The 931,234-nt window shown below is 39.2% G+C and overlaps 2 protein-coding genes and 2 long non-coding RNA genes across 5 annotated transcripts; 2 read left to right on the top strand and 2 right to left on the bottom strand.

Moving 5' to 3' along the window:
* Positions 1–59,044: 59,044 nt before the first annotated feature.
* Positions 59,045–435,415, top strand: BMPR1B (bone morphogenetic protein receptor type 1B). The gene is made up of 11 exons (XM_081109293.1): positions 59,045–59,152; positions 376,381–376,540; positions 388,062–388,164; positions 388,685–388,787; positions 404,997–405,093; positions 406,150–406,288; positions 410,380–410,572; positions 411,759–412,056; positions 424,755–424,930; positions 427,868–427,998; positions 433,088–435,415. Exons 2-11 carry the CDS (start codon positions 376,398–376,400, stop codon positions 433,211–433,213), a joined length of 1,509 nt encoding a protein of 502 aa, XP_080965419.1. The 5' UTR covers positions 59,045–59,152; positions 376,381–376,397; the 3' UTR covers positions 433,214–435,415.
* An 8,177-nt stretch (positions 435,416–443,592) lies between these two features.
* On the bottom strand, positions 443,593–815,622 carry UNC5C (unc-5 netrin receptor C). 2 transcript variants are annotated; one of them, XM_081109270.1, is made up of 17 exons: positions 815,163–815,622; positions 598,887–599,108; positions 565,749–565,892; positions 546,647–546,750; positions 514,865–515,045; positions 513,468–513,635; positions 511,023–511,187; positions 494,306–494,362; positions 492,109–492,300; positions 491,121–491,465; positions 488,216–488,303; positions 477,523–477,691; positions 473,606–473,839; positions 456,464–456,613; positions 454,118–454,282; positions 446,991–447,169; positions 443,593–445,964 (listed from the first exon to the last, which is right to left on the bottom strand). In XM_081109270.1, exons 1-17 carry the CDS (start codon positions 815,284–815,286, stop codon positions 445,799–445,801), a joined length of 2,853 nt encoding a protein of 950 aa, XP_080965396.1. In that variant the 5' UTR covers positions 815,287–815,622; the 3' UTR covers positions 443,593–445,798. The 2 variants fall into 2 exon arrangements, with proteins under 2 accessions (XP_080965396.1, XP_080965397.1); XM_081109271.1 differs by lacking the exon at positions 494,306–494,362.
* LOC308532070 lies at positions 812,989–813,837 on the bottom strand. The gene is made up of 3 exons (XR_013996957.1): positions 813,812–813,837; positions 813,598–813,698; positions 812,989–813,145 (listed from the first exon to the last, which is right to left on the bottom strand). It is a non-coding gene; the product is annotated as an uncharacterized lncRNA (long non-coding RNA).
* A 75,793-nt stretch (positions 815,623–891,415) lies between the features above and the next one.
* Positions 891,416–922,023, top strand: LOC308532051. The gene is made up of 3 exons (XR_013996954.1): positions 891,416–892,920; positions 897,047–897,267; positions 921,932–922,023. It is a non-coding gene; the product is annotated as an uncharacterized lncRNA (long non-coding RNA).
* Positions 922,024–931,234: the final 9,211 nt, after the last annotated feature.

Raw genomic sequence — 931,234 nt, 5'->3', positions numbered from 1 at the left:
CCCCTGCTGCAGGACGAGCTCTGCTCTGCTGACAACTGGCACTTGGAGTCTCCACACTGAGGTCTGTGGACGGATTTTGAAAACCTTGCCAGGACAGAAGGAACAGTGCCTTTGTTGAGGCCATTTCTGGGAGCTCTGAGCTTCGAACAGGACAATTTTCGCCTTACATACGTTTACAGAAGAATTACAAAACTGAAGTGTGATTATAGAGCAATGAAGTTGGTTTCTAACAACATGCCAGAAATTCCACATCCAATGACTGTAGATCATCTGTTCACTCATTGCACTTCTAGGTCTGAAGTTAAAAGATATTGTTAAATGACCAGAGTTTTTACCCATGAGTAGTCCACGTTAAACCCTATGATCACACAGTAAATGTAGGTTACTGCTTTTGCAGAATGGATGGTTCCTGAAATATTATGTGTTAGATTTTTGTAATTAAGTTGTTATTAATGCCCTGTAGGATTTAATCATTTTAAACCTTCTTTCAGTAAATCTTTTTGTATAACCAATACGTTCTAAAACAGTAATTGGAGTAGTGTTGACACAAGCACAGACAAACAGTTCAATAGCAACAAGCAGAAGGTCCAGATTTAAATCCATGAACACAAGAAAAGTTAATCTCCATCAGCCATAGAAAGTCACCTTTTCAATAAATGGCGCTGCTGTTGCTGGTTTCTCATGTAGGGGGAATATTGGATTTATACTTTTCATTACACACAAAAACCTATTTCAAGTGTATAAAGATGGAAATGTAAAAAGTCAACCTTCAAAAGCACTAAAACAAAATGTAGGAAAAATTTTTATTACTTTGAAGTAGCATAAAAGTTGTAAAATATCTCACACACATACCTAACTTGTTTCCATATCTTGGCTATTGTAAATAATGCTGCAATGAATGTGGAGGTACATATATATCTTTTTTAGTTAGTGTGTTTGTTTTCTTTGGATAAATACCCAGAAGTGGAATTGCTGGATCATGGTGGTTCTATTTTTAACTTTTTTTGAGGAAACTCCATACTGTTTTCCACAGTGGCTGTACCAATTTACATTCCTACCAAAAGTGCACAGGGTTCCATTTTTTCTTTTTTTGAAAAAAATCTTCACCTGAGTTATATTTTCATTGATTTCAGAGAGAGAGAGAGAGAGAGAGAGAGAGAGAGAGAGAGAGAGAGAGAGAGAGAGAGAGAAACATCAATGGGCGAGAAAAACATTGATCCTTGCCTCCGGTACGTGCCCCTACCAGAAACCAAATTTGCAACCTGGGCACGTGCCCTGACTGGGAATCAAACCTGTGACTCTTCATACAAGGGATGATGCTCCAACCAACTGAGCCACACCAGCCAGAGCACAAAGGTTCCCTTTTGTCCACATCCTTGCCAATACTTGCTAGTCCTTGTCTTTTTGGTAATAGTCATTCTAACAAGTGTGAGGTGGTGTCTCATTGTGATTTTGAGTTGCATTTCCCTGATAATTGTTGAACACCTTTTCATGTACCTCTTGACCATCTGTATGCCTTCTTGGGAAAGGTGTCTATTTAATTCTTCTGCCCATTTTTTCATCAAATTGTTTGTTTTGTTGCTATTGAGTTCTTCCTACATTTTAGACATTAACTGCTTATCAGGTATATGATTTGCAAATATTTTCCCCATTCAGTAGATTGCCTTTTTATTTTCTTGATGGTTTCCTTTGCTGAGCAGAAGCTCTTTAGTTTGATGTAGTTCCATTTGTTTATTTTTTGCTTTTGTAGCTTTTGCTTTTGGTGTCAAATTAAAAATATTATTGCCAAGACTAATGTCAAGGAGCCTACCACTTACGTTCTCTTCTAGGAGTTTTATGATTTTATGCTTGTCTTTAATCCAGTTTGTGCAAGATAATGGTTCCTTTCATTAAGACAATAGTTTTATTCTTTTGCATGTGGCTATCAAGTTCCCTTAACACTACTTATTGAAGAGACTGTATACAATTTTCCTATTGTGTATTCTTGACTCCTTTGTCATAAGTTAATTGACCACATATAATATGTGGGCTATCTCTGGACTCCCTATTCTGTTCCAATGATTTGTATGTCTGTTTTTAGGTAAATTCCATGCTGTTTCGATTACTATAGCTTTATAATATAGTTTGAAATCCGGGAGCATGATGTCTTCAACTTTGTTCTTTTTTCTCAAGATTTCTTTGGTTATTTGTGTTTGTGTGTGTGTTTTCCTACAAATCTTTGGGTTATATTTCTGTGAAAAATGCCATTGGAATTTATAGAGATTGCATTGAATTTGTAGATTACTTTAGGTAGTATAAATATTTTAACAATATTCGTCCCATCCATGAGTATGGAATATCTTTGCATTTTTTGCATCATCTTCAATTTCTTTCACTGTCTCATAGTTTTCAGTCTTTCACCTCCTTGGTTAAATTTATTTGTAGGCATTTTACTTTTTATTGATGAAGTTGTAAATTTGATTATTTTCTTCATTTGCCTGTCTGATAGTTCATTATTAGTGGATAGAAACACAACAAAACTTTTCTATTCATTTTGCATCCTGCAACATCATTGAATTTATTGGTTCTAAAAGTTTTTGTGGTATCTTTAGGGTTTTCTAAATATAATATGTCATCTGCAAATAGTAACAATTTGACCTTTTTCTTTCTGATTTGAATACGGCTTGTTTCTTTTGCTCGCCTAATTGCTCGAATGGGGACTTTCAGTGCTATGTTGAATAAATACGGTGATGGTGGGCATCTTGTCTTGTTCCTGGTCTTAGAAAAAAAGCTTAAAGCTTTTCACCATTGAGTATGTTAACTTGGATTTGTCCATATATGACCTTTCTTATGTTGAGATACATTCCCTCATTTTATGCATTTTGAGGCTATATTCTGAGGTGCATACACATTTAAAATTTTTGTATTTTCCTGGTGAGTTAAGTATTTTGTCTTTATTAAATTACTGTCTTTACTTATAGTAATACTTTCTTTTGGCCTTAACATACAATATAGTTATGTCAGTTGGGGGCACTGCTGATATAGAGCCACCTTAATTTTCTTATACAACCCAGGTGGTGTGAACTTGGACTACAAATCCAGGCCAGGGCTGGCTGGCCTGTGATTCTCAACCGTATCCTGAAGGTGTGGCGCATTTGCACCCCTGCTTGTTGTGGGAGGACTTCCTGTATGTGATCCCTCATTTCTATTTCATTTGTCAGGCAAGGCCATTAAGGACCCATTTGCAGAACTGAACCTCTTAAAGCAGTGGTTCTCAACCTTGGCTGCACACTAGAATCACCTGGGAATCTTTTTAAAATCCTGATTTCCGGGGCTCATCCTCCGGAAATTCTGTTTCTTTGTTACTAATGTTGTGGCCCCACCCCATAACAAAGAAACAGAATTTCTGGAGGATGAGGCCCGGAAATCAGGATTTTAAAAAAGATCCCCAGGTGATTCTAGTGTGCAGCCAAGGTTGAGAACCACTGTCTTAGAGGAAGAGGCATCAGCCACATTACTAAAATCTATATAGATGCCGAAATGTCTTTTATTCTTCTATGCTCCTTAAATTATGAATTTTATAAAAAATACTGTTATGTGACTAGCATGTGGTGAGCTTAGGATTCAAATCCAGACAGTCTGACTCCAGAGTTTACAGAAATCAGGTGGATACAATAAAAAGTTAATCAAAGTAAGAGCTCTCTTCTGGATGGTAAAACCTGGCCTTATTTCTCCCTATCTTGTGCCCGTCTAAAAACACCTGTTTGAAAACCAGGATTCCACATTTATCACCATAATAAAAGCCTCCTTAATCGGGTTCTCTTCTTTGAAATTCAACAAGTCTGAATAAAACAATTGAAAAATATTGTTAGAGAAATCTTTCCTATCGTCAGTCAGCATTTGAACAAAATGAAGGTGTGTTCTCATTAACATTACACAAATGTACCGCATAAATCCATATTGTTTTCAATTCACAAAGTACATTCATATTCTATACAAATGCTGTCCTTGGAAATGGCTTCATGTTCTTTGCCCCGTTAAGAACACAATATTTGTTCATTTTCCAATTTTGTTTAAAGAAAGTAAACTGGGTGTCACCTTCTGAGGTTAATATATTTGTAAAGTTCTGTTAAGTTCTTCCCAGTTCTTAAACTTTACTCTGAACTAAAACATCCTGTCTTCCACCCTCGTTTTCTGGCAACAATTCTTTTGCTCATGGTGCACAATAATGAAAGTCGGTATAAAGGTTAGCATATTTCATACATTTATTTCCTTGTCTATGACTAAGCCATGTTTGTAATTTTTCGTAAGCCTGTCCTTTAGAATTTTCTCTTTTTTCAAATTGTGGAAACTTTGGTACTATTGGCTCTTGATCTAATGGTTACAAGAGAATATTTAATGGGTTGGTGGCAGTTTTATTGCCCCTTAAACATTTAATAGGTTTTCTGCATAATTTCTCAATGTGTTCTTATTTGTTTACTTTTTTATATTTTTGGTGTAAAATTGAAAACTTATGGTATTGAATTTTATGACATTGGCACAATTCCTCCTCCACAGTGGTAACATATACTCCCATTATACTCTCATTTCTAGGGGCTAAAATATGGACTTAACAGCGCAACATGGCCCCGATCCATAAAGTTTTATATTTGGATCACTGTTACAAATTGAAAACTTTTTCTTTACTAAACTAATAAGGTTAGAGTTTCTTTTTATTTTCATTGTCACTTAGTATAAATACACTGGCAAACTCTGGAACTACATTTTGTTATCTTTTTTTTTTTAATTAAACATCAGTTTGATCAACTTTGTTGTACTTGCCTAAGTCTGTTCTAATGGAAACGGCACCGGGTGGGAAGTCAGGAAATTCAGATTCTAGTCATAACACAGCCGCCCATGTAGATGCTGCGATCCTGAGCCTCTATGCAGAGATCCAACATTTCTTAAGGCAAATTATATTTAAACAAAAATCTTACAATGTGAACATCAGACCATCTGAAAGAGGGTGCAATGTATTATCCTTACGGAGTTATTTTGTAATTCCAGAAGGATGCAGTTTCCTTGATCAAGCAAGTCAACCCTTACCAGAGACGGGGCAGAGAGGATTTTTTTTAGTTGTTTGAAATGACTATTTTGCTCTTCATGGTTATTTAATTCACAAACACAGTAATTATTCGCTTAGAAGGTGCCTTTGTTAACAACTTTTGCAGATCACTTTATAAAAAGCTTTCTATCAGTCTGTGCACCACTGCCATCTCTACTGGTATTTACATTCACAATTTAGCAAAAATAAAGTTTGAAGAGGCATTTTTAACAGTCCGTACTTTAAATGGGAATAATCCTAAGTAATACTGCAAGTGTTTTAGTGTGGTGTTTAGAGTTTGTATAAGGGGCACAGACATAAATGTTTTTGTTCTCACATTTCATACATGAGAAAGTTCATGACAATTTCTTCTCTTGTCCTTTGGAGAAAGCTCCGAAGGAAGCTGACTGCATTTCTCAGTTGATTTTACTTTGTTTTATTTTTTTCTCAGTTGATTTTAGCCCAGCCATTCCATGCATAATTCAGAGCCCACTGTTATGAGACAGAACGCCATTCTGTTTCGTTGCAGGAAAGCTGAGTGTGAATGCCCACTCTACCTTTTTGTTCATGTCTCTGCAGTCTCGCTGGGACCAGCACCCACTGATGTCTTTGTGCACTTACTTCCCTTTTGGTGACCTAACCCCAACCTTCATCTGTGCCCCCTCCCCCCTCCCCACAGCCATCCCAGAGGGAGGACTTCTCAGCAGCTGTTCTCTCTCGGGGAACCACTCCCTCCACACTTGCAGGTTGTTCAGGAAATCTACCCAGGATCTCACTCATAAATCTCCTTATTCCCCTCCTGTTCTCAGTTTCCGAGCAAAACTTGAAGTTGTCAGTGCCGGTCCTTCGCACTGGTGGTTTCAGACCCAGTCTTGCCTCCTGCTTTGCTTTCGTGATGCCCCACAGACCAAGCCTCAGCCAGCCTCGCCTCACCACCCCTCCCAACCACTGCATTGCTCTTGACCCTCCCCAGGAAACCCAGGAAGGGAGCCCTCCTGAAGGGCAGTGCCACACAATCAGCACCACTTATAATTATGGTGTTGCTTTTGTGAGTTGAATAAATTCTAAATGAAAGATGGAGTTAATATTTAATTAAATTTATTTATGTATTTCAGAGAAAGAGCAGAAGGGAGGGGGGAGAGAGGGAGAGGGAGAGGGCGAGGGAGAGGGAGAGAGAGAGAGAATGACTTGTTCTTCCACTTATTTATGCATTCATTGGTTGTTGCTTCTGTATGTGTCCTGACCGGAGGATCGAACCTGCCACCTTGTTGTATGGGGACAACTGAACTACCCGGCTAGGGCATGAGTTTATGTTTTAAAGTTACAGTTGTTTAGGCTGGAATTCTTCTTTTAGTTCAAAGAAGGACAGAAGAGCCCTGCAAAATTAATTTCTTCTTTTTTCTCCCTGCTGCCCTCCAAATCAGCTAAGACTTTTGGAAAGCTTGTTTTGCTATGACCATGTAATACAAGTCCTCTTCGGATGAACTTAACCAATGTTTAGGTAACAGTTTTGGACCCTATTTTATGTGTACACTGAATTAATTTGTATTTAGTAATTTTATTCTTGATGCTTTAATGAATAATTCATACATAGTTGTAGCACTGAAATGAACTTTGGTCTATGTAGGTGGGCAAACATCTGAAAATACTGAAGTAACTATTATTTCTCTAGTAATTCATTTCTTTTCATTGTTTGATGAAACAACATTTATTAGGCATTTATGCTCTACAGGCTCCTATAAGGGAAAAGTTTACAATCTAATGAACAGGTCAAAATAATGAAAGTTCATCCCAATATGTATTTCTCTCCTCTGTTAAAAATCAAAATTCAACTGAGTAAATCTGAAGACCCAATTGGCTTTCATTAGACAATTCATGAGTCAGGAGTGCCCTTCTACTTGCTAGATGAGAGGCTGCCTGGTTCATGTGTATTTTCGAGATGGATGGAAGCCTTCCCCTGCCATATGGCTGATACCTTCAATGGCCAAGAAACTTTTAGAAACTATGTTTTCACCTTTAGACCAATGTCTACTAGCATGTGACCTTTTGTTGACCCCTTGTCTCACACTGATATGACCAGCTACTCTGGCTCTTAAAGATTTTATGCTAAAGTCCATCAATAGCAAGTTAAGGAAGATATACAAGCCCTCAATTCAAGGGGCCCTGTTGGGTAGCGTCTAAAGCCCCAGGACTGGGTATTCTAGAGGCTTTATCAGAGAAGCACAGACTTCTAGCCCCACCAAAAGGCACCTGACCAGGTACTCCTGACCACTAACACACTTGCAAAACGAGAAGGCATCGAGCCTTGGGCTCACATCTCACAGCTGAAGAAGGCTTCACCTTCTGATTCTTCACACCAGCTAGAGACCCCCAAATCAAACTGACTACGATGAGAAATAGCTGACATCAATGTAGACTGCTCCCACCCAAGATGCCAGATGAAGACTTCCTACCTTAGCGACACCCAAAACCCTTTTCTTCTGTTCTTTTTTCCCCCTGGCATTGGACTACAAACAGCACCATCATCCATATCTCCCAGGCCATTGCTAAGGGAGGTAACCTCTGTAATTTAGAACAACTTTTTATTTCAGGCTAGGGTAAAATTACAGGACCCTTGGCTTGAATGGGAAAATGTACCCCAACAAGATTTATCCTTGTCTGTATCAATTAGCATTCTCCTGGACTCTACAAATGCCTAGCTTGCGGGCGTAGCTGAGAACGCCTCTTAGATTCTCTAACTGGGCTCTAATTGTTCTAGAAAGGACATGCCAGGAGGCACAATCCGTGATTTAGGGTTTTCTAACTTTGGCAAAGCCAGATTTTTCTGGTTATAGATAATAATAGGAATATCATCAGACACCTCTTCTTAACTCCTGGAGACATCATAGATCCCTTTGCTAAGGCATTAGCTGCCCAGGAGGGATCCTTAGACAGTCACTGAACAAGGAAGTATCTGTGCTATGGCCAACACCACCTGCTCTACCTGGATCAACACTCCTGGGAAAGTTGGAACATGGTTACATAGCATCATTGAGAAAGCCATTTGGCTTAAAAGGATGACTCCTGCAAAGGGGGCTTTCTTGGTCTTGGTTTTGGGGGCTATGGTTCTGAAGTGCACTCCTACCATTGGGAATTATTCTTCATCTGGTTATCATAAAGCTCTCTCTGTATTCTCTCAAAAGCTTTAAATGTGTGTTTGCAGCAGCTAACTGCCAAGCCAATGACCTCCCTAAGACTGGAATGTCAAAGAGGGAACAAGACCGATGTATGGATTATGAACCTGGGACCATGACCTGTGAAGGTGACAGCAAAAAGGTCACGTCACACCAAGGAACAGCAGAGCTGCAGAGCAGCAGCTGAGGGTGATGCCAATGCCTCAATTTTGTATCACATCTCTCAGTTAAACTGAGAAGTATGATCCATGGGCAGGGGGGTGGGGATTACTAAACAGAAAACTGGCCCCAAACGGTGTCACTTGTGCTGAAAGCCCATGATACCAAACATAGACGGAATTCCCGAACTAACTGCCGTTTCCGCCTCTCCCCAGAACTGTCTTAGGCAGCCTGGACTTTTCTGAGCAATGCTGGTGAGGTACTCTGCCGGGTGAGACCCACAGCCTCCGCACTTGCTTGAAATAACCTGCACTTTCAACTATTTAGTCCTGCCCTAAGCCACTTTTCAAATTTCTTAGCCCCACCCTCTTCCTTCCACTGCATACAGCTCATCGGAGTGCCCCTCTGGTTGCTAGGTGGGACGCTGCCCATTCATGGATGGCTAATGAAAGTCAATTAGATCTTCAAAGTCACTTGGTTGAATTTTGTTTTTTAACACTTCCTAGATGCTTATCTTATATGCTTATTTGTCTTCTTGCAGGAAGGACAAAATCCCTCTTAAATATACTGTTTTCACTAAGTCATGAAAGATGTTTTATGTCATGGTTCCACATAAAAGCTTCAGTTCTTATACTGTTAAACACAGTATTATGTCTTAAACCCTAAACATTCTTGCTTGTGAGCTGAAAATCAAGAATCAGGATCCAGTCAAGCCCTTCCAATTGCTTTTGGAACAGGTGTGGGGGCAAAGCTGTGAAAACAGAAAGCTGAGCACCAAGAATTCCCATGGCCTTCAGAACGGCGCAGACCAAACCGAAGGGTGGTCCAGCAGCCCCTGCCAAATGGCACAGCGTGCTCTAATCACTGTATATTTTGAGAGCAAATGCCCTAGAATAACAAAACATTTTTACTTTATTTTTACATTTTGAAAAATAGGGACTATGACAGTTGTGAGAATTTTCTGTGTTGGAAAGAGAGATTATGGGGAGGGCTCTGAGCTTTTTCATTAGGGAAGCGAAAGAAAGACACAGGGGTACAGTCTCCTAGGACCCCGTAGCTCGAGGGTCCTCACAGCCAGGAGTGCTGTGGGAGAAGGCAGAGTGTGTCACTGTGTCCCGCACAGCGCTCCCAGGCCTGCCACCACACTGCGACTCAGGCCCCTTCAGGTGCTACCACCCCTTGGGCCCTGCCCTCAGTGCTGCTGGAGCCCTCTTGGTCAGGGAGCGGTAGGGACTCCGTGCTCAGGGACCCCAAATCTTGTTTTGCTCCATGGACCAGTCAGTAAGCATCTGTGGGACTCCATTTCCTCACTCAAACAGGATAAATAACACAGGCCCCTCGCGGGGTCAAATGAAAGGATGTATACAAATGGACTTTTCAATGCCGAAGTCTAAGGTGTGAAGGTGGTTATTTTGATTTTCACAACGAACTGCCAGTCACTCTATGTGCTTAGAAGTTTTAGGGAGGGAGATCAGGAAAACAAGAAAGGTGTTAGTTGAGAAAAAAGAATTAGAAGAGATGTAAGGCCAAAATAAAATGAAAGTAAGAGGAAGGTAAGGGGGAAATGGACAAGCAGTCAGAAGTGGGAGGTGAACTCAAACACTGAGTGTCTACTGTTGCTGGTTACAAACCATGAAAACACACTGCAGGTTGTGCTGGGGCGAGGGGCTGGGAGTGTGAGGACAGGAGCAAAGGACAGGAGTGTGAGGAGGGAATTTATAAGTGATGTGGGGACAATAAGCACACTGTAAACTCCTAAAACAGGAGCCATTTTTATCTATTTACTTCACCTTGTCCAGAGCAATAATGATTTTTAAATATTTAAATAAAGTCTTAAATCTTGCAAAGCAAAAACAAAGACACCTCTGACAATCTTAAATTTTAAAAAAAGTCATTTATTGGAAAGATACTGAACAGCTCACAGACATTCTAGGAAAAACCAAAGGATCAGGTCTGCTTGCAGGGATGATGGGAGCCTTTCCAGGGCACCAGCAGTGGCCATCCAAGCTCTAATTTCCTCCTCCCTACAGTGCACAGAAAGGAAGAAACGGCCTAGAGATCTTATGTTGAAATTTCATGATTTCTTTTAACGTTTTATTGTGAAGTAATTTAGACTTACAGAAAAGTTGTGCAAATAGCACAGTTCCCGTATACCCTTTCCCCAGCCTCCCCAGTACTAACATCGTGCGTAGCCATAGTGCAATGATCAGAAGCAGGAAATGGACTTTGGTACAATACTATTAAATAAACTGCGGGCCGTATTTGGGTTTCACCAGGTTCTCACCGAGGAGTCCCATCCAGGGTTCCACTCTGCATCTCCTTAGCCTCCTCCAGCCTGTGAGGTTCCTCATTCCTTCCTGTCTTTCTTGATCTTGACACTCTTGAAGAGTACTGGTTGATTAGTTTATAGAATGTCTCCCAATATGGGTCTGTCCAATTTTCTTTCTTTTTTAAAAATATTTTTATTGATTTCAGAGAGGAAGGAGAGGGAGAGATAGAAACATCAACGATGAGAGAGAATCATTGATCAGCTGCCTCCTGCACGCCCCCTACTGGAGGCCAAGCCCACAGCCCAGGCATGTGCCCTTGACCGGACCTAACCCAGGGCCGTTCAGCCCACTAGCCAACGCTCTCCTCCCTGCCCCGTTTTCAAGGATTAGCTTTAGGTTATCTGTTTGTGGCAAGAACGCCACAGAAGCAACGTTCCCTTCTGAGTTCATCACATCAGAGTTTACGAAATGTCCATGTGTCTTCTTACTAGTGATTTTAACTTCGCTCATTTGGTTCCTGTGGTGTCTGCCAGCCTTCTCTACTATAAAGTTCCTACTTTTCCCTTTGTTATTCGAAAACATCTTGTGAGGAGATACTTTCAGAGGACCCACTCTACTCCTTCTCATTGCAATTTTCTTCACTAAATTTGATAGCTATGAATAGTTCTTGCCTTAACACAATGTTTGTCTAACAGTGATTTTTCTCACCCTTTTCTCTATTTATTAAAGAATTCCATAATTTCTTAATATTTGATTGAGGTGTAATAATGATATCCATATTCAGGAAAACAATATTTTTACCCAAAACAACAATATTGGATATCAAAATACAGGTTGATTTACTGAGACTTTTTACAGTTAATAGCTCCCAGTTAGTGCCTAATCTATTAATTTATTGAATGTCTCCAACTATTGTAGCCTAAAAGCCATTTGTAAATAACCATAGAGAATCTGGAAAAATTAGAAAACTGCTTTGCAGTAGTTGAAAGCTATACACTAGGATTATGTAATGTAATGAGATGAAAAAAAAACAAACCCACAGAATTAGAAAATGGTTATGACTAAAGGAATCCTAATTGAATCAGATGATATTTGTTTAAATCAGTTAAATGTTCAGGCCTGGCCAGATAACTCAGTTGGTTAGAGTATGGTCCCAATATGCCAAGGTTTTGGGTTAGATCTTTGGTCAGGGCACGTACAAGAAGCAATCAATGAATGCATAAATAAGTGGGAAAACAAATTGATGTCTCTCTCTCTCTCTCTCTCTCTCTCTCTCTCTCTCTCTCTCGCTCTCGCTCTCTCTCTCTCTTTTCCCCTTGCTCTCTCCTTCCTCTCTCTAAAATCAATCAATCAATAAAAAATAAACCAGTTAAATGTTCAGACTTATATGACATGGTGTGGGAGGAAATATATTTAAAATACACATAAATCGTTGTAAAGAGGATATGTAGTCCTGTTAGAAAACCAGAGGCCAATGGTAGGAATTGTTCCAAAAAGAAGCAGCTTTCAGTAAGTGTGGGGAGAGTTTTATGAAATAATTTGCCACCATTTTGATAAAAGAAAGTACACAGGGGCTCCACACTCTAGCCTCTAAGTCAGGAACAGCCCTGGGGGAGAAAAATTAAGAGCCTAGAGTAACTAGAAGGTGTTAAGGAGGCAATAAAACCTTTTCCTCTACATGGCAGCCAGGAACTGGCTGAAGGAGAAGGTGCCAGGGGCCATGAAAAGGTCCAATAACTTGAACCTGCGGCATTATTTCAGATCACAAAGTGTAGGTGGAATAACTGATAAACACTTTGCATAAAATGAAGTAAATGTTCCTAATTTATAGGGTCAAGGGGAAAATGAAAGAAAATAAAACATACTTAACGATGGCCGGTATTCAGTAAACAGTGAATAAATAGTATTCATTTTCACAACAAACACCCAATTGAGTGTTCATGTAGTTTTACATTAACTGTTTGGGCCCTGGTCCTTTGTACTCATAGTAATGACTTCTGAAGTGCCTTTTAACTCTGAAATGCTATGACTACTCGGCCCTAAGTGGGGAATTTGAAACAAAAAAAACCCTGCATGTTGGACTTGTAGAAAGGCCGACCCAACTGCCTTCATTTATTTATTTATTAAACACTGGCTATGTGGCAGGCATTATGCTAAAGGCCAGAAATTTTTAAACTAAATAAATGGCACTCATTCCCTGACTTACTTCAGCCTCACACTCTATTTTGACAGATGACCATGCAAACAAAGTACTGCTACGTAGTATGGCAGAGCAGTGGGCGAAAGGGGTGGTCTTCCTGTGTGCGTGGGGGCTGGCCCATGACGAATGAGAAGAAATGTATCCAGCCCTAGTTCGTTTAGCTCAGTGGATAGAGCGCTAGCTTGTGGACTCAGAGGTCCCAGTCCCAATTCCGGTCAAGGGCACATGCCCGGGTTGCGGGCTCCATCCCCAGTAGGCAGCATGCTGGAGGGAGCCGATCAATGACTCTCTCTCATCATTGATTTTTCTGCCTCTCTCTCCTTTTCCCTTCCTCTCTGAAATCAATAAAAAAATATATATTTTTAAAGTTTTTATTAAAAAAAAAAAAGAAAGAAAGAAATGTATCCAGGAGAGGACAGTGCACATTAGGTAGAAGAGTTTGTTTGAACCAAGGCATGGGGATGTGGAAGTGTGGGGTGGTTTAGTGATGAGTATCATTCTTGAGTGTGTAGACAAGAAAGTGGTTGAACATGAGTCACATTCATTTGGCAAGTCTAGAGTTTGACCCCTACAGGCAATAGGAAGCCATTGAATATTTTTCAGTAAAAGAGTCACAAAATAGGTAATATTTTATGAAGTATTTTTCAGCAGGGTAGAAAATAAAATTAATGGGGAATGACTTGAGGCTGAGAAAACAGTTTGAAAGACTATTTCAACAGTTCAGGTAAGAAGCTATGACTTCAACTATGGCAGGACCCATGGAAATAGAGAGGAGGGGAGGAATTTCATATGTATTTGGAACTATGGTAGCCTCTCTGAGCTCCACATCTGTAATATGGCTATCAAAGTATTTATACTAACCTTCTCACTGAAAAGAACTACAAGTGCTGTGCATGTGTGTATTTTTTTAATCATCAAAATGCAAAAAGAGAAGAAATATTAGGCCAACACCCATGTAAAAGGCAGTAACCAGAAAGGCAAGCAGAGCTGTTATGCTGAACTTGGCTTAATTTATCAAGGCCTTGGGGAGTGTGAAGGGCAGAAGACAGAGCCCTTCTAATGTAAAGCTGGGCAGTCTCACAGGCAAATTCCTAATATAACTGGGACCTCAAAGGGTTATGCCACATGTGTAAGGATGTCAGAGTGAACTAATAATAAACTCTCTCTGCTTCTTTCTCTCCCCCAACCTCAGGGGATTGTAAGAATTGCAAGAAAAGTTATTGGGCAAAGCAGGGTATGAGGGAAAATGAATAAAGCAATCTCTGAGAAGTTTCAACCACAGGCCTGTGCTAAAAAAATTTTTATAGGCAAAATTTACATCTTTTGAGAGCCCTTCCCCCCCCAACCCCCCCAACCCCCCAAAAAAGTTCAAGCCCTGAATTTAACTTAAAGTGTTCCAGGACTGCTGGTACCCCTGTGTACCTAACAGAAGTAATACAAATCCCTGTGGAGAGACCCACCTACATTTAGGACTCAAAAAATTAAACTAGAATTTTTCAAGGGAAAAGAGTAGTTGACAGTGAAAGATAATGAAGCACACAAAAAGATAAAGTACCATAGGCAAGAACAGCAGGAAGCAAAACAAGATCGGTATAAATTTCAAATATTGATATGAGACACATTTTAGTGTAAACATAAGTATAAATTTATATGTTTAAGACAAATCATTTTAAGGAAAGAAAAGACAAACTTAAAGATACTTGCAGGGAACAGGAAAACATTTTTCAAAAGTCTAAGCAGATTTTACAATGAATAAAACAGAGCTAGACGAATGATAATTGAAATTAAAAACTCAATAGGCAGCTTTAACTGCAACCACAGCTGAAGACAGAATTAGTGAAGTTAGGGGCCAGGAAAGACCTTATTAAGAACCAGAATTTGCAAAAACCTAGGGCAAGAGTATGTCAGGTAGAGGGGATAGAAGAGCAAAGAACTGGAGAAAGGAATATGCTTACATGTTAGAAGACAGAAAGAAGGCCAGGAATCTGGAGCATAGCCAGTGAGACAGAAAGTGTAGAAGTTGAAGTCAAAGGAGGAGGTGAAGGCTATAACACACTAGAGGCCCGGTGCACAAAAAATTTGTGCATTCGGGGGGGTCCCTCAGCTTGGCCTGTTCCCTCTTGCAGCTTGGGATCCCTCAGGGGATGTCCACCTGCTGGCTTAGGCCCGCTCCAAAGGGGATTGGGCCTAAGCTGGCAGTCAGACATCCCTCTGGCAGCTCAGGAGCCCTCGGGGGATGTCAACTTGCCAGCGGGGAGCAGGCCTAAGCTACAGTCGGACATCCTTAGCGCTGCTGCGGAGGCGAGAAAGGCTCCTGCCATCACTGCTGTGCTGGCAGCCATCAGCTTGGCTTGTGGCTGAGCAGAGCTCCCCCTGTGGGAGTGCACTGACCACCAGGGGACAGCTCTTGCATTGAGCGTCTGCCCCCTGGTGGTCAGTGTGTGTCATAGTGACCAGTCATTCCCAGTCCTTCTGCTGTTAGGGTCAATTTGCATATTACCCTTTTATTATATAGGATAAAGGCCTGTTGCATGGGTGGGGGCCAGCTGGTTTGCCCTGAAGGGTGTCCTGAATCAGGGTTGGGGTCCCACTGGGGTGCCTGGCCAGTCTGGGTGAGGGGCTGAGGGCTGTTTGCAGGCTGGTCAAGCCCCCCAGCAGCGACCCTCACCCCTTAAAGGTGTGGCCAGCCTGGGTGAGGGGCTGATGGCTATTTGCAGGCTGGCCACAGCCCCTTCAGGGTGGGGGTCCCCACTGGGATTCCTGGCCAGCCTGGATGAGGGGCTGAGGGCCGTTTTCAGGGTGGCCACACCCCCCTCAGCGTTGGGGGTCCTGCTGGGTTGCCTGGCCAGTCTGGGTGAGTGGCTGATGGCTGTTTACAGGCTGGCCATGGCCCCCAGCCACCCAAGCTCCCAGTGGAGGCTGCCTGGAAGCAGGTATCTGGGATTTATTATCTTCTGTAATTGAAAGTTTGTTGCCTTTAGTGGAGGCCTCAGTCGGCCAGGGCAGGCAGGAAGCTTGGCTTCCTCCATCACCGGGGCAACCAAGCCTCCTGCTTGCTCCAGCTCCGTGGCTGCCGGCTGCCATCTTGGTTGGGTTAATTTGCATATAGTTGCTCTGATTGGCTGGTGGGCGTGGCTTGGGGCATAGCGAAGGTATGGTCAATTTGCACGTTTCTCTTTTATTAGATTAGATAGGACTTCCTGTTCATAGGACTTCTTGCCATGTGGAGTTGGATAGTACACTAAGTGTAATTGGAGCCACTGGAGAAGAAATTTTAAGACAGTCTAAATTATATTTTAGGAATCACATTCTGACTATATTTTATACAGAGTGGATTGTAAGGGGATGATAGTGAAAACATGGAGAACATTTAGAATCCCACTGAAAGTGCTTACTTCGGCAGCACATATACTAGAATCCCACCGAAGTAGTGTCAGTGAGATGTGATTGTAGTGCTGATTAAGGTAGAAGGAATTATAAATACTTGGATATCTGATTTATGGTGGAGGTACTGGGACACGATTCTCTGTGGGTCTCTCATATTTTTGCATGTCTTGTAGAAGAGGCACTGGTGGTTTTGGTTCTGGACTACCTTTTCTGGACTATATCCCTCTGTAGAGGGAACAAACTTGGAGAACAGAAATAGTGTCTTTCTATGGAGCAAAGAGCAGGCATGCCTACTGGCCATTAGAAAAGATTTGGCTTCTTTAGGTTCAGTGTTCCTCTCCTAGAAAGCAATCCACTGTGTATGCAAGTGTCAAGCTGTGAGAACTGGGTCTTGAAGAACTGGTGTAAGAAAATGCAAGTTCTCTGGCTCTAACTGTTGAGTAATAAACTTCTTTGTCTCCAACTGGATATCCTCCTGCCTTTGCCAGCATCCATAAAACTGAGGCATGGTAACCTGGTAGGTTGCAAGTTGGGGAGAGTATCAGACCTTCCAGAGCTCTTGACAAGAGGTTGAGACTGACTAATGAATTGCACAGTCAACAGCACAGTCCCATAAGAATGAGACATTGTATGAGAAGAGTTCCCGGTAACAGAAAACCCAAGGTTGGGGGTCCTTGGAAGTTCTGGCAACTTATATAAGGGAGAGTCAGCCATAAGAAGGAGAAAGTAGACACTGACCAGGAGAAAAAGGACAGAATTGTGTACTAGGGATGATGATTGATAAGACCAGGATAGGACTTCAGTTCTAGAAGTGTGCCAGAGCACTTCATTAGGGTGTGAGAAGTTACTTAAGCAGAGGGATCACAAGAAAACTCCAGTTATACGAATGAGGGCGTGTGGAGGAAGGAAACCCAGACACAGAAATACGTGCGTGAGCGGTTGAACAGTGTGGTGAAGTATCAGACAAGGAGGTTAACATTGGGCAAACAGTGATGAAAATGAGAGTCAAAGGAACACAGTTGGCACACTGTGGGAAGAATGTGGGCACAGAGCTCTGACCCGGGAGCCCTGGCCCTGGCTCATGTCACAGAGGGAAGTACTCAATGGAGCTTCACCAGAAGGGAGGCCAGTTATGGCTCAGGCTGTTTTAGTTACCGTCTGCTGCGAATGTGGATGGATTTAGGACTCAGGGTGTGAAATGGGCAGGTCACTTGTTGGGGCTGAGAAAGTCAGAGGTGTTGGAAGTGAGTCAGGTGTTGACATGTGTATTCACGCTACAAGCCAGTGCCGTCTAAGTAGGTTCTCTCTTTGCTTCTTGTCAAACATGCCCTCATCAACTGAAGCCTTGGCAGCAAATGTCAAAAGACAGGAATTTGTAAATCTACTAACTATGGGTTAAGGTTATTAATTAATTATTGAGAGAGAAGCCCCTTTACCATGGTAATTATAAACTCCATTTACCCAGAGCATTCAAGTGCCCGTGTCTGCAGGATACAAGAGCAGGGGCCAGCACACTCACCAGAGGACACGATGTTTCCCTCGCATCTTGGACGTTCACCACAGACTTGGAATGTGTGGTGGTGCTGGAAGGGTTTGGGAGCCCAGAACCCCCAGGAGAGTGAAGCTACTAAGTGTGTTGAACAGTTCAGGTTTGTCAAGCGGGGTAGGTCCGGCCCTGCTGAGCGTGTCGTGGGGACTCCACTGGAGAAGACAAGGGTGAGAGTGGACCCACAGCACGTGGGTGCAGTGAAAGAAGTTCAGGGATACGCTTGTCCCTGGTCCCGGACACAGGCTCTGCACCTGGGAGGAAATGACTTCTGACATAAGGCGAGTTTATGATGTTTAAAATGCCTGGAGTATTAAAGTAAAATAATAATTTTTTTAAAATGAGTCAGAAAAGTCCTGCTTCTAGGACTCCGTTCTCTTGCACTGATGCCTTCCCGTTTCTTAGCATCGCATGCCACAAATCTTTCAAATCTGCTTCTCGTTTCTACCTTTTGCATGTTGTAAACACTTGATATATACAGTAACGATGTCCTCAGCCCTTTTTGACTGTTTCCAAGACATATTTCCCTTAGAAACTGGTTTCGTAAATAAATTATCAGTTACTTTTGTTAGGAATATTATTTTTTTCTTAATCTTTATTGTTGAAAGTATTACATATGACCCCCCTTTTCCCCGTTGACCCCTTCTAGCCTGCACCCCCAAGGCATACTTTCAATAAGAAGTAACAGAGTACCCAAGTAGCTGTGGGTTAAGCAATAAAGACTCCTGATTACTTTACACAACAGGAAAAGTGAAGGTAGGCACTTGCAGGTTTCATGAAGAAACAGCAATGTCACCAAGTTCCCTGGATCTTTCTACTTTTCTATTCTATCGTCTTTCATCTCTCATCATGGTGATAACAATTTGTCTGTCATCTCTCATCATGGTGATAACAATTTGTCTATCATCTTCCATCATGGTAATAACAATTTGTCTATCATCTCTCATCATGGTAATAACAATTTGGCTGTAACTTCCTCACTTGGGGATGCGAAGCAGAAAGAAAGGGAGGTAGTAGAAGGCCTTTGCCCAAGAGGTTGTCTTTTCACCTGGGAAGAACACTTGTTTCCAGATGCAATGTGCTATCTCTCCAGCATCCCTTCGGTAGAACTGGATCCTTCCACATTAGCCCAAACTGGGCCACATGCTTAGCCCAGACCAATCTCTAGCAAAAGAAAGGGATTATCATGATTGACATAGAACAACATGTAATGTCAATCATGTAATGTCAACATGGGTTAAAATTTGCTGCATATTGTAATTACCTTTGGAGCTTTAAAATAATATGGATACCGCAGACTCACCTCCAGAGATTCTGCTGAAATTGTTCTGGGGGGGAGGGGGGGGCGGTGGTCCAGGCTGCAGATCGGTTTGTTTCCCAGGTGATTCTAATATGCAGCCGAGGTTGACAACTGCTACCTAAAACACCAGTCATGATCTCTGAGGGCTGGAAGAAGGGCCTTGCTTTTTCAAGGGCTCTTAGCTTCCAACTGAATGAAATTGAAATAGGAAAATGACTGCTGGTATGCTTAGATTCACATTTTGTTCAACCTAGCCAATCCAGGGGAAAGGTTCTCTTTGCCAATATTTCCAGCAGAAGTCCAGAACTGAGTCCCTGTCTTTGGGTCTGTGCCATCCTTGAATCAATCATTACGGCCAAAGGGATAGAAAATACTAATGAACCAATCCTGGGTCAGTGCCAGGAAAGGAAATTACATCAATGGAGCCAAGTAGACTGCGAGTGGGAAAGGGGAAGCGTTCTCCCCCAAAGGAACATGTGGGTGCTGTTATTAGAGAAAAGGGGAAAGAAAACCCAGGAGGCTCACAAGTGCTCAGTTTATATTTATTAAACGAGTGAGTTGTAGAGTTCCGTGTATTCCTCATCCTTTCCGCCCCTAAGTGAGCACAGGGCTTGGTTAGCACACCTCAGCCTTATTCAATCTGAGTTCTATTCTTCACAGGGACTCTACTGATTCACAGGATGTGGATCTTTGAAATGCAATTTCTTTTCTCTTCATGTGTTTAGGACGATTATTTGTATTCTCAGGCAGTGGAGGAACTTCCACTAAACATAATGAGGACAGTGGTGTGAAGAAAGACATAAATTTAGGAAATAAAATTGAGTGTTTTTGTTCAAGTTCAACCCTCCGATTATGACAGTACCAATTGTGCATCTATACTTGTTAAATGTTTAGTATCATAGAATATCATACCACCTGATTATCCATTTTCAGTAAGCAAAAGTATCTCACCTGAAAATAGTTGTTTTCTTCACAACCAAATCAGAGTACGGCTTTATTACTGACACTTTAAAAAACAAAACAAAAACAACTAAGTCCTATTGTGGCTTGTTATCCTGCCTTTGTTGTCTATTTGCGCATTAGCATAGCACTCAGTTACAACCCCCACAGGTCCTGCAGGATTACCGGGGGCACAGAAAGCACAGTCACGAAGGAGGAAAAGTTAGGAAGCCAGAAGCATTTCACACAGTTTGTATCCTGACTCTGTGACTCTCTACTGTGGATTAATCATTAGCTTTAGGGTAATTGCTCGGCCTGCTGAGTTTTTTAAGCATTTTCCAAAAGACATAAAAACAATATTTTCATAACAGCTTACATGAGGGAGCAGTGAGGTGCCTCTTACAAGCTCCAGGTAGGGTAAATGGAGGGAAAAATGTGGTTTTCTCAACATCACTTGTGGCACTCAACCCCAGTCAAGCTGGGAAAGGAGAAATGCTGATGAGTCTTGTAGGGTTTTTGTTGGTGGTAGTTGGTTTACTTATGTGCTTGATTTTAATATCCTATATAATAAAAGCCTAATATGCAAATTGACTGAACGGGGGAATGACCGGTGCCTCTAGTAATATATAAAACATGTTTTTGCTAGCTTGCATAGGTCTATTGACTCAAAGCAAACAGCAAAGGAAATGAGGGTTTCATTGTCTTGTTTCATTCTGAGTACCTTGAAAGGGAAGTATTCTGCAGAGTCAAAGTTTTCAGTACTTTCTAGGGGTATAGGCACCATGGTGGTAGGAGAAGCAGGCACTCGTGTGTGTGTGTGTGTGTGTGTGTGTGTGTGTGTGTGTCGGGGGAGAGGGTTGGTAACAATACACGGGACATAGAACACAAGGATTGAATTATGTCTTTAATCCCTGACACTCTAAAAATCACCAGCTCATCCCAACGAAGGAAATTTTACACATAATCCTTTGATTTTGCATCCGTGTGAGAAACCTCAGTCCCACCTCAGTTATATTTCCTTTTTTGGGGTACTTTTCATTGGAAATTTTAAAAAGATAAATGCATACAAAGAAGAACATGGCATTTCTACCACTCAGGATGAACCAATCTTAACATTCTTCCTTCCTTCATTCCTACTTTCTTCTTTCAACTTAATCACTCTTTTATTTTTTAAAAAGGATACATATTAACTATAAACAATCCAAACAATGAGCATAAATACAAAAATGAAAGAAAAAGAGCCAAATTGCTCACTCAGAAGTTACCATCATTAACATTAGGTGAACATCAATTGCAATATTTTTCTTTCCATGTAGAAAAACAAAAATTCTTTTATAAAACTGGAATCATACTATAGATGCTGCTTTTAATTATAAAAGTATTCATTAATTTTACCTGACTTTAAGAAAAAGGAAAACTGAAGTGGAACAGAATTAGTAGTTTAATACATACTTATACATATGAATATACATATACACCTCAGGAGATATTGTTTTCTCAAAAATTATGCTAAGGCTTAAAAAGGATGGAATAATTCAAAGTTGGTATTGTCATGATTTTTTAAAAATTATTTTTTAAATAGTAGGAATTGGCCCTCAGTTATAGAAGCTAGCATGAGAACCCTCATAATACCTCATTTTCTCTCCTTCACATCCTGACTTTTGTTGTTATATTATTGCCTTTATATTGCCCAGGTTTATAATATAGCACTTTGTACTGTAGAACATACGCTTGTTCTTATTAATTCTATGTTTAAATGTACTTAGTGCTACTATCATCTCATCGCAACATTCTCATTTCTACATTCAGTATTTTGAAACAACTCTTAATGGCTGGATTTCATCATCAAGTAATTTTTTTCAGAAGGGCTTATAGGGCTGTATTCTTAAGTTCCTTTCTTGAGGTGATGTTGGTTAATAAAATTATATAGGTTTCAAGTGTACAATTCTATAATACATCATCTGTATATTGCGGTGTGTGCCCACCACCCACAGTCTTGTCTCCTGCTGTTATTATAGACTGCACCCCCTCTACCTTCCACCACCCCCACACCCTCTTCCCCTCTGGTAACCACCATGCTATTGTCTGTCTGTTAGTTCCTATCTCTTATTCATTCATTTGTTGCTTTCAGTTTTGTATTCCACATATGAGTGAAATCATATAGTTCTTGACTTTTTCAGTCTGACTTATTTCGCTTAGCATGATATCCTCAAGATCCATCCATGTTGTCACAAATGGCAGTATTTCATCTTTTCTTATGGCTGAGTAGTATTCCATTGTATATATGTACCACATCTTCTTTATCCAGTCATCTATGGAAGGCCAAGACATGGAGACTTATGTTCCTTTCTTTCTCTGAGAATTCTGCCTGTTGCATTTATATTCGAACATTTTGATTGATAGTAAAAGTTATGGGTCATGCTTTCCTTTTCATCAGAACTTGGCAAGCATTGTTTCATTGACTTCTAGAGTTGAACTTTGCTTTAAAATAGATTGAAAATATAGGCTGATATTTCTTTCCAAGGAGATTTCTTTTTCTTTATTCCCCCCTGTAATCTGAAGTTCAGTAATTTGTGTGTGTGTGTGTGTGTGTGTGTGTGTGTGTGTGTGTGTAAGGCTTAAGATTTCTGTATCAGATTTTCTGAAATATAGTTTGTATCCTGCAAATATCATTTTTTCTTTATTCGAGAGAAACTTTCTTGTGTTATCTTTGAATATATCGTCTATTCTTTTTATGGGCTCTTTGCTTCAGAGAACTCACTTATCCTTATTTTGGAATTGACTTTGTTTTCCCAAGCTATCAACTTTGTTTGATTTAAATTGCAATTTTTTTTCTCTCACACACAAAGTTTCCCATCCTTAAGATCTTTTAAAACTATGATTGTTTTGTTATTCTCATTCAGGTGAGCAGTGCAAAGCACTTAAAAGGAATCTCCTTCTGTGTATTGAATTTTATATTTTTCTCTCTTGAGTTTTTGTTCATTTGGGTTTGCTTTGAATTTTGTTGGTTTGTTCCTATGCTCTTGCTTCCCTTTGTTGGTAGGATCTTGTTTTTTTGTCATTTTAATGTTTGCACGTTGCAGAGCTGCTGGGCTGTTTCTTTTTGTACTAACAATGTGTGAGTGGTTTCTGAACTCTTTCCATAATATCTGAGGGTTGTTTTTTTTCACTTCCCACCTACAGCTTGCGATTCTGTATGTCCTTACCCTTTTCTCTGTGCCTGTAAGGAATGCGGGGGACAGGAATAGTGTGTGGCTATGTTAGAGAGCCTGGGGCCCTGCACCTTTTTCCTGAGATGTTATTCCACATCCCGAACAGAACAAGAGTTCGCTCCAGCTCAGTCCCATTTACACCGGGGAGGTCTCCTGGTCTGTGGATGGCTTTCTGTTTCACCCATTTGCCCCTTCGGCCCGTTCCCACTATTTCGCAGTCAGAAGAGGAATTTGATAGTAAAACCAACTCAGTTTCTTTTCCTCCATATTTGGAAGTTTTTGTGGGAGTTCTCAGATTTTTGTGAACCCACCGTTACGCTTTCTGGACAGCTGAGGGCTGTCTTCTGACCAAGCTTTGTCTTTCACCATCACTTCATTCTGAACCCGGCGGTTTCTGACTGCAGTGCTTATGCCTCTGTCCATGTTGGGCGATTTGATAAGTTTTTCCTTTGTTGGTTTGCACATTTTTTTAAAAACCTATGAAAGGCAGCTTTAATGGTGCGGATAAAGCATGTACGCTGGAGCCGCCCTGCCTGGCTTCAGGTCTCTGCCACTTGCTCGCGCTGAGACCAGGGGTCAGATATTCAGTTTCCACGGTGTTAGCTTCCCAGTCTGTCAAGTGCCTTTCCGACAGGGTCGTTACTAAGATTAAATCAGTTGATATATGGAAAGCGTTTAGAATAACTTCCAACATATAGTAAGCACTTAATGAATGGTAGATGATCTTTTTGTTTTTATTATGGCTAACTTTAAGTATTGAGCAGTGGAAAATTCTTTTCAACCTCTTACTTAAACCAGAGGTCTCTGATTCTAGTGTTCAATTTCATAATCTTTTTGCATCTATGATACACACAGGCTAACTCCACAATGAAGTTACTCAGAGATTGTAGCCATCGGTCCAAATTTTCATTTGCAAACTCAAATCATATCAGCATGCCCATTTTTCTCCATCTTTCTTTTTCTCAAAAAAAAAAAAAAGCTGTCACATGTTAAGAGTGAGAAAATCTATGACTTCGGGGGAGTTTATTAAGCACTTAACAAGATCTGGTGTATAGTAGGTACCAATCAATGTTTACTGAATAAAGATATTTTAGAGTTGCTTCACACTGGGCGTTTTCGTCCCTCCAAGGGTCATTTGAGAGGCCATGCCATTCTTTTATGTATTGTGCATCCTGAAAAGAACCAAGTAAACCAGTCAGCTAGACATCAGTTTTATTGTTAACATGGCATATTTTAAAGTATTTATTCTGGCTCTCTTTCAAGAAAGCTGACCTCTACCGGCGTTTCCCAAATATCGGGCCCTACAGGCGTGCCACAACCAGGTGCGCAGGCAGTACTAGCGATTCCTTTCTACAGGTGGGCTGAGTCTGGGAAGCTGAACTCCCTGCCTTGGGCCTTTTCTGCTTGGCGCTACCACAGTGATCACTGAATACGTGCGCCAGGGCATGGGAGAGGTTCGGAAGCGTGAATCTATGCGGTCAGGAGGTAAATTATGCTGCAGCAGGAGCCCTCAAGTAGATCCAGGACCATCAGGCTAGAAAACCAATGACAGGCTTAAGAAGATCCGCAAAACCCCGAAAGTTTTGTGCAAAGTTTGGGACGTTGTTTTTCTGAGCAAAGGGTTTGCAGTTTACAAAAACCTCAAGAACAGTGTCTTTAAAATGCAATCTGAGATTCAGAATCATCTGAAAACAATGATATTAAAAGCATAAATTCCCAGGGCCCATCTTATTGGATATTAAATCCTTTTAAATTACTAAAATAAAAAAATCCTTGTGTCTAGCAGCGGTTCTCAACCTGTGGGTCGCGACCCCTGAAAATACATTCTGTATATCAGATATTTACATTACGATTCATAACAGTAGCAAAATTACAGTTATGAAGTAGCAACGAAAATAATTTTATGGTTGGGGGTCACCACAACATGAGGAACTGTATTAAAGGGTCGCGGCATTAGGAAGGTTGAGAATCACTGGTTTGAATTTTTTTTTTCCTGTACAAGTGTCAATTTTATTAAAATGAAGTAGGGGTAATGCTTGTGGCAAAATTGTAAAAAAAGAATTTATGAATTTATGGTTCGTATTTGACAGTAAGTCTGGATTTAGTGATAATATAAACAGGTGACAACAAGTTAATAAGATCTTATGCTTCACTGATAAGAGTTTACTTATAAATAAGAGAGATAAAAATTTCCTTTAATTCTCCACAAGTTATATACATTTCAAAAACTTTGAATGGAAGTTATAGAAAAACTAACTTTAGATCATAAAAAGAACTTTCTCTCAATCACAGCTTTTTAATGATGGAATGGGTCCTTCTGGGCAACAGTAATTTTCCATCTCACTAGAGGGATTGAACAAAAGGGCAAGTTCACTTCTAAGTATACTGTAGAGGGAATTCAAACTTCAGGAGTATTGGGATTCCACTGTTGGGGTAGTGCTTGTGGCACATAAATATATGGAAATATTTTTCCTATAGAATTATATTGTGCCCAATGGTTTAAATTACTTTTTCACTTGATAATAATATATTCTGTTGATAAATCTTACTTAAAATTTAAAAAACAAAAATTATATCCTATTTTTCAATTACAGTTTACATTCAATATTATTTTGTATTAGCTTCAGGTTTTCAGTATAGTGGTTAGACAATTAGAATATAATTTTTAAAATATATATATTTTATTGATTTTACAGAGAGGAAGGGAAAGAGATAGAGAGTTAGAAACATTGATGAGAGAGAAACATTGATCAGCTGCCTCCTGCACACCCCCTACTGGGGATCGAGCCGGCAACCATGCCCTTGACCAGAATTGAACCCCAAACCCTTCAGTCTGCAGGCTGACATTCTATCCACTAAGCCAAACCACTAAGGGCTAGAATATAATTTTTAATGTTTACCATTTATTTAATCTTATGGATAGTCATATGATAATATTCTTTTAGTTATTCTCTGATATTAAATGTTTACATTTTTCTTACTCTTGGTTATGATATACAATATTGCAATGCACATCCATGTATGAAAATTTTGTATATAACTGCATTGACTATTGCTGTACTAACAAATTACCCCATACTTAATTGCTTACAACAACAACAATGGCTTAATATCTTCACATTTTCTATGAGTCAGGTTTTAGAGAGAGGAGTAGCTGGGTGGTTCCTAGGTTGTAGTCAAGATGTCAGCTAGGGCTGTAGTCATCTGATGTTTTTTGTTTGTGTGTTTGTTTGTTTGTTTTAAGCATACAATACAGTGTTACTAACTATAATCACTATGCTGCACATTAGATACCCAAAACTTAAAATTATTCATTTTATAACCAGAAGGTTTATACTTTTGACCAACATCTCCCCTTTTCCTCCCGGTAACCACAATTCTTTAAGCTTGGCTCTTTTAGATTTCACGTATAAGTGAGATCATATGGTATTCATCTTTCTTTGGCTTATTTCATTTAGCATAATTCCTCAAGGTCCACCCGTGTTGTCCCAAATGGCAGGATGTCCTTCCTCATGGCTGAATAATATTCCATCACATAGAAAAATACATATTCTCATATTTGCTTTGTGCATGCATCCACTAGGTTGTTTCCATATCTTGGCTATTGTGTAGTATGCAGTGTGCAATGAACTTGAAAGTGCGGATAGCTGTTTCTGAACCTTTTTTTATTTTCTTTGGTTATATAACCCAAAGTGGGATTATTGAATCCTATGGTAACTCTATTTTTAAGTTCTTGAGGAACCTCCATACTTTTTACCATAGTGTCTGCACAAATTTCAGTCTTACCAACAGTGCACACGTGTTCCCTTCTTTCCACGTCTTCATTAACACTATCTCTTGTCTTTTTGATGTCAGCCATTCTAACATATGTGAGCTGATATCTCATTGTGATTTTGATTTGCATTTCCCTGGTGATTATGTGATGTTGGACACTTTTTTATGTACCTGTCGGTCTTCTTTGGAAAATTGTCTACTCAGTACTGCTGCCCATTTTAAAATAGGAATGTTTAATTAATTTAGTAAATTTATTTACTTATTTTTTGCTGTCGAGTTATATGAGTTCTTTTTAAAAATTTTAAAAATATATATATGTTTTGATTTTAGAGAGAGCAGAAGGGATGGGGAAAGAGAGGTAGAAACATCAACGAGAGAATCATCCCTTGGCTGCCTTCTGTAGGTCCCCTCCTGGAACTTGCAACTTGACCACGTGCCCTGACCAGGAATAGAGCTGGTAACTTCTTGGTTCCTGAGTCAACCCTCCACCACTGAGCCGCACCAGCTGGGAGAGTTGTATGAGTTATTAACTGCTTAGGGGTTGTATAATTTGCAAATATTTTCTCCCATGTCATAGGTTGCCTTTTCATTTTGTTCATGGTTCCTTTGGTAAGTTTTTTAGTTTTAGCCCCACTTGTTTATTTTTGCTTTTGGTGCCAATCCAAAAAGGCGTTGCTAAGGCTGATGTCAACAACTCACCCCCTGTTTTCTTCTAGGAGTTTATGGTTTCAGGTTTTATATTCAAGGCTATAACCCGTTTAGTGTGTGGTGTCAGTTAGAGGCCTCGTTGCATTCTTTTGCTTGTGGCTGCCCAGTTTTCCCAACACCATTTATTGGAGAGTCACCAGAAGTCTTGCCAGAAGCTGAAGACTGACTTCCATGGCTTACTCTCATGGCCAGCAAGATAGTGTGGGTTTCTGGCAGGAGGCCTCAGTCCTTCCCACGCGGGCCCCGCCCCCTCCCCCCCCCCACCAGGCTACTTGAGTGTTCTTACAACATGGCAGCTGGTGTCCCTCCCCAGGCCAATAGATCTGAGAGAGAGCAAGCCAGACAGAGCTGTTCTTTTCATGATTTAGTTTTAGAATTCATATAGCAGCGTATCTGTCATGTCGCGTCTGTTAGAAGTGAGTCTTCACTAAATCGGTCCACCTTCAAGAGGAGATGAATTAGGCTCTATCTTTTGAAGACAAGAGTATTACAAATTTTTATGTGTGCATTTTTAAATCACCCCAACAGTTAACCTTAAAATAAATTCCTAAAGATGAGCCTTGAAGGACCAAATGATATGGAATATGTTAAGGGTTATGTATATTTCTGAATTGCCCTTCAAACAATTTATACTAATTTAACTCCTATAGCAGTACATATGAGTTTTTATTTGTTTGAGCCCAAGGAAACACAGAAATTCTCTTTAAAGCAGGGCCTTCGCTTGTCCAAAAGGTGCCTTTGTAAGAATAAGAAAATGGTTTTCCTTCTCTGGGCAGACATAGGCCCCCATCAGGGTGGATGGCATGGTATGAGGAATGCCAGCTGGTTTTCAGCTCTCCCTGGCCTCTGGATTTGACACCCTGGTACAGTGGCCATGTTCAAAGTTTATTTTTTTCTGAACTAGACTGTCTTTTTCTACGCATTAAAACATATTTGAGTTTTCTTCTCATTCTAATCATTAAAGAATGGCCCTGTCTAATTTACACTTTAAATTTATTATTATGTATACTGCAGAATAATCACAACTTACTTCCTTAACAACCTGTTCTATACACATTTTACTAAATTGGGCTGGGTTTCTTATCCGTGCTTGCCCTGTTTCTAGCCACTATCCTAAATAAGGGTAGTGCCGTGTCACCATATTATGACAAAATTGCCTGTGATTGAAGTGATTCTCAGTTTGTTATGATACAGGCGAGATCCTAAAATGCTAGCCAGGAAAGTTAAGTATGTACTTATAAGCATCAATTGCTATTGACCATATTCACAGCTTCTGCTTTTCTTTCTTTTCTTTTTTTTCACCTTTCATTTCCTGTAAGGGGATGTGATAAACCACAAAACTGGCTGTGAATCTTACACCTCCTACCCCTTGCCATCCTGGCACTTATCTATATATATAAAAGCCTAAGTGACCTTTACGACCAAAATACCGGAACGACCAGTTGACCTGTCGATCAGTCACTATGATGTGCACTGACCACCAGGGGTCAGGTGCTAAACACAGGAGCTGCCCCCTGTTGTCAGTGCACTCCCACAGCCAAACTCCCACAACCCCTCCCCCTGACTGGCCCCCCAATTGGCCCTGATGGGGGGAGGCCAGCTGGCCAGGCTGAGGGACCCCACTCATGCACAAATTCATGCACTGGACCTCTAGTCTTTCATAAAATATGCAAGCATATCTATGCCAGTTGATGTAGGAACACAACAGCCTATTCACATGTTTTCTATTAGAAAAAATATTTAAATTACAATGCTGCTTAAACCAGGCTATAATTACCATCCATTGTAATGTAACCCTCTCTGTTTTTGTAAAAGATCAACATCAATTTTTCCATAGTTTTATTACTGTTACTTTCAATCATCACTCATGTCACATCCTTCTTAAGATTGAAAAATATTTTCTTTAAGTGGTAAAAGAAAGATTTTATAACTGAAGTTTTGGGAACCTTGTCTAATATGAATGTGGATGATATTGTTAAACAGTTTGACTATTTTAACTGAGCTGACCACAGCGGTGTTTTTGTTTGTTTGTTCGTTTGTTTTGTATTAAATTGACCATTCAGTTGAATCGTAAACAATACAACTGTTTATGTGGTTAGCATAATGAAGCCAGAGACGTAGTTGCTGTTTCTCAGCTCCAATATTTGGGCATGATATTATCATATTCAGTTCTTCATTAAATCTACGCTTGGCAGTAGGTATTAAGAAGAAACAAGAGCTCAGATTTACTTCCACAAGACTCATGGGAGGTATAACTGAAACATTACTTAGAATGTAATTGCTTTTCCATCAGAAAATTTAAAACTGAGAGATCACTTTTCCAGGTGTCAAATAAGCAATGAATTTTTTTTAAAGTGACAGAGTTGCTAACACTTATCAAAATATATTCTTTCTATCAAACAAAAATGAGTTCCACTATCCCAAGAGCATCCAACCTCACTCATAAAAAATATTTGAGTGGTCACTGCTAAATAGATATGAGTTAAGTAATTTTCATGAAGGTGTACAAATCCTAATATGACTAAAACAGGAAGCATGCTAGTGCCTTAGAATTCATTCTGAAATAGTCCCATTTCAATAGATCAAACAGAAGTATTTTAATAGGCACCTCAATTCTCCATGTCATCTGTATTATAGTGTAAGAAATCTCCTTTCCTCTAAAATGTGAGTGTCCTTTTTAGTTGTCAACCTGAACTTTACATCAGCGGAGAAAATGGTGTGAGAAAAAGCGTTAAGTGGGCCAAGAGTTTTGCTTAAATCAATTTCTGTTAAAGTGCTTTCTCATTTATCACCTCTGAAAGGACATTGAACAAAGGCCCTCTGAGGTAACTTTTGTCAGAGTACCAGGTAAACTGCTGCTTAAACATTAGCTTAGTCTAGAGTCTGAGTCTTGGGGAAGGAGGGGGCCGTCTTCAAATGTTAATCTATTAGAGGAACTAAATTTATTTTGTTGAGTAGTGAGCTTCTTTTTCAAAAATAAAAATCGGTCACTTGAGGCTTAACAGTTTCATGTCCAGGGTGGGAACTACAGTGTGAAGCGTGATCTAGGCAATTAAGAAATTTAAAGGTTAAAAAAAACAGATGGGTGGATCGCTGGAAAGATCCTTTCCAATGCGACTGTATAAAAGGTTTTATGTGTACTGTGAACCTGGAATATTTGGATCTTGTGGGGGAAAGTTGACTTTGCTGGCAGAGTTTGCCGACTTTTTTTCTTCTTGTTTTTATGTTGTCTTGGTATGTGGCACCAAAACCAGACTTCAAAGTCAAGTGCAGGTTTTATATATGTGGGGAGTAAAATCATGTCTATGAGGCGTTTTCACAGGTTTTGTTTTATTTATGCAAGTGATCAAAGTCTAAGGGTAAAACAAGAAAATGTAAGGTGAGATGCCACTTGGATTAAATGGTCTTAATATTTAGGGTACAGCTGTTTTGAGGGCACCATGTATCTGAATTAGTCCCTTCATTCTCTGCATCTCCTTTTTGGCAGGGACATTCTGAAGGTAGACCAAATTAGAGGTAGGCAATAAATTGGAACACAAAAGGAAAGATTATGCCTCCACCGAGCCTGGCTGCACCACCAATGTTTATTGGAACTTTTTCTTTTTTATTACCACTTGGAATTTGAAAGGAAAAAGAGAAAATCTTTTCTGTTTTATCACTTATGTTGGATGTAGTCAGGAGGAAAAAAAGCACCTGTGGGAATTTTAGTATTTATTTCTGTTTAAATGAGAACATAAATAGAGCCAGAAAACCCTGACTGTACGTGTGTATGTGTGCTTGTATGCGTGCGCATGTATACAGCCTCCCACCCCCTCAGAAGTGGCTGTTACTCTGAGTGAGGGAAGCACAGGATAGGGTGCTACACAGAAGAAAATCTACAATGATAGACAAAACTTCCAAGATGAAACGCATTGACCTTTTATTTTTTATTTGATTCTTTTTTGTTGTTGTTGTTAATCCTCACCTGAGGATATTTTTCCATTTATTTCAAGAGAGAGTGGAAGGAAGGGAGAGAGAGACAAAAACATCAGTGTGAGAGAGACACATCGATTGGTTGCCTCCTGCACATGCCCCGACCGGGCTGGGGATTGAGCCTGCCGCTGAGACACATGCCCTTGACCAGAATGGAAGCTGGGACCCGTCGGTCTGCAGGCTGTCTGTCTATCCACTGAGCAAACCAGCCAGGGCTGATTCTTCAAAATGCACTTGGAAAAATATATAGCATGGCACGCTGGCACATTAGGTCCTCGGTAAATATTTTTTAATAAATTATAAGCTGAGTTTCTGCAGGCCTCGTGACCGCTGCACGAAGAGCAATAACTCTTGCTCTTTGCAGGCTAGCTGCAGGACCAGCTCCCCTGCAGTCTCACCCTGTGATTTCTGGGAGTTTGCAAGGAATGTCTCACATGAGCTGAATAGCAGGCCTGCATGGCCTCTGCTGCAGCCCTCTTCCAGATTTCTGCTGATTAGAAGCTGCTTGAGGGGCTCGCCATGGCCATGCTGATGCCTTTGCTAAGCGGCAGCCTCTGGCCTTCTGAGCAGGGTTGCTGAAGTTCTGTAGGTCTGTGTGGACCACAAAGGCTAGGCTCTGCACAGCCTCATGGAGAAGCACGTTCGTGCACTTCCAGGTAAAGGGCGCCCCTTGGAGTCGTGCTACAAGGAAGCTCTGCTTGCACATTCTCCGGGTATTAAAAAAGGGTACTGTATTCCCTTGCGTCCATGCTATGGCGATGGCGTGTTGGTGAGAAAATGGGGAAAATCCTCTTTCCCTCCATGCGGTACACATGTGGCCCCCTGAGCACTGAAGAGCCCTGCTGTGTCCTGTCTCCTCTGACAACAGCAGCTTCAACTCCTGGCTGCAGCCTCTCTCTACACAGGCCCCGTCAGGTGCAGGGGGACCAAGATTCCAGAAGGGTCGATTGCTGGCCCGTTCTCCTAGTCCTGACTCCACGAGCCATGAAAAGATTTCGCTCACCTTGAAGAGAGCCCGACACATCTGTTTATTAGGCACGTTTGTCATGTTTGATTTTCTGTTTGAGATCAAGCTTGGACTCTGGCTAGCTTTTGGATTTTGAGTAAATGAATGAGTGACTGGATTTTGGTGTCTGTACCTATACCTATATCTGTATTAAACTTGGTTTGTGATGGAAAAAAAAATAATAAAGCCTATATGTGGAATTGGTGGAGTTTAAACCTGAGATCTATCATCAGTGCCTGTTGGAAAGATAAGTTCATTATCTCTATGTTTTCTGTTTATTTAGACCCTCTCTGTATGATTGGATGAAACACCTTTGAGTTTGATAGAGAATCCTCACTAAACTTCCTAGTAAACAGGCCATTGAATGAACAGTAGGAGATGCCCCCCATGTTCTCTGGGGGAATTCCTATAATGTCAGGGCTGTTTGGGTTGCTTTACGTGATGGATACCTAATGGTCCCTGGGGCAACTTTAGCGTAAGTAACTTCACCCTTAATTTCAAAACAAAACCTTGGTTACCCTTAAGTCACAGGAGAATTGTGGTTTTCTATTTAGAGGTGCATTCACAGTCCGGAGCCCCTGCTGTTCCCAGGGGCCGAACTCCCTAATGGAAGAGCCAGGCCCTGCAGCCAGAATGCGGTGATCAGCACTCACACTCACACTCACACCAGCCCGAGGCCCTGCAGCAGGGAGCCTGCGGATGCAGGTTACAGAGGACGTGCAGATTTTAAGGGTAGTGGTTCTTCAGTGGTTCTCCAGTGGTTCTCAACCTTCTGGCCCTTTAAATACAGTGCCTCATGTTGTGACCCAACCATAACATTATTTTCGTTGCTACTTCATAACTGTAATGTTGCTATTGTTATGAATCATAATGTAAATATCTGATATGCAGGATGGTCTTAGGCGACCCCTGTGAAAGGGCCGTTCAACCGCCAAAGGGGTCGCGACCCACAGGTTGAGAACCACTGTAAGTCGCTACTCCTTCTGTGATATCTCCCAGTTGACCAGGGGTATGCTCATTGGATTGATTCAAAGCTTTTGAAAAGCATTCTCTATTCCTGATAGATAAAAGTTTAACCCTTCAATTTGCTAACAAGGCACTGAGTAATGTGGCCCCCAACCTCCCCTTCCCCACTGTTTCATAACATCTCTGGCTGTATGGCCTATGCCCAGCCAGCACTAGACAGTGTCATTGCGAATCTACATCTGACAGCCAGCTTGGCACTTCTTCTGTCTGGAACCATCTGCCTTCTCTTCTTGCAACATGGTCTCATTCAGCCATAATAACTATAGTCTTTAGGGCTGTTTACAGATGACCAGTTCCTCCTGCTTTCAGACCCTGGTAGGATTGCTTTGCCCCTACCCCATTTTAATTTAGACATGGTCGTGTGACTTCCTTTTTCCAGTATGCTGTGAACAGATGTGCTATGTATCAGGCAGAAATTGAGAGGATTGAGAGTCCCTATGCACCCCCCCCCCCCGCCCGCCCCCCACCAGCCCTGCCGCCACCCCCTCCCACCCCCCACGGCTGTGACAAGGTATGTGTTGAGATGAAGTATCTGCTGAGCAGCAGAAGTTCCCTGCCAACTAGAACTGGATGTGTAAGGAGAGAGAGAGAGAGAGAGAGAGAGAGAGAGAGAGAGAGAGAGAGAGAGAGAGAGAGAGAGAGAGAGAGAGAGAGAGAGAGAGAGAGAGAGAGAAAATTTGGAGTCTGTGTGAAATCAACAGAAATTTTGGTGCAGTTGTTACCTAGCTTACCATGATTGACATACTAACTAAACCCAATTCAAATGTTAGTTTATCTAAGAACCCGGCTCACTCAGAGGAACCCTCTGTCTTCTAGGGGCCTTTCTCCATTCACTGTGGCAGAGCGAGAACAAAATAGAAGCTGAGCCTTCAGCAGCACAGGCTGTATTCAAGGGCCAGAGACAGGAGAGGCGGGAGTGGAACTCACATCAACTTCTGGAGAAGTCTGGGGGAGGGGAACCACATAGTGAAGGGAAGGCATGTGCATTACTTTTGGGGAGTTGGGGCATCACCCCTTCCTTCCCTTTTAGGGTCAGAGTTGGCTCTCTCAGGGCCAGGTGGGTGCGGTTACCATGCTAATGTATTATAATGAAGCTCAGGGTCTCCTGGAGGTCAGGCCAGCTCTGCTTGCTTTTTGCTATTCTAGCCCTCTTCCCTCTTACCCTAGACCTGAAATGGAAAGATAAGTGCACAGGATTTCAATAGCGAGGGGCCACTACCTCTCCCTCAAAGGCACATTGATCACAGGGCTCAGCGCTTCCCTAATGCTTTGTACATAACTCCATGGCTGCGCTTGCCAGGGTGCAGTGATTGATCTTTATTGACTAGACTCTTTCCCCTGTCACACTTTGAGTAGCCCCAGGAAAAGACCATATCTTCATCACCATGGTTATCCTCCCCTGGCGTCGATGTTTACTCATTCTCTGGAACACTTTTTGGCACATGGTTGATATTTAATGACTATTTTTAAATAAATAAGAAAAAAGGACAGCAGGAAACCCACTTTCCTCTTATGATTAGAAGAAGGTTTTTAACAGCTCCTTTGTTCAAACCGGGAAAATAAACTCATTAAGTTATCGGGGCAAGCTTTTTTTTTTTTTTACTGTTATTCATTTAAAGTCAAGAATGTATTAAATTTAGGTAAATGACTATTTTTTCCTAAAATAATCTCAAAGGTTGATAGTTAATCATTTTATTGATTATGTTTAAGATCATTAAAATCTGCCTCTGATAAAATCAAGTTATTTCTTACCTCACTCGCATTAAATTAATCATCAATATTGTGGTTGCTTATAAATATTTCATTAATTCAGTAAATATTTATTGACTGTCCAGGCTGTATCTGGCACTGTGCTGAGTACTGAGGATACAGAGATGAGTTAAACACTGTGCCTAATGTCAGGAAACTTACAGCTTAGTGGCACAGAGATATAAACAATTAAAATACAATGTATAACGGCCATGACTGAAGCACACACATGCATCATTTATGAACACAGAAGCAATAGTCCAGCCTGAAGAGTTTAAATCAGGAAAGTGACATGATCATATTCACAAGGGGAATCAAAGATGGCTATCGGGTAGTGCCAGAGATGAAGACCATGGAAATAGAAGCACATGTAGATGAAACTCAATAGAATGATTTGGACATGTTGAGTTTGAGGTATGGGTAGGATATCCAGGCTCTATATCCTGTGGAAAGTTGGAGATACAAGTCTGAGCTTAAGAGAGACCTGTGCTAAAGACAAGGACTTGCAGTTAGCCACGTTCAGTTAGGACACAGGGCCCAGCGTGGGAAGAAGAGCAACGGAGAGATTCAGACAGACCATGGTTCTCAGGAAGGGCGGAGAGCGATCCTGCCTCAAAAGGGGGCATTCTGACCATCACGATGACTCATATTGGAAGTGTTATTGGAATTTACTGTCCTACAATGAAAGGACAGTTCTACTCAATAAAAATTATCTTGCATTGGGTGTGACTTTTGAATATCCTGGTCGACACTGTTGCAGGTAAAAACATGTTCTGAGTCCAGAATTGACTCCATTTTATATGTAAACAAACGGTTTATTTTTCAGGGTTTTAATATATAAGGATTTTCCAGAAATGTAGCTACCTGATAAATAATTGTGTGGTTGTTTTTTTGTGCCTGGAAGTTTTCCAAGAGTTCCTTACCATTTTAGAAAATCATACAGTTGATGACAGCATCATTCATGGTATTTGAGTTATACAATTGTATTAATCTATGTTATAATTGTCACCATTGATAATCAAAGATATAGGTTAAAGAATTTGATTATTTAATTATGGCTTTTAGTGTAGTTGAATCAAAATATTTACATACGGGAGTATGTACTAATTTATTATTAATTACTCCCTTCTCATTATATTAGTTAACATATTTTACTGACTGTTTTTAAACTACATGTTGAAGAAATATTATTCATTCATTTAATTTCAGGATTCTAAATGGGGCACCACATGATGTATATGTATGATAAAAAGGGGGGCATTGGGGCTGAGTGAGTCTGGCAGGTTATCTCCAAACCTAAAAAGGCCTGCGATGCACTGTGCTGCGTTCTCAGTGACAGCAGAGCCGAGATGAAACGATTTGTCATTTATTTTTGAAGGGATTTCCTTGCATGCCCTTAAAATGGTCACTGATGCTGCAGGCTCCTGAGCTTCAGAGATTACCTCCCATCCTCTGGGGGGCATGTTTCTAGCAAGGCAAAGCCTTTGCTCATCTTTCAGAAAGGTTCGTTGCAGTCGTCTTCAACAGAGAGGGCGGGCCACTCAATAGGCCCAAAGGGTTCAGCAGAACCTGAGATTTCGAAGTTCTTGAGTGCGTTGACTGAGCTTTTACGATCCCAAGTCTCAGGCTCTTCCAAGACTGGTGCTGTCATCAAATTGACTTGTCAGGTTTGAGAATGCAAGCTGTCCTTCTAATCCAGGTCAAAGCCCGACCCCCTGCTTTTTCTGCCCTTGAGCCGTGGGAGATGAACATCTTTGCCAAGGAAGGTCTATTACTCGTACTTCTCAAACTGGTGATTCATCACCATTATCTTCACTGCCTTTTTCTACTGCATCAATAATACCCAACAACAGCCATCTAATTCCCTGGTGCTACAACCAGTATATCCCTGTAATTCTCAAATGACTGAGACAATAGCACCCCTCCGTGCATTCCTTCCACCATCACCCGATACTCCTTCATGGTGGTGAACATTGCATTGCTGCAGCATTCCAGGGGCTCTCATAACCCACCTCTGAGCTCCTCCAAGCCCCATTATAGAATTGTTCCTAGGACCACCTCCAGTTCTGAGTCCTAGGTTGGATTTCCTGGAAACCACTCTGAGGTGGAGGTCTGCGAGTAGCAGGTATCTTGGGGCGTGTTCCTGGAGTAGCACCTGTGAGGATTCATGACTGGGCAGAGAAGTCAGTGGTAACAGAGCCTCAGCTGATGCCACTGGGCGGGGGTCTGCAGGTGGGAGTCTCCCAGATTAAAGCAAGGAGCTCCGGGGACTTTAAAATGTCACATTAACCAGTGTTTAAGTGAAAGCAAACCTGAGGAGAGGACCTCACACTGGGACATTACCTTTGACTAAAAGTAATTCCCAGAGAAGGATGCCGTTATGACCCATAACAGCCAAATTATCGTTATTACCTCCAGCTCTAGGGGGTGGGTGGGGAGGCAGAGGTGCCTTTGTCCTGAGGGGACCACCTGTGTGGTGCACCGCAGCAGCGCTATGTTAGGAATCGCTATTTTAGAGGTCCTGGGAGGGGAAAGGGACATGAGGATTCCAAGCTGCAGGAGCGATGAACAGAGTCGTGTTCTTCCCTGGACCCCTTTTATTGCCACTTACTAATTCAACCAAGACGAGGTGGAAAGAGCATGAGCGTGGGAGGCAGACAGACCTGTTTTCAAATTACAGTCTGGAACTTGCCAGCTGTGTGACCCCAGACAAGGTATTTTAATGTATACTTCAGTGTTTTTACCTGTAAAATGAGGCTAGAAATGCATTGACCTGGGGCTAGCATAACCATTAATGAATAGTTGGCATTTATGAGTTTTGGCTCTGCACCAGGAGGTCTTCTCAGTGCTTCTCGTGTCTAAGTTCATTTACATGGACTAACCTTATCAGGGCGGGATTATTCCCAGTTGTTTCACAGATGAGGAAACGGAAGTGCAAAGATGTTCAGTACCTTGCCCAAGATTTCAAACCAGTGACAGGAATGGAGGTTTGAATCTACATAGTCAACGTCACAGCCTTGACTTTTAACTGTTATTCTGTGTTCCCTTGTAAAGTATTTTGGTGAAAGAACTCATGAATGTAGAGTACCTGCCACACAGTAGGCACTCAATAAATGACCATTTCTTTCCAGTTTCCTCTTGGATGAATTTCTGGAATTGTCTAGTGTAGCTTGGTCTTCTGGCCCATGTCACAGGCCTCATATGACCAGAGCCTATGTGTTTTATTCATGTCATGTACTCATATATTATTGCAAAATGCTGAAAAACATTTATTAAATAAGTGAAAGAATAAATGACAATTTTAAGAAAATAGTGTCTAGTAATAATCTGTAATATGATTGTGGTCTTGGTTATACTACGATATACACTGTCAAAATGTATTGCATTAAACACTTAAATGGGTAAATTTTATGTACATTATTCCTCAATAAAGCTGATTAAAAATAGCTTCAACTCTTAGAGAAATAAAAAAGAAACATTCTGTAATACATTGAGTCACCATGGGATGTTGCGAAGAGTTTTCTATCACTAGAAAGGGAATCTAGTAATACAATTAGGTCATCCATTGCAGGAAGATTAAGTTTCTAGTTCAGCCAAGATAATATAACAACGTGAGCTCAATGTTTCTTTAATTGATTTACCGTTTACTCTCTGCTGCTGCCATTATTCTCAGAATACTCTGAGTAAATTGTAATTTTAATTTTTAACATTACTTACTAAATTTTCTAGGAAATTGAACCTCACTAGCATGGTCCTTTTGGCCATATCCATAAAACTCAATGAACAGGAAACGGCGTATTGTTCTGTAGTCCCAAATAGTCACATACAGTAATCTCAATCGGCCATGTTAACACGGGAGGATATTCCACATTAATGTTATGCAGTCTGGAGTAGGAAGACTCCCTCAAATGCTATTATTTAAAAATATATATATTTTATTGATTCTTTTTTTATTATTAATTAAATCTTTATTGTTCAGATTATTACAGTTGTTCCTCTTTTTTCCCCCCATAACTCCCCTCCACCCAGTTCCCACCCCACCCTTCTCCCTCACTCCCCACCCACTGTCCTCATCCATAGGTGCACGATTTTTGTCCAGTCTCTTCCCGCATCCCCCTCACCCCTTTCCCCCTCAAGAATAGTCAGTCCACTCCCTTTCTATGCCCCTGATTCTATTATAATCACCAGTTCATTCTGTTCATCAGATTATTCACTTGATTTTCAGATTCACTTGTTGATAGATGTGTATTTGTTGTTCATAATTTGTATCTTTACCTTTTTCTTCTTCTTCCTCTTCTTAAAGAATACCTTTCAGCATTTCATATAATACTGGTTTGGTGGTGATGAACTCCTTTAGCTTTTTCTTATCTGTGAAGCTCTTTATCTGACCTTCAATTCTGAATGATAGCTTTGCTGGATAAAGTAATCTTGGTTGTAGGTTCTTGGCATTCATCACTTTGAATATTTCTTGCCACTCCCTTCTGGCCTGCATAGTTTCTGTTGAGAAATCAGCTGACAGTCATATGGGTACTCCCTTGTAGGTAATTGACTTTCTTTCTCTTGCTGCTTTTAAGAGTCTCTCTTTGTCTTTTGCTCTTGGCATTTTAATTATGATGTGTCTTGGTGTGGTCCTCTTTGGATTCCTTTTATTTGGGGTTCTCTGCGCTTCCTGGACTTATAAGTCTATTTCTTTCACCAGGTAGGGGAAGTTTTCTGTTATTATTTCTTCAAATAGGCTTTCAATATCTTGCTCTCTCTCTTCTTCTGGCACTCCTATAATTCGGATGTTGGTATGCTTGAAGCTGTCCAGAGGCTCCTTACACTATCTTCATATTTTTGGATTCTTTTTTCATTTTGCTTTTTCTGTTTGGGTGTTTTTTGCTTCTTCGTATTTCAAATCGTTGACTTGATTCTTGCGATCCTCTAGTCTGCTGTTGGGAGTCTGTATAATATTCTTTATTTCAGTCAGTGTATGCTTAATTTCTAGTTTGTCCTTTATCACAACCTTGAGGGTCTCATTAGATTTCTTGTAGGTCTCATTAAGTTTATCGGCAGTTTCTAGAAAATTCTTGAAAAACCTTATGTGGTTTTGAACTCTATATCCAGTAGTTTGCTTTCCTCCATTTCTGTCATTTGTATCCTTTTTCTTTGTCTCGGATTTTTTCTGCTTCCCTGTGTTGATAAAATGGTTTTCTGTGCTAAGTGTCCTCTAGGCCCCAGTGGTTCAGCCTCCCCAATTACCTGAGGAGGACACTCTTGGTGCACCCCCTTGTGGTCTTTGTGCCCAGTCTTGTTGTAGTTAAGCCTTGACTGTTGTAGGTATCACTGGGAGGAATTGACCTCCAGGCCAATTGGCTGTGAGAATCAGCTGTGTCTGCAATGGGAGAACTTCTGTGCTGGAGACACACCTCTGAGGCAAGACTTGCTTCAATGGGGCTTTGGTGCTCACTGAGTCTGCCCCCTGAGTATGTCCTTTATGGTTCCATGGAGCTGCAAACTGGATGGTCCCACTCTGACCTCTGGGTACACTGGCTCCTGGATCTCTAGGGAGGTGCTAATCTAGCCTCTGCCTTAGGCTATCCAGCAAAAGCCTCCCTGCAGGGATTGGGCGGGGCAGGTCCCATGGGATCAACAGGGCGGGGCTAGCAGTTATGACTGCTCTCAGAGGCTCCGCTTCTCAGTGTCCCGGTAATCGCTGCAAGCCCCTCTGAGAGAAAGCTGCCCACGAGTTCTGACCAATGCCAGACAGTCCCGCTTCTCCCATATGAGTCTGGGTCCCCAGAGACTCGCCCAGAACTGGAGCTCAGAGCCTGAGACTCCCTCCCGATTGTAAACGACAACCGCGCCCTCAGCCGCCAGCCCACTCCGCGTGCGCCTCTGTACCTTAGTATTTTACTTCCGCACTGCGCCTCCTCTGAGTCTCGGTATGCTTTTCTCTTTCCTTCGAGTTGTAGAATTTCCACTCAGCCAGCCTTCCTGTGGTTCTGGATGATGTCCATTTTGTCTTTTAGTTGTATTTTTGAAGTGGTTGTGTGAGGCAGCAAACTCTGGTGTTTACCTATGCCACCATCTTGGTTTCTCCATTTTATTGATTCTTTACAGAGAGGAAGGGAGAGGGATAGAGAGTTAGAAACATCGACATCAATCAGCTGCCTCCTGCACACCCCCCACTGCGGATATGCCCTAAACCTAGGTACATGCCCTTGACCAGATTTGAACCTGGGACCTTTCAGTCCACAGGCTGACACTCTATCCACTGAGCCAAACTAGTCAGGCCACTATTATTTTTTATTTTCAGAGGGATGAGGTGGTTTCATTAAGTAAATTTGTATGTTATTTTCTTAAATTGTCAAATCCTAAACATTAACTTTATGTTATGACTACAAATGATGCCACTGAAAATTATACCATTTGGTTTGGAAATAGTTAATAGTCAACTTTGAGAATCAATATTGAAAGTTTTTATTGTGCAAGAACAACTTAACTTGGTTTTCTATAGTATTTATTCCCTCAGGAATTGATCTCATGATAATAAGATAAAATGCTGTATTGCGTGTTTCAAAAAGTTTATGGTTATATGTTTATAAATAGAACTTTGTTAAAATTATATAGGGCAAATAATGATGTATCGTGTTGTATTTAACTCCTGGTTTAATGACTTTTTCCTTCTAAAATGATTTGCCAACTCTGGAACTTTTCAGAGTTTAAACTTCTCATATATTAAATATGCATGAACAAATTTTTTCTGGGGTCCTCAAAGTTTTCTTTTTTTAAGAGGATCAAGTTTTCCCAAGACCAATAAGTTTTAGAAATGCTGAGGTAGACAAAAAGACCCAATATCTCAGCCTCTCAGTTCCTTGCCTTTACTGAAAGTGTATTTATCACCTAAGTATAATGGAAGAACAAGGGGCAACCATTCATGTCTGATCTCCACACAGAACACCCAACATAAGCAATTTCCTTTTTAACATCTCCAGTTAGGTGTTTCAGGGGCACCTCAGGCTCCTCATGTCAAAGCTAAATCTCTTCATGTTCTCACCAAACAAGTTCTTCTTCAACTTTTACTGTTTCAGAAAATGGCATCATGATCCACCCAGTGCCTTAAATTAGAACACTAAAAGTAATCTTCTATGCCTCTCTTTCTTCCACCTCCATGTTTAATCATTTCTCAAGTTTTGTCATTTCCGGCATCTTTTTTTTGTGTTCACCTTTAAAAACTATTTTTAAATTTTATTTATTTACTTGAACTAAAATATATTTGACATACAACATTGTGTACATTTAAGGTGTACAGCGTGTTGATCTGGTACATTTATATATTGTAGAATGATTGCCCTTGCAGCATTAGCCAGCAGCTGCATCACACCACATACTTCATGCATGCACGTGTGTGTGTGTGTGTGTGTGTGTGTGTGTGTAATGGGTCAGAAAATAAAGGTCTAATTTTCTAGGAAGCTTGATGTTTAATATAATATAATATTAATATAATATAATCCTATATAATAAAAGCCTAATATGCAAATTGACCAAACGGTGGAACAACTAGTGGAATGACTGGTCGCTATGATGTGCACTGACCACCAGAGGGCAGATGCTCAATGCAGGAGCTGCCCCCAGCCTGCAGGCCCCCAGGCCAGCCAAGGCAGGTGCCAGTGGGGGGCCTCCCGATTGCCCCGCCGGTCGCCCCCCAGAGGGAGGCAACCAGTGGTGGCAGGTGGGGCCAATGAGCAGGCGGTGCCAGGCCAGCCAAGGCAGGTGCCAGCGGGAGCCCTCCCGTCATTTTCCCGCCAGTTGTCCCACAGATCATCCCAGATCGCTAGCCAGGGCTAGGGACCCTACCTGTGCAAGAATTTTGTGCGCCAGGCCTCTAGTATAATATAATAATATAATATAACATAACATAGTATAATATAATATAACATATATAATATAATATAGTATAATATAATATAATATAATAAATATAATATAATATAATATAATATAATATAATATAATATAATTAATATAATAATCACTGAACTTTGCATTAGATCTCCTGGACTTATTTATCTACTAATTGCAAGTTTGTACCCTTAAACATCTCTTCTATTCTTCTCCCACCAACCTCTGCCCCTACTAATCACCATTTTACTCTCTGTTTTTACAAGTTCAGCTTTTTTTAGAGTCTACATAAGTGATATCATACAGTGGAAATCTTGCCATTTGTGACAACATGGATGGACCTTGAGGTCATTATGCAAATGAGATTAGTCAGAGAAGGACATTTCTAGTTTCTTAATGGCTCTCAGATCTGTCTACTACTGACCTCCAGTCCCAGAGTCACTACCTTCAGTTAGGCCCACCAGCAACTCAGATTCTGATCACTGTGACAGCCTTCCAAGTGTCTCTTTGTTCCCCTCAAATCTGCATTCCACATCGTGCACAGATTGTCTGAAACAGCGGTTCTCAACCTTCCCAATGCCGCGACCCTTTCATACAGTTCCTCGTGTTGTGGTGACCCCCAACCATAAAATTATTTTCGTTGCTACTTCATAACTGTAATTTTGCTTCTGTTATGAATCGTAATGTAAATATCTGGTATGCAGGATGTATTTTCATTGTTACAAATTGAACATAATTAAAACATAGTGATTAATCACAAAAACAGTATGTAATTATATATGTGCTTTCCGATGGTCTTAGGCGACCCCTATGAAAGGGTTGTTCGACCCCTAAAAGGGTTGTGACCCACAGGTTGAGAACCGCTGGTCTGAAACAAGCTAGTCATGCCACTTTCTCATCAAAAACCTTTTATGGACTCTCCATTCACCTTAAGGCAAAGTATAAACTTCTTAAAATAAAGTATGCTCACTAAGCGATAGTATCCATTTTCTAGGTTGTCTTAAGAGGAATCACTATTATACCTGTTATCGTCCTCTTTTAAGATAAAGAAACTGGAGCATGGTGTGGTTATGTAACATGTCCAGCTTATCAGTCAGCAAGAAAAGATCCACTTTGAGTTAAGAAGTAAGGAATTTATTAGAGTATCGGTGTAGTATTATGAACTGTTGGAAAGAAGTTCTTAAAGGAGAAGCTGAAAGATCAGAGGGGTCACCAGCTGGTCAATGAGAAAAGCCAAGCACATTTAGCCATTCAAGTGGGACTGTGAGAGTGCTGGCAGGTAAGTGTGTGGGAGCTGAAGACTTTGTGGGTCTGCAGTTAAGCACCCAGGGGTGCTCCTTGGACTGTCTTGGTCAGAGGAGCCACAGTTGAGGAGGAAGAGAGCTGGGAATAGAACAGAGGATAGTGAGGACAAGCTGGAACCCTCCATACACCTCTAGGTCTGGCCATCACTACATCCAACCATCATGACCTTAAGAGGGTGATGGCTTCAGCTTCACTTCCATCTCCTAAGTCTTGCACAAGCTCCTTATCTGGTCAAAGCTAACAGAGGACTAACTAGGGAAAGAGAATATGAAGTATGAGCCTCACGTGGACCAGGTTGATAATAGAATGATTCATCAAGACACAGCTTGTAAGTGTTTCAACCAGGATTTGAACCCAACCAGCCTGTCTCAAGTTCTATGATGGTCCCCCTTATTATGGCCTTCCTGATCTGATTCAAGATTGCTTTACTGACCTCTGCTTTTACAGATTCCTGTTGTACATGCTCAGCATCAACCATACTGAACTACCTCTGTTTCCCGACTATGGGTTGATCTCTCTGCCTTTTGGGCAAGTGCATCATACAGCCTGCCTTTCTTCCTCTGTTGTCTGGCTGAGTGTTATTTTCCTTTCAGGCATCCCTACGCTATCACTGCCTCCCTAATGCCTTCCTTAGCCTCTAAAGCAGTGGTTCTCAACCTTGGCTGCACATTAGAATCACCTGGGAAGCTTTTTAAAATCCTGTTTTCTGGGCCTCATCCTCCGGAAATTCTGTTTTCTTTGTTACTAACGCTGTGGCCTCACCCCATAACAAAGAAACAGAATTTCCGGAGGATGAGGCCCAGAAATCAGGATTTTAAAAAGACTCCCAGGTGATTCTAATGTGCAGCCACGGTTGAGAACCACTGCTCTAAAGGTTGATTTAAGTACCCTATGTGTGATAGGATCTAATGCTTGATGCAGTCTTAGGACTTACCATGTACCCTCTACCAGGGCAGATGCCCGACTGTCTTGCTCACTGTAGTTACCTAACACCTAGCACATTGGCTAATAAATCATGAATAAGTAACCACAGTTTACTAATTTCTTATTTATTTAACTTCCTCTCTGAAATATAAACTCATTTGAGACAGAGATTTTTGTCTTGCCTGATGTACCCTCGGCATCCACCATAATGTCTACTTGTATAATATATGGTGAATTAAAGAGGCCAAAAACAACTGGGGAAAACTTAAAATTCAGATAATCAGTTGAATATGTCCTCTACCTGGTAAGTTTGGTAGACAAAGAACTTGTGAGAATTAACGACTACTTGAATATTCTTCGGGTTATATCATTAGACTCATTAATCACTCTTCTCTATTCATCTTTTCAGGTATGATTACCAAGGTAAATGTACAGCATGATATACTAGGTCATTCTCTTTCTGGGTTTGATAACACCACAGTGAAATTGCTTCTTACGAGATTCACAGGTGGGCAGTAAAGATGTGAATAAATTATGGTTATCAGAGAAGGGGGAAAACTCTCTGACTTCCTTTGACAATTCTTGTTGATTATCTTGTTAGGTTCAATTACTGGGAGCACTGGGTTGAGCAGTTCTGCTGGCTCATGAATTCTGATAAAGTCCAGGAATGAAGTAATTAAGGTGCCCATTCAGAAGGAGGCTGCAATCCAGATGTAGTATATAGAAAGGTAGAGTTACTAATGTGTTTTCTATGAAAATACACTGGTTTAAATAGGAAAACCAAAGCGAAAGAATGTGCTGCACATTAAAGTGAATCCCAAATCTTATAAATCCCTCTATGAGGAAAAGAAAGACGGAGGAGGAAATTACATGAACTAGAATGTGATCTTGGAAAAGATATGGAATGTATTCTTAGTGGCTCTATTGGCATGCACAGGAGAGGGAGATGAACATTTTTTAAAGGTAAAATCAATAGTATCAGCCACCTAAACTAAACATTAGGACAAGATAAGCTTTTGAGGGATAAAGGAAACAGTTTTAAATAAATGATTAGCATGTCATAAAGTTTTACTTATTTTAACAAAAATGCAACCAGAAGTGTTAATTAGCAAGTTTATGAATCCAGCCTCTGTTTATGTGGTCTTATGAAGAATAATTATTTGTTAGTATAAGATTTGTAGTCCTTGATACGGAGTGTCAACAAAGGCGAGTGTTGGCTGAGCCTGGTGAAAGATGAGATGTTTATGATATGCACACAATTGTGGCAATTCAAAATCAGACTTCTTGTTTAAACAAATGATTATGGTTAAAGTAGAAGTGTAAACAGGACTACAATTCATGACACATCCATTCTTTTTCATGCTGCAGTCATTAGCTTTTCACCTTCACAGTAATGCCCATATGACTGCAGTAAAGTAGACCATGACTAAAGGATTTGGTAAGACCTTGCTTTACATGAAAAGAACACCAACAACAAAACCCCAGACAAGACAATAAGCAAAGTGCTGTGAAGTGGTGTTTAGTGAATTCCCTAGGCTATGGGAATTCGACTGTCTGAATCTTCCTTCTTTTCCAAACATGTTATATGTATATTGACATATTCTAGGTCTACATTATATAAATTAGTCAGATCCAGGACTTAAATAGTTTTGAATAAATGGAAACCTTGGCATCAGGGTTTTCCATTTGTTGTCATAGCAAGATCTATATTACATGTAAGGAAAATGGTTGAATGCAGTCAACCTGGTCATAATATATAGAATGCCGTTTGTTTTTTTTATTGTGGTAGATTGGTATACAAGGTCATATATATTTTATAAGTTTATAGCACCAGTACTAAATTCAGAAAAAGATTCTATGCATTTCAGGTGTACAACTTTATAATTCATTATTTGTATACACTGCATAGCGATCACCACTGTAGGTCTAGTTACCAACCATCACCATGAATGCTGCTTTTTAATAACATAGTGAAACTTAGGAATCTTAAAATTAGAAGTCTATTCTCTCACGGGTATGCTGAAACAAGGCCTTCAAAATGATTATTTATTAATTGGAAGGTGCTAAGTAGAATGGCAAGAATTCTGAGCTTATTGCCTTTTTGGTATAACAGATAGCAAGGCTGGTAGGTAACTGGATTCTAACCTTGTCACCTCCCTATGAGCATCACACCTGGGCACTAGGCTATCATACTCCCAAGGAGAAGTTATCCTGGAGAGCCAAGATCATTAAAAGAACCACAGCAGCCGCAAAAACACTACACTACACTAATTCTAGGTACATTACACGTTTATCTGCTTTCACAAATCTTGTATTATAAACACAAAATTGTTCAGTTGCTAAATGTAAAAATATTATCAATAATTTTGAGATTATGATGAGTTGCAGATACAGTAATAATTGTTTAAATTTACCTTTATTATTGAAAGCACTACAGATGTTCCTCTTTTTCCTCCATTGACCCAGTAATAATTCATGTAAGATGTTCTATTGAATGATTTGAAAGTCATTAAAAGCCCTCACAATCATTAACTTTTTGGTCAATTGCCTTAATTACTTTCTCATTAAAGTGCAATGGCTTGGGCAGTGTAAGGTGCAACTTTGTTAATGCCTGTTCAAAAGCAAAAGTAGTCTTTCTTGAAAAGAGTATTTCTAGAATACTCTTCATGCTTGTTGGGTGTCCTTTGGTTTGTTAGCACTATTCTAAATACTGTTTCTGTAAAATGTGCACAGTAGGCTATTGTCACAGGTTTCTTGTCAGCTTTGAGAAAACTCTCTCTCTCTTTCCCTTTCTCTCACAGAGCTGATACTTGGAGTCTGAAGGGTGATATGCCTCTATTTCAGGACTCATGTTAGAGTATTAACATGGTTTAACTCCATTTACCCTTTAATTCTGATCTCTCTCTCTTTCCTCTTTCCCCTCCTCCTTCCTTTCTTCCCCCTCCCTCTCTATATCTGCATCTATCTCATAAATATAGGACAGAACAAATATACTATGATTTCAAAATGAGATTAGAGTTGCCTGAAATATATATATATATATATATATATATATATATATATATACACATATATATATGTATATATATATATATATTCATTAAACATGTATTCATGTTGATTAATATGCTACAAAGTGTGCTACACGCCAGGGGAAACAAAAATGCAAAGATATAGTCTCAACCTCAAGAACTTTAGCAGTTAGAAGAAGAGAAAAGATGAAATAAAAACTTAAGATTTAATATAATTTCAATGCCTTAAAACCTTCACTAGAAGGAAAGGGAAATGCTAAGTTAAAATATTTCCTTACTATCTGTTAAATTTGGAATTTCAATTAGGCATAAAATTATATTTTTAACATCAAACGATATTGAAAGTCCTCTCTGGTATCTGCATGATAGCTTTCATTAACATTTCACTGTCTGTGATATCATCTCCGTAGGTCACAGCGGTGAAGTAACTTTAAGAGAGTGAAACATGATAAAATAGCTTCAATCATTAAGTGTTTTTCTGTTTTTGTTTCATGGTAGAACAGTATTCTAAGGTATGTCCATGGTTCTAGATGGATTTGTTGCTAACAGCAAAAAGAACGAAACGATGTATTTGGTTAGAAGTGCACTAGCTTGCACTTTTCATTATAGATAAATGTGTGGCAGTGTTCAGAAGTTCTGGTTAAGAATGTGAGCTTGTCGAAACCGGTTTGGCTCAGTGGATAGAGCGTCGGCCTTTGGACTGAAAGGTCCCAGGTTCGATTCCGGTCAGGGGCATGTGCCTGGGTTGCGGGCACATCCCCAGTGGGAGGTGTGCAGGAGGCAGCTGATCGATGTTTCTCTCTCATTGATGTTTCTAACTCTATCTCTCTCCCTTCCTCTCTGTGGAAAATCAATAAAATATATTTAAAAAAAATTAAAAAAAAAGAAAAGAATGTGAGCTCTATACCCTAAAAAACCTGGCTTTAAATAACCACTCCATCATGTACTAGTTCTATACTGTAACAAGTTACTTAATTTCTCAAAACTTCTTTTTCTTCCTCACTAAAATGATGGCATTAATAGTATCAAGGAATAAATGAGATAACAAAGTAAATGTATAGTACATTAAAAAGCAATGAATGAGTTATATCCATTATTTTTACCATATTATTGTTCTTGGCATTTCAGTTCAGTCCAAATATTATTTCATTTGATCTATAATAGCAGTTTGTGTGAGAAAAATCAATTTTTATTATTCCATAAGAGCACTTGGTAGTTGAAACAGTAATGCTATGAAATTGATATACATTGTCATGCTAGGCTATTCATTCATTCTTCATATGTTTATCAAATCCTTAATATGTACCAGGTGCCAGATTACTAATTGTGTGTTTGTGTCCTCAGGAGCTGTCATTTACATCAGAAAGGAACTTGGAACACTGCGTGTTCAGATAGGAATGCTTGAAAATCTGATGACATTCTCAGCAGTATATAATTTGATGACTGGTTTATTTTTACCATTTAGAGGTAATAGTTTTATTATGGACTAAATGCCTCCCGCTCCCAAATCAGATGTTGAAATTCTAACCCTTAATGGTGAGATTGAGCCTTTGGGAGGGCAGAGCTCTCAAGAACGGGATTACTACCCTTATAGGGCAAGAAGGGACCAAAGTTTTCTTCTTTTGCCATGGGAGGGACAGTGAGAAGTCCGTCATCTGAAACCTGGGAGGGGCCCTTATCGGAACTGGACCATGCTGCTACCCTGATCTCCAAGTCCTAGCCTCCAGAACTGTGAGAAATACATTTCTGTTGTTTAAGCCACCCAGCCTATGCTATTTTTATTGTATCAGTCCGAACGTTCTAAGAAAATAGTCTTTGAATTCCTGAACCAGGAATGAAGTTACTGAGACAGTAACTCCCAAGCTTGACTGAACTACTACCATCTAGGCCTTCTCCATTCCATACCTGACCCAAATTACTACTCAGGTTGGCCTGGCCATTTTGTGCAAGGCCATGGCTTGCTCTGACTGCACAGTAAATAAAATTGTGTGGCTTTTACCTTCACTTAAAAAACATTTTTCTATTTTAATTGTTTTTAATGAATCCCAAACAGAACTCCATGTATCTATCTGCCTATATAACACATGTGTAGGGTATTAATTGTTAGTTCAAACGACCTCTTCTGAGTGGCCAATACAGTTAGAAATCTACAGGAGGTTCTAAAATCCAGCCTCATGATTTTAACATAATTGTGATGTTTTATTGTTCTATCTTCTTTCAACAGCAAAGATATATGGAAAATCTATTATGTCCTAGACACTGTGACATGTATTAAGAATATTAAAAAGTATTAAAAAATGACAGTGGTAATGCAGAAGTGTGAGGAGTGACCAATTTGCCAGGGAAAATGAAAACCTATTTCATGAATGAAAAGACATGTGACTAGGGTCTAGAACAGCGGCTCTCAACCTGTGGATTGCGACCCCTTTGGGGGTCGAACAACCCTTTCACAGGGGTCGCCTAAGACCATTGGAAAACACATATATAATTACATATTGTTTTTGTGATTAATCACTATGCTTTAATTATGTTCAATTTGTAACAATGAAAATACATCCTGCATATCAGATATTTACATTACGATTCATAACAGTAGCAAAATTACAATTATGAAGTAGCAACGAAAATAATTTTATGGTTGGGGGTCACCACAACATGAGGAACTGCATTAAAGGGTCGCGGCATTAGGAAGGTTGAGAACCACTGATCTCGAAGGTTGAATGCCAGATGATGAAGGGATCGTAGTCAGGGGTCCAGATGGTATATTAGCCAGAAGAAATGGTGGGAGGTGTAAAGACGTCCGGCCAGCAGTCTGTGAGGTTGAAGTTTTTGGTAAGAGATTCGGCTGGAAGGGGGATAGTGAGCCCAGATTGCGATGCACCCTGAAGATCTTATTGGAATGCGTGGACCTTTTCATAGACAAATGAGAAACTTAAAAATTTTTGAGCAGATGAGTTATAATCATATCTTAAACATTTCATGTATTCTGACCTGTTGTGGAAATATCTAACTCAATTGAATGAAGAGTGCTTAGTGACCAAATCACAAAAATGGTGTGAATTCTTTCTTCTGGAAAGAAAGCTATCTAGATATATTTGAGTGATTGACTCAGTTTTTCCTCCTTGATCTTTTGCTTCCTCATTCCTGTTTCTTTTTGTTTGGTTGGCTACGTGGAGGACTTGTTTTCTCTGTTGGTTCTTTCCTCCTTAGACTTCAGTTATTTTCCTTTTCATTAGTGATAGCATGGAACTTCCAGAATTTGTTGAATATTGCTAATGAGGTCTGTGGCTTTGTTCTACAGTATGCCCTGGAGAACATCAATTTAGCTATTTTGTGGTATGGAAATCTATATACCTTTCAATGTTCTGGTGTGGCTATCTTCCCAATAAATAATTTCAATGCATATTATATTCTTAAAATTAGGAATGTCAACAAGAAATTTCTAAAATGTCATCTTTGAGTTAATACGATCATATACAATATTATTTCTGACACTAACACAGTGTTAAATCTTTCTGAATACATATGAAGCACAACGAATTCACGGGACAGAGGTTCATTTTTTTCCCCTCCACTAGCTTAAAAGAATTTTCAAATTTAAGAACATATGATGTAAAGATAGGCTTTCAGTTAGTAAGAGTCAAAACCCATTCTTTTCCGGGAGCTTAATAGATTTACTCATGTGTTTTTGTTCTCTAACTTTCTGTTCTCTTTTCTAGTACAGAAGGAAATAGTTGCTGTATATTTCTTCCTGCGGCACACATTGTAAATATACTGTGAGTCAGGGAAACACTGAAAAGTTCCAGGGTTGGCAAATTATTTTAGAAGGAAAAAGTCGTCAGGAACATGAGACTCCAAAGAAACAGATGTAAGAATTACTTTTTATAAATTTTGTTGCAGAACTTTTTTCCTATTTTTCCAGTTTGAGGAGTTATGTAGGTGTATGGAGTAAGATGGTTCAGAAAAAAAAGATGCTTGGGCTTTAGAAATTTAGAAAATAAATTTTTAAAGTTGAAAAGAAATGACATTGTATTCCAATTTAATTTCAAAAAGATTAATTTATATCATCAGCTCTGGATAATTTGCAGCTTATAAGTTGGTGGATATTATGTCTGCTTTTATTAAAAATTGGAACACTGCTGACAGCTAAAGAAAGTAAAATCATTTTAGCATTTCATTGATTTAGCTAGAATCATTTTAGCATTTTTTTTTTTCATGGCTTGTTTCTGTTTCAGTTGAGGAATTCTATTTTTCTAAGGCTTGCATATCTAACAAAATTAATTTGTTATGTAACTAGAATTTGTGTGTTTTTCCCCCATATGCAATCACAGGTGTTTGTTACAAATTGAAATAAAGAGAATAGCAGAAAATAGAAGTTTTAGGATATAAGCTTGGGAGTACTTTGAGGTGTATTTTAATTGTGAGATAATCGCTGACATGTTTTGCACCAGAATGAATTACTAGCAACAGAGTCATTCATATTAATATTAAAGTTATTTAATATCCACATTAATATTAACAATTATGTGAATTATGTATTAATTATATTTATGTTGATATTTGTATTAATATTTTACATTGTTCGCATTAATGACCTTAAATATAGATCCAGCATGGCATGTAGAAAGGGGTCTTAGAGATTTTTGGTCTGCCCTCCCAGCCACTGTAGCAACCCCTTCCATAATATCCCATCACTACCTTTCCTTGAGTGTTTGTAATGGAATCTCCCTACCTTATGATGAAACTTCAGCATGAAAAAATCTGATTTTGAGCTAAATGCACCCATTTCTAGCCAGCAAAAATGGTTATGTTAAAAAATAATGCGTTTGAGGAGAATAGGAAAAGACAGGGAAGGCATCCTCAGGAAGTTCACAGCTTGGCATTAAGTGCTGATCCAGGGAGGGAAATGTTCAAAGCCACAAACCCAGTTGTCCCATGTTCCTGGCATTACCAGCTTCCCCCAGCAACTGTTTAGCCCTCCAAGAGCTTAGGAAGCTGCTTAACAAAATGTAAAGGACTCAAGTACTTTGACTTTTTATACTGTCTAGGACCAGGCTCATATATTATCTTAGATTCAAGATCTTTATGTCTTTTTGTGTAGTGTCTGTTCATTAGATACTTTAAAATGTTCTCACTGCTCTGGAGTCGTTTAGTTCACTGACCAAGGCTCAGGTGCTGTCGCCACGTTGCTGGGGCTCATCTCCTGCCTCTTCCACTTTGTAGCATGGCCTTGAGCGTGTTATCTGACCTCTCTGGGCCTCAGTTTCCTGATATGAAAATGGGTATAAAATAGTACCTCCTCTGAGACTTCAATGTGTTAATGTGTGTGAAATGCTCAGTAGTGTGCCTAGCACACGGTAATTATGCACTAAATGTGGCTTTTATTGGAGAAGCCACACATTTCACCAGTACTTATACATTCTTATATGAACAAGAGAGGATTTAAATGCTCAAATTATGGAGAGGTTTGACCTTTCATTTTATGTATGTAGAGTCAATGCATTAGCAGTGGGTTATAAAACAACCACAGCAGTATGAATTGTGGGGAAAAAGAAAATATTTCTTCCTTCCATTGCGATATTTCTTTCACTTGATTCCCAAAATATCTCAAAAAAGAGACAATCTTTCATTCCACATTTTGAGAGAAATAATTTAAAAGCGCATGGTCTAGAATGTTACTTAACATAGTATACCTTGATTTAAAATAAAATATTAATGGTGGTCAGATCCTATTTAGTTTTGCAAGAGGAGTAGAGACAAAGGGGAAAGATGTGGGTATAAGGGGTATCAATGGAGAAGAAAGAGTTGGAGAAAATGGGAAGCTGAAAGCACAGAAGCCAGTTCACATTACCTTGCTTCCAGGTCTGTCCCATTTAACTTCCTGTGAATCCCCCATATTGAGTCCCGTCGAGCTGAGCAAATGTCTCCCTTAATGGGAAATAAGCCTGCGAACTCACTCTGAGTCCTCCCTCTTGCTGCCTTGGTGTCCCTCCTGAGACGCTTTGCACTTTTAGATGATTTACATTTACAATTGGATAAAAAAGAAATTGTGCTTTTGCCCAAACTTGTCAGGCCACCAAAGTGAGCCGCTCTCTCCTGTCCTCAGTAGCTCCTTCCCTAGTAATTCCTGCTGCAGTCCTGAGCACACACCCCGTAGCCCTGTCACTGTCTTGGCTCAGATCTTTACTCTTTGCATGAAAGACTCCTAATTGGTTCTGTGCTTCCATTTCTCCCCTCTAGGCACTTCCAAAGGATCTTCCCCAAATCCCGAGGCACCAGTTAACTCCTTGGTTTAAAAATCTCTAATGCGTCCCCATCGCCTTACAAGGAAGAACCTGTTTCATTAGCGTATCTGATGAGTCCATTCCTGAACCCTGCTTAGCCTGAGATTCATCTGCTGTATTTGCTCCTCATGACTTGGGAACAGCATTGGGCCACCAGCTCTCCCTAAGGCACCGTGCTTTTTCACATGGTTCCCTCGCCTAGAAAGCTTATTCTCTTTCTAACCACCCTCTGTTCTCTGAACATCCCCTGATAAAATGGGACAATTCTGCATTTTTTTCCTGGCTTTCCCAGGTTGAACCACCTTTTCTTCCATGATCCAAAAGCCATGTGTTGATTACTTCTCAGAGAATGTTCTAATTTAAAAAAAAATCTTGTCTCTTATGAGTTTCAAGAAAGAATGGAGAGGGTTTGAGTCTCAAACCCCAGTGTGTGGCATGCCCTGGGTACTCAGTAAATGTTGATTGCTTAATACAGCCGTGGGCAAACTACAGCCCTCGGGCAGGATCCGGCCGTTTGAAATGAATAAAACTATTGAAAAAAAAGACCGTACCCTTTTATGTAATGATGTTTACTTTGAATTTATATTAGTTCACACAAACACTCCATCCATGCTTTTGTTCCGGCCCTCAGGTCCAGTTTAAGAACCCATTGTGGCCCTCAAGTCAAAAAGTTTGCCCACCCCTGGGCCTTAATAGCTTATACCTGAGATTCCACATCCCCCCCTATTGGAATCCTGCTTTCTAGGGCCCAACTCAAAAAGTTTCCTTAATGGTGCCCTCTCTGATTCCCTTCCACCCAGAATGCTTTTTATTTTCTATCTTCTTCTTAAAAAAAAAATGTTTTTATTTATTTGAGAGAGAGAAAAGGGAGAGAGAGAGAAATACCCACCGGCTGCCTCCTGCACGCCCCCTACTGGAGATGGAGCCTGCAACTCTGGCATGTGCCCTGACCTGAATTGAACCAGTGAGTTCTAGGTGCACGGGGATACTCAACCACTGACCCACACTAGCCAGCAGAATGCTTTTTCAAAAAATGAAAACCTATAGAATTTTCTTTATTCCTTTGATCTGGATTATTTTTAAAAAGTTCTTTATTGTTTAAAGTATTACATATGTTCCCTTTTCTCCCCATTGACCTCTCCCCAGCTGCCCCCCCATGGATTTTTTTTTTTTTAAATAGCTTGTAATTTTCAAAACCTACCTACTTTTTTTGGTAAGTTAATTGAAATGGAATCTCTGTGTCTTCCCTACACAGAGATGTCTACATTCCCTGGATCAATGTTTATGTCCAATAGATGCTTAGAAAGATACTAGGGGCCCAGTGCAAGAATTTGTGCACCTTGAAAGGAACTGTGGGCCACAGGCTGCGTTGGGCACAGGGTGGGTCACAGCCCATCCTCTGTGCCCCTGCCCGGCACCTCCTGCAGCGGCCCCCGGTCCCCTGTCTGCTGGCAGCCCCACTCCTGCCACTGCCACTTCCACATGCTGACAGCGCCGGCCCCGCTCACACCTGCTGACAGCGCAGAGCGATTGGGGCCAGTACCAGCAGCAGGTGCGGGCAGGGCCGGCGCTGTCAGCAGTGTGAGCAGCAGCTGCTGCCCCGATCACCCCTTAGGAGCAGGGGGAGGTGGAGAAGCTCTCAGGGGAAATCAGGGCCGGCAGCTGCCGCTCGCACCCGCTGACAGCACTGAGCTATCAGGGCTGGCACTGGGCGCCAGCAGCAGGTGTGAGCGCTGGGCGGGACCCTGGCGCATGGGAGCAAAGAATTTTCAGTAACCACCGGAGGCTCGCCCCAATGACATGACAGGTGCTCTGCTTTGGTCTGGTGCCCCTACTCACCTGCTCCACAAACCTGCAGTGGCCAACGCCCGCCATGTTCCACGCATGATCCCTGGTAGTCAGAGCACATCATAGCAACTGGTTGTTAGGTTGTTTGGTTGTTCCACCATTTGGTCTATTTGCATACCAGCTTTTTATTATATAGGATTTGCTGTATAGAGTTAAGGACAGCCAAGGACAGCCAATCCTTAGTACAGCTTCTGAATAGATGTGGGCAACTCCAATACACTCTGTTACAAAACGTTCCCTACAACATTGGATTTACTTCACTGCAGTTTGTGAGGACTGAATTCTAAGAGGGAAAAATGTATTTGTCAAATTAAAGTTATCAGTAATTCACACAATAGGAAGGGATCCATTCACTCAGATTTCTTTCCTCTTTAAAGCCAGTTAATATCAGAGAATAGAAATGATAGAACATTTGACTAAGGACCAGGAGGAAGGTGACGGAAGAGCAGAGAGGACTTAGGGTGAGGGTAAAACTGGTGGACTCTACCTTGGGAATCTTGGGACAATAAGATAAGTACTGGTGCTAGGGACTGGAATGAAGGTGGAGTAGGGGTGGTGAGATGATACCAATGGCAAGTGCTACTTGTTGAAAACTTTCTAGTGTTAGGTTAAACAGAACTTTTTTTGTTGCAGTCTGGCTCAGGAACCAGAATACAGGTTAGTTCTGAAAATAATGTGGTCCAGATACATTTTGGGGCAAATAGACTTTCATGGGGACCCTAACATTTCTTTGATGGTAAAAATGTGCTCACATTTCACAGACTCTTCATAAGTTCCTGGAGCACCACCTGCTTCTAAGTGGGAGCTGCATAAAATAAATTGATACATATTTGAATTTATGTTCTTATTGATAAGTTCCAAAGATTATATTTACTGTCTAGTATAAAAAAGATTTAATGGGAATAATCTAAGAAAAGGGAGGAGTTGAGAGAAAATAGTAGGCTAAGAATTAAATAGACAATAGAAATATACGTGAAGAAAGTTGTAAAAGCCCAGCTGGTGTGGCTCAGTGGTTGAGCCTGGCGGTCACTGTTGGATTTCCAGTCAGGGCACTGGAGTTTTGGGGCTCCATCCCCATTAGGGGCGTGCAGGAGGCAGCTGATCAATGATTCTCTCTCATCATTGATGTTTCTCTTTTCCTCTCTGAAATCAATAAAAGTATATATTTTAAAAAGATATTAAAAAAAAGAAAGTTGGAAAAAAGCTGTATCAGTGAAATTGTATTACACTACTTAAATCACACACTTGATGCTCACTAGAGAGGGTTTATCAATACGTACATTAGGGAGATGGCAAAATTTTACACGAGGAAATTAATTCTGGAGGATAGGCAGCTGAAAGGCATTGGGAGGAAACAATTATTTGGAAGTCATTAGCTATCTCCCTGGGAGATAGAATTGGCAAAAAGACTGAGTTTAAAAGTCTCCTGAAAGACTGCGGACTAGCTTAACATATATTTATGTTCTTAAAAAATGTTTCAACACTTAAAGATTTAGCAAGGAGACCACAAAGTAAAGACATATACTTTTCCAAAATAAACAGCACTAATTGTAAAATTTCATCAAATACAAATGGAAGGAATTTCCTTTTGGGGTTAGTTCTTGTTTGCTTGTTTTTTAACAGCTTCAAGATATTTGAAGAAAGGACATATTTAATTTTCCCAGGAGACCCAACTCTATGTTTCAGGGTTCTTCAACTCCCTGTCCAGAACCGCAGGCATAATTCGATGTGCATATGCATTGTTTATACTAAGCGTGTCAACGTCTTAGCAACTTCTCCAGGGTCCATGGCCCTGAAAAGTTTAAATCTACTGCACTAGGTCAGCTTTGGGGGCGCCCTTCCAGCTCTCAAGAATCTTTGTGCTTCAAACACAGATTTGAAAATAAATAAATAAAATAAAAACCCCTTCTTACACACGAAAAAGCGAGCATCTCTGATGGAAATGCAAGTGGCACTCCGTGAAGCACAGTGAGCTTGGAAACTTCACCCCTGACCCAGGGCTGGGGCCTGCGTGACGCCCCGCAGCACCCCAAGGCCAAGGGCCCTTCCTCGGACCGGCCGCGTGCCCTGGGGCAGCTCCAAGTGCGCCGAGCAGTGTAATCCCTCCGTTAAGTGCTTGGCTCGCAGTCTCCAATCACTAGTGGGAGCTGGAGAGGGCGAGTAAAAAAAAAAAAAAAAAAAAAAAAAATTCCAGCGGCCGCGAGTTGCAGAGGGAAGAAAAGTCCGGGGCGCGCGGCGGGGCGGCCACTGCAGCCGGAGCGGACGGTCGCGGTGCGGGCAGCGCGGGGCGCGGAGTGGGCGCGAGGCCTGTGCGGCGCCGGGCGGTGCGGGACGCGGGCCCCGCGGCGCCGGGGCAGGGACGACCGTGCGGAGCGCCGCGCCGGCCAAGGCGGTAAGACTCGGGCGGACCGCGCGGCGCCCGGCGTGCGGGAGGCGGCGGCGCCGGGCGGGAGCTGCGGGCGCCGGGCTCGGGGTGGCGCTCCCGGCGGGAGGGAGTGCGCAGGGGGGTGAGGACCACCGCGGGCGGCTCAGCCGCTGGGCGGAGGCGACGGGAGGTCTGGGGGTGGCCGCCGGGGCTTTGTGCGCGGGTGGCTCCGCCGGACCCCGACAGCCCGCGCCCGCGTTGGCCGGGGCCGGGCGGGCGGACACGTGCTCCGGCGCTGGGGGTCGGGACCGGCTGGCCCCGGGCTGGGGTCGGAGCGGAGCGAGCGGAGCGCAGCCGGGAACGGGGACCTGGCAGGGAGCCCGCCGCCGGCCCGGGAGGCACGGAGCCCGCGGCCCCAGCTCGCCAGCCACCTGCCTCGGACGCGGGGACCCAGCCCCGCAGCTGCGGACGGTGCGCAGCGGGCGGGTCCCGCGTCCGCACTTGCTCGGACTCTCCTGCCACTACCTGTCCCTGCCCTCGGTCTGCGGCTGTCTGTCTGTCATGCTCCCAGCGTTTCTGTCTGTCTGCTTCCTCTAATTCTCCATCCCGTTCCCTCTTCCCACCCCCTCGGGCTCGCTCTCCCGGGTCAGCTCGTCTCTCTGTCTCCCTCCCCGGCTCCCACTCCTTCGCACTCTCATCTTGAGCCTGACTTTGGGCTCCTGGTCTCTCCTTCCTCCTGTCCCTGGCGCTCTGCGCGCATCCGTCTACCTGTCCCTGCTACGGTCGGTCGGACCCTTGCGGGGTTAAGATTTCGGACGTGAAGAGAAGACCCCCCTGGAAGTTGCCCGGTGGGTGTCTTACTCCCTCTGAGCCCCGCTCAGCTGCATCGGGGCCCCTGGAAGTAGTTTTCGGTGGAAGGGGAGCGCGGTGGCTTCCCCGCTACTGTTAGGAATCGCTCTCGTCACCTTCCCACCAGGGTGAGGTTAGTGATGGAGCAGCCGCAGAGGTGCCCAGGGAACGAAAAAATCAGGAGAGGAGGGCTGCTTAATGGCCTCCAACATGTCAGGGGGCTGCACCCCACAGACCTGCAGCGAAGCACCACCGCCTGGGAAAGGTTCCTGACCTCCCCCAAGAAACACAAAGGCTCCACCACTAACAGGAGGACACAGCTGGAAAGCACTGGAAAATACTTTGAAAAAGCACCTAGGAACATTTCTTGCTTCACTAAACTGATGCCAACCTGTTTGTTTTGTTGGTGTTTTTTTTACATGTATTTTTAGGGTCCTAGTAACAACTATCCTAATTATTGTTTTGGGAACCTCATGAGAAATGTTCTGTGTCAACCGGGACATGTGTCTTTAAGAAAATACTCGTCATTGTCCTCTTACACCTCTTCACACTCTAGTGATCAAGAAGAATTATTTCTACCTGCAAAGAAAATAGGAAAGGATTTGTCAGTAATTTTGAAACACGAGACTTTCCAGAGATCAATAATTTCTTTGGAAAATTTTCTCTATAAGGATGTTTTGAAGGATATTACATCTTAGTGAAATATGCACGTTATTACACACTTAGGTCATTGTGCGATGCAGAAGAGGGTTGTGTGCTGTAAGCAAGGCATGGTAGTGATATTTTATTATTTTTTTTATGGGAAACATAGCTGGGAAATTAATTGCTCTGATTTTCACTGTTTTCTTTAGTCATGTATAGTGTACCTTTGTTTTTAGCCAAATATGGCCCAGGGCTACAAAACTTGATACAGTGTGTTATTTGTCCAATCTGAATTACCATTTAGAAAACCACCTTTTCCTTTTGGTCACGATATAAGTTGATATGATCTCATTACTCCTGTGGTGGGGGTCTGCTGATGAATTTTAATGGCACTGCTTTGTGATTCTAAATCAAAATGTTAGTGTTTGGTGAGTTAAAATCTTGATTTATGTCATGTTAGTGAATCATCACTATTTATGGGGGCTTTGCCACCTTGTCTGCCAGGTGCTGCCCAGCCTGTGGCCCAGGCAGGGCTGTCGGAAGCTCCCTGTTAGGGTATTGTCCCTGAGTGACATGCTGCCTCTACTGACGGTGTGTTCATATACGTCCCCCTCAGAATGTTCCAGTCATTAAGTAGTATTTATTAAAAGGAAATTGACTTAATATTTCCCTCATAAACTTTGAAAACTGTGTGCAAGATGGCCTGATAAATTATTTTTATTATAGTAAATGCTGATTTTTATTATTTGTTTATAAGGCAATTTAAAATGTGATATCTATGCCCTAGCTGGTTTGGCTCAGTGGATAGAGCGTTGGCCTACAGACTGAAAGGTCCCAGGTTCGATTCCCGTCAAGGGCACATGCCAGGGTTGTGGGCTCGATCCCTATAGGGGGCGTGCAGGAGGCAGTTGATCAATGATTCTCTGCCGAAACCGGTTTGGCTCAGTGGATAGAGCGTCGGCCTGCGGACTGAAAGGTCCCAGGTTCGATTCCGGTCAGGAGCATGTGCCTGGGTTGCGGGCATATCCCCAGTGGGAGATGTGCAGGAGGTGGCTGATCGATGTTTCTCTCTCATCGATGTTTCTAACTCTCTATCTCTCTCCCTTCCTCTCTGTGAAAAATCAATAAAATATATTTAAATAAATAAATAAATAAATAAAATGTGATATCTTTTGGTGCATGTAGCCACCTCCACACTTCCTCGGCACTCAACTCCTACTTATCATTCACGTATAAAGTCAGTTGTCTCCTACTCCAGCCTAATTTTCATAAGACCCTCATGGCTGCCTCTTAAGCTTCTGAAATCATCTCTTTCAGTATTCACCTCTCTGCGGTATAATTACTTGCTTGGCTCTTCGTTGCTGGGCTGTTTTCTCCTTGATCTGGAGGTAGTATTCCTTTACTTTTTTTCTCTGAATTTCAGCAACCTAGTAAAGTACCTGGCATATGAGAAATACTCAAAAAATCCTTGAAGGATGATCTGTTCTCCAATTTGTCTCTACCTTGCGGTACTAATTCTTTGTGGTTGCTTCAGGGAAATACTTGAGCATGGAGTAATCACAGATCGTAGAATGAGGGATGAAAAGAGTCTTAGAAAGCATCTGACCACACACGTTAATAATGACGATGGAGCAGATGAGGCTCCAGGAGCTTGGACACCACGCTCAGAAGTAGGCAGCAAAGCCACCTGGGCTATAGAACTGAGACCTTGTGCTCTTTTTCCACAGGCCACAGTTCCTGTCACTGGACTCATGCTTGCCTTCCTTCACTAGAAATCGATAAGTCTGTTGTTCGAAGCTAGCAGTTGTTATGTGAGCACTGAAGATTTCTTCTCATGCCACCCAGAACAAGGTCATGCATGAAATGTATCATCTGCAGTAACTGATAATCATGTTACACATACGTATGGCGGTGATATTTGCCTTTTTAGAACACTGACTTCTCCGTGCTTTTATGTTTTGAGTGCTGTGTCATCTTGGGCAGACCGATTATTTCTACCTGCAAAGAAGATTTAGGTTCCTTGCGACTTAAATGTTCTCTTCTATAAGTTTCTGCCTGTGTGTTGAAGGGGGTGGGGAGAAAAGGAAGTTTGGACCAGATTAGGGGTTCTTTTTGAAGTTATTCTTCAGAGACCACCAGTTTAACTCCCGGAACAACTGCAAATTCATCTGTTTTACATATCAGACTTCCTTGTGAGCTTTTGTTTGAAAAAAGGCTAACACAGTTTAAAAAAGGCTTGAAGACCACTTCACTTGATGTTTTCCAATCTGCCTTCCAGTACTTGAATTTCATAATCAAGATAATTTCCAGCTTTTAAATCTGGGCATCTGGAGGATGGGCGATAAAGGTCTTAAAGATAGAAGGAGAAACTGAGTTTGCATGAGAGCTATTCATTCCAGGTTTCCATGTGGCAGATTTGATGCAGTGGCCTGAATGGGGGGGAAGGAGGGAGGGGAGGGGCGGGAAGGGTGAGGGGAGGGAGGGGAGGCGCGCATGGGTCTGGCTAGAAATATAGATTCAACAGTTATTCACAGGAAATTAATGATTAAAATTGAGGAAAACAATAACTTTTTAGGTATCTGGGAAGAGAAAGAAATGAAGATTTAGGGGTGGACAAGAGGGACATTTTATGATACTTCTGAATATTTTTTTAAACTCATGCATAGTATTAAGATAGAAAAGGATAGATAATGCATAATTTACATCAGACAACAATCTCTCTTCATGATTTTTAGAGCCTCCGCTTATATGTCAATTGTCTTAATTACATCCATTTTTGCTTAGATGTTTGAGTGCCTACGTTTGCCCGGCATTATTATATGCTCTGAGGACACGCAGCCATATGAGACCCAAGGTCCTTGCTGTCATTGAACTTGCATGCTAGAGAGTGAAACACAACGAACTATAAACAAGCACACTAGAAAGATAATTTCCAGTAGTGAAATTGTCGTTAGGAAAACAAGATAGGGTGATATGACAGCAAGGGACGGGGCTACTTCGTACAGGGTGGCCAAGGAAGGCTTTTCTAAGGATGTTCTGAACAACAAGAAAGAGCCAGCCCAGTGAAGATCTGGGAGGACTTCCTGGCAGAGGCAACATTAAGGCTGTCTCTAAAGGGGCTGGGTGCACACTGGACTCAGGCAATTAGGGGAAATGGTAGGAATGAGGTCAGGGAGATAGCCAGGCCCATGCTATGAAGTGTGCATTTCATTCAAAGTACATTTTATTGAATCCCTGGAGAATTTTAAACAGAGAAGTGAACAAATCTGACTTAGCATGTCTGTCTGTAGTGTGAGCAAGAATGTCTGGAGATGACGTGGGAGGCTATGAGAAGTCTTTAGCTGAGCGTTTGGTGGTTTGGCCACCGGTGGAACCGAGCGAGATTGATCCGACATTGTTCTTATCACAGAATGAGTCATTGAATTGAATCAGGCTTCCACTCCCTTTCTTTTTTATTTTTATTTTTTTACTTGATCTACATTACAGCAACCCACTGGTTCAACAGTTGCTTTTACTTTTAAATGCAGACCTCAGCACCTCACAGTTCCCAGATGTCACATAAAGTTTGTGTTCTGGTTACAAAGGAAAGGAAGCAAATCAGAATTCTCTAATCAGGTTCCAAAGTCATTTTTCTCTACCCCTCGGCTTTGAAAACTTCGCATGTTTCTTGAAAAATTTCACTGTAAAGTCTGCTTTGTCAGATCTGGAACTCACCCTTCATTGTATACCCAACTCTTTGCAATGAACTAGTATACAGTAGGCATTCAGTAAATATTTATGGAATGTTGTTGGATGGAGTCTGTTAGAGACCCATGTTTTTTTAAAAAGATTTTTTATTGATTTTTAGAGAGAGAGGAAGGGAGAGGGAGAGAGAAAGAGAAGTATCGGTTTGAGAGCGAAACATTGATCGGCTGTCTCCTGCACACCCCCTGCCAGGGATTGGGCCTGCAACCTGGGTATGTGCCCTGACCGGGAATTGGAATTTCAGCCTTTTGGTGCATGGGATAACACCTAACCAGCTGTGCCACACTGGCCAGTTTTGATTCAGCTGACTTTGTTTTGCCTATGTATCAACAAGTATGTGGCTCCGTGGGCCTTCAACTTTAGAAGATACTAAATAGCAAGTTTAGAGATAAGTTTTCTGAAAGCTGTGTTTATTTAGTGGCTCAAGTAAAAAAGATACAGTCCAATAATTTCTATAACATCTCTTGCCTGGCTGTCTTGAGATAAACATTTTAGTCATTTTTATAGCAGTTAGATAGATATAAACTTAAACAAGTACAGACACATCTGTCACTAGTTAATTTGTTGATTTATGAATCTGAAACAATTCCAAGGAAGTCTGTAATGACGGTGCCTTCGTCTAAATTAATCTCTTGATAGAAATCAGTGAGTGTTATCTAACTAATACACTTTACAACTGTCTATAAAAGGTACTAAATTATCTAATCTGTTCTTTTTCTGGAACAAACTACTTCTTCAGCTGTTGTCCAATAACCATTTAGCTGTAATAGTACACATAGTGGGGAAATACCCTCTTACTCCTCCTGTTACAGAATGTAGCACTCTGCTCAAATGGGGTTGCATACAACTTGGACACATTTTTATATATCTAGCTATTATCTTTCACTGTTTCTTTAGCACCCTTTCCGTTAGCCAAGAGTCCCTGCTATACCTGAGTGTCTTTTCTTACTGTGTAACTCAATTTGCTAAAACCTCACACATCAGTACTTTGGCCTCTATGTCAGATGCCTTCTGCTGGCCTCCAGATCCTCAGGCAGTTAGGGGAGATGGTAGGAATGAGGTCAGTGAGACAGGTAGGCCCATGCTATGAAGTGTGCATTTTATTCTCCCTATGTTCTTTGCCCACTCGGCTACCTGGGTGAACAGCTCTGATTCCAGATGGCTTAGGGCCATGGTCAGCAAACTGCGGCTCGCGAGCCACACGCGGCTCTTTGGCCCCTTGAGTGTGGCTCTTCCTAAGCCTTAGGACAATGATGGCGAACCTTTTGAGCTCGGCGTGTCAGCATTTTGAAAAACCCTAAATTAACTCCGGTGCCGTGTCACATATAGAAATTTTTTGATATTTGCAACCATAGTAAACAAAGATTTATATTTTTGATATTTATTGTATGTATTTAAATGCCATTTAACAAAGAAAAATCAACCAAAAAAAATGAGTTCGCGTGCCATAGGTTCGCCATCACTGCCTTAGGAGTACCCTAATTAAGGTAATAAGAATGTACCTACCTATATAGTTTAAGTTTAAAAAATTTGGCTCTCAAAAGAAATTTCAGTCGTTGTACTGTTGATACTTGGCTCTGTTGACTAATGAGTTTGTCGACCACTGGCTTAGGGCATTGGGAACCCCCAGCAGGAGATTGGAGTGGAGAGGCGGTATTTTTTCTCTTAGCTCCTTCCCTGCAGATCAACGTTGGCTGCCTGTGTCCAGTGCTCTCTTAAAGGAGTCTTCTCTGTATTATTCTGTCCTTCCAGATTCCAGTAATCTCTTGAATAGCTCCTCTGCTTTTACTATCCTGATTTACTCTACTACCATTTAGGTTCTTTCACATCCCTGCCTATCCTTACTAAGTTGTTTGTAAATAAATCCCCTTCTACTTATCAGAAGTTGTAAGAATTAAGTGCCCATTTTCTGTTGATTCAGCTTTTGAAAGCCTCCTCTTTTTTTGGAACCTTCCTGGATTGATTGGTAAGAGCAGTTGACCTCCTTACCTCTGTTGGACATCTGCTTTCCAGTCCAAATTATATGATTCCATCAGTGCAACAGTAGCATGGAAAACCTAGGCTGTCATTATATAAACACTATTCTGTTGACCAGTTTATTGCTTTAACCTTCTTACTTGATAGCCTGTATGCCTTCCACACATGTAATTTGTTGTCTCATTACTCTTTTTTTTTGTTTGTTTGTTGTTGTTAATCCTCACCCAAGGATAGTTTTCCATTGATTTTTTAGAGAATGGAAGAGAGAAGGAGAGACAGAGAGAAACATCGATGTGAGAGAAACACATCAATTGGTTGCCTCCTGCAGGAGCCCTGACCAGGGAGGGCCCTGGGCCAGGGAGGAGCCTGCAACCAAGGTACATGCCCTTGACTGGAATCGAACCCGGGACCCTTTGGTCCGCAGGCTGATCCTCTATCCACTGAGCCAAACTGTCTAGTGCTCATTCACTCTTTTATTCATTCGCTACTGCAGTGCCATATTTATGGAGTCACTTTTTAGGGCAGGCGCTGTGCAAGGTGCTCTGGATACAAAAAGGCAGATGTTTGCCCTTAATTGGGATGAGGATTAGGGAGGAGATAGGAAATCAAAATAAACTTAATATTTACAAATCCAGTTTGTGATGAGGGCTGTGATAGAGAGGAGCAGAGAGGGCTAGCATTTGCTTGAGATCACAAGCAACTGAAAGGCCGAGGCTTTTCTGAGGGGCTTTTGCTGACCTGCATCTCTTATGCAGGCTTTTCCAAATAATACAAACAATAAATCTTCTTGAGAGGAGAGTTAGAAATTGCAGGTAAACCTACAGAAAATAAATTGCCTTAACCTAGTACCTAAAGTTAATATTTTAATATATATATATTAAGAATTTTCTTGTGCATTTTTATGTGTTTTTAAACAAAAATGTCATGTATATTATTTTGTTACTTGCATTTTTCAATTAACTATAATAATAATAATATCATTCTATATCAATATATTCATTTTGAAACGTAATACTTAGTGAATAATAATTTAATGTAGAATCACAAGCTTCCTCATCTCCCTGCTGGTTGTATTTTTTCAAATTGTTTGTTTGTTTATTTATAATCCTCATCTGAGGACAAGTTTAGAGAAAGGGAGGGGGGAGCGGGGGCGGGGAGAGGGAGAGAGAGAGAAACATCTGTGTGGGAGAGGAACATCCATGGGTTGCCTTCTGTACATGCCCTGAACCCAGGTATGTGTTGTGATCAGGAATTGAACCTTCAACCTTTCAATGCACAGGATGATGACACTCAACTAACTGAGCCACTCTGGCTGGGATATTAGAATTTTTTAAAAGTTACATAGGCATGAAGAAGAAAATAAACATGACTAGTAATCCCACCATTAAATAAGCTTTAGAAATTATGAGACATTGGAATTAGAGAGTATAGAAATGGCCTAAGTCATACAAATTTTTATTTTATCATAATCCCTTTGGTTTATAATGTCTGGTCAATTTAATTAAATAACAGAGCGGGAAAACAATGTAACCAAACTTCTCTTGTCAGTCATCATGTTGTAGGGATTTTTAGGTCTAATACCATTGCTAGTTCTTTTTGTCTCATTAGATATTAAATGTAAAACTAGAGTTTGAAGTAGTATGAGCTATTTGACTAATTCAGATAAGCAATTTGTATATAACATTATGTTTGGTTTGATTGCATTTGCTTTCTCGGGGTGTGCCATAGAACAGTGATTTTGTGGGATGTCAGGTGTGTAGCCAGCGCAGGAAGGATCCTATGGGCGGCAGCAGAGCCTACTGGGTAATTGTGGGGACTGGAGTTGGCCTATCTTTGAATTTTGGCTTTATCACCTGTTAGCTGTGCAGCCTTGGCCGAGTTACTGAACCTTCTGTCTCAACTTCATCATTTGTAAAACAGGGATGACAATACTAGTGATTACTTTATAGGTTTGTAGGAGGATTAGACTGGCAAATATTTGTAAAGTACTTAGAGCCATGCTAGGCACATGTAAACACCACGGAAGCATTGATAAGTAAATAAATGCTAAAAGAAATCTGGGAATTGCGGATCTTTTAAAACCGCAAGCCTTCTCTGAGCCTTTAATGTGCTGATGTGCACTGTGACGGTGCTGAGGAGGGGTATTTGACCGTGGGGCATGTAGTTTTCCCTGCATATGTCACTGGACTAATAATGTTCCTCAGAACACACTTTGGGGAAAGATGGATACAAATAATCGGCTAAACATTTCACCGTCCTTTTGCCAGCACTTGTTACTCTATCCAGCACACCTATCAGAGAGTAGGAACCCAGGTCTTGCTGTTTTTTTCCTTCTCCTTTTCTTTTTAGAGGTAAAATGAATGTTTTTCTTCATTGCCCGGAGAAAGGCGTTCTTGCCAGTATAGATATGAGTATCCCCTGGGGATCGCTGAGCCCCAGGTTTACAGTGTATAATGTTTTCTCAAAAGCTGCTTATTATAAGTTTTTCTACTAATGTCCATATTCATTGACGTGAACGTGGGAATTATAGGGAACTGTAACAAATAAAATAAAAACCACTCACTCTACCACACAAAGATAGCCACTATTATGAACAGTTTGGGTCTTTTTTTTTTTTCTTTACAAAATTGGGAGCATAATATAATATGGTTTTGTATCCTGCCTTTTGTCCTGCTTTGACTTTATTTATATGATGTTCTCCATCCCAGACGTGCGGTGATTTCTGGCTTTCAGATGATTGGTAATCTACATTTCAAAAGAGCTTCCTTCCTTACGTACCAAATTCTGCGGCCAGAGACAATATGAAAATAAAACGGTGCATCTAGCATGAGTTTCTCTCTTATGTTAAGTATTCTCGGAAATTGGAACCACCTGGTAAGCAGTTGGCAGTTCAGTTTAAAAGACCTGGACTAGGTGACCTCAGGTTGCTTCATTTTTATGAGTCACTCCAGTGTTCTAGCCAGCAGCCAGACGGACGCATCGGAATCCACGACCAGGCTGGTTTGGAGGCATTACTGACTCACGCTGAGTGACTGTGAGTGAACTTATATCATGTTGAGATTAACTAGGAAAAGTTATCCAGGGACGCCCAAAATAAATATCACTACTCTTTCCGTTTTAAATGATAAATCTGTTCCCTCCTTTGCATGTTGAAGGTAGGGCTCTAATAATATACCAACATGGAGGACAAACATTGTCTCTGACTATTTTATCTTGTCCTATAATTTCGAATAGGAAATAATATTATATTTATGTGGCATCACATAACTAAGAACTTTAAAAATACTAATTGTTTTCAGTTTTTACTCTGTGTGCTTCATGAAGTACAGATGGATGCCATAATGATTAAAATATATCAGCTCAGTAAGCCCTTTTTCATTCATATGTCCTTCTTCAACGATTTTGGATCTTCAGCTCACTGGAGATTAAATTAATCACTCTTTACAACACTTATCTTTTACATCAGTTAGCAAATTAAAATATTTAACGTCTCTCTGAAGAGAAAAACCATGCTATGTTGTTTAATTGAATTAAATTAGCTTTTCATGGAAATTTACCTAGGAGCTGTTTCTGGAATCAATTTGGAAAATGATCTTTGTATTCTGTGGCATTTATGTTTGATTATGTTTTTCTTAGTAATTCTCAATGGGCCTGATTCACTCCTTGCTTTAGTCATCAAACCCTTGCAATTTTTGTAGGCAAATTAGGCATTTCCTACCCCATAATTATGCGTGTTTATGGATAATGTATGCTTCCTCCTTATGGTAAAGAATTCTTAATTCTATAACTAAAATTATCTATTTTATCATTCTGTAGAATATGTTAAGGCTGAGCTAAAAGTCACATGTAAATTAACTTCTTCCAAAAAATGTTTTGTAGAATTTAAGTTTTGATACCTTTACCAATCACAGCAGGTGCTGCTGCTTGTAAAAAAAAAAAAAAAAAAAAAAAAAAAAAAAAGAAAAGAAAAAAAAGGGCAGATAATCTAAAACTTCTTTCAAATCTATTGCCTGGGAGCAATCTGTATCTCAGGCACATCAAAGATTTTGTGCACTACATTTTTTGCATTCTCTCTTGCCCTGTGATCTGTGATTTACAAAGTCATGAAGCAATGGAAAATTGCTTACTAAAAAACTCAATTTTCTAGTTTTTTTTTTTTTTTTTTTTTAGCTGTAGCGTTTATCCTTTGTGATCAACAGCATGAAAATATATTTTATATGCTTGGACTATAACTTAATGCCTTTATTTCTCGACTACTTCATATTTAGCAGTTTAAAGAACTTTAAAACATATTTAGCTTAAAAAAACACACAACCTTTGCAGTACCTGCCACAATCTGGATGTTAGAACTGTGTTGTTTTTCTCCTCAGTCCTGTGAATACAGGAGTGTTCATTGAACTCTCTTTACTTCCCGTCTCTTTTCTTCTTCCTTCTCTTTTTCTCTCACTTTTGAACTTGATTTGCAAACCCTATTTCCTCTACTTTTTCTGAACCGGAGAGTGGTTAAACACATACTGGTTTTTATGATCCTGAGCCTCCAGAGCAGCGGTTCTCAACCTTCTGGCCCTTTAAATACAGTGCCTCATGTTGTGACCCAACCATAACATTATTTTCGTTGCTACTTCATAACTGTAATGTTGCTACTGTTATGAATCGTAATGTAAATATCTGATATGCAGGATGGCCTTAGGCGACCCCTGTGAAAGGATCCTTCGACCGCCAAAGGGGTCGCGACCCACAGGTTGAGAACCGCTGCTCCAGAGTATTCCGGTAGTCCTTACTAGCTTACCAGCCTGTGATGGATTGGAGTTTTTGACTAGGTTAGCATAATGACAATTGGTATTCTGTAAACATGATCTTAAAATACTTTAATAACACTATAGACAGATAATAACAGTAAGGTACATTTATATTTTGTTATGAATCACTTATTTAATTACATAATTTCATTCAAAATATTTTTATGAAATGTCCATTTAAAAATATATTTTTATTGATTTCAGAGAGGAAGGGAAAGGGAGTGTTAGAAACATCATTGATGAGAGAGAATCATTGACCGGCTGCCTCCTGCATGTCTCCTCCCCCCGGGGACTGAGCCCACAAGCGGAGCATGTGCCCTGACCGGGAATTGAACCATGACCTCCTGGTTCATAGGTCGACACTCAACCACTGACCCACACTGGCGGGCAAAATGTCCGTGTTTTAAACATTTAAACAGATGCTTACAGGTAAAAAAACAAAACAAAACTAAAATGGCGCAGATATATATTATATAAAATATATTATAGCTATTACTTGGGTCTAGACAATTTTCATTCCTTTATATAATCTGATATACAAAAATCTAAAATTTTATTATATAGGGTTTTCACCAAGTACTCTCAGGCTCCTATTTTATTGGAAATTTCATGTATTTATAATTGTGGTTTGAAAACTCTTAGGCAATCTTGAACACTTTTTTTTTATAAGTTACATGCAGCCTGACTAACCATGAGACTGTAAATTCCATTTTTGGCTCCTCTCTCCTAAACCTGGAAGGTGTAATGCAGTTTAACAATAATATTTTACATCTTTAGTTTGTGAATAATGTCTTTCTTACAAGTGGGATTATTAAATATTTATGCAGTATGAAAGAACTTGATGCCATATATGTCAAAGAGATAGTCATGTCTTGCTCTAAGGGGAAAGATGTTTAAAATCACAGAAAATACACTATCAAAAAATAAATGCAGAGCACAAATAGACTGAATATGAGAAAAATAAAGTAAGTTAAGAACACTTATGAAGTGCCAAATTGATTCAGTCTATTATTCTGTCTTTAGGCGATGCCAACAGGAGATATTTTAGGGAAATCTAGGTCTGGTGTTTCATGATTTCACTTTCAAAATTTAATATTATATCCTCCAAATATCTTAGTTTTCCTCAATATAAACCACTGCTCTCTTTTGGAACTAATGAGAATTTCTTAGTTTGTTTAACTTCTTGGCTTTATATTTCATTCCTTAACCAAGTTGAGTATTATAGTTGAAATATAGCAGCCATAGCTTAATATTTGTCTTGTCTATACTTTCCATTGTTACATAGAGTCTGTGAGTCTTGACATCTATAATATTTCCTTGTGGCCTTCACCTTTCTAGACTCAAAGAATGCTGATTTTTCTTATTTTACATCATAGGCCTATTCTGTGGACCATGTGGTCATTTTATTTTTATTTGGTTGGATTTTCCTCAGTTTCTAAAAATCCCCTCCCCTTTTCCCTCTTTTTTGGAGTAGAGTTATAATTTATTTATTCAGCAGCAGATATTTTTAGAGTGCTAGGCAGTATTAGACTAGAACTGCATGTAGTATTTCAAGTAGGGATGCCCCATGGTTTTAAATAGGATAAGAATCATGTGTTTCGCCCTAACCGGTTTGGCTCACTGGATAGAGCGTCGGCCTGTGGACTGAAGGGTCCCAGGTTCGATTCTGGTCAGAGGCATGTGCCTTGGTTGCGGGCACATCCCCAGTAGGGGTGTGCAGGAGGCAGCTGATTGATGTTTCTCGCTCATTGATGTTTCTAACTCTCTGTCCCTCTCCCTTCCTCTCTGTAAAAAATCAATAAAATATATTTTAAAAAAAAGAATCATGTGTTTTGTTCTTGGTTGATGTTGGTGTCGTTGTTAGCTTTCTTGGCTATGGGAATGCATTCATTCCGTGACTTTTAAGCTCCTTTCTGTTATCACTAAGGCTCATTATTTTGAGCAGTACAGTCTGTATATTTCCTCTCCTACATGCATAACCCTATAGTATTCTGCGTTGAATCATATTTGATGTTTCCCCCTAGTAACTCATAAAATTTTGGAAATCTTGTAGGTTATCCCACTAACTTGGCATTTCACATACTGGAAAAACTTAGTATCTTTTGCAGACCTGGAAAATTTTATCTACATTTCCTTTCCTACATCATTTATAAAGATGTTAAATAAGACCATGTCCAGCACCTTCCCTATTTATAGTTTTCTGCCAGAGTAATGCCTTTTTTTTCACTGTCTTCTTTGTTTCTCCAGTAAAAAGTTCACCGGATCCTATGGTGATTCAGTTCTTTTTAATAACTTTTGTGGTAGTACCTTGTCAAGGGCTTTTTAAAAAAATGGAGTAGATTATATCTACTGATTTCTCCCTTGAGGCTCCACTCAGCTTTTAATTTGCCAACACATGATCACCCTTGAAAAAAATCAAAGCTAGTCCCGCCCCATTATTTGCTAAATTCTTCAGTGACCTCATGCTTTTGCATAGATGGACCTCACAAATGTGTCAAATTGCCAAGAAATAATTAATGCACTAAGTTGAGGGAATGTGAAAGGCTGTGGATAAAAGAGATGAAATTTAGCATCAATGTGGATGGTTGAACTATATAAGCAAGCAAAAAATAAAGAGGTTACCGTGTTATAGGCAGTGTGCTAAATATCTTCTTTAACAGAGTAGTGATTGGTATCCCATTTTACATATAGATAAAAGAATTTAAGGCACAGCGAGGTTCCCAGGTGGTAGTCCAGGATTCTAATATAGAACCATCTGATTCTAATTCTCTATTTAAATGTTGGAGTACTGTTAGAGCCAGGCATCGTGCTAGTTATTGGTGATACGAAGATGGCCAGCACCCTGAAGGTTTGAGAGCTTGGAAAGACCCCAGAGGGAAGGAAGAGAACTGCCTAACAACTGTGTGAGATGGGAATTGTGTGCGAGAGCAGAGACAAAGATTGATCACTGAAGAGTGTTCAAGATAGAGGCTTGGGGTATTGGTCCTATTTTGAGAAGAGGAATGGATAAAGAAAGGAAATGTTTAAAAATGTTGGAAAAATATATCTTGAACTTTAAATGTTATAATTTTCCCTCTCTTCCTCTCCCCCCCCTTTCAGTTATGTACCATTTCTATACAGAGTACTGGCACTGTTTTTTTGTTGTTGTTTCTTTGTTTTTTAGAGCAAATGTACTATGTCTTTACTAAAGTGGACTTCCATTTGATCCACATGGTGTGTGTGTGTGTGTGTGTGTGTGTGTGTGTGTGTGTGTGAGAGAGAGAGAGAGAGAGAGAGAGAGAGAGAGAGAGAGAGAGGTAAGGTGCATTTAACATGGGTTAAATATAGTGAAATTTTTTAGTGAATTTGGGAAATCAAATAGCTCTCGTAATTTACTAAGAATATAGACATGCAAATGATGAAAAAAGATAATTTAAAATTGATCAATTTATCTGAAATGACATTTAAAAATTTAAACAATTAGTTTGAAGGAAGCACCGTAACATGTACCTAATAGTAAACATTGTATTGTGAGGCTTGGTCAACGTGCAGTTGTTGGCAGGAACCAAAAGGTATGCACTAAAAACATAATAAAAATCTTCAAGGAGAGTTTGATCTTGAAATGCTTGTAAATTGTTTTTCCCCTAATGCTTAAGTGGACTCTAGATCACCATGTGTAATAGAGATATTACCTATATTTTAATCTCCTATTTTGATTTGTCAGAATGTGCTAGAGTGAAATGAAATTACTTCAGTAGCTTTCCAGGCTAGTTTGCAACCTGCTCAAACTACCGTTGTCTGCCGGTCAGATAGTTTACTTCATATCTCTTCATGCGTCTCTTGTATAAAGAGTCATAAGACCTCTTTTGCTTTAAGCATAATACCATTGTGTTTACAGAGCAAAATGCAATGAGGTCTTTTGGCTGTGGCCATGGAGTTTAGCTAAGGCAGAATTATTAAATTAAAAAAGAAATCTTTAGTTTTCCACATAACCAGATTAAATGTGTATTTTATGTGGAGCCAAAGTGCTATGGGGAAAGTGAAGTTTAAAATAGATTTCGGCATTAAAAGTAAAATGGTAAATTTTTAAAATTTAACATTAAAATACTATGTAATGTTAAATCAACACATTTTTTGGAAGCCCAGTAATCACCATTTGATTTTCCAAAGGAATATAAATATCACAAAAACATACTAAGCTATAGTATAATTTGTAACAAATCGAAAGCTTCCTTGGAGTGACTTTTTATATTCCAAAATACAATTTTCCCATTATGGAGAATTGTATTTATGTTGAACATAAATAATCAGATATTTGCTTCACTAATGATCCAGATTATTTTAAAATCATGTTACTGGATTTAACGATACGACCTCTGTTCTGCAACCTTGTGTATACTGGAGGCTTGTTATGCATGCCAAGGGTATTTCCTTTTATTTGTTTTCATTTTACCTGCCATTTAAATCATTGAATGACCCTTCATAATTTTATTATGAAACCATATAATAAGGAAGGACTAGTTGATTATTTTTTACTTTAACTTTCATAATCTTATATAATTCAGATCTTCTTTGTGTTCTCATTTCTCAGGTCAAGTAATTCTTGTTTTGCAATTTCTCATCACAGTAATGAATGGGATGGAGTAATATGTTTCAATATATTTATTGTACTTATTTTAGCATTTTACAGCTGTTCTCTCTTTCAGGGAAGGGGGGCAAGTAGTATGTTGAAAAGAACACAATTGGGAGGCAGGAAAGGCCATAATTAGTTTTGGAACCTCAGACTGATCACAGAAATAAAAGATTGGACAACCTCTCTAAGGTCTTTCTGGCTCTGAAATGCTATGATTCTGTAACCCAAACTGGCAAATCTTATCGTAGTATGGCGCTAGTTTCTGGAGAGCAGGGCACCAAAACTGTTTCATGGTTTTGTTTTTCCTCTCCAGGTGGTTTTGCAATTTCAGAGACAAAAGAGAATATTCATGAGTTAAGTCCCTTCCAAACCTTATCACCTCTGAGATTTTATAATGATTTACAAGAGAGACTGATACTTACAAATTATGTAATTATACTGTGTACCATTTTACATCTTGTTTAAATCTTTTATTTGGGGGTTGCAAATAATTTTGGTTAGTAGGAAGTAATTCTGCCTTGGTCAATACTGTACTTTTTTGGAATTATTTTCTAAGAACTTTAAGGCAGGTGTTGAAAAAGGTTTTGTTCAGAAATCAGATTCAGTTTCATGTTTGACTGCATTAGCTTATAATGGCTAATTTTACTATAAATAAAATATGCAGAGCATGCCAGCAATACGGGTTAGTTTTTTTGTGATTGTAATTTTTCGCTAATCAGTAAGAGTGAGTTTTTTTGTGTGACTTACTGTTACCCATTCTAAGTATTCTCTTTTAAAACCCTTTTTAATATAGAAGCAAAGACTGAACTGGGTTGAAATGTACATTTAAGCTGGTTCTATGAGAAATTAATGCCCAGTGTATCTTTTCCTAAAATATTCTTTTTTTTCTTATTGTTCTAGGGTTAGATTAATGGTCAGATTCCTTTAAAATATCTAGGACACTTGATATGTTATTATTTTCAAGTTGAATAGTAATTTTCTTTTAAGAACCATATTTTCATACAGCACTCAACTCTTATTTTTGCATGTGGGAAGATTTCAGTGGTATTGTCTAGATTATCCATAGCAAATTTTTAATGCCAGCATGTTTCTGGGCAACCTTTCCCTAGAGCAGTGATGGCGAACCTTTTGAGCTCGGCGTGTCAGCATTTTGAAAAACCCTAACTTAACTCTGGTGCCGTGTCACATATAGAAAGTTTTTGATATTTGCAACCATAGTAAAACGAAGACTTGTATTTTTGGTATTTATTTTATATACTTAAATGCCATTTAACAAAGAAAAATCAACCAAAAAAATGAGTTCACGTGTCACCTCTGACACGTGTGTCATAGGTTCGCCATCACTCTAGGAATGACTGCTCTAGGGTTCGCCACTGCTCAGTACAATTGTACTTACCGAGCTGAGTAAAATAGATTTGAGTAAACAAATTATCGGTGCCCCTCGAATCCTTCCTGGAGCATTTGCTTTTCACGTGAATCAGGAAGTCTCTACTGAAAACGATTGAGTTGCTTGTTTTACATGACTTATTTGCTCTTAAGAGATAAGGGAAACAAGATGAAGGAAAAAACTGAAGTTCTTAAGAAATGCTGAAAACGTTCTTGACCTAAAATTCTTGAATCAGAAATGAGAAAGAAGGTGAGACAGAGTAAGGCCCCTTCATGTGGAACTTTGGAAGTTGGATTGAAAAATGAAAACAATCTAATTACCTTTATGCCCAACACATATCACTTTACTTATGAGTTTCTCATCCTGATACTATTCTTTTTGCTTGTGATTTCCTCCTCTTTTGAATTCTGACTTATAGTTCACTTTCAGAAAATATTCTCTGAATCCCATTCCCCTGGACTCATGGCTTCCTTTTGTCTGCACGCACCTGTTCTCCGTTCTTATGTTCTTTTCTGCACTGTATCGATATGTGATTACTCGTTTCCTGAATCAGTGTAATTAGCATCCTCACCATTTTAACTGTATTGAATGCTAAAACCTGTCTTTTGTGTCTCTGATTTTCCACATGTTTCACAATATGGGTACACACTCAAAGATTCTTGGTCAGTGTTGATTGGCGTCCCTCGTTTGTATGGTTCTAACCTTTATTTCCTTATCATTGTGAAATTGTTCTCTTTGAAAAGAGATAAGGAGCCTTAAGACTTAAAAAAATCTATCATTTGTTGTATTTGTTTTAAAAATACATCCTGGGGCATGAAACAGAAAAAAGTATTCTCTTCTGTATTTTGACTAAAGCCAGTGTACAAGTTGTACACTGGAATTTGGAGGCAGATGCCTGGCTCTCTCACTCATTGTCCTGATCTGTAAAATGGGGACAAGAAGAGCACCTCCTTAGTAAGGATATGTGGGAATTAAATGAAACACCTGGAACTCCACCTTATACAGTAATTGTTCAGTAAATGTTCACTCTTATCCTTTATTTTAGACTAGTGGCCCAGTGCACAAATTCATGCATATTGAAAGGAAATTACTTAGAAGAAATATTTTAATATCACTATTTGCCCTTTCTCTATAATAGAGTGTCAACCAAATTCACGAGCGACAATGACAGATGGAAACACATGTGTGTGATTGGTGCCAGTGAGAGCTTTATATGTATAGTGCGTGTGCGAATCAACTTAGCCTTTTATATATATAGAATAAACTTGCTTAATTAGACCTGCTCTCTGATTTAGCTAAACTTTTTTAATATATTTTATTGATTTTTTACAGAGAGGAAGGGAGAGGGATAGAGAGTTAGAAACATCGATGAGAGAGAAACATCGATCAGTTGCCTCCTGCACACTCCCCACTGGGGATGTGCCCGCAACCAGGGTACATGCCCCTGACCAGAATTGAACCCAGGACCCTTGAGTCTGCAGGCAGATGCTCTATCCACTGAGCCCAACTGGCTGATTTAGCTAAACTTTTTCCAGCCCAGTGAAGCACCCCAACTTCTCTTTCAGGTAACTGTCAGCAACACAGCAGTAAATATCAACATGAAGCAGATTATTATTGTAGATCATGCAGGGAGAACAAAGGGTAAAATATTTAACTGCAGCAGTGTTTGACTACAGTGGGGCCTTGACTTACGAGTGTCCCGACTAACGAGTTTTTTGAGATACGAGCCGTCTCTCGGCCAATTTTTTGCTTTGAGTTGCGAGCTAAAATTCAGGTTACAAGCCAGCTTCAGATACCCCACCACTAGTTGGCGCAGCGAACATCACAGTGAACGCCACAACATCAGCCCAGCATCACGTGTCTCACTCGTTCACTTTATGATTTGACATATGAGTAATTTGAGTTACGAGCTCTGTCACGGAACGAATTAAACTCGTAAGTCAAGGCCCCACTGTATATTCTGTGCAGTGAGAAAACCTGAAGTCATTTTCAAGGTCCACCATATCTCACTTCTTTTCAGTCAGGTCAAGTTTATAAGCTTTCTAAATCTCTGTTTTCTGGCTAACGAAAAGAAAATAGGATTCCACCAAGTCTCTTATTTACCTACTCCAGGACTTATATGAGGATCAAATGAGATGAGGCACATGAAAACACTTCACAGCCATTTGGTTACAATGTAAAGTGTTTCCACCTGGCTATAGAGCAAGATGTGTTCCTGAGCTGAAGAAACTCCAAGGAGGCTAGTCACTAGGAAGAGGAAGCTGGGCATTGCTACATGACGTCATTATCTGGATGGTCAGACACTTAGCATATTAGTCTTTTATATATATAGATTGCCAGTATGCATCATATGTACCAGCTGGCCGGTCAGTTGGACGGTCGGATGGACGTACGGTCGGTCGCTTAGCCTTTTATATATATAGATGTCTCTAAGTGGCATTGGAACTTGGCCTACTTTACCAGGTGTCTGTAGGAGATTGTTCTGCTGAAACAGAATGAAGAAATTTTACAGTTAACCAATTTTAATAAGAAATAATTTTCTTATAATATGTTTCCAAAGGCAAAATTTTTAGGGCACAAATATTCATATTAAAATGTTAACTGTCTAGTTAGAAACAAGAAATTCCTAGAGACAAAGTTATTTCCTTCCCTTTTTATTCAATCTGGTATCCTTCTATTTCTATTTCAAATGCTTCTAAAAAAAGTTTATATAATGAAATAAGAAGATAAATTATGTTCTTATTAATTTGAATGACATTTTCCCCTTGGATGAATTATGAAAAGTCTGGTTAAGTTTAACATTAGTGGAGCTTGAAGAGATGTTAATATTAAGCAAGTGTTTAGTTGCATGACATGATCAGTTTACACTATTGCAGAACCTTAATTAAAGTTTTATTAAACTGTGTAAACCATGATCCAGTTTGGATTTGAGAGTAGATAGACATCTGTTTCAAATATTATTACTACAGTTAGAAATTAATAGCTCTTTTCTCTGAAAGTCTGACAGTTTCCCTTTTGAATCTTTTGTTTCTGTCTTCTCACTGTTCCCTCTGTATTAAAATTTGTTTGAGATGTTAAGATTATCTTAAAAAATCACATTTATAATCTGTCAATATCTATGCAAAAGAAAAGCAGAGAAGTGTTTGGGGGTGCTTATAGAAGAACTATAAAACAAGACTCCTTTTCGTTTTATGTTAAAGCAAATTTCTGCCGCGTTGCATCAGAAGCATTGAAGACAGCTTCCTTGACTGGGGGCCCTGGTGTCTCATTCCTCCCACCTCTTTCTTCTCTTCTACCTTCTGCTTTTTTTTCTTTATGAGTTCAAGGCTAATTCTAGGTTAATTTTGGCGTCATTTTGCTCACTTAAGCTGTAAGCATAAAGTGTTCTAATTTTCTTATATTGTTTCTTTGCCTTACACTAGAAAATTCTCCAGTAAGTGCTTTTTTGTTAGCTAACTGTGTATGTGTTTTATTCTTAGTTCTGGAAAGGAATCTTGGTATCATATTTCACTTAAATGGAATATGAATGCTATCTAAAAACATTAGAATTTAATTTTTTTAGTAAACCATGCTCACTAAAATGGTAGAAAACACTACTTGGAGTCTGTTATTTGTAACCATTTTGATATATTTTTCTCACTCTCATGTATTATTTTTAGATTTTAAAAAAGGTGGAAGTTACCATCTTAATTTTACTGTGTAAACCATGTGTATTTATTTGATTTTTGCTTGAAATTATATAATGAATGTTTTCTCATGTCATCAAATATGCTTCAATGTATTTTAATTAATAACTGAAAATACTATCTATTTACATTTTTCTTATTTTTCATCATAATTAATACATTAGTAGATTTTTTATGAATAGATCTTAATTTTTTATATGACAGATTTTATGTATAACATCAAATTGCTTACCAGTGAAGTTATTCTAATTTATAATCCTACCAACAGTATGTCTATTTAATTTTACTCATAGTTTTAGGTGTGTTAATAAATATTTCAACTATATTCACAAAATCTCAATTAGGCTCAGAAAAGACACAACAAAATATGAAAGACCCGAACAATGAATAAGTAGGAACATGCTCCATGTTATTTTTATTTAAAAAAAAACACGAAAAAAACCCCCAGTTTTTACTACTTACAAATACTGACCATTACCTTTGAAATATAATTTCATAAATTTATACATGAAATGCAAATTAACTTTAATCATTTTTCAATTATATGATTCTGCATTTTAATTTATAACACTAGGAATGATTTAAGGAAAAAGCTATCAATTCACACAAAAATCTTTGAAGTCAAAGGCAGAAGTGACCTAGGGGGAAAAAAAATCTCATCTAAATTTTCATTTGATATGCAAAGGAGATTTAAGATGGTTTTGTGCTTTGTGAAAATACCCTTGTATCATGCAATTGCTTTAAGAGGGACAGACTCATTTCTGCATCCACAGAGAATACTGTGCTGCAAACTAGCCCAGGATGCAGTCAGAAGGGTGTGCAGCCCTGTATGGTTTTGACAGGTCACCTGTCAAACTCAGGACATTGGTAGGGACAGGGTAGGACTCTGAAACTGGGAAGGGAGACATTTGGGTAGATGTGCTTACTGTATGGAAGCCTCAAATTTCCCTGTATTTTTTGGCCAGAGGAACATAGCCTTCCCTTCTCTGGAGTCTATACAGTGACCTTACCTGAAGTTAGTGCTTTATAAGTTGAAGCTAACACTTCTTGAGATCTCACATGATCTCTCGTTACTTTCAGGTTGAATAGTCTGCGTAGGGTCTCATCTTAGCACAGGCTAATTGGGGATCCCTGCTCCAAGAGGAAGGTACTGTATGTGAAAACAATTGCAAGGTAGTATGTCCTGTCAGGGATCATGTGAACATTTGTGGGAATAGATCTTGAGGATATTAAAAGATGGTTAAGACATGGACTATGAGACACTATTGGGTATAAATTCATTATCATATGGATACTTAACTGTGAGTTGGGAGTAAATGTTCTGGCTAGGGCGTGTGGAGATGTCAGAATTTCATTAGCATGTTATTGAGGAAAGGGTCATAAATCTTAGCAGGATTATAAAGGATTTGCTTCATAAGACTTGAGAATCCACCACGTACATTTCCTAGGACATTCCCTTCACCAAGGCAACAAGGGATGCATTGCTGAGCCTTTTGCTGACGGCCTAACCTGCTGTAGCAGTAGATACTGAGCCCTCGATATGGCACAATCCGGCCAGCCCCTGGTGGCAGATGGGTTATCTTGGACATGTTTGATCTCAGAAGAGGCAGAAAATTGTCCTTACCCAGAATTGACATATATACCAGATAGAGGTTTCTTATTCACCTGCTTGCAGAGACGGGCCAGTATTATCATCTGAGTGTTTAGTCTACTGACTGTCTAATATATTAACATGATACACCATGCGACAATTGCTCATACTAAGGGGCCTATTTTATACTTGAGTCCATGATCACAGGATTCTTGCATCTTATTATGTCCCCAACACCCAAAAGCATGTGGGCAGAAGGTGGAGTGGCCTGTGAAATAGAGGAAAGGCTCGGTGAAGGTAGCAGCTGTGGACAAGTCTGGGTTTGGATGGACTATATATGGTGCTGAGTTAATAGGTGATAGATAGATGATGGATGATAGATACAGAGATAGAGAGATAGATAGAGCTGAGTTGGTACAGACGAAAAGAATCTGGAAATGAAGGTTGAGAGTTGGATTTACCTTCTACCATCAATCACAGTGATTCACTTGCAGATTTTATACTTCCTGTCTTTGCAGTTTGGGGCTCTGATGGGAAAGAGGCCCTGGTTCCTGGAGGATGGGATAAAGAGCACTGTAGCTGGAGTTATCAGTGAGAATTCCATTGGGTGGAACCTGTGAATACCACCTGTTCACTGTGGGCTTATGACAGTGCACCGGCAGGCATAAAAGACGTTGCAGCTAGACCAGCCAAACCTTGAACACCAGGGAACGTTAAGGTCACTACTACACAGTTGGTACAGGGAGCAGCATCCTGGTCCTGGGGAGTTCACTGGGCCCCATTCGGGTGCTTCTCTGCCTGTGGTAACTGTGAATGGATGATCTACGCAACCATAGCCTGGCAAAGACAAGGCAAGTAGAGGCCCAAAGCCCCTTGGGAGTAAATGTCTGAGTCACCCCAGAAGGCAAAAACCCAGACTACCCAGAGCATGGGTCAAGGGAGAAGGAAATGTAAAATGGGACGTGGAGGAGGGGATGACAAATACAATGTACTGAATCAGTTATGCCTGGCACGTGAACTGCCGCTTGGTTTACGACTCCCTTTTTCCATGATTGCGAGGCATCACCGTGACCTGCACCCTCCATCCTGGAGGAGAGGCAGGGTCCGCCTCCTGCTTTCTCACAGGAGATCTGCATGTTTTAAGGGAGTGCAAGTCACCTGAGTGGCACCAGGGGAGGATTGCACGCCATCCAGTCTCTGTGCCCTCTAGGCCCTCTGGGCCCCGCCTGCCCACGTCTCAGCAGCTTGCTCTGCTTCCTCTTCGGAGCAGCCCTGGGATATCATCTGTCTGCCTGCCTCTGCCACCGCCTCATCTTCGTCACTTCTGTCCCAGCCTCCTCTGAGTAGACGAGGGCCTGGCTCTGCTGCCTTCATCACTCCCCTGGGACAGGAGTGTCAGTAGCCCCAGTGCCGAGGTGCCATCTGAACAGAGAGCCTGTGCTGCCCAGGAAGCACAGCTTGGAATCTGAAGGAGATGACACCCTGGGGTGGCAAACTGCCTACTAAGAGGCAGAGGAGGGAAGGAGACAAACAACTGTTCATCTTTCCTTCCACAGCTCATTCTAAGATGCAGTGGTGCCACCAGCCTGTCTGTGTTGTGAAGGCTGAGTATGCATTTAACAGGTAAACTGAGGCAGGAGGCGTGAGAGGTGTTCCAGAGAAAGAGCAGCAGCCTCTGTGGCATTATTAAGGTTGGAAGAGGCAATCTTCTTTTTAAATTTTTTTAAAAATGTATTTTATTGATTTTTTACAGAGAGGAAGGGAGAGGGATAGAGAGTTAGAAACATCGATGAGAGAGAAACACCGATCAGCTGCGTCCTGCCACTCCCCACTGGGAATGTGCCCGCAACCAAGGTACATGCCCTTGACCGGAATCAAACCTGGGACCCTTGAGTCCACAGGCCGACGCTCTTTCCACTGAGCCAAACCGGTTAGGGCGGAAGAGGCAATCTTAATGTGACTGAGGAATTGGAATAGTTTGGTAAGTTGAGATCATAGGAGAACTGGAAAAAAAAGAGATTTGAGTGGCAGATAAAGTCCCGATCTTGAAGGTTTAAAAGTAATCCTTGAGTTTAACAGTGATTGCCAAAGTGGTGAGCTTGTTTATGGAGGTGGAGGAAGAGAAGAAAACTTCTGTTAATATTTATTTTCAATTTCATCCTTTATAAACTTCTATTTTATGTATATAAATATATTAGTATAGTAGTTCATATCTTGTAAAATACATATCTTATAAAATACTTGATAGAAGCCAAGGAGAACCAATATGAGTTGTTACTGTTGCAACATAGTGAGCTAACATAATCCGATGCCACTTTTATTTTTTTTTTTAATTTTCAAAAGGATTTCTGAAAGGAAGGAAGAGGGAGAGAGAGAGAAACATCAATGATGAGAGAGAATCATTGATCAGCTCCTTCCTGGATGCCCCTCCCCCCCAAGTGGGGATAGAGCCTACAACCCAGGCATGTGCCCTAATCGGGAATCAAACTGTGATCTCCTGGTTCATAGGTCAACGCTCAACCACTGGGCTATGCCAGTTGGGCAGATGCCAGTTTTAGAACAGTAGCTCTATTGAGTGCCAGGATAGGTTGTGGGGTGGGGATTCTGAAGGCAGAAGAGCTAATTAGGAGGTTTATGACTTCCAGATGCTGAAGTTGCATCCTCACCACCTCCTCCCTTTGTGCTCTCCCATCAATGGCACTGTTCAGATAGTCACAAAAAGGGGAAAATATGGCGTAACTAATTTCCTAGGGAAGGATATATAGAAAACCTGTTATTGGAACATTTTAAAAAACATGGGTCTGGATTAACTTAATAGAAGTGAAAACGTATACCACTTTGAGTTTACTAACACAATTGGGGAGGTAGGTTACAATGGACAGAACTACAGACTGTGTCGCCTCAGGTCTTGCTGTTTGAATTTCTGTTTGGTAGAGCCACATTGCATTTGTAAAAGCAGTGATAGTACTTTGTATATTTGGAGATGGCCAATAAATTGTCTGGTCAAGTGTGCGTGTGCTTTTAAAAATGCTGTCTTAAAATTTTTTAAATGCTGTTTTATTCTGCAGACATACCTGAGTTGGTGGTGTTTAGGTGAAGTAGTATTTGCAACAGTAGGTCTGGCTGTTCTATTGAACAGTAAGTTGGGTAAAGTTCCACACTGTGACAGTTGTTGGCGGCATCAAAATGTTTCTTAACAGCCTGGACATCCAGTATGGGTATATATTGAACAAAACAATGTAGAAAACCTTTCTCTAGTTATTTACAAATTACGGAATAATTCAAACCTTTGAGAGGAGATTTTAAAAATGTTTTTAAAGTTTTACGTTGATTGAAGATCAGTCTGAATGAATGGAATAAAGGACATTACTTAAGCACATCTCTTGATTGTTCTTCAGCCTCATCACGGACAGACTATAGATAACAGATTTCCCCAGGAGAACGTATTCTTTCTGTGCTTTCAGTTTGTGTGTTGCCCGTATGTCTTTATTGGACTTCCTCACGTTTCTACTGATTACACAGTTCCAATGATTACTGCCCAGTGTTCCTAGACATTGTTATTGTGTGCTGTAAGGAGGCAACAACAACAAAATAATCTGCAAAGTAATTTTTGCTTATTTCTCATTTATCTTTAACCTGAAATTATGATCAGGTTAAATAAGGTTTACCTATTTATTTAAATACTGAATATAATATGGAAATATATAAAGTATAAATAGTTTGGCCTCTGCTGGGGTACTCCGAGTTCAAGAGATATATGTAAGATATTAATATAATTTATTTGGACCCATGATTTTATCTATTTCTAGGATATTTATTTTTAAAGTGCTAAGGAATTATTTCAGGAATGTATATTGCTGAGGTATCTATCCTGTGAGCGGAAATGCAGTTACAAATGTGTTGTATGGAAGAAATGATACAACTAAATACTAAATACGAATTTAAAGGTGTAGGGAACTATTGAGGCAAAACTGTGACTAACTTGAGGTCTAGAGATTAACAGTGAAGTGGAATTCACATTGACCTAGGATGGACTATGTAGTATTTCCCAATTTTTCCTAATAACAAGATTTTCCTGGGTGGTAGTGGTGGTGGTGGTGTGTGTGTATGTGTGTGTGTGTGTGTGTGCGTGTGTGATTGTGTATGTGTGTGTATTTTAAAACACTTCCGGGCCCTTCCTGGAGAGATTCTGATTGAGTAGAGTTGGCATGGGGCTCATGAGTTTGTATTTTTAACAAGTACACTATGATTCTTCTTATTTAAGCATGCTTGGCAAACACTTGAGTGGGTGAAAGGGTTAGACTGGCAAATAGTGTCTATTGACTGCAGCTGCCAAACGAAGAGTAGTACTTGGGCTATTTTATGAGGACTATTTGCCATGTTAGTCAGTGGTTGAATTTATAATAATGATGATGGGGAATAGTCCTAGTCATATATAACTATGTTGCTTCTTCATCATAACAGCTAGTGTTTAAGGATATACCAGATATTGTATTTATTTACCACATGTAACATTTGTGATTATTAGTTATATGTCTCATCTGATTTTTTATTTTATTTATTTATTGTTTTAACAGTAATACTTTTGAAAACAGTTTAAGATTTCTGCAACTCTTATTTTTTTAAATATATTTTTTATTGATTAAGATAATACATATGTGTCCTTATCCCCACGTTGTTCCCTACTCCCCCCCACCCTGCCCTCACCGCCCCCCCACCCCCCCGTTGTCCCTGTCCATTGGTTAGGCCTCTATGCTTGCATATAAGTCCTTTGGTTGATCTTTCCCCTTTACCCCCACCCTTCCCTACCTTCCCTCCAGGGCCCGACAGTCCAATCAATGCCTCTCCGTCTCTGGATCAGTCCTTGTTCATCAGTTTATGTTGTTCATTATATTCCACAAATGAGTGAGATCATGTGGTATTTATCCGCTCTCCAGTTCCATCCATGCTGTGGCAAATGGTAAGAGCTCCTTTCTCTTCTTCCTCTTCTTAAAGAATACCTTTCAGCATTTCATATAATGTTGGTTTGGTGGTGATGAACTCCTTTAGCTTTTTCTTATCTGTGAAGCTCTTTATCTGACCTTCAATTCTGAATGATAGCTTTGCTGGATAAAGTAATCTTGGTTGTAGGTTCTTGCTATTCATCACTTTGAATATTTCTTGCCACTCTCTTCTGGCCTGCATGGTTTCTGTTGAGAAATGAGCTGACAGTCGTATGGGTACTCCCTTGTAGGTAACTGACTGTCTTTCTCTTGCTGCTTGTAAGAGTCTCTCTTTATCTTTTGCTCTTGGCATTTTAATTATGATGTGTCTTGGTGTGGTCCTCTTTGTGTTCCTTTTGTTTGGGCTTCTCTGTACTTCCTGGACTTGTAAGTCTATTTCTTTCACCAGGTAGGGGAAGTTTTCTGTCATTATTTCTTCAAAAAGGTTTTCAATATCTTGCCCTCTCTCTTCTTCTGGTACCCCTATAATTCTGATGTTGGTATGCTTGAAGTTGTCCCAGAGGCTCCTTACACTATCTTCATATTTTTGGAATCTTTTTTGTTTTTTCTTTTTCGGTTGGGTATTTTTTGTTTCTTCGTATTTCAAATCTTTGACTTGATTCTTGGGATCCTCTTGTCTGCTGTTGGATCTCTGTATATTATTCTTTATTTCAGCCAGTGTATGCTTAATTTCTAGTTGGTCTTTTTTCATATTCTCCAGGGTCTCACTAAATTTATCGGCGGTTTCCATAAAATTCTTGAAAAACCTTATAAATATGGTTTTGAACTCTATATCCAGTCGTTTGCTTTCCTCCATTTCTGTCATTTGTGACCTGTTTCTTTGTCTCTGCATTTTTTATGCTTCCCTGTGTTGGTATAGTGGCTTTGTGTGCTAGGTTTCCTATAGGGCCCATTGGCTCAGCCTCCCCAGTTACCTGAGGTGGACACTCTTGGTGCACCCCCTTGTGGGCTTTGTGCACAGTCTTGTTGTAGCTATGCCTTGATTGTTGTAGGATCACTGGGAGGAATTGACCTCCAGACCAATTGGCTGTGAGAATCAGCTGTGTCTGCAGTGGGAGAACTTCTGAGCTGGAGACACCCTTATGGGGCAAGACTTGCTTCAGTGGGGCTTTGGTGCTCACTGAGTCTGCTCCCTGAGTGTGTCCCTTATGGATCTGAGGAGTTGTAATCTGGATGGTCCTCCTCTGACCACTGGGTACACTGGCTCTTGGATCTAAAGAGGTGCTAATTTAGCCTCTCCTGAGGTTACCCAGCAGGAGCTACAAAGAGAACTGCAGATTCCCTTTCCTTTTTTCGAGTTTGGAGGTACCCTGATGAGGCCCAGCTGTGAAGCAGTGCAAGCTGCTGTGGGGCCTTGGGCCTTCTCTTGGAAGTTCTGGGTCTGTCTGGCCCAGCTGCAATTTGTTAGGTAATTTTCAGGTTGCAAAGGGCCAGGGCATTCATATGCAAAAGCCTCTGCCGCAGCCTTCGTGGGGCGGGGTCTCAGGGAATCAAAGGGCGGAGCAAGCAGCTATGGCTGGTCCTCAGCCCTGCCCTAAGGGGCCGCGCGCTAGCGTCTCAGTGTCCCGGTAATTGCTGCAAGCACCTCTGAGGGAAAGCCACCCTCAAGTTCAGAGTTCTGCCTGCTGCCAGACAGTCCAGTTTCTCCCCGTATGAGTCTTGGGTCCCCAGAGACTTCCTGGAACCGGAGTTCAGAGCAATCGGGAGCTTGTGACTCCCTCCCCATTCAAAAAGACAGCCGTGTCCTCAGGTACCAGCCCCTTTCCGTGCATGCTCTAGCCTCCGTACCTTTGCACTTTACTTCTGCAGCTCCTCTGAGTCTCAGTGTGCTTTTCTCTTTTCTTCTAGTTGTAGAATTTACACTCAGCCAGCCTTCCTGTAGTTCTGGATGATGTCCATTTTGTCTTTTCGTTGTGTTTTTGAAGTTGTTGTGGGAGGCAGCAATTTCCCGGTGCTTACCTATGCCGCCATCTTAGTTTCTCTGCAACTCTTATTTTATTTTTTAAATAATTCCTTAGTGTTGAAAGTATTACATATGTCCCCTTTTTTCCTCATCTAATTTTTAAAAAAATATGTTTTTATTGATTTGAGAGTGAGAGAGGAAGGGAGAGGGAGAAAGAGAGAAACATCAATGTGAGAATATTGATTGGCTGCCCTCTGCACATCTCTACTGTGAAGGGATTCCCTGGCGTATGCCCTGGAATCAGTGCAAGGGCTGACCCTAAACCAACTGAGCCATATGGGCCAGGGCTCACCTAATATTTTTAAAAGATTTTTTTTTTTTTTACTGATTTTTAGAGAGTAAGGGAGAGAGAGAACATTGATGTGAGAGCAAAACATTGATAAGATAGGCTGCCTCCTTCATGCCTCGTACTGGGGATTGAGGCCACAACCTGGGCATGTGCCCTGACCTGTAATTGAACCAGCAACCTTTTGGTGGACTGGATGTCTCCCAACAAACTGAGCCACACTAGCTATTGTTAAATTTTATTTTTTAATCCTCACCTGAGGCATTTTTTTAATTTTTATTGATTTTTGGAGAAAAAGAAAGCGGGAGAGAGAGAGAGAGAGAGAGAGAGAGAGAGAGAGAGAGAGAGAGAGAGAGGGAGAGGTGAGAGAAACATCAATTGGTTGCCTTCCATTCTTGCCCAACCAGGGATCAAACTCAAGACCTAGGTATGTGCCCTGACTAGGAATTGAATCTGTGACCTTTTGGTGTACAGGACAATGCTCCAACCAACCGAGTCCCCCAGCAAGGGTTATATCTCATCTAATTTTAATCTCATTGCATAGGTATGAGGAAGCCAAGACTCTGAGAGTTAGGACTTAACTAGCGTCAAATTTAGTGAGTGGGGGAGGTAAGATTTAAACCCAGGCAATTTGTTGCCAGAGTTAGCACTCTTAACTCAAGTATAGATTTATTGATTCCCTCTTTCTTAGAAAAGGGTCTCCAATTCCAGGGTTCCTCAACCCCAGCATCCTTAAAATAAGAAAGCAATTCTGGTAAGAGTCACTTTTGGGAGTTTTGTGAAGGGACTGTTGCCATTCCCAATGAAATGTGGCCCTCAGCTCTCAAAGAGTGCTTTAGTATGAAAAGAGGCACAAGTAGTCTGACGTGGTCCTAGAACAGTGATGGCGAACCTTTTGAGCTCGGCGTGTCAGCATTTTGAAAAACCCTAACTTAACTCTGGTGCCGTGTCACATATAGAAATTTTTTGATATTTGCAACCATAGTAAAACAAAGACTTAGATTTTTGATATTTATTTTATATATTTAAATGCCATTTAACAAAGAAAAATCAACCAAAAAAATGAGTTCGCGTGTCTCCTCTGACACGTGTGTCATAGGTTCGCCATCACTGTCCTAGAACATTCCCATTCTTAGTTGTGAGTCCAGATATCAGCTGAGAATTATACATAAAACCTCCATTTTCTCCCCCCCCCCCCAAAAAAAATCCCATTATATGAAGCCTCCCCACATACACTTTCTTGAAGCCAGGAAGCATCGTCACATGTGTTTTCACTTACTGACAGGCCTTCGGCAGGTTTAGCTGCCTCAGTCCTGAGGGTGAGTTTTATGGTGACAGCTGCCTGTCAGCCAGAGCTGCAGAGGGGAGGGTTTAGTCCCGCTGCTGATAATCTGAGGTGTTGACTGGGGGTGAGGTCAGGGGTGGGAGAGTGTGATTTACGCTTTGAGTCCTCAGGATTATAGACACTGAGGGTTTCTCTTCTCCTAGCCCTACTCCTCCCAACCCCCATGTTTTAAAACAGATTAACTAATCTTAGTGTTGAGATCTGCTCACTCACGCTGCTCTTCCAAAAGCCGCATCCAGAGAGGAAGATAGCAGACAGGCAATATCCTCAGCAGGATACTTGGGTTTTTGTGTGTGTGTGCGAGTCACTGTGGTTTTCATCTAACACTTCCCAGTGAGCATCCCAGGCGTGTTTTAGCGTCGTTTCTCAGACTACCCCCATAAACCTTTTCTCTCCAGGCAAGTTTGAAACGAAGGCAAGATGACAGTACTCGTAATACGCTTCTAGAATGTAACTTCATTGAAGCTTTCCCATCAGTCATTCTGGTGCGAACTTGTTCTCTCTGTTGCTCTCCTGATGTCTGAATAGATCATACCTGAATAGACTTAATGGTCACGACATCGGATGGAGGCACGGGCTCAACCTCCCATCTCCAGGGAGAGAAGACACTAGGAAATTCCTTCAGACGTTTTAGACAAAGGGGAACTGAAAGCCAAATTTAAAAAATAGGTGATTTCGCTCTTGTGAAGATGACCGTATGTGTTTTAATTCTTGATTTCCCCCTCTTGTTTTGTGTGCATTTGATTCGGTGGGTGTCACTTTTTCTACGTGGAATTCAGTCAAAACGTGTAGTATTGGTGATTGGAATAAATGTTCTCTTTTTAGACAGAACTAGAGGATGCTCCCAGGTTTCTTTCATCGTTGCCTTTGTGCTGTCTCGCAAAAGACATTCTTTCATTGCTGTGTCTACGGACAGACATTCCAGACTGTTGGCAGGACCTCACTGGCTACGTTAAGTCAGGAGTTGCTCTTTTAGCAAGGTTTGCACATTTATTATCAGAGATATCATTTTTGTAGGAAGAGCTCTTGGATCCAGATGTGAGATTTTTATAGTAGTTTAAAGTTTATATTTGAAGCGTGTGTAGGAGATTTATTTTATGCCATTTCAGGGATTGGGAAATAGCCTAGTATAAGAGTTTACTTTAAGGCTTATTTAGACATTTACTTGTGGGAAGCAAAACTATTTTAAGGTCTTTTAGTTGTTCTACTGTTTTCTTTTGGTCAGCAACTGGCCTCTCCGGGAACAAGACAAGAACTATTAAACACGTACTGTGAGCGCAGTGCCCTTCCCGAAGGCACGGGGGCTGCCGTGCAGGCGCGAAGCCGCATGCCTGGGTGGCCTGCTCGCCCTGGCCATTCATCAGCCGTGTGACTTCAGGCCAGTCCCTCCCCATCTTTGGACTTTAGTGTCCTCAGCTGTAAGGTGGGTATCAGATCACAGTCGCTATTTGCCTTCCTGGCTGGGTTATTTTGAGGATCAGGGAAAGCTATTCTTTTCACCTATTAAATGATTATCTAAAATTTTATATATATATATATATATATATATATATATATATATATATATATATATTTACAATTTGTTCATGTGAGCAGGGTTTATGTAAAACAGATATTTAAAGAGCAGTGTAAAATAGGCTACAACCAAATGCAATTCTTTTCCCCAGTGTCTGTTTTGAAGATCAGGAAGGGGAGAGACGGATGGAGGTGGGTTAGTTGGAGGGATTGGAGCTGGAGGGGTAAGTGTGGATAGGACACAGAGTTATCACGGTGGTAGGAAGGAAGGTAGGTAAGCTGATCAACCTGATTGTTCCCAAGGCCATTGAAAAATTTCTGCCTTCATCTGTCATTCTAAATCCTTCATAGCGGACCCCCGTGGTGCCTGGGACTCTGTTTACTCCTTTGTCCATAGTATTTCCTCTTCCTGGAATTTCTTGCCGCCTCTTCTCCTCCCAATCCACTGTCATATTTCCCATGACTGATGAAGTGCCAGCACCCAGTGCCCTTGCTGCACAATTGCGCCTGCCCCCCTCTGCTTTCCTACCGTACTTTCTGGTGGACTCCATTACTGACTACCCTTTGTGCTTGTTAGATGTGGTGCCCTGTGGCTTATATGTATCATTTCATCATTATAATGGCTTCATAAGTTAGGTAGTAATATTCTTATTCATATTTTATAAATAATAAAAAACATCCCGAGACTTTGGAAATTTAAATTTGTCCAAGGTCCTCGAGCTAATACTAAGAATATGTACGTATTCTTTGCAAGGATGGAGATTTGAAAGATACTATCTAGGTATTTGATTTTCAGAAGTTTTTACACACAAATATGAAAGAATAAAATGAGACAAAAATAGTCTTTGAAAACTTTCCCCCTGGATTTTGCTGAGCAATAGATAAAATGTACTCTATGATTAAATAAATAAAGGATAAGTAATATGTTGAATTAATTAAGAGTTATTTATACCAGAATCAGGTCTTAGGAATGTATTTTCTCTTTTTTTCACTGGTGATACTTTATATGATTTAGGTCCAAAGAATTCTCTTTTTTTAAAAAAATGTTTTTATTGATTTTAGAGAGGGGAAGGGAGAGAGAGATAGAAACATCAATGATGACAGAGAATCATTGATTGGCTGCCTCCTGCACACCCCCCCCTGGGGATTGAGCACGCATCCCGGCATGTGCCCTTGACTGGAATCAAACCTGGGACCTTTCCATCTGCAGGCCGACACTCTATCCACTGAGCCAAACTGACTAGGACCAAATAATTCTTTATTCTGGTTATAGGGTTCTGTTATTTCATATTTTAAAATGAACATACACCCAAGCAAATTGATTGTTTAAAAGTGATTTTGTTTGCCTTGGTGTGGTTAAGTGTCGACCTATGAACCAGAAGGTCATGGTTCGATTCCTGGTCAGGGCACATGCCTGGGTTGTGGGCTCAGTCTCCAGTGTGGGATGTGCAGGAGGCAGCCAATCAATGATTCTCTGTCATCATTGATGTTCCTATCTCTCTCTCCCTCCCCCTCTCTGAAATCAATAAAAATATATTTAAAAGTGATTTGGTTTATTTTTTGCTGGGAGGAATACTTTTCCAGGGGACAACGCATGTTTTATAGGTAGCTGTAGTAGTTGCTTTGTGTAATTGTGAGAGACAGGTGGGTAGGCATCATATTTGTTGGATGTTTGACTTCCTGCTTTTTCTAGGTCATTGGTTCTGGCTGCACCCCAAGCATTTGTGTTGAGATTGGCGTGACCTAGGACTGTGACAGAAGGACTGTGCTCCTTGGCAGCAGGCTTCAGGAGCTGGGTAAACTAGGCCGCTCTGGGAGACTCTTCCTTTTTGTTTGTTTTTTTTAACAAAGGTATCTTTGTCATCCTAGGAGTTCAAGCATCTAGCCTAAAATTACCTTTGTCCAAGGAGGTCGGTGAAGAGAGAGATGAGTAAGGTAAAAATAGAAGACTTTGTGGTAAATGTGGAATTTGAGCTGAACCTTGAGGGATGGTAGGTCTGACTTGGATGTGTGGCACAGAGGACATGAGCATAGATCTAGAACTGATACCCCATTCAGGGTCTTCGTGGAAGTTTTCATATGGTTAGAGGAAAATGTTTCATGGGGCCATAAAATTCACTTTTATTAAAACTCAGTTGTACAGGGAAATATGTACTTTATTTTGTGTATAACTGATCTTGTCTTTCTAGTAAGGCTGATTTACTCATTACTTTAAGAGTGAAAAAAGAAAGCAAAACCACCCATTGAGCCAATCTAGGTTAAAAATAGTTTGAGTTTATAATTTTAGCAATCTACTTGGGTAATAATACTTCTCACTAGAAAATATCACTCATCTCTCAGATATCTCATCCTTCTTCCTAAGCACATCTTCCAGATGGTGCGTTGCACAGGATGCTGGGTAGGGGAGAGTTATTGACTTTGTGCCCATTGCCCACCGCCCTTCTCTCTGGGTCCATGCCTCTTGTTTCCCGCGTTGCTAAATGCACTTTTACCCTCCAGTGCTCATGCTTGCCCCTGGTGAACTCATGTTCCATTCTTTTTCATTTCTCTCACTGAGTACTCACTTGCTGCCTCCAGGCTTCTCCTTGGCTCTTGCTGGACCATGGAACCCTTGAGGTCTGGCTGTGAGATGCACTAGGTCATGCCTGAGTGGTCCACGTCGCAGACTGTGTTCCAGCACCACCTCAGTTTATGGCAGTGATCTCCCTCGGAGAAGCTTCTTGGCCAGATTCTTAGCTGTGTCTGGGTCTGGTCTACCACACAAGGTATTCCAGTGCAGTTCAGGAAAGCTAACCCTCAGTAACTCCCTTCCTGCCAGTAAACTGTGGTTTTCTGTGATATGGCTTCATCCCAGTTCTGTAAGAGCATCCCAAGACTCTCCAGTGAGAGAGGAGCTTGTGAGCATAGTGGGATTATGGGAAGTAAAGGAGCGTGAACACTTGTCTACTCATCTCGGTTTCCTGTCCTCTCCTTTCCCCACAATTCTCCCAGTGTCAAAAACAGGCAGGATTCTTCCTTCCTCTTCCTCTCAGACCTTCCTTATGTAGGATTCTATAGTTCAGCTCAGCAGAAAAGGCAAAGACAGTGATAAAGGGGCTTTATGCTATCTTCTCTCAAGATAATAACTTGGCTTACAAAGCTCTCATTTTGCTGCAAAAACTTACTCTCTGAATGTTACAAGTAGAGTATTTCTTGTCTTGCTTTACCTTTACAATTATTCTCTGGTACATTCTATTCTCTCCATGATGGAAGGGTGGGACAGCTATGGGAAGAGGTTATGTGCTCAAAAAGTCAAAAGGGAAAAAGCACATTAACATTTCAAAGTATGTTCCTTACAAGTGGTAAAAAGTGACTCAGAAAATTGACCCAGGATCTTTGAACCAGGCTTTCTGTAATTTGTAGGATTAGTTGATAGCATGTTTACAACTAGGGGCCTGGTGCACGAAATTTGTGCACTGGGGGTAGGGGTCCCTCAGCCCAGCCTGCCCCCTCTCACATACTGGGAGCCCTCAGGGTATGTCCTACTGACGGCTTAGGCCTGCTCCCTGCTCCCCTTGGAGCCAGCTCTGCCCCTGCCCCCTCTGATCACCGGCTCCACCCCAGCACAGGCCTGAGACCTCTGGCCAAGGCCTCTGGCCTGGTCAGGGGACCCCCAGCCCCCTCCGATTGCCAGTTCTGCCCCTCTGCCCCCCTCCCCCCGGCCTCCTCTGCCACCTGCCTGGCCAACAGGCCTGGACACTTCAGCGGTGGGGCTGAGTGCCACCATCTTCGTGATGGAGTGATGGCTAATTTGCATATTACTCCTTTATTAGCTAGGATGATTCTTTCCTAAAGGGATGTATGCCCAAACAGCATATCTGCCTCTTGGAAAGTTATAACAAATATTAGCTTATTAAACGTTCTGAAAAGTCTTGCATTAAAAAATGTATTTATTAAATTTTTGACTTCGAGGCTTAAAAATATTGTTAAATACCTACTGATTCTTAGAGCTCAAAACCAAACAGAAATAAGAGATTTGAATGGCTGTTTATACAACTTGCTTTGTCATTTGAAAACTTTTTTTTTTTTTTTTGCCAAGGGCCATTATTGAGCCTCTAAGGAAGGTATTTTTCAAAGTTTAAGTGTATAGTTCATACCTGTTCATCTAGTATTTACTTTGAACTGCACTTCAGGTAGAAATAATTTTATTTGCGGACTTATTTTTTGTCAGAGTAGTTCGTGTGATGTGGAAACCATTGTGTAACACATATGCCTAAGCAGTGAGCCTTCTGTTAGATCCAGTTAGAATTTTCTCTTCCGATTAAATGTGAAATTTGAAATGTTGTTTCACTTGGCTATAGGCAAACAAATTCACTGGGGACCTCTTCTGTGCCAGCTTTCTGCAGACGAAGAGTGTAATATTAATAATATTTACGTTTACATAATTCAGGAATTCATTATAGACAGAAAAGGCTAGGAGGTACACTGGCTGAAGTAATGTACCAACTCATAGTGCTTATTTGAGACTTTTTCTATGACCTACAAAATGAGTAAATAAATATGTTGTACCTGTTAAAGGGATAGATGAAGACCAGAGTTAAAGAAATAAGGACACACAGATTTTTGGAACTGGGAGGAACTGAGCTAGTGTCTTTATATACGATGTATTGAAGCAGAGAAATGAGGTCTAGAGAAGTTAAATAATAATTTTAAGATTCTGAAGTGAGCACTAAAATGTAAGTTTACCTTTGTAGGTAAGCTGAATGATGATTTAACATGTAAGTAAATTTGTTTTTGGATAAAACACTACACTGAAATTCAAGAAATTTTATTTGTTTTAAGATCTTAAAACAAATGCACCTTATGGATGCTAAATTCCCCTATTTTCTATCTATATTTTATTTACTGAAAGGAAGTATATTTGAAAAAACTTATAAATATGAGAATGAATAGTTTATATTTTTATTTTGAAAATAAGAATATTTTGTGATTGATGACAAAGGAAAACTTCACTTTGTTGCAGAAGTCTTTTTGTCCCCTAGGTGGAATGGTTTGTATTGAGCCACCGGGAAATGATCTGTATATCATACGTATACTGTTGTTCCCAACAGTTGCAATGGGTAGAAAAGTTACAGGATAATTATGTTGTTCTGATGGGGGTAAGAGAGTTAATATGAGGAGTAGTGGGAAAACAGTGCGGATGTAGATGGAGACTTTTATTGTTGAAATCTCCATGTCCTAACACATGGGAGCTACTGGAAAGTTATATGTAGAATGAATGAAGAAAATACATGAATGAATACACATGGATTTAGAAAATTGTAGCCAACAATAGCGTACCAAAAGAAGATTTTCCATGCAATTAATACACTGAATTCTCTTACATTTACTTGATATTTTCTTTGTTGCCTGGATATAGCAGTAAACCATACATATTGGAATCCAGTGCAGGGCAATAAATATTTTCCCAAACAATACGTTTTTCAGAGATGACTTGTGTTGTTCAATTCAGCTTTATTCAAGGAAACCAGTCTTTTGTGATATGCATGGGATGTTCTCCTTATTGTGCCACGTTGATCGTAGGGGCATATATAAAATAAACTCAGGCTGTGCCAAGGCACTTTTAACACCATTCAGTGAATTCCGTCAGTGTCCACAGTGAGTATCTATATCTCAGGCCCAGAGTTAACAGTCTTCTTCATCCTAACTGGGAATTTGAACAGACTTGAGTAGTTGGCTCAGTCATTCACCTTGACCACGTTGTTGGTAACAGACTGTTAACTGCTGGGCTTTAAACTACTTAAGCTCAAAGCGATCAGAGCAATACCTGCCTCAGAGGGTTTGGGTGAGGATGCAACGGATCATTTCATTTGTCACAGTTCAGGAGGAGTAACTAGAAATTCCTTCTTTACTTTCCCTCCTCTGGATTATGTTACTATATTGCAGGTCAAAATATAATTAACTTAGTTATGCTTCCAATGTTTTGATATTCCTTTCAGTACTTCTAGGGCTGCCAAATAAAATACAGGACACCCAGTAAACTTGAATCCCAGATAAACAACGAATAAATTTTTAGTATGAATTTGTCCCAAATATTGCATGGGCATACTTATACTAAAAAGTTATTCATGTTCATCTGAAATTCAAATTTAACTGAGTATCTTGTATTTTTATTTGCCTAATCTGGCAACTTTATTACATGCTGAATTTTACATTATTAGCAATTGATATTCCTTTTTCTTTTTTTTTAAAAAAAAATCTTTTTTTTATATATATTTTCTTGATTTTTTACAGAGAGGAAGGGAGAGGGATAGAGAGTTAGAAACATCGATGAGAGAGAAACATCGATCAGCTGCCTCCTGCACAAACCAAGGTACATGCCCTTGACCGGAATCGAACCCGGGACCCTTGAGCCCGCAGGCCGACGCTCTATCCACTGAGCCAAACCGGCCAGGGCTGATATTCCTTTTTCTTATGACATTAAAGACATTACTATTATGTAAGCTCATAATGAATAATAAATATGTAGTTGCTAGTAATTCGTGCATTATAATATTATATAATGAAAGTCATATATAGTAAAATAATCAGATTTGATATAAAAGTTTGGTATGGTTTTTATTGTAAATGCCTGTCTTAATTCCTTAATTTTTGAATTATGAAACCATTGAGAGAGAGAGAGAGAGAGAGAGAGAGAGAGAACAAGAGTGAAGTTAGAGAGAATGAATCAGTTCAGTAGAGAGAAACTGTGAATGTAACTTGGATTATAAATAAATTAACTAATGAAAGGAATCCACTTAAGTAATTAAGAATAATTTAACTTCGACAGGTGAAATGTAGTAACGTGTCAGCCATAACTGGGACATTGTGATTGGAGAGAATAACATCATGATACAATATTTTTGTCTGTGGAGAATAGAAAGTATATTCCACCTGGACCCAGCATTATGTTTAATGGAACTTTGTTTTCTATTGCTTCAGCATTTAAAATAGTAAATAGTTTGCCACAAACTCCAGGTAGAAATCATTTTCTTTGGGAACTATGTTTTGGTAAAATAGTTTATAAATATTTAGACATTTTTAGATTTGAAAATTAAAAACTGTAGACTTTTTTATTGCAACATTGTTTTATTAATATTTGCAATTTTTAAAAAATATATTTTTATTTACTTTTTTACAGAGAGGAAGGGAGAGGGATAGAGACTTAGAAATATCGATGAGAAATATTGATCAGCTGCCTCCTGCACGCCCCCTACTGGGGATCAAGCCTGCAACCAAGGTACATGACCTTGACCAGAATCGAACCCGGGACTTTTCAATCCATGGCCTGACGCTCTGTCCACTGAGCTAAACCGGTCAGGGCAGTATTTGCAAATTTTTATTTTGTAGTTTTCTGTAATTGTGACTTTGTAGCATTTCTAAAATTAAATGAACATCCTATTTGTTTCTAATGCTACTTTAAAGTTTTTTGCATGTTCTTTTCTATATAGGCATTTTGTACACAATATAAGAAATATTTTTCTTATGGAAAAACCAGACAGAAAAATTACTCATGGCTCCATTACCCAAAGAAAACTACTGGCACCTTTTTAGTATTTTGGTCTTCATATTTATCTCCATATGTATTTTAGATTAGTCATAATTATACTATTATTTATAATATAGCAACATTACACAATTATAATTTTAATGGCTACTTAATGCTATATCTTGCTGGGGTATAATAACTTACTAGTCTAATATTGTTAGGCATTTAGTGTAGTTGCAATTTGTTTTTATTAGAGGTAATGTTGATAATGAGCAGTTTTGGCATATGGATTTTTATATGGGCAAGATTTTACTTTAGGCTAGTTACCAATGATAGATTTTAATGATTCAAAGAAACATATAAACATAAGGTTCTAGATACTACTTTCAAAGTTATCTGAAGAGATTGTGCTTATTTTTGTCAACACTGGCAGTCAGTGTTGAATTCCTGCTTTTATGCCACCATTTCAGCATTGACCTTCCTTATATTTTCAGTAGTTTTTGCTAATTTAATAATTAAATAAAAGTAAAATTTGTACATTTCTTTGATTAATTATTACTGTGATTAAACCTTTTTAAGGGTGTTTGACCCCTCTTTTTTTGTTCATTTTACTTTTTATGATAGTTTAATCAAATTTTAGAGTAGCAATGTGCTATGTAGGCATGTGAGGGGACCTTAATAGGTGCTTGTTGCTAGAATATTGTAGGTAGGTAGAACATTAGATAAAATTGTCCTCTTTGGATACTTTTTAGTTTCACCTCCTATACACCATTATTATTTAAAACCCTGAAAGTTTGCTTGAAATGAAGTTATTACTACCCTGTGAAATGTACTAGCCCATCAGTTCTTTCATAATGTATAAGATGATATCACTTTCGAGTCTCTGAGGATCATGCTGAATGTAAGTCAGACTACAAGCAACAAATTCTAGTACAGCTGTCTTCTTTATTTCTAAATAGTGCTTCCCCCATTCATGTATTTTGTCTCCATTTTGCATACACTGTGCAATCCCTCTGTGCCAGCTTGTAGAAAAGAGAACTAGTATTTGCATGAATAGTTTTGATCCTTCTCTTTCTAAAACACATTTGTTTTACTCTTCAGAAACAGTGGCCAAGAATCTGAAGGACTCAGAAATACCAGTCAGCTTTCTACAGTAGGAAAAAGTTTTTGCGTAAAGCTAAATACCCATCTGGTCTCTGACCGTATCCAAGATTTGAATTAAAGTACAGCCAAGTGTGTACCCACGAGGAGAGGGAGGGACTCAGGGAGCTGTTGTGATTGCACTCTTGAACCTGAATTCTCCAGAGGAGCAAGTATGTGTCAGTCCCACCTCTCAGTTGTATTGCAGTTGTCTCAAACCACAGAGGAGCAGGTGAATTGATAGCTTTTTTTGGACCCTAAAACAGGTTGGCAATGGACTAAGATCCAAATGGCATAGTGTTTTTTTCTGTCTAATGAGCTTTAAACTGAACTCTGGAGAAATGGGAAGAAAGTTTTATGCAGGCTGTCATTCTCCAGCTAGCTGGAGCACTTTGAGGCACATTCCCTTGTCATTCTACATGTTGGCATTTATTTACTTCCAAGCCGAAGTATTTTTACCATTTTGTGTCAATTTGTTCATTGTTTGTTGGGAATATACCGTCTTTAATGAGTGCCATATTCACTTAATTATACTCAGAATGCTAAGCAATCGTATGTGGAAATTTGAAAAACACATAACTTACAGCACGATGAATAGATTATAACCAAATACAGCCAATAGTTGAAGAAGTCATTGTGTTCCTGTCTCGTAGAGTGATGTCTAGTCATTTTCCAGGGTGAGAAAGCCAGTGCAACGGGAGAAGCTTGACATTTGGTGGGTGAATGGGAACCAGCAGTAACTGGTGTTGTGTTTTTGTCCCAAGGTCAGAAATGCAGCAAGATGGGGATGTAATCAGATGTTTCCTTACAGAGACAAAGCAAATGCAGTATTATTTGTTTTGTATGGCGTGCAGAGCCAGATTAAAAAGTCTATTCTCGAAATACATGAAATGTACTTCATACCTAAACCTCCCCTACTGTAAAGATGCTGGGAATTGGATATATTGGGGATTCCCAAAAAATGGTACACACTTTAACAGCTGACAACTTACTTGGCTTTCACTCCTTTTCAGGTTTAACTGATTTGAAATATTAGTGAAGCCAGACTAAGCTTTGAACAAAGAAAATGTATCTCAAAGTGCCACTAGACTTTTTTATGGGGACACATAAAAGATTAAGGTTAGGGTACAAAACCGGCAACAGTTGACAAATTGAGGGCACACAAATACTGAACAAAATGAATCTTATGTTTGCGATTCCATTGTTTCACATTATCAGGTGTGCCTAGACCAGAATGGTCATCACTTTGAAAACAGGCATTGAAAAAAAATTTATTCATTTCTGTAGATTGTTTTAAATTTTGAGAATGAACTATATGTTAATAAACACTGACTTTATACTCATTCAAAATGTGTATACATTTTTGGGGGATACCCTGTAGTTATTTTTTCCAATGTCTCTTCTCTTTAAGATTCTAAAGAAATAGACAAAAAGTGGTAGAATTGTAATAACGAAGGGTGAAACAGTCTTAAATCTTTAAAAGAATAAAATTGGGTTACTTATTTAAAAAAAGTTAAATTGTGTTTCTTGAAGCTCTTTATTACAAGTAAAGCCAAAGAAATAGGCCAAGTATGCATTCCTACTGGGATCCATATGTCATTTTTAAACCTTGTGTGCTGAGTGGCTACCTTGGTGTCAGGCACGTAGTATGGTTAATTGATGCTAATTGGGTTAGTTGGGTATGATTGTTTAAAGCAGGGATGAACAATATTATGTGTTGTATAAATTATATTTATTTTATAAATTATATAGAATGGCATGTATTTAATGTGCTTTACATATATTTTTTATGCTTTATATACTTATATATAAAGCAGGGATAAAATATCTGTATTCGTTATATATAATATGCAATATATATGAGGTATATATAAAAATCTTTTATAGTGCCTAACATAGTGTTAGGAAGATTGTGTAGAAGATTTACTGATTACAAGGAAAAATCAGATGCTCATATGATTCCTTATGAAATGAGAAACAGTAGTATAATACTAGTAAAGGTGACTGAATACTTACTGAAATTTACAACTATTAATTTTAGACTCAATGAGTATATCCTAGTTACAAAATTGCTGACTGTTGCGTAACAAGGATATCCCAAATTGTGCAGTGCTTAGCCGTTAGAAGAGATAGAAGTTTATTTCTTATTCACATAAAGTCCAAAACAGGTTTTCTTTTCTTTTTTTTTTTTTAAATATATTTTATTGATTTTTCACAGAGAGGAAGGGAGAGAGATAGAGAGTTAGAAACATCGATGAGAGGGAAACATCAATCAGCTGCCTCTTGCACATCCCCCACCGGGGATGTGGGATGTGCCCGCAACCCAGGTACATGCCCTTGACTGGAATCGAACCCGGGACCTCTCAGTCCGCAGGCTGACGCTCTATCCACTGAGCCAAACCTGTTTCGGCCAAAACAGGTTTTCTGACCAATTACTGGTTCTCTGATAGTGACTCAAGGACCCAGGCTAATAAGGACTCAGGCTAATGACTTTCCATGTATAACCCACATGGGGCTTATGTGCATCAAGCCAACTGCGGGGATATTGATGTTGGAGTTTCTCCCCCCATGTCTGAAGGTGCTTCACATCCCGTTGGCTAGTCCTCATCTAACCGCAGAGGACTGGGAATATAGTCTAAGATGCTAGACTACAGATAATGAGCGGCAACCCAGCCTTTTTAAATCACTGTTTCTTTTCATTCGTGAGTAAAATAAATCCAATCTGATTATTATACTCCAGTCTGGGCTGATTATTAAGAGAATTAATGTTGTTTTTTTTAATCAAGCTTATGTTGAATGTTTGAGTACAAAACTCCTAATTTTAAGAACTGCTAAGCTTCAATAACTTGGTCATGACAGCTTTCTCCAGTGCCAGAGAAGGAACATTTGAATCCAAATATTTTCTCTGTATAAAAGGCCCACCCACAATAACATTCATTTGCAGAAGGAAATGATTTATTGCTCCCTGTGAATGAGTGCCAAAAAAAGTTTTCTACTGAAATATGGTGCCAGTGTTTCCATATAAACACAATTTTACCGCATTCCGAGACGTGGAAGTGTATTTTTTCATAGAATTTGTAGGTTTTGAGATGTAAGGGGTCCTCATAAAGCCTTTGTGCAGTTCAAAAAGCTTGAAAACATTTAACTTTTATAGTTCAAAAACGCATCTTCTAGAAATGATACAAGCAACATCTAGAGGACATTGAACGCTTTTCTCTTTTCTCCCAATTTATGTGGTCTGCTGACCAGAGGATATTGGCTTACTCTTCTCATTCATTTAACAAACATTTTTTGGCATGAACTGTGCCCTGTGAGATAGACACACGCTTAGTCCCTAGTCCCCCAGAATTTAAACTCATTTAAGGAAGAGAAGGGCTAAGCTGTGGACTGTAACATGATAGCCATCCTATGATAGAGGGAACAGTGACAGAGGAAGAGACTCATGTTTTTTGAGGAAAGTTTATGAAGTTTTCATAGATGATAGCATGTCATCTTGTCCTTGAATAATCAATTGGTATTTGCCTGGAATAGAAAGAGGTTAGAGAATTCAAGGCAATGGGCAGGATGGGCAAAGTGACGGAAGTTTTGAGAATTCCTGGCACAATTGGGATCCTGGAATTAATTTCAATAGGCTGGAAATTTAGCAATTTGGGGAGGAATTATGGAATGTGAGCCTTTTTCAATAAGTTGAACTGGTTTTATACATCATACTGAGCCTTTCTGCTTTTTCTTGTAGGTACTGGTTAGGTATGTGAGTTTTTATATTTTTATTGATTTCAGAGAAGAAGGAAGAGAGAGAGAGAGAAACATTAATGATGAGAGAGAATCATTGATTGTTGCCTTCTGCATGCCACACACAGGGGATCGAGCCCACAAGCTGCCTGGGCATGTGCCCTGACCAGGAATTGAACCGTGACCTCCAGGTTCATAGGTTCATGCTGGCCAGGAGGTATGTGAGTTTTTAACTTGGGCAATGATATAGTCAGATCTGTATTTTAGAACAATAACCCTGTTAGCTCTGCAAATGATGTGTAAATGTTGAAAAGACCAGAGGCAGGGAGAGTGCAATCATTGGGAGTGGAGAGCCCAAACTGGTTAGTAGAGAGAGCCCACAGGTAGAATTGCCAAAAGTTCATCATCAGTTTGTTTCTGAAAGTATTTTTTTTTTCTTGGTTTGTCATGAGAAATTACAAAGATAACAATGAGTTAAATTGAGTAGCATATTTGACTCACACTTTAATAAATTTTTTAAAATATCTGGTTTATAGACTTTGCAAATCCAGGAAAACAAATAAAAATTAAAAATATATAAGAAGATTAAGATAACCTTTATTTTTTCTTGTTGTGATAATGTTTGCTGTTTTACTCGAAGGCTTCTTCTTTTGCTTCACCTCATGAAGGGATTTTAACCATTGTCTAATTTTATTAATTGATGTATTAATCCTATATAATAAAAGGCTAATATGCAAATTGTCTCCTCCCCTTGACCGGGAGTTTGAATAGGAGTTCGACTGGGAGTTCAACTTGGGGGCAGGGCTGGCTGGCCAATTGCCTGTGGCCCCTCCCCGCTTACCCCCTGCCAACCTGGCCTGATAAGCCCCTGATTGGGCCTCTAGTTAATTACATAAATGTTTACAGAGCACCTGCATATAGTCAGAGATGATAGGTCAGTGGTTCTCAAACTTGGCTGCGCATTAGAATCACCTGGGAATCTTTTTAAAATCCTGATTTCTGGGCCTCATCCTCCAGAAATTCTGTTTCTTTGTTACTGATGCACCACATGCACCACATTAGTAACAAAGAAACAGAATTTCTGGAGGATGAGGCCCAGAAATCAGGATTTTAAAAAGATTCCCAGGTGATTCTAATGCACAGCCAAGGTTGAGAACCACTGATCTAGGTTGTGAAGAGAAATTATACCACTCCTGCCTGCATAGAGTTCAATATTTTCTTAAGGGAGACAGATAACATATCAAATAAATAAGAAAATCTATACAGTGGCAGGTGGTCATAACCTGTAACTAAAGCAGCAGGAGCCACATGGCAACAGTTGAAGGGGCTGTTATTTCTAGACTCATCAAGGAGATCCACTCAGAGAATGGAACACGAGAGGAGAGACCGACAGGTTGTGAGGAAATAAGCCATCGGACTCCTACAGGGATTTCCAGGCGCAGAGAACAGCCAGTGCCAAGATTGAGGTAGAAACCACCGGTCTACAGGTGAGGGACACCAGGAATGGAATAGTATGACAGGGAGGGAGAGGAGGTATGAGAGGGGATGGAGGCCAGATCACTGGAGTCTCAATGGCTGCTCGTAGGGTTTTGGCATTTTCTCTGAGTTTAACAGGATGGGAGAGTTTGTATAGCGATGTGACATCATCAGACAGAAGTTTAGAAGGAAAGCATTGGCTGCTGTGTTGAGAGTAGACTGCAGCTGGCCAAGGTGGAGGTGGTGAGGAGCTTAACTTGACAATCAGTTAAGAGAGAACAAGGTGGCTTAGACTAGAGTGCTAGCGGTGGAGGTGGGCCATATCTGTTGGCAGATTGCATACATGGTATCAGACAGGGGAGTCAAGGATGACTCCCCTCTCTGATGACTCGCCAAGGTTTTGGCCTGTCCAACTGGAAGATGGAGTTAGCAGTGTCAAGATGGGGAAAGCAAGAATGTGGGGTGGAAATAGCAGGAGTCTAGTTTGGGGCATCTTTAAGGTGCTCTGTCTATAAGACATGCAGGTGGAAATGCCAGGTAGGCAATTGTCAAGTAGATCACCTTAGAAGTCTGAAGGTTAGGATAGAAGTCTGAGTATGTTGTGATTATATTTGGGAGGGGGGAGAGAGAGAGAGATAGAGTTAATTTAGAACTGGTTGCAAAAACCTCAAATGTCATCTGTTCATAAATATTTAAAAATATAATATTTAAAAATGAACAAGGATATGTTATAATGACAAAAAATATTGTTTTTATAAAATTGTATTTCTCAGGGACCTCTTTCTGTTTTCATAATATTATCTTAAAATTATCTTTTTAAAATAGATTCTCATTTTCAGAAATCTGGAATTTGGTAAAGGGGAACTGAAAAGATGATTTCTCTTTACTTTGGGTTCAGAAAGTAAGCTTTCCTCGCCCCACAGCATGCTCCTGCCATACATAAACATTGTGCTTACTAATTGTTTACCTATGTCCTTACCCTGCTTTCCAGGAATAAGCGTTTTTGACAGGGTCACACGGTGAGTGCCAAAGAGCAGAACGGCGAGGCGGTTAAGAGTGTGGGCTCTGGAACACGTCCTGGCTCAGCAGTTTATTAGCTGGCTGAACTCAGGCAAACTCCTTACTGTCCCTCCACCTCGCCCTCCTTGATAGTAAACTCACTTGACATAACGTAAGTATAGGATTGTTGTGAGGATTATAGATGTTAATGCATAAAAAGTCCTTAGAACAGCGCAGAACATAGAGTAAGTGTGTAAATGTTAGCAATTATTATCTGCTGTTGGTTAGATGGTTACTCTTTGCCAACATTTATACTGGGTCCTTTGCATATATTATTGCACTATATAATTTTAAACTATGTTTCTGCACAGACTATCTTTACTGCACAAAGTAACAGCATTCATGGGAAATTAAATTTAAAAAATGGTGTGACCTCTACACCTAAAATGAATAAGGTCTTTTCATTTCTTTCTAAGTCCCTCTGAGACCTGTTCATTTGCATATTCAATGTATCTTTTTGGCAATTTTCTATGTTGTAAAATGGTCATAATGATTATACATTTTAATATAACAAGAATTACATTACACAGTTATACCTCTGTTCATGGATATTTGGACTTTATAATCAGTACTGCTATATAATGTGAATTATGCATATTGTCCAGCAAATAATTCTCATTTATTCCACTTATTTCCCAAGGTTATATTCCTGAAAGTGGAATTATTGGAAATTATTTTGTTTTCTTTCTCTAGAAACATTTTGCTAAATTTCTTCAAAACTGCACCATATTCTCATATTAGTGATGTGTAGTCAATATTGGTATCAATATTAGTAATATATTTTTTTTATTTTGCTAATTTGGTGGTTATTAGAATACTGGTAAATTGGTTATTGGTAATATTATTTTTTGTTTTGGTAATTTGAGGGGACACTGTGCTCAGCTGGAATTAGGCTCTCTGCATTCAAATCCCAGAATTGCACCTGACTAGATGTGTGAGCTTGGGAAAGTTACTTATCTATTCTAAATACCGGTTTACTGGTCTGCAAAATGTGGAAACACCATAGCCTGCCTAATATGGTTATTTTAAGAAGTAACTTAGATGATATGTATAAAAAGCACATAGTATCTGACATTTTATAAGTATCTGACATGCACCCAATTATTTTCTTTCTGTACTTTTGACTACTAACATGATCAGTGATGCTGATTTCAAAAGTTTTGATACTTGTTTACATTTTTATTATTTTTGTGTAGATTGTCTTTTCAATGGCCTTGGCCTATTTTATCCTAAACAATTAGCATATTTTTCATTGGATGTAATATATATGTTGATATTTTATCTGTCATTTTGGGATTTTATAATTTCTTTGGTATATTGGTTTTCCTCCCTTATATTTTATTTAAAAACTATATGTCATTACAACCCCTTCTTATATATCTGATAGTCTAGTTTATGTTAGTTTTTATATAATTTGAACTGTTTGGATATTTCTCTGCATTCTATTTAGAATTTTTTTTTTTTTATAAAATATGAAATATGGTTCTAAATAGTCCTACATTGTTGACCATTATTCTTTACCATTATTTTCAGTAGCTCAAACTCTTCTTCCTATGGAAATAAAAAAGATGATATAAAATGCTTCCTAATAAAAATCCGGCTACTGCATTGTTTACTATACTTTCCCTTTCAAAAAGTGAAGTTTACAGAAGTTACAGTCAGGTAGCTTAGAAAGCACTGCTATTAAGGAAATCAAAGTGGCCCAGGCCCATCCCACTCAATGAGCCTTTAGTTGGAAAAGAAAGGTGCAAGTCGTCCCCCCCCCCCCCCCCCCCCCCCCGGAGAGATAGTAATTTCACACCTGTGAAGTCTTTTGAGAATTCTTGGCCAGTACAGAAGACAACAGTTTAAATCTGAGTAAAATGTACTATAAGTTCCTTAGAAAATTTGTCATCAGGCACTGAACTTTTCAAATACTGTGTGTTATTTTCCTTTCATAGCTTCAGAAATTTCCCCTTTTCATTCTTTGATTACTCCCAGTTCTGGCTTTACTGTTTCTTAGGTTTGTGGCCTTTGACACCTTATGGGTGGGCAAACTTTTTGACTTGAGGGCCACAATGGGTTCTTAAACTGGACCGGAGGGCCGGAACAAAAGCATGGATGGAGTGTTTGTGTGAACTAATATAAATTCAAAGTAAACATCATTACATAAAAGGGTACGGTCTTTTTTTTCAATAGTTTTATTCATTTCAAATGGCCGGATTCGGCCCGCTGGCCGTAGTTTGCCCATGGCTGCCTTAGCCTCAAGGCCTCACTTTCTCGTCCTTATCTGCAAAATGGGAGTCCGAATACATCCCTTATAGCAGTGGTTCTCAACCTTGGCTGCATATTAGAATCACCTGGGAATCTTTTTAAAATCCTGATTTCTGGGCCTCATCCTCCGGAAATTCTGTTTCTTTGTTATGGGGTGAGGCCACAACATTAGTAACAAAGAAACAGAATTTCTGGAGGATGAGGCCCAGAAATCAGGATTTTAAAGAGATTCCCAGGTGATTCTAATGTGCAGCCAAGGTTGAGAACCACTGCCTTATAGGCATGGCTAATAATCAACTATATAATACTTTGTTGCATTCAGGTGGTGTCACTCTGATTGATCAGTGCCTGTGTCTCACTGGTTGTTAAATATGTTTAAAATTTCCCCTGCTTGCAGGATTACTGTGAGGATGAGAGACAGTGTCTTCTATTTGCTCCAGGCTCGAGAGGGTGCTGATGGGAGATAGATGCTTTTCAAGAGAAGGCATACAGAAAATCCTTCCTGATGGCACCACCCTTCTCCTCTGCCAGCCGTGTTCTTGAGGAGTTTCTCATACAGACGGAATGTGTTATATACCTCAAACGCGTTGAGTGGAAAAGAATGGAAACCGTAAATCGAGCTGGGTGGTTGTTAACTGTTGCTTCACAGTAGGATCACCTGGGAGGCTTTTAAAAATGAAGTTAGAAACTCTGACGTGGGGCCCAGGCAGTCCCTTCTTACAAAGCTCTGCGGATGATTCTGTTGTTAATCTAGGTTCGAGGACAAGTACTCTGGATTATTTTTTTGTAATAAAAACAGTACTGCTCTTTGCATTCTCTCTCTATTTGATCACTTTATTAGGACTTCTTTCTAGATGTCCCTGTGGTCAGTTCCTTACAGTACCTTCGTCTTCTGCCTTTATTTATACTCTTGCTATTTTAGCTTCGCCTTCTGGGTTTCCTTCTTTATTCATAATAATAATATCCAATATTTATATACTGCTAACTTTGTGTCAGGCTCTAAGGACTCTCTATATTTAACTCATTTAATTTCCATGAGAGCTACAGAGGATACTTGCTATGATCACCCCATTTTTATGTGTGAGGAAACTTAGGCACAAAGAGGCTAAATGCCTTGCTCAGGGCTACACAGCTAGCAAGAGCCAGAGCTGGACCTCATGGGTAGAGTCTACGCTTTTAGCTTCCAGGCTCTGCTGTCTCTGTAGTTGTCCCAGGGACTGTTCTGGGTGCTGAGTTGAAAGCATCGGTTCTCAGATGGAACATCTACACTCGGTGGAACATACAGTTTAGTGGAAATTGTAAGCGTGCTCCTGATTTTTGAGTCAAGATCTTGTGTTTCAGCAAATGCTCCAGCCCTAAGCTATTCCCTCACCCCACATAATTACTTACAGTTGTGTATAATTGAAAATATATAGTATTCCTACTTCAAGAAATGTTTTATTAGTCTAGCGCTAGCCTGATTTGGAGGTGAGTGAACATTTATAGAAAAAAGTCCCATATCCATGCTCTAGACCAGCGGTTCTCAACCTGTGGGTCGCGACCCCTTTGGGGGTCGAACGACCCTTTCACAGGGGTCGCCTAAGACTATCAGAAAACATATATATAATTACATATTGTTTTTGTGATTTATCACTATGCTTTAACTATGTTCAATTTGTAGCAATGAAATTGGGGGTCACCACAACATGAGGAACTGTATTAAAGGGTCGCAGCATTAGGAAGGTTGAGAACCACTGCTCTAGACCTTTTAAGTCTGTTTAATTTTCTCTTCTAGGGTTCGTCTTGGGCCGGAGAGTACAATTTTTTTTTTTTTTAATTATTAGTTAAGGTATTACAAATGTGTCCTCATCCCCCCCTTTAACCCCCAACCTCCCCCCCACACACAAACTCATGCTCCCATCCCCCCGTTGTCCATGTCCATTGGTTTGGCTTATATACATGTATACAAGTCCTTCTGTTGATCTCTTCCCCTTACCCCCTGCCTCCCCTACTTTCCTTCTGGGGATTGATAGCCTGATCGCTGTTTCTCAGTCTTTGGGTCTGTCCTTTTTCATCAGTCGGAGAGTACAATTTTATAGTTAAAACTTGCTCAGTCCTCTCAGGGAGAATGGCTTTGATATATTTTCCCCTCTTCCCCCGCTCCCCCCTCCCCCAACTGGACAAAAGTCAAGTCTTCAGACCTTTCTTAACCTTCATTCACCATTACAACTTCTCTTCGTGGCATCTCATTCTTTCTGAGCACTGTTAAATGACACAAGTGGCTAATGAACTAATTGGAGCTAAAATATGGCTGATAATAGCTTCAAGAGCTACCCGCTCTGACTCCAGTTGTGTTTTAGCAGGCGTTTCTTCATGAGCTCCAAAGCAGGGACCGTGTGGGAATTCCAGGCACCGGGCACAGCCAATGGAATTATTTTTAGCTCAGGGGCCCTTTCATCACCCCCTCCAGTAACACCACTTAAGCAGCTGCTTACTCCCTGTGTGTGTAAACAAGTTCTTCCCCTCCTCGCCAAGGACCTAGATGTGAGCCCCTTATTCAAGCCTTCACAAATAGAGCATTGGTGGGGACCTTCCACTCTAATCTGGACGCTCTTGAGATTTTCAAGTACATGCTGACAGAGATTTTGTGGGAATATGTAAGTATCTGCTTCATGGTGAGAAGCAAGTTTTTAACAGGGAGCTCACCCAGTACTGTACATTTGGACACAGTTGGTCAGACCTTAACAGTGCACCAGAATTTACTTATTGGTGTTTTTTAAAGGTTGGCTTGAAAACCTTTTATTCAGTTATAGTTAGAGGAGCGCTTTCCTGCCAAAAGGTACAGTTCCCAGAACAGACTGTCATTCTGAGCTTTTATTCTCTTCTTATTCTCCTTAGCACCATCTATTCCCCCCCTCCCCCCACCCCCTCATGGTTAGTGAGTAGCTAAATGAATAGAAATTCCCTGGGTTTATTTTCAGTGTTTACGACAAAAACTGTAGGATCCTTGCAGCTTGGGAAACACATCTTGTTCTGAGTATTGCTCAGTACCTCCCCGAGGGAGGCCCGTGGAGACCCCGGTATAGACCTGAGCGAAGAGGTAAGGAAAGCTAGGGCGAGTCTCCTAGGGCGCTCAACCTTGACTCTGTGGAGCAGGAATGTTAGCCAGGTGGCCCCATTCCAAAGTTTATGGCATAACCTCACCAAAAAATAAGCTATTAAATGAATTTAAAAGCCATTGGGATATATGCCACCCACAGTAAACCTTTCTTTTCTTGGAGAGCCTTGCAGAGCTCATGATTCTGAGCAGTTTCCCGGTGGAGGACACCTGACTGCCGGTCTGCCTTTTCGGTGGGACTGTAAACTCCTCCAGGGCAGGAGAGCGCTTTGTTCATAGTTTATTCCCGGCACGGTGCAGGCTGTTCCATGGAAAAGTGTTTTTTAAGTGACGTAATGTATGATTCAAACATTTTCCTCATAAAGTTTCAGCAATGACTTGCATCAACAACAGAAGCCTTTTCTCTGAGCACTTGAAAGAGATCAGAACTTTTAAGGAGACGAACTTGTTCTCAGAGGGCTGTTGTACCTAGGATTCTAAACTCAGGTTGTAAAATACCAGTGACAAAGTCAGAAATGTAGGTATATTTTCAGTTTTATAGGCAGTAACAAAGTTGCATAGATACCTAATCTAATGGATACTCAGAAACTTCATGTATTAGAAGAGGCCAGTTTAAACCGATTAGGAAAAAAGAACCCAATTCATTTTACTTTTAGCACTCACCTTCAACCAAAGAACATACGTTGCTAAAATTGGAGTTTTCAAAAATATGGTATTCCCAATAATTTGAATAATGGGTTCTAGGAGAGATCATTAGAGCTCACGGTGCACTGTAACTCTTTCCCGCTGTGACAGGGCACGCCATCGCCCTTCCTCAGATTTTGCCTAGAAGCCTTAAAAGAATCTGTTTATAAACTGGAACCAATACTTAAGTGTCACTGGATTAACACTTCAGAATTTCATGTTTACACATCTATTTCACAACTCTCTTTAATATGCTTTAAAGCTGGCTGAGACTTATTTATGTGTTACACAGCTATACGGGGCTCCATAATCTATAGCTACTTTTTTTGGAAATTAAATTTATTGCCACAGAAAATTGTGGCGAAAATAAAGCCAAAAGGTGTTGCAACCTACTAATTGGAAACATGTATTCTGTATCTAGTAAGCATTAGTAAGCACTTAAGAGGTAGGTTTAATTTAGCATATTTGATGTTCAATACTAACAAAAAAAGATTTAAAAATATTGCTAGTAAAATTTTCTCAAAAATAACTTTGGTATATATATATATATATATATATATATATATATATACACACACATACACACACACACATATATGTGTACATATAATTTCTTTAAAAACTTAAAACAATCTAAACTCTAATCCCAAATGGAATTCATAAAAAGTGTTAAGTTTTGGCTTAAGCTAATGTTGGAAGTGGGTCCTGTCTGTAAGGATCTTAAAACAATGAGATCAGTAGAGTTCAGTAAAAAGCAGTACCCATGCATGTTTGAAGTGCATTCCATAAAACTCTGGAGTTCCTACTGTTTGTGAGGCATTGTGCTAGGCTATATGGATATAGGAATGGACACGCTACAAGTGCTAAATTGTATGGATTTAATTATAACTGGAATAAGGACAAGGTTCATAAATGCTTTCTTCTGTGGCCTGGGTGGAGGCACATTGTCAGCAGCTAGTTAAAAGAATGGGTTGCTTGTGGCCAATGCATCGGTTCAGGTGTAGGTGCGTGAGTCTGCAGCTGCCTTTGTTCCCCCTCCCACACTAATGAGACACTCCTTTCTGTGTGCTGGTACAGAGCTCCCTGGTAGCACTTGTGTAGTGGCTGCTTATCTGTCTGATTTTTTACTGGACTTTGAGCTCCTGGAAAGCAGAGACCACCCTTAGGTTTACAGTCCAGAACTTCGTGGCACATTGAGCATTGTTAATGGTGGTTGGATTGATGGGTAATGGAATAAGTTGGAAAGAACATGGGAAATTGAAAAAGAGAGAAGGAAGACTAAGGAAGAAGATGGACAGGGTAGAATAGAAGGAAAGGAGGAGCTATAAGAGAGAATAAGAGATGGCTTACCTCCTCTTTCCGGTCCTTTTCAGATAACACTAACTGAACTCCTGTCCCTGGGGGTGAAGAGGGCGTGATATGGCTTTGCGGCTGGGTTTGGGCTGAGGTGGGTCCCCAAAGGTTATGGAAATGTCAGTACCATAGGCATGACACATGACTAGTTTGGGTGCATTCCAGGAATACAGGCTAAGCTAGGCAGTGGGGGACCTGTTCACCCCTAGTTAGTCTCCTGAATAGCAGCTTTACCTCATCAGCTGCTGAGCCAGTGGGAAGGATACACCAAGACTTTTCTAGTGTGATGCTCTCCAGCCCAGCATTCTTTCCACAAGGCTGTGGTGCGGTCCCTGTCAGCTAAACTGTGGCTGGTGATTGCATTTGAATGGGAAATCGTATTCCTAAGGTGTGTACTTCAGTCGAATAATATTTTTGCCTCCTAGTTAAAAAGCATTCATGTGAAAAAATTAGTGTCTTCAGGTTAATTTTTGGTGTTAACGTTTGGCAAACATTTCCCCAGGCAGCCCCTGTTGGTGCCATACTGTAAGCTTTCCTGTTAATCAGAAGCTCTTCGAAATGCTTAGTTGAAATACTTTGAAGTCATCTGTTACTGAGGGAGGCTGTGTTGAACTTTCTCAGCTCACATCCTAAATTTGGCTCACTGAAGTGCAGCATAAGTTTTTAAAGAATTCTGAGACAAAGCTACTTTTCAAGATTTTGTTTAAAACGAGAGTGGCATGGACAAAGGGAAGGGCTCTTTGCCGTTGAGGGGTTGGTGGGAAGACTGACTGAATGGAAAATTAGCTTTGGTTCCCTTCTCTTCTGTGCTTCTCTCCTGGTGGGCAGCCAGCCTCCCTGGGTAGAGGTGCGTGAGCCTTGGGAAAAAGTGGGGGCAAATCTGTTTTTAGATCTGTGCTTTGAGGAACTCTGCCCCCACTTCAGGGAACCAGTGGCTGGAAAGTGATTCCGAGAGATAGCTGGCAGAGGAGAAGAAAATCGTGGTTACGGTTATGAAGAAAATATGAAAAGACCTGATTACATGCATAATGTACATTACACAGTGAGCCCTTCACTGCACACACAGCCCAGGCTCTCTATATGCCAAAGTACTGACCCTACATGTATTTCCCAGGGCTGGTTTCTGCCTGAGATATGAAATAGAGAAAAGGTTCGATGTACCTATCTGAGCAGCCTACAGATTGGAGAACATATTTATCTTGGTGTTTTTTTAGTTTTTAGAGTTGAAAGTCTTATTTGGTGTTTAAATTTCTTTCAAAACTGTAGTGAAGTAAAATTAAATGCGTAATGGAGCTACTAATTTAAGTGGTTAACAGTTTAAAGCATTTTTGTTTGGGCGTTGATGCATTAACGCACGGCATAATTCTAATTGGCCTCATCACGGCCCGCACTGCCCCGACATCCATCTATTCAGCAGGAAGCTGAGGAAACCTTCCCACTGTAACTTTTTCCTTTGTTGTGATCACCCCAGTGAAGAAGATACTCCTTTCTTTGGGCTGGTACATAGCTCTGGGGAGCATTTATTTTATTAAATGGTGGTTGTCTGTTCCATGCCTGATTCCTTTAGTGCACCATGAGCGTGTGAACATAGCAGGTACCTAATCACCTGTGCAGCTTCTATGCTTTAGCCACTTCATGGTTTGGCCCTAAGCACATCCATGTGATATTGGAACTGACTCATTCTTAAACATCCTAGTTATTTCCAAAAATCTCACTAGATCTAATAAATTATAAAACTCTTTTTTACGTGATGTTTAGAGGCTTAATTTTGTTTGAGAGAATGAAAACATTTAATTGGGAAAGAAGACAAATACCAACCTTATTCAAAACTAGAGGCCCGGTGCACAGATTTGTGCACCGGTGAGGTCCCTCAGCCTGGCTTGTGCCCTCTCGCAATCCAGGACCCCTCAGGGGATGTTGGACTGCCAGTTTCAACCCAATCCCCACAGGCCAGGCTGAGGGACCCCAGGCTGCGGGTATTAGGCCAAAACTGACTGTCTGACATCCCCCTAGGGATGTAGTAGTGCATGAAGTGGCAGGCAGCCGGGGAGGAGCCTGAGCCTGGGCCGGGCGCCACGCCACTCCCACTCATCCTGGCCTGGCTGTGCCTGCCGCTGCTGCTCAGTAAACTCACTGAGCGGTGCTCCTGCTGTGGGAGCACACTGACCACCAGGGGGCAGCTCCTGTGTTGAGCGTCTGCCCCGTGATAGTCAGTGCGCATCATAGTTACTGGTCGCTTAGGCTTTTATATATATAGACTAGAGGCCCGATGCATGAAATTTGTGCAAGGGACTCGGCTCTCACAGCCCTGACCAGCCCTCGCAGCCCCTTGAAGCCATGGCCAGCCCTTGCAGCCCGTTGTAGCCTCTGCCGGCCTTCGCAGCCCTGGCTTCATATGGAAGGTTGTCCAGACGGTTGTCCGGAAGGATGTCCGGATGGTCGTTCTGTTTGGCCTAATTAGCATATTAGCTCTTTATTATATAGGCCTAGAGGCCCAGTGCACAAAATTTGTGCATGGGGAGGGGGGTCCACCTCAGCCTGTCCTGCGCCCTCTCACAGTCCGAGAGCCCTCGGGGGATGTCCGACTAACGGCTTATGCATGATCCCACGGGGAGCAGGCCTAAGCCAGCAGTCGGACATCCTTAGCACTGCCGTGGAGGTGGGAGAAGCTCCCGCCACTGCTGCTGCGCTTGCCAGCCATGAGCCCAGCTTCTGGCTGAGCGGCGCTCCCCCAGTGGGAGTACATCGACCACCAGGGGGCAGCTCCTGCATTGAGCATCTGTCCCCTGGTGGTCAGTGCATGTCATAGTGACCAGTCGTTCTGCCATTTGGTCAATTTGCATATTAGCCTTTTATTATATAGGAAGTTTGAGTCACAGAAAACTTTTCTGTTAAATCAGGAAAGCAGTAGGGGAACCTTGGTGGTAAACTTTTGAGTAAACACATTTTAATATTAGGTAAATATCTGTTTTGGTCTGTAAATTTGAAGCTATATGTAGTGTTCAAATTACTTTCTAGTTTGTATTTTCTAAAAGAATTTAGTTACTGAATGTTATAGATATGAATGGAGCCCTTGAGTCAGTTTAACTAATCTAAATTGACATTTTATTTCATTGGTGTATCAATAATTTTGCATTCAGAGAGAAAATTCCAATTCAGACTGACTTGAACAAGAAAGGAGTTTATAATCTCTCTTAAGTGGATGTCCAGTGCTGGAGCTGATTGGTACAGATGAGAGGCTCAATATTTTTATTGCAGATAGGGATTTTTTGGTGGTAGTTCACCGATAGTCTCTGACAGTCTGTGTTGACCTCATCATTTTGCTATTAGCATCACACACCACCTTCAGATATGGGAACATTTTAACACATTGTTTGCGGGTAGTTTTTATCGCGCGCTAACAGGTGGTGTGGGCCATTTTTGCAGTTGAATAGATTGATTACCGTTATACCTGGAAGTACATACATAATTCACCATTGTATGTGTTAGAGACCCAAATTTTGTCCTTTGGAATTCGTATATCTGCATGTTAGCATCCCTTTAGAGCAATAAAAAACTATAAAAATAAACGTATTTATACGTTATCCGCATTCTACCGCTAGTCTATAAAAAACGTATTAATACATGTCCCCCGCTCTACTACCAGTCAATGTAAAACGTATAAATACGTTTCCCGCATACAATGTGTTAAGAGGCAGAACAGGTACCATCTCTTTTTCTGTGTCCTTCTTGGTATGGAAGAAATCTTGCCCAGAGCCTCAGAGAAGACTTGTCCTCTCTTATTGGGAAAAATTGGGCCACTTGCCCATTCCTAAATCATCATTGACAAAGGAAATGAATGACAGTGACTGGCTTACACTTACCATTTGTGCTAAAATAGATGTTGGGGAGTAAATCAAAGTGGCTGCTCTAGTAGGTAAATCTATACTGCCTGTGTACAAATGTCAGAGTGCTTTGCCGAATAGGAAAGCAAAATGTATTTCATTGCACATCAGTGAAAATAGTTGTATAAGAAAAAAACCCCAAATCTGATAAATATATATTACTTTTGTAGAGAAATTAAAAAATACGACAACAAGGAAACTTTCCTCTGGTTTTCTGAACTTTGGAGCCACATACATGATAACGTTTCTTTTTTATTTCATGCCTTGCATTCGGGTATTACTCTCCATGTCATTGATAACTGGGACAGGGCCTAAAAGTTTGATTTCACTGTGTGAAAAATACTTGAAACATTTGTATGAAAAGAATATGAAATATTTTCTTTTCTTTGTTTTTTTGTTTGTTCATCCTTACCTGAGCACATTTTTTCCATTGATTTTTAGAGAGAGTGGAAGGGTGGAGGGGAAGGGGGAGAGAGATAAGAGACAAAGAGAGAGAGAGAGAGAGAGAGAGAGAGAGAGAGAGAGAGAGAGAGGAGAGAGGAGAGAGAGAGAGGAGAGAGAGAGAGAGAGACATCAATCTGAGAGAGACACATTGATTGGTTACCTCCCATACTCACCCCTACTGGGGCCAGGGATCGAACCTGCAACCCAGGTGTGTGCCCTTGACCTGGAATCGAACCTGCGACCCTTTGGTGCGCAGGCCAACGTTCCAACCATTGAGCAACAGTGACCAGGGGCATATTTTGTTTCTTATTTTCTTTGCTCATAGCCAGTCAAGAGATAAATGGCTTGACAGAATGGCATTGAGTGTGGAACTTAGATTTTTGAAGATGCATTGTGAAGCATAAATGAAACATTAGTTACTAAAATCTGAAGTAAGTAGAAATCTCACAGGAGGCTTTTGGCTGCAGTCTATTGGTAGTAGAGTTTATAGCTGGTGAAGAATGTTAAGGTTAAGTCAGGGTTGAAGGGATATTGCAGATGTTATTCTTCTGTCAAGGGCAGCCATTTGCACACCTGCAACATTGGGGTCTTCTTTCAGTGTGCATAAAAAGCTCACCAGGGGCCAGACTGTTTCCAGATTTACTTCCTGTTCACTTTGTTCTCTTTCCCACTGTGCTTTTCTGCCGCGTCCTCACTCTCATTTGTTTAAGCCATTTTCATAAGGGATGTTGTTCTTGTGGAGTTTAGATTTTCTTGTAATATATAAAAATAGGGAATCGCTGAGATTCCTATTAAAAGTTTTTTTTTTTTCATTTAATTATCCTTACTATTAATAAGGTGATTATAAAGGGAAACTAGTAAATGTATTCTTTGGGGAACACCAGTGAAGGAGGAACATCTGGAAAGTTCTGTGCAATAATAAAAATGGAAACAGATGCATAATCGCTACCCTGCCTCCTGTCAGAGTCTCTGTTATTAGTAATTTAGGAAAAATTTTATTCTGTCTACCCACGAGGAAAGGTAAATATATAGTCATAATATTAAATTGTTGAAACTGAACTCAATACTTTTATACTAATCTTAGAGATTTCAGTGAAAGGAATCTTACATTTCCAAGGGTAACAGTTTTGCCAGTAAAATGCAGGAATTAAAATATAGTAACTGTGATATGACTAGCCAAACAGATGTAAATTATTTAACTAAAATAATTTACAGATGTAAATTATTTAACTAAAATAATTTACATGATTAAAAAAATGCAGCATATTACTACTTTCAAAATGATATAATTATAAAAATAAACCCAAATTACTGAATTCTAAAAAAAAAAAGTTTATGGATTTTTAGGAAGTAATTTTTCTAATATGAAATATAACCTAATTTGGCTCACTAAATGAATACTCTTCCTAAAATGACATTCTATGCCGTAGGTGTTCTCTTTGCCCCATTTCTTTTTCTTTTTGAAAAAGCCTATATTGTTGAAAGTATTACATATGTTATGTCCCCCTCTCCCCCCGGTTGAACCCACCACCAGCCCTCGCCACACTATTGTCTGTGTCCATGGGTCATGCATATACGCATGCAAGTCCTTTGGTTGATCTCTTCCCACCCGCCTTACCTCTGAGATTCCACAGTCTGTTTCATGCTTCGATGTCTCTGGATCTATTTTGTTCATCAGTTTCTTTTGTTCATTAGATTCCACATATGAGTGAGATCATGTGATACTTGTGTTTCTCTGACTGGCTTGTTTCCCTTAGCATAATACTCTACAGGTGCTCCATGCTGTCTCAAAGAATAAGAGAGCCTTTTTTTTAAATAGCTGCATAGTATTCCATGTTGTATACGTACCACAGCTTATCCTTATTTCATTTAGCTCTTCTTCTGGAGAATTCTCTTGTTTTTTCATTTGGGGCTTTTCTTTTTGTCTCCCATTTTGGCTGCCTGTTTGGGTTTGAGTCTGTGTATTAGGTAAATGTGCTAGGACTCCCGGTCTCTGGTGCAGGACAGTGTCAGAAGCTGTTTGTGACTGGCCCTGGGTATAGTTTAGAGCTATCAGCAACCCATAGCTTGTGGCTCCCTCCACTGGAGCTGGGTGCCTTTGGAAAGGACCAAGATGTGCACCAAGGTCTGCTTTCCTAGCCCAGAGTTCAGAAGGAGCGAGGCAAATGCTCAAAGTCTCCAGGATCCCCCTCTGCTACAGTCTGCTTGTTATTCTGGGCCTCTGAATTTGCCCCAGGCTATGGACTCCACAGGGTGGGTGAGAGGTTTTCCAACAGGGTAGGGCAATTGCTTCTCCCCCAGGCAAAAGCTGGCTAGAAGGCAGCGGTCTGCAGTAAGAGGGAGTGACTTAGCACAGGAAACCCGGGTGGCTGCCCTCCGAGCTCCAACCCCAGGGCCCCCAAACCTGGACTCTCCTCACACAGCTCTAGTCCACTCTGCCCTCCTTCTGCCAGAGCCCAAGGTGAGTGGCTGTGCACGAAATCTTATGCATTGACCCTTCAAGAAGGTACTTGAATTTCTAGCTGTCTCTCTCTGGCAGACAGCAACCCTGCTGCTTTTCACAGCCAGATGTTGTGGGCACCCTTCTTAGTTCTGGTGCTCTGGGATGTGGGGGGTCCTGCTCAGGGTTTAGACACCAGACTTCTGAGTGGGAAGCCCCACAGCTGAGATATCCCTTCGGAATTTCAGCTGCTGTTGTGGTAGCCCGGCCAGCCCTTCACACTTCCTACCTGTCCTTGGTTGTCAGGGTTCTTTCCAGCTAGTTTTCAGTTGATTATTCCGGATGGTTTTTTTCTGTATTTTAATGATAGTTCCAGATTGGTCCTCTCTGCCCATTTCTAACCCCCACTGTGTTTCTCTGGTTGTGTTGGTTGACACTTGAGCAGCAAAAGCATCTTCTTTTGTAGGATAAGAATTTCAAGGGGTAGTTCCTCTGTCTTGACATTAATCTGATGATGTTATGTAAGGTCCATATTACCCTTTGGAAATCGAAATAATCCTTAAAAATCAAGTTTATATAGAGGACTAAGCTCCCTCAAACATATGTTTCTGTGCTGTTTTGAAATTGCTGCCTCTCAGTCTTTTACTCACAAATTCAACAAATATGTATGGAATACGTATAGTGTGCCAGGCACTGGGTTAGTCACTAGAACAGACAAAAATCTTCTTCCTCACTGAGTTTACATTCTTTAAATCCTATTAAAAATTCACTGATGCCTTCTTTTTTTTAAAAAAAAATATATTTTTATTTATTTCAGAGAGGAAAAAAGGAGAGAAAGATAGAAACATCAGTAGTCATTGTTAGGCTGCCTCCAGCATGCCCCACATGGGGACTGAGCCTGCAGCCCAGGCATGTGCCCTTTACCGGAACCGGACCTGGGACCCTTCAGTTCTCAGGCCAACACTCTCTCCACTGAGCCAAAGTGGCTATAGGGCCACTGATGCCTTCTTTAAGAATTAAGTCTTTTCTTTCTTTTTATTCCCCTAGAAATTTATTGTTGCTATTCTTATGGCAGCCAGCAGTGCTTAGCTTTTAATACAGCACTATTCGTGCTATACAGCACTGATCTTTCACTATAACATGAAATATTTTAAACATGTACTAGGTGTACTGGTTAATGGCGGATTTTTGTAATCAAAGAAAACACGATAATTTCAAGAGAAACATCAAAAGTGCTTTATTCAAAGTAATGTCCATGGCTAGCTACACATTGCCCCATCTTTCAGGTAATTTGTGGATACCGTCCCAATAGAACTTTTCTTGTTTTGAGGCAAACCATTCAGAGACCCAATTTTCCACTTCTTCATACGTTTTGAAGTGCTGCTCAGAGAGTGCGTGTGCCATCGATCCGAACAAGTGGTCATCTGAAGGAGCAAGGTCTGGTGAATGCGGTGGGTGGGTTAATAGTTCCCAGGCAAAATCTTTTAACATGTCTTTAACTGGTTTTGAAGTGTGTGATGGTGCGTCATCATGAAGCAAAATTACTTTGCCGTGTCTTCTGGAACATTCTGGTCATTTCACGATCAAAGCGTGGTTCAAATTGATTATTTGTTGTCCGTAGCGATCAGTATTAATGGTTTCACCTGGTTTTAGAAGCTCATAATACACCGCACCTTCCTGATCCCACCAAACGCAGAGCATTGTCTTCTTTCCGAAGTGATTTGGCCTTGCAGTCGATGTTGATGGTTGACCTGAATCAGCCCATGATTCTGTGCATTTGGGATTCTCAAAATAAACCCACTTTTCATCGCCAGTCACAAGTCGATGCAAAAAAAGACTTTCTTTTGTGCCGTTGAAGCAACATTTTACAGGTGACTTTTCGGTTTTCCATTTGTCTTTCGTTCAATTGATGTGGCACCCATTTTCCTTCCTTTAAAATCTTTCCCATTGCTTGTAAATGATCGGAAATTGTTTGCTGAGCAACGTTTCATCTTTCTGCAAGTTGTGTTTGAGTTTGACACGCATCTTCCTCCAATAATGCTTGTCATTGTTGGTCTGCAAACTTCTTCCGGTTGACCTGGACGTTCTTTGTCTTTCACATCGAAGTCATCACTTTTAAGGCGTTTAAACCGGCGTTCACAGTATCTTGAGATGGAGCATGTTCACTGTAAGCTTTCCAAACTATTCAGCAGCACTTTTCTTCAAATTAAAGTAATGAATTAAAACTTCCCGCAAATGCTCTTTTTTTGGCATGAAATTTGATATTTTTAGTGTAAATATATCTATGATGTTAACATCTTCAGAAAATTTGACATAGGAAGTTTTGAAGCTTGTTGTCAATACAACAAAATAGCGTACATATCAAATCGCATATATATCAATATATGTGTAACTCCATCTATTGAAAAAAATCCGCATTATTAACCAGTGCACCTAGTAATCACAGTTTTTGTGATTAAAAGGAAGGAGAAAAAGAAAAGTTGCTGGATAAGATGAGTACAAGTTACCAAAGAGGCAGTGCAGTGTAATAGAGAGATGACTAGAATGTGAGTCAAAAGACATGCCATAACTTAGTTCCAGAAGTTGGTGACTCACCCTGCTGCTCCTTTCCTAGGTGAACTATAACTCATGGTAACACGCAGGGAGGAATGCCACACAGTTTTACACAAGGTCTTTATAAACCGTAGATATGATCATACGTGAGAAAATATTTTGACCTGAACATACTTAAGGACTTTTATTCCATTGCTTTAAATATTTAATTAGTAAATGTGAACAAATAATACAGATTTGTGGCTGTCAGTATTTCAGATTCAAAACAATGTTAAATTATGCATAACTTTTAATTAATGGATTGATGATTGAAGCATTGTGAGAATTTGATATTCACACCACAAAGTACAAAAATTAGCTTTGCAAGAAAGGGCATTCATGGTTGGATGATCCATGCCTGATCTGAAGTTGAGATGCTGTTATTTTATTTGGACAGGATTTATACATGGTAAGAAGTTGGATTATTTCCAAGGACGGAATTATTTTCTGCTGAAATATATTTTAAGAAACAGTTCTAAAGAGTCAAATGTTGGTTTTTCCAAAGTGTATTCCTCAGAGTGTGGTAATATGTTAATAATTGTTCTTTGATTGAAGGATTTCAGGGTTAAACAATTTTGTTTGGTAAACAATCTACAACTGTTAACTTACAGCAGAACTTTTCAGAGCTTTTAATATGCTAATGTGCACAGTGAAATTTTAAGAGGGCATCCAGAATATGCTGCATTCTCTCTAACAGTATTTGAGAATGGATATTTTCATTTCACAAAACACCTACTAAGAACACACTGAGGTGTTAGTCCCTGGAGTGTGGTCCAAGACCAGCAGCATCCGCCATCATCTGGGCCCCTCCCCCACACTTTGCCTCAGAATCTCTGAAGGTGGGGCCCAGCAGTCTGTGTTTTAACAAGCCCTCCAGGTGACTCTGATGCATGCAAGAGTCACTGCACTGGGTTCCTGGAACATACTTTGGAAAATAAAGATCTAATGAACTTAAACTATATGTGCTTTTAAAATAAAGCCAGCATTCTGTTCTGAGTAGTGATGTTTAGATCTCAGCTTTTCATGCAGGGGTGTGTGTGTGTGTGTGTGTGTGTGTGTGTGTGTGTGTGTGTGAAATCATCAAAGAAAAAAAAGTAAATGTATTCTTGCCAAGTAGAATAGGTGTGGTGGAATAAAAAAAGGTGTTGAAAGTTTATGATTCAGGATTTAGTAAAAGTGAAGTTGGATTAGCTTTAGATTTTGCATCTGACCTTACGCACCACACCCTGACTACTTTAGATTTATACTTCCATAAATGAAGAAGTGCATAGTTGCACACCGTGGATTAGGAAGAATTTCTCAGGATTTTAATTTTCATGAGGAGCTTTGCCTTTATCCTTTTCTTAAAGCTTCTTGACTCCCTCAGTTCATTCCAGCAGGTCATAATTTCCTTACGATGTTGCTCTTAGGAAATTCTTTTAACAATTACTTACTGGCTTAGTAGGGACTTGGTAGGCACTGTGCTAAGTGCTGCAATATGTTGGTAAATGGGGTGCTGACCATCACACAGCTTCTTGTGTATGGACGGTAGAGGGAAGGACACAGTGTTGTCTAAGGAGAGACGTGCTCTGGTAAGAAGTCCAAGATGCTAGGTAAGAAGGAGGGGCACACAGCCTAGAACTGGGGCATTGTGGAAAGTTCCTCGACAGAAATGCAGAATAAAATATTATGATGTAATGTATGAAGTTATTTGTATTGCACAGTGTTTAACTTGAAAAATAATATAGGAATCTTCTAAAGTGTTTCTAAATTTGGGAGGGAAAAGCAGTACTTAATTTGGGAGCATGTCTGTGAACAGTGGGCACATCCTCATGTAGGATAAATTCAGGGCATCTGTCTTTTGTAAGTTGGCTTGTAGAAAAAACAAAGACCATAAGAATCTGAATTAAAAATGTTTGGAATTGAAATTTAATAAGTATATGATGATGGAGTTATCTATTATAAAAAGAATATTTATATTAAATAAATAACTCTTGCATATATTTTAGTTGTTGTGAATGCCCCTGGAAACAAATAACAAGTTATTTACTCAGATCTATTCCAAAGGGAAAATTCCAAATTTAGGGAAAATATTAGGAATATTTATGACTTTCTCAGAGATGTTGATGTGTAAATATGATGTGTGATTAGAGAATTCTATCTGTGTATATTTTACATTTATGTGCTTCAGTGTATTTCATCATTTGTGAATATAACTGTCTCTTTAGACTTATAAGTTGTACATACTGTGTGAATAAATCTAGTCTTAATGTTGAAGTTCCAATATTTAAAATATTTTTGAGTCACTCATCTTTATTAATTACCTGCTAATTATCAACATCATATATAGGACTTGATTCTATATAGATTATAATTTTAGATTCTTCCTCTCTCCCTTTTAAAAAACTCTTTTAGGAACTGTTATGTTACTGGGGTTTCCTTTTGGGAAATTTACCTCTAATAGAGTCTATCAGGGGTGGGCAAACTTTTTGACTCGAGGGCCACAATAGGTTCTTAAATTGGACTGGACGGTCGGAACAAAAGCATGGATGGAGTGTTTGTGTGAACTAATATAAATTCAAAGTAAACATCATTACATAAAAGGGTACGGTCTTTTTTTTCAATAGTTTTATTCATTTCAAACGGGCTGGATCCGGCCCGTGGGCCGTAGTTTGCCCACGGCTGGAGATACTGCCATAGTGTCTGAAATAGTAGAGGTGGATGTTAATTATATAAGTATGTATATAAGTATTATTATTATTATTTTGATTTACTGCTGGAGGTAAATACTTACCTATTTCAGACACTATTCCTCCAGTTAACTAGAATCCCTAAGCCTTGATGGAGAAGGTGTATTTGCTCCATGGAACAGCTGGCTTACCTGCATAATCAGATCGGTCTCTTGTAGAAAGGGGAGTATACAAGTCACACTGCATAGGTCAGATCCCTGCTCTGCTCACACATCGAGCATGCCACATAACTTTCTGTCCTTACAGAGTTTCCTCACCTTTAAAATGTAGATAGAAGTACGACCTACTTCATAGAGTTATTATGAAGATTAAAATGGTTAATTAGTATGAAGAACTTAGAATAGGCCCTGGCACATACTCAGTGATCAATAATAATGGGGATTACCATGCTTTATTTGACCTTCAGTAACCTTTCATTATTCTCAGGGTAAAGAAAATACCCTTAACTAGGCCCATGAAACAGCCCCATTATCTGGGCACTAACTGTTGTCCACATTTCTCTTTCTTTTCATTCTTTGGGGGATTTTGTACCTGTTTGTTATTCTCTCCCCTGAAATGCTCTCTTCCTCATCCTCCCTTGGCCAGCTGATTGTTTTCTCATGGTTTTAGCTCAAAGGTTACATCCATGCTTAGCCCAAAGATAGATAATAGCCCCACTAGCACTCCACACTCACAAACTAGATGCTGCCCCTGTTACTGGCTGTGTTCCATCTAGAAATTTCACTGTGTAATGATACAGTTGGCTTGTTTGTCGTCTCTCCACACTACAGGGTCTTAGGGACCCACAACTGTTCTGAGCACATAGTGAGCACAGAATTAATATTTGGTGAGTGTTTAAGTAAGGAAGTCAGTAAATTATGAGTAAATGAATTTCCCTGTGCACACTTGGGTATTATGCATATTTGGTTATTATAAACACAATCACCAGATAATTCCTGATACATGAGATTAGACATTTTTGTTCTTGAAACTTGAGAAGGTAAATGCGTCCCTGTATGCAGGTGTGTTTGAGACGTACCCACACAGAGTGTAATGTTTGGTTTAAATGAAATCATTTCTTTCAATATTTGCAAATTGTGCAAAATAGAACAAAATATTATTGTGCTTGAAATATGCTAATCATGATTTGAACATTGCCAGTCGTTCCCCATTATATGTGGGGATTTCAATATCGCAACTTGAACAGCTTTCCCAGGCTGTGGGGCTGTAGGAGGCTCAGCTGTGTCCCTGGGGGTGTGCCTGCAGGGATCACCCTGAGGCAATTGACTGCAGGAAGTCATGAGAATCAGGATTAGTTGGATGCCAAAGGCCTTACAAGTGTAGTGGGCACAGAGCACTTCCCTTAGGTCATCTCCCTTATTTTCTCCTCTCCTCCTTGTCCCCCTTAAATTTGTCCCACCATCTTCCCTACTTTTAGTATGTTTCTCCCTTCCTTTTCCCTCCTTCTTGCAGCTTTGTACACTTGAAAACGAACCCCTGCTCCTTCCTCTTCGGTTTGAAAAGCTGAAGGGAGGCTTTTTTTTCCCCTTTGAAATTCTTTTTTTCCCTTTTGAAAGATTTCTCTTTTGAATGAATCGCTGAAGTCTGCTATAATAAGCAGTGAAAAACTGGTCAGAATTAAACCTGTTCAAAGACCTCAAATTCCTGTTTCACTAGGAGATTAAGGTTTAGTGTAGGAAATGAAATTCTCCAGTTTAGAACATTATGAACCAGAACCAATAAAATGGTTCACCAGAAAGGGAGTGTTTTATATTTTCTGGATCATTGATTATCCAGTACAGAAGGTTCAGCATCACCGACACACAGCAGTTAGCCGCTCCTGCAGATCTTACTCTGAAGGGGAAGTGGCGGTGGCTACTTGAGATATTTTGATAATAAAGGGGACTAATTTCCCCCCACTGATTGGACAGTTCTAAGGAAGGCTGTCATTAACATCTCAGGGGCGTCTGAATATTGTGCCATGTATTTGTTTTTCTTTGGAAATATTCTTTAAAGATAGGGAATAGTCATTTCTCCTCAGCTTGTTATCCATTTGACAAATATTTACCTTTGAAGTTTCTTGGCCAGTTTTAAAAGACATAGATTTTCCTATAAGGGGTTTTAATTTTGTATAGAACACCCAGGCTTATCTTTACAGCAATATTAAAAAGCAAGACATGATTTGTTAACACTATTTTTTGGGGGGGCGGGGGGCAGCAGTTTGCACATAAGCTCTTCAACTATAAAGTTATTCCCAGTACATGCCAACACCATCTGAAATTATCTTCTTAAAGAAATGCCTTTAAAAAATGGGATGACGCCGAAACCAGTTTGGCTCAGATGATAGAGCGCCGGCCTGCAGACTGAAAGGTCCCAGGTTCGATTCCAGTCAAGGCCATGTACCTTGGTTGCGGGCACATCCCCAGTAGGAGATGTGCAGGAGGCGGCTGATCGATGTTTCTCTCTCATCAATGTTTCTAACTATCTCTCTCCCTTCCTCTCTGTAAAAAATCAATAAAATATATTTTTTAAAAAATGGGATGACTTTCTAGTAGGGTTAAAACATTTTCAGAATTGCAATAAATTACATCAGTTGGCAAAACATTTTACTTTATCATAGGGGTAATCTCTTTGGCGATTAAGCAGATATGACCAGAAAGATGCAATAATGTATTTTTAGATGCCAATTCATCATGTGTCAATTTTGTAAAACTCTACTATATAAAGATTCTGTCTCCTAAAACCATGCTAATTTTTCTTAAAAAGTGAGATGACTAGTTACTTAAAAGCCATCGTTTTTCCGATTGTCAGTAATGACGGTCCATGAAGTGGTTGTCAGTATTGTTTCTTGGTTTACATTCAAATCTTACTTTAGGGGAAGTCTTTCCTAGAGAGCCACTTTAAGGAGATGACTGCTGGAAACATTGAAGGACATTATTTTAATAATGACTCACCTACTTGTGGTTCTTCAGCATGGGTAGATGCTTTAAGGGCTTGGTGCAACAGACTAAAAAGGGCTTAGAATTTTGGTTTTAAAAGGTAAATAATTTTGGAGACAGACTCATGGATACAGAGAACAGCTGTCAGAAGGGAGGGGTTCCAGGCTGGGTGAGAAGGGTGAAGGGCTTAGCAAAGAAAAAAAAAGACTCATGGACACAGACAATAGTATGGTGATTGCTGCAGGGAAGAGGGCATGGGGGCAGATAGGAGAGTGGAAGGGGGTGTACATGGTGATGGAAGGAGCCTTGACTTGGGGTGATGACCACACAATATAATATTCAAAAGATACTATATTTTAGCCCAAAGGGCATATCCATGTACATTCAGAATTGTATACTTGAAACCTATATAATTTTATTAACCAACTAGAGGCCTGGTGCATGAAAATTCATGCACTGGAGGGGGGTCCCTCAGCCTGGCCTGCCCCTCTCACAGTCCAGGAGCCCTCAGGGATGGGAGGTGACCCGGCGATCAGGGGAAGGCGATGCCCCATCACACCTCTGCTGCTGCCACTGCCTGTGCCTCGGGCTGGCCTTGGTGGCTGGGGGGCTGAGGGGACTGGGGGACTCCGGAGGCAGGCGCGTGGAGAGGCCAGGCCCACCTGGGGGCGGGCCCAGTCTTTCCACGCGCCTGCCTCCCTGGCGGCGCTGAGGGGACTGGGCACCACCATCTTGTGGCTGTGGGCAGAAGGCTGTGGGCGCCACCCTCTTTGAGGGCGGGGCAGTCAGTTAGCATATTCCCTCCTTATTGGCTGTGGGCACCGCCATCTTTGCAACAGCGTGAGGGTCAATTAGCATATTCCCACTTTATTAGACAGAATGCTACCCCAATAAATCCAATTAAAAGAAGATAGCATACAAAAAAATAAATAAAAAGTAAGTTATTTCATTTACTAAGTGAAAAGGTTTTTGGCACACATATAAAACTTAGCAGCGACAAAACTGAGCTTCCTCCTGCTCCTGGCTCCCAACCATTTAGATGTCCTCTTCAGAGACAGTTCTGCAACCAGGTTCATCCTTCCGGAGATTTAGTGTGTGTTTGTGTGTGTGTGTGTGTGTGTGATACATAGATGCACATGATACCAAATAGTGTATTTAGCATATATATTAGAGCAGCTATGTATCTTGAAATACACTGTTATATATCTTGCTTTCATTTAATGTATTTTGTTAGTCATTCCACATTAATACATGTAAACTTACATTATTATTTTAAATGCAGGGCATGGATCTGATATAATATTTGGTTCCCCAGTCATTTTCTATTTACATAGATGTGTGCACAGAACCGCAGGAGCGTACTCGTCCCTACTGAGCTTGTACCGATTTCCACGCCCACCCACACTGTGCGAGCTGTGTCCTTTCCTCTGTGCTACCACTGAATATCTTAGCAAGCTCTCCAACTCTTGCAAAGCTGATAAAGCTGATAATGTTATTTCGTTGGTGTTTTAATTTACATTTTCTTATTATGAGAGAGGTTCAGCATCTTTTCATTTTCATATATTTAAAAACCACTTCTGTTTGATTTTTTTTTCCGTAAAACGTTTCTTCATATTATTTTTTTATGACTTGTTGGACTTTGTTCTTGTTTATTTTTTAGGCACTTACTATATATTAGGGAATAAATAGCCCTTTGTGCAGATTTGGAAATATTTACTCGGTTTGTATTTTGACTTGGTTTATGATTTTTTTTTTTTGGCTCAGAAGCATAAGTAACTTATTTTTGCCATTTACTTTCTGCCAAGCACCCTTTAAAACCCTTTAATTCATCCTCATAAACTTATTTAATCCTCAAAAAATAAAAATAACCCTGAGGAGTTAAGTGACTTTGCCCGAAATCTCACAGCTAAATTGAACTCACGTAGTCTGGCTTCAAAGCTCACACTCTTAACTACTATACTGTACTGCCTAAATCCATTTTTCTTAAACTTTAAAAATGAAATGCTTCTGAATTTCTTTAAAAAATATAATTTGCCAGGTTATTTCCTCCTGATATGGCCAACTGGTTATTAGCAGGTATACATTTTAATAAAAGTTTTCAAACAGAAATACAGGGACAGTTTTACTACTCACTTCAAAGTAAAATGGACAGTTATTTATTCTTATACTCAGATTTTTACATTAGATGCAAGGAATTTTAGGCAGAAACTGATATCTGGAAGGTAATATTTATAAACAGTAGTGCATTGTGCTTTATCTTTTTGTGTCTGAAAAAAATATGAATACTTATTTACTGTGAGTGGGTTTTACGTGAGATGTAAATGTCAGACTGTTAGGAATATTCTTTGGCATTGCAGAACCCTAAGGCAGGCAACACATAAATGTGGAGTCAGGTTTTTATGGGATTCCCACCTTCAGAAAAGTGGGCAGAGGCTATAGTGCTATCTAAACCTTAGCTCTCTATTACGCTTTCCTGGATAAGCCAATTATTGAGCAAGACCTTCTGTGAGTACACTAGTTGGTTGTTTTCTGTTTTACATGTAAAAACCCTTTAAAAAAAAAACACCAACAACAACACTGCTTTTTTTTTTTTTTTTAAACCTGATTGCAATTTTTAAAACGTTGCTGCCTTGAAAACTGTATAATTTAAGGGCTTATCTGTAGTCAAGTTTTATGGGTCTGCGATAGAAATCAGTAAATCGTACAGCAGGTCCCAGAGGAGGAAGACAGTTTCACCAGGGAGGGAAGGAAGGCAAGTGGGAAGGGCTATGAGGATGAGATGGCCCCTGAACTACTTATTGGAAAGGAGAAGGAAGCAGAATTGCAAATACGGGGTTACACACAGAAGAGACACACTGTTCGCCTGAGGGCTGCAGGGCTTTTAGTGTGGTCTTGCAGGAGAGAAGACACAGCAGTTGAAATTGGTTGCCCCCGGGGCAGTGCTGTGCAAAAACATATAATGTGAGCCACGCAGGTGATTTAAAAATTTAAGTTGCACATTATAGAAAAGTAAAACAAACAAACAAGCAGGTAGAGTTAATTTTCCACTTTAAGTAGAAAAGTTGAATGGCCTTTATTGGTAGAAAGGAGAACTTTTCCCCTGAAACTAGGAGGCGGAGGAGGGCAGGTAAAGATTCGTGTCTTGTTGGGGGTTTTGAAAGTCTAGGGAAAATGGAAGGTGATTTCTCAGGTATAGATTTTCAGGAAGAAAAGGAAACTTTTACAAAATCCAAATTGTTCATAAGTGAAGAACTCTATTACCTTTGTTCAGTTTCTTCACACCGAAGACATGGCCTGTGCTTCCAAGTGCCACGGAATATAGATGGCAAGAAATATCAAGAAAGAAGCAAACGCACTTTCATTCAGATTTTGGGAGGGCGATTCTGGGCTGACTGTGCCACAGACAGGATCTTGGAAGTTTTAAGCTAAATCATAAAGGAAGGGATGGGTGTGGACTGATGGGCATTCTTGATGTCAAGCCTTAGGAATAGTGATGGAGAGAGAATGTGGAGAGAGAAAGCAGAATTGACTTGGATACAAGAAAAGATGAATGGATAATGCAGTTTTGCTCTCTTAAGGCAGTGTTTATTCAACTTTTTTTTTAAGAAAAATATTTACAACCTGCTACATAAAATGTATCTCAAACACTTAAACAATGAAAGAAATGTACTGGCTCACAGGATCTAAAAGGTCAGAGGTATCAGGCTCAGGCAAGGTTCCCCGGAGGCTCCGGGTGTCACAGGGACCCAGCTGTGTCTTCTGGGATACTCTGGACTCTGCTCTGCTGCGCCTGTTGGGGCGGTGCCGTCCTCAGATGGGATGTCCTCATTACGTCACATCTTCATGCCTTTACTCTCCAGAGGAAGAGCCAAGTGCATTTGCACCAGAGATTTCAGTGAGTGTGCTGAGACTCTGATTAGATGGCAGCTAGATTGTGAACTCCCACCTTGGTCCCTGGGATTACATGGGTCCCCAGTGGAAACCAGGGCTTATTGGGTAAGGGGAAACGATGCTGGTGATACACCGAGAGTTCCCACAGAACCATTGGGAAGGGTGAGTGAATACTCCCCAAGGACCTTGGAAGCACAAACTTAAAAAAAGCCTCCTGTTTTATATTAAACTAGAGGCCCGGTGCATGAAATTCATGCACAGGTAGGGTCCCTAGGCTTGGCTAACGATCAGGGTTGATCAGGGCCTTTCGGCTGCCAGCCGGGGCCTTCCTTGGTTCCGCGCCATCCCCTGGTGGTCAGTGCACGTCATAGCGAGCAATTGAACTCTTGGTCTCCCGGTCGAACTCCCGAGGGGACACTTTGCATATTAGCCTTTTATATATATAGATATTAATTACAATTCTACATTATACTTCACAATACACTTACATAGACATAAAAAATTCTGCTTGATTCTTTGAGTAAAAAGAATGATCCAAAGCTATTGTTTAACCTGTGCCTTTAAACAGCCTTTGGTACCCATAAGTGTTTGTAAGCAGGCCTTACATCATTTTAATCTGATGGGCTCTTTAAAACACATGTTTATGTATAAAATGAGAACACTGAAGTATTTGTTAAGTATTATATCCTAGATATGTTTTAGCCATGTTTTTATTTTATTTTTTAAAATTACGGTCCATTTTAAGGGCAAGTTACCCATATTTCACTTCTGTTTACAAGTCTTTGGAATTAGCCACCTCTTGAATATTAACAACCATGGTAAAAAATATCTGAGAACACGTGATTTTTTAGCATGTTTTGTACCCTTGGTCATTACTCTTAGTCTGTGAATGAGTTTAGTAGCTGTAATTGTGCTGCAGAACATTTTAAAAGCTAGAAGTGAACTCTTAACCCCAGGTTTCCTCGGAGATAATTACAGTATGAAAAATAACTAAGAGAAAGAAAATCCGTCTTCATTAATAAAAATGCCTTACTGGGAGTACTGTTTAGGACCTTTTACATTTAATGATATTTTCGTTTTATACATACATAAGCACACGCTTACGTCTGCCTGTCTGTTTTTAGGAAACAGAGTTAGTTATCCATTTACTCTGATACCCAGATCTCGGGATGGGACTTGGATAGTAAAGAGACCTCTAGATTATTTCCCATCAGGAATAGGATTTACTGTATGCCAGTCACTGTCTTAAGGTTTAAAATATAATTACATTTAATACTTATATCAACCCTGAAAAACTCAGGCTCCAGCACAGCCAGTAAATTATCACGTTGTGGGATCCAGGCAGCTGGACTGCGGTGTCCCTGGTCTGAACCACACACTGTTTTATTCTTAGTTATTCTATTAATAAACAGGAAGCCTCTGCCAGGTAAAGCTGTGAGAGTTCATTATGAAAACAGTTTGCGGGGATCCTGTTTGGAGATTTTCCACGTTTGGGCTCTTGCATCAGGGCAGGCTGGTTCCCAGAAGCTCACATCTGTGCGGTGCCTTTTGAAGTCACGCTTTGCTGGGTCTTTGATGTGTTTCCTCTGTCCAGGTTCCTTTCAGGTGTCTAACTTCAGATGAATGGCAGTGGAGCCATTCTTCCCCAGCAGCATAATGGAGCTGGGGCTCTTTCATCCTTGTTACGCTGGTCAGAACAGGCTGGATTACTGGAGAAGTTTGTTTGAACTAATCAGAATATTGAGTTGGAGGTTTAGTTTTGGTTGTTATTTTATGTGTTTAGTTCACTCAATGACAAATTAAATTAGAAACTTTAAAAGAAAAGTGTATGGAAGCACCAAGGGCTCTATTCAAAAGCAGTGTGGTGAGTGATTTCGTTTTTGTTTTGGTAAGCAAGGACTGGATGAGAAGTCCTAAGGACAGTTTCCTCTCTGGGCTCATTGAGATGCAGCTCACCGTCACCTCCCTTATGCTGGGCACTCATCTCATGCCTCAGTTTCACAATGCACTTCCAGTCTCGTTGGCACAGTGTGGCTACCACCCTAGACAAAGAACTTTGAAGGAGTATTAAATGCAAGTATACTTTTCTTTCTGTTTTGAATCATCAGTATGATTTTAATAAGCATAAATTATTTGAATTATTTGAATATTTTCAGTGTGGATTGTTTACTTTGAATCATTTCATTGTGGATTGCTTTTCCATTGTGGGTTTGCTTTTTTTTGTCCTCTATCCCTGTCCCATTCAGCTCCCTCTATTATAGTTACAGGAAACAAAACAGTCTTAAGGAAAGTAGGTTTATTGGGAAGATTCAGAACAGCTCAAAGGAAAAGTTGAACAATGAGGCTTTAGGATTGGAGCCAATTGCCTCTTGACTTATCTCTAGATATTCCCAGGTGTGGATGACTTGTCTCTGGTCACCTTCTCTGCTCAAGATTACAGTTTCTGGGAGAATGTGTAGGAGGACCCTAGTCAGTTCCCCATTAAGCCCCTCCCCTGGGCCACAGGGATGGGGCGCACCAAGTAGGGGGGCTGCTGCAGAAGGCTGGAGATGGGATGTAGGCCAGGTCTCTCTCTCTGCCTTTGTCTCTCAGATTCCACCCACACTCCCAGACATAGGCAGTCTAATTTGATGCAGGATTTTGCTCTAGGGAAGAAAGACATGCTGAAAAAAAGAAGTAATGGCTCTGAATCCCAAATCACTTTCATATTGATCGCTGGGTAATTCTCAGTGAGCCATGGTTTTCATTAATCAGGAGTGCAAATTGATAAGATTAATGAATGTGGCTGAGAGGATAATAGTGGGTCAGAACCTAGAAACCATGTATTTCCACCTGTGCTCTTCAGGGGAAAGCCAGAGAGGAAGGAGGAGGAAGAATTAGATTAGTAGTTGTGCTGGTTCCTCTGGTTTAGCTCCTTGGAGACCTCTCTGCTGTCACCACTGAGAGCAACATAGAATGTTAACCCTCAAGGACGAGAGAAAGAAAATCCTCAATATATCACAGATGACATGTTTCATAGAAGATTTTTAACTATGTAATTTAAAGAGTAAGTAATTGGGTAAAAAGTTACATGAGGGAATAGTTTTCCTAGGCTAAATTTATGTTTTTTTAGTCATTTCAGTTCAGTACCAAAAAGTTTTGCATTTTAAGGCAGTTCAATATTAATTGTTTGGTTAGAAAAGGTGAGACTGACAATAACCAGGAAATTCATATTTTATGAAAGACTCTTTCTAAATCTTAGGGAGACTCCTATTTGTTTCAGTCACAGCTTAAAGTTTCTATCTCATATCTAAATCCTTTATTAAAACCAATTTTTAATTAAAATGCTGTCTAGGTGTAAGCAAACATGTGGGGTGTAGTACATTGACATGTAACCCTTTAAGAAGACATGCTAACTCAGTGAGTGTTATTATTTTGACTTAATAGGCTATCAGGATACAGGGGAAAACTATAGAAGAATTATTTTCCCCCAGGAATCTGTATTTAATCTTTGTTAACTTATCAAGTATATTAAAAGGTGTCTTGCAAAGTGCAGTGAAAGTAAGCATAAAAATATCCAGCTTAATATAATTGAAGTATTGGCAGATGAGTTCTAGCCTATCTGTCATAATCTTAGGATTCAGTTAGGAATTCATAGAAAGGGTAAGCTAAGTTTCAGTTAGGCTCTTCCATTGAGTCTATGCAAGTCATTTTAGGAGGGGAATTAACATTCATTGAATTGCTGTGTATAACAGTTCTCTGTAATTAATCCCCTTAAGTATCCAGTGGGGGCATCTTTCGGTAACAGAAGTATGAACAGGGGGGAATTATTTTAAAGAACTAATCACTGCAGTGACTTTCATGTAATTTTAGGGGGGATGCAGAATTCATCTTCTGTGGGGGAAGAGACGGTCCTGGGGAGGGAGGGACAGGTGAAGATAACCCGAGGCGGCAGTGTGGCTGAGTGCTGGAAGCCCAGCTAGGAGGCCAGCCTGCCTGGGGCGCAGGGACCCTGGGGAGAGCACCAAGAAGGCATTCGGAGAGCTGACAGGCAACACGGTCATGCTCGGACTTGCAGGCAGCCTTAAAGACTTCAGCTTGTATTTTTAGAGATATGGAAAGTCCTGGGAATGTTTTAATCAAATGAGTAACATGAGTTGTCATTGGCTTTCAAAAGAGCATTCTGACTGCTGCATGGAGAGCAATGCGAGGACGAAGGATGGGAACGGAGAGACCTGCTGGAGCCGCCTGCGGTTATCCCGGTGAGCCGGGGTGGAAGGCATGGCGCTGAGGACCGAGAGCATGATCCCATGTATTTTAAAGGACGAACTGAGAAGATTGAGTTGGATGAGGGACATAAATAATAGGGGAACATCAAGAACAAGTGCAAGGATTTTTTTTTTTCAGATCAAAGGATGACTATCCATTTATGGGCTGGCCAAGGGAGCCCGAGAGGTGAGGGTGTGGGTGAAATCAGTTCGGGTTTTAGGACATGTTGAGATGTTCATTAAAATGGATGGGTGAGGCTGGAGCTCAGGGCGGAGCCTGGCTGGAGCTAGGAATTTGAGTTGCATTGCATATAGGTGTTTTTTGTTGTTTGTTTTGTTTTATTTTGTTTTTAAATATATTTTATTGATTTTTTACAGAGGGGAAGGGAGAGGGATAGAGAGTTGGAAACATCAATGAGAGAGAAACATCGATCAGCTGCCTCCTATACACCTCCTACTGGGGATGTTCCCGCAACCAAGGTACATGCCCTTGACCAGAATCAAACCTGGGACCCTTCAGTCCGCAGGACAACACTCTATCCACTGAGCCAAACCGGTTAGGGCACATATAGGTTTTTGCTAAAGGCACTCGAGTGGATGAAACTAGAAAGTGAGAGTAGCTAGAAACTAAATTTGAAGGCTGACCCTGGAGCTCTCTGAGGTCTGGAAGTTGGGGAGATGAGGAGGAACCAGCAAAGGAGGTGAGGTAGAAGGCCCTGTGTATATCCAGGCAGTCATGTGAGGAAAGTATATTAAGGACTAGGAATCGATAACCTTAATGAAATCCTGTTAAAGCTCAGCAGCAGGGCGGGTCAGCTGATGACCTTGATGAAAGCAGGCTGGCACGTGGAGGGAAAGCCTGATGCAGTTGGTTTCAGGAGAGGACAAGCGTGGAAGAAGACGTTGTGGGCAGCAAGGGTAGACGGTTGTCTTGAGGAAAAAGGTATTTGGGGTAGGAAATGAGGCAAGAGACTTTTTCGGTTTCAATTTTGTTTTTTAAAACATGGAAGTAAATCCAGCATGGGAAGGATCCGGTTGCGAGATACAGGGGGTAGAATGACTGCTGTGGTGCTGTCCTTGCGTTGGCCAGGGGCATGGGATCTAGTGCAGAAAAGGCATGGGGGTGGGGGCCTAGTCTGGATGGACACACACACTGGTTAGTCAGGAGGAAAGTCAGAGTGTGCGGGCACAGACGCAGGTCGGTAATTAGATGTGGCGGGTAATTAGATAAAGTGCGAGGGTTTGGGGGTACTTACTTGTTTATGTAGTTTGGTGTTTAGTTCTTGTGGGCTGCCTTATAGAGAGGACGGAAGGGTGTGGAAATGGGAAATAAGGGCTGGAGAGAGCAACCAGAGCTAGAAGCAAAGGAAAGGCTAGTGGTCAATGGATTTTTGTAACAGCGGTGGCCTGCTACAGGGTGTATTGTATTCTCTCTCCATTTATTCCAGTCCTTCAGCCAAAACCTCAGGCACATCGAGGATTGTCCCGATTTGCTTCTTTCCCTTCCGCTTCGTTCCTGTTGATGCCGTCCCATCAGCCCCGACACTGCACATGAACCCAGGGCTCCTAGTGTGCAGCCAACTCTGACTACAGAGTTGAGACAGTGCAGGGAGATGACAACATCGCCCTTCCTACCTTTTTTTTTAAATCCTTTCCCTCAAGCTTCAGAGCAGTTGTTCTTCCCTTTTTGTGCCGTGGATCCCTTTGACAGGCTCGGGAAACGGATAGATGCCAAGATAATTTTTAAATGAAAAAAAAAAATTCATAGTATTACAAAGGAAACCAGTTAATGAGGTACAGTTTTCAAAATATAAAAAATACACATGAGTCTTTTTGTGCGTGAACCAATAACTCTAGTGGCATGACCGCCTCAGTTTCAAAGTAGTTAATAAGTAAACAACATCGTGAGCTCTCTGTAACAACTGAGATCTGATATGAAAATAGATTTCCACTGGTGACAAGGTCACAGGTATTGATACTGTGACTTGTTGCCTACTTTCATAATGAAAGGAAATGCTAAATTTCAGCTAAATATATATTTAAAAAAAAACAGAGATGAAATCTTTCCACTCATCCACGTTCTAGCCTGCGTTCTGTGAATGGACCTTTAGGGAGTGTGTAGACTTCAGGTTAATCACTGATGGTCTAGCCTCCTACCCCCATTTTTTCTGAGACCTGCCCGGAGGGGGTATCCTAGATTGCTTTTATACCTTGAATGTCTTTCTCTATCCATGTGTTGTTTTTTCCCTTTCTTCTTAGAATAAACTTGCATTTCTTCTCTCTCCTGTCTCCCAAGAGTCAGGAAATAGCCTTACTTGCCTGGGTGTGGCCAGCACAGTGATTGGCATGTGTTCTTTAAATTTATTGCTTGTAGAAGGCGCTAATTAAATGTTTATTGAATAAAGAAATAGATGCTCTATTTCCAATGGAAATTCACAAACCTTTGTATAAATTGGAGAATGCTAGAGTAACTGTCTTCCTGCTAGTGAGGGGAAAATCCTTATAGGATTAATGAACATCATGCAAGCCCTATTGGTAAACTCAGTAGAGTATTGTAAATTCATCAGTTAACATGAAAGTTAACATCCTCAGAAAGGAATATGCTACACTTCCAAATTTAAGTAATTTTGATTTTAAAAAAAAAGTTGAGATTGACTCTCTTTGTCAAACCAATTCGTGGTTTCCATGAATGTCTGGTAAAGAAGATAATGTTGAATGATTTATAACTTGCTGGACTTAAGAATTAAAAGTATGGTTAACCTTAATTTGTTTAAGTCATATGTTTCAAAATATAGTTTTGATTTAAATTTTGCAAATTAATGTAGACATGAGCTATCTTAGATGAAAAGGATAGATTTCAATGGCAATAGAATTTAGTTTTGAGAAGAAGTCACTATTAATAATAGAGCATGTTTTTTGTCCTTAATATAAAATTATTTTTATTCTATCAATTTCCTGAATTAAATTTTCTCATAATCCAGTAACTGATATTCTTTGAATACATACCTCTCATTTAAATAGCTATTTTATCTTACTGTTGTTATTTTCTGTTATTCTTAATTATTGAATTGTTACTTGAATTTTTATATGTTTATATTTATGCCAACATAAATGAGTCAGTGGAGGCAATTTTAAAGCTGTTAGATCAGTGCTTGGCATATAATAAGTCTTATACAATAAAAATGAGGAACCATAAACAATACATATAAAGAAACATTCATTCTCTTCAACTATATTATAAACTGTGTGTAAGCTCTTGTGTGTCTTGTAATCTCCTGTCGTTGCCTTGTACATCTCCTTCTCCCAGACACACCAGGCATAGTGTCTGGCCCCTAGTAGGTTATCAATGAATATATGTTGCATGAATGGAAGCCCTAAAGAGGAGTGGTCATTAGAGTGGAACAGATGGAGAAAATATGTATTTTTCTGGTAACTCGTGCTAAAGGCGAACACACTTTTCCTTCTTACCCATGTGTGTCCAGTGCAATTAGTATTTCTCACACATTCAAAATGATCATGGATATTGCAGGTTGCAGATTTGGAAGGAGGTACATTATTCAGCTAGGACACTGCAAAGTTGTCTTGGTTCTTTATGGCCAGCCTCCACTCTCATTGGCTCCATATGGGCCACATCAGTTGGACAGCATTTTGAATGTCAACTGTGGGCATAAGTGAATATTTGGAAGAAAATTTATTCAATTAGTCTGTATAGATAGAAGAGGTATGTATGTACACACATATATATGGACATTACTATATGTTTGATATGAAGCATCAATATAAATTTTAGCATATAACCAATAGAAACAATTTATAAATTAAAGCACCTATGTAAATTAATTTCTTTAAGTCACAGGTTTCAAAATATAGTTTGTAAGTAAGCTATAGTTTAATATGACTAAAAATAAGGTATTTTAACATGTTACTTTTCCTAGTTCCAAATGCAGTCATGGTAATGAAAGTACGCGATTGGTTTTATTACATTTAGATACTTGCCAGTTCAGTAGGGGATTCAAATATTTTATAGGGCCATGAAAATGAATCAGTAGCATTTCCTTCATGTAATGGTAAGCACCCACATTAAAATGATCTCATTCCATGTATCTTATTTTTTGATCATCATTGTCTTATTTCTCCTTAAAACATAGACAGAGCAACTCCTGCAGTGTATATAAAGTAATTTTATCCTTGCCAGTTGATCTTCCCTTGGGGGCTACTGTAGTTTTTATAAATTGCTTGCTGACTTTGAAGAAACATAGTCCTGTTCTTAGGAACTCATCTGGAAAGGGCATTTCTTTGGGGATATGGAGACCATGTGTGGAATTTCAGCTACAGGAAAAATTCTGGAATTTAGACAAGGAAATATTGGGTGGTTTAAAATTGAAAGTCCATTTGTGAAAAATTGGTTTGCTCTTAATAGCCATATTTTGTTTTTAGAACCTAATATATTGTGGCCTCCTGTCCCCAGTCTGGAGTTTTCAGACTCCTAGGGACTTGCAGACACAGATTGGTACCACTAGTTATATTATCCCTGTCAAACTTAGTGATTTGAAGTAGTATAGTCTTGATTTATTTAAAATGAACAAATACTGTTTATTACTTGAAACCAGCAATTTGTTTTGGTTTACTAAATTTTTCATGACATGAAGTTCATAGCGTAAAAAATAACAAAAAGGTCCCCAGGGAAAGACTCATGTCATTTTGAAGTTTGACCAATACAATTGTCAAATATGTGAGATGTTCCCTCTAAAGATTTGTATTGATTAATATATGTTAATTTGTAAAGCTTAAGAATATAAACTATGTAACTGAATTTTACTGTTTTTGAAAAATGAGATATAATTGACATATATTAGTTTCAGGTGTACAACAAAAGATTTGCTATTGTATACATTGTGAAATGACCACCACAACAAGTCTAGTTAACACCCATCACCATACCTCAATGCTTTCTTCTTGTGATGAGCACTTTTAAGACTTAATTTCTTAGCAACTTTCTACAGTAAAGTATTATTAACTCTAGTCACCATGCTGTACATTACATGCTGTACAGAACGTACATATTTTGTAAGTGGAAGATTGTACCTTTTAACCACCTTCACTCATTTCTGAATTGTGCTTTATAGTGAGTATCAGAGTTTGGCTCTGGCCAGGTAGTTTAGTTGGTTAGAGTGTTGTCCAGATGTGCCAAGGATGAGGGTTTGATCCCCAATCAGGGCACATACAGGAATCAACCAATGAATGCATGCATAAGTGAAACAACAAATTGATGTTTCTCTCTCTCGCCCTCCCTTTTTCCCTCCATCCCTCCCTCACCCTTCCCTCCCTTCCTTCCTTTTTCTCTCTAAAATCAATCAGTAAAAAAGAAATAAAACAATTTGAAATACTTTTAAAATTCTTGTTTAAAGTTGCAAATGGTTGTATTATATTTTGGTGATATGTTTATATTTATATATTATTGTCCTCAATTTAATGGATGTAATACTAAATTCATATTTTTTAAAGTCACTGTTATAGTACTGGGATTAAAAGATATCCAAAATAAGCTTTGCTCTTTTCAGGGCCAGTGTTATTTCTTCTTTCTTTGTTTCTTTTTAGTTTTTTTTTTAATCTTTTCCTTGCAGAGGTGACAGGAGGTCATGGTTGGACTAGCAGCACATGCCACAATCAGGTTTTAGGAACTCTGAACAGATATCACACTTCACCCTCAGTTTCTCCCCATCACTGTAAAAACACTGAAGCTGTTACTGAAGACTGAATTTTGTATGGATGAATTATGCAACATTGTGGAGTTAAAAAAATAAATAAATAATTGTAGAATTTTTTACAGTCCAGTTTAATTTTTTTTTTTTTCTGAAGGAAGGGTTTATATAGCCAAAATGCTAGCAAGAAAGGACCAGGTCCTGGTGCATACTGAACCAGCAGAAGCAGGCAATTTAATTTTTAAGAAAGCTTTGCTCATTACATTCTTAAATATGCTGATAAGAAATTTCTCATTCTAGTGATTTGTAGTCCTTTTCTTCAGGATGCTGTTTTAAAAATACCTAGCCTAAATTCTTTACATTCAAGTTATACTTACTCTTTCCTGTTTAATCTGTAGTTGAAAGTAAAGTAACTGAGTTATTGCATATTTTATAGTCTAACTTATGTTTGAGGACTACCACGAAGCTGTGTAGCTCTATATTCCTTCAAATTCGATGCTGTCTCGTCTATTTTTAACATCACCTTAACATCCTGAGTGATAAAAGTTGATATGATACTCAACTGTAATCCTCATAAAATAAAGCAAAAGTCTTATGAAAATAAGTTATTTTTTATAAAAAAATTTAACACATACATTTTATTTCTTTAATCCTCACCTGAGGATATTTTTCCATTGATATTTAGAGAGAGTGGAAGAGAGAGGGAAAGACAGAGAGAAATATCAATATTGAACCCAGGACCCTTTGGTCCACAGGCTGACGCTCTATCCACTGAGTAAACTGGCTAGGCTTAATACATACATTTAAAAAAATAACATGCATTTCTATATGGAAATAATTGGGCATGACTATTCCAAGAACTATGAAATAGATTCTTGTATACTAGTATATGTGTAGCATCACTATGATGACCATAGCTACGATTCAGGCTAAAAGATAATTGTTGTATCAGCGATGCAAAAACAAGCAGTATTGTGATTGTGGGTGCAAGTGTTTGATGGGACGAACCACTTTTGACAAGACTTTGAACAAAACAAATTCCTTGACTTGCATAGTTGTGTTCTTGAAAAATTCAGTGCATATTGAAAACCTTTCCTAAGTACTATGTGTTTCTGTAAAAGGGAGTAAGTTCTATATTCTGATAATTATAAACATATTTTTCACTCTCATGAGTCTCTATTCACTCAAAGTCTTGAGGGACCCAATAATATTCTCTGTTTGGAATTCTCCTTTGTGTATTGCACTAAACTTAAGCAGACCTCTTTTCAGCCCAGGAAAAGCAGGTAATATTTCCTTGTCATTTGGCGAGCCAAAAATGTGATCACTTATTTTCATAAAGGCCAACCCCAGGTGATTCTCTTGAGAATCTTTGCTCTAGGCTCAGCTCTTAAACATAAGGCCTATTTTCCAGTGCATTCGGGTGTTTTTTGTTTGTTTGTTTTTCCTCCTCTGTAGACTACCCACTTTTCCCTATTTTGTACTTTAATCAAAAAGGATAAGGTATTAACATTTGCTTCTCTTAGAATAAGCTTAGTATCCATTGAATGGTATAAGATCTAATCATCTAGGGGTAAAAAGAAATCTTTAGGCAAATTACTGATTACTGACAAACCATTGGAGTTGATTACCAAAGAGAGCCTTTCCTCTCCTTTTCTCTAGTAAGTACAGATTCACTTCATGGAAAGATTGAGCATTTTATTTTAAAATATGTGGGGGGATGATGACAACACGAAACATTTATAGAACGCTGATCTAACAGCTGTGTTGCTTGCCTTATCTCTTTAAGTCTACTGACCATCTGATGAAGCAGGCATGGTTAGAGCCATAGAGAGGTTAACTACTTGGCTCAAGGTCACACAGATATTAAGTAGTAGAGCCCGGATTTAAACTCAGGGTTCTCCGACTCTGCCACAGTTGCTGATAAGTTGCAGTGGTGTTCAGATGAGTCTTTTCAGAAGTGGCTCATCACAGTGAAAATGTGTCTAGTACAGACCTTCAGAGAAGCTAATTTCGAATAACATTGATCTGTAACCCCCCTTCTTTTACCTTCTTTTGAGTCAGCTAGATGTATGGGATATAAAAGTAAACTGTGCACAGAAAGTCTACTTGGTGCTATTTAAGTGTCAGAATGGCAATGAGAAATTGATGGGGCCGAGTCCTTCAATCTTGCCAACATCCTGATGCTCATCTGTGATAAGCGAGCGAGCTTAGTCTGCCTGTGTGGTCTAGGATGGTAGAAAATATGAAAACACCGCCATGTTACTTAACAAAACTATGTGAATCACAAAACCCAGAAGGCGAGAGGTAATGCTTATTTTTTCTTAACCCCCTCAACTTCAACTACTGGGAAAGCCTGCTCACTTTCCATTTTTCTGGTGCGAGGTGCCAGGGAAGGAAAGGAGCTCGCCTTGCTGCCGCTGGTGGTGTGTTTGTGACTGCTGGGTAAACAGTGCCTGCGGGCCTCCTGTGTGTTGTTCTTTTCAGCGTTAATAAATTGATTTAAAATAAATAAAGTTACATGAAGGGATCAAATGAGTTCTTGTGCTTGACAGCGAAATAATCAGATTTTAACTTACTTAAAATTTAGAGAGGCTTCCCATTAAAAATAGCATTTGATTGCAGTTGCCTACACAGACAGCCTCTTCCAGTTTTCTGCTAAAAGACGAACGAAGAACTAGAAACAAACAAAGGCATTAATGAGGAGGAAAAGAACTAAATTGCTTGACATTTTGATGCATTTCCTTTTCCTACAAGGAACTGGACTGGGAAACAGAGCCAATCTCAAGCCATGATCTTTGAACAGAGAGGAAATGGGGCAGCTCTCCGTTGAGGCAGGAGTGCTGCTTTTCTGAGGATGCTGTTGTATTCCCATCACTTAGGCCTCCATTATCGTACATCTGTACAGCAGCTGTCAGAACAAAGAAAGCAGCAAGGACATGAAGCAGAGGGAGAGTGGGAGCCACTAACTACTCTGTCCTGAAAGGAACAGGTCACCTCAGGTAGAGGGATCAAGGTGGGATGGAGAACGGAAGGGTAAGGCATTTTAGTCTGTGGGTGATTCTTTTCAGACCAACAGTGTTTGAAGCGAAGGTCCCTCTGCAAACCAGAAGACCAGCTTTAAATGAACTTAAGTCACTGAGAATTGGGCTTGTACCTCTTTGTATTTATCTATATTCCAGCAACAGTATTGAGAAGGGATTTCTATAACCATCCAAGAGCACAAGGAAAGCCCTCTGTTTGATGGTGGACACCATCATCATCACAGGAAGTGGAAATAGAACAACTCAGCTAAGTGGGAGCAATGAACATATACTCTTGTACTTCAGGCTAAAGTCATGTCATCCTGGAGATGCAAGAGAAAAGCACATTTTTGCAAATATTTAGAAGAACATTTAGAAAACAGTTCAGCATAGCAGAAGGTAGAAGGTATGGTACCTTGGAACTGCAGCAGAGAAAACATGTTTTAAGAAAGGTAAGGAAAGATTGAAGGAACACTGAAACTGGGAGTGGGACATAAGTCTACAGAGGAGGCAAGAAAGAAGAATTAGTGTTTTGAAATACTAAATGAATGATGTGGATAACAAACTCGAGGAACTTTTATGGATTTTAGAGAAGAATCAAGATTGAAAACAGTGAGATGAAAGATGTGGGGAGAGAGAACTAAAATTCAGTCTAAAAAAGATACATGCAAATGATAAAAAATCCAGCCTTATTGTTAGGCAAATAAATGTAAATGAAAATTAAAATGTGTTCTTACTTTGTGCCAATCAAATTAACAAATATTTACCAAGTGCTACACTTTTGACACAAGTTCTAGTGAAAGTGCTCTTTGAAATGTACATTAGTTTGGTAACATTTTCTTAAAAAGGTTAGCATGTAATCTGAAGGAACAAATCATATGTAATAAGATTTATATATAAAGATAACAGAAATTGGAAAAAAATTAGTAAAGTATGGGAGACTTAAATATAGTAATAATTTATAGCTATAAAATTATGGTTTTGAAATTATTTCATGATATAGAAATGCCCTTCCCATCGATATGTTATAAAAGCCTAAGCGACTATTCGATCATTTGACTGGTAGCTATGATGCACACTGACCACCATGGGGCAGACACTCAATGCATAGGTATGAATACATGGAACAGATTGATGAATCTCAGAGGGAAGGGGGGAGGGGAAAGGGTGGGAAGAGGTTAACCAAAGATCTTAAATGCATATTAGAGGCCTGGTGCATGAGCACCAGTGGGGTCCTTTGGCCTGGCCTGCAGGGATCGGGCCGAAACCGGCAGTCTGATATCCCCCAAGAGGTCCTGGATTGCAAGAAGGTGCAGGCCAGGCCGAGGGACCTCACCAGTGCACGAATCCTCAAGTACAGTGGTTCTCAACTTGTGGGTTGTGACCCCTTTGGGGGTCAAACAACCCTTTCACAGAGGTCGCCTTAGACCATCGGAAAACACATATATAATTACATATTGTTTTTGTGATTAATCACTATGCTTTAATTATGTTCAATTTGTAACAATGAAATTGGGGGTCACCACAACATGAGGAACTATATTAAAGGGTCGCGGCATTAGGAAGGTTGAGAACCACTGCTCTAGTATAATATAATTTTAGTGTTTCCTCAGCTGGATGCTGATAGGTAAACAAGGAAAATAAATTTGGGAAGCTGCTTGCTACCCAAATTAGTTTTACTTCCTAAGGCATTTATGATTTGAAAAGTCATAATAAATGTTAGCACATTATAGACTCTGAGAAATTGTGCAATGAAGATATCTGCTAACTTTGCTTAAACTGCTTTATACCATTTAATACCACAGAAGACTGCTTTTAGTGAAATAGATATTAACATGATATTATCATCTGCAAGAAGAATGTCCTTTAAATACCAGTTTGGGAAACAATATATTAATTTAATAAAAATGAAAGTAAATATACCAAATAACTTAAAATTATCTCTGAACAGTGGAATTGTTTTGTACATATATGGATAAAAATTTTTTAAGTAAGCCAGCCAGAGAAAGATAAATACCACATGATCTCACTCATTTGTGGATTATAGAGAACAACATAGACTGATGAAAAGGGACAGACCCAAAGACTGAGAAACAGCGATCAGGCTATCAATCCCCAGAAGGAAAGTAGGAGAGGGCGGGGGTAAGGGGAAGAGATCAACAGAAGGACTTGTATACATGTTTATAAGCCAAACCAATGGACATGGTCAACAAGGGGATGGGAGCATGAGTTTGTGTGTGGGGGGGAGGTTGGGGGTTAATGGGGGGGATGAGGACACATTTGTAATACCTTAACTAATAAAAAAGAAAAATTTTTAAGTAAGAATTTCTTCAATAGCAATGTAATCCCTTTTTTGTTGTTAATCCTCACCTGAGGATATTTTTTCATTGATCTTTTAGAGAGAGTAGAACAGAGAGGGAAAGACAGAAACACTGATATGAGAAAAACATATCCATTGGTTGCCTCCTGCACGCACCCTGACAAGAGCCTGAGCCGGGGAGGAGCCTATAACCAAGATACGTGCCCTTGATGGAATTGAATTCAGGACTCTGGTTGGCAGGCTGATGCTCTATCCACTGAGCCAAACTGGCTAGGGCATAACCCCCTTTTTAATAAGAAAACACAGTAAATGTATTATTAAAAAATAGATTTGGAGAACTGCTGGTGTAAAACTCAGTAGTCATTAGAGGATATAAAATGGACCCATAATTCTGGTGGAATTTTATGGTTATTTGCTATTACAAAATTTGGGATCAGGTATTTAAAAACTAGAGGCCCACTGCTCAACATTCATGCACTGGTGGGGGAGAGGGATGTCCCTCAGCCTGGCCTGCACCCTCTCGCAGTCTGGGAGTCCTTGGGGATGTCCGCCTGCTGGCTTAGGAGTGGGCCTAAGCCTGCAGGTGGACATCCCTTGAGGGGTCCTTAGCACTGCTGCAGAGGCAGGAGAGGCTCTCGCCACCGCCGCTACACTTGCCAGCTATGAGCCCGGCTTCTGGCTGAGTGGCACTCCCCCTGTGGGAGCGCACTGATCCTCAGAGAGCAGCTCCTGCATTGAGTGTCTCACCCCTGGTGGTCAGTACACATCATGGCAACTGGTTGTTCTTCCGTTCGGTCAATTTGCATATTAGGGTTTTATTATATAGGATGTGGAGAGAGAGATTTTGACCAAATATTTAATGACACACAGAGTTGGTTCCTCCTTAACTGTGTGGATGATGAGTTCTAATAGACCAAAAACTTGAAAGAGTTATCCTGAGTCAAGTAGAGTGAACATAGTTGTTTTACCAGTATGTTTCATGATTTCATTCTAATCAAAGAACTGAATACAGTCCTTATCTTATTTGCTATTAAACCCCAACCATGAAACATGGGGCAGGAAGGTTAGCCATTGATGGTGGAGGGGGTATGTGTGTGTATGCTCCTGTGTGCATATGTGCACACTGTGTTTAAGCTTTCTAACTTCTTCCTCATTTTTTCACTTGTAATACATCAGTGGCTCTCAACCTTCTGGCCCTTTAAATACAGTTCCTCATGTTGTGACCCAACCATAAAATTATTTTCATTGCTACTTCATAACTGTAATGTTGCTACTGTTATGAATCATAATGTAAATATCTGATATGCAGGATGGTCTTAGGCGACCCCTGTGAAAGTGTCGTTCAACCACCGAAGGGGTCTCGACCCACAGGTTGAGAACTGTTCTAATACATCAAAGTGAAAGACACTGTAATCCTACCTCTTCAGTCTTTTTCCACCCTTTCCAAATCAACTTAAATTCTTCTAATTATTCACAGGTGAGATTAAGTCCAAAAGAATTCTTGTCTATGTTATTGTATTTCTCTTCTTTCAGAGATGACTCCTTTCTTTTTGCAGGTACGTTAATAGATAGGCATGTCAATATAGCTTACTATTGCCATATCATATTATTGTGTTAATGCAAGAATTTTAGACTAAAAGGCAAATCTGGAAGTGATTTTGCTCCTTGCCTTTTTGAAGAATTTGAATTGTGGTCCCATCAGACTGTCTAGAGCATGTTAAATTGGGAGGTGAAAGAATTAAGCTTCAAGATGTTACACTTTATGTTACAATGGGTACTATTCACTTTAGGTTGTAAAGCGAAGTTGAAAGAAATGTATATTCTAATCTAGTCAATAATTCTTTTTAAATAAACACACAAAAACCCAGCTTTTTCTGTTTTCAATTATTCAGGTTAATTTTTGTGTGATTTAAACTGAAGATGGTAGCACACAATATGAACAGCTTTCTCCTGAGGGGTGTTTTAATTCTGACATCAGTAAATCAGCCTTATTTTATGTACTGTGGCATATATAGGTAAAAAGCATTACCCCTCCCACATTAATTAAGTAGGTAAAACAATTTCAGAAGAACTTGTGCACCTTTATTTTTTGAACATTCAAAGATAGGAAGTACCGGAATCCTCATATGGTCAGCTCCTGCATTCTTGATTTGGTGAACACTTTGATCAGTGTAGTGTGGCAGTTTTGCAGCCAAATCCCAAACCAGGTGGCATAAAGATGATGAACTTTAAAACAGCAGGCTTCAGGGACAAGGCTTTTTTTAAAAGAGTTAATATGCAGTAGTAATAATAATAACTGAGAAATATGTGAAAATAACAGTAAAACAATTTTGAGTAACTTTTGCCCAGAATGTGAGCAAATGACTTAATAGCATTTAAATGACTAAAGGCTAGTGTGGTTAGGATTTCAAAAGGAAATCACTTCCATTTTATCCAATCAAAAATCCTCTTCCTGGGTCTCCAGGAGCTCAGCTAATGATGTGCATTGTGACCAGTGTGGTTTTGGGATCTTCATCTGTAACTAATTAGAACTGTGCTTTGTTTTGTTTTTAAATCTGGAATTCCCACCTGGAACTCCCTAATTGGAATAAGAGAAGCCAGTTTTTCTGCACCCATTCTCCCTTCCCAAATAGTTCCCTACTATTTCCTAAACTGGGTGAAGTACTGCTGTTGAAGGGAGAAACTGAAGGTTGAAAGAATTAACAAGGCTGTTTATTTTATACAAATTTCCCTACAAAGGGGAAAATTCGGTCGCCTTTGGGAAAGGAGGAAATAAAGTGAGGTGTAAGAATCAGATGATATAGGCTACAGACTTGAGGAGCAAAAATTGTGTATTTAGAAGAATGTGGAGTCCCAGAAACATCATTAAGATGCTGAGCAAATAAATACTGTTTCCAAAGTAGTCATCAGATGCTGTGGAATGAGATAAACATAATGTCACAAAGGGCAGCTCTTGAGGACAAGGGGCACTTCCTGTTTATTTTTTAATTCTTAGGTCTTAAACAGCAGTCTCACACAATAGGTTTGCTTAAGTATCCATCAAGAAAATGAAAAAACTGAGGCATAGGATTCATTATATGGATTAAATTCTTTGTCTCTATCTTCTTAAACTTCTATCTGTTGGTCTGTGTAGCGAGGTATATTCCTATTTTTAAGAAGATGTCTGCTATTTATAGATACTCATTTTATTCAGTTTTTGCAGGAGTTTGCTCTTCTTCCTGTTAATAACATTGAGATTACAGTGCAGTAAATTCTGTTTTTAATAGTTAACATGGAGTCTTCTGAGTCATGTTGATTCTATGCATTTCTCTGCCAACCCATCTTACAATATGTTCTTTGAGTCCACCGGAAAGTTCACTTTTGTATGTCTGTGTGTCTTTTTCTTGCACAGATTCCCATTCTGTTCCATTTCATCCCATTCCACTCTTTATTCTTTCATATAGGTGTATAGATTTTTGACTTTTGCCTTGAGAGATAATAGCATAGCATTTAAAAAAAAAAAAAGAGGATCATCATAAGGCTGACTTTCATCCACGTAGGCGAATAGGTTGCATTTACTGCTTATCATTTTAGTGGAAATAATAACAGTAGTTGCTAACTTTCTATAGTATTTACTATGTGCCCTATAGTACCTGCCTACCAACACTGAATCTTGACTGAAAAGTCTTAAAAGAAGGCAGGATGACTTGGGAGATTCCAAAATGTAACTAAAAATTATGAAACTTAAAAAAATAAAATATTTTAGTTTACAGAGTTCCGTGTTTAATAGAAGCGGTGCTTCTAGATAGCACGCCGTGCTGTATCTGTCCCTGCAGGGCATTGGTTGATGGTAGTCGCCACACCAGGTAAAGGGAGACAGTGGAGGGACTGTCCTTAGCACTCTGTGGTGGTGAAGAACAGTGCTAGGATGTTCTTTCCCATAAGATCCTCACTAAGATCTTCCGGCCATCCACACAGCAAGGTGAAGAAATGACCAGCACTCTGTATTTATTTTGCAATTGCTATTTGGTTTCTAATTTGGGTTGTGTATTTTCCTTTAATGCTTCATTTTGACATAATGTATTTTAAAATGGACTTTTCCTGTGGATAAACATTTTATGATAGGATTTTTCTCAAGTTGTAGGCGACAATGTGGCTGTGTTTTATTTACTTGAATCATTTGTGATGAGAACCAGACTCAAACTTATTTCAGAAATAGTGTTAATTATACAAATGAAAGAGGCAGATATCTTTGTGGTTCATCTACACATTTCATAGTTGCTCTGTAGTGCATTCCTGTAGCCACATCTAAATAATCATACAGCATCTTTTAATGTTGGCAGATATTTTATACTTGCCCATTAGAAGTTGTATTTATTTAATGACTATACAACAATGCCTGGTTTCCAGGCAAAATGAGATTCAGTACATGGGTAGGTAGTATATAGTAAAGAGGTTAAAGGTAATGGAAGATACATTCAGATATACATGAGTTGTGTATTTAAATTGTTCCTTTAATTTATGTAGATTTTAGTTGATATCATAATGGTACTTACAAAAACAAAAGTAAAAAAGATGGCAGGTCAGGATATGTTCTCAAGCATCAACATTTTGTGTGGGCACAGTTCCAGGAGTAGGTATTGTAATAGCAATATTGTAAAGAAACAGTAGTCTGTGGCTTGAGTTCCCACTGCAACCCTGTCTCCAGAAGACCCTATTCAGATTGGATCTCAGCCTCTCTCCTAGTTTCCATCTCCTCATAGCAGGTGGGAAGTAACGGTGACTGGTGGGAGGAGGTCAGACTAAAGATCAGGATTTAAAAAAAATTGGATTATTAAAAAATCACCATCAAGAGACTGTTGAGAAGGTTTTGGCGGGGAGGAGTAGAGGTAGAGGGAGGATTGAAAAGTCATTCCGTGTATTAGGATGACTTGAATTCCGTAGGAAGGAAATGCTAGTTTAGGTACTACTTCTGAGCCATGCAGTTTTGCTTTTTGTTTGATATTTTATATTATACATAAAAGTATTTTAATAGCTTAGTAGCATATGGAGGTTTGTTTTATCTGTTACAAATGATATACTTTAGTACAATAGTTTATAGAATTGTTAAGAATTTTCAGGTTTATATGTACATGTAGATTCATTCAGAAGAATAAATGTAGATTTAGTTATTTTTACTATTAAAACAAATGGGAGAATGTAGTACATATTTCAGAACACAAATCTGTGTATCCTGTTTCCTACTTAAGATCTTTCAACAGTTCCCATTGCTTCAGGGTGAAGTGTCCAACGTCTCTATCCTGGGAGCCTCTTATTTTTCAGTTATTCATTTGCAAAGCATGTGCCTGTCTCCAGTCTGCTCCTTCTCCCGTTCCCAACATGGGGTTAAGACGTCATCCATCTTCTCAAGCTCTTACATCAACATAGCCCCGTAGCTTTTCAGAGGATGACAGCTTCTTTTCTCTGATCGAGAAAATACGGGTCATGAGAGATGTCCACCAGCATCTGCCTACATCCCCACACATTCACACTGCCTTCCCTTCTTTCTCAGCATGAAGATTCTCCCCTGTCTGAAGCAGTATTTTTCTATTCAGTCTCTTTCTATTTTCTCTACTTCTCTTCTTCTCTGCTAATTCCTTCTTTACCAACTCTTTTCCCTTTCAAAACTCCCTGACCCAATGGCAGCCTCTAACTGCTGCTCTAACTCTCTCTGGAAGGAAGTTGTCCATGTTCTTGACCACCTTTCATTGTTTATTTCGTTGTCTGTAGCAGGAATTGCTGTCACTAATGACCATTGATTTGCCAAGTCCCATAAACACTTGTTTAGGCCCTGTCATATCCCCTATATCCAGTGGTGCCACATATCGAGCACAATAAATATTAGTTAAATGAATGACATTTTTCACTTATCTTCTCTTCATCTTATTTATATGACTGCCCCTTCTATAGGCTCTTGCACTGGCTTTTTAATATCTGTGTTCTCTATTGTTGAAAGTATTACAGATGTCCCCTTTGTTTTGTTTTTTTGTTTTGTTTTTTCTCCATTGACTTCCTCCTCCCTGCACCCGCCCCTCCCAAGCTTTTGCCACACTATTGACTGGTTCCATGGTCTATGTATACATGCATATAAATGTATCTTCAACAATAAAGATAAATTTTAAAAATAATACCTGTGTTCTCTAGGTTCTGAGAGACCCCTTTTCTCTCACTCTAGCTTGATTTACTTTTTCTTTGGATAGACTCACATTCACAAGCATGCCTCTAGACATATACTAGTAGCAGGTCTCTCACCTTAAGTCTTGACCCTGGATAAAAGACTTCAGTTATTTTGTGTATTTCATAGATACCTCAAACTCAGTATGGCCAATTTCGAACACCAGATCAATCCCATCAAGTGTAATTCTTTTATATTATTACCTATAAGTGAGACCCCTCTTAGTGACATCACTAGGTACATTAACACTGAAACCAGAATCTAGTATATTAATTTTGAGTCTTCCTCTTCTCTTTGTTCCCATATCGTAGGGCTTTGGCTCAATGACATCTCAATTTTCAGCTGGATTGGCCTTAGTTTAGTCTCTCTGCCTGCCTCTCTAGCTTTGGCTATCTATGTTTTGTTATTTTAATTCTTTTTGAACCTAAAGAAAACTTGTTAGAGTTTCACAGGAATACAGGACATTCTTTCTTTTCTTCTGGAGTAAATTAAAAATACTAGTTTGCCAATCTTTGGGAAAACAGAATTTTTCAGAACCTCAAAAAGTGATTGACACATTGCTTAGTGTTTATGGCTTAAATATAATTATGGTATTTTTGAAGATTAGTTTTAACTGCATATTAAGACAATAATGTACTTTCTTATTTAGTAGAAAAGAGGGCTGGCTCCCCACTGTCATTGGCTCTGGGCATGGGGAGACTAATGGGATTACATTTCCTTGAAAGGGGCCAAGAAATGTGCTTTGTTTCCAGTGTTGAAGGTTAAGCATGACTTTAACTGTTGTATCTGAGGGAAAGGCCAAGCTAGGCAGAGAAAAGACAAAAGCCAATGTTTAATGCTGTGAAAAGAATCAGGGTGGAAATGATCTTGGAACATGAAAATGTTTGAGTTTATCCAAATGCATTTGACTTAATTAATCAAAACTGTTGCATAAAAAGATGAGTGTTTATGTTCAACTTAATTTATTTAGACATATATTTCATCTCAGGGATTCCAAGTTTGGTAGAATAGACATGATGGATTGAATGTTGCCCTTTAATTTCTTCCTTAACTCATAATTTCTTGTTAGTATGGCTTATTTACATAGTAGAATGAGTCTTCATGCAGTCATTTAAAAATTCAATGAGTTCTCTGAGGACAGGGCTAAAAAATCAAAGCCTGTATTTTAAATTTCTGTAAACCCATTTTTTAAAGATAAGAGCGTTGTAATTTGTGTAAATTCTTACTATCTTATCCACACATATAAAGGAGGAATGATTTGTTTTGCTACTTGCTAGATAATGTGTGAATTTCATTTTACTCTTTTCATCAATGTAAAAGATAAAACCTCCATAGCTTTTCTTTTAAAGTCTAGTCTAGAATCATTATTCACATAATGTATGAAAACAATTTTACACTTTTTCCCCCTTCAAACCTTTTTCCTTTATATTGCTAAACACTAGAAGAAAGTCAGATTTTCCCTGTGATGCTAAAATTTCTTCCAGATCATATGCTGAAGTACCCTATTCCCTTTTCCTTTGAGGCCCTTCTTAAATGATCAGCTGTAGACTTTTAAGTATATTTGGCCAGCTCTTTAATCTGAGTTACTTTGTCTAAATTTATACTCCTCAGATAGCATGCATCTTCAGTTTTCAGCTTTGTAAATGGGCTATACTTTAACCAGGTAGTATTTCTCTCTCTTTTAGGTTTGATTAAAATTATATGTGTGTTCCATCTGTATTGTATAGGTTCAAAACACCTGCTTGGTTTTGAAATACAATTATTCATTATAAAATATAACGTGACTGTGTTTCTAAGTATGTATACTTTTCCTAATTGGTAACATTTTAATTTATTTTCCTGAGATCATATAAATATCTCTTTCAAAAATTTAGTTTTTATCAAATTGTTTATGTTTTTTATATGCTTGGTCTTTATTCTTCCTAAAGATGTGAGGATGAGTGCTTTTAAAAAACAGCGGTACCACTCTCTACTTTGAGGTCTGGTCAGTATTTGTGTAAAGCATAACAAATGTCTTTTAGGTTGATTACATCATTAGTAGTACTTTCAAGGTGATATTTAGCAACTCTTATGGATAACAGAGTTGAAACTACATGTAGTTTATATGTTTAAAAAGTTACATTGCTAATGAAAGGAGTTGTAGAGGAAATTTAGATTTTTAAGGATAAGAAATTTATCTTGTCCTAAACAGCCTTTAAAATTCTATTTTTATAAATTCTGCCCAGTCTTAACTAAATTTTGCTTTTAAACCTTTGGACAAAAATGCATGTTACATGGTTTCCTGCAGTGTGAACTTAATGCCGTATTTGGGCTTGTTTTTGTGATTTTCTTCCACAAAACTTGGAACGCAGTCTTGAAGAAAGGTTTTTGGCTCTCATGGGCCATCATAGTCACACAATAGTCCTTCATCACTGTAGAGTGTCTTGCTGATGTATCTCTCAGTTTTTTGACTTCCCCTTCTCTGTATTTACTCTCTATTTTCAGCCAAGACTTCTTGAAATGTTTCAAGGAGAGGGAGGGAGGGGGGGAGGGAGGGAGAGAGAGAGAGAGAGAGAGAGGAGAGAGAGAGAGAGAGGCAGTTTTACCATTTGTGATAGAGAACAGGTTTACCTGATTATGCTATTTGCTGTGCGATGATTATGGAATTACTGCTATAATAGAAACTGTCAGCTTTAAGTTATCAATACATGTTTTGGATTAATAGCATCCTTAGCTTTTATTTCTCCTCAGTCCTTGTGCTTGTTTCATTATACCTTACACAGTGGAGAATTAGGAAGAAAAAGAAAATGATTTAATGTTTCATCATTTAATTGAACTTTTCTTGAGTATGAGAGAGAAATCTATATTTTCTTGTTATGAGGCTTTTGCATTATTTGTGGAATTCATAGTCTCCTCCCCAAAATTATCCTCTGTTAGCACAGTGATACTTAATTGCTCCAGCAACATTGAAGATCTTGCATTGGATTCTGATCTTACTCTGGAAGCGTTTTCTCTACAAATGAGATGATGCAAAGGTTGACATAACTTAGAGGTTGAGGTTTCCCATGGTGGTGTGGATGGTGTCTGATGGTGTGCTCTTGAAGGACAATTGGGGAGCAGTGGAAATAGCCTCAGATGAGCAGCTGAATAATCTGAGTTCTCAAGTGGACTCTTGTTGACTAGGAGTTTCAGGCATTGACCTTTAAAAGAGATGATTTTTTTTTGGGGGGGGGGACAAGGGAGAAGTATTATATTAAATGATGTATGTGCATTATTTTACTTAATTCTTATAGTAAATGTGAGTTAGGCATTCTTGTCCACGTTTTACAGATGAGGAGAACAGGGTTAGTGAAGTTGAGCAGTTTGCCCAAGATTGACCGCACAGCCAGTCACTGTAGAGCTGGAGTTCACATCCAGGGTCTATCTGACTCTAAGACTTAGCTCCTCACTGCCCTGCGTTCTGCTTCTTGTGAAGACCATGTGCGTATTGTGCAGAGTAAGTAAGCTAATGTGTACGTCCTTTGTAAAGTACGCTATGAGTCTCGGTATAGTAAAATAGGAACATATTTGAAACTTGGAACTGTTGTTAATCCCTTCTGCTATTTTTAGGCTTTCAATTGATTTCATAATTTTATATGTAAATATTTTACACCATCAGGATTGTTAATATTTTGCCAATGTCATGTCTCTTGATTTGTGACATATTTGTGTTATTTTTAAAACCTTTGCTAAGAGGGAAGAAAATCTATGATTCCCACCCCCACTTTGTATTCCATGGAGTTCTGTTCTGGAAAAATAAATCAATAGCTTTTTCCTCAAGCTTAGGATTTTCTGGACTCGAGAATTTAATAATATTTTACATCATTTACTTATAATTTTGTGCTACAGAACAAGATCTTTAATAACACTTTACTCTTTTGAACAATAGTACAAGATAAACACATACAGGAAAAGATTAATTGCTTCAGTAAGGATACTGAATGGTCAAAACATTTTAAACAACTTAGTTTACTACCTATGTACACAAGCTATTTTGAGGGTTGTGTATTGCGGAGATACTTGAAGGGCTTATTTAGTTAGGATGCATTGCTGAAATACCCTAAGGTTTGATTCTAGAATGCTTGAAAATTTTTAAATCGCAGGAGGCTAACAAGTGAATGCTTACTCATGTTGTAACACTTTTCTGTAATTTCCCTCAATTTCTGAGGTTGTCCTCTGGTACCTTTTTTTTTTTTCTTCAGTTTAGGAATAGATTTTAAGTACTCTTGATTCCAAGTAATTTGTCTAATTGTCCTAATGCTATCTTTATAATGATTTTAAGCTGCGGCTCTCGGAGTGAGTGCCCAGGGGCTGGATAACTGACATCCAGGCCATGAGGTCTGCTTTCTCTTACTGGCCCCTGGGCAGCCTCTGTGACCTCACCAGGGCAGTTTAAAACATCTTTTACCCTCTAATCGCTTTGAAGGCAGAGTTTTAGAATATGGTTTGGGAATTCAAAAATGATAGTTTAAGAAAAAGTAAATGTAAATATTTGTAGACAAAACTCTCAAGTTTAAACTAGTTTAAATACCCTCTAAAACTATAAAAAAATTTCAATATTTTTTTTAATGCAGGAGCAATGTGGTAAAAAAGTCTCTGATTAGTGTCACATATTGAGTAAAGGCTATAAGTATTTGTTTAGAGTAAGTATTTTGAAATTATATTTTTTGAATACAGTAGAAGTATATTAAATTATTAACCTTACTTTATGGTGCATCTACTGTTTTTTGTTATATGTAAGATTCATCTTTTATTAACCACATTTATATACCTCATTTTGTTTATGCATTCATCTGTCTGTGGACAGTTGGGTTGCTTTCACCTCTTGGCTATTGCGAATAATGCTCATGTGGGTGTGCAAAAATTTCAAGTGTTTAGAACAGCCCCAAGTAAACATTCAGCAATAGATAATCACTGGTTGCCGGTGACTTATAAATGCTTTCTGCGGGCATACAACTGAAGGGTATAAGATAATTTCTGCTTCTAAGAAGTTTGAAGTGAAGACATTTCAATTTCATCCTATTGAAAGGTAATTCAAGTCCACGCTGACTGTAAGAGGTTTTGTGGGCTGTGTCTTCATTTATGAGAAACCCAGCTGATCAGGTGGCCCACCTCCTATGTGCCTAGACCAGCAATCGGCAAACTCATTAGTCAACAGAGCCAAATATCAACAGTACAACGATTGAAATTTCTTTTGAGAGCCAAATTTTTTAAACTTAAACTATGTAGGTAGGTACATTGTTATTAACTTAATTAGGGTACTCCTAAGCTGGCCTTTGCTAAAAACGTCCTCAGTCTGATTGAGGTACGTTCGCTGAGGTCGACCCCTTCCAACTCTCCCATCCACACTCATCTTGTATACTGGTTTCGTCTATCTCCTTTCCGAAAACCGACTTTTGCGCATGGGCCACGAAGTTTCAATCGCACTGTATGTGCGTGCCAGCACGTGGTATTTTGTGGAAGAGCCACACTCAAGGGGCCAAAGAGCTGCATATGGCTCGCAAGCCACGGTTTGCTGACCACTGGCTTAGACTATACCTGGAAATATTCTGCCTGAATTTTGCTCACCTTAAGCCAGCCTTCCTGGGTGAGCTTTGGGCAACCTTGTGACAAGTGTTTCTGATGACATTCTCTCTCTCACCTCTCTGGTCTGTCTGGTCAGAGAGGTATATTTTTCTGCCATCTCAGGGACTCTCCTAGAGTTCTGACCACCTCAGTACATGCCCTCAGTCTCCCTTTCTAGTTTTATCTTCACCACTCTTCTCTTATTTGCCTGAATTTTTGCTTGTCTCCTTCAAGTACTTTTGTGTAGGTTGGATCATCTACCTGGTCTTCTCACGCCTTCTCTGATTTACTAAATCTTATCCATATACTTCAAGGATATGGATCTTGACTTTGTAACGTCATTCATGTTACATATTACCTATGCCTTGTTGCCTTTAAAAATTGTGATAGAAAGTACATAACATATAATTTACCGTCATACTCATTTTTAAGTGTGCAGTTCAAAAGTGTTAAATATATTTATTTTGTTCTGCAACAGATAGCTTTATATTTTGCAAAACTGAAAGTCTATGCTCATTAAACAATACCCCATTTCTCCCCTCTTTCCAGCCTCTGGCAGCCACCATTCGACTTTCTGTTTCCATGAGTTTGATCCCTTTAGGCATGTCATATTAGTGGAATCATACAGAATTTGTCTTTTTGTGACTGGTTTATGTCGCTTTGCATAATGTAGCATGTGACAGTATTTCCTTCTTTTTAAAGGCTAAATAATATTCCATTGCTATGTATATACCACATTTTGTTTATCCATTCATCTGTCTGTGGACATTTGGCTATTGTGAATAATGCTCCTGTGGGTGTGCAAATACTTCTTTGAGATCCTGCTTTTAGTTCCTTTTAATAAAATTTATCTTTGTTGTTGAAAGTATTATAGATGTCCTCACTTTTCCCCCATTGAATCCCTCTAACCTGCTCCTGCCCCTCCCCCCTAGGCCTTCACCACACTGTCTGTCCATGGGCTATGCATCTGTGCATACAAGGTCTTTGGTTATTCTCTCCCTGAGGCCCCCACCGCCTTTTCCTCTGAGATTCTACACTCTGTTCCATGCTTCTATGTCTCTGGATCTATTTTGTTTGTCAGTTTATTTTCATTATATTTCACATATAACTGGGATCGTGATACTTGTCTTTTTCTGTCTTAATTCCCTTAACATAATTCTCTCTAGGTCCCTCCATGCTGTCTCAAAGGGTAAGAGATGCTTCATTTTTATAGCTGTATAGTATTCCATTGTGTAAATATGCCCCAGCTTTCTTATCCAGTGATCTTTTGATGGGTACTTGGGCTGTTTCCACATCACAGCTAGTGTAGGGCACTTGGGCTGTTTCCACATCACAGCTAGTGTAAATGTGATGCTATGAACATAGGGGTCTAGAAATGGGGTTGTTGGATGATATGGTAGTTGTATTTATAATTTTAGAGACCTGCCTTGCTGCTTTCTATAGTAGCTGCACCATTTTACATTCCCACCAACAATGTACAGGGGCTCTAGAGTCTCCATATCCTCTCCAGTGCTTGTCATTTTCTTTTTTTTAAACAGTAGCCATCCTCAGAGGTATGAGGTGGTGGTGTCTCCTTGTCGTTTTAATTTGCATTCCCCTGATGGTTAGTGACGTGGAACATCTTTTCATGTGCTTATTGGACATTTTGTGTATCATCTTTGGAGAAATGTCTATTGGGTCCTTTACTCATTTTTTAAAATTGGATCATTTTCAAAATTGATATGTCAGAGTTCCTTATATCTGCTGCATATAAAACCCTTGCGAGCCATATAATTTGCAGATATTTTATCCCTTCTGTAGTTTGCCTTTCCATTCTGCTGATGGTGAAGTTTCTGAAGTCTGGTGTGCTCCCATTTGTCCGCATTTGCTTTTGCTGCCTGTGCTTTTGTTCTCCTATCCCAAGAACTCATTTTCAAATTCAAGGTCATGGAGCTTTCCCCTTGTGTCTTCTTTGAAGAACTTTCATTTAACTCTTAAGGTTTTTAGTCCATGTTGAATTAATTTTTGTGTAAGGCAAGGGTCCAACTTCATCCAACTTCTTCTGCTTGTGGATATCCAGTTTTCCTAGCACCATTTGCTGAAGAAACTGTCTTTTCCCCATTGAGTGGCCTTGGGACCTTTGCCGAAGGTCACTTGATCAAATATGTGAGGGTTTGTTTCTAAGCTTTCTATTCTGTTCTATTGGTCAGTAAGTCTGTCTTTATACCTATACCACACTTTTTTCCTTGGCTTACTGGAGATTTTTTTTTTTCTTTTTCAGGATTGGTTTGGCTATTTGGGGTAGCGCCTTTAAAAACTGTTGTTGGCATCTACACATGTGTTTTGTTTTTGTTTTCTAAATTACATTTGTAAAATCTCCATGTTCAAAATAATCTGTTTTGCTTGTTTCCTTTCTCTGAAAAAGACCTCAGAGTTGGGCATTTCTATAAATAGAGCTTACAAACAGTATATAAAAGAAGTTTTTATCCATAAGTGGCGTAAAAGCAATCCTATATAATAAAAGGCTAAAATGCAAACAGACCGAACAGCGGAACAACCAGTCGCTATGATGTGTGCTGACCACCAAGTGGCATGTGCAGAACATGGCAGGTGCTGGCTGTGGCGGGATGGTGGAGCAGGTGAGCAGGGGTGCCAGACCAAGGCGGGGTGCTGGTCGCTGTCATCGGGCGAGCCTCTGGTGGTAACTGAAAATCCTTTGCTTCCACACACCAAGATCCCACCTGGTACTTGCCCCTGCTGTCAGCGCCGGCCCTGCTCGCACCTGCAGCCGGCACCGGAGTTGCCACTTGCACCTGCTGCTGATGCCTGGTGCCGGTCCCGATCACTTGGCGCCATCAGCGGGTGCGAGTGGCGGCTGCTGGCCCTAATCGCCCCTGAGGGCTTCTCCACCTCCCCCTGCTCCTGAGGAGCAATCGAGGCAGCAGCTTCACTTGCGCCCACTGCTGGTGCCGGCCCCAATCTCTCCACGCCATCAGCAGGTGTGAGTGGGGCCGGTGCCATCAGCCCATGGGAGCAGCGGTGGCAGCAGGAGTGGGGCTGCTGGCAGACAGAAGACCAGGGGCCGCGGCAGGAGGAGCCAGTTGGGGGTGCGGAGGATGGGCCAAGACCTGCCCCTGTCTACTGCAGCCTCATGGCTCACAGTTCCTTTCAAGGTGCACAAATTTGTGCACTGGGCCCCTAGTACTATAATAAAACCAATAACCAAAAAAAAAAGGCTAATATTTGTAGCTTATTCATGTTTGTGTCTCCTGGACTTGTTGCAATGTCTGGCACACAACAATTATTTAGAAAAGACTAGTTAAATTACTTCTGTAAGCCCCTTTTAAATTGAATTTATGTGAGTTGGATTCTCTGGTGAAGGGCCAAGTATTCTACTCATTATCAAGGTGTTCAGCTGGCTGATCTTCCAAAATAGTTGAATTATATATACTCAGTCCATGTATTCTATTTGTGTTGGATGGAAGAAATGCAGCTGAGTAGTGAAAATGAATTTTCACTACAAAATAAGCAAGTGAAGGAAACTACAACGTCCGAATACTTGTCATAATAAAATATATAATTCTTAGAGGATTTTCTCTGAGAATATAAATCAAGACTCCTTGAGTTAAGAGGATAACAAGTTTTCTGGTGTGATAAGAATTAAAATCATTAATCCTATTTCAAACAAACTCTTCTTTGGCGAATTAAAAAAAATCAGTGAAGATCTAGATTCTTAAAAAGTTAGAACATAGCACAGGTAAAAAGCCTTCCTCCGTAACGGATGTGTTTTTCACATTTATTAAAGCCCTGATGAATGACAGGAAATGTGACTATGTAATTGCTTTTTGCTGTCTGTGAATTCAGCCCCCTAAGCAAGGAAAAGGTTTCTTATTTTAAAATAAATTCAACACAAACAGGTAAGTTAATGAATGAACAGCTGATGTTTACTTTTCTTCAAATTGAGTACCTATGGTACTCCTCATCATTTGCTCAAACCCAGATTATCAGTGGTGTAAAGTGGTTTAAAATTTCTGAAATTGAATCAGTATTGCTTCCTGTTAGATATATTCTCTTACGATATGGTTATGGGAATTTCTATAGAAATTCCTGAAGACTTCTTTTTGTCCTAGCATCTGTCATTCGGTCTTGGGTGTTCTGCTTCCAGAGTCAAGGCAAATTATCATTGAGGACTAAGGCATGGAGTTTCTCTGGAGACTTAGTGCTCACAGTGAGAACTGTCAACCCAGTAGGTTGTCCAGCATAAAAAGATTCCTGAAATCCAACAAGCAGTCCTTAGCCCAACAGTTTCATTTTATCAGCACTGCTATCCTTTTGATTTTGCTGTTAGAAATCACATTTTCACCTCTATGTTTTCTTGAGTTTAAGTTTATAGGAAAATGTCTGGAAGACATTGGGGACCTTGATCTAAGCCATGCTATCTCAATTTCACAGAAGGTTGTTAGTTTCCCACAGTAAAAATTCACTTTTTTAATTCTTTTTTTGGGGGAGAGGGGCAAAAAACCAGCATCATGTGATTTAGAGATGTGTGCTTGACTTAAGACTTTTATAAATTATTAGTGTTTGTATTTTTTGATAGTCATGAGTGCCTCACTCTTTAGGAAAAGATATTGTTATGGGAAGATGGAAAATAAAATAAATAATAAATATTTTGTTTTTTAAAAGTTGTAATACTGGGTTATCTACTCAGTATAAAAATTCCTGTCATATCATTAGTAGGCACTCAATATTTATTTATTCAGTGCACAAATAAAAATTTAATGTGATGATCTTGAAAATTATCTAATTTATTGCATTAATCATTCTGAAGCTAACATTTATTATTGACTATTAGGCATTTTCAAAACACTGTGACTTTTTATAGATGAGGGGATTGAAGTCCAGAGGAAGTTGAGTAACTCATTAAGGCCAGGATGAGACATGTTTATCAATTCATTAATTCCTAGTTACTAGTCAGATATATGCTCTGTACCAAGACAATATTTCTAAGTGAATTGGTCTCATGTAGGCATTTCAAGCAAGATTACCTATTCTATGTAAGCATTTCAATTTGATGCTCTTTGTAGAGTGATGTGATTTATGTTGATTGTACCATTTATTAATAATTTTTCCTTGTGATTGGAATACTTTTAGACTTGCTATGGCTTTAAAATATAGGGTTAATAAAAACTAGATCAACTAATTTCATATTTGGCATCATAACCCCATGAAATTTTGTTTTTCAAACTATGAAAATGTTCTCTTTTGTGAATCTAAATAAATGTCTCTCCTGATTTGGGGTTAAGTATATTATATTCTAACAAAATTCTATGGTCACTTCGAATCAACTGTATATAAAATTGATTTTATTTTGCTTTGTAATTGTGGGAATTTTATTACACTAAGTTTGGCAGTCAAATCACTTTGTCGATTAAATTCAGAGTTTAATTTGTTGGCCTACTTAATCTGAAACTACTATAATGAAAAAGTTTTTTATGGTCTTATTTTTGACCTTTCCTGACTACACGAGCATTTTGCTTTTAGTCTTCTTCCTTATTCTGTGTCTTTTAACTGGAAAAACATAATCATACCTAATTAAGATCTAATGGTGGTTTATACAAACATTACTATAATGGGATTCTGGTGATGTGAAAACTAACAGAGGACTGTGAAAATGTGATAATTTGTCTTGCTTTCTATATTTTAGGCAATAAAGGTGATTAGAAAATTTTCTAGATGAAAATATGGTTAATTTACTCTCAAAGTTTGTGGCTATCCTTTCAAGTAAAATCTTTGATTTAAATAACATCCTTAAATTATGAGCATATCTAGACTTTATATTTGCTTTTTTTTGAAAGATGGCAGTCAAACTTCATACCGTATCTGTAATTCTATCATATGGAGTGTACTATATTTTTTATGTTTATAAGATAGGAACTCAAAAATTAGTTCAAATATACATTTTTTTCCGAATTTAGTTATTACATTGGCTCTGCATTTAAGTTGATTAAAGGTCACCCATACTTTTCTCAAGCCAATAGATTAAAAGTAATAACAACTCAATTTTTTCCCCCTTTGTTGACAGGTTGGAATTCAAGGTACTCTTTCTTAGATGTGAAAGGAAGGGAAGGTCATTTCTTGCTTTGTTGGTAAAATTAAGGTCATAGTAATTATTAAAGAGTTTAGGATGTTTGTTTGGCATCATTTTTGCTTTTTGACATTTTGACTTTGTGGTATGCTGAAGTCAACCGAACGATAATATATTTTATACAATGAATGGAATGTACAATTGTTCCTTTAATTAGCAGTAAAAACACATAAGATAAGGAAACTGGTATAAATCAACAGGACAAAGTGGATGTCGATATGTTATATAATGAGAAATTAACTTGTACCCTTTCATTTGAAATGTTAGCTTACACATTTAATCTGTTCAGCAAACATTTACACTCTTAGTAATAACCTTTTCCAAAATATTGCTGATATCATCATGATAACATTTTTGGAATTATGCTGTTTTCAGGCAAATGCAATCCATTATACTTTCAGGCCAATAGTTCTCGTTGGCTGCACTCATTTGAGAGGGCAAATGTGAAACAGGTGGTATGGACCTCAGAGGCCCAGCCCTGAGGAGATTGCCATTGACCTCGGTGACTTCCTGTGGCGGCTGTTTTCTAACCAGTTTGTCCCTCTGTATAGCTGCTTTTTATAGTGAGCTGTAATGTTCGGGCAATGTTACAAATACCTCTTATATTTTCCATTTAGTCTTTACAACAGCTTGGTAGAGACTATACTGTTAATACTTTCCCATTTTAAAGATGATAAAACTGAACTTTGGAAGCTTAAAGAAAACCTGTCCAAGATTACCTGGCTTGTAAGTGATAGAGCTGGGATGAAGTTAACCACTGCGTGATCTTCATTGCTAATGTTATACTGAAAACCTATGATATCATTTGAACAGTTACCCACTAGCAGACAGTTGGTTGTCACATATCACTGACAGCTTCAGCTGCAAACTCACATCCTTGGCCAAATCCTGCATTTGGGTAAAATTCTATATTTCTCAAATCTCTTCAATTTTGACCACCTAATTTGTTTTCAGTCAACAACAAATATATAAATATTTCTATGGGAGTACCAATATTGACTCTCCTTTAAGTTAATCTCCACAGTTCTGTTCGTGCTTTTAAAGAAATAAATTGTAATGAAAGTGAGAAGAAGATTCAATAAAAGAGAATAGAATTTTAACCTTTTGGTTAGTGACTCATTATATTTTCTAGTTTTCTTTTTAAAAATTGTTCTGGAAAATATTTTCTTTATTATTTTATGCTTCCTGGAATATTTGTTTAATATTGCAAGGTTAATGGCAAGTTCTATGAGAGGAAATCACTGCATATTTCTTTGAAAATGCAATACTTAGGAACATGAATTAAATGCTTGTTTGAGTGAAGAAGTTAACATTCATAACATGATAGGTTTCAGACACAGGAAACTCTGGTCAGAAAAGTCTTCTGAGTGAAGAGTAGGAGACTGAGGAGATCTGAACACCTGTTCACCAGGGCTCTGTCGTCTTCAAATGTATTCTACATTATGATTCTATTGGAAGGATTCCAGTAATTGTTTAGTTGCTCTCTTTTTAGAGTCTTCAAAAAATTTAGTGAAATTGTTCACCCTTTTAAAAAACATATTTTATTGATTTCAGAGAGGAAGGGAGAGGAGAGAGAGATGGAAACATCAATGATGAGAATCATTGAGCATCCCACACTGAGGATCTAGTGCACAACCTGGGCATGTGCCCTGACCTGGAATCCAATCGTGGTTCGTAGGTTGACACTCAAGCACTGAGCCATGCTGGCCAGGCTCATTTGCTCTTTTTAAATGCTCTTTCTGGCACTAACTGATTTGGCTCAGTGGATAGAGCATTGGCCAAAGGGTCCCTGGTTCCATTCCGGGTCAAGGGTATGTACCTTGGTTGCAGGCTCCTCCACAGCCCTGGTCAGGGTTAGGGCTCATGCAGGAGGCAACCAATCGAGGTGTTTCTCTCACATTGATGTTTCTTTCTGTCTTTCCCTCTCTCTTTCACTCTAAAAAAATCAATGGAAAAATATTCTTGGGTCATGACTAACAACAAAAACAATATTGCTCTTTCTGTAATGAAGGTAGTGCCATCCACCTGGTGGCAGCCACCTGAATTATACATCTAGTACAGGGAGAAAATGAGAAGGCTCTAGAACAGTGGTTCTCAACCTGTGGGTCGCGACCCCTTTGGGGGTCGAACGACCCTTTCACAGGGGTCGCCTAAGACCATCGGAAAACACATATATAATTACATATTGTTTTTGTGATTAATCACTATGCTTTAATTATGTTCAATTTGTAACAGTGAAATTGGGGGTCACCACAACATGAGGAACTGTATTAAAGGGTCGCGGCATTAGGAAGGTTGAGAACCACTGCTCTAGTAGCTTTCGAACCTAAATCTCTTGATCGACATCCTACTACACCTAAGGTGAATAAACACCTCTTCAACATGAGGCAGAAAATGTTAGATGAAGAACAAGAGCAGTGAATGTGAATTAGCTTTTAAGGATCTGGATGCCAGAGAATTTATAAGTCAATTTAGAGAGGTGCCTAACTTGCTCTTAGGAATTGGAGAATAAGTGAAATCTTAATGCAACTTGAAACAAGAATAAGAATTTTTCACCAGGTGCTTCAGTGAGATTGAGCCAGTTCAGGTTCTATAAGAAAAAGAAAAGAAAAGATGAGAACATGAAAGAGTTGGTTGACACTTGTTCTGTGTGAACATTGCAGGGTGAGCTGGTTCATAATAATGATGGGAAGATTTGCTTTATTTTTCCTATATCTTTTCTAATAACATGAGCAGTAGCATCATAAGAGTTACACTCTTGATGTGTTTGACTTTAATTTATCACAGCGAAGTCTATCAAAATTTTTAATACCACATCTGATCAAACTTTTCCAGAAATAAAGTGAGAAGAATTCTGCCAAAAATTTTTATATCATTACTAAACATACTTAGTAAAGTTTTCAGAAAGTTACTCATTCCATATTTATAAAAGATTTCTTTGCTTGCTTTAAAGTAACTATTTTAAAACACAACAACACAATTTTAAGAATGAAAAAACAAGACAATTTAGAACTATTATTGTTACTGCTTTTTGGGCTATCAATACAACTTAATTTTTCTCCCCCGAGGTTAAAGTTTTTGAGGTTACATTTTCCACTTGGTAAAGTCTAGTACATTATGCCATTATACTGAAAACTCGACATTGACTTGGGTATCAGAATCATGGAAATTTCCTCTTGCGGAGAGATGGTAGGAGAGCGAGCCAGAAACAATAGGTCTTGATCTGGCTGCTGCCTGCTTCCAAAGTATAGCATCTGGGGCCCGGGGCAGGACTGATGTGCCAGGATGAGGAGTTTGGAAAAAGTTTCATTCATTTATGAGTCATGTTCCAAGTTGTTGATGGGATCAGGGGTTGGCTTCAGGGTTGGGATTTCTTGCTCGTCAGTGAACCAGAATAAATTGGAGAAGCAGGGAGAACCTCAGCCTGTGAAGCGGGCCCTCATCATTCTGCTGGGAGTGAGGATGCCTACAGACTCCTTTCCCAAGGAATAAGGTTTAGGATAAATGGAGACTGTAGGTTTAATCTTGACCCCACCCTTCAGTATGCAAGGCTTCTCACATAGTCAACCCTGAGAGTTGCTCAGCCCATAAGTTAAAATCTTCACTATATTTATAAAACACTGAGAATAAGGAACATAGGAACTGAAATGCATATATATTCTTCCCGTGATGTCAGCTGTCAAATGTATTGAATTTCATTTCATATATGTATTGTCTAGAAATATATTTAATCAGACACTTAAACATACTTTTATTAGTGAAAATAATTCATGTTTATAATAGAGATACCAGAGGTAAAAGGAATTCTACCTACTCAGGACTATTTATTTAATAAAACCTGTCTTGTGAACCTATTGGATAGCCAAGTTTGGAATTATTGGCATGAAAAAGGCTCATATGTTGCCATCTTTTACTATTCTTTCTCCATTGAAGGACTGGGGAGGAGGACATCTTTCTGTATATTGTTTAATTTTTTGTCTTTCTTTCAATAGAGGGAAATTATCTTAATAGCATGCAGAGGGAAGCATGATCGTTTTTATGCCTTCCCTAGTCCAGGAAGCAAGAACTAGTCTATCACCAGATCCATGCTTTCATGTGGGAACACATATAGCTTTGCCTGATCTTGGAAACAAGAAACACTGTTCACCTCAGCAGAGTTTAGCTTGAGAGGGTGAGATCTGCCACTTCGCCTCTTCCTTCCATTATTGTTCTTGTTTGTTAAAAGTGCCTTCTACTTGTCAGGTACTGTGCTAAGCACTCAGCAAACACGGTTTCATTTCTTGTCAAGAACTCTTTAAAGGAGAGGAGATATTATAATCTGTTCTTTGTACAGAGGATGACTTTATTAACCAGGCTCAGATAACCTGGCGGGAATTGGATGAGTGGACATTTGAATTTAGGTCAGTCTGACTCACAGTACTTTAAAAAGATGCGGTGTTTGTGGTTTTCAAATAGGGTTGTCAGGCTTCTTCAGAGGTCTTGATATCTGAGCAAGATTTCAGGAAAAATATTGAATGCATGTGTTATTCAAAGCATTAGACCAGCAATTTAATGGGACAGTTTTGCAAGTGCATAGCTTTTCAGGGAGGGGAAAACGGTGAAAAGAAGGAAGAAGGGTTCCTTGGCAGTTGATAGTGAAGGGGGAAAAAGGAGGAAAGGGGCTACCTTTTGGATTCTATAAAACAAAAGAAAATCACTGTGATCTCTCAGAACCCACAACCCTTTCCCCATACCACCCATTAAATAGACACGTGAACCATACTCCCCAGCTAAAGTACCAGCATCATCAGTGCATATAACACATCATCTGCATGTTGCATTATGTGTTCATTTTGCCAGACTGACAGAAGAGAGCACCAAAAATATTCCGATATCACCACTCTAACAGAAGGAAAATAAATCTATACAGAATGAGTGAGAAAATCAGGAAATGAATTTTTGCACAAATCATTAGTGCAATTGGTTGGAGGAAAATAACTCCCATGCCAAGAAATGGGGGGAAAAACCCCCACAAACAAACCTATGTCTACACTTCAAACAGAATTCAAAGTACTCAATAAGTAATTAAGTCACCGTAACCGGTTTGGCTCAGTGGATGGAGCATCGGCCTGCGTACTGAAAGGTCCCAGGTTGGATTCTTGTCATGTACCTTGGTTGCGGGTACATCCCCAGTAGGGGGTGTGCAGGAGGCAGCTGATCGATGTTTCTCTCTCATCGATGTTTCTAGCTCTCTATCTCTCTCCTTTACTCTCTGTAAAAAATCAGTAAAATATATTTAAAAATAATAAAAAGTATTTAAGTATATTATAACTCACCTTTAATCAGATGTTTTACAACTAAAAACAAATTGGGGGAAAAAAGCAAGGAAAAATGAAAAATAGTATTGAACTCAGAAAATAAATGGAAGAAAAAAGTTATCTCAAAAGTAAAGATAAATTTAAAGTCACCCAAAGGGGAATATACGCAAATGAAAATTAATAAAAGCTATCAAAGGAAGACAGGAAAAGTACCAAGAGAATGCAAATGACATAAAGCAGCAAAACAGATCAGAGAGAAAGTAATGAAAATGGAGGACAGGCAATGAAGGAATAATTTGACCTCCTGAAGAAGAAAAACAAATTTATGTATAGAATAACATAACTCTTAAAACTACAGTACAGGAAAACTTTCAGAAATAGAAAAACACCCTCAATATCTGCACATCAAATATCTGTTTACAAGGGAAATTTAACCTCAAAAAATCAACTCTGAGATTTAGCCTATAATCTATAAAGGCAAAATAATTAGACTGGTTATCAGACTTTTTAACATCAACATACAAACAAAGCAAGGCAACAAGGAATGGTTTATTATTATCATTAAACTCAATGAAAATAAGAAAAATTTAGTCCTTCCTGAATACTATTCCAAATTTTTTAACATAGCACACAACAAACATCAAATGTAATAAGTTATACACAATTGCACAAATTAATGACACATTTCAGACTAAAATGTACCGGCCATAACCATAAATGTGAATGGGGTTAACTCAATTAAAAACATTTTCATTTTGGCACACAAAATAAAACCCAACTATGTACAATTCTATTAGAGCAGTGGTTCTGAACCTTCCTAATGCCGCGACCCTTTAATACAGTTCCTCATGTTGTGGTGACCCCCAACCATAAAATTATTTTCGTTGCTACTTCATAACTGTAATTTTACTACTGTTATGAATCGTAATGTAAATATCTGATATGCAGGATGTATTTTCATTGTTACAAATTGAACATAATTAAAGCATAGTGATTAATCATAAAAACAATATGTAATTATATATGTGTTTTCCGATGGTCTTAGGTGACCCTGTGAAAGGGTCGTTCAACCCCCAAAGGGGTTGCGGCCCACAGGTTGAGAACCGCTGTATTAGAGAAGCACCTAAATCAAGATGATTTTAAAACTCTAAAACAGTGGTTCTCAACCTTCCTAATGCCGCGACCCTTTAATACAGTTCCTCATGTTGTGGTGACCCCTAATTTCATTGTTACAAATTGAACATAATTAAAGCATAGTGATTAATCACAAAAACAATATGTAATTATATATGTGTTTCCTGATGGTCTTAGGCGACCCCTGTGAAAGGGTCAGTTGACCCTCAAAGGGGTCGTGACCCACAGGTTGAGAACCGCTGCTCTAAAATTAAAGGGATGGACAAGATAACTGGTAGGGGTCCTGTTATCACACAGAGTGGAATTCAAGCCTCAAAGCTCTAAGTGTAACAAGGAAGGACACTTTTTAAAAAATATATTTTTATTGGTTTCAGAGAAAAAGGGAGAGGGAGAGAGAGATGGAAACATCAATGATAAGAGAATCATTGATCGGCTGCCTCCTGCATGCCCCTTACCGAGGATTGAGCCTTCAACCCAGGCGTGCGCCCTGACCTGGAATCGAATCATGACCTCCTGGTTCATAGGTCAATGCTCAATCATTGAGCCATGCCAACTGGGCAAGGAAGGACACTTTTAATCCTAAAAGCCATGCTCTATAATGAAGTTATAATACTTACGAGTGTGAATGTTCCATATAACGCTACAACAATCCTTATGGAACAAAACTACGGGAGAGGCAAGAAGACAGAAACCCACTGAAAATAGATGACTTTAGTACACGACACTCAGCACAGGACAGATCAAGTGGACAAAAAATTAGTAAGGAGATAAAAGGTCTAACAACATAATCAGCAGAGTGGGCCTTATGGATATATACACATATATTTATATATTCATATATATAGTCTATACTCTGACAGTAGAGACTACACATTCTTCTCAAGTACCTATCACATGTTCACAAAAGTTTATCACATATCAGTCATCAAGAACACAGCAGTTGCTTTCATAACTTAAAAATATGGCAAATAGCTTTCGATCACAATGCATTAGGATCAACCAAAGGACTTGTATGCATGCGTACAAGCATAACCAGTGGACTCAGACACTAGGGGGGTGAGGGCATTCGCTGGGAGGAGGGAGTGGGGGTGGTCAGGGAGAGGTCAATGGGGGAAAAAGGAGACATGTAATACTATATGTAATACTTTAAACAAAAAAGAATTTTTAAAAAGTAGAATTTTATAACAAAAACATATTAGGGGCTTCGAAGGAAATAGAAATGACCAGTTTACAGAGAGAAGACCAGGAGCTATGCACCAAGTTTGTGGAACGGAAAGGGTGTGAATCTTCATTGCTGTCAGGGTCACAATGTTGTTGGGTTAAAGAAAAACCTGCCATATTAGAATTGAATAAAAATTTTAATGGGCCAATCCTGATGCCTAATTCAGTAAACTTCCTATTTTTCCTATTATGTGCCAAAATTTTGTGTACAGAGATGCAAAAGAAACTCTTCTTTGCCTTGGAGAAACTCCCAGGGCATGGACTGAGTAATTATAGTTATTATTACAGTGGCAGAATGGACTGAGTACTATGGGAAAACACCTGGCATCTAATCGAGTAGTTCTACAGGTTTTCTTTGCTATGGACCAACTGGGATTTCATGTAAGTAGAAGCTCTCCATACCCTGTGTTGTTTTTCTGCTGTACCTTGTGGCCTGACTACTGCAAATCCTGTTTCACAGAATGCACACAGTAGGCATTCAGTTCAATTAAAACCCAACTGATGATTTTTATTTATCTCAGTTTTGCAGCTTATAAGTACTTTATTTATTTATTTTTATTGATTTCAGAGAGGAAGGGAGAGGAAGAGAGAGATAGAAACATCAATGATGAGCAGGAATCATTGATTGGCTGCCTCCTGCAGGTTGGACCGAGCCCACAACTCAGGCATGTGCCCTTGACCAGAATCGAACCTGGGACCCTTTGGTCCGCAGGCTGACGCTCTATCCACCGAGCCAAACCGGCCAGGGCATTATAAGTACTTTTATATCGTTTTATTTTTTTATATTTCATAACAATCTTTTAAATAAAAGAAGAGGTTGCCATTCCACTTGGTAGATGAGAACCTTCTTCTCAGCAGGTATTTTCTGAGCTGCTTCCTGCTCAAGGAGCCCTTCTCTCACTGATTTTGGCATAGCAGTGAGATGGCCACTTAAGTCTTGTTTTTATTGGTAAAAAGTAACTTTAAACTTTTTAAAATTACTTGAGTTAGACTTGTTTTAGCCCAACTGGAAAGTCCAAATTCGAAAAGAAGAAAATACTTCCATTCATTTTTTGTCACCCAAGTAACCCCTTTTTGCACTTTGGTCTCTATTCTTTTTGTCCTTTCTCTCACATTTCCTTAGCAACTTCCTTTCCTCCTCTTCCATGTGCAGCCTCTATATGTGTGTAATTAAAAAGATTGTATGTATGCACTGTTCTTTTATATAGTGTGATGGTGGGGCCAGGGACAGTGATAAGTTACAAGTGGGAAGTTAGAGGAAGCCATGGAGAAGGCGACTTCTGATCTGGGCCTCAGAGAATAAGGAAGGGTTTTTGAAAGGCAACAATGCGGCAGAAGGTGATATCATGGTAGGTCAAGTTCTCTTACTAAAAGCACAGGGGCAGGGAACTGTAGATTGTGTTTGCAAATGCAAGCAGTAGCGGCTGTATTATTGTTCCTTACATAATGGCATGAATAATAACAGTATTGATGGCTTTCTATGGACTAGGCACTGTTCTGAGCACTTTGTAGACATTATTTAACTCTTTACAATTGTATGAGGTAGGTGCGATTATTAGTCATGATTCAGGGGTCCTCAAACTATGGCCCATGGGCCACATGCAAATACAAATATTGTATTTGTTCCCATTTTGTTTTTTTGCTTCAAAATAAGATATGTGCAGTGTGCATAGGAATTTGTTCATAGTTTTTTTTTTTAAACTATAGTCCGGCCCTCCAATGGTCTGAGGGACAGTGAACTGGCCCCCCGTTTAAAAAGTTTGAGGACCCCTGAGTCATGTTGTAGATAAGGAAAATAAAGCATAGAGAGATTAAGTAGTAACTTGGTACAAATGACCCAAAATTTCTAGGCTACTCCCAATTTCAAAATTTGTTTAAGATTATTTACATGGATTTGAATTGTTTTATTGGATTTTATTGTTAGAAAAGTTACTAATGATAGATCTCTAAGGAAACCACTTAGTCTGTTGTTTCCTGCACTGACAATCTGACATTATACCCATATTGAAATATTTAAAATTTTATAGTATACAGTAATAAACTGAAATAAGTAGTTTTCAAAAAATAGAGGCTTCAGTAGCCTTATTTTTCTTATTTTAAATGTATACTCAAAGAGTATACTTTTTAAACGGGAGACTCAAAGAATCAGAAAGACATTTATAATGTAGTTCTTTTAGTATGTCAGTACCAGAAGTGTCTCGTGGGTCTAAAAGAGACCCCCATCTTAACAACTTTCTGTTGTAAATGGAACAATGGTGATGTTTCAAATGTGTTATCCAAAAAGGAACTTAGTGAAGTTTTAGTAAAGATAGTTTATCCCTTGCCTTTTCTATTTTTAAATACACACACACACACACACACACACACATGTTTCAGAGAGGAAGGGAAAGGGAGAGAGAAACACCAGTGATGAGAGAGAATCACTGATTGGCTGCCTCCTGCATGCACCCCACCAGGGAGCTGGCAACCCGGGCATGTGCCCTGACCAGGAATCGAACCACGAAGTCCTGGTTCATAGGTTATGCTCAACCACTGAGCCATGCCAGCCAGGTGCTTGCCTTTTCTCTTTTTATCATAATTAGGCTGTGGTTAAATTTTTTCCAATAACAACACATAGTATACTATATTTATCAAGTATCTTGCATGTTTGATAACTGTATTATTTCCGTTTCTCAGATGAAGAAATTGAGGCTCAAATTAGTAAAATGAAAATAAGTTAAGATTGAAATTCAGGTTTGTGCAGCCCCAAAGCTCATTCATATTCTACTCAGCAGTGCTAACATTTGGGTCCTTTCAACACACACACAAAAAACGGTCCTTGAAAAAAGAAAGAAAGGTTTTTACTCTTTGTTCTGATAGGAACAGAGGAAGTGCTATTCTTCCTGGGTCTCCCCTGGTTTTCCCGTTGGTCCTGCTGGCCGTGGAGAGCTTTCCCATCCGGAATCACCGTAATGTCCCACAGCCTTCGTGCTCCCAAACAGGAAACCTGAGAAGGAGCCACAGCCTCCCTGTAAGCAACAGATGGTTACTGTTTAAAGGAGAGTAAACTCTGGATCTCATCTGTGAAGTGATTTTAGGGGTTCGTGGGGCGGGTGGGTTTGGAGGCTTAGTTAAGGGAACAAGCTAGGAACAAGATTTAGGAGGAGGAGGAAGAAGAAATAAACAAACCCAATTTGTCTGTAGCTTTTTCACTCTTATATATTCCTTAATCACAATCACATGGCAGGTTGTATTTTTCTGCCCCCTCCTCCACCCCAAACAGAGGGGGAGGGCATGGCAGGCTGTCGAAATTTGTAGTGTGTTGGCATCCAGCAAGTGAGCTTTGCTCTGGGGTAAGTCCTGTGGCTTGTTTTCTGCCTTCGTGAATAGAGCCTTTCCGTCTTTGCCAAGCCCACAGTTAATGCGGTCAAGGGATTTATTATGAAATGTACTAAATCTTGGCATGGAGCTAATTGCATATAACAAGAAGCATGCTAGGGGCTGGGACCTGAGAAATGACACATGCAAGAAGCATTCTCTTTCTGATGCTGCTGAAAGAGTTTTTGTATAGGGGAATGTCTGCATGTCTGCGCTTATTGCTAATGAGGTAACCCCTCACCCAAAGCCTATTTCTGGGTTACTTGTTAAAGTGAGTGCAGAGTTAGTTCTCGTTCTCCTCTCTCTCTCTCTCTCTCTCTCTCTCTCTCTCTCTCTCTCTCTCTCTCTCATTTATGAACAATTGGCAATTCAAGAATGAATGTTTATTTACTGATTCCAACTTCCCCTCTTACTATATCATAAACATACATCTATGGCAAGTTAAACCCATGTAAAGGTATAAAAGGCACCTAGATAAATCGTGTTAGCTCAGGCTGCCATAACAAAGACCATGGTGTTGGTGGCTGAAACAACAGAAATTTGTTTTCTCGCGATACTGGAGGCTGGAAGTCAGACCAGGGTGCCACCATGATGCACCTGATGAGGGCTCTCCTGCTGGCTTGGAGGTGGCTGATTTTTCACTGTCTCCTCACTTGGGGTGGAGGTGGGGTTGGTGAAGGTGTGGAGCAGGTGAGGGTAGGGAGCTCTCTCCTCTCTTCTTCTAACAGCACTACTCCCATCATAAGCCCCCCAACTCCCACCTCATATAAACCTAATTATCTTCCAAAGGCTCCCTCTCCAAACCATCACATTGAGGTTTAGGGCCTCAATACATAAATATTTGAATGGGGAGGGGGCAGGGCACATTTTAGTTTATAACAGAAGTATATAAAGGAAGAGAAAAGTAATGCATCTTTCTTAGTCCAATGCATATCCTTAAAACTTTATTCATTTAAAAATTTTAATCTAAAAGTAATAATTGAATAATTTAAAAATAAAAATGGAATATGGTGTATCTTTTTCTAATGGTTTCATAATATTTCACAAACAATTTCTAATGTTTGCTGTATGAATTTTCTCAAAGCTTTATTTGGGATATTTATCACCCTAATGTATGAGTTGCATGTCATAGTGCTTAATACTTGTTTGGTATATTAAAAACTTATACTTTTAGCATTTTTCCCACAGTACATACCTCATATGTCTTAATTTACTGAAATATACAGAGAAAAACCAATAAAAGTTGGTTCAATGAACCATTTACATCCATTCTTGAATATTATGAGAAACATTTGTCCGCATAACACAAAGAAATAACAAGAATTGGTTTAAAAGGGCACATTTAGGAATTAATGCAAAGTTTTATTTCTATCTTACTAGATTAGTAATTTTTGTGTGCACACAAAGCTAATGTCCTGATACTTAAAAGTAAACGGGAAGAGAATGATCTTAGCGGTTTCTCTCACATGGTTAACACTAATCTTTTTGGTACTCGTGGTTTTTGAAGTGGAAGTAATCCTTAAAACAAAACAGCTTGGCCACAAATTTCAGTCCTGGCACAGCAAAGAGGAAATGTTGGAGTGAAAGTGTTTGAAGCATTTGAAAAAAAAAATTAACATTCAAAACCAGAACAACACAGAGATCATTTGTATCATCCCTCTAACACTGTAAATTCATTCCTATTCAGGGCTTATCACATCAGTTTGAATTTTTATCAAGTGCCACAAATTAGCATTAATTGCGATGAAAAAAAAAAAACTTGATGAGTTACAGAGAAGGGACGGTTTGTTTGCCTGCTCATTCATTCATTCAACATTGATTTACTGAGATTCTCCTGTGTTTGAGGCACTATGCCCAGTGCTGTGACAGAGAGATAAACAAATCAGCGATAGCATTTACCCTCGAGTACTTAATTTTGTACTTACTTCCCTAATACCAAATTGAGTCCCTCCTACACGTACAGTACTGTCCTGCCTGTTGTTACTGAAAATACAAACTTCATTAAGGATAGTCCTTTCCAAAAAAGCTTGTGCCTCATCTAGGGAAATACACAGAAACACATAATTGCTCTTAGTTATTAAGTTTAATCACTGGAGGTTCGGTGCCAGGTCTAAATAGTGGTTAACATTTAAGGAGAACATATGGTGTTCCTAAACCATTCGCTGAGTCTGGTATGTGCTACCCCAGTCGTTTAAATCCTTGCTACCCTAAGGGTGGTCTGAAAAGCAGCAGCATTGCCATCACTGGAGAGAGGTTACTGGAAATGCACAACCTCAGGTCCCACTCCAGATCCGCGGACTCAGAGTCTGCATTTTAATAAGAAGTTTTGCATGATTCACATAGGTGTTGAAGTTTGGGAAGCTGTAATGCAAGTTTTGACTTGTATTCATAATTATATGAGATGAGATTTTATCTGATCTCATGGCTGAGCTGTTTTATTTGCACATGTATTCTTTTAACAAGCATTTGTTGAACACAAAGATTTATTGAACATGCAACCAGGTGCTGTTGACCAAAAAACTGATGACCAAAAAAAAAATAATAATAATAACTTTTAGCCACAATTAATAGCTAAATAAGTTCTATAACCTAGTCAGTCTGGAGAATAAGGAAACTTTATAGAAGACTTGATACTTGACCTGGACCTTCTTAAAAGATCCATAAGGATTCGTTTAGGACAAGAGGGAGAAATATCTCAGATTCTTTTCTCAGATTCCATTTATCTGTCAACTTTTGCATAGCTTAATTACTAGATATAGGTTGTTGAAAGTATTTTAAAAAATTAGGTAAGCTCCCAAATCAAGGTTTGTATATTTTGGTGCATTTTGTGAATGAGATGTTACATTTTTTTTTTAAATACACTTTTATTGATTTTTAGAGAGAGAGGAAGGAGAGGGATAGAGAGAGAGAAACGTTGATTGGCTGTCTCCTGCACGCCCCCTACTGAGGATCGAGCCTGCAACCTGGGCATGTGCCCTGACTGGGAATAGAACCAGTGATCTCTTGGTTCATGGGTCAGTCACTGAGCCACACCGGCCAGGCTCTACTACTTCTTAAGAAAATGTTATCTAATGAGCATTTGAGTCCAGTGTGAGTAATTTTTTACATTCTGAGCCTCAGTTTCTTTATCTGTAAAGTGGGAATATCAGCTCTACAATGTTTTAATGAAGATTACAAAAAACTTAGCACTATGTAGTCCAATAAATTATAATTGTTATTAATAATTATAAGAACAATTAATTTTTTCTTGACATATGTTGCTAGTTTATATTAGAAAAAGGAAAATACAGTGTGATACATGTTTAAAATAAAAAATAGTCCTCTATAATAATAAGTAAATAGTAAAACATCTTCCTGTACAATCTAAAACACGACAAGGTAAAAGTGAGAAGTCATGAGTCATAATGCCCCAAAACTGAGGACATATTTTCACCTTCTCAAAGAGGAAACTTGCAAACTTTACATTCTCCTTTGGCTCCAGACTCTGTACTTAACTTTTTATAGTCAATTCAGGACAGGCTTTCTCTGTCTATAGTAATGGGCCATTTCGATCCTTCTTAACGAGGCTTCACCCTACTGCCTTTCAAATATTTGAATAGTAAATTTGTGTGAAGTGGACTCTTCAATGTATTGTGGGTGGGCTTCCCAAGAAGAATTATATGCACCTGTTCTTAGAGAAAATAGGACTTTTCTTTTTCTTAATTCACAAATTTGGGAAACACATTTGAGTACCAAGTTGATAAGGAGCCTTTCTCATATAAACAGAAATTGAATTGGTTTTCTCTAATCGGCGAGCAAGAAGTGTTCTTTATTCCGCGCTCAGATACTGGGTTCACTCACTGTTCTATAGTTGGACTCTCGTGACTTCACAGAGATTTCTTGGTGCCTTTCCATCTGTGTAAAATGGCCATCTGAGAACCACCAGTCGAAGGAAAATGTCAATGGGAGGTGTTAACCTGAAGGAAGGTGAGAATGACGGAGAGCACCGACTGCTGTGCGGCCTGGTCAGGAATGGACAACGACATGAAGGGGCCAAGGTACGGAACCGGGGCCCACAGTGCAACGTGCTGCTCTCCGTCAACAGTCCATTGTTGTTGTCCTTGGCAGTTCTTGAGAACCTTGTCATGTTAATGTAGTTACTGAAATTGAATTTGGAAATTGTAATGTTGCTCTCATATTTCACTTAAAAACAGTGCTAACTCCCACCTTGAAAGGGATCACATATATCTCATGAGCAGGGCACTGCTAATATTTTAGTAACCCCACAAGGAGGATAATGAAATGAAATACTGTACAAGCACAACCAGCTTGCATTTTCTTTTCCAAACTTGCCTGCAATGAGATACATAATGTAAAAATAACCCACTACCAAGTTCTCTTTGCAAATGCCCAAACGGTACCCATTGTGTCAGAGATCACCCTGGGTTTGTGTGACCTTGGCAATGTTTCAAGGGTTATATTTCACAGGAATCAACTGTTCTCGAACAGTTTCTCCAGTGTATTGGCACAGACCAGGTTTCCTTAAACAGTCAGCATTTATATCTCCTTTTCTCACCTATTTTCCTTCAGCAAACATAGCCATTATGGCATTTATAAAAGCGGAGAGAGACGGGGAGATGTGGAGAGAGGGAGGAGAAGAGAAGGAGGAGGACATGGATAAGAAGAAGGAGGAGGAGGAGAAAAGAGAGAGGGAAAGGAAGAAAGGAGCTCTTTATTACCATTTGTGCAGAAATTTCCATATAGTCTCAGGGCAATGCTGTGATAACTTTTTGTATTTTAAGGGATTGGTTCTTTAAGGACATCCTTTTGGGAACACTTTATTTTGCTTATTACTCTCCAATAGAACAGTTTAAGATATATTTATAAAGCAGGACATTTATTTTCTTTGACATATCTTTTGGTCATTTTTCTCATAGTGAGTCATTGATTTGAATTTTGGTTATTTTGGAATTATTTGAAGAATAATTATTTTCAAACTTGGTAATCTTAGGCATTGAATACTAAGAGAGGCTGCTAGCTATTTTTTTTTGTTCTTTCACATTTGAGCATACTTATTAAAAATGGCCAAATAAAGGCAGTCCTTTGATCATTATTGGATTTAAAAATTATATTAAATTCATGATGAAATTACTAATTTCCTCCTCTTGGCTGTCTAAGGATTGGGCTGAATAGTTATTCTGGAAGTACTGTGATATAGAAGAATAATAGTAGAAAAGAAAAATAGTTTGTATTGATGTCTGAAGTTCTTGAATATAACTTCTCTTTGGAGAGACTTGGTAGTATCATGTCCACTTTTTAATGTAAACAAGTATCACAAAATTCTTTTTTTTCTCTTGGTTTTACAGCTGTATAGCTGGTCCAAAGTTGAAAATGTGTTTGTTCTTGAAAGAAAAATAGCCCTCATTGCTTAGATTAATGGTGCTTTAAGACATGTTTATTCAAAGATGCCAGCAAAGAGGTGAATAGGCTAACCGCTATACATTAGAGATCATTGTGTCATTCACAACAGATGCAGTCAGTGGACTGTTTATGCAGCAGCCTTCAATTTTTCTTTGATTTATAATCTAGGAAAAAAATAGAAATGTTTTATCTTTATTTTTTCCTTTTTTTAACAAAAATATGGGAGTTTGGACAAAAATCCATTAATTCTAAAAATTAATTTTTGAAGAAAGCTCAGTTTGCTGCACTTCAGCTGTGATGTTAAGTTATACATTCAGGGTCTTTCAAGAGTTGTTCCATCGTACAGTTGGATCAAGGAAAATTATCTTGATTTTGGTATCTTAGAGGCAGCTTACAGGTTTACACATATAATCCACTGGCTACATTTGAACATATTGCACTTCAAAGTAATCATTAAGAAATACGCTGGTGTTTATAAGATGTGAGACATTTGTCTTTTTTGAAGGGTATAAAAAATACGCTGTATATAGCACTTAGTTGTTTTTTCTTTAAATCAAGATTTTTCCTAAACTGTTACGCTTCTTTTTGTGTTCAGTTACTGGAATTCATCATATGAGCATTCTAAAATTGGCAAACGTGATTGCACTATGTGCTTTATTTAATGCTAAAATCTAATACAAGCATATCAATCATAAAAGGAAAAGGAACTAACCGATCTGTGTTTATATGTAGGGTTTCTCAAGAGAGTTTCTGGTTGGCATTTGAGTTGAATTCTGTTGGTGACATTTTATATATATATATACTAGAGGCCTGGTGCGTGGGTTCCTGCACCAGTGAGGTCTCTCGGCTGTCCTGCGTCCTCTTGCAATCTGGGACCCCTTGGCGGATGTCGGAGAGCCAGTTTCGGCCCAATCCCCAAGCCGAGGGACCCCACAGGTGCACAAATCCATGCACCTGGCATCTAGTATGCATATAAGATCTTTGGTTAATCTCTTCCCACCATCACCCCTCCCCCCTTCCCTCTGAGATTCATCAGTCTGTTCCATGTTTTCATGTCTGTGGTTTCTGCTCCTGCGTTGAGTGTCTTCCCCCTGGTTGTCAGTGCACATCATAGCTATGTGCTATGCTAGTCACTTAGCCTTTTATATATATACTAGAGGCCCAGTGCACAAAAACTTGTGCACTGGGGCGGGGGGGGGGGTCCCTCAGCCCGGCCTGTGCCCTCTCGCCGTCTTGGACCCCTCGGGGGATGACCACCTGCTGGCTTAGGCCCGCTCCCTGGGGGATTGGGCCTAAGCTGGCAGTCAGATATCCCTCTGGTGGCCCAGAAGCCCTCTGGGGATGTCCACTTGCCAGCGGGGAGCAGGCCTAAGCTGCAGTCAAACATCCTTAGCGCTGCTGAGGAGGCGGGAGAGGCTCCTACCACCACTGCTGTACTGGCCACCATCAGCCCAGCTTGTGGCTGAGTAGAGCTCCACCTGTGGGAGCGCACTGACCACCAGGGGGCAGCACCTGCATTGAGCATCTGCCCCCTGGTAGTCAGTGTGTCATAGTGACTAGTCATTCCTAGTCATTCTGCTGTTAGGGTCAATTTGCATATTACCCTTTTATTATATAGGATAGAGGCCTGGTACATGGGTGGGGGCCAGCTGGTTTGCCCTGAAAGGTGTCCCGGATCAGGGTGGGGGGTCCCACTGCTAGTGCTTGGCCAGCCTGCGTGAGGAGCTAAGGGCCGTTTTCAGGCTGGCCACACCTCTTTCAGGGTGGGGGTCCCCGCTGGGGTGCTTGGCCAGTCTGGGTGAGGGGCTGATGGCAGTTTTTAGGCTGGCCAAGCCCCCCAGCGGGGACCCTCACCCCATTAGGGTGTGGCCATCCTGGGTGAGGGGCTGATGGCTGTTTGCAGGCTGGCCACGGCCCCCAGCCACCCAAGCTCCCAGTGGAGGCTGGCTGGAAGCAGGTATCTGGGATTTATTTATCTTCTATAATTGAAACTTTGTTGCCTTGAGCAGAGGCCACAGCTGGCCAGGGGAGGCGGGAAGCTTGGCTTCCTCCATTGCTGGGGCAACCAAGCCTCCTGCTTGCTCCAGCTCTATGGCTGCTGGCCGCCATCTTGGTTGGGTTAATTTGCATATAGTCGCTCCGATTGGCTGGTGGACGTGGATTAGGGCGTAGCGGAGGTGTGGTCAATTTGCACGTTTCTCTTTTATTAGATTAGACTAGTGGCCTACTGCACAAAATTCATGCACGGGGGTGGGGGGAAAGGTTCCCTCAGCCCAGCCTGCACCCTCTCCAGTCCAAGATCCCTTGGGGGATGTCCAACTGCCCGTTTAGGCCCAATCCCTGATTGCCCCTAACCCCCTGCTGGCTTGATCTTGCCCCCAACTGCCCTCCTCTGTCAGCCTGATCGCCCCTAACTGCCTCTGCCTTGGTCACCACCACCATGGCCTTGTCCAGAAGGAAGTCAGAGGTCTGGAAGTTGGTTGACTGGTCTAATTAGCATATTACCCTTTTATTAGTATAGATGTGTGTGTGTGTGTGTGTGTGTGTATGTGTGTGATCAATCTCACCAGTATTTCTTTAGATGTAACTTTTAGAATGGATAGCAGTAAAGACTTTCTACTTACAGATATTTATTTTTCATTTAATGATGTAGTTCTGGTTAAAAGCTTTTGGGGGGCTTATAAAAATAAAACTATTAACTCAAATTATAAAAATGAATAATATCTTTACAGATTTGAAAAATTTGTCCTCTTGTTCTGTTGAAGTTAATGTAACTTTTCAAATTTATTATATATATACTAGAGGCCTGGTGCACAAAATTTGTACACGGGTAGGGTCCCTAGGCCTGGCTGGTGATCAGGGCCGATCTGTGGGGTGACCAGTAGGGTGAATGGGGGGGCCCCTCCTGGGACCTGCCTTTGCTCGCCTGGTGCTGCCTGCTCCCTGGCCCCACCCCCCGCCACTGCCACTTGTTGCCTCCCTCTGTGGGGTGACCAGTGGGGTGATCAGGGGGCCCTCACTGGCACCCACCTTGGCTGGCCTGGGGCCTGCGGGCTGGGGGAAGATCCTGTGTTGAGTGTCTGCCTCCTGGTGGTCAGTGCACATCATGGTAATGGTGGTTCCACCAGTCATTCTGCATATTAAGTTTTTATTAAGAGGATATATCACTAACATATTACTGGGTCTGTGCATATATTCATACCCCATAAGTACAGTATTTTTGACAGTTAAATCTAGGCTTGATGATCAAAACACCTGTTTCAGTACAGAAAAAAAGATTGGGAACAGAGTTTTAAATTGACATTTGATAATTGGTTTTATTTGATTGTTTTTCTGATGCTCTGAATCTTGCTGCATTCAAATATGAAAATACAAAATTAGTTCTAATTTGAGCCTGGTTTTTCCTCCACCAATTAATTATACTAGTAATTATCATTTCTTCGAGAACTTATTAAGTTCAAAACTAAAATATTATAGAACTCTCTAGGGTGTATTTACCAATATAAAATGTCTGTAAATTGATTCTACAATCTAAATGAGAATGTAACATTTTGAAAAAACTTTACTATGTTGTTACATTTTTTGTGCTTTTTAGGTTACATTAAGTTTCTAGAGTTTTACAGGAGTCAATTATTTTTTTATTTGTTCCAATAGGTGATATTACAGCTATGAGCAAATATTTGTCAAAAATTATTGGCTTTAGATTATTAGGATCTTTATATATAAAAACCTAATATGCAAATAGACCATAAGGCGGAACAACCGAACAACTGAACAACCGAACAACCAGTAGCTATGACGTGTGCTGACCACCAGGGGGTGCGCGCGGAACATGATGAGTGTAGGCCGTGGTGGATGCTGGAGCAGGTTAACCAGGGCGCCAGACCAGGGCAGGACGACAATTGCTGTAATCAGGGTTAGCCTCTGGTAGTTACTGAAAATTCTTTGCTCCTGTGCGTCGCAGTCCCACCCGGCACTTACACCCGCTGCCAGAGCCGGAGTCACTGCTCACACCTGCTGCTCTCATCTGGCACTGGCTCCAATTGCTTGGCGCTGTCAGTGGGTGTGAGCGGTGGCTGTTGGCCCTGATTGCCCCTTAGGAGCAGAGGGAGTGGAGAAGCCCTCAGGGGCGATCTGGGTCAGCAGCCACTGCTCACACCCACTGCCAGCGATGGCCACACTAGCACCCACAGCTGGTTCCAGAGCTGCTGCTCCCACTTGCTGCTGGAGCCCGGTGTCAGTGGGTATGAGTAGAGCGGCTGCTGGCCCTGATCATCCCTGAGAGCTTCTCCACCTCCCCCTGCTCCTGAGGGGTGATCGGGGCAGCAGCCATCGCTTACACCCACTGATGACACTGGCCCTGCTTGCACCCACTGCTGGCACTGTCCCCAATCGCTCCATGCAGTCAGTAGGGCTGGCGCTCTCAGCATGTGGGAGCGGCAGCAGCAGGAGTGGGGCTGCTGGCAGAGAGGGGACCAGGGGGCTGCAGCAGAAGGGGCTCAGAGGATGGGCCGAGACCCACTCCTCAGCCCACTGCAGCCACGTGGCCCACAGTTCCTTTCAAGGTGCACGAATTCCTGCACTGGGCCCCTAGTATGTTACAAGATGATTAAGTGTCAAAAACATGACTCTAATGTAAGGAAAGACTTGGGACCAATAAATTAAGTTATATCCTGAATCTAAATAAGTGAAACGCAGAGATAGTGCTGATTTGAAAGGTTGGATATCTTCTATGTATTTATGCTTACATATAGTAGTCAGTATTCATGAAAGTCTGATTTATTGATTCCTTGGCTTACTCGTGAATCTGAAAGGGTTACAGGGAAACCTGAAACATTTTACCTGATAGGATTTTCATGCTTACATGTATCAGCTAGTCAGAATGGGTTTGTGGCCTCAGCCTTGTTTTCCTAAAGTTCTCTGATCAGGAGAGCTACCCTGTCCCCCTGGCCAAACCTGGCTCTGTGCTGCACCGTCATCATGATGACTGGGGATTCAGTCTGCAGTCTGAAATGACCACATGTGGCTTTGTCCCAGCTCTTCCTGCTTGTGTAGGATGACCTTTAGTGGCCTCCAAAACTTTTTATGCTCCCAGTATAAGGTGATAATAATATCCACCTTGTGTGACTCAGGGAGATTCAAGGAGATTCAAAGAGATTCAAAGACATTGTAGGTGATGTGATACATTTGAAGGCATTTGGGAATTTTGGTTGGTACGGTCTTATTCTTATTTACTAGAGGCCCAATGCACGAAGATTTGTGCAAGAATGGGCCTTCCTTCCCCTGGCTGTTGGCACCGCCTTTGCTCCGGCCAGGAGCCGTCTTTCTGCCTTCGTTCTGGCCCGAAGCCGCCTTTCCGCCTTCCCACACTGCACAGAGGCCTGGAGTGGCTGGGGCATGTGGAACACCTGCGTCCTGCCCTGCCCCCGGCCCCTTGGCGCCTGCTTATGCAAATTAACCCACCAGCTTGGTTGGGTTAATTTGCATACTCACTCCTGATTGGCTGGTGGGTGTCATGAAGGTATGGTCAATTTGAATCTTTCTCTTTTATTAGTGTACATGTCTTCTGATCACCCAGAAAACTGTAGCATTTGAAGCTGCCACCTATCCCCCCCAACACACACCCTCCCTCAAAGTATCTGGTGTATTTTAGTAAAAATTTAAAAAATGAAGCAAGGTAAAAGTGAGCTATAACCCTGTATATTTCTTTCCAATCTTTCTATAGATTTGAAATAAGAATTAAAAGCAATAATGTATAAATTCTTTTTCATGCTGCTTTTGATATGTAATATCATACCATGAGTTCTTTTTCCCAAAATTCTTTTTAAAAAAATATATTTTTATTGGTTTCAGAGAGGAAGGGAGAGGAGAGAGAGATAGAAACATCAATGATGAGAGAGAGTCACTGATCAGCTACCTCCTGCATGCCCCCTACCCACAATCGAGTCTGCAATCCAGGCATGTGCCCTGACTGGAATTGAACTGTAACTTCCTGGTTCATAGATCAATGCTCAACCACTGAACCACACCGGCTGAGCTCCCCAAATTCTTTTTAAACATTATATTTGAGGAGTGTATAAAATGTTTGGCCAAGGAGCCATACTGTGGCTTACTTAACCCTCCTTCTATACTTGGATGTTTAGATTGTTTCTAGTTCTTCATATTATAAAGTGCTACTAGGAACATTAAAAGCCATAAAATTTTATCTGATTTGGGTATGTATTGTTAATATTGGTTCTTAGCTGTGGAATTACTGAATTAAGGAGTAAGAGTACTTTAAGGATCCTGATATTTACTGAGAAATCATTTTCTGGAAGGTTTTCATTGTAGTTTAAATTTGCTCCCTGGACTAGGCATTCTCTTGACGTTTCACACTTCAAACCCTCTTCACGTTTCTAGGTCTCGCTCTTTCAGAAACCCTTCCCAGACTTTCCCCAGCACACTTGAAGAGGGCCTCTCATTTTCCCAAGTGGTTGGGGACCTCTCATACTCAAATTTATTAATTTAATTTGGGAATTCAGTGTTACCTTGAGGTAATAGCAGGTATATACTCGTATTAGTTTCTTGAGGCTGCTGTAGTAAATTAGCATGTTTAGTGGCTTAAAGTGATAGAAATGTATTCTTTCACAGTTCTTGAGGTCAGAAGGCCAAGAAGGACTGGTTTCATGAAGGCTAAATCAAAGTGTCAGTAGGCCCCTGCTCCTCCGGAGGCTCGAGGGGCAACTCCATTCCTTATCTCTTCAGCTTCTGGTGGCTCTTGGCATCCTTTGACTTCAGGCCTCATCACCCCAGTCTCTGCTTCCATGGTCCGTTATCTTCTCTTCTGCACGTGTGACATCTCCCTCACCTTCTTTCTTCAGGACACTTGTGAGGGCACTTAGTGTCCACCTGGGTCATCCAGGATAATCTCCCTGTCACAGGGTCCTTAATCAACCTGCGAAGACCTCATCATATCCGGTCACATTCATAGGTTCTAGGTAATAAGACCTAATGTCTTGAGGGCCACCATTCAGGCCCTTACGATGATATGTTACTAACATGGGTTTAATACTTTGAATAATGATTTAATTTCTTTAAATCTTATGTATTAGAGCAAATAACTGATACCACTGGAAAATGATATAGTTGAATATGAAATGGGAATATGAATATAAAGACGTGAAGAGTTCTAATTAGTATTATCTCACTAATAGTATGTGACCTGCTATTATGTGATTTATTAGAAATTTCCTAACTCAAATTCTTGAAAAGTTACTGACAAAATTTTTAATAGTGTCAAAATTAAGTATATTAAAAACATTTTTTAAAATGGGACTATTTCTTCTGGAATTAAATTGGGCATATTTTTTCTTCCTATAAATACGTTTGGTGTCAAGTAAGTTTCCCTGTTCACCCACACGTTGTACAGTTGTAGTTTCAGGTATATATTTCTGACAGTTTATACCAGGCACAGAGATTGCTACTCAAATCGCTACTGTGCAGTTCCTGAAAATAGCAGGTTGTCACTTCTAGACTCCCCGTACGAGGGAGGAGCTCGGGGAAAGGCAAGGGTTAGAAATAACCTGCCAGTTCTAATCTTCAGAACCTTTGCATAAACAAGATTGGAATGAAAACAGTGTTGGTTTTTTTTTTTTTTTTAATTTGGAAACCTGTAACTTATCCAATCATAACATTCCATGCTGAGTGCATGTACACTTTCAGAAAGACACCACATTGTAATGCATTAGGTCCCCAAATCTGCTTCAGTACTGGCTTTGTGTATAACTTGAACTTCAGACGTCAATTGGCTGGATGATGTATTTTGATATCGCATCCAATAAAATGGAAAGAAAAGATAAATAGCCAGAAAATTATAGTCAGCATAGCAGTAACAAGGTTTAAGAACATTTTATGTGTTAAATCAAAATGTTAAGTCCTGTACTTATAATTTAGAATTATAGATGTAAAATTTAAGTTTCCGTATGTATATACAAATATTTCAAATAAACCAAACATCCTAAACCCAATTATGTTTTTCAAGGAGGCATATATTTATAGTATTAGTTGAGGCCATAATTGGGACAGTAAAGAAGATGTCTGTGTGTATTTGAATGGTAAGAAAAGCAAGTAATAAGTTATTTGGCTGCTTCTTGTTGGCACAGAAGCAATTTTGTTATTTTTTTTTTAATAGCAAATCTTGGAACTCAAATAACTTAAAAAATAGAATATGCTTGCAGGCATATTCAACATATACTCCTGGTCCACATCTATGAAAACTGTAAGACAATTCACCAAAAGATAAAGCAGAACAAAACAAAACAATAAAATCCCAGAATAGTTAAAATAGCCTTTAATAAGAGTGTCAGACCTCGCATGATCCTGCCCTGTGTCATCCATGTGAAAGTAAAATAAACTTTTGTAACACTAATGGGCCAACCTTCTGCAACGCCTTGGGCAGAGGTTGAAGCTCACAAAACATTCTCTTCTTTCTAGGTGAATGGGATATAGAAAAGATCCATTGGTTTTCATGTTGAGTGTAGTGACCCATTAATGGGGCTGTATCATCAATACAATGGTTTATAGCTAGCAATTCAATAGATTAAAATAAAATGGAAAACACTAGAGTGCTTCACACATAAGGATAAGCATTGCTTTGTGAAATTCTGTTTATAGTCTATAGCAAGAAGATTTATGCTACGTAAACCTTCGAATAAATTATTCTTAGAGCTCTCCCTTAGTGGGCAAGGAGTGCCTAAGATACTGCTAGATCCTTATGTTCAGATCTTGGGAGGGGTGGAGACACTATATGGCGGTTTATTAGTGCTGGTAAGTAAATGGGTGGGAGCAGGTACAGAATGTTCTGAAGTGAATTTAACATGACTGAGAGATTCTTGACCAGCTACTCACTCTCCTAAAATTGTGGATAGGCAACTCAAAAGGTTGTGTCTAATCTAGGAAATAGATACTAAAACAGCAATGAAATACCACTTTATACCCATCAAACTGGCAAAAAAAAAAAAAAAAAAGTCCCACACAAACAAACCAGTATCTAATATCCCTAACATTGGCCTAAATGTGGTGAGGGAATTCTTTTCTATAACTTTGGAAAGCAATCTGACAAATCTTGGTATAGTTGAAGATGTGCATATCCTATGACCCAGCACTTCCTTGGCTATGTGTCTACTGAGGAGAGGAGGAAGGAACTCCCTTGCATGTGCACAAGAACACTGTAGTAGAGTGTGCATTGCACCATTCATACATGTATGTATCTGTATGTAGATAGATATATCAAGTTATAGATACATACTGACTGCATATAATACATGGATAGCTGATTTCTGCTATACTCTGTTTCATTAAAAATAAAGAAATGATTAAGAGGGTAACCAAACTTGCTTTGAATTTTTTCCTTTTGTTCTCAATACACTCTGTGCAAACTGTGAGTGTGTATGTATGTGTGTGTACAAGAAACAACCTGACCATCCTTCTATTGAGGAACAAATAACAAAATAAGGTTTATTTATCCTGTAAATACACTAGAGCAGTGGGGTCAGCGAGTTAGATCTACCTGTACCAATGGGAAGATAGAAAAACACTGCAAAGAATTCAAATAGTTTATTTATATAAAACTTACCATTGTTTGAACCACCCAGTATGTTGTATTTTCTTTTTATGGCAGAAGGCTAGAACACTAATACACTTGTGAAAGTGAATAAATATGTACACATTTATGTTTTATTTTGTAAACTCAATTTTATTAGATAATGAACATCTATTTATATCTTACTGAAATATGGAATCCTTATATTAAATATGTCACATGTGTATTCTGGATGGTAATCCTATATAATAAAGAGGTAATATGCAAATTGACCATCACACCAACACACAAGATGGCCGTCCCCATGTGGTCAAAGATGGCCTGCAGGGGAGGGCAGTTAGGGGCGATCGTGCCGGCAGGGGAGCAGTTAGGCGTCAATCAGGCTAGCAGGGAAGTGGTTAGGGGGTGATCAGGCTGGCAGGCAGAAGCAGTTAGGGGCAATCAGGCAGGCAGGCATGCGAGCGTTTGGGAGCCAGCAGTCCTGGATTGTGAGAGGGATGTCTGACTGCCCCTGTGGGATCAGGCATAAACGGGCAGTCGGATATCTCTTGAGTGGTCCCAGATTGGAGAGGGTGCAGGCTCGGCTGAGGGACACACACCCCCATCCCTGTGCACAAATATCGTGCACCGGGCCTCTAGTACTTTATATAGTTCTTTGTACTTTAAATACAATGTCATACATCACTTCATTAGCTAGCAAGCTGACACCAATGACTTACTTTAAAATGCATTCCAGGGCATGGCAGTATTACAGTATATATTTGGCCATATGACTTACAGATGTGCAATTCTATAATAATAATTAGTGCTTATGGTAATGACTTGAAATATTAATACCTCTCAGGCACTTTGTCTCCTTGGTTAGATTTACTATTAATTTTATTTTATTCCAAAAAGTGGTAAGCAATGCATATAAATATGGTAGGAAACAGTAAGTTAGAATGTCAGGTTAATTTAAGTGATCATTCTTTGCTTTGAGTAATAGCTAAATATTATTTACTACATTGGCCTTGTAGTAACTAGCTGTGTTGGTTTCCATTCAGCCTCACCAAGTGATTTGTGAATTACTAGTAAGAGAAATCAAAGATAAAATTGTGATCATTGGTGAAGCAATTTTTTGCTTCTAAAATGAAATGTGACAAAAATGTAAAATATTATTTTCTCTAGTAGCAAGCTTGGAGGTAAGCACTCTGGGGTTTTACGATTGTGAAATTTAGGTATGATAAAGACTGATTCTGAACCTACTCACTTTTTTAGCTTTGCTTTGCTTTTATTCTACAACATGGCAAAGATCAAGAAAACAAGCTTGAGTTATTGCACTCCTCTATTACCTGTTTTTGTTCCCCATCCCTCAAAATTCTGTGTTTACTTCAAATGGTACGAGAAGATAAAGGGAGTATTTTATATGAAATAGACTGCCCTCAATTTTGACTACTCTATTTTTAATAGTCCTGAGCTTTAATAGTCTTGGAAACTTTAAATAATCCCTATTTTTGGCAGACATCATGAGAATTGTTTTGGATAAATTATTTTAAAATAGATTTCTTCACTTACCTCGTGTACTATTTGTGAATTCCTTCACAATCATTGTCCAAAGACAGGGACATTTTCCTGTTAGTTTAAGGTGGTCATGACTGTCAGAGTGTCATGAATTTCTCTCCTGACCTAATAGCATGCGTTGACTTAAATGAATTTTCTTAGTTTTATTCATTCAATAGCAAATTATTTTATTTTTCATTTCCCAATTTTAATCATATTCAGAATATATAGATTATAGTTTCACTTCCTATTGCTTCTGTAGTGGAGGCTACTAATTACTAACAGAGTAGTTAATCCTTTGTAAACTATAGCTTTTATACTTTAAAAACAACTCTTAACTCATATTGTTGATACGGATTAATCATTAAAATTAATCTATATTTTCTGTGGACTTGGATTTTATAACGTCAGGTCTTATTGTTACATCGCTTTCCTTCAATTTCCCCTTTAAGTAACTCCATTATATATGTACCCAAAAGGTAGGCGGTGGGACCGTGGTGCACATTCTGCATTCATTTGCATTCCTGAGATACTGAAGGCTCTGTACCCAGAATACCTCTCGTTGCTCCAACTTAGCTAAAGGCCAGTCCATCGAAGCTGGGCATGCGGAGGGCAGGGGAGCACATCTGTCTTTCTGATTTTATTTGAATTACTTCTCTGTCTTGATGGAAAGTTTGGAATTTTTACATTTACTAGGAGAATAATGACTTATTTTACAATTTAAATAGAATTTATCTTTTTTTTAAACTGTTCATTCTGATTTTTCACTAATAGCAGTAATTTATTTCCTTTTGGGATACCTTAAGCTACAAAGGAGTATTTAAAGCATAATAAAACTTACAAAGTAATTTTGGTGATTTTAAAGAAGTATTTCACAACTAAGTTTTCTTCTTCTCAGAGAAACTCTTAGCTTCTGCTCAGCCAAGATTTTTCTCTTCTGAAAAGTATTTGGATGTAATTCACATTATCTCCGGTGACACTGCTTTTTCCTGGCCGCTGAAGCTGAGTAACTGTTCAGATTGAAAATTTGTTTCTGTAGATATTTTGATAAATCAATCTGTTTTCAGTCACGTCTGGTCGATTTGGGAATCCAAATGGGTACGTGCCTTGGAAATGCCTCTGTGGACCAAATTAAAATTAAAACCTTATTTTGTTGTTATGTTTGATATTTGCTATTTTTGTTATGTCAAAAAGCCCAGTTCAAATACCAATGCATTTCAGACCAGACATTGGAGTTTTACACAGGCAAAAATTACATAAAATATTCATACTTCAGGGGCAGCAGCCAAAAGCAAAAACATTTCATGACTCACTGGTAGTCTTCCTGACTGTTCATCCAAGAAAGACACATCCTTTTATTTTACATCTCTCTGGCCTGATCTGTTAGTGCTGAATTCAACACTGGAGGGCAATCATATGTCTTTTACTTTCAATTTTTAGGGGAGAGCTCACATTTCAACTCCTCAATCCAAACAAGGTCTATAATATTTAGGCAAATTATGGGTTTTGCAGAGCAGCTGCTGGATTATAATCTCTGCCAGGATTATCCCACCTGTATCCTGGCAGATATCTCAGAGTATAGCAGGTACTCAAATCTGCTGCCACATTTGAGTACCTTCCAGCATAATGTTTGAGCCGTAGCCCTCAGACCAGGTCATGAACTCTGGGCTGTGAAATACAATCAGTCACGTGGGGAGGTTTTTCAGAATGGGCATGCCTGTGCTGTCCTACACCTGCCCCCTTATCATTTCAGAGGTGGTAGCTGGGCATGTGCATTTTGGAGAAGCTCAGTGTATTGTGACACACTGATGTATGGTGACCAGGTGTTGACTCTACCACATGAGTATCATAAACTCTGAAAATATGTCACTGGCATTACTCCTGTTTTCAATGAGATGAAGGCATCATTTGTGGTTTCCTATGACATTGCCTATGACAGGTGGAAGGGAATCAGGCTCTATTAACAGTAAACAATTAGTCGTTCAGCATTAAACTTCTCATTCAGGAAGTATTTAATTGGGTGCCTGTTATGTGCTTCAAGCATTCAGGATTTGATACTCAGGCCATAAATATATGCCTAGTCTGCTGTCTCCAACACCCCTCTCTTCTCCATTCCCTCTTTACCTAACTAACTTATCTCTTAAGACATAAATCAGGAAATGCCCTCTTGTTTCAGGGGACCTCTGGGTAGAATTAAAGGCCAACTCTCTATAGCTCTCTGGAATCCTTAGCCTATTGCTGTCATCTTTGTATCATACTGTAAATAAATGTTCTCATTATTTATGGCTTACTTGTGTGTAAGCCATTCATTGAGGGTAAGGGATGGTGACTTACAGCCTGGGAGACCTTTATGTCGCCATTGCTGAGCATAAAGATGGCTTGTTAGTGTTCGCTGGATGACTTATTAGTTTCTCTATCTAGTAGTAGGATGAATGGGAATGCACACCTGGCTGGAGCCTTTACAAGTTAAAAGGTAAAAGGTCTTCAGGGAACATAGATTCTAAAGAACTAGTGGGGATTTCACCTGTTAACCTCGAACAGGAGACAAGGAGAATTGCAATTCTTGAACAGGAGACAAGAATTTTTCATAAGTATTGCATTTTTAGACTTAATTAGACTTAAAAGTATATTGGAATTTCAGAACTTTGTAAAGGTAAATGTAGCATATTACTTAGTGTATGCATCTGATATTTTACATTTGAATTCGGCTTTTTGGTCACTTGTTACTTGTTCAACAAGCGTTGTTTGAATCCCCTTCTAAAAACATTATTATCGTGTGTCCTCTGGGAAGCTCTTCCTTCCTGGTAACCTCGAAACTCTCAGCTCCTCCGTCTCTCTTGCTTGCTTCTCACCCTAAACTTCTAAATGGTAGCGTTCCTTAAGATTATGTTCAGATCAACTTCTCATATTTTTATACATCATTATCTGTAATGACATTATCCTTTCTCAAGGTTAATCACATCATTCACATGTCAGTGATCCCCATTTTTTTTCTTCATCTTCAGTCTTATAGGTACTAGTTCATTTCAAAAGCTCAGTCATGATTAAAGGGTGGACTGATGGTTATCTGCAGCTAAAGACAGGGCCTTTCATTAAATCCAGTGGTGCTTCATTAATGCATTCATGTTAGCTGTCTTTTCTCCTTAAAGAAAGATGAAAAACCCATATTCTTTGCTTTATTAACTCTTCCATGTGTATATTTCTTGTTGACTCCTCATGTCCTAACTCTCTGTATTAGTTTCCTAGGGCTGCTATCAGAAATAATCACAAACTTGGTGGCTTAAACAACAACAATTAATTTTCTCATAGCTCTGGGGCCAGAAGTCTGCAATGAAGGTGTTGGCAGTGCCGTGCTCCCTCTGCAGGCTCTAGAAAAGAACCCTTCCTTGCCTTTTCCTGGTTTCTGCTGGCTTCTGGCAGTCGCTGGCATTTTTCCACTTGTAGCTGCATCCGATCAATGATACAAATCATTGGATTTAGGGCCCACACTAGTCCAGTATGATCTCAATTTAATTATTTCTGCAAAAGACCCGATTTCCAGTGTTCTGGGTGGACATCAGTTTTTGGAGGACCCTACCTTCTATACTCTAGGTTTATCCATGCTGAATACCCAACACGAGAGGCAGCTGCCATGTAGAGCCAGCGGACAAAAGCTAGGAATTGATGGCCAGACTTTACTGCTTATGAAGGTGTGGCCTTGGGCAAGTTACTTAATCAATTTTTTGCTTCAACTTTTTCACGTGTAAAATGGAGTTAGGATAATGCCCATCTCATGCAATTATTGTAAAGATTAAAATATTTAATATATGTAAGGTGCCTAGAATAATGGCCAGCACAAAGGAAGCAAATGTTGGTGTAAATTGCCATTGCAGGCTTCTTGCTTAATAAACCTATAAAGATTCTTTCCTGAAAACTTGCTCCCTCTTCCTGATCTTACACATTATTTCTCCTCACTTTCTTTCTCACTGTGATGACTTCCGAGGTGTTGTGAAGGGTATACTAGGATAGAGTGCCGGCTTTTGCACACCTTCAAGGCAGTTCTGAACCAGAACCAACCCCCTCAGAAGCCTGTGCACGGCTGAGTGGCTGGAGATTGTGGGGCCGATTGTGCCTCCAGATGCCCGCGGTTGCTTGGGACCCCTGGAATGCTAATTAATGTTCATATTTCCTTTTAAGTTACTTCCATCGCTACAACAAAGGGTTTCTGAGCTGGGTCCCAGAGTGGCATTCTCATTCACTAACACCCTCCTAAAAAACTGTATTTGAAGCTTTCTTGTCATTTTTAAGCCTCTTACTAGTAAAAGGCAATCTAGCTTTGCAAACCTAGTTTAAAATAGGCTCTGGAACTTTAGGTGACATATTCACACTAAAGATGCTAGGATTACTTTAGACTGTGTGCCTTCCAAGAGTGACACAGGTTGATGGCAACTAAGGGACTCTAGATAAAGGTAGGTACTCTCTTCTTTCCTCTAAGAACCTTCTGCCTTTATTAGAAGGGATTTTTGCTTCAAAGCATGACTCATTTATACTGTTCTCTGCAGTATTTTTCCCCCTCAAAATTGAAGAAAAAACACATCAAGAATCTGAGATGATGGTAGTGCTCTGAGCTTACTTTGGGACTCCAGAGGTATTCACTGAAATAAATTCAAGCCTTTCCAGCCAATAGAGACCAGTGACAAAAAGTGAGACTTGGTCAAGCCAGTAATTTTATATATAAGTTTGGGTGTTCAATATGATTTGTAAATATATATTTTTTAGATATAATTGCTTATTTCTACTATACTTTGAATTTAAACTACAGTATTAGGCATTTTAGATAATTCAGTTTAGAAATTCTTTTTGATAGAAAAAGAGAATTCATTAAACAAAGTTGACTCATCTAGTACTTATGGCAACCATATATATTACACCCTGCTTTTCACTTTATTGACTTGTTTTTGGCTATTGATAGATACTAATGTATTCAAAACAGACTAGTCTAGTCTTCTGTTTTTGCACCGTGGGAGGAGCTGAGAAAGTTATTCATTCATCAATGTTATTTAGAGTGTAAATTTTATTGACTTGATGTCAGACTCTAAGGATATAGAGATGAATGAGACTCCACCTTATTTTTCAGGTGAATCTGGAACAGAGAATTGATGTGTAAACTGTTAAATTACAATGTAGTGTGAAAAGGGCAAGAGATGGAAATGATTAACTCTATCTAGGAATGAGGATGGGGAGAAGAGCTGTGTTTTAAAACAAGGGAATCTTGTTGGCTGATAGAAACAAAGAAAAAAGTGAGCAAGGGCTTCTCAGTGCCATGCATCAAAAAATAAAAATAAAATAGAATTGTGATGTATTAAAGAACTACAAGCAACTTGGTTTTGCTTGAGTTTATAATGCATGCCTGTTCTGTTTTTAGGACTTGCCTAGTTGCTGCAGGCTTTGGTGTAGTTTGTGGAAATTAAGGAAATGTTATTAACATCATGATACTTGCCAAATCATTTGAAGAGGTAATATCAGTGGAATGAGTGAGATTAAACCCTAATTACTAAAATCACAAAATTAGAGATTTGAGAAATATTAGCTAATACTACAGTCATACCATTTTCAGTCTCCCCCTGCTCTAGTACATCTGTGTAATGCACTCCCATTTGTAGTGGTGGCTCACCAGGACAATAACTCTCAATCCTGGGCACTGGTATGGGGGTATGTTCAGTATACATGTGCTAAGGACAGTCTAGTATTTATAAAATGTAAATCTCCAAATATGAATGGATTAATACACTTGATATTAATGTCTCACAGAGTAAGATTGTTGACTAGTGGAAGGATATGAGGTGGGTGGAGGTTTGGTGAGGAGTGGGCTTAGCTCCGTTTAGTTGCTCAGGGATCCCCGCTTTCCAAAATTCCTTGGATGTCCCCAGACAAGTGCCATACGGGAGAAGAGAGATTGTGCAGAAGGCCCATCAGTTTTTTTATCTGCCCCCAAGTCCTGAGGTGACATACATAACCTTTGCTCATGTTCCCTTGTTGAGACTCAGCCACAAGTCCCCACCTAAATGCAATAAAGAATGCGTAATGTGGTCCCCTTTTCAACTAAACGCTGTGGGAGATGACCACAGATCTTGGCAGGATAACCAGCCGCCCTTGCAACCAGGGTGTATTATGATTTCTAGGGGGAATAAGCGGGCTTGGGAGTAATATATAGTTTGAGAAAGGCTTGCAGGTGATTCCAGTATGTCCTCTTAGGGTATCTTCGTCTTTTCAACTTATTAAAATGAGCCAAATGCCTTTCTTTGCAGGTATGGATCCTAAAATTTAGGGAGGGTAAGTCTTGGACAAAGTTAAATTTGATTTACTATTTCATGTATATCCTGATTTTGCTTGTTTTTCTAAGAAGTCATAGATAGGGTGGTGGTGGGATTGCTGCTGCTTCTCCTCCCCGTCCTTTTCTCTCTCCCCCTCCTCCTTTCCCTCCCCTCCCCACTCCACTTCCCCTCCTCCTATTCTTCCTCCTCTTTTTCTTCTTTCTCCTCTTCCTCCTCCTCATTATTATTATTTTTATGCTTTCTCCAGCCAATTTTCAAAGGCTGTTTTCCTTAAAATTAGAATTCTTATAACTCCTGGAAATAATCACTTTTAAATACATCCGGAAAATTATATTGCTTTTGGAAGAGGTGAAAATCCTTGGATTCATGAGGATTTGGTTTAATTTTTTTTAAATGTAGTTTTAGATATACTTAGTAAAGATTCCATTAGGAAATAATTTCCAAGTAGACAACATATATGTATTGTGTAGGTCCTAAGCAGAGATTGAGTGTGCTTTTTGCTGTCCATCTCCAGTTCAACAGCAGATGCTGTGAGATTTACATTATTAACCTGTAAACTTACTTATCTAAGAGGCACTATGAGTATGAAGACTAACAACAACAAAAAACCTTGGAATGAGATGCAGGATTGCTGCCACTGCTGATAATTGGTTTTGTTTTGAAAAAAGTCATTTCCTTTTGTTAGCCCTTGTAAGGAGTGGACTGGAGAGTAAATGAGATTTGTAGTGGGACAGATTTGAACCACAGTTTTCAGTCCTCTGAAAGCCATTCTATTTAGGTATGTAAATTTTGTTCTGCTTTCTAGAGAAATTCTTTTAAAGAATGATAAAGAGATGTGCCAAATAATAGATGGTGTTTAGAAGATGATTTCTGGTCGTTGTTCCATTGTCTTAGGCTCATTGTTGCTAGTTAGTTCACTGTGTGTGTGTGTGTGTGTGTGTGTGTGTGTGTAGCATACTATGTTTCAGGCTCTGTTCCTAGTCTCAGGTGGTCTCTGGTGGGTACAGCATGCTCTCATGGAGCTTATGGTTTAGAGCAGTACTCTTCAATAAAACTTTTTTAATGATGAGAATGTTGTATATCTGTGGCCACTAGCCACATGTGGCTGTTTAGTACTTGAAATTCAGCTAGTGCAACCAAGGAACTGAATCCTTAATTTTATTTAATTTTAATAGCTAGACATGCTGGCTGGTGGCTATTTTATTGGACAGTGCAAGTCTAAGGGAAAATTATACATTATTCAGGCAATCACACCATAAAATGTAAAGTGTCCAGACTGGTAAGTGGTATGAAAGAGACAGATATACTGCTCACATGTATAGAGTTTTATTTGGCTTATACAGGACTTTAAAGGTTTACGTTTGGGTGATAGAGATGGAGAGAAGTGGACAAATTTGAAGGATCAATAGGGTGTAAAATGAAAGGGATCTGGCGATTACTTTTAAAAATTGGGTGAAAGTAGATGGGTCCAAAATGACTTCTAGACTTCTTGTTTGTGCAATGAATAGAAAGGCCTGTTCACTAAGAGAGAACACTGAAAAAAGACCCGGTTTGTGAGTGAAGCGGATGAGCTTGGTCTTGTAACATTGGGTTGGAAAATACAGGCTTGAAACACAGAATAGAGGATTGAGATGGACATAGCCATTTGATGACTGAAGCTCTGAGCTTCAATTTGAGAGTTCAGTGTTTTATTTTCTTTATTCAAGTAAACATTTTGATTATAATACATGAAAGCAGTTAACCCATGTGACAGAGTACTGTAGTCTGTGGTTTGCTGTCGCCTCCTTGTCTCTGAGATGAGCAGTTTTCAGAGTGATTCTTCAGGATCTGACATCGACACCCATCACAGGCTTTCCAATGGAAATGCATGAGTCTTTCTTCAGATGCTGTGTCATTTTCTCTCGCCCATTTTATCCTCCATTACTTATAAAAACTCCACTCTAAATGCAACCTATATTATACAGTTAATAAAATGGAAAGTCAATATATATTTTTCCACATTAGAAAGAGAGCATTAAATGAGCCAAGAGGGCCCAGGACAAAGTGAGAAATCCCAGTGCTTAATGGTGGGTAAGCATATGAAGGAAGGAGACAGATAACAGCTTCTGAGAGAACGGAGGAGTCCGTGAACTTGAGATTCCAGTGAAGTCAAAGAATGGTCTTAGTGGATAGAGTTGAGTGAGTAGGCTTAGGGGAAAGAAGGTGATGGTTCATTAAAAATGTCTGAATAAGTGAATTTGATAGGGAATGTTGGGGGGTACTGATAATATTCAGGATCTGCCTACAGGAATTGATGACCAAAATAGAGAAGGTGATCATAGAGATTAATGGAAAAAGAGACCATACTAATTGATTAAAGTGAAAACATATTTAATTCTATTTTGTCTAAAAGGCAATCTAAAACTATTATTAGAATTATAAGGTGGTTAAATGTATTTTATAATGTGCATATTTTTAAGTAGTAAGACATATATTTTATGAAATTCATTTGGTATGTTACATAATAAAGCTAATGATCACGTAATATCTTTTAGGGAGGTTTTGATCATTTAAAAATTGAAGGTTTTTTTTGTAGAAAGTCATTTGAGAATGATTAAAGACAATTTATCCCATTATGTTAAAAATTTATGTACCTCCTCAACCTTGGCAGGTTCCATTAAAAAAATGCCTGAATATTGTATTTGTAGCTTTGAAGGTATTATTATAAATTAAATCACCCACCCATGCTTTGAAATCTTTAAAACTGAGTATTTGTTCTTTTTTTTATTTTTATTGGCTTTGACTGTTTTTGGCTGTCCTTACATTTTTGCTTCCTTTTTAAAATAATTAACTAAAACCACAACCTGGAAAGAACATGAGTTATTTGAATCTTATTCTGAAAAAGCCATTGAAGTTTTAAAACCTTCAGGGAAACAGATAGTTATCAAAAACATTTTGAATCACTCTCTGAACCAATTCTCACCCCTCCCCCCATCCTTGCAAAAATCACACATATATGAGTTGGCCTTTCTCCTGAAGGCTAAATAGTAAAATTTAATTCTAAAATCATATTAAAAATAAATTGAATATAATTGTTCAGTTTGAAAAATGTTACTTCTTGTTTTGCTTCTCTTTAAATGTTTTAATACCAAGACATTTAATTAACATGATGAAAATATTAGTACAAAGGAATGAAAATACCAATTTTCAGTTGTGATTTATTTGATCATTTCTATTACTTCATAGTTGCTACTTGTTTGTGTATATGTACAATTACACTCGGTCATCTTATTAATGGCTCCACAGGTAACAGCAACAAGATGTTTTTTCAATTATTCTAGAAGAAAGACATTGCTAGTTTTACTCAGACTTAAATGTTAAGGCAATTACATTAAAATTGTATGAATATACTTACATAACAGCACATTAATAAAAAATTGAGTTCCTTATTCTCATGGGTAGCCTCATCCTTTTTTTTTTTTTTTTTTTTTTTTTTTTTTTTGCTGTTAATCCTCACCAAAGGATATTTTTTCCATTAGTTTTTAGAGAGAGTGGAAGGGAGGAGACGGGGCGGGGAGAGGGGAGAGATAGATAGATAGATAGATAGATAGATAGATAGATAGAATAACATCGATTGGTTGCCTCCCAACTGGGGCTGAGGATGGAACCTGCAACCCAGTTACGAGCCCTTGACCGGAAATCAAACCTGAGACCCTTTGGTGCAGGGGTTGATGCTCTAACCACTTAGTAACACTGACCAGGGTAGATCAAGTCATTCTTTTTTTTAAAAAATATATTTTATTGATTTTTTACAGAAAGGAAAGGAGAGGGATAGAGAGTTAGAAACATCGATGAGAGAGAAACATCGATCAGCTGCCTCCTGCACACCCCCTACTGGGGATGTGCCCACAACCAAGGTACATGCCCTTAACTGGAATCGAACCCAGGACCTTTCAGTCTGTAGGCTGATGCTCTATCCACTGAACCAAACAGGTCAGGGCAAGATCAAGTCATTCTTGATAAGGAAATGGGGTTTCTGTTAGGTCTGATCAAATAATTGAATGGATACTCCCTCCCCTGGGAACTGACCTTTAGACTACTTCACAACTGACATTCCCTTTAGCTTAGATCCGTGGTTGGCAAACTGCGGCTCGCGAGCCACATGCGGCTTTTTGGCCCCTTGAGTGTGGCTCTTCCTAAGCCTTAGCAGTACCCTAATGAAGTTAATAACAATGTACCTACCTATACAGTTTAAGTTTAAAAAATTTGGCTCTCAAAAGAAATTTCAATCTTGTACTGTTGATATTTAGCTCTGTTGATTAATGAGTTTGCTGACCACTGGTAGACCACATTCCACTTGCAAAGACCAGATCCCACTTGCTAAGACCAGTGTCTTCCCTTCAGGACCCACCCAGAGAATTCTTTGCCCAGAAAAAGCCCAACTACAGTCCTTTAAAATCTCTGACTTCCCCTCCCTGGGTTCTGGTGCCATTTTGGTTTTCCAGATGACCTAATACATTAATTATTCTTTATCCCTTTCGGCCTCGTGCATTCCTCCTTTGGTGCCTCTTAACAGTTACGAATAAAACTATGTTCCTTTATTTTTCTAAAACTGTCACCCCAAGACCATGATTAGGATCATGGTATTATATTAGGAAGTACTTTGAGTCATTTTTGTCTGTTCTGGAAAAAAAAAAAACACCACTGATGAATAAAAGTGAGGACAGTAAGGTCATTTTGGCATTATATTATTTATTCTATTATTAGAAAGTATCTTTTAGTTGTTTCTGAATATTAGTAATTATTTAAACTTAGTGGAAAAAGTATGTATTTGGAAGATTTCACTGCCTTTGCGTTAGGAATTTCCAGAGATTTTTAAAAAACACAGTTTATATGAGTTTTAAGAACATATGTGGTGAACTTATTTATCGTGTAACTAGAAGTTTATACTTTTTGACCACCTTTGTCCATTCAGCCCACCCTCTGCCTCCTGCCTTTGGCAATCCCCCGTCTGCTTTCTGTGAGTCCTGGGGATGTAATGTACAGCATGGTGACTATAGGTAACAATACCGTATTTTGTATTTGAACATTGGTAAGAGAGTAGACCTTAAAAGTTCTCATCACAAGAGAAAAATAGTTTGTAACTGTGTGTGGTGATGGATGTTTACTGAACTCACTATATTCATCATTTTGCAATATAGACATATAGCAAATTGTGATGTACACGTAAAACTAATACAATGCTATGTGTCCATTATATCTCAATAAAAATTAAATGGTATCAGAAAGTCAGAACCAAAGCAGATTTAGTGGGTTCATTGAAAAAAAAGAGGAAAAGGGGTGTTAATTGTGTTTTCTGTATTAAAAGGCATTCTGACAAATTGTTCCAAATCTAATAATCAAAACCACCATACCATGCACAAGGAAACCCTTTTTCTAAAGAGCAGCTATTCCAACTTCTTTTACGTATGTAAACTATTGCCCAGGTTTCTTAAGGTTGTTCTTTTTTTATTGCTTTTTGATTATTTTTATTGAAATGCTGATTGTCTGTTGTTAAATAACTACATTAATTATACAGCCAGGGCCCAGCTTCTCAACCTTTTCCAGAAGAAGCCCCTCGTTTCCATTAAAGAGTTTTATGGGGGCTCCCCACACGTCAGATTTCACACAGCCGGCTACACTGACTTTTTATAAAGGTCTTTGAATGCGATGCCAAGGCCTCCCACTAATTGGTTTATGGGCTCAGTGTGGGATCTGTATCCCTGCCTGGGGAAGCCCATGTTAAAGGACTGTGGGAGTGAGGAGTTGTCAAACATCCCCAGAAAGAGCACTAAAAAGTCCTGGTTGGCTGCACTGTTGTTGCCAAGGAGCATAAGCAGAACACGAAACATGCCAAATGCTGACTGATTTTAAACAGTGACCCCTATTTCAGACTATACTCACTTCATTACATTTTTGGGAGCAAATCAAATCCCAAATAGCTCCATAGTGAGTCTGAGTGCTTATTGCAAGGTTTGGCACTGGTTAATTATTGTTTTCCAAGTGGTTAAACAGTTCAACTAACTAGTTATTTTTATGTATTCTTTCAAGGGGAGATAACTCATCACGGTTATCTGTGAACATTTAGTCTTGGGATAATGTGCTCAAAGCTGAGTGCTTCATCATCTTCTTTTCCTCGGCAAAGGTTAAGGAAGCACGAGTACCCATTAAGCTGCATGTATCGACACTAAAAAGAGTGATTTCTGAACTTTAAAGGAGAATTGCTGTGGCAGAATGAAAACTCCTACTCCTTCGCCAAGCCCTGGTGTTTTCTGTGTCTCGAGAATCTGCTTGGCATTCTGAACCTGTCTTTATTCTAGAGACTGAACCAAGATGTTTGTGAGGTGTCGGTATAGCTTCGGAGAGTGCTTCAGTTTGGTTAATGCTGACATGTGAACAGAATTAGTAGAGCCATGCTTCAGTTGGCTTAGAGTATGGCATTTTGTAGGCACATAAGTACAACCTGTCTCCTTGAAGGTTGATAACATTAAAACTAAATGACATATTGAGATTTTGGTGAATTTTGAAATTTCTTTTCTTTTTTGGAAGTTGGTGAAGGAGAAAATTAAGTAAAGTCCTTTTTCATGTGATACAAATGTGCTCATTTTGTTTGTGTGATACTCACATGCTATTCTGTTATACTATTAATATAATAGCAATGTGTAATATAAGCACAGACCATAAGTAAAGCATTATGCGTACTAAGTGCACAATTAGTTTAGTTCTGCAAACTATAAAAAGTAATATCAGTAGTCTGATAATAATATTTTATTTATTAAATATGTTTTTATTGATTTTAGACAGAGGAGAGGGCGGGAGGGAGAGGGATAGAGACAGAAATATCGATGAGAGAGAGACATCAATTGGCTGCCTCCCACACAGTCCCCACCTGGGATCGAGCCTGCAACCTGGGTATGCACCCTGGCTGGGAATGAACCAGGGACCTCCTGGTTCATGGGTCAATGCTTACCACTTAGCCACACAGGCTGGGCAATAATCTTTTATTAATGTAACTATTACTTTTGTTCTTTCGAAGTTGGTCATAAGATTGCAAAATCTAAAGCAGAGAGGAAACTTGAATGGTAATTTCTTTACCATGGTGACTCCATGATATTTTTATCTCTATGATAATGTGTATTATAATTATCTTAACATATGAAAATTATGTTAGCCTGCTATTATTTATTGTGTAAAAAATTACTTTTTAAAATCAGATTTTATCTCTGGATAACTTCTTGCTATGTCTTTATTTTGAATAAGGATCAGCTTTTATAGTATGATCCATAAAACCAGCCTTACTAATGTATATTAAAGATAAACATTAACTTACATTTACAAGTTCTTTTATGAACTTAAACCCCAAATTATGATGCAATCTTTTAACCATTGCTAACATTCCTTCTCTAAGTTGTACTAAAGAGAAGGGCCAAAATGCATAGAATACTTGCACTGCTTCTGTGCTACTATTAGATTCCTGCCTCTCAATAGAACTCACATCAGAAGTGCTGTTTCATTGACTCATTTCCAGTGTAGGTCTCTAGAATGTTTACAATCATGCAAGATATTCTTGTGTAGAATTAATCCATCTTTACACAGCTTGCTTTTTTTCATCAGACACTTGGCTTCATAATTGTTTTATTCAAGATCCTTCTGTTCATTTTTTTAAATAAATATATCTTTATTGATTTCATAGAGGAAGGGAAAGGGAAAGAGATAAAAACATCAATGATGAGAATCACTGATTGGCTACTTCCTGCATGTCCCCTACTGGGGATCAAGCACACAACCCAAGCATGTGCCCTTGACCTGAACTGACGCTCTTTCCACTGAGCCAAACCAGCTAGGGCCTTCTGTTCATTTTTAATGAAAACAAAACAAAACTGTGCCACCTGGTCATAAAATACATATTTGTGTTTTGAGTTATTTCCAGTTACTATTACCAGTTACCATGTATTTGACATTTTCTCAGTTCTAAATGTACTTCATACTTTTAGTCTCCTTTAATCCTTCAGAGGTAGCACTATGTTATTTCTCTTCGCAGATGAGAAAATTGAGGGTTAAGAGAGTTAAGAAGCTATTCTTCAGTCTCTGAACAAGTAAGCAGAGTTGGGATATCAATGCAACAGGCTGATGTACTCTGAACATTTTTGTTTATGAAAAGAAATACTGAACTTGAAGGTGTTCTTTAGATACTCTGATACATTGTTTTTTGGTGACTGCAGACTGGCTTACAGAGACTGCTCTAGGTACATAGTAATAGTAGATACATAATAATTGTTGAATGAATTTCAGAGTCCAATTCTGGTGTTTATACTGGATACTGAAAAATGACTGAAACTTTTTGGATTTAAGTTTCTTAGATTCAGTTAGAAAAATAATGAATTTAGGTGTTGGAAAAATGGGACATCCACATGCAAAAGAATGAAATTGGACCCTTATCTTACACTATGCACAAAAATTAATGAAAATCAACTCAAAATGAATGAAACTGTAACTGAATAACTGCTAGAAGAAAACATACGGAGAATCTTCATGTCATTAATCTTGGCAGTGATTTCATGGGTATGCCACAAATAGCACAGGCAAACTGCAAAGCTTCTGCACGGCAAGGAAAACAAACAGCAGATTAAAAGTGCAACCTACAGAATGGGAGAAGATGCTTGCAAACCAGATATCTGATAACAGTTAATCTCTAGACTATATTAGGAACGCCAAAAATGCAATAGCAAAAAAAACTAATACCCTGATTTAAAAAATGGGGTAAGAAGTTGAATAGACGTTTCTCCAAAGAGGACATACTGATGGCCAATAGGTAGATATTAAAACACACACACACACACACACACACAACCATGCTCAACATCACTAATTATTGAGGAAAACAAATCAAGTGAGATATCACCTTGGACCTGTCAGGATGGCTGTTATAAAAGAAGACAAGTGTTGGCATGGATGTGGAGAAATTGGAGCCCTTGTACACCATTGGTGGAATATAAAGTGGTGCAATCACTATGGACAACAGTATGAAGGCTCTTCAAAGAATTAAATATAGAGCTACCATATGATCCAGTCATCTCACTTTTGGGGATTTATCCAAAGAATTGAAATCAGTATCTTGAGAAGATACTAGCACACCCACGTTCTTTGAAGAACTGTTTATAATAGCCAAGATGTGGGAGAAATTAAGTGTTTATTGACAGATGAATGGATAGAGAAAATATGGTATCCTATCTAATAAAAGAGTAATATGCTAATTAACCATCACTCCAACACACAGATGGTGGTGCTTAGTCCTCTCAGCCCCGCTGTAGTCCTCCAGTCCTGGGGTGGCTACTGAGAGCAGGGCCTGGTTGGCCGTCGCCGTGGCGACCTGGGAGTGGCCAAGTGGGACCCGCAGACAGTCACAGCGGGGCCCGCTTGGCCGTCACTGGCGATGACCTGGGTAGCAGCCAAGTGGGCCCTGCAGACAGCAGAGAACCATGGGGAGCGGGCCGAAGCCGTCAGTAGGACATTCCCTGAGGGCTCCCGGATTGGAGAGGGTGCAGGTTGGGCTGAGGGAACCCCCCCTCCCCCCCACCCCCCAATGCATGAATTTCATGCACCGGCCTGTAGTATACATATAATGTCATACTATTCAGTCTTAAAAAAGGAGGAAATTCTGCATTCTATGATAAAAATGGATGAACCTTGAGAACATTTCACTGTATGTGAAATAAGTCAGTCAGAGAAAGATAAAAATACTGCATGCTTTATCTTAGTATTACATGAGGTATCTAAATTAATTAAATTCACAGAATTATTTAAGAGTGGAATGGTGGTTGCCAGGGGTTGGATGAAGAGGGAAATGGGGAGTTCCCAATCAACAGGCATAACATTTCATTTAAGTGAGATGAATAAGCTCTAGAGATTTGCTTACAATTGTGTTTGTTATCAACAATACGTATTGTACACTTAAAATTTGTTAAGAGGGCACATATGTTGTGTTTTTACCACAATTAAATATTTAAAAAAGAAAAAAAATTAGATTAATTGCCCTTTCAGATACAATGATCTTTGGTCACATGAAATATTTTTCAGAAGCTATTTTTTTTTTTTTGTAGACTGAATAAAATCAGGCATGTTCTTCTTAGAGATGTAATGGTGGGAGGAGGGAGTGGCTACAAAACCTCCTTTGCTCTGCTTTGCAGTTTGAAATGTACTGGATTAGATGATCTTTCAGCACAAGGGTAATCTGAGTTCTAGGTCTCCTTGATCGTGCTTTTCTGAAAGTCTGTCTTATACCTGGGAAGGGCATTAGGAAAATGTGCAGTATGGAGCTAACTAACACCAATAAACTACCATCGAGAGGGTTGCCTTCCAGGGTCAGTTGTTTCCAATTACTATGGCATTCAGTTTCAGGATGTTATGTCTTGACCAGCCTGTGCTGTGTTGGAGACTGTGGTATTCTCTTTCATTTTTGGAAGAAATTTCTCTTCCTTCTGAAAATACTTTTCCTTTTCCTCCCTGCCCTTAGGTATTTAAAACATTTACTTGACACATCTGTATTACTCCTATGTGGCCACTTGAGTTCCTTGTTTTCACTTTTGTTTCGACAAGCAAGGTAAAGTTGGAGTTTCAGAATTAAGGAAATCATCTTACCATCTGATATATTTCCTTTATAGTGACTGCTTGCTTTTATATTTTTAGGCAAAATTTACTGTACTCTTCCATTGGAGAAAATATGTAGTATTTTGCTTTTTCAACATTACAAAATCTCAAAACAGGGACTATAAAAAAAGGGCAGAGGCAAATGTCTTTAGATATAGGATCAGAATATGTTCCAGACTTCATTGGTGGGGTAAGCTCTTTGATTGCCTCCCACCATTTATTTGCCAACTTCTCTCCTACCAAAAACTCATGTTTTCCTTCTGATTGTCTGTGAATTTTCAGGGAAACTGACTTCACCTTCTGCCGTTTAGATCAAGACAATCAGGGTATTTCATCCTTCTGGCTCCAGTGAGGTATGCAGGGTGGGTATGCAACCTAAGCCAATTCAATAAACTGAATCACAGGGCTTTGGTTGATATTGCAGAACAACAATGCTTTCTTTCTTGGTGAGCAAAGGGACTAGTCAGCCTCAGGAATTGCTGGCCCCTGTGTTGGAATAATGAGCTAAAACGGTATAGTGGAGAAGTGAAATGGAGCTGGGTTCTTGGTTATTTCATTGAATCATTGGATCAGGCCTTATCAGAAGCTCATACATACTTCTTAACTTTGCAGTAAGGGAGCCAATAAATCTTCTTTATGTGTAAGTTAGTTTGCGTAAATCATTGCCACTGAACGAATTTTGCCTAATACTTCAAAGCCTTTGGTACTTTTGCCTGGATCTTTCTAACTTACTTTCCTAGAAGTACAATCTCCTGTCTGCCTTAGACCTTAGTTTCCTCACTTATTAAATGAAGAGTTTGTATTGGACTGTACAAAATATATATTGGATTACTTTTTCCCTCTGCTTCCAAGAAGTGAAACTCATGCCTGCTTGATCAGACATTTGTTGACCTCCCTCCACCTATTTAGAAAGACTCTAGGAATGTGGATTTCTCCCATACTATATGTAGAACAGCAATCATGTTATATACGTTTAGTCAATTTTACAATCTATGATCAACTCTTTTTGTTTTTGTCCCAGAAATATAAGGACAAATGATAGGGCTAAGATTTATGATGCCAAAGTTAAGCAGCCTGTCCCAATATAAATCAACTAATTTTGCTGTTTTTAAAAAATAACATACTGGCTTTCTAACTTTAGTTAGCTATATCCTAAGTGTTGTCAATAGTTAAAATAATTATTTGAAAATAGTTTTACAGATCAGCACAGATCTTTCACCTCGTATTAGAAGAATAACTCAGAGCAGATGTCTTAAAGATTTCTGAGTCCATGTCAAATTCACATGTAAAGAAAAGTACAGAAGTGCTTTGAAACTCTGACATTGTACTGGGGAAATTTTAATGAGAGTTTGGAAATTCGTAGGGACTTTAACCATCTATTTAACAAGATAAGCTAAGGAACCAAGCAGATTTCTAAAGCTGAATGGGTGGTGATGGTGGTGGTCGGTAGGTGTTGGTGGGAAATAACTTTTATTGGATTGTGCCCAATGGTGACAGGCAGCAATCAGGGCTTTAAAAGAATTCAGTGAATGGTAATTTGCAGCAATCCAGTTTCATGTAGCAAAGATTACCTGCAAGGCACACATTTCTTTTTCTTTTTGAAAATGACAGCTTTGATATGTGTGACTCAATGATGAATGACTTTGTGAAATACTATTTATGAAAAATAGATGTGCTCCTCCAGATTGCACTGCAGGGCATTTAATGTTTTTTTAATGAGCATATGTTTTACAGATTTTGCAGATTTTTGTATCAAACTCTTCTTGGTCTTATCTATAAAGAAAAAATCACATGATCATATTTGGGTCTTATATTGCTCTATTTTTTTCTGTTATGCTTGCTAACCAGACTTTAACAAAGAGCTTTCCTGTGTTCTGAAGTATTACTTAAATTAAAAATGTTTACACTTTACAATCTTAATTTAAGGCCAACCATAATATTAGCCTAGAGGAGTTTGCCCTGGAGTTCAGATGCATCTGCCATTTTGAATGGATGCTCCGGGGACCTGTCTTATTTTGTTTCTCTCAAGAACACCTTGTTAAATTTGGTGATCATGTCCAAAGTCAGCAATGCATGCTGAGTTTCATGAGTTATTTGGCTATACATTGGGTTGCATTTTTTAAAGCTGTCACTATTTTCATTGAATCTTATAGTGTTATATTGATTTATAGCTTGTGTGCAAGTGTGTACGTCTGTGATGGCTACATTTGCTTTCTGCAGTTTAAGAAATAGTTTAAAATAGTATCTTCATCGTGTTCATAAGGTGAAAATCTGGTAGATGAAATTTAGAAAACAGAGGGCCTCAAATTTACTTGTGTTGCTTTCTAAAACACATGTTTAATTTAAAGCATTTCTTTTTTTTTTTCGTTTTAACTTATTGAGAGATTACTTTTTCCTATGGTAGAATAATAGGAGTTACTTTACAAAAGGTATCTCCTGTCTCAAAATTGGCCTAATATTTACTTTCTCTGTTTGAAAGTTATTTGTATGTAACCTATTCATCCAAATTTCCTAAGTTTCACTGACAGTTAACTGATAAACTCAGATAATCTGGACACAACCAGCAGGAATCAGCATGGTTCACAGGAAAGGAGCCGGAAAAGCTCTAAAGGACAGAGCAGTTCATTCACTCCTTGTGATGAACTGATTTGCCTCCAAACCTGCATTAATGCATGAGCATTTTCTATTAAATGCAGCAAGTACTGACAGTGTTACTATGATCAGATTATTAGGTGCCTTGAGATGAGAAATAGTTGTGGCACATTTCCTGCCCTCATGGAGCCAATGGATCACTAGTGGCAGAAGACAGAAGCAAAAATCATACCGAAGACATATGTAGGAAGCAGAGGGGACACAGGCATTCTGTGAGGGCTCCTCGAAGGACAGGTCAGAAGCAGCTGGGGAAAGGAACCACTATGAAGGAACCAATGCTTGAGATTATTAGTGAAGCATTAAGCAGCCTTTTTGGGTGAGAGGAGGTGGGGGAAGGCTTTCAGTTGGCAGAAATGCCCTGAGTACAGACTGGGAGTTTCAGATTATTAGGCCTTAAGTAGGTTGTTCGTGAAGAAAACTGGCACGTAGTTGTGTCTTAAACGCCAGGTCAAGGAGTGTTTCATGTACGCACTTCGCTAGGCAGAGGGGAGTCACTCGCGGCTCGAAAGCAGTCACTTGGAACTGGACTTTATGGGGAGCAGTTGAAACTCCTTAGGAAGAACTGGGACGCATTCGGAAGTTGCTCAAAGAGTGAAGGGCCTAACTGCATCCCGGAGGAAGGAATGGAAAGAAAGAGACAAATGCCTGGCACATTGGGAATGTGGAATCTATTGTATTTGGCGATTATTTGAATATAGAGGCGGAGGGAGACTGGTGTTAAGGAAAATTCCAAAGTTTTGAGGCTGGGTGTCTTTGGAATGTTGGTTATTATTATTTTAAAAATATCTTTTTATTGTTTTCACAGAGGAAGGGAGAGGTAGAGAGAGATAGAAACATCACAGATGAGAAAGAAGCATTGACCGGCTGGCTACCTCCTGCACGCCCCACACTGGGGTTCCAGCATATGTTTTACAGATTTTTCAAATTTCTGCATCAAACTCTTCTTGGTCTTATCTATAAAGAAAAATTACATGATCATATTTGAGTCTTATATTGCTCTGTTATATTTTTTTTCTGTTACGCTTGCTAACCAGACTTTAACAAAGAGCTTTCCTGTGTTCTGAAGTATTACTTAAGTTAAAAATGTTTATACTTTACAACCTGGGCATGTGCCCTGACAAGGAATCAAACCTGGATCTCTTTCAATAGGTTGATACTCAACCACCGAGCCACGCCAGCCATGCTGGAATGTTGGTTATCTTATTGACAGAAATCTGGGGGTTGGCGGTTAGAAGAAGGAGCTGTTTGTGGAGAGAAAACAGGAATTAGGTAAAATGGACTTCACATGTGCTCACCCCCACCCCATGGTTCTAGCACAGTGGTTCTCAACCTTGGCTGCACATTAGAATCACCTGGGAATCTTTTTAAAATCCTGATTTCTGGGCCTCATCCTCTGGAAATTCTGTTTCTTGTTATGGGGTGGGGCCACAACATTAGTAACAAAGAAACAGCATTTCCGGAGGATGAGGCCCAGAAGTCAGGATTTTAAAAAGATTTCCCGGTGATTCTTATGTGCAGCCAAGGTTGAGAACCACTGTTAAATGCCTCATCTGATGAGTAAATGTGTGTGTGTGTGTGTGTGTGTGTGTGTGTGTGTGTGTGTTTAAATGTTTGTATCTGCAAGTCATTCTAATTGATACATGAAATTCTTTTATACATTTCTTAGATTTGGAGTTATATACAAATACCTGTATGAGCTTGATGGCAGACCAGTTACATTTTAATCTTGGTAAACAGTATAAGGTTCAGAGTTGAGATCTCATCTAATTTCTAATTGGTTCTTTTCAGACAACACTGGGTGGGTCTGTCATGCCAATGAAGTCTTCTGGTAAGAAAAGAGGAAAGTACTGTTTGGTCAGGCGCTAGGGAAGAAGACAGCTGGCCTGGACTACTGACTTGGTCTTAGATACTAACACATTTTAAGAAGACATGTAAAACAGGGTCCTTACTTTTGCTTTTTGGTCTTTAGTTCATGCGAGATATTTTACATTAAGATACTTTATTTTTTCAGGGACTTTTGAGTATGTTCTTTACAAATGATAAAATGCAATTATTTAATTCTTATAAGCTCCTAGACTTAATTGAAATATTTAATGGGTGATATAAAGATAAAAACCTCCTGTACTGCAATTAATATTTAATAATAATCAATTAAGCGATGAGTTAGGGTGACTTTACTACATCACACAAAATCTGTGGCCCAATTCAGCATGATGATATGATTGTATTTTGTAAGTTTTACAAATGTTTTAGATAGGGCTAAAGTGATTTTACTGAATCCCTTAAGATTTATTAAAAAAAACCACACACACACACCACACAAATGAAATGATTTGTGACACAATTCATTGACTAATTTTCTTAACGCATACACCTAGAACCAACCAAAGCTGTGCCTCCTAACAATTATGACTTTAAACTGAGGAACTTGAAACTTGGATAAAGTAATGGTTTAAATGAATCTTAAGTGCTTATTGTAATGAGTATCCCAGAGAACTTCTCTTTCTGCCCGCTGAGGTTTCGATTGTAGTCAAAGCCATCGTAAAATATTTCTTGATATTGCTTTGGAGAGTGTGGCATATTTTTAAAACTTGGGCAGGGTGACATGAAGTGGAACTATGTAAATTAGAAATACTTGGTATTCTTAATTTTCATCCATGTTGTCTCAAGTGTCAGTATTTCATCTTTTGTATGGCTGGGTAGTATTCTATTGTATATATGTACCACCTCTTTTTTAAAAGTTATTTTTATTGCTGAGAGAATTACAGATGTCCCCCATTTTTTCCCTTTTGCCCCATTCACCGGGCTCCCGCCCCACCCCAGGCCTTCACCACACTATTGTCTGTGCCCATGGGCTATGCATATAAGTTCTTTGGTTAGTATCTTTCTACTCCCCTCCCCCTTCCCTTTGAGATCTGTCAGTGTGTTCCATGCTGCCATGTCTCTGAACCCATTTTGTTCATCAGTTTATTTTGTTCATTAGGTTCCACATATAAGTGAGATCATGTGATACTTGTCTCTCTCTGACTGGCTTATTTTGCTTAGAGGGACTCTCCATGTCCCTCTACGCAGTCTCAAAGGGTAAGAGATCCTTCTTTTTTTACAGCTGCATAGTATTCCTTGTATAAATGTAACACAGCTCTTTTATTCAGTCATCTACTGATGGGCACCTGGGCTATTTCCAGATCTTAGCTATCTATCTATCTATCTATCTATCTATCTATCTATCTATCTATCTATAATAGAGAAATATGCCAATTAATGAGGACACCCTAATGGGTGGACTGGACAAGAGGTTGAGGGCTCGCAGCATCAGGGGCGGGGCGGCAAGGGCCTCCATGCACCTGCGCTGGGGGAGGGCCTGATCAGCAGTGGCCACAGCTGCTTCAAGGGCTGGAGAGAAAGGAAGGGCCGGACTGGAGGGTGCGTGGCGCTGGGCTCCTAGTTGTAAATAAAACTGCGTAGGGGTGCACACATTCTTTCTGATTGGGGTTCCAGACTTCTTAGGATATGTTCCCAGAAGTGGGATTGCTGGGTCAAACAGCAGTTCCCTTTTTAATTTTTTGAGGAAACTCCCTATTTTTTATCCATTCATCTATTGAGGGACACTTTGGTTGTTTCCATGTTTTGACCACTGTGAATAATGCTGCAATGAACATAGGGGTGCACATGTCTTTATGAGTAAATGGATCTTGAGAATATCATGCTAAGTGAAATAAGGCAGTTGGAAAAAGTCAAGAACCATAAGCTTTCACCTATGTGGGATCTAAAACGGAAAGCAGTACATGAACAAACAAGACAAACAAAAACTTGTAGACACAGACAGCAGTATGGTTGTTATCAGAGGGAGGGAAGGTGGGGGGAAAGTGAAGGGTGGAGAGGGCCAAATATACGGTGTCTAGAGGAGAATTGACTTTGGGTGATAAATATACAATGCACTATGCAGATGATGTATTGTAGAATTGTACACTTGAAACCTATATGGTCATATTAACCAATGTCACCCCAATAAATTGAATTAGAAAAGGAAATAGTTGGTACATTTCATATGTCCAAGGTGCTATGCTAGAACTTTTTTTTTTCTGTTCTCACATCATATTTATCCTCAGCAGCTTTTGTTTCTCTTCTGTTATCATCTAATCGCTAAAACTATTTTTGCCAAGGTCATGGATTACCTCTTTTGCTGAAAAATCTGTTGGCCTCTTTTTAGTGCTTTTGCTGTATCTCAGGATCATTTGAATCTTCGGTGTTCCCATCTCAGAACTGTTCTCTGTGCTCGCCTAACCCACTTCTCACCACCTGTGCCGATGCTTCTGCGTCTCCTTGGCAGGTTTCTCCATCCCTCTGCCTCCTGCTGGTGCTCCCATGAGTTTAGTCTTTGGTTTTCTTCCCTGGTCCTCTCCTGGCTCATTCGGTCCACTTTCCTAACTTCATTTATTAGTGTTAAATGCTAATGGCTCTCATGTCACCAGAACAGGTCTCTCCCCCACAGAACAGGCCCTCTTGTGCGACTTCTACACATCTCCACTTGGAATGTCCACTGGAGCGTCAGGTTTGACATACCCCGTGTCCCAAGCTAAAGCCATCTTCCTTCCTTTAATCCCAGTGGGTTTGCTGCTCGTCCTGTGTCCTCTCCATTAGCAAACTGCACTGTTATTCTCCCTGTTGCCAAAACCAGGAACCTAGGCATTGTCTATGATATCTTCACTGCTGTCTATCTCCTCAACACAAGTTTTTAAATCTTTCCTGTTTTATTTCCTTAATACTTCTCAAGTGTAGCCACCATTCTCTGTTTTGATTACTGTGGCCTTAGTTTAGGACCCCTGCTTTCTCACCTTGAATCACCATACATGTCCCTTAACTGGTCTCCCTGCAGCCAGTTTTGCTCTTTCCATTCTAGCATCTGTTTGTCAAGGTGACTTAACAAAAACTTATTCTTAAATAGTTCCTCAGAATAAAATGCAAAATCCTCAGTATGGCATATGAGACACTTGAATATATGGTGCTGCTTAAATCTTCTGATCTTGTATTTCATCACATGTCTGTGATTAGCTCCCAGTGGTCTTCAGAACCTAGCTGAAGCATCCATGGTAGCTCAGATCTGCCCTGTGCCCTACTGTTCCAGGTGAGCTCTCTGTCCTTCCCTTGTGCTCCTGTGGCACATGTGTTGAACTCTAAGACAATGTATGGCAATAATTTGTTTGTTATACTTTTAGTATTTATGGAGAGGGTCTGTGATGCTTTGCCATATATACTTACTATTTATAAGTATTTAACATAAAGCCATTAAGGGTACAATAGGAATGTTAAATGAATTAATGAGTAACCATACTAAGATCAATAGAACCTACATTCTATTCTGAAGTAGCTCACTGCCTAGTGAGATTTATAAGTACAAGTAATTTAGAAAAGCCATCAGCAATTATGCTAGAATGTGGGATTAGCTATTAAAACTCATGTTTTTAAGTAGGAAATGATTAAATGCTAATATTTCAAAAGACTATCTCTTGAGGATCCTATATAATAAAAGCCTAATATGCTGTGTCTGGTTGTCCGGTCAGCCATTCAACCAATCAAAGTGTAATATGCTAATGATATGCTAAGGCCACTCAACCGCTCGCTATGATGTGCACTGACAACCAGGGGGCAGGCGCTCCAACCAGTAGGTTAGCTTGCTACTGGGGTCCTGTGATCAGGACTGAGTGAGATGGCCAGACATACTCTGGAGCCCTCCTGTGGTCTATCCCTGGCTGGCCAACCTCCCGCGACCCTCCCTGGCCCTGATCATGCACTGGTGGGGCCCCTCAGCCTGGCCTGTGCCCTTTTGCAACCCAAGACCCCCTCAGGGGATATCAGAGAGCTGGATTTGACCTGATCCCACAGGCCAAGCCAAGGGACCCCACTGGTGCACAAATCTGTGCACTAGGCCTCCAGTATATAATAAAATGACACAGAAATACTCATGACATTCAACCGTCTCTTTGAAATGAGGCATCATTGTAACATTTAAGGTATTCAGAGTACTTTACAAAACATTTTTATTGACTCTTTAAAACCTGTCTTTTGTTTTGTCAGTTTTAGGAGAACTCAACAAATGTGCAGCAGGGTGTATTAAATTTCTGGACATTTAGTTGGCTAGCTAGGATGCATGGGGATCAATGCTTGTTTTTCTTTTCCTTTCTGAAACTAATTATTATTACCTAATAAGATTTCACATGATTCTGGCCTCTGACTCTATGCTTTATAATTAATTCACTAATTACAAGAAATATAGTGCTTTTTTTCCCTCTGTCAAAAACAAATTTAAGATGACATAATGCAATTTTAAGAACTTGGGCCTGTTTGGTGACTCCCAGAGTTAAAAATCAAGGGGGCAAAATTTTGTAGAAAATAGTTAGCGATGCCTAACAATTTTTAAAGTTATAAATGACTGTGTATCATGGACTTTTACATTGCTTAGCATAGCCGAGACTGTGAGTATTAACTCTTTGATTCCAAGGACAGGATCTCTTTCATTGGTTTTCAAGTCATGATTCCAGAGCCCCAGAATTCTGACGGATGTTTAAGGAGCCTTGTGAGGAAGCCAAGGAGTAGGTGGGCAGGCTGTTGGTAGAGCTCTGTGGCCCTGCCTTGCATCTTCCCCTTTTCGATCACATCCGTTGTTTTTATGTTGGCTATTGGAGTGTTTTGTTTTTTTTTAAGGATATTATTTAAGAGTGGGGCGGGGGGACTTATAAAATACTGTGGAAACCATTGGTTCACTTGATGCAAATATTCGAGGAAATCATTTTGTTGACAATCAGGAAACCCATGAAAGTAGAAAATGTACAACATTTCTTTCATTAACTACTGTTTCCATGAGTCACCTACAGTGACATCCTCAGAGATCTGGGGGAGGGCTGTACAGTTAAGGTGTGACATGAGCAAGGTGTCCTGTCTCCTATGTTTTCGATCACTTGCAGTCAGCCCATGGCATTTCCATGTCTGGTCATTAGAACCTTTGGACGAGGGCCTGACTAGGATTGGGGGAAGTGGGAGGCGGGAATTTGGGGAACAGCGAGAAACAGAATTTTAATGCTTCCTAAGAGCCAGGGGAAGGGTTGCTGATTTTGCCAGTGTCATGGTGTTCTCATCATAATGCTAAGTACTTTCATTCCAGGAAACTGAAGACTCAGGGCAGAGTTTTATAGATTTTGGCCAAAGGCTGTTCCAGGGGAAAAGTTAATGTTTAAAGGTGCTGACCATTCCCCTAACTTATTTCATTCTTTTGGTTCCATACTTTTCTTTCCCACCCCAAATAGGATTATCCTAGGTGTAAAATCCAGATCACTACCATAGTAACCACACAAATACAGCACAAAAAAGTGCTATTTGTTTTGATTTCGTAGTGATGGAAGGAAAACTACACAGGGAGCTGTTTAAGGGACATAGATGATGGGACAAAAAACGTTGTCTATAGGAGATGAGTTGGAATGTACTTTGCCTATACAATAATTTGTATCTGAGAAGTAGAATCTGGGGAGTAACTGTATCTTTTATACAGTTAAAAAAGTTGGCAATGTTGAAAACAACCCACTTTCAAAATGATAATTTTTAGGGGAGGAAAATTGAACTGTTAATCAGAAGGATGGGATTCTTTGCAGCAGAGATGGAAAAATACGCATGGCTATATGTGAAGAAGGTTGAGGGCAGTTTATCATAAACAGATAAGTATGTCAAATACATCCACACACACACCCCTGTTTTGGCCTCAGAAGACAAAATTTTATGGCCACAGATAGAGAAATATTGCGTATTTGTACATCTCTCAGATAAGTAGGCATTTTATTTATGCACATATTAAGAGGAAACAGTTTAAGAATAGGAATTAATCAGACCTGGTGCAAAGATATTGGAGGTTATCAAATTTGCTGGACCTGGTTAGAATGAGGTCTGAGCAAGTGGTGAGAATGTCACCCGAAGGTTCTGATTCATCCTTTATTCCACTGCTGATTATACAAGAAGCATCATTGGATTCCTGGATTCAAATGATTGAAGTGGCTACAACCGCTTCAATTCTAATTGTAAAGGCAATATGTATAGAATATAGTTCTACTGCCCAAAGTAACCTCTGTATACACTTTGGTGTCTTCTTCCTTCTTTCGTATGAGTGTGCATCTTACATACAACATCTATATAATACATTTTAATATAATGTGAATATTGGTATTAAAATTTGAATCAAATATGCACGTGATTTCCTAAACTGCATTGTGGTTTATTCATTTAACAATTCTTTATTTTGTGCCTGCCATAACCTAGGGATTCCCAGAATTCAACATTCCCTGAAAGCATGGCATTTAATGACTTATTAATATTCTATTACATGATAATTTATTTAACTATCTCCTTATTGTTGGGCATTTATATTGTTTCAGTTTTTTTATTATAAATGATATTAAATTATTATCTTATCTATTTTTTTTCTATGTCAGTATATCAGATTTTTTTCTGAAGTAAAAGCCCCGTAAATGTAATTATATTTTAATAATCCTCAATTTAATGGTGCTGAGTTTGGAGAAAATTAGCCAAACAATAGGGTATTCAGGAACAAATGTAAGACATAATCACTGTGGTCGTCTTTTCAGTCATCCAGCATTCTGGATGGAGTTTACATGGCCTGGACGTGAACATCACTTTAGTGTGGGTGTATCGCCGTTGTAGCATAGTGCAGTTGCCTAGTATGTAACAGATATTTGTTATGACAGATGGTGTCATTGTATACCAAGTTATTCATCTCTCATTATTGTTCTTGACATCTCAACACCCAATTCTTATGCATAAACAGCTCTTAGAGCCTATCTGAGCTCTTACACTCTTCTGGGTCATTGATGCTATAAAAACATTTCACCGTACCATGGCCCCACTGAACAAAAGAGAAGGAAAAATTTAAAGAGAAAAGAAAATTCCTGCCCAATGCATAGGTGTTCTGTTGTCTTGCAAGATAATAAACAAATTTTGCTTTTATTGAATTTTGAACTATGTATGGTATTTGGTTCTTTTAGAAACACCCTGCAAGTAGCTAATGGCCATAAGATAAAAGATAAGCCATAGTTCTCTTTCTCCCTCCCCTTTCTCTTCCCTTCTGTGCGGTGTGTGTGTGGGCGTGTGTGTGCACGTGTGTGCATGCTCACACATTCTCACATGTCTGTTTTTTCAAATATGCGATTCGGTTCATTCATTTCAGTCATTTGTAGTATTCACAAACATTCAGTCCAAAGTGTTTAATCTTCCCACGAAGCGCTTCAGAGATTCGTCATATGAGATCATTGGTTTCTCTTTAGTGCTAAGTCATAGCAAATTATCATCTTTTTTTAGGTTGATTTTGTAGAGTGTTAAATGCCATTTAAATTTCCCTTAGATATGAAGCCATTTATTTTTCTCCTAATCACTTAAAATAGCAAGAACTAATCAACCGGAGTTTTCCTCCTTGTTATGAATACACCAGTCTACCCCTGACTCACGTGCGTGTTTCTGCCTTTAGGTCAGGGGGAACTTGTCCCAGCCGTGTTTTCTTTATTTCCCTTCATTCCTAATTTCTCTGAGGAACAAATGGCAGCATAGTTAAGCATTAGGAACTTGTTGCCGAAGGTGCTAACCTAAACATCAGTGCCAGGATACGACTGAGACTTAATAGACTAATTAATTTGTCTACTGCACCCTGACCTGGGGATTTCGTACAATGGGCTGTACTCAAGGAACTGAGAGTCTGGTATCCAAAGTAGAGAAATGCAACTTTGTGTGCTTTATACATCAACATGCAATTAATACTGGGTTCTTTAAGAAAATAGATTTTGAAAATGGAACTTTATTCCATCACATGTTTTTGAAAGTACGATACTGCAAGATTCTGTGTGCCTTTTTGTTTGTTTTCTTCTCGGCCATTTTATAGCAGTGCTACACAGACCCCTCACGTTATTTGACCCAAATGTGCAGCTGACCTCCAGAGGAGCCTAATTATAGAGAATACCACAGGTTCTGAATTACCTGTTCTAAGGGAGGATGCCCTCACAACCACAGTAACTCGTAGGAACAAATAGGAACTTGAAGCTTGAATGACATTTTAAAAAGTGTTTGCATTATGAATTCCTGACTGTGGTATTCATGTTCCTTTCAGTAAGAAGATTAGTTTTATTTCCTCTTATGTTCCTTTTCTCACTTCTCCTTCATGTTGGAGACAGTTTAAATATACTTCAAGGGCAGTTAACATTCGACTGCCACTGAATCCAAGGCACTGGATAGAAGCTCAATTGAATAAATCTATTCATATTAGTTTGTCAAGCTATGGGTTATGCTTCTCTCTGGATCTTGAGAACCCACAGAGAGGTAACAAATAAATGCTTTCCTGTTAGGATTTTATTTAGAACGGAATTTGTGAATTTGGAAGCATTCATTAGACCACCAAATGTCTGCTAAGCAAACGGCAGGCACTGTGGTAGGCACCGAGGATAAAGCAGTGAACAAGAATGACTGTTCCCAGCTCTGCTGCAGCTGATGGTCCAATAGTGGAAGTCACACAGAGAACAGTGGTTACCCCTTATTCGAGGTTTCACTTTGCATGATTTCAGCTATCTGCAGTCAACCGCAGTCTAAAAATATTTAATGGAAAGTTCCAGAAAGAAATAATTTATAATTTTAAATTGAGTGCTGTTCTGTGTATGGTGATGGAATGTTTTGCGGTCCCGCTGCATCCCTCCTGGGATGCAAATCATCCCTTTGTCCAGAGGAGCCACACTACCCGCCCCTTCCTTACTGAGTTGCCATCTCAGTTATCATCTAACTTTTATTTTGGCATACTGTTACAGTTGACCTATTTTATTATTAGTTATTGTTGTTAATCTCTTAATTTATAAATTAAACTTTTTCATGGGTATATTTGTATAGGAAAAAACATAGTATTATATATACATCCCCTGGGGGCATCTTGGAACATATCCCCTGTGGATAAGGGGGACTACTGTAAACACAAAGAATAACAACAGAACTCAAGACAAGGCTGCTGTGATGCAGACAGTGGAACAGGGTAAAGGGACAGAGAGCGACTGGAATGTGTGTGAGATGTTATGTTAGCCATGGTATTAGGGAATAGCTTTCAGGAAGGCTATATTAGACCTGAGAACTAAAGGATGCGATGGTAGCCTTTGGGAACAGGCGGTCCTCATTCACTTATTGGCAGTCAGTTCACCTGAAGGTGGCATATACAAGATTTTCATGCACTTCTCAGTACAGGTGTGCTGTATGGACATACACAGAGTCCATAACGCTCAGAGCTGATGCTCAGAGGATACTAGCTAAATGAACAGAATAAATAAATATTGGCATATGATTTCAGAGGAAATTGCTGTGTCTTTCGAAAGTTATGTTGCCTCCAGTAGTGGAGTAAAAGATTTAGGTGTGTGCATTTTTGTTTTGTTTTTATGGAAATGTGAAGTGAGCCTCACATGGACAGTTTTTGTAGTTATATATTATTTCTTTTATTTTGCAGGTTTCAGCGTGGTCAAGAGAGTGCATGTGTCGGAAGTGGGTGTACCTTGCATGAGTCATCAAGAGCATTGTATGCTGTAAATATCAGCGGCATATTTATCTGGTTGGTATTCTAAATCAAGTCAGACTTGGCCTGGTAGTACACCTCTTAGAAATTAAACCATTGATATTAAGGGAAAGACCATAAATTGATTTTGTGTATCAGCTTATGTTGAGACAATTCACCGTATGTCTAGCAAGGCCACATACAAGCTAGTTAAGGTGTTAACAAAGTCATTTGAATTCCTGTGGGGGGTGTGTGTGAAGGGGGTGGTACTGGTGAAGGCAAGAAGTCAAATGGCGTAGAGGCCAAGTGAAAAGAGTGACTGGGGACTTTAGGTACTGCCTGCAAGTGAATGTTATTTGTATCCATTTTTAAAAGAAAACCTGGCGAACAGGTATGCTTGCAGCCCTTTGACAGGTTGGGGGTGGGCAGGGGAGATGAACACTGGAGCATTTAGTGTTTGAAAGACAGTCCAAGATCAGTAGATAGATAAACATAGTTTCCAGTTTAGGCTTTAAAGTTATTCTTGACCTGTTTCTTCTTGTTTTTTTTCATTGGGAACTGCAGTTTTAAAGGTAGAAACAATATTTCATTTATTCTCGAACTTAGAATGGATTTGATTTTCTGTAAAAATTCATGTTATATGTTGATGTTGTTCAGAGTCTTTTCTTTGGCTCTTCTCTCTACTCACTCAGTTTAATTGTATTCACCCACGTCTGTGCTTTCAATGATTATGATTCCATTCCTTGAATCCCTTAGTTCAGATCCTTATCATTTCTCAGTTATACTCTAAAATAGTTTCTTAATATCTATCCACCTTTCTCCTTTCCAAACTGTCCACCATTTTGTTAGCAGAAAGGATATCTGATCCGACCACTCTACCTTCATTGACATTTGATGCTTCCAGGATTATGGCCTTTGGCATATATGTCCTTGGATGCCTCCAAGATTATGTCCTTCAGCTTCATCTCATCCTTGCCTGCCATTCTCATCTTGTCACTTGGCTCTATCCTTTCTGTACCTGTACTCATAGCCTATGAGTTTTCTATAGTTTCTCAGTTCATCTGCTTGCTCATTCATTCATGGTTTTGTTCCTTGGCACTTTCTGTTCCCTGATTCTTGAATGCCATTCCTACTTATTGTTCACTTGGGAAATTTTTATTTGTCCTTCATGATTATATTTAAAGAAAATATTTTTTCTCTATTATTCTTTCCCTGGCAGAGGTAGACACTTCCTTTCTCTCCTTCCATAAGCCTTGAATACATCTCTGGTTTGATTGTCCATATAAACTTTAAAGTGTTTCCTTGGCTCTCTTAGAGTGCTCTGTAAACCCCTTCTAGATAGACACTGCCTTCTGTTTTCCTCTTTATCCCCAGCCCTCAGCACATTAACTAGTAGGGCTTCAATTGTCATGTGTTGAATGAGCAAATTAATACATGCTTCATATTTAGCACATGATATTTATTATGGAACAAAAATTATAAGAATATGATTTAGTTCCTCTCAATAAGGTTGTGATTTTGTTTGATGGACAAGACTTAAACACATGAAATAATTAGGGAACACAAGATAAGGCATAGTGTACAAAGGAATTATTTATATTATAAAAGTTTAGTTAGTAGATATACATACACATATACTCATACAGGTACACATATACCTACATACAGTAGGTGGAGGAAGAGCAAAGGTCAAGTTTAAGTATGACAGAGGCTTCATGAACTAGATAAGAGTGTGATGGGATAGTGAAGGAGTGTACCTTAGTAAGTCTTAGATTGTTTATACAGGTTTAGTGTAAAGCCAAATATTGATCGTTTTTATATGTAAAGGGCCACAGATAAAACAGGAGAAATTAAAACAATGAATGAAAGTTGAGGTGGGTTCTTGGTATGTGTTGGAAAGAGATGAATCCATGCATAGTGAAATCTGCACTGAATAATTAAGTCTTAAATGCAGATGCCTGAGTAGGAAGGGGAATGATTGACAGAAGGATCTTACAGTGACAGTAAGGTAACTTCTCTTGGGCTGGGTTTAAACAATAGCTGTAAACAGTGTTTATTGGGATCTAAGATGTTACGACTAGAACACTGTTCACCCATGTGGGGAAAAGGAAAACAAAACCAGAAATGAAAGCAACAAAAACAAGTCAGATTCATTCGTTTGCAGTTTGACAGTGAGAAGGGTTTAAGTTGAGTAGATGAGTGGATAAAAGAACTGTGGTACATTTATTCAATAGAATACATGCAGTTGTAAAAAAGAAGGATCTCTGAACCCCTGAGACATCATGGAGGGACCTGGAGAGTATTATGCTAGGTGAAATAAGCCAGTCAGAGAAAGACAGGTATCACATGCCCTCACTTACATGTGGAATCCAATGAACAAAAGAAACTGGGGAGCAAAATAGACCCAGAGACATTGAAGCATGCAACGGATGTATTTCAGAGGGAAGGGGTGAGGAAGGTGGGAAGAGATTAACCAAAGAACTTATATGCATCTATGCATAACCGTGGACACAGACAGTAGTGCAGTGAAGTCCTAGGGGTGGGGTGAGCTCAGGGGAGAAAGGATTAATGGAGGAATAAAAGGGGACATCTGTAATACTCTCAATAATAAAGATAGATTAAAAAAAGAAAATGAAAAGACAAACAAAAATTAGTTAATGAAGAGAAACCATCTCCCTGAGGAGTCAAAAAAAGAGAGAATGAATCGGAGTGAGCAGGAGGTTTACAAACAGCAGGTGAGTAAGTCTACAAGGGCTGAAATCTACAGCCACAATGTGTACTGTACATTTCTTTTTCATATTAGTTTCCTGAGTGTATTGAAGATAAAGCTGACTCAGTCCAGGATGTATGAGGCAGAAAGAAAATTTAGGCAACTGATACCCATATCGTTCCCCAAGGTCCTTTGCACGTTCCATGGTCTTCTGTGCGTGTTTTGTAGATGGTGTCCAGAGTTTTTATTTGTCCTCATGGGAGAAATAGCAAGTACTTATACTCCATCTCAGTCCAGAATCACTGCGATTTTTACAAATTCTTTTTGGTCCTTGGAACTTAGGATTGGAATATGTTCAAGCTTTTCAAACATAGGGAGATAGCAGCTTCAAGGTGCTGTGGAATCTGCGGCACCACGGAAAACGATTCAGGGGTGGGCAAACTTTTTGACTCGAGGGCCACAATGGGTTCTTAAGCTGGACCGGAGGGCCGGAACAAAAGCATGGATGGAGTGTTTGTGTGAACTAATATAAATTCAAAGTAAACATCATTACATAAAAGGGTACGGTCTTTTTTTTTTTTTAGTTTTATTCATTTCAAATGGGCCGGATCCGGCCCGCGGGCCGTAGTTGCCCACGGCTGGATTAATAGCTACGTTTACCACATACCAAACCGCTTTCAACGCACCTTATAATTTCCACAATACCCTATTTCTATGACAACCCTATTTGGAAGGGAGACTAGGACAAAGAGAGGTTTTTGAGCTTTGCCCAAGATCCCAGACAATCTGATTCTAGAATCTGAACTTTTAATCACTGTGTCCCCTCTACCATTTGAGAAGGAAAAATATTTTTTAAGGCTCTGAGATCCTAAAGTGGGAATCAACAACTTTCAACAAATGATTAAGGAAATTGATGATGGAACCAGATTCCTAAAGTGATGGATTCTTATGAGAATTCTGTATGTGAGCCAAAAAGAGCTACAATTAAAATTTTTAATTTTTCCCACATTTCTCCTTTGCTCTAGAGTTAATTTCACAACTTCTATAATTAAGGGGTAACCCAATACTATGAGTTTAAAGCCAGAGTAATTACTAAACTTTTCAACATGAAATTAATGGTTCTTGACAATGTAGTGGTCTGTGATATTATTAGGTTGTCATGAAAATTTTAAAATTGCAATTTGAAAGTGATCTTGAGTGCCCATTGTACTTGCAAATTTGGAAATTTTCCTAGACTAATGCAGTATGAATCTGTGCTTGATTTTGTCAAGTTTGTAAAAATTCATAAACTTTGTTATTTAAAGTCAGGTCCAGAGGAAACTGATAACTCATATTTCATATCTAGCCATAACTTTATTATTTTCTCATAATTCCTTGATAGAGGCAATCAGGTAGAGGTGATATATTACTCATACAATTTTGTAATATGTAGCAAACAATCTCAGTGGTCTTTTTAGAGTTTTTAGGGTTAGTGATTATATTTTCTGATTTTCAGAGGTTGATGTAACTTTCTCCAGATATTACGTAGGAAAATGTCTTGTTTTGGTTTGAGACATTTTAAAGCAGAAGTCATTTTAGGATACCTTGACCACAATTGAAGAAAGCCAACACTCATGAAAGTACCTGGAGAACTTCAACAGTGTTCTAGTTACTGTAGCCAATGCTGTAATATGAATTGTTTGTCTGGAATCAGATACTGATTACAAATTAATCTGATACTACTTCCTCCCCCCCCCCTTTCTTTTGGTCTAGGAACTGGGCCAACAATACTAATGCATTTGGAGTATGATGATGATATAAAAATCAAACATTTATGAAATAACAGAATACAAATTCAAGATACAATTAGATACTGGATTTGTTTTGTTTTTTGTTTTTTTCCTCTGACTTCTTATAAATAAATTCAGGCTTTTGCAATATTGCTTTTGGGATCTTCACCATGCCTTAGTCCCTGCAGATAAAAATTTCTTTAGTCTTACCAGAGCTTTACGTTTTTAAAGATTCCTTTTTGTCTTTACCACAATTGTTGAAGATGTGAAGAAAGAGTGTTTACTGAGTTGTACAAGACACATAGGCTGCCTTAATATGAGCTAGATTGCTAGTTAACTTAGATTATTATTCAATTCAGTGTTTTGGGATTTTTAAAAATCATGTCAGCTATGCATTTAGGCCACTGTAACTACAGCAAATTTATTCCTCTCCTCTATCCCGAATTGACTATATTACCAAGCTCTATTATTTTATCCTGTGTTGGTCTCCAAAATTCACCCCTAAAGTTCATTCTCACTTTCACAATTTTCTTCACAATATTCTTTCATTCTTGAATGACTGGTGTTTGGCACAGACTTTTAACTGATTTCTGTTTTAGTTTTCATTAACCCACTACATAAAAGTTGCTCTGAATTTTGAGGTACTTGGGGCAGGTGTATTATAACAATGCAGCAAATGATTATTGATTGGTTAGAAATGAGTTCTGAGTTCTCAGAGATAGAAATTTAGATACTTCATTTGAATGTTGGGACTTTTAATGATGACAGTAAATGCAATGAAATACAAGTAGGTTCTTTCTTCACTACCTTGTATATTTTAGTTATAAAACTTGAACCCTGGCTATCCTATAGGTGATAAAAGAGAAAAAAGAAACTGGTTATTTATTTTGAGTGAGTAAACATTTAGTAGTTCAGAATGGTAAAGCTAAAATTAATGTTTTCTTCATACATATTTCCTATATTTATTTGTAAAATATATTTAGACACTTAAAAAGATAAAAATTGTTATGAAAGTTTTAGCAGGCAATATGGGCAACATAAAGAAATAAAAGTCAGCATTTTTATAGAACTTTTTCACATATCTGTGAGAGATTGTTGAATTGGCAACCATTCATTTTTGGGAGCTTATTTTCACTGGATTGCTCTGTGTTTTCGAGAAAAGAAAACCCCAAAATGCTCATCTAATTCTAGTTTGTTTCTTTTTCATCAAAGCGCTTCAATAAACGTTTAATTGTTGATGCTGAAAGCGTGCAGCAAAGGTTGTGTGAGCAGTGCTTGGCTTCTATTGTTTTGTGTTTCAAATATCACTCATCCATTTCCAACAGGTGTTCTGCCAGCTGTGCCCCAAATGTTTCAAATGATTGAGAATCTGTTTCCATACTTACCTTGCATTGTGGCTGTTTGCTGTAAAAGGAGTTCTCTGATTACATAGTTTTCTGACACAGCCGAAGTCCGGCAGAGAGAAAAGCCAGTCTAATTGGAAGTGTACCTGCATGTTGTTATTGCGTCCAAAGAAGGAAGAAGTGGGAGGACTGGGATTGTCTTGTGTGTAGCTCTGGTGCTGATAAATGGGCTTTTCTTTTAATCGTGTATATTTTGGCACATATATTTATGTTGTGGCAAGAAGGAATTTAAATGGAGTCAGGATAATTTTATTTTCACAGCTGCTGGAAGATACAATATAAGAGTTTGAACACTCAAAATTTTAGAGCTAGGTGGCTTATTAAAATGGAGGGAAAGATCTCTTATATTTTGCCTGTTTGATGAAAGGTAAAACAATTACAAGGTCTTTTCTCTCTGTAAAATTACCTGGTTTGTGATCAGATGACTGGATTGAAAACATGTAGGACATTTTATGAATAGATCACACTTTTGTCAAGATGTTAAACAAACTGTTGAACTTCTTGAATATTTATGTTCCACACTACTGAGATTAAACTATCCTTTGTTTACTTATTATTAATCCACCAAATAAACCCGTCTAAATAGGCAGTACATTAAACAAATCCATTTCCCAGGGTGATAACTAGAGTTTGCCTTCAGCTATAAATAATCATGTCTGAAACATCTCATTTTCAAACTGTAGTTATTTGTAACTGATACCATGTTTAAATGTCATTTTATAGCTGATGTCAAATTTAACCGTTGCTGTTACTTTATGGTATACCATTATTGGAATGAATTCTAGCCCTCAGCACAACTCCAAATATAAGCAGGCGTTAAGAAATATTGCCTTACAGTTGCAGACATAAGATACAGTATGTCCATGCAGATAAAATAGTCTTATTTGCAACATTGAAATATGTTTACATTTTATGGAAAGAATAAAACTGATGAGGAACTAAGGGAAATATCCAATACTTTCTCCGGTTATATACGGTACTGAATTATAAAACTGCTGTGATCTAAGGTACTGCAGTATCCTCAGTCATTAAACCTTCCACTAGTAAGTGCTGACTTTTCCTATTTACTAAAAAATTAAAACAATTAGAACTTTCCATTCCATAGTATATGCCAATATATGTAGTCTAGCATGGTGGTAGGAAAAGCTGGCTCTGGTGTTCGCTGTTAGTACGTGAATTCTCGCTCTCCCATTCATTTCTTGTGTGACATTGTGTAAGCTGCATCACGTGCATGTTCCTCCATGCCTTTACCTCTGAATGAAGATAATAGCAGTGCCTACTTCATAGGTTCATTAGAAGATTAAATGAATTAATATGTGTACAGTGCTTAAGACAGGGAGCTAGAATAGCTTAGCTGTCATCATTCTGATGCTTGGTCCTCCCATACCTAAGGAACGTAGGATGAGAAATACTATTGTGGGGAAGTGGAGCTTCATATATCAGTGTTTGTCATGGTATTCATTTTAAAGTTGCAGAAACTAAAATTGAATGCTGTTAAATATTTTTTTTTCAAGATGAAATGATTAGTGGCAGATTTGGGACTTGAGTTTAGGAAATTTTCAATGTCTTGCATCTGTTCTGTTTTTTGTTATTTTTTTCTTGAGCACTCAAATAATTTTAATAGTTATAATTTACACTAGAGGCTCGGTGCATGAAATTCACATGTGGGTACGTCCCTTTGCCTGGCCTGCGATCAGGCCCACCCCCTGCTGCCATCCACCCCTGGTTACCTGTTAGCCATCAGGTGATTGGAGCCTGCTGGCCGGGGGGAGGAACCAAGAGGTCGGCCGTTCCTGCCTGCTCGCCGGCCCCACCCCCACTGTGGGTTGCCTGCTGTGTGTGGGGCGACCAGCAGGGCGGGGGCCTGGGTCTGGTGCCGCCCATGTCCCCTGCCACCCACCCCCGGTTCCCTGTTTGCCATTGGATGATTGGAGCCTGCCGGCCAGGAAAAGGGACAGAGAGGTGGTCAGTGCACCTCATAGTGACTGGTCAAACAGTTGTTCTGGTCATTCTGCCATTAGGGTCAATTTGCATATTACCCTTTTATTGTTTAGTATAGAGGCCCAGTGCACAGGTGGGGGCCGGCTGGCCTGCCCTGATGGGGACCCTGGATCGGGGTAGGGGTCCCCACTGGGGGTCGGGGCCGGCAGGGACAAGGGACCGCAGTCATTCTGGTCTCTGGTCGTTCTGCTGTTTCACTCGCTGGGCTTTTACTATATAGGGCTAGAGGCCCGGTGTATGAAATTTGTGCACTGTGGGGAGGGGTGTGTCCCTCAGCCCAGCCTGCACCCTCTCCAATCTGGGACATCCCTCTCACAATACAGGACTGCTGGCTCCAAACCGCTCACCTGCCTGCCTGCCTGATTGCCCCTAACCACTTCTGCCTGCCAGCCTGATCACCCCCTAACTGCTCCCCTGCCAGCCCGATTGCTCCTAACTGCCCTCCCCTGCAGGCCTGGTCACCCCTATCTACCCTCCTCTGCAGGCCTGGGTCCCCCCCTGCAACTGCCCTCCCCTGCAGGCCTGGGTCCCCCCCCAACTGCCCTCCCCTGCAGGCCATCTTATGGTGGCCATCCTGTGTCCACATAGGGGCGTCCATCTTGTGTGTTGGAGTGATGGTCACTTTGCATATTAGCCCTTTATTATATAGGACAGTTGTTGCTCTAAGTTTTTCTTTTCTCTAATTTGGAACTTCGCTAAAATAGTTAAAATGGTGCAAATGTATAGAGTGCAAACTTTTAGAATATTCATGCTTTTCTAAAATCACTTCAAAAATTCTCACTTGGGAAATGGTCTGTATGTTTTCCTGTAAAAGAATACTAAAATAAGGAAAACCAAATGCCTCTTTTAACATCTCCTTTTCTGACTGTGCCAGAGTGTGAAACTACTTAACATTCTGTGCCATATGTAATACATAGGTAAGCTCTTAAAAATAATAGTGTATTATTGCTTTCCATTTCTTTGAAGACCAAGATTCAATCCATTATGCTTCTATGTAAAAATATATGATAAGTAAAGGGAAATAGTTTTCTTTGTTTAGATGACCTTGTATAGTTTCCTTCAAGGGCCTAATGATTTATATTGTAACTAGTGGCCCGGTGCACAAAATTTGTGCATGGAGGGGTTGTCTTTCAGTCTGGCCTGCACCCTCTCCAATCTGGGACATCCCTCTCACAATCCAAGACTGCTAGCTCCAAACCACTCACCTGCCTGCCTGCCTGATCACCCCTAACCACTCTGCCTGCCAGCCTGATCACCCCCAACTGCCCCCCACCAGCCTTCTTGCTCCCAATTGCCCCCCCTGCTGGCCTGCTCACCCCCAACTGCACCCCCCTGCCAGCCTGCTCACCCCAAGTGCCCTGCCCTGCCAGCCTGATCGCTCTCAACTGCCCCCTCGTCCCCTGCTGGCCTGATTACCACCAACTGCCCTCCTGTCGGCCTGCTCGCCCCCAACTGCTCCCCCCCCCCCCCCCCCGCTGGCTTGATCACCCTAACCACCTCTGCCTCAGCCCCGCCACCATGGCTTTGTCTGGAAGGACATCCGGAAGGTCTCCCAGAAGGTCTCCCGGTCTAATTAGCATATTACCCTTGTATTAATATAGGCTAGAGGCCTATTGCACGAAAAGATTCGTGCAATAGGCCTTCTTTCCCCTGGCTGCCAGCACCAGTTTTGCTCTGGCACCCGGGACCCAGACCTTCACTCTGGCCACCGCCTTCCATCTTCGCTCTGGACACAGTCTTCACTGTGGCTGGAGCCTTCAGTCTTTGCTCCTCGCTCCAGCAGGAGTCTTCAGTCTCTGGCCAGGGCTGCTCCTGTAGCTCCTTCTGCCCCCTAACCTCCCCCTCATAGCTTGATCACTGCTTCGCCTGCAGACCTCGCCGAGGGGCTCCTGGGTTCCGGGGTGCCGCCTTGCCTCTGGCTTTCCGATCGCGATCACCAGCTGGGGGGTGGGCAAAGGTGGCCCTGGTTCTCTGATCCAGGGCCGGGGGGCAGGGCAAAGGAGGCCTTCAGGGCCGCCTTTGCCCTGCCCCCTGGCTCTTTCCTGCTGCCTGGGTTTCCAATCACCGTTCTTCTGTCCTTCCCCTTTTGCCTCCCATCATTGCGCCTAAGTATGCAAATTAACCGCCATCTTTCCTGGCAGTTAATTTGCATATCACCCTGACTAGCCAATGGGAAGCGAAGCGAAGGTATGGTCAGTTACCCTTTTTGTCTTTTATTAGGTAGGATTTTTGCAAAGTTTTGTGGTTCACAATAGGGTATCAGACCGTGAGATGGTGGTGATGTTACTTTTTGTGTAGTTCCAGTGGTAAGTGGGCTTCCTAAAGGCAGAACTGTAAAGAGGCCCTCATTACCTTCCCCCGGTGATTTTCTTTAATGAACTTTTTGCTTTATTGTAATGCTACCGTAATGTTTACAGTGCAACCTGTATACCTGCATTGAAGAGACATTGAATGGCTTGGCTGTCTGCAACATGTAATACATTCCAGCCTTTTTCCGTGACATCATTGTTATAACAGACTTCTTTGAGAATGTGAACAGCAGCTGTATACTTGTGTGAGTTTTACTTTATGAACCATAACCACCTTTTCAGGTCTCTACAAGTGATAGGGCAGCTTGATGCTTAACCAATGAAGCCAAACTCTGAGCAGTGAAACTGTGAACAGATCTAGTAATGTCATGGGCCCCATGTATGGAGCATTTTGTAACACAACAAAGGAAAACAACAAGGGGACTGCAATTTAGCACATTGGCTAAGAGGGTTTTCTTTATCTCTTTCTCAGTATAACTTTATAGAATCAAAGTAGAATTGCAGTTTGTGTCAATAGATATAGCATATCTTTCATTGGATTTTATAGGGAAACTTGATCAGATTTTCCAACATTTGACTGTTCTATTTTCCAGCTTTTAAAGAGAAAAGCAAAAAATTCTTGTTTCTTGAAGATGAAAAATATAAATGCTTATTCTTATCGTAAAAGTAATAATTACTCTAATATGGTGGGTAATAATCTCTTGATTAAGTATCTATGGATTATTTATGTATAGGAAAATAGATATATCTATTTCTAATCTGTATAATAGTAAAGCAAAAATAAATCACTTTAACAGAGAAATTTACGTAACTGTTATAAGCCTACCTGAGAAGTTCCTTACTTTTTGTGTCTCAATAAACATTTTCTTCCTGAATAATAATTATTACTGTGATTTGCAGTGACAAACTATATGCTTTCCATGTGTCTCTTTTCTGTAGATAAAGTAACATTGAAATAATGTTTTTTCCTTGGACGTTTAAAATTCTGCAGAGAATTTATATAAGAAATCAAAATTCCTGAGATTGGAACATTTTTATAAGAATATCTTTTATAATTCCCTATTTTATTTTAAATCTAAACTTTTAGAACATCAGTAATCTCACAAATGTATGACCCATGCTAAAAGTAGTGAGTTTTGCCATGGAATATTAGTGAGTATAGTTATCTCTTTGAATCTTAATACATTTTTAATACATAGGTAAGCTCTTAAAATTAATAATATATTACTGCTTTGCAGCCTTGAGCTCTAATTTTTAAGACTGCTATTGATGTCACTTTTCTTTGGGGATTAGTTGCTTCCTATGTAGCTATGTCAGAAGACAGAAATGTTTATTTTTCTTTTTCATGTTCCCAGTGAAAATGAAAATTGTTTGTGGTTTTAAAAAATATCAAATCTTGAATTTATTAAGGAATAGTAATTCTAAACTTCTATCATTTTTTCCATTGTTTTCATGTGTCTTTTAGTTTGAAGTGAAGGTTAAAGGAAAATGGCTCTGGGAAAACTCTTACAGAAGGCATTGCAGCAGTTTTGAAATAAGCTACATAAAATGAACTTTTCTTAGTGGCAAGGTTTGAACCTATAGTATATATTGTTAAGAATAGCCTAGAATTATGAATAAATGGCGAGTTTACAGTTTTTAGCTTCAATTACTAAATTACTTCCTCCAGTTAAGCAAAAGGCCTACATTAAATACTAGTAGATACGCTGTTCTCTTTCAAATGCTATATTTTGAGATTAGAACTTTAGTTTATATCATGATATTCAGGAGGGCAAATTCAGATTAAAGACCTGTCTTTAGTAGAAAGGATGTGAGGTCATAATCTTTGTGTTCTTATGATTAAATTTGGATTGATTATTACTCAACGTTGAGATATTTAATGGTTTGTTTATTGAATATGTCACAGCCATTTTGTGAACTTCTTTAAACAAGTGATATTTTCTTAGTTAAGAAAGTTGCAGTTGTGCCTGCCAGATTGCCTTACCACTACTTACATGCTTATCTCATAGTGAAGGTAGCTTTAATAAATTGGATAAAGTGAGACTTACTAGAGAGAGATTGCTTATAGAGTATTAGCATGGAATAAGACCATCTTACAAATAGTCACAGTTCTTCGCAGATGCCTGCTTGCCTGTTTCTGAGATAATCAGTGACTGTCTTTCATGTGTATTAATCTTTTTTCTATTAGATTATAACAGGGGTGGGGAACATCCGGCCTGTGGGCAGTATAAGGCCCCCAAAATCATTTGCTCTGGCCCTGCCAAGGCATTACGAGTGAGTTAATTAAATGTTTGACCAAACATAGCAGGCTAATTTTTAAGTTGATGATTTTGTATGGCCCGCAGATGATGTTATAAATATCCAAATGGCCCTTGGTGGGAAAAACGGTTCCCCACCCCTATATTATAAGGTCTTTGAGGAGTGGAACATTTTTTTACTTGTAACCCCTCTACCCCCTCCCTGTGATTGGGATGAGAGTAAGTGTTCAATACAAATGTGTTAACTGAAGCAATACGCTTGTTAGCCAGCTAGTATTTGGGAGTCAGGTCACATATCTTTGTGTGATTGGATCAGCTGGACAGGTAGCCAAGGATGGTGTAGTAGTAAGATTTAATGTTCCGGCTCATCTTGGCTCATTTAGCACCAGTCCTTGCAATTTCTTCTTCTTTTTTAATAATAGTGTTTATTTATTATGCATTTATTTATCTGAGAGAGAAAGAGAGAGAGAACATCAATTTGTTGTTCCACCTATTCCCCACCTCTCCGTGCATCCATGGGTTGCTTCCTGGAGAATGAGCCTGCAAACTTGCCACATCCGGAAGATGTTCTAAGGAACTGAGCTACCCTACCAGGGCTGCAATTGTATTTTATTCTTGTAAAGAGGCCCTGCACCCTGCACCCTCGGGCTATTCGTGGCTTTAGCCCTGAATCACACTTTCTCTAATCGTATCCCTCTTTCAGTGACTCACAAATTCAGATCATACTGCAGCAGGTCCCTGAACAGCATCATTTCATTCAGCACCGCGTTGCTATAATATTGATTAGAAAAAAAAATCAATTCCCAGCTGGGCCACCATCTGGGCGGAGTTTGCACATTCCCCCCGTGTCCGCATGGTTCTCTTCTGGGGTCCGGTTTCCTCCTGATGGCAAACCTGCGCAGGTGTGAGATGAATGGCTTGTCAGCATTATCCCAGTCTCAGTGCCTGTGGGTGTGAATACACATTGAGCTGCCAGGATAGCCCCTGGCCACCCCCGACCTTGGACGGGAATCAGTGGGTTGGAAAAGAATGATCTTACTTGTGTTTATTCATCTTTCTTCAATGTATGTGTTGCTCACATGCATTCCAGTGTTTAATATTAGAAGTATTTTTGGTCTTTATTTAGAAGTTTGGTGATGTTTTGTGACCAGAAATATGACATAGGAACCTAACTCTTATTTATACCAACTAGCCTGTGGTAATACTGGTTTCATTATGCATCATTTTGCTTAAAATCACAGTTTCCAAGAACTATCCATGACCTTAGAGACTTACTACACTGGGATTACTACTACGAGCTGTAACTTTTGGACTGCCGTTATGTGTTAGGTACTTTATTTCTATGCAAATTCACTTAATTTTCAAGGACTTCACATGTGGAAACAAGTAACATGTCTAGTGACACCCACCAGACAGGGTCCCGCCAGGGCTTTCTGACTCCAAACCTCTGTCCTTAGCCTCTTCCTGGTCACAGCCCGGTTCCCCTGTCGCCTGTTCCCCTGGGTTTCTGTAACTGTTAAAACCCTTCTCAAGTGCCTTTGTCCACCCCAGGTGTGTTTTCTACAGTAATACCACCAGATTCATTCTGAAAGGTCCTAGAGAAGAGCATGTTGCAAAGTATGAATGAAGAAGATGGAAGACACGCTGAAATTAGGGCTAGACTAGAGAAAGCAAGAGAGAATCCCAGTGCCTCAGTCTCTGACTGCAAGTTCTCAGTTTCCAAGTCAAATACTGTATATTTAAGCACAAAACCAATATTTCTGCCTAAAACTAAACCGAGTAAGTAGGTCTTTCGAGGCAACTAATCTTTCTCATCCAGATTTAAGCTAAAAACAAAGAAAGAGGAAAAGAACAGGGACATAAAGAGACATGGCTCTCTATCCCTATCCTCAAGGAGCCCAGGGCCTTTAAGAGTTCATAGACCTGAGGTCCTTCTTAGCCAGCCATGTGACCTTGGGCAACATCTAAAACTGAGCTTAAATTTCATTATTTGTAAAAGGGAGATTGCAAGTCCAGATTCTGGCTGCACAACAGAATCTCCTGGGATCGCCCTTTCTTTTTTAAATATACTTTTATTGATTTCAGAGAGGAAGGGAGAAGGAGAGAAAGATAGAAACATCAATGATGAGAGAGAATCATTGATCGGCTGCCTCCTGCATGGCCCTAATGGGGATCGAGCCTGCAACCTGGGCATGTGCCCTTGACCGGAATCGAACCGGGAACCCTTCAGTCTGCAAGCTGATACTCTGTCCATTGAGCTAAACCAGCTAGGGCCCTCCTTCTTTTTTAAACTACAGGTGTCTAGATTTCTGCCTAAATTTGCTAAATCACAGTCTCTGCCTGGGCCTGTGTAGACGTAGGGAGTTGAGACGGGGTGGGGAGGTAGTGACGCATGCCTCGCTCAGGAGTGTGGGGCTTGATCTGTAGCAGGCAGGGAGGCAGGGAATGTTTTTAAGCAGTTTACGGATGTTCTCTTACAACAGTGAATGAAGGAAGGCAAAATATATGCCATCAAACAGGTAGTTAAACAGGTCTTTATTTTCTGAAATGTATAGTTTAGATTAAACAAATTTGTCAGCACATTCTCTGAAAAGAATAAAAGGTGAAGTCAGTTAAGAGACTAGCCTTTCTTTTCATGGATGGATTTATGTATCTAATTTGTTTGCAAATGAAAATTAATTCATTCCTTTTATTCGTTCAGGAGCATGTTAATTGTGTGCTAGACACAAATTACCTTACTCCCTCAGAGAAAATAATTTAATCTTACTGAGCTGCTGCCTATGTGTGGAGTAATTGAATTGGGTGATTTTGAATCAGGTGAAGAAGGCTAGATTCCTTAGGACCTTTTAATTGATAGGAAAAATGTGTTAATTTTCTGTCTCTCATTTGTACATTTCTCTTACATAAAAAGACAACTGTAATTTTTAAAAACCACAATTGTATTAGCCTTTGATTTCATTATCAAATGCAGAAGGACGTGCCACAGATGGCATTGTTTCTCGTTTGCAGTTTTTCTGGTCTAGTCTCCAGTTCCTGCTGTTTGTATTTGGAACAGGTTGCATTCCTTTTCCAGAAACCTTATTATGGGGGACAAACAAGTCTCATTTAGACTTCGGCTTTAGTATTTGCCATTACATTTCTTTCATCATTGCTCTTAAAATGTTGGTTGAGGTTCTCTTTATGGAATATATATTTAAAACTTTTTTTCATTGATTGACTTGAGAGAGAGAAACAGAAACATCAATTTGTTGTTCCACTCATTTATGCATTTATTGGTTGATTCTTGTATGTGCATATGTGCCCTGACTGGGGATCGAACCCACAACCTTGGCATATCAGGCTGATGCTGTAACCAACTGAGCTACCCGGCCAGGCTGGAACATAATTTTATAGTAAGCTGGAAGCATCTCGAAGCTATTTCAGTTTCAACTAGCAGGCAGTAGAAAAGAGTAGCTGCTCTGGGCTTTCAGTTAATATTTTTTTAAGGGCCAGAGATCACAAAGGTAAACCTACTCATCCAGATTTATAAATTGATTGATACTGAATTGATTGATACTTAGGGGCTTGAGGCACCATGGTTTAGTGGAAAGAAAAGCAGTTTTGGATTTGTCATAATGTCTCCAAGAGGCTACAGGTTGCTAGACTTTCACCTTCACAAGTTCCTTAAATAAATTTCTTCACCAAGACTCAGTTTTCTTGTCTACAAAATGGCGGTATTAATTCCTATCTGATAGAATTGCTGAGGATAAAATGACTTCTACAAATATGTATCAAATTTAATATTTTCTTTTAACTTTGTTTTATTTTTCAATTACAGTTGACATTTAACATATGACTTTCAGTTGTACAGCATAGCGGTTAGACATTTATTTAACTTACGCAATGATCCCCCCAATAAATCTAGCACTCACCTGACACCATGCTTAGTTAGCACCATATTGTTGACTATAGTATTGAGTCTGGATAAATGTTATTTTCCTCAGAGAAAGGGTTCCGGCCACTCTACAGGAGCATGGAAGTGTACATCACATGGGCATATCATGAAACCCAAGAGTTCTGTTATGGTTGATTGATCATTGATTTTTATTGACTTTATTTTTAAAGAGCAGTTTTAGGTGCAGAGCAAAATTGAGGTGAAAGTACAGATGTGTCTCACATGTCCCTGCCCCCTCATATGCATGGCCTCTCCCCCATCATCAGCATCCCCCACCAGGTGTAGCTTTGTCTTGGTTGATGTGATTAAATGGTAGGACATACAGTCAGACCGACAGACATCAGCAGGAGTTTAGAAGAGAGCCATGTCTATAAAAGCTGTGTTCAGTGAGAAGAGCTTCCTGGGGGTGCACCTTGAATGGAGTTGTATGTGAATACACCACACCAGACTGGGCCTTCAGACAGTGCTGGCAACGCTATTTGTTAAGACTAATAGCTAACACTCATAGCTAATATTAGTATTATTCCTAAGGGCAAACACTAACATAGGATACTACGCAAGGCATTGTTCTTAGTGCGTAACATGTATTAACACATTTAATTCTTATGTTAAATATATGAGGCAGTAACTGCTATTATCCCCATTTTAAAAATGATTAACGTGATGTTGCCAATAGATTTTACTTAGTTGTGATCATGGTGATACGTTCATTTTTCACAAATTCACAGTGAAATGAAAGCCTTTACAACACCTCAAGATCCAACATTTAAAATTGTCTCATCGTATTCTTAATCGTGCCCTATAAACTTTCTTTTTAAAGAAAAGTTCTTTTTTATCATAGCCTCATTCCCATAAAGACATAATATAATTATTAACAACAACACAAAAGATAAAAGGCTTTCCTGGTTTTGGAATGTGGGGTAGCTTATTTTATAATTTTATAACTTCTTTTATAATTTAGATCTGCACATCAGATTTGCATGCTTCCTTATTTGTCTGATTAAAAACAACTGGTGAAGCTCATCTCTGGTGAGAAATAGAACAGAATGTTGAGTTTGCAAAATGTTTACGATAGTAGGTTTAATTTCTAGTTACTTGGGTGCATAACAGGCTAAACTTTTCTTTTGAACAACTTTGATAGACTTAGTGTGCTCTTGTCAAACTTTGTAACATAAATTGTGTATCGCTGGCAAATCCCATCAGTAGGTTTTTTGGCAGCTTTTTGGTGGAAACAGACTGATTTTTATTGTGTTGTTTAAAGGAAAAAATAACTGAAACTAATCTATCACTTTTTTCACTCATCAAAGAAGCTGAGTTTCAATTTGATTTGGTTGTAACTCTTTTTCTAGTGAGATGTAGGCTGTATTCTTTGTGACATCAAAGAAAATCCTTTAGCTTCTATCAGAAATAGAAATTGTTTACGACATAGCTAAAGATGAACAGATTTGATTGTGATAAAAAGTTTTTTAAATTGTGGGTTCCTTTATTGGTGCACACAGCATTCAGTGATTGGTATTGGTTTGTCCATTTGCCAAAATAACAGATAAAGGGTCAATAGGGCCAGTGTGAAGTCCTCTAATTGGGGCCATATTTCTTGTGGGTATTAACTTATCTTTCTTTCTTGTTGTTCACAGACCTTGCTGTGGATTAGTGTTAACAATCCTGTGTTTGAGCATAGCTGTGAAACTGGATGCCTCACCTAGGAGGCCTGCCTTCCAAGGCAGTATATGGGGTGTGATTATAGAGTGTGAGATTCGCTTCCACTTGATGGGCATACTGTGCCCATGGAGTTTGCCCCTGTTGGGTGGTTTTTCGTTTTGCAGTGTGTGTGTGTGTGGGGTGGGGGGGGAAGGTGTTCACGAATTCTGTGTGGCTCTTCCTTTTTGTCTTTTATCTTGTAAGACTTCAGGATGTTTGAAATGAGCTCTGGTACTTATCCTGCCAAGTTTGCTATTTCATTGGCTCTCTGTTGCTCCCCATTCTTCATTGTCTGCACTGTAATTTTGGATGAGAAACATTTTTTTGTTAGCTGGCCCACCTCTCCTGTATGCCTTTAGCTCATCACAGGGATGCTTCAGAGACGATTTTGTTACCATCCATTTTTTTCACTCAAGTCTAGGAGGTAACTCCAGTTAGTGAATTAAAATATATCATCCATTCTAAGATGTGTGTTCTAATTTCAGAGATGTAACAGGGTGAAAATATGCCTATTGCGAAGGTAAAAATGTTACTGATATAAGATGTATTTCTATCAAGGTTATAAAAATATTTTTAAAAATCCACTTATTTCACTACACTATTTTGACACATCAGTGAAATATGGTGGTTACTATGGGTTATCACTGATATTTGATATATAGTAGAAGAGGCATAATATGGATGGAACCCAGATAAATATATATATGCCAAATTCTATTCTTTGAGCATTTCTCTAAACAAGTCTGTTTTCAAAAGAAAAATTTTTTTAAATCCTCACCTGAGAATATTTTTTATTGATTTTTTTTTTTTAAAGAGAGAGGAAGGGAGAGAGGGAGAGAAACATCAATGTGTGTGATCTGTTGCTTCCTGAACAGACATTGACTGGGGATTAAACCTGCAACCTGGGTATGTGCCCTGACTGGAAATAGAAACACCATCTTTTGGTGTACAGGGTGACATTCCAACCAACTGAGCCCTCCGGGTAAGGCAAGGCTTTCTACTTGTTAATCCACCAATTCTTCAACCATCAGCATTCTACTGAAAAAGCAGCAATACTAGTAGATTTTATCATTGGGTCATTTACGTATGGTCATTAAAACATGGTGTTTAATACCATAAGCTTTAGGGGAAAGTAGACTTAGGTTCTACTTCAAGCTTGAGCACATTACTTCATTTCGTTCAGTTTTCGCACATAGTAACCACACTTTCTACATAGAGCTGTGTTCTGGGTTACACATTAACATAAGGGGGACACTTTCCACAGTGTCTGGGCATGTGGCAGCTATCTTAGTCTGCTAGGGCTGCCATAACATACCACAGACTGGGTGGCTTAACTATAGAAATTGATGTTATCACAGTTCTGGAGGCTGGAAGTCCCAGATAAAGCTGCTGGCAGGGTCAGGTCCATAGGGGTTTGCAGATGGCACCCTCCTGCTGCCTTTTCCCATGGTCATCCTCTTTGAATGTGCGTTCTTGGTGTCCTAATCTCTTCTTTCAAAGACAGCAGTGGTATTAGAATAGGGTTCCTTCTTTCAGTCTTTTTTTAAAAATGTATATTTTATTGATTTTTTTACAGAGAGGAATGGAGAGGGACAGAGAGTTAGAAACATCAATGAGAGAGAAACATCGACCAGCTGCCTCCTGCACACTTCCTACTGGGTATGTGCCCGCAACCAAGGTACATGCCCTTGACTGGAATCCAACCTGGGATCCTTGAGTCCGCAGGCAGAAGCTCTATCCACTGAGCCAAATCAGTCAGGGCCCTTCTTACAGTCTTGTTTTGACTTAATTACCTCTTGAAAGGCTTTGCCAAATGCAGGCCCATTCTGAGGTACTTGGGGCTTCAGCATATGAATGTTGGTGGGATGCAATTCAGCTATAACAGTAGGTCCACAGTATTGTTATTTAGAAATGCTCCTGGCTTACTTACATAAAGACTTCTTAGGTTATGCCTGGTGTCAAAGTAGTGTGGTATCATTGTGGTGAAATAAGTGGACGTGGCCCAGGACAGGTCACTGAGAACATTGGGGTTTTCACTGGGTGGGGAGGATGGTAGTGCGAGTTTCAGCAAAAGGTCAGGAGTTATAAATAATGTCTGAAATCTTGAGTTTTGAATGAGAATGGTATGGTTGGAAAAATTGTGGGAGAAAGCTGATTTGGCAGGAAAATAGCTTCATGTTTATAAGTCGTGAGGGGATAAATGCCTATAAGATAAGGGGAGACCAGCTTTTAAGAGTCACTTGAAAGCCTGGTTGTTGGTTTTTTTGTTTGTTTGTTTGTTTGTTTGTTTTTTAACTCACAGTAAAGACTGTTGAACTGGAGAGTGATATGAAAAAAATTTTAGGAGGTTATAAACCTTTTTTTAAATTTTTTTACTCTACAAATTTCTGTGTTTTTAAAAAATTATCATGTATTTTATTAAGATAAGCAAAAAGTATTATAAAATATTTAAGAATTTGGAGTCTTTCTCATGGCCTTTTATTTTTATTTTATTTTCTCTCTTTTTTTATTGTTGAAACTATTACAGATGTCCCGTATTCCCCCCACTTTGCCTTCCTCCACCCTGCCCCTCCCCTCCCCGACCTTCATTACATTGTTATGTGTCCATGGGCTATATTTTTAACATGAAAAGTAAATATGTATTCACATATTAGTTATATAATTAAAATAAATGCATTTCAAAGCATTTGAAATGATCTTGCTAGCAATCCATGATGATGGTTAGGTAGCAGCCTCATAAGATGAGGAGCACCTTGAAACAATGTGTTCAGGGGCTCCCCTCTCCCTCCTCTGTGAGGTCTAAGAATTTTTCCCAAACCAGTAAGGTTGGCCTCCTGGGTAAGACCTGAGTGAGTCAGTAGGCATTTTACAGAGTCTCCTGAAAGTTGAATATTGCTTTGGATTATTAAAATATTTCTTACTTCTCACATTTCTGTTAAATATTTTTGCCATTATTACTGTCTGAGCCGCATTGGCTATCTTTATAAGGATAGCATTCTTTCTTGAAATGTAATATAAAATTTCATTACAAAATATGTAGTTGAGTTCCATTTCATAAAGTTAATTTACTTCACAGAGCGTTGGAAATGCTTTAGCTAGTGAAGTTTTGATCTTTGATTAAAATGTCAGGTAATAAAAATATTATGTGAGTTGAGATATATCTGAAAATCTAGGGTAGAGAGAATGTCTTTAGTTACAACTTGGAAAGTTTTGTGAATTATTTATTTTTGAAATCCCTTTAAAAGTAATAAAACAAAAAGATCAATGTGAGATAATTTAAAAATTAGTTTTCAAAGACTTAAATGTTAATTGAATTGTCTACATGCTTTCAGTGTCAAAGTAAAAGCTTAATAGTTTTTGAATTATTGTTTAAATCGAGAGTTAGTGTCAACACATGTTGAATTATTGCATGAGCCTAAGGACCAGTCCTCTCCTAACTTGTTAGAGTAATCTGAGATGCTTAACTTTTATCTCTTTTAGCTAATATGAAAGGCCAATAACTTAGTGACTCTTTTGCTTTATGATTGCAATTTAGTCATAAATCATCTTTTAAGGAAAGTAAAATAATGTCTCAATAAGAGGAAATATTGTATCTGTGTTACCAGTTCTAAGTGAAATATCTTTCATAATGGTTGTATTATTAAGGCTCTAGTTTACTTTAAATATAATTTCACATCACAAATCTCCTGTGTGCTAGAATCTTTAAGACATCTAATCTTTGGTCATTGTTGTGTGTTTTGTTTTTTTCCTTACATGCTATGTCAATGAACTGTATTCAGGGACAACCAGAGTAAATGGGGTCAGTTTCTTTTATGTCCACGTGTATTTGGAATAGGTGATAGTAATGTTAGAACACAACAAGAGAAAACTATTTGACATCCTGAGGCAAATTAGGTATAAGGGTCTGCTTTAATTTTAAAAACAAAAGCTCTACTGTTTCTAGCCAGAAAACCAAATATCTTGGAGTTAAACATGGAAAATGTTTATAGTGTTGTATAGTTTTATTACTTCAGACAGAAGGAAAACAGTTTATTGAGTAACTTTTCAGCCAATAAGAAATTTTATACAGGCCAAAGAGGTGAACCAAAAAATATTTTCTGGTTTAGGGAGAATGAATGATAAAGGCTCAAAACACTTTAGCCATTCATTTTGAAATAAGTGTAATCTGTTTGTTTTGTTTTTGGCTTTTACATGACAGTAGATAGCTAGTCAAGTAGAAAGATTTGTGAGTTACAGAATTGTTCTTAAAGTGAAAAGGTTTGCCTCCCCCCCCCCCCCCCCTTCTTATCTGCTTTGCTGAAGTGCTTATGTGATGGCTGGAACTCAAGCAAATATCTTGAACCAAGAGCTAGCAGTGACATGTTGAGGATGGTGGGGGAAAAATGATACAGAAGGAGACGGAGTCTTTTGGGATTGTGGAGTTTTCATACCAAACCTGTCTGTTACCTGGGGATTTTGTTTATGAGAGAGAAATAATTCTTTTTCTTGTTTGAAGCCATTATTTTTGGTTTTCTATCACTCACAACTGAACATACTAATGACAGATGCACCGGCCCTAGCTGTATCTAGTCCTGGATCAGTCAGCTGTGCTCTGCAGGTCTGGTCCAGCCTACTGCCTGCTCTGTTCATAAAGTTTTATTGGCATACAGTCCCACCCACCTGCTTCCATAGTGTCTACAGCAGGTGTGGCTGCTCTCCTGCTACAGTCAGAGTTGAGCAGTTGTGTTAGAGACCATGTGACCACAAACCTGAAACATTTATGACCCGACCATTTATAGACAAAATTGGCTGACCTCTCATCTAGTCTATTGATTGACCTCATTTGTTTTTCTTTGAAAATGTCTCCTTTATCTTTTCTTTCCTTATCCCTTACCAGACTAAACATTGTCATCTCATATCTGAACTACTTTAGATGTCTTCTTGGAAGCGTCATTAAATCATTGATAGTTTTATGATTTATTCAATTTATCAGATATACTACAGCATAGTAAGCTTTCTTATACTTTATATCACTCCTCTGGTCAAAAATTTCAGTGACTTTCTTTCTTGTAGCATCAGGTTATAACATTTTTGCTTGTCTTTTCTGATTCTTTATATTCTTTCCTTTATTTAAGATGCCAACATTGCTTTCTATTCCTTTATTTATTAATCACTTAGCATGCTTTTTGAATACCAGAGCATGCTAGGAAACCTAAGAAAGCACCAGTTCTAGTTATCCTTTGCTTGTGAAATAGGTGCAGCTTCTGATTGGTCTCATTGCTGGTCTGTCATGCACGCTGCCTGCTGGGTGAGTTGTCGGGAAGGCAGTTCTGACCCTGTGACACTCCAGATTCCAGCCTTGGGTATCCCCACGTCACCCCCAAGGCAGAATGTGCAGTTAAAACTCCATTTGTAGGGTAGTGTGCAAGGCCTTGTCTGACTTGGCCCTTGCTGTGCAATATTTTTGTAACTTGATGTCTTTTTTTGAGGCAACCACCTTTTACTCTGCCCTTGAGGATGGCTTATCATTATTTGTTATCCTTTGCTTGTGAAATAGGAGCAGCTTTTGTTTGGTCTCATTGCCACTAGTGTCACCAGTTCTGTTCCTGTGGCACATGCAGTACCTCTTTCTGAGGTATCCTTCTTTCTCCCCTTTCCTGCAAGAACGTGTCCTTTTTAACTCTCCCCAGGTGAAGCACGGATGCCACCTTCATTGCTAAGTGTCCCTTCCCCCTCTGGTTGAGTTCAGCACCGCCCAGTCTGTGTTGTTATAGAGCAGTGGTTCTCAACCTTCTGGCCCTTTAAATACAGTTCCTTATGTTGTGACCCAACCATAAAATTATTTTCGTTGCTACTTCATAACTGTAATGTTGCTACTGTTATGAATCATAATGTAAATATCTGATATGCAGGATGGCCTTAGGCGACCCCTGTGAAAGGGTCATTCGATCACCAAAGGGGTCATGACCCACAGGTTGAGAACCACTGTTATAGAGCCTTGTGCATACTTACTGTTGAGCAGTGAGTGATACTTGTATAGTTGTTGGTTCACACAGTGCCTTCACCTCTACTGAGACAGTGGCTCTTTAGACTTAAGTTTCCTGTCATATATTCTCCTTGCATCTTTCACCCTTCCCTCATGCCAGATATCATAGCTGTGTTCTGTTTTTCTTGGTGGTGTTATTTGATTGATGTCCTTCTGGTTTACCACAACCTGACCCCAGGCCAGAAACCCGCAGCTTTGTGTTAACCATTACATTTCCCACTGTAAAGCTAAGTACCTGACACACAACATGCATTCAGTACTTGGGTTGTAGAATAAGTAAATAAACTAGTTGACGGTAAAGACTTTTTTCTTTTCTATAATATTTGTGTCTGTGTCACATAGCTCAGAACTCAACAATGTTTATCACTAATGAAACCTTGAAGATTTTTTTTTAACACCAAGAGACTCTTTTCTTCAAATCTTATCAGGAGTCCAATATATAAAACAAATAAAAGCAGAGCCATCATGTTTGAATACTGCCTCCCCCCCCCCCCCCCCGGCTCCCCACTGGACTCCTGAGGTAATGTCACAGAATCCCTGGCCTGGGGTGCAGTTAGGAAATGAAGGGAAGCCACAGTTAGAGTGGGATCTGCATTGGCTGTACAAGTAGGTGAGCAGTGCTTTTCATTAGCCCTGGCTGTCGCTGTGCGAGCAGGCAAGCCATTCACCACTCTGGGACTTGTTTTCTTATCTTTGAAATGAGAGTTTCCTCTAATGTTCTTAGTGTTTCTTTCCAGCTATGTGAGTATGTTTAAAAGTTTCAGGTTTAGCCCTAACCAGTTTGGCTCAGTGGATAGAGCATCAGCCTGCGGACTAAAGGGTCCCAGGTTCGATTCTGGTCAAGGGCATGTACCTGGGTTGTGGGTACATCCTTAGCAGGGGGTGTGCAGGAGGCAGCTGATTGATGTTTCTCTCTCATCGATGTTCCTAACTCTCTATCCCTCTCCCTTCCTCTCTGTAAAAAATCAATAAAATATATATTTTTAAAAGTTTCAGGTTTATCTCAGCCCTTAATCCTCACTTAGATGCCATCTCTTATTGGAATACCTTTTCCTCTCCTTTATGCTAATGCTGTTTCTCTCGAGCCCAAGACAACTTCCCACTCATCTTAGAAGTCTTCTCAAGCTACTCTGCTTACTGCATCTATCACATTCGTTGTCTCCAGCACATAACTAGATTCTAACATGCAATTTCCCAGGACAGAGTGTCCATGCAGGAGCAGGTTTGAGCAAGTGCATTGTCCAGTCACCCATTTTGCTTACCTTTAACAACTAATATTAGTTCAGAATATTTTGGTACATTCTTAATATGTATGTTATTTACTTCTGAAGTTATGCACATTTTATAGGAACACTGTGTAAAGTATCTTCTATTGATCAATCACCTCAATTAGCTTTATTTGATTAATTGCAGAGACCTCATCTTATATTCCTCTGTACTGCCTATCATTTCCGATTTACTTGTTGATTGATCATTTGAAAAGCAAACACCTGTTTAATTGCTCAAGTTATAAATAGAAGAAAATGTGTTTTGTATATCATTTGCTGATATTGTAATTCAAATGAGATTGTATTTACTTTTACAAGGGGGACAATCCATTAAACCCTTCTGTGTCCATTTTTCATTAGATAAAAGATAAGCACAGAAGAGAGACCTGCTATTGTAGTCCTATTGGTTTTGATCCATAGCTCTGCATACTTTTTGTCAAATTGAAACCTTTTTGACTTTATATTCCTTATTGTTAAATGAGGGAATGCCCACTTTCTCAGGCCTGTTGTGAAGATGACTTGAACTAGCATCTGTCAAGAGCTATTCATGTAATAGGCACTCCACCAAGTTAATTGTTTATGGTATTTTTTACCCCTGGAGAAATCTGAGGTAAGCTCTCTATAACCAAAGAAAAAGATGTAGATTTTCGAGAGAGTTCATGCAATGTGAATCCATTTATCTTCTTCCTTGGGTTATGAAAGATATTTCAAATTAAAGTGACAAGGCTTTTTCTTTTTCTTTAGGCTAGTTTTCTCCTACTTTAAGAATACTGAAAAAAATTAGAGAATATAGAGAATTAATAACTTTAAGTGTTTCAAATTCTGCGGGACTGATTTTTTTTGTTTTGAATTTATTTGGTGGTACACTGAAGAAATGTTCTTTCTGGTGAATATGTTTCAAAGAAAATATAGTTTGATTTAGACTGAAAGAGTAAATTGTGTATGTTCTCATGTTTACATATATATGCACAAGAGTATTGATATGATAAATATATCGTTAGGCACTCAACAGCTCTGAACAGTATTTAAAAAGTAACAACCCTGTGATCCAACAATGGAACATTTGTGAAATTGGAAAAGACAAAGAAACATTGGAAAGCAAGGTCATTGGCACACAGGGAAAGCATTAGCCAGCAAAGCACTTAGAGTGAATGGACATGCGACCACACAGTTGTAGAAAAAAGATTTTGAATCTCTCAACACAAAGTTTTGGCTTTGGACTCCCTTAGTTTAAATATTGACTTTTGAAATGGGATGAAAGTTGATATATGCCGTGTTGCAATATCTTTCTCACCACATGTTAAGTGGCAGTAATGCAATCTTGTTGGATAACTAGTACTGTGTTTTTCTGATTTACAGCCCTGGTAATTTTTCTTGTTCTGGGAATACATTGCATGAGAACACATGTTGAAGCTAAAATTAGCTCCAAACCTACCTAAGTAAAAGTAGTTATTCTTCTCATATAACTAACTTACAAATATTTAGATTTTAAATGGTGTTTAAATCTATATATTTAATTAGCTTTCTCAGAAATTATTGAAAGAATAAAAAGAGTATAGAAGCAAAAATAGCACCAGGAGTAATTACAATGAATGATAGGTCAGTTTTAGAAGAAACTAGAACACTTAAATACCCATGAAAAAAATGTAAATTTTTATTATTATAAAAAACAAGCATATGTCCACTTATTCAAAGGATAAGGAATCTACTGTGAAGAAAAACATACAAACTTTTGAATTGGTCATAATGTTTTTTTCAATAAATAGTTCATTATTCAGTGGATATTCTTTAAGTCATGAGTTCTTCATACTGAGCTATATGGAAATCCTCCCAGTAACTGGGTTGTTTCATAACCTTCACTTGATACGTATATATAGCATAAATGTTCTTGAGTTTATGATTTAATTTCTTGTCATGCTCAAGAAATTATAGCATTTTATTAACTTTAAAGCACAGATAGAGTTGAAAACCTAAAGTTTGATGACTAAATTTAGATTATATGCAGTCATTGAAAGTATTTTATATCCTAGGTTTATACTGGAAAATTTTTATGAACATACCCAGGTGTATCTTAAGAAATGGTGGGGAAGTTGAACATATTCTGGAAGTTCCATAAAGGGAACGACTAACATTTGGAGAAATGTTAGTCAGTCTGTAATGAAGCAATTATTTTATCTTAGGAAATGCCAAGAGGGAGCAGAGAAACCAAGTGTGTGAGATAGTTCTATATACAGGGGTTGGAAAAAGTAGGTTTACAGTGGTGAGTACATGAAACACAGAGTTTATTCTTGTATTATTATTGATTCATTATTGCATTATTTATTTGTATTATAACTGAAAACCTGCTTTTACCACCTCTGTAATACTGACATGCAGCAAGGAGATAAAGATCTCAAAATATCTCAAAGTTGGATTATATTCAATCTTTGTAGGTTTGTAGAAAAATAAAACTATAGAATTAAGAGATAGTTTTCTCTTATATTTTTGACCAAGCCTTTTTAGATCTTTTGTGTACTTTTCAAGTCTATTAGGTAGACATACAAACATATTTAACATCTTTCTCAGGCATAATGAATAATGGTATTTGAATTGAGAAGGCTGCCTAAAACTAGAACCATTCAGAAAGTAGAGACTCTTATAAATACAACTTTACTGTTATAGATTATGTACATCAACCACAATTACTGCAATTTTCTAAAATTGCGCTCCATTTTCTTACTAACTTCTGTTAAAGAACAGGTAACTTTCATTTGCATGTGTTTTTGTCCATATGAAGGAGATTAGTTTTCTTTTTACTATTTATTTAATAAAATGGTAAGAACATTCAAAATTCTGGTTGAAGTACTGAAAGAGCTCAAAATAAATCATATACAGAAATTTTTAGAGATCCTGAGATATCACACATAAAGGAACAGTGACCCTATTCTTTATCTCACTTAGAAGGTATCTCCATAAAAAGTAGTGGTAACATTTTAGTAGTTTCATTAATTTTCCCATTAGCTATATAAGTACAACTTTATATTCAGGGAGATATTGTTTCTATTCCTTTTTCTCACTTTTGGACTTTCCTGACATCTCTCTAGATGTCATTACTTAGTAATATTAGTGTGCTTTTATTAAACTTTATTTTCTCAGGAAGGAAGAGATAGCTAGAGACCAAAGTGATTACAGCTTGCTAGTCAGAGTGGCTCCCTCCTGCCAGTGACTGTCCACTTCACTCCCATGACCAGACCTCACTGAGCCTCCATGGGGAGGATCATTGTAAGGCTAAGCTTTGGCACGTGGTGAGTAATTAATTTTTATGAAAGTAAGGGCAAGTTTTAGAAAGCTATTTTTTATGGGCTGCCCTTTAAAATGAAATAATGAAAAAGCTATATTGAATTCTGGGCAAAATATTTTTATTTAAAAATTAGATATCCTACTTTTATTGGGTAGAAGAATGTCAGAGAGAAAATTTTCACTGCCTTTTTAGCCACTGAAATGTGAGCATCTTATCTAATAAAGAGGGAATATGCAAATCGACTGTCACACCATAACCATCAAGATGGCTCTGCCCACAGCAGAGGCGGGGATTCCATAACACAATATGGCTACGTCCACAGTGGAGGCCGAGTTCCTATAACGAGCCTTAATGAGCAATCAGCAGGGACCTGAGGCTGTGTGGCACTGGGCTGGGGCAGGGGACCTGAGGCTGTGCCTCTCGCCTGGTGGGGCTTGACAGGGGAACTCAGGCCATGCCCCCTGCCTGGCAGGGCTTGACCGGGGACCTCAGGCCACATCCCCTGCCCCAGTGCCAGGCTGGGGGCCCTCAGGCTCTGCCCCCTGCCCCGGCACTGGGCCAGGGAACCTGAGGCCACACCACCCACCACAGTGCCAGGCCAGGGGACCTGAGGCAGTGCCTCCCCACCTGGCGGGGCTTGACAGGGGTGGGGTTGGCCAGGTCTGAATCTAGCCCAATGGGGTGGGGCTGGCTGGGTCTGGATCTTGCGTGATTTTGAGGCACACATCCGTGGGCTGGGACTTGACTGACTCTGGTTCCCGTGGCGTGCCCCAGACTCTGACAGGAGGAAGATTTTCATATACGTTTTACTAATTTTCTTTCATCTCTGACACTTCTATTATAGAGAAAGGGCAAATAGCAATATTAAAATATTTCCTCTAATTAATTCCCTTTTAAAGTGCACAAATTTTGTGCACCAGGACACTAGTGGAAGAATAATTGAGAAGTGGCAATCTCAAAGTCACTTTATACCCCCTCAGTTCATTTGAGCTTTGATCCTTATTCTAAAACTTCCAGGCAGCTCATGGTGTTGGGCAGGTGGCAGTCAGCTCTAGAATCCGTCCTGCGCTAGGTCAATGAGAATTTAAGATCTTTCTTGATTAGGGAGTTTTACCATTGGCACCATTCTATTCTTTTACCTTTGTTCTGTGTTTCCAGGTAATTAGATCTTTATTCCTTGATATCCACGTCTACTCTCCACTCCAGTTTCTGCTCTTGGGTTTCTCTGGTGTTCTACATGCTTTTCCCAGCTTCCCCTTTTTTTCTTTTTTTTTTTTAAATATATTTTATTGATTTTTGACAGAGAGAGGAAGGGAGAGAGATAGAGAGTCAGAAACATCGATGAGAGAAACATCGATCAGCCGCCTCCTGCACATCCCCCACTGGGGATGTGCCTGCAACCCAGGTACATGCCCTTGACCAGAATCGAACCTGGGACCTTTCAGTCCGCAGGCCGACGCTCTATCCACTGAGCCAAACCGGTTTTGGCCCCAGCTTCCCCTTTTACTTGCTATGTGGATTTTCCAGGAAAACTGCATATTCATCTGTACATTCCAGGTCTCCCTGCATGGCAGCATTCCACCAATCCTTGTGAGTGCATTCTGTTCCAAAGCGGAAGGTCGTTTTTCCATCCCCTCCCCCCCTTTTTTAACATTGGGTAATATTCTCAGAAAACTCATAGCCCATCACAAAGTCTTTGTTTTTCATTCTAGTTTAGCCCAACAAAGTCCTGATTGCTTTCAAACTTCCCTTCTGCATTTTGGGATGAGGAGCCTATGTTCTTACTGGAATCACAGAGTCAGTAGAGCAGAAATCTTCCTTTTCTGTTTTGGTTTGCTCCTTAGCATGTATTACTAACATATGATGCAGTTCACTTTTGAATGTTGTTTATTATTTGTCTTCCCCACTAGAATATAAGCTCAATGTGGGCAGGGAACTTAGTCTGCTTTGTTCTCCTCTGTATATTTAGTTCTGTAACAAAGCCTGGTTTCCTATACTTTTAAAAGTTTGAACATTTACCACACGTAAGATTTACAATTATAGATTACAATTATAACTAGAGGCCCCGTGCACAAAAATTTGTGCACTCGGGGGGGACGGGGGGGGGGGGTCCCTCAGCCCGGCCTGTGCCCTCTCGCAGTCTTGGACCCCTCGGGAGATAACGACCTGCTGGCTTAGGCCTGCTCCCGAGTGGCAGAGGGCAGGCCCAATCCCTAGGTGCAGTCCCTGGTCGGGCTCAGAGAAGGGCTGATTGGGGAGTTGGGGCGCTGCCCCTATCATGCACAGAGCAGGGTGGATTGGGAGGTTGCGATGCCAGTCTCAGTCACGCTCAGGGTAGGGCCGATTGGGGGGTTGGTGCACCGCCCCCTGTCACATTCAAGGCAGGGTCGATGGGGAGGTTGCAGTGCCACCCCCTGTCACGCACTGAGCAGGGCTAATCAGGGGGTTGGGGCACTGCCCCCTGTCATGCACAGAGCAGGACCGATCAGGGGGGTTGGGGCTCCGTACCGTGTCATGCACAGAGCAGGGCCCATCAGGGGTTTGGGGAGCTCCCCCCTGTCATGCACAGAGTAGGGCTGATAGGGGAGTTGGGGCACCGCCCTGTCACACACAGAGCAGGGCGGATCAGGAGGTTGGGGCGCCGCCCTCTATCACCCACAAAGCAGGACCGATAAGGGGGTTGGGGCGCCGCCACTGTCACACTCAGGGCAGGGCCGATGGAAAGGTTATGGCTCTACCCCGTCACACACAGAGCAGGGCCGATCAGGGGGTTGGGGCGCTGAACCTGTCACACACAGAGCAGGGCCGATCAGGGGGTTGGGGCGCTGCACCCTGTCACACACAGAGCCGCAGGGCGATCAGGGGGTTGGGGAGCTCCCCCTATCAGGCACAGAGCAAGGCTGATCAGGGGGTTGGGCGCCTTCCCCTGTCACGAACAGAGCAGGGCGGATTGGGAGGTTGTGGCCCCACGCCCTGTCACACACAGAGCTGCAGGGCGATCAGGGGGTTTGGGCGCTGCCCCCTGTCACACTGATCCCGGTGCTGGGAGACCTCTTGGCTCTGCTGATCCCGGTGCTGGGAGGCATATTACCCTTTTACTATATAGGATAGAGGCCTGGTGCACGAGTGGGGGCCGGCTGGTTTGCCCTGAAGGGTGTCCTGGATCAGGGTGGGGGTCTCTACTGGGGTGCTTGGCCAGCCTGGGTGAGGGGCTGATGGCTATTTTCAGCTGGTCACACACCCTTCAGGGTGGGGGTCCCCACTGGGGTGCCTGGCTAGTCTGGATGAGGAGCTGAGGGCTGTTTTCAGGCTGGCGGGTGACTGAAGCTCCCAAACGCTCCGTTTATTCTTTTTTTTTTATTCTGGGCCAGCTTTAGCTTTGAGGCTTGGCTCCAGCTCTTAGGCCTCTGCTGCTGAAAGCAGGTTTCTGGCCTTTGTTTACCATCTGTATTTGAAACAATGTTGCTATCCTGCTGGCTGAAGCCCGGCGGACTAAAGCAGGTTTCTGGGGTTTTGTTTAGCTTCTATAATTGTAACATAGTTGCTTAGAGTTGCAGCTCAGAGGCCGGCAGCGGCAGGCGGGGAACGTTGGAGTACTCCATCACTGAAGCAAGCAAACCTCATGGTAGCTTTTAGCTGCCTGGCTGCCAGCTGCCATCTTGGCTGGCAGTTAATTTGCATATCGCCCTGATTAGCCAATGGGAAGGGTAGCGGTCGTACGCTAATTACCATGTTTCTCTTTTATTAGATAGGATTTTCAGATACTGGCAAGCAGGATTATGTTTTTGTCATATATCTTGTTTTACTTTTTATAGCCCTTTAATGTTTGTAGCTTGTAAATACATTAATATCAACCAGACCCTATTAATTGATCCTAAGACACATAGTCTTAACACACTTTACAATTGTTGAATTTAGGATTGATGTCCACATTTGACAATCATAGCATTTTTTTTTCCCAATGCTACATCAAATGGTGGTTGGTACATCATATAAATAATGATATTTTACATTCTATGAAGTACTTTTTAGTTATTTGAAGGTTTGGATAGATTTTAAGCATCATTGAAGTTTAGTATCTATAGTTATTTGTTCCCATTTGAACCACAAAGCTACTAAGAGACTGTCACAAAAACACTTGGTAGTCTTCATAAACTTCATACACTTCAGTTACTGTAACAAAATGACATTTTGGAGGGGAGTTTGCTATTACTAAGTGTTCAACTAAAGGGAGTGGTTGATCACCCAGCAGTGATTTCGAGGTACTCTTCTGACTTCGCAGGTAACAGAAACCTATCCATTGGCAATTTGACAAATGAAACCAGCTCAACTGCACAGATTCAGAGCTTTAGAACTTAAGAAGGCAGGTTACTGAACAGGCTGTTCTCTAAGGGTTTCTGGAGGAAGGGGCCCCGGTGCTGAGAATGTAGACAGATTTCACTGCCAACTCAGATGTTTTCTAATGTGTGACCTGCTCTGTAAGGTGCTCTGTCCACCTCTGAAATAAACCAGAGGTGCCCTCTGGGGGCCTACACAATTTTTAATAGCATATTAGAATCATATGTTAAACAAGTGTTTGTGAGAATCTGGAATATACCCCTAAGGTAGTGAGGCAAAGAACTGGTAAGAACTGTCAGAGAAACTATGTCGAGTTGACATTCTATGAAATACTTTTTAGTTATGTTTTAAAGGTTTTTCCTTAAAGTGACAAGTAATAAACTACCTTAGTAAGATTTTGAGAAACAAGTTGATGCCTTTTATTAACTGATTGGCTTTGTAAAATTTCACCCAACCTTTCCGGGCTTCAGTTTCAGTACGTTTGACATGAGAGAACTGGATCATGGAATCTATATATATAAAAGCCTAAGTCACTGTTGCAACCGAAACAACCAAATGGACGACCGAACAGGCCTTGTGGGGCGACCAGGCTGGCAGGGAGGGCAGTGAGGGGTGACCAAACGACTGAACAGCAGGCTGTGTGGGGTGACCAGGCTGGTAGGGAGGCAGTGAGGGGCAACCAAATGACTGAACAGCAGGCTGTGTGGGGTGACCAGGCCAGCAGGGGAGCAGTAAGAAGTGACCAGGCTGGTGGGGGAGGCAGTGAGGGGTGACCAGGATGGCAGGGGTCAGTTGGGGATGATTATGCCAGCAGTGGGGGCAGTTAGGGGCGATCTGGTAGGCAGGCAGGTGAGCAGTTAGGAGCCAGTGGTCCCGGATTGTGAGAGGGATGTCCTGGATTGGAGAGGGTGCAGGCTCGGCTGAGTGGAACCTCCCCCCCCACCCCCCACCCCTCTCGTGCATGAATTTCGTGCACTGGGCCTCTAGTATGATAAATAAAAGTAACTGTTTTCCGTCTAAAAATGGATGAGTTTTAGAAAGGTTCAGTTTGATTTAAGTAAAAAAAAAAATAAAAAAAAATTCTGCGTCTGTTGGTTGGAATAGAATGATCTCATTGGTGTTTGAAATCAATTCTAAAAACTAAATCTTACTAAGGTCGTTTATTACTTGTCACTTTAAGGAGAAACAATTTAGCTCTCACCTCTGTCACCTGTGCCAATTAACTGCAGGGTGTAGTTTCCTGTGACAATTAAAACATGATGGATACACATGTACAGTTCTAATTTAATTCAGAGATTCCTCAACTGCAGGCAACAGCTCCATATATATTTCACGTCCTGATCATGCCTGGCAACAGTAAAAAGATCCAGGTCTTCATTTGGAGTTAGTTAGTTTAAATCTAAGCATGTTAAAAAAGATTTTTTTTATTACTGATTTTTTAGAGAGAGAGAAAAAAACACCGATGTGAGAGGGAAACATCGATCAGCTGCCTCCTGCATATGCTCCAACCCAGGATTGAACCTACAACCTAGGTATGTGCCCTGACTGGAAATTGAACCCATCACCTTTTGGTGTATAGTGTGGTGCTCTAACCAACTGAGCTACCGGCCAGGGCTAAATCTAAGTATATTTTAATTTGCCTTTTTTTTTTTAATACCTTGAGGTTGTAATATCTGACCACTTTTTGGTTTCATTTAATAATTTCACCAGAAGATTTGTAGACAATGTCTTTAAAAATTTTTGTTTTCCTTTGTAAAGTTTGATCAGAATATCTATTTCTAATTTTTAGTAATTTTATGACATTTTCCCTTTGTAGCCAGAACAAGATGTAATAATTTGTGCTTTTCATTTCTGTTGTTTCTAGCTGAAAACTAAATCACAGAGTGACTTCAAACTACAACTTATCTCTCACAATTTTTGTGGGTCAGGGATTTGTGTAGGGTTTTGCTGTTTGCTTTTGGTTGAGGGCCTAGCAGTGGTCGGCAAACTCATTAGTCAACAGAGCCAAATATCAACAGTACAATGATTGAAATTTCTTTTGAGAGCCAAATTTTTTAAACTTAAACTATATAGGTAGGTACACTGTTATTAACTTAATCAGGGTGCTCCTAAGGCTTAGGAAGAGCCACACTCTAGAGGCCAAAGAGCCGCATGTGGCTCGCGAGCCGCAGTTTGCTGACCACGGCGGCCTAGTGCATTTGCAGGCATGCAATGACTGGAGTTGGGACCGTGGGCAGCTGAGGCACCTGGGGGCTAGTTTGGCATCTCTCTTTTTTCATGTGACCTCAGGGCCTGTCCGTGTAGCCTGTCCCCATGGCCTAGTCTGGGTTTCTGCACAGCACGCAGCTTCAAGACAGTGACCTTGCTAGGGTGGCAGCTGAAGGCTTGGAGAATGAGTGATACTGGGAGCAGGGTGAGCGTTGTCTTGCCCTTCTACGATCCAGTTATAAATGACACAGCTTCACATAGGCCATAGTAAAAAATTCAAGGTGAAAGAATATCAGCTCTGATACGTGGTGGTTGGAGAGTGTCAGTTACATTATAAGAACGTGGTGGTATGGGAGATATTATTGGAGTTACCGTATTTGGGGGACATACAACCCACCACTGTTCATCCTTTGACCATCATCATTTGCATCCCTCTCACGTAAATATGCTTATTCTTGCACTCAACGCCCCTAAGTCTCGTTTCGTTACTGCATTAGCTTGAAGTCCAGGACTTTGTTTCTAAACCAAGTCCAGTCCAGATGCAGATCCTTGGTAAGGCTCCTGAATACTGAGAACACTTGAACTACAGGTTCTTTTGAAAACCTGTGAGCGAAAGAGATGAATTATCTGCCTTTCACACACCCCAAAGTCAGTGGTGTGAGAAGCATAAAAATATTCTATGGTTCCTCTTGTTCAAAGAGGGAGAAATGAGAGGCTCTTATACTTCATAGCAAATCTGAAACCCAAATGTCCCTGCTGCCATTTGCTTAATTAGGGCTCCGTCTCATTCCTGGGAATTGTTCTCTGTGACTCTTGGCTCCCCCAAGAGTTCTTGTTTCCATTCTCTGAATAATCATTCTTTAAACACAAACACACACACACACACACCAACCCCCCACTCCCCCCACCCCCTGCCTTGCATTTATAGCTGACCTTCTCAACCTTCTTCCTATGCAGGGAAGTTCGCGGGTCCAAAGGCCACTCTGACTTTGTATTGTCTTTGTTTCTGTTTAGTTCCAGCTGGTATAATTAAAAAATCTGCAGGGTTTCTTATGTATCAATTTATAATCTACTCTGTTAGCAAAAGCCACACCCAGAAAATTTTTGAGATAATCACTCCTTTGCCAGGTGTTCCCGGTGGGGATGCAGTGAGGTAACACCCTTAAGATTCTTAGTAGTTTGGTGGTTTAGCAGAGAATGTTACCTGTGCCTTTAAGATCCTTAGAAAGCCGTTTGTCTTAAGAGATCTATGGGGCATCATCTGACTATTCCTGAGGTGTTAGAAGAGGGTATTTATAGTAACATGCATACCTTTATTCATAGACCAACTCTCTCTGACTACACCTGGCATTTTATTCCCTGAGGCTTGCTCCTATTTTGAGATTCTTTTGCTCTCTGAAGTAACAGGAAATGAAAAATGGTTTTATTTTCAAACTCAGAAAATAGTTCTTCCAAATTTTGCTGTCAACCGAACATTTTCTTTAACTCATCTATCTCTACCCACATCTAGTCTGAAGTAGCAAGACAGGCAGGTGTTCCTTTCAGTGTCCTGCCTGGATTCCTCCTGAGCTAGTTCCTTGGAGCTCGTTAGGTACATTTCCTGTTTTCCACATCGTGGGTTGCAGACAATAGTACTGCTGAATGTTCTGCTACTATGTAACAAGAGTTTTATATTCTTTGCCTTTAGAAAACATAGTCCTTATTTTTCTGGAGCCCTTATAGTCCAACTCTGAGGCCTACCCGGCCTCCAATCCTTTGGCTCGCATCTTCTCTCTGGTCCAGAGGTCAGTACCATATGTCTCGAGTTTACTTTGAGTTTTACTTTATTATTATTATTATTATTATACTTTATTATTATTATACTGCTTCAGTCCTGGTATCAAAGTATATTCCAGCTATCGGTGCTTTTAAAAAGATAACTGTAACGTCTGGTGGTTTAAAACAGCCGAACCAAAGTTATCACCTCCCCTGATTTTCTGGATCAGGATTTGGTGCAGAATTCAATCGGGCGGTTCTGGGTCAGGGTCTCGTGCTTTTGCAGTCAGATGGTGTCTAGCACTGGAACAGCAGGAGGCTGAAGCGGTGAGACGCTCTGCAGACTTAGCTGGTCTGTTCATGTAGCCTCCAGGCTTCTCTGATTTCTCCACATTGGCTAGTTTAGTCTTTGTTACAGCGGCGTGCCTCCACAAGGTCAGACTGCTAATGTGGCAGCGAAAGGCTCCAAGATCACGGATTCTGATGAATGAGTTAAATCACATTTCATTGCCTGGCCTTGAGGCACATAGTGTCACTTCACCATAGCCATAAGCTCATCCAGTTTCACGGAGAAAGAATTGAGATCCCATTTCTCAACAGGATGCAAGAAGAGCAGTTGGGATGGGGAATATCGCTATGGCCATCTTCGAAAAGTAACACCTTCTACACTTCTTTGTACCTAATCCTTACATGTTAATTCCAAAGTGATAGAATACAGATATCCAAGTCAGTGGAGATATAGACAGTATGGTAAAAAAACAAACAGACATGCCCTCGCCCAGTGATGGCGAACCTATGACACGCGTGTCAGAGGTGACACGCGAACTCATTTTTTTGGTTGATTTTTCTTTGTTAAATGGCATTTAAATATATAAAATAAATATCAAAAATATAAGTCTTTGTTTTACTATGGTTGCAAATATCAAAAAATGTCTATATGTGACACGGCACCAGAGTTAAGTTAGGGTTTTTCAAAATGCTGACACGCCGAGCTCCAAAGGTTCGCCATCACTGCCCTAGCCGGTTTGGGTCGGTGGATAGAGCATCAGCCTGCGGACTGAAGGGTCCCAGGTTCGATTCTGGTCAAGGGCACATGCCCGGGTTGTGGGCTCGATCCCCAGTGGGGGGCATGCAGGAGGCAGCCAATCAATGATTCTCTCTCATCATTGATGTTTCTATCTCTCTCTCCCTCTTCCTTCCTCTCTGAAATCAATAAAAATATTTAAAAAAAAACCCCAGACACGTGTATACACACACACACACACACACACACACACACACACACACACAACTTGATCATCCTTGCTTTCATTGTCAAATTTTGCTATTTAAACTTTTGGCGAATTTCTGGTTACAGCATTTAATGAGATCCTAAAATTGATGTTTTCCTCTTGGCTAAGCCAAAATTATGATTGTGGGTGGTGCATGTTTTAAGTTATATCAAGTTCTCAGACATGCAGAATTTATGAATGGTAATAGTTTGAACTGGCCAGCTATTGAAACCTTGTGTTTTTGTAAGAGAAGAGGGAAAATGTTTCCTAAAAATGAAGAGAGAAATTTTAAATCTAGCTCCATATAAGTACTGACAGGTTGTCCTATTGATTCTTAAAATTAATCTTTTAAAATATCAAGAGTCATTTGGTTGAGCTTCATGACTATGAACAGTGAAAACTGCATTAAAGGTGATGAATGTGCAGCTGCCAGCATCTCCTTTCTGCTGGGCCACCTCAGCTCAGTTGGCCTCCTGTCACTGCATGAACGTGCGCTGTGGAACGTTTCTGGCCGTTGCAGATGTTTAGTCTGCATAGGCTTGGACCCTGTTCACTGCATCTTATTACCTGGGTTTCCCCTTCTGCTTTTAGCAACAATGCTCCCCAGCTAGCCTGTGTGGGCGAGCCAGGCATAAAGCAGCTTGTGAAAGCCAAGAAACCAGAAAACTGCTACTTGGGATGACTATGTCTTCACAGGGCTGTCAGGGGCCAACTTCCATTCAGCCCTCTTCACAAGATCAAAGGTGACACAAAAAGGAATGGAAAACACCACAATAAATCATCGCCGCTTATTGCAATGATTGTACCTAGGAAAACACACCACTTTTTAGCCATCAACCTGGCTTACTGACAATGAAATTTTGGTCATCGCTAAATTGAAGGCAGTGCTACTTAGAGAATTATTGATCTTTTAAAATATATGCAAAATACAATTAAATAAATTCCAAAATAGGATTGATTATTTATGTCATAGTCATAATTTGCCTCAACAGTTCACCTTCAGGTAAATTTTTCTGAGATAAAATATGAATTCCGGCAAACAGCCTAGTGGAACTGACAGTAAGTTTGTTCATTTAATTATAACCTGATTTTTTTAAATTATTGAATTGTGTTTTCAAACAAAGGATGTTAGAGCTTTAGGGAAATAGTAAGCCTATAAAAGCAACAGATTACAAAAGAAAACGGGATCATAAGTAACAAGAGGTGACAATTGGAATGTCAAATTTTGATAAAAATATTTTCAAATCATTTCAGTTTACTTCAATTAGTAAAGTAGTTGTTATACAAAAAGGAGTAACAATTTAGTTTATTTAGTGTTATTATTTATTTATAAAAATTGAACCTGTCATTCAAGTAAATGTTTTATTGTTAGTTTTCCACCCCTATTCTAAAACTTGTTTATTTCTTTTTTTTTAATCTTTATTGTTGCAAGTATTACATAGGTCCTCCTTTTTCCCTCATTAATCTCTTCCAGCCCTTTCCTGTCCTCCCCTTCATCCCAGGCTCTCACCACCCCATTGTCTGTATCCATGGGTTATGTATATGTGCATACAAAAAAACATTTCTAAGAAGGTCAGTAACTTATTGATTATCGGAGTAGTAATTATGTTAAGTATATGTGTTCAGCATTGTGTAAGGTCAGATAACTCAAAATTTGTTAATAATTAAAATTGTTTAAAATTGATTTTTAGAGAGAGAGGAAGGGAGAGGGAGAGAGAGAAACATCAATGTGAGAGCAAAACATCAATTGACTGACTGCCTCCAGCACACCCCCTACTGGGGATCTAGTTGCAAGCCAGGCATGTGCCCTGACCAGGAATCCTCCAGCTACCTTTTGGTGCATGGGACGATGCCCAACCCAGTGAGCCACGCTGGGCATCATTTTAAAACAAACTTTTTAGGCCTTTGTGTTTTTTGCTCCCCTCCCCTCCCAGCCTTCCGGCCATTCTCCACAGAGCTTTATGTGTAGCTTTTAAAACTGCTCAGCGGCTTCTAATTGCCAGGCAGATAAAAGGTAAGGTATGTTTTCATGACAAACCAGGCCTTCCAGGATCAGGCACCTTCTTCCCTTACATTATCGCCTGCCTCTCCCTGCACTGGAGCCTTGCTACATCACAGAGACTTGCTTCACATCCTGGCACAGACTATCCTGTCAGTCACAGCTATGCCTTTGCTCTACCTCTTTCTGGAATGGTTCTCCCCCTGACTCTTCCTCTCCAGTGGTTCTCAACCTTCTGGCCCTTTAAATACAGTTCCTCATGTTGTGACCCAACCATAAAATTATTTTCGTTGCTACTTCATAACTGTAATGTTACTACTGTTATGAATCGTCATGTAAATATCTGATATGCAGGATGGTCTTAGGGGACCCCTGTGAAAGGGTGGTTCAACCGCCAAAGGGGTCAAGACCCACAGGTTGAGAACCGCTGCTCCAGACTAATTCCTATTCACCTTGTTAAGACTTACTTTCACCTTACCTCCCCAATGATTTAGGTCCATATATCTTACCACTATGTGTAGCTCTTATACTGCTCTTATTACTGTGCATTATAGCTTTTGTCTGTGTGCTACTTGGAAGCAGTAGTTGTGTCTTTTTTTACATTTGTCTGTTACAGTGCTTGGTATATATTAGATATTCAAAATTGTTTACAGAGTGACTGAATGATTTATGGTTCTATTTTATTTTTCATTTGAGTCTGCAGTCTCTAATCTTTGAATCATCTTTCTCCTTGATCTAGCCTTCTTATTTGGAGCACAGCAGTTACCTCTCATTTCATATTTTCAAGTGTTTCTGACTTCTCTTTATTTTACCAAGACGGGAGAGAATAGTAGTCAGGGCCCTGAAGTGGTAATGTGTATTTGCAGAAGTTCATATAAGAGCTATGCTGCTTCAATGTGTCTTACCTTCAACAGTGGAAGGTTAAGTCTTCATTATACATTCATCAATTAGGTGTTTCTTTAACCCCACCTAGAAAGGTACTGTGAGTATGGAAAAATGCATGAAACATAGCTCCTGATTTCAATTAAGGTATTGTTTTCTGGAAAAGGGAAGCCGGATATAATACAAGTTGGGAATGCTGTAGGTCTTCTAAAGGCACAGAAAGAATTCAAAGGCTGTTTTGAGGTAGATTACCTCGGCTGGCTTTATCAGAGAGAGAACTTTAAGAAGAAAGGGTTGAGTAGAAATTGCCATTCTTTTTTACTCACATGCTGTGAATTCCATAATAAATGGACTGTGTGGAGAATGGGTTGACTTCTTTTTTGAAATACCTTTAAAGAAAAATTGGGGGTTGTGTAATATTGATACATGCAATTTTTGATAAAATACTGTTTGGGGGCATGCAAATAAAGGAATATGGGTGTATGTTCTATGGAGTGGTTGAATTGTTAAATGAAATTCCTTCAGGTAGTTAGTGGATTTTAATATGCTATTAGACCCCAGAAGAGATGCTATATCAGCAGAACTCTGAGGGCTGGAGCTCCACATGATTGTTAAATTAATTTCCAGCTGATTGGTTTGCTTTCCTGGAGTGTGAGCAGGATTTGGATCGCTTTTGCTTTTCTTACAATTTAATTTTGGTTCCTTAGTTTGTGCATGATTATTAGTTGTTAAAAAATAAGAATTTAAATTGACACTAAGATTTGGGGAATGCAACCTTTTACTACTGTGAGGAGACTTCATTCTCTACTAAATACGCTCCAAGAATGTGTTGATATGAACAATAGATACCAGAATTATGTGCCACAAAATGATGTACCATTTACAGCAGATGGGATCAAGTACTCATGTGACCCATATTAGAGGGATCCCATGGTCAATGTTACATATTAAAAAAAAAGAATAATGTAAGCAAAATTTATATACTGTCTCAAATGTTTTATCGTTTTTTTCTCTCAAGAGACAGTGAAGTTACTCATGCCCTGGCCACCAGGCTCAGTGGTTAGAGTGTTGGCCAGTGCACCTCAGGGTCTTGGATTCAATTCTCGGTCAAGTGCATGTACCTGGTTTCAGGTTTGGTCTCTGGCCCTGGTCAGGGCTTGGGGCATGTACAGGAGGCAACCAGTCTGTGTGCCTCTCTCACATCAATGTTCCTCCCTCTCCCTCTCTCCCCCGCCCTCCCTTCCTCTCTCTAAAAGTCAATGAAAAAATATCCTCAGGTGAGGATTAACAAAAAAAAACTTATTCACAAGTGATAAGCACATGTATTCTAGAATGTATAGGGCAACTACATAAAAGCAATGAATCAAACATGGATATAATTGCATTGGGCATTTCCAGGACAACTTTTTACTTAAATGATTTGAATTTTTAATAAAGTATTTATTAAAGTATTTCAATAATTGCTTTTGTTTTTGTTTTTCTGGAGGAGAATGCGCTTTGGAAACTAACATATTCCTAAAGTGTATTTCTTCTTTTTACCAGATTAGATACGAAACACTTTACTTGCCTGACAGAAATTTCAGATGCAATTTTAATCTTGCTGCTTATGTAATTAGACTAAAACTTAAATTCCTTACTGTGGCTTGAATTAGTGCTTGTCACTTGGGGCTGCGGGTCAGAATTACGTGGAGGGCTTTAAAGGATACTGGTCTCTGCCTCCTGCTCCAGTGATTCTGGTTTAACTGGTCTGGGATATGACCTGGGCATCTGGGTTTTTATTTTTGTTATTTTTAAAATTTTAAAAAAATATATAGATTTTTATTGATTTCAGAGAGGAAGGGAGAGGGAGGGAGGGAGAGAGAGAAATATCAATGATGAGAGAGAATAATTGATCAGCTGCCTCCCGCATGCTCCCTACTGGGGATTGAGTCTGCAACCTGGGCATGTGCCTTTACTGGGAATCAAACCATGACCTCCTGGTTCCTAGGTCGGTCGATGCTCAACCACTGGGCCACACCAGCCGTGGGAACATATGGGTTTTTTAAAGCATCATAGGTGATTCTAATGTGTAGCACAGTTTCAAAACCACTGGCCCAAAACACCCACATCATTCCGTCACTGTCTAATTATTTGACTTCATTGTGTGCCAACTCTTGCCTGCCCCTCCTTTTTTTTTGTCACTTGAATACCCAGGGTGGTTCTTACCCAAGGGTCTTCCTGTTAGCAATTTCTTTTTCCTGGAATGCTCTTCCTCCACGTCTTTACATGGCTGTCTCCTTCTCATCATCAGGCCTCAGCTCCGTCAAGACTTTTCCTACTCACCCCTGTGGAAGCTTTCTTTTCCCAGCACTATCACTTCATTCTGTGTCACTGTTATCACTGCATGCCCTTTCTTTTTCTCCATGAGATGTTATATTCATTGGTTAGTTTCTTTTTATTGGCCACTAGAATGTGAAGTCCAGGTGGGCATGCCCAGCATGTTTGGTTCACCATCATCTTTCTAGCACTTAAAACCAAGCCTGTCATATCACAGTTACTCAAGAAATATTTTTTTTGAGTAAATGAATATAAATGTTACCCTGACCAGTTTGGCTCAGGATAGAGCATTGGCCTATGGACTGAAGGGTCCCAGGTTTGATTCTGGTCAAAGGCACATGCCTGGGTTGTGGGCTCGATCCCCAGTATGGGTCATGCAGGAGGCAGCCAATCAATGCTTCTCTTTCATCATTGATGTTTCTCTCTCTCTCTCCCCCTCTCCTTTCCTCTCTGAAATCAATAACAATATATTTTAAAAAATGAATAAAAATGTTGAGAAAAAATGATTACGGGAATACACATTGTTATATCTCCCCCTAAAAAATAGCCTAAAAAAACCTGGGATCCCATTTTAAAAAATGAGAATAAATCATAGGATGAAATGAGTGAAAATGTCAATAGGCAAAGACGAAGTAAACCTAGAAATGCAGCAACACCCAAGACAAACTCTAAGGGAGGTGATATTAAGCCTGGGATAGATTCCACCAATTGAAGCCCTCATTCACGCCATACTTTGGGGCAGGGTGTGTGTGTGTGTGTGTATGTGGGGGTGGGGGGGATCTTACTATCATCCTGTAGTGCCACACATTTGAAATTGTCATATACTCTGTGGTTAACTTCTATTTTAAGGAATCAGATGATCATCTCCCTCTCTAAAAACCTTCCCTGAGCTCAGTGTCTAGGAAGAGTCAGGTTTTCTGTGCTGTCTGTCTGTACCATGGCCACTGCCATGCCGTATTATAATGATCTGTGCACCAGGCCTCTGGCCCCTTTTCCAGCCTCCAGCCTCCAGCCTCCCTGAGAAGAGGAACTGTGTCTCTAGTGCCAAACCCATGACAGGTACTCAGCAAGTGTTTTCTTGAATGAAAGCATAAGTAAATATGAAATACTCCACAAGAAGCATTTCAACTGCTAATTAAAATTATAAAATAGCCCTGCCGGAACCAGTTTGGCTCAGTGGATAGAGCGTTGGCCTGCGGACTGAAGGGTCCCGGGTTCGATTCCGGTCAAGGGCATGTGCCTGGGTTGCGGGCGCATCCCCAGTGGGGGGTGTGCGGGAGGCGGCTGATCGGTGTTTCTCTCTCATCGATGTTTCTAACTCTGTCTCTCTCCCTTCTTCTCTGTAAAAAATCAATAAAATATATTAAAAAAAATTATAAAATAGCCCTAGCCAGTTTGGTTCAGTGGATAGAGCATCGGCCTGTGAACTGAAATGTCCCAGGTTCATTCCGGTCAAGAGCACATGCCTGGGTTGTGGGCTCGATCCCCAGTGGGGGACTTGCAGGAGGCAGTCGATCCATGATTCTCTGTCATCATGATGTTTCTATCTCTCTCTCCCTCTTCCTTCCTCTCTGAAATAAATAAAAATATATTTAAAATTATAAAATAGTTTTGTCAGGAATATGAGGAAGCTGAAATAGTTTTTAATAGAGCAAAGCAATAAATAATGGGGGTGTGATGTTATGCACACTTAGGAAATTAGGAAAACGTGGCTGGTGCCAATAAGTCTGAGCACTAGCTTCTGACTAATATGTGGCTTGTCATCTGAACAAGGTTTTCATCACTCACATGGGACTTTTTATACATTGTTTACCCTTTTTGATAAAGTTCTTTTTAATAGCTGCTATTCAGATGGATGCATTTTCCAGTAACACCTGATATGCATTTTAAAAGTAGCCTTTAATTGCTATTGAATGCTGGTAAACCCAAAGATAACTTTCATCCTTGTACTCTGAACTTTGATGTTCTGCCCAAAAGAAAACGTAGCCATCTTTGGGCATATAAATGTTTCAAAATTCTCTCTGTAGAGGCGCTATTATTTCCATGGGTGCTCTTGTCACAATTTTAGCACTTAAATACATACTACTTAGGGCCACTTTTTCAGATTATATCCTGCTTCAAAGTCTCGACAGTTCTACGCATAATTTTATCTGAAAGTTGGATTAGTAGGTATTTCAAAAGGGCAGTTACGCAGTTGAAATGAACATATTTTGGTTAATGTTGTGCAATTATTTATTGCCTCGTTTTCTGTCTATAGTGCCAAACCCATAACAGGTACTCAGCAAGTGTTAAAAAAAACAGAGAAAGAAGAGTGGCTACTCGGGACAGAAATGCTGGTCAGGTCTCCCCGAATCATCCTGAAATGCACGGTGGTGTCCCTGCTTTGCTGCCGGCACTCCGGGAACTGGTATGTGCGTTTTCCCTTCTGTTTTTCGGAGGGATCACTACCAGTGCCAATTGAGCCTTTTGACATGTTTTTAAGAAGGAGGTGACAAGCAAAGAGAGAGAGGAGTCTTGAGTCACAGCATCCAAAGAAGTTTTCTCTTTTTAAACTTTAATTTACATTCCCATATAGTTGGAGCTAGTCTTATACCAGCTGCAATTTCGTAGAAATAGAAGTTTACAGAAGGTCATTTTATGAAGAGACACAGAAATGTGGAAGAGCTGTTATATTCAGGATTTCCAGCGAGCATAAGGTTGGGTATGGTAGTGTAATGTGGGATTTGTGGGCCAAAGGGAAATGAAACCGAAAGGGTAGCCCCAGGTCAGGATAGTGGAGAGGCCTGTATTCTGTGCTGAGAAGTTTGAACCCTCTGTTGCTGGCTAGAGGAGGTGTTGAAGAACAATCTTCAGTGGAGAAGTGGCGTTGTGGGAGATTGGCGGGGCAGCAAGGAGCATGGTGACAGGAGGCTAGACTGTGATTGTCTCAGTATTTAAGGTTCCATAAAAGCTCAACCTGATTTTTGGTAGGAACAGAGGAAAGGGAAAAGAGGGAACGAACTTGGGCGTCTATATTTCAAAGATAGACACCTGAGTATGTAGCAACTGATTGGAAATAGGAGAGAGCAGAAGTGGGACGTGGAAATTTTTAACTTGGATGACTGAGTGGTGGTACTGTCATTACCCAAGTAATATAATGTGTGTGTGTTGCCATTCTCAACAAAAATATGTGTGCTTCAAATTGGAAGACTTCAGTCTGTCCCCTAGAAATTATTATTTTTTCCACAGGAAAATAACTTTTTGAATACGGCCCCTCTGATATTATTGAAAAGTGTAGTAGTGAGGGCCAAGGACTTACTGTGAAAGGCCCTGAATTCAGTTTCTGTCTCTGCTTTCAGACTCTGACACATTGGGCTGTTCCCTTACCTGCTTTGAACTTTGGTTTCCTCATACATAAAATGGGAACACTTTCTCATTGGCTTGTCCTGATGATCAAGTGAGATGAAATGTGAGAGAATACTTCTTAAATACAAAGTGCCATGTAAATGTGAGTTGTGAGATTTGTACATGCTATTAAGAGTTGGGCAGTGAGAGGTTTTACCCCATGGACAGGGATCCCTTGACCCTGAGGGTATGTTTTGAGATTCCTGTAGAATATTATTTCATATTCTCTATTGGTGCTACTTAAGCATCAAGTTTCAGGTCCACTTTTCTAAACACAAATTGTTATGAAAAAAACTTATTTCAATTCAGTGTTGAAGTTCAATACGAATTGTCTCCAAAGTAAAACAAAACAGCCAGTATGGCTCAGTGGTTGAGCATCAACTCAGGAACCAAGAGGTTGCAGGTTTGATTCCAGGTCAGGGCACATGCCCGGGTGCTGGGCTCGATCCCCAGTAGGAGGCATGTAGGAGTCAGTGAATTCATGACGTTTATCTCTCGTGGATGTTTCTCTCTCTCTATCCCTCTCCCTTCCTTTCTCTCTAAAAATCAATAAAAACATATTAAAAAAACCAAACCAAAACAAAAATACCAGCAAGTTATTACTAAGTAGAGGTGCTGTTTAACATTATTTCATCTTTTTATTGGAGCATAAAAAAATTATAAGGATATTTTTTATTCTTTTCTTTTCTCCTTTTATCACCTACTTACCCTCAGGCCAATTCTAGCTCTGTTCTTGGTCACTTTAGACCAAATACCAGAATGAAGCAAATGGGAGTGGGGGAGGGGAGGGGGCGCATCATTCCCTCCTGTTCCGTTTTCATCTATTCTAAAGCAGTAGGACTTTTTCCGTATTTAGTCTCTTTTTCTGCGTTACACCTTAGTTCATTTTGATAGTACATTTCAAGAAAGTTTCAGGTCCTTTGAAGCAGAACAGCCAATAGAAACATTTTATATGTGAACCAAAAAAGAGTAGTGGTTAGCTCATCTGTTTCTTGTTAAAATTAGTTTGCGTTATTTTCTTCCTGTTTTGCTTGCTTTCTTTGGAAATTTGTTCTGATTAGAAAAAGTGGCTTTAGAGTGAATAATTCTATTCCTCAGCTTTACGGTCTAAATCCTCCCTCTGAAAACAGATTCATCATAGAGTAGTGAAATAAATGTTTTATTTTATGAATGATCAGACAATATACATTCCCATTTTCACCGCCTGATAAATTTTAACCATTCAGTGATATTTTTATGAGCTACTGCCTTATGATGAATGAACAGTGAAAAAGGTCAGCTTAAATGTGGTAAACAAGTCTCTCCCTCCGCCATCGTGTTGTTAGTTTTTGCAGAATCCTTCCTGGCTGGGATTCCTCCCTTTGCACTCTCAGCAATGCATGGCGTAGCTTGTTTCCTGCTCTCCTTTCCTGCCTTAGAGAGGACACCTACTAATTTATCCAGATTTCAGGTCCACTGTCCAAAAAATACTGTAATTTTGTCTAGAAATAAATATTTCATTAAATTAATATCACATTGCTTATCATGGGTATCTATACTAGTATAAATGAAAAGATCCTCAAATGAGTTGTTCTTGAAAAAGTAACGAGCATTAAGAGTTCAGCTACATGTTTAGGATGAAAGAAAACTATTCAGAGATTAATGGAATTAAAAATTCTCATCATAAAGATTCTTATTATCTCATAGATTTAACCTAATTTCCATTTTAGAGTGATGGTAGCAAAATTTAAATTAGAATTAATTCCTTCATTTTCAGAAATGGGTATTAAATTTATATGATGAGTTTAAGAATTGTATACTTTTTTAAAAGTAGGAAATGCTTGATATTATATTGCAAATGCTTGCTATATTAAAAACACTTTTTGATATTATCTTTAGTAGCATATAAATATGTGTGTGGCTATAAAAGCAAAACAAATGGAAATACTAATCCATAGCTGGGAACTCAGATATTATTAAGCATGAAGAGGCACTTGTATAGTTTTGTTTTAAGTCCATTTAGCAACAACTGTCATATTAAAGTAACTTGATATTCCTGATGCTTTTCACTCTTTATGTCACATTATTTTATTAAACATAATTGAGCTTTATTATTGATTCTGGTTATATGTGTTCTATACAATATAAATTTCAGAACAATTCTTACTTATAAATGATAAAATGTTTTATTTAGTTTGGTGCAGTTGGAAAGTTAAAAAAGACATCCATTCTGGGCTATGGCTTTCTTATTTAGTATTTTTCTTCTTTCAATTTATATACAACATTGTTCTAGTTGAAAAGAACAAATCACCTATTTATTAACTGTACAGTCAATACTTCTGAAACTAATCATGGGTAAGTAGAATAAACTGGCAGCAGTGAAGGTTAGTAGACTTGTGTATGATTTTCCTGTGGGTCCCGAGAGCCCAAAGTATTTATTACCTGAGAACAAAAAGCCTTAGAGTTAAAGGTAAGTGACTCTGTATATGATATGACTAGCTATAGGCCCATAGAGGGAAAAACAAGGAGAAAACAGACCATTGTAGAGTCAGTTTTCTTTTCTCCTCAGTCATTCCACTGAAAGCCACATATCCCCTCAGGTCTTTCTGAAATATGACGAGGAGCTTGGGTTGCTAATATTTTCCTGTACCCATTTTCCCCTGAGGAGTATCTCGTTATTTATAGTGGTGGATAAGTCTGTAGTATTCATTCCTGATTAAGTTTGTCAACAACATTTAAAAAATCATTCACTACTTAATCAATACTTTGCTTTTTTCACCTCTACCTTCAAGGAAGCACTAAATGAAAATATTAATGGGTAACTGGATTACAATTCTAGTTTCCTAACATTGATCTGATAGAGAGCTTAGTGTTACCAGACTAAAAATACTCATGCAGATATTTACCATCATACTAAACAAAGGATTAGCAGATTTTCTTGGTAATTGTATTTTTTTTTAAGTTTCTTTTCCTTTGAAAAGTTTCTCTTACTTTTTATTGAAATTGCATACAAATTCAAATAGTTAGTTAAAAAACAAACAATATAGTAATAAGTCAAAGATTTTAAAATTCTAATATTTTATTTGTTTATTAGTTTAATCATTTCTTCAGCTAACAAGTGAGTGGCTATATCTATGCCAGGTACAACAAGCTGGACCCTTAAAAATATGTTTTAAGCTTTATTTGGTCCTAGAATTTTCTGAAATTATATTTAGTGGAAGTGAAGAATAAATAGCCAAAAGGCAATTTATTGAAAAATGCTCAACATTATTAGTCATTAGGGTAATGCAAATTAAAACCACAGTGAGATTCTACTTTATATTCACCAGTATTGCTGTAATAAAAAAGACAGATAATTACAGGTGTTTGAAGGATGTGGGGAACTTGGAACCCTCATACATTGCTGGTAGGGATATAAAATGATGCAGCTACTTTGGAAAACAGTTTCACAGTTCTTTAAAATGCTAAACATAAAATTACTATATTACTTAGCAATTTTACTCCTAGGCATTTATCCAAGCATAATGAAAACATATGGTCACATAAAAACTTGTACATTTAAAGTTCTTAGCAGCATTATTTATAGTAGTTCAAAAGTGGAAACAACCCAAATGTCCATCAGCTGATGAATGGATAAGTAAAATGTGGCATATCTATACAATAAAATATTATTCAAAAATGAAAAGAAATGGACCACTGGCACTCAGTGACACAGGAAGTAATAGTAAACCCATTTTATTGATGAGGAAACTAAGGTTATGTAACTTATGTAACCGAGACAAACGAAACTCAAGTCAGCTTGATTTTAAAACACGTCACCCCGATACTGTAGTGAGTTGTTGTTGTTCTATCTGTTTGTGGTTTTAGGTTGTTACCTTTATCTTTCTCTTTTTGTCCTGGCCAAACTTTGAAAGTGAGATTTTATGCTAAGTCTCACTTCACTTGCTTACCTCTCACCACCAATGGAAACAGCTCAGCCGCCATTGCTCTCTTTCTATCTTTTTAAATACCTGCTTTGTTGAAATATAATTCGTAATATGCTAAAATTCATCCTTTTAAAATGTGCAGCTCAGATATTTAGAATCACAGTGCTTGGTGAGTGTTATGTTTAATGGGCTGTTTTCAATCCCTTTCCTATTTAATCTTTCCGTGGCATCATTGTTGACCACTCCTTCCTGAATGCTCCATCCTCATTCGTTTTCTCATCCTGCTCCTACTTACATGTATGTATTACAGTCTGTGGCCTTCTGTTTCTTGACACACCTTTTAAATGCTGGGTTTGGGTTACTTTTCATTATCCATTCTGTCGCTGAGAGACCTCTTGTCTTAAGGAACCACCTATGTTGGCCAGTGGCTCACAGATCTCTAAGTTTTTGTATAAAACACAAAGTTATTGGTTGTTTATCGTGTGTAAGACCCAGTTTAGGCACATGAAATCTGCACTGTCACTGAACTTACATTCTGTTGGGAGAGACAGGCAATAACAATTAAATGATAAATAAGGAAGTTTGTCATTTTGAATAGTATGGTAGTGGTAGGATTCCCCGGAAGTTATTTGAACGGGGACCTGAAGGAGGTGAAGGAGTGAGCCCCAAAGCTGTCTGCAAGAGAACATGCCAGTGCAGGAACAGCAAGCTGAAGGACATGAAGGGCAAACTTGTCAGGTTCATTAAGGAACAATAGAAGGACACGCGGGCTGGAGCTGAGAAAATGAGGGGGCTGTAGTTGACGCTGTCAGAGACATAATGAGGGGGCAGATGCAGTAGGGCTTTATGCATTATGAGAAGTTGAGCTTTTACTCTGAACAAAATGGGGAAGCAGGTAGGATTTTGAGTAGGAGGTGAATATTACCTGAGTGAATTTTTTTTTAAGTGACTACTTTGGTTTCTGTGTTGAGAATCGCTTATATTGGTTTCCAGCCCCAAAACAAGAATAAAAGGCTACTGAGTTGGCATCTTTCTCTCTCCTGTATTATAGATCAATATATTTGAATGCTTTCTGAACATATACACTTGGTTATAGCAGATACATCAAGTTCATTCCATTAAAGACTAAATTTATCTTCCAAGTTGTTTCTGCTTTCTGTATAACTCTGCCTTGGCAAACACCCAGCTACCAGAAGGAGAAGCCACCTTTGACTTTTTAAAGACTACTTTTTTAGAGAAGTTTAGGTTTACAGCAAAATTAAGAGGAAAGTAGAGTTTTCCCATATGTTCTCTGCCCCCACACATGTGTAATCATTATTATCAGTGTTTCCACCAGAATGGTACTTTTTGTTGCACTTGATGGGCCTACACTAACACATAATTTTTACCTGAAATTCATAGTTTAAGGTTCACTGTTGGTGATATACAGTCTATGCATTTGGATACATATGTACTGACATGTATCCATTATTATAGTGGCATACAGAGTATTTTACTGCTCTAATACCCCTCTGTGCCTTGACTACTTATTCCTCTCATCCGCATCCCCTACAAATCCTAATCTTTTTACTATTGCCATAGTTTTGCCTTTTCTAGAATGTGCAGTAGGTGAAATTATAGTATGAGTATATATCCTTTTCAGATTGGCTTCCTTCACTTACTAAAAGGCACTTAAGTTTCCTCCATATCTTTATGGCTCGATAGCTCATTTCTTCTTAGTGCTGAATAACGTTCCATTGTTTGGCTGTGCCACAGTTTATCTATTCACCTACTGAAGGGCATTTTGATTGCTTCCAAGTTTTGGCAATTATGAATAGAGCTGCCATAAACATCTGAAAGTTCCTGTTTTTCTGCATCCTCTCTAGCATTTAGTGTTGTCAATGTTCCAGATTTTGTCTATTCCAATAGGTATCTGGTGGTATCTCATTGTTGTTTTAACTTCCATTTCCCTGATGACATGTGATGTGGAACATCTTTTCATATACTTATTTGCCATCTGTATGTATATTTTCTTTGGTGAGGTGTCTGTTAAGGTCTCTGGCTCATTTTTAAAAGTGGTCTGTTTTCTTATTTTTGAGTTTTAGGAGTTCTTTGTAAATTTTGGGTAACAGTCCTTTATCAGATGTGTCTTTTGCAACTATTTTTTTCACAGGGAGGGTGAGAGACAGAGAGAGAGAAACATCCAATGTGAGAGAGGCATCAATAAATTGTCTCCTGACCAGGGCCAGGAATCTAGCCAGCAACCGAGGTACATGCTCTTGACCAAAATTGGACGAGACCCTTTAGTCCATGGACCGACATTCTATCCACTGAGCCAAACTGGCCAGGGCTGTCTTCTCATTCTTTTAACATTGTCTTCTGCAGAGGTGAAATTTTTAATTTTAATGAAACCACTTTATCAATTATTTCTTTCATGGATTGTGCCTTTGGTGTTATATCTCAATATTCATTGCCATACCCAAGTCATTTAGGTTTTCTCCAACATTACCTAGGAGTTTTAGAATATTGAATTTTACATTTAGGTTTTTTTCAATACATTTTGAGTTAATTTTTGGGAGGGGTATAAGATCTTTCTCTTGATTCAGTATTTTGCATATGGATGGTCCAGTTGTTCAGCACCATTTATTGAAAAGATTATCTTTGCTCCATTATATTGTCTTTGTTCCTTTGTCAAAGATCAGTTGACTATATTTATGTGAGCCTATTTCTGGGCTCTCTGTTCTCTTCCATTCAGCTCTTTGTCTATTTTTCCCCCACCACAACACTATTTTGATTATTGTAGTAAGTTTAAAATTTTTTTTTATTTATTTCAGAGAGGAAGGAAGAGGGAGAGAGAGAGAGAAACATCAATGATGAGAGAGATTCATTGATCAGTTGCCTCCTGCATGCTCCCTACTGGGATCGAGCCCGAAACCCGAGCATGTGCCCTTGACAGGGATTTGAACCATGACCTCCTGGTTCATAGTCAACACTCAACTACTGAACCAAGCTGACATGGGAACTGTAGTAAGTCTTGACATCTATTAGTGTCAGCCTCCAACTTTGTTGTTCTTCTTCAATATTGCATTGGCTATTCTGAGTTTTTTGCCTCTTTATGTAAACTTTAGTATGGGTTTATTTCTACAAAATGACCTCCTGGGATTTTGATTGGAATTGCATTGAATCTATAGATAAAATGTGGAAGAACTGACATTTTGACAATACTGAATCTTCACACTTTTGACTCTTTTTCTTTAAAAAAAGTATATTTTATTGATATTTTACAGAGAAGAGGGGAGAGAGATAGAGAGTTAGAAACATAGATGAGGGAGAAACATCTATCAGCTGTCTCCTGCACACCCCCACTGAGGATGTGCCCACAACCAAGGTACATGCCCGTGACCGGAATCGAACCTGGGACCCTTCAGTCCGCAGGCTGATGCTCTAGCCACTGAGCCAAACCGGTTAGGGCTACACACTTTTGCCTCTTAATGTGTTCCTTTCTCTTCATTCGAATTTGAAGATAATACCCTTTAAGTTCTTCTTAATAGGGCATATCACTTACTTTAATTTTGTCCACTGGTTTCCATTGATTAATTTGTTAGTCTCTTCTTTGTGCTACTGTTTAACACTCAACATTAAAATTCTCTCAGTTCCTTAAAGAAATGCTGGAAGAATCTTTTTATTCCTTCTGATTTTGTTAGGGTAGTGTTGAATCCACTTCCTTGCCCGGCCTGGACAACCTCTATCTTATTTAAATGACTCACATAAAGGCAGCATGTGGTACTGTAGTCCTGTATGGTTTGGGCTGAATTTCAAATCTGCTGTTCATTAGTTATATGATTTCAGACAAGCCCCTTAATAACTGTAAGCCTCATTTTCCCCATCTTCAAAAAGGCAAAGGCATACCCGTCTGTCAGGGTGGTATTTAGTTAGAGAATATATTTCTTAAGCCCCTGTTAGGTGATAATTGCTCAATAAATTATAATGCTCCTCTCTAGGCACATGCTTTAGAAAGACAAGAGAAAGATTTAACTAAAGTCCAAAGTTTTCATTGGGGCTCTCGCTTTTTGTGGCACAGTTCTAGGATTTTGCTAAATGCATAATGTCACGTACCTACCATTACCCTCTCACAGAGAATAGTTTCACTGCCCTGAAATCTCCTTAGAGGGAGAAAGGTGATGAAAAGTTTTATATTCCAGGTTAAAAACTTGGGTTTTATACAGTAGGCTAGCAGTCTCCAACTATTTTTGTTCACATACCTTTAAAAGAATTTTGAAAAACTATGTAACCACTCACACATTACCAAGTTAACATCTAAAGTTTTTCACCTGTGGTAAAATATGTACTTGCAAAGAATTTAATTTCTACCCTATTGGAACTATTGGACATTTTAAAATAAAACTTGTATCAACTATTTTAAGAATACTCAATGGAATCTAAATCCACAGTAATTTAATAAAACCATTATTCATTTAAATAATAATGAATAGACTCTTCTGTGAAAAGCTGAAAAATTTACATTACTATTTTATTTTCTTGACCTGTATTTCCATCTCACTTCCTCATAGAATTTTTATGTGATATTTTTATAGTTAAAAGTCTTTAACTGTTTCTCTATCATACTTCAACAAAAATGTAAGGAATTAATTGAAATTTTAAAATTATGAATTTTCTGTGACCCTAGTGCAATCTACTATAGTAATATTTGGGATATATGAGAGTGTCCCTTTCTTCTGTGAAGTAAAAGGAAGGTTGTTGTGAATAAAGCATCGCTGTTAGCCGGATATTAATAAAGAGTTTATGTAGAAGAGAATTTGGAAATTGACTCCATTAAAACTATCCATTCAATTGCTAACTAAAAGAAACCAGTCTGTAGTGTATGATTCCAACTATAAGACATTCTGAACAAGGCAAAACTATAGAGACAATAAAAAGACCAGTGATTCCAGGGGTTGCATAGGGGGAGAGGAGTAAGTGAAGCGCATTCTTTAAAATTTTTTTAAACAAATGTATTTTCTGCTTCACATTTTATGCTCCAGCAAGAACTTCTTGAAGTTCTATGTCATGCTTTTCCATGCCTGTTTGTCTTTATTGTCTTACTCTTTGCCTTTTTTGCCTCACTGCCTTCTCATATTTTAAGATGCAGAAGTCTCCACTGAAGAATTACTTATTATACCTTTACTTCATATTGCCTCAGATGCCTGTGTTTCATATGCTCCCTCACTACTCTCCTATAGTCTCCCTTATTACATGAACACATTTTTTTTTGTAGTTAGGTTTTCTTTCCCCTCTGAAATTGGACTGGGAAATCTCTAAGAGTAGGACTTACATATTATCTTTGTCTTTTCAGTAACTGGCTATGTACTTTTCCTGGTAATAAGTTAATTTATTGGATAAATATTAATTATTGAATGAAACAAGACAAAGTGGATTTCAATTGTTAGAAAGTTAATTAATTCTTGTGCACAACTCTTTTGGGTCAGTTAAACTGTAAAAGGCTATTTTTGTTTTATGCTAGTTATTTTTCTGGCTTATGGTACGGTTTCAGTAAGATTTCACATGAAGATAGGATTTTGAACTTAAAAATGAATTTGAGAACCACTCTTGTGCTAGAAAGAGCACACCATTGTAAGCAATAAGGGAAGGACTCTGGTTTTAACTCTGCTGCAAACTTCCCTTGTGACATGGGAAGTTAACCAACCTGGGAGTCCACTTTCTCAACTATAAAATGCGTTAGTGACCAAATTATTTCTGAAGTTGCCTTTATTGTGAATTTAACCAAGGGAGGAAATTTTAATAAAGTAAACATATGATTATTCTTGGCTAAAAGAAAAAAAATATGACCTTGATTTATTTTCTAATCATTCCTACTGTGGATATTATATGTGGCATATGTGTGTAATGCTGACCTAGTTCATATCATCTGCAAACATCATGGCTTAGAGTTTATCCTTAATCTGAAAAATGTATAAAGTAAAATAATTATAATTATTTTTAATTATTTATAATTATAATTCTCATGATTAAAAATCAAGTAGTTAATATAATATGTTGATTCATATAATTTATGTTTTAGCTTTTTTCACCAAATACATAATTTGATCTTTATTACTATTATACTTTCCAGTGCATTTCTATAATTCTAGAACATAATATCTCTTTGTGCTCCATTACTCATTAGGATTTTGAACTAAAAAATGCAACCTTTTTCAATGAGGAGCATTAACAACTACGGCAGAAAATGCTTTTCTATATCTTTTGCTCATTCACAGTATGTAGAAATTGTAGTAATTCAGTTTTGTGACGCTTGATGGAATGATATTTAGGTCTGACTTTTATAAAGGGTTTGAGATTATGTTGTTTGGCCAAAACAAAGGCAGTATTTCCTTTCTTGTCTTCCACTGTGCCCAGCCCCCCTTCTTTCCACCTGCTTGAGGAAAACGATTTCTTCAGACAAACCTCATAATTGCCCTTCTGTGCCTGATTTGGGCCTCAGGAAAGGCCCATAGCATCTGTAAAGCTGGCAGCAAAATGGTATTTCCAGGCAGGCACAGGGTTGCTGGGTAGTGAGCCAATCCCCAGCTTTGTCTGAGCAGCTGAGAACTTTGCCTGCGCATTACCACGGTGTTCAGTAACACAGACCTGTGCCATGAGCAAGTAAAGCCCAGAGCAAGTGTCAGGGTCAATATTTATAGACCACTACGTAGCTTGCCTTGCGAAGAGAGAAAACGAGAGACGCGCACAGAGGGCAAGGAAAGAAAGACTGCCGTGCAGGGGGACGTTCATTTCTAATGTTTGTTTTAAATTAAAAAAGTTCTTTTTAACTGTCAGGTTCAAACCTCTGCTGAATCATAACCATTTGCCGCTGAGCTATGACAAGAGAGGAAGCAAAAAGTTAGACGAGCAAGCCTGCCCTAAGTGAGAAGGTAAGTAATTAGCCAGCTCCGTCTCGCTTGTACTCGTAAACTCCATCTCCCTGTTGGCTGCTCTGCATCAGGGCGCATGGGGCTGTGCAGCGTGTGAACGCCGGGAGGGGGGCCGCCTGCTGTCTGAGACGGTTCTGGGTGGAGTGTAGTTGTGTGTGCTGTTCTTAAGAATGCCGTGTGCATTCATAACACACTTAAATAACGTGGGCGGCGGGACTAGGGCGCCAATTTCATGGTGTGTCCTATCAGCACGTTTCTGTTTCTTCATTCTGTCACACTTGTGGTCTTCCTGTTGATAAATTCCTATTTGTTTTCTACCAGATTTAGAACATGAATATTAGTACATTTCAGTAGCCTGTGGTCTAGACATGGAGTAGGGGGAAATTCAGGTGAACATGTGAAGATGAGGTAGTAGACCTTGTCAAAATGCCCACGCTCACGCCCCTCTGACAGTGCACCGAGTGAAATGATGGTCCTTGTGGGAATAGAGAGAATGAGTGCTGGAAACTAGGAACAGTCCCCTTAATCCACGGGGCAGAAGACTCTGCATGTACGCGAGCTTCTCAGCTTGTCCCGCGACTTGTGAGATTGGTTCTTACAAAGGCAATTCTCTACTAAAGATGTTGGCTTAACATCCCTTGCTCTACACATTCTTTGTTTGTTCCGTTCGTCACACGTAGCCCTTTCACACACGCTTCTGGGAGGCTCAGTGCTGGAGTAGGTTCATTTAACATCATTGCTTTGCGTATCCCAGGTTAACATGAAGAGCAGTGGTGCTGAAGGGGGCAGAAAAATAGTTTTTGATGTATTGTCTGATTTAGAAAACTCATGGGATGTATAAGCCTATGCTCTATATCTACTACACATAGCTTATAAGGTAAACTGTTGCTTTGCTGGAAGCATGGTGTTCTCTTGATGAGACTTATCTACTGATGTAGTGAAAGCTTCCTTGTGGCTGTGAGTTTTGTGTTGTTGTTTTTTTTATTGTGGAAGATAAGCATTATCATGATTATTTAAAAATGTTAGGTTAGGTTATACATTGCAGATGATTACATAATTCCAAAGGATTTGACTTTGGGCGGTGGGCATACAACGCAATATACAGGTCATGTATCACGGAAATGTGCACTTGAAACCTATATAATCTTATTAACCAACGTCACCCCAATAAATTTAAAAAAAGGAATTTCTGGATTACATATTTAAGTTAAAAACAAAATAATATTAAAGTTGCTGTACAGCTTGACTGTGGGCCAAAAGACATACAAAGAAAAACGAATACGCTGGCACAGGTTTGTGTTAGGGCTGATACACAGGAGCCAGCTCATTCTAAAGTGAGATAAACTCCAGAGCAGCAGCTGGAACAGGTCTACGTGTCATCAGATGAGGCCAGTGGTTGTAGAGCATCCCTTCTGAAAATCACGTATAATTTTTAAAGTAATGCAAAATGTTTTAAAATCAATTTTATTAATTCAGAAATGCTTTAAGGCTAATCTAATATCTAAATTGAAACTATATTTTAACCTTCATTTAATGCTTGTTTTAGCCTCTGAATCAAGCTTTTCCTTTGTACTTTTTCAAGCTCTGCATATCAGTTTATTAATGAGTTTGATTTAGGTTTTTGACAATAATATATTTATTTTGAAAATGGAGCCATGATTTATCTAGAATGGGCGTTTCTTAATTAAATTTTTCTTTTCTACTGCCTCTGGGTAATATCTCATGATCAAGATTGTAAATTCAGTTCTTAATTCAATATCTTCTATTTATTCACTTTATACATCGTATAAATATATGATATTGCTTGCTTATGCCTTTCTTATTGGTCTTTTTTTATTCCATCTGGTATGTTATTTCTGAGGTACTGTGTGGAAATTTTTGGTGGAAACAGGCCAAATAAAATTACTTCAATAAAAAGAAACTAAAGAAAGTTGTCCGTTGAATTAAGAGAAAAAATATAAAATTGTGACATTGGTTGACAATGTCTAAAATGTAATATATTTTCATTGAAGGTTGGTTGAGCATAATAAAACTTGAAATGCCTTCTTAATATATTTTGGCTTTAATGTTAATCTGATATTGGTTATTTATCACATTTATAAATAACATTTTATATATAGATATATTATAAAAATGATACGAGGCCCTTTGTATCTTGTGGTAGCTATTGAAGCAAGATTAGTGAATTTAGTTTGAAATGTTAATTAAAGCTACCCTCTAATGGATCTCAATGCCCCTAGTCTCATACTCTCATTCCATCTGCTGTATGACCCTTAAAGGGGTCAACCCCCACACCATGACCACTTCACTATCCATGACCACGTCACTGTCAGGGTACTTGGTACAGTGAGTCTCTTCTTGACCCCACTGCTACTTTTATTCTGCAGTCACCTTTTGCTCTTCTTTCTGGCTTATTTTCTACATCTCTCTTGCCCCCATGAGAGTGTTCTCCTTTTCTCTGTCTTATGCTCCAGTGATATTGAACATCTTGTATTTCTCAAAACAATCCATACAGTTTTGCCCTTTCCTGGAGTATTTTATGGTGCTCCCTATACCTTGAAAACCCCCTTTCTAGTCTCTGCCTTTCAATCATAATGAAGGCGTCCCTCCTCCGCATCCCTGCTGGTCCACTGTCCATCTCTGTGGTCTGGCCTCCTGTATAGACCCTCTGTCACAGAACTTTGAAAGTCTGATATGTTTTGTGTTTCTTTTTCAACACGAGACTGCAAGCTACTTGTAGCCAGGCTATACTTTTTTTTTTTAATGTTGCTTCAAGATCTAGCACAGCACAGACACTCAGAACTTGAACTAAGGAAAAAAAACTTTATTATGTTGATCTTTAACCGCCTTTTCTCTTTTTAAAATTTTATTTTTTTCTGTCATCATTTATCCCCTCCATGTCTTCTTCCACCTCCACCCCTGAAATCACCACAGTGTTGTCCATGTCCATGAGTTTTCTCTCTCTCTTTTTTATTTTTTGCTCAATTCCTCCCCACCCCAACCCTCACCTGTCTGCCTGCTCTCTATTCACATGTCTTTATTTTGCTTGGTAGTTCAGTTTGAGTGAAATTCCACATATGGGTGAATCATATGGTACTTGTCTTTACCTGACTGGCATATTTAGCATAATATTCACCAGGTCCATCTATGCTGTTGCAAAGGGTAAAATTTTCTTTCTTTTTATGGCAGAGTAGTATTCCATTGTGTAAATGTACCACAGCTTTTTTATCCACTCCACTACTGATGGACACTTGGGTTGCTTTCAAATCTTGGCTATTGTAAACAATGCTGCAATGAACATAGGGGTACATATATTCTTTCAAATTAGGGTTTCAGGTTTCTTTGGATAAATTCCCAGAAGAAGAATCACTGGGTCATAAGGTAGTTGCACTTTCAATTTTTTGAAGTAACTCCAGACTGCTTTCCACAGTGGCTGCACCAGTCTGCATTCCCACAAACAGTGCACGAGGTTCCCTTTTCTCCACATCCTTGCCAACACTTGATGTTTGCTGATTTATTGATGATAGCCTTCCTGACAGATGTGAGGTGATACCTTGTTGTGATTTTAATTTGCATTTCTCTGACAATTAGTGACATTGAGTATTCTTTCATATATCTATTGGCCATCTGTATGTCTTTCTTAAAGAAGTGAATATTCAGGTCTTTTGCCCATTTTTAAAATTGGATTGTTTGTTTTTTTGGTGTTGAGTTTTGTAACTTCTTTATAAATTTTGGATTATATCTCCTTGGTCAAGGGAAACAAAAGAAAAAATAAACAAATGGTAGTACAACAAAGGAAAGAGTTGTTGCACCAGCAAAGGAAAACATCAGCAGAATTAAAAGACAAACCACTGAATGGGAGAACATATTCGCCAATGATACTTCTAATAAGGGGTTAATATCCCACACTGGCTTTTCTTTATAGACTTTTATTTTAATATGCTTTTAAACTTTGATTAATTGGATTGCAGGAATGCCCCTCAAGTAGATGATAAGTGCTTTGGAAACAATAACAATGATTTAAATTTTTTAGTTTGTTTCTCTTTCTACCACCAATCACAGTAACGGAAGACAGTGTTACACCTTCGAAAGGCCCAGAAAGAATTTCAGGAGATACTAGGTCCATCCTCATGTAGCTACAGAATTACAGAGTGGAATGGCTCCCACTGTTACTGATAAAAGTATATACTACCTAATTACATTTACTACTAGGGGCCTAGTACACAAATTCATGCACCTTGAAAGGAATTGTGGGCCATGAGGCTGCGGTAGGCACAGGGGCAGGTCTCAGCCCATCCTCTGTGCCCCTGCCCAGCCTCTCCCACCACAGCCCCTGGTCCCCTGTCTGTCGGCAGCCTCGCTCCCGCCCCCGCTCACCTGCTCCACCATCCCACCGTGGTTGACGCCTGCCATGTTTCTCGCATGGCCCCTGGTGGTCAGCGCACATCATAGTGACCCGTTGTTTGGTTTTCTGGCTCCACCGTTCAGTCTATTTGCGTATTAGCCTTTTATTATATAGGATTGTAGAGATAGTAAGGGATTTTGAAGAAATAATAGAAAATCATGGTTTAAAAATTCTCAAACCTTAAAGGGGATATTTCATTTCAATTAGGAGACTTTGCTCCTCAAATAGAAATGTTGAAAGAAAAGGATGTCAGTGATTAAAAAAAGTAGGTAAGAAATACAGCTGTTTCTTTTAGTTCTGATATTCAATAAAAACAAAATTAATTTGCCTTTAATTGTTTTACTTTCCTACCATACATAAAATACTTACTTTGATTATGAAATATTTCATAAACCAGAAACAAATGTAAAGCTTCATGCACAATTTAGAGTGATTCACAACCTTTAATTTGATTATTTTTACTTCTTAGTGCATGCGACCAGCAGTTTCCACTACTGTTGAAACCTTATAAACCTCTCCCCGACATTGAATATGACTCTTTTGTTTGTTTAACCTTGAATTGTATCTGTCTTAGGAATGAAAACAAGATTGGTATTTTCATAGGCAAATGTAATCGCCTTTTAATTTGCGTGGAGTGGATTATAATTCTATATAGAATTTCTCTTCAGATATTTTTCACCCATATAAGTATCCTGCAGATAAATAGGTATGAAGAAGGGGACTTACCAAAGAGTTATAAGCATAAATTTTATGGGGCTCCTGTCATATCAAATAATGTAAGCATTGTAAAACTGGAAGAACAGGGGTTCCTTTGGTTGTGGACATGGAAATGTACCTAGTTCCCATCAGCCAGTGACAAGAGAAACCCAAAGTTGCCTCAGTACTAAAAGATTACTATAAAAATAAAAATAAAAAGTAAGAACACTGCCACCACGATGAGGTCAAAGAACTTTGTGGTTAGAATGAGGCATAAAGGATTTTGGCAGAACAATAAAGTCTTATTTTAATATTGTTAGCAGCCTAAGTTGCCAAAGTTTTTCTATAACTGCATATCATTGGATTCATAGAACATTAAAGGAAAAGAATAAATTAATCATGGATATGGAACCTTAAACCTCTTCTACTTTAACTTTTATTTTATAGATATGAGCAAATGTGATATGGAGAGGCAATGTAACTTGCCAAATATTGCTTTTAAAATAGCTATTTCACATTTTGATTAAAAAATTATATTTTTTATGGCTTTTTCTGTTTGTAATTGTTCTACTTTTATTCTGCATATTGCATGTAAAGCTCAATTTGCCATATCTCTGTGTTTTGTGTTGTATTAGACACTTTTGCATTGTTTCATAACTCCCAAAAGTTAAAGCTAATAATTACTGCCCCCAACTGGGATGGGGTACTTTTCCACTCCTCACCGTAACATATATATACTGGCTTTCATGGCGCCCCCAGTGCTCTCTGGTAGTGCAGTCAGATTTATGCCCCGTAACTATACTCCTTTTTAGCAGAACTAGGCAGATAATCCCGAAGCAAAAGGCAGAAACTGAAAAAAAAGTTGACGACATCTAAGGGATTCCAACAGAGAATATATGGTTACATTTTATTTTATAACTTTGTTTTTAAGATGATTCTTTGTTCTAATTAATGGTTGGAAAACTTTTCCATTAAAGCAAAAATCAAAGAACCAAATGTGCTTTTGCAGAGTACATTGACTTTCATCTAGGGTTCTTTAAATAATGTAAGTAATTAAAGGGGCAGGGAAGGTCAAAACAAGCTTGTTTTGTATGTGTCAACTTCTAGTAAGATTTGGCTCCGTTATTTCTGTTCCCACCACTCTCTCCCCCCTCAAAATGAGGTTCTTTGGTTCCTTTAATTTTTATAAATATTAAGATCCCTGAAAAAAACAAACACTTGTATATCTAAAGATGAAATAATTTTTGAGCAAATAGCTGAAGGTTGTTCTCAACCTCAGGCTATGATTTCTCTATCTTCTGTTTCCTCCTCCCTCAATTCAAAAATCAAAGTGACCATCTCAATCAATGGTAAAAGTCTGATTAACCCTTAGTGAACATTGTTCATTAGACTGGTACTTTGCACTTCAAGTATATATCACCTATCTTTGCAAACTCTTCCCTGCTAAGAGATTTATAATTTTAAATATTTCCTAATAAGATAGAGGAAACTGATATTTTATTTAATTACTAGTGAACTTGAATCTGATGGCAGTATTAGTTACTAATATTTTATTCTTTATCATTGATCTACTTATATGCTCACTCTTTTTTTCAGAGCTGTATTTCTCTTGGGTTAGAAGAGTCTTTTTGGTAAATCAAGGATCTTAATTCTTTAAAGTTCTACTTTTTAAGTTTGTTTTATACATTTTAAACATTAAGTATGTTTTGAAATATATTTATAAAATCTAATCAGTATAGTCTTCATAGCCTTTGAAACTTTAAAAGCTCTTTTCTATCCAAAAATAGGAAAAAGTTTTTTTTTTTACATTTTTTAGCTTAATTTATTCAACTCTTAATGCTATGCTTCACATGGACTTTATTAAACAAGTGCTTCAGTACTTTTGTTGAATTATTATTCCCCTTTCCCCCATTTTTTGTTGAATTCACCTCTATATTGTATCCTGTGCTGCAAATTTAAATCTTCATGTTACCTCTCAAGTTGTTTTGCATTAAAATTTTTATCTCTATGGACTAAAAGTTCATGTTTCTTGTGAAATGAAATTTAAGCATTGGAACATGTTAAAGTGTTGTTGGATTTAACTTGGCATGCTCCTTGAAATTACTGTAGACAGGAGGCTGTGTATATTACTTATGTTAAAACAGACCTAATAAGAATATGATTCTGTGTGAGTAAGAAATTATGCATTAATAATAGCCACCATTTATCAAGGTTTCTAGATACATATATGGCATTAAACCAAGTACTTTATATGATTTCATTTAATCCTTGTAACAGACCCTTGAATGACTTATTCTGATTTCCTCTTTTCAGAATAAAGAAACTGAGACCCCCACATGTAAAGTAGCTTGATCAGCCTCACATAGCTAGTAAGTGATAGGGTCAGGATTTAAAGTTGGACCTGGCCAAAGTCCATCTCTTAGAGAAGCACTGCCAAAACCAGAAATTATGCTTTTCTCCATAAGTGATAATAGATGTGGGTCAGATGGCAAAACCCTTCTTAACTTGGGTCCATCTGTGAAAAAATGAGCTCAGGAACAATGACGTTCAGAGTAAAAAGGCAAGTCAGTGGAATCGGTGCTATGAAGAGGCTGGTGTTATTTGGGATCAGCCCCCAAGATGCCAGAATCTTAAAATGGCAGGGAGTAATCCTATGCTTTAAATCAGAGTGAAAGATGCGAAAAAAGAAATCTTTCAACTTCTTCAAATGTTAGTACCCCGATTGGTTGTATCATTTTCTTCCCTTTGGAATCAGCTCAGCCTTGAGTCCTGCCTCATATGCTTCACACACAGCACCATTCCCTCCCTCACACACCTGCTCATGACCTGGGCAGGAACATGGGCACGGACCTGCCAGGTCAGTAGGGAGTGACTGTGCCTTCTGGGTCCCTGCTTCTGGAACTGCACGTTTCATTCTGGGGAGAAGTGAGTCTACCTGACTGGCATTCTTCATTCTCATCTCTGTTTTCAGCTCCTCGGTTGAGATATTCAGTTGTTGCTGTGGTACAGAGCTTTGGTGTTTAAAGCAGAGAGGGAGTTGCGGTATCATTAGATCTCAGTACATATATACTAATTGGTTACCTTGAAGACATAAAAGAGGAGGGCTTAATCTGCTGTGAATGGAAATACCTCATAAATACAGTTTTTGTTTGTATATGGGTGTGTGTGTGTGTGAGGGGGGGATCCATGTAAAAATTTATAGAAAGAAATAATTTGCAATCTTGTTTGTTATACATTTGGCCACCATGAAGTTATTTGTTTTGTTTTTCATTGAACTCAAGGCAACCTATTTTGCTTAAAGATAATGCAGGACTTTTTTCTCCTTGGGTCACTCTGCCCTTTGTAGATTTGTTCATATATCTGTGGTGAGATTTACACTACAGTTTGCTGGGTTTTTTAGTTTATAGCCCTGCCTTGGAAGTAATTATACTTTTTGTGTTATTAGTTATAAAAGTATGAATCCGTCAGTATATGTACTAATTAACAATCTTAAACATTTTAAAGAGATTATTCTTGTTATTTATCCTTTTTTCTATAATTTCTTTTTAGCTTCCAGCTTTATTATATAGATGAGTAGAACTGCCCGGTGCATATCTCCCTTTACCAGCTTTAACTTCATCAGTAAATCAATATCTCATTATTCACAGTACTAGTTTAGCTTACTGACCTTGAAATTTACTTGTCTGTTTATTGTCAGAGCTTGTTGACACATTGAACTTGACTAGAATAGAGAAGGAAATCATGGTGACTTAGAACACATTGTTCTACTGAAGTAATTCACAATTCTTGAAATGTGTATTTTTTGTTTATCGGTTTATATTAGTCAACAAACAATGAGTATAGTCTTTTGTAATCCTTTTAAGTTATTATTGACTAGAGGCCTGATGTATGAAAATTCGTGCAAGAATAGGCCTTCCTTCCCTGGCTGCCGGCACCGGCTTCCCTCTGGCACCCGGAACCCAGGCTTCCCTCCTCTGGCCACCCTCAGGCACCTGGGACCCAGGCTGGCTTCCTTCTGGCCCTGGCTTCGTCAGGAAGGATGTCCGGAATGATGTCTGGTCTAATTAGCATATTACCTTTTTATTATTATAGTTAGAGCCCTGACCAGGTAGTTCAGTTGTTAAGAATGTCATCCCAATATGCCAAGGTTATGATTCCATCTCTGGTGAGAGCATATACAGGAATCAACCAATGAATGCATAAATGAGTTAAACAACAAATCAATGCTTCTCTCTCTTCCCCTCCCTTCCTCTCTCTCTAAAAAAACAATCAATAAAAAAATATTACTGGTAGAAATAGACAGTTACTTTGAATGGCATTTTTTCTTGTGCTGTTGTGGCAGTCTAAAGTAGATTGGTTCTTTAAGCTCCTTAAGCACAATGTCAGCTTAAAGTACGTCTATGAAAACCATGTGTTCTTAACTAGGGGAGCTGATTTTGTGGTCAATTTGAAGCCATTCTTATACTTCATGTTTCCCCTAGTAGAAAAGAAATGTGATATTTATGCTAACATGATTTCAATTTCTTAATAATCCAAACTGCATATGGTATGCTCCAGAGGTTGAAAATCAGTTTTTTTTAAGTTTTGGTTAGATTGTAATGAAATATTTTCTGTGACATACGTATGTTTCTGTTTACTGACTGTATATCATCAGTAGTATTAATTGATGCTCTTCGAGACTGAAGCGTGCGCCAGCTCAAACACTGGGTCACAAACACTAGAAGGCACGGAGAACACCCGGATGGCCACCTGTCCTTTGTGTCTCTGTCCTGCGCTTGCCGTGTGGCTCCTCACTTCGACATTGGACAGTTCAACAAGCAGGCTGACCCGGCATGACCTGGTGAACAGCAAAGGATCGACCCCGTCCATCCAGGAGCCATGCAGGCTGTCAAACCCCAGCCCCCAACCCTGTTACCATCGTCCTTTACCGGTTCACTCGTCTTCTCTCATCTTCCTCCTTTGTTTCCTGGTCATTTTTTTATTTTATTCATAAGTATCTGTTGCATCTTAGCCAGTTAACGTATCATACCAAGTTGTGTGGTTGATTTTTTTAAAAAAAACTTTAACATTTCTGCCCTAACCGGTTTGGCTCAGCGGATAGAGTGTCAGCCTGCAGACTCAAGGGTCCCAGGTTCGATTCTGGTCAAGGGCATGTACCTTGGTTGCGGGCACATCCCCAGGAGGGGGTGTGCAAGAGGCAGCTGATCGATGTTTCTCTCTCATCGATGTTTCTAACTATCCTTCTCCCTTCCTCTCTGTAAAGAATCAATAAAATATATTAAAAAAATAAAAATAAACAGAAAGCTTTAACATTTCTATCTTTTTTCTTCCATTTGTCACCCAATTATATCAGAAAAGTCTTTTTTGGTACAATTTGAAGGAAACCTTTGCTATTTTAATGGAAATATTAAATGCCTACAAGTAAGAAAAACTTGTATCATAAAATGTTAAAGTGCAGTTAGTATCTTTCACAATTTTCCTGAAGTCATTTACTCTCTGATTTCATAATTAATGGTAACTTGGTCAATATTATGCCATGGATTTGTATATAGGACAAGAATCTCATTTATCCTAGTCATTCTGTGAGCTGTTTCTTTTTTTATTACTCTTATTTTAAAAATGAGGAGTAAATTCAGGGAGGTTAAATAATCATGGCTAAGATCACAAAGCTTGGAAAGTAGGACATGTGGGATTGGAACCCAGTTCTTTCTGATTCTAAAAACTTTGCAGTAGAGAGTATGGTTTTCTTTTAAGGTAGGTAATTTCACTTTCCCACTTCTGTGCATTTGTAACTGCTTGAGACCTTGCATAGCAGTGCAGGCCACTTTCCAGTGTAACCGAGGTCCAAACCAGGGAGGGGGCTGCAACTTTATTCCCTACAAGGAAGACGAGGCTCTGTTGTTACTTACAAACATAAAAAGTAAATCATAATTATTCTCCTTTCATTCCTTACTTTTCTCACTTCTGTAACCCTTTCAAGGTTCATTTATGTAAAGAGATAACAAAACAAATACTTAGGAAAGTATGTTCTTTCCAAATAAATCTACTCTGTTCTCTCAAATGTGTTTGTGGCAGGTAAATCTTCAAGTGTAATTGCTACACTCTTTGATTTCAGTTAGACTTAATAGACTTTCTCATTAGTTATAAATCACACTGGGATGAGTTACATTGTAGGTTAAATGTTTTTCCTTTTCCTTGCTGTTTTCTAGGAGCTTTATTAGAAATTATGTGGGGCAGGAAATAACATTTAAACAAATATAATTTATTTTTAGACTAGTTAAGAAACTTAAAAAAAAAGACCATATGGAAGAAAGTAAAATAGTAGGTAAAAATGACCTTTAACAATTATTGATATTTTTCCATGACCATTCTAGCCCCATATTTGTAATATGAAATTAATATGTAATTTAATGTTGTTATAAATTACTAGAGGCCCGGTGCATGAATTTGTGCATGGGTGGGGTCCAGCTGGCCTGCCCTGATTGCAGCTGATTGGGTCAGGCCAACAAGGGGGAGGGGCGCTGGCTGGCCCCGCCCCCTGGTCAGACTCCTGGTCGAACTCCTGGTCGAGGGGACAATTTGCATATAAGCCTTTTATTATATAGGATAATTCATATTTGTAATTTTTTAAAGCATTTCCACACCCATCTCTCTTTTGACTTTGCTCACCAAATGTTCTGAAGCAAGTATATGCATTTATGAATGGAAAAATTAACATTAACATAAAGTGAGGGTGGGATGAAGATCCCAGACTGGAAAGCTAAGAGTTTTGACCTTATCAGAATAGTTACTCACTCAATGAACTTAATTATAATATGTGAAAATATAGGAAAATAAATATGTAATTATGTTAACCCATAGCAGACACTAGCAGAAGTAATGAGTAGCAGGTGCAAGTCATTTAAGAAAAATAAATTATGAGAGTGTTAATACTGAGAACATTTTATGAATTTAATTTGGTTGTTTCTGAAACTATGAATTTAATATGATTATAGTGGCAGAACACCTAAACTGAGCTTGTAGGAGTCCAGTTGGAGACTCACTGATTTATCACATAAAAATTCTTAATCAGTAGTAATATTTTCCTAAAGATTTTCATAGAAGTGTTGGTATGTCGATAAAGCATTTATAAGGAATACAAGCCAGTTTAAATAAACTACTGAATGTCGTCTTACTCTATATGGGGTAAAATGCAGACAGTATGATAATGATGAGTTATATGAGCTATGTAAAAAGCCATAAAATTTGAATGAAGTGCATTTATCAAATTGTTTTTCTTTTCCTTTAACTCCTTTTCTTTCTTCTCTCTCTCTTTGTTTGTTTGTTTATTGATTTGAGGGGGGAAAGAGAGAGAGAGAAACATTGATTTGTTGTTCCACTTTTCTTGTGTGTGCACTGACCAGAGATCGAACCCTCAACCTTGGCTTATCCCCGTGGTCGGCAAACCGCGGCTCACAAGCTGTGGTTTGCCGAACCACAGTTTGCTGACCACTGGCTTATCCTAATAAGTCTCTAACCAACTGAGCCACCTAGCTAGGGCTATTTCTTCTCTTTCTTATCATCTGTAATGACATGCTATGGGATTCAACTTTTCAATGCATCCATCCATGGCAGACACCACCAGTCCATTGGTTTTCTCTCCTTTTGAGCCCTAGTGAGCCTTGAATCTGAGCTTCCACTGAAGAATCAGTGATTAGTTATTTGTACTGAAAATTCAAATTGAACCATACTCACCTCATTTCATCAGCAGAAGCAGATTCTGCATGGAAGAAAGACTTAACTATGAAAAAAGATAGTTTAATATATTTAGAAAAAGATTTATTATTGCAGGGTAAGGTAAGAATTTATTTAACTAGACGTAAACAGAGGACACAATAGGAAAAAGATTAATACATTCAACAACATTAAAATGAAAAACTTAGAATGGATTTTTTAAGACTTGTCTGTCAGCTAGTGTACTACTTGACTGAAAGCTGTCTAGGCTGCTGTTTTACTGCAGTAAGCATTTAATTATGTGTACGAGTTTTCATCTGTGACCTAGAGTGTACATGCAGACCCCGGACAGTCCAGCTTTTGTGTAAGGACACATTGCTGCGCCTGCAGTGCTGCAGACACTGTGGTTGTTAGCGGCATCTTCTTTTCTTGCGCAGTTTCTTCTTCCTAAAGGAGAGGTCAGAGTAGGTTAAAGTTGATTTCATGGAATTGAGGAACTATGATATTTAAGAAGTATTTATGGTGTATATGGCAAGCTCAAGCATCAGTGTTCAAGATAACCTTATTATCTACTTTGATAATTTATTTGATAGAGTCCTAAGATTTTGATAAGTAATTAAAAGGGTAGGCTCTGAAGTTAGAGAGCTTGGGCTCTCAGCCTTCCTCTACCACCAAGTAATTGCATGAACTTTAAAGACACTAGTTAACTTTCTGGGGCCTCAGCTTCCTTTTCTTGAAAAGTGGGATTTTGCACTTGGGAAGAGCCCCTCTCTTGGCGTGGAGAATGGGTGAACAGAATGAGACCTAATGAAAACGTTGACTTAAGACAGAGGCAGAGGGCTGGAAGATAGGGGGAATGATAAAGACTTTTTTAAAAGCAAAAACCAGTTAGTAGGGAACAGGAATAGTGACAGATACTCACATGTTGTCTGACCTGGCCAATTGGATGGATGCTGGTATGGTTTATCAAGATAGAAAATATAGCAAGGAGCTTGTTTTAGAGCAGCGGTTCTCAACCTGTGGGTCGCGACCCCTTTGGCGGTCGAACGACCCTTTCACAGGGGTCGCCTAAGACCATCCTGCATATCAGATATTTACATTACGACTCATAACAGTAGCAACATTACAGTTATGAAGTAGCAACGAAAATAATTTTATGGTTGGGTCACAACATGAGGAACTGTATTTAAAGGGCCAGAAGGTTGAGAACCACTGTTTTAGAGGAAGTGTTGGGACATCTCCACGTGTAAATAGTCATCTCGTACTTGGAAAGTAATACGCACCATCAGTCACGCGGCTGTGATTGTGTGCCTGCACTCTGTGTCTCTCCTGAAGACTGTCTACATACATTCCCGCAGGTGGCTGTCCAGTGGTGTGTTTGCCGCTCCTGCTGGGTAAGTCCTTGCGTGCCCTGAAGCAGTGCCCTCTCTGTTTTGGAGAAACATCCTCAGTTATCCACTCTATTGCAACCAGTTTTCTCTAAGAACCACATCATCTAGGAGGGCCTTATTTTGATGATCTTCCCTTTCTTTTTAGTGTCTTGGTGGACTTTGCTCTCAGAATCACCCCAGTTCAGAAAACAATTTCAATACCGTTGAACTTCCATAACAGTGGAGTTAGCGTCTCTGCTCCTCAGAAATTACTTGGTCCAAATGAAGCTTCAGTAGACCAGCCCTTAGACCAGCTCTTTCAACTCCAGGGCACTGAAAGCAACCGAGAGTTCTATACCCACGTCCTCCAGAGCAATGGTGTGTCTTTACATTAGGGCTTCTAATAAGAAAACCACTCAAGCATTTAGTAATAGCTAAGGAATATTGACTTAATTGTAAGTTTTGGTGTCCATATAGATCAAAGTTGTGTTAGACTTGTAACATCTTATGTGATAGACTAGGGTCATCCTCAACCGCTGTCAGGGCACAGTGTATGTGTTTAATGTCTCATCTTCTGTATATAATCTTTCTACCATTTCGGAATTGCTTTTGGATGCAAGTAATGGAAACTGGAAATAACGGTAGAAAAAGAGAAGTTTATTTCTTTTTCATATAAATAAGTACAGAGGTAGGCAATCCAGGGAGGGTGTGGCAGTTCCATAGACATCACGGATCTAGTCCCTAGCACGGGGCTTCCATCCTCAAAGACACATGATGGTCCTTGGTTGCTGTTGCTGGTCCAGCTGTCACGTTCAGTTTTTAGGCAGCAGGACAGAAGGAAGGATGAGGGATAGGTCATATGGATAAACCTCCTACTCAAGTACCTTCTGGTAAGCAGCGATTCAAGATGCCCCGCCTCTGGTTACATTTCCTGGCCAGCTTGTAATCAAACGACCACATCGTGGTCTTTTAGTTGGTTATATTGCTGCCCTGAAAAACCAGGATTCTGTTGCCAAGGACGAAGGGAAGAATGAATAATGGGTGATGACTAGATTTTTTTTGGCCTCATATATTCTACTTAAGATATTGGTGGAAGTATTTTATAGGCAAGTAGAAAAATGGACGTTACTCTTTCGTCATAAATTTGATGTGCAGGTGCCCTATCCTGGATTATCACTGGTGGGTAGCTTTAACATTCATTAGCATTCTAAACTGAGAAAACAATTCTACTTGTTTGTTCTTAACACATAAAGTTAAAATGCATGGTTCCATGTAGAGATTAGAATCACTATTCCTGTTAATATGTTAGATATTAAGAAACTCAGGTCCCAGCTAAAGAAGTCTGTGTTTCAAGGTACAAATATGTTCAGAACCTTAGGTCTGCCCAAGGAAAGCTATGTGTTTTAGGCAGGAGAAAATGAGGCAATAATTTGTCAAAAGACACAAATGAATAAATTGAATTATTTCAATAATTACAGGGTTTATGAATCAAAGGGAAATTGATTCTTGATATATTTGATTCATTTGCAGTCTTAAGTATAAACATTTAACCTAGCCATCAGACAATTTTATATGACTCTACCTAGGCTGCTTCTAATTAATATTGATTTTGAATTAATATTAGCTTACAACAGTTATTTTTGGTACTTTTCCAGCTGTGTAAATACTCTTATTGCATAAACAGACTAAATTTAATCACAGAATTTACTGTGCTAGCAGTATTTATAACTTCATTGTGGGCCCAATGTTTTAAACATCTGTCCTTCATTTACTATATCTTTTATAGACTTTTATAACACAGGCTGAATTATGAGTATTTACACAAAGATAGCACAATAGTACGTGGAGGAAAGAACAAAATTTCTGAGAAAAGAGTTTCTTTATAATGAACACTGTTTAGGTTAGCAACGCTGACTCCCATAAAAGCAAATAGGGACCGGTCTGAAATAAGTAAAGAGCATTTTTAAGAGAGCTCCTGGAAGACTACATTTTTATAATATTAAAAATGTCGAAATCAGGTTTTAAAGGGGAGAGTTATGTTGCTGGTTGTTATTTTTAAATGTCTTTGTCTTGTGTTAAAACCATCATGCAGCTTTTCCATTAAGTAACAAGGTCTTCAACCGAAGTAACATTGTATGGCCTGGGGAGAATTAGGAAGGTGTACAAAATAGAGGAACAGAGTTAGTGAATAGGATTTTCAAAAGTGATTTTTTTCCCCCATCCAACAATGGGAGACAATATCTGTCCAGTTTGGTTATGTAAAAGTCGTAGAATTTTATGTTTATAGTTCACTTTTCAGTTCCAGCCCTGCAAGGCTCCTCATGTATTTCCTCCAACTGATTTTATTTTGGATAAAATAATTTTTATCTGATTTTCCTTTGAGAAAACATAGACATTTGCTCCTTGGCTGCCTGACAGGTACGGCTGAGCACTAAAGGACCCACGCGCATTAGCCACATGAGACAGCCCGCCCCACACAGCGATGCCTCCCAGGCTAGCTGTTTGTCCTCTGCAAGAGGCTGCCCGGCGTGAGAAACAAGGCCTGGGACTGCTCTGCTCCCCTCACGATCTCACACACACTGTACAGCTAAGGGAGCGAGCAGTGTTCTTAAGGATGAGTGAAGAAAATCAGATGTAAACTTCTGGAGTAGTACCACGGGTGCATGGGAATAGAAGCAAATAGTAAGGGCAAAGAGGTGGTGGATTTGGAAGAGACGCTGTTTGAAGTTATCAACCTGCATTGGAATCTGGATGTCTGTTGCACTTGTATTTTATATTATAAGATTAGCATTTTGTCGTACTGTTTTGTATTATATATCTGCTTACATATGTATATATTATTTTCCCTAAATAGACTGTGGGTTTTCTGTGGAAACTACTATCTTTTACTTCTCTGGGATCTTCTCTAGCATCTAGCATCGTCTCAGATACGTTGTTAGCCTAAAATACAGATATTTAGCTGGACCTGGATGGCAAATTCGGTTAGTCATTGCTCCTTGGTTCAGAGTTTTGAGGATTCTGAGGCTGTCTGTGTCAGTAGAAAACAACTGAGTGATCAATTTGCCAGGGACTCTGATTTATATATTGTTATATATCTGGAGCTTAGAGTGGTTCCTGACAGTTATGTAAGTACTAAATCAAATATTTGTTAAATGAATGAATAAATGATTCTGTAATAGTTGAGAGAGAAAAAAGAATAGCAACATTTTTGCATCCTGTTACTAAATTAACGCTAAATTCTATGGTTAGTATTTGTTAATTCAGCAAATGTTATATCAGCATCCAAATTCAGAAGCTGGAGTATCTTAAAATTATTAGACTCTGTCCCCAAAATATAGGTTCCAGGGTAGTAAGAATAAGTTAATAAAGATTATCTTTTCTGAGTGTTCAGTACCATGATTTAAGAAGCAATGAAAAAAATTGCACCTATATTAATTTGATTAATATGTTTAGATTTTAATATTATGCAAAAATCCAACTAATATGCAACTAGTTAATTGAGTGACATTCTTCTTGAATTTACTTGCAGTTATATAGAGTGAAAGCTTATTAACCTGCCTGTGGATAAGGTTCAGGGAAGACTGATTCAGTGTTCTACGTGAATACAATTGTATTAGACCATTTACCTGATTTCATCATTTAACTTCAGCATCCTAGAAGAGACTTTCTACATTTTCAATTGAAATCCTTTACACATAAAGTGGATTCCTGGAGATCAGGTGATTAGAATTGCAGATATTTACTATCAGGGTTAACTAGTGCTCCGATCTCCTGACTTTAAAACTGATGCCTTTTTTGAAATGTCAGTATTTCCCAGTGACTTTTCTCCTACATATTAGTTAAAGGAGATACTCTGTTAAAGAACAAAATGGCTATGTGCTACCCAGAGTGTCATCCATGAGAGTTGTGTTGGCCTGGGGATACGGGTGGGCTCTCTAGTACATGTGAGAAGGTGCAGCCAGAATAGTGGCCTTCAAGATAGTCTCTGGACTGCTAAAAGGTCTCCAAAAACCTTTCAGGGCATGTGTGAATTCAAAACTCTTTTGATAATAATACTGAGATGATACTTACCTTTTTTACCGTGCTCATTTTCTCTGTTGGTTCAAAAGCAATGGTAGAGAAAACTGCTGGCATCTCGATGCCAACCAAGGTAGTGGTGGCAGCAGGTGTACTGTTCACCATTGTGTTCTTTGCTGTCACACCCTTGAAGAAAAAAGAAAAAATGAACTTTTAACCTTAAAAAGTCCTTCATAAAGTAATGAAAATTATCAACTTATTAAATCTCAACTCTGAGTATATACCTTTTTAATATGCTGTGTGATGAAATGAAGGTATGCCTCGCCCTTTCACTGCCTACTGAAGAGAATGCACGCTGCAAGTAAAACAGTTTTACTCAAGGAATCCTTGTTGAACTAATTTCTTTTTCATGGATCAATATTTTTAATAAAAGAGTGACTGACAGACTAATTATGGCAATTTAGGCTTGAATATATTTGTGTACATGTCTTAAAAATGAATAAAATGAGCCTATCAAGGAAAAAATTGACAGTATTTGTGCTGCTGATATATTCTGAGCTTTTAAGTAAAAATTCAAGTAAGTCCAGATCTGAAAAACTTGTCATTGCCACCATGAGCTTGAGAGTATCCAAATATGTAAAATATCTTTTTTTCTCTTAAAAATATTTTTTCCTTACAGTTTACATTTCAGTATAAACTCAAGTTCAGAAATCCATCTCTCTTTTCTTCTAAATGATTTTTGCCTAGTTAGTTCAGGATTACACATTGTACCATAAATGAGGAATTATAATAATTTAATATTCATACAACTGTATTTAGTTACCAGATTGATTAATTTCTTTTCTTTGATGTGACATTTTTATGATATTGGTGCTGATAGTAACAGATGTGACTTCTTTTTGTTATTGCATAAATAAATATGTTAACTTTTGCAAGTTCTCCATGAGTCAGTAAAAACATTATTTTTGTCATTTATTGATATTTTCCAAGTGATTGATGCATAATATTATAATGGATAAAATATTTATTCAAAGTTCCAGGAAGTAGAATGCTTTTAATGTAGTAAAATACACATATTTTATTGTTAGGATCAGATTTGACATCGCAGTTAAATTTTAAGCAACTACTACATGTTGAGTTTTGGTGTAGTACCAAGGAAGAGCATCCACAATATCTGAAGGGCTATTGAAATATTTAACCCTTTTACAGTTCTCTTTATCTGTGGGAGACCGGATTGTTTTGATATTCTTCAACCAAAGCAACTTAATCACAACATATTGAATGCAGAAGCAGAGTTTAGAATCTGTCTTCTGTTAAGCCAGATACTTTTCACCACATTATTTTTATTTGAGGGAACATGGCTATTATTCATGAAAATATTTATGGTAACATTTAATAGATTTATATTGTTATTTTAAAATTAATAATCATATATGTCTTAGTTTTAATCTCTAATATGGAAAATAAAAAATCGAAAAGAAACAGACAAAAATAAACATAAACGAAAGTTCTTTGCGGTTCTTAATATTTTTTAAGACCTGAAAGGAATCCTGAAGACAACAACTTTGATAATTACCTAGACTCTAGGTTAGAGCAGGGGCCTCTTCACCTCGGTAGAGAGTGATGTTGCTTAGTTTTGTCTCAGTAAAAAATTTATTTTCTTTTTATTTTTCATTTATTGATACATTCAAGTAATAATTACTATATACCTTTTGTCTCCCAGATACTTATTAGGTGGTGGGAGTTATTTCAAGTAAAGATTGTGTCCCCTGCTTATCTTTAAGCTCCTCTAGTGCCAGGTTCATGTGTTATATTTCTCTTTACCCCGTTCTGGTAAAGTTGTTGAATATCTTTCCTATTTTCTTCATCTTGACAAATACGGAGATGTAGCTTGGTATTTTCATGTTTTGGCCAATTGCTACTATTGCAGTGATTGGCTAATACTTGAACAAGTATGTCATGTTTTCATTCCCCTTTCTTTACATATGGATTGTAAGGAGAAGACACAAAAATGGCATGGGAAAGAGAGAGGTAGAGTATTAACAAAAGGTTTTCAAAGTGTTTTCCAGATCTACCCCTAACTTTTGCAAAGCCGGGGGCAAGAATACAAATGGAGAATTACATACCATGTGCCAAAATATTTAAAGGTTACAAATTAGGCTAACATAATATTATATAAAATATGTTTATCCTTTTACCCTGACAAATATACCATCTAACTTATTAGAAAAATATATGTAAGGCAACAGTTTATGCCAAGTAACTGTGGCTAGCACAAATTCAGAATGATCATCTTTCCACCAGTTTATTCTAGGGAGATGCAGCAGCATTGATCAGACAAGACAGAAGTGTAGGGAAGAGGATTTACCCTCATTTTTTGCCATTCCAACCTCTTCCAAACATTTGTTGACACAGAGAAAACACCCACTTTTGCTTTCCTTGTATAAGAGAAGGTTCTTTCTTCTTCACTCGGTATTCAGCTGCGCGGCCATCTTGTGCTCTTCCCTTAACCCCACTATCGAAGACATCACATGTAATGCCCAAATGAGGAGTCTGCAAGGTTTCAAATCTTCAGTCTTCAGCTAACCATGCAGGCATCTCCTCTTCCTGACAACATTGCTCCTTTGAAGTCTTCAAATGAAACTGAAGTTGGAAGGCCAAGTTGTTCCAATGGAGAGTCCCCATATTTATCTGAATCCTGTGCTGGACTACTGCTGGCTTGGGAGAGATGTCTGACCCTGGTCCTTGCCCCGCCCCCCCCCCCCCCTTGATCTTCCCCTCTTCCTTCTTACTGTGCCACCAAGGACTTACCTTGCATATGTGGATATCTCAGCCCTCTTGTCCAAATCCTGTCTCACATGGCCAGTACTAGTTGCTCTTGGGTATCCTTTTGGTTTAGGATTGTTCTCTCTGGCTCTTTGGGAAGAGAATTCTGGGGTCACAGGTATGCCGAGTGAGATCTGAAAGGAGGGACGGTAAGGTACAGATAGGCACATCCCGTTGGACCCTGGATCATGCAGCAAGAAGAGGATTGGAGTCATTACCTCCAAAGTGCAGTCCTCAAAATAGGGACCCTGTGTTCCCATATCTAAGGGCACTACTGGTGTGGGCCACATGTTACTTGTATTAGAATGACCAGGTGTGCTCTCTAAGGATGCAGGTTCTTAGGCTTCCCCATACCGGACTTAATGAACAAGAGAGCAGCGTGGCACAAAGGTGGGTGTTAGGAGTGTTGCCTGTCATAGGTAATGTTTCAGGTGTTTCCTGGGCACACTACTGCAGTTCCACTTAGCATTGCTATTTAATTGTGGCCTTCCAGGAATCTTCTTAGCCATGTGATCTAATATAACTCTTTCAGCAGCTCTTCGAGGTTATTATTCGCATGTATCACAATGTATGCTGTAATATCATTGTGGAATTTGGGTCTTGAAATGGCCTTGGGATATAGCTTTCAGGCCAAGGTTCTACATTTTTTCATGAGGATTTGAAAATATTATTGTTATAGAATACATTCTCTTACAGTTATGGTGACTCTAGAGATTAGATAAACTTACATTTACATCAAAGAGAAAAATACTATTGTGTAAGGGGTAAACAGATGTAGAAGGCTTTTGTGGAGGGAAATCCTCTGTAAATTTTGAGGAAAACACTGTCATTTTAATAAAATCAAGTCACATTAAGTAACGCAAATTTTATTATACAAGTAAAATTGGAATATTAAATAATGAAATTTAGTTATGAAAAACTATATTAGCCACCTGTGTACACCTGTAACAATGTAATAAAATTTGCATTTTCATTTTGTTCATAATTTGTATTTATGGTGCTTTTTATTTTGAGAAATAATTTTAGGTTTCCAGAATAATAATACTATCTATAGAGAAGTTACAGATCTAGCTGGGAAGTATTTGGAAATACCTATATTATTTTTGGAAAATACTTTTTAAAAAGAGTGACTGGTCGAATGTAAGAGTAACTAATAATAGTTCTATAAAACCAATAATGAAGCCATTTACTCTACTCACTTTAAAAAATCTGTGGTCTTAGGCCTGTAAACTGTTATTTAGTAGCCGGGGGTCGGGGGTGGGGGGGCGTTGCTAGTTACTGCTAACCATACAGTACTCTAGTTGTTTTCCAGAGTTAATATTAACTACCACAGAATTGTAATTTATAATGGGAAAGTATTTCAGTCACGAATTATCTGGATTATTTAGTATTTTGCATCTCTGTGAAATACTGAATGGCCACTTGTTCATGGAATCATAGGAACTTTTTGGACAGCTATTTTGGAAACTATTTCATACAACTGAAGTGTCTTCCTAATGATACTGTTTTCCTTTTAAAAAATCGCCTTGGATTCAGTTTTGGCTTGCATAGGCAAATCCACATAGTCCGCTTAAATAATGGGGCCTGAATTGGAAGAGTTAATCTTCTAGTTCAGCTTGAGCTGTGTTTACTGATCCTTTTCTGTTTCTTGTTAATTGGCACCTCAGACTATGTACTAATTAATGGGAGAGCAAGGGGCAGGTGGCGCCGTTTTATTTTGATAATCCTTGTCAGCAATGTCTGTGTAATCTTCTTGTTTAATTATAATGAGTGTGCATTTGGGGTGCATGAACTTTCAACAGCTTTTTTCACTGGAAGTTCACTGGTCAAGGACAGTTTTGCAGCTGTCAACCACTGCTACATATTCCATACAAAGCCGTTTGTTTTACCACTTTAGTTACGGGCTCACACAAATGAGTGTCTCTAATGGAGGTACTGTGTGTTTCTTTGAAACTAGACAAGTATAACTCTATCCAGAGAAATGAGAGAAATCTGCGCTTCCTTTAATTGTGCTTGTGTGTGTGCAGCGTTGGTAAGAAATTTTGTTTAAATAGGGGCATTTAACTTTTAGAGTACTTAATGGATGAAAATATTAGAGTAATGTTTTCTCTGGAAGGAAGCGCCTAGGCAGGAAGTCAAAATAAATGGAACTGATTTACTTAAGAATTTGCAAGTTTTAGTTGTGAAATGACTAGATAAATGATTCTGTTGGAAAGGAGGTGTACCTCCTAGAAGATGCATATTTTGCTCATTTCCATTTTAAAGAGACTGTTATGCTTGCAAGTGTAAAGGTGGGTTTAGGTAAAATAAATTCACAACAGTTTCGAAGTTTGGGGATCAGTCTTAAACTTATGTTCCAAGCAATGCCTTGTTTATTTGGGGGAAGCAGGAGAAAAGGAGGGAGGAAGAAGTAAAAAAACATCTCCCTGTTAATACCTTGAAACTTAGTGGAAAGGAAATAACACCCAATTTATAAGAACTCCAATGTAAACAAACAGGAGCTATGATAGGAAATAGCACTAGAGCCAATTTATAAGACTTGGTCCATGTTCATTTTTCAGATAAAACTTCCTGTACTTACTCCTAGCCATTTTGGGCCAGACCCTAACCAAAATAAATCTACCTCAAGTGGTGAAAGGAAACATCTTAATTGGTGATATTTTTGAAAAATCAGATTTAGTTGCTTCTGCTATTGATACCTTGAGACAATTTAATGTAAGTATTATTTAAGATAAAAACGTAAATTTATATAAGTTTGCATGTTAATTATATATGTATAGTTTAATGAAAATATTCACATTTATTGGTTTTGTACCTAATCAGAGAATCTTCACTTAATTTAAATTTACAATTAAAATGAAAATAAAAATCTGTGAATTTCACCTAAATATGTGATTTTCTTTTCTTTCTTTCTTTTTTTTTTTTGATTTTCAACCCAAAGGCAGCTTTATTCCCTTTCTCCTGCCCCAGGGGACATTTGGCAATGTCTTTATTAGATATATTTTATTTTTACCTATTGGAGGAGGTGCTACTGACATCTAGTGAGTAGAAATGGGGGATGCTGCTAAACATCCCAAAATGTACAGAACATTCCCCCACAAAATATAATTATCTGGCCCAAATGTGGATATTGCTGAGATTGAAAAACCTGCTCTACCTAAATGATGCCTTCTACTGATGGGAGCCCATGGTATGGGAGAACATACTTGCCAATGATACATCTGATAAAGGGTTAATATCCAAAATATATAAGGAACTCATACAACTTAACAAAAGGAAGACAAACAATCCAGTTAAAAAATGGGCAGAGGGCTAAACAGTTTTACTATATTTATATTCAAAATGTAAGAAAGCACAGTAGTTACTTGGCTTAGAAAGAATGTAGTGTGACCAGAACAGGTGATATGTGTCATGTTGCATGCTGTTGTGTTTATAAAGCTTGTATTATTTCCTTGGTGCGGAGTAGCTATGTGTTAGAGATTTTCAAGAGGATTTTAGCCGGGCAGCTAAATTCAGGCCTCAGTTCATCAGATTTGAGATATTTATTCTCACCTCTTACTCATAGGTGATCTTTTTGTTAAGATAGGATCATAGAGTAAATTTAAACCAGGTGTTTCATTACAATGGAAACAATATCTTGATTCCAAATTAAACAGTTGAAATTTCATCGACTCATTATTTTTCATTCATGACACTAATACAACTACATATATGCTGAGCAGTACTTATCAAACACCCTTTTTTGGCATTCTGGCATTCGTCGTTGGCCTACCAAAAGTTGCCAGATCAATTCTTACTGATTTCCTTGTATAATAGGGCAGATACACTATGTATACATTTAAAAACTATGCAATATTTTACACATACTATCTAAGGCATATGTAAGCAATGCAGCATAATATTGTTCTGTACAACAGTGACACTGTACCTCAGAAGTTTAAAATCCCCATTGTTAATGCTGCTTGATACATTGGCTGAGATAGAGATGCTGGTTTGCTTTTTGTTTTTTGTTTTTTTTTTTGTTTGTTTTTGTTTTTGTTTTTTTTTTTTTTTAATTTTTTTATTGCTTAAAGTATTACAAAGGGTATTACATATGTGTCCATTTTATCCCCCCGCCCTAGACAGTCCCCCAGCCTCCCCTATCCCCCAGTGTCTTATGTCCATTGGTTATGCTTATACGCATGCATACAAGTCCTTTAGTTGTGGTTTGCTTTTTGAACTCCGGTCTATTCTCAGGTATTTTTGGCAAAGTGTGTTGTATTCAAAGAGCTCAGCAGAACATTAATATATACTGAGTATGTGAGAAGTGGGAAAGATTTTTGTTAAAATATATATTCCCCCCAAAAATAGCTTTCTCAGTAAATGAAAGGTAAGTTGTTTAGAAAACGATTCAGTCACCTTTAATGCCTCACTGCTGGGAGAGGAGAGCTAGGACAGGCCCTGTGGCCCACCGAGCCTGGGAGACGCAGGAGGCTTTGTCCACAGAAACACGAAGGCGCATTCAGCTCGGTGCCTGCAGTATATTTTATAAGGAAATCTGCGTCTAAAAATAGCTGCTGAATGAAACTTCTTTTAGAGCACAGGACCATATGGTTGTTAAAGGGCCACTTTGTTTTATTGGAAAGAAAATATGAAAACTCCCCATTTGGAAGCCAGTCTTAGTAGTGGCTGTTAGAAAACACCTTTTTGTGCAGTTACTAGGTAAGTGTTCCAAAACAGATGTGTTTGCTAACTACCTTGATTAAGAAACTACCTTAATCAGCATTTCTCAATTTCTGTTACAGTGTGCTTTTTATACAATCATTTGGCACATTTTCTTTTGTTTCTGTGTATTTTGGCAGATGTTCAATATTTGAACCAAAATATGAAATTGAAGAAAATTGTATTGAAGTTCTAGGTGATCTTTGCTATTTAGTCTTTAAAAAGTCACATGATCTGCCCAGTCCAGACATGCAATGTTATCCTCTATGAGAGGAATTTTTTATATCTGCAATGTTTATAAGTGCATGTGCCTATGAAGAAGTCCATTTCTGTTGCATTAATGCAGTTTTTGAAATGTGAGTGTATAAAAAGACTGGGAATTGAGTTCTAAATGTGACTTTATTAAAGTGATATCAAATAGTATATGCCACAAAACCACTACCAATTTAAATGAATTGAAAAGATGTAATATAAAGTTATTTTCCTCTGACAGAGGAAAAGAGAACAACCTGATTTATTGTAGGTAGGACTGTGTTATGGATTACCAGTAATCTCTTGGAGCTGTTAAGTATGTAAAGAAAACTACCCCATTAGCAAAATCATATTCTAAAGTTACATGAGGAAAACTTCAAGTGCTTTGTTTACCTCTGTAAGTGCAGTATATCTTATTTATAGTAAATTGCCATTATGTTTATTCTCTTACATGTGAGAGTATTTCCTATTTCTAATGAAAACCCCATACAGTCCAAAGTAAATGAAACCTAACATGTTTCCAGCTTGAACACACACATACACACACACCAAACTTTTTTTTTACCTCTTCATACCTTTCTTCCCTCTCCCTCTCCTCCGGGACCTCTGCCTTCTATACAGCACATGCCTGCCAACAAAACTTCTAGTATGGCAAAATGTTTTAAATTTATATGTTCTTTCCGACTATTATGTCAAAGACCCTTGAACTTACTTCAGATCTAGAAGCAATGATGGAAGCCTTCAACACTCACTTCTTTTAAAATGTGTTTATACGTGTTTGTGTAATACATTTTGGGGTTCCCTGGTTTTTGAAGCATATGCTCCAGTGAAACAGACCTCTCAACAAAACATATTTTAACATATGCATGTTTATACTACATGAATGAGAACGTTCTAATGGGAGGGCTTTAATTTTGTGCACTGTCTTACAGGTTACAGTCACGCTTTCATGTGGGATATGTCCTTTGGTGCGTGTGACTGTATTGTGAGGCATAGGGAGGTTTCTGTTTCCTCGCAAGAACCGGTGCTGAGGGACTAATTGCAGTGGAGCTGGGATCTGTGACCCTTAGTCCAGGGCCCTTTCCATTAGACCACGCTAACAATTCTACTTTAAAATTCAGCAAGATGACACTACTGACTAATAGGAACTAGTTGCATTCAGATTTGCTGAAACTGCCTGTGATATAGCCCAGGAGGCCAACATTCTTCGCTACTAGAGTAATGTTGATTCTAGTAGCTAATATATTAGAATCTCTAGTTGCACACCACATATTTTTGTGTATTAAAGGAAGAAGTAACATGAATTTATCTGATCTTACTCTAGATTGATCTTGAAAATGGAAGGTATTTCATGCTTTTCGGATTAAATTTTTTTCTGCCAGGAGCGTGTCCCCGCCTTTCCCAGGTCAGCGCTAGGGAAAGCTTTCCGAAGCCTCATGGATCGGGAGAGGGGTGTCCGGTGCCAGTACCTTCCCCTGCAACCCATGGTGCCCGCCCTTGGGAGGGTTGCCTGCTGAGTTCCTCAGTCTGTGGCCCAAGCCGTTCCAGAACACAGTCAGCAAGAGATAATTGCATCTGTAAATACAGTATGATAATCCACCTTACGTCAGACATCCCAAAAGTGTCCCTTGTGCCAATTGTGTGCCAGGCAGAGTTATAGATGCTTTGGACTCTGTGGTGAACATGACAAGTTCCTGCCTGCAAAGTGCTGATGTTCAGGATGAGACAGATAATAAGCATATAAACAAACATGATCAAGCCAGGAAGAGACAAATGATCTGAAGGACAAAAAATAAGTTCGAAAAGTCGGTGGTTACTTTTGTTAAAAATGGTCATAAAACTGAAACCTAAATAATGAGGATAAGCTAGGAAAACAAGTATAGGAATCATGAAAGGACATGAATGTGGTGTGTTTGAGGGGTAGGCAGAAAACCAGCATTCATGGAACACTTTGGACAAAGGGGAAAGTGATAGGAAATGAAGTTAAAGAAGCAGGCAGAGGCCAAATCATGTCGGCCACTGTAGCGAGTGTGGTTTTATTTGTAACTGGAGGTTTTAAGCAGGGAAGTAATATGTGACTTACACTTTGTGGATGTAACTTTGATTGCTGAGTGGAGAACTCAGTCGGTGGCAGGACATAGTAGAATCAGTAAACTAAAGAGCAAGCTTCTCCAAGCTTCCACAAGATACATGATGGTACCCTGAGCTAGTGTCTGTGCAGTGGCAGTGGTGAGAAGTAGTTCAGTTTGGGATATATTTTGGATATAGTACTACCAGGTCTTGATATAATGGATTGGATATGAAATTAATTGGAATTAAGAGAGACCTAATGGTTTGTGAACAGAAATATATATCTTTTAGAGCAGTGGTTCTCAACCTTCTGGCCCTTTAAATAAAGTTCCTCATGTTGTGACCCAACCATAAAATTATTTTCATTGCTACTTCATAATTGTAATGTTGCTACTGTTATGAATCATAATGTAAATATCTGATATGCAGAATGGTCTTAGGCGACCCCTGTGAAAGGGTCGTTCGACCGCCAAAGGGGTCGCGACCCACAGGTTGAGAACCGCTGTTTTAGAGAGTGAAATGCTGATGACTTGGTTAGCTGGCTTGCTTGCATTCACTCATTCAGTTTTGTAGAAGTGTAGGTACTCTGATAGACTCAGCATTTTGCACAGGAATTCCTTTCCAGAGGCTGCTGCTTCAGGAGGTTCCAGTGCACTTTGTCAGAAGGAGAGAAGGTGAATGGGATGGATTTCTGAGTCAGTTTTTAAATTTCAAAGTGATTTTCAGGAACATCATTTTTGCTGGGAATAACTTTTTGACTATCTGTGTAATTGTGCTCAAACTTTCTATACACTGGAATGGTGTTTTTTTTTCCCTGTTTATCATATTTCTGTTTACCATAGTTTGGTTTATCAAGAGAAAGTGAAGAACATTGACCAGATTTATCCTATGAATTAAAAAGACTTGATACAGTCTTAATAGCTTATTTTAAGATAGCAAATCTCATTGTTAAACTCTTGTCTAGGTTTTTTATAGCTAGCATAGGTCTATGATTGCATCCTTATGTATCACAACACACTTGACAGTATGTCAGGGCCCCTCTTATAACCAGTGTATACATTATATCTTTGCTCATACTTTATGTAGTATATGGAGGTTGATATTTGAATCTTTAAAAATTTTATCATATATATCACATTTTATCATATATAAGATTCAATTCTGTAATCTTAGGAATTCAATCACAAATTATAACACTATGAACAACCCTAAAATTACAAAAAAGTGTAGACGTCAGATCACCTTTGTAAAGCTGTACCTCTGTACAAAATTACTTTTTCTCTATACTGGCTCTATCCAATTTATGCATGATTTCTCACCATTTCATACTTCAGGCACATTTTGTCTTTATGTTCTTGGTGTTATTAGTAGTATTTTTCATTTTTCTGAAAAAAAATTTCTTTAATCTTTATATGAATTTTAGATAACAAAAGTTTTTTTCACAATGGCTATATTATTTTAGATAAAAATGATAATCAGGATTATTCTGAATCTCATTTTTGTAAAATGTGGTGAATCATGCTACAGTATGTGTGTGTGTGTGTGTGTGTGTGTGTGTGTATATATATATATATATATATATATATATATATATATATACCATTTTAAAAGGAAAGGCAGATTTTTCTTAACTAAATATTTAAAATTCTTCATAGTCCAGGCTATTGCTTCTTTCTCTGTGGCCAATTACAAAAGGAATGGTGCTCTTTTAGGGTCAGAAGATCAACTAGAGTTTTTGTAAAACATGAAGAAAAGCAGTATTCATTTCCAAACCCAGAAGAACCTGTTTCCGCAATTGATTTTTTTTCTTATGTGTTTTTCTTTTTAAATAATTTAAACTAAACTAAGTTAATTCGTGGATTAATTTCTTGTAGTCTGAGATGTTAAACCAGTTATCTGAGATTATCTGATTAAAAACAGGGATAAGAGAAAACCAAAATTCCTCCATTTCTCCTGCTCAAACCCCACATGCTTTTTCCTCAGTGTGTGATTCTGAGCGGCAAACCCAGCTTGCTTTATTATTCAACTTTCCTTTTGAACCGATGATAAAATGCTGAGCCTTCATGTCAAGCCTGTTCTGAAGATGTCCAGAGTCACAATAAGCCCATTGTGATGAGAACAGCAAAGGGTAGCTACTTGCAAAGTTGAAAATCCTTACTTATTATCTATATTCTAATTACTTTGTGCCTCAGCAGTCTTCAGCTTACTGATTGGGAAAACAAGAGTCAAAATACATGATCTTAAGTAGATTATAAATGTTTTCACTTTCAGTCTTGTATTTCAATACCCAGACCACTTAGATAATATATTGGTACATGAGATGCCTACTTTTATGCACATATATGCATATGTTGTCTGTAATGTTCTATTCTTTTTACTAGGGGTGCTAATAATTAATGGCCCTTTATCTGTGTATCATTAACTTTCCAATACTTTGTATTGTATTGAAGAGGCAAACTTTCTACCATGGAAGAGCCACCAGAGTATACTATTATTCAAATAAATTTACTTAATGAAGATCATTTCTTCAGTGCAGAGGCAGAGGAAGGCAGGCCAGAAGCATTTACCCCAGGAGGTTTTATAGGGGATGATTGCAGACATCCCTAAAGACAATGAGGCACTGGCATTTGCTTAAGAGAGGGGTATTTCACTCTGAGGACTCATGCTGGAATTAACTGGTGTCATTTTGAAGGAGGGTTTTGCTAATTGGCATCTCCCAATTGTATATAATGCCAACACCTTTTTCTATTAATTATTTCCCATAAGCATAGCTCAGTAAAGCCAGCACTCAGTAAAGCCAAACTCTCTGCAAAGTTATTAAGGTTTAAGAGGAACTGTTGCAATTTAATTAGTTTCCAAAGCCCTATGTGAACTGTAACAGTTGGTTGGGATTACTGGTATTTGTAAAATTTTTGTTGTTTAAAGCTGGAGGCATTATGTTCATGCATTGTGGTGATGGCCTGCTGAGCAATTGCAAGGTTCATTATGCGACCAAGACTGTCAAGGGGCATTTATAGATATTCATGTGCAGTGAACCCTTGAACTTGAACTGGTCATTCTTGTCTCCTGTGGCTGGAACTGTGTTTACGCTAAACGGCAGGAGAAACTTTAATTATGAAGCTAGAAAAGAGGCACAATTACCTCAGTTTAAAATGGCAAATGGACTGTTCATAAATGTACCTGCAGTTTTTCCCCTCTACTATAATAATGCTTTCTGTACTCTCAGGAAACTCATCATAAAGCTAAGGTTTAAAATTTTTAAAAGATGCATTTTGGGTGGTAAATATAGACTTTCAATATTTTGTGTTTTGGTGTAAAAGGATATTAAAAATCCATTATCCAGGAATTCTATTTATAGACCAAATATAAATAAAATTTTAAGTATTAATATCAAGTTTTAAAATATGGTCTAAGCATTACACATCAATTTGAAAACATGGAAGCAATTAAAAAGCCAAGCTCAAGAAATATGCATATACATATATATCAGCACATAATTATGTGTCAACACTAAAGTTATATCACAATAATTAGAATGATGTCTTAGTTAGTGTCCCTGAACTAACTTTTAAGTTCTTGAGAATAGAAGCATTTTCATAAGTAATCTCTGCATACTAGCTCACAATGCTCAATGCATAGAGCATGTTCAATGCAATTTTGTGAAACTGAATTGAAGAGAGGTATGAGAGAGACTGTGGTATGTTAGAGAGTATTGCAATTGGGAATAAAAAGTTACTGTTGGGGTGCATGGAGATTGGTAGCAAGAGATGGAATTAGAGAATTAGGCAGGGAAGTTGCTTCTCTTCTCAAGTGCTTGGCTTACCTCCTGGAGCCATTGCAGCACTTTCAGCAGCTAATCACTGACAGCAATGTGGAGAATGGGAATGGGGCAGAAGTAAGAAGCCAACAGATTCATCCAGGCTGGGAAGTGGTATCCTAGAAGCCTGGGCTAAACAAAGGCTTTTTTGTTGCTTGTTTTCCTTAAAAAACAAACAAACAAAAAAACCCAAAACCACTTAAAATTCTTATTGTGGTAAAAGCACACAACATAAAAAAATTACTACTCAATCATTTTTACGTTACAGTTCGGTAGTATTAAATACACTCATATTGTTGGGCAGCCAATCTCTAGAACTCTTCATCTCTGTGAAAGTGAAACTCTGTCTTAGTCTGCTCAGACACCAATACTATAATACAATAGATTGATTGGGTGCCTCAAATAACAGACATTTATTGTTCACACTTTTGGAGTCCTGGTCAAGGTGCCAGAAGATTGGGTTCTTTTTTAAAAAATATATTTTTATTGATTTCAGAGAGGAAGGGAGAGGAGAGAGAGACAGAAACATCAGTGATGAGACAGAATCATTGATCAGCTGCCTCCTGCATGCCCCGCACTGGGGATCAAACCCAAAGCCCTGACCAGGAGTCCAGCCGTGACCTCCTGGTTCATAGGTCAATACTCAAACACTGAGCCATGCTGGCCGGGCAAGATTGGGTTCTTAGTGAGGTTCCTCTTCCTGGCTTGTCATACTGCTGTCTTCTTGCTGTTTCTTTACATGGCGCAGAGAGAGGGCAAGAACACAAGAGAGCTAGCTCAAGTCTCTTTCTGTTTTTATAAGGACACTAATCCCATCATGGAGGCCTCATCTTCATAACCTCATCTAAACCTAATTATCTCCCAAAGACCCCATCTCCAAGCCATCATAACAATAGTAATCTTTCCGTAACTGGCTTATTTCACTTAATATGTCTTTAAGGTTTATCCATGTTGTTGCATGTCTCAGAATTTCCTTAAAAGAATATTTTGTTGTAAGTATACACTACACTTTTTTGTTCATTCAGCTATTGCATTGCTTCCCACATTTGGCTATTGTGAATAATGTTGTTAGGCACCAGGGTATATAAATATCTTTTCAAAACACTGATTTCACTTCATTTGGATATATATGTACTCAGAAGCAGAATTTATGGACCATATGGTAATTCTATTTTTAATTTTTCAAGGAGTTATCATACTGTTTTCCATAGCACCTTCATGGTTTTACATTCCCATCAACAGTGCACAAGGATTCCTATTTTTCCACATTCTTGCCAATGCTTCTTTTTTTGTATGTGTGTTTTTAGAGTAGCCATCCTGCTGGATGTGAAGTGATACATCATATGTTTTTGTTCTGCATTTCCCTTATGATGAGTGCTGTTGAGCATCTTTTCATATGCTATTGGCCACTTAAATACCTTCCTCAGAGAAATGTCTATTCAAGACCTTTGCCTGTTTAAAAATTGGTGGTTTGTTGTTTATTTTTTGTTTTTTGTTTTGGTTGTTATTGTTGAATTGTAGGCATTCTTTATATATTTGGGGTAATATAACCCTTTATCAGATATGACTTGTATATATTTTTTCCGTATTAGCTTGTCTTTTCAAGCTATTTATTATATCCTTTAATGCATAGAAGTTTTAAATTTTGATGTGGTTCAGTGTATCTATTTAAAAGATATATTTTTTATTGATTTCAGAGAGGAAGGGTAAGGGGGAGAGAGATAGAAACATCAATAATGAGAGAGAATCATTGATTGGCTGCCTCCTACACATCCCCTACTGGGGATCGAGCCTGCAACCCAGGCATGTGCTGTTGACCGGAATCAAACCTAGGATCCTTCAGTCCGCAGACCAAAGCTCTATCCACTGAGCCAAACCGGCTAGGGCTAATATATCCATTTTTTATTGCCTGTGCTTTTGGTGTCATATTCAAGAAATCATTGCCAAATGCAATGACATGAAGCTTTTCTCCTATGCTTTTTTCTAAGAGTTTTATAAATTTAGTTCTTAGATTTATGTCTTTAATCCACTTTGAATTAATTTCTGCATAAGGTATAAGATAAGGGTCTATTTTTTTTTATTTTTTTATTTTTTTTGCAAGTAGATATCCAGTTTTCCCCAAACACTGTTGAAAAGACTGTCCTTTGCCCATTGAATGGTCTTGGCAACCTTGTTGATGTTCTTTATGTACTGCTGGAGCCAAAAGAAAAAGGGGCCTTTGGTGCATGTAAATGAGGGAATGACCTAAGACAGAATCTTGGGGAGCCACTAGAGACTTTCTAAATCACTTAGTCATGGAGGCAATTCCAGGAATGGAATGGCGAAACCTTGTCAGATCAAGAGCACAGAAGGAGGGACTTAGAGCAGCTCCCTACACCAGAAAGAATGTATATGCAATGTTTTGGTTTTTTTTACCAGGGTTTCTGAAATAGGAGGAAATGTTACAAATATGGACACAGGTGATTGGCAGGCACTTCACCCAAAGGAAATATAAACTGTAGTAGGAAAGGCAGCATTCAAAAATAATTATAATGCAGGATAAAATAATAGGATATCATGAGAATGGTACTGATAGAATGCTATGGAACCTAGAAGAGGAAACAATTACTTCTGCTTGGACTACCAGTTGGGTCTTCCTGGTAGTGGCAGACATAACCACAGAGATTGCTGACTAACCAAAATTTCAAGGTCAAAAGCAATAGAAAGCAATCACAACTAATTTACACAGAAAACAAAATTACTCAGAATATATGTCCTAGTTCATAGAATCTCCAAGAGTATATGTGAATCCAGCTTGGAAGAGATATAGCGTAGAACAATACTTAAAATCCCATCCCAGAATTTATTTTGCGGTAAGGACACCAGTGTCAGAACCAGTTTAGTGAAGATAGTTCAACTTATGCTGCCCTCATCATCAGTGCTAGATCTGCCTTTGGAAAATGAATGTTACCGCTACTGCTCCAACTACTACCAGTCACAATGAATGTCCTGAGATCCTCTCTTAGCTTCGTATAAAGTCCAGACACATGCATCTGATTTGGAGGTTTCAGTCAGGTACTCATGTCCCAGCTATAGGAGAGGCAAACACAGTATCTGGGTGTGTTTTTTTAGCTCTGTTTTGATAGAGTTCTGTCCCAGACAAGTGGAAAATGGGCAACATATAGGAAGTGAGAAGGGCTTAAACCTAGGTGGCCACAAAGTATGACAACGTCCACAGAGATTAGAGAGGTTGTATTTGAATTGCTGTAGAAGAAATAATAATATTTAGTCATACATTTGCAGGTGGAAATATGGGGTTGGCAGTTCAGAAAAAAAGATTTATCCTGATAGTCAAAGTGATATTAGCTGAAGCCTTGACATTACAAGGGAGCATGTTCAAGAATAAAAGAGATCATTGGGAAAGAATCATGATCACCTATATTTATATGAACACAGAGGAAGAAACTGGAATGGCTAGGCCCTCATCATGAAAAACGAAGGAAGGGCTTCTAGTAAGTGTCTATTGCATTTAATTTGTTCAGCGTAGAATAAAGAATTTTATTAGAATGGTGAGAATAGAGGTCCAGTCGGGTCCAGTAGGGATTCGGGGAGGGGTTTGTATTGGTAAATAGAGCAGTAGGGTAAGCTTCATTGAGATGAGGCTGAGCGAAGACTTGTGGGAGATGATGGAGGAAGCGAAGTAGACATTAAGGGAAGAAAGTGTTTTACGCAGAGGAGCAGCAGATACAAGGCTCTGAGCCGGTGCATGGTGTGTGTGTTTGAGCAACAGGATGAGGAAGAGGGAGAATAATAGGAGAAGAGTCCAATGAGATAATAGGACCTTGTAAGCCATCACAAGGACTTCGAAAGGACATCCTAAGCACTATCCTAGGAGGGTAGCACTTTGATATTTCCTGTAGCCCAACATGAAGTTAATCTATAACGTTTCATACAATTCAGAAAAACTTCAAACTTACTTTCCATAGGCTATTTCTATTTGTAACAACATCTGGAAAGATAACAAACACAAAGAGGTGATGTTATATAATCAATACGAAGTGAGGCAAGAGTCTTTATTGAAGAGGCGAGGTTAAGCTATGCTGAATAATTTGTAGTCCTTTCAATCGAATCCATAGAGTGAAGGAAATATTTTGTTGTTCAGTTGTCAATTTCTGATTATACACATATCATCTTAATCAAAAATTGAGAATTCTTTTTAAACAACTATTTCTAAAAGAGCAACTACTTCATAAGAACTTTTTTTCTTTGCACGTCCTTTGGCGGAAGTGCTAATGAGATGTATTGAGCTCTTGAGGTGTTTCCACTGTAAACTTTGGGGAGACCTCAGTGTGGAAATGATGATGACTATTTAGGTCAGATTGGTCATCTTAATGGACCCTAAATCATCGGGATAAATGCAAGTTTTATTCATTTTGGTTAAGGGTAGATTTTAATGTTTTATTTGGCATAGTCCTTAAGATAACTCAATACTTGACTAATTTTTCAGCGGGGTATTTCGTAGTAGCAGACATAACCGCAGAGATTGCTGACTAACTGTAACAAATGTAGAGCAAGGGGGTCAAATAAAGGAATGCCTATGTAACTAATTCTTTTGTATTAGACATGAATAATATTACAATTTTATGTGTTTCCATTGGACTGGTAAAGAATTATTTTTCTGTCTAAATACGTCGCTGGTTTTATCTGATATTGTGATCATTAAAGCTCTTCCTCTTCACCTCCATAATTTAAGCCTCTTGCTTCTCTTATTTCATGCACATCAAGTATTTCCTGATTTGCCCTGACTGGTTTGGCTCAGTGGAGAGAGCGTTGGCCTGCGGACCAAAGGGTCCCAGGTTCGATTCCAGTCAAGGGCATGTACCTTGGTCTTGGGCAAATCCCCAGTGGGGGGGTCTGCAGAAGGCAGCTGATTGATGCTTATCTCTCATCGATGTTTCTGACTCTCTATCCCTCTCCCTTCCTCTCTGTAAAAAAAAAAATCAATTAAATATATATTTTTTAAAAAAGTATTCCCTGATTTTGCCACAATGCTCCAGATCAGTGGTTCTCAACCTGTGGGTCGCAACCCCTTTGGGGGTCAAACGACCCTTTCACAGGGGTCGCCTAAGACCATCCTGCATATCAGATATTTACATTACAATTCATAATAGTAGCAACATTACAGTTATGAAGTAGCAACGAAAATAATTTTATGGTTGGGTCACAACATGAGGAACTGTATTTAAAGGGCCAGAAGGTTGAGAACCACTGCTTTGTTTTTTTGTTTTTTTTGTTTTTTTTTTAAATATATTTTATTGATTTTTTACAGAGAGGAAGGGAGAGAAATAGAGAGAGTTAGAAACATCGATGAGAGAGAAACATCGATCAGCTGCCTCTTGCACATCCCCCACCGGGGATGTGCCCGCAACCCAGGTACATGCCCTTGACCGGAATCGAACCCGGGACCTCTCAGTCCGCAGCAGGCTGACGCTCTATCCACTGAGCCAAACCGGTTTCGGCGAGAACCACTGCTTGGGATAGAGCACAGGAGAAAGGGTTGTACTAAGTCTGATTTCAGTGTTCTGTGTCATTCTCTGATCGAAAAAGGTCTGTAAGTGGGGGCTTCATTTCATTTCTTTTTTTACAAACTAGTAGTTTAAACATTCAAACCAACCCCCAGTCTTGTGAAAAATTATCCATGTATGGAATCTGTTAGAAAGGCTTTAGTGAGATTATCAAAAACTGTTACTTCTCATTAAAAAAATTCAAAACGCTAAGCAGCTGTGCTTTATATCTGGGACAGGTGAAGGAAGATAAGGGGATTGTATTTATGTATATTTGGGATACAGTATGTTCCAGGCATCCTTTTGGTGTCAACCATCTGTCATTAGGAGCATATTTGAATATACACAGTTGACTTCTGGTTGGTACAAGAGATGAAAAGTTTTAGCATGTCAAGAAACTGAATTTGAAAACCATGGCAAGAACGTACTTTATTTTTATGAAAATCTTTCTTTATATGCACGTAGATTTAAAATGTCACTTTAAAATAATTAACTTTCTGTAGTCTTTGTATTTCTTCTAGCATAAATTTTTAAATGCTTCTAAGAAATGGACATATTGCACTGTTGTTGAGACTGTCTATGGAAAGGCTAGTATATGCTAAATAAAAACAGAGTGTTTCTCTGTTATGAATGTCTCTTTTCGTACTTTAAGAAACTTTTATCATGTCATTCCTTATATACATACTTAAGTATTTTCCAAACAGTGAAAAATAGATTGTCCAGGAGCTGTCTTCATATGGTGTGTGACCTTAAGCCTCGATTCTTCAAGTGTTCAAATAAGTGCTATGCTTTAACTCCTACTGTATTTTTATACGTATATTAAAGTGTTCCTTCTTTATTTCTCACATACAGTCAGAGAGAGTTATGAGGAATTATACAAGATAAAATAAAATTTTATTAACATTATTGTTCCTATTTAAAATTTTATCTTCAGTTTACTTGGTGTTTCTTATTAGTTCAAGTTGGATTTGCATGAATTTAAGGCACAGCTGACTTTAGAATGAAGTAAGAGTGATAGTAACCTTCTTTAAGGGGTGGTTTACGTATGAAAATATGTTCAGATTTTTCTAATGGCTAGCATGGGATGCACACAGGACTAGAGATTTTGATCTTCTGTTCAGGGATGTGTTGGAACTAACGATGAAAAGATCATATCGTGTGAATACCTCTGCAACGGAGCTGCAGGCGAGTCAAGTTACTGCTTCAGTGGTTCAAGATGTTCCCATTGAGTATCTTTAATTCTGAGGAGTCTGGGGCCAAAGTGGTAACAGTTATGATATTAGGATAAACCCCTTTCTCACATAGTGCCTTGTAGTGGGGCAGAGTGGATCCAGAAAAGCCTTCTCATCATGTGAAGAAAGCAGCCTCTTTTGTTCACTCCGACTCATCTGTTGGGGAGGGCTACCTGAGTGGGTTCCATTCACCCACTCATTCTTTCTCCTAAGCCTGCAGAGCGGCCTCACTATACCTCCTAATGCACAGGCCTCTTTAAAGAAAAAGAAAAACAGAAACCAAAAAACCTCTTCAGTTCCAAGGCACCCCACTCACCTTAGTTGCTTCACTTATAAAATGTGCTTGATGAAACCTGCATCGAAGGGCTGCTGGGAAAATTAAATGAAATGTAAAGAAGATACGGCTTTAATTTTGTGATAATATGTATCTTTTAATTATTGTCATTTTTATAAAGAAAATAGGTATTTTACAAACTACATATTTTATAAATATGTATCTATTTTAATTATTATTATTATCATTTTTATAAAGAAATAGGAGAGGTCCAGCTCTCATTTGATCTGAACCTGCTGACCTCTGAATGCACTGCCGTGGCTTCCAGAGTGTCTGCTGTCCCCCTTCTCTGACGTGGACAGGTTTGAGATTCAGGGTAAGAATTTATGGAGGTCACGTTCCCCGAATGAATTTCACCAGCCCCCAGAGTCTCTGAGTCCTCTTTCTACTGAATGGACCGTTTCTGCTTCAGTTATTTCTGACGGAGCAAAAACATAGGGGCGCTCGCTAGTGAAGTGCTGGGATCAGATCCTGCCAGCCCTCACCAGTTCCAGGCCTTGTTGACACAGGCACTCAGCATTCTCATCTGTAAATGGGGGTGAGGATGCTGACAGGGAGGCAGTGAGGATTCAAAGAGGTAGCATATAGTAGGTACATAGCACAGTGCCTAACAAATAGTCAAAGTTCACCAAGTGGCAAGTATCATCATCATCGTCATCATCCTATACTCTATATAGAAATTACTTCCATAGCTTGCTTCCCAGCTCCTGCCAGGACATCTTTCTCCCATTCAGTTTTAGCTTTCGGTCTGAAATAGTTATATCGACCAGGTCATGGATTACGCCATAGTGATTAATGTCGACAGTAATCTCACATTTTATGTGTCACCTAGTTCCCTATTACTAGGGTACAGGTTTGACCTTATTAGCTGTTGAATAACACTGAAACCAGATAATAAACTAAGCAGAATATGCCTCTACTGGGTTAAAGGGAAGTCTGGAAGTTTGTTTTGCTTTTATTAAAAATTAAAGTCTTTATTGTTTAAAATATTACATAAGTCTCCTTTTCCCCCTATTGACCTCTCCCTGGCCGCCTCTACCCCCCAGGACATGCCCTCACCCCCTCCCCCCTGTCTGTGTCCATTGGTTATACTCATGTGCATGCATACAAGTCCTTTGGTTGATCTCTAACCCCCTCACCCCCACCTTCCCTCATAGGTTGGACAGTCTGTTAGATGCATCTATGACTCTGGTTCTAGTTTTGTTCATCAGTTTATGTTGTTCATTATATTCCACAAATGAATGAGATCATGGGGTATTTATCTTTCTGAAACTGGCTTATTTCACTTAGCATAATGCTCTCCAGTTCCATCCATGCTGTTGCAAATGGTAAGAATTCCTTCTTTTTACAGCAGTGTAGTATTCCATTGTATAGATGTACCAGTTTTATAACCCACTCATCTGCTGATGGGCACTTAGGCTGTCTCCAAATCTTAGCTATTATAAATTGTGCTGCTGTGAACATAGGGGTGCATGTATCCTTTCTGATTGGTGTTTCTGTTTTCTTGGGATATATTCCTAGAAGTGGGATTACGGGGTCAAATGGAAGTTCCGTTTTTAATTTTTTGAGGAAATGCCATACTGTTCTCCACAGTGGCTGCACCAGTCTGCATTCCCACCAGCAGTGCATGAGTGTTCCTTTTCTCTGCCTCGCCAGCCAGCACTTGTTGTTTGTTGATTTGTTGATGATAGCCATTTTGACAGGTATGAGATGGTACCTCATTTTTGTTTTGATTTGCATCTCTCAGATTATTAGACTTTGAGCATGTTTTCATTTGTCTCTGGGCCTTCTGTATGTCCTTTCGAAAAGTGTCTGTTGCTTTGGTTTTTAACTGTAGAGCTTATCTTAGCAAATTAACTGAGTTAATTTTCATTGGTAGTTTAATCACGCAAGTGGCCTTTATTTCTCTCCCTATTCTTTAATGTTAATTGCTTTTTGAGTATGGTCTGCTTATATCGTATGCAGGCTGTGCATGTCCTTGTTATATTCATGGCCTGAATGAGCTTTTAAAAAGAACTCTGCAATCTCCAGGTAAGTGATAGTGTCATAGATTTAAGATACTCTATTATAAAATTCCATGAAGCATCTTGCTCTGATGAGTTTGGCTGTGCACTGATGGCCAAACAATGCCCTCCTAGTACACAGTGTTCCAGTGTTTTAGAAGATTATAGTTTAAGGCTTATTTGTTCTTTTTCTAAAGCTATCTCAGTTCTTTTGAATGAGTTGCGGGGGGATAGGAAAGTTAAAAGACCAACATTGAAAGCCTATATCAGATATTGTCATGTCCATTCCATAATACTGGGGTTCTACACTGTTAATAATAATAACATTTATATTAGGTGAAAAATGTTTTATGCTATTGATTGGTGTTTAGTTTATATTAAGATATATGTAGCCACTGAAACCGGTTTGGCTCAGCAGATAGAGCGTCGGCCTGCGGACTGGAGGGTCCCAGGTTCGATTCCGGTCAAGGGCATGTACCTGGGTTGCGGGCACATCCCCAGTAGGAGATGTGCAGGAGGCAGCTGATCGATGTTTCTCTCTCATCGATGTTTCTAACTCTCTATCTCTCTCCCTTCCTCTCTGTAAAAAATCAATAAAATATATTTAAAAAAAAAGATATATGTAGAGTATTTTACAAATGTATCTCCTCTATTGCTTTCATAAATTCTTCAAAAAGAGATACCTTTGATGTGTGGTTGTTATACAAAGCTATGTTTCCAGTTCTTGAAATATATACTTAATGAACAATTAGTTTTGAAAAATCTTCTAAAGCCACTGCGACCCGGTTTAAAGTAAAAGTTTTAACATTGGAAAGCTTGGGGTGAAATCTGGATGTCTTTATATTTGTGTGTGAATTTTGTTTGTTGCCACTGGTAACTATAGAGAATTTTTTTCCCCAAACAGCACCCTTTTAATAACAATGGTCTCCCCAAATATACTGTGGCATAGCTTTAAACTTGATTAAGTCTGTCTTGGACTCCCCCCGCCCTCTCCCTGAGTAAATGGAAGAAAAGTTTGGCAGGTTCCATGCTGTGCACTTGATTGATGTCCAGAACATCTGAAGGACTTTTGTGTCCTGCCTGCTCTCCATGAGTGCATAATGTGTGAATACTTAAAGAAGGTCAGCCCTGATCACATGTAATCTAGGCCTGAAAGCAGATCAGCAGTGACAGTCCTATCCCATCAGAAAGAACACAAATCATTCTCTCCATGCTTCAGACAAGTTGTGGGATATTTTCTCTCTCTTTTTACCCCTTCCCACTCACGGGGACCTTGGCAGAGCCATGAAAGCGGAGGGAAGACGTGCTCAGAATGCTGTGTCCTTCGCTGGAGGGAGGAAGGGATTGTTTATTTGTAGGGATGGGATGGGCTTTCACTGTGCAGCTGAAGGGAGCTTCGGGTGGTTAATGACCAGCGATGTGGAATGCTGCAAATGAGAACGGGGTGAGAAGGCAGGAGGCAGCCTGAGAGCGGGCTGAAGTCGTGGTCTTTATAAACTCCAGAGTCAGGAAAGATGTTTCTGTGCAATTGAGTTCTAGTGCTATTTCCCACCCCCCCACTCCCATATGGAGTAACTTTTTATATCGTTACGTTAAGTGTATAGCCAACATTCAAAAAAAATAAAATGAAATTTTCTGTATCGTTCCAAGTGCACTTTTCTACTTTTGGCACACGGAGCACGGAAGTTTGAAAAAGATTTTAGTGCAAAACTCTGGCATGGTAGGGACCTCGAATCTGTAGCTCTCAATAACAAGAAGGACCTAACTGTTGTTTTTAGGTGTCTGTGTGTTTGAATAGAAGTTTAATTAAAAAGTAGATGCTGATCTAAATAATATTAGCAGGGATGTTCAAGTAATAAAGAAAACGTTCGCCCCACTGTACTCGTTAAGGATAATGAGGATATTGCTCTATTTTCTCAGATAAAAAAGGAAAATATTTCTTATTTTACCTCAAAAACTTGCCTAGCTCCTTTTGAAATATAATCAGCTGCAAGAAGTCGTTGCAGTCAGTTCACACGATGTGCAAATACCTCCTTCAGAAATGAAGGCGTTGCTTCCTTGTCTGCAGGTTCAAATCAAATCAGGTTATGCCCAACTTCTCCCTTCGACTTTTCCAGCCTAAGGAAAGTCGCTGCTCTGTTGGCATCTCCAGTCTCAGACTCTTGTGTTCTCTGCAAACACTGCTCTTTTTCTTACTCCTAAATGTCTGTGCTATCTGTTCTCTTAGCTTAGTCTTGCTTGGCCCTTCCTTCGCCCTGTGAATTCCTTCTTATCTTTGAAGACCTAGTTCAGATGCCTGTTCCCCACAACTCCACTCCCCACCCCCAGAGTTAATCTTTGTTTATCCACTGGATTTCCCATGTTCCTTCCCTATAGCAGGCAGTAACTGTATTGCACTGTCATTGTTTGATTGTATGTTTGCCTTCACCCATTCCAGGGTAAGTTTTGTCCGGAAAGCAAGTGCTATTCTTTTGAAAATACATCATTTTATTACAGATTTTTAGGAGTCTGTGTGATTGAACAGAGGTTGAATTAAAAAATAGATGTTGTTCCAAATAGCATAACATTAGCAACACTCACCTCATTGCTCAATACTCTAAAAGACCCAAAGTTTACTATTGATGCTAATTCCTATGAGTTTGCTGTGCTGTCATACACAAGTCAAGAAATTACCAGTACATTTTAGAAACATTTAATATCAAAAGCCATTAAATCTAATTGTATGGTAGCCCCTCAAAAAGCTACAACCTGCATTTTTTTTAAAAAAGTATTTTTCTACAAAAAATCTTATCTGCTATGCAAAAACCTATACAGTTTTTATGCTGAAGGTAACACTGAGCTGCACTTGAATTCACACTATTAGCAAAACAATCACCGGAGAGCACACACATACTCCACACACATCATTACTTTGTAATGTTCTCATATCCCCTCACTAGACACAGTCCCTTGTACCGTTTAAAAACTGTATACAGTGGGGCTTTGACTTACGAGTGTCCCGACTAACGAGTTTTTTGAGATAACAGCTGTCTCTCCGCTGATTTTTTGCATTGAGTTGATAGAGTAATTTGAGTTAACGAGCTCCTTAACGAGCTCCTTAACGAACTAGATCTCGGAACGAATTAAACTCGTAAGTCAAGGCCCCACTGTAAATACAAAGATCAGGAGAGAGGGGGGGGGGGTGTGTGAAAATAAGTCCCGAATCAAAATTGTTAAAAAAGCGTAATTTACAACTGTTTCATGTACTTCTACTTCAATTATGTGAACATTTAATGAATAAAGTACCAATAACTTGAGTAAATAAATATTTGCTATTGAAAACTTCAAAAACTTGATTTGACATCAGAAACACTTTGCATCCTTTAGTGTTCACATTGTTTGTGATAGGAAGGAGCAATTTGGTAAATGTTACATTAAAGAACATTGCGAATCAGGGTTTTGTGGATTATTTTTATCAGAAGGCAGGGGAGTAGTGAGAATTGTCAGGAAATTGCTGACCATTTTCTGATGTTCTCTTTTCTGAGCGCTGTTGTTTATTTTCTTATTTAATCGTATAAAATCTTCACAGTTAGGTAATGAATAAACTGTAGAACAGAGTTTAAATAATTTGCCCAAGATTATACAGATAGCGTACAAGCCTCTCTCTGCTCCACAGCACAGACTCCATTAATCCATGATGAGTGGGTCTGTGTAAGAATTCTGTGTGACATGTAGCAATGACATGTCCTATTCATATTGGTAGTGCGATCTGAAGTTGTCCTTTCATATTTCCTTGTTTTTCTCTTGTGTATATTTTCAAATTGAGACCTTTCTCTTAATATTGTCTCAGAGCTTTCTTTGCAGCCTCATTTGGTGTGTATTTTAAGGTAAGCATGCTGAATCATAAGCAAATTGGGATTGTTATGCTAAGCCAGATTTCTGATCTACCTTATAACAGTTTTATTAGATCTTTCGAGCCTCGTTGTCTGGAACCTAATTACGCATTTTATAGAACATTGTTGGCACCCAGCATATGTTAAACCATACAGGCAAAATGGAAAGAATTAATAGGGATAGGTCTTGAATTTCTTAGCATTGTAAATGAAAGAAAGAAATCTGTATTAACAAAATGTCTGACTCAGTGGAGACCTTTCCCCAGACTTCTCATCTAACTTTCAGTTCATCTCACAAAGTTGTAAGTTTAAGTTCAGAGACCCATCCTATATGCTGAAATCTGAAAACTTTAAAAAAAAATAATCAATTCTGATATTTATTTATTATCAAATACATAGTCCAAACTTGTAACCTGTATTCAGAGTCCTGCACAATCTGGTTCTCATCTGTCCAGCTTTCTCTCCAACCATTTACTAATAGGAACTGCCTGCTCCAGTAAGATTTTTCTTCTCATGCTGTTGCACAAATGAAATATTAATCTCACCTCTAATTCTTGTTCTCTCCTCCCCATCTCCTCTATTCTGTATATATCAGTTATATTAGTTCAGTTCATATTTCAGCATCCAGATGTCCCTTCAGTGTTTGGCCTAGTCTAACCCTTCCCCTACTCTGATTTCCCATCTTTATTGAATTCATGATGAATTTATCATTTTTATGATTAATTTATCTTCATCATAAAACATCTGACATTTTTTATTTAGTTCTCTTATGTATATATAAAATGCTTATATTGCTTTTTCTGTGGTATTACAAATTTCTTCAGAAAGCACATAGTACAAAATCAGAAAGGGTTGCTGATACGAATTGCTTAGAACTGAATTAGGATTCCAGGAGGAGAGCAACAATTCTCTCTTTATGTTTGAACCATGTATGGATGCCCATACCGGGGAAGTGTGAGCGGTGGGAGCTGTCCCACGTTTCAGCCATTCGCTCCACATCCAGAGAGCAAGGCTGGCTTCCAAATTGGCAGCGGAACCATGTTGTGATGTGGCTCTGAGCCCAAAACAGAAAGTTTGAACAAGAGATCCTATTGCTTGATTTTTGTCTGCTTTTCCCACATGTGACCCCTCCTCCGCTCCTCATCACTCTGATTCATGTTAGTATGCCTCCGTCTCCCTTCTTAGCTTAAAGGGATGTGGATAAATGATACTGAAAGACTACCTCGTTCACCACCCCCACTTCCATTTTCCTGACGTGTTAAGTGGCATGACTTCTGTAAGATACAAAACGTGTGGGTTCTTAAGCGTAGGCTACTCCAAGATATCCTACATGGTTAAAATCGCCGTGCTTCTGTTAAATGTCATCTCATAAAAGTGGGAGGTTTGGATGTTGGGTTGATAGCAGCTAGTACAGTAATGCTGGGAGATGGCAGTATGTGTGCGTGGAGGGGTGTGGGTGTCTCTTAAAAATAAAGAAGATGGCAGAGATGTTTTTCCAAGGTAATAAACCTTAAAATATTAAGTAAATACATCTGATGACATCTTAGAGTTAATCATTGCAGTATGTCTGTGGTCTCATAGTCATGAATCCTTAATAACAACTTCTGTTTGTGCCTGTCTGTGGCGACACTGCAGTTCCTACACATACTGGCAATTCATTTATATCTCTTGCTATTCTTTTATTATTGTCAATTCTCAGAGCAAAAGAAAACAAATAGCCTTTTGAAGTTTTTTTGTGTTGAAAAGGTCACCAGAATATCATGGAAAATCAAATTTTACAAAATGTTCATTGTTTACCTTGAGGCACAGTTACATTTAAAATATAAAATATTGAATAACTTACAGTGGTTTTATTTACATAATAAGTGGTTAGTTTCACAGTAGTTCTTATTTTCTACATAGGAAACTTCGAACTGTAGTCACTTAAATTAATTGATTAATGAGTAGCTTAACTAAAACATTTTAACCTAAAATATTCATTAAGGACGTGTATTTTAGGTGGCCCTTCTTCCTATCTGTGCGCTTGATTCATAGGCATTTGCTTCATTATTTAAATGTAGATACAGGGTGAGAAAACTGCCATAGCATGACACTTGATGGGTTGCAATATTTCTATTACTTTCATTAGAAAACAACCACCATTTTTTTCTCCTTGCCTTTCTTCAATTCCCAGTGAACAATGTTAGCAGAGAAACCCTTGAGCAAAGACACAGTTTCTTTTATGACAGTAAAGTGTAGGTGTGCGATGCTTTGGAATCCCTCCCTCCCTGCCCCAGAGACCTGGGGGATTTGGCGTGGCCAGGCAGAGGGAGGGGCCTGCCTGTGCTGGCCCCTGTGTGGGCAGCTGGGTCAGGCGCTTTTCTTAAGACAACAGTCCTGCTCGGGGTCCTCACCGCCCTTTGTTGTCCTCCCCACGAGGTGATCAGTGGAAGCCTCTGTGGTGACAGCACCAGTCTGGAACAGGCTTGTCTTTCACGGTCCTGTCTCGGGCTTGCTGGCAGGCTTGCCTGCAGCTCTGACGAGGGTGGCAGCAGAGGCGTCTCAGGGAAAGAAGGGAAGGCGAGAAACAGGAGGCTTCCACCAGGCAGGTCGCACTTACTGCTCTCCTGCCGCAGTGGGTTGGCTGGAAGAACTACCCTGGCAGCTTCACATTGCCCTGCTCATCCTTCTGTCTATGCACACCAGGGGTAAGAGGACCAGTGCCCCACGGAACAGTGCTGACAGGGGCCTCCGTGAATGTCTGCTGTTGTGGCTCTTACCACAGAACGCAAAGTTCAGGGCAGAAGTTGAATGGCGAAAGGTTTTCAAACCCCATCCTCCAACTGCTCTGTAATTTAACTAGTTTCTCTGTGAGGGCAAAGCTTTCTAGGTAGGGTATTCAAATAATTTTAAAGTGACTCAAAGTTTCTGTTTTCTCTAGTAATTAAGAAAAAAGTGCAGCCCACTTTGGAACTTTGATTATAAAGATGATTGTCAGCATACTGTCACAGCTTATATGGGGGAGAATTTAAGAAAATAACACTAATAAACTTTGTTTTGATCATTTTAAGTTGAATACGGTTAGATTTTTTATAGATTAGCTAATTAACTTTGAAGTTTGTTTGAATTTTTATATGGATGCATGGAGTAAATCTCTAGTTTTATAATGGCAGTAATTATAATTTGTGAATATGTCAGAATTTATGCACATTTAAGAACAGGGTTTGCTTAGTGATCATTTTGTCCAGAAGAATTATTTTTGTATAAGATTGACTAAAGGGTAGCACAATTTTTTTTTAAATAAAAGAGTAATTATAAGAGTTAGGCGAAGTATTTTCAAGTTAGAAGAAAGGCGACTTAATGAACATGAAACAACTATCTGTGATAGTTATTTGTAAGGAGGAAGTCATTGCTAGGTTGGAAATAAAGAGAAAATGGCTTTATAAAATTAAGCCAGGGGACAAAGGGAACATGTATGAGATCAAAATACATTGAGAGTTCAACCTCATGTACTTGCGAATGCATTTTACAGAACCTATTGGCCATACTATTTATTTAAAAGTGTGTATTATCAATTGGCATGTACTTTTGATTGGCACTTATAAGATTGTTTTCATAATCTCAAAGTACTCCATGGCATTATTGCAATATTGTATTTTATGGCTTGGCTATGGGCGATGCTTTTAATTTCTGATCTAGATAAATGTAGTTCAAAGGAGTTTTGTGTATTTATCTGAAGGAACAATGGGTAGTTCATTTACCTGGTTTGATAGTTTATTTTCCAAAAATTGTTATTATCTGATACCTTGTAGAAGACTAGAAAGACCTTAGGGTAAATATTTCTTAAGAATGTTTCATGAAGCTCAAAGCATGATGTATGTGAGGTGAAATTCTTATTCCTATATTCATGCTATCCTATTTCTTGATTGCCTGAGGTAACTTTTCACTTTTAGCATTTTCCTTGAAACATATGCATACCTAGTTCATTATTGAGATATGTCAATAAAAAGCAAAGAGGCCATATGCTAAAGACTGAATCTTTGAATCATAAAACTTAGGCTTAGAATAGACCTGAAAATAATGGATAGCTGCTTACTTTTCCAGGAAGGGAGCTGCTTCCTTCCAGGTAACATAGCCTTTTGGCTCATTGTCCAGGGCACTTTCATGTGTGTATTTGTGTGTGAGTGTATGTTTCTACTAATTTATTCTGTAGCATAGTGGTTAAGAATATGAACCCTGGGCCCAGGATGCCTGGGTTTGAGTCTTAGCTCTACCACTTATTACATGTGTAAACTCGAATGAGGTATCTTAATTAGTTTCTCAAATTTGTCAGCTGTAAAATGGGGATAATAATATTTGCCATAGGGTTGATTTGATTGCTAAATTAGTACACACACATAAAGCGTTTAGAATAGTATCTGGAACATATGATTAGTATCATTATTAATAATATTAACTTATGCAGGAATAGGAGACAACCAAACTGGAAATGTAAATTGAGATACAATTTCAAAAGAATCCCATAGCTTATTTTAGTATTATCAACATATTGAATCTCAATATGTGTTCTTACCTTTGTCAACAATGAACTTTTAATTTTGGGGGGGGAGGAATTTCTGTACCTATAACTTTTTATAAAAAATAAGCTTCATGGTTCTTATGATTTTTCTCTGATGAAGAAAGAATGTGCTATAAGCAGAGACCAGGAGTTTAACCAAGACTAAACAACTTTAACTCTCAAAGTCAAATATTCATTGACATCTTGTAATGCTTTGCAATCATTACTTCAGAGAGAGTGATGATCACAAAAATAGATAAATAAGCACAGACAGAAGATGTGGTTATGATTCTTAAGTTAATGACAAAGCCAAGATTAATATTCTGACCTTAGTTCCATATTTCAAGTAATTATGTTTAAAAATAACTTGAGACATTTGGAGAATATGAGGTTCAGGCTAATAAAAAATTTTTTAGAGTAGATATATAGAAACCTAAAAGTTCTATATGGAAGAAATACGTACACTAGTGCCAAGTCACAGTAAATGGAAGGAACTCTTCCCACTTGGAACAGAGAAGCTGGGGTGACCTGTGTGTGGGGTGATTCATCAGCCTAAATCTTATCACTGCTTACATCTTATCTTCAATGTTTTACTTGAGGAGACACAGGCTTAGAAAAAAGGAAGCAAGGGCACACCTTGGTAGATGCTTTGAACAACATGTTTTGTATATTGGTACATTGTGATTGCTTCAGAAATGCATTTTTTAAAGGTAGGGATCGTGGGATGGAGAATTGCCGTCTTGTTTAAAAGTGAAAATATGAACTGTAATGGTGAAAATTTGTAGTTCTCATTTCTACTTAAAATGTACTACCCTGCTTCTTACTTTTCCAAACACAGAAGGGAATCACAGGCAATTATAATAAATATAGTGCAATGTGCAAACAGTATTAAAGCATCATTTTGGTCACTACCAGTCTCCTTAGTTCTGCTGAAGGAATTTAGTGAGAATGTAAATATGATGGGTTGAGAGACCTAAAAACTAAAGGACACTTTCTGTTTGTTTTTTTAACACATTGGTCGCAGTAATGTGCCCTTCCTGACATGGATGGGCCTCCTGTTCTGGAATTTAAAAAGGTGAGATATTTATTTAGCTTTCTGTTAAATGTATATGTGAACATTTCTACAATGTTTTTCCCCCTTATAATCATGGTAGTAAATTATTATAGCAATCAGATAAAGATCAAAATTGGCAGCCAACTTTTTTTTTCTTTAGATTAGGACCAATTCTATGCCAATAAAGACTTATAGAAAAAATAGGTGAGATGGGAAGTAGGAATCAGATCTTTTTAAATACATAAAATCCCCAAATCCAATGAATAAAAATAGCTCCCCATCTTTATGGTTCTTACATTTTTATATAACCTAGATTTTACATCCTGCCTCTTCATTGCCAGGTCATATTCCATAGATTTCCTATTGCAATATTTGTGTTTGACCTGGTTAACACTAATTTAAATTCAGAAAAATAAGTGCTATTAAAGATATTTAAGTAGGACTAAGGCAAATAAGGAGTGCTATAACAGGAGGATAACAAACATAGCTGTGAATGTGTAGTTTCAAAATTAGAATCGTAAATATTGCTATAGGGCATCCATTTTTGGTAATATTTTAAGTGAAAAATGATCTGTGTTACCATATGGCAAAATACAGTGAAAATCTGAACTGTTAGACCAACACAGCTGTTAAATGCGTAAATGCAGTTCTGTGTTTAAAATATTTTCTTCTATAGCTATTATGTGGCACTTTCAACAATTAACCTCAGCCTATTAATCGGTAATAGCTGCAAGTGGTGGTGAGCATCACAGATGTAAGAAATTTGATCTCTGCGGTAATTTACCTGGGAGGAAAGTGACTAAACTGTTTGAGACTAGCTGTGTATGTACATCTTTCATTTGATTCTTGGAAATTAATATCTGAAACTGTTTTTTGACCCCTCCTGGGGTCCAGAGTAAAATTACTGTACACATCTAGCTTTTTAAAAAACCTCATGAGTATGTGCAGAAAATTGGCTTTAGTTCATAGGTTTTTACTGCCTGACAGTATCCTGTGGTACATAATGTTCCCAAATTCATCTTGGTATCTTCACAGTTTTTATGGGAGTTTTACATGTAAGGAAATAGTGACTTGCATCACTTGTGCATCAATCATTCAACTTCTGTGATGTGGGAACTGCGCTGATGTGATTCAGCCAAATGTGAGACAATTGAATATAACAAGGCATCTTAAAGTTTTTCTGTTTTCTTTCAAGTATAAGGTACGCCAAGGCCAATAGCGTGCAGCCTCAGAAAAGCCGAGGCCAGCTTTGTTTTGCAAACTCTGCATGAAGTCATCTTTCTGTCATGTTTGTAGGAATATTTGTGATCAAACTATGCCGTTGCTAAAGTGCTTAGCTTTATTTTGGTTTCTCTTTAAGCAAAACGAAGGCAACATTGTTTTTCAAACCTGAAAAATATCTGCCAATTCGAGATGTATATAATTTTAATGATTATGCACCTTTTTATGGGGCTCAATCCCAACTGAATGTTTGTCTTGGTTAAAGTTAATATACTCAATGGAGTATTGTTTTCAAATTCCATTACAAAGTCTTTTTATGCTTCTTTTTTTTTTTAAGGTTAGTGTTATAAGAGTAATATGTTGTATTTACCCATGAACTCTTAGCTCGTTTGAGTGAGGGAATGGCAGCAGCTCTTTGGAGGAATATTTGAGTGGTCTCTGAGCTTCACATAGGCTCTGAAATCAGCTGAGCAGTTGAGGATTGTGCAGTGACCTGGAAAACAACAGGAGTTCCATCGTGACATGGTAACAGAAGGGACGATGCCATCTAATTGAGGCTGCTAAACAAATTGCCTTTTTACTTCCACACATTCCTATACATATTATACGTAGCCACACACATATGTTTCTTATATATTTGTTTTCATAGGCTTATTACAGCTTATTGAAATCAGGGAATATCACTAAATATTTCCTACTTGATTTCCTATGCCCTGAGTGAAAACTTGTTCAAATTGGAGGCGGGGTCTAAAGGAAAAGGACCCTCTTGCTAAATCATGTGGTTTCACAGACATATGACTTTTTTTTTTCCAATGGGCATTTCTGGATATTTGTTTTTGGCCTGGATTTTATGAATATATACTAAGCAGTTTATTCGCAACATGCATTTTAATAGCTGTTATGAATATTATTAATCTATTCTACTTTACCTCTTAGAGTGAAAAATATATTTTCTGTCTTTTTTTTGTTGTTGAACAGACTTAATGACAAACATCTTGCAAATTCAATTTTCATATATTTCATCTCTATCTTATGCCCAATTTAATCTATCAAAGCCACACATTGTAGAAGACATCTGGTATTGAGCTTAAGCAGCTGGGTTTCATTTGTAAAGGTTTTGAGCAAATTTCAGTGCTTGCCAACAATAATATAGCAGTTGGCCAATGTGTTTTCTTTGTGGCAGCTTGGTGCAGTGTGGCAGAAGAGTCCTGAATTCAGGGTCAGGTGACATGAGGCTTTTCTGCAGATGTTGCAGGAGCACTGGCTGCCGGCTCGATGCAGTGGCTGTTGCAAAGGAAGCAGCCTGAGAGCGGTGTGCGATCAGTATCATCCATCCATTTGAGAAACAAGGAGTCCACAGTTTCCCTCATGTCCTGCTTCAATGTATTTCCTGTATCAGAATCACTGTAGGTCATTTTTAAGATGTACTTTCCTGTACCTCACCCCAAATCTACTAAACCAGATATTTGGGAGCTGAGCCCAGAAAGCTGCAGTTGATTAAGCTGCCCCCTCTCTAAGGGATTTGGTTCACCCCAGATTACAGTTAATACATTTCAGTTCATTCTTTACCTACAGACAAAAGCTATACTCCTTCCCTCTTCTTTTCTGACCAAGAGAAGAACCTATTTTATTATCATGTATTTCAAAGAAATAGGAATTGATTTCAAGAATAAATTACCTATGTAATTCAGAATATCTTTCATAAAATATTACATTAGTATGGCCTATTGTTTAATAAAAGAATCCTGGCACTATTAAAATACTAGGGGCCCAGTGCATGAATTTGTGCACCTTGAAAGGAACTGTGGGCCGAGAGGCTGTGGTGGGCACAGGGGCGGGTCTCAGCCTATCCTCCACGCCCCCACTCGACCCCTCCCGCCACGGACCCTGGTGTTGTCTGCCTGCAGCCCCGCTACCGCCACCACCACTGCTCCCCTTTGCTGATGGTGTAGAGCAATTGGGGCTGGCGCCAGCAGTGGGTGCAAGCAGCAGCTGCTGCCCCAATCGCCCTTCAGGAGCAGGTGAAGGTGGAGAAGCCCTCAGGGGCAATCAAGACTGGGCTCTGGCTGCGGGTGTGAGGAGGGCTGGAGCCTGCAGCAGGTGCAAGCGCCCGGCGGGGGCAGGACTGTGAGGCGCAGGAGCAAAGAATTTTCAGTAACCACTGGAGGCTCACCCTGATGACAGCGACTGGAGCCTTGCCTTTGTCTGGCGCCCCCGCTCACCTGCTCCATCATCCCGCCGGGGTCAATGCCTGTCATGTTCTGCACTCTGCCGCCTGCTGCTGATGCCTGCCTGCCATATTCCACACGTGCCCCCTGGCGGTCAGCGCACATCATAGTGACCGGTTGTTCGGTTGTTCTGTCGTTCAGTCTATTTGCATATTAGGGTTTTATATATATAGACTAGAGGCCTGATGCATGATATTCATGCAAGAGTAGGCCTTCCTTCTCCTGGCTGCCAGCACCAGCTTCCCTCTGGCTCCTGGCAGGCACCTGGGGCCTGGGCTTCATTCTGGCCCTGGCTTCGTCCAGAATGATGTCTGGTCTAATTAGCATATTACCCTTTTATTATTATAGATTGCCCCTATTAATGAAGAAGGGATAATAAGTCTTAATATACTTGGAACAATCCAGGTATGAACTAAAGGATTTCTGGGAGAGTGAAATAGAGATGAGAATCCCAAATTTCCTCTTTCTAAGATATGTTAATTAAATAATCTCTATGGTCATTGGACACCTGATAGGCTCCTGGAATTTTTTTCAGAGTTTAACTCTGTGAACTACCCCCAGAAAGCATCCTATTGTCATTTGGATGCTCCTAAGCCTTATACCTACCTCTAGTTACATTCAACGTGTTATTCCCAATGAAAATAGTTTGCTTATGAATGCATCTTCTATTATCTCAAAACATATTATAACTTAATTATAACTACAATTCCATAACTTTCACGGGTTATTAAATGTTACTGTGTCTTAAAAATTCTTAGAGGACTACTGTTTCAATATTAAGTTATAATTTCCCCCCATGTTTTCCAGTTATAAATAAACAAGTTACATTTTAAAAAAAGAAAATAGTTTGTCTTTGTAGCTGTTTATGCCATTTTGGGGACTGTTCTGGAAATAAACCAAGTTATAACTCTCTGCTTCTGCTGGAAATTCTCTGTGCCAGAATCCTTCCTACTCCAGTTTATCATTCTTGTTTTGCTGGTTCTGAGTCCAGAATTGAGTGTTCCAGATAAACACTGTGAGGTCCAGGGCAATATGGAAATATATGCAGAGAATGTGTGGTTTGTGTGAGGATTGCTTCTTTGGAAGGTAACAGGTAGTGACTGTTATTAAAATGTCATTTCTAGTTAATGACTTTGTCTTTCTTTGGAAATTAGCACTCAACCTAGTCACTTTAGGGAACTCCTGCATTCCTTCAGGGGTTTGATTTAAAATAAATACAAACATATATACCCACACATACACCCCATGCCGGAAAATATAATATTAAGAGGGTTCACTTGGGACTGTCTTGTTCCAGGATCCATGTCATTCATGGGCTATATCTGCAGCTTTTTAAAGTTTCTGGAGGAAGCTCTGAAATGCAGCTGTCTCTAATGTACTGTGAACCTTGAAAAGGAATTTCCTTTCAAGTAAAAACGGAAGTAGTTTGTGTGTGGGATGATGGAGCTAGAGGTTTCTTTTAACTGGAAATAAAGTGCCATTATATAAACAAACATCTACACAACCTAATGTAAACCCAGTAGGAATATATGCTTCTGGCACCCTCACTTCTACTTAAAAGATCGAGTTAACTTTAATGATCTACTTGTGTTTTCTCATTTTTACAAGTTGTTAGATGACTTACCTAAAGTCTCACTATTACTTCTAGAGCCAGAACCAGTACTTGGGATTCCAGAGTTTTAGTTTTTGTTCTTTGAGGAATGACATTTAAATTTGACTTCAGAATTGTTATTTATGCTGAGCATTTAGAGAGTCAGAACAAAGTCTTTGCACATAAACATGCTATTTAAGAGAGAGATTGCAAAAACACACATCTCCACCACCAGGAATAAATAACCCAGTATATGAATAAAGCTCAGAGCTCATAATTTCTGCTTTAATTTTCCTATTTATTCTAATATATACTAGTTTGTAAAAAGTACTCTATATTCAACAACATTTAGGCTATCATAATTTGGTGCTCAAGGGAATGCAACTTAATTTTTTTTTTTTCTGAGCCACATTATCTTAGCATCTGATGTGAGGAGAAGATTAAGTTAGGAACACATCGGAGTTGTTTTCTAGGAAAAACATTTGCATTCTGCATTCAACAATGGAGGATACTTATCTTTTTCCTCTTCCTAAGTTTTCTTGTAAATGTTAAGTTGAAGAGACTATTTGCAAAATATCCTATGTTGCTATGACTGCAAACAAGAAATGTGATCTGCAGCTTTATACTTGGAGAGTGAGTGCCAACACCTCTACAGGTTTATTTCTTAGTGCTAAAATTACAAGGTTATTGTTCCTTTCCATTGTAGGGTATCACTTATACTGAGATCCTTTAGATTTGCACATTGGACTTAATGGTTTGGGCAGTTGCTATAGAATGTTTTAGAATAATTGATGAACTGTCTTTACCAGGTAAAATCTCTGCACTGTTGATCCTAATTTTTCTTCCTCTCCTTTGACTATTTCTGTAGTAACTGTGAAGCTAGACTGTGGCTTTTGCAAACTGAGTGAGAATACTTGGTCTTTTGTCCTGTGGCTTTGGTTTGGTTCTTTGCTACTTAAGGGGTGTTAAAGATCTGTTGAGGATTTCATATCATCTTTTTGTATCTGCAGTATACTTGGAACAAAATCACCACCCAAAGTTCTCTAATATTTTACTTCTCAGACTAGATTGTTTATTTTTTATTCCTATGGCTTTCAGTGAATCATAACCTTATTATTTACAAAATAATTGAAAAGATCCGCAGTGGTCGGCAAACTGCGGCTCACGAGCCACATGCGGCTCTTTGGCCCCTTGAGTGTGGCTCTTCCACAAAATACCGACTTCTGCGCATGGGCCACGAAGTTTCAATCGCACTGTACGTGCGCGCCCGCACGTGGGATTTTGTGGAAGAGCCACACTCAAGGGGCCAAAGAGCTGCATGTGGCTCGCGAGCTGCAGTTTGCCAATCACTGGTCTAGGGGTAGAAAAGTGGCATTCTTTTTTTTAAAATACATTTTTTATTGATTTCAGAGAGGAAAGGACAAGGGGAGAGAGATAGAAACATCAATGACGAGGGGGAATCATGGATCAGCTGCCTCCTGCACACCCGCACTGGGGGATGGTGCACGCCCCCACTGGGGATGTGCCCTGACCAGGGATTGGACCATTACCTCTTGGTTCATAGATTGATGCTCAACCACTGAGCCATGCCGGCTGGGCAAAAGAAGTGCCATTCTTATATATAGTTCGTATAGATATTAATCATCTCATAGATAATAACTGGCATATTTCATTTGTGATTTTATAATTCACGATTCCAAAGATGCAAATGTCAGCATTCTTATCTGTTAATTTGTGAACGACTGCATTTGTAGATATTAAGTACAGAGCAAGGTAGGGATACCTGCTCTTCTTCATATAAAAACATACATGGTTTACAGTTTTATAGCTGTAGTAATTACAATAGCGTGGTTATCACTACGGTAGAAATAGACCAATTGAACATAATAGAGAGTCATGTATATGGGAACAGTATGTGCAAAAGGAGACATTGAAGATCACTGGGGACAGGTAGACTATCTGAAAAGCTCGCCTTATAACATGTATAAAAATCAGCTCCAAGTATATTAGAAAACTAAATGTAAAATTCAAACATTGAAAATGTTAAGAAACTAATAATAGCTGATGTTCCAGGTATTGATCTAATCACTTCACATATTTTAACTCATTAGCATTCCACACAATATGAGATAGGTGTGATTATTAGCCCCGTTTTTTAAATGAGAAATGGGTTAAGAGAAGTTAAATAATTAGCTTCAGATTACAAATTAATACATGGTAGAGTCTAGATTCAAATTAAGATACCTGGTTCTTGTGTCCATTTCATTAGCATCTATACAATACAACATCTCTTAGACGAGAATATTTATATAACTTAACGTTTAAAAACTCAAAACAAAAAATATTTTATAATTTCTTAACAGTAAATTTAATAATAGTTCAACATAGTAAATCACAAATAAGACACTTGGAAAGCGTGTTATAAGACGTGTAACTGAGAAATTATTATTATTATTAGTTGTATATAAAGAATGTCTTCAAAAATGAAAAAATACAAAAAAAGTGGCAGAAGGCATGAGCAATCATTCATAGAGAATAAAATGGAAATATAGAGGGAAAAGCTAACTAAGTAGAGAAATGCAAGTTAAAATAATATAAACTACAGAGTTTTAGTTAACAGATTGGCAAAATAATGAACTTTCTGAAATCATCAAGGTTTGGCAAGGATGTGCAGAAATGGAAACCCTTAATGACTGTTAATTGGAACATACACTCTTTCAACTGTTGAAGAGTGATATATCATTTATAGATCTAGACAGTAATTATATAAAATATTCATAAGGTTAAGTAATAGTTTTTTATATAACAAAAGCACAAGCAAAACCAAAAATGGATTTCATTAATTTAAAAAAAAACACTTTTGTGCTTCAGAATACATCATCAAAAAAGTGAAATAAGACCCTGTAGAATGAGAGAATATATTTACAAAAAGTATCTATATAATAAAAGCCCAGCGACCCTTATGGTGGAACTACCAGACCCACCAGTCACTATGATGCAAAGGCCCCAGGGACAATTGCACAGCTGCCACCAAGGCACCGGTAAAGAAGAACGGAAAGGCGGCCAGCGTGAGCGTGCAGCTTGAGATGAAGGCCCTGCGGGATGAACTCAATCAGCTAGACACCAAGGTGATCGTCACCAAGGCTGGCAGGACAGGGCACCCCTCCCCCTGCTGCGACTCTCCCTATGGGGCACCAATCTTGGGCAGCGGACTTTGGCCTGACCCATGGGAGTGAGGCTGAGAAGCGGGGTTGGGGGACATGACCTGGCCACCTGCGGGTCCAGCTCCTTTGCTCTCCAAGTCCCGACTCTAGCGACAGCCGCCAGGCACGCCAGGCCAGAGTACTGCTCAGGAGGCCAGGAAGGTGGCAGAGAGAAACCCTGTGGACCTACCACCGGACCAGCAGCCCAGGACCGAGCACTGCCAGAAATGGGCCAGCTCAGAGCACACCGAGCTCGGGGGGAAGGCAGCCACCAGTGAGGGGCCTTGTCACCAGCCAGCTCCCGGTGGATCCCACATCAAAGGAAACTCGGTCTTTGGTTCCTTAGTTCAGTGTATCCTGGCTAAAAAGGAGAAGCTGGGCACATTTTAGGGGAGAATTAAGATTCTAAAACTGTGTTCTGTTCTATGGAGATTGCTACCCAGTTGTCTTAGGCCTAAATTCTGTCACTGAGATTCATGTCTTCCAATTGGCCTGTATTTGTCGTAAGGGCCCAAAGAGAAGAAGAGGAACAAGCTTTCCCATGCAATGGATTTGACCAACAGACAAAGGAGAGTATGGGCTGTGCCTAATGTACACACAGAGACACCAGCTCTGAGTCCTCCTGGCCAAAGGGAGCTCAGTGCCTGTTTGCAGAGCCTTCTGGTGGTTTCTCTTTCCTTGATGAGGGCATCTGCCCTGGGAAGCCTGGGGCCCATGCTCAGCTCCAGCTTAGTGGGTCTTCTCCAGGCTCCTCCCCTCAGCCAGCCCTGCCCCTGATCAACCCTGATTGGGGCAGGCTGACCAGACCCCACCCATGCACGAATTTGTGCACTGGGCCTCTAGTATATTTGATAATGAACATGAATGTAGATTGTATAAGGAACACTTCAAAATCAATAAGAATAAGATAAATAACCCCAGTTAAAAATGGGCAAGTATCTGGAAAGACATTTCTCCAAAGAATATATACAAATGACCAATAGTCATATGAAAAAGTGTTTAACGTTATTAGCTGTTAGTGAAAATCAAAGCAAGACCACAATGAGATACTACTTCACCCACTAGAATGGCTGTAATACCATGTCTTGGTGAGAATGTGGAGAAATTGAAACCCTCAGACACTACTCCTGGGAATGTACAAAGGTGCAGTCACTTTGGAAAACAGTCTAGCAGTTCCTAAAAATGTTGAATATTAAGTTACCATATGACCCAGAAATTTCACTCCTAGATATATACCCAAGAGCAGCCGTGGGCAAACTACGGCCCGCGGGCCGGATCCAGCCCGTTTGAAATGAATAAAACTAAAAAAAAAAAGACTGTGCCCTTTTATGCAATGATGTTTACTTTGAATTTATATTAGTTCACACAAACACTCCATCCATGCTTTTGTTCCGGCCCTCGGGTCCAGTTTAAGAACCCATTGTGGCCCTCGAGTCAAAAAGTTTGCCCACCCCTACCCAAGAGAAGTAAGAACCTAATGTCCACAAAAACAAACAAACTTGTATACAAATGTTCCTAGCAGCATCATTCATAATAGCCCAAGTTAAGAGCAATCCATAGGTCCAAATGCATGGATAAACAAAATGTTGTATGTCTACATAGAATATTATTCTGCAATAAAAAGGAATGAAGTACTGATACATACTGTAAGATGAATAAATTTTGAAAACATTATGCTAAGTGAAAGCCAGATGCAAAGATCACATGCTGTATTATTCTGTATATGAAAAATCAAGAATAGGTAAAACTAGACTGTCAGAAAGCAGATAAGAAGCTCTAGGTTTCTGGGATGGGATGCCGGGAGCAAAGAATGGGGAATGACTGCTAATGGGTATGGTGCTTATTTTGGGGGTGATGAAATGTTGTAAAATTAGGTATGGTCGCACAGCTCTGTACATATACTAAAAAGCTTTGCACTGAACATGTTAAATTGGTGCATTTTATGGTGTGTGAATTATCTATATATAAAAAAGCCTAAGCGACTGTCCAACCGGTAGCTTTGATGTGCACTGACCACCAGGGGGCAGATGCTTAACACAGGAGCTGCCAAGCTGCGGTGACTTGGCAGCTGCGGTCCTCAGGTGATGCACATGGAACCAGAGAGGAAGGAGCCCAATTCCGGGGTGCATCACCCGAGAACCGCCCTCTCACAATCTGGGACCCCTCAAGGGATGTTGGAGAGCCAGTTTGGGCCCAATCCCTACAGGCCAGGCCAAGGGACCCCCGTGCACCAGGCCTCTAGTATTTCTATAAAGTTTCTAAAATATTCATAGGAAGGATGAATAGCAAATTTAGGATAATGGGGAGAAGGAGCCAGTACTTATTTGATTTTATTCTATAATATTTTATCCCTTAATGATAAAAGATGTTAAGGTTTTATAAAAATGAATTGTGAGAACACAGTATGCTCAAACTTCTTTTTTGTATATTCTTAGAGGTTTCTAGAATAAAAAAGACAACCAGAAACAAAATTAAGTACAGATCTGCTCTCCCTTTCAGTTGGAAAACATTCTGGGTTTTTCTTTTCCCCTAATAATTGAAAACTTTGGTCCCAGAAAATATGCTCTACAAATGAAACGTTGAATTAGGGCTCCTTCATTAACTATTGTTTAGCTCTTCTGATATCAATTGTAATAATATCTTATCTCTGAAATCAGAATTTTAGTGAGGCTGTTATATTTGCCATTTTATTAGTTGGTTTATGAGAAAAATTCTTTGTGATTAAGAGTTAGCATTAGTTTTGGTTAAAATCAGATCATTTTTCCTTTGATAAAAACTTAGAGTAGTCCACCTGCAATCCTGCTTGCTCAATTAAAGGGAAAAGATATCTTTTGGGGACAGCTGCTGTCGATAATTCTGAGTCTGGGCCTTGTGGGAATCTGTTAATTTACTTCTGAAGCTTTATCATGAACTCTTCCTACACATATTAAGATTGTCTGGGGGACAGCGAGCACACTTATAGGCCAGAAGGATAAATCCTGAATCAGAAATGCCTATTACTTTTCTGTTTTTTTCTGTCATGGGGTAGAGTGGTTGGGCAAGTGTCCACACTGACAACCCCTTCGCAGATTGGAGGAACTCATAGTCATAACAAAACATTTCCCCCCAGACTGTTGTTTCATGCTTCTCCCACTCGGGGCCTTGGCTATCATTAGGTGGGAAAACAATCTCAATGCTTGATGTTTTTACATCAGAACATTAATAAAAAGTGAGGCTGAAGCTGCTTCAGGGTAAATTGGACTATAGTGTGGCCACATCCAAATACAGTTGAATCATCTTCTGTCACCATATATTGAACCCTTTCTACCCTCCCACCCCTGGAAGATGATTTGGCTTTGGGTGGTGGGCACACAATGTATACTTGAAACCTTTATGATCCTATTAACCAATGTCACCACAATCCTATGTAATAAAAGGGTAACATGCAAATCGTTTACTCAACCAGGAGTTCGACCTGAGCTCGACCAGGGGGCAGGGCTGGCCTGCCAACTGTCTGGGGCCCCTCCCCCTGGCCAGCCCCACCCCTAATCGGTCCCCCCACCCGTGCATGAATTCGTGCACCGGGCCTCTAGTCAATTTAACAAAAAAACCATGAAATGATATCACAAGCAACATAAAAAAAATATAGTTAAGCTCTGGCTGGGTAGCTCAGTTGGTTGGAGCGTTATCCAATACACCAAAAGATTGTGGGTTCAATTCCCAGGTAGGGCACATACCTCTGTTGCGGGTTTGATCCCCGGTCGCGTGCATATGCGAGACAGCCAATGGATGTTTCTTTCATTTCCGATGCTTCTCTCTCTCCTCCTTCCTCTCTAAAATCAATAAACATGTCCTTGGGTGAGGATAAAAAGAAAAATAGAACTGAAATACAGTTGTCCTGTAGAGGACAAGTTAAGTAAAAGTTATTTTAACCCCAGAGTCTATAAACAGGAGCGACTGGAATAGTTAAACAAAACCAAAGGATGAGAAAATGTGCAGGGCCAGAATGTGTGGGGGGGAGTGTAAATTGTGACTGGCTGGTGGTTTTCAAATTGTGGTCCTTGTGTCAGCCTTACCTGGGAACCTGTTGGAAATATAAATTTCTTGGGTCCCAATCCAGATCTACTGAATCAAAAACCTCAGGGGAAGGCTCCAGAAATCTGTGTTTTAACAAGCCCTCCAGAGGTGATATGCACGTGCAGCTAAAGTTTGAGAGCCACTGGACTAAATTATGTTGCTTTGGCAATGCCAGGTGAGGAAGCTTGAACTTGATCCTACTGGCACTGGAAATTAGGGAAGATTTGTGAGCAGAGTTGTAGAATGATTAGTGTTTTAGATAAGGGAGTCTTCTGCTTTATTTTTCTAGTAAAAGCAGTTTCATTTAGGAAAATATAAAAATGCCACAATATCTAGTGATCTTATTTAATCCATACATTTCAGAAGGATACATTAATTTGTAGTTTCTGATAATTAAATGTGACAGTTTTTTAATGACTCAATAGAACTTTGGAAGTTTCCAATTTAAGTGATTTTTATTCACTATAAATTATAGAGTGAAGTTTTCTTTTGTATGTTATTTTATTCTGTGAACTTAAGAAACATTTTTGCAGACTTAATAGGATCTAGGTGTACTCTTAAATCCTAAAGATATTGTCCAAATAATTTTAGAAAATGGCTGAGGCCATTCCCAGGTCACTTAACTGTGTAATTTTTCCCCAAGTATGTTTTGCATTTTAAATGTTTTCATTTTTCTCTTAATCTTATTATGTATCAGTAACACGTGGTGTGCTGGCATCTTCTGGAATAACACATTTGTTCCAAGTGAAAAGGACTAGGTTCAGAAAACCTAGTCAGCCAAGAAGTTTACCTGGCAGAGACCTATATTGGGTCTAAAACTAATGTGCTCACATTTTCCATCAGAATTAAAATGGAATGAAACCAAGAAGGCACTATGAGAAGTTTGCTGGTCTCAGACCTGTAAGAACCGCATTAACTAACTATGCCATTTAGTCCTCTAGGCGATAGACCGCATGTTGAAAAAGTTCTTTTACCTGAAAGTCTGAGATAGGCCGACTATTCCCAACATATGCTGTTCCTTTTCCCTGCTTTATTTCTTTAGATAGCACTTATCATATATTTTCTTGGAACTACTCTAAGCCTTGTCAGCAAGGAATTATGCCTATTACTCCACCTCTCCACTGTGCTATGGCCTTGGGCCTGGAACAGAGCCTGGTACCTGGTAGGTGCCCAATAAATAGTTAAGCAAGTGAATGAATATGTCATGTAGAAAATTGTGATTCTGGCTGTATTGTAAAGTTGGCTAAAGGAAATTAGGAATAGAGAGCAGAGATCAGGAGCCTATTGCAGGCAACGGGGTAAGAAATGATGAAGGCCACATTTAGCATCCCTTCAACAGCATCAATGGAGAGCGAGCTGCGGAAGGATTACAGAAAAATTTAGAAGATTAAAATGATTACGTTGTTGATGGATTGGGTGTTTTGGATGTGAGAGAGGGAGACGGCTAGGAAGATTCTCAGGTTTCTGGCTTTGGCAGCTGGGTGGATGGTGGTTCTGTTCATCAGAGAGATACTGAAGGAGGAGCAGATTTAGAAAGGAGAGGGCTAGGTGGAGAGGCTTCAAGGAAGAAGAAGAACCTCAGATCTAAATTTCTGAGTTTGATGTATCAGTAAGACCTCTTAGCCTGAAATGATAGAGACCCTGTAGTCGGCTGAATGTATAGAACTAGAGCCCAGAAAAGGACACTTGGGAGTTAACTAGTGCCTAGTAAGGGTGTTAACTAGTGCCTACTAAGGGGGTTGTGACTTGATGCAGGCTAGTGATCTTGCGACAGTCAAACCAGGAAAAGCCATATATTACTCTGTGTTCTGTATGAGCATAGGATTTTTTAACTGTTGTTACTATTTCTTCTCTAAACTATTTTTTAAGTTATAAAGAGAAAGCTTTGAAAAAGAAAATTTTTAAAAATATATCCGTGATTAATTTTTATTGGTACATTTGGAAAGAATGGAAAGGCATTTATCTTAGGATGAAGTGTCTGAGTACCCCTAGAGTGCAAAGAATTTACCTTTAGCTTGTCCTGGCTAGCCTCAAACTCTATATTTCACTTTCACAGCCATCTTCTTTTATTGAAAACATGTTGAAGTACTTTTTTTCCCCTTTTAGTCACCGGAAATAAGTAAGCTCTTTAGTAAAACATCCAGAATGCATGCAATGAAAAATGTCTACATGTATTGAGTAAGATTTCTGGCATATATGTATCTGCTTAGTAATATAAATGTTAAACGGTTATGTTCTTCCCCAACACATTTTTCATGTATTTTGAAGCTTAGATTTTTGCCAATACCTTTTATAACTCTGGTTGATTTTTATTACCTTATTTAGTAGAAGAGAGTTGAGCATCTTGAACTGGTTTTCAACCTAAAATTTATTTTAAAAATTTGATTTCTCAAGGGGGAAGCACTGTTGAAAAATACTGCTATATACAGATTCCTAGGCCATTTGAGGATAGTGAGGGGAGAGATACTACCCAGTGAAATTTACAGACACTAAAACAAAACCACTCTGATCGGTATCTATTAGTTGGTGAGTGCACTTTAGCTTTGGGTGAAATCTTTGGCTTGTTATTTGAATTTAACCCTTGCTGCTTATTCTCATGTTGACACTTTGCATTACTCATACGATGTTGATGATCTCATAGTGTTAGCTTGCATTGGATCCTCACTATGGCACAGAGGCATTAGGGGCTACACCGCCTATATTGCTACCAAGAAAACATAGATTCTGAACACAATATGTGGGATCTAAACTAGATTGCCAACAGTGAAATTATAGTTCCTTATTAGATGGAAGAAATTCAGTTGAAGGGCCCAAGATAATCGAGATTTTATTATAAGAACCTTTTATATTTACTTAAAAGAAGCCATGGGTATTTAAGGGCGCTAGGAATAGCCGTTAGATTTCTCCATAGAAACAGAACCAACAGGAGACATATATTAAAATTATAATATAAATTAATATATATTATAAAGTAAGCATGTATTCTTTATAAAGAACAGACTCTTAGGATTTTGGGGGCTGATAAGTCCCAGGATCTGCAGTCGGGAAGCTGGAGACTCAGGAGAGCCAGTGGTGTAGTTCCAGACGAGGAAGAAGAGCTGATGTTTCTGTTTGAGTTCAAGGGCAGGGCAAGGTAGTTTGTTAGTCTCTTTTCTTGTGTCTTGAAGTAGGCCTGTAGTGCTACCAACTTCTCTCTCAGGACTGCTTTCGCTGTGTCCAACAGGTTTTGGGTGATTGCGTGTTCATTTTCATTTGTTTCTAGAAAGTTTTTTAGTTTCTTGCTTGAGCTCGTTGGTAATGCAGAAAAAAACCCCTCTGTGTCCCAGGTTGAAGGCAGGCAGGCAGGAGGAATTCCCTTATAGTTGGGGTAGAGTCAGCTGTTTGGTCATATTCAGCCTTTCAACAGATGGCATGACGACCATTCACATTAAACAGGGTAATTAATCTGCTTTAGAGAATCTGTCAATGTAATTGTTAAACTCATCCAAAAATTCCCTCACAGAAATACCAGAATATTTTTTGATCAAATATCTGGGTATCCTATGACCCATTCAAGTTGGCACATAAAATTAACCATCACAATGACTTATTTTAAATTTGTTTAAATTCATTCAATCAATAAGCATGGCTCATTCTGGGTTTCCAAAGAAGGAGACAAGTGTTAAACCTTAATAAACCAAAATAAAGTAATATAAAATAAAAAATACAGGTTTTTCGTGTTTATAGTATTTTTTGTTGGTTTGTGTTTTAATCCTCACCCTAGGATATTTTTCCATTGATTTTTAGAGAGAGTTGAAGAGAGAGGGAAAGACAGAGAGAAACATCGATGTGAGAGAAACACATTGACTGGTTGACCTCCTGCACACACCCTGACCAGGGCCCGGGCTGGGGAGGAGCCTGCAACTAAGGTGCATGCCCTTGACCAGAATCGAACCCAGGACTCTTTGGTTCACAGGTCGATGCTCTATCCACTGAGCCAGACTGGCTAGGGCTCATGTTTATATTCTTCACCAAGACATTTCTTTGTGTGTATGTTGAAGCTAAATACATGGACTAAAATGGACTTTCTTATTCTGAACTTGAAATTGTTGAACAGATGTTAAGAAAATCATATACTTGTTTTTTCCTTTTTATTTGCTTAGATCATAATACATATTCACCTTTAAGGTTTGAACATAATCATAACATAATGAACTAATAAACTCTTAGTCTGTTAAAAATTATTATCATATCTAGAGGATACCACAAAAATGTTTTCTTCAGCATTTTTGGCCCCTGAGTTACATTATTCTATTCTTACTTCGTATTTGTGGCCCACTTTTTCTGCTGTGTGTTTCTGAATTCAGGCAGTGTAAAACGTTTGTGTTTACTGGACATAGTAGATAAACAAAGTTTTTATGTTATTTTTTCTTTGAAAAAGCATGAGAGTCCTTAGAAACATAATATTTAGCCACAAAGTATAGCTTATCACAGACGTGCCTCTTCTCCCACCCCCACCTGCGCTCAGCCTTCTCTACACTTTATGAATTGAAAAGTACCAGGCAATTGGAGAAACAATTTTAAGAATTTAATAAGTGTATTTAGACACCTTGAGTCAAATACAAAAACAAAAATTATCTGATTATTTTTATTTTAAAAATTTAAAGCATTTAAATGATTTAAGAATTCTGAAGTTGGCTCATATTGGAAATTATACAACTAGGAACTCCATTAAATAAACATACTCATTTTCTTCATAGCTATGTCTTAATTTCTCCAAATTTGAATGATATTTCTTGTTTCTGGTTACGTGATAATGATAAGGTAGCTGCTTTTACAATGCAAAGGCTTTATGAAAGTGCCTTTATAAAATGTGTGTTTATCTCTCTTGATTGAGGAAACAAAAATTGAAAAAGAAAAGGGGGAAAAACCATTACTGTACATCTGGAAAAGCAAACTCATTTCCCCTCTTTTATAGGTACCTTTGTCAGCCTGACTCAGTGAATCAGATGTGGTGGGATTGGAGTGATTTGCTCTCAGTGAGTTAATATTTGACTTGCCAGCCGGTCTCATTTTGTGGGCTGACCTTGGGAGCACTGCACTGCCATGATATCTTGTGGGCATCTCCCCACTTTGGGTAGCTAGGAAGTATTTGAGGCTGTGGCTTCATCCCGAGAAGTCCGTCTGTGTGATAATAGTCCAGACTGCTGTGTGGCCTTCATGTAAACACCACACTGTGGTGAATGCTTTCTCTGAAGACTCAAGTCCAGTATGAAACCCATTTTTTTTTTTTCTGAGAAAGGTTTGTGGCACTTTTATCATAGCCAGGCCTGCCCTGTTGATTTAGATCAAAATCATTTCCTCCCAACATCATAACCATTTTTTTACGGTTCAGTGGTACAGAAGGCATCATAAAGAGTTGGTGAAACGTTTTGGATCATTTGGAATTGAATGGGTGATAAAAATGAAAATATCTTCAGCAGAGGTGAAAGAACTTTTTCTCAGGGCAGAAATAAAAGTATCTCCACACTAGGAATTTTCTAACGATATGAACCCTTTGGAGAAACATAAAAGACAAAGCTGAATGTTTGCAATTCCGCTTAGTCTTTCTTCGTGTCTACTCTACAGTGGAGTCTTAACTGTTTTCTCTTTCACATTTTCGGGAAAGGATTCATGACTCCTCTTAATGCTTAATTAATATTTATGAAGTCCTTTGACAATGAAGGACTCATTAAAATTCACTTCAAAAGAAAAAGAGATAAAAATACTTGAAGACTAAAGCAAAATGTGGTGGCAACTAGAAATTCACATCTCTTTTTCATTGTGAATTGCCAAGTCAGGAACACTGCAAACAAGTAAGATTCTTAAAAAAATGATTCTATGTTAAAAAAATGATTCTGGGTAGTAGTTAGACTATAATCCACATATTTGATTATTATATAGTGACTTTAATTTTGCATTGACTAGTGCTTTTTTTCTGAAGATACTAGGAAATTCTACTTCTATGTAGATGGCATATCACAGAAGATCAGACTTTGGAGTCAAACTTTTTTGTGTTTAAATCTCAGTTTCAACTCTTCCTAGCTCTATGACCTTGTATATTTAGATTACTTAGGCATTTTGGAGTCAAATACAAAAACAGAAACTGAGGCACATCCTCAGTGACTCAGTTTCTGTATAGTAATTTGGGGAAAAGAATACTGCATGACTCATAAGCTTGTTGGAAGAAGCAACTGAGTTAACACATGAAAAACACTTAGAATAGTGCCTGTCACACTGGTGTTTTTGTCTCAAGAAACTTTCAATTTACACTTCTTTGGCCCTAATTAAGGCCCTTTGGAAAGATCTTCCTTTTCCCTGGCTAAGGTGGTGCAAAGGAATGGTTAATGAATCCGCACTGATGGGCAGCATTTTAGCTTCCTTTCTCATTTCAATTTCCCTCCTCTTCCCAGAATGTCAAGGCACTGTGTCCTACCACTTAGAGCTACCTCGGACTGCAGCTGTTCTCTTGATGGAAATATGACATAGAATATAGGAATATCTACATATATATTCAGTTGCTTTCAAAAGCACAGTCTTTTATGAATGAGAAGTTACTGAAGTTCAACAAGGTGTTTTGAAGCTAGAACAGTTATACCATTTTGGTGTTACTCCATGTAAACCATTGCTCCTTGGTAATGGAAATAAAGAAATACCTGAGCATGAAATTGGGTAATTGACTAGAAAGTTACTCGCCTGTTCATCATTACTTTAAATATGAAATAGAAGTATTGAGATGAGCAGAGAAATACTAAGGCATCCATCCACATATTTCTTTTTCTGTGAGGCTGAACATTTGCAGAAGTAAGCACTGACCTGGAAACCAAACATTTGTGGTTCTGTTGATAAATGTATTCCTCTAAAGAACATCCCATTTATTCTGAAGTAATTTGCCATTCTACTTTACACACTATAGGTCATAAGATTAAATTTGTCTTCGCAAAGAGCTGAGTTGCTGTTATTTAACTCAAACCTTATCTTTAAGACAAGCCTCATAAATTTAATAACAATTAGTCATAGTTTCCACTGGAATTTTTACTGCTTTCACCATCTGTCCTTCTCAGTCTATATGCTAGGTGTTGGATCTGTTTCACAGTAACTGAATAAACTTCCACTTCTAATAACTATTTTCTGTTGGAAACATGATTGCTATATTTATAATTTTTGAGAAGATGATAGTGAATCTGCTGCGATTTATTCTTCAGTTTTTAGATGTGTCATAGGGATACTGTCTTTTCATTTGTTAATGTGTGCATGATACCGTATTAATAATGACCCGAGGTTAGGATATATAATCCTTTTACCATTTAATGGCTATTGTGGACTTGGTTGTGTACTCCTAGTTTTGAGTGCTAACTTTGCCTTTATAATTTTTAGCCATCTAGTCCTCATTTTGGAATGGAAATGCGTTAGTTTAGAGAACGCAACTAAATTCTCTCTACATTTCCAAGGTAAGCACTCAGGGCATTAGTACTGATCAGTCTGCTTCTTGGTGTTTGCTATATAATAAGGCTACTGTTTCCCAGCTCACTGTGATTCTTGGTTCCCTTCTCCTATCCAACCATTATCAGAACCCGGAGTTCACTTCCTTTCTAGTTGTCAAAGCTAATGGATCCAAGTTGTTGCGTTGTCTAATGCAAAGAGAAAAAGAAGAGAAAGAGGTCCAAGTGTTGAACTATGCATGTTCTGTAATTGTAAAACAGGCTTAAGTTTTTTGTGTAAATGGCAGAATGCTCAGAATGTGAAGAGAATTTCTAAACTGTGTGCAGAAATGAAAATGTTCAGTGAATAAGCTTATCTTCCCCCAAGAGTCCTACCTTGATTTACAACTCTCAGTTCACTGTATATGCAGTAAAATTTCAGGATGAAATGGTTCTTTGCTTGGAGCGATGAGATTATTTTGTGCTCTGCAGAAATCCATTCCAACTTTATTAGTATTGCGCTCTACGAAGGTCTTATAGTATAGTTGGCTCGTCTTTTAGTCCATTATGATAATGAATATGTTTACTTATATAAAACTACTTTGAAAAGCTATAAAGTAATCTAGCTTTTTTCAAAAGTGTTTTTTTTAATATACTAAAAACTTACATGTCTTTCAAAAATTTGCATAGGCTAAAATTAGAATTGGATGCATATGTGAGCCAGTTAACATCAAACTGTAATTATGTGTTCACAAATTTCAGCTAATAATAATATACAAATTGCTCATGCTTCTATGGAGCAAACTCTGTTTAAAGTACTGTTCTAATCATTTTACATCTATGAATTAATAAGTACTATTATTTCTTTTTTGCAGATGAGGAAATAGAGGTTCATGGAGATTAAGTAAATAGTTTGAGGTCACATAGCTAATTATTCAAATTAATAATTGGGTAATCATATTTAAGTAAACTGTACTACTTTTAATAAGTGGATGATAATTGATAGGCCAGGATATATATTTGCAATTAACTTGTTCAAGGTAGGGTAACGTATATAACATGGTAAAGTTCCATGGAAACATCAACAAAGATGCATATATAGGGTGTCCCAAATATATATATATACACACTTTAACAGCTAATCTATTACATTTTGAAAATGAAATGTATTTTAATAAACTGCCTTTATCATTATTCAAAGTGTCTATACATTTTTTGGTACACCCTGTATTTCTGATTGAGAAATGTTATATAGATGGTGAAGGAGAGGGGGGCTGTTGTGGGCTGAAAGGATATTATGAGCAAAGGCATGGGGATATAAAAAACATGGTGCATATAAGAAGAATAAGGTGTTGACAGGGAGAAGGTCATGGTAAGAGATGAAATTGGAAAAGTAGGTTGAATCAGTTCATGAAGAACCCTGAATGCCTTCATAAGAACTTTAGAACCATTAGAGCTTTTTGTTTGTTATGCTTTAGCTTTTTGGTTTTACAAGTTTATGCACCTGTGTTGTTATTTTTAGAAGGCAGCAGTGCAAATAATGGGCTATAGAAGTGGAGGGAGATCAGAGAATACAGCAGTAGCACTGATTAGGGACAGGGATAGAAATGAGAGGCTCTGGTTATTAGCTTATATTTTGCCATAAGGGAGCTTGTATTTTGCCATAAGGGAACAAAGCAGGTTTAGGAAAACCTATTCTTGTTACTGGAAAAAACAACAACCCAAAGCTAACATCATCATCAACATCATCATCATCATCCTCATCATCATCCAGGTGATTTGGTTAAAATAGTTATGTGGAATAGTGAAGATCTCAGCTCAGCCTTATAACCTTATATCTGAGCCTCAGTCATTCATAAAAATGGGGATAATTGTACCACCGTGGTAAGTTCTCGGTAAAAAGTAGTTTTCTTTCTCTTATTTGTGGATCATTTCAGTAGTTATTTACTTGCCTAAAGTGTACACAGCATACTGTGATAGTCGATGTATACAGTAAAGGGTTAATTGACAAGCCACTTTCTACATACAATCTTTATTGTCTTCTTACATTTTAAAGTGAATGTCCGCATTACCTATACATACTCTTAGTTCTCTTCCTATTAAAAATGGGACATTAGAATCCAGCGAAGTTATATAACTAGATTTATATGATTTTACAGGGTGCGGCAAAAGTAGGTTTACAGTTGTGAGTACTCAAAACAGAATTTATTATTGTATTATTATTTATTATTGTATTATTTTCCATACGAACAACTGTGAACCTACTTTTTCCCCACCCTGTATATCAATGGAAGATCTGAGGTAAATGATTAAGTATAGGTTAGTTATAAAACTTCATTAGCACTTTATGTGGATATTATAGAATGTATATGTGTATAATTTTTTAATCAGTTTAACAAACACATATATGTTCATGTACGAATCTTGCCAAGTGCAAGATGCTAGGCAGATCTACCAAATTGTTAACAAGTAGTAGCTGATACTACCTAGCAGTTGGCGATAACTCATTAGGTGAATTGAATATGGCATACAAGGCATCTGTTTTTAAGATGCACTTATATAAAGTGCTCTGAAGGCAAAGCTGATAATACAACACTGAATATGAGTTGGTAATGTTGGCGATGCATCATGTTCTGTCCTGCTGTTTCTTTGAATGGTGACACATGTATTTATCAGCAGTGGCAAGAGCCGTGTCTTCTTTTCATGCTATAGATATGAAAAAAGAATGCATATCAGCCAAGTAGAAGTTATGTAGAACCATCATGTATTTGAAGTAGGAGGGAGGTTGGAGAGCATGTCTTCCTACCAACTCATTTGACTAATACGGTAATTCAGGATACACAGATAAACTATTGTGGCCCCTAGGGTTGCTTTGAACCTGGCAGCATTTTTAGCATGATTGTCCCCATCTTTTCTGAGCCTTCTATTCTGCTTTGCTTGGCCAGGCTAAAAGAACTCAAGTATTTTTGGCAGGAACTAGACTGACTTACACAAATGACAATGAAAACAAAAACACACAGAGCAAATGAGACACAGGACTGAAAGGCTATGGTAAGTAGCCATAACCTCCTGTGACTACTGGGTGACAATCATAACAGATTATGTTCAGGCCTTTGGAACTCAGGACTTACTAGAAATTTAGCTGAAGTGATTTTAAAGGGGGCAATACTGCAAAAAAAAAAAAAAAGCGAAAGGAACTGGAAGTGTTTGAAAGTTCACATGACAGGATCAGACAACCCATCTCTCAGAGCAGGCTAATAAGATTTCAGGGTGACAGTATATTTCAGTGGTCGCTAGAGGAGGGCGTGTGCTATGATGCTGCTGCTTCCTCTCTTCATGCACAGCCCTACAATACCTTACGGAAGAGGGAATTCAGGTTTTGGTGCCACTGCTCTCTGATGTTTGTTCTTTTTTGCTTTGTAATGTATTCCCATTTTACTAACACTAAGAAGAATTAAAAACATAGACTTAATCAGTTGAGTTAATATTCTGTATCAGAGCAAAATTCACCCTTTATTAACTATAGTTTATAATTCAGTTAGTAAAATGCTCAAAGGAAGTAAAAGTTATTTCCAGACTAATATGTTAGTTTAATTTTGGAAATTCACAACTGCTGTTCATTGTTGGCTTGTCATTTTTCTTTCTTTCAGTATATATGGTTTCTTTAATCTATCCTAACCCCTTTCTCAGTAAACTCATTAATGCAACTCACAACATAAATTGTTTTATATGTGTGCAATATTCTGTAAATATGTAAATGTAGGTATCAGCCTTAAGGTCTGCCTGAAATTAGGTGGGTAAAGTCAGGGAATATCCATCTATACATCCATATGTAACATATAGATACATGGACTTAGTTGGATTTCCCGTGTTTGTAGCTAGGCAAGCTTGGATTTATTTTTATTTCTCTGTCCATAACTAGTTATGATGTTAGGCAATGGGGCTTGGATGCCCTTTCCCCAAATTCTTTATTAGGTAAAGGAAGTAGCTGGAAGTAGTTAGAGGTGTAACACATTACAGTGTTTTGGAATGTTTTGGTTACCAGAGCAGCCGCTACTTTCTGCACATGATTCCTTTCTTTAGAAACACCCATTATCACTCTCTCTGTTACCCATCCAGGGAATGTGGTCATGGGAATAGCAGTTACTGTGGGGCACTGTTATATGATGGTGTTGCCTCGGGTCATTTCCTTCACACTAAATTTCTAATCTAGACAGGTATGTTTGGCTGAGTCTTGTCTAGTGAGCTAATTCATTCATCGGTATTTCTTCCAGAAACATATCCTGAGAACCTATGTTTACCACCTCAGCTTTATTTGGTAAATCGTCACCATGCTGGTTTTCCAAACCAAACATTCTGGCCATTCGGGAGATTTCCAAGTCAGTAGCACGGCTGGGGCAAGAAATCATGATTCCAACACCTGTTTCAAGCCCTGTTATCCTGTTACACGTGTGACTTGGCCTATTATTGTAAGAGCCGGTGCTCGGTTACATGTTTTGTATACAAGTGACTGCATTTTGGTATAAAGGCATAAGCATAGCATCGCAGGTGTTCCTTTCAGGGAGGGTCCTTTTGCCTTTCTTCCCAATACACTTACTCTCTCTTAGTCCTAAAACCCCCTTTCAGGTGGGCTGATCTAGGCTGGGAAAACAACTCCTTTTTCACAACCCAGAAAGGAAATTGTGAAGGCCAGCCACCCTCTGTGAGGCTGACGGGGGCCCTGGGTGTGTGAGAAGAGATGGGATCCAGCAGCCACATGGTGGGGGGCGGGGGGCTCCCCTGAGATGACACACGTGAATAAAAGTTCACAGTTAGGAGGTGTGCGTTGAATGGAGGGGGGCAAACAAGGATATTCCACACTCGGTGCTTCCTGTCTTCGCAGTGAGAGTGGGAGGGGAGAACAGCAGCTGGGTCTTCAATAATATTGAGGTTTTTGAGAAGCCACTGGGATTGGGAGACAACACATGACAAAGGGAGGCAGAGGAGGACCTAGGATCAAACCAGCATATTCTGCTCGTCTGCTCCAGCAGAGAGAGCCTCTGCCCCCGTGTTCCCCATGCCCGTGGAACAGGGAGTGGAGGCCTCTGGGTTTGCTGCTTACTGACTAGAAGAGTGAGGCGGAGAGACTTGACATGTGCAGTTATGAAATGTGTACGTACATTTTTCAGCCGCTCCCCAAACTGTTCTCAGAGTAGCACTGTGCATCCTGCTCAGAGCATTAGTTCTTCTTCAAGGCCCTGGAAAAAGAAAATACAAACATGTTTGAAAGGTTTCAGTTTTTTTTTTTTGTTTTTTAGCATTAGCCTGGGGGGTTGTTCAGTAGTGGGATATTTCTGAGGTTTGGAAAATACTAGGAACATTTGGCAGAAAGAGGGGTTTTGTGGGAATAATTTGTTACTGGTAGATCCTCACTGTGGACACACTTGTGGGAGGGTGTGAAAGGAAGGATTATACAAATACTGAATCTTTTGAGTGAATGTGAGTATGATCGATAGTGATATTTTAAAGGCTCAGTGTGATTATTCTGGATCATTTCTAAACGTAACTAGAAGGCAGACTTTTTCAAATCTTGATTGGGAACCCAGTCATTCAATGGCTAGCCTTTCCTTTGGTGACTATTTTTTTTTTTAAATAATGTCACCTTTAAGTCTCTGAGTCTAATGCAGGTTTTGAATGACTAAGTACACCGTTTTTAGTGCAAGCACTGATCATATACCATTTGCTGGATATGCTACTGCCATTTTTCTGATCCAGGCTTGTTATACCAGCAGTGAAAATACAGTTTTCCCAACACCAACTAACTGATCATTATTCTAAGCATTTGCTATCGCTAGCCTAACATTCAGTATTTTGTGTGGGTTGTCTCAGTTCTCTTGGTGTAACAGACACGTATGTTGATTTTGAATATTTTATTGTTGTTCAACCCGTTATATGATTGGTGAAACAGCCCAGAAGAGGTGACAGTGGAGAAGGCATTAAGGTTGGTGAAGAGGTGGCAGGGCGTTTGATGTTATGCAGCAGAGATGCTTTTGAACCGTCCTGCTAAAAAACACACCTCAGGAGATGCAGGATGTTTTCTCAAAGGAGTCCGCATCGGTGTGCTGTTCCTTCAGGGAGCGTTTGTAATGCGCACAGGAATGTGTTGGTGGAGGGATCAGATTCCAGGCTAACCTTCAGTTGCTTTCAGTAGTTGACATAACACACACCTGTGTGTTTCTTCTCTGACCTCAAATTGTTTTGAAAAGCTCCTGACATCTGGAGGTGTGAAAAGGAGCAGATTGTGATATGGTTTCTGACAAGGAGGAGAAGTAAGTTCTACATGTAGTGTTTTACCTGAATGTGGCACTTGATTTATCTCATGGCCTTCTAATCAACTGTAAGAAAACCCCTAGTGTTCCCAGATACATGGGTGTTTTTCTTGAAACATTGGAACATGCCAGAGAGAGAAACGTGTAAACATATTTCCATGAAAAATAGCACTCATGTAGTGTTTCATTTTCTTGAGAGGAGTCATTTTAGAAACTCTCTTTCAAAATAGGGGGATTGTTTGTGAGTAGCAATAGCACTGACAAAGGAAACAGACCTAACGCAACCTCACCTTCGACACAGGAGTAGGTAAAGCTTTCCTTGGTCACATCAGCATCAGCATTGCCGTAAATGTTGTCACTTAAGAGAAAATATCCCTCAAGTATCAGTAAATTTCCTTTGACCTTGAACTATTTGACAATAACTTTGGCAATGGAATCTGTGGTCTTTTTATTTTCCCCCTTCTTTGGTCATATTTTCTTTTTTATCTTTTTATTTTGTCTTTATTGTTGAAAGTATTACAGATGTCCTCCCATGGCCTTTTAACATTTTATGTATTGTATTTATATTATAAAATAAAATGCTTAATATTTTTATATTTCAACATCCCTGGGATCCTAGACTGATTTTTATTAAATTCACAGATTTTTCTTTTCAAAATTGGGCTTCCCTTGGTTTGGCATCAGTAACTTATTCTTTGCAATCTACTTAATTGAGTAGCTTCTGCTGTTTATCCTAAAATGCAGATAAATGGCTTTCAGCACAGTGTTTATAGTTTAATAGTTCCTAAAGTGAGTCAACATTATCTGCTAGCGCGTACGTGTCATTACTAATGATCTCTCTGCTTATACTTTCGTGCTAGTCAGGAGACACTGAACTCTACAAAGGCAAGAGCCTGGCACAGTTGGGGGTGGGTGGGCTGTTTGGGATGGCGCCTATTGGCAATACGTTCTTTCCCCTTATTGGTATGAAATGGGAAGAGAAATATGTGCTTTACCACAATTTTAGCGCGCACAAAATTGCCACAGAATGCCATATTCTAAGGGCTGGGGTGAAGATAATTTAGGAAGTGGCTATTAGAGTTGTTTGATTCCAGGTTATCTGTCTAATTAATAATCAGCACAAGTTTAATACTTTTCTGGTTAGGCTGTTTGACTACGTGATGGAAAACGGGAGCCACTGGAAATGTTCATATTCCTAACAAAAAGCTGCTATGGTTTTAATGACGAAAACACATATATTATTGTTTGCCAAGAAAGATGGAGAGAAAATAAATAAGTTTATTAACTAATCATTTACCATAAATAGGACTTGCTCCTTTTGAAAGATCATCTTGCTCTTTCCTTACGGAAAACAAAACAAAAAAACAACAGACTTTGCTCAGAGGAGGATCCAGCGGCCTGATGACCGGATGAGTTAAAACGGACAAGTTGTACCGGTCTCTAGTTCATTAAAGAGTGAAAGTGCTTGCCTGCCACCGCACATGATTTCCCAGGTGGTCAGGTAAACGTAAGAGAATGGTTTCTCATGGCTGAAGCACCAGCTGTTAAATGCTGGTAAATATTTTGTTTGATCTATGTTCTCTGTGAGTGTGGAAAACTTTCTAAGTGAAGTGGCACTGAGCCTTGTCCTTCGTTTCCACATTGGTATCATTATGGTTTGGGAGCACTTTGGTCATTTAAATAGAACATGACTTAAGGATGTATTTCTTACCTTCTTAATCTGACACTGATATTTAAGGTCATATATCCAATTCATCAAAATATCTCAGGCAAAAACATAGGATACAAAGGTCCATCTAACATGTTGGTGTGTATGGCTCAATATACAGAAACACCTGAAGAAAGGGTTTATGAGAGATAATTACATTTCATGTGGCATCTTAAATTCAGGTTTCTTGTTCTTTTTTTTTTTTTTTTTTGGTTGTTTATTGTGAAATCCCATACTGATAATTATTTAAAAGAGGAAGAAGGAAACATTTTGACCAAGAATATGACGTATGTGCAGGTACATTATTGGCATACATGAAGAGATATAAATTGGATAAGGAAAATTTAAAGGTAAGATCTATAAGGCTTTTTAGAGCCTAGGCCACTCAGTCTACTAGGCTTTATATAATTAAACACACACACACACAAAAATTGCTTTTAGAGAATGTTTTGAAAACTGAAGCCATTTGTTTATCGAAAGAGGGACAGCTTGAGCAGCATCAGGCCAGAGTGTTCCTAAGTGTGCCATACTCAGATTGAAGATAACACAATCATTATACTAACAGTCTCAATTCAGACCTTTCCTCAGTGTTTCTGCCCAGAGTCAGCAAGATTGTCTTTTGGCATCTTATTCCTATAAATCACAGGGAAGTGGATGGTGCTTCAGAATCTCAGCACTATTTTAATATTTAATTAAGTGTAATTTTGGGGAAATTTTTTTATAGTAAAATATCAGGAGTCTGTATATTGCTAGTCACTTAAATACATACCCAAGACCCAGTTCAACCATCCTATTTTACTTTGGATGCTCAAACCAGATTATGGGAATAGTTAGGAGAATATTAATATATTTTGTGGCATACCTTTTAAATCTTGGTCCTCCTTTAGTTGGCCTCAGAGTATGACTAGGGACTTTGATGCAGTATTACCAACACTAATGTCTGCATATATGAATGTCTGAATATAGGGAAAAGCTATAAGACTTGCCAAATTCTGATGAGAAGAGAGTGTTTTTATGGACATGGAATTCCTTTTGACCTAGTATGTATCATATGGAATTTTCTTAATAACACTTTTTATAGACTGGTTGGCTTAGCAGGGAATTAATATCTAATGGATGAGAAAATAAAATATTGAGCATTTTCTTTAATATACACATTTAAGTTATATTTACATTTTAAAATTGATATTTTTTAAAATTTCAACTTTTTGTATATATAAATGAATGTTTTTTGGTTTTTAAACCATCTGCTATTAGGAAAGGGTATCTGTTTTTTAGATAAGGTTTCAGATTATTTATTTAAAATGGCATGGATACTGGCCTGGGAGACAGATGGTTTTGTGTTTATAGAGAGTGTAAAAGGAAACAGTGAAAGTTTTGGTGGGAGTGATTCGTCAGCAGCCTTTTTATGACAAAAGAACAACAATAAAAAAGGTGACTTCTCACTCACTCTCCCTGTTAGATTTTAAGGTTTGTGAGCATAGCAGTCATTTCCTCTCCATCTCTCTGAAACCCAAAGTGCTATGTAGGCAGCCTTGTATATGATAAATATTTCTTTAATCAATCTGGATGGGTAGCTGTTTTATGCTAGGTTAAAACAAGTTGTTTTGTGGTGGGGTTTTTTTGCTGTTTTACCATACATGGTTAATAGGATAGTTGTGTCTGAAACATAAACTTTATGTAAAAAAATTTAATGAGTCAAGTCGATATGGTGGGATTTAATAAATAGATAAAATTAATGGTAATCATTTAGTTGTCATTTTTCCTAACATTTTGAACGGCTCCAAATTATAAAAGAAGTTTGACATTTAGTATAAGTAAACTTCTTAAAAATGTTTATGTAGCTGATCAATTTGTGAGGTTGTGCTTACTTTAAAAATAAACTTAGGAATTGCATGTTCAAGTACCCTTCTGAATGTCAAAGGATAATATAAAAAATAGATTTCTAGATATTCAAATGTCATCTATTTTTCTGCCTTGCATAGAATCGGAAGCAGCTTTTAACCATCTGGAAATGTTACATAATACACCGTGGTCAGTGACTTTCTTTTGGTTTCTTCCTTTTTATTTATTTTATTTTTGATTCTAAGGTTTCCTTTCTCTTTTACCTTTCCATTGTCATATGCCATGTATCCTGCACATAGCTCAGTGCCTGGCCGGAATAATCTCTCTTGCCAGCTTATAATCAAAGGGCGTACTGAGCAAAACAGCTGAGCTGTATTAGGCAACCACAGTCTGGACCGCATTGCTTAACTGCTGAATAACACATCACAGGTGCAGGATTAGTGCTGCCTGCGGTGCTGGTCTTTTTAGTGGAAACCCCTAGCAATTCTGTGCCTCCTCCTCATGTCTCATCCCAGGGAACCTGGCAATGATCTATCAAGCGCACAGAAATCAAATGTGAGTAGTGGGAAAGGCTTTATATCTTACAGAGGCTCATTTTCCCCCTCCAGAAATTGTAAGCAAGATCAGTTAAGCCAAATCTGGCACAGGCACAAAAGAAGATGATAGAATTGTCTTTTGGCATAGAGAGTGAAATAGAAAAATTCGGAGGGAGGGGTGTCAAAAATTTTATGCACAAAAAATCACATGGCAAGGAAATGCAGTTTAACTTAGCTGCCCCAGCAGTGTATAATTTAGCTGACTTCTAAACTACTAACTAAAATGTCTACATATATTGCTTTAGCTTTTGCATTGCATATGTGTTGGAGTACGTGGTGTGCTTGCCTCTACACATTTTCAACACTGCCCTGGTGAAAATTAAATGTTGTGGCTGTGTAAAGTCCTTGTGGTATAATTTAACCATTCTTAGTTTGTGGCTCTGTGAATTCTTCAGCTATCTAGGACATATGACTAAATTCACGGATTACAAAAGTCAAGGTTGCTTTCTTGCAAAATGGCCTTTAAAAATGCAAAAATATGTTAAAATATAAATTAAGGATATGAATATTAAAACAAATGAATGTTTTAAAAATAAAGTAACTAAGTCATTTACTTTTGATCAGGAAGGTTTGGAATTGTTTTAGTGAGGTCAAGTATATTCTCAGCAATGAAGGCGATTTTAGTAATTTATATCACTTTTGGTATCTATCTTAGAACACTTTCTATGAAGCAAAGCACATGAATGTAAACAAAGCCCAGTAGATAGCACTGCAGGTTTTGAACAGTTGTATATTTAGTTTAGTATTTTTTTTTCTTAAAACTCTATAATGGCATTCTAATATTCACATTGTTGTTTTAATTTTTATTTTATTTTTTTAATTAAATCTTTATTGTTCAGATTATTACAGTTGTTCCTCTCCCCCCCCCCCATAACTCCCCTCCACCTGGTTCCCACCCCACCCTCTGCCCTTACCCCACCCCCTCACTGTCCTCATCCATAGGTGTATGCTTTTTGTCCAGTCTTGCTGATTATCATTATTCCATATTGTTTCATCAGAGATAGATCTTTAAGTTTATTGATGATGGTAGTAGTTGATAACAGTGCGGTCTGTGATATTTTAAAAGTATGTATGTATTCTATGCCTCAAATATTTATTTTTTTGCCTCAAATATTTAAACACTTGAAATAGCGTTGTGTGTGTATTTTTAGGTCGATATGCTCTTTAACAATTATTCAGTTAGAGGATGCAGACAGTATGGGGAACAGAGAGATCCTAAATGCTTTCCAGGTTTTTTCTGTGGGGAAAAAGAATGGCATGAACATGGTGATTTGCTTTTTGGTCTGTCTGGCTTCATTGTCACTTCTCTTCTCTACATATATGAGTCTGTTCAAAGTAGTTTTACACATCAGGCTGACTTGGAAGTGCTTTGCAAAGCGGCAGAGTACGTTTTAGTTTGGGGGGCAAGTTGAACATCTACTTTGATTACCTTCAGGACTCTGTGAAGCAAAGCATTGATAGAAACCTCTCTGAACAGAACCCGAGCGGCTGGCCTGGCAGGCTGCCAAGTCTTTGACATTATGTCGAAGAGACCATGTGTCATTTCTTTTCCAACAATGTGGATTTGACCAGACACATTAAATATTTTTTAAAACACGGATATTTAGAATTTTTAAATCGTTCTGTCAGCTATGATTATCCTATTTGATGGATATAGATTGAGTTGGATGTTAACTTATCTTGAAACATTGTGGCTACTTGCTTGTCAAGCCCCTTATTTCTTATATTGATGCTTTCATTAAACTACTGATACTCATGTTGTGTTTGGAATATTTTCAAAGATTTTTAGTTTGTTTGAAGATTTTGGATGATTTTCTCCAAATTCAAAAGCATCTTAACACCTGAGGGAAAGGTTAACTGCTGTTTTACCTTTGAAGATTGTATGTGTGATAACCAAAGTACTGTCATTGCTATCATAATAGATTATTATGCACGCTTAGGCTCAGAACTCTGTAGTAGGTGCCTATAAAACCAACAAATATAAATGTCTATATTGTCTGTTCACATTTATGTAATCTATTTAATCTTTTCATGATTTGCACAGGTCCTAATCTAGTATCCCATACAACAAAACACTTGAATGATAGAAGGTTTCACTTTTTATCCAGGTGGTTTGGAGTCTCTTGGCAGGGTTTGTAAGATATACTGGTAAAATGTTGAAAACATGATTATTCTGCAGAACCTGAGTGATGTGGTAATGTGGATGTGTGTGGTGAAGAGAGAAACAATTGCCATTAAATGGAAACATGTAGAAATATTTGATGATAAAAGCCCCAGTGTCTATAGACAGCCAGCACATCTCCAGCATGTTAAAACTAAATGTGTTTTCCTTAACTTACTCAATAGTATTAACAATGAACCACTGAAATGAAAAACTGTCCTTATGTCTCCCTGGTTTTGCTGCTTATGTTTTCCATAAAAGATTGTGGTTGATTACTGCCACCCGTAGTAATCTTTCCTTCTATGTACTCCTACCTAGGACTTACTTACATTTGATAATTGTATGTGGCATTGTGACATCTATTTTATTGTTTTCATATACTATTTTTGGATTTCCATATGTAGTTGATTTTTCTTACCATGCCCCATGTGTAGTTGATTTGTCTCACCAGCAAAATTATTATTTTATTGAGGGTACTTCCAGAGCTCAGGGCCATTATGTTATGTAGATGGAATAGATTTTATGATTACTTGCTAAATAAATGAATGTACCACAGGAAAAAAGAAAATTAATAACAATACGTTAGTTGGCTCTGAACAAACTTTCAATGTTTCTTAAACCAAAAGGCTCTGTATTTTTATAGACTTTTGCTCACAGTGATGAATCTAGAAAGAAAGGGAAAGTAAAATAAAATAAAATGAAGTAATATATTTGAAGAAGAAAAGGAAGAGAAGTAGAAACATATAGGAGACTAGTGTGCACATTGAAAGGAAATCAATTAGAAGAAATATTTTAATATCGCTATTTGCCTTTTCTCTATAATAGAAGTGTCAGAGATTAAAGAAAATTAATAAAATGTATATGACAATAATATGTAAATTAATTAATAAATAAACAATACCATGATATAACAATAACAAAGACATGATATAACAACAACAAAGACATGATATAAAAACAACAAAAACATGATATAAAAATAACAAAAACATGGTGTAAAAACAACATTGATAAAAGTAATGACTGATAAATTGATTAAAATTATTCTAATATCTCCCTGTATACCACATTAAGAGTAAAAACACTTTCAGAGTGCTTGACTAGTTTCCCTTGTGATGAAGTATTTACAACTTTAACTTTAATGTCACATGCTCTTCGAACTCGAGAGAAAGCAACATATAACTGAGCATGTCTGAAAACGGGTTCAGGTAGGAATATTCCTTCTCTCTCTAGAGTTTGTCCTTGTGAGTTATTAATAGTCATCACAGATGCTGGCATCACAGGAAACCGTCTTCGAATTAATGTCAATGGGAGGCCAGTGTCAGATGGGGTCAAATAAATTCTTGGAATCAGAACATCTTCTCCTTCCGCAGATCCTGTTAATACTTCAGCTTTGATTATGTTAAGTCACAATCTTTTGATAATAAATCTAGTACCATTACAAAGATCCCATTTACTATTAAGGTTTCTCAGTAGCATGATGATTGCTCCTACTTTCAATTTTAATTTATGACACAGCATTTCCAAAGGAGTAATACTATTAAGAAATTCAATGAGAAAATTTTCCTTTTCGGCATCATCTGTTGAACCGGTGGAATCATCACTCAAATAGGTGTGAAAATCTCCATCGAGTATATCCAAAATTTCTTTATTTAATTTATGAACGTGCTCATTTTTAGGAAAAAGAATTGCTTGTTTAGATATATTTTTAATATTATCTATAGATATACTATTTCCAAAGGTAGCTTCAATAATAGATTCGTTACAAATCATTTCACGGAGGATTTCAGTAGTATCCATTCTGAGAGCTATATATATATTGCGCATGCACGAGTCAACGTTTATTTTTAAGTTGCCAGTGTGCGTCATATGTACCGGCCGGCCAGTCAGTTGGGTGGTAGGACTGATGTACGGTCGGTCACTTAGCCTTTTATATATATAGATGAGTGAGCAGGGACCAGAGGAACAAAAAATAAAATAAAATAGGAAAAGAGAAAAATCTGAAGACTTAAACAAACAAAAATAGGAATAGCAAGTTTCTGCTGCCCAAAAAACAATGATTCACTCTTACTATGTGCAAGGAACATAGTAGGTGCTTTTCTTGGACTATCTCATTCAGTTTTCACAGCAAACAGATGAGTGCTGCCACTCTCCACATCCTCTGTAAGGAAGGTTAAGTGACTTGCTTAGGCCACAGAGCAGGGAAGTAGCTGAACTGGGTTTGAACTGTTCTGTCTGTTTTATACTCTATCCTGGTCAAGTCTGTATCCACTGCTCGGTGAACACACCTGATACTGGTTTCTCAACTGACAATTCATTCCCCTTCACCTTCCCTTGTCCCTCTTTCCTCTGACTCCTGAAACTCTTGAAGAAGAAAGATTTCCATTCAGGTAACATCACAATTAATAAGAAAGTATACCCTTCCCTTATAATATACTAGAGGCCCAGTGCATGAAAATTCATGCACTTTGAGGGAGGGGGGTGTCCCTCAGCACAGCCTGCACCCTCTCGCAGTCCAGGACTCCTCGGGGGATGTCCACCTGCTGGCTTAGGCCTGCTTTCTGGGGGATTGGGCCTAAGCTGGCAGTCAGACAACCCTCTGGCAGCCTGAGAGCCCTTGGGGGATGTCCGACCGATGGCAGCGGGCCTAAGCCATCAGTCGGACATCTTTAGTGCTGCCGAGGAGGTGGGAGAGGCTTGGCTTGTGGCCGAACAGAGATCCCCCTGTGGGAGCACACTGACCACCAGGGGGCAGCTCCTGCGTTGATTGTTTGCCCTCTGGTGGTTAGTGCATGTCATGGTGACCTGTCAGTCTGCCATTAGGGTCAATTTGCATATTACTCTTTTATTATATAGGATTATTATATAGGATGTGATTTTGCTTTGGTATTTTTGAATCAAAATTGTATTTACATTTTGTTACTTTTGAAAAGAATTAGGCACATATCCTAACTTTGTAGTAATCATTGGGTTTCATGTTGTTTATATGTGTGCATATGTATGTATGTATGTGTGTGTGTGTGTGTATATATATATATATATAAAGTTTTTATTACAAACAACATAAAAATTTATTTGAAAATGTGTTAATAAAATAAAAACAGGTTAAGCAATGAAAATTGAGGAAGCTTAATAGACAGTAAATTAAATCATCAAATTGAGTGAAATGATTCAAGATTTAAGTGATAAAATAAAAATTAGTTATCTATTGAGTGTTCTTATTTAAGAACACTAAAAGTTATTTTTAAAATTAACATTATTTTTAAGCTCTGATTTAAGTTTTATTCCTGTTTATTATAGACTCTTGTTTTTAACAAATGTATTTAAACCAGTTTTAGTTAAGAAAGGAAGTAGGCATTGCTTCGTGTCATTTATTATCATACACGATAGCTAGGGGTAGAAAGGATCATTCCCAAAGCATTGCTGGCTAGTCCAGGACTTTCAAAATTTTCTTCCATTCATCTTTTTACCAAAAATACTTAAGTGCAAACTAGTGTGATAAGAATTGCAATTTCTCTTCTTGCTCCTTGCCTGCCCTCTGGTGTAGAGGAGATAGAATAGTGAAGACACAAAATTTTATTACTTTTTTATATATTCAGAGAGCTAAAAAATAAGCAAAAAAGAAAATGAAGGAAAACAATTACTAAGTAGATCCTGTGGCACAAAATAATAATGTCATTTTTAAATGAATTTTGATAACTCAAATTCATTTCTAAACATACTGTGTATTGATATTTAATTTTCCTTGAATTACCTTTGTTGTTCATAAAGATTGCTCTCTATGTATTTTAATGTTGGCAATGGATTCTGATGTTCTCTTCACTATGACATATAAAAACTGAAAATGTCTCATTTATGGTATATTTGCAGTGATAAAAATGCTACTGAGAAAAAAAATAATCAAAATTAAATATAGCCAAAACATTTTGGGATCTAATGGATGAATATAGAATTTAAAATTTATTTGTTGTAGAGTTGTAGTAGAATAGTACATTTTTTTAGCATTTCACTTTTGTTTTATCTCTGATTTTTCTGAAAAAAATCTTGTTCCTTTTTTCTTTTGTAAAAATCATATGGAAGAGTTCATAATATCATAAAACATATAGGAATATTTTAAAAATAACTTATATATTAAGTTTATACATCAAAAATAGTTATTTTATTGTTTATACCAGGTTTCTAGCTAATAATTGTCCACTAATTCCAAATAAGTGGTTTAAAGAAACTCTGCCTTATTTCCTAACTTATGCAAGAAGAGATGCCATACAAAACTTCATATAACTATACACAAAGTAGCTGAAAACATGTATAGAACTATAACATATATCCCAGAGAAGATATTCAAGATTCAAGAAAAATAACTTTGTATTTAACCTTTGTAATTGAACGAAAGTCACATTATTGCATGCTAATTATTAGGTTATTTCATGAAGTTTGATTAATTTGCCTGGAAATCTATAAATCTCTTATATATGGAAGTCCTAAGTAATATAATTTAGTTGTGATTCATTAAGAGTACACACACAGATAAGCACACATGTCTGGAAGTGATTTTGTGGTTCATTTATCCCTAAAAGACTAGTGGTCCTTTGAAAAATGAGAACCAATTTACATTGGCTTCCACATGCCCTACTTTGTATTATCTTAGTAATTTGGATAGTTAACTCCCTGGGTTATAATGTAACCAGCTAATCTAAACAGGATGCATCTGAAATGTCTGGATTCACACGATGGGACTCAAGATTGGTCATGAGAAAGAGAGGAGGAGTGAGGGAGGAGAGAGAAGGAAGGTGAAATATACGATGAGCTCCTAAAGAGTGACGCATTCAGTAGAGGATTTATTCCGTAGAAATTTCTACAAAGTCTGACTTTTCTCAGTATTTTTCCTTTACGTTTTCCTGTCAGCTTTATTTATAATTCTATTATTAAATATTTAAAAAGCCAAAATTGCCCAGAGTGCTGTTGGGAAGAAATAATCAATTTTGTTGAAATTCTGTTCAATTTAATTAAATAGAAGCCTTTCACTTTTTAGCTTTCCTTGGTGGAAAAATCTTTTAAAGATTTAACTTACTAGTTTAGAAAATAAAATGTACTAAATTATACTTAATGTTTCTTTAATGGTTAGTCTTCTTCCAATTGTTTCAATGATTAGCTTTTCTATAAAATTTAACATGAAATTAAGTAGCATGAGAATTAATAAAGACCTTACATTATCTTAGTGAGCTTACTAAGTCAAAGTTTATTATCTGTTAAAGTCTGCCTTTGTTGTGTTTCAAATGGAAGGACACTAAAAATATAATAAAATGTGAAAAATACATTTTGATAATTGGACATTTGATATTTGGGATATATCTTCATTACTGCTACTCTATTCTTCATCTTGGATATTCACCATTATCATAAATACATATCTTTGTCTTTCCTTCTAGCTCTTACTTCAGCATCACTATTATCAGATTGAATTCATATCTTTATAAAATGATTATTCTTTGTCAAGCATTTAATTGCCTTTTTCATGTCTTAGCTTTTGTCTTTTTTAAAAATGTATCTTTATCATTGAAAGTATTACAGCTGTCCCCCTTTTTCCCCCTTTAACCCCTTCCACCCCACACCTCCTCTCACCACACTGGATTATGCATATATGCATTTAAGTTCTTTGGTTAACCTCTCCCTCCTCCAAACCTCCCCTTTCCCTCTGAGATTCGACAGTCTGTTCCATGCTTCTATGTCCCTGGATCTGTTTTATTCATCAGTTTATTTTGTTCATTGGATTCCACATATGAGTGAGATCATGTGATACTTGTCTTTCTCTGACTGGCTTGTTTCACTTAGCATAATACTCTCCAGGTCCCTCCATGCTGTCTCAAGGGTAAGAGAAACTCCATTTTCACAGCTGCATTGTATTCCATTATGTAAATGTACCACAGCTTTTTTATCCACTCATCTACTGATGGACACTTGGGCTGTTTCCAGATCTCAGCTATTGTAAATAGTGCTGCATATATTCTTTCTGGCTGGTGTTTCAAGATTCTTAGGATAGATTCCTGAAAGTGGGGATCACTGGATCAAATGTCAGTTCCATTTTTTATTTTTTGAGGAAATTCTATACTGTTTTTCATAGTGGCTGCACCAGCTTGCATTCCCACCAGCAGTGTATTAGGGTTCCCTTTTCTCCACATCCTTGTCATTTGTTGATTTGTTGATGGTAGCCATTCTGGTGGGTATGAGATGTTTGATACCTCATTATTGTTTTAATTTTAATCTCTCTGCTGATTAATGACTTGAGCATTTTTTTATGTCTTTTGGCCATCTGTATATCCTGTTTGGAGAAGTGTCTATAGAGGTCATTTGCCCATTTTTTAATTGGATTGTTTGACTTCCTTTTGTCAAGTTGTATGAGTGTTTTATATATTTTGGAAATTAACCATGTATCAGATGATTGACAAATACATTATTCCACACAGTGGGCTCCCTTTTCATTTTGTTGATGGTTTCTTTTGTATCTCTGTGATGTATATATCGGGTTCACCTGTCCAGTCTTCTGCAGGGGTGGGGAGGAAGGTTACTAGCTTCTAAGGACTGCGACAAGATAGCTGAAGTTCTAACAACTTCTAAAATAGATTTAAGCTTCCTCCTGTTTTCAATACTGCCTTCTCTCTCACTTCCAAAACTAATTTGTGGTACCAGTATGGAGACTTCCGGGTTGAGTGGTAAAATTATTTTGACTCTTGGCTTTTTTCCACCTTTGTCTTAGAAGATCAGCATTTTGGGCTTTGTTAAATTAATTTCTGGCCCTGGTTCAGTAGTTCAGTTGGGTGGAGCATCATCCTGTACACCAAAAGCTTATCGGTTCAATTCCCATTCCGGGCACATACCTAGGTTGCAGGTTCAATCTAGTTGGGGCACTTAGGGAGGCAACTGATCGATGTTTCTCTCTCTCTCTTTTTCTCTCTCTAAAATCAATAAGCATATTCTTGGGTGAGGATAAAGACAATCAGTTTCTGCTTTCTAGGTTTTTATTGCTAGTATCTTCTCTTTATCTCTTTTACATTGTAGGTTCCTTTTTTTGCCCCTTTTGCTGTTATAAAAATAAAATTTTTGTTCAAAAGGACAGGACCCTGTAAATCTACCCTTTTCAACAAAAATTACATTTTAATAGTCTTTCTTGTCAATAAATATACTTCTATAGCAACATTTTAATTGTTTCATAGGAATCTCATTTTAGAGATCTAACTTATCTCCTGTTTTAAACAGGTTGTTTTAAGCAATATTGCAAAGAATTTTCTCATAGCTGAATCTTATATCATTCTTTAATTTAAATAAATTTTAATTGTGGCTCCTTTAAAATGTTTCTTACAAATCAGCATCTTATTTCCAATAGTATGAGGATATTTCCTTTCTAATGTAGACCATCCTATGTAAACATTTCACTTAATAACTTTTCTCACCAAATGGTTAATTCAGTGTATGTTTAGTTTATTCTACTTACAGGCTATGCCTGGAACAGGATAGGTACCCATTACATATTTTAAGTAGGCATATTCACAATAAATGAAATTTTATTATTTTGTTTATAACTTCGAAGACATGGGGTCTGGTATAGACTGAAAATATCGCATTTGCATCACTTTGTATTTGAGGTAATTCAGGCCATAACATTAGTAGTATTGAGAACCAGAATTCAATTAATTAGCTTAATATACAGAAAATCAGGAAAAATCACCACAGATCTTTTTCTAAATTTCTCATTCTCTGCTATTCCAATTGCTGAAGGTATCTATTTGCAGTTTTTAAAAATAACACATGCACACTGTACACTTCTATTTTGTATATTGCACTTAGGCCTAGAATTTTATTTCTTTAGCCTTACAATCTGTTAGATAATATTTTTGTTGAAATTTGATTTAATTAAAGGCCAGCTGCATGTGCTGAGAGAGATTTAAAATCAAACATTGCTCAGGGTGACAATTTGTGCAGTGATATTGCATGTTGAAAGCTTTTACCCCAATGTCTAGAAACATACAATATTGATTAATGCGTGCATCCTTCTCAGACATAATTTCTTTCCAGAAGCAGTGATAGTGAAGAAGGAAAATAAGGAAACTATGTTACATAATGAAACATTGTCTCACTATTTAAAATGTGAAAAAAATTATTTTATATAATATCAACTAACATTTATTAACTATTACTATGTAACATATATATTCTAAACTCTTGACATGAGGTAGGTGCTTGTAAGTATCTTAGTCTTAAAGGTAAGGAAATGAGACACAATGAGATTATTTATAAAGTCGTCTGAGGTCAACTAACTGATATATTGCAAAGCCTAATTTTGACCCCAGAATATCTGACTGTAGAGATCATGTCAACTGGAGTGTCTTCCATCAAAATGTAGACTCATTGATACTAATATGAGTAGCATTTGCATGAGTAACTTTTGCATAAACTGATGGGGAAGATGTATCTTTTGAAATGTTATCTTAATGATAAGTTTTCATCTTCCTACCCAGTTTTTCAGGTTAAATATTTCAAATAATTTGTTTAAAAAATACATATTATACCTAAAATACAGACTCCTAAGTAAAGAGACTGCTGGAAAGAGAGTTTTAGGGGCCAAATAATCTAGGTTAAATGCTGGCTTTGTGATTTTTTTTTTTTTTTAGATTTAAAGCTATAGGACATGTATTTTGTATTTAAATCTAGAATAGCCAGTATTTATGTTTTTTATAAACTGTGCAATATGGTTACGCGATTACAGTGACTCCGTAGCCCCCGAGCGGCCCGGAGGGAGCCCGCGTCTTAGAAGCTGGCATGTTCATACTATGTGATAAATGTCTAACGATGCTGCTGCCAAAATGTAGTGCCGGGCGCCGGAGGCTCCTGCGGGGACACCGCTGGCCGTCACCGGTGCGCCGGCGCCTGTCTTACACCGACGGCGCCCCAAGCCTCCGAAGCGGCAAGTCCGCCTTCGTTTTAAGAGGAGCAACTTCAGCTTCAAAGATCCTTTTACTATTAAAGGATCCAAATGGATCCTTTAAACTATTTCTTTGCCCAAGAGCTAAACTAGAGGCTCAGACGTTAGCTTGTGAGGTTAATAGACTTTCTTAAAGGGGTAAATGCATCCCGCTGGCCAGTCGATGTCCGCTCCCGGCGAATGTTGGTGTCGCGCTATAAAACACGCCATCGATGGGCCCTGGATTATCTCGTCCCAACAGTAGGTGGTTTTTCCCTTCACCCGAACCTACTGGTCCGGGAGCTGCGAGGTGTTGCCAGACAGAGAGAGGAAGGGGCTCGTCCCCTGGAGCTCCGCGCTGAACACTGACACGTGGCTCTGGTGAAAGAGCCAGGTTTTGGTTTTCTTTCTTTGTCACGTGGATTCTCCTGCGGGTGGGTGGAGAGTGTGAGGGGAGACGGTCAGGTCTGTTGCTGAGTTTTGTACCTGGATCTCATTTTACAAGAGACTCCTTAGGCAGGGCGTGTTGTGACGTGGACGCTTCCCTTCTTGGCCACTCCAGCGGAGTGGGGAAACTGAGGCCTGGGCTGTGACCCCAGAGTCACAGCCAGAGGTCACGGAGCCCCTGGCGGTGGAGACGGGTCTGGAAAGCTTGTCTTTGCGATTCTCCACGTCCTTGGTGCTAGTGCCGGTGCCTCTGCAGGCTGGCCCGGCCCGAGGATCCCCCTCCTGGGGCCCCCCCACCCTGGGGCCGGGGCGGGGACGCTCCCTTCCCGGAACCTTTTCCCAGCAGCAGCCCTGGTCGCAGGGGGAAACCGGCGGCCTGCCCGGGGCCCTGCCCACCGCCAGCTGCAGGGCACGGCGCCAGGCTCGGCCGCCTGTTCCCAGGCGCTCCCTCCTCCACCTTCACCCCGGGGTCACCTCTGCCCTCTCCCTGCCCCGTGTCTGGCTTTGTGATTTATTAGTCATATGGAAATCACTTCACTTTTAGTCTTAATTTTCTCATTGGAATACGGGGACGATAATATCTACCCATAGTATTACCATACAGATAAAACTAATCTATATGATGATGTCTCCTTGAGCTCCTTGCGCCCAAATACAAGATAGTAATTTAATCAAAGAGTTATGAGAATTTCCACATTCTACATGAGACATATAGTTATATATGCTACCTATAACTATATTATCTCTTATTTATAGAGTATAGTTTTAATATAAAAACCAGAAAAATACCTGTCTTCTGTTTGAATCTTTAAATGCCATGAAAATTCAATATTTTGTTTGATGTCACATTATTCTTTAACAAAAGACTTTGGCTTGGCTATGCCATAAGCTTAAATGCTTACCCTTTCTCCTTTTCAGCAGACGTCCTTGATAACATGCTTTTGCGAAGTTCAGGAAAATTAAATGTGGGCACCAAGAAAGAGGATGGTGACAGTACAGCCCCCACTGCTCGTCCAAAGATCTTGCGTTGTAAATGCCACCACCACTGTCCAGAAGACTCGGTCAACAATATTTGCAGGTTGGTCATCTACATTATTCAAACCTTGTGTGAACAGGAAGTCCCTACTAAAGAGTTGTATGCTAGTGTTTCCAAGAGCACGTTTTAGGGAATAGTGCCCAAGCCCCCTGACTCTCAGGGTTGTACCTATATTTAGAGAAACCAGGAGTTGCATTTTTCCTGAAATGCTGCTCTGAGATTCTCCTTCCTCCAAACATCACACATGCACATAAAATAAACATAGAGCACAGGTCCCAGGCTCCATGTCAAGGAGCAAAACCCAATTATTTTCTTTTAAAAGACCTGATCCCCCAAATTAATTCAACAGCAGGGAGTATCAAATGTGTGTTTTTTGGTTTGGTTTTGTTGTAACCATTTGTCATGCTGCTGGTGCTAGTGTTTTGGGAGGAACTCCTAAGCTGCCAGATTTATTCAGAAACAAACTCTGGGAAGCAGGATGGTGACAGGGCTTATGAGAGTCTGCCAGATGGCAGGAAAAACATGGTCAAAGTACTAGACAATACACTCCTCAGCAGATAATTCTGTTTGCATAAATATCTTCTAACATTTGAACCTGGATGCTTTGCCTCCTTCTTCCATACACATCTTTATGCAGCTGCATCCATTTCGCTGGTCAGTGTAGCTGCACTTTCTCTCCTGGATGAGGACAGCAGGGGTTAGAGGCACAGTCCAATAGGCACGGTGGCCCAGGGCGAGTGGGCCCAGGTAGCCAAACAAGTGCAGGTCTCAGAAGTTAAATGTCAGAGAAGCACAGCCTGCCTCAGGAAGGATAATGGACCCAATAAGGAGTCCGCTGCTAGGTGAGAAGTGCAGGCAGATACCCGGGAAGCCACGTGGGGCCTCATTATCCAGAAAGGAGCATGAAGTTGAATGCATTTTTCCTTCCTGAAACCGTTTTTTTGTTCTTTATTTCTTACAAAGTGGATCTCACATAAGCTTATCAGTATGTTAGGAAATACATATTTCAGGAAATAGATATTAACTGCATGACAGGGAGGGACGTGGGGTATACTCCTATGTATATATTTCCTTTAATCAGCAAAACCACTGAGCATGGTAGGGGAAGCTTATTTCTAACCATTGGACGTAAGGGCTTTAGGATCCAGAGAGGCCTGAGAGCTTGGCTCTTGTACAACAGAGCAAGGTTGGGTTCACTGAGTCTCGAAAGGTAAAATGATTCTGAGCTCAGACACTATTTCCTGGGGAACAGAATTTTTAAAATTTATTTTTATTTATTTCAGAGAGAAAGGGAGAGGGAGAGAGATGGAAACATCAGTGATGAGAAGGACTCATTGATTGGCTGCCTCCTGCACACCCCCCACTGGGGATCGAGCCTGCAACCCGGGCATGTGCCCTTGACCGGAATCAAACCCGGGATCCTTCATCCCCACACTGGCGCTCTATCCACTGACCCAAACCGCTAGGGCAACAGTGCCTTTTTATAGTGAATAGAAAAAGTATCAGGAATTTTACTAAGTTTACTGAAGACAGTTAGCAGGCGGAAGCATATTAGGGGGCTATCATGCTTTTTTTGTCTGAGTCTCTAGTAACTATGAATAAATCTGTGTGTGTCATTTAAATCATCGTTCTGGTGATCATACGTTCAGGCTTTCTAAAACTATCCCAATTTCACGTCTGTTGTCCTGTTTTCCTTATAGGCCATCGAAGTGTCAGGTTCATTGGGAAGACAGTGTTCAGGCAGGGCTAACTGCAGTGCGAATTCTCTGTGTGGGAAGGGGAAGCGTGGTGTTCTGAGAGTACAGGGGGAGGAGGCGTGGAAGGAGTTGAGCCTGGAGACTAGGGAAGGCTTGCCAGTGGCCACGTGGGCTGTGTCACAGATGTTGGTCTGATTCCTGAGAACACAGGAAGCCATGGAAGCTAATGTTTAAGCAGGAGAAACAGTGACGATGAGCTTTTTTGAAAATTTTTCTTTTCTTCAGAGTTTTGGATGTATTCGAGGGAAACAAAAATGAATTTGAGAACAACAACGATTAGGTTAGGGAAATTGGAAAGTGGATTCAGGGAGGACAGTTCATGTGAGAGAACATGATCTTGTACGAGGGTGGTGCTGGTGCAGGAGAGGTGGGTGTGTTGGAGAACTATTTAGAAGGAAAGTTTTATGCTGGTGAATTGTATATGGGAGGGCTTCACACGTTTCTGGATGTACATTTAGATGCATAGTATAGCCTTTCAAGGAAGAAGGACAAAGGAAAACAGTCGGGTTCCGATATAGACAGGTTGAGTTTAAGGCTTCTAACACATCCAAGTGAAGATCTCAAAGGGTAGGCATAGGGTGTGGATTTGGAACTCAGATACAATGTTGGGGAGGGAATGTGGAATAAAAGCGTGAGTCAGTTTTTGCTATGGAACAAGCTCAAAATCATAGTGGCTTACAACTAAAGACTATGTATGTATTTATTTTAATCCTCGCCTGAGGGTATTTTTCCATTGGTTTTTTTAGAGAGAGTGGGAGGGGGAGAGACAGAGAGAGAGAGAAACATGGATGTGAGAGAGACACATCAATTGGTTGCCTCCTGCACACAACCTGACCAGGGCCAAGGATTGAGCCTGCAACCGAGGTAAGTGCCCTTGACTGGAATTGAACCTGGGACCCTTCCATCAACAGGCCATGGCACTGTATCCATTGAGCCAAACTGGCTAGGGCTATTTATTTTTATTTTTTAAAAATTCCTTGTTCTACAAGTGGGCTGCCGCTGTGTTGAGCTATGCTGGATTGGGTGTGCTTGGCTTCGGTCTGCTACTTGAGCTCAGGCCTACTCCACATGTTTCTCCATTCTTTTTGGACGAGTAGCTACCCAGGGCATATTCTTTCTCACATGAATGTGGGGGAGCAAACTTTTAAAGCTTCTGTTTGTGTCATGTCGTCTAACATTCCATTTACAAATCATGTCATAGTTAAGCTCAAAGTCAAGGAGACTATGTCTAGGGTGGGGCATGAAGAATTGAGAACTGTACTAGAATAATCCAATCTACCAGAGGAAGACAGCCTTGAGGCATGTCATGCTTGGGTAAAGGAGGCTCTCCCAGGAGACTGAGAATTAGCAGTGAAGTCTGGTGTCATCAAAGCCAAGTTTACAGAGGGAGGATGCTATTAGAGGTCAAATAGGATAAGAACTGAAATGCAGCAATCACATTTATTGATCTTGATAACTGCTGTTTAGAAATATTTAATGTGGAAGTAGCAATGGAAGCCAGATGGGAATGGGTTGTGAATTACATGGTTTCAAACTTTGATTTCTGACAGCAAAAACACAAAAACAAAAACACCACTACAACCCCCCAAAAAAACCAGCAACAGTAACAATGGAACCCCTCAGAAAACATGGGTATACCATGACAGTCAACATGAATCAGTTAACTTGTAGACATCAATAGAAAACTAATCGTTATTGAGTATTTTTATAAACTCTAGCATGTTTATTTTATAGCATTCCCTATAAAAAAATGTCACATTATCTACATTTTTCAGGTGAGAAATCTGAAGGTCTGAGGGGTTAAGTAATTTTTACTAGGTCACTGTTTGTGCTGATATGATGAGAAAATTGTGGCCAATATTCCAAAGTCTTGAATCCTTGACCAGCAGCCAACGCCTGACACTGGCTCTCAAAGGAGTGAATATTAACTCTTAAGTGAAAATGCAAATCTATTTGCTAATGATATATTGACTCTAGTTGAGTCTCCTGTGCACAGAGATCAATTGTGGGTGAATCACAGGGGCTACTTCTGGTCCTGCGCCCTAAGCCCTGGAATAAGTCCAGCCTTTCTGCCTCCATTCCTGGAAGCCAAGGTTATACTTGTTGACCTTCAAATCAGTACTTGTCAAACTATCTCTGTTGACAGACAGCCTCCCTCCTCCACCCCCACACCCCCAATAACTTGTACACTGGTACTTTTCTAAATATAATAAAAATGTATTAGAGATTAATTAGAAAAATAAATTTAAAATACTTACAGATTATGTACTCCTTTTTTCTATTTTCCACTAGATTCAACAGCTAAACGTATTGCTATACAAATTTCAATTTCTGTGTTAATCTCACAGACCAATAATAAGCTGTTTGCTGACTTGAAAGGGAGCAGCACCCTTTGAGTAATACGACACTAAACACAAGGGTGTCCTCGCTTGAGGCTTAGATAAGGGTTGGTCTAAGCTGTCTGGTTGGCTATGAGGCAGATCTTAGCCAAGTTGAGTGTCTAGGTCAGGGGTGGGCAACCTTTTTGTGAGTGCGTGCCAAAACCAGCAAAATCTCTGACTCAAAATTCTTCTTTGTGCCAACCCTAACTTTTGGGAACATGTTACGCCTACTTGATATCTCTTAAGGTGTACGTATGTGAAGAACCTTGAATAAATAATGAAATTCATTCGTGACAAAAACACAGTATCTGATGATGAAAAATACATTTATTTTTTAATGTATGCATGTTATGTAAAATTACTTATTTATCTAAGATGCACCTACACTGAATTTATCTGAAAAATAAAAAAGTCGATATTAAGAAAAAAATTATAAATGGAAGATTATAAGAGAGGGTTTCACGTGCCAGCAAAAGTTACTGGCGTGCCATGTTTGGCACGCGTGCCAGAGGTTGCCCACCCCTGGTCTAGGTAGATTTCATGCTCATTGCCCCTCCCACATTCCTAGAGAGAATAATCCAAAACGTGGCCCAGATTAAGAGCGCATCATAGTTAAGAGATTCTGAAATCCCACATAGTAATTGAGAGAACCTGTGCAAGGTTTAGAGGGTTTTTAAATTCTTCCTGAGTACCATCAATGATTTACTAGCCAACACCAAGGCCAAAGTCATTCTTGGCCTTGTTTCCTATCAGGTGCAAATGTGTCTGTTTCCAAATTCCATGCCATTTCCACAGCCTGATGGCATGCATGTTAGAGGATGTGGTGTAAATATATCATGCGTTTAGCCTTTTTAATATCCATAGTTCAGAGTAAGAAGTGAAGCTGTTGTCATATCTCCCTCACAATAATATCTGTCTTCTAAACATCTTTCCAGGTGTTATTTCACACTGTTAATCTTTCCCATTCCATTTCCAGATGCTACTCCTGGAACCACAGACTATCACTGCTTATCACTGGGAAGCTGCACAGTCTCCTTCAATCACTCTTTTTACATGACTTTCACCATGCCAAGATTCTGTCTCATTGTCCTGTCCTACCAAGTGTAATCTCAGCCTGCTTTATTTTTTTCTCTATATGGAATCTGGTCCCACTTTACATATTTTTCTTTGTTTGACTTGATTTGGTCTATAATAGTCATTTTTGTCCCTGAATCATGACCTCTCTCAGGTTCCTCCACTCCTTCACACAAGTTTATTCATTTCTAAAATTTATTTTTTTACTCTTTTCCGGAGACAATTTTAAATACTTTCTCCTTTATCTTACCGAGTTCAGACTAAAAATTCTCCTGCCTGGGCGGTTTTCTGGGGTTACTGGTGTAATCAGCCGCATCAGATGTTTGCACAAAGATGCGTAAGTGACCCCAAGCTGCCTACATGAGGAATTAGATGAGTCTCCAGCTGGGCTTTGAAGAGTCACAAAGGGTAGAAGGAAAAGCTTAGGGACCTTGAGCCTTTTTACAAAGTTTGTATTAGCCCAGGGCTTTGAAAGCTCTTGCTGAATGTGGCGGTGTGAGTTTTTAGACAGGTGCTCCTGACCCAGGGTCTCCGAGTGTTTAAAGTACACATTATTCGCATTTGTTTATGTAGCTTCCATTGCATCCCGTTGATCCCACTGCTGCCCAGGCCATCTGAACACTGAGCTTTAAGATCTCTATTTATTTATTTTTAGTGGATGTGGAGTTCAAACCAATGCAATAATGAGAGTGCTGGATCCTGCATCAGAACTGGTAATTTAGTAGGAAGAGGCTATGACTTCAAATTTGCTTATGAAGTCTTTTACAAGGAGTAACTCTCTTTTTGTGCCTCTCATTAGTGCTAGATGAGAACGTTACGTGACCCGTTCATAGTTGGACTTAATAGAAAGTGAATAGCGTAGGGTTCTTTAAAACCACATATAGGGAACCGTTGGAGATTTCTGAGCAGAGAAGGGGAATGTAAGGTTTATCAGGCAGAATCCAGAGAGAGGAGCGAGGGAGTCCTGCTGGAAGGCTCTCCGGGCAGTCAGGTGAGAGGGAGTGAGGATACCTGCATCAGGTGGTGGGGTGAGGATATACAAGTGCTCTATTAATATGAGCCTTGAGACTGCTTCAAAATATCCTGTACCTCACTGAAAAAAAAAGAAAAAGAACAGACTAGAATGCTAAATCATTTGTTTGGCGGCCAGAGAAGGACATAGGAGAGTTACACATCCTTGAGGATAAAGTAATACAAAGGCATCTCCTATATTGACACCTCAGAGGAAAAGCCAGAGAAGAAGGGCAGTTGTAGTCATATGTATTTCCAACCGTCCAGTAAGAACTAATGAGAAATTGGGGTCCCAAAGGCTGTTTATGGTGCATTTGACCGTAAGTGAGAAGAGCCAAACCTTGCAGGTTCTGGGCACATACCCGCCAAAAAAGAGTAGCTCTCGTTCCCTCAAAACTGAAGCCAGGTGTACCCCTTTCTTTATTGATAGTCAGTGCTCACTTGGGCACGCCCAGCATCTCTTGTGGAAGTTATTCCCTGATGATCGTTCTACATGTTGCAGACACTTGCTTACCTTTGGAATATTGGGCAGATCCAAGGAGTTTGAATCTATAGAGCAGCGGTTCTCAACCTGTGGGTCGCGACCCCTTTGGCGGTCGAACGACCCTTTCACAGGGGTTGCCTAAGACCATCCTGCATATCAGATATTTACATTACGATTCATAACAGTAGCAACATTACAGTTATGAAGTAGCAATGAAAATGATTTTATGGTTGGGTCACAACACGAGGAACTGTATTTAAAGGGCCAGAAGGTTGAGAACCACTGCTGTAGTGCCATCCAAGGGCTGTAACAAAAATGTTATTATCACTGCTTTGACCTTATGTGACTTTTAAATTCTCAAAAGCTTTGCCTTTTCATTAGTTAACATTATGTGGAGAGGCATTTCAGTATTGATCATTTTGGGATTCAACTCTTGTTCCATTTTGTCAATTACTTTTCTTTGCCTATAACTCAGGGGCAGCATTTTTTTAAAATATATTTTTATTGATTTTAGAGAGGAAGGGAGGGGAAAGAAATATAAATGATAAGAGAGAATCACTGATTGGCTGCCTCCTGTACATCCCCTACTGGGGAACGAGCCTGCAACCCGGCTGCACTGGGAATCAAACTGTGACCTCCTAGTTCATAGGTTGACTCTCAACCACTGAGCAACACCGGCCAGGCAGGGGCAGTATTTTTAATTTGTAGTCCTTATTGGAATAAAATGATTGGTCCTACATTCCTGTATACATAGCACCGCTTTCAATTTTGTCTAAAATGATTGCTGCTTTTGTTTTCTTCATGATCTTCATCTATTGTTGTGATCACTTTCAACACTATGGGAATGATGTGGCAATAGCTGAACACATGTCAAAACTAAGCTCAATATGGCAGCCAGAGAGCAGGATGTCCAGACAGGCTGGTGGGAGGAGTTAGTCGCCTCTTGTGCCATTCAGCAGCCATCCCTTAGTGGGAGGTGGAACTGTCCCGCTCTGACTGGAGCATAGCTTTGTTTACATTTGTGCTTGCTGGAGAGTTGAAAGTCCTCAAGTAATTCTTAAGCCTTTATAAGAATAGAGTTAAAAGGACCAAGGCTTGGGTAAACCTTGTAAACACTGTACTCAGTAAAATAAAATAATGCATAGAGCACCTTCAAGTTTCCTTTCTAGCTAGAAATTTCAATGAGAAGCTTATAAATTATTTTTGCTTTGTTGCAGATAATATGCACTTGATATTCTCTCACCCTCTTGCCCTTACTCCAACAACATAGTTGATCCCTACCTTACTTGATGACTGTGGGACACTGACCCTTTTCTCTAGGGTCTCTCTCCCTCCCTCTCCATCCCCTCTCTATAATTTTACTAGGGGCCCAGTGCACGAATTCGTGCACCTTGAAAGGAACTGTGGGCTGCGAGGCTGCAGTAGACACAGGGGCAGGTCTCGGCCCATTCTCTGCACCCCTGCCTGGCCCCTCCTGCCGTAGCGCCCCCCCATCCCTTGTCTTCTGGCAGCCCCCCTCCTGCCACTGTCATTCCCACATGCTGATGGCAGCTGGCCCTGCTCACACCCACTGATGGCACAGAGCAATTGGTGCTGGTACCAGCAGTGGGTGCAAGTGGTCCTTCAGGAGCAGGGGCAGGTGGAAAAGCCCTCGGGCGATCAGGGCTGGCAGCCAATGCTTGCACCCGCTGATGGCGCCGAGTGAGCGGGGGCTGGCGCTGGCAGTGGGTACGAGTGGGGCCAGCACTGACAGCAGTTGCGAGCGCCGGGCGGGACTGCGGTGCACAGGAGCAAAGAATTTTCAGTAACCACCAGAGGCTTGGCCTGATGGCAGCGACTGGCGCCCCGCCGTGGTCTGGTGCCCCCTGCTCACCTGCTCCATCTCCTGCTGCAGCCAGTGCCCGCCATGTTCCACACACGCACGTGGTGGTCAGCGCTTGTCATAGTGACCGGTTGTTCGGTTGTTCCACCGTTCAGTCTATTTGCATATTAGCCTTTCATTATATAGGGTTTCCACCTTTCTTTGCAGACAAGGGAATGTGTTTTTAACATATTTTTTTTTTTTATTTTAGAGGGAGAAGAAAAAAGAGAGGGAGAGAAACATTGATGAGAGAAAAACATCATCAGTTTCTGCCTCCTGCCCGCCCCCTACTGGGGATCAAGCCTGGAACCCAAACATGTGTCCTGACTGGGAATTGAACTGGCGACCTCCTGGTACATGGGTTGATGCTTAAGCACTGAGCAACACTGGCTGGGTGGGAGTGTGTTTTTAAAGCTTAAAATTACCCTCGCTGATGTTTCTTTATATTTCCTAGGACACTGTAACAGTGACTTGCCAACAAGTTTACCAGCTTTTTCTGTTCTCATTCTTGATTCTTATAGGATACTTAAAAGTGCATTTCCATGTATTCAGATTTTGAGCAAGGGGAACTCATGATTAAGAAGGAATTAGTCTTTTTGGATTTAACATACTGAATCAGCTTTTCTAGTCACTATGAATTCCTACGGTCAGAAAATTAAGATGACTTTATTTCTGAAAATTCCTGAATTTTACTTTCAATGAAAAATGGAAGTTACACACATAATCGAAATGTGTAGGAAAGGAATAAAACACACACACACGGGTATTGTTTGCTTATATTGTTTACAGTAAATTTCTAAGGGACAGCTCTTGTACTTATAGCCTTCAGTATTTACATGCTTTAGATTGTCATAGCAATATCAGTGTATGGGCTAAAATGCCCCAAGTAAATTTAAGCATGGGCTGCTCAGAGGAAGTCTTTCTTCCACAACAATATTCATGCATTTGACCTTGCTCTAAAAAAGGGAGATTTATCACTGGCCCTCCACAGCCATTTATTAATATGTTGGAACTTGGCTCTGCTAGTTTTCATAAACTGAGATATTTTGGATGACTTGAGGCTAATAAGCCAAGTGAGTAATACTAAGGGTGTTGATGATAACCGAAGGGCTAAGGTGTGGCAGAATGCTGCTGCCACCAACTCAGAACAGACCAACCCAGAAACCATGGCTAATAGAATGCTCAGAGCTTGCCTCCCTGACCTTTGAGGACTGTGCTGTCATGTCTGTCTTGGACACTGAGCATGCATGTACACGAGGAAAAGATGGGATAGAGTTCAGGCCTTTATTTCGTAGCTCACGCAGCAAGGGTCTATGACTTATCTTGGGAGTCTGCTGGCATGCCTCGCACAAACTTGTGAAGACAGAAATGTTTGTTTATAAATATTTCTATATATAACAGTTCTTGTTTTCCATTTTTAGTCCCAGGAGGGGACAGTGGAAAAATGTGTGGGAAAGAAGCAAGAGATTCTTGATGAAAAGCCTGCTTCTGTAACTGTTTGCTTATTAGACTCTCATAGCTTTAATTTCCTCGTCAGTGAAATAGAAATAATCAGTTCTCATTGTTGTTGAGAGGACTAAATGTGATAGAATAAGTGAAAGTTCTTTTTAATCTAAAAACCCATACAGAAAAAGAATATATCGTTTCTTTACTTTCTAGGCCCGCGATTTTCAACGGTATACTGCAAGAGGCACACTGGTGTGCTGCAGGAATTTTTAAAACATGTGATGCCTGACTATTTAGTCAGGGGCACTGACCTCTTTTCCCTCAGATTATTAAATTAAAAAAAAAAAATTACAACAGCCAACACAACAATAGCTGTTCGGTGTGAATGAGTCAAAATTATAGTTTGTTTGGTTTTGTCAGATCAGCAAAAACTCTATTTTTTGGCATGCTGCAGAATTTTAGTAATTAGTTTTTGTGTGCCATGAGCTGAAAAACCATTAACAATGATCTTGTTAAAACCCCTTCATTTCATTGTCCAACTTTACCCCACTTCCAATGTAAGTCCCGACTGCTGAAAACAAAACCTGATGCTTTCATCTGACAGGCCAGCCCCGAAGCACAAGCACCAAAAGGCAGAGTCTTAGCTCACTTCTGCTGTGCTGATCCCTCCTTAGTTTAGTTTGTGTGCCTTGGTAAGAGGTGAGTTTATTTCACAACCTCAGAACAAGGGAGCCAGCATAGACATTCACCTGCATGGGTTCAAACCTCTGCTGTGCATACTCTCATTAGCTGTAGGCCTTTGAGAAATTACTCAAGTTCTCTGAGCCTTGGTTTCCTCATATAGAAGGTAAGAATAGTGCCACCTTCCTCAGAGTTGTTTTGTTCTGGGGGCAGGAGGTAGCAATCAATGATTCTCTATCATCATTGATGTTTTCTATCTCTATATCCCTCTCCCTTCCTCTCTGAAATCAATTGAGAGAGAGAGAGAGAGAGAGAGAGAGAGAGAGAGAGAGAGAGAGAGAGATCGAGATCTACCCCAGCTGGTTTTGTCTCAGTGGATAAAGCATTGGCCTGCAGACTGAAGGGTCCCGGGTTCAATTCCCAGTCAGGGCACTTGCCTGGGTTGCAGGCTCGATCCCTGTGTAGGAGGCATCTGATTAATGATTTCTATCTCTCTCTCTCCCTCTTCCTTCCTCTCTGAAATAAAAGAATATATATATTGTTTAAAAAAGAGAAATCTCTTTTCAAGGACCAAAATAAGTGTTTAGTAATTGGTATATATGGTTATTAATTGTATATGTGATATGGAAATTCTGGGTACTTCTTTCTCACAGTTTTCTGTACAGAGGAACTATTACAAAATATTTATTGATAATTAAGTCAAGTTCCATGAAAGGAAGTTTCGGGACTCTCTCAACAGACTTTAACTTGTAATGATCATTGAACTTCTTGACTTTTAATGAAACAAATGATGAGCATCTTCCTCCCCCCCCCCCCCCCCACACACACACACACTTACACTCACACTCCTTGCCTGTTTGGTCTTTAGCACAGATGGATATTGCTTCACGATGATAGAAGAAGATGATTCTGGGATGCCTGTGATCACGTCGGGATGTCTGGGACTAGAAGGCTCAGATTTTCAGTGCCGGGTAAGGAAGAAACTTGATTCCACTAGATTTTAAACAGTCAAGTTTCAATAAGAGAAAGCAATTGTGTGGGGGTTTTGTTTGTTTGTTTGTTTGTTTCACTAGCCTATTTTTAGTGATTTGGAAAATAATTTGAGCATTTTCATTGGGCCAATTCTCCCTTCAGTTTGAAATGAAATATGATGTTTATTTTTGCTGTTAATTTCTGGCTTAGTGTCTCATTAGACCTTCTTGCTCAAATTCCAATTTAGTTAACTGTATTATGCCTAGCTTTCTTTGTGCGCTTACACTGTGCACACCGGTTATTACAAATGTAGTAGTAATTTTGTTGAAATGCAGACATAGAAGTAAGGTAATACAGGATAATTTAAAAGAAATGACTGAAAAGTAAACAATATTTTCAACATGTTTGTGCAACAATTTTAAGTAAGTTACCTAAGTAATCTTAATATCTTAAGTTTGAGGTTATGTGCCTATGACATTTAGGGGACATCCACTAATAGCTTTTCGGGTTTAATTTTAGGACACTCCCATTCCTCACCAAAGGAGATCAATTGAATGCTGCACAGAACGCAATGAATGTAATAAAGATCTGCACCCTACGTTGCCTCCACTGAAAAACAGAGGTAAGGAAAGGCAGGCTTCCAAGCTGGAAAAGCCTTAGGCATAAAGAACATAAAGACGTGGATTATCCTTTCTTTTCTGAATGAATCTACCTGAACCATTTCCCACTGCTGGGGCCAGAGGACAAGGCAGGACGCCGTAATGAAACATTCAGAAACATGTGCAAGCAGTTCTTGGGAAAGTAGTCTTATATGGCTTCTCTCCAGCGAATCTTATTTCAGAGCCTCTCCCCTCTTCTCCTAGAAAACTAGTTTCTAGAGCGTGTTGTGTATTTCTGAAGAGCGGAAGAGCGGGACAGAGCTTTATGCTTATCCCTAAATATTACTCAGAGGGTGTATTTCCTTCAGAAATGAGTATTTGTCTACATTTATTTCAAAAATAAAGGGCCTTAAAAAATTAAATAAATAAAAAAAATAAAAGACCTTAGAAAGGAGCACATCAGATTATTTCCCAGATTGTGTTTCCTTGTATCTATGCTAGAGTATATTTTTAGTCAGATTTTATGTTATATATTGATAAAATATATAAAATGGAGAAAACATCTACAAAATTTAATTTCAAGATTTATGCATTTAAATTAGCACCCCCAGAGACTTCTTGTTAAAAATAGCTCTCATATTTCCTTTCCTCTCCTTTTTCTCACCAAAAAATAAGTGATTTGTAATTGTCACAGAAATCTAAGTCCAAAGACATAGATAAGTGGTTTAAAATGATTCTTCATGAGAAAAATTTTCCGACAAACTATAATGACATTTCATGGTTTTCATGATAATATTTTATAACTCTTGTTCCTACTGTAGCCTAGAAAGCTCTATAAGGTTATTCACAATAGTTCACATCAAAATTCAGTCAGTTGTTTTGTTTGTTTGTTTTTTGTTAATCCTCACCCGAGGATATTTTTCCCATTGGTTTTTAGAGATAGTGGAAGGTAGGAAGGTGGGGAGAGAGAGAGAGAGAGAGAGAGAGAGAGAGAGAGAGAGAGAAACATGGATTGGTTACCTCCCACATGCGCTCCTGATCCAGGCTGGGGATCAAGCCTGCAACCCAGGTACTTACGTGCCCTTGACCAGGAATGGAACCCGTATCTCTTCAGTGTGTAGGCCAATACTCTAAGGACTGAGCAACACCAGCCAGGGCAAAATTCAGTCAGTTTTAAAAAATTTGCCAATCAACATGCTATGTCTTAAGGATACACAAATGGATGAAGGAAATTGTTGCTCTCAAAATGTGTACAGTTGGTTAGGAGAAACATGTAAATAATTATACAGCAGTAGAGTTAGATTATAAAGTATAGTAAGAACACAACAGCGTGAGTGGCTCCCTCTTTCTGGCATGGAAAGATGTCAAAATATCTTCAAAGAAGTGATACTTAAACAAAACTTTAAGTGAATAAGGCAAGAATAAAAATTTAAAAAACTAAAATGGCTAGTACAGCCAAGCATTATGCTAAGTTTACATTAATTAACCCATTTGAGCCTCACAAAAATCCTATGAGGTATTTAGGATTATTAATCGCCATTTAAAGATGAGGAAATTACAGCACAGTGAGGTTAATTAACTTTCCCAAGGTTGCACAGCCTGTAAGTAGCAGTGACTCTAAACAGAGGCAATGGTAAGTGCAGAGGTTTGGTTTGTGAAATTTGAGAAACAGTAGCTAAATACAAGCATGTGAAACAGTTGTTTGAAGCCTCACTATTCAGAATGGGCTTGTAAACTAGTGCATCATTATCATTTGGAGCTCTTTGGAAATGCAGAATCTCAAGCCCCATCCCAGACTACTAAACCCACATTTTTAAACAAGATTCCCCAAGTTATTTATGTACACATTAAAGTTTGGGCAACAAGCCCTAGCTGGTTGGCTCAGTGGATAGAGAGTCAGTCTGCAGACTGAAGAGCCCTAGGTTCGATTCTGGTCAAGGGCACGTGCCCAGTTGCGGGCTCAGTTCCTGGTTGGGGACATGCGGGAGGCAACCCATCGATGATTCTCTCTCATCATTGATGTTTCTATCTCTCTCTTCTTCTCCCTTCTTATCTGAAATCAATAAAAACATTAAAAAAAAGTTTGGGCAACAATTTTGCTAAAAAAAAGACCAAGAAGTTTACAGAGAAGTTCACTGATATCAAATTGTAGTAAAATTCTAAATGTTGACTTTCAGTTTCCATAGTTATTTCTTTATGAACCAGTTTCAAAAAGTAGGTGGTCTGTGGACAACATTTTGAATAATAGCACTAGTACATGGGCTTATGGGTTAGTAGGGAGGGAGAGTGGAGAGGGAAGAGGGGCTGGTAAGGAAGGTAGAAATGCTAGATTTTAGAATCTCTTTGTCAAGGAGGAAAGGTTTTTAATGTGCAAGTGGAAGTGATGTATCCTAGAAGTAACAATTGGGTTTAGAAAAATTCATTCATTCTTTCAGAGGCTGAAAGGACTGCAGTGCATGTGTTGTCCTGTAGATGGAGCCAGATTCTAGTTAGGACCAGGCAGGTGAAGGGGTATTCTCTGAGGAGGTGGAGGATGTAGGGACTTTAAAAAATAGTAGGATAAATATCTAGAGAACTGAGTGAAAGGTTTGAAAAGAAGGGCAGCAGCACTGAGAAGACATCCTTGGTTCAGGGCATTGGGAAGAGGATGCAGGTGGATTATACTGAAGATTGGGTGTCTGCTTGGGTGGAGTTTAGTGGCATTAGTGTTACCTCTTTAAACGCTGGGGATCCCAGGCAGTGCCTAGGCAAGGTCTTGGTGGACGCTACCTCACACTTTTGTCACGCTCTCTTTGGTGTGCAGTAAAGTCAGTGTAGACTGTGGTATGTAAGCACTGGCATTTTTTACATAGTTATGCCATATACTAAGGGGTTTTTGTTTGTTTGTTTTTTGCTTCCACCATGTACGTTTTTATTGGAAGTGTACTATATATCTTCACTGGATATCAGTAATGCCTTGGTCAGGAACATTAGAGTTGCAGCCATATTGGATTGTGTTTACACTAGTGCCCTGGTGCACAGATTTGTGCACATTGAAAAGAAATTAGCTAGAAGGTGGCCAGGGGTGGAACTGGGTGAGACTGGCTGGACACACCCTAGAGCCAACCTCCTGCGGTCCCTCCCGGGTCGGCTGCAGCTGGAGTAGCGCCATGTGGCTCGAAGGGCATCTGCGGAGTGAGCAGGGTCTCTCTGGCAGGTAGGGTCCCTCGGCCTGGCCTGTGGGGATCAGGCCAAAACTGGCTCTCTGACATCTCCTAAGGGGTCTCGGATTGCGAGAGGGCGGTTCTCAGGTGATGCACCCTGGAATCAGGCTCTCTCCTCTCTGGTTCCGGAGTGTGTCACCCAAGGGCTACCACTCCCAAGTCACTGCAGCTCAGCAGCTCCTGCGTGAGTGTCTGCCCCCTGGTGGTCAGTGCGCATCATACTTACCGGCTGGTTGGATTGTCACTTAATCTTTTATATATATATAGATATGATATGTTAACTTAAAAGTAAAAGGCCAAGGTGAAAAGCAACAAGCATTTATTTGAGATTCAAAAGAATAGCTATTCAGGAAGCATTTATTTAGGCGGAAATCCAAATTGTGTTCCCCTTAGGAGGGGAAGGCATGGGGTTCTTATGAGAAAGGGAAGGAGAACAATAACATGAATAGAAGGAAGGAATTTCTGTAGGTGCAGATAAACTAACATAGTGATGCTAATTCTAAAGAGTGTCTTTAATTTTCATATCTGCTCTTAGTTATTTTTGCAAACAGTTATTTGGAGTATAGTCCTGCTTTCAGGCCCAGTCCAAAGGTTATTTTGTACATTTTTAACATTCCAAAGATTTGAGGAGTCAGACTTGCAAGCCAGTTCCTCTTGGATGGCAGCTCCAACTCCATTTTGAAATGGCTACATTTATATTATTTTTCATAATTCATAGTGAAGATATGTGTGTGTGGTTGGTATAAAACCCAACATAAAGAACAGGGATGATATTAAAGAGTTACAGAGCCACCTTTTGATATTTTTAATTTTTGCTATTTTTTTTAAATACTTAGAGCTATCCCTAACTGGTGGAGCTGGGGTAGTAATATAAATGTATGCCCACATAACATTTACCTATATATTTAAAACTCATAAACCAATATAGAAGACTGGTAAATGAACTACATTAGATTAACTTAACAAATACAGTCTCATAATGATGGTGGGAAACATCAGGTTGGCATTTAGAATGCTGGATCTACTGAGACATTCTCTCCAACATGGGAGTGAGTGGTGGGGATCCCCATTTTCATTTTTCTCCTGCACTGTGAGGTGCCTCTCAGGCATGCATGTGGACACCCGTGCCATGCTGGTCTCAGCCTATGGATGGCAATGCTGTCAGCTGGAACGCCTGCAGCCCTCACCTGGGCCTGCAGTGCTGTGGCAGCCCCCATACACATTCCCCACCTGGAGTCAGTGCTGTGGCTGGACTGGGCCTTATGGTTCTTATTATGATTGTAAGACACCTCAGCAACAACCATCGGGGTGCTTTGAAGAAAAAAAAAAGATTTATTATTCACAGGTTTTGGAGGGTATAGGGCAGTGATGGCGAACCTTTTGAGCTCGGCGTGCCAGCATTTTGAAAAACCCTAACTTAACTCTGGTGCCATGTCACATATAGAAATTTTTTGATATTTTCAACCATAGTAAAACAAAGACTTACATTTTTGATATTTATTTTATATATTTAAATGCCATTTAACAAAGAAAATTCAACCCAAAAAATGAGTTCGCGTGTCACCTCTGACACACGTGTCATAGGTTTGCCATCACTGGTATAGGGTATGCCTGAGGGCTACACAAGGTCATGGGGGTGGGGGGAGAAAGAGAGAGAGAGAGAGAGAGAGAGAGAGAGAGAGAGAGAGAGAGAGAGAGCGCACTTGGATCTGGGGTTCTGTTTTTGTTGGACTGAGTGCGTGGTGCCTTGGGTTTTATAGACTCACTATTGGTGAATTTAAAGCAAAAGAGCGATAACTAGGTTAGGGTGCAGATAAGAAGAAGCAGGGTTACCGGAGTGGCCAGTTGTCTAGGTTATCTGGGGCTTTCTGAAAGGAAACTTCATGGTTATTGTGGTCTGGTATCTCATCTCACTCTTTTCCTAGTGGCTGTGTCTTACAGCTGGCAATATGGTTATTGGAGATTGATGTCTTTGAATGGATGCCTTAGTGATCAAAAAGCTTCATTATCAGGCACTTACGCCAGAACAGTCCAGCCGTCTGGTTTATACTCCACTCACATGTCTTGTTTCAGACACCCTTGGCCACCCCTCAGGACTTGAGGTACACACACCCTCTCCTTGTCCACCCTCGGGGCACAGGAGAAAAGGAGAGGGCCTCACAATTCCTAGACACAAACCCAGGCATGAGGCCTGTTAAACAGGAGACTCCAGACTTCTGGGCATCGGCCAGTGGTTTACATGGAGAGCGGAGTGGGCCAAGTTCAGGGTGGACACATCCTCTGGGTCCTGCAGATCCACTGCTATATGGAAAGGAGCGAGGTTGGAGAGAGCCAGAGCAGGGCCCTCTGAAGCTCAGAGCTCAGGCCAATTTTCTGGCCTAACGACAATGGAAATTATCATAATAATCGTGATTATTGCTTATGTGAGAGGAATGCATACTTATTATGGCTCTTTTTAAGTACTTGGCATATACTAACTCATTTCATCCTCAACCACCCACAGAAGAAGGTACTGTTGTTGTTATTCCTATTTCACAGACCTGAAAGCTGAGGAATCCTGAGATTAGATACTGTGGGAAATTCACGCAGCTAGGATAGGTGGTGGAGAGAGGACATGGGCCAGTGTGTCATCTCACTGAATATTCTGTAGAAAGCTCTGAATGACATTCTAAAAAGATGCTTTTCCCCCTGTGAGTCAGAAAACTCTCAACAGTGGTATTTCACATAACAATGGACAATCAATCAATATGATTATTTTCAAAGTAATATTTCTGTTATATTTGCCTTACACAGAAACTCTCAGACATGCATGATTACTATTTTTAGAATCTAGTGTTAGAGGTTGCTTGCTGTGCTTCTTGAATGTCCTGTGTGTGTTCTTATACTCCCTCTCCTTCCCTCCCTCCTTCTTCCTCCTCTTCTTCCCTCTAATTTAATAGTTATTAAGTCCCAATAGTGTACTAGGCCATTGGCTTTCAAACTTCAAGTGCATCAAAATTATGTGGTGGCCGTGTTAAAATGCAGATTACTGACCCCCACCTAGTTTCTGATTTAATAGGTCCGAGTGTGCCCCAATAATTTGCATTTCTAAGGAGTTCCAGAGAAAACATCTTGGAAAGCCCTGTACTATGCACTGCCTAGTAGATTAATGTATGTTATTATAGATTTACTAGAGGCCTGGTGCACAAAATTTGTGCACTGGAGTGGGGGGGGGGGTCCCCCTCAGCCCGGCCTGCACAGTCCAGGATCCCTCTCACAGTCCGAGACACCTCGCTCCTTACCATCCGCCTGCTTGCTGCTCCTTAGTGCTCAGCTCACTGCAGTGGAGGTGGGAGAAGCTCCCACCACCGCTGCTGCGCTTGCCAGCCATGAGTCCGGCTTCTGGCTGAGTGGCGCTCCCCTGTGGAAGCACACTGACCACCAGGGGGCAGCTCCTGCATTGAGCGTCTGCCCCCTGGTGGTCAGTGTGCATCATAGTGGCCAGTCCTTCTGGCTGTTCCACTGTAACGGTTGCTTAGGCTTTTATTATATAGACTAGAGGCCCAGTGCACAAAAATTTGTGCACTCAGAGGTAGGGGTGTCCCTCAGCCCGGCCTGTGCCCTCTCGCAGTCTGGGACCCCTCAGGGGTGACCACTTGTTGGCTTAGGCCTGCTCTCCGGGGGATTGGGCCTAAGCTGGCAATCAGACATCCCTCTGGCAGCCTGGCAGCCCTCGGGGGATGCCCACTTGCCAGCGGGGAGCAGACCTAAGCTGCAGTCAGACATCCTTAGCGCTACTGAGGAGGCAGGAGGGGCTCCCACCACCACTGCTGTACTGGCAGCCATCAGCCAGGCTTGTGGCTGAGCAGAGCTCCCCCCTGTGAGAGCGCACTGACCACCAGGGGGCAGCTCCTGCATTCAATGTCTGCCCCCTGGTGGTCAGCGTGTGTCATACTGAACAGTCATTCCCAGTCATTCTGCTGTTAGGGTCAGTTTGCATATTACCCTTTTAGTATTTGGGATAGAGGCCTGGTGCATGGGTGGGGGCCGGCTGGTTTGCCCTGAAGGGTGTTCCAGATCAGGGTGGGGGTCCCGCTTGGGTGTCTGGCCAGCCTGGTGAGGGGCTGATGGCTGTTTGCAGCTGGCCACACCCCCTTTCAGGGTGGGGGTCCCCACTGGGGTGCCTGGCCGTCTGGGTGAGGGGCTGAGGGCCGTTTTCAGGCTGGCGGGCGACTGAAGCTCCCAGCCCCTCCTTTTTTTTTTTTTTTTTTTATTCTGGGATTTATTTACCTTCTATAGCTTCTATACCTTCTATAGCCGAGAGCCGGCTCCAGCTCTGAGGCATGGCTGGCTGAAAGCAGGTATCTGGAGCTTGTTTAGCTTCTATAATTGCAACTTTGTTGCTTAGAGTGTAGCTTAGAGCAGGGCTGCAGCAGGCCAGGAACGTTGGCTTCCTCCATCACTGGAGCAAGCAAGCCTCATGTTCACTTCAGCTGTGTGGCTGCTGGCCGCCATCTTGCTTGGCAGTTAATTTGCATATCTTGCTGATTAGCCAATGGGAAGTGTAGCGGAGGTATGGTTAATTACCATGTTTGTCTATTATTAGATAGGATTATAAATCTATGTCAAGTTACTATAAAAACAAAGACTATGTTATTAGAAGAATAGAGGGAAGAAAATTCCACCTCACCATTTTTTGTCGTTGTCGTTCTTTAATAATTACTCTTCTAAAAAAGTTAAATAATTAGCCTTATGGCAAGACATCTGTGTTTCTAGATGCTAAACAATAACAGGCTTCTGATATGAGAGGTTAGAGAGGTACTGAGTGTAGGGTGAACACCTACAAGTAATTTGTCCTTATTACAAACAAATGCATAGGAAACCTTTGCTACCAGTCCAGAGTTTTCTCGGATTCTCACAATCACATTCAGCAGTACTTATCAATGTAAATTTATATCCTTTAAATTTTATTTGTCATCTTTTGTTTCAAAAAAAGAAGATGCTGAGTGGCCAGAATGCAGCTAATTTTTTTAGGAATATTCATTTTCCTTTGCTTTGCTGATTCCATTTCAGCACCAGCAAAGCAGAATACCCTAGGAAAAAAGTCCTTCTCCTGAAGGAGGAAATGTCAAAGGCAATTAGATCAAATGCAGCATCTTTATCATAAACAATAGGGTGTGATCTGGGAAACCCAGTAACACTGGGGCTGGTGCTGAGAGGAAGAAGAGATGTCTGTGTTGATGGAGACTCTGTAGGGAGCAGTGGCGGTGCTGGTGTCTGGTCTCTGCCTGCAGAAACAGTGGTGCTGGGGGAGATGGTTTAGGCCCTGACTCAGCATCAGGTGGTTGGACCAAGACTTTGTGAGTGAAGGATCCTCCTAAAATGGCATGTAGGTGGGAGATTTGATAAGCTCTCCCTCAAATTACTCATTATAGTCACTTGTTTTTATTGAATTGTCTTAAGTGGGCACTTAAAGCAGTGAAAGACTGGTGTTGAAATGAACAGAAGCCCTTGCTTAATTAAATGGGATCCAATAATTTGGCTCTTACAAAATAAAAGTTGATATAATTTTTGAAGTAGGCATAAATTTCTTTAAATATGGGAATTACTCATATATATTACATATTTATTTCATAAAAATGTATCAGACATAAGATTCTACTATGAAATATGGTAAATCCATTTATTTGGAAATTATAGAATTTCCAAAGTTAAAATTTACCTTTTTTTTTTTTTTTTACTCAATTAAAAAATATATTCTGATCAGTTTACAGATTTTTTAAAAAAATTGCTATTGGTTAGTTTAGATATGCCCGTTACAGATTAAACTCCGTAGGTAACAGGTATTTTACGAGTGAAACACCTCCAAACACAGGTAAATCCAGCATATGATAGTGTCTAAAATGCAAAGGGCAGAATTTTCCTCCTTACACCTATATAACACCATCGCAACATAAACCAATGCTGAGCTATATTCCTTGCCGGGGAGTAAATCTACCATTCTTTGAAATGTTCAGCTCCTAGTTTGGAATTTCCAGTTAGCACTGTATTGAAAGGATTTTAGAAATAGTCTTTTTATTTCTCATTGAACAAAAGTAATCTGGATATGAAAACTCTGTCTTAACTTCCTTTATTACCAAAGCATTTATTGCATTTCCTATTAAAATTCTTATTGCGATTATGAACCATCTTCTGGCTTCATAAGCACGGTCCTGTCATTTTAAGCAGTGACAGTCCAGCTAATTATCAAAGAAGAGACAAGTAGTGGCAGAATGCTATTGGGAGACCACTGGTGACTCTCCCTTGCCTCTCAGGGTGGAGCAGACTTCCCTGGAGAGTTCTCTGTTCCACTTGCCTGAGCAGCTGGAGGGACCTTGCATGTTGAAATCGGTTGCCCTAGGGAACTGCAGGCCCGTTCCCCTCCTGATAGGCATCTGGACGTGTTCGCTTTCCAAGACTCTGGCAGTGACTTGAATGTTTACATTGTTAATGCTCTGAGCACGGGTAATGGCAGATTAAAACATGACCAGCCTGAGGGACAGAAACAAAGGTTTATTGATAAGGATCACCTATTCATGACCGAAGACAGGGAGGCAGAGATGAGGCTGCAGGGGATAGAGTTATTGGGGCAAAGAAAAGGAAAATGGGCCGGTAATGCTAGCCTTGGAAAAGTGCTGGATGGTAAGGAAAGAATCCCTTCGGCCCTTTCAGGTCGCATTGCTCGCTTAAATCAGACATTTGATAAGATGAGCAATAGATATAGAGTTCTTACAGGTCAGAGTGTATTCGGCATTTACATGGGAAATAAAAGGCAGTGAGGCTGAGAGTTTTAGTAAAATTATTTCCCTTGAATGAGAAAGTATTCTGTATTCATATACTGATAATACTTTATGCTTATGTAGTTAGCTCCTCTAGTTTTGATTGAGTATCCAGCATTCTTCTCTTTGGTTTTCTTCAAATTTCAGGCCTTTTGTTTTTGTTATCCTTAAAATTGGAAATGCATTTTAAGCCAAGTTTCAAGAGATCGTACTTGCACATATATGTGCCATGGTATTTGCACGCCTGCACATGTAAACATTGTGAATCGGACTCTTACTGGCAGAGGTATTGTGCTCGCCTTGTGTTTATTGTTAACTTTGCCTAGAACCTAAGGGAGGTGGAGAGTAGAGAAAAATTTTACGGGGACAGTTCATTGTGTAAAGTCTTAGCCTACTTAGTTCTAAGAGCCCACAAATTATTTTCAAGATTTCCTAGGTAACACTTTTCAATTAATACATGTCTAATTGTATCTGCTTCCTGTTAATATTAAAGCCTTAAAGGCCTTTGGGAAATGTGTTGTAGTGAGTCACGCTTCAGAACTCTTTTTTTCTGGACCATTGACAAGGTTTCTGAATGTGTTAATGTAAAACTGCTTATTTTATTTATTTATTTTTAGAACTAGAGGCCTGGTGCACAAAATTTGTGCAGGGGGAGTTTGGGGGTCCCCTCAGCCCGGCCTGCACCCTCTCCAATCTGGGACCACTCAGGGGATGTTCAACTGCGGGTTTAGGCCCGATCCCGGGGAACAGGCCTAAACCAGCAGTCAGACATCCCTCTCACAATCCAGGACCACTGGCTCCTCACTGCTCACCTGCCTGCCTGCCTGATTGCCCCTAACTGCCCCCCCCCCCCGCCACCGCCAGCCTGATCACTCCTAACCACCTCTACCTGCTGGCCTGATCACCCCTAACTGCCCCCCGCTGCCGGCCTGGTTGCCCCCACCTTCCCCCCTGCCAGCCTGGTCACCCCATGCAGCCTGCTGTTCAGCTGTTTGGTCATCCCTCACTAACCCCCCTGCCAGCCTGATTGCCCCACACAGCCTGCTGTTCAGTTGTTTGGTTGTCCCTCACTAACTCCCCTCCCGGTCTTGTCTCCCCACACAGCCTGCCAGACTGCTGTTCAGTCGTTACTGTTACTGTGACGACATCTCAAACAATTTTCATATGCCTCTATTATTAGTATAGATATGTATATTTTTACTGATTTCAGAGAGAAAGGAGAGGAGGAGGAGGAGAGAGAGAGACATCATCTATGAGAGAGAATCATTGATTGACTGCTTCCTGCATGCCCCACGCTGTGGATCAAGCCCGCAACCCAGGCATACCCTGACTGGGAATCGAACTGTGACCTCCTGGTTCATAGGTTGATGCTCAACCACTGAGCCACACCGGCTGAGCATAAACTGCTGATTTTTATGGTGTCTCATTTAGTCTTTTCAGATGCAGACTATTTCCAGTAATTTTTGTCCAGTAGTATAGCTCATAACTAATTGTTAAACATATATTTTAGACTAACGAGTATATTCTAATGTTAACCATTATAATATTAGGGAAAAAAATTAATAGAAAGATATGTGGATTTTAATTTATTATAAATAATCTAAACTCTCTGAAATATTTCAGAGTAAGCTTGATTTTCAACATATGTGTTCATGTTCATTTCCTGATTTTGGTAATTAGATTACCAGTTGGTGAGGTAGTGTCCTTGTTCCCAGGAAGGGCACTCAGAAGTGTTTATGGGTAGGTATGGTATGTCTGCAACTTCAAATGGCTCTCCAATTATAAACACATGCAAATAAATAAATAAACATGAATGCAAGTATATCCAGCGATGTATCACTTAATGATGGGGATGCATTCTGAGAAATGAGTCATTAGGTGATTTCATCATTGTGGGAACATCATAGAGTGCACTTACACACACCTACATGGTGTAGCTTATTGCACACCTAGGCTCCATGGTATAGTCTGTTGTTCCTAGGCTACAAACCTGGATAGCATGTTACGCTACTGAATACGAAGGCTATTGTAATTTGTTACACCACACTGTTAGGACACCTACAGTGACACTAGATGATAGGAATTTAAGTTTCACTATACTATGTTAAGATTATATAATCTGTCATGTATGAAGTCATTGATTGAAATGTCATTATGCAGCACATAACTGTGTATATAGAGATAGGCACAAACACACACACTAAGAGAACAAGAGAATTATAAAATAAACATGGTAATCATTTTTTTAGGTTGGAAATCTCTGTGAAGGGCATATTGGAATTCTTTATCCTTACAGGTTTTCTGTAAAACTTTATTTCAAAGTGATTAAAATATGTTCCTATTGATGGGGAAATAGAAACTGTGGCAGTCTTTTCTTTAGGAAATTTTGACAATGTGTATAAAAGGACAAAATATATATCTTTTGAACTAATAATTTTGGTAAACTAATAATTGTGGCAAAATACATAACATGAAATGCATCATCTTAACCACTTTAAGTGCACAGTTGTGTATTCAGTACCTTCATAATGTTGTGCAACCATCACCACCACCCATCGCCATAGTTCTTTTCATTTTGTAAAACTGAAATTCTACATCCATTAGACCTTAACTCTCCCAATTCCACCTTTCCCCAGCCCACCATTCTACTTTTCCTCTTTATAAATTTGACTACCCTATGCACCTCATATAGTGGAATCATGCATTATTTATCTTTCTGACAGGGTTATTTCACTTAGCATAATGTCCTCAAGACTCGTCCATCTTGTAGCATATGTCACAATTTCCTTCCTTTTTAAGGCTAAATAATGTTCCAGGGATTTATAAACCAAATTTTTTATTATATATTCATCTGTCAGGGGACACTCTGATTTAGCTCCATGTTTTAGCTATTATGAACAATGCTCTTATATACATGGGTGCATATAATAACTTTTTGTGAAATATTTTGTTGATGAACTTTTTTGTTCATTGAAATGATACTGCAAAGGCATAAAATAAAACCATTATAATATTAGGGAAAGAAATTAATAGAAAGATATGTGGATTTTAATTTATTATAAATAATCTAAACTCTCTGAAATATTTCAGAGTAAGCTTGATTTTCAACGTATGTGTTCATGTTCATTTCCTGATTTTGGTAATTAGATTACCAGTTGGTGGTAATTTTCCTAAGCAGTGACGTGATGGCAATTTAATTTATTTTTGCTTAGTTTGTGGTATTTTTTTTTTCATGGAACATATCATACTTTTCATTGAGAAAAATAAGTTGCATTGGGTGGTATACGTTCCCCAGCCTAAGAGTTTAGGTAGCCGTACAGTTAAAGGTATACAGCACAGTTGGAAAATTTCTTCTCTGTAGTAACCAAAGTCATAAATTACAAAACTACCATTTAAAATTCAATAATAGTAACCACACTCTCAAGGATATATGATGCCCTTAATAAGAATGGTGCTAATATTATTACTATGTAAGTGTACCTGATTGTAGGCCAATTTTGTCAAAATATGTACCCGAGATTACCTGCGTATAAATCACTTAAAATTATAGTAAAATATATAAAAAAATACTTTGAATTAAAATCTCTGGCATTGAAGTCAGTTAATGTGCATTTGTATAAAGTTGTCCAGGTCATTCTTATTTCTGTGATGTTTGAGAAATCACACTGTACATAAATCTAATTTGTTAGGAACCTGAGGTAAAACAACATGAATAATCTATATATATAAAAACCCAGCGACCAGAACAGCAATTGACCAGAATGACCAGTGGCTATGACACGCAGTGCAGCAGCCAACCAGCCTGATCCAGGCCCCAGTCGCCACCCCTCTCCCCCCAGCTGGCCCAGACCCCAACACCCCGATCAGGGGCAGGATAGGCTGGCCAGACCCCACCCGTGCACGAATTCGTGCACTGGGCCTCTAGTATTTAATAATTTTCTCTTTAAAAGGATCACACAGTAATTCTTTGAGTAGACCATACCCATTCTTTTAATGAAAAATTGAAAAATTTATGTATTATTTTTGAAGGGCATCTTTATTTAAAGTGAGGTGCATGCACATATACTGTATTTGGGAACATTTGAGGAATTCTATTCCTTTGTGTCCATCAGAAGATGACTATGTTTTATGTACAATGAGTATAGATTTTTGAAAATACAAATTCATGATACAAACCACATGAGGAAAGCCTGTAAACCCATCAGCTGGATCTGAAATAATGATGAACTACCTAATTATATTCTAGGAGCATTGATCCATTTATTTAATTTGTTTATATTCTGTACTTATATCTTACTAGAAGCCTGGTGTATGAATTTGTGCACAGATGGGGTCCTTAGGCCTGGCCGGCGATCAGGACCCATCAGGTCCAGGCCGATTGGAGCTGGGTCGATTGGGGCCTGTTGGCCGAGGGAAGGGATGGAGGAGGTTGGCTGCTGGCCCCAAGGAGGGAGCTGACCCTTGTCCCCCCTGGGAAAGGGGCCATGTCCTCCCTACCCACCCCCAGTTCCATGTCCCAGCCCAGAGCCCAAAAGCTCTGGTGGGGTCGGGAGAGGAGGCAACAGTTGCTGGGCCGGGCACATAAGGAATGGACACTGAAGGTCGCTGGAGGTGCCCTGCCACCACACGGTTCCCCCCTCCCCCCTCCTCCTCTCCCTGCCACTGTGCCACCACTGCGGTGGGTGGGTGGCCCCCAGGGAAGTGAGAGGATGGGAGTGAGACAAACCCTTGTGTTGAGGGCTGACTTTCAATAGATCGTAGCAAGGGAGCTGCTCTGCCACATATGAAACCCCGACCCAGAAGCAGATTGTCTACAAATGGTTTAGCACCAGGGGCCAATGGGGGGCTGCTGGCTCGGAGGAGGGGCCATGGGAAGTTGGCTGTGGTAGTGCAGTGACCACCAGGGGGCAGCTCCTGCATTGAGCATCTACCCCCTGGTGGTCAGTTTGCGTCATAGCAACTGGTTGACCAGTCATTCTGGTTGTTCGGCCGTAATGGTCGCTTAGGCTTTTACATATATACTAGATGTCTGGTGCATGAAATTTGTGCATGACTGGGGGTGGTCCTTCAGTCCGGCCAGCATCCTCTCCAATCCAGGACCCCTCAGGGGATGTCCAACTGCTGGTTTAGGCCCGATCCTGCAGGAATTGCCTCTGCCTCTGCCTCAGCCCACCACCGTGGCTTTGTCCAGAAGGATGTCCAGAAGATGTCAAGTCTAATTAGCATAAACTGGCAGTCAGACATCCCTCTTGCAATCCAGAACTGTTGGCTCCTAACCACTCACCTTCCTGCCTGCCTGATTGCCTCTAACCTCTCTGCCTGCCTGCCTGATATACCCTAACCACCCCTGCCTGCCGGCCTGGTCACCCCTAACTGCCCTCCCCTGCAGGCCTGGTCGCCCCTAACTGCTCTCCCCTGCCGGCCTGGTCGCCCCTAACTGCCTCTGCCTTGGTCCCCACCACCATGACTTTGTCCAGAAGGAAGTCCGGATGGATGTCCGGAAGACGTCCAGTCTAATTAGCATATTACCCTTTTATTAGGATAGGTAGACTATAGGCCCAGTTGCACGACATTCATGTACTCGGTGGGGAGGGGTTCCCTCAGCCTGGCCTGCCTCGTTTCACAGTCTGGGAGCTCTTGGAGGATGTCCGACTGTCGGTTTAGGCCCGCTCCCTGTGGGGAATGGGCCTGAGCCACAGCTGGACATCCTTAGTGCTGCTGCAGAAGTGGGCTGCTGCGCTTGCCAGCCGTCAGCCTGGCTTGTGGCTGAGTGGCGCTCCCCCTGTGAGAGTGCACTGACCACCAGGGGGCAGCTTCTGCATTGAGTGTCTGCCCCCTGGTGGTCAGTGTACATCATAGCAACTGGTTGTTCCACTGTTCAGTCAATTTGCATATTACCCTTTTATTATATTGGATAAAGAATGTCAAGTACATTTCTTTCAGCGTGCTCTTGAACTAAGTGCCAGATGAATGATGATTCTTGCTAGCTGAAATTATTTAATTTGGGATATATAGACATGGTGTACCCCCCAAAACATATAAACACACTTTGAATAACTATTAATTCCAATGGGTTAAATCTGAAGAAAAAGAAACATCAATTGAGCTACCAGAAAAAAGTGTGTATACATTTTTTGGGAAATCCTGTGTATGTGCATATAGAGTTGCTTCCTAATTTTTAGGTGAAAATATTCTCTTTATCATAATGCTACTTACTTTCTTTTAATTTCAGATTTTGTTGACGGATCTGTACACCACAAAGCCTTACTTATATCTGTGACTGTCTGTAGTTTCCTGTTGGTCCTTATCATTTTATTCTGTTACTTCAGGTAAGTTTCCAACTTGTAGAGATAGAATTTTGAGTTTATCTTTGTTAACCTACTATCCTACCCTTGGCTCTGCCACCCCAGCTTCCTTTAACCTAATTAGATCTTAGATTTCATTGATAATATTGTTACTATTGATGAGTATTTGTCCTAATGAATCTATTAATAGATACTATCTCATTTGTACTTCAGATATCAAAATCACCCAAATAAATTTCACCCCTACGGAAATTAGGGCAGTTAGGGAATTAAGGAACTAGTTGCTACTGAGTTTGATTCTAAGCAGAGAAATGAGCATGTTGAACTTAGATTGTTCTAGTAATTACTTATTTACTGAGTTAACAATTTCTCTGGTATTGAAAGATTTTTAAAGATTGTTTTAGATAATCACATTAAATAAATTTAGTTACTATATTAAAGTTAAGTATGGTGGTTATAAATTAAACTTTTAGTCACCTACAAACTTATTTTGTAGTTTGTGTAATATCAAGGACCTTTAAATTCATGTTTCTTGCCTTTTTTAATACTCATTTATGATACAATTCTGCAAATGGAAGTTGATTCAAATAAATTTATTTCTAACCATTGATAAAAATTTTTTTAAAGCTTATATTTACTTATCTGTATTATTGGTCTATATATTACCTTATATGACAGGTAAGGTTAGCCATAATGTCTTTTGCACACTAAAAATTGATATCTATATTAATTAGGGGGACCTTAAATAGGGAAAGGCTTTAGGGCATGAATATAATGGAACTATACAGAAACATTAACAGACTATAGCCTGTTGGGAAATAATCAAAAGGAATGGAGAAGAATTGTAGATGGTTAAGACTGAGTAAAAACATGTAGTTTACTTTAAAGAATCAGTTAGGAAAATAATTATAATTTGTGTTTTGGAAATCATTACTGAGGGAAGTAAATACCGAGCATTTAATCTTGCATTGTTTTTGTGTGCTAAAGTAAAACCTGCCAGGATTAATGTTTTCTCTGCAGTGTTTTGCCCGTATCATTGCAACTCAGTGTCTGAAATGATGTTCCTCTGTGCATCTTTAGGTATAAAAGACAAGAAGCCAGACCTCGGTACAGCATTGGGTTGGAACAGGATGAAACTTACATTCCTCCGGGCGAATCCCTGAAAGACTTAATCGAGCAGTCCCAGAGCTCAGGAAGTGGGTCAGGCCTCCCTCTGCTGGTAGGAGGAGGACATATTGAGTTTAAAGGAATGGTTTCTGAGAGGAAATGTCAGTAAATACAGGGTTTCATTTTACTGAAACAGATAGGGCAGGACAAAGAGGACGTTCTGTGCAATCCGTTAGATATCAGATCTCAGATGCGGGGCTTCCTGATAACATTTTGACATATTGGGGGTCAGGTGATTGTTTTTTCATGTCGGTGTGTGGTTACAATCCAGACCCTCAGACATTCTGATAACGAGCAGATTAGAGAACATGAAACATGTGGCCATCTTCCCTCTGTTTTCAGTCGGGATAGTATGACTGCACTTTGGCCTGGCTTTTGAAGGCAAAAGGATTACAACCAGCGGGGATCTGAGTACTTTTACAAGGGAAGAAGGCTGCGTTTCAGCCGGAGGGCTTATGTTTCAGGGTGAAGTCCTGGCTTTTCCATTCAGGAGAGGTTTAATTTTCTGATGCTCCACACTGCCAACCTGGAAGAAAATATATACCGAGTCCAAGGCACTTGCCTTAACGAGAAAAACATTCTGTTCCTTTATGGACCAGACCAGAAAACGGTTGTTGGGACTCGGGATGGAAATAACCATTTTAATGAGAAATATTTTCCTTTATAAACTCTTACGATTGATTTTTCTAATCTTTGTTGTCTGGGTCTGGCTTTGGATATCTTGTTTACTTTATTCCTCAGGCCATTTTTTATTTAGTACTAAAAGTAACATTAAAAAAATTCTCAAGGCAAGCATTTATCTTCTAACATTATTTTTGGATATACAAAAAGCTGTTTATATTTAATGAATACAACCTGAAGAGTTTGGAGATGAATATATACCTGAAACATCACCATAATCTATGCCATACACATACCCATCACCTCCAAAAGTTTCCTCATGTCCTCTTTGTTTACTAATATTTTTTTATGATAACACTTGATATAAGATTTACTCTCTTAGCAAATTTTAGAATACATACACTACTGTTAACTGTAAGCACTGAAGATCTGTGGGACTTATTCATCTTGCATAACTGATACTCTACTTGTTGACTAATACCTCCCCTGAAGGTAATAAACCAGACAGAAAGCCATTTGTGAAGTAGTCATTATGACCAAACTGATGCTACTGAGGATGTACATTTTTCTTACATAAAAATCCCTATCAAATTGTTTGATTTTTATTTTGGAATTAATACATATTAAATATAGTTCTTATATTTAAGATATTATACATTTTTAAGACAAGTACAAATATTTAAATCCCTTTTGGTATTAATGAATCAGATACTGGTGCTCTTAGACTTGAAAACTATTTTTTTTCCTCCTTCTAACCCATCTTTCTTATTACTATGGAGCTATCTCTCTGAAGTCTTTGACCTTACTATGTTACTTCCCTGGATAATACATTCTAATGTCCAATAGCATTTATGGGTCTTCTACATTAGCCTGGTCTGCATGGCATACATCATCTTCTACCTCTTCTCTACCTGCTCCCCGAGCCCCTAGCATCAGCCTTGAGTAATGGTTTCTCAAACGCAGTAAGTCCTCATTTGACGTCATCAATGGGTTCTGAAATGACATAACAAAACCAATTTTACCTTAGGCTAATTGACATAGACAAGAGTTAAGTCCCTACAGCATCTCTCCAAGGTTTTAATGAAACAACATGGAATGAAACAATAACTTTATGGGGAGCTCTTCAGACTTCTGGCTTGTGGCCTACCTCACATTTTATCTCTGTGACAACTTAACCAGACTGAGCCAATCTATTAATCCTCTGTCATAACATTTTACTTATAGTGTCAGTATAGCAGATTAAAATACTGTTAAATTGATGTTCATATGTCTATGTCTAGATGGGCTCTCACTTCTTCAGGGGTGGAGACTGTACTTTGTTCACTTTGTATCTCCCCATTTGATTAAAAGGGCTGTTCAATAATTTGTTTTAAAAGCTTTCAACTCCAACTTTTAATGTCCCTAAAAATACTATCTTATTTCTACAATCTAGATACAGAAAAATAGCATTTGACTTATATCAAAAAATGATTAAGAACAGCCAGATCGCCATGGTTTGAATCCTGGCCAGATACTGGCCTTTATAGATTTGATCTCATTTAATCCTTATAGTAACCCTGTGAGGTAGTTCTCAAACTATATTCCTGCATTACATACCAGGGGCACAGGCCTAGATAGGTCCACTAGCTAGTATGTGGAGAAGCCAGGATTCAGACTCAGATGATCTACCTCTGGAATCTGTTTTTTTTGTGTTTTTTTTTTTTAATTTTTAAAAATATTTTTATTGGTTTCAGAGAGGAAGGGAGTGGGAGAGAGAAATAGAAACATCAATGATAAGAGATAATCATTGATGGCTGCCTCCTGCACACCCCCTACTGGGGATCTGCAACCAGGGTATATGCCCTTGTCCAGAATAGAACCCGGGACCTTTCAGTCCCCAGGCCAACACTCTACCCCCTGAGCCGAGGGCTGGAATGTGTGTTCTTGATGTTTGTGAGAATGAACCAAATGTAAGTTAAATGAAACTAGTGAAGGAAAAATATCAATATTACAGATTTAAGATCTTGTTTTAAGACAATGCAAAGTGTGCAAAAATATGTGAGTATCTCACCTTTATACTAATTTGTTATATATTTTAACATAAGGGGAAAATTCATGCCCTATATATCTTTTTGTCAAATATCTTTATGTATCATTTTTTAAGGAAGGAATATCTTAGGGTAGTTGTAACAATTAAGATAGTTATGCCTGGCCTTCGTGGTTCAGTGATTGAGCGTTGACCTATGAACCAGGAGGTCATAGTTCTAGTGCCAGTCAGGGCACCTGCAGGAGGCAACCAACCAGTGATTCTCTCTCATCCTGAAGTTCCTCTATCCCTCTCCCTTCCTCTCTGAAATCAATAAAAATATGTTTTTAAAATATAGTTTGTGTCTTCCCACTATATATATTCATATATGCATTTATTGAATACATAGTATATATTCAATAAATGGTAACATTATTTTTTATTCATAACCTATTTATCTGACCCTATAATGGTAAAGAAAGTGAAGTAAATTCTCTAATTGAACATTAAGCCTCTTAAGTGAAGAATCTTTTGTGAAAAATCTTTCTAGCCATGGCCAGCATGTCTCAGTGATTAGAGCATTGGCCCAAAGGATCTGGGGTTGGATTTCCAGTCAAGGGCATGTACCTGGGTTGCAGATTTGATCCAGTTGGGGCTTGTGGGGAAGGCAACTAATTGATGCATTTCTCTCATATTGATGTTTCCCTCTCCCCCTCCCTCCATCCTCCCATTCTCTCTAAAACTCAGTGGAAAAACATATCCTGAGTGAGGATTAGCAATAACAAAAAGATCTTTTCAGTGTGTGTTATTAACCCAGCCTTGATAAGCAAAGTATTCTAAACTGTATATTTGTGTGTAGGGTGTGTGTGTGTGTGTGTGTGTGTGTGTGTGTAGGGTGTGTGTGTGTGTGTGTGTAGGGGGTGTGTGTGTGTGTGTGTAGGGTGTGTGTGTGTGTAGGGTGTGTGTGTGTGTGTGTAGGGTGTGTGTGTGTGTGTGTGTAGGGTGTGTGTGTGTGTGTGTAGGGTGTGTGTTTGTGTGTGTAGGGTGTGTGTGTGTGTGTAGGGTGTGTGTGTGTGTGTGTAGGGTGTGTGTGTGTGTGTGTGTGTGTTGCTAATTCAGGGACATGTTAGAGAGTACAGAGCATTATGTACAGCTGTATGTTTTTCAGTGTTTGTATTTCTGAGAGAGTGGTAACTCCTTTATCATAAAAGCAGTTGTACCCATTTTACATAAAATAATTCTTTTTTTTTCTTTTTGCAGTCACAATTATAGTGATTGTATCTTACAGGCATTTTATTTATACAATCAAGCCTTAAAAGGGATATCTGAAAATGAAGTATAGAATGAAAGTTTAGGTAGAGAAAGACCAGAAACATTTGCTAAATCAAATAAAAACTTAAATAAACCGGCTAACTCTAATTTAGATGCAGTAATTGTTTCTTCTCTGGAGGGGAAAAAAGATTAAACAAATCTGTAGTGCTATGAATATACTAACAGTGTGTTTTGGGGTCTAACAGGTCCAAAGGACTATCGCTAAGCAGATTCAGATGGTGAAACAGATTGGGAAGGGTCGCTACGGGGAAGTTTGGATGGGAAAGTGGCGTGGCGAAAAGGTGGCCGTGAAAGTGTTCTTCACCACCGAGGAGGCCAGCTGGTTCCGCGAGACAGAGATTTATCAGACGGTGTTGATGAGGCATGAAAACATTTTGGGTGAGTGTATAGAGCGGTTCAGGTTTTTCTAGTTTTTCTCTATTTTTCTGTTAACATCTGCATATGAACTCATCTGTCTTGACCCATTTTGAAATATACAGACATTTTCTTCTTGGCGTGAGCCCAGGGACATTGTAAGCTTCCAAGGGGAGACCTCACAGGAGGCATGGCTAAGGCACTTTTGTGAATGAGCAGTGGGAGGGACATGGAGTCCTCTCCAGGAAATGCAAATACAATATGGGCATTTCTTCAGGTTGCTGAGGGTTTTAAAGGAGCAAATTTTTTGTTTAAATGTTGTGGAAAGTTGTAAGAATTTTATCTGAGTTTATAATAAAACTCTAGTTTATTATATCCAGAGTTGATACGGATAATTGATTCCTTTTTATTTTCTCAAGTTAGAAATGACCTAGTTCAGTGGTCGGCAAACTCATTAGTTAACAGAGCCAAATATCAGCAGTACAACGATTGAAATTTCTTTTGAGAGCCAAATTTTTTAAACTTAAACTATATAGGTAGGTACATTGTTATTAACTTAGTTAGCATGCTCCTAAGCTGCTTTGCTAAAAACGTCCTCAATCTGATTGAGGTACATTCGCTGAGGTCGACCCCTTCCAACTCTCCCATCCACACTCGTCTTGTATACTTGTTTCATCTGTCTCCTTTCCGAAAACCGACTTCTGCGCATGGGCCACGAAGTTTCAGTCGCACTGTACGTGCGCACCCGCATGCAGTATTTTGTGGAAGAACCACACTCATGGGGCCAAAGAGCCGCATGTGGCTCGCGAGCCACGGTTTGCCAACCCCTGACCTAGTTGGATCATTCAACTGCAAAGGGTGGAAGTTGATCTGAAGTGTGTGCTTTGACTGGGGTTCCTGTTTTATAAGCAGTGGCTTGTGTATGACTATAATACCAGGAGTTGTATACGGTTAATTGGAAAGCATTTAAATATCTGCAGCTGATTAAAAAGAGGTCATGTTTTCAGATACAAACTCTTAATTGTTCTCTACCCCTCTTGTTTTGATTGATATTAGTAAGTTCATACTGTGAGGGGCATAGTCAGAAAACTGAATGAAATGCTAAACAAAAGATACCTATGACAAAGCATGGTAGTTGAGAATATGAATTATTTCTGATAATGTCCAGAAAACACTTAGCTCCAAATCTTTTTATCTTCTTTTCTTTTAGGGTTCATTGCCGCCGATATCAAAGGGACAGGGTCCTGGACCCAGTTGTACCTAATCACAGACTATCATGAAAACGGTTCCCTCTATGATTACTTGAAGTCCACCACCCTGGATGTTAAATCGATGCTGAAATTAGCCTATTCTTCCGTCAGTGGCTTATGTCATTTACACACCGAGATCTTTAGTACCCAAGGCAAGCCAGCAATCGCCCATCGAGATCTGAAAAGTAAGAACATCCTGGTGAAGAAAAATGGCACTTGCTGTATAGCCGACCTGGGCCTGGCTGTTAAATTTATTAGGTGAGTAAGCGAGGTGAACAAATGCACTTATGATTCTTTTCTGTCCCTTTCTGTAGATTATACATTGTGTAGGTCAGTGCTTCCAGGACATTTAGTAGAGGAGGAATTTTTATTGATTTTGACTTGACTTGGGAGGGAAAAAGAAGAAATACTTTCTTTGCAGCACAAAGTGTTTGGGTCCATGCTACCCATTTCTATGCGCATCAGTGTCCTGGCTTCAAAACTGTTCGAACGTCATTGGGTTCGTAGCTGTCATGAAGCTGTTCAGAAAAGAGGAAGCTAATGTCTCCGATGATGTGGCCAGAAGTCTTGGTAACATTTTAAGTAGGAAAAGGTTTCAGGGAAGATCTACAGATTATGTAGTGATAAAGGCATTTTTTTTTATCTGATAAAAGAAAGATAACTTGCACAGGTGTTTTGTGAGAAAGAAACGAATAAACTAATAAACAGAACACAGCCCGTATTCAGCACTATTATACTATCGCTTAACCAGTGACTATAACACCTGACCACATAAATCAGCAAGTGCTCTAAAACAGGGGTTTTCAGATCCTGATTGGGGAGTGGTTAGGAGGGTGTGGAGTTGGGGGAGCTGCATGGAGTGATACCAGTGGCTTGTACAGCATGGGGAGGAGGAGTGCTCAATGGCTAAAGCTCTATTTTGCTTACTCTCTCTATGCAGAGCAGCCCCTTTTATCTTGCAGATGACTTAGTTACAAGAAATGGTCCCTCTGCTGTGAAAATAAAACAGCCACACAAAGTGAGTTTGCAAAGCACTGGCTTAGAGGGATCATCATATACCCACCTTATAAAGACTAAATTTAGCCCTAACTGCTTTGGCTCAGTGGATAGAGCATCAGCCTGCAGACTGAAGAGTCCCAGGTTCGATTGTGGTCCAGGGCATGTACCTAGGTTGCGGACACATCCTCAGTAGGGGGTGTGCAGGAGGCAGCTGATTGATGTTTCTAACTCTTTATCACTCTCCCATCCTCTCTGTAAAAAATCAATAAAATATATTTTTTTAAAAAATAAAAGACTAAATTTAGGCTTCATCCTTATTAAATTGTTAGATCCTCTCTTGGACTTCTTTCCAAAGGTGACTCTGTAAGATGTAGGAAAGGGCACAAAGGAAAAGCCATGGAGGTGATTAAAAGTTTGGAAAATGAAACTCATGAGAAAGAACTAATGAATTCGTATTTTCACCCAGAAGTGAAGACTGAGCAGGAATTGAATAATAGTCCCCCCACATAGGAAGGTCTTCACCATTAGAGGAAGGCAAATTGAAGCTCTTGATCTTTAAAACAGCGCAGTAGGAAATGAATGGAATTGTAGAGTTAGGTTAAAAATGTGAACCTCCTGCCAATAAAGATTATTAAATCCCCCCTCTCTTTTTGAGTTCTTTTTTTTTGTTACCTACAAGCTTTTTCAAGACTTTTTTACAAAAAATAATTCCCACCTTGCTTCTCAAATTAACAGCCTCTCTCTTTTCCTCCCTGTTAAATTTCTTGAGAGTTCCCAAGAATAATCTGCTTTCACAATCCAGTAATTCTTCATATCTGGTAATTTGGCTTCTCCATTCTCCACTGAATCTCCTTTATTGAGGGACAGCCTTGGTCTTGGTCACCACACGGCTTTCTGAATGTCCTCTCACTGTCCGTGGTGTGTAAGCCTTTCTTTCTCCTGTTTTTGTGAAGTACCTTTTTAGTCCAAGTTTGCCTTCTTTCTCTCTCTACACCAGTGGTTCTCAACCTTCCTAATGCCGCAACCCTTTAATACAGTTCCTCATGTTGTGGTGGTTTCCCAACCATAAAATTATTTTTGTTGCTACTCATAACTGTAATTTTGCTACTGTTATGAACCGTAATGTAAATATCTGATATGCAGGATGTATTTTCATTGTTACAAATTGAACATAATTAAAACATAGTGATTAATTACCAAAACAATATGTAATTATATATGTGTTTTCCGATGGTCTTAGGCGACCCCTGTGAAAGGGTCGTTCGACCCCGAAAGGGGTCACGACCAGAGATTGGCTACCCACAGGTTGAGAACCGCTGCTCTAGGGTCTGCTCTCTGGTTACTGCTTAAAGGTGTTCCCACCACTAGGTTTCCTGCAATCTCTGCTTTTCCTTCCTAGTTCCCAGTTTGGGTTGATACATTCTAAAATGTGATGTGTGGGCCCGCTGGCGTGGCTCAGTGGTTTAGCGTTGACCTATGAACCAGGAGGTTATGGCTCGATACCTGGTCAGGGCACATGCCTCGGTTGTGGGCTTGATCCCCAGTGTGGGGAGTGCAGGAGGCAGCCAATCAATGATTCTCTCTCCTCATTGATATTTCTGTTGCGCTCTCTCCCTCTCCTTTCCTTTCTGAAATCAGTAAAAAAAATATATATTTTTTTTTAAAAATAAAACATGAGGTGTAGGACATTTCCTTTGTCTGGAAATTTTTGGTTTGTGTAACTGAATAAATCCTGTCGCATGATCTTCCCACTTGAGCTGGGCCAGTTGGGTCCTCTCTACCATGTTTCCAGGCTCTGGAGGAAAGCATTTTGTAGTTGCTTCCCATTTCTAATTTTTTGTTCTATGTGCAGCTGCCAGATTTATTTTCTTGAAGCATAATTTTGAACATTATCATAATTTCATCATGTCTTATGGCTTTGGGTTAAAATTGAGCTTTTATTCTGAACACTTTTTACTTTCTCACATCTTCAGGTGTTTTTAACATGCATTTGTCTTTACCTGAATACCCAACATCCCCTCTTCTACTTTAGATAACTATTGTTACTCTCTTACAAATCTGACTTTAAGTTCGTCTTTCTTACATACTCCCATGTGACCCTGTGCACACTCTCATGACATTTCTCACATTGTCGTACAGTAATCATTGACCACTTCTCTGTCGTTCACATTGGAGACTGAACGCCATGAAGGTAAAAATCATGTTTTTCTGAAATTTGCATCTCCAGTGCCTTTCCTTGGTGCCCATTACTTAAGCATTGCTTCAAAATTTTGTAAAATAGATAATTGAATGATTTCATAGGGACGACAGGATGAAGGAGGGGCGGGGGGGGGGGGCGGGGGACCTTTTCTTTTAGGTCCAGACATCTTACACACTCTGGATTACATCCACCTTACTAGTTTTGTACCTACAAAGTTTCCAGCTTGTATGCTCTCTTTAGCAAACCTGAAATACTTGCATTTTTTCCTTATATTTTCCCTCCTGCCTTGTTTTTTATTGCATGATCTATAGATTGGAATGCCCATATTTCTCCATTTACCTTAATCCAATCTCAGAGTTAGTTGCCTTTAAGTCACTGTTATTCATCCCCCAGCTAGAAATAGTGATGTCATCTTTTCTACTCTAATTCCTGGCCCTTGACTTCTCATATTATAATTATTTTAGCACATGCCTCATCTCTTTTACTAGTCATTGGGCATCTTGAGAGCAAGATCCATGTACAAATTAATTAATGTATTTCCCATTCAACATGACATAGTGAGTTACCCATTATAGGTATTCCAACATCATTTTGAAATAATAAATATTGGCCATATAAAACTAATTGAGAACTCATCTTCTATATAGACCTTAAAACAAACAAGGAAAATAGGTATCTATCATATTTATGGAACTTAGTTCTGCTGAGTATAGGGAAATAAACTGAATAACCTCTAAAATTTCATGCAAACCCCGAATCTAAGAAGTGGAGAGGTGCCTAGCCTGCATGGCTCAGTGGTTGAGCATCAACCTATGAACCAGGAAGCCACGGTTCGATTCCTGGTCAGGGCATTTGCCCAGGTTGCAGGTTGTATCCCCAGTGTGGGGCTTGCAGGAGGCGGCCAATCTATGATTCTCTCTTATCATTGATGTTTCTATCTCTCTCTCCCTCTTCCTTCCTCTCTGAAATCAATAAAAATACGTTTTTTTTAAAAAAGAAGCTGCAAAACTTATTTTCTTTAAAAAAGTGGAGAGGAATATTTTAAGGGCTAATTCAGCAATGTGTTTGGCATATCTAGACTAGTTCACCAAGAAAGGAACTATCTGAGGATGCCTGTTCAGGTGGGCAGCTGCGATGGCTGTGGGAAGCACAGATCCCACATGGCTGAGGAATCACGGTGGGACCATTTACCATCTGGACCTCAGCCTTCTCCTCTATTAAGCAGAGTTGGCATTTGATAATTTCAGATGCCCTTTCACTTTTATATTCTACTAGTGCGCCGGTGCATGAAATTCGTGCACATTAAAAGGGACTTAATTAGAGGAAATATTTTAATATTGCTGTTTGCTCTTTCTCTATAATAGAAGTGTCAAAGATGAAAGAAAGTTAGTAAAATGTATATGAAAATCTCCCTCCTGTCAGAGTCTGGGGCATGCTGCGGGACCCAGAGTCAAGTCCCTGCCCACCCGCATGCTTCTCGAAATCACACGAGACCCAGATCCAGCCAGCCCCGCCCCCATCAAGCCTGCAGGGCAGGGGACACAGCCTCAGGTCCCCCATCAAGCCCTGCCGGGCAAGGGGCGCAGGCTCAGGTCCCCCGGCCCCGGCACTGGGGTGGGTGGCGTGGCCTCGGGTCCCCCAGCCCTGGTGCTGGGGCGGGGGGGCATGGCATCAGGTCCCCGGCCCCAGTGCCTGGGCGAGGGGTGCGGCCTCAGGTCCTCCGGCACGAGGGCACAGGGTGTGATGACCATTTGCATATTAGCTCTTTATTATACAGGATGTTTGAAAGGAACTTTGATCTTATCAATTTTGAGCCTCACTTTTAAACCATGCTTTACATATTCCTTTGGCTCCCACTCTTTTCCTGACTTGCCTAATTTAGGGGTGCATGTCCATGGGTATGCGCACACACAGATATTTAGAGCTTTTTATTACAATTGGGGTCAAAGCTAACCCAGGTTTGAGTTCTTAGACGTCATATGTGACCTTCCTGTGAGAACTTAACACTTTACACTACATGGTAAGTGTTCTCTCAGGCTTTTAAGTCATTTCTGGGAGGTTCCAAGAGAAATTAAGAGCAAACTGTGCTTTAGAGATTTCCTGCACATGTAATTTTTTTAAAATCCTGAATTGGTTTCTTCATACACTGTCCTGAAAGTGATGTAAGTGCTGTTGCACTTCCTGGCCAGCACAGATTTAATCCAGGTGATGCCGTGGCAGACATTACCATTGCCCAAATCTCTCTTGGGAGGAGAAAACAGGACCCGTGAAATCCCTAGGAGGAACTTAACAAAGCTTTTTATTGTGTATCTGGAGGATCAAGGACCCCTTCCGGTACTACAGTGTCAGAATAATGTATATTTTTAGGGGGGAAATAAATCCTGGTTTGGGGGCCTCTCGGGTATTATATTTTAAATAGAAAACCTACAATGAAAACTGGGCTGTAACATGTGTCTCCCAATTGGTGATTGTCAGCTTGTCCAAGTGCAAAGGAGACCGAGTTGCCCAGCCCAGAGGGCACTAAATTTCCTCAGAGTCTTTCTGATGTCGCTATTTTTAGCACTGTGTCTGGTTTGTGTACTTGGTGCTTTTTGAAAAAAAGGGACATGGCTCAATGACTTGCCAAAGTCACAAAACTAAGCTAATTAGGGGCTGAGTCAGCTCTCCCAGTCAAGGTTTCTGCAGCCACATCCACCTCCTATTGAAGAGTTTTCAGTTCTGAAGTTCTGTGTTTAAGAAACCCTAAGATTGCTCAGGATTTAATCACGAAAGCAATAAATGCTGTTGAAAAGTGAGGCTGAAACTCTCCTCTTTAGTTAGCATCTGACTGAGCAGAGCTCAGGGCAGCGAATCAGTCCCACAGCTGTTTGCAAGATGACCAGAAACACTATGGGCATGCACAGCCCTTATTCTGGAGGCTGCTGAGGATCATTCATGCCCTGGGAGGTCACTTTAGTCTCCCTCAGAGGTGATTTAATATTATCTGGTATATGTGGTTAATTTCAAACCCCACTTGTAAGCCACAAGCAAACCCATGGCCTCCCTCACATGTCTTTTGCCCCCAATCCTTCCTTCACTGTTCTTAAGAGTTCAGTTCTTAATTTATCTATCTATCTATCTATCTATCTATCTATCTATTTATTTCAGAGATAAAGGGAGAGGGAGAGAGAGATAGAAACATCAATGATGAGAGAGAATCATTGACTGGCTGCCTCTTGCACACTCTGTACTGGGTGGGGATCAAGCCCTCAACCTGGGCATGTGCCCTGACATTGAACTGTGACCTCCATGGCTCAACCACTGAGCCACTACGAGAGGGACGTCTGACTGCCGGCTTAGGCCCAATCCCTGGCAGGTGGACATCCCCTGAAGGGTCCTGGATTGTGAGAGAGCCCAGGCCAGGCTGAGGGACCCCTCCCCTCCAGTGCACTAATCTTTTAATTATAAAATCTAGTTAATTATAAAATCACAAATGGGGAACAATGCCCCTGTAATTCTGGAACCCAGTTCTTCAATCATGAAAAGTGAGAAGAAGTTTTCTGTATAATGAATGCAGTGCCCATGATTTTGATGGGATATTTTCAGTTCTTTCTGGTAGAAACTTTTTTTTTCTGTAATTTTGTTGTTTATTGAGACAGTTTTTGATGGTTAGAGCCTTCTGCCTCTAACCTATGCCTTCATCATTGAAACGTATGTCTCTCTTGTTCTTGATCCTCCTGAGTTCTTTTTAATTAAAATATATCTAATTCTAGTTTATAGGGGTGGAGAGGGGCAAAAGTAGGTTTACAGTTGTGAGTATGCAAAACAGAGTTAATTCTTGTGTTATTATTTATTAATTATTGTATTATTTTCCATAGGAACAAGTGTAACCCTACTTTTGCCCCACCCTGTATTTTAAACATAAAAAAGTAGAAAAAAAATTAATGAAACACTTATGCAATAATTTTTTTTTCTTTTTTATAAATCCTCACCTGGGCATATTTTTTCCATTGATTTTCAAAGAGATTGTAAGGGAGAGGGGGAGAAAGAGAGATTAGATAGATAGATAGATAGATAGATAGACAGATGGATAGAGACAGCAATTGGTTGCCTCCAGCACACTCCCTGACTGGGGCTGGGGTTTAGGCCTGCAGCCCAGGTAAGTGCCCTTGACAGGAAATCAAGCCCACAACCCTACAGTGCATGGGTCAATGCTCTAACCATTGGGAAACACCGGCCAGGGCTCATATAAAAATTTAAGGTCACCAGATGTTACCAATTTGCCTTATTTTATCTGGTCTTTCTTTTTAAAACAAATACAGTGTTGAAGATAGCCCTGCTTCATTCTCTTCCCTACTTTATTCCCCTTTATCCCTGGCAGAGGTAATCAGTATCTGAAGTTGGTATTTATCTTTCCTGTATATGATTTTAAAAATTGACTCCATGCGTGTGCAGCCACTGCAGTACATAGGGTTATGTTGTGGGTTTGGAGCTGTTTTCTCTGACTCTGCTCCCTTGTGAGTGTCCATCTCTTCTTGCCAGCCTTGTTTCTCACCCCTCCCCATCCCTCAATGGAAAAGGAGGGGGTGGGACGCTGAAGGTGCCCTGACTTTTTCTGCCTTTTCTGCTTCCTTCTTTGCTCTTGGGCCCTCCTCCAGTTACTCCCTACCCCATCCTTGCATGCTCTGCATAATCCCACTCTACTTGCCATCTCTCTTTCTCCCTTTCTTCTCGGTGCCCCAGTGTTCAGTGAGTTTAATTTCTGTTTGTGGCCTTGAAGATTACCAAGCTCATGTTTTCTCTGTCCTTATTTAGGACAGGTAAGATCATGTTTCTGAAAACCCAGGAGAGAGATGCAGGGTAATTACTTTCAAGTACAGAAACCCTCCTGAGGGAAGAGGCAGAGCTCTATGTTTTGGAGGATCTGATGTTTTATAATATCAGATGTGAATTACTTACAGTTATCATGATTGTTGTTTCAGTGTAGTGCTAAAGGCATTTGCCTTTAGGTTAATAGTAATCATTTGCAAATTAATTGGCTTAACAAAATTCTATTTGTCCTCTGATTATCAGTAATGTCTCATTTTATGATCTATACATAATAGAGATTTTTACATTTATCCTTAAATTATCCAAAGTGAACTTTACTGTAAACAGTCCTCTTTCTTCTTTCATTTAAAGCATATAATTTGCCTGCCTGGTGCAGAGCAGGCTGTGAGTGGAGATGGATCAGTGCTCTCCTCTTTAGGGACAGACCACCTGGTTGTGACAGATAGTCAGGGCTGAGAGGAGTCTACAGTCTTAGGCAGAAGACAGATATTTGTACAGATACTACAAGTGAGCATATTTATTCTGGTACCATGAGGAAAATCACCTAGGGTGGAAAATCACCAAGGTGGACGAAGGACAGTCGTGCCCAGAATTCCTAGCCTGCGTAGGATCTGGTTTTTTGGGATTTGATGGGGATACAAAATCCTTGACTGTATGTTCTTCAGAGTTTGAAGGTTTAAGAGCTTAGAGGTGAACTATATATAGTCTGGCCATCACAAATCTTAACTCTATTATAAGATAACAACTAACTTTCAGTTTCCCATTGATGTTTCAATGTCACACATTCCATTAGCTCTTCCTGACCTCTCAAAAACAAATAATGCATTAAGGAACTAAGAGTAAGAATGGAAAGGAGTTGCCTAAAATCTTTATCAGCTGTGGTCAGAGTATATCTTTGACCTGAATGCACTCCTGTGGGGCCCATGCTAAAGTGGTTCTTGGTTTCCTTTCACAGTAATGTTTTGGAACGTAATTTAGGCTCTTTGCTGTCTTTCCATCTGCAAACCCTCAGGTTTGTTTCTCTGCATAGAACTCAGAATTCTATAGCTGGTGTCACCACTGTCTTCCTCTAATGATTCATAATTATAAATTACTAGAGGCCCGGTGCACAAAAATCTGTGCACTCAGTGGGGGGGGGTCCCTCAGCCTGGCCTGTGTGCTCTCGCAGTCTGGGACCCATCAGGGGTGACCACCTGCTGATTTAGGCCTGCTCCCCGGGGGATTGGGCCTAAGCTGGCAATCAGACATCCCTCTGGCAATCCGGCAGCCCTTGGGAGATGTCCACTTGCCAGCGGGGAGTAGACCTAAGCTGCAGTCGGACATCCTTAGCACTGCTGAGGATGCAGGAGAGGCTCCCACCACCACTGCTGTACTGGCAGCCATCAGTCTGGCTTGTGGCTGAGCAGTGCTCCCCCATGTGGGAGTGCACTGACCACCAGAGGGCAGCTCCTGCATTGAGCGTCTGCCCCCTGGTGGTCAGTGTGTGTCATAGTGACCAGTCATTCCCAGTCTTTCTGCTGTTAGGGTCAGTTTGCATATTACCCTTTTACTATATAGGATAGAGGCCTGGTGCACGGGTGGGGGCAGGCTGGTTTACCCTGAAGGGTGTCCTGGATCAGAGTGGGGGTCCCGCTGGGGTGCCTGGCCAGCCTGGATGAGGGGCTGATGGCTGTTTTCAGGCTGGCCTGTGACGGAAGCTCCCAGCCTCTCCTATTTTTCTTTCTTTTTTTTTTATTCTGGGATTTATTTACCGTCTATAATTGAAACTCTGTTGCCTTCACTGTTGCTCCCAGCTCTGAGGTATCTGGGGTTTGTTTGGCTTCTATAATTGAAACTCTGTTGCCATCCTGCTCGCTCCAGCTCTGAGGCCACGGCTGGCTGAAAGCAGGTATCTGGGGTTTGTTTAGCTTCTATAATTGAAACTTTGTTGCTTTCAGAGCTCAGAGCCGGGTCGTGGCAGGTGGGGAACCTTGGCTTCCTCCGTCACTGGAACAAGCAAACCTCCTGCTCACTTCAGCTGCGTGGCTGCCGGCCACCATTTTTGTTGGCAGTTAATTTGCATATCTCGCTGATTAGCCAATGGGAAGTGTAGTGGAGGTACGGTTAATTACCCTTTTTGTCTTTTGTTAGATAGGATAGCACACACACACACACACACACACACACACACAAACCACAGCATACTAATGAAATACCTACTGTGTGCTCACAGGAGAGGTGTCAGTGGAGAGACCTTACTTTATAATTGCAGGTGGATCTTTTGCAGCATCTTTTAAATCTGATATTTTCCCAGTTTATCATTCAACCTCTTCTCTGCTCACTTGCCTTCCTCACCATTTATGACTTAGGTACACAAATGACATTTGTTATTATACCATGTGGGTAAATACTAAGAATTTATGTTTTAACTTAATTTCCTAGTCAGAAAAGAATTCAGAACACTAAGACTTACATTTACAGATGATAAGCAATACCAGCTATTTAGGCTTTTTTTCAGTGTTATAAATTTACACTTTAACTTTTAATTTAGGAAAATAGAGTCCATAAGTCAAAGCTCCTGGGAGATCACAAGGGGCCTATGGGTACACTTGTTCCATGTCTGCTGCTGTAACTCTAGAGTAAGGATTTTAGCTGGAAGTGAATTTTAAAAGGTTCAGAGAAAGAAGCTTTGGATTTATAAGTTTTAGTAACTATAAACAGTTTTGAGATCTATAGAGGGGCATTTGCTACCCTTTAAATTTTCCTAAGTGACACTACATATTTTATGTTTAGAAGACAGAGATTGAGGCAATAAAATCAAGCCAAGAAGCTCCCCTCCCCCCAACAAAAGGCACTAGTGTTTTGGAAAGCCTGGTATTGCCTGTGACTCAGCAAGATAAAGGTGATGTTCCATATTTCTAACTCTTCAGTGTTGAGGAGAAATAACATGTCAATGCTTGAGAGTCAATGGAGTGTGATGAAAATAAAAATAAAAATAAAAAAACCAAACGAACACTTTCTTGGGAATCAGGAGATAGGCACATTTATCAAAGATGTTCCCCAAACTTCAATTTAATGAATTTTTGTACCTTTTCTGTTTTATAGTTTCTTCACCCATCAGCACTAGGGTTTATTGCTCTTCTTCCTAGTCCTATTCATTTTTATTGAGGTAGTTCTTTTTTTTTTTATTTATTTTTTTTATTTTTAAAATATATTTTATTGATTTTTTACAGAGAGGAAGGGAGAGAGATAGAGAGTTAGAAACATCGATGAGAGAGAAACATCGATCAGCTGCCTCCTGCACATCTCCCACTGGGGATATGCCTGCAACCAAGGCACATGCCCTTGACCGGAATCGAACCCGGGACCCTTCAGTCCGCAGACCGACGCTCTATCCACTGAGCCAAACCGGTTTTGGCAGAGGTAGTTCTTGTTAAACCTACTATGTGCATACTCCTGTGCTGGCGGCAGTGTTACATGTCTCCTTTAATCATCAACCTGTCAGGCAGTGGTAGTTCAACCACTTTGAAACATGGGTGCAGCACTGGGGCCCCAGCTCCCGGCACGGAGGCAGTGGTCCTGCAGGCCCAGCCTGCAGACTGGGGTCCATTCATCACAAATGTCCTTCCAGTCTATAGGAGGAATTACAAGTGGGTCATGTTGTGAAATTTTCATAAAGATAAAGATATATTCAACTAGTGGCCTGATGCACAGATTTGTGAACCTTGAAAGCAAATTGATTAGAATTCCTGGTGCTGCCACAGCTCGAAGGGTGTCTGCAGAGTGTGTGTGTGTGTGTGTGGGGGGGGGGGGTGCGGGGGGGGGAGTAGAAGAAGAAAGAAAACTCACGCTAGGGTCTTCCGGCTCACAGAGCTGGCTCCAGTGCAGGGACTAATGTAGTTGGTCCCAGGTGGTGGCTGGCAGGGCAGGACTGGAAGAGATGGGCCAGACATGCCCTGGAGCCAGCCTCCCGTGGTCCCTTCCCAGCCCTCAGCTGCACCTGGGGTGGCACCTTGGCTCGAAGGGCATCTGCAGAGTGAGCAGGGTCCCTCTAGTAGGGTTCCTCAGCCTGGCCTGTGGGGATCAGGCAGAAACCAGCTCTCCGACATCCCTCAAGGGGTCCCAGAGTGTGAGAGGGAACTCTGCAAAGTTGCTGTCATACAGGGTGTGGGATGCAAATGCAAGTGTGAAGTAAACCAGATTCAGGGCCAACAGTGCCCAGCAGCAACATAACCCACTGCCAAAGGAGGAATTGCGTGGCCCCTCGAAGGCCCCCACAAGGAATCGGGCTCCCTCCTCTCTGATTCCAGGGTGCATTACCTGAGAACTGCCGCTGCCAAGTCCTGCATTGAGTGTCTGCCCCATGGTGGTCAGTGCACGTCATAGGTACCGGGTGGTCGGATGGTCACTTAGCCTTTTATATATATAGATTACTCCTTCCATCCTTTTATTAAAAATATATGCTATTTGATTCATGAAATGTCATAGTAGAAAGCTTTTTTAGGTCCCTGCTTATCAAAGTAAAACATTTACAAGTCTTTGTTGGTTCTCTGTCCCCCTCCCCTTTTTTCCTTGTTTGGCTATCTAAAAGCCTCATAATACTTGGCTTAAAAAATACTGCCTCAAATAATCCAACTTTGTATTGCGTAATTCATTTTTCAGAAGAAAGTTATTGAAATACGAAGGAAAGGGAGATATTTTTTAAGCATTTAATTTATGTTTAGCAATTATGTAGAGTTTATATTTTATCTAGTGGTAATGCAATATTGTATTCTGATTGTCATCTTCATTGTGTTTTTACCTGTGAATATTTAATATAACTCTTGGCTAGGAATGTTTTTCCAGGAAATGGTTTTCCCTGAAGGGATACCTTTTCCCATCTTCCACTAACGCCCTGGTTCAGGAATCACCTTGATTTGACACTTGGTTCTCTTCAGTACTGACGGTGCTCTGCTTTACTTTTCCTTAGCGATACAAATGAAGTTGACATACCACCCAACACTCGTGTTGGCACCAAGCGCTATATGCCTCCAGAAGTGTTGGATGAGAGCTTGAATAGAAATCACTTTCAGTCTTACATCATGGCCGATATGTACAGCTTTGGGCTCATTCTTTGGGAGGTGACTAGGAGATGCGTATCAGGAGGTAAGTGCCAGTGGTACCATTGGGCTACTACAATTCCTTTTCTCTCTCTCTTTTTTTAAATCCTCACCTGAGGATATTTTTCCATTGATTTTCTTAGAGTGGAAGAGATAGGGAAATAGAGAGAAACATCAATGTGAGAGAAACACATCAACTGGTTGCCTCCCACATGCACCTGGGCCCGGGCCTGGGAGGAGCCTGCATCAGAGGTATGTACCCTTGACTGGAAGTGAACCCAGGATCCTTTGGTCTGCAGGCTGATGCTCTATCCACTGAGCAAACCAGCTAGGGCCAAATCCTTTTTTCTGATCAGAAATCAAAGTTGTCTACAAAATCAAATTTTGTCCTTTATTTCTGTTGACTCAGTCATGATCCTTCTAGGAAATAATACTTCACATCATAGAATTACCTTTGACTGCATTCTTCTCTCCACCTATGACTGAGGCATCTCTTCTAGGCACATTGTCAACTTCCTCTGTCTTTTCGAAGATCACCCTGTTCTATTATATGTATTGTCTCACTCTTGAACTCTTTCTCTAGCCATTGCTTTATCAAGTTAACCTCCTTCTCTACCCCTTCCATCTTCTTCTTACCAATCTGCTGGGCCCCCTGCCCAACTCTAGGGCCCCATTTCCTGTGGCTTCCTCTGCTCAGATGAAAAGACATAACTGTGGGGTGGGACACCCATTATTTAACCCCTCACCCTACTTCTTAACTTTCTACAATACTTACTCATAAAGCAATTTGAAAACATCGGTTTTTATCAAAATGAAATTAAAGCATGAGAATATTATTATTGGTCATGGTAATCTTTTTACAAACATAAAGTTTCCCTAGTAAGACTAACTAAGGAAACATCCTTAAATATTCAGAGGTGTTATTATTGCTTGTGGCATTGTGCCTACTGCGGCATAATTTGTCTTTTAGTAGATTCCAGCACCTTTCAGTTGAGGAGCTGAGTCTGAGGCTCTTTGGTATCAAGCATGTTGTTTATGGTTCTGGTCATGGTTGTGCTTGATAAGTAAATCCTGGTACTGCTGCTCTTCCTCTTAATGGAGGTGAGTTAAACTCACCTTCATGAAAACTGGAGCTTGCCCAATATTCTGAAAGTGTAGCCTACAGTTAACGAGTCTGGCACTTGTATCTGGAAACCTTTGACAACTTACTAACTTTTCTTTCTTTCAGTTTTCTTATCTTAAGAGAGAGATGGATTATTGCACTACCTCAGGGGGTTGTGAGGTTTTTGTGATTGTAAAGAGAATTAATATTGCCTGACCCATAAATAGTACTCAATACATGTTAGCTGTTATTTTAAATTTTCACTTTGGTTGGTAGAACCTTAACTTACATTTAGAATCCTATTGAAATATAAAGGAGAAACAGTTAATTAATAGGCATTCATACTTCTGTAGCAAGATCATCTTCAGTGGTGCAGTGTCTTCTAATCACTCTAGAGATTCTGAACTTCTCATTAGCTTAAGTTGAAATAGAGCACATCCCCTCTGAAGTGAGAGAACTCTTTTTGGTCCAAAGGGAAGTTAATGTAGAACATTTTTCTGATTCAGATATTGAATAAATCTCCCAACATATTATGAAGAAGAAAAGGAGTAACAAAAACATAAATTAACTAACTGCCTATGTTTTGATTTTGTTTTGTAAAGAGGAAGTGAGCATGTTTTTGAACAAAATGTTTATACTTATTTAAGACTAGAGGCCTGGTGCATGAATTCGTACACAGGTGGGGTCCCTCAGCCTGGCCGGCAATCGGGGCTGTCTCGCCCAGTCCCGATTGGGGCCGGCCAGCGGCGGGGAGGGACCCCACCCCCGTGGAAGGTTAGCTAGCTGGGGGGAGGGACCCTCAAGAGGTTGGGACCATGGGAGGATGGCCAGCTGCAGGGTTTTGGCTGTGGGACCACACTGACCATCTGGCCAGCTGAGGGTAGGGACCGAGGGAGACTGGCCAGCCTCAGGAGGTTGGCTGTGGGAGCACACTGTCAACCAGGGGCAGCTCCTGCATTGAGCATCTTCCCCTGGTGGTCAGTGCGCATCATAGTGACCAGTTGATCGGTTGTTCGGTCAGCCGGTCGTAATGGTCACTTAGGCTTTTATATATAGAGAGATAGGTTTATAGGAGTTGAAGGGATAGGATAATATAAGATTACTTTTCAAATTATGTTTCCCTGGAAATCTAAAGCAATTAGGGCAACAAGAAGCCTGTATTTGAAAGCCTGTGGTTGGAATATGGGCAAAATGATTCTTAGCTTAAAAACAAGCTGGGGTACCCTGGCCAGAGTGGCTCCGTTTCTTGGGTGTTGTCCCATGCACCAAGTAGCTGCTGGTTCATTTCCTGGTCATGGCACATGCCCAGATTGCAGGCTTGATCCCAGTAAAGGCCAGGAGGTAGCCGATCAATGTTAACATTTTTAGGTGTGTACATTTCTCTAAATTTTAAATATGGAAGAATGCATTCTTATGATAAAGCAGAAAAAATGTAAATGTGACATTTTATTCAAGTAGAATACACTGCCAAATTTATTATGAGATTCATAATCTCATATTGCAGTAATAGAAATGATCACATATTATACGTATGAGTTTGGAATGTGTCTGCCAAATTTGCATGGAGATTTAATATAGATTTTAAAATTTTTTGGCATACAAGAGCCTTTGTAAAATTGGAAGTAAATTTTAGGTGCTTATTTTACTTAGCTTTTGGAACTTAGAAGAAAAGGATTGAAAACCTAAAGTAATACGTTTCATTGGGATTTTCATTCATTTAAAAATTAGATTAAGTGTCATTTGGGAACATTTTTTTAAAGATTTATTTTGCTGTTTTTCAGGCTTGTCTTTAGTACCGACAGCACTTTTTTTTGAGAACAGTTTGTATGTTAGAATTTTATTTCACAGAAAAAAAGTATAATAGTAAAACCGTGTTTTCAGGTGCAGTGGAAGAATACCAGCTTCCCTATCATGACCTGGTGCCCAGTGACCCCTCTTATGAGGACATGAGAGAGATTGTGTGCATCAAGAAGCTCCGTCCCTCATTCCCCAGCCGGTGGAGTGGCGATGAGGTAAGGTTCCGGGAAGCCATGTGCTATAGAAATTTTCCCTTTTTGCCAAAATTCCAAATATTGATTGCAGGAGTTCTTATTCTTCTTTGTTCTGTTGGTGATGGTAGTGATGTCTCACTGTGATGATTTATATGGTGCTATGTGTAATGTGGTAAATTGTTCCTTTTTTCCTAACTTGATTTTGCCGCTTCCAAAATATATTGAGTGGGTTAACATTTAGCCATCATAACAGACAACATTATTTCATTTATTTGTGATGTCCTGACAATAGCATAAAGGCTCTATTTCTCTGTGTGTTTTTATTTTTTACTTTTTAAAAAATTCTTTATTGTTTAAAGCAGTGGTTCTCAGCCCTCCTAATGCCGCGACCCTTTAATACAGTTACTCATGTTGTGGTGACCCCCAACCATAAAATTATTTTCGTTGCTACTTCATAATTATAATTTTGCTACTGTTATGAATCGTAATGTAAATATCTGATATGCAGGATGTATTTTCATGATTCGCGACCCACAGGTTGAGAACCACTAGTTTAAAGTATTACATATGTCTCCTTTTCCCCCTATTGATCTCTCCCAGCCATTCCAACCCCCCAGCATATGCCCTCACCGCCCCCCCCCCCCAGTGTCTATGCAAATGGTTTATGCTTATATGCATGCAAAAAAAGTCCTTTGGTTGACCTCCCCACCTGCCCTGCCTTCCTTCTGAAGTTGGACAGGTCTGTTCAATGCTTCTATGTCTCTGCCCCTATTTTTGTTCATCAGTTTATGTTGTTCATTATATTCCACAAATGAGTGATATTTATCTTTCTTCAACTGGCTTATTTCGCTTAGCATAATGCTGTCCAGGTCCACCTATGCTGTTGCGAATGGTAAGAGTTCCCTCCTTTTTAAAGCAGCATAGTATTCTATTGTGAGGATGTACCACTGTTTTTTAATCCACTCATCTGCTGATGGGTACTTGGACTGTTTACAAATCTTAGCTATTGTAAATTGTGCTGTTATGAACGTAGGGGTGCATATATCCTTTCTGATTGGTGTTTCTGGTTTCTTGGGATATATTCCTAGAAGTGGGATTACTGGGTCAAATGGGAGTTCCATTTTTTGAGGAAACTCCATACTGTCTTCCACAGTGGCTACACCAGTTTGCATTCCCACCAGCAGTGTAAGAGGGTTCCTTTTTCTCTGCATCCTCGCCAGCGTTTGTCATTTGTTGATTTGTTGATGATAGCCATTCTGACAGGTGTGAGATGGTACCTCATTGTTGTTTTGATTTGCCTCTTTTGGATGATTAGTGAATTTGAGCATCTTTTCATATGTCTCTTGGCCTATGTATGTCCTCTTTCGAAAAGTGTTTAGGTCCTTTGACCATTTTCTGATGGATTGTTTATCTTCCTTTTGTTAAGTTGTATGAGTTCCCTATAAATTTTGGAGATTAAACCCTTATCAGATACAGCAGGTCCCTGGGTTCTGTCAGAGATCCGTTCCTACAGCGACATAACGTGATTCTCACTGTAAGTGGGAGCCCGCTGCATAAGCACCTACGTCACTCACATGGAGCACATACAGAGCAGTAATGAAGTGAAACAGTAAAAGAATTTAAAAGAAAGATAATTCCTGACCTTTACTTGTGGTAAATTAATAATAAAAAACATAAAGCACATAATGCACATACATCGAAATGATGGAATTTTTTTATATAAATAAGTGGGAGATGGCGACGTAACCACGAAACAATGTATGTCGAGTCCGATGTAACCCGAGGACTGCCTGTATAACATTGGTAAATATGTTCTCCCATGCAGCGAGCTTTCTTGATTTTGTTTTTGATGGTTTCTTTTGCTGTGCAGAAGTTTTTATTTTGATGTAGTCCCATTTGTTTATTTTCTCCTTAGTTTCCATTGCCCTAGGAGCTGTATCGGTAAAGATATTGGTATGACATATGTCTGAGATTTTGCTGCCTATGGATTCTTTTAAGATTTTTGTGGTTTTCCCATCGTATGATTAAGTCCTTTATCCATTTTGAGTTTATTTTTGTCTATGGTGTAAGTTTCATTTTTTTTTTTGCATGTATTTGTCCAGTTTTCCCAACATCATAGATTGCATAGACTATCTTGACTCCATTGTATGCTCTTGCCTCCTTTGTCAAATATTAATTGAACATAATGGCTTGGGTTGATTTTTGGGTTCTATGTTCTGTTCCATTGATCTATATGTCTGCTCTTGTGCCAGTAACAGGCAGTTGTGAGGACAGTGGCTTTGTAATACAGTTTGATATCTGGTGTTAAGATCCATCCAATTTTGTTCCTCTTTTTTTTTTTTAGGATTGCTGCAGCTATCCAGGTTTATTTATTTATTTATTTTTATTTCATATTTGGAGAGTTTGTTCTAGGTCTGTGAAATATGCCGTTGGTATCTTAATGGGGGTGCATTGAATTTATAGATTGCTTTGGGTAGTATGGGCATTTTAATGATGTTGATTCTACCAATCCATGAACACAGTATATTCTTCCACTTGTTTATGTCTTCCTCTACCTCTTTTTTCAATGTCCTGTAGATTTCCGAGTATAAGTTAAGTTTAACTCCTTAGTTAAGTTTATTCCTAGGTATCTTAATTTTTTTGTTGGAATGGTAATAGGATTGTTTTTTTAGTTTCTCTTTCTGTGAGTTCATTATTGGTGTATAAAAAGGCTATATATTTCTATATATTGGTTAATTTTGTATCCTGCTACATTACCGAATTAATTTATTAAGTCTAGTAGTTTTTTGATGGAGTCTTTAGGGTTTTCTATGTACAATATCATTTCATCTGTGAATAATGACTGTATAGCTCCTGCTTTTCCAATTTGGATGCCTTTTATTTCTTCTTCCTGTCTGATCACTATGGATAGTACTTCTAGTACTATGTCAAACAGGAGTGGTGAAAGTGGGCATCCCTGTCTTATTCCTGTTCTTAGGGGAAATGGTTTTAGTTTTTGTCCATTGAGTATGATGTTGGCTGAGGGTTTGTCATATAAGGCTTTTATTATGTTGAGGTATGTCTGTTTCTGACAGGGCTTTAGGTGGGGGTGGTGCTATATCGCTATCTGGTACTGAATGGCCCCTGTTCAGACCAGTCCCTGAGGGCTCTGTGGGGCTATTCAGTCTTTATTTCCTTTGTAAAGCTCAAGGTGTAGGCTGTTTATGGCTGTATTAGCTCTCTTGAGGCAGCTGGGAGGGGCTGGCTCTCCAGGAGAAAAATGGCTGCTTAGATTTGGAGAGTCATGACCTCCTGATCACCTACCTCTCACTGTCCTGTTCTCCTCCACTGCCTCTTCCCAGACTCCACAAATCTGCACCTCTACCTGCATCACAGCCTCGGGTGAGTGTTTGCAATTGAAAGTCCCATGAACGGGGTTTAGCAAATTAAAGTAAAGACAAAACAGAGGCAAAACAACCACGTGACTGCCAGTTTTTCTCCCACTAGCACCTTGTGGCTCAGGCAGCTCTTCAGGCCACCCTTCTGGGAGCAGCCCCTCATGGCTGTGGACTTAGATCTAGATTCCCCAGCTGCCAGCACCCCTGTGGACTTCCTTTCCACAGTCGGATGTTACATCTGTCCCCCATGGACACAGACTTGGTGCAGCGCAGTTCCTTCTGGACCCTCTTGGCCCGGTGGTTCTGGACCCTCTTGGCCCGGTGGTTCTGGACCCTCTTGGCCCGGTGGTCACGCATCTCTTTCCAGCCCAGATCCCTGATTCTACCGTTCTCCAGGCGTCCTCTGCCCTTCCCGGCTGTGAATTGTCTCACCAGCTCTGTCTAATTTGACAATTCAAGGAAGATGTTATTTGACTCCGTTGCTCCCTATATCTACTCTGGAACAAGGTGCAGGACATGTCTGCCTATTCGGCTGTCATTTTTCCTGTGTGTGTGTGTGTGTGTGTGTGTTTAAAGCATCATGAGTTTTTCTCCAAGAAAAACCCACCTGCAACATTCTCACATTTTGATGAGAGAAAAGATAGGCATCTGAAAAATGCCATTTTCTATACAGAGAAGTGATACAAGTTGACCTAGTTGAGATGCCTGAGGATGCTGTGGATCTTTGTTAATAAGGATGAGGAGATGAGATTTGAAGGAATCCACGTGCAACGAGGCTGTAAGGGTACAGTGGTGAAGCCTAAAACAGGTCTGCAAAGAAGCTGTGCATAAGGAGGGACTGAGTGGGGCAGGCCTTGCCTTCCCTGACTCATCTGCTCCACATCCTCTCCATCCATCCTCTAAGCTTGTACACTCACCAAATCCTGGAGCACTCTGGCAGGCTGGCACATTCAAGATGCTTGAGCATCAGACATGTCCCAGAGCCAGGGCAAACATGTGGGCAGAGCGCTGTTTATGAAATAATTCTTCACCGTTAAATGCATTTAAAAACAACCTTTGGATCATTGGTTTTATGCTAAATCATACGTATGTTTTTCAATGAGCTATGCAGAAAGCTTTATGAGATGCTGGAGTTACCTTCCTTTGAAGCTGGTTGCAGGCACTGGTAATACCCCAGATTCCTTCACTGAGGATTTCTAATGAAGTGAAATTGTGCTTTCAACGGGAAGACCAATAATTTATGTAGGAGAAAGTTTTAGCGAGGCCCCGCAGAGGTCATGCATCTTGTTAAAAGCAACAGTGTGATGCTATTATTGTAGCAGACAGCTGCGACTTAGGAATAACCATGTTTGTTTGAATAGTATGGAAGGAGATAAAAGATTTAAGCTGATCAAATGTTATAAACAAACCGGGAGTGTGGAGTGGAATACAGACTCCCTGCGTATTTTTGTATTTATTTAATGCTGACTTCAAAGACACTCTTCTTCAATCAGCACAACCACTTGCTTGCTCCTATCAGAAGGACGTTATGAAAATCTGTCTTAGTCATTGAAAATTTGCATGAAAAAAGAAGTGTTATGAAATGTTGTCTACATGGTTTTAAAAGGAGCTTTTGAAAATATATTCAAACTCCAGGAACCCAAAATTAAAAGCCAAATATCAAGGGCCAGCCTGGCACATAATAAATACATGTCTCTAATGTCACTCCCACTTTTCCGTTTTCCTCCCTGCAGTGTCTGAGGCAGATGGGGAAACTAATGACCGAGTGCTGGGCTCACAATCCTGCGTCCAGACTGACAGCCCTGCGTGTGAAGAAAACACTTGCCAAAATGTCAGAGTCCCAGGACATTAAACTCTGATTGGAGGGGGAAAAGAGAAGACAAAAGTAAAGAAAAAGAAAGCATCAGTGGAGAAAGCCAGCTCTTCCTCTCTTTGCGGGCAGAGTAGAAAATGTTCCCGAAGCACCCACAGCCCAAGCCTCGAACAGCCCTGCTTCCCAGTGGGTTCATTGTCACCACTCGGGGAGCAGCGTGGACAAAGGCAGAAGTTCCCAGAAACAGGGACCCCTTGTGTGTGGCGGAGGTTGAAACTGCTCGGGTAACTTGTTGAAGACGTGGTGCACGTTGCTTTCTAAGAAAGCCCTGCATTTTGGGATTGCCCCCTCTTTTTATTTTTTCCTTTTCAAAAGATGCTTTAATTTTGCCAAAATATAACAAAGAATTTAGATGTTTTAAGGTTGTTACTATTCTAGTTTAAATAATAACAAGGAGAGTTCCTTGCAGAAATTCTGCTAGAAAGGAAATTAAAATCGTTTTTTTTCATTGGTAAAATTTTGTTGCACTCTACACACCAGAAGACAGTCTGTGAGGTTGGAGACCACAGAATGGAACTGTCTGAAAAGCCCGCCCCTGCCCGCTCCGACCACTTTGGCCAGCCCTGCTTGGGGGGCTGCCACAGCAATGTGAATGCACCTGGGTACACATGCCACCTGTCTGGGACCCACTCGGGGATTCCTGCAGGTGATCTTCTGCAGCTTCAGAGGATATGGGACAAATGAAGATTTTGTGTGATTCTGTTAGAAGTCAGTGTCAGTGTTCTTCAGAACCACTTTGTGTTTCTGATTCTCTTAGGCATCTCTTTCATGGTCAAGTCTCTTCCTTTTCATTAAACACAAGCAAAGCTTTTTTTTTTTTTAATGTGCAGAGAACTGACCGATGCATGCTTTTGATCTCTCAAACGAAAGGCTCAATATTCAGTGAAATCGCCATCAGTTGAGTTGATGACCACACCCTTTAAAATAGAGATCATTGGCTCTTGCGTTGTAAGATGCCCGTGTTAGTAGGGTAGAGGATGGGGTTGGAGGTGCACATGGCTTGTTTTCTATATATGCAGAAGAGCCGATCACAGAAGCCCGAGAGTAAATGGTGCGCCCCTTATTTTGTATAGATAAAACCAGCTTCTTTTCATTATTGTCTGTGTCTTGTGTCTGAGTTAAGGGAAGGAGAGGAAGCATATGTCAGGTTAATGTAACTAAATTTTAATTTAAAAATAGATAACTATATCCTCCGAATGGGACACACAGAGGAGAGTTAGTGGAAGCCACAAAATGTTCTGGCTGCTGTGATTTATTTTTCCAGAATAGATATGGATCTAGCATGTACATCATAAGTGGTAATTTCATATCTTTTATCTATTTTATTTTATTCTCATTATGTTCAGTTCACTTTTTAATTTATTATTTTTGTATTCTCTGTGGCACTTGTGCAAAACATCTCTTCACCCACTTAATTCTGCAGAGTTTTCACTATTGAGACACGAGTCCAATCATGGACAGGGCCAACATTCCTGAGCGACAGGAACATAAAGTTCAAAATTGTACACGCCCCCTCACCTGTATTCATTTCCATGTTCTTACTATGGTTTTCTTTTATTTCTCAGAAATTCTGTAATTTAATAAGGAATTGGGAAATACGTCCTCCCTAGTCTTAAAAAAAAAAATAAAAAATAAAAGTCATTCCTTCCAGAGTCCTGCAGAGGGCAGTGTTTTATAACACATTTGCACCACTTGGTGATTGAAGGATGCACGTTTTTTGAAATTTTGACAGCTGCATGAAAAATGAGAAAATATTTTCCTCACTTCTGAAGTCGGCTTGCAGCTGGTGACTTGTTCATTCGGAAAACACCCTAGAGCAGAGAGTGACTGTGAGCTGTGCTTAACAGTCTGAGAGAATCATAAGAAACACAGTGTTCCGTATTCAGCATTGACTTCCCAATGCTTCATAGCCACATTTTGTTTGTAACAAAGAAATAACTTGGTTTTTAAAAAGTTCTTGAATATGAACAAGATTTGTTTATTATAAAGATTAAAAACAGTTGGCTCCAAATAGAATTTTAATCAGAATGCTGCTTTTGGTGTTAGTAGAAGAACCTGAATGGCAATGTAATGGTTCCTCTCTCTTGTGTCAAATTGTGTTCTTTGTGATAGCTTAGAAGGAATATGTGGCTAGGAATAAGCGTGATAATCATCTGAGCCGTGGAGAGAAACTTCATTACGTCTAATCAGATCATCTACAAACAAATAAGTAAACATTTATGCCCATAACTGGGGACATGTTTTGTTTCTTGATTTTTTCCTAAATTTAAGTGCGGTTGGACTTCTTAGATAAAAATGTTTGCTCTTTTAGGTAAGTTTTTGTAAATGATAACTGCAAATCAGAACATTTTGGGGGGAAGTGATGATTTGAAAATACACTTGATTTCTAGGGAGGTGTTGGTTCCAGTGAAGAATGGCAGGAAACTTCTTCTATCTTATTTGTTTAGTTGCTTCAGAAAAATCAGTAGCTTACTTTCTAATTCTCAGTCGGATTTACTCATTATGAACATCTAAAGATTGTTCCTGAGATACTTCAAAAGACTTATTTAGTTAGTATAGTCTTTCAATGCAACAAGAATTTATTTATGAATAGATTTTTTTTTTTGTCTTCACAAACTTCACCTAACTTAAGGAACCCTAAATTGTTCTTAAAGAGACTACCTACTTACTTCCAAATTATCCTTTTTTATTTTTAAATTCCTAGTAGTTCAGAAGAGGTGAATTGTATTTTATTTTTTGTTTTACCTTTCTATAGAATAAGTGGGGGCCTGGAAATTGATAATGTAGATGATTTCCTCTTGTCAGGACTGTTTCAAAGACTAAGATTTTCTTCTAGTTGCTCCCCCCAAAGGAATCCTAAAATACTAGTTGCTAGCTAATATAAGTTTTGTATGCTAAGATGTTCAGGTTTATAGTTTATTATGTGTATATATATTATATAAATATATATGTTTATATAAATATTTTGTTCAGTTTGGAGTCTGGCACAACTCCATTTTGTGGATTAGAGAGTAAAATATTAGAGATGATAAAGTACTAAATGAAACATAATATTTATTTATAAAAGTGTTGTAGATCGTTAAATCATAAGTTACAGTGCTGCGAACATTGTGAAGAGACAGGCCTTTGACTTCCTGGAAAGCACTGTTCAAAAGTGACTAGTGACCATTCTTTTTAGTATCAAGACATAAAGCATCTTAGAAAACATGCTAAGATTTTATTTATAGGGAATTCTTTGTTTCAGCTGTTGTGTAGTCAGGTATAGCAGGGACCGAATAACAGCCAGAGTTCACGTTCCTAGAGTCAAGCATATTCATTGGAAGTTCCAGTGTTTTATGTCGCTGGTCTGTTCTAGCTCTCCATGTTTGTAGTTGGAAAGGCACTGAAAGAAGTACAGTTTTTAAACTTGAATTGTTCTGTGGTTATATCTCCTTGGAAACTCAGTCACAAAGCAGTGGAAACGAACAAAATGGCATCCGAAGTGATTTAGTTTAGCCATTATGATTCCTCTTGTAAAACAAAGCAGGAAAAACAATGCCATATTTTTTTTTTTTTTTGGAGAAGAGTTGGCAATAAAGAGTTTTGTTGTCTGTTTCAAAAGAAGACTCATTGTGTTCTTTTGGGGAACCAGTGCCTTATTGAATTTGTATATACTGTAATTATTCAGGACTAGGGAACAAACAACTGTATTGTATTTGTTACAAATTGTATATGGCTTTGTTTGAACATTCCCCCAAATAAAACGGTTTCGTTCTCCCCTTGGCAAGAACGTGTCTGTTATCTGATGGCTGTGCCTTCTTCTGACGTTGAAACTATCGCATTGTATCACAAGGCAGCCCTGAAGAGTGAGACAGGTAAGTGCACACACCTGGTGGCAAGGGAGCAAGAGCAATGGTCTGATGGCTTCTGTTTTCTCTGTAAGTAGGAGGCACAGTCATTTGCTGAGAGTGAGAAGAAAGGTAGGAAGTCAGTGGTCTGAAGAAGTGAGAATTGTACTGTGAGAAGTGACAGCTCGATGGTGGTGGGCAACGCTGAGGGCCCGATCAACGTTGATGCTGTGTGGCTGAGTGGCCGGGAGTGTGGCCTTTGGACCACCAGACAGCCCGTCTGTGACTCCTGCTTACTCATTCCCCTGGCTGAGTGACAGTAGGCTCAGCTTCTTCCCCTCGAGGATATGAATCACGCTAAGATCTACTGCGTGCAGTGAGTCTGAAGATGAAACGGAGTGACCCATGTATCAAGCATGAAGGAAGCCCGCATCCATTCTGAAGCATTAGCTGTTGTTACAAATTCATAGTGCTACTTATCCATGTAGTTTGAGGATTTCATTTGTCTATCAGCAGCCCAAAGGGTAGGCATGGGAGTGGCAATAACTGGATTCATTCAGGGCAGGGTTTATCAGGCATATGGAACAATGGGTCATAGAAAATAAAGATTATCATCTGACATGGCCCACACTAGGGATGGGTTTAAAGAGCAGCCTGCTGATGGGTCAAAGGACCGGGAACCCTGAGGGGGGTGAGTGGTACATGAGCAGTTTCTGAGAAAGTGGCTGTGGTCAGGATGAAGATTCCAAGAGGAATCACCTGGGGTCTGTCCTTGTGGATGCTGAAGCCCCCCCAGGATGGTGGCACAGAGGGAGGCCAGGCCTCACACCTCTCCAGGGACCTCAGCTCGGATGGGTTTGAGGCAGACCGTCAGCCTTGACTTTGGCAGTGATGTCATGCTCTCCTGGGCTCAGCTTTCCCAACAGGAACCCCAGCTACCAAAGTTCCAAGTTGGGGCTCCCCGGGTGATACTGGGCTGTCTGTGTTGCCCCGTTTTCTTTCTGAAGTGCTGTTTTGTTCTGTAACCGAATTTTCATTCTTTTACATGGAGTTGAATTCTCTAGGTCAGCCACAGGACTCACTTCTCGCTTTTATTCTTAGTTTATACAGTATATTGTCACTACTTCCTGAGCCCTGGCAAACATTTGAGCTTGTAACCCCAGCTTTGAATCAGTCTTAAGTCATTCTCCCAGTTCGGGGCGAGGGGGTATTTCTTAGTGTTGGCACAGCTGCTCACAAACACTTTCTTGTTAGGGGTCAGGGCTGGTTTCAGTCCACCTGGCACCCTTCTCCAAGTATAATCGATCCTTGAACAACATTGGCGTTAGGGACATCAAAACCCTGCACGTTCAAAACTCTATGTGTAACTTTTGACACTGCCCCCCCCCTCCCCAATCTTAACTAGTAATAGCCTAGGGTTGATGGCAGCCTTACTGATAACGTAAACAGTCAACAGATAGTTTGTGTGTGATAGGTATAGTACACTGTATTCTTACAATACAGTAAGCTAGAGAACAGAAGGTGTTAGTAAGAAAATCCAAAGAGGAAATGCAGTATTTAGTGAGAAAACCCCACATGTAAGTGGACCCGTTCAGTTCAAACCCCTGCTGTCCAAGGGTCAGCGGTAGTTCTTTCCCCAGGGACAGGGCTGCCTTCCCCGCCACGCCTCGGTCTCATTGCTGCTTTCCTGCACACGCTGGCGCCTTTTTCCTGCTTCGGGTGAGTGGCGGTGTCCTGTACCAAGGTGAGCGCCTGCTGGGCTTCTGCTAGAGCTCTGGGCATCCTGTGTGCCTGGCTCACCCGCCATCGCCCACTTCTTAGTGCAGTGGGCCGCATGCCTCGCTGAAAACCAGATCGCTCAGCGTGGGGGAGGGGCTCATATTCTTAGTCACAAGCTCCCAGGGGCCCCGAAGGCAGCAGTTCTAAGACTCTGGTTCTCCCCTACTACCCGCTACCCCTTCAGAATCTCTCGCAACGGGACCCAGGCACTCAAGTGGTTCCAATGGAGCCCATGGTGACTCTTCGGGGAGAAGGGCTTTGCTAGGAAGAGATGAGAGACAGCGTTCTCTGTTGCTTATAAATATAATTTATTACCTGATTAAAAATTCTTTCTTACATTTTGTACATGTTGGCTGACAGAATAAATGCAGGCAAGTTACAAACCCAGGGGACTGCAGGGAAACGGGGAGGGGCAGCCAGAGAGAGAGCAGCGGCACCGGGCCCTCACCTCTGCCGGGCCCCTTGGCGGGCGGGTGCCCTGCCCGGAGCACTCCTCCTCCGCGGGCTTTCTAGAAAAGGAATTGCATAGAAGATACAGCGAGAGGGAACTCCGCAACAACAAAAGAAGCGTCCCATGTCTGAAACACCAAGGTGGCCTTGTTGTGTTTAAAAAGAGAAAAATGACAAAGCCCCGGACCTCCATCTGACATCCCTGCCCTTGAACTGTTCCAAAGGGAACAGCAGGTGGACGACACCGGCTCTTCAGCACGGACTGCGGGGCTCCCCCTGGCACACACGGGCTGCCTTCTTTAGAGAGAGCCAGGAGGAAGGCCAGCAGCTCGCTGCAGCTCGGCACTGAGCGCAGTGAACACAGCACTGCGCCAGCACGCGCGGATGGGTGCTGCTCCCTGCTGCCCAGCTAATACACTGCGGGGGCGGGGGCTGCGGGAGGGGGGGTGTGTGTGGCTTCCCCACCCACAGGTCTAGGAAAGAATGGAGGGAGAGCGCACATCACAGATCTTATGTCCCACGCGTTCCTTTTGCTGTCCTCTTCTCCAAGGCCTGGAGGAGCAAGCACTTGTATTTATAACCCTACATTAACAGGTGTCATAGGAGACTTTAAAAATCTAAAAGGGCAAAGGCGTTTTCCACGGGCCCTGGCTCCCTTGCTCTTTTAGGCCATTCCACCGTAAAACAGACGCGTTTTAACATGACAACATGGCTCAGGTCATGGTGCTTGGATGTTGCCTCGTCATCATGCTGAGGTTCAGAGGCCCAGGTCTCCTCATCCTGTAGGCTCCTGATCAGCAAAACCTGCCCACCACTCCGGTCCTGAAGGCCAGCGCTGAGGGTTATGACCCGGGGTCAGTGCCGTCGGGTTCAACAGCAGGTCTGACTGTGTCAACCCCAGTGGACCTTTGGGATTGAAGGATGATGACACACAGGATGGAGGCAGACTTGAAAGGGGCCCTGAAGTGCGATGGCCTTGAGCTAATAATTTTGCCGAGGCACAAATCTGAAATGGCACGTTGAGAAGCTGGTATATTGTAACATATACTTTGGCTGGTGAGCAGCCGATGGTCTCTGAGGGCGTCTTTCCTGTTTTCTACCCAACAATTGGTGGACCATGACCCTCAAGACATCAGCATGGGTTCCTGACTCAGAAGACCTCTGGACAGATCTCAATACACAAGTGCTCCATGGGCAGAGGATGGCAAATAGCCCCTCGTCAGGGCTTGGTTTTGTGTGCTAGTCCCTGGGTGGAGTTTCTGTCATACCAGGGATGTTTTCCTTGGCCATGCTGGAATACATCTGGGACATACATTACATTTGGTTGAATTAACCCATTATTATCCCACCAAAGATCAATACAGGGAGGTGACAGGCCACTGGGAAATCTGGGAGCCATCAGTTCTTCTGAAGACAAATTTTTGAAGTAGGCTTTCTGGAAATGGAGGCAATCATAGGTTGATAAGACTAAAGGATCAGGAAGTTAATTGCTAGACTTGGTCTATGGGGGAAAACCCACCCAGTGACATATAAGGCCATCTCCCTCCTTTATAAAAATAGCAGGTTATCAGGCATGAATTCTGGAAATAGTTATGACTTTGTTTGGTTTACTTGACCTGTAGGGACATAGGCTTAAATTAACATTGCTTACAATGTATTTATTCCTCTTATGCCTTGTTCCATTTAAAAAAAATCTTTAGAGATACAAGGGAAATCTTTCAAAATGATCATTACAGTCAAAGATTATACAAATAGATTTCTTAGGGTAGAGAAACAGCACTTCATTGCACAGTAGCAACGTTTTAAGAATTTCAGTCAACATTAGCTCTGTAAAGTTAAAAACAAAAGAATATACAGAAACACAAACAAAAAACCCAATGTGTAATAGTTGGTCCTACGAGGCACTCGAAAGGTAAAAAAAAAAAGTTTTAGTACCTTGAGATAAGAATAAAAATATTCCCTTATTGGATCTATAAATTTTAATGCTCATTGACTATTATCATCTTTGTAAATAATTGGCTTTGAGCAAACACTTTCTGATTCACAAAAGTTCCTCTGTTCTCAAAGAAGATGGATTAAACCCCATTTCATTTCAGCTGCTTCCCTGGTCCTTCTGTCTTGCATCAGCCTTGGAGTTGTACTGAGGTCTCTAAGCTAAACAGATAAGTTGTCTTGAGAAACTGCTCAGCAAAAGCTAAAGCTGACATTCAACCTGAAGCTGGAAACTTTCCCCACCCCCTTTGCACTCTCTTGCAGGTCTTCATATGGTTTTTATTCACTTGTGAATTCTGGGGAGATAGTGATCCCCTTACTGGCTCCCTTCCTCCTACATTGATGACAGAAGAGTAAGTGGACCAAGAGCATAGCTGTGTCTCTGATGTAGATGCAGAGGATACATAAGAAAAGAGCCTTGTCTGATCCTTTCCAGAAGAAGTAATAAGTTTGATTCTATTATTGAAGGAAATAGGAGAAATGCCATTCAAATATATGCTTACATGTGTAGTTTCCAGAGTGTCCTGAACTCAGTCTCCCTGATGTCTCCCTAAAGAATGGTCTACTATTTGAATGTTGTGAATTGAAAATCTACAGAATAGTAGGATAGATGGTGAAGCAGTTTAATATTGGACACCTCACCCAAGATATTGCCCTGCCTTGGAGGGGCCTCCACTGCTGATGGGGGATGGATTTTTCTAGGTAACTGAGGTGGGTTTCCACGTTGGTAGTCAGTCACACTGTGTGTGGAAAGGCTGTTGGCTGGGAGGACCTTGGTGTTACACATTCGCATCACCTTGTGCCCAGTTATCAATTCTGAATCCAACTTCTAGTCCTTCCAGATCACTTTAAGGAAATTTGAATGAGTGTGGTGAGGAAGAAAGAAAGAAAGAAAGAAAGAAAGAAAGAAAGAAAGAAAGAAAGAGAGAGAGAGAGAGAGAGAGAGAGAGAGAGAGGGAGAGAGAGAGAGAGAGAGAGAGAGAGAGAAAGAAAGAAAGAAAAAGAAAGAAGAGAAAGAAAAGAAAGCTTCCGCCCTTAGATCCCCAAATTCAGAAGAAAGAAGCTTCTTTTTTTCTCCGTGATCAACAGCCACAATTTTCAGTTACTTAGACATAGGGTACTCATTTTCATACATAAAACATTTCTTTCCAAGCAGATGCATCTCACATTTCCAGAAATAAATGTTAGAGGACCAAAAATAAGGAGATTTAAAATAAAATTTAATATAAAGCCCAATGAAAAATATAAATGTTAAAATGACAATTCTTCAAAGACTGTTTTATAAAGATGCTTATGTATTTCTATTATCAAAATCCGGCTTGAGATGTGTCATGAGGAGTGAGTTGATGACATAATATGCTCATAATGACATGCAATTTTTGATATGGGTCCTTTAATTGAGAAGAAAAAAAGTGAGAATACGAAAACTATATTTGAAGTGAAGTGTCCGCACATCTACTTGTTATAAAGGCCCTACTGACTCTGCAGGTTTTCAGTTCCTTTGTCAAACAACTTTTAGTGTTTTTATATTAAACTGAAAGTAGATTGTGTTATACACCACTAGATGGCACCATGCACAAGTGATAGGTATTCCCTTCCAAATGAAGTAAGCCTTGTCTTTCTGCACAAGCTAAATAAACATGAGAGGCAGGACTGGTCACATAAAATGGTTGGTGAAGTGACTCCCTTGAAATGAAATGTTGGCTCTGGAGCTTCTAAGTTTGAGAGCAAACTAACAGTTATTACACTTTTCCAAAGAAGGAAATCAGAATTCATAGTGAAGATTATCTGACATAAGTGGTGCGTTATAAGTATGGAAATTGCCATTTACTTTATAGGAAACATAACAGGGTTCTACAACAGATGATAGATGAGTACCTTACTTAATAAAGAATCAACCACTCTTCCTGTTTCTGGTGCTGGGATGCTGAACCCTAAAACATGAAGCCTCTGACGTGAACGCCAAAGGCCCTCGATGGCTTTGATAATATAGTCCCTGCCTGCTGTGTTCAATATTTCTGCGTTGATGACTTTTTAATGACTTTTTTTTCTAGTTCAAGTTTTGAATTGGTTATCTGGATAGCTGGACATTTGCTCCTCTCTACTTTTCACGAGGCATGAACGTTCCTTTGAGAAGCCTTCAGATTTCTAATTCTTGATTTCCATAGATGACAACCCCCCAAACCAGTAATGATGAGCAATCTTGAGAAGTTATTTTAAGATGAAGCAATGGATAATAGCTCTTTTTTCTCCTCCTCCATTTTAAAAAATATATATTTACAATTTTTTAATGTAGAATACAATTTTACTATCTTTTGGTCAAATATGCATTGGTACAGATATTATCCACTGAAATTGTTTATTAGTGCAATCTTTCCCTTTCATGATAAGTGTAACATATTTTATATATGGTGCAGGGAGTGGCCTGAGAGAGACTGGTTATAGAATACATACCTACAACAGAAAATGAGGAATAAAAGGTCTGGAAGAAAAGGCTCCATATCAAGGTATCAATATTTTCTCAGTGACAAAGATGGAGGGGGCTGGAAATATCTAGAAGTCACCAAAATAGTCAGGAGAGGAAATATATGTGGAAAGAAGGGAGAAATATCTGAAATTACTTCTAATTCAAATCCATTCAGCAACCTGGACACCTCTAGCCCAAAAGTAAACCACAGCCATGTTCTGAAGGTCCTTCTTCAACTACATGGCTTCTTGTTTTTCAATCTTGGTTAGGCCACTGGGCTGTTAACTCTCTAATCCCCGCCTGCTGAATGAATTGAGTCCCTGTGCTAAAACAAAGAGCCTGTGATGGTCCTAAGGAAATACTGTATCATAGTTTACACAAAATAGTCCCTTGATGAACTATTTTTCAGTTAAATTATTTTTAATTTAAAAATTTTGACCAAGACAATAATAGAACATAACTTGCTACTAACCAGGAAGGCAAATAGTCCCAAGAGAGGAAAGAAAGTGATAATAAAGGATGCCATCTCTCAGGAAACAGCATAATCCAATGATGCAAAGACAAGACTTGAAAGCATAACAATTATGTTACAGGTTAGAATCATTGTCTTCCAAGTTGGAACTATCTGAAAGGCATAATGTAGCCTGGACAAGAGTCTAGCCTTGATGGATCTTTAAATGATCCAGCTCAGAGTCCACTGTGGTCTTCACACTGATGAATGGCACTGGAGTGGAGGCCCAGCGTTTGGGAACCTTGAGGTTCTCCAACCCCACCCCACTATTTAACAGGCGAGGCCACTGAGGTCCAGTGAGGTTAAGTGACTTTCCCAAGGGAGCACAGCCAGACAATGACAAACCCAGAATGAGAACTGGTCTCCCGATTTCCATGTCAGAGGCCGTTCCTCCAAACCCGCTGCCTCTAAGGGAGAAAGAGTCCTGAGGGCAGTGAGTGTGGGGCCTCATGACCCCAATATTAAGTGAACTTGAATCGGGGACTCAGAGGAGAAAGACCCTGCCTGAGCAAGCCGCAAGAACAGACGGACAAAGCCAGTAAGCATTTACTACCTGTCTGGGGCAGAATGGTGGGAAAAGATGAAAGGTCAAGGAAGCAATGCTTGTTTAATTAAACTGGTGACCACGCCCACCTTGTTATGGGAGAAGGTGAGGCAGGTCTAGTCAATAGCTAAATACTAACAGTACTGCTAACAAAAACCGAAGCTAAAAGAAAAGCCTTTTACTAGAATACTTGTAAATACTCATCAATAATAATAATGATAATAATGATACCTTAAAAAACACCACTTCAGATTGCATATTACAAACACACATGTTGTGAAGAAATGCTTGTTTGTGTGGTTGAACGTGAATCACTGTCTTTCCTGCAACACTGCAGCTTTATTCCCGGAGGGCACTGGGTGGGTGTCCTGAAGGAATAAGGACTCTTAGCTATTTCTCCTTCACACTTAGATTCTCCACTTCCCTGATACAAACAGTAACACTGGTTTTACAAGTTCTAGAAACAGAACACGATGGGAGGATTATCTGAGACACTTGATGCACGTGATTTGTAGCAAAAGTCTGTGATTTCTCTGTGAATTACTAATCTGAATAGACACAACAAACCGTCCACAGCTTCAACTTCAAATGATTTAAACAAAAATAGAACGAGCCATGGACAGTGTCTGCATCCCTGTCCAATTTGATGTAAACAACGTTTGTAGAAATTGGGTTTGTTAAGAAAGTTTATCCATATATCTGGATAGCAATAAAAAGCGTTTCCTAGGAAACTGTAAGATCCTGTACCACACAGCATACAGCCCAACAAAGAGGAAAATTAGGTTGGTTTCTAAATTCAAGGTACAAATGTACACAATTGTTCTTAACTCCGGGGACGAGGTCCCATAAAGTGGGCGTATATAGCGGTAGTTCGTATCTGTTTTCCTTCTCTCTCCAGCTGCCATCTTGCCTGTGAAGCTCATTGGTCTGGTCTGGGTTTCCTCCTCAGCTGTGATCCCTTGGACAGCCACAGACTCCCTGTGCATTCAGTCCAGCGTGGGTCAATACTGTCCTTCTGCTGCTAAAGACACGACGGTTTCATGTCTTCCCATTTCTTCCAGGACAGCTGCCAGCATGCTCAGGTTTCCATCCGGGAAGTTCTGTGCTTCCCAAAGATCCAGGATTACTCCAGTGGGGCTTGATTTGGTGGCAAAGTAATTCAAGTACCTATAATTGGGAATGGGCAAATGTGCTCTTTAATGGCATAATTTACAGATCTATTTTCTCTATATACTTTTATTGATTTCAGAGAGGGAAGGAGAGGGAGGGAGGGAGGGAGGGAGAGAGAGAGAGAGAGAGAGAGAGAGAGAGAGAGAGAGAGAGAGAGAGACATCATTGATGAGAGAGAATCATAGATTGGCCAGGCTGCCTCCTGCACGATGGGATTGAGCCCACAATTCAGGCATCGAACCGTGACCTCCTGATTCATAGGTTGACACTCAACCACTTAGCTACACCAGCCGGGCAATTTTCTCTTTACTTTTTACAACCTCTTCTGTCTCTCCATTTGCCTGTTAAGTCTCTAGGTCCCGCTTGAGAGAGAAACTGTGTTTTACAGTGACCCATCCTAAACAACTACTAGCCCATACTTAATTAGATCAGCCCCAGACAGGAAATGTAATGTTTAACTTTGTTAACCTCAACTCTGAGTAAGATAATTTAAGAGACAACATGTGTATGGGTCACATCCTAAACAGAAAATCAAGAGACTTAGGTTTTCTCTCCAGCAAAGGCTCTGACCATCTTTGACAGGTCATGCGGTGTCTCCCGCTTGGTAGCGATGGCAACGTTTTACAAGGACCAGGCCTCTGAGGTTGCCCTGTAACTGAATGTCAATGCTGCGTTTTGCATATTAGTGACTCATGCGGCTGGAGGTCCTGCCCTACAGGAGACGGAGAACAATAACTACTTTAGTGAGTGGATATATTACTTAGGGGGATTCAGCCTATCCGCTTTGCAGAGTGAATCACAAAAGCTGACACTTATAAATGTCAGATAAGCCCAGAATGTCTCTCAGCAATGTGTTTGCAAACCCGTAGTGCACGGTACAGAGAAGGGGCATAATGCCTGTTTGCAGAATGAAAGTAAATAGATGCATGGAGGGGTAAAAAAGAACGCCGCCCCATGTCTAACCGTTGCCAGCCTGGAGCCTGATGTCTAACAGAAACCAGTCCTGGCTCTGGCCATACCCACCTGTCCAGGCTTAGCTTGTGTGCCAGCATCCTCCAGTCGTGACCTCTTGTCTGGGGGGCATCCAGGCTGCTGCAGAGCTTCTGCCGGATCGGGGGAGGGATGCTGAATGCACTGGGGCCTGTCAGGGTGGTGATGGTGCTCGCTGGGTCCAGCAGAGGCAAGTCGATGCCAGTAGGTTCCTGTAGTTCAGGCACAGGAACAACACAGCATTATTTCCGGAGACAAAAGCAGTCCCAGTCACCATAATGCCTTTTTGAGCAATAACAAGAGGATGGGGGCCACTGTTCTTCCTAGTAAGAATGGCTTCCTGCCTGGGGGTTATGATTAGCTATATGCGAGCTGGCTGGGAGGAAAGGTACATGTTGGGCTGACTTTGCATGGCCTGGGATTATGTATGAGTGAACAGATCTTGAACAGATCTGAGATCAGAAGGCCACAAGTTCAGAGCTTCAAGAGACTGCCTGACCCTGAGGGGGAAGCCCCAGGCAAATGCCCCAATAACATCTCGCTCTAACCTCCGCAGGAGACGGCTCTGGCTGCTTCTGTTGAATGAAATGGAACACAGCTCTTCTCTAAATGATACCAAATTAAGACTCATTTTTTGAAGAAAATGGTGAACGCAATATACTGCTATAGGGCAAGCTGCTAATGGCATCTTCCAATGGCCGTGCACCCTTATTTTGTTTAAATCTAATTTTAGTAGAGAGAACCATACATGGGCTTTTAAAATAGTTTCAGCTCATAAAACAGCACAAATGCAAAAGTCCGAATTTCATCTGTAGGAGAAACTCTAATCATTTTCTGATCTGCTGCCGGTTGGAAAAGCAAAAGCAAATGTTGCCTGGGAACGATTAAAGCAATAACGGAAGAAAATCTCCTTAATCTACTTTAAATGTCACCTCTCTCTCTTTTTCTAAAGCAGGTAGCTCCTTGGGGTACATAATGAGTTGCTGGAGGATAGACGAGACACACACAGCTCCAACCATCAAGGAGACCCCGGTGTCTTGCAGGGCTCGGCGCCGGGGTCAGTGCCGCCACTGCCCAGAGCCCCCACACCTTGCTGCTCCGGTGCATGGGGCTGGCTGCTGTCTGGGTCCCAGTGTTGACTGACAGTGCAACCTGCATTCCAGGATCAGCAGCCAGTAGTCACTGCTAAGCTTGTGTAATCCCACTGCACAGGGTGCATATGCACATTAGAGCTAAACACATTTTTTTGTGTGTGGTAATACAGTGGTGTTGGCTGCCATCACAGTGTTTGGCTTCAAAACTCAAACCTTGGCAAATGGAGACTCCCAGGATTTCATTTGCTCCTTTGTGTTAACTCCAGCAGCACATGCCAGGATTTTAAAAGACTGGTAGGAAACACAGAAGCAACAATGGGAGTTGGAATCCCTGAATGAAAACATGACCCACAATTCTTTCCCTTCCTCTGGCACGGAGCTCCTCCCAAGGGACTGTGAGGAGAGAGGGCTCCTGTCTGCAAGGACACAGGGCTCCGACAAAGGGAACCAGAAGCACTATCTGAGAGCGCTTGGCGTTTATCGACGGCTTTAGGTGGGGATGTCCGAATCCAAGTGCCCAAACTTACATTAGGCATAAAACGATGTATGTCTCATGTATGTCCGGGTTGGGGAGGGGAAGGTGCAAAGACAGCACATGGTATTTCCACAGCTTACAGCCATCCGCCACATGGAGTTCCTGCTTGCTTCTTGTGTGGACAATAACACCAGCGTCCAGGAGGAAACCCACCATGTCCCTCAAATACAACCACACCCTGACTGTGCCTCCCTGGAGGCTCAGTTCTTGCAGGGAGGGGTCTGCTTTGCACAGCGCTATCTCCAAAGACTCTTCTTGCTGTTGGTCTCAGGAGCGTCCTCCTGCTTACCTGCACCCCATCCCTGTCTGCCACACTGATCTTCGGGAAGTGCCAAGCTGATGCTTCTCCACCCCCTCATTGAGAAGTACTACATGCCCCTCCTGCCACACGGAGCCCCGACTTTTAATCAGGCAGTTAGGGGTATCAGCACCATCTACCTGGTCAGCTGGTATGAGGTCCCAGAGGTGATGCCTGGAAAGTGCAGAGCTAGGCCTGACATGATGGAAGGGCCCCATGCCCAGGTGCTCCCACCACCTGACACGGACCATAGTCTTTCTCAGGTTGCCTTGATGTGACTCAAACTTTCCTCAGATTGGATCACTCACCGTCCCTAGCACCTCTTTTAAGATAATCTCCGCCAGGCAAACCCCTTAAAGTCTGGACCAAAACCATGTCCCCTGAGCCTCCCCTGAGCAAATTCACCCATCAACCCGGAGACCTACAGCACTTCCCCCAGCCCTTCTGCAGCCCTCGGAGTCTGCCTATGGATGCTGGCTGTATTTATATATTACTTCCTTTGATTGCTCAAATTTCTTGGAGATGAGCATATGTTTGTCATCCTCAGAACTCCTGTGATACTCGGCACATGGGAGCTACTGAGTTCATATTTGCTGAAATGGAAGAAAATATTTTTCCTAGTAACGAAGGGGTCTGAAGCCAGTTTCTGGCAGAAGCCCACCCCACAGAGTGGTGTGTGGAGCTTCCTTCCAACTAAATGTGACTAAGAGTATGGCTCTTCTCACTGCTACATCCTGAGGGCAAAGGCCAGGGCCAGGAAGGCGTGGCACTCAGGAAGGTCTGCTCACCTCTCCATGTTGTCAGCCTTTCCCTAGTGAGTAGAGAACCATCCCCACTTCACGTGGACCTTCCAGCCTGAGTCTCTAGTCCGGGCTACTGTGTCTGTTCACTTCTGTGTGGATGAAACAAGCTCAACAGGGCATAATGTCTTGTCTCTTTTATCAGATGGCTGACAACAGCCTTGGCGGTAAAAGAAAAATACACCTCTACGGTTACATTTAAATTTCATCTAGTAATTTCAGTTCCTATTAGCTCTTCCTTCACTTCCAGGTAAAGGCGGAGTTTACACTCACAGAATGCTTATTACAATAATCGTTTGTGATATGGGTACCATCTGTCTTTGATGTTGTGAGTCCCTTAGTTAAGCATATGGTTTCTCACCATTAACCAAACAGCTGCTATGAGTGACGACACGCATTTTCAGCACCCAGTCCGCAGCAGATTCAACTTTCCACTCCCATATTCTGACTCTTCCTAAAGTCCACTAGGAAACCCAGGCTTTCCAATGGTCGCTTTGAACAGAGTGCAGAAAACAGAAGAGGCCAATAGATGGGAGGGCTATAGCAGATTGATGTTACTTTAAACATTTTAAATATTATTTATTCTCTGTGTACACAACAGTGTTGTGTATTAATAGTTAACAGGGGCTATAAGATCTTCCTCTATAGCTAAAACTGAATGGAAGGCTTGAAGAAGGCATGTTTCTCTCTTAGTGGTTATGGGTAGCTTCCCTGTTATTACTCCTCCATCCCTCTAAAAATACCACACAAAAACTTTTCTCATTTACATTTTGACATTCACTTATGCCCATACTTTTCAAACATTTTCATTCTTCTTCTTTTTTTTTTTTTAATATATTTCTCTTGTGAGAGAGGAAAGGAGAGGGAGCGATAGAAACATCAATGATGAGAGAATCATTTATCAGCTGCCTCTTGCATGCTCCCTACTGGGGACCTAGCCCCCCAGCTGGGGATGGAGCCTGCAACCCAGGCATGTGCCCTGACAAGGAATCAACAGTGATCTTCTGGTTCAAGCACTGAGCCACACCAGCCGGCAGACATTTTCATTCTTAAATTTCATGTCTGCAAGACTACAGGCTTGGTTTCCAGTTAAGGAATGTCTGGCCAAAGCACTTGGAGAGGAACAGTTGCAGGCTCCTGACATGACCATGGTCTATGTCAAGCACAGCCTGGCCTCCCTGGTGGGCAGGGGTCCTCAGCCTGACTGCAGAGGCCAAGGGCCATGTCTTGTTATAAATGACTACTGGGGGGGGCCTGGAGAGGTGGGTGGCTGGGGGCGGGGTGGGGGGAGGGGGGGCGGAGCAGCACATTCCTGGCAAGTCAGCTCATGCTTGGGAGGCAGGACATGGCCACTGAGACCCTGTCCACCTGCCAGCTTGCGGGTGACCCTAGGAAGGAGCCCTGTGAGAAGAAAGACCTCACAAATGGAGCCTTCCTCTGTTTGGTTATGGTTTGTCCGTCACAGTGCACCCCTTGTCGGAGCTTTTGATGAGGAGCCCGGGCTCAGAGCTGAGGCTCACTCCCCAACCTCAGAACCCAGCCCCACACTCCTCCCACCCCCCTCGGTGGGCCGCCTGCACCGCATTCAAATGCTAACAACAGTGGGACTCAGTGACCCAGAAATAAGAGCAGCACCGAGCCCTTTAATCCCCAAAGTCATCTGCGGTCATTTCTGCCCCTCCCTCTGATTCCAGGCTGGCACAGGCCTTCTAGGGGACTGAGGGCTGGCCTCTCTGAGCTGACTGCCACCACGTTGCCCAAGAAATCCTCTTTTCCTCCACCTTGACAAGGAAGTCCCTACGTGGTGAGCACACTATGCAGGGCTGTCTCTTCCCTCTGAGAGCGGGGGCGACAGACCTAGCGGGGAAGGGCCCTCTATGGCTCGCTCTCATTCTCTGCGCATCTGATCCACCCTTTCATCACACAGCCAGCCTTCCCGCTGAACAGAAAGCAAGCATCAAAGGGGCAGCCCTCCTCGCCCCCTCCAAAATCCTGCAGCCTTTGTTGTCGCCGGGCCTGGGTGGTTATTGAACTTTGCAGACCTGCTGGGCCCGGAAAGGGAACACACCCTCAGGAGCCAGCAGGGGTGGTGCTGTGCACGGGGAGACAGGGCTGTGCGGAGGGCCCTGCGGTTGCCATGGCACCCTGACACCCAGCTCCTTCCTGATGAATGTCACGGGGTCTGTGACTAAAGTTGTTTATGAGTCAGAAGTCTCCTGAAACTCCAGGAGGAAATGATGACCGCAGGGCAGGCTGTGGGAAGAGGGATGGAGCGTCCTGGAGGCTGACGCTCCCCGCCCTGGCTGGCTGGCAGAGGAAGACGGTCTGTAAATGCAGAGCAACGCTTGCTGCACCGCCTGACATTTCATTCCTCACTGCGCCGGAGACAGCCAGGGAGAAGCCGACTTTTAAATCACACGCTGTCCGCTGTAGTGTTAAAATACGATGATCCCAGGCGCTGCAGCTCAGTACACAGCACGGAGCTGAGCCCCGCCAGGCCCTGGGCGAGCTGCCTCTGATCACTCTGCTTATTCTGCGTCCTTTGTTCCCAGCAGGGTGTCCACTGGCAAACCACAACCCCGGGGACCAGGGGACCCGATCCCTTCCTGGCACCCTCTTTCCACACAGAGCGCTTGCTTACACGTAGCAGCCTGTGTTGCTGTCCCTGTAGTGGGGACTTAGGAAAGTGACCAACTGAACTGAGTGAGGATCACAGCAGAGAAAGGCAAAGGGAGGCAACTAGGGGGAAATCCGCAGATTTTACTTTTATTTATGGAACACTTATCCTACCCCAGGGAAGGGGGCATCTTTTCTTTGTTTTCTTAATTATCTTTATTGAGGTATAATTGACATAGAGCCTTATCCTATATAATAAAAGCCTAATATGCTAAGTGTCTGCTCGACCAGTCGGCTGTTCAACCAATCAAAGCATAATATGCTAATGATATGCTAAGGCCGCTCAACCGCTTGCTATGATGTGCATTGACCACCAGGGGGCAGATGCTCCAACCGGTAGGTTAGTTTGAGGCTGGGGTCTGGCTGATTGGGACTGAGCAAGATGGGCCGGACACGCCCTGGAGCCCTCCCACAGTCCCTCCCTGGTTGGCCAACCTCCTGTGTCTCCTGCCCCGATCATGCACTGCGGGGGGGGGGGGGGGGGGGGGGGGCGGGGCTCGGCCTGGCCGGCACCCTCTCGCAATCCGGAACCCATTGGGGGATGTTGGAGAGCTGGTTTTGGCCCGATCCCACAGGCCAGACCAAGCGACCCCACTGGTGCACGAATTCGTGCACCGGGCCTCTAGTATTATGTATATAATTCAACATGTGTGTAGATTGTGCAATGATCATCACAGTAAGCCTAGTTAACATCCATTCTTATATACAGTTATTTTTTTTCTTGCGATGAGCACCTTTAAGATCTACCCTCTTATCAACTTTCAAAGATGCAATACCTTATTGTTAATGCAGTCACCATGCTGTGCATGACCTTCTCATGCCTTATTTGCTATAACTGGAAATTTGCACCTTTTGACCCCCTCACCCATTTTGCCCACACCCACCCCTGTCTCTGGCATATCTCCTTATATTTGGAGAATGATGTTTCGCAGAGATATTTCCTTTCAACAAGGAGGAAAAGGAAAGAGAAGGAAAAAGGAGGGGTGGGGGCAGAGGCCAGTTTCTCTTCCTCCACCTTAGTAGGCAGCACATGATTCCAAAAAGGTAGGCGCGCTCCCTAAGGATAGAAGGGGGCAGGGAAGAGAGGTGGCCGAGGTGGGGATGTAGCACATCAAAGGATGCTTTAGGGAAAGTTACTCCATGTGCACATTACTTACATTAACCTTATATTTGGGACTCAGATCTGCTGTAAAACATTAGAACATGATCCTTCAATTTATGTCATAAAAGTAAGATTTGTTTTTCAAAAAGGATTCCCTATGTTATTCCTTTAGTAGAGGCCTGGTGCATGAAATTCATGTACTTGGGGAGGGGCGGGGTCCCTTAGCCCAGCCTGCACCCTCTCACAGTCCAGGAGCCCTGGGGGGATGTCCGACTGATAGCTTAGCACTGCTGCAGAGGCAGGAGAGACTCCTACCACTGCTGCTGCACTTGAGCCCAGCTTCTGGTTGAGCGCGCACCCCTGTAGGAGCGCACTGACCACCAGGGGGCAGCTCCTGTGTTGAGCATCTGTCCCCTGGTGGTCAGTGCAGGTCATAGTGAACAGTTGTTCCACCGTTTGGTCGATTTGCATGTTAGCCTTTTATCATATAGGCTGTATGTAGCTCTCTGTGTTCATTAAAATATCCTGTTATTAACAAATAGGACCTATAGAAAGCTTTTAAGGGCTTCCTATGTGGCCTGTATCAAGATACCTTTGTACTCCACATTGTCTCTCCTCCCCAGTTATTCTGTCCCCGGATTTCGGAGCTTCTTACCTCTGAGACGGTGCAGTTGAGCTGGAAGATCTGCCCTTCTCCTTCCACCTGTCGCACACACAGTTTGCAGACCAGCTCCACCGTGTTCAGGCTGAACCTTTCCAGAGTGAATGTGCAGTGGAGGTTTCTTTGAGACCCACTCCAGATGTGGTAAAAAGGAATTTCCTAAAGGATACCAACATGTTAACCACAAATGAGTGACTAATACCAAAAGTGAACTATCAGACACTGGGTTGCCAAGTACTCTTCTCAGCATTACGCATATTACCTCATTTAATCACAACAGGCCTACCTCTCTATAAATCCATCCCAAACTGCTTTTCGAATGAAAACGCTGAGGCCCAGAGATGTTAAATTCGCAGCCAAAGCCCCACAGCTAGTATGTGGCAGAATTGAGACTTGAACCCCGGGAGTCAGCCTCCACAATCTCTATACCAAATAGTCTGCCACTTGTCTCTCATTTACAAAAAAAAAAAAAGCCATTGTAAATGGATTAAATAAAACCTGCACACTCCAGTCGTTGCTCATTAAAAGGAAGCCCTGCTGTGGTGTGCAGAAAAAGCAAAGAAGCTCTAAAGGACAACGGGCTGATCCAGGTCCCTTTCATGCCCATATCCTCCCTCTGCACAGGACAGAGGGAAAGCAACGCGTACTGTCCTTGGAAACTGTAGACTCGGTTAGCTGCCGCAGAAAAGCCCTTGGCCTAAAAGCACTGAGCCTCTAACTGGGGCTCCACTGTGCGTGCACTTTCACAAGTCTAGACCCCCTTACAGAGCCCATCCTAAAATCTGTTTCAATAAAGGAAAGAAAAGGTTGATACATAAAAAACGGATGGACAGGTGGCTAAAGGCAGAGAATGAAGTACAAATGAGGACACACTCCCCTCACCTACTTGGTGATTTGGGGCAAGTTACTTAACCTCTTCATGCCTCAGTCTCCTCATCTGTGAAAGAGTACGCAAAAGAATACCTAAGTCAAACACCAGCTGGCATTAGATAGGTAGACCAAAGAGCATGAGTGTCTGGCTGAGCGTAGGCATTCAGCCAGCCTTAGTTGAACTAATATCAGATAATCATTATTAGAAACGTACGATTTCCCCTTACGATTACACAAAGGAGATTGTTCATAAAAGGGGAAGACTTGTGGACTTTTATGGCAGTTGCAAATTAGGGAGAAGAAGAAAGTAAAGGAAGAGATTTAATGAGAAAGTTAAAAGCCAGATCTCTCAACCAAGTGCTGAGTGATAAAGAAGACTCTGGCATGCACCCCCATCAAAGCGCAAGACTGCTATCCACTTGTCTCCCACCATGTATGTGTGAGTGTTAGACATATGAGAATACGAATGGAGCTGGACAATCTCCCCTTCGTTCCTTCTAGTATATTCATTGACTTATACCAGGAAATCACAACCAGTACAGTTGCAGTGCTGGCATGGGATGGGATTTACATGCATGTAGACCAGTCTTCGCAGCTTATTGAGGTGTGTCTGCATCTCCGGGACTGGAAATGAGGCTAGAGATCCTGCCACAGAGTCTCCTGATAGCTCCGGCTGATGGAGGAGGCAGGGCAAACTCCTGAAGAGTCCCTATGCTTTTTCCACAGGAACATACAATGGGGCTTGGGGTCGGTATGCTAATATTTACTACAATCCTGACCAGGTTTTATTATTATTTTTAAAATATTTTTATCGATGTTTAGAGAGAAAGGAAAGGAGAGGAAGAGAGAAAGAGAAACATTGATGTGAGAGCAGAACATTGATCGGCTGCCTCCTGCACGCCCCCTACTGGGGATCTAGCCTGCAACCTGAGCATGTAACCTGACCAGGAATCGAACCAGCAACCACTTGGTGCAGGGGATGGTGCCCAACCAATTGAACCACACTGGCCAGGGCCCAGATTTTATTTTACATTCTATTTCAGTTTTCAAAACAGGGGTTTCTTCTAAGTTTTCAAAGTAAAGGGACTCTCCTAGCAAGGCCAAAGCCTAATTGTGTCATGAGGGATAACAGTGTTCTTCTGTTTCTCTTATGAATGCCTTCAAGAGTTTTTAAAAGCAAGCCAATGTAAACATTTACTCTGAGAATGTCATGAGGGACTTGGAAGTCTTATTTGCTAGCACTAAAACAATGATAGTTCAATTATTTGAAGGAGAATTAAGAAAAAGGCATTCCTTCAAATATGTCTAGAGTATTTTTCAAAAATCTCAAATGATCCTAAATTATTTTGGAGAAACAAGTGCTGATATATGTCTGATTAACTTCGGAGAAGGGAATATGTTATGTCTAATAAGTGCAGTCCTCCTTCATGGCGTTGGCTCCAAGCCTTTAGCTCATCTTAGGCACCTTACCTGATACTTAGCCAGCAATTTGCTCTTCCAGAGGGAATGGGCGACGTCGTGAATGGACAGGCGCAGGTTGTGGGTGCTGCCTTTGAAATGAAGAGCCTTCGGTTCTTCTAGGAGCTGTCCTCCCATCTGTCTCTCAAGCTGCAAAACTTCCTGCAATGACATGGCCCAAACGAAAGCAAGTTACTGAATTGTGTCACTTTCATCAGCTCTCTCCTCCAGTGAGTGTTTCCTCCTTGCGCCCTCCCGCCACCCTGCTATCTTGGGCAATATGTGACCTCCACTGCTGCAGCCTGGAGGCCCTTCAGCTGAAGCCCCTGCCAGTGTGTAAGTGACTGGATCCTACTGACCATCAACTCCGCCTCAGCAATCACACTGTGGGGGGCAAATTCATTACAGAGTGCACTTCCCGATGAACAAGCGGACTGCTTATTCACATACAGGAAAATAACCATAAGAACCTCAAATGGAAAAAAAAAAAAGAACAGAAAAAGAAAAAAATAGGTGGAAATATAAATAGATGAGTAGATTTTCAATGAACTTTTAGGGAAAGGGGCAAGTAACTAGCAAACAAACCCGAGTCTTGGACTTGGTAAAACCAGCTCATGAACAAAAATTTGGAATGTTTGGGGAATTTTTTTCAATCTTTTGTAGTTCCCATACCTACAGAAATAAAATAGTAATATTTTGTTTAAAATAATCCATTGCAGGATTTCAAGTTATCAAAAAAAATGAATTGTGTTCACTATGTCTTATTAGAGGAAAATATACTGATGTAGACTAGAAAGGTTTCTCAGTATCATAATTGAACTAAACAATTACTTAGCTTAACTTTTAAAAAGAACATCTCAGTAACTGTGGCTGATAAAAAATGCTATGTCGCTTTACTTATACTATGAAGATGTAAAACGAAGACAAATTCCATATGTACTTACATCCCTCAGGCTGGTTAATGGGAGTTAATGGGGCATTTCCTCTACAGCTGCAATTACCCGAACAGCATCAAACCACAGGTGATCAATGAACAAAATACCCGGGGTCTGCTTTGCTGTCTGCAGCACCCCTGTGCTCGCTGTGCACCCCTCATGCTGTAAAAGTTTTAGTGGCACAAATACGAGGTACATTGCAAACTTTTTTTTTTTTTAAATAGGAGTTCAAGAAAACAACAGATTTTAGAAAAATGTAATTTTTTTTCTTTGGTGAGATTTCAATAGAAATCATGGGGTTCAATAACAGAGGCCGTTTCACACACATGTATTGGGCCCCTACCAGGATACCAAGCACACATGGGTCACAGAGGAGAACTGTGACTATGGAACCAGACTGCAGTCCAGTAAGTGCAGGGCTCACCAACATCATTGATTAGATGTAGACAGCTCATTTTAAGCTGCTTCTTTAGCGGTTCTCAGCATCCATCCTCTCTGAGCCAGGCCACTATTCTGAACAAGGCAAGCTGCTGAGAGGTCTTCTAAGGCGTAGGATTTCAGACTGGGTCTGAAATGGTCTCAGGCTGGGACTCCCCTAATTAGTGTCTAATGGAAGAGATGAGGCAATAGCACATTGACGGAAAGACCAGCATCGTCCAGCTGCTTGAGAGTATTGACGCTGAGGTTATTCAACTTCTCTGGCTGATGAGTAGCTATTACTTGTGACAGGAGCCTGAGCAGTCAGCCAGCCCCCAACCAGTCAGTTGCCACCCGGACACATATGTGTGTCATGGTGCCTGGCTCCGCTGTGCCTGCAGCTCGGCAGGCTCTGAGGGACCCCAGTAGCTGCACAGATCCACCCAGCCCAGAACCACATGCTCCTCTTGGACCTCCTCCTACAGCACTTCACACTCCAGTCCGGATAAGAAGCTGGCCATGTGGAAATGAAGACGCATAAGAAAAGGGAGGGTTAATTGCAGTTTCTTTTGCTTCAGCAACCAACTATAATGAGCTTATGTTGATCATGTTCATGCTCAGTGTCTAGTTAGCATAATAGAGGAAGCTGATGTTCCCAGTGAACCTGGCACCTGACAAATTCTAAAGCTAAAATGATGTTTGTTTATAAGCCATTAAAAGAAAAGAAACATAATTAGAAATCTTTGAGATTATAGTCATGCCAATCAATCAGTTCTAGCTTCTTTCCAGTAGACCCTAATTACCTCATCAAGACGTCTAAAGAGCAATCGATAGTAATTATCTGATTACTATAGATCTTCATTATGTCCAAATTATCTCCCTGGGATGTCTGAAAAAAGATGCATTGTATTCCGGGAGGTAATTGTACCCAACAATGTATAATCCACACTCCATTCCTACAATCAACATAGATTGCAGAGGATATAGAGAGCATTGTCAGTTTTCTTGGCAGGGAGGACAATCGAAAAAAAAAAAAAACACACCCTAAATTGCCTATTGGCCATGACCTTGAAGTCAAGAAATCTAATGCCACATTTTAAGCACAAAGTCTGGGTTGGCATCAGCCCAAGACTCAGTCCTTGGCTTTGGCATTGACCTCCAGTCATGGTAAAGAGTTCTTTGCATAGAAAAGGACTGGGCTAGCTTGAGTCCTTTTTAGAGAGAAAGTCCCAAGTAAAGTGCCATTTTATTACATTTTTTAATTTAATTTTTGTAGTTACTTCTTTTTAAAAAAATGACAGTTGATATTGAATATTATATTAGTTTCAGGTGTACAGCATAGTGGCTAGACATTCATATAATTTACAAAGGGATTCTCCTTCCCCCCATAAGTCTAGTACCTTCCTGGCACCATACATAGTTATTAAACTAGTGTTGACTATATTCCCTATGCTATAAAGAAAGTGCCATTTTAGACGAGACCAGAAAACACACACTTTCCATATTCCTAAGCTCTCCATCTCTCCACCAACCAGGAATGACACTATACTGCTGCCCAGAGCTGGAGGAACCTGCCTTTTCTCCCCTTCAATTGGATGTGAACCCCGGTGAACGATAGACTGACCATCATGCTTAGAGCGTCCATGCTCAGAGCAGAGGTCTCTGAACATATGTGATTGCCTATGCCTATCAGCCCAAAATCCTGAGCATGCATTTTTTGAGCATTGTTTATTTATAAATCATATACCTATATTAGCATCAACATGTTAATCTATACTAATAAAAGCATAATATGCTAATTAGACTGGACAGCCAAATAACCTTCCAGACATCCTTCCAGATGACCTTCCAGACAAAGCTGGGGCTGTGAGGGCCAAGGCCTTTGCACAAATTTCGTGCATCAGGCCTCTAGTATATTATAAAAGCACAAAGAAAGGCAAACACAGATAATTCATGCTGTTTTTCCCTCTGGGGTGTGCAAACTCCATTTTGGAGATTGCTGGCTTAGTCAGCTGTTCTTTCACTCATACCTTTGGGAGAAATCAGCCCAGGTGTAAATGACTCAGTTAAAAGGATTCCTACGAAACTGAAATTAAATGTGTGTGTGTGTGTGTGTGTGTGTGTATGTGTGTATGTGTTGTTTTTTTCCCCCTAAAAAGTAACAACTGGTATCATCACACTCAGGATGTTCAACCTCAAGGAAACAACAAAATAAAGGAAAAGATGATAACTAAAGCACAAATTAAATATATTAAAGTGGAAATTAAAGATATTATAATTAATAAATAAAACAACTCCTTAACAACTAAAATAACCTAAAACCATACATGAGTTGGAGATGACTTGTCACAGACAGCAAATCCCATATATGTTTGAGTCGGAAGACAGAAGAAGCAAGCCCCCTTGATGGGCTAATCAGGCTTTTACTCCATATTGTTATGGTTTAAGTATTATAATGTCAGATATTTTATAGCCGATCCCACTTAAAATACTGTAACTTGTATTTCAAAAAGCTTGATTTCCGAAATTCCTTCTGCATGAAATTTTGGTTATTACACATATGACACAGATAAGTAAGAGAACATTAAAATAACAGTTGTCTGAATCAGTAAGATACAGCGTCACAGTTCAGTGCTTTCCTTTCCTTAATCTTCCTGGGCACGTTCATTCAACTTCAATGAAGCCTCATGCTCTGCCAGGAACCATGCTAGGCTCTGGGGCACACAGACAAGTAAGTCCCGGTGCGTCCCTGCCTCAAGCCATTCAGGGATCATGGTCGGGAGACTGACAGATAAATATGTAACCCCAGCATAGAGTGCCCAACCATTAGGATATCCCATACTCCTTAAAGGAGAATCGGAACAAAATATATTTAAGGTCAAAAGATTTAGGAAGACTTAAGAAAAATCTCATGACCTTGGAAAGAAATGCGGTAATAGGAATCAGGATCATCTAGGCCAGGGGTGGGCAAACTTTTTGACTCGAGGGCCACAATGGGTTCTTAAACTGGACCGGGGGGCCGGAACAAAAGCATGGATGGGGTGTTTGTGTGAACTAATACAAATTCAAAGTAAACATCATTACGTAAAAGGGTACGGTCTGTTTTTTTTTAGTTTTATTCATTTCAAATGGGCTGGATCCGGCCCGTGGGTCGTAGTTTGCCCACGGCTGCTCTCGGCTCTTTATTCTCAGAAATATCAATGCCACCTTCCTTGGCCAAGGTTGTCCTCCCTCCTGGCAGCACCCCACCTCAGCGCCTTGCTTGGCTCTGGGTGACTCTACCTGTTGCTCTGACCTGCTCGCTCTGCTTCTGTAGGAGAGGTCACTTTCTGATTTGTCAGCTCCATTTGCACCCTCTAACTTAACTCTTAAAAGACTCTCTCAGGGGTTAGTTATCAATAGAGGTGTTGCTAGCCCGTCGCTTCACAGTAACACACACTAGAAGCCCCGAAACAATGTCACCAGGAGCAGGCCCCTGTGTGTCAGAGCTTGGTTCCCATGGGCACCTGAGAGATCCAGTGAGCTGGCTGCGTCCCCAACCCAGTGGCCACCCAGCACAGTCCCTGGTGGAGGGCTGTATGAGGGATTGCACGGAAGGCAGGGACAAGAGATTCCACAGTAGAAACAAGCAGCTTTCACAATAACCAATTAAACCAAGACATTATCCATGTCGAGCCATTAGCCTGGGCCACTTAAGAGCCACAATAAATCCAAGCTGTTTTAAAAGACTGTACGGACAAAGGGAGACCTTCTGGCCTACACCCAGCGCTCTCACTCTCTCCCAGGCTCTGAGATGATAGGCTCTTCCCTCATTAGGGGCTGACAGAGCAAGGCCCCTGGGAGGAGCCCCACAGCTCCAACACTCTGGTCCCCTAACCCAGAACGTCTCTCTGCATTTCTGCCTGGGTTAGACCGCATCCGCCTCCACTGCCACTCTTTTTTTAAATTTCAATATATTTTTCTTGATTTCAAAGAGAAAGGGAGTGGGAGAGAGAGAGAGAGAAACATCAATGAAGAGAGAGAATCATTGATCGGCTGCCTCCTGCACGCCCCACACTGGGGATGAAGCCCACAACCTGGGCATGTGCCCTTGACTGGAATCGAACGCAGGACCCTTCAGTCCGCAGCCTGATGCTCTATCCACTGAGCCAAACCAGCTAGGGCTCCACTGCCACCCTTGTTCTTCCTCCCGCTCCGGGTCCTTCCCAGCCCCGGCCAGTTTCCCGTAAGTGTCAGTCTCACTGAATGCCCATGAGAGCCCCGGGCAACAGAGCTGCTTACCCTGAGATTCATGAAGCCGGTACTTAAGAACATGACCACTTTGCCTGAGCGCAGGGCAGTGACTTGATGCCAGAAACCTTGTGAGGTGCTGGGGCCCTGGCTCTGTCCTCCACACTGTGTGCTCACACTTATCCCCTGACCACCGTCCCCCTGCCAGGAATTGCCTCCTGTCTCGCATCAGCATCACTGCTCTGAATTGTGCCGCCTCCTTTCCCTTGGAGGCACTTGTCTTAGCTTCCAGTTTCTCAAGAGATGAACGTCCTACCTCTGGGTATCTGGCCTTTAGTTTCCTTCTATGTCTGGGTCTTGTTTTCCCTCCCCACATCTCTCCTACCACTCCTTTCCCTTTCTTATTAGAAATCTTATCGGGAGAGAAAGGAAGACGCCGATGATGAAGGTTAAATCTCACATTACTCATTAAAATCTCGTCTGCAAGAGAAGGTTGGAGGAGGTTAAAGCCAGGCTGTTTGTTGTGCCTTGCTTCTTTCTCGGTATTGTCTGGATGAGAACCGTCTGCACACTCTTTATTCTTGAGGGAAACAGAGAGCCCTGAATCAGCCGCATTCAGTGCTGCCAGGGAGCCTGGGGACAGCGCCAGGACCTGAGCAGGTGGAGGCAGCTCCTGTGGGCAAACCACCAGTAATACCACCCAGAGTTGGAGCGCAAACGGCAGTGAATGAAACCGCGGCCAGCCTGGCACTCCGGGGGGTCTGTTTTGGTCTGACTGTACTGCTGCCTGGAGAGGAACCCACACTCCACGTCTGGTCTAGGGCTCTGGACCAAGCACCAAGGGCCGAGGTGGGCCGTTCCAGACCTGTGCCCACCTTCCCCATGCTTCTGCCATATGGACACAAAACTCTGGGGGCACAAAGAACAAATTGGCAAACGTTTGTTCAGCATGCCATGCCTGTTAAACCTCAAAGACCAACCTCCAAGGATTGTGCTGACTGGTGTTTTTTAAAAAATCACATCTCCCATCAGATTTTATGGAACCTGCTTTGCTCCTATTCGTTCTTCCATCCCGTGTTGAAAGCTGCCCTTGTCGTTCAGGGATGAGGGGTTTCTGTCTTTGCTATGAAGCTGGCACCACTGTGGCTGTCACAGCTGTGGGCCTGCACTCTTCCAAAGCAGAGGCCAGAGAGAGCGCCATCCTTCCCTCCCGCTCCCCGCCAGCTTTCCAGGGTCACTGCTCTCAGCTCCCACCTGCCCATCCTCCTCTGGCCTCAGGCCTCTGGCTGCAGAGCTGGCCGCGGGGACATCTGACTGTCAGCGGCCTGGCCTCCCCCACCTGGCTCTCGTCACCACTGCTGGCATCAGGCCTGGGCATGCTACTCTCTCCCACTGCTCACGCTGGGGGAGCTCTGCCCTCCCCCTGAGTTTTTCTGCCCTACTTCACCCTAATAATAAGGCTGGGCTCTTGTGACCACGTGCAAACACTTCCCAGCAAGCCACTCTGTTTCCAGGACTCTGACTGCTGCTTCCACAGCTGCCGCCGCCACGGATGCTTGGTTTAAGCTGCCCCTTCCAGCAGTTTTGGTCATGGTGGCTTGTGATGCTTGTGCAACAAAATGCCAAAGGGTAGCACTCAGGGAGGTGGGCATGTCACTTGTCCACTTCTGCTCATACTTCTGAGGAAAGATGATTCTCATGTCTATGTATCAGGAATAAGACTTTTTAGGTTGCTCTAGAACAATGATGGTGAACCTTCTGAGGTCGACGTGTCAGCATTTTGAAAAACCCTAACTTAACTCTGGTGCCGTGTCACATATAGAAATTTTTTGATATTTGCAACCATAGTAAAAGAAAGACTTATATTTTTGATATTTATTTTATATATTTACAGCGGGGCCTTGACTTACAAGTTTAATTCGTTCCGAGACCGAGTTTGTTAAGGAGCTCATTAAGGAGCTCGTTAACTCAAATTACTCTATCAACTCAATGCAAAAAATCAGCCGAGAGACAGCTGGTATCTCAAAAAACTTGTTAGTCGGGACACTTGTAAGTCAAGGTCCCACTGTAAATGCCATTTAACAAAGAAAAATCAACCAAAAAATGAGTTCGCGTGTCACCTCTGACACGTGTGTCATAGGTTCGCCATCACTGCTCTAGAATTTCTGAAGCCATCTTGTGTTTCTTTTCACCCTCAGCACATCATGTTTAAGTTTCTGAATTAATTTTCTGTTTCCGCAGAAGAAATCGCCATACCCTTAGAGCCTTGGAAAAACATGCATTTATCACCTTCCTTTCTGCAGGTTAGTCTGACCCAGATTCCCACTGAGCTAAAGCCATGGTGTTGGAGGGCAGCCTTCTTTCCTGGAGGCTCTAGGGGAGAATCCTACCAGGTCCCTGTGCCATGTAAGGGGACACGTCACAACGCCTGAGCACTGTGTGTAGATATCTTTGCCTGATATGAGCACTGAAGAGATGCCTGCCCACCACAACTTCTATTTTATCTTCCCTCTTTTCTCTATCTCTTAAAAAATTTATTCAAAATGGCAGGTCATTTCTAGAATGTACGCTAGGGCGAGGGCTAGGGCCAAGTCTCATGAGAAGATGACAAAGGTGAGTACATTTGGAGGCACCAAATGATCCATGCCTCTGAACAGCTGACCCACCAGCCTGCTACCAAACCTGGAAGTCATTCCACAATTAGATCGCAATTAGAGTTATATTTTCATTGAGCCATTGTCTTCAAAACGCCAGTATAATCGAACTGCCCACCTAAGGATAGTTACCATTATCAAGTGTCTATTTTGTGCCAGGAAGTTGAGTGACTTTGGTCTCCTTGAATCTTCTAAGGGTCCCTGACGCCGATCAAATGACCGTCCAAAGTGGTCAAGTTCAATGACCAGAGCCACAGAGCCGAGAGTGGCTGAACCAATGAAGCCAGCCAGCCTGACGCACCCTTTCCTTCACGCCACATCCTTCCACACGCTCAGCAGGGAAAACACATTTGTAACCTTTAAGGCATTTTTTTGTTGATGTTATCTAATATATGTGTTACATTTATGAATATATTCATTTAATTCCTGAGATCAGGATCCTGAAATTACATCAGGTTAGTTTTGAGGCTGTTTGAGGAAATGGAAAGAAAAGATATGGTTAATGAGGCCAATTCAATAGAGGGATGGCCTTGCCGGGGGGAGAAGAGACAGGGCCGCAGGTGCTCCGGGTTTAGTAGGGTCACGTTTTGCCATGGAGGGGGCATCAGAAGGACACCAATGATGAAGGCACCCGGAGGCAGCACAACAATTTTCAGCATTTGTCTTATTTTTTTCCTATTTTTTTAAACAAAATATGCTATTTCACAGAGTTACTGTACCAAAGCTGTAGCCTAAAGTAGGGCATGTGAAAAACGGAGCAATGCAAAGAAGAGTCTTCTCATGGCAAATGACTACATGAAGAAAGCCAGCCTATATTAATACACATTTCTTTGTGTCGCATAGGCATATACATTTGCCAGAAATTCAATAACCATCACAGACGGCCCAGGTCATATGCAAATAATTCCTCTTTTAGGTTCTGAACCTCGGAGCTCAGAATAAACCCCTTTATTAACATAGAAAAAAATCTCATAAATTATGCCATTATGATAAGGGGGCAGAAATTACTTATTTCCACGTAGATGAATGTTTCTCCTGGAGTGTTTTTAAACTTATTGCAAATATAACCTTGTTCTCTATTAATTTCTGCTTTATTATCACTAGGATTTAAGTCTTTGCAAATAATGAAATGAAAAACACCAATATCCTTCATTTAGTCACCTGAGCAGGAGGGAAAGAGGAAAGCTGTAGTAACACCCAATACGACCTTTTCAGTAGATGTGACCTCTATGGAATTGGTTCTAAACTACTCTCAGGATTCTCAGCATCTTCATCTCTTTCCAGGAACTCAACTTGCACATGGCTGTCACAGCTCTTTCGAGCACATGAGCAGGGGAAAACAACAACCCACGTGAAAGGGGTATGAAAGAATTCATTTGTCTCCCAGCAGCCTTGCGTTTCCCTCCAGAAGTCACTGCCGGCATTCTAATTCTACATCAGTGCTTCCAAATTGCTAAATTGCAGCTTTTAAGTTTCAGGTGATCATTTTTGCCCTCAGGCTTAACAAAACTCAAGGAAATTGTTATGAAAGCTGCTGAAGTGCAAGCGGTGGGTGGGAAGATAAAAGAATGCAGCAGGGCTGCTTGAAACTAATGTAGTGGTCTTGTCCCTCCAACCCCCATCCCCATGGACAATATAAGTGGAAATTCGTATTCTGGCTATGTTCAGCTCCAGACATCATCTTCTCCCAACAACTCTCTGGACAGTGGGGTCCTTAGCCCTGAGAAGGAGAGCTCCACTGGGCTCCCCATTCTGCCTTAGCCCAGCATTCTGTGAGGGTTTCTGTAATTCAGAAAGAATCCCCAGTGCACAGCCATAACTGTAAGAAAATATTCAGTCTGGGGAGACCCACTTTGGGGCAGCATTTGCTGTGCTGGAGGTGCAGGTGGTAGAGGAAGGAGAGAATTAAAGCACAAACAAGGAAGCAGGGCTCCATTTCATCAGAGCCCAGACTAGGTGCAGAGAGGCTGAAATGAAAGGTTTCAAGGGTAAAGGACAGCGGCTGAGGGAGCATCCCTTGGGTGGCTCAATAGGAGTTAAGTCTTTGTGAAACACAAAGGGGCTGTGATAAAATCAGGGACTTGGAGAGAGCAGGAGAGATTAGAAGAAGTGCTCTGTGAAATCTGATGTGTCAAGGAGGGACAAATGAGGTCTGGCCTGTGTGGCTCAGTTGGTTGGGCATCATACTGTGCACCAAAAGGTTGCCGGTTTGATTCCTGGTCGGGGCACATGTCCGGGTTGTGGACTCGATCCCTGGTAAGGGGCATCAGTGTTTTTCTCTCTCTGTCCCTCTCCCTTCCTCTCTCTCTAAAAAAACAAATCAATAAAATATTTTAAAAACTATATATATGAATGATAAATGAAAAGATTGTGGAGAATCAGGGGGAAACATAGCTTAGGGCAGATATCTTGAGATTACAATAGACTCAATTAGCAATTTATGAATTTTTAGAGCAACTCAACATCCTGGAAGTAGAAGTTGAAGGCTCGTTCGGTGGAGGTCCTCTTTAGCTATGGAAATGAGAAAAACCTGCAGCAGTTCCAGATGGTAAGACATTTCAGAGTGGGAGTGAGTTCCCTGTGGATATGGCTATGAGCAGATAAGGGTTTGTGGACCAGGAGACTGCAAAAGGTTGAGGGGTTCTTCCTTAAGAACAGAGGGAAGTTGCTTGCACCTGTGTATAAGAGCTGGAAGGTCATGTGATTGTGGTCAGAAAGGAGCAGCTTCATAAATGGAGACCTGGGTGTGGTTGTAGTGAGGATTAAAGCTAGAGTGTGTCTACACTGGTGGATAGATAATAAGGGATGATGTGAAAGCTACTAGAATAAATCTGGGCAAAGGAACTGTGATTACGTGGTGACTTTGGATCTGAGAGGATGCTGGGAATAAAATGGGTAGAAAAAAAACAACACAAGGCAGGTACTACTAGCGTGGGGATATACAGGGTGGGGCAGAAGTAAGTTTGCAGTTGTGAGTATGGGAAACACAGAGTTTACTCTTGCATTGTTACTTATAAATTACAACCTACTTTTGCCCCACCCAATATATTAAGGGTATTCTGCACCAAGGAACTAAAATGAGTAATGAATAACAGAGTAACAGAAGAAATAATAACAGAACAGAGAACTAGTCCCTGAAATACAGCGATGTCGCAGAAGTGGTCATGGGGTGTGAGAAGTATTGGCACTTTTCCCTCCTGGTCCTGTGGTTAGAGGGTGTCGTCCTGACTGTAAGGATTGTGAGAAATGTCATGTTGCAGTTAATGTGAACAGGTAAAGGGACGGGGGAGATAATGATTTGAGGATGTAGGAAAGTTTGTTCTTAATAGGGTTAAAGTTCCAAAAAGATCGGTGAAAGTGTTTTGGATAATAGTTCTGAATCTTGGCTGCACAATGGAATTATCCAGGAAGTGCAGAAAACAAAAATACTGTACAAACAAAAACCAATACCCAGGCCAATTAGATCAGAACTTTTGGGTTGGGATCCCAGAGCAAATCTTTTTTAAAGCTCCCCACCTGGCTCCTATGTGTGTAGGATAGAGAACTACAGATTTAGGAAGAGTGTGAGAAGTGGGGGGCGGGGCGGGGGGGGGGGGTAAAGAAGGAGGAGGTATTTGCAAAAGACAGTGTTTATGGATAGCAGACAATAGAGAAGTAGGGATATGGTAGAGAGACTGGTAGGGAACCCTGGCAGGCAGGGTGCCAAAAAGGCAGAACTGAGGTAATGAAGGGCCTTTTTCTGAGTTTATCGGCCCCCAGTTTCCAATTCCAGTTTGGTTGTGGCTGAACAAATTGTCTCCTTGTTAAGTTACTCAACTTAGACTGCTCACCTGTAACTAGGATTTTGGCATTTCTGCACTATTCAAAGGCCATGAGGTATAAGACGCCTTATCCATTATTCATGTTTGTTTCAGGCTAAGTGCTGGATCCCCAGATGCTGAGAATTTATAGATGTCTACTTGGAAAGCACTGACCACAACACAAACTGCTCTTGGGTTGTTTTTACAGCTTAAACCTGTGCATCAGTCTTTCTTGGTGTTGACCACTAATTAAAATAATCAAAATTACTTATAGACTATTATTTTGTTTGCATGGATTTGTGTGTGTCTGTTGGGAAGAAAGGTCAAGAGTGCCTGAGTGTAAGAACTGCGTGTGTGAATACAAAATACGTGTATCAAATATTTCAAGTATGATGTAGATCTTCTGCAACGATTTTTCTTGGAATCATTAAAAAGATTCACCTTAATCAGATCCCACGACTCCTCTACAAATACACTTTTCCCTAAGAAGAATTTAAGCCTAGGATGATTTCTATCCTGACAGAGCCTTAGAAGTATCACATTTGCAAAGAATAGAAAAGAAATAACCTGAGGCTTTACACTTGAGCTGTGTGTTCACATCATTTATTCAACATCAGAAACTCCTACAGGCTCAACCATCAAACATATACCCAGTGACTGACTGTCTCATTCTCCTCACGGACCCAGCCTGCCACACAGTCTTCATGCCCCAGAAATACTCTCTGGATAGAAACACCAGAAGGAAACACCCTGATTTTTCAGAAAAATTGCTTTACTTGACACATTTTTCTTCCACTTCTCGTCTTCCTTCTCTGGGTGCTCATCCTTCAGAAGCTCCTTTGAAGGCTTCCATTCATCCTCCCTTGCAAAGCCAGGGCTCCCCTTTGGTCCCTACGATCTAGGGCAGGCCTGTGGGCTGCATGCCTCGTTTAAACAAGGAAGTGGCCCTTTGAGAAACCCACTTTAGGATCAGAGAGTCCAGAGTGCAGCCAGAGGCCTGGGAGTGAGGCTTGGACTCTACACTCAATAGCTGTGTGACCTAGAGTGACTTACTTAACCTTTCTGTGCCTTGGATTGCACTTTTAAAAAATGTGATAATGAGCCCTAACCGGCTCAATGGCTAGAGCGTCGGCCAGCGGACTGAAGGGTCCCAGGTTCGATTCAGGTCAAGGGCATGTACCTTGGTTGTGGGCACATCCCCAGTAGGGGGTGTGCAGGAGGCAGCTGATCGATGTTTCTCTCTCATCGATGTTTCTAACTCTCTATCCCTCCCCCTTGCTCTCTGTAAAAAATCAATAAAATATATTTAAAAAAATAAAAATGGGATAATGATATCTTACAAGGCTGTTGTAAAGATTACATGGGTTAATAAAAAATATTTAGAAACTTGTCTAGCACATAACAAGTTCTCAGTAATGTTTATTATTTTTATTATTTTCTCCCTCTCCTCTCCCTTGATATTACCTTTTATCACCATGAATGACAACTATCAATATACAATTGGTTCCTGAGTCTCTATTTCAGGATTTACTCTGTTCAGAGAGCCACACCCGTATTTCTATGCCTTGGGCATTTTCATCCTAATATCTAATTCCTACCTCGAACTCAATACCCCCAAAGCAAAGGCACCATATCCACACCCTGAGCTGCTACCGACCACCTGGGTTTGCTACTGTGACTTGAGGCAGGCTTGCTCCACACATTCAGTGTTCGTTAGCAGGCCCTGCAAGAGCTACTTGAACAGGACCTTCCATACCTATCCTCTTCTTCACATGCCTCTGTCGTCACCCCAGGTCTTCCATGCTTTTCTTCTTAACTTGACTCTATCTTTCCACTGACAACAGACTAAGATTTTTAACATCTATTTCCAATCATGTCTTTCTTCTGTTTAAATTTCTCCAGTGAATCCCATTAACTCAAGAAACTGAATCTCAACTCCTCTAGTGGGCAGTCAAGGTTCACCCAATAGAACTCCCATCTGTCATTCTACTATGCACCAATAGAATCTGTATTCACTGTCCTCTCTGTTTCTTCATGCTATTCCCTTCACCTAGAAATCTCGTAGTTTTTCCCCATTATTGTTGGTCAAACCATATTTTCTTTAGGGCCAATATTGCCGGGGTCCTGCCCCAGCAGGTCCAGGGGTCCCCAAAGGTGTGGACGGAGTCGGCGAAGAAGGAATGACACGGAGACAGCGTTCAGTTGATCAGCAGCCTAACCAGGATCTCTAGCCAAGTTCTGGTTAGGCTCTCCAGCGAAGTTCTGGTTAGGATCTCCAGCCAGGTTCTGTGTCCATGTTCTCTTGCTAGGTTCTCCAGGTTCTCCAGCCAGGTTCTGTAGCCATGTTCCCTCGCTAGGTTCTCCAGCCAGGTTCTGTCCAGGTTCTCCAGCCAGGTTCAGTCACCAGGTTCTAGTCAGGTTCTCTTGCCAATTTCTGTAGTCAGGTTCAGTCCAGGATCTTTTGCCATGTTCTCTCCAGCGAAGTTCTTCTGTCTCTAGGTTCTGTGTAGGTTCTGTCTTCTAAGTTCTGTCTTGTTACATCTGTATTTATACCAGTTGATTCCAATCCTATCAATCTCTATTCCAAAGGTTAGGGCGTTTCTTATCTCCATTCCAGGGAGTAAAGATTATGTAGCTTAAGCATGATTGTTCATAGTTAAAGTGATTAATTACCCGCCTGGCACTTAGTTAAGAGGTTTTATTCCCTCCCTAACTTCAGGGGAAAATCCCTACCTGGGGAAACAACCTTTCTCAGAGACCTTGGTTAAAACACATAGTGCCAAGAAGGTGAGCAAACACATTAAGAATATATGGCATACTTGCCATATATGCCAGGTCCCTTGAAACAGCAAGCATGGACTGGCTCCCGGCAAATTCCCCCTTTTTTATTTTTTAAAAGGAGGCATTAAAAAGAAAAACCCCAAATGCTCTCTTGTATCCATTTTAAGAGTAGGATTGGCACTTTCCGTTATTACCTGAGTCCTGATCTATCACCCCAGGGAGAGCTTGCCAATCCTGCACTTTCCCGGGGTGGAAAGGCTGCAGTGGGGTTAAGGATAAGGCTCCTTGGGCCTACCTCCTCCCATGCCTTTACATTTACCTTTCCTTCCTCAGAAAAGCATGGACATACTTGTTGTATAAAACGTTCTGTCTGACTGGGAGTAACCTTAATTCCTCTGCTAGCAAGCATATGTGTTAAAAGATCAATACAGAGTCTTATTTCTTTAGACTCAGTATGGCACATTTTCTTAATCTAAAGATCAATACAGGGTCTTCTTTCTTTGGACTCAGTATGGCACATCTTCTCAATCTAAGAATCAATACAGAGTCTTCTTTCTTTGGACTCAGTATGGCACAACTTCTCAATCTAAGTTCTGTACTATCCACCTTCTTACCCTACTTATCCTCTATAGGGGGGCCTGAGGTACCCTGGTGGAGTCCTATCCATCCCGAATGTGGGGGTTCTCAATGGGGGGGGCTTACCTAGGGGAATCCTGTTCCAGGGGTTCCCAAAGGTGTGGACGGAGTCGGCGAAGACTATCCACCCTCTTCCTACGGTGGAGTCCTATCCATCCCGAGAGTGGGGCTTACCTAGGGGTCCCTGTTCGGGCGCCAGTTGCTGGGGTCCAACCCCAGCAGGTCCAGGGGTCCCCAAAGGTGTGGATGGAGTCGGCGAAAGAAGGAATGACACGGAGACAGTGTTCAGTTGATCAGCAGCCTAGCCAGGATCTCTAGCCAGGATCTCCAGCCAAGTTCTGGTCTGAATCTCCAGAGAGGTTCTGGTTAGGATCTCCAGCCAGGTTCTGTGTCCATGTTCTCTTGCTAGGTTCTCCAGGTTCTCCAGCCAGGTTCTGTAGCCATGTTCCCTCGCTAGGTTCTCCAGCCAGGTTCTGTCCAGGTTCTCCAGCCAGGTTCAGTCACCAGGTTCTAGTCAGGTTCTCTTGCCAATTTCTGTAGTCAGGTTCAGTCCAGGATCTTTTGCCATGTTCTCTCCAGCGAAGTTCTTCTGTCTCTAGGTTCTGTGTAGGTTCTGTCTTCTAAGTTCTGTCTTGTTACATCTGTATTTATACCAGTTGATTCCAATCCTATCAATCTCTATTCCAAAGGTTAGGGCGTTTCTTATCTCCATTCCAGGGAGTAAAGATTATGTAGCTTAAGCATGATTGTTCATAGTTAAAGTGATTAATTACCCGCCTGGCACTTAGTTAAGAGGTTTTATTCCCTCCCTAACTTCAGGGGAAAATCCCTACCTGGGGAAACAACCTTTCTCAGAGACCTTGGTTAAAACACATAGTGCCAAGAAGGTGAGCAAACATATTAAGAACAGTATGCCATATATGCCAGGTCCCTTGAAACAGCAAGCATGGACTGGCTCCCGGCACAATATAAAATGTTAGCTTCTTCTCATATTTCCTTAAAATAATATGATGCCTCCCTCTCTTGAACTTCCACAGAACTTTGCACTCATCTATGGTATTTATCACACTCTGACTTGTCTCCTTCCTGGTCCTTGGCATGCTTCCTTTATTCCTCCTTTTAGACTGTAACTTCTCCAAAGGCACTTACTACATCCTTTACAGCTTCAAATGGGATCAAATGAATGGCAATAATGGCACCAGGTATTAAGCTTATTTATTCTGCAAAGCAGCAGCCTGTTGTCAAATGCTAACTCTCTCCCTTGCAGTCCTCATAAAAAGAATGGGAAAGCATATAAATGCAGTAGCACACAAGAGGAACATACAGTGTGAGCAATTATGCCAATTCCTTTTATAGGAAGAACACAGCTGAGATAAACATGGAAGCAGATCATTTACCAGCCACAAGTCTCCTTGCCAAATTCTCCCTTCTTAATTTTTCATTAAAGAAAATCAAGGAAGGTAAACAAAAGTAGCCCTTGGGAGGGATCAGTGTAGTGGAAACAGCTCATTTATCAGCCTGGTCTTAGAGAAATGTCTCATTTTTTTTAAAAAATTGCACCTTTTGAGGCCGAACACTTGTGTCCACAGACTGGGGTGCACACACACACACACACACAGACACACACACACACATTCTAGGTGTGTGCAGCCAGCCTTTGGGGTGAAGGTGAAGAGGGCAGGTCAGGCAGGAGCCACTTACCTTCAGGGCATCTTGGGTGTCGTCCAGACAGTAGACTCGGACGCTGTACTCTAGAGAGGAGCAGCAGAGTGGCCCGAAGATGGCCAGCTTCAGGCGCTTGGCGGCCCCTTTGGTGATGGACTGCCCGACCAGGGTGTAGGTGCTGAGGTTCTCTGTGAGGAGGTGGCAGGCTTCTGCATCCAGCTGAATGTAGCAGGGGGTGGTGAAGTTCTCCTCTCCCACCACCACCACATCCTGTGGGACAAGAGCGAAGGGGCCCGGGCTGAGCACGGAGGACCCTGATGCCGACCAATGGTGGTAGAGGCTGCAGGACCTCTTCTCCTGAATTTGCTTATTAATTTTCCTATTCTTTTTTTTCTTTCTCAGGCTTTATTATCCCTCTATTTCCATCTGTCCTTGTTATCTCCCTTACTTCCCTTGCCTTTACTGCTTATATTCTTTATTAAGATGCCATTCATTTAGCAAGTTTTGATCTGAGAATCTACATAAAATTCCAAAGCAAATTCATGAACTATCTTTTTTTTTCAGTGTAGCCGTATTTTTTATGTGTTTATGAGAATTTAATGTTTTAATCTCCAAAATATTTTTGAGACCAAAGTACTATTTTATTTCAATGCAATTATAGCAGTCATTTTATTTTTTTATTTTTTCTAAAAGTCTAGGGTTTGAAAATAATTAGAAAACTTAAGGAATCATGCAATATCATTCTACCGTGTTCTTCCAAACTCACCTGCCAATTACTTTCTAAAGCCAAACAACTATTTTTCCTCAATAATTTGGCCAGCTGGACTCTACAGAAAGCACAGTATGGCCAACTCCATGCCTTTAAGACAATTTTCTGTGTTATTTTTCATGTAAGCCTTTAAATAATCTTTCCTTAGATGTTGAAAATATTTAGCAAGAAATAAAAATAAGTGGAAGTGATGAATTTTGTGAAAGCAGTTACTAACTCAATCAGTTTTTAAAAATATGTTTTTATTGATTTCAGAGAGAGGAAGGGAGTGGGAGAGAGGGCTAGAAACGTTAATGATGAGAGAGAATCATTGATTGGCTGCCTATTATATGCCCCCTACTGGGGATCGAGCCTGAAATCTAGCTATGTGCCCTGACCGGGAATCTAACCATGACTTCCTGATTCATAGGTTGACACTCAACCACTGGGTCATACAGTTTTAAATTTATCCAAATGACACAGGCAACAGAAATTATCTGAAAGAGCAAGCATAGAATCATTAACCAAGGGTCACAGTTCCACATGCTTCCCAAAGCATCAAGGGACTAGGGAGACAATAAGGAGTGGTGGAGACTGTGGTAAAGCAGAGCAAAGGCCTGTCTGAAGAGCTGAGTCTCCACTTGGCTTCAGCCCTTTGCAGCTTTGCATAAACTTAGGGCTACTGAGCACACAGCCTTTAATTTTTCAAGAGAAACTGGAAGTTTAGATTTTTATGGGAAATCGTCTTTTTCATTAATTCAAACTTAAAAGAAAATTTCATGTGGGAGAAATAAAATACATGTGCAGGTATAGCTCACCCTCTGCATTAGGCTATTCATCTCCACAGAGGCAGGAATTATATCTACTTTGCTTCCCACTGTGTCTCAGTGGGCCTGGCTGATGGCGAGCAAATAGTTATTTGTCCAAAAAATGAAGGAATGTTTCAACATAAATTGAGTCCCTGGGGCTGGACAAAGATATGAAAGAAGTAGCCCCCTGAGGTGGCTGTTTTTTAGTTAGGCCTTGCAACGTCATCTGAGCTCCAGGTCTTTTCATAGCATCCATGAAATCGTTTCTTCAACTGAACCTGTACCCAAAGATGAAGTTCAACCTGAATGGGAAAAGCTCACCCTCTCCAGGTTTATTCCCGCCAGAAAGGACACCTGGAAAGCAGCTGCTTTCTGTAGCAGGGTGAACACCGGCCTCGGGCATCATCTAATAACGGCATGTTACAGAAAGCCTCCTGGAGGATATGGTCAAGAATATAGATGTCCCTGTCCCTGTCCCAAATATAAGTGTTTGCATAAGGACTGTCCTCTTCTCTTCACATCTCTTTCTTTTATTAGTATTGATGTTATTATTATTATTACTCAAATTACTATTATTCACATTACCCAGACATAGTGTAATTGTGTAGAGAATTGTGCAATTTGGGGTCACTAATTATGCAATTTGAACTAATCCTTTGGAATGTTTTTGAGATAAATTATTTAAAGCTTAATTAAATTAAAGTTAGATTTGGTTAAGTCTGGTCTTAACATAGAGGATATTCCTAGACTTCAATCTTGGACTGGAGGTCCTCTAGCAAGGAGTGATCCCCTCAAGTGGCCGAAAGAACATGTCCATAGAAGGAAATTTCAGTTAATCCAGGATGCCCTGCTGCTCTTCTAAGTCCATTATGACTTTTTCCTAAAATATTATGTATAGTTTGTTCAAATGTTTCTTTCCTAAAAGGAAAGTATGATATGTAATCACAAAATACATAACATATAGATTGGGTACTTGTCTTTGTAATGATTACACAAAAATACAAGGGTAGCTTTTTAAAAGTATTCAATTTTGAAAAATTGTTGTTTTTGATAAAAACATTCCTGAAATGTGTTTTCTTGAGAATAATCTAAATGTAATTTTTAGTTGGCTATTTTCCATATAAACAACAGACACTGTTTATTCAAGGGATAATAATGAAAATACACAAACGTTTAAAAAGGTATTAGGTCTAAAACCTTCATGGGAAACATAACAAATCCTCCGGCACTTTACTGCGGGTGCTAACCGAAGGGTTCTGAGGTCAAGAACAGGATTTTCTTAAGGCGCTGTCCTCCAGCACTGAGGGTGGCAACAGCCACAGAGAGACAAGAAGCCACAGGTGTGCCTCGTTCTACTGGAGCTCAGAAGACTGCTTCTGTAAGAACCTAACACTGTCTGAGCCAGGTGCAATGTTTCTTGACCTGTAAATTTAAAATTTATATATATTCACCAAAACATGTATACGCACTTTAATAGCTGATAGCTCAATTGATGTTTTTTTTTTTTCCCTTTTTCTTTTTAGCCAGACTAAGCTTTGAACAGAGGAAATTCATCTTAATATGCTACTGGAAGTTTGAAAATGTAGTTGAAGTTCAAATACCACCTTTATAATTATTCAAAGTGTGTATACATTTCTGGGGACACAAAGTCCCCCCCAAAATGTCTACACATTTTAACAGCTGATAACTCACTTAATTTTCACTCCTTTTCAGGGGTAACTGATTTAAAGAATGGGTGAAGCCAGACTAAGCTTTGAACAAAGAAAATTTAAGCACTAGATATTTTTATGGGGACACATAAAAGATAAAGTTCACGGTATAAAACCGGCAACAGCTGATGAATCGAGGACACACAAATACGGAACAAAATGATGCTTGATGTTTGTGATCCCATTGCTTCGCATTATCAACAGTGCCTGGACCAGAACGGTCAGCGGTTTGAAAACAGGCATTGATTAAAAATAATTTATTCATTTCTGTAGATTCTTTCCCATTTTGAAAATGAACTGTATGTTCATAAACACTGACTTTATAATCAAAGTGTATATAAAGAAATTTCCCTTCCTGAATAGTATAGTATGTATATTCCAAAATGTGTAAGGTTCCGAAGGGCACTTTCCCTATGAGCTAGCTCATGCTTGACCATAATTTTCTGTGTCTACCAGTCAACAGATGAAGCATTCAATAAACAGCCTGTCTGTCTTTCCCCCTTCCTGCCTCTCTGCCCCTTCTCCCCTCTCTTTATCCCCTTCCTCCACTTTCTCTCTCTTTCATTTTGAGTGTAAGATAAAATTCCATCCATGTTTTCTTTGAAAAATAAAAGCCTTCCCATGCTTGGTCCTGCTTATCTGCATGGATTGCTCCTGAATTCCATCTTTATCCCAACAGCAGCTCACCTCCCACTGCCCCTGTGCTGCCTGGTTCTTGAGCTGTATCTTCCAGTCCTCGGTGTTGGGATCTGCACAGTGATGCATGGTGAGGATGACTGGGCGGGTCAGCAGGGCTCCCGGAGGCCCACAGCTCACCACAGGGGTCAGGAGTGTCTGAGTGTCTTCCATGGGTGGCCTAGGAGAGCAGAGAACAGCATCAGTGACATTTCCATAGCATTTATGTGTATGTACGCTGAGATTTCAGATCTAAAATTAAACATTTTTTTTTTTGGAGTTTTTTTTTTTTGTTGTTTTTTTTGAGGGGGGGAAACGGGAGTTAAGGCAGAACCAAATTGGAAGACATGCTCTTTATACTGAGACTTTGATCTTGCCAGACTGGAGGTCTTTATGATAACAGTGGGGCTGCCAGCATCCCTTTGATCCCCTTCCCTCAGATACAGGTCTGCCTTTGGTGACTTCCTTTGAAATTCATGTACAGATAATTTCAGGATGGAATGAGAAGAAACAGTACTTATGAGGTTATGTAACCATGCTTTCTGGTAACACTTGCCATTGGTCTCACAGGGTTTTAAGTACTTTCGTGTTTTGGGGACCTAACTTGAAAAAATACTTCAAAAATATCACTTAAAAACAAGGACACCCTAGAGCTAAACTTCCTCCAAATGATTTTCGGGAATAATTTAAGCTAGTACAGTAAATTCATTCTTTCAAAAGTGACCAGACAGACTCTAGAATTGTATTTCTACAGTAATTTAAAATGAAATCTCTCTCCTTGTATACTTCATATTATGAGAGCCTAAATGGGAAAAAAACAAACCCTTAAAGATCCAAAATCTTTATTTCATATCTCTCTTTTTAATTGCCTTAAATCTTTTCTCCGACAAGATTGTAATCAACAAACAAATGGATAAATTAACCCAAGTTATCAGTTGGCATGTGAAGATGTAGTCCCAAGATGTTGAGTGGATTGCCCAAAGTCTCACAACTAACAGCTCTATCGCTGGGACTAAGACCAATCAATGTCTTCTCAACAACAGTTCTCAGTATTACTCTGTCAGGTAATATGGCTTAAGGAATCATTGACTCATATAATTTTAGAGGAGGAAGGGCCCTTGGGATCAGTAAGTACCATCTTCTGTCCAAAGCAGGAGCCTCTCTATAATATGCTGACATGTGGTTTTTAGTTTTTCAAATTTTTTTCATCCATTGATTTTAGAGAAAGAGAGGAAGGGAGGGAGGGAGGGGGAGGGGGAGAGAGAGAGAGAGAGAGAGAGAGAGAGAGAGAGAGAGAGAGAGAAACATCCATCTGCTACTCTACCCATCCATGCACCTATTGGTTGCCTCCTGTATACACCCCAACTAGAGATGGAAGCCACAACCCTCGTGCATCAGGATGACACTACAACCAACTGAACTATCTGACCAGTGCTGGTTAGTGCTTTGACACATCAAACATTGTAGTCCACGACTGCTGAGGCTCATTTCATCTATCACCAACTTACATATACAATGCATTCTTATTTAGAATGAACACAATCTCTCTTCCTGACACCTCTCAATAAACCCTTGACCTGCTTTCTTTCTACTGTGGCATGAAAGCCTTTCAAATATTTAGAGATTGTTACCATGTCTCTAAAAATTCTTCTGTATTTCAGAGCAAACATTCTCTCAACTCCTTAATGTTTTAAACTTCAGCTAGAAAATCATGGTTTCCTGCTCTCTCCCTATATTTCTATCTTCACTTTCATATAGATGTCTATCCGTGTTTCATTATCTTCACTAAAGTAGGTCATCTTGGAATGAATGTAATGCTCAAGTAGGCAGTATAAGAGGACTACTATTTTCTGGGTTTTGGAATATGTAGTTTTATCAATACCTCACAAATCATTGTATTGGGTTATTCTTAATCAAGTGATTATTTATAAATATTTTTAGCATGCTTGAGTTAGATGGGAAGATGGATATAATATGGTTAAACATCTTCTGTATAAAATGAGGCAATAAAGCCCCAAGAAGGTCGGGTAATTTGTTAAACTAACCAATCTATGTATTTCTAACATGAGAGGCTCTTAGACTAAGTCTCTATAGTTATGTGTTTGCAATGATGATGGCTTTTGAACCTATGTACAGAAATTTATTTTTAGCTATTTAATTTCTCCTTAGTAGATTCCAGGCAAAATTTCAGGACATCAATTTCTTAATGCTATGTCTTTCCTCCAAATATTGGCTGTCTCATCCAGTCTTTTACCCTCCATAAATCTGATATGCCTGCCACTTATGTTCTCATTCCAATCACTGCTAACATTGTAATACAAGAATAGGGCAAGAGACAGAGACCTTTCCAAGGGCACCACTTGCAATGTCTCTCCGGCCTGACATCAATACTCCAAGTTCTTTAGTTCAGCCAAATATAAACCCATTAAAATGTATATTGTCTCGTTCACCTCTTTCCATTTCATTCATGTGGATATTGCAGGGACATATCAAATTCCTTTATAATGGCCATGGGCACTTCACATGGATTTTTCTCATCTTTACTTGTAGTTCATATATTAAATACTACATAATCTAGAAGTTAACTTATCTCTATGGCCTCATTTAACACTCAATGAGCGATAGCAGTTGTTACTATTTCTTTTTTTTAACACTGATGGAAGAGAATTCTCCATGGAGCGCTCATGTTTTTTGCAAGTTCCTATCTTCTCAAAGTAGTTGCATAGCACACACCTTGGAAGATAAGACAGTGCTTAGCTCTGGAGTAAATGGTAGACATGCCTACTTCTCATGATAAAAGTCTCAGGTTCCCTAGGCCCAGGAGTCCTTTCCCTGAGAGGCAACCACTGGATGTGTAGGTGTTGTTTATCCCTCTTTGTATCACTCCTGCAGAACCTGGGCTCAGGAAACTGGCACAGCAATGAGAATACTCTGGAAAGTGCTGTCCTTGTGAGTAATGAACTGCACTTTGTCTCTGACTAGGATTCTTGTGCCATGTGTCAGCGTCTAACTGGCAGTCTACGTGGTAGCTCACAAATAAGGTTAAATCTTAGAGATTCCTTAGTTCTTGACAATTATTTTTATAAGTTCTGAGAACTCAATTAAAACTTGGCATATTTTTCCCTTAATAAAACTCGGCTGTCACTGCTTCCTCTCTCATTCTAAAATTTTACTAGCATCTCGCCAACCTATGGCTTTCCCCCTTTCCATTTAGGAAATCAAAACAGTTTTTGACTCCTTTTCATCTTTTAATATCATCTCCATTCTCACTGAATAACAACACAGTTTTATTAAATCTAAAGTTATCAAAGTACTTGAAAATGTACTTATATTTGGACTTTAAATTTATTGGCAGCTTAAGAATTCATTACTATTCCCTTTACCCCTTCATTTTCATTTCCTCTTAACCTAGTTTTCCCTCCTTCCTTCCAATATGAAATGCATTCTCTTAGATCATGAGTGAAGCTTTGCTTTTATTGTGTCATAGTTAATATTACACCCTCTGCCCTGAGCTTTTTGAAATTTGACTTTTCCTACCAGAGACAGTGGAGATGGGGAAGCAATGATTGCATTTTCCTAAGCACTACTCTTACCTTTTAGTTGCAATGATACCTTGAGCATTAAACTTTTCTAAAAATATATTTTATGTAATTTAATTTTTAAATTGAATTTATTGGGGTGATATTGGTTAATAAAATTATATAGGTTTCAGGTGTACAGTTCTATAATACATCGTCTGTATATTGTGTTGTGTGTTCACCACCCAAGTCAAGTTTCCTTTTGTCACCATTTATCTCCCCCCCACCCCGCATATCCCCTTCTACCTCTCACAAACACTCTTTCCCTCTGGTAATCACCATACTGTTGTATGTGTTGATGGAGCATTAAACTTTTAAGGAAGGAAACTAAAGTGGAAACCACTTCGGGTGGTCCTTGCAGTACGATTGAGGATTGGAAACATCTGTCCCTCAGTCTGCTGTTAGCAGCAGGTGCTTGAGGCGGAAGGAGGAGGGGTTCTTCTCATCACTGAGTGGGGACAGAAGGGAGAAGACTCTCTGCTGGCCCAGGGAGCTGTCAGACCTGCTCTCCCCAAGCATACCCCTGGCATGCAATATTGATGGGCGCCATCCTTAGGGAATGGATAGCAAGAAGAGGAAGGGGCAGTAGGTGTCAAAAGAATTTATTAACTCAGTGAGGTGCAAGAATGTAATGAATAGGGAAGTGGTGAAGTGAAATTAATAGCAGGGAATGAAAAACAAAGAAGGAATAATGATAGAAATCTTTTTTGTGTTTTCAAGATGAAAGTAGTGCTGAAATTGAAAACATTTGCAAGCACTTACCGGAGCGACTTAGGGACCAACCGTTAAGATTTACCAAAGGTCAGAGTGTTTAAATTTACATTTTCTTTATTTATATAAAGAGATGATATTAAAATCCATTACACAGAAATAGTAGAAAATAAATATAAACAGGTCTGATTCACGTGTTTGCAGAGAAGGGTTTATATCTCATGTTATGTAAGCTATTTAAGCAAACATTAAGTAAATATTCATTGCAGATGATGTGGAAATGAACACAAAGCAAAAATTAGCCGCAGAAGCAGCAATTAAGTAGAATTTCAGGAATGAGCGCCGATTAAACTTTTACAGGCTTTTCAAAGTCCAATAATGACAATATCATGGTAAACGCTGGGCGGGTTCTGAGGCCGCCAGCACAAAGCGGTCAGGCAGGAGTTTCCATTTCCTGTCAGAGGGCTTTTCCCACATTTGCCTGCTGTGATCAGTGAGGGGACCATCTCTTGCACACAGAAGTGCATCAGTTACAAAACTTTCACAAGAGCAATTGCATTTGCTGCTCATGGCACAGGTGGTTAGGATAAGGATTTACGTTACGTCTTTTTCCAGAAGAGGAAATGGAAACCCGGAGATATTAACACACCTGCCTAAGGCTGCACTAGTCACAGGCACAGCTAGAATGCAAACAGAATCGGCTGGTTTCCTTCTCATAATGGTGTATTTGGGGTTGCTCATCTGGGTCGGGCCTTGAGAAATTTGTTTGCCTCTTTGCTAGAGCAGGTTGAGAGCTGCTTATTGAAAAGAAGCTGTCTCCGTCCACCTCTGTGTGGGGCCGAGATCCCTTCTAGTAACAAGCATGTCTTTTGTCAGGTCCTCCAGGATGACAATCCAACCCTAGGCTCAGCTGCCTTTTAAAGCGGTTTCACATATAACTGGCAACTTGAAATATTTAAACTCTAGGTATCTGACAGGGAATATCTAACTCGCTTGCTATCAAAAACTCAATTGAGGGGAAAAAAAATATGGCCCTATCTGGTTTGGCTCAGTGGATAGAACGTCAGCCTGTGGATTGAAGGGTCCCAGGTTTGATTCTGATCAAGGGCATGTATCTCGGTTGCAGGCTTGATCCCTGTCCCTGGTCTGGGCCTTGCAGGAGGCAACCAATCCATGTGTGTCTGTCACATCGATATTTCTCTCTCTGTGTCTCTCCTTCTCTCTCAGGTGAGAATTAACAACAACAACAAAAAATTTAAAAAATATTGATGCAAGTTATTTTAAAGGGAGTGTCACCAATTCCCTAACCTAAATCTATCCCCAGATTAAGAAAGAACAGGTAAGTATTGAGCCCTGGACTGAATTACTAAATCCTTGTGTAATTATTTCACTTTGTTTATACTTGGACCTTATACCATCCACTTACATTGAGGGGCACTAACGGAAGCAGCCCTATGAAACTCATTGCTGTGTCTATTATAAGGATGTTGTCCTTTGTATTAATAAAATGTCTCCTTTAGGAGGAACCACAGACATTGAGCTTCTCCCAGGAACATTTTTTTTCCTCATGGACACACGGATCTTATAACTTACTACGTCCCCTTCTGGAAAACTTCGAAATAGTAAATCTAAGACCTAGACCTGTTATCAGAAATATGCTGGGAACATTTTATATTTTAACTCTTATCTGACTTTATCTTATCTTTTTAAATTTTATTTTTTCATCCACTTATTAAACATTTTTTTCTCCCATTGAAAAGACAGTTTTTATAAATCACCTTGAATCATTTCTTTATAAGGAGGATTTCAATAAATACACACTGCAGAGAACAGTAAGAGAATAAGACTTAAGTATACCTGGACTCGTCTCCCTTCCCCCTGTACCTTTAATCTCTTTATAGCTGTTCCTTCAAAGGGAGAATTTAGTGCGCTACTTAAAGGGAGAATACCTTGGGTTCCACTGAGAAATAATAATGTCAACTGTTATAAAGTTCCAAACTGCGTGTTAAAATGAATGTAAACTTCCTACTATATAATTACCTACATAGAGATTTTTGGCTCACTATCCAAACACATTATTATTTATATTCAGTAAATATTTATGACTAGAGGCCCAGTGCATGAAATTTGTGCATGGGTAGGGTCCCTAGGCCTGGCCAGTGATCAGGGCTGATTGGGGCCTTCTGGCTGCTGGGCCAGGGCCTTCCTTTGTTCCATGCTGCCCCCTGGTGGTCAGTGCATGTCATAGTGAGCGATGGTCGAACTCCTGAGGGGACACTTTACATATTAGCCTTTCATATATATAGATAGTTTTAATTGCTTCACCACTAACTTGCACCTTAAACTCTTCCTACTGGGATTTCAACCTTTAAAAAAGTACCTAAAGACTATCAATGTCCTCTAGTTGACAAATCTAATAGTTTTTAAATTATTATTCTTTATATTTTAATTTTAACAACACCTCTATTAACCATTTCCTCCATCTCGAAACTCTTTACATTTGATTTTCCCTCCTAGGACACAAACATTCATTCTTGCATTTAAAACATTAATTTGAGGGGCCACTATATGCTAAGGACCATGACCGATGCAAATTCTTTATCCGCCTTATCCTTTCATGTTCTATTTAGTGTCGCTCATCAAATCCAAACTGTAAATAGGAATATTTCCCAGAGTTTGTTCCCCAGTTCTCTTCTTTCTGCTTCTGCATCTTTCCCCTGGGAGGACCCGCTCACTGGTGACTTGCCATCTGCATCTCTAGCAGGAATCCTAGATCCCCGCACTCACACACCCTGTGCCCATTTAACTCAGAAATTGTCCTTTCTCTGCTTGAACCAGTTGCTGCTTCTGACCTCTCTCATTGCTCTCACAATTCTCACAGTGCCCAGGGCTTGGTACCTCAGTCTGTATTCTTTGTGTTTTGCATCACTTCTAACCAGTTGTGAAATACCTTTTCTTCTGAAATATACTTCACTTTCTATTCTCCAGACTTGATCTTGGCTCTGTCACCTCTCCCCTCACACCTAGAATATCGCCACAGCCTGATCAGGCACCCAGCCTTCCAAGGTGTCTTTCTGTTCCCTTTACCAAGTCATCTCACACACCATTTGCCAGATAATCTTCAAAAAGCATTGCTATTCCTGTATCACTTGGTTACTCAAAACCCTTCCGTGGCCTCCTCTATAGTTTATTTAAAAAGTTCTATTTACTTTTATAGTTGAAATGTCTAAACAGTTTTTTTTTTTTTAGTATTTTGAGAAAACTGCTAGGCAAGTAGAGAATACAAAGAAAGGGAAAAGTAATGTTAATATCTTCAATTCAAATTGTTGTTCGATAAGCGATGACAATGGGTAAAATTTCCGTCTGAGGCTCATTTTTTTAAGCTGCTACTGGAAACAAGGCAAAAGGCCCATGTGAGTGCCATTTAATTGTGGAAATTGTATCCATGGGGGGGAGAAAGAAGCTTTGCAGCCTCTTCAGAGACCCATAAGGCAGGGGAGGTAGGGTTCTGGGCACAGCCTTGCAGCTCTGCTTCCTTTTTGTCAGAGACAGCGTGTCCCATCTCTGCAGCTCATTTAGGCTGCTCGTGTGCCGTTCCGTGCTTCCTCTTAGAGCCTATTCAGTAATGATAAGGCCCCTCTCGTCACATTCTCTATGCCACATGCAATGAAGTTCAGGCTTCCCTTTAGACAGTTCACAGCAGCAGATGACCAGCTAGGTGGGATCCAGCTAGAAAAACACCCAGTTCTGGATGCAATAAAGGAAATGAGAAAGAAGGAAAATGGAGAAAAATAATCCAAATTTCCCATCAATGCCTTAAAGGAACATTCATATCTCCTAATGTTCTCAGAGTCTCCTCTGCAAGAAGTTGTCTCTCACATCATGTGAGGATAGAAGGATCTTTAGTGAGCAACAGAAACTGGTCCAGCGCACACTAGAATAAGGAGGCTGAGGCGTGGCTTTTGTACTGGTGAGATGGAGGACTGACGGCGTGTGAGAGCGAGCCGAGAGCTTTGTGGTAAGATAACCCGGGTACGAATCCTGCTTTCTCTCAATCCTCAACTGTGAAACCTTGGTTACATGACTTCAATTCCCCGAGCTTAGATTTTCCCTCTTTTAAGTGGAGCTCATCACAACTTGCAGAGTAGTAGGGAGGAATAAATAATATTAGAAGGATGCTGAATAGCCTGGCTGGTGTGGCTCAGTGGTTGAGCATCAACCCATGAACCAGGAGGTCCCGGTTTGATTCCTGTTCAGGCACATGACTAGACTGCAGGCTTGATCCCCAGTAGGGGGTGTGCAGGAGGCAGTCAATCAATGACTCTCTCTCATTATTGATGTTTCTATCTCCCTCCCTCTCTCTGAAACCAATAAAAACATATATTTTTTTAAAAGTATGCTGAATAAATGGTAGCAATGTTTTATATCCTAAAACACATTCTTGTCATTGTGTTTTTACAGGAGCAAACCCGTCTGATTCACAACAGAAAGAGAGGAACTTTCTCATTTATTGGAGACAGTTATCTTTTTGTGTTTGTTCCTTGTTTCATGGTCTCTTGTACCTATTTTTTTTCAAGACCTTGAGGTTTCTCTGGCTTCATTTTGACAAACAGAGCTTCTTTGATGTACACCAAATTCAATAGAATAATCCCCTCTGCATGTAACTTCAGGTGGTAGGCATGGCAAGGAGGGATTTTGTTTCCTTTTCTTTAAAGTCAAAGGCAGAGGAACCTAAAAGCAGAAGTTTGTCACTTTATCAATTTTCTGTGTTCTCTCTCTTTCATCTAAAAGGTACAATTATCCTGGTCAGATGCCGACTGAACTATGGGAAGGGAAACCGTGGGCAGCAGGTGAGAGCACAGTCTTTCAGCTTCAGCAGGCCTCCTCTGGCTGGATCTTCAGCTAAAGATAATGCTGACCAGATGGAAAATAAGAGCCCATGAATACCTCCATGCTCCTTGGGATAAAACACCAGCCAGTACTCATTTTTGTTTAAACAAAATATCCATGTTGGCATGGCCTTGAGAGATGGCAGTACTTAGCACTAACCTTGACTCTGAACACGAGAAAGGAGAAAAACAAAGCAACAAAGGGATATTGGAGTTTGCTAATCTTCATTTCTGCTGCTGCAGGAGAAGGCCTCGGAGGGCCCATGAATGTTACTTTGCATTGGAGAATGAAAAAAATGAATATTTGATGTGAGTAAATATACGTCTTTTAGTGATTTTTCTGTTGCTCAAATTTAAGGCATGAATAATGCTCAAGGAATTTTATTATTTTCTGAGGCTAGTGTTTATGTAGGTGAAAGCACACCACCTGGGGAAAAATGTTCTGGGTCCTACAGATTATAAATATCAGTATCTCCACCCGCGAGCATGATAAAAGAGCTTTCCGGCTACTGAAGAAGAAGACGACTAAAAATGGATGTTTTTCTGAGGATGACAGAGGGGAAGAAGAAAGGTATAATGTGTTATAATGATAACCCAATTCCACATTTGTCACTAATGCTTTGTATTCCGAGCTCAGGACTAAAGAGCTGATGCCTTTCCCCTTGGGAAAAACAGCAGAAATTACATGTAAGGATCATTATTTCAACAACATCTTTTATTTTAAGATGTATGTACTCTGGAAGCATACATCAGTCAGGCCTCTAAAGCACTATTGAATGCATGCACTTTAGGTGGGAACTAAGCAAGAAATACCAGAATTCGTTAGAGGCCAGACTGAAAATTGAATTTAGGACTTCTAAACTCCTCTTGCTATTTTCACTTAAAATAGCTGCATCTTTATGATTATGACATATTCAAAATGGAACCTTTTGGTTCAATCTAGTTTTAATCAACCCTAGCTCCATGTAGAAAGGCCCAGCGTAGAATTCATAGGAGGTAAACGTAAGAAGGAGGTTGATAATACTTAAGTTAGAAAGAGTCACAAAAAGAAGAATCTACAGGCGAGAAGAGAGAGAGAGAGGCTGAAGTGGGGGTAGCAGTCAAAGGTTTGAGTTTGTCTAATTCTTTTTGACCTTTAATTCAATGATGGGAAAAGGTTGGATTCTTGAGCCAGGCCACATGAACCTGATGTCTCTGTGTCTACTCACGCGTCTCTCTGATCAACCTATGGGTCATGTCTCTCTGGATCATGTTTATGGCCGTTTTTACAGCTAATGTGGCCACAAGTCTACTTGGGAAGAGATCTCTGGTCTTCTGCCCATTCTCAAGATCCTCAAAAGTGCCTGCAGCTTCCAAGATAAAGAGCAGCAAAGATTCACATTTATACATCTTGGGAGACAAGGGCATGCCAGAAGCAGGGCACTCACGACACAATGTTTTGGGTTTATTATGTCTATTGTACAATTCTCTTTCAACTCAGACATGATTGATAAAGTCAAGTGCACCCGAAAGAAAGCACATAGTTACCTCATCGTTTCTTTCCTGTGTACAGTCACATACATTTCGTAGACTCTCCCTTGGGGAATGGCCCCAGCAGGAATCAGTAAGCTCACTCCTGAAGAGCAGAAGAGAAGAGGAGAAGTCACACAAGACGTATTGAAACGAAGGGAAACTTCACAGAATGCCTTTGAAGCAAGGGAAAGGGAGCGAGGCTTTGTGGCCACGTAGCCATAAGCCTACTTTTTCTCTAAAGACATGCAGATATTCATGGCTGCCTGGCTTTCTTTCCTTATTGGCCTCATTTGTTACCACAGCTCCCTCTGAACTGTTACAGAATTAAATGCATGGTCTAATTTTTAAAACTCTTATTTTATTTAAGGAATAGACAGATGATTCCAGTGTCATTTTCCTTGTAAAAGGAGGGGAAGACCAACAACTGCTCTTAAAATTCCAAACAGCTGTAATGATGCATTGTTTCTAATTAAAAGAAAAATCCCCGCAGGATTCAAAATCAGGGAAATACTAACTTCGGCAATATAAAAAACATATATTTCTGAAGTATCTGGTTAGCATCAGTGTTATTCCGGGACAGAATAATAATGGATGAAGAACTCCTTTCATCATATATAACTCCAGAAAGTGAACAGAACCTACTAGTTGTACTCACAACCCATCAAGCAGGCTTTTACTTAGTTGTGAATTAGTGCCATTTTGTAGGACATCGGGTTGACCTCTGTTCTAGTTAACTGTCCTATAGCAATGGCTTGCAACCTGAACTTGCATCAGAATCACATGGAAGACTTGCTAAAACATGGATTACTGGATCCTACCCCGGAGTTTCAGATTTGCCAGCTCTAACAAAACTGTATACATGTTTGCAGCTGTAACAAGTTGCCAGGTGATGCCAGGATTGTTGCCTGTGGACCACACTGCAAGAACCATTGGCCTGCACCGCTGCAGCATCACCTCAAAGAGAAATTCAGGGTGGGCAGCAACCTGAAGGTACTCAGCTTCATGATTTCATTCCAATAAAAGCAGCTTATTCCAACTCACTAAAAATTTATGGAGCACCACTGTGAGTACAGTGTTTTGGCATTGTTGTGAATGCCAAGAAGTAAAAGATAGGGTTCTTATCTTTGAAAAGCTTATAATTTAACTAGAAAGGAAATGGAATATGCCAAATGAGTGTAGGGCAATAAGAAAACTTGCCGGACCACACTGGAAAGTTTCAAGAATAAAGAATAGAGAATAAAGGAGAAGTAGGTATTCAGGCCTTTGTAAAACAGGTTGAAAATGTTGAGGCCTGGCTTTCCTGAGAAGGTGAGTAGCGTGGCAGCTGTGCCGCTGTGGGACGTGGAGTGTCACACTGGTGTAGTGAATGGCCTATTGAGGCACAGAGGGGAAGCAGGCAGACCGCACATCAGGCTACCATGCCTCAGTATTGTTCTTTTTTCCAGTGGGAACAGTAAAATGTACCTGTGTATGTGTTATGGGGATGAAATAAAATGATGGATGTAAAATAACAGGAAGAAGGCCTGACATACTTTAGGTAACTATTGTTACGCTATTAAATAAAACAGTGTATGTAAATCACCCTTGCTTAGTACATAGAAAGTATTTGACATATGCTAGTTCCCTCCTTTCCACTTGAGAAGCCTTTATAATAATGAATCTGTGAAAAAGTATCAGGTGTAGAAATGGGAAGGAAAGGTAGACTTCAGTGAATATGATTTAAAAAACCATTGTCTTGTGAATAATATAATGTTTAAACAATGAAGAGCTATAAAGTATATGTTTTCCTATCCAGTTGATAGACTATTAAAATATATTTAAAGTAATGGTTTCTAATGCACATATAAGAGCATGAAACTTAATGAGAAAAAGGTAAAGAAAGCATTTCATATAATGTATTATCCCAACTATGTAAAATGTATAGAAAAATAATATTTCATCAACTATTTAAATTTCTTAAAATATACTTTTAAAGGTATGGGGTGAAAAATTACCAAGGCCTTGAAATGGGGGACTGAATTAGAGAAGGAATCAAAGACATGTTCATATTCAGACCCTGAAGACCAATTGGTTCTGTATATCGGCTTTTCTTATGTTACATGAAAAACAAATTGTTTCTTAATGTTGCATTTGCAAAATACTCAGTCTTGTCCAAAAGAGAGAAGTTTGATTCACAGAGGAATCCATTAACCCTCTTATGACTCCATAGTTCCAAACCTAATACTACTACTGATCAATGAATGCCAAAGTTTAACAAACACACTATTAGTCATTAACTTAAACTCATAATTTAAGACCTTTATGAGGCTTATTCTCTCGAAGCAGATGACTCAATAAAAAACTGAAAACTAGATAATACTACCAAAGGACACACGCGGAAGCTGTGGTTCTAGATAGCTATACAGGAGCAGGAGTAAGGATCTTCTAACACCTTGAGGCTAAAGACTGCAATAAAGAATTAATAACTAAAGATTGGGTGTCTATTATGATGTCCTCTGATCACCTAGAAATTAGTGCTCTGAAGTATTGCTTCCTCTAGTGATTTGGAACTGAACCAACTGATATGTTTTCTAATTAATTTGTCCTTTTCAACTGCGTTGACAACAGCGAGAGCTTCTAGCTGGATGTGCCTTCTGAAGCTCTGTCAAAAGAAGGTCAATGACAGTCCTAAATGACACCTTGGCAGAAAGCTGTGAGCATAACATTTATAGAGGAAGTGTTTCCAGAATTGGTTGCAGGAAGATGGATGGTTTTGCTGATTTTGTCTGAAGGAGTGTAGATTTACATTGAAAGTAGAGTTGGGTTAGATAGGCTACATTGAACTTTTCAGGCCTAACAAAAACAAACGAAAAAAGATTTTGGTACAAAAAAAAATACGTTTTAAAGCTCCATCTTTGTGTTTTAAACCTTCAGGCATTACCTGAATTGGGAACAATAAGGTGGCCCCCGAGAGAGTTGAAGGTGCCAAATGCAGTGCAGGACGGATCAGACTGCTTTGCCAGACTCTGACTCTTCAGATTCAGAGCCTCATTCTCCAACAAGGACTGGGTCATCTGAGGGGACAGCTTTGATGCAAACTCAGAGAGGTCGTCCTGGGGGGTGACAGCACCTGAGGTGTTGTACACTTTGATTTTCAGGTTAGGCAGTGGGTCCAGAATTGGAGAGTTGGTCATGGGGATTTTGTCCGAGACATCGTGTAAGGCATAGACAGGTCCCCTGTACATGGCTGCAGCTGATGTGAGGTCTGGAGGTACTGCCAGGAGATCTGAAAGAGAAAAGGAATCTAACTTGAATACTTCATTCAGTCAACTTACATTAGTCAGTCTCCTCCTGACACTTTGAGTCGAATGCAAAGAAACTCAGCAAATATTGGAGATATGGATCTACAGTTTTGCTGAAAACAGGGCAATTAGATGACGAAGATCCATTTTATGTTTGGATACAAATAAATAGACAGATTCTGTATCGTTGTTCTGAAGGTATTTAACTATTTCAACAGATGAGAATCCTAGATAGTGAGCCCCACTAGGTGACTATAGGTATTAGCCCCCTTGTCTCTACTGGATTTCGGTTCATCTGTAGACCACTGTGCTCATAGCAATACAAGATGCCCTGTCAAAAGAGAAAAAAGGGGATTCCAGAATCAAATAGTCCATATACTTTTTTTTCAACTAAAATTTAAAAAGTATGACAGAGAAACCAGTTAGAGGGGAAAAAAAAAATCCATGCACCTTGTCAACTCTAACATAAGTGAATGAAGTTAATACAGTAATTAACAAAACAGACCAAACCCCTATCCTCATGGAGCTTACGGTCTAGCTGAACTGGATATTGCACTGATTTTAAAGCCACACAGGGAGGTTACTTATTTGCATAAGTTGTCGATGTGAAGTTCAACGTCAACTGACCTTGTCTTGCTGCCTTGATGTTCACAGGCTGAAAGCCTCCGTTGAGTGCCGAAGAGTCAATAATATCAGACTCAAAGTCACGGTGATTCTTCCGATACACAAAGAGGGCCACAACCACAGAAATGGCCAGGCAAACAATCACTGCTATGACAATGCCAACATACAGAGCAATATCATCTGAATCAGGAGCAGCTAGACGGGAGAAGGAAACATTGGCCACTGGTTAGGGACGTTTCCCACAGCAGACATGCGTATTGCTATAATTTTTTCAGACATTTATTGTCTTTTTTTATAGGTTAATTTCAATTCTAATCCAAAAGCTATATAAAACAACTGTGGCCTTTCAGTGGAAAATTATCCCTGATTTCTTCCCCTTTCCTACTCTGCGTCTATCCACCCACTCATCTGTCTTAAATGGGGCAGAATAACGGATCATTCATTCCAAGGCATCAAAAGAAACTGGAGCTAAAACCTTCCTGACCCATAGGAGACAAAAAGATTATTGCAAATTTCAGGTGGAAAGTTTAGAAGGTGGCTGGAATTCACTGATAGTTCTCTAAAAACATAAACACTCTGCTAGAAATATTTGGCATGTTCTGAATCTGTATATTTACTGAACCAGAATACTTTCCTAGAATCCTTCCAAGTCACAAAATAACTTTCTGTAGGACTCTTCTCACTTTCTCCTAAATCAGTGAGTGGGTGGGTGGGGATGGTGTAACTACGCAAAGCAAATATTAGGAGCAAACATGTTGGACCTGAAAGGTGTGCTTTCAGAAGACCCAGATCTGAGGAGCAGAGGTCGCCACGGTAACTCCGGGCTTTTATCCAGACTCAGTATTACCTCTGAGAACCCTGAGCTTCTCACGGTCTCTTGTCAGAGATTACATCTGAGCTACTCATTACTGGAATAAAATACAGCTCTAGGGTGTACCGAGTAAGATAAAGGCCTGGTTCAGTGATCAGAAAGGTCAGACTATCCCTGAAGGCAATTAAGCATTTGACCAACACAGTGTGTGGTCAGATGGGGGGCTGGGGGGGGGGTGTTTCTGGGTAAAGAGAGAAGAAAATTCCTGTAAATATTGCATGTTGCCATGTTGCCTTAGTGGCATAGAACATGCTTTGATCCAATGGCAAAAGGTGATAAATAAAACAAACAAAAGTAAACTTTTCTTGAATCCTATTGACATCTTTAAAACTGTTTTTAGTTTTCGGGGACCCACACAAGTTTGCAGCAACGTTAACAGAAGCTTCTAGGCTCACTGTAAAGGAGGAGATTAAACAGGGACTCCAGGTGGTCAACAGCCTTTTTATGCTCAATTTTGTATTTACGTGCATTGGGGGGATTGCAGATTTGTAGGTCCCAGGACCTCCTAAGAGTTGAGGAACCACCTCTCTCTCCTAAGACTCACAGACAAGCTTTATACAGTGAAGTGACTTCATTCAAATTGCCAGGGGCTCAGGGCGCCACCTACACTGTCATGTCATGATTTCTTTGAGGCATTGGCAGTACAAAGAAATTGTCTGTTGAAAAATCACTACATCTCTTTTAGAGTTTTGTATTTAAATGCACTGTATGTGAAAGGATTATTATTATTTTTATTTTTAAACCACTGTTTTCCCCAAGTGTCCAGAATATCCGCTTTCCTACCAATCAAGTCAATACACACAGATCTTTTTTCAGAAAACCAGTGGCATCCTAAGCTTGGTTGTGTGAGCCCTGCTTTCAAAGTGCTGACTTCACTCTGCTGCCGGGCCCTACCTGAGGCCCAGGGCAGGATTCTGAACTCCGGTCAGAAGATGATACCGAAATCCTTAATGTTTTATTTTACCAGGCTGCAATTACTTATTCAACATTCATGATTTCTAACTCAATAGATCTGCATTTTCTCAACCCTTTACTTTTTTTAGCACTTTAACCCAGCCTTTTATTTACATCAGCATTTTTTACGACATGTTTTGTCAGCTACTGGGCCCAGGCTTTGGATGTAGGCTGATAGATTTGAAAGCGGGCAGAGACTCGAAATGACCCTTTCTTCTCTTCCGCGGTGAAAATCTAATTTGCTTTTCATGTTAGAATATATTAGGCACCTATTTCCTGTGTGCACATCTGTGATCTAAGGAAAGGTAAACTTGAACTGGGGGCGATAACGTTAAAAGATTATTCAGCAACATAAAAACCAAACATCAGACTTACAAGAAAATCCATATTCATTCTGGGTTCTCTGTTCAGTTGAAATAGGATAAATGAAACCTTGAAAAGAAACAAAAAAATGACACAAAAATAGGAACAAAATCAAATTAATGAGGAACACAAAATGAGAAGCATGAAAAATGGTTAATTAAAAGAAAAGGAAACGAATCCCAGGGTCCTTTAAAATTCGGGCTCAGTACAGAGCTATGCTTTTGCATCTCCTGCCTGCTCTGGAGTCTCAGTAAGAATTAATAAGTAGGCAGATTGAATTTCAGAGCAAAAACTGGTCTCGAGTCACTAACTTTGGAGTGCTTAAAGTCTTTCTTTTATTGAGCATAACTCTAATGGATCTAATTTATTTCAGACATCATGGGTCATTAGCATAAGGCAAATCTTTTTTCCTTATCCCTGCCATATGCTTTAATTCCCAGGACATATTCAGTAAAGCCCTAAACAGTTTTTTTCTTTTTTATTAAATCATAACAGCTTGCTCTTGGTCTAATAGAACTAAAGGGGACCTGTCGTCATTGGTCAAAGGTTAAGTACCCATTTACTGAGCTGAGCCTCTACCACCTCTCCCTGCTCCATTTCGAAGTCCCTTTTTTGGAATTTTTTGTTGTTTCCTGCCCCCTTCATTTAATGGGAATCCAATAGGTTTCGCCCAGGGACTGGCAGTTTGTCAATGCAATGGAAACTGGAAACTTTTTATTTGAAATCATTCAAAAATCAATAGGGCCTAGAGGTTACAAGGTTATTTATTTCAGGGCTTCAGAGGAATGGTGTAAATCGGGCAAAATGGAAACCTCATCTCAACAGTAGAGGCAGAAATAACTAGCAATCTTATGTTTCTTTCTTTTTAGTATGTCTCAAGGTAGGAAACAGGAAATAACAGTAGTCATAATAATTAATAAAAATACCAATGTGAAGTAGAAGATTAGTAGAAAAGATTTAAAAACATGAAAGATGAACTTTTTGAAATAAAAAAAAATATGGAGATTTAAAAAGTACAACTCCTAACTGGCTCCTGCAGTTTTCTAATATTTAATATGCTGCAACATGAGTTAATCAAATGATCTGGCACCGTTTGGATTAATCAAATGGAGATGAATAAGAAGCATTAAACTTTCCTAGCAATACCCAAGGGCAGACATGTAGAGGATCTACAAGAATCACAATTAATTGGTTCAAAATCAAAGGTGTGTAATGCTTTAATGCTAAATCGTGCCGCGGGTAGATGTTTTGGTAGTTTGCAGAGCACTCAGTTCTTACAAGCTATTTACCTATTTGGGGGAAGTGATTCTGAGAAACATGCAGTGCCACCTTAATGAAAGAGAGCTTTGCTGCAGCACAGACAGGTTTGCTTTGAATTAATATTTAATGCTTTACTTTAGAGCAATGATTGCAACCTCCAACTCAGTTTTATAAATATTATATTCCTTACTCCAGGTGTCTGAGTCCATGTATTAGGTTTGATTTTCATTTTAAAAGCTTCTGCCTGGTAATAACCCTTTTCCATTTGTATTCTGTGAACTCAATAATAGGACATCTGGGACATATACAGGCACTAGAGAAAACGTTATTTATTTCTGAACCCCAAAGACTTAAGATAATACAAGTTCACTGCTAGAAGAGGAGAACAGATCACTAATGTTGTCCTTTTGGTAGGGATGATGTTAAAGACGGATGCCAAGAGATATGTTTTTGGCTGGTGAGAGGCCCTGGAAATTAGTGTAAACTAGGACATTTGGGTATGATTTGGTGTTCACCGTGAACGTTTTGATAAGAATCGTGAGGGGCTGCTCAGTGCACAGAAGAGCTGGAGCTCATAAAGGGAGAAGCCAACTTCCAGAGAAACAGCATGAGCTGAAATCTCTCCCTGTAAAGCCGTTCTGGGTTTTCTTGGCTTTTATGCCTACTTCCCAATAGAGTCCCTGTTTTTGATAGGATAGCCAGGGAATAATAAATTTTTTTTTTATAATTTTGATTTTAATCTCAACTTTCCTACATTTATGGAGATCTGGACCACTCAATAAACATTTTTGTGCCTTATGGTATTTATCTGAGTCTTATATTTTATTGCAGGCACAGAACTGGAATCCATTCATTCATTCACTCATTCATTCATCCAACAAATTCTCTTGAACCTTAATATATGCTGGGTTCTATATTAGCCAGAGGGGTACAATGACAAATGAGATGGGAAAAGTCCCTGCTTTCATTCTAGTGTAACAGAAAAACAAACAGGAAAATAAATGATAAATAAGATCATTTCAAATGCTGAGAAAGTCCTTTTAAAAAATAAGACAAAAGAATACAATGTGAATGGATATAAAAGGATGACAAAGTTAGGGAATCAGGGAACAATTTTTTTGTTGAAATGAAGTCTGAGCTGAAACTTGAACAAAGAGAAAGAATCAGCCAAATACAGATCAGGAGGGAATGATGTTCCATGAAGAGGGACAGTAAATGCAGAAGCCCTGACATAAAAATAGAGTGGTTAGAGGGCAGTGAGTGAGAGGAAAAAGGTCCACTCAGAGGTATGAGCAGCAGCGAGATCACGTAGGCCTGGTAGTTCATGACAAGGCATTTCGAATTTATTCTAAATGAAGTGCAAATCCTGTGATCAAATGTAATTTTGAAAAGATCATTTGGGTTTCTCCATAGAGAGCAAAGTGACGTCATTTTATGGATGGTTTCTACAACACATGGCTTGGGAGATGTCTACCAATAGTTATATATATATTTGATGAAATGTTTGCATTTGAGGTTGCTGGAAGATAAAATTAAAAAAGTCTCACTAATAGTTATTCCTCATAACCATTTAGGACCAATCTAGACCAACTGTTATTTTCCTACATGGACACATTTAAAACGGAGCAGTGCTCAGCATACTCACCAGTGGTTCAACACCCCAAAATACTCCGTTATGGGAACACTGATAAAGAGATTTGGAAGGCAGCTCTGTAAAACTTTTTCCATCTTTTTCAAAACACTTCTGCAACTATAGAATTAAAACATCACTTATGAGGCTGGGAGTCAGAAAAGAAGGGGGTGACTGTTCCAGCCCTTACACAAGGGGAACGGAATCACTTTCTAGAGTTTGTTTTTACACTTCTCCATCTCTCACAGAACAACAGGGGCCATTTTCTTCTGCTAATGAGGTGACCCTGCTGAGAGTAGTCCCAGCAATAATGAAAAATAATATCTCTGGCAGATCACAGTACAAAATAATTGTTTTCCGTGTCACTATCAGTAGCCTGGCTCGTAAGTTAGGGATTTCAGTTACTTTTCCTACTACTTGAAAGTAAGGCCAAATGAGGAAGCACCGTGGCTGTTGGCCAAGGCAGTGAAACTGAGTTTTTCAAGTGTGTAGACTTTTGTTTGACTCCTAGCTCTGCCCTTTCCTTAACCATGAGAACTTGGTCAAACCACTGCACTTCCCAAAGCATCAGTTTTCTCATCTGTGTAAGGAGATAGGGAGACTCACTTCCATACAATTGTGAAAAGGAGAAAGGAGATTTATAAAATGCTGGTATATAGCAAGCAATCAATAAATGGCAACTGTATTAATATTATTATCTTGCACATTATAAGTACACTGAGATGCTGGGCTCTTAATGGCTTTTATTTGTAGAGTCAAGGCAACCTATTATTTAATGAGTGACCTTAGGACATTTGTTTGAATTTCAGATTCCCTAGTAATTATAGAGATAAGAAGCCCAGTTTTTCTGAGAAACCGTGAGCAATGCACTCTTCTAAGTACTGTATACTTTCTCACCCTCTCCATTTAAAAAGGGTTATTTCTTGGCCTTTGTGGATTCTGGCAAAGATAAAGTGGTGGGTTTCAGAAGCAAATGTCCAAGACCAGAGTGAAACTAGATGCTAAAACGGTTTGTCAACCAGAGCCAGTGTCACTTCTAAAAGGGGTATTTGGAAATGGGGCAGGGGATGTGTTCTTCGATTGTCATAATGATCAGGGGGGTTTTGTGGCATTTAGTGAGTGAAGGCTAAGGTTACTCACTTACTCAATGAGACTTGCTTGCCCCATTGGTTTCAGTAGCCTTAGCAACTGCAACTAGGCCAAGCTAGTGCTTCTACTATGGGACATACTCATGCCCTATGACCTCCTAGTTTTGTTGTTGATTTTTTGTGTTTGGGTTTTTGGTATTGTTGTGTTCTTTTTTGTAATTTTAAAGAACATATATTTTCCAATGGAGAGACTTCCCTGACCTGAGAGAATAGGGGTTGGGAGAGTTTCATTGTGGGGAAAATTAAACGAAGACATGAACAGTGCAGAGCAAGGGGAAGCTGTCTCAGATACTAAAGTGCTCCTCCCGCCAGGAAGCCATCTCACTGTTGCTCAAGACACCGTTTAAAGAGGTTATTTATTCCAGCGTTTCCCGATGAGGAAACTAAGTCCCAGAGTTGAGGAGTGATATTTTAAAGTTACCAAAAATGTTGAAGCTGAAATCTGATTTCACCCTCTTGGCAGTAAAGCTCACATGTGAGAGTTTTGCATTGTTCAACTCTGGGTGGTGCCATTCACATCTTGTTGACTGACTGTAGATCTGGATTGTCACTAGAGCAATTTGTGGCTGCTGGTGGCTTGAGGAAAGGATGACTTTTTCTAATTTTCAGAAGGTCACCCTTTAGACCAGAGGTGGGGTTGCCCATATTTTTCAGCAGTTGTCCAACTTTTATAAAAGACGAGAGTCCATACTCAAGTATGTTAAAAAGGAAAGAGCTTTTCTTGGTTTTCTAGTACATGGCCCCGAAGTACATGGCTCCTAATTGTGTAACAATATGTCTAAACATAACCTACTTGGTGTGTCTCGAGTTGGGAAACCTCAGAAACATTGCCAGAAACCATGTGTAAATCTTAATTTCCCCAGGAAACAGCAACTGGGTTGATTTTTCCAGTCTTAAAAAAATCATTTTCCTGCTTTACAGATGACAGTGACAGCCAAAAAGGATCATGATGTTGTGATTAATTGAAAAAAAATGATAATTTAAACTGTTTTTATGCTATAGATAATAGTTAATAAAAAAAAAACTGCCAAGCAAATATATTGATGTGAGAAGTGTCAGAACTTCTGAGCATCAGTAGGCAGGTTTAAATTCCTCAAAACCACTCTGTGCCTCGCTACCTCACAAACCCGCGGGATTCTGGTGTTAAAATAGATCAGTGGTTAGGATTTCCTCCCGTAACCCTTTTTTTATCTTCAGCCTAAGGAACAGGAGCATAGAGTGGTAAAAGGACTTGTCCAACATCACAAAGATGGCGAAACAGCAGACAGGGTGCCCAGTACTTAGGCTAAATAGCTCAACAGCCTTTTAAAGTGTTGTCTGGGCATTAACTGGTAGACTTAAATGAGGAGAGACAAGGAAATAATAGAAAAGGGCTTGATATATTCATGGATTACTTTGCATTCCAGTGATTGAATGAGATAATGCTAAAATAACAGAGATTTTCACCCTTAAATGAAACAACTTCCAAACAGTGGCCTTTGTCTCAAGTGTGGGGCAAGGCAAGAAGTGCACCAAAGTTGGATATTCCTATTCTAATGTAACTGGAGAGCCAAGCTAGAATGATGCAGTTGTTAATGTAAGATCATCACATTGTATTTGGCATAAAACCCTGCAATAAATAAATATTTAAAAGAGAAACATTGCTTTCCTCAAATGATACCAACATGAAAAAGGAATAAACACCAATAATTGGAAGGACACTACCCATTAGAAGAAAAATCATATTTTAAAGCAATAAAAAGCTGATAGCTAGTTGTTGCCACCATTAAAGAGCACACACGAAAAAAGGAGTATTTCAAAATGTGACTGATTTGGGTTCCTATGTTGGCTCTTGCACTAACTTATAGTGGACATTGAGTGGGCTGTTTCAATTTTACACCTCTGTTTCTTCCTTTACAAGAGAGAGCAATGATTAGAGGCTTACCAAAAGTTCTGTGTGTAAGGTTATTTTTTTGTACTTTTTGAGTTTTATTAAATTAAACTCAGCTCAAGTTTGTTTCTGCATGGCCATATCTAACATAGTAGACTAGAGGCCTGGTGCACAAAATTCATGCAAGGGGCTCAGCCCTTGCACTCTCACAGTCTCGACCAACCCTCTTAGGCCTTTGCAGCCTCTCTCATACCCAGCTGCTTTGGCCAGCCCTTGCAGCCCCAGCTTTGTCCAGAAGGTTGTCTGGATGGTTGTCTGGAAGGACGGTTGTCCAGAAGGATGTCCAGACAGTCGTTCTGATGTTCGGTCTAATTAGTAAATTAGCTCTTTATTATATAGGATGGGAGTCAGAAGCAATATTTGCCAGGGTCTAAAGCCAATGCATTAAGTAGAAAGTTAATAAAATTTAAATTATATCTGTAATTCCTTTAAACTAAAATTCATGTGATACAGTAATATTTATGTCCACTAAAGTTGGGAATTAAAACTCTCTTTCTTCAGATTAGTTATCAAATTCCTAGCCAAAGGAAGATGGGTGGAGTTTTATAAAGTGTTCCTGCCTGCCTTCCAGATTTACTCATTATATTTCAATAGGGAGCTGCTTTGATGACCTTAATACACGTGAATTGATTTATGACATTGTGAGAATTTAAAAAATAGAGGATACTTCATATATTATATGGGAGCTTGGATGTAAATTATGAATACAACTTAATTATAGTTTATAAAAAGCACTGTGTTCTATAAAAATACATGTGTTTAAATCAGGGATCCTCAAACCACGGCCCGCGGGCCACATGCAAATACAAATATTGTATTTGTTCCCATTTTGTTTTTTTACTTCAAAATAAGATATGTGCAGTGTGCATAGGAATTTTTTCATAGTTTTTTTTTTAAACTATAGTCCGGCCCTCCAACAGTCTGAGGGACAGTGAACTGGCCCCCTGTTTAAAAAGTTTGAGGACCCCTGGTTTAAATCATCAAGTTTTGGGTGAGTTTGAGTCATATTCATCTATCTGAAGTATACTTGAGCACTTCAAAAGATCTGTCCTCATTTTTATGATCTTAGAGTTAAGAAGAATCTTTAATCTTGATGGATTTTCCCCTCTCCTCAACCTAGCTGCTTGGTCTTTCTTTTTGCCAGTGACTTTACCCTAAGCCAAAATATGTGATTTTTCTCACCCGGGTTACATTTCTTCTGATGCAAATGTTCTTACTGAAAACCTCCAGGGCCATTCAGAATAAGCATGTCCAGGTTTTGTTTTTTCCTTTTAGGTCAGTTCTTATCTAGCCAGCCCATCAGGACTGCACTAATGATGTCAAAGGTCAGGTCTGTCAAAGACACTCAGGTCATTTATTATAATTTACCACTCTTCTGAGAGTTTATCTATTGACAGGGGCTTAAGGATCTCCAAATAAATGAATACATAAATTCGAGGACTTGCCAACAAAAATTGCAAAGACCATTTGCTTATCACTGCTGTCAGTTGCCTAAATTGCTGTGGTCATTCAAGCTGCAGCTTTCACAGGATAGGAGGCTGTCCCGACTACACTGATGGCCTTTTTTCCTGACGGCAACAGCCACACCCTCTGAAAATGAACAGCTCGGAATTAATCTCTCAGGATGTAAAAGTCTTATCTCGTGACTCACAGTAGGTGAAGAATTAATGGCTGAAATTTAACTCAACAGTTGAATCAAATCCACAGTTCAGCTGCCCAAGTGTTTTTAATGAAGTAGACTCTATCCCCATCAATATTCCTTAAGGAGAATAATGAACTATTAAATCCAAAGGCAATGACATTATAATCCATGGCAGTAAAGACATCTGGTGGGAAAATAACAGAGTCCTGAAAAGGCTGCTTTCTTCTAGCATATATCACCCTATCTGCTGGGCTTTTAGGCAAAAGAAAATGTGATTGAAAGCCCTGGCCCTGCACCCATGCAATTTGAAGGAGTCCACACTCTACTGTGCTTGTCAGAGGTGGCACCTTTCTTGAATTGCTAGGAGTTTCCTTTCCATCATAGAAGCTGAAGACCTTGCATCTGTCCTCTCACACTAACCCGTGTGGGGGCTCCGTAGGTGTTCAACAGGTTTCTGTGGGTGACAGTTTCTCACCACATCCCTGCTTTCAAAAGCAGGAAAATGTTTTACCAGAAAGGGAAAAAGCAAAAGCAAGCCGCGCTTACTGTCCCGGAGACAGCAGAGCACTGTGTCGGGCAGCCAGTCCACACGCAGGATATTTACTTGCCAGCTGGGACACTACACCTGTCAAGGACTGTACAGACGCAGCTATGACATCAACTTCTTCCAAACTACAGATAAAAGCACGCGCTGTCTGACACTCACAATGTTGCATTCCCTATCAAACTGCTGTGCTGACAAGAATTGCACTGGAAACTGACTCGCACCTACTCAAATGCCTGCTATAGCGGTCATAAACACATCATTCTGAAGTCAAGAAAAAAGTATTTGTAAAGTAAATTATTTTCTCACACTAAATGCACCTGGGATTCTGGGGAGCCGGGTATGCAATGTGTCCATACCACAATTTACACATAGACTTCCGCCACTTCCTCTGTATGTCAGAATTAAGGGAAGAGCTGTGTGACATGTAAATTTTTTAATGAGGAGAAAGTGCTAAATTTGCAGACTGCATAACATTTTAATTTCCTGAAGTCAGGAAGTTCACTGATGCAGACATAATTCCAGGCAGTTCTTGTTTGTAAATTGCAGTTTTTAATTTGTCCACTGTGGCATAAACCCTCTCCAGCAAGAAGGGGCATTTCTGAATTCAGATTTGAATTGTTACATATCCCTATATGGGATTCCAATCTTCAAATAGGATTAAAAGCTAAAGTCTAGAGGAACAGAGTCAGCATGTAATAATCTAATTGAGTGTATTCATATATACATATAAAGCACCATTTCTGGACTAAGCCATATGTATAGTCCTCGGATTGCTATTTTGAAAATAAAAAAGTAGCATGAATTGAACCATTATAAGGTAATCATGACAAGGTAGATCTTACTACATATTCATTACAAAGATTATAAAAGTTCAAAGTTGTCAGGTCTTGGTAATACACTTGTATCCTATATAATAAAAGCCTAATATGCTAAGTGTTGGGTCGGCCAGTCATTCAACCAATCAAAGTATAATATGCTAATTATATGCTAAGGCTGCTCAACCGCTCTCTATGATGTGCACTGACCACCAGGAGGCAGATGCTCTGACCGGTAGGTTAGCTTGCTGCTGGGATCCAGCCAATTGGGACTGAGCAAGGCAGGCCAGACACACCCTGGAGCCCTCCCAAGGTCCCTCCCCAGCTGGCCAACCTCCTGGGTCCCTCCCCGGCCTCAATTGTGCACCAGTGGGGTCCCTCAGTCTGGCCTGTGCCCTCTCACAATCCAGGAATCCTTGGGGGATGTTGGAGAGTCGGTTTTGGCCCGATGGCAGAACAACTGGTCACTGACCACCAGGGGGCAGATGCTCAATGCAGGAGAGCACTGCTCAGCCAGAAGCTGGACTCATGGCTGGAGAGTGCAGCGGCGGTGGCGGGAGCTTCTCCTGCCTCTGCTACAGCACTAAGGATGTCCGACTGCTGATAGTCCAGGGGGCTCCCGGACTGTGAGAGGGTGCAGTCTAGGCTGAGGGCCCCCACCCCCCACCCCCATCTCAGTGCACACATTTCATGCACCGGGCCTCTAATTTCAACATAAAAGGTAAAAAAGGTAAATATGCTTTTTGACTTAGCATTTTCAGAGATCGTCCTAAGTGCTTTTTTTCTTCTTCTGTATCTTTTTCAATTTTGTCTAAAGTTCTCTCTCTCTCAGTCTCTCTTGCCAGAACTATTTCAAGTAAATCCTATTTCAAAACTATATGGCAAAAGCAGGGACTATTGTAATATAATTTTAGGAATGATATAAAGAAACCTAAATGGGTACACAGCACAATGGATCTCCCATTGAATAAGATACATTATTCTGCAGTATTATTAATTAAGTAAAAACAGTCTCATTTGTTATTAATGCTGTTTCTCATATCAGACATGTGTGTTCAGTTATTTTCAATAGTGAAAAATACTCCAAGCCATCTACCCTTTCTTGTTCAATGCAATTCATACCCTTCAGCATACCAAAGGAATCCAGTTTTTAAATGGTTTTTAAAATAACAATGTACTTATAAACCAAAAATGTCCAATTTTTTTTCTGGGACATTAAGTGACTTTGATGGTTTTTAAATAACCTTTAAGAATGTGTTAATAACACCAATTTCTAGGAGTTCTTAATTTGAAGGCAGTATCTCCAATATAGGAACTACTTTTTCAGGCCAATAACTATACATCCAGTGTAACAGATAATGATATATATTATACTTCAATATCAACTAATGTGTACGAATGGCCTAAAAACCTTAGTTGAGCTTCTGAAATTGCTTAAAGACCATGACCTTGTTTCACAAATGAAATTACACAGCATCACATAATGAATCCAATTTATCAAAGAGTTTAAGGATAAGTGTGTTTGCAAGTGTATAAAATAGGCACCTGGGAAATAATGCAAAACTATAATTCAGTTCCAAATCCCCATGTCTTCAAATTCCTTTTATATATGCACTTGATTTACTGGCTATAAGCAACTCTTGTTACCTAGGGTTTTATAAAGCAGAGCTTTATGCAAGTATTTTGTGCAAATACATTTTTGGTAATCTCATTTAAATCTAATCTAATGTGAATCAATGTGACCAAATTCCCAGGACGCATCAGTGATTTTGCTACATTTCAAATCCTGGGACTCTGCTTATAAGATATGCAGTTGTTTCTGGCAATCCTCAACATCTCTTTTTCAAAAAGTCATTTACAGTTATAAACATAATGAAATACAAAATATAAAGAATATGGAGAATAAAGTGCATAAGAAAAAGAAAAATAATCAGTTATAATCTCACAAGCTTAAATGCCTAAATTTCATTCATCTTTTTCTGACGCTTACTTTTAGATACTTATGATGAAATGCATCTACAAATGTATATTATATGTTTCTTGTTCAACCAGCACATATACATATTTTATGGCTATATGATATTCCAACTTATGGAAATAGCTTTTGTTACTCAACCAGGGCTCTAATATTGGACTTTCGGATTTTGCTTTTTTTTTTTTTTTTTACAGTAAAATACAAAGAATATTACATATTTGGCATATATCTTTTTCGGTATTTTTATTACTGAAATGTTATTCATTGAAGTAGAATTACTGGGCCAAAGGCTATGAACACTTTTAAAGCTCTTAATTCATATTGTCAAATCATGTCCCCAAATAATGGTAAAAATTTGTATTCCCATTAGTAAAATACAAGAAATTCTATTTTACTGCACATTTGCTAGAATTTAGTATTATTATATCTTTAACATACTATATAATTTTGTAAGTAAACCTTTTAAATTTTTAAATTTGTGTTGAGGAAACATCTGATTTCTAAGACTTCTTACACAAACAACTAATAGCCAGGTAAACAATTTAGAAAACTTTTGATTAAATATCCAATGGAAAATTAAACATTCTAAGAATGATAAAGTCAAGAAAAATCTAAATTAAAACTGCAAGCAAACAAAGTCTCCAAGATGTATTACTTAAGCACAATAGGAAATGAAATTAAATTAGGAATAGCCCAATCAGTTAGTCAAAGCCATTAATTGGACTTTATAAATAAAGTTTGAACTCTATTGTAAGTTCCACTTCTTACCTGTCAGTCTTTCTCTATAATTATGATTTCATTATTTCTCTCATAAACAGTATAAAACTGGATTCTTTTCCTACTACAATTTTGAATTTCCTTTAACAGGTGAATTGAATTCATTTACATTGTTATCCCTGATTTATGATGATCCCTGATGCATACATCTCATTTATTGTTTTAATTTACCACATTTTTTGTTCTTTCTTTATTGTTCCTGCTCGGTCCTTAAAAATCTTATTTTGAATTTATGCATTCAATTTTTATGCATGTAGCTAGTCTTATCTGTAAAGTCTAATGCAGGTAGTATTATTGTTCTCTCCTTGAACAAGATATGGAATTAGAAAATTGTAACTCAGTCACACCTTCCCATATTCGGTGCTACTATTATCTATAATTTAATTTCATCTTATCTTCAACTTCCCCTTTATTAGTTTCTCCCTTTTAAAAAATAATCAGTTTTTATAGTTTGGTAATTTACTAATGAGAGTTTGTGAGTAGTAAGCCCTCTTTTTTTTTTTTTTTAATTGATTTCAGAGAGGAAGGGAGAGGGAGACGAGATAGAAACATCAAGGATGAGAGAGAATCATTGATCAGTTGCCCGTACACGCCCCCTACTGTGGACCCAGCCTGCAACCCAGGCATGTGACCTTGACCAGAATCGAACCTGGGACCTTTTAGTCCGCTGGCTGACATTCTATCCATTGAGCCAAACTGGCTAAGGCAAGCCCTCCTGAATGTTCGAAGATATTTTCAATTTCGCTCCCTGGCATGGTAAATTGTGGTTATGCTCATTTTATCCTCATGGGTTTTAGCCTCCCTTTTATATAATCACTCACTTTATATTACCCCCCCCCCCCCCGTATTCTGAGAAGTTTCATGAGCTCTACATTTCATTTTACTAATTTTCTCTCTAACTTTATCTATCTAAAGTTTTCTCTAATTTGATCTGATTATTAATCTATTGAGTTGTAACTTTTAATCATGTTTATAATTATAGACTTTCCACTTGATTTCTTTCCTAAATCTGACTGCCCTTTTTACAATATCCTATTCTTCCATTTGTGCTTATATTCCTCTTAAAATACAGTTTTTGTTTTTATTTATTTTATAGTCTCATTCAGATTGCCCTAGGAATCCATGTTACGAGAGTGCTAACTCACCCATACATTATGTTGCTGACTCTCCTTTAAGCAGACTGTTCCCTTGGGTGACATGAAACTTTGTATTATAAGCTCATTTTCCAGACGGAGCTATTTCTATCATAGACCAATGCACTTGGGTTGTGGAAAGAACTCTAAAGAATGGCTTGCTCTGTGCCCAGCCGGTGTGGCTCAGTGGTTGAGTGTTGACCTATGAACCAGGAGGTCACAGTTCAATTCCTGGTCAGGTCACATGCCCTGGTTGCAGGTTTGATCCCCAGTGCGGGGCATGCAGGAGGTAGCCGATCAATCAATGATTCTCTCTCATCATTGATGTTTCTATCTCTCTCTCCCTCTCCCTTCCACTATGAAATAAATATATATATATATATATATATATATATATATATATAATGGCTTGCTGTTTGCTTCTGCTGGTATCCCAGAAGTTTTACCAAATACGTAAATTATACATCTTTTATTTTTGGCCCCCTGTACTTAGACTCCATTCCAAAGCTGGGTGTAGGACTGTGGTTTTACTATAGGTTTTATTTATTTTTCTTTTCGCTGCCATGAATTTTCCTGTGGCTTCCCTAGGTTGGTGGGTAAATATTTTTTAGTTATTTTTCATGGAAGGAGCTGCCATTTATGAAACCCAGCTTTGTGCAGGGTTCTTGCTTTCAACTCTTGGCCTCAGGCTCTTGCAAATTCAGGGCTTCTGCCTCTGTGCCGAAACTGAAACCCTCACTCCCAACCCCACATCCATGTCCAATGAGGATATATCTTTCATCCTACAGCCATGTTCAAGGCCCCTCTTGGTTATTCCCGGGTCTACTCAGAACATTACTTCTCTCGCTTTTAGTTCTTGTTTCATTTCTAGCACTTGAGGAATCCCCTGTCTTTCTCTTGAACTTGATATTCTCTCTCTCTCTCTCTCTCTCTCTCTCTCTCTCTCTCTCTCTCTCTCTCTCTCTCCATTTCTCTTTCTCTCCTTCCCTCCCTCCCTTTCTCCCTCCCTCCCTCCCTCCCTCCTTCCCTCCCTCCCTCCAACACACACACATATGCACATACACCATATGTATGTAAGTCTTTTAGGTTTTAATATGTTATCCAAGATTTCTACATATCTGAGTAAAAGGTGTTTGTAAGTTTATAATATGGGAGATAAATAAGAAAGCAATGTGTCTGAATACAACTGTTTTGAACAAATTAGTGAATAAGCATTAACAGTGATATTTTCCATATATTCTACATTGTATTGCTTTTGATTACCATGTTGGCTTTTAAAATATACTACACTATGTTACCTAGGTAACTCTGAACTCTACTGACATCCACTATGAATTCTGAATTTGCCCTACCCAGCAGCTTATCTATATTTGACAATTTCAAGTGAAGTCAGAGGTTGTATTGCGCACTTGGCTCCATGGTAAATAGGCTAGCTTTATTTTGAGATAATATTGCAATTCTGATGATGAACTATTTATTCATGCACTGAAGACACTAATTCTCCTAAAGTAAATAAACATTAAATGATAATTCCTAACTGTCAATTGCAACTCTCTGTCTGTCTTTTCTACTCCCATACTTTTTCTTAATACAGGCCTGTCCTTCTTACAAGCTTAGTACTTTCACTACGAGAAAACCTTTTGTTTTCCAAAAGAAAGGCGAGGTGCAATAATAATTCTTTGCAAGAATTTGGCAACAATATTATGTCAGAAACACCCAGTTTACTGGTAAACAGAAACTATTGCTTTCACTGTAAAATATTATAATTACACAGTGCAGCAATATTTCTGCGCTTTTTATCAGGGAGGAAATCAATAATATAGACTACAGTTCTCTGTTGCACTAGAATAGACATAGAAGGCAGATGAAAAAGAGTTTATTGACTCAATGGGGGCTGTTACTATAGCAAAGCAAAACTGTAAAAGAAAATAGATTTTTAACTGATTTTAATCCAAACACCCAAATGTTTCAGTCTAATAAGAGATTTGATAAAAAATAAACAGAAACAAACAACACCAACCAAAAAACTCTCTTGTAGCTTCATTCCCTTTCCGTATTTACATGCACACTTCATGCCATTGTTATTGGCAAGTATCCAATCATAAGAAAAAATCCCATCAATGCTGGAAGAAATAAGCTAGGCGTTAAGGGAACGCTATGTCTGAAAGTATTAATTAGAATATCTCATGTTTGTATCTGAAAAATGTCATAATTTAGAATGTACCATTTTGTGTAACTAATAAAAGGCCCAGTGTTCTGTCTTGCGGCTTTGTATTCCTTGTTAAAGAGGTTGCTTTGGGAAATTTTAAATATGCACAGTGGAAGCAGCAGGCAATTAAATCACCCAGAGTTGAAATATAATATTGAGACAGGGAGAGAGGGAGGAAAGAAGGAGGGAGAGGGAGGGAGAGAGAGAGAGAGAGAGAGAGAGAGAGAGAGAGAGAGAGAGAAACAACCTCAAATTTTGCTGTGTTTGATCACATGAATCAGTTTGTCAAATACTTAAGAAAGAATAATATATCATTAAAATGCTAAAAGAAGAACTCGTGTGACATATGTTTTTACTTTAATCCTCACTCAAACCATGCCTAGAGGAACAAACCCTGCATGTCTGGATAAATGGTTAGTAAAACAGCTGTGTTACTTCCATGCTGCATTTTGGGTACAAACTTAGTGAGATGCAGTCCCCAAATCATAACCAGAAGCTGCGCTTTTTACACATAGCAGCAGCCCACTTTCAAAGAATGTAACCTACCGTGGACAGAGAAATAAAAGGCCTATTGGATTTTCATTCTGTGTCAGCAACATAATCACATATTTACTAGTATTTTAAGTAAGGTTTCTTTTTAAAATAAAAGGTCCCTGTGTATATCGATTCTGGAAGGTAAACAGAATATCATAAAAATGGTAAAAATAAATTATTTTATTCGTAAAAACTTCTATACAGATATATTTGGTTGTTTTGATTCTATAAGCAATTTGTAATGTATTCTAAGAAATGTCAACATTTGTCTTCCATTAGTTTAAGATATAAAGATATCACATTGTTTGATCTATTCCTCTGTATAGGTGTACATGCAGAACAAATCTTAGTATCTTAATTCATGGTCATGAAAGAGGTGGTAAATTTTGTATATCTAAAGGCTCCTTAATAAAAAGGTAAGACTTTGTAGGTATGGAAATCAAACAACCATCTCATTAAGAAAACCTAAGGAATGAAGCCATGAGAAATGGTGACAGTTTAGCTTAAAGCACCCATTGTATTCGTACGCCAACCTTCTATGCCTATTTTAAAAATGTTTTATTAACATTGTTTCCTTTCAAAAAACATAATTTCTAACAAAACCCAGCATTTTCAAGGAGCTGTGAAGATGTTCCCATTAAGTATGTGTAAATTGGTAAATCTACCTGCAGAAATGTTTATATATATATATAAAACATATATATATATATATATATATATATATATATATATATATATATATGACATATCCAAGGGACCTTAGTTCAGTCACAGCCGTGGATTAGGAATAAATAGCTTGTATATTGGATGCCATCTGACTGTGAGGAGGTTAGGGTGCCCTTGGTGCACTCTCACAAAACTGAGTAGTGGTCCTGGGTCTGGAAAGAATGGCAGTCCCTGCATGGAAATGTGAGCAAATCACACTCTGTCACTTGTCAACTGGGCACAGTTACTCCCTTTGGTTCCTGGGAGTCTACCTTTTCCAATTTGGGGAGATAACTAGTGTATTGGTATATTATTGAAGTTTTTGTTGTTGAAATAATTTTTCATTTCTCATATTTCCTGCCAATAATTCCAAGTGGTTAAATCTCACATTTCCCGGGTGTGTCCTTGGCTGACACAGACTTACTCTGCATGCAGAGCCCATCAGTGCAGTTCTTGGATTGCAAGACCAGGCCATCGCAGTCCTTGCCTCCGTTCTTGGGGGCGGGGGCCGTGCACTCCCTCCTGCGCCAGTGCGTGCACTCCGTCCCACAAGTAGACCACTTGCTCCAGGAGGTCCACCTGCCATCCACTGCCACAGAGAAAACCCAGCGTCAGGTCAAAGGGACAGGAGCTTGGAGGGCAGAGGGGAGCTGAGCCCAAGTATACAGCAAACACACAAGCTGAAGAAAATGCCCCCGTGGCGTACTGGATCTCTCTCAGCTGCGGAAGTGGAGCATGCTCTGCGCACACCTGCTGGGCTCTGTGAGCTCTCCCGTGAGCTGTGTGACTGCTTCCTCAGGGACACCCAAGGGAGGCTTAAAGGGACACACAGGACCAGAATTGCCACCAAAGCTGTATAAAAGTAAGTCATGGTGGTACCCCTTTCTCTATCAAATGGTAAACTTCTGGATTTTGTGTTGAAAATTAGGGGGCTTCTTTTTGGACCCAAAATTCCTTTATGCATAGTGTCATATGAGGGGTACAGTTAACTTATGTGGGAGAAATGGTTGGTTGAGTTGGGAAGAAAACTACCTGTGTACCCACTCTTCCATCCATTCATCTATCCATCCATGTATCATGCATCAATATCTATCTATCTATCTATCTATCTATCTATCTATCATCTATCTATCATCTATCGATGTCCTATATGCCTCTTTTATTTTTTCATCTGGGCTAATTGATTCTCTTGAGATCTTCAATGCTTTCTTAAAACGACAATTTTCCATTTATTATTTGACGATCCCAGTCCATTATTTTATGATGTATACATTTCTATTTTTATTAAAAATATATGTAGTCATTTTTAATTTTCTGCCATGATTCGGTAATTTAGAATTGACTCACTTTCTTCCTATTTTTGGTGGCTGGCTTGGCAGTAATTTCAATGATAATGAGCTGAGATATCTCTATTTTAAAAACAATTTCCATTCCTAAGTTTAAAAATATGTAGTAAATTTATTGAACATCTAATTTACATAGCATCTTATACCTGCATATTGATAGAAATTATATCAATTTTAATAGTTTATGATATGATTTTACATTCAGATTGTGTAAATATATTATGCATATGTATAGAGATATAAACATGCCCACATGAAAAAATGATGAAAGCATTAATACTTTAATGGTACAGAGCTGCCTATATAAACAGCTCCCAGCTATCTGAAGAAAAGGCATTTGCTTTGACCTAGAGCCTTAGATCCTAGTCCATTCCAAATTACACACTTACACATTTCTATTTCACTCAAAAAGCTCAGGGCATTTTTAATTGTGGGAGTCAACGTGTAGGTAAAATATTTAAGAGTACAAGATAGAATCCTGAAATTGTAAACCTAGCTGGGTGTCAAAATTTGTTCCATAAATAAAAGCTCTCAAAGGGTAGGTTACTATTTTGATATTTAGAAATCAACACAGGAATATAAAATATAGATTATGTTTTTATTTCAGTTCACTTCTTCAGCCCATCTCTCAGAAAGTTTGTACTAAAGGACAAACCAAACAAAAACCAGGCAAAATAAAGGGAAGTAAAAGACTGTATTGAAACAATGAAACTGACAATATAATAGCCACCTCGATGGCGTGCACGAAATTTATGGATTATTTCAAAATAACTCTAGCTAAACTTTTCAACTTACTGATTAGAGCTTAGGGAGTTTTGGTTTTAGTGGGTGTTAGCTTCAGTTACCTGGGGATAAGAGCAGGTGACAATATAAAACAGCACAGAGAGATGCTCAGAGCCACCGGATGCAATCTGGGCATAGGTACTACTGCCCATAACTCACAAAACAGGCGGCCAACCTGTACAGATAATAAAGTGCTGAGTGCGTTGTATTTTCAAAACCCATTAGCTCATGTGTCTCAAAGCTTAGACTTCCTTTTCATTCAGTCCAAATGTTTTATTTGCTCTTGCCCAGAAACTGACACCAAATATCAAATATTTCCGTCTAAACATTATCTGGGTTTTAGTTCCAATTAGTTCCCATGGCTTTCTGGAGATCAACGGTTTTTTGTTTGTTTGTTTTTTTTTCTTTCTAAAATGTGTGGCTTTCAGTGGTGCTCAAATCTCTTGAATTACAGAACCTGCAATCTTGGCTCCAGCAGTTTTGTTTAGTAATAGAGAGGGATTCTGTTGACGCGTGTTTAATCTCCTGTTTTATATGATTTTTCATGGCTCGGTAATAAAGTTAAGTACTCTTTTGGGGGAAAATATTTGATTTCCCAGCAATGTAAGCATCGAATGGGATGATGCATTTAAATAATGTTTATGGCACATGCAGGTCAAGAAGAAGGCTTTGTGTAGACCCCTTAAATGCATCTCTGGGATGGGAGGAGACAGTTGGAACGAGAGCGCTAGTTTATTTACCTGGGCACAACGTGGTACAGGCTATTTTCTGCACGCTCTGCCCTTCACAGAAGGCACCACCGTTGAGGGGTGCTGGGTTGGTGCAGGTCCTCGTGCGCTTCTGAAACCCCCGTCCACAGCGGCTATTACACACAGACCACTCTGTCCAGGTGGACCAGCCACCGTTTACTGGGAGGAGGTAAAGAATAACATGTGGGTTACATGTTTGTGCACGCACACACAGACGCACAAACCACACACCACACATCGACACAAACTTATTCCCCAAGGGATCATAAAAAAATCTAAAATTCAAAGCTAGAAGAGACCATGGACTTCATATCATTCAAAGTTTCATCACAGAGTCAAAGAATCTAAGCACAGAGATTAAAAAAACAAAACAAAAAAAACAAAAATGAATTACCAATGTTTACTCACCTGCCCAGAAAAGCAAATAGGATTGTGTTTTCCTTTCCTTGGCTATTGTTCTTTTTAAAACAAAATACATCCCCTTACCTAGTCAAGCTCTAAAAACTACTTTTGACGGCTTATCTCAAATAATAAATGTTCACATCCTTATGCCAAGACTGTAAGTGGATCTGAAACATGGGAGCTGAGTAAGATCATTCCGTCTTGTCTTAATACCAGATGATTGATTACTTTTCTTTAGCATATATAAACTGTGCAACCTTTTAAGGATTTTCGTCAGTTTCATTAAGGAACCATTGAACCTGGTCAAAAAAATAAAATCTTATATTGCTGGATTTTTTTACTAATTGAGTAGCCATTTGACTGAATTGGCGATTAGTTGATGTAATTGAAATGAACAGCTATTTTGTATATGAGAGCTAATTATGGTGTTCGATGGAGATGTCACCATAGATGAGATTGTGAAGCTACGCTCTTACACTCTGCTCGTTACTTACCTCGGAGATCTTACTCTGAAAACACTCCTCACTATGAATGCCTTGATGGAGCATGTAAAGCAAGTTCCAGGAAGTTCAAGTTGCTCTGATGTGTAGGGGGACATGTCAGCACCAGTTTACCTGGGGTTTTGCAATCACTGGACTGAGCCAAGGTTCACAGAAGAGGCAACAGACTGCTTTAAGCATCTTCTCTCCAAATTCGCTCTGTATCCCGGTGGCCCAGGGCAGGGAGAGAGGAAGGCTCAGGAAAGCAGCTGGCACGTAGGCAGATTTCCTTTATTTTCTTATAAACTGACTGACAAAGGACTAGGAATTTCCAAGACCAGTCTTCCCATGAGCATCAGGGAAGCAGTGACACCTCACTGTCCACGTGAGCAGCAGGAAGAGACCAGCCATGAGGATTGCCAAGGGGCCGCTCATCTGATGTTTTAAAATCAAAATGACACCTGCACTTCGACATGAACTAGACTGAGACCCCAAAAGCTCACTCACCATAGACAATGACAGTTGCTGTGGTGCTTTTCCTCTTGGCAACAATGTTTTTGGCGACGCATGTATAGTTTGCGGTATCTGAGAGGCGGGCCTGCTTGATAATGAGGTTGTGATCAATAGTAATATAAAAATTCCGATCTTCAACTGGGTCAATTATGTCTTCATTTTTCAACCATTCCACCTAAAGAGGCACAAGAGAAATAGATAATTTCCCTGTATGTATCCCCAGACGGCTGCCTGTCCTAACTTGGGTTTTGCAACATGTATAACATTGCTCTGAGCTCTGAACTTCTGCAAACAGGGAGGAAGTAACTTTGGGAGGTCATGTGAAGTATCGCTCACCTGCCAGGCATGCTGATTCTGCCTGTGCTGCGGTATTCTCAAATGTCAATGAACCCACGGGGAAATGCAGTGTTCAAATTGTTTTCACTTTGCCCTGCAGGCAGGAACAGGGAAGGTGCCTCTGCCAAGTTCCGAACCCAATCAAAGATAATAGGCTACGGATTTCCAACTGAACTCACACCTTTTGCTATTTGATTTGTTTACTTGTGGCCACCGACCTGCAGCTTTTCCGGGGGGAGAGTGTAAGAACGACGTGAAAAGCCCGAGAGCAGCTCCCACATGTCGCTCTAATAAAAGAACATTTGGATGATTTCCGTGTAGCCCTTGCTGAAACATATGGACTAGATTTCCCTGAAAATGCATTCACTTTAAAATGCTGTAAACACATACTTGGAGATGCATCTGAGCCAAAATAGTTGGGGGGGGGGGGAGGGGCGGGGGGAAAGATTTTCTACCAACTCTCAATATAATTCAAATAGCAGGGAAGTCATACCCAAATCTCTCCCTTTGTGTATCACTAGCAGCAAATCTTTGGCTTAAGGTTTGCTTCTGGGGAAACCTGATGGCAGACACGACTGTCCAAAACTAGTACACTGATCAATTTTCTATGCAATTAATACCAACTGAGCAACCGAGATGTTATCCCTGCAGAATGAAAAGAGGGAGATGCATGTGTACAAGCGGCCCTATGAGGGAGAAACCATTTCTTGTCCTGTAAATCGCTTCTTTTCCCACCCCTCTCCCTCATGCACAGGTTTTTCCATAAAGGAAAACAACATCGATATTTACCACATGTCAGCGTCCCTTTAGCATTAGTGGGCATGTGAATGCAGGTAACCTTCAGGGGTAGGGAGTCAACAGTGTTGCCATTTTCAAAATCTTAAGCAGCTTCTCTAGCACCACAGGCGGTCTGGAAATTAATCTCTCAGTCTGTCAGTGGGCTTGACAATGCAAAGCTCTAAATTAAATCTAACCCCGGGACTCTAAGATAATGCTCCTCTAATCCATAGAAGAGAGGCCACAATTTAAAGAGAAAAACAAAAACCAACAACAATCCTGAAAAAAAAATGTGAGAAAGTAGATCAGAGCAACTATTTGTAATAATGTACATTGTGAAGTAGGTAACCATTCTTGGTATTGACAGTAATGGATGTGAGAATGAGAACAGAACCCATTAAAACAGTGGAGCTTTAAAACATGCCTTTTGCCCTCACCTACAGACTGCACGTTCAGTCAGGGCCATCCTTGGAGATGCGTATTTGATCAGATGCTCATACTCACTTGACCTGGATGTTCTCACCTTTGGCCTGTGTGTGTGGTAATGTGATCCTGCTAGAAGTTCAAGGGGAAGGTAGCAAAAGTCACAGTGTCAGAAATCGACTTGACAGTCATTGAAAGCTGACATGGACATCTTAATCTAATCATTACCTAGCTTATCTATGCATTTTAGGACCTATACCTGGGACTGTGTTCTAAAGAGCAGCCATCAGGCTCCTGGGCTCTTTGCCTGGAAGTGCCTAGGGGTTCCCTGCTCCCCGACACTTCCCTCCCCAATTTCCCCCTCCACAATGTCGTACAGAGTGTGGAAAAAGCCTTAGGAAATTGGCTAATCCCAGTTGGAATCTGAGCTGTTACTCTCCAGAGTTCTCCTTGCAGGGTTACGCTGAAACTAGCTCCTTGGGCCTTCACCTGAATGCACATTTTTTTTCCTGGTATTCTCCTTTCTCTTCTGCTTGCTCCACCTCTGAGGCGCTCCTGGAAGTGCACCCATAAAAACCACTTGCATTCAGCCTGAGCCGGTTTGGCTCAGTGGATAGAGTGTCAGCCTGTGGACTGAAGGGTCCCAGGTTCGATTCCAGCCAAGGGCACATGCCTGGGTTGCTGCTCGATTCCCACTGGGGGGTGTGCAGAAGGCAGCCAATCAATGATCATCTCTCATCATTGATGTTTCTATCTCTCTCCTTCCCTCTCCCTCTCTGAAATCAATAAAGAAATATTTTGAAAAAACTTAAAAATTGAAAAAACAAACAAACAAACAAAACCACTTTCATTCAAACCTTTGCCTCATGATTTGCTTCTGGAGAACCTGCCCTAAGACTTGACTATTCAAAACCATGGTTTCTTCTATGCATGTAATATCCATTAACAACAGTATCATTATCCTGGTCAGAAACGACATCAAGAATCCCAAGGCATATTGCGAGCCACTTTTTATTTGAAGAGTTTATTACATGGAGGAAAGAGCGCAATTGGAATAGTTGACAAGAGATTTAAAAAGACGTACATGATTATTGGGTATATGGCCTTTACTTTCTTATACAGTACATGGCTGCCTTTTCCCTTCTTACCGACCTTGGAGAGGGGATTATGGCCTGAGCCCTGAGGACCCCTGAGGAGCCCCAGTATTGCTGGGGGGCACTGCCCTCCTGCCTGAACTCTGACTTTAACCAGAGTGGCTCCTCTTTGATCTGTTTTCCACACTGGCTCATATGTATGCCTTTGTCTGAAGAAATGAAGGGTTGTACTGCTAGAAAATACCTGTAGAAATGAAGAGGGGAGCCCAGGACTTCTCCAGCTCCGAATAAGACCCTCCCTCTTCGTTCTGCACATCGCAATACTCCCAGTCATGCCACATGTCATGCTTTGAGGCCACCATCTGCACGAGGAGCTCAGGACCAGTCTACAGGTCATCGCTGCCCCCTGTACTAAACCCTCATCCTGTCTACACATCCCCATCGCCCCTCCTCCCAAACCCTCAAAGCCTTTCCATCCGGCCTTGGAGTAGTAAAATCCTCCCAAAAGTTCCATTTCTTTTCAGATCGTTTTCTTCACTTTCCTGTCACTGAAAACCACTCTCTCCATGATGCTACTGTTCTTCTGGACTCAACTCAAATGTGGGATGTTCCCCAAATCAACACACCACTGCGCCCGCGGCTCCAGTGGGTGTCCTCCTACTTCTGCATTGTCTATTCCCAACTGTTTCAGCCAAACACCTTTGCTCTACATCTCATACCATCAGATTATGTCACCCAATTCCCATATTTCTGTAGTCATCTACGTACCTCATTTTATCCAGCACAACTTCTGTCATAATTTCTGATGATTTTAATAACCAAAAGATGACATTTCCAACATCTTGGCCCCTCAGTTCCATAACCCTCCCTCCGGTGATGACCTTGACGGCTAAGTCAACTACACTCACAGTCACATATTCCAGGACAGAGGTGGTCAACCCTGACTTCACTGCAGAATAATGTGGAGGGCATGTACAATACATCAATTTTAAATCTAACCCAGAGAAACTCTGATTCACTGGTCAAGACTAGTTGAACAAGAGTATTTTTCAAACTCCCCAGGGGGCTGTGGTTTGCTGCGAGGGTTGAGGAATACCACACTGGACTGTTGCCTTTCAAGTAAGATCATGAACCAACACTATCTACGTTACCTGGAAACTTGATAAAAATACAGAATCCCAGGCTCTGTCCCCCTAGACCCGTGGTCGGCAAACTGCAGCTCGCGAGCCACATGCGGCTCTTTGGCCCCTTGAGTGTGGCTCTTCCACAAAATACCACGCGGGCGCGCATGTACAGTGCGATTGAAACGTTGTGGCCCATGCACAGAAGTCGGTTTTCTGCCTGGGCGAGTCTATTTTGAAGAAGTACTGGTGATATTTGGCTCTGTTGACTAGAGTTTGCCGACCACTGCCCTAGACTTACTGAATCAAAATGCAAATCATAATATCACCAGGGGATTTATACGCACATTAAAGTGTGAGCAGAACTGGCCTAGCTCTTGTCTTTACCAGTAATTGCAAACCTTCGTAAACCAGTTCCAATATCCTCTTATCACCATTTTCTGTCTTTCCTGCTTCTTCTCTCTAGGACTCCTATGTTAACAAACCCGCACCAGGACCCACAAGCTATTGAACTTACCAATTTATCTCTCATCCTCTCATGGTCCCTATTCCTTTTGGTCAAGTGTAAATTTCTGACTTTTCCTACAATCCCTTGAATTATACCCTCAAGTCTCTCATTCCTTTTTCACTGCATGGTGCTCACTTGCTCACTCTTCCCTACACCACTGTTTATCCTGGCAGTGGAAAATGGCTGTGGGCGTACCTTAAAGTCATGACAACAGAACTCAAGTGGGCCCTTAATTCTGCCAAAAACAACCACACTCTATTTCCATTTTCTGTTCACCGTCCTGCACTCCTAGACAGCTATTTCACACCTCCTCTCGCCTTAAACACTGCTTCCCCCTGGATCATCACTTTCAGCTGATGACCAAGTTTCCACACTGCTGAGAACACTGACAATCACACCTTCCGAAGCTCCGCCATCTGCCTGCCCACCTCGATTCTGCACAGTCTGTCTTGTTACTGGGTCAGCTCTCTGTGCTCCCGTCACCTCGCATGTGTACTCTGCATCCCATTGCCTTCTCTTATTCAAGGGGGAGCCCAGGAATTCTCTTCTCTCTCTTTCTTAAATCACTCATTTCCCCTCTCCACTGAATCATTTCCATTAGCATTCAGACATGCAGTTATTTTCACAATGCAAAACAGAATCACTCCCACTCATTTCTGCCTCTATTGCCCCCGCATTTTTCTGCTCACCTCACAAAATGCCTTGGAAGAGTTGTTTGTATTCACTCTCTCCAATTCCTTTCCTCTTCACTGCTACTGCACCTACTCTAATCCGCCTCCACCATTTCACAGAGCTGCTCTTTTCAAGGCATCAATTACTTTCACTGCATTAGACGTGCTGGTGAGGGCTCCCTGCTCTCCTTACTTGGCTCAGCAGCAGTGTTTGACCTGGTTGGTCCGTCTCTCCTCACTTGCTTTCCCTGGACATGGCACTTTCCCAGTGTCTGTCCTACCTCATCCCATCCCCCATGGCTTTCTTGAGCTGAGGACTGTTCCCTGAGTGGACTCCATCCTTGGAGTCCTTGCACTAGAACTTGGACCTCTTCTTTTTTCTATTTTCTATCCCTATTCACTTCCTTGATGAACTCATCCAGTCCCATGCAGATGACTTCGAAATTTATCTCTAGTCCAGTTTTTTTTTTTATAAGTAGAAAGAGTAGACTCTAAAGTAATGATAAAAACTATGGTATAGTAAGTACACAAACCAGTAACAATTGTTTATTATCATTATCAAGCCTTACGTGCTGTACAGAATTGTATGCGCTATACTTTTATACAATGGGCAGCGCAGTGGGTTTGTTTACACCAGCATCATCACAAACACCTGAGTAATGCATTGCACTAGAACAGTATGATGGCTAGGGTGTCATTAGATGATAGGAATTATAATCTTCTGGGGTCCATATGTGGGGTCCATGGTTGACCTAAATGTGGTGATGTGGCGCATGACGGTACTCCCTCCCTGTCTCTCTTCTCTTTAGCATGTCAGCTCCTTTGGTGGCCCTTATGTACATCAGGGGGTGCTTCTGCCTTGGTGGTTTGAGTCTGCTGGTGTGCATGCCTGGAATAGTCATAACCCATGATTTGCTCCCTTCCCTCCTTCAGGTCTTTATTCAGATGTCACCTCAGCAAGTCACTTCCTGATCAACCTTTAAAACAGCAACATCTCCCTCTGCCTATGCCCCCAATTTCTCCCCCTCTTTTCCTTAATTTTCTTTATAGCACTTTTCATTCACCTTCTCATATAGTCTATATTTAATTTTTTTATTATTGTCTCTTCCACCAGAATTTAAGCTCCACAAATGTTAGTCTGTGTTTTTTGTCCTCATCTGAGGATATGTTTAGAAAAAGGAAGGGAGGGAGGGAGGGAGAGAGAGATTAAAGAGACGAGAAGAGAAGTGAAAGGAACATTGATCAGTTGCCTCCTGTATGTGCCCTGACTGAGAATCAAACCCACAACCTTTTGATGTAGGAGACAATGCTCCAACCAATTGAGCTACCTGGCAAGGACTTGGTCTGTTTTTGATCATGGTTATATCCCTGAGGCCTGGAACTGGCATATAGTAGGTGCTTAATTAGTGTCTCTGAATGTATGAACAACAAGACATGTAGTGGGATCAAGTCTGTTTAAGCACATGCACTTTTAGGTCTCTATCAACTTGGTACTTTAACTGTCAAAATTAATATTAAACATATTTTAAACACCCTTTCTCACTGAGTTCTGCTTCAGATTAAGGACACACATCTCCGCTGCCTGAAGAAAATTCCTATAGAGCTGGCCTGGATTCCAAGTGGACTCAGTGGAGAAATCCCGAGGTAGAGGAAGGCCTCTGTTGTTATGCTGGGAAACCCCCCATGTTTCTCTGCCATTTATAAACCTAAAGTTATAAATGTGTAGCTAAGATGCCTTTGAAAGCACATAGACCACATGACACCTATGTGCTTGCTGGGGGGGAAAGGTGTTTGAGTCATTATTACAGAATTTCACATCGTAAACGCAGACAGAACCTAGGTGCTCATAGTAAACCTGAGCCTACAACACAGCTTCCTAAGAATTTTAATTTTCAACAAAGAGTTAGGCATCTTGTGATTTCAATTATATTCCACAAATACTGAATACCTACTATGTGCCAGGCATTGTGTCAAGCTCAGGGAGACAAAGGAACTAATCAGATACGTGCTTGCTTTGTGGAGCTCTGGGTAAGAAGACAAAGCTATACACTGTGGTAGAGAAACCACACCCACATGTGCCGGGTGAAAGTAAACTGAGGCTCAAGTAATGTGGGGAGAGCAGGGAGCGTCTGCTACTTTCGGGGGGTGAAATTAAGCTTCCTGGGAAGGCAAAGAGGACGGTGGAGGGTGAGAAGGCCGTGCGAGGAAGAGGACAAAGCAGGCTCTCGGCACCGGCGTGGAGCATCCTGGGAGTCTGGGCCCTGGGCAGTTGGGTGTTAACTGCTGCCAGGGGGAGCGGAGCAAGGGGGAAGTTGCTTTCAGGAAACCATTCCAGGGGCTCCAATGCCCTTCGCGCATCTGGTCTTTAACTATATATAGTTGCTGCAACCCAATAAAGCTTTTAAAGTGAGGAAGCATAGTGACACTGACTTAAAAGGTATTGGTTTAGGGGGCAATGTGGAGTAGAAAGGAAAGCTGGAGACCAGTTCTAGACGCTTGTCGTAGTCCTGAGACCAGGAAGAGAGAATTAAGGATGTAGTGAGAAGGCTCCGATAAAGAACGAGTTCAGAATGTGATTTGATTGGACAAGGGGTAGGGCGAGAGGGACCCATCTCCAGTTTCTGGTTTGGACATTTATGTGTGGGTCAGGGATAAAGGAAGCAAAAAAGATCTGAGGACAGAAAGAATAATGCTAAGTTCAGATTTGGCTACAACTACAAGCAATCCAGGCAGCTCAGCATGATTTCAACAGCAGCTAAGTTGCTCAAAATTCCCATTGTTTCCATAAACAGAGTGATTGTTTTCTCTCTCATGAACTATGAAAACAATGACAACAACAAAACCTGGAAGACTTCTGCTTCTCTTAGATCATTTCTATCTTAGTACTAAGATATAACTGAATGTGGGTATTGATAAAAATAATTTATTCATTTTGGCTTAGACTACAATGAAAAAGTGTTCAGTGAAAATTTGAGGGAGAGTGTATGGAAGGGAAAACAGTGTGTGAGGAAAATTCTGTTTATCCTGTAAGGGATTGTCTGAATCAGCAAAAGGAATCCATGTAAGAGCTTTATAAATATATCCTTTTATTTAAAAGTATATCCTTTTTATGCAGTGTCTCCAGAACCCAACACCACCAGAAAAAGTGACAGACACTCTTCCATTTGAAGGCAATGTCACAGTAAGTTTCCTTACATAAATTCTAAGTAAAATCCCAAGAAACAGTACAGTATCTTTCATCATGCTAGAATTTTATTGTATTGAATAGTAATTAATTATATTGTTGCAGTGCTGTTTATTTGTAAACTAATCTCAGTTAACCAGGGGTCAGCACCTTGGCCTCGCTTCTGAATTCTGTTCATATTTCAGTCATTTCAGTGCTTCTCATTGATTTCACCAAGACTTTCTTTCTCTCATCCTCCCCATTTCACAAACCATCTGACTTACTCGTGGGAGAAGTCTTTCTGAGTTAGGAGTTATTTTTAGCTTTGCATAAAACATTCAAGAAGAGAGAAAAACAGGTTGGCATTCAGAAGACAATAAAAGGCTTTGCCCATAAGTCGTTGCCAGGTTTGCAATGAGGCAAAGTGCTGTTCCTGTCCTGGCTCAGTAACTGCAGTCTTTTCAATAATGTGGGGCATATTTGAAGTAGTTGATTCAAGTGTTTATAAAGACATGAGGTTTTAGTAACAGGTAATACAATAGTTACAAGGAGAGTTTAGGATGTCCTATTTGCATATCCTGTTGTTATGTTCTGTTGATTAATCCCATTGTATGCAATTGGGAATCTTACTTTAAGAAGCAGTTCCTACAGCACCAACTAAGAGGGCTGCTCTCTAGTCAGACTGCCTGGGTTCAATGCTGACCTCCACTATTTCTGTTCCTCTCCTGGGCAAGCTTCTTATCTCCCACTAGAGGCCTGATGCACAAAATTCGTGCAAGGGTCTCGGCCCTCACAGCCCCTGCTTCATCTGGAAGGTCGTCAGGAAGGACGTCTGGAAGGACGTCGGAAGGTCATTAGGCTGTCCAGTCTAATTAGCATATTACACTTTTATTATTATAGTTGTGCCTCAGGGGACTCATTTATAAATAAGGATCATTCTCAAACCCATTTCATAATGTTTTTAAGAATCAAATGAGTTAATACACACACCTGGCATACAGTAAATTTTTTCAATTCTCCCAAATAAGAAAAGGCTAATATGCAAATTGTCCCCTCAGGAGTTTGACCTGGAGAACGGGAGTTCAGGAGTCTGATCACTCGTTATGATGTGAGCTGATCACCAGGGGGCAGCATGGAACATGGTGGGCGACCAGTGGCGGTGGTGGTGGGGCACTGAGGGAGTGAGAGAAGGAGGAGGTGGGGAGGCTGGGAGGTGGGGAACCTGATCAGCCCTGATCACCAGCCAGGCCTAGGGACCCTATGGATGCATGAATTTTTGCAGTGGGCCTCTAGTTATTATTATTTTTTTAATATATTTTATTGATTTTTTACAGAGAGGAAGGGAGAGAGATAGAGAGTTAGAAACATCGATGAGAGAGAAACATCGATCAGCTGCCTCCTGCACATCTCCTACTGGGGATGTGCCCACAACCCAGGTACATGCCCTTGACCAGAATCGAACCTGGGACCTTTCAGTCCGCAGGCCGACGCTCTATCCACTGAGCCAAACCGGTTCCAGCAAGATACATGCCCTTGACCGGAATCAAACCTGGGACCCTGGAGTCCGCAGGCTGACGCTCTATCCACTGAGCCAAACCGGTCAGGGCTCTAGTTATTAATATTAGATGATTAAGGGTATACCAAAGAAGAGAGGAAAGAACCCAAACCACTCTAAAAAATACTGGAGAAATGGTGTTAACCTAAAAACAAAAAGTAAAATGTATTCATGTCTGAATTGCTTTATCTTTCACTGACATTTCCATTGGGACAAAGTCAACTCACCATTAGATTACAACTTTTTAAGATTGTACAAGGAATATATAAATGATTAAGTATAAAACTGACCAATCTAGTTTGTATGCTAAACTTAAGTACTCATTTCCACTTAAATTCTATGAATCCATGTTTCCAGAGATGTAATTAGCATGCATGTGCTTTAGAACATGACATTTTAATCAGTCTGTATAAATATTTTCTAGTTCTTTGGGTTATAGACCACTCATCACACTACATTAATTTTTAAAGGTATAAGTAGAATAGACTTTTAATAGAAGAACTTTTATAACATTAATTTGAGAAATTTTCATTACTGTACTTGTTATAAATGATGGGAAATTTCTATATTACTATTACTTTTACCTATACTTAGGCCATCATATTTTTATAGTTTTTATTTTATCTCTGTGAGTTCTCGTTTTTTCTCCTGCTATTTCAAGTTTGTCCTCATCACTGGTTCTCTTAACGACATCCTTTTACAATGGCACACACATCAGTTTCAGCACCTTTGTCCACATCCCTAAGAAATGGAATTTCCTCCCAGCCACCTCAGTGGATCCCCTTGCCTGCCAGTTCAGGAGCGAGTGTCCTGAGCTCTCCTCTGCTTCTCCTTCTCCCCACCAGAAAGGATTCTGGGGCAGAGGGACTTGTGTGATGGGAAAGAAGAGAGAAATTATGACCCACCTGGGAATCATCACCATCCTTCAGTGGGGGAGAAGTAGGGGTGTGACATGGAGGGGAAGAGGGCACCCTGTGGCCTTAATATGCATCCTGACCTAGCTGAAGAGTGCCCAAATGCAGATTTCCCCTGTCCTGAAATTGGGAGGACAGAGACGGGGGTGAGAGGGATGGGGTGTGTTGGTGAGGAGTGAAAAAGGAAGAAGTCAGTGAGCTAGTGTGGAGCATTCCAGGTACCCACTAGGTATTTTATATTTACGATCTCTGTACCCCACAACTGCGCTGAGAAGGTATTTATATTTCAACTTTTCAAATGAGAAGGACGATGCTCACAGAGAAGCTAGCACAGCTTACACAGCTCCTGAGGGAGCCCAGGTCAGGACTGGCTGAGCCCTGGGCTCTCCTTGTCTACCAGGCCAAGAGCTGCCAGAGGGCACCTATGTGGGGCAGGCTTGAGCTTGGACAGGGTTGGCTCAGAGTCACGTGATGGTGGCAGGAAGAACCCGTGACACCAGGACACACCTTAGCCACTCCAGACATGGACTTGGGCTAGCCTCTGGCCGGTGCTCCCCAGGAAAGTGGTGCCATCCATAGGAAAGAGGTGTCGGACCCATCTTTTGTTATCACCACTGCCCTGCTGACTCTTGGAACCGACACAGGTTTACTTTCAGAGCTGGCCAGAGAACTGGGTGCACTTTGCTTTCAGAGGCATCCGAAAAGCCTCCTTGCACTCCAAAATCACTCCCACATTGGTGGCAGCGACTTGAAATGTCTTTAAGAAGGAGGAGTTTTTAATTCTTAGAAGGTTCTCTTCACATGCATATTACCTGAAGAAATAGCATCTGAAACCACATAAAGGATTACAAAACTCAGAGTATAAATGACTACAGGAGAATGCTTTCCAGTTTAGATAAAGAGGAGTTTGAAGGCAGTAGGATTTCAAACTGGGAGTCAAGTTCCCAGCCGTCTGCAAAATTTTCTAAGTGGTACACATGCAAAAATATTTTTAAGGAAATCAGCACTTATATCTTTAACTTCCATATGTATTTCATCCTAAAATTAATTTCCCCTGATAACTTTCCCCCTACTTTTCAAAACAAAGGATCTCTTTTTCCTCCCAATCTTACCATGGATTATTGCATAAGGGTTTAAAACCTCCAGGGTGCCAAACAAGTGAATAATTGGGGATATAAGTGTGATAGTTGACAGAGTAAGGGTCTGTAATGAGAGGGTAACAAATCGTTTTGCAAATCAGGTGGTTTACAATTCATTGCTCTCATCAAAATTGAAGGAGGATCTAAGATGCCAGCGGATGTGTCACTAAACATAAACTTTGATGATAGAACACTATGTGATTTTTGGCAGGTGATTCTGAAGATGTGCAAAGAATAAGTAATTCCTTGTATTCCTATGGATGAAAAGAATATCGTCTGTATTTGTGTCTATTATAGATAACCAATAGAAATAAAATGTATTTTATTCTGTCTCAAGTCAGTGGTAAGTAACATTCAAACATGCTAAATGAGCTAGCTGATGGAGAGTACAACTTCACTTACCTATAAAAAATCTATTTCCAATAAAAATTCAGTATTTATGCTAAATAATTATTTTTTGAAATTTGCAGTGTATTTTGGTTGTTTAGACAAATCACATGCTACTAATAATGAGTATACTGACAACTTAATCCAAAAGAAATTTAAGACCAATATCTATGCTTAATAAAATTTACATGCATATTTTATTACCCAAAAAACATGAAATGATCAATAAAAATTTTATGCACAAAATATATTAGGGTAAAAATCTATAGAGGAAATAATGTAGCAGTATAAGCAAAATAGAAGAGGAACACACACTATAAATATTCTACTACTAAAAAAGAATTTGTTCTCATATTTTGTCAATGGATGATGTTGAATAAGAAATCATTAGAAGGTTTGAAAAGATATTAAATACTTATAGTAAAACCAGACATAATATCTTTTATCATTATTTAACTTTATGATAAAAATTTTAGATACCAACTTAAAATATCTTACATAGTTTATAAATTATATATAATAAAATATATGTATATATAAAGTCTTTTAGGGATATGCTAGCAAAAATTTGAAAATCACTGCACTAAGGCATGGGAACATGGTGTTTCTGTCATCAGGAGAGAACTCTATAAGGGGAGAACGAAGGAGGCTGAGATATAAGAAGACAAAATTACAGGATAATAAGAGTGGCAACTGGAGACCAGTGAGTGGAACCCTCCATGTATTTCTCCTGGGTGCTTCTGCACTTATGTATATTGCTTCACTTTTACATAAGGCCAATGAAATCTTGACAAAAGACACTTGAGTCTTAAGTACAAAAGCGTAGAGTTAAGACTCAGCTCTCCCATTCATCAGTTCTATGCTTTTAAGCAAGTCATGTAACATCATTAAACCTTATTTTTCTGACTTTAGAATAAGAATACTAAATCTATCCTAGTTCCCTCATAAGTTTCCTGTGAGATGTGAAAATCATAATATGTAAAAGAATTTTTATGACTGCTATACAACTTTAAGCTTGTATTATATGATTATTTTTCAACAGAGTAAATAATTTATTTCAAGACATAAATGTCTTACTAGTTTAAATGACTTTTATAAATTAAGATTTAAGTTTAATAAACAGGAAAGAATAATATCTAGTGCAAAATGAATGATATTTTAAAATGCTTTTACTGGGCACATTTTTTTTAACCTAACACATTCTGTTAAGTTCTGTCCTAAAGACATCTTCTGTTGGAGGACATCTAGACGCTCTGATTCACCCACGTTAAATCTAATGGAACATTCTGTGCAGTTTATTATTTTCTTAGGCAACATGTTTCCTGGTAAGGACGCTGAGCCTTGCGATACAGCAAAGGGTTATCTTCACATTGTGAGATATTGTTCCACACTCAATCAAGGAAAGACAAACAAAAATAAGGTCATCCTATTCTAGCTGAAAAGTGTTAGCAAATAGAAAAAAAGAGAAAATTTACCCAGAAGACACAAATTTGAGGGAGTAGGCATCACAGCCAAGACTATTCCCAACTCTGCCTTGCTGAACCTTGTAATTAGAAATTGCCCTCATTGGTCACTTCTTCTACGCCTAGGCTCTTTGAAACTCTAGGTCATCACACATTTCGCAATATTTTGTGATCTCCCTTAATATGATTAGATGCTATAGCACATGTGTGTTTTCCTATCAGACCAACAAAACCAAAAGGTATATAAACTCCTCTCAAAGCTCTTTCTTTCTTCTGAGTGTCAGGTCACCCACAGACATGCATATGTCTCCTCCATTCTAAAAACAAACCATCAATAAAATCACCCCTTGACATGCCTGCCCTTCTCAGCTGTGCTTCCACATTCTCTTTCCCTTAGTGGCTAAAATGCTTGAAAGAGCAGAATATTCAGAGGCTCCCTCTCTTCACCCACCCATTCACTCTTCAATTTGCTGCTGTCCGGATTCACACTCAGCACTCTACTCAAACTCCCCCTTCAGAGATGACCAGTGGCCGTCCTCCCTCTCCAGTGCATGGGCATTTTTTCTCCCTCTGCTGTTTGTTTGCCACTTCGTTAGCTGTTCTTTCTAGAACCCCTTTCACTGGTCCCTTTATTTCATCTATTATGTTCATAGAGTTCTCTTCAGGAATCTCCTTAATTTTCTCCCCTTTTAATGTTATAGCAGTGGATCTCAATTTTGTGCATTGGGACCACCCGGGGAGCTTCTAAGACCTTCCCATACTTTAGGTCCCACCCGCAGAGGATCTGATTTAATCTGGCCGGTGAAGGGCCTGGACATTGGTGTTGTTACATCTTCTCAGGAGATGCTAGTGCTCAGCCAGGTTTTGGAACAACCGGCGTACATTTGGCTGGGTGATCTTACTCTCATGGCTAACTCAAACATCATTAACAGCAGTCAAAACTTTTGGCAAGCTCCATTCATATTTTCCATTATTTCCTAGATAATTCCATCTGGATACTCAACAAATACCAAAAACATAGCAGGTGCTTAGTTGATGTCAATATCTCTTCACATCAGTCCTTTCTCTATAACCTTGGTCTTCCTGATCTTCTTCCTAATTGGTGGAGTTATGATCCTCCTCCCACTCTTACACTCACAGCTTACAGCAGCCCTCACACCTCTCTTCAAATCTATTCCATTACGTTATGAATGGTACCTAAAATGGTAGCATTCATAACTTAATGGAATAGCCCTGCTCTGGCTATTGTGACACTATTTTAATTCTCACTAAAAAATAAATCTTAAAAAGAGTAACTTCAACAAAACAGTTCTCCGTTGTGTCATTGTTTCTCGGTTAAAATCCCACTTCATAATATGCTATATAAAACCTTTTATAAGCCATCCCCAATTATTGCGTAACCTTGAAAACTTAATCCTACTCTCTAGACATATTACACTTCCTGAATTGTCCTCAGCATGTGACTGTCATTAACATGGCCACTCAGACCTCTATATTTTTTTTGTGTACGCTACCCAGAATGCCTTTTTCTTCCTTTTCTGCTGAGATAATTTCACTCATTCTTCAATATTCTCCTTAGGAGATCCTTCTTTTCTGTAGCCCATTTTCGTGTCTGCTAATTAGGGTCAGTGTTTTCCTTCATATGCAGCTCTAGCATTCTTTACAAACCATTTATTGTATTGTACTGTAATAATTTGTGTAAAATTTGTGGACTCCTTCCATGGGAACTCTTGAGAACATGATTATGCATATGTATATGATATATTCAGTGTGACACATTTGAACATATATTAATTTGTATATATATTCATTTAATAGTATGTTCATGGTACCTAGCACAGCACCCCAACAGAAATGTTCAAAATGCTTTGATTATTTACCCGATGAATATTTGTGGAGCCTCAGCTATGTGGCCTCACTCCTCCTGGTACCTGGAATGCATCAATAAATCAACGAATTCTCAAGAGAAAGAACAATATGTAAAAAAGTAAACATACTGGATAATTTCAGTGGTCCTAAGGACTCGGAAAAAAAAAATAAATCAGCTCTATACCATGCTTTAGTTCAGGAGTCAAAAAACGTTTTCTGTAAAGGGTCATATAGTAAATATTTTGGCTCTGTGGGCCATATGGTCTCTAAACAGCAGCCATAGATAATATGTAAATAAATGAACATTGTTGTGTTTCAATAAAACTTTATTTATAAAATTAGGTGGTGGGCTGTATTTGGACTGCAGGCTACAGTTTGCTGACTCTTGTTTTGAGTGTCAGGGAAGGCCTCTAGGACATGAATAGGACAATAAAACATGAATACCTAGAAAATGCTAATCATTCTGAGCCAGAGTGTTGCCGGTACAGGGAAAAGTAACTGCACATATTGTTATTTGAGAAGCAGAAATAAGGCCTTTGTGATTGACATGTGGTGAAAGAAAGAATGAATGAATGTATGAACAGAGGCATGAATGAATGAAGTTTACCTACACAGGAAATAAAAACTACCATAAGCAACAAGATTTGAAGCATTGCCTAAAATGAGATATATAGCCACATTCAGAGAAGAAACAAAGACAGGATTGCACAAGAAAGTAAAAGTCAGTAGGATCTACTCAAAATTGGCTCACTAATTAAGTATCTATTAAACAGCTACTAGGCAGCAAGGACTACTGCAGGTGCTAGAAACTAGACAAAATGTTTAATAATTACCACTTGTAACATGTCAATAACAATATTTTGGTATCTAGAAGCTGAAAACGACTTCTAAGTACTAAGAAAGTATTGGTTATCACAGAACTAAGAGCAGGATTATGAAAAACCAAAAATATGTGATCTGGATACATATAGAGCATACCAATTAATTTTACTTTAGAAAAATATTTGGAAAAAATTCTTAGAAATCACTAAAATGAAATGTTTAAAAATTGACATATTCTGCCCTAACCGATTTGGCTCAGTGGATAGAGCGTTGGCCTGTGGACTGAAGGTCCTGAGTTTGATTCTGGTCAAGGGCACATGCCCAGTTTGTAGGCTAGATCCCCAGTAGGGGGTATGCAGGAGGCAGACAACCAATGATACGCTCTCATCATTGCTATTTCTATCTCTCTCCCTTTCCCTGCCTCTCTGAAATCAATAAAAATATATATATTTTTAAAAGTTTAGATATATTCTAAAAAATGGACCTGTAATTGAGTTTAATTTCTCTTTTGCTTTCTAAAATTCTAAATTTTTCATATTTCATGAAGTGTAGACAATAGCAATATGAAAAAAATTATCATGCTTACTTTTAGAAAACTGATGAGATGATGTAACACTTCTTAAATAAATAAATATTCCCAAAAGGTATCTTTGTCAGGATATGAAAATTGATCAGATATCATATCATGGTAATGAACTAAATTTCAAAGCCACACAGTCAATGGCACTTCTTTTGGTTAGAGGGAAAAACATGGGCTTTGGATTCGGCGAGACTTGGCTCTGTGTCTAGCCCTCCCACGTGCAGAGTTTGCAGCGTTGTGTAGGCTGTAAACTCCCCAAATCACAGTCCTCACCTGTACAAAGGGCTGGGCCTTCCCTCCTGGGGTTAGGGGAGGACTTAATGAGATATGGAAGGAAAGAAAAGTACCTGGATTTAAGAAACAGTCTATACGTTAAATTTAATTGCCTTTTCTCTAAGACTAAGGTGATCCAAACAAAGCTACTAGTATATCTGCATCAATGTATTTTTTTAATCTACGTATATTTTTACTGATTTCAGAGAGGAAGGGAGAGGGAGAGAGAGATAGAAACATCAATGATGAGAGAGATCGATGATTGATTGGCTGCCTCCTACATGCCCCACACTGGGGATTGAGCCCACAACCCAGGCATATGCCCTTGACCGGAATCGAACCTGGGACCCTTCAGTCTGCAGGCTGACACTCTATCCACTGAGCCAAACTGGCTAGGGCATCAATGTAGTTTTTAAAAGTATGTTTATATTGATTCTAGAGTGAGAGGAAGGGAGAGGGAGAGAGAAAACACATCCATGTGAGAGAGAAACATCAATGGGCTGCCTCCAGCCAGGGACTGAGCCTGACCAGGAATTGAACTGGTGGCCTTTTGGTGCATGGGATGATGCTCAACCAACTGAGCCACGCAGGCCAGGCTGTATCGCTGTATTTTAAACGTTGAGGAATCAGTGTTGCTTAGTGTCTCTATTAAGAATTATGTATCTTCAAATTCATAATACCAACCAGGAAAAACAAACCTGGGAGAAACCTAACTTTCATTTCACCGCTGCACAGGGCTATCTGTATTGGCTTATGAGTCTCCATTCATAAAACTCTCCTGGCAAGGAAAGTTCCTTTATTTACAGCCTCATTTCCTTTCAGTGTGGGTACCAGAAGAGCTGTCATATTTCTAGGCTTCCTGCATGAGGAGTGGTTCCCAGCTCTCACAGTAGGGAGATAAAATGTTTAGAAGTCCCTCCAGCAGTTAGGTCTCTCAGTTCTATTGGCACCTTCAGTCTGGCACAGAGGTCTCAAAACACCAGCATGGTTTTATTAATGAAGACCAGTGGTTCCCAATTTGATTCTGTTTTAGGACTGGAGCATATTGGCCCCATACTGTGTGTGCATAGGAAAGGTATATAAAACTGCCACCCCTTCCTCTGTGTGGTGTGATTTAAGGATCAACTCTTTTATGGCTCCTAGATGCATGTTTTTATAGTTTTACTGCTTACTGATATTTTATAAAACCCAGAACTATTGACTATATAAGTACTGCCCGGGAAAGAGAAGTTCTGGCAGCAAAACATGGAAATTACTTTTCAATGGCTCAGGCTTCCATAACTTAATTTGAGAGGCTTCTCCAGCATTCAATAACCCCCATGTTTCAAAACTTCTGTATTATATCTTCCCTAAAAATGTAATTCTTCAGTTTAAATTTAATATTTGATTTATTTATCATCAGCCAAGACAGAGAAGAGTAGATTAACATTCCCAATAAATTATCCATTTATTGCTCATAATAAGTATGTGATAAATTATAACCCTCAATGTAATCTTGAATTCCCATACTCATTTTCTCACCTTTATTCCCTCCCCTCTCCACTTTCTAATTTAACAGCATAAAAGCTAGACCACTAAGACAGATTCCAACAATTCCAATGTTGTGTCTATGAAGGGGGAGACCCATTTACACAAGACCATAATTTTCCAAACATTGTTTATCTCCAGTAACTTTTTTGTATTTTACTACTAAAATTGTTTAGAACAGAAATATGTTCATGTTTTATCATAAAAAATAAGATACAAATATTTTGGGTAGAATGATGCAATAACAATAAATCACAATCATCTCCTCTTTCTTGTTGCCTCATCCTTCCAACACCTGGGCAAAAGGAACGTATTGCAGAATGATTAATATTAAGGCTTTCTAGGAATGCCTGACACTATATCAAATGCAGATATGTTAAACGTCTGCTTTGAGTTGTTCCTTTATTTTGTTTAGTAAATGAATGTCACAGTAAGAGAAAAAATATGTAATCTGAAATTCCGGTCTTATTTTCTGACCAACTGTTTCTAAAAGAGTTGTAGTGAAAATATATTTGAATCCACAATAATATAGACATTATAACCACAATGATGGTGCTTTATTTTTACATGAGCCATATTTGCTACAGTGTGTATACTTTAAATTCTAAATTAAAAAGCTTTACCTAAAAAGTGCTTAAGATTTGCCTTGATTGTTTTCAAGAAGACTAATGTGATGATTTCATAACTCTTTTCCATACCATCAGAATCAACACAAGCGAAAAGGCATCATCGTATTATGAAATAATTTGGCTGCATCTCCATCTTCTAAAACCTTGCCAAGTTGGATCACTAGTGCCAATAAAACAAACGGAACCATATTAATTTTCTTTTCATCAGAAAGCTCCAAAGTTAAAACACAAGAAACATATAAGCAGAAATTGTCACAAACTATAAATCCAGTGGTGACGGACATGTTTCCCACACCCGCAATACAATCCTAAAGGCTGAATTTTGTGATTTCTTTCAGTGTGATCTCTTGTATCAAGAAAGCTGAATACTTTTGGAGAGTTTTAAATAATTCTACTTCAGAACTTGTTTCTTTCCTAGTCCAGGGAAAATAACAGTACCTGCATTTTACTGATAGGGCAGTGTAATTTATTTTCTTTAATGGAAGGGAAGACCACTTAAATTCTTTGCAGAAGTTCTTTGGAGATAGTTGGACGTTGGTTAGGAAATTACCAACAATAAGAGATGTTCGGCCCCAGCCAAGTAGCTATTGGCAACCTTTGTCCTTCTGATGTATGAACTTTTTAACTGTGTGATTGGTTAAGGAATCGGCTAATCATATATGTCAATAATAAAGAGTAAAGCACCTTGCAGTTTTCCTTCCTATTCCACTTCCCTGTGAAAGACAGATGTGTTGTGTCTAATTATTCTCTGATTGGTATCGGGAGAAACATTAACATAATTGGCACATTTGTTCTAATTAACGGAGGGAAACTGCCACATGCCACCCAATATGAAAAGTGAGCCCAGCAAGCATTAGCTAGAAAAATCCACATCTATCAGAAAGGTTACTATTGAACCCAAACTGGCCCTAAAGTCAGAACGCTGAGGTTACAAAGGACATGGCAGAGCTGAGAAGAGTGCACACCTGAGAGAATGGAGACTGGGCCTAGAGTCATTGTGTGCAGCTACATTAATCAAACAAATGGGAAAAGCAATTATGTGGCAATTATCAAATGCACACGCAGCCAAGCCAAGCTTCTAGAAGAATTCGTTAGAAGTTGGGAGTCTGCCAAGTTTTACTGACTGGTTTAGAAAGGGACAAGTTTGAAGCTTTTCCTGTATTTGTATTTGTTTGTTTTCACCTTGTCCTTTAGGCCACAGATTCTCAAATATTGTGGCATTTTAGAATCACCTGGGAAGCGATTAAAACTCTTGATGGCCAGGCTGCTCATCATACCTAGTAAATCAGCATTTTTGGGTGGGATATAGGCATGAGTACTTTCTAATGATTCCTAGGTGATCCCAATGTGGATCCGAGTTCAAGAACGGGTACTGCAGGCTGGTTCTGATGATCTTGCTAAAATGCAGATTCTGATCAACTGGCCTGGGGCGGGGGGTTTGAGATTCCGTCTTTCTAAGAAGCCCCCAGGTCATGTTAATATAGATAATCTATGCATCACACTTGGAATAGAAAGGCCTTGACAATTCTAAAAGATAACTATAGCTAAAAACCTCTGTAGACTTTCACCAGATAATGTTTAGCTCCAACTGTTCTAGAGCTTGAAATCCCATTATTTTCTTCTAGTTTCTCACACTGGAAAGAGGTTTCTTTCATATATATATATATATATATATATATATATATATATATATATATAAATTATTGATTTTTTACAGAGAGGAAGGGAGAAGGATAGAGAGTTAGAAACATCGATGAGAGAGAAACATTGATCAGCTGCCTCCTGCACACCTCCCACTGGGGATGTGCCCGCAACCAAGGTACATGCCCTTGACAGGAATAGAGCCTGGGACCTTTCAGTCTGCAGGCCGACACTCTATCCACTGAGCCAAACCGGTTAGGGCTGGAAAGAGGTTTCTTACCACCCTTGTAGGTACCTTCATATGACCAAGAAAGTCTTCATTATAGGGCGCAAATGAATTTTACCCGTAAAAGTTGTGGATAAAAAGTGTCCGAGAGAATGGATGAAAAGCTGCGGTTCATATATACAATGAAATATTACTCAGCCATAAGAAATGATGAAGTCTTACCATTTACGACAGCATGGGTGGACCTAGAGGCTATTATGCTAAGTGAAATAAGTCAGAATGGGAAAGACAGATACCATATGATCGCACTTATGTGTGGAATCTAAAGAACGATATAAAGAAACAAGCAAAATAGAAACAGACTCATAGATACAGAGAACAGACTGATGGTTTTCAGAGGGGAGGAGACTTGGGGGATGGATGAAAAAGGTGAAGGAATTAAGAAGTACAAATTGGTAGTTACAAAATAGTTACATCACGGGTATGTACAGTACAGCATAGGGAATATAGCCAATTATATTTTAATAACTATGTGTGGTGCCAGGTGGGTACGTGTGCAATATTGCGAGGGGGGACACTTTGTAAAATGTATGATTGTCTTAACCACTAAGATGTACGCCTGAAACTAATATAAAATGATACTGAATGTAAATTGTAATTGGAAAAAAAAGAAAGTGAAAAACATGCAGCCAAGTGATTAATGTCTATATCCAACTCAACAAATAAAGAGTATTATCATGTAAAATGAGGAGTCTTAAAATATAAGAAGCAAAAGGCCATTTTAAAAAGTATGCAAAGAACCCCCACTCCCATGCTACCATGGAGACTGTTCTAGATGTTCTCTCTTGTCAAGAATCCAAGGCTTCTTTGTTTATGCAGCTATTTCCTTCTCAGGTTGGCAATAACAAGAGGTGCTCATTTACTTGTGCTGTCCACTGTCCAATATACTTTGCCCCCTTTCAGTAGGTTTGTAAAAGTATGTGCATTTTTACGCTTGAAAATGGTTGATCTTTAAAACAGTTAAAGTCATATCTTCAGATAATTGGAAAAAATAGCCAAAGGATAAAAAACAAGCAAGTGGAAATTGTAGTGACATTTTGCTCAGTTGTTGTAACTTCTGCAAAGGGAAGGAATTTGCTAAGAAAGGGAATTTGTTTTCCTGCTGGGGAAACACTCCCTTAATTGCACATACGCCTGGCTCATTGCTTTTGAGAACTAAATGTTCACAGATCATACTGGAGAGGCAAACTTGTCTTAAAGCTTGTCCATTTCTAAAGCCTGAGTTTAACTATGAGGATGTGAAAGTGTGTTGATACATGAATAGTGGAAACTACCAAAGAACCCAAAAGTAGAATGACCATACCTAATATCTTCCAAAGGAACAAAATGGCACTGCAAAGTCCTCAACATGCTAAATTTTCCAGGGTAAAAGGACTATAAATTGACTAGTCCACGGAAAGTTCCTAACCAGTCTTTGTTATCAACTTCCCTTTCAAGATAAGTAACTCTCAGCATTTCTTCTTATTTACCAACCAGAGGCCTGATGCATGAAATCCGTGCAAGAGTAAGCCTCCTTCCCCCGGCTTCCCTCTGGCACCCAGGACCCGGGCTTCCCTCACATTCCTGGCTTTGTGCAGAAGGTTGTCCAGAAGGATGTCTCGTCTAATTAGCATATTATGCTTTTATTATAGATTAAGAATGTTCATCAGTAGATGAGTGGATATAAAAGCTGTGGTGCTGCCTGGCTGTAAAAAAGAAGGAAATCTTACCTTTTGCAACAGCATGGAGGGACCTGGAGATTATTATGCTAAATGAAATAAGCCAAACAGAGAAAGACAAATACCATATGATTTCACTTATATGTGGAATCTAATGAACAAAATAAGCATACAAACAGAACAGAAACAGTCTCACCGATACAGAGAACAGACTTCAGCTGTCAGAGGGGAGGGGCGTTGCAGGGCTGGGTGAAAACAGTGAAGTGACTAAGCAAAAACTCCCACACAAAACCTCATAGGCACAGACAAAAAGTAGGGTGATTGCTAGAGGGAATGGAGCAGGGGGTGGTGGTGGGAGTTAGAAGAGGGTAGAGGGGGGTAAATGGTGATGGAAGGAGGCCTGACTTTGGGTGGTGAATACACACACACACACAGAGTGTTTGGGACCCTGGCTAAGTCTGACCACCTTTAGAAAATACTGGCTCTTTGCTCCCTGTGCCTGCCATCTTCCATCCACAATAAATTTGTAGTACATATTGACTAGAGGCATATGCAGAATCATTGAAAGAAGTTCCAAAGCAAGACAATTTATGGAAGTAACATGAATTTTTTCAAGAAATAAAGGCTGTGGAAATAAAAGGCCTTCCTGCCCTGTGATGACAGACACAGGCCAGGTCCTTGCCTGCTGTGGAGAGAGACTGTATGTGAAAATAGCTGGGATCTCCTGACCACGGATTTGAGGTCATCGAAGAAAAGCTCGCTCTGGCGGGGCTACTGAGCTCTAACATGGGAGATGTCACTCTCTTCTGAAAGGCCAAATAGTTTCAAGATTTTGCTTATTTAATAAAGCCAAATTTAAAAATGATGCTCAGAGTTTTTTCTTCCACAGGAATGCAAATAAGCCCTTTATTAGCTCCACATTTTTTTTCGTCTCGTCTACTCTCACCAATGACCAGCAACCGTCTTCCCTTGCTTGGGTTAAGGCAAGATCTCCTAAATGGTGTCCCTGCTTCCAGTCTCATACTTCCAAAGCTGTTTTCCATAGAGCAGGACAAATTATCTTTCAAAGACACGCATCAGGACATGATCATCCCTTACTGAAACCTCCAGTGAAATTCCATCCACTGAGCAACAACTCCAAACCCCTCACCAGGTCTGTAAGTCCCCAAGCTCCTCCTCCGCACTCTAACTGAAGGTACCCTGCCCTTGTCATAGCTCAGTGTCTCAGAGACTAGCCTCCTTTTTCATCGCTAACCATGTCAGTTCCCTCCGAGTCTGCGTCCCCCACCTGGAGCTTCCTGACCCAGATCTTTTTCAAGTCTGGCTCTTTCCTGTAGTTCAGATCTCGGCTCAGATATTATCTCCTCAGATAGAGTCTCCTTGGATTGCAAAGTGACTCTTAATCCCCAGCAACCATCAGCCTCTCAGATATCATCTTGTTCCATTTCCTACAATTTGCAGTGATCTGACAATATCTTTCTCATTTATTTCTATTCTTATTTAGTGCTTTACTTTGTTTTATTACATTTTAGGGACTTTGACTAGACTTGTACCTCCTGTAGCTAGAAGAGTGTTGGCCTAGCTGGTTTGGTTCAGTGGGTAGAGCGTTGGCCTGGGGACTGATGGGTCCCAGGTTCAATTCTAGTTAAGGGAACCTGCCCGGGTGCGGGCTTGATCCCCAGTATGGGGCATGCAGGAGGCAGCTCTCTCATCATTAATGTTTCTATCTCCCACTCTCTTCCTCTTTGAGATCAATAAAACCTTATTAAAAACAGAAACAAACAAACAAACAAAAAACTATAGGCCCAAAGAAACTATGTATGTGCAGAAACCAGGACACAAATCCTATATAATAAAAGGCTAATATGCAAATAGCCCAAATGGTGGAACAACCAAACAACCAGTCACTGTGACATGCGCTGACCACCAGGGGGCATGAGTGGAACATGGTGGGCATTGGCTGTGGTGGGTTGGAGCGGGAGCACCAGACCAAGGTGGGGCACTGGTTGCTGCCATCAGGGCAAGCCTCTGGTGGTTAGTGAAAATTCTTTGCTCCTGCATGCCTTGGTTCCTCCTGATGCTTGCACCCACTGCTGGCACCTGGCACCAGCCCTGATCACTCGGTGCCATCAGCGGGTGTGAGCGGTGGCTGCCAGCCCAAATCGTCCCTCAGGGCTTCTTCACCTCCCCCTGCTCCTGAGGGGAGATTGGGGCTGGCAGCTGCCGCCTGTACCCACTGCTGGTGACAGCCCCTCTCACACCCACTGCCAATGCCGGAGCCACTGCTTACACCCACAGCCAGCACCGGAGCCACTGCTCACACCTGCTGCCAGTGCCCAGGACCAGTCCTGATTGCTCGGTGCGAGCGGCAGCTGCCAGCTCTGATCACCCCTGAGGGCTTCTCCACCTCCCCCTGCTCCTGAGGGGCGATCAGGGCAGCAGCTGTTGCTCGCACCCACTGACCATGCTGGCCCCACTTGCACCTGCTGCTGGTGCTGGCTCCAGTCGCTCCGCACCTTCAGCAGGTGTGAAAAGGGGCCAGTGCCATGAGCCCATGGGAGCGGCGGTAGTGGGATCAGGGTTACTGGCAGACAGGGGGCCAGGGGCGGCAGTTGGAGGGGCTGCAGGCGGGCACACAGAGGATGGGCCGAGACCTGCCCCTGTACCCAGTGCAGCCTCATGGCCCACAGTTCCCTTCAAGGTGCACAAATTCCGCACTGGGCCCCTAGTCTATTATAAGTCAGAGAAGGTTTATTATTTCTTATTGTTTTTTAAAAAATGATGCTGATATTATTTAATTTTATTATTATTTTAAATTTGGTTTACTTGGTTATCTGGGTTTACAGTAATCTTTGCGTATATTATATATAAAGGCTAGATAATGACAGAAAAACACATGGGGTTGCTATAATAAAGAGGTGACAATGGCTGCCTTAGCCAGTGTGGCTTAGTTAGTTGGGCAGTTCCAAGCCCCTGAAGGATTGTTGGTTGGGTTCCCGGTCAAGCCACATGCCCAGATTCTTGGCTCGATCCTCAGGGGGGGACAAGTAGGAGAGTGCAAACTATGTTGATTCTCACATCGATGTTTCTCTCTCTCCCTCTCCCTTCCTTTCTCTCTAAAAATCAATAAAAACTATTTTTTTAAAAAAGAAGTGACAATGGCAACCATTGATTGGACCAACGCAAAGCTTGCCAGCTGACTACGAGCGGCGAACCTAATACTTGTGCAAACCTGTTTGCAAGGTTGATCATCATCTCAAAATCAAACCCCTTCTTGTTGGTATATGCATGCCAGGAGAAAATTCCAACAGGTGTTCGTGGGCACGGACAGCAATGTCTCTTTCCAAATTAGTATTCAAACGCTCTTATCTCTAAATCTCTTTTGCTTGCAAAGAATATAAAGCACAGCTCCGGAGACAATGCACCTGCATGGAAATGCGGCAACATGAAGCTCCAGTTATGAGGAATGGCAGCGGAGCATGCACGCCTCTCATGGAACGTGTTCAGTGGCCACATTAATTATCAATTAGCCTGAGAGCCACCTGATGCTCATCTGGCTGAGCCTCCAGCGGCCAGCAGCTTTTTGCTCTGGCAGTGTCGGCTTTAAAAAAATCTGTTCCCTGTTTATCAGGACTAAACCCGGCGAAATAATCTATTCCTTTGCATGTCACCCCATATTTCCCCACTTGCTAATTAAAGATGCAAATGTTGATAAATAAGATGCCGTTTTTGGAGCACAACTGGGTCAATAAGTTGAACACTGTGCCGTGTTCCTCCAATTAAACTCCTGTGAGAAATAGCTCCATGATAATTAGAGGAGCAATTATCCCCTTGTTAAAGGTGAAACAAATGGAGGGTTTTAGTGCAAAATTCAGTGTCGTTCCTTCTGCCATGCCAGCAAACCTTGTAGCCATTGCTGCTCCGATCCCGGTACTCTCCAAAGGAGGCAATCCGAGGACATAAAGCATCTCTGGGTGTATTTCTGGCTCACCATGTGACAGCATCATTTTCTAGGCATAAACCACAACGAGCAAAGAGGGATTCATGTCCTAGAGTGCTGCTGTTCTGCGGGAGCAGCCCCGCGCCCCTGCATGGGTGCATTCATTCTCGGGCTTCCTCAGGGAGATGGGGAGGTTTCTGTTGGAAGCGGGGTAAATGCCTCCCCAGAATATTTTTGCAGAGATCCTAGCAAAAGAGTGATTAAAAATACTAAGCAATACCACTTCAGAGTATTTCTAGTCGTTCTTTTTCTTTCTTTCACTCAGTCTAGACTTTAAATGTTAATATGATTGTTATTAACCTGCCCTATAGTCCTCGAACGAAAGTAGCTCTCAGGGGCCTTTTAGTTCCCGTCCTGGTGGGTTGGGACCTTCGCTGCGCACTGCATTCTCTCTGTAGGTTGCATCGTCAGAGGTGACAAATACCCTTTTCCTGGAATGTTCCATTTCCCGAGTTGCAGCCTGTGTGCCACATCCATCAGGGACTCTTTATTTCATTTAGTTAAATAGACTTAAGAGAATCTACTAAGGAACCCACAGTCAGCTGGTATTGGAGATAAACATAAAAACCCCTTTTGCTCCGATTTTATTGCCATCTAATTAGGCAGCCAAGGAGTAAACAGACACATTTGAACGCAAGTCGCAGCCAGAGCTATTTAAAGTCATGGTACAGAGGGGCTGACATTCAGCCAGTCACACTGGTTGGTCCACACCAAGTGTAGGGTGCCATTGTTCTGTATCTGCTGCTAAATAATGGAGTGCCACCCTCCCCCGTCCCCCACCCCGCCCCGTGTGCCAGTTCACTCCCTGGGAACGAGCTGCTGAAGTGTTTATAGCTGTTATAGCACAAGGCCCTCAGACCCTGTCCTGTGTTAAGCAAGCAGTGTGCTTGTTAAATATTTTATTTAATTTAAATATGTGTTTTATGTATTTTAGAGAGAGAGGAAGGGAGAGGGATAGAGCGATAGTGACATGGATGAGAGAGAGACATCCATGGGCTGCCTCCTGCATGGCCCCTACTAGTGATTGAGCCTACAACCTGGGCATGTGCCCTGACCAGGAACTGAACTGGTGACCTCCTGGTTCATGGGTCAATGCTCAACCACTGAGCCACACTGGCTGGGCTGTTAAATATTTTGAATAAATAAGATAGATCTAAAGACAGGGCTTAGAAAGGAGACCAGAGGAGGACACGACCAGGCCTAGAGCTCTGAACCACGGTGCCTCATCTCAAGGTACCCGCTGCGTCGGTTTCCTTCACCAATGACTATTGAGACTAGTCTTAGTCAAAACTGTCACCACCTGGAGACAGAGTATAAGGAACCTGGCTGGGCCTCCTTCCTCCCCCGAGGCTTTCCTTGTCATTCTCTTTCCCTCTCTCTGGAAAGCAGAACTACCGGCAGTCCCCCCAGCCCCAATTTCCTCATATTCAGGAAATAAGAGGGCTGGGCCAGTGTCTCGGGATCATGATGACTACGTGGAGAACAGTAACTTTAAAAATCAGCGTAAGGACAGCAGTACAGCGTGACCTGTTGTAGGTATTTGTCATTGATAGACATTTACACAGATAAGGGCGTTTCCTTGTTTTCCAGCTCACAATACCTTCATTTGTAACATTTATGGATTCTAACCAGAGCAACTGGCTGGAGAGCACAGGAGGGCATGTTGGTGACTCTTCCTAGGACAGAGGCTTTGCCCCTCACACCCACAATTCCCAGCAGAGGTACAATGTGCTCAGTGACTGTTTTGAATTCTAGAGGTTGAATTTGGTGTTCTGTGAATCAATAGGTGATAACAGAATACTAGCACTAATCATGGCTGATATTTCTTGAGTGCTTTCTACATGTTTGCATATATTATCTCACTGAACCTCACAACTACTAGTATGTTCTAGATCTAGATAGATACTATCATTATCTCCATTTTGTAACTAAGACAACTTAGGAAGGAGAATTGAAATACTTTGCTCAAAGTCAGAGTTTGAAATGGTGATGCTTGGGCTTAAACCTAGAGTTCTGTAAGGAAATTAGTTTAATATTCTGCAATTAAGACTAAAGCCGAAAGAGGGGAGAAAATGAAATGTTATTACCTCAAGAAATGCCTATGACATTATTTGTACCAAACAGGTGCCATTTAACTTAAGATTAGTAGAGTTCTTTAGAAACTTACCAACTTGCATGGAAGAAAGAAAATGATTGTTTTCTGATATTCTGCAAAGAATGCACCTGACTACTTTTCTAATGGAGTGAAACATATAAACCAAAGATCAGTTGACTCCATGTGTTCATTGAGCATTTACTATTCCAATTCTACAGAATCATTTGCCTTTGGCACAAAAGGAGCAAAAATTCTTGCCCCTGTGACCTAATAGCTTAAGGACAGATTTTATTCATGGTAAAACATAAGAGTTTTACCTGCTGGTTTTTCTTTAAGATTAATATTTCACTCTATGCTACTTTTATGCATTTAGGTTCCTCAAAAAATAAATAGAATATTAAATAATAAGTGCATTTATCATTAAGTTAAAATAATCTCATGATTCTTAAACTCACAAAGTTACATTTCATCCCTTTATAAAAAAAAATTTATCTGCCACTCTTGAGTAAATCTTCGTTGTAACGTGTCACGTTAAGATACTCATTAACTTTCAGATCTTGGTGATTCTAAGGGTTTGAGAAGAATCTACATAGGAGTTTATTAGCCTGTTCTCCAGGATGTGTGTTTGATCGCTCCTCTGACTTAAAAAAAAAAAAAAAAAAAAGGAAAACGCATGAAATAGAGTTCTTTGAATGCCAATGGGTACATGAGTTTTGGGCTTGCCAACTGTTAATTGGTCTCTTCCCCAGTGGTGACACAAATAAAATTTATAGCCCTTTCTTTGCAGTCATGAATCTTTTACTCCTTGACAAAGTGAACCACTAAAAAGTGAAGTTACCAGTCTCTTTCACTGAAAGCCTTTGCAGTGATCAGCTGTCTTTAAGAAATATCAAGTCAAAATGAGGCTGTGGATACCCATGTTCCCCAGGATGTGTTTTGGTCTTTAAGGTAGGTTAGCAGTGGTTCTCAACCTTCTGGCCCTTTAAATACAGTTCCTCATGTTGTGACCCAACCATAACATTATTTTCGTTGCTACTTCATAACTTTAATGTTGTTACTGTTATGAATCGTCATGTAAATATCTGATATGCAGGATGGTCTTAGGTGACCCCTGTGAAAGGGTCGTTCGACCGCCAAAGGGGTGGCGACCCACAGGTTGAGAACCGCTGGGTTAGTGGATGAGTATGCATCAGAATTTTAGAAATGCAATTAGGAGACAGATGCACTATTGCAACATGTGAAATGACATAGTGAATAGAGTTGCCTCCTTTCTAATCACAGCAAGTCATTCTGCATGTCAGTGTTGGAAGATCATTTGGCATGGTTGGGAAAAGCAGCTATCACTATGCCACAATCTCTGATAAGATGCTAGAAAGTGCCATGGAATGCCAGTTACAAGGCAAAAATAGCTCTCTTATTTCAAAGTAAAAAAAGAAACTTTATTAAGAGTGTCACTTTGTGTCTTTTCACTGACACATGAAGATAAGAACGGCCGTGACAGAAAAATGGAGTCATTTTGTAAAGGCTCTGCCTCAATTTCTAACTAATTCATTATTATTAAATAGTGAAGAGCAATCCGATGTTTAATTTTGTTGCCCATGGGACCAGTTAACTGAGCTGACTCCCACCTTTGCTTGAACCTTCAAAAAATTAAAAAACAGAAACCTAATAGTAAGTACACTGTTAGCTATTAAGCAGTTTTTTGGACAAGTTGTAAGTCAAAGTAGTAGTATTTTGCAATTTCTTAGGTAGGGGTAATTCAGGGCTTATTTTTACAAACTATCAGCTGACCCATATTTAGGCCCAAATTGCAACAGTTTCAAAAATACCTCTTTCCGTATATGCGATAATGAGTAAGAATTCCAAAGGACTCAATGTAGTTTGGAGGTTAACAAGATCCACCAACCAATCGACAACTATGTCATTTGTCAAATTAAAGTTTTTCTGGGCTCCTAGGATACTGGATCAGCTAGGGTAACAGTGTCTTCATGCATCTTAGGATGTTTCCCCCTTGTCATAAAAGGGTGATATTGTTCAGAGTCTGAAAATATTTGTTAACAAACAAAGGACACGGTGTTAGATGATTTTCCTCAGTAGTGTGCTCGAGGATGATGGGAGTATCTCAAGAGCATGGTACTCTCTGGCAGGCCTGTCCCCCACAGACAGGCATTTGAAAGAACACTGCATTGTATGGTGCTAATGAAAAGGCAGGATATGAGTCTGATTCATAATACTCATCAGCAATTGATAGGCTTTGTTTTAGCAAAAACAGAAAATGAAAATGAAGAGTTTGATGGAAAGCCTATAGGTTGAAATTAATTGACACGTGTCATTCTTCAAGCATGTTTTTATTCCTGGTGTATGAATATGGCTCTTAGGTGTATGTCCATGATTAAATCATGGAATAGGAAATACATATGTGGAGTGGACAGGCTCACTGACACACACACACACACACACACACACACACACACACATGCATACACACGTACTTTTTGCATATTTATCAAGAATAGTAATACAATTGATGGTACATTTTTAAGACATACCATTTCTCTCTATGATAAGCTCCCGATAAAATAAAGCAGGATTTCTGAGTTCTTGAAAGAGAATGACAAAAATCAAACCACGCTGACTGGCTTTGTCCAGTGGGGCATTCTAATTGACTCCCAAGTCATTAATCAGTTCCCAATCAATCTATTTTGCCAGCAGCAGGCAGTTAGGACTCCATTACCAGCCATTCATCATTCCATACCCTAATTCACTGCGCCATTAGCCACGGATTAGGCCTCTGTTAGAATAACTAAGTGCCAGTTGCTAAATGCAAAGAATTTTTGTTACTCACCTCTGCCACTGGGATCCCTTCAGGCGGTCGACACTGGAGCAAAACTTCCTGTTCCAAGGATACTTCCTTCCCCAGGGGTTCCTGCTCAAATGTCTTGCGTAGATCTGGAAAGCGGAGGTAATGAAATACATGACAAAACTAATCTACAATTATTCACCTATAGAAAGTGCAATAAACTTCTTCCAGTTTTTTATTTCATGTGTCTTTTTTTAAACCACATGTTGTTAATACTGTACTGCCACCTGGGTGATTATATTCTGTGTGGTGGAAATTATGAAATTCAGAGGTTATTCCCTGTTCCTACTTTAATCTTCACTGGAATGCTTTGAAGGTCACATTAGCAATTAGTGAAATTCTTTCCTTGCATTTCCTTATGATGATGATGTTCACATTTTTAATCAAAAGAACCCCATTGTCATGATTTTTATACATACAGAGTCCTTATGTACATAAATATTTTCCTCTCTCTTCACAATGAATAATATCAGAGTTGTAATAACTTTGAGATCTTTGGATCAATAGCTCAAAAGCAAGTTTAAAATCAGAATGCTGGAGTCTTAAAATAATAAATATAACCTCTTGACGTATCTCAAACATAAGGCAGGGGAAAGAGGAACTGTTCAAATGAGTCTGGACATCTCTCACTGTATAATAATGTGGCCATTTCTTCAATAAGAAAATTAAATAGTCATTTCTGCCCAAATATACCAAGTACCTAGTTATGTATTTATATAGTTGTAGTTGCCATAGCAATATGGAGGCTTTTAAAAATTATTGTAGATGGTCACAAAAATGTTAGAAACTAGCTTGTCATTTTAAATACCAACGTTAAAAAAATAAACGATTCAGCCATAGAGCTTTGAAGCAGCACACCAAAATTTTTATTTCATACTTGTATAATTCAGCTCCTTTCAATAAAAAGTTATTGGAATTTTATCCACTTCATTTTAATAAAAATTTAATGTCTCTGTCCTTTTAACTCATATCCCTGATAAAAACTTAAGAACCTAAAAGCACCGTTTTAGCCTGATGAACTAATAAGTAAAAATACCAAAGCTCTAGAGTATATACCTCTGTCTTTCATGGAGCTATCAGAAAGCACCACCTGGAAAATGCACTAAGAAAAAAATCTATTGTTACATACTTGTCATTTTGTTGAATTTCTTGGCAAAAGAAAACCTTCAAGAGCTTAGGGATTGTGAGAAAATTATGAATGTGTGTGGGGCTGAGGTACGACAAGAGACTGTCCAAATAGTGACAGAATTTCTGTCAGAAGGACTCTTCTCATTGAATTGTCAAAAAATTGAGTATATTGTAGAAGTGAGCATTGAAAATCCACAGTTATTAAAATGGTAAGTTATCTAAATCATGTCCTTAATTTACATATAAGGAACATGTTTATCAAATTACTCAAAGCCTCACAGCAAAAATAATGGGTGCAGCATTAGAACCTGGTGGCCCCTGATTTGATGCTTATTTTGCCATCCCACACATCCTTTTAGCATCTCTTTTGGTTAAGCCATGTCCTTCCAACAGAAACATTAAAAATACTCCCATTCTTTCTCTTCTGATATTGTAGCTTCTCTCTTTTCAATCTGCATTAAGATAAAAATTTTGGTAAAATACTAACTACTAATAAAAGTAAGAGCAGAAACGAATACATTTTTTGGGATAAAAGGTTCCTGACAGAGTATATCTACTTTTTGAAATATAATTCTGAAAACATCCATCTTCTGTGGGGTAGAGTGAAGACATCATGACTGGAGTTAGTTCTCAAATAATATTTTGACCCCCTTCTGGTAAAATTTATTAGCATATCACAAAATGAAGGCTGAGAATGAGAAAAAGTGAGGCACATATGTATCTAAATAGTCAAAACAAATTCCTTTAATATTTATTAATTATCTACTTAAGGTAAACACTCTACTAGGTACTTAGGATGAAGATGTGAAAGATACAGAATCAAGACAAGAAAGGTAAGTTGAGATCTATTTATGAAAAGCCTTTCTGCCATGTGAAGGAATGGCAAACCCTGAAAGTTTTCTAAGCAAAGGAAGGAGACCAGATGTCATATTGCCCTCAGTGTGACAGATGGATTGAGACAGAAAGGAGTTTGGGAACCATCTGAGTAGACCACGGGATGATCGGATCCTCTCAGAGTGGACAGAAAGAGGAGAAAGCAAATTCTAGAAATAAAGAGATCACACATTCGAAAGAAGACCTAGGTGTTTGAAAAGTGCCATGAGGCAAAGATAATACTATATTTTTAGCTATTGCAATTGTTAAGTTGGTACCATTATTAGGTACTAGTCATGAATTGAGCAGAAAAGTGAGGAGAAAAAGCAAATTAATTTTGTTCCATATTCAGTTTGGTGTGTCTGTGGGATATGCAATTGGAAAAGTCCAGTACATCCGGGTCATGATTTCTCAACCTCAGCACTGTTGATGTTTGGCCCTGAGTAATTCTCTGTGCACAGTGCTTAGCAGCATCCCTGGAATCCACCCAGGATAAGCCAGTAACACCTCTCCCAGCCGTGACAAAATAAATTGCTCCAGAAAATACTATGTCTTCCGAGAGGGAAAAACACAACACCACACCCAAAGTGAGAATCACTGGATGTAGAGCTTGGAAAAGAAGCCGGGGTAGAAGATTTGTGCTTCGTTGCCTAGGGGATAGCTGAAGTACTGGAGACAGATGACATCACAGGGAAAAGACTGGAGCATTAAAACACACACACACACACACACACACACACACACACAACCCCAAAACAACAGAACCCCAACATTCAAGAGCTGCCAGTAAAAATGACATGGTGTGAACCAGGAAGCAGGTGAAAGAAGTAAAGACAAGTATCAGAGGAACCAAGAGAAGAAGAAAGTTTTAAGAAGATGGGAGGTCAACAGGACAAATATAGCAAAGACTCAAAGGGGAGAAGTCATTGGTTTGGGAAATTTAGGAGTGACCGGAGGAGACTCCAAGCCGTGTTGAGGGGTGGACAGGAAGCGGGAAAACGGCCATCATGAGAAGCTACTGCTCTGTTGTAAAGTTTTATGGTGACAAAAGTCAGCAGCACCATTAATGGAGGATGGATTTGAATGACGATTGTTATAATTTTTCTGAAAATATAGTGTGGTTTTTGGCACAGTTTTTACATTCCTGCCCTGTGAAGGCACACCTTAGGAGGATCCTTGCTTCCTAATTGAGAATAATGACCATATGACAAAGGTATGTACTGCCAGAGACAGTTTTAACTGAACTATCGTGGAATACCATATAATTATTTTGTTTTAATGGTTTGACTTCAAACTCACTATAAATATCATCTCATTTCTAAAATGATCTCACATTTAACCCTCCACAAAGCAATCCTTCTTCCAGAAAAAAATCCTTTTAATTCCTGCCATAAAACTTCCTTCCTAGCTTTCAGGTAGAATAATGAGCTTAGAAAATACTGTGGTGCCCAGCACAGCAGCTGCTCCTTTCAGTATGCCGCCACACAGCTCTGCAAGCAGAGGAGGGGTAACGTTTTGAGCATATCCTCTATCGCGGGGAGATGTGATAGAAGGCAGGCCGATACCTTGCAGGCAGAGAGAACTCACGGGTGACGAATGAATAAGCATGAAAAACGGACACTTGTCAGCCAGGCATTAGATGTAAAACAGAATGGTTCAGAACAATGTGGGCACTCCTGTCAGGGAAAAAGATGAATTTCAACCCTTGGAAGACCTTTATGATTCTAAATTTCTGTTTTCTTTCCATTAGTTCTAGGGCTGCTACCAAAATAAGTATAAAGGCCTTTCATTATAACCTAGATTACTTTTGCAAAGTCAACCTGCCTACCTCTGACTTAGTCATTGATTCCACCAATTAAAAGAAAAATCAGCTTTGTCATATGCATGCGTTCAGAGAGCTGTTTGCTTAGGAACATGAATATTGGCTTACTAAATCCATAAAGAGAAATCCAATTAGCAGATGTAGAATTAGGCCTGAAACGATATGGATTTCTATTTACCATTTACACAGTAATCAAAGAAAGGCTTTTAGAATACAAACACATGTGTGGGTGCAAACAATGTCTCATTTTCTATTAGAGAATTCTGATGCATTCAATGATTTTTTTTGCACAATAATAATACTGCAGTTACAAATTATTTATGATGTGGAATACCTTAAGCCATGGCATTCTCCGAATATGAACTCTGCTTTTAGACAATGTGGTAATTACAAAGGGAGGTTAACCAGAAGTTCAAAGACTTTGTGGCCTTCACCTTCCCCATTGGTAAAATGAAAGGGAATGACTGGATACTTTTGCAGGTCTCCTTTGTCATAAGAGCTTATGACTAACTAGACTAGTGATGGCGAACCTATGACACGTGTGTCAGAGGTGACACACAAACTCATTTTTTTGGTTGATTTTTCTTTGTTAAATGGCATTTAAGTATATAAAATAAATATCAAAAATATAAATCTTTGTTTTACTATGGTTGCAAATATAAAAAAAAATTCTATATGTGACATGGCACCAGAGTTAAGTTAGGGCTTTTCATAATGCTGACATGCCGAGCTCAAAAAGTTTGCCATCACTGAACTAGACTAACATTTTAAATGTGTATTTTAGGGGGAGGAGGGGGAGCTTATCCTTTGTTAAATAAAACACATCTTGGCTATATCTTTAAGGAAATATACCAATTATCAGTGTCCAATAGTAATAACAGAATAAATTATTATTTTTTTCAAATATATTTTTATTGGTTTTTAGAGTGAGAGGAAGGAGAGGGAGATAAAAAGAGAAACATCTTTGTGAGAGTAAAACATCAATCAGCTGCCTCCTGCACGTCCCCTACCAGGGATTGAGCCCATAACCTGGCATGTGTCCTGACCACAAATGGAACAGGCAACCTTTTTGGTGTGTGGGACTATGCCCAACTAACTGAGCCACAATGTCCAGGGCAAGAAATTATTTTGATGTATCTTTGAAGGGAACAGCTAATAATTTTCCTTTTAGGACAAATTTCATGGAATTTTTGGACACTTGGATAGACAGGTACGGGTAAGAGTATGACAATGGGAAAAGAGTGGGATTCAGAAGATTCTGTGTTACAAAAATCAGAAAATTCTTCAGACAAATCCAAGGAAGAATCACAAAAGCAGATGAATATTAAAGGTTGGATGACTATGAATTTTTTGGGATTACTTTGAGAAAACTAATTTTTGTCTCTATGGAGAGATGGGTAAACTAATTTTTTTGTCTCTATGGAGAGATGCAAAACAGCATGCAAGAAAGCCCACCATGTCACTGTGAACATTTATGAAATGGGCCGAAAAATCACATCCCTGTACCGAACCAACATCCCTCAGGCTACTTTGCCTGACACCATGTGAAAGGTGAGTGTACCTACACTAGGAAAGTTGAGGATAGACAGGTCACAGCTAGAGCTTAATGGGTCTTACTACCATCCGAGTTCCCCTGAGCACTGCTGAGTTTGGAAGGAAACTAGAGAAAAAATACCAGCAAAAAGATCTCCCTATGGTGCAGCAGACAGGTTTCTGATGCTATTGTCTTTGAAAAAGATAATAAATGTGTTCTTATTCCAAGTTTTAAAACATTATTTACATTTATTAAAAACTAGAGGCCCGGTGCACAAATTTGTGCACTGGTGGGGTCCCTTGGCCTGGCTGGTAATCAAAGCCTATGAGGGGGGCCAGCCAGCCGGGGGGAGGGGCTGTGGGAGGTTGGCTGTGGGAGCACACTGACCACCAAGGAGCAGCTTCCGCATTGACTGTCTGTCCCCTGGTGGTCAGTGTGCATCATAGTGACTGGTCAACCAGTCGTTCCAGTTTTTCTGTCCTAACAGTTGCTTAGGCTTTTATATATATTGATGTGTATCCCATCAGCAATGCTACTTCATTATGCTGGACTATTTATTAGAATGAAATATTTTTTTAAAAGACAAAAATCTTGGCGATATGACAGACTAGTACTTTGAACACAAGAATTCTCTGATGAAAATATTTCAACAGATATTTCTAGTGGAAATTAAATCTTAAATTCCACATAATAAGATAAATAAAATATTATATTACTAATGTTGGTTGTTTTTTGTTTTTAAACCTCAGAAGGTTAGGTGAATATTAAGAGCTAGTGAATTTGAAAATGTTTTGGAAGAATATAAAGGACAAAACACATGTAATAAATAATTACAAGTATTTCTATTTTTATTACTCAGAGAGTTCTGACATGAAAGATGATTAATAATAGGAGTAAATTTTCAGTATGTCATGCTCTTACATAATTTGGCCATATAATCCATAAACCATAGTATATAATATTCTTTACTATTTTTATGGAATTTAGGGTTTATTGCTGTGTTTTCCAAATGTGAGTCATGACTCCTTTGAGGGTTATATATCAATTTAGTGTATTAAAAAACCAGCATTAAAATATGAAATTAAATAAAAAGAAGATGTCAAGGTATATAATACACAGTGTTATTATATACATACATGTGTACTAACAGCTACACACACACACACATACACATCTGTGTACATTTGTATGTGTGAAGAGAAGGGTATTATTTAGTAGATCATGATACAAACAAATTTCATTTTATCGTAGATCACTGTGAAAATGATCTGAAAACAACTGGGAAGCAAAATAACATTGTGGTGGAGAGCAGGATTCAGGTCCTAACTCTACCACTTGATGAGGTGTGTGACCTTGAGCACATTGCTTAACTTCTTCTTACCTTAGTTTATTCCACTGAAAAATGTCTATGACACTAGGGACTATCATATATAATAAGGTCATATAGGAAGAAGCACCTATAAAATTCTATCATCATGCCTCAAATATAATCTGTGTTCAAAAGAGAGTAATTCCCCCATCTCATCTTTTCCCATAGTATTAGTAAATTTTATTATGCTACACAAACATTAGGCATTATCCCTCTTAGACAAAGAGTGAAAGAAAACAATTAGGAGTGTGGGAGGACTAATGATTGAAGGTGACATGTCACAAAGAGAAACCCAGGGACTAACATGCTATGCTTGAAAAAACACAGACAGATCTAGTCCTTAGGTGGGCCCTGGGAATCTATAGTTTTAAACATGTTTTTATTGATTTAAGAGAGAGAGAAAGGGAGAGGAAGAGAGAAAGAGAAATATCAATGTGAGAGAGAAACATTGATTGGCTGATCAGCTGCCTTCCCCAACCAGGCATCAAGCCCGAAACCTGGCCAAGTGGAGTTTAACTGGGGAACCTTCAGTGCACGGGCAACACCCCTCCAACTAAGCCACACTGGCTGAGGCAGACTCTACGATCTTAACTGGTCCCACATATGTGTTTTATGCACAACATTAATACCTGAGAACCACAGATTGGCTGACTGCTTATTTATGGAATACCCACCACATGCATGGCACTGTGCTAGATCCTGCAGGCTGTGGGAGGGAGGAGCTTGGGAGCCTGTGGGAGCCAAGCCGACCTGCTTCTGCACTTGGCTCTTACCACCTGGTTTACTGTACAATGAGTCCCTCTTGGGGTGTCCACAGTGTCAGGAGGACTCCCTTTTGCACCGGATGATGGCTTACATTGCCTAGCACAGGACTTGAAATTTTATTTGTATCTAGAGGCCATAACCGAGAGAATGTTAGGAACAATATTTTTTTCCCCCCAGAAACATGGCACCCACATGGTTTGTCTATTACTTTTCTAAATTTTAATAGAGACATGGGCATAAAACATACCCCTTAACTTTTTCTCCTTGCTGCTCAGTTCTAGCTGTATGTTGCCATGCAGGAATGCAGGCTTAGTGGATCACAAGCAGCATATATGATTGCTAACAAAAGTTAGTAATGTATATTATGTAAAATTCTAAAATTGTTGTCAACTGTTTAAAGTTTATCAAAATACCTATATGAGCCAAAAATTTTAAAAAATATATTTTATTGATTTTTTACAGAGAGGAAGGGAGAGGGATAGAGAGCTAGCAACATCGATCAGCTGCCTCTTGCACAGCCACTACTGTGGATGTGCCTGCAACCAAGGTACATGCCCTTCACTGGAATCAAACCTGGGACCCTTCAGTCCGCAGGCCGACGCTCTATCCACTGAGCCAAACCCGTTAGGACTATGACCCAACATTTTAAGAGGCAAAAAGTTGGTGTGTTATACTGGGCCTGTGGGCTGCCATTTTGAGGTATTGGTCTAGCAAGTTCAGTGCTGAGGGTGTCACAGTGATGTTAATAGCTCTTGTGGCCTCTCTCCCACTTCAGAGATAATCTTCTTGACTTGTCCCCACAGATCCCCTCCTTCTCACTTTCAGACACTTAATCAAGAAAGCCGACCAAGAGATCTCAGTGGCAAAGCCGTTTTTGTGAGTAGGATAGCACACGTACCATATCCTGAATTAGTCTTTTATAATTATTAGTTTATGTCCTTCACCTACTTTCAGAAAGAATGGAAGGCAATACATGTCAGAGGATTAAGCAAGATTTCTTTAAAAAAAAAATGCAAACTATTAGCACCTCAGTCAGGTGAATCAAAAATTTCTTAATGGCTGAAAAGACACTTTGTTATCATTCTTGTAATTCCTGACAACCATATGGAATAAAAATGTCCCCGCATTCTTTTCTGAAGCAATACGTTCATTGCTACAGTTGCCATGTCTGAAAACCGGAAGCTCTTTCATGTACAGAAGTAACCTGTCAAAGGGGATTATAATCTGTGCTCCATTCTTGCTTTTAGAGTGAATGGCTGCCTTCCCTTTCGGCTAGTGTGCCCATAAGTAACCAATCACTATATTCCTCTCTGTGTCTGGACTCAGCCTCAGGGTCCTCAACTGCGCAGGCTCCTGGGAGGCCACAGCTAGCATTCAAGATGTGGTGCATTTGCATCCGCAACCTACAGTTCCTTGTCCAGAGCTTCCTGACGTGGGGTATGTCTGCACGGTTGTGTCTGTTTTTCTATCACGTATTATATCGCTATTGAATTTCACTTCAAAAAGTGAACTAATCCTAGTCAATTGCTTAATTTATACATTCTAGAGTGTTTTGAGGTCAAATATATCTTGGTGCTTAGTGCATTATACATCCTGAATAAATGCCAAATTCAATTCAATTTCCAAAGTAATCTCCCATCCCCTTTACTGAAGGTCTGATGAAAACAAATTCTCTTATGGTGCGATACAACCAGGACCCTAAGAAGTTAGCTCGCTTGTTCTAGATCACAAGCTTTTTGGAAGCGGCTGGCCCCATGATATGGGTCTGCTGAAGGAAGAGTGTTGTTTACTGGCTTTATTTCTTGTAGAAATGACCACTTTAGACAACTAATATTTATTTTCTCACAGCTTGAGGCCAGCGACCTGAAGTCAGTTTCACTAGGCCCATGGTCGGCAAACTGCGGCTCGAGAGCCACATGCGGCTCTTTGGCCCCTTGAGTGTGGCTCTTCCTAAGCCTTAGGAGTACCCTAATTAAGTTAATAACAATGTACCTACCTATATAGTTTAAGTTTAAAAAATTTGGCTCTCAAAAGAAATTTCAATCGTTGTCCTGTTGATATTTGGCTCTGTTGACTAGTGAGTTTGCCGGCCACTGCACTAGGCCGTAATCAATGGGTCAGCAAGACGGTGCTCACTCCAGAGGCTCTCAGAGAGAATCCATCCATGCCTTGCCTCTTCCAGATTCTGGTGGCTGTCAGCCTTCCTTGGATTATGGCTGCATCCCTCCAGTCTCTGCCTCGTGGTCACATGGCCTCCTCTTCTCTCTGCCTCAGGTGGCCCTCTGCCTTTCTCTTATAAGGACACTTGTAATGGCATTTAAGGCCCACCTGGATAACCCACGATAACCTCCCCATCTCAAGATCATTAATTTAAGCACATCTGCAAAGACCCCTTTTCCATGGCAAGTAAGATTTACAGGATCAGGGTTTACCTAGTAGGACCATTATCCAGCCTACCACAGGGGTTCAGAGTGTGGAGCCTGGGTCCATGTGCCTGACTTTAATCCTGGTTCTGTACTTAATAAGGTTCATGTGCTTTGGTTTTCTCATCCTAAAATGAAGGCAGTCCCAGTACGTATAGGGTTATTGGGAAGGTTAAATAAGGTGATACACGTAAACACACTTACGTCGGTGGTGTCACATAAAAGCCCTCTATAAATGTCCTCATTCAGATTACCACTCCATCCGTGTAGCTGTCAAACTTTCAGAGTTCATGGTTGTATTGATACTGAAATAAATTAATTACTTTATTTACTCATTTATTTCTACCAAGAGGCCACACTCTATGTGTCAGAATTAAGCCTCTTGCGTCCCAAATTTGGCTGGTCTTGACAAAACGACCCCAGGTTTCGGGAAATTCTGTGCTTAGAGAGATTCATGTGGCGTTATCTGCTGCTGGCCATCCATACTCTGTGACTCGGGCCTGACCTTGCATTAAGCAAGTACAGCTGCTTTACAATGATTCTCATTTTCCTACTTTCAAATTCTTTTTCAATTAATCCTTCTTCATGCTTAATGAATAGAGGTGCTAAATACATTTTTAACTTTTAAAAAAAATTGCTTTAATGTGCTTTCAAAGTACTCCTCTAGTGAATAAAATAATTCTATGGTCACATATAGTAATAATACTTGTGTCATTAAAGGGGAAAATGTGCTTTTCTTTCAATAATGGTAAAAGGGGCTAATTATGTTGTCATAGTGGAGTACAACTTATGCTTAAATCACCAGATCTGGCTGCTAACAGGACATAACTGCTGTGAACAGACCATCACAGCACATATTGTGAGAACTAGATTAGTCTTCTGCGCTTTGGGCACTTATTAAAAGTGAAAAATGCCTGAGTGTAGGCCATTATAACCTTAAAAAGTTTGTCCTAGTCTTGTTTTTCAGGAATTGTGTATCTTACCTTTGCTGGATTTCTTTTTAAATCATGAAATTATTTATTTATTTATTTTTAAAATATATTTCTATTGATTTCAGAGAGGAAGGGAGAGGGAGAGAGAGTAGGAACTTCAATGATTAGAGAGAATAATCTATCAGCTGCCTCCTGCACGCCCGACATTGGGAATCGATCCTCAAACCCAGGCATGTGCCCTGTTTGGGAATTGAACTGTAACCTCCTGGTTCGTAGGTCTACACTCAACCACTGAGCCACACCAGCTGGGTCAATCATGAAAATGTTTGTATTCAGAAAGTCTATAATTTTTAAATGTAAGGAATACAGTATGTAAAAAACAGATGAAATTTTTTTTCACTTGCTGTTTCTTCTAGAATATTGGGAAATATAAAATAAAGCAGACGAAAGCCAACCAACCAACCAACCAACCAACAAAAATAAAGTACATGAAGTTTCCTCTATGGTTAGATAGAAAAGTCAAGACTTGTCACGTTTCTGAAAATCTGCACAATGAACTGGACTGCAAAGAGAAAAGTTTGCTTAAAACTCAGATTTACCATTTACCAAACAAGTGACTTAGGCAAGCTACATGCTTCCATGCCTGTTTTATTATTTGCAGAATAAGGATTATACCCGGATCTCTCTCATAGGATTATTGGGGGCATCGAGACTGTTAACAGGCACGCAGTGGTTCTAAACCTTCCTAATGCCGCGACCCTTTAATACAGTTCCTCATGTTGTGGTGACCCCCAATTTCATCGCTACACATTGAACATAATTAAAGCATAGTGATTAATCACAAAAACAATATGTAATTATATATGTATTTTCCTGTGGTCTTAGGTGACTCCTCTGAAAGGGTCGTTTGACCCCCAATGGGGTCGCGACCCACAGGTTGAGAACCGCTGCACAAGGGGCTTTACAACAGAATTGGGCACCATAAATGTTGGCTACTTGGGAATTTTTAAAAGTTTAATGAAGAGGAAACACTTTGATTGGTTTCTGTTATTTTATAACCTCATCTTACCTTTGAAAAAGCTGTTTTTGATGACTCTTAGGAAGTTATCACCAAAATTTTCATAATACCATAATTCATACCTAACGACAGAGGTTAGAGTGATCCTTAAGCAAATAAGCCGAAGATTATCATGGTGAAAGGTTAAGTTGTGCTGAGAAATGGCTACTTCTTACTGCACTGAGGTCATTTCAACAGAGAAATCTCAAGTGAACACAGTCCCTGCAGAAGGGAAGGGCCATTTCAGCCATTCTTCTTTATTTCTTGGCTTTGGGGCATTTATAGGATATATTTGTATTCACAGAGTTCTGCTAAAGTTTTTTTCAAATAAGTATTTTAGAGCTAGAACTCCAAATGACATCCATTACAGAGAAGAGGAAGAGAAAAAACACATACGAAGCCATTCTTTTATAATTCACACTGCATCTTTCATTTCAGAAAAAAATGATTATATGTCATCACAACATTTTTTAAGGCATGTCTTAAGGATAAATAATAAGAAACATGCCAACTTTATGGATGAGTACCTGACATATCAAAAAGGTAGGACTCTTTTTTTCAGAGTACAAAAAGAGAATGCAATGATTGCAGGCAAGCTTTTTTTTTTTTTTTTTTTTTTTTGCAAATAAGCATTTTAGTCATAAACTTCCCTTTTCACCTAGCATAAAACATTGCTTTAATGTCACATTTTAGTCTGGTGGGTTACCAGCTCTTCCTATAACAAATAAATAAATGATTTCCCCCAAAATATAACTTATGAGACAGTTTTCAATCAATTGGATGTCTAGCTCTCAAAATAAATATGGGCTATAAATGTCTATAGATTTGTGGGCTTCTACAAATCTTGGGACCTTCTATCCATATATAAAAGCAAATATGTTTGGAAAAATATAGACTCATACTATTATAGCATTTAATCTTGAAATAGAAACAACATGATTAAATACTACTTAATATAATAGCTGAGATTTATATAACACAAGAAGAAATTAATTGTTAAAACTTTCTCTTATCTAAAAAGTCTAAATTCTACTATTAATCTCCTCTATTTCAAGATCTGGCCTCTGTAGTTTATAATGGGCTTATTAGGGGCTTAAATGGTTATACAAAGAATCAAACAACACTTTAATAAATAGGTGATTTATTCCAATGTGTTGGCAAGCCTGCTAAGCTCTATCAAGATAGTCGGCATTAAACATCTAGATACTTGCATAGTATAATATAAATCTTTCAGAATACCTAGTTAAAGAAATACATTATTTGGCTAAATTCCATAATTAATTAATTTTGTTTTTTGCTAGGTAGAGTAGATAGGAAATGGAAAAAATGACATAAAAGGCCATGAATAATGAGTTCTGTATAAAAAAGTCAACACAATAATTCACAAGATTATGTATATATTTAATTTGAGATACTATTACCACTACTATAGAAATATCAATTCATTCATTCCTTTAAGATATTTATTAAATTCCCACAGTGTGCCCAGCATCGTTGTAGGCATTTTGAATTCATCAGTGAAAAAAACAAACAAAAATCTTTGTCCATAGGGATCTTACTCTCTAAGGGGTGGGAATGATAGACCAAAAAGCATAAACATAATAAGTAAATATGTAAGAGTTTAGAAGTTAATAAGTACTACGGAGAAAATGAATAAGCACAGAAGTGTAATGAGGGTTTGAAGTGTGTGTGTGGGGGGGGGGGGGGGAGAAGGGGCGGGGAGCACAGAGGCAATCACTTCAGGCTATCTGATGTCTTAATTCCTTGGGTAATAAGTGCATAAAATTCCTTGGGCAATACAAAGAACAAATGATTAGCATTCAATAGTATCATCACTTTGCCCTATCATATGTTTTCAATTTAATTTCAGTTGTATACGTCTTCATTTACTTAGCACCATCTACATGGAAGGAACTATGTTTAGGTATTGGGGTTGTTAACCTTTAACAAATAGACACCCAGATATTTCTGCAGCAAAATAGCTTTTTTGAGAACAAACACTTGCAATTCAGGATATGCAGTCTAATGGCCAATTCAGAGAAACAAAGGAGAGGTATGCTCTATTACAGACTCGGGAGGGTCTATTGTAGATAAAGAGTCCATTGGAGGATGCCAGAAGCCGGTCCATCCTTGCTGCTTGTCACAGTCGCTGCAGGAAAGAAGCATCTGCACAGCATATGTTTCAAGGGACCTGGCGTATATAGCATACTGTTCTTAATATGTTTGCTCCCCTTAGCACTGTGTGTTTTAACCAAGGTCACCTCTCCGAGAAAGGTTGTTTCCCCAGGTAGGAATTTTTCCCTGAAGTCAGGGAGGGGATGCCTCTCCTAGAAAGGTTGTTTCCCCAGGTAGGAATTTTTCCCTGAAGTCAGGGAGGGGATGAAACTCCTTAACTAAGTGCCAGGCCGGTAGTTAATCACTACAAACAATCATGCTTAAGCTACATAATCTTTACTCCCTGGAATGGAGATAAGAAACGCCCTAACCTTTGTAATAGAAATTGACAGGATTAAAATCAACTGGGATAAATACGGACGTAACAAGACAATAAACAGCAGAACCTCTCTGGAGATCCAGACCAGAACTTGGCTGGAGATCCTGGCTGGAGATCCTGGCTAGGCTGCTGATCAACTGAACACTGTCTCTGTGTCCTTCCTTCTTCGCAGACTCCGTCCACACCTTTGGGGACCCCTGGACCCGCTGGGGCTGGACCCCGGCAGGAGGAAATGGAAAGTTTGAAGTATAGTGACTTTTCATTGGCTGAGTTATATCATTCTCCCATTGGCTGAACTGTTATGGGCAAAGAGGAATTTTCTTCCTCCTGCTGAGATGGTAAAGTAGTATCACTTCTTATCCAACATTCAAGGCAGGTTGCCGGGGTTCTTGTCCCAGCATCAAGAAGGGTTCAGGAATCTGGAGAAGACTGTGTGTAGATTTTAAATAAGAGTCCAGAGATGAAGTATAATTTTGAAAGGCATTTGGGGGTCAGAGGAGCTTAGCTAAAGGAGCTAAGACCCAAGAACTAAATTCTCAGGTCTCCTCGTTTTAGGACCAGATGCTTTTTATTAACACAATTTGTCCTGAGGCAAGGCAGAGATATACACTTCAAAGGGTCAGGGTTTCCTACAGAGTCCATTGTCAGAATGGTGGAATTAGCCTACGGCTGTTCAGGTGTTTGACCAGTAGGAGGCAATAACATGTAGATTAAGATGCCTTTTAGCTGTCTGGCAGCCAAGCAATAATCCCTTTTCAGGTTTGGGGAAATGCCTTCAGCCATTCCCAGATGCAGCCCTGCTGTCCTGCTGGAATTGGTCTCTGGCAGCAAGTCACTTCCTGTTGGGGTCAGTTGGGTGCCCATACCTGAGAGTTTTCTCTTCCTGCCTCCTGAATGCATTTTAAATGAGGTTTCTGTTTCTTAATTTTCACAGGGATATAATGTAGAAAATAAAGTGCCTGTCCTTGTGAAGCTTATATTACAGTGATTCACACAGTCAACATAAAAAGGAAAAAAAATAATGATTAAGAGAAATTTTCTCAAGGGAAAAAAAAAAAAGCAGGCTTGGGGTTAGGAGAATGACAGAGCTGAGGTCAGTAGATTTTAGGTAAATTGGTCAAGGTCTACACCTCTGTAGAGGTGATCCCAACCCCCTCCCCTCAGAGATCTGTCATCTATTCCAAGCTCCAAGCCTCAGGAAAGATTGTTAATCTCTGTTGGTTCTCAATTTACTCATCTGTAGCATGATGATGATAATCTATCACATAGAGTTGTCCCAAGGATGGAATGAGATAATCCATGTAAATGTTGGTCAAAGGTTACAAACTTTCAATTATATGATGAGTAAATTCTGGCAATGTAATATACAGCATGGTGACTATAGTTAATAATACCATATTGTATACTTGAAATGTTCTAAGACAGTAGATCTTAAGTATTCTCACCATAAAAGAAAAAGGTGCCTGAGGTGAAAAAAATAAAGTTATTTGGAACAGCGCCTCCATAATGATCATCATTCTAGAATTCATCTGCCCAGTACCAAGTGCACGTGCCTCTTGAGCAATTGACCTGTGGCTACGTTTAAAATTGAGAAGTACTGTTGGTGTAAGCACACCAGATCTCAAGGATTGGTATGGGAAAAATGTGTTTATTACTTGTTTATATCAGTTAAATAACTAAATAATATATTTTCAAAATTAATTTTGCCTCATTATTATTTTTTATTTTAATTTTAACTTTTTTTGGTTAATCCTCACCTGAGGATATTTTTCCATTAATCTTTAGAGGGGAAGGAAGGGGGAGAGGCAGAGGGAGAAACATTGATGTGAGAGAGACACATCAACCTGCATGTGCCCTGACCAGGGCCAGGAATCAAGCCTGTAACCATGATATCCAACCAGGGACCCTGCAGTCTGCAGGCTGATGCTCTATCCACTGAGAAAAACTGGTTAGGGCTAATTATTATTACTTTTTTAATCTTTATTGTTGAAAGTATTATGTATGTCACCATACCTTACTTTTCTCTGCTCATGCAGGAGTCTCCTCTCATTCAGTCTCTTCCAGCCACTATGGCCAATGTGGTTTTCTTGGCACTGGCCTGCCTTCTGCCTAAGGATATCCATCCATACTTTTCCAACTTGCTGTTCCCTCTGGCAGACTCCCTCCCTCTCCTCTTTTGGGTTCCTTCAATTGCCACCTTCTTCCTGAGGCCTTCCTTGAACACCACCCCGCAGCACTGCTTAGTACCATTTCTTGCTTTGTTCATAGAACTTACCACTTGTTTGTACCTGATTATTATTGATTAGATTTTCCCCCTCCTCACCAGAACACAAGCTCCATGAGGGCAGGGATCATCACTTTTTTTTTTTTTGGGGGGGCGGGGTGGTGGGGTGGTTCATACCACATCAAATACCTACAATTGGTCCAAGAACAGACAACATGTTTGCTAAATATTTGTTAAATAATTGACTTTTTACAAATAATGAAGGAAGTAAGAGAAGGGTGATATCCTTCAGTATGATCAATTGCTGGAAAGCATAGAAATCAAAGTATTTCTAATGTAGCATGCTTAATACGAAGAAGTTCTTTGTGGTCAGAGTTGAAAACATAGGCTGGATATATAAACCATGACATATGGTGTTATGGGCTGCGTTGTGTCTCCCAAAATTTGTGTGTTGAAGTCCTAATCCCCAGTACCTCAGAATATGACTTTATTTGGAGAAAGGCCTTACAAGAGGTAATTAAGTTAAAATGAGACCTTAGGGTAGCCCTAATTCAAAATGACTAATAGATTTTTTACTGTTTTTATTATTGATTTTTAGAGAGAGAGGAAGGGAGAGAGAAACATTGATGAGAAAGGAAATGTCATTGATTAGCTGCCTCCTGCACGCTCCCACTGGGGATGGAGCCAGAAACCCAGGCATGTGGCCTTACCAGGAATCGAAGTGTGACCTCTTGGTTCTTGGGTTCATGCTCGACCACTGAGCAATACCAGCCGGGTGAAATGACTAATAATCATATTAAGAAGAGAATTCTGGACCTGGACTTTTACAGAGGAAAGAGGACTATCTACAAGCTGAGGACAGAGGCTTCACAAGAAATCATTACTGTTGGCATCTTGAGCTCAGACTTCTAGCTTCCAGAACAGTGAGAAAAGACTTGTCTGTTGTTTAATCCACACTGTGGTGCAGCTCTTCTCAACCTGGGGGTCGCGACCCCTTTGGGGGTCGAACGACCCTTTCACAAGGGTCACCTAAGACCATCGGAAAACACATATATAATTACATGTTGTTTTTGTGATTAATCACTAGGCTTTAATTATGTTCAATTTGTAACAATGAAAATACATCCCTGCACATCAGATATTTACATTATGATTCATAACAGTAGCAAAATTACAGTTATGAAGTATCAACGAAAATAATTTTATGGTTGGGGGTCACCACAACATGAGGAACTGTATTAAAGGGTCTCGGCATTAGGAAGGTTGAGAACCACTGCTGTGGTGTTTTGTTTTGGCAGCTCTAAAACGCTAACATAATGATATATGCCATTGTAAGGAATTTAAATTCCCAGGAGCCCCTGTAAATTTTAAGCAGGGAGAGATGCGATGAGGCCTGAGTCTTAGGAAGATTGCCTGTGCGGTAATATGGAAGAAGGTTGGAGGAGGGCAAAGGCTCGAGGCCCCAACACTAACTGGGACGTATTTACAATGGTTGTGGTCTACCTCATGGTGAAAGGAAGGAAGAGGCAAGTAGGGAATTGGGGAAGGACAGCCCGAGCCAGGACTGTTGGAAAATTAGTGACACCGTACAGAAAAGTGATACTGACATCTGCCACAAAAAGGGATTTAGAAACATGCAGACCCGCAAAGGGGTTCGGAGGATAAAACTTGCATGGATTGTAAGTTTTGGTTTCATACTTGAGAAAATGGAACCTTAAAACAGATTATAGCAGCATTCATGCTGCTCAGGATGTGAACAGTATTCATTGAAAAAAGGAGTCTGCAGAAAGAGCTGCAGGCTATATCTCCTTTTGGGGATAATAATACCATACTAGTACATCAACTTAGCATATGAAACATCAGCATATTAAAGAATCTGGGAAGTTCTGCAATGAAGAAACTTCTATAACTTTGGCCAAAAAGAAGGGGGTATTTTCAACACTGATTTGATTATACAACGCTTTTTGTGAGGCACTGCTGAACCTCTCCCTGAACATGAGTACTCTAGAAATTAACACAGCGTGGAGAATAGTGGTAATTTTGATGCAGTAGAATGTTTCCAAAATAAACAGAGAAGCTTTGTCTGGGTAATCTTTGTTCCCAAGAGCAAATCTAGTCAGCATTGTCTTAAATTGGCAGCATAAGCTCATTAAAGGAATATAGTTGGTTTTCCCATAACCTAATTATTACCAGATTTTCAAAATATCAGAATCTTTTGGAAGCAGCATTATTTTTTTTTCATGTTCCAGAAGGAAAACTACTCAGTGCCTTGAAACAAACAAACAAACAAACAAACAAACAAATAGTAATATTCTGCTGACTTAAGGGAAAAGTGCTCAAATGCAGAAATCTGAGAGCCATTTTTGACCTTTTTTTTTTTTTTTTAATGCAAGAGCAGCCACACTCTAAATTTTCCCATATCCCACCGGCCCCCCACACCCACAGGGTCTGTGCACAATGACTCACATGCGATGCGCACGTAGGCCTTCCGGCTCTTGGTGGTGCCCGCTGAGCTCCAGGCCACACACTGGCACCAGTAATCATCAGGCCCGAAGAGTTCTTCCACTTGTTGGCGCGAAATCTCAATGCTCACTTCCCGGACAATGAGACCTAATCAGAGAAAGAAGAATTAAGTCTGGAGAAGATTTGTGCTAAAGAAATACAAAACATCATACCATACTTTTTCCCACTCTGTGATCCTTCTTGATGCCATAGATCAACATCCCAGATATTGCCTCTCATCTCCTCTGATTTTCCTCTGGCTCCAGTCACTTGACTCACAACTTTTTCATTCTCTTATTTGCTTTTTCAAATCTTCTGGATTCATCAGAAGATGAAAGTGAAGATCTATTATTCCACAAAATTACACTTTCCCTCATATGGCCTAATAGTCATCCTCTACCAAGTTATCTCCTCCTGTATATTTAAATGTGAACTTGAATTTCACAGCTTCTAAGGATTCTATCTCAATTACATAGGCTGTGGGTAAGAGACCCACATGCTGTACAGAGAATTACAGATCTAAATCTTCTTAAGAAGATTTAGTTCACATGAAATGAGAGAGAACCACCTAAAACTATAATCATAAGTGCATAAGTTAGAAATATGTATACCTACATATCAGGTTTTATCATATCAGCAAGTAATTTATAAATATGTGGTGATTATTTAACAATTAAATTATGTTAGCAGATGTGTTTCAGTTATTAGGTACACGTTTTCTGGAAAGATATAGTAGCCCCAGGTAACAAACCTCTACTATTCTATCCAAAGATTGTATGACTTTAAGGTTTTCAGGCATAATATTTTAATAGCACAAATGTTTCTCTATAATTGTGATGTAACCAAAATCCTGTTAAAGATAAAGTGGTCTCCAGCTAAAATGCTCAAATACTTAGAATTTGTTTCACAGAATTACGTAATCCTAAATAACATAAATTTAACTGAGAATCTGGGATTATCATTTTAGGGGTGTTTATCTTGAGGATTCAAAGCCTATTTCAGAGATTCATTCTGCAGTTTGCATCTTTTCACTGAGCAACAACAGAGATCTACAAGATATATGTGCGTGACTGTCAGTTCTCCTAGAGACTGAACTTGCACTTTCCAGATGGAGTGTCTATTGAGAGAACTAAGAGGGCACCCTTGGGGAGTAGAAGAATTTGCTCTGTGTCAAGTATGAGCACAGGAAGAAAGTTTAAACATATTACTTTCTACCGTTGACTCATTCATTCATTCATTTATTAATTCATTGAACAAATATTTATTATGTATCCATTATATAAAAGACACTGCCCTAGGCTGTTGGGAAATGATGAGTAAGATGGTGATTTTCCTCAATGAACTGATATTATTGTGAGGAAGGAACATATTAACTACAGATCGTACAATTTATTATTTAATCATAATTGTGTTCAGTGCTGCAAAGGAGACATATAGGGACACAGAATGAATAACAAGGGGAATAAAAGACCCAACATGAATTATGTTTGTTAAATTATATGGGGAGAGGGACAGGGCATATGGAAAGAAGCAGGAAAGGGAATGGGAAGATTGAGGTTCCAGGAGAAGACAAGTCCCAGACACAGAAAATAATGGCATGGATGCAACTAGAGATGAGAAGGGGACCAGTTTTTACACAGTCTTGTAGACTAGTGGTTCTCAATGTGGACCCCAGTACAGCTGTGATAACATCACCTGGAATTTGTTGGAAATGTGAATTCTTAGGCCCCACTTCAGACTCAGAATCAATAACCTTGAGAATCAGGCCCAGCAATCTGCGTTTTAATTAAATCTCTAAGAACTCTGATGCACGCTATTGTTTGAGAACCACTGTCATATAGCATGGTTAGGATTTTTAATTTCTTCCTGAGATCTATGGAGATTATTGTCTTAAGCAAGTAGATGATATAATCAGATGATAATTTTTAAAAATACGTATGTGATGTATGTGATAAGTGTTATATATAGTTTAACTGGTTCTTTGGAGTTTAATTAGTTCCTCAAAGTTATGATTTCTTAAAATGTTTGATTATGACTTTTTGGTACAGGTGACATGAAAAGGGTGTCATCTAGAAATTTTAAAAAAAAGTATCCCAGAACTTACCCTAAAAACCAAGGATAACAGCACTCAGGGAAACTAACAATTACCCAATATAAGTAGTTGCTGACCCACTGGGGAATAAACAATATTTCCAACAAAAGCTGATGGGACTTTGAGTCACAGAAATGACTAAGCCCTTAGGTTGATTCGCGAGTCTCTGAACTGGGATGAAGCCCAGGAAAGTGGGTTTTACAACCCTCAGTCAGGGAAAGACCCTGAGGGGCAAGTCTATATTGTCAAGACTTACTGAGTATACTTAACATTATTTTGAAAGTTAGAAATTCTCTTATCTTATCTAATAAAAGACAAACATGGTAATTAACCATACCTCCGCTACGCTTCCCATTGGCTAATCAGCAGGGTATGCAAATTAACTGCCAACAAAGATGGCAGCCGGCAGCCACGCAGCTGAAGCAAGCAGGAGGCTTGCTTGCTCCACTGATGGAGGAAGCCAAGGTTCCCCACCTGCCGTGGCCCAGCTCTGAGCTCCGGAAGCAACAATGTTTCAATTATAGAAGCTAAACAAACCCCAGATACCTGCTTTCAGCCAGCCAGGCCTCAGAGCTTAGAGCACCAGTGATGGCAACAGAGTTTCAATTATAGAAGGTAAACAAACCCAGATACCTGCTTTCAGCCAGCCACGGCCTCAGAGCTGGAGCCAGGCCTCAGAGCTGGAGCCAGTTCTCAGCTCCAGTGACAGCTATAGAAGGTAAATAAATCCCAGAATAAAACAAAAAAAGGAAAAAAAAAGAGGCTGGGAGCTTCAGTCACCCACCAGCCTGAAAATGGCCCTCAGCCCCTCACCCAGGCTGGCCAGGCACCCCAGTGGGAACCCCCACCCTGAAGGGGGTGTGACCAGCTGCAAACAGCCATCATCCCCTCACCCAGGCTGGCCAGACACCCAAGCGGGACCCCTATCCTGATCCAGGACACGCTTCAGGGCAAACCAGCCTGCCCCCACCCGTGCACCAGGCCTCTATCCTATATAGTAAAAGGGTAATATGCAAACTGACCCTAACAGCAGAAAGACTGGGAATGACTGGTCACTATGACACACACTGACCACCAGGGGGCAGATGCTCAATGCAGGAGCTGCCCTCTGGTGGTCAGTGTGCTCTCACAGGGGGGAGCTCTGCTCAGCCACAAGCCAGGCTGATGGCTGCCAGTACAGCAGTGGTGGTGGGAGCCTCTCCTGCCTCCTCAGCAGCGCTAAGGATGTCTGACTGCAGCTTAGGTCTGCTGCCCGTTGGCAAATGGACATCCCCTGAGGGCTGCTGGGCTGCCAGAGGGATGTTTGATTGCCATCTTAGGCCCAATCCCCCAGGGAGCTGGCCTAAGCCAGCAAGTGGTCACCCCCGAGGGGTCCCAGACTGTGAGAGGGCACAGGCCAGGCTAAGGGACCCCCTACTCCCCAGTGCACAAATTTTTGTGCACCAGGCCTCTAGTGATTATATAATGATCAGCTTAAAATTCTTTTTCAAGTAACTGGAATATTTCAATCCCTCACTCCTCTATGAAGGGATTAGTATATATTTTAGCCAATGCCCAACTAACAAAATATCCTCCACAGCAAAAATTCCAATTTAGTAGCAAATACTACTTTCCTTCCTCTTTCCTGGCCCCTGCCTAAGCCCCTCATTTCCTATCTTATTGTAATTATTGTCATTTTTCCGACATCTAGAAATCCATGCAAAGATGGATCACCGCTTTTCCATCCCTCCCCCCACCTTTTTAAAAATTCCACTTTCTGGTGTTGAATACTTTTGCCTGTTTTACTTGTTTATACCTTCTCTCTTGGTGCAGAAATTCACTTACTGGAAACAAAGCCCTTCCTGTAAAGTTGCTGCAGTAATTTACAGTCACCAAAGGGCTGATAAACTTGCTGTCTGTATTTCCTTAGTCCTATTATGGCTCTTTCCAAAATGCACAGCAGCCACAAATGGGCTCAGGATATAAAACCACATACAAATATTTTCTGCCCCAAGATGATAACTTTCGGCTTCATTCCCCTCACCCCTTTTACTTAAAGCAATTACAGGAAACCTAATTAAATGCTAGGGGAACGTCACTAGGGCCACTGTAACCTTTTAGTTCAAGTACATTCTACTGACCACGGATCTGAAGCCTTTTAAGAAGCCACAGACCCACCCTCCTGCACAGGAATTATTCATCGTCTGAATGTTCTGAATTGTGTGGCCCAGGCTCCCTGTGGGTGCTGGAGTCAAGCACACACCGATTTTTGTCCTCAGCCTCACAGACACCCCGTTCAAAGGGGATGGATTGCAGTTGCGTACAGTTGTCCTACCACGTGCTCAAAGATTACTTCCAAATTTCGGTCAACAACACAAGAACAAGAAAGAACTGAGCACAAAGTAATTAAACAAAGCTTAGAATCCCTGAGAACCTGCTGCATTATTCAAACTCTGAGCTACTTGGTCACATACCACCTTTTCATTACCATGGGTACATTCACTCCCTCTCCCATTTCGCTCATCAAACCAGAAGCTAGTGGTGTGGGTAAAAGCAGGTAATATCCTTTCTCATGGAAAGTAAAATTGCAAATCTGCTTGAAGTCTTGAGACAGAAAAAACCAGCTGCCTTGAAATTTGAAATGCCATCAGCATTACTTCCAACGCGGGCTGCTTTGAAGAGCATTTGGGAACTTGAAATTGGTTTCAGGTTATTTAAAGGTGGGGAGGAAATGCTTCAATCTCCAGGACTTACTCAAACACAAATGTGCATTTCCCATCACATCTGATAACATCAAAGACTTCCCATCACTGTTCTTCCTTTAATAGTGGCGTCTCAAGGAGGCATGTTGTTTGAAGTTTACAGTGATTTGCTTTTATAATAGGATTCATTGTGGTTTGGGAACCAGAGTGCAGGAAAGTAATTAGCATCATATACCAAGAAGTCTCATAATGAGTACAAATATGCACTTGTTAATAGGGAGTTTCAAATGATTTTAAAAATTCAGATGCAAGTGCAACTCTCTGGTTGGCTTGTGGTGAGGTTATCCATGATTATGGCAATAAAATCTGCTAATTGACATCTATACCTTATCTCTAGCATAATTTTAATTTCATAAGAGTGGTTAGGCTCCACAAATAGTGCTGTTTTTTTAAGAGACTACTATATAGGGATCACAAGTACATGATGAATCCTGTAGTATAATTATTTAAAACACAATCCATATTCCCCCAGAAACGTAACCTATAATGCTTCCAACAGGTATGAAAAGTCCATGAATGTCAAAATTACATTTAATTCCAGTGATGTAAAGTGGATCAAATATCACCTACAGCCTTCAGCGGTCATCTATCTTATTTATTTATTTATCTTATTTATTTGTTTGTTTATTTATTTATTTATAAATATTTTTATTGAATTCTGAGAGGGAAGGAGAGAAAGAGAGAGAAAGAAACATCAATGATGAGCAAGAATCATTGATCGGCTACCTCCTGTATGCCCCACACTGGGGATTGAGCCCGCAACCCCAGGTATGTGCGCTGACTGGGCATCAAACTGTGACCTCTTGGTTCATAGGTAGATGCTCAACCACTGAAACACATTGGCTGGGCTCTGAAGTGGTATTAAAAAATCAAGCATCATCCTAAAAGACTTTTTTAAATGTGGCTATTAAATTTGTACCTTCCGATACCCCATGTATGTTTCACTAAAAAGCAGCCTAGCCCCATGTTAGACTTAGATGCCTGAGTTGTATTTCTCATCCCTCCTAATTGCTTTTTTCTTTCATCTGGCAAATGGAAGTTTTGAGATAATCATGTTCTGCAGACTCCCTCCCACTCTCTTCGTATTGTGCAAAGAGCTACAGGGGTCACTGGGCAAAATCTCATTATGATACATTCACAGTTAGGGGTTGGTGGACAATGTACAAAACTGCAGGTAGGGATGTTCTGTAATATATTACATTTTATTGAATTAGTGTGGTCTCTTTTTCATGTTTTCTTCCAGAGCCTAATCCTATTAGTTTTCACTAATTTGATCTAAAATATGAAACATATCAGTTCTAGATGTCTTAATATAAATTAAACCACACAAAACACCATCATTATTTAAAAGGATGTCATGCCATAACAACTGACAATTATTTTCACAATTTGTAACTCACTAAAGTAATCAAAATATGATGGCTTAAAAGGCAGGACTTTATAATCAAGACACTGTTTGATGTTACATGAAGTCATCTGCCAACCTTTAAACTACATCTGGAAAAGGAGACACTGTGGACACATAATTTGCAAACTTTCCTCTGAAATGTTTTCCTCAAATTTTTAATATCATATTTAATATGTAAATAGGCCATCTAATTAACTAAAATTACTTTGTGTAAGTGGGAATTAGAGCTTGTTGGTGCATTAGATTTATCATGAGTATAATTTTGCTTCAGTTACATTTACTATCTTTGTGATCCAGATCAATTTACTGAAAAGGTAAAGGATGTCACGGCTGGGACTGAGTGGTCCAAGGGAGTATGTCATACCGAGGTCATTGATTTGATTCCTTTTTATGTGGTAGTTTCTAGTCACTTGGTTCTGTCTGACATCCTGTGTCCAATGAGGATCTGTGCTTTTATTGTTACATTTTTGTTTTGTCTAGAACTGAGAAAAAAATATTCATTGATTGTTCATCCAGAAGGAGGAGACTTCTAGAAAGCTATATAGCAACCATATATAAATTCAGTTTATCCTCTTGAAACTTGAAATTTTAATTGCACAATGATGTTAAAATAGTGACAAATGTTAAAATATAGTGACAGTTAACACCATTTTCCCTTTCCTTTCCAGCCACCATCAAGCTTAGAGATGCAAATATGAAGGGTATTTGGAGTGTGGGTATGCAAAATATTCTTCCTTACATATAGAGTTGTAATGAGTTGATTGAAATTAATCCTACCTGCTTTGGCCCATCATTTAATTCCTGTTCTTACCTTTGGTGATAAAAACCCTGTTTAATCTCTGTTTCAAGAAGCCTTTCTGAGATCAAAATGGGAACTAAAATGCTTTTTGTAACTTACCTCTGCCTTGTGTGTCAATGTTCTTTAAAATATAAAGGAGCAACTTAGTGAAAATAGGACAGTACTTTGTTTAATTTGGAAGGACAGAGCATATTCCATTAAGATAGCAAATACATGACTCTTCTTAAATATTTTCTATTAAACACCTAACTTACTATATGTATATGTGTGTGTGTGATTTCATATATATATATATGAATGTATAATTCAAACATTTTTTTCAAACGTATAGTGTTTAATAATTATCTAAATCTAACAACATGCATTTCTATGTATCCTAATTTCATGTGATTTATTAGTAATATTAATGGAAGCAATTTTAACAAAAACTTAAAAAAGATTTCTGTCAAAAAGGGTGGGGAATAATAACATGTTCTTGGATATCTAGTTGACTGTATACTTGTGGTGAATTACTCTTGTTCATTTATTCATTCAATAGGTATTTGTTGAGATTCTATATGCCATCCACTCCTCTACGCACTGTGAATACAGTGGTGAAGAAGACAGAGGAAGTTTCTGTCATTCCAACATTCCATTGTGGAGGTAGTTCTTGAGCATCTATTGTGTGCACAATAACTTCTAACATAGCTATAGAGATGAATTGCTTATGGATTCTGCAAAGTGTACTCTCTAATACTAGAGATAAAAGTAGAAGTTTACTGAGTAAAGAAACTCTGTCATATGCATTATATATCTATCAGTATAGTAATGAGTGAATCATTTGTATTTTTGTAGCCATAATACTCAGCGGTGTTAAATTCCAGATATTAAGTAAATTTAATTCTAATTCTAATTCAGAAGAACAAAGGTAAGTGTTATTTATTGAGCACCTAGCATGTGTCTCAATTAAGCTGTATAATATACCTTGAGAATTAGTATTGCTATATCTATAATATGGGCAAGTAGCAGACGTCAGAATTGAAACAATGTTTTGCACAGCCAATAATTACTGAAATCAGGATTTAGCACTTGTCTAAATCCAATATTTTTAGTCTTTTCACTGCACCAAATATCCCTCAAACTGTGTCTCTAAAAAGTATTCTCTGGTAAAATGAGTTTGGGGATTTCTGTTTAGTACACCCTCCTCTTAGAAGCTCAGCATGCTCATCAGTATATTGAGGCATGGGTCAGAACCTCTGCCATAAAGATGTCTGTTTAATCTGTATTGCCACCATTTTCCTCAAATGTATTAAATCACAGAATCCTATAGTTGATATAAACACAGAACCCAATCTTGTCATGGCTTTGAATGTGATTTTGTTTTCATTCTCCATACATTGATTTAGTGAATAAAAGTAATTGATTGTTTGGAAAATTCTAATAAGAAAGCTGTAGTGGAATGGGGTGAGAGGGGGTGATCAGGGGAAACACGGAAATGGAATATTTGAGTGTGATGCTATAGCGTGGTTTGGGTTTAAAGATTTATAGAGGAATCAGAGATACTTCAGGAGGAGAGAATAGTAGGAAGCCAAAGGGCAAAGATGAGAAAGCATGGAATACTAGAGGGGAGAGTGGCTTATATAAAACAATAGAATTAGGTGGAACAGAGATTCACTGAGAGCTGTGAATGGCAGCTAGAGAAATTTGTTGTATGGAGCAGGGAGCCTCTGAAAGTTGTAAGTTGGTGAAATGACATTTTAAAAAAAACGACATATGCTTCAGGAAGATTAATCTGTCTCTACCAGTAAACAAGACTAATCTGATTTATTTAAATAATTTTAATTATTATTACAAACTTTGTTTTCATATCTCTGATCGTACATTGTCATTAATCAGAAGTGTTAACAGCAATATTCTGGACCCTCTGAAAACACTGTCTGACAATGAAAGCCAGGCACATACATAGAGAAAATGATTACTCATACTGTTGGGCTTTCCTTTTGTACTTCAAATGATTTAGAAAAAAGTATTAAGAGCAATCACCTCCGGAGTCATTGCCACTCATAACAGTTCACATTCATCATATGTATTTGGGGCAGCTATTTGTTTATACTAAAAGTAATATACTATTATTTCATATTCTTAATGAAACTTCTAAACCCAACTTTAAAATTTAACTCATCCACAAACATCATTACAGCTGGGGGCTAGGCAAATATTAATCCACTATACAATAACCTACTGATTTATTTAGACAAGAAAATAAATTCCTGCCCTGCATTTACTCTCTGACTTTTGGAAAATCACTTTGGAAAGTCACAATTATTCTGAGAATAAAACTACATTCTATTCACAAAGTTACCATTGGAGGTACTAATGGGAGGAGGACCTTGATTAGAAATTATATTAGGGACATGTCCAGCTGAGAAAGAAATAACTGGTTTTAAAATTTTTCAACAGAGTCGGGAGAGTTAGGTCTGGGTAGAGACATGAAGTGCCCATGGAAATGCAGATATGGCTACCACATTTCGAAACGGGGTTCAAGCAGCAGGAACCAGAGCTAGTGAATCACCCTGAAGTGTCTTATACTTCAGCCAGCTCACTCGGGGTTTCACTGGTATCCTAAGTCCCCCACTACTGAAGTACAGGTGGCCGGAGAAGTGCTACCTTGACACGATGAGTGGAAGGGTCTACTTATTTTGGCAACTAAAATGCTGGCACAGCTCATCTATTAGGAATTCCTTATATCCTCATTCCAGCATATAGGTGAGACAAGGACATTCAGCAACCGAATGGGAATTACTAAGTGAGCTCTGAGTAATTTGGGGCAGGATAAGCAAACTTCCATATTTAAATGAAGATCTAAAATTGATGAGCACAGTGATGTCTTCTAGGGTTTTCTCTTTCCAACTAGGATGTGAGTGCCATCAGGATAGAGGACTGTGTTTCTTGCTTGCTGTTGCTGTGGCCTAGAATAATACCTGGCCCATATTGTTGGCATACAATAAATATTTGTTGATTTAATAGAAGAATATTTCCCCAGGACTCTAGTACACATTTATTGAAAATATATGTGGTTGTCTCTAATTATGTCTTAGAAGGAAGAAACTTGGAGTCATGATGGCAGCTGTAGCTCTTACCCTGCCAGAAAAACATCCTGACACGCAATTTTTGATTTAAACTTTAAACATGCTTGGCATTTATACTAAGAATGGCGGGGGTAGTTATCATAATGCTTTTTTAGGGCCTCCAAAATTGTTCAACATAGCTGAGTAAACATAGATTAAGTACCAATGAAAAGATTATTTATCCTTTTTTTTTTTAATATATTTTATTGATTTTTTTACAGAGAGGAAGGGAGAGAGATAGAGAGTCAGAAACATCGATGAGAGAGAAACATCGATCAGCTGCCTCCTGCACATCTCCTACTGGGGATGTGCCCGCAACCCAGGTACATGCCCTTGACCGGAATCGAACCCGGGACCCTTCAGTCTGCAGGCCGACGCTCTATCCACTGAGCCAAACCAGTCTCGGCTCCTTTTTTTTTTTTTAAAGAGCTCCAATATATAAGAATGACTACTTCACAATAAGAAGAAAAAATTTAACTTGTGAAGTTCCAAGCAGTGATGAAAAATATTAGCATTTGATATTTTCAAGCCCAGACTATGGATTTTGATCTTCTACAGAAACACAAATTTTCAATTTTAGCTTTACATAGGGTCTGAGAAATAATTACAAGGGTGGGCAAAAGTAGGTCTACAGTTATAATACACATAATGCAATAGTTAATAAATAGTAATACAAGAATAAACTTCCATGTACTCACAACTGTAAACCTACTTTTGCCCCAATCTGTATCTGTTCTGATATTTCCAAAATATTTCTATATATTCTGAGATCATTCTTTTAACTTTCCAAAGAGAGAGATAATTTAATAAAAACACTGCAACCAAGTATAAAGCACTTAAATCCTCATCCCCCCCCCCCTTTTTTTTTAAATACAGAGAATGTCTCCTTGCTCTTCTAATGATTCTAAGTTAGATATATAGTGGGGCCTTGACTTAGGAGTGTCCCGACTAACGAGTTTTTCGAGATACGAGCTGTCTCTCAGCCAATTTTTTGCTTTGATTTGTGAGCTAAAATTTGGGTTACAAGCCAGCTTCAGATACCCCACCGCTAGTTGGCACAGCAAACGTCACAGTGAACGCCACAACATCAGCCCAGCATCACGTGTCTCACTCATTCACTTTAAGATTTGACATACGATAATTTGAGTTACCAGCTCTGTTATGGAACGAATTAAACTCGTAAGTCAAGGCCCCACTGTACTTCGTTTTTGATAAACACAAAGCTTTAGGTAGAATTCCAGAAGATAATACTGCTACAGATATGCAGGTAAAACCTGATTTTTAATTAATCCTTGGCCAGTAACTTAATTGAGAGTATGATCTTTGAAGAGGTTGTGGTTCAAATTCTGATTCTTCCACTGACTACATGTATGAAATTGAGAAAATTCCTTTGCCTCGCTTTCCTTAATAGGAAATAAAAATCAAAATTCCTAATTCAATGGGTTGTTTTAAGGATTAAATGAAGTGATACATGTAAAACTCTTAGCAAAATAAGCCCTTAAATAAGCTAATATGATTTCAGGACCTGGAATGGTTTATGCTATGCTGTGTATTAAATAACACCCCTCATTTCAGGGTGTTATTTACAAAGTAAAAGCTTACTTTTCTATCACAAAAGTCCCCAGGGAAGCTGTCCCACAGGAGTTTTCTTAGCGATTCAGGGTGCATCTATGCTGAATCTACATCCTCTTAATCATGGCTACCAGGGTCTCTGAGTGAGGAGAAGAGAGAAGAGAAAGCTCATACCTGCTCTTAAATGACCTGGCTCAGCAATGGCGACATAACTTTAGCTCATAGTCTGTTGACTAGAAGTAATCAGTTGGCTTGGCTGAATAGCAAGGGTGCCAGGAATTGTAGTGTTCCTGCGTGCCCAGGAGGGAGAGCAGAATTGGATCTATTAGAAATCCTACTCCAGTAGAGTTGATACAGCTACTTAAATAGAAAATCCAAGGAATTGAATTTTTAAGAAATCCTAGTGACATTAAAATATTCATAGTTATCAAGTAAAAATAAATTTGGGTTTGTTTTCTGTAGTGTGAAAGTTTTTACTGATAGAAAGAGCTAAATATAAAAAAATGGAATATTTGACCAAAAGAAAGAACATAAACCAGATTTTTGATCTTAGCTTGGCTACCATCATGAGTAACTTTAAAGAGGCCTTTACATTTCTTATTTTCTTAGTTTAAATCAATAAAAATAGATAGTTCTTTACCAGTGTACTTCACAAGATTTTTACTTAACAGGAGAATAAGAATAGATAGTTCTAAAAAAAAAGACTGATCAAAAGAAATCTTTAAGAGAAAGTACTTTTATAGACAGACTGCATGTCAAAGCCTGTCAGCTCCTTGCCTCTTCCTAGGAACATGACTTGATCACATTTTCTAGCCTCCTTTGTTTCAGAAGTGGCCGCAGAAACAATTCCAGTCCCTAGACGGTGAGTGGAAGGGACATGTAACTTTTCTCGGTGATGCTGCTGAAGAGGCTGGTGGGTGTCCTCCTTGCTGCCTTTCCTTTACTGCTGGATGGATGCAGAAGAGGATGAGGGCTAGGAGGATGGTAAAGCCACAGTTGGAAGAGCCTAGGTCCATGCCTGACCCAAGGGAGCTGTGCTGAACTGCAAACAAGGGCATCTTCCTGCAGGACAGATGTCCCATTCTGCCATGGCTGAGCCAGTCTGTTTTGTGGTGTTCTCATTGTTACTGTAGGTTAGCACAGCACAGACATAAATGATATACTCTAATATGTTTGGAACAGCACAATGGGTCTTCATAAATGACTATTGAATAAGTGGATGAAGAAAATACTTACAAATCTCATGATACTTTGGTTCAATTTTGACTATTGAGGCAGGAAATTAAGAAGCTAGGAAAATTCCTTTGCCAGTGGAATGGGGAAACTGAGACAGATAGCTGATTCTAACTGGCCTCCTCCAGCGCCCTGACTCACCTGCCTTCTTCTCCCTTGCATGGCCACTCCCTTAAGCATGAAGCCCACAGGACAATGAGGTTCTGATCAGCATCAAATAATCTTAGGAGCAAAGCCTCAGGTTGGTTGTACGCAGAGAAAGAGTTTTGGTCAAACTAGAGATACCATGTAGGCCTCAGTTGTGTTTCAGGTCCAGGCCCAGACAAGCAGCAAAATCCAATGAAGTGATGCCATGGCTGCATCAGGACCAGATGCAATGACCAGTGACCCCCTTCCCTAGCTACCACAATCAGTAGTGATCAAAACCTTAACCATATAAGCTCATTTTGATGAGTCAGCACATTAAGGACACACCTAGAAAGCCAATCACTCTTCTATTGAGATCCTCCCTTGAGACCTCTCCTAGAATTACTATCTTTAGAAAAACAGATAAAAACCCTTAAGATAAAGGACACAGTGCATGCTCCTGCACCTCCCTTCTTCAGGTGTGCATCTTAGCTTCCTTTTCTCCTAACCTCTAAGGGGCCTTCTTTTGCCTCTGTAACTTGTTTCCTGAGCCCAAGCAGCCCACTGGGTTCACTTCTGTCTCTGTGACTTTCTCTCTAAAAGGCCAGGGCAGCTCTCTAAGCAGCATACTCAACTATTCTCTTTGAGTGTATGTTCCTTTTGCATGCGAAATAAACTTCCTCTTGTGCTAGAGTCCTTGGCTGGGAATTCTTTCTTTGCTGAACTCAAGAACAGAGAGCCCACATCGCAGGTAACACTATGATTTAGAGCTTAGCTCCAAACCATTAAATTGTTTTTTATTCCGCAAAGTCTTGTTAGATACACAGAGAAGCTTTATATTCATTCCAACTTCTCAAATACCTGAACGTGTAACTAACATATGCTCAAAACGCTATAAAACAGAGGAATTTGCTCATTATGTAACAAAGTAGGAGTTTCAAAATATTATGTTTATAATATTTTTCTTTTTAGAAGAGTGATACCTGATTCTGGCTGCTGTGTGTTACTCGTCTTCTTATCCACTCTGTATTAGCATCACAAAGAAGAAGAAGGAAGGAGAAGTGATGGTGTCCCACTCGGAGCTCTGATTTCCTGATACATTGATGTGACTGTATAATACTGCCAACTGAACAAGCAGCTTCAATCATGTGTTGTTCATATCTCCAGGCAAAGTTTTGTGCTATTTTCTTCCTTTTATAAATGTATTCCCTTCAAAGGATACATACCTACTGGATAAACAGTCTCCATGGGGGAACAGGAAAGCCTGGCTACTTAATGTGTGCGGTTCAGTGTCATGAGGTGTGGAGTCACAGTAAATAATATTTTGTGATGACACTCCTGTTAATGAAGATGATGACATTTTCATGATTAGCTATGTTTTTAGTAAAGGGGAATTAATGGTTAAGACTATTCTGTCTGAAGGATGCTTACAACATGCTGACAAACGAAACTGGGCCTTAGCATAAAATGGATGTTACACAGACAGTATACACATGCACCTAACATTACTGTGTCTATGTATATGCATATCATTCACCTAGTATTTTCTTTTTACCTACAAGTTGAAGTGCATTTACTTCATACCCTACCAGGGGCCCATTTAGTCACATTTATGTCAGGCCCCACTTGCATATGCAGTGTTGAATAAATCAGAGTTTAATAAATGTCCTTTGAAATAAATGTCCTTGGAAATATATTAGAGATAAATAATGAACTACTATATCTGGTCATAAATGTATACTATTTTTACTCTCAGAATCCTAAAAGAAACATAACCTGACCTATTATATACATATATGAAAAAAGAGAAAAAATATAGAGTAGTCATGTAAAAGGATCCTGGTTTATTATTCTTGAATGGATACGCTATAGACAAAAACATGCTATCATAACAGTTCAAAAATTCTCTTGCAAAGGAAATACTGAATGAGGTGGAAGGTCAACCTTTCCATCATGTTTTTTTTGTCACAACTCCATGGGCTTGTGGCCCTGGGCCAGCCTAACAGCAGACAGCTGCAGGGCGCTCAGAATGCCAACCCTTCCATGCCTGTCCTCTCAAAGGTACTGCTCCAGCTGACCACCAGCACACTTTTACTTTGCAGCAAGATGGTTTGACAAGCAGACTGGGAGGGCAGTAGGGATAGAAATACAGATTAAGTACCGATAAAAATAGATTCACCTTGATAAATAAAAACAAGACTTTTAGGTAATAATGTACATGGATGTAGTTATTAAAAAATGAGAAGGGCCCTGGCCAGGGTAGGTCAGTTGGTTAGAGTGTCCTCCCATGTTACTGTCATAACTAGCCAGCTGATATTAATAATAGAAAAGGGGCAAAGGAGAGGCCAGAGATAATAAGCATGGCCATCTGGGCAGCTTCACCAGGAAGCTGCAGGTTTACACTCCCCAGGGAACCACGGGTCCTTTCCCTGCAATTCACTAGGGAAAGCAGTCCAACAAAGAGGAAGATGAACATGTGCTGGGATGGTATAGGGAATGTGCTTGCTTGGCGATCTAACTTGGGAACAAAGATAATTGGCTAGAGGGTGAGCCACTGCAAGTGCACGGAAATTTGGGAATACAAAATCCCCAGAAACAAAGGAATTCTCTCTCTTGTTCTCTCATCCCTCTTGCTGCTTGTGCTGCTGTATCTGATTTGTTCCATGACCCAGACTAGCCACCATGTGGTCCTAGAAGCAGTATAGCCCACGGCCAGGCAGACCTCACAGCTAGCCAGGTGCTGGACTGGACTGTGACTTATTAATACAGACACTCTGGGAAGTGGCTTTGGTTCTATCTCTGTTGGAAATAAAAAATGGATTTTTTTCCATGGTGGGATGGAAGGAGATGGGACCTTGGAAACCCAGGGGTTTCATTCTATAGAAATAAAACTTTCCACACTACCTCATCCACCCATGGGGGCCTCAGGAAATTCTTATTCCCCCAGCACCCCAAGAGCTCAACTTCCACCAGCAACAAGTGAGAACACAGGCGGCCCCACTGATAACACCAATACTCTAAGGTTGTGGTCCATCCCTGGTCAGGGCACGTATAAGAATCAAGCAATGAATGCATAAATGAGTGGAACAACAAAATTGATCTCTCTCTCTCTCTTTCTCTCTCTTTCTCTCTCTCTTTCATCTCTCTCTCTCACATAAGATCAATTGAAAAAGAAAAATGAGCCCTAGCTGGTTTGGCTCAATGGCTAGAGAGTCGGCCTGGGGACTGAAGGGTCCCGGGTTTGATTCCAGTCAGAGGCACATACCTGGGTTGTGGGCTCGATCCCCACTGGGGGGCCTGCAAGAGGCAGCTGATCAGTGATTCTCTCTCATCATTGATGTTTCTATCGCTCTCTCCTCCCTTCCTCTCTGAAATCAATAAAAAAATATTAAAAAAAGAAGAAAAATGAGAAGTACAATTTCTTTCTCATGAGATTTTGACGATCGCCTTACAATTGCCTTTACATTCTACCCCAACCCCTCTCCATAACCCAATACCTGTCCACTTCCTACACCTATGCTTACCAAATAATATAGATGTACGTCCCCCATACATGCCTCAAAAGCGTCACCCATCCCTCTGCAAGCTTCCTGCTACTCATGCAGCTTCAGGTTTGTCTGAACCGTCTATTAAGTGAGCCATCCCTGTGCAACACTGTGAAGTTCCATCCCTATTTAAAGTGCAGCGGGATCTAGTGTCCTAAGAAGAGAACTAATAACAGTGCATGGCTATTATTTCCTGAGTTCCTGACTCTGAAAGAAATCTCACTGCAAAAAACAAAAAGACCACATGGGCCAAAGTTAAAAAATAAAAGGCAAAAATAAAATGTAGAAAGTGAAAAGAAAACACATACAGTCTTGCCAAAGGTTTGTGTTTTACGTAAAGCTGCAGTTGGGACTTCACAAAGGAAATCTCTGCGCTTTTTATTTCTGGTTCAGAGGATTTACATGCTCTTTCTAATGATCTGGGCCTGCAGCACTGCTAATGCCTCCCAGTCCCCAGCTTAGCGCTCATGCAAAATTGAAGCACTTTGGAGGCAGTTTAGTCGCTGCAGATGAATCTCGATGTTCAGGAAAAGGCATAATGGCTGTTTAGCACTTGCTAGGAGAAGCCGAGGAAATCAGGGGGAAAAGTCTATTGAACTGAAGCCATCTGGGAAGCCAACTGAGAGCGACTGCATTAACACCGCATTTACATTCCCATTGTGTTGTAGGCCAAGCAGGAGTGTGCGTGTGTCCTTGTGTGCAGGCAATTACCAAGTGAAGCCCTTTGGGGTATTTTGGCAATTTTGGTTTAATTTTGGCAACTCCGTCAGGAAAAAAAATGTCCTAAGCATCGTGGGTATGAGAATTTCCAGGTCTCCATGAGACAGGATGATTGCTAAAGTGCAGAGCTTGGCAAGGATGCCGTGGGCATAAGGGGAGTGAGCGATATGCCGGAGCCTGGCTGAGCAGTGCTTTTCCTGTATCTGGCTCGCAGTCCAATGCAACAGATTGGGGAGGCTTCAGAAAGCTGGTAAAGAACGCCAGGGAACGCTTTCCTTGCCTGCTCCATTTATAGTTCTCTTAGAGATTATTCACTAAGTGAGGGAAATTATCCAGGTAAATGCCTTCACTTTCAGGTCCCACCACCCCTCCTCCCTGCCTCCATCATCATGGTCTTCTTTTCTCCTGGTATTCAACAGAGAAGTTATAGGTTTCCAGCAAAAATGAGAGGAAGGTACAGAGATTTCCCATATACCTTCACCCCCACACATGCATGGTATCCCCTATCAACATCCTCCACCACAGTGGTATATTTGTTACAATTGATGAGTCTACACTGACACATCCCTATCACCCAAAGTCCACATTTAACATTCACTCTTACTATTGTGCGGTCTATGGATTTGGACAAATGTATCATAACATGTATCCATTAATACCATGTGAGAACCACTGCCCTAAAAATTCTCTATGCTCCACCTAGTCATGCCTCCTTCCCTGTTAATCTCATCAACCACTGTTTCTTTTACTGCCTCCATTATTTTGCCTTTTCTAGGATGGTATATTGTTGGAATCATACAGTGTGTAGCCTTTTCCCACTGGCTTCTTTCACTTAGTAATATGCATTTAAATTTCCTCCATGTATTTTCATGACTTCACAGCTCATTTCTTTTTGGTGCTGAATACTATTCCATTATCTGGAAGCATTACAGTTTATTTATGCATTCACTTACTTGAGGACATCTTGGCTTCTCCCTAGTTTTGGAAGTTATGAATAAAGCTGCTATAAACATTTGTGTTTTTGTGTGGATATATAGGCTTTCAACTCCTTTGGGAAAATACCAAGGAGTGCAATAACTATATCATATGGTAAGAGTATGTTTAGTTTTGTTAGAAACTGCCAAACTTTCTCCCCAGCAATGAATATGAGTTCCTGGTGTCCCACATCCCTGCCAGGATTGGTTATTTTCAGCGCTCTGGATTTTGGCCAGTCTAATAGGTAGGTAGTAGTGTCTCATTGTTGTTCCAATTTGCATTTCCCTGATGATGTATGATGTGGAACAACTTTTCAGATGCTTAGTTGCCATCTATATATCTTCTTGCGAAGTGTCTGTTAAGGTTCGTTGCTTTTTGAACAGTGATATTAAGCGATATTTTCTTAATAAATGCTTAATGACTGTAGTGGGTGGAACGGGAGCCCCTAAAAATGTATGTCCACAAATGAATCCCCAGAACAGGTGAATGTTTAAATTAAGGATCTTGCAACCCTGAATTACCCAGGTGGACCCTAAATCTAATGATGTGTTCTTATAAGAGATACACAGAGAAGGCAGATACAGAGGAGATAATGATGGAAAGGCGGAGGCAGAGACTGGAGTGATGCTGCCACAAGCCCAGGAATGCCAGGCCAGCCACCAGAAGCCAGGAAAGACAAGAAACACATTTTCCTCTGGAGTCTCCTTCGGTGGTGGGGCTTTGCTGGATTTCAGACTTCTAGCCTCCAGAACCGAGGGAATACCATCTGCTGTATTAAGCCATGACTTTCATGGTAAATCACTGTGCAGCCCTAAGAAACTAATACAGCGACTAAGGGCATTTTCTCTCTGTCTCTACAATTGGAGAGTGGACTCAAGAATCTGACGGAGCAAAAGGTGAGGAACAGTGGTCTGCCATGTGGTGTTCTTCTGGTCTCAGGAATACTCAGTGGAATGGGTGTGGGGAGGTAGCCTTTTAGTCACGAACGTCACTTCATACAGAGGGCATCATTGTCTCGGATCATCGCGGCAGGGTTATAACAAGAGGCATGCCATCCATTCCCTGCCCTTCCTGGAATTGCCTTGTACAGAACATTCCCCTGGGTTTTTCCAGCTAAATTTTAATTCACTCAAGGCCTGGAGTTCCCCCTCCTCCCTCAGGAGGCTGCTATCCCTCAGCCTGAGAAGCTTAATGGGCAGAGACAGAGGGAAGGATGTTGAAGGAAGCAGGGCGCTCCGCCAGGTAACACGATAGCACGGGACCTCCAGAAGGTTTCATGAATTCTCATAAAGAGAGGAGGACCTGAGCAATGGTAAAGCACACACTTTGTTCCGTCTCTCTCTTTCCTTCTCTCTTTTGCCCCCTCCAGACTGTGATATTAAGTGCATAAGTCTTACATGTGTCTGCTTACAGCAAAGTAATATCTGGGCCATAGTTTTTGAACAGCACTTCTCTGTACTGCCTCTATGCTGCGTTTTCACAGTGTCTCTCCACTTCCCCAGGCCTCGTTAACCAGCATTAGTGGAGAGCTTGAAACATCCAAACAGGTAGACCAAAAAGAAAAAAAGAGCGATGCCTTGTTCCCTGTTAAATCTGGGGGTGAGGCCAGGCCATAGGGTATTCAGCTATCACCCCCTCCCTATGATATGCAGCCGGGGTTGACAGCTAATGCCCTAGCCTTTCTTTGTGGCTCTTGCCTTCATGTTCTTGGAAATTTCTTCCAAAACAGAGTTGTTGTTTTTTTAACATCAGGGTAAACCCTCAACGAAATCACAAGTGAGTCCAAGACTTCCCTAATCGGAACTGTTTTTCATGGCTGCATATTATGCTTCCTACATGCTATGCTTGCTTTTAGACCAGGTCCTGATATTTTGCTAATTGTAGCTCTCATGTTATGCATGCTGGCTGCGTATCTCCAAATAGTGCTTTTCAGAGGAAGTGGCACGAGTGCATATTTCAACAGGCATCCACACGAGGGCTCTGAGAATCCCCAGCTGAGGGACTGCTGGGATTGGGGGGAGAAGACTAAAGGGCCCAGTCCCACGAAAGCACACTCCCCTCAAGGTTAGCATTATATCACTCATTGATTATCACGTTTTTAACTAAAACAATCTCTGCTGTGTCTTCTCAAATGCCAACAAATATGTTGGGGTGAAGAGAGAAAATAGCATCAGAATTTTAAGCAAATTATTGAGAGAATTTTGGATAGTAAGAATTAGTGACACAGAGACTACAAGAGAATGGATAATATTTTATGACATCACAGAATAAAAAGGACAACAATCTAGGTCATTATCTCATATGTACTAACCAGATATTTTTATATTTAACACAATAGGTATAGAGACCAAAAAGAACACTTCAATTTTGAGAAAAAAGGCATGTTCCTTTAGAAAGCTAACTCTCTCTCTTTCAAACTGAAATTTTTCTTAAAGTCCCTTAAACAAGATGATCAATCTATTTCATATTGCAATCCAGAAACTTGTTAAGTATGTTTCTTCCTGTGAATGAAGAACAAGAAACTCTCCTTAAAACCCTCACACAGTATAACCAAAGGTTAGCTTAGAAATACATCATGACTTTTAACACTTGTGCTATCCTGGCTTTGAAGTGGGCATATTAAAACCTGAAGCCACAGCATATGCATGGTTGCTGGACACATGGCAAAATTGCTATAGCAACACAACTACTAGTTTTGTTCCTGAAATGCTCTGTTTGGGTAGCAAGTAATCTAGATGAAGAATGGGCCTTGGACTCTTGCTTCTTAATGTAGCCTTTGTGTGGGCCTGATGATGGGTAGCACTGGATTTTACTCTTTTCTAGTATATGTGCTGCCAAAGCGAGCACATTTTTACTCTTTTCTAAATTTGGAAAAATACACACACACACACACACAAATACACCCACACACATATACATATGTATGTACCTACATATCTACTTATAGGCATATTCCTGACTGAACTATATTAATCAATGTTTTCATCTTACCTGTGGGAAGAAAAAAGAGAAATGCATTACAAGTAACCTTGCCCTAAGTGTTAATTGCCAAGAGAGAATTCCTTTGTGTCTATTACATTCAAAAGTCTCCCTGTATGTAATTTTAGAAAATTTCTGTTTTCCTCTAATGAAACACAGCTTGCTTAAAACTGTATTGAAAGGTGTAATGCTTTCCTGCTTCTACTTTACAATCATGTTCTGGGCTGGATCTGTACAATAAACACATGCTATTAACATTTTCTATACAGTATGTAATGCAAACATTAAAAATCTTCCCCATGGGATATAGTTAAGTTAAATTACACAGTTCTACAGATATGGTATACTCAGGGTGTCTTGGTGTATATGTAGGGTCTATAAAATTAATATTTGCAAATATTGAAGTTACTAAAAATGAGTAAATCACAATTAAAAACTTTACAACAAAAGTAGATTTGAAACAAACAAACAAAAAAATTCCAAACGTATAGCCTAAAAATTTTCAAGCACTCACTTCTGTTTGTAAGTTAAGAGCAGAGACACACACCAGGTGTATAGACAATGAGAGAGACCAAACCATGCACCTAGCTGACAGGATCTCTGAGCTAGAATGGAATGACAAGAACAGTTAAAATATAAGTTCTGGAACTCTGATCCAACCGTGTTTTTGTAATTGCAGCTGAGATTATATAGGCAATGTCAGCCCAGGTGTTTACATTCTTAATGTCAATGTGAAATTAGGATGAATCAATTGTGAGCGCTAACAGAAGACTATGAGAAAGTATTTATTTCAGGATAATTGATACTGTGTTATCTCCAGCTACTTTCCTGCCAAGTTGTAAGACTGACTAAGTGGAAACGCCTTCATGTACTAAATGGATCCTTGCCAATTTTCTATTTAATTTGGGGCCAGCCTCATAGTGAAAAGAAAAAAAAAAGTTAGGCTCTGCTATTAAAATAAATATCTCTGAGAAGGATACCGATGCTATATTAATTGATTTATATTCTAGAATAATTTCTCTTCATTGGTAGACACATATATTATAGATATTAGCCTCTATTCCTGCAAAGGCAATACTCCTATTGACTTAAATTTAAAAAAGATTATGGAATACAATTCCAATAGAGCTTACAAATTTTATGCATCATTTACTAAAATGTAAACAAAGCCCATCTAATTTTCTTTTGAAAATGTTCACTATGCCAACAAGAACTGAACGGAAAGTAATTATTTTGCATGGAGAATAATGATTGGTCTGATATGTGTACTTAATGTGTAAAATAACTCTTCTTACAGAGATTATGCTATCGTAATGTATTCCTTAAATTACCTATTCATGAAATATTCCAAATAAAACATCATCAGTATGTCTCACTAAATTTGAGTTACCCAGATTTAGTAGGAGGAGTGGCTATAACCCCACAAAACAAAATTTTATTAATCATCCTCTGTGTTCAGTGCCTTGTGTTATAAATTTCAGAAAGGCAAAAGCTTTAGAAAACATAGATCATATCATACCATTCCAATCTAGTTGAAGAGACTGAGTTTTTTTAATCCTCACCCAAAGATATGTTTATTGATTTTAGAGAGAGAGGAACGGAGAGGAGAGAGAGAGAGAGAGAGAGATAGAGAGAGAGAGAGAGAGAGAGAGAGAGAGAGAAACATCAATCATATGTGCCCCAACTGGGGATTGAACTCAAAACCTAGGTTTGCGCCTTGAATGGGAATTGAAACTGCAACCTTTTGGTGTACAGGATGATGCTCCAACCAACTAAGCCACCCAGCCGGGATGAGACAGAGGTTTTATATATATAAAATATGTACGTAAATATATGTATTTATTATATACTGGAGGCCCGGTGCACAAAATTCATGCATGGGGGGTGTCCCTCAGCCTGGCCTGCACCCTCTCACAATCCGGGACCCCTTGGGGGATGTCCGACTTCCGGGTGGGATCGGGCCTAAACCAGCAGTCAGACATCCCTCTAGCAATCCTGGACTGCTGGCTCCTGCCTGCTTGCCTGATCACCCTGAACTGCTCACCTGCCTGCCTGATCGTCCCTAACTGCCTCTGCCTGCCTGCCTGATTGTCCCTAATCACTCTGCCTGCCTGCCTGATCGCCCCTAACCACTCTGCCTGCCTGAGTGCCCCTAACCGCCTCTGCCTCGGCCAGGTATATTGTGGTCCAAATAAGTCCTCCCCCGGCTCCGCCTCAGAAATGTGCTGTGGCTTTGTCCGGAAAGACATCCGGAATAACGTCTGGAAGGTCCTTCAGGTGTCCAGTCTAATTAGCATATTATGCTTTATTTTATTATAGATGAATATAACACTTTAAAATAATATGATATTAAATTATAAGAAATTACCATTTTGTTCCTCAAAATGGTTCAATATTGATAATTTCATATGGTTTAACCTACTACACATTTACACTTCACATTTATAATGAAAACGGAAGTACAATAAGAGAAATGTAGACATGTCTGACTTGGGTTTTATAGAAAGATTCATCCATGAGATTTCATTTGAGATACTTCTTTAAGAATGAGTAAGATTTTAACAGAGGTGGGGTGGGAGAAAGTATGGTATAAAGTCATTAATTCATACAATACATATGTATTGAGCACCTAAAAGTACCCAACACCAAGTTATGCATGAACTAGAAGATTGAGAAAGACACAATCCCTGATTTCACGGAGCTTATGCTTCATCTCATAATGTTTACACTGCAGAGGAGCAATAACTTGGGAAAGGAGACTGATAAGAGAACTGTCCCTTTTAGTATTAAAGATTAGTAAGAGGCCAGAAGGTGAACAGACCTATTTCCTAAAGTTCCATGGGCCATAAGTAGGACTACCAAGTCAAGATAACGAAAAACCAATCACACTTTATTTAATGAAGAGCATGCTGATAATTCAGAGTTTAAATTACTGTTGTAGTCTCACAACATCGTTTCTATGATTATAAGATATAATAGCATAGAGTAAAGAGTGTTTGCCTTCATTTAATAAATTTTTAAAAATCCCACCTAATTTCCTGCTGAAATTATATAAGCAGCATTTTCTAAATCATGTAATGGGGTGATGTTAAGTTCTCATGATAAAGGTTCTGTGAAAAAGATTTTAGCTGCCAAATATGAGGTTAAAAAATGTTTTTCACTGCAGAACTGCAGGACTTTTACACACAAATTGACTTTTTTTTTCCTCAAAAAGGAGAATATAACTGTTGCAATTTCCTAAATTATTTAACCATAAAGCTTTTGTTGGTTTGCTTTTTTTTCTTCTTCTTCTCATGAAATAGCATTGATAAGACCCTGGTGGTTCATTGAATGAAGTTTCAGGAAAAAGCCATATTGACCTAGTATATGAGGCATGTGCTGGGGGAGAAGCTATTCGAATAAGGCTAGAGAGTTTGATTAGGAACAGACTGTACTGAAGCTTTTGAATATATTACCAGAGAAGATGTACTTTGTTCCATGGAGAAAAGAAAGCCATTACGTATTTTAAGAAATTAAAATAATATAAACACTTAGACCAGTGGTTTTCAACCTTCTTGCCCTTTAAGTACAGTTCCTCATGTTGTGACCCAACCATAAAATTATTTTTGTTGCTACTTCATAACTGTAATGTTGTTACTGTTATGAATCGTCATGTACATATCTGATATGCAGGATGGTCTTAGGCGACCCCTGTGAAAGGGTCGTTCGACCGCCAAAGGGGTCGCGACCCACAGGTTGAGAACCGCTGACTTAGACCTATAACTACCTGGAGAATGGATGGCTAGGAGAAAGGCTGAAATCAAGAAGGGTTGGGAGGCTTCATAAATAAACTAAGGGGTATATAATGGAGGCCTATAATAGGGAACAGCAGCAAGAATTAAAAATGAAGGTTGTTTTGTGGAAGAATTCTGAGGTGAAATTGGCTGTATTTGATGATCATTTTGTTGGAGTAAAGGATGAAGCTGAAATTTCTATTTTTGGTCATGGAATGGAGAGAAGAGGTGTATGAGATAGAAATATAAGAGGAGAAAGAATTTCAATCGTGCCATAACTGCAATAAACAGGGAACTGAGTGAGCATGGCTTATCTATGAGAACTCCATTTTGAGAAATGCAGTTCACTTAAATTTGTGCCCATTTATAGCTTCGCTTCATCAATTTCTTTCCCTGTCAGGGCTCACCTTTTGTTATTTGGATAAATGTTAAATACACTCAAGAATAAAAAGTATCAAATCATAAGTACTATCTTAAGTTATTACATTAAAGAATCACAAAAGGCCATATTTGGAAAACCTGACATAAGGCAAGAAAGGCAGATGAAAGCACGAGAGATAAAAGTTGAGCTGACATACTGAATCAACATTTCTTTTCCTGAGAAAAGAGGTCATTATATTACACTAGAGGACCGGTGCACAAATTAGTGCACCAGTGGGGTCCCTCAGCCTGGCCTGCAGGATCGGGTCGAAACCAGCTCTCCGACATCCCCCAAGGGTCCTGGATTGTGAAGAGGGTGCAGGCCAGGTCTAGGGACTCCACAGTGCACAACCAGGGCCAGGGAGAGATGCAGAAGGTTAGCCAGCTTGGGAGGGGCCACTACAGGAGGGCTCCAGGGCATGTCTGGCCCTTCTTGCTCAGTCCTGATCTGCCTAATCCCAGCAGCAAGCTAACCTACCAGTTGGAGTGCCTGCCCCCTGGTGCTCAGTGCACATCATAGTGACTGGTCGACCAGTTGACTGCTCCCTGGTGGTCAGTGCACATCATAGTGAGCAGTCGAGTGGCCTTAGCATATCATTAGCATATTATTCTTTGATTGGTTGAATGGTTGACCAGTTGACCAGACACTTAGCATATTAGGCTTTTATTATATAGGTCTAGATGCTCAGTGCTCACCGGGTGTGGGGAGGTGTCCCTCAGCCCAACCTGCACCCTTTTGCAATCTGGGACTCCTTGGGTAGGGTCCCTAGGCCTGGCCAGTGATCAGGGTCTATTGGGGCTTTCCTTGCACCAGCTGCTGGCAGCTGGCCCCGCCTTCTCCCCTGCCACTGCTTGCCATCTGTGCAGCACTACCCCCCCCCCCCCACCCCTGCCGCCAGTTGCCTCCCCCTACAGGTGACAGGCATGGGGTGCCATCACTTGGCTACCCTGGGCCTCCCTCTGTGGGGTGATCGATCGCAGGGCCCCCAGATCAATTGCCCTGCAGAGGGAAGCCCCACCCACCTGCCACAGTGCTGCCAGCTGGGTGGCCTGGGCCTCCTCTGTGGCCACTGGCCAAGTAGCCTGGGGCTCCCACTTTGGGGCGATAGATCGCGGGGCTCCGTGATCGATCGCCCAGCAGAGGGAGGCCCTGCCCACCCGGCCTGGGCCCTGGGATCAATAACTGTGCAGAAGGTGGCCTGGGCCTCCCTCTGTGGGGCAATCGTGGGGTGATGATGGGCTCCCCAAACAATTGCATCACATCTGCCTTGGCTGGCCTGGCACCAGTGCGTGTCATAGCGTGGTCGTCCAGAAGGTCATTTGGATGGTTGCTCTGCTGTTTAGTAGTTCTGTGATTTTGCATATTACACTTTTATTATTATAGATTATTATAGATAGCTCTTTTTATTTTTTTAATTTTTAGTCTGTTCTGAGTATAGTAGTTTGGGCAGAATTTAGGGAGACACTGGATACAAGGGCCAAGAGAAAAGGCTTTGAAATCAGAGATTCACCTCCTGCCTCTGTCCCCTCTTATCTGTTAGAGTTGGGCAAGTTAGTTTCGTTATCCTGCCGAGCCCCAGTATTATCATTAACAAACAAACCCTAAAATTATGTGATGTGATTGTTGTGGTAACTAAATGACTTCATATGTGTAAGGCATCCAGCATAAAGCTTGGCACTCTTTCTATTGTTGTTGTGCTGCTCCTATTGATAACATTGTGCTAATGTGGGATGTAAAGGGAAAATCTTTCTAAACTCCCTTGCTTCTTCGTAGAGGGGCAATAGTTGCTTTTTGTTGATGAATCTTAGATATCCTGGAAACAAGGGTTGAAAATAGAAAATAGAAAGAAAGCAAGCAGCCAAGCCTGAGTTTTGCTTAAAAATGTAACCTTAAATTTTTGAACAGATCAAGATTTCAATGGAATTCTGAAGAAACTTAGTTACTTATTAATATACTAGAGGCCCAGTGCATGATATTAGTGCACAGGGGAGGGAGGATCACCTCAGCCCAGCCTGAACCCTCTCCAATCCGGGACCCCTCAGGGGATCGGGCCTAAACCGGCAGTTGGACATCCCTCTCACAATCCAGGACCACTAGCTCCTAACTGCTCACCTGCTTGCCTGCCTAATCACCCCTACTGGCCTCCCTGCCAGCCTGAACACCCCTAACAGCCTCTGCCTGCCAGCCTGGTTGCCCCAACTGCCCCCCCTGCCAGCATGGTTGCCCCTAACTGCCCCTCTGCCAGCATGGTTGCCCCTAACTGCCCCCCTGCCAGTATGGTCACCCCCAACTGCCCCCCTGCAGGACTGGTCACCCCCAACGGCCCCCCACTGGCCTGGTCGCTCTTCACTGCCCCCTTCTGCTGGCCTGGTTAACCTTAACTGCACCCCCCTGCCAACCTGGTTGCCTCCAACTCCCCCCCTGCTGGCCTGTTGCCCCCAACTGTCCCCCCGCCGTGTCAGCTTGGTCGCCCCTCACGGCCCCTCTCTGCTGGCCTGGTCACCCCTCACTGCCCCCCCTGCAGGCCTGTTGGTGCCAACTGTGCCCCCTGCCTGCCTGGTCGCCCCTCACTGCCTCCCTCTGCCGCCTGGTCACCCCACACAGCCTGCTGTTCAGTCGTTTGGTCATCCCTCACTGACTCCCCTGCCGGCTTGGTCGCCCCACGCAGTCTGCTGTTCAGTTGTTTTGTCGTCCCTCACTAACCCCTCTGCCGGCCTGGTCAGCCCACACAGCCTGCTGCTCAGTTATTTGGTCCTCCCTCACTAACTCCCCTGCCGGCCTTGTTACCCCACTCAGCCTTTTCGGTCGTCCGTTCGGTCATCCATTTGGTTGTGATGGCCTCTGGCTCTTTATATATATAGATTACCAAATCAAGAGCTTCTGAATATTGAAAATTTCTAAACCATCTGATCTGCTTTCCACTTTTCTGTTTCTAATATTACATATTTGCAAGAAATGCAAATGTGGTTTAAGTGATGGAAAGGCAAACAATTCCAGTAATGAATGAACTTGAATCAGTACATTTTATGATCAGTGGTATAGCTTTGCTCAGTGAGTAAAATAATTGTTTGCTTCATACTTCAGAGCAAGTGAGTCTATTTAATATTCCATATTTAAAAGGAAACATTTTTTGAGTTAGAGAAGAACTGTCATTATTTTCTTCAGCTTATTGTTCTTTAGTTTTTCAATGTGAAGGTACCTTTGATGAGAATATATTTGAATGCAGTTGATTATTTTCAGCTGCAAGGCAATGTATCTGATTGCCACTAAACATTCTTCCAATATCATTATTCTAAAATGGAGGTATCGCCGAAACCGGTTTGGCTCAGTGGATAGAGCGTCGGCCTGCGGACTGAAAGGTCCCAGGTTCGATTCCGGTCAAGGGCATGTACCTGGGTTGCGGGCATATCCCCAGTAGGAGATGTGCAGGAGGCAGCTGATCGATGTTTCTCTCTCATCGATGTTTCTAACTCTATCTCTCTCCCTTCCTCTCTGTGAAAAATCAATAAAATATATTAAAAAAAATAAAATAAAATGGAGGTATCTATAAAGATTAATTGGTTTGCAAAGACTTCTCTCTGTCCTGTCATCTGAGAACCAATTTTAATTTTTAAATACCAAAAAGATTTCTCCAATTTGTAATATATTTCAAGATTTAATGTATTCTAACATGTCTTGTGATTAGGAACCATTAAGACTCCAACAAAACTATAATCAGACTATTTTAAGTGGAGATTTTGAGGACAAAATTTTCGAGTGTATCCAGCTTCAGAGATTAAAAATAACACCAACAAAACCAAGCAGTTCAATTTCAATACCAGTCATAATATTTCTGATTTCACAGGAAAGCAAAGAGCTTTAACTATTAGAGACCTATGCTTTTCCCCCAATACTGTAGAGATTGGAGACTTGTGATAGCAGGCAAAAAGATGCAATAAAGTACTTTGAGCTTACCCCTTCTCCCCAAGGTTTCATTATTTATTATGAAAATAACACATTCACAGAATTGGAGGGAAAAAAGAATAAAAGAAATCTCCTATCACCCCAGATCCTGAGCTTCCAACTACTTGTTATAATTCTCTAGAAAATCCCAATGCATAGACAAATATATGTGTATCCTCTTTCCTACATAATGAGAAAATATTATATACAGTTCCATACTTCAGTTTTCACTTAAAATGTTATCTGAGAGATTTTACTATAGCTTTATATGTGGAGAAACCTCATTGCTTTAAAAAGCATCATAGTATTCCAGCCTAGGAATGAACAAACAGCTGTTGATAGGCTACTGTAACAAGGGTACAATGGACAACCTTGCATGCAATCTTTGTGCTCATTTAGACTTTTACCTTTAGACTGTCTAAATTTGTAATTAGTGGAGAAAGGGTACATACATTTAAGTATTGATTGTTATTTGCAAATTGTCTTTCAAAAAGATTGTGCCAATCTCATCAACAAAGTATGAGATATTCTCTATCCACTCCTTTTTTCAGCCCTGTATACTAATGCCTGTTTTGATCTGGACAGCATCTCCTTAGATGCCTTTTAATCATTTGCCTTTTTTCCTATATCTCCATGTTCAAACTCTGCTGAATTTTTTAATGGGTTGCTGATCTTTTGATTAAATATCTTTAAGAGAAGGAGGAGTGTTGAAGGGCTGGTTGGAAAAGGTAAATGGATTAAGCAAAACAAACAATCAAAACCCCCCACATAAATAACAGTATGGCTAATACCAGAGAGAGGGAGGTAGAAGAGGTAAAGGGAGGATAAATGGGGACAGAAGGAGACTTGACTTGGGGTGGTGAACACATAGTACAATATACAGATGATGTATTGTAGAATTGTACACCTGTAACCTACTAGTATATAATTTTATTAACCAATATCACCTCAACCCTACATAATAAAAGCATAGTATGCAAATTTTCCCCTTGACTGGAGTTCTTCTGGGAGTTTGACGGGCGGAACCAACCAGGGGAAGGGAGGGAGTACCCAGCTGGCAGCCGGCAGCCATTAGGGACCCTGCCAGTGCACAAATTCCATGCATTGGACCTCTAGTAAATTCAATAAAAAAAGAGACATAGTTATACATTAATTAAATTAGCCCTTTGATTTATATACTAGTATGTTCACAGATATAACCAGGTGTTTTTTTATGTTTGTTTTTTAGGGGTTTTTTTTGGTGTGTGTTTTTTTTTCAGAGTGAGGGTCTGTACCTTGGTTTTCTTTGGATGTTCAAATCAATAATCTATAATAATAAAAGGGTAATATGTTAATTAGACCAGATGTCTTCCGGATGTCGATCCGGACATCCTTCCTGATGAAGCCAGGGCCAGAGGGCAGCCAGCCCGGGTCCCAGGTGCCTGTGGGCAGCCGGAGGAGGGAAGCCCGGGTCCCGGGTGCCTGCTGGTGGCTGGAGGAGGGAAGCTGGTGCTGGCAGCTGGGGGAAGGAAGGCCTACTCTTGCACGTATTTTCGTGCATCAGGCCTCTAATGCTTTATTATAAGACTTCTCCATGTTGTCTTCATTAAGAAGGCTTTGTCCACCAATGAAACCAACCAACCAACCAACTAACCAACCAACTAATTGAATTTGTCTCCTAGTGATGATGGTGGTGATGATGATGATGACATTAAAGCCCTAAAATCTATAATTTATTTTATTTTAAATATATTTTTTATTGATTTCAGAAAAGAAGGGAGTGGGAGAGAGAGATAGAAACATCAGTGATGAGAGAGAATCATTGATTGGCTGCCTCCTGAACTCCCTACTCTGGGTTTTGAGCCAGCAACCCGGGCATGTGTCCTGACCGGGAATTAAACTGTGACCTCCTTTTTTACTTTTCCACCTGCCTACCTTGTGGTTTGAAAAATCATCTTTATTGCATTGTAAAATGCCTTAGAAGTTTGAGTATTCTCTGGTCAGACATTCTCAATGTCAGAGCAGTTTTGTTTTTATTTCTAATATTCCTACATAGGCATTTCATTACTTTGGTAAAGAGAAGCCTAAATATGTTTGTGACTCTCATTTTAACTTTTATGATTTCCTTCTTTTCTTCTTACCATTAAAACTTCTGTGCTTGAAATCTTTACAAATAAATGAGCTAAAACAAATAAAACTCAATTCACTTGAGATTTTGAAGACATCTGGTGTAGTTATTTTCTGAGTAATTAGACCAAGAGGTGGGACAATTTCCTAAAGTCAGCTACCCTGCAGTTGGCTACCCAGTCATTTCTGCAGTCATCAGCTAGCATGCAGTGAGCATATTGATTCGCAAACTGACAAACAATTGGGTAGAGCTGCCACCTGATTTTTCTCAGACCATTTGTGTTATAGAAATATATGCCTCACGTGTGTTTTAGAAAGATGCCTCTTCTCAGCCGGTTCACAGTCTGCTCTGTTTCTTTATGTCCCACCACCTCAATATGCTCTTTATGTTTTAAGAGACATTAAAAGCAGATCCCCCTCAAGTGCTGGCCTTTGCTTGCCCTTGGTTAATCCCACAGTTGGATACAAATATGATCAATTAATATTTTCAAAACGTATCCATATTTAAGAATGAAAATGAAGATATTTCAGTGCTTTCACTTTTGTCATATAGGCACTATTTAGCTTGGGAATATGGATCAGCGAAGTCTTAATATTTAAAATATATGTCTTCATCTTATAAAGTCACAGATCTGGAAGTGATCTGAAAGTTCACATTGTTAGTCTCCCTGCTGGAGAGCAAAAACACTTAGCCCACCGTGGAAAGACATATATCTTTCCAATTTAAAATAACTCTAGGAGATTCCACAACTCTCTTAAGTCACCCACTGTGGAGTAAATAATTGCTATCAAGAAAGTTTCCTTTATAGCCAAGCTAAATTTCACAGGTTATTAAAATCAACTTCATCCTCTCTACGCTTTTATTATTACTCTTAAGAATATTTACAGCACAATACAATCAGGAGTTTGAACCATGCCAGGAGCAAAGATACTCTGATCAAGATGCATCTTGATAGATGGTGACTCACTCACCATTTCTCTTCTGCATGGACCCCACACTATCACTATTCCCAATCACCCTCAGTTTACCTTTTGCTGAGCTAAGTAATTAGGGTTCATTTTTTAAGACGTAAGGTAAGAATACAGGATACTTTGAATCTATAACACTTTAGATTGTTTGAAAAAGTATAAGGAGAAATTATCCATGTGAATTAACATTGGAGAGTCATGTAAACAAGTCCAATTTATCCTGAGTTGAATGTGTTCCCCAATCACAGGCTATTTAGACCTGACACCAGTTCTTGACACAGAAGTGAAATCCAACAGCATCTTTCACTACAGCATTTACCATTTCTTCAGTCTATTAATTTTCATTATTTATCTTAACATGAACCATGTTTTAGTTCCATGGAATCCAACAGGAATCAAGTCAAGATTTATTTATCACATTTTATTTTGCAACGCATAAAAGGAGATCACCAAATACTAACCAAACTGATTCAAACTTTTGGCCACAGAATAATAACTCAATTTTCAGTTTACCTAATTGAAAGGACAGTATGACAACATGCTAAAGTAGTAAGTGGATCCTAAGTCGTAGTCCAAATGCAATGGAGAACTTACCAGAGGTTTCATCCACTCTCTCATCTACTATGTGGTCCTTCTGATGAACCCACTCACTATTGCACTTGAAGTAGATCTGGGTGGCAGGGCTGGCTTTACAATACAGGTTCACAGGCTTATTCTTCACAATATAAGCTTCTTCAGGCTCAATCAGGAAATGTGGCAAAGGTTCAGGTGGGTCAGATGGAAAAGTTTCTGGCAATTCATGAAAAAAGTCGTCATCTGGTAAAAAAGAAGAAAGTGGAAAATGTTCAAATATAGTAAACACCTGCATTTTACTTGCTACTCATTTAAAAATAATGCCTTGTAATCTAAGGAAGCAATGTGAATGACTGCTGTGCACTAGGCGGTACGCTAGGGCTACTGACTGGTTGCTCAGTTAAGGATTTAGATTATTCTCATTTTTGTGCATGGCAGAACTCAACATCAGGGAGAATAAATATCTTGCCCTGGCACACAGGTAGAAAATAGTGGAAGTGCCATCAGGACCCAGGTTTGTCTTCCTCTAAAATTGGGATTTCCAGATATAGTACTATACCTCCCACTATAAAGTGTTACCCTTGAGAGTTGATAAAAGTAAAAGCAAATTTTGAAAAATTCTTTTGAAAAACACAAGGTTCACAGGTAAATCTTTGCAAGGAACTGAGAAGGAATATTAGAAACATGAATTAAGGATCAAATCTACCCTTATTTTTAAAAGTGCACCACATAAAATATTCATTCATTCAACCGCAAATATTTATTGAGTTCAGAATTATGCTAAGTACTAGAAATATAGATGATAACTTCAATTCAGACAACAGGAGAGCCACAATGGAGCCTAGAATCTAGCAATTCTGTTTGATCTTATTTTGAAACTACACCTCAAATGTCAGATGTGTTATATGAGTAGTCAAACCTATTTTCATTATATTACTAAATATTATTATGAAGAAGAATAGTCTCATTTTTACATCACTGAAAATGTTTAAGTATATTGCTGTCACCTGCTGTTGTAACATTGATGAATAAACAAAACCTAAAAACCCTTGAGATATTTGCACACTTTAAGGTATATTTTCTTTTAATTTGGGTTATGCATAATTCCAAATTTAAAAAAAATAATACAAGTGCCTTTAAAAAATCCTTACATTTCATCAAAGTGAAATAAAAATATAGTCTTCCAGCCCAGCCAGTGTGGCTCAGTGGATTGAGCGTCATCTCTTGCACCAAGAGGTCATTGGTTTGATTCCTGATCAGAACACATGCCTGGGTTGTGGGCTTGTTCCCCAATAGGGGACTGCAGGAGGCAGCAACTGATGTTTCCCATCAATGTTTCTCTCTCTCTCTCCCCCTGACTCTCTCTCTAAAATCAATAAAAATGTATTTTTTAAGAAAAGTCTTCCCATACACTATAAATAAGTTAAGCCCGATAATTCTCTTCCTATGAGTGGCAGAGGAGACTACAATTATTATTTATTCTCTATGTTGATTAAGCACCCCAGGCTAATATGTAAATTTAAAACTCTGAGGTCACAATTAAAAGTTTTTACAAGTTCTATAAAGTATATATATATATATATATATATATATATATATATATATATATATATATTTATTCAGTAGCAAATAGAGGGTATGGTATTGGTAGTTGAAGACTGATCGCTCAGATGTTACCTTGCAACTCATTTCACATGTCACTCAGTTGCTGACCTGTTTTGGCAGACAGCCATGGACTACGTGGATGTTTGTCCACTAAGGACCCTGGCCAGGGACTTTTCATGTAGGTCATGGGATAGCTGTCAATCAGGAATGCATCCGGTCTTTGCCTATTTGTTTTGCAGTAAAAATTGGCTTTGCTTGCATCACAGACAAAACTAGCTTTCAAAGCTGCTCTATCATTTTAAATTCCTGACACTGGATGTAAATGACGTTTCCTGTGGCTAGCTTCCTTTCTCACTTTTTTTTTTTTTTTAATTTGCTTTCTTTAGGCAGAGCCTCACTTCTGGTTTTTCTATTGTTAAACAACAGGATCCAGACTGTCAGGGTGCCACAGGATAACTCCACCTCTGTCAATTTCAGCTCCTTTAGTCAATATGCAAGAACACTCAAAACTGCTTAAATAAACAATAGTTCAGAAAGGCAAAGGAATGGGGAATTGAGGTATTAGATCCATCAGCACGGAGCTGATGTCTTGAAGGCATTGTTCAATTTTTTCTTTTGAAGCACTGCCTGTTATATGTAATGACAGGCTGCAGATAATCAATAAAGCTTCATAAAATATCAGACCCGAACGCTGTAAAATGTTAGCTATTGTTTTTAATTATTGTTCATGAAGCCAGAGGGTCAATTAGATTTATTTTTACTATTGGTGTATATTCATACACACAAGAACTTGCATATGTCTTTCATAACAATATATTTATTTAGGTATGCAAAATATAAAAAGCCATCCAAGCCATTGGTTTAGAAGGTGAGACTTGTTCCTTTAGAAGGAATGATGATTACAAGACATCTGAAGGCTATATATTTCCTTACCTTATTCAATAATGTAACAAAAGTACTTATATACTTACATTCTACAGAAAGATAGAGAGGCACTAAACATTGATTACCCTGCCTTGCCAACGCATGTATTTCTCTTTTCTGATTATTTATTGTACACTACTGTGAGGTCTAAGGGAAGCTGAGGAAGTCACACATATCTTCAAGTCAGAAGGAACACTGTTAAGTTCAGGGGGAAAAAAGTAATTATTCAATAATGTACTTTAAAAAAATATGTGGACAAAATAACTTTGTATTTCCTTAATTGGGGGTTTTAAGACAAGAGGATTACTACAAATAAAGAAAAATAATTCTATGTCTTGGTTCAAGGCTTTATAAAGTGTTGATTTTTTTCAATATGCTTAATAACATTTAAGGTGCAAGTTATAATAGGAATTATTTCTATCATTTGAAATGTTTTCATCATGTGGTAAATCCAGTGTGTTTCTTTTGCATATAATTCTAGCTCTGCAGTAATCTCATGTCTTAAATTTGATCTAGAAAGATACCTTAACTAACCACAGCATATTAGCTTATTAATATTTCTCATAATATACATACAGTATATTTAAGTCTATGCTCTAGATGAATTCACATCAGGCAATATGGCACATCATTTCTAGTACTCAATTCAGGTGTTGGGAATGACATTTATGAAGATAATTTTCAAGATTCTGTGCCAGTAAGGTATGTATAGTGGGAGAGATATAACAACATGCAAATGGGTGGTGAGGAATCCCTCATTCTCCATTCACCACTGTTAGCCTGGGTACCAGGCCCAGCCATGGAAATAGGCCCAGATAACTGCTCCCCGGCCATCAGGTTAAGCCTGCTAAGAGAACGCTTTCCTTGCTCTAGACAAAAATGGAGTCAGCATTAAATTTAAAATAAAATGGTATTTCAGAAATTGTCTTTTTATGAAATGGATTTTTTTCCTAGAGTAAGTTTTAAAAATCAAACAAGCAACCCAATTCTCTTCAACCAAACTTTTAAAGGGAAACTGCTGAGTATTTAAGGAACCAGCATGGCTACATCTATATGTATTTAACAAGGAAAAAATGATCCTAACTAAACACATGTGTATTTAGCGAGAAAAAAAAGGACCATGTACACATTCCTCTCCAGGAACATTTAGTTCATCTGCACTACGCATTTGCCTCACACATATGTGGAAGAATCCACTTTTCAGTTTTTGCAGCCAGTTTTATGCAACTATTCCCAATTTTTAAAAGCCAGGACTACATAGAAACAAGTGCTTAACACTAGAATAAATACTCTCTGAAGGCGGGGACTACGTTGTTTTCATGTTTACTTTCCATAAGTCTGGCATAGCGCCAGGCACAGTACAGGAGGTCAATGAAAACCTTATAGAAGCATAAATATTATGACAACTTTGATCATTCCTAAAGGATTCACAAGGTATGTTAGAGCTTAGGCCCGCGGGCCAGATCCGGCCCGTTTGAAATGAATAAAACTAAAAAAAAAAAGACCGTACCCTTTTATGTAATGATGTTTACTTTGAATTTATATTAGTTCACACAAACACTCCATCCATGCTTTTGTTCCGGCCCACCGGTCCAGTTTAAGAACCCACTGTGGCCCTCGAGTCAAAAAGTTTGCCCACCCCTGGTAGAATGTCTCAAATTCAGTTACACATATAGTGTTATAACAATAACATCTACGAACTAACTGGCTAGGAAATTTATGTGGCCCACTGCAGAGTGAAAATCCGGGCATCCTTGTTAAAATGTATGAAGAATTCAGAGACAGTGACGGCAGAGCATTAAACCAAGCCCAGGTCCTGGGTGACAGGATGGGCCCCACAGCCAGGAAGCTGGCTCTGTCTATAGTGTCAGTTACTGAGCGTTCCACTCCATGGGATGTCTGAGAAATGACACTGCATCTCTATCAGTGAAGATTCATTTAGGAATGCATTTGGTGTTCCCCAGCTTCTTATGGTGATTAGATGTTTTCTGGAAAAGATATGGCTTTTCAAACTATGAAACCGAGACTCCAATCAATTCTCTAAGCACAGGTGCCTGCAATGGTGTGCAGGTGAAAGTGTGCGGTTTTATCTGTTCAGATTTTCCTTTTGGATGTACCCCAGTGCCCACCTTGAGTCTGATCCAAAACAAGGAAATCCCTGCCCCATGGAGGGGAACTCTGTCAAGTTCCTAGGGGACTGTAATACAAGGGATGATGAGGTTGGAGATTCATCTTTGAGCAGGTAGATTGTTTACTGAGATCGGTTTCTAGCATGCACTTCATTTTATTATACAAGTAAGCCAACTTTCTGATATTATTAAGGTCATGCTGAAAACTTGGATGCTATGAAACAATGATTTAATTTTTCAGTAGGGAGGACACTGAGTGCTTCCTCTTACCCCTTTATTTCTTAATCAAAATATCTGAAGAGGCTCCTGAAGTCTTCGGGTGATCATAGGAACTCAATGTGTAAACAACCACCTCAGACTGGAAACTCATTTCTGGTAACACGCCACAGTTATTCCAAATGTTTATGTTGTGTAAAGGCACACCCAGATGCTGACATTGACTACATTATGCTATTTGGGCAACATGACTGATTAATTACATTGCTAAATACATTTTCTACATGAAGTTCATTCAAGTTAACAAAATAAAATTTCCTGAGTTGGCTTTGTATTGTACATTGAATTCAGTATTAACTTTGAGCTATCATTGCCTTTTTTATTTCGATATGACATAACTATTCATTTTGCCCTCCTCTAATACTTGACTTAATTTCCTACTTTCTACTATTACTCAATAATGCTATTGACATTCTAATCTAGAAATCAGGTAAATCTCAGTATTTCCTTTCTCTGTTATCTCACACAGCCTTTTGTTTTGTCATTTATATACAAGAAAAGAAAGCTTTGCACCATGTATTATTTTTATAGACTTTCATTCCACCTAATTCTCGACAGGAAAATATTATGCTAGGCACATCAATCTAGGAAGTTTTTGGTTGCTGGTTTTATTGCTCTATATCAAGCTTTAATTTTCATCAACTTAATACATAAGTTTCTGTATTTCAGAATCATAAGACTTAAACTATTATTGCTTATATCATAAAATATAGGACTATTATCTCTTTGTCAGAGACCTGAAGCATATTCTGCTGAAATGGAATTTACTTCCAAATGATTCAAGAGCAATTTAAAATGAATGACTGCAAAGCTAATTTTATCTGCATTTGGCTGCCCATCCATCAGAGAGATAATTCATGATATATTACAACAAAAGGCAGCTAGAATTAACTATTTGAATGAGACTCCAGCTTATTTTTTTAATATTTTGATTAAAATATCCTTTGGAAGACAAAGACTACGGTCTATATTTCAAGCAACATATTAATGGATTCATCATTTAAATTTAAGTAGCTGAATATATAATGCCGTAAATGTATTGTGCAATTTGGAGCTACTGAATAATTTCCAACTCCACAAGAAAAAAAAAAAAAACTTTTCTGCTTTTAAAGACACACTTTCTACCTAAACCTTGTCCATACATTATTCACAGTGATGTGAAGTCAACATGCTATCTGACTTGCACTTACCTGTGAAACAGAGGCAACTCCTTCTGTCTCGGCTTCTCCTTCTGCTCTACTTTAAGCCTTTTGATCTCTTACTTTTACTAATATAAAATTTTTCTATGTGTTTTCCTGCCTACCCTCTCTACTTCTGCCATGTGTATATATCAGGCTCTTAGAAAAATTTTTCAAAAACTTATTTACTCTCTCCTTCAAGTAATTTAATAAATACAATATAAAGCAAGATGGCAAGATTTCTTTTTCTTTCAAATTAGCTCAAAAATATTTAACGATTGATGAGGGGTTAAGTTAATGTGAACTTGTATATACTGGCTGTGGTGTAAATTGATATTATAGTAGATATAATTGACAATATAAATAAAAATCAAATCTCTGCATATCTCCAAATAGGTTATCCTCCTTCTTGGAATCCATGTAACAGACACTATGACACACACACACACACACACACACACACACACACACACGCACATACAAAGATGTTCACTGCAGCATTGTTTATTTAAAAAATAAGTGTAATATAACAACAAAAGGCAGTTGGAATTAATTACTTGACTGAAACTGAGAACAACTAAAAATCATTTGAGGAATGGTTAGATAATTATTTGTAATACTAGAGGCCTGGTGCACAAAAATTTGTGCACTCAGGGGGGCGGGAGAGGGGGGTTCCTCAGCCCGGCCTGTGCCCTCTCGCAGTCTGGGACCCCTCGGGAGATAACGACCTGCTGGCTTAGGCCTGCTCCCGGGTGGCAGAGGGCAGGCCTAATCCCTAGGTGCAGCCCCTGGTTGGGCTCAGAGCAGGGCCGATTGGGGAGTTGGGGTGCCGCCCCCTGTCATGCACAGAGCAGGACGGATTGGGAGGTTGCGATGCCACTCTCAGACACGCTCAAGGTAGGGCCAATTGGAGGGTTGGGGTACCGCCCCCTGTCACACTCAAGGAAGGGTTGATGAGGAGGTTGCGGCACCACCCCGTCACGCACAGAGCAGGGCCGATCAGGGGGTTGGGGCACTGCCCCCTGTCACGCACAGAGCAGGGCCCATCAGGGGGGTTGGGGCTCCGTACCCTGTCACGCACAGAGCAGGGCCCATCAGGGTGTTGGGGAGCTCCCACCTGTCACTCACAGAGTAGGGCCTTTAGGGGAGTTAGGGCCCCGCCCCCTGTCACACACAGAGCAGGGCGGATCAGGGGGTTGAGGCGCCACCACTGTCACACCCAGGGCAGGGCCGATGGTGAGGTTATGGCTCTACACCGTCACAGAGCAAGGCCCGTGGGGTGGGGTGGAGGGGGTTGGGGCGCCACACCCTGTCACACTCAGAGCCACAGGGTGATCAGGGGGTTGGGGAGCTCCCCCATCAGGCACAGAGCAGGGCAGATCAGGGGGTTGGGGCGCCTTCCCCTGTCACGAACAGAGCAGGGCTGATAGAGAGGTTGTGGCCCCGCCCCCTGTCACACACAGAGCCGCAGGGCAATCAGGGGGTTTGGGCGCTGCCCCCTGTCATGCTGATTCCCGGTGCCAGGAGGCCTCGAGGCTCCGCTGATCCGGTGCTGGGAGGCATATTACCCTTTTGCTATATAGGATAGAGGCCTGGTGCATGGGTGGGCCTGGCTGGTTTGCCCTGAAGGGTGTCCTGGATCAGGGTGGGGGTCCCCACTGGGGTGCCTGACCAGCCTGGGTGAGGGGCTGAGGGCTGTTTTCAGGCTGGGACTGAAGCTCCCAACTGCTCCTTTTTTTCTTTTTTTTTTTTTTCATTCTGGGCCAGCTTTAGCTCTGAGGCTCCAGCTCTTAGGCCTCCTCTCCTGAAAGGAGGTATCTGGTTTGTTTCGGTTCTATTATCGAAACTCTGTATCAACTCCTGCTCTGAGATCCCGGCTGGCTGAAAGCTGGTTTCTGGGGTTTTGTTTAGCTTCTATATTTGTTACAATGTTTCAAACTGCAAGCTCAGAGGCCTGCAGCAGCAGGCGGGGAACGTTGGAGTCCTCCGTCACTGAAGCAAGCAAGCCTCATGTTAGTTTCAAGCTGCCTGGCTGCCGGCCGCCATCTTGGCTGGCAGTTAATTTGCATATCACTCTGATTAGCCAATGGGAAGGGTAGCGGTCTTACGCCAATTACCATGTTTTTCTTTTATTAGATAGGATGTCCTCCCTAGAGAATACTGTTTCAACCGTAAAAATAAGGAAGCAGATTTTTTATGTATAAAATCAGAAGGACAACCATTATTTACTAAGCAAATAAAGCAAGTTCTTAGCCAATCTGTATTAAAATGACGCCACTCTTTATAAAGCAGGGAAGGAAGATGAAGGAAGGACGAAAAGGGAGAAGAGAAGAAAGAAGGAAAGAAGCGTGTTAGTGTGTGTGTGTGTGTGTGTGTGTGTGTAAATGGCTGCTTCAGTAAGTCACAAGAAGTGTAAGGTAAAGCCTACAAGCTGCACACACAGACATATTAACAGGAATTACTTCTGGGAAGAAGACTTGAAGGCCTTAAGGGGAAGTTTTACCTTCTATTTGAACTAGGTCTTACAAATGCCACATCATTTCCCCCCACAAATACTACATTATTGATGATTTCAATATATTTCATGTGTGTGTTTTTTTAGTTTTTATTCAAATTAAGAAAATTAAATAATCCCATGTGCAACTATTGCTTCAGTCTAGAATAACCTCTTTAGGGTTCTTCACTAACTTAGACCTACGCAAATCAATTATATTGACACCATAAAGCCTTACATGATGTCTCCATTAAAACATATTACTTGTATAGCATTTATTTCATTATACCTAGTTTACTTCATTTTCCTCTTATTTTCCATTGCCTAATGTTCCTATCACTGTGACCTCTGACTTTGAACTAAAATAGTTTACTATCTTTCTTACATTTTGTTCAAAAACAAATATTTGTTGATTTGCCTTTTATATGCTACAACTGTCACCACTGTGAAAGTTGAAGCTGCATTTTATCTCTCAATGAAGTACTTTTACTTATAAAAAATGAAATAAAAGACATTACATTTATGATCACCTAAATTTTTTTAAAAATATATTTTATTGATTTTTTACAGAGAGGAAGGGAGAGGGATAGAGAGTTAGAAACATCGATGAGAGAGAAACATCGATCAGCTGCCTCCTGCACACTCCCCACTGGGGATGTGCCTGCAACCAAGGTACATGCCCTTAACCAGAATTGAACCTGGGACCCTTGAGTCCGCAGGCTGATGCTCTATCCACTGAGCCAAACTGGTTAGGGCAATGATCACCTAAATTTATAATACAAATTGGTCAATTAATCTAGTGATGTAAAGAAGATGTTCATAACTTATCAGTACTTGACATTCACTTTAGAGTGCTTTAATTTTAGGATATTTGAAAGGTTTGCTAAGATGTGTAGAGACTTACATAGTGAGTTAAGGAAAAGTTCTATTTTCTTACTCTCTATTAATAGTTAGGGTTACAAATCCTATACTCCTACTAGAGGACTGATTCATGAAGATATGTGCAAGAATAGGCCTTTCTTCCCCTGGCTGCTGGCACCACCTTCACTCCGACCAGAGCCACTTTTCTGCCTTCGCTCTTGCCCGGAACCGTCTTTCTGCCTTCCCACGCTGCCCAGAGACTTGGAGCAGCTGGGATGGTGTGGAACGTCTGCATCCTGCCCTGCCCTGCCCCCGGCCACTCGGCATCTGCAGGCGTGAGCGCTGCCCACAGGCCCACCATCTTTGTCGGGTTAGTTTGCATACTCACTCCTGATTGGCTATGGGTATCACAAAGGGATGGTCAATTTACATATTTTTCTATCATTAGTATAGATTATGAACTTCAGGAATCTGAAGAACAAGTTCAGAACAAGTTCAAAAACAAGTTCAGAAGAAAATTATAAAAATTGAGCAATTCTCGCCCTGACCGGTTTGGCTCAGTGGGTAGAGCGTCGGCCTGCAGACTCAAGGGTCCCAGGTTCAATTCTGGTCAACAGCATGTACCTTGGTTGTGGGCGCATCCCCATTGGGGGATGTGCAGGAGGCAGATGATCGGTGTTTCTCTCTCATCGATGTTTCTAGCTCTCTATCCCTCTCCCTTCCTCTCTGTAAAAAAATCTATAAAATATTTTTTTTTTAAAAAAAATTGAGCAATTCTCAATAGATAAATAAGACAACATAAACTTAAGGGTAACCCTTACTAGTTAACTAAAATAATAATCTATAGTTTAAGAGAATCAAAGATTTGCAAACTCAATGTTATAATATATTCACAGGACACATGCTGATCTCTTTATAGGAGACTCTCTGTGATGGTCAATTTCATGTGCCAACTTGGCCAGGAACACATTTCCTGGTTATTCAATCAAACACCAATGTAGGTGCTGCTGTGGAGGTATTTGTGGATGTGATTAAGTCCATAATTGGTATGCTAAGCACAATAAGCCAGTCAGAGAAAGACAAGTATTACATGATCTCACTCATATGTGGAATCTAATGAACAAAATAAATTGATGAATGCAATAGATGCAGAGACATCGAAGCATGGAACAGACTGTGGAATCTCAGAGGGAAGGCAGGGACGGGTGAGCAGGAGGAGAGAGATTGAAGAATTTATATGCATAACCCATGTTTGGGGGACAGCTGTGGGGTGGAGGAGATCAATGGGGAAAATGGGACATCTGTAATACTTTCAACAATAAAGATAAATTAAAAAAACAACACCCTGAAAAAAAAGACATTATCCTAGATAGTCTGGGTGTGTCTCATTCCAGAAGGTGAAAGGCCAGATCGGTGTGTGATTGAATAACCAGCAACAGCAGCCCAGCCAAACTGCCACATCAAAGTGCCATCATCCTTCTCACAACTTCACTGCCATCCTGCTTCTTAACTTTGCTCATGCTTCAGATATCAAATATCCCTTCCCCTGAACGCCTCCCCCCTCAAAATGCTGGACATTAGCCCCTGCTGTCATCTTCCACTACTCTCTGCTCTTCTTCTTGTTTGTGTTTCTCCCCCACTGCAAGGCAAGTTCAGAACATTAAAAACAATGTTTATCTTATTCATTTCTGCATAACTGATATGCAGTCCAGTGTCTGGCATGGATTTCAAGTTTCTTTTCCTTTCCGTTTGAATTGCTATTCCTAAAGGAGAGCTATACAATAGGATATAGGGATTACTCTATCAATAGAAACCATGAGAATAAATCTTTGGTCCTGGCTGGTGTGGCTCAGTTTGTTGAGCAGCCTTCAGTACACCAGAAGATCTCGGGTTTGATTCCCAGTCAGGACACATATCCAGGTTGTAGGTTCGTCTCCCAGCATCTATCTATATTTCTCTCTCGCATCGATGTTTCTCTCTCTCTCTCCTTCTCCCTTCCTCTCTCTCTAAGATAAAAAAGAGAAATCTTTGCACAAATACAACAGAAACATGCATTTTATAAAGGTGGTCCTTTAGTACTTATAAGTACAGAACCATTTCCCACATTTAAAAAGAAAACAATTTACAACTATCTTCTACACAAGTATTAATACCATATATCATAAGGCGTACACAGCCTTGGATTAAGAATATTCCCTCAGTAAATAATGAGTTTAATTTAAAACATTGTGTGAGTGGGAAATAATATGATGCATCTGATTACAGTGCCTCTTCAACCTCTTGGCCTCATTTGACACTTGACTTTAATGCTCAACTCCCTCCTTTTTGAAACTTTCTCCTCTCTCGGGGACTGTGCATTAGCACTAGATGGCTTCCTGCCCCACCTCTTTGACCTTTCTCTTTCTTCTTTGCTGCTTGAATACAGTTCAACACTTACTAAGGTTCATTCCTTTAGTCTCTCCCTTGGGCATCTCATCCACACCACTAACTTCAATTATCAGATCATATCACATGCACAACCTTCCACTCCCCCACCCCTACTTCTTAAAACCGTCAATGTCTTTGCATTGACCAAGAATGAAATCAGACTCTTTACCAAGGCCAACAAGGACCCTCCTGATCTGATTGGTGCTGGCTTCTCTCTCTGTCTCAGTTTCTACCATCCTGACCTTTGTTCTTGGCTGGTATTTATATCTTTGAACACACCAACCTCAGGGCATTTGCACTTGCTTTTAGCCCCTCTAGAAAAGATCTTCCCTCGCCTTTTGCCATTTAAGATGTCTCCTTGATAAAGTAAGATTCTTGACCACCCAATATCAATTGCTTGGTGTTTCTCTCCAGGAACACATCATTCTATTTGATCTCGCATCACCTATCGCCATCTCAAACTAGCTTGTTCACTAAGTTAGTTGCTTATTATTCTTTTCCCTCCCACAAAACAACAAGTTTCATGGGATGGGAAATTTTATCTATTTTTTCAACACTATCCTCAGCATCAACATCAGATGAACATGTCTTCACTCTGAAGCCAGCTTATCCTTTTTGTTCAGCTCCTTTTTTTCTGACTATATAATATCATTCTCATAGTGAAAGCTTGAAGTCCTATCTCCCCACCTGATTGAATCCATCTACTTGTACAGCATTGCATTGTCTCCCTCAACATCAATCCTTATTCTCCTTTTCATCATAAGAACTCAGTTTGAAGCCCTTACCATTTTCATTTGGATTATTATAAGGGCTTTCTTGTTGATTTGCCTTGATCTTGACTTTCCTCTCTTAATTCCATCTCTACCACTTTACTACATGACCACTTGTAAACAGAAAGTGGAATCATAACAGCTTCTGCTGGAAACCTTCAGGACTCAACAAAACATGGCCCAAAATTGATTTTATTTTTAGCTTATTTACCACCTCTTCGCCAAATCCAAATTTGGTCATCCTGTAGTCCATAAACAGTTTTTAAAATTTCTCCCACTTATGTATATTTGCTCTGCACATATAATGCCTTATTTCCTATTGAACTTTAGATTTTGAATTAGTAACTTCTTAAGAGTTCCCATTCTTTCTTTTGGGTATATAGTTTTGTCTCACCTTAGTTTTCTCTCTTTTTATTTTTTTTTTTATTTTTTTTTTAAATATATTTTATTGATTTTTCACAGAGAGGAAGGGAGAGAGATAGAGAGTTAGAAACATCGATGAGAGAGAAACATTGATCAGCTGCCTCCTGCACGTCCCCTACTGGGGATGTGTCCGCAACCCAGGCACATGCCCTTGACCGGAATCGAACCTGGGACCTTTCAGTCCGCAGGCCGACGCTCTATCCACTGAGCCAAACCGGTTCCGGCAGTTTTCTCTCTTTTTAAATTTTAGACATAATTTATAAATAAAATTTCCAAATTTGTTTTTCATTAATAATCTCCATATACAAACTGCAGTTACTATATCACTTCCCACCATCCCACTCCCCAAACCTACCTACTATCGACACTAGTGTGCATTGTTCTGGATCTTTCTCTATACAAGTTACTTATGCAGGTGTATGTGTATAAATGTGTGTGGGTACATATATAGCACTAAAAATACAAATGCTTTGTGTTGACTATTGCTTTTTTGGTTTGTTTGTTTTACTTCTCACATGAGGATTTTTTTTCTATTATTTTTCAGAGAGAGTGGAAGATGGGGGTGGAGAAAGAGAGAAAAGAGAGAGAGAGAGAGAGAGAGAGAGAGAGAGAGAGAGAGAGAAAGGTGAGAGAGACACATCCACTAGCTGCCTCCTGAACACAACCCAACTGTGGGCAGGGAGCAAACCTGCAACACAGGTACATGCCCTTGACTGGGAATTGAAGCTGAGATCATATGCTCTAACCACTGAGCAACACCAGCCAGGGCTTGACTACTGCTTTTTATAGTAAATTCTCTGCTTTACTTGATCCATCATTTGTCAAAGTTGGTGCTATTATTACTATGTGCCAACCACTATCCTGCAACGTTTAGTATGAGCTAACATCCAATGTTCAAAAACAAACAAACCCAAAGCCACTGTAACTTTATGGTTTGGCAATGTTGCATGACGCCAAAATTTCTGCAGATGTTTTCTAACAAAGACAGCGTCAGAACCATTATTAAAAATCATGTTATCTTTAGCTGCTGGATCCCTGTGCATAGTTTCCATGTGGCATGTGATAAAATTCATATTTCGTGATTTCGCTGGGAAAGGATTAAAGGATTAATTCTTCCTGCTGAGTGAGGGTACTGATTATGAACCAATATTTCCATTTTTTACCCTTTTTGATGGAGCAAATTTCATTCTTCCAAAATTTACTGTTTTGAAGGATAATTACCCAGTATCCTGAAGAAGATGGGAAGGGCATGCATCATCTCAATGTACCACTGCAAGGTACAGGGGTGGTTAATGTGCCACATTTTCAGCTCCCTGCCACTGGGAATCACAGCAGTTGACAGTGGGTCACAAAATCATTAAACCTGAAGGCAGCACCTCCTTCTCCATGTGAGACTTCACTTCTCCTTGACACTTTACTCCTGAGATCCCTTTAGGCTCCTGGCCTTTTCTCCTGCATGTAACCCCCACAACTAATTAAAACTGGACAAATCTTGGGCGAAACAGTTTTCTTTCAAAGTGATTTATTCAAAGTCCTCCCCCCCCCCCAGGCATTTTTTGTCACTTCAGCTTAACCTGCCATTTTTACAAGACGTTGAAAGCGATGAAGTATTTTTATAAGATAAAAAAATCTTCCAAGACCTAAGTCTACCTTAATGTCTCAGATAAAGACTAGATTTTGAAATATGACAAATGCTTCAGCATTTCTAGAAGTTTACGAGTAAACAAAAAGTTCCAAAGACTCTGGTCTCACTAAAGGCAGCTAAACTTTTAAAAATGTACTATTATATTTAGAACTATAATTAAATTCTGCAACGACAACAAAAAGAGAATTAAGTGTAGCTGAACTGATTCCTAATAAGTTCCTTTTGGGAATTATATTGAACTTCAGAATTGAGCAGCAATTGTAATATTGTTGTAAATTTAGAAAAAGACAAAAATGAACATCAAAGGAAATAAATCTGGGAATGTGGCACCACTTAGTTTTTTTTGTTTGCTTGTTTTTTTACTGAGATAAACTTAAAATTTGCCAAATTGCTAGTACCGTGTTTTACAAATAAACAGAAAATATTCCTTTTATTTGGTTTGAAAATGTAAAGATGGGGAGTGTAGCTTTTGTTGTTGATAAGAGGGCTGAGCTCTAGGGCTGAAGAATGAATGAGATTTACTGATAGCCTCTGTCTACCTTCTCCTGGTTAAAGCCAGAGAGAAGTGTTTTCTCAGTTTAGCAATTGCTACCTGTACAGTTTCTAAGAAGAGGTAAGGGAAGATTTCTATATAAAACTGTTTTTCTACATTGTTTAATAATATCATTTTGGCATCTCATTTTTCAGCTATCATGTGGAATGCAACTTTTTTTTTAAATAGAAAGTGTTTTGTTTTGTTTTCTGTTTTGTTTTTATTGATTTAAGAGAGGAAGGGAGAGAGTGATAGAAACATCAATGATGAGAGAGAATCACTGATCGGCTGCCTCCTGCACACCCCCTTCCAGGGATCTGGCCCACAACCTGGGCACATGCCCTTGACTGGAATCAAACCCAAGACCCTTCATTCCCTGGACCAACGCTCTAACCACTGAGAAAACAGGCTATGGCAGTATGTGACTTTTTTTTATAATAAGCTCCCTATGTTTTTCATAGATAAAAGCACGAGTTTTGATAGTTTAGTGTGAAAGAAATTCAGGTCCTTCTGGCTTTGTGATTCTGAGAACTCCATGGGTGATGCTGCCTCCACAGCATGGAAACTTGTTTGTGAAGACAATTTTCTTACAGTGCTATTGTTAGAAATGGCGTTTACACAATGACAAAAAAATAACAAATACTTATAAAGCACTTACAAAATGCCAGGTATCCCACTAAGTACTTTATAATTTATTCCCTCATTCAATTCTCACGTTATCTCACTGTAAAGACAAAACAAAACAAAACAAAACAAAACAGAAGAGCAGAGAGGCCAGTTAACTGGCTCAAGGTCCACACAGCTAATAAGAAGCAGAAATTCCTTTTGACTATCACTCAACACACAGACTTAGAGAATCACCTGGTGAATAATAGGCTCTGTGGAGTTTCTCAAGGAGGTGCCATCATCTATTTATTAGCTCCAGGTCAAAATGAGTAATGTACAGATGCTAGTTTTTCAATATATAATTTTGTGCAACCTGTATGTGCTATACTCTTCAGATCGCAGCGATATGTTCTCATTGCCCTTTCATTTGGTTTACTTTCTAACTTACTAAAGCCTACGTGTTTATAATAACTGCTTTAAATTACCTGTAGAAGCTAGTCTTTCAGTTTAGAGAGAAAAAAAAAGACTTAGCAATTCATTGATCATTATATGGAGAGGAACAATCAAACATGAGTGACACGAATATGTGTAAGCAATCTGAAAACTGTTAACTGCTTCCCAGAATCAGGTATTAGCACTGTTTGAATTATTGTCATATAAGTAATAACAAGTAATAACAATGTGCAAAAAGAATGTAAGGAAAGTATCCTAAGATACGTAATACAACTCAACTGCAAAGTTTAACAACTTTTAGCTGTTGTTTTTGAGCAAAAATCTTTACTTGCATTTGAAGTGCTTCTTTAGAATACCAATAGTATAAAAAATGTTTAAGAAGTAGTTAGTATGAACTGAGACAGAGAAAGGTGGTTTGAATAGATACAGGGACACTGAGGGTCCAGCTCTGGATTTTTTTTTTTTATTGGAGGTGGATTTTTTTTGAACGGTATCAGTTTTCCTTTCAGTAAGGTCTCTGTTTTGTCAAACGGCCAAAAAGAGAAATAGGAGTTGACAATCTTTACAAATACAAAGGCCAATGATTTGCGGCAAGGAAGAATAACAAGGTTTCCTCATGTTAAGGAGGTGTTTTATCAGAAAGGCACCCAGGCCTAGAAAAGCCAGGTCTTTGAGCACATGTGGTTCTTTTCAGGAAGGCCTACCCTTGCTGTCTTCCACTTCAGTGAGCTCGGGAAGCGAAGAGCCGTTCTGTGAATACAGCTAGTCCATTGACATAGCAACATATCATTTTCCAAAGTTTGAGAGAGCAATGGATTGATTTCAGGGTTCACAGCAGGGCAGGGCAAGACATACGGCTCATATGGCTTTCGGAAACAATATAAATTCATAGAGCTATTTCAAGGTTTCATGAAGATGTGATAAACTACTGGATTGGGTTACATGTTTCCTCCTGCAGGGACTATTTTATCCACTCCTCTCAGATAAGTCAGGCTGATTTGTTGTTTTCATGCTCTGTTTTTCTTCAAATCTACTTAAATAAGCAGGTTGATTTCAGGGCCGACCCCCTCACTCCCTCTTTCTCAGTATGGGTTCAACTCAAGTTCTTGTGAAATCATGATCCTTCTCATACCTTCCAGACTGACTGCTACAACAAGTGAATCCAAAAGTAAACAAAACTAAAGGAAAATAAAATGCGGTCACCAAAGGATATGCTGTTCTGTGCCCATGTGGATGCAGAACCAGGCAGTACTCATGGACATACAACCTATGCAGCGTGGGCTGCAAGCAGATCGAATGCCTGTGTCTCTAAGAATACACACAAGTCCATCAGGCCAAACTGCCACTTCACCCTCACCACAACCAGAACCACATCTAAACCAAAGCACACAAAATTCTTCCAATAGTCAGGAGAGCAGAGACGCAAGGAAGCTATAAGAATTGGGTTTCAGTTGAAATCACTGCCAGTGCTTCAGGGAAAGTTTCCACTTACATGATCTGTGAAGAAAACCCAGCTGTCTGTTTTCATAAATTGGAAAATCATGTTGAATCCTACTGAACCATAGACTCAAAAAGTATTCTTATAAGTTATTCATTTACCCATTCACTGTTTCTGGTTCTTCAGTATTCTCAGAGTACCACGCTACAAGCCTAAAAAATGTCCTTACTGTTAGTTACTTACAAACATGATACTTCACAGAGACGATTGCATGACATGTAAAACCGACTGGACTCAATGTCAGAAGACTGATATTATCAAGATATACACCCTCTCTGAGCCTTAGTTTCATCACCTTTTAAATGGAAGATAATGTAACAGAAACATGTTTTCTTTTTTTTTGGTCCATCATCCATTTCCTCTTGTTTTGTGACAGAAATGTCTCTTACACTCTCAGGCCAGGTGGTTCAGTTTCCCATTCAGGTATCTCTAGTCCATCAAAACACTCCAATCCTGTGACCACAATGACTGGTTCAAGGTGAACACATGACCCAAGGTAGTGTCATCAAAATGAAACCTGGGATTTTGTCGTAATGGAAAGAAAATGATTGCTGAAAGGACTGGCTGTTAGTGTGGTGCTGTTATTGGCCAATTGATGTGGGATGGAAAGAGCAAGCTTGAATGAAGCCAACCAAAGAAAGGCAGAGCTGGGAGATGTAGAGAGAACATATTGAGGTCATCATTTGGGCAATGGGTCTGGTGGCAACTGAACTTAAATGGATCTATTTATGGGATTTATGTTACCTGAACCACGAAATTCATTTTTTTAAAAATATAATCATGTTTGGTTTGGCCTTTCACTTGCACCTGAAGATTCCTCACTATTATAGTGAGGAGACTGAGCTGACATACCAATCCTATATAATAAAAGCCTAATATGAAAATCAACTGAACAGCAGGACAGGTAGAATAAGTCACTATGACATGCACTGACCACCAGGGGGCAGACACAACACAGGAGTGCTCCCAGCCCACAGACCCCAGGCCAGCCAAGGTGGGTGCCAGCGGGCCCCACCCCCAAGATTGCCCTGCTGGTCACCCCACAGATGGGCCCTGATTGCTGGCCAGGCCTAGAGACCCTAACCGTGCACGAATAATAATTTTGTAGAGTTCTTGTTTAAACTCAAAAGCCAAAATCTTTGGGTTTTCAAAATATATTTGCACTTTTATTCAATTAAATGAAGGATAGGTACTCTACCAGAGCTTGGCAATTTAAAGAAGAAGAAAATATTCTAAGGAAGTTTATAGGCAAGTAGGAGCACTAACATGTGTTAGTAGGGAACCATAAAAAGGTAAAAACTCTGGACTCTATCACAACCAGGGCTTCCATATTACATAACTCTAGGGGGCACCGCTGACACCATAGCTTATGTACATTTCATCCCCTGGTGGCACACAGAGAAACCTTCGCTCAACTACACCTCTGTCAGCTGGCAGGCTGGGCCAGCCAAACACTGTACTAGCCAGTATTCTCAGTCTCCCTGATAGTTCTTGGCTATTGCATTTTGTAGTGAACAGATTATGACCCACTGTCTAGGAGTTTTTAAGGAGATGTCTGGCAGGCAGCTGGCACACAGGTTTACCATGACACAAACCAGATGCCAATCTTGGTGATCTTCCTTGGCTGTGCTATCATTTGTGAGCGCTCAGCTAGCAGAGGCACCCCTAAATCCAGCACGTGCAAACAAAACATCGCACCTCAGGATTACAGAGGTCTCCGGGCAGTGGGAGATTCACTGAAGACCAGATTAATTATTTGGCAAAACAAGTGGAGCTTTTATGACTCAGAGGTCATTTACAACAACATACTTTTGCACTGTCGCCTCAGCGATAATACTTCATTTTAAGTGGCAAAATCAGACTGTAAGTAAATTAGCATCCGAGTTAATCCACCAGCTGTGTGTTTTGATAGTGATTAATATGCACCATATAAAAGAGGCTTTGCATCTCTCTTGGTCTCAGTCACAAAAGAGAGGGAGAGAAAAAAGGTTCTTTGATATAATGCCCCTTCTGAAGCACTGCCAAGGTAGTTCATTGTTTAATTACAGAAAAAGACTCTGAGACCTTCAGAAAGACGCTCTTTTCCTTTTCGGGTGGAATGACAGCCACAGCTCCCCTGGTCACCGGCCTGAGCTCTCCTGATGCCTCCCTCTTGGGGTCAAACTCAGACAAGGCCACCTCCCCTTCACCGGCAAGACAGCTTCCCCCGGGTTTGGGCTGGTTGCTTTATTTTCCTTACAGGCTGAGGCTCGCTCTTCTGTAGGAAGCAGTTGTAACACCGAATTTGAACTGAGGTGGACGAATTCTTTGGATAGAGTATGGGACCGCCACCTCCACAGGCTTTCATATCCGAATTTGTCGCTAGCTTGGGAGCATGTCCACAGTTATCCATCTCCAGCCGCTGCCCTTACCCCTGGTGTGACACTTTCTGAAACACCGAAGGTCAGGAGGCCGGAAGGTCTGGCTGTAAGCTGAGCTGGCAAAACACACCTGTGTCCGCCTGGCTCTCGTGCTCATGCTCAGAGGTGTGGATACTTTCAAAGCAATTTGTGGGTGTAGGGGCAGCGTTGGACTCTCGGTATGATTCAATACATGGTGCAGTGAGACTGTTTCAGATACGTGCTTAAAGTGTTCCATTTTTGATTGCGCCAGGATGACTGGTATTTTTATCCTATTGACGCTATGATTGCGTCTCCAGGTTTGGTTTGGCTGCTCAAAGTCTTAGAACCACATTGCGGAGCCCTGTGAAAGCTGCGTGATTCTGTGTGCTTGCGCTACAGAGAAGACGCCGGACCTCAGCCACCCACAGCCCCGGCTTGAAGGCCAGGCGATAGGTTTTGAACATGGTTCTGCCTCTTTAAGTCTGTAACTTGGGACATGTAGCTTAATATTTTCTTCTTCATCAGTGAGGATTAAATGTTTCTACATGAAAAGAGTTTACAACAGTGCCTGGCATTTAGAACACACTGAATAAACATGTCATCATCATCATAAATTATCATCATTGTCTTGATGATTTTTCTGCCCTACCAATTTCCTCAATGATTTATCTTACTGTGGTTTATGTTATTTTTCTAAGCATTGCCAAGTTCTTTATCGAGCATTGTGCAGTACAAGCAGAACAAAATAAAACAAAACAACATACATAATTTATTGTTTTAACTTTCTAACAGAGTTTAAAAGGCACATGCCCTAAATATCAATGCTTATGAAAAGTTATTGGTAATTAACAACATGAGAAGTAAGTGCAATAAGGAGACTGGTTGTCTGGGATGACCAGTCTAGGGGTCTGAGCTTCAGCATTCACCAACAGGGCAGTATCTTCTTTGCTATCCTGGATTTCACTGTCATGTCCCAAGTAATTTCCCCCCTCCCCAATATCTCTCCACACTAATAAATTTCCTGAGAAGCAGTTTTTACCTATTCAAAATTTTTAAATCTTCACCTGAGGCTATGTTTTTTATTGATTCATTCTCTCTCTCTCTCTCTCTCTCTCTCTCTCTCTTTAAGGAAGAGAAGAAGGAAAGAGAAAAAAAAGCAACCATCAATGTGAGAGAGAAACATTCACCATCTGCCTCCAGTATGAGCCCCTACTGGGGGGATTGAACCCACAACCTAAGTATGTGCCCTAAATGAGAATTAAACCCAAGACCTTTGGTGTAGGGGACGACACTGCAACTAACTGAACCACCTGGCCAGGGCTCATAGACAAATTTTAAGCAATAATATATGTTGTTTTTCTACTACTTGAAGACCAATTAATTGTGGTCCTATGGAATATCATGAAGCAAAGGTACTAAAAATTTACTCTGTGGTCTTCTCACAAAAATAGTTTGGAATTACCTACTTTTCAAAAGAAAAAGGTATGAGTTCATGATTTTTAAGAAATGATAAGCATTCTTCTACAACTTATGTTAATACAACTTATGTAATCTCGAAAACACTAATCACTGTACAAATTATATTTCATGCAAAATGTACTATGAGACATGAGTCACTAGACCCTTTTCTCCTGAACTTCTTGAGGAATCTAAGCAGCCGGAAGCGTCCATCAATAACAAAGCAAACACAATTGCAATCCCACTCTTTTTTCTGGATTCTTCTAAGTCTTGAGAAACTGTTTCATAGACTAAAATCTCCCATGTGAATAAAAAGTCAAATCTTGAACTTGACATACAATTAATTGTAAAATATAATAAGGACCCTGGTTAACAAAGTGCTGGTTGTACATCTAATTTGCAAAGAGATTCCATATTAAAACCTTTGTGATCTTCTGATTAAGTCCAGTCAAAACTAACTTTGTATTTTTTAATTGTTACAACTTATTTTTGTCACATTAAACAGCAGAGCTGAACATTTAGTTTATTTTAAAATAACAGTAGCTTTTCTCAATGAGGCAATTTATGCCAAAACACTTCTCTTTGTGACCATGTCTAATTTGCAATGATATCAAGTCTACAAGCAGCTGAAGAAAGTAAAGGGACATTATTTACCTTCAGAGGAGTTTAGGGACTTACCTTCATAATGGCGTGCATTTAACTAGGCATTAAAAATTCAGAAAAACTCATCGCAAACTTATCTTATTTGACATTCACTAAGACTCTGTAGATCGGGCATGGGAGGATTTATTAATCCCCGTATTACATACAGTGATATGGAGGCTCAGAAAACTCAGTAATAGACCCCCCACCCCAAATTCTCCCTCTGCTCAATGGCATGTCAGAACCAGAATCTGGGTCTTCTCCAGTCCTCTTTACCACTATGCCTGTGCCACTTCATTTGAATTTAGATATTAGAAATTCTAAACCTTCTACATATTCAGTATCTGTACTTACCCTCTAATTATGATCTCCTCTGCTCACAAACCTTATTGGTTACTCCTAGAAAACCGGAATATACTGAGATTAAGTATGGTTTCCTAATAACATCAGATTCTTGAACGTTACTATATATTATACTAATTTAATATTACCTTTGTTTGTTCTGACGTTTAAACTTTTGCATAGGCTAATTTGCATGATTATGTCTATTTTAGTTGTTTCAAGAAAATGGATCACATGGCCTACCATACTTAGCCCATTGAAGCTGTTTAAGAAAATCTCTTTGAATTGACCAGCTTCTACCTAAGGAGACGTTTGTAAGAATGTGTTTGAAATGGAACACAAAAATATATTCAGAAAATTATTTTACATTATCTTCCTAGAAATGGCAGAGAAATTCATTCTGATGAAAGGCAGATACAGTGAAGTGAATAGATGCTTTCACAGAAACAGTAGAGCCTATGAAAATAACGCAGACACAGTCGAAATCAGCCCCTGGCGTGCTGACAGCCTGCTCAGCACAGTGTATGAATACCCCTTTCATGATTTAAAAGCATTTTGATGTCTAAAATAACATGAAATCTAGTTATCTGTGATGTATGAAATTGTATAACCGAGTAGTTCAATTGAACACTGAGGTATTTGGAAACACAAATTCAATAAGATAATAAATCCATGTTTTCTTTCCCCCCTACCCCCAGAATCTAAGCAAAACAGCTTGTGTTTTTATAGTATCTTTTTTTTTAAACTGTCAATTTCAAAACACTTCAAAAATTTTATACATACTATTACATTTCAGGTTAGTGTATGGCTATGGTACGAATTATTAATTGATTCAAAAACATAAATACACGGAAAAAAACAAACCCAGAAACAAAAGAGGGAAAAACATTTTACAGAGCAATATGTTGAAAGGTAGGCCAGCTCTGATGACTGCTAATGTTTATTTATGATGCACTTCATTAAACCCTTTGACTTTTTCAAGGGGCCACCTGTAAATCGTTATAATTTATACTCTTTAGGAATGTGCTCTTCTCTCAGTCATTACTCTACAAACCAAGTGTTTGAGACATTCCCAAAGCCCAAGTAATTTTAAGGACCTAAGCCAGAAATACCCAATACAAATATAATGCAAACCACATAGGCAATTTAAAATTTTCCAGTAGTCACATGACCAAAAATAAACAGAAACGCATTTAACTTAAATAACATGTTTTACTTAACCCGATATATCAAAAATATTGTCATTGTAACATATAATCAACATAAAAATTTATTGGTATTTTATATTCTTTTACTTATACTAACTCTATAAAATCCAATTTGAATTTTATTGATAATTTTAGCAATCTCAACTTGAGAGCTAAATTTTCACTGGAATTACTTGATTTGAATTTGGTTTTCACAAAGTTTATAGTAAACTATTTTAGTAGATTCACACACCTAAAATGTTCCAAATGTATTTAAACATTTTCAATAAGTGAATCTAATATCAGTTTTAAATTTAAATTAATGAAACTTAAATAAAATGAAGGATTTCATTCTTTTGTAACACTAACAATATTTTAAGTCTTCAATCATTCAGTATAGATAGGGTTGTATATTGGACAGCATCAACCTGAACAAATTAAACAAACAAAAGTTTCAACCGGAATAGTATTATTTTCTAACTTGACCCTTCTGTAATAAAAATATTAAAATTTTTGTTGACTCTAAAATATGAGGAAATAAGAAATCTGTGACATTCGAGAGCAGTGGTTCTCAACCTTCTGGCCCTTTAAATACAGTTCCTCATGTTGTGACCCAACCATAAAATTATTTTTGTTGCTACTTCATAACTGTAATGTTGCTACTGTTATGAATCATAATGTAAATATCTGATACGCAGGATGGTCTTAGGCGACCCCTGTGAAAGGGTCATTGGACCGCCAAAGGGGTCGCGACCCAAAGGTTGAGAACCGCTGTTCTAGAGGAAGAAAACAAGTAGATATGGCTACCTTTTGCAAACCTAATTTTAAAACATGTTTTCTTTTTATCCTATACTAGAGGCCCGGTGCACAAAAATTTGTGCACTCGGGCGGGGGGGGGGGGGGGGGGGAGTCCCTCAGCCCAGCCTGTGCCCTCTCGCAGTCTGGGAGCCCTGGGGAGATAACGACCTGCTGGCTTAGGCCTGCTCCCAGGTGGCAGAGGGCAGGCCCAATCCCTAGGTGCAGCCCCTTGTCAGGCTCAGAGCAGGGCTGATTGGGGAGTTGGGGCACCGCCCCCTGTCACACAAAGACCAGGGCCAATCAGGGGGTTGGGGCGCTGCCCCCTCACATGCACAGAGCAGGGCAGATCGGGAGGTTGAGATGCCAGCCTCAGTCACGCTCAGGGTAGGGCCGATTGGGGGGTTGGGGCACCGCCCCCTGTCACACACAGACCAGGGCCAATCAGGGGGGTTGGGGCGCTGCCCCCTGTCACGCACAGAGCAGGGCCCATCAGGGAGGTTGGGGCTCCGTACCCTGTCACACACAGAGCAGGGTCAATCAGGAGATTGGGGAGCTCCCCCTTGTCATGCACAGAGCAGGGCCCATCAGAGGGTTGAGGAGCTCCCCCCTGTCACTCACAGAGTAGGGCCTATAGGGGAGTTGGGGCACCGCCCCCTGTCACACACAGAGCAGGGCGAATCAGGGGGTTGGTATCTGGTTTGTTTGGGTTCCATAATCGAAACTGTATCAACTCCAGCTCTGAGATCCTGGCGGGCTGAAAGAAGGTTTCTGGGGTTTTGTTTAGCTTCTATATTTGTTACAATGTTTCAAACTGCAAGCTCAGAGGCCGGCAGCAACAGGCGGGGAATGTTGGAGTCCTCCATCACTGAAGCAAGCAAGCCTCATGTTAGTTTCAAGCTGCCTGGCTGCTGGCCGCCATCTTGGCTGGCAGTTAATTTGCATATCACTCTGATTAGCCAATGGGAAGGGTAGCGGTCGTACGCTAATTACCATGTTTCTCTCTTTTTTTAAGATAATTAAAACATAATATGCTAATTAGACCAGACGTCTTTCTGGATGACCTTCCAGACGAAGCCGGGGCTGTGAGGGCCGAGGCAGAGGCTGAGGCGGCAAGAGCTGAGCTCTTGCATGAATTTTGTGCATAGGGCCTCCAGTTAGTAATAAAAGTTTTAGTCTACAGTTGAACTGTCTAGTACATTGGCCACTAGCCACATGTGGCTACTGGGCATTTGAACATGCTAATCCAAATTGAAAAGTGGTGTAAGTATAAAATACACATTGGATGTCCAAGACTTAGTACAAAAAAGAGGTAAAATGACTCATCAATAATGTTTTAAGTCTCACTGCATGTTAAATTATTGTATTTTAAATAAGATTATTAAAGTTAATTTTACTTGCCTCATTTATTTTTAAACTAGAGACCTACTGCATGAAAATTTGTGCACTTGGGGAAGAAGGGGATCCCTCAGCCTGGCCTGCAGGGTCAGGCTCCCAGTCTGGGATCCCTCAGGGGATTTCCACCTGCAGGCTTAGGCCCACTCCCCAGAGGATCAGGCCTAAGCTGGCAGTTAGAATCCCTCTGGCAGCCTGGGAGCCATTGGGGGATGTCTGACTGAGGGCTTAGGGGAGTGGGCCTAAGCTGCAGTTGGACATCCTTACCACTGCCAAGGAGGTAGGAGAGGATCCCGCCGCCGTTGCTGTGCTGGCAGCCATCAGACCGACTTGTGGTTGAGCAGAGCTCCCCCTGTGAGAGTGTACTGACTACCAGGGGGAAGCTCCTGCTTTAAGCTTCTGCCCCCTGGTGGTGAGTATGTGTCATAGTGACCAGTCATTCCTGGTCATTTTGCCTTTAGGGTCAATTTGCATATTACCCTTTTATTATATAGGATGCAGCTGCTAGAAATTGAAAATTTCATATGTGGTTGTATATTTTTATGGGATAACACTGTCAAGAGAGAGATCTTGCATCAAAGAGTTGATTCCTGAGTCTGCATTGCTTGGTTTTTGGTTTATTCTGGGCATGCGATTTCTAATCTTCAGAGAACTCCTCTTCACCAATATGCTGCCAAAAAAAGACCACATATTCATGGTCACAGTGGAGTCTGATGACCCACTTTCTTGTCATTGGCTTTTGCAAGTAAAGTTAGGATGGACCCTTAACTTTTTGAAAAGGAGGTTTTATTTGTACAGTCATGTGCTGCTTTTTGTCAGGGAAACGTTCTACAAAATAGATCTTTAGGCAATTTGGTAACTGTGGGAATGTCATACAGTGCACTGACAAAACCTAGATGGTATAGCTTACTATATGCACTTAGGCTCTATGGTATAGCTCAGTGATGGTGAACCTATGACATGCGTGTCAGAGGTGACACGCGAACTCATTTTTTTAGTTGATTTTTCTTTGTTAAATGGCATTTAAATATATAAAATAAATATCAAAAATATAAATCTTTGTTTTACTATGGTTGCAAATATCAAAAAATTTCTATATATGACACAGCACCAGAGTTAAGTTAGGGTTTTTCAAAATGCTGACACGCCGAGTTCAACAGGTTTGCCATCACTGGTATAGCTATTGCTTCTAGGCTGCAAATCTCTATAGCATGTTACTATACTAAATGCTATAGGCAATTATAACACAGTGATATAAGTGCTTGTGTATCTAAACATAACTAAACACAGACAAGGTACGCTAAAGTAGATGGTATAAGAGATTTTAAAATGCTGCACTTACATAGAGTATTTACCGCGAATGGGGTTTGAAGGCCTGAAAGTTGCTCTGAGTGGGTCCGTGAGTGAATGTTGAGTGAGTGTGAAGGCCTTAGACATTACTGCATATTACTGTAGACTTTATATAAATATGTATACTTGTGGGACACTAAGTTTATAAAACAACATGAGATTAAATCAAGCACAAGATAAAGTGATGCAATTAAGAGATGAAGTAAACATGAGATGTATGAGGCTGCTGCCAGCAAAACACAGCGTACTGTTTTACAGCGAACTTTTCTTTTAATAAGTAGAAAGAGTACCCTCTAAAACAGTGGTTTTCAACCTTCTGGCCCTTTATTTATTTTTTAAAAAATGTATTTTATTGATTTCCCACAGAGAGGAAGGGAGAGGGATAGAGAGTCAGAAACATCGACGAGAGAGAAACATCAATCAGCTGCCTCCTGCATACCCCCCACTGGGGATATGCCCACAATGCCCTTGACTGGAATTGAGCCCGGGATCCTTCAGTCCGCAGGCTGATGCTCCATCCACTGAGCCACTAAGTCAGGGCAACCTTCTGGCCCCTTAAAAAGAGTTCCTAATGTTGTGACCCAACCATAAAATTATTTTCATTGCTACTTCATAACTGTAATGTTGCTACTGTTATGAATCGTCATGTAAATATCTGATATGCAGGATGGTCTTAGGCAACCCCTTGTGAAAGGGTCGTTCGACCGCCAAAGGGGTCGTGACCCACAGATTGAGAACTGCTGCTCTAAAACATGATAAAAAGTATAGTATAGTAAATATATAAACCGGTAACAGTTGTTTATTGTCATTATCAAGTATTCTGTACTATACATAATTGTAGGTACGTGCAGTAGGTCCATATCTACCAGCCTCACCATAAACACGTGAGTCATGTATTGTGTTAGGATGCTTTCATAGCTATGATGTCACTAGTTGATAGTCATTTTTCAGTCCCACTATAACCTTATGGGACCTCTGCTGTATACAGGGTGGCCCCTAAAACTGTATGCACACTTTAACAGCTGATAGCTCAATTTTGAAAATGAGATGCATTTTAATAAGCACTACCTTTATAATTATTCAAAGTGTGTGTATACATTTTGGGGGACACCCTATATATATGGTCCATTGTTGACAGAAATGTTATGTGGCACCATGACTGTATTCATTTTCAGCTAATTGCTGTTTTTATTCTGTTAACCTGTTTTGCTCACGTACGTTTGGCAGCTTGATTTGTGCTTTTCATTCTTTAGGAGTTGCAAAAAGTAGCCAATACACCACCCACGGTGGGCGACTCCAGCAATTACTGCATGTAGTTTTACATTGGTATCACAGTAGGACCAAGGCACTATTAAAAAGGCACCGCACAGATGATTATATGAATCACAGGGTGCTCAAAAGAGTAAGTGATTTTTACAAATGCAGCTCAAAGTGGTCATTCACGTCTTAATAGGCAGGCAGTTTGTAGTTTTATTTAGGCCGCAGTCTTCACATTGTCAATCTGGTTACCATATATGTAGCACAATCCTGAGGTTGGCAGGAAAGTTGAAAGCCTGTTGCCTGCTCTGCCTCTCTCTTGCTGAGCAAGGAGGAGGGAAATGTAGCCTCTGTAATGTTATACTAAGAGATACTAAACGATTACCTGGATTTGGATTGCTTAGGTTGTACAGATAGATGCTGAAGTGGCATCTGGAAACTTGAGTGTGGAGAGCCCATATAGTGGCATTATCATAGCAGGTTTTCTAGAACCTTCTTTGCATAAATAACTCAATCATATCCGGCCTTTGAACTCTATCTTAGTACAGGGCACTGTCACCAGTTCCTCAAAGCAACCTGACACAGACCGTGTTTGCTCATGTTACTGAGGTGCCAGCACCACTTCTGATGCCGACTGTGCTTCACGAAGTTTCCTGGCACCTCTGAGGAACAGAGAAAGTTTGCTTCTACATCACAGGCTCTCTGTGTTTGGCTCCTGAAAGGAATTTTGCCTGGGGCCCCGGGGCTCTGATACAACACACTCTTGCTTGGCCCAGATAACAAGAAGCAGATTTCTACCCTGCTTGTAACGCTGTGCTAATGTGCCTCTAAGGATCCCATGAAGGACGCCCATAGAATGCAAAGTAGTCAAACTTCATTAAAAATACACCATCTAATAACACCATTTACAACCTCAGACTTTCAACAGGAAACAGCAAACAGAGTTATACAGAATGACTGCCTACTGGAGGACCATCAACGTCAGTACTTCCTCTCAAAGGGTTGATAAGGTTGCCAGTAGGACGAAAATGGAAAACAGCTAGTGTAATTCACCTTCAAAAGGTTAATCTTGCTGGAAGACAAGAAGTGGATTGGCAGTTTATGTAAACACTGACATTAGCACTCCATGTGGTATCTATATACACTTTAAATGCATAAAACAATACATTGTCTAGTTTTAATAAATAATTACATTTTAGCTACTAATTCTGGTGACTTTTGAAAAGAGTCAAGCTGCTATATTAATAACATAATATATGCCCTTTTCTCTCAAAATTATTTACCTGAAATCTCGACTATAAATAGAAAAAGCATATCCTTGGGAACAGAAAGCCAGAGGCATGAAATGTTGATACACTTGTTTTTCTAATAAAAATCTGACAAGTATTGGTAGAGGTGGAGAGAAAAAAAGGAAACCACTCAGGGGACTATGCCGAACATCTGCCCATTAATTTATGGCTGGAATGATATAGAGCTGACATCACTAAGTAGTTTAATATCTTTTCCTTGTTGTTATGGTCAACATCTATCAGCTTTCATTCATTTAATTGGCACTGTTTTTCTCAGCATTTCCAAGACTTTGAGCTAAATAATATTACATTAGTTGAGTGCCCACTGCATCCAGGCACAATAGTTGGCACTTGAGTACATGGCCTTCCTAATCATTACAACAATCAGCTTAAGTATGAGCTTCATATATAGTTGAGGAAACCAAGAATGAGAACAGGTTCCCCAAGGTCATGAGACTTGTATATACTGTAAAGTGAATGCTGTTCTGTCTGACTATAGAACACGGGGTTTTCTTTTAAACTACACTGTTACCATGAAAGAAGTTATGAATGATAAATATAAAATTTTAGAAATATGGTACTATCAGAAAGGATATATGCATCCCTATGTTCATAGCAGCACAATTTACCATAGCTAAGATTTGGAAACAGCCTAAGTGTCCATCAGCAGATGAATGAATTAGAAAACTGTGGTACATCTACACAATGGAATACTATGCTGCTGTAAAAAAGAAGGAATTCTTACCATTTGCAACAGCATGGATGGAACTGGAGAGCATTATGCCAAGTGAAATAAGCCCGTTAATGAAAGAAAAATACCACATGATCTCACTCATTTATGGGTAATAAAGACCATTATAAACTGATGAACAAAAATAGATACAGAGGCAGAGCAGCATTGATCAGACTGTCAAACTATAGCAGGAAGGCTGGGGAGGTTTGGGGGGCAGGAGGAGTGGGGTAAGAGATCAACCGAAGGACTTGTATGCATGCATATAAGCATAACCAGTGGACACAAGACACTGGGGGGTAGGAGAGGCTGGGGGAAGGTCAAGGGGGAAAAAAAGGAGACATATGTGATACTCTAAAACAAAATTTAAAAAAATATATGGTACTAATTGTTACCAGTGGACAGAGTATTATTCTAGAACAGGGGTCCTCAAACTTTTTAAATAGGGGGCCAGTTCACTGTCCCTCGGACCGTTGGAGGGCCGGACTATAGTTTAAAAAAAAACTATGAACAAATTCCTATGCACACAGCAGTGGCAAAAACACCCGGCGGGCCAGATAAGTGTTTTCAGTGGGCAGCATGTGGCCCGCGGGCCATAGTTTGAGGACCCCTGTTCTAGAATGTCTGCCTACATAAGCCCTGAGGCAAAAAATTCTTTTTCCAGAATTTACAAAATGAGTAATCTAATCTGACTTCAAGAATGATCTAAGCTTTTAATGTCTTTGACTTCTATCATTAAACTTAAAGTTAGGCCCAGCTGGGGTGATTCAGTGGTTGAGCTTTGACCCATGTACCAAGAGGTCACCAGATTGATTCCTGATCAGGGTACATGCACGGGTTGCAGGCTCAATCCCTAGTAAGGGGCATCCAAAATGCAGCCAATCAATATTTCTCTCTCATTGATGTTTCTATGTATTTGTTTCCATCCTCTCTCTCTCAAATCAAATATATATATATATATGTATATATATATATATATATACATATATATATATATATATGAAAACAGCAACAACTTAAAGTTAGTAATTTATATCACTTATTTCTATTGACTAACAGAGATGCTGTCTTGATATTGAAAAAGATTCACCTGAGATAAAGGTGAGTACCTATTACCAACTAGCATTACTGCAGCAATTATTCAAAAGTAAGTATTGAGGTTGGTTTTTAAAGCTTGGTGATAATTGTGATTTTTAAGAATTGCTTGAAATAGCATGTTCGTTAAACTTAGGACTGATTTTAGTGAAGTACCATTTTTGGATTGAGTAATGTTTACATTGACTATCATTAAACTAGAAGCCTCTAATCCCTATGACATTTCACTTAAATAATGTTCTAAATGTAGATAAATAAAAAATGAACCTATAATGAAACTACAACATGTTCTTAGTCATATAGAATACAATAGGATATATTTTAGTGACATTAATAAAACCACAACATTTAAAAATATATATATTTTTATTGATTTCAGAAAGGAAGAGAGAGTTAGAAACATCAATGATGAAAAAGAATCATTGATTGGCTGCCTCCTGCATGTCCTAATGGGGATTGAGCATGCAACCTGGGCATGTGCCCCTGACCGGAATTGAACCTGGGACCCTTCAGTCCACAGGCTGATGCTTTATCCACTGTCAAACCACCTAGGCGCAGTGGTTGGCAAACTGCAGCTCAACAAACTGCGGCTCACAAGCCACATGCGGCTCTTTGATCCCTTGAGTGTGGCTCTTCCACAAAATACCTACTTCTGGGCATGGGCCACGAAGTTGCAATCGCACTGTGCATGCGCACCCGCACGTGGTATTATGTGGAAGAGCCACACTCGAGGGGCCAAAGAGCCACATGTGGCTCATGAGCCGCAGTTTGCCAACCACAAATAGGGTAAAGCCACAACATTTTTAATCATAACTCACCCTCCATCTGTTAACACTAATTTTAATGAGTTCACAGATAGGTATTCTAATTATGCAACAGAACAATCCTTAAATCCAGTCAGACAAGAAATGGCACATGGCTGACATTAGCCTGTGGTCCCTTTAGTTTTTTTGTCTGATAACAAATTGAAAGGTTGTTCAGGGAATTATCCTCTATCTAAATGATGAATTGTCCAAGTTTATGGCCATCCAAAGGAAATCTCATAACTCTTGTAGCAATTCAAATTCTGTATGTTCGTTTCTCTCTATATATATTTCTCTATTACACTCTTCAGGTAGCATAAGAAGGCATTAAAGGAAAATAAGCCAGTTTTGTGTAAGATCATTAAGTTAAAAAAAAGCAAAGTGATTTTTCTTTCCTATTCAAGTTTTGATTTGAACCAATCATGGATGAGCTGGGGGGAACAAAGAAGTAAAAAAAAAAAAAATTCACAATGAAAGTGTTAAATGCTCAGGACTGTGAGAGGCATAATAATTAGGTAGTTATTTATGATTTTATATATAATTGAAAATTGTGGAAATGCTTGGAAGGAACATTTACTGAAAGCAAAGACTTGATATTTGGGCTAACATTTCAATTCTTGTGATCATTTGACTGAAGATAGTTCGGTTCCTTAATGCTGACTTATTTTCCCTTTCTTTTCCTGTGTACTCTTATCCCCTTTCCTGACTTTAGTTCAATAACTCATAAATCTGGATCTCTAGATTGATTTCTATGGGTCAAGTGCAAGTTGCCATCTTAATGGACATCTTCACTTACATATGCCATTCACATCTTCCAATTCAAAGAGGGTGTAAAAAAAAGCTGGCATTTTTAGACACCTGTCATGAGCAAAATAATTTATGTCTACACAAATTTCACATCATTACCACTAGTTCAATTCTCTTCCTGTGTTGCTTAGCTCAAATAGTGTTAATTAATATAATTTTATGTTAAGTTGACAAAGTTAGAAACATAGGAATCAGGTTTAATTCTTCCTTCTCCCTCACTCCTCACAGCTACTCCTTTTTTAAGTCTTGCCATTTTTACCTCCAACATGTGTCTAAATTCCACTCCATTTTTCTTTCCCACCAGCTTTTGGTTGGGTCCTCACCAGCTTGACCTGAATTTTTACCAGGACCACCTATCTGTTTTTGTTGTCCAGATCATCAAGACACCTCACTGCCTATGGTTTTTGTTTGTTTGTTTTTCTAAAATGCACTCTAACCATATTACCAACTTTCTCCAAAATCTTTTCATGTCTCCCCTTTATCTCTGACATTGAAGTCAGTCATCTTGCATTTATATTCCAAGTCCTTGATAATGTGGCTCTGGTCTATCTGGTCTAGCTTTTCAGCCTCATCTGACATCTGCCACACTACACTGGTCATATAGGACTTTTATTCTTGGCCTTACTTCTTAGCCTATTATTCTTAACTTTAATCTCATTTAACTTGTTATAATTGCAACCCCCCTCCCCAATCCAGCACTCCCAATTCTTCTTGCTTTGCTCCACCTTTTTCTTGCCACAACATCTCTCACCTTCATACCTAAGAATAATTTACTTATTTCTATATCACTTACTGTTCATTTTTATCTCACTATAACCAGGGCCACACTAGAACAGGGATTTTTGTCTTTTTTGCTTATCTATGTATTTTTTCATTGGAAATTACTAGAACAGTTTCTAAAACATAGCAAGTGTTCAGTAAATAGTTGTTGAATAAATGAATAAAGTCCCTGAATGATATTGTTCCTTTATCATCTGTTTCCAAGGCACCCTCATCTCTTGCCTGATTGCCCATCTTCTAGCTAGAAAAATCTCACCTATCTTTAAATTCGTAGATATAAATATTGCCTTCTTTTTGAAGCATTTCTTGATTTTTAGGTATAATTAATCAATACTCATTCCATGCCTCCAGAGCACTTAACCCAGTAATTTGGATTATGGTTTGCTGTCTCCACTTTCAAAACAACAACAACAAACTGTGGTACATCTACACAAAGGAATACTACACTGCTGTAAAACGGAAGAAACTCCTACCATTTGTAAGAGTATGAATGGACCTGGAGAGCATTCTGATAAGTGAAATAAATGAGTTGGAGAAAGATAAATATCACATGATCTCACTCATTTGTGGAATATAATGAACAACATTAACTGATGAACAAAAACAGATCCAGAGACAGAGAAGCATCAATCAGACCGTCAAACCTCAGAGGGAAGTCAGGGGAGGATGGGGGTAAGGGGGAGAGATCAACCAAAGGACTTATATGCATGCATATAAGCATGACCAATGGACACAGACACCAGGGTGGGGGGGCGAGGGCATGAGCAGGGGGTAGTGGGGGGAAGAAGGGGATAAGGACATATATGTAATACCTTAATCAATACAGAAAATAAATGAAAGCAATGTATCTTCCCATCTGTCTCACTGTGCACACAGTGGAATTAATACATGTTCAGTAAATTGTTTAAATAGAACTCTAATTGGGACATAAACAGAAAAACAAAAGAAGGGCTTATGAAACCTAGTAGGGCTACTATTTTACTTGAGAAAGAGCAAGGACTAAGGGAGACAAGGTGTAATTTCCTCAAGCTCTACTGACTCTCAGACAGAAGAACCAGACAAGATTGAATAACCTGTATTAAGTCAATAACATAAAACTTGGAGACTCATTATCATTTAATACTTTTAGAACAGCTGATGTTAATTTTTGATGTACTTAAAAGGGCAAATGCCATATATAAAAACAAGACTTCTAGAGAACTAAAATACATAGTCCTTGGTTGTTTTGCAACTCCCTTTGTCCATCACAGCTTAGCTTAAGAGATCTAAGGACATCACAGCAGTGGAATTTGCTTCAGGCCACTAGTGAATTCTGTGTGCTCAGACACTGCATGGTATGTCAAATGTTAATTAGACAAGGACATAAACGAGAGTTGGCATTAGAAAAGAGGCAAGCATTGATTTTCCTTTTCACTTTTTATTTATTAAAATGCTAGAGAGGAAACAGATAAACTTTCTTGGCTCAATATTTATGACCAATTTCCTTCTTTTAACTGGAAAGGCCAGTACCTTCAAAGGTGAATCAAAAGCTTGTTTTCAGTTATCTTTTCGTTAAGCAACTTTTCCCCAATTATAATAGGCTCCTTGCCATAGTGCCATTTGGTAGATTTTTCCCCCATAGGTTATATCTTGACAGAAATAGTGTAATAAAAGAACTAAGATTGTAAAGGATGAGAAAATCCAGACTACTAAAAATAATGCAAACACACTTTGCATAAAGCAGACCTGTAATTGTATTTCAACATTTGCTGAACCATTTGTTATGAAAAGAAAGAAACAAAATCACTTAAAATTATTAGAGATATATATAGATATATATATATATATATATATATATACATACATATATATATATATATATATATATATATATATATATATAATATATATATTAGAGGCCTGGTGCATGAAATTCATGCACAGGAGGGGGGGGGTTCCTAAGCCCAGCCTGCACCCTCTGTAATCCGGGACCCCTTGGGGATGTCCAACTGCCTCTTGCAATCCAGGACCACTGGCGCTTAACCGCTTGCCTGCCTGCTTGCCTGATCACCCCTAACAACCTCTGCCTGCCTGCCTGATCGTCCCTAACTGCTTCCCTGCTGGCCTGATCACCCCTAACTGCCTCTGCCTCGCCCCACACCCAGGACCCAGGATTCCCTACCTCTGGCCAGCGCAGGCATCCAGGACCCGGGCCGGCTTCTCCCAGGCTGGTCACAGCTGCAGGGGACTATTGGTGGGCAGCTTTGCCCGGACCGCAGTAGCTGGTGTCTGGGACTGTGGGGCAGGCAGCTTGTCCCACTCCCAGGCCACAGCCTGGCTGGTCCCCATTCCTCTCTCCCCAGTGCTGAGTGTCTGAACCATTATGGTGCGATGGTGTGAGGGTGTGATGACCATTTGCATATTAGCTCTTTATTATATAGGATATATATATATTTCTTTATTCTTTTTTGTTTTCCCCAATTTCTTACAAGTAGGAATTTTTAAAATAAATAAAATTTCTTAGAGCAAAATAAATAAATAAATAAATAAATAATAAAGAAGATGCAGCATAATCTGTCAGTTAAGAGATTAAGAGCCAGGTCTCTGTATCTACATTGCCTGACTTCACCATTTAACGAACACCTGTGTGAATGCAGGCAAGTTACTTAACCTCTCTGTTCCTCTGTTTTGTTTTGTTTTACTTGAGAAATGGAGATAATTTCTTTACCAAGTTCAAAGCATTGTTATGCTGGTTCAATGAGTTAATACGTACAAAGCACTGGGAACACAGGGACTATATAAGTGTTTGTTAAATAAATCGCTGTTTACAGAAGGAAGCAAGCTCAAACCTCACAGTATACAGACACTTGAGAAGTAATAAATCAAATGGGTATTTAATTCAAATTTCCACTCAGTACAACATCTGTTCTCTTTCAGATAAAACATTAAAATGCAATAACCCTTACTAACCCTTGGCAATTTATTTATAAAGACCATTTTCCTCATTTCTTAGCATTGGGTTTCAAGGTACCTGTCTTTCTGGTGTCCAGATTATAATGCAATTGGCACCAGATAAGTGCACTGCTTTCTGTCAATGCAATGTCTCCTGAAACCATTTCCTAAAACATGTAACAATCCTATCACAGAACGTGTAAAACCTAAGACACCGATGCCTGTGGTTTAAAGCTGATTTCCTTGAGTTTCCAGAGAGGAATTGCTATTGACCACCTTCATTAGGAAGCTATTGACCCTTCTCCAGTGGAGCATCTTGAGAAGAAATTCACTAAATATGCCCATATTTCATCTTTTGAATATCAAGATGCAATAGGCATGCTGAAGGATATGGTTTATTTAATCCAAAATTAAAATGTTATAGGCTACATTACCTGAAGTAAATTGCTTAATAAATTTAGAAGAACAGCTGCTTTCTCAATCTTTGACATCTAGGTAGTTGAGGCCTAAATTAGGTGAAGGCATGTACACAAGTGCTGACAAAATAGTTTCCGTGATATTTCCAATGTTTTACCCAGTCCTCCCTCCCCAATCACATACACAAAAGCAATTCTCAAACAGGAAAATTTTTCTTGTTCAGGTAACATTGATTCCAAAAAGATTTCTTAATCCTTCTTCTCACTTTCTTAATCTACAAAATTGAGAAATAGTAATAAAAAAAAGAAAGAGAATAAACATCCTGATTTTCCTTTTTTTTCAGGCTTGTTTGGGTAACACTGCATTTTTATTAAAAATCAGTATTCATTCCACGTTCAAAAATAGATCCGAGGCATCTTCCAATAGCAATACATTTAAGGCAACAACACTTAACATCAAGCTGAACTAATGTGTGATTTCTGGTTTGTGAATACGGGAGAATTTCTTGCTTTGTTTCTAAGCAAAGTACCCAACATTAATTCTACAGTGCTCAGAGGATGCAAACATAACAACGGAATACAACCTAGATTACTTTATAGTTGAGTGTAGGAGATGGTGCCAACTCTAGACTCTCAGGAAGATATACTAACACATGACAGAAAAGTACAAAAAAACCTCCAAACAAACAGAATTCTGCCAGTACCTAAGAAGTGATTTCTGCAAAACCATATATACCAAAAATTCAACCATTTCCTACAACGTCCTCCGTTACCCACAGAGTGCAAGCCATGATGTTTTGTCTTGTACTATCATAATCACCTCCTTACAGTTTTCCCTATTTTGACCTGAAACTCTTAGAATACAACTATTCCCCAACACCATAATGATCTTAAAACATGAATGGACACATGCCACTATACTACCTAAACCCAGCCTTCGCTTCATTTTACCATGGTCTAGAATGCCCTATAGCTACACAACCTGACACTAGCTTCCCATCCTTACTTCCTACCACTCTCGCCCTCCTCAACTCTCTTCCAGCCACTCAGGCTTTGTGGTGTTTGCCAGTCTCTTGTCTCTTGCAGTTCTGTCATCTGGGACATTTCTCTTTCCACTCTGTTCTCCCAACTCATCCAGGACCCTTCTCTATTGTCACCCCCACTCCCAAGAGAAGCCTCCCCTGACCGTTCTCTCTCTTTAATTACTACTTCATTCTTCTTCATGACCTCTTCATCCAATATTATGACACACGTTGATTTGTTAATATAATTTTTTTCTAATTCTTTATCTCAGTTGTCCTCGAAGTGTTTGTTTCATTGCTGTATCCTCAGCATTAGCACAGTGACATACTAGGTACTCAACACATGACTACTAAATAAGAGAACAGATTTCCAGTTCATAGGAAATAAATGACTTTGCTGTTAGACTATGGGATATAGAATGAAAGACACTGGCTTATTTTACAAAACTGGGAAAAGGGTAGGATACTTCCACTAACTACCTTTTGGTTGTTGAAATGAAATATGTTAGGTTTTAAAATAAGAATCGGTTTGTGAAGCAATTCTAAATAGAACAGTTGTTTTCATGACACTCTCTAAGTGAATCACCATAGATGAGACCTACCCTCTAGTGGGCTTATAACAGTCATCTTTCATTAAATCTGAAGAATGAGTCTGTATAAGCCTTTCAATGCTGTTATAAACAGGTCTACCTCCCAATACAAACTGGGGAAGTGTGCGCTCTGATGTTAAAAAGAGAAGGGGATATCAATAGCAACAACCCTCAAAATATCGATGTCAATAAATTAGTAAAATAACCCAGGGAATATTTCAACTGAGACCTGGTTCAACATTTTCAGGTTCATAACAAGGGTGCAAATGAATGCCATATGTCTAAATAGTTCAAGGTTTATACATTCAATCTAACAAACTATAAACTAAATATTTGTTTAAGTCTGATCTTGAAAAATATATCTCCCAAGGATTGATTATGCGGCTAAGTTCTAAATTATGATTCTTTAAGTGCTCTGAGTTCCATGGTAAGTCCAGGGGGCATCATGCAAAGAGCTAAAGCATTCTTTCCACCCCTAGATCCCTTAGTTGGCCTAAGTGCCTTATAGGCACTTGCATAGCCATCCCATCCTCCTGCAGAAGGTCTGTCCATACTCCTTATGAACAGTTGTCTCTTGACCACCCATTAGACCTAAGGATGTACACAGTGAAATCAAGGTTTGCCCTCCAGAGGATAAACTGAGAGAACTGGCAAGAGCTGGTCCTGGAATCAAGCTAGAGCCATATAAAGAGAACTGTGGTTCCATGGGTACTCACAACATAAGAGGTGGGTGAGGAGGGGCATAGTTGGAGGAGGGCCAGAATGGGGCCCTGTGGAGTGCAAGCCCTCTCCCCCAGGCCTAAGTGTGATATGGTTCAGTGCCAGTCAGAATCTTTCTCTACAGTAGTTAAAGAAGGAAGCCAAAAAAGTATGAAAATCAAACACAATACATAAGTCATGTGAAGTATATATAAAGTTTAGAACATAAATTACAATAATATTATAACAGGTTGAATTGTAATCCTAAATAGTTAAATCAGCACTTCAAGCATTAAATAGCAGAGCTGAAATGGAAAACAACATAGACTGGAGTAGCACACTGAAAATACTTAGAGCCTAGGAGTGGACATTTTATCATGTTTGGCTTTCCTTCATTCACCTTGCCTAGAAGCTTGTCATCCAGCTGACTCAAACATCTGGGTAAGCAGTAGATGAACAAATGAAAAGTTGAATTAGAAAAAAAGTGAGAGAAAGTGGCAAACCTGAAATATAGAGGATATATTTTAGGGTTCTGAATTAACTTCAAAATGAATTAGAATTGATTATTAAGGACATAATTGAAGAAACTAGTTTAAAACTTAGTTAAAATTAACAGAAAGAAACCATTATCAAAGTGCTTTCTATTAAGATTCTTTAATTTCAGAGAAAAATAAAATTTAACACTCCCAAAGAGGGTGAAAAAACAACAATGGGTTATTTTGAAAGAAACCATCACCAAGAAATGAATATAGCATTTCTGCAAGTAAGAATAACAGAGCAATAGTAGTAGTGCAAACATGATTTTAAACATACTAGAAGCACAGTGCACAAAATTTGTGCACAGGAGGGGATCCCCTCAGCACAGCCTGCACCCTCTCTAATCCAGGACCCCTTGGGGGATGTCTGATTGCCGGTTTAGGCCTGATCTTGGGGATCGGGCCTAAACCGGCAGTCAGACATCCCTCTCACAATCCTGGACCACTGGCTCTTAATCGCTCACCTGCCTGCCTGCTTGGTCACTCCTAACTAACCCCTCTGCTGGCCTGATTGCCCTTCACTGCCTCTGCGTGCTGGCTTGATTGCCCCAAATGGCCCCTCCCTGACAGCCTGGTCACCCCCAACTGTCCCCCTACCCCCTCTGCCAGCCTAGTTGCCCCTCACTGCACCCCCTGCTAGCCTAATCACCACCAACTGCCCCCCTGCTGGCCAGGTTGCCCCCAACTTCCTCCACTGCCAGCCGGTCTCCCCTCATGGCCCACCGCCAGCCTGGTCACCCTACACAGCCTGTTTGTTCAGTCGTTTGGTCGTCCCTTACTAACCCCCCTGCCAGCCTGGTTGCCCCACGCAGCCTGCTTGTTCAGTAGTTTGGTTGTCCCTCACTAATCCCCCTGCCTGCCTGGTCTTAGGCAGTCATCTTGTGAGGGCATGAGGGTTAATTTGCATATTACCTCTTTATTATATAGGATCAATGCAAACTACTAATCTGAACAACAGACATCATATCATTAATCTGAGCCCAAAGATATTTAGTAACTTTTAACACTCATTCCTAATAAAACTATTGAAAACAGGGCTAGCAGAGCAGTATTCTGTAACAAAGTACCTATTTTAAAGTGAGAAGCAATGTTGTCAATGGCAAATTCTTAAGAAAGTTCCGTTAAATCCATGTTCAAAATAAAAGTCCTCACTTTATTTTATATTTTATTATTTCTAATATATTATTTAAAATCCCTTATAAAATGTTTTTAAATAAAGGAAATAAACATAAAAGATATTTATTTTTTTCATTTATATTAATGTCCTTACTATATATATCTATACCTTTGTAAAATTTTATCCTTGAGATATAGATATACCTCATACATATTTGTACACACACATACACACATGCACACACATAAACATACTCTTCTGTGAAATATGTTTGTGCTACAGCTTGTATTGTTGAGCTATAAGGTGGTTCATAATTCCTATCCTAAAAAAAGTTATCTGATATTAGAGACTAAAAGGAAATAGACTGTTTTTAAATATTAAAATTATTTTCATGAAAAATTAGGTATGCTAGTGTATCACTAGTTATGTTGGTTTAAAATAGAGTCAGCTTGAAAAACAACATTCAACTTTTTACCTTTAGATGCTTCCTTTTAAAGAAATAAAAGTGTTTTTATCATATTTATTATAACTAAATTCTGAATATATAACTTTGAATCCAATTGCAGTCTTTTGACATTAGGTTAAACTTAATAAGGAATAAGCGTAGGCCACAATTACATAGGATTTCTTTGATTAAATACTTTTAAATTACTTTCAAGATAAAGTAATGCTATTGTGTACACACACCCCATGTCCTTTTATTACTTTACTAGAGGCCCAGTGCACAAAAATTTGTGCATTTGGCGGGGAGGGAGGGTCCCTCAGCCTGGCCTGTGCCCTCTAGCAGTCTGGGACCCCTCAGGGGATGTCCACTTGCCAGTGGGGAGCAGGCCTAAACTGCAGTTGGACATCCTTAGCGCTGCTGAGGAGGCAGGAGAGGCTCCCACCACCACCGCTGTACTGGCAGCCATCAGCCTGGCTTGTGGCTGAGCAGAGCTCCTCCCATGTGAGAACACCCTTACCACCAGAGGGCAGCTCCTGCATTGAGCGTCTGCCCCCTGGTGGTCAGTGTGTGTCATAGTGACCAGTCATTCCCAGTCATTCTGCTGTTAGGGTCAGTTTGCATATTACCCTTTTACTATATAGGATAGAGGCCTGGTGCATGGGTCGGGGCAGGCTGGTTTGGCCTGAAGCGTGTCCCAGATCAGGGTAGGGGTCCCGCTTGGGTGCCTGGCCAGCCTGGATGAGAGGATAATGGCTGTTTTCAGCTGGCCACACCCCCTTCAGGGTGGGGGTCCCCACTGGGGTTGCCTGGCCAGTCTGGGTGAGGGGCTGAGGGCCGTTTTCAGGCTGGCGCGTGGCTGAAGCTCCCAGCCTGTTTTTTTTTTTTTTTTTTTTTTTTTAATTCTGGGATTTATTTACCTTCTATGGCTGTCACTGGAACTGAGAGCCGGCTTTAGCTCTGAGGCTTGGCTCCAGCTCTGAGACCTTGGCTGCTGAAAGCAGCCGGGTTTGTTTGGCTTCTATAATTGAAACACTGTTGCAGCTCCAGCTCTGAGGCCCAGCTGGCTGAAAGCAGGTGCCTAGGGTTTGTTTAGCTTCTATAATTGCAACATTGTTTCTTAGAGTGCAGCTCAGAGGCTGGCAGCGTCAGGCAGGGAACCTTGGCTTCCTCCATCACTGGAGAAAGCAAACCTCCTGTTCGCTTCAGCTGCCTGGCTGCCAGCCGCCATCTTGGTTGGCAGTTAATTTGCATATCTCACTGATTAGCCAATGGGAAGGGTAGTGAAGTTACGGTTAATTACCATGTTTCTCTATTATTAGATAGGATTGTTAAAATTCAAATTTGATTATTTAAGATGTAAGCACTTTCCTGAAAATATAGTTTCTTCTTACAAGTCAAGCGGAGTCTCAGCCTGGCCCCAGGGTCTCACCAGAGTCCGTAGACAGCTGTCTTGGTTAACCTGCCTTTTGCCTAGTATTTTCAGCTCAACCCAATGAAATGCTATTATCATTCTTTACTCGTAGGCCTTCATTGTTAAACATGAGACACAATTTGTATAAGCAAATCACTTTTCAGTAATTTTCAGGGAACGTAATCTGTTGCTTGATTGTATTTTGAAATGTAATAGCACTGAGGGAAAAGGAAATCAAACAGCTATGACAAAAAGAGCAGGTAAGGAGGCTTTACGGTGGCGGGAAGGCTGCATTTAATATTCTTATTTTAAAATCACACTTTTCAATTTTATGCTTTATAATGAATTGCAGCCAATTACTTCCCATCAACACTGATAAAAAGATCTGTCCAACTGTTCAACATTTGCTCTACTAATTGAACGATCAATTATTCAAATAAATGATTCTCCTTATCAAGCTCCAAGGAAATCTTGGTCTTTGTTTCAGCATCAGATAGAACACAATATGGAGTGGTAAAGAGACCACATCCTGGTAGAATTCTAAATCGTTAAGAGAAAATCCCTCTAATTGGGCTAAGGTTTACAACTAGAAACTGCTTCTGTATCTCATGGGTTCTGATCTTTTCTGAGAAGCTAACCCCACTCTCTCATAGTCTACTATTTTGCTGATTAATTCAATGCCAGGTAGCACTGTGTTCCTTAGGAACATGCCCTTTGTTAGGTAATGGGTTTTAATGATTAGTCTAAATGTACTCCTTCCTTACCAGCAAAGAAAGACCTCTTCCTAAGTTATCTTAGTCCCAAGAGGACTTGATGGGGAGTGGCTTCTGGGGAGGTGGCAGGGGAATTCTCAGCTGACAGATGGCAGATGTGTTCTGCATTCACACCCTACATTTAGGTGGATTAATAGTAGCTGAAGGTCATTCTGTGGATTTGGTCTTTTAAAGGCAAAATAACTTTTTTAAAAGACTCACACTGTGTGTGTAAGTGTTCATAGTGTTCAGGATTCCTTCTGCATAACTGACTAGCTTTAAATACATACACATGCATCCAAGCAGGAAGGGCTCACACTGTAGGACAGGGTTTTATCTCAGTATTACATTCATACACAGAGTCTGGACACAATCGTGTTTTGAATAATTTTCACTCATGTCTTATCTTACATGGGAACCTATATTCTTTTCTTTCACTACTTTTGCCTACATCTAAAAGCCACCTCAGTAATAGAAACACAAGATTTAGTAGCATATTTATAACTGGCCTAACTTTTTTATCTTCCCCAAACTAAGAACACTTCAATGAGAATGAAAATTATAGTTTTGAAAATTCGTATTAGTTTGCAACTGAATTGTCCAAATAAAAAGTACACAGTAAATGGAAAGTGTAACCTACTTTCAGAATAGGAACCAAAAATCAGATTCCCAGATATAAATATAATCTATAAATGGTAGGAACATTTCTTTACTAAACTGGATGGAATGCTATCTCAAATCAGGCTAGATTAAAGTACTGATAAAAGCCCATGTAACTGTAGCAATTTTTGATATCCTAAGACTATTATGGTTGATGATCATTTAAGGAACTAACAATAGAGTCTAATTTTTTGCATGTACAAACAAATAGTGCTTATGTAAATATCTGTTAGTAATACCTTCCTCAGAGAGTGTCTGAGGGATCACCAGGATATGAGCATAATAGAGTTGGGGACTTTGACGCAGTACCTGATAGTGCCTGGCCCATCATCAGTGTCCTATGGATATAAATGAATGAATGAATGGCTCCAAGTAGCCGTGACTATTTCAAACTGTATTTAATTGTTCTTTCACAGTAAATTTTAGGGAAAGCGTGTGATTTGGAAATTATAATTAGATTAAAAACTACAACTCCTTACATTTTACATTAGTGACTTCCTATGAATACAAAACACAATAATGTAGGGTTAAGGTTAGTTAAAAACAAGTTGACTTACTGAATGTTTGTTATATTTCTAGAGAAAACACTACATTTTCTTGGTAAAACTTAAAAATTCACCTAATATTTTACTAATCTTTTGTTTTAAGACTTAACCCGATTGGCCATGTGATAATGCTCTTGGGTTGAAAACTTAAAATTATTATGTGTTTTGAAAGTAAGAACTAAATACTGAGGATAGTTTATTGGTTTTCTGATACACATCATTTGAAAACTATTAGTGGATAAAGGAAAAAGGATAACTGGGACAAAGAGAGACAAATAAAGAAACAGTCTGATCAATAATAAATAGGATACTAAGATACACCCCAGAGACTACATGCCTCCAAGTTCACTTAAGTCTTAACGTACTTTACATTTCAAATCATATCTCACAGAACAAGTGATAGGATTACACTGCTAAATCCATAAGCATTGATTTTTGTCTCAGTCACAGATGCATGCTGAGCACTATCGAAAAATTTGCTAAAGTAGGTTTATGTCATACGGCGACTACCACGTAGCAAGCATTCTTTGTATAAACTTGCTGAAGTCTTTAATAAGCAATTATCTAAGCTTTAGAAACATAAACAAGATTACATTATGCAAATTCCTCTCTGAACTTGTTTAGGAATCGCTCCCGTTTTTACCATTTTTCATTGTGGCAGAGGCCTTCCTATTCCCCAAGCGGAGTATCCCGTTTTCTGAAAATCTCAGCACATGTGTGTGAGCTTTCAAAGTGTTTTAAGGAAATATCCCCAGTGGACTCTGGAGAGCTTGCCTTCCGGTCAGAGAAAGAAGAAGCGCTCAAATGGGCTATTATTTTCACTGATAGGTTGACCCCATTCCTTGTGGAATTTTGGATTTAGTTTCACATGATTTAATTTCACAGGGTAGTAGATCAGTGCTTAGCAGCCATCAGAATAATAAGGACTTGGCACTTTTGAGGCATGGGGAGGAGTGTGGGCAAGTGCACGCTTAAGAGAAGGAGGTGACAAGCTGGGTCCTTAGACTGGGCCAGTAGATGTATAAGAGCCACGAATAGTTGCTGGAAGACTTGTGGCTTAATGACGTAAAAATAATAAGTATCATTGCAGTTTTTTTTTTTTTTTTTTTTTGCATTTATTACTTTGCAACACTACTCTTTGCGATGAGGAAACTTTCTGAAACATCCTTCTTTAAAGTTTCTGTTTTGAAAATTCTCTTAGTTCCTTACTTTATTTTCATTTGCTTTGATGGAAAGCAATCATATTTTGTCCCATTTTTGTTTCAGCTATTTTCTCGTTTCTACTTTCTTTCCATGTACTTTAAGTGCACCTTAAATATACTTCTGATTTTAATGTTTAAACTAAAATGGAACATTTAAAATTATTTTTTAAAAATCAAGATTATTAATTTGCATTTATGTGTCATTGACATGGTCAAATTTGAATAGAATATGCATAATACATTATAAAGAACACAAGTTTGCTAATATAATTTGTATTAAAACTTACTATTTTCCTTAGGTATAAGAATTTATATTCCCTACATGACCATCTTTAACATAACTTCTTAAAATTAGTCACTTACAAAAGAACAAAAACAAAACCAAGCAAATAAACTCTGCAAACCAAATCCCCAGATTTGCTGTGATGCTATTTTTCTCCTATTCCTTTCAATGTGTGACAAACAACTTCCTTTTGTGAATATCCAATTTATTCAGAATTCATTAAGTGATCATCTTTAATTGCTAAATGATTAGGCATTGAGATTCACATTTTGCATGTAGCTAATAGCACTGAGTCCACTTTAATGAACTCAACCTCATTAAAGAAAGAATCTTTTACCCAGGGACCATGTGACCAGTGAAATGTTAAAATTCATATTTTATTCAATTTTACCATAACAATTTAAAACCAGCATTGTGACCTTTGTTATATGTGTAATTTACACCAGAGAGGATTTTACTCCAGATACAGAAGAAAACAAGATCCTTAACATTTAAGTTTTTTAAAAAAATTCTAATACCCAATATCATTTGTGTTTACATATACTCTATATATTCTTAATGAGCTTTGTATTTTAGAATCATGCTTTTTAGAAGAAATTTACTACAGTATCATCAAAGAATAAGAAACAACTTGAACCTCTTACAGCACAGATGAGATGCATGCTTTGCTTCTGAGTATGAACACGCACCATTATTGAACATCACAGTGCTTCTACGAGAGCCACTTTGAAGAGCTACACCACGGAGCTGGTTGTGTTGACTGTATATTTCTGTGAAATTATTCATGAAAGTGCTGAATGGCTTGAAGTTCACAGCAGATCTGGTGTGAAAGGAAAATATGTGTATGTGTGTGTTTGCCATGATGCTAGAAGAAAATGTAAATGGAAGGAGGGACTGCTCTAATTCTTTTTTTATCTTTTAAAATAAACATGCCTTTTCTAGCTTTGTCAAAGAAGAAAAACCACACTACCACCACAATATATCCCTGACTGTGAGATAGTAACCTCGAGTAGAATTAACTTTAAAAATAATTAAAACTTGAAAAATATGTCTAAAGCTCAGAAATTAGAATGTCAACTTAAATTGTACAACTTAATTATCTGATACTAACTTCTGAGTATTTTACTATCAATAATGGAGATTTATAAATACCACATAAAATAGTGCATAGTAGTCCTTTCCTATCCAGTATTTTGCTTTCTGTTGTTTGTCATGAGCAGTTTGAAAATATTAAATGGAAAAATTCCAGAAATAGACAATTCATAAGTTTTACATTTTGTGCTGCTGTGAGTAGTCTGTTGAATTCTCATATGCTTACTCTTTGTCCTACCGAATCCAAGCCATTAAACTCCCTGTGGCCAGCATATCCTCTGTCCCTCAGTCACCTAGTAACATATCGGTTATCACATTGACTGTCCCAATAGCACTGTGCCTGTGTTCACATAAATTCACTTTATTTCACAATGGTCCCAAAGCACATGACTTCTGAGGCTAACAATTCAATTTAGGTATACCAAAAAGAAGCCATGAGCGCTTTCTTTAAGTGAAAAAGTTAACGTTTTCTACTTAAGCAGGAAAGAAAGAAAATGGTATGCTGAGTTTCTAAGATCTACTGTAAGAATGAATCTTACATAGTTTCATATATATACTGATTTTATATACATATATAACTTTCATGCACACACACATCACACATCTATGGGGAAAAACAGAGTATATACAGGGATATAAAGGGTTTTGTACTATCTGAGGTTTCAAGCATCCACCAGGGGTCTTGGAATGTACCCTGTAATAAGAAATACTGTACACGTCCCAACTACTATTAAATGGCAATCTAAGTGCCTAGATATTAAGAAAAAACCTGCTAAAACATTACATGAAAACTACAGATTTACAAGACTACCAGGATAATCAGACAATGGGATCTTCTCATGGTGATACTGTATCAGTTTAATGATGATTGGCAGTTGACCACAACATACCTGGGATGTAGGTCTGAGTGTGTGTTTATGTGAGGGGCAGCTGTTCACTAACAAAGTGTTGCTAGCAGAAAAGAGCAAACTCCAAACCTAAGATTACTACAGCATCCGCCTGCCAGCTCAGGAGCTCCAGAGGCAGCTGACAAAAGTCTGGTTTCCTGGTTTCCCAGGCGATCTGCAACTTATGATGATGAGTAAGTTCAGGTCAAAAGCTGCCTGTGTCACCTATCTCAAAAAACAAGAAAACATGGTAGTAAATCATCTATCTCTACAACTCAAAGAATTAGAAAGAGAGCAACAAGAAAACCCCAGAGTGAGCAGAAGGAAGGAAATAATAAAGATTAGAGCAGAAATAAATGACATAGAGACCAAAAAAACAATACAGAAAATCAATGAAACCAAGAGCTGGTTCTTTGAAAGGATAAACAAGATTGACAAACCTCTAGCCAGACTCACCAAGAAGCAAAGAGAGAGGACCCAAATAAACAAAATCAGAAACGATAGAGGCGAAATAACAACAGACCCCACAGAAATACAAATGATCATTAAAAAACACTATGGACTGCTCTACTCCAGCAAACTAGACAACCTGGAGGAAATGGACAAATTCCTAGAAAAATACAACATTCCAAAACTCAATCAGGAAGAATCTAAAAATCTCAACAGGCCAATAACTATGGAAGAAATTGAAGCAGTCATCAAAAAGCTTCCATCAAACAAAAGCCCAGGACCAGACGGCTTCACAGGGGAGTTTTACCAAACATTCAAGGAAGAACTAAAACCTATCCTCCTCAGACTACTACAAAAAATTCAAGAGGAAGAAACACTTCCAAGCTCATTCTATGAAGCCAGCATCACCCTAATACCAAAACCAGGTAAAGACAACACAATGAAAGAGAACTACAGGCCAATATCCCTCATGAACATAGATGCCAAAGTCCTCAACAAAATCTTAGCAAATCGGATCCAGCAGTACATCAGAAAGATCATACACCATGACCAAGTAGGATTTATCCCAGGGATGCAAGGATGGTACAATATCCGCAAATCAATGAACGTGATACATCACATAAACAAACTGAAAGAAAAAAACCACATGGTCATATCAATTGATGCAGAAAAAGCATTTGACAAAATTCAACACCCATTTTTGATAAAAACTCTCAGCAAGGTGGGAGTAGAAGGATCATACCTCAACATAATAAAAGCCATATATGACAGGCCCACAGCCAACATCATACTCAATGGGCAAAAACTAACACCATTTCCCCTAAGAACAGGAACAAGACAGGGATGCCCCCTCTCACCACTCCTGTTCAACATAGTACTGGAAGTGTTAGCCATTGCAATTCGGCAAGAAGAAGAAATAAAAGGCATCCAAATTGGAAAAGAGGAAGTAAAACTGTCCTTATTTGCAGACGACATGATATTATACATACAAAACCCCAGAGACTCCATCCAAAAGCTACTAGACTTAATACATGAATTTGGCAATGTAGCAGGATACAAAATTAACCCCAAGAAATCTGAGGCATTTCTATACACCAGTAGTGAACTTTCAGAAAGAGAGATTATAAAAGCAATCCCGTTTACCATTGCACCAAAAAAATTAAGCTACCTAGGAATAAACTTAACTAAAGAGGTAAAAGACCTCTACTCAGAAAACTACAGGACGTTGAAAAAAGATATAGAGGAAGACATAAACAGATGGAAGAACATACCGTGTTCCTGGATTGGTAGAATCAACATCATTAAAATGTCCATACTACCTAAAGCAATCTATAAATTCAACGCACTTCCCATTAAAATACCAACGGCATACTTCAGAGATCTAGAACGAACTCTCCAAAAATTCATCTGGAATAAAAAAAGACCCCGAATAGCTGCAGCAATCCTGAAAAAGAACAAAGTAGGTGGGATCTCAATACCAGATATCAAGTTGTATTACAAAGCCACTGTTCTCAAAACTGCCTGGTACTGGCACAAGAATAGGCATATAGATCAATGGAATAGAATAGAGAGCCCAGAAATCGGCCCGAACCAATATGCTCAATTAATATTTGACAAAGGAGGCAAGAACATACAATGGAGCCAAGATAGTCTCTTCAATAAATGGTGTTGGGAAAATTGGACAGATATATGCAAGAAAATGAAACTAGACCACCAACTTACACCATACACAAAAATAAACTCAAAATGGATAAAGGACTTAAATGTACGACAGGAAACCATAAAAATTCTAGAAGAATCCAAAGGCAACAAAATCTCAGACATATGCCGAAGCAATTTCTTCACTGACACAGCTCCTAGGGCACTTGAAACTAAAGAGAAAATAAACAAATGGGACTTCATCAAAATAAAAAGCTTCTGCACAGCAAAAGAAACCATCAACAAAACAACAAGAAAACCCACTGTGTGGGAAAACATATTTGCCAATGTCATATCTGATAAGGGCCTAATCTCCAAAATTTATAGGGAACTCATACAACTCAACAAAAGGAAGATAAACAATCCAATCAAAAAGTGGGCAAAGGACCTAAATAGACACCTTTCAAAAGAGGACATTCAGAAAGCCAAGAGACATATGAAAACATGCTCAAAGTCACTAATCATCCGAGAGATGCAAATCAAAACTACAATGAGGTATCATCTCACACCTGTCAGACTGGCTATCATCAACAAATCAACAAACGACAAGTGCTGGAGAGGATGTGGAGAAAAAGGATCACTTGTGCACTGCTGGTGGGAATGCAGACTGGTGCAGCCACTATGGAAGACAGTATGGAGTTTCCTTAAAAAACTGAAAATGGAACTCCCATTTGACCCTGTGATCCCACTTCTAAGAATATATCCCAAGAAACCAGAAACACCAATCAGAAAGGATATATGCACCCCTATGTTCATAGCAGCACAATTCACCATAGCTAAGATCTGGAAACAGCCTACGTGCCCATCAGTAGATGAATGGATTAGAAAACTGTGATACATCTACACGATGGAATACTATGCTGCTGTAAAAAGGAAGGAACTCTTACCATTTGCAACGTCATGGATGGAACTGGAGAGCATTATGCTAAGTGAAATAAGCCAGTCAATGAAGGAAAAATACCACATGATCTCACTCATTCATGGATAATAGAGACCATTATAAACTTTTGAACAATAATAGATACAGAGGCAGAGCAGCCTCAAACAGATTGTCAAACTGCAGCAGGAAGGCAGGGGAGGGTTGGGGGGCAGGAGGTAGGGGGGTAAGAGATCAACTAAAGGACTTGTATGCATGCATATAAGCATAACCAATGGACATAAGACACTGGGGGATAGGGGAGGCTAGGAGACTGTCTAGGGCGGGGTGATAAAATGGACACATATGTAATACCCTTTGTAATACTTTAAGCAATAAAAAAAAAAAAAACAACAAACAAACAAAAAAAAAAACAAAAGCTGCCTGTGTCAAAGTCCAGTGTCAGCACTTGGCAAATGTAAAGTCCTTTTAACCAGAATCATCCTCTCTGACCTGCAGGAATATGTCCAGGTGGTTTTGTGGGAACGTAAGCTTACAGAATTTAGAAGCCTCATTAAGAAAAGAATCCAAAGTTATGTACATAAATTTAGATACAAATTAAATATTTTATTTGGAATGAGAGTGGAAGACATAAATTAAAAATGGGGAAAATGACATATACTACAAACATCACAAAACTCAGAAAAGTAACAGTATTTTCTTCTGAAATAACTGCTTGTTACACTTCTCTAATACGTTTTCTCTTGCATTTGTTTTGTTGTCCACTCTGATGGCCCTTCCATGTGACAAAGGTTTTGCATTTACTATGTATGAACCTGACGTATCTCACTTCACCAGGTTATAATAACATCCTATAATTTCAAGCCAGCAGCCCATTCTCTTGGTCTTTGAACCATTTTTCAAATACTGTTTCCCTCTGGCGTCTTACTGCTAAGCACAGATGCTTGGTTCTACTTTTGATGGCATGCAGCAGTGGTCCGGGTAGTACACCTATTACTGTGAGTCACTCCTCTCCGTTTCACAGCCCAGCAGGTAGGACAGGGGGCTTGGTGTCACTCCTGTCTTCTCCTTGTCACTGCTTTGCTATCTTTCCTGACATCACTGTCATTTCCGGTCTTTCCTTAAAGCAAGTTAAGGTGGGGATTGGGGCTCTAGAACCTGAAATGTTTTGATTTTTGGTTTTTGGGGTGTGTGTGGTGTGTGTGTGTGTGTGTGTGTGTGTGTGTGTGTGTGTGTGTGTGTTTAAAGCAGAAAAGCATTGAGGATTGCTGTGGGGGATGGGAAATTACTTTATTTAATATGAAAAAAAACATATAAATCTCACATTCAAAGAAGTGCTCTCCCTATTTTTGAATTGAAAGCATCTTAATTGCCTTTCAATCTTTTAACACTTTCTGGCCCACTATTTGAGATAAACTTCCATACTAAAACATAATGTATACACTCTCCAAAGATCTTTTATTCTTTGAAGTCATGATCATCGTGCATATTTGATTACTTCTAGTGCCCTTCATGAGAGACAATTTAGAGCTATCGTGTGTCGTTTTGCATAAATCAATCTTTTGGGAGCAGATAATGGCTTAGCTTTTAATCATGCTTATTAATATATGAGCAAGTTGGCACTCAAAAAGGAATTTCTAAGGCATTGGTGATCCATCCCCTAATTTGGGTAAGTACATAGTATAGAGTCCCCAGGCAGAGAAATGTACTGTCAGCCTGTGTCCCTTTTTGGCAAGGGGATAAATAGCTTGCCATCATTTGATTCTAAATTGATTCTCCTACTTAGCTACGGCTTTATCAATGCTTGGCTGGATGGGAAGCTGGAGTGAGCGACTTCCTCAGGGTGCACTGCTTTTGATGGGTTGGCTGTCAAATGCTCCATTGTCCAAATTACACTGCTACTGTAGATTTCCTGCTAAGAAACAATTTACTGTAGCACTGGGCTATCAGTCTTGTGGGTTGTGTTAGTTTTGGGGTATCAAAATCTGATTAACTTACTGCAGATACACAGCAGTTCCTACTGTTGCTTTCCCCAAATTTCCATTTGCTGTATTGTTAGCAGGATATGATAACAAAGGCTCTATACAGGAAACATCCTGGAATAAACAGCAAGCAATGCTGCCAAAGTCTGATGCACTATCAAAGCTGAAGATAAGCGTGAAAATAATGAATAAACAAGAAAAAAGAGGAAGCTAAATCCCCAACACTTTCTCGTACCTTTCTTCTTTCAACAAAGGACACCTAAATTATCCGCTATCTGTTCCCTTTTAGTCAGGCATATTTTCCAAACTGATAAATACCTATCAAGGATGGCCACTCCAAACTGAATGTGCATGGTTTTTCTTTATTGTTGCTGTTAATGGCACATAAATAGAGGGATGTTACAAAGAAATCTCTTTTGGTGATTTAATGTTTTCTTCTTTTTAAAAACTATTCCCATAATAGTCATCCTCAAGATTTCTGTTTGGATAAAGTCTCAATTATCCCTTTCCCGATGCAGCACAGCAACTTAATGATGAGTCTGTTTACCTTTTTCTAACTGCCTATTTATATAAACACTGAACAACAGTGTACCAGGAAGATTTCTGTGAAAATGCCAGATGCTTACTCTATTCAATATGAGGGAATTGAGCACTAGGCTTAATTTAATCAGTGCCTTCAAGACAGGACTGAACATCATTTCTAATATTGAATCTGTGATAGATAATATCGACATCCATATTTACTAACTTAATTGAAGCATGACAACTAGCTTTAATGCAAACTTCCCAATTTTTAATAAGCTGAGCCATGGACATCCTCATTACACTGGCAAATAAAAGTACATGTAACCTTTTCACCTTCATTCTCAATAAGAGCCACTGGTTTCCTCCTCACATTAGGGTACTCAAATTTGTCTCTTTCATCTTACATTTATAAAACACAAATAGGATTTTTTAAAACATTATTTTACTTTAGTCCACTAAACATTTTTGTAAATAGTATTAATTAATTTACTTAATAAAGTATCATTGATTAAAGTAGTGGCATAGTGTTGGAATGTGATTTAATCTAAAAGAAAATAATAACTAGAACAGTACGTTTCCAACCCAAATATTTTATTATATATAAATATAACTAACTATGTATATATCCCAAATATATATGTAACACATACATGTATATATGTATATGTGGACATATATACAGCTGATCCTCAAACAACATAAGTTTTGACCACACAAGTCCACTTATACACAGATTTTTAAAAATAAATATTGGAAATTTATTTTCTCTCCCTTATGATTTTCTTAATAAAATTTTAGCTTCTCTAGCTTACTTTATTGTGAGAGTACGGTATATAATACATATAACATACAAATATGTGTTAATCTACTGGTTATGTTATTGGTAAGGCTTTTGGTCAACAGTAGTCTATTAGTAGTTAGGTTTTGAGAGAGTTGAAAGTTGAAAGTTGTATGGTGATTTTCTATTGAGTGTGAGGTTGATGCTCCAAACCCCATGTTGGTCATGGGTCAACTGAAAATATATATTTCAACATGTTTTATATAAAAGCTTGTCAATGTGATGGTTAAGAAAAAAACTAAATATTATTTCAACATTAAGCCCATCTCTGCTTTCCTTTTTAAATCAACTTCATGAGGGAAATATTATTGAATAATGACTGTACCTTGTATACTAAGTTCCATGCTTGGTCTTCCAAATATGACATGCTTACGGATAGTCATTATTCTTAAATAGTTCACAGTATAATAAAAAGAGAGTTTGAAAAATAATTACAAATGCAAGAATAATAGAAGAATAAAGCAAAGGGCAAAGGGGACCAATTGTGTCTGCAAGGGAAGAGTCAGAGGAGATTATGTCTTAGCAGGATCGTGAAAGACCACCTGGTTAGGTAGGCAAGTGTGTAAAAGGCACTCTATACACTTGCCATGTTGCTGAAGTTGGCCCAAATTGAGCCAATGTGAAGAAACATGGGAAGATTGGTGCAACTGGGACACTGACCTCATGCCCAGGAGTGTGGATAAAAGCTCCAGAGTAAGTAAGTGCCTGCCGGTAGAATCAAGAAACTGAAAAACATCCTCGCAAGAGGCTATTAAATAATTTTTCAGAGGAGAGGGTCAAGTCCAGATTTCCATTTAAAAATGCTTATTCTGATGGTTGTGTGGAAAAGGGACTGGAAGGGGTAGAAGACAGAAAGAGGATATGTAGACAGAAGAATATTGCTAATCTGGTGGGAAAGTATGGAAGCCTGTACCAAAACCGTGGCTTTGGAGAAGATGACGAAGAAATTTTAAAAGATCCTTTTTAAGTTTTGAGGAAACTCCATACCGTTCTCCACAGTGGCTGCACCAGTCTGCATTCCCACCAGCAGTGAAGGAGAGTTCCTTTTTCTCTGCATCCTCTCCAGCACTTGTCCTTTGGTGATTTGTTGATGATAGCCATCCTGACAGGTGTGAGATGATATCTCATTGCTGTTTTGATTTGCATCTCTCAGTTGATTAGTGACTTTGAGCATGTTTTCATATGCCTCTTGGCTTTCTGAATGTCCTTTTTTGAAAAAAGTGTCTATTTAGTTCCTTTGCCCATTTTTTTATTGGATTTTCTATCTTCCTTTTGTTAAGTTGTATGAGGTAACTATAAATTTTGGAGATTAGAGCCTTATCGGATATAATGTTGGCAAATATGTTTTCCCACGCAATGGGATCTCTTGTTATGTTGTTGATGGTTTCTTTTGCGGTGCAGAAGCTTTTTATTTTGATGTAGTCCCATTTGTTTATTTTCTCCTTAGTCTCCATTGCCCTAGGAGCTGTATTGGTAAAGATATTGCTGTGACATATGTCTGATATTTTGCTGCCTATGGATTCTTCTAATATTTTTACAGTTTCCCATCTTACCTTTAAGTCCTTTATCCATTTTGAGTTTATTTTTGTGTATGGTGTGAGTTGGCGGTCTAGTTTCATTTTTTTGCATGTATCTGTCCAATTTTCCCAACACCATTTATTGAAGAGACTGTCTTAATTCCATTGTACGCTCTTGCCTCCTTTGTCAAATGGAACTGCCATTTGACCCAGTAATCCCACTTCTAGGAACATACCCCAAGAATTATGTTCATAGCAGCATAATTTACAATAGCCATGATTTAGAAACAGCTCAAGTGTCCATCAGCAAATGAGTGGATTAAAAAATGTGGTACAACTACACAGTGGAATAGTATGCTGCTGTAAAAAAGAGGGAATTCTTACCATTTGCAACAGCATGGATGGACCTAGAAAGCATTATGCTAAGCAAATAAGCCAGTGGGAGAAAGATAAATATCAAATGATCTCACTCATTTGTGAAATATAATAAACAACATAAACTGATGAACAAAAATAGATTAGAGACACAGAAGCATCAAACAGATCATCCAACCTCAGCGGGGCGGTGGACGGGAGGGGTAAGAGATCAACCAAAGGACTTGTATGCATGCATATAAGTACAACCCATGGACACAACAGTAGGGGAGTGAGGGCATGTGTTGGGGGGTGGGAACAGCTGGGGAGAGGTCAATGGGGGGGAAAGGAGACATATGTAATACTTTAAACAATAAAGAATTTTAAAAAATAAAATAACCATTTTAATATAAAAAAGAATTTCATTTTATTTACATTTCTTCTTCCTTTAAATATCCTCAGGACTCATGGGGCATCAAATAAATAGATAAAAAGATCCTTAAAGGCTGAACTGAGGAGATTAAATCTTCCATTGGTTATAGGTACTGGAGGAAAGAGATGAAGTGTCTGGCTTGGCTGATTGGTGCTACCAAAAAATTAGACGAAGAATGTAAGAAAAGGACAGAGTTTCAAAAAGGGAGAAGGAAGATGAGTTTCCTCACATTGCATTTGTGCCCAGAGGGAGGTCTGGAGCCCATTTGGAAGTGTCAGTGGGAAATCTCCCAGAGTAAAGTGAAATGTCTTCAAACACTGGAGCAATTATATGTTCCCTGTTTATATCCTCTGTTCACTCACTGCTTTGTAGACTCTCAATTAAAGAAAGAAAAACTTTCATGCTCATAAAGACTTCATTTTATTTCAGACATGCTCTGAAAACACAACTGTGCTCTTCATTATTTTCCCCTATTGTGTAGATAAGCTGGATTGCTCATACCTATAAAAAATGTAGATTACAATTTTCAGAAAGATAGGAGAACATTTAATGTTGTACTGCTCAATTTCATTTTGTTCTTCTAAAAAATTTATATTTTCATTAAAATTCATTTTTATCATCACTAAACAAGTACGAACTAAAGCCAAATGTCTTTGAATGATACTTCCCCGATCTATAGAGCATAGAAAGAGGAATTTAATAGCACAATAGTTTATTCTAGAGTACTGCTATTAAAAGTGTTAGAAGATTCCATTGTTATCAAGTGGACAGTTTTTACATTAGAAGGAGGAAATAAAAAAGTGCTTATAAACTTGCCAATCATCATATCCTTACAACAAAATTATTATATTTGCTGATGGCTACCCAAATTTTATCTCCAGTGCTGGCCAGTGGCTGAAGGTTCATTCCGGTGATGACAGATTCTGGTAGACAACCTACGTAGACATCCTGCTGGGACCTCAGATTACACATGTTTAACAAACATAAACCCCCAGTTTTGTTTTTTATTTAATAACTTTATGAGCTCTGTTATGTCCAGAATTCTTTTCTTTGGCCATATTTTAGTAATGACCTGAAAAAATCAGGCTATATTAAGATAACAATTGCTGCATAAAGCAAAACCTAAAAGTTGCTCAGGGCCTTACTCAGATTTATATAGAGTAGAAACATCAAAAGCCCCAGTCCCCTCCAAAGGACGTCTAATGTTCATTCTACATAGCATCTGTTAAAGGTGCCACTATTATTGCTGGAATCCATTCCGAAATTTGTTCTGACTCATTTCTAATCATCTTATATAATAAAAGGCTAATATGCAAATCAACTGAACAATGGAAGGATCGGTTGCTATGAGGCACACTGACCACCGGGGGGCAGACGCTCAATACAGAAGCTGCCTCCTGGTGGTCAGTGTGCTCCCACAGGGGGAGCGCTGCTCAGCCAGAAGCTGAGCTCATGGCTGGCAAGTGAAACGATGGTGGCAGGAGCCTCTTCCACTTCTGTGGCAGCGCTAAGGATGTCCGACTGATTCCCCCATGGGCCTAAGCCATCAGTTGGACATCCCCTGAGAGCTCCTGGACTGTGAGAAGGCACAGGTTGGGCGGAGGGACCACCACCCCCACCCCCCATCTCCCAGTGCAGAATTGCATGCACCAGGCCTCTAGTCTATCTTAATTTGCAGTCTCTCCCCTATAACTTTTCTAATGTTTTTCCCATTTGTGGCTTAATTGCCCATAACTCACTCTTGCATTATTACAACCATTTTCAACTGGTCTCTGAAGTTAGGTTCACATGTGTTTTCTGCATATCCTGTTGGCTGAACATTCATATCTTCACATTTTTTCAGTGTTATCTCCTTTTTTATAAAAGGAGATCTTTTAAAAATTTTTAATTTTTGATTTGAGAGAAAGAGAGTTTTGTTGTTCCAGTTATTTATGCATTCATTGGTTGATTCTTGTATGTGCCATGATGGGGATCAAACCCACAACCTTTGCATATCAAGACAATGCTCTAACCAACTGAGCTACCCAGCCCAGACCAAACACTGATCTTTTGATGCACTCAAATATTTCTTTCTTCTGAGCACACTTAGCACAGTTGCACAGTTTGAACATGAATGCCTTTGATCATTCCACCACTCTATCCAAAGCCCTCTGTTCTGTGCCTGTTTAACCTTTCAAAAGCAGATGATCTCAAAGTCTCTCTGATGGTGATGCTCTCCCTGACATATACAGCCAAACTTCTGCTTTGGCTGTGACTTGCTAGTTTCTTTTGGGGACAATAATGGTGAGAGCAGGAGACCCTAAGGCCATGTCCTCACTTTCTTTGCTGGGGAAGGTGAATGCTGGAGCTATTCTCACTTCCCAACAAAAATGTTTTTGTCTTGTGCTCCTATTGTGCTTAATTCAATGTAGTAAAGCAGTTTTATTTTCCATGAGGATGTTCTGTGGTTGTTAATGGACATTCATATGGATTATAATCTAAGATTAGAAATTTATACAAGATGTCAACAAAATGCAAGATGTATTATCAAGGCATGGACATGTATGGCAATGTTTAAGCTAACATACACTCTAGCCTTCTAGAAACAGTTCTCTTTAGTCTTCACATAAATAAAATATGATATTTTAAAAATAGTAATTAAAATCTGGAAGAAAAATATATTTTAACTCATACAGAAATAGTATTTTTAAAACACATTCATGTTTTATGTGACATGATGCCCTATTTGTTTAAAGTCAATATATTAAAGAATAAACAGACGTACTCAAAGGAAATATTCTGACATTTCTAAGTTTGTGCAACTTTCTGACCTAGTTCCACTTTTAAAATGTAAAAAAAAACAAGTGCTCTGAAATTCTACCCAGATGCAATGCTAACAATTCAACATTAATGGTTTTAAAAATAATGCCAAGTACATTCTAAAACCCCAGGCTTCTGCCACTGCTGACCTGACTATGAACTTTTGTAACCAACAAGAGCAAGAAAATATTATTTTTGCCTGTGATAACACATCTTAAACATGAGTTCTGTGTAGGCTTTCACTGGAGCTGACGGAAACCTCCATCCTAAAATAGTCTTACTTGTAATAACCTGATTATCTCAATGAATTTGCTGTTCAGTGGAAACTGCCTAAATGATTGACTGCTCCCCAAAAGTATAGGAATGACTTCCAAGCTATGTTTTCAAGGCAGTTAGGTAGATAAGCAAAACCCATATAAATTCTGCTCAAGAGATGGATGGTTGTACATTTGTTCCAGAAGGATATTTTTCATGTTCAATGAGTAAGCACATTGGCTTTAACATTGAAAACTAGTGATGATCTATTTTTATGCAAACACTATAAACATTACACAGGCCACATTAATAATAATAATACCGAAAAGGATTCTGAGGAATAGAAATCCAGGTATGTGAAGGATGATGTAAATTAAGAGATAACCAACAACAACAATAATAGGATAGCGAAAAAGAACAGTGATTTACCAATCTGGCACGACATAAAACTAGCAAATGTGCCTCATGATGTTTATTTTTGCTATAATTTTCCGAACATAAAGCCATACCTTGATTAAAAGTCTGATCTATTATTCATAGAATAATTTTCAAAAATTTGTTTATAAAGTCTTGTTTCAAAACAAAACAGATGCAAACTAATCATCTTGGACCAGGTAGGCAAAGCAAAATTTTCACAGTGAAGCTGATAAACGCCGTTGCTTTTTCAGAAAAAGCACTTGCTCACTAATTAAGCAACAAGGACAACAACAAAATAAAAATTGACACTCTGCTCTTCAGGGTTATACACTTTGCCTTTAGGTGACCGTGGCCATTCATGTACAGCAGTTGTAAAGTGTAAAGATGCCTAGAGTTCAAGCTGTCTCCTTTGATAATAATTCATATTCCGAGCATCTACTCCGTGCCAGGCACAGGGCTGAAGATATATACTCATTTAATTCTTTAACAACCTTATTAATTAGACCTTGTTCTGGTCTCCATTCTAGAACAAGGAAACTAAGACTTGGAAAGGTGAAGTAGCTGCACAAATTCACAGAATTTATAAATGGTGGAATCATGACACCAATGCAGCCGGTCTGATTCCAGGGCCATGCTCTCAACTCCTTTGCTGTAGCCTCTCTCTATACGGCCCCAGAACACCACTATTTTAAAGTAGTGGTAATTAATAAGCATATATATATTAAATAAAGAAGTATTTTCTAGAATCTGCCAGGCAAACATCCACTGTACAATAGAACATTGTTTCATTTTCTTTCTTTCTTCCTTTTATATTTTTATTTTTATTTTTATTTTTATTTTTATTTTTTGGCCAGGTACAGGGAATGCTGCAAAAAGTCACCCTAACTTACAAAATTGCCAAAACGGGTTTGGCTCAGTGGATAGAGCGTCGGCCTGCGGACTGAAAGGTCCCAGGTTCGATTCCGGTCAGGGGCATGTACCTGGGTTGCGGGCACATCCCCAGTGGGGGATGTGCAGGAGGCAGCTGATTGATGTTTCTCTCTCATCGATGTTTCTAACTCTCTATCTCTCTCCCTTCCTCTCTGTAAAAAATCAATAAAATATATTTTAAAAAAAAAAAGTCACCCTAAATATATTCCATGGATCTCCCACTTGGCAATTTGATAGGCCTGTTATTATTCAAAAACACTTGTCTCTAACCATAATAGAGCAATTAAATGAAACAAAACAGGTTACTTTGAAAGTATTTATTTATAAAGCAGGGCTCATGGTTACACAAACCCACAAAGCATTCAAAGCTGTTAGAAAGGAAATCTGGTCAATTCAAATACTAGCAATCACAGTTAAGGTAGTTTCCCAACATTTATCTTCCCACCTGTTTTTATAGTAAACTAGGGGCCCAGTGCAAGAATTCGTGCACCTTGAAGGGACCTGTGGGCCTCATGTCTGCAGTGGGCACAGGGGCGGGTCTCGGCCCATCGTCTGCACCCCAGCCGGGCCCCTCCCGCTGTGGCACCGCTCAGTCCCCTGTCTGCTGGCAGTCCCGCTCCTGCCACCGCCACTCCCATGCACTGACAGCACCTGCCCCACTCGCACCCGCTGATGGTGCGGAGACATTGGGATCAGTGCCAGCAGCAGTTGTGAGCAGAGTCGGTGCCATCAGTGGGTGCGAGGGGCAGCTGCCGGCCCCAATCACCCTTTAGGAGCAGGGGGAGGTGAAGAAGCCCTCAGGGGTGATCAGGGCCAGCAGCCGCCGCTTGTACTCACCGATGGCGCTAGGTGATCAAGACCTGAGCTGGGCACCAGCAGTGGGTGTGAGCTCTGGTGCCAGCTGCGGTGCGAGCAGGTGCCAGCAGTGGGTGCAAGCAGTGTCCAGTTTTTGGACAACAAGAAGTATCATCCTGGTTCTTTATTAAGCAGAATTAACAAAAGGTAAATGACCTCAGATAAAAGGGAACTAGGAGACTCTGCGGGGTTTTTAACTCAACCCATTGCTCCAGTCACCACTGGTGGGTTAAAGTCAGGAATTGGTGAGATAGTCAGCTGGAAATTAGTGCCAGAAAAATCACAAACATGTTCAAAAGCAGGCACACTCCCTAGGACTTATAAATAGGGGAGTTTCAACTGAAGAAATCTCCATAGCATTTTCATTCTTGGCTTCTTTTACATTTTCAAGAGATAAAGTTACAACTCTAAACTTCTTCAGGATTCCACTGGCATTTATCCTTTGGACTATATTTGATGGGGAAATATAACCAAACAAATAAACACAAAAGTAACCAAATGAGATGGCTCAGTGTGTCAGGAGGTTTGAAACGAGGTCCAAGTCCAGTGTGACCTGAAGCAAAAGTCACTACCTCTCTGGACCTCTTCCTTTATTTCTCAAATGGAGGTGGGGAGGTTCATTATCTCTAAAGGCTTCTTTTAGCTCTACAAATTTGTGATTCTAAATGGATACTAAGAAGCTAACTCTTACAGGGTGCTTTCATTTTTCATAGCACCTCCCGAATTTACTTCACAACAACCTGGTGACAGGCTTAACCTCCTCTTGTACTAAGGAGAAATCTGAGACACAAAGAGGCTAAATGTCTTCCAAACTGGCACACTTTTAGAAATTGGGGAGCCCGGGATTGCAACGAATCTAAATCATTTTCCAGTATATTATACTGATTGTCATTTTCTGAGAATTGCAGAAATTATGCTGAACAATTTTTATATATTAAAATCATTATGAGAGATGGGCTAGACAGATAACTATCATTTCTTTCTAATATATCTCAAACTCTTTTCTTTCATTGTCAACACCACTTATTTTGTATGGAAACTCTTAGAACTCAGTGGGAACATCTACTAAACATAGATAAACAGTACTTAGTAGACACTGTCATAACTATTTTAATGATGGCAAACCTCGACTTTTTTCAGTTAACATGTACAAACTATGAAGTGAGCCATGTTTTTTTTCATGGTAAAACTATTTTTAAGTAAGTACTAATAATATTTACTAATGTAGGTTGAATAATAACTTAAGACTTTTTACAGAAATGTATCTCTTGGGCCTAGAAGAACTAAATAGCTTAAAAATGTACCTAATTTTCCCAATGTACCCAAGTACCCTTACCCCCCAAAACACCTGGCTTATTATTGAGTAATTAAGCAGTTATCTCTAACATTTTCTGTGAATCAGTAAAATATATTATATAACTGAAATATTTTTAGGTTAAAAGAAAACATTCCAGTTAAAATAACTAGGAACTAATTTGTCCAAAATAGGACACATTTTTGGCATAATTTCAACAATTGTAAGAGCATTTTTTTAAGAGAGTTTGGATTATCTAAACACTTTCCCAATAGACTATTCAACTATAGAAATGTTATCACTGTCAAGTGATTAAAAGTGTCACAAGATAGAAAATAAGATAATTTTAATTTATCAGATGTTTTATAAACCAATTCTGCTAAATATATATTACTGGTTCTGAAGGACTGATGGCACATTGACTTAACCATGACTATCTAAAAGTAAAAATCTCCCAAGAGACTCTATAAAGAAGATATATACATGTCACATCCCCCCAGGGAAATTCCTTCAGATCAGTATGTAGGGTATTAGATGTCCACAAATGCCCCCTTTAACCTGGAAACAAAAGAGAAAAGAAACAGAAGGGAGTTCTACCCTTGGGGAAACATAGCAAGTCACTGGCTTAGATTTATTGTACTGCTCTTCTATTATGTGTCACTTCATGATAAAATGCAAGGTGGGAGTAGAACAGATGGAGGAATTAGATGGCTCAGAAGGAATTGAAAGCCATGCCTATTAAGTGCAATGTTGCCTCCCCCCACTGAGATATTAGGGATTATTAATAGGATAAAGCATAAAATGTTGAGTAAATGTAAATACTTTGAATTTTCCAAGATGGAACTCTGAGACCCGATCATACTAGCTGCCTGTGGAGTAGTGTTGGAGAAATCAAGGGGGAAACATCAAGAAAGGAGGTAAAATGTCCCTCCTATAAAACACTTGTAATGCATGCACTATGTGGGCTGGACTGGTAACTCACAGGACACTTACTCTATCTTAAGGTTCTCCTGGAGTATTTTCTAAATTAGAGTTCTTCTAGTTAGCATTTAGACTTGATTAAGAGGTTCCACTGAATGCCATTAACATTCCCAAATATTTTTTTGTTGCGTCTAAATATTGAATGAGGTTATTATTTCTGTGGTCTAATTACCCACTCCCACTTCTGAAACATGGACATGTGTATAATTTTATCAGGTTTATGTGGAGAAGAATTAGCTTGCTGATACTTGCTTCCTGTGATCACTTATTCACTTGAAATTAAAAACATAAAATGGGCATTTTTCTGATGTGTTATTAGAGCCAGCTGTTCCATAAATTACAGAGTTTTTTTTATAAAACAAAAACAAACAAACAAAAAACCCACAGAATTTTATAAGCAATTTTATACAACCTGCTTTTTTCAAGATCACTTACTGTATTTTTCTCCTCTAGGCATCAACCTGGAGGACAATTGCAAGTAAATAAGATTCAAGTTATGATAATGACACTCAGTTTTGGAAAACTTAATCTCTGATAGTTTCATTAAGAAACAGAAAAACAAATGAAGAGGTATGGCTGGGCAGCTAAGGACATCTTACCTGCAAACTCGTACTGGGTACGGTTAATGCATTGTCCTTGATGTGCTTTTTTTGTCCTAAAGAATATACTGATGCTGTGAAATAAATCTATTTTCTGAAGTATTGCTACTTCAGTTTTTTTCTTGACTTCTATACCCAGCTGCTTCCTAGCTATCTAAGTCTCTTGTTCATGCCTGAATTTTTTTGAATAATTTGTGAAGGTATCTTCAATCTTATTGAAGCAATTTTTGAAAAGTGGTAATGAAACCTCACACACTGGGGGGAGCTAGCTGTGCAGCCAGTGCCTCCTTACACTAGCAATAAATGTTCCTAATTGGAAAACTCCTCTTGGTAGCATAAGGATCGGCCTTTACCTACGCTAACTGTCAAAGGATGAAAACTGGAGTAAATATAACCGAGTTCACTTTAGCAGCTAAAACTATAAAGTAATACTTTTCCATTGATTTCCAGAGATAGGAGATGAATTGGGCTGGAAGAGCTTAAATACCAGGATAAGTACCTCCCAGCAGATTTATTTACATAAATCAGAAGGGGTAAGAAAAATACACAATAATCATTCTGGAAAGGTATTTGCTACATATAGGTATGTTTTTCTCCTCTGTCATTATCTGAGATTATTTTTGTCCTTTGTTAGTGTTATTCTGCTGTTTGCTACAAAATACACTCTGCAACAAGATGCTGGCTCAAAGCAATTTTGCAGGACAAACAGCACTAGAAAATTTGATAAAAAAAAAATTGGAATAAGAACAACAAAAAAAATAAAAACCCTCGCTCACTTCTATTGCTGACACCTTCAACAAGGGGCTGTGAAAATGGTTTCATTAAAAAATAACAAGCCCATGCTCACCAGGGGATAGTCGGGGCAAGCTGAATAAAAAATTCCTCAATCACTGCTCAAGTAGGTCACCTAGAATTAATTCAGAGGGCAAAGATTCACAGCGAGCCCCCTATTTCCCGCCAGTCTGCTTCTTCAGTCCTCCTCTGGCCACAAGGTAAATGGCTTGAAGGAGCCTTCCATCGTGGGCAGGCCATTTAGACAAGCCTCTCTTTACACCAGTGTAGAAATGGCTCCATGTCCTGTAGACTATTAGTTTGAGCTCTGGGAGTTGTCTACATTGAAATGCTAACAGACTGCTAATTGGATCCAAAGTTATTTGCCTCTTAACCATGTATTTCTGTGATTTTTTTTTACCTTGCTACCTTACTTTTCAACATAGCCATTAATTCGGTTGGATGGTTAAAATGCTGATTTTCATCACAGGAAAGCTATTTTTCTTCTGCACAATTTCTAATAAAGCATGATTAACTTTATTCTTTTATATCAAGCTATATTCTTTATTTTAAAAATCAGAACCAAGTTCCTACATGCAGAGCTAGAGAGGCATCAGTCCTGGTTAGATCTCTAGAGTCCAAGTCTTAGAGTTCTCTCTTATGCTGACATCCCGAAGCTGAAGAGCCCTCTTCTTAAGTAAAAGGCAGCATGCTGCTCCAGTGAAGACACAGTTCTCGTCTTTAGTACTAATGGAGGCGTTTACAGTCCTGAGTTTTGCTATTAAAAGCATCTGGGTTCCTCCCCTGCAAAGCAGATCTAAAGTTTCCTGAGTGCCCAAGGATTTACAACCAAGACCCACTATGTCTATGGAGGGCTGGCCAAGCAATTTGTGAGGCTGAGAGGTCATGAAAATATGGGGTTCCTTGTTCAAACACTATTAAGAATTTCAAGATGGCAACAGCAGTTAAACTAAAATGGGGTCCTTTAAACGGCCCACGCAGCCATTAGTAAGTGTCGGTCCCCAGCTCTTTGGGCTGCACTCCTGGCCACACACCCATTAAGCTGGCCCTGAATGCCTCTCAGAGGTGGGATGAGCATGCTGGCAGCTTTCAGAGCAGCACAGTTCCTCTCACTCCACCAAGGAGCAACTTCTTTATTTCTTTTAATCAGCCCTTGAGGTAAGAGCCATAGGAAATAACCTGCAGGCTATTGTAAACAGATACCTGACAAGGCGTTTCAGCTTGGAGTCAATCTGTAACATATGACTTGGAGGGTTTGTGTCTCTAGGACCAGGGAAGCTATGAGGAAAGAGAGATCCTCAGTGGAGAAAACATGTTCTGCCCCATAAAAGCAGAACACCTGGGTTCAGGTGCTACACGATCATTTTTTTTTATTTAAATATATATTTTATTGATTTTTTACAGAGAGGAAGGGAGAGGGATAGAGAGTTAGAAACATCGATGAGAGAGAAACATCGATCAGCTGCCTCCTGCACATCTCCTACTGGGGATGTGCCCGCAACCAAGGCACATGCCCTTGACCGGAATCGAACCCGGGACCCTTCAGTCCGCAGGTTGATGCTCTATCCACTGAGCCAAACCAGTCAGGGCGAGAGCTACATGATCTTACATGAGATTGTCCAACTCTCTAGAACTCCTTTTTCTCACTTATAAAGTAAAAGTGTTGGATATGATTACAGGGTTCTTGAAATGTTTACTAAGTCTATGAACTAAAGAAGAGAGATACTTGGATTTTCTTTTCTCAAAGAGGGAGACATCTTTATTTTCAGGGGGCATTTAATTTCATAGGAGGAAGGGGAGGAAGAGGAGACTACCCGCTGAGCTCTGGTTAAGTGCTTTACACGTTCCATTTAACTTATTTATTTATTATCATTTTTATAGAAAATTTTATTCAACATACATTTTCCAGGAAAAAAGGTAATATACAGGAAGAGTTGCTGTACACCGCTGCTACAGAATTTAACTAATTTAGTTTACATTTATTTAGTCTAAACTTCCTAAGTACTTTATGGGGTAGGTACTATTATTATACCTACTTTCCAGGTATGGGAATTGAGGCCCAACGAGCTTAAGGTTACTGGCATTTACTAAGCTCCTACTGTGTGCTAGAACCCAGGGTTCCAGTACATTCGCACCCAAGGAAGCCAGCAGGCTGAGTGCCACCAGAAGGAGTGGGAGAAAGAGAAAGGGTACAAAGTCTTGTGTATATTCTCTAGGCGCATGCGGAGTAGAATACAGAAGAAATGTGGTTTGACAAGTGGGAAGTAAGGGAAATTTTCTTAGAGAACCTACAATAAGTTCTACACATAGTTCTGAGAAATACAAGTGTTTTCACAAAGTGAGAAAGTCTAATGAATCCCATGGCTAATAAATTGATGCCTTTAAATCTTTGTCAATTGGTTATATTTTCAACTAAACAAGGATGGGTATGAGAACTCACATTTGGTTTTCTGTTAATCTCATTCCAACAATTATTTTTAAGTAGTATGATTAGAGAAAAGTCAGTAAGAAAACACGTAGGCACCTAAAGGAGTTAGTTAATTATGCCCTAGACAGGTGGTCAGCAAACCGTGGCTCGTGAGCCACATGCGGCTCTTTGGCCCCTTGAGTGTGGCTCTTCCACAAAATACCATGTTTTTAGCAAAGGCCAGCTTAGGAGTACCCTAATTAAGTTAATTACAATGTACCTACCTATACAGTTTAAGTTTAAAAAATTTGGCTCTCAAAAGAAATTTCAATCGTTGTACTGTTGATATTTGGCTCTGTTGACTAATGAGTTTGCCGACCACTGCCCTAGACAAAAAACAATTTTTTTTATATCTCTCATAATTTTTCATTAGATATTACACTAACAATCAGTTTTCAGATAAACACCAAATTTGTTTTTACACTATAAGAAAAGTACATTGGACAGGATACACTGCAAGTAGAAACTTAAATAGCTCTTTTAATGTATTTTATCTGTGACACTGGATGCCTAAGAAATGAATATATACAGTGTGACCAGTAGCATTCTTAAAATTCAGTTCTTTGGACAAACATCCATATATGGAAGAAATAATGTATTTTTTACTGCACTTCACATTTTTAGACATAGACTTCAGGGAATAAAGCTCGTTTAAATTAGCTGTGCAAAGCAGAGAGTAAAGATCACCTCATTCTACAACATCAAGACAACTATCAAAAACATTTCTTTAAAACTCTCATGTATATTTCAGAGCAGTGGCATTATTAATTGGCTGCATTCTGCTCCATCTTCATAATTCAATGTCCAGTCCCACATATGCTTCAGAAAATCGGCATGTTTACTGCACCCTTGGGACACAATTTCCCAATAAGAACTAGCCAAACATAGCTTATTTTGCTTCCTATTTGAAATGCTACAGTGGATTACATACATCCTGGCTCCCAAAGAGCAGGAAGAAAATTTATATCACTAACCACATGCAAACGGAAACAAAGGAGTCCATGCTTATCATCCAAACCATTTACCTTGGCCATCAAAATGACTTGGTAACCAGAAGAAATGATCCCAGAATTTTAACGAAAAGCACCCTCTACTGCAGAGTAATTGAATCTATTCCAAATATTACCAAAGTTGCAAGCAAGAAACCCTCATTTTTGACTATGGCACCAGTCCTGCCCAATTCTGGTGGCCAGATTCAGCAAACCACCTACCAAATTAGTGAAAATAATCGCTGCAATTCACAAGTGTAACTTCACTCAAGCCTTCATTGTTCAGTCATTCAGTTATTTGAGGGTCAGCTAAGCAAAGGCCTGGGTAAAGTTCTACCGCAGCAGAGAATGCTCCCCATTGTGTGTGTCATTGTAAACCATTGTTGATTTGCTAAAACTGTCCCTCTGAAAATAAAACTTAGATTTTAATTACTAGTTTAGACAAAGCAATGAATACATACCTCTTGTTTCTTGTTTCTGTTGCAAATTATGTGTTTCTAGAAGACAATAGGGCATTGATTTCAACCACAAGTAAAGCAAGGCATCTGGACTTTGTCTTAATGAGATAAAGTTTAGTTTGTGCTTTCTCAGTGGGATGGTTTCTGCTATTTAATTAGTAGCAAAAAACTTTAGCAGCCTGTCCTTTTCTGCCAGCAGTGGAAATGAGGTTGCTGCAGAAGGCTTTCAGGGAGAAATGCAGCTTTACAACTAATTAGATAAAAATCACAGAAAAAATCTTGTTTATTACTTGAGAGGAAATGGAAAACATTATTTGACTCCATGAATTTCCTGAATAACATAGAAAAAACATAGAATTTAGGTTCTGTATTTCTCCACTGAAGTCTTCCAAAATAAGGCCAATTTACTTCAAGCATGATGTTTTTATCACAGGATTTTCTAATATCTTAGACAACATTAGGATACCAAATATGAACAGAAGTATATCACCTGGAATGCTATGTCCTGAAACAGAAATGCAATCACTATAAAATAAGGAAAAAAATGACGCAAGAATTATCATGCCAGAACAAGTATTCTAAAAATGCTAGCGGAGACATGATTAAGTACCAATTACTTTAATTTAAACAGAGCCTTCCCTGGAGAATAGCAGAAAAACCTTGTCAACAACTTCACATACACACACAAAAAAAAACCCACTAAACTGCACACAATAGGCAAAAACTATTTCAAATTATTGAGGATAAAAAAAATCATGGAAAATATGTTTTCTCCACTAGTGTTTTCAAATTGTATCAGGTATTTTTCCTGCTGAAAACCCTTCAATGGATCCCCACTGCACTTAGGAAAAATCCTCACCAAGGCCTGGAGTTCCTTCCTACCTGACCATCTTCACGCATCCAGACACCATCTCCTCTATTCACACTGGTCCTCTGCCAATCTCTCAGATGGACTTTGCCTTTCCTGTTTCAGAGCTCTTGCACTTATGTCCTCCTGGCCTAAAGCTCCCTTTTTTCTTCTTGAATAGCATATAGGCATTCTTTAGGTGGTCAAATAATGCTTCTTTAGGGAAGCATGCCATCATCACCAAATCCGAGTGCTTTTTTCTTGTTATCCTCTCTAACACCCAAGTGGGTTTTCTTCATTCATGTTTTTCTTAGGACCCTTCTCCTTCATGGTACTTAAGAGAAATTGTACTGACTAAAGCACAGACTAAACTTTATCTCATTAACACAAAGTCCAGATGCCTTGCTTTACTTGTGGTTGAAATTCAATGCCCTATTGTCTTCTAGAAACACAGAATTTGCAACAGAAACAAGAAACAAGAGGTATGTATTCATTGCTTTGTCTAAACTAGTAATTAAAATCTAAATTTTATCTTATGTATAGGAGTAGGATTTTTGTTTGTCTTTAATATTAGTCTCCCTTATTAGAGTATGTGTTCCTCAATTACAGGGACTGTGTCTTCATTGTTTAGCCCTAACCTAGCACAATGTCTGCATATATTCACATATATATTTCAGGAAATAAAGGTTAAATTTTCAATCATTGTTCTTGGTTCCTAACACTGCTACAGATAAAAGTAACCAATCGTGTATGTATGTGTATATATACATATACGTACATATATATATATATATATATATATATATATATATATATATATACAGTAGACAAAACTGTTCTTGTAGTGGACATATCCTAAACTGATCCCTATGAGTTACATCCTTGAATGATCCCCTTTCCTATGACCTGCTTCTAACAGAATATGGTAAAGCTGATAGAATGTTGGTTTTGATGAAATAGACTGCTGTGCTCTGAGAGGGGCCTGGGGTGAAAAGCTGTGGGCAGACTGTAGGAGCTGAGAGTAACCCTCACCAATAGCCAGCAAGAAAATGTGGCCTTCTGTCTTACAGTCATAATGAAATAAATTATCCAACAACCTGAGGGAACTTACTGGTACTGGTGGATCCCCCAAATCAAGTATCTGATGAGAATGCACTCTTGGCCAACACCTGCACTACAACCTATTGTAGCCTTGAGTAGAGAAGCCAGGTAGACTGTGCCTGGACTCCTTACCTGCAGAAATGATGAGATAATAAATGGGTGCTACTTTAAACTGTTCACGTTTAATTGGTTCATAACTAAGTGCCTTCCATGTGCACTACAGGATTCCTAAGTTAAGATGCACTTTTCAGAACCTGTGGTGGGTGTGATGCTGTTGGACAAAACATATAGTCCAACAACAATAGGACTTAATAGTAATGCAAAGAAGTCAACATATATATTCAGTGCTTTCATGATAATTTTATTCTAGTCCTTATCCCAGCGCCGCTGGATTGGAGCCCTTGCTGGTGTTTGGGGACAGAACAAGTGGCCAAGGGCCTGAGAGAGGTGATACTGATTGGATTTGATCACACAGAGCTGTCTGATTCCTCCCTTTCATATGAAGCCAGGAACAATATTTTATTTACCTGTGTATCCCCTAGATGCATAGTTAACATTCAAGAAATACTGACTTTTAATTGAAAGCCCAAGAGACATTAGAGTATAATGGAGCATGGCAATGATAGCTTCTTGAAAGCAGCATCTTAACATTGGTTATTAGCAGATGTGGACAGTGTATTATCTATAACTAGATGCCCGGTGCATGAAAATTCATGCACTGGAGGGTGGGTCCCTCAGCCTGGCCTGCCCCCTCTCACAGTCCAGGAGCCCTCAGGGACAGGAGGTGACCCGGTGATCAGGGGAAGGTAATGCCCCATCACACCTCTGTTGCTGCCACTGCCAGCAGTGCAATCCTCGGCCGGCCCTGGTTACCTGAGTCTCAGGCGGCCCTGGGCGACTGGGCAGCTGACAGCTGAGGTTTGCCTGTGCCTCGGGCTGGCCCTGGGCAGCTGGGGGACTAAGGAGACTGGGGGACTCTGGAGGCAGGCTCGCAAAGCAGCCGGGCCCACCGGGGGGAGGGCTTGGCCTTGCCGGGTGCCTGCCACCCCTGTGGGGCTGAGGGGACTGGGCACCGCTATCTTGTTCCTGTGGGCACTGCCATCTTTGAGGGCTTGACAGTCAGTTAGCATATTCCCTCCTTATTGGCTGGGTGCTGCCATCTTTGCGTTGGCCTGAGGGTCAATTAGCATATTCCCTCTTTATTAGATAGGATAATAAAAGTGTAATATGCAAATTGACCAAATGGCCGAACAGCGGAACAACAGTCTGGACAACCTTCCTGATGACCACCCTATCACATGCACTGGCGCCAGGCCAGCCAAGGCACTTGCAATGTGATTGGTGGGGGGCCCTGCCATCACCCCATGATCACCCCGCAGAGGGAGGCCCAGGCCACCCGCTGGCGGCACTGTGGTGGGTGAGCAGGGTCTCCCTCTGTGGGGCAATCAATCTGGGGGCCCCCTGATCCATCACCCCATAGAGAGAGGCCCAGGACACTGGCCAGCAGCGCTGTGGCGGGTGTGCAGGGCCGGCCAGTGATCACCCTGCAGAGGGAGGCCCAGGTCAGCCAAACAATCACACCCCACACTTGTCGCCCGCAGAGGGAGGTGACCAATGGTGGTTGGGGGGTAACGCTGAACAGATGGCAAGCAGTGGCAGTGGCAGGGGCGGGGCCAGTTGCTAGAAGCCAAGGGAAGAAAAGACCCTGATAGGCCCTGATCACCAGCCAGGCCTAGGGACCCTACCCAAGGGGTCCCGGATTGTGAGAGGGCATAGGCCGGGCTGAAGGACACCCCCCATCCCCATGCACGAATTTTGTGCGACAGCTGAGGCAGCAGCCGGGGAAGCTGTGAGGGCCAAGGCAGCAGCCGGTGTGGCTATGAGGGCCGAGGCAGCTGTGGTTCCTAGGGACTATCCTTGCACAAATTTTGGGCATCGGGCCTCTAGTTAGAGATAAAGGAAAAACAGCTTTTCTCCTGTCTTTTGTAATTTCAGGTACCGATTATCTAGTTTTTTTTTTCCCTAAAATCTGTTTCTAAAAATGTATAATTTGTAGTTTTATTCATTTTGTGAAATGTAAATCTACTAATGCAACATCTTCATTTCATTCCACTTCTACCTACTTGAATTTTTTTTCAGAATGCTTTCTCATCAATGCTATTAAGCCACGTAAAGATATCATCTGTTTCACTTGGCTGGTTATAATTTGTAAATGGCTCTTGCCCCTGTGTAGTATCAATCAGACGTACATTTCCAGGTTCCTCTCTTCGGCCTGGGCCTGCTGCCCTGGCTCACTGGAGGCTCTGACATGAAGAAAGGGCTCTGGACATGGACAAAGGAGTCCTATGTTTAAGTCTGGGCTCTGTGATCAAGCACACTTCTCTCAGGGACTTATTTTGTGTAATAGGCATAATCATTCTTCATTTATTTCTTGAAGAAATGCTTAGCCTTGAGGGGAAAAAGTGCATGTAAATGGTTCCCCCTGTTTCTAATCACCTAAGACATTAGGGGGGAGGAGTAAACAGATAATCCCAGGAGGCCTTAAAGGGTTAGGTAAGTACTTAAGTGTTCCAGGGTGGTTTGGAGAAAAATATAACACATTAAAACATTTACAAGCTATAACACCTACTATCACTATATAAATATACTAAAACAATCAAATATGTATTATCTATTTCATAATTATACTCCCTGTTTCCCTCCTCTCCACTTTAGTTTACGCCTCTTCTCTAGATTATTATCTCCACTGAGCTAAACCTTTCTAAACCTATTTGAAATCCTGGTTCCTTGGCAGCAATTTCTCTAGAGTCTCTTAGTCTCAAGAGATGGCTCCTTTTTTCTAAAAGGAAAACTAATCTAAACTCTCTTAGGGGCTCTTCTTCTGTGGTCCTAACAGTGATAGAAATTCTGGGTTATTTACTTTTTTATGTATTAGACACCAATTCTTTAAAATACAGTGCAAAGCATTAAGATATCGTCCCACGGTGCTAAGTATAAATTGCTTCTATGTTCAAGAGGATGTCAAGAATGTCACAGCCTTGGAGGCAGAAAGGGAGCTTTAGAGAAGTGTGCGGGTAATTATAAGTGGGACGCAGGAATAAGAGCGGTAAGTATCTATTACAAATGAAAGAAGGGGAAAAGACTGCATCTGGTTGAGAGAATCAAGTCAGGCTTCCTCGACTAAGGCCTTGAAATAGGCCTGCCAGTGTTGCTGAAATTTCCAAAGCCAGAGACTGGGAGTTGTCTGGGGAGAGAACATATGAGGCAAACAGCCTGAGCAAAAACATGTTGGTAGAGCCACCAAGAGCCTGTTCTTGAGGAGTCAGCTTGGCAGGAACACAGCCCCAGTGCATCGGCAAGGACTCACGCTTGGGGACAAGCTTGGTGTGGAGAGAAAGAGGAGGCATTGAATTTGACAGTCAGTGGGAAGCCACTGAATGCTTCTCCACAGGGAAGTCGGTAGCGCTCACTATATATTTACTAATATGTTTGTTTTATGTCTACTACCTTCCAAAGGCCTGTTCCCCTTTGGGAGCTACTGAAATATTTCAAATGTAATACTTCCATTGTGGAAACAAAACAAGTCTATGTTTTCCATATTCACAGCCAGCTACAGATTGATCACTATTTCACAAGTTCATTTCTTCTGGCCTCAGCTCATCGCCTTCCATTTTGCTCAGTGTCCATGTCACTGCGCTGCTCCTCACTGCTGCATGGACCTTTTCCAATCCCTTGTTTCAACCATTTGCTTCAGGTCATAATTAAAGAAGGAAACACTGGTATGCTTCCTCAGGAGTGTTTGTTGAGTCATCATTTAAAGTTCTTTCTTATAGAATAATCAATAGAAGGATATTTCCAAAGAAGCCAGCCTGGCTCACAGATGGATCGCTCTCCAGCAAAGGAAAGCTACCTTGGGGGAAGGAAAGTACTTAGCCTCCTGTGTGGCAAGTACATTAGACATATATAACACGATAATTAAATTGATGAAGAGTCAATAGACTCTAAATGGCTGCGAGGAAAAAACCAAAAGCACATAAACACTCCCCTCTTCCATTCTGCCTTAAGAACAACTTTTATGTGATCCACTAGAACAACAAATTAATAATGCAATTGTTCGCAATTCTGAAGTAGAATTTATAATGTCTGCTAATCTTCATAATGCACTCCTAGAAGGGGTTTGACTATATTCCCTATTTCAGTTAGATATAACCGCTAAAGGGAAATAGCATATTTCTGGACAAAACTGTCCAAAGTGTGTCCAGAAAAAAAATATTAGTAGTCTTTTGAATTATTTTTATGAGCTGCTGGCATTGATAAAACTAGTCGTGTGATATCAAGTGCTCATGTGGCTGAGCTCTGTTTCGTTTCTGACTGCATTTGATGTAAAAATTTTCAGCATCTAAGCATTTTTCAGCCCTCACTTCTTCTTACAAGCTCCTTAAGGTCAAGAAAACCATATCAAAAGGCCATGATGTTATTATATGAAGAAGACCAAAGCAGACACAGTGTTAGGACAAGGTCCAAAGATCCAAGTCGTTCTTTGCCTCTAACTACTCAGTTGTGTGATAAGGAGCCACATAAGTTTTCCTTAACATTTTAATTTCTCAATTTATTAAGTGAGTGTTGGTAGAGGGAGTTAGTCTTTATGTTCATTAAGGGTGCTACCAGCTCTAAAATTCTATGAAAAAAAAATTAGTCTGTTTTTCTATAATTTCTTTGTTCCTTAATGAGATGCTGTGGATGGTTATCCTTAGCTTCTTCATAATTTTTCACTCGTTCCAAGTTGCATCATACTAAAAACAACCTATACTGTACATATGTCCAGGGCCAGGAAAAAAAAAATCCTTGAAATCACATATGAGAGGTTTACTAAGACATCTGACTCCTCATTTTGTTTTTATTTCTTTAATCCTCACTGAGGATGTGTTTTTCATTTATTTTTAGAGTGAGAGAAAAAGAGAGGGGGAGAGAGAGAGAAACATTGATGTGAGAGAGAAACACCGATTGGTTGCCTCCCATACTCACCCGGATGGGGTTTGGAATTGCAACACCAGTATGTGTCCTGATCGGAAATCAAACCCACTACCCTTTGGTGCACAGAACAACACTCCAATCAACTGAGCCACACTTGCCAGGGCTGACTCCCCATTTTAGATACAGAACCAGAAGCTGGCAAAGGTAGATGACCTGGCTGTGTCATACATTTTCTATGGAGAGAACCAAAGTCCACACCTTCTGTCATCTCATCCTCCGCCAGTGCTTCCCAAACCTCAGCTGCCTGTGCTCTGTGTTTACAATTTCTGATATATTTGCTTGTTATTTGAACTATTATTTGTGATTTTTTAAGACTGAAATCAATTCATGTTTTGACAAGTATATTTATTGTAAGAGGAATCTGTATGTCATCACAGCAATTGGAAACCTGTATCAACTGCCATCAATAGATTACTATAACATCTAAAATTAATGCAAAAGAATGTTTCTTCATTTAATTAGATACTTTTGCTTGCCATAGGCCTGGAACTTAAGGCAGACTCTCTTTGTTAGAAATTAGAAATAAAGATTAGCAAATGTGAAGAGACGCCAGCCATATTACTAGCAAAAAACAGAGAGCCTTGTTTAAATTTAATGGGACCAAAAAACACAAACTATACTTTCATGATAGATCAAGATATGAGTCCAAGATTATTGCCTTTCCAATATCTTGACTTCTAACACCCCCCCACACATAAGCAATTTGCTGGTTCTAGTTCCCATTTCCCTGCTTTCCAATGCCCTGCTGCCCATCTGTTGGAATAAATACTTCCTCTGTATCAATGTTAGGTTGGGAAAGAAGTTGCCTATCTTCAGCTAATATGCTGCATTATATGCCATAAGCTTCTTGGAAGCAATGCCATGATCCCCAGGTACTGTGGCAGGTTTTTTGAAGACCTTGGATTCATCCTAAAAGTTATTCTTCAATTCCATTAGGGTCAGTGCTGATCTCATTTCTCTAAAATAAAGTGTGATGATTCTAGTTTGGGCATAGCTTTTATGTAATGCAACTAAGGTAGACTTGACTCATAGTCCAAATTTATCAGAATGTCACATATATATGATGTATAACAAAATATAAGTCATAACCACAGACTTCTCTTACTGTTAGTTCCTCAAGCCACCCTACTTCATTATCCAAGTTTATTCATTCCCTATCTCCATGTTTAAAGTTCTGAGTATAATTTATAAAGCAACTAAAACACTGAGAAATAAAGTGATATGCTTTTGAAGAATAAATGCAAGATTCAAATCTTAATGCTTAAAAATATTAAGAAAAGCAACTTATATATTGCTCAAAAGCTGATTTACTCCAAACTATTTTTCAGCTATGTCATTATTAAGAAAATATATGACTTTTCAAACCCCCCACATATTTGCTTTTAAATAAAAATAGTGCAATGCTTATAGATGGCAAATTTAACAAACAGGTTAAGTGGACATGTTTCACGGGTTTCATGAAGGAGGTATAACTTATTGGTTATTCATGAATAACTGCACCTTGCTCCTGAAACTCCTACTTCCAATAAAGAAAGAGAAAAACTACAAATGCACTAGAATAAAGAGAATGGGACAGTTGACAATAGTAAATGAAGGTTGTCAAAAGATGAACTCTGGAAATGAGATAATGAATTATTTAAAGCTAAGATTTTGAGATAAAGTTCTTATCTAAAATTCAGTGAATAGCACATTGACTATTTGTGGAGAATGAAGACATTTTCAGATATTAAAAGGGCACTAAAATTATATATTTTAGACTTGTCTATTCTTAAGAAGATACTGAACTCACAACAGCCTTTCATCTTTGTGTATTTTCAAATCAGTGGACATTAAAAGCACAATTCCTTATTCTATGGAGGTAGTCAAACTTTTGTGATGTTGAAAGGGAGAATGAAGTTGGGAGCTTGATGCCCTGTTCTCAGAGAGGCCCTCCTTTACCATCCAAACTCAAGTAAGCACCTGCTGGACCACTGTTCTCTGTCCCTTTTCTCCTCATGTTACTAGTCCCACACGCATTCCATTTCTCTTGTGATTTTTTCTGAAGTCCTGTGTACTCAGCTCCATCTCCCACCATCACAGGAGGGTGTGGTCCATGGGACAGAGGCACTGCTGCTCCATGCACTGCATTGTGCACCTAGGACTGGCCTGGCTCAAAGGAAGGGCTTCACCCAGCTCTGAGACTTCTTGTGGAAGGAGCATTGCCACATGCATGCTCCCAGCTGGCTCCTGGCTCTACCCCCTTAGAAAGTAGGTGATCATTATTACAGTGTAAGTTAAAAAAAAAAATGTCAGTAAAAAACGGTGACTGTTAAGTTAGTACCTTTCATTTTATTTAATTCCCGGTCTGCCAGGTGGATATTATTACCTCTACTTTGCAGGTGACAAAACTGATTTTCAGAGGAGTTAGGTACTGTACCTGGGGCCACAAGAGAAAGAAGTGCTGATGCACTTTTTAACGACATCTTCGTGTTCCTAAAGCAATCCTAATCTGCGGGGTTATGCTGTCCCTGGTACCAATCCAAATGCACGACACCTCATATTAGGTCATCGTCTCCTTAATGAATAATAGATGACCGAGAGATTCCACTTCAGAAGCTATCTGTCCTCTCTTACTTTTGTGTATTCATTACAAATCTACTCTTTAGAATTTGACAGATGCTTCAGCCATAACTAAAATCTCCCATTATTTTTTTTTTCAATTCCTGGAGGCAGGGAGAGAAGGGGGAGAGAGAAATGCTCACAAAGGGAAGTCTGTGATGCTGAATCAGCCTCAGAGCTAAAGCGCAGGCCTAGGATGCTGCTACCGCCCAGAGCAAATGAAAGATCCACTTTGTTAGTAAAGGGAGCAAGTGTTAGGGGACACAGCGTTTAGCTAGAAGAAAGTCCAGCCTCAGGCACAAATCAGGGCAATTATTGAACAAATCTGGGGGCATCACATTCACTCTGAACACTAAAGAGATGATAGCCTTCTGCTCAAAGGCAAACGATAGCGTTCAAATGCACGTCCCACCCGAATTCGGCCCCTGCCCCCTTTGCCCAGGATAAAGAATCAAAGGGAGTTCAGCCTGGCTCTGCCTCAGGGTTGACAAATGTGAGACCAGCCCCTCCCTATCACCACCTGGTTCCCTTTGGACCTTCTAATGGTGCAGAGGGCAGAGGCATAATGCAATTTGTCAGGAAAGGGACAAATGCTGCAATAACAATGTCCATGTAAACTGAGCAAACGCTCGCCTTAATCGCCTCTACAAGCCAACCTCGCAGGAGTTCAGCTGGGAAAGCTGATGATCCAAAAGAAATTATTTTCTTATCTTTTATTGAAAATTTCAAAGAACACACATGCCACAGCCCCTGGGGACAAACCAGAGCAGCGCCAGGACAGGGAAGATGGATGTCTTCCAATGTCTTGACACATCTAACTTTAAGATATTGAGGACACTATCATAACTTTCTACCTTAGATGTCTTTATTAGAGAAACAAGATTTATGTCTTTGTTCTAGGGGGCAGGAGAAACTTGGATGTCCATAAAGGGTCTTGTGTCAGGCACTCAGCCTATCTGATTAGGGGCACATAGATCAGAATTTTAAAGAGAAAGTTATCTTCCTTTGGGTGGCCTGCTTTCTCTCCCTTGCAATTTACTTTTATACATTCCCTTGAGCTTTCTGACACATTAGATTACTTTTTGTTTGTTTTGTTTCTGTTATAAGTTCCTGCAGGAAATACTAACTCTCTAGTTTCCTGATTTTCAAAAATGAATGTAGACATATGTTTAATATCAAGCTCCCTGGTACCTACCCATTAGTATCTAAATTTGAAGAAAAGTACATACATGTTACTTTAATTCACATATCACAGTATAAACTGGTATTACAATGAAGAAAATTAGGCAAATGAAAAAGTCACAATTAGGATCCCAGTTAGGATCTCAACCTCCTTATTGGTAAGTTTTAAATCCTTATAGTTGGCTAAATGATATCTAGGAGTATGCAGCTGGTTATGAAGTTGGAGCTTTTCGGATGGCTTTTATCAGGGACAACCACGCATCCCAGGCTAGTCATTATTTTTCCTCCCATAGGTCTCCTCCCACCTGTGTCCATTGCTACTGCCATCATTAAGAACCTCAGCATGTGTTGCCTGACAACTGCATGAACTAACTGGCCTCTTGTCCTCACTCCCTCCCATCAGTTCTCCAGAAGTGCTGTGGAACGGTTTTCTGAAAACAATTCTAATCATGTCATCTCTATTTCTTCACTGCCTTCAGGGTGCAGAGGTGCATCCTGAACTGGGTTGACACAGTGTGGGGCGCGGCTATAGGTTTAAGCCTCGGACCCACCTGTTGGCAAAGCCACAAACAAGTTTCAGCATAGAGGTCACAGTCCTCTTAGCATAATTAGGCTTGACCTTATGACCTAGATCCTTCCTGGGTAGCTAATGGGCTGTGGAAGGTGCAGCAAGTGCTGCGAAAACAAGTGAAACTCACAAGAACATTGTACCTATGGCGACCACTACCTTGTTTACCTCTGGCTATAAAATAAAGGCCCAGCTTGCCTCTAGATCTCTCTCTGTGGCCTCAGCCAGGCACAGGAAGATCCACCTATAGACCCAGCTTATTCTCTTTGTCTGTCAATTCTCCATCCTTTTGCTGCCCTCACTCAGACTTTCGAACCCTTGGCTGAGCTGGCTTGGCACAACAGAGGAGTTTCAGTCTCATCTCTTGTCCTTTCCTTTCTCTTCCCCCAACATCACATGTTCAAATTAGGCCAAATGACTACAATTCCTCACATGTAGGATGCTATTTTAAGCCTCTTTATGATCACACATTCTACTTCTCATTTTTAAAAACTCCCCGTTCTCATTTCTCTTCACCAGGTTCCTATCACTTTAAACAAAATTCAACTCCAATATTCTCTTTCCATGAAGGCTTCTCTGAACATATTCACTGTGGACAGCAGTCCCATCTTGGGGGAGGGGGGCTTCCCACGGGATCTGCTTTACTTTTCTCACACTTCACTGTAACCTTTCTGCACTGAAAGTTCCTTGAAGGAACTGACTTTTATCTTATAATTGTTTTTAAGAACGAAGAGTTGTGCCTGGCATATATAAGTGGACACTCAGCAAATGAGTGTTGGATAAATTAATATATTAAGTTAAAAGTAACTGTATTAGGTATAATATGAGAAGCATGGAAGTCAAACATTTTAAAAAAGAATGTACTGATGCCTAAAAATTTACCTATCATGCATGATTTATTTCCTAAGTAACTTATTGTTTTATACCTGGGGGACTATTAAAATGTAAATAATCTTGTGAGAGTTAGCACAATAAGTCAGCAACTCCTGACCTTGAATACTTTTTAGATTTCCACTGATCACAGGGAGAACTGAGAACAAAACCCCAAGATATAGGTGGTGAGAGAAAGGGCAGGTAGCAAAAGGATGAGGTCAGGCTGTATGGGGAGCAAAGGGGAAAAATAAACATGTATTTACCAGCTTCATCGTTTCCCCTTGTCCCAGCTCTTGCTTTGTACCTTCTCAGCCGGGATGCTCCCTGTTTCTTTCACTTAAGAGAAATGAACAAAAGTGAAAGAGGCAGCTTCTCTTTCACAGGCACAAAAGATGGTAAGTGAAGAATGAAACCATCATTCCCATGTGATCCACTGAGAAACCTACCATCCTGCTTCACTAAACTCAGTTCCCCAAACCCATATCCCAATCCCTTGTCACGCCCTTGAGTTTTTGGAGTTATTACTTACTTTATTATACTTGAGGCATATCCTGTTCAGTTTTTGTATTGCATCTCCTCTGCTCCCAATATCTTTCACAATATCATGAATGCAGCCCAAGTAGCCTTTTTCGGATGCTGTCTGGAGAAGTTGACTAGAGCACTGACGGGTATTTCTCTGCCTGCCTCCTCAGCCTTGCTTTCTCAAGGGCCACCCATGGTGGAGCCTGGCTTCCAACATTTTCCCACAGAGGGCCACTCTTCAATCTTATCAGATTCAGATCAGATCTAACATCTAATTCTGATTGAACCACATTTACCTTTCCACTTTACTGAAGACAACATGCTTCTGACAAATCAACTGAATTCGCTCTCCCAATGATGAGAGGCTTTAAAGCTACGCAGACTGGTTAAAGTTTCTCTCAGCACTGACTGTGTATACCTTGTTTTTCCTCCTTCTCATAACAATAATTTTACATTAAAAAACATGTTTCTGCCACAAAGTTGAAAACTCTTCTTCATAGCCTATTTATGAGTCTGTGCAATAGCCAAGGAAGCAGATCACGAATTCAACTGTTCCTGAGTTACAAGGCCACGCAGCTCCCAACTGCACACCCTGCACATGTACAGGCATTCAACGATCTGCAGAGACACAGCCTATGAATGGGAAAGATGAGTCCTCACCTTCAGAAAAAAACCTGCTTTTATTGCACTCAGACACAAAAACACTGTCAAATTTCCTTGTACCTTAATAAATAATGGAGGCACTTTAGACAAATGCCAGTTTCTTTGTATCAGACCTGTGCATCGCTGGAATAGCACAGCAAATTAATTTATTAAACAGTTCACATGATTTGAATAATTCTGAAATTAAGGAGAAATTATTTTATCAGTTCTTTAGAATCACCTCAAATTCCTTATGTTTTAGTTTCCACCTCCCCAATCTGCACACACACAATATAGGTCTTTGTGGGTAGAAAACGGCACACACACAAAAAGGACAGATAAGAAGAACAGGTGAAAGGTCATCTTAACAAAGAAACTAGTCAGGCATCCAAGGTCCACTCTGCCTTCAAAGTTGACTCTATGCTCCCAGCACCTCCATGACTGGTGGGAGATTCTGAAGATAGGAGCTGAGTATCTTCGCTATGAAGGCTGTCAGCAATGACTTGAATTCTGTTAAGCAAAGGATGGTCTTACCTGAATTTTCTGTCACAAAGGACAGAGTCTAAAAAATTACTTAGTGACTAAGGTGCTCAGACCCAAGTGTGTCTGCATTTAACATGAATGTAAGTCTTATTACTGTGTGACCATGGGACTATGAGCACATTTGTGCTCTCAATTTTTTCTAACGTTTAGTCCACAATCTATTCTAATAAAATATATATGTAAAATATAATTCAAAGTAAATACTCCTCTGTCTGAGAATATGAATGCTATAACCTTATCCACATGATGTAAATGGGCAAGCATATACTCTGAGGTAATTTTTTCAGATTCAGTAAAATGCCTTTGAACTTTGTAAACACATTTTCATCAAGTAGGTTATATAGTACAGTGAAGGAGAAAAAATGATCTGGATAATTATACTGAAAATATAAAGAAAACAATTTTAGAGATTATTGTGACCTTTCCTGTACAAGTGGGAAATAAAATAAAGTCCAAATCTTCAGTACAATATTTACTCATCATATTAAATTCACATAACCTTAAGCCTCTCCCTTGATTATAAATCCATCTGAGCCCTAGCCATCACAGCTAAGGACTTCTTTCTGTTCTCACCGTTTTGATACTTTAGCCTGAGCTGTTGTCACAGACCTCTTTAAAACTTCAAGGGAGTGCCAGAAGCATGAATGTAAAAGAGCAAAGTAAATGATTTTTAAAAATACTAGACATGCAAAACTTTCATTAGTTATTACTATTGGTTTCACCTTATTCTACCTTTACTTACACCCTACTTCCTTCTTCTAGTCACAACTTTATAGTTCAAAGTTCCCAGATACTTTAGGACAATGATCTTTGAATTATGTGGCAAAAGGAATCTCTTACATTGTTAAACCTATAGCATCTTACCTCTAACTTGACTTTCTGAAACCAAATTTCAGATGAAGCTATAAAACACAAATGATTCATAACAAACAATTTGCATCCCCTCTAAAGCACAGATTAAAAAACAAACAAACAGAAAAGCAAGTCAATAAAAACAAAATGAATATGCTAAACTGATTATTTCTTGATTGGGCTAATATTGATTGAGGGTCTCTTACATGCCAACCACTTTTCTAGTCCCTGGGAACTATTTAGACTCCAGTGATAAGGTGGATTGTCTGGTTTTAATAAGTGCAATGCCTCATTTCATTAAGGCAAAGTTGGTTTTTAAAAATGAGGCTTATTACATGTATTGGATCTTATTTCCAAAACCACCTTGATGGGAGTCCATGATGAGTAAATTAGAAAGTTTGGGGTACACAGGGTGGCTATATTGCATGCTCAGGAGTGCAGGTGCCAAAAGACAACCCTAAGTGTGACCCTATCATTTTGAAAAGAGACACTTACTTGGAGACCACTTTTAAGTACTTTGAAAATCTTTTTAAATTTAACATTGCTTTTACTCTGATAATAACTGAAGGATACTAATATCCCTTTCCCTTACCCCCTCAAAATTCATTAGATTATGTATAAACATTGATGGAAGGGAGCATGGTAAGAAAGGGGTCTTGGGATAAATTTAGTAAAAATGTCCAGAGGGCAGAAGCACAACCGGCATGTGGAAGTTAGAAGACTTAAGTCATTGTCAGAACGAACTTTTAAGCATTTATTTCATGGAAAGGACTGGATTGGCAGCAGAAGCAAGGGGACCCCCTGTCAGGGTTTCTGTGGGAACGCGGAGTACGGGTTTTGAAAGATGACAGGCTATGTATGAGTTTTTTGAGTGAGGCTGTTCCTGAAGTGATGTATGCTACAGCTTCCCTAAAGAATTAGGAAGTTTAATTTAAGGAAAGTTTAATCTTCAGTACATTGTAGAACTGTGTCTGCCTTTAAGCCCAGTGGAACACCAAATAACTAAAGACTGCCTTGGGGACATTAACTTAAATGAAAAACTTGTGTAAATACAATGATGCAAGTCCCCTGTTGTCATGGATAAGTGCTACCTTGATTCCCTGGCTCTACAGAATAGAAAGAAAATAAATGTGCAAGAATTGAAAAGAAATATAATTTAATTCAAGATAAATGAGATTTTTCTGACAATTAGGAGTTATTTCTAGTTTGCTTAAATATGCTTTTATCAGCAGTACAGAAATATGCTTTCACTTTCAAAACTTCTAAGACATCATCCTCAAAATGTCCACACGGCCACATCCAAGTCGAGGGAAAGAGAACAAAATATCTGGCATAATTAAATGTCTCTTGCTTCTTGGAAAAATAAGCATTTAACAGTGTGTGCAATGTAAATGACCCAGCACCTAGAAGAATGTCTATCCTGCCAAAGGTAGCCAGTCCATAGAGATGTATGAAATGCATGTATTAGGACTACATGAACGCTATGATAGCTCTAACGTCTATCCCAGGAACCCAAAGCGCGCTGACTGTTGTGTCCCATTTCTTTCTTTAAATAGCCCTGTGAGGAAGGTTCTGTGGCACTTGTCTTGCTGGTCAGACACAGAGGCCAAAGAACTTGCCCAAGGTAGTGCAAGAATCAACAATCAAACCAAGTCTGTTCAATGCCCCAAACCACATGCTTATGTGCAGTCTGGGCTGAGGGATCTCCATACACTCATGTTTTAACAGAATTTTTTGTTAGACATTTCAGAATGAGCCCCCGAAGGACCTCTGTGGTATGAAGAAACATAAGTCTAAGGACACAGAAAAATGAAATGCATATGGAAATGATCTTCCCAGGTGGAGATTTAATGCATCTTTTTTACATAAATTAGCACTGAAAGTTCTAAATGTGCATTAAGTTTAGTCATTTGTTTTAAATGTGTCTCCCCCTACGTGCAGCCCTTTGACTTCTGTACTGTTACTTTCATTATTAATAAGCTCCCAATGTTTGATATCATGCACTTGTTGCATCGTGATTTTCACATTTAGTGAGCAGGGGAAAATCATCCTCTTGATAATCATTTTGCAATTCTCTTTAAAATGTTTCCTTGGGATGTTGTTCAGATTGATTAAAACTAATCCAGAGAAAATAGGAGGCAAGCATCTTCAGTTCCTAAGCTAATTAGCATCATATAAATTCTGTAATTGACATAATGTTTCAGAGTTGTATTTCATCATTCATTCGATGATTATTCATGAAATATAGCTAAGGCTGGAAGAAAATGGGGTCAGGCACCAAGGCAATGGGTAGGTGAATGTGCACATGGGACTGAGTATATGCCTCTAGCACGATGCCAAATCCAAGGAAAAATGTGGGTAGCTGTTATTTTGTTAAAGCCACACAAGATATTTCCTCTCCCTTGACCTGTTACCAAGCACAACTAAAACAACTACAAGTATATATGGCCCTGGCTGTGTGACTCAGTTGGTTGGGGGCAGTCCAGTGCACCAGAAGGTTGCTGGTTTGATTCCCAGCCAGGGCACATGCCCAGATTACTGGCTTGATTCCCAGTAGGGGGCGTGCAGGAGACAGCCCATGGATGTTCTGTCCTCTTGCGCTCGCTCTCTCCCCCTCCCTTTCTCTCTCTCTCTCTCTAAAAAAAAAAAAACTATAATAATAAAAAAACTATATGTGAACACAGGAAATACAAAGCATATGAGACAGAAAATCCTTAAAAATCCAAGCATGCTCTATCAATATTATGCAAAGAATCCTGTACACAATGGGCATTTGGGGATAAACAGCACCTGTTTTCTCTCCAAGAACACCAATTGCATAAGATTAGAGACACAGCCAAACATTCCCCAAATATTTTTGGTTATCCATGAATTTAGTGACATGCTTTATGCATCTATTTATGTTTTTAGCTTTATCTCCTCAAAATGATTAGAATCTTCTGTTGAACCTAGTATGCATTTTACTTTATTTGACTTCAGTGTATCTTCCCCAAACATCTTAAAATGGTCCCAAATTCTGGAACTCCACAAAACGGACTTACTTGCTTATTAAGTTCTTGGAGAAAGTTAAACAACTGAAAGGTGTCTGATGTGCTTCTGGGTCTGCCCGGCTCCTCCCCCTCACGCTGCCTCTCCCTCACGCACCTGCTGCTTCTCCCAAGGAAAAGAACTTCCCGACAATTAAGACATTTAATGATCCCATGATGTGGTTAGAAACTTTATTTTTGTTCCTTCTTTAGTATGAGGAAGGGGTAGCGTGGGGATGAGCAAAAAGTCGAGGGGGAGGTGGGAGACTGTTTTCTGAATGGGCCACACCCTGCACAGTCATCTAATGACCAATTCCTCCACTGCCCTGAAGGAGCAGTAAGGGGCCGACCCTCTTGCTGTGCCAGACGCGGATGGCTCTGCAGCCTTCCTGTTGCTGTGGGGAATGGTGTACATGTTTCAGAAACAAGCGCGACCTCCTTTGAAACATTTTTGTCTCTTGTTCTCTTTCGGAATTCGATTCTAAAACTATCCAAGTTTGGTTAGAAACGCCACGACGAGGGATTTTCACTCGGATGTGCTGATATTTTTGGAAATGAGAAGGAGTTTCATGTTTTCCTTTAAGCGATTTTTAGAATAAATTTGGTTAGAGATGGTAAGAAACACAAAATTGAGAAAGAAATGCAAATGCATCACAAGCCATCATGCTGTGCTCTGAAATGCACAGCATGACTAGGAGGTAAGGGGTGGTTGGGAAGGAAGGGCAGCAACCTAAGGCCTGTCTTGCTCCACAAAAACGTGAGTACCATTTACGGAACAAGCACCAGCCGCCGTGGCTCTGGCTCCTGAGGTTCATGAGCAGAAAAGGTGCTATCTTAACACTGCCCACCGTGATGGAGGCAAAGCAAAGCTTGCAGTGCCAATAAGAGAAAATCTTTCTTTACAAAGATGAGAAACGATGACAAGACAGTCCCTGTTCTTCATCCAAACCAGAGGCCAACACCAGCCCAGGCCCCCGGACTAACTCCATTCCTCCCTAGACTGCTGCTCTCCCCCGCTTCCACCGCCCATGGCTATTGAATGTTTTTCTGCTGCTCACTTTCTGTATCACTGCCTTCACTTTGTTTTGGGAGCTCCACCTCATTAGGTGAGACACAATAATCTTCCATATTTTTTTTTACATCTTTTTAACTTTTTTTTCCATAGAGAAATATGTGGGATTGAGATAATATAAACAAAAATATATTATGCCTTAAAGTCAATATTCCAACAGCTGAAACATTAAGATATCAAATTTGTGATAAATGATTGATGGAGAGGGAGGTAACTACATCCAGGTGGTTTTTGGCTGGTTTCTAAATAGTCCCTCTCACTCACCCAGTTTTACAGAGGGAAATTCAGATGACAAAGTGGCCTTGCTAATGTGTATTCGCATATAAAGAACAAGTCATTCTTAATTTCTTAAGATGACGAAAACCATGAAGAACTGAAATAATTATCTGAAAACCTATATTTTACTCCATTTGCCTTTTTGTCCATAGACTGATGATAACATAAATTTTTTTCCTATTAAACCATTTTACTGATGATCAGAATGAAATCATAATGGGTTTTACAGCTTGAGTCTCCCCTTAGAGCAAAGGTGGACACGAAAAAGAGGTTGTGTTCCCTTTGAGTCCACAGAGAATATGCTATGGTTCTCAGCCAGCAGAATGCAGCTGGCTGCCAGAAAGGATTTCTGGTAAATGTCATTTATGCCCATTCAATTAAAATAAACAGATATTTATTGAGCGATACTATACATAAGACAGAGTGTTACAGAAACATGGTAACGCAGTCACCACCTCATTACCCTACAGAACTTTTCCTGGTTCAGTTCCACACCCAGAGAACTCATTTCTCCAGCGGTGCTTTTCTGGTGCATGTTGCGCGCGTACAAAACATGAACTCCTGCTGCTATAATAGACAGACAGGATAATATAAAACACCCCAAACAAAGGATTCTTGCCTCCTGGAACATAACTTCTAAAATATAAGCTCAGAATAGCTCAATAGTTTCCATAGAAATGGACAGCCTGCATCTTACAAGAGCTTATAAATAAAAGGAACTTGATATGCAACACAATATTTCCATAATGTTTGGTGGTCTTCCTCTGAAGAAATGGCATTTTCAACATTTCTGCTTAAGATTCCTGAGAATAAATACAAATAATCAGACATGAACACAAAGCATTCGTAAGCATTTCAAATTTGCTAATTTATTCTGCACTGACATGTGTGTTTCTGATCAAAAAGATAGATCAGGTCAAATAATGTGTCTTATTTGATAAGTACTATGAATCTATATACCCTCTAAAATAGGATGGAAACTCACTGAACAAGTACCAAGTCAGTATCTTTAGGTTCCAATTCTAGTTATTCTTTGTTGTTATATTCATTGGGGATGTCTAATGTAAAATCAAGGCAGTTTTAGTCTATTTTATAAGCAATTTTATTGAGAATGTCAGATTATTTGTATCAAAGGGGACACATTACCAAAAAATCAATATACTCATGTCTAGTGATTCAACAAATTTGATTTGTTTTAGCTACTAGTATTTGCAACCTTTTATTTTTAAAAGGGGCTTATTAAATATTTTCTAATAATACCTTATGCAACTATGTTTTATTGATGCATCTTTTAAAATATATAAATATTTTTTAGATTTCCAAATTGGCTTAAACTCATTTATTTCGTTTTCCTTTCCTTTTTTAAAATATATTTTTATTGATTTCAGAGAAGTGAGAGGGATAGAGTGATAGAAACATCTATGATGAAAGAGAATCATTGATTGATCAGCTGCTTCCTGGGGATGGAGCCAGCAACCCAGGCATGTGTCCTGACTGGGAATCGAACCATGATCTCCTGGTTCATAGGTCGACACTCAACTACTGAGCCATGCTGGCCAGGCTGTTTTCCTTTCCTTTAGATGGGAGTCTTTTTATAATTTTATTACAATGAGCTGCAATGAAAAATTTCAATAAAACATTGGTTTCAACACAAAGGTTCTGTAAACGTAGCAGAAACCATACTCTCATGTCTCTGGGAGACATCTGTACATCGTCACTGTAACATGGGAATGATACATGAGAGGCATGGAGCAGAAAAGGGAATGTAAATAATCCAGTAACATTTTTAAAAGTGCTTAAATAAAGAAAGAGTTCCAGTAAAGAAGAATAGAGGCAAGTTTGATCACATTTTATAAAATCATATAATTAGCCCTTGAGATGAACAAACCAAGGACATCCTGGGATTTAATTCCAGGTCTACCAACTATTATATATGGAGATTTAGGGCCAGTTCTCTGAAAGATCTAACTATCCTCAATTTCTATAATGTTGTAGCTCAGAGTTTTTACTCCATATAATACAAGCAATCTATAATAATAAAAGCATAATATGCTAATTAGACTCGGCAGCCGAATGACCTTCTAGAAGTCATTACAGACGTCCTTCCAGATGAAGCCGCCATTGCGGGGGCTGAGGTAGAGGCAGTTAGGGGTGATCAGGCAGGCAGGCGAGTGGTTAGGGGCAATCAGGCAGGTAGGCAGGCAGGCAAGTGGTTAGGATCCAGCGGTCCTGGATTGCGAGAGTGATGTCCCACAGTCAGACATCTCCTGAGGGGTCCCAGATTGCGCGAGGGTGCAGGCTGGGCTGAGGGACCCCCATCCCATGCACGAATTTTGCACATCAGACCTCTAGTATAAATATAAACAATGCTTTTCCACCTTTCAATTAGCAGACACGTATTTCCCACTTACTTCTGCCTAAACAGCTTACTCTGCATCCTCAAAACTTCCAACTGATCTTTCTGGAACAGACTTTCCTGACTCCAGTTACCTTCAAAGTCCGTTATTGAATTCCACTTTGCAACGGTAGTGCTTTCTTCAGCATGATAAAAAAGACCTAATAAACTATGAAGGGTACTATCTGAATCAATGGCTTTGCAGACAGATAACAGCAAAGGCCAACAGAGCACATGTCAGATGTGCTGACTGGTCCCAAGACAGCAGGCAACATGCAACAAAAAAGAGAAGTTCAAGACCTCACTGCCGACAACAAGCTGCAGCCACAGCTTCCCAGCTGAGTGACAGGAAAGCCCGTAATGGAAACATTACTCGTTTAGGTAGGCACACATGAAAGATTAATTTCCTGGATTGTCTGCATTTGCATAGTAATAATAAGTTCATCTCCTTGGCTTGTTCTGGCTTCAATTAGCAATTCTATTGTCATACCTGAGATGGGGAAGGAGGAAAAGAGAAAACTAAAAAAATGTCCCTCTGGAAACAGCAGCACTAATGGAGCTTATCACTCCCATCATTAATTTAATCAAAATCCTGGAGGCAGAGGGCTAGAGCAATCTGTTAAGGAAACATTTTCTAAAATGAGAGTGCTTCTCACTTCAATTAGGGTCTTGCTCTTTCTCTCTCTTGGAGACTTTCATTTTCTCTGTGTTTTCTCCCTCGCCCCACCCCCATCCCTGACAATGATCTGCAACTGGGGGCTGTATCTTTACTGAAGAATGTCTTCTTGCAAATGGACAACGGTGCAACAACACCACCCTACCCCACCTTCTTAACTACTTTTTAAAAAATGACATCTCAATTAGTTCAAACCCACTGTACCAAAGATACAGTCCTTGTATCTCAAGGAGAGAATACTCTGGAGAGAATGGAGTTTGCTTCACAGTGTACATGTTACTATGCTTTTCCCTTTAATTGTTTTACAGATAATGGCTGTCAGTGGGTAATTCTGCTGTACTTGTAGGTAGGTACTTGTAGGTATGCACTTGCATGCATGATAACTGTGTTGATTTTTAAACCTCAGGAACAGCATTATTACATACACATAAAGTGGTGGTGTTCTGCACTCAGCAGTGAGGCTTCGCCCTCCTACCTGCTGGGGATACCTTTACTAGTGCAGGCAAATCCGTTGACAAGCAGCCATTGCGAAGATGACACTTTCTATATGAAAGGGTTATATCTTTTGCCAGAGAGAATTTCCTGAGCTGAACCTCAAGTAAGTATCCCAGCAAGAATATGTCTCTGGGACTTGGAGGAAGTAAAATAGAATTTTGGACCTCTGTGACACTAAAAACCATAGGGATCTGTGGCCATGCAGCCCAGAATACAGGGGCGCCTTCTCCACCTGTGTTCACTGACAGTTTCTCCACTGGATGCTGCTAAATGGAGATGGAAGCAAGGTGCCTTCTGGGCTCATCTTTCCCAATGCAGCTTTGTTTAAAAATTTTAAATAGCTGTAAGTAGCACTGTGGAAGGAAGAGGTGATGAAATTGCATGTAATGGATTCTATCAATGTATCACTACAACATCTGAAAAAACAAACAAAGGCTCAGAAAATAAAGTACATTCGCACTATAGAAAATAAAGTTTTTATATTGTTCTTTTCCATTCAAGCAAATAAGTGCTGGGGTTATTGTTTTCCTGTCGTAGCTGTCAATATCTTAAATATGTTTGGAAGTTGGGGAAGATAAATCACACATAATCTTATAAAGCATTTTGGGAGTAATTGGCTTTAAAATAGAGAGTATGTGGCCAACAGCCCAAGTAATCTCTCTCTCTCTTTTTTTTTAATGCAGACTATGTACTCATGCCTGAGAAAGAAGTACCTATCCATGTGAGCATGGCATTGGTGTGATTAAGAGACAGGCTCCAGCACCTTTGGAGTAAATATTGTCTACCACTTCTATAATTTTATACAATTGAAGATACAAACTACAGTAAAAGAAGCATTTAAGTATAAATTTTTTATTATTTCTAGAATGAATAGAAATATGCTCCTGACCTAAGTAAGAGGTCTTAACATAGACAGCTATAGAAGAAAATGAATCAACTTCCACAAACATTAAACACTAACTGAAAAGACCAGCATGAATTGGCTTCCATAAAAAGCTGTTGTCTTTAACATGAGGAAAACATTATTAACGGTTCTATTTTTTCTCTCTCTGATTCATGAAATTTTTAGTAAATCATGTTGAAGAATGAGAAACCTGGTCAGTGATTTCTGAAGGTACTAAGATAAATAGATATATAAATAAATAAATAAATAAATAAATAAATAAATAAATAAACAAATCTATACTAATAATAGAGAAATATGCAAATTGGTCGGGATGTCATAACACAATGACTGAACAGCAGACTGCATGGGGCCACCAGGCCAGCAGGTGGGGCAGTGGGGGCAACCAGGCCAACGGGGAGGGGGGGAAGTTAGGGGCAATCAGACCATCATGGGGGGGCAGTTGGGGGCAACCAGGCCAGCAGGGGGTCAGTTAGGAGACACCAAGCCAGCAGGGCGGGCAGTTATGGATAATCAGGCCGGTAGTGGAGGGCAGTTATGGGCGATCAGGCTGGCAAGCAGGTGGTTAGGGGTGATCAGGTTGGCAAGGGGGGGGGGGCAGTTAGGGGCAATCAGGCAGGCAAGCAGGCAGGTGAGTGGTTTAAAGCCAGCAGTCCCGGATTGTGAGAGGAATATCTGAATGCTGGTTTAGGCCCTATCTCAGGGATCAGGCCTAAGCAGCAGTCAGTCATCCCCCAAGGGGTCCCAAATTGGAGAGGGTGCAGGCAGGGCTGAGGGACACCACCCCCCCCCCGCCCCCATGAACAAATTTCATGAACCGGGCCTCTAGTAAACAAGCAAACAAACTAACAGGAATATACTTTGACACCTCTCTCCCCCAACTCAACAGGAATATGCTTTGACACCTCTTTCCCCCAACTCCCTCCCATATTTGCATGCCTAGCCATAGAAACCAAAATTGAAATACTGAAACCATCATATATAGATATTTTTTAATGTATGAAAAATAGGTAATACCAATTTCTCACACATGTCAGGAATTCTGCTGAGTGCTCTGTATATATTAAAGTGCTCAATGCTCTCAGCTACTTTTACAGATGAGGAAACTGAGGCAAAGAGAAATACTGAAACTAGAAGTGATTGGAATGGGATCTAAATCTATAACTGCCAAACTATTCTGTCTCTACTGGAGGGAAAAGAATTGTAATAGGTTTCCAGGAATTTGACTCAGTTTCATTCTTGTCCATTATAAAGGCTCTGGATCTCTATTTTCTCATTTTAAAAATATCTAAATTACTTGAAGTTGTAGATTTCTATGTCACTATTCAGTTCCAATCTGCATAATCTTTCAAATTGTAAATTGTCCCCCTCATCCCAAAAAGTTTAGTGATGGTGAAAGGACTTTTGAAATCACCAAATCCCAGCTCCCTCCCACCGGTAAGGAAATCTATTCTATAGTATCTTTGATTTGCAATGATTTTTCTATGTGAATTCTTCCAATGAAAGGCACAGCCCACAGGTTTTACTCAATATTTTAATGTGAACACTTATCCATGGCTGTAACTATTCTTAGTGAATATGATTTATATAATTTCTTCAGCTTCTTTATATTTTTAATTTTTACACCTTTTAAGTTTTTTGAATAATTCAGATAATCCTACTCATAACTATAGACATTTCTTTTATAGTTTCTTTATCTGAAATTATTCATTTCAACTCCAAAAGAAGTTAAATATTGGCTTCTATTTTCTTATGTTATTTTTATGGTTTCTTAGTATTTCCCTTTAATTATCTCTTTAATCAATCTGTCATATATACTGGCATATATTTATGCAGTTGAAGAACTGTAAATTTTGTGAAGACTTACAAGTGATATTTGTCTATATAATAGGACATATATTTGAAATCATGATCATCCCTCTTTCTTTTCATCCAATAACAATTCTCTATATTAAATATGACCAATTCCTCCTCTTTTCAAAGGAATTTGAAAAGTATTCTCCTCTGTATGTTTAAAAACTTGCCAGTTTTATTAGAAAGTGTGTTGGTTACAATTAGATACAATTTTTAAAATATGCAGTGTCTATGCATTTTAGGGCAGAAAATTATAATTCCATAAATGCAACTATAATTGAATAGGATTATTGGCTTCCACATCATATCCTTGGCACATATACAACTGGTACTTAACTGAAATCTCCCAGATCTTTTTGACATGAATCACTATTGTCCAGCCCTATTTTCAGAAAATGCAGTCAATTAATCTGCAAGACTTTCATCTATGGGGCAATATCTATGCATTTGATATACATTATGCTTTCAAATGGTGATTGTGTTTATGACTTAAACACAATTATGCAATTACTTGAAACCCACAAGGGGACTCAATGAGTGGCTTTGATAAGTGTGATAATGTGGAATATACAGATATTGGAGTCTCTGTTAAGTAATTCTTCCTCATATACATACCGAAACATGATGACAACAGAGTGAGCAATACCTTCATTTAAAAAAACACACCTACTGTCTGATAATAGAGATATCAAGAAATCCCTTTAAGGACACCAAGAAACAAACTTAACCCCCTCCCAGAAAAAGAAAAAAAAAAGAGAAGTTTTTGGCACCAAATGAACTGAGCAGACTACTTTTTTGCAAAGCCCTTTGTGATCTTCTTAAGCTCATCTATTCAGAGTAAAGGTCAAGTGGGCAAACCCAGCGATTCTATTTTCCCACAAAGCTGCTACAGTTTTCTGTCTCCTGACAGCCTCGTCACTAGGAGTCTATTATCTCCGATTCTGTGTCCTGCGCCACCCAGATCCTTAACTGGAAACCCATTAAACAGCTCCTTCCTTTCATGGGTTGACTTTCAGCTTCTTGTAATGGCTTCATGTTATACATCTAAAAGCTTTCTTGCCTTGCTCTGTTTGTTTAAGGAGGGCAATTTGAGAAAGCAAAGCCCACCCTAAACAAGCTTTTCACTACTTAGTAGAGCAAATACAAGTGCGCTGGCTAATGAAAGCCTCCGCTGGTGCATTGGGTGGCACTTTAAAAGCAGCACTTAGAGAGCACGTCCAAAACTGGCCTTAAAGTCTGTCTTGAGAACTTGACTCCTACTTGAAGGAACACTTTGCATCTTCCTTTCAATAATAGTTAGTAATTCTTTCAAAAACACACACAAAACCCAAACTGGAGCTTGCTGTCTAGTCGTACAGACTACAGGTTGTGTCTGCATTCTCTCAAGACACAAGACACCATAGAATAAAAGCTCTTTCTTGTTCCAATACCTGTTTTGCTTGGTAGCTGTTTTCTTGTTCAAGTCTTAATCCAGATCAAGAAATGAAACATGAAATAAAATCTAGTTGTTCTGAGGTGACAGCTGCTTGGCAGATCAAAAAATCAAATCCGCCCACTTTCAAAGTTAAATGGAGAAAAAAGGAAAGGAAAAAAATTTTATTCCTGGCAGGCTCAGAGCTTTCCATTTGAAGGTGTTTGTACACTAATGTGACAGAGTGGGGCCAAAGGACTCATGTTCACAGCAGGGGAGTCAACACATCAAGTTGAAGCTCAAGTTAGCTGTTTTCTTATATTTCATTGCATATTTTCTTGCCATTTCCTGACTGGCTATTCTCAACACATGAGCACACATATAAACACACTTATCCTTAACCAGGAAGAGAAAATAAGTATGGATAACTTACTGAAAAACTAATAGCCAAAGGACATACACATGAGATTTCCTGAGTTTGAAGGTTAATGTACATATTAACATTAATTTGTGGAGCAGGATAAGGATATATACTTATTTATTTAAATTTCATGTTAAAATGTATTCAAAATAAATGATTAGAAAAATCCTGGTTTACCTTCAGTTAAATGCAATTAAAAATATAGGTCACCCAGATGATAGGTTGTAGAATTGTGCACCTGAATTCTGAATGTTTTTGTTAATCAGTGTCACCCCAATAAGTTCAATAAAAAGGAAAAAAAAAGAATGCAGGTTACAGGTGAAATGGCAGAATTTTAGACTAGTATTTTCCTTTTATCTTTATCACATGACATTACCACACTGCTACTGTTCTCTTCCTGATATTTGTGAGACAAAGTTAATGAAGAGAACAACTTGAATTATTAGGTAGCAGTTATCTTCGAATAAAATACAGTCAAAAAGCCATTCCTCCCATATGTTACATCCTGACCTGTTATTTCTGTGGGGCTTCTACCCTTGGTACTTGTAGTGGATACACTGAGAGCAGCTGTCTTCTTAAAATGTTGAAAGACCCAAGATTACATGGAGCCTAAGAACATCAAAGAACATAGGAACAGGGCAAGGACTCGTAGCTTATAGGGATTCTGGTGGTGGCCGGCAGGATGTGTCCCAAAATTGCTGACTTGGCTACAAGAACTCTGTAGTCTGATCTCAACTCACTTCTCCAACCTCATCTTTCTATCACACTTCCTCAACCATTCACACATATCCATCTTCATCCATACAGCTCTATCTATTTGTGGACCCTAGAACCTACCATTTTTTCTCTAGTCCCTAAGCCTATGCACTTGAATTTACTTCTACCTAAAATGTCTTCATCCTCTCATTCACATTAATCCCAACTGTGTGACTGGTAACTCCCTCTCCCCCTTCAGTATCAGTTTGAATCACAGTGATAATGCCAGGTCAATGTCGGTTCCCCTCCCTGTGTAGTTTTGCAACACCCCTTCCTCACCGCACAGCACTCTACAGTTGATGGTATGAAGCAGAGGTTTTCAAAATGTGTCCAAAGGTTGGGTGCATTGGAGTCTCCTCAGAGGCTTGTTAAAACAGCATTTCTGGGGGCCCCATTGTCCTGCGGAATCAAAAGCTCTGGGAATGCAGCTGAGAAATCTGCACGTTAAATAGGATTTCCAGGTCATTCCTACCCATTCAGAACCATTATAGGGGGAAATATGTGCATTGGGGGAGTGAAAACAGATTAAAGATAACTGCTTTTTTTTAATATATCAAGAGAATCAGGGTAAAGACAAAAAACCCTAATGATAGTTTAAAACTGGAATATAGCCTTTCCATGGGGGTAGAAACATCTACATGTCTGAAAGACACACAACCTACCTCATAAAAGGGTGATATGCAAAATAACCGTCACTCTGTCACCAACATGGCGGTGCCCATAGCCACAAGATGGTGGTACCCAGTCCTCTCAGCCCCACTGGAGTCCTCCAGTCCCGGAGGGGTGGCCTCTGAGAGTGGGCAGCATGAGTGGCCACTCCTCCAGAGTCCTCCAATCCCAGGGGGTGGCCTCTGAGAGGGGGCAGCGTGGGCGGCCTGGAGGAATGCTTGCTTTGTTGCCACAGCAAGTATAATAAAAGTTGGCTCCAGAACAGCCTGTTTCTTGGTGAGTGTGGGCAGGAGGGGGTCCTGAGAGCCTTTCTGCTGGCTGCTCAGGAAACAGTGCTGATGCCACCGAGGGATCCACTGGGGAGGAGGTGGTAACCACCGCTACGGAGCCAGAGCGGAGGAGGCGGGGGAAACGGAGCAGAGGAGACAGGGCTGCCTCTGCTCCCGCAGGGGTGGTGGGTGAGCCGCAGTTCAGGAGCCTCCAGGAGTGGTGGCGCCAAGCCATCCAGTGCTGCATCCAATCCCTGAGGCATGCCCGCCAGCCCGTGATGCCAAGTGCCCACAGCTGTCCTGCCAGAAGATGAGATAGGTTGTGCAGCACACCAAGGGCTGCCAGCACAAGACCAATGGAGGTTGTGGAGTGTGCAATCCATTCATGGCCCTTTGCTGCTACCATGCCAAACACTGCCAAGAAAACACATGCTCCATTCCCTACTACCTCAACATCAAGCAGAAGCTCCACCAGCAGAAGATACACCACCCTGACAGCACGAATAGCTCATGCACCAGCGGATGCCACCATCAACACCTGCATCATGGTTCAGCCGAGTCTGCCTTCCCCTCCTTCAGCATCACCCTGGACCCCCCACACTACATCCCAGCACACCCTGGACACCACAGCCCCGACTCAGCCCCAGACCCCTTGCCTGTGAGCATGTCACTAGCCGGCTTCTCCAGCGTGGCCAGAACTCAGCCCCCCCCCCCAACAGTTTTCACTGGAAATCCCACTAACCAGGTGCCAGCCCCACTGCCCTCCACCCAGGCCCACCTGCAGCCGTGGAGGCGCCCGGCAGATTGCACGTGAGGCACAGTAGTAGCAGCATCTGTACTGGGTGAGCACCAACAATGATTTACCCCTGAGGCACAGTGACCCCTGAGAGCCAGATGGCCCCCATGGGCCTTAATATGACCCAACCAGGGCAGTGGGCCTGATATTCTGCCCCCTGGGCCCCAGCAGTGGCAGCCGGCACCCATCCCCCAGCAGCAGTCAATGTGAGGCATGCCCAGACCCGTGATGTCTATGAAAACCCAGAGTGCAGCCACCTCAGAACATCTCTTCAGGTGCCCTGCAGGGCCTGCTGCGGACCCTGAAGTCTTCCAACTCCTCCAGCAGCAGCACATGCTCAACATCCTCAAGTCAAACCCTCAGCTGATGGCAGCTCTCATCAAATAGCACACGGCCAAGTAAGTGCCAGCCAGCCCGGCCTTCAGCTCTAGCCCAGCCTGCTGAATCTGAACGCCATGCAAGCCAGCGGGCCACGACCTGCTGTCCCTCTGCAGCAGCAAGCAACGGGAGACCTGAACCCCCAGGGCCAGGCCTTGACCATCATGAACCCGGGGCACAACCCCAGTGTGGTGAGTATGAACCACAGCACAGAGAGATGCCACGGAGCAACAGCAGCAGCAACAACATTGTGAGAGGCACGTCCGACTGTCGGTTGTGATGGGGCATCACCTTCCCCTGATCACCAGGTTGCCTCCAGCCCTGAGGGCTCCTGGCCTGTGAGAGGGGGCAGGCCGGGCTGAGGAACCCCCTCTTCCAGTGCATAAATTTTCATGCACCAGACCTCTAGTCTCTAGATAATTTTCTTCCCTCTCTAGTCTAGAAAAATGAAATCATGTCCTATACATGTCAATTTCATCCTCCCTTTAAAGAAGACTGGAGAAGAATGTGTGTGTGTGTGTGTGTGTGTGTGTGTGTGTGTGTGTGTGTGAGTGTTGCAGAGAAGGAATTTTAAAAGAGACATTTTAATTAACCCTAATTTAATAGACAATGCTGAAACACAGGGGACTTAAGACATTCCTGACCTATAGCTTTTTAGTGATAATGATGATGATGAATGAGGCTACATCCTCTAGCCTAGAAATACTTGTCACAGACATGATTTCTGAACTTGCTTCCCCCACTTCTCAGTGCCTCAAATCAAGTAATAATGAAGTCAATCACAGGAACAGAAAACTGAGGGAACCAAATAAAAAAGATGTAAAAAAAAATGAATATAAATGAGGTGATGCAGCTCTGGAGACATTTTTTAAAACTCAAACTCTAATAAAGATAGCTTAGAAATTGGAATGACCCTCAAGGTTGGTTCTGCAATGAGGACTCATGATTCCTGAACAATTTTGGTGTTGTTTCTCAGGTTTTAATTAGCAGTGGTGGCACCATGAACAAATCCCCAGCAATTTCTCGCAGACTCCAGGCCATTTGGTCTCATTATAAAAGTCAGCTTTCATGGTTCCTGCAGTACCATTGATCTTAGCACAGTTGCTAATGCCAACAATCATCTCATTATTTTCTGTGTAATGTGGAGAATGAAAGTAAGTTTCTCTGTAGAAACATACAACATATTTTATTTTTACAATGTCTGATGGCTTTTCAGAAAAAGGGAAGTAACCATATAGTTTTCTAAATGCTAAACTATTTCTTCATGTGTGTCAAAAACATTGATTTTGGCCTTTTGCCTACACCAAGAAAATCAGTGCTTTGAAGGCCTAAGCGGTTGACTACGTACACAGGAACTGTCATAATCTCTCACCCCCTACCTTTTTGGAAAAGAGGAATTCACAGTGGTTGGTCAGAATTCTGTTTAGGGCTGGAATAAGCCAAGACTACTCAGAAGTTTCTAGAGCCAATTAAATACCCTTGATTTAATAAAGAAACTCTGTCTTTTGACCTCCAAGGGTCAATAAGAATAAACATCAATAAAAGGGAAATGTTTTCATTGAAAACATAGGGAGATCAAGTACGAGCTCCTGATGTGATTCTGTGATGCACTAATTTATCAGTGAAATGCTCATGGTGGGTAACAACTCATCAAGGAAAGGAGCAATCTCTATTCCACACCTTTCAGGTTGTGCTCCTTAAGTTTTCACAAAAGGATTAGAAGCCAAACTACCCAGGATACTGATACTCTTGGGCACACTTAGCCAACTTTCAAGGAAACAAGTTATTTCTTTTATGTCATCTAGGTCAACCACAAACCTGAAAACAAAAATTTTAAAGTAGAATCGTCTGCAGATAGGTGATCACACTGACAGACTCATTTCCTTCCTGCTACACTGAGAGGTACTGGTGGACAGCTGAGGACTGATGAATTCTAGTCTAATAGTTATCTTTATACTTACCCCAAAAAATACTTGTCAAAATATTCGATAGTTTAAGTGACATAAAACTGCAAATAATTTGAAATGTTTTTTTTAAACCTATGGGATATGCTTATTATTATAAAATTAGATACCGATTCTATAAAAATCCATAGAAAAAGAATCAAATGGTAATATGCTAGAATTATCCTTCCTTTTGTTTATATATCTTTCCTTATTATCATTTTTGAGCATTTGTATATTTTTCAACATTTTCCTATGAATATTAATACAAATATATGTCAAATTTGAAGAGATTTTACAGTGAATATCTGTCTATAACTCCTAGATTTTACCAGTAACTGTACCTGTTTTATTATATTTCTATATATCTGTTGATTCTTCTGTCAATCAATCTTATTTTTTGAATGCATTTTAAAGTAAATTACAGCCCTAGGAGGTTTGGTTCAGTGGACAGAGCATCAGCCTGTGGACTAAAGGGTCCAAAGTTCGCTTCTGGTCAAGGGTACGTGCCTTGGTTGTAGTAGGGGGCATGCAGGAGGCAGACGATCAATGACTCTCTCATCATCAATGTTTCTGTCTCTTTCTCCCTCTTTCTTCCTCTCTGAAATCAATAAAAATATATTTAAAAAAAAGTAAATTACAGACCCCTGCATACGTTTTCTTAAATACTTAAGGGTGCATATCATTATCTAGACTACAGTTTGAAATGTGTTTAGTTTTCTATGTAAGTCAAACAAAATAGACTTCACAAATATTAAGTCCAAATTTGCTAAGTTTTGATAAATGCATGTGACCTTATCCCTAATTAGAATCCAAACATTCTACCAAGCATGATCTGCCTGAAGCCTGTTTCTCTAACCACCACTCCAGTCCATTATGCCTACCTAGCTCATCTCCTGTTGCACTGGCCTTCCTTCTGTTTCTCACACAAGCTGAGCTCCTGTTGTCTTTACAGCCTGTCCATCCTTAGGTTAATCCTTCCTTTTGCCCCTCCTCATTCTTCAGCTGTCACTTTTAAATATCACCTCCTTAAAAATGCCCATCCTATCTGCTTATATAGACAGTCTTCCAAGTTATGCTCTGTAATCATTTTATGAAAACCTGAATTACACATTTGTTTATGTTTTCTTTATGTAATACCTGTTCACTCTACCAGATTATAGGCTCTGTGATTTCAGGAACTATATATTTCTAATTCACTATGCCATCTAAAAGTGAAAGATAGTAGGCAGATAGCAGATAACTTGACTGAATAAATTATAGTCTCTGATTTCTTCTTAGAGGCTACTTATTTATTCTATTATAATGCACCATATTATTTCTCAGCCAATTTGTATGCTGACTTTTTATTTCTTCATGTAGACAGCAAGTTTTTGAGTTCCAATGCTTATTCATTTATATGCTTATTAAGCACCTACTCTGCACCAAACAATTAACTAAATATTGGGGCATTTAATAGGGAATGAAGCAGACATGTTTCTGTCTTCATCCCATAACAGGAAACAGAGAAATATAACACAGCATGAAAAGTGCTTTTGAAATACAAGAAGGGATATGTAACTTCGATCAGAAGGGTAGGAAAAGACTTCCCATTGAAAGTAGCCTCCAAGCGGAGTCTTGGAGTAGATCTTAGCCTTACTAGACTTCTTTTAAACACTAAATCCAAGACCCCCTTCTCTCTCATGTGTGAACTCCCTTTCACTTTTATCAACAAGGACTTTGGAGCACTTTTCCCTACATGGAGAAAGAGCTAGTAATGTGTCAGAGTGACTCGCTTGGTTTCTAGCAAGTAAAATCCAGGGCAAGTTCAAAGCTATGACTATATTATCTTTCTCCCCATTGGTCTCCTTGAATATCCCATGGTGACTGTGAAGTTTCAGCTCAAAGAACTTATGATTTTTCTACTCTGTGCACTGAAGGCTAGCTCGGGAATATGAAAGCATATTGCAAGGCCCACAGAAGCAGTAAAGTCTGCAAAGCCCATTCCCTTCCAATATTTGTTAATTTCTCTTAGAGTATAGTCACACATCACAGGAAACTTTTGTTCTTGCAGAAAAACATATAACAGGATTTTGGATACTTTGAATACACTTTGCATGTCCCACATTTTCACTTATTTAAATTCATTCAATCATTAAATAAATAAAGAATCATATGTTTGCTTGTGCTGACTGGTTTGATAAGCACAAAATCTGGAGAAAGCAGACAAATGAAAGATTTTTAAAATTTTAAATAAACATTCAGGTCTTCCTGATTCTGATAACCCTTCCAGGTACCATGTTATTTATCAATGCAAAACAAATTTGAATGAATGAATCAGTAGAGGTTGAAGTTCAGTTTTGTATAAAAGAAGATAGAAATATAAAACAGTTGCATAGTAATTGTACTGTTAGTGACAGTATTGATCAGTCATACCTTTTTAACAGGAGGCTTATCATCTCCAATTAGAAAGTTAGTGTGTCCATCTTTCAAATTATAGTCAGTTCTGCTATAACTCTTTTTTTAAAAAAATGCAAATGACCAACAGGGAAAAATCTAGGCACAACACAAAATTTCTCATTTGATTGTGCATTTTATTTTGCATGTAAGAATGAAAGATGAACACAGAAAAATGCACCCAGCTGAACTGAGCCACATAAAAATACACAAAATTCGAACACACACACACACACACACACACACAAGCGCATCCTTCAAACATCTACCAGCTACTTCAGTTTGACACATGTGTTAGGAGCCACACCCATTCATATCTGGTGTTATACAGCTTCCTATTGGATTTCAGATAATCCTTTCACCTCTTTTCAATAACTCTCAAGCTGCAGCTCTTCCATAAGCAAACTTTAGGTCTCTTTCTAGGTAAAGTCCATATTTATTGTAACATTTATGTATTTCATAACAACTTACATGTGTAAAATTATGCTACCATGTTAATTAAGTTTCTATATTTGTATATTCTAGTTCAAAATTTGAGTGTTATGCCCAACCACATTTTCCCCATAAGTGTTTATGATTTTTATTTCATGATGCTGCATATTGAGGTGACTTTTAGCAACATATATGTTGTATAATTTCCTGTGTCTATTTGTATAATTTTTATGAAACTCCACTCCACAATTTAAAAGCACCATAAAATATTAAATGCAAATTTAGCTTAAATAATTTTGTATTAATAATTTCCTGTGATTATCCATATGCAGGATTGATAATAACTAGGAATATAAGAAGTTATGATTCCATTCATGGAAAATCCAAAGAGAATACTAACTGGAGCAATCATTCACTGATGGATTAAAAATAACAGCGCGCCATCCTCACCAGTTTTGCTTAGCAGTAAGAGCACTGGCCCTCGGGCTGAAGGGCTTCAGGTTCTGTTTTGGTCAAGGGCACATAGCTCGGTGCAGCAACCAACTAATGTGGTCTCTCACATAGATGTTTCGCTCTCTCTCCCCCTCCCTGCAACTTTCTCTAACAATCAATAGAAAAAGTATCCTCAGTTGGAGATGAACAACAATAACAAAAAAAGACCATAATGCTACTTCTCTGAAATTAAGAAAATGCTCCTTTATTACATAATAATATCTTCAAAGAGTCCATGAGTGATTTTCTTAGAGGTGGATTCGATCTTTTTTAAAGGTAAAAAAAGATTCTTTAGTACGAGAGAGTGGGGAAAAATACAACTATGAAATTGTAACCTCACTGATGGTGGATAGTACAAAAATATACAATTGAATACAGAAACTGCTTTGAGTGAATGGTATGGTTCTTGTTTATTTTTGAGACAATCATCTTGCTAAAAATGTGAAGACTGGTCAGGTCACTCATGACAAAAGGCCCTCGCTTGTTTCTGTTGGTTAACTCTGGGGATAACTCTGTATTAAAGAAACACTTTCAAGCTACCATGATGATAGAATATCTTACCAACATATACCACAATGGGGCTAATTGGTTTACAACCAATAGAAATGTAAAGGAAGTTAGCAAACTCTCATAAAAAACTAAGAAGCGGTATAGGGTGGTGTTCCTATGGCATTTTTTTGGAACTTAGTCAATATTATTATCTTAGAAATAATAATCAGTGTGATTTTGTGGCTTATTAATTTTTATTGTATATTTTCTATGAAAGATGTATCATGGGATTTGTATAATGCTTCAATGAAGGCAAGAAACATTTTTGAGGTATTCAAAAACTCGGAATAAACTACTTTGATTTAATCAAACAAATTTTTGCTTGGCTTTTTCTTTCTAATAAAAAATAGAGATTTACTATAAAACAGCAGGTCTGCAACTTTCTCACTAAGGAAATAAAGGGAAAATAACCTGACAGAGCAAATCCAAACCAATTAAGCAGAACAGAAACCATCTTAAAGGGAATAGAAGCATAGCTGAACATCAAATATAGGTGTAATATTTATGTGAATTATGTGAATATAATATACAGCTCTAATTGTGAAATTTACATAACTGTGTTATGTCAATTCTAATATGTTCATTATATTTTGTTAAAAATGTTATTAAAAATTCATATTTAGATGGCCCTGTATACTTGAACTAGTGATGTTAATATCCCCATAGTACTTTTTGTATAATCTAAAATCCTTAAAGGGTTCAAAAAATACAAGATTTAAAATTTTAAGGTCAGTATTTTTATTGAAGATTGTATTTAATAATATGATTAAATGAGAAAATAAAAGCCTGTGACGTATTGCTATTAGGAACCTGTAGCACTAGGGGGAAAAATCCAGAATTTTATAAGTGCTCAATAATGTGTAATAAAGGATATAGACTGTCTCATGTTGACATGATATAACAAGAAACTATAAAAATAGACTACTGAACATTTTTGATTAGCACAGATCACCATATTTTGTAATGAGCAGAGTAGATATTAAGGGCCAGTCCAAAATAAAACTACAATTAGTTTTCCTGCAACACTGCAGTTTAGCAAAAATGTTGAATAAGTTGGATCCAATCACTGGAATGATACAGCTTCAACAATGAGCTCTAATGCTTCTGTTATAAAAGCAAAAGCCCAACTTAGACAACTTTGCTAAACTGCTTTGCAGCGTCAGAAGAGTGGCAGGATCCTTATCGGAGCCCCAGACTTCCATGGCATTAATTGCACAATTTAGCCATAGTTCATAAGAGTGTAGAGATCAAGGCAGAGCTGCTGGTAAACTTTGTACATTCATGGTTCTAAATTCATTAATAACCCATATGGATTATTTTTCCCATCCCTACAACAAAACCCACAGTGAAAGAAACTTTGCGCAGAGAAACGCCATAAACAGGCATTGATGCTGTTCTACTAGATCAGAGTTTGGGGAAGCCTATCATCATAACTAAAACATTAAATTTGTTCTGTGGGGATTGCTCTAGCTTTACCAGTAACATTTCTCATAAAGATGGCCCTCGACCTGAACTTGGTGATTCCATAACCAACTCCAAGTAAGAAGAATAAAAAAACCTTATCTCTTATTTCTGTATTAACACAAAGCTCCCAAATAACTACATGCCACTATTTAGCAGTACAGATTAGAAAAATCAAATCTAGTGGCTTTGACGTCAAGATGACTGTCGGACACCAGGTACTCTCTCACAATAATACAGCCATGTGAGTTTATTTTTGAAAATTTCTATATACGAAAATATAATAAAATACATTCAAAGTGCATATGAAGCAAACATTTATTACTCAAAACAAAAATATAATTTGTGAAAAACGTTTTTAACTTTTTACTGATAAAAATGAGAGCAAAAATACAGTTTATCCCTTAAACACCCTTAAGAGAGAAGTGTGTTCTTTCCCGCTGCATTTTGCATCTGAGAAATCTAAGCACACATTGCCTAAGGTGTGCTAGAATGGAAAATGCTTACCATGTGCATGGTATCTAAACCACTGTTTCTATTGATCCACTTATTTATAAAATTTGCAAGCAGTAGCTCCAGTTTCTGAAGATAGTTAGTGTTCCTGCAATGAGCTACACATACCTTCTCCCTTTCATGTTCTCCATAACCAGTGAAGCAACTCAGCAATAAACTGAGGAGCATTATGTAGCACTAGGTCAAGCCTAAATGCTAGGTGTTTGCTTCTCCCCAAATGAAGATGATACAAGGCAGCTTTGTTTTTGATCCCTAAATCCTCAAAAACTCTATCAGAGACTCAGCCTCCTTCTGCCCTGTCATGCGGCAAGAAAAATTACACAGGCCAAGTTCAGTTTGTTTTTTCTTTTACTGGCTCTTGCAATAAGCAGTACATTATAAACAGTCTTATTCATCAAAGCTGGCCCCAACAAATACAGATAAATAATGAAGCACGCTAGGCTTCTAACATGTAAAAGATTTATAAGCACGGCTGGCATGGATGGCCAGAGGAGTTGAGAGGCCATCTGAGCCATAAACTCAAGAGGAAAAATTGGAAGCATTTAGCAAAAAGAAGTGTTAAGTGAGTTTTTGTTTTCTTTCTTCTTTTCCTTTTTATGTTTTTAGACAAAGTCTATTTAACATAACACATAAACATCCCCTTAGTTATCTGATATGGTTAGGGTCATGGTAATGTTCTTAATAGATGAAAGAGAAACACTTTCAAAGACAAAGGGTTTTTTATTTAAAGTCTTTTTGGAGGAAACTTTCCAAAAACATATCACATACTTCCTTGTTTATGTGCAATGTTGAAAGTGCAATTAAAAACCTTTTTGGGTTATTTAAAGCATCATTCCCCAAAGTGCATTCTAGAACACTGGTTCTAAAAGGGGGATATTAATGGTATATAAGGGGAGGGGGGGAGTGTTCTGAGGTCAAACGAATTTAGGAGATGCTAATGTCAACTTGGATTTTCTTAAAACATTGAACATTCTGCTCTTGACTGGCTAACTAGATGGAAAACATAAACCCGTACGGCAGAGTGTGTAGTGACACCACAAGCACTAAAAACAGGATGTCATTCATTCTCTTGTCATCTCATGGCCCTGCTCCTTCACAGGAGACCAAGCCAAGAGCTTACACACCCATGAGGCTGATTTTTTTCTCTTACTCGCATTTATCTCCTGCCTTCCGGCTCTCTGTGGCCACAAATTCGGGCAACTGTTGCTGCTTTTGCTTTCTATTGATGGTGCTGCCACTTCTGTGCTCTATTTGACAAGACATCTGCCTTCAGCTGCTTTTGTTGGTGTTACTATATGGACATTTAAGAATCACAGATAGGCTCACTGTTTTTCTACATGGATAGAGATGTGGAAATATATGTAATTGCATCATTTGTGAAAAATGTTTTTAACTTCCATAATATATTCAATGAATGGGAAGTGGCTTCCCTGTGTTTGTTGGCTTTTTTTTTTACACCCTTTGCACTAGTTTTAGAGAAGGAAATACAAATGGAAAAACAGAGAGCCCAAATGAATTTAGTCACCTCTAATGTAAGTATTTTGCTTTCTAATTGCAAGAAATTAAAACAAAACAGACGACGGTTTTATAACCTTCATTAACAGTAAGTTAGTAGTGATAATTCATATCATTTACCATCAAGGTAGAATGGGTAGATTTTCTCCAATCATTCAATACTCTTACAATTGTTTCATATATTAGTATGATTTTTAATTAACAAATAATTTTTAAAATTAATAATTAAAACATAAGTGGAGACAGTATTTATTTCTTCACAGTAAAAAGATAATAGTGTATATATAGCTAATCTCACCTGCATATAACTTTAAGTTGTTATTATATAGTTTTTCAGATGATAGTTATGGTGATGGTTAAAAAGAGAAAATTAGAATTCCTAAGACCTGACACTAAATAAAATAAAACCAAAAAAAGAAAGAAACATTTTCTGGAATGCTTGAATAGCATTTCACATGCCTCAGTGGACTTTTGAAAGGAGTTCAGTGAAATGAAATTTAAAAAGTACTCATCGGCAAACCTAAGTCTAAAATGCTTTTCTATAAAAAATTAAACTTATACTTGGCACTTACATCACAATTTCTTCTTCAAGGTATTTTACAGATATTAAGTAATCTTATAACACACCTGAGAATTAACAACGATATTTTGCATTATTTTTATAGTTACTCATTTGAAGTATCTAAAAATATTAAACTGAAATCATACTCAATTGATTCTAAAAAGGAGAACAGGAACAAAAACAATAAAACCTTCCAGGCCATTGGAAATAGACTTAACATAACATTAGAATTTAGAATTCCAAATTTGCTTTTACTTCATGGAGGTGGCTTACATTCAAGGGTTTTTGAGAAGCTAGTTCAAAAATTGATACAAAAGGGCTAATTTCATTTTATAGCCACTAGACTTACATTTTGTGTCTCAATTCTATCTACTGCCTAAACAAATATGGCAATCTCCTCATTATCCAGTGTAATGAAAGGAAGCAATGGCATTGCTAATGCAAGGCATAATATAAAAATCATCCATAATGGACTTCAAATGAATCTATTACTCTCTTGGCACTAAATTTAATTTTTAAAATTGTATATATTTCCGAAGATAATACTGAAATTGTTTTACATTTAATTAATAGTGATGGAGGACTCCTTGGTTAGTGGTGAAAAATGAGTCCAGAGTGTTATTTTCTTAAATTGACATTTAACTAATAAGGAATTTCTAAATTGGTTAAGCTAGGTGTTGTTATCTGTTTAATATGTTAGTACTTGACTTTTTTTTTATCCTAAATAATGTTACAAACCAAAATTTAAAAATCTTGTAAAGATCTTATTATATTTAATCCTCACAGAAAAATAGTGTTGCTATTTTCATTGTATGAATGAAATAACTGAGACACAGTCGTGTAACTTACCAAACTAGAATGATACATCTAGTGAATGGTGCCGTCAGAATTCAAACACGTTTGTTTAATGAGCTGGGGCTCTTAAGCATTTCTTCAGAGTAAGTCACTTACATGAAGCCACATAGTATAGAAAACCACCAGGACCACAAATGCCAGGAAGGCACATCAATGTATAAGCCAGCACAGAGGAAAGACAGGCAGCTTGGTGGACGGAAAAGATGTTCGACTTCCGTTCGGAATCCAGTGTGGAGAATGGCTTGTATAGTCTAGCAGACATGTGACACCATGCACTGTGTCACCTTTTTGGGTCCCATTTACCTTAACTGTACAACAGAGGTGGATAGAAAAAGACTGTATTACGAAGTCTTAAAGGTCCCTATGTTTTTTAACAATGTATATTCTCTCCTATGTGTACCATTTGCAGTAGGAAACATTTTGGTGAAGTGAAATAATTTTCTGAGCTATCTCAGAAAGAATAATAGCAACATGAGCGCGCGCACACGCACACACACACACACAGTCACTCATGTGCATACAAATATATGCTATGCATAGCTTCCTCCTGTACCATTTCTCATGCTAGTAACTCAGGCAGGTGTTCCCTAGATGCAGGGGACATAATGATGAACAGGGCAGTTTTTGCCCTCAAAGAGCTTATATTCCAGTAGCGGGAACATGAAAAAAATAAGCTAACTGGAAATAAGGTGTGAGTAGGAAGCTGTGATATATTAGAGAAGTGAGACTTCTCAGGAAAGAACTAGATGATAAGCATAAAGAGGCAAAGAACAAGGAGAACATTCCAAGGGGAGGAAACAGCTAACAGCAGAGCTGGAAATCAGCGCGGATAAGCCAAGAAGCATCAGGGAGGCTGGTAAGACACAGGCAAGGTGAGGACGTTCAGGACTGGACCAGAGGGAACACTGCCTCCGGGAGGGCCTCAGAGCCCTTTGTTTTTGTTATTATTTTTCAAGTATAACTGGAGGGCAATAAGCTACCTATTTTTAGTATACCGGCTGTATGAACTAGTGTTTTAAATATAATTTTCTCCGTAACTTTCAGGAAATTAAATCTTTACTCTGGGTTAAGACTTCTTAACTTACAAGAGATTCTTTTGGATCATCTAAAGGCTACCTGCTATCCTAAACATACCTCAGTATTGCACGGACAATTAAAGCAGTTGGCCAGTCATCTTTCCCCCATCGGGCTTCAGCGGAATCTAGAACCTTTGAGAAGTTAATAAACAATTTCTCCTTTAGAAATCTGTCATATTTGAAAATATGATATTTAACAGTTTTTTCCATTTGTTATTTTACTCTATTACTTTAAGTTTATACTTGTTTTAGTGATACAACGTGAAAATTGATGTTTCTGAATAAAAATTTACCGATTTTTAAAGGAAACAGCACATTTTTTTCGAGCTAAATATGTCTCTTTTTAATATTTTTATTTATTGGGCTTCTTTGGGATTATGACATTTTAATTCTAAATGTTGACAAGATTTAACCTGTTTCATCCTGCATGATACAAATTCTTCATTTTTCATTAAAGATAAATTCAAGCCAAGTTTACAAAAACTTTCTAAGTTAAATTATGAATGTTTTAGTTTATGTAGTTGTATGTTAATCTATCATCCTTTTTAAACACAAGAAAGATTTCCTTGGTCTTCTATCATGGAGATGGTTATCAAAATAGTATGTCTCCATATACAATAGTCCCCCTCATCCTTGGGGATACATTCCAAGCCCCTGTGGATGCCTGAAACCACAGATGCTACTGGACCCTATAAATATAATGTTTTTCCTTACACATACGTACCAATGATATAGGCTAATTTATAAATTAGGCACATAAGAAGAGATTAATAACAACTTTCAACATGTGTACTAAGAGAATTTTTAAAACATGCAAAACCTGACTATTTGGATTGTCAAATCAAAAAATGACAACAGCCAACACAACACTAACCATCCACTGTGAATGAGTCAAAGTTATACCTTTTTTTGTCAGATCGGTAAAAAAATATATATATTTTTGGTGTGCTGCAGAATTTTAGTAATTGCTTTATGTGTGCCATGAGATGAAAAAGGTTGAAAATCACTAATCCAAATGACTACTAAGTAACTAAGGAGCAAGGAGCATATATGGTGTGGAAAAGGGATGATTCACATCCCAGGAGGGACAGAGCCAAGATCTCTCTTCATACGTAATATAGGAAATGACCAGACAAGCAACAGATTTGGGGTTATCCCTTATCAACATGGGATTCCACAGTGAAAACAACACTGGTTTGATGGAAACCTGCTTCTCCTTAACCTCATCTTCCTTTTTGTAAACTACAGGATCCTGGCAAGTTCACTGTGGCCTCAGCAATCCCTTTTGTAAAGCGGGGATACTTGACAACTGGTAGCCGGCACAGATTGAAGTCCTTTAGGAACCAGGGGGACATTAAATGTGCCATCGTTTTAAGGAAAACAATCCTTAGACCTGGAGCAGTGGGTTAAAATTCTTTCCTCCACTGACTGCTGGAACTCACAGTCTCGGGGTCCTCTGTTTTAAGTGGATTACCACCCCTCTGCAAATCCAAGATTTTGCTCTCATTAAAAAATTAAATGAAATATTATATTGAATCGGTCTTCAATTATATTTAGAAATGTACTAAGAAGCATATAAATAGCCACTCTTGGTAGATTTATTCTAATGGTGCCTTCAGTGCAGGGTTTAATAACATTGGAGGTAACTAAACTGACAGCTGTGGAGGCCGAGCCTAGGGTGCCTCATTCTGGAAGAGAAGGAGAGAGCAAATCCAATTAAAAAAATGACAAAGCTGTCACCTCATTCGACTTATTTTCATTATTAGTTGCCTTTTGATTTTCTATTTTTGCAACAGAGAGACTTTAGAGACATTCATATATCAAATATATATCACATTTCAGGGGATGCTTGGAAAACGAAATTACCAAGGTTTATTTTTCCCCTCCTTCCCTGTAAGTGTATGTCATTTTCATTCTTACCTCTTTTCTGTTTAATTTTATCTGATCACTCTACCTCCGTTTCTTACATACATTAATTATAGGGATGAATCTTTCTTTTTCTTTTAGGTAACAGTCAAAAAGGGAGACGGGTACAGCCGAATGCAGTTTAGGGGTATGTTCCTCTCCAACTGGAATCAGATAGGGCTTCACCCTGGGACAGCCACAGCCACAATGTAGGTGTTGTAGCTTTTTCAGTAGGAGCCTGTAATAACCCAGCACGACAAGTACAATAAGTCTCCACGTAACATCACTGATAGACTTTTGGAAAGTGAGACTTAACATGAAACCAATTTTCCCATAGGTAAAATCCTGTTTATAAGTAATTGATATAAACAAGTTCGTATAGTATATTTCTGGTCACAAAAACATCAGTGAACTTCCAAATAAAGACCTCAAACTCTTCTAATACTAAACACTGAAATAAATGTGAGCTGGACATAGATTTAGAAAGATTAATTAAAATTAATTAGATAATGATTTTCCAACCCACTTCATCCAGTTCAGGGCAACGGGTGGCCAGGAGTTACTTATAAAGAATATCAAGCCCTGACTGGGTTGGCTCAGTGGATAGAGCGTCGGCCTGCGGACTCAAGGGTCCCAGGTTCGATTCCGGTCAAGGGCATGTACCTTGGTTGTGGGCACATCCCCAGTATGGGGTGTGCAGGAGGCAGCTGATCAATGTTTCTGTCTCACTGATGTTTCTGACTTTCTATCCCTCTCCCTTCCTCTCTGTAAAAAATCAACAAAATATATTTTAAAAAAAAGAATATCAAGTTTTTGGAAAATAAAGAACCTGCAAAGAGTGATTGTTTTTTTGTTTATTTTGTGGTTTTTGTTCTGTTTTGTTTTTATAAAAGGAGATTTAATAACATCTAGAATGAAAGAAAGATACATTTCTTCTCTACTGAGTGTTTAAAAGAGAAAGGCCCTCATTCAGATAACCAAATACAGTTCTTAAAGTAACCAACACTTTAACAAGTTAGTTAACCGGACTTACAATGATACAATAGATAAAAGTGGTAAATAAGAAGGGGAGAGTAAAGCAAAGAGTAACAAAAGGGAAAACTGAAAGTAAGTTGTAAAGATAGAAGGGAAAAAATCTACAAAATGGAAGATAAGAATCCAAAAATGGTTGTCTGAGTCCATTCAGGAAAAACTAACATCCTGCATAATGATGCACTTTGAGACACTACTTAGTATAATAATACAAATTCTTACATACAGTGATTACTCAAAAGTCAATAAGCTCAAGATGATGACTATTTAAGAAAAGCTTATTTGATGCTTAATATTCTAAGTCAGAGGATTATTCAATTAAAAAATCATTATGACATGATTTTAGTTATAATTTTAAAAAATCACTCTAAAATATAGTTCAAAACACTTTACATAAAACCTCGCAATCCATTCCTAGACATTTACCCCAGAGAAATGAAACTTATTTTCAGACAGTAACCTGTACACAAATGCTTATTAGTGGTTTTATTCATAATTACGGACAGCTGCAGGGAAATTTAAAGTCGTCAGTGGCTAAGCGAGGCATGATATATGCATACAATGGAATACTATTTAGAAATAAAAGTAATTGACTATCGACACATCCAAAAACCTGGCTGAGTCTTAAAATAATGATTAAGTAAAAGAAAACCGAGAAAGAAGTTATATATTATAGATTATCCTATATAATAAAGAGCTAATATGCTAATTAGATCAGATAGCAAAACAACCAGTGGGTGGGGGGCTAGGGCTGAAAAGCAGCTAGGTCAGCGAGGACTGAGCCCATTGCACAAATTTTGTGCACTGGGCCTCTAGTATTTACATAATAGTCTGGAAAAGGCAAAACTTTGAAGACAGGAAACAGCTAACTTGCCAAAGCTGTGAATAAGGGAATGGACTGACAAAAAGTGGTCATAAAGGCACAATTTGACCCTGGCCAGGGGCTCAGTTGATTGGAACATCCTCCTGTACACCAAAACATTGCCAGTTCGATTCCAAGGCAGGACACATAGCTAGCTAGGTTTCAATCCCTAATCAGGGTGTGTGTGGGAGGCAACCAATTGGCTTCTCTCTCACATCAACATTTCTCTCTCCCTTCTCTCTCTCAAAAAAAAAAAAAAATCAATAAAAACATCCTTGGGTGAGGATTTTTTTAAAAAAGGCATATTTTGGAGGTGAGGGAAATGTTCAATGACATTCAGCCTGAAAGTAGCAGATCCAGGATTTAAATTTAGGCTGTCAATGATAAATTCACTGTCAATAATAAATATTCTATATCTTCCTTACGTTGGCTATATAATTTGTGGTGGTTACATAACTGAATGGGTTTGTCAAACCTATTATAACTGTAAACTAAAAAGGATGACTTTGGCCGAAACCGGTTTGGCTCAGTGGATAGAGCGTCGGCCTGCGGACTGAAAGGTCCCAGGTTCGATTCTGGTTAAGGGCATGTACCTGGGTTGCGCACATCCCCAGTTGGGGGTGTGCAGGAGGCAGCTGATCGATGTTTCTCTCTCATCGATGTTTCTAACTCTCTCTCTCTCTCTCTCTCTCTCTCTCTCTCTCTCTCTCTCTCCCTTTCTCTCTGTAAGAAATCAATAAAATATATTTTAAAAAAAGATGACTTTGACTCTATGTACATTAAAATAATTAGTTCATTTTCTGAGACTGTCTGATTTGTAACTGGTGGAGCATTAAATATGTCTTTTGTTGATTATGTCTAGGGTACCAATATTCCATATTAGCTATCTATTTCCTAGGTGGTTCTCATTTTATTTCTCCATCATCCCATATCATAGTTGAGTAGATTGGGAAAAGCTTACCATGGTCATTACCATCTGAGCTTATTTCTTTCTCTGTTTGATCCAATCAAAAATGACACTATAAACATTATTTCTTAAATATATTCATAGTATTTTGAACCATGGAATCAAGATAAAAGAGTTCTTGATATTCTCTTTTAAAATATATTTTTATCGATTTCAGAGAAGAAGGGAGATGGAGAGAGAGGTAGAAACATCAATGAGGAGAGAGAATCATCATTGGCTACCTCCTGCATGCCCCCTTCTGGGGTGGGAGCCCCCAACGCAGGCATATGCCCTCACCTGGAATTGAACTATGACCTTTTAGTTCAGGGGTGGATGATCAACCACGGAGCCATGCCGCCTGGGCAAGAGTTCTTGATAATCTTATATAATTCTATATCTAAACTGTGCTAGATTAAAAAAAAGATGATATGAATAAAATTCTAGTGAGATACAAAGGCCAAAAATGATAACCGCTATTACTTATTAAGCACTTACCATGAGTCACATTTTGCCAGGCTATGAACATGTTTTAAGGTTGAAAACTCTCCTATGAAGTAGGTGACCTAATATACAGAAAAGAAAACTTGTACTAGCCAATTTAGCAACCTTCCCGATGACACACAGCTAGTTAAAGTGGCACATCTAAGAATAAAATTCAGGTCTGTCTAATTCTAGATTCATTGAAACACAATGATAGAAAATAGAAAAGTCTAAAATAAGAAATATAAATATATATAAAGGATCTGCATGAAAAGGATCTTCAGAAAGAGGGAGCTCGGAGCTGGTTCCTGCAGATGGACACAACATTGATAAATTAAGGTGAGAAGCCTTCGCAGTAGAGGAAACAACCACATCTTTGCTAACACGTTTCTGTCTGACGTCCAGTGGAAGTGTGATTTCTCCTATGGTGAGGATCTTCGCTAAGCCCCAAAGGAGACATACGCTTGATTCCTGGACACTGTATTATAACATATGTGGAAAGAATACTGAAATGGCGTTGTAGTCCCACATGTAGCACCATATAGCCCAGCTGGGTTTTAGTTCACTAATCTATAAAAACAGTTCAAGATAGTATGATCTGCCCTGTCCACCTCTTGAGATGGTTGTGAGGATCAAATTATATATAATGTCATATATACATAATTTATAAATATATAATCATATATAAAATTTCATATATATATTTTCATATATATAATTATATAGATATAATAAAGTTCAAACTCCAATAATAGCACATAAGGGATCATTTTAAGGAAAGGCTATTTAACATACATCTGTTTTCCTAGTCCGGCTCAAATATGGAGCTGAGCAAAAATGGTGATAGTGGAAGTAAACATGTTGCAGGTGTCCATAATGTGCAGGGGTGTGAGAAAGTGTGAAGCAATGGGATTTTCTAGGGACTTTCCTTTGATTAATTACAACTACCAACAATGCTGGCTGATTTTTTACATGAAAGTATGATAATGTCATAACACCTGAGAAATACTCAGAAAATTTGTCAGCATTCGATACACTTTGGAAATAAAGACTTTATTATTTTATGATTTACATTCTTTAAAAAGAAGAAAGAGACAAGAGAGAGTGACACATTTTTGTAGACCTGGCGAGATCTAGAGGGAGCAACTCTATCTGGTATCAAAAGGAAAGACCACTGTTACCTGGCCCACCTCTAAATAGCAAACCAATTAACACCCCACTTTGATAAAGTTTTTACCTCTGGGATTTTGTTTATTCACATTCTAGGTACCCAAAAGCAAAGAGAGGAGCACTGCTCTGCCACCAACACCAGAATTCCAGGCCTTTTATGAAACCTTCCCTTAAAATATTTACACAGTGATCCCAGGTGTTATGTTTAGAACTAAAGTCATGCCTTTTTGCCCTAGCCCAGTGGTCGGCAAACTGTGGCTCGCAAGCCACATGCGGCTCTTTGGCCCCTTGAGTGTGGCTCTTCCACAAAATACCACTTGCGGGTGCGGACGTACAGTGCGATTGAAACTTCATGGCCCATGCGCAGAAGTCAGTTTTCGGCCTGGGCGAGTCTATTTTGAAGAAGTGGCGGTAGAAGAAGTGGGGGTGTCGGTTGGTCGGGCGATGGGAGACGGGCGCAGGCGGGCCACAGGATACGCAGCGCGGGGGAGGTCCATTGGAGGTACATTGTGTTGAAGTACCTATACTCGTCTATCTGAAACAAGTATACAAGACGAGTGTGGATGGGAGAGTTGGAAGGGGTCGACCTCAGCGAACATACCTCAATCAGATTGAGGATGTTTTTAGCAAAGGCCAGCTTAGGAGCACCCTAATTAAGTTAATAACAATGTACCTACCTATATAATTTAAGTTTAAAAAATTGGGCTCGCAAAAGAAATTTCAATCATTGTACTATTGATATTTGGTTCTGTTGACTAATGAGTTTGCCAACCACTGCCCTAGCCGGTTTGGCTCAGTGATAGAGTATTGGCCTGCGGACTGAAGGGTCATGAGTTTGATTCGGGCACATACCTCGGTTGCAGGCTTGCCCCCAGCCCTGGTCAGGGTGTGTGCAGGAGGCAACCAATCAATGTGTCTCTCTCACATTGATGTTTCTCTGTCTCTCCCCATCCCTTTCACTCACTCTAAAAATCAATGGAAAAATATCCTTGGATGAGGATTAACAACAACCACAACAACAAAAAAGCGTGACTTTTTCTCAACAACCATCTTTTCCCTCAAAAACTTGGAAGCCCCCACAGATGATGAAGAATGAAGAATATATTTTAAAGTGCCTAAAAATTTGCTTAGCACATAATAATAGTCAATGCATTTGTAGTGATGAAACTTAAGGGTATTAACTAATATTGATTCCATGTAACATAAAGACTATCTGCGTGTCATAAAAATATGACAAATTCATAATCCAAGCGGTCACTGACAGGCTGTTTATAGCATTTAGAATTCTCCCGGAGTCTCCGAGTGAAAGTCTTGTTACTTTGATCCTGTCAGTGGCAACTGAATCAAATGACACATCTAAATAAACGGATCTACAGAGACCTTATTCAAAATGGCAGGCGTTGCTGATTTAAATGAGGCTTGAAATCCACCATAGCAACTTGAAACGTTTCCTACTCACAGTTAAGTAAAGTGATGTTCGTTTCCAGAAAGGAAACATTAACAGGAACCTATAAGAGAAGGTAGGTTGCCATTTCTGAAAAGCAACAGAAAAAAAAAAAAGTCCGCCAGGCTTATCCCATCATCTCCAAATGCCTGAATACGTAAAATCTAGAAATAGTAATCATCAGGCAGCAGCAATATAGTAATGCCACTAATGTATGGTGGTAAAGTAGAGAAATTAGAAATGCTTTATGTCATAAATACACATCAAAGAATACAGACAGGGCTTAATATCTGCTAAATTTCAATGATTTTTAGTCTTTCATTATTAAGAAAAAAAATTACCTATTGCTTCTGTCTGAAATAAGATGGATGACAAGTAATAAAATACTTACAAAAAGGGCACTGTATTGTTTCTCAGCTTACTCGAGCCAGAAAGTAACTACATTTTCAAGAAAGAACTCTTTCATCAAGGTCTCTTTGGGGCTATTATAAACATTGTAATATACTGAGATAAATATTAAATTATTAACATAGCTATTTCAGAAGCTGGATTTATGTTTTATCTTATATGTCCTGAACAGTTAAAAATTCTGACAGAATTTCTGTTCGCAAAGTCAATGGGACAATGATGGCTCATGAAACATTATTAGAAGTTGTAAGTCAGGAAAAAATCCATGGGAGGGGGGAGACAAGGGAAAACCTCCACCAAATTTAAAGATAATCATGTTAGGCAGCTATTTGTGATTCCTTAGTCACAGCACATTGATTAAAACAGAGTGGTAATGTATATGCTGCATGATTTTAGACTTGTCAGTCCTAAAAGTTTGCTTCCGCTGGTTATAATTTGTTTCCACATATTAACTTTTCACACTGAAGTATTTTCCCCCTCCAAACCTCTAATGAGAAGGATTGGTTAACACACAATGAATATGCTGTAACACTCTCTTTGAAACCCAGCAGTCGACTCTTTGCATATAACTTTCTAATAGAAAAAAAAGAAAATCCCACATACTTCATTTTCCCTAAAGAGCAACATGAGATTTCCAATCCTTTGCTTGAACACATAAAATATTAAGAGCCAATTTTCAGCTGCACCTCTGTCACTTCCATTATCATTCTACACGTCCAGAGGTGATAATGGACTCTGTAAATTGCAGTCTCTCTCCATCCCAGCCCACGAGGATTTCACCAGGGGACAGACAGTTCCACACAAAGGGTGGCCCAGATGTATGTTAATGGCACTCAGCAGCGAGTGGCAGACACCCCACACAAGATAATGTGATGTGTTACCCAGAGGACAGACAAAATGAGCAGAAAACAATGTCCTTAGGAATTCAGTAAAACCAACGATGACCTGTTCTTGCCCAGAAATCAAATAGGTAGCCCTCTCTTCACATCTTCACAGAAGATTAGCATCTACTTCTAATGCCCCACCTGTGAAGGAACTGTCTGTCTAACCCAACACAGAATGAGAGTTCATGGACATGGCATTTAAAGAATTATGAAAAAAGGCTGTTGTTTCCCTTTGGGTTTTTTTCAGACGTACCAAATAGATCTGCCAGCATTAGCAGAATTATCTTCAAACAGGAAATGAAAACAGGGCAAGGTAAAGAAACATGTTTATCTTATGCATTGCTGCAACAATACTCACCACCCTCTTTCGTGGGCAATTTGTCTACTAAAAGCATATTGTCTTGTAGGGAAATGGACAGGGTTGACACTGGGCTTTTAAATACTCATGCTTCCCACTAACCCATGCAAAATAAAAATCATATTTTGTGGAAAATATATAGGAGGAAGTGATGCGGATCTGGTTTTTCTCTCTTTTCCATTAGCACTACTCTAACTGTATGTCACACTCCAGGTCTGGGTGAGTGTTCATTGATTGAACCCGTGGACTGAATACTGATGATTTGGGCAAGGGGGTGGGAACGGGGTTGGGAGACAAGGAGGAAAGAATCCCCAGAGAAAGAAAAGAGACAGAGCAAAATCAGATCGCATCACTCAGGATAATTATGTGTAGCTCTTTCACATTATAATCTATAATATACATGATGCAGAATCACTGCTTACTTGCTAATAAAGCTAAATACATTTTGGGGCCCATTCTATATTCTTCTAAGTAACTTCAGGAAAATCGGACCTCAAAAACTAGCAACACACACAGAGAGGGAAGAAAGAAATGAAAAAAATAAAATAAAATAAAAAATAAAATAAAAGCAATCCAGTATAATAATTTCTCTCTTTATAAATTTAGGTTAAAAGATATTGAATGAGCTGTACCCTACATCTTTTCCCCTCCCACTCCCTTCGGCAAACAGCCCAAGGTGTATTAAAAGTGCTGTGCAAAGCATTAGGGCTACAGTAAAAAAAGTACCCCAGTGATCACAGTTTTGAATAGAAGACGGACAAGCAACACATTGTTACAACAGTGTGGTATTTGCTCCTGGAGAGGTATCAGAAGGCCTGCCACAGTTTTCTGGACTTATTCATATGATTTTACATCCTCCTCCTCCATATCTTTTTTCTCAAGAAAAACGGGGTATAAAATCAATGCATGAACAGAATTTTAAATTGATACATATTTACATTTCATATCACTGAAAGCCAGGGTAAGTAATTCCACAGATGCCGGAAGCCTATCATGGTTGCCAAGGGAAGGGAGGAGAGAGAATTGGAAAGTTATTACTTTACAGTATAAAGGTGTTCTTCTGGGTGGTGAAAATCTTTTAAAACTACAGAGCCACATTGTGAATGCACTAAGTGCCATTGAATTGCACAGTTAGAATGGTTCGTTGTATGTGAACTCCACCTAAAAGTTTATTTAAAAATAAACTTTTGAGGAAACTCCATACTGTTTTTCCATAATGGCTGCACCGGTCTGCATTCCCACCAGCCATTTTCACAAAAAGTTAAATGCACTAAGTGCCATTTGACCCAGTGATCTCACCTCTAGGCATATATCCTAAGAACCCCAAAACAACAATCAGAAAGAATATATGCATCCCTATATTCATAACAGTGCAATGTACAATAGCTAAGATTTGGAAACAGCCCAAGTGCACATCAGTAGATGAGTGGATAAAAAAGCTGTGGTACTTTTATACCGTGGAATACTCTTCAGCAGTAAAAAAAGAAGGATCTCTTACCCTTTGAGACGGAATAGATGGACCTGGAGAGTATTATGTTAAGCAAAATAAGCCAGTCTGAGAAAGACAAGTATTACATGACCTCACTCATATGTGGAATCTAATGAACAAAATAAAATGATGAACAAGAATAGATCCAGAGACACAGAAGCATGGAACAGATTGTCAAATCTCAAAGATAAGGCGGGGGAGGTTGGGTGGGTGGGAAGAGATCAACCAAAAAATGTGTATGCCTATTTATGCATAATCCATGGACACAGACAATAGGGTACTGAGGACTGGGGCAGGGGCCAGCTAGGAGGGGACAATGGAGTGTGGGAAGTAGACATATGTAATACTTCCAACAATAAAGATTAAAAAGTAGTAATAAACTTTTGAAATACTACTTCATTTCAAATTTTGTGTCACTGTTTGAAATAATCATTTTGTAGCATCACAAAAATTTACAGGATTAATCAATCTCTTTCTTCCTCTCTGTTTTTCTTGCTTTTTCCCTATATGCAGAAAATGGTGTGATCCTCTTTGAAAAAAAATCTGAGAAACTTTTTCTATAATTGAAAAACTAGAGAAAAGATAATGCCTTTGAGGTACTTTTTAAAGTTCTTAAGAGTGTAACAGTACAGTAGTATAACAGGAGGTACTGTGATTGCATATGCGAGTCTTCTCAAAAATGTTCTTTACTATGAATTTTTAATGATGCAAGTAATTTTTCAAGATCTTTGAGAGAGCAAGAAGTTATTCAGACATTAAATTTGTTCACAGTTTCTTGGCAGCTCTGCAAGAAAAGAAGCAAGTGGGATTCCTGGGGGAGGGGGACTGGTGTACTAAAGAAATGATTAGAAGTATTATAGAATTAGCTGCAGGTATAGCTGATTCATTTTTTTAACCTGGAAGAAAATATCTTGGTGTTCTTGAGCATAGAATGGGACTTAGAATGAATCATTTTTATTTGCAATTGTGGTTAACAACACATACATATACTTTTAAAGTGTCTGCATCTATAGAACACATTTTCTAATGATTTGAACGTACCAGTATCTTAATATCTGCTCAACATTTATAATTTTACAGTGGAGGCTAGGGGGAGGGCATTAAGAAACACACACTTGTCAATATTTGCAATCCAGAATGAGAGATTCCTCAAAATACTGAAATTAGCCCTGGCCAGGTGGCTCAGTTGGTTGGAGTGTCATCCTGCACACCAAAAGGTTGTGGGTTTGATCGCTGGTCAGGGAGCATACCTAGGTTGCCAGATCAATCCCCAGTCAGGGCATCTACAGGAGGCAACCAATCTATATTTCTCTCTCCTTTCCCCTCTCAAAATAAATGAAAAAAAACAAAACAAAAACAAAACATTCTTCTTGTGAGGAATAAAAACAACAACCTTGAAATAAACAAGAAATTATACTGTCCTCTTAATGTTAAACTAAAATATGGAAACAAAAAGGGTCAAAAAAGTAGCATGGAAAATGTACATACGTATTAAAAAGAGAATTTCAATCCCTGGAGATGCAGAGGACCATTAATCATCTATGGGCCATGTGGAAAAGGGAGTCACAGAGTTTAATATTCCAAGTATCTTTTAAACATTATTCCGGAGAGTATGAACTTGGGGCAATTAACTTTAAGAATTTCTTCCCATTGGCAAAGTCATGTCTAAGCTGGAGATAGATGTGGGGCCTGTGCTCTTTCCTTTAGCAACTCCTTCTGCACTGTATTTGGTGTCCACCCGCAATGGCCCAGAGCCATGTGATCTATCCATATCTCCTTGCCTTGATCTCAAGCAATTTTTGCTTATTTTTCTATGCACATTCGCCTGCAGAGAGAAAATGCTTTTGTCACACAGACTTTGATATTTTGCCTCTGAGATCTTCTTACTGTACATGAATTACTTGGTATTCTATATGACTTGACTCCCCATGTTGAGAGAGAATGCACCACCATGGTCCCTAGGAGTATGTCACTCTATGTAACTGTGTTTCATTTCAAACTGGAATTTGGAGTTGATACCTCCGTGTACCCATGAGAAAAGATTAAATCCAGTCATGTCTGAAACTACAAGTGTGAGAGCCAGGCTCTAGATGCCAGTTTATTTGCTAAGAGAATGACTGCTGTTCCATGCGGCTTGAGGGTGACAGTTGAGGGCTTATCCCAGGTGAACAACAAACAGCTCTCAATATTGCAGAGAGACTGCAGGGGGAGGTACACCTTCCTCAAACTTTAATTGCTGAGTGTATTATGGTAATGATTATAACAAGGCAATGAAGCATTAATTCAGAATGTAATATTAGCAAATGGAGCAGACCACCAACTATCTAAGAGAGATTAAACTCATAAAATTAAAAAGGGAAAATCTGCTCAAGAAAAATAAAATTACAGGGTAAGTTAAGTTCATGTTTAAATCCTAGCAGTATAAGGAAGGTGTACAAGTAGGATACCAGGAGTGCAGGAAAGTAGGGTGTAGGGGTAGAGAGCTCATTGAGTTGAACGAACGTAACATAGGGAACACTGGGATAGTAGAAGTGGACTAACTTGTTATGGTAAACTCAGCCATCATAAATTTGTATATTGTCACTGACCGTGTCATTAAAACTATCCTAATTTTTGGATGTAAGCTATTAATTTGGTTCTGCTGTATAATATAAATTCTGAAAATGAAGTGAATGACTTCAGATAACAGATATCATCTGATTTAAAAAAAATATTTTTTGAGCTAAGACATATTAAGGAAATTATAACTATTCAATCAAGGACTTATCTGAAATTTGGACATTGAAAATGTTGGGTAAGTTGAAGAAGGAGAAATCATGTACCGGTGTACAAAAAAGGAAGGTTTTCTTTTTAAAAATATAATTATATTGTCACATTAAATGGGCACAGCACATTCATTGATAAGATATTTAAACAAATAGTATTAGATATTATATTTCCTATGTAAATATTAAACAGAGATTTATTTCTTTAAAAAATTAAAAGCAAATGAGAACATTTTCTATGTCCTAAGTACTTTAAGCCAAAAAATTGAATATGAGTAACATATGCAATAAAATAGTATGTTCATTTCTAACTTCAATATTCCCAGGAAATACTACACATCTTAATACTCATTACTCTTGAATGAATTATAAATCAGTTGATGTAATTTAAAAATGCCTTCACCTACATGTTTAGAAATACATTAAACATAATCTAAATCACACTTTCTAATACTGGTTTTCCATTCAACCTGAATTTAGAAGCATTAGGAATTCACTCATTTTCTGTTATTTCCTTTTTTCAAACCTCTTATGCACATTGATTGTAAACAAATATTATTAAACGTAGAGAAGGAAACAATTTTGCGTATAGAGCACAGATTTGTGATAGATTTTATAAAAAAATGTTTATTGAAATAAACAGACATGCAAACATCAGGAGTACCTTCCCTCATCCTCTATATCCATCATCCAATTTATACTGTCAATCGTGGTGACCATATCAAATACTCTTACCACCTTAGTCACTTTTCATTTGTCTGGAAAAGGCACAGGGGACAGTACTGTAAGGAACCAATACTCCTGTACATCACATTTCCTGTTTGTACATTTAATGCTGTTAATATTTCAGTAGTTGTGGTACTAGGGTCAAACTGAAAAGTTTATATATTAATTATGAAGATTGAGATTGACAGTCAATGAGAAAGAAAAATAGGAGAGAGAGAGAGAGAGAGAAAGAGAGAGAGGAAGAGTGAGAGAAAGAGAGAGGAGAGGAGAGGAGAGGAGAGGAGAGGAGAGGAGGGGAAGGGAAGGGAAGGGAAGGGAAGGGAAGGGAAGGGAAGGGAAGGGAAGGGAAGAAGGGAAGGGAAGGGAAGGGAAGGGAAGAAGGGAAGGGAAGGGAAGGGAAGGGAAGGGAAGGGAAGGGAAGGGAAGGGAAGGGAAGGGAAGGGAAGTTCCCTTTTTAAGAATTGACAGCTGGCAAGAAAACAGTACATTAGTCCTACAACCATAGGAAGCACAGTAACTAAATTCTGCCAACAACCAAAGACCTGGTATGAGGACTTGAACCCCAGATGGGAACGGATGGGATTGCAGCACAGGTTAACACTTTGTTTGATTTTAGCCTCAGGAGACTGAGAAGGGAACCTTGCTAACTCATTCCTGGATTCTGTCCTACAGAGCTCAGAAAAGTGAACAGCTTTCTTTGTGGTGCTAAACTAGAAGAATCTATCCTTAGAAGTGACTCAAAGATCTCCAGTCTAAGATCACTTTTTTTGCCTCATAAGCAAAAGGAGAAAAAAGTGAATAGCATATAATGCATGATATGGAATCTGGTGTCTAAGAATATTTACTTCTTATGAAGATATCTTTGTGTCTTCATTTATATTTCTTTCATGTTTCTGTTTCTGCTTAAAAATGTGGTGTTGTGTGTGTGTGTGTGTGTGTGTGTGTGTGTGTGTGTGTGTGAGTGTACACGTTTTCCTTCAGTTATAATTTTTTATTACATTTTTCAATGCAACTTATAAGGAGATGAGGCTCCAAACTGCCTATCTAATCTAATAATAGACAAACAGGGTAATTGACTGTACCTTCGCTACACCTCCCATTGGCTAATCAGCGAGATATGCAAAACAAAGATGGCAGTTAACTTGCATATGCTGCTCCTGACGGAGCAGAGAAGGCACTGAAGGCGGCTCTGGTTGGAGCAGCGAAGGCGAAGGCGGCTCCGGCCAGAGCGAAGGCCTGGGTGCCGGTGCTGGAGGAAAATCGGTGCCAGCAGCAAGGGGAAGGGAAGGCCTATTGCACAAATCTTTTCGTGCAACAGGCCTCTAGTTATTAATATAGAGCCAACAATTTTTTAAGACTCTAGGAGTTTCAAATGAACAAAAATGGAATCTGCAGTAGGCATGAACAAGTCTTCCCAGTAACATTACATTTAAAAATATTATAATGATATTTAAATATTATTGTAATATTACATTAAATGTTATTTTTACCTCTGTTTGGCCAGAAAATAGGGATCACTGAGATAAAAAGATGGTTTAGAGGATTTCATTATCACATCTTTCTACCAATAGCAGTTTTGCTGAATGTGATTTTTCAGTAAGGTGAAAACTAAATGTGACATAATTTTCTCTCTCCCTTGCATATCTGTTTCTCTTTTCACAGAAGCTAACAAATAGTTTCAATCTACCTTTTCTATTTCTCCCTTTTTCTTTCTAAAGATACAAAATTTGTCTCTCATTTTTTTCCTTCTTAACCTCAAAAGTTATAGTCTCTTAGCAGGCCTCACTGAAGAAAAGAAAGAAGTTCAGTGAGGTCTCTCCTAAGGACTTTCAAAATTAACACTCATTTTTTTAGGGTCAATTGATTATAAAAATATATCTTCTCTGTCAGACAGGTAATTGATACTTACAAAATTTTGGTTTAAATGAATAAGTGAATAATAATGATTAAATTTTATTGAGTACTTACTATAGTTTTATACATGTTAGCTACTTTAATCCTCGTAATGATTCAGAGTGCTATTATTACTATTATTTTATAGCATACTGAAGTTCCCAGTGGACCCCAAATTTAATTGTTATGGCAGGAATTTATAACCATCAGTTAACTTTTATTCCAAGCTTTGATGCATTAATATATAGATGGATTAATATATTCTAAAATTACAATTTCAATTGGCTTGTTCTAAAAAGATTTCTGCTTCTCATATCTTGCAATTCCAGAAAAGTTATGTGGACATTCTAGCACTTTTTCATTTATACCACAGCTAGCCACTTAGGAATTTGCCGGGGTTATTTTCTCACTACAGACAATTTTAAGAATAAAGTTAAAATGAAACCATTTCCCATTGGAAACTTTTCTTTAATCAGAGGCAAAAGTACTACAATGGTTCAGTGTTTTTCCTGCCCCTTCCAAGTCTTGAATTTCCCTTCATCTCCTTGGTCCTTTCCTATATTTAATTCAATTCAAATCCTTTCATATGGCATTGTAATTATTACTTTATGATCTTTGCTCTAAAAACGGCTTTGCATTATACCAGAAGATTAAAAAGAAAAAAAGAAAAATGTACAGTCATTCAGTAGATAGACACTGTATCATTCCAGTAATCAGTGTATTAAAAGTCCCTACAGGCTCATTAAGGTATCGGGCTCTACTGGCTCCAGACCCGCCATTGTGCATTTTGGTTCAATAATGATTATGCACATGTAATTGATTGAGAATATACCAGACTCATAATTCACATTGTAAGTGGGTAAAATACAATAAATGTATACAAATAGACTATAATTACAACCCACTTCAATACAATGGATTTGATAAACTTCTTTATAAGTTATAAATATTTTAACAAGCTTACGAATGACTCTGTCTCGAGTTTTATCAAAGAAAATACAACTGGAGGCAGAGCAGTTAATGTGGGCACCAACTCCTTTGGACATAAATGAGGACTTGCATGTCACATCAATTCATCTCACCTGACTGTGTGGTCTCAGGACGGCTTAAAGAACTCTCCTTAAAGACTCCTGATTGTAGAATAGCAATCATTTGTTGTGATGTCATTTATTGCAGTACAATGTGGCTAACACATCCATTCCCTGAAATAACACTGTCCTCAACTTTACACACTTAAAAATGTCTTTACATTTTTCAATAATTTTCTACAAATATAACATACTTTTTACTTACTCATGGATTAGGAATTTATATGAATTATAATTCATAAAACATTAACTACCTTATCAATTATTTTAAACAGCAATTGAAGTTATTTTTCTTAATTGCCGATGAGTCAAAATATACTGGCAAGTACTAAATTCATTTTCCCTTTGTTACATGTGAAAATAAATTTTCTTTGAATAAAATATAGGAAAACTTCATTTTAATAAGGGGTAAGAGTAATAAATTACCAGAGAGCCCCCATCACGTATGTCTGCGGGTAATTACATCTTAAAATGTGTGTCTGATATCAAAATTCAGACTTTTAGGGGTAGAAGTATAAAGTGTGTTTTTCATATGCCCATATGGTAAACTCACTTTTTGAAGAGTTCTATATATTTATACATATAAGTTCATAAAAATTAAATTTAAAATAGTTATAATTATTTTATATAACATATTATACATTTATATATAAAATATAAACACATTTATATGAACATATATAAATGCATTTATATAATAATAGTTAATAACATAATAATAATTTTTCTCCATAGAATAACTTAAACAGTTAGCAATATGTTTGTTTCACTTTGGCTAACTCAATGTCAAATGTTTATGAATCTTAATTATAGCTGCAAAATCCCTTTTGCCAAATAATGTAACATAATGATAGCAGTGACATCCTATCATATTCATAGATTCCCCCACACTCAATGGGATTCTACAGGTTGTATACACCAGGGAGATGTAATCTTGTGGGCCATCTTACAATTCTGCCTACCACACAGATAGACAAAAGATGCTTATTATCTGTAAAAATTGTAGACAGCATAATACTGTATATGTAGGCACAATTGATGGATTAAAATAGTTCAGGTATTTTCTGATGTGCTTTATTACATTCTGAAAATAAATATTTTATTATTATACAAATATTCATGAATTTTAATTTTAAATTATTGACCATGACATCTATTCTATTTAGTTGTTTTCTGCTGATATACTAGTAAATAGGTCCTCTTTTTATTCTTTCAGAAAAACTTGAATGGAAGACTTCTTAATGCAAAACATCTCTTCCTCCAAGGATATTGTAAGAGACTAAATTAATAATAATTCACATACAGTTATACTGATTTTTCCCCTAAAGTTAAGATGTGATAGTCTTTTTCCAGTATGGAGCAGAAGGCAGGAATGAGTTGAAAAAATGTCAGAAGAGAGGAATCAGAGAAAGAAGGTGTTACTCTCTTTATGACTAAAATATTTTATTATGAACACATTATAATCAAATGCAGATATAAAAATGCTACCCTAGCCCTAGCCGGTTTGGCTCAGAGGATAGAGCCTTGGCCTGTGGACTGAAGGGTCCCGGGTTTGATTCAGGTCAAGGGCACATGCCTGGTTGCAGTCTGGATCCCTGATGGGGGTCATGCAGGAAGCAGCTGATCAATGATTCTCTATAGTTTCTCTCTCTCTCTCTCTCTCTCTCTCTCTCTCTCTCTCTCTCTCTCTCTCTTTCTGAAATCAATAAAAAAAATAAATGCTACCCTAAGTAAAATTATACATTATTGTTAGCTTTTTCAAAATACAACTAAAATTCAGAGAGAATCAAGTATGCACTTTAAGCTAAATGCCATTTCAGTTGTATTCCAAAAACTGAAGATGATAAATGGGATTAAGAGTAATGTTAAAAATGATAAATTTTCTGGTCAGTTAAATTGTTTTCTGACACATTTCCTTAGTCTTTTTCTATTAAAAGCAAACAAACAAAAAAACCCAAGCCATTGGCTTTAATTGGGTCTGTAATGGGGCAAGTTCTAGTCCCTCCTCTGACCCAGTGTCTGCCACAAAGGAGGAAGTCAGAGTGGAAGCAGGGTGATGATACTGATGATGTTTGTAATGCTGTGGGCAAAATCAGACTGCTTCCCCTGCTAACCCACATATCCCTTCATATGGGCAAATGTAGCCCAATTAGAGGAAACATTTCTTTGCTCCTTTTGATTTTCTCATTTTTATTTTGTGGTTATATGATTGTGGGTATATGTGGTTATATATATTTATTGACTTTTTTATTTGTTTACTGATTCCTACTATCCTTTCTTCAACTTTTGGGAGTTTTTTGGGGGGTGAAGAAATAGAGAGAAAATGATGTCATCATACCATAAAATATAACCACAATTTAAAAATAGCTATTGCTCTTTATAACCGTTACTGAATGTGCAAAATATTTCTTCGATATTCACTCACTTTCCCTCTCTCTCTCTACGTAAATTCCTTCTGTTTGACATATGTATGTGCATACAGATTATACCTAAGAAGATACATGCTAAATAATTATAAACTTTGACAAGAAAAATGGAACATCCAAATCAGTCACAGGATAATGGCATAAAGTACATTACAGATTTATTTATAAATTTAAGAAATATTTATTGAATGATAAGTATGTTACAGGTACTATATTAAACATTAGGGATAAATCATAAACAAGACCTATTCCCTGTCCATAAAGGCCTAAAAGCATTCTAGTGGAGAATATAGTCAAGTTAACCTTGAATATAAACATGAAATCCTCAGGAGTAATTCCCAGTTCAAGGGTCAGTTCTTGTAATATGGGAACAAGAGGCAATTTCATCTTAAGGGAAAGTCAGAGATAGCCTTCTAGATTAAATGAGTAAGAACTGATATCTGTGATGTTTTAGACATTTCAAAAATATAAAAAAATACAATTATCATTAGCATATATCCTCGGTTTAAATTGTAAATGTAAAAACTTAAGCAGATGATTTCTCCCAATGTATTAAAATAACTCCTCTTGTTGGTAGGTATGTTTAAGGTATGTAAGTGTATATATTTGTACTCTTTGATTCTCCATATTACTTGATTAAAGTAAAGACTTCACATACTGTGAAGTCACCACACTCAAGCACTTGAACTGTGTAAAAACTGTGAAAAAACACACAGTTGGTGAACAGTTACAGGTCAGGAAAGGGTGAAGGCCTTGAGGCTGTTCTGCTAGTCTTCACATCTTTGAGGGTGGCAGTGTCTTTGATCTGCCTTCCTTTTAAACAAGGAAACCTGGGAATATCAGGAATGGTCATTTGATCTGTTTATCGTGAGGCAGGTAGTCCTCTAGCTGCCACCCTCAGACATGCTATGCTCTCCCTACTGGCTAAACCCTGTGCTTTTATGCTGGAGAAAAACCAGGCTTCTAGTCACATAGACAGTTGAAGAAAGGGCTGATGAATTAGGTTGGTGATTGGAGTGGCAGCCAGGCTGCATGATCTAACTGTGCCCTCTGCACAGGGACAGGTGGTCGCAGGGGCGGCGGAGCAGCTAAATGTGTAGACGCATTCACAGTGTGAGAACAAGAGGCTTCTGCTACTAAGAGGAAGGGTGTCTATATAAGGAGGACACCAGAGTCTCCTGAGTTAAAGGGCAAGACTTAGTCCTAATGTGCAATGAATGGTGAACACAGAGTGAGGCACAAGCAGAGGCTGAAGCTCAGGCCCTGAGGCAGAAGGACGCACGGAATATTATAATGAAAGCTGCAAAGTGGAGCATGTCACAGAGGAAAGAGCTAGAAGCCTAGGGACTCTCAGTACAGAACAATCGTCCTAGCAGAGACTATGAGGAACCTGCATTACTACAGGTCTTGTGAGACAAAGAGAGAGGGTAATGGGGCTCTTGAACACCTGGGATATTGCAACTGTCAAGATTACTGTAAATGCAGATCTCAGCATACACCTCATAGCCACATTTGCATCCATTTAACCATTTATTTTCACACAGACTTAGGTTGACTCCTCATTTTCAAACTGTAGCATTGGGTACTCCCTATACAAAGATGGCGAAGAAGCAGGCCTTGACCTCTGGGCACACTCTAGGGAGGGAAAAAGATATGTGAACAAAACAGAGGTTTCCATCTTAAGTATTTTTAAACTCTACAACTATATTATTAAACTAGTGCCCCGGTGCACAGATTCGTGCACATTGAAAAGAAATTAATTAGAAGGTGGCCGGCAGGGTGGGACTGGGCATTATGGGCCAGACACACCCTGGAGACAACCTCCCACAGTCCCTCCCTGGCTGGCTGCACCTGGGGAGGCACCACAGCTCAAAGGGCATCTGTGGAGTGAGTGGGGTCCTTCTGGCAGGTGGGGTCCCTCAGTCTGACCTACAGATATCGGGTCAAAACTGACCCTCTGACATCTCCCAAGGGGTCCCAAATTGCAAGAGGGCAGTTCTCAGGTGATGCACCCTGGAAAATCGGGCTCCCCCCTCTCTGGTTTTGGGGTGCATCACCTGAGAACAGCTCCTGCATTGAGTGTCTGCCCCCTGGTGGTCACTGCGCATCATAACTACTGTTTGGACAGCAAGATGGTTGCTTAGCCATATATATTAAATTAGTGGCCCAGTGCACAGAGACGTGCACATTGAAAGGAAATTATATATATATATATATATATATATATATATATATATATATATATCCTATCTAATAATAGACAAACATGGTAATTGACCGTACCTTCGCTACACCTCCCATTGGCTAATTGGCACGATATGCAAATTAACCACCAACAAAGATGGCGTCTAATTTGCATACTGAAGGCAGGGTGGGACAACGCCATCCCGCCTGCCCTGCTGCCATCCAGGCCTGCTATCTGTGACCTGGGGCCGCGGGCGTCCGTGTGTGACCCAACCCGGGGTGGCCGGGTGGTGCAGCAGCTATCAGCTGGCCCACCCGGAGTCCCGTGTGAGACCCGACCTGGGGCGGCGCCCCAACCCCCGATTGGCCCTGCCATGTGTGTGACCCGGGGCAGCGCCCCAACCCCTGGATCGGCCCTGCCATGTGTGCGACCCGGGGAGGCAGGGCAGGCACAGAGGGATTGGGCCTGCCATCTGCCACCAGGGGAGCGGGCCTAAGCCAGCAGGTGGTTATCTCCCGAGGGGTCCCAGACTGTGAGAAGGCACAAGTGGAGCTGAGGGACCCCCCTCCTCAGCCCCCTTCCCCCGCCAGTGCACAAATTTTTGTGCACCGGGCCTCTAGTGTGCATATATATACATATATATATATATATATATATATATATATATATATATATATAATTGATATCCAGTTAAATAAAGGAACATCTTAATATAATTATTGCTGAACCTTATTGTAAACAGGCTTTCTGAGGAAGGGCAAGATGAAGTACATCAATGTACATACTTTTATACAAGCTGAAAATATGAGCTTACATAGAAAATTGCATGCCTTATTATTCACTGGGTACCATTTTTATCACATCACAGAAAAGAGTTGGGTATGTGGATAAAGACAAGCATCTCAACTTTGTTACCCAATAAAATCTACTTGAAAACTCCTGATACTGAACTCCACCCTCAGGCTCATCTAAAAAGCTCTGTACTGGTTTACTTTTAAGGAAAACTATTTGGCGAAGGCCAAGTCATCCTGCTGGGAGGAACTGGGACAACAGGCATCCTTGGCAGGCTGCACAATAATGAATTGGTTCCTAAGGAAATGAAATTGTTACTGTTCGTTTTTGTCATTTACAATTGATTCATGTTCTGCATCTGGCATTTTAATCTTAGCATTTGAGAGCCATTCCATCTTTCTCGGGGACATGGGAATTAGTCAAAGACAGTTAAAGACGACAAGTATTGAGCGCAGCATCATTAAGAGGAGTCTGATTAGAGAAGTTTCTTTCCAGGCCTTTGGAATTGTTACTTGACAATATCCTGTGTGGTATGAGAGAGGCATTTGTTTAGCTAGAAAAGTAAGAGAATATGAAAATATTGCCATTTTAAATCCTTATGAACATAATCATATGTGCTCAAACATTATCTATTAAAAGTGCAACACAGAGTAACGTTTCACTAATAATACTTCCAAATGTCATAGATGCTTTTCCTAATTTTAAAATTCACATCATTTTGTATTTGAAATGATTTATTGGAATTATTTGTTTGAATTTTTCTTACCAATTGCTGTCTTATTTTCTTATCATGAACATGAAAAAAAGTCCAAACAAGCTTTTGTTTCAACCTGAATCTATTGGGGGTGTCTTCCCATGTATTCTTTGTGCAAATTGTACAACTAAAATATAATAATAACTATTAAAAATAAATAAAATAATCATTTTCAAAACTTTGATCATTTACTAGTTTTCTGAATGTGTTAAATGCTCTTTTTCAACCTTGCACAAAATGAGTGAACCTGAAGAGTTCTAATGTTCAGATGAAAAGACGTAACCGGATGTTAAATAATGAAAAAGAAATCCTTTTGCAGCTTTTCGCAGAGAGAGGATCCAGGCTTAAAGTGATCCCCAGCGATGGAGAGAACAACGCGGCTACCTGTCTTCCTACTCCTCAGGCACAGAACCACTCCTGGGCCACCTGCAAGCTATGTTAAGTGAACAATAAGAATTTTTCATAGTTTTTATTTATTAATATTAGAGAGGGAGAGAGAGAGAGAGAGAGAGAGAGAGAGAGAGAGAGAGAGAGAGATACTGAGGACTAAAGGATAGGAAAATGGCCACAGAAACACTCATGAGGAGAAGAGGACCAGTGTTTTTTAATAGACTCCCAATGCGATCCATCCCTATCCCTATCTCAAGCAACATGGTAGCCCTTAATTTTCATTTCCCAAAAAATGAAGGAATGCATAGGCTTAACTGTGAAAGCTGTCATATTGATACAGTTTAAGGTAGACAATGATTCAAATTCTCTCATGGAATAAAAGGAGATTAAAATACGCAGTCCCTAACGTCCCTTTGAGCTCTAAAATATATAAATCATTGTGGTACACTATGATATTCTGTGGGGTTCTCAAAGATGTCCTAGCTCCTCCAAATGTATTGCCTTTCCTTTTCCCTCCCATCCTTTCTGCATAGACTTGGTGGTTCTTTAAGGTAGATCTGCGCCGTCATTTTGGGTAACATGTAGGATGGGTAAAAATGAATAGAGAATATTCAGTAGTTTATTTTAGGATCTGCAATAATTTATATACTAGAAATTAGGTAATCTAATCGTGACAACTATACATAAACTAGGGACCCAGTGCACGAATTTGTGCACCTTGAAAGGAACTGTGGGCAGTGAGGCTGCAGTGGGTACAGGGGCAGGTCTCGGCCCATCCTCTGGGCCCTCGCCTGGCCCTTCCCACCACAGCCCCTGGTATCCTGTCTGCTGGCATCCCTGCTCCCACTGCCATCGCTCCCAAGCACTGATGGTGCCGGCCCCACTTGCACCCACTGACAGTGTAAAGCTATTGGGGCTGGTACCAGCAGCAGGTGCGAGTGGTGGCTGCTGCCCCAATCACCCCTCAGGAGCAGGGGGAGGTGGAGAAGCCCTCAGGAGTAATCAGGGCCAGCGGCTGCCACTTGCTCCCACTAACAGCGCCGAGCAATGGGACCGATGCCGGGCACCGGTGGTGGGTGCAAGTGGTGGCTCCAGTGCCAGCTGTGGGTGCAAGTGGGGCTGGTGCCGGCAGTGGGTATGAGCGGGGCCAGTGCTGGCAGTAGGTGTGAGTGCCAGGTGGGACTGCAGCATGTGGGAGCAAAGAATTTTCAGTAACCACCAGAGGCTAGCCTCGATGACAGCAACCGGCACCCAGCTCACCTGCTCCACTATCTCGCCACAGCCAATGCCCACCATGTTCTGCATTCTGCCACCTGCTGCCAACACCCCCATGTTCTGTGAGCACCCCCTGGTGGTCAGTGCACATCAGAGCGACCGGTTGTTCAGTTGTTCAGTTGTTCCGCATTTTGGTCTATTTGCATATTAGCCTTTTATTATATAGGATGGATCCAAAGAACCAAAGTTTTTTTTAAAAAAAAAAACAATAGTTTGGATCTTTACATTTATTTTCTTTCTAATTTCAGTGCCAGAACTACAAATGAGTGATTTCTCCTTGATCTTCCTCCTTTTGCACCCCTGTGCAGGCCCTGGAATATGTACTCTATCTTCACCCTTGTTTAGGTTTCTCTCAGCCATACTTTGACTATAAAACCTGACTGCCCCATATCTGACCATACACTTCCCAAGGTGCTAATAAGCTAGTCAAGTAAACTGTGTTATTCCCAAGGGCCTATATCTGGGTAACAGCTATAAGTGTGTATTTCAACAATAGATATTTACATATAAACTCTTTAACACTGAAAAACTTCAGGCCACATAAAAGGAAAAATATTTTGAAGATCTCTAAATAAGATAACCATGACTAAACTAAATCCCTACAAATGACAAGTTAAGATGTTGACATCTTTAGTTTAGTGAATATTTTAGTTAATTCATTTAATAAACATTCATACAGGCCTATGTTATGTCAAACAATGCCTCAGTGCTAAAGATATTGGCTTGAACAAAACAGGCAAAAATCTTGGTTTTTATGGAACTCAAAACCTAGTAAAGTTAACAGACAGTAAACAAGATATATATTAACTGACAATCAACTGTTATACTATTACATAACATACTATGTATAAACTACATATGTTGGACAATAAGTGGGAGATAAATTGGGACACTTGTAATTTGTACAACTAATGTTTAAAAGTAAAAGTAATAAACTCATTTAATTCTATTTTTCCCATGTAACATTATTGGAAGCAGAGCAAGAACAACAAAATGTTGGCAGTTTATCTTTAATTGTTTAAGAAACACATCCCATGCTTTGGAGACATTGATTTATTAATTCTATAGTTATTCAACACCTACTATCCATCAGGTTCTATGCTTGACTTGAATTACGGATACATGGGTGAATAATATACACCCTAATCCTCAAAGGAAACTCATACTGTTATACCTTTAAAAGCCATTAATAAATCTCATTATGGTCTTAACTTCAGGAACTAGAGACATTTTATTTCTTAATAAGCATGGTGGTTTTAAGACATGTCCACGAGTTCTTTAATGCTCCTCCCTTCAAGAGGTGTAGCTGAACTGCATTCCAATTGGGTGTGGATTGGATCTAACAACTCACTTCTAATGAACAGAACAAGGTGAATATGTGTGGTACAACGTTAGACAGTGGTACAAGATGAATACCAGGTATGTGTGGTACAACAATCAGAGGCATGTGGCTTGTGGCTAGCCTTCTTGCTCTCTGTGAGATCCCTTGCTCATTGGAAGCCAGCTCCCATGCTGTGAGGACACTCACACCAAGAGGAGAAACTGAGGCCTCCTGCAGACAACTATGTGAGGAAGCCAACTTGGCTGCAGACACTCCAGGCCTAGCCAAGCTTTCACATGTCTCTGGCCCCTGCTGATAGCTTGACCGCCACCTCCAGAGAGATCCTGAGTCAGGACCAACCAACTAAGCTCCTCCAGGAGACTTATTTTCAGAACCTGTGTAAACATAATAAATGTTTTTGTTTTGAAGCTGCACAATTTGGGGATAACTTGTTACACAGCAATAAATAACGAATGTAATCCCAGTTTTGGAAAGTAGAGAAGGCAGAGGATACCAGGAAATGAAATCAGTGTGCATGTTTGTGTGCATAGGTGAGTGTTGTGTGTGCATGTGTATGTGTGTGTGTGTGTGTGTGTGTGTGTGTGTAAGAGAGTCACATAAATACCAATCATAGATAAAAAGAGAGAGCAAAAGCACACCTGAGAGAAAGACAGAGCGACAGAGAGCATGAAGAACCTCTGCAATATGCATTTGTTTTCTTTTCAGATTTTCCCTTGAATTTACAATCATTGTTCTGTAGCAATATATCCCAAAGTTGCCAAAGTCCTATATAGATTCTAAAGATACGTTTTGAAGAGCCACAACATTATGTGTAAGTTAAATGGAACCCTGCACTAAGTATTGTTTTCAGGGGGGCCCCTGAAGAAGAGTTGATATCTTAAAGGGAAGGGAAATTGAGCAAATTTACCTGAATCCATTTATCAGTTGAACTTGGACAACGTGGTCAGCAGAGGGTGAGCCACATTGGAAGCACATTACAGCCCCTGGGAAGGAGGAAGGAACTGCACTTTTGAATGAGACAGTAACCGAGAGGAGTAGCTCCCTTGAGTAACTCCAGTGTTGGGGGTTAGAGGAGGGTGATGGAAAATAAAGGGCAAAAAGAAGGGCCAGGAACAGCACTGCAGGGATATTGCCATCATCTGCCGTCACTCAAACATTATGATGAACAATGTGAGTACTCAAAACAAAGCAAGGCTATTTCATTGAAGGTTTTCAGATGGGTCAGATATTTATCAAATTTTATGTTTAAAATCATTTATAACTAGAACAAGAAAATAAGCAGCATTATGGCTTGTTATTTTAGGAAAGTGATAAAGTAAACCCATTTCCAGTAAGTCCAAATTACCTTTATGGTCTATTTGCTTAGATAAGCAGAAATTGTTAATTATGTTATAAATTGCAAGAATCTGCTTTACTAAAAAAAAGTATGAAATATTTAATTTTTCAACAAGATAGGCTAATGGGGTTGAAAATTTGCTAGTTATCTATCATGACTGTCAGGAAACACTTAAATTATTTTTATCCTTATCAAAGAAAGGAAACAAAGATGGAAACTATTATCCAAATAAAATGAAGCCAAATTAGGGAATTTAGAAATACCCTCCTACAACTTCTTAAATTTAAATATAGAAAGACTGGCTGAAACTGAAAACTCGCTTTTTCTGAGTGTCAAGAGGGGGAAGGGACACAGTAAGCCAGTAGTTAGAGGATGGCGTTAAAAGTAGAATAATTCTGCCCCTCCTTTGGGAATGTTAATTCTGGTTTCTAATTGGTTAAATAAAAATAATATAAATATATTATAAATATAGATCAATAAATAATTCAGTGCCTCTGTTAAATCTAAAAAACCTTTAGCTTTGCAGAAAATTGGAATAAGTTAGGGCATATTTTCTGCTTGTTTCTTTAAGAATACAGGCCCAACCTGTTATTTACAATTCTATTCAAAATTTCCAAAGCTTTGGAATTGAAAAGCATAGGTGTGCATCGAAAAATCTACTGAAGGACTAGCAAACAAAACTTATTTTAAAGACTGAAATGGAAAATATTTTGCAGCTTCCATTTGATGGCTTTGCTGTCATAATCTGTCACACATGTGATATTTAAAAATACTTTTTTCATTCTAAAGTATTTTAATTAAGTCACAAAAGTGTAAATTAAACTCCTATGATGGAGTGTGAGGCTTTCCATTTCACATATTCACTATGACTCCTACTTTTTACTTAAATTTTCCAAAATATTCTTGCATGAAATAAGTTCCAAAGTATTTAACTTATCTGACTTTAGGCCAAAATCCCTCAGATACGGGGATCCTGAGAGATAGATGACTACTCCCTTGCCAGCTGTGTAACTTCTCAGCCATCGACACAGTGCAGATTTGTGTTTTTTAGGTAATAGTTTTGTCTAATTATTCTCCATATATTTAAATAGCTTATGTCTCCAAAGTGAGGACATGAAGACTAAAGAGTGGAAATCCGAAGTGAATGACTCATTTTATCCTTTGCAGCATCATTTCACTGCAGCCTGTTCCCTGTGCTGAGCCCCATGGTACTCATACAAATTCACCTTTCAATCATCTGTGTGGGTTAATGACACTGAGTAATAGCACATTAGCAAAGTGCCATTCCAGACAGCAGCCAGGCATGCCAAACAGATAATCTGACAATCGTTTCTGATTCATTCTCCACGAACAGAAACACTGTTCAGGCTTATTAACTAGCAAATCTGCATAAGGCACAGCATAGAGCACAGAACCTCCATTAAAAGTAGCAATCTATCTCATTAATGTAATTTCCAAGGATATTTGGCCCATTCTATTGTAAAATCTTAAAAAAAAAAAAAAAAAAAACTAAAAAAACACAAGCTCCTGTTCAACAAAGCTGTCCTTTATTTGTAGCAAGTTCTTATCATGTCCCTTATGCTTCATTGAAATAAAAAGATCATTGATTTGTTAGTAACAAAACTGTTATTCAAATATCTTATATTTGCTGTCAATATTGCAGAGAATTTAGAATTAAATTATTTTATTCTGAAATTTAATCTGATGATAGATGAAGCCGATGTTAATGAATGCTGAATCCTCTTCTTTTGTGTTTTGACTTTCTACTCACAAATTGCCTTAAAATTTACCCTTGGAACATATGATCATGGACCTGTTGAACCTCAAATATACGCACTATGATTTGAATAAAAATACACACTTGCCTAAGATTTCTGCCCCATGTCCATTTGTGGTAGCCTGTGGTCCTGTTTTATTTTAACATCTATGAATGGGAAGTTCATCGGTGAATACTGAAGTTCTCACTATATCGCTGAGCAACATATTCCATCTTTCTCTCCTGAGAGCTTGCTGCTTCTTTGTGCTTTAGAAACAATGTGTTGTATCCTTTCCTCTTTTTTCTTTTCTTTTCTTTTTTTTCTGGGAAATTTCCCTGTATTTATCTTCAGATTTTGTGATCAGAGCAAATTCCATTTAGAATTCATCTATCTTTAACGATGGTTTAATTTCCTTTCATGTGTTCCTGGTGCAACTATAGCTTTATGTTAAATTGAGGTGACCTGTTCTTAAGTATTTTCAAGAAAGCTATCGGAAGATGAATTCTTGTTGGAGAGCATCACATACAGGCAGATTTTCAAAAGAAGTGCTCAGTGCTGAAGTTACTCGAGACGTATCATGATCTCCAGTAGTCTGTGGCATATTCCATGTCTAGTATCACTTGCATTGAAAAATTCTACCTGAGGGAGACAGTAGCCACGAATGACTTAATTATGTAAGAGTGAGGTTAGCACAGAGTCTTGAAATAGCAGAATTCTGGAAGGAAAATGTTTGTCAGGATAATAGTTCCCACCTGACAATCTGTTTCTTCTCAAGGTCCAACTACCTGACATAGATCACAGGGTTTTTCAACCCTGGTAGGCAACAGTCACAAAACACATTTTCCCCTCAGCCTTCAATTTCCCTGTTGGAGAGAGTGATATTTCATATAATCACATTCCTTACTTATATCGCCTAAACTGTCAATGATAAATTCTTCCTTCAATGGCTTTGCACTTGATATTTTCCTTTCATCAGAAAACATTAGTGTCATTATTTTCCCCACTTTGTTTATATGGCAGAAAAATGTGCTTGAATTCCTCGGAGTTGATTTGCTTTGTGACTGGCCTTGTGCCACAAACTCTAAATAGATAGACAGACAGACAGATAGATAGGTTTATTAGATAGCTCTATTAGGTAGATGATAGATAGATAGATAGGTAGATAGATAGATAACTAGGAAACCTCTATGGTCAGTATTAATTTGTTATAAAATCAAGCTGTCTTTTTGTTTTAATCCTCTGTAGGTCTCATTTGTTTTGTTTGCCTTGTGATTTTAATTGATATCAAAATATTTCAAAACTATATAAAGCTAGAAGTTATGCAGAATAAAAGACATTTTGCATGATCACAGCAGTTAAGATAATTGTCCCTTTAAAGTCACAAAAGGATTTTAAAAATGAGTTCTCCTATGCTAATTGGCTACCCACCTGGGAGACCTTGGAACTTACTGTTCACTATCTGTGTCAGCATTTCCTATCTTTTAGAAAAATTATTTTTTTTTTAAGAATTTCTTGTTTGACTCTGAATCAAAACTATGTCCAGCTTCTTCATTCCCTAAATAGGCAGCAAGATCACTGATGGTACCAAAAATTCTCCACTACCTTTTTTAGAGGAATAAAGTGTTTGTAAATGTTCATATAATTATGCCATGCATAACACGTCTAGTCAGATAAACAAATACTTCTGAATGGAAACCATGTGATGCATTGTAATAACTGAAATTGGCCCAATTTATTCACCTTAATTAATATTCATTACTTAAGTCAGTTTGTCTAACTTTTTACTTCACACATATCATTTGATCTGAGTCCATTTCTTGGCCTTTCTTTTTAAACACATCCTTTCTAGAATTAAGAGAACTTCCCTCTGGGCTCATTGCAGATTGCTTCAGTAATGAGCCCTATTTTCAGCTGTTAGTCATGCTCCTTTTCTTCAGATCTCCGATACACGGATTAGCTTCTCGGTAAATATTTCTGTGTGAAAGCAGTTGGTCTCCAGTCTTTGTAAAGTCTTAAAAAGCCTGGCATCTACCATCTCTGCAGGGTACTTTGCAGTTGTCAAAAGAATGCCAGAGTTTGGGGATGAAAGACAGTGAGCTATTTTCTTTACCCCAGAAGATTACAGGTAAAACATTCCACAAATTACATAAAATCTCACAGAACCAAATGGAAAATAATATAACTTTTTCAAACTTCAGTGTCCATTAATTTTGTCTGAGAACATTTCCTTTATTACCTTTTCTGAATTTAAAACTATGAAAACTATATTTTGATATAGTTTCTGAAATGTAATTTCTTCATATGCTGCTAAGAGTCATATATCTCACATTAACCAAAACACAAAAGAGGGGGGAAAAAAACAACTAGTAAAAAATCCAATGTAAAACAAAGATTGCATAGGCTGAAAGCAGCTAATGTAAATGGGCAGGACCCAGACTTAAGAACCAGGTCCAAGTTCCAAATGATTGGTTCATCCTCGCAGTGGGAAGCTGAGCAAGTTTCTCACATCCTCTTTCATAAAATAAGAGTAAGATTTGTCATGAAGATTTAGCAGCAGCTTATTTATCCTTTGCTTTACATGTATTAATTAACTTGTGTCTCATGACACCAATTAAGTGCCCAATAAAAGCCAACTATCATTTGTTACTAAATTGGGAACCGAAAACTCACGTGTATGAAAACAATCCCCAGAACATTTTGGTTTGGGATGATCAGATCAGATCAGTCAATGTGATCATGTACATGGTTACTGTTCTGCCAGAGTTCCACTTTATAAAAAACAACAACAGTATTGCTTTGAAGAGGAGAAAGATATACAACTATTACTAATAAAAATGATAGTTGTTTAATATTAAGTGATGCGTATCAGAGCAGTGAGAAATTTTCTATACTATTCTTGATTAAATCTTCTTAACTCCCTAAGGTATGTACTATTCTTACTCTTAGTTTCAAAATAAGAAAATCAAGGCTGACAGACATTAAGTAACTCCTTATGGTCACCCAGGGTTGTTTCACCCAGGTCTGCCTGCCTCCAGAGCCTGTGCTCTTTTCCCCACGCGTGGGGAAAAGTAACCCGTACAAATTAGGTAGCCTCTTTCTGGGACCAATAGTAGCACCTAATAAATAGGTTCATATGCAAATTAGTAAGGTAATAAAGTAAAAACAGTGCGTGGCACATAGTGCTCAACAGATTGTAACTATTATTATGGTTGACTCTATTGTGATTATCACTAGGCTTTTTAGCTCAATTCTACCACTCCCCAAACCCAATACTGAATCCTAACCCTGTATTCAGTCTCTACACCATGCCCTCTCTATTCTGGCAACCTCCTCTACATTTTAGTTTTTTATTTTCAAGCTCTTTCCACCACCCCATTCCTTCTGGATAACATCTCTTCTCTAGTAATCCTTGCTAATGAAGGCTATGCCTTCTCAGTGCCTCTGTAGTCAACCTCCCTGACTCATAGGACAAGGGTAAGAGACTATCCTGCTTATTTCTCACTATTACTTTCCTCAAGACCTCTCACCAACCTCTCCTCTTTTGATATCCATAGTACCTGACAAGTACTTTCCATAATCGGCTAGTGACACACTTCCACCTATTTCAATGGTTCAGGACTCTTCCTAGTCACCATACAGCCATTCTGTCATCTTTAGGGACAGCAGTGTTGACAGTGACAACCCTTCAAGTATGTTTTGGGTGGTTGCTTCTATTCCACACCATTGTTGTAAATTAAACTGACGTGCACACTTCCCCACAAGCCATTCAGGTAGCTTAAATCAGTACCAGTGCCTTTTCTTTATGTGATCTGCACTTTTTTATTTAACTCTATTAATAATAGACACAATAGTTTATTATGTACAGAATCTAGGGTCAAGAATGTATGCATATATTCATAAGGGGTTTATTAGAGACCTAAGAGTGTGAATGTATTTTTTCACCCATAAGCCCTCCTCCCTAACAGAAATGTAATTTACTTGACCTGGGTGTGATAGTTGATTCTACTAGTAATTGTCTACTTGATTAGGCAAAGGAGTGCCCACATATTTGGTTAAACATTATTTTAAATGCCTCTGTGAGTGTGAGTGTGTTTCTGGGCAAGATTGACATGTAAATCAGTAGACTGAATGAAGCAGATTGCCCTTCCCAGTGTGGGTGGGCCTATCCAACCCTTTGAAGGCCTGAACAGAACAAAAATGGCTAAGGGAGAACTTGTTCTCTCTGCCTGTCTTCAAGCTGGGACATGGGTCTTTTCCTGCCTCTACACTCAGACTTGAACTGGATTAATTTTCAAGCATTCAGAGTCAGAATGGAACTTCACTAACAGCATCCCTGGGACTCCAGTTTGCTGATTGCGGATTGTGGGACTTCTCAGCCTCCATAATCACATGACCCAATTCCTTATAATAAATCACACACACACACACACACACACACACACACACACACACACGGTTTCTTTAAAGAACTCTGACATACAATGGGGCTTCAGTCTATTACTTCTGAAATACTTACTACTTTAGGAAATTATTGCCTACAATACTAATTGTCATGTCCTCAGAAATGAGCAATAAATGTCTCCATTTGCATGTGTATATGATGGAAAGTGGCTGAGAATTTTCTCAAAAGCCACCCTGCGTCTTTTTTCTGCCATTGCACATAGCCTGCTTGTTTTGCCTCAGATAAAAATAAAGGGGGACGGGGTGGGGGGAGGGTGTTAAGATAACCACAATGCCACAATGGAATTCACTGGAACAGCAGCAGGGAGTCTCAGCAGTTCCCACAAGCCAGTCCTTTATGAGCACCAACCCATCACTACCTTGTTTCCAAGACCTCCTGCTAATAGTAAATGTCTTGGTTTTGGTTCTGGTTTATTAGACTGTCCACTGGCAAAGAACTCCAGTTCCATTCAGGCATAATAAATCATCAGTCTCACACTAGCAAATAACTCACCCAGACTCCCTTCTGTCTTCCCTTTTCTGACTGTTCATCTCCTGTCAAGTGAACTAAAAAGGGTAATCACGTTCATCGTTTTGCAAATATTAAAGTCACATCAGCACTTTTCGCATTATCTTTAAATCTTTTATCCTTAGTTTAAAAATACTCACTCCTAAGTCTACCGATATAAATTTTGCATATGTATAAAAATGTGTATTTTTCTCTGGCTGTTCTGTTGGTTAGAAATCTTAAACATAAATTTAAGTTGGTAGAACATGACTTTAGTATAAAAAATATCATCCTGATTAGCTTTCTCACTTTAACCATCAGATAGTCTAATTGTAAGAATGAATAAAATAAAGCTATGAAACAGTTCCATGTATTGTTCTATAGTCTATTATTAATTCAATTTGGCTCAGAAGGCACCTTAAACAATCACCCCAAATCAGGCCTCTGCTTACCTGCAGGGTTCCCTCTCATTGACACAATATCTCAATAGTGTAAATGTACCCCTGGTTTGGCTTCAATACCTCATCTTTATGGTTTTCGATCTGGATCCCTTTAAGCATGGAGCAAGTCCTTATAATTTTAGTCATACTCTTCAAAACAGGGGAAAAATGAAAAGAAAAACAATTAAAAAAACAAAACGCGGTTGTTAAAGAATAGTGTATGAGAAACAAGTTAACCATACAGAGGAAATGAGATTCTCAATGCAGTTACTAGGATATCCCATTCATTCATTCATTGATTCACTCATTCATATTCTGACATGTCAGGCACCATTCTAGGTGTTGGGGTTAAAATGATGAGCTAAATGGAATCCTTGCCCTTTTGTAGCTGACATTGTGGTAGGAAGAGACAACAAACAGACAAAACCAATAACCAAGCATAGTTATCCGTACGTCAAGGAGTGGCAGGTGCTATGAAGAAAAATAAAAGTGGGCCGTGAAGAAGATCCTCTCTCATAAGGAAGACGAAAGGAAGTGAGGGATCCGTAGGCAGCTTTGTGGTTCACAATACGGACGCTGGTTTTTCTTCTGAGTAAGACAGGGAGACATGTAGTGATTCTGAGCAGGGTGACAAGATCTGATACATAGAAATCATCTTCTCGGTTGCTGTGTTGAGACTGTCCTGCGGCAAGGAAGGGTTTGAATCTCTGATATCAGTGTGAGAGACATGAGTGCTCAGCAGTTTCCGGTTCTCTTTCTCTGCCGGGGTGTATAAGGGGCAACGGGCCCGTCTGCAGGCAGGCGGGGCCACAGGCCTGGTGTTGGACAGTGGCCTGTGAGCAGCGGTGAGGTGTGTCACTTCTCTGCTTAGGCTTCCAGATTCTCCAGTGTCTTTTTCCCCTTATTGCTTCAGCTGGCGACGCTGTGAAGAGCACAGCCTCTGTCAGCCTGGATCCCTGAGGGACTGTAACAAGCTCCCCGCAGCCCCTTAATCTTGCCAAAATAAAAGCAGGCATTTTCTGAATCTGGGGGTGTTAAGCCTCTGAGGTTTGGAGATTGGAAGTCATCGTTGCAGAAGCCTACTCTGTTCCGATGAAATCGACTAGTCACGAGGCTATTACAACTCAGTCCAACAGTGACAGTAGGTTGGACCAACGTGAGAGGAGTGGAGATAAGATTTCAGATAAAATTTGAAGGTAAAACCAAACCATTTGACAAATTTCTGCTATCTTTAGAATTACTTTTAACCTGAAAATAGTTTCTAAATCTGTGTTCTTGGTTCTAAAATGTTTGACAAGTGACAAATATAACCCATCCGAGCAAGCATATATACTTTCTTTGGACTGGTATTACAAATTCCTATAAGTGGTCCCAAAACAAAGGTCATGGTGAATATCTGATATTTATAGTTTGCCTTCCTTTCTTTAGTATGATCATATATTTTGAAAAATATATAAATTTCTATTTAATGGGACACCTTATATGTTAATTAGATATTCTGGCAACAATTTTCCAATAAGAAAACATACTGGGTGATATGAAAGTAGGTTTACAGTTGTGAGTATGTGAGACATAGAGTTTATTCTTGTATTATTATTTATTAATTATTGTACCGTTTTTCATATGAATAGCTGTAAACCTACTTTTGCCCCACCTTCTATACAAAAAAACCCACCAAAACAATGCACTAAACTGCATTGGGTAGATACCTCAAACTAAAACATAATATGACAATGTCTACTATTATCTATAATAACAAAAGCATAATATGCTAATTAGACCAGAAATCCTTCTGGATGTCCTTCCAGATGATCTTCTGGACGAATCCGGGGCTCCGAGGGAACCCTGGGTCCCGAGTGCTGGAGGGAAGCCGATGCCCGCAGCTGGGGGAAGGAAGGCCTACTCTTGCAGGAGTTTTGTGCATTGGGCCTCTAGTAGTGATATAAATGAGTGTCCTTAAAATTTTGCCTAAAGTTAAATAACAGAAGCTATTTACTTAGCAAACACATAATAAGGAAACAGTGATGTGGTGAGAACCTGTGCTTTGCATCATGATCAAATACGGAAATCATTGACCTTTTTAAAATCAGTGCCTACAACACAATGTGAAAGAACCTTATGCAGTCCCAAAGTAAATTAACAGTGTCCTAATATTGTGTAATATAGCCTCCATCCGCACAAATTAGTGAAATATTTCACATTTGCTCTAGGCATTTCACAACATAAGTACTTGAAAACTGAATGATTATTTTACTGATGATTACAATGATGATCTGAATTAAAAAAGGCAATATATGCAATATGTCTTGATTCTTTTCTTTTTAAAAGGGAAGGGAAAAAGATCTTTTGGTCAAAGCTTGTCATTTATTCTAATTTATATTTTGACACTTAAATCTTAGCTATGGTTTTAAAAGGGTCAAGACTTGCAGGTAGGGTTCTGTAAACTACATTTCTGCTCTACCCAGATGGCCACTTTTAAGAGTAATACTAGGAACAGAATAACCACAGGTTCAATCATGCCTTTAATTATAAAATCTCCTAACACCTTTTCCATTAAGGTTATTGTGATAGTTAAAAAGCATGTTCGATGGCATCATATGCTGTTATAAATTTATATTGGAAATAAGTTATAAAAAACTTTTTTTCTAAAAATATCAAGTTACTTAAGGGTAACTTTTGGCTGAAATATTTTTGTCTGATTTAATTAGCTTTGATTTTATAAAACATTTTCAGGCTTACCTTTTTAGTTTCTGATTTGTTCAAATTCAAATGTCAAATATACATAATAGAAAAGAAAATGTATAATTTTATAATTTATAACCATTACAGAAGTTTTGTTTTGTTTTGTTTTGTTTTGTTTTTACTTTAACCTTAGTGTACAATATATTCCTGAAAATAGTACCTACTCCCCACTGACAACATCCCCTTTGTTGTAAGCATCATTTTCTAGGCTATTATTTCCTAACCTGTAAGATGCAGGTCTTCACCATCCATCATCCTTTTCCTCTCTAATATTCTTTGACTCCAAATGTATAATTATAAGATATATAATTATAAAATGTGTAATTTTATAACTTATAACCATTACAGAAGTTTTTATTATTTTAACCATAGTGTACGTGTTCCTGAAAATATTACATACCCCTGACAATATCGCCTTTGTCTTCGACTATGTGTAAGCATCTTTCCCTCTTTTAAGTAAGTAAAAGATTTGATTGGGGGTCCTTTTTGTCTGGCACACTATTTTTTACTTAATACTGAAAAGTATGTGCTTGTTATATAAACAAATAAAGGAATGAATAACCATCTCTAATACCTGAATGCAAGGTTTTATTAAAGGACTGAGGTAGCATATTTTCTATGACTCCATAAATATTTATTCCTGTTTTAAAATATGCCCATAAATCTCTAGCACATATTTTGCCACAAGAGATACAAAAAGAAAATGCTATGTAAACACTAAATTCTTGGTACACTTTTAAATATTCAAACATAAAATCACTCAAAGTAAAACATTGCTTTTTGACTAATTTATTCTATTTAGACAAAGAAACCAGACTGGTTAAATTTATGAGATGGTTAAACGTGCTAGTACTGACTTAGACTATTATAAATACTTAAAGTGCCACCAAAATTTGGCATATAATGAAACGTTTTTCATTTTCAGAAAGAAACTACAAATGTAAAGTGATATATTAGAGAACTGCTTCCTACCACATCCTAGTTATTTTAAATGGAATCTAAATTTGGGGTTTAAATTAGGAGAATACATGCAGCATAATTTAGAACAGGAAGTTTCCCTGGTAACCGTATATAAGTTGGCAAGCAGCACAAGAAACTATAGCCTTAGGTTCTTGTAAAGAAATGGGAAGTATACTTTATGACCTTGAATTCATTGCTGGTTAACTCCTTCCTCCTAGACTATGGCATTATATTTTTTGGTATGTCTTTTTCATTTAAATCAATTGCTTACAAGTAGATGGAAGAAAAACTTAGTAAGTCCCACCCTGTTTTCTTCAACATTTTTCAGATGTTTCATATTAGGATTAACAATGGTGACAACCTTTCTTCTTTTTTGTGGTTAAAACACTTGTCCAACCAATAAAGCAATCTTTAGTCTCCTTCAGTCAAACTGCAGTGAGCTCAAATGACTTTTTAAGACCTCCATTCTGAAAATGTTCTAGAAATAACCACTAGGTTAATGGAAGAAATATTTATGTCAAACATTTCCTTACTGTAATTTCTGTGAACATAAATGTAGAACCTTGAAAAATAATGTAATACTGAATGCAGTATACTACCACTATTATTCATAATATTATTTGTATTCATAGTAACAATTAAACACAAATACAGTGTTCTAAAGAGAAATTTGCATTAACTTACTTGATATAAATGCAAAGGAAAAAAGACAGATGAATTATTCTATGTACACTTCCTAACAACAATAGTCCAGTTTTTCCTAGTTTTGTTTTAGCATATTTTTAAAGAAATGATTCTCAAGATCAAACAGCACAATACTTCCATAGCTCCTGAAGTTAGTTCTTTGTTAAAAGGCACATCTAAAATGTTTTTTTTTAAGTACCTCTATATCAGTTCTTTGGTATCTGTGTTTCTTTGCAACCATTACTCTAATTGTTATATATCATTTAAGGAGAAAATGCATGTACAGGCAAATTCTACCATTAACAACAGGAACTCATAACACAAATTAATGGTAGCACATTCCCTTTTGTGGTTAATATAACATTTACAAAAGCTTTTTGTTATCCGCAGCAATATGCTGAAACTTCAGGACCATCTGGAAATAATTCTATTCACAGTCTCAGGAGGAGGCAAGAGTTATTAGCACAGAATATTTCAAATATTTAGATAACTTTAGATAATAATAACGTTAGGTAAAGTAGTAGCTCACGCTCACATGGACATGCATGCTCTCCAGCTCTCAGAGGAATCCTCAAAAAATATCTGGGAGAAAAATGAGAATTTGACTAAAGCATGCATTTGGCAGATATGTATTTATTCTCTGATAGGTGAAATTGTATTATCCCCAGAGGGAATAAGCACTTAATGTTGTAATAAAAAGAGAGAATTCAGGAGAAGGAAAGAAGGACGGAAGGAAGGAAGGAAGGAAGTCAGGTAGAAAAGGAAGGAAGGAAGGAAGGAAGGAAGGAAGGAAGGAAGGAAGGAAGGAAGGAAGGAAAGGAGGGAGGGAGGGAGGGAAGGAGGGAGGGAGAGAGGGATGAAGGAAGGAAAAGTACTTGTCAAGATCTAAGGATTTGTGATACCTGTTAAAAAATCATAGGTCATTTGACTTCTGATGATAGGCATTACAAGCAGAATAAAAGGCTCTATGATGGAAAGGACACTGGCATTTTTAAGAAACAAAAATCAAGGCAAGTGGAGATCATTGAGAGGTAGTGAAGTACACATGAGAAAGTAAGGAAAGGGGCTGGATGGAGAAAGTGGTTATGAGGAGAAATCAAGAATTCTGTTATGAACAGCCTATTACAGGCGGATATGTCAAATGCAGCAGGTCCTCTGATAATAACATCTCATTCAGCATCATCCTATATAATAAAAGCCTAATATGCAAACTGTCCCCTCTGGCGGTCATTCAAGGAAGTTCAACCAGGAGACTGATGTGCGCTGACCACCAGGGGGTGGTGCAAAACATGGTGGGCATCTGCAATGCGCTGCGACCTCTCAGCAGCTACCTGGGGGAGGGGGTGATGGGATGGAGGTGCAGTGAGAATGTGGGGTGACCCCGAGCTTGCTCTCGCTCCCCCTGCTAACCTCCCCTGGGACACCAGGGCTCATGCACAGGGAAGCCCCCACACTCAGGTGCCAGGTGTCTGCAAGGAACCTGCCCTGCACCCACGTGGCCTCTTCCAAGTGAGCCAGGACCACAGGGACCAGTCGGGCTCCCCATGGGTTCATGCAGGAGCCTGTCTGTAAGGCTGGCCCGGAGAGAGCACGCTGCCTGCCCAAGAGGCCCAAGCTGTGCCCTAGGCCAGTGATGGCGAACCTATAAACTCATTTTTTTTGGTTGATTTTTCTTTGTTAAATGGCATTTAAATATATAAAATAATATAAAAAATATAAGTCTTTGTTTTACTATGGTTGCAAATATCAAAAAATTTCTATGTGTGACACGGCACCAGAGTTAAGTTAGGGTTTTTCAAAATGCTGACACACCGAGCTCAAAAGGTTCGCCATCACTGCACCTAGGCGATGTCCAGCCGCACTCAGCACATCTCCCACGTAGGGACTCGGGAGCGTGACTCAGGCGGAAGTATTCTGAATATTTAGATGTTTGGTGATTTTCTTTTGTGACTCTGAAATATGCCTTAGGAACTTAACTCTTATTTCCATCAACTAGCCTCTGGTAAAACTGATTTTGTTATGTGTCATTTCACTTAAAGGTGCAGTTTCCAAGAAACTATTGATGACAATCAGTAAGGACTTACTGTATGTAGTTGACTATATAACTCTGGATTTCAGGGCGAGGTCAGGGCTGAAATTTGGAATTTAGGAGTCATGAGCATGAAATGTCATGAAGCTAAGTGAGATTACTGAAACAGATCATCAGAGCCAGGGCACATAACACAAACAAATATATGCATATGCAGAGGCCCTAATAAGGTAGACAAAGAGGAGAAAGACCAGGATGGAGCCAAAGACATCAACTGATAGGATTGTGTAGAAAAAGAAGAGTTAGTAAAGGAGACTGAGAAGGACAGATCTAAGAGGTATACTAGCAGAGATGAAGAGGGAAAAGGAGGGAGAAGACCATTTCATGGCAGGCAGTCAAAAAAAGTATTTTGAGAAGAAGCAAGGGGTTGTGTTGGTCAAATTCAAATGATAGCAAGTTATCAAAGTCCTTAGAGAAGTAACTGGAAAAAAAAGGCATATAATGCGAAATCCTAACAATTTTGAACTTTACAAAATATTTCTACCAATAAACCTCCTAAAGTTCATGGTAAAACAAGCATTCCAATCACATTTCATTGCTAATCTGAATTGCTGATTCCATTGTGAATGTTTAATTAATATATAAAAGGAGTGCCTACATTGATTCATTCTAATCATTATAAAATAATTAGCATTTTGACTATACTCAGATTCTGCATGTATAGATCTATGAAGTAAAGCATAATTAAAACTTGTATTAGATTCAGCATCTGTGTTTTAGAGAGTGACCTTATTGCCTCAATAAAACCTCACTGAAATGTCAGCATAACCACACATATAAATGGAAAAGAAAATTAGCACCCGATGGTTATCTTTCAGTAATCTTCCTACTAAGAGGAAATTGTGTTCCTAAGATCATTTATCTGTTTAGTCATATTGATTATAAGGACATCTAAGACAAAGTCCATTATGTCTCTAAAGTTTTTAATTTGTATTCAAGGATAAATAACAAAATACTATAAGAGGTAAAATATTCTGTAGATAAAACCTGTTTTGAATTGAACAACTATTGAATTGTTATACAGCCAGGCAGACTCATTTCACCTACTAGATCAATTATATAATATCATTCCTGCTTCTCCTGTTAGTTGAAAGGATTCTCATGTCAGGAAATTGGGTTAGCCTAATTCCTCAAAGTTTACATCATGGAATAGAGTAGGAACTTAATATATACTTGGTGAATGAATAAATGAGTGGACAGGCGGGAGCATAAAAGTAAGACAGAAGGAATACACAACATTGCTTCCTTTTTAAGGGCTTAATATTAGCAAACAAAACATTTTTCAATGACTGGTCTGAAAAGCAGATTGTGTGTGTGTGCTTGTGTGTGTGTGCTTGTGTGTGTGTGTGTGTGTGTGTGTGTTAAGAATTTATATGAAACAAGGAAGGAAATGTGAACACAAATTATTTAACTGGAGACTGACAAAATAATCACAGACACAAATGGAAAATCTTCCCAGTACAGTAGTGCTTTGCCATTTTAAAAGCGGAAAAGGGAAAGCATTTTGGAGAAGTGATCATATAAAAATGACTAGCTGAATTTGGCTTAAATCACTAGATAAGGGTTAAGCAGTGGTACTGTTTGGTGAATGTGAAAGCACAAGTAAATGAGATTTGAATCTTTTTGCATTTTGTGAAAGGGCAAAGTGTTTATAATTTAATGGCAGTGCCAAGAGGGAGTGTCTATGTTCAGCTATTCAACTGGCATAATAATAATGCGACTTTTGATTCATTTATAGATTTCAGAAACATTAAATGAATTACTACTGATGAAATTTTTCAGCTGTTAAAAATATTAATACTTTTTCTCATTAATCATGTTTTCCCAACAGGCATAAATATGACAACACATTGTCTTGATTAGGTTCATAATTTGTAAGAAAAAATCTATTTTTAGAGTATCTAAGGCTTTCAATTCAATTCAAAACCACCAAAATAAACATTGCCTAATGAAACAAACAAAAAAATCCTCTACATTTTATTTCCCAAAATAATATAAAATTAACTGGAATTTTAAAAAATTATACCAAAGAGCTCCCATAGTTTGCTTGGGGTACTAGAGAACTTTTCAGAACTTATTGTCATACCCCCTAAAGTATAGCTAGAAGAATTTATGGCTTTTATTAAAGGAAGTGCATGGAGTGCCCCTCACAGATGTACCTGTGTTTAGATCACTTTCCCACATTAAATTGAATATGTAAAGCTTAGACTCGAAAAGCAAATTAGGGGAAGGAAGCGGGTTGTCTTCTGTTTCTAAGAGGCAATGCTAAAATTAAAACTTATTAAACAAAATCTTAGCTAAAATTAAAACATTTTAAAATCCAATTTAAACTAAAGATGTTTGCATAATGCAGCGGTTCTCAACCTGTGGGTCATGACACCTTTGGAGGTCGAACGACCCTTTCACAGGGGTCGCCTAAGACCATCGGAAAACACATATATAATTACATATTGTTTTTGTGATTAATCACTATGCTTTAATTATGTTCAATTTTTAACAATGAAAATACATCCTGCTTATCAGATATTTACATTATGACTCATAACAGTAGCAAAATTACAGTTATGAAGTAGCAACACAAATAATTTTATGGTTGGGGGTCATCACAACATGAGGAACTGTATTAAAGGGTCGCGGCATTAGGAAGGTTGAGAACCACAGGCATAATGCATTCATATGATTTCAACGTGTAGAAACAATACAATTTTTAAAGTCAATACCTATTGTGAAAGTTAATGTCAGTACCCAGAAATAACTCACGATTACTTTTCTTTAAATTTGATTGAAAAAATTAATTGGGGAAAAAAGTTGACTTCATTATAAATAAGAATATATATATATATATATATCATCACCATAAATGGAAATATTTGTAGATTGGATTTATACAGGATATGTCTCAACATGTAATGAAAGTGACCCAGTTACATACACTTGTGTTTATCATTTATACAGGCATTTCTAATTATTTTTAATGTAAATTAGCTAGTCATTAAGCTGGAAAGACTTTTTCTATTTTTCCCCAATGTCCCATATCCATTTTCATTTTCTTTATTTCAGAGAGGAAATTATTGCTCTCTATTTTTTCTCTGTCTACATAATACCTTATTTTCTAAGCCTAAATTAAAGGAAAACTATAACACATTTCTCACTGCCCTCTCCACAAGCTATTCTTTTTATTATCTGCAACTTTTGTCAGTTTAAGACAGACATATTTTACCAGTACAGAGGTCAGGTTCTGTTGTTGTGTAGAGGCTGCCTGAAATTGACATGCCATAAGGGAAAAGAGTGTCAATTTCAAGATCAAATTAAACACTGATTTTTTTTCTTGGCATTTCTAGTACCTCTGAGGAAAAGGGAATTGAGATCTACAAAATTATAATAAAGAGATAATAATTGATATGTAGTTATCATAAATATCACATTAGCTTTGCATATACTATCTCTCTGGACATTCAGAACAATCTCAGTGAGTGAATAATCCATATATTATAGACAGGGAGCAGGGGCTCCAGCAGATTAAGTGGCTGCCCAAGTTCAAACAGCTATTAAATGGCACATCTAGAATTTAAAATCTGGAGTTCTGACTGAAAAGTTCATATTTATTTGGTTGACAATACAGTCATTCTCATTTTTTAAATTATGAATTTACTGGACCTCTCTTAATTGACCATGGTAGCAACAACAACATAAAGATCCAAAAAAAAAAAAAAAAAAAAGAGAAGCTTTAATCTAAAGCTTTACCAAAGTTCAAGTACATGACAAAGATCTGGGTTCCATGCAACACTTTATTCATATGGAGCAACCAGAAATTATTCAGGGATAAAATATTCATATTAATAGCAACACTTTCATTTGTATATGGCTTTGTACTTTTTAAGACATTCTGTATACGTTATTCTATTTATATTGCAGATAGAAGCAATTCAATACATGTTAGTTAAAAAATGAAAATAAATAATGAAATACTACTACAACTAAAAAATTGAAAATCTGAGGGCTGGGTGATTAGACTATTCTAAAGAAAAACAGTATTGCCCATTTATATATAAATTATCTTGCATAAATCCTTACTTATCAAAACTTAGCAGGAGAGTGGAATCCTCTTTGATAAGTATACTCATTACTTTAAAGCATATTTGGCATTTTCCTGATTCTACAAGTAAGGATTTACTGAGACTAAGAAATCAGGTTTTAACCAAAAGTGCCCAATAATTTTCTATTTTTTCAAACTAATGAGAGACTCAGATTGACCAGCAACAAGTATATATGTAACTAATTTAAAATTTATATTATTGAGTGTAGTTCAAACTGTACCATACCTGAATAGTGTCATATGCTAGGTATCTGAAAAATACAGGAGAAATAATTATAAGTTGTTTTTATTTTAATTAGAAAATTATGGACTTTCCATTCTCAGTCCATTTTTAAACTAACTTACAATATTTTAAAGTATGCTACTAACAAAGGAATTACTGACTTATTTCATACCCAGGAGAACCTTCATTTGATCAAATGGCATAAATGAAAACAGTATTGAGAACAAGTATAAAAATCAATATATATTTGTACTTCTTTAAAAGTATAAATCCATATTGACATATGTCATGTATGAAATTTGAGAATATATTAATTCTTTTTAATATATTTTTTATTGACTTCAGAGAAGAAGGGAGAGAGAGAGAGAGAGATAGAATCATCGATGTGAGAGAATCATTTATTGGCTGCCTCCTGCATGCCCCCCTCTTGGAATGGAGCCCGCAATCCTGGTATGTGCCCTTGATGGGAATCAAACCCAGGATCCTTCAGTCCAAGGTTGAAGCTCTATCCACTGAGCCAAACCGGCTAGGGCTATATATTAATGAATTCTATGCTTATTTCACACACTCTGTATTATTAATGAATTTCAAGAAAGACCCTGGTTTATTCAACAATTGGGGGTTTATTTTGTGAACACTATGGATCAATCACGATGCTGGATTCTGAAGGCCATACTCATGTGGAAATCACTAATGAGTTCCTAGGAGCACAAACAAATTGTAAGACCTAGTGTAATAAGTGGAAACTAATTTTGCAAATGGCACACAGGTAAAACAAAAAATAATTAATATTCTCCACATACTCATTTATCACTCCCTCTATTGATTCTTTTATTATTTAAAAAGAGGCATTTATGAGCCATCCTATACAATAAAAGGCTAATATGCAAATAGACCAAATGGCGGAACAACTGGAACAATCAAACAACTAGTCGCTAAGACGTGTGCTGACCAACAGGGCGCGTGCGTGAAACATGGCAGGCATCGGCCAAGGTGAGATGGTGGGGCAGGTGAGCGGGGGTGCCTGACGAAGGTGGGGCACCCGTTGCTGTCATTGGGGAGAGTTTCTAGTGGTTACTGAAAATTCTTTGCTCCATGTGCCGTGTTCCACAGTCCTGCCCAGCACTCATACCTGCTGCTGGTGCCAGCCCCACTCGCATCTGCTGCCGACACCGGAGCTACTGCTCACACCCACTGCCAGTTCTGGCCCCGCTTGCACCTGCTGCTACTTACACCCACTGCTGGCACCAGAGCCACCACTCGCACCCACTACCAGCGCCAATCCCACTCACACCTGCAGCCGGTGCTGGAGCCACTGTTCGCACCCATTGCCGGCACCTGGCGTGGGTCCCGATTGCTTGGCACCATCAACAAGTGCTAGCAGCACTGCCAGCTCCAAATGCCTCAGAGGGCTTCTCCACCTCCCCTTGCTCCTGAAGGGCTATCAGGACAGCAGCTGCCGCTTGTACCCGCTGCTGGTGCTGGCCCCAATCACTCCATGCTGTCAGCAGGTGTGAGCATGACCGGTGCTGTTAGCTTGTGGGAGCAGTGGCAGCAGGAGCAGGGCTTCCAGCAGAGAGGAGACCAACGGCCGAGAGAGGAGGAGCCGGGTGGTGGCATGGGGGATGGGCTGAGACCCATCCCTCTGCTCACTTCAGCCTTGTGGCCCACAGTTCCTTTCAAGGAACACTGATTCATGCACTGGACCCCTAGTATAATTATAATGGTACTAAAGAAAGTTTAAGAAGTACAGCAATAAAAAAACCTCAAAAACTACTTCCCATGGGACATTTTCAAAGATAGACCACATATTGGGACACAGGCAAAGTCTCTTCAAATTCAAGAAGACTGAAATCATATCAAACATCTTCTCAGATCACAATGACCTAATATTAGAAATCAACTAAAATAAAAAAAATCAAACACTTGGAGGCTAAATAGCATGTTATTAAGCAATGATTGGATTACCAAAAAGATCAAAGAAGAAATAAAAATCATCCTGGGAACAAATGAGAATGAAACCACAACAATCCAAAATCTATGAGACACAGTGAAAACAGTCCTGAGAGGGAAGTTCATAGCATTACAGGCCTACCTCAAAAAGAAGGAAGGAAGGAAAGAAGGAAGGAAGGAAGGAAGGAAGGAAGGAAGGAAGGAAGGAAAGAAGGAAGGAACGAAGGAAGGAAAGAAGAAGGAAGGAAGAAAGAGGTAATAAATTATCTAACTCTACAACTTAAGGAATTAGAAAGAGAGCAACAACAAAAGCCCAGAATGAGCAGAAAGAAGGAAATAATAAAGATCGTAACAGAAATAAATGACATAGAGACAAAAAAATATAAAAGATCAATGAACCAAGAGCTGATTCTTTGAAAGGGTAAGATTGATGAATCTCTAGCCAGGCTTACCAAGAAGCAAAGAGAGAGGACCCAAATAAATAAAATCACAAATGAAAGAGGCAAAATAACAACCAACCCCACAGAAATACAAATGATTGTTAAAAAATACTATGAACAACTATATTCCAACAAACCTGTCAACCTAGAAGAAATGGACATATCCCTAGAAAAACAAAACCTTCCAAAACTCAATCAGGAAGAATCAAAAAAACTGAATAGTCTGATAACTATGGAGAAAATTGAAGCAGTAATAATAATAAAAAAAAAAAACTTCCAGCAAACAAAAGCCTGGGCTAGACAGCTTCATGGGGGAGTTTTACCAAACATTCAAAGAAGAACTGAAACCTATCCTTCTCAGACTATTCCAAAAAATTCAAGAGGAAAGCATACTTCCAAGCTCTTCCTATGAAACCAGCATTACCATAATCCTAAAGTGAGATAAAGACACTATAAAGAAGGATAATTGCTAATATCCCTGATGAACATAGATGCTAAAATCCTCAACAAAATTCTAGCAAATTGGATCCAGCATCATATTAGAAAGATTATGCATGCAAACACTAGTCAGTAAAGATGGTAATAACTCTATTAATAGGAAATAAAATGGCTTTAAGGCAAAAAGTACTTCAAAAGATTTGTTTATTATATGAAAACTAGAGGCCTGGTGTATAAAATTGATGAACTGGAGTGGGTTTCCCTCAGTACAGCCTGCACCCTCTGCTATCTAGAACTGCTGGCCCCATAGGGATCGGGCCTAAAACAGCAGTCGGACATCCCTCTCACAATCCAGGACTGCTGGCTCCCAACTGCTCACCTGCCTGATTGCCCCTAACCACTTCTGCCTGCCAGCCTGATCGACACCTAACTGCTCCCCTGCCAGCCCGATTGCTCCCAACTGCCCTCCCCTGCAGGCCTGGTTGCCCCCAAGCTGGCCATGGGGGCAGCCATCTTGTGCGAGGGTGTGATGGTCAACTTGTATATTACCTCTTTATTGTATAGGATAAGGGTCTAATCTCCAAATTTGTAAGTAACTCATACATCTTAACAAAAGGAATATAAACAATCCTATCAAAAAATGGGCAAAGGACCTAAATAGACACTTTTCAAAAAAGGACATGTAGAAGGCCAAAAGACATATGAAAACATGCTCAAAGTCACTAGTCATCCAAAAGATGCAAATCAAAACGACAATGAGGTACCATCTCACACCTGTCAGAATGGCTATTATTAACAAATCAACAAACGACAAGTGCTGGGAGGATGTGTAGAAAAAGGAACCCTCATGCACTGCTGGTGGGAATGCAGACTGGTGCAGCCACTGTGGAGAGCAGTATGGAGTTTCCTCAAAAAATTAAAAACAGAACTCCCATTTGACCCAGTGATCCCACTTCTAGGAATATATCCCAAGAAATCAGAAACACCAATCAGAAAGGATATATGCACCCCTATGCTCATAGCAGCACAATTTACAATAGTTAAGATTTGGAAACAGCGTAAGTGCCCATCAGCAGATGAGAGGATTAAAAAACTGTGGTACAGCTACACAATGGAATACTTAGGTGCTCTGAAAAAGAAAGACCTCTTAACTATTCTCAACAGCAAGGATGGACATGGAGAGCATTATGCTAAGTGAAATAAGCCAGCCAGAGAAAAATAAATATCACATGATCTTACTCATTTGTAGAATATGATGAATAACATAAACTGATGAACAAAAATAGATCCAGAGACAGAAAACCATGGAACAGACTGTCAAACCTCAGAGGAAGGCAGAGAAGGTGGAGGGGGAAGTGGTGGGGGGGCGAGGTAAGAGATCAACCAAAGGACTTGTATGCATGCATATAAGTATAACCAATGGACACAGACACTGGCAGTGGGGGTGGTGAGGGCATGTGTGTGTGTGTGTGTGTGTGGGGGGGAATTGGCCGGGGAAAGATAAATTGGGGGGAAAAGGAGATATATGTGATACTTCAAACAATAAAGAATTTAAAAAAACTCAAAAAACTACTTTGGTCTTACATGTTTTATCCCAGTCTTTTTAAATATATGCATTTTATTGTAACCTCAATTTTTATTTATTGCCTCACAAGCATTTTCATATAATCTTACATAATTTTATGATAAGCTTTAATAGCTATATAATATTCCAGTCACTGGAATATTCCATATCATAATCAAGGTATACTGCAAAGGCCACAATCTTTCAAATGTCATAAACTGTGTTTAGATTTAGATCACTGATTCACCAATTTACTACGCTGTTTTCTTTTTTATAAAATGGGAAAGAGTAGATACCTTCCAGGCTTTTCAAACATAAAAGATTATTAATTTATGAGGCAACTATCACCAACACTGGAACTCAGTGGAGAACTAAGAAATGGAAGCTAATGCTTATTATTCTCTGAATACTGTCAAATTAGGTTACAGTGGGGGGGGGGGGGGGTAGACAAAAGTAGCTTTACAGTTGTGAGTACGTGAAACAGAGTTTATTCTCATATTATTGTTTTTAATTATTGTACTATTTTCCATATGAGCAACTGCAAACCTACTTTTACCTACTCCTGTATTTTGAATAATTATTCCTTTACTCGGGTTCACTACTTATAATGAACCCTGAGTTTTTTGTTTTTAACCTAAAAGCAGAAATATAGTAATTATTTTGGGAGAAACCAATTATTTAGGAAGCCATAATGATGGGCAAGAGTACTGTGGATGTACTTACAATTCAACATTTCGCTTTGACTAGTTGACAAGTATATATTACATAAGAAGAAAAACATTATACTATAAAAATATCAAATGAAATACTACCTGTCAAAGTGCTCTAAAATTTTAAATGTGTACACAAATCATAACTAACACTATCCATTAATTATAGGATTTTTTTTCTTCATTGATTGGTTGTGGCTCAAATTTTAAGTAAACTTCCACATATTTGAAAAGAAAGTAGATAATCCTTCTGTTACATAATTTTATTCCTTCCAAAATATTTTCATATGGGAAAATACAATTTTTTCTGGGGATGATGTATCATTATTACCGAGTTCAGATTTGATCTTTAAATATTTTATTTTGAAGTTGATTTCTATGAAATGACATGGTAAAGTTCACTGTGGTAGAGCAAGACACAGAAATACTACTTTAAATGCTGATACTTTGCTATCTTTTACTGCAGGAAATCTATTGTTCTGTTAAAATAAAAATGCACTTTCCTATGCTTAGAGAGGAAAAAGAAGCAAGTTTACATTATCCTCTATTGGTAGTGTTTAAGTAATGAAACCTCTTTTCCTGTATGGAATTTGAGGAAAAGGAAAGTTTATCAAGGACCATGTGAAATGCACTCGGGTGAGGAAAATATTTTCAGTCACAGAATTTTAAAATATACTTCTTATTCTAGGTCAGATCCCATTCATTATGTTGTTTCCAACTAGAAAATCAACAAATCCCAATGGTTCTCAGAGTTCAAGGTGGGAGATGGATAGAATAGATGGACTAAAAAGTCAGCTTCATACCCTTAGGCAACTGAGGCCCTTCAGGAATCTTTGAAGGCCAACAAACCACTCAACTACTGTCTTTTCTTTATAAATAATTTCCACAGGCTGTGGGGGAAAAGGCTGGACATGGCTTTCAGCTTCCTTGCAGGTCCTTAAGAGCATTCTCAGGTCCTGCTTCTGCGTAAGTGGCTATGACTCTATGGGAAACCCTAGTGATCTCAAGGAGGGTGGCAAGGGCCGGCAGCATAAGGGCTCTCTTGCCTGGAAACCTCACTCCTCTGCACTATTCCTTTAATCAATCATGAAGGAAAGGTCACCTGACAGCTTTCAAATAACTGATTCACTTAACTACTGACATTGATCTGGGCCTGAGAAGGGAAGTTATGGGGAAATAAAGGGAAGAGCCCAATGGTCAACCACAGGAAAACTAAACACCTTTAAGCCTTGTAAAACCTTTTAAAGAGACCAAACACATTCCAATGAGCTCCCTCCCCTCAGTCACAGATACGTGCCAAGTTGTTAAGGTGTCTACACTGATGTTTAGTTAGAAGTTGGTATATGTGTACACATGTGGAAAGTGTACATATATGGGGGGGGGAGGAGATACATAGGAGGGAAAGGGCAGCTCTACACTGTGATTAACAAGAAAAGACAGGGCCCTGTTTCAGAAAGGTTAACAGGCTACATCCTAGGCTGGATGTTAGAAAACAGAAGGCCAGGATTTTAGAAAACAGAAGGTACATGAGGATGAATCCCTCCACCCTGTGAAGACTGAATACACCTTTCCTGCCTGGCTCATTAGTTGCTGAAGCACTCTAAAGGTAGTCTGTCAAGCCCGTTCACATGGAGACTTAATACAAATAACATAAACTTTGGAAGTTCATTTTGTTCCTGGAGCCGCCAATCCTTTAACACCTAGTTCACAGAAATGTTGTAATATATCCTTTTAAGTAGAAAATAGATTTAATTTCCATTTTGGTTTCATTCTTGGCACCTCATCATGCCACAAAGAATATTAGTGAGAGGCTCTTTAGTTTCAAAGCAGTTAAAATTTCCTACAAGCCTTATCCTACCCATTTAGTTTCCTCCCAGATAATAAGCTCAAGGAGGACAGGGGCCATATGTGCTTTCCTCACCATGATACCATGATAATCCTATCGCTAATAGCGCAATAACTGGCCCACGCTGAGTCCTAAATAAATAAGCCAATAAATGAATAAGTGAGTTCCCCAAAACCTAAGCCTATCATAGTCACATCAATATTTTTAATTGAATTTATTGGGATGACATTGGCTCACAGTACCATACAGGTTTCAAGTGCACAACCGAATAAAACATCATCTGCACACTGCATCAGGCGCCCATCGCCCCAGGAAAAGACTCCCTTTCTCCTAAACTTTCTACACTTATTTCATTGGTCATATTTCTATGTGTTACTTTTGATTTAGCATAGAAATAATAAAATGAGTATCCTTGATCCAAGGTTCCTCAGCTGAATAAACAACAACTTGCTTTTATTTTTGATTAAGGAGAGCCATTACATGTTTTTCCTCAAGCTATTAGTCTGCTAGGAACATGCTGTAATTTATAAGTCCTATCAAAACTTTCCCTTTAATGAAATGAATAGGAAATTAATGCAGTCAGGCAGAAAGCTCTGTTAGCTAATAGTTTTTAGCATTTTCTTCTTTGAAATACAATTTTAATTTACTGGTTATTTAAGGAGGGAAAATTCAGTCCCATTGATACCACCTTGATTGGGCTGATGTACAATGGCATATTCTTTCTTTTAGGCCAGCTATGTACTAGAACATAAAAAAAAAATAAATAAATAAACACTCCCACTTTCTAACATTAGCAGCTATTGTAAATAGTACTACATGACCATTAGCAAGTAAACTTCTAGAATAATACTATTTCCTATGTGTTAAATATTTGTAGAATGTATGTAATTGGGGGGTTACTGATAAAACATTGTACTCATGGGCATTAAAAGCATGAAGGGACCTGGAGAGTATTATGCTAAGCAAAATAAACCAGTCAGAGAAAGACAAGATCACATGATCTCACTCATTTGTGGAACCTAATGAACAAAATAGACTGATGAATAAAATAGATCCAGAGAAATTGAAGCATACAACAGGACTGATGGTCCTAAGCCAGTGGTCGGCAAACTCATTAGTCAACAGAGCCAAATATCAACAGTACAATGATTGAAATTTCTTTTGAGAGCCAAATTTTTTAAACTTAAGCTATATAGGTAGGTACATAGTTATTAACTTAATTAGAGTACTCCTCTAAGCTGGCCTTTGCTAAAAATGTCCTCAATCTGTTTGAGATACGTTCGCTGCAGTCTACCCCTTCCAACTCTCCCATCCACACTTGTCTTGTATACTTGTTTTGTCTATCTTTTGTCACCCGCGAGCGATTAGCGGATGCGACTATCACTAACCACTGCACAATGGTACTGCTGACTGACTGGCTCACTCAACTCGTGCATGAATCACACATGCCTTCCCCGTGCTACGTATCCTGTGGCCCGCCTGCGCGTGTCTCCCGTCGCTCAACTGACCAACACCCCCCACTTCTTCTAACGCCACTTCTTCAAAATTGAATCGCCCAGGCCAAAAACCGACTTTTGTGCATGGGCCACGAAGTTTCAGTCGCACTGTATGTGCGCACCCACACGTGGTATTTTGTGGAAGAGCCACACTCAAGGGGCCAAAGAGCCGCATGTGGCTCATGAGCCGCGGTTTGCCGACCACTGTCTAAGCCATCAGTCGGACATCCCCCAAGGGCTCCCAGGCTGCAAGAGGGTGCAGGCTGGGCTGAGGGACCCCCCCCCCCAGTGCACAAATTTTATTCACTAGGCCTCTAATTTATATATAAATGTATTATTTGGTTAAGAAAAGTTGAATGGAGTTTGCTTCCAAAGAAAGCTAATCATCTCTATTTGCAATGTATTTGTTGTTTTGTCCTATGATTAAGGAACACTTTCATAGCCAAAAGGTCATCTCCAGCATATCAAATAGTAGTATTATTACATGCTAAAGAGTATAGAAATCTTAATCACTGTTGTTAAATTAATAAATCTTTTGACTCTTGTTACTACATATACAACTGAAACAAAGTTAGATGTGAAAAAACTTTATAAAGGATTCTTTTGTCTATTATAATTCATTTTGAGGATTTAGCTTTGAGGCAGTTTTGAATTTCACATCTGATACCTCCTTTGAAAATATTCTCAGTGATGAATGACTTCTTCCATGTAAAACACTTTTTAAAATATATATGTATATTTACCAAAGCTTTTTTCCTCTTATATTAGAAATGTTTATTTCTTGATTGGAAGCCTGTGGTGATGCAGTCACAGATAAATACTACTGTAAAAAGAGTTTTATTTTCCCTCAATTTATTATAATTGTCAAGTAATATTACAAATGAATTGTACTTTTATGTTGACAAATTAGGCTTCTAAGAAGTGGTCTTTATTCAATTCAAATATGTTCTTTATTAGTTTGAAGAATCCTTATATTTTCCATTTTTACCATGGCTGTGTATTATTAATACTTCATCCTTAGCTTTGACAGAAGTTAATGAGTATTTGAATTTGATATTTTACTAATAAACATATTCCTTCTAGTTTGGCTGGTTGTCTTATTATAATGCCTTTGATTGAGCTCTGATCACCTTATAAAAACTTTGGACTAGAAACTTTGTTAGTTTAATTCTCATATAAATATATTTTGACTTATACATAATTACAAAGTTCCATGACATAGTTTCTGAACAGTTACATGAAAATGGCTGATGTTCAGCATAAGCTTGACAGCCTGTAGATAGCACTGAGTAGATGTCAATCACCATTTTTGCCATTATTAACAATGGAAATAAACATTTTCATTTTATGAAATGCTTAAGAAAATTGCTCCCATAACTTCCTTTAAGCCAAAGCATAAATTGAGCCCAGGTTATTTTAAATATTATAGTGATATAAAATATTACCAGAATCTTTAAACTTTTTGCCTTGCCAATACTCCCACACATCTCCTATCCCAGATTTTTCAAATTATGTTATCTTGGATTCTAACTAGCTTTACAGCCCTTCTTTCTCCATAAAAAAATTCCTTTGGCTTTTATTAAGAATCCCAAAATGTACTCCATATCTTAACTTCTTATTGAGGAAAAACGTTTAATTAATGCCTTCCATTATCTTTATATTTGTAATTATTTGACAATATATCTAACTTTTCCCTTTCTTAACTTTAATAGGTTGACATTCATTTTGATTCTTATTGTAATTTATTGTCTATTAGAGTCATTTGACATTATTCATCTCCTAATGCAATACATTCATTTTTTTTTAATACTGTTTGGCTGCCATTAGGACATAAACCTTCTGAAAGCTATTGAAGAATAAAAATCAAATGAAATAAAAACCAGAAAATTTATTAAGAGCCACTAAAATAATAGAATATCAGCCATATGATTTATGTGTTTTATTTGATTTCTACTCTTCTTACTTGAGAATATGCAAAACCATCTAACCGACTCTTTAAAAAAGCATAAAACAGCATGGTCCCCTGTCCTACTGCTCTAAGTTCTTCACTGTTGTCAGACACATAACACTGTGTCTATTTTCTCCCATGTCATTTTGCTTATCCTCATTGGAAAATTTGTACTGCTAGCCTCAATGCAACAAAGCCACTTTAGTTTCAGAGACCTATGCATTTCTCCTCTTTCACCTGAGCCCTTAATTATCACTTCATATCAACATAAGAGGAACTTCACATTAATGTCATTAATCAATCGTCACTACTTAATATCACTAAGAATCCTGAAAATCTATTTCCTATAGCTTTCACAATGCATGATTTGATTTTCACTCCATTCACATTATACAGTAGAGAAGACTTCTGTTCTTAAAGCCCCACGGACATTTTCCATGAAATAATCAACATTCAATGGGTGATAATAGAAGATAGTACTTCCTGGTGTTCAGATCCTGGAAAAGGTTTTCCATTTTTCTCTGCCTTTGTACACTAGGGCTTTTCCCCCTTTCTTATTGCAAACAGCTGAAAAAAATTTACCCGCTGCTCAGTTCTGAATATAATCTGAAAACTTTTAGCATTTCTTTAACCTGTCTTCAAATCCTCAGTTGTCCATTTCAGGCACCTATTATTTCCTCTTAACCCCAAGTCCGTGACAAATATATATAAAGAACATATAAATGTGTTAAACGAATCATATTTTTGTAAGCCTAACTTCTTAATAGTACTCTTAAAAATAGTATAATTATAATCATGACCCTGGTAGTGAATAATTTAGGTAGTATTTCATTACTGATTTCATCTATTATTTAGAGTAGAAAATTTATAAAAGGAGTAGAAAATCACACATCATTTCAAGTCTATAAAAATAGTAACAAAATTGAGCTGTGGATTCAAAAATTACACTCACATATTAGAATAGGTAGTTAAAACTAACTCTTGTGCCAAAATAAAATGAATAGCTCTTTAAAAATGTTTTCTGCAAAGACATTATACATGCATATATGTGTGAATCACTGACTAGTATCTTTGCCTTATAATTGATTCTAATTTAAATTTGGGGTAATCTATTTTATAATTTTTATAATATTTCCTTATGACATTTTTTAATTTTACAATTACTTTTAATAAAAATTTCAATATTTTTAAGAATTATTTAAATTCAACCAGTCTGAACTCAGAACCTTAGCCTATTTTTCAGACTACTCATGGTACTCTCTTTAAAAATAACAATGCCAGATACGGCAGGGAATCAAAGAGAAAAATCAACAAATATTCATTTCTTAATTTAAAAATTTTTCTTCCATTTCAATTAGTCCATTATCAAAGTTTGGTTTTAACTATTCATTAGAGGGGAATAACTTATTGATGAAGAACAGTAGCAAATGAACAACTTAAGGCCCACAAAGTGTTACCACCCTGGTACAGGTCAATAGAACTAGGCAAACAAGAGGCCAATTCAAGAGTTCCTGCCCAATTTCCTTCCACAACCAGGTCTTTATGAGCAAGCAGTCGTGGAAAAGATCCTAAAAAAATAAACTGTGGAAACATTTCAGCAACTTAATTGAGATTTTGCAAGGCTCTCAAAGCCTGCATTGTTATAGCCCACTCTCATCAAAGACCATGATTCAGCTTTAGAAATGGTGCTATTCAAACCCTGCTGTATTAGCCATATATCTTAGGAATTTACTTCCTAATTATGCAGTATGCCTTATAAACACATTTTTGTTCTATCATTGGGTGACATAATATTTTAAGCAAGTAAAGCAAATTGGTTTGATCATTATTATGAAATGTTCTTCCTCAACACATGTCAGATGTAGGTTATGAGAATGATCTCTAAATGAATTTAACACTTACTATGCTACGGGGGGAAATATGTGTCCATATAACTTTATATCTTCTTATATCTTCTACTGCCTCACAATTTGAAATACATGGAATGTTGAAACAGTAATACCATAGTTTCTGCAAGAAGTAAGAAACTATGTCTTCTGAAAAGATGAGGCGGTAAGGTCACACAGCTTTGATTTTATCTCTGTCTCTGGGGAAGTCCAAGAAAGGATTCAAAGAACACAAGACTGAACTCATTTCAAGGGTGAACAGTAACTCTAAAGTGCTTTATGCTTGGGAGTGCTACCAGAAGACTAGCATATGTGCTGACTTACATCCTTTCTCCTAATATCTGGCAAAAAAAAAAAAAAAGGATGAAAAATGTGTTTCATTTATTTATGCCATTCATCTAATTTTTATTTTCATTATAAATTCATTTTAATCCTAACAAGTGGCTGGCTTTATTTTTACAACCTTCCCAGGAAATGTAGACAAAGTAGACAAGATTCTGCTATATGTAAATAATAATAAAAATCACCTGAAAGTAAAATCACTAGGTAGTTGTAGGATATTCAACTCTGGACAATAAGTTCAGAGCAACAGCACTATGAGAGTATTTGTATTTAGGATGTTGTTTTTATCTGTTACAGATGAGTAAGTATCATTAATTACTACATTTGATTGATGCCCAATAATGCAGCACATTCCAGTCAAAATATGTCACCAAAAAACCAACACTGCATGATGGGTTTTGCCCCTAGGTGACAGGGATGTAAAACATAATACTCAGTAGTAATTTATCCTGTCACACATTTTAAAGTTGCTATTTTGAATGGTCTTCAATATACATTTATATTTAAGCCTAGAATGTTGAATAAGTCTAATTGCTAGAGGGAAGGAAGATCTAACAAAATGACTATGTAGTTGGCCTCAGTGGATGATAAATATGAGAAAAATTAATCAGAAACCACATCACCAATATGGGCTTTTAAAAAATATCGGTACTGTATAAATAAGAAGAATGAAATAGGATAAAATGCCTGCTAATGTAGATATCAGTGATAATGTCCAGGATACATCCGATTTTCTTCCACAATTGTTATCGCATAATGTCATCGCTCTTTGATTCTGAGGGGAAGCATATTAATAAATATAACACAGAGTATAATCTTGGTGACATAAACAATAAGTGGTGTATGTATATATGTGTATACTTAAAACACACATATACATTACAAGATTAGAAATTGTACTCTCAACCACCTGAAAATCATTATAACTTTATTTTAAGGTACATGGTAGGAACTGAATACATATTTGAGAACTTAATAAATGTGCTACATTTTTCAGTTTTCAATGTTTTTACTCTCATGAATTTGAGAATATCAAACATACCAGAAGAGACTGGAGCATAATCATTTAAATTTCTTCTCTGATATAATACCATATTGTGCAAATGAACTGACAGACTCAATGGAAGTGAACAACTATTTAAACTGACTAATGAAAATGAGCTAATGATACACCAGTTGATAATTAGGATAGATAAATGACAGCTGGTAACTCTGGAATGACTAAGTTCTTGCTAATGACAGCCACACAGACCTACCCAATGAAATGACTTAACCCTTTCCTCCCTCTTTCTAGTTCTTCTTTTTCCCTCTCTCTTCCTTCCCTCTCTCCCTCCCTCCCTCCCTCCCTCCCTCCCTCCCTCCCTCCCTCCCTCCCTCCCTCTAGGTATTCTTTAACAATGTTTACTGTTATAACTACAGATATATTTTTCATCACTTCCATTTTCTAAAATTCTTAGTTTCCTTCTCTGACTTCTCTTTTTCCTCAAACTTGTAACACCGAGCAGTTCCTAAGACCCCTTTCTCTAACCTCAGCTATTTTTATCTAATGCTCGGCCTTAAAAACTCACACTATGATGGTGCTGATGACTCCAATTCTCTATGTATACACATTCTCCCTCCCAATAAACACTCTCCGAATTCTACAATGCTGACATCATTTCCAATTAAAGATCTTTGAAACTCAGACTCATCATTTCCCCTATGACTTTTTTTTTTTCTGCATGAGTTCCTGGTTTGTCAGTGGTATCATAATCTTTCCCATCATCTTGTTCATAATGCCACAGTCAGCTATAACTGATAGAGGGAACTCCTTCACTTCCCTGGACCAATGTGAAGCCATCCATTAGGTAAAGATATTTAACTCTAATGATTCCTTTTAATAATCTCTACACTTCAGCTCTTCCTGTTTATTCCCACCACCATCACACTAAGGATGTTAGAATCTCACACTTGTTTTACTGCAAGAACCTACTGACCAACCAATTTTTCTTCTAGTCTATTTCCTCTTGGATCCCCTTTCTTACGAATCCAGATTAATCTCCTATGCACACTGTCTTTATATCATAGAATAGAGTTTGAGGGCAAACGTTTTGTAATCACACTGCTTGGGAAAGCATGCATGCCAGCTCTTTCACTAGGTTACTAATCCGGTAAAAATATTTGCTATTTTGTTGCCTACCTATTCCCTACCTATAAGAGAGGGTTGTTGAGATAAATAAATGGATTAATACAATAAAGCACTAGAAAAGTTCTAAGACAAGTACTCAAAAAACGATGGCCATTATTATTATTGCCGTTATCATATTCCTCATAGAAAACTTGTAACAGCTTCCTGTACAGCGCAAGATAAAACCCAAACCCCTCAATCTGGCAATTAGGTTTTGTAGTCTGGCCCTGCTTTAATGGCTCAGATTCAATGAGTAGCATTTGCCAATAGGAATTCTCTGGCCAGCCAGGGTGAGCTAATAAAACACACTTTTGAAATTATGTTTTCATTTCTGCTGTGACTCATGATGTTCCCCTCTTTGTTTAATGTGTTTCCTTCTCTTTCCATCTTTAACATACTATTCATACTTCAATGCCCTACTCAAGTTTGTTGATTTTCTGAGAGGATCAACCAGGTCAGCATTTCTAGTGGCCCAAAGTTTCCAGAAGAAAAAAAAAGGTTCCTCAAATTTGGACAAAGCTGTTTGTTATAATGCATCTTAGAGCTTAAAAAGGCACATTAATATTTAATGGGTTCTGAGAAGTCCTGCATTAAACAGCTCTTTAAAAACACAGTGTTCCAAATTTACTTAAAGATGGGAAAAAAATTTTCCCCTTCTAGACTCTATTAGAAATGAGGATATGAATATTCCAGAGCCAGGGCTAAAACTGAAAATCTCAATTTTTAAACTGGGCTTTATTCACAATATCTCACTATAATCCTTACTTTCAAAGTGAGTCCAAATTAATCCTGGAGAATTAAGAATGTGGAAAACTTAATTTTTAACCCAGTAAAAATATCAACATTTGATACCACTGCAATAACAACAATAGAAAATGTTTACTCTTGACATATCAATTAAAAACTTTGAATGCCTAGATAAAGACTTTTTAAAGCTTTTTAAAAAAGTAACCATAAACATATCTACCCACATTTTCAGTGCAATTGTTATGTCATATCTGATGGCGGTTAGTAAAAGAAGTATAATCCAATGTTGATTAAAGTTTTGTTTTAAGCTTCCTTATCTATGAATTGATTTCTTGTAGACACTCTTAATCTATAATTCTATGCTCTTTTGCAAACATTTTAGCCTTTGACTCTTAATTTCTGGGCCCCACATTGTAGCTAAAATAATTTCATCTTTATTTCTAATATATAAATTATAAACTGAAACAGAGAAAGGCAAGGAGATGATGGAATAGAAACAAATCAGAGGGAGAGATTTAATACAAATTTGAAGACTGATATGCAATCTTTTATTATTTTTTAAATTTAAATTCTTCATTGTTTAAAGTATTACATAAGTCTCCTTTTTCCCCCATTGACCTCTCCCCAGCCACCCCCACCCCACAACACATGTCCTCACCACCCCCCCCCTCAATCCGTGTCCATTGGTTATGCTCTTACGCATGCGTACAAGTCTTTTGGTTGATCCCTTACGTGCTGACCCGCCGCCCCCCGCCTTCTATCATAGGTTGGACAGTCTGTTCGATGCTTCTATGACTCTGGTTCTATTTTTGTTCATCAGTTTATGTTGTTCATTATATTCCACAAATGAGTGATGATATGCAAGCTTTTAAATAATTATTCAACCTCGGCTGCTTACTAAAAATGTACGTACCCTGTTAATTCAATTAAAATAACTGTAATCATATAGACTAAAGATAATTATTTGCCAATTAGAGAGTTGTTAGGAGAAAAACACATTCCTCAAAATGTAACTTTTTATAAATGTTTATTTAATTTCATTCTTATTAGATAATTATCTTGATGTTAGAATAGCGGCCCGTTTTTTTTTCAAATCATTATTTGCATAACAGTAACCAAACGTAAGGAACAAAAATAATATGAAAAAAACCTAAGTAAATATTAATCAGGCACATTACTATGTAAATTTTCAGTTTGCTATGTAGCTATAATCAGAATATTTCAAAAGAAGAGTATATTTGCATTTAATGTTGATAATTACAATACTCTGTTCAACATATTTTGTTTTCCACTTGTGAAATACTATATTCTTGAAAGACAGGACATAATATAAACTGCATATATATTTTATTTCAGGCACAAAAATCGAGAACAAACTTAAAATATAATAAGATAGCAATGTCACATATGAAATATCTGCATGTTCCTTTTATTTTGGGTTTCCCAAATTCTCCATCATATATAATAAAAAATATATATTTTAATCATATATATGTAAGATATATGTATATATATATATATACCCCTACTATCCATTTGTAAATACTTTTGATTATCTAGTAAATATTTATATTTTAAAAGGCAGGCTACAGTTTTATTTTTCTATTTCATTAAAACAGACCACTAGAGGGCAATGATCTCAGTTATAAGTGAATGGATGTAGGTCCTTAAAATAAATGAGTAGTTATGCCTAATGTTCATTCTTTCCTTTCTCCCTTCCTTTATCCTTTCATTTAAAAACTATTCTTCAGTGCTTACTGTGTGTCTGATGCTAGGGATTCAGAATTAAAGAAATCAAATCAAATACTGCCCTCTCTATCCCTGTGTCTCTCTGCATATGCACATAGGCATGTGCATTTGAAAACAAAAATGGCTTTAGTACATTCCTTTAGTTTTTATTTCTTCATAATTTCTTATATTTATATTTTTAACATAAATGCAGTGTTCTAGAGCAAAATCAGATATTCAGCCTTTACCAGACAAGTTGTAGTACAGAACTTGGGTCTCCCCAACACTGCCCGTCAAAGAGCAGCTTTGGTATTAAGTATATTAATAAGTAACATCTATAGCCCAGGGGATGTTCCACAACTCTGTCCAAAGTTTGCCTCAAAATTTTCCTAACCCATTTTGTCCAGCCTTGATATACAAAGAGAAAAGTGGTTGAGCTGTTGTAAGAGACAATTAAAGTCTTCCTCAAGTCCCCATGAGTCAGTGCCCTGAGAAACAGGTGGGACGATTTCATAATTTTGTTGGTTATTAAAGGACACTGACACCCTGGGGATATTGATTCTGAAAGACAGAAGGAATAGCTGGAAAGCTCTTTTGGTGACAGAGAAGTTAATGATTTTGTGATTCACCAAGAGAAACTCCTTACAAGCTTTGATAATTACAGGGCAGCTAGTGCCACTGTCGACCTCATCAGATTAGCTGGAGCTAAGAGACCCATGGTAGAAACTGAACCTAAATACTACAAAGGAGTGATATGCATACATTTTTAAATTGTGTTTGCATGTGTGTGCTTTCTCTAATGAGAGATTGCTTTTAATCCTTGTTGATCTTAGATCCAAAGTGCTTTCAAACACGCTTTCATGGCTCGCTAGATACTCCAGACACGCTCTGCCAAACGAGGTTGGCGCGGGCGGGGGGGGGGGGGGGGGGGGGGCGGGGGCGGGGGGCGGGGGGGGGGGATGGAAGCGCCTCTCTTCCAAATGCCAAAAATGATTCTCACATAACAAGTGTTGTGTTAAATGCTCAACTTCATTAAATTGCACAGGGGGGAAATTCCAAGATACAGAACCTGATGGAGAAATGTTGAAGAACCAGGTCAGAATCTACAGTTATTTAGCTAGTGTTTTTTCTCCACTTACTCCTTCAGAAGACATATGCAGAGCTCCCATTCAGGCTCCACGGGTACAGCGGTAACAGATCTGCTCTCCTGTCTACCTGAGAAAGTGCATGGTCCCTGCTAGATGCATAAGATATCCCTTTGAAGGTTTTCCTCTCACATGTGGGGGAAAGACATAGAAATTCAGAACTATGCAAGGGGCAAAAATAGAGAAACATAGAAATGTGTACCAAATATGGAAGCAGAGGTGGACGTTTTCTTCTGAGGAGATGGGGGTGGGGAGTAACATCTTGGGCATGGTCTGGAAGAGGATTTGAGGGAAGAAGATTGCTCTGTCAAGATCATCTTGTTTTGGAAGAAAACTGAAGGATGCATAGAAAATATTAGACAAGGAGGAGGCAGCATGCCAAGTACTGGGAACCTAGCGGTTTAAGACTATGGCAATACACGTGAAATATGCAAATAAAAAGGTCTGGAAAAGGAGGCAGGAGGAAGGACTAGAATGTGAAGGACCCCCATGCCTACAGAGCATTGTGACTTATTTTAGTTGGTAATATGAGACCATTTATGTATTTTAAGCAGAGAGATACCCTTGAACTTGATGATGGAACACATAAAAATTATTTTTTAAATGTAAAAAAGGTATGAAAAAGTAGTACTTTTGCATTTCACACCCACAAAAATATAAACTGATGAAGGTCTGAATAATAGGTTGGAGTTCAGCAGTTCCTCCTATGTTTATAGATCAGGATATTGACAGAGAAATTGGTTGCAGTATTTTCAACCAAGCACGAGGGATTTCTTATTCACAGCTAGCAGTCATCTATTCCTCTTCTCCAGGAACAATGTAATAAGGGAAACTTGTCATGGATCTATAAAGAGTTCAGGTATAAAAAGCAATGAGAGAACTTCATCTCTCAAAATCTCTGGGCCTTCAAGGCACCCAGGGAAGAAACTTTTATGTAAATAACTGAATGATTTAAGTATATTTAAATTGATATCTGCTTACCCATAAAAAATAAAATCTAAAATTTGCCATTTCTCACATTTTAGTAGGGCTCAGAGATTCTCGACCTGAAATTATAGTTGTTCTGTTAATGATTGTGATAAATTAGATTTTCAACTTATTTTAATGCCAGGTTCCTGGAAACATGCTTAGGTATTTTCTGCTACTGCTTAAAAATATTTTTTTAAAAGTCCTAGGTTAACTGGTAAGAAATTTGTATAAAAATCCATTTTTTTTCAGGTGATAAAAGTCATTTCTCAGATGTGTTCGACTATTAACATAGTCAATATTTTTAAAGAAAACAAAATCCTTGATCCGTTAATTAATGTACCTCATAGATGCTGTCTATATGTACTTCAGCCCCAGGCAAAAGTGTCTCTTCAGTGTTAGAAGAAAAACACACCTGTTTTCTTGAATGAGGTTAGCATAGCACCTCCACGAGTAGTTTGACACACCTAGTTCTTGTCATGGTGTTTAATATGTAAATCACACTGAATGACTGAGACTAAAAGCAAAGTGACAGTGCCTGCCATTAACCATGGATCACATCTCAGCATGTAATGCAATTATATGGCAGGACACAACTAATGTGGGCTGCCCTGGTGGGAGAAGGGCGAAAATATTGAATTTTCCTTTGTAATCTATTTACATCTGGAAATGGGGGCATTAGTCAGATTAAAGTTCAGAATGCCAGACGCACACAGGCCCGGTGTGCTAAGTGGTGCCATTCATAATGTGATAAGAAGGTAATGGTTAGGGAAACAAATATATTATGACCCCACTGATTCAGGGGGCAATTTTCTCTTATAAACTTCCATTTCTGTTACACTGTTTCAGGATACAGATGGAAGTCTTTTTGAAATGTAAAGATCTGTCAGCATTATTAAGTATCAGCACTACTTTTCCTTTTCTCTCATGAGTAGACAAAGTATATTGAATTTTAATAGTCATTCATAATAATTTTCACCCAGAGTTTAAGCTTAATATATAGTATCAAGACACATGAACCGAACTATTAAAATGTATATCTCCTCAATTACTTCATTTCTACAGCTGAATATATTAAATTAGAATATACCAAATTTAAGAAACAGGTGAAGTGGGATGGAGGGGCTTCAGGCAACAGCTTGGAAAATCTCTTTGAGTTTTCTGGGAGTTGGAAAATTCAAACCTAATGATTTTTCTTGGATGCTCATGTATTACCAATAATCATGACAAGCCTCTTAACTTGTTTCTCCCTCTTTCCCAAAGCAGCTTTCTGACAGTACCATTTTGTCAGTCTCAGAAACACATCTTCATTTTTCCCTGGCCTCTTTCACCAGAAGGTATTTATACAAGATAATGGTTCCAAGATTATAGATAGCAAATAATAACTCAAGATCAAATTTATTGTAGGTATGTTTGATTAGCTGAGGAGTAACTCCACTAACAAAGTATGAATTTATATCTAAAGGCCAATATACTACAGTTTGCATATCTAAATTAAGAGAACAGACACATTTTATGCTCTGAATTAAGAACAAACTTAAAGTAAATACACACACTTAAAAATGTGTCTGACCTTAGTATGCTTTGACTAATTTATAAAATTTTATAGTTCTATTGGCCCTTGAAGTGCACTGAAACTCCCTTTGTGCTGAGTTAATTCTTGTCCAATAAGCTCCTCTTGAAGCCTTCCTTGGCAATCTCCACAAGTTATTATATGTTTCTATAGTTTGCTGTATCTTCCCTTTAAGACACTTATTACAATGGCAATTCGATAATTATCTAAGTCACTCTTCACTGCTTATCTATTACACTGGCCTGTGTGTTCCTTGAGGGTAGGAATCACACATCCATTATATTTATACTGAATCTTTAGATACCAGAAAGCTGCCTCACAAACAGTAGGGATTCAACAAATATTTATCAAATGAATGAATATATGAATAGTGGCTTATTCCTGGATATTTTCCCAATTTAATAATATACTACCTTAAAGGTATTTAATTTCTTGTTTCTGAAATAAATACACATTAGGTGTATGGTTCTCCCAACTTCTTTAGGCATCTTTCAATTTGCATAGAAAGACTTAGGAGATGTTTACAATATATAAATGACAGAAAAAAAAAAACCCTAAGTAACCTGAATAACTAACAATGATTCAAAAAAAAATCAATGATACTTCACTTCCTATGCAATATATCTTTTAACTAGTATACATGTAAACTAATTTACTAATTATAAGCCAGTTCCTAATTGGAGTACATTCATAGATCATGCTGCTTTCACATACATCTTCTCAATAAATTATTACAAGGGTCTTAGGGTAAAATGTTATTATCTATATCTTACCAATGGGCAAACTGAGGCTTAGAACATTAAGGGTCCTGCCCAAATTAAAACAGCTGGTAGATGTTCCAAACAGAATAGAATCTGTTCAGCTTTCTCCTCTGAATGAAATCCCAGTGACAGAATTCTAAGAGTATTCCAAATCTTGCCCTTAAAATAATGTATTTGTCTTAGTATCTAAGTTTTCCCTTGTTAGCAGAATAAAATGGATAATTGAAAGCATCTAAAATTTTCCTTTATGATAGACAAAGAAAGAGATATTAAGCATGAATAATGCAGGTAAGCAGCTATAATCATCTACTATGCATAACCAATAGTCAACAGATGTTCAAAATAGATCTAACGGGGGAAAAACACACTTAAATATCTAGCAGGAATTTTTTAAATAATGCACCTTAAAATAAAGGTCAATTTTTTCTTTTAAAAATAATCAACCTCAGCAATTCTTACTTTTAAAGATAACATTTTTCTATTTTAGGGCTGTATGATGATTTCAGCCAAGAAAAACTTGGAAGTCTAAAGAGTGTATATAGATGTTGCAAATTTTTTATAAACATTAACTAAACAAACTCTAAATGATGTGGTGATATATATATGAAGGGCATGTATGTATGCACATACTAAATTTTGTATTATAACTTGTAAACTGTGCCTACATAGGACAACTCAAATACAAAATTAAGTAACTATAACTACATGCTTTTGGTCTGGATCACCCAGGCAGAAACATCTTCACTACTTTTTCCCCTCAATATTATAGTAGCAATATAACACCTGCATTTTCCATTATAATCCCTAAAAGAAGTCAGCTTTAGTCCATCATTTCATTTGAATTAAAAGAAAATGTGATTAAAATTCATACTTGAATAAAATATGGTTTCTTGAACTAATCCCAGAATATAGTTCCTTCACACACAGTGCCAGAACGTAAATTCTGAACCAGAGGTTCTAAATGTTAAGCAAATGAAGACAATATTCACAGACATAGAATATTACACCATTTGAAATATTCTCCGTTCATTCAAGCAAAACATACTAAGCATTGAGCATACAGCGAAGAGTAAAAACACACATGGCCCCGTTTTGGAGAAATTGCTGGAGTTGGGCCAATTTTTCAGATTATGAAGATCAAACACCTTCTTTTCAAAGATTTTTGACTGGTGGGCCGTAAAAATTCAAGGACGAGTGTGTGTGAGCACCTGCTGGTGGTCAGCGTCCTGTTCGGAGTGGGCACATGACCTTTAGATGGGCGGAATGATAGATTTGCAAAATATCCCACTGCTCCCAGGGTGTAGGGTGTTCCTCAGTGCTGTCTCTAAGTCCACTGCCCTTGCAATCAAAGTAACATGCTCATCAATTCGAATACACATTTTTACATCAACATCTGCATCTTCTGTTTATCATCTTTTTTAAAAATTGAAGTTATTGGGGTTACATTGGTTAATAAAGTTATATAGGTTTCAGGTATTTATTTATTTATTTATTTATTTATTTATATATTTTATTGATTTTTTACAGAGAGGAAGGGAGAGAGATAGAAACATTGATGAGAGAGAAACATCGATCAGCCACCTCCTGCACATCTCCTACTGGGGATATGCCCGAAACCCAGGTACATGCCCTTGACCGGAATCGAACCTGGGACCTTTCAGTCCACAGGCCGACGCTCTATCCACTGAGCCAAACCGGTTTCGGCAGGTTTCAGGTATTTAATACATCATCTGCATATTTTATTGTGTGTTCACCACCCCAAGTCAAGTCTCCTTCCATCTCCATTTATCCTCTCCTTGACCCTCTTCTCCCTCCCGGCTCTTTGCTTCTGGTAATCACCATGCTGTTGTCTGTGTCTATGAGTTTTGGGGGATGTTTTTTTATGCTTAATCTCTTCACCTTTTCCATCACCCCCCAAAACCCCTTCCCTCTGATAGCTGTCAGTTTGTTCTCTGTCTCTTTAAGTGTTGAAGAGCCAAGCCATAGAAGGCATCATTTCAACTACACATTTAAAAATCTCTTCTTGAAATGACACTTCCTACATGCCCTAAAGGACTTATAGCGAGTGCCCAGTTACTGTTTTCCCATGATACATACACATAGAGAGCACTATAAAAAGAGAACTGAACCCCAGGATAGAGGTCTATGAAGCATGAAATAATGGAAGAGCTTAAGAAGGGAAAGCATGTGCTCATGGCTCAGTCACTCACTGATCAGCTTTCTTTTCTCTGAATTGGGACATCACACCTTTTCTCCTTACTGAAAGATGAATTCTGAAGGTTGAATGTAATAACAGATAGACATTCCTTTATAAAACTTAAAGCTATATACAAAACCTACTAATAATACAAATATGAAAGTGTTATTCAAATGCAAGACACTATTATTTTGCCCCTTAAATCTAACTCAAAATATCTTGCTTCCTCCAAATACAATTTTTACTTCTTTGAATGCTGCCCTTTCTTCATTTTGTTGTTCATTTATACTTTAATCTATGAATTAAGAGGTTTCTAAGCCCCAATGACCTTATGAAGGAATCAAGCTTATTACATATAAATGTATGACTACCTGAGGTAGGATGCTTAGCAAACACAATAAACAGGATAAAGAGGGTGTTATAGCTATATCAACACACACACACACACACACACACACACACACACACACACAACTAAAAACTAAAACAATGCAGAATCTTGAAACAGAATGAAAAAGGAGAACCATAGTAAAGTGCTGCTATACATATGATAAATACAATTTTCAGAATTAAGCTACTAACTCAATTAAGCTACTAGCACAGAGATATATTCTTCCAGGTTGGGATCATGCTATTTCTGTCCCTATACTGGAAATTGAAAATATTTTATGGTCATGAAAAGTTGGAATTGAGACAGCATTTTTTTTTTTTTAAAAAAAAATACCATTAAGAAGGGACATCTGGTCATTTTGGCATGATCACATTTCTGTTACTCAGTGCAAATAAATTCTTTATGAGAATGTGTCATTGATTACATACTCTGCATTTTAGCACTGTTTCTAAACATACTGTAAATTATGTTAAGCAACTCAGTGAGTCTCTGATACAGCTTTTTTTTCCCCCTCAAGCAAAAAGATACTGTTTGCTTCAAAAAGAATAAACTAGTAGACAAACCACATTTATAAACTCTGCAAGTGATGAGAGTGATGTTAAAACATCTGGGACATGTTAGAGAGTGCATTTACTCTAATCACGGATCACATGATGGCAGAATGTTTTTTCTTTAATGAGGAGAAAAAAAACTGAGATAGTGAATGTGTTACTCAACATAACCCTGAAGTTCTTGTCCAAGAACTGATAAAGCGCTAGAGAGAAGGCCTTACCCCGCCAGATTTCCAGGACTCAGGCCACACAATCTCCTTTATGTTTGGCCTATGTGTCAATGGTGACAGTGTCTGAAAACACAAAGCCCATTTTCTCACTCCAATAAATCACAGGCTACCCAGCACCCAATATTTACATTGAACAAGAAGATGATCCTGTTCCCTTTCTTCTAGCAACACTCCATTTATCTGTTAATTGACTAACTTAGAGAAGAGGTCGCTACAGACAAGACTCCATATACAATGTTAAAATTTTAATCCCATCAACTGTAACATACATGAGAAAACCTGACTTAGAAATTACGCCATAAAACAGAGTGAAAATATTTTTAAATGTTGACTTTAAATATAAACATTTATAGGGAAAACCATATGGAGATCCAACATCAGATACATAAACATGGAGAAAGACCAAGTAAATTAACTACAAGTGCAGTAGCTCACCTTGGAAGAGGTTTCTCATATTCAACACGCACACGAATAATCATCTCACTTCAAAAAGTGCTTTTCAGCAATTTAGTCTTCAAGAATTGTATTTTTATTTATTTTTTTAGAGGAAAGCAGTCAAACCCACTTTGTGTTTGGTGACTGAGCTCAAAGAATAAGTAAAATATGACTCTCCCATTGATGAAGACACTGCTTTCCTAAGATATAAGTTCTTATAAATGAACATTGTGTTTTTAGTCCTCACCTGAAGATATGTTTTGCACTGATTTGCAAGAGGAAGGGAGAGGGAGAGAGAAGAAATATCCATATGAGAGAGAAACATCAGCCTCCCATATGCACTCTGACTGGGATCAGTCCCGAAACTTGGGTATGTGCCCTGAACAGGAATCGAACCAGGGACCCTGAGCTGCACAGGACAACACTCCAAACAAGGCATAGATGATGCTCCAGTAAAATATATGTAATGTAATATTTAAAAATATAATTGTGACACCCAGAGAATATATTAACCCTGGATGTCTTAGTGCTAGAGTATTAGAGAAATTGGTAGCAGTATTATTTCCAAAAGTGTCTTATTTGAAATTCCTTTTTAAGTTGAGAGAGAGAGAACATTTGACTAGAGAAGCAGTTCCTTATTTTCTATGAATCGCACTTTCAGAAATGTTGCTTTAAGTTTAAATAAACATTTGGGAAATGTTGCTTCAGGACACAGAGAAAAGGGAATTAAAGATAATTTTATGATGATTCTTGGGTACATTGTTAAGCTACAAGCAGCTGGTTAAGAAAAAAAGTTCTAGGAGTGTAGTAATTGATACCTGAACCACTAAGAAATGGAACTGGGTGCATGGCTTTAGAGCAATGAGTTTGAATTCCCAAGGGAAGTGAGAATCCATTTGGAGGGAGAAACCAGAGATCTCCCTTCAGGCCATCATACCACCCATCATTCCACAGTGATTAAACGATTTCTCCCCTTTAGAGACCGTAAAACAGACTTCAGATTGTTTCATCATCAGCACCATCACCATTACTTACACCCATTGACATAAAAAAACTGCTTCATTTATTAATTCAGAAAACTTCCACAGAAAAACAAATATAAATACCCCACGTGCGCGCGCGCACACACACACACACACACACACACACACACATTTTCTTTATTAAGCCTTTCCTCCTTCAAGTGCTGACTGAAGCAACATTTTGATTGAAACGCACTGGAGTGATGTAAAATCAACCCACCTGCCTAACTGCGTCACAGCAAACACTTTCTGATGTGAATGCAAGAGTGGAATTAATTGTGGGAGCATTCATTAAATGTTTTAATTGTCCAAATGCATAAGGGAAACAGAAAGAAGAGACTTTTTATGAATTTCCCAATTCTTCCACTGACTGCCCTACTTACCTTCAAACCTAAATTGCAAACATAGCTGAAGGTATTTTTGTCTTTCCTAGCTGCAAATGCCTGCATCTCTAATAGAAATGATTTACAAAGAGATTTTGGAACATGCTGACTTCCTAATGAAGAAGGCCTATTCCCAGAGCAGTCATTAACCGTGATATCACAAGTGCCTGAACCACTGGGAATCATACGTACTGTTCCATGAGCAATGCCAACATAGATTCTTCATCTTTCAAATAAGCTGAAGTACACAGGGTCTCTATCACCCCCCCCCCCCAAATGTTGATATGCATGAAGAAATTGAAGCTCCAAAAAGGTAAATACTTTCTCAAAGTCACACAGCTTCTCAGGTCTCTAGATACACAACCTAGAACAAGATCTTTAGATCTCTTTACAGATCACACTACTTCCACATACAGACAATGAAATATATTTCTACGTGTGTCAATGTTTTGTTCTGTCATTGTTCTAAGATTCTCCAATTACCCAGTTAACTCAAGACAAAAGGATGGGCTTTATCTCAAGTAAGATTCAAACCCAAGTCAAGAGTAAACTTCAAGACTTACTTTTTTCACTTTTTATGATGGACTGGCTCATATTTGGTCTAGTTATATTAGTTACTATAACAAACTCCAAAATCCAGAATGGTGAAAACATGATGGACGTTTATACCTGAACTCTGATATAAATACTTGATCCAAAGAGATTGGGGAAAAATGAGCAATTTTTTTCTCTAATTTATTTCTGGCTTAATTTCATATTACATACTAAATTATACTCCATTTTCTTAGATCATCTACAAATCTGTCCCTGGCTGAATAGCTATATGTGAAAAAATATATTATTGAAGCATTTTATAAAAATTTAGTTTATGTATTTGATTTCCAGATATTAAATTATATGTAAAACAATGTTTGAAAAAAAAACCTATCCATAAAAGAATTAAAAACCCAAACCCCTCATTTCTTCATATATTAGTACCCTACAAATGACCAGGGGCTTTAAATGATCAATTTTGAAAGTGTAGTGCTATTTTTTTTCCAGTAAAAATGGCCAATGCTGGAGGAAAGCCATTTTGAAAGAAGGTATGAAAAAGAGTGAAAGCACCCACAAGAGTGAATGAGAAGTGAGGGAGGGATGGAGAGAGGGAAGGAAGAACTGGAAGGAAGCAGGGAGGAGAAAAGGAGAGGAAATAGAAAGGATGGGGGAAAGGAAGGGGGAGGCAAAGAAGGAGACTTCGTACTAAAATTGTAGCAATGTAATCTTCTTCAAAAATTTTTATATTTTTTATAAAGTTTTTTATATTTATTATTTTTTATATTTTAGAGAGAGAGGAAGGGAGGCAGAGAGCGAGAGAAAGAGAGAGAGAGATCAGTTGCCTTCCACACGCACTTTGACCAGGGATAGAACCCACAACCTGGGTATGTGCCCTGGCCTGGAATGGAACCAGCAACCTTTTGGTGCCCTCACAACCCAACCAACTGAGCCACACCCGCCAGGGCAGAACAATTTAATCTTTATGAGAAGATTATTAACATAAAAAATAACCTACAGCCCTAACCAGTTTGGCTCAGTGGATAGAGCGTCAGCCTGCGGACTGAAAGGTCCCAGGTTCGATTCTGATCAAGGGCATGTACCTTGGTTGCAGGCACATCCCCAGTAGGGGGTGAGCAAGAGGCAGCTGATCAATGTTTCTCTCTCATTGATGTTTCTAACTCTCTATCCCTCTCCCTTCCTCTCTGTAAAAAATCAATAAAATATATATTTTTATAATAACCTACACAATATGTAATTTTTTAAGACCTTAGAGAGAGAAAAGTGTTCTGTATTTCCACTCTTTTAAAGTGCAGGATAGGGAGTGCACTGCCAACATCACAGTGGCTTTTGTTATCACCACTAACCTTCAGTGCCCAGGGCTACTGCCATCCCCAGAAGAATTCTTAAATCACTCCAGTATTTTAATTTTAGCCTTTTTTTCCTTTTTCTCCTAATAGTGAATCTGTACCTATAATAGAGACTGCTGGGGGAAATTGCATGTATTCCAAGCCATACGTTCTCAGAATTATTCTATTCAAAGATTCCAAAGTCTTCTGGTTTTGAGCTACACCAGGGAGCAGGGCAAAGAACAAGACATTAAGGGCCCCTTATATTTTCAGGCAAATCACAATGCATTTCAACAACATAAGTACCCTGGTACAAAACAGGCAGCCATTGCTTTGTTCCCACCTTAAGGAAACCTACCAAGAAAGGCAGCTCCTAGTTCAGCCAAAGGCAATTCTTTGAAGAAAGGAACAGCTGTGATCCCTTAACCGCCAATATCACAGCAGCTGGGGGGTGCTTGCACTGGGCCAGTAAAGGAGATGAGAACAGGGGAGCAGCAGCATCCACTGTAGTCCTGCTCCTTAGAGACCTCCCATCACCTCTCTTCTGACACAAATGATCATTTCTTCATGTAGAAGAAACAGACATTAGGACAGACAAGTTATGATTGTTATTTAGGATAGAATGTGGGCGCGCAACTAATTGGGGCATAATTTGTGGAAGAATGCATGGCTGAGAGAGAGAGAGAGAGAGAGAGAGAGAGAGAGAGAGAGAAATATCCAAAAACATTACTATACTAGTCTCACTAAACTGAGAATGATGCAGGGATGCTATTGTATTCAAAATTGAAAGAACAGGATAACTAATAACAAAATATTTTAAATCCTCACCAGAGGATATTTTTCCATTGATTTTTAGAGAGAGTAAAAGACAAAGAGAAATATCAATGTGAGAGAAACACATCAATTGGTTGCCTCTGGGGAGGAGCCTGCAACCCAGGTACTTGACCATGACAGGAATAGAACCTGGGACCCTTCGTCCCACAGGCCAATGCTTTAGTCACTGAGCCAAACCAGCTAGGGCCAAAATAATTTCAATAATTGCAATTAATATGACATGCAATAAAAGATCAAATGTAAACTTAGAGTCAATTAGATTTCCAATTCCAAATATACAATAAATTAAATTGAAACCGTATTACCTTCAGGATAAATGTCAAAAGTATCAACACCTTAATAAGATTTTTAAAAGCCTTAATTTCACCTCTATTAAAGGTATACACATAATTTCTTGATTTTTTTTTCCAGAAAGAAAATGAGGAGAACTATAGGTCAACCTAAATAGGACCCAACTAAATAAGCAGTTAGAAACTTACTACATCCGAGATGTGATTTAAATTCTAGAAGTTATCAATGCTTAAAATAATCATTAGCTTGCATGCCAATTTTGTTCAGCAGGCCAAATACCCTGCTCTGTGCAATGTTACCCTTCACCTTCAGGGACACAGTGGTAATTCAAAAAGTGTCCAAAAAGCTGAATTGAAATGGATTTTGGAAGACTGTACAGATTCATCAATCCAGTGATGGCTGGGCCGTCAGGGAGGCCAAAGGGTGAGGGTAAGATGAAGAACGGCAAATCAGGCAGGTTTAGGCGTCAATCCCAGCCCTGAATTTAGCTGTTGGCCTAGGACAAATCACTATAGACAACAGAGCCTCAGTTTCTTCACCTTCAATACTTCCTTGTGTTGTTCAGAGGAGTTAGAAGAAATAATACATAAATGGCACCTTGCGTGTTTTAAGCAACAGGGCCTGTTATTGCTGCTGCTGCTGCTGCTGCTGCTGCTGCTAGGAGGTGAGCAACATGCATTTAAGTGGAGGTCACAATCTGGCAGGCAGCTGGCAAAAGTCCACCTGCATGCAAGTTTTCTGTAGCCTGCCTGCCTGAGAAATTTCTAACAAAAAGCGAGGTTTCTGGCTTTTCTTGACAAACTGAAGGCTGTCACCATATTGGGCCCATGCTCCTGCAGTGAAGACCTGAGCCTTGCATGTCAGGCAGGACTGTGCTCTCTGGTTTGTCATAGTCCCTAACAGTGCCCGTCATCCTCCACTCAGCGCAACTACTCAGGTAACCTCAGTGGTTCCAGTAGATGGTGACCCTTGAGTTTGCCAAGGAAGAGTAGGACTCAGAGGCAGGAAAGAGAAAATTGGCACAGGGCCGTTGAAGATGTAGTGCTGTGTGGTAGGAAGCAGCAGGATCTTGGAGCCAGGGGCAGGACTTGTCACCCTAGTTCTCCATTAACACCTGTGTGAACTCGGGGCTCTATAGGGGTCTGTTTCCTCATCTATAAACTATAGGTACCCGGTAGGTCAGGTTTCTGAACACAAGGCAAGTCAGCTCCCCATCTGGGTTTCAGCTTCTCATGTGTTCTTTTTTTGAAAAAGATGCCAAATTACTGGGTCACTGAAGCCTGGCCAAATCACTGAAAGCCCTCTGTCCACATGGCCCTGTCAAAAAAAGAAACATTGCACACAGAGTTGATGGAACACATTTGGAAGCTCAAATGCCAAAAGGAAGTATAATATACATAATAGTAGCAATTTTGAGAATGCCCTTTCCTGTGTCGCTGGCCTTATGCATTAGTTCTAGCTGAGTAAATATAACTATTTCCCCAGATTTATTCCTCTTCCTAAAATACCAATGGATGCTCAAGTACTAGTGCTCATTAAATCTGCTTGATAATTCTTCTTGGGAAAAATTCCAAACTTATCCTCTTATGACTTTGCAGAACTACGTTTTAAAATTGAGGTATTTAATCATCATTCATTCTTTCTGTGTTTTTTATTTTATAATTTTTTCATAAAATAACTTGTAATTTCACAAGATAAAAAGGTGAGAAACACATGTAACTCAAAATGTGTCACCAATATTCTCATCCAAAATAAGTACGTTTAAAAAAAATAACCTTATGTAATCCTCATAACAATGAGCTGAGGCTATTTCAAAAACAAAGATTACAGAGCAAATATAATCTGTTTATGTCCAAGATAATTTTTTGGAAATACTACTCCTTTTCAGTCCAAAAATCCATTTCAGTCCTTACAGTTGGATTTCTACATAATCTGTAGTAGAAATTAACTAACGCAAGTAAACCAAATGATAGAAGTTTACTCATGGTTTTCTCTGTTATGTGTTCTTGCTGTTGAGTAGCCATGGGCTGCCCCAAATCAACATGTTAACACAACCTCTCAAAGCAGATGGCCATTCAGTGACAACTCACAGTAGGAGAATGATAACTAACTAGAATGGGAAAAAAGAGAAGAAAATATATTCTAGGTTTTCAAAATAAATCTTAATGTCTATTACTTAAAAAAAAATCTATTACTGGAAGCAAACTATTTTCTTTTCCACAGGACATTTTATTTTAAAAAAATCATCTAGGCATCATGAAGAGTGAAAGTACACAGATAAAGCACAGTCTATTATTGGACATGGGCAAGAAAGTAGCTGTTCTGGTTAATCAATTATTCTCTTCAATTCCATGAAAATAAATTTTCAAAAGTATGGAATAAAGCAGTGATGGAGAACCTTTTGAGCTCGGCATGTCAGCATTTTGAAAAACCCTAACTTAACTCTGGTGCCGTGTCACATAGAGAAATTTTTGATATTTGCAACCATAGTAAAACAAAGATTTATATTTTTTATATTTAACTTATATATTTAAATGCCATTTAACAAAGAAAAATCAACCAAAAAAAATGAGTTCACGTGTCATCACTGGAATAAAGTATACTTAATTCTAAAACCACTAAGAACATAACCTAACTTTTTCCATAGCGATTGAAAGGGCATTGCAGGATTTTGCAGTCAGTTTCCTGGGAGGGTGATTATTCACCCCATTTTTCCAGGACAATCCCAGATTATGCTTGTTGTCCAGGAATAATTCTTAATAGCTTTCCTTTTCACTCACAAAAATGACCTAATTTGGGCAATAATTATGTGGTCTCCCTCCCTCTAGGTCACTATTATGCATCTAGTTGTCCATTCAACACACTGTAGACAGCTCTGTAGTTTCAGTGATCCAATTATACTTGATTTTAAAAATGCTCTAAAAAATGTTCACCATACAAAATACAAACAAATGTATTTCTACACAAATTTTAATCAAGTTAAGGTTAAATTTAGGTTAGTTAGGTAATGAAAAACAAGTTTTAATAAAGAATGGTCAGAAATAATTTAAAGTTACTAAACTAGTAATATTAGAACAAATCTATTGCTTGCAATAACTATGAAGTTTTACCTTTCTGTCTGACAATCTAAAGCCCAAACTATTTAAATAATCATAATAGGACAATATTCCAAACACTGTATAATAAATGTATTCAAGTTAAAAACAAAGTTGAATATAGGCCCTAAATGAGCCTCTCATTTTCAAAGTTGAAATAATATTCTCAAAATAAGTCAATTTTGCCCTATGTTGGGGGTCTCTAAAACTACTCATGTGGATTGGAAATGACCCTAAGGTAGTTATATTACCAACATTACAAAACCAACAATAAAACCCCAAAAGAATTATTATTTGTATTAATTCCCTCTTGAATAAAAGTAGCTGAGAGTTCAATTTTAAATTTTTTGAAAATAAAAAAGTAGCACTGAAGAAAACAATAATAGGAACCAAAACATGTCTTTGTGATATCCTAAAAAGCATGGCATCATAGCTTTTAAGGGTATAGTTTTGGTCAAGTGACAATATTAAAAATCAATATAAGAACTCTACAAATAAATGAAAATATATAAAATAAAATGACAAATATTGACTAAATTCAACTTAATGTGGTCAATTTCAATTCTAAATATTTTATAACCAATAATAAAACAAACATTAATATGCAACATATATCAGTATTTTCCAAATTTTACACTACTTGTCATATTTTTCTTGCCTTTTACAGTTTTATACTAATTACTTAATAAATAGTATTTATTGAGAAATAATAATTAACTCACTTTTAATCACAGGGGTATATGACTGAAAACTGGGGCTTCTGACTAGTATTACCACTGAGTTAATAATGTTCAATTTTTTAAAAAAATATTCTTTAGTAAAGATGTTATTTGTTAAGCTTTGCAACCTTAAGATTTGAAATATTGGAGTAGTTCTCAGCCTCTGTAACTTCATGGTCTTCAACTCTGTAGTCTATAGCAGAGATTTTCAACCAGTATGTCATAGCACACTGGCATGCTGCAAGAATTTTTAGAACATGCAATACCTGACTATTTAGTCAGTAGCACTGACCTAATTTCCCTTATATTGTCAAATGAAAAAATTACAACAGCTAACACAACAATAGCCATCTGGTGTGAATGAATCAAAATTGTACCTAATTTTCTTGTCTTTTGGCAAAAAATAGATATTTGGTGTGCAGCAGAATTTTAGTAATTATTTTGTGTGTGCCATGGGGGTTGAAAATCACTGGTCTATAGAGTTATCAATGTTAATATAGATTTTTATATAAATAAACATTCATGATTATTTTTATTTATTATTATTTTTTAAATTTATTTCTATTGTTGAAAGTAATACAGATGTCCCCTTTTTTCCCATTGATGCCCCTCCATCCCATTCCTGTCCCCTCCCCCGCCCTACACCCTACTTCTGTCTGTGTCCATGGGTTATGCATATATGCATATAAGTTCTTTGGTTGATTTTCAGATTGGTGGGTCAAATGAGAAACATAGCATTTGTTAAAAATTATCAATACTTCATTTGAGAGAATGCAGGGTGATTTTCTTATTAATCTAAAATATAAAGTTTCTTTACAGGTATGCTTGAATACGATGAGTTCAGGAACTTTTAATAAGATCCTGCCATGTGCATGGCTATGACACTAAACTGCAAAATCACGTCACACTCTTTTCCCATATTCTTCCCACATTTTTATTTTCACATTTCTGAAACTGGAAAATACCAGAACTTCAGAAATATTCATTGGCATTCCAGATACTGTTTACCCTAGCAATACTCTTAGTTTCTCCAAATGACAAAAAGCATAAGAAACATTTAAAAAGCCTTTATTAAAGGGAGAGTAAGAAGTAAGAATACTACAGCTCTAAAAAGTATTACTTTCAAATTTAAAATTAATATTTATCAATTATCTATCTATCTTTTCCAACATTTGTGAGCAATGTTAGGCAAAACATTCCTGTGTTTTGAAATTATAATCTAAGGTTCGGAATTATCCATATAGATCCCTCAACCCTTACAATTTAAAGTGACTCGAATAATTTCAGTTAATTATAGAAATTTTTACAATTGACTTTGAAGTAGTTCTACAGGGTGCTTATGCTTAACTCTGCCCACTTTCCCACCCATGGAGATTCATGCAACAGGTCCTCCCTCCACTTTAGCCTGAAGTTTAGAGAGAAGGGGGAAATATCTAACACAGCAATCCTCTACCTTCAAGCACTGACGTCATTTTGCAAACATCAGACCACTAAGGAGACCATTACTCAAAATCCAAACAAGTTTTAAAACATGTAAAACTGTATTTAAAAGGAGACAACAAACCTGTACAACTTGACAAACTCAAACTGTTGCTGAGAGATGCGGTAACGTCTGGTCTAAAGTAGCTTAGCTACAGCGTATGTAATAAAACAGCTAAATTTGGATTGGAGACTCATTTTGCACTTATCCAGCATAACGTAGCCCTGGGAGAGCAAAGGCAAAGAGCGACTGAAGAAATCAGAGACCAGGTCTCTGTAACTCCTCACTTCACAGCACAGAAAAGAGCTGTTAATAGGAGAAAGCCGGGGGGCAGAATTGCTCTCAGAATGGAAAGGTGGAGAAAATGGGAAGAGGTGGAGAATAGAATCCTGCCCAGCTATCACAAAACAATGCCAGTGGCCTTTACCTTAAGTGACTGCAGTGCTTTATACCTTTCTCAAAACTGGCTGAAGAGTGTACCCCTGCCAAAAGTTCTAACCCCAGATCACATTTACCTCTCCTTCAACCTCTTTCGAAATATTTTCATTTATTCTTATGTCAATTTCCATCTTGAAGCTTTCTATATTGCATCTGTAATATTTCATCTTCTTAAGATGATTTTAAGGTTTTTACAGACAGGCACAAGAAGCTATACTATTCTACCTCACTTATCTCTATGCAATTCAGAAATTAATACTTCCTGAACTGAACTGACCTCAGCTGTACCGAATTATTTTCTCCATCGCGAAAGTTAAACCGAACTGTGGTTTGAGAGGATATACTACATATTAAAATGATTAAAAATACATTCTAAGTTTCACAGCTACCAATTCTGATCACACCTCTCTCCTCTATGTAAATTTTCAATTTCGCTAGTGAGAATGCACGCAACTACCTTGGTGCTTTGTTCACCTGCATAAACACCGGCCTTACGTGAGGCTTGGCGTAATTTGCTTGACATTCTGAAGCAAAAGAATCCCAAGTGTCCAATGTCAAAACGTGCTGATAAATTACAAATAATAAATATATTATCCCCACCTCTTCTTACCCATGTGTTTTTTGGATAATTCTTGAATCTCTCTTCCATATTTGGTGTCCACTTTGAAGAAAGACTGAGACCCTCCACAACTTACATATGTTATTTGTAGATGGAGCTATCTTAAGCATAATGTGTCAAGCTTGACTTAAGTTTATTTTAATTTATCTACGGAGATCTTTTCCTTAGCATTTTTGAGGGCTGGTCTGTCCCGGTAAATTTCCAGAATAAATCTTGCGTCTTCCTTTGAGTAGGGCAAGATCTTGACATACAACTACTGTGGGAGCTAAAGGCATGCTGGCAAGAGCGGTGGATGACCGACTTCTCCACTTGTTTTCATAGTAATAAATATATGGTTAGAATTAGGCAGGAAGACAAATATTCCCCAAAATACGTGCTAAGCACATCTGGGGATGAATGGGGTCATACAGATTTAGCGCAACTCCTCTCCCCATTAGATGGTATTCCAGTTCATGAGGTTCATTCATCCCACAACATTAAAAACAGCCAAAGTGTATGCTTACTTGGAAAAAAAAGAAAGAGAAAATTAACCATTTTAAAATGTAAAAGACTACCCAGACAATTACATTTTCGTTCTGTTGATTTTCTTTAGTCTGTCTATGCCTTATATAATAGCATTTCCTGTAAGTTAGTGTAAACCCCAGCCCTTGGTGTATACATTAAGGTGAAAGAAAAATCTCTCTATATAAAAGCCCAGTGACCATTACGGTGGAACGACCAGAACGACCAGTGGCTATGATACACACCGCAGCAGCCAACCAGCCTGATCGGCTGGATCAGCCCCCCACAAACTCACGCAGCTCCACTCCTAGCCTCCCTGCACCTGATCGGCTCCCCCACCGGCTGGGAGCACAAACTGTGCGGTGGGCACCCCTTCTGAGGGGAGACGCCTGCCAGGTATACAGAAGGTATACAGAAGGCACTCAGCAAGGAGTCCGCACAGGTTGCGTTTGCACCTTCATGCTGCCCCCCTTCCCCACCGCAATGCGGAGGGAAGCCGGATTCAGGAACACCCCGTGCTGACCACCCACACGGAGAACACCCTGTGATGACCCTCATGTCCCGCAGACGCCTGAATCCACCTCCGGATGCTACAGACCCAGAGCGAGAAGGCCAGGACTGAGACAGCGGCCAGGGAAAAGCTGGGCCGCCATGGCTGTGTTCTGTGTTTGCTGCCCGACCCTGCTCCCCGGCCCCCTCCGCCCTTGGACAGAGGCCTGCGAGTGAGTGAAGAACTGTGGCTGTGGCTGTGGCTGTGGCTGTGGCTGTGGCTGTGGCTATGGCTGTGGCTGTGGCTGTGGCTGTGGCTGCGCCTGTGGCTGAGCTCGGCCTCCTGCCCTCTTGGATAAGCAGGAAACATATTTACCTGCCAGAATCTAAAACCCTCTTTATCGGTAATAGCGCACATAATGCAAGACCCACATGTGTTTCTAAACAGGACTCTGGCTGCGTGCGAACCCCGTTTGAAGGTGTGCTCTCCGCCGAGGAGGCTGCTAAGGCTGCTGTTCTCTCAAACAAATGCAACCTGGAGCGGTTTAAAGGGAAAAGGAGATAAAAATAAAACAAAATAGCAACAAGCTCTGAAGCCGCTGCTGATGCCACCAAATCCTTCGCGGTGGTGATGGTGTCAGAGCCCATCTCCCCACGCACAGGGCTCAGATGGCCAAATTGCTGACACTTGCCAGGTCGCCTGGCACGGGCCTCATCTAAGCGGCTACTTTCAACCTCCTGCCACCTCCTGGAGGCAGGTGGGCTTGCAGATGGAGGCTTCAGTGTTAAAGCAACGCTGCAGGTGTAGCACAGACACGCGTGGGCGTTTTGATGAGAGAAAACCTATACCAACCCTTCACAAATGTATTTTTCAGTGTTCTGAGATCAGGCTCCCAGCCTTGGCAACTCTCAAATAGGCCTGAGCATTCCATTCGCCCAATGCAAAGACTGACCTGGGTTTCACCGAGATGGAACCCTAGGCCCCAGCAGACATGTCCTTTCAAAAGGAAGGTCACCCTGGCTGGAGGTCCTTGCTTTTCATCACTTTGAATATTTCTTGCCATGCCCTTCTCTACCCAGCAAAGCTCATTTCGAATTGAAGGCCAGATAAAGAGCTTCACAGACAAGAAAAAGGTAAAGGAGTTCATCACCCCAATCGGGGATGAGGCTGGCTGGGCAACCTCCTGTGTCCCCTCCCCCAAGTTGGCCCAAGGCCCTGATGGAGGCAGCTGCAGGACCCCACCTGTGCACGAATTTGTGCACCAGGCCTCTAGTATTAAAATAATAGTGCACTATCAAAACAACTTAGCTAAGTGTATTCTTAAAGTAGACCTTGTATTTTGTAAATCCATGTTTAACATTTCTTTTATAACTTGATTAGAGGTTTTTATTGTAAACACTTTACTGTATGGATCATTATTATTTCTCCGTACCACTTAGAAAGGATAATGATATTTTATTTCTTTTAGAAAAAGGTGAAAATTGAAAAATGGTATCACTGAAGGGTGAAATTTTATGCAACAATGAACAAATACCTAATAAATTAATATGCAATAAATTAGTAAAATTTAAAATGTGTATGAAAGTTTTGGGTCCCATTAAGTACAGAATTTGTTTTGTTTCCCTTCTTCAACTTAAAAGTTATAACGGAGAATACTAACTTATATAATTGAAATCAAAACTTTTGGTCATATGCTATAATGAAATCAATGATTTGGTGTCCTTTGAAGCCATGAAAATTCATTTTAGAAAAAAAACTTAATTTTTCCATTCATTCAATTTGTTCATGTGATACTCATTAAAATAAAGAGGAAAGCTGCTGGTTACACAATAAATACACCTTTTAACAACTAGAAATTATTTAATGTTGCTAAGTCACCTTTTTCTAAAAATGGAGTCGCGTCTTGTTTCAGACTTCATTTCTTGATAATGTTTAGGCATGTGGAGAATGTGGTTCATGTGCATAAAAGGAATTTATTACATTTACTTCTGTTTACAAATAAATATTCTTTTAATACTGCTCTCAAGCCAGTTTTTATTTTGATGTTTTCTGGTCTATGTTGACGGTCTCGAAGTCTTTCCCGAAGTAATATTTGCCCCTTTAAACATCTTTCTGGCATTCCATTATGGGCACCTGCTGCCCATAATTACAGGTCTGTCTCCTAACCACTTCCTCTGCTTTATGTCAAGGCAAGATTGAGGCTGCATGATTACAAACAACTACCAGTTAAAGACCACCGCATAGCTCTCAGTGGTAATTATTCAGGGCAAGTTGGGTCTGTGTTTACTGACAAAAAAGATGCAGTTACTTGTTATAATTTCCTCTTTGAAGGCAGTGTAGCATAATCCATAATTTATTTTGGTCACCTTAAAAGTACCGATGAAAATATCTGATTCAATAATGCTTTGTAATGACATATTTCACTATGTTATTTCCTAGTCTAAAAAACAAAAATCCTGCCCGAAGATAACATAAGCTGTGGTCTTAGCACAAATAATATTTCAGACAATGGTCAATTATAGGGAAACAACTGAGTTTAACATGTGCTCCAAATGGATGTATTGTTCTTGACTCTGGGTTCCTCTGTCCCCACCATCACAAACTCCTGCCCCCAACCTTATATTCAGAACAACTTAGCTAAGTGTATTCTTAAAGTAGATCTTGTATTTTGATGATATTTTATTTCTTTTAGAAAAAGGTGAAAATGTTTGTGTCCCCAAATTCATATGTTGAAACCCTAATGCCCAAATATGATGCTATTAGGAGATGGGACTTTGGGAGAGTTTTGATCATTAGGGTGGAGCCTTGATGAATGGGATTAGTGTTCTTGTAAAAGAGGTCCCATAGAGATCCCTTGCCCCTACCACAGAGAGAAGGGGTTGTCTATGTACCAGGAAGTGGGCTCTTACCCACATGACCATGCTGGTGCCTTGCTTTCTGACTCCCAGCCTCCAGAACTATGAGAAATAAATATATGTTGTTTTTAAGTTACCTAGTCTGTGATATTTTGTTCTAACAGCCTGAATAGACTAAGACACATACCCTGCCAGAGGCTTGTTTATAGTGGAGAGAAATAAGAAGAAATACTCTGCAGAGCAATTTTGGATGTAATAATAATCTATATAAAACAAAATTTCTTCCACCAGTAGAAACTCCATTTATTTTAGCACTATTACATGCTAGAATTCTACACCTGAAAGCGGGAAAGGTTCTCTGAGGACTGTCAACGGGTACTGGTTTGACTTGGAGACCCTTTAAACTCTTGATTCTGTGTTTAGGCAACTTGACCAAACTAGTTAGAGTCCAACTGTGCTCCTATTGCTTACCCATCAGTTGTCTGAGCTTCATCTCCTTCAACTGCAAAAGAATGCCAGTTCTTCATTACTTAAAAGCCCCAAATTACAGGGTAGACAATCTGAAGTGGATTTCTGAAGGAGATGTAAGGTGATTGGCCTTTTAGGCAGAATCTAAGAGATGGTGAACTTTCATTCCTGAGACTTTCTTCATGGTCCACCTACAACTTCCTGTTCAGCTCACTCTGCCCAGTAGCTCTCACAAAAGGATGAAGAAGAGAACGTGGAAAGTTCACACTAACTCCACCGCCATGACAAGTCCCAAGTCCCTGGAAGATATGTTATTCATGCATGAACACAATCTGCATTCATCCACCATCATTCAAAAGATCTACATTACATGCTGACTGTGTGTGTCAAGCAGCTTGTCACGTACCATTCTAGAGATACTACGGTGAACATGGTTCCTGCCCTCCTCATACTGACATGCTAGCTGGGGACAGAGGGAAGAGAAAAGAGTATCACCACTGCATGGCAAAGGTAGCCTTATGAAGGAATGAAGGTATAAACTAGATCATAAAGACGGAATGGAAGGCAGCCCGCAGGAAGGGATGGAACGTGAGGAAGGAACACTTGTTCACAGCGAAGGGGTAGGCCGCCATGCTCACTCGCTAACAGTTGGCCAAAACCCTGAAGCACGTCCCAGCCTAAGGCTGCACTGGGGCAACCTGTGTAGGATCTGGTGGAGGTGCCCGGACTGAGGAGCCTATAACCACCATGCACCGAGGAATGGAATTAGAGGCCTAAGAGCAAATATCACTGTCAGCCAGGTTGGCTGTTAACTCAGAAAGCCAAGTCAACAAAGTTAGATCTGATTCTCCATGCAACAGAGAGGGACATCAAAGGGTTTTAAGCAAAAGCGCTCTATGGTGTCATCCATTAGGGTTTTCCTGGCGAATCCTCCTTCTATGGAGGACGGAGAGTGGGGCCAGGCAGGAAGCAGGAGGAACCTTCTTCAGAGATCCATTCGGGAGAAATGGACATATTTGAAACATATTTAGGTAATACATGTCATCTTTTCTAAGAGAATGTCATTGAAGGATTGAATATGTTTAAATGTTGCAAACATAATTATGTGAGACTACGAAATAATTTAATTTTTGTTTGTTTGAACAACTTGGCTTTCTAAAATTGCTCCCCTCCCTCCTTAAGAAAATAATAAGCAATGAACATTCATTCTGGCACAAATAAATATTGTTCGTATCAATGAAAACCACACAAAAACCTCAGTAGTCAGACAACAGAACTGTATAAGACAGTTCAATGTCCAGAAAAAAATGAACTTTTAAGAAGCTTATCTTTATTAAAACAAAAACAAGAAAAAAAAGGCAGGTATAGCCTAGAAGAAGGGGTTATAAATAGTCTCATCTTTTTAGTGGTTGTGGGTTTTTTCCCCTTTGGAAATCTTCAAAGAAAACTACTGCAAACCAAATGTTATACACAGCATAAAACCCCAAATAAGCATTTTAATCAATCCTTAAAATGTTTCTAAGTTGCTTCTGTTGGATTCTTTAAACAGACTAAGATCCTATAAAGATAAGAGATTTTATAATGATGGAGGGACTAACCCACACTGCTGATTCCAGAGTTCTTATTAATCTTGCCTTTAAAGAGTGGGATGTTTCCTACAGCGCTGCTCTTGGGGAGCTGGGGGAGGAGGGCTGGAGTTAAAAACTTAAAGAGTGTTACACTTGTTTTTTAGACAAAGAAAATTACAAAGGAGTCAGTGTTCAGTGGGCCAATTAAAAGTGTTTCCTGCCTGGGCATTATTTTTGCGTGGTGAGTGAGTCATCCTTGTTTATTTAGTTGCTGCATCTATTACATTGTGTTGGCTAAAGAATGTAATAAATGTAGTAATTAAATAAATAAGCATCTATTGTATTATTTTGGGTTACAAATGTTTGGGGTTATGTTCTTCTATTATGTTGACACATTTTGAGAGAAAAAGTTATGTCTTGTCTACATTTTACATTTACAATGAAACATTTTAAAGAACAAAAGGACAAAAAGGATTGATTATGTGAAGTCACAGTGAACTGAACTTTTTTTTTAAATATATTTTATTGATTGTTTACAGAGAGGAAGGGAGAGGGAGGGATAGAGAGTCAGAAACATCGATGAGAGAGAAACATTGATCAGTTGCCTCCTGCACACCCCCCACAGAGGATGTGCCCACAACCAAGGTACATGCCCTTGACCAGAATCGAACCTGGGACCTTTCAGTCCACAGCCGACGCTCTATCCACTGAGCCAAACTGGATTAGGGCATGAACTGAACTTTATAACACTGAATATTGTCTGCAGCTAAAAGCATTTTCTATGCCTGTTTTTTTTTCAAAATAAAGTTGTTATTTAAGCAACGATACGCTTTCCTTTTATAAATACACGTTGGAAAACATTTTTCAAGCAGAACTATAATCTCTGAATATTTTCCCCTTTTATTTTTATATATCATAAATAATACCTGTGAGCCTGTGCAAAGTAGAGAGTCCAGCACAGTTTGTTCATAAACTAATCCATTAGAAAAATACTTTATTAAATGCAGTACACATCAGTCACAACACATATATTTAACAGTTTGGTATCTAATTTCCCTTTTTGCCTACATTATAATATGGCCCTTATACATGTAACAATGCTGGACTTGCTTAGAAATCGCAGTTTAATAAATTTTGTGTCTATCCTAGGATCAGTAAATGCTTAAATGTGTTAAAATTTCTGATATAAGTCAAGAAGTTTGTCTCTATTCCTCTAGAAAGAATTTAACATTAACAAAAAGTAGATAATTTGCTAATTGGTTTTTTTTTTATTCTTTTAACATATTTGTCTTTGTGAGTATAGCCAAAGTATAGTGGAAAAAAGTATAAACTTATTTTTTCCATTGACATTTATTAGGTACTACATTTAACAGAATATATTCTGGATTCAAAATCTGGCAAAGAAAAAAAATGATCAGATCTGCATATATACATACATCTAATATATTTTTACTTCCATAACAGCCAAGAAAAGGAAATGTTAAACTTCCAAAAATAAAAAATGAGAGGTCCTGGCAGGATAGCTCAGTTGGTTAGTGCATCATCCAGATATGGCAAATTTTCTGATTCGATCCTTGATCAGGGCAAATACAACAGACCAATGAATGCATAAATAAGTGAAATAACAAATCAATGTTTCTCTCTCTCTCTCTCTTTCCCTCTCACTCTCTTTCTCTCTCTTCCTACCCCTTCTTCTCTCTAAAAAAGTAAAAGAAACCTAACACCATTCACTATTCTAAACAGTCATGATAATCCCACTATGAAATGGATATTATTAAATACTAGAGGTCTGGTGCACAAAATTCATGAATGGGGTGGGGTGGTGGGGAGGGAGGCTCAGCCAAGCCTGCGCCCTTTCACAGTCTGGGAGCCCTCAGGGGATGTCTGACTATATTTTTTAAAAATCACCCTGTACCTAATTTTCTTACTAACTCCTCCTTTTAAACTCCTCTCACTCTCACATTCTGTTTCTTCTTTTTATGTAACGATTTTTCTGGCCTCACCCCATTTTAGCATCCTTGTCTTTCCTGCTTTCTTTCCCTTCCTCCCTTTGAACCTCCCGTGGCCCCTCTCCCTCTCTCCCTCCTCCATTCTCTCCCTTCATTCCCCATGTCTGTCTCCTTCTTACTCCTCCCACCCCCCCCATTCACCTTTCCCTTGTGAGCCTGAACCCAGCCTCCCTCCCTCCTTCCCTATTATTACCCCCCACACCCCACTCCCCATGTTCACTGGTTTCTCTTTTAAACCTTCCCCTTTCCTCTCTGGGACCTGCTTCCAGCCCCACCTGAGAGCACTTTGATATTAAAGCTTCCGTTCAGGGGGCGTTAACCCCCAGCTCAGGGCTCAGTCCTGGCCAGACCTTCACCATCCCCCCTTCCCCTGCTTCCCCACGGCCATCCTCCTCCCATTCCCTGCCTAGGACGCCCCAACTTCTAGTCAACAAAGTACACTTAAAGCGCCACCAACCTAACCCTGGCCAGTGTCCTTGGGGTTCAGCCATGGGGACGAAAGCAGTTCCCACCTTAGTGTCCGACTCTGCCCCAGCTAAGCTGCGCCTCCCCTCCCAGCATAGGGTGCTGGGCCCAGCGAGGGGTAGCAGAGGCCTGCGCAGCCCAGGTGCTGCTGCTGTGGAGGAGGAGCTCCTCCACGGGAAGGCCTCCGACCGTCCACCCCTCCATCCTGAGGGCCTCCTCCGGCATCTGTGGGGGCTCCCACTCCTCACAGCCTGTGCCCTCTCCTTACCAGGCCCAGCTGCCCCGCCCCCTGCGGTGGACACCCCCTCCCACATGCAGCCCTGCATTTCCTTCCCTTTTCCATTCCTGCGTCTTTTTCTTGTTCCCTTTCTGTATTTCTGTTTCTCTTTCAGCCTGTCTGCATGCAGGCCTGCCTTCCGCCCCCTCTCCTTTCTTATCCCCTCCTATTGCATCCTATCCTACCTACCTTGGGCCTCGCAGCTGCCTGAGCAGGGGGCAGGGGACCCAGCCTGCTGACCAGTCCTTATGTGATGGTGTCCCGGATGATTTGCATATTCCTCTATTATTAGTATAGATTCTTCTAGAAAAATTTTTCTATGCATAAACATTTTAATTGCACCAAACTACACTATATATTGTATTAACTTGAATTTTTTAAAAATATAATTCTTCATAAAAAAAATAGAGAGATACACTTGTAAAGTTATCCAAGAAAGTAGCAGTATGTTAATATTGCAGGATAAATTTTTCTCAAGCCTATTCCAAACTCTAATGCGATAATTGTCCTATTTCAATCAGTCTAGCATCATCTTGTTATTTTCAACATAATTCAATTTCATCATACTAGTTCATAGATGTGTACTAATTTATTGTGGGGCAAAATACAATGACATTCTTTTTTCATCTTGCAATAGAATTAAGTTTTATGCAATAGAAAAGGGAAAACATATGGAAAATAGTCACTTTTAACAGATGTTTTAATCTGAAAAAAAAAGTTGGTTTAGAATTAAAAATCAAAGTCCACTGGTTGAACTGAGACATATTTCCATCTGTTATTAATGTTGAGTTACATATTAAAGATGAGATTATTCATCAAGTCCCTCGTATAATACATTAGTAAACGGGATTTTGGTTACAGATGTAATTGCATAAACTCTGTCCATCTAAGCTTCCAATTCATTCCAAACAAACCTTCACAGTGGCCTGAATTGAATTAAAATAGTTAACAACACCAAAGAGTACTTCTTGATTTTATTAAGAAACACTTGTATGAAAATCTGTGAACATAAAAGGGAAGCTTTTGCCACCCCATTATGATTAAATAGTAGTCCTTTTCTTCTTTTTATTTTCATTTTTCCTCCTTTTAAGCACTACATGGTTATGTGAGGTGTTTTTTAACATAATAAAGAAAAATTGACTAAATTTTAAAATATAAATAAATAAACAAACAAGTAAATAAATAAATGATGTGATGTCTCAGACTTATAAATAGTACTCAGGTTAGAAATGATGAATAATTCTGAAACTAGAAAGTGTAATGAGAACTCAAGTGACCATTGTGAAAATGTACACAAAGCTTTTGCCCGAGTGATTGGGGTCATAAGCTTAAGCGGGACTCCCCATTGCTGCCTGCACAGACTTTCACTAATGGTCTGATAATGAGGGCTGGGGGCTGGACAGGGAGGTTCTCATAATACTTTACAGTGGGGTGAGCATGGCAGCCGCTGATTAATTACTGCCCTGTTCTCATCTCACACATTAGATTCCCGAGCAACCCTCACTTTGTCTCCACAATGGTCTCAGAGTTACAGAACACTGTTGTAGGGAATTCTTCAAGGTGACTTATTGAAGAATTCTTGTTCAACTTCCACAGCAGAGGGGATAAATCATGATGGAAAAATGAAATTTAAAAAGACAAAAAAATAATTCTTAGATTCTAACATATAATGGCAGTAAAAGTTTTTGTCTTTCAGATGATTAAAATGGAAATTAAAGCCCTGACCGGTTTGGCTCAGTAGTTAGAGCGTCGGCCTGTGGACTGAAGGGTCCCAGGTTCAGTTCTGGTCAACAGCAGCACATGCCTGGGTTTCAGGCTCGATCCCCAGTAGGGGGTGTGCAGGAGTCAGACAATCAATGATTCTCTCTCATCATTGATGTGTCTATCTCTCTCTCCCTTACTCTTCCGATCTGGAATCAATAAAAAACATTTTGTTGTTGTTGTTTTTTTTTTTTAAAACAAGGAAAGTAAAAGATAGTCAAAAGATAAAAAATGAGGGGAATGGTGGACATTTCCACCTTTGGTATCATTGCAGGCAGTGTTAATACATCCTTATACTTTCAAAAAAAATACCACTATGATAATCACCTTAAAAACAGGAACGCATGGGATTGTACCTCTGTTCTCACTTTTCTCAGTAGCTTGTGTCTCCCACCCTTCACACACAACTATTTACATACATAGCAGTGCCTAAGGAAGGGGCTTCCTGCTCTTTCAAAATGCACTGAAAAGGTAAACGCTGAGGCTAATAGTAAAGAATCTGTTCACTTTAAGTGAACATCTCAAAGTCGTGCACATGAATATGTGTCCCTATGAAAGCAACTCTCTCTGAACGCCAGCTTAAGCTTCTCCATATGATTTTCCTCAAAGGCTCCCTTTTACAACCGTCATTACCACTCATTATCTCCTTGTTATATAGACTGTTTCTTTTGTTTCATCACCAATCTCTGCCTGTTTAGCAGCAGCCCTGCCACTACTATCAGATGACATTTGTTTCACTTAATGTATGTAGTTTTAGAAGAAATTATAGAACTGCTATTACTGAATTATAGGAAAAAAAAATTCCTATGTACATTTAGCTGACACTGCATCAGCTGCTATTTAAACTGGGCTTAGCTAATGGACTTTTAATGTCAGTGGGGTTACGTGCAGTTACTGGCTCTTAGCAGAAATGGCTCCTTTCTATAAAAATCACTTTTCCTCAAGTGTGTTGTTTGAACATTCCTTTCCCTAATTTAGTGACTGTCACTGAATGGAAAACAAACTCAAGGACTCTGGAATCTGCTGTTATCTCGAAGACCCTCTTTTTAACCTTGCATTCAGCATTTAACAGGCAACCTCCCTCATTAGCATTTAGGTTTGTGATCACAAAACTTGGTGAGGCATTCTTATTTACTCTGCTGTGCTTGGCAGAGTACTACTCATTTTGCTATGAAATCTCAGTGTCATCCATGAATATAGGGAACACAAAAGAACATACAAAACAATTTTTACTGCACCTTAGGATTTATTTGCCTCTTTTAAGATCCTATTTCAGAAATGCCAAGTGATGTGGACACATGATAATTATTAATATATATTTAGACATGGATGTGTCTTGTAAATATTTATTTATTTTTTTAATATATATTTTATTGATTTTTTACAGAGAGGAAGGGAGAGGAAGAAAGAGTCAGAAACATAGATGAGAGAGAAACATTGATCAGCTGCCTCCCGCACGCCCCCCACTGGGGATGTGCCCGCAACCAAGGTACATGCCCTTGACCAGAATGGAACCCGGGACCCTTCAGTCCGCAGGCTGACGCTCTATCCACTGAGCCACACCGGTTAGAGCGTGTCTTGTAAATATTTAGACATTACCTTGCATTCCAATACAATATTAAATTAAACAAGGAAGCATATTATCCCTCTGTCTCGAGTGAAGAGTGAAGTTCTGTATACTCTTTCAACAGTAACAACCTCTTTCCCCCTTTACTAACTTCGTTTTTGCTCAATTAAATAAAGCTTTCAATACATGTAATGGAGACACCTATCCGGCCTTAGAGGGAGTCCAAGAAAACCAAATGTCCCCCAGCCTGGGAAGGTAACTCCACTTGATTAGTAAGTTGAAACAAACTATCAGAGAATTCAGGAAAGAACAACACGGGGGTCCCTCCTTCTCGGCCCACAGAGGAGGTCGCCTTCCGCAGGGGACACACCAGGGAAGTCATCTCTCTCTTGGGATCACCCTGAGAGGGAGTCCTGCTCGCCTCTGAAGGATGTTACCTGCAAGTTGACTTTCTCCTGGGGTCAACAAATTTAGTCCATTCTGTAGGAAACAGCAGAAGTCCCCCAGGGTCTGTAATAGCAGTGAAAGGGAGAGCCCTTCTCTGTCCTTGGAGGAGAGGAGGAAACTTGTTTCTCTCAGATAAGCCACTGCACCAAGGAGGCAGAGGCCTGCCCTGCACAGGACATGAATGACTTAGCAACTGTAGAGCACCAGGCACTTCTTGCAGGAAAGTCGATGTGATTTTCAGTCGCCATCCATTGATGAAATCTGATTTCCTACCCAAGGACTACCTTTATGAATGCGTTTTATAAGTAAACATGTTTGGTTTTCATTTATTGAAAGGTTCTGTTTTGTGTGGGGGTTTTTTAAATATATTGCCAATCTTATTTGAAAATGAGCTCTCATTTCTAAAATAAAAATGGTTACACAGATACGCACCATTTGTATATATATATATATATATATATATATATATATATATTCATAGGAATTATTGAACTATACTTGTCTACTACTTGTAACTCTTCATTTCATTAAGACTCTGCCTGGAAATACCCTCCTAGGAAATAATTCCACCGTTATTTAATTCAATAAAAAATGTCATGTGTCTCTTACATATGATCATCATTTCTAATAAATCCAATAAACTAGTTACCCCAGTGGTTCTCAACCTTCTGGCCCTTTAAATACAGTTCCTCATGTTGTGACCCAACCATAAAATTATTTTCGTTGCTACTTCATAACTGTAATGTTGCTACTGTTATGAATCGTCATGTAAATATCTGATATGCAGGATGGTCTTAGGTGACCCCTGTGAAAGGGTCGTTCAACCGCCAAAGGGGTCGCGACCCACAGGTTGAGAACTGCTGGGTTACCCCCATCCCTCTGGAAACATGCTTATCATTAAAACTTTAGTCATCCTTTTATTTTTTCATCATGTTATAGTAAGTAAACCATAACTTTCTTCACTGTGGTCTTTTAATTCTATATAGATATATGTATGTGTGTGTAAAAATCAACAAAAATAAATAGATTAGTATATAAGAGAAAGATATTGGCAACATTTTTTAAAGTGGACAATAACAGATAAAACTCCACTTAAAAATCTTTCCCTGGACAAAGAATGTGATTGGATCTCTGATGTAAGGGTGAGAGTTAAGATGCAGTGTTGGTATTGTTATTAATGACAATGTTTAACAGCAGCTCAGAAACTGGCAATGCATTCTATTATGACAACTGAAGGATTAATTATATATTCCAGAGGAATATACTCTAAGTTACTATGTATCAGCATACCTCTGATTTAAGTCTAGATTTCTCAAACAAGCACATCCTGCCCAAATAGGTCCAAGTATAATCCAAATGTAACTTTCTTCAGATAGATGCCTTTTATATACTGTCTTTTGCTCTGTTAATTGAAATAGGTGCAGATGAACACTCTAGATAAAAGTTTCAAATCAGAGGGCTCGTTGAATAATATGATGATGAAATACTGATTTTAGGTTTCTCTTCCAGATAGCACAAATAAGTCATTTGAACATGCCTGTTTTTCCTCAGCTTCTGAGAGCAGTTACCGAATGGGCTTCTGTTTTCTACCACGCTGCGCACTGTGTTGTGATGGCCACTGGTGGCTCGGAAGGCAATGTCTTAGGCTCCCTGCATCCTTGGGTTTGGTCCATAACACATTTTAAAGCTTACACTCTTTCATTATCTTATGGAGATCCATGAGAAAGAAGGAAAGTTGCTAAAGAAAATGACAGGCAATGCAATTACTGTCTTATTTAGAATGACTTTTAGATTGTTACTTGCTAAACTTGTGTACTTCGACTGGTGGCTATGATGTGTATATTTGGCAAACTCTTTAGTCAATGGGAGATAAAATATATCATTTTTCCTTTATCAAAAGCTAAATTCAAATGTCAACATATTTCACACAGACATAATGTTCAAAGTGAAATTGCCATTATTGACTACAGCTTCCCAATCACGAAGTTATTATTGTGATAGTAATTTGTTTTTCTGTTTGGTATGGATTAGAGATAATACAGGTCTCCGACAAACACTTTTAATAAAACAACAGAACTTCTGTTATTGACTATCACTTTTAGTTCCCGTAAAAGGTAGAGGATACTCTTCCACCTAGATCTTAAAAGGATTTTTTAGGTTCTTGAAATTTCAAAAAGATATTAGAATTACACAAAATATGAAGTTAAATACAAGTAACAAATTTGTGAATTCATAGAGAACAGAATGGCCCCTTTAACTTTAATCTTATACATGAATGTATTTCACTATGCCTATAATTACAAGTGAGTATTATTATACCACATGCCCTATCATATTGCACTAGACTTCTATTGTCTAATAGAGTATACATTATAAATTAATTTAAAATGATTAACTTTCTATAAAAATATATACTTTATACTACTCTTTTATATGTTGTATTATTATAACCAACAGTTCTCTTGAATTTTGAGAGAAAACACCTGCCTTTCCACTCATGGATATACATGTCCTTATAATTGGGTTGCAAGTACCAATCTGTTTTTTATTGAAAAAAAAAAAAAGATCATATACAAGGTTTTTCTTTTGAACAACAACAAAAAAAGAGAGAAGACAATAGATTATTGTTGCATTCAGGCAGTCCATGATTAAATAATCAATTAAGACATTGACTAAAACTGCTAAATGTTAGCATTCATCAATAAACTTGTTAAATGTGCTACGGGAGTTTCTGTTGTTTAACATCCTTAGTTTGAAGAGGAGATAATGCATGTTCATCTACCTAAGGCATTTTTATGGCTCTCATAATTGCTGAGAAATGAAAGTAGCCTCAAGATCTAAATGACAATGATTAATGAAGGTTAAAAACTCCCTATCCTCACAACATTTCTAAATAAATAAGACTGGTAAGTCTGGAGTTCAATTCGATTAATCAATATCATCTGTTAGCATGATTCTATTGAGCCCTCATATTTAAAATAAGAACTCTAACAGGCACATCAATATAATGAAGTCTCACCTGGATCCCGTCACTCTCAGGTTGCCCTTCTACATTGGCAAGAAGATATGGTTGGTGATTTAATTAAAAGAGGCTATTCCCCAATGATTGGAGTTTTCAGATGTTAGACTTCACTTCTGCCACACCAAGCACTTTTGAATCACTGCTTAGGGCGAATAAAGGTATACTGACATAAGGGCAAATATCTGCATATTTGGCACTTTCAAAGCTATAGTTTGCTTTCTAAATTATGACTTCAATTTAATTAATGTCGAAGTTGTTTTAACACTATCAACCCCGTGTAGAAAGCGAAGTATGTTTAAAGTTACTATAAAATCTAGAGACATTCTTCTGTGCATTTCAAAACCTCATATAGACTCCTAAGGGAGCAACTTTCTAAGGGCAGGAATGTCAAAATTAGAAACCATATTCAACTTCAACCCAAAACTTTTTGAAATTTCTCAAATATAGAACAATACTTTCCAACATTTAGTTTATAAAGAGTCCAAATATTTGCAACATAATGTTTTGGGTTTTCATAAAAAGGCAGAAATTCTGAGAGTTCTAATCAATTAAAAAGAATAAAAAAGCTTACTGTCTCTGATCCTGATAGCTTATAGTAATTACTATAAAATTTTTTATGTAAATCTCTAAATTTGGAGTTGACAAATATTTACAAAGAGAAACTATAAATTATTTAATTTTGGGACTTCTTTTTAAGAACTAGGATAAAGGAGATAGTAGAATTGCAACATTGCTCAAGGCAAATCTACTCCAAAAAAAGTTACATAAAATTACATAAAATAAAGTACTGAGTTTCTGTGAGCTCTATTTCAAACGTCCTTGAACTACGTGCCACTGGGGCAATACCCAAGGCTTCAGATTCCTGTACCTTCCTATACAAATACATAAGCAATTATAAATCCAAATAAAATATGAAGTCCAAGAAGAGTCCATACATAGCTTTAAGAAGTTACGGTTTAAAAAAGAGAGAATGAGAAAGTTCAGGCTCTGTAAGAGCACACCAGGGAATCAGACATTAAAAGCAGAATGAAAATACTGTAGAAGAAAGATCTGTCCCAACATAAAAAACAAACTAACAAATATCTTGTTTCATCATAAAAGCTGGGCAAAAACATTTGCACCAAACGTCAAAAATTAGCAATAACCACTTACCAAGTAGAAGTAATTAAATATGAAATCTAAAAAAAAATGTTATCTAGATTATTCATGTTATTCTAAGATACCAAAACTTTCTATTGCAAATATAATCTTTATATATAAAAGGCCTGGTGAATATGCTTTGCCTTCAAATCAATCTAATTTTCTATATGTTTCATTGTGTTGCTATAACATGTATTCAATTATGTTCTTCAGACTGTACATCTGTACCCATTTTTTTTTTTAAAGAAAACCTACTGACATTTTGTAAAGGGCTGTTTTCCCCAAACCCTATCTGAAAACATGGGACTTGATATGTGTTTTCTTTTAATAAAAGTGTTTATTTATTTATGGAAGTCTTTTTCCCCTTCAATATTTATTGTAAAGAAAGAAAGTCAAGGGTGGAGCTTGTAGCCAGGACCTAACTGGCTGGACTTGACCTGGCACTTTTAGAACTGGCATTGGGTTAATTTTCGCAGAGGAAGCAGAAAGGGAGAAGTGGGACTCTGAAAGGAAAGAGCTTCCACATGCCGTTCAAGGAACCATGTCCTGCCCAGGAGTTCACGGCCATGCACTTTGGAGCATCTCCTCAGATGGCTCAGCCATCCCACTCTGAGTTCAAAATTATTCACCTTTAAATTCTTCAACTTCTAGATTTCTTTGCCAATGGTTTACATGGTTGGAAGACAAAGAATATTGCTGTAAATACTTTGCATGTGTTAACTCATTTTCAATCCGAATATGACTTGTCATGATCCTCATTTTATATCAGAGGACACTGAGGCACAAGGACACTAAATAGCTCATTCATTGCCAAACACCGAGGCAGGGTGGAGGCAGGATCTTGAGAAGGTGGTAACCACTAAGATAAATGGCAGAATGGGCACACACCACTAACTGTCTTTAGCTTGTGCCTCCCCGAAACCAGACTAAACCTATATGTCATCTAAGTAAGATTTAATTTAAGGTAGTTGCAATGCAACCTTCCCACCAAGCTGCCACCCTCAAGTTCCTCTGTGTAGAAATTTTAGAACCCCCACCAAAATCCCCTAGCCTGACCTATGTTTACGATCATTGGATGCTTGAATCGAGAAAGTACTACACCTGTGCCCACTGTTACCTTTCAGAATGTGAGTTTCCACGATATGCTTATACATCTGTCTTTCTGAAAAATTATCTCGTTCAACCCTGTATCCCTAACAAATAGCACACAACCTGGGACTTAAGTGTAGGATACTTGTTTGTTAAGGACTTTACTTCGAATACCACCACCACCCAAATGAGCTAGTACATTTTTGATTTGTGAAGAAACGTGAGCAGGTTTGTTTTTAACTGCCACAAATACAAAAGTCAGACTGAAAAAGATGTAGGCTAAAATCTAAAATCGGAAGGCAAGAGTGCTGTCTCTGTCCCTGCCCCACACTTCCCCCCTTTATCTTTCCGAAGTGGCTGCAGCCTGTAACGTTAATGTTTCTCCTGTCAGTGACTCCCTCTGCTGCTCCAGCAAAGTCATGACCTACATCAGAAAAGTGCTAGACACAGTTAAGGCTTCACAGACCACACCCTAGCTGTTCTGTTCACACTAACTGGGGAACTTAGCACACATTGGAGAACAGTTATTTTTAAGTCTCAACAATAATTATAAATAAGCAAAAAGGGGTGGCCTAGTAGAGCTCATGCCTCATTCCTGTTCATATCCTTGGGGGTTGCTTTCAAAAGATCAGTATGGATTCTGATCAGGACTACAACAGGAGATGTTAGAGGACCCTGTCATGTTCAATTCTGAACCCCCAGTATCCAGAACACAAAAGACCAAGGGGTCAATAAATGTGAACAATCGAATGATTCCTACTCTGTGTAAATACTTGAGAAGTTTGTACTCTGAAGCCTTTTAAGCATCCCCTAAGTGAGAATGCATGACATTATTTGTCTAAACAAAGGTAAGCTAGCCTAATTTTCCTTACAGCAAATTCCAAATGTGAATTTATGAATTTACTCTGCTCCTAAAATGGAACATATATAGTATAATTGTAATGAAATTCAAGGTTGTGTGTGTGTGTGTTTATGTCAATTGTGCCATACCAACATGTATATATGCACGAAAGCAATTTTTACTCTGTTATGGGAAGTCTATTACTTGTTTATCAAAAATATTATAAATCAGTTTATGACAGTAGAGAATTATCCTAATATGATTAGACTCTTCAGTCATTTTCTGTCCTGAGTTTGGTGGTGTTAACACTGGAAACACTAGTTGGTGCTAGATAAGCAGAATTTCAATGCTGTACAGTCCAGAAATAAAATGCACTTATGAAATAGGACACTAATTCTGAGGCACACCATTCACACACTCACACACACACACACACACACACACACACACACACACACACTTTTCCTACTAAAATCGTTCATTCTTGAAAGTCAGAACTACCACAAATTCCCTAGAGCTAGGAGTTCCCAGCATTCCTGAATGAAACAATTAGGGCACAGCCTGAGAGGAGAAAGTTGTTGCCTAAAGCCTAGAGAACCTCCCAAGGACCTGCTTAAAGTGACTGCTGTCTTTCTTTAAAGCACAGTTACAAAACGCAGCACACTCACAAATAACACTCACTATGTTTTTTCATCTTAAACTTCTGTTGTTTTCTTGGCTATCTCTGAAGGGACACATTTCCTACAACTTTTAATTTTCCAGTACTTCTCTAACAACAGAATAAAAAAACCTCATCCACATTGTAACATGCTTAAATTAACTTTCTCATCATAATTGCATATGTACTGTCATTCATAAAAATAGTTCATTCTGATCCAGAAATCCCCAGCACATGGAAATCATACTTCCAGGGAGCAACAACATCTTGTGTTGCGCTAGCATGTAGTCCACAAGGAGGAGAAAAGACAAGAAATTAGAAGGAAAAGGAGAACTGACCACGAGACCATGATAAAAGTCCGATTCTGGAAGGAATTGTCATGGTGCTTTGACAGTAAGCAGGCAGGGGAATGGAGTGGAGTGATGGTGATAGTAGCTGATAATAGCCACTAGTAGAGTTGGGCACTTTCTACATTTCTGATACCTAACAGACAAGGCAGGAAGGGCTGGTATCAGGGAACATGGAAGATAACAAAGATAAAAGAGGTGAAATAATGTCTTCCGAAGATGGCAAGATTCAAACACAAATAGTTTATTCACCAGGAACTGAAAAAAACTAAATAAACTAAATGGAGGAGACCAGTACTGAAATACACACATCCGATAGAAAACATTTTACTTTTCCACTGAAGATCTGAAGAGCAGGTTCGAGTCTCAATCTCTGGCTCTCCTGGTCTATAAGAAGAAACACAGCACCAGTGGCAAATGTTGTCCACCCTGAGCATCTTTTATTTTCATCTCTCCTTTCTTCTTTCAATATGAATCCATTTACAACCTCCAGTTTATCTTTATTGATCCCTTTTCCTGTGCAGTCTTTTGTAATTTGGCTGCAGTAAGCTCTGGGCAGGAATGTCGGATCTCCTGTTTGGTATCCTTGGGGACTTTAACTTGTCCTTTCTCCAAATAGTTCTCTCACTGCCTGGTCCCTCTCCCAGCCCGCACCCCAGGCTTTGTGCACCCAATAACAGCGGGCGAATTCCACGGGGAGTCACGCAGTTGATTCCACAACTATTCATCAGGTTGCCCACTGAAACTTCCAAACAGAGCCCCTCCCCCCCCCGCCCCCCACCCTCCAGCACCCTTGGCTGCGGCCCTGAGAACTTCTTAACCAATTTCAAGAAACCTACAAGTTCATGGGAGTCTCCATGGAGATTGCTTTGTGAAATGGACAGATGAGCTCTGGAAGTATGCACAGGAAAACCAGGGCAGAACCTGGGGCGGGAGGCATCTGGCAAGGAGGAAAGGATTTATGAGCGCGGCCACTTAAGGCGGCAGCAGGGAAATTTACTCCCGAAGTAGAAGTAGCTATGGCTAATTCACAAAGCCTCGCTAATCACTTACCTCGCTACCCGGACCGCGCCGGCTATGCTCAGCCGTGCGCTGGACTTCCCACGCCCTCGCCCCCAGCGCCCTCTCAGGTCAGAGTGCGGGCTGTCGGGACCCCCCGGAGTGTCCGAGCAGCCGTGTAGGCTATCGCTGCACCTTCTCTGCTCTCTCATGTTTAAAGAGACGTAACCGAGAGGATGGGATGCCTGAATCATCTCCCAGTGCTGCAAAAGCTTCCTCCATTCCCACCACAACCGCACCGCCGCCGCGCGGAAAAGCGGAGCTGCCGCTTCAGAGCCAGCCACCACCAGAGAACTCGCCAAAAGGACCCCGGCTGGCGCTTGGCTTGGCCAGGAGGGTGGGAGCCCAGGTGCCACGATAAACCCCGGAGGGGGCAGCGTGGGCTCTTTCCTCCCCGCCCCTCTCCCACTCCGCTCCTTGGGCTCAGCAGGCTGGGGGCCGCCGCTCTCGATTCAAACTCCAGGGGCACGAATGGAGCTAGGTGATCAGCCCCCTCCCTCCCCTCCTCCCTTCCCACAGCCAACTCCCCGCCGCTGTTCTCCCAAGCCCGGTTTGGCCCAAGGCCCCGGGCACTTATTTTCAAGCTCAGACGCGTTCCATGAAAATGTCAGAGTTATAAAGCGGCCGGTGACCCCGGGGACTTTCGGATTTGGTTTGAGCGTCCAGTCCGCTTCCCCAGAGCTCACGGGCTCTAAGTTTCTGCGCGGCCAGCCGGGAGCGAGCCGCCGAGGCTGTGCGTGCGGAGGCGCACCCCCCGGCCTGCCGCCGGCTGGGAGGAGCTGGGCGGGTGGGCTTGTGTCTCCAGGGCGCCCCGAGCAGCAGCCGGGGGGCCCCAGCCCTGAGTCCTCCGCCCTCAGGGACACATGTCCTTAGCTGCGGGCCCTTCCGCGCCCGGCGGGCTCCGAGACTCACTGGAGACCCTACCGCCCCAGACGTGGCACCGCGCGGGGAGCCTCCGTGCACCCGGGCGCATCTGTGCAGCCACACGGACGCGCACACCGCGCGTGTCTCCACGTCTCTCCGGGCACCATGTTCCACACCGTGTGCGCGTGGGGCAGAAAGTGCAAAGGGCGCCCCAGGAGCCCACACGCCCAGGGGCAGATGCAGGTCCACACCCCGCGTGTCCCTGCCCCATCCGTGCCCATCTCGGAAGACGAATGAACCCTAATGACCAAAGCTTCCCGACTAGTTGGGAAAGCGGGGTTGAAAGTGGCTTAAGTGAGCCGCGTGGAGGGCCCCGGGGGCTCACGAAGGAAGCCGGGAGGACCGGGGAGGAGGAGAGGAAGAAGGAGGGAAGGCAGGCAGCGGGAAGGGAGGTGGCCTGGGAGCCTGGCCAGCCCCTTACCTTGAGCAGCCGAGCCCGTGCGGCTGGCGCTGAGCAGGGCCAGGGCAGGGAGCACCAGCATGGGCAGCACGTATCCCAGTCCCAGTCCGCAGCGGGCCGCTGTCGCCCGCAGACTCTCCCTCATCGTCGACCAGGGTGGGCAGGGGGAGCACCGGCGCGAACCGCGGAAAGCCCACCGGCCAGCAGCCGAGTCCGTGCACCGCGCCGCGTCCACGGGAAGGATGACAACCGCGCGCCGCACTCCACTTTCTCCAAGGGCAGGGGCCAAGGGGTGGAGAGGGGGCGCCGAGGCGGAGTTTTCAGGACCCGCTTCCCCGGTGCCTTCCGACTGGAGGCTCGGCCCCCACTTGGGAAGTCGGGGCGACGCCAGGCGGCCACCTCGGCGCTCCTCCCCGCAGCAGCAGCCGCCGCAGCTCCGCCGCGCGCCCAGCCCGGACTGCTCTCCCGGTCCCCTCGCCCGCGCCCCACACTCTCAGGCACCGGCGGGCGAGGGAGGGGGGAGGGGGAGGAGGCGGAGAGAACCGGGGGGAGGAGGGAGTGGAGAGAGAGTTGGGCACCGTGAGGCGCTCTGCTCTCCAATCTGTGTTCTCGCCACGCGTGGAGACGTCCCGATTGCCGCGGCCGAGTGGCCAAGGAGGGTCCCCTCCCCGCGTGGGGCGTCGGGAGGCTCCAAGACGTGCGCCGAGGAGGCGTGGAGGGCGCAGCCCGGCTCCACCCGGGGGTAAGCGGCGCGGGAGCGCGCCCGGCCTTATGTAAGCGGGGATGCAGGGATGCGCGCCCGGGGCGGGAGGTGGCGGGCCGGCTGCGGGGTACCCGCGGGAGCGGGGAGAGAGACCTGCGGGAAGAGGCGGCTGCGGGGCGGGGAGCGCGCCTGCCCCCCGCGGGGCGCCAGACCCGGGCTCCGGGAGCGGAGCGGCGCGCCCCCAGCCACTTGGCGGTGTGTTGCGGAGCCCAGCCCGCCGCCTGCCAGCTTCTCCACGGAGCCAGCGAAGCCGGAGCCAGACTCCCGGGGCCGGGACGCGGTCTAGCACTTCCAGTCGGGAGACTGGTTAAGCCGGGGCCGGGCTGGGGCTGAAGTCCTGCGTGACGGGGCAGAAGGCATGAAGCTCTTGCAGTGCCCCAACCGGCTGCACATTGGCGATGGTCCGCTCCACTCAGACTGCTTTATGCTCTAGGCGCCTGTAACCTCTCTGTCGTGGAACAGAAACTAACAGCTCAAGGAAAACTCAGGCTTGAAGACAGCTTTACCTGCGTGCATCTTGGTGAGATGACACCGATGCCAGGAGAAAGTCCCAGCAACAATGCACACGGTTTGTAGGGACCCACTTAAAGTGGTGATGGAACTTAGGACATGTTTTCCAAACTCCTAATGGTGTGTATAAGGAATCAAACTGCTATGAATTTTTTTTAACACACCCCCCCTTTTTTTTCCAGGGAAGAATTGGCTGGGCAGCTAAGGGAGAATGTAAGATGGGTGGGTAGAATAAGGAAGGCTAGACAAAAGGAAAGTGATTGCTTTTTGCAAAGGTTAATACACGCTTGCACAGCTAACATTCTGGGAAGAAGAAAACCACTTCCCCAAATTAGTACATTTTAAGCTGATAATAAATCATGTATCAGGGAAATGTAAGCTCTTCGGTGCCAAGGAGGCAAAGTGTAAACACACACTGAGGAAGGGCGCTTTCTGTCTAATCTGGGCTGTGCTCATAACTCGCTCTGTCATTCTGGATAAGCCAGGTAAACTGCATGTCTCGGTCTCTTCGTCTGTGCAGTATTTTATTAGATGGTTTCATAGTTCTTTTCAATTCTAATATTCCACGGTGCTGCCTGCCGACCTCCATCCAAACCTCTACTCAATACAAGGTGTCTTGGATGAGTCGGATAGACCTGAAAGGGTCATCCCTGGCAAAGACATTGACAGATCTGGCCACCTCCCATCTCTATGCTAAAATCTCTTTCCTCTCTGTGGTTTCCCCACACCAAGGGACCCTGATATGTTGGTCAGAGTGTAGTTTCCAGCACCAGACTGGCTGGGTTAATTCTTAGCATATCTTATTACTAGTTGACAGATTTTGAACAATAAAACTAAGTACCCCAGTTTCCTAATCTGTAAGGTAGGCCTGGTAGCAATAACTACCATACAGTTTTGTGAGAGATACATGAGTTAAACGTCTGCGAAGTGTCTAACACATAAAATTGTTAGCTGCTCTTCTCACCATTGGTACAGATTCCCATCAGCTGCATGCTGCAATGATGAATATGTTCTTGCCTGTGCTCTCCAAAATGGTAGTCATTTGACACATGTGGCTACTGAGCACTGAGCAATGTGGCTATGGGAATTTTAATTTTATGCAATTAATTTTAATTTTAATTTAAATAGCCAATGGCTAGTGACCACCATGGTGGGCAGGGCATCTAGGCCACTCATAACCTGTCATTTATTTTGAGGATGACATCACCAGAAGGATTATAATTATATTCCATATTTGTCTTTACAGTTTTTCCAAGAAGGACAGCAGTAGTAAGGAAGAAACCCCCACATTTATCACTTTCACATTAACACTATCTAAAAGCTGTTTGTTTACAATTTAAATGCCTATCTCTCCTAACTAGAATTAAACTATTTTTAAGGCAGACATCTTGTCTTGTTCATCATTTCATCCCCAGATCCTAACATAGAGCCCAATATATAGTTGGTGTCCAGTTAACATCGGTTGATTGAATGCCAAAAAGGCTCAATAGGAAAGAATCCTCAAAGTCTAGTTAGTTAAACAAAATTAAATTGTCACATAATCCTGTTTGGGGCATTGAAGTGCTCAATGACGGATACTGCATGAAATTAATCCTTTAAAAGAAAAGTAAAAGAGAAGAGGAGAAGTAGTTCAGCACTGAAACTCAGCCCCCGGGGGCGGGGAATGGTAAGTAGAGATGAAGTAGAAAAGGGAGGGGAAGAGTGATAGCTCCAGAACTAGGACAGGGAAACAACCAGCAAATAGTTCAGCTTTACCAAGCAGATGAGTTTACTATAATCAATGGTCGCTCATAAAACTTTCCTTGACACATCCTTCCTCGATTTCTTTTATTTTTTCTTCATGAAAGATACAATGCAGTGTTGCTTAGGCTCCTGAGTGTAGAAGCCTAACTCACTTCACTTAGATCTGGGTTCAATTGTCACTGCTTCGGGAGACCTTTTCTGATCAACTACCTAAAATAGCACTCACCTCACCTTGCTCAATGGTATTCACCTGGTTTGATTTTCCATCCAACACATCTACATATAGGTGTATGCAGACATATGTGTAAACATGTGTCTATGTATATGTATGTACTCTCCCATAGTATGCTTCTAAAGGAGAGGGATTTTTTCCCCTAGTAGTTTCACTGCTTTAGCCCCAGAACCTAGAAAACTGCGTGGCACATAATAGATGGTCAATAAGCACTTATTCAATATTAAGTGGAAGAATGAAAGCCAATAGATTTGAAAACTTATTTAAGTCCTTTAATAAGACTTCTTTTACCCCCAAGACAGACTTTCAAATTATGAATATGTTTTTCTAGTTGTTGAATAAAATCAAATTTGGGTAAATATTTACCAAAAATGAATTTAATTATGAATTTTTCAGGATTGGAATGCTGTAGGTGCTTAAGGAACAGACATGAAATTTATCTTGCTCTGAAAAATATTTTTTAAAAAAACACTTAATTTTAATCCATGTACCAGGGCTTTCTTTTTCTTGGCTGCAGTGAGTGGAGAATTAACTCTGAGATAATAAATCCCAGTGACAGGTGCTAATGGGAATTAAGCATGCAAATCCCCTGCATATCCCTCCAGTAATCGACACCAAGAAAATTATGCTATTTAGCATGTAGGCTGCTTACTTATGATATTATTTACCCTAAACCAGTATGGAAAAAGTTTCCAGATTAAGATTTAAGAAATAAAAAGAAATAGAAAATATATTTTAATTGTAGAAATATTTTATTTCATTTTATCACTCTCATGTTTGATTTCACACTTTTTGTATTTTATATCTTTTTAAAAGGAATCATCCTAGCAGGAAGTATAGAAGGAGGATATTTGTGAATATAAATAGGATGGTGATGAAGAAACTCTTTTCCAAACTAGGCGTTGGAGGTAAAATTACTGATAGACATCAACTAAGGAGAGCCAGATGGTCTTGGGTCAATTGGTTCAATCCCCCTTCTCTGCCTCAGTCCCCAGAAGGGAATTTGGCCTGCCATAAACCCATACACTGTGGGGCTTTATGCTTTATGTTAATTGTTTTAGACAAGACCCTTTTGGTTGAAAGTGATAGAACCCCAGCTCAAACCAGTGTAAGCAAAAAAGAGAACTTATTGCTGTACATAACTCAAATGCCATATATTAAAATGTCTATATTAACAAAGGCTAATATGTATTGATCATGCTCTGTATCTGACACTGTTCTAAGTTTTTTACATGTGATATCTCACTTAAACTTCAAAGTGAAGATTAAATCGAGGTGCTATAATCATCCTCATATTATACACAAGGAAACAGAATGGTTAAGTAATTTTCCCCAAGTCACAAACAGTTAATATTTATGAATGCCAGTTTAATTTAAGAGATCATTTTCTAGACCCAAGTACTGAAATATCCCCACTCACAGGACTTGGTTTCTCATTCCAATTCCCTTCAATCTTTTGGTTCTGCCCCTTTCTCTTTGGAGTTCATTCATAGACCTGTGATGTCCACACTGGGATTCCTGGCACTTCCAGATTTATGATGTCTTTACCATGATCAGTCTCAGCACAAAGAGCATTTTCTTTCCCAACTAGCAAACAAAATTCCAGAATTATGTTCTTGGCTTATCTTGGGTTGCATACTCTTACCTTGGCCAATGGTTGGAATATACTCAATGGCAAGGCCTGGATCATGTGCCCATTTCTGCAAGTGGAAACTGGCATTGAGAGTTGGAAGAACAGCTTCCCTCAAAGTAAAATCAATATGGTGAAGAGGAGGAATAGAAACCAAAAGAACGGATGTAGAGCTGACAAAATAAATATGCTTACCCATGGTGTTGAGGCAGAATGAGTTCTTCTCCACACTTGAGTTTTGTGCAACAGTACATCACTGTAGCAAATGAATTGGTTAAGGAGGACTGAAAATGGCCCCTATTAGATTATTTTTTCCAATGCCTGGGAGAATTGAATACATTCAATTCAACTCAACTCAATTCAATTCAACTTATCTCAATTCAATTTAATTTTCAAAACTTTTACTCAGCCCCTATCCTATTGTGGATATATCCCAGAATCCCTGGGGAAGAGTACTCATGAGTAAAAGGCTTGTAGACTAACAACAATATAGATGGATCAACAAAAGGATTACACATAAAGGCCAAGATGTTATGGAAACGCGTGGATAAGAGAAAATTTTGAAAAAGGGTATCTGATAAGAAAATCACCTACGAGCAAGATTTAAGCACTTGTGTATCAGTAATGCCAAGCTTCACACAAAGGGAGTATTTCTCTCTAACAATAGAAGTCTAGAAGTAGGCAGTCCAGGGCCATTATGAACCAGGAGCAGCTCACTCATGCTCTTTTCATGCCTTGGTTCCCTGTCCCATAATGTGTGGCTTTCATTCTCTCAGTGGCTTGTTGGCTTTTCAAGTTTCAGGCATCATGTTGCACTTTCCAGGCAGAAAGAAGAAGGAGCAACAGGCCCAGGGGGTGCAGCCACCTTAGGCACCTTCCACAAATATTTCTGGGCGGTCTCAGCCCAAGCACTTTCCATTTTCTTGATAGCCTGTCAAGTGGTCATCCTAGACCAGTCACCTGTGGTGAATAAAGAAAAGGGTGTATGAATGCTGGCTGGATCACGTATTTTGGACACAATTCTGTCTTAGAGAAGAGACTAGAGGAAGCTACAAAGAGAAGCTATGAAGCCATGAGATGGCAGAGTATATTCAGAGAGTTGTAGATGGAAAGTAATTCTCTCTTTACTTGAGTAAAAGGGAGGAGTATTTTTCTATCTCATTGCAAAATGAAAGGATGGAGTAGACTCTATATTCTTTAGTTCACTAAAGTATATTGAACTTTTGGGAAGTATATAACACTGAGATAGAGTCTTCTCTATAGTTGGGGCATAGAGATAATATTTGCAAAATAGAAAGAAAACCATAAATAATGAAAGATGACATGAAAGACTGAGAAAGAAGAGAGGAGGAAAAGAGAACAAAAAAAAGAAATAAATAAAAAGAAGGAAATAAAGTTCAGTGTGATTTCTTCATTTGTGTAAGATGACGTAACTGCTATAATATGAAGAAAACAATGAAAGGCTCAACAAAATAATAGAATATGTAATTTAGAAAAAAATGACTGGAGATAGATATTTAATTATTATGTAAGAGAGCTTTTGTAATACCTCATTTTATTTTAAATTTAATTGCCAAATTGGACCAAAGTCATTTTTCTCATGTTACAGGTTGAACAAAAAATACTCTATACAATGGTGGGATGATTCTGAATCAGGAAACATAGATTTAAGTCTACATTTATCTAACTTATTTCTCAGATATTCCTGTAACTTCTTTCCACTGGACAATATGAACACATGGCGTTGCCCTAAAAATGAACTGTGTCTGAAAATGCTTTATAATGTGTCAATACTTAGGACATTATTATGATGAAGTATGTTCCATATTGCTCATTTTATTTAATTTACATAATCATCTAAAGACTAACATTAATGATGTGAATTATACCATCCTACCCTAAACTTGGTGCTGTTCTCCATATCTCCTTTACTTTTGCTCACATCACCTATTCAATTTCTAAACTCATGCAATTTTACTACTTAAAGATCTCCAGGATCTATCCCATAATCTCCATAACCACAGACACACAATACATTGGCAAGTTCCACATGGCGTCTCATAATTACTTCCTTAGTAGCCAGTTTGCTCTCACATTCCAATCCATACTCTCCACATACCCCAGAATGACCTTCACATATACAAATCCTGTGATTTTACTGTCCTAAAATCCGGTTAGAAATCCTTGTTGTCTTAGGCCCCCTTTCTCAAAGTCCATTACAGGGAATTTCTGTCCTGAAAAAGGAGTACCAAAGAAACTGTAGTGAGCTAGATTGCATTATGCCTGGCCCTACTCTTTCCTTGTTAATAGAATTGCTTTTTGCAATTGCAATCCTACTCACTACAGGTGGGATCGAGTTCCCTGCCTCATTGATGGTTGCTTTTGTCAATGACTGTGGGAAGATGTGCCAGTTCCTTTCACGGCACCTGTTTTCATGTGCTCCTGCCGTAATCATGAGAAGAACATTCTCCAAATAACCATCAGTCCAAGGTGAATGAGACATACATGGAGAGATGTACAGCCTGAAGCCTAGTGTCTACTGTCTGGAGTCCAGAGTCTGGGTCCAACCCAGCTTAACAGAACTGCAGCAGACCCAGTGACCCATGAGTAAAAACAAACAAAACCAAAAATGCTTGTTGTGTTCAGATACCGAGTTCTGAGTGATTTTTTAATGTAGCATGATCACAGTTAGAAGTGTCTGGTATGCATAGAATGAGAAATCATGTCCTCAGATTAAGCTCAAGATAAATCAGATGCTAATCTCCCCAGTAGTGCTAACAAGCTAGCAGAAAATAAAAGAGATTACAGTACTGAATTGGGTGACCCTGGGGAGTACAGTGGGAGAAGTATGGATACATGGCTATGAGAGGTGTGTTCAAATCAATTAAATTTATTTTAAATTGAACTGATCAGCAGAGTCTTAAATGAGATTACATTAAGCCTGGTCCTTGAAGGGTAAATAGAATTTCTGTTTGCTGAGTTGGAGAGGAGAGAATTTCAGGCAGAGGAAACCACTGAGGCAAAAGCAGGAAAGAAGAGTGGAACATGTATGTCAAATATTAAATGACTTATTTTGAAGCCCAGAAAGCATTATACTTAATAATATTACTAATTGTAATTTAAAAACAATTCTACCTGGTAATATGTTTGAACTATCATTAGTTAGGCATATATATATATATATATATATATATATATATATATATTCATTTAATACACACAGCATTATGTATGAAGTAGATATTATTATCTTCATTTTAAGCATGAGTGAGAAAATTAAGGCTCAGAGGAGTAAAATAACTTCCCTCTCTAAATTATAGTCAGAATGGGATCTGAACCCAAGTTTATCTGGATGCAGGCAAATACCAAAAGGTAAATTTAGACAGGAAAATAGGACTAATTTTCGAAAAGCCTTTCATGGTTTGCTAGGTGGTCTATCACACATTATGTATATACTAGAAAACTACCAAAAGGTTTTGGTCAATGCAATTATATCATGACCATGTCTTGCATCAATGTGCAAAGTGGATTAAATCTGAAAGAAAAATCATGAAGTCCATTTCAATAATCAAGAGGAGAAACAGTGAGAGCTTAAATGTAATGAGGAGTAGGAAAAAAGTGAAGGGATGTATACGCAATGTTCAACTGGGATGGTGGCTACTAATTCCAGAACACAGGATGAAAAATTTTTAACATTAAATATTCATGATATAATTAAGAATAAATTATGAAACCTTGAAAAGCTACTTGTAACAGTAAGCTACCCTCAACTTAATTAAAAGCATTAAATAATTAGAAATAAGATATAAAGGTTGAGAGGGACACATAAATTTGTTGGGATAACAGGTGTTAATTGGGACTTCAATGGTTTGTTCAATACTGATATATTGTAATGATTAACCAACATTTTGGTTACATGACCAGATTATTTTTTGTAGTCCTTAATATTTTATGTCTGGCACATAAGGGATAATCAATAATTATTTCAAAGGTAAAGAAACAATTTATAAGACTCTTTTATAATATATAAACAAATTAGTTATTACATATTAAAAATATTTTATATTCAGTTTTTCCTAAATGTATTTCTAAGTTCATTGTTAGAACTGTGTTGTGCTTTATATTATAGAAAAATGTCATAAGTTATGGTCTAGAACTGCACCTATGAAATCCTGTTGATCATGTATCTGGTGTATGGAAACAACAATATTGCTGAGCATGTAATCCAATCAAGAAATGAAGCCATAAATTACAATCAAATCAAACAAATATAAAAAAAATGTGACGTTTGTGCTTATGGTAGAAAGTAGTATAAAGAAGAAAATGTAAAATATTAATATTTCTAAGTTCATTTCATGATATTTCCAATAACTCAACAATGGAGCCACTTCTACTTCATGTCTAATTTCAAATGGAAATAGTGGATTTTGTTTTCTTTAGCATAGATGTTGCACTAATGCTAACTAGCATTATCTTGATCATGGTTGGGTTTTGGTTAATATATTGAATTAAAAGGAACCAAGAAGGTAGTAAGGGAAATACATTTATTTCTGACAAAATTGAGGAAAACAAATGAAAAATATAAAGAAAGAAATTAAAAAAAAACAATTCAAGTCAAAATTGCCCAGAAGTATTTTAACCAGAATTGTGTGAAACAAAAGCTAAAAAGAATGAGGTGAAAGCAATGAACTGTGAGGCAACATTTTTATTATCAACAACATCCTCCACCATCCACCAGATGGCCCCACTGGCCAAGAACAGCCTGGTATTATAGAGCAGAATTCAGTGAGCTAGCTAGCATTGAGATTTAGGAAAAGATTAAAATTCGAGTACTTTTAAGGAGAAAGCCCATGCAATGTTTGGCTTGCTTGTTCATATGTAATTATTCTCTAGACTTTGAGCTTCTCAAGAAGGATTTTACTTTACCATAGTAATATTTTATTCATTAGCATTATCTGCCTCAATGCCTAACTCTTAGAAGGCCCTAATAGTTCTTACAGCCTGGCCTACGTGTGTGGCTCAGTGGTTGAGCGTTGACCTATGAACCAGGAGGTCATGGTTTGATTCCCAGTCAAGGCACATGCCTAGGTTGCAGGCTTGATCCCTGCTGGGGGGTGTGCAGGAGGCAGCAGCTGATCAATGATTCTTTATCATCATTGCTGTTTCTATCTCTCTTTCCATCCCCCTTCTTCTCTGATATCAACAAAAAAATATATTTTAAAAAAGAGTGGTTGCATAATGGAGAAAAGTAAATGAGTCAATGATATAATACACTTATGTGTATTTTAATTTAACCAATTATTTTTTTTCTGTTGTCATTTGCTATTTTATTTATTGTTAGGGCCAGGAAAATCTCTTGATGATTATTATTCTCCCAGATATATTTCACTTCACATTTCTGACACTAGTGAGGTCAAAGAAAACCACTTTTTAATTTATTTTTTGTCTGCTGACAAAAACACAGAGACCATTTACATGCAATGGTTTACTTTTCATCTTATTGAGTATCCCAGCCACAGGCCACAAATTATGCTGGTTATAAATTCACAAATTTATTGAGCAAATTTGTGATTGTAGGAGATAGGACCAAATAACTTAGAGACAATCTATTTCAATACCAGCAAAGGCTAAGACATCCCAAGAATATTTAAAATAAGTTATTTGAGCCCTGGCCAGTGTTGCTTGGTGGTTGGAGCATTGGCCCAAGCACTGAAGGGTGGCTGGTTAGATTCCAGGTACCTGGGTAGAGGTTTACTCCCCACCTCCAATCAGGACATGAGAGGGAGGCAACCAGTCAACGTGTCTGTCTCACATTGATATTTCTCTTTTCTCTTCTCACTTTCTCTCTCTCTCTCTCTCTCTCTCTCTCTCTCTCTCTCTCTCTCTCTCTCTTTCTCTCTCTCTCTCCTCTTCCTCCCTTTCCCTTCCCTCCTTAAAAAATAAGATAAATTATTTGAGGAATGGTGTTGACATCTGCAAACTGGTGTTAGAACTTTACCTCTGCTTCCATGCCCTCGGCATTGCCAACTCCCATTCTCCCAGGAATAAAGTCTTTAGTCTGGTCAGAGCCTATTACCTGGAAAATTGATAACTTGAAGTCTTTTTGCATTTTCCCATGACAGTTGCTCTACCTGAAATTTCCTTTCTCACAAGTAGGCCAATCACTTTTCGAAATCTAGTTCAAATGTGCTAGCCCAGTATAAAGTTTTCCCTGAGCCGTACAGTTAGAACTGCTCAGTCTTTTCCTGATGTCCACATGCTTTTATATCACCTACTATTGATATGCTATAAATGTATAGCTTCCTTCTATTAATTTATATGGTATTTGTGATTCAAATTTGAGTCTCAGACACCTTGGACTCTGTAGCAACAGTGAACTTGTTGGTCAACATATATTAAATGAGTAGTGTTTTTTAAATGTATCAATGAGCTCTTCTCTTTTGCCTTTCCATAAACAGAATAGTTCTCATAGTCATTGCAAGGCACCCATCTATGTGGGAATAAAGGGAAATGTGCAGGAAATGGCCACACTTGTGGTTATGTTACCAGTGGGGAAAGGTCCCCATCTGTTGCTTATGGGAGTGGAATTGTTGTAATATACCAATAAAAAGAATTTTCTGAGATTTGCACAGAAGAACAAATGATTTTTATTTACATGGAATTAAGTCCCTGAGTTTCCAAGGTCCTTTCTCCCTTATTCCTGCCATAAAAGAAGTAGAGCTGTGGCTTTCATAGGAACAGAATCAGAGTCAGTGTCCAGTCCAATACATCATCTGGCTAGCTTAGTTAGTGTTTCCCACTGTAGTCCATCAGTCCATCGCATGTGAGTCCCCATGGCTGTGGGTCATATGGGCGAATGCAAGGAATCAGGAAGGAGAGAGCCAGCCCACAAGCCAAGAGTCAAAAGTCAAGAGCCAAGAGCCAGGAGCCAAGAGAGATAATTCCTTTGTTTAGGGGAGTATGTATTCCCTAATTTTCACTGGCTTGAAATGGCCAATGATCTCTGTTCCCAGGTGTGGCTGACAAACACCTTCCCTAGTCATCCTAACATCACTGAGCATCCATCTATCTCCCCTTTGTAGGACCCCTTCTCCTAGTGATCTGTGAGGAATGGACCAGTGGTTCCCTGGAGAATGTGAAATTGCAGCTTCCTGGTGAAGCTGCCCAAATATCATGCCTATAATGTCTGTCTTTCCATCACTCTTTTCCTATTATTAATAACTAGCTTATGGTTTTGGTTGAGCAGAAATGCATAAGGGAAAGAATTCACATGTAGTTTCTGAACTGCAAGATGGAATTTCTATGTCTATAGTCAAACAATGGCTTTAAAAATTAGCTTAGATATGCCATAAAAAAGAATGAACTCTAACCTTTTGTGGCAAAAGAGACATAGGGGATATATGCTAAGTGAAATAAGTCAGACAAAGATAAATACCATATGATTTTTACTGATATGTGGAATCTAAATAAATAACTGAACAAACAAAGCAGAAACAAACTCACAGATACAGAAAACAGACTGACAGTTGTCAGATGGGAGGGACATTGAGGGGCTCTATGAAAAAGGTGAAAAGATTAAGAAGTACAGATTGGTAGTTACAAAATAGTCACATAGATGTAAAGTACCGCATGGGGAATATAACCAATAATGTTGTACGGAGTAATAAATATGTATGCTGCCAAGTGAATACTTTACTTATTGGGGAAATCACTTTGTAAGTTACAACAATGTCTAACTACTATGCTGTACACTTTAATATAATATTTAAAAAGGAAAATCACTGTTTTAATGAACATAAAGAGACAATGTTTGGAAATATGTCACATAAGCTTTTTTTAAATTTTGTTCTATTGCTTAAAATATTACAAAGAGTATTACATATGTCTCCTTTTTCCCCCCCTTAACATTCCCCCGGCCTCCCCTACTCCCCAGTGTCTTGTGTCCATTGGTTATGCTTATATGCATGCATACAAGTCCTTCGGTTGATCTCTTACCCTCCCCGCCACCCCACAATCCTCCCTGGTCTTCCTGCTGTAATTTGACAATCTGTTCGATGATGCTCTGCCTCTGTGTCTATTTTTGTTCATCAGTTTATAATGGTCTTTATTATCCATAAATGAGTGAGATCATGTGGTATTTTTCTTTCATTGACTGGCTTATTTCACTTAGCATAATGCTCTCCAGTTCCATCCATGCTGTTGCAAATGGTAAGAATGTCTTCTTTTTTACAACAGCATAGTATTCCATTGTGTAAATGTACCACTAATCATCCAAGAGATGCACATCGAAACAACAATGAGGTATCATCTTACACCTGTCAGAATGGCTATCATCAACAAATCAACAAATGACAAGTGCTGGAGAGGATGTGAAGAAAAAGAAACCCTCATGCACTGCTGGTGGGAATGCAGACTGGTGCAGCAACTGTGGAAAACAGTATGGAGTTTCCTCAAAAAGTTAAAAATGGAATTCCCATTTGACCCCGTGATCCCACTTCTAGGGATATATCCCAAGAAACCAGAAACACCAATCAGAAAGGATATATGCACCCCTATGTTCATAGCAGCACAATTCACCATAGCTAAGATTTGAAAACAGTCACATAAGCTTTTTAATTTTCTAAAAAAATTGACTGTTTAGCAAAATAAAAATATCAATTTACTAGAAAAATAAACTAATACAATATTTAATTTCAACTGTAATTTAAAAAATAATAAACATTTAAAATTAGCCTGCATAGTGTAGAGAAAGATGCTACTTGTAATTAAGATTGAGGCCATTAGCCCTGACCAGTTTGGCTCAGTGGATAGAGCATCAGCCTGAGGACTGAAGGGTCCCAGGTTGGATTCCTGTCAAGGGCATGTACCTTGATTACAGGCACATCCCAGTAGGGAGTGTGTAAGGAGGCAGCTGAATTGATGTTTCTCTCTCATCGATGTTTCTAACTCTCTATCCCTCTCCTTTCCTCTCCGTAAAAAATCAATAAAATATATTTAAAAAAAAAAAGATTGAGGTCATTAAACTTCCTGATCTAGAGGATATAATATGGGGAAGTGAATAACCCCAAAGTGCAGACCTCATTCTATCTCTAAAAATTATGGCAAAAAAGGAAAGAGAAGAGCAAAGAAGTCAGGCCTTGTTTCTATCCAGCGTTTTCCATGGGGTCCACTTGTGAGGGAGGGGAATACAGAAACCCTTTGGGATAAAAGGAGGAAACAGCAAGACCACCTTACATCAGCACCACGGGCCTCAGTGGGAAACAACTTAAAAAGGGGAACTATCCTACATTCTGAAGGCAATTGTGTGTCAGTGAGGTACCCAGAATGCCCATAATGAAGACACACACACAGGGCAGTACGGATTTGAAAGCTATGGGCACCTCTACAATATCCACTCTGGGAGGCCACTGACATGCGTGGGGATTATTTTGTTCTGTGGGGAAAGCAGCATTCAGCAGGTAAGTCACAGAGAACCGGTGGGCCTGGACCCTGACCACGCGTTTTGAAGCACACACTCTGCTGCAAACTTGCTGGGTTCTTGCCTTAGCAAGTTTGGCTCAGTATTAGAGCGTTGGCCAGAGGACTGAAGGGTCCCGGGCTCAGTTGCAATCAAGGGCACTTACGTTAATTGGAGGCTGGATCCCTGGTGCCCGGTTGGGGTGTGTGCAGGAGGCAACCAATCAATGTGTCTCTCTCACATTGATGTTTCTTTCTCTGTATCTCTCCCCCTCCCTTCCACTTTCTCTAAAAATCAATGGAAAAATATCCGTGGACCCAGCCAGCATGGCTCAGTGGTTGAGTGTTGACCTATGAACCAGGAAGTCATGGTTCGATTCCTGGTCAGGGCAAATGCCCAGGTTGTGGGCTTGATCTTCAGTGTGGGGAATGCAGCCGATCAGTGATTCTCTCTCATCATTGATGTTTATATCTCTCTCCCTTCCTCTCTGAAATCAATCAAAATGTATTGAAAAAATATATCCTTGGGTGAGGATTAACAACAAAACAGCTAAATGTGCCTGATTCTAATCCCTGCTCTATCCCTTACTTTGTGAAATATGATAAATTTTTCATCAGCACTCTTGTCTAAATTTAGATATTGATAATAACTACCTTATCATGCTGTTATAAGAGCTGAACAAATTAATTCACATAAAACACTACTCACCATGCATGGGATTGCATAAACATTAATAAATGTTAGCTATCTTAAAATATTATTAACATATTTCAGTAAATAAGAATCTTCCTGAAAATGAGGTTTCAGAAATCTTGTAGTCATTTCACAGATATAAACACTTGTCCTATCAAATATATTTGTAATAATTTAAATATAATTCCATAAGTACTTTTTGTTTTACCTTAGTTCATACCAACATTTTTATTGACAGAAGTGAAAAATGTAACTTATGAATACTTAGTATAAAAACTCAACATATTTTGTATTTCAGATATTTGGCAAAAGCATGCTAGCACAAAATGATTCAATTATGTGACTACAATGTAAAAAATAAAATGTGAGTAGCAAAAGTGTTTATGTTTGTACCTTATATTCAAAAAAGCTTGTATCAAAGGAGGCCTGGAAGGTCAGTTCTGTGGAGAACAGAACAATATCTACAAATCCTCACAATGTTTTTTAAATGGAAAAAAGCACCCCCCAGGGACTGTGACACAGTCCTCATAGGAATTTAAGCAACGGGAAACAAGTGTATAATAGCAGTGGTTTTTAACGCTCTTTGCGATAAAAAGCTGACGTTACTCACCCACCACACTTTTCTAATAGTGTTAATTTGAGCGGCGTCTCACACACTTTTTTACTTAATTCTACAAATGTTTGCATTTAGGAAAGTCTCACAGAATGAAGCTTATTGACCTATATGAGTAGCAATATTTATCTCATTAGTACAAGGGTCTAACCACCTGAACATATCACTCAGAAAATATAAACATATCCATTTTTAACATGTCAGCATTCAATTGAAAAATTATGGCACTGATGTATGTTTCAGCTCCCCCCCCCCACCACCACCACCAGGCATGTTAGAGGCTCATGTGCAGAAACCTGCCCTTTTGGAGATAAAAATGCCTATTTGTAAGGGAACAGATGGTATTCCTCAAGTTCAGAGACACATCTTAGGCAGCATCTCATGGGGAGGAGGCAATGCGGGGGAGAAGGGCTGGTGCTGTTTGAAAAGGCTTCCTGGGTGATTCTGATAGCTGCCCACCTCGCCCCCACTGTGCAGCGCTGATTTAAAGCTTAAGGATACATAAATGTCATGTAGGAGCTGATTTGAGCTGCAGAGTAAAAAATGAACCCTTTTCCTGGTAGAAACTCGTCTGATTGCATTTCTCTGCATTTTATGTCATAGTTTTCAAAGCCGGAACCTCCCAGAAATATACTAAAATAGACTCATTTAAAAACTTGTGATTAGTTCACATATGACATTGTTTTCATTTCTTTTGTGGTATTAAATAGTAGGTCCCACGGGATCATTGAAAGATAATTCTTATTTTAGGTATGTTCCCATATACATAAGTCATCATAAAAATAGGTCACATTCTGTATGGCATTATAATATAAGCAACCACAGGCACAAATACTATTAGTGGAGCCATTGAAGTAAATTTTGAGAGTCAGAATAATTAAAATAATTTCAGCCCCACTTATCTTTGAAAAATCCTTTAAATCAATTCTAGAGAATAGTACATGTTTTGTGTGTACACATTTGCCCAGCAATTCTTATGCATGCTAAAATTTGTAGCTTTCTTATTAAATTAAAGGAGAAAAACGTCAATATGCAGATATCTGAGCATTCAAACCGTCATGACTTTCCGGTGGTGCCTGAATCCAAAGAAATGCGGGAGGCCAGGAAGCAGGGCTGGAAGGTTGCCCTGGTTTCCCACAGGGTGAAATAGCCCTTGCTGTGTTCCCATGGAAGGCTCCCATCCGGGGATACACTCTGTTACCTTTGTTTAGAACATGCTGGGATGGAATGGATTTGGAACACCTAAACAGAAGAATTTGCTGGAATTGGATGACTAGGCCATGGACAGGGTTGTGTTTGAAGTTCTGCCTTGATAAGGCCGTGGATGCCAGAGCCCTTCTGAACCAGTTATGAGCTCGCCCAGCACTGCCACGGATTCTGGTATGAGTCTCATTTGCTTTAGTCTTTTTCTCTTTGTACATATCCAGTCCGTTCCAGGAATGAGTGTCTTACACCTGGTGACTGGCTGGTGGATTCCTCTGTGTAGGATTTCCAAAGAACAGGATCTCTTAATATCATGGAACCCATGGCCTCTCCAGCCTTTCCTGAGTCTGTTTACCTCATAGAAGAGCCAAGATATCAATGCTCAATCATTTCTCTATAAGGGCGCTGTCGACTTCAAGGCAGGGTAATATTTCAGGGACATTTCTGAACACTGATTCCGGAATCTTCCACTCTCAGTCCCAGCCCCCACACATGACTAGAGTCCACTTAATTTTTATTTATTTTTTTCATGCTCCTATCTATATCCTCTCTTAGGGTTAATATTTTGAATTAGGCATGGACGGCAGCCTATTTCCCTCAAAATAGTTGAGACAACATGACATTTTGCTATATGACAAGGAAGTATCAACTATAACACAGAACAGTAAACAAATAGTCATGTTTCAGAACTGTAGGTTTCTGCTCCTTGCAGATGGTGCTGCTTTGCCTCTGTGAGCATCTCACTGAAGTTCATGCCCTCCTGGGTGTCTGGTAGATTTCACGGTTGACACCATTTCTCCTGACTTTTCTACTGCATATCTCTTGCCATTCAAGGTCAAATGTAGAAGGCTTTGCCCCAGCTTCTTTAGAACTCTGTGCAAACCTCCATCCCCAAAACTAAGCCTTGCATAGTCAGTAGCTGGACTGGGCGGGGAATGGGGATGAAGCAATGTGCGATCTCAGTCTTCTGATTTTCTGTTTGGCCCGGCCCTGCATAATTTCCTGATTTACTTCCTAAGACATCTTCTTACTTCACGTGAGGAGAAGAGACATGTCCACTTGTTATGGAGTTTGCTGTTAAATTACTGCTCATCCATCAAAGCGACTTATTTCTTGTCTCTGGAGTAAGCACTGGCCCTTCCCTGAGAAGGAGATAATCACTCCCTCCCCTGGGCATGGTATTTATTTGCATATCTGTGTCCACATCTTTACTGCGAAGACACTGAAAATTGCTTTCCTGGTTTTGAGCTTTATATCCCCAGTTCCTAGCACAGTCCCTTCCAGAGAGAGATTGCCCAAAATACCACAGCAATTGACTTGTATAATAGTTTAGAGCAAAATGATCTTCAACCTTTCTCACCTCATCGCATACATAAACTAATTGCAAAAATTCTGCGGCACACCAGAAAATATCTTTTTTTGCCGCTCTGACAAAAATATGTATCATTTTGACTCATTCACACAGGCTGGCTATTGCTGTGTTGGTTGTTATCATTTTTTAATTTGACAATTTAAGGGAAAAGAGGTCAGTGCCCCTGACTAAATAGTCAGGCATTCATGTGTTAAAAATCCTTGCAGCACACTGTTTGAAAACTGCTGGTTTAGGGATATACCTATCCTGACATCCATCTATTCAAAACCTGCACACGTATAATCACAGAAGGGCCACGTGCTCTAATTCACCCAGTGTTTGTGTAGTTCTGACCTTTCAACCACCTGGATCTGGAGTTCACCCTGACCTTTCAACTCTCATGCTCCTTCCCTGTGAAAACCACAGTTCTGGTGTCAGACCCCTTCCTTGCCCATGGAGATTGTTTATAGTAGATATACGACTCAGTGCTAACTGGTCTGACTTTGGCCAGCCTTTCCATTTCTACAGCTTCCCATGATAAATCTTGAGTTATAAAACTGCTATATTTCTCCATATAACACAGGGATAAAAATGAGAATCTGGCTGAAGAAGGAGAACCAAAGGAAACAAAAAAAAAAAATGGAATAGAAATAGTTTCCCTTTCCTTTAAGAAGGGCAGGACAGGAAAATGCGTAAAATTAGATGGATTCAATTAAAAGGATGACAAATATGCAGATCAAAGATGAATAAGGACTGGCAGGTACCCTTCGCTTCACTATTACAACTTCTTACGCCCCAGGGTCTAAGGTCTTCCATGCCCAGTGACACAAGGAGGGCGCCCACCGCCATCTCTATTCTTCATTGCACTTTTCTTCTTATGTCTTTCACCCCCAGACTTCTCTGTCATCTCCAACTCAGTGAAAGACCAGGAAGGCAGTGATCTATCTTACTCTCCACTGATTCCATAGTGCCCCTCGCAGTGCCTTTCACGGAGTAGACAACCCGTAACTACTTCAATAACCAAATGGGAAATGTTATATTTTAAGAACCTGAAATTTAAAAATTTTAATTCACCCTTAGTCTATTCTGAATTAATAAATATATAGAATTATTGAATATTAGGTCATTGACAAAACTATTCAATACAAAAATTATTAGAGTTAAACACTAGCATCATTTTGTGAATGCTATTTAACAAAAGATTCCATTAGGAGAACATTTTAGTGTAAAGTTTTAATAAGAGATATCAAACTGAAGATAACAGAAGAAAAAAAATCCTACCACAATTGCAATGATAAGGACAATTATTAGAATAGGAGAACTCCCCTAAGGGAAGTAATGTGCTTGGACAAGAACAGCCCCAGCGGAATACATTGAGCAGAATACATAATAATGGCTTAAGTGCTCATATAAATGGGGTGTTACAGTCCACACATTAATCATCCATGCTTGAGTGTCTGCTTAAGTGGGTAATGTACAATATTTAAAATGCCATATTCAAATACATTGTTGTTCAAATGGATTAAAACTAAAAGTTCTAATATTGTAATTAGCATAGAGGTGCAGCACATTCTAATTCATTTAATAAAATTAATATTTTGCTTCATTTTTGTCAAAAAGATATTTGCAAAGTGAAGAGTAGAAAAATGATTTTCTTTAAAAGAAATTAAAATCAGGACATGATAAATCATCTAGATGCCTTACGTTAGCAGTGTCTATGTAAAGGCAGAGATGAATGAATGCGCCTTTGATACCCACCCTCACCCCACCCCCACCGCCTGCCTCCTGTATGTCCAACACCCATGGTGGGGGAATGAAGAAACAGGTGTGGTGATCAGGAACCCTATTTTTAGTTCACTGTCTTTTCTTGCCATTTTTGAGGATTCTGTAATATGTTCCTCTCAGTAAGCATCAACTAAAAATTTTATGAAGGAGTATATAGGTTTTTAGAATTCATAGTACATAACTATTGAAGGAAAACTTAGAAGATCATTGGACTAGTTCTGGTGTATTTAGGGACTGTTTCTTATCCACAATCAAAGGAAATTTATTCAACTGATAGATAGAAATTTCTACCCAGAAATGGAGATTAATATAAATGGATGGAACCTCAAATAATCATCTGGTCTAGTTTTTAGATGACTGTCCAGGTGGTATTTTTTTCTTGAATTCTATGAACTGAGACTTAATTTATTGTACCACAATAATTATTACACCACATGGACTTGTTATTTTGAAAAAACCTGCTTTGAATATGAATCTAAATTTAATTACATTCAGTATTTATTAAAAAACTAATAACTGTTCAGCCTATCCAGTTCAGAAACATATGCACTTATGGAAACATGTATAATATAGTTACATATAGTATATTAATAAATACTATTGTTAAATAAAATGTATGTATATTAGTAAATATTATTTTTAGTTATTAAATTATATAATACATACTATAATAGATGTTAACTTAAATTTCTTATTAACATACTAGAGGCCCAGTGCATAAAATTTGGTGGGGTGCCTAGGCCTTGCCTGTGGGGATCAGGCCAAAATCAGCTCTCTGACATTCCCCAAGGGGTCCCAGATAGCAAGAGGGCACAGGCCAGGCTGAGGATCCCACCAGTGCATCAGGGCCAGGGAGAGACCGCAGGAGGGCTCCAGGGCATGTCCAACCTGTCTTTCCCAGTCCCCATTGGCCGGACCCCAGCAGCAAGCTAACCTATCTGTCAGAACATCTGCGCCCTGGTGGTCAGTGCACGTTATAGCGACTGGTCGAACGTTCGAACAGTCAGATGGACACTTAGCATATTAGGCTTTTACATATATAGATTACCTACATCAAGTAGGTACTCAGTAAAGATTGTTGATTAAAACAATTGTTAGTTTTATATATTATGACATACATTTTTCTTATGCAGGTTCAATTTTTCCATGTTTATTTATACCAGTTCCTTTACAAAATTATGCAAGTCCTATTTTATGTATTAGAAGAGCCGATAAGACAATAAATAAAGTAATACATTTCAGAATTTAAAGATACTCAACATTTTCTCATATTTATTATGCTAATGTAATACTTATAGCAGTAATTATCATTTAGTCATAGATAATAGAGTTTATAATGGATTCTGATTCAGTTAGATTCCACAATTAACAACCTACTCAATTATCCTACAGTAATTGGATTTTTGTACATCAGAAATAATGACTAAAACAAATTATTTCTATTTGGGTTGAAAACCTACAAACAGATGAAAATAGTAGCTATCCTTAATAATTTTGTTTTATGTGTTTTAAATATATTTTAAGATTTTTATGAAACTACTTATTAAATGAAAGAAAATAACCATGCTAATGTGGTTTGTATTATTATTATCCTAACTAAAATTGACAAGTTTCTCAATTTGGAATTGTTTTTCAGAAAACAGATGTGTATTCCTTAAACAAACCATGCTTTACATAAAGAAGACTTGACTGGCAACGACATTACCTAAGCTTTTATATGGCAAGCAGTCTAATTTATTTAAAAGTGAAAATGCACTTAAAGAGTTCTCAGATTCTTCCTGGAAAATAGAAATACATTGATAATTATTATCAGTGGAAATATATTATGGCAAGATCATTTAATTTTCTGATCATCACGCTTACACTGTGAAAATCTTGACATTCACATGTAGCAGAAAATATTTATATAGATAGAAGAATGAGCTATGAATGAGAAGATCCCAACTTAGGTATGTGACTTGTCTTTAGTCAGTTGTAGTTTTTTAAGTTGTTTAAAGATGATGTTAATATCCATTACACAGAATGTAGTCAAATCACAATTGCAGCACTGTGTTGAATCTTTGCCTCATAAATTTAAAACATGAACATATGCAATGTGATGCAAATGTAGGAATACATTTTAGAAGCATTGGCAGACTAGAATGCCTCTAGAAGGCATTCAGGGTTGTAAAGGTCTGGAAAGCATGTCATTGGAAGCCATTGAGATTATCTAGTCTTGAAAGAGTAGACTCTGCAGAGCCATCTTTAAATATTTAAACAACTTTGGAAATAATAAAAGGATTCGATTTTTTTTTTCTATTATGTTCCAAAATTCAGAACTAGGCTTAATAATGGAAGTGAAAACAATATAGATTTTTGTCTGATTATAAGAATTAATTATAAAGCACTGTTATTTGGCTTCTGGGATAAATTGCCTCATGAGATAACTATTCATTGTGGAATTACCTAAGCTGACCTTCTTTTAGAAATGCTGTAAATCATACTAAACTCTAGGCTTCCTATATATTTAAGGTTCTTATAGTAGTTTGAAATTTTTTAATTTCTAAAATTCAGTGTTTCACATGTTTTATTAAGAAAATATCTCTTTACTTTTATGTATGGTAATAAGATAGTTTTAATTTTGAATACACTTTCATTCAACCAACAAATACTTATGGAGCAGTTACTGGGTACCAATGGTGGTGTTGAGTCCTGGGGTAGAGTAGAGAGCTAAACTTAACATAATGTCAGCTTGATGAAGATCAGAGATTAATAGAGCCAGACATTACCAATAGTCATAAGTAAACGAGCAATTACAAACTCTTCTAAATGGCATGGAGAAAATGCACAGCAATGTGACCTTGTATCATGACTATAAGCTTCCTTCCATTTCACCATTACCATCTAATGCAGCTGGTTTCATCTGTTACCTGAGGTATCACACAGCTGATTTATTGAACTCCCTGTTTCTATTTATGCTGCCCTCTAAACCTTTCTCAGCGTCACAAGAATAATTTCCTCAAAATGTAAATCATATCATGCCTCCACCCTCCCTGAAATCCTGCAATGCTTCTGATTGCTCTAAAGATAAAGGCCACGATTATCAATGTGGCCTGAAAATATTTTTATAATGTAGTTCATTTCTATCTCCAAGGCATCACAAATTACTTTTCCCATTTTCTATATTCCAGCCCCTCTGAGGATTGTCAGCACTGGACCATTATTTCTTCTGCAACTGGGCCTTTGCACATGCTGCTTCCCCTGCTAAGTTCTTTATTCCATTTACTTTCACCTAGCTAACTCCATCACATGTAAAATCACATTTTGCATTCTTATACACAATCATAAGCCTTTCTCTTATTTGATTAACACATATTTATTGAGTTCATGTTATGCACCAAGCATTATTCTATGTCTTTGGCCTACAGGAGTAAACAAAACAGAGACACTTGCCCTTGAGGGAGAATAAACAAAGATTCCTGATAATTTATACTCTATCTAGAAAGTTAAGCCATTATCTACTTGTTTAGATCAAAGAGTTGCTTTCATTGGATATACAACTATATTCTTACAGATTTTCCAATGTTAAGGATTCTAATAATTCCTAGAAATGTAAGATTAGATAGAAGACTATATGTAAAATGGTTCGTTGCCAACAACACACACTATTCTACATTTGCAACTTATAGAGAACTTGGCTCATTCCATGCCCTAAGATTTCATAACTAAGTTGATACCATTATAGCATATGTATGAGTACATGTATATTTTATGTCTTTGTATACAGGGTGGGGCAAAAGTGGGTTTACAATGGTTCATATGGAAAATAATATAATAATTCATAAATAGTAATGCAAGAATAAATTCTTGTGGTCTCACCACTGTAAACCTACTTTTGCCCCACCCTGCATTTGTATGTACAATGCATATGTATATTAGGTATGATAACATAAGTAGATTCTATACTAGTCTCCATAGAAGGGAATAAACTAGTATTTTACCTTGAAAGTATTGAGGAATTCATTCAAAATTAGCTTTAACATTTGAGAAATTAAACTAATGATTTTATAGATATAGAAACAAGTTTACTTGTTTCAAAACAAGTGGTCATTAATTTACTAACTAATTAGTTACTTTAGGAAGCCTTATTCATCACATTTTTTGCACTGAGCACGAAGGGAGGCTTTAACAAATTATGAATCATCTTCACTGGTCTGAGGAATTTATAGTCCACCTAGAGAAACAACATAAATGAAACAATATGAGGCAGTATATCCACAAAGTACAACCATGTATAATAAAAAGTGAATAAAAAAAAAAAGAAAATAAGGAAACTTTTCCTCACCCCAATTATTTTCAATACACTTCCTTATTCAGCAAGATAACAGCAGTACAGCCATGAATTTATGTTGCATCAGATAAAATTCACCAGCGAGACTGTGATTTCCAGTAAAAGAAATAACTGCTAACTGGTGTTTTGTATACTCAGAAAAAATGTAGAGGCAGCAATCTGGAGTCTCCAGGAAGCTTCTGGAAACATATGATTGTTATTGTATTCTCTTATGATCAGTTAGAAGGCTTTACAAGCTATGGATCTTAAGAGAAAAATAACATTTCAGTAAGAGTTTCTCCTTTGCAGCTCCCTGAGATGAGGGAAAGGTCAAAGGCAGTCTAACGCATTTGTAGCTGCTTGGAAAGGAGCTGTGTCCGTCAAGGCAACTGCCAGATAAGATTTCGCGGTAATTGCAGCTCAGTTTTTTTCCCATCACCCTGACTGTGGTAAGCACTGAGAACTTGGAGCACTGGATTGAGGAAATGCCATGAAATGAAAGGACCATTGGTCTGGATAAAACTACAGTCAGTAAAAACAGAAAATAAACTTCCATGTGTTTGACCTTTAGCAGCTTCAGAGACTTCAAATAACATTTTCCCCCAAATTGCTTTTGAGTCCTTCATAGTTGTAATGCTTTTTCTTTGGGTCACTTGAGAGTTTAAAATCTGCTAGCAGTTGTGAAATACCAAAAAAGGGATGTAATATATATATATATATATATATATATATATATATATATATATATATATATTTTTTTTTTTTCTTAAATGCAACTTAATCCAATAAAATTTAAGCCAGGGGCACATGGTAATTTAAAAAGTTATTATCAATCTTTACTGCAGAAGATATTGATAATGTTCATACTCTAAAAATATCTTTATTTCTTCAGGGTTGGCCAAAACAAACTTGTGTTCATTGGCCTACATCTTGTTTTCATAGGACTCAGTCCCATCAGTTGAACAACTTAATGTGACTCCAGGTTTCAGCTATTATTTATGCTAAATGGTTTTGTATGTAGGGCACACAGTTTAAAAGGGTGCACTCTGTAATATTAAATAATATGAAAAATGCATGCTGAGAACAGAATTTAAATTTGAAAAAAACTAACATGCTGACAACTGACAAATGGCCCAATTAACATTACAGACATTTTACCAAGTTGAAAAATGAAAAGCAAACAAACAAAAATTTATTCATATGGGAAGCAAAGTTAAAAAGTTTATAAAAATTATCTTTTTCCTATTTTAGCAAAATGACAGGCTTATTTTTTTAATTGCTTACCTATGGTGCTTTTAAAGAAACATATTATATGTGATTACCATTTAGGGGAATTATTAAAGAGATTTCATATAAATTGGATATTTATGTCTTGAATCACTTTGTGCCATTGGCTCAGTTTTCTAAGCCTCTGAGAGCAAGGGTATCTGACTCATTGCTAGAGCCCCCAGGAGATGGACAATTGTGGGCATACATCAGATCCTTAGATCCTCAAGACATTTTGTTGAATGATTGGATAAAGGCACCAAAAAGAAAATGAACACAGAAAAGCAAAATATGACTCTGAATATGAAAGCATTCTGGGTATACTATCAGTAAAATTGAGTTCAGGATGGTAAAAGCAAAGTTTTGCCAAATTGATCATGCAATATGAGTAGAAGATGTTATAATTCTCCCAAATAATTTCTACCATCAGCTCTGTAGGAAAAAGTGAGTAATAAAATATTAAAAGTGCTCTAAAGATGAATTTAAAGTTACTTATGTACCTCCAATCATAGGAATAGTTTAAAAGAGCACACCATTTTTTAATTTTTATTTCTGGAAAATTGCTCTTTGGTTGGAAAAATGACCAGGAGACAGAAATAAGAAGGTGGTGAATCCACAGCAAAACTACAGCATAACATAGTTGGTGGTTTCAATTCTTCCATCAAAATATTTCACTAAAGATGTTTGTTCATTATTTTGCCCCTTCCTTCCTTCCTTCCTTCCTTCCTTCCTTCCTTCCTTCCTTCCTTCCTTCCTTCTTTCCTCCCTCCTTTCCTTCCTTCCTTCCTTCCTTCCTTCCTTCCTTCCTTCCTTCCTTCCTTCTTTCCTTCCTTCCTTCCTTTCTTCCTCCCTTCTTCTTTCCCCTCCCTCTCTCCCTCTTTTCTTTCCTTACCATCCAACCTTATACAAATCTACACTAATAAAAGAGAAAAATGGTAATTGGCGTACGATGCTACCCTTTTCATTGGCTAATCAGGGCTATATGCAAATTAACTGCCAACTAAGATGGCAGTTAACTGCCAACAAAGATGGCGGTTAATTTGCATATGTAGGCACAATGCAGGGAGGCGAAAGGGAAAGCAGGAAGAAGCCCACTGCTACTGACAGTGATCAGAAACCTTGGGGCCGCCTTTGCCCTGCCCCCCAGCTACGATCGGAGAATCAGGCACCTTTGCCGCCCTGGCTAGTGATAGCAGGAAGTAGGGGTGGAGCCAGCAATGGGAGCTGGGCACGGTCGAAGCTGGCAGTCCCGGGAGCTAGGGGTCCCTTGCCTGGGCCTAAAGTGGAGCCCACGATCGCAGGGCCACTGCAGCTGCAAGTCCCCGCTGCCCGGGCCAGACGCCTCAGCCAGAGGCATCCTGCAGGGGCAGGGGCGGAGCCCGCATGATCGCGGTGCCCCCCCACAGCCACTGCGGGTCCCCGCCGCCCAGGCCGGATGCCTCGGCCAGAGGCCTTAGGCCTGGGCAGGGGCGGAGCCTGCAACCGCGGGGAGCTGGGGGTCCCCTGCCCAGGCTTGACACCTCTGCCAGAGGCCTTAGGCCTGGTCAAGGGGCCGATCCGGTGATTGGCGATCAGAGGATGATGAGGGTCAACTCCTCTGGCTGAGGCATCAGGCCTGGGTGGGGGGCAGAGCCGGGGATTGGGGCGATCTGATGGTCCCCTTGCCCAGGCCTGAAGCCTGGGTCAGAGGCGTCAGGCTTGGGCAGGGGGTGGAGCAAGCGATCAGAGGGAGATGGAGGTCCCCTGCCCAGGCATGATTCCTAGGCCAGAGGCCTCAGGCCTGGGTGGGGGTCAGAGCCAGTGATTGTGGGGAGATGGGGGTCCCCTGTCCAAGCCTGACACCTCTGGCAGAGGCATCAGGCCTGGGCTGGGGGCAGAACCAGTGATGGGGGGAAATGAGGGTCTCCTGCCCAGGCCTGACGCCTCTGTCAGAGGCGTCAGGCCTGGGCAAGGGGCCGATCCTGCTATTGGAGGGTGATGGGGGTCAACGCCTGAGGGCTCCCAGTATGTGAGAGGGGGCAGGCTGGGCTGAGGGACACTCCCCCCCACCACACCCAGTGCACGAATTTCGTGCACCGGGCCTCTAGTGAAGCTATAAAAAAATTTTAAACATCTACCTACTCTGGGATTTGAACTGGTTTAAGTAACTTTGCAGAGCTATTCACTTTACCAGATGCTAAGGATATGGTTCAGGTAAGTATAGAAATTTGGAAATAAAGGAGAGCTTGAAAGAAACAATTTTCCTATTTTCTTTCACTTGCTCATTCCCTCTCTTCTAGGACACTTTTACACTAATCCAGAAGCATCTAGTGTGAACAATAAATACCTTCCTTGATTCTATACTTTTTCTTGGACCTTCATTTAACTCTATTGAACAGAAAGTATTTTTATTATTTCATTAGGTTTATCCAATTCTCTAAGGTGTATCAGGATATCATACAAAATCTCATAGTAATAATTCTAATGTCAAGGTATGACCTATCATTTCCTGTTTATCACATGTCTCAGAGACACATGCCTCAATAATTTCTTAATTTTTGAGGAACACTCTTTTTTAGAATATAATACCAGACTCTGTAGAAAACATCAGATTGTGTCTCAACTTGTTGACACTGACTAGCTTTCCTGGAAGCACAGCCCTCGAGAGCCTAATTCCTTGAAATGACCTTACAGCATGAGAGGCTGAGGATCAATTCTCCTCTGTCACTAAGAATCTGCTGGGGATTATACCTAAGTATGAAGGTGCCACACTCTTTAACAAAACTAAAAGGTTAACATAGTTAAGTAATATTGGGCTGCTGGGTGCCAGAATTTTTAAAGCAAATTCATCTACAAAGTAAATATGGACACAAGACTTTTATCGCATTGTTTTATTATACATCCATACCTCAAACATTTAACATGTTGTCAGAAATAATACTTTGAGCTCTTAAACCTTAACCAAATGTTAAAGCAGGGACCACAGAAAATTAAATCTCCAGCGAAGCAATATATCAAATTATATGATTTTTGTTCCTAGTTATTCCAATGAATCCATAAAAATAAATAAGTGAATAAAAATATGACTTAAAATGTAAATAGAATTTGAAAGTGTGCCATATAATAGAAGTATTTTTAAAAAATATATTTTATTGATTTTTTTTACAGAGAGGAAGGGAGAGAGATAGTTAGAAACATTGATGAAAGAGAAACATCCATCAACTGCTTCCTGCACACCTCCTACTGGGGATGTGCCCGCAACCAAGGTACATGCCCTTGACTGGAATCGAACCTGGGACCTTTCAGTCTGCAGGCCAACGCTCTATCCACTGCACCAAATCAGTTAGGGCAATAGAAGTGTTTTTGAAAGTGTCACTGACCATATGAAAGCATCAATAAAGTGGGATATCTAGTTGACTTAACAAGAAAAAAAGAAAAGATAAAAAGAAGAGAAGGAGGAGGAGGAGGAGGAGAAGGAGGAGGAGGAGGGAAAAGTAACAGAGTTATAGAAGGTGAGAAGGTGGCTGTAGGAAGTATATTAATTTGAAGTAGTTCATTCTTGACAATTTCCGGCCTTTTGCGAAACAGGTTGTATAGGACAATTGTGTGGTAATAAAGTGGCTCTAATAAAGAAAGTTTGAGGGCCAAAAGAGTAGTGTGAATTGTGAAATCTATTTGTAATGTCTCATATGAGTTAAGATAGGTGAGTGCTGTAGAACATTAATCTGTGAGAGGAAAGCATATGCTAGATAAGCGCATATGTTGTTTGCTTGACCATTAAATTCATGTTTAAATAATACCAAAATGCCTAGATGAAGAGTAAGACAGCGATTATGTAAATGTTCAGCTTTATAAAGTCTCTCTATTCACAAGACAATTTTCTGAATAACCAATGTTTTCTAGTATAGGCATGAAGTAGGATTAGCAAGCAATGCAAAAAAAAAAAAAGCAAAAAAAATCAGAGTAAAAAATATCTATTGCATCATGCTTCGTATAAAATATTCATAAGGCTATATTTAATTATTTAGGCTTCACTCTATAGATTTGTCTAAGTATTTGAGTTGTATAACCCCCCCCCCCCCAATGTTCTCTAGTTTAAATAATTTTGAAAAAATGTCTTATCAGCAAGGTAGAATTTATAGGACATTTTAAATCCAATTTAGCTGTATAATCAAATAGTTTCTTTATATTATAAAAACATTATTTTATTTCTCTTCCCATATCCTAAGGATTCAAATTCAATTATTTAAAATTATTAAGCAACTCCTATACATAAATACACACAAATGCATCTAATGAAAATATACTCAATTGATCAGCTCGTTATTTATGTTGAATTTTTAAGGAGAAAAATCCCAGGAAAATAAGTTGATGTCAAAAAATTAAGTTTTACAGCACCCCTATTTTAATTCAACAATCATATTTCTAAGATCTGGGGTTAATATATATTCAGCCTGATTTTTTTACAACTTTTATTTGTACATTTATTTTCATTAAATTTGACACTTGCAATAAACTTTTAGAATAGTGAAATGTATCAAAACACCCTTTATTCTGAATAGTACAACAAAGAGAGTGATATTATATTCCTATAAGTCTTATCCACATGAAAAAATATATTGCAGTGTGATGAAAGGAGATAAGAATATTATATTACAAAACTGAATACAATCTTTAAGAATAGCAGTATTGATACTATGGTTTGAAAAGAAAAGAAAAAGAAATTTCCCTGTGTGAGTAAAAATCCATGTTTGTTTGATGAAGCAGTATTAATATTTTGATAAGAATAAGATTTAATATGTAATTTTAGATGATCAACAACTTATATCAAACATTCGGCTTTTTTTGAGCAGCATATTACTCTTACCAAAAGTAATTTCTTTTTCTCCTTGGAGATGCTCCAGACTCTTGCAAAAGTGAAACTGCATAGATCTGATGGAATAAGTCTGTGAGGCCCAAGATCTACATTGTACAAGCTAACTAATAATCTTGCCATTGATTGAAATAAAACATGTTACTAATTATGTAGATCAGTCAGTTGATTGTGATTTTCATTCATGTGATCTTCATTATTTTCATGGCAAACATATGAAAGTTCATTTGCCTAATTGCCTGGGAAGGCACTAGAGTGATGCTATCTTTTGATTTAATCATGTCCAGTGTATACTGTATATATAAATAATTAAGAAATTAAATATGAGTCTGGAAGAGAAAGATGATGAGATCACTGTGAGATATGTAATTATGAGAATTGTATTCTTGAGATGAGATTATTATGAGATTATGTAATTATGAAATTTGTATTCTCAAATTTTGCCACATTAGTGACTCGTAAATTTAGAATGAATTGGGTGAGAAAAACATCATCTGAGAATCATCAGAAGTAAGTTTATATTTGCTTAGGAGCTCAGAATTTCTTTGCTTTTCCATGATTTTCAGTTTGTTATTTTGGTCATACTCCTTTATTCAGTTTGACTCATCACATAGAAATCAAAGCTCAATCATCTGTACTGACAGGAAGCATGAGGACTATTGGTCTGAGTTGTGAAAGCTGTTGGCTCTTGGAGATAAAATTGTATGTGTACACTGAGTGGAAGAATATACAAATAAGATAAATCAAATAGAGTATTGCTAGGACAACTTTACACAACCATAATTATGGAATGAATCATTAGGTTTCCTTGAGAACATCCAAACAAATGCTAAATTGTGTTAATGTTTTAATTCAGAACCAAAACTGGTTTTTTGAGGTTGAGACTGAATTTCATCAAATTTTCCCACATTCTTTACTGGCCCCCTATCCTAAACCTACCCCCACATCCCATCCCATCTGCCCTTTCAATTTCTGCTTTTTTTTTATTCATTTCAAAGATAAATTCACCCTTAAGTGTCCCATGGATTTTTTTCAAACATACCTTGAGCCTCTTGAAGCACCATGCTATGTGCTGTATAAATGTTATCCCATTTACTCCCTGAAAAACACTCTGAGGTTGAGAGCATCCTGTTTTATAAATGGGAAAATTAAGATTGAGTGAGATTAGATTACTTGCCCAAACCTGTGCATCAGAAATTGTTGGAGGCAAGAATTAACCTTAAGTCAGTCAGACTCTAAAACTTGCACTCTTACAACTACACAAACTTTTAAAATTTAATTCTCCAGACTTCGTCCAAGAGAAAATCATGTTAGCTCATGACAACATTCAAATTAGTCACTCCTTTAGTTTAGAAGTATTTTCTAAGTACCTCAGGTGAACTCACTGTAGGAGAAGAAAAGATTAAGGACAGGTTTAAGTCCTGCCTGTACAAAGTACTTAAGTCTCCATGTTTCCGCTTATTCATCAATGTTGGGTAATCATGTTCATCATTATGAAGATTCAGTGTGATGTCCAGTTAACAGCACCTGGCACAGAGTGAGAAAGAGTTTTTAGAAAGGATTATTATGTTATCATTAGGGACAGAATCTGTGCCTAAGATGAGTGAATAGAAAAGTTAAAGGACCAATTGTCCATTGAGGGACAAAGGACCAATGCATAAAATGATTATAGGACAATTGTAATGCATATTAGAGTATAGGGGCCCAGTGCACAAATTCGTGCACCTTGAAAGGAACTGTAGGCGGTGAAGCTGTGGTGGTCACAGGGGTGGGTCTTGGCCCATCCTCCATGCCTCCACCCAGCCCCTCCCGCTGCAGCCCCAGATCCCTTGTCTGCCAGCAGCCCCGCTCCCGCCCCCACCACCGATGCACTGAGGGCACCAGCCCTCCTCACACCTGCTGATGGCTTGGAGTGATAGGGGCCAGGGCCAGCAGTGGGTGCAAGTGGTGGTAAGGAAACTGAGGCACAGAGATGATGACTGCCTTGCCCAGGGTCACACATCTAGGGAGCAGCAGATCCAGAATTCCAAAGCTAGGATTTCCCACTTAGACAGGCTGGTTACAGAACCTAAAGAGCTTCTAGAGAGACACTTAGCACACACTAGGGGCAGGGTAATCTGTCAGGAGGAGGGGTGCCATGGAGAGCCTGGTCTAAGATTTAGGACTGGAGACCTGTGCCCATTGTTATGTTAATTGAGAGTTTAACCCAAATGCTTCCTGCTTAATTCCTAAGAACCAGAGGATCTGAAACCTATCTTTGAGATGTAAACCTTTTGGGAATTGACTAGGAATTTTGCTGCAGAAAATGACAAGCAAGTTGGATTAAAGGACTAACTCCCACTTCAGAGACAATCACAGACAAGAGGGAATGAACAAGAGATGTGAATCACATTACAAAAGTCCAAGAAACTGGGGTCAGGATGCGGCTTGGAAAGGAATTTATAAGGGAGGAAGATTATGTTACCTAAAATTAGTAATGAGATATAAGTGCACACTTAGGGGGAAATAGAAAGGCTAAAAAATAGATAAGCAAGACATCTATCAATATTAAGCAGAATTAAAAAAGGTAGAAAAATTAAGGTGAAGTGGAGCTGAGCTGGGGGCAAATTTTAACTCATTTATGAAATACATTTCTCTCTGAACAACTTTTTACCAGAGTTAAGAATTTCCAAACATAAATTTTAGTGAATTACTTGTTGACAGAGTATGAGCAATAAAAATGCTATTTATTACAGCATTATAATTACTTTGTTATTATTTTTAATTCCCAATATATCACTGTCTTGCCAGGGGAGTTACTCTAGCTTGGATTCTCATTTTTTAAATAATGTTTTTGTATGTCTGAAGCAACTAAACTATCTGCCTTTCTTGCTCTTCTATTAACCTCCAAATCTGGTTCAGACACCCTCCTAGAGAGCTGGTTTATTTTAATGGCGAATGGTGCCGGGAAGGGAGATCGGGGTATGGGTGACACAAAATCTGGTTACCGCTGGACTCTTTAGCCATGACATACTGGGGACTGGGTGTGACTATTATCGGCGGGGTGCCCCCTGTGCCCTCATCTATTACTGGTGGAAGTGGAGTTCTTGGGATGTCGCCAGGAAAGGAATTTCCTGAGACTGGCATGGGAGGATGAGTGATCTTTTTCCCATGGACTTAAACGCTTGGATTTCCAATGTCCCCTTTCCGCTGTCCCACCATGGTCAAAGGCCAATTTGGTCTTCAGTGGGGTTAGAATTAAGGCCACTGCCCAGAGTTCCTGCTCCATATTAAAGCACAGTCCAGCCCAGCGTTCTCTGTGTGAAGCGGCCTGAGGCCACATGGCTATGACGACAGACAATGAGTGCAGGTCATGGATCAAGAGAGTGCAAGGGACCAAGAGCAGAACAAGAGGGAAAAAACTCTTGTCTGGGGTAATAACCAGGAGCTGAACCTTTCAAGATTCTGAGCACTTGCAGTGGTTTCACCCTCCCTAACCAATTATCTTTTCCCAGATTAGACTAACAAGCAAGCACCTTCCCTATGGCACTACACCCCCCCCCGCCCCCCGCCCCCCAACACACACCTTATTTCACATGCCTCCATCTCCCTCTTCGTTCCATCCCTTACCCAGAGATCTGCATGGAGTGGGTAGATGGTTACCTGGGGAATAGCTGCCCAAATGACCATGCTTATAAGGCCTGGCTTCCCCTTGCTTTTTTCCTATTATTAATATTAATAACTAACTAATTAAAATGATAGCAAGACCACTGTTGGTAGGCAGGGAAGAAAAGAAAATTCCTTAATACAATAAACTTGAGTTGATGTTTACAAATTACTTGCACAAAACTCTGTACTTTCTTTTTAACTATTGCTTCAATATGATTGGTTGATTAAGGCACTATCTCTATCTCTATCTCTATCTCTATCTCTATCTCTATCTCTATCTCATCTATATAAATTGTCCTGCTAAATTTAATCTTTTTTTTTTTAAATATATTTTATTGATTTTTTACAGAGAGGAAGGGAGAGAGATAGAGAGTCAGAAACATCGATGAGAGAGAAACATCGATCAGCTGCCTCCTGCACATCTCCTACTGGGGATATGCCCGCAACCCAGGTACATGCCCTTGACCGGAATCGAACCTGGGACCTTTCAGTCCGCAGGCCAACGCTCTATCCACTGAGCCAAACCGGTTTCGGCTAAATTTAATCTTTTAATGCTAGAAGCTGCTTCCCAGGCCATGTGTTTAAATTATAGTGCGGTCTATTTTTAGGCATCATCCACTTACACCATAAAGGACCATTTCTGTGTATTTTTTATTTATTTTATTATTGGCTTTGCAAGGATTAATATGATTTACAAATAGAATGCATAGTAGAACCTTTATGGGAATAGTGTGATAAAAATGCTTTTCTGCTTTTCCTTGTTTTTCTCTTCTCTCCTTCTTGACCTTTAGTTATGCATCTGGAAAGTGGCCCAGGCAAGTGTAAGTTCCATGATCTTTCCTGTCAGCCTCACCAGAGTTGCATTCCATATCGTGGAAAGAAGGACATTTTCACCCTGGACCCCAAACATAAGGAAATAAAGCCCCAGGCTGACAACAAAGCCCCCTGCTTTTTGCACCCCTGTTATTCTATTGATGGTGTGGGGTGGTCTTTCTCCCGTCTTCTTTTTCCACAAGTAGCTTTGGGGATGCTTATTTCTCGTTTTGAAAACTTTGTGCATTTTAGCATCCCTGTGAAACAACACCCTTCCCATTCTTCCCCGGGTAATGTCCATCAATTTTTGTTATGGTTGTTGTCTGTGCCCTTTTTTCCTGAGTTGTGTAAAGATCTGTAGTTTGACCTTAGACTGAAATAAAATAAAATAAAACAAAAATTTAAAAACTTCCCTACCTATGACCAAAGCATCAAATCTTACTAGGGAAAAAAAAATTCTAAGCAAACTTTGTTTTATACAAAATTAAGTTAATTTTTCCAGGTGACAAAGATATCTGAGCTACTGAGGTTTTCCCAATGGAACTTGTACCTAATCTCAGTTGCTTATCAGCACTTAGAGGACAAAATTGAAATCATATAAATACATGGTGAAGAAAGAGATTTGACTTTGGGTAGTAAACACACAATGCAATGTACAGATGATGTGTTATAGAATTGTACACTTGAAATCTATATACTTGTATTGACCAAAATCACCCCAATAAATTAAAAACATTTAGAAAAAGAATTTCTGGGGAAAAATTTCGTCTTGTGCTAGCACATAAAAACTATCAGCCAGAAATTTCTCATGAAACAATCTAGATTGGCCAATATGCTGTGTCCCTTCCACCATCCGTCCGGTCACTATGATGTGCACTGACCACCAGGGGGCAGACGCTCCACGCAGGAGCTGCTGAGCTGCAGTGACTTGGCAGCTGCGGTTTTCAGGTGACACCCTCCAAAACCAGAGAGGAGGGAGCCTGATTCCCTGCCGGGCTGTGTGATTCCACCTTTGGCTGTGAGTTATGTTGTTGCTGGGGCACCGCTGACTCTGAATCTGGTTTACTGCACACTTATGTTTGCGTTCCACACCCTGTACGACAGCAACTTTGTATAGTGCTCTTTCACACTCAAGGACTCCTCAGGGGATGTCGGAGAACTGGTTTTGGTCTGATCCCCACAGGCCAGGCCAAGGGACCCACCTGCTGGAGTAACCCCACTAACTCTGAAAATGCTGGGAGGTACCTGGAGGTTAGCTCCAGAGCGCCTGCAGCCCATCTTGCCCAGACTTGTCCCACTGGCCACCTTCTTATTAATTTCCTTTCAATGTGCACAAATCTGTGCACCAGGTCACTAGTTTCCATGTAAGACTTTAAATCTCATTCAACTCTACAAAAAACAAACAAAAAAAAACCCCTCAAAAATCTAATTGCCAATCCCTTAATTACAAGGTATATTTACATTACAATACCACAATTTCATTGCAGGGAACTCCAACTCAACCCATCCTCCTCCTTCCTTCTTTCTTTTACTCCCTATATCAGCAGTCTGCAAACCACGGCTCTCAAGCCACATGCGGCTCTTTGGCCCCTTGAGTGTGGCTCTTCCACAAATACCACGTGCGGGCGCACACGTACAGTGTGAAGTTGATTTAAAACTTTAAGTAAAGTTTATTGCCCTGACCAGTTTGGCTCAGTGGATAGAGCATCAGCCTGGGGACTGAAGGGTCCCCGGTTCGATTCCAGTCAAGGGCATGTACTTTGGTTGCAGGTACATCCCCAGTTGGGGGTGTGCAGGAGGCAGCTGATCCATGTTTCTCTCTCATCGATGTTTCTAACTCTCTATCCTTCTCCCTTCCTTTCTGTAAAAAAGTCAATAAAATACATTTTTAAAAAACTTTAAGTAAAGTTTATTAAGTTAATTTTAGGGAACGTTGTGGAGTGAAAGACGATGTAGTGTCGAGGATTGAGAAAGGTATGTTGAGATGGTTTGGACATATAGAGAGGATGAACAAAAGGAGATAGACGAAACAAGTATCCAAGATGAGTGTGGATGGAAGAGTTGGAAGGGGTCGACCTCAGCGAACGTACCTCAATCAGATTGAGGATGTTTTTAGCAAAGGCCAGCTTAGGAGTACCCTAATTAAGTTAATAACAATGTACCTACCTATATAGTTTAAGTTTAAAAAATTTGGCTCTCAAAAGAAATTTCAATCGTTGTACTGTTGATATTTGGCTCTGTTGACTAATGAGTTTGCTGACCACTGCCCTAGATGTTCAGAGTGAGTTGTATAACAAACATTGAATATTTTGGTTCAAATCTCCAGATTTTTCTTTTTCATGAGTTATAAAGGTCACGTACTTACTTGGAATGTTGTGTTCAGAATTAGTTACATGTTATCACACAGCTGAATCACATCCTCACCTCAGAAAAGTTTACCTCAGGTGGGATCATTGAGCAAGAAACTGAACTGAGGAGTGATATGCCTCTCAGTGCTTTATACCGTATCCTTTTGCAACCTTCAAGAATATAATAAATTATAAAAATCACTTTACATCTGGAATTCTCTAAAAGAGGAAAATTATTGTTCTGTTTCCATTTTCTTTTAGAGCAAAAATGTCCTCAGATAACAAAAATCCTAAGGCTCAAATCTTTCACCTAATAACTCATTGAAAGCATATGCCTTTTAATATATTTGCATTTTTAAAAATATATTTTTTTATTAATTTCAGAGAAGAAGAGAGAGGGAGAGAGAGAAATAGAAACATCAATGATGAAAAGGAATCTTGATCGGCTGCCTCCTGCACACCCACACTGGGGATTGAGCCTGCAATCTGGGCATGTGCTCTGACTGCGAATGGTGACCTTCTGGTTCATAGGTTGATGCTCAATTACTGAGTCACATCAGCTGGGCAAATATATTTGCATTTTTATCTGCAGTTGATTTCACCTCACTGAGTCAGTAGTTTTGATGCTGGCAAATTTCTTCTATGAAATGGAAATGAAATTACTCCTAAAGGATGGAAAAAAGGATGCCCATCCTTAAAATAAAACAAGGAAAAATTTTGGGCATGTTAAAAGAGGTATCTTTACCCACACTTGATAAAAGGGAACATATGCATAAATTGTATTAAAGCTCTCCCAGATGGGGGAATTATACCTACAATAGGAAAAGAAAATAACAAAGCATGTGAGTTAACTAACTTTGGTTTAATTACTCAAAAACCAGATATTTCTCTAGCAAACCTGAATGCCAACTTGTGTGATTTTTACTAGCATCTGGAAGGTTTAATTGTTGAATGGATGTTCTTGACACATGCAAAAGGGGGAAATGGAGAACAAATGCAGGTGAGTGCTCAGAGGACCAGCCAGGCCACATAATTGTTCCAAACCACATGCTCATGGGAGAAGGGCTTTCACAAACTTAAACAATGACACTTTCAATTTCCAAGTGAAGACTCCTCTTCATTTTTTAACTGCAGTTTCTGAATACTGAATAATCTTCTTACTATCTTTTCAAATGAACTGTAGAGTTTCTAAGTGAGACTTTATTTTATCCTGAAGAAACAGCTTTTTACAAAAGAGATTAAATGCATGCAGTTTTAAAAAACATGACTTAGAAATAAAATTTAAAACTTGACATGAATGTAAGTTATCCAGAGTACAGGAGTGAAGCTCAGAAACCCAGGTATCTCTTTATCCCTCAGATGAGTCTGGCCTCAGGTGACACATTCCATGTCCTTGACTCGTACTAATGGCCTAGGTTTAATCCTATTTCATGCATCTCTACTGAGCTGTGACAGTTATGTGAAAACTGACCTATCTGGGGTGGGGGTTGGGAGCAGGCTTGAAGAGGTCAAATTGGGGGTGGGGGGAGGGGACATATGTAATACTTTTGACAATAAAGATAAAAAAAAAGAAAAAGAAAAAAGGAAAACTGTCCTAAACTGGAGCCACACAGACTACATTTATCTAATAATCAGACTTATAATGATGTAATGTTATTTTTCACTCTCCTTTTGCACATTTCTTAATAATTTAAAATTGTAATAATCTCCATCAATCAATTAGTTGTAGAAGAATTCTTCCAGGACCTTGTTCTGAGTGTCCCCAAGCCTTGGCCTTAGATCTTTCCTGGACCACAATGAGGTTGCTTCCCAGTGAGTTTCCCAAAGTGATTAGCATCAGCTATTTCATTTGCACTTGCTGCTTCAGTGCCAGCAATAATCTGAAAGCTGGTGAGAATACTCCATGCCCCCAAACTGGACTTCAATGGCCTGTATGTTTTGTGTTTGGTCCACTGGTTGTGTCTGCTTTCACCTCCTGTCTGTCTTTTACTTTTCAATACTACCAGAGGACTCTTAGGGCTGCTTTTTAGTTCCCCAACCTTACTTAGCAAGTGTGCCTTTATAATGACAAAGTTGATAGCAAATGTAGAGCTATTACTTCTATTTAATCAATAAAAGGCAGTAAAATCACAAAGACAGTTGAATTCCATCATTATAGTTTATTACTGGGTGGTCTGATGATAGGTTGGCTAAGTTTACATGAGTAATAAATTCATGTAAAATTGTTATATTGTATATATTTACTTCATAAAATTTTATTTTCTTGTCTTCATTTTAGTATAATCCCCAACCAAGTTGTTGTAATTAAGATGTCCATATTTTTTGTTAAACATTTGTTGAAACAGTATAATTCTTATATTTTTTTAATTTATTAATTTCAAGTTAGAGAGTTTTATCTTGGCTGAGGCAGTAGTGAAAGGAATAAAATCCTTGAAGCCATATTTAAATATAAAATAAACAATAATTGTGATACTATGTTTATATACTGTAATGGAATCTCATATAAATTATCATAGTTACAGAAAATACTACCATCTATTTTACTTTTATCTTGTAGTTTACTGTCACATCACAATTTTTACTGCTTAAGCAGTATATAAGTACACACAGTGTTTATTAAGATAGTTTTCTTTTAAATATTTTAATGCTATGACAGTAGCATAATTAAATAACAGTATATTGCTCAATTTGGCCATGTATACCTTAATTCAAGATGAAATCTTGATCTTTAATATTCAGTAAAGTCTCTATAGAAATTAATTTCAAGATTTAAATGTGATCTAATTTCCTTAAATTTTATTAGAATGTTATATCTCATGTAAAATTTATTTCAATGAGAAAAAATTCCCTAAATAAAAAATATTTTAAAAATTTAAAGTAATCAAGTTTAAATTAGTTTTGTAACCTACTCTATCATGATCAATATTATTATTATTTTTTTAAAATATATTTTATTGATTTTTTACAGAGAGGAAGGGAGAGAGACAGATAGTTAGAAACATCGATGAGAGAGAAACATCGATCAGCTGCCTCCCGCACATCTCCTACTGGGGATGTGCCCGCAACCCAGGCACACGCCCCTGACCGGAATCGAACCTGGGACCCCCCAGTCCACAGGCCGACGCTCTATCCACTGAGCCAAACCGGTTTCGGCCATGATCAATATTATTAATACTTCATACCAAATAGCTGTCTGTAGCTCAAGTTAAAAATTAATTTTATTTCTACCAAAAAGCATGATTCGATCAAGATTTGAGGAACTTTAGCTTATTTCCTTAATTCTCCTAATGAATTTTGTCTTGTCTACATTAATTACGATGATATAAACAAAATTTAGTCAGCATTCCCTAATGTGTCTCATCATCATTGTAAGATCAAATGAGAATATGTTTTATTAAGCTGTTTCACCTTTGGGCAGATCGGTAAATATCATATACTCCTTTTTTCAAATATCATTATTGCTATTGGCACCACTGAGACTGTATTTCCTTGTTACTCTTTCACACTATAAGCCTTTCTTGGCACAGAAACCTAAAGTTTTAGCCAAAATTCTGGCTTGAAGACCCTTTTCTTTGAACCATTATGCAATTATCTTTGAAATTAATGCCTAAAATTGAAAGCTATTTTCTCAGTTCTGCATTTTATTCAAAACATAATCTTTTTACATCAAGTAGAAAAGCAATAAAAATATCTTTAACTTTGATTTCTATATTTTTGTCTGGTACTTTAGTAGTTTGTATAATAAATATAAGTTGTTTAAAATGATTTTTGTTCCTTACAAATTAGTTCACTTGTGTACCATTTCTTCCTTTATTTTGGCTATGATGGCATTTCTGGTTTTAATAGCCTTTATATTAATAATATTATTCTGAATTATTTATCCTAGATAGTAATAATCTGTTTTAATATTTTTACCTGTCTTCATTTTTTGTTTATTTTACCATTATGTTGGTAAGTGACTACTATTAAATCTAGTGATTTTCCATTGTTTAAAAAAAAATAATGCACTGCCATTACCATAAAAGCATTATTGTGCTCAGCTCAATACTGAAGGAACATTACTAATGTTTTAAGAACAGCATTGCTATGTTTTATATTGGTAATTACTTGTCTGTGTTAAATGTTATTGATTCCTTACTATTTATTCAAATTTCCCTTCTCCTGCCCGCCTTCTAATAATTGCTTGTATGTGTGTTCTGTGTCACATTTCCTATTTTATTCTTTTATTTGCCAGTTTATAAATGTCTTCAATCATAAATCAGGCTCCAAAGTTGATCTTGAAGATTGGTTGTGAAAAAATGTTAAAGTAGAAACAAAATACTTTGCTTTTGAATTTAAAATCTAAAAACCTAATTTTCTGGGGTGAGAAAAGAATGGATAGCTAGTGTTAAATTGGTACACAGCTTCAGTTTAGGATGATATAAATTTTGGAGATGGATGATAATGGTTGTACAATAATGTGAATGTATTTAATAACTCTAAGCTATACTCAAAGATAATAAAATAGTAAGTTTTGTTTTATTTTACCACAATTTTTAGAAAGCCCATTTCTACAGCTTTTTATCCATTTGAAATAAATTTGACATAAAGTTAAATATAAATATTCTGCTAGGATAATAGAAAAGATAACTGTAATAATAAAATTAAGTAGGATTATTTTTGTTACAAATATTATCATGCTCTCAGAATGATATTATTGGCATTTCTAGAATTACCATCCAATAAACAATGATCAAGAACTTTTGTATTTTCTTGCCTAATTTACCAACTTCATAAATATAATTTTTTCATGTTCTAACAAGCAGTCCAGGGTTGCATTTGTTGGTTATAAAATGCAAATTGGGTATGGCTAATTATCCTTTCTATTTTCATTGTTTTGATCACCAATTAATCATCCAGTAGATAATATGTTTGATTTCATCTGATCTATTTAAGCTGAAAATTTGATGATAAATTTTTATAATTTTATGTTTATTTTTATCATTTTGATTAGATACTGAAACATCATTAAATATTTAGTAATGTTCCATTTGTAGATTTCATATGTCATATTTCATAGAAGTCTACTCACTTTTATTGTTATATATTTAAAAATTTAAGCAGATCATAGAAACCAAGATGCCGGCATAGGTAAACACCTGAAATTGCTGCCTTGCACAACCACTTCAAAACTACAACTAAAGACAAAACAGACATCACCCAGAACCACAGGAAGGCTGGCTGGTTGAGTGGAAATTCTACAACTAGAAGAAAAGAGAAAAGCACACTGAGACTCAGGAGGTGCGGAAGTAAAGTGCAGAGGTACGGAGGCGCAAGTGTGAAAAGGGCTGGCAACGGAGGAAGCTGGTGTCTTTTTCAATCGGGAGGGAGTCTCAAGCTCCCGACTGCCCTGACTCCAGTTCCGGGCGAGTCTCTGGGGACCCAGACTCATAGGGGAGAAACTGGACTGTCTGGCAGCGGGCAGAACTCGAGGGCAGCTTTCTCAGAGGTGCCTGCAGCGATTACCATGGGACACTGAAACCCGGGGCCTTCTTAGGGCAGGACTGAGGACCAGCCATAGCTGTTTGCTCCACCCTGTTGATTCCCTGAGACCCCGCCCCACCCAAGCTGCCAGCAGAGGCTTTTGCATATGAATGGGCTGGCCCTTTGAGATCTAAAATTACCTAACAAACTGCAGCTGGGTCAGAGAGAACCAGAACATCCAAAAGAAGGCTCAAGGCCCCATAGCAGCTTGCATTGCTTCAGAGCTGGGCCTCATCTGAGCACCTCCAAAGCCCAAACAAGGAAGAGGAATCTGAAGATCTCTCCGTAGCTCCTGCTGGGTAGCCTCAGACAGAGGCTAAATTAGAACCTCCTTAGAGATCCAAGAGCCCTTGTACCTAGTGGTCAGAGTGGGACCATCCAGATTACAACTCTTCAGATCCATAAGGGACACACTCAGGGGGCAGACTCAGAGAGCAACAAAGACCCACTGGAGCAAGTCTTGCCCCATATGGGTGTCTCCAGCACAGAAGTTCTCCCACTGTAGATGCAGCTGATTCTCACAGCTGTGAGAATATAAATTGAGGATATAATTTAGTTACCTACAAGGGGGTACCCATACGGTTGTCAGCTGATTTCTCAACAGAAACTATGGAGGCCAGAAGGGAGTGGCAAGAAATATTCAAAGTGATGAATAGCAAGAACCTACAACCAAGATTACTTTATCCAGCAAAGCTATCATTCAGAATTGAAGGTCAGATAAATAGCTTCAAAGATAAGAAAAAGCTAAAGGAGTTCATCACCACCAAACCAGTATTATATGAAATGCTGAAAGGTATTCTTTAAGAAGAAGAGGAAGAAGAAGAAAAAAGGTAAAGATAAAAATTTTGAACAACAATTACATATCTATCAACAAGTGAATCTAAAAATCAAGTGAATAAAAAATCTGATGAACAGAGTAAACTGGTGAATACAATAGAATCAGGGGCATAGAAAGGGAGTGGACTGACAATTCTTGGGGGGGGGGAAGGGGTGTGGGGTGTGGGGGAAGAGACTGGACAAAAATCGTACACCTATGGATGAGGACAGTGGGGTTGGGTAAGGGCAGAGGGTGGGGTGGGAACTGGGTGGAGGGGAGATATGGAGGGAAAAAGAGGAACAACTGTAATAATCTGAACAGTAAAGACTTATTAAAAAAAATTTAAGCAGATCAATTGTGAAGTTTTCTTTTTTCTCTTCAGCATTTTTTGAACTGCACATACATAACTTCTATTTCTATCATGATCTCAAATAGTGATCAATCACAATGATATAAAAGTTTTCAAAAATTAAGTGTAATTGCATTGAAAAAATAGAATTTGAATATATTTTAATAAAAATACACATTAATTAAAATAAACAAAAATGTCAAAAATTTTAAATTATGTTTCATATATGTGTTGGTCATTAAATTACGTTCTTTATAATATTTGATTGCACCAATTGGGAGAAGGTACAATGATGCTTGAATCCGAGATCAATTAATTACAATATTTACTCTTATAGCAAGAATAATTAGTCTTGGAATCAAGGTTGGATATTAAAATGATCATGAAGAAATTGGGAGGATTATGTTTGAAACTAAGTTGATTCCCTGAGGTTCCTTTAGTATTTATACATCAAATAGTAAAAGTTAATGGAAAACTATACCAAACAAAATAAACAAAACACAGGTTTTAGATGCTTTAGGAATTATTTTTTGGATCACTCCAACAGGTAATGAATCCTAACCATCCAAGGTTCTGGCTGAGGCAAAGGTAACAAAAAATGGGTAGTGAAAGAAAAATAACTAAGGCCTTATGGGCAATTATGGAATAAAAACACTGGACTTATTTTCCCTTGCTTTTTATGTAAGCACTAGAGGCCCAGTGAACAAAATTCGTGCATTGGGGGGTTGTCTCTCAGCCCAGCCTGCCCCCTCTCCAATCTGGGACCCCTCAGACATCATTCTCACAATCCAGGACCACTGGATCCTAACCACTCACCTGCCTGCCTGCCTGATTGCCCCTAACCGCTTCTGCCTGCCTGGTCGCCCCCTAACCTCTCCCTTGCCAGCCTGATTGACTCCTAACTGCTCCCCTGCCAGCCTGATTGCCCCAACTGCCCTCCCCTGCAGGCCTGGTCCCCCCCCAACTGCTCTCCTCTGCCAGCCATCTTGTGACAATGTGGGGGTGGCCATTTTGTGATGATACGAAGGCATGAGGGTCAATTTGCATATTACCTCTTTATTATATAGTACGTCACCTTATATAAAGCTGGTTGACATTGTTTAATTTTTCAGGTGAGTCTTGAGGTTTGAGAATATACAGGTGGAAATTTTACTGATTTCTAAGAAGGCATTAATAATTCCCATAGAAGAAAACTGATTGTCACAAAGTATAACACAGTACTTCCATAGATTGTCCTGTAACAGTAGCTGTTCACATATATGCCACACCTTTTTGGGAAGAAAGTGAGAGTTTTATTTAAGAATGACATAGTTTGGTAGGCAAAAGAAGTTTTTATAGTCGCATGGAAGGTCAACCACATGCAGAAGGTAGGTGTTGAGTAGTCAAGGGGTATAAGCTGTGTAGGTTACTAAATTTTTGGTTCTCTGCCTCAAAACCACCCTTCTTTGTACTATATTATTATGCTGAGACTAAGATGTGGCAATCTACATTTCTTCTCTTTTTCTGGGGAGAGGTTTGGGGGAAACTGGTTCCTGGCTGGGTTCTTCCAATAGGGGCACTAGCAGAAGTCTGAAAAGCAGGAGAAGGAGGAGGACTCGGGTCTATTGTACTTTTGCTTCCTGTTTCTGTCAGTCTCTCAGGCATTGGTTCTCCACCCTGGTAGTTGCTGTTGGTTTCAGTTTCTTGTTTCTTTTCATTTGTTTATTTGTTTGTTTCACATTTCAGTTCAGACCTCGGTGTGTTCCCTCAGAGATTCCAGCAGCAGAAAGCTAGTGTATGTTCCTCAGGTCTTGTTTACAGCTCTACGGAGAACTCTTCCAGCTCCTGAGATACCAGTGCAGAGGTTTGTGGCCCAGCTCTTGTAGGGCTTCATATAAATTTCTAGGTTCTGAAAACTTAATCTCTTCTCTTTGTTCCCTTAGCCCTAAGAGTGGTGACTTATTTTAGCAGTAACTATCTCTATGTTACTCAGTGCTATATTTTTTACCTTAGTCCTCTTAACACTATTTAACATGTTTTTTATATTCAATTATTTCTGTGAAAATAACTGTTATGTATTCTGTTTTTCTGACTGGGCCCTACTATGCTATTAACTATAAATACAAATAAATACATATTCTTTGAAAGTATTCCAATTATATATTAACATTTTAAAATAAAAATATAATAATTAGAAAATTATAAAATCAAAATTATTTAAGCACTCTGAGGATTTCATATTTTAAAATAAAATTTTATAAAATATTTCAATAGCAAGTATCAATTCTAGCATTTATTATATATCTAATTATGTCTAGAACTAGGCATACGCATATTTAAGAGTAATGTATGTTGCTAACATTGCATAATATTCTCAGCCATCTTGTACAACTGTTGTGAATACCAAAAGTCAGGAGAACATTCAGGGGTCTCATTTGGAAAACAGAACAAAACAATATAATGCATGCTCACATTACTGAGATTGATTCTTTACTTCATGAGGATTCATTTATTTATACTGAGAGGAAAAAATATTTACAAAATAATAATTTATCTTTTTTTTTTTTTTACTTGAACAATGTCACAGCTCAAATCCTTCCCTCTTGGGAGGTGTGTTCTCGTACATCTATATCTGTACAACCCCATTATTACGTAATGACCTGTTTTGACGTCATAGGACAAGAGTCATGGAGTATTTTTTGTGGTTTCTCACTGGTCATACTGTGTCAGTGTGTGTGTGTGTGTGTGTGTGTGTGTGTGTGCGCTTGTGTGACATAACACGGGGACTGGAGAAGAGCTCCTCCCTCTGGGGACCTGAGGACATTACAGCTCACCTTAGTGTAATGAGATACTTCCGTGTTTACTGGATTTTATTTTTAAGACCATAAAACTTTTTACATCTTTTTTTGTCTTTATTTTATTTCTCTCCTCTCTTTACCAACCATCAATCTTTATTTCTTTCCTAAAATCCTTCATTTTTTAAGTTTTACTCGTTCCCAGAGAGTTTTATTTTTTCATGTTTCTATGACATAACCAATGATAGATGTCTTTTGTTGTCCCCTTCATTCTGATCTTCTAGTCCTCTTTCACTGACCCATTTTTCAAAGCAGCATATGACTTGCTTGCAGTTTTCACAATTCTAAAGCTCACTTGGCAATGTACTCACTATTTATTTACCTGGATCTGTATCTTCTTCAAGGGCCTCCATTACAATTGATGAATTGCTCCAAGACTCACAGCCTCTGAAAACCTCCAGTACAATGACATTCCCTTTGATAACTGATCTTATGAAAAACTTTAAGATTTTACTAGGGGCCCCAGGGTCCTTTTCATTATGTAAGAGTTAAAAGTCTACTCCTAAAGTATGAAAACCTAGCTTTATTGATATTATCAGAGTCACAATTATCTCCATTACCCAATGTATCTGCTCACTTCAGCTTAGCCTTGGTGTGCCATGTGGCTTCTGAAGATAAAGCAAATCCACATAGAAACCTTCTATTCTCTTTATTCCCACCTCATGGAGACCTTTTGCAACAAGAAGCAAACAAGGCTCCTTGATTCCCAAATATTCAATTAAAGAAAATGGACAAAATATAGTCCTTGAGTTTTTTCTGCAAACCTGAATTTCTTGCTCTGGTTGGTTTAGCTCAGTGGTCAGAGTGTTGACCCGAGGACCAGAGGGTCATGGATTCAATTCCCAGTCAAGAGCATATAGCTGGGTTCCCCAGCCCCAGTAAGGGTGTATAAAGGGAGGCAACCAATTTATGTGTCTCTTTCATGTGGATGCTTCTATCTCTTTCTCTCTTTCCCCCTCCTCCCTTCCTTGCACTCTCTTTAGAAATTAATGGAAAATATATCCTCTGGTAAGGATTCACAAAAACAAACAAACAAAGCAAAACAAAACAAAAAAATCTTGAATCTCTTTTCCAGCCCTTAGACAAAAATTTCTGGAAGGGAGTATGGCCTAATTACCACAACTTGTCATGTTAGGGTGCCACTCCTCTCTGTCTTAGGCATTCTCAAGTGTTTAACCTGAAGTTGAACTTCTTGTCAGAACTCTCTGGCCCCTACATTCTTCTAGTTAAGGAATTGTTTTACATAAATACATTTATTTTACATACAAGTAGTTAAAAGAATTGAATATAATTTTTGGTTTCAAACTTTTATATTTTATTCACTTTCTCATTATCTACTGAGCTCCAAAATAAATAGCTACTCACCACTAATCCTTTAATACATCTACATTTAATATTCTAGGTTATTCAAACAGAATTAAAATGCATTAATTGATTAAAAGACTATAATAAATTAAACACATTAGGAAACAAAACTATAAAACTGAGCATACACATTAGACTAGAGCAAATATTCATAAATACTTGCCAGACTTTTTACCAAAGTAATGATTTTTTTTGTATAAATGTAGAAGGTAATGAAATCATCCAAAGAAAATTTTAACATTCTAGTAATGTAATAGGCAATAAAGAAAAATATACTAACATTCCCTTTAGAGTTTTATATTTAAAAAGGAATATTTGAACTTTTGTGTGGTCATGAACTTACTTTACTATTTGATTACGCCAGAATCCTATATAATAAAAGCTTAATATGCAAATTGTCCCCTTGGGCGGTTGTTCAACTGGGAGTTCGACTGCTTGCTATGATGTGCTCTGACCACCAGGTGGCAGCACAAAACATGGTGGGTGTTGACGATGCAGGTCTGGCAGCGGGTGGCAGTGGAGGTGCTGTCAACCCCGATGGGCCCCAAAGACAGTGGGACTGCAGTGGGATGGTGGAGCAGGTGAATGGGTGGTGCCAGGCCAAGGCAGGTGCGAGCGGGGCCCTATAGTCCCGCTGATCACCTTGCAGAAGGGAGCTAGTGGCAGCGGTGGGGGGCAAGGCTGCCACCCTGCTCCCAGGCACTGATGAAGCCGGGTGGGGGTCTCGGCCCTGATTGATCTCCCTGCAGGTGGGATGGTGGAGCAGGTGAGGGGGCAGCACCAGGCCAAGGCAGGGTGCCTTGGGGCTGTGAGACTGGGGTGTGCGAGCTGGTGCCCGATCCCCACAGGCCACCCCAAAACACCCCACCGGTGCACAAATTCATGCACTGGGCCTCTAGTAATTAAATAAGCCTGATGATTCTGAAACCTTCTTAAAATCTTGACAGAATAATTATGAAGTATAATTCACAATCTTTTTGTTGACAAAACACTATTTGCATGTGTATTAAAATATACTATAGCTTTATACACAAGGTGGACAGAATAATCAATAAACTTCCTCATAGAGGTATGTGAGAATTTAAGGGAGTATGGAGCATGTGTCATTTGAATACATAATTTCCCCCTTTACCCAAATCCCCAAATGCAGTTGAAAATCACTGATGGTGTTGCACTTCTGTTGGTGCCCTGCACAAGTTTTTTAGAAAGCAATGCTTGAAAACGCTATTAAGAACCTTAATATTCAAATAAAATTTGCCTGAGTTTGAACTTAATAGTAAGACATGTAATAGGGGTAGTAGTAACTCTTAGAAGTGTCAGGTATCATATTCTCTCATTGACAGTAAGTCCTATGGAGAAGACAGATATTCAATCAGAGCCACCTGGATAGCAAAGAGCATGCTTGCATGGCTTGAAATTAAACACATTGTACAGATTAAGCAAATACAATGATGGTCTGAACCCAATGGATTTATCTTGTCTTGAAAGCCCATCACCCATCTTTTGCTGACTCCCCCATGCTCATGTTCTAATTCATGACATTTCTCTGAGGACAATAATTCAACTACAAGGTAAAAAATGAATTAATTTAAGCCCAAGCCCAGGCCTTTATTTATGCTAGGTATTGAAGATTAAATTGATATAAATGAAGTTTAGAAAGTTTATCTGATAAAGAAGATGTAAAAGTAAACATTAGGGAATGATACTCATCTGTAACAGGGAATGGATGTGGACAGTGTTCTCTGTCGGGCCTAAATTATTCAATTGAAGGACAGGTAAACAGAAGACAAGGTAAAGTTTTCAGATTCTTGAGTACTATTTCCTGTATTATTGTTATGGACTGCCAATTACATGCATGTAATGTATTCTTAAAAAAGATCGTACATCTTTTTCTACTCTCCTAACTTGCAGTGCAGATGTTGACATTGAATTTTAGGCAGACAATGCATTGCAGTGAATACAATGCAAGTTTTAATGCAATGTAGACCTAGGTTTCAGAATTGCTTCATCACAAAGTATTAGTTTTATACCTCTGGTAAGTAAATTTTTCTCTATTTTTTCATTTCATGACTTGTAAATTCAGGGTATTAATACTAGCATCACTGGATTATTTAGTATTAAATAAGACAATGAAAGTAAAGAGCCTTGCTCATGGTAAGGACTCAATGAGGGGTAGTCATTTTTGTTGTAATTATTTTTATAATTTCTACAGTTTTCTACAGAGGAAAATTAAAGAAAACAAACAACAGAATTTCAAAGTACTAGAAAATGTACTGAACCAGAATCAGAAGATAAACTGCTAGTTTTGACTCTACCAAGACATTCCAGATTCATTCAATGACTCTGTAGAAATGAATTACACTGGACAATTTTTGTTTGTTTCCTCATTTGTAAAATTGGATGAAGATATTTGAAACCCTAACTCAGGTATTCATAGTGTAGTCAGATAGTGTGTGAAGTTATGCTGGAAAGTATCAACATCCATCATATTTAGTTGCAAGTAGACAAATAATTAGAATTGATAAGAAACTGTTATTTTATCTGTGTTTTTAATTTATGAAATAGTGTGCACAATTGGAAGGACATAACATTGAATATATAAAGTGGTAATAATAAAGTTGTTGAAGCACCCAACAAGAAAAATAGACGCTGTGGCAGCGTCCCGTGTGTCCTGTCTCCATCACACTCCCCTGGCTCCATAAGAGGTAGCATGATCTTGATATTTGTAATTATCATTATCTTGGGCATATATGTATTACCACAAATAATATATTTTAAAATGAATAGACATAATATCACACAGGGGCATTCTCCTGTGACCTTAAAAAACATCTTTTGGGATGTAATTCACATACATAATATTATGTAAAGTCTACAATTCAAATATTTTAGTATATTCACAGACTTATGAAAACCAACACAACCTAATTTTAGAATATTTAATTAATCCCAGAAGAAACTCTATATCCATTAGCAATCACTCTCTCTCTGCCTCCTCAGAGGCCCTTGCCCTATGCAGCCACTATCTACATTCTATGTGACTTGCAATTTACTCATCATATGTTTCTGAAATTTATCCATGTTGATTCTAGTGACATTAATTTATTTTCATTGCTGATTCTTTCCTGCTTAGTCTATCAGCCACTGGGAAAGATTTGTAAAAATCTCCATCTATAATGGTTGATTTTTCTATTTCAAAGCCATGTCATTAAAGACATATACATTTAGAATGATTAGGTTCCTGGTGACATGAAACATGTTTTCATATAATAAACAAATCTTTTGAAGTACCTTTTGCCTTAAAGCCATTTTATTTCCTATTAATAGAGTTATATACCATCTTTTTCTGACTAGTGTTTGCATTTACATCTTTTTCTATACTTTGAACTTATCATTTAGGTATATTTCTTGCAAAGAACATATTGGTTAGCATTTATCAGATTTTGAAAAAAAAACATTTTATTTTCAGATATATATATGTATATGGTCTTATCTTTGATTTTCTAGCCTGGTTTATGTTGGCTTAAGCTGTGAATAGACAACATAATAAAAAGGCTTGATTCTTTTGGATGGTTGATGTTCTCACTTTTGCTGAGAATATTTTTATATCTCAGCAAAGCAGGTGTCTAGTCAAGAAGAGCTAATAGTATTAGTTTAGTCAATTCATTTTCCAATTTAATCTCAAAATGGAAGCCCTGAATATAAACATTTCACAAACTAGAAGTGCCAAATTTTCCGGTGCTTTTTTGTGAACCTTGGGACAGTACAAGGAAACAAATTGAAGCTGCCTAAGCATCTTTCTAGAGGCTGACTGTGTGGGTTCTGGAGGCCAAGTGGATGCATTCATCATACAAAAACTTACATTTGACTATAAAGTTATTTTAAATTACTGTTTCCAGACTTCTGAGCAAAACTCAGTTTGAACAAAAAAAGGAAGTATCAGAAAGTAAGCAGGAAGACACACTCTTGAATAGACTTAATTAAGAATCATTTCCCAAGGAATCTGAACCCAAATTGCTTCACTGAAGAGCAATTACTACCAGGTAAGAAAATAATCCAGTCAGACACATCAGGATTAGAACATGGGCCATCTGTTAAGGCATTGCTGGTTTCTTTTCACATCTGTAACATGGGGACTACAATGATACTTGTCATTAGTTTCACATTTGTAATTTTTTTTAAAAAAATTACCCTTTATTATTTTATTATTAAAATCCATTAAGTATTAATTCTGCACCGAGCACATTACTAAATGGATGTCTTGAGTTATTGGATTTAATCTCACCCATTATTATCCCATTAGTATTCAGATGAAGAAACATTCAGGACTGGAACCCTCATCTGTCTAAATTCTTTTTAAAAATTTTTTACTTATTTATTAATTTTAGAAAGAGAGAAAAACATCAATTTATTGTTCTAACTATTGATGCACCCTCTGGTTCACTCTTGCATGTACCCTGGCCAGGGACCAAACCCACGACCTTGGCATATCGGGATGATGCTCTAACAAACTGAGCTACCGGTAAGGGCTAATTTCTTAAATGCTATGCACTGCAATTTCATAGCACTGTTTTATATCCTGGTTTTCTTCCTACTCCCATGAACTCTTTAATTATATCTCTTCAAATACTAATAACTTTTCTTCTACATGCAACTCTAGACATTTCCTGAAATTCCTGCTCTTTATCCTCTTTCTTCTTAATCTATATATTCTATGATATTGTCTATATCTAGGTCTTCAGCATTCTCCTTTATTAATTCTCAAATTTACATCTCCACCTTGATGGTCCTCCTGTATATCAGATTCTTATTTTCGACTACCTACTGAATAAAATCCCCTGGTGTCCTCATACTTCAAACTTATTATGTCAGAACCTGAACTCTCAACTCTCCTTATAAAACTTTTGGACAGCGTGGATGGACTTGGAGATTATGCTAAGCGAAATAAGCCAGCCCAGGAATGACTTCACGTATTTGACTTTTCATAATGGAGACATTTGCAGCTAAGAGATTGAACTGTGGCTGAACATTTACCTATTTGACTTGGTTCTGATTTTCTCAGCACTTCTAAGGAGTGACTTCTTGCCCTTACATATTGCCGTTCTAAATTCAATGAGGAAGATATTTACAGTTCTATAAATATCACTTTGGCATTTTACATCTTGTAGGAAAGAGCTTTTAAATTACAGCTCATTGCATAGTTTGAGATTTTTAAATGCCAACTAGAGACATAGAAAATAGACCTTTACTGGAGAAAACACCAAGTTTCAAATGCAACATTGAGAAATGTGCAAAAGTTTTAGGGGCTGCTGTGAAGAGTGAATATGTTATTTGATGAGAGAACATAGGACTTCGACTTGTTTATTGAGCCACAGGGGAAAAATAGGACAACATTTGAATAATAGAAAGAAGATAGTTCTGTACTCTACTTCCTTTATATTCTACTTACATGATCACTGGAACAGTGGGTAGAAATCAAAATAGACACTCCTGGGCAATTGCAAATTTCTATGCATCTTGGTAGATTGTGGAGACTGGAGGCATTCATTGCAGATGTGAAGATTTTAAAGGTGGATCATATTAATCTGTCAATAAATAAAATTCAGTAAACTTTTAATTGCCTTTATTAAGAGACTCATGAATGAAGCAGCATCCCATTCAGCAACAAGAAGGGTAAGTTAAAGGGTTGCACAAAATAAAAGGTTCTTCATACAAAGAAGGGTGGGAAGGGAGCTATTAGCAGGAAGAAAAGAAGAGATGATTTTTAGGCCAGGACATCTTTTGGGAAGGAAAAGGAACAATAAGGTTGTTTTCCTTTTTCAATTATAGTTTGCATTCAAGATGATTTTGTGTTAGTTTCAGCTTAAGCAGCATTGTAGTTAGACAATCATATACTTTACAGGGTTTCCCTTGATATTTCTGGTAATCACTTCTCACCATGCATGATTATTACCACATTATTGATGGCATTTCCTATGTTGTACTTTATAGCCCCATAACTGTTTTGTAACTACCAGTTTGTACTTCTTAATTCCTTCACCTTTTTCACCCTGTTCCCCCAATCTACCCCTCCTCTGGCATCCATTAGTGTGTTCTCTGTTATCTATGAACGAAACAGCAAGGGTTTTATATGCAGATTGCCTCACCTTCTTACGTGTTTGTGTGTATGGTGGTGGTGGGGGGGGGGAGGGATTGAGAAGGCCCATGTGACAGATCACCTCGATGGTGTTGACAAGAAAATTCCAGACTGTTTGATTAAGATTATATCTAGTTATGGTTGAAACTGCAATTAGGTCAGGTATGAAGTCCTGGTACTAACACAAGCGATGCCATTTTGAGCTCATGGTTTTCTCTTTAACAGTCTTCTCATAATCTAGAAAGAAAGTTCAAGAAAATATAAAGTTTTTAAAACAAACATTTAGACACTCAGCATAGCTTAGGGTTTTTATCAAATTATTATTGAAATATAATCAGTCTATTTGACAGATTAGTGATAAATAAGTTATATAAATAGCTTTTATCTATCACATGAAAATTATTTCTCTGATATTTTTGGAATTTAAATGTCAACAGATTTGGTAGCTTCAGACAGGCATGAGCTGCTGATGCTGGCATGGAAATGTTGATGATTAAAGTCTGATTGTAGTATAAGGGTTACTGTTCTTACCATTATTAAGGGAAGAAAATTAAATGATTGCATTTTAGTTACAATTGCTTCTCTGATTACTTTTTTATTGTTTTCCGAAAACAGCATAATATATGATAGGAAAACCCACAAAAAAATACAAATAAAAAGGTATGTTTGTTTATCTGACTGTTGCTGACACTTCATGTTTTCTCTAAATCTAGAAATGTTATCTTCAATATATATCTTGAATACAGTTTCTGTTTGTGTTTTTATTTTTGTGTTCATTTTATTAAAGTTTTAAACTTTATTTATGTATTTACGTATGAATTTATTTATTTTTGGTTTGAAGGGCTGGTTGATGTAAGCTCATATTAGTTGAGAGATCTGGGAACTAGTGTGGGAAGCGAGCATAGTCTGAGTGTATAATTCCAGGAGGATATATGCTTAATAAATCTTTATCTGAAAGATCAAATGTCTCTGCTCTTTCTCCTGGCCTGGCCTTTCTTACAAACATGTGGCATGATGATATCTGACCTCCTGATTAATGTTGCTTTCATGCTCATGTCAGGTGGAAGGAAGCCCACTGTCTCTTTAGTTAATACCCGTCTGTCCTTCCCCTGGGTGAAGCTGGCCAGCACACTATTGTGGACTTTCTTTGGGGAGAATGAACCAAGAAAAGTGCATCTAATTTGTATTAGGATCTTCTCTCAACTTCAGTCCCTTTATTTTCCAGTTTGAGGAATCCAAACCTTCTTTACTTGCTTTCTTGCATTCTCAAGCAAAAGAGTCAGGACTCCTTTTGGACCAAACTGCACTTTATGTAGTAATTGTTTCTCATTATTATTGTGTTTTTTTTGGGGGGGGATGGGTGATATTTTCAAATACTGATTCTTATTTTTATATTATGTTATACTATGTTTATAATTATATTATAATTTTCTTTCAGATCTGGAAGAGGTTGAAGGTGAGGCGAATTAGAAATTTGGGCTCAACTGGCCATTGTACATAGATTTTCGAAAAATCACTTTCTTTCTTGCCTTGCCAACATAATTTGATTCCATTATATAATCTATTTTATTATAGGCTTAACAACTGGAAAAACTTTACAGTCAAAACTGAGTATCTGCAATTGCCTTCTCTAACTTTTTATTTGTCCTTTTCAAATAACTCTGTTAGATTAGCGAGAACTAATGTTGTTTCCTGCCATGGAGGTAAGGCTAATTCATTTGAGTGTGACCTGTTTCTTTTTCTGGAAACTTTCTGAGAGTTGGAATACACCTTGGCAAGCCTCTGTTTCTCTGAGAGTTGGTATTTGTACAATAAAGGCCATAAACATTAATCATGGCTTATAAAATATATACTTATGCATTTCCAAAATTTTGGTTGAAAATGCAGTTTTTATGTTTTCCTTATATCTAGTTCATCAACTAACGTAGAGCAACCAGGGTCTCTATCCATTTTCCTTTACTTTTACTTGTCTGTGAAAAGATGACTTGAGATTGGAATATTCCAAGTAGATTTATTTCAATAAAAGCCAAAACAAAGTTTATAGAGTCTTTGCTATTTCATTCTTATTCTTGAGCATAAATTTGGTACCATAAAGACCAAATGGCCCCAATAATTCCAGCTGTAAATTTATTTAGAGAATTTATTTTCACAAACTGTATTTTACACACTAAGTAGGAAGTAGGAGAGCCTAAATGTTCACACCCATGTTATTATTTGTAAAATTATCCTTAGATGGTCAGATCCACTCTTTTCATTTTTACCCTAACAAGTGCTTCCCTTTCTTTTGGTATTCTCTTTCTGAAATTGAGTAAACATGTCATGGATATCAATTACATCAAGGTCTTTCTTCACTTGCTGCCAACTATTTCAAACATTGATTTTGCTTTTATGCTTCTAGTATATGTCTGGAAGCATTTGTCTTTATTGTCTGGCTTGGCATTTCTGCAGCTTCCTATATCTGCCAGTTGTTTGCGCCTTGCAGTGGATTATTTTGCTATCCCATTTTTCTCAAGTACATCATCAACTTGCAACAGTCAACCTTTGCAAGGCTAGTGTCAATCTGAGTGTATTTGCTGTTCTGCGTCCATCTTTTTACTCATTTCTATAAAAAATATAAAAATCATTTCTGGCCAACATTTTGTATTTTAGTGCCAACAGACTGGTTATATTTTTATTCATGCTTTCTCTTTTCTTCCAATGAGTTCTTCTATTTTTTTTTCTTCTCTTTCTTATAGGAACCTTACTGTGGGTTAGTTCAAAGTTCGGTGTGTTCTCAGCAGTTCCAGGTGATACTCACTATATTTCCTTGCCAATTCATTCTCCCAGTAAGTAAAGTCCGCTGATGACTTTGCTTTTTATTTCACTAAGAATATTCAAAGTTTTATTGCACTAAAGGGGTCTGTTTGCCTGCACGCATCACAGCCCAATAAAACAGGAGTTTGCAGCAAAGAAACTAAGTTTATTTTTGGGAAGTGAACCATGCCTGGAGACACAGGTGAGCTAATGCTAAAAGACCTGGCTCCGGATGGCTTCCAGGGGATGGGTTATATAGGGGGAGAATCATTAACCACAGTGACCAAGGGAGTTAGCATGCGATGGGGGTCTGGTCTCTACTGATTGGTAGGTGCTAGGGCAGTGCATCTGGCCTTGATGTCAGCTATGGCGTCGCTTTGTCTGGTTTTCCTGCTTTTCTGGGCCCGGAGCTGAAATACAACTGAAGTCTAGATATTATCTCTAGCTTGCCTGAAACTCTGTCTCTGTGATCCCCAGGCCTGAGACTTTGTTCTTAAGATTATTTGATGCTGATAGAACCTCATTGCTCTGAGGGCTTAATGTTTAAAGGAGTGGTCCTGCCGGGAAGAAGGTGCATCTGCATCGAGTGCTGGATGAGGCCAGTTTAAATCAAAAGGGAAGACAGAAGAAAAGGTCATATTTTAAAAAGTTAAGTTTCTCTTGGTTCCACAAGCAATGAGAAGAAAATGTATTTATCTTCTTGCCACAAAAGGTGCAATATAAATATACACCTGTATACACTCTCTTTCCTCCCGCTCTAATGCATCCAGTAGTCCTATTCTTATTGAGACTATACTTATGTTGTAGGTTCTATTCTTTTTCTTCTATGCAAGGACCTTGGCTCCTGCAAATCTGTCACCTCTTTTCATGGAATTTTTTTCTATTAATGTCTTATTCCCATTAGCATACAAACATACTATAATATTTCCCATTTAAAACAAAGGCACAGGATGATAGAGGGATGATTATTGTCATTTTTCAATCATTCAAATTTTACTTCAGTCAGACATGTTAAAATTAAACATAGTAATAAGCCTTATGCATTAACAATGTCAATTAATGTAATCTCTTGACACCAACTTTTTTTCTATGCACTATATATGCAAATTCTCAGCACAAGCCCTATTCTCTTGGAAGGTAGAAATCAGATGGACCCAGAACATGTTTATATTAATTCTTAGATTGCCATCAAAGAAAAATATATTTAAAATTCAGAGGAATCTTAGATTCTGAATCTGGGACTGGAGTTTAAGAATATTTTTGGTATAAAAACAGGGTAGGGAATTAATTCTGAAGCTGGGTCAGCAATAAATCTGCATTTACTTGCCTTGAGTGTCTTCTGAGTGGATTTTCCCCAAAGATATGGAGAAAGAGGACTGCTCATGGGTTTGTATATTCCACTCTCTCTGAGCCAAACCTTCTTAACTATTTTCATGATCAATGTTCAGTGGTACAGTGACCCCTTTATACATCTTTAGGTTATGATTGTCACTAAAAAATATAATAACAAAATATTAAATTTGTTAGTCATTCAAATAAAGTCAGACTTTATGATCACTCAACTAAGTCCAGTGATTAATATGGTGTAACCGGTAAAGCAGAGAAATCAAAGCACTGGAGTCAGGAGAATGCATGTGTCCAGGCTTTGTGCTCTTTGCAACATTGTTTTCCTTCTCTATAGATTGGCTGTGTTAGATTACATGATCCATATAGTCTCTTTTATTTATTTTATTTTAGTTTTGTTGTTAATCCTCAATTGAGGATATTTTTGCTATTGCTCTCAGAGAGAGTAGAATGGATGGAGGAGGAGGAGGAGGAGGAGGAGGAGGAGGAGGAGGAGAGAGAGAGAGAGAGAGAGAGAGAGAGAGAGAGAGAGAGAGAGAGAGAAACATTGATGTGAGAGAGACACATCAACTGGTTGCCTCCTGTACATGCCCTGGCCAGGGGCAGGGAGTGAACTCAAAACCCAGGTACATGCCCTTGCCCCACAATCAAACCTGGGACCTTGGGTGTGAGTGCCAACATTCTAACCAGGGCCAGGGTTATAGCATCTCTTTTAGATGACTCATATGTTTTAATAACTCAAGGAATTTCTTTGGAGGTGCAACTAACCTTTAAAACTAAACTTTTTTTTGAGCTCTTCCTAGTTACATGTCAAGGCACTATTTTAAGTGTTAATATGGATTACATGATCTAATCCTCACAACAACCCTTTGAATTTTGGTACAAATAATAGTACAGATAATGACAGGGATGCTTAAAATACCCAAAGGCTCTCAGTTGGTAGTGGGGAAGCTGAGATTTAAACCTAGACCATCTGACACAAAATCTGATGCTCTCTTAACTGTCTCACAAGACTACCTCTTTAAAAGAGTGAACAGATTGGTAGAGTGAGCTACAACATAAGCAGAATAAAATATTCTATAATGAAGATCTGTGGTGGAATTCAATTTTGAAAATTTTAAACCTGGTAATTTTTTCACTCTTTACCCTCCTATTCCTAAGAGAGGAGTATTACTTCATTGCTTCAGGAAATTAAAGAATAATAGAATACAAAGAACAATGAGGCAAAATTTTGACTTTTGCACATCTAAACTCAGGACAAGGTAATTAGTCTTCCAAGCCGGACATTGTTTGATATGTAAGGGTTTCGGCTTTTGAATTTCAAATGGTTAGGTTCTTTGGAGTATTGAAATAAAGTTCATGTGTTGTGTTGTTGTTGTTTTTTGTTTTTGTTTTTGTTTTTTTGGTCAGTACTCTTTCTCTTTATTATTTAAATCTTTAAAAAAAATCTTTATTGTTGAAAGTATTACATATGTCCCCTTTTTTTCTCCCATTGGCCCCTATCGCCTGCCCCCAACCCCCAACCCAGGCCTTCACCACCTTACTGTCTGTGTCCATGGGTTATGCATACAAGTTCTGAGTTCATGTTGTTAAGGATGGAATTAAATGGGGAGACAAGGAGACAAGCTTACCCCCACTCAGAAATTAGATAGAGTAGCCTGGTCAGAGAAAAGGAGTTGGGAAAGAAGCAAGAGAACTGTAGCTTCATAAGAGGGACATAGGTTCTCTTGGGTCGGAAAGTTCTGGAATAGGGGAAAGGTGATAGAAGCCCCAGATACTCTTATAAGGAATTAAAGTGTAGCACACATGTGAGTTAGCTTTCCTTTTTCTGGAACCTTAGGATTGTTCGTCTCTAAGAAGATCCTCATGGGAGGGGTCTATCTATGAAATGGATATCTAAAATGAACATGCCTCCGTAGAACCAGAAAGTTTGAGGTAAACTCAACAACTTTTCTGAGTTTATGTCAGCATGGGAGGACACTGCATTGCTGTGCTGTTCCAGTGTGTGTGGAAGTTAGGTAAGAGGAGCTTTAACTTTGAAGCAGACTTGAGTTAGGGATAAGGGATAAGAGTGAAAGGGCATCACCCAATGGGCCAGGAAAGATGAGTGGTTCTAACAAGATGTCAGAAGAAATAAAGAAGTATCTGTTATCAGGGAGGAAGTTATAGGATAACAAATAACCCACTCCCCAATTACCATATAAGTACCCTAGGAAATTAAGTGTGTCAGATTCAAAAATGAGGCAAGGGTGTCAAATTTGGTGATTGAGTTAAACCCGACTGGGAAAAACTGTGGTGTTGACTAAGTTAAGTTTTCTGTCATCAAGTAGAAGAGGGCCTTGAAATAGAATCATAGTTTGTTTTTAGAAAATATAGATCAGTTAAATATTTCTTGCAGACCCAAATAAGTAAGCTAACATCATCATAGTATAAAAGGAATACTACATTGAGGAAGTAGGGAAATCTTCCCACAGGATTTGGGTTCTGAGTTGAGCCTTGAAATGCGAATAGCATTATTAGGCTAAAAATATGGGAGAGAGGCAGATGTGGAAACAGCATACCAGCTGCAGAGCGAAGAAGGCACATAGCTGTGAAAATTATTGGTGTATTCAGGGAACTGTATAACTAGGAACAGGACTCTTGGAGGCATAGTAGGATACATAAGAAAAGTGGCTTAGTGGTTAATCATGAATGGAAAAGAAGACTATTCTTATAGAACTTTTATGTTTCGTAACTGTAGACAATGAAAGGCTGTTGAAAGATTTTGAGTAGGGAAGAGATATAAATTGCTTGCCTTTTTGTTTCTCTTTTAAGGCCCATGCTTTTTTATCTAACTTCCTACTTGACATTCCCACTTAGATGTGTCACAGACAGGTAAGACTGAACCATTTTAAGGGTAAATTCTTGACTTCCTTCCAAATATCTTCCTGACTTCTCTATCCTAGGATATGGTATTTCCTGTTCCCTAGGTGCTCATGCTGTAATGCCCTTGTTTCAATTACTTCTCTGTTTTTGCCTTTTCCCCTATTTTGTCAATACTGCTAGTGTAACAGGTTTCAAATGTTCATGCTTCTCTCCATCTCCCCTGCTATCCAGTTCAAGTCACCAGTTTCCCTCACCTACATCTATGCAAGAGTCTACTCTTCTCGTCTTCCATTCTTGCTTCCCCTACTCTACCCTTTTCATGACACCCAAAATAATATTTCCTAAACAAAAGTAAGTTTATGCTATGCTTAGATTCCTTCCATCACTCTTTAGCACCTTTATTTTTTAAATATTTTTATTGATTGCAGAAAGGAATGGAAAGGGAGAGAAAGATAGAAACATCAATGATGAGAGAGAAAAATCCATTGGCTGCCTCCTGCATGTCCCACACTGGGGATCGAGCCTGCAACCCAGGCATGTGCCCTGACTAAAAAGCGAACCTCAACCTCCTGGTTCATAGGTCGATGCTCAACCACTGAACCATGCCAGCTAGGCATTCCTTATCACCTTTAAAACCAAATCTGAAATCAACATCAGCAGCAGGCACTGTATTATACACTCAATACAAACCTTTCCAGTGGCACATCTTGCCTCTCATTACTTTAGCCTTTAATCTTCAGCCATACTGACTTTCTGGTGATATTTTCAAATGTTCCTCTCCTCCAACTCTCTGGTAACTGCTCATCCTTTGGTTTCCATTAGTACCATTTCTAGAGACTTCTGCTTTCAATCTCAATCCAAATCAAGAAAGATCTTGTTTTAACTTTCATGACATCATTTCCTTTTTTACATCACAGTTTGAAATGATATGTTTTTCCCTTTGCTTACTTGTTTAATGTTTGGCTTCCCCGATAGACTATAAACTTTACAGTTTATTCTGTTCTGTTCTTTGATCAATCACCATTGCTAGGCCAGTGATAAGCACACAGTATATTCTTCTTAAATATTTGTTGAGAAAGTGTATAAAAGAGTGACAGTTAATGTATGAAAGCCAGGCATCAAGTCTGATGAAACAAATTCTTTAAAATCTTGATGACAAAAAAATAATGAAAGCTAAAATTTGTAAATTATAAAAAAACAAAAGATAGAAATGGATCACTTTCATATCCTAGAGTGGCACAGCAGCTCCCCAATCTCAGATTCCTGGGTGCCATATATTTTACAGCACTGCTTTCCCAAGAATGCCATTACCTGAACCAAGATGGCCACACAAATTCTATCAACAGGTCCACATCTCAGGCAGTAGAGAATGAATGGGAGGCGTGAGGAATGGGAGACATAGGGCATGGCCATTCTCTGTAAGGAGATTTTTCAGAATCCACATAAAACACTTCTCTTTGTATCTTGTTGGCCAGATATTAAGTGGTCATAGCTAGTTTCAAAAGGGTCAGGAGTATGGTTTTCTAGCTTCAATTAGGGTTCTGTTATCAAGAAAGAAGGGGAGAATGAGACTGAGTATGAGACCATTGCTCTCTGCCGTATGGTGCTTCCGGTGAAAAAAAGAAGGAGTGAAACACATATGGGCCATTGCTTAGAAGTCCTGAGTACTCAGTTCTGATTAGGTGCCCTCTACTATATCTCATTTTATTAGTGAGAAAAATGAGCTCAGTTAGAATTAACATGTATATCGACACACTTCCTTACTTCTTATCACCCTAATATCATAAGGATCATTCTGGTCAACAAATGGTTTCACTTATGCTGACATTTTCAACAAATTTCATTTGAACTAAAACTTTGTTGTAAGAAAGTCACAAAACATCCTCAAAATGTTAAACAGTTTGCACGGTGTAAATATTTAAGACAAATATATCCTAATATATAAACACAGAGTGGCTCATCTTTCTTGTACATAAATCCAAACATAGCAAGGGGGGCAGTGAAAAGTCAGCTATCTTTGTTCAGATGTTGTTTAGCATATCCCCAGATGCAGTGGAAACAATTTGGGAGTGTTCTTTCCTTTCTGCTAATCCTTTTTATCATTGCATGATGTTTCAAAGTTTGGAGATATAATCCTGCTAATGGAAAATGTGTCCTACTAAACTCTCATCCACATAAATCTGTTTTTCTCCCAGGATAAAATTTTAAAATATCAACAAAGGTGAAATACTAAAATATCAGCTACCATTTTTGTTTTACATTAACTTATTTTAATTAAAAAACATCCTAGGCATACAAAATATCTGTACGGCCTGTAGAGGTTCATCTTGTTTATTACTTAGGCTAAGGTCGAAACTTTCTGTTTAGTAATAACTTCTCATATAAAATGGGAGCTTTTTTCAAAATTTTATCACAATAAAGTACAGATGTTCTTCAAACTACAATGAGGCTACATTCTGATAAACCCACCTTAAGTTGAAAATATCCCAAGTCAAAAATGCATTTAATACGCCTAACCTACCAAACATCAGAGCTTGGCCTAGCCTACCTTAAACGTGCTCAGAACACAATATTCAAAAATCGCGGACAACACAGTACACTGTAGAGTATCAGTTGTTTGCCTTCATGAACATGTGCCTGACTAGGAGTTGTGACTCACTGACACTGCCCAGCTTCATGAGAAAGCATTGTACTGCATATTGCTCACCCAGAAAAATATCAAACTTCAAAGTATAGTTTCCACTGGATGAGCATTGCTTTCCCACCATCATAGAGTCAAAAAATCAGAGGTCCAAACATCATTAGTGGGGGACCGTCGATACAGTAATGTATTGATTTACTGCTCACTAACAATCATAAGACCATGGCAACAATAGCAATAAACCAAATAGTGATTAATTATGGAGTATTTGCAGAAGTGTTGGTACTGACCTTGGTACTTAACACACGTTTTCTAATTTGAAATGATTGGTGATCTTTTTCATATTTCTGTGATGAGGAAATTAAGTTCAAAAAAATAGTAAACATTATATCCAAGAATATAAAGCTCACAGAATCAAGCCAAACCTGTGTGATTTAGGCCCTCTATTACCCCAGCTGTAGATTATGTGTATCTTGGCCTGTCTTCCCCTTAACCTTGATAGACATTTGTCTTGATGGACATTATATTGATTAAAAAACCTAGAAGATATAATTAAGAAGAGATGATGAATTTGTTTGCTTTTATGAAAGGTGTGGGTCATCCTGGCCGGTGTGGCTCAGTTGGTTGAGTGTCGTCCAGTAACCCCAGAGGTTGCCAGTTCAATTCCGGTCATGGTACATGCCTGGGTTGCAGGCTCTATCCCCCGTGGGGGCATGCAGGAGGCAGCTGACCCATGTTTCTCTCTCACTGATGTTTCTCTCCCTCTCTCCCTCTCCCCTTCTCTCTCTCTCTGTAAAATCCATAAAAAAATTTTTTAAAGAAAGAAAGTGTGGTTCCACACCTTATCAAAAAGGAAGTCCATTGACCCCAGTGGGTTCATGAATATGCTCCAAAGCCTGTGAACATCCTGCACTTTTGTACATTTATTTAGGGGGAGTGTTCATAGCCTTCATTAAATCTTACAAGGATTTGTGCTTTTGAAACATCTAAGGTTCCAGAAAAATCAATAAATATTCATGAGTGATGAACATGACAAACTGATAAGAAATTGTGTTCACATATTCCTTTGAAATATAGCACTGCTCTTTTTAAGAAGCCTGGGCTGGTAAGTGGGTGAGACTTATTGAAATATATCCACTACTTTAAATTAGTATAGGAGAAAGGTTGAGTCAATATTTCCTAGAAGCCTGTGGCTCCATTGGAAGGTACTGGGTGTTTGCTGAGAACATAGGAACAGAGGTGTGAAGTGGAATTCTACTTGGACTCAGACTGTTTCCTCTCTGAGGTTGGGGTAAGTTTCTTATTCTTGTTCTCAATTTGCTCATCAGTTTTTAAAAAATTGGTATGATGATATAAGCCCCATCTAATCAATAGGGGCAAATGAAATTGCAGATCTAACAAACAAAGAGAACTATTATTAGCAGTGAATTAAATCTATGAACTTCTCTACTTCATTCCAAGTTATATAATACTGACAGAGTAGGGGAGTCACTTTACTCTCTGGGACTTTAATTTCTCTTAGAAAAGTGAGAACAATCTTTTCCTACTGCCTCGCAGAAACAGTGTTTGGAATAGCAATAACAACAGAGTGATATATTCAAAGTTGATTTCTTCAGTGAAGCCTGCCTATCTGAGATAGCATCAAGTTTATTAATTCAACAATAAACTAGATTCTTTTTTTTTTTTTTTAATATATTTTATTGATTATTTACAGAGAGGAAGGGAGAGAGATAGAGAGTTAGAAACATCGATGAGAGAGAAACATCGATCAGCTGCCTCCTGCACATCTCCTACTGGGGATATGCCCGCAACCCAGGTACATGCCCTTGACCGGAATCGAACCTGGGACCTTTCAGTCCGCAGGCCGACGCTCTATCCACTGAGCCAAACCGGTTTCGGCAAGATTCTTAAACTAGATGCTTGAACTAGATGCTTAAATTATAACTGGAATTAGAATAATGAACTAGGGTCATCAAATGAGTAGTTTTAATTCAATAGTCAAATAAATTACATAATTAATTCAATAGTTCTGCATAATTCAATATCCTTTCTTCCCTGACTATGATCCATTTACTACCTGATATTACTTAAGCTATTCATTTGTTTCTTTGCCTGTTGTTTCTCTGCTCCAGTACAATGGAAAATATATGAAGCCTAGAGCTTTGTTTGGGTATTTGCAGTACCTACAATAATGCCTGAAATAGAGTAGATACCAACAAATACTGTATGAATGTTGAATAATTTACAAGTACAAAATGCTTTGATAATCCTGAGGCAAAAGTTACTATCATTTCCATGCAAAATATTATTGGAACTCTCTAACTCATTTCTTATTTCTCTATTATTTCTCTTCTGTCATCTTTTCTTCCCAGTTGTTGACGAATTCTCCATTGAGCTCCTATTACTTCCACCATAAATCGCCTCCTGCATCTCTGTTGGGCATTATCATGTCAATGCTGCAGGCGTAACACAGGAGCCAAACTGCGTGGTGACAAGGGCTCAAGCTCTGGGTGTCAGTCATGTGTGAGCATCCGGACGCAGCCACGAGCACCTTGTGTCCTAGGAAAACTTGATTAACCTTTCTAAGCCTTAGTCTTTTCTAGTCTCTAAAGTGTGTTTCCCAACCTAGAATAGAGCAAGCAAGAAAGAAACCAGGAAAAGGGGAATCACACAATTTACCTTGACTAGACGGTGGAGACTAGTTTATCTTAAAAAGCGGGGCTCATAGCAATAACCTTAAATACAATTAGCAAAAGGAGTGATTTTTAGAAGAGTGACATGGATTTTGGTCCGATTTAAGATTCAACAGCTGCTGTCGTAACTAAGAAAAGCTGTTATATCTTTCAGTAACTACAATAATAAGCCCTTCTGTGGTGGTTCTCGCTGCTTGGACTTTAACAAATGCCCTAATGATGTGTTTTTGGGGGTGGGACATTTGATTATCTTCTGAAGCACATCAGGAGCTCCTGTGTGGGCAGAGACACAGACTGTTGAAGCCATATGGGCCTGCAGGCATAAGTATAGTAGCATGCTCAGAAACCTTCTTGGGGTATTTCTTCCATCCAAAAACTACTTGGTGCATATTCCTTCTTCAAGCCTTAGCACATAAGTCTTTTCATGTCGAGAGCTCTAAACTTTCTCAATAGGAAGATGAAGTATGAAGATATAGGACATAATTCTGGAAGAAAATCAAGTATTACAGATGCCATTCTAGTAAAAAGCTTAGCTGGGGACAGAAAGTCCTGAGGTCAGTCGTGTGCCGAGGCATAGTTAATCTCTCACTTTTGAATATGAATTAGATATTGTATTGAAGTCTTTGGGCTGATGGGTAATAACAATTGGCTGGGGGCATCTGGATTGGTAGAATTAAAAGGGTTAGGAAAATGTTACCCATATTGGATGAATCTGTGAATGTGATCTTCCTGCACTAATTGTGATGAGATATCCATTTTTTTTTTATAGACTCCACAGATTTTAACAGGACTGATGGCAAAAGTGAATGGGCTTTCCTTTATATTTTTGATCTGTTTTGGCATCTTGATATTTACACATGGGCCTTGATTCAGTTGGTCTTAATAAAAAATAAAGAAGCTATGAATTTAAGTTGCTTGCTTATTAGGGCAGAAAGATGCTACCTGTAACTGCATGCATATTTGCACCTGTGTAGGTAATTTGTCTCAAAATGACAATAAAGCTATAATTGGCTTGGATTTCCACAACTTAGGTCTATGCCATTTTTATCATGGAGTAGTGGAAAAAGGCTGCAAAGTTTATTGAAATAGAGGAGTGTGCCAGTTACCTTATGGATGCCTTACTCATATCTCCTCAGCACTCACCATTTGTATATTCTAACAGATTCTGATTATAAGCACCTGTGATTCCTGTCTTTCTCAGCTTTTTGTGGGGTAAGCTGCAAGTGCCTGATTGCTAACAATTCTAGGGGTAGACCTTAGCCCATGATGGACAGACATTGGTGCCCCTTGGATGGGATGACTATGCAACTTACTTTCTGGAACTCCCAGAAGTCCCCAACAGGACTGAAACATCACACCATGATAATCTACTCATTGTCATGCTCTGTGTAAACTTTCTGTCCTGTTTTATTCCCTCACCTTAGTACTTAGGATTCTTGGGGTCACTTGCTAAATAAACCATTTCACTCAAATCATTATCTTCAGCTCTTCTGCTGGAGGCAATCTAACCTAAGACAGGGAGTCATGAAAGAATGCAGAAGCATTGTGGTTAGAATGGTCAGAAAGAGTAACTTATGGATAAGGGTAGACCATATTCATTTATTCAGTTATTCATTCATTTACTACTCAGTCATTCTACGTTTACTTGGTGTGAGCCTGCACTGTACTCATGACTAACGTAGACTTTGTAACGATAAACAATACTTGGTTTCTGTTTATGGGGAGCTCATAGTTATTGAAATATCAGGCCTTTTAAGGACGTAAACCATTTCAATTTATTTTTCTTCCAATCCTTGGGACCAAACCCTCAATGGACATGATGGGATATAGAGGATTTGCTAACTCTTCATCTACAAATGATGGGTATTTTAAAAATAACCAAAGGGCAGAGATAAAACAGGACCCTGCCAGCATGGACTACCATTTTTGTTTCATATGCAAAGGGAAACCATTGCCATGTGCGATCTCTACCCTCAGTTCATTAGCAGTGTCATTAGTGAATTCTTTTTTTGTGTGGATTCCCTGGGTTTAAGATGCTCCGCAAGTGCAAAGCATTATGTTCTCAACTCATACTATATTTTTTTCTTTAAAAAATCACAGTTTTTGCCGAAACCGGTTTGGCTCAGTGGATAGAGCGTCGGCCTGCGGACTGAAAGGTCCCGGGTTCGATTCCGGTCAAGGGCATGTACCTGGGTTGTGGGCACTTCCCCAGTGGGGGATGTGCAGGAGGCAGCTGATCGATGTTTCTCTCTCATCGATGTTTCTAACTCTCTATCTCTCTCTCTTCCTCTCTGTAAAAAATCAATAAAATATATTTAAAAAAAAAAAAATCACAGTTTTGGTTTAAAGAAGCATGTGGGAGGGTTTCAGAAAACACATTTTATTCCCACTCTCTCGTTCTGTTCCTTCAGTACCATCTGGTACAAGGGAGAGTTTCCCTAATTGACACTAATGACTGGGAGATCCATTGCAAATTACAGAATTTTGCAGATTAGCAAACATCATTAGAAAAATCAAGGCGTCTTCATTGAACTAATGTACTTTGTTGAGAACTAAGAAAAAAATTTAAACACATTATTAGAGCTTAATCTGTTAATATAAATAGATACTTAGTAGGGGTTGACTGTGCCATTAGGGAACACTGGGACATAATGTTCTGTAGAAGGAATTAATTGCAATTTAAAAAGAAAATGTCCTCATTCTTTATGCTTATTCTGAACTCTACCAGTATCCACACTAAACAAAAACTAAGACTAAGGTAGCGCCATCTCATAAGGATCTTAGAGGTCATCTGGTACCATTTGTTTTGATGTAGAAAATGCACAGGGATTATTTGTGTCTGTGTGTCTTTTTATGTTGCCTCTTATTGCTTTATAATAACACTGCTTATGTTAATGGAGCTTTTGTGGTTTGTAAACATTTTAAATGTCAGCTGTTGAGGTTCTTAACGTTTATTCTCAATTCCCATTCCTGTGTGATACTTGCTTTTTATCGAGCAACAAAAATCTCTCGCTTCCTCCTACACACCAGTGTAAATAGTTTAATAGCCACAACCCATATATGCACACAACTTTCTTAGGTCCAGCTGTGTGTGCCTTCCACATACTTCAGAAATTCAAGAGGTGTGGGATAAGGAGGGTGGAAAGGGGAGAATAAATATAGGGAAGAGAGTCACAGTATAGATAATTTAGAGATTTTTTTCTACATTAGGTATTGTAGTATTCAGCAGTGTGTATTGTAATGTCACAATAGTATTGTCAACCTCTTTTCAAAAAGCAAAACAAAACTTTTAAAAAAAACAAGTTGAAGTGAAGTGTGAAATTTTGTGCTCCAGAGATTGTTGCTCTGACCTTCCTACTTTTCTGACCTCAAGGAACTGGGATCAAAAAGGTCACAGTGCCATTTACTTCATGGTGATACAGACAAGTCAGCAGGTGGAGCACGCCCAGCAGAGGTGGTCAAGAAGTGACTCTCTGCATCCTCTCCATCTGGGAAGTGCACTGCAAAGCATCCTGGCTTACATGTGAGATAAAGTGAATGCATTTGAAACTAGAAGCAGGAAGACAAAAGATGTACATCTGATTGTATGACTGGATTAAGAGAAATGATGTCATCTACTGCTGTAAGACAAACGGGACACTACTTAAGCCTTTGCCTATTTTTTTTAGTCTAAGTTTCCTCTGTTATTAGGGCTCTTAACCACATTTGAGTCTTTAAAATAAGTTATCTTTAAAAATTAAAATTAAAAAAAGTATAAAAGCAGTTACATAATTTACTTTATTTTGTTAAGTTCATGACTTAATAAACAATGTATTAAACTTACTACGGGAAGGAAATTAAGATAGAATGCAAATACATGACACAATTTTACTTTTTTTTTTTCCTAAGTGAATCTTTTGTAATCAAGTTCTGCTGAACTTTCTCATTTCTCACTGAACAAGATGGAAAAGATTAAAAGAGATTATCTTAGTCTGAGATATTATGTGGATTTAGTTTTCCCCCTTTCATTGTAATTCTTTAGAGTACATTCTCTTAAGTGGTTTTCTGTCTTTTTCTGTTTTAAACACTGTAAATATTTTTGTTTGAAGGCTGTTTTATAGTGAGAGTCTCCTGAAACTTGAGACTCCTAAAGGATTTTAGATTATAAATGTAAGTGACTTAGTCGCTGAATGGATTATGCTGATAATAACTAAAACCTCACAGATCTTCCCAGCAAATATGCTGAGATTTGTTAAAATTAATCCAGAGAGAAATTTTGATACGAATGCATTCTTCATTCATATTCCTTAAAAAACAAAAACAAAATATAGTAAAGCCAAAAATAACCATATTTTAAGCACTTAGCATGTGCAAAGTTCGCAAGAGTTGGAAAAAAAAAATAATCTGCATATGAATGACTAGAATAGTGAATTTATTTTATTTTTTTTTATTTTTTTTTATTTTATATTGGTTCACCTCACTGACAGAATTGGAAAAAGCACAGTACAAAAATTGGAAAAAGCACAGCACAAAAGAGGGGTTAATTGCTTACGCTTGCTTCAGAAATGCATGACACCCTATGGTAGCACTGAATTTAATTGGAAACAAACTAAGAGTTGGATGATGCAGCCTTTAAAAACGAGGGTAAATAGGAATGTGTAGCATATTTTCAGGGGTTGGGGTGGGGAGGAGGAACTGCGGAAGCTTCAATCAATACAAGGGAAAAGATAGAGTGAATGGAGAGAAACTCTGATCTTTTCCCTTAGGAAAATATTTGCTTGGTATGGATGATATGTTGGTGAAGGAACTGCTGCTGAGTTTCGCTTTGCTGTTCCTGTCTGTCACTGCTGTGGTTGGAAAGCAGTAATTGCAAAGAACTTGAGAGGTACTTCTGAACAGTCGCCATAACGTTTACCCTCGGGGATTTGGGCTCAACAACTCCAGCAACCAAATTGGCTCTCAAAGACATTCCATTTCAAAAGGCCTCTGTCATGTTCAAAAGGAGCAAATCATCTTTAATCTACTGTTTAAATTGAAAGTGAAAGAGGCGACATTAACCTGAGGTCTCCACTCCAGTCACAGTGTACAATTGCATTAAAATGCTTTGCTTAGAATGGCAGTCTAACAACACTCTGTGCTGCTGCTTTAAAATATTAATCATGCTCTTGTAGATCTGGAAGATGGTAGGCAAATAAAGAAACAAATGCAGGTGATTATAGGGACATTCCACTAGAGCCTTGGGAAATGTTTTAAGCAATGGGGGAAAATATTCAGACCAGAAAAATACTCTAATTATTGTATAATCGGACTCTTCTGTACTTATGCAACAAGCTGTCTCCGTTCCACTCCAATGCTCTAATGGGGGCATATGCTATTCCCATTTTAAAGATAAAAACACCAAGACATGCCTTTTTTGCTGTAATTTTACATTAGCATTCTTAGTAAAATAGAACCCAAATGGAAGAGAAGGTGAAATTAATTTCTGAGCCAGGCTAATCACACAGAGCTCTTGAGTTTCAGGCTTTGGCTTATTTTGTCATGTCCTACTGCTTCTTTCCTTCAAGCAGCCATCGGTTCTTCTGAAAGGACTCTGTTCCAGTTTAAGACGTGAGCTGGGATGGTGCTTCGGAAACCATATGGACATATAATTGTCATAGCACAGCATGAGGCATATGGTGACCCCAGGGTGTCCAGGGCTGTTTGTGGGGTGCTGTGAGGTTCGCTGGAATTGTGATCTGCTTGCCAACTTGTCTCAACAACTTTGAGCATTTGCAACATCAGCCATAGTCAGTGTCATCTAAGCCTCTCAAAAAAATCACTCCTTAGACAAACGTAGGTAAAAAGTCCGAGGAAAGAAGGTACAAGCCTAATAGCAAGCCATCCTGGTACTTGGACCTCCTCCAGCTTTGAGCCCTAGTTCATAACGACCAGTCTCTGAACTCCCAGTCACTGGTGGTGTCGAAGCAAGAACATGGTCTGTCTTTTCAGATAATAAGTGGTTGTATTGGACAATTTTCCTAACCTCTCTGAGACTTATTTGCTTTATGGGCAAAAACATCTATTATAAAGCCCAATTCACAAGGTTGCTTGGAGGGCTTAACATTATAATGCTCCCAGCACAGTCTCTGATCTGATGAAACTCACTAAATATCTGTTCTTTATTTTGCCTTCCCCTTTTAACTGCAATAATGGCACCTGAGTCTGAATGTGTGAGTGGTGGTGGCAGAGACTGTGTTTTCTTTCAGGCAATATCTCCAGCTCCTAGAAAACTGCCAGGAAGAAGATGGTAGGAGCTCAGGAAATGAGATTTCTCATGTCATTACAGCTTCTCTTCATTCATAATGCACCAGACACACTGGCCTTCCCACTTTTCCTTGCATCATTCAAATTCATTCCTGCATCACTTGAAAACTGTTCTTTCCTTGGCTGGAATGCTGGTCCCACGGCTCTTCATTTGGTGACCTTCTTCATGTCATTTGGGTACCAGCTTAATGGCCTACCTCTTTGGTGGAGGCCTTCCCAGGAATATTTATATATGAACAGAGTCCTTCTAAGTGAAGAGTCCATCTCAGGCCCAGATCCTCTGTGTGATCCCTCAGGCCCACCCACAGGAAGCCACAGGCTTTGCATGTCAGGCCTCACTGCCCTCTGCACCCCACAGCTAGTGCACTGCAGACTTCCAGAGGGAGTTTCAGTCAGGACTCAGTTTCCCCTTCCCCTGACCAGGCCGACTGTGCTCATGCTCTCAGATGCACACCTGCACTTCTAGCCCAGTCTTCTCCATTCAGGGCTTCCTTATAAGGGACCACTGCTGAGGTGTGGCTACTTTGACTCAGTACCTTTCCTTTCTCCTATCCCCCCGCTCACCCAACCCATGGATCTGTAAAGGTAAAGGAGCCTTTTGTATGAAGTTCCTCTTCATTGAGATGATTCCCCCACTTGCGCTTCACCCATCTGACCCTTGCCTTGTGCTGTTCCTTGGGGGAAAAATGGAACATTGGTGAGTTAGTAATTTAGGCTTCTTGCTTGAACTATGGCAGTAAGTGAGTACTGGCTTGATTGTTACTTTCAGTTTGGCACATTGTCCAAAATGACCACCTCTATATATGATTTCTTAACATGAAGGACTTGTCACTATTTGAAGTTATCTTGTTTACTTATTGAGTGGATTTACTGACTTGAATGCAAGTCCATGATTCTAGGAATGCTGTCTGCTCTGTTTATTGCTACATCTGCAGTACCTAGCAGAATAGCTGACATGTACTAGGTCTTCAGTAAAAATATGAACACAATAAATGACAGCTGCATATTTAGTAAACTACGTTATCTAGGATCATCCAGCAGGCAAATATGTGAGCACCATATTTTTCCTAAGGACAGAAATAAGATTCAGGCTTTTAATACCCATTCTCAGGTCTTCTTTTTTTCCTGATATAAGATCTATCTTATACCATATGCATTCTCCACCTGCTTAGAACTTCATCCAGTACTGCTCGTAGAACCACTTGAAATAAATTCCATATAACTTACTGTGGTCTACACTTATAATTTGCATTGCTTTGTCTGCTACTGACTGTAAGTTGGCTAGAACATTCCTCAGTTGCTTTTTAATTATTGCTTCCTTTATTAAATACCTCATCTCTGTATGACTGTCCTTTCCCATGTCCTGGGAATCACACAGTTGACCAATTTTACTTATTATAAAAGAATGCCAAACTCTATACCAGAGGCCTGGTATATGGATTTGTGCACATTGAAAATAAATAAATTAGAAGGTGGCAAGCTGGGTGGGACTGGGTGAGAAGGGCCGGGCAGGCTGTGGAGCCAACCTCCCACAGTCCCACCCTGTCTGGCCACACCTTGGGTGGTGCTGGGGCTCAAAAGGCCTCTGCAGAATGAGTGGGATCCATCCGGCAGGGCCTACGGGGTCCCTTGGCCTGTGGGGTCCTTTGGCCTGGCCTGCAAGGATGGGGCAAAGCCAGCAGTCTGACATCCCTCGAGGGGTCCTGATGTGTGAGAGGGCACTCTAAAAAGTTGCTGTTGCTTGGCAGCTCCTGTGTTGAGTGTCTTTCCCTGGTGGTCATTGCGTGTCATAGCTACTGGCTGGTCGTCTGGTCTCTTGGGCTTTTATATATACTAGAGGCCCGGTGCACAAAATTCATGCACTGGGGGGTGGGGGGGAGGGTGTCCCTCAGCCCAGCCTGCACCCTCTCCAATCTGGGACTCCTCGGGGGATGTCCGAATGACAGACATCCCTCTCACAATCCAGGACAGCTGGCTCCCAACCGCTCGCTTGCCTGACTGCCTTACTGCCTGATTGCCCCTAACCACTTCAGCCTGCCAGCCTGATCACCCCCTAACCACTCCCCTGCCAGCCTGATTGACGCCTAACTGCTCCCCTAAAAGCCCGATTGCCCCCAATTGCCCGCCCCTGCTGGCCCAATCACCCCCAACTGCCCTTCCCTGCAGTCCTGGTCCCCCCAACTGCCCTCCCTCTCCTGCAGGTTCAATCACCTCCAACTGCCCTCCCCTGCCGGCCTGGTTGCCCCCAACTGCCCTCCTGTGCTGACCTGGTCGCCCCCAACTGCCTCCCCTGCTGGCCTGATTTCCCACAACTGCCCTCCCCTGCCGACCATCTTGTGACAGCCATCTTGTGACCACATGGGGTGGCCATCTGTGCGAGGGTGTGGCGGTCAATTTGCATATTACCTCTTTGTTATATAGGATTTAAAATATTATAAGTATATATATATTTAAATCTTTATTGTTTAAAATGTTGCATATGTCCTCTTTTCCCCCTCATTAACCCCTTCTAGCCCAACCTTACTCCCTAACCCCCTGCCCTAGGTCTGCATCACACTATTGTCTGTGTCCATGGGTTATGCATATATATGTATACAAGTTCTTTAAAAATAAAAGAATATGGAATAGAGACAGTATGTACCCAGCAAAACCTAAAATATTTACTATCTTGTCCTTTGCAGAAAAACATTGCTGAACCTTTTCTAAAATCACCCATCCAGCTCCAGTGGCGCTAACACCCATAGGTGTACTAGCCATCAGCCAAAAGGTTGTGCTGATATGGTTAGTTAACCTCCAAAGAAGGCTATTTACTTAATTATAGAAGAAATTAGCTCTATTATCCTTGGTTTCTGTACTGGGAGTTTATTCTTTCAAAGTGATTTCTTATATACATCTGGGGACCAAGTTTTACTTGCCATTTCAAATACTAAGCAAACCCCCAAACACATCATATCTGCTCTTCTAATCAGAGCAGAGAGTTTGAGTACTACTTTGGACTTGACAGTACAGTGCTTGTGAGCTTTTTGAACCTTAGGTCTGGTGGCAATTATTTGCAACAATTTACTCTGGAGTCCATAGAGGATCATTTATAAATAAATAGTACTGAGATCAGTTTCTGAATTCATGCTGGCAAATATGAAAAGGGTGGGCCAAGGTGGGAAGACAAGGGGATTATAAAACCCAGGGAGGCAATTTGCCAAGGCACAGTCAGCAGAAATATAAAACTATAGAAACTTCCACTGAATTTTCTGTTATTTTGATTAAAAGGCCTGAAAGGAAAGTTGACTGCATTTAGAAAGCATAGAAATATCTTTTTGGTTGAGAAGAACAGTGATCTTTATCCATTCAGTAACTCTTCACTGAACATCTGCTATTTTTAAACACTGTTCCAGGTGATGGAAATGAAATGATGAGCAAAATAATGCTCCCACTCTGACCCTTCCCCTTAGTGCGGGAGACTAGTATGTATATGTCAAGTGGTGGTAAGTTCCATCAAGGTAAATAAAAGAGAGTATGGGAGATAAGAAGCCTCAAAGAGGGAGAGTTGTTATTTCACATGGAGAGTATAAGGAGAGTCTGGCTGATGAGATGACAATAGATCAGAGAGGAAGGAGTGGGAGAATTGACATTGGAACAAGAATATTTAATGTAGAAGGAATTGCAAGAGCCATGACCCTAAAGTGGCATGTTTTGTCTGTTCAAAGAATAGCAAAGAAGTCATTGCAACTGAGCAGAGGAAGAAGGGGAGAATGGAGAAGGCAAGGTCAAAGAGGCAGCATGGAACCAGATCTAGAGGACATCATTACTTTCTATGTTTAACTAGAGGCCTGATGCACAAAAATTCGTGCAAGAGTAGGCCTTCCTTCCCCCGGCTGCCGACACTGGCTACCCTCCAGCACCTGGGACCCAGGCTTCTGACCTTCAGCTGGCAGGCACCCAGGACCTGGGCTGCTTCCCTCCAGCCCTAGATTCATCCAGAATGACACCCAGAAGGATGTCCAGTCTAATTAGCATATTACCCTTTTATTATTATAGATGAGATAGAAAGCCACAGGGGCTTTTAGTGTAGGAAAGAAGTGATCTGACGTAGACTTTAAAAGGATACCTATGACTTAACCTCTGTGGAGAATCAATTTGAGAGGGAAGGGCAAGGATAACCACTGGGGTTTTAGTTAGAAGGACATTTCAATAACCTAAGAAATGATGATGGTCAGGACCAGGGTGGTAACATTAGAGGTAGTAAGAAATGACTATTTTAAGAACATACTATATTTAGAAGCTATAGCCTATAATTTTTATGGATTGGATGCAAGGTATGAGAGAAAGAAAGGGTCAAAGATGATTATAAAGATTTTGTTCAGAACAAATGAAATGATGAAGTTGACATTTGCTGAGATGAAGAAAAATGTGGGAAAAGCAGATGTGGGATAAATAAAAAGTTTCATCTTTTAATTTTGAGACTTCCACTGGACATCTAAGTGGAGATGTGGAAGATACAGATGAATGTACAATTTGGAGAGAGGTTTGGGCTGCAGAAATATATTTGGGAGTTGTTCTTTTAAAATTTGTTACAAACATGAAATGGTATGAGTTGCTCCAGAAAGTCACTGTGCTAAGAAGAAGAATAGATGTCTGAGAACTGAGCTCTGGGTTATAGCTATGGAGGGAGACTGGGAAAGAGAAACCAGTTTGCATTTCCACCAGCAGTGTACTAGGGTTCCCTTTTCTCCACATCCTCACCAGCATGCTTCCCTCTGTCTTTCTCTTTCCCATTATCTCTGAAAATCAATGGAAAAATATCCTTGAGTGAGGATTAACAACAAAAAAAAAGAGAAAAAGAAAAAGAAAGAAAGAAAGAAAGAAAGAAAGAAAGAAAGAAAGAAAGAAAGAAAGGAAGAAGAAATTGAATATGTCAAGAAAGGTATGGTCAATTCTGTCAAATTCTGCTAATATGGAGTAAAGTTAACGTTGGGTTTAGCAATGTAGTGGCCATCAGTGTTCTTTGGTGGAGAGCAGGGGATGATGGAGGCGGTTTAACAGAGAATGAGAAAAAAAAAGTATGAAACCAATTACTATTTTGAGTAAACTGCTCTTTAAAGGAGTTTTATTATAAGGGAACTTGGCTAATAACTAGATGGTATATACATTAAAGGGAACATTTGTAAAGGGAAATATTTTAGTATATGTGACTGCTCATGAGAATGAGTTGTGAAGAAAGTATTTAAAATGCTGAAGAGGAAAGGACAATGGCAGAAATAGTGTATCTTAATGCATGATATTGAAAGATTAGAGGAATTATGGAGAATGCATCCTGATAAAAGGAGAAATACCGATAGGCATGAAAAGTGGTGGTAAGAGTGAGTGAAAATTCTTTGGATTGCTTCTATTTTCTTCGTGTAGAAGGAACCAGGGCCATCAGCCAAGAGAGAGGATAGGAGAAAAAATATTTCAGGCTTGAAGAGTGATTATAGAATGAATGTGACCTAGGTAACGGCCAGGTTGGGGACTGGGCCAGATCAGGAGAGAGGTCACTGTAGTTGCTCATGGAGCTCTAGTCCTGCAAGCAATGTAGATAGAGCAGAAACCCACAGGTGTTATATTTACCATGAGTAGTCAGACTAGCATTAAGCTTCAGGTTCAGGAGATGTTACAGGATGAACTAGCATGGGCTATACAAACATGAAAACATATAGCAACCAGATCTCTTCTTTAATAGCAGAAAATAGCATCTATTCTAATTTTGAAAGGCCTCTGAAGAGAGTGACATCTTTTGGCTCTGGGAGTGCCATTGATTTGCTAACTCTCCCAATGCACAGAAGTCAGTCAAATTTAGTGTCTTTTTCTTTATGGGAAACAAGCATGGGGATATGGTGACAGTCTGAGGAGTACAGGGGAAAATATGTAAATAGCGAAAAATAAATTTAAAGCCATGATTTTCCTGTGCTATTTTAATGGAGCAACAAATTCAGTTAACCAAATGAATTCTGGGTAAAAATTAAGATCTTAGAAGTTCCATGAACCTTCTTCCTTTAACAGGTTCTATAGTTAATCTCTCTAGACCCAATTCAGTCATTTCTCTAGGATCCATGTTAATAATTTGTTAGAGGGGGGTTTCAAAATTAAGAAAAACACGTAGAAGGACACGTGGTTAACATCATGACTTCATTGTTGGTTATTGGTTGGTTGATTATTTTCTTAGGAAGTGTATGTGGATTAAATATATGCTTAATTTTATCTACAAAAATTTTGTGAAGACTTATTTAACATCACTGTGGCTTTTTATTTAATGTGTAGCAACTGCGAACATTGGGAGAGCATGGTGTTACAACCACTTTTTCAAGTTGAATTTTATGAACAAGAAGATGTTTGTAAAATGCTAGGGTTTCTACTATATTGTGTTTTAAATTTGTATTATTAAGTGACCTTTCTGTTTCATTTATAATCATGCTAAAATGAGGCTTTTTCTCTTGTAACATTTTCAAGTACTAAAAAAGCCTTTATACTCAGTTGGCTCTAAAAGTCAATCCTTAACATTCAATAGATATATTGCAAGTACAAAATGCATTTTATAGCTTACAATTTTTTTATTACCCAATAAGGATGTTGTTCAAGGCTGAATTTTGCTATTTTATACTTCCATATTCAATATATTGATATTTGGTTTAGAGAGGAGTGGCTATTATAATAATGGTTATTATTATGTAAAACTTAATTAGGAAGAGCCATCAGTTCACATTGATTTTGGTGTACATCAATGTTAACCAAAGCTTCCCATTAAATTTTAACTTTAAAGAATTACAATGATAATTATAAGTCTATTTGCTGCTGCCTACCACAGAAGCATGTCATATAAGGAGAATTCTGAGACTGGTGTGCTTTTGTATGTGACTTAACCCACTGGACTCTCAATCTCTTCCTCTGTACATTAAGGAGATAAATGAGATGGTTTTGGGATCAAAGCTTTCCCACCTCTAAGATCCCATGAATCCATTTGAAGTTATATGAGTCCTTGCACATTTAAAAGAGAAGTGTCTAGTATTTATCTGCTTGGTAAGCACATCTGAACTTGCTATCTAGTTAAATGTTTCTTAGAGTCATTAGTTACATCCGTCTTCTCATTGCCACTGCATTGGCTTCCAAGCTGCTTTTTCTGTGATTTCTATCCTGCACTCTAATGATAGGTTGTTCATTATTTAATTCATTCAACAAGTATTTACTAAATGTCTAGTAGTTTTCAGGTATTATTTTGCCCAGCAAATACACAAGTTAACAAAACAGATGAAACCACTTTATTTCATAGAACTTAAATTCTAGTGAAGAAAGGCAATAATAAACCAGTGAAAATATATATGTCATGGATAGTTAAAAGTAGAGTGAGGAAAATAAGGAGGGTTGAAATTTAGGGAAAAGTAGAGTGGGGTGGGATGGAGGTTTAATTTTTAGTGGGATGGTCAGGAAAGTCCACTGATAAAATGACTTTTTAACTGAGACTGCTCACACATTTATTGTGAGTACTCATTTATTGTATGTCAGATAATATGTAGCCATAAGACATTTGCAAGAGGAGAAACATGTATAAACATAATCTCAAAATTCAAGATTAGAGTCAAGCGGAGATGAACAAACAAAGCATACAATTAAAAAAAGAAGTGTCGATGATATAGTGCCAGAACTATGAATTTCATTCTCTTCCACTTTCCAGTTTCCAGTTATATAATCTGGGAAAATTACATAGCATTGCTAAACATCAGTGTGTTCATCTATCAAATTGAGATAATAGCAGTGTGTTCATCTATCAAATTGAGAATATAATTATGATTATAACTTGTACCCTAAAATAAGTACAAAGGTAGGTTAAATGTGCTCATACATTTTTTTTGTTTGTTTCTTATAGACGTAATGCCATAGCCAGCATATAATGAGTTGGAACTTAATATGTGTTTAATGATTAAATAAAAGAACAATAAATTATCCTTCAAGAATTGATTTTTGTTTTATAGTTTTACCCATTGTACATAAACAGTTACAGAATTTTAAAATAATAAATCTTGGCTAAGCTTTTAAATTTATGCTTATCTCTTGAATGATCTGAGCTATAACATAATCTGAGTATAATAGCAACTATGAATTGAAAACAGAAACAATCTTAAGAACAACACTGATTAAAATGGTCAATCTTTGCTCTGTAAATATAATTTTCTATAAACAAAAATAATTGTTAACGTTAAATCCACAGTTATTTTTTTAAACCTCACAGCTTCTTAGAGAGTATCAAAGAGTGTTATTTTACAAAATGAATGAGTCTATTTCCTTGTGCTATCTAGTACCTAGGTAACTGTATTTATATATTGGATTGGTGTTTGCGTTTAGAACCATTTTTAAACAGAGTAAAATAAGCTATGTCTCTTTTGATGCTAAAATTTGGTTAATCAAAGAATTAAATCAATTTCATACTGTAAAAGAGGTAATAATACAATATAAGTACTGTTATATTCGCTTTGTTTCTCAGCCATGCAGCACAACTATAGAGACCCACAGTATAGTATAATGTAGGAAAAACAATGTTACTTTTTGTCTCACACACTCACATTTTCAGTATGTTTAAATTAAGAACCATGTTTAGGATTGCATGAGAAGCCACAATTCCTATACTTCATACACTTCCAAAATGGCAAACCTGATGCCAATAAAACCAGAAAATTGTTTTTTATGCATCTTAGCTTTTGCATAAAAAAAATTGAAACAAGCACTTAAGGCAAATAGTTGTCTTTCAAAGCTATAGTAGCTTTTTTCTCCTTCACAGAATCCATCAACTTTTGAACACAACTAAGTCATTCATTTGAAAACAGAGGTTATATTAGAAAAAAAATCACAGTGCATGCATGACTAACAAAATCCTCTCATTCATGAGAAAATTTTTATTTAAATTTCAAATCAGTAGGTAACCTTCTTCAAACACTTTTGACCAGGAAAGAAAATGAACTCTGTATTTCTATGGAGATAGTTTGTGAAGCATAACATATGATTGATCTTATCTTCCTTACTAGAGGCCCGATGCCCGAAGATTAGTGCAAGAATAGGCCTTCCCCTGGCTGCCAGCACCGCCTTCACTCCAGCCAGGAGCTGCCTTTCTGCCTTCCCATGCTGCCCAGAGGCCCGGAGCAGTTGGGGCAGGGCGAAATGCCTGTGTTGTCACCATGGCAATGATGCAAACATCCTGCCCCTCCCCTGGCTGCTCGGAGTCTGTACTCATGCACGCTGCCCACAGGTGAGTCTGTACTCGTGCACGCTGCCCACAGGCCCGCCATCTTTGTTGGGTTAATTTGCATACTCATTCCTGATTGGCTGTTGGCATCATGGAGGGAATGTCAATTTACATTTGTCTATTATTAGTATAGACTAGAGGCCTGGTGCATGAAATTTGTGCACTGGGCTAGGAGGGTGTCCTTTAGCCCAGCCTGCACCCTCTCCAATCTGGGACCCCTGTGGAAATGGGCCTAAACCGGCAGTCAAATATCCCTCTCACAACCCAGGACTGCAGGTTCCCAACCATTCGCCTGCCTGCCTGCCTGATCAGCCCCTTACTGCTTCTGTGTGCCAACCTGATCACCCCAACCACTCCCCTGCCAGCCTGATCGATGCCTAATTGCTCCTCTGCCAGCCTGATTGCCCCCAACTGCCCTCCCCTGGCAGCCCGGTTGCTCCCAACTGCCCTCCCCTGCTGGCCTGGTCCCCCTAACTACCTTCCCCTGCCAGCCTGGTTGCCCCTAACTACTCTCCCCTGCTGGCCTGATTGCCCACAACTGCCCTCCCCTGTTGGCCATCTTGTGGCTGTGGGTGTTGCCATCTTTGAGGGTGTGGGAGTCAATTAAGATATTCCCTCCTTATTGGCTGTGGGCTCCGCCATCTTTGTGATGGTGTGAGGGTCAATTAGCATATCCCTTTTTATTAGATAGGATATCATTTCTTACTACTGGAAGGTGTAGCAGGTCATGAAAAAGTACAGCACAGCTCAATGTTTAATTCACTTCATCAGTATACATCATTTATATGAAGCAAAATAATCCTTGATTGAACCCAATTATAATAATTGCATTACCCTTGGACAAATCCTTATGTTATGTACTGGGAAATACTTTTTATGGTTAAAAATAAACTTTAATATATGCTGCTTGTAAACATATATTAAGTCATGTTGAATTACAGAAATGAACTATTTCTTATTTTCAACCATGACACAGGGCTGATGTCACTTAAAATTTTTATATACAGTACCATTATTTGCAAGATTAGCTAGCCATCTTTGATTTTTAAAAATAAATATTATACAATTGGCTTGGGATAGTACTTGTAAAAATATATTATACAAAACTAAAGTTAGCAGAACATTTGAGAAATAAAAAGAAATGAAGGTTATTATAATTATCAGTCTGAAAGTGACTTTGAATTAAGCTCTACAGACAAAATTTGACAGTGTAAGAAGCACAAGGAATGTAGTCAATTTAATATTTTCTGGTTTTGGGTATTAAGCAGTTTATAAATCAGATAATTAATTAGAAAAGATATTTTAGAGACAAAAGGGGCAGGGTTAGGAAGTCTTAGAATAAAGATGGTCCATGAGAGAGGAATGCATAGATAAGGGCTTTGAGACCCAAAATGCTTATCTTATTTGCACAGAAGATAGAGAAATGCCAAAGGATAAGGGGATGAAGCATACATACACAGAGGATAAAGAAAAGTCACAGGATAATGGGAAGAAGGAAACATTTTCACAGAGGATAGAATAATGTTGCAGGATGGGGGGAGAAACAGGGGGACACCATTTGGGCTTTGGCCTTTGAAACTGATACTATTTAGCATAGTGAACCATGAGGAAAGCATAGGGGTCCTAAATTAAGGAAGGGTCCAATTAGAAAGGGTCAGGTTCAAACAAAGAACTATAGCATATATAAACTGGAGACAAAGGGACACGAGTCAGAATTTTTTTTAGATTATAGATTTTAGATTTAGATATGAGAGAGAGAGAGAGAGAGAGAGAGAGAGAGAGAGAGAGAGAGAGAGAAGGTTTTCCTTTTTGGGGGCCCCTCCCCTCCCCAAGGGGTCCCCTTTGGAGACACCCCTGCCCAGATGGAGTTTGTATGTGCTTTCAATAAACTTCCATATTTTTATTAAATAAAATTGTTAGTCCATGAATTTATTCTTCATCTTCATCAGACAAGGACCCACTAGAAGAAGTCTGCACCCCAAACACCACATTTCAATTATATTTTTCACTTCTCTCAAATGTTTGCCATTGAGAAATGGCATTGTATGCATTGCCTTCCTGAAAAAACTTTTGATGAGGCCACAGATTATGTGTTCTGGGCAACACATTTTCCTTTGCATCACATCAAATCTACATGACTACCAAACTTCTAATCATAAATAGCATATATCACTAGAGAGTAATGAAATATGATTCGTTGGGGGTGTTTTGGAGACAGAGAGCCACAAATAGCATGCATTTTCTACACACAAGTTCTGTAGAAATCAGAACCAGAAAAATAGGAATCAAAATATCTCTTTCACGGATACTGAATATTAAAGGCTTGGCTCATATCTGGAGGCAAGTGGGCTTCTTAATACTTAACCCCAAATTAGTGGGACACTTTCCATAGTGACAGAGACTTCCTTGAAGAGCAGGGTCTGTTCTCCTATGAGAGAGAAACAGAGGGATGGAATTGTAGGTGCACATTTTCTCCCCCATGCTTCCTACTTAGAAAAATCACTCCACCTGAGATGCAGTCAGAGTGTGGATAGAGAGGGCAGGAACATTAGCCAATGGAGTATCCTTCTGTGTTTGAGGAAACATCAGGAGTGGAGAAGCAGGCTGACCCTTGCTTCACATAAAAACCTCTTGGATATGAGGTAACAGTTCCAAATATGGAATAGTGCAAAGGTAGAAAGGGATCTGGACTAAAATTGCTATTTTAATCAATATTTTGCAAGCAGTTTCCATATGCTAAAAGGACAATGTTTTTTTTTTTTTTTTTGAAGAGCATTCTCTCTTTATTGAATAGAACTCACTTTATATTAAATTGAAGTAAGGACAATGTTTTATAAATATTGTTGCAAAGAGGTTAAGCTCAATAAATAATTGTCTAATTAATAAAAGAATGACGTAAAATTGCCAACTGAACATAAAGATCAAAGTTAATTGAGTTAATTGGTGCCACAATTCCATTTGCCTTTAAGGTTAGAAAAAGACAAAGAAAGAAAGCAATATTCAGAGTTCTAATTTGTCCTGTTATGTATTTAATATCTTTATTTATGTTGTGATAGATGGCATGAAATGGCCTCAATTCTTCCTTGCTTCAGGTATCCATGATCGTTGTCATCTAACTTTGCAGTGTTCTAGGATTGGCCATGTGGGCTTGTTTGGGTCAGTAGGATGTAGCAGATAAGGCCAAGCTGAAGCTGAAAAACTTCTTGAATGAACAGACTTGGCCCCGCTCCTACATTGCTTCCATTACCATGTCTGGTCAGAGCCTGCTGGAATAGAAGAAAGGAAGTAAAGTTGATTTATTCTAGTTGTCCCCCCTGAATCCTGCCTAAGTAAGCCGAATGCCAGTAGAACAAGTGCAACGAAGTCCAGCAGATCCAACTAGAAACCAGTGCAGACACTTGGGCATTGAAAGCTTATTGTTGTATGCCATGGAAAATTTTTATGTAAACCATATGGTGGCAATAGATAGATGGTACAGTGTATTTTCATTCTCCCTCCCTCCCTTTCTCTATCGCTCTTTTCCTCAGCCTTCTTTTTCTTTCTTACTTCAATGATAAATCACAATTTATTTGTCCTTTGCTGTGTGCCAGGCATAGCCAAAGAAATGGACATGTAAGGATAAGGCCCAACTGCTTTGTCTATCAACATCAATAAGCTATAAAATTGAGTGACTACCTGCAGCCAAGTATAATTTGGTTAATTGTTTAATTTAAAGCCCTTTGAGCATCTAACTGAAGGTAAATAATAGACAGTGCTTAGTCATTCCTTTTTTTTGCTAACTCTAGCCTAATATCTTAAAACCTGGGCATAAAGCCATGTGCTAATCTGTAAGGGTGTTGGTGTCTACAGTGCCAGGAAAAAAAAAATTCAAATGTTAGACACTTTAATCATAGGAGTTGCCAGAGAGAAAATATATTCTAATGTGGATCTATGTAAGATGTGATGATGCAATAATCAATATTAAAAGTCATACTTTTAATGGCTTTATAGAAAAATCTAAAACATATTGATTATATTTTAATTTAAAAGTTTTATTATGGAAAATTCTAACTGTAAATATAAAAGTAAAGAAAAAATATAACAAGGCCATATGCCTGTTAACCTAAACCCAACAATTATCAACTCAAGGCCATTTTTTTTTTCCCCCTTTCAAAGCATTTTGATTGTCCCAGAACATTCGTGGGAGGGTGAGTCCCAGCCGAGCTCCTGCCCACTCAGGTCGCACTGCCCAGCCTGGCCTCGACCCCACACTAGGTCTCTGAAGGCTCAAAGGTCACGCCACTCGCGGGACCACAGAGCTTTCTCCGCCTCCCCCTTCCAGTCAGCGCGTCTGCCTCCGTGGGGAAAGCCTTTCACGTCAGTTACCTTCACCGGAAGCACCTCTTTGCAGACAGAGCCAGCCGGCTGCAGGTCTCAACCAAGAAAGCACCCCCTTCAGAGCTCTGGTGGTGGGAAGAGGGACTCGGCAGGTGGGGCCAGGTGGAGGTGGGCAGAGGCCAGGTGCTGAGGCCTGCCGGGCCGAGCTTCAAGGGCGAGTCTGGTGGTCAAGAGGTAGCGAGGAAGGGCATCCTAGGCCAGCAGTCTGTGTGTGGACAGCAGTGAATGTGAGCGGCCAGGCTATGGCCCAGCGCGGAGGACCCGGGTACAGGACAGCACCTCTGACTCGGATCGGAGCAGGGGAAGGTGAGGTCGCGCTAGGGGAGCAGGACGGCACCCTGCTGGCCTAACTCAAGGCCATTTTTGTTTCATCTATACTCACCTCCCTAGATTTTATTTTGAAGCAAATCTATAATTTTATCTATATTATTTTATATGTAAATATCCAATACATATATCTAGCAGATAACGCTTGTAAAAAAATTATATCATTAACACAATACAATTAATAATTTATTTTTAATATTAGCAAATTCCATGTTCAAATATTACCAGTTGTCTCAGAAAAGTGCTTAAATCAACAGTCCAACAAATTTCACACATTGTAATTGGTAGATAACTTTTAAGCTCTCAATTTTAAAATATTAAATTCTTTTTCTATTTCTTTTCCCTTGCAATTTATATTTTGGAGAAATAGAATCATTTATTTGACTTCACAAAGTTTGAATTTCTCTCATTCTTTGTTTGAATTTCTCTGATTCTCGTGTTTTCTGAAACATGGGAATTAAATCTATGGGCCTGATCATATTTAGGTTATATTTTCTTGCAAAAATGCTTCAGAGATAGTTTTGTGCGTTTTCATCGGGAAACACTGTTGCTTCTCTTTCAAATCTCTTAATGATCTAAATCCATTAATTCATTAAGGACTGTAAAATGGCGATACCCTATATCTTTTTCACTTCTTAGCTAGAACAAAATTATAAGGAGAAACTTCTCAAGACATATTTGGTTACCCTAGGATACAGTTGGTATAGGAAAAGGTGGATAAGTGCTTAATTCTTGTCAAATAATGAATTGATGAGTTTGCATCTTCCAAATTACTTTCCTATTTTTTTTTCTTTTTTCCCCTTTCTGTTTTATTATTATGGTTTTAAAGAACCTCAATGACTGCTGGATTGAATCACATTTTATGTATTTTAATTCTTTGGCCAGTGGGAGGTGCTTCAAGTTGGCTATTGTCCTTTTAATTACTCCCCTCCCCCCAGCCCTGTCTTAGATGTCTTCTTTTTCTTTATGGTTGCCAGGATGTGCTAGTCTTACCTTCTACATTTTCTTTCCCTGAACAGGAATAAGATCCTTCTTAAAGGACCCTGATTTCTATGCATGGAAAATTATATTTTAAGACTACAGTTTGAGTACCAGTGTCTTATGAAACTAGGCTCATTCTAGTTTCTGGGCATTTTCAATGGAATAACTTAAGTTCATTTATGATCTTGGAATTCAAGTTTAGTAGCAACTGAATTAGAATTGTATATAGCCTCATTGATCTTGTATGTGTATCAACCAAGTTGACAATTTATGTTCACAAAGACACCAATATAATTATTCATTGTCTCTATTCTATAATACACATATAATACTATCACTACTAGCAGAAAAAACTATCAGAAAAAGTCTTCACTACTTCCAACCACACAATCACACAAAAGAACTTTGAGATTATTTTTTCAATCTTTTTATATTTAAAAAATATCTAGGAATATACAGTTAAATTTTGTGTTTGGTCACTTGAAATAGTTATTTTTGGTTAGGCCAGCAATCCAATAAATAATATAAATGTTTAAAATTTAGCTTCACATGTCAAGTTATTTCTGGGTCATTTTAATTTCTCATCATATTTGTTTACAGTATTTTCATTATTTTAAAGACAAACTCACAAACAAATTGTAGTAGCCAGTCTCCAAAGCGGCACTCACAGATCTTTGCCTCCTGGTATGCATGCCCTTGTACCTTTTCCTCTCACAAAATCAGTATGACCAATGATGTACTTTGGGAGTGAAGATGTGTGATTCCTAAGGATCAGTCATAAGAAACATTGTGGCTTTATTATTTTTCTTTTGAATCACACAGGGGGGAAACCAGCCACCATGTCTAACGTATTTCTCAATTTTTTAAAAAAATATTTTTTTATTGATTTCAGAGAAGAAATGACAGGGAGAGAGAGATAGAAACATCAATGATTAGAGAGAATCATTGATCAGTTGCCTAGTGCATGCCCCCTATTGGGGACTCAGCCCACAACCCAGGCATGTGACCTGACCAGGAATCCAACCATGACCTCCTGGTTCATAGGTCCATGCTCAATCACTGAGCTATTCCATCTGGGCTATTTCTCAATATTTTATTAAAAGGGGCATCCTTAGGGCTCACATGAGTGTCCAGTGTGCAATTGTGCATGAATCTACTTACAAATCCATGTCTTCTGAAGCCTTTAGATTCCTTCTATATTATACTGAAGAAAATCAACTCTATTGTCCTGGCAAGTGTGACTCAGTTGATTTGGCATCATCCCTTGCATGGAAAGGTTGCCAGTTTAATTGCCTGCCAGGGCACATGCGCAGGCTGCTGGCTCCATCACCGGGGGGGGGGGGGGGGGGCTGTGCAGAAGGCAGCTGATCCATTTTCTACTCTCACATCAATGTTTCTCTCTCTTTCTCCCTTTCCCTTCCTCTCTCTCTAAAAATCAATAAAAATCTTTAAAAAATCAACTTCATTGATAATAGGTGTTCTCAAGTCAATATTTTAGTTTAAAGCAAGCTCCTAGAGCTGCTTATACTGCTGCAGCTACCACATTAAATCCAGCCTCTGTGATACATGCATCCATATCAGACATTGGGTACGATAAAAATTACATTCTGTCCTCTATGGTTTAACACTCTTAAAATTCATGCCACATATGTTTCTCAAAGTTTCTGGTGATATAAATTGACAAAACATTGCAAATGTTCCGGAGTCTAAACTATTCTTCTTTGTTAGACTTCACTCTTGTTTTCCCCAAGCCTGCGGAGACCTGACACTAAGTATAGATTACACGCAATAATGAATGGTTTGGGTGGGTCTTGAGGTGCACAGCTTATGCTTACCATGGTAGTGAATCAGTAAGTTTATAACATTGTGTTCAAGCAAAGCAGAGCTAGTTTTCTCAAACGTGGAGAAGGGCAAGCTTTTGCTGGTAAAGAAGACTTAGGAAAACTAGGGGTTTCAGGATGCTCAGCATTATTCACATTCACCCAGGTGTTCTCTTTCCAAATCTCGGCGTCCCCATTTTTCCCAATCAATGCTCTTCTAGTTGGTGAATCTGTAAGTTCACCTTACATTTTACTTCTTCAGGTTGTGCAATTAAATGTTGGGTCTTATTTTTAGCAGGCTTGGCTCTAAGGCTATAAGGAATAGTGATTCCATTGTCTGCCATAGAAGCTCTCTGGCTCCTTGTGACTTCAATGGGAGTTTAAAGCCCCAATCTTGTCATCTTTTTGTAAAGATCTTCAATGCAATAAGAAATAGTCTTCCATCCTCCCAGCTCTTAAAGTTATCATTACCACCACTTTACAGTTGTAAAGTGCAACAACCACTTTATCTGTCCTGGTACTTAACAGGCACTTTGTCAGGAGCAGCTGCTTATAACTTAATTTACCATGATGCCTTCAGATGCTATGGGTTGCTAGGATTCTATTTCACATTGGCATGGAATCTAGCCAGCCCTCAAAAACATTGCCAACCCACCAAAGAATTTTCTCAGTTAGGATCTATACAGCAATAGAACAACTAAACTATGTATTTCAACAGAGGGAATTGACTGTATGAATTGATTTCACAGGTGCTGAAAATCTGAATGAGCAAACAGGGAATACTGGAGTCACTTGGTAATGACTATGCAGAAAGCTACCACATTTAGACCTGGTAAAACAGAGGGAAGGAGTATGGGTTATCAATACAGAAAAGCTTACGTGAAAGTATCACATAGCTGTACACAGAATTTCCTGTCGGAGGTCTGTCCAACACCAAGGATAATGGTGAGCTGCCTGGGACAATGGAGTAGTGCAGTTGGAGGCTAGAAGCAAGGTTCTCTGCTGTGGTGCAATGTCCTGATAGGGCATTGCTATTAGGAACAGTGTGGAGGCAGGGAAAGAATGAATTCATTCTCCTTTGCTCTGCCTTGAAGTCCTGCTATAGTAGCTCCTATTATTGGCAGAACCTAATGGGATGCCTGTTGGCAAATAGCATGCAAATTCCTGCTCCAGTATCACAGAATATAGAGGATATGTCTGAACCTGAGGGTTAGTAGGCAACTGACCAGCACACCTATTACTGGGTTTTCTGTTCTCTTAATAGAGAGGGATATGTTGTCCAGCTTCACATCTTTGGGGTACCCTCCTCTGTTGTTAACAGTCGCTGTTCAATAATATAGGCTTGTGTCCTGTGAGATCAGTGTCATCTGCTTCTCTCACTTTTATGCGGAACTTGTTTTACCTTTGCCCCAGTGCCTCCTTCCTGTTCAATTAAGTTTGTCTTCCAGTGGTTCCTTTTCTGGGTGGACTGAGTTCTGAAAAGCAGTTATAGTTGGTTGGTTTTTAGAGCTTACAGGACCCAGAAGGCAATGTTCTGACCACCTATTCCTATGCCTCCTTTATTCACCTGTGAGCCGGAGCCTACATAGTCTCTTCAGGTTTCAGTGGGTGTTCTCAATCGTCCTGCTGAACTTTACATGCAGGTCGAAGACCCATTTGTGGATGAGCACTTGTTGACAGTTCACTTCTTGGAGTCTCTGGGCCATTGTAAGTCTCTTTGCCTCTTTCTGTGTCCTCCAGAATGGTTGCTTCTATCCACAGATCTTTCAGCAATTGCACCCACTTTGACACTTTAACCACTGAGCCTAACTGGCCAGGGCAAAAACATTTATTCTTAGAGAATAATGCGTTAGCTCTGAGGTTTTCCTAGATCCCTGCATCAGTGTGGGAAAGTTTTCTTGTATTTCTAGTTTATTGAGTATTTTTAGTTAAGAATGGGTGTGAGCGTTTGTCAATATATATCACTAGTGGCCTGTTGCACAAAATTTGTGCACTGGTAGGACTGATCAGGTCCTTCCAGTTGCTGGCCAGGGCCTTACCTCTGGCTGCCGGCCAGGGTGTACTTTCCCCAGCTGCTGGCTGCCAACCAAGACCTTCCTTTTCTGTGCCGCCCCCTCGTGGTCAGTGCACGTCATAGCTAGCGAACGAACTCCTGGTTGGTTGAACTCCCAAGGGCACACTTTGCATAAATATATATATATATATATATCAGTATAGGCATATGTATACATATGTATACTAGCCTATATAATAAAAGGTTAATATGCAAATTACCAAACAGCAGAACGACCGGTCGCTATGATGCGCACTGACAACCAGGGAGCAGGTGCCTAGGGCTATAGACATATATATATATATGTCTATTGAGATGATAATGTGTATTTTGTTGATTGCTTTTTGCATGTGAAACCAACCTTTCATTACTGGGTTGAATCTCTGTTGATAATGGTATATAATCTTTTTTTATATGTTTTTGAACTTGGTTTATCAGTATTTTATTGAAGTTTATGCCTATACTGATAAAAAATATCGATGTGTAGGTTTTTTTGTTTGTTTATTTGTTTTTGTTTTTTGCTTTGGTAATCTTGTTTTGCTATCATAGAAATACTAACTTCCTAGAATGAGCAGAAAGTATTCTATCCTTATCTACTTATGGAAGAGCTTATGAAAAATTAATCATAGTTATTAAAGTGTCTGGCAAAAGTAACCAGTGAACCATGGATTTTTTTAAGTAAAAAGTTTTTTTTGATTATTAATTCATTCTTTTTTACTTCAAATAGATAGACTCATATTTTCTATTTTTTTCTTGAGTCAGTTTCATAGTTTGGGTCTTTCTAGGCACATATCCTTTTTATCTATGTTACCTATTTTGGTGGCATACAATTGTTCATTGTATTCCTTATAATATTTTTTATTTCTTTAAGATTGGTTGTGTTGTGCTCTCTTTAATTTCTGATTTTCTTAATTTGAATTTTTTTCATCCCTTTGTCTGTCTAGTTAAAGTTTACTAATATTGCTCATCTTCTTGATAACCAACATTTGGTCTTGGTAATTTTTCTTTATTATTGTTCTATTCTCTATTTCATTAATTTCCTGTCTATTTTTTATTTGTTTGTGGTTGTTTTTTTTGTTTGTTTTTATTAGTCTTATCTTAGTAGTTCTGATTTTATGGGAGAATTTAAAAATGACTTTGAAGCCACTGCCATTTTGCCTAGGGCTAATATAGGAAATTTTAAAACTACAGAAAAAGAAATGTTTGTTGATATATGGCTTCCAGTCATATAAACTTTTTAATAAATTTTTTTGAGTAAAAAAATATGATGCTGTTGACCCATCATTAAAATTGTGCAATTTCTTTAGCTGTTACTTATAAAATTAATAACCATTTTGAAGAAGTCAGATTGATCAGTTAAAAATTATTTAATTTCCAAATTTTGTAGACCTGAGTTAGCTAATAATTAAGCCAGATTCTGCATATATATTTATACATATATGTGCATATGTGTATACATTTATATATTTACATATGTATATAATTATTTTATAAACATTACATATGTATACTAGCCTATATAATAAAAGGCTAATATGCAAATTACCAAACAGCAGAACGACCGGTCGCTATGATGCGCACTGACAACCAGGGAGCAGGTGCTCAATGCAGGAGCTGCTCCCTGGTGGTCAGTGCTCTCCCACAGGGGGAGTGCTGCTCAGCCAGAAGCCGGGCTCACGGCTGGCAAGCTCAGTGGCAGTGGCAGTGGCAGTGGCAGTGGTGGGAGCCTCTCCCGCCTACACGGCAGCACTAAGGATGTCCGACTGACAGCTTAGGCCTGCTCCCCTAAGCCATCAGTCGGACATCCCGCAAGGGCTCCTGGATTGCGAGAGGGTGCAGGCTGGGCTGAGGGACCCCCTTCAAATTCTGTGCACTGGGCCTCTAGTATACCTATATATGTCTATAATTTATATTCACATACATATATTTTCTATATTTATATACATGTATGCATATTTAATGTGTATATACTTTATGTGCATTTACACACACATTAAATACATATGTATATATACATGTATTTATCTATACTAATAAAAGGGTAATATGCTAATTAGACCGGGTCAACCGGCCATCTTCTGGACGTCTGACTTCCTTCTAGACAAAGCAATAGTGGTGGGGCCAAGGCAGTGGCAGTTAGGGGTGATCAGGCTGGCAGGGGAGAGAAATTAGGGATGAGATCAGGCTGGCAGGGGGCTAGGGGCGATCAGACCGGCAGGGGAGGGCAGTTGGGGGAGACCAGGCCTGCAATGCACTACATCTATATACAATGTGCACATTTACTGCTGTCATGTCCCTTTCTTCTCCACACTTCCTTTCCTTGTAGTTTTATGTACATAAAAATATATTTATATACACTTTTTAAATAATTTACATTATGATATGAATGCTATCTTTTTAATGAGACACTTGGCTCTGGGAAACTTGAATTTTCATAATATCACATAAAGAAACTTTGAATTCTTAAACATGTATAATTAATTAAAATAGGAATGAACTTTAAAAACTATGGGGTATGTATTTCATACGCATTATTTCACAGAATTCTTACTATTCTGAAAATTGAGTATTATCTCCATATTAAAGAAGCAGGCTCAGAGAGGTAAAGATCTTGTGCATAAGCACACAGCAAAGATTCAAACAAGGTTTGTAGAATTCCAAAAACATACTCTTTTTGATGTATAGCTCTGTAATGTCTCTTCAGGATTAGATGTGAAATACTTTCAAATACATGTATGCCTCCACATGAGGAGCCCGCACATTTTCCATATTTAATGGGAGTAAACGGAAGAACATGGAGGTGAGCTGACTAGACTTATTTTGTCTGCCTGAAAAATCTAGGCATTTACATATATATATATATATATATATATATATATATATATGTATATATAATTTAAAATATATATATGATTTAAAAATGTGGTGAAAAATAGAAAACTGACATTGTATCAACATATATTTCTGCAGGATTAAGTGGCTGGTATGCTTTATAGCTCTTTCTAATTACTAAGATTTGATTCTGTGTTCACAGGTTTCCTAATTCTGCTACAGTAAAATGGACACATGGCTTTCCAAAGAACAAGTCATTGATATTGACTTGTAAAGCTTTAGAACAGGTATAAATATCCCAGTTGCAATCATGAACAGAAACATGAAGAACTTAGTGATGAGTGACTTCTCCATTCTAGACATTCTGATATGATTGATTATGGAGAGTCATAAATGATGTGAGTGATCACTAAATGGAATAGCCTCAAGGGGAAAAGACCTTTGTCTAAGAAGATGAGTGTAAGAAGAGGGTGCAACATTCTATATGAACTATATTTAGGATTAGGAAGTGATATATGAGATCCTTCTATTGATATTCACGGGAACCCTGGGCTATTGGCGATCCTTAGGTAATGGAACTGCCTCAGGAGATAGCTGCTTAGTAAGAAGGGTTTTTAAAGTACTTTAGTTGATAGGACTTTTATCTCCTTAAGAACAGTACATTCACTGGGATTTCTGAAAGTCTTGAGGTTATCTGCATAACACAATTTTGTTATTTCCATCTCTCTCCAACCCATTATCCCATGTTGACCATTTTCAAAGAGAAAATAAATACTATATTCTAAATGTCAGTTATGTGAAATTGTAAAAGATTGCTTCACACCTACTTGTCTTTTGTTGTAGTGTAAAGGTTGCAGAATTTTACCAAGAGTAAACAAAAAGGCATGAGCTCCAATTAGTGCAAACATATCCCTTTTAATGGAATGATGACTAATTTTGATGCCTGATTATGAAATTTGTTGAGTGTGTGAACTACTGCCATGTTCCTTCCTTCTCCACACTCCAAGCCACCACACTATACTGCCCATGATTATCAACCAAGAGGCCTGAGGCTTCTGATAGTTTGCTTCTGCTTTCCTCTCCTCTGGAGAGTTTGCCTGTGTGTCACATTTAGTGGACACTGAGGGACTCTTGTCCAATGTTAGACACAAGGCAACTCTCTTTGCTCCTTTTTGAGATTCAAACTAAAATTGTTAAAATGACCTTGTGCTCCTGTTTAGAACTCCCTTTGAATTCAGAGCATAATGAAAACTGTCAAAAGAGATCTTAGCCTTAAACTACTCCTCCTACCACCCATTTCCTCTCTTATTCTTCACTTTTTCTTCCTGAAATCCAGCCCCTTCAAGTATATACTTGACCCTCCTGGAATTTCCTGCTGTGTTTCCTATGTTTGCTTCAGCCATTAAGTGAAGCATCAGGACCTTAAAAAACAAACAAATAAATATTTTCCTTTCTTGTTATTTTTTTTTATATAGTGCACGGTGGGATGGCTTCATCTTTTTATCTGGATTAGACCAAGTTAAAATAAAATGAAGATATAACTGCTTACAAGTGATTGTGAATTTAAGGGAAACAAAAATAATCTAACTGCATACCAACCACTGTGCCATGCACTTTTACACACGTTTAAGTAAGACTTTTAGCTTTGTGGGCTAACTAGCTTGTCCATTAAGAAGTAGGAAGACAGTAAACCAGACCAGAGCTCTGGATATTATTGGACTATCTGTTGTTTTTCTATTTTTCATGAAGTGATTGAAGGAGAGTTTATGGAATAAGATGATGAGTAAATCCAGTAACAGTTTGTGACCTCAAGAAGTTTAGCATTAACTGCAGGACAGACCTGTTCTGAGTAGTCTCATAATTCAGTCAGTAAGATGAAAATTTAAGAAAATAAAATTCAAGTTTTCAGAGCAGATAATTTTTATTCCTTCCACTATGTACACGCATACTAACTGAAGATGCTATTAAAAAGGTATTATTTTCTTTCTTTTTAACTTGATATTTTCTTCCTTATGAGCTTGGATTTATAATTTCTGGCAGTGTGTTGTGTGTGTGTGTGTATGTGTGTGTGTGTTGTATGTGTGTGTCTGTGACCTTGGACTAATGTTTTCTTTTTCTTTCTTTTAGTTACACCAGTTGTAAAATGAGGGTGGTAGTATCATGCTAAGATTAGCGAGGACCTTAACTAGATAAAGCCTGTCAAGTTTCTGTAGCTCTTGTCATTTGATGCAAGCACATTTGTAAATGACTAAAGATACAAAAATCAAGACTTTGCTTGACTTATTTTAATTTATATTATAAAGCTTCATGTATGTTGGTATTTTGTCTTCCTGCAAAATACCATAGGACTCAGAACTATACTCAGGGTCAAATCTAAGACAAAGCCATTATTATACATCATGGGCAAGAGTTTTACGATGAATAAAATGTGAATATGAAATAAAGTTATTCACATTTTAAATGTGTTTGATGATTAAAAAAATAAAGGCATTTGGTAAAAGTAAAGAAGATATCCCACTGCTTTAATATATAAACTGCCATTATGTCTCTACAGCCTTCTTTCTTAAATGTTTCACATTCAAAGTCTTACAACCCAATTTAGTTGGAGGGACATTTTAACCACAGTTTTCTCAAGAGTGTTATTTTCCTTTAAATTGTAGCTTTTACCCTTCATTGGATCACTGATTCTATTCGGTATCTATTAAAAGTGGTGACTTGTCTGCCCAGGAAAAAGTACAATGTCAGTCGAGGGTCTTCACTGAAAGCAACTCTGGTTGGCTCAAGCAGAAACATGATTTACTAAAGGATTGTAAGTAGCTCACGGAATGTTGGGGTGGGACAGAGAATTAGGTTTGCAGGCCATGTAGTTCAGAACAATGCCCAAACATACTACAGAATGCTGTTGCCCATCCAGAGCTGGTATCAACAACACTGGATGCTACTGCAGGAAACTTGACTTTTACTCTTTTTGGAAACTAGTTCCTGTTGATAATACCTTTGCCACAAAGTTTTGAGGCCTCATAGGAATGAGCATCATGGGTAAGTGCACAGTCAGAGTCAAATAGGCTGAGCCTATCAGTGCCTAGATAGCAAGACAAGGGGAAAGAAGCTAGTCCTGCCCTAGCTTGTTTGGCTCCATGGATAGAGCATTGCCCTGCAGAGTGAGGGCCCCCAGTTCAATTCCTCAAAGGCACATGCCCCGTTTGTGGGCTTGATCCCCAGTAAGGGGCGTGCAGGAGGCAGCCGATCAATGATTCTCTCTCATCATTGATGTTTCTCTCTCTCTCTTGCCTCTCCCTTCTTCTCTGAAATATATATGAAGCTAGTCCTTGGTTGGTTCATTGATTTAGCCAATATCGTCATGTAAGATCTGGGATGCTTACTGAGTACTAGGAAAATCATGAGGAATAACCCAAGATAATAGTTTGTGTGTTTTACAAAGTTCCTGAGAAGTCTGAAGATGACTCTGGCTGAGGAAAAGGGATTTTGTAAGAATTTTCTCTGGAAGTATCTGACGCTTTTGGCAAAAGCTATAGCACTGTTGTGGAAAATGAGCTATGGTTGAGTCAATAAAAATCAGTGGTATCACCCATAATGTCATAACAAATAATGGGAAATCCCAAGAAACAGGTAGGAAAAAGCTCACAAAGTGGTGATGTGAAAAAAATGTCCAATATGGAATTAAACAGTGACTTAACCAAGAAAGAAAAATTACAATGAGGCAAAATTTGAAATAGGCATATATATATAAATTTAGTCTCAAAAGCCAAGTAATGCGTAAACACTGTATGAGTCCATTTGGGCTGAAAAACTACAAACTACTGATTGGGTGGCTTAATTGACAGAAATTTATTTCTCATATTTCTGGAGGCTGGATGTCCTAGATCATGCTCCAGCAGGGTGCAGTTTTTAAACTTTATTACTTCTTTCTAGGCTCTGTCCCAAATACAGCAACACTGGGGGTTAGGGCTTCAACATAAGAATTTTGAGAGGACACAATTAAGTCCACCGCAAACATTTAGTATATTTTATGCAATATTGTTGATATTTTATGATGTTAGAATTTTGGGGCTAAGCATTTTTAACACAATCACATGTCATTGTGAGGAATACTAGAGCAATATCTATTTTTTGATATATGATCAAATATGTATTACATTTTTTGACATTAAATAATTTTTCTTTCAGTTACAGTTGACATAGAATATTCTTTAGCTTCAGGTGTACAGCCCAGTGACTAGGCATAATATAACTTATAAGTCAGCGGTTCTCAACCTGTGGGTCGCGATCCCTTTGGGGGTCGAACGACCCTTTCACAGGGGTTGCCTAAGACCATCAGAAAACACATATATAATTACATATTGTTTTTGTGATTAATCACTATGCTTTAATTATGTTCAATTTGTAACAATGAAAATACATCCTGCATATCAGATATTTACATTACGATTCATAACAGTAGCAAAATTACAGTTATGAAGTAGCAACAAAAATAATTTTATGGTTGGGGGTCACCACAACATGAGGAACTGTATTAAAGGGTCGTGGCATTAGGAATGTTGAGAACCACTCTATTAAGCGATAACCCTGATAAATCTAGTACCTATTTGACACCATGCACAGTAATTATAATATTAGTGACTATATTCCATATGCTGTACTTTACATCCTTGTGACTATTCTGTATCAATTTGTACATCTTCATCCTTTCACCTTCTTCACCCATCCTCTCAACCTCCACCAATCTGACTATCATCAGATTGTTCTCTGTATTTATGAATCTGTTTCTGTCTGCTTGTTTATTTTTACTATTTTTTTAAATTTCCACATATAAGTGAAATCATATGGCATTTGTCTTCCTCTGTCTGACTTATTTTACTCAGGACAAAACTCTCTAGGTCCATCCATGTTGTTGCAGATGACAATATTTCATTCTTTCTTATAGGTGAATCATATTCCATTGTATATATGCACCACTTCTTTATCCATTCGTCTACTAATAGACACTTAGCTTGCTTCCATATTTTGGCTATTGTAAATAATGCTGCAATGAACATATGGATGTATATGTCTTTTTTTGGCTTTGTTTTTTTTAATCCTCACCTTAGGATATTTTTCCATTATTTTTCAGAGAATGGAAGGGAATAAAGGAGGGTGGGGGGAGAGAGAAACATGGATGTGAGAGAGACACATCCACTGGTTGCCTCCCAAACATGCCCCAGCTGGGAGTAGGGAGTGAACCCACAACCCAGGTACATACTCTTGACCAGAAATCAAACCTGAGTCTCTTCTGTGCGCAATTAGTGCTCTAACCATTGAGAACACAGACCAAGGCATGTCTTTTCCATGTAATGCTTTGATCTTCTTCAGAAGTGGAATTGCTGGGTCGTTCTTTGTTTCTTGTTGTATAGCCTTTGTTTTAAGTAATGCTACCCCAGCTTTTTTGATTGTTTCCATTTTAATTAAATATATTTTTCTACCCGTTTATTTTCAGTCTCCGTGTTCTTTCAATCTAAAGTGGGTCTCTTGTTGACAGCATATCTGAGGGTCTTGTTTAGTTATTCATTCAGCCACCATATGTCTTTGGATTGGTGCATTTAATCCATTTGCATTTAAACTAATTATTAATAGATTTATATTTATTGCCATTTTATTATTCATTTTCATATTACACATATTTTGTCTTCTCCTTAAAGAAGCCCCTTTAATATTTTTTGTAATACTGGTTTGGTGGTAATGAACTCCTTTAGCTTTTTCTTGTTGGGGAAGCTCTTTATCTGTCCTTTGATTCAAATTGATAGCTTTACTGAGTAGCGTATTGGCTAGAAGACCATAAGATTAAAGGACCTCAGATGTAGTTTCTTTAGGCGTTTTAAAATTTTAAAATTAGGATTCTGCATTGAAATAGCAAAAAGGTATAATTCAATATTAAAAATAAATTAAAAAGCAACCAAGTAAGTATGCAAACAAAAAACCATGCCATTATTCATCAGAGGTTGCAAACCAGAGCATTGATTTTTACAATCATGTCAATCTTAGAGTATAAATTTGTCATCTTCTACAATAGTACTTTTCTATTTTAAATTATAATGAATCCATATCATTTATCCTCCCCCAACCTAGTTTAGAGTGTACGATTTGAACCAAGTTTCATTTGTCTGATAATATTTTAAGTAATCCATATTATTTAGATATCCTCAAAGGTTGGTAAGTGTTCCTTATTTGCCTGTGGCTAGGGCCACAGGGATTGTTGACTAAATCTATTTCTTTCCTTAAAGTGACACTTTTCCCTGTTTAGAGTAAAAAGCCCCACTGTGAAACCTGATTTCACTAAGCGATTTATTTGCTTACTTCATGGACATGTTTATAATGAAACATTTTTTAACTAGAGCAGGTTTTGTTTATGATATATGATGAGCATATAATTAAATTGGTAAAGAGACAGACAAAGCAAGTTTTCTAAGAGACCATAAATATGTTGACTAAATGAACATTTTACACACTTGATAACAATGAATTTATAGTTTTGTAAAATAATAAATATTTTTAGTGGTAATTTTAAATCAGATTAACTTGTATTTATTTTTTGGAGGAAGGTGTTTGGAATAATAAAGTGAACTCATATATTTTATTCCTACTCTGTTTTCCTTAATTATTTTACCTTAAAAATCCAAATTAATGGTTTATTTGGCTTTCTGTTTAGACAACTAATAATCTTTTCATATCATAGTAGCATTTATTAATTTTCAATAAAAAGGAAACTTTTTAATAAAACATGAACCTAACAATATTCTGGATCAGGCTTTGGGTTCTATTACTAAGGTATACAACCAATTGGCAGATAATAAACTTAAGCAAATACTAGTTGAATTTTAAATATATTTTATCTTTATTAAAGTGTATACTAACAGTATTTTAATTTATAAGATTATTTTAACTTATTAAAAACTGTACAAGGTAGAATTGCCATAGAAAGATATAAAAGTTTAATTTTGTTGTGTTTCAATAATTTAGGAAATTTTCTAGATATTCATCCTACTAATGTGATTAAGATTTTACAATAAACCTCTAAAAGTGAATGTTTGTGGTGTCTTTCCATCATTCTAATATTCATTTTTGTTGAGATATTTGAGAGACATAATAAATAGTATCCAAAGGATGTCTATGCCTAATCTCTGGAAGTTGTGGATATATTACATTTTATGACAAAGGAAAATTAAAATAGCAGATAGAATTAATGTTGTTAATCAGCTCACTTTAAGATAGGGAGATTTCCCCAGATTATTTGATTAATTACATAAGCAATGTAATCACAAAGCTTTTTAAATATGGAGGGACCTAGAAAAGGTTGAGGTGACTCAATCTGAGCGCTTGACCCACCCTTACTGGCTTTGAAAGTGGAGAAGGGGCCAAAGAATGCTGGTGGCCTCTAGAAGCCAGAGAAGAATTTAGGAAACTGATTCTTTGTAGAACCACTGTGCTGACACTGTGCCAGCCAGGAGTTACTCTCGGTGCCTAGAGGCTGCCCTCAGGTCCTAGTTACTTGGTCCTCTCATGACATTACAACTTATTTCTTTCATCTTTCCAGGCTATTACAACATGTCATATGTAATGTAACCTGATCATGGAAGAGATTATCCCCTCATACCCATACATCCTGCTACACTCAGGAGGAATGCATATACAGGTTGGATACACCAGGAGACAGGAATCTAGAAATTCTGTCTACCACACTCTAGGTCTCTCTTTCCCTCTCTCCACATACACACATACACACACATACACACACAGTACTTTGTCAATGTAGACATATCAACTTCATATAGTATTTAATTTTTTTTGCCATTTCACTCTCAGTAATTCTCTGTTTTAATGACAAGATCCCATTTGAGTCATAAAAACACCATGGAAGACCCTGGCCAGGTGGCTCAGTTGGGTGGAGAGTCCTCTTGTGCACCAAAAGGATGCAAGTTTGGTTCTCGGTCAGGGCACAAACACAGGTTTTGGGTTTGATCACTAGTCAGGGAGCCTGTGGAAGGCAAGCGATCAATGATTCTTTCTTCTCTCTCTCTTATTTTCTCTCTCTTCCTTCCTCTTTCTAAACATATCTTCAGGCGAGGGAAAACAAACAAACAAACAAACAAATAAAAAACACCATGAAGAAGATAAAGAAGATTAATTTCTCTGTGCATCCTTTCTCTTATGGCGTTCAGTTGCACATCTGCTATAACCAAAACCCCACAATTACTGACACTAACATTTCAGATAATCTCTTTTAATATTTATTTACATTAAACTTTTAATTTATGAGATTTAAGTAAAAATTAATGCACAGCTCTGCATTTATGGTGACAAATATCTGAAAAATTTTCACTGATCTAGCACTTTATATTCTCAAAGAGTCAAGTGATTAATTAAATCATAACTCTCCTACGAAAAATGATTGGGCATTTTTATAAATAAGAAATATTACAGCTAAGAACTTAAATCAAGTCATTCTGATTGTCCAGTAATGCATGCTCCTCAAATTAAAAATGTCTAATACACAAAAATATTGAAACATTTTCACTGAAAGATAACAATTGGTGTTATAAAATATATTTATTTCTACATAAATTTCTAAAAAGTATATGATACTTTTATAAGTAAAAAGGAGTTACAGACTATGTAAAATATTGTGTGTATGTACATGTGTGTATCAATTTTTTAAGTGCAGTTACAGACATGAATGGGAACTATGAAGCATTCGTTCAGAGCATATATGATAGGCTCTCCTCCCCTGTGCCCAACCCAGTTTCCTGACCCAACTATATTGACTACAGACTAAAAATGAACCTCTTTAACACACTGTGAATGATTCATTTTTTTGTTAGGGAAACTTAAAATTTTCTAAAAATATAATAGTAAAAAGTGATATGTTTAATGTATTAAGTTGATATTTTAAGAAATAAACTGCCATTTAAATACATCTTACAATTTTTCTAGGACTGCAATAACTCTGTAGTGAAAAACCATCTCATCTTTCTGAAAGAAGCTTATATATTTAACTAAAAAGAGTCATTTTGTTATAATCTGGGACCCAGGCAGCCATGCACTACAAATCCAATTTGGTTACAATATAAATAAATATCAATTTTATAAAAATCAGAAAGAAAAAAACGAAAGAGAAAAGTCACTAGAAATCACATTACTATCTCCCCACATACTACCGTTAATAAGGACAGATTTCCTTTTGGTTTTTATTCTTTCTTCCTGATGTGGCTGCCATATGGATCAAGTACATCTTGTGGGATACAATCACAAAGCATATTTATTCTTGTCTCCTCCTCCCTTTTTTCATTTATTCTGTTGACTAATTCTCCTCCTAGACCTAGTTCTTTTCCTGAATGGAATTTAGGGCAAGTCCCCAGGCTTATCTAGTCACTTTCAGATAATGAAATCTTCTCCAAACAGTACTTAATATTTTTAGTGCACTGTAATATTCAACATTTCAACTTAATTCCAAACATTTTCCTAGGCCATGCCTGCGTGTAGGCTGGGCAGTGACAGGAGAGAGTGCTCTCTTCTCTTTTCCTGACTGAGGTCTTTGCCCCTCCTTCTTCATCTTGTCAGTCACAGCGTCTGACCTCTGCAGGGGGAGGGAGGGTGAAGGAGGAGAGGAAGAGGGTCAGACACTCTTTATTTTTTTATTGAAGGGAAAGGAGAGAGAGATAGAAACATCAATGATAAGAGAGAATCATTGATTGGCTGCCTCCAGCACCCCCCCCCCCCACCGGGGATCAAGCCCGCAATTTGGGCATGTGCCCTTGACTGGACTCGAACCTGGGACCCTTCAGTCCCTACACTCATGCTCTATCCCCTGAGCCAAACCAACAAGGGCAACTCTTGACTAATACTGTTCAGAGTTGGAATGTGCTCTTTGGGCATGGAGATAGTTAAAAATGACTTTTCCTTCATGGGATACTTTCTTGGGCTCTGCATGGCCCCTTTGCCTCACTGGAGTTTTCAACTGCAGTTCCCTTGACTAGGCCATGGCCCATTTATCTTTCTTTCTTTTTTCCTGCCTGGTTCTCAGTGTTCCTCCATCACATACATGTTCTCTCCCTCTTGGGGGTCTCATTGGCCCTCTGGGTGGCGATCTGAGGCAAAATCAGGACAAACCCACCAAGCTGTCTCTCACAAGAGGCCACATCGGGTCTCCTGTCAGGATAGTTTTGAGGAGACAGGCAGATCCCAATGCAGAAGTACTGTTCGCCTCAGCAGATTAACCTGTCAGAGAATTACTCACCCCCGGATTTCTCAAACTCATCCTGACATCTGTCCACCAGGTACGCCGACTGCAAGAGACAGCTATTACGTTCCTTGAGCAGTTTCATTATTGCCCTCTCTTTTTATTTGAGGTGAAGGGAGAATTTCATTAATTCTTCTTCCTGGCAGAGAAAGGTAGATGAACTGCATGTACATCAGAACCCCACAGATTCTAGCCAGCTCTGCTGATCTACTTCCCCTCTTGATGTATATGAGAAGGTTGAAAACAACGGTTTTCCACAGCCTCCTTTTGCAAGTTCTAAAATATGCTCTCACACTTCATTTTGGGATATAACATCTATTTTCTTCATCCTCAGAAGAAGCTAAAAAAAAATATTTGGTTTTACCATTGTATTACATTAGCTTTAAAAAATGATAAACACTGTGCATATTAATGAATGTATAGTTTTCTTAGCAATCTTGTGATTCAATTATATATCCTGTCTTATTTAATTTTTACATTCTAAGCATTTTCCATCTTACTACATGTTATTTGAAAACATGATTTTAATGACTACATAATAGTTAATAATATAGATGCACTGTCAATTATTTAACCGTTTTCCATTGTCAGGCATTTGCATAAAAATTGATTTTTAGGTATTACAATATAATAAGCACCTTTCTGCCAATTTTTCTTTCTAAAAGAGGTAATTTATATTCTCACCAGTATTATTTAAACCAGTCCACTTTTGATAATCATTACCACATTTTTTTTCAATGTTATAGGTAAAAATAGTATTTCATTGATTTGTCCATTTGTATTCATTTGTTTAAGTGACATTGAAATATTTTTGCATGAATATTGGTATTTGCCCTATATGAAATGCTCCATCTTTTAATAGATAGGTTTATTTTTTATTAGTTTTCTATATATATTTACTTTTAACATATCCTTTTTAGAAATTCTGGTTGTAATCCCTTTTCCTTTCTTGTCTATTTATTTTTCACTTCTTTTGGTTTGAGGAAACTTTCTGCAACCAGGGGAGCAATGGGCAGCTGCAGCTCATCCCAGGCTAACTCCCTGAACCTATCTCCAAGGCCCCCTGTCCTCTGACTCCCAGTGAGCTAAAGCAGCCCAGCCTAGGGCTTTTTACTAGTATATGCCCTCCCTTCTTTGACTCTCCTAAGTTTTTGTGTGTTTGTTGTTGTTGTTGTTATTGTTGTTGTTTTTGCTGCTGTCCATAAATTCTGGCTTGCATTTAAAAAACCCCAAAAAGATAATTAATAGACATCAACCTCAGTGTGAATCAGCTCTCAAGATAATCTGATAAGGGTCCCTTAAAGGTTAGGGGATATCTGCAGGGGGGAGGGGAGGAGAGGAGGAAGGAAATGGCATGGGTGGGTGCCCTGGAAGGAGAGTGCACCAGAACCTTAATTTTCAGGGGTTTTAAAGGCTGGGCATTTAGGGGAGGTCTTAGGGGCAGATCAATAGAATATTCATTAGCTTTATGCTCATGTACCAAAATGAGATTTATTCTCTCAATTTGTCTGTACTTGGGTGTGGTTGGCAAATGGCACTAATTGGATTTCTGTAGTCTCCCTTCCTGAGTAGTGGGTTTTAAACTATTTGCCCTATGGTGGGGAGGAGAAGTGCAAACCATTTAATCTCTTTAAAAAATATATGTTTATTGATTTCAGAGAGGAAGGGAGAAGGAGAGATAGAAACATCAATGATGAGAATCATTGATCAACTGCTTCCTGCATAGCCCCTACAAGAGATTGAGTCTACAATCAGGGCATGTGCCTTGACCAGGAAGGGAACCATGAATTTTGGTTCATAGGTCAATGCTCAACTACTGAGCCATACCAGCCAAGCCAACCATTTACTCTAAAGTGTCATTGGTTTAGGGAAGATAAGATTTACTTGGTGACTGCAAAATGCTGTTTAATGATCTGTTTTAGTTTCCCTATTCTCATTGTTCTGGAATTTTCCTAGCTTTACTTTTCTCTAACCTTCCCCCCGCAGAGACTTCCACCCCAAAAATCTCTTAGGATTGATGAAGGAGGATGGTCTGTCTTCAGTAACTGCTTCCTGTTGATGATAATGGCCAATGTCGGAGGGCATTGCTCAGTTGCTAGCTTCCCCAGCCTCCAGTCTGGAATATAGGAAAAGCGAAAAGCTAAGCCATTCCTCAAAAACTCAAGATCTATCTTCTTCTTCCCACCTTTCAGAGTCTTCTTATGTTATTTGCTCTATGGTTTTGTCCATAGTTTTACTTATACTTAATAAAAGAAATAGTTGTAAAAAGAATCTATTCCATTTTGTCTGGAACTGGGACTCATGTTGCTCAAATCCAATTTACCCTCAATTATACTATTAGTGCCTCTAATGACTGATTTTAAAACAACTCACAAATACATGAATATTCGCAAGTGTTATATTTGTGCTTGGTATACATATTTATTTCTTAAAAATCTAACAGCTAGTCAAGTTAAAGAATCCTAGTTGATATACAAATAATTATCTTTTACAGTAAATCTCTGCTTTATCAATTTGGTAACTGTCTTCACAGATAAGGAGTGATTTTCATTTAGGTAACTTTTCTTCCCATGACAGTTAAAGTCTTAATACTAAAAATGAGACTCCAAAGTTGAAATTAATCCATTACAATATTTAATCTTTCAAATGCTTTAACAATTTGAAAGAAATGACAAGGATTATTCATGGCTTATTCTGCTAAGAGGATCTAATTATGTTTAATCATGTTCTACTAGAGTTAATATTGCATGTGGAATGAACGGACTTGTTTATCAGAAGAGTTTATGCCTGAGCCTACAAACATTTTCACATTGATTTTTTGCAAAGATGTTTAAGATACTTCAAGAGTATGTCCTTGAAACACATACTTTTTAATGATTTTTTATATCTTTAAAAATTGCACATAAAGTTATAAAAGGGGCAACATTATCTATGTAATTTAAGACTTAAACTAATACATTATTATGCAGACTTTTGAAATCTATTTAATATATTAGTAATTGCCTCCTAATAATGTACATAATTGCAGCTTTTAAATTTATAGTATTATTTAACATATGTACTGTTACATTGTTGACAAAGCAGTTTTAGGCTCTGATGTAATATAGAATTAATATCAAAAGGGATTTAATTAAATATTTTATAATAATGTTAAGTTCCAGAAGAAATATGTTGGTTATTTTGTTTGCCATACAACTTGAGAAAAATGTATATATTATGTATTTTGCAGATCATCTCAAAATTAGAATTTATGTGATTCGTAAAGCATATTTCTGTTACATAAGAATATTTATTGGCTATTGATTTTTATATTTTATTCATAGTGTCTAATGTAATACTCCAAATGCACATATTTGAATTAATATGTTAGTTAAAATGAGTACTATTTGTAAAGTGTGCAACAAAAATTATACGTGTGATGCTTTTTAATACTTTAATACTGGGGTTCATGGCATTTAGGCTAAAAGAGGTGGTATAGCACTGTGGCAAACAAGCTACTTTCTGAACTCAGCTCCATGAATGACTTAGTGGTCCTTCAAGCTATATGAGAAGGACATTAGTGTGTGACCCCTCTCCTTCAAAGATATTAGAAATTATTGCCTAAAAAGCATTATCAATACCTGGGAAATGGCTATTTTTTTTAAAAAAAAAATCTTTATTGTTAAGAGTTTTACAGATGTCCTTATGTTTTTCCCCCAATCGCCCCCTTCCACTCTGTTCCTGCCCCGCCCCAGGCCTTCACCACCCTATTGTCTGTGTCAATAGGTAATGCATATATGCATATAAATTCTTTGCTTAATCTCTTCCTGCTTCCCTTCACTCAGATTCATCACTCTATTCCATGTTTCCATGCTTCTGGTTCTATTTTTTAAAATTTTATTTTCTTGTTTAAAGTATTACAAATAGTAATACATATGTCTCCTTTTTTCCCTATTGACCTCCCTCCTGCCTCCCCTATCCCCCAGCACATGCCCTCACTACTCCCCCGGTGTCTTGTGTCCATTGGTTATGCTTATATGCATGCATACAAATCCTTCTGTTGATCTCTTACCTCTCCTCAACCCCCCAACCATCCCCTGCCTTCCCACTGTAGTTTGATAGTCTGTTCGATGCTTCTTTGTCTCTATATCTATTTTTGTTCATCAGTTTATAATGTTCTTTTATTCCACAAATGAGTGATATTATGTGGTATTTATCTTTCACTGACTGGCTTATTTCGCTTAGCATAATGTTCTCCAGTTCCATCCATGCTGTTGCAAATGGTAAGAACTCCTTCTTTTTTGCCAGAGCGTAGTATTTCATTGTGTAGATGACCCAACAACTCTAATGAATGAAATGAACTGATGAGTAAAATAGAACCAGGACCTTCAAGATGATGATCAGCAAGAAGGTGGAGAGGGAGAGTGTGTGAGAGAGTGAGGGAGTTATAGAGGAGTGTGTGGACGTGTGTGGATTTTGTCAAATGCCTTTTCTGCATCAATTGATATGATTATATGATTTTTTATCTCTCAATTTATTTATATGATGTATCACGTTTATTGATTTGCAGATATTGTACCATCCTTGCATCCTGGGAATAAATCCCACTTGGTCATGGTGTATGACCTTTCTAATGTAATGTTGACTCTGATTTGCTAGAATTTTGTTGAGAATTTTGGAATCTATGTTCATGAGGGATATTACCTGTAATTATCTTTCTTTGTAATGTCTTTATCTGGTTTGAGGATTAGGGTAATACTGGATTTCTAGAAAGAGCTTAGAATCAATTGTTGATAGATATGTATGTATTGCCATTTTACCGTTCATATTTTTTGTCTTTTCTCCTCCTCCTCCTCCTCCTCCACCTCCCTCTTCTTCTTCTTCTTCTTCTTCTTCTTCTTCTTCTTCTTCTTCTTCTTCTTCTTCTTCTTCTTCTTCTTCTTCTTTTCTTCTTCTTCTTCTTCTTCTTCTTCTTCTTCTTCTTCTTCTTTTCTTTTCTTCTTCTCCTTCTCCTTCTTCTTCTTCTTCTTCCTCTTCCTCTTAAAGAACTAGAAGCCCGGTGCATGAATTCTTGCACAGGTGTGGTCCGGTTGGCCTGCCCCCATTGGATCCAAACAGGGCTGGGGCCAGCCAAGGAGAAAGGGTCATGGGAGGTTGGGTGGGGCCAGATGGCCACAGTAGTGCGTGGCATAGCGACTGGTCATTCCGGTCATTACATCATTCCAGTTGCTTGGTTTATATATATATAGAAACCCTTCAACTTTCATGTAATACTGGTTTAGTGGTGATGAACTCCTTTAGCTTTTTTGTTTGTGAACTCTTTACTTGACCTTCAATTCTAAATGAGAGCTGTGCTGGCGAGAGTAATCTTGGTTGCAGGTGTTGTTATTCATCATTTTGAATATTTCTTGTCACTCCCCACTGGCTTGCAAAGTTTCTGTTGAGAAATCAGCTGATGGTCATATGGGAATTCCTTTGTAGGTAACTAACTGCTTTTCTCTTGCTGATTTTCAGATTTTTTCTTTGTTTTTAGCCCTTGGCATTTTAATTATGATCTGTCTTGGTGTGGGCCTCTTTGGGTTCCTCTTGTTTGGGACTCTCTGCACTTCCTGGACTTGTAAGTCTATTTCTTTCACTAAGTAGGGGAAGTTTTCTGTCATTACTTCTTCAAATAGATTTTCAATATCTTGCTCTCTCTCTCTTCTCCTTCTGGCAGCCTCATAACATGAATGTTGGTGTGCTTGAAGTTGTCCCAGAGGCTCCTTACACTGCCTTCATATTTTTGGATTCTTTTTTCTCTTCACTCTTCTGATTTGGTGTTTTTTTGCTTCCTCATATTCCAAATCACTGACTTGATTCTCTGAATCCTCTACTACACTGTTGAATCCTGGTAAATTATTCTTTATTTCAGTTAGAATATGTTTAATTTCTGACTGGACCTTTTTTATGTCTTTGACATTCTCAATAAGATCCTTTAAAGTCTCACTAAATCCTTTGAAGTTATAATTAAGTCCCTTAAAGCTTTCATTAAGATCCTTGAGTTTATAACCATTGTTTTGAACACTAATTTTCTTCCATTTTTTTCATTTGTAACATGTTTCTTTGTCTCTACTTTTGGCTGCTCCCCTGTGTTTGTTTCTATGTATTAGGTAGAGCTGTTATACCTTCTGAAATTGGTAGAGTGTATTTGTGTATTAGGTGTCCTGCAGGGTTCAGTGGCTCAGCTTCCCTAGTTATCTGAGCTGGGCATGCTAGTTGTGCCTCTGTAAGGGCTGTGTGCACAGTCTTGTTGTAGTTGAGACTTGATTGCTATTAGTGTCACTGGGAGGGATTGACCTCCAGGCCAATTGCCTAGTGAAGACTGGCTGTGACTACAGTGGAAGAGCAGCTGTGCAGTAGGCACCCTTATGGAGAAGGACTTGCTTCAGTGGGGCTTTGGTACTCACTGAGTCTGCCCTTAGAGTGTGTCGCTCATGGATGTGTATAGTTGTAATCTGGTATGGTCTGAAACTGTCCACCAGGTTCACTGTCTCTGAGGCCTCCCAGCAGATGCAAAGTCAGATACAGCCTGGGGCCACCTGGCAGGAGCTACAGAGAGGTCTGCAGATGGCTGCTACTTGTATTGTGCTTGTGAAATGTCCAGGTGAGGCCAAGCTGTGAAGCAAGGCAGGCTAGTGCTAGTGTCTGGTATTGGGCCTTGCTGATGCCATCTGCTGCTTATTTAAGCAATTTTAGAAAAGTCTGAAGCATGATCCAGGATAGGTCATTCATATGGAAAAGCTGCTTCTAACAACTTGGGTGGGGCTGCAAATTGGATAGGGTGGGGTCTCAGGGAATCACTAACTAGAGTGAACAGTGTCAGCCAGGCTGATGGAAACTCAGATATGGCTACGATAAGGGAGGTCCCAGCACAGGAACCTTGTGAGCACCCCCATCTGGGAGAAAGCTGCCCCAGAGTTCCTGCCATGATGCCAGAAAATCCAGTTCCTTCTCATATGTCCCTGAACCCCCCAAAGCCACCACCCCAGCACCTGCGCTCAGAGAGAGTGGAACCATGTAAGTTCCTGCACCTGACCTTTAAGAGGAGCTGTCTGGGTCTCCAGTAGCTGCCGTGTCACTCAGCCACAATCCCTGCTAGTTTTTACGACCTGAATTTACAGAGACTTCTTTTACCAGTTCTGGATGTTTGGGCAGAAGGTCCTGTGTGGGGCTGGGACCCCTTGCTCTTCACAGTAGGCCTCCATGGCCAAGATATCCCCCCTGATTAAAAACACACCACATGTGGGCATTGGACCAGCCCATTCCATGCCTCTGCCCCTCCCACTGATCTACTGATCTCAATGTGCTTTTTTCTTTACTTCTCTAGTTGTAGGACTTCCATTCAGCCAGATTTCAGACAGTTCTGAATGATGGTTGTTTTGTATTTTAATTATAATTTTGATGTGGGTATGGGATACAGTGAGTGCTGGAGTTTCCTTTAGCCTCAATCTTGGTTCTCAGAAATGTCTATTTTGAAATCTAAGGAATTCTGTTCTCAAGTAATTTTGTCTCCTATGGGAAAAGGAAATACATATCCTCATATCCAAAATATTCTTCAATGATCAAGTCACCATATGTAGAAGCAGAGATGTTACAATTCTATGTCCTTAGCAATAATGAGGTTGGAGATATACCAAAACCATCTCTAGAGATATTTATTGTGTGGGATATTTCAGTATGTAAATGATATAAAACTCCCTATCTTCTCAACAACAGACTTCATTTGCATATTTTCCCTCATGAACCCTCTGTTTGGAGAAATTTTCTCTACCAAATCACCAGATTAATTTGCAGTCATTTATTTATTAAAGAAATACTGTTGATTGCCTGCTATAAATCAAGCATGATTTTGTATCTTGTAGACACAATTCACATCCTGTAGCTTAAAATATTTCTCTATTTCATAGTAATCAAAGACATAGGCAAATTTCTGATAGCTTCTGATCCTTAGGTAAAAACCAAGGCCATTATACTGGCTTGTTATAACACCAGACAAAAGTAAAATATCTTGGTACTTTGCTTTTCTTCTTTAGCTTGTATATCCTGTTTCTAAATTTAGAAAATAGCCCAACAGCCTTTTATTAATAACTGCAGGCACCTAAGGGTACAAAGAATTCCTCTGGGAGCGGTTGTCTTATAGCTTGAAACTCTGCTGATTTAAACACTAAGATCAAATGTCAGAAGTTTACTAGGATCTTTATTAAATTCTCTATTTGGTTAATTATATATAGTTCCTGTATATATAGTGAGCATTATTAGGAATGAAATTATCTACATCTCTAAAAATTGCTCATATCTCTCATAGTTTCTCTTACTATTTTTCATTGTATTCTGAATTTTTAATGATATTCCTACTCCTTATAATTTTTAATAAAATCCAGTTCACATAAGAATTACATGCATGATATTAGTGTAGCATGAGATTCTCATGGTACAAACTGTGTGTGTGTTTGTGTGTGTGTGTGTGTGTGTGTGTCTGAGGGAATTAATGAAAATTTGACAAAACTCTATCTTTACATTTCTTAATAAGCATGTTATTTGCATAAGGCCTCTTGACTTATAGTTATGTCACTGTCATGAAAAATTGGTTATATAATTTAAGTGTTATATATAATAAAACAGTAGTGGCCTTCAACATTGTATAGCCTATCCTCTTTTTTTCAAATATTTTCAGACTTCTATCTTTATTCCTGTTTTACCTATCTTTTTATTGTATTGAACCAGTTACTTAAGAAATATAATTTTGATGCATCACTTTCCCATGTATTGTCTCAGTGGTCTGTGCGAGGCTAAACTTGGGGGAACCCTTGATAATCATGCCCTTGTGAGTATCCTGCCATATCAACTCCAGGCATGGCCATGTGACTATCTCTGGCTAATGCAACATTAACATTAGACATTAATCTATATTCTTAAAATATTTTTCATGGATTCCAGATACCATGATATATGAGGAATGCCAAGTAGCCATGTGGAATGGTTCACATGAAGGAAAACTGGGTTCCTGACTGTCATCTCAGATGTCTACCATGTGAATTAAGCCATTTGCACCTCTTTTGTCCAGGAGTCTACCTGATGCTATATTGTAGGAAGAAAAAATTCTCCACCACTGAAGAAGGCACCAGAACAGAAAGTTTTGATACTTTTTAGACAAAGAAATAATAAATTTATGAAGAAATAATAAGACTAAGTGGTTTTAGATAGGGATAGCAAATTGTGGGGAAGTGACTAGTAGATATACGACGGGGGTGAAATACTAGAAGAAGATAGAGATTATTTTTGTAAGTTGGTAGAGACTCATTTCAGCATGGACTCCTAGTTTCAAGTAATAAGGATGTTCTTTCTTCCTAGTAGAGGAAGACCACCTTCTCATAAGAATTTATGGCCTGTTTTAGGGTAGAAAGGTTAAACCAGAGAGCATTTCTAAATTATCTTCAGCTCGAAATAATTAACATGACAAAGCAGCATATTTTGGGGTGGCATGTCCTGAACTCCTTCAACATGAAGCAAAGGAAATTCATGGTCAATGCACTAAGCCACATAACCATTACTATTAAGGTTCAGAATTGTTTGTTACACATCAATATATAGCAAAACATGGCATGGTATTTGCCCCGTTTTTTTTTTTTTTTTCCATAGCTAGATTTAATTCCTCAGAGCATCTGTGTCAGGCTATCTACTCAACAACTGTATTTCCAAATACAATCTATATTTTAGAAAAAAATGAAAAGAAATGGCTTATTCCTGAAGGAGCTTATAATCTAGTAGGAAAAGCTATGACATTTATAACTAAATTTGAGACTGAATGTGATAGGTTTCTTGAGAGTTTCAGAAGTAAAGTATTATGTGGTTGAGTTGAGGATGAGTGGAAATGTCACAGAGGTATTTGGTGGCCATGAAAATACATCACTCAGATATTGTGTTGAGAGGAGAATAGTTGACCTTGAGTGCTAGCAGCTGACTCTCTTGCCCCACACCTGTCATCCACCCTTTCCATTAGCTCTAAACAGCCAATGACTGAGCATGATGATGGTACTAGTTCTGGTCCATTCTTTTGAGATGTGCAATTCCTCAAATGGGAAACTTTGCCTTGAAGATTTCAGATTGGCTTAGCTAAAACTTTCATAAAATTGTACTGCATGATTCAATTATTGCCTCATGCTCCTTTCTTCTACCTTTCCTTCACATGTTTCAGACTTGTATGTCCTTGCCTTCTTCTCCCTTGTCTTTAGTTTCCACAGGAACTTCTTGCAAAATATTTTTTTCTTACATATCTAATCAAATTTTTGAATTTGTTTCTCAAAGAAGCTGAATTAACACACCATGTGTTTTGGGCCTCAAAGACAGGATTTGAACACCTTAAAGAATTACATTCAAGGTGATAAAAATAATGTGCAAAGTGTCTACAGAGAGGGAAATCTTGATTCATATAAAGAACAAAATTTGACAAGATGCTAATGAATAGGAAGTAGAATCAAAGGAATAAGATAAGTAAAGTAGGGTATGGTTTTAAATGAAATGCAAAGGAGTTTGAACTTTGAAATAGATAAAGGGGAGGCATAGAAGATTTTGCATAAAGGAGTGACATAATCTGAGTTTTGCTTTAGGAAAAGTAACTGAGGAAGGCTGAATTAGAGAGATAACAGGTGCAGAACATTAATTAGGAGACTATTGCATCGAAATAAGCCAGTCAGAGAAAGATAAATATCACATGGTCTCACTCATTTGTGGACTATAATGAACAACATAAACTGTTGAACAAAAACAGATCCAGAGACAGAGAAGCATACCATCAAACCTCAGAGGGAAGGTAGGGGAGGGTGGGGTATGGGGAACCGATATAGGGTTGAGCCTTGGACTGACCTGCTGGCAAAGTCACATTAGAGGGCTCAGTCCTCTTAGCATAATTAGGCTTGACCTAATAACACTCCCTGGATCTTATCTGGGAGGCTAATGGGCTGAGGGAAGTGCAGGAAGTATAGCTACGGTCAAAACAGGTGAATCTCACAAGAACTGTGTAACTATGGTGACCACTGCCTTGTTTACCTCTGACTATAAAAGGTTGATGCGGCCTGAGCACCAGTGGAAGTCCTTCCTCTGGAGTTGGACTTACCTGCCTGGCCCCCCAATATTCCTAAATTATCTCTTGTCTTTTCTCTTTCATTTGTGTGCGGCTCCTCTTCCAGATCCTGAACCCTGAACCACGCTGGACGTGGAGGGGAACATTTACGACAGTGGGGGAAAAGGGGAGAGATCAACCAAAGGACTTGT

Source organism: Myotis nattereri (assembly GCF_964212035.1).
Source record: "Myotis nattereri genome assembly, chromosome: 1".
Classification (NCBI taxonomy): Eukaryota; Metazoa; Chordata; class Mammalia; order Chiroptera; family Vespertilionidae; genus Myotis; species Myotis nattereri.
The sequence above is the reverse complement of the archived record's forward strand: the minus strand, read 5'-3'. Positions and strand labels throughout refer to the sequence as shown.

Bases quoted from the DNA above. Each gene is read 5' to 3' on its own strand.
- BMPR1B (XM_081109293.1), top strand. From the start codon at position 376,398: ATGCTTTTGCGAAGTTCAGGAAAATTAAATGTGGGCACCAAGAAAGAG. The intron at 388,788-404,996 runs GTAAGGAAAGGC...TTTTAATTTCAG, and splicing joins GCCTCCACTGAAAAACAGAG to ATTTTGTTGACGGATCTGTA. The intron at 406,289-410,379 runs GTAGGAGGAGGA...GGGGTCTAACAG, and splicing joins GGTCAGGCCTCCCTCTGCTG to GTCCAAAGGACTATCGCTAA.
- UNC5C (XM_081109270.1), bottom strand. From the start codon at position 815,286: ATGAGGGAGAGTCTGCGGGCGACAGCGGCCCGCTGCGGACTGGGACTG. The intron at 599,109-815,162 runs GTAAGGGGCTGG...CTTTTTTACCAG, and splicing joins CACGGGCTCGGCTGCTCAAG to ATGACGACTTTTTTCATGAA. The intron at 546,751-565,748 runs GTGAGTCATTGT...TCCGCTTTCCAG, and splicing joins GGCCTACGTGCGCATCGCAT to ATCTACGCAAGACATTTGAG.